Source organism: Mytilus californianus, unplaced genomic scaffold, assembly GCF_021869535.1.
Source record: "Mytilus californianus isolate M0D057914Y unplaced genomic scaffold, xbMytCali1.0.p SCAF_7, whole genome shotgun sequence".
Lineage (NCBI taxonomy): Eukaryota > Metazoa > Mollusca > Bivalvia > Mytilida > Mytilidae > Mytilus > Mytilus californianus.
The window spans coordinates 50507169-51660601 of record NW_026262723.1 but is presented as its reverse complement, the minus strand read 5'-3'; the positions used below and the strand labels follow the sequence as shown (position 1 = coordinate 51660601).

General features: G+C 32.8%; 17 protein-coding genes and 10 long non-coding RNA genes across 42 annotated transcripts in view; 13 read left to right on the top strand and 14 right to left on the bottom strand.

Annotated features, from left to right (window-relative positions):
- Positions 1-1932, bottom strand: part of LOC127709704 (DNA-directed RNA polymerase III subunit RPC5-like) — a 105423-nt gene extending 103491 nt beyond the window's left edge. The window contains exon 1 of the mRNA XM_052215360.1: positions 1893-1932. Within this exon, the coding sequence (XP_052071320.1) occupies positions 1893-1928 (36 nt within the window). The 5' untranslated portion in view covers positions 1929-1932. The remainder of the gene's footprint in view (positions 1-1892) is intronic.
- Positions 1933-4798: 2866 nt separating this feature from the next.
- On the top strand, positions 4799-68281 carry LOC127709700 (H(+)/Cl(-) exchange transporter 7-like). Of its 2 annotated transcripts, none has more exons than XM_052215346.1 (23): positions 4799-4927; positions 7309-7437; positions 11831-11896; positions 12949-13081; positions 14534-14643; positions 15818-15961; positions 19212-19295; positions 20403-20561; positions 22751-22861; positions 25491-25545; positions 27097-27157; positions 31335-31476; positions 34221-34314; positions 36638-36807; positions 42174-42225; positions 54572-54699; positions 57244-57329; positions 58040-58169; positions 58899-58982; positions 61421-61513; positions 62716-62799; positions 64001-64081; positions 66154-68281. In XM_052215346.1, the coding sequence occupies exons 1-23, from the start codon at positions 4862-4864 to the stop codon at positions 66250-66252; spliced, it is 2361 nt and encodes a 786-aa protein (XP_052071306.1). In that variant the 5' UTR covers positions 4799-4861; the 3' UTR covers positions 66253-68281. The 2 variants fall into 2 exon arrangements, with proteins under 2 accessions (XP_052071306.1, XP_052071305.1); XM_052215345.1 differs by lacking the exon at positions 4799-4927 and adding an exon at positions 4988-5353.
- A 14325-nt stretch (positions 68282-82606) lies between these two features.
- LOC127709721 (cerebellar degeneration-related protein 2-like) lies at positions 82607-99023 on the top strand. Its single transcript, XM_052215385.1, has 4 exons — positions 82607-82810; positions 89271-89383; positions 92509-92657; positions 95895-99023. The coding sequence occupies exons 1-4, from the start codon at positions 82750-82752 to the stop codon at positions 96901-96903; spliced, it is 1332 nt and encodes a 443-aa protein (XP_052071345.1). The 5' UTR covers positions 82607-82749; the 3' UTR covers positions 96904-99023.
- Positions 99024-104565: 5542 nt separating this feature from the next.
- On the bottom strand, positions 104566-110487 carry LOC127709744 (39S ribosomal protein L27, mitochondrial-like; the record flags this gene model as incomplete). Its single annotated transcript, XM_052215418.1, has 3 exons — positions 104566-104787; positions 109479-109699; positions 110469-110487. Coding segments are annotated over 3 exons (435 nt in total), but the record flags the coding sequence as incomplete, so codon positions are not given.
- A 13499-nt stretch (positions 110488-123986) lies between these two features.
- On the top strand, positions 123987-195889 carry LOC127709708 (crossover junction endonuclease EME1-like). 2 transcript variants are annotated; one of them, XM_052215369.1, is made up of 11 exons: positions 123987-124247; positions 130656-131321; positions 140454-140588; positions 149659-149829; positions 151079-151171; positions 160470-160579; positions 161396-161519; positions 164987-165102; positions 182033-182216; positions 190307-190363; positions 195725-195889. In XM_052215369.1, the coding sequence occupies exons 1-11, from the start codon at positions 124020-124022 to the stop codon at positions 195833-195835; spliced, it is 1995 nt and encodes a 664-aa protein (XP_052071329.1). In that variant the 5' UTR covers positions 123987-124019; the 3' UTR covers positions 195836-195889. The 2 variants fall into 2 exon arrangements, with proteins under 2 accessions (XP_052071329.1, XP_052071328.1); XM_052215368.1 differs by having other exon boundaries at positions 123987-124271.
- Positions 195890-217029: 21140 nt separating this feature from the next.
- On the bottom strand, positions 217030-227933 carry LOC127709741 (matrix-remodeling-associated protein 7-like). Its single transcript, XM_052215415.1, has 2 exons — positions 227670-227933; positions 217030-217389 (listed from the first exon to the last, which is right to left on the bottom strand). Exons 1-2 carry the CDS (start codon positions 227881-227883, stop codon positions 217142-217144), a joined length of 462 nt encoding a protein of 153 aa, XP_052071375.1. The 5' UTR covers positions 227884-227933; the 3' UTR covers positions 217030-217141.
- A 63-nt stretch (positions 227934-227996) lies between these two features.
- LOC127709730 (cytosolic Fe-S cluster assembly factor NUBP2 homolog) lies at positions 227997-281594 on the top strand. 3 transcript variants are annotated; one of them, XM_052215397.1, is made up of 8 exons: positions 227997-228055; positions 245803-245927; positions 251869-251957; positions 252672-252781; positions 264399-264553; positions 273974-274084; positions 274534-274603; positions 281085-281594. In XM_052215397.1, exons 1-8 carry the CDS (start codon positions 228040-228042, stop codon positions 281225-281227), a joined length of 819 nt encoding a protein of 272 aa, XP_052071357.1. In that variant the 5' UTR covers positions 227997-228039; the 3' UTR covers positions 281228-281594. The 3 variants fall into 3 exon arrangements, with proteins under 3 accessions (XP_052071357.1, XP_052071358.1, XP_052071356.1); XM_052215398.1 differs by lacking the exons at positions 227997-228055; positions 281085-281594 and adding exons at positions 238822-238963; positions 276394-276433; XM_052215396.1 differs by lacking the exon at positions 227997-228055 and adding an exon at positions 238825-238963.
- Positions 281595-282217: 623 nt separating this feature from the next.
- Positions 282218-416195, top strand: LOC127709751 (uncharacterized). Its single transcript, XR_007985730.1, has 2 exons — positions 282218-286625; positions 412357-416195. It is a non-coding gene; the product is annotated as an uncharacterized LOC127709751 (long non-coding RNA).
- Positions 299473-378283, bottom strand: LOC127709695 (phospholipid-transporting ATPase ABCA3-like). Of its 5 annotated transcripts, none has more exons than XM_052215325.1 (20): positions 378233-378283; positions 376485-376805; positions 366023-366310; positions 361867-362129; positions 359837-360071; positions 352348-352521; positions 351880-352061; positions 348333-348470; positions 346832-346961; positions 343273-343427; positions 340253-340408; positions 327690-327900; positions 324045-324294; positions 322795-322913; positions 308495-309508; positions 307842-308054; positions 304318-304892; positions 303232-303419; positions 301875-302045; positions 299473-300976 (listed from the first exon to the last, which is right to left on the bottom strand). In XM_052215325.1, exons 2-20 carry the CDS (start codon positions 376783-376785, stop codon positions 300520-300522), a joined length of 5220 nt encoding a protein of 1739 aa, XP_052071285.1. In that variant the 5' UTR covers positions 376786-376805; positions 378233-378283; the 3' UTR covers positions 299473-300519. The 5 variants fall into 5 exon arrangements, with proteins under 5 accessions (XP_052071285.1, XP_052071284.1, XP_052071286.1 ...); XM_052215324.1 differs by having other exon boundaries at positions 322774-322913; positions 378233-378282; XM_052215326.1 differs by lacking the exons at positions 359837-360071; positions 361867-362129; positions 366023-366310; positions 376485-376805; positions 378233-378283 and adding an exon at positions 367137-367440 and having other exon boundaries at positions 322774-322913; positions 352348-355212.
- Positions 378329-407213, top strand: LOC127709727 (SPRY domain-containing SOCS box protein 3-like). Its single transcript, XM_052215393.1, has 5 exons — positions 378329-378510; positions 387300-387451; positions 393013-393200; positions 401183-401411; positions 406431-407213. Exons 1-5 carry the CDS (start codon positions 378443-378445, stop codon positions 406784-406786), a joined length of 993 nt encoding a protein of 330 aa, XP_052071353.1. The 5' UTR covers positions 378329-378442; the 3' UTR covers positions 406787-407213.
- LOC127709772 (uncharacterized) lies at positions 383395-414127 on the bottom strand. Its single transcript, XR_007985755.1, has 2 exons — positions 414066-414127; positions 383395-383677 (listed from the first exon to the last, which is right to left on the bottom strand). It is a non-coding gene; the product is annotated as an uncharacterized LOC127709772 (long non-coding RNA).
- A 16339-nt stretch (positions 416196-432534) lies between the features above and the next one.
- LOC127709698 (GPI inositol-deacylase-like) lies at positions 432535-716401 on the top strand. Of its 6 annotated transcripts, none has more exons than XR_007985716.1 (27): positions 432535-432687; positions 439678-439745; positions 442500-442529; positions 454026-454090; positions 457623-457711; positions 468724-468766; positions 480231-480316; positions 488236-488332; positions 493336-493493; positions 503784-503816; positions 511411-511463; positions 534677-534743; positions 543601-543765; positions 547282-547356; positions 575114-575166; positions 586641-586704; positions 598177-598293; positions 601320-601548; positions 617490-617559; positions 633058-633211; positions 669185-669275; positions 678699-678792; positions 681633-681833; positions 691711-691840; positions 698497-698642; positions 703158-703330; positions 707532-707630. XR_007985716.1 is itself a non-coding variant. In XM_052215341.1 (27 exons), the coding sequence occupies exons 1-27, from the start codon at positions 432553-432555 to the stop codon at positions 716362-716364; spliced, it is 2763 nt and encodes a 920-aa protein (XP_052071301.1). In that variant the 5' UTR covers positions 432535-432552; the 3' UTR covers positions 716365-716401. The 6 variants fall into 6 exon arrangements, 4 of the variants coding, with proteins under 4 accessions (XP_052071301.1, XP_052071300.1, XP_052071298.1 ...); XR_007985717.1 differs by having other exon boundaries at positions 703158-703314; positions 707532-707565; XM_052215341.1 differs by lacking the exon at positions 703158-703330 and adding an exon at positions 716175-716401 and having other exon boundaries at positions 598177-598251; positions 707532-707633.
- Positions 460810-465057, bottom strand: LOC127709732 (uncharacterized). Of its 2 annotated transcripts, none has more exons than XM_052215403.1 (2): positions 462479-465057; positions 460810-461106 (listed from the first exon to the last, which is right to left on the bottom strand). In XM_052215403.1, the coding sequence occupies exon 1, from the start codon at positions 463627-463629 to the stop codon at positions 462745-462747; it is 885 nt and encodes a 294-aa protein (XP_052071363.1). In that variant the 5' UTR covers positions 463630-465057; the 3' UTR covers positions 460810-461106; positions 462479-462744. The 2 variants fall into 2 exon arrangements, with proteins under 2 accessions (XP_052071363.1, XP_052071362.1); XM_052215402.1 differs by lacking the exon at positions 460810-461106 and adding an exon at positions 462277-462340.
- On the top strand, positions 554610-557009 carry LOC127709749 (uncharacterized). The gene is made up of 3 exons (XR_007985728.1): positions 554610-554877; positions 555291-555447; positions 556584-557009. It is a non-coding gene; the product is annotated as an uncharacterized LOC127709749 (long non-coding RNA).
- On the bottom strand, positions 561837-562623 carry LOC127709759 (uncharacterized). Its single transcript, XR_007985740.1, has 3 exons — positions 562412-562623; positions 562076-562243; positions 561837-561866 (listed from the first exon to the last, which is right to left on the bottom strand). It is a non-coding gene; the product is annotated as an uncharacterized LOC127709759 (long non-coding RNA).
- LOC127709763 (uncharacterized) lies at positions 586871-596194 on the bottom strand. Its single transcript, XR_007985746.1, has 2 exons — positions 595528-596194; positions 586871-587440 (listed from the first exon to the last, which is right to left on the bottom strand). It is a non-coding gene; the product is annotated as an uncharacterized LOC127709763 (long non-coding RNA).
- On the bottom strand, positions 644735-666664 carry LOC127709716 (uncharacterized). The gene is made up of 2 exons (XM_052215380.1): positions 666393-666664; positions 644735-646428 (listed from the first exon to the last, which is right to left on the bottom strand). Exon 2 carries the CDS (start codon positions 646340-646342, stop codon positions 644798-644800), a length of 1545 nt encoding a protein of 514 aa, XP_052071340.1. The 5' UTR covers positions 646343-646428; positions 666393-666664; the 3' UTR covers positions 644735-644797.
- Positions 716402-727224: 10823 nt separating the features above from the next.
- On the top strand, positions 727225-729167 carry LOC127709757 (uncharacterized). The gene is made up of 2 exons (XR_007985738.1): positions 727225-727278; positions 728680-729167. It is a non-coding gene; the product is annotated as an uncharacterized LOC127709757 (long non-coding RNA).
- Positions 729168-729881: 714 nt separating this feature from the next.
- LOC127709728 (uncharacterized) lies at positions 729882-734418 on the top strand. The gene is made up of 3 exons (XM_052215394.1): positions 729882-730771; positions 732705-732857; positions 734239-734418. Exons 1-3 carry the CDS (start codon positions 729961-729963, stop codon positions 734253-734255), a joined length of 981 nt encoding a protein of 326 aa, XP_052071354.1. The 5' UTR covers positions 729882-729960; the 3' UTR covers positions 734256-734418.
- Positions 734419-741756: 7338 nt separating this feature from the next.
- LOC127709736 (26S proteasome non-ATPase regulatory subunit 10-like) lies at positions 741757-797388 on the bottom strand. 2 transcript variants are annotated; one of them, XR_007985718.1, is made up of 7 exons: positions 797199-797388; positions 786934-787032; positions 780146-780292; positions 752829-752995; positions 743967-744010; positions 742807-742888; positions 741899-741921 (listed from the first exon to the last, which is right to left on the bottom strand). XR_007985718.1 is itself a non-coding variant. In XM_052215409.1 (6 exons), exons 1-6 carry the CDS (start codon positions 797313-797315, stop codon positions 741847-741849), a joined length of 687 nt encoding a protein of 228 aa, XP_052071369.1. In that variant the 5' UTR covers positions 797316-797388; the 3' UTR covers positions 741757-741846. The 2 variants fall into 2 exon arrangements, 1 of the variants encoding a protein (XP_052071369.1); XM_052215409.1 differs by lacking the exon at positions 743967-744010 and having other exon boundaries at positions 741757-741921.
- On the bottom strand, positions 783588-786925 carry LOC127709773 (uncharacterized). The gene is made up of 2 exons (XR_007985756.1): positions 786239-786925; positions 783588-785436 (listed from the first exon to the last, which is right to left on the bottom strand). It is a non-coding gene; the product is annotated as an uncharacterized LOC127709773 (long non-coding RNA).
- An 8316-nt stretch (positions 797389-805704) lies between the features above and the next one.
- On the top strand, positions 805705-807747 carry LOC127709765 (uncharacterized). The gene is made up of 2 exons (XR_007985748.1): positions 805705-806021; positions 807377-807747. It is a non-coding gene; the product is annotated as an uncharacterized LOC127709765 (long non-coding RNA).
- A 10795-nt stretch (positions 807748-818542) lies between these two features.
- On the top strand, positions 818543-887159 carry LOC127709738 (B9 domain-containing protein 1-like). The gene is made up of 6 exons (XM_052215412.1): positions 818543-818678; positions 837031-837099; positions 838025-838136; positions 845369-845465; positions 862639-862769; positions 880716-887159. Exons 1-6 carry the CDS (start codon positions 818622-818624, stop codon positions 880865-880867), a joined length of 618 nt encoding a protein of 205 aa, XP_052071372.1. The 5' UTR covers positions 818543-818621; the 3' UTR covers positions 880868-887159.
- A 57996-nt stretch (positions 887160-945155) lies between these two features.
- On the bottom strand, positions 945156-1112465 carry LOC127709717 (uncharacterized). Its single transcript, XM_052215381.1, has 6 exons — positions 1112086-1112465; positions 1042615-1042938; positions 1029496-1029804; positions 996726-996810; positions 995123-995325; positions 945156-946928 (listed from the first exon to the last, which is right to left on the bottom strand). The coding sequence occupies exons 1-6, from the start codon at positions 1112258-1112260 to the stop codon at positions 946609-946611; spliced, it is 1416 nt and encodes a 471-aa protein (XP_052071341.1). The 5' UTR covers positions 1112261-1112465; the 3' UTR covers positions 945156-946608.
- LOC127709729 (uncharacterized) lies at positions 1006089-1014014 on the top strand. Its single transcript, XM_052215395.1, has 3 exons — positions 1006089-1008154; positions 1009363-1009566; positions 1012921-1014014. Exons 1-3 carry the CDS (start codon positions 1007899-1007901, stop codon positions 1013364-1013366), a joined length of 906 nt encoding a protein of 301 aa, XP_052071355.1. The 5' UTR covers positions 1006089-1007898; the 3' UTR covers positions 1013367-1014014.
- LOC127709754 (uncharacterized) lies at positions 1009596-1014257 on the bottom strand. The gene is made up of 2 exons (XR_007985735.1): positions 1014022-1014257; positions 1009596-1010261 (listed from the first exon to the last, which is right to left on the bottom strand). It is a non-coding gene; the product is annotated as an uncharacterized LOC127709754 (long non-coding RNA).
- Positions 1066757-1068613, bottom strand: LOC127709771 (uncharacterized). Its single transcript, XR_007985754.1, has 2 exons — positions 1068302-1068613; positions 1066757-1066962 (listed from the first exon to the last, which is right to left on the bottom strand). It is a non-coding gene; the product is annotated as an uncharacterized LOC127709771 (long non-coding RNA).
- Positions 1112466-1153433: the final 40968 nt, after the last annotated feature.

Below are 1153433 nucleotides of genomic sequence, written 5' to 3'. Positions count from 1 at the left end.
CAAAAAGTACCTTTCATGTTAAAAATGTCTGACAATCAAAATATACGTGAATAAACTGTACAATAAAGACAGCAAAGGTCAGCAAAAAATCTGGGATTTGTTGACAATTAAAATTTTGTGAAATTCCTAGTTTTAAACAAAATTTTGACTAGCCCGTCAGACTACTGTGATGAAAACTTTACTAGCCCTCCCCAATATTTACTAGCCTCGGGCTAGCGGACTAGCGTTAGTGTCGAACCCTGATGATTATTCCGTTTGGGTTATTTTGGGAGGAAAACGAAAATAAAGGCGTCCGGATATTGCATCGGACGGACTTTTAACTCATAGACAAGACTTCCGTTTAGGACTGTTTAAAATTACACATAATTTTCATAGGTACTTGGGGACAGGACAACTATTTTCATGTTTTTTTTCTGTATACTATGAACATACATATATTATAAATAAAGTGTATTTGCTATTTACTATCAATTCCAAGTTTACTTTCTACGGCAGTCACTGATATATTATGTAGAGAGTTTCTTGGAATTGATAGTAAAATAGTAAATACACTTTATTTACAGTATATATATGTTCATAGTATTAGAAAACGAGAAAATAATTGAAATTAACAGAAAACAAAAAATAACGGATTTTGAAAAAAGGGAGGGCTAAAAAAAAAACTGTCCTGTTCCCAAGTACCATGGGGGGTCTCTTCCTATATGAAGGTATATACATATGTGCCGCTGGAATGGGTCCCTTTTTTGATACGTCAAATATATCAATGGGGTGCAATTTTACCGAGGAAATATATCAATAGGTAGTACTTGACCAATTGTGATATATCAATGAGTCATAATTTTTCAGTTTGTTGTGCAACGATCTTCACTGAATTTCCCAAACTGTTTGTCATTAAAATTGCATATAGGTACTATTTGAGCTGATAAATATATGTATGTGTTATGATTTCGCTGTGAAATATATGTAAAGGTAGAGATTTCACAATATTCAATATATGAATGGGGGCTGTTTTTTAAATCCCAGCTGCACAACTGTACCCAAAATCCCATGTTGAGACCCCCCCCCCCCCCCGTACCAAGTACCTATGACTTTTGATACCTTTCCTGAAATTCTCCAGTCATAAAATCTTTTACAAAAATTCATCCTACAACAGTTTACATACTTTCAACCACGCTCTAAACAAGGATTCTCACTATACAAATCCTTGCTCTAAATGCCCGTGATTTCGCGGGTGTGTTCTAGTATAATTAAAATTACAATGTAAAAAGTTTTAACCAAAATTTATACAAAACAGAAGAAAAAGAAAATTACTTTGAACTTTTATTTGTATATATTTATCTGTAAATAGAAATTATAAATCCCACGCACGCTCGGCATAGTCTAATGTCAGTGACATCAGTGCCCGTCACGTTATCATCAGTATGTTGATTGAGTGCTGAATTATAAAGAAGAAGAAGATAACTTTGAAGAATAAGTTTATTCTAAGGATCAATTAGTTTACATGGATCATATTTAAATTTACAGGGCAGTAAAGCCAGTAATGGCAGTAAATTATGCCAGTATGCTTTACTCTGGAACTGATTTTCTTCAACTAAATGTGGATTACTCTTGAGACCTCACCTTCTTTTTTAAAAGGGCCATGGATCAATGATAGTGTTGATATAGTGCGGTAAAATCTGATGTCTGCTTTAGATGAAGCTTCTTCAACTTTGTGAACTAACATTCCCCCTCCCCCTTTTGGCTTTTCCCAAAAAACAATCCCAAAGGATAACATTTCATTTTTGTCAAATTTTCCGAGCATTTTATAGATAAATATGTAACGCAATTATACTATTTCATAACAAACTTCATAACTGAACCTGTCATCAGATTAAAATGCAATGTTTTGTCACCTCATGTTCAATCGGGTCGTCTTCTTCGTCCGACATTGTTTCTACTGTTATACTCACAGGGCATAAATTAAATATTGCTGATCCCTAATCTGATTTAAAAGAAATATTTTTTTATTAATATATATTAATTTCTGTGATAATCATTATTTCGTTGGTTTTACATTTTGTATATGAATCTGATAAGCCTTTTTGTATTAAAAACAAGAAATTGCGATTTGTTTGAACCAAGGATTTGTACAAATCCTTGTTTGAATAAGAATTATTTAGTTACGAATTTGTTTGTTACTTGTTTGTTAAGAATTATTCAGTGGAGGATTATGCCAGGCAATGGGTTAAACGCGAGAAAGAGGACGTAGATACTCTTTCTGAATGGATTAATGCTGTGAGGTCGTAGATACAAATCAGAATTAAGAAACTGAATGGTCTATTAATACCCATGCTACATCAATCTTTAAACATGGACCCAAATGTTGCAAAACACTTGTCATGCCTCCATGACAAATATGTTGTTGTCCCAACAGATAAAGCCCCAAACAACATCGTTTTTGTGTGTTAATGACATTACATATAAATAAGAAGATTTCACAATGTGTAAAAAGTAAACAATTATAGGTCAAAGTACGTCCTTCAACACGGAGCATAAACTGCTTGATAAATGAATTAGGTATTGACAATTCACTTGGAAACTCAACATATACCCCCACGACACTTACTAAAGAGGGAATCCTGGATAATCACAGAGGCGGATTTAGGGGGGGGAGGGGGCCCGGCCCCCCTTTTTTTGGAAAAATTTGGTTGATTATATAGGGAATCACTGAAGCATGACTGGAGCGGACCCCCTGTTAGGCAGACAGTGGGCCCCCACTTATGAAAATTTCTGGATCAGCCACTGAATCATAGGTCTCAGTGTTCTATGTTCCTTTGGAATTTCAACCAAAGATGAAGAACTGGATCTTCCATCACTGTATTGGATACCTAAACTACATAAGTGTCCTTACAAACAACGGTATATTGCTGGGTCTTCCATGTGCTCCATGAAACAGCGTTCTAAATTAATTTTTAACATAAATTTTATCAGCAATCAAAGCCGAACTTCAAAGTTATTGTGAAACTACCTATTCTAGAGGTGGCGTGAATCAGATGTGGATACTAAAAAATTCCAAAGATCTTATAGAGTACATACAATCTAAGATTCTTTAATCTTGCAATAGTATAATACTATAATCTTAGGGCCGTAAATTGCCTGCTATGTAAGTGGAAGCAGTTGAGTATCAATCTTTTTTTTTTTGACCCATTTTATGCAGACCAGTTTCAACCTCGCATTTTATTCCTCAGACTGATATGGCGAGACAGCAGGATTTGTAACATGCCCGAGAATGCGCCACAGGAAAATCCCGTGCTACAAAATTGGCGGGAAAGGAGTTGGGTACCGTTCAGCGATATTTACCAGATCTAAATATCGAACACACCCTGCCATTATGATTAATCACCTTGTTGGTTAAACTATAACAACCAGTGCTATTAAAATAATGTATGATTTTAACCAATTTTTTACTTTTCTGTTTTTTTTCTTTATTTTTTCTTTTTTTTTTGTCAGCCCGCAATAGGAGGCAACTGCCTACATGCCTCCATGTAATTTACGGCCTTAGCTGGTATTAAAACATTTAACTTTTCTACAATTTACACAATATTCCCCATTCCAAACTAAAAGACAAATTAAAAGAGTTGGTCCTGCTTTGTTTCATAAAATAAGAATGGCCAACGTAGATACAAGACTTAAAGTATCTTGTGCTAGGGAGGGATAAATCCTACATTGTACAAAATTACTCTGAATCCCACAAAAAATTCTCTGAAACAGACATTAGAGAGCTACCATTTAATTTTTTTTTGGGGGGGGGGGGGGGGGGGGGGGGGGGCTAGGATGAAAAATGTTGTCCTGCATTTTTTTTTAGTTGTAAGTCTGTCCTGCATTTTTATTTTTCACTCTATTCGGTCCTGCATTTTTTTCTTCTTCTTCTTCCATATACTGCCCACATTCAACTTTCTGAATATACTGGCAACATTATTATTATATCCTGACTTTTTTTACATAAATTGTCATCCTGCATTTTTTTTTTGCCAAGTTGCTCATCCTGCCTTTTTTTTTACTCAAAACTCCTGTCCTGCCTTTTTTCAATATTCATCATAGCCCCCCCCCCCCCCCTCCCCCCATAAAAATCAAATGGTAGCTCCCTTATCAAGATGCCTCATTTCTTTATTGACAACATATTTGTTACGTTTGGAGGACGTGTTTTTCACCAACAATCGGCATATTCCCATGGGAACAAACTGTGCGGCCTCTTCTTGCCTACTTGTTCCTTTATTCATATGAGGCTGACTTTATACAGGAACTTTTAGGAAGAAAGAAAAGAAGTTAGCAGCATCCTTTAACTTTACTTTCCGCTATATAGATGATGTTCTCTCGCTAAATAATTCAAAATTTGGTGACTATGTTGAACGCACTATCCCATCAAACTTGAGACAAAGGATACAACAGATACAGTTAGGTCTGCTTTATATCTTCACTAACATCTAGAAATTTACAATGAGGGTCGGTTGAAAACAAAACTTTACGACAAAAGAGATGATTTCAGCTTCCCAATTGTGATCTTTCCATTTCTATGTAGCAACATTCCAGCAGCGCCTGCATACGGAGTACATTTCCCCAGATGATACGATATTCCAGGGCTTGTGTTTCTATCAAGATTTCCTTGATAGAGGGTTGCTGCTCACAAGTAAAAATCTTTCAATATTCACCTTATCATTTTTATCGAGACTATGTCGGTTATGCAGTACATTTTTTTAAATAAGTAGTACCTCGGGACTTTTCTTAATCCCAATCAATGAATTTTCAATCGGCAGACCTCGGCAGCTTCCCCTACCCTAGATATTTTAGATTTTTATGTCAACACAAACAACACGTGAGAAGGATGGCGGAAGACGTCAACGAACAATCATCTCTGTTAAAACCACAGAAAAAGATATTGAAACAACAGGTCTTGCTTTTTTAAAGTAGCAAAAAATCTGTTTTCATGGAAAACTGAATATAATTTGGTTTCCTCCACCATACTTTCGGTTTCGCATTCAAATTATGAATTAATGAGTCACAATATTTTTGTCAGTTTTTGTTTTCTTTTCCTCTAGCTACTTAAAAGCGGGAAACAAAGATTTATATCAAATCTAAGAAATAAACTGACAAAAAATATGAAAATGTATGATACAAGGAAACAAATGTATACTTCTTGCATGGATATCTTCATTGAATCTAGACTAGAGTTTGAACGTGTTCAGAGAAAATGTCATTGATTGGAAAACGATGCACAGAATACATTGAACTTTCTGAAATAGGTTGTGCTCTCAAAAATAACAATACAACATCTTACGGTTCAACACAATTGGTGGAAGATTCGGTAAACTTTTTGGTAATATGAAATATATCGTGCTTGCTTTCAATGGGCTTCATGGTTATAAATTACAAAGATAAGATAAAATGTGTATAGTAGTCTCAGATTAGAGGCAACTTTATGATAACATTAAAAAAACATATTAAAAATAAAACACAATTTTTTAATGCCATAAAAAATTAAATATTTTGTCAGTCAGAAAATCAAATTAAGAGACACCTCCAAAAAAAGAAGTTTCATAAAGACAAAACAGTTTGCATTTGTTATATTTTTATATATGTTGAAATTATATGCCCGACTTGCCTGACTCATACATTTGTCAGACCGAACAAGCAATTTTTTGTGTCTGTTGCCCGTGGACAAGTAAAAAAAAGAGTTGCTTGACAATGATAATTTATATAATCATATAGAAAAATCCTCAAAATTTATTCATCAAAGTAGAAAATATATCAAATAACAAAACAAAAGCCACATGTTTAAGTAAAACAACATCAATGATCAAGAAATAGATCGATGATCAAACAACAAAAAATAAGTATGTGGACCAGGGTTTCATTAATATTTTGCGATTTTTTTCCCATTGATCCGGGATTGTCTATCAGGTTATAGCAACAATACATAGGAAATGGTCATTTTTTAATTTTGAGCTCTGATTTCTAGAGAATGAAAACTAAATTATCAGTCGAGTTGAATAAGCATCTTTCAGATAGGTCATTGGTCGGAAGTTGACCAATGTAGAAGAGGCGTCTAATAAAAAATAAAGTTTTAGAGCCAAAAACTTGATTTTGACAAGAAACAGAAATCAGAAGCAAAAAAGGACAAATAGTATGGAAATAAACGGAATAGAGGATTTTAAAGTTCTATAATGTTTAGATTTCACTTAGTTATCTAAAAAATCTCAAATTTACAATTGGCCTACCAAAAATAAAAATCTCAAATTTACAATCAGTCAGGGGTACTACTTGTACAAGTAATCTTTATTTACTTGAAGAAGTAAAAAAAATATACTTATATAAGTTAATTATAATGTTTGAATAATCTCCCCTTAATTTTCTCAAAAATTCACTTGTATAAGTAAATTTTTTTTACAATCCCACAAAAATTCTCAAGTTTTGAGATGTAAAAACATGCCTTTAATAATTTTTCCCAGGTTAGCTCATAATTTTTTATTAGAGTTCAGTGTTTCATCTCATTAATTCAACAAAGAAACTGATTGCACAAAGATCGCAAGGCCTTCAAAAATTGCTCCTTGGGGGCTTGTAAATGAGCAGTGTTCTGAAGATAACAGACAAATGAGATTTTCATTGTCCATGAAATTACACTTAAATGCTTAGTTAAGACATCTGCAAAGGACAGACAATTTAAAATTCTATTAGAGCAAAGAAGTCCTAAGAATTCAAGAAAAGAAGATAGGATGTCTTTTTCACTTATATAAGTAAAGAAATCTGAATGTCTAAGGGACATAACTAAGCCAGTTTTTTTTTTACCTATACAAGTAAATAAAATACACTTGTATAAGTATCCTACAAATTTACTTATATAAGTATATTAATATTACTTCTTCAAGTAAATAAAAATTACTTGTACAAGTAGTACCCCTGACTGACAATTGGCCTACCAAAAATGTTTTTTTGGGGGAAAGGGGAGAGGGGTGCAAAGAACAATTCAATAACAATGAATAATTTGGTTTTCATCTCTTCATTAACTTTAAAACTTTGCACAGGGTCACAGTGAAGAAAATATAAATTATGATATAATCTCCAAGGTTTGTGTAAGCTAGCATCGAAAAACATTGCAAAATTAGCCTCTAGATTCTTCAGTTTAAAGTTGTTTTATTGGTTGGTTTCTATCACATTGGTGTATACTCTACTTATCTTTTTACAATTCTAACATACAAACAAAGAGTTCAACAATTGCAATAATAAACACACAAAAGATTCTGAATTTACAGTCATCAGTGATGTTATTTTCAGACATCTTATACCTCTACTTTGTCATCTCAACAAGGAGTCAATACAGTGACTAGTAGTATCAATGAGCCCCGTAAAACACATGTACCTAAACATATACCTGATGAAAAGATACTGTCTGGAAAGTATGAGGTAAGTATATAGAAAATATATAAAAAAAAGAAATTAATCAAAAGTTTATTGCAAAAAACTTATCGAAGATTATGCCAGGCTTATAATCTTGTATGCCAGACGTGTTTCGTCTACAAAAGACTCATCAGCATGATCAGTGATACTCTAATAAAAGTTAAAAAACGTAGACTTGAAATAAAAAGTGACTACCACGGTATAACATTTTCTTTCTTGGTCCATTCTGACTATAGCTTAAAAAGGTTCACATGATTTCTGATTATTGTTAAATTGAGATAAACAGATAAAGTGTTGTTTAATCTATTTATTAGATCATAGATGTACATTGTTCATAAGAGTGTGTTGAGTGGTACCATCCTGTTCCTAGTACAAAATACTTCATTTCTACTTCAAACAATACACAAACAATTTACTTTTTATAATATTACCAACAGTTTTCAGCTGACATTTGATTTTCACAATATCAGCTGGAGTAATCTTTGTGTTAACAATTTATTTTTTTTAAAAAATTTAAGTTTTCTCAACGCTGATCAAACCAATTATCATATAAGTGTCAACTTTTTGATTGGTCCTTGTGTTTGCCATTTTTATTACAACTGAGCAGGGTTGGCAAAAACCCAGGTTTTATGAGTATTGCCCAGCCCAGTTTTACCGGGTAATACTGGGTAATACTGGGCAATACTGTTGTTTCATTGGCACTCATACCACATCTTCCTATATCTATGAAGACGCATAAGACAAATATGAAAAGCTTTTCTTAATAATCCTCCTAAAAATCTAATCGCCATTCTGTCTAGATTGGTCAAAGTGTTGACTTAAAGTCGAAGAATTCAATTTAGTTTTTTAATAGATATAACTAATATTAACAATTAACAATTATATGTAAGGAAAACTGCTTTTAAACATTTTTTTTCATTACTAGAAATGTTTACTAAGTTTTAGCATATGTTTTTGTACATTATCCAAGCGTAACGAAGTTATAAATGATCAATTAGACAAAACAATATGTAATACTGAAATAGATGTGACATGTTTAAAAGAAACAATTTGTAAAAAAGAAGTCTTGAAAGCTGTAATTCATGCTAAACTTCTTAAAGCAGCAGGGATAGATGATATTCCAGCCGAGGTCATGAAAAATGACGCAGCAATTGATTAATTTTTTAAATCATAAGTGGATGCTTTAACCTAGGAAAGGTACCCTCTCAATGGAATAATGGAATTATTAATCTGATTCTTAAACCAGGAGCAGATGACGACAGACAACCTTTGAACTATTGTGGAATTACTCTGATTTCCGTTCAGTGCAACATGTATTGCTACTTATTGAATCAGCATTTAAGTGCTTGGCTTGATCAAAATATTTTATGCGATGAGCAAAATGGATTTAGAGGTAGGTGGTTGCAGCTGTGAGGAACATATACACTCACTTCACTCAGTATTAAATGACCGAAAAAATATCAAGGAAATCATCTTATGTGTGTTTCGTTGACATGCGGAAGGCGTTCGACACCGTGGAACATTATTTATTGTGGTACAAGCTACAGAAGGATGGTGTATGAGGAAAATATTTAACTGTTCAATCACTGTACAATGATTTAAGATGTATAGTCCATGTAAATGACAACCTAACCCCATGATTTGAAGTGGAGGCTGGTGTGAAACAGGGCTGTATTTTGTCGCCTACACTTTTTTCTGTGTACTTAAATGATTTGACTGAACGTATAAACTCTCTAAACTGTGGCGTAATTATAGACGATTTCCAATTAAGTATTCTCCTGTATGGTTACGATATCGCGTTGATTGCACCAGATAAGAACAGTTTGCAAAGTATGCTAAATGTGGTGACAGATTGGTGTTCAGTGTGGAAATTGTCTATCAGCATTAATAAGACTAAGGTTGTTCATTTTTTACCACAATCTTACAGTAAATCAGATTTTATGTTCCATTGCTCTGATAAAGTCATCGATTATAGTGACAGTTACAAGTACCTTGGAGTATGATTGATGAACATTTGACTTTTTTGAAAAACGCAAAAGAACTGTCAAAGGCTGCTAGTCGTGCTAATCGTGCATTAGGAACGTTATTTGCAAAAGTAGTAGAGACAGGAGACGGGAGGTATGACGCTTAAAGTACCAAACTATACTCATCTACAGTAGAACCGATATTGATGCGGTGTTTGGGGCACAAAGAGTTTAGTTGAATCACTCCTGTCCAAAATAGAGATTGTAAATACTTTCTCTCTGTCGGAAAGCATACATCAAATATTGCGACGAGAGGTGATATGGGATGGACAATTGGACATCATGTTTGACTAAACAATGCATACACTTTTATCGACTTTTGTGCAGAGTTTTACGTACTGATGAAACAAGAAAATCATGTAAAATTTTGAAGTGGATTTCACGTCGAAGAAAAGGATGGACTTTCGAAGTTGAAATGACTATTAATCGGTTGTATGTTAGACATACGTTTAATGACTTATCTATATCAACAAAATGTGCCATGCGATTGGTTAGCGATAAACTTGACAGATCTAACACATGAAATGGGAATAAGCTTCGGAAATTGCGTATGTACAAAAGCTCTGTGAAAACTGAACCATACGTTAAGTTAAACATTTCTGGAATAGACATTAAGTTAAACATTTCTAGAATTGACATTAAGTTAAACATTTCTAGAATGGAAAGACGAACTATGGCCCTTTTCTGCTCAGGCTCCCTTCCTCTTGCAATTGGAGTAGGGAAATACTCCAAGCAGCCTACGTCTACATGTATTGTGTGACTGTAGAGCCATTGTAAATGAAAAACATTTCCTAATGGAATGTCCTTTGTATAGGTATCTAAGATATGACTTGTTTTACGAATGTTTTAAACACATTACGAATTTTGACAATCTAAACATTAATAACAAATTTCCAAGTATTATGAATGGCATAGATATCCACTTTATTTTTGTAAAAGTCTACAAAAATTTTTTATCCATAGAAAATTATTTTTATAATGATCAACTTTTTATGCCTAATTTGAACAAATAATAGGGTATTAAATTTTTAAAAGGTTTATATTTTTAAATAGATAAATTTTTACTAATTTATTAGATTATGTGATTTTTATTATAAATAGGATACTTTGAGAATTTTTATTATAAATAGGATACTTTGAGAATTTTTATCATTGGTGTGAAATGAGTATATGTTTTATATAACTTATTATTAGAGATTTATGCTCAGGATTATTCATTTGTGAAAAAGACGTATATTTTTAAAAAAATTTATTTTTACACTGTCTTAATTTGTAAATAGTTATTTGGTATATAAATATAGTGTCTTGTAAGTCAGATTTTTGGCTGGATATTGGTTGTTTTAATCGGAGAAACTTTTGACCCTGTCTCAAAGATGGTTCATTATATCTATATGATGTAGGATGCACTTGCATCATAGACAAAATCAAAGAAAACACAAGAAAAATTTTATGTTATATTTGTCACCTTCTTTGTATTTCAGTCACTATTATACCTCAATCAATCCAGGATAGGGGTATATGAGCCCAGATTAATGGACAGTTCTAGTTTTAACTGTCTCTGAATTAACAAATTATAAGTGTTAAATGAGAAGACTAAGCCATGCAAGATAGAATGACAATAGCATATTCATGTTTTTGAATTTTGGTTATCTGAATTAAATTTAATGAAGAATGGAAATAAAATTAAGAAAGAAAAAAGAAATGATAAAATGGAATCAATTATCCCTCCTCAAAAAAAAACTGATCCAGAAATTGTAGGAGCAAGTTCAAATAACAGCAAATGAATAAGGGTGAAGTAATGGTTGTCTAAACTAATTACAGTTTCAATACATATAAATATGAGAAGATGTGGTATGATTGCTAATGAGACAACCCTCTTCCAAAAACCATATGACATAAAAGTTAACAACTATAGGTCAGCGGACTGCTTTCAACAATGAACAAAATCCATACTGCATAGTAAGCTATAACAGACCCTTAAATGACAAACGTAAAACAATTCAAACGAGAAAACTAACAGCCTGATTTATGTACACAATAATAAACGAAAAACAAATTTGATATACAGAAACAAACTACAACCACTGAATTACAGGCTCCTGACTTTGGACAGACACAATACATGTATAGGATCTAACATAAGCAAAAATGTTTGTTTTCAACTATTGTGAGAAAGTCAATATTTCTACATGTTCTAGGAGAGCGCGTTTGAGTTTTTGGTGAAAAATATAGAATTCTACAATTAATAAAAAAATTTAATTCTGATCAGTTTCCCATATTTCCTCACAGAAGAAAAAAGAACAACATAAATTACCGGTATACAGTAATTATTTATTAATATATAATGTTAATAATAATAAATTTTCTGTTTCTAGAGTCTGGATTATGACATCGTTGAAAATGACCTGTTTGAGGAGATGCTTAAAAATAATACAAATAAGGTAACTTAATATTGGAGACTGAAAGACCAAGGTTTTACTACTTGAGAAAATACCAAAGTAAAAGAGATAAAACCAATTAGAGTTCTGAGAGATTTTAATAAAAATAGGGAAATAACCCTATGACTTACCAGCTGTATACACAAACTATTGTTGCTTTAAAATAGGGAAAAAAGTAAACTGAAAAGGAACAAGGTAAGGGAATAAACTCATCATAGACACCAGGCTTGTAATTTTGTATGCTGGACACACTTTTAGTCTTCTAAAGACTCGTCAGGGACAATGGAAATTAGAACGAGAAAAATAGAATAAGCAATCGAATAAAGACTATGTATTTATTTTATTTGTTTGGTTTTTAATTTGTTTTTGTTTATCTTATTTGATTATTTTGTTTTCGCATTTTATAATGATCCAATAATTCCTCAATACAATTCCTGTAACCACATCTGGTCTTCTCAAACAATCAACAAAGACATATTGTTTCTAGCAATGACGTCATAATAAAGGACGTCACTTTTAATAATAAAGATGAGTTTATTTTCTTTGAATGTAGCGCTGTTCCAACAGTTTTATAGACATTAGTGTTACTTTATGATCAAGTGATTCTCAAAGACTGTAAATGACTCTCCAAACCGGAAGAGGGCCAATATGGATTTTGCAAGTGATGGCAGATAAAGCTCTCTGATTTGAGAATAGATGGGAAACCCATATATGCCCCAGGCAGCAATATGAATTACCCAATTCAGCTTTAATTACATATTCAAAACTCAATGTTTTCGAAATACAAATATATGATAAAACATTTTATTTATTATTTAAATTGTAGGAAATAAACATGTATGAAACATGTATTGTAAAATACATGCAGATTAGTATTGTAAGCTATAAAGACTGTCTCTTGAAAGTCTCACTACTTGTCCCTGTCAGGTTCAAAATGAAAATTCTCTTCTACCAATGATTCTGAAGTAGTGCAAGCTATGAGTGTAAAACATTCCAAAAAGATTTCCAGATATGCTATAGTGTTATCGTAATTTTCCTTTTTATCTTTCTTATAGGATTACATAAAAACTGAGTTTTTAAGATGGCTGATCATGGGTATGATAGGTGTATTAACTGGACTGGTTGCCTGTTTTATAGATGTGTGTGTCATACAGACAACACAATTAAAGTTTGAATATATTAAAGATTGTATCCTTACAGACATATCTAACATATTTTATTTTTTATAAAAATAATAGATACAAGTATATAAAATTATAACTACAGGTTAAATTTAGTGCAGTGATTGATGTTATAATGTCCTTGATAGAAAATAACAGTTGTTCTAAACTTCAAGTACTCTCAAAGGTCAAAATGTTCAGAAATATTGCTGACATCTAAAGGGAAATTACATGTATAAAGGAAGTACACCACTAATTCATGGCCCCATTGCTTTCTATGTTAAATTCCTCAATTTCAAGCAGACACAGCTCTTTTGTTTTAAGTTCAAATAAAGTGACAATCATTGCATGTCAAATCAACACTTTATGGTGTCTTGTACTGAAAAAATCAACATACCTTTAATGGCATATAAGAAAGAACTGGTTCCCGGAACTTCGGATGTACCAAAACAGGTACTTCAGATCTGACAAACAGGCAAAATGTACCCTCTTTATAAAATTTGGTGCAGTTTTTTTAATATACTAAATTATAAGTAAAAAAATGTTCTACAATGATCACCAGTCATTCAGCTTTCATTTGATACCAACAATACCTAAATATTCTACATATTTTGAAAGTTACACTCATGCGTAGGAACTATTTTGTGTTAAATATGTACTACTTTCTGGTATGTGCTTTCTGGCCGGGCCGAATTAGTGGTGTTACACCTAAAGAGTCAATAGAAAAAACGCTGTAAAAGTGTTATATGTATAACTGGCTTAACACACCAGGTTTTATGCCATATTAAGCATTTAGATAACTGTTGAATGAGTCATTATAGTATTCCATGGCTTGCAATAATGCTGCTTTTGTAGGGCTTATGCAATTTGATCTTATTTTCTTAACCTGAATAAAGTTCTCTATACTATAGTGTGACAGCCTTGATTGCAAAGTGTTGTGGTTTCAATCCCCAGTTAGGTCAAACAAGACTTGAAAAGTGATATTTGATGTGTCTCTGCTAAGTATGTGGCATTTAGGAGTAAGAGCAAAGTCTGGTTGGTTCAGACTCTTATCGTCAGAATTAAGTTAGAAGTAGGGTGACATATCTTCCTGTGGACTGTTACCTTGTGAATTACCATGTTTAAAAATCAACTCAATGTGTTGGTTAAGTACAAAGCAGGGTTTATATTGAATATATTCATACCATGATAAATTGTTCTGGTCCTGTTAAGCATGTAATCCTACACTAACTTTATCTGATAATGTATTCTGCACATTTACCCAAATCTTCCTTTACCTTATAGACTACCCACATCTTAATAGGATCTTACAAGACTTAGTTAAGTTAATTTGTAGATAAGTGATCATAAGGTAGTTCTGTATCATCACACAAAAATGAAATATTTCCAAGATACATTGAGGTAATAACTTTATAAATGGAATACCCAAAAATTACTTTGACATCTTCACATTCATAAAATTTCCTTAATTTGAACTAAGACATAGCTACTTGTTTAGAATCATTCTGTTTAGAGGTACCTTTGCTGATTTGGATATGTTGTAATGCATTTCTTATATTGATTGGTTCCTTCCTGACTGCCAAATTTGCTGTAAGTAGCTTACAAATCATTATAAAAGTAAACCTAGTGTTCGCAAACACCAAAGTCATACTGTACTGTTATAAAAGATCATAAAGTTACAAACACTATAGTAAAACTAGAATTATTTCAAGGACAAATATCAAGGTTTAACAGTAAATCTGAAGGTTTAGCAGTGAATCTAAATCATTTCTAGGACAAATATCAATGTTTCTTTATATTGTTAATAGACTCGAGGAAGTCAGTTATGTAGCCAACTGACTGTTTACAAAGACAGCTGTACTTAAACCTATGATTACATTGCTGCTTCAAATTGAAGCTGAAAGCAAAATTAAATTGGTTTGTTGCAAGAAAACAATTTTACTTTAGAAGAATGTTAATTAAAAATGGTTCCCAAAATTATAAATTGTTGGCTGTAAATTAAGAGATAATTTATGGCAGCCTTAGATTTATTTTCATTTAACCATGTGTTGGGAATTTATATTCAATTATTTTATCCTGAGTGATAGCTACGGCTGCCATGAATTATTTCGATTCTTATACGACAAATACAGTAATTTTGTCAACCGTGAAAGCTCTATACCCACCATACTGTTTTAGCAGTTCTGTTTTCCCCATATAATAATATTAATTATACTATATTATTTAATAATAAATAAAAAAACTCACATTTTACACCTAAAAATGTTCTTGTTATCTAATTTTATTACATTCTTAAGTGTACAAGAAACCTGAAAACGCCCGGTGTTTAGATTTGACACCAGAAGCATATATATGACGTCACCTTGTTTAGTTTCCTTAAGGCAATAGCATCATTGCGCGGAATTTTCTTTTTATGACATTTTACAGCAAAATAATAACTGAAATGGACTGATTTTTGTATATTTTTTTTGCATTAGAATAGAGATTACCAATTGTGTTTGAAGCTTGGTCTAAGTAAAACATGGGTTTTACTGTCACATATTAAGTTTACCTGGTCGTATAAATGAGGTTGGCGTAACGCAGAACAGCCAATTTTGTGTTATAATGCGTTTGCGCTAAAGGTAGATATACTATGATTATACTGGTTGACGATATATAGTTCGTCATATTAAAATCCATTGCAATTTTTTTCACCCATTTAAATGAATTTTGAAAATTAAGGCTCAGCCAGTTTAAAAAATGATTTATATTTATTTGTTTATAGCCGGTGGCCTCTGGTAGTGGAATCCCACAGATAAAATGTTTCTTGAATGGTGTAAAAGTTCCACATGTGGTCAGACTGAAGACAATTGTTATTAAAATTGTAGGAGTAATATGTGCCGTGTCTGGTGGACTCATTGTAGGAAAGGTCAGTATTTATATTTCAGAGTTGTTTAAAAAAGATTATAATATAGAAGTACAAAGAATAGATGTAAATTATACAAACATGCACACAGTATATATCTAGAAAAATTTAACTAATCTGCACCATAAATAATTCTCATATGATTCTTGAAAGGATCACTACTTTTGAAAATAAATAAATACCCTATGTTCTACTTCACTATGCTCATACATACATAGTCTTAATAATGTGTAAATAAAAGAAAAAGAAATGTTGCAAAAAAAATCGCACTGATCAGTTTAATAATAAATGATGAAAATATGTAAACTGTAAAGCATGGTCTCCAAAACTAATAAATGGTCGGAGGTCTACATATATAAAAATCTTCAATTGGAAAAAGATGATTCTAGGAATTCACACATTATGAATGCATGTCGATTCTGATCAGTGAATTTTTCTCAACAAAGAATGTTGCGAAAATCAAAGAATTTATATGCAAGAAAACCGAATTACTCATTGTGCATGCAATTTATTCGCCACAATAAAAAAATGAATGTATGTTCTACTTCACTATGCCCATATAAACATAAAAATTGTCTTAATAATGTGTAAATAAAACAAAAAGAAAAGAGGCATGAGAAATTGCACTGATCAGTAAGGACATAAACAAAGGAAGGAAGGATCTTTCTAAATCTACAAAATTATAATGACAATTTTTAACGGTTAGCTTATGCTTATCAATAGACTGAAATAAGACAAGCTTTAAAGATGAATTTGTCGCTTCCAAAGGGAAAACTTGCAACACGAACATACTTTTGAAGCATAAAAACTGGACAAAGATCTGTGTTTGTTCTAGAAATTAATGTAATGTTACCCTGTAGATATCTACCGTCTTACTTTGTTGATTTGTAGATAAGAATCTGGGAGAGTTAAATCAGAAGGCTGAATGTGTGCTAACTCATTGTATCTTAAAAAACCTACAAAACCTATCGGAATCATAGTACAAATCCTGAACCCTGGTAAATTGTTGTTTTTGTTGCATTTGGCAAATTATGATACTCTAAAATCGTAGGAGTAATGTGTTCTTTTTCTATTCAAAGGCCTAGATTACAATCTTTTGCCACCTTCTAGTACCATATCTAGTAATTGTCATTTAACATGCTGCGTTATGAATTGAGATTTTGCTCCCACTTGATTGAATAAAATACTGTGCTTGAAACAGAAGCAGAAACTCCAGACTGAATAATATACCGGGGTAGTTAAGATACATAGTAACAGTACAAACAGAGGTAGGCAAAAACAGTAAATTGTACTTTAAGCACCAATATTTGAATCTTTTCAAGTATCCGTTGCATTTCTTGAAAGTATTTTGCTTTTTGAAGCACAAACTACTGAAGAAAATGAAAATGTTAGAGCCTTCAAGTCAGGATTTGAAAATTGCTTCAAGGATTCCTAAGGTGAATGTTTGAATCTAACTGAAAAATAAATTTAAATAAAATTAATTATATAGCCAATGAATTAAATCAGAGAAAAATAAAAGACCACTAGAAATCTGATAGCAAACAGGATATATCTTTCAAAAAAATGACAGTAATCACGATAAAATAAAATCTCCAGTTTGATATATACTAAACAAAACTTAATATATTTAAATAATAATAAAAACAAAATCCAACTAAATCATAAGTGTGAGAGGGCCCAAATAAGACTTGTGGTTGTAAAATACATCAAAAACATAACCAAACATAACAGTGCCCATCTGTCATGTGTGCAAAAGAACCCAAACAGGACTTCCCCTGCAAAATGTTGATGAATTGTTCATGAATGATAATGAATGAGTCATGAACATAATTCATGAATCATTCATAAAAGATGCTTGAACTGTTAATGATCAATTCAGGAATAGCAAATAGACAAGACTGATCATGAGCTAGTGAATGATGAATTATTCATGAACAAAACTCTTTTGTTCATAAAAATTCATGAACTATTTGGCATATATAAATAGGATTTAAACATTTAATGCCATAAAAGATGTCTGAATTTCTTCTAATATGACATTATTACCATTCAGGCAATAACAAAATCAAAATTATGGGTAAGATATTTGTTGATTGTAAAACATTTAGCCTGGCAACTTCAATACAACTTTTGAACCCTGAATATTCATGGTTGAACATGTCTCAAACAGTAAACTAAACCCATAAAGTGAATTCTTAAACTTAATGTGTCAGACAACTTGTTCTGTATATAACACTGTACAGTTATCCAGACAGATCTGAACAAATGTAGTTTCTCCCTGCAAGAACAAAACAAAAAACATTCCACAAAGAATCAATAGTTCCTGATACGTTGTAAAAGTAAACAGATTTTAAAAATTGATAAATTTTATTTATGGTATCAAACATAGTATCTTGTTTCTCTCCATCAAGGCTTGGATACACTTTTCCAAATACTGAATTGCTATTGCCGGAGAGTCTTTATCAAAAAAAAATTAAGGGTTTTTTTAGACCTTCAATTTATTCCCCGTTGAAATTAGATTGTCTTTCATTAGCGTTGTACCTTAATTTAAGAGTCTGTTTTACCAGAGGAATATTTTCAGCTTCTTTAGCTTCGGTTCTTGTGTTTATCTCCTTGAGAGCTCTTCCTTATGCCTTTTTAATGTCAAATATAGGCTCTGGCTGAACAGCACTAATACTTCCTCAGGTGAAAAATCGAGTAGACCCTTTATGTTCTTCACTGCTTTCAATTCATATAGGTGATTCTTGTTCACTCATTTTTACAAATGTGTTGATTCTGATCAGTGAATTTTTCTAGATGAAAGAATGGCTCGAAAAATTGAAAATTGATAGATTTATATGTGAGAAATCCAAATTACTCAAGGCGTATGAAAATATTTATACACCACATTCCTTAAAAGCAATTTCTTGATAGTTATATTACTTGTTTCATATACAAATCTCTTATGTAAGATACAAACATAGATAGTTGAAAGTATGTACAATATTTAAACACTTATTAGTGTAAAGTTTTGCAATGTTTTTATTATTGGGAAGAATTTTAGGGGATAGGTTTCAAAATACTAAAAACTCACATTTTAAGATTTAAAAGCATTATTTGTAGCAGCATTTTCTGAAATCGCAAAAATAAATCTACCGGTGTTGTCAATTGCAGTAATAAATGCACACACAAATTTCTGAATTTACAGTAATTACAAAATATTTTGATTTCACATTGTTTGTTTATTTTATTTTATGTTTTCATATTTTTACAGGAAGGACCAATGATTCATTCTGGAGCAGTGATAGCTGCTGGTATTTCTCAGGGCAAATCCAGTACATTCCTCTTTGATTTTAAGGTTTGAAATTTTTGGGTGTATTTTACATGATGCAGAACTAAAAAGTGTTAAACTTCAATCCATTGGGTTGTTTCAGAGCAGTCATAAAATAAAAAAGGTTGTTGTAGGTTGATGAAAAATGAACATATCCCACAAACAATTTTTATCTCTCATCAGTGTCTAGAATTTATTTTCTTTTATACCTTACATTGGTCCCCCAAATTAAGTGCTGTATATTACACAACACAAGAATATTTAAAAAAGCTTTAATTTAATTTAAAATGGAATCAGTGATTTTTTTGTAGTCTTTACCATCTTCTCTTACTGTGTACAGTTTCTCTATATATTATAGTTTTCAAGATAATTGCAAAAGGGACTAAAATCATCATTTAGCGGCAGAAACTCCTTTGACAAGTCAATCCTCAAACCCATCTATGCTCCCCTATTTGGTTGATGTTGCCTTGCTGCTAATTTGTCCAGCTAACAGTTTCTCTGTATCTAATAAAGTTCTTAAATGGGCATTAGCTGCCATTAAGACAAGAAATTAAAATATGATGTTTTTTGTTTTCAAACAGTTATAAAAGCGGAATAATGAAATAATATTTCACTATTAGCAGTGAGTTTGGTTCAATTTGATGAGACTAAGATCGAAAACATCAGAAACGTTTTATTTACTTGCAAGTCAATGATTCAACCTCAGTTGAACCTGTATTCATGTAACTCTAACTTGACCTTTAGCTGAAGATGGGTTATGCATGCCCTAAGCGTGTTTAGTTATTGAAAAGAAAAGAATGTCAGCATTGAAAAGTCAAACAAGGGAACCACTATAAAAAAAGATTTCTTTGATAAATTTGGTCCACCAGAAATCATTCATATCCAGGTAAAACCATGATTTACTTTTTTTAAATCTATGACATGAAATCAAACAAATCTAGAAAAATTGTAATTATACAACTCCACGTGCTTCTCAGTCTATTTACATTTTTGCTTATGTTTATATCGGGTTGAATGACTATCTGCAGTCTTCGGAGGTAATCTCGATGGTTAATTTGATTTCACTAAACAGTTTTTTTATTTTTCCTATTCTGTCATACACAAATATACTAAGCTTAAACATTTACATTTCAGATATTTGAAATGTTTAGATCTGACCATGAAAAGAGAGATTTTGTGTCAGGGGGTGCTGCGGCAGGTGTATCTGCTGCCTTTGGAGCTCCAGTTGGAGGTGTTTTGTTTAGCTTGGAGGAAGGGGCCAGTTTCTGGAATCAAGCTTTGACCTGGAGAATTGTATGTTTGAGCACTTGAATTATAAGTTACCTTATAAATTATGGAAAAAGAACACAAAATATAAATTAGACAATCTTTATTTTAGTTATATACCTAGACATTACTGAGGTTTATTGAAAATAATGATATAGGATAAGTATATAAAAAAGTATCACCAAAAAAAACCTCAAAGACACACAATCCTTATACACACTTGACAAAACCCAAATCAAAGGAATATCACTTCTATTGCTCTTCTTTGTCTCAAAGTCAATCCAAAAATTAGCAATTTTTAATGTACATTTTACTACTATTTACCGTCAAATCCACAGTTGACATGTCTTAACTAAGGAGTGACCAACCATGTTGACTTGCTGAAACCAATAAATGTGTGAATATTGCAATAGAAAAGAAAATGAAATAAAACCTTTCTTAGAACTCCATTTTAAATAGATATGTGAACTAGTACACATTTTTGTTTAGGGGCCAGCTGAAGCCCGCCTCCGGGTACAGGATTTTCTAGCTGTGTTGAAGACCCATTGGTGGCCTTGGGCTGTTTTCTGCTCTTTGTTCGGGTTGTTGTCTCTTTGACACATTCCCCATTTCCATTCTCAATTTTATTATCCAAAACTAGAATCTTTCAAGTAGCAGAATAACCTTCAGCTTGAGAGTTTTTAGTAGTTTGACTAAAATTAAATTCTGCGAAATTCCATGAATTGTCTTGGGGCATTTTAAACATGACATTAATGCGCCAAGATTATTCAAGGAATTCTGTAGAATTTTATTTTATTGTTACTTTAAACATTTTTTCAAGCTCTAATGTATCCATTCTTTATGTTATGGATTAAAATAGGAATAATAGTTCTGTAGGTTTTAAAACAGCAAAATTGACACATGTGATTGCACATAGGTTATGATGCTAGTTGATTGTCGAGGAGGATAAACTGTAACAGCCATTAATATGTACATCTTTGAGTCTGTGCTAAGTATAGATATATCAAAAATTTTATTTGCCAATTCCTAAATTGACCCAGTAATTAAAATTTCATTTGAACAAGTTATTTTCCTTAGGAAGGACATAAAATTTCATTGACATTGAAGAGCTAGCGCAAAAAGCAAGTTTATCTGTGTGTAATGTGTGTAATCTTTTAAGTTTTTGATTTAAAATATTTTAATTATACTTTATCTTTTAAGCTTACAAGTTTTGATGTAAATGGTTATTATGCCCCCAATGTAGCAGAGGGGGCATTAAGTTTTACCCCTGTACGTCCGTACGTCCGTCCGTCAGTACATCAGTACATCCCAAAATTGGTTTCCGTTCTCTAACTTTAGTTTGCCTCAACCAAATGTTATGAAACTTATACACAATGCTTATTACCACAAAACACAAATCATGTTTGAATTTTGGTGGCGACACTTTTTGCGTTCTAAAGTTATGCCCCTTTACAAATGGAAAAATTGCTAAATTTTTCGTTTCCGTTCTCTTAACTTAAGTTTGCCTCAACTAAATGTTTGGGGCAAAAAACAAGCATTTTTCTAGTTTCAGGACAATAACTTTTGTGTAAGTGTATGGATCTTTATGAAATTGTACTACAAGGTTCCATATCACAAAAGGAAAGCTGGGTTTGAGTTTATGGGTAATTGCCCTAAACGTTTGGGAATTTGGGGCCAAAAAGGGGCCTTAAAACAAGCATTTTTCTAGTTTCCAGACAATAACTTGTGTTCAAGTGTATGGATCTCTCTGAAATTGTACTGCAAGGTACCATACCACAAAGGAAAGGCTGGGATTGAGTTTGGGGGTGATGAATCATAAGGGGGTTCAAAAAATTTAGGGGAGGGATTTTTTTTTTCCTTAAAATTTTCACATTTTAAATTGGTTATTTCTGATTTATATATAAAAGCAAATAATAATGATATGGTTTGAATAGGTAAATTAAAAAATTTTAAGTTCTTAGACCACATTCATTCTGTGTCAGAAACCTATGATGTGTCAAATATTTAATCACAATCAAAACTCAGTGCTGTATCAAGCTTGAATGTTGTGTCCATACTTGCCCCAACTGTTCAGGGTTCGACCTCTGCTGTCGTATCAAGCTGCGCCCAGCGGAGCATTTTATTAAATTGTGTAATAACAGAATAAAATTTGTAATTGGTAAATAGACGATTGAAGGAAACAACCTACAAAATGATGAATATTAATATATTTTCAGTTTTTTGCTTCCATGTTGTCAACATTTACATTAAACGTTGTACAGAGTTTTGTGAAGGGACATCCATTAGACCTGTCTTCTCCTGGTCTCTTCAATTTTGGAAAATTTGAGGTGAGTTCAGTAGCCATCAGATTCAGTATAAACTTTCTATTAATCAAAGCTTCATGTAGTGTACCACCAAAATGTTGTTGTCAAATTAGTACTTTATTTTTTATTAATCAATTTACACACAAAATTTGATTTTGACGTCCAGGAAACCCTGACTCTGACACATGGTTAGTTTAATTCTCAGATTTCAAAAAGGATATGGTACTTTTCAGTTAAAAGGGCACTAAAGTATGTAATTGCCATTAAAAAGACCACACAACCATGAAATTGGCCTATAGAATGACATTTACACCTGAAACAGCTTGAAGAAGAAACAAAACTATAGCTTATATACATACCGGTAATGAAGACCTACAAATGTCTGTAGACCACTATTTCCAAAATGATTCTTTATGCAGGCCTTGTCTGCCAAATTTCATGAATGTCTGCCTGAAATCTGGTTTCAAACAAGTCACTAAATGTAACATATACACAAGTGTGTAGTTATGCACCAATACTAAACCTTAATAATCCTTTTTAAAGCTTTCCAAATAAAAAAAAAGTTGTATATGTTATCTTTGTCTCAAGTTACATGAAGAATGTGAAAAGAACAAATTAATTTTTAGGATGCTTGACAAAAATGTTCATGAATATTATTGAAAAGATCATGTGGTGGTCCCTTTGTAAAAAAATTTGAGCATGATGACTAAAGACAGAAATTTACAAATGATATAATTCTTATATGATTTGCATATCTACAAATAATCTAATTAGATTGGCGCATTCAATTTTTTTCCTTGGTTTACACTTTGATAAACAATGTTGTCTTTTGTAATCTATGTAAACACTATGTCAATTTAACTGTGATATATTCATGCATGATATGGAATGAATGGAATTCATGGGTTCCAAAAAGGTTGAAAGAAAAAATAGTCAAATGTTAGGTTGAGAAATATAAGGATTAAACACCAATTTTTTGAGGTTATTGATGTGTAATCTGGGCCACTGACTCACAAACTGAACTGATATAAAAATAAGGAGATGTGTTTATGATTGCCAATCAGACAGCTATCCACTACAGTTCAAATGAAGTGGATGTAAGCAATTATAAGCAACCACACAGCCTTCAACAATGAGAAAAACCCATACTGTATAGTCGTCTATAAAAGGCCCCAACATGAAAAATATGAAACAGTTCAATTGAGAAAACTTATATTCATTTTGTGAGTTAATCGGCCCAGTAACATATTGATAACCCTGAGAAAAATGTGTTAAATACTGCATTAAATAAAAAATAGTTTGTAGCAGTTTTACTTCCTTGAATTAATTTTTTTCTCCTTTCACATCATTTTATATTTAAAATAGTTGTATACCAGTAGAAATGTCACTTTTTATAAAATTGTTATTTCTTTGAATATGACAGATACTTTTTTTCATTTATTAGTAAGTATATTAGTTTGTACTAATAATAATGAATTGGAGTGCATAACACATTGATGTATTTACATCTGTGTATATATAATTACTGATTTATGTCATTTTGAAAGTTGGTAAAAAAGAAACTATTGTGTGTGTTTTAGTCTATGTTTTATAATGTGTTGTAAAATTGGTGTGCCATAAAATTCAGAGATACAAGTTTTTAAATTTAAATATTAAATGAAAAAACTATTCTGGATCTAAAGGTAATTTTTGAAGGTCAATAAATTTAGTGAAAAATCAGTAGCTTTTATGTATTTTGAATTTATGTTACATTTACTGTTTTTTAATGTCCGTTCAACACATATTCTATAAACATTTGTTTGAAAAAGAGGGAAGAGGGACTCAAAACCACATGCGATGCAAATCTAATTAGAACTTTAAGAATTTGCTCTCTGAAATTTATTTGAATCACCACTGCTTCTTCATACTGGTGATTAATTTTAAGAACCTTCCAAGTTTTTCTACATTTATCATTGAATAAATGATTCATTTTTTTTTGTTATATGTAAAAAGGCAACATTATAGTTTTGTTTTTCGTTTTATTATATATATATGTATATATATAAGTGCCTATAAATAGCAGCACATGACATACAAATCTATGGGAGTGTGGATTAATCAGTACAGAGAACCTGATGGTCTTAACGAAAAAGATGAGAAAAGATACAGGAAAGATAAAGAATAATTTAGTACACAGCATCGTCCTTTTTATCCTGTAATATTGGCCAATGGACGTTGCTAACTTCAACTACCAATTTTGTAAAAATCTTGAACTTCATCCAAATTATGTATTAGTTTCAAGGCAGATAAATTCAAGTGCAACATATACATTGAGCTGCAAAAGTTTCTTATCATCTACATCCGATTTCACCTGGATAGATGCACGCTTGATAAAGCTAGTTAGTCTAGCGAAATATTGCATTTATTTTCATCATTTTGTAAATATTTTAAACATTCTTATATTTACATACTAAATAGTGTGTTAAAATTACATTGTTAGGCAATCTATGTATATATATATATATATATATATTGTGTTCTGGTAACAAATGTAGGGTCTGAAATATAATTTTTGTAGCTAAAGATGTGTTATATATAATTTACCTTTAAGTAAGTAACCTTCTTTTGGAGGTTCAGTGATAAGAGTAATTATTCTATTTTTAATTATTTGTAGACAACAACCTATGGAGGATTAGAAATACCAATATTTATTTTAATGGGTATTGTAGGTGAGTTTATAATTTCTTTATATAATGGCTAATCCAAGAATTCAAATATAGAAAAATGTTCAACGAGTGACAGAACAACACATCAATTCACATTGCATGTAGTGCTTGAGTTAATAATCAGTACTGTTCGGTCACGAGTTGAATATTTTTATTTATTCCATATTGATGAAATTTCAGTAGGTTTTTCTTTATGAATGGGATTTTGAATAAATAAGCATATTCACCTGGGGAAAAGTATATTCACCGCGCAAAACGTCGCATGCTTTTACCTGTATAATAACGATACAATGTTTGACGTTTAGTTGGTTTTGGTAAATCACTGTTATTTTATACATATTTTTCTCTCCCGGAACATGGAATAAAACAATTACTGTCTTTTGTTTCGGTAAATATGTGGTTTAATTGACTTTTGAAAAACCTAGTGATATTCACTTCGGCCGTTGGCCTCAGTTAATATCAGTTTTTCAAAAGTCAATAAAACCACACATTTACCTCATCAAAAGACAGTAATTGTATAATATTTTAATTCTTGGATTAGTTATTCTTTTTATTACATTGGCCATGGACTTTTGAATGCAAATAAAGAAGAAAATAAAAGGAAACATATCTTTTTCTACGCATTCTCAGTTGTTTGGATGCAACGTCATCTACAACGTCTTGACATCAGAGGAGTGAAATTATCGGATTTATTTATTTATCACATTAATTCATTGCAACCTATATAATAAATGAATATAACATTAAAGTATAAAAAAAGATGTAGTTGCAGAATAGTTTTGATAAAAATATTCTCATATTTGCTGAATATTTTGCATACAATGTTTTATCATCAAACTGGATCCATCCATCCTGGAACTGACAAGATCATTGTGTACGTTTAACATTTTTCATGTATCGGTCTGTAATCTTATTTATGTACATAATTCAACCGTACAAAATATATATTATTTTTCTCATTTATCCCATTTATCCCATTATGGAAATTATCCCCATACAGATATTCATCATTTTGGTCAACATACTTTCCTAGATTTTATGCCCAACAAACATCATCTAAAACCAAATGCTTCAATGGAATGATGATGCTTGGAATCAAGCATATTGATCAATATCACTTCAACCTATGGCTGATAGGTCTTGACTTGCTCTGACCATTTGCAAAATGGAGAGATTCTGATCTCCTTGTTTGTGATACAGTTTGTGAGTTATTCAATGAATATCAGCAGTTTAACATGGGTGCTCTAGTTTCTCCAACAATAAAGTATATGCTAGAAAATTTTTCTTTCTGAATCTATAGAATTGTGAGTTATTTCATAGCCTATCAAATAAAATAAGGCTATCCATTGAGTTGATACTAATTGTTTTGGATTTTGTTAACAAACAACAATGTTTTGAAAATATTACATATAGGACAATGAATTGTATGAATGATAGAAAGTGATGTTAAACCCTATCAAACAAACACAAGTCATGTGATAACTATGAATTACTCTGATTATCTGATCGCTCAGTACTACAAATGTATTATAAATGGCAGTTATTGTTTTTTAGGTGGACTTCTTGGTGCTTTATTTAACCATATTAACTGCAAACTGACCATTTTTAGAAGAAAGTAAGTATAAGGGTATGCTGTAAATATTTCTGTACCTTTGACTTTACCCAAAACTTCTGATTTTTTTATATATATATATATATATCAGTTTTCTTGAAGAAGTGGTATTTTTACCAGGCTGAATTGTTATTGAAGCAAACTTAAATACGATACATATCGAGTAAAAGTAGGTTGGCTTATAAGTCGGTTGACCTTTTTAGTTTCAAAATTTAGGGATTCAGTCATGACCCTCATATAAGAAGTTTATTTTTGGCATTTGTCCAAGTGTGTGTGTTTTCAGTACAGCAAGCAGATACTGATCGTTGGTTAATCACATGACAAGCAATGAAATTATAACAAGTTTGTGCGTCATGCATGCAAATATTTAAAATGAAATTATGAATGATGCATTTTGATTTTCATCATAATATAGTTTGCTCTACTCTTAAATGATGCTATCACTGTTCTTAACAATAAAGATATACTTCTCTTCTTTCCCATTTTATTTTATGTTTAATTTGCCTTGTGGTGTTGTTAACGTAATACATCAATGATTTTGTAGAGTATGACTGAATCCCATATCTACTATAAATTAAAATATAAACCATCACTAACCAAAATATTTTACAAATAACTTCAGTTGATTTACAAGTAAACTTCATGGAACTTTCTTATTGTGATGAAATCATGGAATGCTAATTATATAGTTCATGATCATAAACAACACTTTACAGTCTACTTTACACCTATTACTAATAAATTTACTTTACACCTATTACTAATAAATTTACTTTACACCTATTACTAATAAATTTACTTTACACCTATTACTAATATATTTACTTTACATCTATTACTAATAAATTTACTTTACACCTATTACTAATAAATTTACTTTACACCTATTACTAATAAATTTCACAACTTAATTGATAACAACGATTTGTCACTTGATTAGGGGTATTCAATGGATGATTTGGGGTTGTCAGTTATAAACAATAAATTTCTTTACCTGACCCATTTTGATCACCACTGTACTTATTATTTTGGTTAAGCATAATTCATCTTGCAATTAGTTTGTTTTTGTCTAGCTTCAATGAAATTCGAAAAAAGTGAGAGTTTTGAGTGCTGTTTCTGAAAGCAGCAGTGTCAGCAATGTATTAGTTTGTGATAAGGTCAGTTTATGGGGAACCACTAGTAGTAGGTCAATTATATTTGGTATGTAGCTGTAATACTGTAAATTCAAAAATTATTGCGATGTTTTTATTATTGCGAAAAATGCGACAGGGTTATAATCGCAATAATTTAAATACGCATTTTGAAATTTTTTATATGAATTATACAGGATTTTTCTCAATATCGCAATAATTTAAATCGTATTTTAGTCCAAAATGACAAAATCGCAATAATAAATGCTCGCAATAATTTCTGAATTTACAGTAGCATTGGGACATCTCATTTCCATGGAAATTTTTTTGCTCTGCCCCTCAGTGCCTTTGAAACTTTTGCTTAGTTAACATGTACATGTATTAGTTTGTGATTAGGTCAGATAGAGGATAACCACTACTGGTAGGTCATTGATATTTGGTTTGCAGATTTATTAGCATTGGCACATCTCATTTCCATATGAATTGATTCGCTCTGCCTCCTTACTCATGGTCTATTGACTGAATATTTTGCATAGTATACATGTTGAAGTTTGTGATCAGATCAGTTTAAGATGAACCATAAATGTGAAGTCAATGATATATGGTATCCAGTCGTAAAAGAATTTGCAAGTTTCATTTCCTCAAAGATTATTTGAACTCAATCCTCATCATGATTTATTGACTTTGAAACTTTTGCATTGTTTACAAGTTAAAAGTTTGTGTATAGGTTATTATAAAGGGAACCACTTATGATAAGTCAATGGTATTTGGTATACAGATTCATAAGCATTGGCATTTCTCTTTTCCGTGGAGGTTATTTTGCCTTGCACCTTCAGTCATGATTCATTGACTTTGAATAGTTTACACCTCTAAATATTTCGATTTTAATTTCAGCATTTGCATTATACTTTCAGAATTACAAAAAAGTGAGACATATATCTATGTGTCAACAGTTTATTATTATGTTATTATGCCCCCACGACAAAATGTCGAGGGGCATATTAATTTACCCCTGTCCGTCCGTCTGTCCATTCGTCCGTCCTTCCGTCCAGATTAGGATACATTGTTTGTCCGGCTATCTCCTCCTACAGTTTTTGAAGGTACAACTTTAATATTTTGTAGGATGTTCATACACATAATGGAGGGGTGCATGGCCACAGGATTTTGATTTCTTTTAAATATTCTGAAAATGATAGGTAGCTGGACTTAGTCATTTTTTTGGTACAAGCTACAAAAAGAGATCATGGTTTGTCCGGCTATCCCCTCTTACAGTTTTGGAGATACAGCTTTAATATTTTGTAGGATGTTCAAACACATAATGGAGGTGTGCATGGCCACAGGATTTTGATTTTTTTTTCAAATTTTCTGAAAATGAAAGGTACCGGTAGTTGGACATTTTTTTGGTCAGGGGGGGCATCATTTGTGTCTTACAGGCAGGATAACAATTTCAAGTTGTATGCCAACATCACTGTTTGTCAAATATTAAATATGTGGAACTATACTCATGCATATGGCAGATCAGAAAAAGGGGGGGGGGGGGCATTGTCCATATCTAGTTTATTTAATAAGCTTTTAAACAGTTAAGATTGTAAAAATCTATAATTGCACAGATTAATTCACATATATATAGACACTTTACTATATTTGGTACAGTGTTATCCCTTTTCAATTTTAGCTTGCATGGCCCAAATTGCCCAATGAGCTTTTCTCTTCACTTGGTGTCCATCATCTGTTGTTGTGGTCAGTTAACTTTTACAAAAAAACACTCCACAGAAACTATTGGGCCAAATTTAATCAAACTTGGCCACAATCTTCCATTGGATATCTAGTTTTAAAAAAATGTGTCTGATGACCAAGCCTTCCAACCAACATGGTTAAAAAAAGAACATGTGAAATGCAAGTTTTGTTTATTATTTTGAAAACTGCTTTAGATAGAGAAAACCCAAACAAGCAGAAATGTTCAGAATGTTGAGATCTACCTGCTGTCCATTTACATCAAAAGTGTCAGACAACATATTATATGAGTTATTGCCCTTTAGTGACGATTTTGCAAAAAAAAAAATTTTTTGCCTATTATCTTAAAAAATTATAATAAATAGAGAGAAACTAAATACAGCAAAAAGATCAGCAATACAAGATTAACAATAGCAAAAATATAAAAATATATAATATATAATAATGATAAGCAAGATAAGATGTACAAGTAAGTCAACATGGCTTCAATCATAAGTCAACTCCTTATTGCTCTTTAATCTTTACCCATTTTTGTGTTTTGAGCAAAAATTATAGAAGATAGTGAGAAAACTGTAAACAGAAAAAAATAAAATTTTGGTCTAATTATATTCTAGTGTACAATGTTGGAGAATGTCCATTGTTGAAGATGTACAATTGCATATAGACCTAGGTCTAAAGAGCCTCTAGTTTGGTTTTTTTGTTCATCTTCGGAAGTACACACAAACCTTGTGTCCATGAAATAATCCATACACAAAATGAAATCAATGGGAAATCCAATACAAAGTGATAGAAACTGGCTCACAGAGAACAAACAAAGCACCAAGTCAGCACTGCATTTTCTTATTTTCAATGAAAACTATTTATTCAGAGAATTATGTAGGTTTGGCTAAATAACTTCCACCACTGTAGTTTTTTAACTGGAAATTTGATTTCAGACCACCTTTCTCTGGCTTGGATTTTTCCTCCAGTTGCTAGATCTAGCTTATAAGTGGGTACTTTCCCTTTCTGGATCACATATTCCCGAATTTTTTTTGAGTATGTACAGGTAATTACATTTGAAAAATTTACATTAAAAAAGCAGTAAATAAAGAGCTGTTTAATGGATAAATGTCAATGATATATCAACCTACAACAACATAAAATCAAAAGACATCCAGAGGTCAGCCTAAGGACTTCACCAGTAGACAAGTGTCTATTTAATATGTTTCCATGGTCATCCTAAGGACTTTATCAGAAGACAAATGTCTATCTAATATGTTTAGCTGTAATTAACCCAGATAAAAATGGTTAACTAAAAAAAATTGTTTAATTTGTAGATATATAACCAAGGTTTACTTGCAAGTTTTAGAAGCAGTTATAGTTGCTCTTTGTACAGGAACAGCTTTCTATGTCTGCTTATATTTTGATAATGACTGCCAGGTCATGGAGAGTTCAGAATCACAAGAGAATGGAATTCAGGTTTGTTAACTCCTCGATGCTTATTTATCAATTTTGTGAAGAGGGACTTATTAATCTCACTACAATTTGCAAGTTGTTTTGACTAGTGTGAGAAGGGAATGTTGCAAATTCAGGGAAAATGTAGCACTAAAAGTGTTCATATTTTGAAATTTTAAAATCCTTTATATAGATGTAAAATATATGTGTATTTATTGAAAAAATATTTTTGTCATAATAATTCTGTTAAGTGTGAAAATAAAGGGAAGTCAATACAGTTTCTCATTCTTTTGTCAATTTTATGATATTGAGATATGAATAAGCTCAAGATGTGGTTAATTATATAATAAAACATAGCTTACCATATATACATCTAGAGGACAACATACAGTCTTAAACAATAGACAGACAATATGTCAAGCTCTAATATTTGTCTTGGGTCTTTTGAAAATAGTAAAAATAAAATAAACTGAAAAATCAAAGATCTGCCATCAGCCCCTAATTCTCCAAATCATAAAATACATGACATATTACTATTACTGACTGTACCCAATATTGTGGGTCACAAAATACATTAAGATATGACATAAAACTATTACTGACTGTACCCAATATTGTGGGTCAAAAAATACACTAAGATATGACATAAAACTATTACTGACTGTACCCAATATTGTGGGTCACAAAATACATTAAGATATGACATAATACTATTACTGACTGTACCCAATATTGTGGGTCACAATATACATTAAGATATGACATAAAACTATTACTTACTGTACCCAATATTGTGGGTCACAAAATACATTAAGATATGACATAAAACTATTACTGACTGTACCCAATATTGTGGGTCACAAAATACATTAAGATATGACATAAAACTATTACTGACTGTACCCAATATTGTGGGTCACAAAATACATTAAGATATGACATAAAACAATTACTGACTGTACCCAATATTGTGGGTCAAAAAATGCATTAAGATATGACATAAAACTATTACTGACTGTACCCAATATTGTGGGTCACAAAATACATTAAGATATGACATAAAACTATTACTGACTGTACCCAATATTGTGGGTCAAAAAATACATTAAGATATGACATAAAACTATTACTGACTGTACCCAAATTGTGGGTCACAAAATACATTAAGATATGACATAAAACTATTACTGACTGTACCCAATATTGTGGGTCACAAAATACATTAAGATATGATATAAAACTATTACTGACTGTACCCAATATTGTGGGTCACAAAATACATTAAGATATGACATAAAACAATTACTGACTGTACCCAATATTGTGGGTCAAAAAATACAATAAGATATGACATAAAACTATTACTGACTGTACCCAATATTGTGGGTCACAAAATACCTTAAAATATGACATAAAACAATTACTGACTGTACCCAATATTGTGGGTCACAAAATACATTAAGATATGACATAAAATAAATGTGGATAGTGTCCACATGTGGACACAGATGATGCCCCCGCTTGCATATCATATAGTTATAAAGGGACATAACTGAAGGACAGTAAAAGTGACGCTACCCAAATTTGAACTTGATCTGAGTTTTGTGTGTAAGTCTCATAACATTTTGTTGAGGCTAACTTAAGTAGAGAACAGAAACTAAAAATTCAGCAATTTTTCTATTTATAAAGGGGCATAACTCAATAATGGTTAAAGTGACACTACCCAAATTCAACTTGATCTGTGTTTTATCAGTGGAAGTCAAAATTAAACATTGCATTGTATAAAGCATTCATTGTAGTTGATTCAACTATAATCATGGACAAAGGAAGATAACTCCAATTTTAAAAATAACTTGATATTTAGAAGAAAATAAAAATTTTGCAATTTTTTTCCATTTATAAAGGGGCATAACTCTAGAACGGTTAAAGTGACACCACCAAAATTCAAACTTGATCTGTGTTTTGTGGTAATGAGCATTGTGTATAAGTTTCATAACATTTGGTTGAGGCAAACTTAAGTTAGAGAACGGAAACTAAAAATTTTGCAATTTTTCCATTTATAAAGGGGCATAACTCTAGAACGGTTAAAGTGACGCCACCAAAATTCATACTTGATCTGTGTTTTGTGGTAATAAGCCTTGTGTATAAGTTTCATAACATTTGGTTGAGGCAAACTTAAGTTAGAGGACGGAAACTAAAAATTTTGCAATTTTTCCATTTATAAAGGAGCATAACTCTAGAACAGTTAAATTGACGCCACCAAAATTCATACTTGATCTGTGTTTTGTAGGTAATAAGCCTTGTGTATAAGTTTCATAACATTTGGTTGAGGCAAACTTAAGTTAGAGAACGGAAACTAAAAATTTTGCAATTTTTCCATTTATAAAGGGGCATAACTCTAGAACGGTTAAAGTGACGCCACCAAAATTCGAACTTGATCTGTGTTTTGTGAAAATAAGCATTGTGTATAAGTTTCATAACATTTGGTTGAGGCAAACTCAAGTTAGAGAACGGAAACCAATTGTGGGACGTACGGACGGACGTACGTACGTATGTACAGACGGACAAGGGTAAAACTTAATGCAACCACTGCTACGGCGGGGGCATAAAAATTACTGACTGTACCTAATATTGTGGAGCATGATATGAGTAAATTGTGGTTATATCTTATCTCATAGTAAGCATCACTCTTTTGTATTGTAATCACCATTTCTTAATGGATATGAAAAACGTCTTTAATATTATGTATTATGCATTATTTTTTACAGTTCTTCTGTGCTGATGGAAAGTTTAGTTCTATGGCTTCAGTGATGTTCAGATCTCCAGAGGAAAGTGTAAAAAGTTTATTTCATGATTTGCCAGGTAATGAATAAGAAAACTTTCATAAGGTTTTTTGTTGATGTGAAATTGTGAATGTTCAACCATCCCCTTACCTGGGACCGTGGTGTAACAATACAATATATATGAAAAAAAAAATGTAAAAATCAGTTGGAAATGGCTTGACTTTTCAGATTGGCACAAAGCACAAAAAAGTAACATCAGTTTAAAGCTTTTGGATGATCAATTTTGATTTTAACATATCTATCTTTGAATTCTTCTTAATTACTTTTACTGGAATTAGATCATAATTCATCAGGTCCTAATAAATATTATATATGGAATGATCATTTTGGAGCTTATAATTCTGCTGATATGATAAATAACTTTTGAACCAATGAATTGCTGAAGTCATGCATTGTTTTCAAAAAGAAATTAATAATATCAAAAATCAATGTTGACATGTAGTTTTATTCATGTTTTGACTACATGCAGTCAATAGTCAATGTAGGCCTTGTGTGCGTTAAAGTGTACATAAAAAACTTTATTTCTGATATGACGTTCTTCTTTTACTTTAGCTTATTTCAATAGAACATAGCAGATATCACAATTGAAATTGCAACATCGGTTGTATTTTGAACAATATCGGAGAACAAAATGGACATTTGTGTTGATGTTGCTCGCTAAGAAATTAAATAAAATGATTTTAAAAGTAAATTTACATGTATCTGTTCATTTTTTATCATGAAACGGTTGATATTCTATATCGTTTTGGCTTCATAAAATCTCAAAATGGCTGTCTTTCAAACATGTATTATAGGCACCCTTCGAAGTACAAAAGTTCTAAATTTTTCTATTAGAATCAAAATAATTCTATCATGCCATGCTCTGTGCTCTTTTTAACATGAGCAGGGATTGTATTGTTCAATGTTTTACACCTCGCTAACACTCTGTATATAGATATTGACAAATAAAATGCCTACCCATGTTGAAATGAGCATAGAGCATGGCATGAACGAATTATTTCTTAAATTAAGAACGAGAATTTTATTATGAATATTTAAAGAAGATGCATATATTGAAAAAAAATTATTATTATCATATAATGTATTAAGTTATTTAACTATTTATATGACAAAAAACTAAAAAAAAATTCTCAGCTATAAGCATGCTTAAATTTAAACAACCTTTTGATTTTCAGTAGGAAGGGGGATTTTTTTTGCTGCTGGCATATTCATGTTACACCTGTTGAAAAAATTATTTTCGCCTTTAGTACACAACTATTTCTTCCAAAGTCCTGCATTTTTAAGGACAAAAAATTCACTTTCACTTGTCTTGGGCAAAGTTATTTTTACAGTTAGTACCAGTCCAGAATATTTATTTTCAAAATCCTTTTTTTCACCTTTTGTTATGCTTCATTAGCTTGTGTAATCGTGACATTTTTAAAACTCTCAAAGTACTCCAATCAGTAGAGTGATTTTCTTAAGGCACCAACCATTTTACTTCGAGGGACAAACGATTTTATTACTTCAATACTTGAATAAAACACCAACAATTTTTGCTTCTTCAATTCTATGTAATGTACATTTAAATTACGTGTACATGTAGAACAGTGTAAACAATTCTCATGTGCATGTAACTCAAACCGGTGTACACATGAGAACAAATGTAATGTTCATTACATGAAACTTAATGTAAACAGGTTTACAGTCATGACGTTTGGTGTGAACACAGCCCTTATTTTAATATGTTGCCTGTATAGCAGTGTGAACACAGCCCTTATTTTAATATGTTGCCTGTATAGCAGTGTGAACACAGCCCTTATTTTAATATGTTGCCTGTATAGCAGTGTGAACACAGCCCTTATTTTAATATGTTGCCTGTATAGCAGTGTGAACACAGCCCTTATTTTAATATGTTGCCTGTATAGCAGTGTGAACACAGCCCTTATTTTAATATGTTGCCTGTATAGCAGTGTGAACACATTGGAATCACTATTCATCAATGATACCTTGCTAGCAACTACAAAGTAACTTTAGTAAAAACTTGTTAAATTACATGTATGTCTTTCCCATGTGCTTAATTCATTATAATTTTTTAAAAGAATGACTTTTTGGCTTTCTTATTGCAAAACATTAACTTTGTGATTTTAAAAAATAGGAGAAAGCATCGCCATTGACAACTTCTGTTAAACCAGTATATGAGATTCACAACAATCGTTTGTGGGACATAACAAAAGATTTTTTTTTTTTCATTCCTTTTTGAGAGAAATATTTTTATGACATAATTGCATTGAAGTTTCTCTATTTCTTGAAGAATAATTGTTTTATTTGTATATATAATACTTATCTTATTTATTTTATATCAGAGACCTACCAACCAACCACATTGATTTTATATTGTTCCATGTGTTTTTTTCTTGCCTTGTGGACATATGGTCTTTTTGTTCCAAGTGGACTTTTTATACCAAGTCTTCTTATTGGTGCTGGATGGGGTCGTTTGGTTGCCATACTTCTACATTACATCAGCCCAACAGCTGTAAGTTATGTTAACTTTCTTTATTATGGACATTGATGTCTAGATGGCTGGATATATAGATATATGATAGAATTTATGGATACCTGCCAAAAAATGTGATTTACCAGGTCACTCAGACTTCCTCCACTGACATTCATACAGCTGTATGATATATATACATTTAGTTATCCCTAATTTTTACCTGCGTCGCTGAAGGCGAAAGCTGTTCTAGTAACCTCTGGACTCTGTCTGTTCGTCTGTCCGAAAGAAAACTTTCGTCAAAGTTTATTTGGCTTCTATGAAAGGGAATGATTTAATATTTGGTCTGCAGCTTCATAATGTTGAGTTGTAGCTAGTAAGCAAATTTTTACATCTGCTGTGTAGCTGCTTCCTGTTTGTTGATAGAAATTTTACAACACTCATTGTACAAGGAAAATTTTCGTCACAGTTTTCTTGGCTTTTATGAAGGGAAATGATTTAATATTTGCTCTGCAACTTGATAATGTTGATTTGTAGGGAGTAAACAATTTTTAAATCTGCCTTGTAGCCACTTCCTGTTTGCGGATAGTTTGAAAGGAGTAGGTCCGGTAAGGGCCGATTTTGGCCTCAAACTTCAAGTTTATCTGATGAAAGATTTTGGACACTTTTTAAACACTTAAGTGTCTACTTTATTAGATTCAATAAGTTTATGTGAAAGATTTGGACTGATTTAGTCATTAAAAGACGCTCAAATTCAAGCTTAAATATTAAAAATCTATCAAATATGCCATAATATGTCCCTTTTCAGATGTTTTTTGTCCGTGTTCATCCTCAATCTTTATATATGTTATGTATTATCATCAAATACAACCTAACATTTAAATATTAAGAATGAACACAAATGCGGCCACTTCCATTTCAGACAAAAAAACGTCTAAAAATTCACACAAATGCTCAAATTGTGAAGATTTCAGTAATTTAGCATGACTCAACGATGCTAGTACCCAATACATGTGCATTGTATTGTCAAAAACAGCCCATATTTATGTAACAGAAGTATTCTTCTTTCCAATAAATAGCTAAAAGTTAACATTTTAACAATTTTGTAAAACTGCTATATTTTGGGGCCAAAAAGGGGTCTTAGTGGACCTACTCCTTTTACAACACTCATTGTACTAGGAAAATTTTCGTCAAAGTTTTCTTGTCACCTATTGAAAGGAATGATTTTGATATTTGGTCTGGGAATGATAAGTTATGTTCCTTTATGCATGTTACCTCAATCAATTGCATGCAGCAACGCAGGTCCAACCTGGCATATGTCTTGTTATAAGTAATCCATCATGTTCAATAGCTGTTCTAGATAAACTGTTTTCAGTATAAACTGAGATAAGCTGTAGAAGTATGAAGATAAATTAATCACTTTTGTTTAAAAATTGAAACAGATTCTCCAAACCTTTGTTACACATGCTACAGTTTTTGTCTCGCCTGCAACTTTCATCGCAGTATGCGAGACATAGGTATTACAATCCGGTGGTGGCTATGGTGGCAGCGATGTAAACTATTTGTATAAAGCTTTATATTTCAGAAGGTAGAAGACCTGGATGCTTAATACCTTGTATGCAGATACCTTAAGTTATAAAGTTTCCTTCTGTCATATGTCCATGGTCCTTGACCTCATTTTCATGGTTCAGTGACTGCTTGAAATTTTCATGCCCCCGCTGTAGCGGAGGGTGCATTAAGTTTTACCCTTGTCTGTATGTACGTCCCTCCGTATGTCTCGAAATTGGTTTCCGTTCTCTAACTTTAGTTTGCCTCAACCTAATGTTATTAAACTTATACACAATGCTTATTACCACAAAACACAGATCAAGTTTGTATTTTGGTGGCGTCACTTTTACCATTCTAGAGATATGCCCCTTTACAAATTGAAAAATTGCTGAATTTTTCGTTTCCGTTCTCTTACTTAAGTTTGCCTCAACCAAATGTTATGAAACTTATACACAATGCTTATTACAACAAAACTCAGATCAAGTACAAATTTGGGTAGCGTCACTTTTACGGTTCATGAGGTATATGCAAGCAGGGTCATCATCTGTGTCCCATGGACACATTCCCATTTTTAGCTCACCTGGCCCGAAGGGCCAAGTGAGCTTTTCTCATCACTTGGCGTCCGTCGTCCGTCGTCAGCGGCGGCGGCATCATCATCGTCGTTAGCTTTTTACAAAAATCTTCTCCTCTGAAACCACTGGGCAAAATTTAACAAAACTTGGCCACAATCATCATTAGGGTATCTAGTTTAAAAAATGTGTCCGATGACCCCGCCAACCAACCAAGATGGCCGCCATGGCTAAAAATAGAACATAGGGGTAAAATGTAGATTTTGGCTTATATCTCTGAAACCAAAGCATTTGGAGTAAATCTGACATAGGGTAAAACTGATTATCAGGTCAAGATCTATCTGCCCTGAAATTTTCAGACAAATCTGACAACCTGTTGTTGGGTTGCTGCCCCTGAATTGGTAATTTTAAGGAAATTTTGCAGTTTTTGGTTATTATCTTGAATATTATTATAGATAGAGATAAACTGTAAACAGCAATAATGTTCAGCAAAGTAAGATCTACAAATAAGTAGTCATGACCAAAATTGTCAGTCAAACCCTTTAGGAGTTATTGCCCTTAATAGTCAATTTTTAACAATTTTTCGTAAATTTTTGTAATCTTTTACAAAAATCTTCTTCCCTGAAACTACTGAGACAAATTTAACCATACTTGGCCATAATCATTATTAGGGTATCTAGTTTAAAAAATTTGTCCGATAACCCCGCCTTCCAACCATCATGGCCGACTTGGTTAAAAATAGAACATGGGGGTAAAATGCAGTTTTTGGTTTATATCTCTGAAACTAAAGCATTTAGAGCAAATCTGACAGGTGGCAAAAATGTTTATCAGATTTAGATTTATCTGCCCTGAAATTTTCAGACAAATCAGACAAGAGGGTTGCTGCCCCTGAGTTAGTAATTTTACAAAAATTTTGCAGTTTTTTGTTATTATCTTAGATATCATTATAATATCTAATATCTAATACTATTAATTATGATTTTAACCTTATTTTACATGATTTCTAAAGCATCAGTAAATACAGGTGAGCGACACAGGCTCTTGAGAGCCTCTAGTTTATCTTTTATGTCAAGTGAATCACTTATTATGAGTAATAGTATAACTATATTTGGTATATGGGTTCCTTGCAATGTTTACATGTCCATCAGACAGGGTTCGCCTGACCTCGACCTCATTTCATGGATCAGTGATTAAGGATGAAGTTATGTGATTAGGTCCGTTTCTCAGATACTATATTTAGTGTATGGAATGATTGTAAGGGGTACATGTCAGTCTGGCAGGTTTCATCTGACCTTGACCTCATTTTCATGGTTCATTGGTCAATGTTAAGTTTTTGTGTTTTGGTCTGTTTTTCAATTACCATAAGCAAGAGATCAACTATATTTTGTGTATGGAATTATTGTAAGGTGTACATGTCTGTCTGCCAGGATTTATCTGACCTTGACCTCATTGTCATGGATCTGTTAGAATGTTAAGTTTATGTGAAACTTGTAGTAAAACCTTTATCTTTAAGAATTTTAACATAAAATAAATGGTCAGTAAAGCAGGCAAGACATTTCAGCATGTGCACTCTTGTTTTTTAGCTCACCTGACCTGAAAGGTCAAGTGAGCTTTTCTCATCACTTTGCGTCCGTCGTCCTGCGTCCGTCGTCCTGCGTCCGTCGTCCGTCGTCCGTCGTCCGTAAACTTTTACAAAAATCTTCTCCTCTGAAACTACTGGGCCAAATTTAACCAAACTTGGCCACAATCATCATTGGGGTATCTAGTTTTAAAAATGTGTGGCGTGACCCGGTCAACCAACCAAGATGGCCGCCACGGCTAAAAATAGAACATAGGGGTAAAATTCAGTTTTTAGCTTATAACTCAAAAACCAAAGCATTAAGAGCAAATCTGACATGGGGTAAAATTGTTCATCAGGTCAAGATCTATCTGCCCTGAAATTTTCAGATGAATCGGACAACCCGTTATTGGGTTGCTGCCCCTGAATTGGTAATTTTAAGGAAATTTTGCTGTTTTTGGTTATTATCTTGAATATTATTATAGATAGAGATAAACTGTAAACAGCAATAATGTTCAGCAAAGTAAGATTTACAAATAAGTCAATATAACCGAAATGGTCAGTTGACCCCTTTAGGAGTAATTGCCCTTTATAGTCAATTTTTAACCATTTTTCGTAAATCTTAGTAATCTTTTACAAAAATCTTCTCCTCTGAAACTCCGTGGCCAAATTAAACCAAACTTGGCCACAATCATCATTTGGTTATCTAGTTTTCAAAATGTGTGGCGTGACCTGGTCAACCAACCAAGATGGCCGCCACGGCTAAAAATAGAACATAGGGGTAAAATTCAGTTTTTGGCTTTTAACTCAAAAACCAAAGCATTTAAAGCAAATCTGACATGAAGTAAAATTGTTTATCAGGTCAAGATCTATCTGCCCTGAAATTTTCAGATGAATCGGACAACCCGTTATTGGGTTGCTGCCCCTGAATTGGTAATTTTAAGGAAATTTTGCTGTTTTTGGTTATTATCTTGAATATTATTATAGATACAGATAAACTGTAAAAAACAATAAATGTCGGCAAAGTAAGATCTACAAATAAGTCAACATGACCGAAATTGTCAGTTGACCCCTTTAGGAGTTATTGCCCTTTATAGTCAATTTTTAACCATTTTTTCGTAAATCTTAGTAATCTTTTACAAAAATCTTCTCCTCTGAAACTACTGGGCCAAGTTAATTATAGATAGAGATAATTGTAAGCAGGAAAAATGTTCAGTAAATTAAGATGTACAAACACGTCACAATCACCAAAACACAATTTTGTCATGAATCCATCTGCGTCCTTTGTTTAATATTCACATAGACCAAGGTGAGCGACACAGGCTCTTTAGAGCCTCTAGTTTTAAATACAGCCAAACCTGCATATAAAGGTCACCCTTTGAACCAGAGAAAACTAACCTTATAAGAGAGATTTATTGAGGTTCAAAATGTGAAGGTTATACTACAGCAGGACAATAAAAGACACAATTTCACTTAATATAGCAAGTTTGACTGATGTTATGACATCTTTTGTCCAGTGAAGATTGGGATAACTAATGGTTATACTGTTTCATTCTATCTGCTGTTGTTTTCAACAAGCAAAATCTTATCAATTTCTATAGGAATATAGGCACTGAAAAAATCTTTAAAAAAAGCTGTTTTTGTAATCAAAATTTCAAAAATAAACATCATTGGTTCAAGGATTATGTGAATGATCCCAATCAAATAATTTAATAAGTTGTTTGATTTTTTAGAAATGGGTGACCTTTGAAAAGTATGCATTACTTGGAGCAGCAGCACAACTTGGTAAGTTTTAGATGCACAAACAGTAAAAACACAAATAATGCAGTTTACTATTTTGTGTAAAAACTCATATTTTATCATGAACAGTTGATAATTCAATGTTTCGATAATCAAATGAATTACTGGAACGGAGAATGTGAGTTTTTACTAAAGTGTTTATTGGCTTTGGTTCCAGATGCAGTGATGTACATTCTTCTGGTATACTATGGGATAATGTTGGAACATGAATAATAATTTTTCCTTTGGTTCTTAGAATGAGTTTACTCCTGTTTATTTTAACAGGAAGTTTTTTTTTAGTTATTGCACTATTCAATGTCATTGTTGACTGCTTGTCTTAGGAAAAACAAAGAATTAGAGGAGCTTAGACCATCTGAGAGGTTGTTCTTGCACTGTCTGGGTCCGCCTACTTGGACTATTAGATAATGAAACAATATGGAATATCAATATCAATGACCATGAAATTTCCCTAAAAAATAAAAAAATGCATACACAACAAATTATCAAAACATAAATTAGGGAGGGGTTAGTTGGCTTTATTTCTCGATGGAACTCGAACTAAATTGGTTTTACCAAATATAACCTTACTTTTAAAACTAAGTCTTTACCTTACCCTTACACTAGCCAAACTCGTAAACCTAACCTTAAATTATAATATGTTTTCCAAACTAGAAGTGAATGAATGGCCAAGAGGCGCTACAATAAAAAATAAAAGAAAAGACAATATTGTGAAATTTCTTTATCAAACAATGTGTCTGTTGACCCTGTCTGTGGACCAACATGGCTGACATGGCCGAAAATAGAACATACAATGCAAGTCTTGTCTATTATCTTGAAAACTGCTATAAACAGAGACAAGAGGCTGTCGAGTGACAGCAAACCGGATTTTCCTGCAGAGGTCGAATTCTGAACAGTTGAGCAAGTATGGACACAACATTTCAGCTTAAAACAGCTCTGAATTTGGATTGTGATTGAATATTTAAAATAGATTATTATCTAATTAATAATGAAAATGATATTTGCAAATCTGAACCCCCAAACAGGATCATGTAAAAATTAAACATTAACACACACAACAAAAATAAAATACCACATAACAACTGTGACATCTACCTTCATAACACACTTGACTTAAAAAAAATAGTTATAAAGAAATTTTGACAACTAATGACTAAAATTAATTGAACAGAATCCATATACTTATGTTATCATTACTGGTTCATGGAATAAGTTTGAGTTATTTCCCTGTGAACAGAAATGATTTAACTAATAAAGCAAACATAGTTCTCTAAAATTAGATATGATTTAACCACTAAAAATAGTTCTCTAAAATTAGATTTGATGTTACACAATGTATATCTATTTTCAAATTATTATCAAATATAATAAATAGTTCCAAATATTTTTTCTTTCATTTGTCACAAACTAATATAGATCTGCAACTTATCTATCAATGTCAACAACTTTATCTTCACAATGTAATGTAATGAAATATATCCTTTAATAAAAATAGATTATTATCTAATTAAAGGAGTTCACTTCATCAAAAAAAAATTATATATAGCATTCAGAAATTAGTTTATACAGAATAACAAACAAACCTACCACAAAATTCTTCATACAATATACCAAAGAAAAGAAAAAAAAATCCAAAATGTCATTTATCAATAATACAATGTCTTTTAAAAATCTTTTAAAAAATGAGTTATTTCCCTTTGAACAAAAATGGAGTAATTAATAAGTATTACATCAAAAATTCTTGGGAAAGGGCTATATCTCATCAACTAGAAAAGCTAAAATCGTGAAAATTGAACTTGACTTTCATATAGTCACAGGAAACAACATATCTAAAATAAAAAATTTCGTCAAAGCATTTTCATGTTAATGAATGGACACTGTTTCGAAGCCCCCCACCCCCCCCCCCCCCAGTACATCCCCAAATCAATAATCGATTTTTCCTTCGAAAATCCGGTTAAAAATCTGACAGATGTTCAGAATGTTGAAATCTACATACTGTTGACAGTTCATTTATGTCAACACTGTTAGACGGCTTTTATTGGAGTTATTGTCCTTAAAAGGTGAATTTTGCCAATTTTTTTTTTCAGTTTGCCTATTGTCTTGCAAACTATGATAGATAGACACTTAAATAGCAAAAATGACCAGCAAGAAAAAATACACAAAATTTTAAGTCAACAGTCTGACAGATGTTCAGAATGTTGAAATCTACATACTGTTGACAGTTCATTTATGTCAACACTGTTAGACGGCTTTTATTGGAGTTATTGTCCTTAAAAGGTGAATTTTGCCAATTTTTTTTTTCAGTTTGCCTATTGTCTTGCAAACTATGATAGATAGACACTTAAATAGCAAAAATGACCAGCAAGAAAAAATACACAAAATTTTAAGTCAACATGGCGGAAATTGTTAGAGAACTCCTTATTGGATTTATTGCCCTTTAATGAAGAACTTTACCATTTTTTTGCGTTGTCTAATATCTTAAAAGCTTTAAAAGATAGATAGAAATTTTAGATAGGCAATATCTACAAATAAGTTTAACGGCAGAGATTGTCAGCTAACCCCATATTGAAATTAATGCTCTTTAATGTCAATTTTTACCAATTTTTTTGTGCTTTTGTGTATTATCTTGAAAACTAATAGATAAATCGACACTTGACTTGTCAAAAAAGATCACAAGACAAAATCTACAAATAATTCAAATTTCTAAAATTTATGTCACTTGATGTTCAGTCATTTCATCCTCTCTATACAATTGAGTATGCAAAAATATTTTTCCCAGGACATGACTCAATCAACAACCAATGAATAAATTGATCTTTGACCTGTTGTAATTAAAGGAAATATACCTTTACTATTGGTTTAAAAATGTTTCCTTTTTATCATGTTTAACTCCTCTGAAACTACACATCATAATGGCTTTGAAAGCAGGTAAAATGGTATACATTGAACCAGATTTTGGATCTTTCCCCTCAAAACTTTTTGGGGAGATTTCACTGTTCAATGACACATAATTTATCTTTTAATTTTTTCTTTATTTCAGTCAATGTCCATAAACAGTTTTGTAATTCTGTAATATAGGTGAAATTAACTTATTTTACGGTTTTCTGATGAAAATATAGCTTTTAAAAAATTTTGACCATCACACAAACTGTTCTTAATGGAAGTCTGCTGATATTTACTCCCACTTTTTTTTTCTAAGTCCTTAAATAGTAAAATCCATGGTGTGCAGGGTTGCAAGTGAAAGCACACAAGAAAATTCTCATGTTTTCACAACGATTTCCATATACGTTTAAGTTACGATGTTTGCCAAAAATTCAAGATTTTTTTTTAATGTCTGTGGTAAATGCATGCCATCTTGAAATATAAACTTTAAAGGCAAAGCTTAGCTTAAATAAATTGATTGATACATTTTCATTAACTTTAAACATTATTTTTCCATTTAATAATTAGTCCTTGTAAAAAATGCATGTCCGTACTAACAGACATAGATAAACCAACTAGTGCTGAGAAAGTATGACATTCGCAATTTGTCTGTCACTAGTGCAAAAAATCTTAAAATATAATAATTCTCCTTTTTTTGCCAAGCAATAACTGTGAAGGCTACATTATTCACTCTATTGGGTCTGTAAATTTCTATAATAATCTCATTGCAACAAGGCATTTATTTGTACCTTAAAAAGATATCCTACTGAACAATGTAGACCTTCTTCATGTGTTCCTTTTCCAAAAATAATACTTTTTGTGCACCACTATTTGATTGATATATATAATTCATGAAAACCACAGTTCAGTTTTAATCGTAAAAGGCATGCTGTACATATTTAATAATAATAATAATAATAATAATAATAAATTCTTTATTTAAAGAGGGTAACTCAATTAGAAGTAGTCTAATTTTCATTGAGGCCCTCAAACAAAATACATGTATACAGTTAACATTCATACATTCGATTCATACATTAAAATACAATATATATTACTAGTATATACACAATTCAATCATTCAAACATACAAATGGCAATAAATGGCAATAATTGGTAAAGTTTTGATTAAATTTTCTTATTCTTACAATAAAAGAAAGAAAACAAATTATTCGACTTGCATAGAATTTTCAAGAAAATGATTATAAAAATGTTTCTTAAATAATTCCACATTTCGACAATTTTTTATTTTGAGTGGTAAATTATTCCATACCTTTGTTGCAGAATGATGAAAAGATTTTTTATAAAAATTTTTGTTTGGTCTTGGAACAAATAGATCATTATTAGAGACAGATCGTAAGTTGTGGTGTTGCACATCATTAATATTTAGCATTGTTAAGTAATCAGGTGTTAGTCCATTTACAATTTTATACATTAGAATTGATTGTTGGTATTTTATTCTTTTTGTAAAAGATAGCCATTTTAAAGATGAAAGCATAAAATTAGATGGAACAGAAATATCGCATTCAAGTATAATTCTTGCTACTCTTTTTTGAAGTTTTATGATTCTATCTGAATCTTTTTGTAATAAATTTCCCTAAACTGAACTACAATAGTCTATATATGGTAGAATATATGCATTATAAAATAGTTGTCTTGTGTGTATAGGCAAATATACTTTAATTTTAAACAAAAGTGATATTTTAGATGAGATAATCTTGCATATACGATCAACATGATCCTCCCAGCTTAAATTTTCATCAATGTCAATTCCAAGTAATTTGAAAGAATGGACATTTTCAATACATGTTTCATTGACGGTAATACATAACAGGCGCGTAGCTGCCTTAACGCAAAAAATCATTTGCTTGCACATTTTTGTTCACAAAAAAAAATTCTGAAATTGAATTACGGTCTGATAGGTCATTTAGTGCATTACAGCGACTGAAAACTTATATCTGTGTAACCATGGTACAGGACAGACTATCTTCGTTGGCACTCATATATGTTCACAGAGAAATGGATATCGACACCGAGAGAGTTCTGCGATCATTTGCCTTGGCAAAAAAAATAGATATATAAACTTTGGATATTAACTTTACTTTAAGTCTTACATTTAATAATACAGGCTCAATACAATCACCTTGAAAACATCTTAGATTTATATCCCTTACTTATAAGTCAAGACTTAAAAGTGGCCGTTCGATTTCTTATTTCCATTGCCCGTTCGTCCAAAAGACTATTAATTCACCTGGGGTATCTGTGTCCGAAATGACCTTCTACCGTTGTCGTAGAAACCTCTTCTTCCGGTAAGCGGCCACCGTCAACTGGTTGACTATTCTGCCACATTTTGGAGTGAGCGCATGAAATATTTTTGAAATTTGATAAACAAAAAGAGAATGGGTGCAATTTAATATATATACAGGTGCAATTAAAAACATGGCATTTAAATCTAATGACGGAGCAGAGCCTTGAAGGATTCAGGACTCGGGGCGGAAACAGTAGAGTTGGGCAAGGTGTTCCACTCTCCGATTGTTCTAGGATAGAACGACTCCTTCCGTACTATTAGTTATCTTGGTGTAATCAGGGGTGTATAGAATTTTACACCGTTGTTGAAAATTCATACACCCTGAGGGCAGCCGAATGGGTGTATGAATTTTCAACAACGGTGTAAAATTCCGTACACCCCTGATTACACCAAGATAACGAATTTATTTCTCATGAACAATTCCTTTACTCATTTTTAAACCAGGATGTAAAATTGAAAAATGGTAATGAAAAATTTCCAGTGTAACATTTTGTCAACCTCAATGTTGCTGCGCATTGTCAAATACTTTTTTAGCTTTTCTCATCACTTTGCGTCCGTCGTCTGTCGTCGTCCGGCGTCGTCTGTTAACTTTTACAAAAATCTTCTCCTCTGAAACTACTGGGTCAAATTTAACCAAACTTGGTCACAATCATCATTGGGGTATCTAGTTTAAAAAATGTGTCCGGTGATCCGGTCAACCAACCAAGATGGCCACCATGGCTAAAAATAGAACATAGGGGTAAAATGTAGATTTTGGCTTATATCTCTGAAACCAAAGCATTTAGAGTAAATCTGACATAGGGTAAAACTGATTATCAGGTCAAGATCTATCTTCCCTGAAATTTTCAGACAAATCTGACAACCTGTTGTTGGGTTGCTGCCCCTGAATTGGTAATTTTAAGGAAATTTTGCAGTTTTTGGTTATTATCTTGAATATTATTATAGATAGAGATAAACTGTAAACAGCAATAATGTTCAGCAAAGTAAGATCTACAAATAAGTTGTCATGACCAAAATTGTCAGTCCACCCCTTTAGGAGTTATTGCCCTTTATAGTCAATTTTTAACAATTTTTCGTAAATTTTTGTAATCTTCTACAAAAATCTTTTTCTCTGAAACTACTGAGACAAATTTAACCATACTTGACCATAATCATTATTAGGGTATCTAGTTTAAAAAATTTGTCCGATGACCCCGCCTTCCAACCATCATGGCCGACTTGGTTTAAAATAGAACATGGGGGTAAAATGCAGTTTTTGGTTTATATCTCTGAAACTAAAGCATTTAGAGCAAATCTGACAGGTGGCAAAAATGTTCATCAGATTTAGATTTATCTGCCCTGAAATTTTCGGATGAATCGGATAGCCCGTTGTTGGGTTGCTGCCCCTGAGTTAGTAATTTTACAGAAATTTTGCAGTTTTTTGTTATTATCTTAGATATCTTTATAATATCTAATATCTAATACTATTAATTATGATTTTAACCTTATTTTACATGATTTCCAAAGCATCAGTAAATACAGGTGAGCGACACAGGCTCTTGAGAGCCTCTAGTTGTTTAAGTTTTTTGAAGACATAAATGTTAAACTTTGTCAAACCTTCATGAAATTTTACGAAACTGGGAAAAAAGTTTCTTCAATAAGATACAACTATAAAAAATTTGTTCATGTGTTTTTCTAGAACTATTCTGATCACTTGACTTCTGGTGTCTGAATGTTATCGTTGTGGTCATCTTTGTTCCTTATCGTCTTTTTACTTTTACAAACTTTTCTTCTCTGCAACTAATTTGACCCAATCGAACCAACACTTTGCCACAGTTATCATTGGGTTATCTAGTTTTAATGCCACAATTATCATCTAGTTTTAAAAAAGTATCTGATGATCCTGCCTACCAACCAACATGGCAGATGTGACAAAAAATAGAACATGGTTGTAAAATGGAATTTTTGTCTCGCCTGTGTTAAGACATTTGATAGGTAGATATAAGAAGATGTGGTTTGAGTGCCAATGAGACAACTCTCCATCCAAGTCACAATTTGTAAAAGTAAACCATTATAGGTCAAAGTACGGCCTTGGCTCACACCGAACAGCAAGCTGTAAAAGGGCCCCAAAAATGACTAGTGTAAAACCATTCAAACAAGAAAACCAACGGTCTAATCTATATAATAAACGAGAAAAAAGAAACACTTTTGAACCATATCAACAAACAATAACCATGAACATCAGGTTCCTGACAGGTGCAAACAAATGCAGCGGGTTTAAACGTTTTAAACTACTTTCAATAGACATTTGTTAAGTTTTTTGCTTAAGTTAGATTGATAGTAACTACTTGTGATAGATCAATGATATTTTCTATGAAGTAACATTACTATCAGTTCATATCAGTTTGATGACTATTTTGATGCCCTGCCCCCTAGGCTATGGTCCAGCGAATTTCAATTAATAAGCAATTTTCAATGTTAAGTAAGTTTTCTGCCTAAGCTAATTTGATAGTAACTACTTAAATCAATGATATTTTCTATCAAGTTGCACTATTATCATTACATATCAGTTTGTTGACTGTTTTGAGGCCCTGCCCTCTTGGTCATGGTCCAGTGATTTTTTTTCAATTAATTAGCCATTTTGATGTTAAGTTTTCTGCTTAAGTCAGTTAGTTAAGAACTACTTGTGATAAATCAATGATATTTTGTATAAAGTTGCATTACTATCAGTACATATCAGTTTGACCACTGTTTTGGCTCCCTGGCGCTGTAGATCATGGTCCAGTGACTTTGAATTAATTACCAATTTTCAATGTTAAGTTTTCTGCTTAAGTTAGTTTGATAGGAACTACTTTCAATAAACAATGATATTTTCTATAAAGTTACATGAATGTCTGTACATCTCAGTTTGATGACCATTTCGAGGCCCTGCACACAAGTTCATGGTCCATCGACTTTGAACTAATTAGGGCCCCGCCGAATGGTGGACGCCCTATAGTGATCAGTCTGTCCGTCCGTCCGTCCATAACAAATTGTGTCCGCTCTATATCTAGAGAACCGTTATGATTTCAAAGTTTATACTTGACATGTATATTAACCAACACCAGAGAGTGTGTCATAATGTATGTACAACTTCCTAGGTCAAAGGTCAAGGTCAAAAACTTTGGTTTTAGTTGACAACCCCATGTCCTATGGTAAAGATCGTGTCCGCTCTATATCTTGAGAACCGTTATGATTTCAAAGTTTATACTTGACATGTATATAAACCAACACCAGAGGGTGTGTCATAATGTATGTACAACTTCCTAGGTCAAAGGTCAAGGTCAAAAACTTTGGTTTTAGTTGACAACCCCATGTCCTATGTTAAAGATTGTGTCTGCTCTATATCTTGAGAACCGTTATGATTTCAAAGTTTATACTTGACATGTATATAAACCAACCCCAGAGGTGTGTCATAATTTATGTACAACTTCCTAGGTCAAAGGTCAAGGTCATAAACTTTGTCCAATGATAAAGATACAAATTTTTTACCACACATTATTCACAGCGGGGCCCACAGAGATGGCTCCCATCTCAATGATATCTAGTTAGCAAAGTTACTGACCATCAGATTTTCTTTTTCTGAATTTAATGCCGACTGGCAAGACATATCTCTGTGTTAACGGTTTATTATTTTATATTCTGAATTGTCCTTCCAGAGTTACAGGACTTTTTATGCCCGCCGTAGCGGAGGGGTCATTAAGTTTTACCCTTGTCCGTCTGTACGTACGTACACAAATTGGTTTCCGTTCTCTAACTTTAGTTTGCCTCAACCAAATGTTATGAAACTTATACACAATGCTTATTATTACAAAACTCAGATCAAGTTTGAATTTTGGTGGCGTCACTTTTACCGTTCTAGAGTTATGCCCCTTTACAAATGGAAAATTGCTGAATTTATCGTTTCCATTCTCTAACTTTAGTTTGCCTCAACTAAATGTTATGAAACTTATACACAATGCTTATTATCACAAAACACAGATCAAGTTAGAATTTTGGTGGCATCACTTTTACCATTCTAGAGTTATGCCCCTTTACAAATGGAAAAATTGCCTAATTTTTCGTTTACGTTCTTTTATTTTAGTTTGCCTCAACCAAATGTTATGAAACTTATACACAATGCTTATTACCACAAAACACAGATCAAGTTTGAATTTTGGTGGAGTCACTTGAACCGTTCTAGAGTTATGCCTATAAATGAAAAAATTGCAAAATTTTTATTTTCTTCTAAATATTAAGTAATTTTTATTAAAACTGGAGTTATCTTCCTTTGTCCATGATTATAATTGAATCAACTACATTCAATGCTTTATACAATGCAATGTTTAATTTTGACTTCCACTGATAAAACACAGATCAAGTTGAATTTGGGTAGTGTCACTTTAACCATTATTGAGTTATGCCCCTTTATAACTCGAAAGATTGCAAAATTTTTAGTTTCCATTCTGTAACTTAAGTTTGCACCAACCAAACATTCTGAAACCTATACACAATATTCATTACCACAAAACTAAGATCAAGTACAAATTTTTTGTATGATGTAAATGATATGAAACTTATACACAATGCTTATTACTACATAATAAAGATTAAGTACGAAATTTGGTCGCAACACTTTTACCATTCTTGAGTTGGGTCCCTTTATAAACATGAAAATTGCTGAATTTTTCATTTCTGTTCTCTAACTTTAGTTTGTCTCAACCAAATGTTATAAAACTTATACACAACCATTCTAGAGTTATGCGTGTTTACAAATAGAAAAATTGCTGAATTTTAAGTTTCTGTTCTCTACTTAAGTTAGCCTCAACCAAATGTTATGAGACTTACACACAATGCTTATTACCACAAAAACTCAGATCAAGTTCAAATTTGGGTAGCGTCACTTTTACCGTTCTTCAGTTATGTCCTTTTATAACTATATGATATGCAAGCGGAGGCATCATCTGTGTCCACATGTGGACACTTTCCACATTTATTTTACATGTTATACTATAACTTGAGTTAGCTTGGATATATTTACCTGAAAAGTTATGGGACTTTAACTGTCAGATCAAGAAAAGGCATTTTTTAAATGTCATGTTCTAGCTCTAATATGCTTGGATCAAATACTACAAACTTAACACTGTTGTTGGGATTGGTGACTGTAGACTCGCTTTTGATGTTGAAAATGTTCTCTGGTTGGTCATTCCAGAGTTATCAGACTTTTAACAGTCATATTCGAGAATTTATATGCCCAAGAGTATCCTCATGCATGTTTTTCTACAAAGCCATTTTATTTGCTTCTGATTGAATGCCTTCAAAACATTTCATTTTATTTTTGCAAAAATTTAAAAATGCATAATAAAGGTGTATCATGTCCAATTGGGGCAGCTGCTTATTCCTATTTTCAAATTTTTTTCACTAACATTTAGATACTGTACAGTCTGGGTTTAAAATTTTTATAGACATCAGTAACTTTGTCACACTTTCATTGTAATTAACAAAACTTCGACAGAAGCTTATTCATAATCAAGAGATTGTCAAATTATTTTTAGATTTGCTTATTTTTTTTTCTGTATTTCACAAATCATTAGACCTTTTTTTTTAAAGTAGTCAACCTTTCACAGCAGCAATTCAACGCAATACCACAGTCACCTGAATTTCTAGCAATAAATGATTAAGAATAGGTAAAAAATTATGTATAATACTATACCGTACTATATTTGTTATTTTTTAAACTCATTTTTAATCATTTTTTGCTTGAATATCAGGTAACAGTGGCGAGACAAAGGGTCAGTAGAACCCTTTTAACAATTTTTTATACGACCGCAAAATTTTTTTTCGCATCTTCCGAAGACATTTGGTTTCTGGACAATAACTTTAGTATTAGTAAATAGAAATCTATGAAATTTAAACACAAGGATTATAACCACAAAAGGAAGGTTGGGATTGATTTTAGGGGTTATGGTCCCAACAGTTTAGGTTTTAGGGGCCAAAAAGGGGCCCAAATAAGCATTTTTCTAGTTTCCAGACAATAACTTGTGGAACGGTGTATGGATCTCTCTGAAATTATACCAAAAGTTTCCATACCACAAAGGGATGGTTAGGATTGGCTTTGGGGGTGTTATGGCTCAAACTGTTTAGGAATTAGGGGCAAAAAAGTGAGAAAAAACAAGGGTGTCCTGGTTAATGGACAATTACTTAAGTACAATGTTGTGTTTGAATGACCTCCCTTACACTGCTTTTAAATTATGTATAAAGAAATGTTGTATTGTCTGGAGGTGATTAGCTGTCAATTTATTTTTAGAAGTTACTATTTAATAATTTTAAAAATGCTGATTAAGGTATATTAATTTTAGCCATGATTATGTATGTCATTTTCTATTTTAAGACTTTTATGATGTATTTGAATGGGTTATTATGGTTGCAAACTCCATTGGACTTGAGGGAAAGAATTTTTTTTTTGAAAGGGGGGGGGGGGGAGGTTAAGAAAAAATTGGGGGGTGGGGACAATTTTTTTCTCAAGATTTCAGAAATCATAAAGAATATTTCTTCAAATATTTTTTTTTTAAAAAGGGGGGTAGGTCAATTCGCAACAGCATAGTGTAGTGCACAGAAGCAAAAAAAAAAGGGGGGGGGGGGGTCAATTTTTTTTTTGGGGGGGTGGGGTCAATTCGCAACAGCATAGTGTAGTGCACAAAAGCAAAATATTGAATATGAATTCAAATCATATAACCAATTCTAAGTTCTTTGACTAAGTTATTCTGTTTCAGAAACCTATTATGTGTCAAATATTGAATTACAATCCAAATTCAGACCTGTATCAAGCGGGAATACTGTGTCCATTTTTGCCCCAACTGTTCAGGGTTGGACCTCTTCGGTCGTATCCAGCTGCGCTCGGCGAAGCAATTTAGTTTAGATAAAAACTGCCTTTTTTGCTCATTCATACTTTGATTGTTTTGGTTCATCACAAATTGATTATGCATGTTAGTCATGTTGTGTATGCAAGATTACATGTAAGATATGTTTCACAGTGATCATACCATACAAAACAGTTCAAAACAAGACAGTGTCAAATTGTTATTAATCATGTATAATATTTGACAGGAGGCATAGTGAGAATGACAATTAGCCTGACAGTCATTATAATGGAGGCTTCTGGGAACATTACTTTTGGACTTCCTGTTATGATTGTGTTGATGGTTGCCAAATGGGTGGGGGATATTTTTAATGAGGTAAGTAGACCATTGCAAACTAAGGAATCTTTGTAACTCTGTTTTTAACAAACAAGGTATTGTTAAAAATCTCAAATATACCTGAGTTTTTAAATGAGAACAAGAAATTTTGATGTTCATGTCTTTTTTGGGTAAAGATTGTATTTCATGCCATCAAAACCCTTATGTGACTGACTTGATATTTTGACTATCTCTACTTTTGAGATAAACAAACCATAGTGAGCACAACATTCTATTCATGAACAGAAATGTATAAATGAAATGTATACTTACAAATTCAAGTTACAAAATTATGTTTATGTATATAACCATACTTGTCAAGAAAATTACATAAATTGTACATGGTGCACCAATTATCCAGCATCTGTTGTAAAAATATCAATGATGTCATTGTTAAAGTCATATTTAAAATTTGAGTTATCTTCCTTTGTCCATAATTGTAGTTGAACCAACTTTCATGCTTTAGGTGTAATACCACCATTGATTTTCCCCTATTAGTCTTTGTTAAATTTGCACTTTTCAAAACATTGTGCAGAATATATCTTTGTTTCAAATAAAGAAATACTTGGCATGAGTAAAGTTTTATCCTGTCCAGTACTATAGAAAAAATTTCACATAACATTTCATTGCATATAAGAAAATAACCATCACTGGAAGTTAACCAATCAAATTTTCCACCTTTTTTAACCTGTGTACAAGCTTTAGTAACCATGTAACCTCAAGTTTCCAAAATATTTTATAGAAACCCCAAATAAAAAAATAATGGTGCTTTGAAATACCCAAGATATATGTTTATGACTCAGAAATGTTTTACTGCAATGAAATGTAGGATCAATTACCTGCAACTGTCAAATTCAAGGGAATATTTTTTTAGACCTATTTTCGTATGCAACCGGATGTGACGTACTATGATTTGGTGGTATTACACCTAAAGAAGACTTTTTTGTTAAATAAACTGAATGTGACTTTTTTCCTTTGTAATACGGATTATTTCAAGCATTCCTGTCAAGTTTTGTCATAATCAGTTCAATAATTTGAGAAAAATCTAGTATAATGTTAGACGACATCTACAGCGATTCGAGCAAAATTTCTTCTAAAAATCCAAACCCAGCCGCATCATGATAGAATATAGTGTGGACCAATAAATGATCAAATATTTATCTCATCTGCCTACAAACAGTTGAATATGATACAAAAGATGACTTTAGGATGATAAATAGAACTAATGGACCTCTTTGTCTTCCTTATAAGGTCTCTTTTGGTCCATTTATACCTCTCATTTCCTCAAAATTTCTACTTTTTAGGCCAATAAATAAAAATTCTGGGGTAACTTTCACTCATTTATGATAGAAATGTTATAATAAATGATTAATTGAAGTATTCAAGCTGAATGAACTATCCGTATAAAAGTTTGCTGTCTCCAAGGAGGTTTCAATAAGTCCTTACGTAAAACTTAAATTTACGCCGCGTCCCAGAGAGGGACATAAAAAGCTTCTCTTTTGGTGAATAAATTGTTGTTACTGCTTTAAAAATAATTTCATTTACTTAAAACTATATATTTATTTAAGTATTTCCTAGGAAAAAATTTCTAGTATAGCAGAATATAATAAATAAGGAGAAAAAGCTCACCCAAACTCTAAGTATGGCTTGTTCTGTCAACTAATATTCATGGTAAAGTCCTATTTCAAGGAAATTTTCTTATAAAATGTGTTTTGGAGACTCAATCCACTCAGAATATTTCATTATTTGTAATATTTCACTTAAATAGCAAGAAATTTTAACACATGAGAGTACTCACAAGGTCAAAAGTGCATGTACAGCTTCCCATATTAGGTGTAATACCACCATTGATTTTCCCCTATTAGTCTTTGTTAAATTTGCACTTTTCAAAACATTGTGCAGAATATATCTTTGTTTCAAATAAAGAAATACTTGGCATGAGTAAAGTTTTATCCTGTCCAGTACTATAGAAAAAATTTCACATAACATTTCATTGCATATAAGAAAATAACCATCACTGGAAGTTAACCAATCAAATTTTCCCCCTTTTTTAACCTGTGTACAAGCTTTAGTAACCATGTAACCTCAAGTTTCCAAAATATTTTATAGAAACCCCAAATAAAAAAATAATGGTGCTTTGAAATACCCAAGATATATGTTTATGACCCAGAAATGTTTTACTGCAATGAAATGTAGGATCAATTACCTGCAACTGTCAAATTCAAGGGAATATTTTTTTAGACCTATTTTCGTATGCAACCGGATGTGACGTACTATGATTTGGTGGTATTACACCTTTATACAGTTAAGTTCATATTGCAAAATTAATGAAATATTTGCCCTTCAGTGCTCACAATCACTTTGATTATAATATTGCAGCAAAATGTTTGTGGTTTTCTGAAATTGTAAAATTAAGTTCATTTAAAAAAAATATTTTAGATATTGTATTTAATAATTATTGTTTCATTTGAACATAAGACAGAAAGAAACAAAAACAAATGATGACATACACATTTAAAAAAGAATTGTATTATTTTTTTATAGGGAATTTATGATATGCATATTCACATGCAAGGAGTTCCACTGGTTGGCTGGGAACCATCTTCTATGTTATCCACTAAAAGAGCAAGGTATGGACTGTATATTAAGAATGAAGATTTAATTAAAAGCCTTAAGGCTACAAGTTATGCTGCACAATATTAATTTTGGCAAGAGCTATGTAAGGCAGTGTTTGGTACTCACACAGGGCAATTTCACGTTAATTTAAATTCATGTGAATCTCACCTGAAATGAGCTTATTCGTGAAACTCACATGAAATCAGATCATGTGAGTTTCATGTGAAAATCACATGATTTTTTTTCACGTAAAATTCACATGAATTTTAGAAATAAAGTTATTCAAATAACATTTAACTTTTCAAATTTAATTAAAAATCATGAAAAATACTAATTTTTTTTGTGTAAAAGCTCATTTGAGATTCTAGTGAAATTCATGTGAGCAAAATTTGCCTGTGTAGAGGTATGTATAATATCTTTAATGAAATAATAGAAATAATAAAAAGGTTGACCAAGAAATAGCCAGCTAGCTCAGTCAGTTTTGTGAAAAACATTACTACTTCTTCTTGATGAGAAATATTTAAACTCATTGTATTTCAAACCAAACAAATTTTTTTTTTACCTGCTTTCTTTTTTCCCTACATTGATGATCCATGCTGTAATAGTACTTAGAAGGCAAACATAAGATAATGAATAATCAAGTTTTGTGTTCAGTGAGAATATGAACAACCCTGTAATAATATATAAAATCACAAACCCATTACAGTCCTTGTTTTCATTTCAGTGAGGTGATGAGCCACCCTGTAACAGTATTTAGAACAAAAGAAACAGTTGGCAGAATTATAGATGTTCTGAAGTCAGAGACACACAATGGATTTCCAGTAGTGGAGGATTATGATCCTTTTGTTGAACAGGTTGGTATTGTAAAGTAATTTTATGTTTAAACACCACATAGGGTGCCTGAACCAAGTCAGTCTATCTGGACCATGTTCTTTGTTGTTTGTCTTTGTTTTGTTATGTCTGTTTTTGGGAGAAGTCAGGTGTTGGTAGATGATTTGATCCTGCCTTACAGTCATAAAACTTGATTTAGTACTCAAGAGTAATAAATTTGTGCTTGAAACATTAAATCCAGTAACTTGATTGGTTGATTTCTGAGTCTGAGTACAATATTCATATTAAAAATTTATATGGCTGCAAGGCCTGTTGAACTGAGCGGTATTTTGGTTATTCCTGTTATCCTCCTCTATGTAATGTTGATTTGTTATCTGTGGTGGCAAAATTAACAACTGCATAACTTTCAGTATTTTTGCTGTGAATGTGGTAGTTTTGATAAATATTTTTTTTTTCAAATTCATGAATGTGATTTTCTAATAGTGCTTAAAAAATTATCATAATCATTTGTCTACTTTTTGTCATTCATCAAAGTTAAGTAATATTTTCATGAATAACTGATTTTCACAGATATAATGTTTTTCTAAAACCACAAAAGCAAATTTCGAACCAATTATAAAATTTGGATAGTTTTGTATAGCGTCTGGTTTTGAAATTCAAAATATAATTGATTCCATGACACAACAGATTTTTCAAATCCATGAAATTTGTCTATGTACATAAATAGTGTAAGAATCTGTTTCTATTTTTAGTCTTTCCAGGATGAGGCTGAGAGTTTTGGGACATACAAAGGTGTTATATTGAGATCACAACTTATAGTTTTATTGAAAATGAAGGTATGCAATGTGTTTTCTTCAATTTCCTTCTTAGTGAAGTGAAACCATACATTTTTAACCAAAAAGACAACACCTAAAAATTGTAACAGTTATGAATAGTACTGAAATTATTAGATATTCATACTATTGTATGTTTATATAAGTGACACATGTTCAAGTTTTGTGCAAGATTATAAAGGTATATTTTATGTTAAAAACCTGTACAAGGGACGGAATTAACCAATATCAAAACATGGCTTATCAGGTGACAAAATTTTGTAAAACTGTAAAATTCTTCTATACTTTTGTCTTCTTTGAGAGTCGTGACTTTCTTATTTCAGTTCTGTGGCGCAATATGCATACTTACAATACTTCGCTGTATATAATCTTGCATGGAAAATCTTTTCCCTTACTGATCAAGATCAACATTATTGATGTTCTGAGTTTCATTTCCTAAAATAACATTCAGAGTTTAACATTAACTCATAATGTTCAGGTTATTGTGTCTACAAATTTCCACTTTAAATTAAATATACCCAGCTGAGCTTAAGCTACCATGCCATCTGGCTAGTTGAATCTATACTGTTGCATTTTTCATACTCATATTTGTGTCAGAATACAGAATATGGACATAACAAAAAAACTCATTTGTGATTGATTAAGAGAGCTCTCAGATAAATATAAGGGTTTAATTTGTATATATATATTTTTATATTTTAGTGAATTTCGCTTTCTTTGAAGTTTAAAAATAATGAGGTGATCTTGACTTAATTATTATGTCTCAAATTCTTAATAGTTTTTCTGAGATAACTAGGTCTAATCTAAATATGCGTCAACAACAAAATCATCTCTGACTTTCCATTTATAAAATTTGCTTCTGTAAGAAATGGAAATTAGGGGGTCTATACTAAAAAGAAGTAAATTGTCAACAATGTCCTGACTGATTGATATGATTTGCTGATAAAAAGAAAATAATCAAGGCTAGCTTTATAGGTAGTTTTTCATGTTTTTTGTCCCCTGCGCAACGTGTTGCGGGTAGCATAGAAATACTGGGCATCCATCCAGTCTTATTAGCGCTCTCACATGTACAATTCTTGGCAGATTTTAATAAAACTTATATCATAGGTTTATATCAGCAATGTCTCGGATGTGTTTGAAAATCAGTGCCGACCAATTATTTTTAAAAGAGTTATGTCCCTTAGAAACTTTAATTTTATGAAAAATTATATCGTTAGCGCTCACATGTGTATAATTCTTGCCAGATTTTTATGAAACTTATATTGTAGGTTTATATCAGCAATGTCTCTGACAAGGTCGATAATCAGTGCCGATCAATTATTTAAAAAAGAGTTATACCCCTTGGAAACATTACTTATATAAAAAATTGCATCGTTAGCGCTCTCATTTGTACAATTCTTGCCAGTTTTTTATAAAACTTATATCATAGGTTAATATCAACAATATTTTTGACGAGTTCGAAAATCAGTGCCGATGAATTTTTTTAAAAAGAGTTGTGTCCCTTGGAAACATTAATTATATGGAAAATTGCATTATTAATGCTCTTGTGTGTACAATTCTTGCCAGATTTTTTATGAAACTTATATTTTAGATTTATATCAGCGATGTTTGAACATGTTGGAAAATCTGTGCTGATCAATTATTTTATGAAGAGTTATCCCCCTTGTAAATATTTATTTTATGGAAAATTGCCTTTTGAGTGCTCTCATGTGTACAATTCTTGCCAGATTTTTATGAAATTTATATTATAGGTTTATATCATCAATGTCTTGGATGAGTTCAAAAATCTTTGCCGATTAATTATTTTTAAAAGAGTTATGCCCTGTGGAGATATTAATTATATGGAAAATTGCATCGTTAGCGCTCTCATATATACAATTATTGCCTGAATTTTATGAAATTTATATCATAGGTTTATATCAGCAATGTCTTTGACACTTTTGAAAATGAGTGCTGATCAAAAATTTTCAATGAGTTATGTCCCTTGAAAATATTAATTATATTGGAAATCACATTGAAATTGCTCTGAAACATTCATTCCTCCAAGATATTTATCAACAGTTTTAAATTAAACCAAAAAAAAAAGTGTATTTTTTAGTTATTGCCCTTGATCCTTGGATAGATAAAATATGTGCAATGCGGGGGACATTGGAACTCTGTTCTTTTATTAACTTTACAGGTAATCTTTTATTAACCAATCAGACAAGTACACTACAGCTTTAACTTGCCAAAGAACATGTTTCAACTGTCAATCAAACAACCCTTACTGTAGAACCCTGAAATTAAGTTCCATCAACATTTACAATTTCTGCGAAGGTGGCCTTTACTAGTTATCAGTTTCAGTCTAAAGATATACAAATTGTAATACTTTACATAATTTTAGTAAAATTATATTTGTAATGTTTTTTGTTCATTTTACATATGTAATACTTTTTATGTAGGCTTTTGAAGAGCATGAAGATGTACAAGCTGTGAAATCAGTATTGAATATAAAAGATTTTCGGGATGCCTATCCTAGGTTTATACCTATACATGTGAGTTTTTACAATATTTTTTAACAGCTTTGTTTTTATGTGAAGTTTTCAGTGTCAGATGTGGTCGTGACAATAATTTAAAAATTTTATTATGATAAAAAAATAAATATTGATGCTTTGCCATCATCACTTGCCAAGTTGGCATCCGTAGTAAACTCTAGCACAAGTTTTCTTGTCTAAAACTACTGGGCCAAATGTTACTAAACTTTACCTAAATATTCCTTAGGGTATCAAGTTTAAAAATTGTATGGGGGGATTTGATCCATCAACAAACATGGCTGCTGTTTCTGAAAAACGAAAAATAGTGGTGAAATACAGTTTTTGGCTTATATCTCAAAAACTAAAGTAGTTGAAGCAAATTAGACTGGGATTGTATTGGCCAGTAGGTCGAGATGAATCTTCTGTGAAATTTTCAGAAATATCAATTTCTTGCAAATTTTTTTTTGATAGTTTAGTTTTTGAACAAACTAGAACAATAAAAGATAGTGAGAAACAGTTAAAAAAGTAAAACTGTTCAGCACAATAAGATCTACTAATCAGTCATCATTGCTGATACTGTCAACAGACTCTGTATAGAAGTAATCCCCCTGAATGAAGATTTTTATCTAGTTTTTGCATTTTTGTCAAAAACTATAGGAGTAAGAGAGAAACTTTAAAAGGCAAAAAAGATCAGCAAAATAAGATCTGCAAGTAAGTCAACATGGCCAAATTGTCACGCTAGTTATAGGATTGATTGCCATTAAATGATGTTTTTTTTATCTCAAAAACATTAATAGATGGGTATGAAATGTAAACAGTAAAAACAATCATCAATTCTAGGTGCTAAATAAGGTCTATAAATCTAAGTAATCATAACTAATTGCAATAAAGGAAACAAAATAAACATCAAAATTACATAATTTTTACCAGGTGAGCCATTCGGGATCTTGGGAGCCTCTACTTTTAAATATAGTTCTGTTTTGGACGGGAAGAAAATAACAATAAAAAATATAAATCAGTTGTATTTTCCAGTCTGCTCAAAAGAATTTGCATAACAATACATTCCTTTTCAACATATGCAAATACAGTGTATACTTTAAGCATTATAAAATTTTACTTCAACATTTGAAATTAAAAATTTGAGTGAAAAAGTTCAATATGTAGGTGTCTATTTGATATAAGTGCTCTGCTGCTTTTAAATTTTTTCTCTTTTTTTGTTTTAGCAAATTAATATATCTCCACATGAAAGAGAATTTACAATAGATCTACAGCCTTATATGAATCCTGGAGCATATACAGTCTCACATGTAAGTTAAAATATATTGTTTCCAAATATGATGGGCAGTGAATGTTATTTAAAAGACATATAACAATTATTTTACTGAAATGTCTTCTGTATCATATTTTTTACCATTGATTGAATTTTGTTTCATCTTATGGTTTTCATAAGGAAAATAGCAAAAAGTTCTGACACATTAGGATTTTGTGCCATAATTTACCACATGATTGCTTAAAAGTCCAAGATGTAAATGAAAATTTGTAGCATGACTTTTGACATCGTGTTTCTTAGGCAAAGTTAGGAAACAATGTTTAATAATTATATTTAGGTAAAATGTCAAAAATGCACGCCATGTTATAGTGGTGTTTCATATTAAGATATTCTCTAATACTGGTATGACCGTAGATATATCCCCTACTTTTTGCAGCCCTGGTGGTATATAGTAATGGGGGTGTCCAACTGTTCATTCATTCTTCTGTCCCAATTTTTTATTTGCCATTGCTCCTGAAATGAGCATTTGAATAAATCAATAATTAAAAAAAAAATTGTTTTAGCTCATTTCTTCTCAAATTGCATGGAATTTTCAATACTAATCTCAGAAATATTTGCAGCTACTTACAATAACTCATATAATTTTTATTTTTATACCCCTGCTTTAAAAAAGTGGGGGTATACTGTTCTACCTCTGTCTGTCCATCCATCTGTTTATCCACATGATTTCGTGATTTATAATTTCAGAAGTTAGATGACCTGAATAATTCATACCTTGTATACAGGTGCTTTATCTTTTGAAGTTTCCATCTGTCATATGTTCATTGTCATGTTTCAGCGACTTCTTAAAACCTAAACCAAATAATTGTATCTTGGAAAGATTTTAGTGAAGGTTATAAATAATTTGTGATACAAAATTGACGACTTAATAATTTACCAGTTATGCAAAGATTATGTTCTTTGATTGATTGAAGTTTGCCTAACGTTGATTTCTATCAATTTTCACAAAAACACAGTGAATAAGGAGCTTAAACGGGAAAGCATGCAAAAGAAATTGCAAAAACATGTTGCATGGAAATAACATTTTTTTCCATCCTTGAAGTACATCGGTTTAGTGTCATGGAAATTGCATAAAAATAGTTTCTCTGCATGGTTACTTACTACACCAAAAAAACAAAAAAATTGTGTGTTTTTTTCTGCATTATATTTTCATTAATATGAACCTCTTTATTTTTCAGAATTCTTCATTTCCAAGAATATTCAGATTATTTAGAGCTCTTGGACTTAGACATTTGGTAGTAGTTAATGAAAATAATAAGGTTTGTTCATAATACATTTTACTTACTCATTAATAAACTTAAACATTGATTAATTAAATGAATAAATGAAATCGAGACTTGAGCATATATTTAAAACAGAACTAACAGTTATGCAATTGTCATTCATTTTTCTTATGTGAAAACAAGATTATTCACAGCCAAATGATTCTTACAAATACTTGAATCTGATTGGTCTTTTAGAATTTCTTTCTTTGGTTAACACTTTGATAGACCTTGTTGTCGAAAATAATTTCATTACCTGTCATCCATTTTCAGGGAATATATTCATGCCGCAAACACATGAATTGAATCCTGGGGTTCCAAGAAAGTTGAAATTATATAAAGAAAAAAAATATATAAATGTTTGGGTTGAGAATTATAAGGATTAAACACTTTTTTGTAGAGTTTATTAATGTGTAAACTGGGGCAATGACTCACAAACTTTACATAAAAATCCTTTAGACTTTTATTCAGTTTATGAGTTAATTAGCTGAGTAAACACATCAATAACCTCTTGAAAAATGGCCTAGAATTAATTAAGAAAACTAATTTTATTTAAAAATTAAAACCTATGAATTCGGTATTTCAATCAATTTTTTCTTTCTTCCAATTTTTTCTTTCTACACATTGGGGTAAACTTATGTTCATTTTTCTTTGAGGAGACTTCCAAATATACTTGAGTTAACTAACAAAAGTTGAATCAACCAAGTTCGACTCATACGAGTAAGAAATGCATTGAACAAACAGGAATTTCAAAGGAACTGACATAAAACTACTTTTTATCCAAGTTTTCGACATAACCAAGTTAGACACAAGTCTTGACTGTATACTGAAAAATTGGTACAAAACAAGAAAAATCATATAATTTTACAAAACATACTGATTTCATCATGGTTTGCTGCCATGGTAAATTGTCAGATGTGATACTTGTTTTTATTTTTTGTATACCTTCTAATTTAGACATATCAAAGCAAATTTAGGGTCATGTATGGTAACTTTAAAATTTGCATTAAATTTTAGGCCAGATATGTAAAATCTTTTGTTGTGTGCACTGTTAAAATTGTAGGAAATATTAAAACAAGGGTGTCTTTTAGTGATAAGAATATGGAGCAATTGCAACATGTTTGGAGTCAAATAAACCTTATCACCATTGCCCTCATCGTTTTAGCTTGCTTGGCCCATCAGTTTGCTTCTGTTTTAGACAATTTACATTTTCGGCATCTCCCCATAAACTACCAGGTCAAAAACAAAGGCAATCTTAGATTTTGATTGGCCAATTCTTTCAAAATCGTTTAAGTGAATTGTTTTGAAACTTCAAGGGATTGATAATTGTAAGAAGCTCTACAGATATTCCTAATTGAATGATAATAGTGTGGCAATCATTGTGGTATTGGTGGCACATTGTTTCCCATTGAAATCCTAATGAAAATCACAATTTCACCATCTTCTCTGAAAGTACTTTTTACTAAACTTGACATTAGGGATGAATGAAGGGTCCTCCACAAATGATGCTCAGATGAAGAACAAGAGCTTAAATTTGATTCAGATTGACCAATTTTTGCAAATATCCTGCATATGGGTCCTAAAATGATTTTATTTCAGTTTTGGGGATTTTTTCAACATTTTTTTCTAAGAATGCACACATGTTAAACCAGGTTAAGCTAGGTATGGAACATCTCTGATTGAACTCATCAGTTTCAAAGGAGGTGTTCTGCATTTTGTAGGCACTTTCAACTAGCAAAACAACATGCTCTTAACATCTTACATGAACCTAATTCAATATTATATATAGATTCCAAGTGAGTGATACAGCCTCATTGTAGACTTTTGTTTGTGTTCAAAATAACTTGTGTATATCCTTTATTAAAGTTGATATTACTTGTGTATAAAAGCTATATTCAGAGATCAATCACCATATTGTTGCCACTATTAAAACTATTCAAATATTTAAAATATGTACACACACACACACATATACAGCAAAATATTTTTACCTAAAAGTAAAGAGCATTTGAGAGTGTCTTGAAGACGACATATTTCTATATAAAAATAAATGTATGAACATATTTCAGGTGATTGGCATGGTAACAAGAAAAGATTTAGCCAGATACAGAATCTCATCTCATTTTGGAAATGTACAGATTGATGAGTTGTACATTTCACAGTCTTGATGGATATTAACATTGACTGATAAAACCCACCTTTGCTATGATATTATTTTTTCAAACAACTGCAGATTTAATGTTTGTATTATCAGAAAAGTTTCTTTATTGTTACCTTTAAGGGATCAAGAAAGGGAATATTTTTTTTGTTTCCAGACACCAGCATTATAGAGATTCATGCATTCCTTTACCTTGAATGATTTTCAATGGTTCTTGGAAAAGGTGCAATTTTTAAAATCTTTTCCATTTTGATCAAGGAGAAGCTACAGTTTTCATGATTGTCTGTTAAGTTTTAAATACCCCAGATTTTTTTCTGAGATTAAATAGTTTTCTTAATTATATCAAAAAGTAATCTACACAGTTTCTTGCAAAGCAAATAGTAGATTTGTTTCCATGTATGACATGGTCATTGTTAAGTTTTCTAAATCTTCAATTATATGAATAATTATACAGGAGTAAACCTTGAAATGTTGTTGCAAGTTATTTATTTAAAAAAAGAATACATTTTTAGCTCACCTGGCCGAAAGGCCAAGTGAGATTTTCTCATCACTTGTCGTCTGTCACTGTTAAGGTTGTCGTTAACTTTTTACAAAAAAAAAAAACCAAGTTACCACAATTATCATTCAGGTATGTAGTTCAAAAAACATGTCCCATGACCCCGCTTGCCAACCAACATGGCAGACATGACTAAAAATAGAACATAGGGGTAAAATGCAAGTTTTGTCTATTATCTTGAAAACCGCTATGAAAAGAGAAAATCTGACAATACAGAAATGTTCAGAATGTTAAGATCTACCTGCTGTCCATTAACATCGAAACTGTCAGATGACTTCTTATAGGAGTTATTGCCCTTCAATGTAAAATTTTACTGATTTTTTTTCATTTTTGCCTTTTATTTTGAAAACTATAATAGGTAGAGAGAAATTTTAAATAGGAAAAATGATTAGACAGACAAGATCTACAAATAAACATGGCAGTTATTGCCTCTTTATGACAAATTTTCCATTTTTTTGCTTTTTTGATTAATAGTTTACAAAATCTTCTCCTCTGTAATTACTGGGCAAAATTTTATCAAACTTGGCCACAATTATTATTAGGGTATCTAGTTTAAAAAATATGTCTGTTGATCCCACTTGCAAACAAACATGGCGGACATGGCTGAAAATAGAACATAGGGGTAAAATGCAAGTTTTATCTTGAAAACTGCTATGAAAAGAGAAAATCTGACAGGGACAGAAATGTTCAGAATTTTAAGATCTTCCTAATATCTATTAAATTCAAAACCGTGAGACGACTTCTTATAGGAGTTATTGCTCTTTAATTACGATTTTGCCATTTTTTTGGGGGCGTTTTTATGCCCCACGTCTTAGCGAAGGGGGCATTAAGTTTTACCCTCATCCGTCTGTACATCCGTCTGTCTGTACGTCCTGAAATTGGTTCCCATTCTCTAACTTTAGTTTGCCTCAACCAAATGTTATGAAACTTATACACACAATGCTTATTACCACAAAACACAGATTCAGTTTGAATTTGGTTGGCATCACTTTTAACTTTCTAGAGTTATGCCCCTTTACAAATGGAAAAATAGCTGAAATTTATCTTTTTCTGTTCTCTGACTTAAGTTTGCCTCAACCAAATGTTATGAATCTTTTACACAATGCTTATTACCACAAAACTCAGATCAAGTAAGAGTTTGGGTAGCATCATTTGTACGGTTCTTGAGTTATGTCCCTTTATAACGTTATATGCAAGCAGGGGCATCATTTGTTCCCATGGACACATTCCCCATTTATTTGTCAAATGATATTGATAGATTGATAAATATCCCAGAGTGCTGATAGAAGATATAACAATGTTTGGATCTGTTTGTTCCAGTGTAGGGCTAGTGTTCTTCTTCCTCTTGATATCTTTTGAGTTTTTTTGTACATTACCTGTCCATAATGTTAGTGCAATATTCAATTATATGTAAACCCTTTATTTTTAAGATGTTGATATATTCTAAATATATGTATAAAATAAAACATTTCTTTGCAACTTTTATTGTTGTCTTTGTTCTGATATATTTACGAATAGTTATATGATTTTGAAAGTACATTTGTAATATAGTATAAATTTGGTGCATTCAAACAAAGCTCAAACTCAAAAATTAAAAGCCAAGGTTGTGGTAGTACTTGAGGAGCCTTTATGACCAAAACAAATAAAAAAAAGAATATCAAAATACAACTAAGTTCAGGTTTGCCTGAGGGAGTTGGAACCTTAGTTTTGTAATAACTTCTTCATTTATCTACCAAGAATTTTCTTTTATGTTATTAATAACCCATCTTTGGTAGCCAAAGATTATGATCCAGGAGGGGACTGGATCGTAACCCTTGGCTAGCGAAGATGTTAATAACCCCACTACTGAAGCACTGACTCCTAAGCTGATGTACTGTAAATTAAGAAAATTTTGCATCCATTTATTATTGCAATTGTTGAACAATGGAAAAAAAATTCTTTATTAGTTATTGCTATTTCATGAAATGATGAATACAAAAATGCTTTCAAATTTGGAATACAAGTTTTTGTTATTGCAAAGGAAAATCCTGCCACAATTTTCCTAATAATAAACACATTGTAAAAAATCTGAATTTACAGAATAAGCTTTTAGGAAGAAAAAGGTATTTCTGTGGTTAACACCATGCCATTTCCTTAACTTATGACACCATATCATGTACTCCATCAATAAAAATTATGTTATCTGTTCTACAAATGATGTCACATTATATGGTCTAGTAATAACATTATCTGATCCATCAATGAAGACAATAGTATCTGCTTTAGCAATGACTCTTTGTTATTTACTAAAGAATCTATTCCCACAACACCATGTTATTTACTCCCAACAATGAAACCATCTTGTCTACCCCGGTATCTGCTCCTTCAAGGACACTGTTATTTATACCAACAATGACTCTTTGTTATCTACTCCAGTATATACTCCTACAATGACTCCTTTTTATCTACTCAAGTATCTGCTCCAACAAGAACACCTTATCTACTCCGGTATCTGCTCCTTCAAGGACACTGCTATCTACTCCAACAATGACACTTTGTTATCTACTGCAGTATCTGCTCCTTCAAGGACACTGTTATCTACTCCAACAATGACACCTTGTTATTTACTCTTGTATCTGCCCTTACAAGGACACTGTTATTTACTCTAACATGACACAAAATATCAGCTAAATCAGTGACAATATGTTACCTGTTCTTTCAGTCAGACGTATTTTTATACAATTTTGCGGTCGTATATTGGTATCACGTCATCGTTGTCGTCAGCGTTGTCTGAAGACATTTGGTTTCCGGACAATAACTTTAGTAAATGTAAATAGAAATCTATGAAATTTAAACACAAGGTTTATAACCACAAGAGGAAGGTTGGGATTATTTTGGGGGTTATAGTCCTAACAGTTTAGGAATTAGGGACCAAAAAGGGGCCCAAATAAGCATTTTTCTAGTTTCCAGACAATAACTTTTGGAACGGTGTATGGATCTCTCTGAAATTATACCACAAGTTTCCATACCACAAAGGGATGGTTAGGATTGGCTTTGGGGGGTAATGGCTCAAACCGTTTAGGAATTAGAGGCAAAAAAAGGGGAAAAACAAGGGTTTCCTGGTTAATGGACAATTAAAAAAAAAAGTACAATGTTATGTTTGGATTACCTCCCTTACACTGCTTTTAAATTGTGTATAAAGAAATGTTGTATTGTCTTGAGGTGATTAGCTGTCAATTTATTTTTAGAAGTTACTATTTAAAAATGCTGATTAAGGAATATTAATTTTAGCCATGATTATGTATGTCATTTTCTATTTTAAGACTTTTATGATGTATTTAAATGGGTAATTATGGTTGCAAACTCCATTGGAAATTTGAATTGAGATTATGACCATATCTTGAGGGAAAGAATTCTTTTTTTTGGAAAAAGGGAGGGGGATGGGAGGTGAAAAAAAAAATGGGGGGGGACATTTTTTTCTCATTTCAGATTTCAGAAATTAAAAAGAAAATTTCTTCAAATATTTTTTTTTTTTTTGCAAAAAATGGTGGGTCAATTTTTTTAAATTTTTTTTGGGGGGGAGGGGGGGGGGGGTCAATTCGCAACAGCATAGTGTATTGCACAAAAGCCAAAAAATAAGGGGGGGGGGTCAATTCGCAACAGCATAGTATATTGCACAAAAGCAAAAAATTATATACATGTAACCAATTCTAAGTTTTTGACTACAGTTATTCTGTGGCAGAAACCTATTATGTGTCAAATATTTAATTTCAATCCAAATTCAGACCTGTATCAAGCACGAATATTGTGTCTATTTTTGTCCCAACTGTTCAGAGTTGGACCTCTGACTTCATATCCAGCTGCACTCGGCGAAGCAATTTATTCAACAATAATGTCATACAGTCTGCTCCATCAATGACATCACATTCTCAACTTCATAAATTAAACTATGTGAATAACTCAAATAATCATACCAGGTGGTCTCGTGGTAGTGTGTTTGCCTTGAGTGCTGGAGGTTGTGGGTTCGAACCCCGGCTGGGTCAAACCAAAGACTTTAAAATTGGTATTTGCTGCTTCTCCACAAAGCACACGACATTAAGGAGTAAAAGCAAAGACTGGTCGGCTCAGGGTCAGAATAATGTGGTAAGGTGACATGTCTTCCTGCAGACACCTTGTGAACTAGCATGTTAGCAAGCTCAGCGTGTTGGTCTAGTACAAAGCAGTGTTAATATTCATATTACATTAATATGTTCTCGTCCTAAATATGCATATTAATTTGCCGCTGGATGTAAAGCAGCCATCCATCATCATCATCATCATCATCAATCACTGGGTAGATGCCAATGTTGGTGGAAGTGTCTTCCCTGAATTTATCACCAGCCCAGTTATCATCACTTTGTTTTGTTTTCACATGAAATAGCATTGATATGTTCAATTTCTGTAGATATACCGTTTTTAAAATTTTAAACAAATTATTCAAAACACAAGAGGTTTTTCTACCTCCAGGCACAAAAGTCTGAGCCGTATTTGGTACAAGTTTTTGGAATTTTTGGTTTTCAGTGCTGTTCGACTTTGTATTTATTTGACCTTTCAACTCAGTTTTGATTCATGCACCACTGATGAGTCTTATGAAGCCTCGTACCTTTCTTGAGTTTTTGTTTTGCCTTGTCACAGAAAAAAAGCGAGACATTGGTATGCTGTTTCTGGTGACGGGGCGGCGTCAACAATGTTCTAGCTTGTGATTAGGTTAGTTTATGGAGAACCACTCGTGGTAGGTCAATAATATTTGGTATGCAATTGTATTAGCATTTACACATCACATTTCCAAGGTGATTATTTGGCCCTGCCCCCTCAGTCATAGTCTATTGACTTTTTTTTTTTAGTTAACATGTATTAGTTTATGCAGAGACATATATATATATGTCTCTGGTTTATGGTTAGGTCAGTTTATGGGGAACCACTAGTGGAAGTCAATGATATTTGGTTTGCAGTTGTATTAGCATTGGCACATCTCATTTCCATGGAGATTATTTGGCCCTGCTCCCTTAGTCATGGTGTATTTACTTTGAAACTTTTGCTTAGTTTACATGTTTTAGTTTGTGATTAGGTCAGTTTATGGGGAACCACTAATGGTAGGTCAATGATATTCGGTATGCAGTTGTATTAACATTGGCACATCTCATTGCCATGGAGATTGTTTGACCATTTACTTTCAGTTATGGTTCATTGGCTTTGAATATTTTGCATTACTTACATGTTAAAGTATTGCTATTTTAATTTTAACATTTGCATTTTACTATGAAAATAACAAAAAGGCAAGATATATCTCTGTGTTAACCGTTTAATCTACCAATTACCTCATGTTATTTGTTATAGCTGTTATACCATTTTAGTTGTACTACCAATTTCATCTTGTGATCTTTTCTGCCAAAAAATTACCCATTACACCTTGTTATCGGTTCTATCCATTACGCCTTGTTATCTGTTCTATCAATTACACCATGTTATTTGCTCATTCCATTACACCATGTTATTTTTATCTGCACAGCTGAAGCGGATTGAGTTTTAGTAACCTTCGACTCCGTCCGTCTGTCAAAGTTTTGTTGGCTTCTATGAAAACAAGGAAGTTTTTTGTCAAACTTTTCTCGACATAGCAATAGTGGGAAATAACCCATTTGACGTACAAGTCCTAATAAATATGGCATATGACTACAGCCAACATGAAGGATATTTGCTCCAACCAGAAAAAAGTGTTATTTTACCAGTTACTGTGACTTGACTGTAAGTGTTGCTCTCCACCTATTACAACTTATTCAAAATTCTGACCAAATTGCAATTTGTTTTATAAAAACCAAACTGTTCAACTGGTCAGAAATTTGAACATACCACAGTCAAGTCGTGAAAGTGCAAGGTGATAAAATAAAGCATACTTACAATCCTAGAAGACTTTAATTCCACTTCAATGTTATTATGAAAATCAGTCTAACAGTTTGTATAGAAATTTTATTGTTATTGTCATGCTAAAGGTGATGGGTAGTAATTTTGAATTGCTATAAAAATGTTCAAACTAAGCTTTCATACAATTTTTCTTTCGAAAAGTCTTCTATATTCATAAGAATCAGACATCATTTGAATTAAAACATTTTATATTCAGTAAAATATATGTGAAATTACCATACGTTGTTAATAAGTTTCCATGGGAGACAACCTAAAACATTATTCTTTTGAATAAAGGAAGAAGACTTTTCGAAAGAAAAAAATGATTATCTCCCATGGAAACTTCCTAATAACGTATTGTAATTTCACAATAAGACTGAATGTTTGCAAGGTGGAGAGCAACATTAACAGTCAAGTCACAGTAAAACCAACCAAAATTTGCAGAAGATACTTGGTCAATGAACAACAAACCAATGCCTATTGTGACCAAAACATCTCACATCGGTATACAAAGAGATACTACTGACTCAGCTGGAAGTACTATGAAAAAATCTTAAAAAAGCCAGAAGATCATTGCATAGTCTGATGCATACAGGATTACATGGAGAAATGGCCTAGACCCAGTGTCCACAATAAGTATGCTACAAACATTTATATTTCCAATTATGTTTTATGGATTAGAAATTTTACTGCCTACTGGAAAAATCTAGAATCACTGTCAATACAGTATAAATAATAATCAAGCAGATCCTTTCTTTACACGTCAATGTCGCTGACCCAGTAATTTACGTAATATCTGGCTTACTACCTGCTGAAGAAGTCATACACAAAAATGCACTTATCTTATTTGGAAGTATATGCAGAGCTGTGTGCACCTCCACCGAATGGAAAATTGCAGAAAGACAACTAGGAATTAAAACACTAAAAGTAACAGTTGGTTATTGCTATCAAAGCCGTATTATTGAAATATAATATTGGTGATCCGTACATGTACTTATTCGAAACAACTATGTCCAAAATGCAATGGAAAAATTTAATGAAACAGAATTGGTCAAACCGGATTAAACAAGAAATTACAATGTTCACATCTTTAAAATACATTGGAGGAATATATACTGTAGGCAAATGTCACTCAATAGCAAGAACTTTGTCAACCAATATAAGAGACATCTCTAGAATACCAGTCCGACTAAAAATCTTAACTGGAATGTACATTTTACAGGCGAAAAGAGCTGTTTTCAACAAAACTACACCAGATGGTACCTGCTTGATGTGTAAGAAGAATGAATAAACCGTGAGTCACTTCCTGTTGATATGCATAGGCGGATCCAAAAAGGGGGGGCCCTCCTTTTGTTGATAAAATTTGGTTGTATATTCTCTTTTTTTTGTAAAAATATTGATTACAAATGCTTTTCTGCTTTTTTCAATTGATTGTAGTTGCAAGTCTTTTGATTCAACAAAAGATATTGCATGCCCACTCCTATGGGTGGGCAGAGTGGACAATTAGAATTTTTTTCCACCCGGTGCTCACTCCCAATATGGGTGGGTGGACAAAGCAAAATCCACCTGAGCTGTAGTGTAATAAGCATTTGTAGTATGCTGTTTGCTGGACATAAAGTAGACGCATCATTTGACATTGCAACAATTCTAGTCAATCCATATTTCTACTGCACACAGCTGAATTCCAAAGCTCTCATATCAGACATTGATACTAAATTAGAACCATTATGTAGAAGCTTATGCTATAAGCTGCATGCGAGACGATACCAACTACTAGATATCACAAAGAAGCTAAGAACTGTTAAATAACATTCCTTGATATGGACTGGTACTTTCCAGTTTCCCATAAATAATACTTAGAAATACATTATTTTTTAAAAGTATATATGTTATCTTAACTATTTCAAAATCCCTGCGATTCTGATTTTTTAAGTAGACAATAGACTGGTGGATAGTTGCCTATTTCTCCGATTGTTGAGGTGTGCATAGATTGGTAGAAGATAGAAAATACAGATACAGATACAGAGAGTGTATTTAACCCAGTGAAGCATATTTTCATTGTTATACATCCAGTCAATGGATCCGACCCTGACTTATATATAAAGCCGGGAAGACGGAACCTCAGAAGAGAAAAGAATTAGTTTAATGACAGTTCAGTGCGCTTTGTTATAAGCAGTAACATTTTGTGCTTATTCTATTTGGAGTATTTATTTCTTAAATTAGTGACATTAAATAGTTTAATGGATACTAGACTCTAGTCGGGAATAAGTGCTTAATTAACATTAACATTAAAATCATTTAATGTAAACTGTGATTTATCTGATTTGTAATAGAACATTTTAGCTATTTATTTGTTTGTTTGTATTCTGCCTTGCCCTTAAAGGTTCACGTTACATCAGTCTAATTAAAAATATGCATAGGTGGCACAGTCGGGCCTTCAAATTGTGCGACAATGCATAAGAATCAAATCATGCACAAGTGTATATACCTATGCATTATTAGCAGATGCAGATGCCAAGAAGCAAGTGACATTTCTAATTCTACTCTGTGTACAGTCATATATACACAAATATTTATCTTTCATTGGATTGGAGTTTCAAACAATAATAACTAGAGTTACTGGCAAGCAAAGCTCACAAATGACACAATGGCTCCTTGCAAAGTCCACTGATTGCTGAGGTAAAGTTAACCTCCAACTTAATAATTCAGATAAAACACAATAACAGGTACACAATGGCAAAGATACGGGTGTCCCCTCAGATAAAGCAATGGCAAAGATACGGGTGTCCCCTCAGATAAAGCAATGGCAAAGATACGGGTGTCCCCTCAGATAAAGCAATGGCAAAGATACGGGTGTCCCCACAGATAAAGCAATGGCAAAGATACGGGGTGTCCAATGGCAAAGATACGGGTGTCCCCTCAGATAAAGCAATGGCAAAGTCTATAATTTTCTCAGGGAATTAGGGCTGTTTTATAAAGGGACACATTGTTTTAGTTTGACTGTCAGATGTGTGGATAAGTATTTATTTAAGTTGATTTATTTAAATTATAGATACCTCGGCACCTGGGAAAGACATTTCGGCACCCAAGAAAGACAGTTCGGGAAACCAAAAGAAGAGGCTCTATTTTAGCCATGTTGGCCATGCCACAGTGGTTGCTATGCGGGGTCATCGAGCATATTTTTTGTATGGTTCGATGTTTAGAAGAAATTGTTCACTTCTATGTATTTAACTGCACGCCTACCTTTATTACTGTCATTATACTTTGAACAATTGATGAAGTGATTCCTATTACCAAATTTGTTTTGGGTGAACAATTTAAAACTTTTGATGCGTTTGAATCAAAACTAAACAATATCAAGAATCAAATTTTATACAGTTATAAAAACGCAGTTCGCGATATATCAAAAGCAAAGTTGGACAGCAGTGAACTAAAATACTGTGAACTTCTGTATGCTTGTATCCATGGAGGACGTAGTATCGTTTCAAAATCAGATGAAGTACGTCCAAACCAAAGGTAAGTTTTTTTTTCTTCCTATTTAAATATCAATGGGTCATAATATCAATGCGAATTTTAAATAATTAAATTCGTATGGTAAAATTGAAGTTTAAAGCGACACAGACTTCAAGTTCCTAGCGTTTTTTTTTCCACATCGATATCTTTGCTAGTTTTATGAATATAATATAATATGTCTGCACGATTGACCTTTTCGAACTCTCTTGTCTCGTTTTTGTTATGAAATTGTTAAATAATTCTGAAAACCTAATGTACCTGATCTAAAACATTGTGTTTTGTCTTTTTTTTAGCACTTTTCAGATGAAAATGCCAAATATTACGAGAGCGCGGTTATAGCATTTTGGATAGTTTCTGACTAATCTCGCGAAACTTTAAAAGAAATGACACAACTCTTCAAAAAGTTCAACGAAAATTGATTCCAGATTCGATGCGTAATGAGTGACCAAGATATGATTGAGAGAGATGTAATCAGGGAAGAAATTCCAAATGTACCATTGCTGATATGTCTTTTTCATGTACTACGGACATTCAAGAGAGAAGTTACTGTAACTTCAAAAAAGGGATATTGCAGAATGGAACGGTTTAGTCTGCAAAACCGACGTGCACATTGCTGCATCACTCGTTTGTGATGGCTGCCTAGAGAAGTTTCACCAAAAATGCATCGTACTAAAACATGCTTCCCCAAAACGCACATACTTGATGTGTAGAAGATACCATTGTACATAAAATTAAAAAAAAATGTATGCAATATTGTAGCATTAATGCAGTGTTTACGAATAAAAGTTTCATGTTGTATTTTAATACATATAACTAGTCCCAGCATTCATTGAAGTGGATTAACGTAACAATAACACATGTACAACGTAATCATAGACACAAATATTATTGCTACGTTCGCAAGTAATCGGTTCCTTAATTATGTGTCAGACCACCATTCACCCACTCCAATTTAGAACGTATATGTAAAAGAAACCCTTCCCTGACAAAAAAATGAGGGGATGGACAGGGGGGTACCCTTCTCCCACCTCCCGCCCCCTATCTCCCACCTCCCACTTTTAGAATCTTTTTTTCTCTTCCCACCTATTTTTTGTCCCCCACCTCCCGCCCCCCACCTCCCACTTAAAAATATTTAAAAATGATAGTCAATCTGAGACTATTATACTAGTATATAATATATTATGTCCCACAGTTAATCAAATGTGAATGATTGTCAATCAAACACGTACATGTATGTTTATTGCTTGCATTCAAATAACCCCCACACAGTTAAAAAAAAGGGGGGGGGGGGGGTAGGAGGGGGTCTCATCCCGAATTCCCGAGAAATTATATGCCAAAATCCCGAATTCCCGTGAAAATAATCAATTAATCCCGAATTCCCGTGAAATTAAAAGTGAATGCTATTTAAAATCGCGATACATAACCATAGAAATTTTAAAATAGTCGTGACAATAGAATAAGGGTATATTAAACACGGTTCCGGTTTTCACTTTGTTTTTGTGCAAATCCAACATATAACCGTACCTTCTTTTGTTCTTTACTTTTCGTCGTCGAAATAAACGTCTAAATATATATTTGGAGAAAAAAAAATCGCTCTACGAGCTGTAGAGGCTGACCAAAGTCACAGTTGGGTTCAGCCAAAAAATGTACAAGAATATATATATACGGGAAAAGAAAAAAGAAAAATGCGTTAACCATGTTAACATTCAATAAAAGTTTCTTTAGTAATTAGTAATAGTGAAAGAGCCTGGGTGAATTAGCCCGTAGTGTCCTTCCCGATCTTGACACATTCCGATTAACCATGAATTGGAGTTCTGTTGAATATGTATTCGTATAACATATTTTTTCAGAAATAGTTGATAAGATCTCGTCGTCTGTCTCGTTTTCAGACTCGCTGTCATAATCATCATCATCGCCCTATATTTGATCAAATATCACTGTAGTAATGGCTTTGCAGACCGACTCTTTGTAAAATGATTGTTTAAAAATGTATTTTTTATGTTTTTTCCTTTGTTATACCCACCATTGTTTTGTATTGTTTGTATATATGTAAATATTGTATTCCTCTTGTTACACGTATGTATTGTGTCTGAGTGATCAAATAAAAGTTGTTAAGTTGGTACACATTGGCGTAGCTTACGTTGAGGCAACCGAGGCAGTTGCCTCGGTAAAAAAAAAAACAAAAAAAAACTTTTCTTTTAAACAATTTTCACAGCAGCAGACTCGCTACTAAACGTTTAAGTACCGACTTGTATCGTCTTGTTACCGTTATTGATTCATACCCTTTGCGAGTTCAAGACTTATGGAAACATTTTCCTCCTCTAATTGAAAATCCCGATCCCCAGTAATCTAAATATGTCGGAGTCAAAGAAATCGACACAATTGAAGCTGGTCACAGTATATCTATATAGTCTTACCCCAAGCAAAATCAGTAGAATAGATGATTACTCAACTTACGAGCCTTCCCCGATCGAATCACTTGACCATACAGGTATAAATTATTAATTTTTTGCAAGAACAATTTCTAGTATATGAGGGTCTGGGTGATGTTTACAGAATACAGAAAAATATCAAAACTTTGATACCAATTGATGTTGTTCTCAAGTTTTATTCTCACCAAGGATTTGTATAGTATAGTAAAATTGAGAATGGAAATGGGGAATGTGTCAAAGAGACAACAACCCGACCATAGAACAGACAACAGCAGAAGGTCACCAACAGGTCTTCAATGCAGCGAGAAATTCCCGCACCCGGAGGCGTCCTTCAGCTGGCCCCTAAACAAATATATATACTAGTTCAGTGATAATGTATATTAGAAAGGAGCAAAGACTGGCGTCCAGAATATGAACCAGCATACAATGAATTAAATTATGTAAAATTGATAAATCTGTTCGGCTAAAGATGTCAAACGCTATCCGTATTAATTACCCGAAAAAGAAAGGGTATATCAGGGTAGCGACTGACGTCTGACTAAATAGTAGAATGGGGCTGAATATTGAAATACTACTTTTTGATAAATATTCCTAAAGTAATGAACTAGAGAAGTTCTCGCTCGGACACACACTCCATAAAGTATAGTGTCTTTCTATACAAATCCTTGTTATCACTATTTAAAATTTATAGTTTTTTTCACTATCAGGGAATTTTAAATAATTGAAGGAGTCATTAATTCCTAACAGGGAATTTTAAATAATTGAAGGAGTCATTAATTCCAGCGACATAAATAATCTATAACAGTTTCTATATAAAATTTTCAATCAAATACTGTTTTCATTTATTATGAAGACTTCAGAAAAAACGTAAATGTTTCCGTTAGTACTTCACCGGTTGTAATTTTTACAATGGGAAAAAGTTCAAAACCGTATAAGACTGATTTGAAGACCTTACAAAAAATATCAGGACAAAACACAACCAATAAAAGTGCCGTGGTGCATTTTACATGTAGGATGTGTTTATTTCCTAGTTTATCAAGAAATGCTGCAAGCGTGATGTCTGGTAATGTTTCTGGCATTAAAACCCACTTCGTGACAGCAAATCCAATCAAGAGCATATATCTGCATTGCAAAGCGCACGTTTTGAATCTTGTGTCCACCAAGGACATATACGTCCTTGTGTCCACTTGTAAAGCGCTAGCTGAGATCCGGATTTTTTTGTATTCTGTAAGTCAGTTGATATGGTTTCGTTGAGGATTCTCAGCTGTATTGTTGACTTGCTGTGTCATTAAAATAAACCCCATACCCATTTCCTTTTATGCGTAAAGATTTTAAAATTTGAGACGTTCACTGGAAGGATTCAATTTGAAAAAAGTGGTAAAGGTAGCAATACACAGTTAGGAAAAAAACTTAAAATTGACACTCATAATTTTTAAACATCCTCTTTCCCTTCCTTTCTAACAAATAAGGCTTAATATTTGTGTTATGCATGTGTATATTTATAGAAAGAGAATCTTCCATAGATTTGATTTCTAATGGTTATAATGGTGAAATATAATCTCTTTTGGGTGTAACCATGGCAACAATCTGCATTTCTTTGATACAAAATATTGCATAAAAGGGGGGTGAACATGTCACAAAAGTCTCCAAAATTTGGTCCAAAGGAAAATTTCAATCAATTACAGTGATACCTTTCCTGAATCCATAGACATATATCTATCAAGAGGTCCAAAAAAAATCATATGCATTTCTGCTCGTTTTTCCATAAAATTGAATTGAAAAGATCGAGCGCAAAATCTTTGTTGATAAATACTACAATAATTTATGAACCTATGGGCGGTACGGATAGGAAAATACGGACTGTCAAACAGAAAAATTGCCTATAAAACATGCTAAAAACAATCTAAATGTTCATATAAACCCCCTTAGAAGGCTATATTATTCTTCAATTATCTAAAAATCTATTTTATTGTACAAAAACTTTCATATTTAAAAAATTCACCATGGCCATAATGCGAAACTAAACTTCTAACTGTGTATTGCTACCTTAAGGATAAACATTTTTTTTTCCAATTCCACTTTAAATGGATTTCTGTGTTCTGCTAGCTTAAACGAGCAAATTGGCCTGCTAGTTTTGAAAATTGGTTCAGAAATAAATATTTTATGAAGGTTAGCAGTTGACACTGAAATGCAACAAAAAAGTGATTTGGTGAAACATGCCATGTTGAAGTGTAAATTCTCCTTTTTTAATCAAATTTCTAAAACTGTACCTTCTGTGCTTGTCTTTTCTTGTTTAAAAACTTAAATTAACCTTAACAGTAGACAAGTTTTACAAGAAAAAGCTATTTTAAGGCTTAAGAATGTCAATTTTGTTGTGTATTAGCATACCAAAGCCTTGGTTAAAATTAAGCAAATACTGAATTAATTTATAACAGCCGGAACAAATTTAGACTTAATTCAAGCTAAATTGTGACTTTATACTTGCTATAATAATAAATTTGATTTAGTCGCATGAAAAAATATAAAGCGTTCCCATCTGAGGTTTCTACATAACGCGCATTGTTTCTTTTCCAAGGGGTAGCCAATAAAGTATCAATTTATGACCGAACCAAGTCTTTGTGTCAAAATGTCTATATTGGTTGCTAAGGACAATAAACAACAAAAGTAACATACATTGTCATACTAAAAGATGTTTCTCCCTCATAATTGTATCTATAATCTAAATATCAATAGATTTGTGGTATGATTTGTCTAAAAATAAGCAATTCTGTGATTTGTCAAATGCCATAAGGTAGCAATACACAGTTAGGAAAAAAACTTAAAATTGACACTCATAATTTTTAAACATCCTCTTTCCCTTCCTTTCTAACAAATAAGGCTTAATATTTGTGTTATGCATGTGTATATTTATAGAAAGAGAATCTTCCATAGATTTGATTTCTAATGGTTATAATGGTGAAATATAATCTCTTTTGGGTGTAACCATGGCAACAATCTGCATTTCTTTGATACAAAATATTGCATAAAAGGGGGGTGAACATGTCACAAAAGTCTCCAAAATTTGGTCCAAAGGAAAATTTCAATCAATTACAGTGATACCTTTCCTGAATCCATAGACATATATCTATCAAGAGGTCCAAAAAAAATCATATGCATTTCTGCTCGTTTTTCCATAAAATTGAATTGAAAAGATCGAGCGCAAAATCTTTGTTGATAAATACTACAATAATTTATGAACCTATGGGCGGTACGGATAGGAAAATACGGACTGTCAAACAGAAAAATTGCCTATAAAACATGCTAAAAACAATCTAAATGTTCATATAAACCCCCTTAGAAGGCTATATTATTCTTCAATTATCTAAAAATCTATTTTATTGTACAAAAACTTTCATATTTAAAAAATTCACCATGGCCATAATGCGAAACTAAACTTCTAACTGTGTATTGCTACCAAATGTTATTGAGAACATTTATGTATTCATCCGAATTCCCGAAGATTTAACTGGCTATTCCGGAATTCCTGTTAATTAAACGCCGGGCTCAATCCCGACGTCCTGAAACTGAGGTCCTTTCGAGACGACCCTTAGTTAATGGTCGTTAATACTACTTTGTGAGCTTTCTTGTTCTTGTCTGTATACTCTTCTGCATTCCTTTTTTTTATTTTGGAGAGTCTGTAGGGACTCTGTAGTAGTCGACATTAAGCTACTCATCGAAAAACGTATCTTTTTTTTAACGCTGGTAAAGCGAAATGTCGCGTGGAAAATAAATATTTTAGATTAATTTTTATATACACTAAAATTAATGTTAAATTGTTGAAGAAATAGACAGAAAAAGTGATTAAACACGTCCAATCATTCTTCATAGTCGAACCAGAGACCTATTATAAAAAAAACAGGTAAATACATTCCAAACCATGGATGTCACATGATCAGTCATGTGATAGCCTTGGTAAAATTAGATATCCATCAGAATTTCCTACGAGCATGCCACGTTGTTTATTTATAATACACATCTGTTCGTGATGTTTAATTACAATTTAAAGACGAGAATTTGCAGATAAATGGATAATTGAAATATAGACCTAATAATGCACGAAACGGAGGATTTAATGGACGAAGCAGACGAAAACCAGGATTGGTACCAAAATGGTAGGTTCAACTTCAGCATCCAAATTATGTGTCATTGCACATTAACATATCTTATCGTGTGTAATCTATAATATATTTCCTTATACTGGCAAATTATAAAAATTGTTTATACATTTATTTAACATTTAAATGTATGTCACTGTTTTTATCGGTCACATTCTCTTGCTGATTACAAGTACAATGTAAATAGATACTTGATACAGTTAAATATTTAATTAAAAGTATTTCTGCATTTATATGATCTTTAAGGTATTTATAATCGTTATAGTGTTCTTCAAACGGTAACATGTCTTTGTGAATAATTGTCTTGAGATAAATGATAATTACGACAAACTTTAAAATTATTCATCACTTCTGTGGTGTCAGTACTAGCATACAATGTTTGTTTACTATTTTGAGAAATGGCTAATGGTGGTGATGTACTGGCTAGTCTATGAAGTGAGATAGTTTATTTCTTTATCGTGACGGAGAGGGCACCTGTATTGTTCTTTCAGTCATGTCGTAGGTGCAGACATTTTCAGTGTCATTTTTTGGAGATGGGTAACTTGAAGTCAGTTTTTGTTTATTAATGTGATAAGATATAAGTTAAAAAGTACATGTAGGTACTGGGACTATTATACTAAGAGTAAGTTACTAATAGTCCAAGGTACGTAGTAAAATGGAAACTGGGCTATGTCAAGCTTAATAATATAATTATAGGTAGAATATATGAGGGTCGTAACGAGGGTACCTTCATGACGAATAACGGTATAAAATCTTGCCAAATGACGTTTAACGGTAATTTTTGGTGTATGACGATAAAATGTACATTTCTTTATGACGATAAAAAAAATCGACTGATTTTGACGAATCACGTTAAATCATTTCCAAAAATAACGGTAGCGTTAATTTTTTTTGACCTCTGACAAATCACGATAAAATTTTAACCAATTTGACGCTAACGGTAGCCGACAATGACCGTTTGACGCTTGACGGTAAAGGGCATTCCTATCCTCATATATGCTATTCACATGGAACATTCTCGATATTTTTGAATTCATTGAGATTTTCGGGAAATAAGTCGAGGCCGCTCATATGAGACTGCAACCTAACAATTAAATAAAATCCAAGATGACATAGAAAACATGCAGTAAAAAGGGCGGGGGAAGGGGGGTGGGGGGGTGGGGGTTACACGCTTTTGGGGTGTAGAATGTAGGGGATTAGAAGGTGGGGATGTGCATGGGATATAATGGGTAAAAAAATGCTTCTGGGTGAAAAAAAAGCAAATAAGTGAGCACCACCTTGTCACCCTCTCCATGCACAGATACAACGAACTTTCTTATTTCATGTCATTGTTATTTTCAAATGACATCTGTTGTTTGAAAGTATATAGGCAAAATAAAGGCAGGGTTCATAAAGGGCGACCGTGAGAACTGATTTGAAAAATACTATGATCTGATAGTCCACACAGGATGGTCGTATAGACCATGTTGACAAATGAATGAATATACGTCCATATCAAAGTTTTTAAATGTTTCAATTACTGATATACATAGGGGACTATTTAGATTGCAGCAGACCATAGTTTGTTGGGGTTATGTTTTTTTGATATTTTAACCGATCGCTAGGAGCGTCATGTCGCATGTTTGATTTCCAATAGCTGCACCGTTGGGGTTAAAATCGTATACGATAGCATTGAACTATTGGTGACCATGACGCAATTTTGGGAAACCGTTAAGTTCGAAAAATGTCTAATGAACTTTTTTCTAATTAAATGCACAGTTATAACCCTATAAGGTTGATTGCATAAAAAAGTAACAAAATAACACAGTATAATACATTACAAGAAAATTAAGAGTACTAGACGTACTTTACATAATGTATATATATCATGCAAATGTTGAGTCCACTCTTCTCAGTGACCATGACTTTTAAGAAATGGAGATTAACAAAACTGACCTTAAAACTGTTGATAACGTATTATGTAGAATAGCTATTAGATAGACAATGATGTTGTTTTAGACAGACAGTTACGAACATGAGATATGGTCGTATATCACCGGTTTATATTGACCAGTGCTAATAAGTGGTTAATAATACACGTAATATTATTACATTAATTTACAAGTACATGTAATATTCCCTAGGCTTTACCATAATTTTCCGTGTTCAGATTGCCGATTCCACACGTTAATGACGTCAGTCGACCGAAATTGTGTTAACGAATGGATTCAATTCCACTCAATCTACCAATTCTTCTTCCTTTTCTTCTTCAGTATGAATGGAGTTATAAACCATTGACACGTGTCATACTGTCACGTTGATCTTATATATTAACTCAAGTTTCTCAGCTTCTTACTAAATTTTTAAAATGCTTTAATTGAATTTATTTATTACAAATTTTACATCCCCATTTTTCTCACCAGCAACGAACAAGATCAATACTAATGGGTTATTATAAATATTCATGATAAAAAAAAAATGGAAAAAAAATATCTGATATTTGCTGGTTTCAAAATTACATGATTGTAAGTTCAGTTTGCCTCGTGCTATGATATAATGTATTATTAATTTGAGTTTTTGTCCGTGTGTAACAGTATATTTATGCCTCACTGTAGAGCTACTAAACGACCGGACGTCGTCTAATACTATGTTACACGACCGACAGAAGAGTTCAAGACTTACCCGTATAGTGGGAAATAGTTTGCTACCCGCGGGTGTCCGAAGTAAGTTTCTTAAAGATGGAATTTATATGGTTTATTGTAATCATTCCAAACAAGCTAGTTTTAGTATTTTTCTTTTATCGTTATTTCCAAGGAGTGATTAATTATTATAAATACTTGTCAATTTTATCACATTGTCTTTCTGCATCGTCAATTTTATCACATTTTCTTTGTTCATTCATCTTCAATGATACAAGTCTGTCTCCTTTATTATTGACGTTAAAATGGTGTTTGACATAATGATAACGCATTTTTGTTTTTGTTGGCTTTTGTTTTTACTTTTGCCCGTTGTAACTGTAAAATTTAGGTATGGAAAATATGATCCAACATTAGATCTACTTTTTGTTTTTTGTGTCATTTTTGTTCATATTTGTTCACACTCCGCCAACTATATGTTCATTGAAACATTTTTGCCATTTTTTACCATAGACCGAAATTTTTGTTCAACTACAAGCAATTTATCAATATAAATTGTTTAAAATGTCATTATAAAAATCCTTGTGGAATTTAGGATCACTTAATTTAACATCATTAAGGTATAGGTGTTTTTATTTAAGAAGATTTATTTTATGGTTTGTAATCTGTTTGGATGAAAATACTTGGGATTTTAAATACCAGCGGAATCTAACTGACACGTGCATCCTTCTCGCATCTGTCACGATAACTTAAAGGCGTCATGGTCTACCGTCAAGACTACCCATAATTGATTGTTGTTTACTCAACATCCAGTCGCAAATATTACATGGATGTTTTGTATGAGAACACATTTTACAATACATCGAACAATTATAAACACTGCAAAGTGGAAGACCGGATTGAGGGAAAAATTAAGACTGCTACTGTTTAAAGATAAGACGGAACGTTGGATAAGGGCAGACTATTTGCCTCGGTTGTAACAGGCGACTATGAACTCCACGAAGGGTTTTTGCAAGAGTTCTTACATACAGAGAGTGCATGTGGTAAGCTATCAATACCGGGAATCGGATTTCAAGACCCCATTTCAAACGGATGTTGCTGCTTACTTATACATCCCTCATAGCCATACCGACACTTTTTCTGACAGCATGAGTCATACTGCCGAACAAGGCATTCAAAGTCTAAGCATGGAAGTATTATATTACCAATGGCCCAAGTAATACAGTTTCTATACCCCAGTCACGCTTTGGGTCAATAAGCACGAGACAAAAGCAATACAAATACGTGACAGTCCTGTTCTTAATTGTGGATAATGTCCATTCATTTGTAAATATAAATCTGGAATTGTTGGGCAGAAGTTGATAACTGCCTCGTCATATCACAGGTACGGAGCAAAACAAAATTGCGTTCTTCTGATGAAAAAATAAAACGATAATAAAATTAATCTGGTCTAAAATTTTCTGTGGGCAGCTGCATAGATTATAAAAATAAAAACATGACATACTTCATTGCAACAGTCCATTGAAAACGCATTGCAATAAAATAAATTGAACCTCCTTGTCGTTCTTGGTAAGGATATTCTTTAGGGAGGAGGGGGAGGATTTATTTTCAGCCATTTGTGAGGAACGATTTAGTCGATTATGTATTTTTGAGAAAGTGCTGCATTACTATTAATGTTTCATGCACTACTTTAGTCTTCCACATTTTGTTGGTCAGGATCCCTCTCCATCCCCCCCCCCCCCCCCCCCAAAAAAAAAAAACCAAACTGGCCGACCGCTAACAAAGATGGTGAATGATAGCGATATATGTATTTTCACCATTATGTTAATGATAGTCCCTGACTGTCTTACTCATACTACATTTTTTTGAAGGTGAAGGTCATCTGGGATCTGCACTTAATTTGCGAATCATGTCGGAGTCTCAAACACTTCCCGACTCTTTCAGTATTTATACTCATTCGGGTAACAATTGTTTTTTTTTACCAGAATTTCCTGTCCGTTTTTTTCACGGATATCATGCGTCAACATGATTGTCTTTTCGTCGTTTGCGTGATTAACTCATCAGAGTTAAACGTGAATACAGCTACACATTTTGTTCATCAAAATGTTGTTTTCTGGCAGTACTTGTAGTTAATCGACTGGTCAGCCTTGGATACGACCTTAATGACCGATTAATCTATAAATATGTCTTGTCTAGATTATTCTACTTGTAACACCAATAATACATTTTCTATCGCACCTATAGCAACATTCTTGTACCATGTAAAATCGTATTTTATCTTGTTCACTAATTTCTGGTTATGTCTGATCGTTCAAACATTATAACAAGCTGTATAAGATCAATGTTGTAAGAATAATCTTCGTGTTTGGTCATATAAGATATTTGAAAACTCAACTTGATATTAATACTGTTTAAAGTTTATATGTATGGCAATAAATATTTGAATTTTATAATATACAATAATTGCGATACAATGCACACTGTAACAGAAATTATGACAAGGTTTATGAACTAGATTTCCTACATTTTACTGGAATGCAAATCTAGTAATGATTTTTTTTGATGGAATTACAAAGTTTGAAAGAGAAACTAAAATTGAAACTTTAGAGCTATACATTAGAACCAGACACTAAGAAGGAAAACTTGATATCGTTCTGTACCGATTAAAATGACATTGGCACATTTTTTTTAGATTTGATAATCTATTACACAAAATATTTGAAATATTCATTCAAAGAGAGTATATATATTCGTTTTAAGCACGTCGATATTGTGATTTGGCTATATATGGTTTTCTCAGCGCTTTTGACTATGCGTCATCATGTAATCAATGAAAATTATAAATATTGCACATATATGATTGTATTTGTCACTTAAAATTATATTGTTTACACATGTACACATCTTTAAATGCCCATAGTTATCACCATTGTTTGCTATAGCATTTACGTATTTATTTTGCTTTAATGAAGCCAATATTCAGGGTGGCAGAAATCATAAATTATATATATATTGATCCTTGGAATATGATTCAATTCTTCACATAGCTACTTCGTGGTATTGATCACATACAAAATGGGTTTGCATGGTATGGAGTGGTGATTGTTTTAATAAATTGATAAATGAATAACATTAACATTTATAGGAGAAGTTTGGCCTTAGTATACATTGATCACAGTTTTTAAATTTTCAGTTGTTGAGTGGTTCAGTTCATGGAACTAGGTAATATTGATTGGCACACCTCTGTCATATGAAACAGATTTTTTCAGCAGATTACCCTGATCAGAAATTGATTACATGTTATTTGTAACATACAAGCTTGTCGTATGGTTTTGGTAGTTTTCAATATTAGATTTCCAGAAGTCTTTATTAAGAATATTGATAAGCCACTCCAATCCTTCAATTATATATATATATAGTCATGTATGCGAATAATTAAGCTTTAGGACCTGTCTAGACGATTCACAAGGACCATAACTACACCTCCTTTTAGCTAAATTTTATGAGCGAGAGGGGGGAAAACCGCTGAATCCCGAAATTCCCGAAAAATAAAGCATTCTTTCCTGAATCCCGAAAACTTAATCATTAATTTCAGATAAGTGTAAATCACGAATTCCAGCAAAAATAAAGCCCAATCTCGACGCCCCGCGTGATTCACATGGCAATCCTTCCACAACGCATTGGTTTTTGTTGTTATTGACTTTTGTCTTATGCATGATTTGTAAACATTTATTAAACATGATGACGATAGTTTTTTTGTAAAATGCATAGAAAATGATATTTAAGAAGTTGAAATTTAAGTAACGGCCTTTAAGTAAACTTCTGGTATATATATATTTCAGACCTCCAACTTGCCGCAGAGCTTGGTAAAGCTTTACTTGAAACCAACAGAGAACTGGAAACACAGGCGATGCATTTACAGCAGGTCAAACATGAACAAAGTCTGGAGATTGAGGTAAAAAAAATATAGATCACCCATTTATTAAAAATGAAAAATAAAGGTCCAGTGGCCATTATTTCAGAACATGACACTAATGAGGCATAAGCTGTCAAATTCATGTTCACCGATGTAACTCAAATTCTCATATTTGATTTATAACATCATAGAATAATTACATTACATGCATGTATGTTTCATTATAATCCATAGTTTTGATTGGCTGACAACAATTATGACTGAGGCACTCAAATTTAATATTTTATTTACGTACAAAATACTACGACTATGACTGCACGTGCTATCAGCTATCAGCAAACGAAAAGCTTAATATAAATCTTAATTGCATGGCAACTTGGTTGTAGCATAAAAATGATGTAATTAGAATTGAATATTTCATAGCTTATTACAAAATGTGCTTCGGTCAAGGCTTTTATACCCCAATAAAATTATAAAAAGAAGCATTTAATTCTTAATTAAAACGTACATCCAAATGACAAATATTTCTAAAGAAACAATTAACAATATACACAGAGTCTTTATAATGTATCTAAGAATTTCATGTGTATTTTAGACTAAACACCTTCAATTAAGATGACCTCCGATGAATTCCGATGGTTATATGACCTGATGTAAACATATATATATATATAAATACTCAGACAAGCACATGCAAGGTCTGGTTGATTTCATGTCATAGATTTAAAAAATGTGTAAATCATCGTTTGGCCTGTATAAGAATGATTTTGTGGACAGATTCAGTCAACGAGAGGGTTTTTCCGTGTGGCTCCCTTGTTTCACTTTTCAATGTTGACATTCTTTTCTTTTTAATAACAAAACATGCTTAACAATTGTGTAACCCATCTTCAGTTATTTAATTGAAGGTCTCATGAATACGGATTCAAATAAGGTTGAATTATTGACTTGCAAGACAATAAAATACATCAGCAATGTTTTGAGCTTATATTGATAAAATTGGACCAAATTGACTGCCTCATGAATACGTTTTCAAGTGAGGTTGAATTATTGAATTGCAAGCCAATAAAATACATATTTTGACAAAATTGGACCATATTGACTGCTAATATTTAATATTATTCCACAATTCCGCTTTTATAAATGTTTGAAAAAACAACATATTTTAAATTTTTTGTCTAATTCGTAGCTAATCCTTAAAAGGAGAGGTGTATAAATGGTATTATTTTCTTAAAACATCAAACAACTTGCCGTCAAATGTCGATACAGGCTTAAAGGTAAAATCATATCAGTATGATTTTTTATACGCCCGTTTATGGGGACGTATTATGGTATACTGTTGTCCATCTGTCCATCTGTCCCTCCGTCGTCAACATGTAGGACAATAACTCTAACGCTTTAACCAATTTGCATGAAATTTTGGTGAATTGTCTATATCTATTGACGTGAGCTCCCTTTCAATTTTTAAAAATTTTCGATTTTATGTTTCCGAGTTATGGGGTTTTATTCATTAACAAGAGGCTGTCAGAGTGAAATCTGGACCCCAAAACAGGATCAAGTAAATAAATATAGCATTCAGAAAATTAGTTTATACAGAATAACAAACAAACCTACCACAAATACTTCAAACAATTTACCAAAGAAAAGAAAAAAAAAATTTCCAAAATATCATTTGTCATTAATACATTGTCTTTTAAAAATCTATAAAACTTATCTATAATTATCTCAAAATGTCTGATAATGAACAGTAAATTTCAAACTATATTTATACCATCCTACAGAGCCTATCATCAACAACACTTAGGAAACACAAAATTTTCAAATAAATCTGTCACTCCAATTATAATTTTGTGATTGATAATTACCACATGCTTTGTTATCTTAAAAAAACTTAGTGTAATCAAACTTCATATATATAATTAATAGTTCCCAATATTTTTTCTTTCATTTGTCACAAAAATATATGCAACTTATCTATCAATGTCAACAACTTTATCTACACAATGTAATGTAATGAAATATATCCTTTAATAAAAATAGTCTATTATCTAATGAAAATGATATTTGCAAATCTGGACCCCCATACAGGATCAAGTAAAAATTAAACATTAACACACCCAACAAAAATAAAATACCACATAACAACTGTGACCTACGTACTACCTATCAACCTTCAAAACACACATGACTTAAAAAAAATAGTTATAAAGGAATTTTTGACAACTCCTGACTAAAATCAATTGAACAGATACAATCATTGATAGACTATCTATCCATATACTTATTAATTACACCATTTCTGTTCAAAGGGAAATAACTCAAAATAAAAATAAATCATGTACTAAATATCACTTTTCGCTACTGAAAGGTCTACAACTCAACAGCGAGAAAAGCTAAAATCATGAAAATTGAACTTGACCTTCATTTAGTCACAGGAAACAACATATATAAATTTGAAAAGATTTCCTCAAAGCGTTTTCATGATAATGAATGGCCACTGTTTGGCCGCACGCCCACCGTACATCCCCAAATAAATAACTGATTTTTCCTTTGAAAATCTGGTTGAAAATGGGGGATTTTCCAGTTTTCAGACAATAACTCAAAAACAATTTCACCAATTTGCAAGAAACTTTGGTGAATTGTTCATATCTATTGATGTGATCTCCCTTTTGATTTCTATAAATTTTAGATTTTACGTTTCCAAGTTATGGGGTTAAAAAGGGGGATTTTCCAGTTTTCGGACAATAACTCAAAAATGCTTTGAGCAGTTTTCATGCAACTTTGGTGAATTGTTTATATCTATTGACATAAGCTCCCTTTCAAATTTTAGAAATTTAAGATTTTACGTATATGAGTTGTGGGATTTTATTCATTAAAAAAGGGGGATTTTCCAGTTTTCAGACAATAATTCAAAAATGCTTTAAGCAGTTTTTATGAAATTTTGGTATTGGATATAAATATCTGCTGCATTGTGCAAGGAAACAAATCTGAAATGAATACATGTGTACTGATATATAATGGGGCAGCCCCGATATTCAGACATACCATGGTCAATATAATACTTCCATGATGATACACAAGTTATGCTGACAGTGTGCTTACTAGTGATTGGATTGAATATGACCATTATGGTTAGCTAAAGTAAATGTTTATTTCACTAATTTTAGTTCCTATCAAAGCAGTTGGAAACTGCCAGAGACAATTGTGATTCTCGGATGAAGGTTTATGAGGAATTGGACAGACACAACCAAGAGTTGGAGAAAACCAATCAAAGACTAGTTTTAGACTCCAAGGGAGATAAACAAAGAGTAGAAAAGTATGTTTTGCAAACTATGAGTTGATTCTGGTCATACTTATTTTTAGTGTCTTTGAAATGAATGCTACAGACAACACACAATTCATTAGTGGCTTTAAAGAGAAAGCTACAGACAATACACAATTCATTAGTGGCTTTAAAATGAAAGCTACAGACAACACGCATTACATTAGTGGCTTTAAAGTGAAAGAACAGACACACAATTTTATTTGATCTTACTTATTCATTAGTGGCTTTGAAGTGAAAGCTACAAACAACACAATTTTATTTGATCTTACTTATTCGAATCATAAGTGTTTTAAAGTGAAAGAACAGACAACACACAATTTTATTTGATCTTACTTATTCATTAGTGTCTTTAAAGTGAAAGCTACAGACAACTAACATTACATAAGTGGCTTTAAGTTGAAAGCTACAGACAACAAACAATTCATTATTGGCTTTGAACTGAAAACTACAGACAACACACAATTCATTAGTGTCTTTAAAGTGAAAGCTACAGACAACACACATTACATTAGTGGCTTTGAGTTGAAAGTTGCAGACAACACACAATTCATTACTGGCTTTGAAGTGAAAGCTACAGACAACACTTAATTCATTAGTAGCTTTAAAGTGAAAGCTACAGACAACACACATTACATTAGTGGCTTTTGAGTTGAAAGTTACAGACAACACGATTCATTACTGGCTTTGAAGTGAAAGCTACAGACAAGTGAAAGCTACAGACAACATACATTTCATAAGTGGATTTAAAGTGAAAGCCACAGACAATACACAATACATTAGTGGGTTTAAAGTGAAAGCTACAGATAACACACATTACATTAGTCAAGTGAAAGAACAGACACACAATTTTATTTGATCTTACTTATTCATTAGTGGCTTTAAAGTGAAAGAACAGCAACACACAATTTTATTTGACTTACTTATTCATTAGTGGCTTTGAAGTGAAAGCTACAGACAACACACAACTTTATTTCATATAAAACCTTTGTAGCAAGAAAACAAATAAAACTACACCACTTTTTCGTTTTCTTTTCTAAAAACACATAATGGAGCAGGATCTGCTGACCCTTTCATAGCACCCTTAGATCACCCCTTGTTTTAGACCCACTTTTTATACGACCGCAAAAATTAAAAAATTTTTGGTCGTATATTGGTATGACGTTGGCGTCGTCGTCGTCTGGAGTCGTCCGGCGTCGTCCGAAGACACATTGGTTTTCGCACTCTAACTTTAGTTTAAGTGAATGGATCTCCATGAAATTTTACCATAAGGTTCAATACCACGAAAGGAAGGTTGGGATTGATTTTGGGGGTTATGGTACCAACAGTTAAGGAATAAGGGGCCAAAAAGGGGCCAAAAATAAGCATTTTTGTAACTTCCAGACAATAACTTGTGTATAAGTGTATGGATCTCTCTGACATTGTACCACAAGGTTCCATATCACAAAGGAAAGGCTGTAATTGATTTTGGGGGTAATTGCCTCAAAATTTTAGGAATTAGGGGCCAAAAAAGGGGCAAAAAACAAGCATTTTTCTAGTTTCATGACAATAACTTGTGTGTAAGTGTTTGGATATTTCTGAAATTGTACTACAAGGTTCCATATCACAAAGGGAAAGCTGGAATTGAGTTTGGGGGTAATTGCCCGAAACGTTTAGGAATTGGGGGCCAAAAAGGGGCCAAAAATAAGCATTTTTCTAGTTTCCAGACAATAACTTGTGTTCAAGTGTATGGATCTCTCTGAAATTGTACTGCAAGGTACCATACCACAAAGGGAAGGCTGGGATTGAGTTTGGGGGTGATGAATCATAAGGGGGTTCAAAAAATTTGGGGGGGGGGATTTTTTTTAACTTTTTTTTAACTTTTTTTCCTTTTTTTTTTCTTTTAAAATTTTCCATTTTAAGTTGGATATTTCTGATTAATATTTAAAAGCAATTATAATGATATGGTAGGAGATACACACCAAACAGGATGTGTAAATTATTATATAATAAGTATTGTGCAATAGCAAGAAATTTTCAATTGCACAGTATTGCACAATAGCAAGAAATCTTCAATTGCACAGTATTGCCCAATAGCAAGAAATTTCCAATAGCACAATATTGCGCAATAGCAAGAAATTGTCAATTGTACAGTATTGCGCAATAGCAAGAAATATTCAATTGCACAGTATTGTGCAAAAGAAGATACTTCGTATAAATTGCTTATTTCTTGATTAATTTCAACGGGGTTTTATTCTTGAATTCTTGGGGTTCTTTAATATGCTGAATCTAACCGTGTATTAAGTTTTTGGATTTTGGGCCCCGTTTTTAAATTGGTCCACATTGAGGTCCAAAGGGTCCAAAATTTAACTTTGTTTGATTTTATCAAAAATTGAATTATTGGGGTTCTTTGATATGCCGAATCTAACCGTGTATTTAGATTCTTAATTTTTGGTTCCGTTTTCAAATTGGTCTACATTAAGGTCCAAAGGGTCCAAAATTAAACTTAGTTTGATTTTAACAAAAATTGAATTTTTAGGGTTCTTTGATATGCTGAATCTAAACATGTATTTAGATTTTTGATTATGGGCCCAGTTTTCAAGTTGGTCCAAATCGGGGTCCAAAATTAAACTTTGTTTGATTTCAACAAAAATTGAATATATGGGGTTCTTTGATATGCTGAATTTAACCATGTATTTAGATTTTTGATTTTTGGGCCCCGTTATCAACTTTGTCCACATTGAGGTCAAAAGGGTCCAAAATTAAACTTTGTTTGATTTCATCAAAAATTGAATTCTTGGGGTTCTTTGATATGCTGAATCTAACCATGTATTTAGATTTTGGATATTGGACCATAATAGGTGAATGTCCAATTTAAAATTTTTAAGTTCTTAGACCACATTCATTCTGTGTCAGAAACCTATGCTGTGTCAAATATTTAATCACAATCCAAATTCAGAGCTGTATCAAGCTTGAATGTTGTGTCCATACTTGCCCCAACTGTTCAGGGTTCGACCTCTGCGGTCGTATCAAGCTGCGCCCTGCGGAGCATTTTATTTATCTATATTTTCGAAAATAGCAGAATATAAACTACATTTTAGCAAATAATTAAAATATTATTGTTTTTAATTTACGCCCCACCCCCACCTCCCCTCATTCTACATTAAGAATAGTAACAAGCGCTGATACATGCTTTGAAATGCTTGATTAGATTAGATATTTATATTACTATAACTTTTTATCTACTGTCAGGTTATTAGCCACTGTTGAGCATTTGGAGGATAAATGTGAAGAGTACCAGAAAAAAATTGAAGATATGAAAAAAGAAGAGACAATAAAACAACGTCAACAAAAACAAGAAAGCAGACGTGCCTTAAGTTTGGCAAATCTAAGGGAAAGTAGTGATTATTTAAAGAATATATACATTTCTGATTTACAGTGGACATACAATGATCAATTTAAAAAATTACCAATGAATCCATATGAAGTTGAAATAAAGAAACTTCAAGACAGCATGAAACAAATGAAGGCACAAAAAATCATTGATAAAAGGAAAAAGGAAGACTTAGAAACAGAAGTTTCATTATTGTGGGATGAAAATGAAGCCTTGGACAAAAAGAACAAAGAGCTTGAAGAACAAATTCAAATTTTGGAGGATGACCTCCAGAAATCTAGACTCGAGACTACAAAAACATTGGCTTATGAATTAAGTAAATTTGATCCACAAAATGTGATAGCGAGTGAAGTAGAAGTTGATGATACAGAATTCACGTCTAAGGGGAAGCTGGTTAAACTGGACGGAGGTGGTAGTTTATATGGTAGTACCGAATCTGTCAATCAAATTGCACCAGACACAAAAGAACTGTCACCAGTAGATCCTGATAAAAACAGTGTTTCAATTTTGAATGAATTAGAAACTCAATATCACAATTTATTTCAAAAGTATGAAGATTTGTTGCAAGGGAAGGGTAAAAGATCTGGAAGCTTCAATGAAGCAACAGGAGAAAGTTTTGATGTGGTACTACAAAGACAACTTGCTGTGTCCCACAAAGAAGTTCAGACATTGTTGAAATTACACACAAAAGATGCATCCTGTGGAGATGCATCTGCTGAGGATCCACCGCCATATAAATCAATTTTTAGAGATATATTTGCAACGTTGAAGAAATCTAGGATTGAGGAATCAGGGGAACAACCTACCTCGGCTAGTGGAACACCTTTAACAAGTCCAGTTTGTCCAGATGAAAAACCAGTTCAGTGAGAAAGCTGAAACACTGCCAAATTAAACAGTATTCTTCAATACCATTATGCATATGAATGTAATTTGTTTTTTAAGTCAGTACATGCAGCATTTCATACCACGGTTCTTATCATAAAAATATAATGATAAAATTGATATCAAGTTGTACTGAAATGTTAACAACTTGCAAGTTATTTTATGTGCTAGCTTTTTGTGAAAATAGTCCAAAAGGATTTTCTCATGAACATTTATGTTCGTTAACATGATGTAATGGTTATGAAACCCAGAATGGTTGGAAAAATGTCATTAATATTAAATTGTCTATTATAAAATTTATATCAAATTAATATAAAGTATATTCCATAATATAAATATATTTCAATGTGTATATATACACGTCTAACCATGTGACAACTTTATGACAGACATTCTCCATCGGATAACATGTGGTTATACAGGGCTAACACCATAATATATATATACGTCTAAAAAGTGTACAACAACAGCAAAAAAATATGTGTGAAACACTATACAATATTCAATAATATTTTGGATAACAAATGTCCTTCATCAGTATGAGCAGCCTATGTTAAATTGCGTGATTAGCTTTTCTAGTAAACAAAAATTTTGAACATCATACAAATTAAACACCGACCATTGTTTGTAGAAAAGTTAAGTTATATAATACTATAATCTTGAACTACCTAAATAATAAGAATTTACAATATATGGAAAGTTAGAGTTTTATTATTTTATAATCTTGTGAACTAGATTGAAGACCTGTTGGTGACCTTCTGCTGTTGTCTGTTCTATGGTCGGGTTGTTGTCTCTTTGACACATTCCCCATTTCCATTCTCAATTTTAGATACAAATTAAGTATTTACCAAGTTTACAATACACTTTTAAGCTGTATAGTTTATATACTGTGTATAGTATTGTTTTCCATAACGATCTACCACTTTTATAAGAATGATCATTGATTATAATAATATATTTATATAAATATATTCAAAATAAAATACATGTAGTATGAAAATGCATCTACATATTTATTTATCCATGTTAAACATGTAGAAACATTTGTGTACTATTTTATTTTGAATGTATTATAAATATTAACAATGACATGAATACTGGATATCCTCATTCAGTTAACAATGGGACTGTGTTATGGTAATTTCATTCTTTGTTTCAGCTTAAAGTCATTTTAATTAAGAAATTGGTTACATCACATTTCAACATGTTTTCGTACAATCATATTTTTTTTTTATAAAGAGATCTTTAGTTGTGTTCTTCAGCATGTTCTGTTGATGACTCAATGAATTATACCCCATATATTATTTGTATCTAATATTCAACATATTCAAGATTCCACCTAACACCAACAACTTTGGCTACCCTGATTGGTTTAATATAATTACCCTAAAATATAATTTAAAGCAAACCAATATTTTTGTCACCTTTAGGTTGTCTGAATGTTACTTGAGGACAGATCTGACCATCAGTGACAAACTTACTACACCTAAAATATCTGAGGTTTTTGAGGTGGTTTACAGTATAAAGATAAATACTGTAAATTCAGAAATTATTGCGATTTTTAAAGAATGAACAAAAATGCGATAATAATTATTGTGATTTTGGGGAAAGCTGCATACAGATATATGTTACTGATATCAAAATGCGAGTTATTATTGCGATACACACCCAGTTGCATTATTCCCATTAATAAAAACCTCGCAATAATTTCTGAATTTACAGTAGTCAAACAAAATAAAGAATAGAGAATTATCGAGTGCTAAAAAATAAAAATAGAGATTAATGGGCCAAAAAAATTAAAATAGAGAAAATTGGCCTAATTTTTTGAAATTACAGAAATGGAGATCCCCATATCTGCTTTTATAATAATGTAATGCTAACCATTGTATCTCTATGTCTGTTATTGAAACAAGACAATCAAAACTGTGTTACTATGTAGCTAGTTTCATTGAAGCAGCATTATTATGGTGAATGACTTTCGATGTTTGACCAATACTTTTATGATATTATTGTTGTTGTTTCCATGGAAACTCTAGTCTTTTATTATTGTCTAATTTATGTTGGAGTGAGCTATTTTGTTTTCAATAAAGCATTATATAACTGTTTTTATGACTCTACTAATTTGCTGTGTGATACTGGACTGATTTCCTTTGAAATGATTTACATACATTGTACCTGTTGGGTGTTGATTGAACACAAAAGTTTTCTAAACATATAAATCACATTTTTCACTGTTCATGTAATAAAGCTATGGAAAGAGAGATGGGTATTTTGGAAGGTAATAAAGTAAATGCTTGGATTAAGTTTGCATGGATATCTAAAGGTACCTTTGAATAATACGTAAAAAAAAGGAAAACTGGAATTAATAAACATTTGGACAGAACATTAGACCATACCAACCACCAACATCAAACTCTGAAAGTAGGTGTACAAACAAAGACATACTTAAATACATGGTTCCCATAGCCGGACTTTGTACAGGCAGTATAAATGTGTTTAACCCCCCCCCCCCCCCCGCCTTTATTTGTCCTATCCAGCACAATAAAAAATAACCAACAGATGATCACTAACTTGAACAAGAAATAGAAGACCGCTCAAAATTTGGAAAGCAGGTTCAAAATGTGCTCTCTACTACAGGAAGCTATTGAAGGTAGCCATAGCTGTGGGTTGAATACTGCCTCTTAAGAAAACAAAAAATAAATTGTTAACACAAAGATATGTCTTGCCTGTATGTAGTTTTGATAGTATAATGCAAATGCTGAAATTGAAATATTAAACAATTATTTAAGCATGTAAACCATGCCAAACTTTCAAAACCATGACTGAGTGTAAATGCCCAAATAATCTTGGTGGAAAGGAGGTATGCTAATAGAAGTGCATGCAATATAATTGATTTGTCTTCAGTGGTAGATTGTAGGTATTTCTATGGACACCAATGAATCACAGTTTATGGCCAAACTCAGTAAAGACCTGTCTGAATTCCAATCAATTGATCAATTGACTGTCATCTTTATGATATTTTTTTGTTAAATAACCAAGAATTTACTAAATATGCTGCCAACATTTACCCAAAGGAACTTAATTACTTGAAATAAATCAAATATAAACAGCAATATCTGGTCTTTTCCTAAATTAGATATCTTTATTTAACATGGGAAACTCTGCACAAAAATTTACGACAAAAGTGAGAATTTTTCATTCCCTAATGTATGTTTTCCCTTTTGGACGATGCTCATGGTGTATTACTGGTAAATTATTAAGTCAAGGATTTCATTACCACAAATAAATAAAACCTTTACTAAATTCTTTCATAGATAAAAAGATTTGGTTTGGAAGTTTGGCTGTAGCTGTAGAAAACTTATTACAAACCGGATAGCACATCCTATTTTTACGGTGATGTTGTTTACAGAGCCCGTAAATTTATAATGGTACAAATATTTATTTTTTATCAATAAATTTAAATTAAAACCAAACTATTGTTATGCACACAATGTACATTCACGGTCAATCAATCTGTCTCTAAAATTCATGGTTCAAATACAACATTAATCAAAGTGATGGAAATCACTCATGGAAAGATTGGAAGAGTAGTTTTGAATAACTTTAGATTATATTTCCGTATGGTGTGGACAAAAAAGAACATTAATATAGCACTATTGCATTTTCTACAGGTCTTCAGAAGGAAAGGCACTTTTTCATTAGATAAAATGATCTAAATATGATTCAATGAGAGTGGGTCAACAATTTCTTTTAAATTGCAATCAATATCTTTACCAAATAATGTTCCCTGTTACATGTTTCAATTTTTACATTTTATCTTTAGAAACTGAAGTACCAAATATACATTCTTTTATAAAAAGTTCAACATTTATCGTTGTAGGACATGAGACCAACAGATAGGCATGAAACTAAGATCTTTTTAATCTAAAAAGTTTTTTTTGGGACATTCTGTAAGTTGAAAAAAATTGGTAAAAATCTTCATTAAAGGGCAATAACTTCAATAAGAAGTTGACCAACTATTTCAACCTTTTTATCAATCTTCTTGATGATCATTTTTGCTATGTAAAGTTTTTCTCTATTATTGTTTTCAAGATAAAAGGCAAAAATGAAAAAAAATTGGTAAAATTTGTCAATTAAGGGCAATAAATCCTATAAGAAGACCTCTGACAGTTTTGAAGTAATTGGACATTAGGTAGATCTCACTATTCTGAACATTTCTGCCCCTGTCAGAGTTTATCTATAGCGGTTTTCCAAAATAATAGACAAAGCTTGCATTTTATCCCTATGTTTTATTTTTAGCCATGTCAGCCATGTTGGTTGGCAGGCGGTGTCATTGAACAAATTTTTAAAACTATATCAGTGTTCCAGCTAGGATTTTAAAAGGGCAGGGAACCAATCATGATAAGGGCACTTTAGCACGATGATTGATATTTCAAAAAGGGCATGTCAAACATTGTCTTATGTTAAGGGGACGACCATTTGATATTCTGGTGGGGGCCAGGAGGATTTGTTTTGGATCAGTTATTTATTTTTGTGAACTAGAAGAAGAGATTATCTATTTTCTGCACTGATGAAGCATGGTTTTTCATTTTCATTAAAACAAGGGACTGATTATTTATTTTCACAATTATATTTATAATATTTGAAAACACACCATTTTAAAATTTTTTTTTATTCCTAAATAGATAATAAGTGTATAGTCAAATCATTATGTACCATTTAATCAGAATTAATCATCATCCTGTGGAAGTGAATCTTCTGAATTCCAAACTGCAGGTATTGCATACGTACAAGGTATTAAAAGGGGCTGTAACTAAGCCTCTTTTTAAAGTATTGTCAAACATATTTGCCGAGCGGAGCGAGGCAAAAAAATTTGGCGAAGGGTTTGGGAGCCGCTGAAGGCCACAAGAAGACAATATGTCGGTCTCAAAGCAAAATATATAGATTCAGTGTAAGACTTTTAGTTTTTAGGGACAACATCAAAAGACCAATATGTAGGATAAAGCAACAAGTGTAATTCAGAAACTTAAGTATGTGGCTGCTTATTTTTGTTTTTTTTTTAGTGTTTTGGCTTGCAGAAAATCTTTTTTATATACCTGTCAATTATGTGTTTTTGTTCTCAAATTAAGTTAAGAGGGTGTGATTATCATTGATATAACTATGTCAGGTAAGTTTTTATAACACATTTCAATTACAACTTGATGTAGTTCCTAACTGAGATACAATTTGAAAATTCATGTAGTTTGTAAAATTAGATAAAAAGTCCTTAAATAAAGTTAAACTCAAGTTTAAAAAAATTACTAAATTACAAATGGAATGCAACACTAAGAGAATAAAGAAGGGCAATCAATGAACAAAAGACAAACCCTGGAACTGATAAAACACAAAACGGCAAACATTATGACAAATAACACTGAAAACTAAAATTAAATGTGAAACATGGATCACGAAAAACTAGGGCTGTATGCCAGAGGGTGAACAGAACTTGCTTCTTGGAAGGCATTCGAAGTAAAAACAATTTGATATGAAGACAAGCTTTTGTTTTTGAAATTTCCTACCTCAGGCATTTGCCTCCATTTAGTTACAGCCCTATGACTTATGAAAGTGAGGTAAATGTTCCTGAGTTAATATACCTCTAGTTAAATGAAACCCAGTTTCAGACATTTCAAGTACATTAATATTTATACATTGCATTATAAAAGATTTGGAAAGTTTTTCCTGAAAAAAATATGAAAAAAGACGAATTTTGTAGGAATCTGGTGCCATTTCATACTTTTGAATAGCATTTATAAAATGGCTTAAAAGACCTGCAGAGTTATTTATTTTCAATACATTGTAGGTCAGGTTATTTATTTTGAAACTACCACAGAACAAACCATTCATTTTTGTTATCAAGGCTGAGTTATTTATTTTCAAAATCCTCCTGGCCCCCCCCCCCCCCCCCCCCAGAATATCAAATGGTCGTTACCTAACTGCAGGGGTTTCAGCTAGGAGTTTTGAGGGGGTTTAGTCACTTTTACGCTAAATGAAAATCAACCTTATTTTGGGTAACAGTATTAAAGGGACCATGCAAGGACGTATATTACTAGCTCAGTCTTCCCTAGAACATTTTTGATGCATGGTAGGTCTAAGGTTAAGTTGCAATGCAGAGCACAGCGGCATTTTGTAGAATTATTTTTATTTCATTAGTGAAATGAATTGTGCATGTCAGTTCAAATACTACACTAGATCTGCAATACAGTCAGGAACTGTTCCGAATTATACCTTACATTTTCTCCAGGGGCCAACAAGGCCCTACCAGGGTATTTTTACTACAGGTACATACTTATTAATAGTCTTGAATGTTCTTATAAAGGCAATAATATATGTTTGAAATGCCTAATACATGTAGCCCAGTGTTTCTGATTATGATAGAAATAATAAATAAATTATAATAAACCACATTGAGTTTTTCAGAATTAAAATCCATTTAACCATGTCTTTTCAGACTGTTAAACTTATATTTGTAATATTATATATAAAAAATCCCCCCTTTTCCATTTTACACACCCCTAGATGTAGAGTATTAAAGTATTATCAGTTTCACCACTAGAAAGTATTCATTTTTAATGAAATAATCTTAGCAGTTAATCAAAATGAAAATCTTACTGTCTATAAATAACAATGAAATGTAACTGTTTCTTGTTAAAGGGGTTTTCCGAATTTTCCCGCCAAAAAAGCACATGGCTTTTAACAAATGTAAACAAAGCAGTCAATTTGTGATCATGGATTACAGCTTTAATTAATTTAATTTGGATATAGATATTCAATGAAAGGTACAGTCAAGCATTGTTTTTACTTTCTTCTGGATTAAAACTAGTTTAAAAGATCAATTTAAAAAAAAATCTTTGACATATAAAACAACAGATGATCTACCGATACATCAAACGCAAATTGTCATCTTTTGAGAAATATTGAAATTGAAATGCTGACTGACCAAATTTAATGAGAAAAATTATTACAAATGGTCAATTATGAAGTTTAATTAACGGATTAATGACCCATCTGATGTCGATAAGCGGATTATCTGTAATCACAACTTATTACACCTGAGCTGTAAATGTTAATTAGCTGAGGGTCATAAACTTGTCATAAATATGAAGACAGGTAGAACAATTGTATTTTCATCAAAATATTACGGCAACAAAGGCATGGACTTGCGAAAAAGGGCAGGGCGTCTTAAAAAGGACACAGGGTATCAGAAAAAGGGCACAGGGCGGCACTCGGGAATTACAGTACCCCAATGATGATTGTGGACAAGTTTGGTTAAATTTTGCCCTGCAGTTTCACAGAAGAAGATTTATTAGTAAAAGTCGAGGGATGACGAAGGCTGATAAAGATAGATGCCAAGTGATGAGAATAGCTCAAAAACGACAATTATTGCTGTTGATTTTAAATTTATTAACCTTTGGGTAAATTTCCACAGTACAATTAATGAATTCTTGATTATTTAAAGCAAAAACATCATCAAGGAAAAGGTAAGCGTTATTAAATTTATCAATTAAAAGGAATTTAGACAGATCTATACATAGTTTGGCCAAAAACAGTGATTCATAACAAGTTGCTGAGTACAATTTGTGTTGGACATTTAAAAAAAAAACCCAAACAAATGTCAATAAACAGTGTATTAAAATTCTAAACTTCATTCACTAATCTAAACTTTCCATGTAAAGGAATAGGATAAACATGGAAAAATTTTCTCTTGATTTCCGTTCCTTGAGAAACAGGTGCATAAAGTGGACTGTCTTGATAGGGATTGAGTGTCTCTGTAGTTATCATCACTGTTCCATCACACATTGCTACTAGTCTGTTGGTTCTCTCAATCTCAACCTGACAATTAAAATAAACCTAAACAGAATAAACAAATTCATCAATAGTAAACTTTGCTTGAAGTATTTTTTAACATCTCTGACATGTACAGTATCAAAGCACTGACTTACTGAATTTCTGTGTCATTTGGTCTCTTGTGAAGAGTACTAGTTGTCTCATTGGCAATCATACCACATCTTCTATTTTATATTTACTGAGCTGATAAAAAATAAAATGCTCCGCAGGGCGCAGCTTGATACGACCGCAGAGGTCGAACCCTGAACAGTTGGGGCAAGTATGGACACAACATTCAAGCTTGATACAGCTCTGAATTTGGATTGTGATTAAATATTTGACACAGCATAGGTTTCTGACACAGAATGAATGTGGTCTAAGAACTTAAAAATTTTCAATTGGACATTCACCTATTATGGTCCAATATCCAAAATCTAAATACATGGTTAGATTCAGCATATCAAAGAACCCCAAGAAATCAATTTTTGATGAAATCAAACAAAGTTTAATTTTGGACCCTTTTGACCTCAATGTGGACAAAGTTGATAACGGGGCCCAAAAATCTAAATACATGGTTAGATTCAGCATATCAAAGAACCCTCATATATTCAATTTTTGTTGAAATCAAACAAATTTTAATTTTGGACCCTGATTTGGACCAACTTGAAAACTGGGCCCATAATCAAAAATCTAAATACATGTTTAGATTCAGCATATCAAAGAACACTAAAAATTCAATTTTTGTTAAAATCAAACTAAGTTTAATTTTGGACCCTTTGGACCTTAATGTAGACCAATTTGAAAACGGAACCAAAAATTAAGAATCTAAATACACGGTTAGATTCGGCATATCAAAGAACCCCAATAATTCAATTTTTGATGAAATCAAACAAAGTTAAATTTTGGACCCTTTTGACCTCAATGTGGACAAAGTTGATAACGGGGTCCAAAAATCTAAATACATGGTTAGATTCAGCATATCAAAGAACCCCATATATTCAATTTTTGTTGAAATCAAACAAAGTTTAATTTTGGACCCCGATTTGGACCAACTTGAAAACTGGGCCCATAATCAAAAATCTAAATACATGTTTAGATTCAGCATATCAAAGAACACTAAAAATTCAATTTTTGTTAATATCAAACTAAGTTTAATTTTGGACCCGTTGGACCTTAATGTAGACCAATTTGAAAACGGAACCAAAAATTAAGAATCTAAATACACGGTTAGATTCGGCATATCAAAGAACCCCAATAATTCAATTTTTGATGAAATCAAACAAAGTTAAATTTTGGACCCTTTGGACCTCAATGTGGACCAATTTAAAAATGGGGCCCAAAATCCAAAAACTTAATACACGGTTATATTCAGCATATTAAAGAACCCCAAGAATTCAAGAATAAAACCCCATTGAAATTGATCAAGAAATAAGCAATTTATAAGAAGTATCTTCTTTAGCACAATACTGTGCAATTGAATATTTCTTGCTATTGCGCAATACTGTACAATTGACAATTTCTTGCTATTGCGCAATATTGTGCTATTGGATATTTCTTGCTATTGCGCAATACTGTGCAATTGAAGATTTCTTGCTATTGCGCAATACTGTGCAATTGAAGATTTCTTGCTATTGTGCAATACTGCATGTGCAATTGAAAATTTCTTGCTATTGCACAATACTTATTATATAAAAATTTACACATCCTGTTTGGTGTGTATCTCCTACCATATCATTATTATTTGTTTTTAAATATAAATCATAAATAACCAACTTAAAATGGAAAATTTTAAAAGAAAAAAAAAAGGAAAAAAAGAAAAAAAAAGAAAAACCCCCCCCCCCCCCCCCCCAAATTTTTTGAACCCCCTTATGATTCATCAACCCCAAACTCAATCCCAGCCTTCCCTTTGTGGTATGGTACCTTGCAGTACAATTTCAGAGAGATCCATACACTTGAACACAAGTTATTGTCTTGAAACTAGAAAAATGCTTATTTTTGGCCCCTTTTTGGCCCCCAATTCCTAAACGTTTCAGGCAATTACCCCCGAACTCAATTCCAGCTTTCCCTTTGTGATATGAAACCTTGTAGTACAATTTCAGAAATATCCAAACACTTACACACAAGCTATTGTCATGAAACTAGAAAAATGCTTGTTTTTTGCCCCTTTTTTGGCCCCTAATTCCTAAAATTTTGAGGCAATTACCCCCAAAATCAATTACAGCCTTCCCTTTGTGATATGGAACCTTGTGGTACAATGCCAGAGAGATCCATACACTTACACACAAGTTATTGTCTGAAAGTTACAAAAATGCTTATGTTTGGCCCCTTTTTGGCCCCTAATTCCTTAACTGTTGGTACCATAACCCCCAAAATCAATCCCAACCTTCCTTTCGTGGTATTGAACCTTATGGTAAAATTTCATGGAGATCCATTCACTTAAACTAAAGTTAGAGTGCAAAAACCAATGTGTCTTCGGACGACGCCGGACGACGCCAGACGACGACGACGACGACGCCAACGTCATACCAATATACGACCAAAAAATTTTTAATTTTTGCGGTCCTATAAAAAGTACTGATCATTTTTAAAATACTTGTTGAAAGTGTCTGGTAGAGCTTGATTTAACATAATATAGACACTTGGCAATTGTCTTTTCTTTTTAGTGTTGTTGGATTGGTATCTCAATGATGCACCTTAATTTTTATTCATTCATAAAATATATACATCGTACCCTCTTACATGATCTTAATTTGAAAATATTCCAAGGAATATTTGTTTCCATGATGTTGGAACAAGAGATATGTTGTACAGGCATTAAATGACCTGGTCATATTTGATTTATATAGTGTATACACTGAGGTACCAAAATTAAACACCAAAAACAAAATACACTAAATAAAGATATAGAACAGTTGTAAAGCACAGCAAATCCCTTGTCCTATATTTTGTTTATCAAAATTATTAATGAAGGTTGTGGTCGTCATTTGAATGTAGATTTCATCAATAAATATGATGCATCAACTGACAAATGATCATTCTTTTACAATTTGTAGTTGCTTAGATCTGAACCTAAACACAAAACTAAAACAAAGCTATTAACATCTTAAAATGAAGGTCAAGGTCACCTAATTGTAGCATTTACATTCAAAAGTAAACATGATTAGAAAAGAAAATCCCTTTATAATTTGTAGTTGCTTAGATCTGAACCTTAATGCAAAACTTGATAAAGTCATTTATGCGTAAAATTTAGGTCATGGTCACCTTCAATATCATTTTAGTGTGAACATTTGCTACTACAGATGATGCATCAACTGACAAAAGATCTTTCATGTGTGATTTATAGATCTGGAACTAAACATAATAAACTGTTGACACAGAGATATGTCTCGCCCGTTGGCATAAAATTCAGAAAACGACAATCTGATGGGCAGCAACATTGCTAAAAATTTAAAGTCGCTAGACCATGAACTAGTGGGCAGGGTCTCGAAATGGTCAACAAACTGAGACGTACAGTACCGTAATGTGACTTTATAGAAAATATCATTGTCTATTGTAAGTAGTTTCTATCAAACTAACTTAAGCAGAAAACTTAACATTGAAAATTGCTAATCAATTCAAATTTACAGGACCATGACCTAGAGGACAGGGCCTCAAAATAGTAGTCAAACTGATATGAACTGATAGTAATGCAACTTTATAGAAAATATCATTGATCTATCACATGTAGTTCTTATCAAACTAACTTAAGCAGAAAACTTAATATTGAAAATTGCTAATTAATTCAGTCACTGTGCAATACCTAGGGGGCAAGACCTCAAAATAGTCATCAAACTGACATGTACTGATAGTAATGCAACTTTATATTAAATGTCAATGATCTCTAACAAGTAGTTCCTATCAAACTAACTTAAGCAGAAAACTCAACATTGAAAATTGCTAATTAATTCAAAGTCGCTGGATTATGACCTTGGAGTTACATGTAGGGCTTTGAAATAGTCATCAAACTGATATGTACTGATAGTAATGCAACTTTATATCAAATATCAATGATCTCTCACAAGTAGTTCCTATCAAACTAACTTGAGCAGAAAACTTAACAATTGTTGATGCCAATGACATTGTTGTCACCGGAAAAGCAATCCCTATATCTCGCTTTCTGCAACTTTTGATCATGACTGACAAATGAACAGTTGAAATGTTATATCCTCTCCCAAACTTCTTTCAGCAAGGAGATAGAAAGGCAAATGTAAAAATATTGTAATTCATCAAAATGTTAACCTCCATTAATTCTTTTTTGAGAAAATGCAAGCATGCTCATAAAATGTCAGCAAAATGCAAATTATGTATATGTAGTTTTGACACAAAAAGCTAAATTTTAACACCTAAATTCAACCACTGCTCCAAGGTAAAAACACCAAAATACCTTCATTTACTCTATGATGAATCTTATATTCAACATGAAAGGTTTATATTAGCCACAGACAGTTCTGAGGCATCAAGATGACAAATTTATTCCACCTGGTTGTCTGTCAGAGCACTGCTTTAAATTCTTATTCATTTATTAGTATTGACACTTTAAACATTGAAGAACGGTAAAAACTTTGGGTTGGGAAATTGGATTTTAAGGAAATCATAAAAAGGAATCTGTAAGAAAACTAATACTTAATACCAAGGTTAATTATAATGTTTCTACCTACATTTTCACCAGGATAGTAATTTAATCCATTTTGTGTAACTAACACATCTCCTCTATGTACAAACTGCCCATCTAATCTTTTCACCTTTCTACCATGAGCAGGTCTTATAAAATCTGGTTTATTTACTACTGGTCCCTTTCCTGGTCTCTTTATACCACTGGCTCTAACCACTGTACATGCAGGTATATACTGTGGTGAACTGAAATTCTTCAGCAAATGTCCTGAAAATACAAAGAAATATTTCAGTACATATCTAGAATGGTACACAAGAGTTGACAAACTAAAATGTCTTGCCTGTTGCAAAACATGAATTTGATTTATTTCAAAGGACATAGAACTCGAAATCTCAGGCTGCCGCAAAGGTCAAATGAAACATTGTCAGATGCACATAAAATGAATTCACATTAACACATACCTAATTCATAAATGTAATCCTACTCTTAGAGCATAAAGTGATCGAAATCGTTGGTGGCAAGATTGGTCAAGTAGTTGAATAATTTAAAATTATATTTAGATACGGTGTGAAAAAAACCCTTGACATAGAGCTATTGCAGACAATTGCATTTATTGCTGTTCATTAGAAAGATCAGATTTTTTTCAGAGAGTAAAATGAGCTAAATGTGAGTTGACAATAACGGGTCCTTTAATTTGCATAAAAACTTTGTTTAAATAATTTAATTGCAATTTCATATTTAATCAAATAATGTTCCTGTTTCCTGTTTTATGTTTTCATCTTTAGAAACAGAAGAAATTACCAAATAAAAATTTTTCTAATGAAGATTATCAATTATCCTTGTAAGGATATGGGACCAATAAATAAAGGTTTGGAACTAAGATCTATGTCTCCAAAAATTAACCAGAAAAGGTTGTTTTTGCAGCATTTTGTTAGAACTTTGAAATATAAATAAGAAGATGTGGTATGAGTGCCAATGAGACGACTCTCCATCCAAGTCACAATGTGTAAAAAGTAAACAATTATAGGTAAAGTACTTTCAACACGGAGCCTTGGCTCACACTGAACAGCAAGCTATAAAGGGCCCCAAAATGACTAGAGTGAAACAATTCAAACAGGAAAACCAACGGTCTAATCTATAAAAAAAACGAGAATTGAGAAACACTTATGAACCACATCAACAAACAATAACCACTGAACAACAGGCTCCTGACTTTGGAGAGGTGCATACAAATGCAGCGCGTTTAAACATTTTAACAGGCGCCAACCTTCACCCTAACCTGAAACAGTAGTATAACATTACAACATAAAAAGACACACTATAAAATATCAATTGAAATGGCTTAACTCGATCAAAAATACATACAAACAAAAACAAGTAAACATAAACTGAACGAATAAATTTGATCTATGACACAATATAAATACAATATTAATAAAAAAGATGTAAATCAATTTCAAAAAGTCAGGGATTTCATTACCACAAATTACTTAAAACCTTGGCATTGCACAAAGTCATGTTTTTCTCTGATTGTTTATGACGTCTTTACACTAAATCCATTGGATGTGTACTGATTGATAATTTAGTCTTAGGATACATGATTTTTTTTATTAGTTTTTATTGGCTTTGAACTAGCTGTCAGTAACTGCAAGTACTCTCAGATCTGTGCTAAGTGTCTTTTTGTTGTTGGGATGTACAAGGACCCGTCCATGTCCACTTTGTGTTTTTGTTGGATGTATTTCTATTTGTATCCATCTGATGACTTAAGCCTTTTTCAACTGATTTTTATTGTTTGTTCTTATGTTGTACCGTTACACCACCATGACCACTGTCCCAGGTTAGGGGGAGGGTTGGCGCCTTCAAACAAGTTTAACACCACCACATTCTGTATATGCCTGTCCCAAGTCAGGAACCTGTAATTCAGTGGTTGTCGTTTGTTGCTGTGTTTCATATTTGTTTTTTCGTTCATTATTTTGTACATAAATTAGGCTGTTGGTTTTCTCGTTTGAATTGTTTTACATTTGTCATTTCGGGGCCTTTTATAGCTGACTATGCGGTATGGGCTTTGCTCATTGTTGAAGGCCGTACAGTGATCTATAGTTAATTTCTGTGTCATTTGGTCAATTGTGGAGAGTTGTCTCATTGGCAATCATACCACATCTTCTTTTTTAGCTCACCTGGCCAGAAGGGCCAAATGAGCTTTTCTCATCACTTGGCGTCTGTCGTCCGGCGTCGTTGTTAACTTTTCACATTTTGAACTTCTTCTCGAGAACCACTGAATGGAATGAAACCAAACATGGCATGAATGTTCCTTATGAGGTGCTGACCAAGTGTTGTTACTTTGTAGCGGATCCATAATCCAAGATGGCCGCCAGCGGGGGCTTAGTTTAACATAGGACCCTATGGGAAATACATACAAATGTCTTCTTTTAGAGAACCATTGAATGGAATGAAACCAAACATGGCATGAATGTTCCTTATGAGGTGCTGACCAAGTGTTGTTACTTTGAAGCTGATCCATTATCCAAGATGGCTGCCAGCGGGGGACTTAGTTTAACATAGGACCCTATGGGAAATACATACAAATGTCTTCTTTTAGAGAACCACTGAATGGAATGAAACCAAACATGACATGAATGTTTCTTATGAGGTGCTGACCGAGTGTTGTTACTTTGAAGCCGATCCATAATCCAAGATGGCCGCCAGCAGGGGACTTAGTTTAACATGGGACCCTATGGGAAATACATACAAATGTCTTCTTTTAGAGAACCACTGAATGGAATGAAACCAAACATGGCATGAATGTTCCTTATGAGGTGCTGACCAAGTGTTGTTACTATGAAGCCGATCCATAATCCAAGATGGCCGCCAGCAGGGGACTTAGTTTAACATTATTATTAAGGACCCTATGGGAAATACATACAAATGTCTTCTTTTAGAGAACCACTGAATGGAATGAAACCAAACATGACATGAATGTTTCTTATGAGGTGCTGACCAAGTGTTGTTACTTTGAAGCTGATCCATCATCCAAGATGGCCACCAGGGGGGGACTTAGTTTAACATAGGACCCTATTGGAAATACATACAAATGTCTTCTTTTAGAGAACCACTGAATGCAATGAAACCAAACATGGCATGAATGTTCCTTATGAGGTGCTGACCAAGTGTTGTTACTTTGAAGCTGATCCATTATTCAAGATGGCCGCCAGCAGGGGACTTAGTTTAACATGGGACCCTATGGGAAATACATACAAATGTCTTCTTTTAGAGAACCACTGAATGGAATGAAACCAAACATGGCATGAATGTTCCTTATGAGGTGCTGACCAAGTGTTGTTACTATGAAGCCGATCCATAATCCAAGATGGCCGCCAGCAGGGGACTTAGTTTAACATTATTATTAAGGACCCTATGGGAAATACATACAAATGTCTTCTTTTAGAGAACCACTGAATGGAATGAAACCAAACATGACATGAATGTTTCTTATGAGGTGCTGACCAAGTGTTGTTACTTTGAAGCTGATCCATCATCCAAGATGGCCACCAGGGGGGGACTTAGTTTAACATAGGACCCTATTGGAAATACATACAAATGTCTTCTTTTAGAGAACCACTGAATGCAATGAAACCAAACATGGCATGAATGTTCCTTATGAGGTGCTGACCAAGTGTTGTTACTTTGAAGCTGATCCATTATTCAAGATGGCCGCCAGCGGGGGACTTAGTTTAACATAGGACCCTATGGGAAATACATACAAATGTCTTCTTTTAGAGAACCACTGAATGGAATGAAATCAAACATGGCATGAATGTTCCTTATGAGGAGCTGACCGAGTGTTGTTACTTTGAAGCCGATCCATAATCCAAGATGGCCGCCAGCAGGGGACTTAGTTTAACATGGGACCCTATGGGAAATACATACAAATGTCTTCTTTTAGAGAACCACTGAATGGAATGAAACCAAACATGGCATGAATGTTCCTTATGAGGTGCTGACCAAGTGTTGTTACTATGAAGCCGATCCATAATCCAAGATGGCCGACAGCAGGGGACTTAGTTTAACATAGGACCCTATGGGAAATACATACAAATGTCTTCTTTTAGAGAACCACTGAATGGAATGAAACCAAACATGACATGAATGTTTCTTATGAGGTGCTGACCGAGTGTTGTTACTTTGAAGCTGATCCATAATCCAAGATGGCCGCCAGCAGGGGACTTAATTTAACATGGGACCCTATGGGAAATACATACAAATTTCTTCTTTTAGAGAACCACTGAATGGAATGGAACCAAACATGGCATGAATGTTCCTTATGAGGTGCTGACCAAGTGTTGTTACTATGAAGCCGATCCATAATCCAAGATGGCCGCCAGCAGGGGACTTAGTTTAACATTATTATTAAGGACCCTATGGGAAATACATACAAATGTCTTCTTTTAGAGAACCACTGAATGGAATGAAACCAAACATGGCATGAATGTTCCTTATGAGGTGCTGACCAAGTGTTGTTACTATGAAGCCGATCCATAATCCAAGATGGCCGCCAGCAGGGGACTTAGTTTAACATTATTATTAAGGACCCTATGGGAAATACATACAAATGTCTTCTTTTAGAGAACCACTGAATGGAATGAAACCAAACATGACATGAATGTTTCTTATGAGGTGCTGACCAAGTGTTGTTACTTTGAAGCTGATCCATCATCCAAGATGGCCACCAGGGGGGGACTTAGTTTAACATAGGACCCTATTGGAAATACATACAAATGTCTTCTTTTAGAGAACCACTGAATGCAATGAAACCAAACATGGCATGAATGTTCCTTATGAGGTGCTGACCAAGTGTTGTTACTTTGAAGCTGATCCATTATTCAAGATGGCCGCCAGCAGGGGACTTAGTTTAACATGGGACCCTATGGGAAATACATACAAATGTCTTCTTTTAGAGAACCACTGAATGGAATGAAACCAAACATGGCATGAATGTTCCTTATGAGGTGCTGACCAAGTGTTGTTACTATGAAGCCGATCCATAATCCAAGATGGCCGCCAGCAGGGGACTTAGTTTAACATTATTATTAAGGACCCTATGGGAAATACATACAAATGTCTTCTTTTAGAGAACCACTGAATGGAATGAAACCAAACATGACATGAATGTTTCTTATGAGGTGCTGACCAAGTGTTGTTACTTTGAAGCTGATCCATCATCCAAGATGGCCACCAGGGGGGGACTTAGTTTAACATAGGACCCTATTGGAAATACATACAAATGTCTTCTTTTAGAGAACCACTGAATGCAATGAAACCAAACATGGCATGAATGTTCCTTATGAGGTGCTGACCAAGTGTTGTTACTTTGAAGCTGATCCATTATTCAAGATGGCCGCCAGCGGGGGACTTAGTTTAACATAGGACCCTATGGGAAATACATACAAATGTCTTCTTTTAGAGAACCACTGAATGCAATGAAACCAAACATGGCATGAATGTTCCTTATGAGGTGCTGACCAAGTGTTGTTACTTTGAAGCTGATCCATTATTCAAGATGGCCGCCAGCAGGGGACTTAGTTTAACATGGGACCCTATGGGAAATACATACAAATGTCTTCTTTTAGAGAACCACTGAATGGAATGAAACCAAACATGGCATGAATGTTCCTTATGAGGTGCTGACCAAGTGTTGTTACTATGAAGCCGATCCATAATCCAAGATGGCCGACAGCAGGGGACTTAGTTTAACATAGGACCCTATGGGAAATACATACAAATGTCTTCTTTTAGAGAACCACTGAATGGAATGAAACCAAACATGACATGAATGTTTCTTATGAGGTGCTGACCGAGTGTTGTTACTTTGAAGCTGATCCATAATCCAAGATGGCCGCCAGCAGGGGACTTAATTTAACATGGGACCCTATGGGAAATACATACAAATTTCTTCTTTTAGAGAACCACTGAATGGAATGGAACCAAACATGGCATGAATGTTCCTTATGAGGTGCTGACCAAGTGTTGTTACTATGAAGCCGATCCATAATCCAAGATGGCCGCCAGCAGGGGACTTAGTTTAACATTATTATTAAGGACCCTATGGGAAATACATACAAATGTCTTCTTTTAGAGAACCACTGAATGGAATGAAACCAAACATGACATGAATGTTTCTTATGAGGTGCTGACCAAGTGTTGTTACTTTGAAGCTGATCCATCATCCAAGATGGCCACCAGGGGGGGACTTAGTTTAACATAGGACCCTATTGGAAATACATACAAATGTCTTCTTTTAGAGAACCACTGAATGCAATGAAACCAAACATGGCATGAATGTTCCTTATGAGGTGCTGACCAAGTGTTGTTACTTTGAAGCTGATCCATTATCCAAGATGGCCGCCAGCGGGGGACTTAGTTTAACATAGGACCCTATGGGAAATACATACAAATGTCTTCTTTTAGAGAACCACTGAATGGAATGAAATCAAACATGGCATGAATGTTCCTTATGAGGTGCTGACCGAGTGTTGTTACTTTAAAGCTGATCCATAATCCAAGATGGCCGCCAGCAGGGGACTTAATTTAACATAGGACCCTATGAGAAATACATACAAATGTTTTCTTTTAGAGAACCATTGAATGGAATGAAACCAAACATGGCATGCATGTTCCTTTTGAGGTGCTGACCAAGTGTTGTTACTTTGAAGCTGATCCTTCATCCACGATGGCCGCCAGATGGGGACACTGTTTAACAAAGGACCCTATGGACAATACATACAAATGTCTTCTTTTAGAGAACCACATACTGAATGGATTGAAACCAAACATGGCATGAATGTTCCTTATGAGGTGCTGACTAAGTGTTGTTACTTTGAAGCTGATCCTTCATCCATGATGGCCGCAAATGGGGGGACTTCCTTTAACATAAGACCCTATGGGAAATACATACAAATGCTTCTTCTAGAGGTGCACTGAATGGAATGAAACCAAAACATGGCATAAATGTTTCTTATGAGGTGCTGATGAAGTGTTGCTACTTTGTTGCCAATTTACTGTTCAAGATGGCCACCAGGATTTTTTATCAAATTACAGGACCAATATTAAATCAAATTTGGCCTCACTCATTATTAGGGTATCTGTTATGATTTTAATCTATTTTTACATGATTTCAAAAGCCAAAGTAGAATCAGGTGAGCGACACAGGCTCTTGAGAGCCTCTAGTTATACTTAATATTGATATACAGAAATACAGGCAATTATTTGTCAAATAAAAAAAGTATTTAAGGGTTGCTACTCTAGAGATGTCGCAAATGTCCTCTCATTTAATTTTGTCTGTCATTGTCTGTAGTTATTTTTTTTTATTTTTTGAAATGTTTTGGTATTTGTTGGAAATGTATATATATATTTGATTGTTTCATACCAAGGAATGATGCTCTAGGATTGTGATCTTAAGAGCTCTTACAAACCTCCTCGTACCTGTAGATGCAGAGAAACAAACATAAAGGTAACAAAAGTTAAATGTTATTCACAGCAAATGACATATACTGCAGTAATAGATCTATAGGTTTTGAGAATAGTGTAGCTTTCCCTACTGCAACAGACACCAAGGGAAGGTGCTCAAGGTCTGAAGGAACTGTGTTATTCACACAGTTCTAGCTCCTTGTGTCTGAAGCAGACAGGAAAGCAACACCATTAACTATTTTAGAAATAAATTTACCAGCAGCAGTGAGGATTGCCTGAAGCTTATGTTCTGTGTTTATAAGACATATCAGTTTATCCCTTGAGTTAATATTTAGAAAATTAGGGCAAATTTTTTTTTTAATTTTTATTATTTTCAAGAATTACAACAAATACAACACATCAAACATACATACAGTAATATTAGCAATACATTTGAATATCTATTTATTTATAACAATAAACATTGTTGAAAATTCAGTTTTATATTTATATGAAAAGAGAACATAAATACGGAAGAAAAGATAATTTTAGTTAAATATTTATGTACCACTATGTGGCACATGAGAAGGCTAAAGTATTTTATGAAAAAGGAAGAAGTTAAAATATCCTGTAAGATTTTCAGTACATAATAAGTTGTGCTATTAGATACAATAATATATTATGTTTGTTTTGACAATAATTGTCTGTAAATAATAAGTGACAAATTGAATTATAAAAATAATTCTTTAAATGCATTCCACATGGTATCAAAGTGCTCTTGTCTCTTATTTTTGACTGCCATTATTTTTTCTAAATTGTACATATATTTTAGCTTTTCTTTAATGGCACTGAGTGAAAGATCTTTTGAAAAACATCTACTGTTGTATATATATTGTTTCATGTATAGAAAAGGCAAATTTAAGTTATTTCTTTAAATAGATGAATGCGGTCATCATCAAATTTAACACTTTGAAATAGAATATGATATTTATCCTCCACATCTCCCAAGTTAGGAGTACAAGTTTTGTCATTTTAATAGTACCCTAATACCTTTCGGACTCAATTCTTAAGTTATGTGATGAAATTCAGAGCTTTGTTAAGCATCTTCTCTGTTCAAAATTCCCCATAATGAAAAGAAATTATCTCTTCCAAAATTTGATTTAAATGTAACACAAGTCCTAAGTTTACCATCTGAATACTTCATCAGTTCAATGTGCCATAAATCTATAAAATTCTTTTGCAAATGTTAGTTTTGAAACTATTATTTTTTGGTGATGTAAAGCTATATATGATTGATGTCTGGTATGATTTCAAGAACTGACTTCATAGAGCCATATCAAGATAAGATTTTGTGAGGTTACATAAGCATCTTTGAGCATGTTGAGAAGAAAAAATCTGGAATCAAGAAAGATTTTCCAAGTGATACCAATAATTCAACATAGATTTAATACTTTAGTTCCGAGATGGTCTATTTTACTGTGTTCAATTTCATTTTCTGCATGAAAATATTAACATAATATGGACGATGTCACTTTATGGTATGTTTTCATCAGGGTGAAGGGGTCAAGCTAGAACAGCATGGTCGACTTTTTCAAGTGCAAATCTAATTAAATCATTACATTTGCTGAATTTGCCTGAGTAAAATTCCACATTGAAAAAACAACTAACCTGGGAATCATATAATATAATGGGAATGGGCCTACCTACCTACCTACCTGCAGCATGGATTCTACCTGGATTACTCCTGTGATCTTTGAGTTGAAAACTTAGCTTAGATGAAAATCCAAATTTGTGGATTTTCTATGAACACCTAAAACAAGTTTTTCATATTAAATGTGTAGTCGCTCACATTTTAACCTTTGGTAGATCTGCTGCATGTGTATGGTCTTCGTACGTTAAAAAAGATATTCTTAAATTTGAATCTGTACAAAGAAGTGCTACAAAACTCATTAAGGATATTAATCATTTAAGTTTATATTGTTGCCCACACTTAAACAAGTTATGAGGAGACATGTAGATTACCTTAACTTCATTGGGATTACCAATGTTGGAATATCGTAGAGACAGAAATGACATGATTCAAGTCTACAAAGCTTTACATGGTAATTATTGATGATATCAACTGGATGAATCTTTTTTACTTTAGCCCCATCTTATACTAGAGGTCACTCTTTAAAACTTTTGAAGAAACAGTGTTGGATGACACATAGACTTAATAATACTTTTTCAATTAGAGTAGTGGATCAGTGGAATACCCTGTCAGATTTAACAGTGACAGCAAGGTCTTTTGAACAATTCTAAGTTGGCATTAAATGATGAACACTGAACCCATAAAAATTTATATTGTTACCCACACGTAGACAAGTTTTTATTATCATAATTATATTTTAATAAGTACAATGTATGACTCCCTGATAAATCGGCCCATAACAAACTCGGACTATAACAAACTCAGCCTATAACACAATCAGCCTCACAAAATCGGACTATGGCAAACTCTGACTATAACAAACTCAGACTACTAGAAGAATATAAGTATGATAATGGATGTTATTTTCTTTATTTGAAATTAATTAGTAGTATTTTGTTTTAGATAAATTATGAGTTAGAATTATTGAATGATTTATTTTGAATATTTTACAAGCAAGAATTATAAGTTACGTTATCTAGATATAAAAAGAAAAGTAAGACTAATTTCAGTTGACAATAAAAAGTTACCACTATTTTGGCCTTTTCTTTTCTTTGATCTTATTTTGGTGTCCTTTAAAAAATTATTTATCATATTCATGACTTATTTGGTTGAACTTGGAATACATGTATGATATCATACTGCCACGTATTGGTGAAACGTTTTTAATCACCTTAATTTAAACTAATAACTGGCACGTGTACTGTTGACACCTTTTTAATCACCCATAGAATCGAATTAGTAGCAAATAGTAATAAATGGGAAAACTGGGCAACTTGTATTAAAACACTGTTATATGATCTTGGTATGAATGATTATGGGGACAATTAATGGGTACTTTGTTTGGATACATGTAGTTCTTTTTTTTACTCAAATTAACCAAACAACGGTTATAAAAGCTAAGCAAGAGTTACATTTTATGCTTGAAACATCACCATAGTGTAGAATGTATCAGTATATTGTGTCAAATTTAGAATTACAATGTGTATTATGTGTGATCTAAATGTAGTAGAGAATGAATTTTATTTTACAATGTCAAAATTATACTGATGTACATAAAAAGTTTATCAAAAAATATTATTGGTCTAGACTTTCAACTTATAAATTAGTACAATTACTTTATCTTGAAAACATGAGTTATACATGTATGTTAGTTATACGTTGACAAGCCATTCACTGCCAATCTAATTTCTCTTTGTTTGTATGCCAGTTATAAACACATCCTCATTTAAAAGTATTAAATTCAAACAACACAATCTAAAAATTATAGGCCGAATTCGTTCTTTAATTCTTTATATATAAATAATGGTAGGCCGAGTTTGTTATAGTCCAAGTTTGTGATAGGCTGAGTTTGTTTTAGGCTGACTTATCCAGCAGCGCAATGTCAGTGTCTTCCCTAGAAAATTTTTCCTGCATGGTGGGTCCATGGTGAATTTGCAACGCGGCGCACAACGCTTCTTTTTCAGAATTAGTTACACTACATAATATTTATGTTTAAAGCCATATACCAATCTAATTGTTTTATTATAGGTACAGCAATTCATACAATTCATGGAACTTTAAAGTATTTATCACAGATGAGAGTAATTAACTAAAGACCTTATAAGCAATAATAAAAAAAATCCAGTCTGCAATAGTTATTTACTATTTAATGTCATGTACACATTATTTTGTTGATATCTTCCTCTGTTTCAACTTTCCAAAGGTCACCACACATTTTTCAAAATCAAAATCTTCCTTCTTTGGTCCTTCAATTGATACATGTATATGCATTAAGCAATTCAGCACTTTTTGACATAGTCTGTTTCTCAACTTCAGGGCTTTGCTCATGGTGATGATTTTTATCTGTCTGACTACAATTTGATGAAGGAGTAGACCATAGCCAGAAATTAGTAGTACTTTTGCTAATTAATATTCATAATATGTAAATGAGAATTGTACCACGTGATAATAGTTTGAACTGGACTGGCTTGATATCATTAAAATCTTTAAAACACGGACATTATAAGTTGCCCGTCACAGAGTCCTTGTTTATAATCACTCTGATATTTCCGTAAAGTTGTCAGGCGGTCAAAATCAAAACAATGAACGCGAATTTAGTGAATTTTTCGTGTTTTCGTGAGTTTATTTTTCTTGAAATAGAGGCATTTTAACTTTACGTGGGAACCTAGAGTTCAACGACTACACATACAAGGTTTGGACTTGCTTATTCTTTTGACATTCAAGTTTCAAGTTTCACCCCGGCAACCTGTATTTCTAATGACCTTGTTAGCCAATTTTCAACACCAAGTTTGCAAATTTGACGTTTCAGCCATTTTAGTCTGTATTTTATACTGCAATGTTAAAAGCCTCTCGCTTTGATTTTTAAAATAGCTCAAGAACCTTGATTTTTGCAACGCCAGTCATTATATTTCGTTTAAATGGTGTATATTGTTGTGTATATTTATTTTCTGCCCCGGCAACCTGTCTATCACTTAAATCAAAGTTAAAACAGACATTTTTTCTAAATTCCCTATCATTTCAATATAATTTCCGTGACCCATATCTGATTTCTTTAGTATAATATTCAAATAAGCAAAGTGGCGTTGATTTCTGGATATGCTTTTCTGAGTCTTCTCTAACCAACTTGTCAAAAAAGTTGGGCCAGTAAGGCGACCTTTCTTTGATGGTTGCTTGAATTGGACATGGTTGTTTAAATGATTGATGTTTGTTCTTTGAATTTTGCTGATAGAATGATTTCAGCATCAACAGCAACTTGTTAAATAAAACTTTGAATGTCATCATTGCTTCACAGAGATTTTACAGGAAACAATATTATAAAAAAAAATTATTTGCGTTAATTACAGAAGTCGTCAATGAAGAATATCTGACCTACGAACATACAGATGACATATTTGGCAATAACCTGTTTGGAAGCTAAGCTAACATTTTATTTCATGACAATTAACTATTTTTTTACATACATCCCTGTCCGATTTAGTTATAACCTTTCATAATTGTAAAAATCCAATCTTGCCGAAGTGAAAGAAATTAAGCCCCACTTGTGTAAAAAACGGCAAATGAATCCGCTACACCTAAGCTTGTGACCCATTGAAATACAAATAGAACAACACAAGTTTATTAAAAACAATATTTCCGTAACTAAATACGTTTTTTTTGAAAGTTTTTCTATGAAATCTTTTAAATATTTCATAAGATACGTCTTTTTCTCTGCCCGGTGGCGGTTATGTGTATTCTTTGATATAATCAATCAACCGCGACTAATCTAAAAATAACTGATTGTTGTGACCAATTAAAAAATAATTCATCGATGTAAATATAGCCGATGAAATAACTAAGAAACTTCATTAAAAAAAATTGTTTTGTTCATTCTCGGTGAAATTACGTTAGTTTTATTTTATGATACCAGAGACTATACCAAATTTTAAATTTCTACTTTTTAAAGATGAACAGTAAAATAACGATGTCAAACACCCGTTTTAAAGGTGAAATTTATACTGGAAAAGGTTAAACTTTTATTTAGCACAGAAAGATGTGCATTGGAGATTTATCTGACTATTTACTTATCAGCTAACTGGCCACTTCTATTATGTAACCGAAGTCTCGATATCAAGAAGGTTGTAAAATCCCGGCAGGCGCGACGTGATGCATCCAATTATCAGTCGGATGAGTTTAAAACACCTGTGGAGTGTTGTCACTTGTCACTTCACTTTCAAAATATGGATAATAAATATTTTACACAGTTATAATTTTCACACATAGCGGGATGCATTGCGGCAATGATGAAAGCATGGCAGTCGAAATTTATGTGTAGCGGTACCGCAATGCTTGAATAGCCTAGGGAAAACACTGAATGTATATAAATGAACATATATATATATTTGTTACTGGATGACAAATTGCATTTAGTACATTCCATGATAATCATGGTTTATTGTATATTCAAAGAAGAAGATGAGGGGTCAGTAGCCTTATTTAAGACCCGAAGACAAAGGATGAAAGCTAGCTTAAGGTTATCAAATGGGTAAAGTTCCATTTCTGAATAATGAAAAAAAATTAACAAAATCTGTAGGTGGTACACAAGCCCCTGTGATTCAACAGGTCAGGAATAACCACCAATTGGTGGATTATACCTCAATTGACGTATAATCCACCAATTGACATATATTGGTATAGACCAATTGACGTATAATGCAAGTTTTTTGTTATAAAATGCTAGTGTGAGATAGGAGCATCATTTTGCAGCTTACAACCTATTTTATGACCATTATTGAGTCCTCCGAAAGTTTCAGTTTTGTCAAAGCCTGCTGCATCTCTTGAGAATGCATGTGTACAACAATTCTTTTGTTGAAACATCTACTATTGACCATGATTGACTTTTAATAATGAAAGTCAAGTATTAACAAAGAGCTCCATTCACCTGTGGAGTTGTACTCATAATCACATGACTGCAGACAGTATTGATGTCCATTGACAGGTGATTTAAGTGGTAAATTTGCCAATCAAGAATTGACAAGATAACAATAGAAGAAACTGCAAATACAATTATTGATTAAATGCAATATGTATTGTCACTATACTAAACTAGGAATGTTTGACATGTTTTCATACAATAATATGGTTTTAAGAAAACAATGCTCCATTTTGGTTGAATAATTTGCTTTGAAAAACAAAGAATTATACGTCAATTGGTCTATACCATTATATGTCAATTGGTGGATTATACATCAATTGAGGTATAATCCACCAATTGGTGGTTATTCCTGACCTGTTCAATGACAATGTAGTCAGGAACATATATATTGACGTTAGATATACTGTTCCCAGATGTAGTGTACAATTTTCAAATAAAACTAGATATACGATACTTTGATCTGTAAAAATAATAACGCAAGGTAAATTATAAAGCTTAAATTACTCTTAACATTACGGCAAACACAAGCAGAGATTGTTTTCATGGAAGCTGACATCTTGGCATTTTCGGAATTCTCTGGCTTTTCTCTGACTCTTATCGACAGCTTTTTTGGCGGGAAAGTTAATTTTAAAATGTCCATAAACATTTCCGACGAGGACGTAGCTCAAGTTTCCTTGTTGTGTCCTGATGCAGATGAAGACTATATAAGGCATAACCTTTCGATCACAGGAGACGTCAATACCACAATAAATAGTATTTTAGATGGAAATGTAATAATGTATACTGTAAATATGGTAAAAAAATAAATAAATACAGAAGAATTCGGTCTATGGTCGCTGTAGAGACATATATACACCAAGTCTCAGGCTGCTGTAACCCTGGACTATTCTATATAGCTACTAACAATACACCTTATCTCTATTTGTCCGCCATTACTGTACATCACAAAGGTTCCCGTAAAATTTTGACGTCAGACTCACAATACTAATAGAAAATATCTGATCAGTGTCTTCCCTAGAAAATTTTTCATGCATGGTGGGTCCATGGTGAATTTGCAACGCGGCACACGACGCTTTTTCAGAATTAGTTACATTAAATAATTTATATGTTTAAAGCCATATACCAATCTAATTGTTTTATTATAGGTACAGCAATTCATATAAGTCATGGAATTTTAAAGTATTTATCACAGATGAGAGTAATTAATGAAAGACCATATAAACAATAATAACAATAATCCAGTCTGCAATAGTTATTTACAAATTAATGTCATATACACATTATTTTGTTGATATCTTCCTCTGTTTCAACTTTCCCAGAGACATATATACACAAGTGTTGTCACTTGTTACTTCACTTTCAAAATATCGATAATAAATATTTTACACAGTTATAATTTTCACACATAGCGGGATGCATTGCGGCAATGATGAAAGCATGGCGGTCGAAATTTATGCGTAGCGGTACCGCAATGCTTGAATAGCCTAGGGAAAACACTGCTGATGCCACAAATTTTTTGGAAAAGTGATTGTTGTATGACGTCAATAGTTGCCCGGGACAAGCGGCACAGATTTCCAAATAGCGATAAGTTCTATATATTAGATATGTCCCAGCTGTAACATAGACTAGGATCCTGGCTCACGGTATTGGGTCCGTTTTCACACTACACGTTCACACCTCACATGTTCGCCCCTAGGTTCGTTCGCACCCTATTTTCATACAGATACAGGTTAAATTATTAGATGCTTTTTAGATATGTGTATCGTCAAATGGTCAAAATATTAATACTTTCTTGATTAAAAATTTGTTATTTTTTTAATGTGGTGGCATTGTCATTGTGAAGAGTTTGATAGCCGTAGGGTATTTCCTCCATCTTTTTTTACAAGTCTTAGATGAATGCATGAACTCTCAGGGGCGCGTATCATAGATGTTTTTGGGGCGGAAATATATGCCAGTCAACTGGTATGCGTCCTACATTGTGTTAATAGCATATCATAGATGTTTTTGGGGCGGAAATATACTGTTATGAACTTGGCCAAAACACCAAAGGAAACCTGTTTACATTTTTAGAATGTCACTTTATGAGGGTCGTAATGGGGGTACCTTCATGACGAATAATGCTAAAAATTCTTGCAAAATGACATTAAAGGTAATTTTTGGTACATGACGATAAACTGTATACTTGCTTTTAGATGATAAAAAAATCAACTGATTTTGACGAATATATAATAAACAATGGTAACGATAATTATTCAAGACCTCTGACGAATCACGATAAGGATATTTTGACGAATCACGGTAAAATTATAACCAATTTGACGCTAACGTTAGCTGAAAATGACCGTTTGACACCTGACGGTAAAGGGCATTCCTCCCCTCCGTTATCAGGTTGGGGAGGATCCTCATAAAGAATATTCCCCCAAAACGGGTATCAGTTTTCAGTGATAAAAATATAAACTTTGGATTTACAGATATTTTCTGTCATTGGGCAAACATTCGATTGCCTAAAGACGCCATGACTGAAATATCATCAGGATAAAAGTTAACCGCTTTCAAAAAGTAGAGGCCATTATCTTTGTATTCAGTTCTCATTTGAACTATGGTCTTAAAGGGGAAAATATTGCCATTTATATGAATATTTTCGCATGACAGCTATCATGTTTTTGTCTCGCCTTGACGTAGTCAAAAAGCTAGACATAGGTACTGGTATGCTGTTTCCGGTGTCGGCGTCGGCGGCGTCAACAATGTATTAGTTTGTGATTAGGTCTAGTTCATGGTGAACCACTAGTGATAGGTCAATGATATTTGGTATGCAGTTGTATTAGCATTGGCACATCTAATTACCATGGAGATTATTTGGCCCCGCCCCCTCAGTCAAGGTCTATTGACTTTGAAACTTTGCTTAGTTTACATGTATTAGTTTGTGATTAGGTCAGTTTATGGGGAACCACTAGTGGAAGGTCAATGATATTTGGTATGCAGTTGTATAAGCATTGGTATATCTCATTTCCATGGAGATTATTTGGCCCAGCCCTCTCATTCATGGTCTATTGACTTTGAAATTTTTGCTTAGTTTTCATGTATTAGTTTGTGATTAGGTCAGTTTAAGGGCAACCGTTAGTGGTAGGTCAATGATAATTGGTATGCAGTTGTATAAGCATTAGCACATCTCATTTCCATGGAGAATATTTGGTCCCTACCCCTCAGTCATGGTCTATTGACTTTGAAACTTTTACATAGTTTACATGTATTAGTTATTGGTTAGTTCAGTTTAAGATGAACCACTAATGTAAAGTCAATGATATTGGGTATACAAATGTATTGGCATTTGCAAGTTTCATTTCCATGGAGATTATATAACCCCACCCCCTAATTATGGTTCATTGACTTTGAAACTTTTACATAGTTTACAAGTTAATGTTTGTGTTTAGGTTTGTTTAAAGGGAACGACTTATGAAAAGTCAATGGTATTTGGTTTGCAGTTGTATTAGCATTGTCACATCTCATTTCCATGGAGATTGTTTAGCCCTGTACCTTCAGTCATGGTTCATTGACTTTGAATATTTGCATAACTTACATGTTAAAGTATTGCTATTTTAATTTCATCAACATTTGCATTATCAAAATAACAAATAGGCGAGACCATATCTCTGTGATAACAGTTTATTATAACTGTAGATTGATACCCAATTTATGGTATAATACCCATAAATGCGGATAGTACCCATTTGACCCAGATGAAGATCTTCTCCAACCTGTTTATTTTAAAGCAATATAAAAAAAATATTATCTTTATTTTATAGGAATACACTAACTAGAACACAATTAAAAAATTATTCAACACAAAACCTTTAAAAAGGGAACTATCATGTACGGTGACAATGTGAATGGTAGCGAACATGATTTTGGGCAAATGGACCTGGATTCCTGGCTCACTGCTCCACTAGAGCCAGGTGGAATACAACATCCAATTGATCATGTTCATGTTGATCATTCATTGTTCATGAATGTAACAGACTCATGTGGAGTAATTAATGCTGAAAAGTGGTCACATGGATGGTATTACGCCTTACCATACTGACACATAAAGGAGGTTTGGCCAGGATGCCAGGCTAACTGGTCACACTGCATTCTGGAAAATTCAGTCCATTTGTACCTGTTTTTTATTTTGTTGCATTATATTGTTGTATAATGGTATAATTTAGTATTTGAATAGAGTATGTTATAGCTTGTACTGTTGAAAATTTTGTAGAATATTTATATTGTACTGTATTCAGCACTAAACATATTCATAATTTCCAATGTTTTGGAAATACATCACAAACATAAAAAAACAGACAATCGCAACTTTTTTCAATAAATAACACACCTGTAGCACAAAAATACCTAAGACTAGAACAATAAAACACTATAAAAAACTAGCAGTGACATCAAATGCTCTCAAAAAGGATTGTCACATATTATAAGCAAGCTTGAGTGGTTTCCTCAGACAAGTTCTTCCTTTAATTTCCATATTTTTTTACGTACTAGTCATTTTACACTAGTAAAAAACCCACTGATAATATAAATGGGGTGCTTAAAATATAGAGAAATGATAGGATAATAATGGGTTTTTTTGGGAGGGGGTTTCAAAACTTGTTACAGGTTCTGTGTTGTCAGACTAAACATTTTTCACACTAAGTGCCTCTTATCTTGGTCTAACTACTGTGTTACACCTTATATAGAAGAGGGACAAAAGACACCAGAGGGACAGTCAAACTCATAGATCGAAAACAAACTGACAACACCATGGCCAAAAATAAAAAGACAAACAGACAAATAATAGTACAGATGACACAACATAGAAAACTAAAGACTAAGCAACACGAACCCCACCAAAAACTGGGGGTGATCTCAGGTGCTCCAGAAGGGTAAGCAGATCCTGCTCCACATGTGGCAACCGTCGGGTTGCTTATGTTATTACAAATCCGGTAAATAGTCTAATTCTGTAGGTTATATAGCTGTTGCCAAATAATGTGATAGTGATGCCAATAACTCAGTTTGGCCTTTTATTAGCTCACCTGTCTCACCTGTCACTTGTGGTCTTCCATCGTAATAAACGTTTTCAAAGATCTCTGAAACTACTGAACCAATTTCAACAAAACTTGAGGTGAACAATTCGTATAGTATGTTGTATTTGTTTTTTATTCCAGTCAGTCAACAAACATGGCCACCATGGCTAAAAATAGAACATACTTTTAATTTTAGTTTCTTTTATATATTTCGGAGTTAAGTATGACGTCCATTATTACTGAACTAGTACATTTTTTTGTTTAGGGGCCAGCTAAAGCACACCTCCGGGTGCAGGATTTTCTCACTGTATTGAAGACCCATTGGTAGCATTCGGCTGTTTTCTGCTCTTTGGTCGGGTTGTTGTCTCTTTGACACATTCCCCATTTCCATTCTCAATTTTATTGTAGGGGTAAAATGCAATTTCTGGCTTATATCTCAAAAACTAAAGCTGTTAGAGCAGTGGGTTAAATTGATCAGCAGGTCAATATGTAGTATTTGGTAGAAAATTTTCAGATGGATCAGACAACTTCATTTGGCATTATTGCCCGTAAATAATAATTTTTTATGAATTTTCTCCTTTTTGGTTATTATCTTGAAAAATATTATAGATAAAGAGAAATATTGGACAGGAAAAATGTTCAGCAAAGTAGGATCGTTCATTGAGTCTAGGACAGAATTCTATGATAGATAGAGAAAAACTTAATTTGCAAAAATGTTTAGCCAAGTCAGACCTACAAATAAGTCAACATGACAGAAATATCCTCAATTAATCTATTATAGGAGCTATTGCCCTTCATGCCCTTGAAAGATGAATTTTTTAAGTTTTTTTTTACAGAAACTATGGCGGATGGAAAGAATCTTTAACCATGTTAACAGCGACAGTGCAAACTTTGTATTATAAAGCTTTATATTTCAGAAGGTAGAAGACCTGGATGCTTCTTACCTTGTATACAGATACCTTATGTCACGAAGTTTCCCTATGTCATATGTACACAACAGCCCTTGCGGATTTTGCTTTTCTCCACCTGCCCACAGTGGACAGTCCACCTGACTATATTCTCTTTTTTTTGTAAAAATATTGATTACAAATGCTATCTGCTTTTTTCAATTGATTGTACTTGCAAGTCTTTTGATTCAATAAAAGAAATTGCATGCCCAATGTTGTTGTATGTAACGATTGTAAGGTGTACATGTCTGTCTGGTAGGGTTAATATGACCTTGACGTCATTTTCATGGTTCATTGGTCCGAGTTGAGATTTTGTGGTTTGATCTGTTTCTCAGGTATTATTAGCAAAAGAACCACTATATTTGGTGTATTGAATGATTTTGATGTGTACATGTCTGTCTGGTATGGTTCATTTCACCATGACCTTATGTACATAGAACATTGATAATGTCAAGTTTATGTGATAATTGAAGTAAAACCTTCACATTACAGACTTTCAACATAAATTCAATGATAAGTAAAACAGGTGAGACATTTCAGCATGTGTGCTCTTGTTTTATTAGTTGTTATTGGCTTTGAACTAGCATTCAGTAACTGAGGACTCTCAGATCTGTACTTTGTGTCTGTGTTTTTGTTAGTTGTTTTTGTGCTTTGTTTTGATCGGATGAGTTAAGCCCCTAACAACTGATTCTTACCTGCGTTGCCAAAGGCAGAAGCAGGTCTAGTAACCGTCAACTCCATCTGTTTGTCTGTTCAAAAAGAAAACTGTCGTCAAAGCTTTCTTGGCTTCTATGAAAGGGAATTATTTAATATTTGATCTGTAGCTTGATAGTGTTGAGTTGTAGTGAGTAAGCAATTATTACATCTGCCCTGTAGCCATTCAATTACCGGTAGGTCTACTAAAAATCAAAGAATTTAATGATATTGTCGAGGGTGATTAGGATGATGATATATTGATGAAAAAAGAAATAAGTGAGACTGAATTAGGTATTGTTCCTTGTTTTCAACTTTTTTTTTTTTATTTGCCAATCGGACAAATACACACCATCTTTTACTTGCCCAGGAATGACTTTCACTTGTCTTGGGCAATTGTACAACCTTTAATGTCAAACTCTGTTTATTGCCTTGAATTCACCCATGCTATTGGATTTAACTCACAATATATACACTAATTTTTCAGGTAAACAGACTCTTAAACACTGATTTTGATTCTGATGAGGAGCTTCCACCATTATCCTTGAAACAACATATACAGCCTGAAAACATTGTTATTGTCCTTGATTCTAATGAACCAGGTTGTATGAAAATGTCATCAAATTACAAGGGAAAAGATTGTAGCAAACATGCCAGGAAAATTCCTTACAGTAAAAATGATTTTCTGTCAGATAGTTCTGACATTGAAAATGATGTTGAAATGGTTGAGACTTTGTCGTTGAAAGAACGCTTGCTTGGGAAGCAATCAACATTTACTTCTAATGGATTGGTTGGTAATTTAATGGGAACAAGTATAAAATGTGATCAGTATGATCAGAGACAAGAAAGTTCAGGCTTGACATGTACACTGACAGAAAGTTTTAAAAATATGCGTACAAAAAATGTAATTGAAATTATTGAATGTTGCAATTTAGATGATGAAATGAGCAAGGAATCAAATTCTTGTGATACAAATTTATCTGAAAAAAGTAATCAGGACTATAGTAAAACCTCTAATACTTCAAATACAACTGAATGTGTGAACAAGAACAAAACTGTTGAGCTAAATCTACTGGAGTTAGGGAAATCTGACAAACCAATCAAGCGAAAAAGAACTCTAGAAGAAATTGAGGACAGAAAGAGGCAAGCTCAGGTAGAGTAACTGTGTATACATTATTGAATGCATTTTGATGCGAGCAACTATGTACACATTATCCTGAACACATAATTGATGTTGATGTGTAAAAGCATAAATTATTTTGAATGAACAGCTACAGAAAAAACAATTATTTAAAAAACATGAAAAATATCAAGGACCAAATATTTTAAAGTTGGATATATATCCAGACATCGATATTTTGTAGAACCAACAATACTTTTTAGAACTATCAAACTAAAGTTTTCACTGATAAATATGGAAAACTTAAACTGTTAATGCAGACATTCACAATTCATGTTTCCTTTGACTATAGTGTCTGTTATTTTGTACTTCAAAAATCCACTTAATCATGAATATTTTTTAAGTTCAAAAAGCTAGCTAGACTACCAAATGTACTACTTAGGTAAATAAAAGGAGATTGTGATTGAGTAGTCAAAAATTGAGGCCTAAACAGGTTGTGTTTATGATTTTCTTAACACTTTTTGGAGAATTTCTTCACCAAAATATTTTTGCTGTTGTTGCACATTGTAAGGCCAAAAAAATTATATGCTTGTTTCCTGTCTCCAAGTTGAAAAAATTAAGGAGGTACATGTAGGTAGGAATTTAAAAAAAATTTCTTACTGATACAGGTAAATTTCAGAACAGAGTATACTCAAAACTGTCATCATTTTTATTTGGTAATTCCGATTCAGTGAATGACATTTAGCCGACATCTGCAGATGTGTTTCAATATTGCTAAGACACACGGTCATGCTAATTTAGTTTGAATAATTATAATATTTATTTTCCCTTTTAAATACATGTATATTTCATATAGCTAACATGTATAAACTGAACAAAAAACTTTTTTCTAGTAGCTGAACAAGAAGATCTGTTGAAAAAAACAAGTTTAATCAAATGTTCGAGATGTGCTCTTTTCTTTAATTTCTGACAGATACAGACAACTTTACCACATATGTATGAAAAAATAAAGGGTCGGAGGGTCTGAGGCAGGGTCGGTCAGGATGCAGGAAACAAGCAAAATGTGTCTTAACTACTTATTGTCTTCCATTGTGAAACATGGGAATTACAATCTGGCTGCAGGGGCATTGGTGTAAACTTTTTATATAAAGCTTTCTGTTTCAGAAAGGAGGTCTGTTTTTATCAGCATTGCCAACGTTGAAGCAGGTCTAGTAACTGCTTTACTCTTTCCATCCTTCAGTCCAAAAGATCTTGGATAGAAAACTTTTATCAAATTTTTCTGGGCCCCTATGAAAGGGAAAGATTTTACATTTAGTCTTCAGCTTCATGATATTTAGTTGTAGTGGGTAAGCAATTTTTACATCTGTCATGCAGATCTCTTCCTGTTTTCCGATAGTTTGAAATTTACAACACTCATTGTACAAGGAAAATTTTCATCAAACTTTTCTTGCCTTCTATAGAAGAGAATGTTTTAATATTTGGCTGGCAGCTTCATAATTTTGAGTTCTAGCCGGGGTATGGTATTTTGAACCCCATGGTAAATTGACCCCGGGGTCAAAATACCGCTATGGTAAATTGAACCCCCCCATGGTAAATTGAATCCCCCCTGTATGGAAAATTGACCCCCCATGGTAAATTGAACCCCCCTGTTTTTTTCATTTTAGATGATTATTAGAACATTATACATTATTCTAAAGCTTGCCATAGATTAAAAATCATTCATACAAGAAGGGGAGGTCAATTTTCCATGATTGGTTAAAAGAAATATCTTTGCTTGGTATACAGGTATAAGTGCTCTGAAGTCCATGAAGTCTTTACCAACAAAATTCATTCAAAAACTTCTTGAGGCATTATAACTAGACAATGTAGCTTGAACACTTTAATTATTTGAAATTATAACATATACAAATGTATATATAAGGGTAGTTTTAATTTTCCATGGTGAAAAAGGGGGAGGGGGTCAAAGTACCATGGGTCAGTTAAATTTCAAAAGTAAAATTTTCAAAACATCTTTTCCAGCATGTTAAATACATACAAACTTCTTATAATGGGAGTATTATAACAATTTAAATGAGTTACAATAGCTAGAATTTTGAAATTTGAGGTGTAAATTGGGGGGGGTTCAACATACCATGGCAGGGGGGTCAAAATACCATAACTTAATTAAATTTTTATAAACATCTTTTCAAGCATGTAAAATACATACAAACTACTTATTGGAGTATTATTACTAAGTTAATGAGTTTAGGATAGCTAGAATTTTTGAAATTAGAGGTCTATAGTAGGGGGTTCAATATACCGCAGGGGGGTCAAAATACCATGGCTAAGTGAAATTTTCAAAACATCTTTTCAAGCATTTAAAATACATACAAACTACTTTTTGGAATATTATTACTATGTTAATGAGTAAGAATTGCTAGACTTTTTTTAAATTAGAGGTCTATAGTAGGGGGTTCAATATACCGCAGGGGGGTCAAAATACCATGGCTAAGTAAAATTTTCAACACATCTTTTCCAGCATGTTAGATACATACAAACTACTTATTGGAGAATTATTACTATATTAAGGAGTTAGAATAGTTAACATTTTTTTAATTATAGGTCTATAGTTGGGGGTTCAATATACTGCAGGGGGGGTCAAAATACCACGGCTAAGTAAAATTTTCACAATATCTTTTCCAGCATGTTAAATACATACAAACTACTTATTGGAGTATTATTACTATGTTAATGAGTTAGAATAGCTAGACTTTTTTTTAAATTAGAGGTCTATAGTAGGGGGTTCAGTATACCGCAGGGGGGTCAAAATACCATGGCTAAGTGAAATTTTTAAAACATCTTTTCAAGCATGTAAAATCATACAAACTATACTTATTGGAGTATTATTACTATGTTAATGAGTTAGAATAGCTAGACTTTTTTAAATTAGAGGTCTATAGTAGGGGGTTCAATATACCGCAGGGGGGTCAAAATACCATAACTTAATTAAATTTTTATAAACATCTTTTCAAGCATGTAAAATACATACAAACTACTTATTGGAGTATTATTACTAAGTTAATGAGTTTAGGATAGCTAGAATTTTTGAAATTAGAGGTCTATAGTAGGGGGTTCAATATACCGCAGGGGGGTCAAAATACCATGGCTAAGTGAAATTTTCAAAACATCTTTTCAAGCATTTAAAATACATACAAACTACTTTTTGGAATATTATTACTATGTTAATGAGTAAGAATTGCTAGACTTTTTTTAAATTAGAGGTCTATAGTAGGGGGTTCAATATACCGCAGGGGGGTCAAAATACCATGGCTAAGTAAAATTTTCAACACATCTTTTCCAGCATGTTAGATACGTACAAACTACTTATTGGAGAATTATTACTATATTAAGGAGTTAGAATAGTTAAAATTTTTTTAATTATAGGTCTATAGTTGGGGGTTCAATATACTGCAGGGGGGGTCAAAATACCACGGCTAAGTAAAATTTTCACAATATCTTTTCCAGCATGTTAAATACATACAAACTACTTATTGGAGTATTATTACTATGTTAATGAGTTAGAATAGCTAGACTTTTTTTTAAATTAGAGGTCTATAGTAGGGGGTTCAGTATACCGCAGGGGGGTCAAAATACCATGGCTAAGTGAAATTTTTAAAACATCTTTTCAAGCATGTAAAATCATACAAACTATACTTATTGGAGTATTATTACTTTGTTAATGAGTTAGAATAGCTAGACTTTTTTAAATTAGAGGTCTATAGTAGAGGGTTCAATATACCGCAAGGGGGTCAAAATACCATGGGTAAGTGAAATTTTCAAAACATCTTTTCCAGCATGTTAAATACATAATAATAATAATAATAATAAATTCTTTATTTAAAGAGGGTAAACACAGTTAGTTACAATTACTAATCTTCCCTGAGGCCCTCATATACAATACATGTAAAAAATAATAAAATTTTACTTAGCCATGGTATTTTGACCCCCCTGCGGTATATTGAACCCCCAAACATACATGGGAAATGCATACAAATGACTTCTTTTAGAGAACCACTGAATGGAATGGAACAAAACATAGCATGAATGTTCCTTACAAGGTGCTGACCAAGTGTTGTTACTTTGTAGCTGTTCCATCATCCAAAATGGCCGCCAGTGAAGGACTTAGTTTAACATAGGACCCTACAGGAAATGCATACAAATGACTTCTTTTAGAGAACCACTGAATGGAATGAAACAAAACATAGCATGAATGTTCATTAGGAGGTGCTGACCAAGTGTTGTTACTTTGTAGCCGATCCATCATCCAAGATGGGCGCCAGCGGGGGACTTAGTTTAACATAGGACCCTATGGGAAATGCATACAAATGACTTCTTTTAGAGAACCACTGAATGGAATGTAACAAAACATAGCATGAATGTTCCTTACAAGGTGCTGACTAAGTGTTGTTACTTTGTAGCTGTTCCATCATCCAAAATGGCCGCCAGTGAGGGACTGAGTTTAACATAGGACCCTATGGGAAATGCATACAAATGACTTCTTTTAGAGAACCACTGAATGGAATGAAACAAAACATAGCATGAATGTTCATTAGGAGGTGCTGACCAAGTGTTGTTACTTTGTAGCTGTTCCATTATCCATAATGGCCGCCAGTGAAGGACTTAGTTGAACATAGGACCCTACGGGAAATGCATACAAATGACTTCTTTTAGAGAACCACTGAATGGAATGAAACAAAACATAGCATGAATGTTCATTAGGAGGTGATGACCAAGTGTTGTTACTTTGTAGCTGATCCATCATCCAAGATGGCCGCCAGCGGGGGACTTAGTTTAACATAGGACCCTATGGGAAATGCATACAAATGACTTCTTTTAGAGAACCACTGAATGGAATGTAACAAAACATAGCATGAATGTTCCTTACAAGGTGCTGACCAAGTGTTGTTACTTTGTAGCTGTTCCATCATCCAAAATGGCCGCCAGTGAGGGACTTAGTTTAACATAGGACCTATTGGAAATGCATACAAATGACTTCTTTTAGAGAAGCACTGAATGGAATGAAACAAAACATAGCATGAATGTTCATTAGGAGGTGCTGACCAAGTGTTGTTACTTTGTAGCTGTTCCATCATCCAAAATGGCCGCCAGTGAGGGACTTAGTTTAACATAGGACCTATTGGAAATGCATACAAATGACTTCTTTTAGAGAACTACTGAATGGAATGAAATAAAACATAGCATGAATGTTCCTTACAAGGTGCTGACCAAGTGTTGTAACTTTGCAGTCGGTCCATCATCCAAGATGGCCGCCAGAGGGGGACTTAGTTTAACATAGGACCCTATGGGAAATACATACAAATGTCTTCTTTTAGAGAACCACTGAATGGAATGAAACCAAACATGGCATGAACTTTCCTAATGAAGTGCTGACCAAGTGTTGTTACTTTGCAGTCGGTCCATCATCCAAGATGGCCGACAGCAGGGGACTTAGTTTAACATAGGACACTACGGGAAATACATACAATTGTCTTCTTTTAGAGAACCACTGAATGGAATGGAACCAAACATGGCATGAATGTTCCTTATGAGGTGCTGACCAAGTGTTGTTACTTTGCAGTCGATCCATCATCCAAGATGGCCGCTAGGGGGGGGGGGGGCTTAGTTTAACATAGGACCCTAGGGGAAATACATACAAATGTCTTCTTTTAGAGTACCACTGAATGGAATGAAACCAAACATGGCATGAATGTTCCTTATGAAGTGCTGACCAAGTGTTGCTACTTTGTTGCCGATTTACTGTTCCAGATGGCCACCAGGATATTTTATTAAATAACGGGACCAATATTAATCCAAATTTGGCCTCAATCATTATTTGAGTATCAGTTATGATTTTTATCTATCTTTACATGATTTCTAAAACCAAAGTAGAGTCAGGTGAGCGACACAGGCTCTTGAGAGCCTCTAGTTATGAATAGGATAAATATACCCTTGACTCCACTGAGTTGGATACTCCCCTGATGAGAATAACTCATTAACATAGTAATAATACTCCAATAAGTAGTTTGTATGTATTTTACATGCTTGAAAAGATGTTTTGAAAATTTTACTTAACCATGGTATTTTGACCCCCCTGCCATGGTATATTGAACCCCCCCCCTTTGCACCTCCAATTTCAAAATTCTAGCTATTTTAGCTCCTTTACATAGTAATAATACTCCAATAAGTAGATTGTATTTTACTTAGCCATGGTATTTTGACCCCCCTGTGGTATATTGAACCCCCTACTAAAAACCTCCAATTAAAAAAAAATGATAGCCAACAAATTGTAAATTAGATAATCTGCAATAGTATTTATCTAAAACAGGGGGGGTTCAATTTTCCATGGTGGGGTTCAAAATACCATATGTAAAAAATGACCCCGGGGTCAAAATACCATGCAGTATAATGACCCCGGGGTCAATTTTCCATATGGTATTTTGACCCCGGGTTCATTTTTCAGGGGGTTCAAAATACAATACGACACCGGTAAGCAAATTTAATTTCTACCATGCAGCTTCTTCCTGTTTGCTGATAATTGGAAATTTTACAACACTCATTGTACCAGTATGGAAGGGAATGATTTTATATTTGGTTTGGACACAGTATGGGAGCGACATCGGATCTTGGAACTAGCCGAAGTGGAGAGAGGTTGTAAATCCAAGCTGCTGTACATGCAACACACAAGTTGCCGTACATTAACGAAACTTTGTTTTTGTGATTCACATAACTTTTAAAGACAAATTATGAAAATTATGGTCTTGTGTATTAACAGTGGGTCATATTTGAAAAAAAGGAAAAAATATCCAATTTTTAGAAGCTTCTTTTCTTGATCTTTTTTCCGGTACTAGATGCAGTTTTATCTCCAGATTTAATTTACACTGATGTCTAACATTCCTAAATGATTTGGAGAAGAGGTCAATTCCCAACATACCATTATACAAACCTTTAGACACTTTCAATAATAACAAATGCATAAAAAATTGGAATTCTTACTTGTGATTACAAAATCTTACAACCTCTCTCTGCTTCAGCTAGTAGCAATATCTGGTGTCGCTCCATGATACAGTGTTGCAGATTGAAAATCATCATGAGTTGTGGTTAGCAAATTTAACATCCGCATTGCAGCTATTTCCTGTTTGCCAATAGTTTGAAATTTACAACACTCATTAATGTACAAGGAAATTTTTGTCAAAGTTTTCTTGGCTTCAATGAATGTGATCATGAATAATCAGTTACCCTTCAGTAAAATTGTTACTCAATCAGTTGCATGCAGCATTACAGGTTCACATCCAGTATTGGTCTTGTTGAGATACTATGCGTGCTATTGATCAACTATATTTGGTGTATGGAATGATTGTAACACAGTAAGTCTGTCTGGCAGGTATCATCTGCCCTTAACCTCATTTTCATGGCTCATTGGTCAATGATAAGTTTCCATAGTAAGTTCATCTTCTCACATACTATAAGCAGTATTATATGTCAACTAAATGTGGTGTATAGAATGATATTTAGTTGTACATACATATGTCAGTCTGGCACAGTTTGTTTTGACCCTGACCTAATTTTCATGGTTCATTGGTCAGTTGAATAATCCTGGTTCAGTCTGTTTATTATATACTATAAGCATTAGGTTAACTATATTAGGTGCATGGAATAACTGTAAGGTGTCATCTGACCTTGACCTCATTATCATGGTTCATTGGTCAATGTTAAGTTTTCATGGTTTGGTCTGTTTCTTGGATACTATAGTAAATAGAACACGATATATTGAATGTATTGTAAGGTGTACATGTCTGTTTGGCAGGTTATATCTGACCTTGACCTCATTTGCCATCAATTATTGATAATATTTAAGTTTATGTGATACTTGTAGTATAAACCTTTGTTTTAAAAACTTGCAACATAAAATGGATCGTGGTTAGTAAAGTAGGCGAGACATTTCACCTTTTGATCCGATAGTTCTTTGGCTAGAAATCCTTAAGCATTTGATTTTTTGGCCAAAGCCAGTAATATATATGTAGGACTCTGATGTGTGATGGGGACGTTGAAGTGCGATGGTCTGCGCCTAAGTGTGATGGTCCTTTCGCTGATGTGCGATGGTCTATAAGATGCATAATGGCTAGTTTAAAATTTATAGATGTTCAACTATTATGAGAGCTTGAAATTTTTATTAAATAAATTTCCAAACGATCAATATTTTCTCCAGTTGCAGTAAAAAACATATGTGATCTATTTTATTCCTTGTCCTGATTCACAGCAGCTGTATAGATTTTTCACTTGTTTTGCCTTGACTAAACCAAAAAGTATTTGCATTTCAAATAACTACCACATTTTTTTCAGTCATTGAACATGTTGAAGTTGGTAATGGTTTTAAAGGAAAATAACTTTTGTATGTAGCATCAATTTCTGAATGATTGTATGACCAAGTGCTTTTTTTTGTCGAAGCTTTTTACAAAGTATAATGTACACTACACCGTCACATTGAGGACTGAAAATCCAGCGACTATTTATCATGACTGTTTTGATCTGAACAGGTTATACTCTCGATATTTTACATAAAAAAAACCGAAAAGCTACTAAAAAAAAAAGTTGACTTCTACTTTGACATGTTTGAGATGTGAACATGAAAAACATTGAAAATATGATCCATTGCACTTCAGCGTAACCCCCATCGCACTTCGGCTTAGCTATCTACAATTTAGCGTCGCAATGCCACCATCGAACTACGTCGTGATCAAACACACACTTCAGCATTAAACCATCGCACATCAGCGTGACCATCACAGTTCAGAGTCCTACATATATATATTTAAACAATCAACAAATTTAAACTTCTAGAGATCACCGTATAGTCTAAAATGATGGACAAGATGTAAACACATTTTGGCATGTGCTCTAACCTCTCCCAGAGTTTTTAAATTATGAAAGCCTTTAACAACAACCAATTCAAATATCTACCACTGAAATCTGACATTATAAGCAAAAGCATTTATTTATAGCATAGTTTGTAAAATGTTTCTTTTATATATGTTTATACTTTGTACAGTATTAATATACAGTAAACATTGATAAACAGATAGAAAGTTTTAAGCTCTTAGTTAATCTATGGATGTTAATTCTTTTCAGTTGAAAAAAGAATTTGCTGAACAGAAGAAATTAGAACGGGAGAAAGTCCAGCTTGAAAAGAAAAAGAATGTTCAAATTAGAAAAATACAAGGAGAAAGAAAGAAACAAATGGGGGCTTGGAATCAATCATTAGAGGTATGGGAGCCACTTGAAAATAATATGTACAAATGAAGTATGAAAATAATTATTTAGAAATGTAATCTTCTTATCATCTTTGGGGCCTTGTTGGCAGAGTGGTCTAAGTAGTTCATCTACAGTATCACTAGTCTGCCAACACTGAGGTTTTGACTAGGATTGCCAGTTTTCTTGGTGAAAGTGGGTGGTTCTCTCTGGGTACTCCCCTAGTTCCTCTACCAATAAAAACTGGGAGCCACGATATAGCAAACAGTGCTGAATGCGGCAAAACACAAACTTTTCATCTTTTAAATACTTTCCACAAATCAGGGCTCACCCTACATCAGAATCAAGTCCACCAATGGGTCTTCAACATCTGTGAGAAAATCCCTTACCCGCAGGCGGGCTTCAGCTGGCCCCTAAACAAAAATGTGTACTAGTTCAGTGAAAATGGATGTCACACTAAACTACGAAACATATAAATGAACAAAAATGAAAAAAACATACAAGACTAACAAAGGCCAGAGGCTCCTGACTTGGGACAGGCGCAAAAATGCGGCAAAGTTAAACATGTTTTGTGAGATCTCAACCCTCCCCCTATACCTCTAGCCAATGTAGAATAAACAAACACACAGCGATATGCACAGTAAAAATTAGTTTAAAAGAAGTCAGAATAGGTAACAGAAGAAACTAAGCAAAATGACAATGATACATAAATTAACAAAGGACTACTAGCAGTTACTGACATGCCAGCTCCAGACCTCAATTAAACTGATTGAAAGATTATGTCTTCATCATATGAAAATCAAGCACAATCACTCCTCGTTAGGGGTTTTAATAGTATCATACCATCATAAAATATATGAGAAGAACATAACCCGTATCATGCCAACAACTGGTTTTAAAATAAATGTGTATATTTCCGATGCAAAGACCCATATTAATACCAAAATATGCCATCTTTAATGACCTGACAAAAGTGCGCTTTGTATAGAATATTACCATAAAAGATTAGATGTGAAATACCTGAACGTATAAGATGTCTATGGAAAGCCAACGGGGTCAAAATTCTAAATTCGTAAATTGTCAATTTGTAACTTGTAACTGTGTAATTTCAAAATGCTTAATTCATAAATTGTCAATTTGTAACTTGAAACTGTGTAATTTGTACATTTGTGATATGTATATTTGTAATTCTTGAATTCGTGATTTGTCAATTCAACATTTGTATTTTGATCATTAGGTGCTACATTTGTAATATATTTATTTGTAATTTGTAAATTGCTTAATTGTACATATGTATTTTGTAAATTTGTAGATGTCAATTAGAATCTTTGTTTTTATGTTATTTGTAAAAGCGTATTATACTTGACGTTAAATCAACACTTTTGTAACGCGATAATTGCAAAATGGGTGATTTGTTCATTCGACATTTGTACATTCATTTTATGCTGCATTTCATATAATGATAACAGATGGCACCGCTGTCGGACTTTCTGTATCTTTCGGGACGTTACCAGTTTCGAAGTATATATAACTTGGATGATGAAAGGTGAATTATTTTACAAGTGTACCCAATAATATTAAAGTATACAAACCTTTACACTCTGTGTCAGGGTTATTATTGATATGTCTGACCAAAACGAAGAAGAACCCTAACACTGTTCTTTATAAGGGAAAATAGTGACCAGATAGGAAAAAGGGGGAAGGGGGACACCTCAATTTGGGGGATGGGGTTTGGGTTACTTGCCATCCTTTTAGGTATAACTGTGCCGAATACACTTGTCAAATCATACCCTGTTCTTTACAGAAAATATTGGAAAACATACCCTGTTCTAGACACAATCAGAAAATGTAAACCCTGTTCTAGAATGCTCGGAAAATGTAAAGAGGGGCGGGAGGACCTTTTTCGGGAAGTCGGAATTTGACCTTTATTTTCACGGGAATTCAGAATTTACCCCTATCAGGATTCAGGAATCAATGATTTAATTTTTTTCGGGACCCGGGAAGTTATGTTTTATTTTTTCAGGAATTCCAGATGCAGTGTATAATTTTCCGGGAATCCAGGATACCTCAATATCTCTTTCAAGATTGAATGTTCGAATACTTTGTATACAGTTTTTTATGCGAGATACTTTTCGTGAAAGAAGAGATTTCATCTCTTTGACGAGCAAGTTATCTTCCATAGCTATTGTACTGTAATAAAAGTTGAAACACTATTTATAAATTATATATATACATGTACCATATTTCATATAACCTAGGTAGTTGAGTGAACTGGGGTGCTGGATGCAGGGTAGGCAGTCGCAGAGTTTCAAAAATATCAATAATATTTAGACAAATTACATGTAGCCATACCATTATTATAAAAGAATGATTTTTTAAGGTTTTTCATGAAATTAACCTCATTAAAATAAACAAAATACAGTTTAAATGTAAAGGATATCAACCCATTTGAAACGAAGCTACATGTATGTCAACCTAATCATCGTTGCCATTTTAATAAATTAACATTAAATATGATGCCATTTCAATTTGTATGAAATATGCAAATATACACATGATCACAGCCTTAAGTGGACGGTCCCCCCTGGAGATGGGGAGGGTGGGTTACTTCCTATAATTTTAGTGGTATGAGTGTGCTGCAAAACAGGGTCGCTTTTTCATGTCCTGCTGGTTAATAGAACAGTTTTTTTTTTGTTTTGTTTTTTTAATGTGTCAAAAACACAGTTGAGTTTGGATACAGGAAATAGATACAAGTATTGTTTAGCTAACATAATTGGTCCAAGTACACAGTTATAGTCCTTTGATTTTCGTTGTCCACAAATATAGTCCCTAGTGTGAACAGTGTGATACTTGCCAATTTTTTAGCTCACCTGGCCCAAAGGGCCAAGTGAGCTTTTCTCATCACTTGGCATCCGTTGTTTTCAATAACTTTTTACATTTTGAACTTCTTCTAGAGAACCACTGAATGGAATGAAACCAAACATGGCATGAATGTTCCTTATGAGGTGCTGACCAAGTGTTGTTACTTTGAAGCCGATCCATCATCCAAGATGGCCACCAGCGGGGGACTTAGTTTAACATAGGACCCTATGGGAAATACATACAAATGTCTTCTTTTAGGGGACCACTGAATGGAATGAAACCAAACATAGCATGAATGTTCCTTACGAGGTGCTGACCAAGTGTTGTTACTTTGAAGCCGATCCATCATCCAAGATGGCCGTCAGCGGGGGACTTAATGTAACATAGGACCCTATGGAAAATACATACAAATGTCTTCTTTTAGAGAACCACTGAATGGAATGAAACCAAACATAGCATGAATGTTTCTTATGAGGTGCTGACCAAGTGTTGTTACTTTGAAGCCGATCCATAATCCAAGATGGCCGCCTACGGGGGACTTAGTTTAACATAGGACCCTATGGGAAATAGTTACAAATGTCTTCTTTTAGAGAACCACTGAATGGAATGAAACCAAACATGCCATGAATGTTCCTTATAAGGTGCTGACCAAGTGTTGTTACTTTGAAGCCGACCCATAATCCAAGATGGCCGCCAGCGGGGGACTTAGTTTAACATAGGACCCTATGGGAAATACATGCGAATGTCTTCTTTTAGAGAACCACTGAATGGAATGAAACCAAACATGGCATGAATATTCCTATTGAGGTGCTGACCAGTGTTGTTACTTTGAAGCCGATCCATAATCCAAGATGGCCGCCAGCGGGGGACTTAGTTTAACATAGGACCCTATGGGAAATACATGCGAATGTCTTCTTTTAGAGAACCACTGAATGGAATGAAACCAAACATGGCATGAATGTTCCTTATGAAGTGCTGACCAAGTGTTGTTACTTTGAAGCCAATCCATCATCCAAGATGGCCACCAGCTGGGGACAGTGTTTGACAAAGGACCCTATGGACAATACATGTAAATGTCTTCTTTTAGAGAACCACTGAATGGATTGAAACCAAACATGGCATGAATGTTCCTTATGAGGTGCTGACTAAGTGTTGTTACTTTGAAGCTGATCCTTTATCCATGATGGCCACCAGCGGGGGGACTTCCTTTAACATAAGACCCTATTGGAAATACATACAAATGCTTCTTCTAGAGGTGCACTGAATGGAATGAAACCAAACATGGCATAAATGTTTCTTATGAGGTGCTGATGAAGTGTTGCTACTTTGTTGCTGATTTACTGTTCAAGATGGCCACCAGGATTTTTTATTAAATTACTGGGCCAATATTAAACCAAATTTGGCCTCACTCATTATTAGGGTATCTGTTATGATTTTAATCTATTTTAACATGATTTCCAAAACCAAAGTAGAATCAGGTGAGCAACACAGGCTCTTGAGAGCCTATAGTTTTATACGCCTTCCAAATTTATTTCTCCATGTTTTATGCCTCAAATAGCAAGTAGGGGGATGAAATTACACTGTTAAAAAATTTGGGTCATGAATTTTAAAGTAAAGTAGTGATTTGGTCCAGCTGAAAATGTTAAAAATAAGCACTTCGGAAGCTGTCAAAAGATTTCAAGACCCCCTTAATATAAAATTGTCCATATTTAGAGTTAGAGCCGATGAACTTTTCTATAATTTTGATATAATTTGTCCCAAAAGTAGTACAACACACTGTAAAAATATTATTGAGAAAACGCAGGTGGGATTTTTTTAATTTTCATTTAAAAGAAATGCACTACGAAATAACTGTGTACTCGGACCTAAGAGGTGAAATCAGGAAATATAGAATCTGTACTTTGGCAACTTCCCTGAATGATTTGATGGTGTTAATTTGTCAAATAGCATGAAACTAAAGGATTTAAACTTTTATTTGATAGAATTTCTGCAAAAATGACCAATTTTGCCATTATATGGTCAAAATAAGCATTTCATAGCTTTTTCAATTTTGATGCATAAGTGGCATTCTGACTTTCTATCTGACAGGTTTTCATGTGTCAATATTTGTGTTTCTATGCTTTAATCCAGTTGTATTACTCATTTGTGAACTCTGAATCTACAGAAAAGAAGATTATCTCAGACAAGATGTGCAAAATGTGTTGTATAAATGACCCTCGTCTAACGCCCTGTTTGGATCAAGTTAAATGTGAGGAGCTTGGTACATAAAAGTTGAAGTCCATAATAAAGACCTCACTAAATTTGTATAAAAAGCACTTAACAATGTCTTTTGTACCTGTTTCATTTCACATAATATCTTTTTTTTCTTCTGTAGGATAGCAAGTGGTTCAAATATATGCCTGTTGAGACTAAAATTGCCTGCAAGTTTTTCACTAAAAAGTGAAAAATCTTTGTATCAGACCATACTGTCTGCAAAAAAAGTTGAATGCAAGAGTCTTTTTGTGCTCAGATTTATTGTATCATGTCACCTGAATATATAGAAATGATAGAAAAGACACACATTTTTATTTCCTATAGCTTCAATATGCATTTTTATATGTAAATATGTGCTACGGCCTAAATTGGCCTTAAATTATTTTCAGTCTTACTTGGCCTAAGACCCTTTTAAACTAATATGATATGTTATTTGTAAGTTTTCTTTCCATTTAAAGTACATTAAATACATATGTAAGGATTATTTATAACCAAAAAGCTTTACAAATTCAAAATTGCTGGAGAATATTACATATTCATGTAAGGCCCCCCTTCATTGGAAAACCTCCATTTTTAGGCACAGGCTCATATAAATTTGACTTTTGAATAATTATGCTAAGTCTGATATATCAAATGAGTACTCTATTGCTTTTAATACATGATATATTATATATTAGGGCATTTTAAAATTATTTTTTTGCAATATTTTAATTTTAAAAGCCCCAAATGTTGATGGTTGAAATTTTTCAATTTTAATTGTCCATATTTAGAGTTAGAGCCAATAAAGTTTTCTATAATTTTGATATAATTTGTCCCAAAAGTAGTACAACACACTGTAAAAATATTATTGAGAAAGCGCAGGTGGAATTTTTTTAATTTTCATTTATTGTCTAAAAGAAATGCACTACGAAATAACTGTGTACTCGGACCAATTGTAATTGTTTTAACAGGGTAAAAAGTAAGTAAAAGACATATATTTTCTTAGCTAGTCTAGAACAGGGTTTACAGAGGGGTGTCATCCTGGATTCCTGGAAAATTATACACTACATCCAGAATTCCCGAGAAAATAAAACATAACTTTCCGTGGCCTGAAAATAAAATCATTGATTCCTGAATCCTGATAGGGGTAAATCCTGAATTCCCATGACACAGAGCGTAAACGGTTTGTATACTTCAATCGTATTTGGTACACTTGTAAAATAATTCACCTTTCTTCATCCACGTTATCTATACTTCGAAACTGGTAACCTCCCGAAAGTTCGACAGCGGTGCCTTCTGTTATCATAATACGAAATGTATTATAAATGTAGCATAAAATGAATGTACAAATGTTGAATGAACAAATCACCCACTTTGCAATCATCGCATTAGAAAAGTGTCGATTTACAACGTCAAGTATAATACGCTTTTACAAATAACATAAATGCAAAGATGCTAATTGACATCTACAAATTTACAAAATACAAATGTACAATTTAGCAATTTACAATTACAAATAAACATATCACAAATGTAGCACCTAATGATACAAATGTTGAATTGACAAATCACGAATTCAAGAATTACAAATATACATATCACAAATGTACAAATTACACAGTTACAAGTTACAAATTGACAATTTACGAATTAAGCATTTTCAAATTACACAGTTACAAGTTACAGATTGACAATTTACGAATTTAGAATTTTGACCCCGTTGGCTTTCCCTAGATGTCTGCATGTTGATTTATATTTACAAATGATGTCCTTGTACCTATGATAAAATTTAGTAAATGTTTTGACTAGTTTGCATTGTGATATCGAAAACTCTGGTGTAATAATTGTAGTAAATGTAAATCTTGTACTTTAGGCTTTGAAATTAGCATAGAAAGATAATAGATATAGAAATAAGGAGATGTGGTTTGATTGCCAACAAGACATCTTTCCACCAAGGACCAAAGGAAAGGGATGAAAACAAGTACAGGTTACTTTATAGCCTTAAACAAACAGCAAATCCCATACTGCATATGATAAGCAATTAAAGGCTCTGGGAAAACAAAATGGGAAATGATTCTATAGAGAAAAAACCTGCTTACCACATATCCTTATTTTTATATTGTTTGTCCTACTTTGTCTCTTAGGCCAACTAAAATTAATTAGTAGATGTAGAAAAAGTGGGGTGGATTTAATTTTTTGAACTTCTACTTCCTCTGAAACCCTTTTGTAATGTGTTCTTCATATATGTTAGAGTATATATAATAAAGATAGCTTATATAATAAGAATTCTGCATACTTTTTCAACTTTTTCCAAATCCTGAAATAATATTTCTGATTAGCAACCACTATTATGATTACCTTAGAAACCAATTTTCAGTCAGTAGCAAAAATGTGGAAGAATGCTCTCTTCATCAATTTTCTTTAACTTGCTGAGCTGTTTGTAATGCCCATAAAATGAAGCAGTGTTTCAGAACACCATGGGCACTGCCATCTAATTTGCAGTGATAACCATCCACATCAGATTGATAAACCCCCATGAATGATATCCAAAGAGCAAGAATAACGACACACATTGGTACGGAAAACAAGTATATTGAGTACAGAGGGAACATAGACCAAATCTTTGTTGAAAAAATACTAGGGTTGATGCTTTGTAGATTCTTATGTAAAATGCATCAACTTCCTTAAACGTGAACTGAACCAAGAGAAGAAGTTGTTTGATGACTAATGAGTGCCTTGGTTAGAGGGTGTTGGGTTTTTTTGGCCGATGTTTTGTACTCAAATTTCATTTGATCAAAAACAGTGTACCGGTAATACATTGCACAAGTTTGTAATTGGGTCAACTTGATTTCTTAACTCCAGTCAATTTTTCATACCAATATGTACCATGATATTTGTGCTTTGATATCATTCATGTGGGCTTATGGTAAAAAAAATTCCTGACACAAAGTTATTGTATAAATAAAGAACCCATGGTTTTTGTCTTGCCTGTCACAGTATGCGAGACATAGGTATGTGTTTTGGTCTGTTTTTCAATTACCATAGGCAATTGGTCAACTATATTTTGTGTATGGAATAATTGTAAGGTGTACATGTCTGTGTGACAGTTATTATCTGACCTTGACCTCATTGTCATGGATCTTTAAAAATGTTAAGTTTATTGTGATACTTGTAGTGAAACCTTTATCTTTAAGACTTTCAACATAAAATCAATGGTCAGTAAAACAGGTGAGACATTTCAGCGTGTGCACTCTTGTTTTAATTACTGAAATTTGTGACGTACCCTGATTTGTGTTCTTTGACCATGTTGACACCACTAATTAGTTACTCGTAATCCAAATATTTCAGGCCCTGTCTGTAATCAATCTCTCCTACTCGCTATGTAGCTTGCCATTGTAGATCAACTTAATTATTCTGTTTAAACTACTTGAAGAAATATGAAAACCATGTCAATGTTTTGCAATAGGAAAGTTTGTATGAAACCAAATTATCAGAGCTGTTACCAGTAAGAGTAATGAACAAAATCTGTAAATTTTTTAAAATAAAAAAAATTGAGGCAGGCAGAATGAAAGTCCTCCAATCAATTTAAATTGGCCTAATCAACTAAAATTGAAAAGATAAGATATACAATCTATGTGGTTTAAATTCATGACTCAAAATCACTACACATTAATTAAAAAACCTGAAGCCAAAGTATAGCGCTTTTATTACAGTTTTTCATATCAAAGTTGATTCCTACAACATGGAGCAAAAACTTTCACCAAACTGCAAGTTTGTCTATCTCTAATATTGGGATGAATGGAATCATTAGCTAGATAGATATAAGAAGATGTGGTATGAGTGCCAAAGAGACAACTCTCCATCCAAGTCAAAATTTATAAAAGTAAACCATTATAGGTCACAGTACGGTCTTCAACACAGAGCCTTGGCTCACACCCAGCAGTAAGCTATAAAGGGCCCCAAAAAATGTCTATCACACTATTTTTTTCAGTTTATGAAAATTGTTTTAGATCCACACATTATAAATGATTGTGGATTAGGAGCAGCCATCTTTAAAGCGGGAGAAGAATTAAAGGTACCTTGTGTTACAGAGGAACAGGGCTTTCCATTTACTATATCATGGAAGAGAATGGTGACAGAATGGATAGAAAATGGTACACAGGTATAAAACAACATAACATTATGAATAACAAGCCTGAAGAATGTAAAACAAATCTACAAGAGATGACCAATGTCTATTCTGTCCTGTCAGTCTCTCTTGATCTCTCGAATTTACTTTTTATACGCCCGTCAAATTTTTGACGGGACGTATTATGTTATACAAATGTACGGCGTCCGTCCGTCTGTCTGTCCGTCTGTCTGTCCGGCGTAAACATGTCGCACCGTAACTTGAGAATGACTTATCCAAATTTCATGAAACTTAACATAGTTGTTTCTTATGATGGTCAAACGATCTGTATACTTTTTGGTGAAAATAAGATTAAAACTTTTTGAGTTACGGGACTTAGTAACTAAAACAGGTGTGTGTTTTTTTTCACATGTCGCGCCGTATCTCAAAAACAGTTTATGATTATTGCTTAAAACTTTACACACTTCTTAGTTATATTAATTTTAAGATCTGTATACTTTTTGGTGATGATTCAAAATTTTATTTTTGAGTTATTGAGTATTTTGTAAAAAAAGGGGGAGGGGTTTTTCACATGTCGCGCCATATCTCAAAAATGATTTATGATTATTGCTTAAAATTTTACACACTTCTTAGTTATATTAACCTAAAGATCTGTATACTTTTTAGTTTTGATTCAAAATTTTTTTTTTGAGATATTGATTTTTTTTTTTTTAAAGGGTGTTTTCACATGTCGCGCCGTATCTCAAAAACGATTTATGATTATTGCTTAAAATTTTACACACTTCTTAGTTATATTAATCTAAAGATCTGTATACCTTTTGGTTTTGATTCAAAATTTAATTTTAGAGATATTGAGTTTTTTGTAAAAAAAAAAAGGGGGTTTTCGCATGTCACGCCGTATGTCAGAAACTATTTATGCTTATTGCATAAAAATTCACACACAAGACGACGGGCGTATCATGCGCTCATGGCGCAGCTGTTTATTGTGAAATTTATACAAACTTCAATCATGTTTGTCAATGGTAAATATAAATAAATGTTAAAACCTGTACTGTACTTTAAAACTTTATTAAAGTTCAAAATGATGTTCTGAATTGTTTCATGTTTTTTAGTATAAGCTGTCTTCAATTGTTTTCAAACTTTTCTTTCAATTTTGACATGTGAATACATTAATTTTTTTTTAAGAAATAATTTCAGCTTTGCTATGAGCCATTGTTTAAAATAATTAGAGGTTAGCAACTTCCCACACTTGCATGATTTGTAAGCATTTTTTGTTATCTAGGTGGAAACTCTGAAGAGAGAAGTAACAGAAGATGAAGCCTTAATCATTTTACCTGTTTCTGACTTTGTCCATATGGTTGAAAATTCAAAACAGGTACTTATTCATCTAGCAGCAATAAATACTACCTTGACGTGCTGTTCATGCTAGTTCTTCAAGCATACTCTGTTTATTTAAATATCCCTCGCCATGCTCTTCTGAATTTAAAGTATTTCTTTACTAAATTCCTTTCGTAAAAATAAGACAAAACTCTAATGTAAATTTGGTTGATCGCAGTAACTTGTTCTTCTCTCTTGCAAACAATGTTTAACAACATAATTAGGTAATACAATTTAATAACAATATTCAAATTGACATTTGCATACAACAAAATTGTCCAACACATCATTTTATTTTAATGAACTTCAACTCTATATGATCAATATTCATGAATATGACAATAAACGGTAAACTGTACTGTATGTAGTTCAGACATGGGGTCAATTACTTTTGAAAGTAATTAATTATATTCAATTACAATTACAAAATCTTCAATTAAATTACACATTACATTTGAATTTTTTTGACAATGTAATTAATTACTTTCCAATTACTTGGCAAATGTAATTTATTACTTCAATTACTTTTGAAAGGAAAATTTAGAACATGCATTTATTCTATCATATGTACATAATTATCATACATTGCTTTATAGTAATAACAAATGAGATCTACAGTGACTATTTTCAAATTCAGCCAGTATCAAAGAAGAGTAAAAGTTAAATATCTGTTGTGTTACGGGAATAAAGAAAAACCAAACATAAATCTGAAGTGCTCATAATACTTTGTCTATCAGGAATCGTTAGGACTAGATGTCTGGTTTAATTTAATGTGCAAAATGATAAAAAGCCTTATTCAATATTTGGAAAATATTAAATTTTGTTTAATTACCTATTGAAATTTTATGTTTTAATGTATTTCATTGAAAATGATACAAGAAGAGAGCCCTATAGTTAAAATTTTATTTTTTTATTTTGATCACAACTTATTAAAATTATTTTTCCTAAAGAAATGATTTAGAAAGTCTGACTTTTTAAAAAATATAATGTAGTTTTAATCACAATTAATTGATTTAAAAAAAAATCATGTACCTAGGAGTATATTTATCTCTCTCTAATTGGCTTAACACCTGTTTAACATGCAAACATAACTGTTGTAAAAACAGTCATTATATAGTTTATGATAAAACAAATAGCCAGAGGTTATATTTATTGATTGACTTATGACCTTTCAAATTGATTATGTTGAATCAATGTCTAACAATATCCATCTGAATATACATGTAGGTAACAAACTAATTAAGGTATAAGACGGTGACTTACTAATGGTTTCTTTTAAACACAAATTATGGCATGTTTCTGCAGTATTTTTTTTTTCTTTTTAATTTTTTGTTCATTCATTACAAAATAAAGAATCTTCCATGGTTGTGTAATTACAGAAGGTATACTGTGTAGGCTTTGATTTGTCAGCTAACTACATTTGCTAAGGTCGTGGCTTTTCATAATTTTTTGAGAAAACACAAGATTCAATCTTTCTGATCCCAAATTACAAATGTAATTGAGTTGTAATTGAAAAGTAATTGTCAATTACAGACAATTTTGGCTTTGTAATTCATTACTTTCAATTACTTGTAATTGAAAAAATGCTCAATTACACATTACATTCAATTACTTGAGAAATTGTAATTAATTACAGCCAATTACAATTACATATTTCAATTACCCCCATGTCTGTTGTAGTTACTGTGAGCACATTTGATGAACTGACAGCTCAACAATTCCTTTATTAAATATAACAGAACCTCACCCTTTAAAACGCCAAAGGATTTCACGTGCATATATAACCAATATATCTAAATCCAAACATGTTTTACAACTTCTCTAACCAGTTTTGAATATATTTAACTATATTTAACACAGGGGAAATCCATAAAGTCAAACGAAAAGAAATATAATTAAATTCTCCCTTGCTATACTCTTACGAATTTATTATAGGATTAAACGCCTTTTTAAAGGAATTTATTGGTGTATAAACTCGACCAATTCACTAACAAACGAATAAAAGTCGAGGACTTTTATGATATGTTTGTGAGTGACTTGGTCCAGTTTATACACCAATAAAGGAGTAAGTCCAGTAAGACCCCTTTTTGGCCCCAAAATAAAGCAGTTTTACAAAACTGTTAAATGTAAACTTTGAGTTATTTATTAAAAAGTAGAATGCGTCTGCTACATAAATATGGGCTGTTTTTGACAATACAATGCACATATATCGGGAACTAGCATCATTAAGTCATGCTAAGTTACTGAAATCTTCACAATTTTAGCATTTTAGTTAAATTTTAGACGGTTTCCGTCTTAAATGAAAGTGGCCGCATTTGTGTTCATTCTTTATATTGAAATGTAAGTTGTATTTCATGATAACACATAACATATATAAAGGTTGAGGATGAACACGGATGCGGCCATTTTCATTTTTGGCAAAAACCATCTGAAAAGTGACATTTGTTGGCATATTTGATAGATTTTTCATATTTAAGCTTGAATCGGAGCGTTTTTAATGAGTAAATCAGTTAAAATCTTTCACATAAACTAATAGAATCAACCAAAATAGACACTTAAGTGTTTAAAAAGTGTCCAAAATCTTGCGTCATATGAACCTGAAATTTGAGGCCAAAATCGGCCCTTACCGGACCTACTCCTTCCTTTAAAAAGGTGTTTAATCCTTATAATTCTTTAAATTGGAATTTATTTTTCCACACTCATAACCTCTTTCACACGTAAATTGTATAATTATGTCATTGAATCAATCTGGCGCATGAGTATATTTATTTGTTAAATCAAAAGTATGTACTCCATGAAATTTGATATCTGATAAAAAATAAACTACAAAAAATCATAATATCATTCAAATGAATGTTTTGTGTTTATTATTTAATTTAACAATTAACGCGAGGTGAAAATAAATAAAATTTAAACGTCGAGCCGGATTGTCAGTTATTATGGTCGCCATCTTGTTTACATTGGTTACAAAAAGAAGTTCGGTCAACGTCGTCTATCGAAAAATAAACAACGTCAAGAACAACTAACAGATGTCCTCTCGGCCAATCATATCAACGTATTCCCTAATATGCAAATCATATAAGAATTATTCAAATATATTTCTTTACTAAATTCCTTCGTATAAATAAGACAAAACTCGAATGTAGATTTGGTTGCTCACAGTAACTTCGACAAAACAAAGGAAAGGAGTAGATACAATTTGAATCAAATGCCAAGATGGCTTAGTTAAATTTTTTAATATCCTAATATGTCCGGAAATAGTCTTTTTTCAAATAAAAATTAAGATTCTAAATTGGACACACTATTTCTTAAAATAAGTCCACCAATAAAAAACTGAAACCATTTGAAACACACCACATTCGAAATTTCTCAAATAAATGCGGTATTTCATAATAGTAGTACTGGCCTTGATGGTTCTACAATACACAATCAACTACAGTCAGGATTCTACTTCGTTAAAATTATCTCCCCATTACGCCACCAAATTTTTATAATCGTAAAAATGGAAGCCGTTGTAGTGATGACACGCTGTCAATTTAGCTCTTGAAAACCGATAAATTTATCCACATAGCATCATTACGATCCTTATATGCCAGTTGTGTTTTAAATGACCAATGTATCTACTAGCTATTTAGCATCATTTAATGTACTTTTATGCATTTGGTCAACTTAAAACTATTATCTGATTGGTTGTCAGGGGGAATTTTCGAAAGTTCAAAAATATTTAAAAAAATGCTAATTAAATATTTCGTGGAAGGGCAGACTAAAAATTTTCAAAGGTTGAAGACTAATTATCCTAGATAACACACACAAAAAATGAAGTTTTTTTGAAGATATGCATTTTTAAGATCCACTTGAAAAGTCTGTCGTCAAGTACTTTTAGTAAAAATTTGTAATTCGAACACATCTATTCTGCTGTTATGACTCATAAGAAAGGTATTTCACTTGACCCATATATTTTATTTTTTAGTACTGTAAAGTTTTAATGTTATTATATCAACCTAGAGCCTATATATATAAAAATAATAGAATCTGAAGCGAGATGATGTATGAAATATGTTTTTTTATACATTTTCAAGACGTAATAGTCAACTCAAACATGCCTAAACATAAAAAGGTGTACTCGACTTTCTCTTTTTGAGGAAATTATTGCCCATTTTGGGGATTTTTTCACAAAAAACGCGCCGGAGGCAGAGATGCAATAATGCTTTAAAAGGATCAATCTATTATCTTTCTTTGGAATTTTTTTCAGCGGAATTTATGCTTATGCACAAAAAAGATTCACATGTATTTGCACCTACTACAATCGACTGTTTTGTGAAAATTTTTCTATAATTTTAAAGTTTACAAATATTACGAAGCTCCATACCATAATTTAAGTAAAAACACATACATAATATGCATAAAATCCTGAATAAGGCACATCATTAAACTTTTAAAGCCCATAGAAACAGATGTAAACAATTCAAATTTACCAACTTGGCCTTTTTTACCTTCTCTAACAAAGAGTTCCATTTCTTTTGTTTAATTTCAACTGGGTTTCCGCCTGACTATCAACCACATGAACTGGCAAATCTTGGATTTCTGTTGAGACTATAAAAAGAAAAATAAAAGAAGTGAAAATCACAAACATTCATGTTTTCCCGTTCTATAAAGTAAATGTAGACTGACATCAAGAGATCCATAAAGGAACAATACTTTATAACAAAATTCAAGCCAAATTTAAATGCGCAAGGTTTTCAATAGCGTTACAATTGGCTCTCCATATTTTACGTTTTTTCCTCGTTATCTCCCTTTTATAATTGTATAATGACATTACGTACTTAACTACAGTCTCTTAGTTACAATTTTTCGCCTTTCACCTGAAGATTGTTGTAAAAACATGAAAGTACTTGTGAATATTTAAAAATAATATATGCATGATCCAGCAATATTGGAACTTTTAATTGATAAATCTAATGGACGATTTAAAATATTTCCGTTGTATATGGTCAATCGTCAAACTGATTTTCTCCGGAAGAAGAAAGAAGAATTATTCATAAACATTCTCAACCCGGGATTAAATGATAAATAATATTTTATTTTTTACGAAACATTATAAAGACTTTATTCCAATTTTAAAATGACATTAGTAGTCTCCCTTGTATTTGTTAACGTCAATCAATTGTTTTATAACATTTATGTATACAAGTCACATTACCTGAAGATCTGTGAAAGCAGTGAAAGCGCTAGTAAAAGTGATGAATTGAAACCGTCATTATCTTATATTAATTTTCTTATATATATATATATATATATATATATAAAACTATTAAACAACATGTCACGTATGATGTGAAAACAATGAATCAAAGAATTCAACTTTATATATAACTAATATAGGACAATGGTGGTGTTTAAAAATTACACCATTCCAGGCCCTTTTGTTTTCCACATAATTAATATTGCCAATAATTAACAAGTTCGGGGTTGAATCCGATACCGATACCAATAGTATATGTCAGTTGTAGTTTCCAGTTGTAGTTAACAGTTACCTTCTGTAAATCCCTCCTCTATCAGGAGAACCTGGAATTCTTCCAGTAGTTGTTTTATATGTTACACTATGTTACACTATTTAACAAGTCTGTTTTCTTCTAACTCAATACAACTATTAATTTTGGTTAATTAGTTAAAAAATTGAATTTAGTTTATAGTTAGTTTATTGTAGTAAGAAAACAAGGACAGGTTCAAACAAAGATTTTGAAAGCAGAGAAAACTGTGCACCTTAAAATCAGCACAAATTTATCAGATGACAATACAAATATTAAAAATCTAGGCTAAAAATAAGGCATAGGTAGTTTAATTTAGTCATGTACCTGGGATTCTAGTTATTTTTTAAGAATACAGATAGAATTCTATATCTGCAAAAAACATCAGGAGCAAATGGACCCATAAGGAATTATTACGACTCATCAAAATCCAATATTTTACCTAGCTTGTCTGGACATCTATAATCAGGCCTGCTTATTCATACTACTTCTATTACACATTATTATTTAAATATAAAGCTAAGTGTAAATGATATAATATTGGAACATGTTTTCTAATTGACATCAGTTGTAATAATTATGATTTTTATTTTTATAATATTGACAGATTTCATTTCTCTCTATTTTTACTTATAATGCTTCATAATAGTTTATAAAATAAAAATTATACTCTGAAAATTAAAAATAATATCCATATATATCAAATTATTAACAACATTTCATGTGGCACTGAGCTACCAAATACAACAAGCAATATAGTGAGGTAATGTCTAAAGTACATAACTATGCAGTTCAAAATAGCTGACACTCAAGTTACACTGATTAACATACATAACTAGAGTTCAAACTAACTGTTGTTCAAGTCAACTGCGTGATATTTGATATCTGTGTGTTGACAGATATATAAAAAGTGAAATTCATTTCCGAATGATCTGTCATTGCATAACATGCACCATTTCTCTTCCCTAGGAGTTTTTATCGATCTGCCAGTTTTATTTGCAAATTTGATGTTCAAACATCGTAGTTTAGTAATATGAATTTTATTCTCCTTTTTATATGCCCGTCAAATTTTTGACGGGACGTATTATGGTATACAAATGTCCGGCGTCCGTCCGTCTGTCTGTCCGTCTGTCTGTCCGGCGTAAACATGTCGCATCTTAACTTGAGAATGACTTATCCAAATTTCATGAAACTTAACATAGTTGTTTCTTATGATGGTCAAACGATCTGTATACTTTTTGGTGAAAATAAGATTAAAACTTTTTGAGTTACGGGACTTAGTAACTAAAACAGGTGTGTGTTTTTTTTCACATGTCGAGCCGTATCTCAAAAACAATTTATGATTATTGCTTAAAACTTTACACACTTCTTAGTTATATTAATCTTAAGATCTGTATACTTTTTGGTGATGATTAAAAATTTTATTTTAGAGATATTGAGTATTTTGTTAAAAAAGGGGGAGTGGTTTTTCACATGTTGCGTCGTATCTCAAAAACAGTTTATGATTATTGCTTAAAACTTTACACACTTCTTAGTTATATTAACTTTAAGATCTGTATACTTTTTGGTGATGATTCAAAATTTTTTTTTTGAGTTATTGAGTATTTTGTAAAAAAAGGGGAGGGGTTTTTCACATGTCGCGCCGTATCTCAAAAACGATTTATGATTATTGCTTAAAATTTTACACACTTTTTAGTTATATTAATCTTAAGATCTGTATACTTTTTGGTTTTGATTCAAAATTTTATTTTTGAGATATTGATTTTTTTTTTTAAAAGGGGGGGTTTTCACATGTCGCGCCATATCTCAAAAACGATTTATGATTATTGCTTCAAATTTTACACACTTCTTAGTTATATTAATCTAAAGATCTGTATACTTTTTGGTTTTGATTCAAAATTTTATTTTAGAGATATTGAGTTTTTTGTAAAAAAAAAAGGGGGTTTTCGCATGTCACGCCGTATGTCAGAAACTATTTATGCTTATTGCATAAAAATTCACACACAAGACGACGGGCGTATCATGCGCTCATGGCGCAGATGTTTATTAAAGAAGTCAAATGTTTTTCAAATTAACACAAATTTTCTTTCAATAAGAAATAAAATTAACCTTGAAAAAGAAGTGTCTATCTCTCTATATTCCGTTGCTTCTCAAGCTGACAAAAGACACTGATTGTTTCATACTTAGCTTAAACCTATATTATCTCAAATTGACTTGATAAAACCGATCCTTTTAGAATCACATGAATTAAAATTATGCATATTATACATATTCTTCCAAGTTGGTACTTTTAAATTACTTTGGCCTAAAACATTTCAAGTGTATGATTGATTATATTAACAAGAGTTACAAACAATATATTTGTTATTAATATTATTATTAATTTATATATCTCGATCATCATAGCCAATTATTTTACTAATATAGAATAAGGAGATGTGGTATGATTGCCAATGAGACAACTATCCTCCAGAGTTCAAATGAAGTAAATGTAAGCTCGTCTGCACAGTATAATCATTCCTGGTTATTCATACTTCTAACACAGATAACTAATTAAACATAATGTGCACACATTATAATACTGCAACTTGCAAATATAATTTCATGCTTCGTTTTTGTTTTTGTACAATCCTAAGAACATTTTTACAATATTATAATATGTTTCATAATTCTCAATAAAATCATAAATATACTGAACTTTATTTACTGCTGAATACTGAAAAATGGACCTCATGTTGTCCTTGGACTTAAATTTCTTTTTACTGAAAGCCCTTGCAATGGCAGTTAGTAAATTAACAGCATCATCTGTATTATTGGCCTTCACACTATCCAAGTACTTCTGCACTGTATCCCAGTCATGCTTATAGTTTAATGCTTCCTTCTCTTCGGTAATCAGATTAGAGACAGCCTCCAATGAAGTTAATTTGATGTCATTGTCTATTTTGGTCATGCCTTTGTGAATTCTGTAACACCACCAGAAACTTCCTCCTTTCTGCAAACTGACTGACAAAATGTGAATAATATTATTCTTCAGTTAGTCTATTTTGTTGTTCAAGACTCTTGATAAAAGAGAAACTGTACCATCTGCAAAAAATCAATTTCAGCCCCATCAGGTTCTACCGTACCCCTAACATCGTGGTCTGGATCAGCATTGGACATTATGTACACAGACAATAAACAGTAAACTGTACTTTGTAGTTACTGTGAGCACATTTAATAAACTGACAGCTCAATAATTTCTTCATAAAATATAACGGAACCCCACCCTTTAAACCGCCAAAGGATTTCATGTGCATATATAACCAATATATCTAAATCCAAAATAACAATAACCTGTTTTACAACTTCTCTAACCAGTTTTGAATATATTTAACTATATTTAACTCAGGGGAAATCCCTAAAGTCAAACGAAAAGAAATACATAGATAACATTTCAACATTCAGATGGTTATGGCCAATATAGAAAGATCGACAACACAAAATCCAACTGATTTGTATCATACATTTTGTGATAAGAATAAGTGATCGATTTATTGTTGGTAACTAAAGGTCTAGTGACAAAAATAGGAATAATTGAGATGTGCGTGTAATGTCAATGATATTACATCTCAAAGCACATTGGAAAGGGACATAATAAACTGGAAATAAGTCTCCAAGATATCCCTCCACAAATAAATTTACTTTCTTGAATAAATATGTTAAAAAAGTTCAGAATACCAAATATTTACAAATGAATTAATTCTTACATGTCATATATTTTTATTTAAGGATGGATTTGAAGGGAAGACAACTTTACTACAGTATATACAGATTGTACAACAGCGGCAACCAAGAATTTCCATCACACCTGCTGTCATTGGTTTGGAAAAATATTTCCGGTAAAATTTAAGTATAGTTTATTTATTTTGAAAGTGTTTTTTTTTTTAAGGGATGCCAAATCTGTTCACAAATTTTTGTTTTTAAATACTCCTCAAAAGGTATATATATTCATTTGATATGGTATGACCAAAATCTGAAACATATTTCTTAAAGGAAATAAAGGATTTAATGGTTTTTCAAATAACCACAAACATCATGCATATGGCAGATTAAATAAAATGAAATCTGGAGATTCTGAAAACTTTTGCATATATAAAGACCTTATATTTTCAATAGGAGGAAATAATAAAGTCAGGACAATGTTGTAAGGACAGAAGGAGTAGTGGGCTGTGCTTGATATATATGGTAAAGATACAAGTGTTTTGCTCGAGATCTTAAGTTGACTGTAGATGTCTTTTCTGGTTTTGTTATCGATTTTCTGATGTACATCCCACTACACTTCTATTCATGATTATAGTTTTTATATCTGGAATTTTTTCATAGGGGAAATTTTTATTGTTATATTACACTTCATACTCAACTGACCCAATTTTTTCTAGTCACATCCAAATTTTTTCAATACATGCCCAGGTCATCAAATAATACGGGATTTCATCATATGACCCATTTTCATACGTATTCCACTTCCAGGAGATCTGGACTTCTAATGTCTAAAATGCTAGATTTTCCTCTAAGAAAACGGCAAATTCAAAATACAATTCTGTTATTACCAACTTTTTTTATTCAAGCTACACCTATAAAACATGTAAACAAAATGCATGTCTGGCATGCTAAAATATAACTGTCAATGGTTTCTTTCATGACTTTTTTTTTAGTGATTTGAAGACCATTAAGCAAAGACAACATAGAGAAGCTGTTCTAGCCACAGGAGAAAGTTCACAAACAACAAAGAAGAAGAAGAATATAAATACTATTGTATCACGTATTCATGTTGAAGAGGTAAATTTTGAATTTCTTCAAATTTGAGTGCCTTTGTAATCTAACTACTATAAATCCAGAAATTTTTGCGATGTTTTTATTATTGTGAAAATTGCAATAGGAGAGGTTGCAAAAACAAAAACTCAAATTTAATAATCATAGCATAATTTGTCTGCAGCATTTCCTCATCGCAATTATTTGTCTCATGTTATTTTACATAGCTCACCAAGAGCAATAATAAATGCTTACTAAATTTCCTGAATTTACAGTATTTCACAATAGTAACCATATTTGGTCGTGTTTAATCCATATGAGTACATTGTCTGCACACCCTTTTTCACCACACAAATTCAGGAAAAAAACTTTTTGTCACTTGTTGAAAACATCTAGTGAAACTCCTGTAATTTCAAATTGTGATTGTTGGTGGTATTTTCATGGAAAATCTTATTTTCCATTATCAAGTAGAAGTTGAAAATGCTCGTAAATGAGTCTAGAATAATTCAAGAGTGTTAAAATAACCCAAAATCATCACACACAAAATACAATTGGAAAAGAAACAAACAAATACGGGAAAGGTGTAAGGTAAATCCATACTTTATAGATATTTCAAAAGAATGTCTTTGAAAGGAAGACAGTGCCGTCTTTTAGAAAAAAACTGTTTAAGTTTAGTTGAAACAATATTTATTCAGATAAATCAACATTAAACCATATTATACAAATGAAATAAATATTAAGGATTCAGAAACAAGCAATTTGCTTTTAAAAATCTGTCTCCTCTGTTTAAGTTTATCCATCACATTAATGTTTTAAGGACCTTTTAGTTAAAACAAAACACAATGCAGCATTGTGAAACACCAAATCTGATCAAATGACTGATTACATTTTTTAGTTTATTGTCTCTCCTTGACGGAGTCAAAAAGCGAGACATGGGTATGCTGTTTTCGGTGGCGGCGTCATTAATGTATTAGTTTGTGATTAGGTCTAGTTTATGGTGAACCACTAGTGGTAGGTCAATGATATTTGGTATGCAGTTGTATAAGCATTGGCATATCTCATTTCCATGGAGATTATTTGGCTCCGCCGCCTTAGTCATGGTCTATAGACTTTGAAAATTTTGCTAAGTTAACATGTATTAGTTTGTGATTAGGTCAGTTCAAGGGGAACCATTAGTGGTAGGCCAATGTTAATTGGTGTTCAGTTGTATAAGCATTAGCACATCTCAATTCCATGGAGAATATTTGGCCCCGCCCCCTCAGTCATGGTCTATTTACTTTGAAACTTTTGCTTAGTTTACATGTATTAGTTTGTAATTAGATCAGTTTAAGATGAACTTCTAATGTTAAGTCAATGATATTTGGTATGCAAATTTATTGGCATTTGCAAGTATCGTTTCCATGGAGATTATATAGCCCCACCCCTGATCATGATTCATTGACTTTGAAACTTTTACATAGTTTACAAGTTAATGTTTGTGTTCAGGTTTGTTTAAAGGGAATTACTTATAATAAGTCAATGGTATTTGGTATGCAGTTGTATTAGCATTGGTACATCTCATTCCATGGAGATTGTTTAGCCATGTACCTTCAGTCATAGTTCATCGACTTTGAATATTTGCATAACTTACATGTTAAAGTATTGCTATTTTAATTTCAACATTTGCATTATCAAAATTACAAAAAGGCGAGACATATCTCTGTGATAACAGTTTATTTAAGATAATTAAATTGAGAATGGAAATGGGGAATGTGTCAAAGAGACAACAACCCGACCATAGAACAGACAACAGCAGAAGGTCACCAACAGGTCTTCAATGCAGCGAGAAATTCCCGCACGCGGAGGCGTCCTTCAGCTGGCCCGTAAACAAATATATATACTAGTTCAGTGATAATGAACGCCATACTAAACTCCAAATTGTACACAAGAAACTAAAATTAAAAATAATACAAGACTAACAAAGGCTAGAGGCTCCTAACTTGGGACAGGCGCAAAAATGCGGCGGGGTTAAACATGTTTATGAGATCTCAACCCTCCCCCTATACCTCTAGCCAATGTAGAAAAGTAAACGCATAACAATACGCACATTAAAATTCAGTTCAAGAGAAGTCCGAGTCTGATGTCAGAAGATGTAACCAAAGAAAATAAACAAAATGACAATAATACATAAATAACAACAGACTAACATTACTATTAATGTATTCTCTCTGCATGGTTATCATGTAAAATATTTGTCAACACTAATCTATACTACTTGTATGTGATTTTTTTTCCTTTCCTCATCACTGTCATCTTTAGTATGTTTCTCAGTTCCATCATCCATTAATTATGTATGTGTTTTAATGTGTTATTCACTCTTCTAGCTTATTTTTATTTAGCAAGATTAAGCAGAAACACTCACATGGTCATTCTATCAGGTCAAATACATATCTTATAAATTTCAATATAATCATTGAAAATAAGCATTGAAAAGAAGTATAGAATTCTCAAATAATTTTCAAAATAATATATTCTTAATTGTCCTAAGACATTTAAAATCATTAAATTACCATCCTTATATGATTCTTTGTTCAATTTACCTAATTTTAAGGAGGTAACTTAAAACATGATAAATCAAGGGAAGTAACCCTAAATTTCTTTTAAGTGCTTTCAAATACACAAAGCTTTTATTACATAATGGCAATTAGCCTGAGGTAAAAATCGATGATTGATAGTATGTTTGACACCCAAACTGTCAAGTGAAGCCATATAATTATACATCTTCTTTCATTTACAGGTAAAAATTACCTTCATCAGTGACACAAAAACGTAATTAATATTGACATCGATGGTAATAAAAAATAGAGACTGAAAAATTTTTGGGAGTTGAAATTTTGAAAAAACGGAAGATCTGGATTATTAACGGGAGGGACGGAAGAGGGCTTAAAAATCAGGAGATTTTGACTCTCGCTGGAAGAATCACATGTCTGACTTAAGACAAAATAGCTATGAATGCTTGAAATTGCAGAATTTAACAATATAAATTGTTGGTTTTATTCCTACCAGAGCTATCATATATGTTGTTTTTAACTTTCGTCTCATCTTTCAGAACCTGCCTATTGTATTAAGTGTTAGATTGTTCTCATCCTGAATATGCATTAAATAATTGCCACTGAATGTTAAGCAAGCAACAACCAATCAATCATAAATAATTGGATCCATTTGAATTTTGATTGTAAGAATTTTTTATCAATTATTGATAATAGAAACATAGGCTGGTTCATTTATATAAAAACAAAAATGTAAGAATTTTATCAATTGTTGATAAAAAAAACATAGGCTCATTCATTTATTTAAAAACAAAATAAGGTTTGAGAAAATTGGAATGTTTCAGTCCATGTTTTTGTGGTCCTTAAAAAGCAGTTTGTGTTTAAGGCTTGTTCTAGAGTTAAGATTACATATTGAACAAGTACTGCAGGAAAACTGTGTTGATAAGATATAGTTTTTATTTGCAGGCCTGTGCTGAGGTCCAGCTTCAGACAGGTTGTGTGGTACAGATGTTGGAGACTACAGAAGAAATAACGGACCTTATCAAGATTTTCACTAAAGCTGTAGCAGAAAAACCTGCAAAGTTAGTTCAATATAGTGTTCTTGTACATTATTTGACTGTTTAAGAAGTTACTTCTTAGTTTTTCATAAAAACCAAAAAATGTATGCTCTTGCCAATCAGTTGATGGGTTATATAGTGTTGCAAATGTCTTTTCTTTCAAAATTGGATTGGTTCATAATGTTGATCAGGCAGGGCATTCATTTGTCACTATTTTTGAAGAGCCTGCGCAGCATTTATGTTGTAAAAGTGAGACATAACAATCCTTGATTCCATCTTCATTGGCGGCGTCGACATTAAGAATCAGTCTACGGTTAAAGATTTTTTAACACAAGTTAAGGAAAGGCCAAGTGAGCTTTTTTCATCACTTGGCATCTATTGTTCGTTAACTTTTACCAAAATCTTCTCCTCTGAAACTACAGTGCCAAATTTAACCAAACTTGGCCACAATCATTATTGGGGTATCTAGTTAAAAAAATGTGTCCGAAGGCCATGCCTGTCTACCAAGATGGCCGACATGGTTAAGAATAAAACACGGGAGTAAAATGCAAATTTTATCTATTATCTTGAATATAAAGATAAGAAGATGTGGTATGATTGCCAATAAGACAACTCTCCACCAGAGACCAAATGAAACAGAAGCTTACAACTAGAGGTAAAATTGAGAATGGAAATGGGGAATATGTCAAAGAGACAACAACCCGACCAAAGAGCAGACAACAGCTGAAGGCCACCAATGGGTCTTCAAGGCAGCGAGAAAATCCCGCACCCAGAGGTGGTCCTCAGCTGGCCCCTAAATAAAATTGTGTACTAGTTCAGTGAAAATGGACGTCACACTAAACTCCAAAACATATAAATGAACTACAATTAAAAAACATACAAGACTAACAAAGGCCAGAGGCTGCTGACTTGGGACAGGCGCAAAAATGTGGCGGGGTTAAACATGTTTTGTGAGATCTCAACCCTCCCCCTATACCTCTAGCCAATGTTGAATAAAGAAACACATAGCAATACGCACAGTAAAATTCAGTTTAAAAGAAGTCCGAGTCCGATGTCAGAATAGGTAACAAAAGAAACTTAGCAAAATGACAATGACTGTATAGTCTTCAATAATGAGCAAAACCCATACTGCATAGTCAGCTATAAAAGGCCCTGCTATTACCGTTCCTACTCGCTTATTAGTCTGAAAATTGGGAGTAAAATTCATAATCCAGAGAGGGGGACCGACTAATAGACGAGATCTAGTGACCAGAGGAAAAATCCAAGCTTGAGAAAAGTGGTCAGGAGTGAATTTCCTGGTCAAAACTACGTTTTTGATTGCCAAACCTACATAAATCAATAAATAAAAAGTTTTTGTTGAAAATAAATGACTACAATACTGTCTTTGTGTTTTATTTGTTCTTTGGTAAACATTTTCTGCAAATTCGTGTTGAAATTCTACTGTTCCGGTTTGTGTATTGATTTTCATGGTCACATGGTTTTCCTATAAACCCAAAAGAAGAGCCAAGAACCAAAAATGAAAAGGAGATAACAATGTACCAAATATGTGAAAGGATGTTTTCAGCGGAGTTATTGTGTCATTATTGTGATATCATGATATCAATTCAATGCTTATAAATCATATAATAATCAAAAAAAATTTTAAGATTCATTCCCAAAATCAAAATATTATTCATTAAAGTGTCTCTGGTAAACAAAAATTACAAAATTGATTGACAAGCCAATATAATCCATTGATAATCCCAATTAAGAGACAAAGAGTTGTATTTACTAAAGGTGTGAAAACTATCAGTGATAGGTAAACAGATGACACTAATGAGTTGGAGTTAGTTATTTTAATATATTGATTAGCTTCACTTAATTTTTTTAATCCTTTAATCATCACAATATAATAAGAATTATGAAGTGTACATGCTCATTTAACACCGAGTTATGTATGCTGTGAAAAATATTTTCATCAAGTGTTGATTGACTTTAAATTTTTCAGGTTCATATTGGTTTATATTGGCTTTTCTCAAACAATAGGTTGTTAGTAATACCCTACAAAATCATTGATGCATTACGTAAACAACACATGGCTAATCAAACATTTGAACAGTGAACAAAACAAGAGAAATGAATACATCTTTATTATTAACAGCAATATAAATTATCATGATGAGCATCAACTAAATTCAAACCAAACAAACATTAATGCAGAAATGAATATTATTCCTGGATTTGCATTGGTTTTACCGGTGTTCAGTTACTGTCAACTGGAAAAAAAATGCCCAAATTTTGTCCGACTTATACGAGGGTCAAGACTAAATCCTTAGAATTTGGAGCTGAAAAGGGCACCCGACTTATAGTAGGATCGACTATTAGGCGAGTTTCTACGGTAATCTAGAAAATCTGACAGGGGCAGAAATATTCAGAATAGTGAGATCTACCTTTTGTCTATTTACATGTACGTCTAAACTGTCAGATGACTTTTTATCGTTATAACCCTTAAATTTCAAAATTTATCTTTTTTTTTTTTCATTTTTGTCTTATTTAGAAAACTATAATAGATATAGAGAAATTTTTATTAGGAAAAATGATGGGCAAACAAGATCTACAAATAGTCAAACATGACTGAAATCGTTAGTTGACTCCTCATTGAAGTTATTGTCCTTTAATGATGATTTTCCCCAGTTGATTGCATTTTTGTCTTTTATTTTGAAAACTGTTATAGATAGATAGAAATTTTATTTAACAAAAATGATCAGCACGACAAGATCTACAAATAATCCATAATGGCAGAAATCTTTTGTCCCCTCTATATTAGAGTTATTTCCCTTTGAAGATGTTTTTATCATTTTTGGGGGTTTTGCCTATTATCTTGAAAAGTGTTATAGATACAAATGTGGATAGAAACTTATAAAAGCAAAAGCAAAAATATCAACAGGACAAGATCTACAAATATTCCAACATGACTGAAATTGTCAGTTATCTCTTTATAGAGTTATTGCCTTTTCATGATGATTTTTACCAAAAATGGCTATTGTTGAAGATGCCGGGGAATGACACAGGCTCTTTAGAACCTATAGTTTTATAGTCAACATTAAAGTCATATGATACTTCAAATTTATCCAAAAATTGAATATGTTTTATATTCTTGAATGGCCAAGTTTTACTATAAAACATGCATATAGACATTCTTTTCTAAGAAAATCCTTTATTTAATCTAAATTTTCAAAATGTACTCTTTTTATGCTACACCTAGGGGCATTATGTTTTTCGGTGGTCCATCCGTCCGTCTGTCTGTCCAGCTACAGGTTAAAGTTTTTGGTCAAGGTAGTTTTTGATGAAGTTGAAGTCCAATCAACTTGAAACTTGGTACATATGTTCCCTATGATATGATCTTTCTAATTTTAATGCCAAATTAGAGTTCTGACCCCCTTTTCACGGTCCACTGAACATAGAAAATGATAGATCGAGTGGGGCATCTGTGTACTATGGACACATTCTTGTTGAACAATTGTCTTCCGTACTCTAATTTTTTGTCTACATCTTTTCTGTATGAAGTGACCTTAACTGTGACACCTTTCATTAGAAATCCAGCAATCACACATTGTAAAGGCGAGGGAAAAACCATGATGAGAGAAAAGGTTAATTGATGTGGAATGAAGATGGTATTAATTGTTTCTGAAAAAAGAAAAAATGATACACAACTGTTTTGACAAAGTTAAATTAACAATTGGACTGTTTTGACAAAATTAAATTAACAATTGGAAACCCATGAAAAATATAAAAAAAAAAACAAATGTACATCGCTTTTTCAACTCACCTATTTTCCATATGCCTTATGATTCTGTGTTGATTGTTTGTCTATAGGCAACTAAAACCCAAAAGTTAATTTGCAGCAAAGGCTTTCTATAAACAATCACATAATGAAATATATTTTGTACATTATAAGTTATGGATTTGTATAAATGTAAAAATAACGTGCACAGAGGACTTAGTTTATTAAATATGCATGCATTGGTTCAATTTTTACCAGAGACTTTTAAGTTACAGTCTAAAAAAGTTTGTCAGTCTTCAATAACTTTGTCAAACCTTCATAGAATTAAACATAAGTTGGACATAAGCTTTTTTACAAGATCAAAAGACAGTATCCATAGCTAAATATAAGTTGTTTTTTTTGTTTTTTTTTCTGTATTTTACTGATAAAAGGACTTTATTTTTGCAGTTAACCAGTAGATACAGTCTGGGGTTTAAGTTTATTACACATTAATTACTTTGCTATAAACCTGCATAGAATTTTATGAAACTTTGGCAGAAGCTTTTTTAGCTCACCTGGCCCAAAAGGGCCAAGTGAGCTTTTCTCATCACTTGGCGTCTGTCATCCGTTAACTTTTACAAAAATCTTCTCCTCTGAAACTACTGGGCCAAATAAAACTAAACTTGATGGAGAGTGTCCTTTGTTGAATATGCACATAGACCAAGGTGAGCGACACAGGCTCTTTAGAGCCTCTAGTCATGATTAAGGGACAGTCTGGATTGTTATGAAAATTGGACAGAATTTATTCTTCAAGATCAAGAAATAGCATCTAAAGAAAAAGTTTTTTTTAAATTCCATATTCTACTGATAAATGGACTCACTTTTTACAGTATACATAACACTTTTCTACTTACTGCAGCAATTGCAGGTGAGACACAGGGTTGGTTTGAACCCTTTACAAATTTTTACTCAACATTGTCTATCAGATATTTCTATGGGGTCTGGTTCCTTCCTTAAAAAAGAGATCTTTACTTATATATTGGCAATATAAATTACTAATCAAAGGTCAGTGGTGAACAAGCAAATACATGGTTTGATGGAGCCATCTTGATTGAAAATTATTTGAGAAATAAGCTCTACTCAAGAACTGTTTATTTGGTTTTTGTCGAGCCTGCGACTTTTGTCGCAGAAAGCTCGACATAGGGATAGCGATCCGGCGGCGGCTACGGCGGCGGCGGCGGCGTTAGCTAACTTCTTAAAAGCTTTATATTTTAGAAGATGGAAGACCTGGATGCTTCATACTTTGTATATGGATGCCTCATGTTACGAAGTTTCCGTCAGTCACATGTCCAATGTCCTTGACCTCATTTTCATGGTTCAGTGACTACTTGAAAAAAAAGTTCAGATTTTTTGTAATGTTAAATTCTCTCTTATTATAAGTAATAGGATAACTATATTTGGTATGTGCGTACCTTGCAAGGTCCTCATGCCCGTCAGACAGTTTTCACTTGACCTCGACCTCATTTCATGGATCAGTGAACAAGGTTAAGTTTTGGTGGTCAAGTCCATATCTCAGATACTATAAGCAATAGGTCTAGTATATTCGGTGTATGGAAGGACTGTAAGGTGTACATGTCCAACTGGCAGGTGTCATCTGACCTTGACCTCATTTTCATGGTTCAGTGGTTATAGTTAAGTTTTTGTGTTTTGGTCTGTTTTTCTTATACTGTATGCAATAGGTCTACTATATTTGGTGTATGGAATGATTGTAAGGTGTACATGTCTAGCTGGCAGGTGTCATCTGACCTTGACCTCATTTTCATGGTTCAGTGGTCAAAGTTAAGTTTTTGAGTTTTGGTCTTTCTTTCTAATACTGCATGCAATAGGTCAGCTATATTTGGTGTATGGAATGATTGTAAGGTGTACATGTCTAGCTGGCAGGTGTCATCTTACCTTGACCTCATTTTCATGGTTCAGTGGTCAAAGTTAAGTTTTTGAGTTTTGGTCTTTTTTTCTAATACTATATGCAATAGTTCAACTATATTTGGTGTATGGAAATATTTTATGATCTATATGTCAGTTACGCAGGTTTTATTTGACCTTGACCTCATTTTCAAGGTTCATTGCTCAGTGTTAATTTTTTGTGTTTTCGTCTGTTTTTCTTAAACTATAAGCAATAGGTCAACTATATTTGTTGTATGGAAGAATTGTTAGCTGTACATGCCTGCCTAGCATGGTTCATCTGACCTTGACCTCATTTTCATGGTTCATTGGTCAATGTTTAGTTTACTTGGTTAATGTTAAGTTTATGTGACAGTTGTAATAAAGCTTTATATTTAGGACTATCAACATAATATCAATGATTAGTAAAGAAGGCGAGACATTTCAGCGTGTGCACTCTTGTTCAGATAAAGGAACAGCGGTACTACTTTTTTATTCAATGTAAAGCAAATAATTTGTAGAATTACTAATATATAAAAAGATGTTAACTTAATATTGAATACAAATCTATATTACATACTATGAAAGTACTTTTATTCTTTGGTACCATTTGTCGTGGTTTTTGTCGAGCCTGCGACTTTTGTCGCAGAAAGCTCGACATAGGGATAGTGATCCAGCGATGGCGGCGTTAGCTAACTTCTTAAAAGCTTTATATTTTAGAAGGTGGAAGACCTGGATGCTTCATACTTTCTATATGGATGCCTCATGTTACGAAGTTTCCGTCAGTCACATGTCCAATGTCCTTGACCTCATTTTCATGGTTCAGTGACTACTTGAAAAAAAAGTTAACATTTTTTGTAATGTTAAATTCTCTCTTATTATAAGTAGTAGGATAAATATATTTGGTATGTGCGTACCTTGCAAGGTCCTCATGCCCGTCAGACAGTTTTCACTTGACCTTGACCTCATTTCATGGATCAGTGAACAAGGTTAAGTTTTGGTGGTCTAGTCCATATCTCAGATACTATAAGCAATAGTTCAAGTATATTCGGTGTATGGAAGGACTGTAAGGTGTACATGTCCAACTGGCAGGTGTCATCTGACCTTGACCTCGTTTTCATCGTTCAGTGGTTATAGTTAAGTTTTTGTGTTTTGGTCTGTTTTTTTGTATACTGTATGCAATAGGTCTACTATATTTGGTGTATGGAATGATTGTAAGGTGGACATGTCTTGCTGACAGGTGTCATTTGACCTTGACCTCATTTTCATGGTTCAGTGGTCAAAGTTAAGATTTTGAGTTTTGTTCTTTTTTTTCTAATACTATATGCAATAGGTCAACTATATTTGGTGTATGGAAATATTTTATGATATATATGTCAGTCGCGCAGGTTTTATTTGACCTTGACCTCATTTTCACAGTTCATTGCTCAGTGTTATGTTTTTGTGTTTTGGTCTGTTTTTCTTAAAACTATAAGCAATAGGTCAACTATATTTGTTGTATGGAAGAATTGTTAGCTGTACATGCCTGCCTGGCATGGTTCATCTGACCTTGACCTCATTTTCATGGTTCATTGGTCAATGTTTAGTTTTCTTGGTTAATGTTAAGTTTATGTGACAGTTGTAATAAAGCTTTATATTTAGGACTATCAACATAATATCAGTGATTAGTAAAATAAAGAAGGCGAGACATTTCAGTGTGTGCACTCTTGTTGTGGAAGGCATTATCCACGAATTTAAGTATTCAACGAAATATAACGACTGTTGTCCAAAATCAAGACATGGAAAGATCCCCATGTAGGTTTTGTTATGGCTCACAAAAAAGACTAATAAAACTTCAAATTCTTTACTTGATAAACAAACCTCCGGAGAGGGTGAAAAACTGAAAAATACAAAATAAGCAATTCTTACTAACAATAAGCATTACAAAAATTTAGCATGACAGTACACAATAAATTATCAATACTAAAAACACAATATTTGGTTTCAAATCATCTTTTTTCTTTTTGTTAAATGAAGTGTTCAATATTCAACTTGTGTCATACAATGATTGTCATAATAGTCTAAGCAAATTCAAAGTTCATAATAGATGCAATCAAATAATTCGGTTACAGTAAAAAACAGTAGCACATTTGCTTGTAGGTTTACAGTAGAAAATAGTCGCCTTTTTTCACGAATCGAAGTGAGTAATTTACAATAACAAAAAACCGCAAATTAAATACTTTTCAAGAGAAAACATCTTAATCAAAGCAAAGGAAATACAAATCAGCACGCTGGATTTAAGAATTAATGTAAAAAAAGGTATGATAAACAATTCATGTAAAAAGACCAAAAAGAATGTTTGTCAACTGTTTAGAAAGACTTAAAAATATTATACTTGTCAGAAAAGGTTTATACATATATAAAGAAAAATATGCTACAAGCTAACTTACGCTTTGGTGTCGTGAAGTTACAAATTTCATGAGAAATTGTACAAAATTTTGCTTTAACAAATTTACCAAACGTGCCGGATATAAAAATAAGTGTATAAAACCAGTAGATAAAAAAAACAAAGAAGTGAACTCCGTTTCATTTCCGGAAACATGACAGGTTTGACTACATGGATACGGCATATAATCTAGAAATTACATTGAATATCAGCAAACACACTATGCACTTCATGTAAGATTTTAACCATTAAACTTTAATCTTAAAAAACCTGAACTGTACAACTTTTAACCTTTAAAGGCTCAGGAAAAATAAGTTTTGACTATGATTTGTAAAGTTATATAAATCCTTGGTTTTGATTGATGAAAGTCATACTTCCGGTGATGGTATCATTGATGAAGTGTTCATTTTTAGCTCACCTGGCCCAAAGGGCCAAGTGGTGAGCTTTTCTCATTACTTGGTGTCCGTCGTCCTGCGTCTGTCGCCCGTAAACTTTTACAAAAATCTTCTCCTCTGAAACTACTGGGCCAAATTTGACCAAACTTGGCCACAATCATCATTGGGGTATCTAGTTTAAATAAAATGCTCCGCTGGGCGCAGCTTGATACGACCGCAGAGGTCGAACCCTGAACAGTTGGGGCAAGTATATACTCAACATTCAAGCTTGATACAGCACTGAATTTGGATTGTGATTCAATATTTGACACAGCATAGGTTTCTGACACAGAATTAATGTGGTCTAAGAACTTAAAAAATTTTAATTTACCTATTCAAACCATATCATTATTATTTGCTTTTATATATAAATCAGAAATAACCAATTTAAAATGGAAAATTTTAAAGAAAAAAAAGGAAAAAAAAGAAAAAAAAAATCCCTCCCCCAAATTTTTTGAACCCCCTTATGATTCATCACCCCCAAACTCAATCCCAGCCTTCCCTTTGTGGTATGGTACCTTGCAGTACAATTTCATAGAGATCCATACACTTGAACACAAGTTATTGTCTGGAAACTAGAAAAATGCTTGTTTTTTGGCCCCTTTTTGGCCCCATATTCCTAAACATTTAGGGCAATTACCCCATAACTCAAACCCAGCTTTCCCTTTTGTGATATGGAACCTTGTAGTACAATTTCATAAAGATCCATTCACTTACACACAAGTTATTGTCCTGAAACTAGAAAAATGCTGTTTTTTGCCCCTTTTTGGCCCCAAATTCCTAAAATTTTGAGGCAATTACCCCCAAAATCAATCCCAGCCTTCCCTTTGTGGTATGGTACCTTGCAGTTAATTTCAGAGAGATCCATACACTTGAACACAAGTTATTGTCTGGAAACTAGAAAAATGCTTATTTTTGGCCCCTTACTCCTAAACGTTGGGCAATTACCCCCAAACTTGTGTCCAGCTTTTCCTTTGTGATATGGAACCTTGTAGTACAATTTCAGAAAGATCCATAGACTTACACACAAGTTATTGTTATGAAACCAGAAAAATGCTTGTTTTTTACCCCTTTTTAAGCCCCTAATTCCTAAAATTTTGAGGCAAGTACCCCTAAAATCAATCCAAGCATTCCCTTTGTGATATGGAACCTTGTGGTACAATGTCAGAGAGATCCATACACTAACACACAAGTTATGTCTGGAAGTTACAAAAATGCTTACCGTCGTTTGGGGTGTATAGTGCGCATTTGTGTGTAGTGCGCACCCCCTTTATGGTCCAAGAAACGTGTGAAAAAAAGTTTATTGTTCGTATAAGACTCATAGACATTTTCGGAAAAGTCACAGCTCCAAAATTTGCAAACAGGAAGTCTATCGGTTAACAGGATGTTTTTTAAATGGACACCGATGTCAGAGAATTCCGTACGGAATACATAATTAATATGAAATTGCAAATATTCTGACAAATGAATAAGAATTTTATTAGATTGAGATAAATCTACATTTAAGTTTGTTTTTTTTAAAACCAAATTTAATAAATTGTTTGAGTATCAAGGACAAGATTAAATATCCAAATTAATGTTCTGATTCAAACAATAACATAATTACGAATCAGTCAAATGATTATCATTAACATCATTAGTGCTGTAATAAATTGTTAAAATCTCATTATTTTTATTTATGAATCAGTCAAATGATTATCATTAACATCATTAGTGCTGTAATAAATTGTTAAAATCTCATAATTTTTATTTTTTGTTTGTTTATTCTAGCTGTTAATCCGTATTATCACACCTCAATCAACGGGTCTAATCGATGTTAAAAAAATCAGTGACAGGTTCACCTTGTTCCTAATTAAATTTGTTCGGGTTACATTTATGGGATTATCATGTTTTCAATCATAATTTCTTGAACGGTTTTAAACAGTTGTTTAAAAGTTACAAAGTAGAAACGTATTTATAAAAATAAACTTCTCATAGACTAAATCATCACTTTACAATATCAAGTCACATGACTGACCCACATGACTGGCGAATAACCTGATACATTAGAAAAAATGGTGGTTTATCTTTTCAAAACGAGCGTGGTTTATTCAATTTTCATACACTTTTCTTCTACTCTCCATGATGAACACATACAAAAACAGTAAGTTATGACAACAAGCAACACAGAGGCTAATTTAACCGACAACAAAAGCTTTATTGTGTCTTTATTAAGACATGGCAAATTTCCAGATTGCAAACAGATGGACAAATTTACAAGATAAACGTAACTACAGAGATATAAAATGTTTTTTATTTGAATAAAACATGACAATTCAAGAACAATAAGATACATATTACAAATATAACAAATATAACATGTAAAACATAAAAACAATCGAGGTTTTAGCAAAAATATTCCGTACTCTTCACTTCTCCTGGAAATTTCTTTGTCGGAGTTTGGACCTGAAAAAAGACTAAGAAAATGTCTGTAGGCATGTATAACGCGCACCCCTCTTACAAGAAACATGACCCAGGGTATAAATGTGCGCACTATACATACCAAAAGACAGTATTTTTTGCCCCTTTTTGGCCCCTAATTCCTTAACTGTTGGTACCATAACCCCCGAAATCAATCCCAACCTTCCTTTTGTGGTATTGAACCTTATGGTAAAATTTCATAGAGATCCATTCACTTAAACTAAAGTGAGAGTGCGAAAACCAATGTGTCTACGGATGACGCCAACGTCATACCAATATACGACCACAAAATTTTTTTGCGGTCGTATAAAAATGTGTCCGGTGACCCAGCCAACCAACCAAGATGGCCTCCATGGCTAAAAATAGAACATAGGGGTAAAATGTAGACTTTGGCTTATATCTCTGAAACCAAAGCATTTAGAGCAAATCTGACATGGGGTAAAATTGTTTATCAGGTCAAGATCTATCTGCCCTGGAATTTTCAGATGAATCGGACAATCCGTTGTTGGGTTGCTGCCCCTGAATTGGTAATTTTAAGGAAATTTTGCCGTTTTTGGTTATTATCTTAAATATTATTATAGATAGAGATAAACTGTAAACAGCAATAATGTTCAGCAAAGTAAGATCTACAAATAAGTCAACATGACCAAAATGGTCAGTTGACCCCTTAAGGAGTTATTGCCCTTTATATTCAATTTTTAACCATTTTTCGTAAATTTTTGTAGTCTTTTACAAAAATCTTCTCCTCTGAAACTACTAAGACAAATTTAACCAAACTTGTCCACAATCATCATTAGGGTATTTAGTTTAAAAAATGTGTCCGATGACCCCAGCCGCGAACCAAGATGGCCGACATGGCTAAAAAAAGTACATAGGGTAAAATGCAGTTTTTGGCTCATATCTCTGAAACCAAAGCATTTAAAGATCTGACAAGAATAAAATTGTTCATTAGGTCAAGATCTATCTTCCCTGAAATTTTCAGACCAATCAGGCAACACATTGTTGGGTTGCTGCCCCTGAATTGGTAATTTTAAGAAAATTTTCCAGCTTTTGGTTATTATCTTGAATATTATTATAGATAGAGATAAACTGTAAACAGCAATAATGTACAGCAAAGTAAGATCTACAAATAAGTTAACATGACCAAAACTGTCAATTGACCCCTTAAGGAGTTATTGCCCTTTATAGTCAATTTTTAGCTCACCAGGGCCCAAAGGGCCCCATGTGAGCTTATGCCATCACTTGGCGTCCGTCGTCGTCGTCTGTCGTCGTAAACTATTTAAAAAATCTTCTCCTCTGAAACTACTGGGCCAAATACTTTCAAACTTTTACTAAATGTTCCTTAGGGTATCTAGTTTATAAATTGTAACGAAGTTTTGATCCATCGACAAACATGGCCACCATGGCTAAAAATAGAACATAGGGGTCAAATGCAGTTTTTGCTTATATCTCAAAAACTAAAGCTTTTAGAGCAAATCTGACATAGGGTCAAATTGTTCAATTGGTCAAGATATATCAGCCCTGAAATTTTCAGACGAATCGAACAACTCATTGTTGGGTTGCTGCCACTAAATTGGTAGTTTTAAGGAAATTTTGCAGTTTTTTGTTATTATCTTGATTATTATTATAGATAAATATAAACTGTAAACAGCAATAATGTTCAGCAAAGGAAGATCTACAAAAAAGTTTTCTATGACCAAAATTGTCAATTGACCCCTTAAGGAGTTATTGCCCTTTAAAGACAATTTTACACAATTTGTTCATCAAGTTTGCTAACATTTAAAAATCTTCTCCTCTGAAACTACTGGGCCAAATACCTTCAAACTTCATCTAAATGTTCCTTAGGATATCTAGTTTATAAATTGTATCCAAAGTTTTAATCCATCGACAAACATGGCCGCCATGGCTAAAAATAGAACATAGAGGTCAAATGCAGTTTTTGGCTTATACCTCCAAAACTAAAGCTTTTAGAGCAAATCAGACACGGGTAAAATTGTTCAATTGGTCAAGATCTATCAGCCCTGAAATTTTCAGACAAATCAAACAACCCATTGTTGGGTTGCTGCCACTAAATTGGTAGTTTTGAGGAAATTTTGCAGTTTTTTGTTATCTTGAATATTATTATAGATGGATATAAACTGTAAACAGCAATAATGTTCAGCAAAGGAAGATCTACAAAAAAGTTTTATATGACCAAAATTCAGCAAAGTAGGATCTACAGAAAAATTAAATGACCAAATTTGTCAATTGACCCCTTAAGGAGTTATTGCCCTTTAAATACAATTTTACGCAATGTGTTCATCAAGTTTGCTAACATTTAAAAATCTTCTCTTCTGAAACTATTGTGCCTAATACTTCTTAACTTTGAATGAATGTTCCTTTAGGAATCTAGTTTATAAATTGTATCCGAAATTTTGATCCATCAACAAACATGGCCGCCATGGCTAAAAATAGAACATAGGGGTGAAATGCAGTTTTTGGCTTATATCTCAGAAACTAAAGCATTTAGAGCAAATCTGACATGGGGTAAAAATGTTCCAAAGGTCAAGATCTATCAGCCCTGATATTTTCAGACACACTGAACAACCCATTGTTGGGTTGCTGCCACTAAATTGGTTGTTTTAAGGAAATTTTGCAGTTTTTGGTTATTATCTTGAATATTATTGAAGATAAAGATAAACTGTAAACAGCAAAAATGTTCAGCAAAGTAAGATCTACAAAAAAGTTTAATATGACCAAAATGGTCAATTGACCCCTTTAGGAGATATTGCCCTTTAAGGACAATTTTACACAAGTTGTTTTATGTTTTTTAACTTTAAAAATCTTCTCAAATGAATCAAGTATAAATTTTGTACTTCATTTCCTTGTATGTCAAGAAACATAGACACTATGGGTAAAAAGCAAAAATAATCATTGATGAAAGATTTAAGCAAAAAAAATAACAGGTGAGCGATTCAGGCTCTTGAGAGCCTCTTGTTTACAATTTTCATAAATTTTGTAAATTTTTGTAAACTTTTACAAAATATTTTCCACTGTAACTACTGGGCCAAGTTCATTATAGATAGAGATAATACTAAGCAGCAAGAATGTTCAGTAAAGTAAGATCTACAAACACATCACCATCACCAAAACACAATTTTGTCATGAATCCATCTGTGTCCTTTGTTTAATATGCACATAGACCAAGGTGAGCGACACAGGCTCTTTAGAGCCTCTAGTTTGTCTCCTAATTCTCATAAGAAAAAAATTAATTTCATATTGGGCTTTTTTATTTTTTAAGAATAAATTCTACAATTCAAAGTACATTTGTAGCATTTGTTTATGTAACCGTTTTCTTTAGTGATATGTTTAGGGCCCAACTAATACCTGTGATGATCTTTATACTGTTGATCATTTGATCTCGGGTTAATAAGTGTCATCACTTCTGATGAATGTTGTCAGTAATGAAAGACGAACAAGTAAGTTAAAATGAACACCATATTTATACCCAACGCAACGAGTTGCGAAGGGTATAATGTTTTTGATCCGTCTGTCCGTCCGTCCGTCAGTCCATCAGTCCGTCAGTCCTGTTTCTTGTCATTGCAACTCCTCTCAAACCACACAACAGAATTTCATGAAACCTTTTCAGATAATAAGGACATACTACTTAGATGTGCATTTTGACAGGAAATTACGATTTAATTTTTTTTCCAGGAGTTACACCCCTTTGAACTTATTTGCCCAATATACTACTGCAATCTTTTGTCATCATAACTCCTCTCAAACCACACAACAGAATTACATGAAACCTTTTCAGATAAGAAGGACATACTACATAGATGTGCATATCGACAGGAAATTACGATTTAATTTTTTTTCCAGGAGTTACGCCCCTTTGAACTTATTTGCCCAATATACTACTGCACCCTTTTGTCATCGCAACTCCTCTTAAACCACACAACAGAATTTCATGAAACCTTTTCAAATAAGAAGGACATACTACGTAGATGTGCATATCGACAGGAAATTATGATTCAATTTTTTTTTCTGATACAATTTTTAAGTCTCCCAAACGAAGTTTGGGAAGACTTATTGGTTTTGCTCAGTTCTTATTATTATTATTATTATTATTATTATTATTATTATTATTCTTCTTCTTCTTCTTCTTCTCTTCTTCTTCTTCTTCTTCCGCCGCTTTTAAATTTGAACTTGTCCGCACTCGTTCTCCAAAACCACTTGTCAGATTAACTTAGGGTTTCACAATATGCTAGACTTACATGTCTAGTGGTGCAATCAGGATTCAGGGTTTTGTTTGTACATTGGGGTTTATAAAGGGGTACTTTGAGGGGCAAAAAGAAAGGAGGGTTTTACTATAGAACCCTATGATTATAAATTGAAAACCGTTTGTGATAGACACAATCTTTTTAATTGAAAATGTTCTAAATGATAAAGCACATTAAATGAAATACAGAGTTAGTCCCCAGGGGTCACCCCCACCCCCTGCCATTTAAGAAAGTTCTAATATCATGTAAGTGGTCAAGATCCCCACCCCTAAACCATATATATTCTGGTTTTTCATGCTAAAATGGTGTGAATGATATAAAGGGTTAGTCCCCAGGGGTCATCCCGACCCCCTGCCATTTAAGAAAGTTCTAATATCTTGTAAATGGTCGAGATCCCCACCCCTAAACCATATATATTCTGGTTTGTCATGATAAAGCACATCAAATGAAATACAGGGTTAGTTCCCAGGGGTCGACCCCACCCCCTGCCATTTAAGAAAGTTCTAATATCTTGTAAGTGGTCAAGATCCCCACCCCTAAACCATATATATTCTGGTTTGTCATGCGAAGATGGTTTTAATGATATACAGGTTTAGTCCCCAGGGGTCACCCCCACCCCCTGCTATTTAAGAAAGTTCTAATATCTTGTAAGTGGTCAAGATCCCCACCCCTAAACCATATATATTCTGGTTAGTCATACCAAGATGGTTTGAATGATATACAGGGTTAGTCCCCAGGGGTCATCTCGACCCCCTGCCATTTGAGAAAGTTCTAATATCTTGTAAATGGTCGAGATCCCCACCCCTAAACCATATATATATTCCTGTTCATCATGTCTCGAACATTTGAATGACGTATAAGGTCAGTCCCGAGGGGTTCCCCCCACCTCCAATGTTCTAATATCTTGTAAATGGTCGAGATCCCCACACCTTAACCATATACATTCCTGTTCGTCATGTCTTGAACATTTGAATGATGTATAGGGTCAGTCCCCAGGGGTTCCCCCACCCCCAATGTTCTAGTATCTTGTAAATGGTCGAGATCCCCACCCCTAAACCATATATATTCTGGTTTGTCATGCCAAGATGATTTGAATGATATACAGGGTTAGTCCCCAGGCATCACTAATGCAGATACTTTACTGGACCAAACCAATTTTCACTGGACTTTGTCCAATTTCAGGCGACACTGGGAATTTCGAATTATGGGAGCTTCGTTTGGGAGACTTCGTAACAGCATCCTGTTACAATCATTTCTTGTTTTTTCTTACACTTATTTTATTTCTCCAATGACAATGTTGGGACGTGGGGTATGTGAGCACGCTCACTAAGGTTCTTTCATTTACAATGTCCCAGAAATCATTAAACAAAATATGATTATCTTCAAGAATCTTTGTTTCTGATGGCTTCAAATTCTTCACTCAATTTTTTTCCGCAAACGTATAATTTTTGCTCAAACCTCAAAAAACTGATACCCACTAATAAAAGTACTTACACAGTATTTGTTGTTTGAAGAAGAAAAATTATATTTTTTTTATGACACAAACCTCACTTTATAGAATTCAGGTTGAGTGAAGTAGGTCCTACAAGATGACTCTTTGAGGTAACCTGTCAAAAATGGTGATTGATAAATAAAGTATTAGTATTATTCATACACAAATTCTTTGTCACATATAAAATTTCTTTTACAGGAAAGATAGACTGAACTCCATATTTTCCTTTCATGAAGATGGCACCACTGGTGTCAAGGTAGATAAATCTGGTCAGGGTTTGCTGAAGGTCTGGAAGCAGCAGCTTCTGCAATTCAAAAATGTTAGTCCTGATATGGCAGAGGCTATTATAGCTGAATACCCATCTCCGCAATTACTTATGAAGGTAACAGTTTTTATTTTCCTTTTTCATCTTTATCCTTGATATATCAAATTTTGCAGAATAGTTGTAGTTTTCTAGCAACCTGTTTTTTTGTTTGAATTTTTAATAGAATAATGTTAGACCAGAAGGCTTAAATGTCAGAAATAGAATAAAACAGAAATAAACATTTCTGATTATACTGACCACATCTAAGATATGTATTTTGTCCTAATTTAATGATAACTTTAATGATTTATATCAATTGAAGATGCACTCAAAAACATCAGTAAGGACTAAGAATGGTGTTTTAAAGAGACTTTCGAAAACTAAGGCCCTAGTCTTCATTGACAAGCTACTATCTAGCAGTTCAAGATTTTTGGAAGAAAAAACTATCTACCAACTTAGTATTATAATCTTAATGTTCATAAAATGAATGAAATAAAATTGATGTCCTAAATATGATTTTAATGTAAGAGATATAATATTTTGATATAAGATGTTGTTGCTGTAGAACTTGATTTTTATTTTTTTTTATTCCAAATAACTTTCAAATTCATGAAAAATACTTATATAATAAAAACATTTTATTAGGCTAATGATATGGAATCACACAACACAATAGTTCAAATAATAATCAATAAACAATTCTAAGAATTACAAAGGTAGATTAAAAGTGATAATATATAAAAGGCAATTGTGTATAGGGTATGGAAGGCAGGTTAAATTTATCTCTCAAAACTATCAAAATTTTAGACCAAGTCAAAATTCAAAAATAATATTAAAAGAAATGAGCATATTTTTTTTGCAGTTAAGTAATCAAACAGGTAAATGCAGGTGAGTAGATTTCAATGGATGATCCCATTCGAAAAGTTATAACAAAAATAAAATAGCAATAAAAAGAAAAAAATCTTAATAAAGTGCTGTAGAAGAACCACAGTCAAGTCATCAAAGTGATACAGCATACTAACCTTAATCAGCCAAGTATTTCCATACTGGTACATTGTCCACAACCCTTTTTATGTCGGGGGAATTCAGGGAAAATACTTTTTGACACTAACTGAAAACATCTCGTGAAACTTCAGTAATTTCAGATTGTGAGTGATCGTTTGCAGTATGTTCATGGAAATACCCTTTATAGCTCACCTGACCCAAAGGGTCAAGTGAGCTTTTCTCATCACTTGGTGTCCGTCGTCCGACGTTGTCCGTTAACTTTTACAAAAATCTTCTCCTGAAACTACTGGGCCAAATTGAACGAAACTTGGCATAAATCATCCTTAGGGTATCTAGTTTAAAAAAATTTATCCAAAGACTCTGCCCGCCAACCAAGATGGCCGCCATGGCTAAAAATAGAACATAGGGGTAAAATGTAGATTTTGGCTTATATCTCTGAAACCAAAGCATTTAGAGCAAATCTGACAAAAGGGTAAAATTGTTCATCAGGTTAAGATCTATCTGCCCTGAAATTTTCAGACAAATCAGACAACCCATTGATGGGTTACTGCCCCTGAATTGGTAATTTTAAGGAAATTTTGCAGTTTTTGGTTATCTTGAACATTATTATAGATAGAGATAAACTGTAAACAGCAATAATGTTCAGTAAAGTAAGATCTTCAAATAAGTTATGTGATCAGAATCGTCAATTGACCCCTTAAGGAGTTATTGCCCTTTAAAGTAAATTTTTCATAATTTTCGTTAATTTTTGTAATCTTTTACAAAATTCTTCTCCTCTGAAACTATTGGGCCAAATTAAACCAAACTTGGCCTCCGTCATTAGGGTATCTAGTTTAATAAAAAATATATCCAATGATTCCGCCTACCAACCAAGATGGCCACCATGGCTAAAAATAGAACATATGGGTAAAATGCAGTTTTTGGCTTATATCTCTTAAACTAAAGCATAAAGAGCAAATCTGACAGGGTAAAAATGTTCATCGGGTCAAAATCTAATTGCCCAGAAATTTTCAGACAAATCAGACAACCCCTTGATGGGTTGCTGCCCCTGAATTAGTAATTTTAAGGAAATTTTGCAGTTTTTGGTTATTATCTTGAATATTATAATAGATAGAGATAAACTGTAACAGCAAAAATTTCAGCAAAGTAAGATCTGCAAATAAGTCAACATAACCAAAATTGTCAATTGACCCCTTAAGGAGTTATGCCCTTTAAAGTCAATTTTTCACTATTTTTATAAATTTTTGTAATCTTTTACAAAAATCTTCTCCTCTTAATCTACTTGGCCAAATGGAATTAAACTTACTCAAATAATTATTAGAGTATCTCGATTGAAAAATGTATTTGATGACCCTGCCCTACAACCAACATGGTCACCATGGGTAAAAATAGAATATAGGTGTTTACTATAAGAGTCTATGAGGAAAATGTAAAAAAACAATTTCAAATGGTCACAACTTGAAAACTAATTTAAATAATGATAAGGGGTCTTCAGTAACTATTGTGACTACAATGGGATGACTTGATTTTTTTCCCCAGGGGGGATGCAATTTTTTTTCAGGGGTTGGGGGGTTGCTAATTATTCCTCCTTGATATGTTCCATTTTCAGATTTATTCAGTGTTACTTTTTCTAAAAACCATTATTATATCTTTTCTTTCAGCATACTTATATTGGGTGAATGCCCCCCAGACCAGACAGGTTAGTCGAGGTCAAGACCCTTGCCCAAATTTTTTTTAAGGGTGTTTAGAAAAACATTTTAAAGGCATTTCCAGCATTATTCAGGCCCTGGGTGAAATAAATTTTGGAGTGGAGGAAAGAAAATTTTGCATTTTTTGTTAATTATCTTGAATATCATTATAGATTGAGATATACTGTAATCAGCAAAAATATCAAGCAAAGAAAGATCTACAAATAAGTCAACATGACCAAAATTGGCAATTGACATCTTATTGGAGTTATTGTCCTTTAAAGTCATTTTCTGCAATTTATTGGTAATTTTTGTAAATTTTTTCAAAAATCTTCTACTTTTAATTTAACTACTGGACCAAATTAAACCAAATTGGCCTCAATCATTATTAGGGTATCTATTATGAATTTAACCGTATTTTACATGATTTCCAAAACCACAGTAGATACAGGTGAGCGACACAGGCTCCATTATTAATGTCGTATGATACTTCAAATTTAAAAAAAAAGTTGAATATGTTTTATATACCTGAATGCCTAAGGTTTACTATAAAACAAGTGTACATGGACTTTCTTGTAAAAGAAAATCAATTATCTTATCAAAATCTTCAGAAATATACTACTATTGAATTATTGTCTTCCCACACTCTAATTGGCTGATATTTTCGGTATGCAGTGACCTTTACTACAACATCTCTCGTTAGAATTTAGGTTATTGCACAGCACAAGTGAGAGAGAAAAACTTTGATGAAATAATGTAAACAAACATGCACTAGAAGGTAAATAGTAATAATTGATTCTTAAACAACAAATTAAATACACCAAATCATTTAACAACAAAAAGTTTAATTTTTTTTCTCCATGATTCTGTGTTGTTTGTTTATCAATGTCACGATTTAGTAAACTTCAGCAACAAACTTGAAAGTTAAATAGCTTGCGATCAACAATTACTGAATGAAATATAATTCGTCGATAATGTGTTGTAGATTCGTTGTAATTTGTGAAAAAATGTGCATAGAGGACTTAGTTTAGTAAATATACATGCATTGGTTCAATTATTTCCTTAACATTATAATAACAAGAAACTCGTTTCATATGACTTGAAGTAGAAGTTTAAAATGTTATTTAATGATTCTAGAACACTTTACGAGTGTTAAAATTACTTAAAAGAATTGATTGGAAAAGGTTGAGGACTGGAAAAGTTGAGTCAGTCCTCAACCTGAAATAGGAAAAGAACGTTAAAGGGAAACTTCGCAAAAAAATGAAAAATTGATATTATGTTCATTCTGTATAAAAAAACACAAATTCATAAATATTAAAGTTTTATTCTGCTATATAAGAGATCACCATCGATTTTAAATTTAGAGTATCAATTCTCTGCATGCGGCCATTTTGACATCTTCTCGGTTTCGAAACCACGATATATCTATAAACCACAAAGGACCAAAACTAGCAGTAACCTAACGTAGTCGTAATTGCGTGTCGATATCTTGTCAAGCGTACAGTTGTTTTATCCGACAAGAAAAGCATAAACAGTTTCCCGGGTCACAAACATGATTATAATAGACATGGTTGTTCAACCTTTCCTAACTACATGATACGGAAAATGTAATTATTTTTTTTTAATAACTAAAGTCTGTCGTTTTTAAACTGTTTTTTTTTTACCAAGGATTTGTATTTGTTACTATACAAATTCTTGTTTTTACTAAGTTTTGAAACAAGAAATTTATATGGGAATTAGTTAAAAAGTCAAAGTTCAAAGTCATAAATAAGTGTCCCGTGTATGATTGTTTTCGAAAATCTAATTTGTTCATACTTTTTTTATGTAATAAACCAAGGCTCCGTGTTGAAGACCGTACTTTTACCTATAATGGTTTACTTTTATAAATTGACAATTTGTGACTTGGATGGAGAGTTGTCTCATTAGCACTCATACAACATTTTCTTATATCTAATTATTTAAATAAATTCAGACCTTCCCTTATCTGATCATCAGCATGCATATGGCTAAAGGAATTATTCCCAGAGGTATTGTGAGGTGACACGTCCAGGTATTCATGCGATTTCCTGTCGGACTTAAAAACTCTTATTACACAATTACATAAAGCAAGTTCATGCATCCCTTCATTTCTGAGGGTATTGATCAGTGTACACGGCCGATAACTTCAAGTGTAACTTTCCATTTTGAAACTATCAGGTGTAATATACATCTTTGTCTTGCGTGTCCGAGAGTGATATACTAGTCATTACTAAACACATACGCTTGTTTATAAATAACATTTCTGGTGTAAAGAATGATATTTATGAAAATCTAAATAATTCCAAAAAAAGATTTGATAAAATTTTTCCTAGGGTAAATTGTGGAAAATGTAAGTATATACTCGTTGTCAATAATGATGGACATTTTGAAACATACAAATATTGATTTAACAAAAATGTACGCACTTGTCGGTCATTGGTTAATACGCCTAGATAGAAAGTTACGGATATAGATAGTCGCAATTAAAAATATATACATGTTTTTGAATATAACAGAGGAACATCCAGAACCAATTTGATTTAAATACAGGTTGATTTCTCACTTGCTTTGGTTCATCGAAGTTATGGACATAGTAAAATCACAGATTTATATTTCATTTAGATTGTTCTCGAACAGTTAAAGAAATTCGTCATCACCACAATTGTTGGATATAATGTATAATGATGTGAACATGGTTCTAAAAGTACATTATGCTAACTTTCCTATTCCGACATGCATGTAATATATATGCCACTGGACGTACACTAATGATCCCCAAAAAATCTATTTGAAGAAATAAAGAAACTTCACTCCGGATAGACTGATAGTATTTGTATTAACGTCTGATTAGCTAGATGGTTGATTAATTTATTTAGTTGGCTTGTGGGGGAATAAACTATTCACAATATTGCACTTATGCATAAAATATTAAATGAGAGTAATATAAGAGAAAATATAAATACGAAAAGTCGCATATCTGGTAAAAAAAAGTCTCACTGGTAACTATAGAATTTCACGTTCAATTGTCATTCTTAATCAAAATAACGGACAGTCATTAAAATGCATGTACACTTTGATAAAAAGGGGTGCCGCAGTTGCATATAATTCATCATACATCTATTTCAAGTATATACTTTCCTGTCATTTATATAAGTTAACGCAGAGATGTGTAACTATACATCTCCAGTTAACGACAATCAACCATATAAATATTTGAATCTGATGTGACTTACCGTTCATCTCTTTCTTTTTTTTTTCTTCTTTTTTTTTTTTTGATTTGGGTAGGTACACAAACATTGTAATGTTAAATATACTGTTCCCAGGTTGGGAGGGGGCTGTGGTTGGAGGTAAAGCCGGTATATTGAAAGTTGCAAAATAAGAACGTTGTATTTATGAATTTACATGAAGAATTCTGATCTTGGACAAAGGTTTCTTTTTTTTTAGTTCAGTGATTTAAATTGAGAGAAAAAAATCTAGTCAGAATTTAAATCGTACCGGCAATTTCCACCTAAGACTCCTCTAAAATCATGAATGGTCACGCTTCACAATCATCCGAATTTTCTTTGCATTGGTACATTCGGTATCGGTAGCGATTTACCTTGACATTTCCGGGTATAACAGAGCTACTTGTATATTACCTGTATGTGCTTAGGTGACGTTCCATGAGGTCTTACGTATAAAGGTTCACATTTATAATGGTTTCTGATATAACAAGGTTTTATGACATTCACACCTCTGCATGTTCTGTACACCATATTATTATCTTATCAGACCAAACGTGTGGATGTGAATATTTTCCAGGAAAAATATTGAGTATCACAAAGTATCAAATTAATTTCGGGATTTTTTTCTTTCTTGGTATCAAATCACAGAAATTTAAAGAATATACTGCTTGTCCGCTTGAGGTGTATTCTTGTCAGTTAAGACTGAAATATATGTCTCTGGTATAGAGTGGGTTTATGAATGAATGATAAGTCTTGCAAAGGTACAAGATATAAAGCACATTGAAAATTGATTTCGCCGGTCTGTCTCCATTCAAAAAAGGAAAGTTGACGTAAGATTGAATCTGTTATTTTTTTTAAACATCGTTGGTCAAATAGCTAAAGTATGTACACGTTGTGAGATTTTAAATATTTTAATAAGGGCATTCCTGATTAGGTAAATTTAGATCGCTGTGGACGGACCAAGCTATATTAACATGATCATGTAACCGCGAAATTTTTTTCTAAACATTGAAATATTCAAGGTTAATACCCATGATAATTTGAAAAAGTAAGTACAGTGTTTGGTTTATACGCTCGTTTTCGTGGGCCATTTTTATTTATAAAATTATTTAATTAAAAGTAATTCAGAATTTCGATGTTACAACAAAATACTCACCTATCTATTTTAAAATTAAGCTTACGAAAAATATAAAAGATATATATAACGGCGATTCAGGTATTTTGCCACCATATTCCTCCCCAAATAATTAATGTTTTTATCATTCATACGAAATGTTGTTCACACCTGTAACGGTGAACCGTGTTGGCTAAAATTCACTGAGTGAAGATCAAAAGAATAGAATTACAGAATGCTAATCTTTTAATTACCTTGAATTTAACCACGCATTCAACAGGTAGTCACTAAGTGTCACAGTACAATACACATTGTATTTACACTGTACTAGTGGGAAATGTTTGCTAGACTGAAGTAAGAGACTTCAGGTGAGAATACAAACATGCATTTGTAAAACAATATCAGTTATATATGTTTGTTCAAAATATCCATCGGAAAAAAAAATCATAAAAATATATTCTATTGTATGATTTACTTTTATTACTATAATCATATCAGAAATCCTTTAAATATAAATCGTACATTTTAATTTTGAAAGTTGCACGGCTGATCACTTTACTTTCTTAATTATTAGTTGGTTAATAGCTACGCCAAAAGTCGTCGATGCGCTTTAAATCGCGTTATTAGATGATTAACGAACAAGACTTACAATGAGATTTATTCACTCCCGGCATGCAAAAAGACTTAAACTACGTCACATAAGTCAGGAAGTTCGAACAAATTAAATTATTAATTCCCAATTTTCTTCTTTATTAGTGTTCATATCCAGATAAAACTTGGCGAATATGTTTTTTATGGTATTATGAACATATTAAGATGAATAGTAAAAAATTGCGAATTTTCCCTTTAATAGTAACCATGAAGTGGAATTCAAATCTTCAGGGATTGTAAGTATGCTTTATATTACTACCTTGCCGTTTGATGACTTGACTGTGGTTCCTTTACAGCAGTTTGATAAAATTTCTGACCAGTTGAACAGTTCGATTTGAGAAACAAACTGCAATTGAGTCAGAGTTTTGAATACAATGCAATAGATGTGGAGAAATACTTACAATCAAGTCACTATAAATCGGATGTCAAATTCAGCTTTCTTTGAGTAATTGTTTTCTTTTGTTGTAGGCTTACTCTATGTGTTCCTCACAAGAAGAAGGAGTAAAAGTCTTAGATAATATTGTGGTAAATATTTCTTAATGACATGAATGTATTGTATATGAATAAAAGGATATGTTGTGTGTATGTCGATGACAGCAACCCAATGAGAGCAAAAACCTGTAAATAAAAGACATCTAAAGGGCAACATGCAGTCTTGAACAATATACAATAGGTATCTTTGTGATTTGTCAAGCTATAAATTGTCCCAAGGTTGTAAAAGTTTTAAATAAATATTATGAATAAATTAATATGAAACTATCAAAGATCTGCCATCAACACCTGATTCATTTATGAAATGAATGCTTCTTTTTGTAATTTTATTGGGTAGAAAAAGTGTTGACTGAAGCACATTTTATATGAAGCGCAAAAGCGCTTCATTCTAAAAATGTGTGCACGATCAACACTTTACACCCCAAAAAAATTACAAAAAGAAGCATTCATTTCTTATAATTACACTTTTATGCTAATAAGCTAGACCATGAAATTTTTCTTTTATTTACCTGTGCACTTTTTTGTAGAAGCATGTGTCATCACGAATGTAACATTTCATTTTGAAGGTTAATTTTTGAATGACGCGCAATTGTTAGCCAATCAAACTAACTGATTCTCGTGAAACATACATGTAATGTAATTATAACATTATATTGCGTAACGAATAGAAGTACACAGTAAACAGTGAAACTAATTGAGGGAAATTCTCTTTATTTAAAGCTATTTATCTCTATTCAGATATCAGAGCATATGAAAAACAGCTACTGCATGACTTGTAAAAAAATAACCCCTTGTTATGATGTGGTTTTGAAATATATTGTTCCCCATGTCTGTTATTTTGTCCTTCACAGAAATAGGGTCACAGTCATTGTTAAACTTTTGCTAACTTCCAAACTTGCACAGACCCTGCCACAGAAGGTGATGTTGTATACCTTTTAATTTTTTGTCAGATTTCTGTAGGCACATGTCTCTAATCAGCTACTCTTCCTAGCCTGCTTGGTGGAAACCAACTTGTCTTTGCGAATTCCAATAACCAAATATGAGTTTTCATTTGTTGCTTGGAAATGTGCTATTCAATGATTCAGAATATCTAACAGATTAAATAAGGATGAGTCATAACTGAATGAATGTTAACACTTTCATGGTTTTAAAAAGGATACATGTTCATATACTATCAACATAAAATAGACCACAGAAAATGAATCAGCATCGTGTGACCTTCATAGTGAAGTAATTCAAAGGAAGGTTTATATTTAAGGTACTTACTTGTTTGTCCAAATTATTTAAGGTTGATAAACACTATTAAATTGAGCATCAAACCTAGCATATATGGAGGCTGTTAACTATGATATTTTGCTTAGCTTACACTCCGTTAACATTTAGATTCAGTCTATTTAGGTTTTTTTTGCAGTTAAATTTACAAGATTATATTCTAATATTCAAGTTTTTCAGACATCAATAACTTTGTCAAACCTTCAGGGAATTTTATGAAGCCTTTATATGATTAAGAGATAATGTCCAAATCCAAAGTTTGAAAACATATTTTTTATTTTTCCATACTTGACTGATATGTGGACCCTTTTTTTATGCTCCACCTAGGGGCATTATGTTTTTGGGTCTGTGCGTTCATTCGTCCGTCTGTCTGTCCCGCTTCAGGTTAAAGTTTTTTGTCAAGGTAGTTTTTGATGAAGTTGAAGTCCAATCAACTTGAAAATTAGTACACATGTTCCTTATGATATGATCTTTCTAATTTTAATGCCAAATTAGAGTTTTGACCCCAATTTCACTTTCACTGAACATAGAAAATGATAGTGTGAGTGGGCAGGTTTAAGTTTTGGGTCAAGGTAGTTTTTGATGAAGTTGAAGTCCAATCAACTTGAAACTTAGTACACATGTTCCCTATGATATGATCTTTCCAATTTTAATGCAAAAATTAGAGTTTTGACCACAATTTCACAGTCCACAGAACATAGAAAATGATTGTGCGAGTGGGGCATCCGTGTACTATGGACACATACTTGTTCTAAGTAATTAACATTCACATAAAGTCCACTACTTTAAACCTTCATGGAATGTTCTGAAACTTGGAAATTAGCTTCTTCAAGATCAAGAAATAACATATGAAGAAAAATGTCTGTCTGGCAGGGTTCTCATGGTTCATTGGTAAATATTAAGTTTTCCCTTTTTGTGTTTGACATGAGGCTTATTTTGGAGTAACTCATAAACCAAAAGTCATAGAAATCTAGAGGAATTTGATATGAGGTCCTTAGTCAAAAAGCAGAACAATTAGGTCAAGGTCATCTTCTAAATTGGTATAGCAACTCCTCAGAAACCCTTAAAGTTATCGACAAAGTTTTTGGCAAATTGTAATTTGCAACATAATGCTACACCAATGCATTTGGTTTGCAGTGCTCTGGGAACTTTTCAAGAAGTTTTTTCCCCTTTAATTTCCAAAATAAGCTGTTTTGTAGGATAAATTCTAACAATATAGAAATAAGAAAATGTGATATGATTGCCAATACGATAACTCTCCACTAGAGACCAAATGATGTAGATGTTAGCAACTAAAGGTCACCTTCAGCAATGAGCAAAACCCATACCACATAGCAAGCTATAGAAGGCCCTAAAATGACAAATGTAAAACAATTCAGAAAAAAACTAGCGTCACGATTTATGTATAAAAAAATAAACGAAAAACAAATATAATATACCGCAACAAACAACAACAACCGACATACAGGCTCCCGACTTGGGATAGGCACATACAGACTGTGGCAGGGTTAAACATATTTCTGGGTGCCAAACCCTTCCCCTACCTTGCGAAGTGGTGTAAAAGCACAGTATAAGAACATACTATAAAAATTAGTTGAAAAGGGCTTAACTCAGATCAATACAAAGCAAATATATTATGTACTGTCCTTTGATATGAGAATTTTGACCTTGAAATTGTGGTCAAGGTCAAAGTTTAATTTGACGTTTTATGTTTTGACCTTGCTATAACTTCATACTATTACATGTTAAAGCCATTAATTGTTTTTTGCATTAGGCTGGACAGCATATGACCTTGAAAAATGTCAACTGGAAGTGACCTTGTGTAAACTGAAAGTATTTTTTTTGTTTGCCTGTGACAAAAGTCGCAGTATGCGAGACAGGTATTACAATTCGGAGGCTGCAGCGATGGTGTAAACTATTTGTTCAAGGCTTTATATTTCAGAAGGCCTGGATGCTTCATACCTTGTGTGCAGATACCTTATGTTACCAAGATTCCATTTGTCATATGTCCATTGTCCTTGACCTCATTTTCATGGTTCAGTGACTGCTTGAAAGAAAATTTTTTTTTTTGTAATATTCAGTTATCATGAGTAATAGGATAACTATATTTGGTATATATATAGGTTCCTTGCAATGTCTACTCTACATGTCTTGTCAGACAGGGTTCACCTGACCTCGACCTCATTCCATGGATCAGTGATCAAGGTAAAAGTTAAGTGGTCAAGTCCATATCTTAGATACTATAAGCAATAGGTCAACTATATTTGGTTTATGGAGTGATGGTAAGGTGTTCATGTCAGACTGGCAGATTTCATCTGACCTTGACCTCATTTTCATGGTTCATTGGACAATATAAAAATAAGGAGATATGGTATGATTGCCAATGAGACAACTATCCACTAAAGTTCAGATAAAGTAGATGTAAGCAATTATAGGCAAACATACGGTCTTCAACAATGAGAAAATCCCATACTGTATAGTTGGAATATTTAGTTTTTGTGGTTTGGTCTATTTCTCAGATACTATAAGCAATAGGGCCACTATATTTGATGTATGGAATAATTGTAAGATGTACATGTCTGTCTGGCAGGTTTCATCTGACCTTGACCTCATTTTCATGGTTTATTGGACAATGTTAAGTTTTTGTTGTTTTGTTTATTTCTCAGATATTATAAGCAATAGGTCAATAATGTTTAGTGCATGGAACACTTATAAGGTGTACATGTCTGTCTTGGCTAAGTTCAAATGACCTTGACCTCATTTTCATGGTTCATTGGTCAATGATAAGTTTTTCGTAATTTTGTCAGTTTATCAGATACTATATATATATATAAGCAAAAGGAAAGCTACATTTGGTGTATGGAATGTTTGTAAGGTGTACATGTCTGTCTTGGTTAGGTTCAAATGACCTTGACCTCATTTTCATGGTTCATTGGTCAATGATAAGTTTTCGTAATTTTGTCAGTTTATCAGATACTATATATATATATATATATATATATATATAAGCAAAAGGTCAACTATATTTGGTGTATGGAATGATTGTAAGGTGTACATGTCTGTCTGGCAGGGTTCATATGACCTTGACCTCATTTTTATGGTTCATTGGTGAATTTTAAGATTTGTAGTTTCATCTGTTTTTCTGCGATAGGACCACTATATTTGGTGTATAGAATTATTGTAAGGTGTACATGTCTGTCTTGCATCCTTCATCTGACCGTGACCTCATTTTCATAAAATATGAAATAATGTTAAGTTTATATGATACTTGTAGTAAAACCTTCATATTACAGACTTTCAACATGAATTCAGTGATAAGTAAAACAGGTGAAACATTTCAGAGTGTGCACTCTTGTTTGCACTTATTTCTTGTTAAAGTACCTAGAAACCATACATTTTCAGAATCAGTGTGAATCAACATTTCGTGTGAACAGGAAGTCAAATTGGGAAACCAGAAGTAGCTAATTAAATCCCTTATTTTATGCAAAAGTATATAGAAACCATATATTTTTTTAATGAGAGTAATGAAAACTATCATATGACACCAGAAGTAGCCAATTATCTCCCTTATTTCAACCAAAGATATATTTTGGAATCCTAGTAATGAAAGGTATTACATATTGGAAGTAGCATATCGTACACCAGAAGTAGCCTTTATCTCGGTTATTTTAAATGGAAATACATATAAACCATACTTTTTGAGGAATCAGTGAAAAGTAAGCTATCAGAAGAAACTTGAAATAGCTGATCATGTGCCTTATTTCAAAGAAAAGTAATGCAAACTTTATATTTTTGGAATCTTGTAAGATGAGTATCTTCTGACACCATTTTTGTTTATGAAGGTTAAATTGCATATCTGTATAAAAATGGTTTTTAATTTTATTATATATTAAAATCCTTTTAATTACTCTAAATATCAGCACAACAATGTGAAATCTGCAATTTGCAGAAGCAAATTTTTTGTTCTTCCCTCTTTGGGATTCGAACTCATGCTATTGGAATATCGTGACAAAAATCCTTTGTATATATATTATGGGAAAAGAAACAAAAATTTTGATCATATAAATTATTTAACATGTCTGATAAATGTTTAAAAATTTGATTTAAAATTTTGTTTGATAGGTGAGGAGAGGAGCAGGTGTTCTTGAAACCACTAGGCGTATTGGAAAGGAGATGTCTAGAAGATTTTATTTGTTTTTCACCAATACTGATCCAAGCTGTACCATCAAATAACAATCATAACATATACTTAATTTTTAAGTGCCAAATAAATATGTAAAAAGCTCATTTGGGCTAAATGCATGATATATAATGCCAGATGGTATGTAGTCTACGAAGGTCAATCCCAGCCCCCTTCTTACACATGAATTACCATCCCAAATGTACAACTGTTTTTTGTCTAGCCTGCTACGAAAGTGTTGGCAAGACATAGATGTTGCTTTTCCTGCATCATTGTTGGCGGCGACAACAATTGTAAAGTTTTCTGCTTAAATCAGTTTTTTAGCTCGTCCGTTAACTTTTACAAAAATCTTCTCTGAAAAGACTGGGCCAAATTCAAAAAAACTTGGCCACAATCATCATTGGGGCATGTTTTTTTTCAAATGTGTCCTATGACCCTGCTTGCCAACTAAGATGGTGAACATTGCTAAGAAAAAAACATTGAGGTAAAAAGCAAGTTTGGTCTTTTATTTTGAAAACTATAATATATAGATAGACAATTTAAACAGAAAAAATTATCAGCAAGACAAGATCTACAAATAATTCAACAGTGCTGAAATTGTCAGTCTTCTCATTATTTGAGTTCTTGCTCTTTAGTGATGATTTTTACCAATTTTAAGTGTTTTTGTGTATTATCTTGTAAACTTAACAGATTGAGAGAAACTTCGAATAACAAAATTGATCAGCAAGACAAGATCACACGTAAATCAACATGGCTGATGTAGTCAGACCACATCTTAATAGAGTTACTCTCTTTTGTGTTTAATTTTTGGCAAAAACTAATGAAGATAGAAACTTTAAAAAGAAAAATTATCAGCAAAATCAACAAAATGAGATTTTTGTCATGAATTCTATTCTAGTCATTAAGGTTGGAGAGTGTCCATTGTTGAAGATGCATATTGACCTAGGTGAGCAAAACAAGAGCATGTAGTTTAATAACTGTTAAATCATAAAATTTCAGAAGGCAAAATTGTTTTCCTTGCAATGGGAGAGTTGTTAGTAAACTGTTGGACAACTTATGTTACACAATATGACATTTATAAGTTCAAACAGGCAGAAACGAAGTGCAAATTTTAAATCTGAAGGCAATCCTGATATATTGCGTGAGTGTTCTACTATTTCTGTACATATTATGTACACGAACTTGGTCCTGTGAAATACCTTTTTTTTTGTTAAAACAGCTTAAATAAACCTGTGAATACCTCTTATATAAGTGCATTTTGTGGAATACATTTAGTTTACTAAAACAGCTTTTAATCAAAGTGCTTGTGAGTACAGAAAGGTAAAGATTGCATTTTGCAATTTTGTAAATTTAAAATAAAACACTGAATTGTAATTAGGTAAATTATAAATTTGAGTTGGAGTTATTCTCTCTTTGTTCATGATTGTACATTTATAGTTGAGTCTATTTTTATAACAGATTCATACACCATGAATTACTTATGTAATTTTTAGGGACATCAACTCGGTGAACAATTACTAATCAAGTACTCGTTGGTTTTATCAAGCAATTCTTGAGTACTCCCTAGGGAATATATCTACAACACAGAAACACAAAAATATGTACTTTATATTCTATGGTTTGTTGTTCACTTGTTTGTTGACAAAAAACCGTCTACATAAGGACAAGGAACTACACACCATAATTAATAGCTCATTACCTACAAGTACTAATTCAGTAAAGACAATAATCTAATCAATATAATTTGATGAACACCTATTTAAAAATTATAACATGGAAAAACCATATCAAACAATAGTACATTGTATTTGGTAATCTTAAGAAAACACATTAAATGTTTACAAAGGCGTAAGGATTAGAAGTTTAACTGTTTACTGAGGGTCACCAGAGGGTGCAACTATTTTATTTTATTTGGAAATATTTTCTTTTCAACTTTTATTGGGGACAGTCTGATTTGCTAACTTTGTAAATTACATTCAAGCTTGCAGACGAACATATTTGCTCTGACGGTACCAATGTGACGGAATGGCTAAGACATATTTAGTTTAAAGTACTACCATGTGATACTCGAATACTTGAGTACTCATTGACATCCCTAGTTATTCTCAATAAAGAAAATTTTTCTTGACAAGTTTGGCTGTACCTGTAGAAAACTTATTTCAAACGGAATAGCACATCCTAAATTTTATGGTGATGTTGTAAACCGAGCCCGGAAATTTAGATACGATCCAGGTAAACTTATCAATCCTTTAGATAAACTTATTCTAAAAGGTTACCTATTCAACACAGTAATTAAATCTTTGAATATTGTTTTATTGGTATAAATTTATTTTGTTTATCAGTAAATTAAAACCATACTTAATATTCCATAAATGTACTTTCATGATACTACAATCTGTCAATACCTATTGTTTGGCATTGCACAAGGTCATGTTTTTCTCTTGACTGTTAATGACATCTTTACCCTAAATCCATTGGATTTTGGATCTGTACTGATTGATATTTTTTCATTAGTTATTGGCTTTCAACTAGCTGTCAGTAACTGTGAGTACGCTCAGATCTGTAAGTAGTGTCTTTTTGTTTTTGGGATGTATAAGTACCCATCCACGTCTACTCTGTGTTTTTGTTAGATATTTTTATATTTGTATCCATCTGATGAGTTAATTGTTTCATATTTTTCATGTTGGGCCTTTTATAGCCGACCATACGGTAAAGGTTTTTATACGCCCGTCAATTATGATGGTCAAACAATCTGTATACTTTTTGGTGAAAATAAGATTACAACTTTTTCAGTTACGGGACTTTGTAACTAAAACAGGGGTGTGGTTTTTTTTCACATGTCGCGCCGTATCTCAAAAATAATTTATGATTATTGCTTAAAACTTTACACACTTCTTAGTTATATTAATCTTAAGATCTGTATACTTTTTGGTGATGATTCAAAATTTAATTTTAGAGATATTGAGTATTTTGTTAAAAAAGCGGGAGGGGTTTTTCACATGTCGCACCATATCTCAAAAACAGTTTATGATTATTGCTTAAAACTTTACACACTTCTTAGTTATATTAATCTTAAGATCTGTATACTTTTTGGTGATGATTCAAAATTTTATTTTTGAGTTATTGAGTATTTTGTAAAAAAAGGGGGAGGGGTTTTTCACATGTCACGCCGTATCTCAAAAACGATTTATGATTATTGCTTAAAATATTACACACTTCTTAGGTATATTAATCTAAAGATCTGTATACTTTTTGGTTTTGATTCAAAATTTTATTTTAGAGATATTGAGTTTTTTGTAAAAAATAAAGGGGCTTTTCGCATGTCAGTTGCCTATAAGTGCTTACATTTATTTCATTTGAACTTTGGTGGATAGTTGTCTCATTGGCAATCATACCACATCTCCTTATTTTTATGCCCCACCTAGGGTCATTATGTTTTGCGGTCTGTGCGTCCGTTCGTTCGTCCATTCGTCCTTCTGTCCTGCTTCAGGTTAAAAGTTTTTGGTCAAGGTAGTTTTTGAAGAAGTGGAAGTCCAATCAACTTACAACTTAGTACACATGTTCCCTATGAAATGATCTTCCTAATTTTAATGCCAAAATAGAAAATGATAGTGTGAGTGGGGCATCCATGTACTATGGACACATTTTTGTTATATGGTAATTCAAATACAAGTCATATTGTAACTTGAATATCTAAATATAACATATCATTAATAAACTGCAAGGCATTTACTGGATAGGATCTAATGAATGATCACTTCACTGCACTTTTTTATTTCAACTATCAAAGGTAGTGATAAACCTTGGAAGATTTAGATATCAAGTCAGTACCATAGTGTTCTAATTGCATTTCATGCAATCTTTACCCAAAAATAGTTACATATTTGACAATTTTTACTGACCTATCTACTAAGTTAAAAAATTTGCTGCCCCAATTTGATGCTGATCCTAGTCCCCATATGTTGCATTGGACAGTTTATATACCCTGACTTTTAACTAAGAATAAGAGGGGATTTGGGGACTATGTTAATGAGACGCCAACAAAACAAGCTTCTCTTCTGAAACTTCTGAAAGTTCTGGGCCAATTGTAACCAAACTGCCAAAATCATCACTGGGCTATCTAGTTTATAAAATGTGTTTGATGGTCCTGTCTGCCAACCAACATGACAAACATTACTAAAAAAAAGAACACAAGTGTAAAATGCTAAAATTTTCAGGATGTTGAGATCTACTTACTGTCCATTTTCATCAGTACTTTAAGACGATGTCTTATGTCAATTGATTCCTTATAGGATTTAGGGAGCTACCATTTGATTTTTATGGGGGCTAGGATGAAAAATTTTGTCCTGCATTTATTTTTAGTTGTAATCTCTGTCCTGCCTTTTTATTTTTCACTCTATTCGGTCCTGCCTTTTTTTATTAGTTTATCCTGACTTGTATTACATAAATCATAAATTGTCATCCTGCCTTTTTTTTTTTGCCAAGTTGCTCATCATGATTTTTTTTTTACTCAAAACTCCTGTCCCTCCCTTTTTATCATCCTAGCCCCCCCCCCCCCATAAAAATGAAATGGTAGCTCCCTAATTGCCTTTGAAAGAAGATTTTTCTCAATTTCAATTTTTGTTGTTATTTGGATGGCAAAAATTTTCAGCATAGACAGACCAACAAATAAGTCAACATGATCACACTCTTAAACCCTTGTAGGAGTTATTACCAATTTGTTTATTTTTTAGCAGAAACTATGATAGATAGAAACTTCAAACAGCAAAAATGTTCAGCAAAATAAGACCTAAAAATAGGTCAACCGAAATTGTCAATTGATCCCTTACAGGAGTTATTACTCTTGAAAGACAATTTTTTTATGGCCCTAACGACTTAGGTCCGGGCCATATAGTGTTGCCTTTATCCGTTGTTCCGTCATTCTGCAACAAACGGTTATACCTTGTTTTTTTTTTTAAACGCCTCCACATATTGAGCTGATTTTTAGTATGCGAGTTTACTATTATGAGTTACAGAATGAGTTAATGTTTGGTTGATTTTTGCCAAAATTACGGGCTTTGGACTTTTTCGTGAAAATAACAGTTATACAGACATTTTTTTCTAAATGCCTTCACATATTGAGCTGATTTTTAGTATCATGTCTACTATGATGAATTACAGATCAAATTTATGTTTGGTTCAGCTCCACTGATTTTTGCTGAAATTGCGGGCTATGGAGTTTGAAAATTTCCACTCCTAAGAATGGCTTTAAGCTTTTTTTGGTCCATTGTCTAGTTTTCATTTTTGCAGTAATTATGATAGATAGCGAGAAACTCCAAACAGCAAAAATATTCAAAAAAACTACAGGATCTAGGTTTTTCTCAATTGCTTACATCTGAACTCTGGTGGATAGTTGTCTCATTGGCAATTATACCACATCTCCATATTTTTATATACCTACCAATAAGTCAAATGACTGAAAATGTCAATTGATTCATTACTGGACTTATTACCCCTGAAAGACTAATTTGAACATTTTTTTTAGTTTTTTGCAGAAACTATGATAGATTGAGAGAAACTTTAAATGGCATGTTTAAACATAAACAGCATAATAATCATTGATGCAAAATCTACACAAGAAATTCCAAGTGAGTGATTCTCTAAAGAGCCTCTTGTAAGGATTCGCGTGATCTATTGTAGTTAATAGTCAAGATAGAAGGCAAAAAGGGAAAAAAATTGTAAAATTTGACATTTAAGGGAAATAACTCCAATAAGAAGACACTTTTGATGTAACTAAACAGAAGTTAGATTTCAACATTTTTGCCCCTATCTGATTTTTGTCGAGCCTGCGACTTCTGCAGAAAGCTCGACATAGGGATAATGATCCAGCAGCGGCATTAACAAACTTCTTAAAAGCTTAATATTTCAGAAGGTAGAAGACCTGGATCCTTCATACTTTGTATATAAATACCTTATGTTATGAAGTTTCCGTCTGTCAAATGTCCATTGTCCTTGACCTCATTTTCATGGTTCAGTGACTACTTGAAAAAAAAGTTAGGATTTTTAGTATTCTTGATTTCTTTCTTATTATGAGTAATAGGATAACTATATTTGGTATGTGCGTACCTTGCAAGGTCATCATGCCTGTCAGACAGTTTTCACTTGACCTCGACCTCATTTTATGGATCAGTGAACAAGGTTAAGTTTTCGTGGTCATGTCCATATCTCATATACTGTAAGCAATAGGTCTACAATATTTGGTGTATGGAATGATTGTAAGGTGTACATGTCCAACTGGCAGGTGTCATCTGACCTTGACCTCATTTTCATGGTTCAATGGTTAAAGTTAAGTTTTTGTGTTTTGGTCTGTTTTTCTAATACTGTATGCAATAAGTCAACTATATTTGGTGTATGAAAATATTTTATGATGTACATGTCAGTCTGGCATGTTTTATTTGGATCATGTTTATTTGATAGTTGTAGTAAAGCTTTATATTTAGGACTATCAACATAAAATCAATGGTCAGTAAAGAAGGCGAGACATTTCAGCGTGTGCACTCTTGTTTGTATCTATAGCAGTTTTGAAGATAAGACAAAACTTGCATTTTACCCAAATGTTCTTATTTAAGCCACATTGCCCATCATTTAAAGGCAATATCTTATATCAGGTGTCAACTTAAAATTTGGCAGTGTTTTCTCATTTGTAGACCTTATCTTGCTAATTTTATTCGCTGTTTACAGTTTTTCTGTATGTTTTGATAGTTTTTGCATAATATGCTAAAATCATCATTAAAAGGCAATAACTTTTAAAAGAAGTCGACTGACACTTTCGGCTATCTTGACAAATTTTGAGTCCATAGTTCGTCTGTTGTCGGACAATATAAAAAGAGGATGTGGTATGATTGCCAATGAGACAACTCTTCACAAGAGACCAAATGACACAGAAATTAACAACTATAGGTCGCCGTACGGCCTTCAACAATGGGCAAAGCCCATACCGCATAGTCAGCTATAAAAGGCCCCGAAAAGACAAATGTAAAACAATTCAAACGAGAAAACTAGCGGCCTAATTTATGTACAAAAAAATAAATGAAAAACAAATATGTAACACATCAACAAACGACAACCACTGAATCACAGGCTCCTGACTTTGGACAGGCACATACATACAGAATGTGGCGGTTAAACTAGTTTGAAGGCGAAAACCCTCCCCCTAACCTGGGAACGTGGGGTAACAGTACAACATAAGAACGAACTATAAAAATCAGTTGAAAAAGGCTTAACTCATTAGATGGATACAAATAGAAATACATCTAACAAAAACACAGAGTGGACGTGGCTGGGTACTTGTACATCCCTAAACAACAAAAAGACACTTAAGTACAGATCTGATAGTACTCACAGTTACTGACAGCTAGTTCAAAGCCAATAACAACTAATGAATAAAATGCTCCGCAGGGCGCAGCTTGATACGACCGCAGAGGTCGAACCCCGAACAGTTGGGGCAAGTATGGACACAACATTCAAGCTTGATACAGCTTTGCATTTGGATTGTGATTAAATATTTGACACAGCATAGGTTTCTGACACAGAAGGAATGTGGTCTAAGAACTTAAAAATTTTAAATTGGACATTTACCTATTATGGTCCAATATCCAAAATCTAAATACATGGTTAGATTCAGCATATCAAAGAACCCCAAGAATTCAATTTTTGATGAAATCAAACAAAGTTTAATTTTGGACCCTTTTGACCTCAATATGGACAAAGTTGATAACGGGGCCCAAAAATCAAAAATTTAAATACATGGTTAGATTCAGCATATCAAAGAACCCCATATATTCAATTTTTGTTGAAATCAAACAAAGTTTAATTTTGGACCCCGATTTGGACCAACTTGAAAACTGGGCCCATAATCAAAAATCTAAATACATGTTTAGATTCAGCATATCAAAGAACCCTAAGAATTCAATTTTTGTTAAAATCAAACTAAGTTTAATTTTGGACCCTTTGGACCTTAATGTAGACCAATTTGAAAACGGAACCAAAAATTAAGAATCTAAATACACGGTTAGATTCGGCATATCAAAGAACCCCAATAATTCATTTTTTTATGAAATCAAACAAAGTTTAATTTTGGACCCTTTTGGACCTCAATGTGGACCAATTTAAAAACGGGGCCCAAAATCCAAAAACTAAATACACGGTTAGATTCAGCATATTAAAGAACCCCAAGAATTCAAGAATAAAACCCCATTGAAATTGGTCAAGAAATAAGCAATTTATACGAAGTATCTTCTTTTGCACAATACTGTGCAATTAAATATTTCTTGCTATTGCGCAATACTGTACAATTGACAATTTCTTGCTATTGCGCAATATTGTGCTATTGGATATTTCTTGCTATTGCGCAATACTGTGCAATTGAAGATTTCTTGCTATTGCGCAATACTGTGCAATTGAAGATTTCTTGCTATTGTGCAATACTGTGCAATTGAAAATTTCTTGCTATTGCACAATACTTATTATATAATAATTTACACATCCTGTTTGGTGTGTATCTCCTACCATATCATTATTATTTGCTTTTAAATATAAATCAGAAATAACCAACTTAAAATGGAAAATTTTAAAAGAAAAAAAAAAGGAAAAAAAGAAAAAAAAGGAAAAAAAAAAAAATCCCCCCCCCCAAATTTTTTGAACCCCCTTATGATTCATCACCCCCAAACTCAATCCCAGCCTTCCCTTTGTGGTATGGTACCTTGCAGTTCAATTTCAGAGAGATCCATACACTTGAACACAAGTTATTGTCTGGAAACTAGAAAAATGTGTTTTTTGGCCCCTTTTTGGCCCCAAATTCCTAAACGTTTAGGGCAATTACCCCAAACTCAAACCCAGCTTTCCCTTTGTGATATGGAACCTTGTAGTACAATTTCAGAAAGATCCATACACTTACACACAAGTTATTGTCCTGAAACTAGAAAAATGCTAGTTTTTTGCCCCTTTTTGGCCCCTAATTCCTAAAATATTGAGGCAATTACCCCCATCATCAATCCCAGCCTTCCCTTTGTGGTATGGTACCTTGCAGTACAATTTCAGAGAGATCTATACACTTTAACACAAGTTATTGTCTGGAAACTAGAAAAATGCTTATTTTTGGCCCCTTTTTGGCCCCCAATTTCCTAAACGTTTCAGCAATTACCCCCAAACTCAATTCCAGCTTTCCCTTTGTGATATGGAACCTTGTAGTACAATTTCAGAAAGATCCATACACTTACACACAAGTTTTTGTCATGAAACTAGAAAAATGCTTGTTTTTTGCCCCTTTTTTGGCCCCTAATTCCTAAAATTTTGAGGCAATTACCCCCAAAATCAATCCCAGCATTCCTTTTGTGATATGGAACCTTGTGGTACAATATCAGAGAGATCCATACACTAACACACAAGTTATGTCTGGAAGTTACAAAAATGCTTATTTTTGGCCCCTAATTCCTTTACTGTTGGTACCATAACCCCCAAATCAATCCCAACCTTCCTTTTGTGGTATTGAACCTTGTGGTAAAATTTCATAGAGATCCATTCACTTAAACTAAAGTTAGAGTGCGAAAACCAATGTGTCTTCGGACGACGACGAAGACGACGCCAACGTCATACCAATATACGACCACAAAATTTTTTTTGCGGTCGTATAAAAATCCTGCATCTAAGACTAAATTATCAATCATTAACTTTATTTTAAAATCTTCTCTGAAACTGCTCAAGGTATTGAAACCAAAATCTGTCTGCTTTATCTACCAACCAACATGGTCGCAGTGTTTTAAAAATAGAACATAAGGATCAAACTACAGTTTTTTTTTAGGATCTCATAAACCATAGCAATTAAGAGAAAAACTGACAAGGTGAGAATTTCGAAAAATTTGTAACTCTTGTTTTGGAGTAATTGCCCCTAAAATATTAATTTTTTTAAAACACTTTTATGGCATTTCCTTGACATTGTTTTAAAAATTATACGAGACAGGCTAAACATGTAAATTGCAAAAAAATGCTCAGCATCGCCATGACGAGATGTTTTCATCAGGAAAAATGGAGATAAATCTAACAACTTGTTTTGGAGTTATTGCCCCTAAAATATTGATCCCCCAACTTTTAGCAGTTATTTAAGAAATGACTGTAATATTTTTTCTGTCTATTCGAAATAACATCAAAAATGTGGTGCACACTGAATAACCCGCGTAGCGGGTTATTTTAAAGTGTGCGCGACATTTTTTATGTTATTTTGAATAGACAGAAAAAATATTACAGTCATTTCTTATAATTTAATTATTAATTCCATTTTAAACCGGAGTAAATCATGAAAAAATGTTGATGACGTCAAGATCACATGACAAAATTATGTCTATGAGCTGATAAACAAAACAACGTCAGCCAATCGGAAGACGCGTTACATCCAAAATTAAATTATTTTCTGTTATCCTGAAAACTATAGGAGCTACGATTAATCAGCACAAGATGAAAATTGGAAAAAAAGTCTGTTGACCTTTTTTGGAGTGATTGCCCCTGAAATATCCATCACTGCAAATTTGATCAGCACTAAAAGATCTATTCACACTGAAAATTTATGAATAAAATTCTCTACAGGGTGCAGCAATACAACTGTAGAGGTGGAACCCTGAACAGTTGTGGCAAGTATGGACACTACATTCAAGCTTGAAACAGCTCTGATAATTTGATAATCCATTTTAGAGTTATTGCCCCTGAAACAGAAATAGATTACCCCTGGTAAAAGTGATAAGAATATCTAAAAATTCGTAAGGGGTTCTGCGGAATCCTGTGTCTCGCCTGATATTGCTGCTGTCAGCGTAAAAGCGTAATGTTGACTTAAGTGAGTCCATTTATCAGTAAAATACAGAATTAAAAAAAAATTCGAACTTTTTCTTTAGATGCTATTTCTTGGTTTTGAAGATAAGCTTCTGTCCAAGCATCATAACAATCCATGAAGGTTTAAAAATTTATCATGTCAAAAAAATTTAATCCCAGACTGTCTGTAAATGTTAACTGTAAAAACTAAGTCCATCTATCAGAAAAATACTGAAAATGAAAAAAAATAAAATTCTTCAACAGTTTGCTTCAGACATCTCTTAATCGTAAAAGAGCTTCTGCCAACATTTCATAAAATTCTATGAAGCTTTGACAAAATAATTGATGTGTAACAAACTTTAACCCCAGACTGAATCTGAATTTTAATTGTAAAAATAACTACGTCCATTTATCAGTAAATACGGAAAATTGAAAATAAATATTTTAGCTAATTTTGCTCAGGATATTTATTTTGGTCATAAACAAGCTTCTGTCCAAATTTCACAAAAATTTCATGAAGGTTTGATAAAGTGATTTATGTCTGAAAAAACTTACTGAACCTAAATGTTAACGCCGCCGACGCTGATGACAGATTATAGGATCGCTATGTCCTGCTTTCACGACATAAATGTTACAGGCTCGACAATCAGCAATACAAGACCAACGAAATAGATATTTTAGTCGTGAATAACATTTAAGTCTAAAAATTACCACAAAATTTTTTCAGTTTTCAAGTGTTTGCCAGTGATGTTGTTTAAACTGCATAGAAACTCTGTTGTTTGTGTTTTCTTGAATAATCATGGGGTCTTTTAAGTTCCTGATACTGTAAGAAAATCCAAATACAAGACTTCATTAAAAATTTCTTTATTATTTTCTTTCACAACAGAGTGATAATGAAGATCAATAAACATTTATCAACATCACAAAAATATTTTGTTCTACATGAGGTAAAATTCTAACTTTCATAATTAACATCTGAGATTCAAACTATTAAACTAAGCCCAGACAAAAAAATATAAAAGAACTAAAAATTTCAAGAGGCTGTTAAATGATATGTATTTATTATGCAAAATTTAGAATTAAATGATGTGCATTCTCCCCGTCCAAATTTACGAAAGAAAATTAAATAGAAAAAATAATTCAGACCTTTTTTTACAATGACCTCTTTTAATCCTTCAATATAACAAAATATCCTTTAATAGTGGAATGACTTCAGTTTCTCTTTTTCATTTAATATTTAAAAAGAACAGGACTATTTATAAATTTTGACAAATCAAATATTCTGAAATACAAACAGTTCCCAAGTCTTGTTAACTTTATGTATTTGATTATAAATAAAGAAAAACCATCTTGGTGCTTTGGCAGAAAAAAACCAGGAATGGACTAAACTGGACATTTAAAATCAAAATTTTGAAAGTACTGGGTACACAGAATAGTCTTTATTTAAATGCTAAAAGCTTACTTGGTTGGTGGACACTTCTATTTTACAGATGGTAGTTTTAAAAATCTGTCTGAAAATCAGCAGCCCTTTTCATAAATAATCTTAGGCATAATTATACTAAAAAAATCTTTGTGAAAAGGCTGCAAGATAGGACAAAATCAAAAAGTGCCTTCAGAAAACTGAAAACTTTTACTAATTTTCACGTTTACATAAAAAAAAATGCTTTTCAAAGGAAATTAAAATTAACCTGATACCCACAAATAATTCATACCTTTGATACTAACCTACATATACATTGTGTAAAACCAGGATGATTAAATAACTTATTTCAAATAGAGTGGAACATGTTGAATATAAATTCATGATGTTGGAGCAAATGCATGCTGGAAAATGCCAAAACTTAACAAAGCTGCAAACTCTGGGACTTGCTGGACAAGAAATGAACATAAATAGGCCAAAGGAGTAAATTGATAAGGCCCCAATATGGCCCCTATATCTAGCTTAATTTTTAAATGAGGATTTCATGGCCATAATCACAATGTATCATAGCTTTAACAATGACTAGACAGGAAAACAGTATTTTTGTTTGAAAATTTTATCTTAATTTTAATTTTGCACCAAATTCTATGAAAATATGCAAACTTCAACAGGTGTTTTGGAATGGAAATGAGCACATGCTTCAACTAGTCTGCACCATTGGCCACAAGTCCTATGCCTCAGACAAGTAAAATTTTATTCAGGATAAGTAGGTATTTGCAAAACTTTGTTTAGACACATAAGAAATATGTCGGAATATTGGTCTTGGACTAGTTGTTGGAAAAGATTTTGGTGCAGACTGCTTCAACAATCATTGTGTGTTTGTTATAACAAATGAACTATCTGACTTGAATATTTAGTTTGTCAAGCCCTACGCTCTGTTTCCTAGGCCATATTGTGTTTGAAATCCAGAAGATTTTGTCAATTTTCACAAAACTCTCTATTTTCAATCAACCTATAAGGGTGTAACTGGCAGAGCTTTGTATGAAAACTTGACAAAAAACCATTCCATTTCACTTTCTTACACGTATGCATCAATTTCAAACACTTTTCATCTTGAAATAAAGGACTTACCAGTAATATTTGGGGCAAAACAAATGCCTTACCAAACCTACTCCTTTCTATTAAATTATCAAATTCCTTATGATGAACTATTTAAGAATAGACATGCAAAGCTTAACATTCTATATAAAAAAAAATCTAGTACATTACTAAGGCACAACTTAACCCTTAACTTATCTGATATGTAGAAAATGTATACCTTGCTGGCATTACAAATTAAATAGATATATGTATTAAATCTGATGAAAACATCTTTTGCTTATTTATTTTCTGTATATACATATCCACAAATTAATGGGTTTTTTCTTAAGAAACTTGTTACATGCAGGGAGGTTGTCAGAAGTCATGTTTACCTACTTTGTTCAAACTTATACATTTTACATTGTACAAGTATTTCTGTAGATATTCTTCACTGTCTTGTATAAAGAAATATCTGTTGACAATGTCAAAACTTCATAAATAAAATTTCAAAAATTACAAATACAACCATTTATAACAATCTTTAAATATATACATATACATAAAAATTACTGACTCAACTTTATAAACTGTAACAATTAAATGACTAGAACTATGTATATATTAATAAAATGCTTCGCTGGGGTGCAGCTTGATACGACCGCAGAGGTCGAACCCTGAACAGTTGGGGCAAGTATGGACACAACATTCAAGTTTGATACAGCTCTGAATTTGGATTGTTATTAAATATTTGACACAGCATAGGTTTCTGACACAGAGAGAATGTGGTCTAAGAACTGAATTTTTTTAATTTACCTATTATGGTCCAATGTCCAAAATCAAAATACATGGTTAGATTCAGCATATCAAAGAACCCCATATATTCAATTTTTGTTAAAATCAAACAAAGTTTAATTTTGGACCCCAACTTGGACAAACTTGAAAACTGGGCCATAATCAAAAATCTAAACACATGTTTAGATTCAGCATATCAAAGAACCCCAAGAATTCAATTTTTGCTAAAATCAAACTAAGTTTAATTTTGGACCCTTTGGACCTTAATGTAGACCAATTTAAAAAACGGGACTTAAAATAAAAAATCTAAATACACGGTTAGATTTGGAATATCAAAGAACCCCAATAATTCAATTTTTGATGAAATCAAACAAAGTTTTAATTTTGGACCCTTTTGACCTCAATATGAACCAATTTGATAGTGGGGGCCCACAAATAAAAAATCTAAATTCATGGTTGGATCCAGCATATCAAAGAACCCCATATATTCAATTTTTGATGAAATCAAAAAAAGTTTAATTTTGGACCCCAACTTGGACCAACTTGAAAACGGGGCCCATAATCAAAAATCTAAACACATGTTTAGATTCAGCATATCAAAGAACCCCAAGAATTCAATTTTTGTTAAAATCAAACTCAGTTTAATTTTGGACCCTTTGGACCTCAATGAAGACCAATTTAAAAAACGGGACCCAAATTAAAAATCTAAAAACACAGTTAGATTTGGCATATCAAAGAACCCCAATAATTCAATTGTTGATGAAATCAAACAAAGTTTAATTTTGGACCCTTTTGACCTCAATATGAACCAATTTGATAGCGGGGCCTACAAATAAAAAATCCAAATACATGGTTAGATTCAGCATATCAAAGAACCTCATATATTCAATTTTTGTTGAAATCAAACAAAGTTTAATTTTGGACCCCAATTTGGACCAACTTGAAAACTGGGCCCATAATCAAAAATCTAAATACATGTTTAGATTCAGCATATCAAAGAACCCCATATATTCAATTTTTGTTGAAATCAAACAAAGTTTAAATACTGGACCCTATCTTGGACAAACTTGAAAACTGGGCCCATAATCAAAAATCTAAACACATGTTTAGATTCAGCATATCAAAGAACCCCAAGAATTCAATTTTTGTTAAAATCAAACAAAGTTTAATTTTGGACCCTTTTGACCTCAATATGAACCAATTTGATAACGGGGTCCACAAATAAAAAATCTAAAATTAAATACATGGTTAGATTCAGCATATCAAAGAACCCCATATATTCAATTTTTGTTGAAATCAAACAAAGTTTAATTTTGGACCCCAATTTGGACCAACTTGAAAACTGGGCCAAAAATCATAAATCTAAATACTTGTTTAGATTCAGCATATCAAAGAACCTCATATATTCAATTTTTGCTAAAATCAAACAAAGTTTAATATTGGACCCTTTGGACCTTAATGTAGACCAATTTGAAAACTGGACCCAAAATTAAAAATCTAAATACACTGTTAGATTCCGCATAACAAATAAATAAATGTGATCAAAGATTTTACAAATCTAATGCGCCATACTGTGCAATTAAAGATTACTTCTTGAAATTTTTCAATATTTGAAATTTGAAAAAAAAATAATATTTGAGGAATAATTCTTTTTAATTTCTGAAATCTGAAATGAGAAAATTGACCCCCCCCACAATTTCTTTTTATCCCCCCCCCCTTTTTTCCCCCAAAAAATTCTTTCCCTCAAGATATGGTCATAATCTCAATTCAAATTTCCAATGGAGTTGGCAACCATAATTACCCATTTAAATTTACCATAGTGCTAACTTAATCTATTTTATAATAGAATTAAAAATATAGTGTCAAATCTTTCATATGGATTTTTTTGTAAAAAAAAAAGATGCAACATTTGCAGATATTTTTACTGGTCTTCCTTTATGAATATGCATTTCTTTAAACATAATTTAAAAGCAGTGTAAGGGAAGTAACCAAAACGTTGTATTTGGATTACCTCCCTTACACTGTTTTAAATTATCTTTATTGTTCATTAACCATTTCTTTATACATAATTTAAAAGCAGTGTAAGGGAGATAATTTCAATGATGTATTTGATTTATCTCCCTTACACCGCTTTAAATTATGTTTTGTATTAAAGTATTTGTCCATTAACCAGGACAACCTTGTTTTTCCCCCTTTTTTGCCCCTAATTCCTAAACGGTTTGAGCCATAACCCCCCAAAGTAAATCCTAACCATCCCTTTGTGGTAGGGAAACTTGTAGTATAATTTCAGAGAGATCCATACACCGTTCCACAGTTATTGTCTGGAAACTAGAAAATGCTTATTTTTGGCCCCTTTTTGGTCCCTAATTCCTTAACTGTTGGTACCATAACCCCCAAAATCAATCCCAACCTTCCTTTTGTGGTATTTAACCTTATGGTCAAATTTCAAAAAGATCCATTCACTAAAACTAAAGTTAGAGTGCGAAAACCAATGTGTCTTCGGACGACGACGCCAACGTCATACCAATATACGACCATTTTTTTTTTTGCGGTCCGTATAAAAACAATATATTATAGTCAGAACTATATATATATAATTTGCAGACATGAATATTATATATTTTATATTTGAAGTAAAAAGAAATATGTTGTTATCATTCATAATTTATATTGGGTAAATTCAGATATTTTTGTGATATGTTTATTATTGTGGAAAAAGAGATACAATATAGAAAATAAACAAGAGGCTCGTAATAACATGAATCGCTCAACTATAAATTTTGTGTAAATCTTGCATCAATGATTATTTTACTGTTTAATGTATATCAGTGCTTGTTTAAAGATGCTATTTAAAATTAAAGTTTCTATCTATCATAGTTTCTACAAAAAACTAATAAATTTGGTAAAATCCTATAAAGGATCAATTGATAATTTTTGTCATGTTAACACATTTGTAGATCTTCTTTTTCTGATAATTTTTGTCACTTCAAGTTTCTCTCTATCATAGCAAAAAACATGAAATATAATAAAATTTGTTTCAAGAGCAATAACTCTTATATGGGATTAATTTACAACTTTTGTCAGTTGACTTAATTGTAGATCTTAATTTGCTGACATTTTTGCTGTTTAAGGGGGTACCAAACACTTTGACTAAAATAGATTTGGCTCAGTTAATTTTCATAAAATTTTGACAAATTATTTACCACACAATTTACAGGAATAATTTCATTGAATATATAGCAGTTTCACAAACACTAATTTTGGTCATTGAGATCCTTGATTTCTCTTAACTAATAGTATGTGATTAAAACATTTGTACCCCTTACAATTTCTCTTTATCTATTACTGTTTTCAAGATAATAACCAAAAACAGAGAATTTTGTAAAATTTATTATTTCAGGGGCAATAACTTCAAATGTGGATGTCTGATTGTTCTGAAAATTTCGTGCCAAATAATCTGAGCATGCTTATCATTTTACCCAAGTCAGTTTTGCTTTAACTGATTCAGTTTTTGCGATTTCAGCAAAAAACTGCATTACCCCTATGTTATATTTTTAGCCATGTCTCATGATGGACAAAAATAAATAAACACAAACTTTATACTAGATAACCTCAGGATCATTCAGCACAAGTTTGCTTGAACTATATCCAGTGGTTTCAGAGGAGAAGATTTTTGAAAAAGTTTACACCAGACGTTTGACACAAAGGGATGGCAGAAGATCACATGGCCATTTAGGCAAAGTGAGCTAAAATATTTTTGGCCATTGACCAACAATCTAATATAAATAAAAGCTCATAATAATTTTTGATTTTACAAAATTATATAAAACATACAATATTCATTTTTATATAATTGAACACATCTATAACATATAGTAAAACTACAACAGTAAATATCACAATATTGTATAAACACACTGGAATGCTTAAAAAGTACACTAATATTGCCCCCAATATTCGTCCATGCTCATATCGAACATGTCTAATGCAACCATTTCTATTAGACACAAAGCTTAACATCTGCACAGAACTACCTGTCATAAAATTTTGGACAAGACTGATATGAAATGAAGTATGTTATGTGCTTTTTAAAAACATTTAAGGCCAAATATTTCCTTTGAAATATTTCAGAATAAAATCATTCATTGGAAAATGTTCTTTGATTTTATTTTTTTAATGTACAAAATTGTAATATGTCTATAACTTTAAATCTGAACCACATTATTGTTACACGGTATACTGTATACCTTTTGTATATTAGATATATCAGCTGAAATGTTTTCAATTTGTTTTGAAAATTACCTGACTGAACACACTTGCAAAAATTATTTTTTGTTTGAAATGTGTATGTGAACCTGTTTTAAACAATTTGGTTAACAAAAATTATTTTGTAAATATATATATATGAAAGAGAGTTGTGTTATGCATCATGTCAGTGTAAAAATGTTTAAGTAAATTAGAAAGGAAAAATTATTTAGAGTAAACCTTAAAACATGACAAAAACCAGTCATCGGACAAAATTGAGACAAATCACTGTTTCAAGAGCTAAAGCCTTCCAGGTAAACACTTGGATGTACACCAAAATTAGTTAACTATGGCTTAAACAATGGATATATCAACCTACAACATAACAGTTACTTTCATTTTTGGTGTATGAACAAACAGTTACTGAGACTATCCACTCCTTTACATTCTGAAACTTTAAACACTCAAAAACTTATTCAATTATTCACTGTTTATGCTGCTCATGTTACAAAAGAATCAAAATTTAAGTAGCTGTCATTGAGATTTTTTCTGATATGAAATGGATGGCCCCCATGTGGCCTAAAATTCTAAGGAAAAATCTTTCCTGTATTTCCCTTTACTTTGAGCTTAAATCTTAAGTAGTTTATGATAGCACAAACAACATTAACTTTATGAATTATCTTGCTATAATTTCATGATTCATTCATGCCATTACAAATTAAAACAATAGCTAATAGCAAACCTAAAAAGAGGCTCCTATTAAAGAGTCTGAATCGCTCACCTGGATTTTTTTGTGTAGATCTTGCATCAATGATTATTTTGCTTTTTAATGTACATGTATATTAATGCATGTTTAAACATGCCATTTAAACTTTCTATCATAGTTTCTGCAAAAAACTAAAAAAAAATGGTAAACATCATCTTTTCAGGGCAGTAACTCTGTAATATAAGAGGTTAATTGATAATTTTGGTTATTTGACTTACAATATTTGTAGTCTTATTTTTCTGAACATTTTTGCAGAGTAAACTTTCTCTCTTGTTTCGGCAAAAAAAAATTAGTTACAATCATCTTTCCAGGGCAATAACTTGTATAAGTGATCAATTGAAGATTTCAGTCATGTTGACTGATTCGTAGCTAGTTCTTACTTTGCTGAACATTTATGCTGTTTGTAGTTTCTCTCTATCATAATTTCTCCAAAATATTTAAAAATTTTTAAGAAAAACAATACCCTTGATTCCAATCATTATCTTTCCGTCAAAGTGTTTGGTTTTAGATACGTTGACGTCATTTGTGCGTTTGTTGGGCATAAAATCTATGTCAGTAAGTTGAGCTAAGGGATGAATATTCTAATGGGGATAAATTCCATATGACTGCTTCGATAACTATTTTTAAAAGATAAAATTAATATATTCCTTTAGGCAGCGTTCGTTTATGTACACAAGAATAAAGAAGGGTGTTTGAAAAATGTCAAGCAGTCACAATTAATTTATCAGTTCAAAGATGCAGGGATCCAGTAAGCCCATAAAAGGTTTAAATTAAGTGAGAAATCAGCTTATAGTAAAAGAGTTTTTCTGGTAATGGAAATGATATGGATCAAACGTATTGTCTTTCAAGGGTAATTACTCCTATAAGGGTTTCATTGACAATTTCGATCATTTTGGGCTTACTTTGCTGAACATTTTTGCCATCCAATATTTCTGTCTATCTATCATAGTTTCTGGAAAAAACTTAAAAAAATTAATAGATATAGTCTTTCAAGGGCAATAACCCCTATAAGGGATCAATTGACGAATTTGGTCCTTAGACTCTTCGGAAGATCTGACTTTGCTGTACATTTTTGCTGTTTAAAGTTTCTCTTTTTCTAAAATAGTGTTCAAGAAAACTACCAAAAACAGAGAAAATTCATAAAAATTATTATTTATGTGGCAATAACTCCAAATTGGGTTGTCCAATTTGTCTGAAATTTTTCTAGTAAATAGACCTTGACCTGCTGATCAATTTTACACGGTCATTTTTGCTGTAACTGCTAAATACAAGATTTAAGCCAAAAACTGCATTTTACCCCTATGTTGTATTTTTAGCCATGGCGGCCATGTTTGTTGATTGACTAGAATAAAAACACAAACTTTATACAAGGTACCATAAGGATCATTCACTCTTAAGTTTAGTTGAAATTTGTTCAGTTGTTTCAGAGGTAAATATCTTAGAAAAAATATATGGTGGCGACGGCAGATGTCAAGTGATGGCAATAGCTCACATAGCCCTCAGGCCTGTTTATAGCTTTTATTTTCCGATTCATATTCTGTATGGATTAAAGTAAGATTATCTTATTCCACCTGCAAAGTAACAAGTAGAAAACTATAATTAAACTATAAAATATATCATATCTTGTTCTCTTGTATAAGAAATAAAATATGTTGGTGGGATATTCACTTTTTTATTTGATTTAACCATGCAAAAGATACAAATATAATATATGTAACACACATGCACAGGCAATACCCTTTCCAAGAAATCCTTTGTAAAATCCTGAATTTGACCCTAAAATTTAAATTGTATATAAAGTGTTTCCCTTCTGTACTGGTCTCCTTGCAATAAAGAGCAATGGTTAGAAGCAGATATTCTTATTCAAGTTCCTGAAATATTGTACAAATTTGTTAACTTCATATTAATATGAGGTCTCTTTCTCATTAAATATATATATATATTTATTATCAATCTTGATTGAAAACTTAAAAATACTTGTACTTAAAACTAAAAAACATTGCATGTTATGTCTTTACTGCAAGAAACCTGAGTACTACTCACTTAAATTTAGGGAAAACTTTTGGAAAAATTTGTTATACTTATTTCAAAATCTTAATTCCATCATCAAAAGTTTTTCTTTTATTGCTGGTCTACTAAAATAAGTCTGCCAATAAGATCAACATAAAAAAAAATTTCATTAAATAAAACTCAATTATTTTTTAAAGCTATACATGTAACTCATGCATACAATTTCATCTGGTTCTGTATGTCTTCTACACTGTTGACTCCAAATTTGTCATTTTGCTCCTGCATAAGTCTAAATATTTCTTCCAACTGTTTTCGTTGCATTTCTTTTTCTTCAGCTATTTGTTCTGCTGTCATTGTTTCTCCAATCTTTTTCTCAGCCACTCTAAATTTAGCTTTCTTTACTTCACTCTGTATATGTTCACAATATTGCATAGGATCAACTTCTGGTGCATCTCCACCTAAAATGCATCAAACAAATACAGTGTATATATATATATCACATATAAATATATCATTTAGTTACATCTGCTTTATACGCAAATAAAAGTCCCTTGAAAGACATTTCAGATTCTTCCAGAGCATCCTAGTTTAGCCCCTGTTTTTGGTTGCTGAGCGATGCCATCTGAAATGATTTTCTTACAGATTGTGTTACAGATAAAATGATTTAATTTCTAAAAACAAGATGATATATCAAAATTTCTAGTCTCTATTTTTTGTCATGATGTCTGTATTTCTTTGACTTTAATATGGTTTTGATTGTTTCAATGGTATCTTCTTCCTTTTTTAGCTTGTTTAAACTCATTTGAAAGTTTATGTACCAAATTATAACTAAAATGTATGACAATCATTGCAAAATGTTCAAAATTGACAAATGAGGATCGTTTGAAAAAATAAAGAAAAAGTACCCCATTTATATGGACAAAAAGTAAAATAACAAAAATACCGAACTCCAATGAAAATTCAAAACAGAAAGTCCCTTATCAAATGGCAAAATTAAAAGCTCAAACATATCAAACAAAGGGAAAACAACTGTCATATTCCTGAGTAGGTACAGCCAATTCCTTATGCTGAGGCGGATTTAGGGGGGGCCCCTTTTTTGGGAAAAATTTGGTTGATTATATCATGTATATAGGGAATCACTGAAGCATGACTGGAGCGGGCCCCCTCTTAGGCAGTCAGTGGGCCCCCACTTATGAAAATTTCTGGATCCGCCACTGTTATGTATAAAATGCTGGATTAAACCTGGATTAAAAATGGTGGACAAAGCGGCATTAAAATAAAAACAAAAATAAAATATTATTTTTTTTCTTCAAATATTTATAAAAGTGGAATAAAAGTTCAAACTCGTCTTTCAATTACTTCTTTTTTACTTGTAAGCATGTCAATATATGATATTTATCCCTTGAGAATTATCAAGGATTAACAAAAACACTAAGTTTAACAGTGTGTTATTCTCAGCATAGAACAAACCTTGACATATTTTCAACTCACATATTAGAACAAGAAAGGATATATATAAGAACAAGTTTTCAAAACTATACTGATCATGCACTTTCATCCCATGAATAAACTATTATTTAGAAGAAAACAAGTTGAATATATTTTACTCACATCTATGCAAGGTGAAAACACTTGGTTATCTTAACAGAAAATAGTATTTTTCAGACTTATTATGCCGTTATCATTCCAATTTAACCAAAAAACGGCATCAGTGGGTAATTTAAGACAAAGAGAAACCAACCTATACTTAATTTGATTTGATCACACTGAAAATAAATAGGGAATGTGTCCATGGGACACAGATGATGCCCACGCTTGCATATAACGTTATAAAGGGACATAACTCAAGAACAGTAAAAGTGATGCTACCCAAATTTGTACTTGATCTGAGTTTTGTGGTAATAAGCATTGTGTATAAGTTTCATAACATTTAGTTGAGGCAAACTTAAGTTAGAGAACGGAAACGAAAAATTCAGCATTTTTTTCATTTGAAAAGGGTATAACTCTAAACAGTAAAAGTGACGCCACCAAAATTCAAACTTGATCTGTGTTTTGTGGTAATAAGCAATGTGTATACGTTTCATAACATTTGGTTGAGGCAAACTAAAGTTAGTTAACAGAAACCTATTTTGGGACGTACAGACATACGGACGGACAGATGGACAAGGGTAAAACTTAATGCCCCCTCCGCTATGGTGAGGCATAAAAATTGTATGCTTATATAAAGCATTTTCTGAATTATTCTTCATCAGGTAAGCTAAAGATCACACAATTTAGAAGATAATACCATCCATGTAGAATGCTGAATAAAATTGAGAATGGAAATGGGGAATGTGTCAAAGAGACAACAACCCGACCATAGAACAGACAACAGCAGAAGGTCACCAACAGGTCTTCAATGCAGCGAGAAATTCCCGCACCCGGAGGCGTCCTTCAGCTGGCCCCTAAACAAATATATATACTAGTTCAGTGATAATGAACGCCATACTAAACTCCAAATTGTACACAAGAAACTAAAATTAAAAATAATACAAGACTGACAAAGGCTAGAGGCTCCTGACTTGGGGCAGGCGCAAAAATGCGGCGGGGTTAAACATGTTTATGAGATCTCAACCCTCCCCCTATACTTCTAGCCAATGTAGAAAAGTAAACGCATAACAATACACACATTAAAATTCAGTTCAAGAGAAGTCCGAGTCTGATGTCAGAAGATGTAACCAAAGAAAATAAACAAAATGACAATAATACATAAATAACAACAGACTACTAGCAGTTAACTGACATGCCAGCTCCAGACTTCAATTAAACTGATTGAAAGATTATGTCTTCATCATATGAATATCAGGCACAATCCTTCCCGTTAGGGGTTTAGTATCATACCATCATAACATATATGAGAAGAACATAACCCGTGTCATGCCAACAACTGGTTTTTGAATAAATGTGTTTAGTGCCGATGCAAAGACCCTATAAGTGAATCAATATTAACGCCAAAATATGCAATCTTTAATGACCTGACAACAGTATCGTAACTATATCCCTTCTTAATAAGTCTATTTAAAGGTTTTGTTAGCTTCAGAGGTGAATACTGACATTTTTGTGCTTTATAAAGAATATTTCCATAATAAAATGCTCCGCAGGGCGCAGCTTGATACGACCACAGAGGTCGAACCCTGAACAGTTGGGGCAAGTATGGACACAACATTCAAGCTTGATACAGCTCTGAATTTGGATTGTGATTAAATATTTGACACAGCATAGGTTTCTGACACAGAATGAATGTGGTCTAAGAACTTAAAAATTTTAAATTGGACATTCACCTATTATGGTCCAATATCCAAAATCTAAATACATGGTTAGATTCAGCATATCAAAGAACCCCAAGAATTCAATTTTTGATGAAATCAAACAAAGTTTAATTTTGGACCCTTTTGACCTCAATGTGGACAAAGTTGATAACGGGGCCCAAAAATCAAAAATCTAAATACATGGTTAAATTCAGCATATCAAAGAACCCCATATATTCAATTTTTGTTGAAATCAAACAAAGTTTAATTTTGGATCCCGATTTGGACCAACTTGAAAACTGGGCCCATAATCAAAAATCTAAATACATGTTTAGATTCAGCATATCAAAGAACCCTAAAAATTCAATTTTTGTTAAAATCAAACTTAGTTTAATTTTGGACCCTTTGGACCTTAATGTAGACCAATTTGAAAACGGAACCAAAAATTAAGAATCTAAATACACGGTTAGATTCGGCATATCAAAGAACCCTAATAATTCAATTTTTGATGAAATCAAACAAAGTTAAATTTTGGACCCTTTGGACCTCAATGTGGACCAATTTAAAAACGGGGCCCAAAATCCAAAAACTTAATACACGGTTAGATTCAGCATATTAAAGAACCCCAAGAATTCAAGAATAAAACCCCATTGAAATTGATCAAGAAATAAGCAACTTATACGAAGTATCTTCTTTTGCACAATACTGTGCAATTGAATATTTCTTGCTATTGCGCAATACTGTACAATTGACAATTTCTTGCTATTGCGCAATATTGTGCTATTGGATATTTCTTGCTATTGCGCAATAGAAGATTTCTTGCTATTGCGCAATACTGTGCAATTGAAGATTTCTTACTATTGTGCAATACTGTGCAATTGAAAATTTCTTGCTATTGCACAATACTTATTATATAATAATTTACACATCCTGTTTGGTGTGTATCTCCTACCATATCATTATTATTTGCTTTTAAATATTAATCAGAAATAACCAACTTAAAATGGAAAATTTTAAAAGAAAAAAAAAAAGAAAAAAGAAAAAAAAAGTAAAAAAAAATCCCCCCCCCAAATTTTTTGAACCCCCTTATGATTCATCACCCCCAAACTCAATCCCAGCCTTCCCTTTGTGGTATGGTACCTTGCAGTACAATTTCAGAGAGATCCATACACTTGAACACAAGTTATTGTCTGGAAACTAGAAAAATGCTTATTTTTGGCCCCTTTTTGGCCCCCAATTCCTAAACGTTTCGGGCAATTACCCCCAAACTCAATTCCAGCTTTCCCTTTGTGATATGGAACCTTGTAGTACAATTTCAGAAATATCCAAACACTTACACACAAGTTATTGTCATGAAACTACAAAAATGCTTGTTTTTTGCCCCTTTTTTGGCCCCTAATTCCTAAAATTTTGAGGCAATTACCCCCAAAATCAATTACAGCCTTTCCTTTGTGATATGGAACCTTGTGGTACAATGTCAGAGAGATCCATACACTTACACACAAGTTATTGTCTGGAAGTTACAAAAATGCTTATTTTTGGCCCCTAATTCCTTAACTGTTGGTACCATAACCCCCAAAATCAATCCCAACCTTCCTTTTGTGGTATTGAACCTTATGGTAAAATTTCATGGAGATCCATTCACTTAAACTAAAGTTAGAGTGCGAAAACCAATGTGTCTTCGGACGACGCCAGACGACAACGACGACGCCAACGTCATTCCAATATACGACCAAAAAATTTTTAATTTTTGCGGTCGTATAAAAAATTGGATGTGAAATACCTGAACGTATAAGAAGTCTGCATGTTGAGCTATATTTACGAATGATGTCCTTATACCGATGATAAAATTTAGTAAATGTTTTGACTAGTTTGTGATATCGAAAACCCTGGTGTAATAATTTTTCAGTAATACATAAATTTCTCTCGTTAAAATCTAAAACATTGTTAAATACACGAGCGAATCGTACAAGTTGAGATATATACCGTAAGATGGTGACAAGGGAACGTCACCATCTAAAAATGGATAATTAACGATAGGAAATGAAAAATCATCTCTTTTATCATATATTTTAGTATTAAGCTTTTCGTTAATGATATAGATATCAAGATCGAGGAAAGGGCAGTGGTCATTGTTAGTATTAGCTTTATTTAAAGTAAGTTCAACAGGATAAATTTCTTTAGTATACATACTGAAGTTGTCATTATTGAGAGTCAAAATATCATCCAAATATCTAAAAGTATTATTAAATTTGTGTATAAGATGTTGTTTCGATGGGTCTTTGCTGATTTTTGTCATAAATTGTAACTCATAGCAATACAAAAAAAGGTCCGCAATAAGTGGTGCACAGTTAGTCCACATTGGAATTCCGATAACCTGACGATATACGGAATCTCCAAAGCGAACAAAAATGTTATCTAGTAAAAATTCAAGGGCATATATAGTATCAAAGCATGTCCAATTGACATAGTTTTTTTGTTTATTGCTACTAAAAAATGACCTAAAAGAGTTTGAACATATATATTCACATTCTGACTTTTTAAATGCCCATTTAATTAGGTGTGTGAATTTTTTCTTAATGAGAATGTGAGGCAATGTGGTATATAGGGTAGAAAAATCAAAACTTTGAACAGACTCAAAATCACCAATATATGCATGCAATTTATCAAGTACTTCCAATGAGTTCTTGACACTCCAAAAGTAATTAATTCCACTATTTTCGAAGGCCTTATTTGAACAATTTATTATCAGGTTTTTGATTGTACCAAGTGTACTGGTAAGAAGAATAGACAGTTTAGTAGTGGAACAATGGCTTGAAGACGAAATGAATCTATATTTGTAAGGTGTTTTGTGTAGCTTCGGAAGCCAATACATAGTTGGGACTTTCATTGTATTTGGTTCTGCTTGTAAAGCGGTAGCTAAAAGTTTATGTTTGTTACAGATGTCGTTTTCTGAAAATGGAGTCAGTTCATGCAGTTGGAATGTTGGTGAATTGGTGATTTCTTTTTTCAGAACCTCAATGTAAAATTTACGTCAAACAATAATAATATTATTAGCAGCTTTATCGGCCGGGACAAAAACAAATTCCTTGGCTAGTTCTTATAGTTTATGTTTGATATGAGAAATAGGTTTATTGTGGTTATTGTTAAGAGTAAAATGTTCTTTAAAATGTTGAATACGTATATCAACTATGTTCATTACTGATTTAAGTATATAAACCGAAAATACTAAAAACCAAAATGATCTTCAAACTTGACTGAATTATGTAACCTGTACAGACATGACAGAACCAGGGTTCTCACTTATGTCTTTAGTTTTCTATGTTGTGTCATCTATACTATTATTTGTCTGTTTGTCTTTTTATTTTTGGCCATGGCGTTGTCAGTTTGTTTTCGATCTATGAGTTTGACTGTCCCTATGGTATCTTTCGTCCCTCTTTTATGTATATAATTCATTATTTCAGTTTCAATGATAAAATAGAGCAGTGAAATGACATCAAATTTAGATTATTTTTCTACTTTTGCTATAAAATGATGATACAAATGTATGTGTGCTCAATTTTGAAACTGATGAGTCCAGAGACAGATTTTCATGAGTCCAGAAATTGGTGGACTCGCCTTAGAGAGAACCCTGAGATCTTTAGGAAGTGTTCTCTTATGTGAAAATAGGCAGCATCGTTCATTCCATTACGTTTATATTTAGTTTTCTGTGTAATTATTCAGTCTTCATGATAAACTTTTGAATCTAAAGACCCAAAGCTGAATTTTACGAAAATTTTAGTTAGATTCTATTGGCCTGTAGAGATGATTTTCACAAGCCTAGGCTGGTGGGCCTGTGGTTGAGGGTGAAAACTGATTATTTTTCCGGTTTTGGTGTTGACAAAGGGGCATTAGCTAGAGATGGGTTATGCATGAACTAAGATGTTCAGCTATTAAAAGAAAAGAATGTCAACATTGAAAGTGAAACAAGGGCAAATCATTTGGCTGACTGATTTGATCTACAAAAACTCATTCTTATACAGGTAAAAACGATTATTAACATATATGTTTAAACCTGTAATATGAAATCAAACAGACCTAGAAAAATCCAATTGCACGAGTTCGCTATCTATTCATATCTATGTTTATGTAAAAAATATATCAGGTTATATGACCATCGGCAGTCTTCAGAGGTCACCTCAATGGTTAATTAGATGGCGTCTAGACTAAAATACACACGAAATGCTGATACAGACCATACAATTAAACCTATTTTAATGTATGGCAGTGAAATATGGGGAATGTTTTCAACCACTTCAGTTGCATGAAAGAAGAACAATTACATTTTAGAAAAGGTTTATTCAAAAGACATATCTGAAAAATCACACACAAAATTCATGAAACATATTCTTGGGGTAAACAGAAAAGCAAGTAATTTTGCTGTTATGTCTGAATTAGGAAGATTTCCTATATATTTTTCAATTTTATTGGCAATGCTAAAATATGCTCATAGGTTAGAGAACACAAAGGATGGTTTATTATATGATGCATGTAATAAAAAGTTACATATAAATAAATTGCTTCGCCAAGCGCAGCTGGATACGACTGCAGAGGTCCAACCCTGAACAGTTGGGGCAAAAATGGACACAATATTCGCGCTTGATACAGGTCTGAATTTGGATTGTAAATGTAATTCAATATCTGACACATAATAGGTTTCTGACACAGAATAACTGTAGTCAAAGAACTTAGAATTGGTTATATGATTTGAATTTATAATCAATTCTTTGCTTTTGTGCAATACACTATGCTGTTGCGAAATGACCCCCACCCCCTTTTTTTTTGCTTTTGTGCAATACACTTTGCTGTTGCGAAATGACCCCCACCCCCTTTTTTTTTTGCTTTTGTGCAATACACTATGCTGTTGCGAATTGACCTCCCCCACCCCAAAAAAAAAAAAATTAACCCCTCCTTTTTTTGGCTTTGGTTTAACACCTTATAATTGAGATGAGTATATTCATATTTACATATGATTATCAACATTTGATTATTGTGTCAATTATCTAAATCATTGTAATAAATTACTTTGCTCTTCATGGGCCCTTTAATTGGAATAAAATATCTTATCTTATTATCGAGTCTGTGCATCGTAAATTGTGTTTATTTTATACTTTTTATAATTTGGATATATACGTTTTAGTATGTTTTAAATCAAATATGAGAATTTGACTCAAATAGGAGAACTAGAATTTGACAGCTATATATATAATGCCCCTTTATGTTAAAAAATTTACAAAGGTAGTTCAAGATAGGTTAGAAATATGTTTCTCTAGTTAGTAGTAGAAAACTAAGTGAAGGGTTGGATGCTTTTCCAGTATTGCTTTTTAGTGGTTTTTTATTTTATATATGTTTAAATTTTGATAATTTACTGATCTAAAACAAACTAGTTTATATATAATTAACCTCAACACATATTCATTAGTATCTGTATCTTTTGTGTTTAATTTTACCCCTTTTCTGTTTATTAGTCTTCCATTATTACGATATAAATACAGTGGCGGATTCAGGGGGATAGATGGTGTACCCTTTTAATGAAAAATATATCTTTTTTTTAGCATTAAATCATCCAAAATTTGTTTGCCTAGCTCCTCTCAGCAGTATAACTTCTCTTTTTGGTAATTACACCCCTGAAAAAAAATAATCATGCATCCACCTGTAATGTATAAAAAAAAACAATGCAAATCCAACAAATTTAAATGCTCAACAGACATCTCCTGCATTAACACATAAATAATTAAATATACCCTCAAAAATTGAAATACATTCAGAAAGCTCAAGCTTTTCAACATTTTCTTGGGGTGCATGCCCAAAACCCCTGGCAAGAGATGCAATTCTGGTGCGCTTATAGATCTGCTGTACCAATAATTATAGCAGTGCTATGCCTCTGTTGCTCTTTTAAGTGATTTGTACTTGTTGTGTTTTTGGGATAAATCTATGAGACAAATGGACAAAAGGTGCTGAATTTATTGACAACCCATCCAGATCCTCTATGAACATACCTGCCAACTGTCACGATTTAGGCGTGTACTACACGATTTTGACCCCTTGTCACGATTGCACGATCGTGATCATGAAAAAAGCTCTAAAACACGATTTTGTGAAAATCTACACGAAAAAAAATGATTGTTCCCGATTTTGAACTGTTCCCAAGGGAAGACAATCGTGATCAGCCAATCAAAGTCTGTGTTTCTCATGATCAAATTAATAAGCCAATCAAAATCGTTCTCTTTCATGATTATTTGGACATGCTAAATTTTGAACTTGTTTGGATTCCTCGTATCAGAATTGTAAAGTCGTAAATATGGCAGGTGAATTTCATCTGCAAGAAGGTTCTTACACAGCTTAAGAAGAAAAGCATGGCTGATTGACAAAATTCAATGATGCAGTACTACCATAAACATAATAAATAGTAGCTTATTGACATTACCCTTACTGTAACATATCATACGTACACTAAAGTGTTGTCATTCTTATAATTAACAGATTGGGAACCACTCCCCAAATGAGGGATATCCCTTAAATGATGGACAGTCCCCCAGACAGGGGGTCATTTTGCTGTTGTATAAAAGAAAAAAGAAAAACTTAGGTTTTTTAACTTAAAAGGGGAAAAACTCATTATATTTGGAACAACTTTTCTAAAAGAGGGATCCACTTATTTTTAAAAATGAAGAAGATATAAGTCCATGAGTATTATAAAATTCTTGTACATGTTTTGACCATATAATACCAGATAGATGTATAGTTCTTCGGGAAAAGTTTCATCAAATAATATAAATATGTGCCCTTTTGTACTAAGAATTGGTTTTTACAAAAAAATATTTTTTTATCACTTGAAATGTACCCCTTATAAAAGAGATAGTCATTACATTGAGGGATTACCCCTCATTTGAGGGGTTGTTCCTAACCTGATTTGATTACCAAATAATCAAAAGTACAATGTACTATGCTTTGTTTTTCACAAGGACCAAATAAACATGATAAATGTCCTTCTTTGTGCATAATTTCAAATTGGGAAAAGTCAACAATCGTTTAATATTCTTACACATTCACAAGAAAATATATCCTGGTACATGTATGTTTATTTTTTCTACCGATATAATTACTAGAATCATGCAAATAAAAAGAAGAAAAAGGCTTATAAGCTCATCATCAGTATACCTTATAAATAAAGAAGATATGGCACTTTTTCTAGAGCACAAAACAGCACGTGCAAAAAACGCTGCAAAGAATTGTTGTCACGCACTAAAACCCCCATGGGGATTTTCAAAAGTTGGCAGGTATGTATGAAGGACCGCTCTACACAACAGTGACCCTGTGCGGGTCTGTGCCCGTGGAGAGCCACACAACTGCTTGCTCATTTTAGACAATGCCTATTTTTTTGCATTATGATTACTTAACTGATTAAATTGTACCTTCAAAAATAATTTTGTCATTTTCATCTCCCTCACTTTCATCGCGGTCGAGATTATGAGTTGCATTTATAGTCTTTTCTGAGGAGACTGGAGATGGTGCTCCTTTTCTCCAAATTTTCAAAATATTTCTTAATGTATAAATAGTTGATGCAAATAGAAGAACTACAGTTGCAGTTACAGCTATTGAGTACAAGCTACTGTCAAAGGCCTCCATATTCAAACTAATTTTAACAGAAGATGTGGAGTTTCTGTCTAGCGTCTATATTTTTTATACAGCTGCGTTACGGAGACGCTTTAATTTTTGTATCATTTCAATGATAAGTTTGGAAAGGTTCCGCAATACATCAAACATTTAGATGACTATATTTCAATGGCTAGTCTAAATGGTAGGAGAGCCAAGATGAGATTAATCATGTTTATTTAGAAAATATTCTCTATACCCCTGAAATCTAATTTAACAAACACATTTAAGGCATAAATAGTAATCATTGCATTATCAATATTTTAGATCCAGCTAACAGTTCAGATACGAATCGGTTATTCACAAAAAAATTATGAAGCCTTGATTATTAGTATTACTTGAAAACATTACTAGACTAGTCATTAGGATACAATAAACAAGTCCTGTAAGTTTCCAATTTCCTTCTTACGAATGACCTGCCCTGTTTGACATGGGATCATTTAGAGAAGAACGTGTCATACAATATTGTGACTTGTGATGTGAAGATATTTATTTTGGGATTTATTTTGATATATTTCTGCGACACTATCATGACTATTTGGTAGATCATTAAATTTACTAACTACTTTTTAAGGCAATGGTTTCAATTACCCACAAAAAGTAACAATTAGAAATTATTATTGTTACTTCCAAGACTAATTGCTGAAAAGAATTCCCAGACATGGACCCGATTTCATAATGAAATTCTGTATTCTGTAGGTGTTGCTGTTGACAATGGATTGTCTCTCTTGTAAATATTAAAGTCTCGCTTGTACAATTTTCATTCTGGTAAACAACTCACTTGTACTTTAATTATAATTATAGGTGGCAACTGTATTAAAATATTTAGAAACAAAAAAGGAAAAAATATAATTTAACATTTAGAAAAAATTTTTTAATCAAATCGGTGCGACTCGCGGATAAAATCACACAACAGCCGCATTAGTGTTTCTCTAGAGACGGAAGAGTTTTTTTTCTATTGACAATAAAAGTTCTAAATCAATATATATGTGATGATCCCGTGTTAAAAAAATATCTCGTGTATAAGTTTCTGTCTAGCCTCTTCATAATTTTCACAAAATAGTAAATAATGTTCCACGGTTTCTAATTGACCACATTCACACTTGAATGAAATTGCAGGTAACATAATAATAATATCAGTCTTTATTGTTACTGGCAAAATATATTCAGAAAGGCATCTTCTAAAAAATTGATTTGCAAACAATCTGTGTTATTAAAACAATTACAGGATTAAATTATAGATGTATTGACCAATATGATGTTCACTTTTGCCATAGGGGGGCGAATAAAGTAACGCACTATCCTTAATTAAGTATCGTATATACAGTGATATATGAATGAGCAATATGTCCATATTGCATGTATTGTGGTTGTTGAAAATTTTATATCTTTTCAAGATTTTAATGATGAACTTAAAACGGTTCCAAGATGCAAATTTTGTGCAGTTGCAGTATAGAAGTTTTTGTAAAAAACAAGATATCTCTGAAGAAGGATAATTAGCAGAATGGAACTAATTAGTGTGCAGTATAGACATGCAAATTTATATGGATCTACAGTTTTCAACAGGTGTCTGAAGTGGTATTACCGGATATATGTTGGCTTCAAAATGATACCTAAGGTCACATACTGGATGTGCTATCAAAATAAAACTAAATGTGTATAAATGTCCTTTCAATTTATTATTGCTAATTTCAATAAATAATTTTCTATTCATATAAGTTGGTTCAAAATGTAAAACAATGTATACGGGGCAGACAGAACAGAGTATCCCTAAGCTACACACAAAAAAGACTTTGATTAATTAAAATTTTGCAGTTAACAATTAAAAACAATATTATTGTTACATTTTTACATTCAATTTCTGTATGAAATCATGTCCCTGTTCAGAAATACATTTCGGTGATTAGTCTCAGAAGTAACAATAATTATTTCGTATTGTTACTTTTTGCAGGTAATTGCAGCCAGTGCCTTTTTTTAAAATTTATTACATTAGCACAATTTCAAACTCTACAAAATGAATATATCTTAGTAGGCCATTTCCAAATGATTTGTAAATTATCACACATGGGATCGTACTGGTATGAGAACTGATTTAAATAAGGCATATATAATGTATTATTAAAATCTTTGGCAACCAGGCAGGGACATTTGACTAGGCATAATCTTGTGATATCTCGCTGCCCTCATCCATGTCATCATATGACTTTGTTGAAAATGTCAAAAGTATGTTCACTAAAATCTTTATTTTCTAAATTCATGTAATAATATTTTTTTATTGTAACCTTGCTGCTACTCAATAAAATTATGAACCAAATGAATTAAATATTCTCGATAAAGAATCAGAGCATTATCTTTTTAAACTTGTTATAACCTTTTCAATCTAACCCTTTCTGAAGCGGCAAAATCTGTCCTCCTGAAACTTGAAAGGTCTAAGTTTGTTCTGACACTGTCACAGTTAGATCATGATATTCAAGCCCTCTTCTGCCCCTCCCATTAGAAATTCAAATCTTCCACTTTTCTAGAGTTTTGTCCCCCCCCCCCCCCCCCCCCCCAAAAAAAAAACCCCAACAACCTCAATGTCCATTTTTATCGAGCCTGCGACTTCTGTCATAGAAAGCTCGACATAGGGATAGTGATCAAGCGGCGGTGTTAACAAACTTCTTAAAAAGCTAAATATTTCAGAAGGTAGACTTGGATCCTTCATACTTTGTATATAGATGCCTTATGTTATGGAGTTTCCATCTGTCATATGTCCATAATAATGTATGCAATAGGTCAACTATATTTGGTGTATGAAAATATTTTACGATGTACATGTCAGTCTGGCAGGTTTTATTTGACCTTGACCTCATTTTTATGGTTCATTGCTCAATGTTAAGTTTTTGTGTTTTGGTCTGTTTTTCTAAAAATATGAGCAATAGCTCAACTATATTTGGTGTATGGAATGATTGTAAGGTGTATGTGTCTGTCTGGCAGTTATCATCTGACCTTGACCTCATTTTCATGGTTCATTGATCAATGTTAAGTTTTCCTGGTTAAGTTTGTTTCTTAGATACTATGATAAGATAAGATAATTTTTATTAACCAATCATGGTGCCCAAAGTTTGAGCTATACAATCAAATGAGTTACAAAACAAAGCACAGTTAATGTTTAGAATGATTAAAGTACATTTAAACAAAAACATGTATACACATTTAAACAAAAACATGTATACACATTTAAACAAAGTAACATAATTATAAACCATGTTATTGACAAAACATTAAGTTATTTTGGAAGCCACTGTGACATTTCTTAATCAATTTATAGCCCTAGGCCTATGGGAGACAACTTTGTACAATAGGTCAACTATATTTAAAGCATAGAATGATTGTAAGGTGTACATGTCTGTCTGGCAGAGTTCATCTGACCTTGACCTCATTTTCACGGTTCTTTGCTCAATATAAAGTTTTCATGGTTTGGTCTGTTTCTTGTATACTATAAGCAATAGATCAACTATATTTGGTGTATAGAATGATTTTAAGGTGTACATGTATTTCTGCTTGGTTTATCTGACCTTGACCTCATTTTCTATGAATTTGGTAAGTTTATGTGATACTTATAGTAAAACTTTATATTTTGCCAATTTTAGGACTATCAGCATAAAGTCAATGGTCAGTAAAGCAGGCGAGACATTTCAGTGTGTGCACTCCTGTTTATCATACAGTTGATGTCAATCTCTAACATCTATTTTTGTGTAACTGATCATCATGCAGTTAAATTTTACCTGTAAATTCAAAAAACTTGGATAACTATACTCCCCTTGTTTTACCATGTTTTTCATATTACACATCTTGAAATGTAAATTGAAAAATTATAAATTAAAAACAAATTACAGTAGAATCATATAAAAATGGTTCTTACATGATTTAAACTTTCTTAGGACTAAATAAAATAATATATTGAAAATCATTTTAGAGATCTTTACTTTTTAATTTATAAGACATTTATTTACAAAGTTCTGTGTGACTGTGCGAGACCCTCAATGGTAGTCAAGGTTGTTAAACACCCCTTGTAGTAGTACCTTACAAGACAAGCATAACTTGAGGAAACATCTGCACATTACTGTGCTTAACCTAAAGGCTTTGCTCTTTCACACTACCAATGTGCTAAAATTTGTTACTAAAATTGCAGATTGAATTCATCTCTTCAATCTGATCAAATGGTAAAACAGTTTAGGTCATAGTTAGTGAAATGTTGTTAGCATAAAGCAAGTGCAGTGTAATATAAAATTTTACTTATAATAACTTGCGTTAGATGTGAGCTTCTCATATCTGAGGCTGAACTTTTTTGCTGATAAATGATATCAACTCTTACGTAAATAGGATCATGAGGATTGTAATAACTTACTACAAACCTTTATGGTTTGAATTCCACATCTAAGATTGTTATTGACAGAGCTCCAGATAAGCTGCGTATTTGCGTGATCACGCAATACAAATAATTAAAAACCCAATGCAATTGCCCATTGCAGGGTTCAATAACCCAATTAATTCAAAGGAAAACCCAATTATATGCCAAAACCATGAGTTCTTAACGCTTTTATTCGCTATCGTTTGCGTTATTTACCCTTATCTGATTACAGTCGTCGCGTAAATCTATTTTTAAAATATTTATAATTGGAAATGTCCTTTCGTTCTTAAAATAGAGCCCTGCATCAAGTAGCTGTAATGGGTCCCTGTTGGAATTTTCCGTTGCTCAAAAGGTACACGTGTTTATGAAAACATTTCGATCTTCTCGGCGTTTATCCAATTAGCGTGTGACATGCTGTCATATTTTTTCGAATTTCTCGGGATTTATCATAACATACAATGAATTAAAACGAAAGTAAATGTCCGATAAAAATATTGAATAGAAGCATGTTTTCGGCTTCTTTTTGATAGCTGAGGGAAAGTTATGATGATAACAAGACTCAGCTAGTGATTTTAGGAAGCGTCCATTGAACGCACGGGCGTGTTTGAAGGTACGAGAACATTGCTATAGAACGACAAACACGGGGTTTCGTCAAAAACGAAATCAGTTGGAAAAAGTGAAAGGCCAAATCAATTATGACATGATATGTAGTTGGAAAGCATCGGAAACCAAAAGTTCTGATAAGGGACAACTTAACCCAGATTTATGTAAATTGAATTAAACAAAAACAGTTTATATATTATTTTTTTGTCATTTTAGTTGATGAATGAATACACATATCCGTTTTTTACGTCAAATTATGCAGCTTGACACTTTCTTTGTTTTGGTCTAATTGTTCTGGATGCTTAAGATAGTTGTCTTATTGGCAAGTGCAGTATAACATTGTCATTTATTTACTTAATGTTGCAGAATAATTTGTAAATTTAAGTTGAATGTGGTCTCCATCATTAAACCACCCTATAAATCTCAAGGTTTTGGGGGTATATCTTAAATCTGGGAACTACTTTTTATTTTTATTAAAAAGTAGATCTGGCAAATAGGTGAAAGGACTGGCAAAACTTTCTTACAGAACCTAAATTTCACATATATTACATAAAAATCTAAACACTTAGCCACACCTACCCCAACTATAAACTGTAGGGTGATCATATGGGATCTAGAAAGGCAATTAGTTACTGTCCAACTAGTGACACCAGCTGCAGTTTACATAAGTTTTGAGAAAATACAAAACTGACAGAACGTTTAAAATGGGACACAAATTAAACGTACAATTGCTCGTCAGTGAATAAACCAAATAAAACAGCTAAGCACATATACAAAGAAAGAAACACATTTAAGATGGAAATACATATGGGGTTGATATAATGTGATTATAACATGCCTAAATATTCAATATTGTGTTGATGAAAAAACCCAATACATTAAGGAGCTTGGTGGTGAAAAACCCAATTTGATATTTGCTTGAGGGGTGAATTGGAATTGATAATGCAATTAAAAAACTTTATCACCCAATTACATAAAAAAATGGTGGGTAAAAACCCCAATTTGTGAATTCTTATCTGGAGCTCTGTTATTGTATACATTGTAGATGTATTTCTTTAAGAGTATATCAATTGTAAAGGCATATGAAAGGTAACATAGTAATTTTTGAATTGCTTTGATAAGGTCCAATTTCAAGTTTTCAAATTATCTCTTTAAAATTGTTGATTGTCTTTATTGTTAGAGTTGTCTTTGAAATAATACTTAAATTACCTTGAAAAATATATTATTTTTCTCTAGAATATGTTTTCTTGAAGTTTTAAACATGTTAAATGGAGATGAGTGTATGTCCAATCACAAATTCTTGTGAAAATAGTTAATTCATAGATATCAAATTACCTCCCATGGAATCTTATTTACTTCACTTATGTTTTAATGAATATTACATGTTTTAATTCAAGTTGATGTCTATTTCGTAGAAAAATAGAAAACATTTTAAATGGAAAAGTGCAAAAGCTAAAGACTTGACAGTTATATAGCAATTCTAAATTGACTATAGCTACCTTAACTTCATATGACTTTACAAGTTGATATATATATATGTCTATATAATATTGAATGACAGATGTGGAATTAAATTTTTAGGATTGTACCAGTAAGTATAATTTTATATTATACTGCACTTATTTCATACCAATAACCTTCAAGGCAATTTTTAACATGATAAAGGCAAAATTGAGTACTACATTTATCTTATTTAAAGAATACATTATCAGTATTGACTGTTCCTTTAAAAATTGGAAATATGTAGGTTTATTATCAGCATGATTAAAATGAACAACTGTTAAAGACTAAATCATTTGGTCTCTGGTGGAGAGTTGTCTGATTGGCAAGCATACCACGCCTTCTTATTTCTATATTGAAAACATTGATAAAAAATCTCAAGTTATGTGGACCAAACTCAAGCTTAAAATGTTCAAATCTCCAGTTGTAACATGACAACTCTGTCACATGTCTGTCCTACAAATCTGCAATGCACTCTGATTTGAAAGCTTTCTATCATAGAGTAAGCCTTAAGTGCCATATCTTGATTTTTAATTCCTTGAAAGTTGATCCATATATATATGTACCTCTTCTTCAATCAACTTCAGAGATTAACTATTCTAACCTCTAAACCTCGGAAAAAAAAAATGCATATACATGTATTATGGTCTTCAAGAAAGCTCTCATAGGTTTCAGCTATAGTAATCCTTAATGTTTTTCGGATTTCAACAAAATGGCTCTGGCTCAACTCATAGATGAGTCCAATGATGAAAGATCCTATATCAGAACCAGTTCGGATCTAACAACAATCCATGCACTTGGACATGCTTTGATACTATATATGCCCTTGAATTTTTACTAGATAACATTTTTGTTCGCTTTGGAGATTCCGTATATCGTCAGGTTATCGGAATTCCAATGGGGACTTACTGTGCACCACTTATTGCGGACCTTTTTTTGTATTGCTATGAGTTACAATTTATGACAAAAATCAGTAAAGACCCATCGAAACAACATCTGATACACAAATTTAATAATACTTTTAGATATTTGGATGATATTTTGGCTCTCAATAATGACGACTTCAGTATGTATACTAAAGAAATTTATCCTGTTGAACTTACTTTAAATAAAGCTAATACTAACAATGACCACTGCCCTTTCCTCGATCTTGATATCTATATCATTAACGGAAAGCTTAATACTAAAATATATGATAAAAGAGATGATTTTTCATTTCCTATCGTTAATTATCCATTTTTAGATGGTGACGTTCCCTTGTCACCATCTTACGGTGTTTATATATCTCAACTTGTACGATTCGCTCGTGTATGTAACAATGTTTTAGATTTTAACGAGAGAAATTTATGTATTACTGAAAAATTATTACACCAGGGTTTTCGATATCATAAACTAGTCAAAACATTTACTAAATTTTATCATCGGTATAAGGACATCATTCGTAAATATAGCTCAACATGCAGACTTCTTATACGTTCAGGTATTTCACATCCAATTTTTTATGGAAATATTCTTTATAAAGCACAAAAATGTCAGTATTCACCTCTGAAACTAACAAAACCTTTAAATAGACTTATTAAGAAGGGATATAGTTACGATACTGTTGTCAGGTCATTAAAGATTGCATATTTTGGCGTTAATATTGATTCACTTATAGGGTCTTTGCATCGGCACTAAACACATTTATTTAAAAACCAGTTGTTGGCATGACACGGGTTATGTTCTTCTCATATATGTTATGATGGTATGATACTAAACCCCTAACGGGAAGGATTGTGCCTGACATTCATATGATGAAGACATAATCTTTCAATCAGTTTAATTGAAGTCTGGAGCTGGCATGTCAGTTAACTGCTAGTAGTCTGTTGTTATTTATGTATTATTGTCATTTTGTTTATTTTCTTTGGTTACATCTTCTGACATCAGACTTGGACTTCTCTTGAACTGAATTTTAATGTGCGTATTGTTATGCGTTTACTTTTCTACATTGGCTAGAGGTATAGGGGGAGGGTTGAGATCTCATAAACATGTTTAACCCCGCCGCATTTTTGCGCCAGTCCCAAGTCAGGAGCCTCTAGCCTTTGTTAGTCTTGTATTATTTTTAATTTTAGTTTCTTGTGTACAATTTGGAGTTTAGTATGGCGTTCATTATCACTGAACTAGTATATATATTTGTTTAGGGGCCAGCTGAAGGACGCCTCCGGGTGCGGGAATTTCTCGCTGCATTGAAGACCTGTTGGTGGCCTTCTGCTGTTGTCTGTTCTGTGGTCGGGTTGTTGTCTCTTTGACACATTCCCCATTTCCATTCTCAATTTTACTCAAAATTAGTAGTACATTACTTCTTTACTTTCAAAAAAGCAAGATCAACAATATTTCTGTAAGGTATTTATAAAAAAAGTTTATAGACCCCCATCCACCAAAGAAAATAATAAAATTAGTTATTGTCTTTGGACAGATAAAATATGTGCAATTGGGGGACATTAGAGCTCTGTTCTTTTATCAGGATTGATTTTGATTTATCTATCATTATGGCTATAAGAACACCCAAAGGTTCTAATATTATGCAACACCATTTATAAATTGGTCCATCAAGTATTTGTAGTTTGTTTCAGACAAGAGTAAAATGGTCCAATCTGAAGACAAAAAAGGTATTAAAATAGGAAATATTTGAAATATCAAAAGAGACCAATACTTAATTATCATGATTATTTTTTGTCTATTCTATTAAAATGAGTTTTTTCATTGTATAGTACGTGTACAAATGCTGCACCTTTTGAGCTTAGCTTGTCCTGCCTGGTGTACATGTACCATACACCTTTTGAGCTTAGCTTGTCCTGCCTGGTGTACAGGTACCCCTTTATCAGAAGTGGATTTCTCTTCTCTCTGATGGGGTGTCCTATTTTATAGATTCAAAAACAAAATAAAAAGGACTTACAATTACAGTGATGTTTAACTTAATTTTTACCCTAATAAAGCCCGTCAGACCCTCCTTCATGTAATTGTACACTAAATTTTCATGCCTATGTATTTAATGGACATTTTCAATCTGATATTAAGGCCAGACTCTTTGGTTAAGCACTATTTACAATCATAACATTTCCATATGCAAATGATACTAAAGGTCAAGGAACAGTAAATGGGCTATGTCACAGATTTTGCTAAAAGTTTGCATACAACTAGCATGACTAGAAATTAGAAATTTGAGATTTGATGTTTATAGACAAATTTAAGAAGGTTTTTTGCAGATTTTATGTGCTTTTTATATGACCGCAAAAAAAATTTTGTGGTCGTATATTGGTATGACGTTGGTGTCGTCGTCGACGTCCGGCGTCTTCGTCCGAAGACACATTAGTTTTCGCACTCTAACTTTAGTTTAAGTGAATGGATCTCAATGAAATTTTACCATAAGGTTCTCAATACCACAAAAGGAAGGTGGGGATTGATTTTGAGGGTTATGGTACCCACAGTTATGGAATTAGGGGCCAAAAATAAGCATTTTTGTAACTTCCAGACATAACTTGTGTGTAAGTGTATGGATCTCTCTGACATTGTACCACAAGGTTCCATATCACAAAGGGAATGCTGGGATTGATTTTGGGGGTAATTGCCTCCAAATTTTAGGAATTAGGGGCCAAAAAGGGGCAAAAAACAAGCATTTTTCTAGTTTCATGACAATAACTTGTGTGTAAGTGTATGGATCTCTCTGAAATTGTACTGCAAGGTACCATACCACAAAGGGAAAGCTGGGATTGAGTTGTGGGGTGATGAATCATAAGGGGGTTCAAAATATTGGGGGGGATTTTTTTTTCCTTTTTTTTCTTTTAAATTTTCCATTTTAAATTGGTTATTTCTGATTTATATATAAAAGCAAATAATAATGGGTTCGACCTCTGAGGTCGTATCAAGCTGCGCCCCAGCGGAGCATTTTATTATACAAATGTTCACCTATTTTGAAAGAATACAATCAGTAATATTTCAGATGATAAAAGAGATAAATGCATTATTTTTCTGATTTTCAGTTATAGTTCATCGAGCTCGAGTTGTATGCAAAATTTTGTAAAAAATCTGTGACAAAGCCCATTTACTTTAACTTGACCTTAAGTATCATTTTTGCAAATGAACAAATGATAACATCTATATTGATTTTTATCTTTTAGCTTCTAAAAATATTCATAAACAGGTAAAGAGTAAAGTATGGTGTTCAAATAAAGATCACATAAACATCTAGTAATACTTATACTATTTTTGTTTGGCTGTGGAGTTCAGAAATTATTGATAGAAATGAATGCCAATCCCCTTTATAGTCAAACAAAAACCATTAAAACAAGATGTCATGTTTAAAATCATTTTTTTTGGCTTGGTATTAAGAAATTATTGATAGAAAAGAATGCCAATCCCCCTTATAGTCAAATAGAACCAGTGAAACTAAATATATTTTGTCGTCTCCAGATAACGAGGCAGCTAAAATGTCTGTCCCAGTTAAAAAAAGGCGGCTAGGTAGTGACTATTCATCACCACTCCTCCCTACAACCAGCAGCATACATGTAGCATCAGAAGGTAGGTATCAGCTGCTGGGTGTATTATAAAATACACTGGTCATTTACATGTAAATGTTTAGGGTATCAATTAGCTTACAGTATGTTATTGCAGATTCAGTATTTGAAAATTTTACCGTATTTAGAAACATTAAAGAATGATTTACTTGTTATCTACAAATTACTCATTACTTTCTGATTTAACACACAAGTCTAGATGGGAAACTTCAGGTTCACATTTGAAAAAAAAAGTGTTACTCTTCATCTTTTGCAGTTCATTTAAAATTGTGATCAAATTACAATTTGTTTCATCAAATCAAATCTACCAGTAATAGGATTGAAAAAAAAATATGTTATAAGTATATTTTTATTACACTGCACTGGCTTTATACTAACAACATTTCACAAGCAATGACCTGAACTATTTTACCAGTTGATCAGGTGGTAGAGATGAATTCAAACTGTAATTATGCCTCTGCCGTAGCGGAGGGGGCATTAAGTTTTACCCTTGTCCTTCTGTACGTACGTACGTACGTCCCAAAATTGGTTTCCGTTCTCTAACTTTAGTTTGCCTCAACCAAATGTTATGAAACTTATACAAAATGCTTATTACCACAAAACACAGATCAAGTTTGAATTTAGGTGGTGTCACTTTTACCGTTCTAGAGTTATGCCCCTTTACAAATGGAAACAATGCTGAATTTTTCGTTTCCAATCTTTAACTTAAGTTTGCCTCAACCAAATGTTATGAAACTTGTACACAATGCTTATTACCACAAAACACACATCAGGTTTGAATTTGGTGGCGTCACTTTAACCATTCTAGAGTTATGCCCCTTTAGAAATGGAAAAATTGCAAAATTTTTATTTTCTTCTAAATATCAAGTAATTTTATTAAAATTGGAGTTATCTTCCTTTGTCCATGATTATAGTTGAATCAACTACAATCAATGCTTTATACAATGCAATGTTTAATTTTGACTTCCACTGATAAAACACAGATCAAGTTGAATTTGGGTAGTGTCACTTTAATCATTATTGAGTTATGCCCCTTTATAAATCGAAAGATTGCAAAATTTTTAGTTTCCATTCTGTAACTTAAGTTTGCCCCAACCAAACATTACGAAACCTATTCACAATATTCATTACCACAAAACTAAGATCAAGTACAAATTTTTTGTTTCCATTTTCTAACTTTAGTTTGCCTCAACCAAATGTTATTAAACTTATACACAATGCTTATTACTACATAATACAGATTAAGTATGAAATTTGGTGGCGACACTTTTACCATTCTTGAGTTATGTCCCTTTATAAACATAAAAATTGCTGAATTTTTCGTTTCCGTTCTCTAACTTTAGTTTGTCTCAACCAAATGTTATAAAACTTATACACAACCGTTCTAGAGTTATGCGTGTTTACAAATAGAAAAATTGCTGAATTTTTAGTTTCTGTTCTCTACCTAAGTTAGCCTCAACCAAATGTTATGAGACTTACACACAATGCTTATTACCACAAAACTCAGATCAAGTTCAAATTTGGGTAGCGTCACTTTTACTGTTCTTCAGTTATGTCCCTTTATATCTATATGATATGCAAGCGAGGGGCATCATCTGTGTCCCTATGTGGACACTATAATCCTCATTTATTTATTAAAATATTTAAGCAATTGGTATTGTGAAAGGGCAAAGTCTTTAGGACACGCACAGTAATAAAAATGTAAACATATGGCATATGTACAGTGAGTGAACCACAGTCAAGTTATCAATGTTAGTGGGAAAAAGTGAAAAATGAAAGCATACTAACAATCCTGTTAGATTTGAAATCCCCATCTATCATTGAAATTGCACATATAAATATTTCTTTTATCATTATCAATTGTAATTTCATAGTAAGCTAAGGTGAGTCATGTTGAAATTGCTATTATAGGGTCCAATACACTAACAATCAAGTCATTGACATTGTATGATATAAGTTTATTTTAGTTAGTTCATATTTAGGTTATGGCTTTTTTCTAACAATCACTGAAGTTGAATTCATCTCTACCAACTGATCAACAGGTAAAATAGTTCAGGTCATGGCTAGTGAAAGGTTGTTAGTAAGAAGCAAATGCAGTGTAAACAAAATTATATGTAAATTCATTTTTAGCTCACCTGACCCTTAGTGAGCTTTTCTCATCACTTGGCGTCCCTTGTCCGTAAGCGTCTGTCGTCGTCTGTTAACTTTTACAAAAATGTTCTCTTAGACTACTGGGCCAAATTATCTTGAAAACTAAAATAGATAGAGAGAAACTTTAAATTGCAAAAATGATCAGCAAGACACGTTCAACAAATAAGTTTAATGGATGAAATCGTAAGTGGACTCTTTATTAGAGTTATTGCTTGATGATGACTTTTACCAATTTTTGGAGTTTTGCCTTATATCTTAAGAATTATAATAGATAGATAGAAACTTAAGTAGCAAAAATGATCAGCAAGACAAGATCTACAATTAAGACAATATGGAGGAAATTGTTTAACGACTCCTTATTAGAGTAATTGCCCTTTAATGACAATTTTCACCATTTGTTTGGCGTTTTGCCTTATATGATAAAAATAATAAGAGATAAAAAGACACTTTTAATCTCAAAAATGATCAGCAAGTCAAGATCTACTAACAAGTCAAATTTTGCCTATATAGTTAGTAGAATGTCACTTTTTATAGGAGTGATTGCCCTCTTTTGTGTTTTGAGCAAAAACTAAAGAAGATAGAGAGAAACTAAACAGACTAAATGATCATCCATACAAGATCAACAAAACAGATTTTTGTCATGATTTCTATTCTCATCTACAATGTTGGAGAGTGTCCTTTGTTGAATATGCACATAGACCAAGGTGAGCGACACAGGCTCTTCAGAGCCTCTAGTTACGTTTACGGGACGTATTATGGTATACCGTTGTCCGTCTTTCCGTCTGTCCGTCCGTCCGTCTGTCCGTCTGTCCGTCCGTCGTCAACATGTCGGACATTAACTAAAAAACGCTCTAACCAATTTGCATAAAACTTTGGTGAATTGTTTATATCTATTGACGTGAGCTCCCTTTCATTTTTTATAAATTTTAGATTTTACATTTCCAAGTTATGGGGTTTTATTCATTAAAAAGAGGGGGATTTTCCAGTTTTCGGACTATAACTCAAGAATGCTTTCACCAACTTGCAAGAAATTTTGGTTAATTGTTTATATTTATTGACATGAGCTCCCTTTTGATTTTTATAAATTTTAGATTTTACGTTTCCAAGTTGGGGGGTTTAATTCATAAAAAAAAAAGGGGATTTTCCAGTTTTCGGACAATAACTCAAAAATGCTTTCAGCAGTTCTCATGAAACTTTGATAACTTGTTGATATCTATTGATGTAAGCTGCCTTTAGAATTTTATTAATTTTAGATTTTACATTTCCGAGTTATGGGGTTTTATTAATTAAAAAAGGGGGGATTTTCCAGTTTTCAGACAATAACTCAAAAATGCTTTCAGCAATTCTTATGAAACTTTGGTGAATTGGTTATATCTATTGATGTAAGCTCCCTTTTAGAATTTTATAAATTTTATTTGTTTATAGTCTTGACAACAGTACCGGTATTTCTCAACAGCATAGTGTATTGTACATCAGCAAGAAATCTTTAATTGAATATAAATTCAATTCATATAACCAATAATAGTCATATATTCTTTGACTACATTTATTCAGAAACCTTTAATATGTCCAATATTAAATTACAATCTAAATTCAGACCTGTATCAAGCTTGAATATTGTGTCCATTTTTGCCCCAACTGTTCAGGGTTGGACTTCTGCGGGCGTATCCAGCTGCACTCAGCAAAGCAGTTTATTTTTTCAATTCTATTAGATTTGAGTTCCACATCTGTCATTGAAATCATATAAATGTAGGGCTTTAAAAATACATGTATATCAATTGTAAAGGCATATGAAAGGTTATATAGTGATTTTTGAATTGTGATAATAATATTTAATATGAGTTGTCATTTCATCAATATTAAAAATACTCGGAGAAATATGTTTTTATCTGAAATATGTTTTCTTGAATTTTAAAGGGAGATAAGACAGTCAAATTACTAATTCATATGAAAATAGATAATTCATGGAATCTTATTGACATGATACGGGGTATGTTCTTCTCACATATTTTATGATGGTATGATACTAAACCCCTTACGGGAGGGATTGTACTTGATTTTCATATGATGAAGACATAATCTTTCAATCAGTTTAATTGAGGTCTGGAGCTGGCATGTCAGTAACTGCTAGTAGTCCTTTGTTAATTTATGTATCATTGTCATTTTGCTTAGTTTCTTTTGTTACCTATTCTGACATCGGACTCTCACTTCTTTTAAACTGAGTTTTACTGTGCGTATTGCTGTGTGTTTCTTTATTCTACATTGGCTAGAGGTATAGGGGGAGGGTTGAGATCTCACAAAACATGTTTAACCCCGCCGCATTTTTGCGCCTGTCCCAAGTCAGGAGCCTCTGGCCTTTGTTAGTCTTGTATGTTTTTTTATTTTAATTCATTTATATTATTGGAGTTTATTATGAAGTCCATTTCTACTGAACTAGTACACATTTTAATTAGGGGCCAGCTGAGGACCACCTCCGGGTGCAGGATTTTCTCGCTGCATTGACGACCCATTGGTGGCCTTTCAAGTTTGGCTGTTATCTGCTCTTTGACCGGTTTGTTGTCTCTTTGACATATTCCCCATTTCCATTCTCAATTTTATAACATATTTTTCTTCACATATATATCTTAATGACTATTAACAGTTTTGGTTCAAATTTATGTCTGTTTCATAGAAAAATAAAGACATTTTATAAGGAGTAGTACATTTATAAAGACTTGACAATTGTATAGAAATAAAAACGATAACCCTGCCTTCCCTTCATATGACTTTGAAACTTAATTGATATATGGTTAAAGAAATACATGTGTTCAATTTCAATGTTAGATGTGGAATTCAAATCTAAAAGATTTGGAAGTATAATGTTTATTATACTGTGCTTGCTTCATACTAACAACCTTTCTCTAGTGATGATCTAAAATATTTTTGTCAGAAACAATGTTATATCATCATGCAATTTTGCTTCAAAGAGCCACATTTTCCATAGGTTATCTTAATCATAAAGTACACTGTCATGACTGTGTAGGGGCGCAAGACATTTGGGCTAAATCATGGGCGTGACCATGGTATTATTTGGGCGAAAAATTGTGGCGTAAAGTTTACATTTGGGCTAATTATTTTTTAACTCATACAGGTAAATTACAGGTAGAATTTATCAAAATAAAACCTTTATAAAAATGTTCATTAGGAAACCATGCTAGTTTGAAAAGAAAAGAACTTAAAGTTTTACACCATTTAATTGAAATGATTCTGAAGTGAAGATCAGACAATATCACAGTATCACAATATTACAGTGTTAAAGGGGCATTAGCTACGAGATATCCAAAACCAAAAAAAATATATATCATTAATGAAAGTGATAAAGTGAAATAATTATTTGCTTTTAGCAGCCAATTTAGTTCAATTTTGTCAGAATAAGATAAATAACATCACAGATGAATTATTCACTTGCAAGTGAATAATTCGACTCTTTGAATCCGTATTCATGTGACCTTTAATTTAACCCCTTAGCTGGAGATAGGTTATTCATGTATTCAGCTATTAAAAGTAAAAGAATGTCAACATTGAAAGTGAAACAAGGATGAATCATTTGGTTGACTGATTCAATCCACAAAAAAATCATTCTAACACTTCAGGTAAAAACGATGATAAACATACTGTTTAACCTACAATATGGGATCAAACAGACCTAGAACAATTCAATTGCATATGGTCGGTATCAGTTTATGTTTATATTTATGTTTATTTCGAGTTATATGACCTTCTGCAGTCTTCGGAGGTCATCTCAATGGTTGAATAGATGACGTCTAGACAAAAATACAAATGAAGTGTTGATACATATTATCGATTCCATAATTGTTAATTGTTAGTCCCCTACCGACGAAGTCGAAGGGGTCTTTAGGTTTGCACTCCGTCCGTCTGTCTGTCTATCCGTCTGTCTGTCCATCCGTCTGTCTGTCCCTCTGTCAGTCCGGCAAATCAGCTTTCCACACTTTTTTATTCGTTCTTGAAGATATTGATTTGATATTTGGTATATAGTTTTATCATGACAAGTTATAGATCAAGTTCAAATTTTGTTCCGGTCTGATGATTTAATCCAGAGTTATGGACAATCCTAGTCAATTAAGATTGGAGTCCAGCGCACCTACCACATGGGGGATTTGAACTCACAACCTCAGTGTTGACAGGCTAGTGAAACAGTAGTTCAACAACTTAGACCACTCAGCCACTGATTAAAATATAGATACTTTACATGAAATTTACCTTTACATGGGAGGATTAGCTCAAATGTCGACTCTAAAATTTAGCCCAAATCTCAACTTGCAATTGGCCCTAACATAGCATATATTTAGCCCAAATGTTACACCAATTAGCCCAAACGTGTATCTCCAGATCCCCTGTGTATATGTGGAAACTCAAAAATTGATTGATTCATGCACTTAGAATTTTTGTCAAACAATTAAAGTTTGCAGGATCTATTTTCACAGTAGGATTTCTCTCTGACTATAGAAGTTTATATAGATCTGACATCAAAATAATATGAATTCATCACTCATAAGAGAGCAGGGCTTTTTCTTGAATTTAGTAGGTTTTGAAATTCAAACCTTTGACTATGCTTTTATAAAAATATAAAACTCCATTTATAATACATTTTTTAAATATGCATTAAAATAACTTATATTTTTGTTTTATTAGTGAATCTGTCAGACCATTTGTCAAGCGTTAAACATGTTATCTTGGTATTATCTGGTAAAGGAGGTGTTGGGAAGAGTACAGTGGCTACACAATTAGCAGTAGGATTGAAACAAAAAGGCAAAAAAGTAAGATTTAGTGAATATCTTGATAATAATAAATTTAAACATCCAGTTTTAATTGTATTTATTGAAAGCAAACTGCCAGCATTCATTGACACTGTCACATTTCTTGGGTAAAGATTGCATGAAATGCAATCAAAACCCTATGGAAACTGACTTGATATCTAAATCTTCCAAGGTTTATCACTATTTTTGAGATACACAAAATATAGTGCTTTGATCATAACATTCTATACATCCTATCCATGAAATCCAGAAATTTATCAATGGAATACCGTAAATTGGGAAATTTTGGCGGTTTTCTCTCGAAAGGCATGTGTTTTATTTTGGTGTGTGTAATTTTGGTGCTTCGTCCAATTGATATGTTTAATTTTAGAACAACAGTAGTGAGCAAGCTCATTCATATTTGCCTTTATTTACCCGTTTATTGACAAAATATCATTGAATTTCTCAAACTAGAAACACGACAAAGTTAATTTAAGGAAGGAATCGGATACGGATGCAGTCTTCGCGCTGAACCACAGGCCTAGCAGCCCAGGCTTGTAAAATTCCTTTCAGGCCTGTAAAAATCAGCTCTACAGGCAAACAGAATCTAACTAAAATTTTCCAAAAAATTGAACTCTGGGCCTGTAGATTTAAAAGTTTATTGTGAAGACTGCGGATGCAATTGCAAATAATTCTGTATATCGTGGTTCAAAGCTGAAAGAAAATATGAAATAAAATCTTAAACATTAAAATCAGATGATTTATTTTTTACAAATATCATATGAAATAAATTTTAATCATCTCTTGCAATACATGTTAATCTTTGGAAGATAAAGGATTACAAAGAGTTTTGATATTCTAATTACCAATAACGGCGTCTAATCAGCAATAGCTTTGCATTTTTATGACATGTGTGAATAAAAATTCATATTGTGTTTTCTTAACATTTTCATAAAATTGACAATTAAGTAAAAATTATATTGTGTTGTTGTCAAAGTATACCAGGTATTTATTTGCAGATTTGGCTATGTATGGAATTGTAGGAAATATACGGAAGATATAATAACATAAAATATTTTCCGCAACAATTAGCATTACACATTGTCGTACCGGTACGCGATTTTGGCGTTTCATTTTTTAGTGTTTGTTTTATTTTCGTGTATTTAATTTTGGCACTTTCAATTGAGGCACCAAATAAACCAAAATAAAACTACAACCAAAATAACCCAATTTACGGTATATGCTCAGATATTCAAGTTACAAAATGATGTTATACTGGTCAAGAAAGTTACATAACTTGTGAAAGGTGCAGGAATCTAATATCTGTTCTAAAAATATCAATGATGTTATTGTTAAAGAAATCTTTAAAATTGGAGTTATTGTCCTTTGTCCATAATTGTAGTTGAATCAACTAGAACCAATGCTTTATACAATGCAATGTTTAATTTTACTTCGTACTGATAACTTAAAGCAATCTTTACCCTTCTGTGCTTACAAGCACTTTGATTTTGCAATTTTAATAGAATAACCTTCATTAGGTACCGGTATGCAAAGCAAAATGCACATGATCTAGGAGCATAAAACATCAACACATGATCTAGGAGAATAAAACATCTACACATGATCTATGAGCATAAAAACCAAAAAGGGCCTAAACAAACAAAATCTGAAACAGATTATTCAAGTTGAATTTTCAACTTCAGTTCTAATGCAATTATGTAATTTTATTGTCTTGCCTGCTATGAAAGTTGCAGAATACAAGACATAGGGATTACAATCCGGCAGTAGCGGTGGCGAGATTTTCCCCTGGAAATATATAAATGTATGGAAAATTGCATTGTAAGGTCTCTCAAGCTTACATTTCTCTAATATATTTTTAAAAATTCTTAAAGCAGTGCTGTTTAAAGAACAAAATTTTTTTTTTTCAGATATTGCCCTTGATCATTTGAACTCTTTTCTATAATTTTCATTATTGTGACAATAACACCTTGTGAATGCAACTCCTCTGAGACCAAATTATAGAAACTTTCATACTTGGAAGGATTGTTAACCATAATGTGTAGTTGACCATATTATACTCTCATTTTGATCTGAACATTTTTACAGAATTATAGGACTTTGAATATTTTTGGAGTATCGTGACAATAACACCTAGTGAATGCAACTTCTCTTAGACCATTTGACAAGCTCTCATACTTAGTACTATTGTTTGCCATCATGTTAAAGTTGTATAACCATTTTTATTTGACGTTTTTATGGGAGTTGTTGGACTTAGACCGTTTGTTGGAGTATTGCAACAACAACACCTTGTGAACACAACTCAACTGAGACTCTTTTACAGAAACCTTGTGTATTTGATCATATTCTACAGTCACTTTGATCTGATGTTTTTCAAGGAGTTTTGGGACTTTGACTATTTTTGGCGTCAACAATGTATTAGTTTGTGATTAGGTCAGTTTATGGGGAACCACTAGTGGTAGGTTAATGGTATTTGGTATGTAGATGCATTAGCATTTGCAAATCTCATTTATATTGAGATTATTTGGTCCTTCCCCGTCAGTCATGGTCTATTGACTTTAAATGTTTTGCAAAGTTTACATGTTAAAGTTTGTGATTAGATCAGTTTAAGAGGAGCCACTAATGTTAAGTCAATGCTTTTTGAGATGCAGTTGTATTAGTATTTGAAAGTTTCTTTTCATTGGAGATAATATGGCACCATGCCCTCATCAGGGTTCATTGACTTTGAAACTTTTACATTGTTTACAAGTTAAAGTTTTTGTTTTGGTTAGTGTAAAGGGCACCACTTATAAGTCAATGGTATTTGGTATGCAGTTTTATAAGTATTGGCAAATCTCATTCCATGGAGGTTATTTGGTCCTGCACATTAAGTCACGGTTCATTGACTTTGAATGTTTTGCATAGATTACATGGTTAAATATTGCCATTTGGATTCAATAAATGGAATCTGATGTTCAGTAGTTGTTGTTTGTTGATGTGGTTCATAAGTGTTTCTTGTTTCTTGTTTTTATGCCCCTGCCGTAGCGGTGGGGGCATAAAGTTTTACCCTTGTCCGCCTGTACGTACGTCCGTCCGTACGTCCCAAAATTGGTTTCCGTTCTCTAACTTGAGTTTGCCTCAACCAAATGTTATGAAACTTATACACAATGCTTATTACCAGAAAACACAGATCAAGTTTGAATTTTGGTAGCGTCACTTTAACCATTCTAGAGTTATGACCCTTTAGAAATGGAAAAATTGCAAAATTTTTATTTTCTTCTAAATATCAAGTTATTTTTATAATTGGAGTTATCTACCTTTGTCGATGATTATAGTTGAATCAACTACAACCAATGCTTTATACAATGCAATGTTTAATTTTGACTTCCACTGATAAAACACAGATCAAGTTGAATTTGGGTAGTGTCACTTTAACCATTATTGAGTTATGCCCCTTTATAAATCGAAAGATTGCAAAATTTTAGTTTCCATTCTGTAACTTAAGTTTGCCCCAACCAAACATTATGAAACCTATACACAATATTCATTACCACAAAATTAAGATCAAGTACAAATTTTTTGTTTCTGTTTTCTAACTTTAGTTCAATCAAATGTTAGGAAACTTATACACAATGCTTATTACTACATAATACAGATTAAGTACGAAATTTGGTGGTGACACTTTTACCATTCTTGAGTTATGTCCCTTTATAAACATAAAAATTGCTGAATTCTTCGTTTACGTTCTCTAACTATTGTTTGTCTCAACCAAATGTTTTAAAACTTATACACAACAGTTCTAGAGTTATGCGTGTTTACAAATAGAAAAATTGCTGAATTTTTAGTTTTTATACGACCGCAAAAAAAATTTTGTGGTCGTATATTGGTATGACGTTGGCGTCATCGTCGTCTTCGTCCGAAGACACATTGGTTTTCGCACTCTAACTTTAGTTTAAGTGAATGGATCTCTGAAATTTTACCATAAGGTTCAATACCACAAAAGGAAGGTTGGGATTGATTTTGGGGGTTATGGTACCAACAGTTAAGGAATTAGGGGCCAAAAAGGGGCCAAAAATAAGCATTTTTGTAACTTCCAGACATAACTTGTGTGTTAGTGTATGGATCTCTCTGACATTGTACCACAAGGTTCCATATCACAAAAGGAATGCTGGGATTTATTTTGGGGGGTAATTGCCTCAAAACTTTAGGAATTAGGGGCAAAAAAAGGGGCAAAAAACAAGCATTTTTCTAATTTCAGGACCATAACTTGTGTGTAAGTGTATGGATCTTTATGAAATTGTACTACAAGGTTTCATATCACAAAGGGAAAGCTGGGTTTGAGTTTGGGGGTAATTGCCCTAAACATTTAGGAATAAGGGGCCAAAAAGGGGCCTAAAAACAAGCATTTTTCTAGTTTCCAGACAATAACTTGTGTTCAAGTGTATGGATCTCTCTGAAATTGTACTGCAAAGTACCATACCACAAAGGGAAGGCTGGGATTGATTTTGGGGGTAATTGCCTCAAAATTTTGGGAATTAGGGACCAAAAAGGGGAAAAAAAACAAGCATTTTTCTAATTTCAGGACCATAACTTGTGTGTAAGTGTATGGATCTTTATGAAATTGTACTACAAGGTTTCATATCACAAAGTGAAAGCTGGGTTTGAGTTTGGGGGTTATTGCCCTAAACATTTAGGAATTTGGGGCCAAAAAGGGGCCTAAAAACAAGCATTTTTCTAGTTTCCAGACAATAACTTGTGTTCAAGTGTATGGATCTCTCTGAAATTGTACTGCAAAGTACCATACCACAAAGGGAAGGCTGGGATTGATTTTGGGGGTAATTGCCTCAAAATTTTAGGGATCAGGGGCCAAAAAGGGGGAAAAACAAGCATTTTTCTAATTTCAGGACCATAACTTGTGTGTAAGTATATGGATCTTTATGAAATTGTACTACAAGGTTCCATATCACAAAGAGAAAGCTGGGTTTGAGTTTGGGGGTAATTGCCCTAAACGTTTAGGAATTTGGGGCCAAAAAACAAGCATTTTTTCTAGTTTCCAGACAATAACTTGTGTTCAAGTGTATGGATCTCTCTGAAATTGTACTGCAGGTACCATACCACAAAGGGAAGGCTGGGATTGAGTTTGGGGGTGATGAATCATAAGGGGGTTCAAAAAATTTGGGGGGGAGGATTTTTTTTTCTTTAAAATCTTCCATTTTAAATTGGTTATTTATGATATATATAAAAGCAAATAATAATGATATGGTTTGAATAGGTAAATTAAAAAATTTTAAGTTCTTAGACCACATTCATTCGAATTCTGTGTCAGAAACCTGTGCTGTGTCAAATATTTAATCACAATCCAAATTCAGTGCTGTATCAAGCTTGAATGTTGTGTCCATACTTGCCCCAACTGTTCAGGGTTCGACCTCTGTGGTCGTATCAAGCTGCGCCCAGCGGAGCATTTTATTGTTCTCTACTTAAGTTAGCCTCAACCAAATGTTATGAGACTTACACACAATGCTTATTACCACAAAACTCAGATCAAGTTCAAATTTGGGTAGCGTCACTTTTACCGTTCTTCAGTTATGTCCCTTTATAACTATATCATATGCAAGTGGGGGCATCATCTGTGTCCACATGTGGACACTATCCACATTTATTTATATAGATTAGACCGTTGGTTTTCCCGTTTGAATGGTTTTACACTGGTAATTTTTGGGGCCCTTTATAGCTTGCTGTTCGGTGTGAGCCAAGGTTCCGTGTTGGAGACCATACTTTGACCTATAATGGTTTACTATTATAAATTTTTACTTGGATGGAGATTTGTCTCATTGGCACTCATGCTACATCTTCTTATATCTATTATACTACCAAAATTACTAAAAGGCAAGACATATCTCTGTGTCAACAGTTTATTTATATTGCCAATATATTTGATAAAGAGAATACTTAATGTGTTTAACAGATTGGCCTATTAGATGTAGACCTTTGTGGTCCAAGTGTACCAAAAATGTTTGCTGTGGAAGGCAAAGATATTCATCAGTGTCCAGAAGGGTATGTTACACAATTAAATAATGATCAAAATTACTATCAATACATTTCTAAAAACAGTTGAAATAAACTATGCCAATATTTTGAGTAAAGGTTTGCTGGCCTTTCGTGTTAGAAACAAAATTTTACTGGTGATGAAGTCAGCATAATCTAAACCAAATTAACACATTGTATACCATATAATTGCTCTCATCTTTCTCATAAAACTTTTGCTCTTAGACTCAGTGACTTTGGAGAAAGTGCTCAATGCAGGAAAATATAATACTGACACCTTTTGATCTTAAAAATACTGCAACTGCTTTATATTTGGAATTTTTTCAAAATAGACATATAGAGGATGACTTATGGTGTCCAACAATGAACAAAAAGCTTTAAGAAACTACTGTTCTAGAGAAAAGTTTTTAAGACAGTGACAACCTTTGACAAGAATCTTGAATTGAGACAGGCACAAATGAAGTAGTTGTGTGTTTACTGAACCCTTCCTTGATTACCCTGATTAAAATATAATGAAAATGTTTCCATGAAAAGCAACTTTCAGTAGATTAATTTAATTACATACCGTAGGTATTACAGAAGATTAAAAACACTTCTTGAAAAACCTAAAATATGCAGTTACTGAAACCAAGCTCAAAATATTTCATATGTTTGCAATGAAATCATACTTTCTTTAACCATTTGAAAGGAGCCATTTAATGAATTTGATTTTTGTCACACTAGATGGTTACCTGTTTATGTTGATAAGGAACAACAGCTAGGTGTAATGTCAATTGCTTTTTTGTTAGACGGTAAAGACGATGCTGTTGTATGGAGAGGGCCAAAGAAAACAGGTAAGTTATTTTGCGTAGAAATTATATTATCATTCACAGTAAAAAGGTATACATATATCATGCATATAAGATTCAGATCATAGATTCAATTCTTCTCTTATAGACCCCCTCCTCAATGCAGTGAGGGGGACATAAAAATATGTGGAGTGCATCTGTCTGTCAGCAGCCTGTTGTACGAACGTGTCATTAGTCTAATGAGTCATTAAGTCTTCATTAGCCTAATGCATCATAAAGGCTTAATGAAGACTTAATGACCCATTAGGCTAATGCCACGTTCGTACAACTGGCTGCTGGTCTATAAAGCATACTCACCTGTACAATTTTTGCCAATTTTTTTATAAAATTTATATCAAAGGTTTATATTAGCAATGGCTTGGAGGAGTTTGAAAATCAATGCAAATGAATTATATTTAAAGGAGTTATGCCCTTCCATTTATCTGTCCATCCATTTGGTCTTGTAAGCAATCTCACACATAAAATTCTTTGCCATATACATGTATATTTTAAAAAAAAATGATCAGCAATGTCATGGATGAGTTTGCAATTAAGTGCCAATCAACATATTTTAAAAAGAGTTATCCCCTTGGAAATATAAAGCAAATGGAAAATTGCATTGTAAGTTCTATCAAGCCTATTTTTCTTGTAGGATTTTATGAAATTTATATCAAAGGTTTAAATCATCTTGGAAAAGTTTGAAAATCAGTGTTAATCAAATGTTTTTGCAGGAGGTGTTTTCCTATGAAATGAAACTTATATGGAAAATGCATTGTAAGTGATCTCATGCCTACATTTTTAGCTCACCTGACCCGAAGGGTCAAGTGAGCTTTTCTCATCACTTGGCGTCCGTCGTCCGTCGTCGTTAGCTTTTTACAAAAATCTTCTCCTCTGAAACCACTTGGCCAAATTTAACCAAACTTGGCCACAATCATCATTAGGGTATCTAGTTTAAAAAATATGTCCGATGACACCGCCAACCAACCAAGATGGTCGCCATGGCTAAAAATGTACATAGGGGTAAAATGTAGATTTTGGCTTATATCTCTGAAATCAAAGCATTTAGAGTAAATCTGACTAGAGAAAAACTGATTATCAGGTCAAGATCTATCTGCCCTGAAATTTTCAGACAAATCTAACAACCTGTTAATGGGTTGCTGCCCCTGAATTGGTAATTTTAAGGAAATTTTGCAGTTTTTGGTTATTATCTTGAATATTATGATAGATAGAGATAAACTGTAAACAGCAATAATGTTCAGTAAAGTAAGATCTACAAATAAGTTGTCATGACCAAGATTGTCAGTCGACCCCTTTAGCAGTCATTGCCCTTAATAGTCAATTTTTAACAATTTTTCGTAAATTTTTGTAATCTTTTACAAAAATCTTCTTCTCTGAAACTACTGCGACAATTTTAACCATACTTGGCCATAATCATTATTAGGGTATCTAGTTTAAAAAATTTGTCCGATGACCCCGCTTTCCAACCATCATGGCCAACTTAGTTAAAAATAGAACATAGGGGTAAAATGCAGTTTTTGGTTTATATCTCTGAAACTAAAGCATTTAGAGCAAATCTGACAGGTGGCAAAAATGTTCATCAGATTTAGATTTATCTGCCCTGAAATTTTCAGACAAATCCGACGACCCGTTGTTGGGTTGCTGCCCCTGAGTTAGTAATTTTACAAAAATTTTGCAGTTTTTATACGACTGCAAAAAAATTTTTGTGGTCGTATATTGGTATGACGTTGGCGTCGTCGTCGTCGTTGTCGTCGTCGTCGTCCGGCGTCGTCCGGCATCGTCCGAAGACACATTGGTTTTCGCACTCTAACTTTAGTTTAAGTGAATGGATCTTTATGAAATTTTACCACAAGGTTCAATACCACAAAAGGAAGGTTGGGATTGATTTTGGGGGTTATGGTAATAACAGTAAAGGAATTAGGGGCCAAAAAGGGGCCAAAAATAAGCATTTTTGTAACTTCCAGACATAACTTGTGTGTTAGTGTATGGATCTCTCTGACATTGTACCACAAGGTTCCATATCACTAAAGGAATGCTGGGATTGATTTTGGGGGTAATTGCCTCCAAATTTTAGGAATTAGGGGCCAAAAAAGGGGCAAAAAACAAGCATTTTTCTAGTTTCATGACAATAACTTGTGTGTAAGTGTATGGATCTTTCTGAAATTGTACTACAAGGTTCCATATCACAAAGGGAAAGCTGGGTTTGAGTTTGGGGGTAATTGCCTTAAACGTTTAGGAATTTGGGGCCAAAAAGGGGCCAAAAAACACATTTTTTTCTAGTTTCCAGACAATAACTTGTGTTCAAGTGTATGGATCTCTCTGAAATTGTACTGCAAGGTACCATACCACAAAGGGAAGGCTGGGATTGAGTTTGGGGGTGATGAATCATAATGGGGGTTCAAAAAATTTTGGGGGGGGATTTATTTTTTTTTCCTTTTTTTTCTTTTTTTCCTTTTTTGTTTCTTTTAAAATTTTCCATTTTAAGTTGGTTATTTCTGATTTATATTTAAAATCAAATAATAATGATATGGTAGGAGATACACACCAAACAGGATGTGTAAATTATTATATAATAAGTATAATGCAATAGCAAGAAATTTTCAATTGCACAGTATTGCACAATAGCAAGAAATCTTCAATTGCACAGTATTGCGCAATAGCAAGAAATCTTCAATTGCACAGTATTGCGCAATAGCAAGAAATATCCAATAGCACAATATTGCGCAATAGCAAGAAATTGTCAATTGTACAGTATTGCGCAATAGCAAGAAATATTTAATAGCACAGGATTGTGCAAAAGAAGATACTTCCTATAAATTGCTTATTTCTTGACCAATTTCAATGGGGTTTTATTCTTGATTTCATGGGGTTCTTTAATATGCTGAATCTAACCGTGTATTTAGTTTTTGGATTTTGGGCCCCGTTTTTAAATTGGTCCACATTGAGGTCCAAAGGGTCCAAAATTAAAGTTTGTTTGATTTCATCAAAAATTGAATTATTGGGGTTCTTTGATACGCCGAATCTAACTGTGTATTTAGATTCTTAAATTTTGGTTCCGTTTTCAAATTGGTCTACATTAAGGTCCAAAGGGTCCAAAATTAAACTTAGTTTGATTTTAACAAAAATTGAATTCTTAGGGTTCTTTGATATGCTGAATCTAAACATGTATTTAGATTTTTGATTATGGGCCCAGTTTTCAAGTTGGTCCAAATCGGGGTCCAAAATTAAACTTTGTTTGATTTCAACAAAAATTGAATATATGGGGTTCTTTGATATGCTGAATCTAAACATGTATTTAGATTTTTGATTTTTGGGCCCCGTTATCAACTTTGTCCACATTGAGGTCAAAAGGGTCCAAAATTAAACTTTGTTTGATTTCATCAAAAATTGAATTCTTGGGGTTCTTTGATATGCTGAATCTAACCATGTATTTAGATTTTGGATATTGGACCATAATAGGTGAATGTCCAATTTAAAATTTTTAAGTTCTTAGACCACATTCAATCTGTGTTAGAAACCTATGCTGTGTCAAATATTTAATCACAATCCAAATCCAAAGCTGTATCAAGCTTGAATGTTGTGTCCATACTTCCCCCAACTGTTCAGGGTTCGACCTCTGCGGTCGTATCAAGCTGCGCCCTGCGGAGCATTTTATTTGTTATTATCTTAGATATCATTATAATATCTAATATCTAATACTATTAATTATGATTTTAACCTTATTTTACATGATTTCCAAAGCATCAGTAAATACAGGTGAGCGACACAGGCTCTTGAGAGCCTCTAGTTTGAAAGGCAAAAAAAATATATGCTTGTTTCCTGCCTCCCTACCGTCCCTGTCTCAGACCTTCCGATCCTGTTTTTATACGAACGCAAAAATTGAAAATTTTTTGGTCGTATATTGGTATGACGTTGGCGGCGTCGTCCGAAGACACATTGGTTTTCGCACTCTAACTTTAGTTTAAGTGAATGGATCTCCATGAAATTTTACCATAAGGTTCAATACCACGAAAGGAAGGTTGGGATTGATTTTGGGGGTTATAGTACCAACAGTTAAGGAATTAGGGGCCAAAAAGGGGCCAAAAATAAGCATTTTTGTAACTTCCAGACAATAACTTGTGTGTAAGTGTATGGATCTCTCTGACATTGTACCACAAGGTTCCATACCACAAAGGGAAGGCTGTAATTGATTTTGGGGGTAATTGCCTCAAAGTTTTAGGAATTAGGGCCAAAAAAAGGGGCAAAAAACAAGCATTTTTCTAGTTTCATGACAATAACTTGTGTGTAAGTGTTTGGATATTTTCTGAAATTGTACTACAAGGTTCCATATCACAAAGGGAAAGCTGGAATTGAGTTTGGGGGTAATTGCCTGAAACGTTTAGGAATTGGGGGCCAAAATAAGCATTTTTCTAGTTTCCAGATAATAACTTGTGTTCAAGTGTATGGATCTCTCTGAAATTGTACTGCAAGGTACCATACCACAAAGGAAAGGCTGGGATTGAGTTTGGGGGTGATGAATCATAAGGGGGTTCAAAAAATTTGGGGGGGGGGGGGGGATTTTTTTTTTTTTTTCTTTTTTTTTCTTTTTTTCCTTTTTTTTTCTTTTAAAATTTTCCATTTTAAGTTGGTTATTTCTGATTATTTATATTTAAAAGCAAATAATAATGATATGGTAGGAGATACACACCAAACAGGATGTGTAAATTATTATATAATAAGTATTGTACAATAGCAAGAAATTTTCAATTGCACAGTATTGCACAATAGCAAGAAATCTTCAATTGCACAGTATTGCGCAATAGCAAGAAATCTTCAATTGCACAGTATTGCGCAATAGCAAGAAATATCCAATAGCACAATATTGCGCAATAGCAAGAAATTGTCAATTGTACAGTATTGCGCAATAGCAAGAAATATTCAATTGCACAGTATTGTGCAAAAGAAGATACTTCCTATAAATTGCTTATTTCTTGATCAATTTCAATGGGGTTTTATTCTTGAATTCTTGGAGTTCTTTAATATGCTGAATCTAACCGTGTATTAAGTTTTTGGATTTTAGGCCCCATTTTTAAATTGGTCCACATTGAGGTCCAAAGGACCAAAATTTAACTTTGTTTGATTTCATCAAAAATTGAATTATTGGGGTTCTTTGATATGCCGAATCTAACCGTGTATTTAGATTCTAAATTTTTGGTTCCGTTTTCAAATTGGTCTACATAAACGTCCAAAGGGTCCAAAATTAAACTTAGTTTGATTTTAACAAATATTGAATTTTTAGGGTTCTTTGATATGCTGAATCTAAACATGTATTTAGATTTTTGATTATGGGCCCAGTTTTCAAGTTGGTCCAAATCGGGGTCCAAAATTAAACTTTGTTTGATTTCAACAAAAATTGAATGCTTGGGGTTCTTTGATATGCTAAATCTAACCATGTATTTAGATTTTGGATATTGGACCATAATAGGTGAATGTCCAATTTAAAATTTTTTAAGTTCTTAGACCACATTCATTCTGTGTCAGAAACCTATGCTGTGTCAAATATTTAAATACAATCCAAAATCAGAGCTGTATCAAGCTTGAATGTTGTGTCCATACTTGCCCCAACTGTTCAGGGTTCGACATCTGCGGTCGTATCAAGCTGCGCCCTGCGGAGCATTTTATTTTCTGTGCATTTGGGAAAAGTTGTCACAATACATCATCTTTTCAGGTTCATATTGTCTCCTCCAAATACAAACAAAATGTCAATCCGACAAACTTGGCACTGGACAAGCAACCAACAATTAATCAGACAATTACCAAATAAAAATTATGTATCTAGCTTTCTTCTCTCCTAAAAACTTTAGTAATGCTTATTTGGTTTTGAGTATCCTCTGTTCTTAAATTTACCTGTATCTCAGTTAAAAAAATAAAATGAATTGAAAAAAAAATAAAATGTATTCCCTAACTACCTACCCTTTTTTCTCAATTTGGAGGCAGGAGACAAGCATATATTTTTTTTGGCATAAGATGTTTTATATTAAAAAATGTATACAAAAAAAAAAAGTATTTGAGCTATTGATTGCCTGTGGACTGATAAAATATGTGCTTTAGCAGGGGGCATTGGGACGCTATTCTTTAATTAAGTCTCCCAAACGAAGTTTGGGAAGACTTATTGTTTTTGCTCAGTTCTTCTTCTTCTTCTTCTTCTTCTTCTTCTTCTTCTTCTTCTTCTTCTTCTTCTTCTTCTTCTTCTTCTTCCGCCGCTTTTAAATTTGAACTTGTCCGCACCTGTTCTCCAAAACCGCTTGTCAGATTAACTTAGGGTTTCACAATATGTTAGACTAACATGTCTAGTGGTGCAATCAGGGTTTTGTTTGTGCAATGGGGTTTATAAAGGGGTACTTTGAGGGGCAAAAAGAAAAGAGGGTTTTACTATAGAACCCTATGGGATTTTATTTTTTAAAATTTTCAAATGATTATAAATTGAAAACCGTTTGTGATAGACACAATCTTTTTAATTGAAAATGTTCTAAATGATAAAGCCCATTAAATGAAATACAGGGTTAGTCCCCAGGGGTCACCCCCACCCCCTGCCATTTAAGAAAGTTCTAATATCTTCTAAGTGGTCAAGATCCCCACCCCTAAACCATATATATTCTGGTTTGTCATGCTAAGATGGTTTGAATGATATACAGGGTTAGTCCCCAGGGGTCATCCCTACCCCCTGCCATTTGAGAAAGTTCTAATATCTTGTAAATGGTCGAGATCCCCACCCCTAAACCATATATATTCTGGTTTGTCATGATAAAGCACATCAAATGTTATACAGGGTTAGTCCCCAGGGGTCACCCCCACCCCCTGCCATTTAAGAAAGTTCTAATATCTTCTAAGTGGTCAAGATCCCCACCCCTAAACCATATATATTCTGGTTTGTCATGATAAAGCACATCAAATGTAATACAGGGTTAGTCCCCAGGGGTCACCCCCACCCCCTGCCATTTAAGAAAGTTCTAATATCTTTCTAAGTGGTCAAGATCCCCTCCCCTAAACCATATATATTCTGGTTTGTCATGCTAAGATGGTTTGAATGATATACAGGGTTAGTCCCCAGGGGTCATCCCGACCCCCTGCCATTTGAGAAAGTTCTAATATCTTGTAAATGGTCGAGATCCCCACCCCTAAACCATATATATTCTGGTTTGTCATGATAAAGCACATCAAATGTAATACAGGGTTAGTTCCCAGGGGTCACCCCCACCCCCTGCCATTTAAGAAAGTTCTAATATCTTCTAAGTGGTCAAGATCCCCCCCCCCTAAACCATATATATTCTGGTTTGTCATGCTAGGATGGTTTGAATGATATACAGGGTTAGTCCCCAGGGGTCATCCCGACCCCCTGCCATCTGAGAAAGTTCTAATATCTTGTAAATGGTCGAGATCCCCACCCCTAAACCATATATATTCTGGTTTGTCATGATAAAGCACATCAAATGTTATACAGGGTTAGTCCCCAGGGGTCACCCCACCCCCTGCCATTTAAGAAAGTTCTAATATCTTGTAAGTGGTCAAGATCCCCACCCCTAAACCATATATATTCTGGTTTGTCATGGGAAGATGGTTTGAATGATATACAGGGTTAGTCCCCAGGGGTCATCCCGACCCCCTGCCATTTGAGAAAGTTCTAATATCTTGTAAATGGTCGAGATCCCCACCCCTAAACCATATATATTCTGGTTTGTCATAATAAAGCACATCAAATGTTATACAGGGTTAGTCCCCAGGGGTCACCCCCACCCCCTGCCATTTAAGAAAGTTCAAATATCTTGTAAGTGGTCAAGATCCCCACCCCTAAACCATATATATTCTGGTTTGTCATGCTAAGATGGTTTGAATGATATACAGGGTTAGTCCCCAGGGGTCATCCCGACCCCCTGTCATTTGAGAAAGTTCTAATATCTTGTAAATGGTTGAGATCCCCACCCCTAAACCATATATATTCCTGTTCGTCATGTAATGAACATTTGAATGACGTATAGGGCCAGTCCCCAGGGGTTCCTCCCCACCCCCAATGTTCTAGTATCTTGTAAATGGTCGAGATCCCCACCCCTAAACCATATATATTCTGGTTTGTCATGCCAAGATGATTTGAATGATATACAAGGTTAGTCCCCAGGCATCACTAATGCATATAACTTTACTGGACCAAACCAATTTTCACTGGATGTTGCCCAATGTCAGGCGACCCTGGGAATTACGAATTATGGGAGCTTCGTTTGGGAGACTTCGTAACAGCATCCTGTTACAATCATTTCTTGTTATCTATTGATTTAGCTCTCCTGGCCTGAAGGGCCATGTTAGCTTTTGCCATCACATCATCAGTCAGTCTGTCTGTCCATTGTCAAAAACTTTTGAAAAAATCTTCTCCTCTAAAACTGCTGGGCCAAATGTTATCGAACTTTACCTGAATGTTCCTTAGTGTATTAAGTTTTAAAAAAATGTATTTAGGGATTTGATCTGTCAACAAACATGGCCCCTGTTGCTAAAAATAGAACATAGGGGTGAAATGCAGTTTTTTATATGGCGTTTACGGGACGTATTATGGTATACCTCTGTCCGTCTGTCCGTCGTCAAAATGTCGGACATTAACTCAAAAATGCTTTAACCAATTTGCATGTAACTTTGGTGAATTGTTTATATCTATTGACGTGAGCTCCCTTTCAATTTTTGTAAATTTTAGATTTTACGATTCCGAGTTACAGGGTTTTATTCATAAAAAAAGGGGGGATTTTCCAGTTTTCGGACAAAAACTCAAAAATGCTTTCAGCAATTCTCATGAAACTTTGGTGAATTGTTTGTATGTATTGATGTAAGCTCCCTTTAGAATTTTATAAATTTTACATTTTACATTTCTGAGTTATGGGGTTTTATTCATTAAAAAAAGGGGTGATTTTCCAGTTTTCGGACAATAACTCAAAAATGCTGTCACCAATTCTCATGAAACTTTGGTGAATTGTTTATATCTATTGATGTAAGCTCCCTTTTTATTTTCATAAATTTCTAATTTGACATTGAGAATTAATTGAACTTTATTTGTTTATAGTCTGACAACAGATTTACTAAGTATTACACAACAGCAAGAAATCTTTAATTGAGTATAAATTCAATTCATATAACCAATTTCAAGTTCTTTGACTACATTTATTCAGAAACCTATAATATGTCAAATATTTAATTACAATCCAAATTCAGACCTGAATCAAGCTTGTATATTGTGTCCATTTTTGCCCCAACTGTTCAGGGTGGACCTCTGCGGTCGTATCTAGCTGCGCTCAGTGAAGCAATTATTATTGGCTTATATCTCAAAATTTAAAACAGTAAATCTGACATGGATAATAATGAACAGCAGGTCAAGGTCTATCATCTGTGTAATTTGCAGAAAAATCAAACATCCCAATTTTCGAGCTATTGCCCCTGAATGTCATTTTTTGCAATTTTTACAGATACTATAAAAGATACAGAGAAATTTTAACATTAAAAATGACTAAAACAATAAGATCTACAAATAAGTGAAAACTTGGCAGAAATCATTAAATGACCCCTAGTGGAAGTTATTGTCTTTAAACAAAGATTTTTACCCTTTTTGTCTTTTTTTCAAAGGTAAAATATGATCTACAAATGAGTAAACTCTGCCAAAATGGAAAAATTGTCAATAGGAGTTAATTTCCTAGAGAGAAATTGTAAATACAAGTGTTAAGCAAAATAAAATCTACAAATTAGTGAACTGTGCCAAAATTGGCAATTTACCACATATACGGTAGGAGTTATTGCCCTTGAAAGATATTTCTTTCCCATTTTTTCAGTTTTGCAAAAACCATCAAAGATAGACAAAATTTTTGAATAGTAAAGATGTTAAGCACTATCAGATCTACAAATAAGTCAAGAGGGGCAAAATTGTCAACTGACTTCTTTTAGGAGTTGTGGCCTCTGAATGACCATTTTTACCCATTTTATGCATTTTTTGCAGAAACAAAGATAGATAGAGAGCAACAATATATGACAAAAATGTTCATCAAAATCAGAACTAAAAATCAACAACATGTTTAAAACTATCAATTGTTCTCTGAGAAGATTAATTGTCCTTGACAGATGATTTTTTTTCTATTTTTGCAGTTTTTGCACAAACTATAATAGAAAAAAGACAAACAGTCAAAAGTAAAAAATGTTCAGTACAATAAGATCTACAAATCAGTCATCATGGTCAAAATGTCAACTGACAATGGTCAGATAAGATAATCCTTATACATGTTATAGAAGTTATTTCCCTTGAATGATGATTTTCATTCAATTTTTTGAATTTTTGTCAAAACTATGATGATCAATCAATACAAGACCCACATGAATGCCACTAAATAAGATCTATGAATAAGCAAACATAACTGATTGCAATAAGGGAAAACATAAATATCAAAATGGCGTATTTTTTACAAGGTGTGCAATTCAGGCTCTTGGGAGCCTCTTGTTCACAATGAAGGAGCAATTACTTCCAATGTATCCCCTGACCTTAGGAATCTCAGAGGAAATGAATTCAAAACTTTGGTAAGCATTCCAAATATGTTCAAGGATACATCTTACAAAATGTTTTTGATAATTCTTATTGTTTCATTCCTATTTTTTTTGGCATTTTGTCATTCAATTCTCCATTTATTTCTCTATAAAAACTCAACACACATTACTTTCCTGCCAAATTTTATTTGAAATTGACCTGTCTTTAATTCTCTAGAATTTTCAAATATATTGATTAAACCTTATACCGGTAGATCATATTAAACTAGAGAAAACATTGTTATTTTGTACGTTCTGATGGTATAAAGAAGAAACTAAAAAAACATACAAAACATATTAAAAAAAGTATGTTCCTTCATACTGTAAATTCAGAAATTATTGCGTGCATTTATTATTGCGATTTTGTCATTTTAGACTAAAATGCGATTTTAATTTTTGTGATATTGAGAAAAATCCTGTTTATTTCATATAAAAAATTTCAAAATGCAAGTTTAAATTATTGCGATTATAACCCTGTCGCATTTTTCGCAATAATAAAAACATCGCATTAATTTCTGAATCTACAGTACTTATAAGAGAATAAATTGTATTATAATATTTAATTTGCTTTGAATGGATTGTACTTATATTCATAATGTTGGTTTTTCTACGATCTGTCTATACATTGTACCATTCATAAATGTTGAAATATTGACAACTAGACCTTGAGCTTGTTTAGATTCTTAGAAAATTAACCAAATAATAGATTGATTGTTGACTTCTTAGGCCACCTTAGCACATAATATAAAACCAAGGTGATGTGGTATGATTGCCAATGAGACAAATTTCCACTAAAACTAAAGAACAGGGATGTGAAAAGCTACCATTCTTCCTTTAACAATGAAAAAAACCGATACTGTATAGTAAGCTATAAAAGGCCATGAGATGACAAAAATGTGAAATAATTCAAAAGAAATAAGGAATGACCTAATGACTATAATTTGGCTACCAGACTATAAATATTACTTTTATAATATTTCCTATCTATTTTTCATGTTTTGGTGCTATTTTGGATTTGTTTTAGCAATGATAAAGCAATTTCTGAGTGATGTTGTATGGAGAGATATTGACTACCTTATCATTGACACACCACCAGGATCATCTGATGAACATCTGTCAGTTATTGATAACCTGAAGGCTTATAATCCAGATGGAGCTATTCTTGTTACAACACCACAAGTATGTATCATGCTCCAAGGCTAACTTTGTGGTTGAGGTATGACCTGGGCATTGTGAATAGTCTTCTTTTGAACTCTTTTGGTGGTGAAAAGCTGCAGTAATTTGAAATAAGTTTCAGAAAAAAATCAGTATCAGCAATCTGGGGAAGCATCAAGTAAATACACTCAATAGCACTTAGTTGTTTGGTTGAAATAACTATTATAAAAGCCAGTACACAACAATTAAAATGTGATAATCCCTATAAACTTGTAGTGGTGCTCAACTAACAAAAGGTATTTTATGTTATGATATATAGTCATGATTGTTGACTCACTAATCAAAATGAAGTTCATTGTGACACTCTGCTTTGGGTCAGCTGAGGAGCAATTGAGTGTAGTTTTCTAGATGTTAGTTTCTTGCTGATCTATGATATCTAGCCTTTTAATCTTTCATTACTAATTTTTATATGACCACAAAAAAATTTTGCAGTCTTATATTGGTATGACGTTGGCGTCGTCGTCGTCGTCCGGAGACACATTGGTTTTCACACTCTAACTTTAGTTTAAGTGAATGGATCTCTATGAAATTTTACCATAAGGTTCAATACCACAAAAGAAAGGTGGGGATTGATTTTGGGGGTTATGGTACCAACAGTTAAGGAATTAGGGGCCAAAAATAAGCATTTTTGTAACTTCCAGATATAACTTGTGTGTAAGTGTATGGATCTTTATGAAATTGTACTACAAGGTTTGAGTTTGGGGGTAATTGCCCTAAACGTTTGGGAATTTGGAGCCAAAAAGGGGCCTAAAAACAAGCATTTTTGTAGTTTCCAGACAATAACTTGTGTTCATGTGTATGGATCTCTCTGAAATTGTACTACAAGGTACCATACCACAAAGGGAAGGCTGGGATTGAGTTTGGGGGTGATGAATCATAAGGGGTTTCAAAAAATTTGGGGGAGGGATTTTTTTTTGTCTTTAAAATTTTCCATTTTAAATTGGTTATTTCTGATTTATATATAAAAGCAAATAATAATGATATGGTTTGAAAAGGTAAATTAAAAAATTTTAAGTTCTTTAACCACATTCATTCTGTGTCAGAAACCTATGCTGTGTCAAATATTTAATCACAATCCAAATTAAGTGCTGTATCAAGCTTGAATATTGTGTCCATACTTGCCCCAACTGTTCAGGGTTCGACCTCTGCCATCGTATCAAGCTGCGCCCAGCGGAGCATTTTATTCACAAACTGTTTTTATTAATGCGAAGAATGCAACAGTATCAGGTGTGCAATAATAAAAACCAGCATTCATAATTTCAGTACATGTAGTTATTTTCCTTCACAAAATTTTGTGCAGTTGCATTAATAGTAATGAGTGAATCACAATAATAAACACTTAAATTTATTTCTAAATTTACAAAATATCTTTTTTTGGTTGACATTTCTTAAAATAGAACATAGGGGTAAAATGCAAGTATTGTCTATTATTTTGAAAATCATTATAAATAGAGAATATCTAACAGGGAGCAAAAAATGTTAAAAATGCTGTGCTCTACCTGTTCTTCATTGACGTCAATACTATCAGGCGACTTCTTATAGGAGTTATTGCCCTTAAATGACAAATTTTACCATTTTTTTTTCATTTTTGCCTTTTATCTTGAAAACTATAATAGATGGAGAGAAACTTTAATATGCAAAAAAGATAAGCAAGTCAAGATCTATGAATAAGAATAATGCATGGTCGAAATCGTCAGTTGACTTTTTATTAGAGTTATTACCCTTGGATGACTTTTTTTAACAATTTTTTGCATTTCTGCCTTATACCTTAAAAATTATAATAGATAGATAGAATTTTAATAATTAAGCAAAAATGATCAGCAAAACTTTTACAAAAATTTTCTCCTCTGAAACTACAGAGCCAAATTTAACCAAACTTGGCCACAATCATTATTGAGGTATTGTGTCCGATGACCCCGCCAGCCAACCAAGATGGCCATCATGGCTAAAAATTGAACATAAGGGTAAAATGCAAGTTTTGCCTATTATTTTGAAAACTTCCATATAAATAGAGAAAATCTGACAGGGAGCAAAAATGATCAGAATGTTGAGCTCTTAAGAGTTATTGCCCTTAAAAGATGAATTTTACCATTTTTAAACATTTTTGCCTATTATCTCGAAAATTATTATAGATTGACAGAAACTTTAAATAGCAAAAATGATCAGCAAGACAAGATCTACAAATAAGTCTACATGGCTGAAATCTTCAGTCGACTCCTTATTAGAATTATTGCCCTATAATGAGATTTTTTTTGCGTTTTAGCCTAATATCTTAAAAACTATATTAGATAAATAGAAATTGTAATTTGCAAAAATGATCAGCAAGACAAGATCTACAAATAAGCCTAATGGCCGAAATCTTAAGTCGACTTGTTATTGCCCTTTAATGATAATTTTTCCCATTTTAGCCTAATATCTTGAAAACAGTAAAAGATAAAAAGAAACTTTAAATAGCAAAAATGATCAGCAAGACAAGATCCACAAATAATCCAAAATGGCAGAAGTCTGCAGTTGACTCATTATTTGAGTTATTGCCCTTTGATGATAATTTTTAACATTTTTTTGCATTTTTTGCATGTAATCGTGAAAACTATAATAGATAAATAGAAACTTTAAAAAGGAAAATTATCAGCAGGATAAGATCTACAAATATGTCAACATGACTGAGATTGTCAGTTATCTCTAAATAGAGTTATTTCCCTTTAATGATGATTTTTACTAAAAAGTGGCTATTGTTGAAGATGCAGGTGAGTGACACAGGCTCTTTAGAGCCTCTAGTTTTTATATGCCCGTTTACAGGACATATTATGGTATACTGTTGTCCTTCCGTCCTTCGTCAACATGTCGGACAATAACTCAAAAATGCTTTAACCAATTTGCATGCAACTTTGGTGAATTGTTTATATCTATTGACGTGAGCTCCCTTTCGATTTTTATAAATTTTAGATTTTACATTTCCGAGTTATGGGATTTTAATCATAAATAAAAAGGGGTGATTTTCCAGTTTTCAGACAATTAATCAAAAGTGCTTTAAGCAGTTTTCATGAAACTTTGGTGAATGGTTTATTATATCTAATAAAACAACCTCCCTTTAGTTTTTTATAAATTTCTGATATGATGCTACAGGCGTATCATGCTCTTTATTTAGTTTTGGTAGGTCATGATTTTAATTGAAAGAAGCAAGTCATTAGAAATTAAATTGACTTAAATTTCTGTCTTTTTAATTGGTTAAATTCAAATTTGCAGAATCTGAGGAATTGTGGGTAAATTCATTATTTGTATACCAACAAGAAATTTACAGTATGCAATTGGTTGGATATCCTTTGTTTAAGATGCTATAGATTCTTGGCAAATTTTTTATAATGCATTTTCTTATTTTTATACGACCGCAACCATTACAGAATATTAATGAATTATTACAAGCACGTGAAAATATCACACAAGATGAAAATTCTGTAAAATCACTTTTACATCAATTATTAGATAACACTGACAGTTTATTTGAACTCATTAAATCAATAGATGAACAACGCATCGAAGATAAACAAGATTTTCAAAATAAACTCAGCCAAGTTAACGATAGGATAACTGCTTTTTCTAAACAAATGTGTACAAATGACGAACACCAGACAGAACATTTGCGTGAAATTGAAAACAGTGTCAAGCTTGTAAAAATTGAGCAAGACAAAAATTTTAGTCAAGTTCACAATAAAATACAAAGCCTCTCTGATAGAGTAAAAAATATACCAAGCCGTAGTCAGTGCATCGCCAAACACGTAACTCTTGAGATGGAAAAATCAAATGAAAATATAGAATATCGTAATGTTAATATTATTAACAACAGCAACACAGCCAGTACATCAAAGGCATTAGATCAATCTCAAACAAAAAGAAAAACCTTTCGAACATTCCCATACGATCGGAAAGATAAAACTTTAATAATAGGAAGTTCAATTATTAAAGGGATTGATGCCAGCAAAATTGGAAAAGATGTTGACATACGAACAAATAGAGGAGCAACAGTCCCAATTTTAACAGAAAAAATTAGAAAGTCTAATATTCAACATTATACAAGTATAATTTTAGTTGTTGGTGGAAATGATGCCTCGTCCAGAACACAACCAGAAGCCTTCAAAGAGAACTACGAGTTTATGATAAAAACTGTCAGATCTATAAACTCAAACATTGATATTGTCATATCAGAAATTTGTCCAAGACGGAACGTAAATACAGATGTTTATAATACTATCTTACATGGGATTTCAACAGAACTTAACTTTAAAATCATCAAACAAACGGATGCATTTGTTTCCAGAGGCGGCGATCTTGTGTCTACTTACTATCACCGTGACGGCATACACCTTACTAATCAGGGTACAATTCAGCTACTTAGAAACATTAACAGGGTTGTAAACATCTTCATCCGCACAAATAGTTCTCAGTCCAATAATGAAAATAATGAACAGCATGGTAAAAGACAAAGCATTGTAAATACATTCAATGGTATCTGCTTTAATTGTGGCTTTTATGGTCATCATTATAAAGACTGTCACACATTTTAGGATAAAACTGATGTATTTCAATTTGTAGACAAATTCTCAAATCATAGTAAATCATTACTTCTTCATAACAATTTTGATATACTTCTCTATTTATGTCCAAATTGCAATACATCAAAATGTATATGTACTCAAAACTCTATGTCTGAAGCTGAGATTTTTAAAAACAAAAATTCCAGGGAAAATTGTCATACATCAGAAAACGGTATTTGCACTAATAGCTTTAGCTCAAAACCTAAAAGTGATAGAAACAAACATTATAAAAAAACCTGTCTTAATCTAAAATGTAAAGGTTTCAATGCTGTATGCCTTAATGTTAGACATATTTTATCTAAATTTGACGAGTTAAAGAATATAATTACTATAAACAACAAATATTTAGATTTATTTGGATTAGTTGAAACATTCTTAAAACCTGATATTGACAATGAACAATGTAAAGTGCCAGGATACAAAATATTCAGAAAAGATCGCCAGAGTAAGGATGGTGGTGGTCTTTTGGTTTATGTCAAAGAATCTATTGCAGTTAAAAATAGATCTGATTTATCAATAAACACATTAGAAACTTTATGGTTAGAGGTAGAATTTCCAAAATCTAAACCTATCTTCATTTGTACTGTTTATAGACCACCAAATTCCCTTCAGTCCTGGATAGATCTTTTTTAGGAGGAATTTAACGCAGCTCTTTCAGAAAACAAAGAGATCATTTTAATGGGGGACTTTAATATTGACTTGATAAATTTTGAAAATAAAAAATGGATGAATTTCATAAACCATTTTAATCTTCAACAACAAATTTGCACTGCAACACATATTTGTGACAAATCAGAAACTCTTATTGATCATATTTACACTACTAATCCTGAAAATATTGCTCATTGTCATGTTCCTTCATATGCTTTAAGTGACCACTACCCTGTATGCTTAAATAGAAAAATCAATATAAAGGTAAAGAAAGAAAATCATATCGAAATAAAGTATAGGTATTTCAAAAACTTTAATGAGGATGCCTTTTGTGCAGACTTACATCAAACCCCTTTTCATATTGTTGAAATGGAAGAAGATATTGATATTTCTGTCGACAAATGGTATGAACTTTTTAATCAAGTTATTAACAAGCACGCACCAATAAAAACTAAAAGAGTAAAAACATTTAAACAAGCCGAATGGTTCAATGAAGAAATTAAAAATTCCATTCAATACAGAAATATGTATCATTCAAAAAAAGATTGGGTAAACTTTAAAAAGTGGCGTAATAAAACAACATCGTTAATATTTAATGCAAAAAAGGAATATTATCAGAACGCTATATCTAGTTCCAAAAATAGTAAAGAACTTTGGAATCACATTAAAGAGTTAAATCCAAAAATGGATAATATTCTTCCACCTAAAATGCAGTATGAAAATCAAACTGTTTATAACCCCAAAGATATTGTTAATACACTAAATGTTCATTTTTCTTCCGTAGCTGAAAAACTTATTGGAAATAATACTTCAGATATGGATTTTTCTAAGCTACAAACTTTTACTAGTACAAAATTAAAGGAAACTGAAATTTTTAAATTAAAAGTCATTTCTGTTGGAGAGGTGTGTTCACAACTAAAACACCTTAATATTAATATATCCGCAGGTTTAGATGGAATTGGTCCAAAACTTTTAAAGCTATGTGCAGAGATAATATCGCCATCACTAACTTTTCTAATAAACAAAAGTATAACGTCGAATCGTTTTCCGCAAAAATTTAAACTTGCAAGAGTAACTGCTATACATAAAGGAGGACCAACAGATATTCCCTCCAATTATCGTCCAATTTCTATTTTAAATACCATATCTAAAGTTTTTGAGAGACATGTATGTACACAGTTATATGCATTCTTAAATAATAAAAAATGTTACATATCGCTCAGTAAGTTTCAGGCAAGGTCATTCATGTCAAACAGCGCTGACTAAACTAATTGATGAATGGTTAAAATATTTAGACAATGGAGAAATAGTTGGTACTGTGTTTTTAGATTTTAGTAAGGCTTTTGACCTTATTAACCATGCCATACTTTTAGAAAAGTTAAAATTTTATCATATCGGAGAACATTCCATAGATTGGATAAAATCATATTTGTCTGAGAGACAACAAGAAGTTCAATACGCTAACATTAAATCTGATAAATCGTTTGTAAAATATGGAGTGCCTCAAGGTTCTATTTTAGGTCCTCTGTTATTTTTAATTTATATAAATGATTTACCACTTCATGTTTAACATTCCGAAATGGATTTATATGCTGATGATTCAACATTGCATTTTCATAATAAAAACATAGAAAAAATAAACAGCATATTGCAAAATGATTTAAATGCTATACAATCTTGGTGTAACAATAACAGTATGAAAATTAATGCACAAAAAACAAAGTGTATGAAATTGGGTTCAAAACAAAAACTTACACAACTATCAGAATTATGTATTACCGTCAATGAAACATGTATTGAAAATGTCCATTCTTTCAAATTACTTGGAATTGACATTGATGAAAATTTAAGCTGGGAGGATCATGTTGATAAAATATCACTTTTGTTTAAAATTAAAGTATATTTGCCTATACACACAAGACAACTATTTTATAATGCATATATTCTACCATATATAGACTATTGTAGTTCAGTTTGGGGAAATTTATTACAAAAAGATTCATATAGAATCATAAAACTTCAAAAAAGAGTAGCAAGAATTATACTTGAATGCGATATTTCTGTTCCATCTAATTTTATGTTTTCATCTTTAAAATGGCTATCTTTTACAAAAAGAATAAAATACCAACAATCAATTCTAATGTCTAAAGTTGTAAATGGACTAACACCTGATTACTTAACAATGCTAAATATTAATGATGTGCAACACCACAACTTATGATCTGTCTCTAATAATGATCTATTTGTTCCAAGACCAAACACAAATTTTTATAAAAAATCTTTTCATTATTCTGCAACAAAGGTATGGAATAATTTACCACTCAAAAATAAAAAATTGTCGAAATGTGGAATTGTTTAAGAAACATTGTTATAATCATTTTCTTGAAAATTCTATGCAAGTCGAATAATTTGTTTTCTTTCTTTTATTGTAAGAATAAGAAAATTTAATCAAAACTTTACCAATTATTGCCATTTATTGCCATTTGTATGTTTGAATGATTGAATTGTGTATATACTAGTAATATATATTGTATTTTAATGTATGAATCGAATGTATGAATGTTAACTGTATACATGTATTTTGTTTGAGGGCCTCAATGAAAATTAGACTACTTCTAATTGAGTTACCCTCTTTAAATATTTAAATCAAGAATTTATTATTATTATTATTATATGACGTTGGCGTCGTCGTCGTCGTCCGAAGACACATTAGTTTTCGCACTCTAACTTTAGTTTAAGTGAATGGATCTCTATGAAATTTTACCATAAGGTTCAATACCACAAAAGGAAGGTGGGGATTGATTTTGGGGGTTATGGTACCAACAGTTAAGGAATTAGGGGCCAAAAAGGGACCAAAAATAAACATTTTTGTAACTTCCAGACATAACTTGTTTGTAAGTGTATGGATCTCTCTGACATTGTACCACAAGGTTCCATATCACAAAGGGAATGCTGGGATTGATTTTGGGGGTAATTTCCTCCAAATTTTAGGAATTAGGGGCCAAAAAGGGGCAAAAAACAAGCATTTTTCTAGTTTCATGACAATAACTTGTGTGTAAGTGTATGGATCTCTCTGACATTGTATCACAAGGTTCCATATCACAAAGGGAATGCTGGGATTGATTTTGGGGGTAATTTCCTCCAAATTTTAGGAATTAGGGGCCAAAAGGGGGAAAAAAACAAGCATTTTTCTAGTTTCATAACAATAACTTGTGTGTAAGTGTATGGATCTTTATGAAATTGTACTACAAGGTTCCATATCACAAAGGAAAAGCTGGAATTGAGTTTGGGGTAATCTCAAAAAGTTTATGAATAAGGGCCAAAAATGGGCCAAAAATAAGCATTTTTCTAGTTTCCAGACAATAACTTGTGTTCAAGTGTATGGATCTCTCTGAAATTGTACTGCAAGGTACCATACCACAAAGGGAAGGCTGGGATTGATTTTTGGGGTAATTGCCTCAAAATTTTAAGAATTAGGGGCCATAAAAGGGCAAAAAAAACAAGCATTTTTCTAGTTACAGGACAATAACTTGTGTGTAAGTGTATGGATCTTTATGAAATTGTACTGCAAGGTTCCATATCACAAAGGGAAAGCTGGGTTTGAGTTTGGGGGTAATTGCCCTAAAAGGTTAGGAATTTGGGGCCAAAAAACAAGCATTTTTCTAGTTTCCAGACAATAACTTGTGTTCAAGTGTATGGATCTCTCTGAAATTGTACTGCAAGGTACCATACCACAAAGGGAAGGCTGGGATTGAGTTTGGGGGTGATGAATCATAAGGGGGTTCAAACAATTTAGGGGGGGGGATTTTTTTTTCATTTTTTTTCTTTAAAATTTTCCGTTTTAAATTGGTTATTTCTGATTTATATATAAAAGCAAATAATAATGATATGGTTTGAATAGGTAAATTAAAAATTTTTTAGTTCTTAGACCACATTCATTCTGTGTCAGAAACCTATGCTGTGTCAAATATTTAATTACAATCCAAATTCAGTGCTGTATCAAGCTTGAATGTTATGTCCATACTTGCCCCAACTGTTCAGGGTTCGACCTCTGCGGTTGTATCAAGCTGCGCCCCAGCGGAGCATTTTATTTCCAGATGTAGTATGTATGATAGTTTAAATTCTATTTGATATTTTGCAGGCAGTAGCTGTGGGCGATGTAGTTAGAGAGTTAACTTTCTGTAAAAAGACACACATACCCATTATTGGTCTTATCGAAAATATGAGTGGCTTTGTTTGTCCTCATTGTTCAGTAAGTAGAATATGAAAAGATTTGTATTGTCTACTTTTTGGTTCAGATATGAATCACATATATTTGAGTGAGTTGTGTTTTAATTAAAAAATGTGTATGGTAGATTTTTTTTCTGTCCACATTCTGTTAAAAAAGGTAAGTATATTGTTTTGTTATATTAATGAACATAAGGGACTTCTTTCATCTGTGTGATTTTGAAAGAAGAAATTAAACAATAGAATTATCTTTTTCTAAGAAGTAGTTCAGTTCTATCATTTTCAGATAATTTTGACAATGCAAGGAGAATGTGACAAATGGTTCATCTTTTTTAACAGTTGTTCATTTTACTGCCAGTCTTTTCTACAACTTGCATTTTTAAAATGAAAATTTTGATTAAAACTCTCTGATGCTGGTCTCAGGACAGTTCTCTTGAGGCTTTCACTTTTGTTGAATTATTGTTTTATTTATAGGAGTGTACAAATGTATTTTCAAAAGGTGGAGGAGAATCCCTGGCTAAGAAGTACCATATTCCTTTCTTAGGTAAGTATCTCTAAATTAAGATTCTTTAAGATCTTAAAGGGAAAATTCACAAAAAATAAGAAAAAAGATGTTATGTTTCATTTGTATAAATAAATATAGATTCAATACCGTATAGCGGGTTATTTTCGCGGGGTGTTTATTTTCGCTTATTTTGGCAGATGAAAAAAAATCGCGAAAATAAATTCCGCGAAAATTAATGCATACTTTTGTTACTTTCTAATAGCTAAAGCGTCTGTCAGTAGGTCAATAATGGTATAAACAAGGAATTATTTGAATCTGGAATAATTTTGAATTCTGGAAAATTGATGAGAAATATATGATGAAAACTAACCCAACTAAATAGGGTTAGCCATGCGCGCATGGCTAAGGTGGGTTAGTTAGTTCATACTGAAGTGACAGTGAAAGTAAAATTAACCTTAGCCATGCACGCATGGCTAACCCTATTTAGTTGGGTTAGTTTTCATCATACATTTCTAATCAATTTTCCAGAATTCAAAATTATTCCAGATTCAAATAATTCCTTGTTTATAGGTTATTTTTAACAAAATATTAGAAACAAAAAGGGCATTGAACATACATGTATTTTATAAGATGACTGTCACGTGTGTATATCCTTATCAATTAGTGTCAAATAGATTATGAGTAGGGTACTCTATCAGGTAATTACCCTTATTAATTAGTGTCAAATTGCATGAGAGTTGTAAATCAGTCTTGATAATTTTATAACCTAATTAGTGAGTACATCAAAGTTCCGGTCAAGATCAATAAATAAGACATCATTTAGGTAAACAAATCAATTAACTTGCTTCTCAATTTTTCAATATTTTATATGCAACAATTTCAGTATTCGCCAAATTATTTAATTGGGATTTAAGAATCCACCAAAATAAAAACCGCCAAAATGTTTCGTTTACCTTGTTGCCCCTAAATCGCGAAATTTTACACCCGCGAAAATAACCCGCTATACGGTAATATTAACATTTTATTTTTCTGGCAAAGTGAACAAAATTTATTTTTAATTGAACTACCAATACCAGAATATGCTAATATGAGACAGATTTTCAAAAGTTATTGTTCTGAAGATATATTAAAAAATTGAGAAGGGGAACAGTTTAAGATGTATCCTATTTGTTTCCTTTTAGTTTGCTGATGTGTTGCAACAGGTCCAATTGGGTCTGTGTTTGGAATGACAATATTGTTAAATGCTTCTATAAAACAATATTTTGTGATGTCAGACTAAAAATATCTTCTTGTGTTGAAACATTAAAAATATTCAAACTCCAAATTCTAATGAAAAGCGAATTGTTCCATGATTTTATAACTTGCTACCATTGTTGGTTCACCAATCTGGATGGTTCAAAGGTAAAACCACCTGTCATTCAATTTACCAGTGTGGATAATAAAAGCTAGCATATCACATGATTGGTTGTCCTTAATGTAGGTCAATCATTGCATACCTGCTTTATATGATTCTTAATTTAGGGATGGGAGTATGTAAATGCTTACGAATTTATCTTAAGGAATTGCACATTTTATGTCAAGGTACAATGTTTTAAACTGAATTACAGAATGTAGCTACTGTGATTATTGTTCACAGTTACAATCAAGTTTGTATTCAAACTTTTTTAAGCTTTCCGGTTCCACACTATTCAATCTGAACTAAATTTTGTATGTTCAAAAGATGAGCATTGCAATGAATAAGAACGCTAATAATCCTAAAAAGTCCTATTTGAAGAAATGAAGAAACTTCAGTTTGGATTGACTGATATTTTTTTTATTTTTTTATTAAGGTGTGATTCGCTAAATGGGTAACAGATGTTTTTATTCAGGTATACTTTCAATGTTAATTGATAAGTTTATTATTCCCATACCGAATTCACCAGTCTTGTATGGACAAAAGACACACATTTGGTATATATATGCAAATAAACTCATCATAGATACAAGGATTGAAATTTTGTATTGCGCCAGACGTGCGTTTCGTCTACAAAAGAAAAGTCACACATCTGGTGGAAAATAAAGTCTAATAAAATATAGCCTTTATTAGTTGTTATTGGCTTCAAACTAGCTGTCAGTAACTGCGAGTACTCTCAGATCTGTACTAAGTGTCTTTTTTGTTGTTCCAGATGAGGGATGGTATACATGTATACCCTGCCATATTCTGTCTGTGTTTTTATACGACCGCAAAAAATTTGCGTTCGTATAATGCTATCATGTCTTCGTCGTCATCGTCCAAGACACATTTGGTTTGCAGACAATAACTTTAGTTTAAGTGAATGGAAATCTTTGAAATTTTACCAGAAGGTTCAATACCACAAAAGGAAGGTTGGGATTGATTTTGGGGGTTATCGTACCAACAGGGGCCAAAAAGAAGCATATTTGTAGTTTCCGGACAATTACTCTGAAATTGTACCACAAGGTTCCTTATCACAAAGGGAAGGCTGGGATTGAGTTTGGGGGTAATTGCCCCAACGGTTCAGGAATAAGGGGCAAAAAACAAGCATTTTTCTAGTTTCCAGACAATAACTTGTGTTAAAGTGTATGGATCTCTCTGAAATTATACTACAAGGTTCCATACCACAAAGGGAAGGCTGGGATTGAGTTTGGGGGTAATTGCCCCAAACTTATAGAAATTAGGGGCCAAAAACAAGCATTTTTAGGCAGTTAAGCTGCCTAATGCGAGCACCCTAGATTTGTGTTCTACCCAATAAATGCTGATATACGTGCCATTGTTATCATCTAGCTGACTTTATGTTATTTATAACTAATTGGACATTTTTTTAATACTTTTATTTCTGGAATACAAAAAATATGACCAGAAAAACCTTACATGATCGTCGAACTACCCAAAACTTTTGAAGTTGCACATAGGAAGTAGGGCTCAATAGAAATCCGTATGTAGTTTATTATCCCCCTGTGCTTTTGGCTACGATGTCAAAGAACAATTGTATGAAATATTTCATCGCCGAAAATCGGTAATTACAAGACGTTTATATTTCCCAAATGGCAAAATGCGCAGGAATATTGTTTGTACAACAAATCTCTATGATAGAGTAAATAAAGTTATATAAGTGGGCGGTAATTATTATTTTTAACTTATCTTGCCAAATAAGGTTGTTGTTATTTTATGAAGAAGGGAGGGGTTTACTTTAGAACCCTATGGGATTTTTTTTTTTTAATTTTCAAATGACTATTACTCGAAAACAGTCGAAGGAGGGAGGGGTTTACTATAGAACCCTATGGGATTTTTTTTTTTGAATTTTCAAATGACTATTTCTCGAAAACAGTAAGTGATAGACACATGCAGTCTTCAGTAATGAGAACAGGACAAAAAAAAAAAAATCAACCAAAATATAGGGTGAGTCCCTGGGGGTCATCCCAACCCCCTTCAATTTGAAAATGTACTTTTATCTTGTAAACCGTCGAGATCCCCACCCCTAAACAATATATATACTTGTATGGGACAATAAAAGAAATCAAATGAAAATAATTTGGGGGAGTCCCCGGTGTTGTCCCACCCCCTCCTGTTTGAGAACTTGGAATTGGTCGAGATCCCCACCCCTAAACCATATATATTCGTGTATGGGACAATAAAACAAATCAAATGAAATATAGGGGGAGTCCCTAGGGTCACCCCCCTCCTGTTTGAGAACTTGTAAACGGTCGAGATCCCCACCCCTAAACCATATATATTCATGTATGGGACAATATAACAAATCAAATGAAATACATGCGGAGTCCCTGGGGTCGCCCCAACCCCTCCTGTTTGAGAACTTGGAAATGGTTGAGATCCCCACGCCTAAACCATATACATGCATGTATGGGACAATAAAACAAATCAAATGAAATATAGGGGGAGTCCTTAGGGACACCCCACCCCCTGCTGTTTGAGAACTTGTAAACAGTCAAGATCCCCACCCCTTAACCATATATATTCATGTATGGTACAATATAGAAAATAAAATGAAATATATGGGGAGTTCCTCAGGTCACTCCACCCCCTTCTGTTTGAGAACTTGGAAATGGTCGAGATCCCCACTCCTAAACCATATATATTCATGTATGGGACAATAAAACAAATCAAATGAAATATAGGGGGAGTTCCTCAGGTCACCCCACCCCCTCCTGTTTGAGAACTTGTAAACGGTCGAGATCCCCACCCCTTAACCATATATATTCATGTATGGGACAATAAAACAAATCAAATGAAATATAGGGGGAGTCCCTGGGGTCACCCCACCCCTTCCTGTTTGAGAACTTGTAAACGGTCAAGATCCCCACCCCTAAACCATATATATTCATGTATGGGACAATATAAAAAATCAAATGAAATATATGGGGAGTTCCTCAGGTCACCCCACCCCCTCCTGTTTGAGAACTTGGAAATGGTCGAGATCCCCACCCTTAAACCATATGTATTCATGTATGGGACAATATAACAAATCAAATGAAATATAGGGGGAGTCCCTGGGGTCACCCCACCCCCTCCTGTTTGAGAACTTGTAAACAGTCGAGATACCTACACCTAAACCATATTTATTCCTGTTCATCATTTCAAAAAGATTTGAATGACATACAGGGTCAATCTCCTAGGTGTCACATATGCATATCACTTTACTAGACCAAACCAATATGAACTGGACTTTGCCCAATGTCAGGAGACCATGGGAATGATGAATTATGGGGGCTTTGTTTGGGAGACTTCGTGACGGCATCCTGTTACAATTATTTCTTGTTTATTATAAAATTTTATTAAAAAATGAGTCTAGGTTAATTGAATTTACTTTAATTATTTATAAAATTATTTCTGGGCCTATAATAATTTTCATTTATGGCTCATTTTAAAGAAAACATATAAATCTTTCAAGCAGTGTAAAGCCCGAGAATGTTTGACCAACTGTTTTATAATCACCTGTCACTTTATTCCAAACTTGGTATGGAGTAATATCATGCACTTGGGGGTGAAGATGGGGGTCATTTACATTGATATATGAGTTACTTTTGAAAACCTTGATGAAATATTAATTAATTTGCCTTAATAATCAATTCATTTAATGAACATAAATGTACAATATACGAATGTTTAATGTTTGTTCTTTCAAATCTTAAAAAAAAATTGAAGCAACACTGCCACAGTTTTCATAATTACGTTTGCTTTGGTTTTTGGTTAACTGCCTACAGCGCTTACAGTGCTTTGATTCTAGTTTCCAGACAATAACTTGTGTTAAAGTTTATGGAACTCTCTGAAATCGTACATTTTTCCAGAAAAGAATATAATCTTCAAAATTTCAAAAAAGATTTGGGGGGGGGGGGGGGGGTTCAAAAAGTTTTGGGGGGATTTTTTTCAAATTTTTTTTGGGGTTCATATTTTTTTTCTTCAAACTTTTTGAAATTTCAAATTTTTTGAAAAAAAATTTTTTTTTGGGGGGGGGGGGGGGGTTCATACTTTTTTCTTCATGATTTTTCAAAATTTCTTATTATTTCAAAAAAAATAATTTTGAGGGGGACAAAGGAGAAGTTCCAGTAAAGGCTTATTTTGGCCTAATAGTTGAAGTACATCTGATGAATGATTTTTGACATTTTTTAAACACTTAAGTGTCTACTTCAGTCGATTCAATTAGTTTATGTAAAAGATTTGAACTGATTTGGTCATTAAAGACGCCTAAATTCAAGCTTAAAGATGAAAAATCTATCAAATATGCCAGAAAACGTCACTTTTCAGATGGTTTTTGTCTAAAATGGAAGTGGCCGCATTTGTGTTCGGTCTCAACCTTTATATATGTTATGTATCATCATCAAATACAACATATATTTAAGTATTATGACTGAACACAAGTGCGGCCACTTCCATTTTAGACAAAAACCGTCTAAAAATAAGCACAAATGCTAAAATTGTGAAGATTTCAGTAATTTTGAATGAATTAATGATGCTAGTACCTGATGCATGTGCATTGTATTGTCAAAAACAGCACATATTCATGTAACAAAAGAATTCTTCTTTCAAATAAATAGCTGAAAGTTTACATTTTTAACAAATTTTTGAAATGCTATAGTTATGGGGCCAAAAAGGGGTCTTACCGGCCCCACTCCTTTTTTTGAGGGGAAGGGGGGGGGGGGGGTTCATACTTGTTTCTTCAGGATTTTTCAAAATAATTTTTTTTGGAGGGGCCTTTTATAGGTGACTATACAGTATGGGTTTTTCTCATTATTGAAGGCTGTACAGTTGCCTATAATTGCTTACATCCTATTAATTTGAACTTTGGAGAATAGTTGTCTGGTTGGCCATCATACCACATCTCCTTATTTTTATATTTAATATATAAATGTCATTCTTGGTTTAAAAAACGAACTGAGTCATTTAAAATGTGCATGTACGCTGTGATTAGTAGGTGTTATTCAACTATGAATTTACTGTTAACCAGTCCTACCCTTGCAAATTTAGTTACTGGTAGATTTTATTAAATATTAATTATTTTTACAGGATGTATTCCACTGGACCCACAACTAACACAGTGTTTGGAGGAGGGAAAGAGTTTTTTAGAACATTTTAAATCTTCACCCACAGTGACTGCCTTAAACAAAGTGCTTGAAAAACTAATATTAGTGGATCGAGATTTTCTATAGTGTCGGGGTTACAATTCTAAGTTTTTCTGGAAATTTGATGTATTTAATTAATGCAAGTGTTAGTACAACAAAGTGAAATGTTGACAACATACATGTATATGCTTTTAGAAAATACGAAGATGCTATACATGCTATAGTTAGATTTTGTATGATACTTTAAAGAAGTTACTGAAGGTTCCTCTATGTTGCTATTTAAAGTTCTATAAAAACATAATTAAATGAAACAAATTTTGTAGTCTTAATATTTTCAAATTTTTGAAATATATTGTATGTGGATTAAAATTCCAAAGAATGGCAGGTAGTTCAATCAAATATCTGTACATAATAATACGTTATCTGTACATAATATAATTTACTTTTTTAAGAGCTATTTTTGTCAAGCCTGAGACTACTGTCGCAGAAAGCCAGGCATAGGGATAGTGATCTTGCAGCGGCAGCGTTAACCTACTACTTAAAAGCATAACATTTCAGAAGGCAGAAGCCCTGGATGCTTCATACTTTGTATACAGACGCCTTATGTTATGAAGTTTCCATCTGTCATATGTCCATTGTCCTTGACCTCCTTTTTGATGGATCAGTTTAGTGGTAGTTTTCTTGAAAAAAAAGTTAATATTTTTTGTAATGTTAATTTCTCTCTTATTATGAGTAATAGGATAACTTTATTTGGCATGTGTGTACCTTGCAAGGTCCTCATGCCTGTCAGACCGTTTTCACTTGACCTAGACCTTATTTCATGGATCAGTGCAAAAGTTTAAGTTTTCGTGGTCAAGTCCATATCTCGGATACTATAAGCATACTATATTTGGTATATGGAATGATTGTAATGTGTACAAGTCCAACTGACAGGAGTTATCTGACCTTGATGTCATTTCTATGGTTCAGTGGTTTAGAAGTAAGTTTTTTATACGCCCTTTTACGGGAGGTACTATGGTATACCATTGTCCGTAAGTCTGTTCGTTCGTCTGTCGTCAACATGTCGGAGAAAACTCAAAAACACTGAGCAGTTTTCATGAAACTTAGATGAATTGTTTATTATAATTGATGTGAGCTCTCTTTCGATTTTTATAAATTTTAAATATTACGTTTCCAAGTTATGAGATTTTATTCATTAAAAAAGGGGGATTTTCCAGTTTTCAGACAATAACTCAAAAATGCTTTGAGCAGTTTTCATGAAACTTTGGTGAATTGTTTATATCTATTGATGGAGCTCCCTTTCGATTTTTATAAATTTTCGATTTCACGTATCAGAGTTATGGGGTTTTATTCTTTAAAAAAGGGGGATTTTCCAGGTTTCGGACAATAACTCTAAGTGCTTTGAGCAATTTTCATGAAACTTTGGTGACTGGTTTATATCTATTGACGGGAGCTCCCTTTTGATTTTGTCTTTCTGGCATGTATCATCAAACCTTGACCTAATTTTCATGGTTCATTGGTCAGTGTTAAGTTTTCCAGGTTAAATTTATTTCTTAGATACTATAAGTAATAGGTCAACTATATTTGATGCATTGAAAGATTTTAAGATGTACATGTCTGTCTGGCAGGTTCATCTGACCTTGACCTCATTATCATGGTTCATTGGTCAATATAAAATTTTCATGGTTTGGTCTGTTTCTTGTATAGTATAAGCAATAGGTCGACTATATTCAGTGTATGGAATGATTGTAAGGTGTACATGTATTTCTGGCTTGGTTTGTTTGACCGTAACCTCATTTTCTTGGATCATGTTGAGTTTATGTGATACTTGTAGTAAAACTTTATATATAGGACTATCAACATAAAATCAATGGTCAGTAGAGCAGGCGAGACATTTAAGCTTGTGCACTCTTGTTTATTTTTTCACATTCATCAAATATTGATCAACCAGATTAAATTATTTATGACAGTTAAGCCAAAATAGTACCAAATATTTATTTGGCCATTCTGAAATAGTCCTCTTGAAAACTGAGATAATTATACTGGGCATGTGTGATTGGATCAATATCCAATGACCCTATGATGCAAAACAGTGTCAAATTCTCACCCCTCCTTCCTAGATTTAATATTTGATAGTTGGTTAAAAGAGGATGTATTCAAATTACAATAAATACATGTAGTACAATGCATTAATAAATGTTCATAGCAGAATACAAATTTTAATTTATAAAAAATATGACCAAAAATATTACTTGTTTAATACAGATTAGTAATTTTTTATGTAACGCTGGGAAACATATTCTTTACAGGAAAAACTATTCACCTGTCAACCGATTGGGGCATTTTCTTTCGGGATTTCAATTCTATTTGGAACATTATGGAAGCATATTTCTAAATTGATAGTTGTTAAAATAGAAATTGTTCAAGTAATATACTAGATTTAGGTTATTATACCTTAGATTTCCCAAAGTTTTGCCTAAGCAAGTTGGCTTTTATCATCTATCAGTTTAAACAAAATAAATTATATAAATTAGATTGATTAAGAGATTCAACGCTTTGGCATAACATTTCCAGTTTCATAAAAATCAAACTTTGAGGCAATTACATGAAGGAAAAATATCTAAAAAAAAAAAAAAATAATAATAATTTTTCGTAAATCTTTCAATGGTTAGTGAAACTGAATGAAAATTAGTATTAATTTTGTTTTATGTGATTTATATGATACAATAGATTATTGAATCACAACCAGTATATTGCCTACACACTACTGAAAAGTGGTTGATGATTAGTTAGATATTTGCTCAATGGTTATTAAGAACATGTACAATATCATGAATGGAAAGTGAAAGATGATGAGATGGTTCATGATATAAAAACTCATTTAATATTCAGCATATTTAGGCTTCAGTGTATGGTTCATCATAGTGTCCCCTGCGCAATTAATTATTTATGCAAATATTGAATATTATCAAATTAAAGTAAGTCGTTTTGAAGTTAGTTTTTTTTTATAATCATCTTGGTTATGCTTATCATCTCATAAATCAACTTAAATGGCAGAAGACAGTTCTTTCATAGAATACTCAGTTGAAATTTTGACATTTCTTGCAAGAGTTATAAATTACAAAATGGATGCTTTTTGGTGGCCATTTACAAGGGCTATAGCAACATTTTGATACAACAGTTGGAAACCAGATTTTGTTTCTTTTCTCTGTATGATGTACAGGGTAACATGTTGGAATTCATTCTGGATTTAATAAAAAATTATTGTTCGGCATCATCACACTCCAAAAAACACATTGGTTTTCGCACTCTAACTTTAGTTTTAGTGAATGGATCTCCATGAAATTTTACCATAAGGTTCAATACCACGAAAGGAAGGTTGGGATTGATTTTGGGGGTTATGGTACCAACAGTTAAGGAATTAGGGGCCAAAAAGGGGCCAACAATAAGCATTTTTGTAACTTCCAGACAATAACATGTGTGTAAGTGTATGGATCTCTCTGACATTGTACCACAAGGTTCCTTATCACAAAGGGAAGGCTGTAATTGATTTTGGGGGTAATTGCCTCAAAATTTTAGGAATTAGGGGCCAAAAAAGGGGCAAAAAACAAGCATTTTTCTAGTTTCATGACAATAACTTGTGTGTAAGTGTTTGGATATTTCTGAAATTGTACTACAAGGTTCCATATCACAAAGGGAAAGCTGGAATTGAGTTTGGGGGTAATTGCCCGAAACGTTTAGGAATTGGGGGCCAAAAAGGGGCCAAAAATAAGCATTTTTCTAGTTTCCAGACAATAACTTGTGTTCAAGTGTATGGATCTCTCTGAAATTGTACTGCAAGGTACCATACCACAAAGGGAAGGCTGGGATTGAGTTTGGGGGTGATGAATCATAAGGGGGTTCAAAAAATTTGGGGGGGGGGGGATTTTTTTTTTTTCTTTTTTTTCTTTTTTTCCTTTTTTTTTTTCTTTTAAAATTTTCCATTGTAAGTTGGTTATTTCTGATTAATATTTAAAAGCAAATAATAATGATATGGTAGGAGATACACACCAAACAGGATGTGTAAATTATTATATAATAAGTATTGTGCAATAGTAAGAAATTTTCAATTGCACAGTATTGCGCAATAACAAGAAATCTTCAATTGCACAGTATTGCGCAATAGCAAGAAATATCCAATAGCACAATATTGCGCAATAGCAAGAAATTGTCAATTGTACAGTATTGCGCAATAGCAAGAAATATTCAATTGCACCGTATTGTGCCAAAGAAGATACTTCGTATAAATTGCTTATTTCTTGATCAATTTCAATGGGGTTTTATTCTTGAATTCTTGGGGTTCTTTAATATGCTGAATCTAATCGTGTATTAAGTTTTTATACGCCCGTTTATGGGACGTATTATGGTATACCGTTGTCCGTCTGTATGTCATTTACTCAAAAACGCTTTAACCAATTTGCATAAAACTTTGGTGAATTGTTTATATCTATTGACGTGAGCTCCCTTTCGTTTTTTATAAATTTTAGATTTTATGTTTCTGAGTTATGGGGTTTTATTCATTGAAAAAAGGGGGATTTTCCAGTTTTCGGACAATAACTCAAGAATGCTTTCACTAACATTCAAGAAATTGTGGTGAATTGTTTATATCTATTGACATGAGCTCCCTTTTGATTTTTATAAATTTTAGATTTTACGTTTCTGAGTTACAGGGTTTTATTCAGAAAAAAGGGGGATTTTCCAGTTTTTGGACAAAAACTCAAAAATGCTTTCAGCAGTTCTCATGAAACTTTGGTGAATTGTTTATATCTATTGATGTAAGCTCCGTTTAGAATTTTATAAATTTTACATTTTACATTTCTGAGTTGTGGGGTTTTATTCATTAAAAAAGGGGGGATTTTCCAGTTTTCAGAAAATAACTCAAAAATGCTGTCAGCAATTCTCATGAAACTGGTAAATTGTTTATATATATTGATGTAAGCTCCCTTTTGATTTTCATAAATTTCTAATATGACATTGAGAATGAATTGAACTTTATTTGTTTATAGTCTGAAAACAGATTTACTAAGTATTGCGCAACAGCACAGTGTATTACACAACAGCAAGAAATCTTTAATTGAATATAAATTCAATTCATATAACCAGTTTCAAGTTCTTTGACTAGATTTATTCAGAAACCTATAATATGTCAAATATTTAATTACAATCCAAATTCAGACCTGTATCAAGCTTGAATATTGTGTCCATTTTTGCCCCAACTGTTCAGGGTTGGACCTCTGCGGGCGTATCAAGCTGCGCTCAGCGAAGCAGTTTATTGGATTTTGGGCCCCGTTTTTAAATTGGTCCACATTGAGGTCCAAAGGGTCCAAAATTTAACTTTGTTTGATTTCATCAAAAATTTAATTATTGGGTTCTTTGATATGCCGAATCTAACCATGTATTTAGATTCTTAATTTTTGGTTCCGTTTTCAAATTGGTCTACATTAAGGTCCAAAGGGTCCAAAATTAAACTTAGTTTGATTTTAACAAAAATTGAATATATGGGGTTCTTTGATATGCTGAATCTAACCATGCATTTAGATTTTTGATTTTTGGTCCCCGTTATCAACTTTGTCCACATTGAGGTCATAAGGGTCCAAAATTAAACTTTGTTTGATTTCATCAAAAATTGAATTCTTGGGGTTCCTTGATATGCTGAATCTAACCATGTATTTAGATTTTGGATATTGGACCATAATAGGTGAATGTCCAATTTAAAATTTTTAAGTTCTTAGACCACATTCATTCTGTGTCAGAAACCTATGCTGTGTCAAATATTTAATCACAATCCAAATTCAGAGCTGTATCAAGCTTGAATATTGTGTCCATACTTGCCCCAACTGTTCAGGGTTCGACCTCTGCGGTCGTATCAAGCTGCGCCCTGCGGAGCATTTTTTTTTTTTTTTTTACTGTTATGTATCTTCATTAGTGAAAATCATTTCAGATAATGGCAGAGCTATTTTGCTCAAGGAATGTGCCATATTTTTTTTTATTAATAAACAATGTTTTATTTCTGCTGTGTGATTTATAATTTATGTAACATGGCTTATTTTATACATGTTATGTGCCTGTGTGGGTATCAGCATTTCCATTTCAGTAATGATTTTGTCTCACTTCAAACAGAGAGACTTAGGTGTGCTGTTTTCTGGCGGCTGCAGTCAATAATTTTTTGTAATAGTACAAACTGCTCAGAGTCTGAAAAGACCATATTTTGTGCTTGACCAGTAAGGTCAATATATAACTGAGATAGCTGTATAGGTTTATGAAAATCCAAGTTGATTTGAAAAAGTTATATCAAATTTTAAAGGTGACTATCTGAATTCAGTCCAAACTAAAAATTCTAGCTTTTTTACCTGTTGATTAAATCTTTAAATTTGACAGCAATACACCAAACTACCAAACAACCTGGCATTCTGTAAGATCAATGTATAATTGAGATAGCTGTAGAGTTTTATGAAAATCCAAGTTGATTTGAAAAAGTTATAGAAATAATTAAAGGTGACTATCTGAATTTAATCAAAACTGAAAATTCTAGCTTTTTTCTACCCATTTATTAAATCCTTTAATTTGACAGCAATAAACCAAACTACCAAATAACCTGGAATTTTGTAAGATCAATATATAATTGAGTTAGATGGGCTGATTTAGACCAGTCCAGACTAAAGTTAAAGGTCAAGACTGAGTCAGAGTGAGTGAGTAGACAGGTCGAGCATTTGTTGAGACCATTTCAGACTATACCAAGATTACCAAGTACTCAATCAGACTTATTAAATAAAGTTGAGACCAAAGTCGAGCACAGTTAAGTACATTTAAGTACTGTCAAGATTATGTTGAGTCTTATCAAGTAAAATCTGTGCTCGACCAGTAACAAAAAAATGGTCTTTTCAGACTCTGAGCAGTTTGTAGTGATATATGTTGGCACTTGTATCTGAATTCCATAGAGATTATTTAGACCTCAACCTCAGTCATGGTTTACTGACTTGAAATCTATTGCTTTGTTTAAATGTTAAAAGTTTATGATCTTAGGTCAATTAAAGGGTAACAACAAATGGTAAGTCAATGATATTTGGTATGCAGTTGTATAAGCATTGGCCCGTCTCATTACCATGGAGATTAATTGTCCTGCCCCCTCAGTCATGGTCTATTGACTTTAAAACTTTTGCATAGTTTACATGTTAAATTTTGTGACTAGGTGGGAACCACTAATGATAAGTCAAGGATATTTGGTATGCAGTTGTATTAACATTGACATATCTTATTCGAATGGAAATTTTTTGGTCCTGTACATGCAATCAAGGTTCATTGACTTTGAATATTTTGCATATTTTACATGTTTAAGTTTTGCTTTTAATTTCAACATTGCACTTTACTATCTAAATTATACAGAGGAGACACATCTCATGTGTCAACAGTTAATTGAAGCTATTATTTAATTGCATTTAAAATTTGGGTGATAATGTCATGTGAAAGAAAAGACCTCTGGTTAAGGTGACAAAAGCTTTTATATGAAATTCAGGAAAATATTTGGTTTCAAAATTAAACTTGTCTGGAGTGGATGGAGATGGGAAAACACTGATTTGAATATGACCAGGTCAGAGTAACTATAAATAGACTGAAATTCTTCTTACAAACCTTAAATGACCCACAACTTCCCAACTATAAATAGACTGAAATTCATCTCATGCACCTTAAATAACCAACAACTTCTATTATGTTCTTGTCTGTCTACTCAAATGAACATGAAATATTTATAAATAAAACCAAACACTATTTGGGTTATCAGCTCCTCTGGACAGTACAGTTAAGCAACTTTTATCAATTTTATTTACAATGCACCAATGTTCTTATTTGTCTGCATGTCCTTAGCCGCTGCCTCAACATGTCATTAATCAATACACAACTTACAAAAAAAATAATTTGTGTTACCAATCAATTCAAGCATGTAAAATCTTAAAAATGTCCACTTAAATCAGACATACAAGTATGAATACATCAAATAAAACTTTGATAAAATATAAGTGGATAGGTGGGGGATCAGAAATGACCAGACTCAACTGTCTGAAGCAAGCTTGAATAACACATACCGTAATTAAACATAGATTTACCGTTACAATTCTTTCCACTTATTTTAACTCGTGAAATACTCAATTACTGAGTAGACCTTAGTCACATGATAAATGTCAAAACAAATACACGTGTTCATAATAACATTTATGAATACATTGTCTTTTTACTTTTTAAGTCATATTTGTTTAGCACATGGGGAATAATCAAATGACAAATATAGTAAGGGAAGTTAAAAAATGTAAAAAGTAAGTTTATTTTTAAGGATTTATTGGAAGAATTTCAATTTATTTATTAACACACATTCTTGAGGTATTGCTTATGTAATACAATGTCCCCCTGCCAGGTGGAATATTTGTATAATTTGAGAACAAGATCTGGTGAATTTATAATTCATATTGGGAAAGAGTTGTTTAATGTAACTGATGTAGAAGGGAACTTCCATTTATCATTAACGCGTCAGAAAGTTTATTTAAAAATGCCAATATTTTCTACAACTGCAAGCTCAAGCCAACCCCAGAAGAATCAAGGTTTTTATTTCTATGGAAAAGTGATATTTATGATACCCCTGTTCCTATTTTGTTTTACCCATCTGTCCATCTATCCATCCATCCCATGAAATGAGTGAGTTCGGTAAGGGCCAAATACAGTGATCATGCTATACTATGTCATGTATTTACAAATCCATTGCTTTATGATTATTATTATTATGATTATTAGGTTCAATGTTTAAGGAATGACTAATATTTTTATGAAGAAATAACATCAAATATGTGGTGCACACTGAATAACCAGGTAGCAGGTTATTTAAAAGTGTGCACCACATTTTTGGGGTTATTTCAAAAAGACAGAAAAAATATTACAGTCGTTCCTTATAATTTAATTCTAAAAAGGAGTAAATGTTGATAAAAATGTTGACGTCACAGTCACATGACAAAATTATGTCTATGAGCTGATAGACAAAACACTTTCAGCCAATCAGAAGACGTGTTACATACAAAATTAAATTATTACAAGATAAAAAATGTTTTATTTTAAAGCCTTGATTTTGACATCCCAATTTGGTCACAAATAGAGATTGCAAAATTTCATCTGGATTTCAACCAAATTACGGCATAGGGATATAGAACACAGGCTTCAACAAATATCGTCAGACATGTAAAATGTCATAACAAACATTATGTTAAAAGATCTTTTTTGTCAACACATGAGCTCAGTGTTTCCTTTCCAAAAAATGAATGGAAATTTACCCTTTTCATTGAATTTTCATGGAAAATCAGCACGAGTGCTATTTGTAACGTCATGAATAGAGCACAAGTATGTAAATTTTCAACAAAAAGACATATTTCTTATCTTGTCGTTGTATTAGCTATGATTCATTTTGATATTGGTCACTAAATCCTAATTAAAGGATTAAAGACCAAACAGCCTATTGTTGATGCGCATCAACTAACGCAACCTGATAGTGACATAAAAGCTCTATGACGTTGTTTCTAGCCATGAAAAAAAAACGTCAAATTATAACGTCCTATTTCGCGTTTTTCACGGACTCCAACATGGTGTACGCTTAAAACTACGTCTTCCAAGAAAAGTGGAATTAAGCGTCGCACTGATACCTAGTGGAAATTAAACACAAATGGACACAAAAGATACTACACTATCTGTAACCTCCGTTCTTAGACTAATAAAAATAATAATAAACATATAAATTATGAACTCGGCTTTTTGCATTTGCGCCGATCTGCATTTCACTTTTTTTCTTTCACTTGCGCCGATTTTGTCTTTCATTTGCACCGATTGTGTACAGGTAAATTATAGGTGAAAGGTTTTTTTTATTTATCATATACATGTAAACCTCTTCCGTTAGCCAGTTATACATATGTTATGAATTGTCAATTATAACATGTATATAACTGTTGTCTCCTGCTCACAAAGTGGAGATGGGAGTAGAATTTCGAGCAGGATAAGTCAATTTAAAAGATATTTGTGCACTCTGTTTACATTCACTAAAATCACGGAATAAAATTCTATTTACAGCATTTCAAAGCACCACAATAAAATCCATAAAAATGTAATACTAGTACAATGAATTATTATCTTGCCGGGAATTTATATGCCACACATCTGATATATTCCTTTCTTGTCATTTTATCTTTTCTATACTTGTTGTACTTGCCAATAACGAAGTCCATCTTTTCTTTCTCGTGTCAAAACGAAGTTCTCGAACCAAAATTATCTTAAACATAAGGGAGCACTATTTATATCCATATATTACCATGCAATATACATCCTAGGTTTACTACATGTACATGTATTTACTCGTATAGCAAATAAAGTATCGGAGCAAGTGATAAAAAAAATAAAATAGGCGCTAATGAAAGAATCAAATCAGCGCAAATTAAAGATCGAAATTTTTTTTTAAATCGGCGCAAATCTCTTACGCCCGTGTAACTTTACACTGGTAGGTTTATATGACTTACGCTTAGAATTTTAACTTAATATGTGATTTTCAAAACTGAGTTTTCAGGAGGTTAGGCCGATAAACAATACTATCTAGAAGTTTCGATATACTGGCAACGTATGCATGTTGAGATTAACTTATTTCTTTAAGATTCTCGTAAAATAATGGTGATCTTGCAATGAAGTTAAATTTTATCTATACTGCTTAATTGACAAAATCTTATAGTAAAAATGAAAATGATAAAGGTTCATTGTCTTTTGTCATTTGATTCATTTCAAATTGTCTCAAGGAGAAATGATAAAGAATTCGCCTGATCTCACAGAAGCTTAAGGCAAAAAATATAAGAAAATCATATACTCAGTGAATGTGAATTAAAATAAAAATTTACGGTTTTTAAAACTAAACTTGTCGTAAATTTAACTTATGACAAAAACAGTTGCTTCAAGAATAAGATCCAACATAAAATTTCTCACTTTCAAAAAGCTACAATGACCGGAAAGATTGAAAACAAATTTCGATTTTCAATGCCGGCAATCTATACATACAACCTTGTCTTTGTTTTGATTTCCAAAATGAGCTATTTAGATTCATAATATTTCATCCAGTTTTGAGAAATACTTTATAGTTTTCAACGGAAAATTATTTCTTAGATTCTAAATCAATTTTTGAATTAAAAACTTATTTGTATTTTATATTTACTGTCTCGTTTATTCAAAACACGTGAGGTAATAATAACGGGGATCGTATTTTATGATAAATGGATGTATAACGTTTTAGAATCAAAAACTTTAATTCATATATTATACCTATAATTTTAATTTTCTTATGTTTCAAATATTCAGAAATAATGAATCCACAAACTAGATGGAATAATTTGTATACGCTCGTCTTAGTCGGGAAACATAATGGTATAAAGAAGTCCGTCCGTGCTAATGTCTGTCCGTCTGTCAACAGTAGCGAAAGAGTGCGCTAGGGCGAAGTTCTGAAATTGACGCGACAAAAAACCCACACATCTAGTCTAATATAGTCAAATAGTCTGTAAGTTAGCCAGTGTCATCTTTCATTTCTCGTTTTATTTTCATTGATTTTGCTAATGAGAGGGAGAGGACAAAAACAGACTTTCCTTTCTAAAGCGTCGTAAAAAGTTATTTCGAACAATTTTTCATTCCGACGGATGGTGTTTCTGAAGGTTAATTTTGTGCGGCAACAACATCATGAGATCTGATACTGATACATACATGTGATCTCTTGAATTACCGGATAATAAAGTAGGTGAATATAGTTCTTAAATTTGATTCTTGAAAATTTAAATGTGGGTTTCAAACGTCCAATTTGCAATTTTTTTCAAACAGTCCGCCAGCAAGGAAAACTTGTACTATGACGTCAGATTCAATGTTCTGAAGAAAGACAACTCTTTTCTTCAAAACGAACGAGAAAAAAACATGAAAATTAATCATAACTTTTTTTTAATACTTGAAACGTTTTTCATTCTTGCGTTTTATTTTTGGCGGGAATGAAATAAATCATTTTTTTTAAGATCAAAACAATAAGTCTTAAAATCTTGAACCTGTATTTGATAGACACAAATCTGCTGTTTAACATGAAACAAGAATTATGCTTGTAGGTATGATATAATGGGATTTTTTGAGAGTTTAAATAACAAGCAAATATCATGCTAATATTCGGGAAAACACGAAACTGAGGTTGCTATAGTGACAAAACTAAGTCAGTGACCCCCAATTTTTTTTATCATATTTTGTTCCTCAAATCATGAAATACCTATACACAAAATTTTAAGGAAAAATCACTGGTAGAACTGAATAGGCTGTTTGATCTTTAACAAAACTAAGGTTCTTTCATTACCAAATACTTTGTGAAGGTATCATTAGTGTGCAATAGTTCATATAGGTTTCGTGAAATTCTGTTGTGTGGTTTGAGAGGAGTTGCGATGACAAGAAACAGGACTGACGGACTGACATATGGACGGACAGACAGGTCATAAACATTATACCCTCCGCAACTCGTTGCGTGGGGTATAATAAACTTTGTCAAAGTTTTCTTTAGACCTGCTTCTGCCTTTATCAACGCAGGTAAAAATAAATGTGGATAGTGTCCACATGTGGACACAGATGATGCCCCCGCTTGCATATCATATAGTTATAAAGGGACATAACTGAAGAACGGTAAAAGTGATGCTACCCAAATTTGAACTTGATCTGAGTTTTGTGGTAATAAGCATTGTGTGTAAGTCTCATAACATTTGGTTGAGGCTAACTTAAGTAGAGAACAGAAACTAATAAAATGCTCCGCTGGGGCGCAGCTTGATACGACCGCAGAGGTCGAACCCTGAACAGTTGGGGCAAGTATGGACACAACATTCAAGCTTGATACAGCACTGAATTTGGATTGTAATTAAATATTTGACACAGCATAGGTTTCTCACACAGAATGAAAGTAGTCTAAGAACTTAAAAAATTTTAATTTACCTATTCAAACCATATCATTAGTATTTGCTTTTATATATAAATCAGAAATAACCAATTTAAAATGGAAAATTTTAAAGAAAAAAAAGGAAAAAAAAATCCCCCCCCCAAATTTTTTGAAACCCCCTTATGATTCATCACCCCCAAACTCAATCCCAGCCTTCCCTTTGTGGTATGGTACCTTGCAGTACAATTTCAGAGAGATCCATACACTTGAACACAAATTATTGTCTGGAAACTAGAAAAATGCTTGGGTTTTTTGCACCTTTTTGGCCCCAAATTCCTAAAAGTTTAGGGCAATTACCCCCAAACTCAAACCCAGCTTTCCCTTTGTGATATGGAACCTTGCAGTACAATGTCATAAAGATCCATACACTTACACACAAGTTATTGTCATGAAACTAGAAAAATGCTTGTTTTTTTGCCCCTTTATGGCCCCTAATTCCTAACATTTTGAGACAATTACCCCCAAAAACAATCCCAGCCTTCCCTTTGTGGTATGGTACCTTGCAGTACAATTTCAGAGAGATCCATACACTTGAACACAAGTTATTGTCTGGAAACTAGAAAAATGCTTATTTTTGGCCCCTTATTCCTAAACGTTTTGGGCAATTACCCCCAAACTCAATTCCAGCTTTCCCTTTGTGATATGGAACCTTGTAGTACAATTTCATAAATATCCATACACTTACACACAAGTTATTGTCATGAAACTAGAAAAATGCTTGTTTTTTGCCCCCTAATTCCTAAAATTTGGAGGCAATTACCCCCAAAATCAATCCCAGCATTCAAACCCTCAATCAGCATCATTTAACAGTAATATCTAAAAATGGAAATTACAAAATAAAGGTATTAAAATAGAAAATGACATCATAGTCATGGCTAAAAATAAACAAAATCCTTAATCAGCAACATTTTACAGTAATATTTAAAAATAAAATTCCTTTGTAACCATAAAAGCCCATTTAAATACATCATGACAGATATTAAAATAGAAAATGACATCATAGTCATGGCTAAACATAGCAAAAACCTTAATCAGCATCATTTAACAGTAATATCTAAAAATAAAAATTTCTTTGCAACCATAAAAGTAAAATAGAAAATGACATCATAATCATAGCTAAAAATAAACAAAAATTTTTTTTATTACCAAATTTTAAATGGAGTTTATTAAACTAAAACAATAAATTTGCAACCATAAAACCCCATTTAAACACATCATAAAAGTATTAAATAATTCAACTACATCATAAGGCTATAAAAATAGAAAATGACTTCATAGTCAAGGCTAAAGGTAAACAAAAAACCTTCATCAGCAAAATTTTATATTGGCAAATTTCCAATGAAGTTTATTATACTAAAATTGTTGGCAAATTTCCAATGCATTTATTAACAATAAAGTTATTGGCAAATTTCCAATTTACATAATTTAAAAGCAGTGTAAGTGAGATATTTAAATGAGTTTGAATTACCAACCTTACACTGCTTTTAAATAATGTTTTGTACTTATTTGTCTATTAACCTGGAAACCCTTGTTTTTTCACCTTTTTTTCCCTTATTATTTAAAGGTTTGAGCCATAACCCTACCCCAAAGCCAATTCTTAAATTCCAATGTAACCTAAATTTACAATATACATAACTTCAATTTAAGTTTTTGATAAAATCAAACCACATCATTATTATTTGCTTTTATATCTAAATCAGAAATAATTAACCAACTTTAAGTGGAAAATTTTCACACATCACGCCCCCCCAAACTCAATCCCAGCCTTCAGTTTGTGGTATGGTACCTTGCAGTACAATTTCACAGAGATCCAATTACTTAAACACAATTAATTGTTGGAAACTAAAAAAAAATGCTTATTTTTAACCCCTTTTTTAGCCCCTTATTCCTTAACATTTGAGCAATTATCCCCCAAGCTCAATTCCAACTTTCTCTTTGTGATCAGAATTAACCAACTTAAAATGGAAAATTTTAAAGAAAAAAAAAAGGAAAAAAAATCCCCCCCCCCCCCAAAAATTTTTTGACCCACTTCCCTTTGTGGTATGGTACCTTTAAGTACAATTTCAGAGAAATCCATACACTTGAACACAAGTTAATGTCTGGAAACTAAAAAAATGCTTATTTTTGCCCCCTTTTTTGGCCACTTATTAATAAATGTTTTGGGCAAACATTTTACAATAATATTTAAAACTGAAATTAATTTGTAAACTTAAAATTAAATAGAAAATGACATCATAGTCATAGCTAAAAATAAACAAACTATTGGTAAATTTCCAATGGAGTTTATTATATTAAAACAATAAATTTGCAACCATAAAAGCGCATTAAAATACATCATAAAAGTATCAAAAAAAATTTGACTACATCATAAGGCTATTAAAATAGAAAATGACATCATAGTCAGACTAAAGGTAAACAAAAAACCTTCATCAGCAAAATTTTATATTGGCAAATTTCCAATGAAGTTTATTATACTAAAATAATTGGCAAATTTCCAATTTACATAATTCAAACATAGTGCAGGTGAGATATTTAAATGAGTTTGAATTACCAACCTTACACTGCTTTTAAATAATGTTCTTTACTCAATTATTTGTCTATTAAAATGGAAACCCTAGTTTTTTAACCTTTTTTCCCCTTATTCCTTAAACGAAAAAAAATAATTACCCCTTTTTTGACCCCCCCCCCCCCCCCTATGATTCATCACCCCCCTCTTCCCCCCCAAACCAAGCTCAATAACAGCCTTGCCTTTGTGGTATGGTACCTTGTAATACAATTTTAGAGAGATCCATACACTTGAACACAAGTTATTGTCTAGAAACTAAAAAATGCTTATTTTTCACCCCTTTTTAGGCCCCTTATTACTAAACGGTTTAGGCAATTACCACAAAACTCAATTCCAGCTTTCCCCTTGCGAAATGGAACCTTGTAGTAAAATTTCAGAAAGATCCATACACTTACACACAAGTTATTGTCATGAAACTAGAAAAATGCTTGTTTTTTGCCCCCTTTTGGCCCCTTATTCCTAAAATTTCGAGGAAATTAACCCCAAAATCAATCCCATCATCGACCCTTTGTGATATGGAATCTTGTAGTACAATGTCAAAGAGATCCATACAATAACACACAAGTTATGTCTGGAAGTTACAAAAATGCTTATTTTCGGCCCCTTTTTGGCCCCTAATTATTTAACTGTTGGTACCATAACCCCCAAAATCAATCCCCACCTTCCTATTGTGGTATTGAACCTTATGGTAAAATTTCATAGAGATCCATTCACTTAAACTAAAGTTAGAGTGCGAAAACCATTGTGTATTCGGACGACGACGCCGGACGACGACGACGCCGGACGACGACTACGCCAACGTCATACCAATATACGACCACAAAATTTTTTTGCGGTCGTATAAAAATTCAGCAATTTTTCTATTTGTAAACACGCATAACTCTAGAACTGTTGTGTATAAGTTTTAAAACATTTGGTTGAGACAAACTAAAGTTAGAGAACGGAAACGAAAAATTCAGCAATTTTTATGTTTATAAAGGGACATAACTCAAGAATGGTAAAAGTGTCACCACCAAATTTCGTACTTAATCTGTATTATGTAGTAATAAGCATTGTGTATAAGTTTCATAACAATTGATTGAGGCAAACTAAAGTTAGAAAACGGAAACAAAAAATTTGTACTTGATCTTAGTTTTGTGGTAATGAATATTGTGTATAGGTTTCATAATGTTTGGTTGGGGCAAACTTAAGTTACAGAATGGAAACTTAAAATTTTGCAATCTTTCATTTATAAAGGGGCATAACTCAATAATGGTTAAAGTGACGCTACCCAAATTCAACTTGATCTGTGTTTTATCAGTGGAAGTCAAAATTAAAAATTGCATTGTATAAAGCATTGATTGTAGTTGATTCAACTGTAATCATGGTCAAAGGAAGATAACTCCAATTTTAAAAATTACTTGATATTTAGAAGAAAATAAAATTTTTTCAATTTTTCCATTTATAAAGGGGCACAACTCTAGAACCATTAAAGTGACGCCACCAAAATTCAAACTTGATCTGTGTTTTGTGGTAATAATCATTGTGCATAAGTTTCATAACATTTGATTGTGCAAACTTAAGTTAGAGAACGGAAACTAAAAATTTAGCAATTTTTCCATTTATAAAGGGGCATAACTCTAGAACGGTTAAAGTGACGCCACCAAAATTCAAACTTAATCTGTGTTTTGTGGTAATAAGCATTGGTATAAGTTTCATAACATTTGGTTGAGGCAAACTCAAGTTAGAGAATGGAAAGCAATTTTGGGACGTGCGTATGTATGTAAGGACGGACAAGGGTAAAACTTAATACCCCCACCGCTACAGAGGGGGCATAAAAACTATACACATCCAGATGTGAATTTGCCTTACAACTGAGATAATTATTTCCAAAAATTAGATTTTAAAAATTTGCCAAAATGATCTGTATGTTCTTTTTTTAATTTTGGTTCATCTATATGTTTCGGAGTTAAGTGTGACGTCCATTTTCTCTGAACTAGTACACCTTTTTGTTTCAAGGCCAGCTGAAGCCTGCCTCCAGGAGCAGGATTTTTTCGCTGTGTTGAAGACCCATTGGTGGCCTTGAGCTGTTTTCTGCTCTTTGGTCGGGTTACTGTCTCTCTGACACACTCCCCATTTCCATTATAAATTTTATAACGCTAGAACGGTAAAAGTGATGCCATCAAAATTCAAACTTGATCTGAGTTTTGTGGTAATAAGCATTGTGTATAAGAGTCATAACATTTGGTTGAGGCAAACTTAAGTTAGAGAATGGAAACAAAAAATTCAGCATTTTTTCCATTTGTAAAGAGGCATAACTCTAGAACAGTAAAAGTGATGCCACCAAAATTCAAACTTGATATGTGTTTTGTGGTAATAAGTGTGGTGTATAAGTTTCATAACATTTTGTTGAGGCAAACTAGTTAGAGAATGGAATGAAAAACGGCGGGGGCATAAAAAAAAACAAATATTTGTACCAGAGATGTGAGAGGTCATGCATTTGATTTCAAAGGCAGGTTGAATCTAACTTCATAATCTTCATTTGCTCCTTTTTGCTAGGCATTAACCAATCAAAGTATGAACAAATCCTAGAGGTCATGGAGTCAAAATAATGTGTCTTAGAAACACCCCAAATCTCTTATCTAACTGTTACCTTACAAATTACCATATTAAAAGGGCATCTTGGTTTGTTGATCCGGTATTGTGGCCAATATCACTCGCATGTTCATGTTTTAAAAAAAAAAACATCAATTGATCAAAATTTGTGTTGACAGGAAGGAGTTTGTAATACGTATTTGATAGAAAGAAAATAGTATTTAAATTTTTTTTGTGTTAATTCAATTAAATACAGTCTAATCATCATCATTTAAATTATATCTCATATCAAATAAAGGGTTTAAAAAGGCCTTAAATCACACACACTCATTTGAGTTTCTTAAAAGATAATTGTTATTAAGATAGGTGGAATTGTTTATTTTATCACAGATAAGAAAAAATACAAAGAACACATACATAAATACACAGGTACAAAATATTACAAATGTCCTAAAAAAAATTGCTGAAACTATGCAGGACTGTTCCACTTAAACTGTTATGGTACCATGGAAACACGATATATATGTAGGTTACTTACAACTTAAGATGCAATTCACAATCATGTGCACTATTTGTACTATTAAATAGGAGTATTAAAGAAATTTAGGTACCACACTTCAAAATAAAACAGTCCTTTACAGGGGCGGATCCAGCCATTTTTAAAAGGGGGGGTTCCAACTATATGTCCCCATTCAAATGCATTGATCGTCAAAAAAAGGGGGGGGGGTTCCAGCCCCCAGAACCCCCCTGGATCCGCCACTGCTTTAATGAACAATAAGTTTTCACTGTGTTCAAACAATCCACCTATATAAATCGATTTTAATTACAAGAATGTTGATCTATAATTATTTTTAACAGTTTATCAATTCAACTACCTAATATTACCATCATATCAAAATTTAAATTTATACATATTATAAAAATTGAGCTAAAAAAATTTATTATAAATATATATTGTTTATGTGTTAAAAACCTTAATTTTTTTATACGATCAACATGTAATCAACAAAATTGCAAAAATCAGTATATATTGTTCTTAATTCTAAAATTATATATTCCACTTGATTCAATAAAATCTATGCATGAATGTCAGTACTATTTTTAAAAATCACTAATGTTTTGAGTACTCGTCAGACATATAGTTATTACACAATTTATCACAGTAAGAAACAAACAAAAATAAACAAATTAAGAATTATTACAACAACATAAACCACAAACAATAGAACACTTTTGGCAACATTGTAATTTTGTTTCTATCGGTGGAATTTGTGACCTTGCAAAATTAATGAAAACCTGTTCTAATGTTGTTTGACTAACAGAATAGTCTTCTATATTGTATTTAATCTTTGCTTGTTCCATTAATCCAAATATCTTGGCCCACGTCAATTTTGTGTCTTTAACATGATAATGAATCATTTCTTGATGTACATCTTTAATTTCACTGTCAGGAAATTTTTCTTTAATGAATCTCATTAATGGTTGAATATTTGGTTCTGTGCCATCTGATGGTGTTCCAACTCTGGCTAGTAGAGAATACCCTTCACCGAACTTGTTCTTTAGATGTTGTGGACTACCTAAACATTTAAACTGTCCATTGACCATGATAGCCAGTCTAGTACATAAGGCTTCACACTCCTCCATGCTAAAATATAAAGATGTCACATTGACCCCTTTTCATTTGATACTTAGTGTATGCTTTGTGTTTTGCTTTACCTTGGAAATTTCAAATTTTAGCTGAAGGAATCTTTTAAGCACTTTCATATGATATGGCACCAAAAAACCTATTTTAACCCAACACTTTTTTACTACATTAAATTTCCATTGATACCTTAATTTCAGAGGTAACTTTTAAATAAGATCTGTTGACACAGAGAAATGTCTCGCCTGTCTGCAGAAAATTCAGAAAAAGAATCTGATGGACAGCAATATTGCTAATTAATTCAAAATTGCTGGACCATGAACTACAGGGTCAGGACCTAGAAATAGTTGTCAAACTGATATGTAGTGATAGTAATGCAACTTTACAGGAAACATCATTGATCTATCACAAGTAGTTCTTATCAAACTAACTTAAGCAGAAAACTTAACATAGAAAATTGATTATTAATTGAAAGTCGCTGGACTTGACCTTCGGGCAGGGCCTCCAACTAGCTGTCATACTGATATGTATTGATAGTAATGTAACTTTATACAAAATATCATTGATCTACAACAAGTAGCTCCTATCAAACTGACTCAAGCAGAAAACTTAACAATTGATGACACATCCTCCTGTGCCGTTGCCTCCGCCGCCCAGAAGAGCAACTTTCTTTGAAAGCGAGACAAAAACGGAAATTAAATTTCAATGGTCACTTAACAAGAGATATAAAAAAATCAAGGTATGTCTAATATTTAAAATTATATCTAATGATATGTACGAACTTGAACTCCTTTAAACTGAAGTAATATAATCCATTTTTTTCTATAAAACATGAAATCTAGCTCCTCTTTACAACTAATATGGCAATTGTAAATGAAATTGGACCTCTCAATCTTTTTACCTATGTGATGTTAATACAAGCGTTCTCCCAGAATCACGTATATTGGATAAAACATCCCACAGATGTCGCCTAGCTACTGGATCCATCCCTGTTGTTGGCTCATCCAGAAATACTATTGGAGGATTGCCAACTAATGCTATGGCAGTGCTCAATTTCCTTTTGTTACCACCACTGAAAGAACAAAATAATTTATAATGTACATTTAGTCTGGGAAACATGATTTATTTATTAGTTGCAATTGGCTTTGATTGGCCATCGTACCACATCTCCTTATTTTTATTTTGAACAAGCTTTCAGTAACTGTGTGTACTCTTCGATTGTCCTATATGTTCTGCTATTTATTTGTATTGTGGTCCTGTCATGTGATGTTGTCGTTTTGGTGTTGTGTTTGACGTTGCCATAAAAGCGGGAGGTTTAGCATGCCACAAAACCAGGTTCAACCCACCATTTTTTTCTTAAAATGTCCTGTACCAAGTCAGGAAATGGCCATTGTTATATTATAGTTCGTTTCTGTGTGTGTTACATTTTAATGTTGTGTTTTTGTTGTGTCGTTGTTCTCCTCTTATATTTGATGCGTTTCCCTCAGTTTTAGTTTGTAACCCGGATTTGTTTTTATCTCTATCGATTTATGAGTTTCGAACAGCGGTATACTACTGTTGCCTTTATTTATGTCTTTTGTCTTTTTGTTAGATGTTTTTTGTGCTTTGTGCAGAGCTGATTGGTTAAGGCCTTCTCAACTGACTTTTTTCAATATGGTCTTATGTTGTGCTAGTACATTACTGTCCTATGTAAGGAGAGGGTTGAGAGCTCACTAAGATTCCTTAACCCTACCACATGTGCCTGTCCTGAAGTCAGGAGCCTGTAATTCAGTTGTTGTTGTTGGTTGCTGTCTGTCATATATATTTTTTCAGTATGTTGATTTTAGGTCATTAGTGTTCTCTTTTGAATTATTCCACATTTGTTTTGTCAAAGCTATTTAATATAGCTTACTTTACTGTATTGTTGAAAGCCTTACAGTGACCTGTAGTTGATTACATCTACATCATTTGGAATAAACTGGATAGTTGTCTCATTGTTATCATACCACAAATTCTTATTATTGTATATGTGCTCCTTATCCTATGCTAACATCAGAATTGAATACAGACTTTTGAAAAACCATGAAATAGGACATCAGTATTGAGGAATTTAAATTTTGTTAAATCAAAAGGGAATTTCAATAAAGAAATTCAATATTTTTGCGAAACTTGTTGTAACTATTAAATTGTGAATTGCTAATTTATGAGTAAATATCGAATCGAAAAGATATCATAAACATTGTTACTTATAGAGCATGTATCAATTATTTTCTTGTTACCTATATGCTTTAACTAATTTATCTGCATGTTTCTGTAACAGAAGTGATGTAATCAGTCCACCAACAACCTCTGGTATAACATTCTCCTGAACCCCACGTAATCTGGCAAACATGTATAGTGTCTCACGTCCTGTCATCTGGTCAATCAAGGCATCATACTGTGGACAGTAACCCAGTCTTTGTCTCACCTGAAATACAAGACACAAATTTTGAAGCCTTTATAGCTAGATATTTTATCATTTAAATTTTATTAAATTGATTAAGGTGTAATCAGGAATTTCTTCAAAGTCATTTATAACTTAATACTTTGTCTTAAAAATTTAATTGTCTTCAAAACCATGTACCTTTACAGTTCAAAGCAAATATCTGTTTTTTTAACAATAATCTCAGAGAACATGTGACACACAGAAATGACCTGCCAAACACTTCTTAAAATTTTTCTTATCTTGTCACAAGGCCATTGTGAATATATTTTCACAAACTCTATTTATCTAATTATTTAGGCCAGCTGATTTCCTTACTATAAAAATTAAATGTGGTATGATTGCCAATGAGACAACTCTCCACCAGAGACGAAATGACATAGAAGTTATCAACTATAGATCACCGTACGGCTTTCAGCAAAACCCACACCACATAGTCAGCTATCAAAGGCCCCGAAATGACAAAATGTAAAACAATTCAAATGAGAAAACTAAAGGCCTGATTTATGTACAAAACAATGAACGAAAAACAAACATTATATACAGCAACACACGACAACCACTGAATTACAGGCTCCTGACTTGGGATAGGCACAGACAGAATATGGCAGGGTTAAACATGTTTGCGCCCATCCCTCCTCCTAACTTGGAACAGTTGTTAAACAGTACAACATATGAACAAACTCTACAAATCAGTTGTAAAGGGCTTAACTCATCAGAATGATACAAAGCATAAAGTCAAATGGAAAAAAGGTACTCTTAAGAACATAATATTTTGAAGACATAATTGACAATACCTGTTCCCCACAGTCAGGAAGACTTTATTTCTCCTTTAAGAAATATCAATTTTCAGGGAAATGATAGAACATTAAAACATACAAACCTCTGTAATATTTTCTGTCACACTTATGCCATCCAAATAAGCATTGCCAGATGACATTACTTCATCTCCTGTCAAAATTTTAAATGTTGTAGTTTTACCAGCACCATTAACACCAAGTAAACCAAAACATTCTCCCTCTGGAATCCCAACAGCTGTATGATCAACAGCAAGATTGTTGTCATAAAACTTAGTCAATTCTTTCATAATGAGGGAGTCTGTATTAAATAGTTCATTCAAGGATGCATTTGCAAGTCTAGCTCTCTCTGTGGCAACATCTGTATCTTCTTGAACTATGGATACATTTCGGTTTGGTCCTAAAAGTGGTGTGTGCTCATTGATAACTTCAGAATCATCTGATAACTGTGAGTGTGTTCTTTCTTTTCTTTGTCCAACTGCATACTGAAATCTGTTCAGGTACCGGGATTCAAGAAATAAAAGGAGACTAAAGTATGAAAGCCCTTGTATGGCCAAAAAAAACAACATTCTACCAATACCATTCTTTTCCCATCCTAAATAATTACTACTCAAAGGAAAACATCCTTCAGGTCCACATTTATCATCTCCTATATTTACATCTGAAAGAAATATCATAACAAATCTAATATGCAACACAAGACAAAATAATATGTACTACGGTAGTCCTTATTTGAAATTTGAGACTCTTATTAACTAATGATTAGTAATGTTTGTATCCTAAAATTCAAATAACTTTCAAAACTGCTAATTATGAAACTGTTGTGGCAAGAAGAACTGTATTATATATACTGAGGTTTCATTATTATTTGTTGGGTACCAATTTTCGAATGTAGGACAGAAAGTCACAGACAAAAAGTCACGGACAAAAAGTCACAGGACAAATAGTCACAATTCAGTTTTGAGATTATTTTTCTTTGAAAAAGAAAATACTTATTTTAAATAAACATTTTTGTATTTTTCTTGATAAATTATATAAAAAGAAACTTTGTAATTAAAATTTATTTAATAAATATCAATAATGATCTAAACATTGTTAAGAAAACAAAATGTAAAAGTGGCTTGGTACTTCAATGGCTTCATGGTGCCAAGAAATTTATCCTTTGCATGATTAAAATTTAATAAATTTTCATTTATCAAGACGAATGAACAATTTCCTAAACTTTAGAATGAATATATGTTATAAAAAGAAAATATTTCAAGATCTTTCTCTTATATATTCAAACAATTGTTGACAAATTATTTGTGACTTTTTGTCCTGTGACTTTTTGTCCTATCAAATTTGTGACTTTCTGTCCTGTGACTTTTTGTCCTGTGACTTTCTGTCCGTTTACCCAATTTTCATAGATTTGTATGATCTAGCTAAATCATGAATTTAAGTGTTCAGAGAAGTACAAATCTCTTTAGGCTTGAATACAGACTTTTGAAAAACCATGAAATCAACTATTCATAAAACTACACCCTTTTCCTCAATCCACAAAAATTGATACCCACAAAAATTTCTGAATCCAGTAAGTAGAATTTTGACCACAAATCAAGATTAACATATATTTCTGTTTATATGTGACAAGGGAAGATTTAACAGACCACAAATCAAGATTAACATATGTTTCTGTTTATATGTGACAAGGGAAGATTTAACAGACCACAAATCAAGATTAACATATGTTTCTGTTTATATGGGACCACAAATCAAGATTAACATATATTTCTGTTTATATTGGACCACAAATCAAGATTACCCGGTAACATATATTTCTGTTTATATAGGACCACAAATCAAGATTAACATATATTTCTGTTTATATGGGACCACAAATCAAGATTAACATATATTTCTGTTTATATGGGACCACAAATCAAGATTAACATATATTTCTGTTTATATGGGACCACAAATCAAGATTAACATATATTTCTGTTTATATGGGACCACAAATCAAGATTAACATATATTTCTGTTTATATGTGACAAGATTAATATATCTTTCTGTTTATATCAATATATGTGACAAGATTAACATATATCTTATAAATATAAAATGTGTGGTTGCCTTAGTACTAATGAAAGGTTAAGGTCACTGCATACAGAATAAAATGCTTCACTGAGCGCAGCCTGATACGACCGCAGAGGTCGAACCCTGAACAGTTGGGGCAAATTTGGACACAATATTCAAGCTTGATACTGTCTGAATTTGGATTGTGATCAAATTTTTGACATAATGTAGGTTTCTGACACAAAATAAATGTGGTCAAAGATCTTATAAATCCATTGCGCAATACTGTGCAATTGAAGATTTCTTCTTGAAACTATTCAAAAATACGAAATTTTAAAAATTTTGAAAAAAAAGTATGAATCCCTTAAAAAAATCCCCCCCCCCCCCAACTTTTTGAAACCTCCATTGGAGCAATTATCCCCAAACTCAATCCCAGTCTTTCCTTTGTAGTATGGAACCTTGTAGTACAATTTCAGAGAGATCCATACACTTACACACAAGTTATTGTCTGGAAACTAGAAAAATGCTTGTTTTTGGCCCCTAATTCATACATGTTTGGGGCAATTAACCCCAAACTCATTCCCAGCCTTCCCCTTGTAATATGGAACCTTGTGGTACAATGTCAGAGAGATCCATACACTTACACACAAGTTATTGTCTGGAAACTAGAAAAATGCTTGTTTTTGGCCCCTTTTTGGCCCTTAATTCCTAAATTGTTGACCCCTTAACCCCTAAAATGTATCCCAACCTTCTACTTGTGGTATTAAACATTGTGGTACAATTTTAGAGCAATCGAAATACTTATACACAAGTTATTATCCTGAAACTAGAAAAATGCTTGTTTTGGGCCCCTTTTTGGGCCCCTTATTCCTAAACGGTTGGGACCATCATCCCCAAAATCAATCCCAACCTTCCTTTTGTGGTATTGAACCTTCTTAAAAAAATTCATAGAGATCCATTCACTTAAACTAAAGATATTGTCCGGAAACCAATGTGTCTTCAGACGACGACGCAGACGACGACATCATACCATTATACGATCCCAAAAATTTTTTTGCTGTAGTATGAAAAGCAACCAGTGATTTAGAAACAGGAAGACAATAATTCAATAGCAGATAGCAGATCATTTCTGAAAATTTTGATAAGATAAGGAATTTTCTATTAAAAGTAAGTCCATGTACACATGTTTTATTGTAAAACTTAGCCATTTAAGTAAATAAAACATATTCTACTTTTTTTTAAATCTGAAGTATCATATGACTTTAAAGATAATGGACAATACTTTCATTTTACCCCTATGTTTCATTTTTAGCCTTGGCACTTATGACATAATGGTTGGCAGGAGGGATCATCAAATCTGTTGTTTCCTAGATGACTCAGAACTTTACCATGTCATATAGAGCAAGTTTGATTCAAGTAACAGTGAACAGTACCAGAGGATAATCAATCTGTTCTAGTTATGTCTTTTAACTATATGGTGGAGTGTTCATTCATCTACCAATATACATTTTATACAAAATTTGACATTTTAAAGTAAAACTAGGCAACTCTTACCTTTACAACAAGGGTTGGGAAAAGCTTTACATAGTCCTATTATAGGTTTACACACTTCCAAGTATTCATAGTTCATATAATAATCCATTAATCCCTGTCCTAGGCAGAAATTTGGTAAGAATGTCAAGAAGACCCACTCTAATGCTTTGGCAAGATCTTCCAGATCCAACTGTGGTATACCCAATATACCTACAGCAAGGATTGTTGCATCACCTGCAAATGGAAATTTAATGTCTATATAATATAGAACCTAAGCACCTTTGCAAGATGTCATTGTAATTGTTCATTACCGGTATTTTTTGTTTGTGACAATGTTTTATCATTCACTCTGGCATATTTACAACATTAATTTATCTAAATTTCCAATGGCGAATATACAATAATGTTCATAATAGTGGAAGTTCATATATAGCATACTGAAGGCAAGTAAATCCTAATCTCTTCTTTACCTTTCCTTTTTAACATTCAAGTCACACACTATCTAAAAATCTAAATATTGTAGATTTTCCTAGCAACTGGTAATCTTAAATTAAAAATTAAATAATTGAAAAAAATTAAAATTGATTTTTGACACAAACATTCTCTTATTTTTTCTTGTCATTACAAAATTTAGGATGTCAAAGAAACAAATATTGTTTTTTACTTCTAAATACCTGATAATATGTTGAACATTGTCAGCCATACAAATCCTGTAGAAGGAACAGTGAATATAAACGACAACAAATACATAAATGGTAACATAGCCCATCCATACAGTATCAACAGCAGGGCCATATGACCAACATGGCTGACAGGCTTTAGGTATGCTGTTATATCAAAAGCCACAAATGTAATAATCAGAAAGATACAAGGAATAATGTAATTTATCATATCCCAACAAAAAGTTGAAAGCCAGAAATTGATTGGGCTTACTCCACTAACAAACTGAATGTGTTTCGCCTTGGTTGCCCGCTCTTTGATAAGGAACAATACAAAACTGCTGGATAGGAAAGAAATTCCAAATACAAAATTGAACGATATTGTGAAACCAGTTGTACTGCCTTTTGTTTCATCTCGAATCTTTTGTGTCTGTGTCCTTGGCAACGGTGAGTTGACTGTTGATAATGTATAACCAGTACTGTTCATAACAAATTTAATAACAGAGTTGAACATAGTTGCCAAGGAGATGGCTGATGAGTGAAATGATTGGTCATTAAAGTATGCTGTAGCTTTGATTTTGTTTGTCACATTTACAAATTTGGCCCCAACAATGTAATGAAGATTATAGTTTCCTAGACCATCAATTCCCTGTTGGAAAAGATAGTCATCAATATTGACAAACTGACTGTCTCTCTTTACATTCACAACCTCATCATGGGATTTTTTAAACTGCATTTCAAAGAAATGTCCTATCATGTTTAAATCTTGCCCACCTCCTCTTTCATTATAAACAATTGTATTTCTACCATAAGCAGATACATTCAGTTTCAATGGTGGAGAATCTTCTGGCCCAGGAAATGTACGGACAACAGTAAGTGCCATAATTGTATAAAACAATGGAATGGCCAGTTGTGTAATTGTGACAATTTTGTTTCTCATCGTATGTTTAGCTCTTTTGATGAACATAGCACAAAACTGTTGCAAAAATAATGCTGTTCCTTTATTTTTCTTCAAGTCACTAGTAACCACTAAAAATAGAATTATAATTAATTTAAAACTGTTTTTAATTTAATTTTAAATTACATTACGTCATAGCACTTACACATTTCATTCAAAATGTCCAAACTTAACAGTGTCTAGACTGGAAATCTGTTTTAACTGAAAGCTTTTATTAGTAAATAATAATGAATATTCTATTGTTATTTTAAATATGTATAAATTAAATACAAACAAATTAATCAGTCCAGAAAGGGTTCATTGTACAATTTTTTTTTTGAATTACCTCTCTTACACTGCTTTTAAATTGTCCATTAACCAGAAAACCCTTGTTTTTTCCCCTTTTTTGCCCCTAATTCCTAAACGGTTTGAGCCATAAACCCCCAAAGCTTATCCTAACCATTCCTTTGTGGTATGGAAACTTGTGGTATAATTTCAGAGAGATTCATACACTAAAACACAAGTTATTGTCTGGAAGTTACAAAAATGTTTATTTTGGCCCCTTTTTGGCCCCTAATTCCTGAACTGTTAGTACTATAACCCCCAAAATCAATCCCAACCTTCCTTTTGTAATATTGAACCTTATGATAAAATTTCATAGAGATTCATTCACTTAAACTAAAGTTATTGTGCGAAAACCAATGTGTCTTCCGACGACGACGATGACGACGCCAACGTCATACCAATATACGATCGCAAAATTTTTTTGCAGTCATATAAAAATGAACTTGAAATTGGTCTATAGTTCCCTATGTTATTTGTCTAAAAATTTAGTGACTTTGCTGTTTTACAGTGACCAGAAGATAATCAATCCTGATACACAAACTAATATTAGTTACTAGAGTCTTCAAGGAGCCTGTATTGCTCATCTGGCATTTGTGCAAAAAATGAACTCGAACTGAGTACCAGTAATATGTAAAATTATGTTCCTTTATACTAAAAAAGATTATTTTGAAAGTAACCATAGTGTGATGATCCAAATTGCCTAATACATGTATACCATAATTTTAACTTGGTTATATTGTTTCAGATTTGTACTTTCTATCTATAGATTCAATGTTAATAGCATTAAGGGTACCGATTTTACTGCCCCAGATATATATTTCAACCATTAATGCTTCTTGCAGTGATACTTGATGCCAGAATATTTGAAAATGCAAAACCTAATACACAAACTTTACAACAAAAAAAGACAAAATAGTAGAGCAAAACCCAGACAAGGATGATGAAGATAGTTCCTTAATTTAATGTGATTTTCTATGATTTATAATAGGAAATTTCAATAAAACAATATCTGTTTTTTCATGTCAGTACAGAAGAACTGAGCTACTATAATAAAAGTATGTTTTATAGTGGCTGCCATCAGATCTGAATCTAAGTGTAATACAACCATTGTTTTTCCCCTATAGTCTTTGTAAATTTTCAATTTTCAAAAAATTGTGCAGAATCTATCTTTGTTTCAAATAAAGAAACATTTGGAATGAGTAAAGTTTTATCCTGTCCAGGACTACAGTGAAAATTTCACATAACATTTCATTGCATGTAAGATAACAAGAAATGATTGTAACAGGATGCTATTACGAAGTCTCCCAAACGAAGCTCCCATAATTCGTAATTCCCAGGGTCACCTGACCAGTAAAGTTATATGCATTAGTGATGCCTGGGGACTAACCCTGTATATCATTCAAATCATCTTGGCATGAAAAACCAGAATATATATGGTTTAGGGGTTGGGATCTCGACCATTTACAAGATATTAGAACATTGGGGATGGGGGGAACCCCTGGGGACTGACCCTATACATCATTCAAATGTTTGAGACATGACGAACAGGAATATATATGGTTTAGGGGTGGGGATCTCGACCATTTACAAGATATTAGAACATTAGGGGTGGGGGGAACCCCTGGGGACTGACCGTGTACGTCATTCAAATGTTCGAGACATGATGAACAGGAATATATGTGGTTTAGGGGTGGGGATCTCGACCATTTACAAGATATGAGAACTTTCTTAAATGGCAGGGGGTGGGGGTGACCCCTGGGGACTAACCCTGTATATCATTCAAACCATCTTAGCATAACAAACCAGAATATATATGGTTTAGGGGTGGGGATCTTGACCACTTACAAGATATTAGAACTTTCTTAAATGACAGGGGGTGGGGGTGACCCCTGGGGACTAACCCTGTATTTCATTTGATGTGCTTTATCATGACAAACCAGAATATATATGGTTTAGGGGTGGGGATCTCGACCATTTACAAGATATTAGAACTTTCTCAAATGGCAGGGGGTCGGGATGACCCCTGGGGACTTACCCTGTATATCATTCAAACCATCTTAGCATGACAAACCAGAATTTTATATGGTTTAGGGGTGGGGATCTTGACCACTTACAAGATATTAGAACTTTCTTAAAAGGCATGGGGTGGCGGTGACCCCTGGGGTCTAACCCTGTATTTCATTTCATCATAGTTTATCATGACAAACCAGAATATATATTGTTTATGGGTGGGGATCTCGACCATTTACAAGATATTAGAACTTTCTCAAATGGCAGGGGGTTGGGATGACCCCTGGGGACTAACCCTGTATATCATTCAAACCATCTTAGCATGACAAACTAGAATATATATGGTTTAGGGGTGGGGATCTTGACCACTTACAAGATATAAGAACTTTCTTAAATGGCATGGGGTGGGGATGACCCCTGGGGACTAACCCTGTATTTCATTAATGGGCTTTATCATTTAGAACATTTTCAATTAAAAAGATTGTGTCTATCACAAACAGTTTTCAATTTATAATCATTTGAAAATTAAAAAAAAATAAAATCCCATAGGGTTCTATAGTAAAACCCTCTTTTCTTTTTGCCCCTCAAAGTACCCCTTTATAAACCCCATTGCACAAACAAAACCCTGATTGCACCACTAGACATGTTAGTCTAACATATTGTGAAACCCTAAGTTAATCTGACAAGCGGTTTTGGAGAACGGGTGCGGACAAGTTCAAATTTAAAAGCGGCGGAAGAGGAAGAGGAAGAAGAAGAAGAATAATAATAACAAGTAATCCTGTGTTAGGATGCTAACACAAAAGTCGCCAAAATGGCCCCCAACCATTGTTCTGCTGTTTCCATGGTAACGGTAGCCATTTCAAAATTTCATAGTCAGATAGCACATCTACACATGACATGGCAAATTATTTACAAATTTCATAAAAATTGGACCAATTTTCAAATTTAGGCATTCGTGTTTCCATGGTTACGGTGGCCATTTTGGAAATTCCAAAGTCAAATGCCACCTCTACATAAGACACTTAACATTTGTGTAAAGTTTCATTAAGTTTGACGCATTTTACTGTCAAGTTTCATAAAGATTGGACCAAATCTAGATTTTTCGCATTTTTGTTGTTTCCATGGCAACGGCGGCCATTTTGGAAATTCCAAAGTCAAATTCCAAATCTACATACACTCGTTAACATCTCTGTAAAATTTCATTAAATTTGAAGCATTTTAAAAAATTTCACATTTTTGCAGTTTCTATGGTAACGGCGGCCATTTTAAAAATTCCAAAGTCGAAATTACAGCTACATATGGTGCTACCTGTAATAATCTATCATTATATAACATAAAAAGTACATAGGAATAATTCAACACTATCACATGACTAATCACATGACTATTGTTCTAGAATGTTCCATGAAAATTGACCCCCTAAAATAATGCAAAGATGACCCCGGGCTGAAATAAAAAATGTGGAATGGACACCTGGACATCGGTCTCTTGTATTACACAAAACTCAAAGGTTCTACCAGTAGCGTATCAATAGTCGAAAAATGACCCCACCCATGTTCTGGCCCCCAAATAGTGCCAAGTTGACCCCCATTTGAAATAAAAAATAGTGAATGCTCCCCTAGGGATACTACCCCAACATCATACCAAATATAAAGCTTCCATCATTTAAGGCTTGGAAGAAAATGGTCAGAAAAATTAGGGTTAAGAAGAACTAGATTTGCCATTGCAAGCAATAGCGGATGGCACCCTTCCCCCATTCCCAGGTGAGCGGCAGCCATTTAGCAAATTCCAAAGTCAAAGAGTGCATCTACACATGCAAATTATCATTTTTGTAAAGTTTCATTAAGTTTGGAGCATTTTGAAATTTTGAACTTTTTTGCTGTTTCCATGGTTACGGCAGCCATTTTGAAAATTCCAACTGCAAAATGCAACTCTGCCTACGCCAGTTACCATTTCTGTAAAGTTTCATCCAGTTTGCAGCATTTTGATTTATTTTGAAATTTTGGACATTTTTGCTGTTTCCATGGTTACAGTGGATGATTCCAAAATTCTAAAAGCAGACATCTCATTGCCACATGTCATGTTATATATCAATACAGTTTCACTGACTTTGGTGAAATACTCTTTCAGAAAATGCTGATTTTATGCATTTTCCCATAGGGTCAATGTAAAACTTGCCCACTGTTTCCATGACAACGGCGCCCATTTTGGACTATCCAAATATTGTCTTGACATCTTAGCATACTGGGTAACATTTTCATAAAGTTTCATCCAGTTGGGTCTTACAACGAAAGAGTTAGAATTTTTGATATTTTAGCTGTTTCCATTGTAACGGCAGCCATTTTGAAAATTCCAAAGTCAAACTGCAAATCAGCACATGCCAGTTAACATTCCTGTGGAGTTTCTTCCAATTTGGAACACTTTGATTTTTTTCGCATTTTTGCTGTTTCCATGGAAACGGTGGCCATTTTTTACCATTCCATAGCAAGGTGCACAACTTTACATGGGGGTCCTCATTATAGTAGAGTTCCATCAACATTGGTCCATTGGATTCCAAGAACTCGCTTGGACAAAATGTGTGGAAGAAAAATAATAAAAACTAGATTTGCCATTGCAAGCAATAGCGGATGGCACCCTTCCCACATTGCCACTAAAACTGCAGCCAATTTTAAAATTTAAAACAGTATTTACACATAAATACATCACAACATATTTGTTTGTAAATTTTCAGAAAGTTTTGAGCATTTTTCAATTTATCACATTTTTGTAGTTTCCATGACAACGGCGGCCATTTTGGAAATTCCATGGTACAAATTCTTATCTGTACTTACCATTTACCATTCATAATGAGTTTCATTAAGTTTGGACCATTTTGAGATTTTTGGACATTTTTGCTGTTTCCATGGTTAAGGTGTCCATTTCGAAAATTCCAACAACAGTTTCAACATTGAATTATGCAATGTTATATATTCCTGAAATTTATTTCAGTTTGATCTTATATTCCTTAAGAAAATGCTGCTTTGATGTTTTTTCCCATAGGATCAATGTTAAACTTTTCACCAGTTTCCATGGCAATGGCAGCCATTTTGAAAATTCCAAGTACTGTTGGTACCTCAGGCCACCACTGCCAACATTAACATAAACTTTCAAGAGGTTGCCTCTTATAACGAAAGATTTAGAATTTTGATTTTTTTTTACATTTTTGCAGTTTCCATGGTAATGGGGGCCATTTTGAATCATTCCAATGTCTCTTGCACAACTTCACATGGCGGTTCATATTATGGTATAGTTCCATCAACATGGGTCTGACCAATCCCGAGAAATAGCATGGACAAAACGTGTGGAAGAATAAAACGAAAAAGAAACTAGATTTGCCATTGCAAGCAATAGCGGATGGCACCCTTCCCCCATTGCCAGGCGAGCAGCATCCACTTAGAAAATTCCATAGTCAAAGAGTGCATCTACAAATGCAAATTATCATTTTTGTAAAGTTTCATTAAGTTTGGAGCATTTTGAAATTTTTGACATTTTTGCTGTTTCTATGGTTACGGCGGCCATTTTTAAAATTCCAACTTCAAAATGCAACTCTGCCCATGCCAGTTACCATTCCTGTGGAGTTTCTTCCAGTTTGGAACACTTTGTTTTTTTTTAAATTTTGAAAATTTTTGCTGTTTCCATGGTTACAGTGGATAATTCCAAAATTCTAAAAGCAGACATCTCATTGCCACATGTCATGTTATATATCAATACAGTTTCATTGACTTTGGTCAAATACTCTTTAAGAAAATGCTGATTTATGCAATGTAAAATTTGCCCCCAGTTTCCATGACAACGGCACCCATTTTGGACTATCCAAATATTGTCTTGACATCTTAGCATACTGGGTAACATTTTCATAAAGTTTCATCCAGTTGGGTCTTATAACGAAAGAGTTCAAATTTTTGATATTTTAGCTGTTTCCGTGGTAACTGCAGCCACTTTGAAAATTCGGAAGTCAAACTGCAAATCAGCACATGCCAGTTACCATTCCTGTGGAGTTTCTTCCAGTTTGGAACACTTTGATTTTTTAGCATTTTTGCGGTTTCCATGGAAACGGTGGCCATTATTCACCATTCCATAGCAAGGTGCAAAACTTTACAGGGGGGTCCTCATTATAGTAGAGTTCCATCAACATTGGTCAATTCGATTCCAAGAACTCGTTCGGACAAAATGTGTGGAAGAACTAGAGGCTCTCAAGAGCCTGTGTCGCTCACCTGTATTTACTGATGCTTTGGAAATCATGTAAAATAAGGTTAAAATCATAATTAATAGTATTAGATATTAGATATTATAATGATATCTAAGATAATAACAAAAAACTGCAAAATTTTTGTAAAATAACTAACTCAGGGGCAGCAACCCAACAACGAGTTGTCGGATTCGTCTGAAAATTTCAGGGCAGATAAATCTAAATCTGATGAACATTTTTGCCACCCGTCAGATTTGCTCTAAATGCTTTAGTTTCAGAGATATAAACCAAAAACTGCATTTTACCCTATGTTCTATTTTTAACCAAGTCGGCCATGATGGTTGGAAGGTGGGGTCATCGGACAAATTTTTTAAACTAGATACCCTAATAATGATTATGGCCAAGTATGGTTAAATTTGTCTCAGTAGTTTCAGAGAAGAAGATTTTTGTAAAAGATTACAAAAATTTACAAAAAATTGATAAAAATTGACTATTAAGGGCAATAACTCCTAAACGGGTCGACTGACAATTTTGGTCATGACAACTTATTTGTAGATCTTACTTTGCTGAACATTATTGCTGTTTATAGTTTATCTCTATCTATAATAATATTCAAGATAATAACCAAAAACGGCAAAATTTCCTTAAAATTACCAATTCAGGGGCAGCAACCCAACAACAGGTTGTTAGATTTGTCTGCAAATTTCAGGGCAGATAGATCTTGACCTTATAATCAGTTTTACCCTATGTAAGATTTACTCTAAATGCTTTGGTTTCAGAGATATAAGCCAAAATCTACATTTTACCCCTATGTTCTATTTTTAGCCATGGCGGCCATCTTGATTGGTTGGAGGAGTCATCGGACAAATTTTTTAAACTAGATACCCTTATGATGATTGTGGCTAAGTTTGGTTAAATTTGACCCAGTGGTTTAAGAGGAGAAGATTTTTGTAAAAAGCTAACGACAACGGACGACGACGCCGACGACGACGACGGACGCCAAGTGATGAGAAAAGCTCACTTGGCCCTTCGGGCCAGGTGAGCTAAAAATAAGAAAAAAAAGAAACATAGAATAACAGTATGTCACCACAACTTTGTTGAGGGTGCCATAATAATAATAATAACTAGATTTGCCATTGCAAGCAATAGCGGATGGCACCCTTCCCACATTGCCACTAAACTGCAGCCATTTTGAAAATTGAAAATAGTCATAGCACTTAAATGCATCACAACAAACCTGTCTGTAAATTTTCGAAAAAATTGAAACATTTTTTATTTATTTTTTATTTTTGCCGTTTCCATGGCAACGGCGGCCATTTTCGAAATTTCGAAATACAAAGTCTTATTTCCAATTGTCAGTACCATGAGTTTGACCTAGCATGTAAATGCTACATAAAGGTTTTCCCATAGGGATTAATGTTAAACATATCCAGTTACTATGGCAATACAGTATTTCCAAAGATTCTCAAAATCATCTAAAACATGTATATAGTGGACAGCAGTAATGAATAAAAATTTGATGATTCTAAGTTCAGGCATACTCAAATTATTGACAAAATACAAAAAAATAATTTTTCTCATATATTCTGTTTCCATGGTAACGGTGGCCATTTTGAAAATGCCATACCCCGATTGCACAACTTCACATAGTGGTCCACATTATGGTTAAGTTCCATCAACATTGGTCTACTCAATTCCGAGAAATAGCATGGAAAAAAAAGTGTGGAAGAATAAATATAATAATAATAAAAACTAGATTTGCCATTGCAAGCAATAGCGGATGGCACCCTTCCCCTATTGCAAGGCGAGCGGCAGCCATTTAGAAAATTCCAAAGTCAAAGAGTGCATCTACACATGCGAATTATCATTTTTGTAAAGATTCATTAAGTTTGGAGCATTTTGAAATTTTGGACATTTTTGCTGTTTCCATGGTAACGGCAGCCATTTTGAAAATTCCGAAGTCAAACTACAAATCAGCACATGCCAGTTACCATTCCTGTGGAGTTTCTTTCATTTTGGAACACTATGATTTTTTTCGCATTTTTGCTGTTTCCATGGAAACGGCGGCCATGTTTTACCATTCCATAGCAAGGTGCACAACTTCACATGGGGTTCCTTATTGTAGTTCAGTTCCATAAACATTGGTCTGTTCAGTTCTGAGAACTCGATTGGACAAAATGTGTGGAAGAAAAATAAGAAAAAAAAGAAACGTAGAATAACAGTATGCCACCCCAACTCCGTTGAGGGTGCCATAACAAGTAATCCTGTGTTAGGATGCTAACACAAAAGTCGCCAAAACGGCCCCCAACCATTGTTCTGCTGTTTCCATGGTAACGGCAGCCATATTGAAATTTCATAGTCGGATAGCACATCTACACATGACAGGTCACATTACTTACAAGTTTCATAAAAATTGGTCCAATTTTCAAATTTAGGCATTCGTGTTTCCATGTTTACAGTGGCCATTTTGGAAATTCCAAAGTCAAATGTCACATCTACATAAGACAGTCAACATTTGTGTAAAGTTTCATTAAGTTTGAAGCATTTTGAATTTTTTGACATGTTTGCAGTTTCCATGGTAACGGCAGCCATTTTGAAAATTCCAAAGTCAGATGGCACATCTACACATGACAGGTCACATTTACTGTCAAATTTCATAAAGATTGGACCAAATCTAGATTTTTCGCATTTTTGTTGTTTCCATGGCAACGGCGGCCATTTTGGAAATTCGAAGTCATATTCCAAATCTACATACACTCGTTAACATCTCTGTAAAATTTCATTAAATTTGAAGCATTTTAAAAAATTTCACATTTTTGCAGTTTCCATGGTAACAGCCGCCATTTTAAAAATTCCGAAGTCGAATTACAGCTACATATGGTGCTACCTGTAATAATCTATCATTATATAACATAAAAAGTACATAGGAATAATTCAACACTATCACATGACTAATCACGACTATAGTTCTAGAATGTTCCATGAAAATTGACCCCCTAAAATAATGCAAAGATGACCCTGGGCTGAAATAAAAAATGTGAAATGGACACCTGGACATCGGTCTCTTGTATTACACAAAACTTAAAGGTTCTACCAGTAGCGAATCAATAGTCGAAAAATGACCCCACCCATGTTCCGGCCCCCAAATAGTGCGAAGTTGACCCCCATTTGAAATAAAAAATAGTGAATGCACCCCTAGGGATACTACCCCATCATCATACCAAATATAAAGTTTCCATCATTTAAGGCTTGCAAGAAAATGGTCGGACAAATTAGGGTTAAGAAGAATAATAATAATAATAATAATAACTAGATTTGCCATTGCAAGCAATAGCGGATGTCACCCTTCCCCCATGGACACTAAGCGGAAGCCATTTCGAAAAATTTTGAAGAGTGAATGCACATATATGCATTGCTATACATCTGTCTGTAAATTTTCAGTACATTTAGAGCAATTTGGAATTTTTCACATTTCTGCCGTTTCCATGGCAACGGCGGCCATTTTGGAAATTCAAAAGTCAAAAGTCTCATCTACACTTGCCAGATAACATTAATATTAAGTTTCATTAAGTTTTGATCATTTTGACTTTTTTGACATTTTTGATGTTTCCATGGTAGCGGCAGCTATTTCCAAAACTCCAAAGTCAAATAGCAACTCTGCACATGCCAGTTAACATTTCTGTAAAGTTTCATAAAGTTTGGAGCATTTTGAAATTTTTGGACATTTTTGTATCATGCTGTTTCCATGGTAACAGTGACCGATTCTAAAATTCCAAAGACATCTGCCACATTGGCATGTGACAAGGAACAAACCATGAAAGAATCACGGTATTTGACCTACCATTTTAAGTGAGTAAATACTACTTTAAGAAATTTCCCATAGGGTTTAATGGTAAACTTTCCCCAAGTTTCCATGGTAATGGTGGCCATTTTGGAATTTCTAAATATGGTCAACACATCTAGGCATTCCAAGCAACATTCCCATAAAGTTTCATCCAGTTGGCTCTTCTAATAAAAGATTTAGAATTTTGATTTTTTTTTTCACATTTTCGCTGTTTCCATGGTAACGGCAGCCATTTTTAAGTTCCAAAGTTGCACTGCAACTCGAAAGTCAGGGTTCCTTGTTATAGTGCCCCATCATTTAGATTGGTTCCTCTGGCTCTGAGAAAACGGGCGGACAAAATTAGGTGGAAGAAAAATAATAATAACTAGAATTGCCATTGCAAGCAATAGCGGATGTCACCCTTCCCCCATTGCCACTAAGCGGCAGCCATTTCAAAAAATTTAGTGAATGCACATATATGCATGTACATCTTTCTGTAAATTTTCAGTACATTCAGAGCTTTTTAAAAAAATCACATTTTTGCGGTTTCCATGGCAATGGCAGCCATTTTGAAAATTTCAAAGTCAAAAGTCTCATCCAGACTTGCCAGTCAACAATCATATTAAGTTTCATCAATTTTTGAGCATTTTGAAATTTTTGAAAATTTTGACATTTGTGATGGTTCCTATGGTAACAGAGACCATTCCCAAAATTTATTGGCAGATACCACATTGGTACATGGGAGGGAAAATACCATCAAAGTTTCAATCAATTTGACCTACCATTTTAAGAAAGTAAATGCTACATTTTGACCTGTTTTGCATTGTTTCCATGGTAACGACAGACATTTTTGAAATTCCAACGCCAAATTCCACATATACCAATGTTGCTCATCGTTACTGTGAAGTTTCATCAAATTTTGAGCATTTTGATATTTTTGATATTTTTGGTGTAGTTTCCATGGCAACATAGTAGTTCCAATGATTGCCAAAATCATCCAAAACCAGTATATAGTGGGCACCTACATTGTATTAAAATATAATGATTCTAAGTTTAAGCATATCCAAATAATTCATAAAAACCAAAAACTGGATTTTTTCACATTTGTTCCGTTTCCATGGTAACGGCAGCCATTTTTTATGTTCTTAAGACCTACTGCAACCCGAAATTTTGTGTTCCTCATTATACTTAACTATCATTAAGATTGGTTCCATTGGCTCCAAAAAAACCGCCAGACAAAAATCATTGGAAGAATAATAATAATAACAAAGAAACAGAGGAAAAGCAATATGTCACCCGACATTGTCATTCGGGTGACATAATAATAGGGAAAAAGAAACAGAGGAAAAACAATATGTCACCCGACATTGTCGATCGGGTGACATAATAATAAGAAACGGGACAAAAACATAAAGTCCCCAAAACTCCGTTTTGGCGACTTAATAAGAAGAAACGGGACAAAAACATAAAGTATCATTTTTGTAAAGTTTCATTAAGTTTGGAGCATTTTGAAATTTTGAACTTTTTTGCTGTTTCCATGGTTACGGCAGCCATTTTGAAAATTCCAACTTCAAAATGCAACTCTGCCCTTTCTGTAAAGTTTCATCCAGTTTGCAGCATTTTGATTTTTTTTGAAATTTTGAACATTTTTGCTGTTGCCATGGTTACAGTGAATAATTCCAAAATTCTAAAAGCAGACATCTCATTGCCACATGTCATGTTATATATCAATACAGTTTCATTGACTTTGGTCAAATACTCTTTAAGAAAATGCTGATTTTATGCCTTTTCCTATAGGGTCAATGTAAAACTTGCCCCCTGTTTCCATGACAACGGCGCCCATTTTGGACTATCCAAATATTGTCTTGACATCTTAGCATACTGGGTAACATTTTCATAAAGTTTCATCCAGTTGGGTTTATAACGAAAGAGTTAGAATTTTTGATATTTTAGCTGTTTCCATGGTAACGACAGCCATTTTGAAAATTCCGAAGTCAAAACTGCAAATCAGCACATGCCAATTACCATTCCTGTGGAGTTTCTTCCAGTTTGGAACACTTTGATTTTTTTCTCATTTTTGCTGTTTCCATGGAAACGGCGGCCATTTTTTACCATTCCATAGCAAGGTGCACAACTTTACATGGGAGTCCTCATTTTAGTAGAGTTCCATCAACATTGGTCCATTGGATTCCAAGAACTCGCGCGGACAAAATGTGTGGAAGAAAAATAAGAAACGTAGAATAACAGTATGTCACCCCAACTCCGTTTAGGGTGCCATAATAATAAGAAAAAAAGAAACGAACAATAACAATATGTCACCCCAACTCAGTTGAGGGTGCCATAATAAGAAACGGGACAAAAACATAAAGTCCCCAAAACTCTGTTTTGGCGACTTAATAATAAGAACTGAGCAAAAACAATAAGTCTTCCCAAACTTCGTTTAGGAGACTTAATAACCATCACCAGAAGTAAACCAATCAAATTTTTACTCCTTTTTTTCCTGTTAACAAGCTTTAGTAACCATGGTAACCATGTCATCTCAAATTTCCAAAATACTTTATTGAAACACCAAATAAAAAAAGAATTGTGCTTTGAAACACCCAAGATATATGTTTATAACTCAGAAATTTTTTTCTGCAATGAAAGGCAGGGTTAATTTCCTACAACTGTCAAATTCAAGGGAATATTTTTTTCTACCCTTTTTCGTATGAAACGGATATGAAGTACTATGATTTGGTGGTATTACACCTCTAAAAGTAAATCAATTAAGCAATATTTTTCTCCAAAAGGTCTTAATTAGAATTTTTAAACATTTATTTTGATATATCTTTTTATAGAAATGTAAATGGTAATTTGACTTTTGTAAGTATTATCATTATCTTCAAGAAGTACAGTAACAAAAGCAATAATTTTTAATCTTGAAGCACTTTGTATTCATGGAAAATAAGTACCTGATATGAAACCAGGTGTACCTGTTGCGTTGACAGATAAATCCATTCTGCCATTGCCTTTGGTTACAACTACTCCATTGTGTTGGGGTAGTTCTATGCTTCTGTTTTCTCCTAATTCTATGCTTCTGTTTTCTCCAACCCTATTTTGAAGACATTTTTGTATAATTTTCATTTATGATGCTAATAACATTTTTTAAATTGTGCATTTAAAAAACTTAACAAACAGCTGTTCCATGAGCGCATGATACGCCCGTCGTCTTGTGTGTGAATTTTTATGCAATAATCATAAATAGTTTCTGACATACGGCACGACATGCGAAAACCCCCCTTTTTTTTATAAAAAACTCAATATCTCTAAAATAAAATTTTGAATCAAAACCAAAAAGTATACAGATCTTAAGATTAATATAACTAACAAGTATGTAAAGTTTTAAGCAATAATCATAAATCGTTTTTGAGATACGGCGCGACATGTGAAAAACCCCCCTTTTTAAAAAAAAAAGAAAATCAATATCTCTAAAATAGAATTTTGAATCAAAACCAAAAAGTATACAGATCTTTAGTTAAATATAACTAAGAAGTGTGTAAAATTTTAAGCAATAATCATAAATCGTTTTTGAGATATGGTGCAACATGTGAAAAACCCCTTCCCCTTTTTTTACAAAATACTCAATAACTCAAAAATAAAATTTTGAATCATCACCAAAAAGTATACAGATCTTAAGATTAATATAACTAAGAAGTGTGTAAAGTTTTAAGCAATAATCATAAATTGTTTTTGAGATACGGCGTGACATGTGAAAAAAAAACACACACCTGTTTTAGATACTAAGTCCCGTAGCTCAAAAAGTTTTAATCTTATTTTCACCAAAAAGTATACAGATCGTTTGACCATCATAAGAAACAACTATATTAAGTTTCATGAAATTTGGATAAGTCGTTCTCAATTTGCGGTGCGACATGCTTACGCCGGACAGACAGACGGACAGACGACATTTGTATACCATAATACGTCCCGTCAAAATTTTGACAATCGGGCATATAAAAATAATTGTGCTTTTAACCAAGTATATTTACCACAAAGTTTTGAGGGCAATATTTATTAAGATACAGCAATTGCATTTAAATCAACAAAGAATGTTCATTTGCTATCATACTAAATTTTCTTAATGCCAACAAAATCTAATATGAGCAGTTCACATTTTTACAGGTTATTGTTGAATTCTGCAACTTATATTGCATTTCTATCTGATCTATTTTAATTATATTACCTAAGGAAAACCTCCTCCATGGTTGTGACCGATGCTCCATAGCTAGCAATACCATAGGCTGCTTTATTCTCCTCAATATCAGTGAACATTTCTTCAAATTTGTGGGAACACTCATGGGGAAGAATGTATGACAGCTCAGCACCAACATTGTTCTCCATTACAGCAGAAGGGACATAACTCTTGATGACCTCTGTCATCCTGTTGACATCACATTTGACATCTTTAACAATGACCATGTGGTACCCAGCTCCTATTCAAGAAAAAATGGGCATCAGATAATCGATAATGGCAATAACTTTTTCTTCTGTTTTATCCAACATTGTTTACCATACTAAGATGTCATTTCTACCAAAACAGCTCCAGTGAATTAAACAATGCATGAACTAGCCTTTTCAGTTAACAATTTCATACCACAAAATCTTATATCATAGCCTAAATAAATTATTTACTGAACAAAATTCCCAATCATTATTACAACAAAGTGAAAAAATTATATATTTTTAACTTATATGTATTGATAAATGTGAGACTAGTTGCTGATTGTGCTTTAAACCACAGATGAAATATTGTTAAAGATTATCCAACTGGTGATACTATAATTAGAATACTGCCAATGTTCATGTGTATATGTAGGTATGACTTAGCTCCAGTTGAATAAATGTAAAGTTTAATAATAAGGTCTGGAAATCATTGTTCGTCCCATTGACATATAAGTCCAGCTGTAGCCACATCTTAGGAAAAAATGAAGAATTTGATAGTGTCTAATGTCTTTGATTATAAATCTTATGAACCTAATGTGCATACAGGAGGTGCAATATGTCTCCATTTCCTCAGTGTTTAGATATGCAAATAAAAGAAACGAAGAAAGGTGTCAGTAATAGGCAATATCAAATGCTGTACTTATGTTAAAACTATAAATATATATAAATAAAAGTAACTGTTTATCCATTTAGAATCATTTCAAATTTGAAATTTTGAATTAAGGATGTAGTCAGGTGAAATTAAAAAGACCTGGAGTTTAAAATTGATACTATAAACCAGAAGAGCATTAGTTAAGGGGGGAAATAAGTTTTTTTTTAACTTGAACATTGTCACAATGTGGCTGCATTACATAACCGCTACTATACTGATTTTAAATATTTACTTTGTACATGAACTTTGTTTTGTTTTCACCTTCGGATCTTATTTACCTATACACAGCTGAGTTTTCAATGTTTAAAAACTTGTGTAGTACATGTACACATTTTTATATTTGGATATATCTGAATTTGGATGACTTATATAAAGCAGCATTACATTGTCAATACTTGAGGAGTTTATAACATTGATAACTGTGTCAGAGAGTACTATGTGATAGAGCAGAATCTAACATCAGATCCATATGTATTTGTGACCATACAGAGATTTCCATTGAGTGTTTATGTACTGGCCTTACCTTCTATACAACTGTTCTAGGCAAGTCTATTTGTATTGAACTTTTATTTCATATATACAGATGTATTGTGCTGAGAATTGTCTTTGAAAATTATAAACTTCAGGCAAACTAGAGACTAGATTTAACTGGTTAATATAAAAAATAATCTAATTTTCACTTTCTTTTATATATCTTAACATGCATATTCAGAAAACAGCCTCATGAAATATTAAGTATGGATTCATTTCATCATCTTTATTGGAATAGAAGTGTTATATGTTTATTTATTTTTTATTTGTCTCTCTCTTTTAAGATTTTTGTTTGTTGTCCTCATAACATAACCCACCTGTTGCAGAATAATTATAAAATAATTTCATGATCTATAGATAACTAAGATAGGGAAATCTAAGGGCCATGCCATAATGAGCGAAGTAATTCAATTTTAATATTTAAAAAAAAATAATTTTTATTTATTTTTTTTTTCTTTCATTTTAGAATTCTGACAATCACCATGAATAGTATATTTTATATGCTGTACACTCCTTGCATCAAGTGCATAATATGGAGATTTTAAATACATTTTACAGATGTTTTGCATCTCAATATATGTTACTGATTTAGAAAGTTGAGAAATGACACTTGTTGACATTTAGAGTAATCTAAGGATGTAATTTTTATAGTATTATCATGTTGAAACTTTGAATATTGGATATTATTTTTTTTTTAGCATCTCATTTTGAATATTGAGTATCATTTTATAACATTCTCTATATTACTATAGGTAATTGTTACATTATGTTGTGAACAGTATGTGTTGTTGTGTATATTATCGTTTTTTTTTTTTTTTTTACTTTTTTTTTACTCTCATTACATTATTGAAGGTATAATTAACCAAAATCCTTGGGGTACTCATCTGTAACCATCTGAGTTTTTGGACCTTGATGGAATTTTAACACTGGTCATTTCTAAAATTTCATTCATCCCCAAGCATTTCGGGGACAAATTTTATCAAATTTATTCCTGCGCCAGATTGACAGACCATGCTACTTACTACTTGTAATAGCACCACATGGGCAATCCCCCATGCAGACCTTGCACTCCCCAGTTGCAAATGAGATGCCTAGTCTCATCCCCTTGGTGGAGAACCCTCGCTTCACATTCCTGGCTGGTGTATTGTCGAGCAGGTTCTTCCTCACACTACAGGTTGCAATTTGACTTGCTCGGCAGGAACTCCTAAATTCTTAATTATGCAGAGTATTTCTCAAGGGCCAAAATATTTTGTTACTGAATTTATTGTATTAATAAATATTATTCATTCAAAGATTCTGTCTGCTTTGAGGCAGTATGAATTATTGGGACTATGTTTTGGTTTACACACAGATACCCCCTTTATCACTTATGCTAACATTAAATTATTTGGGAGTTGGTTTAGATCTACAATGCACAATTTCACTGATGGTGAGTTTATAAAATTTTTACTTGTTACAATTTACTTTTGACTTAAAACTCACCATTAGGGACTTTGTGGATTGTGATATTGAATTTGAGTTTGGCTATCAAGAGAGTTACATCAGAAATAAGAAAACATTGCATCTATAAGGATTTGATTCATTACCATACAAACAGAAAATTATATGCATTATATTCACATACCAAGAGACAATTACAGATAATAAAACACCACCTATAAAAAAGTATGTTTACATTATGGGACAACAATTAACACAGCTCAAAATTAACACCATACACAACTACAAAGACAATTTTGTTGTATAAATAGGTTAAATATACCATTAAAAGTTGCAAGTTAATTAAATTTTCCTGAAGATCTGTGGATGAAGAATCTTTTATATGATATAAAAAAACAAAAAGTTTTCCATACTTATTTTATCAAACATGCATATTCAATGGAAAACAGGCAGAAAAAAAACCTCTTAAATAGCATTGCTGTTTTATATCTGTTTAATACTTATTAGTATTAATGGTGTTGTGGGTACAGGCAGAGCAATTAATTCATATAGTAAAAAAAAATACAAACATTTCATTGTTTTTACGTTTGAAGTGATAAAGCTGCATAACATGGTACACCCAAAATAATCACCACTAACAACATCCCCCACCTCACCCCATCCCCCCCCCCCCCCGCCACCCCCACCCCCACCCCCATCCCCCTCTACCCACACTCCAAAACATAAAGGGATCCACAGCATGAAAAAGGAGTTGGTACTTACCATATTTATTTTTGAGGAAAAGTGAAGTTCCGTAACATTTAACATCTCCTTCAGCCATAATAGCAATTCTGTCACCAAGGAGATCAGCTTCATCCATAAAATGTGTTGTAAGAATCATTGTCCTTCCTTCCTTGTTTTTCTGTAAAACTGTCCAGATCTGTCGTCTGGCATCAGGATCTAATCCAGAGGAGGGCTCATCCAAAATAACAATCTACAAAAAAAAGTAATGTATTATTATGAACATACATATGATTTTATATCTATTAAAATATCATTTGGAGTACCATCCAGTCCACTAAAAAAATTCCACTTTAAAAAAAAATCATAGACATACTTAAAAAAAAAAAAGGGTTGTGGTATGATTTCCAATGAGACAACTATCCACCAGAGTTCAACAGCAAGAAAACCCATACCATATTGTCAACTATAAAAGGACCCACATGAAAATGTGAAACAATTTAAACAAAAACTAACGGACAAATTTATAACAGTACAATTTACGAAAAACAAATACGAAAGACATGAACCAACAACAACCACTGAATTACAGGCTCCTGACTTGGAACAGGCACAAAAAGAATGTGGCAGGGATAAACATGTTAGTGAGCACTCAACCCGCCACTAACCTGGGACAGTGGTATAACAGCAAAACATAAGAACAAACTGTAATAAAATGCTTCGCTGGGCGCAGCTTGATACGACCGCAGAGGTCGAACCCTGAACAGTTGGGGCAAGTATGGACACAACATTCAAGCTTGATACAGCTCTGAATTTGGATTGTGATTAAATATTTGACACAGCATAGGTTTCTGACACAGAAAGAATGTGGTCTAAGAACTTCAATTTTTTTAATTTACCTATTATGGTCAAATGTCCAAAATCAAAATACATGGTTAGATTCAGCATATCAAAGAACCCCATATATTCAATTTTTGTTGAAATCAAACAAAGTTTAATTTTGGACCCCAACTTGGACAAACTTGAAAACTGGGCCAAAAATCAAAAATCTAAACACATGTTTAGATTCAGCATATCAAAGTACCTCAAGAATTCAATTTTTGTTAAAATCAAACTAAGTTTAATTTTGGACCCTTTGGACCTTAATGTAGACCAATTTAAAAAAAACGGGACCCAAAATTAAAAATCTAAAAACACGGTCAGATTTGGCATATCAAAGAACCCCAATAATTCAATTTTTGATGAAATCAAACAAAGTTTAATTTTGGACCCTTTTGACCTCAATATGAACCAATTTGATAGCGGGCCCACAAATAAAAAATCTAAATACATGGTAAGATTCAGCATATCAAAGAACCCCATATATTCAATTTTTGTTGAAATCAAACAAAGTTTAATTTTGGACCCCAATTTGGACCAACTTGAAAACTGGGTCAAAAATCTAAAATCTAAATACATGTTTAGATTCAGCATATCAAAGAACCCCATATATTCAATTTTTGTTGAAATCAAACAAAGTTTAATTTTGGACCCCAACTTGGACCAACTTGAAAACTGGTCCCATAATCAAAAATCTAAACACATGTTTAGATTCAGCATATCAAAGAACCCCAAAAATTCAGTTTTTGTTAAAATCAAACTAAGTTTAATTTTGGACCCTTTGGACCTTAATGTAGACCAATTTAAAAAACGGGACCAAAAATTAAAAATCTAAATACACGGTTAGATTTGGCATATCAAAGAACCACAATAATTCAATTTTTGATGAAATCAAACAAAGTTTAATTTTGGACCCTTTTGACCTCAATATGAACCAATTTGATAGCAGGGTCCACAAATAAAAAATCTAAATACATGGTTAGATTCAGCATATCAAAGAACCCCATATATTCAATTTTTGTTGAAATCAAACAAAGTTTAATTTTGGACCCCAATTTGGACCAACTTGAAAACTGGGCCAAAAATCTAAAATCTAAATACATGTTTAGATTCAGCATATCAAAGAACCCCATATATTCAATTTTTGTTGAAATCAAACAAAGTTTAATTTTGGACCCCAACTTGGACCAACTTGAAAACTGGGCCCATAATCAAAAATCTAAACACATGTTTAGATTCAGCATATCAAAGAACCCCAAGAATTCAATTTTTGTTAAAATCAAACTAAGTTTAATTTTGGACCCTTTGGACCTTAATGTAGACCAATTTAAAAAACGGGACCCAAAATTAAAAATCTAAATACACGGGTTAGATTTGGCATATCAAAGAACCACAATAATTCAATTTTTGATGAAATCAAACAAAGTTTAATTTTGGACCCTTTTGACCTCAATATGAACCAATTTGATAGCGGGGTCCACAAATAAAAAATCTAAATACATGGTTAGATTCAGCATATCAAAGAACCCCACATATTCAATTTTTGTTGAAATCAAACAAAGTTTAATTTTGGACCCCAATTTGGACCAACTTGAAAACTGGGTCAAAAATCTAAAATCTAAATACATGTTTAGATTCAGCATATCAAAGAACCCCATATATTCAATTTTTGTTGAAATCAAACAAAGTTTAATTTTGGACCCCAACTTGGACCAACTTGAAAACTGGTCCCATAATCAAAAATCTAAACACATGTTTAGATTCAGCATATCAAAGAACCCCAAAAATTCAGTTTTTGTTAAAATCAAACTAAGTTTAATTTTGGACCCTTTGGACCTTAATGTAGACCAATTTAAAAAACGGGACCCAAAATTAAAAATCTAAATACACGGTTAGATTTGGCATATCAAAGAACCCCAATAATTCAATTTTTGATGAAATCAAACAAAGTTTAATTTTGGACCCTTTTGACCTCAATATGAACCAATTTGATAGCGGGGTCCACAAATAAAAAATCTAAATACATGGTTAGATTCAGCATATCAAAGAACCCCATATATTCAATTTTTGTTGAAATCAAACAAAGTTTAATTTTGGACACCAATTTGGACAAACTTGAAAACTGGGCCAAAAATCAAAAATCTAAATACATGTTTAGATTCAGCATATCAAAGAACCCCATATATTCAATTTTTGTTAAAATCAAACAAAGTTTAATTTTGGACCCTTTGGACCTTAATGTAGACCAATTTGAAAACTGGACCCAAAATTAAAAATCTAAATACACGGTTAGATTTGGCATAACAAATAAATAAATGTGGTCAAAGATTTTACAAATCTAATGTGCCATACTGGTCTTCCTTTATAAATATGCATTTCTTTAAACATAATTTAAAAGCAGTGTAAGGGAAGTAACCAAAACGTTGTATTTGGATTACCCCCCTTACACTGTTTTAAATTATCTTAATTGTTCATTAACCATTACTTTATACATAATTTAAAAGCAGTGTAAGGGAGATAATTTCAATGATATATTTGATTTATCTACCTTACACTGCTTTAAATTATGTTTTGTACTAAAGTATTTGTCCATTAATGAGGACAACCTTGTTTTTCCCCCTTTTTTGCCCCTAATTCTTAAACGGTTTGAGCAATAACCCCCCAAAGCAAATCCTAACCATCCCTTTGTGGTATGGAAACTTGTAGTATAATTTCAGAGAGATCCATACACCGTTCCACAGTTATTGTCTGGAAACTAGAAAATGCTTATTTTTGGCCCCTTTTTGGCCCCTAATTCCTTAACCGTTGGTACCATAACCCCCAAAATCTATCCCCACCTTCCTTTTGTGGTATTGAACCTTATGGTAAAATTTCATAGAGATTCATTAACTTTAACTAAAGTTAGAGTGCGAAAACTAATGCGTCTTCGGACAACGACGCCGGACGACGACGACGATGACGACGACGCCAACGTCATACCAATATACGACCACAAAAATTTTTTTGCGGTCGTATAAAAATTAGTAGCAAAAGGCTTAACTCAATAGATAGGTACGAAGCACAAAAAATAACTAACATAAAAGCAATAACACATAGCACAGAAATAAGAGTAATCATAGTTCTTGAACGCTTGTTCAAGCCAATTACAACTACATGTAATAAATAAATCCTGTTCTCCCACCCTGAAGTATCAATCAGTATGCCTCCAATGGATTGAGTGTAAAAATGTCAAAAAAAGTCTGAAATTGGCATGAACTAGTGCAATGCTAAAATAGTAAACAATATCTACAGGATGTAGGATCATAAGTGCGGATAACTGTACATGTATAGCAATATATATTTGGTTATGCTTTAATTTGTCAAAAACAAAATCAATCTTAGTACTGATAACAACAAAGTTTAAAGATTTTACTATGCTATTAAATTGATCACCTTTAAGAATAAGTTTATGCAAAGGATCAATTAATTTACATGGATAGTATCTATATTAATCTCTATAAACAACATCACATAAAAATTAGGATGTGTCTCATGTTTTTAATAAGAATGCCACAGGTAAAGCCAAACTTCTTAACCAAATCTCTGTATCTATCAACGAATTTAGTTAAAGTTTAATTAATTTGTGATAACGTAATCTCGGACATAATAATTTTCCAGTTATACATAAATCACGTTTGTTGAAATCTAAAACGCGGCTACAGACATGGTCATAGCAAACAATTTGTGAAATATAAACACAGTAGTAAGAGGTCATCACCAATACCTTCAAATATTCAGAGGAGGTCTCAAGCTGAGATGTGGTAGTGACATGATTATCAACTATTTGACTCCCTGTGGGGAGCACAGCCTTGAATGTAGAAAAATTTTAAATTTCATTCTTTAGAACATCTGTGTAGTATTTACGTCATACCAATACCACGTTGTTTGCTGCTTTGTTTGCCAGTATGAACACAAAATGCTTTTATTAAGAACTTGAATTTTTGTTTTTAATCCTAGAAATTGGTGTATTACTTACCCGTTTATTAATTTCTAAATTATTTTTGAAATGTGATATGGGAATATCCAAAATATTCAAATAGGAATCCAGTGACTTTTTGTCAAATTTCTCCAGTTTACACCAAGTTTTACAATAGGATGAAAGAGCATCCCTAATGACCTGACCACACTCTTTCAATTCATTTTTGACAGTGGACGATATTTTGATCCTTTTTTCAGAAAGTTTATAACCTCTCAGTCTTGAATGATGTTGAGGTACCCTAGAATTACATGGTCATAGGGGTCATATCTAATCCTCAATGTGTCACGTTGAAGGAACATTGTTTTCTATACTGTGCTGGATTATTGTGTTGGCTCTGTGTTATCAAAATATGGAGTCATAAAGTTCTGACTGGTAAGAGTCATTATAAATACTACACAAATCGATCAAATCAATACCTCTATCAGTGTATTTTTATTTTTAGAAAATGCTTTCATGATCTTCAGGTTAGTACCAGGGAACAGTCTTTGGTGACTAAAAGCTGTTATGATACAAGTTCACTCATATCTTGGACTGAAAAATTATATTGTATCACACTAGTCATAAATATTATGTAATTAACTAATTGGTATTTGACCTAGTTTGAAAAATAATTGATGTCTACCATTGTTTTTTTTTAAATATAGATAAAAAATCATCAAGTGTAACATTAGAATGATATTGCGGTTAATGCGAGACCTATGATTACATTTGTCTTTTATCAACAATAGACATGATATCAATAGAGGAAGTTTTAGATATTTTCCCTTTTCCCATGATATCATTTCGCAAATTTCATGGGAATCTTCAAATTTTATTGTCCTGGCTGTTTCTTGGGGGTTTAGTGTGGTTGAAATTTGATAAATTTGATATTGTGTTTGCATTTTTCTAAATGTTGGTATATCAAACTTTTGAATTTATTAGAGTCTGTGAAAGTGATATAGATAATCTTGTGTTCGTTTGAAAAATTCATGTCCAGTTTGCCCTACACATTGAATACCACTTTTCGATTTAGTTCATGTTACATGATATATGAGGTTTTGGGTTTTTCCTGTAATGTTATAGGAAAACTAGAGGATAAAGCTCTTCAGTTCACTGATAACCCAACAGTATTATTTGAAGATAATCCTGAGCAGGTTTGTCATTTTCTGGCATTGAATGGGAATATTTGTGGATATCAATATGCATTTTTGTTGAATAATCTAGCTGCAGAGGCTTTGTTTCCTTTAAAGACATTGTGAAAAATGCTAAATTTTGAAGGAGATTTCAAAATATGTGGCAGTTAAATTTATGTCAGAAATACAGTACTTTAACCACATGGATATTTGGAGAATACCATTACAGTAACAGTTGTCTAAGTTTATGTCCTAAATTGTCATATAGAGTTACACAATTCAATGCTTCCATTTGTCAGAAACTATATACATTTTGTACCAACTAAATATCTAAATAAAACAAATTAAGCAACTTATATAAATAATTGAAGCAATGCAGTTTCACTAAAATATACACTTGTAACTAAGGGGATCTAACCAAAAGTCTATTAATGAGTACTGAATGCGTATTTTTCACTTTGGGGCTCATTATTTTACAGTCATCTTGTAAAAATACGGATTCCAGTCATAGTTGTTCCACTTCCTTTCTGTGATTTGTATCAATTTTTCAATGGCTGACTAAGTAAAATTAACAAAAATAAACAATCTTTGACATGAAAGTTGGAAAGGAATATGATTTTTTTATGCAATAAATGGATCAAACCTTAACTCAAGGCCATTATAATCACATTTTAATGAAGAGAAAAATATTTTGCCGAAAATCAGAATCTTTTGATGTACACTCGAGTTGTATGATTTTTTTTATGCAATAAATGGATCAAACGTTATCTCAAGGCCATTATAATCACATTTTAATGAAGTGAAAAATATTTTGCCAAAAAATCAGAATCTTTTGATGTACACTCAAGTTGTGAGTGCCGGAAGAGAAATAAAAGTACAGAGTTTGTATATCCCCCGTGTTGCAAATATTTTATCCATCCAAGGTACAAGGGCAATAACTAAAAAAAACACTTTATTTTTTGTTCTTTAAAACAATTTAAAAATATCTTAGAGAAATGAAGGCTTCAGAGCAAATGCAATGTGATTTTCGTTATAATTAATTTTTTCCAAGGGGCATAACTCGTTAAAAATATTTGATCAGCACTTATTTTCGAAATTGTCAGACATTGCTGGCAAGAATTGTACACATGAGAGTGCTAACAATGCAATTTTCCATATAATCAATATTTCCAAGGGCACAACTCTTTTAAAAATAACTGATCGGCATTGATTTTCGAACTCGTCAAAAACATTGATGATATTAACCTATAATATTAATTGCATAAAAATCTGGCAAGCATTGTACACATGAGAGCATTAACGATGCAATTCTTCATATAATAAATATTTCCAAGGTACATAACTCTTTTAAAAATAATTGATCTGCACTGATTTTCGAACTCGTCCAAGGCATTGTTGATATAAGTTTCATAAAATTCTGGTAAGAATTGTACACATGAGAGCGCTAACGATGCAATTTTCCATATAATTAATGTTTCCAAGGGGCATAACTCTTTTAAAAATAATTTACTGACTTTCGAACTTGTCCAAGACATTGCTGATATAAACCTATGATATAAGTTTCATAAAAATCTGGCAAGAACTGTTCACGTGAGAGCCCAAACAAGACCGGAAGGATGCCCAGTATATCTATGTCCCCTGCAATGCGTTGCGCAGGCGACAAACAAGAGGATCTCAAGAGCCTGAATCCCTCACCTGTAATTTTTTGCTTAAATCTTTCATCAATGATTATTTTTTTCTTTTCAATATATATTAATGAATGGCTTAAAACCAAAGAAATGCATTTTACCCCTATGTTTCATTTTAGCCATAGTGGCTATGTTTCTTGACGTACAAGAAAATAAAATACAAAATTTATACTAGATACTCTGAAACTCATTCAGCCCAAGTTTGGCTGAAATTGATTCAGCAGTTTCAAAGGAGAAGATTTTTTAAAGTAAGCAAACTAAATGAACAAATTGTGAAAAATTGATTTTAAAGGGCAATAACTTCTTAAGGGGACAATTGACAATTTTGGTCATACGAACTTATTTGTAGATCTTATTATCATTAATAATATTCAAGATAATAACCAAAATCTGCAAAATTTCCTTAAAATTACCAATTAAGTGGCAGCAATCCAACAATGGGTTGTTAGATTCATCTGAAAATTTAAGGGCTGACAGAGCTTGGCCTAATAAATATTTTTACCTCTCATCAGATTAGCTCTAAATGCTTTGGTTTTTGAGATATAAGCCAAAAATTGCATTTTACCCCTTTGTTCTATTTTTAGCCATGGCGGCCATGTTTTTTTACGAAACAGAAAATAAATTACAAACTTTATTCTAGATACCCTTAGAATTATTCAGCTTAAGTTTGGTTGGAATTAGTTCAGTACTTTCAGAGAAGAACATTTTTTAAAGTTAGAAAACATGATAAACAAATTGTGTAAACTTGTTCTTAAAGGGCAATAACTCCTTAAGGGGTCAATTGACAATTTTGATCATTAAACTTATTTGTAGATCTTACTTTGCTGAACAAATTTGCTGTTCACACTTTATCTTTATCATTAATAATATTCAAGATAATAACCAATAAAATGCTCCGCTGGACGCAGGTTGATACGACCGCAGAGGTGGAACCCTGAACAGTTGGGGCAAGTATGGACACAACATTCAAGCTTGATACAGCTCTGAATTTGGACTGTGATTAAATATTTGACACAGCATAGGTTTCTGACACAGAATGAATGTGGTCTAGGAACTTAAAAAATTTTAATTTACCTATTATGGTCCAATATCCAAAATCTAAATACATACACGGTTAGATTCAGCATATCAAAGAACCCCAAGAATTCATTTTTTGTTAAAATTAAACTAAGTTTAATTTTGGACCCTTTGGACCTTAATGTAGACCAATTTGAAAACAGGACCAAAAATTAAGAATCTAAATACATGGTTAGATTCAGCAGACCAAAGAACCCCAATATTTCAATTTTTGATGAAACCAAAATATATCATTATTATTTGCTTTTATATATAAATAAAAAATAACCAACTTAAAATGGAAAATTTAAAAGAAAAAAAAACAAGAGGCTGTCAGAGTGACAGCAAACCAGATTTTCCTGCAGAGGTCGACCCTGAACAGTTGAGCAAGTATGGACACTACATTTAAGCTTAAAACAGCTCTGAATTTGAATTGTGATTGAATATTTGACACAGCATAGGTTTGTGACACAAAATGAATGTGGTTTAAGAACTGAAATACTTGAAATTGGACATTTAAATACCTATTATGGTCCAATATCAAAAAAGTACATATTAGAATCAGCATATCAAAGAACCCCAAGAATTCAATTTTTGATGAAATCAGACAAAAGTTTAATTTAAGACCCTTTGGACCTCAATGTGGACCAATTTGATAAAGGAGCCCACAATCCAAAATCTCTCAATACATGGTTAGATTCAGCATTTCAAAGAACCCCATAAATTCAATTTTTGTTGAATCAAACAAAGTTTAATTTTGGACCCTGATTTGGACCAACTTGAAAACTGGGCCTAAAAATCTAATATTTAAATAGAGTTTAGATTCAGCATTTGAAAGAACCCTATATATATATATATATTTAATTTATGTTGAAATGAAACACAGGTTAATTTTATCCATAATATTTTCTGTGCAAATGGAAACAACTCAAACTGGATAAATAGTTCTCTAAAATAAGATATGATGCAATTTTTCAAATTATAATCAATAATATAATAACAACAACCAGTGATGACTAAGTTCTCTAAAATTAGATATGATTTAACACTCAAACATTGTTAGAATCAGCATATCAAAGAACCAAAGAATTCAATATTTGATGAAATTAAACAAAAGTTTAATTTAGGACCCTTTGGACCTCAATGTGGTATTATCTTATTAATAATGAAAAGCTCAACCGTTTACAAGTTCTTAAACAGGAGGGGGGTGGGGTGACCCAAGGGGACTCACCTTATATTTCATTTGATTTGTTTTATTGTCCCATTCAAGAATATATATGGTTCAGGGGTGGGGATCTAGACCGTTTACCGGTACAAGCTATCAAAAAGAAGGGGGGTGGGGGTGACCCCCATGGACTTCCCCTATATTTCATTTGATTTGTTTTATTGCATTCAAGAATATATATGGTTTAGGGGTGGGGATCTCGACCATTTACAAGTTCTGAAACAGGAGGGGGTGGGGGTGACCCCAGGGGACTCGCCTTTTATTTTTTATTTGATTTGTTTTATTGTCCCATACAAGAATATATATAGTTTCAGGGTGTGGATCTTGACCGTTTACAAGTTTTCAAAAAGAAAGGGGGTGGGGGTGACCCCCATGGACTTCCCCTATATTTCATTTGATTTGTATTATTGTCCCATACAAGAATATATATGGTTTAGAGGTGGGGATCTCGACGGTTTACAAGTTCTTAAACAGGATGGGGTGGGGTGACCCCAGGGGACTCGCCTTTTATTTCATTAGATTTGTTTTATTGTCCCATACAACAATATATATGGTTTGGGGGTGGGGATCTTAACCGTTTACAAGTTTTCAAAAAGAAGGGGGGTGGGGGTGACCCTCATGGACTTCCCCTATTTTTCATTTTATTTGTGTTATTGTCCCGTACAAGAATATATATGGTTTAGGGGTGGGGATCTCGACCGTTTACAAGTTCTCAAACAGGAGGGGGTGGGGGTGACCCCAGGGGACTCCCCTTTTATTTCATTTGATTTGTTTTGTTGTCACATACAAGAATATAAACTACACCTTTTCATAAAATTGAATTTGAAGAAAACCCCTCTGACTGTCTACAATTGTTTTATGATATGTTGAACAAAGCTTTAGATAAACGGGCCGACGCCCATTATTTCCCAGGAATGGACAGTTATTTGGACTTTCGCTAACTTAAAATACACCTTTAATATAGAACGAATCTTCAGATTATAACATTTTAAAGAATTTTATTTCATTTTGTTATGGTTTTCTTTTCATTTTCCCCGTGGTGTACCCAATAATCCACAGGCAAAATTTAAGATCAAGCTGACCATCTACTCACTAAACGAAGTATTTATGAACAGTAGAGTAATTACTATAAACAGATTTTGAATAAAATTCATCCAGATTTATGTTTTAAGTTATTGGATACGCACATTTTTCTTGTAGTAGGATTGAAAGGATATTTATTTGTGTCTATAAGTGGTATTTCAGGAGAGAAAAAAACTAGTATTTATGCATATATGTTAATGGATTATGTGTGTTTTTCGTTTGATAAATCTTGGATATAGAATCGTCAATGAAAAATGAAATGGTACAACTAGAATAAATTTCCAGGTATGTAACACTCTAGTTTAGGTTATTTAACTTATAAGGGTGTGCTTGATTATAAGTCATATCTGAAACGAAATATGATTCTATATTTCAAACCATTCTATTAGATCAAATAAAATTAAACACGAAAATAGTGTTTCATGCATATACATTTTTCTTTCCCTTCGCTCATTACAACGAAAAAATGTTATGCATATTTTAGATGATTCTTAAATAGCAATACAAGCAAACTGAAAATATTTTTCACTTTTCCCTTAATTAAGTGGAAAACTACTTTTTGATTTCATTTAAACATTTCAAGATTAACGCCGTCATTTGCACTGCCGATATATCTGTTATATTTGCCACTGGACAAATAACAACAGCGAAGGAATACGATAATGTTATGCGTTTCTGTTGAAAATTGAATAAAAAACCCGCCAAATATTTAACCCAAGCTTATTCAAATGTTATTCATACCCCCTCCAATTCTATTCATTAGTACTATATTCAAATTATAACAACGAACAATCAAATAATATACCGAATACATGTACGCCATTTTGACCATTTCATTTTCTTGAACTATTTATTCTATTAAACCACAATATACTTGTAGAAACTAACGAGTAATTTTTCTGTTCAATGTAAATAAAATTTAGAATGGAAATGGGGAATGCGTCCAAGAGACATCAACCCGACCAAAGAGCAGAAAACAGCCCGAGGCCACAAATGGGTCTTCAACACAGCGAGAAAATTTCTCTAATATTACAAAGAATTCAACCGAGTTAACGCATTTGATATTTTTTAGATGCACAGAAAAGGAATGGCACTCAATGGAAAATAGTCGAGTTTACTCGCTTGGATACTTTCCGTGACAGAAATTCAGCCAAGATTGGCATCGGAAAACAAATTGTGGATAATGTTGTGGAATTTTAGTGAATACGATGCTATATATTATAGGATGGAATTAAGACTCGCAAATAAAAGCTGTTTATTAATAATCATATATTTGGTGTTTACTGTATTACTTTACGATCCCAATTTTAAAAAAAAATCAGTATCAGCCTTTTTAGTAAGTTTTCATCTTCATTCAATATCGCGTTTAGTCCTTTAGAATTATTTCCATGGGTGAACACTTTTTAAGAAAGAGCCCATGGAAATATCCAAAGGTCAAAACGGCCGGATGAATGAAGATGAACAATAGAAAATAACTCTCCATTCCTGAAAAATAATGGAGAGTTTGAACAAAAGATTTACATCACAGGTGTTTTTTAACCTACCTTTGACCCTGCAATCAGGGCTATTCCAACAGATAACTTTCTCTTCATACCACCAGATAATGTTTTACTGGCTGCTGAACGTTTGTTTTTCAGATTTATCTGTGTTATCATGGAATCTACTTCATCCTTTACTTTGTCTTTAGGACAACCTTTTAACTAAAATAATAACTGCAAATTACTTGTATGTTGCATTTTACAATGGTTAAAATCTTCCTTTTATTGCTGGCAATTAACTCATTTTTTAATCTAAGGTAGTTCCTTCATAATGCATTTCAGAAAATTCTCCCTAAAATAAATTCATATAATTTTCTCCACATTGCCCACTCATTCTTTATATCACAACAAATTTTTGCAGTTGTATGATTGTTTGGTGCTGTTGCTCTCTAGATGTCATTTGGGTATTTTTGTCATTGGTTGTTGTCTCCTTGTCATATACCCCACATCTCCTTTTGTTCATATACTAGCAGCTTTTTTCAGTTTCCAAGCTATAAAGGACAAAGATCTTCGTAAAAATTTTCAAAGAACTTTTCAGATTGGTTCAAGCTTGTGTTAGTATTTCAAGATCTTACAGTAGTATGTCAATGAATTTTGTGTAATTCTTAGGGATTATGACTATAAGGGGCAAAAAAGGACTGAAAAATCCACTTTTAAATGGCAAACAGCAAGAGTTTTTATTTTTTAATATTTTTACAATAAATTTGTTTACGTCCCCCTTCCCATATATATGGCAAAAGGCCCCATTAGATTTGGGATAAAAATTGCATATTTTGACATAGAAAAATTACCAACTTCAAGCAGTTATCATGCACACAATTTAATAAATTTTGATGAATAATATTTAATTGATAAAAGTAATTCTAACAAGAGGTTCCCAAGAGCCTGAATAGCTCACCTCGTAAAAAATATGCTATTTTGATATTTATTTTTTTCCTTTAATGCAATCATTCATATTTGCATATATGTAGATCTTTAGTGGCATTTTTGTAGTCTTGTATTGGTGATTATTTTTACTGTTTACAGTTTATACCTATCTATTTAAGTTTTAGAGATAAAAAATGTAATCTGTTCAATATAAACACTGATTCAAACATTAAAAGTTGATTTCTGACAACATTTACATTGTTCCTATTGAAATTTGTTTTTTTTGTGTATTTGACAAATGAAAACTGGAAAATGACAATGTTTAAATTAAGGTCTTCTTAAAAGTATTTTATAACTAAATAAACACAACAAAAATTGAAATTTCAATAGGAACAATGCTAAAACTTTTCTCAGAAATCAACTTTTTATGATTAAATCAGTGTTTATATTGAACAGATAGAAAACATATTATTGATATTGAATAAATACAACATCACATGCAATTGTGTGAGTTGATACATGTATTTTCATCTACTAAGAAGGTATTTTTTTCTTCAGGTAAATTAATCAATGAGTGATGGATTTCTCTTAGAAGAAATCTAAAGGTCCCAGTGAATAAACTACACAGAGAAAAATAGCTATTGTATTTATTCAATGGGACAAGTGAACTAAAAAAAGTTTAAATACCTTGACCAATAGGAGATGACTCATTTGGTTTCGCAATAATATTCATAGATATTTTGTTTTGTTTAGCTACTGGTTCCCAGATATGATCTCATAGAGACACAACTTGGGAATCTTACCAGTATAGATCATGGATAGAGGCCAAATTAGTGGATTTTCTTAATATTCTATAACATATACCAGTTTCATAAGTTTTTGCTGAAAAATATTTAAAATTTAATTTATTTTTTTATTTTAACTTCATTGTATTTGTTAAATATTCATTATCGATCAAATATTAAAATAAAGCAATGCCCTCTAATTGTTTCATTCACACTATTTTTTTATTAATGTAATTTATAAACCCCAAGTATAATAATAAATCAGCTATAGCAACTGTGATCCTATACATAAAAGGAAGATAAAGAAGAAGACGAATTTACTGTTGTTTATATAATTACATTCCGTGTATTCCCAGGTAGACAACATGGATTTTAAGTGACAACAAAACTAAATGGTTAAATTAGTTTAGGGACTTGTATCTCTCCAACAGATATGTATAAATAGGTTCAAATTGTTTTAAAATGATTTTGATAGAATAATTAATATTTGCAAATGGGCAATTTATAAATCAGGACATAAAATTGTATGTCAAGCTTGACTGGCTTCAACATTTCTGGGGTACAATTAACGGGATAATTAGCAAATTTTTTTACCTTTCAATCAAAAGAGTGTCAAAATTATGTTTTAATAGCAGTAAATCATTCAATTGAGAGTAAATTTTGATCTTCCTGTCCAGGAAGAATTTTGAATTTGGTTTTTTTTAGGAAAATTTTGCATTTTAGACATTGCAAGTCTCATGGCAATATAATACTGGTGAAAAGGTCATTTGATAAAATCCCGGGTTATTTAATGACCTGAATGGGTATTGAAAAATCTCGGGTGAGCTGGTAAATTCACAGGTCACACCCGCAAAATATGGTTCAATTGACAGGTATAATGATTGAAGGTACAGGGATAAATAATTTCCATGGAAATAAGATATGCCAATGCTATTGCAAACCAAATGAAACTCTTCCACAGAGTCATCTCCTCTTGGTCAAGGTATTTAAACTTTTGTCAGTTCAATTGTCCCATTGAATAAATACAATAGCTATTGTTCTCTGTGTAGGTGATTCACTGGGACCTTTAAATTTCTTCTAAGAGAAATCCATCACTCATTGATTAATTTACCTGAATCAAAAATTATCTTCTTAGTAGATGAAAATACATGTAATCAACTCACAAAACTGCATGTGATGATGTCAAAGTGAGACAAAATTGAATTATAAAAAGCATGTTCCCCCTTTTCAAAAGTGACAAGTAGTAAATCTCATCCTTTGTAGATATATTTGTTTATATTCTAAATCTCAGTTACTTCAACTATTTATAAAAGTTCCTTTGCTTCTGAGGCCTTCTAAGTTATTTTTGTACTCATAGCTCTTTCATCTACTTACACTAGCAAAGAATTGAAGGTGTTCCTCTACTGTGAGAGAATCAAACAGTATGTCATGTTGTGGACAGAGACCTAGACTACTGCGTACACTGGTAATGTCTTTCCTGATGTCATACCCATTTACTTTAGCTGTACCACTTGAAGGAGGGAAAAATCCTATAACAAATATAATATAGAAAATGTAATTAAGTTAGAATTGCAACTACTGTGTTTACATATTTCCTGAAAAGAATTATAAAATATGGATATAGTGTAATGATTGATTTCAGTACACAGGATAAAGCAAACTGACGATAAATTTTCACTTCTGTACTCGTATTATGAACAACAAATTTATTTTTTAAAAATAAATGTGGATAGTGTCCACATGTGGACACAGATGATGCCCCCGCTTGCATATCATATAGTTATAAAGGGACATAACTGAAGAACGGTAAAAGTGACACTACCCAAATTTGAACTTGATCTGAGTTTTGTGGTAATAAGCATTGTGTGTAAGTCTCATGACATTTGGTTGAGGCTAACTTAAGAAGAGAACAGAAACTAAAAATTCAGCAATTTTTCTATTTGTAAACAAGCATAACTCTAGAACAGTTGTGTATAAGTTTTATAACATTTGGTTGAGACAAACTAAAAAATTCAGCAATTTTTATGTTTATAAAGGGACATAACTCAAGAATAGTAAAAGTGTCGCCACCAAATTTCGTACTTAATCTGTATTATGTAGTAATAAGTTTCATAACATTTGGTTGAGGCAAACTAAAGTTAGAAAACGGAAACAAAAAATTTTTACTTGATCTTAGTTTTGTGGTAATGAATATTGTGTATAGGTTTCATAATGTTTGGTTGGGGCAAACTTAAGTTACAGAATGGAAACTAAAAATTTTGCAATCGTTCGATTTATAAAGGGGCATAACTCAATAATGGTTAAAGTGACACTACCCAAATTCAACTTGATCTGTGTTTTATCAGTGGAAGTCAAAATTAAACTTTGCATTGTATAAAGCATTGATTGTAGTTGATTCAACCATAATCATGGACAAAGGAAGATAACTCCAATTTTAAAAATAACTTGATATTTAGAAGAAAATAAAAATTTTGCAATTTTTCCATTTATAAAGGGGCATAACTCTAGAACGGTTGAAGTGACGCCACCAAAATTCGAACTTGATCTGTGTTTTGTGGTAATAAGCATTGTGTATAAGTTTCATAATATTTGGTTGAGGCAAACTTAAGTTAGAGAACGGAAACTAAAAATTTTGCAATTTTTCCAATTATAAAGGGGCATAACTCTAGAACGGTTAAAGTGATGCCACCAAAATTCAAACTTGATCTGTTTTGTGTGGTAATAAGCATTGTGTATAAGTTTCATAACATTTGGTTGAGGCAAACTAAAAGTTAGAGAACGGAAACTAAAAATTTTGCAATTTTTTCATTTATAAAGGGGCATAACTCTAGAACGGTTAAAGTGACGCCACCAAAATTCAAACTTGATCTGTGTTTTGTGGTAATAAGCATTGTATATAAGTAACATAACATTTGGTTGAGGCAAACTCAAGTTAGAGAACGGAAACCAATTTTGGGACGTACGGACGGACGTACAGACGGACAAGGGTAAAACTTAATGCCCCCTCTGCTACGGCTGGGGCATAAAAAATGTTTCGGTACTCCTAACAACAAAATTATTATATTTAAATTTACCTGTGTACGTTACTTTATTTAACACCATTTTGTCCTAGGTTAAAGTTGTCTTTGTGACATTGATACATCTTTTTTATTTATATTGTCTCATAGATCAAATTTATTCGTTCAGTGTATATTTACTTGTTTTTGTTAATATGTCTTTTTGATCGAGTGAAGCCATTTCAATTGATATTTTATTGTGCGTCTTTTTATGTGGTAATGTTACACCACTGTTTCAGGTTAGGGTGAAGGTTGGCGCCTGTTTAAATGTTTAAACCCGCTGCATTTTTATACACCTGTCCTTATTCAGAAGCCTGTTGTTCAGTGGTTGTCGTTTGTTGGTGTGGTTCATAAGTGTTTCTAGTTTCTCGTTTTTGTCGAGCCTTTGACTTCTGTCGAAAAAGCGAGACATAGTGATCCTACATTCCGTCGGCGGCAGCGGCGTCCACATATATTCACTCTGTGGTTAAAGTTTTGTGAAATTTTAATAACTTTCTTAAACTATCCTGGATTTCTACCAAACTTGGACAGAAGCTTGTTTATGATCATAAGATAATATTCAAAATTAATTTTGTAAAAAAATTCCATTTTTTCCGTATTTTACTTATAAATGGACTTAGTTTTTCTGCCAGGAAACATTACATTCAATCTGTGGTTAAAGTTTTTGAAATTTTAATAACTTTCTTAAACTATCCTGGATTTCTACCAGACTTGGAAAGAAGTTTGTTTATGATCATAAGATAGTATCCAGAAGAAAATTTTGTAAAAAAAAAATTCCATTTTTTCCGTATTTTACTTATAAATGAACTTAGTTTTTCTGCCAGTTAACATTACATTCACTCTGTGGTTAAAGTTTTTAAAATTTTAACAACTTTCTTCAACTATCTTGGATTTGTACCAGACTTGGACAGAAGCTTGTTTATGATTAAAAGCTAGTATCTAGAAGGAAATGTTGTTCCATTTTTTCCATATTTTACTTATAAATGGACTTAGTTTTTCTTCCAGTTAACATTACATACAGTCTGCAGTTTAAGTTTTAAAAACATTTATTAGATTCATAAATTATCCTGGATTTTTACCAAACTTGGACAGAAGCTACTTACAATCAAAAGATAGTATAGAGAGGAATATTTTTATTAATTTTTTTCCTCATTTTTGTTGAGCCTGCGATTAACATCAAAAGTAGACGAGACACTGGGTTCCGCGGAACCCTTACAAATTTTATTTATATATAAATTAGACCGTTGGTTTTCCTGTTTGAATTGTTTTACACTACTCATTTTGGGGCCCTTTATAGCTTGCTGTTCGGTGTGAGCCAAATCTGTGTTGAAGGCCGTACTTTGACCTATAATACATTGTTTACTTTTTACACATTGTGACTTGGATGGATAGTTGTCTCATTGGCACTCATACCACATCTTCTAAATTATATATATATGAGTAAAAAAATCAAGAGCAAATTAAGGCATTCAGAAATAGAGAAGACACAAAACTTATGTCTGCCTTGATTTTCCCTTTAATTGAAGTGTATAGCTAATGCATGCAGCCATTATTACTGCTTAAGTAATCCAGCTTGAGATATTAACAAAATTGACAATTTTGACAGCAATATCATGAAACAACTTTCAATTGCAGAAACTTTTATATTACTACTTTTAACATTTACCATTCACTGAATTCTAAGTACCGGTTTGACAAATAAAAATGTCATTTATTGTCAGACAGTCTTCTCCCTAATGTCCAAAAAGTACATTAATATATTTGCAAGACAAAGTTTTCAATGTTTAATCTTTTTCAAAGTTTGCATACATTCTCATATTTGGCAAAATGCAAATTAGAATGTAATAAAAAAGAAATTTATCTCTAAACTTTTCTACCTGTTAACATAGATATTGTTGTAGTTTTCCCAGCACCATTATGTCCTAAGAGAGCAGTTATCTGACCTTCATATATGTTCAAGGTCATTCCTTCTACAGCAGTTTTCATTGATCCATTAGTCTTGAAAACCTGTTGTCAAGATAAAAAGAAAGATTTTATTTATGGACTTCAGTATCATGACAATATATAAGAATATCTGAATAAATTGAGCATCAATTGTGGTATAATTTTATTCACTGTATGAGAAATAGTGATTGCTTTAAAATTTTCAGAGAGATTGTTTACAAGTAAATTAATGAATTTTGTTCCATTATATGCTTTTTAGAAAAGATTGGTGGAAACGACTCTGAATTCAGGCTTAGAATTCATATCTATTAAACTAAATCAATAAACAGCTATAATTGTGATACTTCTTGATGATTGTTGTTTCCATGTATTTGGAAAATTTGTTACATATAAAAACAAGCATTCTGAAAGTATTGCATGGCAATACATAGTCCCCTACCGGTTAAAAATTCATTGTACTGGAACAAAATGCCAACTTAATCGGTAATTTGTAATATTTTCTATATTAAAAAAAACTAAGTTTAAATATCTCCTGGTGCAAATATTGAACACTAATATAAAAATAAGGAGAAGGGTATGATTGCCAATGAGACAACTATCCAACAAAGTTCAAATCAAGTGGATGTAGGCAATTATAGACAAAACCCATCACGTATAGTCGGCTATAAAAGGCCCCGACATGAAAATAATGTTATAGTCGGCTATAAAAGGCCCAACATGAAAATAATGTTATAGTCGGCTATAAAAGGCCCCGACATGAAAATAACGTTATAGTCGGCTATAAAAGGCCCGACATGAAAATAACGTTATAGTCGGTTATAAAAGGCCCCGACATGAAAATAACGTTATAGTCGGCTATAAAAGGTCCCGACATGAAAATAACGTTATAGTCAGCTATAAAAGGCCCGTCATGAAAATAACGTTATAGTCGGCTATAAAAGGACCGACATGAAAATAACGTTATAGTCAGCTATGAAATATGAAACAATTTAATTGAGAAAACTAAAGGCCTAATTTATAACAATAATTAACAAAAACAAATATGATAGACATGAACCAATGACAACCACTGAACTACAGGCTCCTGACTTGGGAAAAATTTACATATTTCATTAAAGATCTAAACCTATTGTTTTCGGCTATTTAATAATTCAATACAGTGGAAGACACCTGATCTTCCTAAAGTGGTTTAATTCTTTTTGACTAATAATTATCGCAAAGATGTACATGTGATAAGAATTAAATGCAAAACAAAGAACCTGGGTAATTGTACATTTAACTTTAAAAGTTAAAAGTAAGACAATCAATGATTAAAACACAATCAACACTAAAAGATAACACATAAATTGATTCAATATTAAAATATTTCTACCATCATAAATAATATAAAGTATATGTTCATGTGGAAATGCAGTCCAGTTATTTCTCAATTACCTTTTTCAAGTTTCTTATTTGAATTCCTGGTCTGAGTCTTATAGGATCTTGTTCAAAATACTCAGAAGAATGTTGATTTAAAAAGTTTTCATCACCTTCCATCACATCACTAGCAACAGTGCCACACCAATAAGAACTCTGAAAATAAAATAATTTTTAACTTTTAAATTTTCCTCTCTTTCTATTATGTCACTGTTCTGTTTCAAATGACAAAAATACAGTATATAGTAGGCACATGTAGACCTCTAGATGTTGTTTGTTTTCAGAATGCTATCTAAACCCTTAAATTCCGTTTATTCATGGTTTTGATTTACAAATGAAACAAGAAAATTAACAGGAAGGATCACTATTTTGTAAGTAAATCAATTAAGCAATAAATAACATGGTTGTTAAGTAATAGTAAAAACTTACTATTGCATTGTTTAAAACCTCATTAAAATGAGATTCTGATACAGGATAGAACATATTAACTGTTTTCTATTCTTTAAATTACACCAGTATTGTAGGAATAAGATAGTATCTGGTTTATATTTTTAGTGTTCCATTTCCAGTTTTCAAGTGCCAAATTGACAGGTGTGTCACTTAAGTTATAATGATTGTTTTATTTTGTCCTATAAGAGGTTGCATTATGACTCTCTCTGTTGATGGCATCCCGCTGTAATCCCAGTGGATTACAGAGGATATTCACTGGTATTCAGTGGGAAAAAAAATATTCCAGGGGAATCCCACTTTAGGTTTAATTGAATGTATTTCACACTGTAATTCCAGTGGAAGATCAGTTAAATTTCCAAAGAAATTTCCAGAGATATCCCAATGAATATCAAGTGGAATAATGTACTTTATTTTTTTATTCAATTCATTGAAATCACAGTGGGAGTTTTACCTCTTTAACTAACATTCTGGTGAGTTTTGGACATAGCAAAATTTGTTCAAGCTGAAAAGTACAAATATTTGTTTGTATCTGGAAATAGAGATACATAACATTCAACTGAAAAAAATATTTGACAAAAGAATTTTAAGGTTTAGAAGTGTGATCTGTATATATTTAATTTTTTTATCAGAGTAGATTGATACTTGATTTTATGAGGATCTTCCCCAATCAGTTTTATGAAACAGAAAATAACAGAATTAAAAACTCAGATGTCTAATTTATTTGTTAAAAAAAAAGGGCAAGCATGTACATTTATTGTCATATTGTATTTATATTTACACATTTTTTTACATTTGTTTTACTTTATTTGATTTGGTGTCTAGATTAACAATAAAATATGAGCAGCAATAAAGTGGCTACAAATTGTCAATATATTTATATTCCACCTTCTAATGGTGAACATCTTGTCAATCAAATCTTTTTCATTTGAAATTTCAAATTGAGAGATAGTTTTAAATAGAAAAGTTATGTGAATAAGTAATACAGTAGAATTATGTCAATTAAAATATATTCTTTTTACATTGACAACACAAATAAACTTTGAGAATTTTAATATTCAATTTCTACTCAGATTTTTTTACAGTGGTACACTGCCAATTTATCATTTCTTTCTTCCAAAGATTTAAATTCTGACTCTCTCTCCAAGCTCATAAATCTGCCTTTCTTTATCATCATACGGCATATCAAAGAACTTGAGAAAAAATATCAGATTAATAATAATTCATCCTTGTTTTCCACACCTTGCAAACTTCGCAAAATGTAAACAATGCAAGTGTCAATATGTATCATCACAGTAAAGTATCTTTCACTTGGAATAAAGTACATCATATATAACATCCGCAAATTTATCATGTGCTTAAAATACAAATGGAGAGTTTGATGTACTGTATCCAGTTGTCACCCAAAGCAGACTTCTTATCAGATAATTATATTAGAAATCTGTTTGAATTATTTCTATCATATAATAGATTGTTCAGGTATTACGAAATGGCTTTCATTTGAGCAAGTCAACATGAGAAAGTGGCCATTAGTCTGACAGGATATTTACAATGATTGATTGTTGCTATAAATTTCTAAACAGGAATAACGGAGAGAATTGTACAAGGTAAAAAGTGTGAATAATATTTTATTCCTAGATTAAAATAATTCATAAGGCATCTGCCATTACTTTTTAGTTCAAATATTGAAAAACAACTTCGAAAAGACTCCTCATCAGGTGAACAGGTAAATCACAGCTGCCAATTAACCCTTGTTTGTAATTGTTATGATGACAAGGTATCAAATGAGGGCCTGTTTTTACAGTAATTACTCTTCATGTGACTTTTTATGGACATTTGCGCTTTAATTTTTAGGACATTTGCGCTTTTTAAAACAGGACCGTTGTACTTTTTGTATAGGAAATTTGCGCTTTATCATGGTTAAAAGTTTAAAAAATCATTTAATATCAAAAACACAATTCATTCATCTATTTATATACAAATAAAAGGCTTAATCTTTTGCCATCATTCTTGTGTCATCTGAAAACGACAACACTTCAAGAAGACTAATGAAAATAAATTTCTTATAACAAACAAGATTCTTTTTAGAGGTCAACATGAACAGCAGGTGGTTTAAATAATCAAATTTCAGTCGTCACAAATTGAAACATTCTTAAGATTCCTTAGAATGATGGTACAGATCCTGGGACTTTCTATGCAATAGAATGGACACAAGAGAATATAGTTTCTATTTTTAAATCCATGTATTGTATAAAGCTGCTTAAAGAATTTAGGGCAAAATTTAAATGTTCCATTCATATAAATTTCGTTTTCTGTATCGTTTACCCGAAAATAAATTTTTGTCTGTTTTTTACGTTTGTACCGTTAAACTTTCAAAGAATATGTGAACGTCTTTCCATGACGGAAGCAAATTTTGTTTAGATTACAGGTAAACTGTCATAGGTAAAAAGCACAAATGTCCAGTCAATTTAGTCCAGGTGTATCAAAGTTTAAAGTGCAAATGTGCATAGTGTTTGGAGCGCACATGACCTTTTGTGTTACTGGTAAAAAAACGCAAACGTCCTGTGCCTGTGACTTTTAGGACTGGAAAAGTGTGCCTGTGTTAGGGAAAACTGTCTAGCAAAAAATATTGCCTAAACATATGAAATATTCTGGAGAACCAGTTCAGTATTATTCTATCTGGACATCTATTGAAAGAAACAACTTTGGCTGGCTAACATGATTGTTTTTGGAAGTCCTGGTTCCAAAGTTTTCTCTGTTATTTTGTTTGTTAGCTACAGTAGTTAGTTAGTATTTTAGTTAATTTTCTTCTTAGTTTTTATGTTATTTTGTTTGTAAATTTTATGCATGATCCAACAATTTATTATTATTGATGCCTTCTGTTGGTTTTTTTTATTATTAAAAATTTGTATAAAATAAAAGCAATGATTTGTTTTCATTTGAAGAGATCATATATCTATTCTTCAAAGTACTTCAAGTATGCACCGAAATGTCCTAAATATAAATGTTCTTCTAGATGCAAAGTACATTATATTTTGTTGTAAGGATACGCAAAGCATGCTTGAAGCTTGGTGTCTAAGAGTAAATATATGAATCCTAAATTAAACTTTTAACTTACAGTAAAAGGGAAATACCATGATAACGGTACACCATACTCTCCTGGGAACACTGCCTCAATGTACCATGTAATAATACCATACAGTACAGTATCAGCAACCATCATCATCATTATATAGGCAAGGGAGAAGTTGTCATCCACAGAGGCACCTTGAGTCAAAGTATTCCACTGAACTCCAGCTCCTAGAATTAATCATGTATGTTGTTTTAATGTCCACACTCACAAGCTTATTTCCACAAATAGATTTCCTTTTGGCTTCCTTCAACCAAAAGAAATAATGTACCAGTATTTCGTTTCACTTGACAGTAAAACTTAACATTTCATTGATAAAAAGTTACATTTATGTGTAACAAACAAATAAAACTGACCACCAGAGAATTGGTTAAAAAATTCTGATTGTTTAAAAATCTAAGTTTTGTATATAATAAGGAAGTTGAGAAAAAGTATACTGAAAATACTCATCTATACCTGTTCCTTCAAACATTCCTATAACCTGTCCACCATAAGACATCGCAACGTTTGATATCAGACTGGAAGTTAGTTTGGTTGTCAAGGAGAGATCAGCATAACGAGGTTGTAGAAATAGGTATGGTATGTAGGTCAGGAAAAAGAGAATCCCTCCTGCAGCAGCTCCAGAATTAGCTAAAAAATATGTAATTTATCTTAATTTCCAACCACTCATAAAATACTTTCTTAAGCTTGTTGGGTTTTCCAGAAAGGGGTGTGTCAAGCATTTTAATTTTTTTTTTACTTAAGTAACTTAAGTTTATATTATGCGACTTTCTTTTAAAAGAGAATCCTTTATCTTCCTTCCTGTACTCCAATTCACAGACAGCTTTTCCGTATGTAGTGACCTGAACAATGAGACTCTCTTTAGAACTTCGGCAACCCCCTAGCGCAAGTGCGAGGGAAAAACTGTAATGAAAGAAAAGGTAAACAAACATGGAAGTTAACGAAAGTGTGAATTGATTCTGAAAGAAAAATTTTATACACCAAATTAATTAACAACTGTTATGACAAAGTTTGATTAAATTGAAACTCATGGAAGATATATAATAAAAACCAAATGAACATCTTTTTATCTTCTCACTTATTTTCCTGTGGTCCATGATTCTCTGTTGATTGTTTATCAAGGTAACAACAGGTAAACTTAGTCCCCAAAACCCGAAAGTTAATTAGCAGTCAAAATTTTCTATCTCAATCAATGAATGAAATATTTTTTGTGGGTTATATAATAACGACTTCGTAATAAATTTTTTTTTTAAACGTACACAAAAGACTTAGTTTAATGTACTGTGGATTTATTATTATTCATAGAATACTAATTTTTGTGGATTTCATGGATAAAGGTGAACTACAAATTCAAATGTTCAATAAAGTACATTATTTTTATAGGCTTGTATGAAGACTTTAGCAAAACCCCAAAATCAAATATCCATGAAAATACATTTCTCCCTTAATCCACGAAAATTGGTACCAACAAAAATAGAAGAATCCACAGTATATGCATGCATTGGTTCAATAATTTCATTAACATTTAAACTTTAATCATTAGAAAGAAGTTTCATATGACTTGAACATTATCAATGATCCATGATACTACAAGTTCAGAAATTCATTAATGCCAAAAATACAAGAGTATCAGGTTTCGCAATAAAAACTCACACTTATAATTTCAGAAGCAATTTTCCTTCATAAAATTTTTTGCATTCAAATTAATTAAGATTTGCATTTTTAACAATATGTATCATTAAAGAATCTGCCCAATCATGGTGGGAATTTTTAAGTGATCGCTGTACAAATGCAAGGCACAAATTTTTGTTAATATATCAAAAGTTGGCATGTGAAACTAGAGGCTCTAAAGAGCCTGTGTCGCTCACCTTGGTCTATGTGAATATTAAACAAAGGACGCAGATGGATTCATGACAAAATTGTGTTTTGGTGATGGTGATGTGTTTGTACATCTTAATTTACTGAACATTTTTCCTGCTTACAATTATCTCTATCTATAATTAACTTGGCCCAGTAGTTTCAGAGGAGAAGATTTTTGTAAAAGATTACTAAGATTTACGAAAAAAAGGTTAAAAATTGACTATAAAGGGCAATAACTCCTAAAGGGGTCAACTGACAATTTCGGTCATGTTGACTTATTTGTAGATCTTACTTTGCCGACATTTATTGTTTTTTACAGTTTATCTCTATCTATAATAATATTCAAGATAATAACCAAAAACAGCAAAATCACCTTAAAAATTACCAATTCAGGGGCAGCAACCCAACAACGGGTTGTCCGATTCATCTGAAAATTTCAGGGCAGATAGATCTTGACCTGATAAACAATTTTACTTCATGTCAGATTTGCTTTAAATGCTTTGGTTTTTGAGTTAAAAGCCAAAAACTGAATTTTACCCCTATGTTCTATTTTTAGCCGTGGCGGCCATCTTGGTTGGTTGACCAGGTCACGCCACACATTTTCAAAACTAGATAACCAAATGATGATTGTGGCCAAGTTTGGTTTAATTTGGCCCAGTTGTTTCAGAGGAGAAGATTTTTGTAAAAGATTACTAAGATTTACGAAAAATGGTTAAAAATTGACTATAAAGGGCAATTACTCCTAAAGGGGTCAACTGACCATTTCGGTTATATTGACTTATTTGTAAATCTTACTTTGCTGAACATTATTGCTGTTTACAGTTTATCTCTATCTATAATAATATTCAAGATAATAACCAAAAACAGCAAAATTTCCTTAAAATTACCAATTCAGGGGCAGCAACCCAATAACGGGTTGTCCGATTCATCTGAAAATTTCAGGGCAGATAGATCTTGACCTGATAAACAATTTTACTTCATGTCAGATTTGCTTTAAATGCTTTGGTTTTTGAGTTAAAAGCCAAAAACTGAATTTTACCCCTATGTTCTATTTTTAGCCGTGGCGGCCATCTTGGTTGGTTGACCAGGTCACGCCACACATTTTTAAAACTAGATAACCAAATGATGATTGTGGCCAAGTTTGGTTTAATTTGGCCACGGAGTTTCAGAGGAGAAGATTTTTGTAAAAGATTACTAAGATTTACGAAAAATTGTTAAAAATTGCCTATAAAGGGCAATAACTCCTAAAGGGGTCAACTGACCATTTCAGTCATGTTGACTTATTTGTTAATCTTACTTTGCTGAACATTATTGCTGTTTACAGTTTATCTCTATCTATAATAATATTCAAGATAATAACCAAAAACAGCAAAATTTCCTTAAAATTACCAATTCAGGGGCAGCAACCCAACAACAGGTTGTTCGATTCATCTGAAAATTTCAGGGCAGATAGATCTTGACCTGATAAACAATTTTACTTCATGTCAGATTTGCTCTAAATGCTTTGGTTTTTGAGTTATAAGCCAAAAACTGCATTTTACCCCTATGTTTTATTTTTAGCTGTGGCGGCCATCTTGGTTGGTTGGCCGGGTCACGCCACACATTTTTTAAACTAGATACCCCAATGATGATTGTGGCCAAGTTTGGTTTAATTTGGCCCAGTTGTTTCAGAGGAGAAGATTTTTGTAAAAGATTACTAAGATTTACGAAAAATGGTTAAAAATTGACTATAAAGGGCAATTACTCCTAAAGGGGTCAATTGACCATTTCGGTTATATTGACTTATTTGTAAATCTTACTTTGCTGAACATTATTGCTGTTTACAGTTTATCTCTATCTATAATAATATTCAAGATAATAACCAAAAACAGCAAAATTTCCTTAAAATTACCAATTCAGGGGCAGCAACCCAATAACGGGTTGTCCGATTCATCTGAAAATTTCAGGGCAGATAGATCTTGACCTGATGAACAATTTTACCCCATGTCAGATTTGCTCTTAATGCTTTGGTTTTTGAGTTATAAGCTAAAAACTGCATTTTACCCCTATGTTCTATTTTTAGCCGTGGCGGCCATCTTGGTTGGTTGACCGGGTCACGCCACACATTTTTAAAACTAGATACCCCAATGATGATTGTGGCCAAGTTTGGTTAAATTTGGCCCTGTAGTTTCAGAGGAGAAGATTTTTGTAAAAGTTTACGGACGACGGACGACGGACGACGGACGACGGACGACGGACGCAGGACGACGGACGACGGACGCAAAGTGATGAGAAAAGCTCACTTGACCTTTCAGGTCAGGTGAGCTAAAAAAATGAAATTGATATCATTAAAAGAATAGACGTATTTACACTTGTATGCAAATTTGTCCGCCATTACGTAAAATCACACAGGTTCCTGTAAACTTTGACATCATAATTCAAAACATTTGACGTCACAATTAAAAAGTGATTGTTGCCTGACGTCAAAAGGTGATTCAGAGTAGATCTAAGGTCATTCGGAGGCAAAATATAGCTAAATACCAAAAGTGTAAATACGTTTATACTGTGAATACATTCTAAAAAATATAAAAGGTCTTTTCAAGTCTCAATCTTGCTAAAAAACTACTGTAAATAGGGAAATTTTTGCGCCGTTTTTTTTTGCAATTACCAACACAACCTAAACTCCTACTGTTTTAAATTCGCGATATCCAGGTGTTCAATTAGATTTTTCATATATGATTTGAAAATTAGAAAATATGAATTGTAAATCAGGTGATAAATTCAATCAGAAATCCTTTGAGTTGCTGACCAAAAGTAATCAGTGTTCAACTTTTCATTCAGTATAGTTTCAGTTTCATGTATTTTCCACCATTAATGGTGGAACATCAGCCTAGGGTATAGTGTTGAAGACTATGAGGTATATACACATGTTTAACATAAAAGTAACAATAAAATATTCGCACCCATTTACAATGAAAATGTCATAATGTAAAATTTGAGTAGCTTTTTAAAGTAATCATCTTTAAAAGTTCAAAATGTGCATTATGTTACAAAAGTTATGCATGACACACAAAATAAAAAAATATGTATTATTTTTAAGAGGTGCTAAACTGTACATTGCGAGAAATTTAATAAAACGCAGGTTGGGTGTATATAAGAAAATAGGTGAGATTAACGTATATACATGTATGAATCTATCACAAGTTTTAAAATTTATATATTAAATTAAGGAAACAATACTCAAAGGTTCCAAGCATAAAAAAACCACAATCATAACTATCTTTTAAAATGGTAGAATTTATCATTAAAAAAGATAGTTATGATTGTGAACTTTTCATGAATGTGAATGTATATTTAAAATTATTAGTAATATTTGCTTTTAAAAACATTTACACAATAAACAGAGAAGAATGAAAGTATTAAGAGGAGTGCATTGCATTTGTGCCAATTTTTGTAATATGCTGTATTTCATTTATGCCTTAGGGTTGTATTTCATTTGTGCCAAGAATAAATACTGCTATTGAGGTAATTTACAGGTAAAATATAACATAAGTGTTTTAATATAAGTTGTACCTGTATAAGAAATGTTGTAGAGTATCCTCCCTGGTTAGTTAGTGAATTCATACTCATTTCTCATATAAAACTGAGAGTGACTTAAAGGTATAAAATTGTATAATGTTCACATGTTCGAGGTGATAAAATGGACATAATTCATTCTGAGACAAATAGGAGAAAATACTATTGTGGTAATATCTAAAAGGTCTCGTTACAATGCAGATCTTTTATTTATACTATTTACCTGTATTATTGCCGCAAATGAAATGTAGTATTTTGGAGCAAATAAAATATGGTTTGTGGCACAAATGAAAGACTTTTTGCTGCAAATGAAATGCTACTTGCGCAAAAGTAAAGCATCGATTGAGAGAGAATTATATGCTGACAGGATTACTGCTAAGCAAAGCAGATACAATGTGGCAATCATTTTAAAACTGATTGACAGGTGTCATTTACCTAACTGCAACAATATAAAAAAAAGATGATGAAGTATGATTGCCATTGAGACAACTATCCATCAGAGTCCAAATGACATAGAAGTTAACAACTATTGGTCACTGCACTGCTTTCAACAATGAGCAAAACCCATACCACAGAGTCACTATAAAAGACCTAGAAATGACAAATGTAAAACAAAATTCAAAATTCAAACGAGAAAACTAACGGCCTGATTTATGTTCAAAACAATGAATGAAAAAACAAATATGCTATACAGTAACAAACAACAACCACTGATTTACAGGCTCCTTACTAGGGACAGACACATCTAGAATGTGGTGGGGTTAAACATGTTTGCAAGCGCCCAACCCTCCCCCTAACCTGGGACAGTGGTGTAACAGTACAACATATGAACAAACTATAAAAATCAGTTGAAAAGGTCTTAACTCATTAGATCGATACAAAGCAGAAAAACAAATAACAAAAACACTGGCTGGACGTGGCAAGATATTTATACATCCCAACAACAAAAAAGACAATAAGTACAGATCTGAGAGTACTGGCAGTTACTGACAGATAGTTTGAAGCCAATAACAACTAATAAAAAAATTAATGGGGAATGTGTCCATCCGACACATTACTAGATGATGGCCCCCCTTGCATCTAATGTTATAAAGGGACATAACTCAAGAACAGTAAAAATTATGCTACCCAAATTCGGTTTTGATCTGAGTTTTGTGGTAATAAGCATTGTGTATAAGTTTCATAATATTAGGTTGAGGTAAACTGAAGTTAGAGAACGGAAACTAAAAATTCAGCAATTTTTCCATTTGTAAAGGGGCATAACTCTAGAAAGGTAAAAATGATGCCACCCAAATTCAAATTTGATCTGTGTTTTGTGGTAATAAGCATTGTGTATAAGTTTCATAACATTTGGTTGAGGCAAACTAAAAGTTAGAGTCGGGACGTATGGACAAGGGTAAAACTAAATCCCACCTCCCCTACGGCGGGGGCATAATAATGTATCTAAGACTAATACATCATTCAGTTCATATCCAACAACCAATAGATTTATTGTAAAGACGTCATTAACAGTCAAGAGAAAAACACGACATTGTGCAATACCAAAAAGACAGGTCTCGACAGACTGTAGAACCATGAATGTGCATATGTATATATAACAATAATATTAGTTTGGTTTTAATTCATTGATAACAAAATCAATATTTATACCAATAAAAACAATATTCAAAGATCTAATTACAGTGTTGAATCGGTAACCCATTAAGAATAAATTTACTTGGTCTGTTTTCTGCTCTTTGGTCGGGTTGTTGTTTCTTTGACACATTCCCCACTTCCATTCTCAATTTTATTAAAGTATCGATAAGTTTACCAGGATTGTATTTACGTTTCCATCTATGGAAGAATTTAGTAAGAGTTTTAAGTGATTTGCAATAAGACTATAATGAGTTAAAATTTTGATTTCTTACATTGCCTCTCATATAGAAATAAAGTTATGATTTCTTACATTGCCTTTCATTTAGAAATAAAGTTATGATTTCTTACATTGCCTTTCATATAGAAATAAAGTTATGATTTCTTACAATGCCTTTCATATAGAAATAAAGTGATGATTTGCGGTATAGATTTGTTAACTGTTAAACCGATGTTATAAATTGGTCATCTACAAATCCTAGTGGTATCGATTCATGTATGTTTTCATCAAATGCATCCAATTTTCCTTGAAATATTAATTCTTACTGCAAAAATAGTGAAAATAAAACTGCAGCTGTTTACAGTACTATTTTCAAATCAAATATTAAATATATGTGTCAATTCCCGGAGCAAATACGTTAACCCAAGGCACAAAAACAATTGTTTGTGTATTTTAGCTGTATTAGTCAATAATTTGAGTATTTGATTAACATGCAGTTTGCAAAATGTTGTACCTCCTCTGCCTATACTATACGTAAGCTATATATGAAAGGTCCAGCAAAAAGTAAAACAATTCAAAAGAAAAAACTAACAGCTTGACTCAAGTTAAACACAAAAAACAACATGTTGGCAACCACTGACAAACACTAGTAAACAGGCTTTTACTTTCTATACTTACCTTTTGAGAAAAACACACTGACAGTACAACAGAAAGATATTGTTGAGATTGCATATAGCATCAAAAAGATAAAAATAATAACTGGATTTGATTTATTAATAACTGCTCCTTTATCCGTCTTTACAGCTAATAAAATGGTCATGATGAGGACTGTGATAAAAAGGAATACTGTATACTTGATAAACCAGGCCATCCAGTGTAACCAGTTACTCAATCCCATCATTTTCATTGATTCCTGCAAAGAAAGAAGAACATCTTACAACCTAAAAAAAAAGTGTATAACAATTTTCATTAATTCATTGAGACTTGGAACAAGAGATATGTTTATAAACATGTAAGAAGAGTAAAACATAAATATGGCCTCAAACAACTTTCATCACTGGTAACACAAAAAAGGATTTATGGTGTCATCTAAATTTACTATAGAAAAAGTGGGATATACACCAATGAGACAGTAACCCAAAGACACAAGAAACCAAGAGACATCTTGATGTCAACATCTTCAACAACAGATAAATGTCTATAACATATGTCAAGCTCTTAAATACTTTTGATTGTTAACAGTGTAGGGACGTCACCTCCATGCCTTTTTATTTATAGTGCACTTACATTGTTGGGTTGTTGTTTCATAAATACTTACATGCCATCTCCTTTTATTCTCATATTATAACAGTAATATGCAAGATAGCTGTCTTCAAAAAAAGAATTCATTTCATTTCCCATAAGTTCTTCAAAGATTCATTTGTATTTTTCAGACTTCCAAAAAAACATATTTTGTTGTAATATATTGATCATGATCATTGTATTTATATTATGTATTAAAACTGTAAAATGGGTGAAATAAGAAGAAAGGGGAGCATTTTAAAATTCTAATGTTAAGGTCTAGCCATAAAAAAAAATTTCCACATGGGGATAAAACAGGCAGCTTATTATCTGTAACGTTTGTTTTATTGATTGATAGATTGTTGGTTGCCTAACATCCATAAAATTCATTTTAAATTACTGTTATCTCAGTGATTTCAAAAGAATGTATTTTCCAATGTGTCCTAACTAAAATAAGGTCTGTGGCTATTTTGGATGTAAGTTGAAATTATTAAGTTTAAATGTAAATTTGAAAACTATTATAGTCATCTTCCATCCAACTTATTGTAACAATGACCATGTTGATTGGTCATCATTATCATTTCATGAAAATTCAGATGATTCATATCAAGTTTGGTTCCAACTCATCAAATGATATTATGGTGGGTCCAACTAAAAAGCGCCCGGGAGCGCCCAGGAGCGCCCGGGTGAAGAAAAAGCGCCCGGGGAAAATATATAGATATTGTATTGGCATGAGACAACTTTGTGTCGATGAAATAAGTTATGCACATTGATTTTTTTTTTAATTTTAGACAAGTATTTTGCAAATTCAGATAATAAACATTTGTAAAATAAAGCACAAAAACTTTTCTTTTCTTAGTGGCAGTCATGTTGAAACCCTTCCACGATCTTCCACCGTCAATTCAAGTGTGTTTAATAACATACAAAACTTTGAAAAGTGTTCACCATGCAGTTGCGAATATTACATTTATTTTTTAAATAACGAAATATAAGTTTTGATCGACATGATCGAGGACAATATCGTTCATGATTCTTCTATATACTCTTGTTTATATTTACTTACTTACTTATATACAATTTTGAAATCTAAAATGTAAAAGTGCAACAACACTATCCATACAATTTAGATGTAGCATCGTACATATCCCCATTTATATAAAGGACAAAACAAGCAATGATTTTTTTTTTTATTCAGAAAAACATTTAATGTTATAAAATATTATTATTTTATTCTCCGGGGCGCTTTTTTTTCTTCCCCGGGCGCTTTTTCTTTTCCCAGGGCGCTTTTCTTTTCCCGGGCGCTTTTTAGTAGGACCGATTATGGTAAATGATTTTTTGCGGGTTTTTTATATATAACTAAAACTGAAGTGATGACCAAAAAAAAAATGAGTGAAGAATTGCATATAGTCAGATAGTGTAAAGAATACCTTAAGCTTCCTTTCCTTTTCATGTACAATATCCTTGACAATATTCAGGGCAACCAGTACAAAACTTAAGATCAGAATTAAAGGAAACTGTTGCTGAATCACCAGGACATATTTGTCATCATTGTATGGAGGATAGGGATGTCTGTGAAGGCCAAGCTCTATATTGTTCAATCTTGTCTGGGAACCAGTTTCATTTGCTATGATGGATATAATTGACTGGCTGATGGAAGTTTGTAATGCTGTAAATCCTTCTCTGACATATCCTGCAAAAATTACAAATGTTTATCTTATCCTTTGCATGTTACTTCAAAAAATTCTTAGCTTTCCTCATGATTTAACTTAAATCACAATTATTAAAGACAATATATATATTCTCATCCTTTTACCTTTCACAGTATGAGATAATGTTTTTTTTATTTATCCTGGATGCAAGGTTTTAATATATGCAGATGATACCAGGGCTTCCAAAACGGTTGTATTGTCCAGACTTGACCGATAAATTATGATTATGACTTGCTGTGCCGAACCTGAAAAGGACATTTAACGTGGGTTTTCCATTTTAACCTAATTCAGAAAAAAATTGAAGTATTTGCGATCTTTTTGACCTGACCTTTTGCCTTAAACAGCCACATTTCTGGTCATAAAAGTGACATGGTGAATAAGTACTATCAAAACAAACCCTACTTTAATACCTTCTCATTACAATCAAGGTTAATTAGTTGTCTGACAGTTCAGTTGAAATTTACCTGTTCAGGTGACAGGTAAACTGATTTGTACCGGAAATTGATCGGTTTATTTAAAGTTATTTTCATAAATTTCAGCAGTTTGCATCTAATTAACTTAGTCAAAAAGATTAATAATAAATATGATTTGATCAAAAATTTAAAAATCGTCAGAATCATGTTGTTTGAACTAGTACATGTGTGCGCATGTGCGCAGGTGTGAGATTTAATCATCGTCCTAATTCTTCAAAAATGCTAAAATTATTATTGATACCTTTATCTATATAAGCAAATGGACCTTCTAAAAATGAAAGTAAAGTTTTTGACAACGTTATTTTGCACAAATAAAGATACTAAGGCAATTATTAGTACGCTAATGTTGCATACCTCGAATGATGCAATGTGAATTTAACAGTTTACGTCAGTACATCGAATTTGTATCAAAAGTCAAGTTTAATATCGTTTTTATGTCATTCATTGTTTACATGATGCCCAACTGATTACCATGACTGCCTTTTGTTACTTAGTCTTAAGGGATTAAAATCGGGATAAGATATAAAAAAAAAATGTCCGTCCGGCTGGCACAAATATTTTTTGGAAGCCCTGGATTATACACATATTCTTTTTTTTTATCCAAAAATAATTTATAGAAAGCTATCACTTATTTTAAAACCATAAAAAAATTGGCTGGTTGATAAATCATTGTCTCTACATTTAGAGAGGGAAGAAATAGGGAGTAAATAACATTGAAAAATAGTTAATTATTTTACAATTACTTTACAAAAATGGTAAATTAAATTACAATTACAATCACACCATTGTCAGCAAAGTTTAGTAATTAATTAAATTACAAATTACATTTTAACTGGGACCAATATAGAAAAGGGTCTCACTAATTAGGGATAAGAAGACTAATTAATGTGAAGAAGCGACAAAAAAACAAATGTAGCATCATGAAATCTAAATACACCAATCATTTCAAATACATTTTTGTAAGTAAGTATAGAAACATGCATAAGAGTGCTTTTTACATCGCGATGACCTTGAGGTCATCCCGATGTATTGCTATCGCCTAGATTTCCATTATGTAAATTAGTTTTGGGTTTGTAACCGATCTATAAACATGATAAATACGCGCACATAAACGAGTGCAAAAAAACATTCCTTATCGTTTGATATAAATACATCTCTTCAATGAATACTGATAAAAATATTTTTGTTTACAACATAAATTAATAATATGAAAATGTTTTGTAGTTAGATATATATATATAAGTAAAAAATCATTGATAATATCAATGCACACGTACCGAAAAATTGTGTTAAAGCATGCGGAAGAATATCTCAAAGAACGTTTTGTGAAAATACCGTCAAGGACCGGTAACTCTGTAATTGATTTTGCGGGAAAATATGAATGCCTACTCGTATCCAATCTTAGAAAAATCGAATTTTTACAGAAAAGTGTCCACCATGCACTTGCATTGCACTATTTTTAGAATAGTAGAATAGAATGATATACAAATGGATTCAAATCATATATATATTTAACTGTTATTTTAATATAATATAAACAACAACTCAGTGTATACTGATTTGTATCACTACAATATAATAGTTATTACGGTGAAGTTGAATTTCCTGTCATTTATTCATCATCCACGCACGAACTTGTCTCAGAAAAAAATATATCTCTGTACATTAACCTCAGTTTTAGGTAAAGAGATATGTTGTTTTTTTCTGAGACAAGTGCTTTTGACCATCCTCAAGAACTTGTGGTCATCCGATGTTCAGTACTTCAGTACTTTGATTTAATATTCCTGTAACAAAATGATTTTCAATGATTCATAATAATGTAACTGTTGTTCACATGTTTCAGTTTTTATACATCCTTGTCTTTTCAATATTTGGTTTTGAGCGTTCCTGAAGAAAATAAATCCAGAAAAGTGAATCAGACACATAAAATTTATCAAGTGTTGTTTTCATTTTTTATATCTATCTTTTTGATACAGGTTTAGAAATCACAACAGTGTGTACTGGCTGGTCATTATCGCATACGATTTTATTTTGACAAGTATACTGATCTATATAATATTCATAACATTATAGACATAGAGCCTAAAATTAGAGTTGCATATTTGCATATTTGTAACGTAAATGTAAATATGTAGTTTCCAGAATACAAAATAATAACAGAAAGATATAGTTTTTGATTTTTATAAGCCAAGTGATTAGTATGCAAATCTATTAATGAGGGTCTGGATAGGTTTAACAGAATAGAGAATAATGGGCAAATAGTGCTAAATATTATAAGGAAAAAATAAGCTAAAATAATAAAGAATAGCAAATAAAGGTCAAATTAAATAAAGAATCAAGAGAAATGGTCTAAAAAGTTAAAGAATAAAGAAAGACCCATCCAGATTCTTATTACTACTGATAGAAGAAGATGAACTGTTTGGAATGTTGAGGTTTTTTTTCATGATTATAAGATAATATATTTACTGGTTTCATCAAAGTATATAAATAAATGAACCAAGATTTATGTAGAGTCCACATGGTTGAATATCTTCTCATCAAAGGTTAAACAAAATTCATCATAAAGTAATATAATACATCCATATCTGTCATATCAATGTAACAATTAACAAATAAATGGAGAATATGTCCATGGGACACATATGATGGCCCCGCTTGCATATAACATTATAAAGGGGCATAACTAAGAATTGTAAAAGTGACTCCACACAAATTCGAACTTGATCTATGTTTTTTGGTAATAAGCATTGTGTATAAGTTTCATAACATTTGGTTGAGGCAAACTAAAGTTAGAGAACGGAAACCAATTTTGGGACGTACGTACGGACGGACTAGGGTAACACTTAATGCCCTCTCCGGTGACAGCGGGTCGCTAAAATATTTCTTGAATTTGAAAAAGTTGGATTATTGAATGTATGTGACACAGCTTTAACTGAATCATGTATTTATTGGGGTTTTCTTCACAGCAAATGTTTAGAATTCTTAAAGAATGGTTTAAAAAGAACTTCTCCTCACACATGAGGAATACTAGAACAAGTATCTATAATTGTAAAAGGTGTGGATTTTTTTATTTTTACTTTCTTTTTAAATGGCATTAAACTGGAATGCTCTTGATCTTCAAAATCAAGTAAAAATTATTAATGTGAAATCAGTAAAAATCATTAATTTGAAATCAATAACAAAACTTAAGCTCAAAGTTGTAAAACTTGAACATGAAATCTGAATGGCAAGCTTTGAAAAATTAATATATCTGCTTGAAAAATTACCTGAACCAGGGTTCTGCCTTAACAAATCTAAATAACAACTTGAGAAAATTGGTTCATCATGAACAGTTTCTGATGTAATTCATTTCATAATAATTATGCTATGAAAAAGAAACTTTAACCATTATTGTTACAAACCTGGATCCCCTCCACAAGTTATGTTACTCCTTGGTCCAATTCGTTGATACAATGGGAACATGTACTGTGTAAACCAGTTAGTATCATCTTTTATTGGGTTCAGTTTCTGATTTTTATTTTTCGTATTTCTAGGATAAGAACTCAGCCTGATGGAATATTGGATGTGTTTTGTATCCAATATATAAGTTTGGAAGACAACTCCTCCTAAATATGTTTTTGTGTTGTTCACTGTAGAATTGGCAAAAATTAAGAAGTCCACCATTTCTTCTTCTGTGTTAAAACCTTGAACTGAAAAATGGTAACATTTAAGTAAAAAACAAATTATTGAGATTCATGTTTCCTCCACTAAAATATAGACTGCAACTATGTTTTTAGTACATCTTAATTTGAACTTCTTTCCAGTGCCCTTCAACAATATGGTATTTTATCGCTTGAGATAGAAAATGATCTTTTAAACTCAAGGATGTTTCTCAACCACATCTCATATCAGGGTTGTTGTCGTTGTTGAGATCGTCGCTGAGAAACACCCTCTCATTGAAATAATCATCCATAATCTATAAATACCCCTATATTTCATCCTGGTCATATCTGAAATTAATTCTTTGATAATAATAATAATAATAATAATAATAATAACTAGAGGCTCTAAAGAGCCTGTGTCGCTCACCTTGGTCTATGTGCATATTAAACAAAGGACACAGATGGATTCATGATGTGTTTGTAGATCTTACTTTACTGAACATTCTTGCTGCTTACAATTATCTCTATCTATAATGAACTTGGCCCAGTAGTTACAGTGGAAAATATTTTGTAAAAATTTACAAAAATTTACAAAATTTATGAAAATTATAAAAAATTGACTAGAAAGGACATTAACTCCTTAAGGGGTCAATTGACAATTTTGGTCAAGTTGACAATTTTGGTCAAGTTGACTTATTTGTAGACCTTACTTTGCTGTACATTATTGCTGTTTACAGTTTATCTCTATCTATAATAATATTCAAGATAATAACCAAAAACGGCAAAATTTCCTTAAAATTACCAATTCAGGGGCAGCAACCCAACAATGGGTTGTCAGATTCATCTGAAAATTTCAGGGCAGATAGATCATGACCTGATAAACAATTTTACCCCATGTCAGATTTGCTCTAAATGTTTTGGTTTCAGAGATATAAGCCAAAATCTACATTTTACCCCTATATTCTATTTTTAGCCATGGTGGCCATCTTGGTTGGTTGGCCGGGTCACCGGACACATTTTTTAAACTAGATACCCCAATGATGATTGTGGCCAAGTTTGGTTTAATTTGGCCAAGTAGTTTCAGAGGAGAAGATTTTTGTAAAAGTTAACGACGACGGACGACGAAGACGGACGACGGACGCCAAGTGATGAGAAAAGCTCACTTGGCCCTTTGGGCCAGGTGAGCTAATGATAATAATAAATCTTTCTTTAAAGAGAGTAACATATATTAGCTATAAAATTAATATTCCGTGAGTCCCTCATGACATACATTGAAATATAACAAATAAAGAATTACAAAGTAATCAAACAAACAAAAATATAACAAATAAACTGTTGACACAGAGATATGTCTTGCCTGTCAGCAGAAATTTTGAAAAAAGACAATCTGATGGACAGCAACTTTGCTTATCAATTGAATGTCGCTGGACCATGACCTAGGGGGAGGGCCATGAAATAGTTGTCAAACTGATATGTACTGATCATGATAGTAATGACTTTATCCAAATATCATTGATCTATCACAAGTAGAAAACAACTGTTGATACATCCTCCACCAATTTTTCTATAGAATATATCTCAAGAACATAACTCCTGAAAAATTAATTGACTAGTACTGACTTTTGAATACTTTATACTCCATGTTATGGATTTTGCTCATTATTAAAAACTGTACAGTGACCTGTACCAGTAGTTGTAAACGGGGTCCCCTGCTATTGTAACACCCAATTGGTCCTACACCCTATTTGTTTGTCACCCCACTAATCTGACACCCCAACATATTGTTTGACATAGAAAACTCACTGTTGCAGTTGAAAATTTACTTTGTTATAAGATCAAGTTTTGACATTATGTTTGAACTCCTTGTTCTTCTGATTATACTAAAGAAACAGATTATGCCATACTATCCATTTGGTTATAATAAATACAATCACCCATTACATATAATCAAGCAGCTGACAATAGTTTGGTTTATTAATACAATAGGGCCTATTGGATAAAAAGCACTCCTTTAAACATGTTAAATAGGAGATTTGAATATCAGTCCTATGATTTGCAGTCTCTCGTTGTAAAGGAGAAAGTTCATGCATTATAGTCTCTTAAATGGTCCAAACTCAACAAGTGTCATTTTACCATGAACTAGAATGTGTCCAAAGTACACAGATGCCCAACTCACACTATCATTTTCTATGTTCAGTGGACTGTGAAATTGGGGTCAAAACTCTAATTTGGCATTAAAATTAGAAAGATCATATCATAGGAAACATGTGTTCCAAGTTTCAAGTTGATTGGACTTCAACTTCATCAAAAACTACCTTGACGAAAAACTTAAACCTGAAGCAGGACAGACGGATGGACGAACCAACAGACGTACAGACCAAAAAACATAATGCCCCTAGGTGGGGCATAAAAAAAACTTAGTTATATCCAAGCACATTGATTTCCAATCATCAACACTGAATATATGAACTGACAGATTGTAAACTTTGAAAACTAAAAACTGAAAGTTGTCAAATTGTTAATTGGTTATAATTGAAAACTGATGAGTTAAAAAGCATAGCAAAATTGTACAATTGATTTAATAACTTGTTCTAAATGAATATTTTCTGAAGGTTGAAACTCGATTAAAACAGGGGACATTTGCTGTCAGAATTGACTTCTTGTGATTGTTTATGAAATATTTAACACTCGACTGTGCCAGTGGCTATTACGCAAATAAAAATCTATCAATTTGTGTATGAATGACTGAGAATGTACTCTAACACCATGGATTTAGATTTATTATTGCATATTCATCAAATATCAAACTCTTTTTTTGTACATTGTGAATGTCATCCATATTCTTTGTTGCCTGTGTTCTGTTCTTTTGGCTTTACAAATAATAGCTTATCAATCTCAAGATTAATTGACTTACACAACAGGCCACGTGGATTTTGCTTTTTCCACATGCCCATCACGGGCGTCCACGCATTTGCCCACGCCCGATGCCCACCGTGGGCGTTTCGCCCACTCCGTAGCGTGGACGGCCGTGGACATTGGCAGCGTGGAAATTTAAATACTGCAAAAATTTGCTTTTTAAATACTCTTGAATTTAATATAATAAGTATTAAAAGCAACGGAAAACTCATTTGATTTATCAGATTTATTACAGTTATTCAAAAGTCAAATTTATATGAGCCTGTGCCTGAAAATAGAGATTTTCGAATTAAGGGAAGCCTTACATAAACATGCATTTTTTTCAACCAATTTGAAGTTTTTGAAGTTTTTTAACCATACATTATTCTTCCATATATATTAAATGTACTTTAAATGTAAAGAAAAGTTACAAAAAGCATACCACATGAGTATAAAATGGTCTAAGGCCATGTAAGACTGAGAATTATTTAGAGACGATTTAGGCCGTAGCCCATATTTACATATAAAAATGCACACAGAGGCTATAAGAAATTGAAATTTGTTACTTTTTGCTCATTTCTATGCTAAGATGTCATGATACAAGAAGTCTAATTGCAAAAGGACTCTTGAATTTAAATTTTTTTGGCAGACAGTATGGTCTGATGACCAGTTTTTCACTTTTCAATGGAAAACTTGCATGTAGTTTTAGTCTCATTTGGTATATATTTGAACCACTTACTATCCTAAAGAAGAAAATTATGGTAGCATATGAAATGAATAGGGTGAACTGATCATTGTAAAGTGCTTTTTTTACAGATTTAGTGAAATATTTGTGATGGACTACAGATTTTATGTACAAAGCTCTTCACATTTCACATACATCAAACAGGCCGTTTAACCAGGGACATAAATACAAATATTCTGCACATTTTTTCTGTGATAATCTACTTTTTTCTAGATTTCGAGTTCACAAATGGTTAATTAAATTTGATTTAAGCATAGAAACACAAATATCAGGAACATAAAAAGCTGTCAGATAGAAAGTCAGCATGGCTCTTATGCATAAAATGGAAACTGCTTTAAAATGCTTATTTTAGCCGTATAATGCCAAAATGGGACATTTTAACAGAATTTCTGTCAAACAAAGATGTAAATCCTTTACTTTTATTGAGTTTGACAAATTGAAACCAGCAAACCATTCAGGAAAGTTGCCAAAGTACAGAATCTACATTTACGGAATTCATCTCTTAGGCCCGAGAACACAGTTATTTCGTAGTGCATTTCTTTTAGACAATAAATTCAAATTAAAAAAATCGCACCTGCTCTATCTCAAAAAGATTTTTACAGTGTAGTGTACTACTATTGATACAAATAATATCAAAATTATAGAAACTTCTACCAGCTCTAACTCAAAATATTGACAGTTCTGTGTTAAGGGGGGCTAAAATTCAGTTTGACAGCTTCAGACATTCTAATTTTTGACCTTTTTTAACTGGACCAAATCACTACTTAACATAAAGATTCAGCACCCAAATTTTTTTAACATGTAATTTCATCCCCTTACTTAATATTTCATGCATAAAATATCAAGAAATAAATTGGGAAAGTGTTTAAAAAAAAAATGCAAGTTATACACTGTTCACACTAGAGACTATATTTGTAGACAACGAAAACCAAAGGACGATAACTGTGTCCTTGGACCAATTTAATGAAATTAGTATTTCACGCTTGGACAGAGTCACTATCATAAAAAGCGTGTGCAACTAAAATGATATTATTAGCAAGCCATTTAAAAGGACTTCTGATGTTGGTGATGATGATAATAATTAAAAGCTAATTATTTCGAAAAAGCATTTTCATTTAAATTGCTCACCTTTTTTATGTCTGCATTTGATTATTTCAGTTTTTTATTGTTGGTTGTTTTGGGGGGAGAAATGGGAGTTGTTTTTTTTTTTCTACTAGAATGTTTGCCTTTGTTCCGACTTCCGTTAATTATGACCAGTCTTCAGTTTAGTTAATTGCAGATTAAACAAATAACAGAGAAAATAACGTAAAATCAAACGACTTGCATGTTAATGCATAAGATGCGTATGTCATACTGTAAATAATTTCAATTTCATGTTTTGATAAGCTAACCTCTTTAAAGCTTTCAGTCTTGATACAATGTACTTATCTACTGACTATACCACAGGTGCAAAATTAAATAATCTGAATGCCTTACATGCATCTACATTAATGCATGCATTATATCATGTATATCCGGAAGTTGTAGAACAAGATGGTCAATTTTGGTAAACTTATTAAATTCATATGAAACATCAAATTAAAAATAAATGTGGATAGTGTCCACATGTGGACACAGATGATGCCCCCGCTTGCATATCATATAGTTATAAAGGGACATAACTGAAGAACGGTAAAAGTGACGCTACCCAAATTTGAACTTGATCTTAGTTTTGTGGTAATAAGCATTGTGTGTAAGTCTCATAACATTTGGTTTAGGCTAACTTAAGTAGAGAAAAGAAACTAAAAATTCAGCAAATTTTCTATTTGTAAACATGCATAACTCTAGAACGGTTGTGTATAAGTTTTATAACATTAAGTTGAAACAAACTAAAAAATTCAGCAATTTTTATGTTTATAAAGGGACATAACTCAAGAATGGTAAAAGTGTCGCCACCTTATTTCGTACTTAATCTGTATTATGTAGTAATAAGCATTGTGTATAACTTTCATAACAGTTGGTTGAGGCAAACTAAAGTTAGAAAACGGAAACAAAAAATTTGTACTTGATCTTAGTTTTGTGGTAATGAATATTGTGTATAGGTTTCATAATGTTTGGTTGGGGCAAACTAAAGTAACAGAATGGAAACTAAAAATTTTGCAATCTTTCGATTTATAAAGGGCATACCTCAATAATGGTTAGAGTGACACTACCCAAATTCAACTTGATCTGTGTTTTATCAGTGGAAGTCAAAATTAAACATTGCATTGTATAAAGCATTGATTGTAGTTGATTCAACTATAATCATGGACAAAGGAAGATAACTCCAATTTTAATATAAATTACTTGATATTTACAAGAAAATAAAAATTTTGCAATTCTTCCATTTATAAAGAGGTATAACTCTAGAACAGTTAAAGTGACTCCACCAAAATTCAAACTTGATCTGTGTTTTGTGGTAATAAGCATTGTGTATAAGTTTCATAACATTTGGTTGAGGCAAACTTAAGTTAGAGAACGGAAACTAAAAATTTTGCAATTTTTCCATTTATAAAGGGGCATAACTCTAGAACAGTTAAAGTGACGCCACCAAAATTCAGACTTGATCTGTGTTTTGTGGTAATAAGCACTGTGTATAAGTTTCATAACATTTGGTTGAGGCAAACTTAAGTTAGAGAACGGAAACTAAAAATTTTCCAATTATTCCATTTATAAAGGGGCATAACTCTAGAACGGTTACAGTGACGCCACCAAAATTCAAACTTGATCTGTGTTTTGTGGTAATAAGCACTGTGTATAAGTTTCATAACATTTGGTTGAGGCAAACTTAAGTTAGAGAACGGAAACTAAAAACTTTGCAATTTTTCCATTTATAAAGGGGCTTAACTCTAGAACGGTTAAAGTGACTCCACCAAAATTCAAACTTGATCTGTGTTTTGTGGTAATAAGCACTGTGTATAAGTTTCATAATATTTGGTTGAGGCAAACTTAAGTTAGAGAACGGAAGCTAAAAAATTTCCAATTATTCCATTTATAAAGGGGCATAACTCTAGAACGGTTACAGTGACGCCACCAAAATTCAAACTTGATCTGTGTTTTGTGGTAATAAGCATTGTGTATAAGTTTCATAACATTTGGTTGAGGCAAACTTAAGTTAGAGAACGGAAACTAAAAATTTTGCAATTTTTCCATTTATAAAGGGGCATAACTCTAGAACGGTTAAAATGACGCCACCAAAATTCAAACTTGATCTGTGTTTTGTGGTAATAAGCACTGTGTATAAGTTTCATAACATTTGGTTGAGGCAAACTTAAGTTAGAGAAAGGAAACTAAAAATTTTGCAATTATTCCATTTATAAAGGGGCATAACTCTAGAACGGTTACAGTCATGCCACCAAAATTCAAACTTGATCTGTGTTTTGTGGTAATAAGCATTATGTATAAGTTTCATAACATTTGGTTGAGGCAAACTCAAGTTAGAGAATGGAAACCAATTTTGGGACGTACGGACGGACGTATGTACGGACGGACGTACGTACGTACGTACGTACGTTCGTACTTACAGACGGACAAGGGTAAAACTTAATGCCCCCACCACTACGGCGGGGGCATAAAAATGATGCATATGATTTTTTTTATAACGAAATGGCTAGTTTCAGTTTGGGTGAGGTTTTGGAAATTGTGTCAGATGTTCGGACTCCTGTGTATTTTTCCTACGATACAGGGTAAAATATTTTGCCCCTTAAAACCATTTTTTTCTTTTCATAAAAGACTTCAATAGCTCATAAAAGGTCAGTTACCAGAATTAAAGCAGATTTTTTATTTATTTTCTTTCGATTTGAGACCCAAATAATAGCAATGCAAATAAGGTAAAAACACAGAGTCAGCCTTTTCTCGCATTTTTTTTAAACTCAAATATCTCGGAAAGGAGCTCCGTAAAATATCCACATTTTTAACTTATTTTGTTCCTCAAGTTATAATCTTTTGACTTCAGTTATTAATTTAAAATTCCTTATTTTTTTAATTTCAAGTAAGTGCATCCTTAAAATATTCAACAGTTCTTTGGACTTGCAAAGTTAAGTTCCATTTAAAAAATATGCACACAAATAATAAATATTAATTTAATTTTAATGTAGGACCATACATTTACAGCGAATTAAAATACTAAATTATTCTCAATTGATGTTGTCAATAATTTAGAATTTAGTTTTGTTTAAAATATGATGCGAACAATAGATTTAATGAGGTTCTACAAAAAAAAATAATTCGTCAATCTTACAAGGGTTTTTTTTTTTTTATTATTTCACACACAAAAACTCCGAAAGCTTTGTAATTACTGTTTAATGAAATGTAAAAATTTAACAAATAACCAACGCTACTTTAATTGTTTATTGTAAGGTGACTAGAGTCATAAAAAAGTGGAACATTTAAATTCAGTATTTGAACTTTTAAATTCAAGGTAAACAAAGTAATAAAACAGATAGCAATCATAATTTTATTAGTAGGGATTAGTTACGACTGATTAAGTAGGTAATTGGCTTCAGTAGAAATGTATTAGTTGAGACAGGTACTTAAAACACGACCGTTTGAAATACATGTAACAGTACAGGCAAAACCCTAGCCTTGAAAATAGCTCTTTTACAGCCCACAGCACCCTCTTGGACACAGAAAAGATTCAAGAGTACAAAAAAAAAGACTTAACATGTACCAAATTATTATTTCATTTATATAAAATTATGCTTTCTTAAAAGTGGGGAAACTGAAAAACCTTGCCCTTATATTCTCATTTCTACCTATTTTCCTATTTTTCATGTGACTTTGGACTTCTGAATTCATAAAATAACCCCATTGAATATAAAATAAGGAGATGTGGTATGATTACCAATGAGACATTTTTTCAAAGAAGTTTAGAACATTTTAATTTTTTATTCTAACTGATTCCCTCCAAGAACTTAAACCAGGTCTTTGTCTGGATAGGCATTTAGGTACATTTTGTAAATAATTATTTCATTCAAAAATATTTTGTACATACTGTTAAGAAAAATATGGATTGATTATTTGTTGGCATTGTTGGCGGCTTAACATCTAACAACAAACATTATTCTTTCATGAAGATATCACATTAAAATAATTTATTATTTACCAGAACATTTATTGTGAACTAAAAAAGTATAACAAAAATACTGAACTCCATGGCCAATTCAAAAAGCATGAAAAGGGGCAGTCCATAAAAACTGACAAAATCAAACCCTATCAATAAACAGAACAAGTGAAAAACAACAGCCATACACCTGACTTGGTACAGGCATTTTCCCGAAGAAAATGGTGGCTTAAACCTGGTTTTAGAGCTAGCTAAACATGCCACTTGTATGACAGTTGTAAATGTGTAGTCAATATCTTGCTTATGGATAACTTGTAAAATATTGATTGTTGCTTACTTAAGAACATATGATATGGAAAAGATGTCTTGTTAATTTTTCCTTGACATATTGACACATGTCTTATGCACTGTTGAAATGTGCAAAGAAAAATATACCAGCATGACTTACTTTTCGAGATATTCAATTTGAAATTTGTATCTTTCTTTTTTTAATACTTTTCTGAAAAAATAACACAACTTTCAAATGGAAAGAGATATATTCATACGTTTTTATTAAAAAGTAATCCTTAATTTATAGGCCTTGAAGGCCACGCGGTGACCTATAGTTGTTAATTTCTGTGTCATTTGGTCTCTTGTGGAGAGTTGTCTCATTGGCAATCATACCATATCTTCTTATTTTTATCTTTAAGGAAGTGCCTAAAATGAAGACTGAATGCAATATAATTTTTAAGTTATCCTGCAAATATTGGTAATAAAAAGCTGTAGACGAATTTCTTGCCAATACAAATGCATATAGAAAAAATTCTGTCGTTGATTTGTTCTTGCAATTTCAATATAGCATTTTTGAAGTAGTACATAGCCGATTGTAAAAGAATACCCAAATTTTATAGACCCATAGTTTCTATTTGGAAGGGAGATCATTTTTTATGACCAGTTTTTCCGGCACTGTCTTAAATTTTTTCATTTGTTAGATTTTCTGTTTCGATGTTGAATAAAACCTGTTAGATTGTGGTTTCATTTTGAGCAATAAAATATTGCAAAATATTGCTTAAATCATTATTCAGGAATTCATTATTACTGTTTCTGTGTTAGATAATGAAAAATAAATAGAAAGTCACATTTTATCGTGATTTTTGAAAAATATGGAATGTACATTGAAATTACTTTTAGTTTTCTTGTGTGATCGAAAACAGTGTTAATTACATGAAACTAATTTCAAACAGGTACAGTATGTGATGTACGATGTTTAATGAACAACACCTAATTCCTAGCCTATAAGACTGTAGAAAAGTTTGCCCCTCTGAAATGGGGAGTCGGCCCAATGAGGTGTCAGACTATTGGGGTGTTGGGACGAATGGGGTGTCAGAATATCGGCTGTTCCATTGATAATATCCTTATCCTTTGGTCTTTGGTTGATAATTGTCACAATGGCTATCATATGTCATCTCCTCATGATCTTTATAATAACTGTATAAATATTATACTAGTTACAATCCACTTACCATCTAAAAGTGACAACATATACTTTGTTCTGTTCATAATCTGATTGGTCACATTATCCATTGGTGTGTATGCCAGCTGTCTTGGAATTTTAGGGGTAAATGGTAAAACCTTAAATTCAGAACAATCACTCCAATTAACACCATGTAAAATTGCTTCCGTCTTTACTCTGAATCTTATCAGCAAGAGAATGAGTCCAAAAAATGTTGGTAAACCAATTTCAAATAATGTCAAAATGATCTTCCGTTTCTGTATTAAGAAGTTCTTCCACAGTAACAATGTAAACTGATTCCACTTCCCCATTTTGCTATTCTAGATATATGCTGAAATATAAAAATGGACAGAACATTCAAGTATTTTATAAGTATTGAACATGTTGAAATCAATTTAACTGCTTACAAACAGAATGCATATACCACTGAAAGTTCACCTCCAATTCAAAGATGATACACAGTATATTTAATATAGCTACAATGAACTTTTCACCACTGACTGCCAAGTGCTTACAGCCTTACAAGTGTTATGAATACACCACTGAAAGTTCACCTCATTTCAAAGATCACACATAAAATAGCTTCAATGAATTGAATTTTTTTTTGTTCCTGCAGAAGATGCCAAAATAGAATAAGTTTGGAAAAGAGTTAAGATGTTCTCCTCAGTCATTAAATAAGAGAGTTGTATAATATTTTAATGTTTTGTAAATATTAACCTCTGGTTAACTTGGCTTTATATAACTGTTTATTTGTGTACAGAGAAAATTAATAACACAAGGCTTATTTGACAAATGGCTAGTTTTATTATCTGCAGTTTAAGTTGAACTGTCAGATGTAATTAAGACAAGTAAGGATGTCTTGGGCATGTTGGGGTGTAGGGTAAAAACATTTAGTTATACCTATTTGTTTTGTCTAGATTGAAAGTAATTAAACTTTCTGATAAAGGTCAGTTGGTCAAGATATTGGCAGATTGTGTATCAGCTGTGATACTGTATAAGGATATGATTTTTCCTTAAAGTCTTGAATCAGTAAACATGGTAAAGGTTCTGGAGAACTTGTATTTAAAGTTTATACATGCATGTTTAAACTTTGTAAGCTAACTTTGTCAATAAGTCTGAAGTAATGTACATTTGTAAATAAACTTGTAAATAGATATCGTATTATTTGGTTAATGGAATTTATCACAGGATATATTGTCGTGCCATAGCATGGCTATGTCCATCCGTCTTTGTCTTTCCTCCCCTCCGTTACGTTTTGATTGACATGGACAATATAGATAACTGCATAAAAGCTGTGGGACCGTAGCACTTAGGTCCTTATGATATTGTAATAAAGCCCATAGGGATTAAACACCATACCATACAAAAAAGGTGATTTAAACAGTGGATCTTGTCACATGAAATTCAGGTGTATGTTTATTTTGGCACCTTCAAATTCTGATGGAGAAAAAAAAAGGAATCTAAAATTCAAGGTATGTTTTAAATTTCTGAAAAATAAATGCATTTAAAAGTTGTTTATCTAGTTCCTGCCATGCCTTAAAACTTTTCCACTTGAACAGGTATGTCGTCTCTCTTGAACAGCTACAATATACAAATGTAGGTATGATCCCGTATCATGTTTTTACTCTAATGAACCTTAAACATGTTAAAGTATAATATATACATGCACAAATATATATATAATGTGTAGATTTATTACATTATGATAGCAGGCACTGAGGTGATGCAAGTTAAGTTATGCCTTCATAAATAACAAACCTTATTTTAAAAACACAGTATCACATGCTTTAGAAAGTGAAAGCGGATGTAAACAAATCGTTGTCAGCTGAACGTTTTGATTAGAGGGAAATCAAGCGAAATCTTGAAAATTATAAATTACAACGATATTTTTTACATGTAAACAGTGGACAAAGTGAAGAGGATGATTTTAACAAAAAATTGTGAAAATGGCGATCGAATTCTTTGAAAATGGATTCAAATGTTGATGAGAAACAGCAGAGTAATTCCCCTATCCAGTCTGATTCACTAACAATACAGTAAAACATCATTTTACATTTATTTCCATTTATTTTCCACAGCTGTTGATTTTTTACCTTCTATGGCTTCATTATCATTTGTAAAGTTGATAATTACCGTAATAATTTGTCGTCAGCATTTTTATTTTATTTTATAATGTTGAACAAGAGCGCATGATTTTCTGCCCAAACTTTTCATTGTACCAATCAGGATCAAAGTTACAGCCAAGACATGTATGTAATTTATCTGGTTACAGTACATGTACTTAAAGCCACTGTTGAGTAATAAAGAGTAATAAATAAATGAATTAGCTTTATTGTTGTTATAGTATTTAAACATAAGCTCTATTAAGCCTTTAACCATCATCAGTCAGGGGACTTACTTAAATGAGTGATTTTCTAAATCACTGATTCAAGTAACATTATGTCCATAAAGGTTGGAAGTAAGAGTTGTCTTTCTTTAATAATCACCTATTTAAGTAGTACAAATTAATCACTAGACTAAGTGATTTAATTTTATTGTAGCTTTAAATTTAGAATACTAATGATCCAGGGACTAATTATGTTGCTAAAATTATCAGAACCAACATCTGTGTTGATAGGATGACCTTGTACTAAATCTTAAGGATAATGACATAAAAATCACTTGTTTACGTATCATACCTCAATTTCCTTCCAAAAAATAACTTCTTTAAGTATCATTATTTTAATAACCCCCACTAATTTCAACACCCCCGAACAGTGAAATTTTGATCGCGAACAGTAGAATTTTATTACATAATCTATAAGATGAAACCTTGAATTTTACAGGAAAAATACTCCCACTGCTGGGAAAAATTAGTTAAGAAAGTATCAGTTCATTATGTAAAGCCATTTTTATAGCATTTTTTCAACTAAAATAGAATTGGCAGCTAAATGATTGCATCAAAGGAATAAACCTTGCTGCTTAAAAGAAGCAAAAAGTTCATTTTTTTCAATTTTACTAATGAAAAGATATTATCTAAACCTATGTGTTTAAAATTTTGGTAAAACTACAAAATCATAATTTGTGACAAAACTTCGAATTTGCTACTTAAATAAGTGATTTAAAAATCACTTATTTCAATAAGTCCCCTGACTGATCATAACTAAGTGTTCTGCCTACACACAATTTGTGAATTCTAGTCACTTTGGCACCCGCTATAGTCAATTTGGCACCTTGTCAAATCGGGACTTGGTAAATTCTGCATCCGGGTAGTTATTTTAGCACCTATGGTTAAAATGATGCCAGTAAGTAAGTTTGTATTTCCTATCTATTTGTAAGATGATTTACCTTGACACCAAGATTTTTATTTTTACTTATATTAGCAATGTGCAGTATACTATCCATGTCAGTAAATTGTATATAAAGATAAGGAGATGATATGAGGTATGATTGCCAATGAAACAACTGTCCACCAAAGTTCAAATGAAGTGGATGTAAGCAATTATAGGCAACAGTACGGCCCTCAACAATGAGAAAAACTCATACCGTATAGTCGGCTATAAAAGGCCCTGACATAAAAAATATGAAACAATTCAAATGAGAAAACTAATGGCCAAATTTATAACAAAGCAATTTAAGAAAAACAAATATGACATACATGAACCATATAAGTATAGTATACTGAACATTGATAGTAAACAAACAAAAAAAATGGTGCCAGCGATATTCATTTTATCCAAGTAGACAGGAAATGCAGAAGAAAACTACTGGTATTCAAATTATAATGATTAGATTTGTTTTTATCCTCATATGTGGATAACACAACAGCTTGGATCATGGCTTCTTGGTTTTGTTTAGTTTTTTATACAACCGCAAAAAAATTTTGTGGTCGTATATTGGTATGACGTTGGCGTCGTCGTCGTCCGGCGTCGTCGTCCGAATACATATTGGTTTTCGCACTCTAACTTTAGTTTAAGTGAATGGATCTTTTTGAAATTTGACCATAAGGTTAAATACCACAAAAGGAAGGTTGGGATTGATTTTGGGGGTTATGGTACCAACAGTTAAGGAATAAGGGGCCAAAAGGGGGCCAAAAATGAGCATTTTCTAGTTTCCAGACAATAACTGTGGAACGGTGTATGGATCTCTCTGAAATTATACTACAAGTTTCCATACCACAAAGGGATGGTTAGGATTTGCTTTGGGGGTTATGGCTCAAACCGTTTAGGAATTAGGGGCAAAAAAGGGGGAAAAACAAGGTTGTCCTGGTTAATGGACAAATACTTTAGTACAAAACATAATTTAAAGCAGTGTAAGGGAGATAAATCAAATACATCATTGAAATTATCTCCCTTACACTGCTTTTAAATTATGTATAAAGTAATGGTTAATGAACAATAAAGATAATCTAAAACAGTGTAAGGGAGGTAATCCAAATACAACGATTTGGTTACTTCCCTTACACTGCTTTTAAATTATGTTTAAAGAAATGCATATTTATAAAGGAAGACCAGTAAAAATATCTGCAAATGTTTTCATCTTTTTTTTTTACAAAAAAATCCATATGAAAGATTTGACACTATATTTTTATTAATTCTATTATAAAATAGATTAAGTTAGCACTATGGTAAATTTAAATGGGTAATTATGGTTGCCAACTCCATTGGAAATTTGAATTGAGATTATGACCATATCTTGAGGGAAAGAATTTTTTTGGGGGAAAAAGGGGGGGGGGGGATAAAAAGAAATTGTGGGGGGCCAATTTTTTCTCATTTCAGATTTCAGAAATTAAAAAGAATTATTCTTCAAATATTATTTTTTTTTCAAATTTCAAATATTGAAAAATTTCAAGAAGTAATCTTTAATTGCACAGTATGGCGCATTAGATTTGTAAAATCTTTGATCACATTTATTTATTTGTTATGCCGAATCTAACAGTGTATTTAGATTTTTAATTTTGGGTCCAGTTTTCAAATTGGTCTACATTAATGTCCAAAGGGTCCAAAATTAAACTTTGTTTGATTTTAGCAAAAATTGAATATATGAGGTTCTTTGATATGCTGAATCTAAACATGTATTTAGATTTTTGATTTTTGGCCCAGTTTTCAAGTTGGTCCAAATTGGGGTCCAAAATTAAACTTTGTTTGATTTCAACAAAAATTGAATATATGGGGTTCTTTGATATGCTGAATCTAACCATGTATTTAGATTTTTTATTTGTGGACCCCGTTATCTAATTGGTTCATATTGAGGTCAAAAGGGTCCAAAATTAAACTTTGTTTGATTTCATCAAAAATTGAATTATTGGGGTTCTTTGATATTCCAAATCTAACCGTGTATTTAGGTTTTTAATTTTGGGTCCTGTTTTTTAAATTGGTCTACATTGAGGTCCAAAGGGTCCAAAATTAAACTTAGTTAGATTTTGACAAAAATTGAATTCTTGGGGTTCTTTGATTTGCTGAATCTAAACATGTGTTTAGATTTTTTATTATGGGCCCAGTTTTCAAGTTGGTCCAAGATAGGGTCCAGTATTTAAACTTTGTTTGATTTCAACAAAAATTGAATATATGGGGTTCTTTGATATGCTGAATCTAAACATGTATTTAGATTTTTGATTATGGGCCCAGTTTTCAAGTTGGTCCAAATTGGGGTCCAAAATTAAACTTTGTTTGATTTCAACAAAAATTGAATATATGTGGTTCTTTGATATGCTGAATCTAACCATGTATTTAGATTTTTTATTTGTAGGCCCTGCTATCAAATTGGTTCATATTGAGGTCAAAAGGGTCCAAAATTAAACTTTGTTTGATTTCATCGAAAATTGAATTATTGGGGTTCTTTGATATGCCAAATCTTACCGTGTTTTTAGATTTTTAATTTGGGTCCCGTTTTTTAAATTGGTCTTCATTGAGTTCCAAAGGGTCCAAAATTAAACTTAGTTTGATTTTAACAAAAATTGAATTCTTGGGGTTCTTTGATATGCTGAATCTAAACATGTGTTAAGATTTTTGATTATGGGCCCAGTTTTTAAGTTGGTCCAAGTTGGGGTCCAAAATTAAACTTTTTTTGATTTCAACAAAAATTGAATATATGGGGTTCTTTGATATGCTGAATCTAACCATGAATTTAGATTTTTTATTTGTGGGCCCCGCTATCAAATTGGTTCATATTGAGGTCAAAAGGGTCCAAAATTAAACTTTGTTTGATTTCATCAAAAATTGAATTATTGGGGTTCTTTGATATTCCAAATCTAACCGTGTATTTAGATTTTTAATTTTAAGTCCCGTTTTTTAAATTGGTCTACATTAAGGTCCAAAGGGTCCAAAATTAAACTTAGTTTGATTTTAGCAAAAATTGAATTCTTGTGGTTCTTTGATATGCTGAATCTAAACATGTGTTTAGATTTTTGATTATGGGCCCAGTTTTCAAGTTTGTCCAAGTTGGGGTCCAAAATTAAACTTTGTTTGATTTTAACAAAAATTGAAAATATGGGGTTCTTTGATATGCTGAATCTAAACATGTGTTTAGATTTTTGATTATGGGCCCAGTTTTTAAGTTGGTCCAAGTTGGGGTCCAAAATTAAACTTTTTTTGATTTCAACAAAAATTGAATATATGGGGTTCTTTGATATGCTGAATCTAACCATGAATTTAGATTTTTTATTTGTGGGCCCCGCTATCAAATTGGTTCATATTGAGGTCAAAAGGGTCCAAAATTAAACTTTGTTTGATTTCATCAAAAATTGAATTATTGGGGTTCTTTGATATTCCAAATCTAACCGTGTATTTAGATTTTTAATTTTAAGTCCCGTTTTTTAAATTGGTCTACATTAAGGTCCAAAGGGTCCAAAATTAAACTTAGTTTGATTTTAGCAAAAATTGAATTCTTGTGGTTCTTTGATATGCTGAATCTAAACATGTGTTTAGATTTTTGATTATGGGCCCAGTTTTCAAGTTTGTCCAAGTTGGGGTCCAAAATTAAACTTTGTTTGATTTTAACAAAAATTGAATATATGGGGTTCTTTGATATGCTGAATCTAACCATGTATTTTGATTTTGGACATTGGACCATAATAGGTAAATTAAAAAAATTGAAGTTCTTAGACCACATTCTTTCTGTGTCAGAAACCTATGCTGTGTCAAATATTTAATAACAATCCAAATTCAGAGCTGTATCAAGCTTGAATGTTGTGTCCATACTTGCCCCAACTGTTCAGGGTTCGACCTCTGCGGTCGTATCAAGCTGCGCCCCAGCGAAGCATTTTATTGTAATAATGAAACATCAAAAACTACTTGAAAATGGTTGAAACATAACAAATAGGTTAATTTTTTTTAAATTGGATTAAGTTCCTATGTTTTTGAATTGAAAACCAATCAAAACATTTTTAATAATATTGAGAAAACTTAACACAACAAAGCAATTTATTATTTTTATTGTGTTTTCACACTGGCTTAATTATATGTGCTTATGTTTTCAGCTAGTACAAAATGTTCCAACCTCTGAAATTTTACATTTTGAAAAAATGAAAAAAAAATATGTTCCCAACACTAAGCTTAAGGATTTGTATAGTACTGTACAAAGCCTTGTCCTTACTTCAAAAAATGATAGTTAAAGGTGAAAATACAATTAGTTGCCAAAATGACTTTAAATTGGTGATGATTTGACTAGATGCCATATTTACCAGGTGCCAATTTGACTTTTTCTAAACATGCTATAGGTGATGAATTGACCAGGTGCAGATTTGACTTGTACCCCATTTTGTACAATGTACATTTGTAGCTTCGAGAGTATTCCACACTTTACACCAATCTTGAGTTGTTTTTATATGACCGCAAAAAAATTTTAGTATCATGTTGTTGGCTTCCGAAGACATTTGGTTTCCGCACAATAACTTTAGTTTAAGTGAATAAATTTTTTTGAAAAAGAAGAGGGGAAGAGGGGGGGAGCAATTCGCAACAGCATAGTGTATTGCACAAAAGCAAAAAAAATGGGGGATAAATTTTTTTTGGGGGGTTGGGGTGGGGGGGGGGGGGGGTTAATTCATAACAGCATAGTGTATTGCACAAAAGCAAAAAAATTTAAATTCAAATCATATTACCAATTCTAAGTTCTTTGACAGTTATTCTGTGTCAGAAACCTGTCCAAATACAGACCTGTATCAAGCGCGAATATTGTGTCCATTTTTGCCCAAACTGTTCAGGGTTGGACCTCTGCGGTTGTATCCAGCTGCGCTCGGCGAAGCAATTTATTTATGAATGAGTTACAATCGGTGTAAACCACTCATTGAACAATCGGTTCTTACTGTGACGGAATAACACAAGCATTGTAATATAGGAAATGTAGGAGAAAGTGCACAAATTTGAAAGTCCTCTAAAGACAGTTAGGGGTAATATGTACATGAAAACAAGTGTTTTTTACAGGTGAATTATTTCGAAAGTAGAGTAATATCCTGTAGTAGACATTCAGATGCTTTTACTTATAGAAGTAAAAAAGTCTTTCTATTGTTCTTTTCTTAAATTTCTTTTGACTTTATTGCTGTAAATGAGCGTCTTATTGTTTGTCATTATTATTCTTAAATATTTAATTTTATTGACAATGAAAATCTCATTAGTCTGTTAGCTTCAAAACACTACTCATTTACAAGCCTTCAGAGGGCAATTTTTATTGTGCTGTGGGCAATTTTTGTATTCTTGAGTTCCGTTTTTGCTTATGTGCTTTGTCTATATGCCATTTTCATGATTTTGTTTTTCTATGTTGACATATTTGTTTGTTTTTATAGTGATTAAGATTATAACACAATGTTGACTATTGTACCCCTATTTTTGACATTTTTATACGACAGCCAAAAATTAATGCTATGATGTCTTTGTCATCGTCAGCGTTGTTGTCTTCGTCCTCGTCCGAAGATACATTTGGTTTCTGGACAATAACTTAAGTTTAAGTGAATGGATCTCTATGAAATTTTACCAGAAGGTTCAATACCACAAAAGGAAGGTTGGGATTGATTTTGGGGGTTATGGTACCGACAGTTTAGGAATTAGGGCCAACAACAAGCATTTTTGTAGTTTCCAGACAATAACTTACAAGTGTGTAAGTGTATGGATCTCTCTGAAATTGTACCACAAGGTTCCATATCACAAAGGGAAGGCTGGGATTGAGTTTGGGGGTAATTGCCTTAAATGTTCAGGAATTAGGGGCAAAAAAGGGGCCAAAAACAAGCATTTTTCTGGTTTCCAAATTCCAGACAATAACTTGTGTTTAAGTGTATGGATCCTTCTAAAATTGTACTACAAGGTTCCATACATTGAGGTCAAAAGAGTCCAAAATGAAAGTTTGTTTGATTTCATTCAAAAACTGAATTATTGCAGCTGTATGATATGCTGAATTTTATTCTGTGTTTAGATTTTTTATTTTGGGACCTGTTTTCAAATTAGTCCATATTAAGGTTTGAAGGGTCCAAATTGAAACTTTGTTTGATTTCAACTAAAATTAAATTGTTGGTGTTTTTATACGTCCGTTTACGGGACGTATTATGGTATACCGTTGACCGCCTGTATGTCCGTCCCTCTGTCCATCTGTCCGTCCGTCGTCAACATGTCGGACATTAGCTCCAAAAAGCTTTAACCAATATGCATGAAACTTTGGTGAATTGTTTATATCTATTGACTTGAGCTCCCTTTCGTTTTTTACAAATTTCAGATTTACCGTTTCTGAGTTTTGGGGGTTTTATTCATTAAAAAAGGTTTTTTTATATTATCAAATATACAGGGCCGTTAGTTTTCTCAATTGAATTGTTTCATGGTTTTTTTTTCCAGTTTTCCGACAATAACTCAAGAATGCTTTCACCAACTTGCAAGAAATTTTGGTGAATTGTTTATATCTATTGACATGAGCTCTCTTTCGATTTTTATAAATTTTAGATTTTACGTTTCCGATTTACAGGGTTTTATTAAAAAAAAAAGGTGATTTTCCAGTTTTCAGTTTTCGGACAATAACTAAAAAATGCTTTCAGCAGTTCTCATGAAACTTTGGTGAATTGTTTATATCTGTTGATGTAAGCTCCCTTTAGAATTTTATAAAATTTAGATTTTACATTTCTGAGTTATTGGGTTTTATTCATTAAAAAAGGGGGATTTTCCAGTTTTTGGACAATAACTCAAAAATGCTTTCAGCAGTTCTCATGAAACTTTGGTGAATTATTTATAGCTATTGATGTAACCCCCTATTGATTTTCATAAATTTCTAATATGACATTGAGAAGAAATTGAACTTTGTTTGTTTATAGTCTGATAACAGATTTACTAAGTATTGCACAACAGCACAGTGTATTGCACAACAGCAAGAAATCTTTAATTGAATATAAATTCAATTCATATAACCAATTTCAAGTTCTTTGACTACATTTATTCAGAAACCTATAATATGTCAAATATTTAATTACAATCCAAATTCAGACCTGTATCAAGCTTGAATATTGTGTCCATTTTTGTCCCAATTGTTCAGGGTTGGACCTCTGCTGGCGTATCCAGCTGCACTCAGCGAAGCAGTTTATTTTATATGCTGAATCTAACCATGTTGTTAGATTTTGGATATCAGACCATTCTAGGTAAATTAAATGTCCCATTTCAAATTTTTAAGATTATTGAAATCTTCAAAAAGAATATACAATGTATACCAGCCATACATTTGTACCTGTATGATTGGAACATAAATAGAACATTGACTTGTGCATTACTAGTATTACAGACTAGTACACCTAAACACAGCAGTGCAGTGAAAATTTTATCTTCTTTACTCACAAAATCTTAACAGGCGGTTGACATTTCTTCAACAAATATTTTTTCAGATACTCCACAAGTGACCTTGATAGTCCCATATCTTCAGACGAAGACAGCATTAATCTTGAAATGATCAATGTAAAGTCTAAAGGAGAAGCATTCTGTGATTGTCACAAGAAAGGCAAAGAAAAAGAATGTACATGTGGAGAAGAAGATACGTGTAAGAGTCTATATATAAATAATTATTTTTTTACTACTTATTTGTGGTGTAAATTTATGAAAAGGCCTACATGTAGCTTTGCCTAGCAATTTTTATACGACCGCAAAAAAAATTTTGGGATCGTATAATGGTATGATGTCGTCGTCTGCGTCGTCGTCCGAAGGCACATTTGGTTTCCGGACAATAACTTTAGTTTAAGTAAATGGATCTCTATGAAATTTTTTAAGAAGGTTCAATACCACAAAAGGAAGGTTGGGATTGATTTTGGTCCCAACCGTTTAGCAATTAGGGGCCCAAAAGGGGCCCAAAACAAGCATTTTACTAGTTTCAGGATAATAACTTGTGTATAAGTATTTTGATTGCTCTGAAATTGTACCACAATGTTTAATACCACAAGTAGAAGGTTGGGATTGATTTTGGGGATTATGGTGCCAACAGTTTAGGAATTAAGGGCCAAAAAGGGGCCAAAAACAAGCATTTTTGTAGTTTCCGGACAATAACTTGTGTGTGAGTGTATTGATCTCTCTGACATTGTACCACAAGGTTCCATATTACAAAGGGAAGTCTGGGATTGAGTTTGGGGGTAATTGCCCCAAACATGGAGGAATAAGGGGCCAAAACAAGCATTTTTCTAGTTTCCAGACAACAACTTGTATTTAAGTGAATGGATCTCTCTGAAATTGTACTACAAGGTTCCATACTACAAAGGAAAGGCTGGGATGGAGCTTGGGTGTAATTGCTCTAAGGAGGGATTCAAAAAGTTTGGGGGGGGATTTTTTTCCAATTTTTTTAAGGGGTTCATATTTTTTTTCAAAATTTTTCAAATTTCAAATTTTTGAAAAGTTTCAAGAAGAAAGAAGAAACCTTCAAATGAACAGTATTGTGCAATAAATTTGTAAGATCTATGACCACATTTATTTTGTGTCAGAAACCTATATTATGTCAAAAATGTGATCACAATCCAAATTCAGACAGTATCAAGCTTGAATATTGTGTCCAAATTTGCCCCAACTGTTCAGGGGTCGACCTCTGTGGTCCTATCAGGCTGTGCTCAGCGAAGCATTTTATTAACTTATTGTAAAAGAAAGCATGATTAAAAGAGACTGTGGCAACCCTTATTATTGAAATTGTCTTTACAGCTTTCATTGAATTTATTGAGCATAAAGAAAATTTTCAAATTTCAGTATAGACTCATTGCTCATATTGATAAATGGAATATAACTATGGTATTGTTATATTTCCATTCTCAATTTTATAGGGACAAAAAAAATAGTGTTGCAACAGGCTGCCTACGGTTCTCTCAAAGAGTTGTTTCAAAGGTTCTTAACATGCAGATAGCGTGCATGGTCACTCTCTAGATACATTAGGCACCAGATTTAGTAGCCCCATTCTGACTGGATGGGGCTACTTATTTGAAAATCACTATCAACCAAAAAGATGTCCCACTTTGGCAAGAGTTTTACTGTCAGTCGGAAGAAGACAAAAGTGACCATATTTGTATTTTCCAGCCACCCTTATACTGCATGATTAATGGAAGTATTGAATAAATTTCAATGCAAACAACAGCAATCCAACAACACAAGTTACATGAAGTAGACATGTAGAAGTCATTGTACACTCTTTAAAGATGGACAAGCACCCTAAGCAGGTCCATTCACTAAAAACCAGTAATTACTATTTATCTACCGGAGTACCGGTCATTGTCATTTATTATTTTCTGTCCCAAAGTCTTTATGCTCAGTAAAAACAACTGTTCATTACAAACATTTTACCTGGACTAGTTTTAACTATTGAAAACTGTAACACGCAGAGTATATAGTTATATACTGATTCTTTACTTATTGACCTGCAAAACTTAGTCTTAGACAGATCATAAAAGCCGATCTTGGGCTCACAGAGTGTAAATCACTTTCAGTTTAGATTAAATTTGAAAAAGTATGTGGGTGATTGATTGATTGATTGTGGGTGTTGACTTCCCCTTTAAGCATTCATAGCTGTTTCATTGCGGCTAGTTTTTATACGACCACAAAACATTGGATTTGTATAATGTTATAACATTGTCAGCGTCGTCATCCAAACACATTTGGTTTCCAGACAATAACTTGAGTTTAAGTGTATGGATCTCTACGAAATTGTACTACAAGGTTCCATACCACAAAAGGAAGGTTTGGATTGGATTTTGGGGTTATTGTCGTAACTGTAAAGGAAATACGGGTAAAAAAAGGGGCCAAAAACAAGCATTTTTCTTGTTTCAGGACAATAACTTGTGAATAAGTTTATGGATCTCTATGAAATTGTACCACAAGGTTCCATACCTCAAAAGCAAGGTTGGGATTGATTTTGGGGGTTATGGCCAAGACTGTTAAAGAATAAGGAGTGAAAAAACTAGGATTTTCATGTTTCAGGACAATTACTTGTGTATTAGTTTATGGATCTCTATAAAATTGTAGCACAAGGTCCCATACCACAAGAGGAAGGTTGGGATTGATTATGGAGGTTATGGCCCTAACCATTGTGGAAAAAAGAGCCAAAAATAATACTTTCTATTACCTTGTACAAATTGCTTATTTCTTGACCAATTTCAATGGGGTTTAATTCAAAGTCTTGAATTCTTGAGGTTTTTTAATATGCTGAATCTTACCTTGTATTTAAACTTTGGATTTTGGGGCCCCGTTTTAAAATTGGTCCAAAGGGTCCAAAATTAAACTCTTGGGGTTCTTTGATATGCCGAATATAATCATGTAATTTAGATTTTTTATTTTATGCCTGGTTTTCAAATTAAGGTCCAAAAGGTCCGAAATTAAACTTAGTTTGATTTTAACAAAATTTAAATTCAAGGGGTTATTGGTATCACATCATTGTTGTCTGCGTCGTCTGAAGACATTTGGTTTCCGGACAATAACTTTAGTATATGTGAATAGAAATCTATGAAATTTAAACACAAGGTTTATAACCACAAAAGGAAGGTTTGGGATTGATTTTGGGGGTTATGGTCCTAACAGTTTAGGAATTAGGGGCCAAAAAGGGCCCCAAATAAGCATTTTTCTAGTGTCCAGGCAATAACTTGTGGAAAGGTGTATGGATTTCTCTGAAATTAGACCACAAGTTTCCATACCACAAAGGGATAGTTAAGATTGGCTTTGGGGGTTATGGCTCAAACCGTTTAGGAATAAGGGGTAAAAAGGGGAAAAAAACAAGGGTTTCCTGGTTAATGGACAATTACTTAAAAGTACAATGTTATGTTTGGAGTACTTCCCTTACACTGCTTTTAAATTATGTATAAAGAAATGTTGTATTGTCTTGAGGTGATTAGCTGTCAATTTATTTTTAGAAGTTACTATTAAAAATGCTGATTAAGTAATATTAATTTTAGCAATAATTATGTATGTCATTTTCTATGTTAAGACTTTTTTGATGTATTTAAAAGGGTAATTATGGTTGCAAACTCCATTGGAAATTTGAAATGAGATTATGACCATATCTTGAGGGAAAGATTTTTTTTGGAAAAATGGGAGGGGGGGAAGTGAAAAGAAATTGTGGGGGGGGATAATTTTTTCTCATTACAGATTTCAGAAATTAAAAAGAAAATTTCTTCAAAAATTTTTTTTTTTGCAAAAAAAGGGGGGTAAAAAAAAAAATTTCTGGGTGGGGGAGGGTCAATTCGCAACAGCATAGTGTATTGCACACAAAAAAAAAAAAAAGGGGGAGGTAAATTTTTTTTTTTTCTTTTTTTTTGGAGGGGGGTCAATTAGCAACAGCATAGTGTATTGCACAAAAGCAAAAAAATTGAATGTGAATTCAAATCATATAACCAATTCTAAGTTCTTTGACTACAGTTATTCTGTGTCTGAATCCTATCATGTGTCAAATATTTAATTACAATCCAAATTCAGACCTGTATCAAGCTTGAATATTGTGTCTATTTTTGCCCCAACTGTTCAGGGTTGGACCTCTGTGGTCATATCCAACTGCGCTCGGCGAAGCAATTTATTGATATTCTAAATCTAATATAATTGAGAATGAAACTAGGGAATGTGTCAAAGAGACAACAACCTGACCAAAGAGCAGAAAATAGCCCAAGGCCACCAATGGGTCTTCAACACAGCGAGAAAATCCCGCACCCGGAGGTGGGCTTCAGCTGGCCCCTAACCAAAATGTTTACATGTATTTAGATTTATGTTGCGAAAGCAAGACATAGCAATTCTAGATTCCGATGGTGGTGGCGACAGTGTCAACATTTAGGTTCAGTCTGTGGTTAAAGTTTTTTTAGACACCAATAACTTTGTCAAACTTAACCTTCATGGAATTTTAGGAAATTTTGACAGAAGCTAATTTATGACCTAAATGGAGAATCCAGAAATTTTTTATAATATATATATTTTCAATTTTCCGTATTTTACTGATAAATGGATTTTTTATTTTTTACATTTAGAATTCAGATTTAGTCTGAGGTTAAAGTTTTTCAGTCATCAATAACTTTGTCAAACCTTTATGGAATTTTAGGAAATTTGGACAGAAGCTTGTTTATGACCAAAAGACAGTACCCAGGGCAAAATTTTGATAATAATTATTTTCAATTTTTCTGTATTTTACTGATAAATGGACTTAGTTTTTTTTTTTTTTACAGTTAACAAGTGGATACAGTCTAAGGTTAAAGTTTTTCAGTCATCATTAACTTTGTCAAACCTTCATGGAATTTTAGGAAATTTGGACAGAAGATTAGTTATGATCCAAATGTAGTATTCAGAGCAAAACTTTGAAAATATTTATTTTCATTTTTCATTTTTAACTGATAAATGGACTTAGTTTTTTTATGTTTACCAAATAAATACAGTCTGGGGAAGCAAGACATAAGGATTACTTTTCCGGCTGTGGCGACGGCATCAACAATAGGTCATGGTCCAGCCACTTTAAATTAATAAGCAATATTTAATGTTAAGTTTTCTGCTTAAGTCAGTTTGATAAAAACTACTTGTGATAGATTATTGATATTTGATATAAAGATGCATTACTGTCAGAAGATAGCAGTTTGATGATTATTTTGAGGCCCTGCTCCCTAGGTCATGGTCCAGTGACTTTGAATTAATTAGCAATTTTAAATGTTAAGTTTTCCTCTTAAGTTAATTTGATAGGAACTACTTGTGATAGATCAATTATATAACGTATGAAGTCGCATTACTACCAGTACATATCAATTTCACGACCATTTTGAGGCCCTGCCCCCTAGGACATGGTCCAGTGACTTTAAATTAATTAGCAATTTTAAATGTTAAGTTTTCTGTTGAAGTTAGATTGATAGGAACTAGATACAATAGACAACTATATTTTCAAAACATTACTGTCTGTACATCTCAGTTTGTCGACCATTTTCAGGCCCTGCTTAGACCATTTAGCAGATGTGTACCCAGAAGGTTAATGAAAAAATTACTGTCTGTGGAATGATCAGTCATTACATTGGTTCATAGTGATTGTATGCGAGAAACAACTTAAAAACTCATATTGCATTCATAGTTCCAGTCAGTATTATATATTAACTTATCTATCATATATTTTGATAAAAGGTTTTGAATGGACATGGGATGAAGAGAGTAAGTCCCATGCCAGCTTTATAAAAGAAGGAGACAGAGAGGTTATGTTTCATATAGATTACAGTGGTGGCACGGCAGCTGTTAGGGGGAATACAAAGTTACATAAAGATCAGTATTATTGGGAGATCAAAATGACAACACCTGTATATGGTACAGATATGGTAGGTTCAGTGGGTAATAGATACATTTGTAGTCCTGAAAAAAATCTATAAAAAAAAAAATTTAAGAAACAAAATAAAAGATGAATTGCCTCTCATGAACATAAGGAGATGTGCACGTTGTATTGTTGTCAATGAGACAACTATACACCAAAGACCAAAAGGCAAGGATGTGTAATCTTGACCTTGTGAACATTAATATTGTGGATAAAGGACAGCCTTATAATGGTCTCATGTCAAAAATATCAATTAAAATCAACAAATTAGACATAGTCATTTAATAAAGGCCCCGCCATGAAACATATGAAACAATTCAATTGAGAAAACTAACAGCCTTGTATATTTGATAAATCTACCATTCAAAACTTTATATACATTTGTACCTCCATATTTTGATACCATTGAACAACCTATTATTTCGTATACTTATAAAAAAACAAGTAGAAGTTTAATTTTAAATTATATGTCAGTTCTTTTTCATTCTTTCTGTTGATTGATATAGTATAAGGTTTGTTTTTGTCAGGTTTTATGTACTTCCCTTTTTGTCGAGCCATGATATTTATGTCACTATATTCAGACATGGAGACAAAGCAATCCTAGATGTCGGCCTCATCAGTTAAGTCTGTGGGTAAAGTTTTTTTAGACATTAATAACTTTGTCAAACCTTCATAGAATTTTATGAAATTTAGACAGAAGCTTGTTTATAATCAAAAGACAATATCCACACCAACGTTTTAAAAATATATTTTTTTTACGTATTTGACTGATAAATGGACTTTTTTTTACAATTAACATGTAGATACAGTCTTGGGTTAAAGTTTTTTTACACATCTCTGGTAAAGAGTTGTCTCATTGGCAATCATACCACATCTTATTTTTATATACCGGTTAACAAGTAGCTTATCTTCACGAGCAAGGAATAAAATTTTAAAAAGAATGTTGTTTATTTTTTTAGGATTGTATGTTAAGATGTTGTCATCTTTTTTGTCTGAAGACATTTGGTTTCCAGACAATTATTTCACATCCAATCATTTATGGTAATATTCTATACAAAGCACAAAAATGTCGTCATTCACCTCAAAAGCTAACCAAACCTTTAAACAGACTTCATCAGAACGGATATAGTTACGATACTGTTGTCAGGTCATTAAAGATGGCATATTTTGGTATTAATATTGATTCGCTCATAGGGTCTTTGCATCGGAAATAAACACATTTATTCTAAAACCAGTTGTTGGCATGATACGGGTAATGTTCTTCTCATATATTTTATGATAGTATGATACTAAACCCCTAACTGGAGGGATAGTGCTTGATTTTGTGTTGAAGACCCATTTGTGGCCTTGGGCTGTTTTCTGCTCTTTGGTCAGGTTGTTGTCTCTTTGACACATTCTCTGTTTCCATTCTCAATTTTATTTTTAATAAATGTATGGTCAAAAACAATACTTTTCTAATACTTTGTTTAAATTGCTTATTTCTTGACCAATTTCCATGTGGTTTAATTCAAAGTCTTGAATTCTTTGGGTTCTTTGATATGCTGAATCTAACTGTGTATTTAGATTTTGGTGTTTGGGCGATTTTTTCAATTGGTCCACATTGAGGTCCAAAGGGTCCAAAATAAAACTTTGTTTGATTTCAACAACAATTCAATTCTTGGGGTTCTTTGATATGCTGAATCTAACCGTGTATTTAGATTTTTGATTGTGGGCCTTGTTTTCAAATCATTTAGGTCCAAAGGGTTCAATATTAAACTTAGTTTGATGGTTAAAACAAAAATTGAATTCTTCAGGTTCTTTGATATATGCTGAATCTAAATATGTATTTAGATTTTTGATTTTGGGCCCAGTTTGCAAGTTGGTCCAAATCGGGGTCCAAAATTAAACTTCGTTTGATTTCAACAAAAAATTACTTATTGGGTTCTTTGATATGTTGAATTTAACAGTGTATTTAGATTTTGGATTTTGGGACCCATTATCAAATTGGTCCACATTGAGGTCCAAAGGGTCCAAAATTAAACTTTGTTTAATTTCATCAAAAATTGAATTCTAAGGGTTCTTTGATATGCTGATATTACTGTTCATTATCAGATATTTTGAAAAATTATTAAAGGTAAGTTTTATAGATTTTTTAAAGACATTGTATTAGAATGATGAATGATACTTTTGAAATTGTTTTTTTCATTTTTATTTTGTAATCCTTTTTAAAGAACTAAGTGGTTGGTTTGTTTGTGATTCTGTATAGATTAATTTTCGGAATGCTATGTATATTTTTTTTTTTTTTGATGAAGGGAACCCTTTTAAAAGCTTAGCTAATATTGTCCATTAATAAATGAATAAAATGAATTCTTGGTGTACATGAATACGCTGAATCTAACCGTGTATTTAGGTTTTGTATATTTGACCATAATAGGTAAATTTAAGTCAAATTTCAAATTTTTCAGTTCTTTGTCCACATTCATTCTGTGTAAACAATTTGATCACAATCCAAATTCAGAGCTGTATCAAGCTTGAATGTAGTGTCCAGGGTTCCACTTCTGAGGTAGTATCAAGCTGCGCCCGGGGAGTTTTTTATTTTGTTCTAACCTGCAACGAAAGTCACGGAAAGCGAGACATAGGGATTGCTTTGATGGTGATGATGACGGCGTCAACAATTGTTAAGTTTTCTGCTTAAGTTAGTTTGATAGGAACTACTTATGATAGATCATTGATATCTAATATAAAGTTGCATTACAATCAGAAGATATCAGTTTGACAACTATTTTGAGGCCCTGTCCCCTAGGTCATGGTCCAGTGACTTTAAATTAATCAATTTTTGATGTTAAGTTTTTGTCTCGCCTTGACGGAGTCAAAAAGCGAGACATAGGTATGCTGATTCTGGCGGCGGCGTCAACAATGTATTAGTTGTGATTAGGTCTAGTTGTGGTGAACCACAAGTGGTAGATCAGTGATATTTGGTATGCAGTTGTATTAGCATAGGCACATCTCATTTCCATGGAGATTATTTGGCCCAGCCCCTCAGTCATGGTCTATTGACTTTGAAACTTTTGCTTAGTTTACATGTATTAGTTTGTGATTAGGTCAGTTTATGGGGAACCAATATTGGTAGGTCAATGATATATGGTATGCAGTTATATAAGCATTGGCATATCTCATTTCCATGGAGATTATTTGGCTCCGCCCCCTTCGTCATGGTCTATTGACTTTGAAAATTTTGCTTAGTTTACATGTACAAGTTTGTGATTAGGTCAGTTCAAGGGGAACCATTAGTGGTAGGCCAATGTTTATTGGTATTCAGTTGTATAAGCATTAGCACATCTCATTTCCATGGAGAATATTTGGCCTCACCCCCTCAGTCACGGTCTATTGACTTTGAAACTTTTGCTTAGTTTACATGTATTAGTTTGTGATTAGATCAGTTTAAGATGAACTGCTAATGTTAAGTCTATGATATTTGGTATGCAATTTTTTTGGCATTTGCAAGTTTCTTTCCCATGGAGATTATATAACCCCACCCCCTCATCATGGTTCATTGACTTTGAAACTTTTACATAGTTTACAAGTTAATGTTTGTCTTTAGGTTTGTTTAAAGGGAACGACTTATAATAAGTCAATGGTATTTGGTATGTAGTTGTATTAGCATTGGCACATCTCAATTTCATGGAGATTGTTTAGCCATGTACCTTCAGTCATGGTTCATTGACTTTGAATATTTGCATAAATTATGTGTTAAAGTATTGCTATTTTAATTTCAACAGTTGCATTATCAAAATTACAAAATGACGAGACATATCTCTGTGATAACAGTTTATCTGTTTAAAGTAGTATGATACTGATAGGATCCACTTGTGATAGATCAATGATATTTTGTACATGTATGAAGTTGCATTACTATCAGTACATATCTGTTTGACGACCATTTTTAGGCCCTGCCCCCTAGATCATGGTCCAGTGACTTAGTAATTTTCAATGTTAAGTTTTCTGCTTAATCAGCTTGATAAGAACTACTTTTGACAGATCAATGATATTTTGTATAAAGTTGCATTACTATCAGTACATCTCAGTTTGTCGACCATTTCTAGGGCCTGCCCACAAGATCATGGTCCAGAGTCTTTCAATTAATAAGCAATGTTGCTGTCTATCAGATTGTCTTTTTCTGAATTTTATGTGGACAGGTGAGACATATCTCTGTGTCAACATTTTATTATTGTTAAGTTTTCTGCTTAAGTCAGTTTGATAAGAACTTCTTGTGGTAGATTATTGATATTTGATTTAAAGTTGCATTACTGTCAGAAGATATCAGTTTGAGGACTATTTTGAGACCCTGCCCCCTGGGTCATGGTCTATTGACTGAATTGATTAGCAATTTTCAATGTTAAGTATTCTGCTTAAGTCAGTTAGAAAAGAACTGCTTGTGATAGATCAATGATATTTTGTTTAAGTTTGCATTACTATCAGAAGATATCAGTTTGACGACTATTTTTAGGCCCTGCCCCCTAGGACATGGTCCAGTCACTTTGAATTAATTAGCAATTTTCAATGTTAAGTTGTCTGCTTAAGTTAGATTGATAGGAACTACTTACAATAGACAACGATATTTTCTATAAAGTTACATTACTGTTAGTACATCTCAGTTTGTCGACCATTTTCGCATACCTGCCAACTTTTCAAAATCTCCATTGCGAATTTTAAGCGAGAGAGGAGCATTAATATTGTCATAAAAGTGTTTAATCTACTAATATGACTACTACATTGTTTGAATGAGTATGTAGGTGCTTAAATACCCTTTTTACTCATTCTAATGCCTGTTTAACGGTATTCAGTTTATACAATTAAGAATTCCAAATTCAGGTCAACACCTCTCATGGGGGAAATCCCCCATAAATTGTGAAAGTTGGCAGGTCTGTTATTGGGCCCTGCCCACCAGATCATAGTCCAGCGACTTTGAATTAATAAGCAATCCATCAGATTGTCTTTTTCTGAATTTTATGCTGACAGGCGAGACATATCTCTGTGTCAACAGTTTATGTTAGTTATTGTTATTGACTTTGTTAGCTTTCAGTATTTGTGAGTACTCTCAGATTGGTACTTTATGATTTTAGTGTTTTTGTTGGTTGTATTGATCTGCTGAGTCAAGCAGTTTCAACTGAATTTTAATCCAGCAATGCTTGGTCTTTATGATCACAACAGATCTTAAGATAGTGCAGAATTCTGAATTGATGACATATCATGAAACTATTGATATGTTTTTAAGTAATCATCTACTGTGAACTTTTTACTTTGCAGTTACCGGTATATTACCCTTGTAATAAGAAAATATAGGTGGAACAACTACTGAATATTAGCTCGTTGCATATAGTTCCTTTGTAAATCAAAATTTTTAGAATTTTACTATTTATAAAATTAGGGCAGGGGTTTAATTTGTTGGTTTATGCCAATACAGAATTTTTTTGAGAAAAATTCTGGTCGGTCGTAAAAATAAATTTAAAAAAATTTAGAGAAGTCTAGATAAGATAAGATAAGATAAGATAATCTTTGTTTCATACTCAAAAGATCCATATATAAACATGACAACAAAATATTCTGTTTAAACAGGATTTGTGATTTTGTCAAAAAGTTAAGAAGATAGAAACTGTAATAAATTAAATTCTAATCTACAATGCTAGAGAGTGTCCATTGTTTAAGATGAACCTAGACCTAGGTGAGCGACACAGTCTCTTTACAGTCTCTAGTTTTTATAGAAATTCTGTCCAAACACATATTTACATTTTGTCCCAAAATCACTTATCCCAAGTTTAGATGTTTTACAGGAGTTGGTGTTAAGAAAATAATATGGAAAATGATATCATATAAAATGTCATACTAGCAAAAAAATTGGCCTGATCACAGCATGGATGATGCTTTGGTTAAAGATTGTTCTTATGTTGTGCTCTTATACCACTGTCCAAGGTTATGGAGAGGATTGAAAATGAACAGATGTGCAATTAAAAATCAGCATAATTTATTATAACTTGAAACAAACATTTTCCAACACCAGCAGAAGTTTGTCATACAATAACTTAACAAAAATTTTGTATGCCTCTGCCATAGTGGGGCACTATTAAGTGTTACCCTTGTCTGTCTGTACGTACATCCCAAAATTTTTATTTTTTTCTCTAACTTTAGTTTGCCTCAACTAAATATTATGAAACTTATACACAATGCCCCTTTATAAATGGAAAAATTGCTGAATTTTTTTGTTTTCGTTCATTGACTTTAGTTTGCCTCAACCATATGTTAAGAAACTTATACACAATGCTTATTACCATAAAACACTGATCAATTTCAAATTTGGGTGGCGTCACTTTTACAGTTCTCTAGTTATGTCTATTTATAATGTTATATGCAAGCAGGGTCATCATCTGTGTCCCATGGACACATTCTCCATTTATTTTATTATGCAAGATGAAATAACATATTTATTCTTTTTTAGCAAATAACTGATTTTGTCAAAATAATATCAACCCTGTTTGCCAACTTCGGAAACATTCTATCAAGTACTCTAGTTCGTAAAGTTTGCCAACCTCAGAAACATTTTTACAACAACACCTGTTCCCCAAGTTTGCCAACTTCAGAATTATTCTTAACAAGTAATCCTACAAGCCATGTTTAGCAACTTTGGAAACATTTTTATTAGGATCCTTGTTCACCAACTTTGCCAACTTCAGAAACATTAAAAAAAGTACCCCTGTTTGTCAAATTACCAACTTAAGAAACATTCTAACAGATACCCCTGTGGCATTAAGGTTTATCCTTATACGTCCATCCATAGTACAACCCCAAATTGGTTTCCGTTCCCTCACTTTAGTTTTCCTGTTCCAAATGTAATGTAACTTATACACGTTTCAATTTGGGTGCGTCACTTTCACCATTCTTGAGTTATGTACCTTTATAAATGGAAAAATTGCTTTCAAACTTTGATGTCATTCTTTATTTATTTTTTTTACATTTTGTGCATAAGATTTTAAGAACTATGTATTTGTCAATAAGTGGAAACAAAATGTATGGTTGTTTGTTTGTTTTCTATATAACAAGGTGAAATGAGCCTTCTTTAAAAACATGGTAATAACTGCTTGTATTTATATGTTTGGTTGCCACAGGCACTTCTTGATTACTTTGTTGCTGATTTTTAACTCCTTTTCAACTGTAAGATCATAAATTTTGGTGTTAAAAAGTGACTGTCTATGTAATACGGTTTCTTATTTATTTCCCCTTACATGGCCAACATGTCTGCTACAGGGGCTTATAGATTCTTTGTTGATCTCAACAGTACAAGCTAAGGACAGGAGACCCACTTGTTTGTTCTAAAGGAGGAGGTACAATAAAGGCCATCATTTGGCCCATGAAATTGCAAAAATAGGAAAATTACATACATTTCAAAATTATGTTCATTTGATGAATGAACAGGTTAATATTATCTGGACATTTTTAGTAGTGCAGAAAGGTCATTTGTGATGTCATGAAGATGTTGAAATTGATATATATGACCTAAAATAACCCTTGTGCCCATAGTTTTTTTGGACAGAATAGATATGAGCAACAGCCCTACCCCAAAAGATATTTTTCACCCATTAACATCTGTGTAAAATCTTGTAGTAAAACAACTTTTTGGGTAAAGCTGTTGCTCCTTTCTATTAATTAGAAGCTCTAAAACTGAGGATATTTTGGCATTTCATGAAGCTTGAAGCTCTAATGAAAATATGTAAGTCAAAATTCCAACAAAAAAAATACTAATGCTTGACAGAATAATGTTTTATGAACATCTGAACAAAGTGATTTTGTAAATTTATGATACTTTTTGGTTTACAAAATTTAAGGGGACGAATAAGCAGCCTTATTATACCTTATCCTCTACTCATTAATAGATATAAATAGTAACATTATTTAATTATTACCCTTTAAAGCATGAATTTTAATTAATATATGTGAACATTGAATATTATTTTGTAGATGGTTGGTGTATGTACAACAGATATAGATTTGAACAAGTGTCGACATGTGTTCTGTAGTATGATTGGTCAGGACTCAGATTCTTGGGGACTATCTTACACTGGGCACTTACAACACAAGAAAAATAAACAATCATATTCATCCAAGTTTGGTCAGGGATCTATAGTGGGGGTACATTTAGATATGTGGCATGGAACATTGTCTTTCTACAAGAATAGAAAACCTTTAGGTATGTAGAATTATTGTTATTTTCTATTGTTGTTAATTCCTATGATGTTTCTTTTTGGAGAAAAACAACAGTACACAAAACACATATAAAGACTGAGCAGCATGAACCCCACCAAAAACCAGGGGCAATCTCAGGTGCTCCAAAAGGGTAATCAGATCCTGCTCCACATGTGGTGTTCATTGTGTTGCTCATGTAAGTACAAACCCCTTGATAAGTCTAGTTCGGTAGGTCACATTCACGGCAAAGAGGACAGGATTGTGGTTATTGTGGTTACGACAATTGAAACATATCCATCGTCATCTGTTAAACAGATATTCCATAACAGTCAACCAACTCCTGATGCTGTCCATAAAATTTTCAAAGGGATGATTTCATTTCACCACTTAGAACTCTTTGTTTAATAGCTTCATTTTAAGTAGCATCTCTCTATCAAGAAAATCTTGATAGGAAATGCAGTCTTAGTAATATCCTATTAGCTGGGAGAAATATACTCCATATCCAGGCGCTTCGGGAATGTGGCTACAAAGAAATGGGAAATTCAAAATTGGGAAGCTGAAATCATCTCTTTTATCGTAAAGTTTTGTTCTCAACTGACCCTTATTGTCAATTTCTAGATAGAAGTCAAGATATGAGGAAGGCTTAACTGTATCTGTTGTATCCTTTATTTCAAGTTAAATGTGATACTCAAAATAATGTGCATTGATCACAACATTCTATACATCCTATCCATGAAAATTTCCAGAAATTTATCAATGAAATATATGCTCAGATATTCAAGTTACAAAATTATGTTATAATTGTCAAGAAAGTTTCATAACTTTTGCAAGGTGCAGGAATCAAATATCTATTCTAAAAACATCAATGATGTTATTGTTTAAGTAATCTTTTAAATTGGAATTATCTTCCTTTGTCCATAATTGCAGTTGAATCAACAACCAATGCTTTATACAATGCAATGTTTAAATTTACTTCCCACGAATAAATTAAAGCAATCTTTACCCTTCAATGCTTACAAGCACTTCGATTACAGAAATAATTTCGGTCACTTCATAGATATTAGGTTTCTAAATCTCCATTTTGTACTAATTATCTCGCCTTGTCAGAGTCAAAAATTGAGACATAGGTATGCCGTTTCCGGCATCTGTGTCAACAATGTAATGGCAGGTCAATGATATTTGGTGTGCAGTTGTATTAGCATTGACACATCTCATTTCCATGGAGATTATTTGGCCGCTCCCCCTCAGTCAAGGTCTATTGACTTTGAAACTTTTGCTTAGTTTACATGTATTAGTTTGTGATTAGTTCAGTTAATCGGGAACTACTAGTGGTAGGTCAATAAATTTGGTATGTAGTTGTATTAGCATTGGTACATCCCATTTCCTTGGAGATTATTTGGCGCAGACCCCTCATTCATGGTCTATTGACATTGCAACTTTTGCTTAGTTTACATGTAAAATTGAAAATGGAAATGGGGAATGTGTCAAAGAGACAACAACTCGACCATAGAACAGACAACAGCAGAAGGTCACCAACAGGTCTTCAATGCAGCGAGAAATTCCCGCACCCGGAGGCGTCCTTCAGCTGGCCCCTAAACAAATATATATACTAGTTCAGTGATAATGAACGCCATACTAAACTCCAAATTGTACACAAGAAACTAAAATTAAAAATAATACAAGACTAACAAAGGCTAGAGGCTCCTGACTTGGGACAGGCGCAAAAATGCGGCGGGGTTAAACATGTTTATGAGATCTCAACCCTCCCCCTATACCTCTAGCCAATGTAGAAAAGTAAACGCATAACAATACGCACATACATGTATGCGTTTGTGATTAGGTCAGTTTATGGGGAACCACTAGTGGTAGGTCAATGATATTTGGTATGCAGTTATATTAGCATTGGCACATCTCATTTCCATGGAGATTGTTTAGCCCTGTTCCTTCAGTCATGGTTCATTGACTTTGAATATTTTGCATAACTTACATGTTTAAAAATTTGTAAGGGTTCTGTGGAACTCAGTGTCTCGCCTACTTTTACTGTTAATCGCAGGCTCAACAAAAATGAGATGAGGTTTAGTTTTTCTTCCAGTTAACATTACATTCAATCTGCAGTCAAAGTTTTTAAAACATTTATTAGATTCATAAACCATCCGATTTTCTTATTTGCACATATATATTCTACTTTTTTAGTTGCATCAATTTTTTTGAACAAAATTTTAGAATTGCATCTTCTATTTACATGCATTTTTATGGATGAATTAAGGGATTAATCATCAAGCAATGTAAAAATTATCTTCTTTATCATTTGTTCATTCGATAAATTTATGTTTCAACTCTTTTATAAATCTATAGATTTGATTACATACTGTATTCAATTTTTAAAAGCATAACTTAAATCTATTATGTGCATTCCCCTATCACACTGAAAACATAGACAACAAGCAAAAGTAGGTGAGACACTGGGTTCCGCGGAACCCTTACAAATTTTTATTTTGAAATGCATGGTTTTCTGATAAAATAAAACTGCCACTCCAGTATAATATGATAATCCTTGATGACCCTCCTAATTACCATGTTTTATGCTTCAGTGAGATATTAGCTAATGATCGTTAATCACTGTTTACATCAGTTATCAAGCTCAGAACAAATATTTTAAAGAAATTCTATTCCTCGACAATTAACTTCATTATTTAATAGCTTTTCAGCAAAGACAATGCCCAGTTCTGATTTGAAAATTAATGGGTTATATTCAAACACTTTTACAGATATAAAATTAAAGATACAATGATTTATGGCCATTTGATAAATAGAACAAATCTCCCAAATGGTTTGAAATTTCATGAAATTAATTCAGTGAAACCCTCAATACAAGTTTGTTATTGCACAAATCTAGTCCAAGTAATTGCAATAGTTTGATAAAAGCACCCCAACTTTCAAGTCATCATAAAATGACTGAAATGGTGTGAAAATATATCTGTATCCTTTAGTTAAAGGATAATGCTAGCTTCTTTTCTATCTTCCTAAGAAGCTCCTGTATGAAGTCAGCCTTATAAGAATAAAGGAACAAGTATGCAAGAAGAGGAGCACAGTTGGTTCCCATGGGAATGCCAATTATTTTTTGAAAAGACATCCTTCAAACATAACAAATCTGTTGTCAATCAAGAAATTAAGCATCTTGATAATGTCAGTTTCAGAGAATTCTTTATTTTAATCAGAGTGATTTTACAGTGATGTTGTTTACTGAGCCTTGAAATTTAAAGATACTGATTGATGATTGACTTATCCCTCCCTTACAGAAGAAACTTGTATATACGTTGACCATTTTTTTTAATGAAACATGGCAGGACCAATTCCAATTCTTTCCATTTGTCTTTTAGTTTGGAATGGGGAATACTTGTGTAAAGGGTAGAAAAGTCAAATGTTTAAATGCTATTGAAAAATGAAAGAGACTTAAGATTGTAGGTACTATAACAGATCTTTGGAATTTTTAAGTATCCATATCTGAATCATGACGCCCCTAGAGTAGGTAGTTTCACAATAATTTTTGAAGCCAGGCTTTTGCTGGTAAAATTGATCTTAATGGAAAAATTGCTGAATTTTTGTTTCTGTTCTCTAACTTTAGTTTGCCTCAGCCAAATGTTATGAAACTTATACACAATGCTTATTACCACAAAACTCAGATCAAGTTCGAATTTGAGTGGAGTCACTTTTAATGTTCTTAAGTTATGTCCCTTTTATAACGCTATAAGTAAGGGGGGCATCATCTGTGTCCCATGGACACATTCTCCATTTATTTAATTCTAATTTGTATCAACAACCTCACAGCCTTAACCCATTCGGAAAGAGTACCTACGTCATCTTTTTTGCATTGAGCCCATTGCCTGGCTTAATCCTCGACTGAAACCATCAGTATTTTGAAGTTGTGTTTCCAATCGATGGATTTAGGTTCATGATATTTAGGGCCTTTGGATAACACATTTGACAGATGTCATAAGTAAATAATGTGGCCAGCGAGATTATATATGAATGGGGAACTAGCACATGTGCAATCAGGAGGTTCAGACTTGATGTTGTCAATATTGAGATCTTGCAATTCATGTTTGTAATCGAAAATTTTAGTTGCAATTGGTTTGGTATAGGCATTAGAGATGATAGGTACAGACTGGGAGATATTTTCGTGTGAACTGATTTATGATGAAGGATATCGTCCAATTTGACGGGATCAAGATTTTTGTTGACAAAAAAAAGTTTTAGAAAGGATCTTTTCTCCTTTTCATCTTTCCCAATGCGAATTGGTGTGAAAAGTCTGTGACTGGCAATATCAGAGATGATAGCTGTAAGTTTGTATTGGTTTGAATGGGGGTTTGTAACAGATGTTTCCAAACATAATTTGTGCAGAGAATGAAGTTTTGAAAGGGGTAGTGAATAAAGCTTCGTCTGAATGTTATGAATGATCAGACTGATTAAAATGCTGGAAAACAATGTCATTGGCATCATAGTTAATTATCTGATCTATGGATCATGCACATACATTTATTAAATCTTCCTTTTGTTTCACCAAAATATACCATTCTGTAAAGGTTACACTCTAATCCGCAGACGAAATTTGTTGATTTACAATTCAGATCAATGTAGCCTCTGGTGTAGTTAAATTGCAAGTAAATTGAGCATCTGTTATTAAAAATTTACAGGTTTTTCAGTTTTTGGTTTTACATTAAGAAATGAGAGAGTAATTATCAAGTCCAAAATGTCTATTAGAAGAACTATACATGGCCAGGTGAGAAGATTATTGCTATTGTCGTTACTATGATGATCTGAATGTGTCTTATTCAAGTTATTTGTTATATATGGTTATAAGGGGACACCTGTCATTTCAGACGACACTGTGTCTGTGGGGACATCTGTTTCAGACCTTTTTATACTGTGTGACTGTTAGAGCCAGTATTTTGTTAGATCTTCATACAAGTTACACATGTTATTTCTCTCATTTATTCATTAGATTATTTGGATTACTTTTTAGGTATTGCCTACACAGGGTTGCAAGGAAAAATTCTGTATCCAGTGGTTTCATCAACAGCAGCCAGAAGTGGAATGAAAATTATAAGATGTTGTTCATTTCCAACTTCATTGCAATTTATGTGTTGTCAAGTTTTGAGGAAAGTAATTCCGTCTCATTTAGATGTTTTAACTGCTGTAGAATTACCACCTGGACTTAAAGACTTCTTGAAGAATAATGTTCAATGGTTGTTACAACCATTCCCATCATCAGCAGCAGGGCCATTGAAATCCAGTAAACGGACTCATTCTGAAGAGGATGCAGATGGAGCTGGTCCTAGTAAAAGAATTAAATATAAATTGTTGAAAGAAGACAAATGATATTAAGTAGTTCTAGTAAAAGTTGTTATTTTTAAATATTTTAGACCCCTTTTGTCTTTCTATGGGGTAAACTTCAAAGCTTTTTTATTTAAGTTTTGATAGTTGTCAGTTTTCTTTTATAGTAGAAGAGGTTTTTATTTCCATTTCATTATAGACAATAAGTGTATGGTTATTCAACATGGTTGAATGCCCATCTGACTTCTTTCCATAAATTCAATTTTTCACTCAATGTATAATATTTGTTACTGTTATCTAGATCAAATGTTGCAAGTACTAGTTGTCCAAATTCTGATTGATGAAATCATGTTGTAAGTAAATAAGGGACCAAAAGACACAGACTATTGATATGATTTCTTGTTAACATTGTCCCATGTATACAAACTTTGGTCAAATATTATAGTAATAAATGTTATTATGAATGAGTTTATTTACAGTTTTTTTTTGGCTTTCTCACTCATTAACTGAATGAATTCTAAAGAAGAATACACATTAATGAATCCCTTAGAAATAACTTTTGTTTCTGATGATTCCAATAAACATGCTTTAAAGATTTCACATCAAAATAAATGGCTCCTTACAGAACTTTTTTGTTTGAATTTAGAATTCATACTCCCAACATAAATAATGGAATTTATTGATGAGTAATTTTTAGTTTTTATGACTGACATTTAAGATTAAAGCTTTCATATATACACCACTGATATTAAAACTTAGTATATGAACTGCCTAACCCTGTAGCAGAACATGGCAAAACAAATCATAATTCATGGCCATATTTAAAGGGCAAATTCATACCATTAATCATAAGTTTATGAATATAACTTATTGTTGTAATTTATTGTGAGACACATGGTGATGACTTTTGGGAGAAATTACTGTAAACTTGGAAATTTCCGCCCTATGGATTACTTTGCTTATTTTGAAAAATATTGATGTAAAGTCTTTAAGGTACCAATGTCACTCCCACAAGAAATGTTTATGCAGTGAAATTACAGATGTATCTAAGATTGCAGTGGTAAGATTGAACACAACGATATAAATTCTGATGCAATATTTCACTTCCATTTAACTTGATCTTTAGTTGCTACAGCCCTACCATATTCAGAATTTTTTTCCTTAATGTAAATTTAACCAAAATTGTGAGGTAGATTGTGGTATGAGTATTATGTTGTATCATTTTTGTCTCGCCTGCGAGGAAAGTAGCAGTATACGAGACATAGGTATTACTATCTGGTGGCAACGGTGGCGTAAACTATTTGTATAAAGCCTTATAGTTCAGAAGGTAGAAGACCTGGATGCTTCATACCTTGTATGCAGATATCTTATGTTATGAAGTTTCCGCCTGTCATATGTCCATTGTCCTTGACCTCATTTTCATGGTTCAGCGACTGCTTGAAAAAAAAAACCAGTTTTTTTGCCATGTGATTATCTCACTTATTATGAGTAGTAGGATAATTATATTTGGTATATGGGTTCCTTGCAACGTCTTAATGTCCGTCAGTCAGGGATCAGTGATCAAGGTTAAAGTTACATGACTAGGTCCGTTTCTCAGATACTATAAGCAGTAGGTAAACTGTATGTAGTGTATGGAATGATTGGAAGGGGTACATGTCAGTCTGGCAGGTTTCATCTGACCTTGACCTCATTTTCATGGTTCATTGGTCAATGTTAAGTTTTTGTGTTTTGGTCTGTTTTTCAAGTACTAGAAGCAATAGGTCAGCTATATTTAATGTATGGAATGAATGTAAGGTGTGCATGTCGGGCTAGCTGGTATAATCTGACCTTGACCTCATTTTCATGGTTCATTGGTAAATGTTAGTTTTTTGTGTTTTGGTTGGTTTTCCAAATACTAATAGCAATAGGTCAGCTATGTTTGGTGTATGGAACAATTGTAAGGTGTACATGTCTGTCTGGCAGGTATTATCTGACCTTGACCTCATTTTCATGGTTCATTGGTCAATGATAAGTTTTCGTAAATTTGGCAATTTATCAGATACTATAAGCAACAGGTCAACTATATTTGGTGTATGGAATGATTGTAAGGTGTTCATGTCTGTCTGGTCTTGTTCATTTGACCATGACCTCATTTTCATAGAACTTTGATAATGTTAAGTTTATGTGATATTTAAAACCTTCATGTTACAGACTTTCAACAAAAATTCGATGATAAGTAAAACAGGCGAGACATTTCAGCATGTGCACTCTTGTTGATGCTAGAATAGCTTTGATGAAGTCATGCATTTAGGTTAATTTCTCAGAAACACATCGTCATAGTTGAATATTTCACAAAAAATCTGTTTATGTAGTATAAAACAGTTAACTAATAATTCAGTCCAAATGTCCCACATTTTATGTTTGACAGTTTGAGTAACTGTAGTAAAGTTTATGGTAGCTGCGTTACCCTTAATCCAAAACAAAAATTTCTTAAATAACAACCAGTAAAAATGTGCTCTGTACATATATTTTATCCACTACAATTGCTACAATTTTTTTTGCAAACATGTGAATTTCATTTTCATGGAACAACTGACAACAAGACAGAATTAAGCAAAGTCATGTCACAAGTGCAAGCTGTTGATTAATAAATTTGAAAGTTTTTATGCTTTTACAAGGTTATAGATATAATTCCAAAACTTAAATGCAGCTACTGTAATAAATAGGAGTGAGTAAGTTTGAATATTTACTTTTCATCAAAATAACTTTTTGAAGTATTTAGTCTGGATTCCAGAAATTCAAAGAAGAAAATTTCCTGCTTATTAGTCCCCTACCAACGAAGTCGAAGGGGACTTTAGGTTTGCACTCCGTCCATCTGTCAGTTTGTCTGTCTGGCAAATCAGTTTTCCACACTTTTTTTCTTCATGCTTGAAGATATTGATTTGATATTTGGTATATTGTTTTATCATGACAAGTTACAAATCAAGCTAGAATTTTGTTCTGGTCTGATAATTTTGTGCAGAGTTATGGTCATTGGACTTAGAAAATTCACTTAAATAATCAGTTTTCCACACTTTTTTTCGTCATGTTTGAAGATATTGACTTGATATTTGTTATATAGTTTACATTATGACAAGTTAGATCAAGTTAGCATTTTGTTCCAGTACAATGAATATTTAACCGGTAGGGGACTATGTATTGCCATGCAATACTCTGAGAATGCTTGTTGTTATAGAACTCAAACAAATGAAAAACTACATGGAGAGGGAGGTTAATACTAAAACAAATGTTTGTTCAATCCTGCTGCATGTGTATATTCCCATTCATTTGCCAATTTCCAATTTGATTCTGTTATTATAGGGGTAAATTCAGTAAAAAAATCTCCCACAGACTTCAATGAAAACCTATTACTGGAATTAAATTTATACCTGGGTTATCTGTAGAAATCAGAAGCTTTCATATATCATTCATCAAAATACAAATGCAGCCTGATCTTTTGCAACCATTAAAACATAGGGTCATGGCATTTTTGGGCTATTTATATGGCCTTAAATACTGTAGATTCACACTCAATTCCTACACTGACCCTATTACTTTTCAACCCTGTAGTAAAAAAAGTAAGTGCAGTCAACATTTATTTTTTATTTTTTTAAACCCCAAATTTGATCCATCTATCAAAAAATATGTATTACAAACATGAGTGGAGCATAGGACTTCAGTGTTATACAGAAAGCTGTCCCCCAAATGGGGGTCCTTAATGATGTGTATTTATTTACTGAATTTACCCCTATTACACACTTTTAACACACATTGCTTATCTTAGTCAATAATAGACTGGTTCCACACTGGACAAAATTGGCCTCTGCCCACACAAAGCACGATAAGTTAAAAGTGATATATCAGCATTTTAACCAATTTTTAGTAAAAAAATAACTACCCGTTCTGGTATCAAAAGTTTTTAGCTTAACAAAAACTGAAAAGGTTTGAAAAACTTAAAGGTTACCCACATAACACACAGACAAATTTACTCTTTCCATTTGCTCTCCATTGTCAATCAAAAAAAAAATGGATCTTTAATTACAGGGTCAATCAGGGGAATTGGCAAATAGACTATGAGAATTATTTATTAATGAGTTGATTAGTGTACTTTAATTACACAATTACAAGTTGCTTGTTTTATTACATTAATTGATTTTTTTTTAAGAAAATATAATATGTGAAAACAGGTTTAATTAGTTATCTATTGATGATCATGAACTTTCAGTAATTCTAATATGACAACCTATATACTGACAACCAGTATATCTACTTTTAATGCAAACGCATGGATACTCAAAATTAGCTTTTCTGTGTTGTTACTACCTTATTTATACGACCAGGGATAAAATAATTGAATATAAATTCCCAACCCATGGTTTAATAAATGAAAACAAATCTATGGCTGCCATGAATTATTTCTTAAATATGCATTGCTCCTCTGTTTGTTAGTGGAGAGAGATAACTGATTTATATTTACAATGTAAAATTAACTAATTTTGTAATACCAAGGAAAGCACATTAATATTTTTTTAATTTATGGAATGAATTGCAAAAACAAATTGCAGAAAGACATTTAACAACACATTCAGTGACCACGGGAGGTAATTCAATGGGATATTCAATGTCAAGTTTTGCGTTAGTAAATTAAACCATAGTTTTTATACGACCGCAAAAAAATTTTGTGGTCGTATATTGGTATGACGTTGGCGTCGTCCGGCGTCGTTTCCAGACAATAACTGTGGAACGGTGTATGGATCTCTCTGAAATTATACTACAAGTTTCCATACCACAAAGGGATGGTTAGGATTTGCTTTGGGGGGTTATGGCTCAAACCGTTTAGGAATTAGGGGCAAAAAAGGGGGAAAAACAAGGTTGTCCTGGTTAATGGACAAATACTTTAGTACAAAACATAATTTAAAGCAGTGTAAGGGAGATAAATCAAATACATCATTGAAATTATCTCCCTTACACTGCTTTTAAATTATGTATAAAGTAATGGTTAATGAACAATAAAGATAATTTAAAACAGTGTAAGGGAGGTAATCCAAATACAACGTTTTGGTTACTTCCCTTACACTGCTTTTAAATTATGTTTAAAGAAATGCATATTTATAAAGGAAGACCAGTAAAAATATCTGCAAATGTTGCATCTTTTTTTTTACAAAAAAATCCATATGAAAGATTTGACACTATATTTTTAATTCTATTATAAAATAGATTAAGTTAGCACTATGGTAAATTTAAATGGGTAATTATGGTTGCCAACTCCATTGGAAATTTGAATTGAGATTATGACCATATCTTGAGGGAAAGAATTTTTTTGGGGAAAAAAAGGGGGGGGGGATAAAAAGAAATTGTGGGGGGTCAATTTTTTCTCATTTCAGATTTCAGAAATTAAAAAGAATTATTCTTCAAATATTATTTTTTTTTTCAAATTTCAAATATTGAAAAATTTCAAGAAGTAATCTTTAATTGCACAGTATGGCGCATTAGATTTGTAAAATCTTTGATCACATTTATATATTTGTTATGCCAAATCTAACAGTGTATTTAGATTTTTAATTTTGGGTCCAGTTTTCAAATTAGTCTACATTAAGGTCCTAAGGGTCCAAAATTAAACTTTGTTTGATTTTAGCAAAAATTGAATATATGAGGTTCTTTGATATGCTGAATCTAAACATGTATTTAGATTTTTTATTTTTGGCCCAGTTTTCAAGTTGGTCCAAATTGGGGTCCAAAATTAAACTTTGTTTGATTTCAACAAAAATTGAATATATGGGGTTCTTTGATATGCTGAATCTAACCATGTATTTAGATTTTTTATTTGTGGACCCCGTTATCAAATTGGGTCATATTGAGGTCAAAAGGGTCCAAAATTAAACTTTGTTTGATTTCATCTAAAATTGAATTATTGGGGTTCTTTGATATTCCAAATCTAACCATGTATTTAGATTTTTAATTTTGGGTCCTGTTTTTTAAATTGGTCTACATTAAGGTCCAAAGGGTCCAAAATTAAACTTAGTTTGATTTTAACAAAAATTGAATTCTTGGGGTTCTTTGATATGCTGAATCTAAACATGTGTTTAGATTTTTGATTATGGGCCCAGTTTTCAAGTTGGTCCAAGATAGGGTCCAGTATTTAAACTTTGTTTGATTTCAACAAAAATTGAATATATGGGGTTCTTTGATATGCTGAATCTAAACATGTATTTAGATTTTTGATTATGGGCCCAGTTTTCAAGTTGGTCCAAATTGGGGTCCAAAATTAAACTTTGTTTGATTTCAACAAAAATTGAATATATGAGGTTCTTTGATATGCTGAATCTAACCATGTATTTAGATTTTTTATTTGTGGGCCCCGCTATCAAATTGGTTCATATTGAGGTCAAAAGGGTCCAAAATTAAACTTTGTTTGATTTCATCAAAAATTGAATTATTGGGGTTCTTTGATATGCCAAATCTAACCGTGTTTTTAGATTTTTAATTTGGGTCCCGTTTTTTTAATTGGTCTTCATTGAGGTCCAAAGGGTCCAAAATTAAACTTAGTTTGATTTTAACAAAAATTGAATTCTTGGGGTTCTTTGATATGCTGAATCTAAACATGTGTTAAGATTTTTGATTATGGGCCCAGTTTTCAAGTTGGTCCAAGTTGGGGTCCAAAATTAAACTTTTTTTGATTTCAACAAAAATTGAATATATGGCGTTCTTTGATATGCTGAATCTAACCATAATTTAGATTTTTTATTTGTGGGCCCCGCTATCAAATTGGTTCATATTGAGGTCAAAAGGGTCCAAAATTAAACTTTGTTTGATTTCATCAAAAATTGAATTATTGGGGTTCTTTGATATTCCAAATCTAACCGTGTATTTAGATTTTTAATTTTAAGTCCCGTTTTTTAAATTGGTCTACATTAAGGTCCAAAGGGTCCAAAATTAAACTAAGTTTGATTTTAGCAAAAATTGAATTCTTGGGGTTCTTTGATATGCTGAATCTAAACATGTGTTTAGATTTTTGATTATGGGCCCAGTTTTCAAGTTTGTCCAAGTTGGGGTCCAAAATTAAACTTTGTTTGATTTCAACAAAAATTGAAAATATGGGGTTCTTTGATATGCTGAATCTAACCATGTATTTTGATTTTGGACATTGGACCATAATAGGTAAATTAAAAAAATTCAAGTTCATAGACCACATTCTTTCTGTGTCAGAAACCTATGCTGTGTCAAATATTTAATAACAATCCAAATTCAGAGCTGTATCAAGCTTGAATGTTGTGTCCATACTTGCCCCATTTGTTCAGGGTTCGACCTCTGCGGTCGTATCAAGCTGCGCCCCAGCGAAGCATTTTATTAAAAATTTTAATTCATGTTAAGAGTCCTTTTAGTGACACATAGTACGTTAAAGCTTATTAGTAGTGTACCTTTTTTTAATTTGGCCACATAGGGCAAGAGAGCTTTTCTCATGACATGGCATCCGTGTTCCTTATCCCACATCGTCCATTAACTTTTACAAAAATCTTCTCTGAAACTTCTTGATAAAATTTAGCCACAATCCTTATTTGGGTATCCTGTTTTAAAAATGTGTCCAATGACCCCATCTGCCAACCAATGTGGACAACATGACTAAAAACAAAAGATAGGGGTCAAATTCAAGTATTGTCTATTATCTTTAAAACTGCTATAAATAGAGAAAATCCAAGAGTGGCAGAAATGTTCAAAATATTGAGTTCTAATTCTACCTATTGTCCATTTACATCAAACTGTTGGAAGACTTCTTGTAGAAGTTATTGCCCTTATACAACAATTTTTACCAATTTTTTTCCATTTTTGCCTTTTACCTTAAAAACTATAATAGATACAGAGAAACTTGAAATAACAAATAAGTCAGCAAGAAGATCTACAAATAAGTCAATAAAAACTAAAGAAGATAGAGAGAAACTGTAAACAGAAAAAATTACCAGCAATACAAGATCAACGAAAAAACGAAATATATTGTCATGAATTCTGTTCTACTCCACAATGTTGGAGAGTGTGCATTCTTGACGATGTACATAGACCTAGGTGAGCAACACAGACTGTTTAGAGCTTCTAGTTTGCTGTTATTTTGAAAACTATGAGAGCTGGGTTAAAAACATCTATTTACTCTGATAATTTTGACAACTGCTGTTGGAGTTATTAACCCAGAAATGTTATTTTTTTTTTTGCATTTTTGGCTGGTACTAGTATTTAGAAACCTACATGAACTGAACTGGTTAAACATGAAAATTGCAAAAATGTTCAGCAACAAACAGTTACTATAGTATATGCATATTAAAGTTCTAATAAGCAAACTGGTGATTTTTTTTCACCAGGTACAATACAGGCATAGGTGTGCATCTTGTTTTTCTCATCACTTGGGGTCCGCTGTTGGTCATCTGTTTACTTTTACAAAAATCTCCTTTGAAACTACTAGGCAAAATTTAACCAAACTTTGCCACAATCTTCATTGGGGTTTCTAGTTAATAAAAATGTGTCCGATGACCACACCTGCCAACCAAGATGGCTAACATGGCTAAAAATATAACATAGGGATAAAAGACAGGTTTTGTCTATTATTTTGAAAACTGTTATAAATAGAGAAAATCTGACAGGGGGGATGTTTAGAATGTTGAGCTCTACCAATTGTCTATATACGTCAAAAATGTCAGACGACTTCTTATAGGAGTTATTGCCCTTAAATGACAAATTTTACCATTTTTTTTTTCATTTTTGCCTTTTATCTGGAAAACTATAATAAACAAAGAGAAACTTTAAACTGCTAAAAATTATGATAGATGGATAGAAACTTAAATAAGCAAAAATGATCAGCAAGGCAAGATCTACTAACAAGTCAAATTTTGCCAATATAATAAGCAGACTGCCACTCTGTTAAGGAGTGATTGCCCTTAAATGAGGATTTGTTTTTACCCTCTTTTGTGTTTTGAGCAAAAACTATAAAGAGATAGAGAGAAACTAAACAGACTAAATGATCAGCAATACAAGATCAACAAAACAGAGATTTTTGTCTTGAATTCTATTTTCGTCTACAATGTTGGAGATTGTCCTTTGTTGAATATGCACATAGACCAAGTTGAGCGACACAGGCTCTTAAGAGCCTTTAGTTTACTTCAGTGCAGCACCTTGTTTGAAAAGCTTTTTCAAATATTATTTTTTGGTTCAACTACAATGCATTTGAATTTTTAGTTACTTTAATATACTCTACTGTAAACTTTATTTTATATTGCAAATAATTGTACATTATATTGTCTGTTTTATTTTTTAGTATTTCAAAAGTTTAATAATAAGATCTTAACTGTTAAAAATAGAATAGTTTGTTATTAATACAAATGTGCATTCATATATATTATGAAAAATAATTTCAAAGCTACAGTATCTGTTTATTAAATATACGTTTTATTTGTATGTTTCTTATTTCTGTATCCTCCCCTAAATGAGGATTTTATGTGTGGGTATGTGGGATATATTTACAAAATAACATAAACTAGACAAAGTGATGCCCCCGCACTCCACTCTGAAGTAACTTTCATAACAAAGTCAATGTAGAACTTTCTTTGAGATTTTATTGTGTCTGGGAGACACAAATGATGCCCCCGCAGATGCAAAGTGTTATTTTAAAATAAGTTTAACTATCTCCCAAAAGTGCAAATATTAATAAAAATCAAAACCCTGACCACATGCACACCTTCAATATATGTACAAACAGCCAGCAAAGTGAATTCTTCCTAGCATTCAAACTTTAGGAGGAGTTATCTGGAATAACTATATACCCATAATAGGACGGACGGACAGGGGTAAAACAATATGCCCCCTAACTTTCAGTTAGCAATATCCTTTAACTTTACGTTCCGCTATATAGATGATGTTCTCTCACTAAATAATACAAAATTTGGTGACTATGTTGAACGAATCTATCCTATCAAACTAGAGATAAAGGATACTACAGATACAGTTAAGTCTGCCTCATATCTTGACTTACATCTAGAAATTGATAATGAGGGTCGGTTGAAAAAAAACTTTACCTCAAAAGAGATGATTTCAACTTCCCAATTGTGAACTTTCTATTTCTATGTAGCAACATTCCAGCAGCGCCTGCATACGGAGAATATATCTCAAAATTGATACGATATTCCCGTGTTTGTATTTCCTATCATGATTTCCTTGATAGAGGATTGCTGCTCACAAGGAAGCTATTAAACCAAGAGTTCCAAATGGTGAAGTTGAAATCATCCCTTCGTAAATTTTATAGACGCCATCACGAGTTGGTTGACCGTTATGGAATAACCATTTCACAGATGATATTGGATATGTTCCTTATGTCGTAACTACAATACCCTTCCCTTTTCACGAATGTGACCTACCGAATTAGACTATTTACCGGATTTGTAATAACATAAGCAACACGACGGGTGCCACATGTGGAGCAGGATCTGCTTACCCTTCCAGGGCACCTGAGATCATCCCCAGTTTTTGGGGTTTGTGTTGCTTAGTCTTTAGTTTTCTATATTGTGTCATCTGTACTATTATTAGTCTGTTTGTCTTTTTATTTTTGGCCATGGCGTTGTCAGTTTGTTTTCGATCTGTGAGTTTGACTGTCCCTCTGGTATCTTTCGTCCCTCTTTCAGTTGTGGGGGCATAAACATTTTCACAATGAATGCAAAATAATATTTTGGTGTGAACAAAATGTTCCTGCCTATATGCATAAAACATCAAGAATAATACCCTTTTACATGAAAAACATGAAATGAAATGACTCACAGAAAAAATTCATATCTTATAAAGAATGTTGGCTCAAGTCAGGTAAGAAAAATCATAGTTGATTAACTTATACTTAAAGGCATATAAAACCATTTTCTTGAAATTATTAAGGAAATAATTGAACCAATGCATGTACTTAACTAAGTCCTCTATGCACGATTTTTAAGCTCATCTGGCACAATGGGCCAGTGATCTTTTCCCATCACTTGGGCATCAGTCGTTGTCTTCCATTAACTTTTACAAAAAGCTTTTCCTCTGAAACTACAGGGCAAAATTTAACCAAATTGGACACAATCATCATAGGAGTATCTAGTTTTGAAAATGTGTCCGATGACCTAGTCCGCCCACCAATAAGGCTGACATGGCTAGAAATAGGAGATTAGGGTAAATGCAAGTTGTGTCTAATATTTTGAAAACAGCTACAAAGAGAGAAAATCTGAAAGAGGTAGAAATGTTCAGAATGTTGAGCTCTACCTATTGTCCGATTATGTCAAAACTCTTGGTTGACTTTTTGTAGGAGTTTTTGCCCTAAATGTATATGTTAAATTATATATTTTTTTTTTCATTACTTGTCGTCCGTTGTCCGTTATGTTTTACAAATATCTTCTACTCTTAAACTACAGGGCAAAATTTGACCAAACTTGGTCACAATCATACCATAATTGAATATCTTATTTTAAAAATGTGTCCAATGGCTCTTCTTGCCAACCAACATGGCCACAATGGCATAAAATAGAACATAGGGGTAAAATGCAAGTTTTATCTATTATCTTGAAAACTGCTATAGATAGAGGAAATCTGACAGAACAAAAATGTTAAGAATGTTGAGATCAACCTATTGTCTATTTACATCAAAAAACTATCGGACGACTTCTTATAGGTGTTGTTGCCCCTAGGTGAAGATTTTTACCAATTTTTCACAGTTTTTGCCTAATATCTGAAAAAAACTATAGTAGATAGAGGGAAACTTTCAATAGCAAAAATGATGGGGAAAACAAGATCTACAATTAAGTCAACAGAGCCGAAATCGTCTGACGATCCTTATCAGAGTTTTTACCCTTTAATGATGATTTTTACCAATTTGTGCATTTTTATGTCCCACTTAGGACCATTATGTTTTTCGCTCTGTGTGTCCGTTCGTTCGTTCGTCCGTCCGTTCGTCCGTCTGTCCCGCTTCATGTTAAAGTTTTTGGTCAAGGTAGTTTTTGGTGAAGTTGAAGTCCAATCAACTTGAAACTTTGTACACATGTTCCCTATGATATGATCTTTCTAATTTAATGCCAAATTAGAATTTTGACCCCAATTTCACTGTCCACTGAACATAGAAAATGATAGTGCGAGTGGGGCATCCGTGTACAATGGACACATTCTTGTTGCCTTGTATTTTAAAAATTCTGATAGATAAATAGAAACTTAAATAAGCAAAAATGATCAGCAACATAATTTCTACATAAAAGTCAAATTGCCGAAATTCTCAGTGGACTCCTAAATGGAGTTATTGCTCTTTAATTATGATTTTTACCCATTTTTAGCTTACCTGGCCGAACGGCCAAGTGAGTTTTTCTCATCACTTGTCGTCCGTAGTCCGTCGTCGTTGTCGTTAACTTTTACTAAAAACTTCTCTTAATCTACTGTGCCAAAATCTAACCAAACTTGGCTACAATCATTATTAGGATATCTAGTTTAAAAAATGTGACTGATGACCCTGCCTGTCTATCAAGATGCCCGACATGGCTAAAAATAAAACATAGGAGTAAAATGCAAGTTTTGCCTATAATTTCGAAAATAGCTATAAATAGAGAAAATCTGACAGGGCAAAAATGTTCAGAATGTTGAGCTCTACTTGTTGTGTCATTAGGTCAAAACTGTCGGACAATTCCTTATAGGAGTTATTGCCCTAAGTTGAAAAATTTTACCATTTTTTTTGAAATTTTGCCTATTATCTCGAAAATTATAGAAGATAGACAGAAACTTTTATATGCAAAAATGATCAGCAAGACGAGATCTACAAATAAGTCAACTTTACTCAAATTGTCAGACGACTTCTTATCAGAGTTATTGCCCTTTAATGACAATATTTACCAATTTTTTGCATTATTGGCTTATATCTTAAAAACTATAATAGACAGATAAAATCTAAAAAAGCAAAAATGATCAGCACAACAGGATCTACAAATAAGTCAAATAGCCTTATGATATTTACCAATTTATGTGTTTTTGCCTATCATAAAGAGATATAAAGATGATGAGCAAGATAAGATCTATAAGTAACTCTTATTTTGCCCAAATCATTAATAGACACTTTATCAAAGTGATTGCCCTTAAATGACAATTTTGTTTACCCTTTTTGTGTTTTGGGCAAAATCTGAAAAAGATGGAGAGAAACTGTAAACAAGAAAAAAATTAATCAGCAATACAAGATATCAAAAAAGATATTTTTGTCATTCTATTCTAGTCCACAATGTTGGAGAGTGTCCATTGTTAAAGATGCACATTGACCTAGGTGAACGACACAGACTTTTTAGAGCTTCTAGTTGTCTATTATTTTATCATAATAGATAGAGAGAAACTTAAACATCGAAAATTATCAAAAAGACAAGATCTACAAATAAGTCACCATTGCCGAAATTGTCAGTTGACTCCTTATTAGAGTAATTGCCCTTAATGACAATTTTTACTAACTTTTTGCGTTTTTGTCTCATATCTGAAAAAACTATAGATAGAAAGACACTTTAAATAGCAAAAAATGATCAGCTAGACTAGCGCTACAAATAAGTCAACATGGCTGAAATCGTCAGTCGACTCATTTTTCGAGTTCTTGGTCTTCAATGACATTTTTTACCAATTTTTATTTTTTTATGTGGGTACAATGGTGTGACAGCATCGTCATCAGAAGACATTAAGATACCATACAATTACTTGAGTATAAGTGTAGAGATCTCTATGTAATTGTACCACAAGGTTCCATACCATAAAAGGAAGGTCCGGATAGATTTTAGAGGGTTATTGTCCTAACTGATTAGGAATAAGGGGCCAAAAACAAGCATTTTTCTTATTTCAGGACAATAACTTATATATATAAGTCTATGGATCTCTATGGATTTTAGGGGTTATGGCCTTAACCATTTAGGAAAATGGGGCCAAAAGCAATACTTTTCTAATACTTTGTATAAATTGCTTATTTCTTGACCAATTTCAATGGGGTTTAATTCAAAGTCTCGAATTCTCGGGGTTCTTTAATATGCTGAATCTAACCGTGTATAAAGATTTTGGATTTAGGGCCCAGTTTTTAAATTGGTCCACATTGAGGTCCAAAGTGTCCAAAATTAAACTTTGTTCGATTTCATCAAAAATTGGAAGTCGGCACCCTCTTCTTTTTTGGGCGATCAATGCTATTGAATGGGGACATAAGGGTTGAAACCCCACCCTCCTCCTTTATCCTGGGTTGGAAACCCCCTTTTGAAAATGGCTGGATCTGCCCCTGCTATGATGTGTCAAATATTTAATCACAATTCAAATTCAGAGCTGTATCAAGCTTGAATGTTGTGTCCACACTTGCCCCAACTGTTCAGGGTTCGACCTCTGTGGTCAGGGGCGGATTCAGGCGGGGGCGTGGCGGGCGTGCATCCCCCCAAAAAAAAAATAAATTGCAAAGCATGGGTTGTCCTCAGCTTCATAAAGAATATTTCGCTCAGCAAAAATATAAGTTGAAGATGGATAAGAAAAATCTTTCAACCAATTAGAGTACAGAAAGATCATATAGTGACGTTACGCGCGATGTTCGTACCGTTTACGTTTTTTGCATGTTTCGTGAGTAAAACTGCGCTGCAGGAGCAGAAAAAAAACGTATTTTAATTAAAACAAAGATATCAATGTGCTGGATATTAATGTCCTTGTTCATTTATCACCATTAAAACAATATAAAACGCATTTGTTCGAGTTGATAAGCATTTGATTCTGGATTTTTGGGAAATAATGGGTTGTCCCGGGTAACATTTGACGATGAAAACTGAAGTATAAACCTTCTTTTCGCCTTCTTTTTTTGCCGATTTTCATTATTTTTTTTTGCCGCGAATTGTCATTAAATGGCAACCCATTATGACGTATTTGTATGACGGCTAATGACGTCATATTCTGTTTCGCCAGACAAATCGGCAAAGTTTCATTGTGTCCCATCTCCATTTCCGAAACTACTTTAACGAAAACAGTTCAAAAATACGGATAAATGATGTCATCAGGTGAGAAAATGATATAGCTAGTATAATGTTGTTTTTCTGTAATTAATTAATTTCAAAAGCAAACTAGTTCAAACACAAAAACAAAAAAGATGCTAAATTTTTAAATTTAGTGAATAAAATGTCACACGTTCATTTTTTACAAAAATGTTACGTACAGTCGTAATTAAAGTTAACTATGTTTAGTTTTGCACTTGATTGTCGACAATGAAATTCTAATATAGACATGTTATTTTTCTAGTCTTTTTAAAATATCTATATTGATCTCCATAGCATTCGTACTTTCCGAAAAAAATGTTTGAAAAATGGTGAAAAAGATGTCACAGGCATCAAATTTATTACGGCGGCAACATGACGTCGTTTCGAATAGTGAAAACAACAAAAAACGCGGCGCCATAAAAACACACAGAACAAGCGCACAACTTAGTCGATTGTCAGTGCATGCATTGTTCAACTATATATATAGAGAGAGACTTTTTAAGCTACGATTTGATTTATCTATATGTTACTGATTTTTTGGATCCTTTTTGTTATTCCGTGATATTAATAAGTGTTGCCCTCGACGCGGAACAGATTGCATGTTTTATTTTGCCCGCAAATTTTAACTTGGATACAGAACTTTCAAAATTTTTAAAACGAGTAAAACTTGGGTGCGTAATTGTACGAGCATTTCTTTTATGCGTTTCTATCTTTTAGCACGAAAGAGGCTTCTTTTAAACAAGCGTTCCATTTTTAAAACTCAATCATAAATTTTTGGTAATGATTTTAATTTGCAGTTAATAAAAGCACGTCTGCTTTGAGATTGGAAACTTGGAATGAGAAAAAGGCACAGAAAACAGAGAAAGGTGTAAACAAAACTACGAAATGAAGAAAAAAGACAGAATGAATGCATCAAAACAAAAATGTCACAATTGTGGTTATTCCGAAACTTCCGCGGCCAAGAGAAAAAGAAAAGAAAGGCAGTGAAAGCTGATAAACGACTTTATGAAACTGAACGGTAAAGAAAATATAGGAAAACTCAAAATAAAGTTTCCACTATAAACACTATAAATGACATTAAAAACACTTTTTCGAATAAGATGGAGAAAAGCAGGGCTGCAAAATCAATGAAGAGGGCACTTCCTACAACACCGAAGAAAAGAGTAGCAGTAATGGCCACGTATTTAGACAATAAACATTCCCCAACTGTTCAATCGCTTGAAAAATTTTGTTGTGACGCCTGAAGAAAAAACGGACATTCAACTTGGCAATGCTGTTCTAAATGATCTTAAAGAGATAGTCGACCAGGCAAAATTTTCAAGATCTGATTCGGCAAGAACTGCATTAAGTGTAATCGTAGCAAGCACGAGTGGTAAAAACATAACTTAAGAACGAAAGAAAACTTTGCTTTCAAGAAAGTTTGGACTTCCCCTTAAACGGCTATCGAAAGGAAAAAGAGTACGTACGCAAATATTTACTTCTGAAAAGTCATGTTGGACATGTATTGAGAGAAAAACGAGGAAAGATGCTATTACTGACGATGTAAAGAAAATCGCGTACAATTTTTGGACAGATCCTAATACATCCCGTCCGTCTGGAAACAAAAATGACACAAAGCGTATCCGTATCGGCCTCAAACAATTCTTAAAACATCCTATATATATACTTGATAAATCTCAAACTGAAATGACTTTTGTATAAATAATCCAAACATAAAACTGAACCAAAGAACATTTGAGAGATTAAATCCGTATTTTGTCCGGTCAGCAAGACCAAAGGATCGTGTTACGTGCTGTTGTCGCTACCACGTAGAAGCCAGATCTTTGTTTTCAAAAACGATGGAGTTTAGAAAAAAAAAACACGTTTCCGAACATTTTAGATTTCGAGCAAAAACTTGTATCCTGTTTATGAACACCTGACTGATATCGCCGTTGCTACTCTATGTGATAAGGATCAAGTTAATAATTCTTTCTCGAAGGCGTGTTTAGATCGTGAATGAAGTAAAAGAGGGACGAAAGATACCAGAGGGACAGTCAAACTCATAGATCGAAAACAAACTGACAACGCTATGGCCAAAAATAAAAAGACAAACAGACAAATAATAGTACAGATGACACAACATAGAAAACTAAAGACTAAGCAACACGAACCCCACCAAAAACTGGGGGTGTTAATGTGGACTTTCGTTATTAAAATTTACGGACGAAGAGTTGAATGTTTCGGATGATGCTCCCAATGTATCTTGGGAACGGTACGAACATATCACTGTGAATTCTAAGAAAAAACTAACACTTGTCAGAAAATGCACTAAACCGGGTGATATGTTTAATTACTTTAGAGAACTTTTAGACATATTCGCTGGACATCAGTTCCGTGCACAGTGGCAAAATGCACAACTTAAATGTTTGAAAGAAAACTTATTACCTAATCACTGTATTATAATTCATGACTATTCCGAAAACTACGGTTGCAAAGAAAAGTTTGAACTTCAACAAACTTATTTTCAGCGCACTGAGGTATCTATCCATGTGTCCGTAATTTATCGACATGCAATTCTGGAGGTAGACGGAGTAGAAAGTTTGCCGGATATTCCATGTATTATCACTGAACATTTCTTTGTAATAAGCCCGGATGAGAAACATGACCAGTTTTTTACCCAAAAAGTTCAAACCCTTGTCAAGGAGTATTTAGATTCGATTCGATATGATGTAAAAGTTATTCACGAGTTTACTGACGGTTGTCCGGTTCAGTATAAGTCACGAAATTGTTTTGGAATGTTATCCGACATTTGTTCCAAACACGGATATGAAATTATTTCGAAACTCCTCACGCAAAGGGACCTCAGGACGCAGCCGGGGGCTTTTTAAAGAATCAAGTAGACATGGCTGTTTTTCGCGGGAACGAAATAATACAATCTGCAGCAGATTTTTTAAAATATTGCGGGAAACATTTGAAGGACACCAAGTCACTGTATTGTAAGCGCCGAATATTTAGATATGTCGAGAGTATAGATCGTGACACAATATCTTTTAAACCCGTTCCTGGTATTAGAAGTCTCCATCAGGTTTTTTCTTCTTTGGACGATGCTAATTTGACAGTTAGGTACCTGTCATGTTATTCTTGTGAAAACTGTTTGGTTGGTACTTACAAAGACTGCATAAATAATTCCATTGGAAGTAAGGCGACCATACCGATAGTTGTCGAGAACAACCGAACCTGCCATTTGGGTCCCGCAGAATCCAAGGAAAATTACGAAATGGAAGACCTCATTGCGCTTGGCACACTACTGGCAGTATACACTGATGAAGCAGATTCAAATTATTACCTTTTTAAAGCAGACGCTTGTCCCGAAACTCTTAAAAAGGAAACCACCGATGAATGGAGCGTAACTTACGTAAAGGGATCCAAAGTTGTTCGTGGTTTATACTTTGACCAAACAAAAAAACTTTTTTCGTACAAACTTTTGGATAAGAAACATTTCATCATTTCCATTGCATCTGTTATTAACATTTCACCAACTCTTCACTGCTCGACGCGTGGAACTCTTAGTCTTCTGGAAACTACACATCTTGACATTTTATCAGTATTGGATGAAATGGAAGGAGCACAATAAAGTTATTGTTAAAAAACCTCGTTTTCCCATAAAAAACAAATTGTAATATCCCCCAGCAAAAAAGGTTTGGGCTACATAGGAATCACCCTGTCCTTCTGTCTGTCCATTTTCCTTGTAAGCGGTATTCCTTATAAATTAATTGACGGATATTAATGAAACTTTACACAATGTCATGTAGTTGTAGTATACTAGCTAAAGATGTCCATGCAGGAAGATAGACCACTTCGTTAAATATTACAATATAGGGTAATATATAGTATTGTTATGTAAGCGCAACTTTTCTAAAACGTTTATAGGATTTCAATGAAACTTTACATTAGTGTAGTATACTATGTGCATAAAAAAATAATAATGTAGTCTGACAACTGTTACTTGAGATAATCTTAATTTGAGGGAGAAAAGGGGGGTGATCGTGCTCACAGTTCTCGTTTTATCTGTATTAGAATTAGATTGAAATGAATCATTTTAAAAGAGGTCAAATGATTTGCAAAAAGTGATCATATTTATTGTATTGGGAATACATATCATTATAGTACAATTGTTAAAACCGTTACTTATTCTAGAAGTATTTTTGTAGCGTCTGAACCATAAAAAACGTCCGATTTTAGCGATCACGTCTGTTACGCTTATAGACACGAACATCGCGCGTAACGTCAGTACATTTCTGAAGATTTTTATCACATAAAGGATTTTCTTTTAAAAGAAAGTAAGAAAGTTCATGTTCACATGTTCTGTAGTAAAACATTCAAGAATATAAAACATATTCAACTTTTGTTTTAAATTTGAAGTATTTTATGACTTTAATTAAAAAAAAACTGATCAAATCATGAAACCTTGCAAATATTTTGAATTCAGTATAAGAAAATGATGTTAATCATGGGGCAAGTCCTACATGGAACTCTGTGAAGCATCTCTGATTGTATATCTCTTAATTTTTTTTAGCTTACCTTGCCTTATATTCATCACTTGCGTCCGTTGTCATTGTCTGTTAACTTTTACAGAAAATCTTCTCCTCTGAACTACTCGGCCAAATAGAACAAAACTTAGCCACAGTCAGTCAAAAGGTATCTAGTTTATAAAAAATCTGTCTGATGATTCTACCTGCCGACCAACATGGCTGCTAATGTTAAAAATGGAACGGTGTAAAATGCAAGTATTGTCTATTATCTTGTAAATCGTTAAAATAGAAGGAGAAAATCTGACATGCGGGCAGAAATCTTTAAAATGTCAAGATCTACCTTCCATTCATCTGGGACTATTATACTAACGTCAATATATTATGTCCCAGCATTTATCAAGGAATTGTATATTTAAATATACAATTCCTTGCATTTATTAAGAACAAATCTGTCAGACTACTCATTATAGTTGTTGTCCTTAAATGACGATTTTCACCATTTTTTTTTTAGCAATTTTGGCTTTCATCTTGAAGGACTATAATAGAGAGATGGAGAAATATGTCAAGCCAAAAAATGATAACCAGGATATGATCTACAAATTAGTTATACGTAGTCGAATTCGTTAGTTGACTTTTTGTAGGATTTACTGACCTTGAAAAACTACTTTTTACCGATGTTTCTGTTTTTTGTAGAAACTATAGTTGATAAATGGAAACTGTGAACCTCAAAATTTATCAGCAGGACAAGATCTGCAAATAACTCAACATGGCCAAAATTGACAATTGACAATTTATAGGAGTGAAAGACCTTTTTTACCCATACGTGTGTTTTAGCGACAACTATAGCAGATCCGAGACTACTATATGTGTTATAGTAGTCTCAGAGCACATAGAAAGACACTGTATACGGCAAAAATTACTAGCAGGACAAGATCTACTATTAAAGCTAAAATGGCAGAAATTGTCAGTTGACAGGGGTGACGATTTTACCCAGTATTTGATTTATTTTTTCTTAAACAATAGTAGATGGAGAGAAACTGTAAACATATCAAATTGTCAGCTGGACACAAATTGCTATTCAGTCAACATGTCTGAAATCGTCTGTCTACTCCTTATAGGAGTTATTGCTTTCGAAGGATGATATTACATTTTGGAAACCTATTTGAAATATTCTCGTTGCATTGGATCAATTATAAGACAGGTGAGATATACAGGCTCCTAGCAGCCTCAAGTTTTCTTATTATAGTCGGATGACCATCATGGCCACCAGAGGGATTTATCAATTTGGATTGGTCGAATCAGAGACAAATACATGTATGTGTGTATATATGTCTCTGGTGGATTTTTCATTTTTTTCCTCTAAAACTACATTGCCATTTATTTCAAACATATGATAATAGGAATAATGACTAAGACCATCTACCAAAATTTCTTATTTGGTGCCGATTGGATGGCTACTGTGGCACATCGCTTTTCATCTAGCTGTGCATTTTCATCGTCTCCTCTGAAACCAGATATTTACCAAGAATTATATCCCTACTAGTAAGACAAAGATGTGAACTGCATTGGTCTTTCCCCTCTGTCATAAATCTTTTGTAGATTACTCCATCTTCATCCTTTGATTTGATGGATGTTCATATTTTGTATGATGACTAGCCACCAAATTAACATGATCTTATCTAATGTGGTATATTATACAAGTTTTGTGTAAACAGCTTCTCTGTTTGATTATTTTTTTCAAATTTTTCATGATAACACTTGTCATTTATAAGAATATCAGGAAAACCCTCTACAAAAATTCCTCATTTCATACTAATAAGTGTAATTGTCCTATTATAAAATAATTTAAAGCTTGTGACTATATATGTCGATCTTGAAATAAAGGATACAACAGATACAGTTAAGTCTGTCTCATATCTTGGTTTACATCTAGAAATTGACAATGAAGGTCAGTTGAGAACAAACTTTACAGAACAAGCTTGCTGTTCGGTGTGAGCCAATGGTCCGTGTTGAAGGCCGTACTTTGACCTTTAATGGTTTACTTTTACAAATTGTGACTTGGATGGAGAGTTGTGTCATTGGCACTCATATCACATCTTCTTATATCTATTCACGACAAAAGAGATGTTTCAGATTCCCAATTGTGAACTTTCCATTTCTAAGTAGCAACATAACAGGAGCACCTGCATATTGAGTATATATCTCCCAGTTGAAACGATATACAAGGGCTTGCATTTCCTACCATGACTTTCTTGATAGAGGGTTGCTACTCATAAGGAAGCTATTAAACCCAGAGTTCCAAGTGATTAAGTTGAAATCATTCCTTCGAATGTTTTATGGTAGGGTTCGTGTTTCTCAATCTTTAATTCTTATGTTGTGTTTTGTGTACTGTTATTTGTCTTTTGATCTTTTTCCTTTTATCACATGGCGTTGTCAGTTATTTCCGACTTATAAGTTTTAATGTCCCTTTGGTATCTTTCGCCTCCCTTTTAAGATCTATTGACCCCCCCCCCCCCCCCCCCCCAATAGAAAATTGGATTAATACTTAGGTTATGATAGATACCTAAATAAAAATAAGATGTATGAATTCTGGCTTCCTAGCAAGGTCACAGCAATGACACCATGACTTACATAGATTGCTGCAGGCCTTATGAATGAACTGGGGATGAAGAGGATAAGCAAGTAGGTATATCTCAGAGGAGACATTACAATTCCATCGTGATTTTCACTTGCTATTTACACCATATATCTAGCTAAACACCACATTATTATACCATTTTCTTCAAGAAGGTTCCACTATCAAGATGCGATAATCACTATCACTATAATAAAAGGATGGCATATAAAAAATACAAAAACAAAGCAACTTGGGAATCCTATAGACAACAAAGAAATTTGGTAACAAAAAAAAAAGAACCATATTTCATGGAAAGATGTGTATAAGATCCAAACAGCAAAGATTTTTGGCAACAATCAATATGAAAATAAGAAGATGTGGTATAATTGGCAATGAGACAACTCTCCACCAGTGGCCAAATGACATAGAAGTTAACAACTATAGGTCACCGGACTGTCTTCAACAATGAGCAATACCCACACCGCCTAGTCAGCTATAAAAGGCCCCGAAATGACAAATGTAAAACAATTCAAACCAGAAGACAAGCCTTTCTTAACTTATGATTTGTCACATTTTTCGAAAAACATAATCTTATGCATGTTATGTGTAGACAACAAAATAATTAACAATCAAATTGAAGTTGATGAAATATTTGATATTTTTTTTATAAATGTTGCCATCCATCTACATCAAACCCCCTTGTTTTATTAATTTCGTATTTACATTGTGTCATAGATCAAATTTATTCGTTCAGTGTATGTTCACTTGTTTTTGTTGATATGTCTTTTGATTGAGTTAAGCCATTTCAATTGATATTTTATAGTGTGTCTTTCTATGTTGTGATGTTACACTATTGTTTCAGGTAGGGTGAAGGTTGGCGCCTATTAAAACGCTAAACCCGCTGCATTTGTTTGCACCTATCCTAAGTCAGGAACCTGATGTTCAGTGGTTGTCGTTTGTTGATGTGGTTCATAAGTGTTTCCCGTTTCTCGTTTTTTATATTGATTAGACTGTTGGTTTTCCTGTTTCAATGGTTTTACACTAGTCATTTTGGGGCCCTTTGTAGCTTTCTGTTCGGTGTGAGCCAAGACTCCGTGTTGAAGGCCGTACTTTGACCTATAATGGTTTACTTTTACAAATTGTGACTTGGATGGAGAGTTGTCTCATTGGCACTCATACCACGTCTTCTTATATCTATCCATGCAAGCATTAAAGAAAACAAAAATTTAGCCCAGTAAATTCTGAGTTGATAAAAAAAATCATCAACATTAATATTAAAAAGGGAACGGGAAAAGATGGAATTTCTTAATAATTATTACAACTATATGAATCTGAAAAAGCGCCCGGGGAAAAGAAAAAGCGCCCGGGGAAGAAAAAAAGCGCCCGGGAGAATAAAATAATAATATTTTATAACAATAAATATTTTTCTGAATATAAAAAAATAATCATTGCTTGTTTTGTCCTTAATATAAATGGGGATATGTACGATGCTACATCTAAAGTGTGTAGATAGTGTTGTTGCACTTTTACATTTTAGATTTCAAAATTGTATATAAGTAAGTAAATATAAACAAGAGTATATAGAAGAATCATGAACGATATTGTCCTCGATCAAAACGTATATTTCGTTATTTAAAAAAAAAATCAGTGCCCGAGGTCTAATATTCGCAACTGCATGGTGAACCGCTGACTTTTCAAAGTTTTGTATTTTATTAAACACACTTGAATTGACGGTGGAAGATCGTGGAAGGGTTTCAACATGCCTGCCACTAAGAAAAGAAAAGCTAAAGCAAATATGATATTCTGGCCTTGTGGAATATGCCGTAAAAATTGTAAAATTGCAAGCATCTGCTGCGACAATTGTGATACGTGGTACCATCTACGATGTGAAGAGCTGGAATAGGCAGACATTGAGATGTTCCTCACAGACAAAAATGTGAATTATTCATGCAAAGGGTATTTTTCCCATGACCAGTCAGATGAAAACACATACACATCAGCTTTATTACGATTGACAGGGGTGAGATTTGTAATATATAATATAAATAATAGAAAGAAAATAATTAAACTTTTTGTTCAGCCAAAAGGTACGCTTATGGAATTTTAATATTTCATTATTCTACCCCCGTTTTCATTTTTAACAATCATATATAATAAGATAAGACTAATTAACAATCGTTAACGGTACAGGTTACAATACACCATTAGATTTTATGGGCGCAACATGGTATTCAGAATTAAGAGTATAGCTAATCCTGATTGGTTGATGTGTGCGCCCGTTATTTTTTGTTATTAGAGACTTCGTGCATTCTGCATTATACCAAAGGCCAAATAAATTATTTTCCTTAGCCCTAACGGAACTGAGATGTCTTTTAAACGCTAGGATGAGACACGTATTTTTAAGTGCAAAATTGATAGGCATGGGAGATAAGTACAAATTACGCTAAGAAAAGCAACGCGAACCTATATTTTTTGGACCAAAAAATACTGTCCTAATATAACTTTTCTTTAATTCTAGCAAGGTTTCGTTAAAAAAATCAACTTTCTGAAGTCTGTATCTCGAAAAAGGCTATCATTGTCGCCTATGGGGAAATTAATTGTTTATTTCAATCTACACACGACACGCTGATTACGGTAATCCGATTAACCACAATCGTTAATATACAAAACCATTTGTGTGTATTTCATATCTGGTATTTATAAAGAAATTGATTACTTTCAGGCTGGTGAAAAGGGATTTAATTACCTACAATTTTGCAGGAAAAGGGAAAAGGGAATGCTACCCGGGCACAATCACTGAATCTGCATGAGTACAGCGAAGAGAAGTTGGCGGTATACTCGGTCTGCTTGGACCATGCTACATCTAAACCAAACTCCTGCTTTTTACCCCCTTGTTTTAACTACGGTACATGTATGGTACTGCTTTATTTGCTGATTTATTTTAATTTTTTTTATAAAACCAAAACTGTTTAAATCGCGGCATGCGATTTGTAATGCTTATCGGTGATTCAATGTTATTTGTTTTATACCAAACACCTGCTTTTAACATGCATAGTATAATTGTGTTATTTGCTGATGCTGATATACATGTGCGTTTCAATTTTATCGTTCTTAAATAATGTGTAACTCTTTTAATTTTATAAAATTAATATTAATCTGTGAAATTTTAGTTGTTTTTGCATTTTTCATTTTGATATCGTTTTTGAAAAACATGTCTTTTGATGTCTAACATTTTATAAATCTTCAGCATAAACTGTGATCCATTATTATCTGTCTTTCGAAATAGTAATCATATATTATTGTTAAAATTGAAACATTCATACTTGTTTTTGTGCTTTATTACAAATGTCTATTATCTGAATTTGCAAAATACTTGTCTAAAATTAAAAAAAAATCAATGTGCATAACTTATTTCATCGACACAAAGTTGTCTAATGCCGATACAATATCTATATATTTTCCCCGGGCGCCTTTTCTTTTCCGCGGGCGCTTTTTTTTCCTTCTTCCCCGGGCGCTTTTTCTTCACCTGGGCGCTCCCGGGCGCTTTTAAGTAGGACCCACCAGCATAAACAAAATATGCGGTGTTCCTATGACAAGGAGCCCCATACTTCATGTACACATACAAACCGGTAAATACAAAATAAGAAATCAAGCGGAAAAATGGTTTCACCGGGGAAAATAGGATATTGTCTGGTTTGCGTTGGGATTATTGTATATGGAATTTGGGACTACTTATCTAATTTTGAGCAGAATAAATGTCTAATGACATACATGTTTGAAATGCCAGAATACATCGTAAGAGTCATGAGGACAGTATCTACTGGGAATATATAAATTAGAAGATGGTGTATTGGACTTGCCGGCCTTCTTTTACGTTAGGGGTCTCAACCCATATAGAGCTATACTAAACTATCCTTAACGTTAACATTAACCTTACCCTAACCCATACCCAAATCTATCACTAGCTCTTAAAGTCTTCATGAGGGGGTGGACAGGGGGGTACCCTTCTCCAACCTCCCGCCCCCTATCTCCCACCTCCCACTTTCAGAATTTTTTTTCTCTCCCACCTATTTTTTGTCTCCCACCTCCACCACCTCCCTCAAAAATTGTCCACTCCCTCCTTCATCTAATCATCTTAAAATTGCCCCGGACTCAGAGTCCCAAAAGTAATTACTCTTCACCAGAGCCCAAATGACGTCTACAGAAGTTAGCAACTAAAGGTCACCCTACAGCCTTCAAAAATGAGCAAAATCCATACCGCATAGCAATCTATAAACTTACCTTACCCTAACCCATACCTAATCCTAGTTCTAACCTTATAACAGCTAACTCCTAACTAGTACACCTTATCGCTATTTGTCCGCCATTACTGGACATCTCAAAGGTTCTTGACATCATAATAGAAAATATCTGACACCACAATGGAAAAGTGTTTGTTGTATGACGTCAATGATTCAAGAGGCACAGATTCTCGGGTCAAGCGGCGCAGATTTCCAAATAGCGATAAGGTCTACAAACATCCCCTAACCTAACCATAAATAAACCCATCAATCCTAAAGTACAGGGACCTCTAAAGTGAAAGAAGGCCTTTTTTCCCCAAAAATATTGTAAAAATGTAGGGAATAAAGGATTGAATCTAGGGGTTATTTTTTAGGTTGATAAGGGAGGTAAATGCATTTAATTTTGTGAGAGTACCTCGGAATATTACCTGAGCCACCAAGACCCAGTTCACCAAAGAAATCTTAGAAAATACAAAAATACTCATTGAGTTTTGAACAGCATAGAAATGAAAAACATTTGAAACGTTTAAACCTGCTGCAATTGTTTGCACCTGTCCTAGGTCAGGAATCTGATGTTCAGTAGTTGTCGTTTTTTGATGTGGTTCATAAGTGTTTCTCGTTTTCGTTTTTTATATAGATTAGACCGTTGGTTTTCCCGTTTGAATGGTTTTACACTAGTAATTTTTGGGGCCCTTTATAGCTTGCTGTTCGGTGTGAGCCAATTAAGGCTCAGTGTTGAAGACCATACTTTGACCTATATTGGTTTACTTTTATAAATTTTGATTTGGATGGGGAGTTGTTTCATTGGCACTCATACCACATCTTCTTATATCTAATTACTAGATTTAGGATTCTATCTTGTTTAGGTGTTCTATTTGATCTTGATTGTCGACAGGTTCACAACACTGTTTTATCCATTTGTAACCCATAAATCGGTTATATATGCATTTTTTACAACTTAATTGTGCTTTTAAGGAGCACATTCACCACAATTAGCAGATTAATTTTAAGACACCAAAGACGAAAAAAACTACCGAAACTAGATTAATTTTCTAATGGAAATATCGACATGTAGCGCTTTTTCATTCTTTTGTGTTTTTCAATGGCGCCAGATACACGTAACATATAAAAAGGATAAAGCATCTTTATATTTTAAAAAAATTTAACCAATACTACATACATGGATATGTTCAGCAAAGATGCAAAACAAGATTAACAAGTATAAAAATAAGGAGATGTGGTATGAATGCCAATGAGACAACTATCCACCAAAGTTCAAATGAAGTGGATGTAAGCAATTATAGGCAGCCGTACAACCTTTAAAAATGAAAAAAAACCCATACCGTATAGTCGGCTTAGCCGCTATAAAAGGCCCCGACATCAGAAACAAATTCAATTGAAAAAACTAACGTCCTAATTTATAACAAAACAATTTACGAAAAACAAATATGACAGACATGAACCAACGACAACCACTGATCAACAGGCTCCTGACTTGGGACAGGCACAGAAAGAATGTGGCGGGGTTAAACATGTTAAGTATGTTTACTAACTAGTTTCTACCTTTTTAAAATAGTTTTTAGTAAATACTTGCTACATCTTTGAATAAATCGTCTAAATAGACATAAAAGCTGTAGTTATTCATGCTAGAGATGATGTCCTCTCACTGAATAGTTTAAAGTTTGGTGGCTATATTGGTTGCATATATATATCACATTCAACTTGAAATAAAGGATATCATAGATACAGATAACTGACCAGACGTTTTGCAGTCAGTGCAGACAAATTGTATAGCTCATTCTGCAACTAATACACTCTCATGCTGGTCTCACTTTAAATCTTTAGACTACTGATTTACTATGCAATTATAGCCGCATTTCTACTTAGTACGAAAGAAGTTGAGCATGTGTTTATTTCAGGTCAAACTTATCAAAACCAGTATTTTAAAATCAAATAAATGTTGTTATGTATACTTTATGATTTTTGTCTCGCCTTGACAGAGTCAAAAAGCGAGACATAGGTATGCTGTTACCGGCGTCGGCGGTGGCGCCGTCAACAATGTATTAGTTTGTGATTAGGTCTAGTTTATGGTGAACCACTAGTTGTAGGTAAATGATATTTGGTATGTAGTTGTATTAGCATTGGCACATCTCATTACCATGCAGATTATTTGGCCCTGCCCCCTCAGTCATCGTCTATTGACTTCTAAACTTTGTTTTACATGTATTAGTTTGTGATTAAGTCAGTTTATGGGGAACCACTAGTGTTAGGTCAATGATGTTTCGTACATTTGTATGCAGTTTTATTACCAATTACACATCCCATTTCCATGGAGATTATTTGGCCCCTCCCCCTCACTCAAGTTCTATTGACTTTGAAACTTTTGCTTAGTTTACATGTATTAGTTTGTGATTAGGTCAGTTTATGGGGAACCACTAGTGGTAGGTCAATATTTGGTATGCAGTATTATTAGCATTGGCGCATCTCATTTCCATGGAGATTGTTTGGCCCTGTTCCTTCAGTCATGGTCCATTGACTTTGAATATTTTGTATAACTTACATGTTAAAATATTGCTTTTTTAAGGTAGCACAATACAAAGATTGTGTCACCCCCAATCAGACAACTTTAAACTGATGTAATTTCTTTCATCCAGCTTTAAATTTTATAAATGAGGTACCAAAAGAAAGGAGAAAGATTAATCTTTCAAATGGTGAAAACGTCAATTTGACATAATTATTACATAACTAATTATTATGTAATTAGTTGCTATATTGAGATGTCCACACTTGAATGAAATTAGCTTCTTTGGTATTCATAGCATCCCAAAATATTTTATAGATTGTTGTATAATACAGTTTGACCTCCAAAAGGGTGTCTCAGATTTTTCCTATTGTATTTCATTCTCTCATAAACCTTCAATTAAGTTTGCAACCTAAATTCATAAGAGATCACTAAATTTAATTGGGTATAAAATTTGTTCTATTGATGTTTTTGGAAATCTGAGACACTCTTTTGAAGATAACTGGTCAAGGAACAACATGTGTGAAAATCAGGTGTATAGGGGCACCCATCTAGGAGCTAAATTCATTTAAAACTACATTTTCATGACAAAAATGAATGTGTCACAATTGAATAAATAGGGATTTTCCTACTTGTACCCCATTAACTTCAATATAATTCACACATGTACCATTTGGATATTTCAGGATTGGCCTTCAATCATAAATCAATTAGGTTTTGACCAGTAAGAAAGCATTCAATTTCAGCAGTTCTAAATATATAGAGAAAATGCACACCCCATGCATCAAAAACCAGATCTGGCGGGAGATGTTATATCATTATTGACCTTGTTGTAAGTCAGTTGCTACTGATATGGTCAAAACTCCGCCCACCATGATAAACCTTTACTTCTAATGATCACAGAAGTTTAATTACACATTGCATTTACTTTTTTCAATATGGATTTTATTCATTTAGTACATAACATAATATATTTTGTTTTTTTATTGTTACAAAAAGTAAGTTATGCATGTGTACACAAAATTATCAGTTGGTCAGTTTAGAGGATCCTTATGGGGGATTTTTAGAATTGTAATTGTATAAAAGGACAATATGGTGTTTTACACCAAGTAGATTTTTTTCAACTTTGCAGTTTGAAAATGAAATATTTAATTTGTATTGTCTTTTAAAAAGAATTCATATTTAAACATTCTCCCCCAAGCAATTCTAGTACATTAATTGTTATACAATTACATTTGTTTAATTTCTGTACATTTATATTTTGATTACCTCTATATCTCCAAATTGTTCTTTTGTTTTTTTTCTCCTGGCAGCTCCATTAATGAAATGTATTTTTATTTGGAATTCATTATCTTCATTTTTCCATTAATCCCTAATCCACCTCTTTTTCGTAACTGTTATTGGTATTGCTGGTCAGTGGTCATAAAGCTATCAAATGATTCTTTTGATTAACCACAAAGTACTGCCCACATGTTCTTATCTTGTATCAGTCAAATACGTGCATTTGTTTATAAAACTAATTAACAGTGCAAGATATGTAAATAAATTTTTCTTCTGTGGTTTTTGTTGAGCCTGCGACTTTTGTCGCAGAAAGCTCGATATAGGGATAGTGATCTGGCGTCGGCGTTAGCTAACTTCTTAAAAGCTTTATATTTTAGAAGGTGGAAGATCTGGATGCTTCAAACTTTGTATATGGATGCCTCATGTTACGAAGTTTCCGTCAATCACATGTCCAATGTCCTTGACCTCATTTTCATGGTTCAGTGACTACTTGAAAAAAAAGTTAAGATTTTTTGTAATGTTAAATTCTCTCTTATTATAAGTAATAGGATAACTATATTTGGTATGTGCGTACCTTGCAAGGTCCTCATGCCCGTCAGACAGTTTTCACTTGACCTCGACCTCATTTCATGGATCAGTTAACAAGGTTAAGTTTTGGTGGTCAAGTCCATATCTCAGATACTATAAGCAATAGGTCTTGTATATTCGGTGTATGGAAGGACTGTAAGGTGTACATGTCCAACTGGCAGGTGTCATCTGACCTTGACCTCATTTTCATGGTTCAGTGGTTATAGTTAAGTTTTTGTGTTTTGGTCTGTTTTTCTTATACTGTATGCAATAGGTCTACTATATTTGGTGTATGGAATGATTGTAAGGTGTACATGTCTAGCTGGCAGGTGTCATATGACCTTGACCTCGTTTTCATGGTTCAGTGGTCAAAGTTAAGTTTTTGAGTTTTGGTCTTTTTTTCTAATACTATATGCAATAGGTCAACTATATTTGGTGTATGGAAATATTTTATGATCTATATGTCAGTTGAGCAGGTTTTATATGACCTTGACCTCATTTTCACGGTTCATTGCTCAGTGTTAAGTTTTTGTGTTTTGGTCTGCTTTTCTTAAACTATAAGCAATAGGTCAACTATATTTGTTATATGGAAGAATTGTTCACTGTACATGTCTGCCTGGCATGGTTCATCTGACCTTGACCTCATTTTCATGGTTCATTGGTCAATGTTTAGTTTTCTTGGTTAATGTTAAGTTTATGTGACAGTTGTAATAAAGCTTTATATTTAGGACTATCAACATAATATCAATGATTAGTAAAGAAGGCGAGACATTTCAGTGTGTGCACTCTTATGGAATATTAAGAAGTAACAAAAACAGCTGAAAATAAAATTTTGATAAAATTTAGTTGCTTTTGTATTGTGCTACCTTAATTTCAACATTTGCATTTTGCTGTCAAAATAACAAAAAGGAGAGACATATCATCTGTGTTAAAAATTTATTTATAGTAAAAATGTTGTGTAATTTTACAATAGAAATAATAAGAAAGATTCCAGGTCAAGTAGCTAGTGATTCTTCCTCAGTTATCGTACAAAGTTTAAATTAAATGACTTCTCAAGACTAATGAAATTAATTCACATCTAAAGAATGGTAGATTGAACAATTTAGCTAAAAGCTACAGAATAATTAACTAATATCATGAATATTTTGAGCTTTACATAAGCAGATTATCATTTTAATTCAATGACGGTAAAAATTGTACTAAACAAGCTTGGAAGTTATTTCCCAAAAATGATGTTACATTATTAGTCCCCTAAAACGAAGTCGAAGGGGACTTTAGGTTTGCACTCCGTCCCTCTGTCTGTCTGTCTGTCTGTCCATCTGTCAGTCCGGCAAATCAGTTTTCCAGATTTTTTTTCTTCGTGCTTGAAGATATTGATTTGATATTTGGTTTATTGATTTATCATGACAAGTTACAGGTCAAGTTCAATTTTCACGATTTTAGCTTTTCTCTTTGTTCAGTTAAAGCCCTTTCCCTAGAATTAAATTTTTGATGAAATACTTATTAATTAGTAGATTTCTGTTCAAAGGGAAATAACTCATTTTTTAAAAGACAAAATGACATTTTGGATTTTTTCCTTTTCTTTGGTAAATCATTCGAAGAATTTAGTGGTAGGTCTTGAAGATATTGATTTGATAATTAGTATATAGTTTTATCATGACAAGTTACAGATCAAATTGGAATTTTGTTCCAGTCTGATAATTTTGTGCAGAGTTATGGTCTTTGGACATAGATAATTCACTTAAATAATCAGTTTTCAACAGTTTTTTTCGTCATGCTTGAAGATTTTGACTTGATATTTTATGTAGTTTACACTATGACAAGTTATCGATCAACTTAGAATTTCGTTCCATTACAATGAATTTGTAACCGGTAGGGAACTATGTATTGCAATACTCACAAAATGCTTGTTTTACGGTATGTTCATCATTTTATATCCATATATTTGGTAATATATTGACAGAGATGCAATTTAATTCTTTCCTTAAACCTGAGCACTGAAGAAAAAAGAAAACAAAAACAAAAGAACACACAATGAGAGGGAAAAAAAATGGTGAGTCCAGCTTCATTTCCTCCTGAGTCAAGGACTCATCTTTGTGACAATCCTACATGATTCTATCTGTCTTTTATTTCCAGCAACTACCATTGGGAAAGAGACTGAAGGAAAACTATCCAAGATACAGACTGTTTATCTATGGTGAAGGGTAGGTAGATTTGTTCACTGCTTCGACAGTGTCAACCGTTGATATAAGAAAAAGGAAATTTGCGACAATGAATTTGCAACCAAAAATATAATAACTGCAAAATATATTGAGAGGTCAACATTGTTATCATAAGTATCCAGTTGTCTGTTTACCAAAGAAGTTATATTATGAGTACATATTAACACTACCTCAGCCCATGTCTATGTATTTTTAAGTGGAAGCAGATTTACACAAGCTGTCTTTGTCATGTTTAGTTTTTTTAGGCAGTAATGTACTGGTAAATTTACTGCCTTGGTCATGTTATATAAGTTAAAGGAGATGTGTAAATTGTAATATACATCAACTTAAAAGCAACCCGTGAATGCAAAAAAAAAGGATCTAAGAGCCATCTAGTGGTCAACTAACAGTCCTCAGTAGATAAGTGTCTATACTATATAATACTGTAGCTTAGGGCTGTCATGACCTTGCAGTAAGGTGAGAGCTTTATTTCAAACTGAAGCCTCATTGTAACAATAAGATTACCAATAAACTCTATGCACTTTGCTTTTGGGCGACTAAAGTCGCAGTAGGCAGGGATTACTATCCGGCGGCGGCGATTTAAATTTCAGAAGGTAAAAGACCTGGATGGTTCATACCTTGTATGCAGATATATGTGGTGTGTGGAATGATTTTTAAGGGGTACATGTCAGTCTGGCAGGTTTCATCTGACCTTCACCTCATTTTCACTGTGGAATGAATTTATCTTACCAACTATTTAATTTGGGGAATTTAGACGTAGTTGTAAAAAAATAAAATAAATATTTTTAGTTGTTATATATTAAAAAGAAGATGTGGTATGATTGCCAATGAGACAACTCTCCACAAGAGACCAAATGACTTAGAAATTAACAACTATAGGTCACAGTATGGCCTTCAACAATGAGCAAAGCCCATACCGCACAGTCAGCTATAAAAGGCCCCGAAATGACAATATAAAACAATTCAAACGAGAAAACTAACAGCCTAATTTATGTACAGAAAATGAATGAAAAACAAATATGTAACACATAAACAAACGACAACCACTGAATTACAGGCTCCTGACTTGGGACAGGCACATACATACATAACGTGGCGGGGTTAAACATGTTAGCGGGATCCCAACACTCCCCCAAACCTGGGACAGTGGTGTAACAGTACAACATAAGAACGAACTATAAAAATCAGTTGAAAGAGGCTTAACTCATCAGATGGATAAAAATACAAATACTACAAATACAAGTGGACGTGGCCGGGTACTTGTATATCCAAACAACAAAAAGACACTAAGTACAGATCTGAGAGTACTCGCAGTTACTGACAGCTAGTTCAAAGCCACTAACAACTAATAAAAAAAATCATGCATCTAAGACTAAATTATCAATCCGTACACATCCCACATCCAATGGATTTAGTGTAAAGACGTCATAAACAGTCAGAGAAAAACATGACCTTGTGCAATGCCAAGATACAGGTATCGACAGATTGTAGATCCATGAATGTGTATATGTATTTAACAATAATATTTAGTTTGCTTTTAATTTACTTATAACAAAATCAATATTAGTACCAATAAAAACAATATTTAATGATCTAATTACTGTGTTGAGTTGGTAACCTTTTAGAATAAGTTTATTTAAAGGATCGTTTCTAAATTTCCGGGCACGGTAAACAATATTGCCGTAAAAATGAGGAGGTGCAATACTGTTTGAAATAAGTTTTATGCAGGTACAACCAAACTTAAAAACCAAATCTTTATATCTGTGGAAGAATTTAGTAAAGGTTCTAAATAATTTGTGGTAACGAAATCCCTGGCTTAATAATTTACCAGTAATACATAGATTACGTTCGTTAAAATCAAAAACGTCACAACAGACATGGGCATAGCGAACGAGTTGTGAAATATAAACACCGTAAGATGGTGCCAAAGGAACATCACCATCCAAAAAGGGAAAATTAACAATAGGGAATGAAAAATCGTCCCTTTTATCGTAAATTTTAGTGTGGAGTTTCCCGTGTAAAACCAAAATATCTAAATCTAGGAAAGGACAGTTGTTACTGTTTGAATTTAATTTATTTAAAGTAAGTTCCTTTGGGTAAATTTCGGCAGTATATTGAGAAAATTCTTTCTTTTATATAGTGATCAATATAAATGAAAGTCAGTGTCTTATGTTTTATTCTTAAAGTTTGAAAAATTATAATTATTTATGTTTAATACAATGAATGTTAATTTGAGAATAATTCCTTATAACTCTACCACTAACTACTACTAACTGCTACTAACCACATATTTAGAATAAACCACGCCCACTGACATAATATAAAATATACAAGGTTCCCACACTTTGCTTTTAACCAATGATATTCCTAGGAGTTTATAGGAGGTAAGATTAATATATATATTATTATGATCCGTTTATTTGGCAATCGCCAATGGCAGTCAGCAGGGTTTAAGAACATCAGTTGTTCGACCTGCTAGTCAAATGCGTTTTGTTAAAATATACCTTTTCACTTTTTTGGTCTTTTGGAAAATGTTGTTTGTGCTGTATTTAGACCCCTCTACCAAGAAATTTGTTTTGCATGCACACATATAAAAATTGCGGTTTTTATCCAACGCAATCATAGGTTTGAACGTTGTTTTCAATTTAGACTTGTTTATTATTATGATTTTGATACTCTTCATTCCAACATTCCAATAGCTATATTAATTTATATTGTTTTTTTTCTTAATTTTAGCCAGTATGCAAGAAAATTAGAATCAAAGAGGTGAGAATTTTAATTAATTATAAATATTAATGTGAAAGCAGTTATAACAATAGATACTGGAATACTCAAGGAATTAAAAGACCAAAGAGACCTAAAGGAATAGCTATATTTACCTAAGGTCAACTTTGCCTGAGTTAGTTCTATTTAGAAAAGGATCATATACATTTTTACTGGTATTACTCAAAAAGTGTTTTTCCCTAAGAACCCAAAATGCATATATGTCCTGTTAAAAACATTGAAGATTATATAAAGGATAATTACAGGTATTTTAAAAGATATAAAAATGTATTCTTTTTAAAAAAGCTAGAAATCCTATAGATAAAGGTAATTTACAGTATCATCTCCACTGGAAATTGGGTACCAACAGAGCGGAGAGAAAAGAAAAATAAATAAACCAGGTAAGAATTCCTTTAAATTACCAGTATACCATTTCTACTGTTTTGATGAGGTTATCACTTATGAAACGATTTTCTAATATATGAAGCTTCAATTTTTTTTATGCCAACAAGTAGCAAGCAAAGACAAGATTTTGTGCTATACTCAAAAACCGTGCACTTGGTACTAGATAATTTTGAGGTCAATTTACCCTCCGTCACCCTGTTGGACAGATAATCAACTGTTTTCCATTCTTTTTCCAGACAAATTTTTAGATTATGATAGTGTGACTTCATATTAACTGAAATTCGCTATCAAAAAGATGTTTTCTAAAGAATATGAACCAAAACAGTTTTTATTTATTGTACAGCGAATTGCAAAATAAGAACTTGTTTTCTGTATGGCGTCTTGCCATTGTATATTGTAATATAGAGATGATATTAATCACTATATAGATAAAAACAAGGGGTGATATCATGGATATGGTCACATATCAATGCGCTACCAGCTTACAAATGTACGAAATAAAGTACATAGCAAAAATGTCATAAAATATTTGTAATTAATTTCATTCAGATGTCATCATTGGACCCTTATAAGTTGTGTTTTGAAAGACAAAAATGGTTTCTTCAAACTAATCCTAAATGTATTTATATGTTGTTATACTACTAACATCTCTTGTTTTATTGGTTGTAAGGGCAAATTTTAAAAAATTCAATAAAACACCTACCATTCATCTTTCATTTGTCTTTTGTGGGGCTGGTTTTTATACAACCGCAAACAAATTTTGCGGTCGTATATTGGTATCACATCGTCGTCGTCGTCCAAAGACACTTGGATTCCGGACAATAACTTTAGTATTAGTTAATAGAATTCTATGAAATTTAAACACAAGGTTTATAACCACAAAAGGAAGGTTGGAATTTTGGGGGTTATGGTTTATCCTAACAGTTTAGGAATTAGGGGCCAAAAAAGGGGCCCAAATAAGCATTTTTGTAGTTTTCAGACAATAACTTGTGGAACAGTGTATGGATCTCTCTGAAATTGTACAACAAGTTTCCATACCACAAAGGGATGGTTAGAATTGCCTTGGGGGATAATGGCTCAAACCGTTTAGGAATTAGGGGCAAAAAAGGGGAAAAACAAGGGTTTCCTTGTTACTGGACAATCTCTTTTAAGTACAATGTTAAATTTGGATTACCTCCCTTACACTGCTTTAAAATTATGTATAATGAAATTTTGTATTGTCTGGAGGTGATTAGCTGTCAATTTATTTTTAGAAGTTACTAATAAAAATGCTGACTAAAGATATATTATTTTTAGACATGATTATGTATGTCATTTTCTAATTAAGACTTTTATGATGTATTTAAATGGGTAATTATGGTTGCAAACTCCATTGGAAATTTGAATTGAGATAATGACCATATCTTGAGGGAAAGATTTTTTTTTTTGGAAAAAGGGGAGGGGAGGGAAGGTGAAAAAAAAGGGGGGTGAAATTTTTATTTTTTTTTGGGGGGGGGAGGGTCAATTCGCAACAGCATAGTGTATTGCACAAAAGCAGAAAATTGAATATAAATTCAAATCATATAACCAATTCTAAGTTCTTTGACTACAGTTATTCTGTGTCAGAAACCTATTATGTGTCAAACATTTTATTTTAATCCAAATTCAGACCTGTATCAAGCACAAATATTGTGTCCATTTTTGCCCCAACTGTTCAAGGTTGGACCTCTGCGGTCGTATCCAGCTGCGCTCGGCAAAGCATTTTATTTTCTGAATTTAAATTTCTCAAATTACAGTATTGAAAAATAGCTTGTTTTTTTTTTATTGAAGTCGAAAAAAAAGTTTGTCATGAGAGAAAAATTATGCCCCTCAACAGATGAGCGGTCAGTGCCTGAAATATAATTCTTTAAAAAAAAGGAACCACCGGCTTAGAGGATTTAGTTCTTTTGTAGGACATTAAACATCCATCTTTTAAGGCAGACTTTAAATGTGTGGTAACAAAAGACAAATAGTCAGAGCTTGTGGTGTATGCTCAGTCATGTGTTTTTATACCACCGCAAAAAATTTATATTGGTTGACGTTGGCGTTGGCGTCGTCTTCGTCGTCATCGTCGTTGTCGTCCGAAGACATTGGTTTTCGCACAATAACTTTAGTTTAAGTGAATGAAATTATACGGTTCTATACCACAAAAGGAAGGTTAGGATTGATTTTGGGGGTTATGGTACCAACAGTTAAGGAATTAGGGGCCAAAAAGGGGCCAAAAATAAGCATTTTTGTAACTTCCAGACAATAACTTGTGTTTTAGTGTATGGATCTCTTTGAAATTATACCACAAGTTTCCATACCACAAAGGGATGGTTAGGATTGGCTTTGGGGGGTTATGGCTCAAACCGTTTTGGAATTAGGGGCAAAAAAGGGGGAAAAACAAGGGTTTCCTGGTTGATGGACATTTTAAAAGTAGTGTAAGGGAGGTAATCCAAAAACAAAATTGTAGAATGTTGTACAATGTTGGATTACCTCCCTTACACTGCTTTTAAATTATCTATTTAAGACTTTTATGATGTATTTAAATGGGTAATTATGGTTGAAAACTCCATTGGTAATTTGAATTGAGATTATGACCATATCTTGAGGGAAAGATTTTTTTTTTGAAAAAGGGGGGGGGGGGGGGGCAATTTTTTTCCCAATTCAGATTTCAGAAATTAAACAAGATATTTTTTTTTGGGGGGGGGGGATGGGTCAATATGCAACAGCATAGTGTATTGCACAAAAGCAAAAAATTGAATATAAATTCAAATCATATAACCAATTCTAAGTTCTTTGACTACAGTTATTCTGTGTCAGAAACCTATTATGTGTCAAATATTTTTAAATTACGATCCAAATTCAGACCTGTATCAAGCTCGAATATTGTGTCCATTTTTGCCCCAACTGTTTTTTAAAGTTATGGTCTATGTATTCTCTTATGTGTGCTACATCATTATCAAACTTTTATGCCAGTTTGTGTACACAAATTTGATAAGACACACACCACTGTTTTTTGGCCGCCATTACTTTCTATGTTAAACTCTATATCAATTTCAAGCATTTATGGAGGTGGGGTCAATATATAGTTATTTACATATCAGAGCGTACTGGTTTTACGGAATAGGTACTTCATATCTGAGAAACAGGCAATACCCAATATATGCCCTCTTTTTTAGATTTAATTCATACAATTTTTTATTATATATTCTGAGTCAAATTATCAGTCAAAAGGTGTTTTACAAGGATCACCAGTTCTTCACCTTTCGTTTGATACCTAAATTACCAATATATATTCTACATAGTTTGACATCTACACTTATGCGAAGGAACTATTTTATTTTAAATCTGCCCGAGTTGGTGATGTTACATCTTATTAAGTCTTCCAGAAATATTTGCCTTATACATATGTTATTTCCTGCCAAATTATCTAACATATATATATTGGTTGTCCAAATTTTTGTATTGTTTTTGCACTCTTCAATGTGATTGTCAGGATAAATTATGACAGTAATGTATGATTTCCTGCCAGATTTACTTTATTGATATTGAAGGCCTCACTGTGACTTTTGGATGAAGAACAGCACTAAAAGTGCTGTTCCTTTTTAGCTCACCTGACCTGAAAGGTCAAGTGAGCTTTTCTCATCACTTTGCGTCCGTCGTCCGTCGTCCTGCGTCCGTCGTCCGTCGTCCGTAAACTTTTACAAAAATCTTCTCCTCTGAAACTACTGGGCCAAATTTAACCAAACTTGGCCACAATCATCATTGGGGTATCTAGTTTAAAAAATGTGTGGCGTGACCCGGCCAACCAACCAAGATGGCCGCCACGGCTAAAAAGAGAACATAGGGGTAAAATGCAGTTTTTAGCTTATAACTCAAAAACCAAAGCATTAAGAGCAAATCTGACATGGGGTAAAATTGTTCATCAGGTCAAGATCTATCTGCCCTGAAATTTTCAGATGAATCGGACAACCCGTTATTGGGTTGCTGCCCCTGAATTGGTAATTTTAAGGAAATTTTGCTGTTTTTGGTTATTATCTTGAATATTATTATAGATAGAGATTAACTGTAAACAGCAATAATGTTCAGCAAAGTAAGATTTACAAATAAGTCAATATAACCGAAATGGTCAGTTGACCCCTTTAGGAGTAATTGCCCTTTATAGTCAATTTTTAACCATTTTTCGTAAATCTTAGTAATCTTTTACAAAAATCTTCTCCTCTGAAACAACTGGGCCAAATTTAACCAAACTTGGCCACAATCATCATTGGGGTATCTAGTTTAAAAAATGTGTGGCGTGACCCGGCCAACCAACCAAGATGGCCGCCACAGCTAAAAATAAAACATAGGGGTAAAATGCAGTTTTTGGCTTATAACTCAAAAACCAAAGCATTTAGAGCAAATCTGACATGAAGTAAAATTGTTCATCAGGTCAAGATCTATCTGCCCTGAAATTTTCAGATGAATCGAACAACCTGTTGTTGGGTTGCTGCCCCTGAATTGGTAATTTTAAGGAAATTTTGCTGTTTTTGGTTATTATCTTGAATATTATTATAGATAGAGATAAACTGTAAACAGCAATAATGTTCAGCAAAGTAAGATTAACAAATAAGTCAACATGACTGAAATGGTCAGTTGACCCCTTTAGGAGTTATTGCCCTTTATAGTCAATTTTTATCAATTTTTCGTAAATCTTAGTAATCTTTTACAAAAATTTTCTCCTCTAAAACAACTGGGCCAAATTAAACCAAACTTGGCCACAATCATCATTGGGGTATCTAGTTTAAAAAATGTGTGGCGTGACCCGGCCAACCAACCAAGATGGCCGCCACAGCTAAAAATAAAACATAGGGGTAAAATGCAGTTTTTGGCTTATAATTCAAAAACCAAAGCATTTAGAGCAAATCTGACATGAAGTAAAATTGTTCATCAGGTCAAGATCTATCTGCCCTGAAATTTTCAGATGAATCGAACAACCTGTTGTTGGGTTGCTGCCCCTGAATTGGTAATTTTAAGGAAATTTTGCTGTTTTTGGTTATTATCTTGAATATTATTATAGATAGAGATAAACTGTAAACAGCAATAATGTTCAGCAAAGTAAGATTAACAAATAAGTCAACATGACTGAAATGGTCAGTTGACCCCTTTAGGAGTTATTGCCCTTTATAGTCAATTTTTATCAATTTTTCGTAAATCTTAGTAATCTTTTACAAAAATCTTCTCCTCTGAAACTACGTGGCCAAATTGAACCAAACTTGGCCACAATCATCATTTGGTTATCTAGTTTTAAAAATGTGTGGCGTGAGCTGGTCAACCAACCAAGATGGCCGCCACGGCTAAAAATAGAACATAGGGGTAAAATTCAGTTTTTGGCTTTTAACTCAAAAACCAAAGCATTTAAAGCAAATCTGACATGAAGTAAAATTGTTCATCAGGTCAAGATCTATCTGCCCTGAAATTTTCAGATGAATCGGACAACCCGTTGTTGGGTTGCTGCCCCTGAATTGGTAATTTTAAGGTAATTTTGCTGTTTTTGGTTATTATCTTGAATATTATTATAGATAGAGATAAACTGTAAAAAAACAATAAATGTCGGCAAAGTAAGATCTACAAATAAGTCAACATGACCGAAATTGTCAGTTGACCCCTTTAGGAGTTATTGCCCTTTATAGTCATTTAACCATTTTTTCGTAAATCTTAGTAATCTTTTACAAAAATCTTCTCCTCTGAAACTACTGGGCCAAGTTAATTATAGATAGAGATAATTGTAAGCAGGAAAAATGTTCAGTAAATTAAGATGTACAAACACATCACCATCACCAAAACACAATTTTGTCATGAATCCATCTGCGTCCTTTGTTTAATATTCACATAGACCAAGGTGAGCGACACAGGCTCTTTAGAGCCTCTAGTTGTGTATTTTTTTGGCTGTGCATGTACTGATTTTGTGTCATGGATGGATAACCCATATCCTTAGTTTTTCTATTAAAACATATCCCATATCCTATCCTTTCTTTTCTATTATAGATAAAATGATAAAAAAATAAAAGACTGTTAATTCTGTTTAGCCTAAATTAAAATGAGTTAGTGGAGGGTAGCAGTGGGGGTATATTCCCCCAACTTCTCTTTTTGTAGCACATTGTACCTTTTCCTGAATAAGATATTAAATATTTCTAAATTTTACTTTTATATTGTGTCAAATGAAATGATATAATTCAATACAAGTGAGACTTTTGATTGAATTATCAGATATAGCAGCATGTGATTGTTTTGTTTTTAAACTCTTATAAAGGTATGGAACTCGACCTATGCATTTGGTTTTATAGGAATGTGAATTTATAGTGTTTAAAAATCAACATTTAGATTACAAATATATGAAAATAATCAAATCTTTAACAGCGTTGTATCAATTTTATATTTCAGAAAAAAGCATACTTTATCAATTTGTTAATTTGAAGTTTATATTACTTGTCAAATTTTATTTACAATATAAACAATTTATAAAGACATTTCTAAGGATATTTGTAGGACCCGGAGGTGAGATGAGGACGCTGAAGTGCAATGGTCATGCTGAAGTGCGATGGTCCCTTTTGCTGATGTGTGGTGGTCTATATTGCACGCGTTGTGTTAGTTTAAATTCTACAGATGTTCAATTATTATGAGAAGTAAATTTTTTTAATGGTCAGTATATAAATTTGCATTCTTTATTGTCTATCTTTGTCCTTAGTTACAATTGCATACTAAATGAGAGATCGTCCCCATTGATTGTCTGTATGTGAACATGATATTTACTTGGTTCCTCTCAGGAGTTCTTCATTAATCGTAATATTATGATACGGAGAGTCTGTCTGCGAACCTGTATGTACTTAAAGAATGCCACACTCCATTGTGCGAAAAAAGAACCTTTTGCAGATTTCGAAAGAAATCCACTACAGAAGGTTGACTTTCTTTCTCCACCAGTCACTCTGCTTCTAACAAAACAATAGATTTCTACATCAACATGAAAAGCATTGAAAATATAGTTTATGTAGTCCATCGCACTTCAGCGTTTCCACCATCGTACTTCAGCCTAGTTATCAACAAGATAGCTTCACAATGCTACCATCGCACTTCAGCGTGATAGAAAATGCACTTCAGCATCAAACCGTCGCACATCAGTTGTTCGGAGTATCATCGCAGTTCAGAGTTCTACATATTCATAACCTTTATAGATTACTTAATAGTATGGTTCTTTGGTATTTTTTTTTACGATATTAACTGCAATATTACAGATTCTGTTGTAACAGACATGATAGAGATACGTATTGCCTTCATGAGATTTTAAAAATAAGAGGATGACCATTTGATTTTATGGGGAGGAGGATTTTGAAAATGAATAACTTGGCCTGGGACGAAATGAAAATAAATAAGGTTGCTCTTGACAGGTTTTTAAAATGAATATTCTATAAAACAAAATGCAGAAAAAATTGTATCCAAAAAAGAAAAAAAAATGAGTGAGAAAAATTAGCAAGCATAGCAACGATTGAAAATAAATATTTAACCCGGAAAAAATCCTCCTGATTATTCATTTGTTCTGACAGTGTTTAATTCACTACATAACATTGCATCTCATATCTGTCAGACGTGAACTTGGATATTAAAGAGATGTAATGCAATCTATAAAGCAAATAGATACTAGAAGTTAGTAACAGTTCAAAGGGTTTTATTAATTAAGACTTAATGGAATGTTTTTTTTTATGTGTGTACGGGTAAATTATTGACATAAAATGTATACATCTGGAAAACATGTATTTCTTTGTAAACTGCTTGAGATCTAATAGGACTCTGTAGCCTGATATTATTTATACAATCTACAATGCCGTCAAGTGAATTGTATTTCTATCAAATGTATAATTAGGTATTGTTATAACACTATTTTATTTCTTGAAAGGGACGGCATATGAATATTATAAAAATTGCAAGTTGCCATACAGTTGGAAAACAAGTTGCCGTAATTTAATTCTGTCAACATGAGCAAGTTGCCATACCCTAGGCTTGATTGTTTTTTTTTCAATATTCTATAGAAAACATCTTATTGATAGCAAATTTCTGTAAATTTGAAGTCACACTATCATAATCAAAAAAATTTTGTCAGGAAGAAGAATGAAAACTGTTGAATATCTGTCCAATCAACTTAAAAAAGTGCACAGTTTTTATCGTACACCTGTTTAGGGAAGGTTTAATGGTATACTGTTGTCCGTCCCTCCGTCCATCTGTCAGTCCATCATCAATATATACAAAAACTCTAACTAATTTTCATGAAACTTTGGTGAATTGTTTATATCTATTGATGTAAGCTTACTTGCGAATTTCATAAATTGTAAAATTTTACGTTTCCGAGTTGTGGGTTTTATTCATAAAAAAAGAGGGATTTTCCAGTTTTCGGACAAAAATTCAAAAATGCTTTGAGCAGTTTTCATGAATCTTTGGTGACTGGTTTATATCTATTAAAATAAGCTCTTTAGTTTTTTATAGATTTCTGATATAACATTGAGGAGTTATGGAACTTTATTTGTTGAAAAAGCAACGGGCATATCATGCGCTAATGGTGCAGCTCTTTATTGAGTATAACACAAAATCTTGTCTTTGTTTGCAACTTGTTGGCATTAAAAATTTAAGCATTTTTATATCAGAAAATGTTGTCAAAAGCAGTAACCTCATCAAAACGGCAGAAATGGTTTAAATCGAAGGAATTCTTACCTTGTTTATTTATTTTTTTCTTTTCTCTCCGTTTCGTTGGTACCCAATTTCCAGTGGCGATGATACACAGCGATTTTGGAAAATTCTCTAATTTAATTTGAAATTTGAAACATAATTTTATCACTCGTGTTGTGATTCTGGAAAAAATTGCTAAAATAAAGAATATCATTTATGAAAAATTTTCTTGTGGCTGTTCCGAAATACTATGAAAGTATCAGTTTTTGAAGTGTGACTAGTATTTTGAGATCTCAACCTCATCCATTTTAATGTCTATAGATCTGAAAAAATACTAAACTCTAAATAAGTATAACAAATAACAAAAACACAACTGTAAAATAATCAATAATAAACATTACTGTCAAAAAGTGCTTACAGTTACTGAAAGTGAGCTCAAAGGACTTAACCTGCTGATATGAAATGCAGTTCTACACTCTGATATTGATAGTTGCATTTCAGAGTGGATTTCTTACAGAAACACCATAGGCAGTAAAGGAAGACATGACCTTATGCAACGCCTTGAATAAACCTGCGTAGAATTGCAATACAGAAAAACAGAACATTTTCTCTTGCTTCACACAATAAATTAGGGAATTAATGTTTATTCCCCAAAATACCAAACACAGTGCTTTAACAGTAACAGAATAATAATGAGCTTATTAAGTCTATTGAGCAAAAACGAAATATTTGAAGGACAGTTCCTAAACTTATTAGCTTTATAAATAATATTACAACGTACCATAAAAGCTGGATGTGAAATACCACTATTTTATTAAATTCCTGGATGTGAATATGTACATGTTATAGTTGTGTTCATGTGTTCAATCAAATATTGTAAAGGTTTTTACCAATTTTGATTATCTCTATCTTTACGACAAAAGTTTTATACTTCTGTCCAAAGGTTGGGATGGAGTGTCCTGGTTTGACTCTGTCCAACTGTCAGTCTAAAGCACATTTCTTACGCATTTTTATCAGCAACTACAATCATAGTTTCTTGATATGTGACACAAATAACTTCTTCATAGCAGTTTATAAGCTATACAGTGTGAGATATTTTCAGATCTCTGACTTATGTACTTCCTGTTTGTGGCATACATACTGTACATATTCTTCACATTGATGCACATATAATATTGTGTTATTACCTGGCTGTTTTTGTAATTGCTCTTGGATGATTGTCAGGTGCACATGTCTGTTAGACAAAGTTAAAGTCAAATGATACTTCAAATTTAAAAAAAATTGAATATGTTTTATATACTTGAGGGGCTAAGTTTTAACCATAAAACACACGTACATGGACTTTCGTTTAAAATATAATCCCTGATCTTATCAAAATCTTAAGAAATGTACTGCTATTGAATTATTGTCTTTCTGTCTCTAATTCGTCGATTGCTTTTCTGATGCAGTGACCTAACCAGCTTCTTGTTAGTACTTCCACAAGCACACAGTGCAAGTGCGAGGGGAAAACCATGATGAAAGAAAAGACAAAAAAACAAGGAAGTTATATAGTGTAAATTGATTCTGAAACAAAAAATTTAACACACCAAATAATATAACAACTGTTATGACAAAGTTTGATTAACATGATTACCGGTAACAAATAGAAACATATAAAAAATAAATAAACATTGCTCTAATGCATGTCTATCTTCTCACTTATGTGCTCCATGATTCTGTATTGATTGTATATTAAGGTCATGTTCAATAAACTTAGGTAATAGAACATTAAAAGATAATTAGCAGGCAAAGTTTTCACAGAATGAAATATTTTTTGTCGATTATATGTTATAGATTTGTAATAAATAAAGAGGACTTAGTTTAGTAAATATACATGCATTGGTTCAATTATTAACTTAACATTATAATTGAAAGAAACTCATTTCATATGACTTTAAGTTTAACCTAATGTTGCCTCATATCATGGACCATTGATCCATGTTGAGTTTTCATGTTTAGGTCCATTTCTCAGACATTAGAAGCAAAAGGTCAATAGATAAGGTGTATTAAATGATTTTTAGGTTTTAATGTCTATATTGCAGGGTTCATATGACCTTGACTTCTTGTTCATGGATGTGTGATACCTGTAGTAAAACCTTTAGACTTTCAACACAAAATTCAATAATGATCTGTAAAGCAGGCAAGACAATTCAGATTGAGCACTCTTGTTGTGTGGTTGCATTCATGTTTGAATGACATACACCTCCTTTTATTCATATTTGCATTTAACCTTGTAATTTAACATAAATTTTTTCAATTATGCTATATTTTTCTTAAAAGAAAATGGAATAGAATTGACAAAAGTATGTTATGTGTTGAATATTAATGACACAAATATGTGTTGATTTGTTATTTAAGGAAGGTTCCTGTGAATGGTGTTCCTGTCCTATTTATACCAGGAAATGCTGGGAGTTATAGACAAGGTATCAATAATAACATTGCAATCATTATAAGGAGAAATATTTTATTAGCAGAGTTAATTGTGACAAAGTCAAATTTGTCTCATGATATGATGAATGTCATCCTGGTGTCTGGCTGTAGGGACATCAACATTTTGTTTTCAGGACAAATTCTTTGAAGCCATAAACAATATCTTTACCAAACTGGTTTCATGTCCTGTGAGGTGTGGAAAACCTTGATTGCTCTTGGGGTCAAGAAGTCGAGAGTCAAAGTTACGGCAGCTATTGATAGAATGAAAGTTGGGCAAAATAAAATTACTTTTGGATGTTTGAACTGCAAAACATTTTATAGCTTTGATTTTTATGTCACTAGGTCAAAGTTCCAAGTTCACAGTGGCAGTAGATAGACTGAAATTGTGGTAATATATATGTTTCTGGATAATATCTTTGTACAATAATATGTGTCCAACCTTCACCAAAATTAATTTGAGAATGATCCTTAGAAAGTACAAGACTCTTATTGAACTATGGATTGGATCAGTAGGTCAAAGGTCACAGTCACTGTATAAATACACCAAAATTTGGGAAAGATTTTTCAGCTTATCCCATGGTGCTTCTGTATATATTTATATCCTTGCTCCGAATGATAGGGATATACTGTTTTACCCCTGTCTGTATGTCTGTCTGTCCATGTCATGTAATTACTGTCACATTTTTCTCAGGATCTACAGATCAGAACTTTCTGAATTTTATTATCATGCTTCATGTGTACACTCTATATGCTATGATATGGTTTTAGATTCATCAAAACTGTGATGTGGTTTCAGATTATCAATCCTCAACTTCCTGTTTAATGAATACTTATATATATATTCTATTACAAACTGGCCATGTATGTAACTTTAATCTTATTTTTGTCTCGCTTGCAATGAAAGTCGAAGAAAGCGAGACATAGGGATTACTATACTAGGGCAGCGGTGGCTGAGGCGATGTAAACTTTTTGTATAAAGCTTTATATTTCAGAAGGAAGAAGATCTGAAAGCTTCATTCCTTGTATGCAGATACCTCATGTTACAAAGTTTCCATCTGTCATTTGTCCATTGTCCTTGGCCTCATTTTCATGGTTCATCGACTGCTTGAAAGAAAATTATAGTTTTTTTGTCATGTGAATTTCTCTCTTATTATGAGTAAAAGGATAACTATATTTGGTACATGGGTTCCTTGCAACATCCACATTTTCGTCAGACAAGAGTTCACCTGACCTTGACCTCATTATATGGATCAGAGATCAAGGTTTAAGTTACGTGATTAGGTCCTTTTCTCAGATACTATGAGCAGTAGGTCAACTATATTTGGTGTATGGAATGATTGTAAGGTTTACATGTCTGTCTGGTAGGTATCATCTGACCTTGACCTCATTTTTATGGTTCATTGGTCAATGTTAATTTTTTATGTTTTGATCTGTTTTTCAAATACTATAAGCAGTAGGTCAACTATATTTTTATGAATGGAATAATTGTAAGGTGTACATGTCTGTCTGGCAGGTATAATCTGACCCTGACCTCATTTTCATGGTTCAGTGGTTAATGTTATGTTTTTGTGCTTTTTTCTGTTTTTCAATTACCATAAGCAATAGGTCAACTTCATTTGGTGTTTGGAATAATTGTAAGGTAAACATGTGTATCTGACAGAATTTATCCCACCTTGACCTCATTGTCATGGATCTTTAAAAATATTAAGTTTATGTGATACTTGTAGTCACACGTTTATCTTAAAGACTTTTTACATAAAATCAATGGTCAGTAAAACAGGCGAGACATTTCAGTTTGTGCACTCTTGTTATAGGAAACTACAAATAAGAGCTATCTGAAATTCGTTATCAATTTTTGTGTTAGACACATAATTTTTTATCAGCAGACATGTTTAACCCCAACACATTCTGTATGTGCATGTCCCAAGTAAGGAGTCTGTAATTCAGTATTTGTTGTTTGCTGCTGTATAACAAAGTTGATTTTTGTTTACTGTTTTGTACATAAATTAGGCAGTTAATTTTCTCGTTTGAATTGTTTTACATTTGTCATTTGGGGCCTCTTATAGCTTTCTAAGAGGTATGGATTTTGCTCATTGTTGTAGTGACTTATAGTAGTTAACTTCAATGTCATTTGGTCTCTGGTGGAGAGTTGTCTCATTGGCAATCATAACACATCTTATTATACCCCCGCTTTAAATTATACCCCTGCTTTGAAAAAGGGGGGGTATACTGTTTTACCTCTGTCTGTCCTTCCGTCAGACCATCCGTCAGTCCGTCAGTCCATCCGTCCGTCCCATGAATATTTTCGTTGCATTTTTCTCAAGAACTACTTGACAAGGATTTCTGAAATTTGGTTTCAGGGTTTATATAAGTAAGTTACACCGTGTGATGCGTTATCAATTTCATCACTCAACAACTTCCTGTTTACCGAACACTTGTATTATTTTACACATGATAGCCAAGTTGAAAATTTTTCGTCACATTTTTCTCAGGAACTACTTAAAAAAGATTTCTGAAATTTGGTTTCAGGGTTTATATAAGTAAGTTACACCGTGTGATGCGTTTTCATATTCATCACTCAACAACTTCCTGTTTACCGAACACTTGTATTATTTTACACATGATAGCCAAGTTGAAAATTTTCGTCACATTTTTCTCAGGAACTCTTTGACAAGGATTTCTGAAATTTGGTTTCAGGGTCTATATAAGTCAGCTATACCGTGTGATGCGTTTTCAGATTCATCACTCAACAACTTCCTGTTTACCGAAATATTTCGGCGGGGGTATCATCAGTGAGCAGTAGCTCACAGTTTTACTTGTTTTTATGGCTATATTGAACATGCTATAAATACTCTGTGATACATTTTTAGATTCATAGTTGATCAACTTCCTGTTTACTGGATACTAATATATTCTAACATATAATGGTCGTGTATGATTTTTTTTATCAGGAACTATAAATAAGATATTCCTTAAAGTTATCAGGCTTCATGAGAACATGACATACCGTGTGATGCATATTTTCCATGGCTCTTTAACTTCCTGTTTACCTAATTCTGAAAGTTGGGGTATCATTAATGAGCAGAAGCTCATAGTTCCACTGTTTAATCAAGTTTTAAGTGATTGAATTAAGTTACATGTATTAAACTTTTTACATGCAAGGAAGCTTGAGATTGCAACTAAGAATTTATGACTTATACCTGTAAAATAATTTATTGTATTCATGAAACACTTCAAAAGTTTAAAGTCTAAGATATGTATAGGGAATTCATGTACTTATATTTCACCTAAATGTCAACAAAACCATAATATGTTGACCTATTTTCTATAAAAAAGACAATACCAGTCAGCCATAAAAAAATAAAACCTGCATAGTTTTGAGCTGTTTCATGATCTTTTAACATTAAATCATCAGACAGAAAGTGATACATTATATTTAAGTGGAAAAGCATAATACAGGTGAAGTTACGAGAATTTGAATATCTATGTTTAATTAAATACATTATGAAATTTATTTTTATACAGCACGTTCTTTAGCATCTGTAGCTCACAGAAGAGCCAACGATAAAAGATTTTCATTCCACTTCAATTATTTTACAATTGACTTTAATGAGGTAAGATTTTTATTGTTGTAGCTTGTAGCTATTAACATCATCTTTTTTTACTGTCATGAGGAACAGATGGGTGCCTTCTGTGGAGATGGAACTGCATACCATTCCAGAGTGCCTGAGTTCATCATAGTTAGGTCTTTCCACTTTCCCTTGAAAGACCTTAGGCCCACCTTAAAAAATTGTTTGTTTGGCATTGCCGACCCACACTATCAGCAGGTGGGTAGGTAGGTAGGGAAATTATTTTTTTGTTATATTTAAAAGCTTTATACATGTAAATCATGAAGTCTCTATATCGATGGTGTCTAAAGCATTGCAGCATTGTTGTGTGTACATACTGATGGTTTCTTTGAAAGGGGTCAACCGTCAATGTCACATTCTACATCATATGGATAATTTCATGTAAGACAGTCAGTTTTATTGGCAGAGTTAACCAAAGTACCCAGAAAAAAACACAGAACTGAGGCAGGAAACTGACAAATTAACCATTTAAAATGTATGACGTGAAAATTGAACTTTAATTGAGGGACTGCAGGTTGAACAGAGACCTGATGTCACATCTTGAAGTTGTGGTCATAGTTTGGTAAAATTACCATATTTTAAATGGCTCAACCACTACGGCTCCTTGTACAAATAGACAATGATTTAAAACTTTGATTGTTTGCTTTGGTTTTATAAACATCCCTTTCTACACCATATGGGTAATTTCATGGCAGTCAGTTTTGTTGGCATACTAAACCGTAGTACTTGAAGGAAAGTGCCAACCTGCGGGAGGAAACTGACTAACCTTATCACATATGACATGAAAATCAAACCTTAATTTTGCAACTGCCCAACTAGGGCTCAAACCAACACCTAGAGGCTAGTAATCATACATGTAAGGTGTGACAAACTACCATACAAACACACCTACTGCCCCTGGTAAGTTTTGTTTTAACAGAAATCTGGACATGCATTACATGAATACAGATAAATTAATGAGCCCTTAGAATTGTGGAAAAGGAGGGGATTTTATTCATCACTAGTACACTAGATACATTTATAAATATGTTTCTGTCAGTATCTTTTATGTTTTGAGAATTATCTTATTCATGTTAAGAAGAAAGGCAAGAAAAGGGGGAAGTACTTCAATTGACACAAGATGCTAGTCTTTAAAATATGTATGTTTTGTACCAGGCTAGCATCTACTGGTACAAAACTACTATAAACCTGTAAATCTGGGACCATTTTGGTCTTTTAGCTTTGGTGCTTTCAGCCATAATTATCTTCAATGCATCATTGTGGTTCTGACTATAGTAGATACTTTGTTATCTGGTTCAATGGAAAATTTGTCAATGATAAATTTCAAATATTTAATAAATTTAACAAATGTAAGAGCCACGCATATTTGTTCTGTGATGTCCCGGTGAAAAGCTATCTCATGAAGCGACAAAGTCAAGCAGACATCAACTGTTTCTGCTTTTCAAAAGATAAGATTTGAGTCCTCTACAAGGTCTCTCAGAACGTTTCTTTCAAAGAATAGCTGAAAATTTGATTTTTGATAAAATCCATCTCCCTTAACCAATGCATTGCAGCATAGGGAGATGCTTCCCCCTGCCAGCCTCTTTGACATTACTTTTGGCAGACTTTTTCTATTCCATGTCATTTGAATGTTTGCTCCCAATACAGTGTAAGGCAAGCACTTTTAAGATCGGGATTTGAAATAAGTAAAGCCAGGAACAAACTTGGCGGATACGATCAAATTTCGGCACAATTTCGATTTTTTTTAAATAAAAAAAAATTAATTTCTGAAATGCAAATAAAATTTTTTGGGCGGCAAGTTTTTCAGTGGGTCGGGCGGCAATGCCAAACAAATAAAATTTTATTTTAGGCCTTATGATTTTGTTCTGATTATTTTTGTTTTCTTCAGCAGAATTTGTTCTTGCGTGTAATTTTTGTTTTGCAACATGTCTCTTAGATATTTGGTTTATATGATATCATATAGGAGTTATTGTCCCTGAAATGGTTAAAATTTAGGTAAAGTGATTATTACTTTATACTATACATGATAAAGCCATGGGGTCTTTTGGAAAGGGTTGGGTGACTGATAACCTTGAAAAATATCAACTAGAAATGACCTTGTACAAACCGGAAGTATTCATTTTTTGCAATAATACAAGGAAAAAGTATTTAGATTAGCTGTCAGTAACTGTGAGTACTCTCAGATCTGTACTTTGTGTGAGGGATGCATAAATTCCCTGCCACATGCAGTCTGTGTTTTTGTTAGATGTTTTTCTGCTTTGTATTGATCTGGTGAGTTAAGCCCTTTTCAACTAATTTTTAAGGTTAGTTCTTATGTTGTACTGTTGCACTGCTGTCCCAGGTTAGGGGAGGGTTGGTGCCTTCAGACATGTTTAACTCCCCACATTCTTTATGTGCCTGTCCCATGTCAGGAACCTGTTTAGTGGTTGTCGTTGATTCTTGTCTCATATTTTTTATGTCAGGGCCTTTTATAGCCAACTATATGGTATTGGTTTTTCTCATTGTTGAAGGCGGAACGGTCACTAATAGTTGCTTACATTCATTTCATTTGAACTTTGATGGATAGTTTTTTCATTGGCAATTAAACCACATCTCAGTAATTTTATAATCGGGTACCATATATATTTTAGAATCTGCATTCAGTAACCTTCAAATGACATTGTTAGTGACTTTTTTCGTAAACCAGAAGTACCTTATTATCTCCCTTATTTGAAAAAATTTATTTTGAAAGAATTGTAATGGTTTGACTTCATATATTTTTTCTGGCTTTTCTAACATTTTCCTGATCAGTCAACACTGGTTTTTTTACCTTGAACTTGCCACACGTTTTGATTTTGGCAAAAAACAATAATCAGCTGATTATAAAAATGGTGCTAGCATTTGACAGCTATTGGCAAAAACTAGTTAATTATATAGTTTAATGAAATACAGACCTGCCAACTATCCCGATTTATGGGGGAATCCCCCATGAGAGGTGTTGACCTGAATTTTGAAATTCTTTATTATATAAACTGAAGACCTCAAAACAGGCATTCAAATGAGTTAAAAGGGTACATATATACTCATTTTATACACAACACAATTTAAGAATAATGTTTTATTATTAAAATATTAAACATACTAAATCTACACATAATATTAAAATAAATTGTAACATAACAGTACATTTCTAAATTCTACAATGGATGACTAACAATATAATACATTATTGGCTTTCTTGGGGCTACTCATTCACTTAAAAGAATTTGACTTTATAATTTTTTAAAACTAATCAAAAAATGAGAAAAATAAATTTTTAAAACTTATCAAAATATGAGAAAAATAAAAATTCCTTAAACGATTAGTAAAAAATGTTCCTGGGGCGATCCCCAGGAATGAACCTATTTGTTCCTCGGCAGGAATGAACCTACTTCCTGGGGCGATCCCCAGGAATGAACCTATTTGTTCCTCGGCAGGAATGAACCTAATTCCTGGGGCGATCCCCAAGAATGACCTATTTGTTCCTCGGCAGGAATGAACCTAATTGCTGGGGCGATCCCCAGGAATGAACCTAATTGCTCCTGGGCGATCCCAGCGTAGTAAAAATACTACTTTAAAATACCTATTTGTTCCTCGACAGGAATTAACCTATCTGATGTATTATTGAATTGGGGGAGAATGAATCCCCCGGAATTAAAAAGGCCATTCCCCTTGAATAAAAAAAAAAATAAAAAATTTCCATATGAGTAGCCCCTAACACAAGAGATAAAACAAATATTTATATATTTAAACTAACAAACTAGAAATATAATAAAAAATATAACAATGTAATATAGCCATTTCAAATTTACTATTTCTATAACTACGCTTGAGTGCATCACATGAACAACACTTTATCAGCTTGAATAAAAACAAAAACAAACTAAACACCTATATGAATTTAACAGAAATACCAAGAACTTGCTATCAGAATTCAATATTATGGACCTGACTGTAACTATAAATAAAACCTTAAAATACTTAACATATATAAAATACATGCATGTATATCATAACATGAAGAATAACTACCCAGCTAATGCACAGGTGTAGTTGGGGATGGTGGGTGGGATAGCTGATTGTAATTGCATCCGATACATCGATGCATTCTCTCAATTTCATCAACAATACTCTAACCCCCCTCTAGGGCACTATTCCTAAAAAGCTAAAAATAAATGTTATGTAATTACCTAAGAATAGACTAAGATAACTGCCTGCTGAAATCGTTGATAACAGATGCATTGTATTGTGTATAAACTATAATTTAATAAATCAAATTTCCTTTTATACACAACACAATTTAAGAATAATGTTTTATTATTAAAATATTAAACATACTAAATCTACACATAATATTAAAATAAATTGTAACATAACAGTACATTTCTAAATTCTACAATGGATGACTAACAATATAATACATTATTGGCTTTCTTGGGGCTACTCATTCACTTAAAAGAATTTGACTTTATAATTTTTTAAAACTAATAAAAAAATGAGAAAAATAAATTTTTAAAACTTATCAAAATATGAGAAAATAAAAATTCCTTAAACGATTAGTAAAAAATGTTCCTGGGGCGATCCCCAGGAATGAACCTATTTGTTCCTCAGCAGGAATGAACCTACTTCCTGGGGCGATCCCCAGGAATGAACCTATTTGTTCCTCGGCAGGAATGAACCTAATTCCTGGGGCAATCCCCAAGAATGACTATTTGTTCCTCGGCAGGAATGAACCTAATTCCTGGGGCGATCCCCAGGAATGAACCTAATTGCTCCTGGGCGATCCCAGCGTAGTAAAAATACTACTTTAAAATACCTATTTGTTCCTCGACAGGAATTAACCTATCTGATGTATTATTGAATTGGGGGAGTATGATTCCCCTGGAATTAAAAAGGCCAAATGAAATGAGTTCATAAAATGAAAGAGTGAAAGCCCCCAAGAAATAATAATGCTAACAAATACAAAGGTAAAAATAAACTACATCCATAATACAATAGTTTCAAAAATGACACATTTTCTGTTGTGCTTTAGAAATAACCCTCTTATCAGTTCTTATATATCTGATATAACAGTCCGATGACCATCTACCGAGTGTTTGTATGATATGATCTTCAACTCCCGCTGCTGCAGCTGAAGTAGCGGCACCAATTCTGAACGAGTGACCACAGAAATCACTTTCCCTATAACCCAGACGGATTAAAAGCTGTCTTAGGTAATTAATGAAAGTTTCCCTGGATAATGGCCTACTTAAATCAAATTCACTTTCAACAAATAAAGGAAAGCTTGCTAAAGCTCCCATCTGTAAGCGATACTTCAAGTACTTGTTCATAACATGCACTGGTCCAAAAATATCATTTTCATTTATAGTTATATCTACTCCTACTCGAAAAGGGTCAGTCTTAGATGTTCTTAATTTTAACACAAAACGATCATGTATTAGGCTGATCTTAACATCATCGATTACTACGCAGTTCAGATAATCGTCCTTAGTTTTGCAAGTGAACTCTCCACATCGAAGAAAACCAAAGAATGCTGTCAAAAAGGCACACTGCAGCATAAGATCAATGAAAGGTGAGAAAACACCTGTTGATAGCAGGTTGCATAAACGTTTTAACACATCTGAGGTAATAGGCAATCTGTTCCTAGAAACGTTGTGTTGAGATTTCTTTATACCTCGCATGATATACGGAAGTCGTTCTGTCCCTGCTGTAGGGTCATTATGACCTGCACGCAAGTAATGGTATCGTATTCCGGCTATGTACATTTTAATAGTATCATGTTGTAGCTTTTTACTATTCTTACAATGAGTTGCGAAGTAGATTAAATGGTCCTCTGTAATTATAGGTAAACAATTAACGGAGCACTGCATCCCGCTCATATTCATGAATGTTATAAAACTCTGTACGGCTGATCTATAGGTTTGTTTTGTTTTCCGACATAAAGACAAGTCCCATAAATTACGTGCTTGTTGTTCTAAAACATCATTATGTGGGAAGGCAAGAGGCAAGGCACTGGCTTTTCTTCTGCTTCTGGTGCTAGTATTCTGAATTTCTGCATCTGGTAACGAGAAAGAGAGTCCGCAATATTATTGTTAATACCAGGAATATGTTGAGCATGAATAATAAAATGGTGTGTAGCAGCATGAAAAGTCAACTTTCTCATAAGCTTCATGATACTCTTAACTTTAGACCTGCCTTTGGAAATAATGTCAACTGTAGTCATATTGTCGCAATGGAACAAAATACGCTTTCTGTTCCAATTATGACCCCACAAAACACAAGCCATGACTATGGGGTAAAGTTCAAAAAATGCCATAGATGTTTGCTCATCCATAACTTCTATAGGAAAATCGCCCTGAAACCACTGATTTTTGTAAAAACCTGCAAATGAATTTAGTGTAGCATCAGTATAAAGTTCCATATCAGCGGCTTCCGTTATATTGTCGTTAATGAAAAAAGATGCACCATTCCATTTTTTCAAAAATAACAACCACATATCCAAATCTAATCTACATTCAAGGTTTAATTGTATTCGGTGGTGAAGTTTCTTTACCTTGGTTGATAAAGCTATAAGATGTGACACAAAGGATCTTCCATGCAAAATAACTCTTGAAGCAAAATTCATGTGCCCTAAAAGACTTAGGATTTCTTTTTTCGTACAATGTTTGCGGTTGCGAAACGTCTCAATAAATTCACAAATCCTGTTAACTTTCACTAAAGGCAGTCGGGCTTCCATCAGTTCCGAATCTAAAAATATACCTAGGTATTCAATAACTTTACAAGGCCCAACTGTCTTTTTAGCTGATAGAGGAATTCCTAATGAATCAAATATAGACAACAAAGTTTCTTTGGTCTGAACTGCATCAGCACTCTGTGGCTCTATTACTAAAAAATCATCTAATAAATGAAGAATGTTCCTTATATTGTAATTGTTAGTAGCTATCCAGCCCACTGCTTGCGAAAGATTGTCAAATATTTTTGGACTTGAACGTGAGCCAAAAACTAATTGTTTGAAAAAATAATATTTGTTGTTCCATTTAATACCATGAAAAGGCCATAAATGAGGAGACACTGGAATTATTTTAAACGCATCGGTTATATCGGTTTTGATAAGCCATGCCCCTTGTCCTAATTTTTTGATGATGTTAACTGCATCATCAATTTTAACATAGTGTAAAGAAAATTCCTCCTTATCTATTAACTCGTTTAAACTAGGATTTAGTTCATCATCATGTGGCGCTGATAAATCTACTATGAGTTGTTTCTTTTTTTGAGTACTTGCCTTCAGCTACTCCAATTGGATTAATACGAAAGTGCTTATACAGTATAATGTCAAATGGTCCACACAAGTAACCTTTCTGAATTTCAGTATCAATTAAAATGTTGACACACTCTGGCTGAGAAATTGCTGAAAGTTAGTTTTTGCATTCTATAGAAAAGTCAGGCAAACTTCTTAATCCTGTATGGAAACCATGTTTTAAACCATGAATCAAGTAATCAGTAAATTTTAAATCAGGATGTTTGATCAATTCATATTGTAATCTGTGAACGTTGATAGGTGTGTATAATGATAGATCATAATTTTGTGTCCTATTTACCTCTTCCTGAACATTTGCGCCCCATTCTTTTGGGGCCCTTCCTTGTTTTTTGACCCAAGGCATTCATTTTGTGAGTGGTCCTTCTTACATAATAGACATATGTGAAGATTGTTACACTTTACATATTTGCAACCTTTTTCCCCATTATAATTGTTGCATACTTCTCTACCATTATGATATACTCTTGATCTACCATATGTATCAGACTTATTGTCCTTTGTTCTTGGATAGTTGAGGGTACCAATAGTACCTTCCTTATGAACTAATGAGGGACAAAAACCTGATAGATGAAGTGTGCTATGACAATGTTCACAAGTGTTAGGCCTAAGATTAGCAAAAATGTTACAAAATAACGCATTGTTTCGCACGGACCAATCAACCATGATATTGTTATAAGTTAAATGTGCCGCAGCTTGTAGAGAAAACTGCCTGTGATACTCATAAAATCCCCTGCCACCATACCTGGTGGCCATATCCACTATATCTCTTTCATAAAGGTCAAGCTCATTCCGCCTCTGGGGATATGCTGAACACATCACGTTTTTGTAAATGCTAAACGCCTGAACAAATTCCCCTATTGTCAAGGATCTATTCAATCTGGGATCCGGTTTATTGGGATACGGAAACTGTTCAATGTTATCACTGCACATGCCAGAGTAAAAAGGTATTAACAGGGATGCAAGAATAACGTCCCTACCTGCTGTAATATTATGTCTAAGTTGAGGCGAAATAGTTTCCACCAAAGGCAGTGATTCTGCAGAATAACCGTAACAGGTTCGTATGTATCCTCTTGTATCACGATCACTGACTTCCCGAGCCTGGGCTTCACTTCCTGCAGCTGCGGTAGGAACATGCCTGTTCAAGGACGATGTCTGAAAGCATTGAAGAGCCGACTCAATGGAATAGTTCCCTGTAGAACTGGGAGTTGTGATTGGTACTGATGTAGTAGGAGTAATGTTTGGAGTTGTTTGACTGCCGTCGACAAACGTAGTTAAAACTGGAGAACTTGAGGGTACGGACGAACTTGTACTGATACTGTTATTTTGCGGAATATTATTTGACAAAGCAGTTACTTTATTATTCAAAGAAATAACATTCTGTTGTAGGTTTTGAACATTGGACGAAAGTTTAGACACTAGATCTACTAAAATTGCCGTTCTGTCGCTATTGTTATTGTTTACATTTTGCGGTGCATTGTGGGATCGCGCACTCGTCTCTTGTGTAACTGCTAACATGGTGTCATGGCCGCCGCCGCCGCTTATGTCGTAGACACTCGATGGTTTCAATTAACGAACTAAAGCCATTCTCCTAGCGTTAGTTGGGAATTTAATGTTCTTAGTTCTCAGCTCTGCACGGAGTCTAGTTAAAGTCCAGTTTTCCAAAAGTTCGGGATCATATGGAGCAAGTCTCTGTTTACCTGGGCGTTTAGGACCCATAATTGTTCACACTTGGAAATTAGATAATCAATACTCAATAAAATATCCAATCACTATTCCATGTCAATTAATTGTTAATATTTCGATGTTAGATAGTTTTTGAACTATATGGTTTGATAACAGTAAATAATAGCTGATTGTAATTGCATCCGATACATCGATGCGTTCTCTCAATTTCATCAACAATACTCTAACCCCCCTCTAGGGCACTATTCCTAAAAAGCTAAAAATAAATGTTATGTAATTACCTAAGAATAGACTAAGATAACTGCCTGCTGAAATCGTTGATAACAGATGCATTGTATTGTGTATAAACTACAATTTAATAAATCAAATTTCCTTCAAACAATATAGAACATGTAGTAGATTAAGAACACTTATGACAATATAAGAGGAGCATTAGGTCCTCTTGCACTTAAAATCCCCCATGGAGATTTTTGAAAAGTTGGCAGGTATGGATGTGGTGTGGTCAATTGGCTTCACATGTCATTTAAATGAGTTGTTTCTACAACTTTTACAAAATTATTGTTTTGAAGTGGGGACAAGACACAATGGTTTTAGTGCTCTTGTCTTAAACAAAGTTTTATATTTTAACTTAACTTTAAATCATGGAACAAAAAGAATTTTTATTTTTTTTTTTTTGATTAATGTCATAAAATTTAAGAAAAATCTTTAATTTGATTCATCTAGAAAGTATCCGATAAACTGATTGAAGACAAATCCCAACCTACTGATGTTTTAGGTGCAAATATAATTATTGCCAGTACGGTATCCACATAAAATGACAGAAATTAAGTTCAATGGCCTTTTGTAAAGAGTTTTATATTAAGATAGAGATGTTGGATTATAACACTGGTACTTAATATTACAGGTTATATTAGATCCAAGATATACTTGAGACCAGGGCGCTACAAATTGAACTTAAGGTCTTTTGTAAAAAGGAAAATAAGTTAGTAATGAAAGTGGCAACATTAAATTGTTTTGGCAAAAGGGTTTGCGAAAAATAATATTGACCCTGAACCAAACATGCATGACGTCCATTTTCATTGAACTAGTACACACTTTTGTTTAGGGGCCAGCTGAAGCCCTCCTCGGAGTGCAGGATATACTTGCTGTGTTGAAGACCCATTGGTGGTCTTCGGCTGTTTTCTGCTCTTCGGTCGGCTTGTTGTCTCTTTGACACATTCCCCATTTCCATTCTCAATTTTATAACAATACAATATCAAAATAAGGTATCTCTAGGTCAGCAAATGTTCTTCAACAATGGACAAAAGCTGATACCATATGTCAATCACCCAATCATAACAAATTCAATGAATCTAGCAGAGATGAATGAAGACAACACTGAATCCTAAATGAAAAGTACTCCAAAAAAATATAATGGCAACCTGCAACAAGATTTCTGACTTTTACAAGAATATGAATATATATGACTTAGTTAAATAAGTTTATGATTGCTCCAGTCATTACCTAATATCTTGCTTTGGGGAAATGATTGATTAAATATCAATTTAAGTGTTTGTCTTTGTAATCGGGCAATTTTGAAAAAAATCAAAACATGGCCGAAAAAAACCCACTGACCTAACCATCCTATTTTGAAGTTATCCTTATCCTAAGTCAGAAATGGTAGGTTATTCGTTTCTGTGTGTCTGGTAACTCGAGAAATTTCTAGATAACTTTTGGTTAGACTGATAGCAAATTACGGAGTTAGCTCCCCTTAATTGTTAATTTCCAGTGCAATTCAACCAAATAATGTCTTGAATTACCAGAACAGGAAAAGGAAACTAATGTTATATTCGTGCACCATTGTACATTTTGAACATAAATTAATGTCAACTTGAGTGGGTTTTTGTTTGTCATGTTTTCACCACTGCCTGATTCTTAGGCAGATTGACACTTAATATGTTTCTTTTTTTTTTTGATAGATACATGTTTTAATTTGCAGGAATTGTCAGCATTGTACGGAGGAATGTTGCAATCTCAGACAGGTAATTATATTATTTTAACTGAAAGATAATAAGAAAGCATATTATGGAAAACTGCAGAAATAACAAAGGGAAATTTAACAAAGTTTTAGTCATTTAACAAAAGCTGATGATTAAAAAAATAACCAGTTGAGGGGTAAAAATATTAACAATGACCAACAATAGAATTCAACTGTTCAGAGATTTATAGATAAAGGATAAAATATGATCAGAGCCGTGATTTGGTTCTGAAGTTATTAAAACCCTTCCCATTGAACTTAAAATGAAGAACACAAAAGATGCAGATCAGTCTGCCTCATATCCTGACTTACATCTAGAAATTGACAATGGGGAAAGGTTAAGGTCCAAATCTAAGAACAAAAGCAGTGTTCCAGCTAGGCCGTTTTCAGAGGGCGCGACACCCGCCCTTTTTTCAGTTGCACCCTGTGCCCTTTTTAACGATTTCGAAGCACCCTGTGCCTTTTTCGTTGCGCCCTGCCCTTTTTGAGATCGATGATGTTTGATTTTGAACGTTTTGCTATGATCCGCCATTACAGATTAATGCGTCCTTGTCAACATTGAAAAGTTAAAAATAGATTTACCTGTGTGTCGATAACAGCTGATCAGTGTATACATAATATGTATGTACTACTATGATCTATTAATTAGCGGTGATTTTAACTCATTAAATAAAAACTATATAACATTCTGAGTTTGTTTTTCTTGTCTTATTTACAATCACAATGCCTAAGTGTGAACGACGATTGAAAGAGGAAATTAAAAAAAAATAAAGTGACGAACAGAAGTTTAGCCAACTTTTTTAGCACTACGTGAATTTGTTATATTTTATATTTTTATACACCCGTCAAATTTTTGACGGGACGTATTATGTTATACAAATGTCCGGTGTCCGTCCGTCTGTCCGTCCGTCTGTCCGTCTGTCTGTCCGGCTGTTCGGCGTAAACATGTCGCACAGTAATTTGAGAATGACTTATCCAAATTTCATGAAACTTAACATAGTTGTTTCTTATGATGGTCAAACGATCTGTATACTTTTTGGTGAAAATAAGATTAAAACTTTTTGAGTTACGGGACTTAGTAACTAAAACAGGTGTGTGTTTTTTTTCACATGTCGCGCCGTATCTCAAAAACAATTTAGGATTATTGCTTAAAACTTTACACACTTCTTAGTTATATTAATCTTTAGATCTGTATACTTTTTGGTGATGATTCAAAATTTTATTTTAGAGATACTGAGTATTTTGTTATAAAAGGGGGAGGGGTTTTTCACATGTCGCGCCGTATCTCAAAAACAGTTTATGATTATTGCTTAAAACTTTACACACTTCTTAGTTATATTAACTTTAAGATCTGTATACTTTTTGGTGATGATTCAAAATTTTATTTTTGAGTTATTGAGTATTTTGTAAAAAAAGGTGGAGGGGTTTTTCACATGTCGCGCCGTATCTCAAAAACGATTTATGATTATTGCTTAAAATTTTACACACTTCTTAGTAATATTAATCTAAAGATCTGTATACTTTTTGGTTTTGATTCAAAATTTCATTTTTGAGATATTGATTTTTTTTTTTTAAAAGGGGGGTTTTCACATGTCGCGCCGTACCTCAAAAACGATTTATGATTTTTGCTTAAAATTTTACACACTTCTTAGTTATATTAATCTAAAGATCTGTATACTTTTTGGTTTTGATTCAAAATTTTATTTTAGAGATATTGAGTTTTTGTAAAAAAAAAGGGGGTTTTCGCATGTCACGCCGTATGTCAGAAACTATTTATGCTTATTGCATAAAAATTCACACACAAGACGACGAGCGTATCATGCGCTCATGGCGCAGCTGCTTATTAATTTTGACAGTTACTATTTCCATTTGATTGAAAATGAATCCACTGAAATATAATAATTTTTACAACTCTTGTGTAACGACGATAGCTTGAAAAAAATAACTGTATAGAAATTTAAAAAAAATTTCTAAAGAATTACTTCTAGGAAAAGACGATAACGGAAAAAAATACTTTATAAAAGATATTTTTTTCAGAAATCGTAATGGAAGTACTGAAAATGAAAGTCCCAAAAAACTGGATGAGAACTTAAAAAGAAAAAATGAAGAGAGTAGAACTTTTGAATCTACAGAAAGCCCCAATAAAAAAAGAAAGCATAATCGTGGACATAAAACGGTTTTTGAATCCAAATGGCAATATGGTAGACCCTGGTTGCAAAATATAGATGATGTAATGATTTGTCAGCTGTGTCAAAAGCACAGTTCAGTGGGTGTATGGAGTGATATTGGTTGCAAAACTATACGGTTAGATAAGATAAAAGAACATGAACACTGCTCTGAGCACTTGGCCTCTGTTAATCGTGAGTCTGAACAGGAAAATGCTGATAAATGCAATCAAAAACTTAATCAAAACTCACGAAGTGCTATTAAAGATGCCTTGAAGGTGATTTACTATTTAGTAGAGCACAATTTATCACTTGATCTTTTTTCTAGCCTTGTTGATCTGAATATTGAACTTGGTTCGTGTAACTTGAACAATTTGAAACTGGCAAAGAATGCTAAATATACAAGTTGGGATATTGTTTCTGAATTGCTAACACTTTTACGTGATGAAGTTAGAGAAAATCTTTTCAATGAGATGAGAAAAAGCCCAACCTACTCACTCATGGTTGATGAGGTAATGGACATCACCTCCCATAAACATCTAGCTATTTGTGCTAGATACATAGATCCTGAATGTAACATTAAGAATGCTTTTATATGTGACCCACTTATAGATGATGGGCGTGCTGAGACTATAACTGACAAAATTAAAGAAGAATTACAATCTGCTAAGTTACCCCTTTCTAAAATGTCTGCATTCGGCTCTGATGGAGCTGCAGTGTTATCAGGTAGAAAAAATGGTGTATGGACAAAATTGAAGGAGTCCATTCCATCACTTATCACCAACCATTGCAAGGACCATAGACTTGCACTTGCTTGCAGGGATTCTTAACAAAAATGTCAAGGTAGTGAAGCGCTTGGATGACACACTTGACAATTTACACAAGTACTATAAATATAGCTGCAATCACACAAAATCTTTAGAGAATGTACAGAAGGCACTTGGTGAGCCTGTTCTAAAGGTGAAAAAGGCAAAACATCACAGATGGTTGAGTCACGGTCAAGCTGTCAGGGCTATAGTGACATCTTACAGGTATTTATGATTGATATATACAGTATATATATTAAAGATCGGAATTTTTTAAAAACAATTATAATCATGAAAATAGCTATTTAAAAGTGTAAAAACTAAATAAATGAATAAAGGGATAAATACTAATCAAAGGTACCAGACTTATAATTTTAATGATTATTTTAATTTAATCATCACATTTATTTACAAAATAACATGACAATGTAATAGTGTGTTTATGCAACTATTTTCAGGGCAATTATTATTGATCTAGAATCTAACACCATAAGTGGGGACCCTGTTGGTAATGGTTTACTAAAGAACTTGAAGGATCCATATATCCTGTCAACACTTTTGTTACTGGCTGATGTGCTGCCACAAATGACCACACTATCCCTCTTTTTTCAGAGAAGAGATATACATTTAGGTATGTTAAATAAAATACACATTTTAATACAATACACCTGTTAATGTAGTATGTTTCCAAATTATTCCACATTCATCAGTGTTCTCCATTTTTCACTTAGGTAAGGTGGGTGTTTTGAAAAAATCACTTGCAACCGGTTGGGTGTTTTTTTTGTGTTTTAACATTTCCAACCGTTTTTTATTATACCCCATGCAACGAGTTGCAGAGGGTATAATGTTTTTGACCCGTCCGTCTGTCCGTCCGTCCGTACGTCCGTCCGTCAGTCCTGTTTCTTGTCATCGCAACTACTCTCAAACCACACAACAAAATTTCTCGAAACCTTTTTAGATAATAAGGACATACTATGTAGTTGTGCATATCGACAGGAAATTACGATTCAATTTTTTTTCCAGGAGTTACGCCCCTTTGAACTTATTTGCCCAATATACTACTGCAACAGTTTGTCATCGCAACTCCTCTCAAACCACACAACAGAATTTCATGAAACCTTTTCAGATAATAAGGACATATTACGTAGATGTGCATATCGACAGGAAATTACGATTCAATTTTTTTTCCAGGAGTTACGCCCCTTTGAACTTATTTGCCCAATATACTACTGCAACCTTTTGTCATCGCAACTCCTCTCAAACCACACAACAGAATTTCACGAAACCTTTTTAGATAATAAGGACATACTATGTAGTTGTGCATATCGACAGGAAATTATGATTCAATTCTTTTTCTAGGAGTTACACCCCTTTGAACTTATTTACTTAAATGTACTACTGCAACAGTTTGTCATCGCAACTCCTCTCAAACCACACAACAGAATTTCATGAAACCTTTTCAGATAATAAGGACATACTACGTAGATGTGCATATCTACAGGAAATTACGATTCAATTTTTTTTCCAGGAGTTACGCCCCTTTGAACTAATTTGCCCAATATACTACTGCAACCTTTTGTCATCGCAACTCCTCTCAAACCACACAACAGAATTTCACGAAACCTTTTTAGATAATAAGGACATACTATGTAGTTGTGCATATCGACAGGAAAATATGATTCAATTCTTTTTCTAGGAGTTACGCCCCTTTGAACTTATTTACTTAAATGTACTACTGCAACAGTTTGTCATCGCAACTCCTCTCAAACCACACAACAGAATTTCATGAAACCTTTTCAGATAATAAGGACATACTACGTAGATGTGCATATCGACAGGAAATTACGATTCAATTTTTTTTTCAGGAGTTACGCCCTTTGAACTTATTTGCCCAATATACTACTGCAACCTTTTGTCATCGCAACTCCTCTCAAACCACACAACAGAATTTCACGAAACCTTTTTAGATAATAAGGACATACTATGTAGTTGTGCATATCGACAGGAAATTAGGATTCAATTCTTTTTCTAGGAGTTACGCCCCTTTGAACTTATTTACTTTAATGTACTACTGCAACAGTTTGTCATCGCAACTCCTCTCAAACCACACAACAGAATTTCATGAAACCTTTTCAGATAATAAGGACATACTACATAGATGTGCAAATTGACAGGAAATTATGATTCAATTTTTTTTTTTGATACAATTTTTTTTTCTTACACTTATTTTATTTCTCCAATGACAATGTGGGGACGTGGGGTATGTGAGCGCACTCACTAAGGTTCTTTCATTACTGTTGGTGGGGGTCACAAAAAGAAGGATTAGTATTGTATTCACATTTAATGAAATTGAACTGTTCTTCTGCTATCACTATGATTACTGCTAGCCTTTCATTTGACAAATTAGTTTTGTTAATCTCGAATAGCAGATTTGGCTTTTGCAGGACTCCCTCCTCCTCACTTGCCTATGCATGGCTTATCAATCAAAGTTTCTGTCCTGTTCCTTGCTTTAATGCTGTATTTTTGGCACACAGAACAATAATATCCTCCTTCTGTGATGATTAGCCATTTAAAGTCCTGTTCATATTTATCAGCTTGGGAACCTCTCAAATGAGGGGTAACCTCAAAATGTAATGACTATCTCTTTTATGAGGGGGTACATTTAACGAGATACAAATGAACACATATTTATTTTATTGACAGAAACTTTTCCCAAAGACCTATACATCTATTTGGTATTATATGGTCAAAACATGTTCAAGAATTTTGTAATATTTCAGGACTTATATCTTCTTTATCATTAAAATTAATGGAACCCTCTTTTAGAAACGTTGTTCCAAATATAACGATTTTTTCCCCCTTTTAAGTTCAAAAATCTAAGTTTTTCTCTATTTTTTCTTCAACATAATTTAAACTTGACCTCTTGCCAGAGAGACAGTTCCTCATTTAAGGGATATCCCTCATTTGGGGGATTGTTCCCAACCAGTTTATCTTCGCAATCGCTTGCGTGAAATGGCTTGCGTGCCTTTTCCGTTGTTTCGATACTTTTTTTTTTCAATTTCAACAATTTCAATACAACTATCCATTTTAGTTGACTTATTTGGCTTAGAATTTTCCTGATCACCATCGTCATCTTCCTTTCTTTCCCAACCGATTAATAAAAGAAAACTTTGAAATTTGACAATCCGCCATTTTTGTCAATGAAAACAATCAGCAAGGCGTGATTAGTATTTAAATTTTTACGGCGCAGAACCGAAAAAAATCTGGAATTTGAAAAAAAAGCCGACCACCTCCTACAATCGAAAGGTGGTCGGCTTTCAAAATAAGGTGGTCGGCACACCCGGCTTAAATGCCGAACGGAAAACACTGTTCATTTATAAATGGTATAATAATACATTTATGACATTCCTTTTAAGGTATGGTTAAAAGTATGGTTGACAAGACAATTTCTCTTTTAAATAAAATGAAATCTGCTCAAAATGATGGACCATGGCAGAAAAAACTGAGTGTTATTGCAGATGAGTGTTCCATTGATGTAACTAAGAGGGACAAATTCAACAGTACTGTGAGGGAACCTTTCCTGACTGAATTGATAGACAACATTGAAACTAGGTATGTAAAAATTATCATAAAATATCAATTGTTAGGAATTCATATTTTCATGTTATCCTTTATACTAGCAATTATCTTTTTTCTTTGTAGGTTTGTAGACACAGATGCCATGAACAACCTTGCACTTTTAGACACATCCATGTTGGAAGAAGTACCAGAAACATATGCTGTTTCTGAAATAATGGAGCTGTCATCACATTTTGCAATAGATGATGACATTCTACTGAATGAATGGACATCATTTTGTGAACTTATAGGGGACAAGAGCAGTCATGATAGAACAATCATGGCTTGCCTTAAGTTTTTATCAAACAGTAATTTAGGGTTAATTACACTTTACCCTAACATGATTCACCTACTCAGCACAGCTGCTGTGTTGCCTTTGAGCACAGCAGAGGTAGAGAGAGTATTCTCACAAGTTAAACTCGTTAAGTGTGACCACAGAAATAGGATGAAGCAGGATACATTACAAAACATTTTACATGTTAAACTTAATTGTGACAAGCAATGTTTTAATAAATTGTGTGACAAGGTGCTTGACAATTTCTTCAGTACTAAAGATAGAAAGATAAAGTTCTATCAAGGCTAATGTCATTGTGATTGTGATTGTGATTGTATATATATGTTGCCTATGATCAAAGGAATAAAACAATGTTTGATTTACATCTTTATTAAAACATGCCTTTTTCAAATTATCTTTCACGCGTTAAACGTGCCCTTTTCAGGATTGGCACCCTGCCCTTTTGAAATCCTAGCTGGAACACTGAAAAGAGATGATGTCATTTTTCAGATTGTAAATTTTCCATTTATATGCAGCAACATTCCAGCAGCTTGCATATTGGGAATGTGTAACACTCAAACCTGTCAATCTCCCAAAACCTATCCACTTGCCAAAATATGTTCACTTACAAAGCCAAATGTGGCAGAACTTTTAGTGGTAAAATTAGCCTCCGTGACGCCAGTAACATTGTCTGCCCTCTGAAAATGCTGCAACATACACTACAGTATTGTCTGTTCAATTTATATAATATTAAATAACAGTTGAATTTTTACTTCCTATCCTAGTAATTATTTGTAAATTCTGGAAAAATAGCTTAATAATGGATTTTTCAACCTTGGAATAAGGAAAACCTCAAACATGCTTCAATATATCTGAAATCTTGGAATTGGACACCTACAATACTAATGAAAAAAAGTATAACAAAAATACCAAAATCCAAGGCAATATCAAAAAGGGGAAGTCCATAAAAACTGACAAAATCATACGCTATAAATCAATGAAACAAGTGAAAAACAACTGCCAAATTACTGACTTGGTACAGGCATTTTCTTATCATGTCTGCCATATTTGTTTTTCGTAAATTATTTTGTTATTAACTAGGCCATTAGTTTTCTCAATTGAATTGTTTTATATTTTTCATGTCGGGGCCTTATATAGCGGCCTAAAAGGGTATGGTTTTTTCTCATTGTTGAAGGCCGTACAGTTGCCTTTAATTGCTTAATCCACTTCATTTGAACTTTGTTTGATAGTTGTCTCATTGGTAATCATACCACATTTCTTTATTTTTATATAAACCTGGTTTTATAGCTAGCTAAACCTCCCACTTGTATAACAGCTGTTTATAGTTAATGTGACAATGATTTGGATCCAGCAGCCAAAACTGTGTAAACAACATTACAGACATACAACACAACTAAAAAATTCAAACAAACATACAAATTAATTTATCAAGGATGCCAGCAAAAAAGGTGTAGTAGATGGTAAATTTTAATTTTGACAATGATGTCAACAAAAAAGTTTTTATTGTTGATAGTACATACCTTATATGTATATATGCTTATATGCTATGTGTTTCTTTATTCTACATTGGCTAGAGGTATAGGGGGAGGGTTGAGATCTCACAAAACATGTTTAACCCCGCCGCATTTTTGCGCCTGTCCCAAGTCAGGAGCCTCTGGCCTTTGTTAGTCTTGTATGTTTTTTAAGTTTAGTTCATTTGTATGTTTTGGAGTTTAGTGTGACATCCATTTTCACTGAACTAGTACACAATTTTATTTAGGGGCCAGCTGAGGACCACCTCCGGGTGCGGGATTTTCTCTCGCTGCGTTGAAGACCCATTGGTGGCCTTCAGCTGTTGTCTGCTCTTTGGTCGGGTTGTTGTCTCTTTGACATATTCCCCATTTCCATTCTCAATTTTATAAAGTCTTTCTGGTGAAACATTTGACTGTTCCACAAATTCTATCATGAATAAGATCAGAAGAGTGTACTAGGAAAGTAGTGGTAAAATTTTTATTCTAAAAATGAATAATTAAAATTCAATTATCTTTTATTTGTTTTCTATAACTATTAGCATTTACTTTTCCTTAGTGCTGGTTCCGCATGCACGATTAGAATGATACATTTTTTCTCATTGGTTCATTGAATTTTACATATTACATGGCTTGTCCAGTTCAATTGGTCCTACTGGTAATTTCTACTCAGTAAAGTTTTTCTTTCAAATCACTATATTCGTATGGTCATTATTCTAATCAGTTTTCTCTGAACAGGTCATAATTTTTATTAAGTTGACGCATCGATCGACTTAAATTTATAATTCTTGAAATTAAAAGATTGAAGAGTAATTGTGATTCAAATAGACAAGGGCTCAAGACATGGCACACTGTACACTTCATGATATTACTGAATTTCAGATTAAAAAAAGAGTGGCATACTTGTCATAAAAACTGAGACCTCCAAATTTCATTCAATTGCTGATCAGTGCTAAAATACTTCACTTGTAGTTGGCAATTATGCATGCTTATGAGGAGATTTTCAACTTGATGATAAACTTGTTCCCATTCTTTTTGGACATTACATTCAATTATTCCAACTCTACTTCCCAAATGACATTGTCTTTAACTTGGTATACCTCACTTAAAAAAACAGAAGAAAGTGACTTTTGTTGTTTAAACTAGACTACAACCTTGATCAGCTTTAATGAAAAATCTAAAATTTAAGTAGATATGGAAATTATAAAATTTATTGACAAATAAAAATCCCTTGTAAGGTACGTTTTTTTAATTGATGATTTTATATATTTTGGATATTTTTTTTTTCAAACTATGAACATGACAATGGAATCATCTTTTATAGATGTTGACTTTTTTGGGCATTTTCAAAAATGGACATGATTTTGAGTTAGCCGAACATTTTTTAGACACATGTTCAAGCATTCAGTGTCATCAAATGGACATTGAAACATTTGCTTAGTTTACATGTTAATATGTTTAGGTTATTGTAAAGGGAACAACTTATCATAAGTCAATGGTATTTGGTATGCAGTTTTATAAACATTGGCATTTCTTATTTCATTTTGGATTATTTGGTCCTGTTCCATAAATCATGGTTCATTGACTTTGAATGTTTTGTATAGTTCACATATTTATATATTGTCATTTGGATTCAATATTTGCATTATAGTATCAAAATTACAAAAAGGTGAGATATATCTCTGTGGCAACAGTTTATATTATATTTATATGAAAAATCAATGAGTGTTTTTAAAAAAAGAATTAGACTGGTACATTTAGTAAAAAAGAGAGACATATTGGAGAATGTACTTTATTGCACATTTGCTGTACTTATGTAGTGTCCCGTCTTCAGCATTCTCCGGTAATCCCTGTTAGTTAGTCACTAAATTACCTAGAAAATTTGTCATTTAGTAAAAACAACAATGTTTGTGTAACAATAATTCAACAAAAAAATATTTTTATATGTTTATTATGAATGAATATTTATTTTGTTTGTGATATAATAGTTGTGATACTTCTCATAAAGCATTTATGAAAAACAACTTCTTTTCAAAATTTATCTGTCCCATGTAATATACTTTGTGCCATTATTCCATCTAAGGAGCAGTAGCACAAGCTTGGATTAAGGTAATCCTTAGTGTCTCGCCTGTGAGGAAAGTATGCTAGATATAGGGATTGCAATCCAGCGGCATCAGCGACAACGTAAACTAATTGTATAAAGCTTTAAATTTCAGAAGCCAGAAGACCTGGATGCTTCATACCTTGTATGCAGATACCTTATGTTACAAAGTTTCTCCCTGTCATATGTCCATTGTCCTTGACCTCATTTTGATGTTACAGTGATTGCTTGAAAAAAATTGCTGTTTTTTTGAAAAATGAAATACTATCCTATTATGAGTAATAGGGTAGCTATACTTGGTATATGTGTTCCTTTCTAGGTCTACATGTCCGTCAGTTAGGGTTCACCTGACCTCGACCTCATTTCATGGATCAGTGATCCAGGTTAAAGTTACCTGGTCAAGTCCGTTTCTCAGATACTATAAGCAATAGGTCCACTATATTATGGTCTATGTAATGATCGTATGGTGTACATGTCTAACTGGCAGATTTTATCTGACCTTGACCTCAATCTCATGGTGCATTGGACAATGTTTAGTTTTTGTGGTTTGGTCTATTTCTCAGATACTATAATCAATAGGTCAAGTATATTTGGTGCAAGGAATAATTCTAAGGTGTACATTTATGTCTGGCAGGTTTTATTTGACCTTGACCTCTTTTTCATGGTTCATTGATCAATGTTAGGTTTTGTGGTTATATCAGTTTATCTGTTACTATATTTGGTGTATGAAATGATTGTCAGGTGTACATGTCTGACAGGGTTCATATTACCTTAACCTTATTTTCATGGTTCATTGGTCAATGTTAAGATTTTGTGGTTTTATCTGTTTCTCAGGTAATATAAGCGATAGGACCATTATATTTGGTGTAATAATAATAGATAATGATAGAATGTTTAAGCATCTTATACTTGTCAAATAACCTCCACATATTTAGTATTGGCTTTTATTAATGATAGTTATCTATTTTATTACAGAATTTGTACATGAATGTGTAAAGAAAATATTGTCCTTATATGAATCCAATAAGCCTACTTCAGTTGTATTGGTTGGTCACTCCATGGTAAGTTTCCATATACAGAACATATTCATCATATTCTACATAATAAGCAAGTCTTTGTTCAACCTCACATATTCAGGATACTGGATTATCATTATTCTATAATTTGTAGATTTTCCCATTTTGCTGTCAGTGTTAATTTATCAATGTAATACACATGTGAAACAGTTATTTTTTTTTAGCAAATTCGTTTAAAGAGGAGGTAAGATAAGAGCCACTTACTGTTTGTCAATTGTTTGAAATGGTACAACACGATGTACATGGAAAATTTTCATCAAAGTTTTCTTGGCTTCAATGATTTTAGGGAATAATCAGTTATACTTCAATATGCATGCTACTTCAATCAACTACATGTGGCAACACAGGTCCAGACACAGTATTGAATTTATTTGATACTGACATCGTTATTTCCCGAAATTAAAATTCCTTTTTAGCTCACCTGGCCAACATCACTTGGCGTTTGTCATCGTCCGTCATCCATAAACATTTACAAAGATCATTTCCTCTGAAACTACTGAACCTAATTTAACCAATCTTGACCACAATCATCATTGGGGTATCTAGTTTAAAAAAATGTGTTCGATGACCCTGACTGCCAACCAAGATGGCCGACATGGCAAAAAATAGGACATAGAGGTAGAATATAAGTTTTGTTTATTATATTGAAAACCACTATAAATAGAGAAAATCTGACAGGGGCAAAAATGTTCAGTATGTTGAGCTCTACCTATTGTCTATTTACGTCAAAACTGTCTGACGACTTCATGGATATGCTGAATCTAACTGTGTATTTAGATTTTGGATATTGGACCATCATAATAGGTAAAATCCAATTTCAAAATTTTTCAGTTCTTTGACAACATTCATTCTGTGACAGAAACCTGTGCTGTGTCAAATATTTTAATATCAATCCAAATTCAGATCAAATTCAGATCTATGTTAAGCTTGAATGTAGTGTCCATTCTTGCCACAACTATTCAGGGTTCGACCTCTGCAGTCATATCTAGCTGCGCCTTAGAGCATTTTATAATTCTTCAGAGAATTATGTATTGATGGGAGACTTTTGCTTCTTCTTTGTTAAACTTTTTCACTAATTTTTTGGGTGCAAGATTATTTAGAAATTGACCTTTTGTATAAAGATTAAATTTGTCTGTGATTGTATGTTGACTTCTAGATCTGTTTTTTTTTGTGTTGTTGAGTTTGTGTCTCATTCACATGTACCTCACAACTCCTTTTATTATTATGTATCATAGAGTGGTTGTATTGGACACAAATTAAGGCTAAGAAATAAGAATGTTTGCTTGCAATGATACAATGTGCTTGTATTGGAACTCTGAAGAGGTAACGTCACAACAGCAGTGATATCGTATACGTAAAGAGTGGTAGGGCGAACATCACATACTAGTATGTGCAATCCAGAACATTCTTGGGGTACGCAAATGAATTAAATAACAATATAATGAAAATAAATTAAGAAAGTTTCACTTTGAATTACTTTCTCTGATAAATATAAAATTCACTTTGAATAACTGTGTTTATTAATAGAAATTTTAAATATCTTTAACTGTCTCTCATAATGCACAGGAATAAAGTAAAAATGATTTTTGAGTCTATAATAAGGCACAATTTAACTAAAAAAACATTTAACAGTCTGTCTTTGCTCTTCTTGCAGGTAATATTTCATCACACAGTCCTGTGTCTTTATTAGATGTCAGTTCTAGAGCATATAATAGTTGCGGTTCCTTCTTATCTTTTATTTACCATTTCTTTTTTCCACTTTGCAATCTCTTTGTTCACAAGTAAAAGAGAGGTGAGCGATACCAAAAGTACATTCAAACTCATCAGTCAAAAATAAAATGACAACGCCATGGCTTAAAAAGAAAAAGACCAACAGATAAACAAAAGTACACAAAACACAACATAGGAAACTAAAGACTGAGCAACATAAACCCCAAAAACTGGGGGTGATCTCGGGTGCTCCTGAAAGGTAAGCAGATCCTGCACCACATGTGGCACCCGTTGTGTTGCTCATGTTAGTACAAACCTGGTAATAAGTCTAATTTAGTATGTCATATTGGGGAAAGGGGAACAGGTTTGTAGTTACGACAATTGGAACATATCCGCTATTATCCGTGAAATGGATATTCCATAATGGTCAACCAACTCGTGATTGCATAAAAATTTACGAAGGGATGACTTATTCTTCATCACTTGGAACTCTTGGTTTAATAGCTTCCTTTTGAGCAGCAACCATGATAGGAATTACAAGCCCTAGAATATCGTATCAACTTTGAGATATATTCTCCGTATGCAGGCACTGCTGGAATGTTGCCACATAGAAATGGAAAGTTCACAACTGGGAAGCTGAAATCATCCCTTTTGTGGTAAAGTTTTGTTTGCAACCAACCCTCATTGTCAGTTTCTAGATTGAAGTCTAGATATGAGGCAGACTTTACTGTATCTGTTGTATCCTTGATCTCAAGTTCCATGGGATAGATGCATTCAACATAGTCAACAAATTGTGAGTTATTTATTGACAGAACATCATCTACATAGCAGAAAGTGTAGTTAAAGGATACTGCTAACTTCTTTTCTTTCTTCCTAAGAAGTTCCTGTATCACAGTATGAAGTCAGCCTTATATGAATAAAGGAACAAGTCAGCAAGAAGAGGAGCACAGTTAGTTCCCATGGGAAAGCCGATTGTTGAAAAACATGCCCTCCAAACGTAACAAATATGTTGTCAATCAAAAAATCAAGCATCTTAATAATGTCAGTTTCAGAGAATTTTTTGTTTGAATCAGAGTGTTTTTTACAAAGTACCATTTATCCCACCCTATTAAGACAAGATACTTGTATTTACGTTGGCATTTCTTTTTTTATGAAACAAAGCAGGACCAAGTCTTTCAATTTGTCTTTTAGTGTAGAAAGTCAAATGTTTTAATACTATTGCAAGATGAAAGAGTCTTAGATTTTATGTTCTCTAAAAGATCTTTGGAATAATTTAATATCCACATCTGATTCACGCCAACTCTAGGTAGTTTTACTTTGAAGCCTGGCTTTGTTTACCATGAAATTCATGTTAATTAGTTTCCAAGTGAATTGTCAGTACTTAATTCATTTATCAGGCAGCTTATGTTATGTGATTTACACAAAAAAACGATGTTGTTTGGGGCTTTATCTGGGGAGATACCATATTTGTCATGGAGATAGGACAGGTGTTTTGCAACATTAGAGTCTTTAAAGATTGATGTAGGCATGGGTTTTCATAGACCCATTCAGTTTTTATACGACCTCAAAAAAGTTTTGCGGTCGTATATTGGTATAACGTTGGCGTCGTCGCCGTCATCGACGTCATTGTCGTCGTCGTCTGAAGACACATTGGTTTTCACACAATAACTTTAGTTTAGGTGAATGGATCCCTATGAAATTTTATCAAAAGGTTCAATACCACAAAAGGAAGGTTGGGATTGATTTTGGGGGTTATGGTACCAACAGTTCAGGAATTAGGGGCCAAAAATAAGCATTTTTCCCCCAAGTTTCCATACCACAAAGGGATGGTTAGGATTTGCTTTGGGGGTTTTGGCTCAAACCGTTTAGGAATTAGGGGCAAAAAAGGGGGAAAAACAAGGGTGTCCTGGTTAATGGACAAATACTTTAGTACAAAACATAATTTTTAAGCAGTGTAAGGGAGGTAATTCAAATACATCAGTTGAATTACCTCCCTTACACTGCTTTTAAATTATGTAAAAAGTAATGGTTAATGAACAATTAAGACAATTTAAAAGCAGTGTAAGGGAGGTAATCCAAATACAACGTTTTGATTGCCTCCCTTACACTGCTTTTAAATTATGTTTAAAGAAATGCATATTTATAAAGGAAGACCAGTAAAAATATCTGCAAATGTTGCATCTTTTTTTTTTTTTACAAAAAAATCCATATGAAAGATTTGACACCATATTTTAAATTCTATTATAAAATAGATTAATTTAGCACTATGGTAAATTTAAATGGGTAATTAAGGTTGCAAACTCCATTGGAAATTGAGATTATGACCATATCTTGAGGGAAAGAATTTTTTTAGGGGAAAAAGAAATTGTGGGGGGTCAATTTTTTCTCATTCCAGATTTCAGAAATTAAAAAGAAAAATTCTTCAAATATTATTTTTTTTTGCAAAAAAAAGTGTGTGTGGTGTGTGTGTGTGTGTGGGGGGGGGGGGGAGGGGGGGGGGGGGGGTAATACGCAACAGCATAGTGTATTGCACAAAAGCAAAAAAAAAAGGGGGGTAAATTTTTTATATTTTTTTTTGTGGGGGGGGGGGGGTCAATTCGCAACAGCAAAGTGTATTGCACAAAAGCAAAAAATTTAATATAAATTCAAATCATATAACCAATTCTAAGTTCTTTGACTACAGTTATTCTGTGTCAGAAACCTTTTATGTGTCAAATATTTAATTACAATCCAAATTCAGACCTGTATCAAGCACGAATATTGCGTCCATTTTTGCCCCAACTGTTCAGGGTTGGACCTCTGCGGTCGTATCCAGCTGCGCTCGGCGAAGCAATTTATTTAATGCTGATTTGTATCAACAACCTCACAGCTTTAATCCATTCGGAAAGAGTATCTACTTCTTCTTTCTCGCGTTTAACCCAGTGACTGGCATAATCTTGACTGAATCCATCAGTATTTTGAAGTTGTGTTTCCAATTGATGGTTTCAGACTCACGATATTTCAGGCCTTTGGATAGCACATTTTGCAGAGAAGAGTTATTGACAATGTTTAGGTCACCAGTAATAACGTGGCTAGCCAGATTATATATGAATGGGGAACTAGCACAGGTGCAATCAGGAGGTTTAGACTTGAAGTCGTCAATATTAAGATCCTGCAACAAGTGTTTGTAATTGAAAATTTTAGTTGCAATTGGTTTGGTATAAGTATAAGAAATGATAGGAACAGACTGATCTTTAAAATAGGGAGGTATTTTCGAGTGAACTGATTTATGATGAAGGATATTGTCCATTGAAGTTGATGGCATTGAGACCTTTGTTGGCAAAGGAAAGTTTTAGTAAAGCTCTTTTCTCCTTTTCATCTTTTCCAATGCGAACTGGTTTGAAAAGTCTGTGACTTACAATATCTGAGATGATAGCTGTAAGTTTATATTGGTTTGAATGGGAGTTTGTAACAGAGGTTTTCAAACTTAGGTTGTACAGAGAAAGAAGTTTTGAAAGGGGTAATGAATAAAGCTTCGTGCGACTGTGATGAATACCTAACGGATTTTGTAAATGAATGGCAACAGGTAATTAATAGAGACGTCATGGAGAGAAGGTGATGTATGATGACAATGACCATGACTGCGGCTAGGTCGAGGAGAAGAGTTAAAAATGTTCACCACATTTACCGAGCTACAGGAAGGATTAGATAGAATACCTATACCATCAATTTTGTCATTGCCATATGGTGTAGCAGTTCCCATTGTTGAATCCAGTAGTCTTGTTTTTGTCTATGGAGATGTGTTGCAAGATTAGGATTATTAGTCCTGTGGTATATTTTTATGATGGGAACATGCATAGAAAGGATTGAATGAGCAGACTGGTTAAAATACTGGTAAAGGTGGGTGATCTTCTTTCTGGGGTGAAGTGGAGAAATATCTGTTGTCATGGTAACTTATGTATATATTCATGTCTTCTGATATAAATCCTGAAATTCTTTGTTTCCTGTTGTCATCTCGTCAATTTGTCCAATGCCAAGTGATTATATCTTTCATAAACTTCTCCAGGTCAGATTCTTCTGTCTTTTATGATATCATTACATTCATCATAGATGTTTGCTGGTTTTTGTAGCTTGATCTACTGTGAAGTGGTTCTGATGGTAAATAATCAATTTTAGATTTCATGGCAGTAGGTCCTTTACCTCTGATGTTATGGTTTTATATGATTGACCAATAGTAGAAGGCTTCAACGAGTATTGATACATGGAAAATGTCGTTCGTAGTAACTGGATAAACGAGTTTTATTCCGGATAAATACGGTAATTTTGCTGCTTTATGGGCGTAAATTACAATTAATACTCTGATTGGTAATTGTTCTTCCTCTATAAGCAAATAAATAATAGCAGTTTTCAAGTGTCTAGTTCTTGTACCGTACTTACTGCACTGTCCCCAAACCCAGATAAATTTAAACTTTCTGTGCCAGTTATTGATAACTGCAATTTAGCGGCTAGGTCTTCTGTGATAAACAACCTCTGTGCTCCTTCATCAAAAAGAATGTTGGCATTTAAACATCGGTGTCCCGAACTAACAGGATTGATTGCAGTTTTGAGTAAAACATTTGTGGTTGCTTGTGAGTGTAAAATGTGTCCGATTCCTTCGTGTTATGGTACTTATGTTCACACTATCTTGTTTATCTATTTGTGCATTCTCCTTACATAAACTTGTGTGGTGACGCTTGTGACATTTTTTGCATGTTTTGTGTGTCTTACAATCAACCAAATTATGATGTCCTAAACAGTTGAAACATAAGCAGTCACTATTAACATCAGATTTTTATATTTAACTACTTTGGTACAATATTCCAAGGCATGGGACTCGTGGCAATAAATGCACTGTTTACAATTGAAGCTAGTGTTTTGGTGAACCTTATTTGGGTGTTTGTGACTTGATTGTTGGTTTTGTGGTTTTGTGTTTGTCAAAAATGCTGCAGTAGCTGTGGGATTTTCAAGACTGTCTATTGAGTTACTAGCTTCCATGATATTTAATTCATTAAATATGATGCCTTTTCTTAAGTCGGCCAAGCCTATGTTAGTAGATCCAAATTCTCTTGCAAGGTTTTTTCGTTCCCCTGGTAGTTTGTTCAATATAATCTAGATCTGTACTTACAGCACTCAGTATGAATCATTAGTTTGTCCTATGATTCTAAACCTCTTATATAGAAATAAGAAGATGTGTTATGAGTGTCAATGAGACAACTCTCCATCCAAGTCATAATGTGTAAAAAGTAAACAATTATAGATCAAAGTATGTATATTTCAATGTTATCATAAAATGTCGGAGGCTGAAAAGTGTGTATCTAGGCGACTGAATAACAAACTTTCTGCATGTGTATTTAATGATGTAGTTTTTACCAAGATAAGTTTGTTGACTTGACGAATTTTACCTTCTAAGTTAAAAGCATAATCATCTGCCTCAATGATCTCCATTTCGATATCTCCGTCATCCAGTCCCTGTACTATGTCCTCATCTAATTTGCAAAATAGTTCCTGCTACTGTTTTAGACTTTCAAGTATGTTTGACAAATCCTCCATTTCCGTGGTTCCATTTTCCTCCAATTGAATGTCTTCAAATTTCTTTATCAGCTGGGAAACTCAGTTTTATGACCTGCTCTGCTGGAATTTAATGCAACTTCAGATTCATCCAAGGGGCCTCAGTGGCCAAGTGGTCTAAGTAGTTCTACTACTGTAATCACTAGCCAGTCAACACTAAGGTTGTGAGTTCGAACCCCGCTCGTGCTCCAATCTTAATTGACTAGGATTGTCAGTTTTCCTATTGAATGTCTGTGGTTTTCTTCGGGCACTCCGCCTTCCTCCACCAATAAAGACTGACCGCCACGAAATAGCCCAAATGTGGCGCTTAAAAGTGGCGTTAAAACACCAACAATCAATCAATCAATCAGATTCATCCTGGTCATGGCACCAATATCCTAGAGTGGGCTATAGAACACAAATTAAGGCTAAGAAATAAAAACGTCTGCTTTCAATGACAATTGTATTGGAACTCTGATCTAGGTAACGTCACAACAGAGGTGATGTCGTATACATAAAGAGTGTAGCGTGAACATCTCATACTAGTATGTGCAATCCGGAACAATATGAGATGTGAAAACATGTTTGCCAAGTATTTATGATCATGAATATTTTAATACATATTTCAGGGTGGAATGATTGCCAGGGCATTGTTTACTTTACCAGAGTTTGACCAGAATTCTGTCAACACTATAATAACACAGGCTACACCTCACCAAGCCCCAGGTTAGTTACTTCCTCCATAATATCATGCATATAACAAGAAAGAAAAATTCACAAAATAATTCTCTGGAGTTATTGCCTTTTATGTGGCAAGTCAGCATCCTTTGAAAAGATAAGTATGTAAAGATTTGGCTTAAGAGATTAAAAGATTAGTAACCACCTTTTGTTTTGTGGTAGCATGCTCCAAAGAGTGTGGAAGGTTGTGGGTTTTGATCTCCTGAGAGATCAAACCAAAGATGTGAAAAAAAGGTAGTTGATGCTTTTCTGCTTAGCACTTTGCATTAAGGAGAAAGTGTGTATACTGGTCAGCTCAGAGTCTGAATAATGTGTCTAGGTAGGGTGATATGTCTTCCTGTGGACTGTTACATGTTAAAAATACAGCTTAAAGCAGAATTCATATTCATATGTCATTTTTAAACATGTTCTCATCCTGAATTTGCATTTCACTTGCCACTGTACCCTATCATCATTCTAAATACTTTCTGATAAATTTAGGCAAATGATTTCATAGATAACCAATAAATATATCATGGCTATATAAATTCACTTATTTGTCAAGTGCTCCACATGCTCTGATTGTTTATCAATGTCACGGTCCAGTAAACTTCGGCAACAGTTTTGATCACTGAATGATATATTATTTATTATAATGACAAGAAAATTGTTTTATTAATAAACAATCAACACAGAGCAAGTGAAGCACTTGACAATTAAGTGAATTAATATAGTCATGATTTTTTTCTGAATTACGCACTTTGGACTTTCATGAAAATAGCAATTATACAGACTTTTTTTCTGAACGCCTTCTGATATTGAGCTGAATTTTAGTATGTGTGTCCACTGTGATGAGTTACAGATCGAGTTTACGTTTGGTTCTGCTCAGATGATTTTTGCCGAAATAACAGGCTTTGGACATTTTCTGAAAATAACAGTTATACAGACTTTTTTTCTAAATACATGTACCTTTACATATTGAGCTGATTTTTAGTATGTGAGTCTACTATGATAAGTTGCAGATTGAGTTTACGTTTGGTTCTGCTCCGCTGATTTTTGCTGAATTAACAGGCTTTGAAAATTTCGTGAAAATAACAGTTATACGGATTTTCATTCTCAAATTTCCACTCCTAAAAATAGCTTCAAGGTTTTTTTGTGAGTGGGGCTATTCGTGTTGTTCTGACACATTTAGTTTTTTTTTATATTTTTCATGCATTCCTATTTGTTTATTAAACTTTTCCTTAACAGTTGTTAAATGATTGGTTGTATTATATTTGTTCTTTTAAGAATCAGTTATTCCAAAGATCTTTTAGAGTTCATACAATCTAAAAAAAGTGAAAACAACACGATATAAATTTCATGAGTCGTAGCTCTTTTCTGGATTTACCTTCATCAGGAATGCTCAAAGCCGAAAACTTGAAAGCCAAGGATGTATAAGGACCGAAAACGTTGAAGAGCTATAAACCAAAAAGGATCTAAAAAAAAGCCAAATCCATCTAAGGCCGAACTTTGTCTGAGGGAGTTGAAACCTTAGTTTCTGTATAATTTCAAAATTTATAAACGGGCAATTTTAGATAAATTGATATAAATCATGTCAGTAAAGAAGTACTGACTAGCGAGCTGATGATACCCTCAGGGACTGATAAGACTCTTTCACCTTTCAATAGTATTAAAACATTTGACTTTACTACACTTTACACAAGTATTCTCCATTCCAAACTAAAAGACAAATTGAAAGAGTTGGTCCTGCTTTGTTTCATAGAAAAGAATGGCCAACTTAGATACAAGTATCTTGTTATAGGGAGGGATAAATCGTACTTTGTAAAAAAATCCCTCTGATTCAAACAAAAAACTCTCTGAAACTGACATTATCAAGATGATTAATATCTTGGTGGACAACATATTTGTTATGTTTGGAGGACGTGTTTTTCAAAAAACAATGGGTATTTCCATGGGAACCAACTGTGCCCCTCTTCTTGCCAACTTTGTTCTTTATTCACATGAGGCTGACTTCTTACAAGAACTCTTAAGAAGAAAGAAAAGAAGTTAGCAATATTCTTTAACTTCCCTTTCTGCTATACAGATGATGTTCTATCACTAAATAATTCAAAATTTAGTCACTATGTTGAACACATCTATCCCATCAAACTTGAGATAAAGGATACAACAGATACAGCTAAGTCTGCCTCATATCTTGACTTACATCTAAAAATTGACAATGAGGGTCGGTTGAAAATAAACTTTACGACAGAAGAGATGATTTCAGCTTCCCAATTGTGAACTTCCATTTCTATGTAGCAACATTCCCAGCAGCTCCTGCATACAGAGTATATATGTCCTTGTTGATAAGATATTCAAGGGCTTGTATTTCCTATCATGATATCCTCGATAGAGAATTGCTGCTCACAAGGAAGCTATTAAATTAAGAGTTCCAATTGGTGAAGTAGAAATTGTCCCTTCGTAAATTTTACAGACGCCATCACCAGTTGGTTGACCTTTATGGAATATCTGTTTCACAGATGACAACGGACATGTTCCAATTGTAGCAACTACAATCTGTCTCCTTTTCCCTGAATGTGACCTACCGAATTAGACTTATCACTGGGGTTGTACCAGGGCTTCCAAAATTTTGTTGAGCCAGCCAGACATTTCATATCTTATCCTGATTTTAAATCCCTTTAGACTTAGTAAATTAGGCAACTATGATAATCAGTTGGCCATCATATATGATATAACCAATGATTGACATTAAAACGGTGTTAAACTTTACTTTGATATAAATTCGATGTTCTGACGTAAAGTGTTAAATTAAAAGTGCAGCATTCGAAGTGTGCAACATCAGCGTACTAATTCCGCTTTAGACTCTTTATTTGTGCAAAAATAACGCTGTCAAAAGCTTTACTTTTGTTTTTAAAATCACATTTTCCTAATGCCGGATGTTGACTTGACAATGGTAAATCACAGATCAGAGACGGATACGTAATATCTGTGTAAGTTTACGATTGAGTTAAGTAGCCTTTTCAAGTTATTTCTTCAAGAAAATACTCGAAATGAACGGTAGATAAAGGAATCAATGATAATTTTAGCATTATTGAAGAATTAGGATGCATAATTAAATTTCCCACCAGCGGACAATAGACACATGCGTACGCGTGTACTAGTTCAAACAACGTGGTTCTGACGATTATTCGTTTAAAACCTTTTCAAATTTTTCATCAAATCATATTTATTAACGTATTTCTTATAATTTCAATCTTTTAGACTAAATTAATTAGATGTAACCCGCTGAAATGTAAGAAAATAACTTTGAATACCCTTTAGCGTACCCCAGTATTTAACACGATGTACAGTGTTTTTAAATATAATAATGAATATCATACATATTCGAATTCATTTATAAATATTCTTATTTGAAGAATTATTTTAAAATCTAAGGAAATTTTTTAAAAACTGAATGGTCATTCACAATAATATCTACAAAGCGTAATTAAATAGGATGTTGTTCCATACACGATTACATGTTTGACCTCGTTTACCTGATCACCTTCATGTTCATTGTTATGCATCATCAATTCTATTGATTAAGACAAGCTAAGGTCTCTCATCAAAGATAATGACCTGTAATCAGTGAACGATTTATGGCTTCAATATTACTTATTGAAGGGATAATTGTTTGACAGCTTGTTGTTTTTTAAATAAAAGAACAATTTTTTTTTTCTACTTTTTATTGATGTACCAAGCCGTGCATTTGTGTACCCAGAGGATTAGACTAACTGAGACACTCCAAAGTATGAAATATGCTGCATCTGTTTAATTAAACCCAAATATGACCGAAATATCTTTGTGAAATAGATTGCCACAATTATAGACTATAATGCCCAAACGGACATTTTTACCGATCGATAGTTGGTAAAAAAAAGTGAAATGACCGTTTTATGAAAATGCCTTGAATAACAAAAAGTGGCAAACCTATGATATTTGACCGTTTGAGGCTGAGAGCAGCAGGACTTTTTATATAAATTTCGGTCAAGTCCGGAATATATGACCGTTTTGGAAGCCATGGTTTGTACTAACATGAGCATCACAACGTGTGCCACAAGGGAGCAGGATCTGCTTACGTGAGATCATCCCCTGTTTTTGGTGGGGTTAGTTTTCTATGTTTTATTTTGTGTACTGTTGTTTGTCTGTTGGTCTTTTTTTTAGGCATGGTGCTGTTGGTTTATTTTTGACTTTTGAGTTTGAATGTCCCTTTGGTATCTTTCACCTCTTTCTAATTACTTTTTGCCTTCCAGTGCACGTGTGTTTACAATCTTTCATCACGGTTTTCACCTCACACTTGCACTGTGAGGTAGCCGAAGTTCTAATGAGAGGTCTCATAGTTAAGGTCACTGCATATGGGAAAATATCGACCAATTAGTGTATGAGAAGACAATAATTCAATAGCAGTACATTTATGAAGATTTTGATCATATAAAGGTTTTTTGATTACGAGAAAGTTCACATACACTTGTTTTATAGTAAAACTTAGCCATTGAAGTATATAAAATATATTCAACTTTTTTTTTAAATTTGAAGTTTCGTATGACCTTAAATCTTTAAATATTGTTCTTATTGGTACTAACATTGATTAGTTTATGTAAGTCTTTACACTAAATCTGTTGAATGTGTTCTGATTGATACTTTAGTAATTGGTTTTGAACTAGCTTTCAGTAACTGTGAGTACTCTTATTTTGGGGCTTTGTGTCTATTGTTTTTATGTTAATGGAATTCGTGACTCATACCGATCTTAGGAGTTAAGTCAACTGCAACTGATTTTTATAGTTTGTTTTTATGTTGTGTATATATACATGTTAATATATGTGTGGAATTTAAAAGACCTAAAAATATAAAAACCAATGAAATGAAGTGATTTTTTCAAACCACAAAAAATTGAATTGGTGAATAACAAGATGTTTCTTACAAGAATACACCTTGAAGTTTATATAATTATGATTTTTCATATATTTTTTCAGTGATCTCCCTTGACAGAATGATTGCCACATACTACAGCAGAGTAAACAATTATTGGAGGACACACAGTAATACTACATTGAAGCATGTGACTGTGGTATCCACAGGAGGCGGTTATAGAGATGTTCTGGTCAGAAATGAATTAACATCTCTTAGAGGAGTATGAATTACTATAATTTATTTAACACCAAAACAAATCTGTTCTATTTATTAATGGTTCCACAGTATTAGAATACAGCAAAAAAAAAAATGTTTGAAAAATCCAGGCTGTTTCAGTTTAAAAACAACAGTTCTAATATAAGATATGATAGGTCAATCTCATTTGAGTAATAGTTTGTTGGAGGGTCTTGAAACATTCATATTTGCAGTATTTTATGGCATTTGGACAATGTACTGACATAAATAGTGAGAACTCTGATGTTCTTTTATTATAAAGATTGGTAATTTTAGCCAGGTTGCATGAAGTGCAATACCATTTTATAGTATGGTGATGTCAGGTTGTTTTAAGGGGAAGGGTACCTATTTTGTGTAAACAACTCCTTGTGCACTGTTTAAAGATTTTTTCCCTATATTTAAATGTCCATTATAAACCATTCTCCATTGTTTAAGAATTGTTCTTCTGAACCCATCCATTTGAGTCTGATCCATTTCTCTTCCTACAAAATTCAGCTGAGATCCCTCAAACATCCCAGTGTTCTCCCCAGAAATTTTGGATAGCATCACATTTGGCGTAAAAAAATAAACTATTTTTTCAATGTCATTTGTCGCATCGCGGTGATGCTCTATTTCCTTTAAGTTATGTTTATATTGTACAATTCATAACTGAGAATACAATTAAAGTATAACAGTTGTTTCAGTTTATGTCTTCTAAGTTCTATATTCATTTATAGTTACAGAATTATATTTTTTCTCTTGTCAGAAACTACCAACTAAATACTTAGTACAAAAAAGAACTTTTTTTTATATCAAAAAGGAAAAGAAAGTATTATATAGCAATAAAATTTTAATTAAAAAACTATTCTGTTTATCATTTTTGTCTCACCTTGACGGAGTCAAAAAGCGAGACATAAGTATGCTGTTTCCGGCGTCGGCGGCGACTGCGGCGGCGTCAACAATGTATTAGTTTGTGATTAGGTCTAGTTCATGGTGAACCACTAGTGGTAGGTCAATGATATTTGGTATGCAGTTGTATTAGCATTGGCACATCTCATTACCATGAAGATTATTTGGCCCCGCCCCCTCAGTCAAGGTCTATTGACTTTGAAACTTTGCTTAGTTTACATGTATTAGTTTGTGATTAGGTCAGTTTATGGGGAACCACTAGTGGTAGGTCAATGATATTTGGTATGCAGTTGTATTAATATTGGCACATCTCATTACCATGGAGTTTATTTAGACCTGCCCCTCAGTCAAGGTCTATTGACTTTGAAACTTTGCTTAGTTTACATGTATTTGTTTGTGATTATGTCAGTTTATGGGGAACCACTAGTGGTAGTGGTAGGTCAATGATATTTGGTATGCAGTTGTATAAACATTGGCATATCTCATTTCCATGGAGATTATTTGGCCCTGCCCCCTCATTCATGGTCTATTGACTTTGAAACTTTTGCTTAGTTTTCATGTATTAGTTTGTGATTAGGTCAGTTTAAGGGGAACTGTTAGTGGTAGGTCAATGATAATTGGTATGCAGTTGTATAAGCATTAGCACATCTCATTTCCATGGAGAATATTTGGTCCTTATCCCTCAGTCATGGTCTATTGACTTTGAAACTTTTGCTTAGTTTACATGTATTGGTTTGTGATTAGGTCAGTTCAAGATGAACCACTAATGTTAAGTCAATGATATTCGGTATGCAAATGTATTGGCATTTGCAAGTTTCATTTCCATAGAAATTATATAACCCCACCACCTGATTATGGTTCATTGACTTTGAAACTTTTACATAGTTTATAAGTTAATGTTTGTGTTTAGGTTTGTTTAAAGGGAACGACTTATGAAAAGTCAATGGTATTTGGTTTGCAGTTGTATTAGCATTGGCACATCTCATTTCCATGGAGATTGTTTAGCCCTGTACCTTCAGTCATGGTTCATTGACTTTGAATATCTGCATAACTTACATGTTAAAGTATTGCTATTTTAATTTCAACATTTGCATTATCAAAATAACAAATAGGCGAGACATATCTCTGTGTTAACAGTTTATTATGAAATTCATTGTTTCCTGGGACTCAATGTATTAGTCCCAGTTGTTTCTTATCAAAATGATATATTTTTTAATAAAGTTAAGCTACTTTAATCAGTATATTGAAACAATGCATGTACAAAATGAATACATTTAGCAAGGAGATCTAACAAATAGTTTGTTAATGCGTGTGGAATGCGCAGTTTTCTCTTTTGGGATCATTATTATTTTGTCAGCTGTGCCATTTGTGCGTCTGTAGTTATTATCGTACAAATACGGATTTTTGTCATAGCTGGTCCGCTTCCGATGAATCCCGCATCTGATCCATAGTTTGTACAAATATTACAATGGCGGTTGAAGAAAAATTAACGAAAATAAACAGTGTTCGACAAGCGATTAGGAATGAATATGACGCTTTTAATGCAATAAATGGATGAAACATTTTAAATACTCATTCTCTGTAACCACTTAAACTTTTTCGGCACACATAGTCACCGATCTTTCTGAAAATTGGCTGATATGTATATCCTATTAGCCAAGTCAGAAAAATAATGCCAACCGATATATATATTGGTTGGTTACCATGGTAACAGCGGAGAAAGTTGGGAATTTTGAGAAAAATACAATATTTGGTGTAGTGTTGTGAAATTATGCGGCTACATCTATTAAAAAGAAACACAAAAACAATTAATTTCAGCCTTGTTTTTATCAAAAATCAAAAAAAATTATGGGGAATCTACCTAGAAACATCTGAAATTAATTTCTAAAAATTGGTCATTGTGCAATATTCCTAACAATACGAATTATCTCCCTTTGAAGGGTTACACTAATGACTGGACCAAAACGAAAATGCTAATAACTTTTTTATTTCTTAAAAATTTTGTCAAATTTGAATTGCTATAAATTTAGTCCATTTAATACATAAATATAAGAAAAAATATAGAAAACTTTTAAATCTTCATAAAACGTGACCTGACCAACGCTGACAATGACAGGACCAAATGAAAATGCTAATTTCTTTTTTGTTTCTTAAAGGATTTATGTTAAATTTGAAATATAATAAAATTTGATCATTTAATATATAACTATATGAAAAAATATAGAAAAAAATATTAAAAAAATCTGAAAAGTTTCGAAAACGTGACCCTTCTAACGTTGACAATGACCTGACCAACAACAGCAATGACCTAACCGATGAAAATTTCTGTGTTATTTTATTTCATTAAAAAAAAAGGGGAAAATATATGTTTTTGGGTAAAAAAAACTAGACCTGACCAACGTTGACTGTGTCCTGATTGTTGTACTACCTAATACTTATTTATATCTAATAGGATTTGCTTAAAATTTATATAAAAAAAAACATTAAGATTGAATGGTAAAGTCTTTATCAAATAATAAAAAAACCCGGGAAAAACAGTTTAGGGTACTGTGACGGGCACCAGGTTATTTAAACTTTTTATGGTATTGAGTAGTATATTGTATTTTACTGTGTTGTAAATTATGTTGTATATTACCGGTTATAATTTGACACGTTTGATCACAAATATGAAGTAACACACAAAAGGTGTGAAGTAGGCCAAAAATACATGTAAGTTGATAAATCCAATATAATTGTTTTTTAATATTTTCATAACAGTAAATAATTATTTCCACGTACAACTTAAGGCATGCCCGAGCCTTGTGTAGGATATCTTGGTAGTTTTAAATATTTTCATAAAAAAAATAAACATTTCACGGACTACTTGAGGTATGCCCGAGCCCCTGCATGCAGGATATCTTGGTAGTTTAAAATATTTTAATAAAATATAAATAAACATATTCAACGACTTAACTTGAGGTATGCCAAAGGTTCTCGAAAGTCAATACATTTATAGTTTGCTTATATGTTTGAAAAGCATTTTATATTTTCTTATATTTTGATAAAATTAATGGTTCAATCTAAGTGTTTCTATAAATTTGATGCAAAGCCTATTACATTTAAATAGGTATAAAGTCATTTTTCCTTGGTCATGATAACGGTCAGAATATAGGACAGAAAGTCACAGACAAAAAGTCAAGGACAAAAAGTCACATGTATTATATGTTATAAACATTGAGTCCTGTTTCAAAGTAAAATCTAATTTTTTTTTTTGTTAAAAGAAAGACAATATACTAATTTTGAGAAACATCTTTCTGTAATGGGCTTTCACTAAGTTTCAGCATGTTCAGTGAAAATCAAATTATATGTACATGTATATAATTCTTTTAAAGTTACCCATCACGGTAAAGAGTTATCATAATTTATGGTCAATATTTTTTAATTTGCTGCTAAAAATCAAAGTTAATTGTTATTTTCTCAAATTTCAATAATCCAATGCCTAATACTAATGTTAAGATAGTGCTACCATAGGCGGATCCAGGGGCCCTGAGGGCCCATCCCCTCCTTATTTATTGGAAATATTTGGTTGATTACATATGGAATCACTGAAGCATAAATGCAGCAGGCCATCACTTTAGGCAGTCAGTGGGACCCCTTATATAAAATTGTCCAGATGGTATACTTCCCCCTACTGCTCGTTTTAAGACCCGCAGCCACGATCTGACAGATTTTCCGCGGGTCCTCGTAGGGAAACGAATCTTTTTGGAAAATCTCGAAAATTCTTCCCCGGCCAGAACGGCAAACAAGAAATGTGTCGGATGGATAGCAGGGACCATCGGGTCAACGGCCGACAGTAACCCACCCTTGTTGGTTACGCCCTTTGTTTGCCAAAGAACCTTTGTGTTAATTCTTTAAGGGGCACACAAGTTGACCTATTGAAATTTCTGTCCTTGTCCAATTGATCCCGATTTCCAGTGATATTTCAAATTGTCCGCCTTCATCCCAGCCTACCCATATTGCTGGATCTTTTTGAAATTGTCTATTTTTTTCAACTTCACCTCAAAAATGATCTTCATGTAGATACTCATCATCCAATAATACAATAATATTCAAAACGTATAGCTATACATGCTTTGCCATTTCAACATTGAGTTTAATAATGATTAAGAAAAATAAACAGCTCATAATATAGGTATTTTTTCCTTTATAGAAAGAAAGGTTAGATGGTCAATTATCATTTACTTAGATGACCAACTTCTGACTCTTTTTGTTCTATTTTTTATTGTGTTGAAGTGTATCAAATTATTGCCTTTAATTATTTTTGGGTCAGTAGACTAGCACTGGACCAACAATGTTCCTATTAAATTTAATGATTTTGTTCTCTTCTGAAATATGCATGAGATATTTGACACTGGACACAGAGCAAACCATAACTAATCGATCATTTCATTTTTACAAAATCTTACCCTCCCCCCGCCAACTATATTGATTATTTTCATTTGTGATAAGTATTTATTTCTGTGCCTCACACAAACAATTTTAAGCTTGGCCTTTCTTGAACTGTCAATGTTCTGATTGTATCTTCTTAATATTATGTATAAATAGTTAGGAGCTAGTAGCTTAAATTCCAAACTGTCAACACCAAGTGTCACTTTGATTTTTAATCTTCACTACAGCATTTAATACTAGTTGATGGACTGACTTGTAAAAGCCATCATTCTTTGACACTGCATTAAATTGAAAACTTACAGAAGAGAGTTTTTGTATGAGAGATTTAGTCTATTTTCAAGCGTTTTCCAAGTTTATGCATATACATGTAATTTGTTGTTTCTATGGCAACACTATCACTAATAATGCCTGGAATATTATTAATATTTCTCAAATACAAGAAAACCTGCTTATGTAAGCAAAACTGTATACATTTATTGTTATATGTATCGAAGCTCATTAAAACGCATTTGTAAAAATTAGTACGTATCCGTATTTTTGCAAATGAACTACTTGTTTCCATGGCAACACATTTAATGGCAAATATTGTACAATTGAATATGTAATTTTTAAATGATTTTATTTGTTTTTTTCTAGATTGAGTAATTGTTTTTCTTGTATATTTTTCATGATCATGAAAACAGACTGAAATTTCTTTATAATCAGCACTTTTATCCAGAATAGAGAAATTGTGTTTGTTTCCTTCAAGTGATAACACCATTATCGAAATACTATACTAGCAAAATCATTTATATATACACATGTGTGTATACAGTGAAACTTAATAAGTGTTTTAGCTTTCCTACTTTTGTGCACATTTAAGAAACTAACTGAAACTTTTTTTCAAAATTGTTTTAAACTTGTGTATCAAAATAAAATTGTTTCCATAGCAACACAGTTAAAACTATAATACCGTTATATATGAATATGTTTAAAATTTTGATGATTACAATAATTTCTACATATTGTATATTTATTTTTTTTTTTCTGACTGCAGAATTTGGTTTTAAAACATTTTGCTTCAAAATTTTCAAAAAAAAAATTTCTGAAAAAATGAAACCTAAGCATTTTGTATCCATGGTAACAAAATATTGAGACATTCTTCCCCATTACTTTTTCGCATCATTGATAAGATAAGACTATGATATTTATGAATTCATGGTTGACTTTAACTCAGGTGTCCGTAAACAATTATGGTGAGCATTCAACAATGACCTCAAAAGGGTATTTTTTACCTAATGCAGACCACATAAAAAGGGGGGTATATGTGATTATGATTGAAATGGAATATGAAAATATCAGTTATTAAATTACATTAATAAAATGCATATATTTAATAAAATCATAAACAATATTCATTCTCTTAATTATTTATTATGAAAAATTATGTTGAAAATAGCCTTTTTCAGCTGAAAATCATAGATATTCAGAAGAGATAAAAATGGTCATCGGTTGCTATGGCAACTGATATGCTTAGCAACCAAAATTATGCCATTTTTTGTTTGTTTCATCAAGACTAGTAAGTGTGTGAAGTTTGAAGAAAATCCATGACCATGCATGCCACACTCCCTATATAAGAGTTTAAATTGTTACAGAGAACCAGTATTTAAAACTAAAGCCAATTTTGATCACTTTCTAATGAAGTATCAAACTTATTTTGCCGAAAATCAAAATGTTTAATATACGCTCTCGAGTTGTTAGTTTGAAATAACATAAGATCAACAAAAAAGAGATTTTTGTCATGAATTATATTCTAGTCTACAATGTTGGGCCATTGCTTAAGATGCACATAGATCTAGGTGAGCGACACAGGCTCTTAAGAGCTTCTTGTTTAAACTAGATACCAAAATGAAGATTTTGCCAAACTTTTGGTCTAGTAGTTTCAGAGGAGAACATTTTTGTGAAAGTTAACATAGACAATGTGTCAGCTTAGGTTATTCATATCCAAACAGTTATCACCCAAAGGGCAAATAACACCTATTTAATCACTCTTAATTGCCTCTATTGTCCGACTTGAAGGGATTACAATTAAAGGTGATATAATTTTTATGATCACAAGCGGTAATTAGATGAAAGTTCATAAATTAGGACAATGGATTTTGTGGCAATGTATAGAGACAAGAAAAAATAGCATCCTCAAAATAATTATAGCCTTGTGGAAATTATTATAGTGTCACGGAAAAATATTATTGCGTCGCGTGCCGCGACGCTAAAATGGCCTGGGGAGATCACTGCATCATTTAAACACACTACATTGATTAGTCACAAATATTGCAACCCAGGCATTTGAGACTTAGAACTATTTTCCCTAGTTTTCACTTGCCACTGGACGTTAAGCAACCAACAATCAATCAATCAATCCTTGTTTTCACTGATAAATTATCTGATATGTTTACTGTATGTTATTATGTTGTGTTTTTACACCACAGTCCCAGATTAGAGGAGGTTTGAGTGCTCACAAACATGTTTATCCACACCTAATTCTTTAGGTCTGTAATCCAATGTTTGTCTTTGGTTGTTGTCTGCCATGTTGCAAGTTTTCTCGTAGATTCCTCTGTTGATTTAGGAGTACTTTAAAACTTGGATGAGTTTGGTCTGGTCCAGGAGTGGTGGTGGTGTTTATCATGTAAGGAATTTGAAATCCTCCACTAACAATCATCTATCGGTAGATTGTGTCAAGTTCATATTACGAAAGTTCTGTTCCCCAAGGGTGTGTAAGTCATTAACTAGGTTTCTACTGATCTTTTACTGTCAGGATCTATGTTTCTATCTGATTGTCTATGAAGGTTTTTGATAATAAGGTCACAGCAGTCGATTATGCATGACATTAACAGACAATTCTACTTACAAATATCTCTTGGCACTGCCTGATTTACATACATTGCCAACAACTAATGGAGGGTTTTTAGGTGTTTGAGATTTGTAGTGAGGAGCATTTGGAAATGAAATGTATTCTATCCTGGGGGTGGGGGTGGGGGTGGGTGTGTAGTGCACAAGTTTCAGAAACTGCTTGTTGATTGAATTTGTGCCTGTAGGCTTGTAATATGTAAGTGCCAATGAGAATGTGTGCTTTGATGGATGCCTAAAGCTTACGCCCTAGTGTTTGTTACGGTCATTTCACAGATGTTATGTGGTATAGACTCTATATAGATAATTTGACTATATTGCCACATTCAAATACAAAATTGGCAGGAATGCTTAAATAAACCGGACACAAATAAGAAAAAAAAAACTTGCTTATCAGTGACATTGTATAAACCAAATAAAACAGCTATCACATATATACTTGAAAGAAATTTATAAAAGATAACACTGGATGACCATCTTGGTTTGTTTCATGAATAATAACATGTCTCTGTTTTGTCTGGTCTGTCTGTCTGGAATGTCTTTGTGTACCTGTGTCTGGTCTTATGTGTCTTTTGTGTCTGTCTGGAAGTTCTGTCTGGAATGTCTAGTATTTGTCTGTCTGGTCTGGTCTTGTCTGACTGTATTTGTGTGTCTGGTTTTTCTCTGCCTGTCAGGAATGTCTTAGTGTGTCTACATTCTGTGTCTGGTCTCTCTTGTCTGTCTATCTTTTATGTAAAATAAGAGGAGATGTGATACCATTGCCAAAAGACAGCTATCCACCAGAGTTCAGATAAAGTGGATGTAAGCAATTATAGGCAATGAAAAAAACCCATACCGTATAGTCGGCTATAAAAGGCCCCAACATGAAAAATGTGAAACAATTCATATAAGAAAACTTATGGTCGAATTTATAACAAAATAATTTACGAAAAACAAATATAACAGACATGAACCAATGACAACCACTGAACTGCAGGTTCCTGAGATGGGACATGCACATAAAGAAAGTGGTGGGGTTTAACATGTTTGTGTGTGCACAACCATCTCCTAACCTGTGACAGTGGTGTAACAGTACAACATTAGAACAAACTATGAGAATCAGTAGCAATTGGCTGAACTCAAAATATCAGTATGTGTCTGCCTGTCTATGGTCTGTCTATTTGATCTGTCTCTGTCTGCTGGCCTATGGTCTGTCTGTCTGTCTCTTGTCTGGTCTGGTCTATTTTTGTCTCTGACTGGTGATTCTCTGTCCGTCTATCTGGTTTGTCTTTTCTGTCTGGGGGCCTCGGTGGCAGAGTGGTCTAAGTAGTTACTACTGTAATCACTAGCCAGTCAACACTGAGGTTGTGAGTTTGAACCCCGCACGTGCGGGTGCAATCTTAATTGACTAGGATTGTCAGTTTTCCTATCGAAGGTAGGTGGTTTTCTCCGGGCACTCCGGCTTCCTCCACCAAAAAAAACTGGCCGCCACGAAATAGCCCAAGTGGCGTTACAACACCAAAAATCAAAAATCAATCTGTCTGTCTGGCCTGTCTGTGTCTTTTTCTGTCATATTTACTTACACCAATATTGCAATATGTGGTAATAGTCTAGGTATAGCCTTACAAACAAAGACATATATATATATATCTGTATATTAAACCAAATTCTCATGAATTTTTTTTAGACCCTTGATTCTATTAGTGATAAAAAAATCAACCCAAAATTCTATTTTGTGTGTTTCAATTTGCCACAAAGCTAGAGGTAATTTTGCAAAAATTGAATGATAATATTATTTATCTCAGGAAAGATATATATTAAGACAATTTATAATCAATGACTGTATTCTCTATTTTACACTTAATATGCTATATTTTACACTAAATACTATACAAGCTTTTCATCATATAAAAAAAACAAACTTAACAGGCTAATATTTGAATTTTATTACGAAGGCTTAAAAAAAATGCCTTTGTCAGGAGAATAAAGTCTCTGAACAATACTAAAGGGTATAAAGGAAAAATATTTTGTTAAACTATTTCTAAAATCCATTTTACTAATATTAAACCACATTTAATTTTTTTTATAATTGTAGATAGCAGACCCAGACTTATCTATCAGTACCTCTGTAAGTATATGGTTAAAATGATTATCAATTATTTAGATTTTAGAGTGTGCCAAAAACCATGACATGGAATATATGAAAATGGATATTGGTTTGTAAATTTTCTTATGCCAGTCATGCACAGGACATATTATGGTATATTGTTGTCTGTCCACACACAAATTATATTTGAATTTGTCAAGAATGCTCTTAATTTTTCATCGTCGTTGTCCGTTAACTTTTACAAAAATCTTCTTCTCTGAAACTACTCGACCAAATTTAACCAAACTTGGCCACAATCATCATTAGGGTATCTAGTTTTAAAAATGTGTCCCATGACCCTGCCTGCCAACAATGATGGCTGACATGGCTACAAATAGAACATAGGGGTAAAATGCAAGTTTTGTCTATTATTTTAAAAACCCCTATAAATAGAGAAAATCTGACAGAAACAGAAATGTTCAGAATGTTGAGCTCTACCAATTGTCCATTTATGTCAAAACTGTCAGACAACCTCTTATAGGAGTTATTGCCCTTAAACAACAAATTTTACAATTTTTTTTTTTCATTTTTGCCTATTGTCTTGAAATCTATAATAGATAGAGAGAAACTTTAAGTTGCAAAAATGATCAGCAAGACAAGTTCTACAATTAAGCCTGAATGGTCGAAATCGTCAGTCGACTCCTTATTAGAGTTATTGCCCTTTGATGATAATATTTACCAATTTCTTGTGTTTTTGCCTTATATCTTAAAAATTATGATAGATAGATATAAACTGAAATCGGCAAAAATGATCAGCGAACCAGATCTACAATTAAGACAATATTGAGGAAATCATTCGACGACTATTTATTGGACTTATTGTTTTAATGACGATTTTTACCTTTTTTTTTGTGTTTTGTTTTGCCTTATATGATAAAAATTATAATAAATAAATAGATACTTTAAATCACAAAAATTATCAGCAAGGCACGATCTACTAACAAGTCAAATTTTGATTATATAGTTAGTAAAGAAGATAAAGAGAAACTAAACAGACTAAAAGATCAACAAAACAGATTTTTGTGATAAATTCTATTTTTTTTCTACAATGTTGGAGAGTGTCCTTTGTTGAATAGGCACATAGACCAAGGTGAGCGACACAGGCTCTTAAGAGCCTCTAGTTTCACAAGTTGAGTACTAACTCAAATACAGCTTCTTCCCTAGGCTATTTTAGAACCTCTTAAATTGAAATCAGATAAAACTGGGTTTTCTGGAGGGGTGGGCTTCCCTTTGGTGTCTGGGACACACAGTACAGAGGCCAAAAACTTTCCAAAGTAGTGGCAACCTGCGGGCATATAATTACTGTTTGTGTTTATTATTAAAATACACTTAGGAAATGACTACTTGCGGTTGCAGGTCCAGGTGAAGCCAAAAATCAGGAAAAATCGATAACATTCCAGATTTTTGGTGACTTAGATCAGCCCACCGAATCCACCTCCTCACCCCAAACTTCTTTGCCCTGTGATCCACTATCTTAGCTTTATTGGAATTAATATGCACCAGCAGCAGGGTATAGCTCATTTGCATATAATTTGCATATGTTTGCAAATAAACAAAAATTAGACATTTTCTGAAAACAATTCAGCCTGGTAACAGTTAATATAGAAGGTGGTAGAAATGAAATTTTCATGTATTAGCTCCAAGTTGGATGTTTTGCAACTGTTTTTGGGCCTTCAGTGGTTGTCTAGGCCACCAGATACACTGGTTTGCCCCAAAACACTTTTAAATTTATTTTTATTTCAACAATTCAGCATGGTAAGAGTTAAATATGTTTCAATGCGAGTACTGTCTCCTATTGAAATCGCCGCTCAGAAATAGGTGAAAAAAACAATTATAATTGAGGTTTTTTACAATTTTTTGTTTGCAATCAATGAAATTTTTATTGGTTAATACACACCGCTATTTTTATATTTAATACAGTTGATTGATTATGTCAAAGTTGCGAAGTTAAAATGAGTTGTGGAAACCTATGGAACATTTAGATGACTTAGATGTGTATAAATGAAATTGTAAATTAATACCGAATTCTGTTTTCAATAGTTCTTGTTCATTTTAAATTTGAATTGGTCCTAATGCTGGTGTTTATGTTGCTGTTTGTAAGCTTACATTTATTTTCAATGGCCATGAACAATCTTTTTATTTTTATATTGAGATGTATCTGTAAAACAAAACATGTTATGAAATTAAATGCCATTAAAGTTTGGAACCGGTAATTGCCAAATGTTTGATTACGTTTGTCAGGTATACTGCTTCTATTCCGCAAGTAAATACTTTTTATTGTTTTCAGTTGATTCATGGAATATCAAATTGTAACATTCAGAGCTGTATTAAACAAATTGTGGTGGATGCACAAACCATTTTATTTCTGAAATTTGAAGTTGCTTCATCAAAGTTATAACAGCCATTTTTATGTCCAAGCAACCCAAAACAAATGTCACCTTACAAGTCCCAACTATCAAAGTTGACTGACTGGTTAGAGTAGTAATAACTTCATCACCATATTTCTGAGCAAATAGTAGAAAACCAGCTGGTCTCAGAAGAATGAAATCCACCTTCCTCAGAATGGATAGGGAATCAATATTTACCTGGATTTTTTGAAGGAAAAAACCAGTTATTAAATTGGTGAAGTACTGCGGGTGGCAGGCGGCAGCACAATAGTTTCAGTGCAATAACTTATGAACCCTTCTTCCAATGGTTTCAAATTATAATATGTTGTTATTGATGACAAAATGGAGGTCAAGTTATATAATGACGATTTTAACTTTGACCATTCAGGAGTTATAGTCCTTGATCTATTGGAAAATGGCACTTTATGTTGTTTCCATTCAAATACGTTTGAACTGTACAACCAATGCTCTTGAAATTTAAACATGCTGTTACTGAAGACAAAATTATGGTAAAGATTGATATTGACGATTTTCATTTTGCCATTCAGGAGATATGGTCCTTGATATATAGGAAATTTGCACTTTATGTTGTTTCCGTTCAAATACTTATGAACTGTTCAGCCAAGGAGTTATGGTCCTTGATAGATTGGAAAATAGGCATAAAGTGTGGCAGGTCGAAAAAAGCTGAAAGCACCTCTCAAAATACAGAAAACCCAGTTTGCTGTCAATTTGACAGCTCATTCCTTGTTACTCTTTGGCACAGTAATTCCTATCATTTTGTAAAGAATTCTTTAATTTTCAGACTTTTGTTTTACATTTCAAGTCAGTTGGCACTTAACTTGAAGAACTTGAAGAATGAGAACTGAACATGGATACAAAAAATGATAAACATTTGTAGATAAAACTATCAAAGACTGCTTCAGTTTTATTTAAAATCATTTACTTCAAATGAAACTATTTTTGATATCTGTGATAAATACTTTCAAGGTACATAAATAGAATCTATAACAAAGAATTTATTCTGTTGCTTTTAAAATTGTCAAAATATAAAGTTCAATTATGCAAATTCAATCTCATTTGATTGATTGCAAACAAGGTTTCTTGCTACGCGTTCAAATTAACCATACATAAGTTTTGTATGATACATTCCAATTCACCATGGAACCCACCATGCATTAAATTTTTTTATGGGAAAACGCTAAAATATCCTGAGATCTATGAGGGACATATAATACAGTAATAGGGCAGGTAATAACTCGGTCAAGTTTGACACATTGTAAGTAATAATAATAATTCTTTATTTAAAGAGGGTTACACAGTTAGCTACAAAACTAATCTTCCATGAGAACCTCATAAAATACATTGAAATATAACAAACAAAGAATTACAAAATAATCAAACAAGCATACACATAAGAAAAATGAGAAATTGTTATGAAATATACAATTTTCAAAACAGGTAAAATAGTGAATTGATAAAGTATTGGCATTAAGTAAGTGTGAAAAATTATTATGCATATAAAATTACACAGTTTCTCAATGTTCCAACATGTATTTTTTTAAAAATCTTTATTAAATGCACTTGTACCTGCAATTGGTTTTTTCAGGGATATTGGTAAGCTATTCCATAAAACAGATCCTGAATATATAAAAGATTTCTTATACAGCTCTGTTTTGGCTTTTGGAACTTGCAAATATTTGTAAGACGTATTCCTCAAATGTATTGGTTTATTTCTGGCATTTCTTTAAATTTTCAGTTACATATACAGGGGCTTCATACTTAAGGCATTTATGCATTAAAACAGATTTATGGTATGAGATTCTGTTCCCTACTGTCATCCACCCAAGCTGTTTAAACAGTGGTGCTGATGCTGAATGTGGATCAACATTTAAAACTACTGTAGTCTTGCAGCCCTTTTCTGCAATTTTATTATTCGTACTAGCTCATTTTTAGCACAACCACTCCAAATAATACAATAATAATCTTTCAGTGGGAGAATATAATCATTATAAAACAATTTTCTTGAATCAATATTTAGAAATTTCTTAATCTTAGAGAGTAAATGGAGTCTAGATGATATTGATAAACATAAGTAATTAACATGGCCTGTTCATGATAGATTAGAGTAATTCTAACACCTAAAAGTTTTTCAATTGATGATTTTTGAAGAATAGTATTCTCAATAGTTAGAATTGGTTCTGCTTGATAGAAACGCAGTCTTTGTCTTGTATCTATAACCATACATTTAGTTTTATCAGAATTTATGAACATATTATTTTCATGACTCCATTTTTCAACACATTGGAGCTCATCTTTTCCTTTTAATTGCATATCAGCAATACTCTTTCCTGATGTATGCATAGTTGTGTCATCTGCATACAAGTCTGTATGGCAGTTCTTAATATATAGTGGAAGGTCATTTATGTACAAGACAAACAAAATGGGACCAAGTATTGAGCCCTGTTGAACACCGAAATTTATATATTTTTTACCAGAATATTGATTACTGATATGGACTTGCTGTGTTCTTTCTTTCAAATATGATTTTAAAAAATCAACAGTATTGTCATGGAAGCCATAAATTTCAAGTTTTTTGCATAACATTTCATGATCAAAAACATCAAAAGCTTTTTTAAAAATCCAAGAGAACTGCCAAATTATACCCCACCCCCATGGAATAAAGTTCCAAGACTATTAGTGACTTTAGCATAATATCAGAGAAAAGCTATTCTTCCGGCTAGGGCCCCCAAGGGTGACTGGGGAATAGAAGTATGGTCACCATTGGTCTTCCTCCGACCGGCAGTAAAACCCTTGCTAAAGTGGGGCGTCCGTTTGGCTGTGCGGGATGTACAAATTTGCAGCCACGTCCGGTCAGAATGGGGACGTTAAATCCGATGCCTCGTGTAAAGAGAGTGCCACGCTCTTTGCACGTTAAGAACCCTTGCAACAGCTCTTTGAGGGGTCCGTAGGTGACCAGTTGCAAGGCTAAATTTCTGTCCCTATCCAATATACCCTCATTTCCCGTGGCAGTCTAAATTTCTCCGACCTTAATCCCGGACACACCTTTTAAATAACCTACCTATTGTATTTATTGTTAATTTGTTCTCGTCCTGAATATGCATGAAAAATTTGCCACTGGACGTTAAGCAACCAACAATCAATCAATCTTCCGGCTAGCCGTAACAATAGCCACTGCCTTTTTAAAACACATGGATAAACACCAGTATCAATCATTCGATTAAAAATATATGTTAAGGAAGATGCTATGAAAGGAGCACTGAGTTTTAAAATCTTTGGACCTATATTGTCAGAACCAGAAGATGTCATAACATCTAATTTAATTATTTCATTAAATAGTTCTGTAACTCTTACTGGGGGAATGATGAGTTTTGAGAAAATTTCATTTGTTCATAGTTTGTCAGAGTATTGAAATTTGAGTTGCTTGGTGCCCAGCTACACTGTAACTTTTCAACACACGAGGTGAAATAATAATGGAATGTATTAGCAATTTCTTTATGATCTGTAGTTTTATGAGCCCTAGTTTTCGCTACCTTGCTAATGAATTGCATCCAAATTTCCCAGGAAACACACTAATGTCATCAAATCATTTGCATAAAGTTGAAAGCAGTTAATCCAAAAATGCATTTAGGACCTGGAAATTTATCAGTGTTTATTTCATTGTCACAAATAGTTGCATGTTTTCGCAACAATTTTATCTTATTTATCCTTCAATTAGGTAACTTCTAGTAAGTTAGAAGCCAATAAACTAAGGAGCACTTTTCAAAAAATCAGGAGAAGATATCTCTTTTCGTTTGAAAGTTCTGAAATTTTTAGGCAAAGTATTGAAATATGAAAATTTGTGTTTTCCTCTCAAACTGGCCAAGTCAAACTGAAATATCTCAATAAGTAGCTCATGGAGATATATTTTTCTTAGCATATTTTGATATCAAAATTGACTTTGGGTCAAATTTTAAGAGATCAACAAGAGATATCTTCTTTCATAAAGGAATGTGTTGTAAATTTACCTATTTTGTTTGTAGCAAGAAACAAGTCCCATTTTCCCAATTTTTTGTTTTTCTATCTCACCATATTAGGTTTCCCATGTATAATCTACAGGTATACATAATCTTAAATTTGGCACAACCTTTAGCTTGAAGCCCTGTGACCAATACTTTTTATTATATTTTTGAAAAAGCATGATATGAAGTACATTTTGGCAAAATATAAAAAAATTCTATAGATTTTAATTTAGATACTCCTACCTTAAGTGACTCAAACCATCAGCTTTAAAGTCATATGAAATGAGTTTCTGGTGATTATGATGTTAAGGAAATTATTGAGCCAATGCATGCATATACAGTGACTCATACCGTGACCTATAGTCTACGTTAACTTTGACGTCATTTGGTCTCCAGTAGAGAGATGTCTCATTGGCAATCATACCACATCTTCTTAATTTTTTTATGAATGGAACTCAAGCTCACTCATTAATATATATTGAAAAGCAAAAATAATCATTGATGAAAGATTTAAGCAAAAAATTACAGGTGAGCGATTCAGGCTTTTGAGAGCCTCTTGTTATATGAATTTTCAGTTATATTGTATAATTATTTTGTACTTGTCACATACTTACTGTTTAAAGTTTATATGGCAATAAACATTTGAATTTGTATTTGTTTATTTTATGTGATAGACAGTGATACTAGCATTGAAACCTTCGTATTACAGACTTTGTAAATTCAATCATGATATATGTAAAGCATGTGAGACATTTCAGTGTGTGCACTCTTGTTTGGTATTGTTATGATACTTTGATTTTTGAATTCAAGGGCCAAACAAAGTGGCCTAATCATATCTTCACTTTTCAGATGGTATTTCAAAATGTTGATGGGGAAAATTGTGTTTCTTGATTAAATTATGACCGTTTCAACTTAATTCAGATTATCATCAGTCTTTCCTAAGCCTGTTCCTGTATGACTCTACTCAACTCTTCATAGAGTTGTATATCTCAGCTTTGTGAGGTCAAATATGTTTGACCCGTCCTTACTATTGTTGACATGGACTTATCACCGATGTCATATAATAATAGAATAACAAAGGATATGTTTGAATCAACATGGATTAGTTTGACCCCGAACTTAGATGAAATCTATTGCAATATGTTTCTTGTTATCTTCACTCTTTTTCAGACAATGTCAGTGCCCAATGCATGGGTATCTACAGATCATTTGTGTGCTGTTTGGTGAGTTCTCACATTTTATTTCTTTTGCAGTGAATTAGGAGATAACTGTATTGTATTTTAATCTTGGCCTTCATGAAACATAGATTTTACTGTCGCAAATTGAGTTAACCTAGCGACGCGAACCAAATTTAAAATACAATACAGTTATCTCCATTCTAATGCCACATATTAAGATAAATTTCATTTTAGTAAATATTTTGGCTTTAAAATCCCATAAATGAAAAAGTCTGTGAAACTGTTACATCGTCTTTGGCATCTAAAAAATGTGACATCATAGGTATACTCCCTATGTCTAACATAAATACTGGACGTATATATACTTTTAGTATGCTTCTGAATGGTTTAAATATTGACAAAAAGATTTTGAGGCACAAAATGTTAATTTTTTTTGAAAAATTTGAGAAATTACATACCAAAAACATTCGGAATTCAAAATGGTGGCTTTCCTTAGTTATGGACTGGTAGAACACGGAATCTAACCCTTCAAAATATTTGTCAACGTCCATTGAAAATTTTTTTCTAAACGAATTGAAATAGAATAATTGTTAACACCAACTCCAAAGGGGAGAATTATTTAAGTCGATGTTTGTTCTTGTTACATATTTGTCACATTTTCATCGACTGGAAATTCATCAAGTTGATAAAAAGAAGCAAAATTTTGTGAATACATTAAGAATTAACCCTTTCAGATATGTAATTTTGTCCAATTTTTATCGCACATTGGTTGAATCATGGAAGTATTATACTGACAGGAACTACAACGATTAATTAGCACTTATTTATAACCTGGGTAGCACTGTAGAAAAGATATGGAAACTGTCTTATTAGTACGCTGTCGTTAATTTCTTTTGTGACTATCTGCGATGCCGCGGTCATAAATTGACCAGAGATACTTCTTATCAATCACGTGGTTTTTATCCAGATAGATTAACATCAATACCTGTCGGAAAACACCTTTACTTATTTCAAGTGGTAGGTTGACATTTATTCATAAACAACTTATTTAAACAAATCGACTGATGCATAAAAAATGAAAATCGGCCTAGAATCAATTTTCTACAACGATTCAAAATAGTGAGTGACATTATTTTATTTCTTCAGGGGTTAAATTAAAACTGTCAAAAGGGTGTGTTCTGGTTACCGCCGGGTCACGAAAATTTTCTTATAAATATATACACTGTGACGACCCGATTAATGTATATAGCAACGGACCTGGATTACACTGGAAAGTAGAAATTTTCAGTTTTAAATGCAAAAATAATCGATCAAGGACTTAATATCACAGAAATTATACATAAAAAATATAGTTAAAAAAAAAGACGAACCTCGTTATTTATAAAAAAATTATATATATATAGTGGGTTTAAATTTTTTGACATTTGTGAAATTCAAAACTGCTAAAATATTCGTATTTGAACAAATTTTATCCGATAATATGCAGCCGGTGTCAGTATTTGTATTTATCATTTATGAATGTGCCAATCATGACTTATGATTTGACCCGTATTTATCAATTTGAGAAAAAAAACGAGACTTATAAAGTGTTATGGAATAGCTAACCATAAAATATTTTATCACTATCTGTCCAAATGATATTAGTAAACAGTTGCAGTACTTACAAAATTTCAACACATCGGGGCTCAGCTGAAACATTCGTATACCAACCAATGATCTGGATTTAGAGCGAAGCTTGATAATTCCTACATTTATTTCAAATCTTGTTTGATCTTTAATTTTTATCAGAACAATCATTTTACAATCGTCTTAAATATGCATGAATTGTGTGCCACTGGAGTAAACAGTAATTGTATAATCACAACTTGCGATATATATTACATATAGTGCAATTTCTTCTGAAAAACAAATCAAACAGGGGGCATTTATTCAATTAATATGGTACAAATTTCCATCGTCAATGTGTTTTTCTATAGAATCAATGATGTCTCACACAAATCCATCAATCTATCAATCGGCACACATATGCAGATGTAGGGTAACAGTATCTGCCAAGGTTTGCCAATTGCTGTTTCCTAAGAATTTATCACAACTTTCCATTTCTTCTTTTATTTCCGTAATCGTGAAAGCAACCGAGAATGACGATATTGTAGGGCACCACACGCTGGTGTGTAAATAACATGCCATGTTTCAAGTTAATTAACATGTCATTAAATTGTGCGCGGCATCGCAGATGAAACGTTTGAAGTCGGGTCGTAGTAGTTCCTGTCAATATAATACTTCCATGGTTGAATGTAGCAGCTAGCTAGAGTGCAAGGCAGGGGTGCTTAGGCAGTGACGAGGAGGAGAGCATAAACTATTTGTTTACAGCTTTATATTTCAAAAGTTAGAAGAGCTGGTCAATCAGTTTTTGGTATTTTTTATCCTTGACTTCATTCTCATTGTTAAATAACTGCATAAAAAAAGTGGTATAGTTTAGTAGTTATTTTATCCCATGACCTTTTTTCAGTTATTATGAGTGAAAGGACAATTATATAATTTAGTATAGATAATCATTGCAAAACATCAGACAAGATTTAACTGACCTTGACATTATTTTATTGTTCAGTCATTGGTCATTTTCTCAGATACTTAAACTAATACATCTGCTATATGTGGTTTATAGAATGTTTGTAAGGGGTACATGTCATATTGGGTTCATCTGTCCTTTAACTTATTTTCATGGTTCATTGATCATAAAGTTTTTTTGATTTTGTCAGTATGTACTATATATGATAGATCAACTATATTTGTTTTATTCTGTGAACTCATTTTAATGGTATCAATTTTTATGGATAGAGGCAAAAAATATTCAGTGGGATTTGTAAATTTGAGGACTGTTTCAAAAATAAAAAAAATGAAACATGTACAAAGACACAGTATCTCATTAAAAAATAAAAACCGATTGAAAGTTTTGTTTCTAGAATATTGTACATTTTATATATCAATGTATTATAATTTTGGTGCCCATCCAATCAATTAAATCTCCACACTTACTATGACCAAGCATGAAAAAAAATGAGCAAGTGCTGAGATTTAATTTTTATTAAATTGATGCCCATCTTAACGTTCTTTTAACAATATTTTATTATTTTTTTTGGCCAATTTAATTTTTATTGGTACAACAAAAATTTCTTTGAGAATATATTATATATATATAGATTCTACCACTGCATCGAGTGTGATACGATATTTATCCACTCGAGACAGTTAAATTTTCAAATTTTAAATATTTAAAATTTAACTGTCGAGAGTGGATAAATATTGTATTACACGAGATTTGGTGGTGGAATCTGTTTCTCTAATGATTTTCAAACAATATGCAGGCAAACTTATTCCTTCTTTTTGAATGATCTGCAAAAAGATGTGTTCTTTCTATGTGACGTCATCAGGCATGGTCGCCTTTTTTCATGCTGTCACAATAGGAAATTCAGAGGAAAGCAAGAAAATTCGACGTCATAATCAGATTTTAACCAATGAAGAACTGAGATCAAACGAACCACACATTGATTAAATTTTTTTTATACAATGGGTGCAGAAAGGGATAAATTGACGAAGAATTAGAGAAATATTCATATAACCCTGAATCCTAATAAATGTGCTGGGGTACCAAATTCTATTATATAATAAAATATATTTAACAAAAAAACATGGAATCATGATAGACCACCAACTTTAAGAAATTCAACTTGATAAAGAAATTGTATAGACATTTAACGAGATATGCCTGGACCAGGATATCAGTATTACTGATAGCTAAGCTTAAATGACTTAAAGAACTTAAATTCATAACCAAGTTGCAAAAGCCTTAACTGATCCTGCGGAAGGTATTTATGTACATGCTTATTATATCATGATTAAAAACATTAGAAACTCAATGAAATAATTGAGATTGTGTGAAGTAGAACTCATATTCATGATAAAAGCAATATTGTAGTTCAAAACATGTGATAAGAGCTGAAAATTAGATTTTACAAGAAAAGAATTCACTATACACAAATGTGGTCAGCTGAGAGGCTTAATAAAGGGTACACAACAGAATAAAAAATGTAATGCGTACATAAAACCATTCATTTTTAGATTATTGATTTATTATTTTTAGCTCACCTGGCCCAAAGGGCAAAGTGAGAATTTCTCATCATTTGGCGTCCTTTGTCGTCAGTTGTCTCTCGTCATCGTTGTCCGTTAACTTTTACATAAATCTTCTCCTCTGAAACTACTGGACCAAATTTAACCAAACTTGGCCACATTCATCATTGGGATATCTAGTTTAAAAATGTGACACCGCCTGCCAACCAAGATGGCCGACATGGCTAAAAATAGAACATAGGGGTAAAATGCAAGTTTTGTCTATTATTTTGAAAACCGTTATAGATAGAGAAAATCTGTCGGGAACAAAAATGTTCAGAATGTTGAGCTCTACCAATTGTTCATCGACATCTAAACTGTCAGATGACTTCCTATAGGAGTTATTGCCCATAAATGATAAATTTTACCATTTTTTTGCATTTTTGCCTTATATCTTGAAAATTATAATAGATAGATATAAACTTAAATAAGCAAAATTGATTAGCAAGACAAGATCTACATTAAAGACTATATGAAGGAAATTTTTCTGACGACTCCTTATTGGAGTGGTGTGATCACGTTTCTCCAACATTTGATAATAAGACTAAAACAAAATTAGGGATTAGGGGTCCTCTTAATGACTGGCATCTTGATTTTTACCTGTAATTCACCTGTTCTTAACTAAAATATTGTTAAAAAGGGGTACTTTTTAAAGATATATATTAAAACATTAACAAAATATTTTATATTTTTTTTACAATAATTGGTTTTTCATATATTTTTTTTAAATAGTTTCCCAAGATTTTAAAAGTCGATATAATCAAGTACAGTGATGTAAATTTTTATTTTACTTTGTTTTCATATTTTTTTTTCTCTATTTTCCATAATAATGTATTATTGATTACAATGTTGCGATCTTGAATAAAAATAAACATTTTATATTCTGAGAGCTATTAAGAATTTATAATAGCTTGAGTCATTAAGCTTATATAATAGTATCAAACGCTGCTTATTATCAAAGATGTAGTATACTTAAATTGCTTAGTCAACTTGCATTAATTGTCCAAAGCTTAAGTGACAAATCGAGAATACTTGTAGCTCACAATTCACCAAGCCAGTTCCCACAGTTAAACACCTTATAGTTCACGACGTGATGTACCCAATTTGTATTCTCCCTTTTTCGTGGAAAAAGTTGAAAGATATACGACTGACTCTTCCATCTGCTTAGACAGCATGCCAGGAGCACTGACTATGTAAATAAAACTTTGTTGTTGCACATCGTTTTCGATTTGAACATCTACATGTAACACAAATACAAAAATATATCAAGTTATTCAACAAAAAATTCCATGAATAAACAAGGAAAATTCAAATCAAACTGAAAATTTCATAAAATTTTGTTATGATAATGTAACTAGCATGTTTATTTAGTTGTCCTAATTTTTTTTGTGAGGCCTTATAGTATGTTTACATAATATTTATAGTTGTTTACAAAATAATATTGTAACTGTGCAGTTTAGAAATCACTGGAACAATCATAGAGACTGATGGAATGATTAGAACTTTCTATTTGACTTACATAACGATTCCAGAATGATCATAATAAAAGATGCATAAAAAAAGTTTCAAAGGTCAAAATTTTAATACTTCGAGCGGAAATTACAAAAATCAAAGCACAGAATAAGAGTCAGTCTAGCTATAATATTTATAGTCCAAATTTTGATACTTTTGAGAAGAAGTCACTAACTTGTGCTTACTGTAAGAAAAGTGGTCACTTGATGGCTGATTGTTTTAGAGTCCAGAGGAAGAATGAAAGAGATAATAAGCCCAAGTCCAGTACTTGTACGACACCCCTTGTTACCAATAAGTTGGAATGTCCTGCGAGTCAGGCTTTTTTTCTTCAAGTCCAGTTTTTGTGATTACATGGAGGATTATAAACCCTTTATGTCTGAAGGGTTTGTTTCTATTGTTGATAATACTACTTCTCAGCCTATTAAGATTTTACGGGACACTGGAGCTTCTCAGACTTTATTGTTAGAAGGTGTGTTGCCTTTGTCAGAGGAGACTTCTGTTGGTGCCTCTGTTTTGTTACAAGGTGTGGAGTTAGGTTGTATAGATGTTCCCCTCCATCGTATTTATCTGAAGTCAGATTTGATTAGTGGACCAGTTGTGGGTGTTCATCCTAATCTCCCTGTTGAGGGTGTTTGATTATTGCTAGGAAATGATCTAGCTAGGAACAAAGTGGTTGCTGAACCAATTGTTATCAGTGAACCGGTGGTGGATGATGCTGAACTATATCCAGCTTGTGTTGTGACTAGGGCGATGGCAAGAAAACAACAAAATGAGGATTTGCAAGAAGACCAGTTTGATTACATGGACCTTTCCGACACTTTCCTTGCCGACATTGAAGGTCCTGGTAGCTCAGAGAAGGCCATATTAAGACCACTTAGTAATAACAAGAATGTAATTATGCCATGGCCAGACGTGAACAGCCATTCATTAGACCGAAGGAAATTTGTTGAAGAACAAAATAAAGACCCTGAGGTTCTTCAGCTCCGCAAGAGTGCTCAACCACAAGAGGAAGCAGACAAAGTTGCTGAATGTTACTATCATCAAGACGGCATTTTAATGAGGAAGTGGAGGCCCCCTGATGCTACCCCAGAGGAGGAATGGAGAGTGGTATACCAAGTGGTGGTGCCTAAAGTCTATAGGCAAGAACTTATTGGTCTTGCCCATGACACTCCCTTGGCTGGACACTTAGGTATAAGGAGGACTTGCCTGAAGATCTTGCAGCATTTCTACTGGATCAGGCTTAACTTCTGCCAATTCCAGCCTTTGAAGAATCTTTCAGTCGAGTACTAATTGATTGTGTTGGACCTTTACCAAAGACCAAGACTGGAAATGCGTATTTATTGACTATCATGTGTACATCCACTCGCTTTCCTGAGGCTATTCCGTTAAGGAATACCAAGACACCAACTATTGTCAAAGCTCTTATCAAATTTTTCACGTTAGTAGGACTTCCTAAGTCTATACAGTCCAACCAGGGTTCAAATTTCATGTCAGGTTTATTTCAGCAAGTCGTTTACCAGTTAGGGATTGCTCAGTATAGGTCAAGTGCTTATCATCCAGAATCTCAAGGTGCCTTAGAACGTTTTCATCAAACATTGAAGAACATGATTAGAACTTTTTGTCTTCAATGTGACAGGGACTGGGATGATGGTGTTCACTTTCTACTTTTTGCGGTCCACGAGGCTGTTCAAGAATCCCTAGGTTTTAGTCCCTTTGAGTTGGTGTTTGGTCATACTGTAAGGGGACCTTTGAAATTGGTAAAGGAAAAATGACTTACTGAACACACTGACTTGAATTTTCTAGACTCTGTATCTAGATTTAAAAAAAAAAGTTGTATACTGCTTGTGAAATTGCTCAAAACAATTTAAAAACTGTTCAGAACAAGATGAAAATATGGTATGATAAAGATCCAGGGACAGAGTTTTTGAGCCTGGTGATAAAGTACTTGTATTATTGCCAGTCCCTTGACATCCTTTACAGGCTAAATATTGTGGTCCTTATACAATAGAGAGTAAAATCAATGATTTGAATTATATTGTAAAAACACAAGGTCGGCGTAAACAAAATAGAGTGTGTCACATTAATATGTTAAAACCATATTTTGAACATACTAATGAAGGTCAGAGCAAACCGAATTTAGACTCAAAACTTGCACATCTGACTTTCGTTCGCAGAGAAAAATTAAAAACTTTGGTATTTTCTTTTTAAAATCTTTTTCCAGATGTGCCAAACAAAACCACTGCTGTTTGTCATGATGTCTATGTAGGTGATGCTTCTCCAATTAAGCAACATCCTTACCGGCTCAATCCACTTAAACTTGAATTTATGAGACAAGAAATTAAATACATGCTTGACAATGATATTATTGAGCCGAGTAACAGTGAATGGAGCTCTCCTTGTCTCCTTGTGCCCAAACCAGATAAAACCTTTCGTTTCGTAACTGATTTCAGAAAAGTAAATTCAGTTTCAAATTCTGATTCCTATCCGATTCCAAGGATAGACGACTGTATTGATAATATTGGACAAGCAAAATTTGTGAGCAAATTTGATTTATTGAAAGGTTACTGGCAGGTACCATTGACACCAGAGCTCATGGAATATCAGCTTTTGTCACACCAGACGGCTTATTTCAATATACTGTCATGCCGTTTGGTATGAAAAGTGCTCCAGCTACATTTCAAAGAATGATCAATAATGTTATAAAAGATTTAGACTGTTGTTATGCTTATATTGATGATCTTATTGTATGTAGTGATAGCTGGGAAGAGCATTTAACTCATTTATATGATACTTTTGATAGATTGTCACAATCAAATTTGACTGTTAATCTTGGTTAAAGTGAATTTTGTCAGGCCACTGTTGATTATTTAGGGCATACAGTTGGACAAGGTCAAGTGAAACCTATTATGGCTAAAGTGGATGCAATTACCAAATTTCCTCGTCCTACAAATAAAAAAACAACTTATGAGATATTTAGGCATGATTGGATTTTACAGGAAATTCTGTTCAAATTTTGCTACTGTTGTTCAACCATTGACTCATCTTTTACGGAAGATTCTAAATTTATCTGGAGTGATAATTGTCAAAATGCTTTTGAAAACAGCAAATCACTTTTAAGTAACAGTCCAGTTCTGATCACTCCAGACTTTGAAAAACAATTCAAACTTGCCGTTGATGCAAGTGATGAAGGGGTTGGAGCCGCTTTATATCAAGAAACTGATGATAATGTTGAGAAACCTATATCATATTTTTATAAGAAATAAGATAAACATCAGAAAAATTATTCAACTATTGAAATGAGTGTTTTGCACTGTTGTCTGCATTTCAACATTTTGATGTATATTTAAATCCCACTATGCATCCTATTCTTGTTTATACTGATCATAATCCTCTCACCTTCATACATAAAATGAGAAACAAGAACCAGAGGTTGACTAGGTGGAGTTTATTGTTACAGGAATATGATGTTATTGTAAAACATATTAAAGGTAAAGATAATGTAATAGCAGGTGCTATATCTAGATCTTATTAAAACATTGTATATATACTATGTATTTTTGTATAAATTGTTCATGAAAAGTTCTTGTTACACTGAAACTTTTTTTAAGCGGGAGGTGTTATGATATTGTAACTATCATGTTTATTTAGTTGTCCTAATTTGTTTTGTGTGGCCTTATAATATGTTTACATAATATTTATAGTTGTTTACAAAATAATATTGTAACTGTGCAGTTTAGAAATCACTGGAACAATCATAGAGACTGATGGAATGATTAGATCTTTCTATTTGACTTACATAACGATTCCAGAATGATCATAATAAAAGATGTGTAATTTAAACTTCTAAATTGTTCTAGAAGTTTCCGTTCTAAAGTTTTCTAGGAGTTTCCTTTCTACAGTGTTCCAGAAGTTTCCATGACAACTATATATATACAGACACTAAAGTTAAACTTTCAGACATAGACATTGGATTCTCAGAAGTTCTCTGGAGTTGTTGAATTGACACTTTTATTTACGAACAACATCATACTAGATTGTGACTTAATGGACGTAATATTCTGTTTGGATTTCCGTACAGCACAAGAAGGATTCGGGATAAAGAAAAGAAAAAGGATCGGACTTATATTTCGACAGTTAAGTTGACATTTCTATTTGTGTAATACTTCATGTAAACTTGTGTATAATAAATCTTGTTAAATTTTATCATTGATTTGTGTCTTTTGCTGGCTACAATTTAAAGGTGATTTCTGGCCGTACCAATTTATCAAGAAATAAATTACTAAAATGAGGTACAGTCTGTGAACATTTTGATTGTTTATGTTATTATCAATAAAAATTCATTTAAAAAAAAAAAAATCATTTTGAGAGTATTTGTTGATAAATTTTTATGAAATTTTCAGTTTGATTTGAATTTTCCTTATTAATCAGGGGCGTAGCTACCCGGAGGCACGGCAGCACGTGCATCCATGTTGTTTTCACAAAAAAAAAAATGAGAGAGTGAGGGACAAAGTTAACATATAGGAATTGGTCTTTCTATGTATGCATTTTAAATACTACACAAAGAATAAAAGCAAGAGGAATACACATGCAGCAGAATTTTTAATCCTGTAAGACATGTATGTGTACAATAAATACATACAACTGGTGTAAACTTAGAGGAACTTTTTATATTACGGGCATTGTTTAGAAAATACCAGCTACATAGTTGTTGGTACCACAAACATACCGTATACTCGCTTTGAGTGCAAAAAAAAAAAACATAATCCCTTTAGGGTTAACAAAAAAAACTTGAAAATTATTATTTTCCGCTTCGCCCCAAAGCACTCGTCTTACTAGAATGAAGACTCTTCAACTCGTATAGATTCGGGAATAATGACTGTTACCTTGTGAACTAGTTCAATATTGACTAAGTATGTAGGTCTTGACAACACGAATAGTTCATTTTCACATCACGTTAACGTATCTCGTCCTGTGCGCATGTAATATTTGCTAACGGACATTAATAACCATTCAATCAATCAATAGTTTCCGTATACTAGTAGATGAGAAGTTGGAACTGCTGTTATTATAAAAAAAAAAAGTACACATTTTCCAGTACATGTTTTACGTTTTTATTTATTTTACAAAAAAAATCTTTTATATAGATTTGATAATTCAAAGTCATTTCTATATGGGCCGGCTATACGAATGGTTGATTGTAAAACCATTTGAATAAATTGTTAATTCTAACTAGTTTTACTGGACTATTAGGTCCAAGTAGGACACTAAACTGCTGATTCTTGTTCGAAAGATACACCAAACTTTTATTACACATATCTTCACTGTTATCATCTAGATATTGCCATACAACTGGTCGAATGCATATGCATTTGTTAATTAGCTGGCTAATTAAAAACACAGATCATGAAAAAGATCTTGATCAAAGTACCATTTACTCTGAAAAAGTTCATTAATTTCAACTTCGAATATTCATAACTACGTAAAATTCGAAATTCCCATCACTCTCTTGTAGAGTTTACCCACAAAATTTTTAAACATCTAAATACATGTGTTAAGCAAAATATATGAGAATGTGTCCACCAAGTATTTGCTATCCATGATGTTTTGCTAACAGAAACTCCACATATAGTATTGTGTTTATGTTTATTGTTTGTTTTTTTAAAACTTCTTTGCCCAATACAAATACTAGCATATGGAACAAATCTCTGTGATTTTAAAAGCTTTCACGTACAAAAAACGCAAGCGGCAATGTTAAGTCTTCATTCGACTCGAAGTTAAACAAATAGTTGACCAAAAAACCAAAACAAAAATGTCCAAGTTTTATTTCGGTTGTGATTGTTTTGAAGCACTATATATGCAGAGCTTCCGGGGGCTCCGCCCCCCTGGCCTCCCTACCAAGGCTTTGCCCTGGACCTACTGGGAGCCTTAGGCGGCCCCCAGACCCCTCGCCCTATAGTTTGTGATTCCACTTCATTAAAAAGGTAGCTACGCCCCTGTTAATTCATGGAATTTTTTGTTGAATAACTTTTTAATTTTGTAATTCAAATACGGATAAAACAGTTTCTAGTTATATTCGACCAAAAATATGTGAAAAACCAATTATTGTAAAAAAAAAATGGTTTGTTAATGTTTTAATATATATCTTTAAACAATACCCCTTTTTACAATATTTTAGTTAAGCACTGATATAGGTAAATTACAGGTAAATATCAAGATGCAAGTCCTTATGAGGACCCCCTAATCCTTAATATATATATAGGAAGATGTGGTATGAGTGCCAATGAGACAACTCTCAATCCAAGTTACAATTTATAAAAGTAAACCATTATAGGTCAAGGTACGGCCTTCAACACGGAGCATTGGCTCACACTGAACAGCAAGCTATAAAGGGCCCCAAAAAATTACTAGTGTAAAACCATTCAAACGGAAAAACCAACGGTCTAATCTATATAAAAACAAAAAATGAGAAACACGTATGAACTACATAAACAGATGACAACTACTGTAAACAGATTCCTGACTTAGGACAGGTGCAAACATTTGCAGCGGGATTAAACGTTTAATGGTACCAAACCTTCTCCCTTTTCTGAAACAATAGTATAACATCACAACATAGAAAAACACACTATAAAATATCAATTGGAAGGCTTAACTCAATCAAAAAACGTAAATTAACACACAATGAACGAATAAATTTGACCTGTGACACCTGAATGCAAATACACAGTTAATAAAAAATTACAAGGGATAAATAATTAAAGTCAAAAGTAAATAAACAGGTTTAAACAAAGTTAAAGTATAATGTCACTGTGAAATTTCTAACAATTTTTAGAAAATCATCACTTTTGAAGAAACCTGCGTCATATTATACACAGGTAAATGAAAATAATTTTGTTGTTAAGTATACTTCTTCTTCTGTGTGTATAAAATCTTCCGTTTAGGAATACAAAGAAATTTCTTAAATATCAATAAAACTAATCTAACACTTGGTACATATGGGGTGAATATCAACAATAAAAATATACAATTAGTGCTAGATAAAACTTCCTGTACAGGTCCAAGAACAGCATCTAAGGAAAAATGAAATAATTTTTATGTTCATAGTACGAAGAAGTGAAAATTTGTAGTAAATTAAATACCAAATAATCAAAGCTGGTATATAGACAAGATCCATGTTAACATTAAATAACAAAAAAGCATTACAAACAGTATCAACAGGTCAAATTAAAAAGAAAGTACGATTTGAGAGTACTCGCAGTTACTGACAGCTAGTTAAAAGCCAAAACAATTAATAATAAAAAATCATGCATCAGAGACTAAAATCAACTAAAATACATCCCAGGGATTTAGTATTTTAACGTCATGAACAGTCAAAGAAGACGTGTTGTTTTAGTCTAATTATCAAATGTTGGAGAAATGTGCCTAGAAATCGCAATAATTAATCTCACATTTTTGTTCAGTTTTTATACGCCCGTTTACAGGACGTATTATGGTATACCGTTGTCCGTCTGTCCGTCTGTCCGTCCGTCCGTCTGTCTGTCTGTCCATCTGTCCGTCTGTCCGTCCGTCATCAACATGTCGGACATTAACTCAAAAACGATTTAACCAATTTGCATAGAACTTTGGTGAATTGTTTATATCTATTAACGTGAGCTCCCTTTCGTTTTTTATAAATTTTAGATTTTACGTTTCCGAGTTATGGTGTTTTATTCATTAAAAAAAGGGAGATTTTCCAGTTTTCGGACAATAACTCAAGAATGCTTTCACCAACTTGCAAGAAATTGTGGTGAATTGTTTATATCTATTGACATGAGCTCCCTGTTGATTTTTATAAAATTTAGATTTTACGTTTCTGAGTTATGGGGTTTTATACATTAAAAAAAGGGGGATTTTCCAGTTTTCGGACAATAACTCAAGAATGCTTTCAAGTACTTGCAAGAAATTGTGGTGAATTGTTTATATCTATTGACATGAGCTCCCTGTCGATTTTTATATATTTTAAATTTGACGTTTCTGAGTTACAGGGTTTTATTCATAAAAAAAGGGGGATTTTCCAGTTTTCGGACAAAAAATCAAAAATGCTTTCAGCAGTTCTTATGAAACTTTGGTGAATTGTTTATATATCTATTGATGTAAGCTCCGTTTAGAATTTTATAAATTTTTCATTTATCATTTCTGAGTTATGGGGTTTTATTCATTAAAAAAAGGGGGGGGGGGTTTCCAGTTTTCGGACAATAACTCAAAAATGCTGTCAGCAATTCTCATGAAACTTTGGTCAATTGTTTATATCTATTGATGTAAGCTCCCTTTACATTTTCATAAATTTCTAATATGACATTGAGAATTAATTGAACTTTATTTGTTTATAGTCTGACAACAGATTTACTAAGTATTGCGCAACGGTACAGTGTATTGCACAACAGCAAGAAATCTTTAATTGAATATAAATTCAATTCATATAACCAATTTCAAGTTCTTTGACTACATTTATTTAGAAACCTATATGTCAAATATTTAATTACAATCCAAATTCAGACCTGTATCAAGCTTGAATATTGTGTCCATTTTTGCCCCAACTGTTCAGGGTTGGACCTCTGCTGGCGTATCCAGCTGCGCTCAGCGAAGCAGTTTATTAAAACTTGCCATAATAAATGCACGCAATAATTTATGAATTTACAGTATTTCAAATGGGAATTCAGATGGTAGCAAAGCCATTGAAGATGTTTTTTGTCAACAGCTTTATAGTCTGAATACACCTAGACAAAGCAGATTAGGATTGGTTTTGAGAAAAATAGATCTGACTTTTAGCTTACCTGGCCCAAAGGCCTTTTGTGGTATGGATGAGTGCTTAGGACATCCATTACCCCTTTCTTTTCGTATATTTTGATTATTCTAAAATTCATACCTCATAAATCCTATCATATATTTTTTTGACAAAAAAAGACCTATACCTATATTGTGTTATTTCATGGAGTTGTTTAAAGCTAATACTAACAATGAATACTGCCTTTTCCTGGATCTTGATATCTATATCTCTAACTGGAAGCTTAATACTAAAATTTACGATAGAAGAGATGATTTTTCATTTCCTCTTATTAATTATCTGTTTTTTGATGGTGACGTTCCCTTTGCACCATTGCAGTCAGGATTCTACCTCGTCAAAATTATCTCCCCATTACACCACCTAATTTTTATAATCGTAAAAAAATGATGACGCGCTGTCAATTTAGCCCTTGAAAACCTTATATGCCAGTTGTATTTTAAAAGACAAATGTATCAACTAGCTTTTGAGCATCATTTAATGTACTTTTATGCATTTGTTCAACTTAAAACTATTGTCTGATCGGTTGTCAGGGGGAAGTTCAAAAATATATAAAAAAATTCTAATTAAATATTTCGTGGAAGGGCAGACTAAAAATTTTCAGAGGTTGAAGAATAATTACCCTAGTTAGCACACACAAAAAATGATTTTTTTTTGAAGTTATGCATTTTAAAGATCCACCAGAAAAGTTTGTCGTCAAGTACTTTTAGTAAAAATTTGTTATTCGAACACACCTACTCTGTTGTTATGACTCATTAGAAAGGTATTTCACTTGACCCATATATTTCACCTTTTAGTATGGTAAATTTTTAATATTATTGTATCAACCTACAGCCTAAATATATAAAAATGATAGAATCTGAAGCGAGAAGATGTATCAAATATTTTTCTTTTATACGTTTTCAAGACAGAATAGTCAACTCAGACACGCCTGAACCTTAAAAGGTGTACTCGACTTTCTCTTTTCGATGAAATTATTGCCCATTTTGGGGATTTTTTCCAAAAAAACTGTCACTGGGGGCAGAGATGCAAATTGATGCTTTAAAAAGATAAATCAATTATCTTCCTTTGGAATTTTTTGGTGGAATTTATGCTTATGCACAGAAAGATCCACAAGAATTTGCACCTACCAAAATCAACTGTTTTGTGAAAATTTGTCTATAATTTAAAAGTTTACAAATATCTCGAAGCTCAATTCAATAATTTAAGTAAAAACACATACATCACATGCATAAAGTCCTAAATTAGGCACATTTATTAAACTTAAAGCCCATAGAAACAGATGTAAACAATTCAAATTTACCAACTTCCCCTTTTTTACCTTCTCTAACAAAGATATCCATTTCTTTTATTTAATTTCAACTGGGTTTCCGCCTCATTGTATGGTGTTAATATCTCAACTTGTTTGATTCACTGGTGTATGAAACCAAATCTAGCCAAATTTTGCATGGTCACTCGAAGTTACACACTTAAAGTAAATAAATGTCTAATCAATTTCCAATTAAGCATAGGTCTCTCCAATAATTTTCAAAATACACAAGAAAGTTAAAGTCATTTAATTACCATTCATATATAATTCTTTGTTTGATTTGTATTTCATTTTTATTTTAAACCAATTCACACTATTTTAAGGAGTGAAACTTGAAAAACATGGGCAAGGGCAGTAACCTTAAATTTCTAAAAGTGTTTTAAAAACACAGATAATTTATTACATAACAGCAGTAAGCCTGAGGTAAAAGACATTATTTAATTGCATGTTTGACTACCAAGCTGTGATGTGAAGCCATATAAATATCAAAGATCTTTGATTGGTCTGTTCTCGATTGTCCCACTTTTTAAAATTTTAGTGTTCTGATTGTCCCACATCAAAAGTTCTGATTGTCCCACATTATTTTATCATGTGAAATGTTCTTAAATTAACAATATAATTGTTGTTTACTTTGCAATATCAAATTAAAAAAAAAATAAGCATGAGCTTATTGGGCGCATTGCATTTGCGCCAATTTTTATTCGACCGAAAAAAATTTTTTTTAGAGGTAAATTTTTTTCCCTCAAGATTTAGAAATTGTCAATTTTCCAAAGAAAAATTGGGGGTCACAATTTATCTTGCTAATTCTTTGTATATAGTCTGAAAAAAGATTACTAAGTATTGCGCAACAGCACAGTGTATTGCACAAAAGCAAGAAATCTTCAATTGAATATAAATTCAAATCATATAACCAATTTCAAGTTCTTTCACTACATTTATTCTGTGTCAGAAACCTATAATGTGTCAAATATTTAATTACAATCCAATTCAGACCTGTATCAAGCTTGAATATTGTGTCCATTTTTGCCCCAACTGTTCAGGGTTGGACATCTGCAGTCGTATCCAGCTGCGCTAGGCGAAGCAGTTTATTGAAAAATGTAATATTTCATTTGCACCGCATGATTGTGTTTCATTTGCGCCAATACGAAATACTGCTTTTATACTAATTTACAAGTAAAATATAACTGAAACGTTTTAATAAAAGTTGTATTCTGAATATGAGGCCCGTATAAGAAATGGTGTAGAGTATCCCCCATTGGGTAGGTAAGTGATTTCTCATACACAACTGAGTGTCATTTAAAGGTATAAAATTTAAAAGTGTTCATATGTTCGAGGTGACAAAATGGATATAATTCATTCAGAAACAAATAGTGTACGAAATTTTTTAGGACCTCACATTTAGATATATAATATATTGAAAAATGGAGACAAATCGAATAGATGTACCTCCAAAAATGGCAAAGCCAGAATCACAACAGATGTGGACAGCAAAACTATTTTAAAAACATTGAATGAAAATCATACAGTAAACCACAGTTTAGACCAGCAAAAAGTACAATCTCAGCATTTAAAAAACTAATCAGTGTTTTATGTTTTCATTTTAGTTTATTGATGAATGTGATTTATGATTAATATGTTATATCATGCTATTAAAACTACTTTTTAACATTAAAGTCTCTTCTAATATAGATCTATTATTTATACTCATGATTTACCTGTGTCATTGGCACAACTGAATTGTATTATTTTGGCGCATATGAAATATGGTTTGTGGCGCAAATAAAAGTTTTTTTTGGCGCAGATGAAAAATATTGTTAAAAGGGGTATTTTTTTAAGATTCATTGTAAAATATTAACAAAACATATTTACTTTTTTTACAATAATTGTTTTTTTCATATTTTTTTTTAAATACTTTCCCAAGATTTTAAAAGTCGATATAATCTAGCACAGTGATGTAAATTTTAATTTGTTTTCATATTTTTTTTTCTCTATTTTCTATAATAATGTATTATTGATAACAATGTTGCGATCTTGAATAAAAATAAACGTTTTATTTTCTGAGAGCTTTTAAAAGGATTTATAATAGCTTGAGTCATTAAGCTTATATAAAAGTATCAAACTCTGCTTATTAAGTCTCCCAAACAAAGTTTGGAGACTTATTTGTTTTGTTCAGTTCTTATTATTATGTGAAAAACTTCTTGGTTTAAACATCGACAATAACTAAATTGGAATGAGCAAATAGATAAAATCTAATGTACAATATCAAATAGAATCAACTTATTACAAAAGATACGAAAGTATGCATAGACATATATTATTAATTTTAATGCTTATATTCTGCCATTTTTTACAGAGGATGACCTTGAGGTCACTCCGATGTATTGCTATCGCCTAAATTTCCATTATGCAAATTAGTTTTGGGATTTCAACCGATCTATAAAAATTATAGACCCGCGGTCATTACAAGGGAAAAAAGTGCATTTTTATACCTGCGATTCCGTTCTCCGTTCGTACGATGTTTCATCAAAAAATGGAATCATTTCAGTTGTTGATTTAGTACTGAAAATTTGACTGAATTATCTCCTTATTAAATACGGTTTTATATGTTTAATAGGTGTTTAAGAAAGAGGTCAGGTGCTCATGTTCATTCATAAAATTATCGTTCATTCATGAATTTATCGTAAAATCAAAATCAATACACAGGTCACACAGGTTGTATACGTAGAGTCAAAAGATTACCTGTATAGTATCTAAAAATAGACAAACTTAACTGACTCCCCTTACTGTAGTGTGTGATAACATTTTGTGAGGGAATTCGATGTTTGCTATACCACTGTTCATTTCAACGCACTTTATGACGATACCACTTTATCAATATGAATGAAATTTTTTGCAGTGTTTTAAGAAATAATTTTACTTTAAAATCGCGTATCATTTGTGAACTATTAAATGTTTTACAAGGACGAATTTTCTGTATAAAGTCAATAATTGTGTGAACTTTTGAAGCCCAAACTTTTTATAGCCTTAAATACGCTAATGAAAGATCTGAAAACTATACCCATACAGAACGACATGTTTTTGAAATTGTAGCAAAACTTTTGGTTGACAAATTTTAATTCGTTATTGCATAAATATTAACTTGAAATATCTGTCATTTTCTCCCTACCCAGTTTACCTCTATTACTCATTATGATGTGGACTTGACATTGTTATTGAATCTTATGCAATTTGATTGGATTAAGTTATTATTAGATTACCTTCAAACTGTTCATGCTTTTTCGTACGAGTATATTGATTAAATCAGAGCGTCCATGAATGTGTACAGAAAATTAAATGACCTGCAAACTGGACACTGGACCAGTCCATATTACGTTTTATCAATGAATAGATTTTTTTTTTATTTCCCAAATTACAGGGCCCATAAAGGGCATAAAATCAGATACAATTGATTTACATAATTGGTAACAACAACAATAATAGCGGCATATAAATAGATATTTAGTATATAAGCATTGGTCAGAATCAGATGAACGAAACTTAAGGTATGAAAGGTAACAATTGCCACTTTTTATCTTTTCACATAATTTTCCACATACACATTATATAAATTATTTTGGATAGCCTATTGCGGAGAAAAAAGAGAAAGTTTACTGTATTAACGTTCTATTCCATTAAATACGCCATTTTTCGAAGATAAATGCAGAAAAACATTTATGAACGGCTACGCTAGGTAAAATTGTTGTTTATCCTAAAAAAAAATACAATTTTCATTTTCATTAGAATATTATAATAATAATAAATCCCAAATTTATGTAGTCATTAGATAAAGTCCTTATATGTCCGATCTGCCTATTTTTGGACATCAAAAGACAATACGATCGTTTTAAGGTCAATTTCGTCTACCTCACGCAATCTTGTTAGGCACTATAATGAAATGGACCTGAAATTTATTTCACATGTTTCCTGAAAATTGATAAATATCAAAGCAACATAGAGCTGTTTGTTCTAGTTCGTATAATGACAATTTAATGTCATGTTTGTTTGTGATGACCCCCCTTTTCGGGATTGCATCAGAATTATAGTTATCTCGTATCGCATGAGGATGACACATGTCAACTGAGCAATTATGTTTGGGACTTAGTTTTAAGGAATGATGTCAAAGTAACATTATGAAAATATTTTTAGTAAGCTGAAATATATATTTATTTTTTACATGTTTATGTCTTGTAAGATATTTTATTTCTGTCCCGTTTTTCAACATTTGCGTCTGGAAAGTTGAAATGTTTTAACTGAATGGTTAATTTAAATTAATTATGAAAATGGTTAAAATTAAATCAATAAAGGAAATTATTGCCCAGTTACAAACACTACCAGGGGATAATCCATAATGATTTTTTTTTTCAGTTATATGTTTCAGCACATGTATAATTAACCCCAACTTTAGCCTGGTAAACTTGTTGTCTCCTTGTAAAATATAAAACATATTTAAAATGATTTCCTGCTAAAGTCTTATATTGATATAAAGTTAAAACCGTCTTGCTTCTCACTAGTCAACACTCCTGTCCTGTCAGGTTTAATTCTTATATATATGGATGAAAAATAAAAGTCCACAAAACATTAACATGGCAGCAATTGCTTTTACAGCCTTTAAGACTTTGATTTTTTTTTACAGAAGAGTGTCCACCATGCACTTGCATTACACTATAATAATAGTAGAATAGTATGATATACATATAGATGAAAATTATATATACATGCAACCGTAATATTAATATAATATATAACAACAAACCAGTGTATTCTCTGGAACTATTATTATATTAGTATAATAGTCTAAGGTATACTGATTTGTATCACTACAATATAATAGTTATTAAGGTGAGGTTGAATTTCCTGTCATTTATTCATCATCCAAGCACGAACTTGTATAAGAAAAAAAAATCTCTGTAAATTAACCTCAGTTTCAGGTATAGAGATGTGATCTGTTTCTGTGACATGTGCTTTTGAATATCCACAAGAACCTGCGGTCATCCGATGTTCAGTACTTCAGTACTTTGATTTATTATTGTTGCAATATATGGGGTAGTTGTAATGAAAGTGGAATAAATAAACTTAATAAGTTATTAAAGAAATCTGCTAGAGTTATAGTAGCAGCTGACATAATGACACCCTCCACTTTATTGTTTAAAAGTTTAAATTAGTTGAATGTGGAAAAAAGAATTCAATATCAAAAGGCAATACTTGTATTTAAATCATAAAAGGATATGGTTTCTATCTATTTACGAGAAAAAATTCACTTTACTGATATTCAAAATTATAATTTAAGTTCAGCTGATGAAAAACTATTGAAACTTCCAAAGCCCCAAAATTTTTTTTGAAGAAATCTTTTATATATGCTGGTTCTCAAATATGGAACAGTTTACCAAATGAAATAAAGATGAGTAATACACTTGTATCTTTTAAAGCAAAGTGTTACAATTTTTTCATGAAGAAGGCAGATTGATATGCTTTTTCATTAATATCTATATAAAATTGCATATTGTTGAAAAAACAAAGGATATGGGGTATACATCCATGACACAAAATCAGTACTTGCACAGCAAAAAACACATGAAAAGCAAAGGAACAGCGCTTTTATTGCTATTCTTCATCTCAATACATTTGTATATCATTATGTGTATATATCATTATGATATTGTATGTACTTTATGTATATGCTTTTACTATTTTGAGGAGTCTCAGGAAGATTAATTTTAACTAACGAAATTGTACTCTATAAATAAAGATTAATCATTTTTAGCTCACCTGGCCCAAAGGGCCAAGTGAGCTTTTCTCATCACTATGCGTCCGTCGTCCGTTGTTGTTAACTTTTACAAATGACTTTTCCTCAGAAACTACTGGGACAAATTTAACCAAACTTGGCCACAATCATCATTAGGGTATCTAGTTTAAAAATGTGTCCGATGACCCCGCCTGCCAACCAAGATGGCCAACATGGCTAAAAATAGAACATAGGGGTAAAATGCAAGTTTTGTCTATTATTTTGAAAACCGTTATAAATAGAGAAAATCTGACAGGGCAAAAATGTTCAAAATGTTGAGCTCTACCAATTGTTCCCATACGTCAAAACTGTCAGATGACTTTTTATAGGAGTTATTGCCCTTAAATGACAAATTTTACCATTTTTTTTCATTTTTGCCTATTATCTTGAAAACTATAATAGATAAGGAGAAACTTTACGTAGCAAAAATAATCAGCAAAACAAGTTCTACAAATAAATTAATGTGGTCGAAATCGTCAGTCAACTCCTTATTAGAGTTATTGCCCTTTGATGACAATTTTTACCATTTTTTTTTGCGTTTTTGCCTTATATCTAAAAAATTATAATAGATAGATAGAAACTTAATGTGCAAAAATGATCAGCAAGACAAGATCTCCATTTAAGACAATATGGAGGAAATTGTCCGACGACTCCTTATTGGAGTTATTGCCCTTTATAATAAATTTCTGATATGATATTGCATAGTTATGGAACTTTATTCATTGAAAAATCGTCTTTTTTTGGGGGTTGGTTGGATAGGATCTATTTGTGCAGTGCTCACAGTATTTCAAGTTGATCATGTAAATTCATTTAAAGCATAAAGACAGGCTAAAAGGGCGATGAGCATATCATACACTCTTGGCGCAGCTCTATATTTTATCGTATTGTTCTTTATTTATAAAACAAATTAAAATATGTAAAAACCCATTTCTCCATGTTTATTTTAAATTTTGTAAGTAACATTGATTAATTGCATGTAACTGCTTGTAACACTTTTAAAAACAAATTAATCGCTTTTAAAACAATTCCCAATTGTCCCACATTTAAACTTCCCAATTGTCTCACAAACATCTTCCCAATTGTCCCACAAATTTTCATTACTTTTGTACCTGTAATTTTAATAGGTGTGACAATAGGAAAGTCACCCTTTGATTTACAGGTAAAAAGTACCTTTATCAGCGACACAAAATCGATATAAGAGATTGAAATCGATGATAATAAAAAATCGAGACTAACAAATTTTTTTGAGTTGAAATTTTAAAAAACCAGGAGGATTTGAATCATTAACAGTAGGGACAGGAGAGGGCTTAAAAATTGGGAGATTTTGACTCCCGTAGGAGAATCACATGTTAGAATCTTTTAACCATAATGTTTAACTTTTACCTTGGTTTGTTAATACCTCATGGAAGGAGAAGATCCCTATTGATTATGGTGTCAATAGGATGAGAGATGGGGTCAAAAGAACAAAGCTGTTAAGGTTAGACACCCTCTTGTTAAGTATCATTGATCTCCACGTCAAGGAACATTCATTTGAGGTGATATTTTATCCATGGTAGCCATGGTATACCTGCTGAGTGTTAAGAACTTTGTCACTGTAAGCACTACATGGATTGTTATTTTTTGGGCAGGTGTAAGCAGATGGTAATGTTGACTAAGAGGGCTATGTTTGATATAATAGATCCAGCTACATTACAGGTATGTACTGATAAAATAGATGAGTATTTATTAGTAGGTCAACAGATTTCAAAGATATAGATATCAGTCTAAGTGCACATAGTTTTCATTTTTTTTATATTTATATTGAATTATTTATTATCAGCCTTTTCCCTATTGAACATCATATTTTTATATCTCTTATATTTTTTAAGAGATATGCATAGTTGTCAACTTCTAACAAGTTCACAATAGATCACACTATTCTGGCTCTGAACCTTTGCTCTTTCATGTACTCCTAAATGCCGCGTGCTAAGTGGAGAAGAATCAAATAGCAAATTTCAAGTCTGGTTTGAACTCTGGTGGTTTGATTGAACAACATCCTGCAGAACTAATTGGGCTTTCTTCCTACCTTTCCTACGTATCTCATTGTTAGGCAAAGAAAATTGATTGAACTGGTGCTTATTGTATAATGGGAATACAAAATTTGAGCAAGGAGCAAACAATTTGAAAATTCCAATAGGGACTAATCAGCTACTTGATTGGATGCTCTATTTTAAGAAAGAACGTAGATTTCCCAAATATAAAAAAGAAAATAAGGCGACAACAATTTATCAATTAGGGTAAATAGCACACAGGAAGGTGGATAGAAGGGTCGTGAACACCTAGTTTAGACATGTAATTGGGTTCTCCTTTGCATGCATTGGGTTTTACAATGCTTAAATTGCAAGGTCCTCATGTCTGTCAGACAGTTTTCACTTGACCTCAACCTCATTTCATGGATCAGTGAACAAGGTTAAGTTTTCATGGTAAAGTCCATATCTCAGATACTATAAGCAATAGGTCTACTAAATTTGGTGTATGGAATGATTGTAAGGTGTACATGTCCAACTGGCAGGTGTCATCTGACCTTGACCTCATTTTCATGGTTCAGTGGTTAAAGTTAAGTTTTTGTGTTTAAGTCTGTTTTTCTAAAACTGTATGCATAGGTCAACTATATTTTGTGTATGGAAATATTTTACGATGAACATGTCAGTCTGGCAGGTTTTATTTGACCTTTTCATATCCGACTATCAATTTTTCAACATGTCGCCATCTTGATAGCATCTCGATACAAATAATCAGGTGATATCTAAATACCACAAAGTCCCAAAACAAGGATGGCATACCAGAGTTTCATTCCGTGTCCATATGATGTAGATGTATTTCTAGTTAAACAACTTTCTATGTAATATATTTTTTATCATTCTGGGTTCTTTCCTTGTTTGATAATCGGCATGTCTTAATAAATTAATGCTAGAGGTCATGTCAAAATTACACATTTGGGTATTCCAGTGAATTCCTGGTGGGCATGAATTACACAATATGGGTATTCATGCATGATCCCTTCCTTGCTGAGTGAACCAGGTGTGCACAGGTAAAATTTATGAAACATGCCATACCAGATGCTGCCAGATGTGATATACATCCTATGTACAACTTTCTGATGCTGGTAGTAATACCAAATTATTGCAATGCTATTTTGTCCTTTAATTTCCAGATTCATTATTCGCCACCCTGTCTCCCATCTGAATATTAAATAATTTTTGTTAATATAATGTTTATTATACTTGCCCTTGTGTCTTATTATTCATTGTATTGACATTCACATCTGGAACGGTGTACCCAAGAGGTTTAATTAAATGCACTAGGATAAAGATCAAAAGAACAGTTGTACAGAAGTAATACCGAAAATCATGCACATTGTACTGATGTATTTTTCCATTGAAAACTTTACAATTTAGACAGTTTTCGTTTTTTTATCTGGTGGCATTTTAAATATACATCGCCAGATTTTAATACAAGTGAAGGAATTCTGGTAGAGTAAAAGAATTCTGTATCCGGTAAATAAAGTAAATTTAACACATGCATAAATGCAATTGATAATTTTCTAAACACATTTAGTACATGTCTTAGTTTATACACTCTTTTTTTGGGGCCATTTTTATTTATAAAATTGTTCAATTAAGATACATTCAGTATTTTACAATATAATATTCATCTGGCGGATGATGATCTTTTGCAACAATAAAAACATAGGGTCATCAGGCATTTTTGGGCCATTCACGTGGCCTTGTTTACAAACACTGTAGATTTGCACTAAATTCCTACCCCATCACTTTTCAACCCTGTATTAAAAAAAAAATTAAGTGTATTCAACATTCATTTTTAGCTCACCTGGCCCAAAGGGCCAAGTGAGCTTTTCTCATCACTTGGCGTCCGTCGTCCGTCGTCGTTAACTTTTACAAAAATCTTCTCTGAAACTACTGGGCCAAATTTGACCAAACTTGGCCACAATCATCATTGGGGTATCTAGTTTAAAAAATGTGTCCGGTGACCCGGCCAACCAACCAAGATGGCCGCCATGGCTAAAAATAGAACATAGGGGTAAAATGTAGATTTTGGCTTATATCTCTGAAACCAAAGCATTTAGAGCAAATCTGACATGGGGTAAACTTGTTTATCAAGTCAAGATCTATCTGCCCTGAAATTTTCAGATGAATCGGACAACCCGTTGTTGACCAAATTTTTAACCAAACTTGACCACAATCATCATTAGGGTATCTAGTTTAAAAAATGTGTCCGATGACCCCGCCCACGAACCAAGATGGCCGACATGACTAAAAAAGAGTACATAGGGTAAAATGCAGTTTTTGGCTCATATCTCTGAAACCAAAGCATTTAGAGCAAATCTGATGAGGATAAAATGTTCATTAGGTCAAGATCTATCTGCCCTGAAATTTTCAGACCAATCATGCAACCCGTTGTTGGGTTGCTGCCCCTGAATTGGTAATTTTAAGGAAATTTTGCAGTTTTTGGTTTTTATCTTCAATATTATTATAAATAGAGATAAACTGTAAACAGCAATAATGTTCAGCAAAGTAAGATCTACAAATAAGTCAACTTGACCAAAATGGTCAGTTGACCCCTTAAGGAGTTATTGCCCTTTATAGTCAATATTTTTAACCATTTTTTGTAAATTTTTGTAATCTTTTACAAAAATCTTCTCCTCTGAAACTACTAAGACAAATTTAACCAAACTTGTCCACAATCATCATTAGGGTATCTAGTTTAAAAAATGTGTCCGATGACCCCACCTGCGAAACCAAGATGGCCGACATGGCTAAAATATAGTACATAGGGTAAAATGCAGTTTTTGGCTTATATCTCTGAAACCAAAGCATTTAGAGCAAATCTGATGAGGATAAAATTGTTCATTAGGTCAAGATCTATCTGCCCTGAAATTTTCAGACCAATCAGGCAACACGTTGTATGGTTGCTGCCCCTGAATTGGTAATTTTAAGAAAATTTTGCAGCTTTTGGTTATTATCTTGAATATTATTATAGATAGAGATAAACTGTAAACAGCAATAATGTACAGCAAAGTTAGATCTACAAATAAGTCAACATGACCAAAATGGTCAATTGACCCCTTAAGGAGTTATTGCCCTTTATAGTCAATTTTTTACAATTTTCATAAATTTTGTAAATTTTTGTAAATTTTTACAAAATATTTTCCACTGTGACTACCGGGCCAAGTTCATTATAGATAGAGATAATAGTAAGGAGCAAGAATGTTCAGTAAAGTAAGATTTACAAACACATCACCATCACCAAAACACAATTTTGTCATGAATCCATCTGTGTCCTTTGTTTAATATGCACATAGACCAAGGTGAGTGTTTAATATGCACATAGACCAAGGTGAGCGACACAGGCTCTTTAGAGCCTCTAGTTTTATTTTTTTTAACCCTAGTTTTGATCCATCTATCAAAAAATATTTATTACAAACATTATCTACCAATCAGTGGAGCACAGGACTTTAGTGTTATACAGAAAGCTTTTCCCCAAATGGGGGTCCTTAATGATGTATATTTATTTACTGAATATACCCCCATGAAGTCTTAAAAATATAACATATTTATGTTTTCTATTTTAATGTATTTCTACAAAAACATAAAATATGAGTACCTGGTAGATGATTACTTATTTGAAAGGGTAACATATATAACAATGATGAAAACACAACTCTTATATTAACACTGTTGTGGGAATAAGTTTTTAGCTCACCGTTCCAAAGGTCGTCCATCGTCTGTCTGGTGTAAACTATTTCAAACATCTTCTCCTCTGAAACTACTGAACCAATTCCAACCAAACTTAAGCTGAATGATGCTTAGGGTATCTAGAATAAAGTTTGTGTTTTATTTACTGTTTCGTCAAATAAAATGGCCGCCAGGGCTAAAAATAGAACATAGAGGTAAAATGCAGTTTTTGGCTTATATCTCAAAAACCAAAGCATTTAGAGCAAATCTGTCAAGGGGTTCAAGTGTTCATTAGGTGAAGTTCTATCAGCCCTAAAATTTGGGTTGCTGCCACTAAATTGGTAATTTTAAGGAAATTTTGCAGTTTTTGGTTATTATCTTGAATATTATTAATGATAAAGATAAACTGTGAACAGCAATAATGTTCAGCAAAGTAAGATCTACAAATAAGTCAACTTGACCAAAATGGTCAGTTGACCCCTTAAGGAGTTATTGCCCTTTATAGTCAATATTTTTAACCATTTTTTGTAAATTTTTGTAATCTTTTACAAAAATCTTCTCCTCTGAAACTACTAAGACAAATTTAACCAAACTTGTCCACAATCATCATTAGGGTATCTAGTTTAAAAAATGTGTCCGATGACCCAGCCTGCGAACCAAGATGGCCGACATGGCTAAAAAATAGTACATAGGGTAAAATGCAGTTTTTGGCTTATATCTCTGAAACCAAAGCATTTAGAGCAAATCTGATGAAGATTAAATTGTTCATTAGGTCAAGATCTATCTGCCCTGAAATTTTCAGACCAATCAGGCAACACGTTGTATGGTTGCTGCCCCTGAATTGGTAATTTTAAGAAAATTTTGCAGCTTTTGGTTATTATCTTGAATAATATTATAGATAGAGATAAACTGTAAACAGCAATAATGTACAGCAAAGTTAGATCTACAAATAAGTCAACATGACCAAAATGGTCAATTGACCCCTTAAGGAGTTATTGCCCTTTATAGTCAATTTTTTACAATTTTCATAAATTTTGTAAATTTTTGTAAATTTTTACAAAATATTTTCCACTGTAACTACCGGGCCAAGTTCATTATAGATAGAGATAATAGTAAGGAGCAAGAATGTTCAGTAAAGTAAGATTTACAAACACATCACCATCACCAAAACACAATTTTGTCATGAATCCATCTGTGTCCTTTGTTTAATATGCACATAGAACAAGGTGAGTGTTTAATATGCACATAGACCAAGGTGAGCTACACAGGCTCTTTAGAGCCTCTAGTTTTATTTTTTTTAACCCTAGTTTTGATCCATCTATCAAAAAATATTTATTACAAACATTATCTACCAATCAGTGGAGCACAGGACTTTAGTGTTATACAGAAAGCTTTCCCCCAAATGGGGGTCCTTAATGACGTATATTTATTTACTGAATATACCCCCATGAAGTCTTTAAAATATAACATATTTATGTTTTCTATTTTAATGTATTTCTACAAAAACATAAAATATGAGTACCTGGTAGATGATTACTTATTTGAAAGGGTAACATATATAACAATGATGAAAACACAACTCTTATATTAACACTGTTGTGGGAATAAGTTTTTAGCTCACCGTTCCGAAGGTCGTCGTCTGTCTGGTGTAAACTATTTCAAACATCTTCTCCTCTGAAACTACTGAACCAATTCCAACCAAACTTAAGCTGAATGATGCTTAGGGTATCTAGAATAAAGTTTGTGTTTTATTTACTGTTTCGTCAAATAAAATGGCCGCCAGGGCTAAAAATAGAACATAGAGGTAAAATGCAGTTTTTGGCTTATATCTCAAAAACCAAAGCATTTAGAGCAAATCTGTCAAGGGGTTCAAGTGTTCATTAGGTGAAGTTCTATCAGCCCTGAAATTTGGGTTGCTGCCACTAAATTGGTAATTTTAAGGAAATTTTGCAGTTTTTGGTTATTATCTTGAATATTATTAATGATAAAGATAAACTGTGAACAGCAAAAATGTTCAGCACGGTAAGATCTACAAATAAGTTCATTTGATCAAAATTGTCAATTGACCCCTTAAGGAGTTATTGCCCTTTAAGGACAATTTTACACAATTTGTTTATCATAGATATAAGAAGATGTGTAATGAGTGCCAATGAGACAACTCTCCATCCAAGTCAAAATTTATAAAAGTAAACCATTATAGGTCACAGTACGGTCTTCAACACGGAGCCTTGGCTCACACCGAACAGTAAGCTATAAAGGGCCCCAAAAAATTACTAGTGTAAAACCATTCAAACGGGAAAACCAACGGTCTAATCTATATAAAAAACGAGAAATGAGAAACACTTATGAACCACATCAACAAACAACTACTGAACATCAGATTCCTGACTTAGGACAGGTGCAAACAAATGCAGCGGGTTTAAACGTTTTTATGTTTTCTAACTTTAAAAAATCTTCTCCTCTGAAACTACTGAACCAATTCCAACCAAACTTAAGCTGAATGATTCTAAGGGTATCTAGAATGAAGTTTGTGTTTTATTTTCTGTTTCGTAAAAAAACATGGCTTCCATGGCTAAAAATAGAACGTAGGGGTAAAATGCAATTTTTGACTTATATCTCAAAAACCAAAGCATTTAGAGCTAATCTGATGAGAGGTAAAAATGTTTAATAGGCCAAGCTCTGTCAGCCCTGAAATTTTCAGATGAATCTAACAACCCATTGTTGGGTTGCTGCCACTTAATTGGTAATTTTAAGGAAAATTTGCAGATTTTGGTTATCTTGAATATTATTAATGATAAAGATAAACTGTAAACATCAAAAGTGTTCAGCAAAGTAAGATCTACAAATAAGTTCGTATAACCAAAATTGTCAATTGTCCCCTTAAGGAGTTATTGCCCTTTAAAATATTTAGTTTGCTTACTTTAAAAAATCTTCTCCTTTGAAACTGCTGAATCAATTTCAGCCAAACTTGGGTTGCATGAGTTTCAGAGTATCTAGTATAAATTTTGTATTTTATTTTCTTGTATGTCAAGAAACATAGCCACTATGGCTAAAATGAAACATAGGGGTAAAATGCATTTCTTTGATTTTGAAGAAAATATGACAGATACAAAGAACATTTCAATGGAAGTTTTAAGCCATTCATTAATATATATTGAAAAAGCAAAAATAATCATTTAAATAAATAATAAAGATTTTAAGCAAAAAATTACAGGTGAGCAATTCAGGCTCTTGAGAGCCTCTTGTTTATTTACAGGAATGATATATTCCACTCTAAGAGTGGTATCTATATTGCAATCCCCTTGTCCGTCTGTCCTTATTTCCATTCATCCTACAATTATTTCAACCCCACTTTTCTCTGGTACTTCTGAATGACATCATATTTCATCAGCAGATTGACAGTGATGAGTTGTAAACTGTGAGCACTTTTAAGATCTTCTTATTAACACTGATACAGGATTGACTGTTGTGTTTGTAGTGAATTTTAACACTGAAAGAAGTCTCCTGTATAAGGTATAGAACAACTAAGGGCCCAGTCAGAAAGAAAATACAAGAAAGTACATGTAGTACATATTTTAACAAAATAGTTCCTACGCATAGCTGTAACCTTGTCAATAAGTAAAATATATGAGTATTTGTGGTATGAAATGAAAGCTTAAGTACTTGGGAGTTGGGATCACTGTAGAACCCTTGTTAAAAGTTTCTTACTATTAATAAAAAGATATATGAAATTAAAATAGGAGGGCATATTTGCCTTGTTGTTCAGCTCAGAAGTACCTGATTTTGTACAACCTAACTTCTGGGAACCAGTGCGCTCTAATATGCAACTAAAGGTATGTTGAATTTTTCAGCACAAGTCAGGGTAAGGTATATTTTCACATAAAATGACTGTCAAAATAGCTATGAAAGCTTGAAATTGCAGGTTTTAACATAGATATGAATCTGTGGTTTTATTCCATAAATTGGACAATATAACACTGTTTAGAGAAATCTGTTATATTTGCAGGTCACTATTAACACTGATATTAGAAAAAGGGATATTAACATTGATGTTAGCTGTTCACTATTAACACTGATGGAGATTCCCTCTTGTATCTAGAGGCCAATATTAACACTGATGCAGATTTCCTCTTGTATCTAGAGGCCAATATTAACACTGATGGAGATTCCCTCTTGTATCCAGAGGTCAATATTAACACTTATGAGAGAATGACTATTATATTTACAGGTCAATATTTACACTGATGGAGATTCCCTCTTGTAGCAAGAGGTCAATATTAACACTGATGAGAGAATGACTATTATATTTACAGGTCAATATTAACACTGATGGAGATTCCCTCTTGTATCTAGAGGTCAATATTAACACTGATTAGAGAATGACTATTATATTTACAGGTCAATATTAACACTGATGGAGATTCCCTCTTGTAGCAAGAGGTCAATATTAACACTGATTAGAGAATGACTATTATATTTACAGGTTAATATTAACACTGATGGAGATTCCCTCTTGTAGCCAGCGGTCAATATTAACACTGATGGAGCTTCCCTCTTGTATCTAGAGGTCAATATTAACACTGATGAGAGAATGATTATTGTATTTACAGGTCAATATTAACACTGATGGAGATTCCCTCTTGTATCTAGAGGTCAATATAAACGCTGATGGAGAATCCCTCTTGTATCTAGAGGTCAATATTAACACTGATTAGAGAATGACTATTATATTTACAGGTCAATAATAACACTGATGGCGATACCCTCCTGTAGCAAGAGGTCAATATTAACGCTGATGAAAGAATTTGTATTTACAGGTCACTATTAACACTAATGAAAGAATGAATGTTTTTAAACATCATTTTCTGTCAAATCCTGGTACAAAGAAAATTCCTGAATATTGGAGGGATGAAATACTACTGTATGAAGAAATCCCATGGGTTGTCAAGAAAGAAAAGACATGGGAATTTGCGAAGAAAAGGGTTAGTTTTGAATAGAATGAAAATCACCTTCTTTATATGATACCTCTGATTTAACTAATGAGGTATAATGTATATTGATTTACTTCCATCATTCCGTCTATCTGTCTGCATCTGTCTATTCTTCCTTTAAATATTTGTCACATTTTTCCATAAACTACAAATCAGTTTGCTGCTTACAATATATAAATATTGATTTATTGGTTATTCTGTGTTTAATGCCACTTTCAGCACTATTGGCTATTTCGAGGTGGCCAGTTTTTATTAGTGGAGGAAGCCGGAGTGTCCTGAGAGAACCACTGACCTTTGGCAAGAAAACTGGCAATCCTAGTTAAGATCAGAGTTGAAAGCAACTGCCATATGCCGGATTTATACTCACAAAATCAGTGTTGACAGGCTAGTAAGGGGATGACCATTTGGTATTCTTGGGTGTTGGGGAGGAGGATTTTGAAAATGAATAATTTGGACTGGGAAGAACTGCATAAGACAGGATGAAAAAGAATATTCTGCAACATAAAATGTTTACAATATTGATAATAAATTTTCTTGTGGCAAAGCAGCAGAAAAAATAAGCATGTGTAGAACAGATGAAAATAAATGATCAATCAGGAAAAATCCTCCTCCCCACACCTCAGTGCTATATGTGTTATCATCTCAATTCTCAATTTTATTTACATCATTGTAGTTGTTAAAAGTATTGACATTATTCAATTATGGAATTTGTTAAGAAAGTATTATTCATGTGTTGTTTTCTTGTAACATTTTATTTAATTGATATTTGAATGTTGAAGAACATGAGAACCATTTTAAAAATAAATCTTTGTAAATCATGTGAGATTTTTGTCTATATTCATATTTCAATTTTTTGCTGCCTGGGTAGGACAAAGTCCAAAACTAGTATATAGTATAATGATGTCAGGCAGGCGGAGGAATATAGGTACCTAATTATTGTAATCAAATTCTAGTTTTCAACCCAGGCCCCTCAAATTTCACAGAAAGATTGCACACATGTGTAAGTTGTGCACCGGCTATTATGGAATTGTTTGAGTGAGGAAATTTTTGCAATTTTTCAAGACTAGGGAACTTTATTCATTTTTCAGCAAAATTTATGAAAGACAGTACCATTTTTGTTGAGCTTGCGACTTTTGTCCCAAAAGCGAGACATAGCGATCCTACATTCTGTCGGCAGCGGCGGCGCCGTCCACAAATATTCACTCTGTGGTTAAATTTTTTTAAATTTTAATAACTTTCTTAAAATATCCTGGATTTCTACCAAACTTGGACAGAAGCTTGTTTATAATGATCATAAGATAGTATCCAGAAGTAAATTTTGTAAAATTATTTCACTTATAAATGGACTTAGTTTTTCTGCCAGTTAACATTACATTCACTCTGTGGTTAAAGTTTTAAAAATTTTAATAACTTTCTTAAACTATCCTGGATTTGTACCAAACTTAGACAGAAGCTTGTTTATGATCAAAAGCTAGTATCTAAAAGGAAATTTTGTAAAAATATATTTCCTGTTTTTCCATATATTACTTATAAATGGACTTAGTTTTTCTTCCAGTTAACATTACATAAAGTCTGTAGTTAAAGTTTTTAAAACATTTATTAGATTCATAAACCATTCTGGATTTTTACCAAACTTGGACAGAAGCTTCTTACAATCAAAAGATAGTATCTATAGGAAAATTTTTAATAATTTTTTCCCCATTTTTGTTGAGCCTGTGACTAGCAGCAAAAGTAGGCGAGACACTATGTTCCGCGGAACCCTTACGAATTTTTACTACAGGTGTAACACAGATTATTGAAACTTCACAAAATAATTGCATTTATATTGCAGTTGTGCTCCTGATTTTATGGGTTTTTTTAAAGATTTTTTTTCTACATTTCTAGACTTTGTAACTTAGTCATTTCTTCAGAAAAATTTTCAAAAGATGTTACAATTTTTGTTTTTAACACAGAAAGTTTGTGAAGCTATTGATGTTATACACATTCCATTATTGAGTTGTTTGAAGATTTTCCACCATTTCATTTTATATTTCCATGTTTAAATGTTCAGTATAGAACATTCTCCATTGTCAATGATTGTTTAAGATGCATTCTGCACAACCTGCATTTGAGTCTTTGATCTTTTTTTAATTTTTTTTCAATCTGATATAAGATGTAAGGAATGTATTTTTCATCTCATTTTTAGCTGCAAGTAACAGATTTTAAACACAGTTTTAACCTCAGAAGGAAAAATCAGGTTAATAATTTGGTGAAGTAGGACAGGCGGGTGATGAGCTGGCAAGCTTCTGCCAACAGTTTTCGTGCAATAACTTTTGAACTGTTCAACCAATGCTTTTTTAAATTTTCATATGTTGAAACTTATGTCAAACGGAGTTCAAGGTTGATATTGACTATTTTAACTTTTACTGTTCAGGAGTTATGGTCCTTAATCTGTTGGAAAAAGGCATTTTATATCGTTTCCATGCAATAACTAATGAACCACTTCACCAATGCTTATGAAACTTTAATATGTTGTTACTGATGACAAAATAGAGGTCAAGTTTTATATTGACGAATTTCACTTTTGAGGGGGCATAGAAAAACATGACATCCATGATCCTTCCCATCTTGCAAGTGCTCTCACTTACCAGATTTCTGTCAAATTAATATCAGCAATGTCTTGGACTATTTTGAAAATCATTACTGATCAAACATTTTAAAAAGTGTTATGCCCATTTATTACTTGGAAAATTGCATTGTAAGCACTCTCACGTGTACAATTCTTGAAATCAAATTTATACCAAAGGTTTATGTCACAGACAAATTTGAAAATCATTGCAGATCAAATGTTTTTTAAAGAGTTATGCCCATTGGAAATATTAATTATATGGAATATTGCATTGTAAGCGCTCTGAAGCCTTCATTTTAATTGTTATGAAAATAGAAGGTTTCTTTCAGCCATGTCTGAGACAAGTTCGAAAATCAGCACTGATCAATTATTTTTTTCAGGAGTTATATCCCTTAGAAATTAAAATTCTAGAGAAAATTGCATTTAAAGCACTCTCACATGTACAATTCTTGTCAGATTTTTATCAAATTTATATCAAAGGTTTATCTTAAACATTGCCGATTGTCATTGCCGATCAACTATTTTAAAGAGAGTTATGCCCCTTGGAAATATTACTTATATAGAAAATTGCATTGTAAGTGCTGTCAAGCCTACATTTCTATTAGTTTTAAGCCCTTGGACAGATAAAATATGTGCAACACAGGGGACATTGAAACTCTGTTCTTTTATTTAAATGAAAATAATCATTTTAGTTTAATGCAGATATCAGACTAGAGCAAAAGACAGAGTTACCGTATTCATTTTGAAAATGTATCATAGAAAAATAGGAAAATAGATCAAGAATTTTAAAAAGGTTCATTGAAATGGGCCCACATACAAAACATTTCTAAATAAAATTAATTTGAAAACAAGTTCTCTCCTGACTTGGATGGTGTATAAGTAGAAACTTTCTTTTTAAGGTGCTGGAAGACTATTATTATGCTGTGCCTATGGATCTAGAGGATGTTAATTCCTTTGTGGCCATCAGTAATGTGGTATGTATGAAATTTATTTATATGGCATATGTTTATGTAAGTGAAGAGATGTAAATACTGGAATGTGGTATATGTTAAATTTAGTAATGTATGTGATTAGCTGAGTAATTTATCATACTCCTGTTCCTTTCTCTTTTTGCACACTTTTCTAAGGAGCTTCCTGAAATTTGGTATCTTGCTTCATGTGAGCATGATTCACTGTTTGTTGCATTTTCAGATTTATTGTCATCAACTACATGTTTACTGAATACTTATATATTCTTACACATAAATGGCCATGTATGAAATTTTCATTGCATTTTTCTTGGCAACTACAAAGCAGGGCTTTCTTTACTGTGTGATGTGTTTTCACATCAATTGCACATCAACTTTCTGTATACTGAATACTTATAGCATGAGTATCATTACTATAGCCCACAGTTCAATTTGTTTCAAGATAAATCCAGTAGTTTGGCATATGTAAAACTGAGTATGAAGTATACAGTTATCTCATTAATCCATCTATGTTCAAGTAACTATAGGTAAAAAGGTATGTGTTAAGTCCAATACCATTATTTGTATTAAATTCATTGATGTGGTATGTGTTCAGTTAAATGTTGTTGACTGAAAACCCATTGATAAATGAATAAATGATTGATCAGTCATCTCAACATAGTTGGTTCAATTAATGCAATACATTTTATATACCTGTTGTAGCAGTTTCTTACATTTTTATGGCCCCGCCACAAAGTGGTTGGGCCATATAGGTAACCCTTATCTGTCATTCCGTCATTCCACAACGATCAGTTATTCAGACTTTTTTTCTAAATGCCTTCACATATTGAGCTGATTTTTAAGTGTGTGAGTCTACTATGATGAGTTACAGGTCAAGTTTATGTTCAGTTCCACTACACTGATAACTGCCGAAATTAAGGCTTTTGACTTTAAAAAATTTGTGAAAATAACAGTTATACAGACTTTTTTTCTAAACACCTTAACATATTGAGCTGATTTTTAGTATGTGAGTCTACTATGATGAGTTACAGATCAAGTTTACATTTGGTTATGCTAGGCTGATCTTTGCTGAAATTATGGGCTTTGGACTTTGAAAATTTTGTGAAAATAACAGTTATACAGACTTTTTTTCTGAACACCTTCACATATTAAGCTGATTTTTATTATGTGAGTCTACTATGATGACTTACAGATAAAGTTAACGTTTGGTTAACCTCGGTTGATTTTAGCTGAAATTTTGAGCTATGGACTTTGAAAATTTCATGAAAATAACAGTTATATGGTCTTTTTTTCTAAACGCCTTCACATATTGAGCTAATTTTTAGTATGTGAGTCCACTATGATGAGTTACAGATCGAGTTAAAGTTTGGTTCTGCTTTGCTGATTTTTTGCTGAAATTAAGGACTTTGGACTTTGAAAATATTGTGAAAATAACAGTATTACAGACTTTCATTCTCAAATGTCCACTCCTAAAAATGGCTTCCAGCTGTTTTTGCAAGCGGGGCCATTTGTGTTGTTCTGACATATCTAATTTTAAATTTTACTAGAAAAACCCACGCGAGCGTGGCTTGAAGACTACTTGAAATGTTTATGGTGATACACAGCTTGGGATAGTGTTTCTTAAACTGTTTTTATGTACTGATGCATTATGTTGATAGTTTTGATTAGTTTGTCAGTTCTTCTTCCATAGGAGTTTGAATGTCCAATTTGCAGCTTCAGTCTCGGTGTTACACAGGTACTCCTACAACGGAGGAAATAACTCAGAGAAGAAGAAGACAACCTAGAACACTGATGATTAAAACATTTCTCAGTGGTGCTAGTTTGTAGTATTTCTTTTTTTTCGAAAAGTGCAAGTCAAGTTCTGTCTCTGTGTGATACAGGTGCTCCAAGAACGGAGGAAATAACTAAGAGAATACAATCTAGAACTCTCTGATGATTTAAAACATTTCTTCTTGGTGCAAGTTTGTAGTATTTTTTTCGAGTGGTGTGAGTTCTGTCTCTGTATGACACGGGGGCTCCAAGAAAGGAGGAATTTACTAAGAGAAGAAAAAAACAATCTAATGATTAAACACATTACTTCAAGTTTGTTATATTTCTTTTTTCTTGAGTGGTGCGAGTTTGATAAAGTGATGAAAGTTGTAATAATTAGTGAGAGTGTTTGAGTAGTGCGAGTTGGCTGTGGGCCGAGTTGTCGTATATTTAAGACAAATTGAATACAAAACCATTTCCGCCTGCTTACAAAACGTAGACGGTAAGGAACCAGCTACAGAACTTTATTTAGGGTTTAATTAATTAAGCTACGCTAATTAAAGCATTTACTATATGAAGTTATAAAGTACATTATATACACTAACTATTTATTATTACATAATACTTCAGACGATAGTCGGCTCGCAGACAAACAGGCTAACAAATTTTGGTCTACAAAATTAATAGTATAGATTTTGTGGGTCATTTAGTTTTGTTATCTTCTTTGGGCCTATTGGGTAACCACATTTGTCTACAGTGAATTATTTTCCTGTAAATTGTTATTTTCCACACATGAAACGTGAATATGGCTCTATGACACAATCACAATCTCATTTCATCCGGACTAAGGTGTGGTTTTTGCTACTTTGTTACCAAAGGAGTAGGTCCCGTAAGGGCTGATTTTGGCCTCAAATTTCAGGTTCATCTGAGGAAAGATTTTGGACACTTTTTAAACACTTAAGTGTCTACTTCAGTCGATTCAATTAGTTAATGTGAAAGATTTGAACTGATTTAGTCATTTCAGACGCTCAAATTCAAGCTTGAATATGAAAAATCTATCAAATATGCCATAATATGTCACTTTTCAGATGGTTTTTGTCAAAAACGAAAGTGGCCGCATCTGTGTTCACTCTCAACCTTTATATATGTTATGTATTATCATCAAATACAACTTACATTTCAATATTAAGAATGAACACAAATGCGGCCACTTCCATTTAAGACAGAAACCGTCTAAAATTTAACTCAAATGCTACAGTTGTGAAGATTTCATTAATTTAGCATGAATTAATGATGTTAGTACCCAATATATGTTGAGCTTGTATTGTCAAAAACAACCCAAATTTATGTAGCAGAAGTATTCTACTTTTCAATAAATAGCTAAACGTTTACATTTTAACAATTTTGTAAAACTGCTATATTTTGGGGCCAAAAAGGGGTCTTACTGGACCTACTCCTTTAGTTCATTGAGGCCTTAAAACATGTCTACCAATAATACTGTTTCCCTATATTTATCATTGTACTGCCAAATCTTACTAAAACTTCTATATGATCTCTTTTTCAGCCAAGTTCTATAAAGTTGTCAGTCTACTAAATTTCATATTGTTTTCTTATTCAATAGAACTTTGTACACCTGCACATTTATTAGGTTAATCCGGGGTTATGTGAAAATGGGGTTGTTTTCAAATTAATTGTTGTTGACCAAGAAAAATTCAACTACTTGAAAAAAAGTAAAATATTGTGAAAAGAATGTTGAATTGCACTACAATAGCTTCCATGTGTATTTTTTGTACAAAATAAACTATATTCTTGTAAACCAATATTTTTGTGAAAACAGTAGATACTGCTTCATTAATGTCATATGAAATGAGTTTCTTGTATTTATAATATGAAAGAAATTATTGAACCAATGCATGCATATATACTTCTATGCTCATTATTTAACACTTATTACGAAATTATAGCATAACACTTATTACGAAGTCATAACATACAATCAGCAAACAAATTTCATTCAGTGATTTTTTATCGAAAACCATTAGTTGCTAGTTAACTCACAGATTTTGATAAGGAAGTTCATCAAATATGAACCTTGAAATACAATCAAAACAGAATCATGGAACATGACACTGCATGGATTTAGTGAGATTTTTTGTCTTGCCTGCGACGAAATGTCACGGAAAGCGAGTAATAGGTTTTGCTTTTCCGACGACTGTGATGGAGATGGCGTCAACAATTGTTAAGTTTTCTGCTTTTAAGTTGGTTTTGATAGGAACTTCTTGTGATAGATCAATGATATTTTGTATGGAGTTGCATTGCTATCAGTACATATCAATTTGAAGACTATTTTGAGGCCTCACCCACTAGGCCATGGTCCAATGACTTTTAATTAATTAGCAATTTTCAATGTTAAGTTTTCTGCTTAAGTTAGTTTGATAGAAACTACTTATGATAGATCAATGATATTTTATATGAAGTTGCATTGCTATCAGTACATATCAGTTTGACGACTATTTCAAGGCCCTGCCCCCAAGGTAATGGTCCAGTGACTTTCAATTAATTAACAATTTTCAATGTTATGTTTCTGCTTAAGTTAGTTTGATAGGAACTTCTTACAATTGACAACAATATTTTCTATAAAGTTATATTTGCTGTCTGTACATCTCAGTTTGTCAACCATTTCAAGGCCCTGCCCACTATTTGGTCCAAACGACTTTGAATTAATTAGCATTGTTGCTGTCCATCAGATTGTCTTTTTCTGAATTTTATGCCGATACTGGCGAGCCATATCTCTGTAATCTTTAAACTCCACTAAAATTTACTATTTATACATCTTACATCGATCTTCATATGTGCACTTTAAAACTTTGAACTCAACTAAAATTTACTATTTATACATCTTACATCGATCTTCATATGTGTACTTTAAAACTTTGAACTCCACTAAAATTTACTATTTATACATCTTACATGGATTTCTGAGTTTTAAGTTCTGTTTGGATTTCATTGATTCACTTAACTTTGAACAAGCTGGTTACCTTTTCCTTGGTTGAAAGAAGGAAGAAAATAACAAGGAGGCAGTCTCAAACAATGGCCAAAGAACCACAGATAACACCATGACTAAAGCAAAAAAAAAGGACAGACAAATAACAGTCCTCAAAGCACTACACTGCAATGTATGAACTCTGCATAAAACCTATGGTGATTGCTGTTGCTCTGAAGGAAGGACATTCAATCTTCCACAATATTAATTTTCAGTCATATTTGTTAAACAACTAATATAGTATGTAACAATGTGCTAACATAAAAAAACTAGCCAGATTTGCAATTGTAAAGCCTGTGGTGCAAACAGTATTCATTTGAATTTTGAAAGAATATAAACTTCTTAACATGTTTTCCACTTCGGCATAGAAAAAATCCCATATTTTTGCTGTGTAAACAACCCTTGTAAAAGTTGTAGAGCCTTCAATGAAGTCAGTTGAACCAGCAATATTTGGTAGGGTTTGGCAAAACCTACAATTCATAATACTGTCTTATTTTGATCATATTGCAACCATGAAAATTCTTTTATCCAGTTATCCTGAAATTTACGTATGGCCATTTTTTGTCGAGCCTAGCGAGACATTGTATCATAAGTGATCTGGTGGCAGCGGCGATGGTTAACTAACTACTGTAAAGATTCATATTTCAGAAGGTAGAAGACCTGGATGCTTCATACTTTGTATGTAGATGCCTTGTGTTATGAAATTTCCATCTGTCATATGTCTATTGTCCCTGACCTCATTTTCATGGTTCAGTGACTACTTGAAAAAAAGTTAAGATTTTTTGTAATGTTAATTTCTCTCTTATTATCTCTGGTCGATGCCACTGCTGGTGGACGTTTTGTCCTGGCGGGTATCACCAGCCCAGTAGTCAGCACTTTGGTGTTGACATGAATATCAATTATATGGTCATTTTTATAAATTTCCTGTTACAAAACTTTGAATTTTTCGAAAAACTAAGGATTTTCTTATCCCAGGATTAGATTACCTTAATAGCCGTATTTGACACAACTTTTTGGAATTTTGGGTACTCAATGCTCTTCAACTTTGTACTTGTTTGGCTTTATAACTATTTTGATCTGAGCGTCACTGATGAGTCTTATGTAGACGAAACGCGCGTCTGGCGTATTAAATTATAATCCTGGTACCTCCCTACTGAAAATGAGTACGGGATTCCACTGGATTTCCAGTGAAATTACACTGGTATTCAGTGGAAAAAAATATTCCGATGGAATCCCATTAGAATTTCATCCAAAACATCTGGAATATTTTTCACACTGTAATTCCAATGGAAAATCAGTGAAATTTCCAATGAAACTTCCAAAGATTTTCCAATTAATTTCCAGTGGAATATTATTGTTTATATTTCAGTGGAGTTTTGATTTAATGCAAATATTCCAGTGGAATTTTGGACTTAGAAATTTAAAGGAATATATACTTCTAATTTAAATTTTTCAAATAATTAAGTGCATGATTATTATATAAAGGATTTAATTTGTAGCATATAATTTGCTGGCCTGATAAGAAATTAAATATTATAATCATGATAATATATGGGATGTAATGAATATTTCATAAACCTACATATATACATGTATATGAAACATTTGTTCAAAAATGTTACATGGTTAAATGTAATATGAAATCACTTGCCTAGTAACAAATGAAAATAATCATTTGGTCTGAAAGACCCCCCCCCCCCCCCCCCCCATATAAAATAAGTAAAATGGTAGCTCCTCAGATGTAGGGTGAATATAATGCATCACCATATAGCCTATGAGTATGACACATTGAAAGGATACATTTTAACTATTAAGAAATAAAATTAAATGTGCAATAATCAGATAATATAAATAAAGAAATGAATATTTTTAACGAACAAAAACAATTAAGATTCTTTTTGAAAAATATGCATGGCTCTTAAAAGGGCCGTTTTAAACAGATCTGTTGCAGAAATTATCTTCAGACTGTACGAATTGTTAGGATAACTCCGTTTTTTTCTTCAAGTGACCGTACTGACAACTGCCCTGTACTACAGTCTACATGTATACAATAATATAATTATTTCTCCTTTGACTTCATCATGTTCATTAACTGTTACTGGTCTACTGTTCTTTTGAGAAAAGTAAAGTGACCGGCTTTCATTTTCCACATTGTTCTATAAACTGTTTCGGTATCTTAACTTTGTCCGTGTGATGAATTTTTCATCATTTTCATGTCCTGAACTCGGCACTGGAACTCGGGTCATATAAGTTAAACTATAGAAACATTTCACATATAATCCGCTCCAATCAATTGTACGCTAAATGTCAGTGTTTTGGCATAATTTGAGCAGAAAATTCGTGAAACTGTAGTCTATAATGTTGTTTTTCAACACACATGTTTACATTCATGGAGGCTGCCATTTTTTCTACCAGACTATATATATATAACCGCTGATTTGATTGGATAACTCTATTTCCAGGATTTCCGATCGGCCAATCAGATAGTCGTTATCATTAATACACGGAATGTGTTCAAATTTGAAACTAAAAATATTGTACGAGTATGTATGCTGTCCAGCATTGTCCAGCTGTGGTTACATTAATCATGTTAATAATAATTAATACTCAACAACCTTCGATAAATAAAGAAATAGACATTAAAGGCAGAACATTTAGGTATGACATTAGCTGTTGAACCAAGAATTTACGATGAGACGATGTGCTGATGTAGGGCAGACGTACAGCAGATACAGGTAATTTTTAAGAGATTTTACATTTGATTTTAACATCATGAATATTTTTAATTAAAATAAAAAAAAGAAGATATACACCCCCTTTAGTTTTATTGATGGGCTCTGTTAGTTCACACTTTATTATTCAATATTGAATTACATTGTGTGTCTTCACAATCAAGGAAAGATGTTTACAGTTTACTACACAATGTCAGGCACATTCAACTTAATTTTGTCATGTTCTGATTTGGATGGACATGCAACACAAAAAATCCCTAAAGGTTAATATTGTGTTTTAGAGTCTTTATACTTAACTGAAAGAAGCTTCTTAATTATATATGTACATTGTATGATAAATATCAGTAATATATGATGCATACAGGTCATGACCAGAATTAAAAATGATTAATAAAATGTTTTTACATTTTTTTTAGGTTGTCCATATATTAAAAGGGATTGATCATGGTGAAGGTACAAAGCTGCAAAAATGATGACTGTGCATCGATCAATATCCACTCAATAATATGAAAACACGATGAAAACAAACTAACCAGCAGCAGAAAAGAAATTTGAGTATAAGATTATTGAAAGGTACTTATTGAATTATTTTTTCATCCTTCCCACACTTGAAATAAAAATACAATAATCATGTTAATCATTCACATCTATAAGCTGTAAACACATCTCAAAAACATTAATCTGATCATCATGCACAATGGTTAATCATGGCTATTATGTGAACAAAATGAGGTGTCTGGTATGCTTCAACCAAATAGTAAACCAACAACAAACACAACACGAAGGGAAAGATAATATGAGGCTAAATAAAAATATATGCGTGGTTCCAATTACCTTACCTACCTTTTTTTTTAGTCTTAACAATAGCCTACCCTAAAGATTTTTTTGTCATTTTTCAGTAAGTACTGTTTAAGTCAAAATGTTGCTCCCATAGACATGATAGACTCAATGTAAAAAAAAAAACATAAAATAAAAAAAATTCTAACTACCTACCCTAATTTTTTTTTAAATGTAACTGGAACCACACATACTATTTTATTTGGCTTTGAGAGACACCTGATCCATGAACAATAAAAGTCTATTTTGATAAAAAGAGATGTGTGTTATAAGTCTAAGAGACAGCAACCCAGCAACTATAGCCAAAGATATCTAGAGAACACATAGTCTTCAACAATAGACATACATGTGTCTAAATTGCTCTTAGTGTATAAATGTTGTGAATAAATTACACACAAACACAAATAAAATATGCCAGTAACATATATTTTTGAATAATTGCAGACATGATATACTCAATGTAAAAAAAAACCATAAAATAAAAAAAATTCTTACCTACCTACCCTAATTTTTTTTTAAATGTAACTGGAACCACACGTACTATTTTATTTGGCTTTGAGAGACACCTGATCCATGAACAATAGAAGTCTATTTTGATAAAAAGAGATGTGTGTTATAAGTCTAAGAGACAGCAACCCAGCAACTATAGCCAAAGATATCTAGAGAACACATAGTCTTCAACAATAGACATACATGTGTCTAAATTGCTCTTGGTGTATAAATGTTGTGAATAAATTACACACAAACACAAATAAAATATATATGCCAGTAACATATATTTTTGAATAATTGCAGACTGGAGCATGGTATTGTAATGTTATTTTAATTCAAAATTCTATGCATGTTATGATGTATGTTTTTTTTTCTTTCAGATTAATCAATGAAGACTTAATGGAACAGGATTGGAATGCAGAAACTTTGGACTTAATTCATGAATAATATCAATGGATGATGAAGAAAACTGACCAAACTGACAAAGTATTTCGTATGCATGTAAACTGGACATTTTTGTTTGGTATAATGCACAATAAACAAATTTGTAAAATTGAAAATTAAAACCATTTGTGAAAGATTTCAAGAGGACCAAAAGTTACCATGGACTTATGAATGATTTAACCAGAAAAATGATTTACATGTACAATTAAGTAAATACATCTTTGACTAAAAAATGATAATTTATCAACGTTAATATTTTAAAGAGGTTGATTTTTTCGTTTAAAAGGTCTTAAATGTGGATGATGTATAAACTGTTGTAATTTCTTTAATTGTTGACTTGCATTAAAACGGTTATTGTCTTATTTCAAGTTTTCTTATTAATTCATTCAAAAATAAGCAGTGCATGCAAAATGATATCTAAAATTTCAGTGGAATTGTCAATTTCCATTGAAATATCACTGGTTTTCTTCGGTTGATTGTTACAATTTCCAATGGAATTACCACTGGTATCCCAGTAGAAAACAATAAATGTCCAGTGGGAAAACAATGGTATTCCAACGAAGTTTTCACTGGTATTCCAATGGAATTTCCACTGTATTCCACTCGAGTATTCACCGGAATCCCACTGGATATTCCACTGATATCCCAATGGAAAACAATGAATGTCCAATGAAAATCCCGACCAAATTTCCCAGTGGTAATACAGTGGTATTCCAATGGATCTCTGATGAAACTCCACTGGTATTTTCAGTGAAATCCCACTTTACATTTTCAGCTTTGATAACTATTATTATGAGTAATAGAATAACTATATTTGGTATGTGCAAACCTTGCAAGGTCCTCATGCCTGTCAGACAGTTTTCACTTGACCTCGACCTCATTTCATGGATCAGTGAACAAGGTTAACTAATAAGTTTTCGTGGTCAAGTCCATATCTCAGATACTAGAAGCAATAGTCTACTATATTTGGTGTATGGAGTGATTGTAAGGTGTACATGTCCAACTGGCAGGTGTCATCTGACCTTGGCCTCGTTTTCATGGTTCAGTGGTTAAAGTTAAGTGTTAGTGTTTTAGTCTTTTTATGCCCCCGCCGTAGCAGTGGGGGCATGAAGTTTTACACTTGTTAGTCTGTACGTACGTAAGTACCAAAATTGGTTTCCGTTCTCTCACTTGAGTTTGCCTCAACCAAATGTTATGAAACTTATACACAATGATTATTACCACAAAACACAGATCAAGTTTGAATTTTGGTGGCGTCACTTCAACCGTTCTAGAGTTATGCCCCTTTAAAAATGGAAAAATTGCTGAATTTTTCGTTTCCGTTCTCTAACTTAAGTGTGCCTCAACCAAATGTTATGAAACTTATACACAATGCATATCACCACAAAACACAGATCAAGTTTGAATTCTGGTGGAGTCACTTTAACCGTTCTAGAGTTATACCCCTTTATAAATGGAAAAATTGCAAAATTTTTGTTTTCTTCTAAATATCAAGTAATTTTAAAAATTGGAGTTATCTTCCTTTGTCCATGATTATAGTTGAATCAACTACAATCAATGCTTTATACAATGCAATGTTTAATTTTGACTTCCACTGATAAAACACAGATTAAGTTGAATTTGGGTAGTGTCACTTTAACCATTATTGAGTTATGCCCCTTTATAAATCGAAATATTGTAAAAATTTTAGTTTCCATTCTGTAACTTAAGTTTGCCCCTACCAAACATTATGAAACCTATACACAATATTCATTACCACATAACTAAGATCAGGTACAAATTTTTTGTTTCCGTTTTCTAACTTTAGTTTGCCTCAACCAAATGTTATGAAACTTATACACAATGCTTATTACTACATAATACAGATTAAGTACGAAATTTGGTGGCAACGCTTTTACCATTCTTGAGTTATGTCTCCCTTTATAAACATAAAAATTGCTGAATTTTTTAGTTAGTCTCAACCAAATGTTATAAAACTTATACACAACCGTTCTAGAGTTATGCGTGTTTACAAATAGAAAAATTGCTGAATTTTTAGTTTCTGTTCTCTACTTAAGTTTGCCTCAACTAAATGTTATGAGACTTGCACACAATGCTTATTACTAAAAAACTTAGATCAAGTTCAAATTTGGGTAGCGTCACTTTTACCGTTCTTCAGTTATGTCCCTTTATAACTATATGATATGCAAGCGGGGGCATCATCTGTGTCCACATGTGGACACTATCCACCTTTATTTTCTTATACTGTATGCAATAGGTCAACTATATTTAGTGTATTGAAATATTTTACGATGTATATGTCAGTCTGGCAGGTTTTATTTGACCTTGACCTTATTTTCACAGTTCATTGCTCAAAGTTTTTATACGACCCCAAAAAATTTTTGCGGTCGTAAATTGGAATCACGTCGTCAGCGTCGTCCGAAGACATTTGGTTTCCGGACAATAACCTTAGTAAATGTAAATAGAAATCTATGAAATTTAAACACTAGCTTTATAACCACAAAAGGAAGGTTGGGATCGATTTTGGGGGTTATAGTCCTAACAGTTTAAGAATTAGGGGCCAAAAAGGGGCCCCAATAAGCATTTTTCTAGTTTCTAGACAATAACTTGTGGAACGGTGTATGGATCTCTCTGAAATTATACCACAAGTTTCCATACCACAAAGGGATGGTTAGGATTGGTTTTGGGGGGGTTATGGCTCAAACCGTTTAGGAATAAGGGGCAAATAAGGGGGAAAAACAAGGGTTTCCTGGTTAATGGACAATTAAATAAAAGTACAATGTTATGTTTGGTTTACCTCCCTTACACTGCTTTTAAATTATGTTCAAGAAATGTTGTATTGTCTTGAGGTGATTAGCTGTCAATTTATTTTTAGAAGTTACTATTTAAAAATGCTGTTTAGCCATGATTATGTATGTCATTTTCTATTTTAAGACTTTAATGATGTATTTAAATGGGTAATTATGGTTGCAAACTCCATTGGAAATTTGAATTGAGATTATGACCATATCTTGAGGGAAATAATTCGCAACAGCATAGTGTATTGCACAAAAGCAAAAAATTGAATATAAATTCAAATCATATAACCAATTCTAAGTTCTTTGACTACAGTTATTCTGTGTCGTGTCAAATGTTTAATTACAATCCAAATTCAGACCTGTATCAAGCGCGAGTATTGTGTCCATTTTTGCCCCAACTGTTCAGGATTAGACCTCTGCGGTTGTATCCAGCTGCGCTCGGCTAAGCAATTTATTGTGTTTTGGTCTGTTTTTCTTAAACTATAAGCAAAAGGTCAACTATATTGGGTGTATTGAATTATTGTAAGGTGTACATGTATTTCTGGCTTGGTTTATCTGACGTTGACCTCATTTTCTTGTTTCATGTTAAGTTTATGTGATACTTAGTAGTAAAACTTTATATTGAGGACCCTTGTGGAGAGTTGTCACATTGGCAATCATACCACATCTTCGTTTTATATTAACATAAAATGAATGGTCAGTAAAGCAGGAGAGACATTTAAGAGTGTGCACTGATGTTTATTTTCAGTTTGAATTGATGGTGGCGTGTCGGTAATGATAACCGGTCTAGATTTATTTGGTGGGGTACATCATTCAGATTGGTTTCTTCCTCAGCAATGGTTTTTGTCTCGCCTAGTATGTGAGAGATAGGTATTACTATCCGGCGTCAGCTGCGTAAACTATTTGTATAAAGCTTTATATTTCAGTAGGTAGAAGACCTGGATGCTTCATACCTTGTATGCAGATACCTTATGTTAAGAAGTTTCCTTCTGTCATATGCCCATTGTCCTTGACCTCATTTTCATGGTTCAGTGACTGCTTCAAAAAGATTTTTAGGTAATAGGATAACTATATTTAGTATATGGGTTCCTTGCAACATCTACATGTCTGTCAGACAGGGTTAACCTGACCTATACCTCAATTCATGGATCAGTGATCAAGGTTAAAGTTACGTGATTAGGTCCGTTTGTGAGATACTTCAAGCAGCAGGTCAACTATATGTGGTGTATGGAATGATTGTAAGGAGTACATGTCTGTCTAGCTGGTGTCATCTGACCTTGACCTCATTTTCATGGTTCATTGGGCAATGTTAAGTTTTTATGTTTTGGTCTGTTTTTCAAGTACTATAAGCAATAGGTATACTATAGTTTGGCTTATGGAATGATTGTAAGGTGTACATGTCTTTCTAGCCAGTGCCATCTCAACCTTGACCTCATTTTCATGGTTCATTGGTCAATGTTTGGTCTGTTTTTCAAATACTAATAGCAATAAGTCAACTATGATTGGTGTATGGAATGATTGTATTAAAGGTGTACATGTTTGTCTAGCCAGTATCATCTGACCTTGACCTCATTTCCATGGTTCATTGGTTATCATTAAGTTTTTGTGTTTTGGTCTGTTTTTCAATTACTAAAAGCAACGGGTCAACTATATTTGGTGTATGGAATAATTGTAAGGTGTACATGTCTGTGTGACAGTTTTTATCTGACCTTGACCTCATTGTCATGGATCTTTAAAAATGTTAAGTTTATGTGATACTTGTAGTAAAACCTTTATCTTTAAGACTTTCATCATAAAATCAATGGTCAGTAAAACAGACGAGTCTGTCTGTCTGTCTGTCTGTCTGTCTGTCTGTCTGTCTGTCTGTCTGTCTGTCTGTCTGTCTGTCTGTCTGTCTGTCTGTCCGTCCGTCCTGTTTCTTGTCATCGCAACTCCTCTCAAACCACACAACAGAATTTCACGAAACCTTTTTAGATAATAAGGACATACTATGTAGTTGTGCATATCGACAGAAAATTACGATTCAATTCTTTTTCTAGGAGTTACGCCCCTTTCAACTTATTTACTTTAATGTACTACTGCAACAGTTTGTCATCACAACTCCTCTCAAACCACACAACAGAATTTCATGTCACCTTTTCAGATAATAAGGACATACTACGTAAATGTGCATATCGACAGGAAATTAGGATTCAATTTTTTTTCCAGGAGTTACGCCCCTTTGAACTTATTTGCCCAACATACTACTGCAAATTTTTGTCATCACAACTCCTCTCAAACCACACAACAGAATTTTTTGAAACCTTTTCAGATAATAAGGACATACTACGTAGATGTGCATATCGACAGGAAATTACGATTCAATTTTTTTTCCAGGACTTAAGCCTCTTTGAACTTATTTGTCCAATATACTACTGCAACCTTTTGTCATCGCAACTTCTCTCAAACCACACAACAGAATTTTATGAAACCTTTTCAGATAATAAGGACATACTACGTAGATGTGCATACCGACAGGAAATTACGATTCAATTTTTTTTCCAGGAGTTACGCCCTTTTGAACTTATTTGCCCAATATACTACTGCAACCTTTTGTCATCGCAACTCCTCTCAAAATATACTACTGCAACCTTTTGTCATCGCAACTCCTCTCAAACCACACAACAGAATTTCATGAAACCTTTTCAGATAATAAGGACATACTACGTAGATGTGCATATCGACAGGAAATTACGATTCAATTTTTTTTCCAGGAGTTACGCCCCTTTGAACTTATTTGCCCAATATACTACTGCAACCTTTTGTCATCACAACTCCTCTCAAACCACACAACAGAATTTTTTGAAACCTTTTCAGATAATAAGGACATACTACGTAGATGTGCATATCGACAGGAAATTAGGATTCAATTTTTTTTCCAGGAGTTAAGCCTCTTTGAACTTATTTGCCCTATATACTACTGCAACCTTTTGTCATCGCAACTCCTCTCAAACCACACAACAGAATTTCATGAAACCTTTTCAGATAATAAGGACATACTAGGTAGATGTGCATATCGACAGGAAATTACGATTCAAATTTTTTTCCAGGAGTTATGCCCCTTTGAACTTATTTGCCCAATATACTACTACAACCTTTTGTCATCGCAACTCCTCTCAAACCATACAACAGAATTTTATGAAACTGTGTAGATAATAAGGACGTACAATGTAGATGTGCATATTAACAGGAAATTATGATTCAATTTTTTTTTCTGATACAATTTTTTTTTCTTACACTTATTTTATTTCTCCAATGACAATGTGGGGACGTGGGGTATGTGAGCGCGCTCACTAAGGTTCTTTCATTAATCCTGTCAGCAGTAACTGCTTTGCCATTTTCAGTATAGAACGACAACAAAATGCTTATAAATTTACTGCAATTACCTGATGATATAAAGCACTGAGAAGATCAAGCTTAGATCTATAAGGTGTAATACCACCAAATCATAGTACGTCATATCCGGTTGCATACGAAAATAGGTTGAAAAAAAATATTCCCTTGCATTTGACAGTTGTAGGTAATTGATCCTACATTTCATTGCAGTAAAACATTTCTGGGTCATAAACATATATCTTGGGTATTTCAAAGCACCATTATTTTTTTATTTTGGGTTTCTATAGAATATTTTTGAAACTTGAGGTCACATGGTTACTAAAGCTTGTACACAGGTTAAAAAAGGGGGAAAATTTGATTGGTTAACTTCCAGTGATGGTTATTTTCTTATATGCAATGAAATGTTATGTGAATTTTTTTCTATAGTACTGGACAGGATAAAACTTTACTCATGCCAAGTATTTCTTTATTTGAAACAAAGATAAAGTCTGCACAATTTTTTGAAAAGTGCAAATTTAACAAAGACTAATAGGAGAAAATCAATGGTGGTATTACACTTAATATGGGAAGCTGTACATGCACCTTTGACCTTGTGAGTACTCTCATGTGTTAAAATTTCTTGCTATTTAAGTGAAATATTACAAATAATGAAATATTCTGAGTGGATTGAGTCTCCAAACACATTTTATGAGAAAATTTCCTTGAAATAGGACTTTACCATGAATATTAGTTGACAGAACAAGCCATACTTAGAGTTTTGGGGAGCTTTTTCTCCTTATTTCTTATATTCTGCTATACTAGAAAATTTTTCCTAAGAAATACTTTGATAAATATATAGTTTTAAGTAAATGAAATTATTTTTAAAGCAGTAACAACAAATTATTCACCAAAAGAGAAGCTTTTTATGTCCCACTCTGGAACGCGGCGTAAATTTAAGTTTTCAGTAAGGACTTATTGAAACCTCCTTGGAGACAGTAAACTTTTATACGGATAGTTCATTCAGCTTGAATACTTCAGTTAATCATTTATTATAACATTTCTATCATAAATGAGTGAAAGTTACCCCAAAATTTTTATTTATTGGCCTAAAAAGTAGAAATTTTGAGGAAATGAGAGGTATAAATGGACCAAAAGAGACCTTATAAGGAAGACAAAGAGGTCCATTAGTAGTATTTATCATCCTAAAGTCTTCTTTTGTATCATATTCAACTGTTTGTAGGCAGATGAGATAAATATTTGATCATTTATTGGTCCACACTATATTCTATCATGATGCGGCTTGGTTTGGATTTTTCAAAGAAATTTTGCTCGAATCGCTGTAGATGTCGTCTTACATTATACCAGATTTTTCTCAAACTATTGAACTGATTATGACAAAACTTGACAGGAATGCTTGAAATAACCAGTATTACAAAGGAAAAAAGTCACATTCAGTTTATTTAATAAAAAAATCACATTCAGTTTATTTAACAAAAAAGTCTTCTTTAGGTGTAATACCACCAAATCATAGTACGTCATATCCGGTTGCATACGAAAATAGGTTGAAAAAAAATATTCCCTTGCATTTGACAGTTGTAGGTAATTGATCCTACATTTCAAAGCAGTAAAACATTTCTGGGTCATAAACATATATCTTGGGTATTTCAAAGCACCATTATTTTTTTATTTTGGGTTTCTATAGAATATTTTTGAAACTTGAGGTCACATGGTTACTAAAGCTTGTACACAGGTTAAAAAAGGGGGAAAATTTGATTGGTTAACTTCCAGTGATGGTTATTTTCTTATATGCAATGAAATGTTATGTGAATTTTTTTCTATAGTACTGGACAGGATAAAACTTTACTCATGCCAAGTATTTCTTTATTTGAAACAAAGATAAAGTCTGCACAATTTTTTGAAAAGTGCAAATTTAACAAAGACTAATAGGAGAAAATCAATGGTGGTATTACACTTAATATGGGAAGCTGTACATGCACCTTTGACCTTGTGAGTACTCTCATGTGTTAAAATTTCTTGCTATTTAAGTGAAATATTACAAATAATGAAATATTCTGAGTGGATTGAGTCTCCAAACACATTTTATGAGAAAATTTCCTTGAAATAGGACTTTACCATGAATATTAGTTGACAGAACAAGCCATACTTAGAGTTTTGGGGAGCTTTTTCTCCTTATTTCTTATATTCTGCTATACTAGAAAAATTTTCCTAAAAAATACTTTAATAAATATATAGTTTTAAGTAAATGAAATTATTTTTAAAGCAGTAACAACAAATTATTCACCAAAAGAGAAGCTTTTTATGTCCCACTCTGGAACGCGGCGTAAATTTAAGTTTTCAGTAAGGACTTATTGAAACCTCCTTGGAGACAGTAAACTTTTATACGGATAGTTCATTCAGCTTGAATACTTCAGTTAATCATTTATTATAACATTTCTATCATAAATGAGTGAAAGTTACCCCAAAATTTTTATTTATTGGCCTAAAAAGTAGAAATTTTGAGGAAATGAGAGGTATAAATGGACCAAAAGAGACCTTATAAGGAAGACAAAGAGGTCCATTAGTAGTATTTATCATCCTAAAGTCTTCTTTTGTATCATATTCAACTGTTTGTAGGCAGATGAGATAAATATTTGATCATTTATTGGTCCACACTATATTCTATCATGATGCGGCTTGGTTTGGATTTTTCAAAGAAATTTTGCTCGAATCGCTGTAGATGTCGTCTTACATTATACCAGATTTTTCTCAAACTATTGAACTGATTATGACAAAACTTGACAGGAATGCTTGAAATAACCAGTATTACAAAGGAAAAAAGTCACATTCAGTTTATTTAATAAAAAAATCACATTCAGTTTATTTAACAAAAAAGTCTTCTTTAGGTGTAATACCACCAAATCATAGTACGTCATATCCGGTTGCATACGAAAATAGGTTGAAAAAAAATATTCCCTTGCATTTGACAGTTGTAGGTAATTGATCCTACATTTCATTGCAGTAAAACATTTCTGGGTCATAAACATATATCTTGGGTATTTCAAAGCACCATTATTTTTTTATTTTGGGTTTCTATAGAATATTTTTGAAACTTGAGGTCACATGGTTACTAAAGCTTGTACACAGGTTAAAAAAGGGGAAAATTTGATTGGTTAACTTCCAGTGATGGTTATTTTCTTATATGCAATGAAATGTTATGTGAATTTTTTTCTATAGTACTGGACAGGATAAAACTTTACTCATGCCAAGTATTTCTTTATTTGAAACAAAGATAAAGTCTGCACAATTTTTTGAAAAGTGCAAATTTAACAAAGACTAATAGGAGAAAATCAATGGTGGTATTACACTTAATATGGGAAGCTGTACATGCACCTTTGACCTTGTGAGTACTCTCATGTGTTAAAATTTCTTGCTATTTAAGTGAAATATTACAAATAATGAAATATTCTGAGTGGATTGAGTCTCCAAACACATTTTATGAGAAAATTTCCTTGAAATAGGACTTTACCATGAATATTAGTTGACAGAACAAGCCATACTTAGAGTTTTGGGGAGCTTTTTCTCCTTATTTCTTATATTCTGCTATACTAGAAAAATTTTCCTAAAAAATACTTTAATAAATATATAGTTTTAAGTAAATGAAATTATTTTTAAAGCAGTAACAACAAATTATTCACCAAAAGAGAAGCTTTTTATGTCCCACTCTGGAATGCGGCGTAAATTTAAGTTTTACGTAAGGACTTATTGAAACCTCCTTGGAGACAGTAAACTTTTATACGGATAGTTCATTCAGCTTGAATACTTCAATTAATCATTTATTATAACATTTCTATCATAAATGAGTGAAAGTTACCCCAAAATTTTTATTTATTGGCCTAAAAAGTAGAAATTTTGAGGAAATGAGAGGTATAAATGGACCAAAAGAGACCTTATAAGGAAGACAAAGAGGTCCATTAGTAGTATTTATCATCCTAAAGTCTTCTTTTGTATCATATTCAACTGTTTGTAGGCAGATGAGATAAATATTTGATCATTTATTGGTCCACACTATATTCTATCATGATGCGGCTTGGTTTGGATTTTTCGAAGAAATTTTGCTCGAATCGCTGTAGATGTCGTCTTACATTATACCAGATTTTTCTCAAACTATTGAACTGATTATGACAAAACTTGACAGGAATGCTTGAAATAACCAGTATTACAAAGGAAAAAAGTCACATTCAGTTTATTTAACAAAAAAGTCACATTCAGTTTATTTAACAAAAAAGTCTTCTTTAGGTGTAATACCACCAAATCATAGTACGTCACATCCGGTTGCATACGAAAATAGGTTGAAAAAAAATATTCCCTTGCATTTGACAGTTGTAGGTAATTGATCCTACATTTCATTGCAGTAAAACATTTCTGGGTCATAAACATATATCTTGGGTATTTCAAAGCACCATTATTTTTTTATTTTGGGTTTCTATAGAATATTTTTGAAACTTGAGGTCACATGGTTACTAAAGCTTGTACACAGGTTAAAAAAGGGGGAAAATTTGATTGGTTAACTTCCAGTGATGGTTATTTTCTTATATGCAATGAAATGTTATGTGAATTTTTTTCTATAGTACTGGACAGGATAAAACTTTACTCATGCCAAGTATTTCTTTATTTGAAACAAAGATAAAGTCTGCACAATTTTTTGAAAAGTGCAAATTTAACAAAGACTAATAGGAGAAAATCAATGGTGGTATTACACTTAATATGGGAAGCTGTACATGCACCTTTGACCTTGTGAGTACTCTCATGTGTTAAAATTTCTTGCTATTTAAGTGAAATATTACAAATAATGAAATATTCTGAGTGGATTGAGTCTCCAAACACATTTTATGAGAAAATTTCCTTGAAATAGGACTTTACCATGAATATTAGTTGACAGAACAAGCCATACTTAGAGTTTTGGGGAGCTTTTTCTCCTTATTTCTTATATTCTGCTATACTAGAAAAATTTTCCTAAAAAATACTTTAATAAATATATAGTTTTAAGTAAATGAAATTATTTTTAAAGCAGTAACAACAAATTATTCACCAAAAGAGAAGCTTTTTATGTCCCACTCTGGAATGCGGCGTAAATTTAAGTTTTACGTAAGGACTTATTGAAACCTCCTTGGAGACAGTAAACTTTTATACGGATAGTTCATTCAGCTTGAATACTTCAATTAATCATTTATTATAACATTTCTATCATAAATGAGTGAAAGTTACCCCAAAATTTTTATTTATTGGCCTAAAAAGTAGAAATTTTGAGGAAATGAGAGGTATAAATGGACCAAAAGAGACCTTATAAGGAAGACAAAGAGGTCCATTAGTAGTATTTATCATCCTAAAGTCTTCTTTTGTATCATATTCAACTGTTTGTATGCAGATGAGATAAATATTTGATCATTTATTGGTCCACACTATATTCTATCATGATGCGGCTTGGTTTGGATTTTTCGAAGAAATTTTGCTCGAATCGCTGTAGATGTCGTCTTACATTATACCAGATTTTTCTCAAACTATTGAACTGATTATGACAAAACTTGACAGGAATGCTTGAAATAACCAGTATTACAAAGGAAAAAAGTCACATTCAGTTTATTTAATAAAAAAATCACATTCAGTTTATTTAACAAAAAATCTTCTTTAGGTGTAATACCACCAAATCATAGTACGTCATATCCGGTTGCATACGAAAATAGGTTGAAAAAAAATATTCCCTTGCATTTGACAGTTGTAGGTAATTGATCCTACATTTCATTGCAGTAAAACATTTCTGGGTCATAAACATATATCTTGGGTATTTCAAAGCACCATTATTTTTTTATTTTGGGTTTCTATAGAATATTTTTGAAACTTGAGGTCACATGGTTACTAAAGCTTGTACACAGGTTAAAAAAGGGGGAAAATTTGATTGGTTAACTTCCAGTGATGGTTATTTTCTTATATGCAATGAAATGTTATGTGAATTTTTTTCTATAGTACTGGACAGGATAAAACTTTACTCATGCCAAGTATTTCTTTATTTGAAACAAAGATAAAGTCTGCACAATTTTTTGAAAAGTGCAAATTTAACAAAGACTAATAGGAGAAAATCAATGGTGGTATTACACTTAATATGGGAAGCTGTACATGCACCTTTGACCTTGTGAGTACTCTCATGTGTTAAAATTTCTTGCTATTTAAGTGAAATATTACAAATAATGAAATATTCTGAGTGGATTGAGTCTCCAAACACATTTTATGAGAAAATTTCCTTGAAATAGGACTTAACCATGAATATTAGTTGACAGAACAAGCCATACTTAGAGTTTTGGGGAGCTTTTTCTCCTTATTTCTTATATTCTGCTATACTAGAAAAATTTTCCTAAAAAATACTTTAATAAATATATAGTTTTAAGTAAATGAAATTATTTTTAAAGCAGTAACAACAAATTATTCACCAAAAGAGAAGCTTTTTATGTCCCACTCTGGAATGCGGCGTAAATTTAAGTTTTACGTAAGGACTTATTGAAACCTCCTTGGAGACAGTAAACTTTTATACGGATAGTTCATTCAGCTTGAATACTTCAATTAATCATTTATTATAACATTTCTATCATAAATGAGTGAAAGTTACCCCAAAATTTTTATTTATTGGCCTAAAAAGTAGAAATTTTGAGGAAATGAGAGGTATAAATGGACCAAAAGAGACCTTATAAGGAAGACAAAGAGGTCCATTAGTAGTATTTATCATCCTAAAGTCTTCTTTTGTATCATATTCAACTGTTTGTAGGCCGATGAGATAAATATTTGATCATTTATTGGTCCACACTATATTCTATCATGATGCGGCTTGGTTTGGATTTTTCGAAGAAATTTTGCTCGAATCGCTGTAGATGTCGTCTTACATTATACCAGATTTTTCTCAAACTATTGAACTGATTATGACAAAACTTGACAGGAATGCTTGAAATAACCAGTATTACAAAGGAAAAAAGTCACATTCAGTTTATTTAACAAAAAAGTCACATTCAGTTTATTTAACAAAAAAGTCTTCTTTAGGTGTAATACCACCAAATCATAGTACGTCACATCCGGTTGCATACGAAAATAGGTTGAAAAAAAATATTCCCTTGCATTTGACAGTTGTAGGTAATTGATCCTACATTTCATTGCAGTAAAACATTTCTGGGTCATAAACATATATCTTGGGTATTTCAAAGCACCATTATTTTTTTATTTTGGGTTTCTATAGAATATTTTTGAAACTTGAGGTCACATGGTTACTAAAGCTTGTACACAGGTTAAAAAAGGGGGAAAATTTGATTGGTTAACTTCCAGTGATGGTTATTTTCTTATATGCAATGAAATGTTATGTGAATTTTTTTCTATAGTACTGGACAGGATAAAACTTTACTCATGCCAAGTATTTCTTTATTTGAAACAAAGATAAAGTCTGCACAATTTTTTGAAAAGTGCAAATTTAACAAAGACTAATAGGAGAAAATCAATGGTGGTATTACACTTAATATGGGAAGCTGTACATGCACCTTTGACCTTGTGAGTACTCTCATGTGTTAAAATTTCTTGCTATTTAAGTGAAATATTACAAATAATGAAATATTCTGAGTGGATTGAGTCTCCAAACACATTTTATGAGAAAATTTCCTTGAAATAGGACTTTACCATGAATATTAGTTGACAGAACAAGCCATACTTAGAGTTTTGGGGAGCTTTTTCTCCTTATTTCTTATATTCTGCTATACTAGAAAAATTTTCCTAAAAAATACTTTAATAAATATATAGTTTTTTAAGTAAATGAAATTATTTTTAAAGCAGTAACAACAAATTATTCACCAAAAGAGAAGCTTTTTATGTCCCACTCTGGAATGCGGCGTAAATTTAAGTTTTACGTAAGGACTTATTGAAACCTCCTTGGAGACAGTAAACTTTTATACGGATAGTTCATTCAGCTTGAATACTTCAATTAATCATTTATTATAACATTTCTATCATAAATGAGTGAAAGTTACCCCAAAATTTTTATTTATTGGCCTAAAAAGTAGAAATTTTGAGGAAATGAGAGGTATAAATGGACCAAAAGAGACCTTATAAGGAAGACAAAGAGGTCCATTAGTAGTATTTATCATCCTAAAGTCTTCTTTTGTATCATATTCAACTGTTTGTAGGCAGATGAGATAAATATTTGATCATTTATTGGTCCACACTATATTCTATCATGATGCGGCTTGGTTTGGATTTTTCGAAGAAATTTTGCTCGAATCGCTGTAGATGTCGTCTTACATTATACCAGATTTTTCTCAAACTATTGAACTGATTATGACAAAACTTGACAGGAATGCTTGAAATAACCAGTATTACAAAGGAAAAAAGTCACATTCAGTTTATTTAACAAAAAAGTCACATTCAGTTTATTTAACAAAAAAGTCTTCTTTAGGTGTAATACCACCAAATCATAGTACGTCACATCCGGTTGCATACGAAAATAGGTTGAAAAAAAATATTCCCTTGCATTTGACAGTTGTAGGTAATTGATCCTACATTTCATTGCAGTAAAACATTTCTGGGTCATAAACATATATCTTGGGTATTTCAAAGCACCATTATTTTTTTATTTTGGGTTTCTATAGAATATTTTTGAAACTTGAGGTCACATGGTTACTAAAGCTTGTACACAGGTTAAAAAAGGGGGAAAATTTGATTGGTTAACTTCCAGTGATGGTTATTTTCTTATATGCAATGAAATGTTATGTGAATTTTTTTCTATAGTACTGGACAGGATAAAACTTTACTCATGCCAAGTATTTCTTTATTTGAAACAAAGATAAAGTCTGCACAATTTTTTGAAAAGTGCAAATTTAACAAAGACTAATAGGAGAAAATCAATGGTGGTATTACACTTAATATGGGAAGCTGTACATGCACCTTTGACCTTGTGAGTACTCTCATGTGTTAAAATTTCTTGCTATTTAAGTGAAATATTACAAATAATGAAATATTCTGAGTGGATTGAGTCTCCAAACACATTTTATGAGAAAATTTCCTTGAAATAGGACTTTACCATGAATATTAGTTGACAGAACAAGCCATACTTAGAGTTTTGGGGAGCTTTTTCTCCTTATTTCTTATATTCTGCTACACTAGAAAAATTTTCCTAAAAAATACTTTAATAAATATATAGTTTTAAGTAAATGAAATTATTTTTAAAGCAGTAACAACAAATTATTCACCAAAAGAGAAGCTTTTTATGTCCCACTCTGGAATGCGGCGTAAATTTAAGTTTTACGTAAGGACTTATTGAAACCTCCTTGGAGACAGTAAACTTTTATACGGATAGTTCATTCAGCTTGAATACTTCAATTAATCATTTATTATAACATTTCTATCATAAATGAGTGAAAGTTACCCCAAAATTTTTATTTATTGGCCTAAAAAGTAGAAATTTTGAGGAAATGAGAGGTATAAATGGACCAAAAGAGACCTTATAAGGAAGACAAAGAGGTCCATTAGTAGTATTTATCATCCTAAAGTCTTCTTTTGTATCATATTCAACTGTTTGTAGGCCGATGAGATAAATATTTGATCATTTATTGGTCCACACTATATTCTATCATGATGCGGCTTGGTTTGGATTTTTCGAAGAAATTTTGCTCGAATCGCTGTAGATGTCGTCTTACATTATACCAGATTTTTCTCAAACTATTGAACTGATTATGACAAAACTTGACAGGAATGCTTGAAATAACCAGTATTACAAAGGAAAAAAGTCACATTCAGTTTATTTAACAAAAAAGTCACATTCAGTTTATTTAACAAAAAAGTCTTCTTTAGGTGTAATACCACCAAATCATAGTACGTCACATCCGGTTGCATACGAAAATAGGTTGAAAAAAAATATTCCCTTGCATTTGACAGTTGTAGGTAATTGATCCTACATTTCATTGCAGTAAAACATTTCTGGGTCATAAACATATATCTTGGGTATTTCAAAGCACCATTATTTTTTTATTTTGGGTTTCTATAGAATATTTTTGAAACTTGAGGTCACATGGTTACTAAAGCTTGTACACAGGTTAAAAAAGGGGGAAAATTTGATTGGTTAACTTCCAGTGATGGTTATTTTCTTATATGCAATGAAATGTTATGTGAATTTTTTTCTATAGTACTGGACAGGATAAAACTTTACTCATGCCAAGTATTTCTTTATTTGAAACAGAGATAAAGTCTGCAAATTTTTTTGAAAAGTGCAAATTTAACAAAGACTAATAGGGGAAAATCAATGGTGGTATTACACCTAATAGGCGCTTGAAATAGATTATAAATTTGTGTTACTGTCAAGTGCTCAGATGATTTTTTAAAACCACAACTCAGATCAGGGTAAACTGTTCGAAATTTACGGTCCCCAAGCAGCTTTTAAAGTCGCCTAGGCGACCATTTCAGTAGATTTAATTAAGGGCTGTATATACCTTGTATATTCCTTAAAGCACTTTTATTGCCACTTTTTTTAATATGGTATATTATTTTTTCCTGATATTGACAACAATCGGTGTGTTATCTAAACAAAGAAAAGCAAAATGATCCTTATTTGCAGATGGAGGTATTTTGGGCAACTGCAAAAGCTTCATTAGAAGGCTGATTCATGACCATTATATCAATTGCAGTTTAAAATGATGAAAAAAAGTCCCTTGACCTATAAACGATATATTTATTTTATTTTTGACATATAAATATTAATAGTATTTTTACCTCAAGAAATATTTTGATTTTAATGCAATTTGATCATCTTTGGAGGATTTTTCAAGAACTACAATTTTCTCTAAATATTACACAATTAACATTTTTGAATTTGCATTTGAATTAGAATAATTGTTCTCTGTTCTTAATGATTTTTAGAAAAAAAATATCACACAAGAACCAGGAAGGGCATTTTGTGTACTGTAAACTCAGAAATTATTGCGTGCATTTATTATTGCAATTTTTGAAGAATGAACAACAATGCAAGATTATTTATTTCAATTTTCTGGAAAATCTGCATACAGATAAATGTATCAGATATCAGAATGTGAGCTGTTATTATTCCGATTCTCACCCTGTAGCATTATTTGCATTAATAAAAACCTCACAATAATTTCTGAATTTACAGTAATTCTTACAAAATTTAGAAATAGCAGCTAACCACATCGTTAATGACTTTATTGACTAACTTTCACTTTTAACTTAACTAGATTCTTATTTTATTTTACTTTTACTTTCTAGTTATATCTATAACGTCGTCATAACAACCTCTATTGTTACGCTACTTTCGGCGAACCACATAACCGCAAAATTTGTACTTCACTGTTTGATTTCATATGTAATATTGTCCTGAAGACGCCATGCTTGTTGGCGAAACATGTCGACCAGAATAAACTCCTACCATGCGGTAATTGATGGGTGTTGTTGTCTTTATTGTCGTTTATTTTACTTATATAGTGAAAGACAACTGTGAATACCTTTCGGTATCCACCCACTATTACCCAACCGCACGATTACCACTTCAGGTGTTGGTTCACCTTGTTCAAATTGAAATTTAGAAATGTTCATTCTTGACCTTTGACCTTGATTATTGACAACTGGGCAAAACAGAAAGTACGGATAAATAGCTTTCAAATGATATTTAATGTAGCTGTATGTTAGGTGGGTGCATTCAAGTCGTTAACTAAGGGTCTTTTTGAAAAATGTCACTCACTGAGAATTTGCTTAATTCTGTCTCCTTTAGTGGCATTTGCATCAAGGAAAGCAATAAATGTATTAGACACATCATGAATGACTTAAGTAAGGCATCTTCCCATCTTATTCCTGCCATCATATCCATACCAGTGTCAGTATGTACCATTAAAGTATATTTTGTTCTTTTGTTCAATTTAATTAGCTTTGCTTGCATATCACATAGTCCTTGTTGCTGTTAAAACTGACCAGTCAATTGTTTAAATCAAATAAAATGTGATGCTCAACTTTATCTTGTGAAGTATTTGTGATTCTTCAGAAAAAAAATTTATTACAGTTGAGTAGAATTCCAGAATATTCTAAGGTTGGGAGAATTTGGTATTAAAAAGTGCATACAAAATGCATTTTGCAAATAAACGCAAAGAAAGTTCATGCCTGTATGAGTACTGATATATGTTAATATTTGTTTCAGTTTGAGTCCTGCATTTTTCTGAAAATTGTGTTAAATCTATCTTTAGTATTAGAGATGTCAAATGCAGTGAATTTTTTGTATTTCATTTCTGTAGGACCTTCAAGACTGGATTTGTATTTGTAAAATAGAAAGAAATGAAGAAAGATGGTGAGTGTTGTGTATGTATGTACTAATATGCAGTTTTTCTAGAAGCTCATTATTTCTTATCTTGTGGCCTTCCTTTTTTCCCTGTCTGTTTATAAAAAAGCTCTTTCTTGATATATTCTTGGCTCACATGCAGAATGATAGACATAAGGATGCTGATCCAGTAGTAGCTGAGTTAGCAAAGTGTATAAAGCTTCATATTTCAGAAGGTTGAAAAGCTAGGTAATTCATATCTGGTAAACACATGCCTTATGGTCTGAGGTTTCATCTTGGCTTATTTCCATGTCCATGACCTCATTTTAATGGTTTAGTAATTGACCTTTAGTTTTCATGATTAGGTCAGTTTCTCAGATACTGTAAGCAATAGGTCAACTAAATTTGGTACAATAAAGAATGGTGTCTGTCTGACAGTGTTCATCTGACCTTGCTCATTTTCATGGCAGCTCTATAAGATGGACATAATGATTGTAAGGTGCACACCTCTATCTGACCATCTTATTATCCTACCCTAGTTATGTCAAGCTTTTGTGATTAGGTCCCTTTCTCAGAAACTATAAGTAATAGGTCAACTGTAATTGGTGTATAGAATAGTTGTAAGGTGTCATATCTGTCTGACAGGATTCATCTGACCTTAATCTCATTTTTTTTGTTTTTTGACAATGTTAACTTTTCATGATTAGGTCCATTTCTCAGATCCTACAAGTAATAGGTCAACTATATATTGCGTGTATAAAATGATTGTACGGTGTACATGTCACCTGACAGAAGTGATCTGACCTTGACCTTATGGATCATTGATAATGTTAAATCTCTGTTATACCTGTATTTAGACCTAGATCTAAAGAAACTTTCAGACATAAAATTCAATCATAATCAGCTGTGCAGGTTAGACATTTCAGGGTGTTGTCTTTTTTTTCTAATTATGCTTTGAAAATTGAATCTCAGTCAGTCTTAGCCTCACTATGAGATTATCATAGTAATAAATATAAAAATAAGATATTATGACTGACAATGAGAAGATGCTCCACCAAAAGTCTGGGATGTAAACTACTACATGGGTGTTTAACGACCTTGACTTCATATAATACTTATGTCATGTCATATACAGTACTTGCAATCTTAGTCGTAACTGTTTGAGGTGAACTTGACGGATCGGTGAATGATCACTAAACTGAACTTAACTGGTCTTTAAATGATTGGTGATTGACACACTGTAGCTTATTTGCTTATCTGACAGATTCTATGTGAGAGTTACTGCAACAAAAGTCAGTCAAGTAATTATATGTTTCAGAAATCTATGCTGTGTCAAAAATTTAATCACAATCCAAATTCAGAGCTGTATCTTTTTATGATGTAATGTTACACTACTTTTCAGGTTAGGGTGAAGGTTGGCACTTGTTAAAACGTTTTAACCCCCTGCATTTGTATGCACCTGTCCTAAGTCAGGAGCGTGTTGTTCAGTGGTTGTCGTTTGTTGGTGTGGTTCATAAGTGTTTCTCATTTCTATTTTTATGCCTCTGCAACTGAAAGTTGGGGGGCATATTGTTTTACCCCTGTCCATCCATCCATCTGTCCGTCCTTCCGATTGTCCTTCCTTCCGTCCATCCTTCCGTCTGTCCCATTATGGGTATATAGCTATTCCAGATAACTCCTCCTACAGTTTGAATGCTAGGAAGTTTTCACTTTGCTGGCTGTATGTACATATATTGAAGGTGTGCATGTGGTCAGGGTTTTGATTTTTATTGATATTTGCTCTTTTGGGAGATAGTTGAACTTGGTCATTTTTTGGAGTATTTACTTGCATAAGAGGTGCATAGCGTTTCCAGATAACTCCTCCTACAGTGAACCATATATAGACCTATGTGCTCCCATGCTTAACTTTGTGTGTTTTAAAATAACACTTTGCATCTGCGGGGGCATCATTTGTGTCTCCCAGACACAATAATATCTCAAAGAAAGTCCTACATCGACTTTGTTATAATACAGTTACTTCAGAGTGGAGTGTCGTATCAAACTGTGCCCTGTGGAGCAGTTTATTTATTTATATTTTGTTTATATGCCCCGCGGTAGGCAACATGGACATTAAGTGTTACCCTTGACTGTCCTTCCATCCTTCCATCCATCCTTCCATCCATCTGTCCGTCCGTCTGTCCTTCTATCCTTCCCATTTTTGTTTCCCCACCTTTAAGTCTAACTTAAGTTTTCTTCATCCAAATATTATGCAACTCATACACAATGCTAAGGCCAAAATAAAAATATGGTTTGTTTCCCCTCGCCCAACCGACCCAGAGAAAGTCCTGCCGACCCAAATGTTTTTATTCCGATTTTTATTTCCGATTTTTTTTTATTTCCGGAAAATTTTCGGGGTCGTTTCCGGTACCGACTGTCATTTTTCGGTGACTGGAAGTTTCCCATTTTTCATCAGATCCTATCAAAAGTCAAGAAACGATACAATTAGATTTGGTCTGCTACCATTGCTACGAAGACTATCGTCTTCACGAGGAGAAAAGATATTTAAGAATGGTGGAATATTTACGCTGTGTTTATCAGTGGTTGCAAAATGTGGCAGTGACATCAATAACTTGTGCAAAAATCACCTGTACGTGTATGACGATCATGAGACGTTGAACGACGTGCATTGACATCAAATTCATGATGTTTTGCCTTTGGACAGAGTCGATTTTACTTTCCACAAAACTGACACTTTTACTACAAGTGTTTCTGACAAATTAAGGGGAACTGCAACATTTAAGCCGACTTTGAACGAACCCATCAGAATCCTAGTGGAATCTAACAGAACATTAAAACATAAAACTTTTTTTTTAAACAGAGTAGTCCGATATTACCCTTGACGTCCGACGGCAGGTTTAAGCAGACAAAGCTTGTCTGGCAAAACGGCTGTCGGAGTAATGTAGTTCTAAAAAAAAATCCCAAATTCATGGATAAATCAGCAGCAAATTTCAGGTAGGTTAATCATGTTAATTGAAACAAAATCATTTCTCAAAGAGAGGATTGGTTCCTTTAGGATAAGGGGAACCTTCTCCCATCTTCTCTTTGCTTTTTTTTAGTTGCATCAGACAGTCCTTGGTTAAGAGGTTGGTGGGAAAAAGCTTAAAAATAGGGGAACCCCTACTCAATTTTTTTTTGGGATACAGCAAATTTCTTGGCAAACCTTTTTTATGTACTTCCTTAGTACCATAAAGATAAAACCATATATCATATTATTATTTAGCAACTCTGACATGGGCATGAACCAACAGTAAGATGCCAGACTTGTGACTGAAGAGTTGTGGGTTCAACTCCTGTCAATGGCAATAAACCTAGAGCAATATATTTCCCTCGATTGTTCCAGTCTACTAAGTTGTTTAAACATGTGGTCAGGGCAATGATGGACATGTTGAATCTTGTATGCTATTTGCTTCATAAAGGAGTTGATAATGATATGGTTTAAAGGCCCAATGATCATGGATGATGATTCGTGAGACATTTTGAGACGATTTATTGTAAATTTCTATGACCATGTACAAGAAATAATGCTATCCGGGGTACTTCCATGTTTGAAAAGATATAACATCATATTGCATGTTTAATGCATGCTTTTAAGAGTCCTCTTTATTTGAATTGTACTGTCAAACCACAAATTTTCGACTTTAAATAGAAGAAGAGCTAATCTTGTTGTTTAAGGTTTCTTTGTATGTGGTCATTGAAATTTACTATATACATTGAATACTGCTGGAAAAAAAAAAACTTTTGACCTACCTACCTACCCACCTGTGAAATCCAGGGTCGGGAGAGGGGAAACAAATATATTCTTAAATGTGGCCTAAGAACCAAATCTTGCAGAGAGAGTTCGAATTTGGGCTATGAGTCATTTACTGTTCTAGAGTTATGCCTCTTTATATGTTGGTAAATTGCAAATTCTTTAGTTTCTGCACTCTAACTTGAGTTTGCCTCGTCCAAATTTTATAAAACTCATACACAATGTTAAGAACCACAACGCACAGAGTTTACATTTTGGCAGTATGTTATTAATGGTTCTAGAGTTATGCCCCTTTATAACTTGGAACATTGCCAATATTCCATTGTAATCCCTCTCAAGGCTACATTTCTCTAATTAATTTATAAACTGTTATAAAGAACAAAAAACACATTTAATTCATGCAATCAAAAGACACTTGCTATTTATTTTTTTAGTTATCGCCATTAGACAGACATGTGCAATGCAGGGGATATTGGAACTCTGTTCATTTGTTTTTTCAGAGACAACTGCATGTGGAATCAGGGAAAGATAACCTGTCTTTTGATACCTGAAATGACTTCTGTTACTTTTTGGGTGCTATAAACAGTTTCGTATAAAAAACTAGGGGTTATTCCCCGACTAAAAATAACCATGGAGGGAAATCCCTTTTTATTCATATAATTGGTGAAAAAGTATCATGTTTTTTGTATTCGATTGTAAAAACTAGTTAATTAGCTTTCAAATTAAACAGGTTGAATGATTAAAATAATTTTAAAAATTAGATTAAATATTCATTTTTTGAGGGGAGACAACACTGTAAACATCCTGTTTTTTTGGCAGTGAAAATTGAAAACTTATTTGCAGCCACTGTAGCTCTTTTCGAAGCAGGAAACCGTACCCTGAAACAAGATTTTTATTAAAGGCCAGGTAAAAACCTATGAATTTCATACAGTTTTGATTATGGGAAATGTGCCTGTATCATGTTTACATGGGTATGCACATGACCTGATTTCAGGTTTTTTATGTTCAGATTAGGCAACTTTTTCCCCATTTTCTCTGGATAGAACTTTTTTACTATATTAAAAGTACAGTATATTTTTATTTCAATATAAACTAGAGAAAATTCTGATTCCAGTAATATCTAGTTTTATACAAGTATCTTTATTAACCATTCCACCACTAAGGGTCACTTAGGCATGGTCCCTTAAAATATGACGTCATAGAAAAAAACTGTTGATTGCACCCTTAAAGGGTCAAACATATAATATAGTGAGGTTTTAGCATAGAAATGTGTTACTGAATGGAGTAAAACAATTCTGAAAAATATCATATGGCATGCATACATTAATTTAAAAGCATCAGTTTGGTATATTTAATGCAAATATTACAGATTTGTACATAGCAACCAGATATAAGAAAACCAGACTGTGTGCAAATTTTGAAGTTTTTTCATCTTTTTGCGACGTCATAATATTTTTATTCATTCTCTCATATATTTGGAACCAAAAGTTGCACATGAAAAGTGTAGATTTTTTCTACTTTGACCTTTACTACTGATCAGTGTAACATACATTTTTATTCATTATATTATATATTTGGTACTTTTTATAGTCAAATAGCTACAAGTGCCGTTCCTAAGAAATACACTATTTCAATATTTTTCTCAACTCAGCTACACCTTAGTTCATATAATACTAGGGACAAAATCTGTTTAAAGTAACTTTATTTATGTTTATTTCATAGTTTTTATTCTATTTATTCAATAGAAACCCAATTTTATGATTTTTTTTCTTTGTATAACTGATGAAAATGTGATACAGGAAATGTTTGGAATATGCCAGTTTAACTATTTGCCACTGGCCAATATGCCAATACTATGCGACATAAAAAATGAGCCGTAGTTTCACTATCGATGGTCGCAATCCTTAAAGTAAGACATCATTTTAATAGATATAATGTACAGATTCAGAAAAGTAGAGAATTTTTTATATATCGCATACAAAGTTTTGCTTAAGGGTGCTATAAACAGTTTCGTATAAAAAACTAGGGGTTATTCCCCGACTAAAAATAACCATGGAGGGAAATCCCTTTTTATTCATATAATTGGTGAAAAAGTATCATGTTTTTTGTATTCGATTGTAAAAACTAGTTAATTAGCTTTCAAATTAAACAGGTTGAATGATTAAAATAATTTTAAAAATTAGATTAAATATTCATTTTTTGAGGGGAGACAACACTGTAAACATCCTGTTTTTTTGGCAGTGAAAATTGAAAACTTATTTGCAGCCACTGTAGCTCTTTTCGAAGCAGGAAACCGTACCCTGAAACAAGATTTTTATTAAAGGCCAGGTAAAAACCTATGAATTTCATACAGTTTTGATTATGGGAAATGTGCCTGTATCATGTTTACATGGGTATGCACATGACCTGATTTCAGGTTTTTTATGTTCAGATTAGGCAACTTTTTCCCCATTTTCTCTGGATAGAACTTTTTTACTATATTAAAAGTACAGTATATTTTTATTTCAATATAAACTAGAGAAAATTCTGATTCCAGTAATATCTAGTTTTATACAAGTATCTTTATTAACCATTCCACCACTAAGGGTCACTTAGGCATGGTCCCTTAAAATATGACGTCATAGAAAAAAACTGTTGATTGCACCCTTTGGGGTAAAGATTGCATTCATGCAATCAAAAGACACCTGATATTGATCAATTTTGCAGACTTTATCACTACTTTTTAGAAATAAAAAAACAATGTGCCATGTGCACAACATTCTATGGTGGTATGTGTATAATTATACTTGTCAAGAAAATTCCGTAAAATGTGCATGGTGCAAGAATCTAATATTTATTCTAAAAATATTAATAAGTAATATTTATAATTGGAGTTATCTTCCTTTGTCCAATTAATACAATTGCTTTCCAATACTTAAAGGGGCCTTGGTGGCCAAGTGGTCTAAGTAGTAGAACTACTGTATCACTAGCCAGTCAACACTGAGGTTGTGAGTTTGAATCCCACATGTGGTAGGGGAACTAAATATTATTTTTTTTTATATATATGCACATCCATGGCTCTACAATCTGTCAATACATACATCTTGGCATTGCACAACATCATGTTTTTCTCTGATGGTATGGGTATTGCTCATTGTTGAAGACCGTACGGTGACCTATAGCTGTTAACTTCTATGTCATTTGGTCTCTGTTGGAGAGTTGTCTCATTGTCAATTATACCACATCTTCTTATTTTTATATCTACTCCAATCTTAAATGACTAATATTGTCAGTTTTCCTACTTAAGGATAGTGGTTCTCTCCAACCACTCCAACTTCTTCCACCAATAAAAATTTACCACCACAAAATAGCACAATAGTACTGAAAGTGGGGTTAAACGCCAATCAATTAATCCAAATGCTTAATACAATGCACTGTTCAATTTTTAGTCCCCACTGCAAAATGGATACAATCTTTACCTGTCAGTGCTCATTGAAGGTTTTTCTCATCAACAAACCTAAGTTTCAAGTTGGAAAGACCTTCAGTTGTTTTGGTGTTTAATTATTTTTTTCTTCCTTTCTTCCAAGAAAATGAAAAGGGATTTCCTCTTCAAAATATCAAACAGTATATCTGGATAACAATAAAAGTTTAGTTATGTATTTGAAAATAAATCAATGTTAGTACTTAGTACAGTATCTTTTTCATTACTGAAGTAGGCTTTATATATTTTTGCAGGCAGATTTTTAGAAGGACCAAAGGTTTTTTTTTTAAGAAGTTTATAGAAACTCAGCCAACTAACTCACAAACTGAATAAAGTCCAAAGGAATACATGTATAGCTTTTTAGTGAAATATAGAGTTTACATACAAAATAAAATCTGTCAAGTAAAATGTACTAAACACTGTTCAAATATAAAATTTCATCACCACTTGCAGTAGGAATTAAACTGATGACATCATGAACAGGATTATTCATAATTGTACCCATTTTTTGTTGCCATGACGCTTACCATTTAAAAAAAGACTTTAAAGGGGCTTTTTTACAAAATTTTTAGAAAGCATAATTTGAAAAAAAGAAAGTTTAGATATTTTTGTTTAAAAATTTACAAAAGCAGAATTTTGAAATAATAATTGTCCATTTTGTTGACTGATTTTGCCCACAAAAAGCATTCTTATATAGGTATAACAATGATTTATATAATTGTTTTTAAATCTATGACATTTAATCAAATAGATCTAGGAAAATAGTCAGAAAACTATTCGGTGTGCTTGTTTGTGTATTTATATTTGGTCACATGACCATCAACAGTCTTTGGAGGTCATCTCCATGGTTAATTAGGAGGTTAGTCCTAAAATATGCACAAGATGTTGATACTTTATAATAATCTCATGCATTGTTTATTGCTTCCTTTTGTGATCTTGGAAATATTTTATTACTGGTATGTTTTAAATCAATGCCCATTAACATACAACATTGGAATTATGGTGATTATTAAGGAAAGTTTCAGAATGCATATAGTATTATTTGTTATGCTCCTTGCCACTAAATATCATGGTCATATTATGTTACCTTTGTCTGCCATATGTCCTTTTGTCATTCTGAAATCAAACAGTTGTCCAGACTTTTTATAGACCCATCAAGGACACAAAATATCATGGTATACCCTTATAGTCTTTTTGTAAGTCCAAATGTCGTACAAAAGCAAGAGAATGCTGTGATCAAAATCAAAGAAACTTTTAAACAATATTTGAATCAGTGAAAGAAAACTCTATTTCTATTGTGAAAAAAAATCGATTTGTTCAGAGTTAAGGGAAATTAACTGTCAGTTGAAGGCAATTTTTCACATATTATGCACTAACTTGAACGAGGTCTCAACATACAAATTTGAGTACAGATGTTCGACGTGGGTTAAAAAACCACCCCAATTCATATATTGATTTACACGAAAATCACTACCCATTCATATATTTCATAAGAAAATCATAACCTATTTATATATATTTTCCAGCTATCATGACATCTTATATAGACGTTAACCACATGGGATCATTCCTATTATTAGATAAAAAGATCTGAATACAGTTTTTACAGACATCTTAACAGAAGATGAACATTAATGACCCATTTACATGTAAATTTCTACCCATTGATATATTACCTCTTTCAAATTGCACCCCATTGATATATTTGGAATTCCAAAAAAGTTACCAATACCAACGGCACATCTGTGTATACTCCCCCTGTGAACATGAAAATGCTTGGATCCATTTATATGAAACTTTACACCATAAATTGGATAAGTAAAATACCTTTTAAAAATTTTATGAATTTCCGTTTCAGAGTTATGGTGTTTTAACAGCTAAATGCCAGGCAATTTTGGTACACGTAAGGAAATTGTCCTGCAAGTTTTAGTGCCACGCCATTTAACTGACTTCCACTCCCCCTGTGAACATGAAAATGCTTGGATCCATTTATATGAAACTTTACACCATAAATTGGATAAGTAAAATACCTTTTAAAAATTTTATGAATTTCCATTTCAGAGTTATGGTGTTTTAACAGCTAAATGCCAGGCAATTTTGGTACACCTAAGGAAATTTTCCTGCAAGTTTTAGTGCCACGCCATTTAACTGACTTCCACTCCCCCTGTGAACATGAAAATGCTTGGATCCATTTATATGAAACTTTACACCATAAATTGGATAAGTAAAATACCTTTTAAAAATTTTATGAATTTCCATTTCAGAGTTATGGTGTTTTAACAGCTAAATGCCAGGCAATTTTGGTACACCTAAGGAAATTTTCCTGCAAGTTTTAGTGCCACGCCATTTAACTGACTTTTTATGTGCAACTTTTCAACTTCCCTTTTTGTGTGTGTTATACCAGTAGATATTGCTTTGATTATTTAAAATACATTAGAACAGGATGTTGACTTACAGATTGACTTTGGCTTTCATTCCAGTTGACTGACTTTTAATTGGCAATTATTCTTGTCTGGACTATTTTTAGCTCACCTGACCTGAAAGGTCAAGTGAGCTTTTCTCATCACTTTGCGTCCGTCGTCCGTAAACTTTTACAAAAATCTTCTCCTCTGAAACTACTGGGCCAAATTTGACCAAACTTGGCCACAATCATCATTGGGGTATCTAGTTTAAAAAGTGTGTCCGATGACCCCGCCAACCAACCAAGATGGCCGCCATGGCTTAAAATAGAACATAGGGGTAAAATGTAGATTTTGGCTTATATCTCTGAAACCAAAGCATTTAGAGCAAATCTGACATGGGGTAAAATTGTTTATCAGGTCAAGATCTATCTGCCCTGAAATTTTCAGACCAATCAGGCAACCCGTTGTTGGGTTGCTGCCCCTGAATTGGTAATTTTAAGGAAATTTTGTCGTTTTTGGTTATTATCTTGAATATTATTATAGATAGAGATAAACTGTAAACAGCAATAATGTTCAGCAAAGTATGATCTACAAATAAGTCAACTTGACCAAAATGGTCAGTTGACCCCTTAAGGAGTTATTGCCCTTTATAGTCAATTTTTAACCATTTTTCGTAAATTTTTGTAATCTTTTACAAAAATCTTCTCCTCTGAAACTACTAAGACAAATTTAACCAAAATTGTCCACAATCATCATTAGGGTATCTAGTTTAAAAAATGTGTCCGATGACCCTGCCCAAAAACCAAGATGGCCGACATGGCAAAAAAATAATACATAGGGTAAAATGCAGTTTTTGGCTCATATCTCTGAAACCAAAGCATTTAGAGCAAATCTGATGGTATAAAATTGTTCATTAGGTCAAGATCTATCTGCCCTGAAATTTTCAGACCAATCAGGCAACATGTTGTTGGGTTGCTGCCCCTGAATTGGTAATTTTAAGAAAATTTTGCAGCTTTTGGTTATTATCTTGAATATTATTATAGATAGAGATAAACTGTAAACAGCAATAATGTACAGCAAAGTTAGATCTACAAATAAGTCAACATGACTATAATTGTCAATTGACCCCTTAAGGAGTTATTGCCCTTTATAGTCAATTTTTTACAATTTTCATAAATTTTGTAAATTTTTGTAAATTTTTACAAAATATTTTCCACTGTAACTACTGGGCCAAGTTCATTATAGATAGAGATAATAGTAAGGAGCAAGAATGTTCAGTAAAGTAAGATCTACAAACTCATCACCATCACCAAAACACAATTTTGTCATGAATCCATCTGTGTCCATTGTTTAATATGCACATAGACCAAGGTGAGCGACACAGGCTCTTTAGAGCCTCTAGTTTGCAGTACCTGCTGATCTTGAGTGAATTTTTTGGTGCATCTTAATTATGGTTATAGTGTTCTTTTTATTTGTCCTTGTACATTTTTAACCTTTACTGTTTAGTTTACAAGTGAGAGATTTAGCTAGCTATAAAACCATGTTTAATCCACCATTTCCTTCATTAGGAAATGCCTGTACCAAGTCAGGAATATGACAGTTTTCCATTCGTTAGATGTGTTTGAGTTTTGATTTTGCCACTCTATAAAGGACTTTCCGTTTTGAATATCCCTTGGAGCTCGGTATTTTTGTTACTTTACTTTTTAGTGTATAAGATGACTTACAGATATAATTTACATCATGTGCATTTGGTTTCAGTTGACTGACTTTTGGAGATAAGGCTGGTACAATTTAACAAAGCATGTATACTAATAAGTTTCTACAGTGACAAAAGTTTCACATTTATTTTTTACAGTAAGACGTGTAAAAGTTTATCACAGAAAGGAAAAATTATTCCTCCATTTGATTCTTACAGAAAAGTAAGTTGAGATTCTTTAATAGTTTTTGTCATTTTAAGGCAAGGTATACATAATTGCATGCCTCTAGCTGAATTTGAGTTAGAAAACGTGTCATTAGTAATGCAAGTTATCTCCCTTACTTCAAGAGAGGAAAAATAGGCACACAACGGAGAAATTACCTCGTGTGTGTAACGGGGTATTTTCTAGGTAAATACAACACAAACGATGATCTAGGGTTCTTTTCTTTTAATACACTATATTTAGACCCTAAAACATATAACAACAAATAATAAATATTCACATGACAAGACAGTACATGTAACATATGGGCAAAGGGGAATAACTACAATTTATACTCATTCCTTTAAATATCTATATACTCAAATAAGCCCTTTACTCACAAAAATCTAACCCTTTAGTTAACTTTCCAATACAATATTCATATGTATCTCATAGTAATAAATAATTATATACATCTCAAATCTTTTAAAGAGTTGTCCATTTTATAAATAAATGTGTATACAAAGTATACAAATTCTGACCAACATAAATATATCACATAAACTACACTTCACATAAACAGACAATTACTTAAATAAAACTAGACAGCACAGACATTACAAGTAAACAACATAGAACACAATGCTTACCATGTATATGGTACATAGGTCAGTGTAGAAATTGGAAACATCACAGTGCTGTGTATAAATCTGAGCACTACTCATACATGTCATATGAAAAGGTATTAATCCATATCCTGAATAAATAAAAATATAACATTCATAAGTCCAGTGACAGGACTATTTCACTAATTAAATAAAATACACAACTACATTTAAAATATGTAGTTTCAGAGTTCTGTATTATTCAAATACCAAATTTATCTATCTATTACTTTTAATGTAACTTTATAATATTTAAAGTACTAGAATGTTTTATATTAAAATGTTTAACATGACTCTGTGTTATTATTTAATGATTGAATCTTTTACTCTTTCATACTCAAAATATTCCTCCATTCAAATACATACATTCAATCCTTTCATAAAGTATTAAAATAACATACTATTAATTTGTTAATTAGAAATAAGGTTAATCAACTGACCTGAATATAAGAATATTGAAAATCCAAGAATATGAAGTATAATATATATAAGAAATCAATTTATCAAGCAGGTTATTTTTCACCACTGCATTTCAATATGTCTGCAGTATTAATCTCCAGAAACAAAGAAAACCTATAGTAAGGCCTAAGGCCTAAAGATTGACCAATCAAAAGGCTAGAATTTTCCCTCCAAAATGATATGACAGAAAAGAGGTTCACCAAAGGTTATGAGGTTTAATCATATTTAATATATATCAATCAAATATGACTCTGCCACAAACTCCCCCTGGATGTAAAATGACGTCCCGGTCATTTACAAGAAGGAATACATACATATAGAAATATCAATAAAAAAAATGTTCCTAAAATAAATATAATAAAATACTAATCATTAGTAATGACTGCGAGTAGTGCCTCGCCTGCTTGTCTCTCTAATCCTGAAAATAAACCATGTCTCAAACAATCAGAAATAAACTTAGCCTTTTGTTCCCACTGTTGCTGTATAGGAACAGCAACCTTGTGAACAAACTCACCTGAGCGCATCCATTCTGGTTCAAGACAGATACGTGTTGAACGTCTAGGTACAGGAACTGGAGGTAATGGTATCACAACTGGTTCTGGTTGCGTCTCTATCTCATCCTGTTGATCTCCTGAAGCGCTTCCGACGGTGCTCTGAACATCAGAATCATCTCCACTGGCACCAGTTGCAGTAGAGTGGGCGTCCCCATCTAATTATGTGTCATTCTGTACTGGAGTGTCCATATCTTGTAAAGTAGGGTCCATATGATACTGTGGAATCTAACAAGAACATCTAACTCCTCATCACTGCTCTCATAATCAGATGGCTCTGGTGATGGCTGTTCTGTTCTTTGTATCAAACTTGTTCTTGGAGGTGGTACTGGTCTGGGTAGTGGTTCTGGCTTTCTCTGAGTGATGTAACCCACAGGCAAAAGAAGATTCCTATGAAGTGTGCGTCTACGGCCCTCTCCGTTCTCCTTCTGTACGGTGTAAACTGGCACATCACTGTTAGGTTGATCGATGATAACATAGACATCATCTTCCCAACGGTCAGCTATCTTATGTTTCCCATCATAAGCTACCACTTTCACCAATACTTTATCCCCAATCTCTAAAGTAGCTCCTCTGGCTTTTAAATCATAGCCTGTCTTCTGTTTCTCTCTGGCTCTGTCTGCAGCCTTAGATGCCAACTCATAAGCTTTGACAAGTCTCTCTCTTAGTTCCTGAATGTACTTGGACTGTGGCTGTCTGACTTTATCTGTGGTTAGTCCAAATGCTATATCTATAGGCAAGTTAGGTTCTCTACCAAACATCAGAAAATAAGGTGAATGGCTGGTGGCTTCATGGCAGGTACAGTTGTAAGCATGTAGAAGTGGAGCAACATGAGTCTTCCAGTTTATTTTCTGGTGTGGCTGTAAGGTTCCCAACATGCCAAGTAGAGTCCTGTTGAACCTCTCAGTCATGCCATTTCCCATAGGGTGATAAGGTGTTGTCCTTGATTTCTGTACTCCAAGTAGCTGACAGAGTTCCTTAATCACCTTGCTCTCGAAGTTGGCTCCTTGGTCTGAGTGCAATCTCTGTGGTATGCCATAATGCACTATAAAGCTGTTAAACAGAGCTTCTGCCGTTGTTCGGGCGGTCTGGTTCCTTGTTGGTACAGCTTGAGCATAGCGTGTGTAGTGGTCAGTAATTACAAGGATGTTCTGTATGCCTCCTTTAGATGGTTCCAATGTTAAGAAGTCCAAACACACCAACTCCATAGGCTGTGATGATGAAATGTTGATCAATGGAGCTCTGTGTGGGTCTTTCTTTCTCTTGAGACATCTGTCACAGTGATTGATCCATTCATCAATATCCTTGTTCATGGCTGGCCAGTAAAATCTATCTCTGACTAAGCTGTTTGTCCTATCCCTTCCTGGATGACCCATCTCATTGTGCAATGATTCCAAAACTATAGGTACATGTGTAGATGGTAAGACTAATTGTCTAATATTCCTTCCATCTATTGTTATCTCCCTGTATAGTATGTTGTCATGCAACTGCAGCTGATCAAAATGGCGATTCAGAGAACTAGATGGTAACTGTCCTTTCCTGGGTTTAGATCCTGACTTCACAAAGTCAATCCAAGGCTTAAGATGTGTATCTGACTGTTGAACTGCAGCCCAATCAATATCATGCTCCACTTGCATGTGTAGATCAATGTTCATGGTGTTGATAACATCAGGTTCAACAACTAAAGTGTCAACATATGGTGTTCCTATGGTTCCACAAATTGCCTTGATACTGTCTAAAGATAAGGTAGCTTCCTGTGCTGGTGGTAATCTGGAAAGTGCATCAGCATCGTTGTTAATCTTTCCTGGCCTGTATGCTATGTCAAAATCATATGCTGCAAGTGCTGATAACCATCTGTGGCCTGTTGCATCTAACTTCGCTGATGTAAGTACGTAAGTTAATGGGTTGTTGTCTGTTACCACATGAAATCGGTGTCCATACAAGTAATCGTGGAACTTATCTGTAATTGCCCATTTTAAAGCGAGGAATTCCATCTTATGAGCAGGATAGTTTTTCTCAGCTTTGGTCAGTCCTCTGCTGGCATATGCAACTACTCTGAGTTTGGCTTCTTGCTCTTGATACAGCACAGCTCCTAGACCTAAACCACTGGCATCTGTGTGCAACTCAAATGGTCTGTGATAATCTGGATAAGCCAATACAGGTGCTGATGCTAAACTCTGCTTAAGCTGATTGAATGCTGTTTCTTCTTTGTCTCCCCAAGTCCAAGAGTGTTGTTCTCTTTTTTTCTTCTTTCCTGATTTTGGCTTTGGTGCTGGCATAAGATCAGTCAAAGGTCTTGCTATCTGGCTGAAGTTCCTAATAAATCTACGGTAATAACCAGCAAATCCTATAAACCGTCGAACTTCCTCCGGTGTAGTTGGAGTAGGCCAAGACATCACTTTATCTATTTTCTCAGGGTCTGTTTCTACACCATCTTTGGATACTATGTGGCCAACATACTTTACTCGTGGCATGAAGAATGAGCATTTCCCAGGTGATAACTTCAGGTTGTCTTCCCGGATTCTATCAAATACTAGCTTCAGTCGCTTCAGATGTTCTTCATGGGAGTTGGCAAAAATAATGACATCATCAATAAAGATACAACAGATGTTCATATGGTAATCGCTGAGGCATTCTTGCATGAGGCGTTGGTAAGTAGCTGGTGAGTTTGTCAAACCGAATGGCATGCGGTTGTACTCATACAATCCAAGCGGACCTACAGTAAATGCTGTTCTTTCCTTATGTACTTCCAATATCTCGACTTGATGGTAACCACTTTTCATATCGATGACTGTAAAGTATGAATTCCCTGCTAAGCGATCTAGAATGTCCTCTATACGTGGCAAAGCATATGCATCTTTTTTCGTATGGTTATTAAGTTGACGAAAATCCACACACATTCGTAGAGAGCCATCTTTCTTCTTGACGAGTACTACGTTTGATGAATACGGGCTGTGCGACTTCCTTATAATCCCTGCTCTCAACAACTGGTAAATGTGAGCCTTTACTTCCTCATACATGGATGGCGGTATGCGTCTATATCTCTGTTTAAAAGGATGGGTATCGTTAAGTTCAATCTCATGTTGTACCAGATGTGTATGTCCAACATCAATATCGCACTTAGAAAAGATGTCGCTGTATGATGTTATGAAGTTCTTTCCTCTCTCAAGTTCATCAGATGACAAGTTCTTTACATCAACCTTTACTTGTTCCAAAAGTGGATTGGTAAAATCTGTACTAGATAAATCAGGTTGGTCTTGAATATCTACTGGTTGTAATTGAGCAATCACTGCCTTAGGTGGAAAAGTAACAGTTCTAGTTGTTATGTTGCTGATGTTCACATCTACTCTTTGGCTGATTCCATACTTGTAACTAATTAAAGATGGTGCAATATCTAAGTCATCTGGTATGACTGACTGTAATGTTTGTTGTACCATGGCAGATGTTGGATGATAAGGTAAAGCTTTATCAATGTAACCAGTTATACATATGTTGGAATTCGGTGGTATGGTAATTGGTCTCTGTTCTGCATTCTGAATGACTGCCAATTGATTCTTGTTCCTTTGTAGCTCCTTCTCTCGCAAAGTAATACAGCGGAATGATGTATACCATGGTGTGGTTAACTTAGCAGACTGTAAAAATTTATTTCCATGTCGTTGACGACAACTATCCATGATGTTTGTAAGTAAGTTGGTACCCAGTAGGAGTGGTACAGCTGAGTTGTATTCACTGTCAGGAACAACCAAAAATATACAAGTGTGGTGTTGATCTAGCTGTTTAATATATAAATCCACTTCTATATATCCAATATAAGGTAAAGATTCACCATCTGCACACTCAATCTTTAGTAGTTGACTGAAGGTCTGTATCGGTATATGTTGAAGATGTTGGTTGTAGAATGACTTACTAACTGTAGAAACGGTTGATCCAGTGTCTAATAAAGAAGTTGATTCTATTCCTTCCAAAGTAACTTTTGTTTCAGTCGGTGAACCACAAAGTCCAGGTGGTATCTTGCTAGATGCTGTACTTCTACAAATCTGCTGTATGGGGCTGCTATCAGAACTGTCTACATCCCGCCCCTTGGCGTATACTCCCTGGCGTTTAAATGTTGAAACTGAGCTGGCTTATTGGCACATCCTCTTGCAAAATGTCCCTCTTGACCACATTTCCTACAGTATATAGGTCTCTGCCTCTCATATGTGGGTTGCTGTCCTTCAAATGCAGGTTGCTGTTTTTCATATGCGGGTTGCTGTTTCTCATATCCTTGACCATTCCATCTACCTGTTGTATAATTACCTTGGAAATTACCTCTTTGATTTCCTCTATAATTATTGCCTCTATAGTTTCCTCTATAATTATTGCCTCTATAGTTTCCTCTACTTTGTCCTTGGTACTGGTTCTGATTTTGATGTTGTTGCATACCAGTTTCAATTCTGTCTAATCTAGATGTTATTACATTCATGAATCCTGTAAAACTTTCTTCTTGTTCATTATCATGATCATTATCATCATCATCAGTATTCTTGCTCACAGCCTTCTTTGATGTTCCCTTTGTTGTAGTTTTCAATGTAGGCATATCTATGATGTTATCCTTTTCTATCCTACGTAAAGCAACGTGCAAAGAATCAAATGTTGTATATTTCTCTTTCTCGTAATGGCTAATAGCTTTCAAATTCTGGCGTAGTCCTTTCCATAGCATATCGTGTAACATTTCATCCGCTTCCGATCTTTTTACTTTGTCTGTCTGCAATGCCTTTTCTAATATATCTTCCAATCTAAAACTCCATGCAGAAAAATCTTCATCTTCATGTTGGGTGGCATTGTAGAATTCTCGCATGACAGATTCATTTTCCTCTACTACACCAAATACGCTGTCCATCTTCTGTAATATTGCTGATAATTCTGCATGTGGACCAATACGCATCACTACTTTCCCTGCCGGATCCTTCAATGATCTCCGTACTGACTGAGTTATTAACTCCTTGCTGTGGGTTTTGTCGTTGATAAGACATACTAGTTCGTATCTCCACAAATCATATGTTACTTCTCCACTTCCTAACTTATCCTTTCCTGAAAAGTATGGTAATCTTGGTGGATTGATGTAAGTAGATGTTGGTTTTATTCCTGCTTTTACGTCAGATTTATCCTCCTTTACTAATGATGACATTAAATCCTTTATGTTCTGTGGTATTTCTGACGGTTTTTCTCCTAAGGTTTGCAGTGCCTTAGCAAGGTCCTCGAATCCACTCATGATGATGTTGTATGTATATATATATCCTGTTCTATAAATAATTCCTAGTGTCGTACAAGAAAATGTAAGATGAGACTACAAATACCTACAATTCAAACAAACTACCACTAAGTATAAATATGAAAACACCAACAGGTGTATAAAGAAGGAAATAGAAAGAAGAAAGAAAAAATAATTGTACTAAGTACTGAATAGACAAACACCTAAAGGTGTAAAATAAAGAACAAAATAAATATCAGTCAAAACTGAATCAAAATCAAATGTCTGAAAAAAAAAATAATAAAGTACTAATGATATATATAAAGTATCAACTAAATAAGAAAATATACTAATGAAATATAATGTATAAATAAGAAAATGTGAAATGAAAAACTCAAGTGAAGTTACCAACTATCAAGTAAACTTACTATAAATCAATAGATGTAATGTAAAATAGCAAAATAGTAAGAGTTATTTCCCTTTACCTAGGAGAAATACTAAACTAATACCTGAGTAAATGAATGTATACAATGAATTACCTCCCCTGAATATGAAACTAACTGTAACAATCTACAAAAAAAAAATAAGTGTATTAGGATTATCTCCCCTGATACCAAATCATCTACAAAAGATATAAATATAATATATTAATTATCTCCCCTTATAATAACCAATAAGAACAAAAAAAAAAAAAATAATATATATAAATACCTAGTAAGTATCAACAAATGTATAGGTAATGTAGTGCAGTAAATAATATATATAACTAAAGCATGTATACTAAAGTACTATATACTTAACCTTTGTCTCTCAATATACCATATATGTATCGCTCAATGTTATATATCACATATAACCTATGTCTCGCAAAACCTAATGTGTGACTCACAATACCGTATGTCTCGCTTACCTTTTCACACACATAAAATAAATAATATACTAATACTGCTGCACCTGAAAAGGGCTTGGGTACTTTTATTAAACACTCAACACATATAATACTATGAATTCAAATTAATCACACTGAATTATAGCAACTCCAAGTAAAGTGTAACAAGTAACTATACTAAAATAGCTTGCAAAAGCACAAGTCAGTAGACTAAAGTTCCAAGTTAACTATCAACTCCAGTATGAAAAGTACAACTGTTCAATCACAATAGATCAACTAAGTGTCAGGTAGTACTAAACAGTAAAGTATGAAAAGGGATTAGTAAACTAAACTGTAACTGAATAGGTAGGTATCACAATCTCAAAGTACAAACAATCATTCACAGACACATACACACAATTATACTAAGTGCCTAACCTAATCAAATCCCTATTTATCAAACAAAGTTTACGTTTAATAAATAAAAGAAAATTAAAAAAAAAATGTTAACTACTATGTAAACAGTAAACCTATATTCAAGTACACATGTACTGAGACACAAAGTACACTAATGTCAAGGTCACACAAACAATATACAAGTAGAATAATATGATACACAAAATTAATTTACACAACACAAGGACAACACAATGTTAAACACAAATATTTACTAACACATGTAATACAAATACAAAACACACACACAATATACTATGAAATGTGTTTCTTGACTGTAAACGACAACAAAGTATGTATCAGCTTTCTATTTCACTGCCTGTAATACTATGTTGAATATCAACAAGTCAAAGAACACTAAACATGCAAACAAACAAATGAAATTCTTTGAGCTTACTGTATAAATCAAATTATATTACTATATATTGCTCAATGAAATGTCAAGTCAACCAAATATACAGGTATAATACAGTAAACAAGCAAATGCTATGTCTACAAATGCAGTTTTCAATTTTGGATTTCAACAGCTGATTATGTTTCAAGTTATTACTACATGTACTTTCACACAATATATACTATGTCAACACAAATATGTAGGGGGATATATATTCTCACCAAATAGGTATGTCTTTCAATCACAAATAATAAATACACAATGCAAAAGCATAAATGTTCACATCATCACTGCAAAACTGTGTTGATTTTCTCATTTGTCCATGTGAAACAATCACTTCCGGTTCACGGTTCATTCCAGGTCACAGCTTCTGTGAGGCTCCAAACGATAAACCTTTGTGGGCGCCAAATGTAACGGGGTATTTTCTAGGTAAATACAACACAAACGATGATCTAGGGTTCTTTTCTTTTAATACACTATATTTAGACCCTAAAACATATAACAACAAATAATAAATATTCACATGACAAGACAGTACATGTAACATATGGGCAAAGGGGAATAACTACAATTTATACTCATTCCTTTAAATATCTATATACTCAAATAAGCCCTTTACTCACAAAAATCTAACCCTTTAGTTAACTTTCCAATACAATATTCATATGGATCTCATAGTAATAAATAATTATATACATCTCAAATCTTTTAAAGAGTTGTCCATTTTATAAATAAATTTGTATACAAAGTATACAAATTCTGACCAACATAAATATATCACATAAACTACACTTCACATAAACAGACAATTACTTAAATAAAACTAGACAGCACAGACATTACAAGTAAACAACATAGAACACAATGCTTACCATGTATATGGTACATAGGTCAATAAATAGCTCTTTCAAAATTGAAGAAGTAATAGGCATTCTAATATGACGTGCTTCTTTCGCTTTGTAAACAACACCATGATAAAATTCTCGATATATCTATACTTAGCGCAGATTCAGAGATGTACATGATAATGGCTGTTACAATATACCTCACTCGTAAATCCACATGTATCGTAACCTATGTGCAAAGGCTATGCCGATTTCTCTGTGTTAAAAATTACAATTGAAAAAACGACAGAACCTTTATTCTTATTCTGATCCATAACAAAAAGAATTAACGCATGAGAGCTCGGAAAAATGTACAAAATCAAAATAAAATAAAATTCAGCGAAATTCCATTAAAGCTTTTGGTGCATTAAAGTCATTTCAAAACATGACGTCAAACAAACGAATGAAAAGGCTAAAGCTGAAGGTTTTTCCGTTACGTGAACCCTCCAAAATTCTGATAATATTGCATTAGAATGGAGTTTTGAGTTAGGTGTTGTTTTATTTTCTATTCTTTTGCATTATTCGCACATTCACTGATTTCAGCAAGTCCACATGGCGGCTTCTTAGTTACGAAATGTCAAATGTGGATTTGACAATAGCTTACGAGAAAAAAATGTAAATTAAATATGGCAATTGTTGTGGTTGAGAATTAAAAGAATTAAACACATTTTTTCTAGTGGTTATTAGGCCCCTGCCGTAGCGGAGGAGGCATTAAGTTTTACCCTGTCCGTCTGTATGTCCGTACGTCCCAAAGTTGGTTTCCGTTCTCTTAACTTTAGTTTTCTTAATCAAATGTTATGAAACTTATACACAATGCTTATTACCACAAAACACAGATCAAATTTGAATTTTACTGGTCGAGCACAAAATATGGTCTTTTCAGACTCAGAGCAGTTTGTAGTGATATTTCATCTAATTTATTCTTCCCGCTAAGTGAACTACCTCAGCGTGAGTCCAAGCATTTCTTTGTGACAATTAAAAGGTTAAAGTCAGATGGCATATCAGATCACCTATTGCTACAACCAAGAACACAACAGTAGTCCGTGTTAGAATCTTTTTATGTGTCGGTGTTGATACAGTTGTCTTGTCAATATAAATTTTGTTTCAAATGCCCCTCGCGTTGCATGTACATATAAACGCAAACACTTAATCAGGTGATTGTTTTTCCAGCTCTGCATGGTCACTGCTTATCAACTGTAAGCCCCCAGTTGATGAATTCTTGGAAAATATTGTATGATTTCATAGTTTGGCTAATTAGGTTAGACATGCACTGTTAATTGTGAAACTAGTGTATTGATTTTCCACTTTACAAAATTGTTGCAAATGGTGAACATAACAAACTGTTTGGTTTTTTACAAAGCCATTTTATTTGTTTATGATTAAATGCCTTTGAAATATCCCATTATATTCTTGCAACAATTTCAATATGCACAATAAGGGTGTATCTTGCGCTCTTGGCGCGGCTCGCGCCTGTTTATTACTTAGATTTCATGGTTTTCTGAGCAGGTTCAAGTTTTAGTTTAAGGTAGCTAAATTACATGAAGTTGTTTGTCACATTAATTTGGAAACTTAGTACACCTGTTCATTTATATGAAGTGAACTTTCTAAAATATATTTTTAATAAGGGTTTTTATCCAGAATTCATAAGTCACTAATCATCTAAAAATTTTTGTTAAAGGTAGTTTGATATGAAGTTGTGGTCATGTAAACTTGATACGTAGTACATCTGTTCATTATGATATGAATTTTTATGGTTCACTGAATATGGAAATGTGATTGTGACAATTGACATGCTGTCCTATTGAAACGTATTCTTGTATATTGTATGTAACATATAGATAAATATTTAAGGGATGTTTAACATTAAGTTTTAGGAATATTGTATTTCAGGTACTTTCCCATAAATATAAGGATTAGCTGAATTCATCTCGATTTTAGGCCTAGTTAGTACCTCATTATTGCTAATTTAATTATTTTCTATTTTAGATTATTCATATAGACTATAAAGATTATCCAGAGATGACACATGTTGTTTTGATTATAACATCTGGTCCAAATCAGGTTAGAACTGGCCTAAATCAGGTTAGAACTGGCCCAAATCAGGTTAGAACTGGCCCAATAACACCATTTTCCTAATTTAACCCTTTGATTTTCATTGTTTACAAATAAAGTTCCTAGTGTTGATAATCTAATTAAAATTAGTTCTCCGCACTTGCTCCTCATTTTGTTCCATTGTTTATATGTTGCGTGTGGGACGTATAAACAACCAAACGAAAATGAGGAGCAAGTGCGGAGAACTAACTTTAATTAGATTGTAGTGTTGACAGTATATTGCTTGCAAAATTTTTTCATACACTTTTTAGATTTATTATCCCCCTCTCATCACACAGCGGGGGATATGGTAATGGTCTCTGTCCTCTGTCAATCTGAAACACATAAGTACTCAGAGACTTTTTGACATAGAGCTTTCATACTCGGTAGGATAATTTGTTGTCATATTTTCTTGATCATGCGTTATTATCAGTCGACTTTTTTGAAATTTTTATCTGAGTTATGGAAATTTGACCATTTTAATATTTATTGTTTACATAATGACAACACAGAACTCCTCTGAGTCCATCTTACAGAAAGCTCTCATACTTATTAGGGTTGTTTGCCATCATGTGTAGTTGACTATATTGTACAGTCATTTTGATTCAACCATTGTTACAGGAGTTATGAGACTTTGACTATTTTTTGGAGTATTGTGACAATAGCACCTTGTGAAAGCAACTTCTCTGCCACCATATGACAGAAAGCTCTCATACTTGGTATTAATGTTTGCCATCATGTGTAGATACCTTAATATACCTTCATTTTGATCCGACCATTTTTATGTGAGTTATGGGTCTTTCACTATTTTTTTGTCCCCCACGTAACGCGTTGTGGGGGACATGGAAATACTGGGCGTCCGTGTGTCTGTCCGTCCAGTCTTGTTTGCGCTCTCACAGGTACAATTCTTACCAGATTTTAATAAAACTTATATTATAGGTTAATATCAGCAATATCTTGGACAAGTTCTATAATGGTGGCCGATCGACTTTTTTTAAAAGAGTTATGCCCCTTGGAAATATTTAATTTATGGAAAATGGCCTCGTTAGCGCTCTCATGGGTACAATTCTTGCCAGATTTTTATAAAACTTACACTATAGGTTAATATCAGCAATATCTCGGATAAGTTTTATAATGGTGGACGATCGACTTTTTTTAAAAGAGTTTTGTCCCTTGGAAATATAAAATATGTGTAACGCGAGGGACATTGGAACTCTGTTCTTTTATTTAGCATTGTTTTAGTGTCACTTTGTGAATGCTACTGCTCTGAGACCATTTGACAGAAAGCTCTCTGACTTGGTAGGATTGTTTGCTATCATGTGTAGTTGACCATAATATGCCGTCATTTTGATTGGACCATTTTTATGGGAGTTATGGAATTTTGACCAGTCGCAGTATGTGAGACATAGGTATTACAATCCAATCGCAACCTGCTGTATTAATGCTTTAGCCGAATACTGTCTAAATAGACCAGCTACAGTCGCAACCTGCTGTATTAATGCTTTAGCCGAATACTGTCTAAATAGACCAGCATAAAACTGTCAGAAACAAAGCTCAGGACTCTTGAAAACTGTTTATAAAGGGAATATAGTTCTCTTGCCAAGGGCACCTTTTAAATTGAAGTGGACAGTATTTTGTATCATTAAACATTGTGTTATGGTGACTTGACAAATACTGATATATCTGTCTTAGTACAATTTACATTGTCCAAATTTATGTCACTCTATTTTTGTTGTGATTAATAAAAAGTACAAAGCCTATTAACATCAATCCATATCACCACAATAAATCTCAACATACTATGAAGTTTTTTTTACAGTACTAGTTAAACCTTTATTCAGTTTAGAATTATATTTTAATGCCTCTGCCGTAGCTGAGGGGGCATTAAGTTTTACCCTTGTCTGTCTGTACGTATGTACAACCCAAAATTGGTTTCCGCTCTCTAACTTAAGTTTGCCTCAACCAAATGTTATGAAACTTATACACAATGCTTATTACCACAAAACACAGATCAAGTTTGAATTTTGGTGGCGTCATTTTTACAGTTCTAGAGTTATGCCCCTTTACAAATGGAAAAATTGCTGAATTTTTCGTTTCCGTTCTCTAACTTTAGTTTGCCTCAACCAAATGTTATGAAACTTATACACAATGCTTATTACCACAAAACACAGATCAAGTTTGAATTTTGGTGGCGTCATTTTAACTGTTCTAGAGTTATGCTCCTTTACAAATGGAAAATTTGCTGAATTTTTCGTTTCCGTTCTCTAACTTGAGTTTGCCTCAACTAAATGTGAAACTTATAAACAATGCTTATTACCACAAAACTCAGATCAAGTACAAATTTGGGTAGCGTCACTTTTACAGTTCTTGAGTTATGTCTCTTTATAACATTATATGCAAGCGGGGGCATCATTTGTGTCCCATGGACACATTCCCCATTTATTTTTTCAAATAAAGTTAAATGAAATATTCACTGAATCGTACTTAGGAAAAAAGAAAGATCTAAATTCCCAGAAAAATGAAGAATTCTTTTCCAGATCCCAAATATTAATAATTAATTCCAGAGTCCTGATAAGTGTAAATCCTGAATTTTCGCAAAAATCCATGTTTCGAAATAAAAGGTCCTTCTGAAGGTGCTGAAAATCTTCAGGATTACCTCAAAAGACAATACAGTACAAATCAACAGTAAGCTTTGTGAACAATTTAGTAAATGTATTAACAAGATGTGAAGAGCAGATAATAAGACTTTGAATTAATAGTATAGTATTGCATGTATTCAAATTATTTAGTCAAACACTGAGCACACTGTGGGACAGATACTACAAAGAAACATCCAAGATATAATTACTTGATTGTGATTGAATATTTCTGCACAGACATGTTGTTGTTATTTTTTTACTTCTTTGTTTTCACCAAATATATGCAAGATCTTTGATCTGTTTTGGCAAACTTTCAAAATTTGCTCAGAAAAAGTAAGACTTATTTTCTTTCTTGGGAAATTATACAATGCATATATCAACACCATGAATTATTTATAGGTTGAGGTGATGGGTGATTCCTATAACAAAGATTACAGACATCTGTCTTATAAACTGCCTTCAGTTCCAGACATATTGATGACCTATCCAGAGAGTGTCACAAAGGGAGTCAGTGTTCTCACATTATATAATGATTCCCTTTTTTACAATTTACAACTGAAAGGATTGGACAGTGTACTGAGAGCTTATACTGCTAAACTTGTACCTAAACACTGCACTTCTAATAAAGGTAAAATTTTACTGCTAAATTGATGCCTCAACACTAGACTTAATACAGATATGATATTTATAATGGTCTTTCCCTTCACCTACTGTGGTTTCATCTATTTTTGTGGAGACAAGCTTTCATGGATTGAGAAATGATTTTATATTCGAGGATATTTGATTTCGTGGTTTTGCCAAAGTCGTCATAGAAGCATAAAGAAAATGTGTATTTCGTTGAACATTTTGATTTGTGGTTCACGTATACCCACGAAATCAACTAACATTGGTACCCCACGAATAATAATGAATCCTTAGTATATTACCCTGCTATTTCACAATGTCTCAGAAGAAATTATCAGTGATGCCAAAATGTGTGAGGAGACGTTATCAAGCTTGTTTTCGTCAAGCGTAAAACTGTCTTAGGGAGGGGGGAAAGACCAGAAATAGAGCGATACTCAGGTTTTCTATGTATAGATATAGTAAAATATCAGCTGCTCACCAAAATGTGAAGCTTTTTTGCTCATTAAATGTTTTGTTCATTTGAATAAAAGGTTCACATTGTGGCAAGGCTGATATTTTACAATATCAATGTGTCAAAAACCCAATAATCTATACTTTTCTAAAGCATAAGGGAAGTTCAGTCACTTCAAATAGATGTATTGTGAAAGTACTTTTATTCATGGGTATCAATTTTCGTAGTTTGAGCCAAAATTACATGTTCGTGGGTTCTTTAATTCTTAGGTTTTAGTTTTCTAAAAAAAATCTAAAGAAGAATTTGAAGCAATCAGAAACGTCCAGCGGCAAATAAATATGCATAATCAGGACGAGAACATTTTAATGTAATTATATGAATATTAACTTGCTTTGTACTAGACCGACATGCTGAGCCGGATTCTAACGTGCTAGTTCACAAGGTAACTGGCACAGTGAGTGAGTGAGTCTGCAAGAAGACATGTCACTTTACCCAAACACATTATTCTGACTCTGTGCCGACAAGTCTTTGCTCTTACTCCTTAATGCTGCATGCTTAGCGGAAAAGTAGCAAATACCAATTTAAAGTCTTTGGTTTGACCCATCCGGGGTTCGAACCCAAGACCTCCTGCACTTGAGGCGAACACACTACCACGAGACCACCGAGGGGGTCATCAGAAACAAAGATTCTTGAAAATAATCATGTTTGCCATCATGTGTTAAGTTTACCATAATATACTGTCATTTTGAAATTACCATTTTTAAACGACCGCAAAAAAGTTGCATTCGTATATTGCTATCACTTCGTCTTCATCCAAAGACATTTGGTTTCCGGACAATAACTTTATTTTAAGTGTATGGATCTCTATGAAATTAAACAAAAGGTTCACTACCACAATAGGAAGGTTGGGTTTGTTTTTGGGGGTGATGGTCCCAACCGTTTAGGAATAAGGGGCCAAAAAGGGACACAAAACAAGCATTTTTCTAGTTTTAGGACACTTACTTGTGTTTAAGTATTTTGATTGCTCTGAAATTGTACCACAAGGTTCAATACCACAAGTAGAAGGTTGGGATTCATTTTGTGGGTAATTGCCCAAACCGTTCAGGAATTAGGGGCCAAAAAAAGCATTTTTCTTGTTTTCAGACAATAACTTGTGTTTAAGTGTATGGATGTCTCTTAAATTGTACCAAATTTTACAAAAAGAAAAAAGAAAATTTCTTCAAATATTATTTTTTTTGGAGGGGTGGGGGGGTTAAGAAAATATAATTTTTTTGGGTGGGGTCAATTTTTTTCTCCACAAGATTTAAGAAATTATCAATTTTACATTATTTGTTTTGGAAGGGGGGGTAACAAAAAATTTTTGGGTGGGGCCCCCAGGGGGGGGGGAGGTCAATTTTTTTTCATCAAGATTTAAGAAATTATCCATTTTCCAAAAAAAAATTCAGGGTCACAATTTATTTTGCTAATTCTTTGTATATAGTCTGAAAACAGATTTATTAAGTATTGCGCAACAGCACAGTGTATTTCACAACAGCACAGTGTATTGCACAACAGCAAGAAATCTTCAATTGAATATTCAAATCATATAACCAATTTCAAGTTCTTTGACTACATTTATCCTGTGTCAGAAACCTATAATGTGGCAAATATTTAATTACAATCCAAATTCAGATCTCACAAAACATGTTTAACCAAGTTAATCTTGTATGTTTTTATGCCCCTGCCGTAGCAGAGGGGGCATTAAGTTTTACCCTTGTCCGTCTGTACGTACGTACACAATGCTTATTACCACAAAAAACAGATCAAGTTTGAATTTTGGTGGCATCACTTTTACCGTTCTAGATAGAGTTATGCCCTTTTACAAATGGAAAAATTGCTGAATTTTTCGTTTCAGTTCTCTAACTTTAGTTTGCCTCAACCAAATGTTATGAAACTTATACACAATGCTTATTACCACAAAACACAGATCAAGTTTGAATTTTGGTGGCGTCACTTTTACCATTCTAGAGTTATGCCTCTTTCCGTTCTCTAATTTTAGTTTGCCTCAACCAAATGTTATGAAACTTATACACAATGCTTATTACCACAAAACACAGATCAAGTTTGAATTTTGGTGGTGTCACTTTAACCATTCTAGAGTTATGCCCTTTAGAAATGGAAAAATTGCAAAATTTTTATTTTCTTCTAAATATCTAGTAATTTTTATACGACCGCAAAAAAAATTTTGTGGTCGTATATTGGTATGACGTTGGCGTCGTCGTCTTCGTCGTCCGAAGACGCATTAGTTTTCGCACTCTAACTTTAGTTTAAGTGAATGGATCTCTATGAAATTTTACCATAAGGTTCAATACCTCAAAAGGAAGGTGGGGATTGATTTTGGGGGTTATGGTACCAACAGTTAAGGAATTAGGGGCCAAAAAGGGGCCAAAAATAAGCATTTTCTAGTTTCCAGACAATAACTGTGGAACGGTGTATGGATCTCTCTGAAATTATACTACAAGTTTCTATACCACAAAGGGATGGTTAGGATTTGCTTTGGTGGGTTATGGCTCAAACCGTTTAAGAATTAGGGGCAAAAAAGGGGGAAAAACAAGGTTGTCCTGGTTAATGGACAAATACTTTAGTACAAAACATAATTTAAAGCAGTGTAAGGGAGATAAATCAAATACATCATTGAAATTATCTCCCTTACACTGCTTTTAAATTATGTATAAAGTAATGGTTAATGAACAATTAAGATAATTTAAAACAGTGTAAGGGAAGTAACCCAAATACAATAAAATTGGAATTATCTTAATTTGTCCATGATTATAGTTGAATCAACTACAATCAATGCTTTATACAATGCTATGTTTAATTTTGACTTCCACTGATAAAACACAGATCAAGTTGAATTTGGGTAGTGTCACTTTAATCATTATTGAGTTATGCCCTTTATAAATCGAAAGATTGCAAAATTTTTAGTTTCCATTCTGTAACTTAAGTTTGGGGGTTATGACCCTAATGGTTTAGGAAAAAGGGTGCCAAAAACAATACTTTTCTGATAATTTGTATAAATTGCTTATTTCTTGACCTATTTCAATGGGGTTTAATTCAAAGTCTACAATTCTTGGGGTTCATTGATATGCTGAATCTAACTGTGTATTTAGAATTTTGATTTTAGGCCACATTACGGTCTAAAGGGTCCATAATTTAACTTTGTTTGATTTCAGCAAAAATTGAATTCTTGGGGTTCTTTGATCAGTCAGAATTCTACTTCGTCAAAATTATCTCCCACTTACGCCATCTAATTTTTACAACCCTTGAAATAGAAACCATTGCAGGAATGACCCGCTGTCAATAAAGCTCTTGAAAAACAATAAATTTATTCACATAGCATCATTACGATCCTTATATGCCAGTTGTATTTTAAAAGACAAATGTATCTACTAGCTATTGAGCATCATTTAATGTACTTTTATGCCTTTGGTCAACTTTAAAATTATTGTCTGATCAGTTGTCAGGGGGAATTTTCGAAAGTTCAAAAACATTAAAAAAATTCTAATTAAATATTTCTTGGAAGAGCAGACGAAGAAAAATTCAGAGGTTAAAGACTAATAACCCTAGATATCACACAAAAAATGATGTTTTTTTGAAGTTATTCATTTTTACGATCCACTTGTAAAGTCTGTCGTCAAGTAATTTTAGTAAAAAATTGTTATTCAAACACACCTACTCTGTTGTTATGACTCATTAGAAAGGTATTTCACTTGAGCCATATATTTAATTTTTTAAAACTGTGAATTTTTAATGTTATTATATATCAACCTGTAGTTTAGGTATATAAAAATAATAGAATCTGAAGCAAGATGAATGTACCAAATAAATTTGCTTTATACGTTTTCAAGACTAAATAGTCAACAAAAACACGCCTGAACATATAAAGGTGTACTCGACTTTCTCTTTTTGATGGAATTATTGCCCATTTTTAGAAATTTTTTCCCCAAAACTGTCACCAGGGGCAGAGATGCAAGTTAATGCTTTAAAAAGATCAATCTATTATCTTTTTGTTGAATTTTTTTTCGATTGAATTTATGCTTATACACAAAAAAGATCCATTTGCACCTTCAACAATTGACTGTCTTGTGAAAATTTGTTTTTAATTTAAAGATTTACAATTATCTCAAAGCTCCATACTATAATTTAAGAAAGAACACATATATAAGATGCATAAAATCCTAAATTATGCACCTTTATTAAACTTTTAAAGCCCATAGAAACAGATGTAAACAATTCAAACATACCAACTTGGATTTTTATAACTTCTCTAATAAAGAGTTCCATTTCTTTTGTTTAATTTCAACTGGGTATCCACCTGTGATATGTCTAATCTAACCATGTATTTAGATTTTTAAATTTTGGAGTTGTTTTCAAATTGGTCCACATGTAGGTCCAAAGGGTCCAAATTTAAACTTGATTTTAACAAAAATTGAATTCAAGGGGTTCTTTGATATGCTGAATCTAAACATGTATTTAAAATTTTGGGTTTGAGCCCAGTTTTCAAGTTGGTCAAAATCGGGGTCCAAATTTAACTTTGTGTGATTTCAACAAAAATTGAATACACATGTATATAGGGTTCTTTGAAATGCTGAATCTAACCATGTATTCAGATGATTGTCTCGCCTTGACAGAGCAATGTATTAGTTTGTGATTAGGTCAATTTCTTGGGAACCACTAGTGGTAATAATAATAATAATAAATTCTTTATTTAAAGAGGGTAAAAACAGTTAGTTACAATTACTAATCTTCCCTGAGGCCCTCATATACAATACATGTAAAAAAAATAATAATAAGAGGAAAAAAGCAAACATACAACATTTTAACACAATCGTATAGTCATGATAGTTCAATGTACATGTACCATAATTAAAACATATAAAACAGTTACAGATTGCATGTAGTGAATTGTTAGTGGTAGGTCAATGATATTTGGTATGCAGTTGTACTAGCATTGGCACATCTCATTTCCATGGAGATTAATTGGCCCTGCTTCCTCAGTCATGGTCTATTGACTTTGAAACTTTTGTTTAGTTTACATATATTAGTTTTTGATTAGGTCAGTTTATGGGGAACCACTTGTAGTAAGTCAATGATATTTGGTATGTAGTTGTATTAGCATTTGCACATCTCATTTCCATGGAGATTGTTTGGCCCTGTATCTTCATTCATGGTTCATGGACTTTGAATATTTTGCATACATGTTAAAGTATTGCTATTTTAATTTCAACATTTGCATTTTTGCTATCAAAATATAAAAAGGCGAGAGATATCTCTGTGTTAACAGTTTATGGATATTTGGCCCCCTTATCAAATTGGTCCACATTGAGGTCCAAAGGGTCCAAAATTAAACTTTTTTGTTTGATTTTATCAAAAATTGAATTCTTGGGGTTCTTTGATATGCTGAATCTAAACGTGTATTTAGATTTTGGATATTAGACCATAATAGGTAAAAATCCAATTTCAATTTTTTTCAGTTCTTTGACCATATTCATTCTGTGTCAGAAACCTTAATGCTGTGTCAAATATTTAATCACAATCCAAATTTATATGTCCATACTTGCCCCAACTTTTCAGGGGTCGACCTCTGCGGTCATATCAAGCTGTGCCCTGTGGAGCATTTTATATATAGTTGTGTCGCAAAAAGTTTGTTTTGTATTTTTGGACTCTATAGGAATTAAAATGACAATTTTATTTTCTATTTACCTGACTTTTTGTTCTACCAGATTTGCTTTTGAAGCTTATAGCCCATGCTTTAGTTCCATTGTTTTTGAACAATTAATTCCAGTACACGTATACCATAATATATTGTAACACATTTACCACCGGTGGAAAATTACTGTTACTGGTAAAAGTAAATATTTGCATTATTCCACCAACCACATTATTTTGTACTCTTGCACTACAAGACAGACCATAAATGGCACTTATTTTTGCTTTCTCTCAATAAATTTCTGGTATAGCAATTATCTGTTTAACAGGTTGGGAACACTACCTTATATTGATATGCATAACTTAGTATACTAATGTCCTTGCAAATATAATTGTTTCCTCATCACTTGGCGTCCGTCATCCGTCATGGTCGTTAACTTTTTACATTTTGAACTTCCATAGAACCACTGAATGGAATGGAACCAAACATGGCATGAATGTTCCTTATGAGGTGCTGACCAAGTGGTGTTACTTTGTAGCCCATCCATCATCCAAGATGGCCGCCAGCGGGGGACTTCGTTTAACATAGTACCTTATAGACAATACATACAAATGTCTTCTTTTAGAGAACCACTGAATGGAATGAAACAATACATGGCATTAATGTTCCTTATGAGGTGCTGGCCAAGTGTTGTTACTTTGAAGCCGATCCATCATCCAAGATGGCTGCCAGCGGGGGACTTCATTTAACATAGGACCCTATGGACAATACATACAAATGTCTTCTTTTAGAGAACCACTGAATGGAATGAAACAAAACATGGCATGAATGTTCCTTATGAGATTCTGACCAAGTGTTGATACTTTGTAGTCGATCCATTATCCAAGATGGCCGCCAGCAGGGGACTTTGTTTAACATAGGATCCTATGGACAATACATACAAATGTCTTCTTTAAGAGAACCACTGAATGGAATGAAACCAAACATGGCGTGAATGTTCCTTATGAGGTGCTGACCAAGTGTTGATACTTTGTAGCCGATCCATTATCCAAGATGGCCGCCAGCGGGGGACTTAGTTTAACATAGGACCCTATAGAGAACCACTGAATGTAATGAAATAAAATATGGCATGAATGTTCCTTATGAGTTGCTGACCAAGTGTTGTTACTTTGTAGGCGATCAATCATCCAAGATGTCTGCCAGCGGGGACTTAGTTTAACATAGGACCCTTCGGAAAATACATACAAATGTTTTCTTTTAGAGAACCACTGAATGGAATGAAACCAAACATGGCATGAATGTTCCTAATGAGGTGCTGACCAAGTGTTGTTACTTTGTAGCCAATCAGTCATCCAAGATGGCTGCCAGATGGGAACTTAGTTTAACATAGGACCCTATGGGAAATACATACAAATGTCTTCTTTTAAAGAACCACTGAATGGAATGAAACCAAACATGGTGTGAATGTTCCTTATGAGGCGCTGACCAAGTGTTGTTACTTTGTAGCAAATCCACCAACCAAGATGCCTGCCAACGCAGACTTAGTTTAACAAAGGACCCTACGGTAAATATATACAAATGTCTTCTAGAAAACCACTTAATGGATTAAAACCAAACATGGTATGAATGTTTCTTTTGAGAAGCTGATCAAGTGTTGTTACTTTGTAGCTGATTTGTCATTGTCCTTATAAAGTCATTTTCTACAATTTCAATGAATTTATTGGTAATTTCTGTAAAATTTACAAAAGTCTTCTGCTTTTGATTGAATTGTGGGGCCAATTTTAAACCAAATTTGGCCTCAATCATTATTAGGGTATATGTTATGATTTTAATCTATATTTACTTGATTTCCAAAACCAAAGTAGTATCAGGTGAGCGACACAGGCTCTTGGAAGCCTCTAGTTTTTGTCGAGCCTGTGACTTTTGTGGCAGAAAGCTCAACATAGGGATAGTGATCTGCCAGCAGCGGCGTTAACTTACTTCTTAAAAGCTTAATATTTCAGAAGGTAGAAGACCTGGATGCTTCATACTTTGTATATAGATGCATTATGATATGAAGTTTCCATCTGTCATATGTCCATTGTCCTTGATCTCATTTTCATGCTTCAGTGACTACTTGAAAAAAAAGTCAACATTTTTTGTAATGTTAATTTCTTTCTTGTTATGAGTAATAGGATAACTATATTTAGTATGTGCGTACCTTGCAAGGTCCTCATGCCCGGCAGACAATTTTCATTTGACCTCAACCTCATTTCATGGATCAGTGAACAAGGTTAAGTTTTCGTGGTCAAGTCCATATATCAGATACTATAAGCAGTACGTCTACTATATTTGGTATATGGAATGATTGTAAGGTGATCTGACCTTGACCTCATTTTCATGGTTCAGTGGTCAAAGTTAAGTTTTTGAGTTTTGGTCTATTTTTCTAATACTATAGGCAATAGGTCAACTATATTTGGTGTATGTAAATATTTTATTATGTACATGTCAGTCTTGCAGGTTTTATTGGACGTTGACCTCATTTTCACGGTTCATTTCTCAGTGTTAAGTTTTTATACGACCGCAAAAAAATTTTGAGGTCGTATATTGGTATGACGTTGGCGTCGTCGTCGTCGTCGTCGTCGTCCGGCGTCGTCGTCCGAATACACATTGGTTTTCGCACTCTAACTTTAGTTTAAGTGAATGGATCTCTATGAAATTTTACCATAAGGTTCAATACCACAATAGGAAGGTGGGGATTGATTTTGGGGGTTATGGTACCAACAGTTAAGGAATTAGGGGCCAAAAAGGGGCCGAAAATAAGCATTTTTGTAACTTCCAGACATAACTTGTGTGTTAGCATATGGATCTCTTTGACATTGTACCACAAGATTCCATATCACAAAGGGTCAATGCTGGGATTGATTTTGGGGTTAATTGCCTCAAAATTTTAGGAATAAGGGGCCAAAAGGGGGCAAAAAACAAGCATTTTTCTAGTTTCATGACAATAACTTGTGTGTAAGTGTATGGATCTTTCTGAAATTTTACTACAAGGTTCCATTTCACAAAGGGAAAGCTGGAATTGAGTGTTGTGGTAATTGCCCAAAACGTTTAGTAATAAGGGGCCTAAAAGGGGGTTTAAAATAAGCATTTTTTTAGTTTCTAGACAATAACTTGTGTTCAAGTGTATGGATCTCTCTAAAATTGTATTACAAGGTACCATACCACAAAGGCAAGGCTGTTATTGAGCTTGGTTTGGGGGGAAAGGGGGGTGGGGGTGATGAATCATAAGGGGAGCGGGGGTCAAAAAAGGGGTAAATTTTTTTTTTCCTTTTTTTTTTGTTTAAAATTTACATTTTAAGTTAGTTATTTTGGTGGTTATGGCTCTAATGTTTAAGGAATAAGGGGAAAAAAGGGGAAAAAACAAGGGTTTCCATTTTAATAGACAAATAATTGAGTAAAGAACATTATTTAAAAGCAGTGTAAGGTTGGTAATTCAAACTCATTTAAATATCTCATCTACACTGCTTTTAAATTATGTAAATTGGAAATTTGCCAATAACTTTATTGTTAATAAATGCATTGGAAATTTGCCAACAATTTTAGTGTAATAAACTTCCTTGGAAATTTGCCAATATAAAATTTTGCTGATGAAGGTTTTTTGTTTACCTTTAGCCTTGACTATGAAGTCATTTTCTATTTTTATAGCCTTATGATGTAGTTGAATTATTTAATACTTTTATGATTGTTTAAATGGGGTTTTATCATGTTTATGGTTGCAAATTTATTATTTTAGTATAATAAACTCCATTTAAAATTTGCCAATAAAAAAAATTTTTGTTTATTTTTAGCTATGATTATGATGTCATTTTCTATTTTACTTTTATGGTTGCAAAGAAATTTTTATTTTTAGATATTACTGTTAAATAATGCTGATTCAGGTTTTTGCTATGTTTAGCCATGACTATGATGTCATTTTCTATTTTAATATCTGTTATGATGTATTTAAATGGGCTTTTATGGTTACAAAGGAATTTTATTTTTAGATATTACTATAAAATGTTGCTGATGCTGATTAAGGATTTTGTTTATTTTTAGCCATGACTGTGATGTCATTTTCTATTTTAATACCTTTATGATGTAATTTCCATTTTTAGATATTACTGTTAAATGATGCTGATTAAGGGTTTTTTGCTATGTTTAGCCATGACTATGATGTCATTTTCTATTTTAATATCTTTATGATGTATTTAAATGGGCTTTTATGGTTACAAAGGAATTTTATTTTTAGATATTACTTTAAATGTTGCTGATTAAGGATTTTTGTTTATTTTTAGCCATGACTATGATGTCACTTTCTATTTTAATACCTTTATGATGTATTTAAATGGGCTCCCATGTATTTAGATTTTTTATTATTAATACATGTTACCAAATTGGTCCACATTTAACAAAAACGGTCCAAATTTCAACTTTATTACATTACATCAAACATTGAATTCTACATATTCTTTGATATATTGAAATTAACAAACAATTTAGTTTATGGATATTCCACCATAATAGGTAAATTAAATTTTTTCCAGTTCTTACACCACATTCATCCTGTGTCAGAAACCTATGCTGTGTCAAATATTTAATGACAATCCAAAGTCATAGCTGTATCAAGCTTGAATTTTGTGTCCATACTTGCCCCAACTGTTCAGGGTTCGACCTCTGCGGTCGTATCAAGCTGCGCCCTAGCGAAGCATTTTATTGTCTTTTGGTCTGTTTTTCTTAAACTATAAGCAATAGGTCAACTATATTTGTTGTATGGAAGGATTGTAAGGTGTATATGTTTGTCTGGCAGGAATCATCTGACCTTGACCTCATTTTCATTGTTCATTGGTCAATGTTAAGTTTTCATGGTTAAGTTTGTTTCTTAGATACTATAATCAATAGGTCAACTATATTTAATGCATACATTGATTGTAAGGTGTACATGTCTGTCTGGCATGGTTCATCTGACCTTGACCTCATTTTCATGGTTCATTGGTCAATGTTAAGTTTTCTTGGTTAAGACTGTTTCTTAGAAACTATAAGCAATAGGTCAACTATGTTTGGTTTATTGAATGATTGTAAGGTGTACATGTATTTCTTGTTTAGTTTATCTGACCTTGACCTCATTTTCTTGGATCTTGTTAAGTTTATGTGTTACTTGTAGTAAAGCTTTATATTTAGGACTATCAACATAAAATCAATGGTTAGTAAAGAAGGTGAGACATTTCACTCTTGTTGACCAATCCACTAAATGAGTAACAATGCATGATGGACTATTACGTATTTACGATCGATCGAGAACATGTGTTATTTACTGAAATACAGCACATTTTTTCATGCATTGTAGGATAAACACTTTAGCTTAGTTTTTCATATTTTGTAACTACATTTATAGTTTGTGATGTAATGTATTTGTTCCTTGCTCAGATTAACGAATAGTTGTTTCTCTGCGAAGAAACGAGTATTTGAATTACCCGAAATATAGCCATTAATATTATTGATGATTAAACAAAGATTTCAGATATTCGTCCACAAGGCAATAACGAAACAGTAGTGAAAAACATAGTTATCCCTAAGATGAACTTTCATTTAGATAGTTAAAACATAAGGGATCTTGAAATTTTGAGTGGGTTCGTAAAGAAGGGGAAGACTAAGAGTGTGTCAAATATGTGTTGGGGTCACTGAAATATCCCAGCTTTTCACATAATTGATGTAATGATATGTACCTACATATATGATTAAAAAAGTCATTTAAATCGAGGAAGGGTATGTATTTATTACTTTGTCTCTAAGAAACAAGCATAAACACTTTTCAGAAAGATTGGTTTTCTATTATCTTGAAAAGAGATATTTACTATAGAATTCCATAAAGTATTTTTAACCCTAAACCATTAGAGTTGCGCAATGGCCTTATATGATAAAGAATCTGAGAAAGACTCATTAAATCATGATAAGTGGTTTAGGAGGAGTTGCGGATACAATATGGGTACCCCATATAAAGCAATGGCAAAGTTCATGTTTAGGAAATAGAAACCCCAAAAATAATTTTTACCAAAAACAAAATATGAAATGCAAAATTGCATTGTATGGTAACTTGAGGAATATGAGATAGTTTCATTTCATTATAATAAGTGTTTTAGGAGGTCGGAGTTGTGGATACAAAAGTGAAACATGTCCTACTGAACAAACAAACAGAGGAACGGACTAAACGACAGACAGACAGCCAGATGGACGGTCTCCCAATCACTATATACATATAAATAGGTGATCTAGTGATCAAAGATACCCCCGCTTGCAAAAAACTATTTCCTGGAACAAAAATTAAAGTTGATAGAATTTTGGCTTGTAATCTATGTTTCATCTTTATTTATTCTAAAAAGATTTTTTAAAAGATATTAATTTGTCAAATTATTTATGGGTCAAATAAGATATTTGTTCTTTGGAACTCTTAATTTCATAAAACTTTATTTTCCCATAATTTGAATTTAAATTGATAACAACTGAAAATCCATAATGGCCCTGTTAGTTCAGAATGGCCAGGTGTAAGTCTGTAATGGACTGGTTTCGCTTTTATTGATAGAGGAATTTTTAATAAAATTGGCAAACGACTTCATCTATGGAAAAAAGTGTACAAATTATGTAAAGCTATTTACCGTTCCCACTTTTAATAACACAATTTTTTGAGAATACTAAATATGATGTACTTACTTTTAGTTCAGGTCCTGAGGGAAAGTTTACACATCAAGCGAGATAAGTCTGTGTCTGTCTATACATCCATATTGCCGGGCAGCCTGTAATGCCACAACAGGAACATGTTTGAAATTAAGCAGTGTTTCAGTGCCATGTTCTATGTGTTTTTAGAAGCAGCAATGTTTTTGGAATGGCATTATACAGGATACAAAAAGTATCCAAGAGCATATATATAGAGAGGTGTGTAACCCATTCCTTCAAACCTTTTGGACAGGTTTCAAAGAGCTCAAATGATTTTTATACTAGACATTTCATTAAAAATTTCATTGTTTCGTATGAAATTAATGCATAACAATGGACAAAACCTGTTCAACTACTTTTACAAGTCGAAAATGAAAGTCGATTCGTGTAGCCAGTAAACAATATTTTTTTAATCTGAGCATCCAAATTTAAGATTGTGTATTTTACATTTATTATATTGGCTGAACAACAATATTTATTATTAGAGTCCCAGACACTATATAAGTAAACAGTTTTCCCACTAATTCCACATGTTTTTAAATGGTAGTAAACTCGTAATAGCCCACAATGCATTGTAGTTCATTGAATTGATTGGTCAGTTTTTCAAGGCCATATTTACCTTCTGGTGTAACACCACTAATTCGGGCCCCGTCAGAAAGCACATACCAGAAAGTAGTACATATTTAACACAAAATAGTTCTTACGCACGGGTGTAACTTTCAAAATATGTAGAATATTTTGGTAATTTTGGTATCAAATGAAAGCTGAATGATTTGTGATCATTGTAGAACACTTTTTGACTTATAATTTTGAATTATAAAAAAATTGCATGAAATTTAAAAAGGAGGGTAATTTTGCCTGTTTGTCAGATCTGAAGTACCTGTTTTGGTACATCCGAAGTCCGGGAACCAGTTCTCTCTTATATGCCATTTAAGGTATGTTCAAGACATCATACGGTGTTGCTTTGACATGCAATGATTGCCACTTTATTTGAACTTAAGACAAAAGAGCTGTGTCTGCCTGAAATTGAGGAATTTAACATGGAAAGCAATAGGGCCATGATTTAGTAGTGTACTTCCTTCTATTTGGGAAATTACTATGCAAATATATATTGACATCAGGAAATCTAGTGTTCCTGACCTGTCTAAGGTGCCAACTTCTTGCTTGTTTAAACTTGTACATAGACTGATGCCTCAGAAATAGACTTCTAACACACATAATTTCTTTTTATTCAAACTTTTATTGTACTGCTTCAATTCTAAATCAGGAAACTAAAAATATCACTTCTTACAAGTAAAAAGTTTGGAAAGAAAAATTTGCAAAAAAAAAAAAAATAATGATTTTAAATTTTTAATGCTGTATACTTATGCATACAATAATTTATTCTCTTGCTTTGACGGAGTCAAAAAGCAAGAATTACGGTATGTTGTTTCCAACGGCGGTGGCGTAGACGTCAACAATGAATGAGTTTGTGATTAGGTAAATTTATGGAGAACCACTAGTAGAAGGTCAATGATATTTTGTATGCAGTAGTATTAGCATTGGCACATCTCATTTAGATGGAAATTATTTGGCCCCGCCCCCTCAGTTTTGGTCTAGTGACTTTGAAACTTTTGCTTAGTTTACATGTTTTAGTTTGTGGTTAGGTCAGTTTAAGGGGGACTACTAGTGGTAGGTCAATGATATTTGGTTTATAAATGCATTAGCATTGGCACATCTCATTTCCATGTAGATTATTTGGCTCTGCCCCTTCAGTCTATTAACTTTTAATTTTTTGCATAGTTTACATGTGAAAGTTTGCGATGAGATCAGTTTTTAAGAGGAACCACTAATGTAATGTCAATGATATTCGGTATGCATTTGTATTAGCATTTGCAAGTCTCTTTTCCAAGGAGATTATATGGTCCCATCCCCTCATTATGGTTCATTGACTTTAAAACTTACATTGTTTATGTGATAAGTCAATGGTATTTGGTATGCAGTTTCATAAGCATTAGCCTTTCTCATTTCCATGAATGTTATTTTGTCCTACACATGAAGTAATGGTTCATCGACTTTGAATGTTTTGCAAAGTTTATATCTTTAAATATTGCCATTTGGATTCAACTACCAAAAATACAAAAAGGCAAGACATATCTCTGTGTCAATAGTTTATTAATGTTAGTGTTTCACTCTTGGATAAATGATTGAAATGATTTTTTAAATAGACTATTAATACTACACATGTCACCATTTTCACAGCATATCAATACAAAAAAAATGTGTGATATCTGAACAAGAAGAAGTCCCATATACGCATGATGTACTGTGATAGTCATGCAGTTTCAAAATGACTTGCGATGCATACATTTTTTCAACTGGACATGGTAATGACAAAAGCCTACATAGCATGTTTTTTTTCTCTCACACTTGGCTGTAGCCTGTGTGATTGCTGAAGTTCGAACCTGAGGTTTCATTGTTTTAAGATAACTGCATACAGAAAAGCTGTTGGTGCATTAGAAAATTGGAAGACAGTAATTCAATAGCAATATATTTCTTAAGATTTTGATAAGAGAAAGCATTTACTTTTAATAGAAAGTTCATGCAAATATGTTTAGTAAAAACTTAGCCACCATTCAAGTATATATATATATATATATATAAGTCTAGAGATTTGCACAACGATACTAATATAAGATGGTATTATACGAAGATGTTGTTAATAAATCGTGTTGACAAATATTTCGGCTTAACAAATAGCCTTCTTCGGTGTCAATTATTTTAACAATAAATAGCCTTCTTCGGTGTCAATTATTTTAACAATATTGTTAAAATAATTGACACCAAAGAAGGCTATTTGTTAAGCCGAAATATTTGTCAACACGATTTATTAACAACATCTTCGTATAATACTATCTTATATTAGTATCGTTGTGCAAATCTCTAGACTTATATAATTTTTTTCCTTATCTGCACAGTATCGTCTATTCTAGACGATCCGGTACATAGTAAATTTGCTGGTTGGTCCTTTTTATAGACTTCTATATATATATATATATATATTCAATATCATATGACTAAGTAATGTACGTTTCAGATTTACATGAAGGAAATATGATGTCATTACATGTTCCTTGGAGTCAAGAAGATGTTTATTCATTTAGCAGGTAAATGTTTTATTGTATCGGGTATTTCCCTATGTACTCTGGATTCATTATCATTTGTTGGATCCCATTTTTTTTGTGGATTTCTTGGGTATAGGTCAACCATGAATTTAGATGTTCAATGAAGTAAAACTTTTCAATTGGCATATATGCAGAATTTTGCACAGCCGCGAAATCAAATATCCACAAAAATACAATTTTCCCTCAATCAGAAAATTAGTATCTACAAAAATTAATGAATCCATAGTATTCATTCTTCCATTCAACTTTAAGAAAAATCTGTTTCATGATTTTGTGAAGTTGCATGATATCCAATGAGATGAAATTAGACTAGCAGTTATCGACAGTGCCATAAAACATTGACCCAAGAACATTAAGATCAATTACTGTAAATCATTTGCAGCTAATTGGGTCAGTAGTTATGATTTTAACAGCCTTTTATTTTGACCTATATGGCATTCCACTACTTTAAAAAAAGATATATCTTAGCTAAACTGGGTCGATAGCTGGAAGTGCAATCTTACAATTCATTGTTCATGTACTTTTTAGCTCACCGTTCAGAAGGAACTGTGAGCTTTAGCCATCACTAGGCGTCCGTCGTCGTCGTCCGTTTGGTGTAAACTATTTCAAACATCTTCTCCTCTGAAACTGCTGAACCAATTCCAACCAAACATAAGCTGAATGATCCTTAGGGTATCTAGAATAAAGTTTGTGTTTTATTTTCTGTTTTGTCAAAAAACATGGCTGCCATGGCTAAAAATAGAACATACAGGTAAAATGCAGTTTTTGGCTTATATCTCAAAAACCAAAGCAGTTAGAGCAAATCTGACAAAGAGTAAAAGTGTTCATAAGGTGAAGTTCTATCAGCCCTGAAATTTTCAGATGAATCTAATAACCCATTGTTTGGTTGCTGCCACTAAATTGGTAATTTTAAGGAAATTTTGCAGTTTTTGGTTATTATCTTGAATAGTATTAATGATAAAGATAAACTGTAAACAGCAAATATGTTAAGCAAAGTAAGATCTACAAATAAGTTGATATGACCAAAATTGTTAATTGACCCCTTAAGGAGTATTGCCCTTTGAGGACAATTTTACACAATTTGTTTATCATGTTTTCTAACTTTAAAAAATCTTCTCCTCTGAAACTACTGAACCAATTCCAACCAAACTTAAACTGAATGATTCTTAGAGTATCTAGAATAGAGTTTGTGTTTTATTTTCTGTTTCGTCAAAAACATGGCCGCCATGGCTAAAAATAGAACATAGGGGTAAAATGCAATTTTTGGCTAATATATCTCAAACACTTAAGCAATTAGAGCAAATCTGATGAGAGGTTAAAATGTTCATTAGGCCAAGTTCTATCAACCCTGAAATTTTCAGACGAATATAACAGTCCATTGTTGGGTTGCTGCCACTAAATTGGTAATTTTAAGGAATTTTGCAGTTTTTGGTTATTATCTTGAATATTATTAATGATAAAGATAAACTATGAACAGCAAAAATGTTCAGCAAAGTAAGATCTACAAATAAGTTAATATGACCAAAATGGTCAAATGTGGCCTTAAGGAGTTATTGCCCTTTAAAGACAATTTTTCACAATTTGTTCATCTAGTTTGCTTACTTTAAAAAATCTTCTCCTTTGAAACTGCTGAATCAATTTCAGCCAAACTTGGGCTGAATGAGTTTCAGAGTATCTAGTATAAATTTTGTATTTTATTTTCTTGTACGTCAAGAAACATAGCCACTATGGCTAAAATGGAACATAGGGGTAAAATGTATTTCTTTGCTTTTGAAGAAAATATGACAGATACAAAGAACATCTCAATGGAATTTTTAAGCCACTCATTCATATATATTAAAAAGCAAAAATAATCATTGATAAAAGATTTAAGCAAAAAATTACAGGTGAGCGATTCAGGCTCTTGAGAGCCTCTTGTTGTAGATATGCTACTGCAAATTCAGAAATTATTGCAAGGTTTTACTTCATGCGAATAATGCAACTCCTTGAGTATCGATGATAGGGGAATTAAAAGTGACAAGTGTAATGGACATATGGATGTTTATTGTCTGTCTGTCCAGTCTTGTTAGCGCGCTCACATGTACAATTATTGCCAGAGTTTTAAGAAACTTATATCATAGGTTTATATCAGCAATATCTTGGACAAGTTCGAAAATCAGTGCTGATCAATAATTTTAAAAGAGTTATGGCCCTTAGAAATATTAATAATATGGAAAATTGCATTGTTAGTGCTCTCATATGTACAATTCTTGCCAGATTTTTATGAAACTTATATTGTAGGTTTATATTAGCAATGTCTTGGACGAGTTCTAAAATCACTGCTGATCAATAATTTTGTAGAGAGTTATAGTCCTTAGAAATATTAATGACATGGAAATTGCATTGTTAGCGCTCTCATGTGTACAATTCTTCCCATATTTTTATGAAACTTATATTGTAGGTTTATATTAGCAATGTCTCGGATGAGTTTTAAAATCAGTGCCAATGAACTATTTTTAAAAGAGTTATGCCCCTTGGAAATATTAAATATATCAGAAATTGCTTTCAAGTCTTCAACTCTCTAAGATAATTTTAAAAAGTTTTAAAAAAAAACAAAAAAAATGGTTTTATTTATTGCCCTTTGACAGATAAAATATGTGCAAAGCAGGGGACATTGGAACTCTGTTCTTTTATATACAAGGACTTTCAATTTTCTTTTTCATCATAGTGAATGCTTACTTATGGTTTTAGTTTTATAATGCTATCAATCAATTTTCCTTTGTTTGATAATAAATGGTTCAAATAAACATCACTTCAACATTAAATGAACTCTAATTTAAATAAAGTGTGGTATGAAAGTCACGTCCGTAAAACTACTTCTTTGACAGTAAAAAATAAAAACAAAGTTATCAGCATTTTATGAAAATGAAATATATGATACCTCTGAGATTAAAACAATATTTTGCTTGAGAAAAATTTAACATAGAAAAATTCATTCCAGGTACAAGGTTGGACTGCATACTGTAAAAATCACCATTATTACTGTCGGTTCTAACTACTAAAAGGTCAACTATGACCAGTTTGATAAAAAAATAAAAAATTTCGCTCAAGCCTGTGATAGGGGCCGTCTTAAACTTGCAGTGAGGTGACAATTTTTTACTCCATGTTGAAGGTCTCACTGTGACTTTGAGATGAAGAACAGCAATGAAAGCGCTGTTCCTTTGCTCTTTGTGTGTTTTTTGGCTGTGTATGTACTGATTTTGTGTCATGGATAGGATACCCCATATCCTTTGTTTTTCTATAATACTTATATATCCAAAACTAAAGCATAATTGATCCTTCATGTTGAAATAATCAATTTTGGTTGTATAATAGCTAATAATTGTCTTAATCTTGGTTATACGAAATGTTTTAAGAGCTATGATTGAATTTCCTCTCTGAACAACTTCAGAATCAACCTGTATCAGATGTTTGAAAATTTGAGTTAGATTTAACTATTGTTAATTTGTAGAATGCCTAAATATAGATTTGATCCGTGTGGATATAATCATTTCAACTATTAAAGAATAAAAAAGACAAAATTTGTGATTATCTTCATGAAATTCCGTTGATTTATTGTCAAAACGTAAAACAGAGAGTTGTTTTACCAGAAATTGGCTAAGCTAGAGAATTTATAAGAAGTAGTGGATTCAGAAACTACCTTTAAGTATCGAAAAGTGATACTTAAAGCGTTGTCTGTGCAATAACTTAAAAACTCTTTGATCAAATCTTTTCAAATTTAGATATGTTGTTTTGTGTGACTGAATGAAGGTCAAGTTCAATTTTCACAATTTTAGCTTTTATCATTGTTGAGTTGTAGCCCTTAAAGTAGTGAAAAGTGATACTTTTAAAATTAGATATGTTGTTTCCTGTAACAAAAAGAAGGTCAAGTTCGAATTTCGTGATCATTCTTCCATCGACCATACATATATTACTAAACAACAACCACTTGAAAGTGGGTTTCTGGAAAGTTATTGGAGTGACAACATAAGTGACAATAAGGTTATAATGTCATAAACATATTTCTTTAATTATTGACTTCATGGTTTTTGCCTACCCACCCCTGCTGAACAAATATGTTGTGTACTTATATACTCTCTTAAATTCCAATATTATGTCACTTATGATAAATAGGAGGTCAAGATTGATTTTGGCCTTGCCATTTCTGATTCTACAAAAATTCATTTATTTTTATGCCCCTACCGTAGGCAACAGGGGCTTTAGGTGTTACCCTTGACAGTTCGTCCATCCTTCCATTTGTCTTTCCATCTGTCTGTACTTCCGTCCATCCCATTTTTGTTTCCGCACTCAAACTTTAATTTGCCTCATGCGAATTGTATGAAACTTATACACAATGCTAAGAACCACAACATGCAGACAGAGTTCGAATTTGGGTTGTGAGTCATTTACCTTTCTAGAGTTATGCACCTTTTTGAGTTGGAAAATTGCAAAGCTTGAGCGGGGGCATTCGTGTCCTCAGACACATTATTCTTTTATTTTTACTTGATCCTTTTTGGTGGTCATGATTTGCAAATATCATTTTCATGCAGGAAAATCCGGTTTGCTGTCAATCTGACAGCCTCTTGTTCTTGTTGAGGGATTATTTAAGGAGGGGTGGTCATTGGACATTAAACATTGCGTTAAAAGCATAAGCTTTTAGTGTTATAAAAACCTTATGCTTCTGGGATAGAGTAGGGTCTGCATTTGTAGACTATATTTGCATCTTGAAATATACTGACCCAATTAAGGCAACATTTCTGTTCCTATCCAACATACCCTCATTTTACAGTGGCAGTTTAAACTAACTGCCCTTTATCCTAGTAGTCCTTTCCAGAATCTAACTATTGTATAAATTATAATGTGTTCTTATCACGAAGAAGCATGAAATATTTGCCACTGGAAGTTAAGCAGACAACAATCAATCATATGAATTACAGTAGATGTGGGATAATCATTTTCATGGTTTGTTGATACATTGTATATTGAAATCTATGTTATATTTTTACCTGGCCTAAAAGTTAATCAAATTATTCAAAAAGGAATTATGAATTAAAATAGATCACCTTATTTAAAAAGAGTATATTAATAAAACTTCTAAAACCATTAGCTCAAGAATATTAATTTTTGCAAAAATCAAGAAATATTTAGACCACAGAAGTAAAATTTTACTTTATAATTTTATATTCTTCCAATATTTGACTACTGTTGTACAGCATGGGGATAGTAATGAAGAATACCTTTTGAGATTAATAAAACTCTAAAAAAGAATAGCAAGAATAATTTTAGATTCACTTTTCTTCACACCATGGAGAAAACTTTTTGACATATTAAATTGGTTGCGTTTCCAGGACAGAATTTCATATCATAAACTAATTCTAGTATATAAAGTTTTACAAAATAAAAATCCTGATTATCTAAAAAGTTGTGTCAGAGTTCTGAAATTATGAAAGAAATTTTTAAAAATATGGTAGTTGTTCGACCAAACATGAATATAATGAAAATATCTTTGGATTAGAGTTCTGCAATTCTATGGAATAGCTTACCAAGGAACATAAAACATTGACATCTATAAGTTTATCTAAATCTAAATAAGCTCAGAAACAACGCTGATGAATTATTAACTTGCAAGTGAATAATTCGACCTCATTGAATCCGTATTCATGTGACCTTCAATTTAACCCCTTAGCTAGAGATGGGATACGCATGAACTAGGCATGTTCAGCTATTGAAAGGAAAAGAATGTCAACATTGGAAGTGAAACAAGGGTAAATCATTTGGTTGACTGATTCTATTCACTAAAACTCATTCTTATACATGTAAAAACGATGATATTTTTTTAACCTATAATATGAAATCAAACAGACCTAGAAAAATCCAACAGCACGCATTCGCTATCTATTTATATCTATATTTATGTTAATATCGTGATATGACTGTCAGAGGTCACCTCGATAGTTAATTATATGGCGTCTAGACTAAAATACACACGAAATGTTGATACATATTATCCAATCCATGCATTGTAAATTGTTTATTTCAGACTTTTTAATATTTTGATATACGTTTTAGTATGTTATAAATCAAATATGAGAATTTCAGTCAAATCGGTGAGCATGAATTTGACAGATAATGCCCCTTTAACCTAATGATTTTACATTCATTTAAAGGAAATACAGGGAGTTCAATTTCTTGCTATGGAAAATTGACCCAGAGTATAATTTTCCATACAACACCGGGCAAAATGCTACCAAACTTTACCTGAATGTATCCAGTGATTTTATTGATTAACAAATATTGCTGTTGTGCTTAACATAGAACATAGGGCTAAAATGCAGTTTTTATACGCCCGTTTACGGGACGTATTATGGTACATCGTTGTCCGTCCGTCGTCAACATGTCGGACATTAACTCAAAAGCGCTTTAACAAATTTGCATAAAACTTTAGGGAATTGTTTGTATCTATTTATGTGAGTTCCCTATCATTTTTGTCGAGCCTGCGACTTTTGTCGCAGAAAGTTCGACATAGGGATAGTGAGGCGGCGGCGGCTACGGGGGCGGCGGCGTTAGCTAACTTCTTAAAAGCTTTATATTTTAGAAGGTGGAAGATCTGGATGCTTCATACTTTGTATATGGATGCCTCATGTTACGAAGTTTCCGTCAGTCACATGTCCAATGTCCTTGACCTCATTTTCATGGTTCAGTGACTACTTGAAAAAAAAGTTAAGATTTTTTGTAATGTTAAAATCTCTCTTATTATGAGTAATAGGATAACTATATTTGGTATGTGCATACCTTGCAAGATCCTCATGCCCGTCAGACAGTTTTCACTTGACCTCGACCTCATTTCATGGATCAGTGAACAAGGTTAAGTTTAGGTGGTCAAGTCCATATCTCAGATACTATAAGCAATAGGTCTAGTATATACGGTGTATGGAAGGACTGTAAGGTGTACATGTCCAATTGGCAGGTGTCATCTGACCTTGACCTCATTTTCATGGTTCAGTGGTCAAAGTTAAGTTTTTGAGTTTTGGTCTTTTTTTCTAATACTATATGCAATAGTTTAACTATATTTGGTGTATGGAAATATTTTATGATCTATATGTAAGTCACGCAGGTTTTATTTTACCTTGACCTCATTTTCAAGGTTCATTGCTCAGTGTTAAGTTTTTGTGTTTTGGTCTGTTTTTCTTAAACTTTAAGCAATAGGTCAACTATATTTGTTGTATGGAAGAATTGTTAGCTGTACATGCCTGCCTAGCATTGTTCATCTGACCTTGACCTCATTTTCATCAGGGGTTCAAATTAGCGGTGGTCCGAGGTCCGCGACCTTCCACTATTGCAATCGGACTTTCATTTTGGTTACTACCTATGCCTGACGGACCTTCGATTTGAAAGAAAAAAACTCTTTATTTCATCTTTATTATTCATGACAGCGATGATCATTTTTGTTCAACCGCTAGCTTTATACCGAAAATCGCCAACAAGTAATGTGTAAATCCGAGTAAAATCGTATCTGACTGACAAAAACAACATTGAAAAACAATGGATGCCATAAACCGGAAATGAAGACAATTACAATACCGGATCAGATTCCGGTGGCGGATAAGGGTAATTCCGGGTTTGCCGATCAAAGACAATAAAAAATCATAATTCCTGGCAGGTGACAAAATACATCACAATCCAATAAAATGTGACAATAATTTTCTTTTATCATTAATAAATGTTGATATTACATGTTGATATTTTTATAGTGTAATCATTTTACATGTACTATAATTCCAAAAGGTAATTTACTCTTAATTTTGAAGGGCCAGTATTAAAAAATCTGGAAGTTTCTTACTTTATTTTCACAGAGGAACTAATATAATAGTTCAACTAGATATGATACACTTAATCACTAAACAGCTTTGAATTTGAAATGTTACTTTAATTGTATACTCGGGTATGAATTGAACAATATAAAAAAAGAGCTACATATAGCCCTTTATATGATAGTAAAAACCAAACATTGTAGCGCCTTAAGTGAGCATGCACCTCTCTTCCAAATCTCACCACTTCTCCCTATCAGTTTCAAAAAGAAAGGCCACTTCTCCCTAAGATTCTGAAGTAATGTGATCCCTGAGATAATGATATAATTAGTAATTAGCTACCAATTGTTGAGACAACACACCCACCCACAGTGACACCCTCCCCAATACCAAAAAAAAGATTATTTGAATTCATAATATACAAGACAATTACATTTATTATTAAACATGTTATACAACAGTGACACTGACAATGAAACAAGCTAACCTAACACCAAAAGCACATTAATTTTGTATCTTACTGATTTATGAAATATTTCAAGTAAAAGTAGGACCTGGAATTTAGGTTGAGGACCTTTCAGTTTGGAGTGTCAAAGGTCCTGGACCTTCCTGTACCAAATGTTAATTTGAACCCCTGTTTCATGGTTCATTGGTCAATGTTTAGTTTACTTGGTTAATGTTAAGTTTATGTGACAGTTGTAATAAAGCTTTATATTTAGGACTATCAACATAATATCAATGATAAGTAAAGAAGTCGAGACATTGCAGCGTGTGCACTCTTGTTTATAAATTTTAGATTTTACGTTTCCGAGTTATGGGGTTATTTTCTTAAAAAAAAGGGGGATTTTCCAGTTTTCGGACAATAACTCAAAAATGCTTTCACCAATTTGCATGAAATTTGGTGAATTGTTTATATCTATTGACATGAGCTCCCTTTCGATTTTTATAAATTTTAGATTTTACATTTCTGAGTTACGGGGTTTTATTCATTAAAAAAAAAGGGGGATTTTCCAGTTTTCAGACAAGAACTCAAAACAGGTCTTGTGAAACTTTGGTGAATAGTTAATATCTATTGACCTAAGCTCCCATTTGATTTTTGTAAATTTTAGATTTTACATTTCTGAGTTATGGGGTTTTATTCATTAAAAAAGGGGGGATTTTCCAGTTTTCGTACAATAACTCAAAAATGCTTTCAGCAGTTCTCATGAAACTTTGGTTAATTGTTTATATCTATTGACGTAAGCTCCCTTTCGATTTTTACAAATTTCTGATATGACATTGAGAAGTTATTGAACTTTATTCTTTGAAAACGTGACGGGCGTATCATGCACTCATGGAGAAACTGTTTATTGGCTTACATTTTGAAATGAAAACTAAAGTAGTTAGAGCAAAACTGACAAGAATAATATATTCAGCTGGTTAAAGTCTATCTCCCATGGAATATTTAGCAAAATCATACATCCCTTTTTGGAGTATTTGCTCTGAAATACATGTATCAATTTTTAGCAAACTTTGAAGTTTTATGGCTTATATCTTAAAAACTAAAGCAGTCAAAGCAAAACTAACAGAATGAAAATGGCAGGGCAAGTTCTATCTTCTATGGTATTCTCAGTAAAATCAGATCACAAATATTGGAGTTATTGCCCCTGAAATGTAAAATGGAAATTTTTAGCAAATTTCACAGTTTTTATATGCCCGTATTATGGTATACCGTTGTCCGTCTGGACGTCAGTCCGTCATCATTATGTCTGACAATAACTCAAAAAACCTTTTAATCAATTTTCATGAAACTTTTGTGAATTGCTTATATCAATTGACGTAAGCTCACTTTTCGATTTTTATAAATTTTTTATTTTACATTTCCAAGTTATTCGATTTTACTCATAAAAAGGGGGGATTTTCCAGTTTTTGGACAATAACTCAAAAATGCTTTGAGCAGTTTTCATGAAACTTTGGTGACTGGTTTATATCTATTAAGATAAGCTCCTTTTTTTATACGACCGCAAGTCGTATATTGGTATGACGTTGGCGTCGTCGTCATCGTCCAAAGACACATTGGTTTTCGCACAATAACTTTAGTTTAAGTGAATGGATCTCTATGAAATTTTACCATAAGGTTCAATACTACAAAAGGAAGGTTGGGATTGTTTTTGGGGGTTGTGGTACCAACAGTTAAGGAATTAGGGGCCAAAAATAAGCATTTTTGTAACATCCAGACAATAACTTGTGTGTTAGTAGATATAAGAAGATGTGGTATGAGTGCCAATGAGACAACTCTCCATCCAAGTCAAAATTTATAAAAGTAAACCATTATAGGTCACAGTACGGTCTTCAACACGGAGCCTTGGCTCACACCGAACAGTAAGCTATAAAGGGCCCCAAAAAATTACTAGTGTAAAACCATTCAAACGGGAAAACCAACGGTCTAATCTATATAAAAAACGAGAAACGAGAAACACTTATGAACCACATCAACAAACGACAACTACTGAACATCAGATTCCTGACTTAGGACAGCTAGGTGCAAACAAATGCAGCGGGTTTAAACGTTTTAATGGTACCAAACCTTCACCCTTTTTCCGAAACAATAGTGTAACATCACAACATAGAAAGAAATACTATAAAATATCAACTGAAATAGCTTAACTCAATCAAAGGACATATTAACACCATTGAACATACACTGAACAAATAAATTTGACCTATGACACAATATAAATACAAAATAAATAAACTAAGGGAAGAATAATAAAAGTAACATGTTATATCGGTAAGAAATGTTAAACAATTAAAGAAAAACAATATGTTCAAACAAAAATACCATCCATTTGCAATAACTTTCAACACAGGTAAATGAAAATAATTTTGTTGTTAGGTATACCTGTACAGTACCAATAGAGAAAGGAAATATTTTTATTAATTTTGAATACAAAATAAATAAAGTAAGGGAAGAATAATAAAAGTAACATGTTATGTCGGTAAGAAATGTTAAACAATTAAAGAAAAACAATATGCTCGAACAAAAATACCATCCATTTGCAATAACTTTAAACACAGGTAAATGAAAATAATTTTATTGTTTAAGGTATACGTGTACAGTACCAATAGAGAAAGGAAATATTATTACAAAATAAATAATTTTGATGTTCATAGTACGAAGTGAAAATTTATAGTTATACCAAACACTTATCAAAGCTGGTATATAGACCAGATATAACCCTGAATAACATTAAATAACAAAAAAGCAATACAATTAGTATCAACAGGTCAAATAAACAAGAAAGTACGATTTTGAGTACTCGCAGTTACTGACAGCTAGTTAAAAGCCAAAACAATTAATAATAAAAAAATCATGCATCAGAGACTAAAATCAACTAAAACACATCCCAGGGATTTAGTATTTTAACGTCATGGACAGTCAAAGAAGACATGACTAGTGCAATGCCAAAAATAAATGTATCGACAGACAGTAGGATAGTTAGGAGTTTAACCTCTTTATAGATCTAAACGAACGTGGGTGTGTCTTTATACATCCCACTTGAAAAATATACAAATTTAGTTATGTTTTAATTTGCTGATGACAAAATCGATATTAGTGCCAATGTAAACTATATTCAAAGATCTTATTACAACATTGGTAAGATAACCTTTACTAATAAGCCTGTTTAAAGGTTCGGTGAGTTTACACGGATCACATAGTGATTTCCGCGCTTTAAGTACAATATTACCGTAAAATTTAGGATGTGACTGTTTTTAATCAGTTTTCTACAAGTACAGCCAAATTTACTAATCAAATCTTTGTATCTACGAAAGAACTTAGCAAAAGTTTTACGTAATTTATGGTAACGAAATCCTTGATTTAATAATTTACCAGTGATGCATTGATTACGTTCATTAAAATCTATGACATCACTACACACACGGGCATAACGAACGAGTTGGGATATATATACACCGTATGATGGAGCCAAAGGAACATCGCCGTCTAAAAAAGGAAAATTAGTGTATGGATCTCTCTGACATTGTACCACAAGGTTCCATATCACAAAGGGAATGCTGGGATTGATTTTGGGGGTAATTCCCTCAAAATTTTAGGAATTAGCGGCCAAAAAAGGGGCAAAAAACAAGCATTTTTCTGGTTTCATGACAATAACTTGTGTGTTAGTGTATGGATCTTTCTGAAATTGTACTATAAGGTTCCATATCACAAAGGGAAAGCTGGAATTGAGTTTGGGGGTAATTTCCCAAAACGTTTAGGAATAAAGGGCCAAAAAAGGGCCAAAAATAAGCATTTTTATAGTTTCCAGACAATAACTTGTGTTCAAGTGTATGGATCTCTCTGAAATTGTACTGCAAGGTACCATACCACAAAGGGAAGGCTGGGATTGATTTTGGGGGTAATTGCCTCAAAATTTTAGGAATAAGGGGCCAAAAAACAAGTATTTTTCTAGTTTCAGGACAATAACTTGTGTGTAAGTGTATGGATCTTTATGAAATTGTACTACAAGGTTCCATATCACAAAGGGAAAGCTGGGTTTGAGTTTGGGGGTAATTGCCCTAAACGTTTAGGAATTTGGGGCCAAAAAGGGGCCAAAAAACAAGCAATTTTCTAGTTTCCAGACCATAACTTGTGTTCAAGTGTATGGATCTCTCTGAAATTGTACTGCAAGATACCATACCACAAAGGAAAGGCTGGGATTGAGTTTGGGGGTGATAAATCATAAGGTGGTTCAAAAAATTGGGGGGGGGGGATTTTTTTTTCGGTCCAAAATTAAACTTAGTTTGATTTTAACAAAAATTGAATTCTTGGGGTTTGTTAATATGCTGAATCTAAACATGTATTTAGATTTTATATTTTAGGCCCAGTTTTCAAGTTGGTCCAAGATGGAGTCCAAAATTAAACTTTGTTTGATTTCAACAAAAATTTAATATATGGGGTTCTTTGATATGCTGAATCTAACCATGTATTTAGATTTTTTTATTTGTGGGCCACACTATCAAATTGGTTCATATTGAGGTCAAAAGGGTCCAAAATTAAGCTTTGTTTGATTTCATCAAAAATTGAATTATTGGGGTTCTTTGATATACCAAGTCTAACCGTGTTTTTAGATTTTTGATATTGGGTCCCGTTTTTTAATTGGTCTACATTAAGGTCCAAAGGGTCCAAAATTTAACTTAGTTTGATTTTTACCAAAAAAATCGAATTCTTGGGATCCTTTGATATGCTGAATCTAAACATGTACATTGTATTTAGATTTTTGATTTTTGGGCCCCGTTATCAAATTGGTCCACATTGAGGTCAAAAGGGTCCAAAATTAAACTTTGGATTCTTTGATATGCTGAATCTAACCATGTATTTAGATTTTGGATATTGGACCATAATAGGTAAATTAAAAAAATTTAAGTTCTTAGACCACATTCATTCTGTGTCAGAAACCTATGCTGTGTCAAATATTTAATCACAATCCAAATTCAGAGCTGTATCAAGCTTGAATGTTATGTCCATACTTGCCCCAACTGTTCAGGGTTCGATCTCTGCGGTCGTATCAAGCTGCCCCCAGCGGAGCTTTTTATTTTTTTTATAAATTTCTAATATGAAATTGAGGAGTTATGGAACTTTATTTGTTGAAAAAGTGACAGGTGTATCATGCGTTCATGGCGCAGCTCTTTATTGGTTAATATTTTAAAAATTAGTATAGACAGATAAATAATAAAAATGAACAGAACAATAAGATAACAAATATGTAAAACACCACTGTCCCAGGTTAGGGTAGGGTTGAGCACTCACAAACATGTTTGACCCCGCCACATTCTGTATGTATTGGAATTATTGCCCTTGAATAATATTTTTTTTTCGGAAATGATCATAGAAGATAGAGAATATTTATCTATCTATAATAAGTTTTAAAATAGTAGAAATCTTCAGCAATAATGTAAGATACAAAATGTATACAAAAAAATGTCAACATGCCTGAAATCGTGAATTGACCCATTGTTGGAGTAATTGGCCTTGATGGATGTTTTTTTCCCAATTTTTTTTTGCATTTTTTGCAGAAACTATAAGGTAGTGAAAAACTTGAAGCAGCAAAGTCATAAGTCAACATGGCCAAAATTGTCAATTGATTCGATGGAGGAGTTATTGCCCTTGAATGACAAATTTTAACCTTTTTTGTTGTATTTTTCAAGAAACTGATAATTGATAGAGAGAAAATGTGAATAGCAAAAAATGTTCAGTGAAATAAGATCTACAAATAAATCAACATGGCAGTAATCTTAAATTGACCCCTTATAGGAGTTATTTCCTTTGAAAGACAATTTTTATCAATTTTGGGTTTGGTTTTTTTGGGGAAAATATAGAAATAATTAACATCGCTCTATCATATCACTTATAATGTGCTCCATGATTGTGTTGATTTTTTATTAACAATTAATTAGTATAGGGATCAACAATCACTGAATGGCATATTTTTGGTGGATTATACTTTATGGATTTATAATAGATATAAAAACTGTGCATAGAGGACTTAGTTAAGTATATATGCATGCATTGGTTCAAAAATCCAGGTCAGTGACACAAGCTCTTTGGAACCTCAGACTGAAATTACTTGGCCAATTTGACTAATATTGGCAGGAATAATGTATGAAAGGTCATCTACAAGCAAAGAGGTATGTGCAATAAGAGTCACATTTGGCCCTGAATATTAAGTCCAATGTTTCAAGTTGATGAAAAGACATGTAAAATTAGAACTATATTTGTACAACTTTTCATGAAAAGCATTAAAATTTACAACCCAAAAAGCTTCCAAAAATTAAATATTCAATTTAGATATGTTAAATGTTATGGCAAGATGTTAAAAGATCTTTTTTGTAGACTCATGCACTCCATGTTTACCATAAAAAAATCAATGGAAATTTACCAGTTTCCATTGAATTTTTTTGGAAAAAATAAATTGTGTGCTATTATCAGTCCAATACACATATTTCCTATCAAGTCATTGTTTAAGCTATGCATGATTCATTGTGTCAGTAAATCCTAATTTTGTATATTACCTAGAAATATCGGCCATTTTAGGGCCTTATTGAACCTACTCCTTTCATCTGGTATTGATTGACTGAAAAAGGTGGCCACTGGATGCAATCTTTGTTTCTGATTGGACAATTTCCCAAAGTCTCAACCTCTGAAACTACATATGGAAATATTTTGAAGCTTAAGTAGATTGAGGTAAACAAAGCAAAGCCGATTACTTAATTTTTCAGAAGTAATCTCCTTTTGAAATTTTAAAATCTTACAGGAACATAAATATTATGCATAGATAGCAGGTGAGCAGTGCAGGTTTTTTGGAGCCTCTAGTTGATTATTCTTGTGTGCAATGGTTAAAGGATGTAATGCACTACATAGGAAACTTAGGTTAAAGCAGTAAGAAAACAGGAATCAAGTCCAGTGCTATTTTCCTGCCTAACTAGAAGAAAAGAGATTTCATTAAGAGCTGTACTCATCATAAGTTTGACAATCATTCATTACCTTTAGACATGCAGTCCAACAACAGTATTTTATTAGATTGTCATCATTACTATATATTATATATGTACAACTCAAATAATCAGACGGTGACACTATGAAGAAACCAACAGCAGTTGTATGTTGTACTTTCAGGCTAAATGAAATAGGAAACCTGTCTATAAAACTGCAGAGTCTAGCATCACCAGTGGAGGATAATAATGAAAGTGTAGAGCTAAGAATTTATAAAGATCCAACGTGTTCCTATCAGTTAAAAATTATAGCATCGCCTACAGAAAGTCTTGGCCAGGTAAGTGTAATATATATCATTGCTACATGATATAATTGGCAGGGATCTCCATGACCTGTTTTTATGATGGCGCACCGCCATCTTTAAATTATCTTCAGCCATCGTCAAATGATCCCTGCCATCGTTAAATTATTTTTCGCCATCCTTAAAAGATCCCTGCTATTGTCAAAATTTGTTTTCGTTTGGCTAACCTCCATAATTTTTCTTAGCAATTATAATCAACTGCATGTAATTGCATGACCCTTATTGTATTATAATCCAAAGGGACCTGATTACAGTTGTAAAGCCCTGAGGGATATCCGGCTACAGATCGCTAATCTATTGTACAGGTAAATCAACACACCTGACAGGAGAACACTTTATCAAGATCTAGATAGACGATTAATTGCATTATTTAATTACGTTTCAGCAAATGCTAATGAAAATTTAGATTAAAAAATAAACTTTAAAATCCAGTTACGAAGAGAAAAAAGTTTAACAAGTCGAACACATGCTTTTAGATTGACTTACACAATCAGCACCTCCCTTTTTAAATGAGTACAAAATAAGACGTAAAACAGAACATAATTTCATGCCAAATAACTTGGGTTTGCTATTTTCGAATCATTCAGAAAAAAATTGAAGTTAATGAGATCTTTTTGACCTGACCTTTTATCTTAAACAGCCAAATGTTTCTGGTCATATTTAAAGTGACATGATGAATAATTATAATAAAAACAAGCCTACTTTCATACCCCTTATCCCAATCAAGGTTAATTAGTTGTCTGACAGCTGAAATTTACCTGTTCAGGCAACAAGTAACCTATTTTTTACCAGACCTCAATTGGTCTATTTAAAGTTATTTTCTTAAATTTCACTGGTTTGCATCTATATAATATAGTCTATCCGAATTTGTATCAAAATTTCATTTGATGATACATTTAAAAAGGTAGTAATAAAGGTTTTAAGCAAAAAATTGTCACAACCACGTTGTACACAGTTTTCACATGTGCACCAGGGTGATATTTAATTATGCATCCAAAATCTTCAAAACTACTAAAAAAATCATTGATACCTTTGAAAACGAAGGTAAAGGTTTTGACAGCGGGATTTTGCCCTAAAGAGTCTAGGGCTGATATAGATGCAAGGTCAATATAACAGTTTATGTCAGAACATCATACTTCTATCAGAGACATATAATACAAGAGATTTGCAACTCGGCGAAATCCCTTAAAAACACACGGCCACTAGTTAAACCTCGCGAGATCTCCTTAGGTAATAAAGATGTGAATAAAAGTATTAAAAGTACTCGAAGTAATGACGAATGTTTAAGCATAACATAAACTGTTTCAGTGTTAAATTTATCATAATTAATTACATAATTTGAGTTCATATATAATTATTTATTTTAATGTAATTTTGATTTTAGATTTGTATTATTGAAAAAGAGACATAATTTGATATTGTATTAAAAAAAAACTGATAGTAAATAATTAACACTTGATAAATTGTATCAGAGTTCATTTTATTTGATAGTTTCATAATGGGTTTCTATTGAATATACACCTGTCTCGGAGACATAATTTCACAGTGTGACATGTATATTAGGTTTGAATTATTCGATGACCAGGTAAATCACGAACATGTTATAAATGATGAGTTTTAATTGACACCTTGTAAACAAGAAAAGAGGGACGAAAGATACCAGAGGGACAGTCAAACTCATAGATCGAAAAACAAACTGACAACGCCATGGCCAAAAATAAAAAGACAAACAGACAAATAATAGTACAGATGACACAACATAGAAAACTAAAGACTAAGCAACACGAACCCCACCAAAAACTGGGGGTGATCTCAGGTACTCCGGAAGGGTAAGCAGATCCTGCTCCACATGTGGCACCCGTCGTGTGGCTTATGTTATTACAAATCCGGTAAATAGTCTAATTTGGTAAGTCACATTCGTGAAAAGGGAAGGGTATTGTAGTTACTACATAAGGAACATATCCGATATCATCTGTGAAACGGTTATTCCATAACGGTCAACCAACTTGTGATGGCGTCCGTAAAATTTACGAAGGGATGATTTCAACTTCACCATTTTGAACTCTTGGTTTAATAGCTTCCTTGTGAGCAGCAATCCTCTATCAAGGAAATCATGATAGGAAACACAAGCCGGGGAATATCGTATCAATTGAGAGATATATACTCCGTATGCAGGCGCTGCTGGAATGTTGCTACATAGAAATGGAAAGTTCACAATTGGGAAGCTGAAATCATCTCTTTTGTCGTAAAGTTTTGTTTTCAACCGACCCTCATTGTCAATTTCTAGATGTAAGTCAAGATATGAGGCAGACTTAACTGTATCTGTAGTATCCTTTATCTCTAGTTCGATGGGATAGATTCATTCAACATAGTCACCAAATTTTGTATTATTTAGTGAGAGAACATCATCTATATAGCGGAACGTAGAGTTAAAGGATATTGCTAACTTCTTATCTTTCTTCTTAAGAAGTTCCTGTATGAAGTCAGCCTCATAATAATAAAGAAACAAGTCGGCAAGAAGAGGGGCACAATTAGTTCCCATTGGAATTCCGACAGTCTGTTGAAAAACACGTCCTCCAAACGTAACAAATATGTTGTCAATCAAGAAATCAAGCATCTTGATAATGTCAGTTTCAGAGAATTTTTTGTTTGAATCAGAGTGATTCTTTACAAAGTAGGATTTATCTCTCCCCAAGACAAGATACTTGTTACACCACAGGTGTCCACACACGATTTCCAAAAATACAATTCACAAAATGTAAAATTAATTAATGTGGAAAAAAACTTAATTTATTTGTTAATTAATTGTTAATCATGAAAGGCTTTGTTTTTTATTCTTGATATTTATAAATTATTAAAATTTTATTTATATTTATATTCATCATTAATTGGGCTTGCATTGAGTTTTTTCTGTGGGATTGTCGGTAAATGTTTGATTTCTAAGTGTTGTTTGACAGTTTCATCATAGGCTTGCATTGAGTTGTTTTTTAATTGATTGTCGGTAAATTTATGGTTTCTTCATGTTTGAAGTGTGTATTGAGAATTAATATTTAAGAAAATTACAATTAATTTCTCATTTGAATAAAGCTTCATTCATGTGCACGCAATATGGAAAATTCCGATTTTATTTCGTGGGATGACAATCTTAATAGTTACAACTTAGATATTCTCCTAGTTGAATAAACTGATAACGAACTCTTTGTTGATAGTGAAAGTGACGAAGACATAAGCGAGAGACCCACCAACAAAAACAATTGACAATACTGCATACATAGATGGATATGTGTGTCCTCGAAGCAACAAAAAATCTATAAAAAAACTCAACATTGAAGTGGGAGCCGAAGGTCATACATCAAAGCAACATGGAAGACACTATTTAAAAAAAATTTTATAACCTTATTTCCACGAGACAATCATTTGTAGTGGTTTTTGTCTTTTAATCATTTGTAGTGGTTTTTGTCTTTTTTATTCTGGGGTAAAGAGATGGCAGTTTAAAAGTAAGATTGTTTATGTGTAATACATTTACAAATCCTTGGTGTAAATAAAATCTTTTATTATCAAATATATATATTTATATGATCCGTTCATCCTATTTTGACTCTTCAAAATTCAAGAGTCTATCCTAAATTGAGGTAAATTGTATGGCTTTCCAAATACCGTTTAGATTCCTAATATCACTGAAGAGACATTAATTGTCGAAATCCGGATATGGTGTACAAAAACCTTTGCACCTTTTGTTTGCGGTAAATCATCTTTTCCGCAAGTTTATTGTTTTCTGTTTAGTATTAAATTTATAATTAAGATCCATTTATTACATCGGTGATCTGTTTATTTGGCAATCGCCAATGGCAGTCAGCAGGGTTTAAGAACATTTGTTGTTCAACCTGTTAGTCAAATGCGTTTTGTTAAAATATACTTTTTCACTTTTTTGGTCTTTTGGAAAATGTTGTTTGTGCTGTATTTAGACCCCTCTAACAAGAAATTTGTTTTGCATGCACACGTATAAAAATTGCGGTTTTTATCCAACGCACTCATAGGTTTGAACGTTGTTTTCAATTTAGACTTGTATATATATATATCTTTTGCAGTCACCATTGAAATGTCCTTAATACGATTTTAATTTAAAAATGAATTAGGTTCATGTTTTGAATGAGAAGCGTAGTCTGAAACGACAACAGATGCATGAAGCTCATTCATAATATTACGACCAGAAGGTTTCCTTTACTAGGAAAATTTTACTCCTTTTGTAAATTGACTGCATTCGTTCATCTTTGGCACGCCACCCTTAAAAGAAGAAAAAAACAATGACTTCAGAATAGGAGAAAATAAACAACTTTGCCATAAACAGAATGAAAAATGAATAAATTGCCAAACAAAATGCAGGCTATAAATTTCATAGTGCACAAAAATGAAGAACTGATTTAAGGAAAGGAGTAGGTCCGGTAAGGGCCGATTTTGGCCTCAAAATTCAAGTTCATCTGATGAAAGATTTTGGACACTTTTTAAACACTTAAGTGTCTACTTCAGTCGATTCAATCAGTTTATGTGAAAGATTTGAACTGATTTAGTCATTAAAGACGCTCAAATTCAAGCTTAAATATGAAAAAAATCTATCAAATATGCCATAATATGTCACTTTTCAGATGGTTTTTGTCAAAAATGAAAGTGGCCGCATCCGTGTTCATTCTCAACCTTTATATATGTTATGTATTATCATCAAATACAACTTACATTTAAATATTAAGAATGAACACAAATGCGGCCACTTCCATTTCAAACGGAAACCGTCTAAAAATTAACCAAAATGCTAAAATTTCGAAGATTTCAGTAATTTAGCATGACTTAATGATGCTAGTACCCGCTACATGTGCATTGTATTGTCAAAAACAGCCCATATTTAGGGAACTGAAGTATTCTTCTTTCCAATAAATAGCTAAAAATTTACATTTTAACAATTTTGTAAAACTGCTATATTTTGGGGCCAAAAAGGGGTCTTACTGGGCCTACTCCTTTGTCCATGAACAATTTCAATATTTAGCCAGTTTAATAAAAAAAAAAAAAAAGAAAAGAAAAAAAAAAGAAATTGGGAGTAATATATATCCACATAATATGACATATTTATTTGTAAATTTCTAGTTTTGACGAAACAGATTGATAAAATTAGCATAGCTGGCTTTGTGTATAAAAAACAAAAGTAATAGTCACCTTTGTTGATATTTTTAGAAATAACTGTTGGATCAAATTTTACGAAACTGGTCTTATTTTCACGACATAACATCTGAGAGTAATATAGCCCCATACAATTGAATATTTATTTGCACATTCCAAGTTTTACGAAATAAAATGATAGTACCAGCACAGCTGGCTTCGGGTATCAATAAGAAAAAATCGCCACATTTGTTGATAATTTTGAAAAAAAAAACACTATTGGATCAAATTTTACGAAAATAGTCTTATTTTCACGTTACAACATTTGGGAGTATTATTGCCCCATAAAATTATATATTTATTAGCATATTTCCAAGTTTTAAGAAAAAAATTGGGAGATCAAATGGTTTCTACGGCAATAGGAGGTGAAGTAAAATGGTCAGAGTTTTAACTTTGTTTGTTTTTGATTAATCTCATCATTAGAACACATTTTATCAATAACAAATTATTAGAATTAGTTTTTTGTAACTTTTAAATATACTTGCATGCTTTAGCTGTGAAAGGTATCGGCATTATCCATTTGAAAAATCGTGAGGCGTAGAACCTTTGTCACAACAATAGCGATTTTTACCCATAAATCCATCGGAATAATCGGCTTTCCGTCGGCCACGTCATTTCATTGGCTGTTATATAGACTCTACTAGAGTTGCGAATCTCTTGTATTATATGTCTCTGCTTCTAACAAACGTCTGAAGTTAAATATTGTTTTATGTCAATCATTGTTATGACGCCCAAATGATTACCTTTTGTTATTAAGTCTATAGGGATTAAATTGAGGTAAGAAAAATATTGTTTTATGTCAATCATTGTTATGACGCCCAAATGATTACCATGATTACCTTTTGTTACTAAGTCTAAAGGGATTAAAATTGAGGTAAGAAAAAATGTCTGGCTGGCTCAAATATTTTTTGGAAGCCGTGTCCTGAATGCATTCTTTAAATGTCAAATCTTATTTAAATTGGTACCAAATGAACATAAATTACTTTATTGCAGTCTTATCAATTATTTGTTTTTGTGCCTCACACAAAATGTGCAAGTGGAGCCCTAGCTGACATGTCAGTTTTCTAATAATAAAATATACCCTAAGAAACCAAATAGATTGAATTGATGATGACTTCTACACAAATTAATTTAGCCTATCCTAGACTCATTCAATAAAGATATAGATTTTGGCACTTTTCCATGAATTAAGGGAGATAATTTGCAACTTCCATTTTACTTAAAACCATGTTTGCTGTCAAATTATTTTTCTCTTAACACGGATTCTAAAAATATATGGTTTCTATATATTGGTAGTTAGATTGAAATACAGGAGATAATTTTGCTCTCTTCCTGTTTACAAAATGTCACTTCCTGTTCAATAAAATAGGTTTCCTCACACTGATTTCAAAAAGCTATGGTTTCATAGGTACTTTTACTCAAAGTTAGTGCCAAAAATGATAGCAAGTATTTTGTTTAAAACAAAATATTGCTAATTATTATTTGATAATTTAATAAAGGATGATTTACAAAAATTGTTGAGACAAATAGATATCATATTGACCCAGAGGGCTTCCAAAAAATATTTATGCCAGCTGGGAATTTTTTGTCTTATCCAGATTTTAATCCTTTAAAACTAAGTAACAAAAGGCAACCATATTAATCAGTTGGACATCATATAAACAATGATTGACATAAAACGATATTAAACTTGTCTTTTGATACAAATTTGATGTACTGACGTAAACTATTAAATTGACAGTGCATCATTCAAAGTGTGCAACATTAGTGTACTAATATCTGCCTTAGAATCTTTATTTGTGGAAAATTACGTTGTCAAAATCTTTTCTTTCGTTTTTTAGAAGGCACATTTTCTTATACTGGATGTTGACTTGACAATTGTAAAACAGAGGGTGCGGACAGGGGGTACCTTTCTTCTTTCTTCCGCCCCCTTTCTCCTGTCCCCTTTATCTTGTCTCCCACCCTCAAGCATGAAAAATTAATGTATAGGAAGCTCATTATAATAAAAATCAATCAAAAGTCTTAGTTTTTTTATGGCTCATCCCTGCCTTGTCCTTTCACAAGATAGAAGTGTTGTTTCTTCTGCTTCAAGAACCTCAATAATTCACAAACTGGACAGTGAAATTTTACAAAAACATTGAAAACGAAAATCAAATAACAAGATCTTCATAAAAACTCATACCACCCCATTTCAAATTTTAAATCCTTTTTAAAGGGAAAGTTATTCGTATACTTGGAAACACTGAAAGTGAATTTCAAACCAGAAAACTCTTTATTGAAAAACTATTAATTAGAGGATATAAACAGAAGTTGGTAAAACAAATTCTATCAAAAATCAAATCCCAAGACAGACAAGATACATTAAAGAAAAAGGACAAAGTTGAAAATAGATGTGATGTATCATTCATTACAAAGTATCATCCCCAAGCAAAAAAATTTCAAAAAGTATTCAGGAAATACTGGCATCTTATTGAAACAGATTCTTCAATTGGTGCAAAATTCCATAAAAACCTATCAATTGGATTCAAAGAAATAGAAACATTTGTGAATTAATTAAACGGGCTATAAAATAATTTATATAATTAAAATCTCACAGTTCCTACTAAATATTTAACTGTGCAGAACTAATTAATGACCATCATGTAAACCACACATGTAAACTGATATTCTTATGACAAAACTTTCTTACCATGCAACACTTATTTCAACATTTATTGAAACAGGCTGAAAGAGCTTGAAAAACAATTTAACAAATTAAAAAATTATAATTGATAAGAAAAAAATTATTAAAAAACTATTTAAAAAAAATAAAAAATTAATACTGTAATAAAAAATTAAAACAGTAATAAAAAATTAAAACAGTAATAAAAAATAAATAAATGAAAAACAAAAACAAAAGGGGTGGTGAAGGTTTCCCTGGAATAAACACAATTCCGAAAAAACCCGAAACATTGCGTACATAGCACAGTATCAATGTAAGGCCAGAGATATGAATCGCACCTAAATGGGTGGATATTGGATCAATTTCTATGAAATTGGGCCCGTAATGAATTAGCGATGAAGCTCGGAGTATTTACGAGGTAGTTTTCATTACTATGACATTTGTTAGCACTTTCTTATTAACTAATTTTATAAGATAATTGTTTCTTGCTCACTTTTATTATTTTTATATACATTTTTGTCTCCCTTTTCTACCCTTTTTCTCCTGCCCCCTCTCTCCTTTCTCCCATCCCCTCTCTCCCTGTCTCCCTTTACCCTGTCCACCCCTCAAAACACGGACCAGAGACGGATACATAAAATCCATGTACGTTTACAAAGCACGATTGAGTTTAGGTAGAACCGGTACTTCCGGTATTTCTTCAAGAAAATATTTGGAATGAACAATAAATAAAGGTATCAATGATAATTTTTGAAGAATTCGGATGCATAATTAAATCTCACAACTGCGCACATGTGTACTAGTTTAAACAATGTGGTTCTGATGATTTTTCGCTTAAAACCTTAAGGACATACTATGTAGATGTGCATATCAACAGGAAATTATAATTCAATTTTTCTAGGAGTTATGCCCTTTGAACTTACAATTTAGCCTAAATATACTGCTGGAACAGTTTGTCATTGCAACTCCTCTGAAACTACACTACAGAATTTCCTGAAACTTTGTAGATAATACATGTAATAAGGACATACTAAGTAGATGTGCATATCAACAGGAAATTATGATTTAATTTTTTTCTGAGAGTTATGCCCTTTGAAATTAGAATTTTTGCATAGATATTCTGCTGCAATAGTTTGGGCCAACCTTAAAAATATCTTTGTTTGCAGTTTTTGGACTGTACCTTCAGACTGAAGGGTCAGTAGGTAGGAAAAATATTTTATTTTATCAGCCAAAATGAAGTTTAAACAAGCAGTTACACAAACCAAGTTTCTTGTGAAGAAATTTTTTTTAAAACAACAAACACTGAAAACCAACATGAAATGAACAGGCATTTTCAGATAAAAACTTTTCAACCAAAATTGAAACTATAACATGGTGTGATTATCCAATTTATGACATTATTAAATACTAGTACTGGAACACTTATAAGATCTTATAAACAAGGAATGACTAGAATTGTTTTAAAGAAATTGTTCACTGGCATATGCTTCTTTACTAGAAAGTTTTCATGAGTAGAGTATTTTCATTAGGAAAATGTAGATATCAAAGATTCATAAGACAATGTAAGAGTGTTATAAATAAAAAAAATTAACCATTGAATCTTTTTAAATTAAAAAAAAAAGGAAACTTGAAAAAATATATTTGACATCTGACTGTTTTCATAAATCTTATATATAATAAGGTTATATTTTGAAAGATATGTTGATGTGATCAGGCTTTAATTAAAACCAAAAAAAATCTTAGACTTCGATCAGGGTGAAATCAATAGCACCCCTTTAAAAGTAAATGGTCTGTACTGAAATGTTTTGACTGCATAAAAAATTGGCAGCATAGCTCCTAAGGACATGTTTTAATTCAATTCACACAAGCCATACTGTTTGGGTATATTTAATATTGTAAGAGGGAGAAGAATTGCAATGAGTGGGGTAGCTCCCCTTATCCTAAACTGGCTAAAGGAGCATACTCATTGCAATAGAAGATAGATTTAACATAGAGAAAGTATATTTATTTTTACAAGCCAACCATTCATTTTCTTTACATCTTTGTGTAGTTTCTGAGGCTTCTTATAGATTTGGCATTGTCTATCGATTATAAATTTCAAATGCACCCTTCCTGGCGTGTTTACAGGTATCCATGAAGTCATGGAGAAGTGGTTTCATCCTTGTTGTCTTCACAACGTTTTATAGAAACTATGGCATACTTCAGGCTGCTGTCAAATTGTTTAACCACTGATATTGGTTCCATAAAGTCAGGCTCAAGAGATTCTGTACCCGATCTGTTTGAGATGGAAACGGTTATCGTGTCTGTTTTATGAATATCCGCTGCATCATGCGTTCTCAAATCGTCAATGATATCTGTCTGAATCTGTATAAACAGTTTACTATTAAACTTTTTTGGTTGTTATTTGTTTTAAAATTGACAGAAAACGACAGCGCAAAGTACTCCTCCATGTCTTCATCGATACCTGTAAACAATCTCCATATGCTTTATTATTAAACGGTCCCATGTACGCTTGACAAGAAGGTAAGAAAAACCGAACTTGAAACGTGTAATCGACCCAGACTTTAAATCAATTCCGGAAACGACCAGAAGTTCCGGCTGGCGTCAATAGAAAAATAAAAATAATTTCTTCAAATTAAAAGCAATAAAATTTTCACAGTCTGGCGGATTTTCGAACGTCGGTCGGTAAGCTGCAAACAAACAATATGTTAATTTAAGCCCTGTCATCGCAACTCCTCTGAAACAACACAACAGAATTTTATGAAACTTTGTAGTTAATGAGGACATAATATGAAGATGTGCATATCCACAAGTATTTTTATCATTTGACTTTTATAGGAGTTATGAGTCTTTGAACTTAGGTATCTGGTGAGATTTTGTTTGCCCAGTGACAATGTAGGGGCATGGGGGTATGTAAGCCTGTTCACAAAGGTTCTTTTATTAGGTAGGGTTTTTAAAAATAAGTTGATAAGGGCCTCATATTTAGATTGACAATTGACAAAGAAGGTATGTCAGGCAGTAGCAGAAATTACTTACAATAGGTCAAATGCAGACCCTTCAGAGAGTTCATGAAAGGGTTGCTACTTACACCTTCTTTAGCTTAATTTATATCCCATTTGTTTGCAAGTTTCTTCCAAAAATAGTTTATTGCACTTCAAATTGAATCATCCCAACTTTCTAGAACCAGAACAGTAGTACCTGAAATAAATCTCCCCATATTTCTAGAAATCAAACAGCGGTACCATACAATAATATACCATTTTATATTCTTATTAAAGATTTGCAGGAATAGATTTGATTACCTTGGTCTTCTTCTTTTCAACAGCTGGTATTTTGTTTTTTAAATACTGTCTCTTGAGTGGAAAAAATGTTAATTAGACATATCACCGAGTTTATACTTGCATAAGCAACACAATGTGTGCCACATGTGAAGCAGGTTCTGCTTACCCTTCAGAAGCACCTGAGATCAGCCCCAGTTTTTGGTGGGGTAAGTGTTGCTCAGTCTTTGGTTTTCTATACTGTAGTTTGTCTGTTTGTCTTTTTTCTTTTTTAGCCATGGCGTCAGTTTTATTTTTGACTTGGTATCCTTCGCTTCTCTTTTAAGCAATGAAAAAAAAATCCAACACTATAAATAAATCTTGTAGCGTAATTTAATGCAAATTAAGTTAATAATTAATAATGACTCTTGATGATCTTCAACATTTTTCTGATAAATTATGTATTGAAACAGATGAAGATAAACTCTCACTACTAGAACTACCACAGTTTGCACTCAGTTTATCTTGTAGAGTTACATTTTCTGCTGTCAAATGACATTTGACTGAATCTATATATAACTGGTTAGATGCTTGGCTGTGGCCAAAACAAACCACATCATTGTCCTTCCCTGTCTGCTCTACCTTTTCGTTAAGCTGTTTGTTAAAAGAAACTTGCCTTTTAGGCACATTCTCATCTTTGACAATGTCTTCTTCCTCTTCAAATATTGTCAATTTTCCTTTTAATTCTTTTTTATTTGAACTCAAATGTTGAAAATCCTTATTGAATGCACTTGGATCAGGAATTTGATCATCTGTCTGTATAGAACTGGCAATTTGTTGAATATAAGAAGAAAATTGGTCTTCCATTCCACTTAATTGTTTAGGAAGCCTGCGGTGAGCCTGAACAGACAGAATATTGTCTACATGTTTCCGAAGGGCACTATGAAGTCGTTTAAACATGTATCCTCCTTCATTTTTGTTTAGAATTAACCTACCAGCTGGAGCTATCCTAGCATCAAAATTTCTATCCATAGTGTTCATCACTTTCCTATCGTTGACCATTGTGTCAATAGCTTTTGTTACTCTTGCTTTTCTATCTGGTTTGGATTCTCGGCCAGAAATTCCAGATGGCATTGTTGATGTATAATATGAAGACGTTTTTCTACTTTCGGCAGTCATTGATCTCTTTCCTGGTTTCTGCATATCAGTAGAGTTAGCTGCACTACTTTCTGCTTTATATTCACTCGTTTGTGATTTAGTTCTTTCTGCAGTATAAACAAAAGAATTCTTCGCTAATGCCATCTTACAATCATCTATGGAAATAACATTCAACAAATTATTGGACACTGATCGAACTGAGATCATCATTTTATCTTTCACCTGTATAACTTTACCACATTCAGTCATTTTCCTTGTAGAAGCCAGACTTATACTGTCAGAAATGCTGTCAGATATGACATCTTCCTCAAGTTTATTGTCGCTACCTTGACTACTGCTTTTCCTATCAACACTGTTTTTGAATTGAATAGCTTTGTCAAATTTTTTAGATACTTCAGTAGCAGTTCCATTTAAAATAGATTTTGTTGATTGTGGTATTGATTGCTTTTTGTTTGCATTGTAAATATCTTTCCTCATAGCGGAATAATGTAATGAAGTTTCTGCTAAATGGTTTGACACAGAAAACACATCAGTGTCTTTGTTGTGTTTTAGATTAATTGCACTTTTACATTTCACCTGAGAAGATCCATAGCTTTTTTGTTTTGATGATGAGAATGTCTGGATATTTAATTGTTTGCCAGCAGATTTATTTTTCGTCAATTTTTTGTAAACATTGTTTCGCCATGAATCAATTTCCTGTATTTTCTGTGGTGATAAGTATGTAATCTCTTTAGTATCTTTATAGATCTTTCCATCAGCAGTAAGTCGATATAGTTGAGTCCAATCTTGAACTTTGGTGTGGTAAGAAAGTGCCTTTTTGTCCATTTTGATTGAGAACTTTAATAATATATTTCATTTATTTCTCCATATTGTCTTTGCATTTTCTTCAATATTTTGGGAAAGATGACTGTCTGAAAATGTAAATTAGCTTATATTAGTATTTACTTCTTTATATTGTCTTTATGAATTTACATTGGGTATATACATGACAAGATCCACCATATCTATCCATTATTGGGCACCTCACTTTTCTAAATGGCTGCCATTACCATCGAAACAGCTAAAATGTGAAACATAAAAAAGTGCACCAAATTTAAATGAATGAAACTTTACAGAAATGTTACCTGTTGTGTGTAGAAATGAAACTTTTACAGAATTGATATCTGTGATGTGAAAATGAGCAATCTGAAATTTTCAAAATGGCTGTAGGTACACCGGCACTTGTCTCTGAAAAAAAGATACTTATATACTTTAATATGACAATAGGTACCTTACTCATATTTTTGAGAAATTACAATCATTTGCGAACTTCCATTAATTATATTTCGATTCTATTGTTGTCTGTCTTACTGAAACTTCTTATGTCATAATTTGACATTAAATTATCTACAAAATGGTGTATAACACACCTATTTCTGTTGTCAAAATTATTCAAAGAAGGCCTTCCAAGTAGGTCAACGGTAAATTATTTCTTCTTCTCACAGCCAAATGCCAATGTTGATCTCCCAGTGAAGGATTAATTATATATATATCGGTTTCCAATTGGTCAATCTTATTGCTAAAAATAAATGTTTTTGGAGTTATGTCAATTTTATATATATAGAACGGTCAGAGAGTCTGAATGACATTGATGGAATGGGAAAATTTGAGTTAAAAAATAGAAACTCTTTACTCATTAGACAAACATCAAATAACACTTATTAGATATTAATCACAGTATCTTTTACAAATTTACTATCTGGATGATAAGTTCTATTTAGAAAAAAACTGACAGGTTTTTGAGAAATGCTTTTATAATTATACCCCCGCTTTAAAAAAGTGGGGGTATACTGTTTTACCTCTGTCTGTCCATCCGTCAGTCTGTCCTTCCGTCCCATGAATATTTTTCGTCGCATCTTTCTCAGAAACTACAATACAAGGATTTCTGAAATTTGGTTTCAGGGTTTATATAAGTCAGCTATACCGTGTGATGCGTTTTCAGATTCATCACTCAACAACTTCCTGTTTACCGAACATTTGTATCATTTTACACATGATAGCCAAATTGAAAATTTTCGTCACTTTTTTCTCAGGAACTACATTACAAGGATTTCTGAAATTTGGTTTCAGGGTTTATATAAGTCAGCTATACAGTGTGATGCGTTTTCAGATTCATCACTCAACAACTTCCTGTTTACCGAAATATTTGGGCGGGGGTATCATTAGTGAGCAGTAGCTTGCAGTTTCACTTGTTTAACATTCACTGCAAGATTAACATTGCCATTTAGCTTTGAGAAGACGAAATAAGTAGTAGACCTACTAGGAAGGCCTGCTACAAATGATTCCAACAACAGAAATAGGTATATTATACTACACTTTGTAGATTATTTAATGTCAAATTGAAACATAACAGTTTTCAGTAAGATAGACAACCGCAGAATCGAAATATAATGGAAGTTTGCGACCGGTGTCATTTCTCAAAAATACGAGTTAGGTACCTTGTGTTATATTAAAGTATATAGGTCATTTTATTTCAGAGACAATTGCCTGTGTGTGGGTACCATGGAAACATTGATAAATAAGTTTAGCAGATATTCCAAATTGATTTCTAGAGTCAAAATTATGGTAAAAACTGAGTTTTTGTTACAGTCTCTTTCTATCTTTTTTAGATTTTGGCCAAAACACAAATATGGGTTTAAATTGCCATTTACGGGTTAAAACTCCTATAAGAAGACAATGGACAATTTCATCTATGCTGAACCTTTCTACAGATCTAGTCTTGCTGATCATTTTTGCTTTTAAAGTTTCCATCTATCTGTTAAGTTTTCAAGATAAAAGACAAAATGCAAAAAAATTATAAAAATTGTCATTTAAGGGCACTAACTCCTATAAAGAGTTGATAGAAGTCATCTGGCAGTTTTGGTGTGATTGGACAGTAGGTAGATTTCTGCACCTGTCAGATTTTCTCTATTGGGGTTTTCAAAATGGTTGAGAGGCAAGATCATCAGACACATTTTTAAACTAGATATTCTAATGATGATTGTGGCCAAGTTTGGTTCCAATTGGCCCAGTAGTTTCAGAGGAGAAGATTTTTGTAAAAGTTAACGGACGCTGATGGACAAAGAAGAACATCAAGTAACAAAACAGACAAGAAAACATAAGGCTTAATTTATAAAATACAATTTACGAAAAACAAATATGACAGACATGAACAAATAACTAGCACTGAATAACAGACTCCTGGTTTTGGACAGGAACATAAAGAAGGTGGCAGGGTTAAACATGTATGTGAGCACTCAACCCTCTCCTAACCTAAGACAGTGATATTTATAGTGTAAATTTTAGTCTTTATAAAATTTAAACAGTAAAAATTATAATCAATGCAAGATTAACAGAAATACAATAATCAAATAGTCTCCAAGAGCTGTTCTAATAAAAGGATTGTCAGATTCCAAATAAATGTTTCTAGTATGGAGATATTTATCGTAAATTAATGTGTAATAGTAAACTGTTTGTTCTTTTGTGACCACAATTATCACTATTTATCACCGCTGTTAAAACAGAATAAATTTTTAAACTTAGGTATATATTAAGTTTACAACAAGACAAAAGTTTAATTATAATCTTCTACAGTTTGTATTATATAATGATATCATCTGTTATCACTGTCAACATAATGGACAAAAAGCATTGTATTGACTATTTGATGATGTCAGTCATTCATTGTTCTGTCACTATTGAAATTTCCTCATTTATAGTATTTAAGTGTACAAATAGAGAAAAGATTTGCAGCCCTTGGAAGTACCAGTCTTTCAACATAATAATTAATGCCCCAGCTGTAAGACAACATATACATTTAGTGTTAAGCCTGCACATATAATAGGTACATTTATTAAAAAAATTGGTTTTCCCAATGCTCACTTGATTAAGCCTCCACTAAATCATTAGACATTTTTATATGGTTTTAGGGACCATTACAAATTCTATTTTGCTTTTTATGGTATGATTGAGTAATCCTCCACCAAATTATTAGAAATTTGGTAAGGTTTTCAGGGACCATTACAAATTTCATGTTTGTCTTTCAGGGCTATGTATTGTTACTTCAGTAAGCTTCCATAATATCATTTTGAATTTGGAAATATTGTTCAGAACAACTTCTAGCTGAATACTGATTCTGTTCGAATTCTTAAATTTTCACTTTTATTTTGCCAGGCAGAGTTACTATGGCCCTTGATACTGTGGATAATAGCTAAATATGGTTTCAGGGTGATAATTCGAAAGGAACCTTCATGAAATAATTTGAAATTTGGAAATATTGTTAGGGACCCTTTAAGACAGATCTAGTTCCCATTTGACCAAATCCACTTTGCCTTTCTAGAGTTATGCCCATTGATAAAGCTGAAAATAGCAAAATGTTCATTTTCCTGACAATTGATTAGACCTCCACCAAATCATTTGAAAGTTTGAAATGTTGTTAGAGGCCAATAAAAATAGATTTAGATTGAATATATGACTGCTTTCACTTTTGTTGTTCAAGAATGTATAATGATCATTAATAAATGAAAAGCCAAACTTTTGGTTTCTTGATGATAACTTTTGATTATTTGAAAGTTGGGAATATTTTGTTGGCTTACTGAACACAGGTTAAGTTCTAATTTGACTGATTTCACATTTGTCATTCTGGAATTATTCCTCAACTGGTGGTTTCTATATCATCCATAACAGATTAAAGAGGATGGCTGATGTGTATATGAAATAAAAAGATGTGGTATGATTACCAATGAGACAGCTCTCCACCAGCAACAAACAAAAACCACTGAATTAAAGGCACCTGACTTGGGACAGGAGCATATATACAGAATATGGTTTGTTTCATTAACTGCTTACAACCTGAATCTATAGAAATTTGTCTTTACATACATCCAAACCCTTTCCTTAGAAATAAACAGTGCTACTCCTGCTTCATTATATAGGCGGGGCATTGGTGTACCAAGAACACACTCTGTTTTTATTTCTTAATTATGATTATTATACCCCCGCTTTAAAAAAGTGGGGGTATACTGTTTTTTTATACTCCCGCTTTTAATTATACCCCCGCTTTAAAAAAGTGGGGGTATACTGTTTAACCTCTGTCTGTCCATCCCTCCTTCCATCCATCCGTCCGTCCATCCATCCTTCCATCCGTCAGTCCATCCATCCGTCCCATGAATATTTTTCATTGCATCTTTCTCAGGAACTTCATTACAAGGATTTCTGAAATTTGGTTTCAGGGTTTATATGAGTCAGCTATACTGTGTGATCGTTTTCAGATTCATCACTCAACAACTTCTTGTTTACCTTATACTTTTAGCGGGGCCGGGGGTATCATTAGTGAGCAGTAGCTCACAGATTCACTTGTTTCAATTTATTTTTGGGATAGATTGGTCCTCCTTTTACTTTATGGTTGGAAGACAAAATAGGTGTTACAACTCCAGCCTTAATCAATCCAACTCCAAACATTAAGGTTTTTTGCCATGGCATTGTCAGTTTGTCACTTTGGTATCTTAAATTGAACCACTACACTAAAGCGCTGGAACATTTGTGGCTTACAACAAGGCTTATAGTATTGTAAATATTTGGGTAGGCAGACAGGAAGTGAGAAGAAAGTACCTGTTTTGTGTAATCAATCAGTGAATGTAAAAATGGCATATGTTGGGGTGCACTTGCTTGGATGTTCCAGCACCCCCATTAGACCAACTACTCCATTGGTCCAACACCCCATTAGTCTGGCACTCTATTGGTCAGACTCCCCATTAATCCAACAGTTGAAAAGTCTAACAGACTATTAGTCTGACAGATGTATTACAAATGTGTAACATTCATGGTTGATGTGGTATTTGACAAAAACTTCAGTGTTGTTGTTAAACCATTTTTCTACATTACTTCATGCTCCTTTTAATCTCGATAGATGGAATAAAAGGAACAGGGCCTTCTCTTTAAAAGAAGCATTATCCTTTAACCTCATGTTCTGCCATAAAGATGATGTCCTCTTCTTGCATTATTCAAAGTTTGGTAATAATTATTATACCGCTTTAAAAAAGTGGGGGTATACTGTTTTACCTCTGTTTGTCCGTCCGGAATATTTTTCGTCACATTTTTCTCAGGAACTACATCATAAGGATTTCTGAAATTTGGTTTCAGGGTTTATATAAGTCAGCTATACCGGGTGATGCGTTTTCAAATTCATCACTCAACAACTTCCTGTTTACCGAAATATTTGGCGGGGGTATCATCAGTGAGCTCGCAGTTTCACTTGTTTTGATTGCAGACTACAATTACATCACTTGTGCATCTTCACTTACATCAAGAAATTGACAGTGAAGGTTAATTGAGAACTAAATTAAATGAAAAAAAAAGTGATTCAATTTTCTCCATGCTATTCATTTTTATGTACTAACATTCCAACAACACTTGCATTTGAAGTATATATCTCCATGTGATGGGATATTTAATGGCTTGTGTTTCCTATCATGATTTCCTTGGTGAAAGGAACAATTCTATTGATCAAAAAGTTCTTATGTAAAGAACAATGCTATTGATCAAAAAGTTCTTATGTAAAGAACAATGCTATTGATCAAAAAGTTCTTATGTAAAGAACAATGCTATTGATCAAAAAGTTCTTATGTAAAGAACAATGCTATTGATCAAAAAGTTCTTATGTAAAGAACAATGCTATTGATCAAAAAGTTCTTATGTAAAGAACAATGCTATTGATCAAAAAGTTCTTATGTATAGAAAAAAGTTATGGTCTTTGATATATTGTAAAATTTCACTGTATGTTGTTTCCCTGCAATAACTTGTGAACCCATCTACCAATAATTTTCAAATTATAATATGTTATTACTGATGATGAAATAGAGGTCAAGTGTGATATTAACGATTTTCACTTTTACCATTCAGGAGTTGTGGTCCTTGATATATTGGAAAATGGCACAATGTAGTTTCAGTGCAATAACTTATGAACCCTTATACCATTGGTTTTCAAATAATGATATGTTGTTACTGATGACAAAATGGAGGTCAATAGATATAAGAAGATGTAGTATGAGTGCCAATGAAACAACTCTCCATCCAAGTCAAAATTTATAAAAGTAAACCATTATAGGTCATAGTTAAGTTTGATATTGACGATTTTCAGGAGTTATGGTCCTTGATAGATTGGAAAATAGGCATGTGGCAGGTTAAACAAGCCTGAAAGGGCCTTTAAAATACAGAAAACTTAGTTTTCTGTCAATTTGATAGCTCATTCCTTGTTCCATATTATACTGATAAATGAACTTAGTTTTTTGCAGTTAACAAGTAGATACATTCTGGGGTTTAAGATTGTTATACATCATTTAATTTGTCAAACCTTAATAGAATTTTATGAAACTTTGGCAGAAGCTTTTTTATGATTAAGAGATCATGTCTGAAGCAAAAAATATATTTCTTTCATTTTTCAGTACTTTTTTTTAATTCTGTATTTTAGAGACATAGGGTTTTGCGGAAACCTTTTCAAATTTTTATCGAGCCTGCAACATTTATGTCGTGAAAGCGAGACATAGCAATCCTAGATTCTGTTGGCTGTGGTGTCGTCTGCGTCAATATTTAGGTTCAGTCTGTGGTTAAAGTCTTTTTTAGACATCAATAACTGTGTCAAAACTTCATGGAATTTTATGAAATTTGGACAGAAGCTTGTTTATGACCAAATACAGTATCCAGAGCAAAATTTTGAAAATATATATTTTCAATCTTTCCATATTTTACTGATAAATGGACTTATTTTTTTATATGACCACAAAAAAAAGCATTTTTCTAGTTTTCAGACAATAACTTGTGTTTATAATAATAATAATAATTCTTTATTTAAAGAGGGTTACACAGTTAGCTATAACACTAATCTTCCGTGAGGCCCTCATGAAATGCATTGAAATATAACAAACAAACAAATTACAAAATAATCAAACAATCACACACATATAAGAAAAATCGAACATACAATTTTCATAACAGGTAAAAATTATGAATTCATATAGTATTGGCATCATTCAAATCACCTCAACAATATTTATAAAGTTCAAGTAAGTGTGTGAAAATTATTATGCATATAAAATTACACAGCTTCTTAATGTTCCAACAAGTATTTTTTTTAAATCTTTTTTGAACTTTTGAATGAGCATGTACTTGAGGTTGATTTTTTCAGGGATATTGGTAAGTTATTTCATAAAATAGGTTCTGAATATATAAAAGATTTAAGTGTATGGATGTCTCTTAAATTGTACCACATTTTAGAAAAAGAAAATTTCTTCAAATATTATTTTTTTAGAGGGGGGGGGGATCAATTTTTTTTCCTCAAGATTTAAGAAATTATCAATTTTCCAAACAAAAAATTGGGGTCACAATTTATTTTGCTTATTCTGTGTATATAGTCTGAAAACAGATTTACTAAGTATTGTGCAACAGAACAGTGTATTGCACAACAGCAAGAAATCTTCAATTGAATATAAATTCAAATCATATAACCAATTTCAAGTTCTTTGACTACATTTATTCTGTGTCAGAAACCTATAATGTGTCAAATATTTAATTACAATCCAAATTCAGACCTGTATCAAGCTTGAATATTGTGTCCATTTTTGCCCCAACTGTTCAGGGTTGGACCTCTGCGGTCATTTCCAGCTGCAGTCAGCGAAGCACATTTTTTTAACAGTTAACAAGTAGATACAGTCCGAGGTTAATGTTTTTCAGTTATCAATAACTTTGTCAAACCTTCATGGAGTTCATGAAGTTTGGACAGAAGCCTAGTTATGACCAAAATACAGTATTTAGAGCAAAATTTTGAAAATATTTATTTTCATTTTTCCGTATTTAACTGATAAATGGACTTTTTTTTACATTTAACAAATAGATACAGTCTGGTGTTGAAATTTGAACACATCAATTACTTTATCAAACCTTCATAGAATTTTATGATACTTTGGCAGAAGCTTTTATATGATTGAGAGATAATGTCTGAAGCAAACTTTTGAAAATATATTTTTTTTCATTTTCAATATTTTTCTGATAGATGGACTTAGTTTTTTACAGTTAACATTTACAGACTGTCTGGGATTAAACTTTTTTTGACATGACAAATTTGTAAACCTTCATGGATTGTTTTGAAACCTGGGCAGAAGCTAATCTTCAAGACCATAAAATAGCATCTAATGAAAAATTTTGATTTTTTTTTAAATTCTGTATTTTACTGATAAATGGACTTACTTTTTAAGTTAACATTACACTTTTACACTGACAACACAATTGCAGGCAAGACACTGGGTTCCACGGAACCCCTTACAAATTGTTTTTTTTAAACCAATCATAAATGGCATATTAGGATTTGTTGCATAAAATATTCCAAAAAGTTAGTCTGAACTATTTAGTATGTTTTTTGTATTGTTAGATTGTTATTTGCACTTTGTTGTTTTGAGACCAGATTTAACATGGTCATATTTAAAGTACATCTGCGAAAGAAAGATTTACCCTAACACAATTTAATATCATGCATCATACTTCCATTAAAGGACAATGTAGATTATTGTTGAAGTAATTTAAATTTGATCAATATTTAAGTGGTTTAGTTACTTTACTTGAAATTTTACTTGAAGATCAATATTTGTCTTTGTGACCAGAATTTAGATTGTTTTATAAATGGTTACAAAAATATGCCTATATTCAGATAAATACTTTTGTTAGACATGTATATTTTATACATTTAGACTTGATGAAAAAAATGAGGGAATTAACAAGGGTGTAAAATTAACGTATTGTAATCAGGCTTATTGTGTTTTTACATCAAGATTTTTGTGATAGCTGATTTTTTTATTCCGCAAAAAAAAACTACAAGCGCTTTTAAGCATTGACCCCTTGTTTTCTTTTCAATTTTATTTTTTTGGGAGGGGGAGAGTTAAATTTTTTTTTAAGTAAATATACTTTTATATTTAACTTATTATACTCATCTAATGTATTCTGGCTCTTATCCATACAATATTACAATAACAGTAGTTTAGATATGTTGCCCCATTATCCATATTTTCTACAAGTAAGGAAAAATCGAAAATTTAAATATTGTAGCATGTGCTGATGGCTCCGAATGCATTTCGTGAAATTACAAAGTCTGATAAGTTCAAAAGGTTCCCAGTTATTTGCAGGTGCCACAATTTAAAAAAGATATAGGAAATCTTTTGAATGTACTTCAAGATTCAGGCAATGAATTGGAGTCATACAGGGCATGTGTCAGGTCTTTACTTCCTTCATCAATAATGAAATTGAAGAAATTTAAGCTGCTGAGGAGTGAAAATTTGAAACTTCTGAATACTGGAAATTCAGTAATTATTGCAATGTTTTTATTAATGCAAAAAATGTGACAGTGTCAGGTTCGCAATAATAAAAACTCCCATTTATAATTTCAGGAGTGAATTTCCTTCATAAACATTTTTCAATCCCATTACAAATGTAATAAGATTATGAATTTTGTGGTCAAGGATTCACAATAATAAATTGCACACATTAATTTCTGAATGAGTTAATGTACATGCAAAACATCAACAGAAACGAAAAAGCAAGTCTTTTTTGAGTACAGGTCCATTTATATGGTTTAATGGAATTATGATGCAAAATTTTGGGCAGTTGTATGATATTTAAATTATTGATCTTTCCTGTCTGGTGAAAAATATGGATAGTTAATAGAGGGCAGCATATCTAAACTGCTACTACTAATCTATATAGGAGACTCATCATGTAATTAGTTATATACCTCCCACTGAAATCTTTAGATGGGAGACTAATCATGTAATTACTTTTATATCATTCCTACTGTTCTTTTTATCAAGATTTTTCAGTATTAAGCTTATCTTAATCATTTGCCAAAAATTATTGACAAATGGGGGATACATATGAAAATGAGGAGATGTCGTATGATTGCCAATGAGACAACTATCCACCAAAGTTCAAATGAAGTGGATGTAAGCAAATATAGGCAACTGTATGGCCTTCAACAGTGAGAAAAACTCATACTGTATTGTCGGTATATATATGTATATTAAAAGATTTTAAATGATAGGGTATCTGTCATATTATACTAAGGACAAATGGAGAATCATTTTCATAAATCATTTAAAAAGTTTCATTGATAATAAGGAGATATGGGATAATTTCCGTCAGTGAGAAAGAATCCAAAGGAAACAGGTATAGAAAAATTGCTTACTGTTATTAATGTTTAACATGTACCTGATACCTTGAATTAAAGGGACTATAAATATGAATGATTTTCAAAGTTTATCGATTTTCTAAAAGAAGTATGACCTTGATATTATTTTGAGATTATCTGTAAATTGATAACATAACTGGGTATGAATGTTTTAAACAAATTTCCGTTACAGTTTTTTAAATGTATTGAGTACTTTAGAATAAAGAAAATACCCCCTAAGGATACAATGTTTATTATACAGGACCAGTATAATTGTTTAAATATGATTTATCAATGCATGTTTATTTATAAAGATCAAAAGGTTTAAAATGTCTTTATATCCTGAGCATATTACAATTAAGTACATGTAATATTTTGATATAGATTAGCAAGCACTGCTTTATATATTAAGTACCATTGTTTAACAATTGAAAATATATTTGTATAGAGATTTTATTGTCTTTCTTCTTATACTGGTCAGTCGGAAATTACTAGATGAGAGAAACATATATATATAAAAGCAAATATAGTACTGTTAAAATTTCTTGCCTAGATTTTCCCCCATTTTAAGATAGCGCACAATGTTTGTTCAAAAATTGACAAAAAAGAATGCTCAACAAAAAACATCAAAGTCCAAGTTAATTGGAGATAGCACAAAAATGCTGCTGGACACTACAAAAGTCATTGCAATATATTTAGTGACAAGTCCAAAAACTCAAAAGTAAATAGAACATCCGCAATGACAGCTCTCAAAAATCACTACAACATCTTCAGAGACAATTTCCAAAATTCACTGCATTTTTTTCATTGACAACTCAAATAAGACTGTAATTCAATCAATGGAAACTCAAAACTTGTAGAAGGCAATATGTCTTGAATGACAGCTACCAAAAGTAACTGCAACATCCTTGGTGAACACTCCCAAAAGTCAATATCTGAGCACCATCATTGCACCTTCCAATGTTTTAAGCAACAACTCTTGAAAGTCGTCATGTTCTCAATGACAGTCCCAAAATTTACTGCAATGTCTTGAGAGACAACTCACATAAGTCAGTATTCTTCATAGAAAACTCTGAAAGGTCACTGTAACTTTCATTGGTCGGAGTTCCAAAAGTCAATGTATCATCCTTAATGTCATGCAAAGAGTCACTTAGAACAGCCTTAGTGACAACTCTCAAAGGTTAATAGAACCTTTTCAATTACAGCTCTCAAAAGTCACTACAACATCTTCAGTGACAACTTCCAAAAGTCAATATATTATTCTCAAAGACAACTGCGCAAAGTCACTGCAGCTTTTCAGTGACAACACACAAGCGAAAATATAATTTAATCTCAATAACAATATATAGCAGCTTGCAAAAATGACTGCAACATCCTCTGTGAACATTTTAGTCTAGATGCCATCTAATTAAGTCTCCCAAACAAAGTTTGGGAAGACTTATTGGTTTTGCTCAGTTCTTATTATTATTATTATTCTTCTTCTTCTTCCTCTTCCACCGCTTTTAAATTTGAACTTGTCCGCACCCGTTCTCCAAAATCGCTTGTCAGATTAACTTAGGGTTTCACAATATGTTAGACTAACATGTCTAGTGGTCCAATCAGGGTTTTGTTTGTGCAATGGGGTTTATAAAGGGGTACTTTGAGGGGCAAAAAGAAAGGAGGGTTTTACTATAGAACCCTATGGGATTTTATTTTTTTAAATTTTCAAATGATTATAAATTGAAAACCGTTTGTGATAGACACAATCTTTTTAATTGAAAATGTTTTAAATGATTAAGCACATTAAATGAAATACAGGGTTAGTCCCCAGGGGTCATCCCTGACCCCCTGCCATTTGAGAAAGGTCTAATATCTTGTAAATGGTCGAGATCCCCACCCCTAAACCATATATAATCTGGTTTGTCATGGTAAAGCACATCAAATGAAATACAGGGTTAGTCCCCAGGGGTCACCCTCACCCCCTGCCATTTAAGAAAGTTCTAATATCTTGTAAATGGTCGAGATCCCCACCCCTAAACCATATATATTCCTGTTCGTCATGTCTCGAACATTTGAATGATGTATATGGTCAGTCCCCAGGGGTTCCCCCCCACCCCCAATGTTCTAGTATCTTGTAAATGGTCGAGATCCCCACCCCTAAACCATATATATTCTGGTTTGTCATGAGAAGATTGTTTGAATGATATACAGGGTTAGTCCCCAGAGGTCATCCTGACCCCCTGCCATTTGAGAAAGTTCTAATATCTTGTAAATGGTCGAGATCCCCACCCCTAAACCATATACATTCCTGTTTGTCATGTCTCGAACATTTGAATGACGTATAGGGTCAGTCCCCAGGGGGTTCCACCCACCCCAATGTTCTAGTATCTTGTAAATGGTTGAGATCCCCACCCCTAAACCATATATATTCAGGTTTGTCATGCCAAGATGATTTGAATGATATACAGGGTTAGTCCCCAGGCATCACTAATGCATATAACTTTACTGGACCTAACCAATTTTGCACTGGACTTTGCCCAATGTCAGGCGACCCTGGGAATTACGAATTATAGGAGCTTCGTTTGGGAGACTTCGTAACAGCATCCTGTTACAATCATTTCTTGTTAACCATTGACATGACCTCCGAAGACTGCCGAAGGTCACATTACCCAAAATAAACATAAACATAAATATAAATAGATAATTAACAACCTTGTGCAATTGGACTTTTCTAGGTCTGTTTGATTTCATGTTATAGGTTAAAAAATGAATGATTTTTTTGTAAATTGAATCAGTCAATGAAATGGTTCACCTTTGTTTCACTTTCAATGTTTGCATTCTTTTCCTTTTAATGGCTGAACACAACTAATACATGCGTAACCAATCTCTAGCTAATGGGTTAAATTGAAGGTCACATAAATACAATTCAATGAGGTGAATAATTCATCAGCGATGTTTCTTAGCTTATTTTGACAAAATTGAACTAAACTGGCTGCTAAAAAGCTAATTATTATTTCAATTTCATTAATGATTGAACAAAACAAAATCATATCTTAATTATTTTTTTTTATATCTCGTAGCTAATGCCCCTTTAAAAGGTCTAGCTTTGACATGAAAACTTCTATCCTAAATAAATTTTATAAATAAATACTGTAATTTCAGAAATTATTTCGTGCATTTATTATTTCGATTTTATCATTTTAGACTGAAATGCGATTTAAATTTTTACGATTTTGAGAAAAATCCTGTTTAATTCAAATATAATATTTCAAAATGCGAGTTTAAATTATTGCGTTTACAACACTGTCGCATTTTTCGCAATAATAAAAACCTCGCAATAATTTCTGAATTTACAGTAGTTCAAAACATTGTTTTGTTGATTTATAATTTATTGCTTTGTTTTCTAATAGGAAGTTATTGCATAATTGTAATTTGGATATTTTTTATAAGCAATTACTAATCTGCTAATAATAAAGGGAAATAATTCTCATTATAATCAGCAAAATTTTGTTCTGTCAACTGTCAACTTCCTTCATATTGACATTTTATCAGTATTTTGTTCTAAACATTATTTCCATGATTATTAAACTATTAATCTATTTTTAAGATGATTAAAATTTTGAAAAAAAAGCTGTTGAAAAACATATTATGTGACATTCAAAGTTGTATAAATCTTACAGATTCCTATGTAAATTAAGAGGGTATCACCAGCCCAGTAGTCAGTAATTCTATGTTGACATGAATTATCATTCATATGGTCAAAATTATAAATTAACGGTTTTGCAAAAATTTGAATTGTTCAAAATACTAAGGATTTTCTACCCCCAAGGATTAGATTTCCTATAAGGAGTATTTGGCAAAACCTTTTAGAAATTTGTTTCCTCAACGCTTTTCAACTTCTTACTTACTTTGGCATTTCAAATGTTTTATTCGAGCCTCACTGATGAGTCTTCTGTAGACAAAACTTGTGTCTGGCATACAAAATCATCAGCCTGGTATCTTTGAATAATTTTATTTTACAATGAGTGAATAAAAATTATTTCCCTTTAATGCCAGCAGATCAGTAATTGTAATAGAAAAAATTATTCAACTTTCAATTACACAATAATTTCCTGTTAGAAAACAAAGCAATAATTATATATATAAGTTATTGACTCTCCCAAACAATTGTAAGAACTAACTATTTATAAAAAGTCATTAGGATAGAATTTTTCATGTCAAAGTCAGACCTTTTTAAACCAGTGCCTAATATATTATAGTAGGTGATTAGTTTATTTCACTTTCATTACATCCCAACTCCTTTGTTCTACCAGGGGTGATCTGAGCCGGATCACCCCTACCAGATCACCCTAGCTTGAGTTTCTTTGTTTTGCATGCTTTCCTTTGTTCTGTAACATTTTGGCGGGAACGTCATATCCAGAATAAAACTTAGAATAATTTATACGGAAAAGACTTACTATCAAAATTTATGCAGAAAAAATCCAGTGTCTATCCTGGGATTCGAACTCAAGACTTTTAGCATATAGACCGACGATACTTAACCCTATGGATGACTGGATACAAACTCTCTGTTAATTAAACATATTTGAACATTGTGTCCGGGGCTCATAAAGGGTATATACTATATAGTAATATATAAAGTATATTATAATGATTGTGTGGCGTTCTAAACTAAATTTTATGAAGCGTAAATGTTTTTGTATCTAATCTAGAACAGCTGGGATGTAAAATAGTTATCCCATTCGGACTTGTTGTGTCAGTGTAAGATCACCCTCTGGCCTCCGGCCATCGCGATTATCTTACACTGATACACCGCGTCCTCATGGGATAACTATTACTTACACATGTACGTTCAGTAAATGAAGTTGGTTGGTAAGCATTACTTTTATTTCACTACAATCACTTCATACTAACAACCTATCACTGAAGCAATTTGCTAATTTTTGTACCAGTTTATCAGTTTGTTGAGATGAATTCAAACTGCAATTTGGTAAACTGTTTGAGCAATTGGTATTGTGATAGGCCAAAGCCTTCAAGATAATAAGCACAGTAAAAGTCATTATATTGTCAATGACCATTCCCAAAAGTCACTGTAATGTCTTTAGAGACAACTCACACAAGTAAATATAACCTCCTCAAAGAAAACTCTTCAAAATCTGCTTAATCCTCAGTGATGATTCCAAGAGTCAATATAACATCCTGATTAACAACTCCAAAAAATCACTATAATGTCCTCAATGACTCCAAAGAGTCACTGCAATATGTTCAATTACTAATTACTCTTTAAAAGTCAAAATTACTTCCCCAATGATAAGTCCCATTACAACATTATTCAAAAAGTCATTATAAAATCCTCAATAACATCTTTATTGACAGCAAATGTCATAAGTTCCAAAAATCTCTACAATGTCCTCAATGACAACTTCCACTTCTTGTGACATGTTCATGATTACATCTACAATCAAGTTAATATAATGAAGGTTTTTTATGCCCCTGCCGCGGCAGAGGGGGCATTAAGGTGCTACCCTTGTCCGTTCGTTTGTCCGTACATCCCAAAATTAGTTTCCATTCTCTATCTTTAGATTGCTTCAACCAAATGTTATGAAACTTATACTCCATTTTAATTTTTTTTTAAATATTTTTAAATGGCAGGAGAATTAGTTAAGTCTAGAAGAAACACAAGCCTTGTTTCTTTGGAGTATATGAATAGATTGATATGTAGGGTATACAACATTGAGACATGAACCCAACAATGAAAATTTGTTTGTTTTATCTTAGTATTCATGAATTTCATTTTTATGCCCCACCTACGATAGAAGAGGGGCATTATATTTAACAGTCTGTGCGTCCGTTCGTTCGTTCGTTTGTCCGTTCATCCATCTGTCCCGCTTCAGGTTAAAGTTTTTGGTCAAGGTAGTTTTTGATGAAGTTGAAGTCCAATCAACTTGAAACTTAGTACACATGTTCCCTATGATATGATCATTCTAAATTTAATGCCAAATTAGAGTTTTGACCCCAATTTTACAGTCCACTGAACATAGAAAATGATAGTGCAAGTGGGGCATCCATGTTCTATGGACACATTCTTGTTAGTCTTGACTCATGTTAGTATGACCTTGTATGCTTTCTTTAATTTCTTGTACAGTTTCTTACATGTTGTTGCTTATAACATAGAAAATGTTAGTGCAAGTGGGGCATCCGTGTACTATGGACACATTCTTGTTGTTTTTTATTTTGAATGGCTTAGCTCTTTCTTTGATTTTTATCCAGGTTTTCTGAAGAAAAAATCTGGTTATTAAAATGGTGAAGTATGATGGGTGGCTGACAACAGTTTCCATGCAATAGATTATGAACTACTGTACTCCACCAATGATTTTCAAATTTTAATTTGCTGTTACTGATGAAAAAAAAATCAAGACTGATGATTTTCAACTGTTTGGTTCAGGAGTTATGGTCCTTGATAGATTGGAAAATGCCACTTTATGTTGTTTTCGTGCAATAACTTATGAACTGTTCAACTAATGCTTTTAAAATTATAATATGTTGTTACTGAAGACATAATGGAGGTAACATTCAAAATTAATAATTTTCACTTTTACTGTTCAGGAGTTATAGGCCTTGATAGATTGGAAATTAGGCACAGAACATGGCAGGTCAAAGAAGCCTGATAGTGCCTTCAAAATAAAGAAAACCTGGATTGATGTCAATTTTACAGCTCATTTCTTGTCTCTTGTTACACTGAGATAACTGCTGACCAGATAAATCTTGAGTGCATAAGAGGTCATTATAGCCCCGCTTTAAAATACCCCCGCTTTAAGAAAGTGGGGGTATACTGTTTTACCTCTGTCTGTCCGTCAGTCCGTCCATCCATCCTTCCGTCCCATGAAATGAATATTTTTCGTCGCATCTTTCTCAGGAACTACATCATAAGGATTTCTGAAATTTAGTTTCAGGGTTTATATAAGTCAGCTATACCGTGTGATGCGTTTTCAGATTCATCACTCAACAACAAATGCATATTTGGCTGGGGGTATCTTCAGTGAGCAGTAGCTCGTAGTTTCACTTGTTTAGAAGTGTGTAAGACCTGTTTATTTTTGTTAATGTCTGCAACATTAATGTCACGAAAGCGAAACATAGGGATCCTAGATTCCATCTGCGCCATCAACATTTAGGCTCAGTCTGAGGTTAAAGTTTTTATTAGACACCAATAACTTTGTCAAACTGTCATGGAATTTTATGAAATTTGGACAGGAGCTTGTTTATGACCAAAAGACAGTATTCAGAGCAAAATTTGATAATATTTATTTTCAGTCATATAAATTATAGGATATGCCAAAACATATAATTAACAGCACCTGGTGATGATTCATAGCCTGACCAGTGTCGGTCCTTCACGGTATCCAGGGGATTAAAGTTTTCTGGTATACAACGGATAAAGGTTATCCGGTATACAGCGGATAAGAGTTATTCTGTATCTGGTGGATATCTTTACAGGATCAATTCTCCTTTCAGTTAAAGTCTAGTGGAATTTTCCTTAGTTATAGTAAACTTTATTCAACTGATTTACATGTTAAGGTAAACATTTAACCTAATGATATAACCCAAATTTGGGCTTCTACATTGTGGTATAGGGTGTTTCATTTAAATTAAAGTACATGGTAGTCATGCAGTCTTGATGTTTTGGCTTATGATTTGCCGAAATATCAAGTCTAAAAATGAATTTACATTACATGGTAATGATGCAGTCTTGATTTTTGGCTTATGATTTCACAAAATATCCAGTCTAAACTATATACTTTTCTCCGGGAGGGGGGTGTTATAATTAATGAAGCATAATTTATGCCTTTAATACTCCCTTTTAAAAATTAAGGGTAATATATTATATTGATCATCAGTGATAAAAAAAGTTCAAAAGTTCACAACCCTTTGGTTTGTAATGCAAGTATTACATATACTCACCAAGTTCAGGTTACCACTAGGCTTTTACTTAGAGTCCTTATGTCAGTGGAAAAGATCAGATACGTAATACAGTAATGATATACCCACATAAGAGGTCTATAAACACTGTAGCTCCAAATGGAACTTTTTGCTATTGGAAGCCATATTAACTATGTGAATCAGTGGGAAAAAAATATGTAGCATATAAAATATAGGATATGCCTAAACACATAATTAACATTGCCTAGAGATGATTCATAGCCTGACAGGTTTTGGTCCTTCATGGACCTAATGTTCTGAGGAAGAACGGTGGATTAATTATTGCACCCTATTTATGTAGATCTGTTAACATATTTACAGATAGTCTGGGATTAAATTTTTTTGACATGATAAATTTGTTAACCTTAAAGGATTGTAAAAGTATGAAACTTGGACAAAAAAAAGCTAATCTTCAAGATCAAGAAATAGCATGGAAAGAAAAAGTTTGATTTTTTTTCAATTCTGTATTTTACTGATTTATGGACTCACTTTTTATTGTCAACATTACACTTTTACACAATGGCAGGCCAGACACAGGGTTCCGTGGATTTTTATACGCCCGTCAAAATTTTAACGGGACGTATTATGGTATACAAATGTCGTCTGTCTGTCCGGCGTAAACATGTCGCACTGTAACTTAAGAACGACTTATTCAAATTTCATGAAACTTAACATAGTTGTTTCTTATGATGGTCAAACGATCTGTATACTTTTTGGTGAAAATAAGATTAAAACTTTTTGAGTTACAGGACTTAGTAACTAAATCAGGTGTGTGGATTTTCACATGTTTATTTTTGAGTTATTGAGTATTTTGTAAAAAAGGGGGAGGGGTTTTTCACATGTCGCGCAGTAACTCAAAAAATGATTTATGATTATTGCTTGAAATTTTATACACTTCTAAGTTATATTAATCTAAAGATCTGTATACTTTTTGGTGATGATTCAAAATTTTATTTTTGAGTTATTGAGTATTTTGTAAAAAAAGGTGGAGGGTTTTTTCACATGTCGCGCCGTATCTCAAAAACGATTTATGGTTATTACTTAAAATTTTACACACTTCTTAGTTATATTAATCTAAAGATCTGTATACTTTTTGGTTTTGATTCAATATTTTATTTTAGAGATATTGAGTTGGTTTTTTTAAAAAGGGGGGTTTTTAACATGTTGCGCCGTATCTCAAAAACGATTTATGATTATTGCTTAAAATTTTACACACTTCTTAGTTATATTAATCTAAAGATCTGTATACTTTTTGGTTTTGATTCAAAATTTTATTTTAGAGATATTGAGTTTTTTGTAAAAAAAAGGGGGGGTTTTCGCATGTCGCGCCGTATGTCAGAAACTATTTATGATTATTGCATAAAAATTCACACACATGACGACGGGCGTTACATGCGCTCATGGCGCAGCTGTTTATTTACTATAATGTGTTCAAAAGATAAATGATATGTATGTCAAAAAACTACTGTATAATGTGTCAATATTCTTCTATACAATGGTAGATATATATGTACTTTAATGAATTATTTTAAAAAAACAAAACCTACTTAGCTGAGATTTTAACATAGATTTTTTTACAGTTTTATAAACACAATTAATCATTTAAAAAGTGTAATGATATATTTAACCAAGTCAAAAGAATATCATAAGATTTAAATTTAACATTTAACTAAAGGCTGTTTAATTCATACATACCTCAGTACAAACTTTATTCCGTCCTTTTAAGAAATTTGTGAGTTATCTCTTTTGTAAAAGTCTAGGTACACATTTTTAATGAAATTGAAAACCTTGTCAGTCATTACGTTGAATATATTGATGTTTCCACAACGGAAAAAAATTAAATCACAGTCATTGAACCACTGGATAAACACAGATTAAAATATGTTAATCTGTTCATGTTAAACCCTATTAATATTCAGTATTCAATCAAGCAGTTGTTGTTAATTGGTCTTGATATATCAGGTGGTGTTCTATCTACCGTAGATACTCGCTTAATAGTCGATCCTACTATAAGTCGGGGTCCCTTTTCAGCTCCAAATTCTAAGGATTTAGTCTTGACCCTCGTATAAGTCGGACAAAATTTGGGCATTATTTTTTTCAGCTGACAGTAACTGAACGCCGGTAAAACCAATGCAAATCCAGGAATAATATTCATTTCTGCATTAATGTTTGTTTGGTTTGAATTTAGTTGATGCTCATCATGATAATTTATATTGCTGTTAATAATAAAGATGTATTCATTTCTCTTGTTTTGTTCACTGTTCAAATGTTAGATTAGCCATGTGTTGTTTACGTAATGCATCAATGATTTTGTAGGGTATGACTAACAACCTATTGTTTGAGAAAAGCGAATATAAACCAATATGAACCTGAAAAATTTAAAGTCAATCAACACTTGATGAAAATATTTTTCACAGCATACATAACTCGGTGTTAAATGAGCATGTACACTTCATAATTCTTATTATATTGTGATGATTAAAGGATTAAAAAAATTAAGTGAAGCTAATCAATATATTAAAATAACTAACTCCAACTCATTAGTGTCATCTGTTTACCTATCACTGATAGTTTTCACACCTTTAGTGAATACAACTCTTTGTCTCTTAATTGGGGTTATCAATGGATTATATTGGCTTGTCAATCAATTTTGTAATTTTTGTTTACCTGAGACACTATAATGAATAATATTTTGATTTTGGGAATGAATCTTAAAATTATTTTTTGATTATTATATGATTTATAAGCATTGAATTGATATCATGATATCACAATAATGACACAATAACTCCGCTGAAAACATCCTTTCACATATTTGGTACATTGTTATCTCCTTTTCATTTTTGGTTCTTGGCTCTTCTTTTGGGTTTATAGGAAAACCATCTGACCATGAAAATCAATACACAAACCGGAAACAGTAGAATTTCAACACGAATTTGCAGAAAATGTTTACCAAAGAACAAATAAAACACAAAGACAGTATTGAAGTCATTTATTTTCAACAAAAACTTTTTATTTATTGATTTATGTAGGTTTGGCAATCAAAAACGTAGTTTTGACCAGGAAATTCACTCTGACCACTTTTCTCAAGCTTGGATTTTTCCTCTGGTAGCTAGATCTCGTCTATTAGTCGGCCCCCCTCTCTGGATTATGAATTTTACTCCCAATTTTCCGACTAATAAGCGAGTAGGAACGGTAATTACATTATGGTTTGATCACCTTATCTTCCATGTTATTTAATCAGGCATAATTGGTCAATCTATCCATAACAGCATATGTTTATTTCCCTAAGTTTAAATACTTTTCTCAATAGATTTATATTTTGCCTAGTGAATTTCTTTTATATATGTGGTGTACGTGTGTTTGTATCTCCCACTATGCCTTTAAATTGACAATTTCATTTTCCATCAAAGCTGAGATTTAATTCCTTATATAAAGAAACAAGACAATCTTATCTGGCATTTCACTACAAAAAGAGGTTCAAGATTTTATTAGGAATTACACATTATATATTGTAGCATTTTCTATTTAGTTCATAAGAAAACTCAAATTAAAAAAACCAGCACACATTTTTGCAGTCTTATGATTAGGTGCAAAGTGGTTTGCAAACACATTGATTTTTCCCCAATTAAAAAATTCAGTGAAAAACACTTACATCAACCTAATAAAAAAATAATTGTGGTACACGAAATAAGTGTCCCTTTTCAGAAACAGGTGAGATGTATCATTAAGATCCTAAAAGTTAGTACAATACTTGATTTTATGTTTAAGTGTATTGTCAAAAAATTTCATAAGAATTTGCATCAGAAGTTAAATTATTGCGCTGGGCCTTAAGTTGAGTATTTATTTTAAAGAGAAATGAATGTCATTATTAATGAATCGTTGCATTGAATTGTTTGTATTTGCTTTATTTTCATACTTCAGGCCATCTAGCTGAACCATATGTGTTGGTAATTTTTGTATAAATGTCTATTTTTCTCTGAGTAGTTGGTTGTTGGTGGTTGTGGCACGGGGGGTCTCAACATGGGATTTTGGGTACAGTTGTGCAGCTGGGATTTAAAAAACACCCCCCATTCATATATTGAATAATTGTGAAATCCCTACCTATACATATATTTCACAGCGAAATCATAACCCATTCATATATTTATCAGCTCAAATAGTACCTATATGCATAAAAGAGTTTGGGAAATTCAGTGAAGATCGTTGCACAACAAACTGAAAAATTATGACCCATTGATATATCACAATTGGTCAATTACAACCTATTGATATATTTCCTCGGTAAAATTGAACCCCATTGATATATTTGACATATCAAAAAAGGGACCCATTCCAGTGGCACATATGTATATACCTTCATATAGGAAGAGACCCCCCTGTGGGTTGTGGCAGTCTGATGTAGTATGCAATATTTTTTGTTATTTCCTTCTATCCTCTTTAGTAATATATTATGCTTTGTATGACCTTATTTTCATATATTTCAGTTTATAAGATTCTACGGTAAATTGTTTCCAAGCTTTATGTTGGCCATAGTATTGATGGGTTTGGTGTTCCAGCTTCACCAGATTAGAAGAGGTGGGTACAACAGTCTTCTATTTAAAAGTTATTTTTTAATTAAATGATTACAGATCTAAAAACCAGATGTTGGCTTGCTTTTTCTGACTACCACAGAAATGCTTGTTATCTAAGCAAATAAAAAAGTAATTTGAAATTATAAAGAACTGTTGCTTAGAATTTCAATAAAAAGATAGGGTAGAATTTTAGTTCAAGAGAAATGTTACCTTGCTAGCTCATCTGGCCCAAGGGCCATCTGGGCTTTTACATCACTTTGCATCTGTTGTCCGTAAAATTTTCTTTAAAAATTATCTATGAAACTGCTCAATGGAATGAACCCAAAGTTTGTCTGATTCATCTAAAGGATGTTTACTATAAACACTTTGATTTTCGTCTAGATTGATCAATCAATATGGCTGTCCTGTCTAAAAATATGATTTAGGGAGTCAAACTAGAGTTTTGATGAATTTCTCTAAAATAATAGCATTTGGACGAAAACTGACAGGGTATAAATGGTCAGCACAAAGTTCAGTCTACTCTAAAAAAGAATTTGGAAAAAATCTGTCCTCCTGTTTTGGAGTTATTGCCCCTGTAATGTTGATTTTTATCTTTTTAGGCATTTCCTTGCCAAAGTTTTTTTTTTTTAACTGTAGGAGCTAGGTTAAAAGTGTAAATTGCAAAAATAAACAGATTGACAAGATGTATCCACCCTGAAATTTTAAGAAAAATCGAAATACTTTTTTTTGAGTTATTTCCCCTGACCTTTTTTCTAAACCCCTTCACATATTGAGCTGATTTTTAGTATATGGTCTACTATGTTGAGGTACAGATCCAGTTTACGTATGGTTCCACTCCACTGATATTTTTGCTGAATTTACGGTCTTTGAAAATTTTTGTGAAAATAACAGTTCTACAGAATTTTTTTCTAAAAGCCTTCACATATTGAGCTTTATGCCTATTTTGCGAGCGGGACCATTCTGACACATCTAGTTGCTATTGAAATGTTTTTTTATAAGAATTATTATTTTATTTTGCCTTAATTTGTTTGGGTTTAGAAGCAACCTCATTAATTTATCTCATCGTCATCAGTTGTACATATTTTTGTCATCAGTTCTTGTATTGGAATACACAATATCTTCAATATCAATTGTAGATTTTAGTTTATGATGTTAGGCTGTTGTTAGCGCAGTATAGGGTTTGATTTTTATATTATATAAACGGACCAAAGACTCAAATGGCTGGGTTGCACAAAATATTTCTAAAACAGTGGAAAAACGGTAATGGTCATATATATATGGAAAATAAAATGAGAAAACTAGGGAATAGGAGGTTCACAAATTTTATAGGATCTTGGTTCAAAACTAGTACAGCAACTGATAACGCAAAAAAGGTACCGTCTTTTGTAAATTATTGAAAAAATCCCAAGTTACCCAGTCTGACAAGTCTGAAAAAAATGGGGGGAGCAATTCCATTAATAGAAGATGCACAGCTTCAATGCGTTCAATCTTTCTGCGAAGTTTCAATGACATGCATGAGTTGGAAAGTGTAGTAAGAGTAAGTTACGCAAATAAGTACCCACTTTTCCCCGCCCACCAAACCGGTTCAGACATCACCATACCATAATTAATCCAGTTTTGCACTTGCTAAGTCGTAATAATAATATTTTATTCAATAAAATATCAAGCATATGAGTTTTACAATACACAATATATAATACATAAAGACAATACTGACACATACTTTGTAAAATATAATGGCATTTTATGAGTGTAGTACCCTTAAGTCGTTGTGCAACCCGGCCAAAAATGGAAAAAAAGTATAGGCCTTCTTTCTTTACTTTTTCAGAAAGTGCAGAAATACTGCACTAAACAATAACTCACTACCACACAAGTTAGCAATGTGAACCTATTTTTGTTTGATTGTTGTATGATTTACCATCCTGTTTTTACACATTTTCCGACTGATTTGATTCAGGCAACATTAATTTGTCTTGTGTAGATGAAACGCACATCTTGCCTGGTGTCTTTGTCTTTTGTATCTTTTTTTCTAGTGTTGTCAAATTGAACAGTTTTACTAACCGGTTACTCTGATGATCTCTGATAATTTCTTTACCAATTAACCAGTTAACCGATAGTCAAGATTATTGTCAAAAACAATCACTCTACGAATGATACAATACTTTGAATTTGATCGTGACGTCATTTTGGCATTATAAGGTTTGTTGCCTGTTCCTCCCTGGTAGGATAAACTAATCTCATTGCAAAGTTTAACCATACTTGGCCATAATCATTATTAGGGTATCTAGTTTGAAAAATTTGTCAGATGACCCCGCCTTCCAACCATCATGGCTGACATGGTTAAAAATAGAACATAGGGGTAAAATGCAGTTTTTGGTTTATATCTCTGAAACTAAAGCATTTAGACATCTGTTAGAGCAAATCTGACAGGTGGCAAAAATGTTTATCAGATTGAGATTTATCTGCCCTGAAATTTTCAGATGAATCCGACAACCCGTTGTTGGGTTGCTGCCCCTGAGTTAGTAATTTTACAAAAATTTTGCAGTTTTTTGTTATTATCTTAGATATCATTATAATATTTAATATCTAATACTTTTAATTATGATTTTAACCTTATTTTACAAGATTTCCAAAGCATCAGTAAATACAGGTGAGTGACACAGGCTCTTGAGAGCCTCTAGTTACTGTTTATGAAGTTTTGGCTTCTAAAAAACTATAGGATGCTAGGACCTTAAGGACATCTGATACTGTTTCAAGGGAGTTAACTATTGGCGTGACGTTAAATTGTTCGATTCCCACAAAACGTCACTTTCGGCTGGATGTCATGCGTGTTATTTTCCCTAATAAAAAAAAAACTCAGAACGGTATTTAGTATAAATGATGCTCCAACTTATGTTTCTTACACATGTCAACTTCTATGCCTTTAAGATTAATGCTTTTGATTCTAACATTTTGATTTATAAAATCATAAGAAATTAAACACTTATTACTGTTTCTGCTGTTCCTCGTCTTGAAGCTTCTGTTAGGTTTTGAACAATGAAGTCAACAAAATACCGTATAGTGAGCTATCTCAAGACGAGTGGCCCTTTTGGTGTTAACATAATGCATGCCAATTAACATTTTTAGTCCCCTACCGACGAAGTCGAAGGGGACTTTAGGTTTGCACTCCGTCAGTCTGTCCATCTGTCCATCCGTCAGTCCGGCAAATCAGCTTTCCACACTTTTTTCTTTGTTCTTGAAGATATTGATTTGATATTTGGTATATAGTTTTATCATGACAAGTTATAGATCAAGTTCAAATTTTGTTCCGGTCTGATGATTTAGTCCAGAGTTATGGACCATAACTCTGGACCATATCTAATGTTAGAGTACTATGTTAAACCATATTTCTGTACATAGGGAAATAACTCATTTTTTAAAAGACTTCTTTGTTAAATTATTTGAAGAATTTTTTGGCAGGTTTGTTTGTTATTTAGTATAAACTAATTTTCTGAATGCTATATATATACAAAAAATTATGAAGAGAAATCCTTTAATTAGATAATAATCTATTTTTATTAATGTATATATTTCAATACATTACATTGTGTAGATAAAAGTTGTTGACATTTTATAGATAAGTTAAAAATCTATATATTAGTTTGTGACAAATGAAAGAAAAAAATTTGGAACTATTAATTATATTTGATTATAATTTGAAAATAGATATACACTGTATTACATCATATCTAATTTTAGAGAACTATTAATCATATCTAATGTTCTTTTCATCATGCTTATAAGATATTGAATGATAATTGGTATATAGTTTTATCATGACAAGTTACAGATCAAGTTCAAATTTTTGTTTCGGTCTAATAATTTTGTGCAGAGTTATGGTCACTCATATAATCAGTTTTCCACTCTGTTTTTAGTCATGCTTGAAGATATTGACATGATATTTACTTTTTGTTTACACCATGACAAGTTATAGAACAAGTTAGCATTTTGTTCCAGTTTAATGAATTTTTGTCGAGCCTTCGACTTTTGTCGAAAAAGCGAGACATAGCGATCCTACATTCCGTCGTCGTCGTTGGAGACGTCCACAAATATTCACTCTGTGGTTAAAGTTTTTGAAATTTTAATAACTTTCTTAAACTATCCTGGATTTCTTCCAAACTTGGACAGAAGCTTGTTTATGATCATAAGATAATATTCAAAAGTAAATTTTATAAAAAAATTCACTAAAATTGGTATCCCATGAATAATGATGAATCCACAGTATAGCTTTTTAGGTCACTTGGAGTCTGTTTTTGTCATCTGTCATACACTTTCTCAGAATGTCAAGTTCTCCCTACTTCCTGTTTGCACCAAAATTATCAGACTCCTTGATTTTTAATTTTTTTTGCTAATTTTATATTTATACCCCTGCTTTAAAAAAGTAGGGTATACTATTTTGTCTGTCTGTCCGTCTGTCTGTCCATCCGTCAGTCCGTCCATCGGTCCCATGAATATTTTTCGTCGCATCTTTCTCAGGAACTACATCATAAGGATTTCTGAAATTTGGTTTCAGGGTTTATATAAGTCAGCTATGATGCGTTTTCAGATTCATCACTCAACTTCCTGTTTATCGAACACTTACATATTTTTACACTATTAAAATTATCCATATTTGGGCGGGGGGTATCATCAGTGAGCAGTAGCTCGCAGTTTCACTTGTTTCGCCTTTTAATTCTAAAACTAATTTAGATAGGTAGAAACTATTGCACACAAAATGGTCATCATTACAAGATCTACAAAAAAACTGATTTTGCCGAGACCATTGGATGACCTCCCTAATTGATGATTTTTGACGAATATTAGTGTTTTTGCCTATTATCTCAAAAAATATAATGGAGAGGTAGAAACTAAAAACAGAAATAAATAATCAGAAATATTAGATCTACAAAAACACATACACCTAAACAATTGGAAGACCCCTTAAGGAGTTATAGTCTTAAACAAGAATTTTGACAAATTTTCCTGTATGTCATAAGATCTTCTCGGAAATTTCTCAACCAATTTCAACCAAACTTGGCGTGATGATTCTTTTGGTATCTTTAATAAAGTTTGCATTTTTCCCTGAATTAAGTGAACAAAAACATTGTGTCGCTGGCTAAAAATAGAACTTAAGGGTAAAATGCATTAATTGTCTTATATCTTGAAAACTTTAAAGAGAGAGAAATTTTACAGGGTTAAAAATCTCAGATTATTTGCGCCAAAATTATCAGATGACTTATTTTCATGTTTTTGGCTATTAACACAAAAACTATATTAAAGGCAACAATGATCAGCAATACCAGATCTACACAAATGCCAATATGAATGAAACCATTCGATAATTTTTTAAGGAGTTATAGACCTTAAGTGATGATTCTTTAAGAATTTCATATTTTTGCCAATTATCTCAAGAATGATATATATAAACTGTAAGCAGCAAAAAAGCTAAGTTACCAAAGCAAACACTTGGAGGATTCCTTAAAGAGTTATGATACTTAGATGAGGAATTTTCATGTTTTTGCCACTTATCTCAAGAACTATGAAATATAGACAAAAACTGTAAACAGAAAAAATGATCGTCAATGCAGGATATAGAAAAAGCCAACATGATCAAAGTCATTGCATGAGTTCTTTTGATTGTTGTTGCCCTTAAAACAATTTTTTGACTTATTTTTATCATTTTGAAAACAATAATAGATAGAAATAAAATAGCTAAAATGGTTAGCTACACAGAAGCTACAAAATGACAATTTTGACTAACTTTTGTGTTTTTAAATATCTTGAAGACTATAGTAGATAGGTACAAACTGTGCACTGAAAAAATGGTAACCAAAAACAAGTTCTACGAAATTAACATAATTGATTATATATAAAAATGGCATATATTTATTTACCAGGTGAGCAATTCAGGCTCTTAGGAGCCTCTTGTTTTTCATGTGAATTTCTTACCTAATATGAGTAATGAATAACTATATATTTCAGAGGTTATAAGCTATTGGAAAAACTAGAAACTAACAGCTGCATGCTCATGATAAGCAATATATACAAGAGATATCTCCTTTTTATATATAAATTATTTTTATGCCTCCGCCTTAGCGGAGGGGGCATTAAAACTTACCCTTGTCCTTCTGTACGTCCGTCCGTCCGAACGTCCCAAAGTTGGTTTCAGTTCTCTAACTTTAGTTTGCCTCAAACAAATGTTATGAAACTTATACACAATGCTTATTACCACAAAATACAGATCAAGTTTGAAATTGGGTGGCGTTACTTTTACAATTCTTGAGTTATGTCCCTTTATAAACATAAAAACTGCTGAATTTTTCGTTTCTGTCCTCTTAACTTTAGTTTGCCTCAACCAAATGTTATGAAACTTGTACATAATGCTTATTATCATATAATACAGATCAAGTATGAAATTGGGTGGCATCACTTGTACCTTTCTTGAGTTATGCCCCTTTATAAACATAAAAATTCCTGAATTTTTCGTTTCCGTTCTCTAACTAATAAGTTAGCCTCAACCAAATGTTATGAAACTTATACACAATACTTATTACCACAAAACTCAGATAAAGTACAAATTTGGGTAGCATCACTTTTACTGTTCTTCAGTTATGTTCCTTTATAACTTTATATGATATGCAAGCAGGGGTATCATCTGTGTCCCATGGACACATTCCCGCATTCTCCATTATTTAAGAAACATTCTGCACAACAAGGCCATTTGAGTCTTTGATGTATTTGAAGGAAACTTTAGTAGTTTTGAAAAAATGACAAGTTTGTGTTACAAAAAACTTTAAAGAACAAACAATTATCAGAAAGATACGATAACAAATACCGGTAAGTCAAAATTGCTGAAGTCGTCAGTTGACTCCATATAGAAGTAATTACCCTGAAATGATGATTTTAATCAACTTAGTGTTTTTTTTACTAATATCTTGAAAATTTTAACAGCAAAATGATCAGCATCACTAGATCTACAAAAAAGTCAATATGATTGAAATCATTATTTTTCTGTAAAATGAGTGGTTTGCCTTAAATCATTGCTTAACCCTATTTTTGTTGTGCATGCAATAAAAGAGGCAGAATGTGAAACATGCAATCCATCCACAGTGTCAGTTATTTGTATAAAGCTTCATATTTCAGAAGGAACAAGACTTGGATGTTTCATGCCTAATAATACTAATTTCCATCTGACAAATGTCCAATGTCCTTGGCCTCATTTTCAGGGTTCATTGACTGCTTAAAACAACTTGTTTTTAGCTCACCTGGCCCAAAGGGCCAAGTGAGCTTTTCTCATCACTTGGCGTCCGTCGTCCCGTGTCCGTCGTCCCGCGTCCGTCGTCCGTAAACTTTTACAAAAATCTTCTCCTCTGAAACTACTGGGTCAAATTTAACCAAACTTGGCCACAATCATCATTAGGGTATCTAGTTTTAAAAATGTGTCCGATGACCTGGCCAACCAACCAAGATGGCCGCCATGGCTAAAAATAGAACATAGGGGGTAAAATGTAGATTTTGGCTTGTATCTCTGAAATCAAAGCATTGAGAGCAAACCTGACATGGGGTAAAAATGTTTATCAGGTCAAGATCTATCTGCCCTGAAATTTTCAGATAAATCGGACAATCCGTTGTTAGGTTGCTGCCCCTGAATTAGTAATTTTAAGGAAATTTTGCCGTATTTGGTTATTATCTTGAATATTATTATAGATAGAGATAAACTGTAAACAGAAATAATGTACAGCAAAGTAAGACCTACAAAAAAGTCAACATGACCAAAATGGTCAATTGACCCCTTAAGGAGTTATTGCCCTTTATAATCAATTTTTAACAATTTTCATAAATTTTGTAAATTTTTACAAAATAATTTCCACTGAAACTACTGGGCCAAGTTCATTATAGATAGAGATAATTGTAAGCATCAAGAATGTTCAGTAAAGTAAGATCTACAAACACATCACCATCACCAAAACACAATTTTGTCATGAATCCATCTGTGTCCTTTGTTTAATATGCACATAGACCAAAGTGAGCGACACAGGCTCTTTAGAGCCTCTAGTTTTAATTTTTTTTATCACATGAATTTCTTGCTTTTATGAGTAATAGGGTTTACTATTTTTGGTATGTGGGAGCTATGCAAGGTCTTTATGTCCACCAGAATGGGTTTATCTGACCTTGACATCATTTCATAAATCAGTGGTTAAGTTTAGTTTATTTCTGTGATACTATAAGCAGTAGGTCAACTATGTTTGGTGTTGAATGATTGTAAAGTGTACATATAAAAATAAAAAGATGAGGTATGATTGCCAATGAGACAACTCTTCAAGTTTTTGTGATCAGGTTCTTTTCTTATAAACTATAATCATTATGTCAACTATATTTATAGTATGGAATGATTGTAAGGTTGACATGTTCTTCTAAATGGGTTCATCTTGACCTTGAACTCATATCCACGGATCATTGATCCATGTTTAGTTTTGTGTGATTATGTCCTTTTCTAAGATTATATAAGCAGTAGGTTAACTATATTTAGTGTATGGAATGATTGTAAGGTGTACATGTCTGTCTGGCAGGGTTTATTTGACCATATTTTCATGGTTCATTGCTCAATGATATAAGTTTCAGAGAAATGGTCAGTTTTCAGATGCTATAAGCTGTAGGTTAACTATATTTGGTGTGTGCAATGATTGTAGGGTGTACATATTAGTCTGTTAGGGTTCTATCCTAGAAGTCATTTTCATGAATCATAGGTCAACGTAAGTTTTTTGTTATTACTCCTGTTTCTCAGATTCTATTAGCAATAAGTATTGGTGTAAGGAATTAATGGAAGGTGCACATATATGTCTTGCAGCGTTTATATGAACTTGTTTTCATGTATCTTGATAATGTAAAGTTCATGTGATATCTATTATAAAATCTTGACCTTAAAGACTTTCAATCATTGTCTCAATGTTGTGCAAAAATGCTAGATAATCTCCTTGGAGCCTTTACTTTTTTTTTTTTTTTTTTTTAGTTTTTTATGGGCCCTTAAAGTGATGGTTTATAAGGGGTGCAAATAATATAAGCGGTAAAACCTGATTATTTATTCAGTAGAAGGATTGTCAAATTGCCCCCCCCCCCCTCCCCTGGACAGTTTAGTTAGGCGGGGTCAAGGAAGTCCCTTCTCAATTTTTGCTTGAATGGGGTTTCTAAACCACATTTTGGGTGAAATACTCAAACATGGGTGTGGGAGAATGTTGTGCCTTCTATCATATTTTTACTTTTTTCATAATGATGCTGGTGCAGGATTTTCCAATTTACTTTTGTTAATTTCATATTTTTACAGGTAATTGAATGTTTGTTTCAGAAAGAAGATTGCTAATAATTGGCAGAAATGTTTTGGATCTCATAGAAATGTTTGATCTTATTTCAGAAAGAAAATGTCCTGATATCATTGAGGCTATTGCATCATTTGGAGCTCCATTTAAAATCTTACCAGTTGTTGTTATTTTCCGTTTCATTCTTAAGTAAGTTCTTTTTTCTTTTTTTGTGTGCATTTATTGAAATTATTTGGTTTGATACTGATTCCAGTGTGCAAGTAAAATATGTTTCTTAAATAATCTTCATCACGTTTCACTTGAAACAAAAAAATGTTTGAGGCTAAAGACAATGGGCCTAAAGAGAACAAACAGCCAAATCCTTCAAGTCAGTTTTACAGAGGAATTTGTAACATTACTTTTAATGTGATTTCATAATGTATTAAATAAGTAAAATTTATAAGCTAAGTCATGACATCAGTAAAGCACTGGTTAATCAGGGCAAATGATACATGTACCTTCAAGGACTTGCACTCCGCAAGCAGCAATACTCAGATTTTGTTGTAACCAGCTGTTCGTTTAAGCTCACAAACTTTTGACATCACTTGGTTGGGTCTCCATCCATCCCTCATCATAAACTTTAAAAAAAAAAATCTCTGAAACTGCTGGGCTAAAGGTTAACAAACTTTACCAGAATGTTTCATAGGGTATCTTGTTTAGAATTGATTGATTCATCAACAAACATGGTCACTGTTTCTAAAAATAGAGCATAGGGGTAAAATGCAGGTTTTGGATTATATCTCAAAAACTAAAGTAGGTCAAGAAATATCTACTGTAGAATTTTCAGAAAAATGAGACAACCAAGTTAAGTAGTTAGAGCATATCTGACATGGTATAAAAATTATTGGCAAGTTTTTTATCTCCTATAAAAATTTTCGTAGGCAACAGGGGCATTAAGTGTTACCCTTTACAGTTCGTCCTTCCGTCTTTCCATCTTTACTCTTAAAGGTGTAATTGCCCTTGAAAGACTAAATTTATTCATATTGGGAAAGCAAACATTTTCAGCAAAAGAAGATCTACAAACAAGTCAATATAACCGAAATTGTCAATTGACTGCTAACATCAGTTATTGGCCTTGAACAATTGTTTTTATCCATTTTAAGCTCACCTGGCCCACAGGGCCAAGTGAGCTTTTCTTATCACTTGGTGATTGTCGTCCTCGTCCTGGTCTGTTAATTTTTACAAAATCTTCTCTGAAACTGTTAAGCCAAATTTAACCAAACTTGGCTACAATCATCATTTGGGTATCTAGTTTAAAATATTTGTCCGATCACCCATTGTTTTTATCCTGCAATTTAACATTGAGCTTAAACTTTTAGTTTTTTCCCCATCCAAATTATTGTTGAATGAAATCGACATGACTTAAACGCAGACTGCAATGAGGAGTTTTTGAGGACCCAAATTGAACTATTACATAAACAGTAATTTGAATATAACTGTTTGCTCACAACAGAAGCAGGATACCAGGAGACTACAAACGTCTAGAATACTTTTATCTGTATATGTTATCTACCACCCTGTATTTGTTAAGTAGAAAGGTCAATTGCAGGATAATAATGGATATATAGAAACTTTGAATAGCAAAACAGCTGAAATCTTAAGGTCGACTCGTTAATGAAGTTATTGCCCTTTAAAGATGATTTTAACCATTTTTTTTAGTTTTAACCTTTTATCTTAAAAAGTATGATACATGTATATACAATAAAGATAGGAACTTTAAAAAGCAGGACAAGATCTATAAATATGTCAACATGACTAAAATTGTCAGTTAACTCTTCATAGAGTTATTGCCCATTCATGAAGATTTTTATGAAAAAGTGACCATAGTTGAAGATGCAGGTGAGTGAAACAGGCTCAAAATAAGACTAAGAGCCTCTAGTTAGGATTTGTGAATGTAGATTTGCTTTTTAGTTGAAAACTTTTGCATTCCAGAGTTTTTGGGACTTTTAACAGTCATATTTGAAGCAATATTTTTATGCCTAACGCTATCCTAAAGCATTTTTTTTTCTACAGAGCCATTTTACTTGCTTCTGATTAAATGCTTAATAAATATCCATTGTATTCTTGCAACAATTTTTATATGCATAATAAGGGTGTATCATGGGCTCTTGGCATGGCTGTTTATTTGTGTTTTTTGGCATCAACAATTTATACCAAGAAACTGTAAAAGGCAAAAATGATCAGCAGAACAAAAATATAGAAATAGGTCAACATGTTTAAAATCATCAGTTTACTTCTTATCTGGAATATTAATGCTCTTGATGATTTTTACTCATTTTCATAACTTGGCTTCTATCATCTGTCTCCATCACATATTTTCATCCATTAACTTTTACAAACATTTCTGAAACTACCGGGCCAATTAGAACCAAACTTGACCACATTCACTCATTGATGTATTATCTTGCAACCATTATATTGAAGGGGCTGAGTGGTCTGAGTAGTTCAACTACTGTATCACTAGCCTGTCAACACTGAGGTTGTTAGTTCGAACCCTGCATGTGGCAGGAGCACCCATCTGTCAGTTTTCCTGCCAAGGTAGTTGGTTATCTCCAGGCACTCTGGCTTCCTCCACCAATAAAAACTGAACACCACAAAATAGCCAATAGTGCTGAAAGTGACATAAAACACCAATCAATCAATCAATCAATAAGTAGTGAATTTCTGACTGGGACAGAATTTTCAGAATGACTAGAATTATCTTCAAAGAATTAGAACTGAACTGGTTGACAACTCTTTATAGGAGTTGCTGCCCTTTAATGACAAGTTTTACCTAATTTTTTGGTGATTTTTTGCTATTATCTTAAAACTATATTAGATAGTTTTTTTTTGTAGAAACTATAGCAGGTAGAGAGAAACTTATAGCACAGATGATCAGCAGAAAAAAATCTATGTAGCAATGTACAAACTACTGGCTTCTGGTGAGGATCTACAGGGACTATAGAAGAAGGGGACTTTGGATTAATTTACATTTGTATTTATAATTACAGCAATGAAAGTTTTGAAGGATTAATAACCAGGTTTGGACTACCGCAAGAAGACGGTAGAGAACTGACCAAGAGTGGTTTATATTCAGCAACATTACCATTGATGTTATATATCATATCCCTGGGTGTTGTCAATGTTCATTGCTACCTGCTAATCATGGCATTGAACATCATCAGTAAGGTTGCTGCAGTTTTATTTGGATGGTAAATCATAGTATTTTAGAACACAGGTTTAATGTTATAATAGACCTCAATAATAGTAAGAAAGTCAATAAATAGAAAAATTTGTGAGGGTTCGGTGGAACCCAATGTCTCGCCTACTTTTGCTGTTAGTCGCAGGCTCAACAAAAATGGGGAAAAAATTATTAAAAATTTTCCTCTAGATACTATCTTTTGATTGTAAGAAGCTTTTATCCAAGTTTGGTAAAAATCCAGGATGGTTTATGAATCTAATAAATGTTTTAAAAACTTTAACTGCAGACTGTATGTAATGTTAACTGGAAGAAAAACTAAGTCCATTTATAAGTAATATACGGAAAAACAGGAAATAAATTTTTACAAAATTTCTTCTAGATACTAGTTTTTGATCATAAACAAGCTTCTGTTAAACTGCAGTTTTTATCCAATGCAGTCATAGGTTTGAACGTTGTTTTCAATTTAGACTTATTTATATAAAAATGTATATATAGATACCAGGATTAAAATGTTGTATGCCAGATGCGCATTTCGTCTACAAAAGACTCATCAGTGACGCTTAAATAAAAAATCGCAGACAAGGTTGAAGAGCATTGAAGACCCAAAATTTCGAAACAAAGGTTTTGCCAAATACATCTGAGGTAACATATTTATTCCTTTGGAAGAAAATCCTTAGTATTTCGAAATTTGTAAAGTTTATAATAGGACAGTCACCCAAAAAAAAAAAAAAAAAAAAAGAAAAAGAAAAGAGAAACAGCTAGAGGTCAGAATACCTTAACTTATGATAACCATGATTCAACGTCACATGTCCAGTTCTTACTGCCGTGTCCTGAATTTAGATGAGAAAGGCAAAAATTTACAGTCCTCAAGTGAAATTAATATTTATGCATGCACATGGTTTTCTTGCGCAGCGCAAGAAATAGTAAATGGAAAGCATACGCACTAATACTTTGGATTACAATAAGCATTTGCGTCATCACGTACATTTATTCTAGGCTCAAATCTAATGCTAGTTGAATTCAGATATCAAACTACCTACCTAAAGTGTTTTGACTCCGGATTCATGGCCATTTTATCCGAAATTTGTGTGAATGCAAACCGATGTATCGTGTGAACAGGGTGTAATATAATGTCAATAAACCAAGAAGGATGTATGAAAGCTGGTCAACACAATGAATACACAATTTTCAAAATCGCATCATATTGAAAAGATTAAGATGCTATAAAGTTAAACTATTAAAAACAAGAATTGAAATTTAATCAACATACAATCCTGTTAATGAATAATTTCCGAAAATTTAAAATTTATAATATCAATAAAAACAAACATCATGTTTTTAATGATGGACATTTTATTTATTTAATCAATCTCTACCCCGAGTCTATATTTTCATTATATGAATATATTGCTATACAAAATATTAGCAGAGACTAATAAAACCATGCTTAAACTAAATTAAATAATTAACCAGAGACATGTATACACATGTGTATATATGTCTCTGAATTAATGTAGTAATTAAATGATTATTGTAAAATATTAAATACATTTTTTGTGAGATGCAAGGATTTAAAATCATTGTGATTTTTTTTTTCATTCACTACAGTTTGAATTTAACTAACTGACGTGTATGCATCCCTGATAATTGGTGCTCATATGTTGCATATAATTTTCATAAATGTATTCACTGTTCAGACATTTCGGACATAATATAACATTATACATTATATTCTATTAATGACAAATTTAGTCTCAGTTTAAACTTAATATTTTCTTGGTCTGTTAGTGTATCTTAATAAAAATAAATATTTTGACTGGAATATTGTTTTGTTTAATTATAATTATGCTTTCCGACCTAAGATAAATATTTATAACAGAAATATTGTTTTGTTAATTTTCTTCAGGCTTGCTTTCAGACATTTGCCCGGGCTGTGAAGTACATAATGTCACGTGGTAAACTTTTAGAAATAATCAGTTTATTCTGAGACATAATATATTTGTATATATACTATTCCCAGGTTTATTGTCACAATGCACAATACACAATAGCACGTTGTATAAAATACTACACACTAAATGCGCACAGGGATTGTCTCAAAGCATGAATTATATAATTGCGTTATCATTATACTTGATATTTAATTAACATTCTGATTATTTCGTATTATTAAAAACACATATATTCTGCCAAAAGGCAAATAGGTGCCAATATGTAAATGATTTTTTACTGCAATTTAGTCTTTATTTTTTTTTATATTCCGATCTACAAATGAACTTCGATTGTTGAACTATACAATGTCACGTGGTACCCTATCCATAGAGGGATTGTATCAAAGACATAAACAACTACCTGTTTAAATGATCGAAACTGTTTGAGACGTTCCAAGAATCTTGTTTCCTAGGATATCGAATGGCCCATAGATGCCTCCAAAACTCACCAATATATGAGGGGTTCACGCAAAAACTATATCCAGGGATTTGATCCATTAATGAACATAGCAACAGTGGCTAAAAGTAGAACATAGGGATAAATTGCAGTTTTTGGCTTATATCTCAAAAACTAAAGCAGTAAGAGCAATCTCAACATGTAAAGGTCTACCTCCTGCAAAATTTTCAGAAAAATTGGACTACCGTACCCATTTTGGAGTTATTGCCATTGAAATGTAATTTGTTTGCTAATTTTAGTTTTTGGTTATTATAATGAAAACTGTAACAGATAGACAGAAACTTTAAATAGTAAAAATAACCAGAGCAATAAGATCTACAAATGAGTTGACATGGACGAATTGTCAATTGACCCTTTTAGGAGCAAAATAAGATCTACAAGTAAGTCAACATGGCCAAATTGTCACACTTGTAATAGGAATTTGTTCCCTTAAACTGATTGAAATAAGGGAAAACAATCAGAAGGAGCCTCTTTTTTATACCCTGCCGTTAGGCAAAAGGGGTGTTAAGGTTTACCCTTGTCCCTCTTTATGCACTTCCATATGTCTGTTCGAATTTGGGTGGCATCACTTTCACTGTTCTCGAGTTGTATCCTTTTATAAATGGAAAATACAAAACCAAGTAGTACGGTACTAAAAATAACCCCTGGTTTTCTGGAAATCTTAAATTAGTATACTATGGAACACATTAATCCTCAATTTTTAATGCAAACTCATGGACAAGTATGGTCTAACTATATTTCTCTTTCACCAAAAGTTTCATTTCTGCAAATTTGTTGGTTAGTTTAAGTAAACAATGACATCAAAAGCACTATTTTTTGTCAGGGAATGGCTACTTTTACATACGCTCTAAATTGGAGTGGGTGAATTGGTGGTCTGACACCTAACACAAAGCACAATTGAGTTTAAGTAGCTCTTCCCACGTTATTTCTTCAGGAAAATATTTGAAATGAATGATAGATAAAGGTATCAGTGATAATTTTTGCATTTTTGAAGAATTCAGATGCATAATTAAATCCAACAACTGCACATGCGCATGCATTTACTAGTTTAAACAACGTGGTTCTAATGATTTTTCGCTTAAAACCTTTATATAACTACCATTTTAGAATTTTCATCAAATCATATTTATATTTGTATTTTTAAAGACTACAAAAAATTTTTGCAGTCGTATATTGGTATGACGTTGTCGTCGTCGTCCCAAGACACATTGGTTTTCGCACCATAAGGTTCAATACCACAAAAAGAAGGTTGGGATTGATTTTGAGGGTGATGGTACCAACAGTTAAGGAATTAGGGGCCAAAAATAAGCATTTTTGTAACTTCCAGACAATAACTTGTGTGTAAGTGTATGGATCTCTTTGACATTGTACCACAAGGTTTCATATCACAAAGGGAATGCTGGGATTGATTTTGGGGGTAGTTGCCTCAAAATTTTAGGAATTAGGGGCAAAAAAGGGGCAAAAACAAGCATTTTTCTAGTTTCAGGACAATTACTTGTGTGTAAGTGTATGGATCTTTATGAAATTGTACTACAAGGTTCCATATCACAAAGGGAAAGCTGGGTTTGAGTTTGGGGGTTATTGCCCTAAACATTTAGGAATAAAGGGCAAAAAAACAAGCATTTTTCTAGTTTCCAGACAATAATTTGTGTTCAAGTGTATGGATCTCTCTGAAATTGTACTGCAAGGTACCATACCACAAAGGGAAGGCTGGGATTGAGTTTGGGGTGATGAATCATAAAGGGGTTCAAAAAATTTGGGGGGGGGATTTTTTTTTCTTTAAAATTTTCCGAAGGGTCCAAAATTAAACTTTGTTTGATTTCATTAAAAATTGAATTATGGGGGTTCTTTGATATGCTCAGGAATGTGGGGCCAAAAAAGGGCCCAAATAAGCATTTTTCTAGTTTTCAGACAGTAACTTGTGGAATGGTGTATGGATCTATCTGAAATTATACCACAAGTTTCCATACCACAAAGGATGGTAAGAATTGGCTTTGGGGGGTTATGGCTCAAACTGTTAAGGTATAAGGGGCAAAAAAAGGGGGAAAACAAAGGTTTACAGGTTAATTGACAATTAGTTAAGTACAAAACATAATTTAAAAGCAGTGTAAGGTTGGTAATTCAAACTCATTTGAATATCTCATCTACACTGCTTTTAAATTATGTATATTGGAAATTTGCCGAAAACTTTAATGTTAATAAATTCCATTGGAAATTTGCCAATAATTTTAGTATAATAAACTCCATTGGAAAGTAAGAATTGGCTTTGGGGAGTTATGGCTCAAAACTTTAAGGAATAAGGGGGGAAAACAAGGGTTTCCAGGTTGATAGACAATCACTTTAGTACAAAACATAATTTAAAAGCAGTGTAAGGTTGGTAATTCAAACTCATTTGAATATCTCACCTACACTGCTTTTAAATTATGTATATTGGAAATTTGCCAATAACTTTATTGTTAATAAATTCCATTGGAAATTTGCCAATAACTTTAGTATAATAAACTTCATTGGAAATTTGCCAATATAAAATGTTGCTGATGAAGGTTTTTTGTTTATTTTTAGTTATGACTATGATGTCATTTTCTATTTTAATAGCCTTATGATGTATTTAATTTTTTAAAACTTTTATGGTGTATTTAAATGGGCTTTTATGGTTGCAAATTTATTGGGGTTGTAATTCAAACTCATTTGAATATCTCAGCTACACTGGTTTTAAATTATTTATATTGGAAATTTGCCTATAACTTTAGTATTAATAAATTCCATTGGAAATTTGCCAATAACTTTAGTATAATAAACTCCATTGGAAATTTGCCAATATAAAATGTTGCTTATGAAGGGTTTTGTTTATTTTGAGCCATGACTATGATGTCATTTTCTATTTTAATACCTTTATGATGTATTTGAATGGGCTTTTATGGTTACAAAGGAATTTTATTTTTAGATAATACTGTAAAATGTTGCTGATTAAGGTTTTTTGTTTATTTTTAGCCATGACTATGATGTCATTTTCTATTTTAATACCTTTATGATGTATTTAAATGGACTGTTATGGTTGCAAAGGAATTGAGTTTGATAGTTAATGCTCCTAGAGAGATTCAAAAAGTTTGAAAGGGGGGTTTTCCAATATTTCTATTTCTTTTTTTAAACATTTTTCAAATTTCAAATATTGAAAAATTTCAAGAAGTAATCTTTAATTGCACTGTCTGGCGCATTAGATTTTTAAATCTTTGACCACATTTATTTCTTTGATATGCTGAATCTAACAGTGTATTTAGATTTTTAATTTTGGGTCCAGTTTTCAAATTGGTCTACATTAAGGTCCAAAGGGTCCAAAATTAAACTTAGTTTGATTTTAACAAAAATTAAATTCTTGGGGTTCTTTGATATGCTGAATCTAAACATGTATTTAGATTTTTGATTTTGGGCCCAGTTTTTAGCTCACCTGGCCCGAAGGGCCAAGTGAGCTTTTCTCATCACTTGGCGTCCGTCGTCCGTCGTCGGCGTTAACTTTTTACATTTTGAACTTCTTCTAGAGAACCACTGAATGGAATGAAACCAAACATGGGATGCATGTTCCTTATGAGGTGCTGACCAAGTGTTGTTACTTTGTAGCCGATCCATCATCCAAGATGGCCGCCAGCGGGGGACTTAGTTTTACATAGGACCCTATGGGAAATGCATACAAATGACTTCTTTTAGAGAACCACTGTATGGAATGAAACCAAACATGGCATGAATGTTCCTTATGAGGTGCTGACCATGTGTTGTTACTTTGTAGCCGATCCATCATCCAAGATGGCCGCCATTGGGGAACTTAGTTTAACATAGGACCCTATGGGAAATACATACAAATGTCTTATTTTAGAGAACCACTGAATGGAATGAAACCAAACATGGCATGAATGTTCCTTATGAGGTACTGACCAAGTGTTGTTACTTTGTAGCCGATCCATCATCCAAGATGGCCGCCAGCAGGGGACTTAGTTTAACATAGGATCCTATGGGAAATACATAAAAATGTCTTCTTTTAGAGAACCACTGAATGGAATGGAACCAAACATGGCATGAATGTTCCTTATGAGATGCTGACCAAGTGTTGTTACTTTGCAGTCGGTCCATCATCCAAGATGGCCGCCAGCGGGGGACTTAGTTTAACATAGGACCCTATGGGAAATACATACAAATGTCTTCTTTTAGAGAACCACTGAATGGAATGAAACCAAACATGGCATGAATGTTCCTTATGAGGTTCTGACCAAGTGTTGTTACTTTGTAGCCGATCCATCATCCAAGATGGCCTCCAGCGGGGGACTTAGTTAAACATAGGACCGTATGGGAAATACATAAAAATTGCTTCTTTTAGAGAACGAATAAATGGAATGGAACCAAACATTGCATGAATGTTCCTTATGAGATGTTGACCAAGTGTTGTTACTTTGCAGTCGGTCCATCATCCAAGATGGCCGCCAGCGGGGGACTTAGTTTAACATAGGACCCTATAGGAAATACATACAAATGTCTTCTTTTAGAGAACCACTGAATGGAATGAAACAAAACATGGCATGAATGTTCCTTATAAGGTGCTGACCAAGGGTTGTAACTTTGCAGTCGGTCCATCATCCAAAATGGCCGACAGCGGGGGACTTAGTTTAACATTGGACCCTATGGGAAATACATACAAATGTCTTCTCTTAGAGAACCAGTGAATGGAATGAAACCAAACATGGCATGAATGTTCCTTATAAGGTGCTGACCAAGTGTTGTTACTTTGCAGCCGATCCATCATCCAAGATGGCTGCCAGTGGGTGACTTAGTTTAACATAGGACCCTATGGGAAATACATACAAAATGTCTTCTTTTAGAGAACCTCTGAATGGAATGGAACCAAACATGGCATGAATGTTCCTTATGAGGTGTTGACCAAGTGTTGTTTCTTTGCAGCCGATCCATCATCCAAGATGGCTGCCAGCGGGGGACTTAGTTTAACATAGGACCCTATGGGAAATACATACAAATGTCTTCTTTTAGAGAACCACTGAATGGAATGAAACCAAACATGGCATGAATGTTCCTAATGAGGTGCTGACCAAGTGTTGTTACTTTGCAGTCAGTCCATCATCCAAGATGGCCGACAGCGGGGGACTTAGTTTAACATAGGACCCTATGGGAAATACATACAATTGTCTTCTTTTAGAGAACCAGTGAATGGAATTGAACCAAACATGGCATGAATGTTCCTTATGAGGTGCTGACCAAGTGTTGTTACTTTGCAGTCGATCCATCGTCCAAGATGGCCGCTAGGGGGGTGGGGGGTGGGGTTTAGTTTAACATAGGACCCTATGGGAAATACATACAAATGTCTTCTTTTAGAGTACCACTGAATGGAATGAAACCAAACATGGCATGAATGTTCCTTATGAAGTGCTGACCAAGTGTGGCTACTTTGTTGCCGATTTACTGTTCAAGATGGCCACCAGGATATTTTATTAAATATTAATCCAAATTTGGCCTCAATCATTATTTGGGTATCTGTTATGATTTTTATCTATCTTTACATGATTTCTAAAACCAAAGTAGAGTCAGGTGAGCGACACAGGCTCTTGAGAGCCTCTAGTTAAGTTGGTCCAAATTGGGGTCCAAAATTAAACTTTGTTTGATTTCAACAAAAATTTAATATATGGGGTTCTTTGATATGCTGCATCTAACCATGTATTTAGATTTTTTATTTGTGGGCCCCGCTATCAAATTGGTTCATATTGAGGTCAAAAGGGTCCAAAATTAAACTTTTTTTGATTTCATCAAAAATTGAATTATTGGGGTTCTTTGATATGCCAAATCTAACCGTGTATTTAGATTTTTAATTTTGGGTCCCGTTTTTTAAATTGGTCTTTATTAAGGTCCAAAGGGTCCAAAATTAAACTTTGTTTGATTTCATCAAAAATTGAATTATTTGGGTTCTTTGATATGCCAAATCTAACCGTGTATTTAGATTTTTAATTTTGTCCTGTTTTTTAAATTGGTCTACATTAAGGTCCAAAGGGTCCAAAATTAAACTTAGTTTGATTTTAACAAAAATTGAATTCTTGTTGTTCTTTGATATGCTGAATCTAAACATGTGTTTAGATTTTTGATTATGGGCCCAGTTTTCAACTTGGTTGAAATTGGGGTCCAAAATTAAACTTTGTTTGATTTCAACAAAAATTGAATATATGGGGTTCTTTGATATGCTGAATCTAAGCATGTATTTTGATTTTTGGGCCCCATTATCAAATTGGTCCACATTGATGTCAAAAGGGTCCAAAATTACACTTTGTTTGATTTCATCAAAAATTAAATTCTTTGGATTCTTCCTGATATGCTGAATCTAACCATGTATTTAGATTTTGGATAACGGACCATAATTGGTAAATTAAAATTTTTTAAGTTCTTAGACCACATTCATTCTGTGTCAGAAACCTATGCTGTGTCAAATATTTAATCACAATCCAAATTCAGAGCTGTATCAAGCTTGAATGTTGTATACTTGCCCCAACTGTTCAGGGTTTGACCTCTGCGGTCGTATCAAGCTGCGCCCAGCGGAGCATTTTATTGATAATTTAAATCTTTTTGACTAAATTAATTAGATGCAAACCGATTAGATTTATGAAATTAACTTCAAATAGACCGATCTATGTCTGGTACATATAAGTTAACCTGTCACCTGAACAGGTAAATTTACAACTAATTAACCTTGATTGTAATGAGAGGGTATTAGAAAAATTAACCTTTGACCATTATTTTTGAAATGGCTGCTATGATACATGAAAAAATAAAAGTTTGATATTTATGTTGAACATATCATGGATTAGTTCCTTGTGTCAAAGTCTATGAAAATTGAAACCCTATTAAATTATTTATATGTATGGGAATAAATTATTTGTTTCTGTGCCTCACACAAAAATGTGCATGCAGGGCCCTTCCTGACATCGTCAATTTACTAGTTTTTTTTCAAATAACACAAAAACCATAAAAGATTTGGAGAATCTAATGAATGAAAAATGTTCTTTATAACAAATGAAATACCGGGTGAGTCCTCATGCATCATCCTCAAACCCTGCCATTTGAGAATGTTCAAATATTTTTGAGAAAGGTTGAGATCCCCACCCCTAAACTATATATTTTCTTGTTAGTCATGGTAAGGTTAATTGAATGATATATAGGGTTAGTATTCAGGGGTCATCCAAGCATCTGCCATTTGATAATGTTCAAATGTATATTATTTGCCATTTATTAAGATTCCATATATTTTCTAGTTGGTCATATCAAGATGAATGATAATTTTCAGGAAATTTTTTTTTTTAAAAGATTATTCTGATCATGGTCAGGATAGGCAAGAAAAGCTATTTGAACCCCATGAAAGGAATAAATAATAAGATAGATATTTTCATGTTTTGCAGGATTCCATCCCTTTTATTTACTTTTTGTGAGAAGATAAAAGTTATACTGCTCATACTAGCAATATTGACATCTTGTATACTGTGTGGAAGTTTGGGGATCATCATATCTTACATTTGTTTTGTGTTACAGGTAAGTCAGTATACTGAGTAAAATTTTTTTAAATAAACTTATGGCTAATGTATACTATCAAAAGTACAAGATGGGCAACTGTTAAAAATAATTTTATGATTAATTGGTATTTCCTTAAATGGAATAATATATAACAGCCAGGGCTTCCAAAAAATATTTGAGCCAATCGGACTTAGTAACAATAGACATTCAATGTAATCATTAGGGCATCTTAACAATGATTGACATAAAAACGATATTAAACTTCAGACTTTTGATATAAATTTGATGTTCTGACGTATACTGTAACATAGGCAGTGCATCATTTGAAGAGTGCAACATCAGCATACTAATATCTGCCTTAGACTCTCTATTAATGCAAAATAACGCTGTCATAAACTTTATTTTCCCTTTTAAAAAACACTTTTTCCTAATACTGGATTTTGACTTGACAATGGCAAAAAACGGACCAGAGAAGGATACGTAAAATCCGTGTACGTTAACAAAGCACAATTATTTCAGTAATTCTTTTCACGTTATTTTTTCAAGAAAAAACTTAAAATGAACATAAGATAAAAGTATCAATGATATTTTTAGCATTTTTGAAGAATTTGTAGGCATTATTAAATTTCAGGCCTGTGTGCTCACGTTTTTTAGTTCAAACAACATGTTTTTGATGATCTTTTACTTTTTAAATTTATCATCAAATCATAATTTAATATGTATTTCTGATAGACTAAATCTTTTTTACTAGATTAATTAGATGCAAACCAGTGCAATTTTAGAAATAACTTTAAATGGTAAACGGAAATAAAGTCACAGGAAAAAAAGTCACAATATATGATAGGGTAAAATTATTTAAAAGAAGTATGTTGGAATGCGCATGAAAAAGTCACTATGTACATGTATGAAATAAATAATCAAAATAGAGTTTTTGAATGCATACATAAAAGTCATAATATACTTGTATCAGATCAATTGTTCTAAGTAGTAGATTTTAAAATGTATATAGGAAAAGGTCACATTATAGCACAATTTTATCAACAAAGTTTATGATTTTTAACTGGATTTTCATAGGAAGTATCGGTTATTAAAATGGTGATGTACGGCGGGCGTCTGCCAAACAGTGTCAGCACAATAACTTGAAAACGCTTTAACAAATTTTTTTCAAATTTAAATATGTTGTTTCCTGGGACTTAATGAAGGTCTAGTTCAATTTTCAAGATATTAGTATATCTCCTTTGTGAGTTATCGCCATTTTTAATATCCAAAAGTGGAATTTTTAAATATTTTACTCTTGTTATCTTTTATCTTTTTTATGACTAAGCATAATGTCTTATCTCACAATAAAAATTGGAGTGACAGATTTATTTGAAAATTATCTATTTCCTAAGTGGTAGTCATTATAAGCTATATTATTAGACATTTTGAAGTTAATTACATTATTAATTATTAATTAGATCTGGGTTATATCTTAGCATACAATATCATTGGAGTGACAGATTTATTTGAAAATTTTCTGTTTTCTAATAAGATCTGTAGGACTGTATATATAAAGTTTGAAATTTACAAGTAGGACTGTATAAATGAAATTTGAAATTAACTCTTCATTATTCGACATTTTGTAGATAATTAAGTCTCCCTAAACCATATATATTCTTACCCCCACCCCCTTTCAATTTGAGAATGTGCTTTTATCTTGTAAACGGTTGAGATCCCCACCCCTAAACCATATATATTCTTGTATGGGACAATAAAACAAATCAAATGAAATATTTGGGGAGTCCCCAGGTTCACCCCCACACCCCCTACTTTTTGAAAACTTGTAAACGGTCAAGATCCCAACCCTGAAACCATATATATTCTTGTATGTGACAACAAAACAAATCAAATGAAATAAAAGGTGAGTCCCCTAGGGCCATCCCCACCCCCTCCTGTTTGAGAACTTGTAAACGGTCAAGATCCCCACCCCTAAACCATATATATTCTTGTACGGGACAATAACATAAATCAAACGAAATATAGGGGAAGTCCATGGGGGTCACCCCAACCCCCCTTCTTTTTGAAAACTTGTAAACGGTTAAGATCCCCACCCCGAAACCATATATATTGTATGGGACAATAAAACAAATCTAATGAAATAAAAGGTGAGTCCCCTGGGGTCACCCCTACCCCCTCCTGTTTGAGAACTTGTAAACAATTGAGATCCCCACCCCTAAACCATATATATTCTTGTATGCAATAAAACAAATCAAATGAAATATAGGGGAAGTCCATGGGGGTCACCCCCACCCCCTTTTTTTTGATAACTTGTAAACGGTCTAGATCCCCACCCCTAAACCATATGTATTCTTGAATGGGACAATAAAAAAAATCAAATGAAATTAAGGGGAAATCCCCTGGGGTAACCCCCCACCCCCCTTCTTTTTGAAAACTTGTAAACGGTCAAGATCCCCATGCGGAAACCATATATATTCTTGTATGGGACCATAAGACAAATCAAATGAAATATAAGGAGAGTCCCCCAGGGTCAATCCATAGGTGTCACTAATGTATATCATAAACCAATTTGTACTGGACATTGTCCAATGTCAAGCGACAATGGGAATGACAAATTATTGGAGCTTTGTTTGGGAGACTTCGTAACAGCATTCTGTTACAGTTATTTCTTGTTACTGATAAGTTTTATAGATTTTGAAATGACATTGTATTAATGATAAATAAAATTTTGGATTTTTTTCTTCTTTTCTTTGGTAAATAGTTTGTAGAATTTTGTGGCAAGTTTGTTTGTTATTCTGTAAAAACTAATTTTCTGAATGCTATATATATTTTTTTTTTTGATGAAGTAAACTCCTTTAAAAACTAAGCATATATTGTCTATTAGTAAACATTTATTTAGATTTCTGATTTTGGGCCCAGTTTTCAAGTTGGTCCAAAAAACTAGACCAACACATTGAGGTCCAAAGGGTCCTAAATTAAACTTTTGATTAATTTCATCAAACATTGAATTCTTTGGTTCTTTGATATGCTGATTCTAGCAATGTTTAAGTGTTAAATCATATCTAATTTTAGAGAACTTAGTCATCACTGGTTGTTGATATTATATTATTGATTATAATTTGAAAAATTGCATCATATCTTATTTTATAGAACTATTTATCCAGTTTGAGTTATTTCCCTATGCACAGAAAATATTATGGATAAAATTAACCTGTGTTTCATTTCAACATAAATTAAATATATATAGGGTTCTTTCAAATGCTGAATCTAAACCTGTATTTAGATATTAGATTTTTGGGCCCAGTTTTCAAGTTGGTCCAAATCAGGGTCCAAAATTAAACTTTGTTTGATTCAACAAAAAAATTATTTATGGGGTTCTTTGAGATGCTGAATCTAACCATGTATTGAGAGATTTTGGATTGTGGGCTCCTTTATCAAATTGGTCCACATTGAGGTCCAAAGGGTCTTAAATTAAACTTTTGTCTGATTTCATAAAAAATTGAATTCTTGGGGTTCTTTGATATGCTGATTCTAATATGTACTTTTTTGATATTGGACCATAATAGGTATTTAAATGTCCAATTTGAAGTATTTCAGTTCTTAAACCACATTAATTTTGTGTCACAAACCTATGCTGTGTCAAATATCCAATCACAATCCAAATTCAGAGCTGTTTTAAGCTTAAATGTAGTATCCATACTTGCTCAACTGTTCAGGGTTTGACCTCTGCAGGAAAATCTGGTTTGCTGTTACTCTGACAGTCTCTTGTTTTTTATGAATTAAAGTAATAAATTTTTTTTTCTTTAAAACTGATTCTTAAACAATCAGAAAAAGCTTATTGTTTCCTTTTCTTTAATAATGAGACTAAGTTGTATTTCATCGGTATGACTTGCTACCAATACAGGAAGTGAAAGGTCTACAGAAAAGGAAAAGGTGCCACAAGAAGCCACTAATTAATCTCAACAGTCCCTATCAATAATTGTTGTAATTACTTAACTATTATAAATAGGTATTTTTTGTTTGTTTAACACTACATTGAAGGATTCTCAAAAAAGTTGAGCTGTCTAACTCGCATCTCCTCTAAAGAGGTATGAAACAAATATAATTACAACAAAACATGTATCAGTACACCAGATATTACAAGTTTTATACTTTGCGATTTTTATATAAATTTCCAAAGCTAAAGAGCATAAAACTTATACCCATTATGCCCATTTCCATACAAAGAATATATTGGGAATATTTTTCCTATATATATATATATATATATGTGTGGCCAAATGACCATTTTCATACAAAATATATATTGTGATTTTTTTTCCCTATATATATATATATATATATATGTAACCTTATAACCAGATTCATACTAAATATATATTGTGACTTTTTATCCTATATATATACATGATATATGTGTAGCCTTATGACCATTTTCATACAAAATATATATTGTGACTTTTTTTCCTGTGACTTTTTATCCTGTGACTTTTTTTCCGTGACTTTTTCCTGTGACTTTTTTTTCTACATTCCTTTAAATAGACCAATTGATGTCAGGTACAAAATAGTTTACCTGTTGCCTGAACAGGTAAAATGTAGCTGTCAGACAACTAATTAACATTGATTGTAATGAGGGGTATTAAAGTAGAGCTTGTTTTTATAGTACTAATTCATCATGTCACTTTTATGACCTGAAATTTGTGAATGTGCAAAAGGTCAGGTCAAAAAGGTCGCATAAAACCATGATTGAACTCATTTTCATGATTCAGTGATGTTTTCTGGATACCTGTAATAGACCTTGATCTCAAACACTTTTAATATAGAATTTAGTCATAATTAGTAAACCAGCAAGATTTTTCAGAGTATTTCCTCTGGTTATAAAACGGTTTTAAAATAAAAAAAAAGTAAATATATTAAGTCATTTCTGGTCAAAATTAACCAACAGCATTTCTATCTTGTGTTAACACAATGTAGCTTGAAAAGCTAGCTAGAGATTTGTTTATATGACCTTATGATTTATTGTCTTGCCTCAACGAAGTAAAAAAAAGAGAAGCTGAGGTGTGCTGTTTAAGTGTGGGATGGTGGCGTCAACAATATATTAGTTTGTGACTTGGTCAGTTTAAGGGCAACTTCTAGTGGTAGGTGAATGATATTTGGTATGCAGATGTATTAGCATTGGCCCATCTCATTTCCATGGAGATTATTTGGCCCTGCCTCTTCAGCAATGCTTTATTGACTTTTTAAAATATTTTACTTGGTTTACATATATTAGTTTGTGACTAAGTCAGTTTAAGATGAACCACTAGTGGTAGGTTAATAATATTCGGTATGCATATGTATTAGCATTGGCACATCTCATTTCCATGGAGATTATTTTGCCTCGCCTCTTAAGTCCTGGTTTATTTACTTTTTAAAAGAATTTGCTCTGTTTACATGTTTTAATTTGCGATTCGGTCAGTTTATGGTGAACCACTAGTGGTAGAAAGTGATATTTGGTATGCAGGTGTATTAGCATTGGCAAATCTCATTTCCATAGAGATTTAATCACAACTCCAAGTCATGGTCTATTTATTTTTAATATTTGCATAGTTTACATGTTAAAGTTTATGATTAGATCAGTTTAAGATGAACCACTAATGTTAATTCAATTATATTTTTATGCCCCTGCCGTAGCGGAGGGGACATGAAGTTTTACCCTTGTCCGTCTGTACGTCCGTCTGTACGTACGTACTTCCCAAAGTTGGTTTCCATTCTCTAACTTTAGTTTGCCTCTACCAAATGTTATGAAACTTATACACAATGCTGATTACCACAAAACACAGATCAAGTTTGAATTTTGGTGGCGTCACTTTAACTGTTCTAGAGTTATGCCCCTTTATAAATGGAAAAATTGCTGAATTTTTCGTTTCCGTTCTCCAACTTAAGTTTACCTGAACCAAATGTTATAAAACATATACACAATGCTTATTACCACAAAATGCAGATCAAGTTTGAATTTTGGTGGCATCACTTTTACTTTTCTAGAGTTATGCCCCTTTACAATTGGAGAAATTGCTGAATTTTTCGTTTCTGTTCTCTAACATAAGTTTGCCTCAACCAAATGTTATGAAACTTATACACAATACTTATTACCACAAAACTCATATCAAGTACAATTTGGGTAGCGTCACTTTTACTGTTATTCAGTTATGTCCCTTTATAACTTTATATATATGCAAGCGGGGCAATCAGCTGTGTCCCATGGACACATTCCCCATTTATTTGGTTTGCAGTTGTTCTAATAGCAATTGCTAGTCTCATTTCTATAGAGATGACCATTATATGGCCCCTCCCCCTCATCATGATTCATTGACTTTGAAAGTTTAGCTTAGTTTACATGTTAATATTTGTGTTTTGGTTAGTTTAAAGGGAACCACTTATGATAAGTCAATGTTATTTGTATGCAGTTTAATAAGCATTAGCATTTCTGATTTCTATGAAGGTTATTTGAACCTGAACCTTCTGTAATGGTTCAATGACTTTGAATGTTTTGCATAGTTTACATGTGTAAATATTGCCATTTTGATTTCAAAATTTGCATAATACTATCAAAATTACAAGAAGGTGAAACCTATCTCTGTGTCAAAAGTTTATTGTTATATGTTGAAAATTTTTTAAAATGTCTTTTCTTCTTTCAGCTAGCAAGACTTTGTCACTTAGCAAGAGTATTAAAACATAGAAATGATACTACAAAATTTAATTTAGGTGTTACTATACTACTAATATACTTGTGGGTAGTTGCACTTAGTTTTCCTGCTTCAATTTCCTGGGCTAAAAATATGAGGTAAGATTTATATTGTATTACGTTATATCACATTCCGAATTAAATGTGATAGTGTTAGCGCATGAATGACTTATTTATGTGTTTGTGTAGTATTTATAAAATCATTTTTCTAGTCAAAATAATTTTTTATCTTGACTATGAAAACAAATGCCGATGTTGTTGATATTATTTTTAATACATTTTACAACACTACAGGAAGTTTGTTTATTGGCCAATTTACGGCCGCTCAAGAAGAAATGGCAGAATGAATGGTAAATAGAAACTTGTAAGAGAAAGAAAAGGTATTCGTCCTCAGTCTGATAGACCAGTGTTTGATATTTTCAGTACAAAGTAAAATAACAAAAATACAGAACAAGGGGAATTCAAAACGGAAAGTCCTTTATAAAATGGCAAAATCTAAAGCTCAAACACATCTAACGAATGGAAAACAACTGTCATATTCCTGACTTGGTACAGGCATTTCCTTATGTAGAAAATTGTGGATTAAACCTGGTTGTCTCGCCTTGACAGAGTCAAAAAGCGAGACATAGGTATGCTGTTTCCGGCGTGGGCGGCGACGTCAACAATGTATTAGTTTGTGATTAGGTCTAGTTCATGGTGAACCACTAGTGGTAGGTCAATGATATTTGGTATGCAGTTGTATTAGCATTGGCACATCTCATTACCATGGATATAATTTGGCCCCGCCCCCTCAGTCAAGGTCTATTGACTTTGGAACTTTGCTTAGTTTACATGTATTAGTTTATGATAAGGTCAGTTTATGGGGAACCACTAGTGGTAGGTCAATGATATTTGGTATGCAGTTGTATAAGCATTGGCATATCTCATTTCCATGGAGATTATTTGGCCCCACCCCCTCATTCATGGTCTATTGACTTTGAAACTTTTGCTTAGTTTTCATGTATTAGTTTGTGATTAGGTCAGTTTAAGGGGAACTGTTAGTGGTAGGTCAATGATAATTGGTATGCAGTTGTATAAGCATTAGCACATCATATTTCCATGGAGAATATTTGGTCACTACCCCTCAGTCATGGTCTATTGACTTTGAAACTTTTGCTTAGTTTACATGTATAAGTTTGTGATAAGTTCAGTTTAGGATGAACCACTAATGTTAAGTCAATGATATTCAGTATGCAAATGTATTGGCATTTTTAAGTTTCATTTCCATGGAAATTATATAACCCCACCCCCTAATTATGGTTCATTGACTTTGAAACTTTTACATAGTTTACAAGTTAATGTTTGTGTTTAGGTTTGTTTAAAGCACTGGTGTTAAACTGATAATCGTAACTGGAATTACGACGATCCCAATATGGCAACGGCAGAAATAGGTAAAATCTTTTCAGTCATTTTTCTCAAATTTAGCCCGTTGTTGTCAAGAGTTACTCAGCTGCAAGGTTTTTCTATACCATTACATCATATTTGAATTGTAACGGTGCACTATAATTGTCTAAGCGCTTAGAAAATTGCCGTTGAAAAAAATTTGGGATGATAATCGTAATTTGATGGCATTTTTCTTGTTTGATAATCGTAATTTCTTTATGGGATAATAGTAACTGAAAAATAATAAATGTGTCTTCCAGCTTGTCAATGGTATTTTGTGTGTAAAAACGGCAATGTGCAGTTAAACGATGACATTAACACCATAAATAAAAAATAATGAAGCAACTTACAGGTTAAAATTTAGGACAAATTTACTTACATGTATATATATCTCGATTTATAACTGACAACAATATGCATAACCTTTTAATATATACATGTACCTGTTAAAGATATGGAAAATGAAGCAGCTGTCGAGTCAGTTATTGTGGTAAATAGATAATTTAAATTCTTTCAAAGTTTCAATGTTGTTTTCGCGTTTAGGGTTTTTTTTTGGAAGTGGGGAAAAGGGGGGGGGTATTAGCATTATCCTTAGTGCAATCCTTTCAAATGAATTTAATTATACGCAGGTACGACTCAAATCAAAAGACTTGTACTATATTTTCAACAAATGAGACACTTTAAATCCGCTCGCACTAAAGTTAAAGGGAAATGAGGGGGGGGGTGGTGGGGGGGGGGGGGGGGGGGGGTTTTGACGACTAAGCAACAAAGCATCAATTGTATAGAATAAGAATTCTCCGGTTTTTTTTTTAGCGTGTATGTTCATTTGAACATATGAATATTAAACTTTTTTTTATTAATTGCAGTTTCTGATATACCATGCACTAATTGAAAAAAAAACTTGATATGGCGGGATATGCGCTATGATTTCTTAAAGTTGCAGTCATTCTTTGAATAAATATAGCTTGTAAGGTAATTTAAGTCACATCAATTTGATTTCTTGATCTTCTGGCTTTTGGCCAAACTATTAAAGAACACAAATCTATGTTTGGCAATGAACTCCATGTCACCATGTGCTTAACTCCATAACACACGAAGCATTCCAACTTTTTTCTACTCTTATATTATCATTAAATGTTTTAAGGATGTCATATTATTAGAATGCCAAACTAAATTGGTGTTGTTAAAATTTATAGTTATTTTCTGAGATATCGAAATGTCAGTGACGGTCATGAAGTAGCTAAGCATTTTAATAGTATTTATGGGCTATACCATAGGTAAACCCGACAACTTTTTACACATTCAAAAAGGTGTGACATTTGTTTTCAAGTACGATTTAATAGAACACCAAACAGTATTTCTTTTTAACTCTAGAAGAGATCATGATGACATTTTTTAAAATTTTCTCCCATATTTTGTGACGGTCCTAGTTCCTGGAGTTTTCAGTATTTTAACATAGTTCACGTTTCCCCATTTACAAATTTATTGACGCTGGTCCCCCTTCCAATTTTATGATATATTCTAGTATGTAGTGTTTACATTAGAACTGTTAATCATATATGCTCAAAACAAAATGTCGTAAGATGTGGGAACGTTTTCGTGATTAATTCATCACCACATTTTAATCATATGCTATTTGATAGACGTTGTTTGTGTCAATACCAATCAAACAGTATCCAGTTACGATTATCTTCTTATTTATTAATACCAAAATTATGATTATCATTTTTGCGAGTTACGATTATCATCCCGAATTTTTCGACTGCAATTTTCTAAGCGCTTAGACAATTATAGTGCACCTTTACGATTCAAACATGATGTAATGGTATAGAAAAACCTTGCAGCTGAGTAACTCTTGACAACAACGGGCTACATTTGAGAAAAATGAATGAAAAGATTTTACCTATTTCTGCCGTCGCCATATTGGGATCGTTGTAATTCCAGTTACGATTATCAGTTTAACACCAGTGTTAAAGGGAAGGACTTATGAAAAGTCAATGCTATTTGGTTTGCAGTGCAGTTGTATAAGCATTGGCACATCTCATTTCCATGGAGATTGTTTAGCCCTGTACCTTTAGTCATGGTTCATTGATATTGAATATTTGCATAACTTACATGTTAAAGTATTGCTATTTTAATTTCAACATTTGCATTATCAAAATAACAAATAGGCGAGACATATCTCTGTGTTAGCAGTTTATTAAAATTGGAGTTATCTTCCTTTGTCCATGATTATAGTTAAATCAACTACAATCAATGCTTTATACATTGCAATGTTTAATTTTGCCTTCCACTGATAAAACACAGATCAAGTTGAATTTGGGTAGTGTTAATTTAATTTTTAAATATATAACATAAATAAATTGCATCCTGCCGTAGAAGTTTTGTAAAGACTGATGATTGTTTTGATTAAGCAGCACTTGGAAACTTTAATAGTTTTAATTACACGTTGTTTGTTTGCAGGATTTATCCTTAATTAATTTTTCAACTCTTAAGAATAAGAGGTTAAGTAACCAACAAAGGAATAATTATCTGCAACTGATTTTATAGTTATTAACAATTGTTTTTGTCAGGAAATGCAGTGAAAAGGGACACAAGTTGATAATCACCCAAGAAGGAAGCCATGAATAAAAATGTTTGCATACGAATTTGTTCTTTATGTGGCCAATTAAAAAACTTGCTATGGCTTTTTTCAATTTGAAAAATTACAAGTTCATATATTTTGTATCCTTATATCTAACCTTCTGAATTTCAAAAAACGTTTGGTAGATATCTTTTTTTTAGTGTGTATTACATATTTTCTAAAAGTATTATTTTTTTAAAAATCCATGCATATGATATATTTATTTAGGTTCAACTACACCTTACGATTATCAGTTGAATATATCTCAATATTTAGGCACACGTCACAATTTCAAATGGCATGTGTATTCAATAAACATTTTTAATCCAATTAAATAGAGTGCTATCTTTTTAAAACAATACGCCAGTACGGCGCATGTCTTTAGTAACAAGTTTATACCAAAGTAACAAAATCAATGTTTTCGGTAGAAATGTGAATTGTTACTAAAGCGCTAGCTAATATTTGAAATAAATATGTTAAATACAAAGTTTTACATATTTAAAAAAAAAATTGTTTATTGGCTTTATTCCTATATACTATCTCATAGGTGCTTTAATTTTGAATTTTAGACATTTTAGACATTTCCATGAGGTATGAAATGGCATACATATAAATCTTACATGAGGTACGAAATGGCATACATATAAACTTCCATGAGGTACGAAATGGTATACATGTAAATATTCCATGAGGTACAAAATGGTATACATGTAGATATTCCATGAGGTACGAAATGGTCAAGGTACGATATGGTCGGGGTACGAAATGGTTTTTGCCAGGGTACGAAATGGGGGTACGAAATGATTATAATTCATTCAGATGGGGATGGGAGTCATTTGAATGCCACTACATTAATGGTATGGGTTGTAGGAATTAACTAGTATCCTAAATGCCTCCATAGGTAGTTAAGGAACAAAAGGAGGAATTATATGGCCAAAAAAACTCTTGTAACTGTTTTGTTAGAAATCTGTACAAACAGACATTTTGGCAGACCTGACTGGTAAATAAGAATTTCTCAACAAAACAGCAAAAATGTTTAACTTGTTTGTTGCTGTATATCATTTTTGTTTTTTGTTCATTGATTTGTACATAAATGAGGCCGTTGGTTTTCTCGTTTGAATTGTTTTACATTTGTCATTTCGGGGCCTTCTTTAGCTGACTATATCAGTATGGGATTTCCTCATTGTTGAAGGCCGTACAGTGACCTATAGTTGATAAATTCTAAGTCATTTAGTCTCTGGTGGAGAGTTGTCTCATTGTCAATCATACCTCATCTTCTTATTTTTAGAATCACTACTAAATCAGTATTAAAATCCATACACACTGACATATAGTTCCCAATTGTTTTCATGTCTGTACATATGCACAAATGAACTGTAAAAAATTTGGTTACATCTTATCTAAGAGATTTTTTTTATACGACCGCAAAAAAATTTTTGTGGTCGTATATTGGTATGACGTTGGCGTCATCGTCGTCGTCGTCGTCCTGCGTCGTCGTCCGAATACACATTGGGTTTCGCACTCTAACTTTAGTTTAAGTGAATGGATCTTTTTGAAATTTTACCATAAGGTTAAATACCACAAAAGGAAGGTTGGGATTGATTTTGGGGGTTATGGTACCAACAGTTAAGGAATTAGGGGCCAAAAAGGGGCCAAAAATAAGCATTTTCTAGTTTCCAGACAATAACTGTGGAGCAGTGTATGGATCTCTCTGAAATTATACTACAAGTTTCCATACCACAAAGGGATGGTTAGGATTTGCCTTGGGGGGTTATGGCTCAAACCGTTTAGGAATTAGGGGCAAAAAAGGGGGAAAAACAAGATTGTCCTGGTTAATGGACAAATACTTTAGTACAAAACATAATTTAAAGCAGTGTAAGGGAGATAAATCAAATACATCATTGAAATTATCTCCCTTACACTGCTTTTAAATTATGTATAAAGTAATGGTTAATGAACAATAAAGATAATTTAAAACAGTGTAAGGGAGGTAATCAAAATACAACGTTTTGGTTACTTCCCTTACACTGCTTTTAAATTATGTTTAAAGAAATGCATATTTATAAAGGAAGACCAGTAAAAATATCTGCAAATGTTGCATCATTTTATTTTACAAAAAAATCTATATGAAAGATTTGACACTATATTTTTAATTCTATTATAAAATAGATTAAGTTAGCACTATGGTAAAATTAAATGGGTAATTATGGTTGCCAACTCCATTGGAAATTTGAATTGAGATTATGACCATATCTTGAGGGAAAGAATTTTTTGGGGGAAAAAAGGGGGGGGGGATAAAAAGAAATTGTGGGGGGGTCATTTTTTTCTCATTTCAGATTTCAGAAATTAAAAAGAATTATTCTTCAAATATTATTTTTTTTTCAAATTTCAAATATTGAAAAATTTCAAGAAGTAATCTTTAATTGCACAGTATGGCCCATTAGATTTGTAAAATCTTTGATCACATTTATTTATTTGTTATGCCGAATCTAACAGTGTATTTAGATTTTTAATTTTGGGTCCAGTTTTCAAAATAGTCTACATTAAGGTCCAAAGGGTCCAAAATTAAACTTTGTTTGATTTTAGCAAAAATTTAATATATGAGGTTCTTTGATATGCTGAATCTAAACATGTATTTAGATTTTTGATTTTTGGCCCAGTTTTCAAGTTGGTCCAAATTGGGGTCCAAAATTAAACTTTGTTTGATTTCAACAAAAATTGAATATATGGGGTTCTTTGATATGCTGAATCTAACCATGTATTTAGATTTTTTATTTGTGGACCCCATTATCAAATTGGTTCATATTGAGGTCAAAAGGGTCCAAAATTAAACTTTGTTTGATTTCATCTAAAATTGAATTATTGGGGCTCTTTGATATTCCAAATCTAACCGTGTATTTAGATTTTTAATTTTGGGTCCTGTTTTTTAAATTGGGCTACATTAAGGTCCAAAGGGTCCAAAATTAAACTTAGTTTGATTTTAACAAAAATTGAATTCTTGGGGTTCCTTGATATGCTGAATCTAAACATGTGTTTAGATTTTTGATTATGGGCCCAGTTTTCAAGTTGGTCCAAGATAGGGTCCAGTATTTAAACTTTGTTTGATTTCAACAAAAATTGAATATATGGGGTTCTTTGATATGCTGAATCTAAACATGTATTTAGATTTTTGATTATGGGCCCAGTTTTCAAGTTGGTCCAAATTGGGGTCAAAAATTAAACTTTGTTTGATTTCAACAAAAATTGAATATATGAGGTTCTTTGATATGCTGAATCTAACCGTGTTTTTAGATGTTTAATTTGGGTCCAGTTTTTTAAGTTGGTCTTCATTGAGGTCCAAAGGGTCCAAAATTAAACTTAGTTTGATTTTAACAAAAATTGAATATATGGGGTTCTTTGATATGCTGAATCTAACCATGAATTTAGATTTTTTATTTGTGGGCCCCGCTATCAAATTGGTTCATATTGAGGTCAAAAGGGTCCAAAATTAAACTTTGTTTGATTTCATCAAAAATTGAATTATTGGGGTTCTTTGATATTCCAAATCTAACCGTGTATTTAGATTTTTAATTTTAAGTCCTGTTTTTTAAATTGGTCTACATTAAGGTCTAAAGGGTCCAAAATTAAACTTAGTTTGATTTTAGCAAAAATTGATTTCTTGGGGTTCTTTGATATGCTGAATCTAAACATATGTTTAGATTTTTGATTATGGGCCCAGTTTTCAAGTTTGTCCAAGTTGGGGTCCAAAATTAAACTTTGTTTGATTTTAACAAAAATTGAATATATGGGGTTCTTTGATATGCTGAATCTAACCATGTATTTTGATTTTGGACATTGGACCATAATAGGTAAATTAAAAAAATTCAAGTTCTTAGACCACATTCTTTCTGTGTCAGAAACCTATGCTGTGTCAAATATTTAATAACAATCCAAATTCAGAGCTGTATCAAGCTTGAATGTTGTGTCCATACTTGCCCCAACTGTTCAGGGTTCGACCTCTGCGGTCGTATCAAGCTGCGCCCCAGCGAAGCATTTTATTTTAAAAAGTCATTACTCTTTTTCAATTTACTGGCTCGTTTTGTTTTTTTAATTATGTAAGAGTATTGATACAATATCAGTATGATTGACAACTGTCATGATCACGGAACTATTGAACACAAAGGATGGGGCAATCATTGGAATTGTATATATATACCCCTCCTCTTTAATGCCAATCATAATTGACCAAATTACATAACTTTAGAGTTTATACATAACATGGAAGATCACTCAATACACAATCATTGACTTCATTAGTATGAGATGTATGTTTGATCTATATAGGTCAGTCTTATTAAGTGATCTCTATAATCTTGATACATTTGTACATTTGGTTAACATAAATATTAGATGTGCATTTCTTTAATAAAATTATATACAGATGATAGATTTAATCCTTTACCTACATATAACTTTTTTTTTACACTGCATTGAATAAAAGAAAGTTTGTCTCGATTGATTAAGTATTAAAACAATGTACTTTTTTAAAGAAAAGACCGAAAAGAAAACCTGTTTGAGTAAAAAATCCAAGTGGAGTCTATTTTTCTGGTAAAATCAGTATAACAATTATCTCTTATTAATCCATGATTAAGGTTACATTTATCAGTGAAGGTATTTGTATATTCTAATACAGGAAATGTATTTTTGCAATATATACCCTCAATTAAACAAAAAATAAGATAGATGTCTTAAATTTTTCTTCTTGAAAAAACTACTTCTGATAAACATGAAATCAAATTCAATAAAATGCCTTTTAGCATTCCTCTTTCTTTCCATTATTTCATAAGATTTTAATAATCAGTGAACCTTCTTCAATTAAAATATTAAAAGAATTTGCCTCAAAAATTAAAATTCTCCATCTTTGTACAATAGAATAAAAATGTTGATATTTTGTTTAACTACAGGTATACATTTATCCTGCCAGATGATTCTAACAAGTTGATGTCAGTTTTGTCAGTTCTGTCCATCTCTTGTCTTGTAGTATTAGACAATCCTATTTCAGCCAGGTAAGATGTTTGTTGACAGTTCTAACTATAAATCGTCTCAGAGTATTGAACAATTCTATATCAGTGAGGTAAGATGTCTGATGACAGTTCAAACCATGGATTTTCTTAAATTGTTGCACAGTCCTAAAACAGTGAGGCAAGATGTCTATTGACCATACTTACTTTGTATCTTCGTATATTGTTGGACAGTCCTTAAACAGTGATGTAAGGTGTCTGTTGAAAGTTCTAATCATAGATTTTCTAATATTGTCCAAGAGCCCTATAATAGTGAGGTATGAGATGTCTATTGACAGGACTTACTTTGTATCTTCTTATATTGTTGGACAGTCCTAAGACATGAATTAAGATGTCTGATGACAGTTCTTACCATTGATTTTCTTATATTATTGGACAATCATAAAACAGTGAGGTAATATGTCTATTGACCAGACTTACTTTGTATCTTCTTATATTGTTGGACAGTCCTTAAACAGTGAGGAAGGATGTCTATTGACAGTTCTAACCATGGATTTTCTTATATTGTCTGACAACCCTATAACAGTGAGTAATTATATGTCTATTGACAGGACTTACTTTGTATCTTCTTATATTGTTGGACAGTCCTAAAACATGAATTAAGATGTCTGTTGACAGTTCTAACCATGGATTTTCTTATATTATTGGACATTCATAAAACAGTGAGGTAATATGTCTATTGACCAGACTTACTTTGTATCTTCTTATATTGTTGGACAGTCCTTAAATAGTGAGGTAGGATGTCTATTGACAGTTCTAACCATGGATTTTCTTACATTGTTGGACAGTCCTAAAACAGTGAGGTAAGATGTCTATTAACCAGACTTACTTTGTATCTTCGTATATTGTTGGACAGTCCCTATACAGTGAGGTAAGGTGTCTGTTGAAAGATCTAATCATAGATTTTCTTATATTGTCGTACAGCCCTATAATAGCTAGGTATTAGATGTCTATTGCAAGGACTTGCTTTGTATCCTCTTATATTGTTGGACAGTTCTTAAACATGAATTAAGATGTCTGTTGACAGTTCTAACGCTGGATTTTCGTATATTGTTGGACAGTTCTAAATACAGTGAGGTAAGATGTCTATTGACCAGACTTACTTTGTATCTTCTTATATTGTTGGACAGTCCTTAAACAGTGAGGTAGGATGTCTATTGACAGTTCTAACCATGGATTTTCTTATATTGTTGGACAGTCCTAAAACAGTGGGGTATTAGATGTCTATAGCCGGTTATTTTCGCGGGTAGTTTATTTTCGCTTATTTTGGCGGGTACGGGGAAATTGCGAAAATAAATTCAGCGAAAATGAATGCTTAAGTTTGGTACTTTCTAATAGCTAAAGCGTTTTGCAAGCTATCTATTTTTTCCCATAGCAATTTATGTTAATTTAAACAACATAAATGCAAAAGGCCATTGTTCAATGGCTGTCAGGTGTTAATTAGTTCTATGTTACATTATAAAATAAATTATAATATAAGAGTATAAGGTACTCTGTCTGGCTTTTTATCCTTATTAATTAGTGTCAAATTATATAAGAATTGTAAGTCACTCATGATAACTTTATAATCTTTTTGTCAATTTATAAAACTTTTTAACTGCAACCATTTCAGTATCGGACAAAATATTTAATTCGGATTAAAGAATCCACCAAAATAAAAACTGCGAAATTTTTTCGTATTCTTTGTTGCCCCTAAATCGCGAAATTTTACACCCGCGAAAATAACCCGCTATAAGGTACTTTGTATCTTCTTATATTGTTAGACAGTCCTTAAACAGTGAGGTAAGGTGTCTGTTGAAAGTTCTAATCATAGATTTTCTTATATTGTTGGACAGTCCTTAAACAGGAGGTAAGATGTCTATTACCAGAACTTACTTTGTATCTTCTTATATTGTTGGACAGTTCTTAAACTTGAATTAAGATGTCTGTTGACAGTTCTAACACTGGATTTTTGTATATTGTTGGACAGTCCTAAAACAGTGAGGTAAGATGTCTATTGACCAGACTTACTTTGTGTCTTCTTATATTGTTGGACAGTCCTTAAATAGTGGAGTAGGATGTCTATTGACAGTTTCTAACCATGGATTTTCTTATATTGTTGGACAGTCCTAAAACAGTGAGGTAAGATGTCTATTAACCAGACTTACTTTGTATCTTCGTATATTGTTGGACAGTCCCTATACAGTGAGGTAAGGTGTCTGTTGAAAGTTCTAATCATAGATTTTCTTATATTGTTTGACAGTCCTAAAACAGTGATGTATAAGAATTCTATTGCCAGGACTTACTTTGTATCTTCTTATATTGTTGGACAGTTCTTAAACATGAATTAAAATGTCTTTTGACAGTTCTAACCCTGGATTTTCGTATATTGTTGGACAGTTCTAAAACAGTGAGGTAAGATGTCTATTGACCAGACTTACTTTGTATCTTCTCATATTGTTGGACAGTTCTTAAACATGAATTAAGATGTCTGTTGACAGTTCTAACACTGGATTTTTGTATATTGTTGGACAGTCCTAAAACAGTGAGGTAAGATGTCTATTGACCAGACTTACTTTGTATCTTCTTATATTGTTGGACAGTCCTAAAATAGTGGAGTAGGATGTCTATTGACAGTTTCTAACCATGGATTTTCTTATATTGTTGGACAGTCCTAAAACAGTGAGGTAAGATGTCTATTAACCAGACTTACTTTGTATCTTCGTATATTGTTGGACAGTCCCTATACAGTGAGGTAAGGTGTCTGTTGAAAGTTCTAATCATAGATTTTCTTATATTGTTTGACAGTCCTAAAACAGTGATGTATAAGAATTCTATTGCCAGGACTTACTTTGTATCTTCTTATATTGTTGGACAGTTCTTAAACATGAATTAAGATGTCTTTTGACAGTTCTAACCATGGATTTTCGTATATTGTTGGACAGTTCTAAAACAGTGAGGTAAGATGTCTATTGACCAGACTTACTTTGTATCTTCTTATATTGTTGGACAGTCCTTAAACAGTGAGGTAAGGTGTCTGTTGAAAGTTCTAATCATAGATTTTCTTATATTGTTGGACAGTCCTTAAACAGTGAGGTAAGATGTCTATTGCCAGCACTTACTTTGTATCTTCTTATATTGTTGGACAGTTCTTAAACATGAATTAAGATGTCTGTTGAAAGTTCTAATCATAGATTTTCTTATATTGTTGGACAGTCCTAAAACAGTGAATTAAGATGTCTGTTAACATTTCTAAAACAGTGAAGTAAGATGTCTATTGACCAGACTTTCTTTGTATCTTCTAATATTATTGGACAGTCCTTAAACAGTGAGGTAAGATGTCTGTTGACAGTTCTAACCATGGATTTTCTTAAATTGTTGGATAGTCCTATAACAGTGTGGTAAGATGTCTTTTACCAGGACTTACTTTGTATCTTCTAATATTGTTGGACAGTCCTTAAACAGTGTTGTAAGATGTCTGTTGACAGTTTTAATGATGGATTTTCTTCTATTGTCGGACAGTCCTATAACAGTGAGTATAAGAAGTGTATTGACAGGACTTACTTTGGATCTTCTTATATTGTTGAACAGTGTTAACCGTGGATTTTCTTATATTGTTGGAAAGTCCTTAAACAGTTAGGTAAGATGTCTATTGACCGGAATTATTTTGTATTTTCTTATATTATTGGAGAGTCCTTAAACAGTGAGGTAAGGTGTCTGTTGAAAGTTCTAATCATAGATTTTCTTATATTGTTTGACAGTCCTAAAACAGTGATGTATAAGAATTCTATTGCCAGGACTTACTTTGTATCTTCTTATATTGTTGGACAGTTCTTAAACATGAATTAAGATGTCTTTTGACAGTTCTAACCCTGGATTTTCGTATATTGTTGGACAGTTCTAAAACAGTGAGGTAAGATGTCTATTAACCAGACTTACTTTGTATCTTCGTATATTGTTGGACAGTCCCTATACAGTGAGGTAAGGTGTCTGTTGAAAGTTCTAATCATAGATTTTCTTATATTGTTTCACAGTCCTAAAACAGTGATGTATAAGAATTCTATTGCCAGGACTTACTTTGTATCTTCTTATATTGTTGGACAGTTCTTAAACATGAATTAAGATGTCTTTTGACAGTTCCAACCCTGGATTTTCGTATATTGTTGGACAGTTCTAAAACAGTGAGGTAAGATGTCTATTGACCAGACTTACTTTGTATCTTCTTATATTGTTGGACAGTCCTTAAACAGTGATGTAAGGTGTCTGTTGAAAGTTCTAATCATAGATTTTCTTATATTGTTGGACAGTCCTTAAACAGTGAGGTAAGATGTCTATTGCCAGCACTTACTTTGTATCTTCTTATATTATTGAACAGTTCTTAAACATGAATTAAGATGTCTGTTGAAAGTTCTAATCATAGATTTTCTTATATTGTTGGACAGTCCTAAAACAGTGAATTAAGATGTCTGTTGACATTTCTAAAACAGTGAAGTTAGATGTCTATTGACCAGACTTTCTTTGTATCTTCTAATATTATTGGACAGTCCTTAAACAGTGAGGTAAGATGTCTGTTGACAGTTCTAACCATGGATTTTCTTAAATTGTTGGATAGTCCTATAACAGTGTGGTAAGATGTCTTTTACCAGGACTTACTTTGTATCTTCTAATATTGTTGGACAGTTTTTAAACAGTGTTGTAAGATGTCTGTTGACAGTTTTAATGATGGATTTTCTTATATTGTCGGACAGTCCTATAACAGTTAGGTAAGATGTCTATTGACCGGACTTATTTTGTATTTTCTTATATTATTGGAGAGTCCTTAAACAGTGAGGTAAGGTGTCTGTTGACAGTTCTAATCATTGATTTTCTTATATTGTTGGACAGTCCTTAAACAGTGAGGTAAGATGTCTATTGCCAGCACTTACTTTGTATCTTCTTATATTATTGAACAGTTCTTAAACATGAATTAAGATGTCTGTTGAAAGTTCTAATCATAGATTTTCTTATATTGTTGGACAGTCCTAAAACAGTGAATTAAGATGTCTGTTGACATTTCTAAAACAGTGAAGTTAGATGTCTATTGACCAGACTTTCTTTGTATCTTCTAATATTATTGGACAGTCCTTAAACAGTGAGGTAAGATGTCTGTTGACAGTTCTAACCATGGATTTTCTTAAATTGTTGGATAGTCCTATAACAGTGTGGTAAGATGTCTTTTACCAGGACTTACTTTGTATCTTCTAATATTGTTGGACAGTTTTTAAACAGTGTTGTAAGATGTCTGTTGACAGTTTTAATGATGGATTTTCTTATATTGTCGGACAGTCCTATAACAGTTAGGTAAGATGTCTATTGACCGGACTTATTTTGTATTTTCTTATATTATTGGAGAGTCCTTAAACAGTGAGGTAAGGTGTCTGTTGACAGTTCTAATCATTGATTTTCTTATATTGTTTGACAGTCCTAAAACAGTGATGTATAAGAATTCTATTGACAGGACTTACTTTAGATCTTTTTATATTGTTGGAAAGTCCTTAAACAGTGAGGTAAGATGTCTGCTGACAGTTCTAATCATTGATTTTCTTATATTGTTTGACAGTCCTAAATCAGTGATGTATAAGAATTCTATTGACAGGACTTACTTTAGATCTTTTTATATTGTTGGACAGTCCTTAAACAGTGAAGTAAGATGTCTATTGACCAGACTTACTTTTTATCTTCTGATATTGTTGAACAGTTCTTAAATAGTGAGGTAAGATGTTTGTTGACAGTTCTAACCATGGATTTTCTTATATTGTTTGACAGTCCTAAAACAGTGAGATAAAATGTCTATTGCAAGGATTTACTATGAATCTTCTTATATTGTTGGAAAGTCCTAAAACAGTGAGGTTTAAGAATTCTATTGACCAGACTTACTTTAGATCTTCTTATATTGTTGGACTGTCCTTAAACAGTGTGGTAAGATGTCTGTTGACAGTTCTAATGATAGATGTCCTAATATTGTTGGACAGTTCTATAATAGTGAGGTATTAGAAGTCTATTGACAGGACTTACTTTGTATCTTTTTATATTGTTTGACAGTCCTAAAACAGTGAGGTAAGATGTGTGTTGCCATGACTTACTTTGTATCTTCTTATATTGTTGGAGAGTCCTAAAACAATGAGGTAAGGTGTCTGTTGAAAGTTCTAATCATAGATTTTCTTATGTTGTCATACAGTCCTAAAACAGTGAGGTAAGATGTTTGTTGACAGTTCTAACTATGGATTTTCTTATATTGTTGGATAGTCCTACAACAGTGCGGTAAGATGTCTTTTACCAGGACTTACTATGTGTCTTCTAATATTGTTGGACAGTCCTTAAACAGTGTGGTAAGATGTCTGTTGACAGTTCTAATGATAGATTTTCTTATATTGTCGGACAGTCCTATAAGAGTGCGGTATAAGAAATCTATTGACAGGACTTACTTTGGATCTTCTTATATTGTTGGACAGGGTTAACCATGGATTTTTTCATATTGTTGGACAGTCCTTAAATAGTGAGGTAAGATGTCTATTGACCGAACTTACTTTTTATCTTCTTATATTTTTCTCTAGAATATGTTTTCTTGAAGTTTTAAAGGGAGATAAGAGTCCAATCACTAATTCAGGTAAAAATAGATAATTCATAGATATCATATTATTTTGTATTCTTTGTTGCCCCTAAATCGCGAAATTTTACACCCGCGAAAATAACCCGCTATACGGTACTTTGTATCTTCTTGTATTGTTGGACAGTCCTTAAACAGTGAGGTAAGGTGTCTGTTGAAAGTTCTAATCATAGATTTTCTTATATTGTCGTACAGTCTTAAAACAGTGAGGTAAGATGTTTGTTGACAGTTCTAACTATGGATTTTCTTATATTGTTGGATAGTCCTATAACAGTGCGGTAAGATGTCTTTTACCAGGACTTACTTTGTGTCTTCTAATATTGTTGGACAGTCCTTAAACAGTGTGGTAAGATGTCTGTTGACAGTTCTAATGATAGATTTTCTTATATTGTCGGACAGTCCTATAACAGTGAGATATAAGAAATCTATTGACAGGACTTACTTTGGATCTTCCTATATTGTTGGACAGTGTTAACCATGGATTTTTTTATATTGTTGGACAGTCCTTACGCAGTGAGGTAAGATGTCTATTTTTCTCTAGAATGTTTTTTCTTGAAGTTTTAAAGGGAGATAAGAGTCCAATCACTAATTCAGGTAAAAATAGATAATTCATAGATATCAAATTATTTCCCATGGAATCTTATTGACAGCATATTTTACTTCACATATATATTAATGAAAATAATTTGTTATTTCAAGTCGATGTATGTTTCCTATAAAATAAAAGACATCTTAAAAGGAAAAGTACAAACATTTTGACTTGACCATTATATAGCAAGATGACCAGACCTTACTCCTGTACATGTTAATGACTTTCATATGACTTTACAAATTGATGTATGTTTTAAAAAATACAACTGTTTAATTTCAATGACAGATGTGGAATTCAACTGCTACTTGGTAAAATATTTAAGCAATTGGTATTGTGAAAGCCAGAAAATGGCAAACCTTTATGATGAGCACAGTAAGAAAGTAAAAATACAGGGATGTCAGAGGTGGATAAAGGGGCCTGCCCCACCCCCTTATTGGGCTTCATATATGATAAATGCATAGACTTTTTACAAGTATCACTCCAAACGTTGGCTTGCCAGGGCCTCCCTTTTTCAAAATCCTGGATCCACACGTGGATGTGGTATTTCAATGTTTGTGTTTATTGCATATATTTGAAAAAACTTTTCAAAACTGTAAACAAAACTGTGTCCATGTAAATGTCAAGTTTTTAAAATAATTCAAACTTTTTAACTGGCTTCAATTTACTATTTACATTTCTTGCAGGTAATTGTCTGTCTGGACAGATTATACCACTGTAAAAAAAATGGAATAAACAAACTTGTTGATAGATAAAAAAAAATGTAGTTGTTTATAAAATTTTATTTCAATAAAAGTTCCATATGACTTTTAAAAAAGAGAAAAGAAATGAAATACTATTAAACAATTTAAACATTTTGACTAAATCCTACTAAAAATCTTTAAAACAAAAACACATTAAAAATGTTAATATACCAAATTAACTATTATACTGTTCTCACTATTGTGACTTTTTATCCTACTTTTTCAAACACAGAGCACATTCCAGAATCAACTCATTCATTTACCAAGGTGTTTTAAAATATTAAACCTTTGTAGGTTTTTGCATGTACTAGTTTTTTGTGTCAAAACTATTACCTTTAAACCCTTATGTCTTAGTGTATTTTCAGAATATTTGAAAGACCTTACAGTTTAACATGCCACAAAGCTATCAGTTGTTTTTATTCAAAATTGAATAATTACATTATGTTGTATTAATTCTTCAAATACCTAATGATAATAAGAAATAAGTGCAACTTTTTTTTGTAATATTGCAAAATTAAACACATGAAAATGTTGGTTGTTCATTACATCGGATACTCTTATATTTCTAGAGAAAGCTATTTATATGTAGCTCCAGCAGTATACGTGGTCAATGTGTTATTGCTACTATATGGAATGGTATCATTGTACAGAATAGTTTATGCAGTTACTTCTGTCTTACTGGGGTTAGCAGTAACAAGGATGGTATATTATTTCAAACATGGACAACACATAGATATAGGACAAGATAAATCAGACTAATCATTAACATGTACTAAATAAAAGCATTATTATACAACATCAGTTTTGTCTTTTTCTCACATCATTTGGCATCCACTGTAAGTCAAGTGAAAATTTTTGAACACATTTCCTCCCCAGGAACTCTGGGCAATTAAAACTACATTAAGATTCAAAAATCCTTAGGGTGTCCAGTCTCAAAATTTTATTTGATGCTCTTCCAATCCAACAAAAATATAACATTTTAAATGCCACCTTCATTAGAATAGAACATTTAATGGATTTTTACTTATCTATTTTTAGGATAATATTTGAAGAAATTTGAACTTGCAAAAACTGTAAATTTGAAATTTATTGAGAGGTTAATGAAGGTCTTGGTCGTGGGTCCTTCAATTCATTATTCTTTATCTTTTTAGACCATTTTCTCTATTCTTTATTTATTTTGACCATTATTCTCTATTTTTTAAATTTCAGCACCCAATTGTTCTCTTTTTTTTTGCCTATTTTTCTCTATTCTATTTTTGTTTGCCCTTTATTCTGTACTTTTTGACCATTATTCTCTATTCTGTTAATATAAATAAGAAGATGTGGTATGAGTGCCAATGAGACAACTCTCAATCCAAGTCACAATTTATTAAAAGTTAACAATTATAGGTCAAAGTACGGCCTTCTACACGGAGCCTTGGCTCACACGTAACAGCAAGCTATAAAGGGCCCCAAAATGACTAGTGTAAAACAATTCAAACAGGAAAACCAACAGTCTAATCTATATAAAAAACGAGAAGCGAGAAACACCTATGAACCACACCAACAAACGACAACCACTGAACAACAGGCTCCTGGATGTTACCCCATCCAGACCCTTATAGATAAGAAGGACATGCTGTACAAACCTTGTTATCTGAATAAAAGAGTACCGTAGTTGGGAAGCTATGGAACATTCAAAATAGAAGCATTCAAAACAAAAAAACTCACTAAGGCTGGAAATGTGAAAGTAAAGTTAAATAGCAGACTTGTTCCTGTATTGTTGAATCACAGTTTATGGCAAAACTCAGTAAAGATGCGTCTAAATTCCATTTAATTGATAAATTCAACAACACTTACTGTAACCTTGATGATAGTTTTGTGTTAAATAATCAAGAATTTTCTAAATATACTTCTGAAATTTACCCTAGGGAACTTACTTTAAATAAATCTGATGTACACAGCAGTTACTGTCCTTTCCTATATTTAGATATGTCAGTCTCACATAGGAAACTCTACAATTTTCGACAAAAGAGACTATTTTTATGCTCCATTTATGGGAATTATGTTTTTCGGTCTGTGCGTCCGTTTGTTCGTTCGTCTGTCCGTTCGTCCGTCTGTCCCGCTTCAGGTTAAAGTTTTTGGTCAAGGTAGTTTTTGATGAAGTTGAAGTCCAATCAACTTGAAACTTAGTACACATGTTCCCTATGACATGATCTTTCTAATTTTAATGCCAAATTAGAGTTTTGACCCCAATTTTACGGTCCACTGAACATAGAAAATGAATGTGCGAGTGGGGAATCCGTGTACTATGGACACATTCTTGTTTGTTCCTTATTGTTAATTTTCAGTTTTGGAGCAGTGGTGTTCCTTTATCCCCATCTTAAAGTGTTTATATATCCCAACTCAGCTTTGTCTGTACATTATAGATTTCAATGAACTTAATCCTTGCATCATTGGTTAATTATTAAGTCAAGGATTTTATTAACACAAATTACTAAAACCTTTACTAAATAGTTTCATAAAAACAAAGATTTAGTTTGACTTTTGGCTGTACATTTAGAAAAAATTATTACAAACAGGAAATCACATCCTCATTTTTAAGGTGATATTGTGTATAAGGCCTGTTAATTTAGATACCATCCATATTAACATGTCCACCCTTAGAATAAACTTTTTCTAAACGATTTATCATTTTAACACTGTAATGAGAACTTTGAATATTGTTTTTATGCCCCCGCTGTAGGCAATGGGGGCATTAAGTGTTACCCTTGACCAACTGTCCTTCCGTCTTTCTGTCCGTCTTTCCATCCTTCCGTCTTTCTGTCCGTCTTTCCATCCTTCCGTCTTTCTGTCCGTCTTTCCATCCTTCCGTCTTTCTGTCCGTCCCATTTTCGTTTCTGCATTCTAATCAAATTTTCCTCATCCAAATTTTATGAAACTCATACACAATGCTAAGAACCGAAACTTGCAAACAGAGTTCGAATTTGAGCAGTGAGTCGCTTACCATTCTAGAGTTATGCCCTTTATAACCTGGAAATTGGCATTTTTTTTTTCATTTCCGCACCCTTTCTTAAGTTTTCCTCCTCCCGATTTTATGAAAGTCGTACACAATGCTAAGCACCAAAACTCACAAACAAGAGTTGGAACTTGGGCAGTGAGTCAGTTATACTTGGAAAATTGCAATTTTTTTCGTTTCCACACTAACTCAAGTTTTCCTCATCCAAATTATATTAAACTCATTCACAATGCTTAGAACCAAAACACGCAGACAGAGTTCGAAATTGGGCTTTTACCGTTCTAGAGTTGTGCCCTTTTTAACTTGAAAAAAATCAAAGCTTGAGCGGGGGCATTCTTGTCCTCAGACACATTCTTCTATTTTTTTCTGTTATGTTGCAAGTATTTTGAACTATGGCTGTGAAATTTGGGGGTATAATAAGGCACCAGATATTGAAAGGGTTTATATGTATTTTTTGGTTTTTGGTCAAGGTAGTTTTTGATGAAGTTGAAGTCCAATCAACTTGAAACTTAGTACACATGTTCCCTATGATATAATCTTTCTAATTTTAATGCCAAATTAGAGGTTTGACCCCCAGATTCACGGTCCACTGAACATAGAAAATGATAGTGCGAGTGCGGCATCCGTGTACTATGGACACATTCTTGTTTAATAATTTATATTCAGTTAACTCGAACAATTACAGCGCCTCCTTACGGTCATTGTCCTCCAGTGTGGTCGTAGTGATCTGAATATGACGACTGGGTAATATTCGGGTTAATATGAATATTAATTAATGAATTTTTAATATTAAAAAATTAACATTTATGTTACCTTAGCGTTTAAGATTAGGCAAAATAATCATGTTCCGCCAAACGCTCTTATAATGAATATGAGACAAGTCGACCCGGAGTCAATTCAGAACATCTTTAAAGTCAACTTGGAACGTCTATAATGTCAACTCAGACAAAGTAATACAAGAAAGTTTGGACTATTTAATGATTATAAATGATTAAATGTTATATTTCACATACTTAAAAGTATTTAAATGCTGCTAAATTTGCAAAAAAAATCAAAATAATTTGTTCAATGTGAATCCAAATTTCTACTGATCTTTTTTTTTAATCAATTTTGAAATTTTATTTATACCAAAAAAGAATATAAAGTTGGTGCTGAATATGGTTTATGATATATGCCATTATCATCATGATGACGCACATTCATACAAATATAATTGAATGGAAAATAGTTTTAGCCGTATGAAGAAATATTGTCTGACAGTACTACTGCGGGTTTAACATAGACACGTTTAATCAACGATAGGAGAAACAAGATTACTGTGGGCATGGGATTGATAGTTATTATACTTTAATAACTCCAGGTTAGGGAAATCGTAATAAAAATATGTTGGTGTAATTATAATGGCAGGATTAATATTCATTATAACACAAGTTGCCCAATTCATACATTTTGAATAATTTAAATCAAGCTCTTTATAACAAGAACTTAAGATACAATTATCACTAACTTAAATTTTGAACCACAGTTGAAGTCTTCTAAAATTACACTAAAACTGAAATAGAAATCTACATAAATCGATGTAGACCATAACATTTGATGTCGTTCTTTTGACACATTCTACAGTGGACAAAATTAAAATTTTCTATCATAAGAGATTATGTACTCCCCATATCGCACAACCATACATTAATATATTACTAACATAGGAATAAAACAGATTAAGCATTACAAATGTATTTAAAACATAGTGATGAAGATGTTCTTCTCATTCTAAACATTAGAGGAAAAGAGGACGGGATTGTGGTTATAAGATTTGGAACATATTCGTCGTCATCTCGTGATGGCGTCCGTAAAATTTTCGAAAGGATGATTTTAACTTTATTACTTGGAACTCTTGGTTCAATAGATTTCTTGTAAGCAGCAAACCTCTATCAAGGAAAATATGATAGGAAATGCAAGCTCTGAAATATCGTATCAACTGGGAGTTATATACTCGAGGTGCAGCTGGAATTTTGCTACATAGAAATGGAAAGTTCACAATTGGGAAGCTGAAATAATTTCTTTTGACGTAAAGATTTGTTCTCAACCATCCCTCATTGTCAATATGTAGATGTAAGTCAAGATATGAGGCAAACTTAACTGTATCTGTTGTATCCTTTATTTCAAGATCGATGGATAGATGCGTTCAACATAGTCACCAAACTGAATTATTTAGTGAGAGGACATCATCTATATAGCATGACGTGAAGTTAAAGGATAATGCTAGCTTCTTTTCATTCTTTCTAAGAAGCTCCTGCAAGAAGAGGAGCTCAGTTGATTCCCATGGGAATGCCGATTGTTAGTCGAAAAACACGTCCTCCAAGCGTAACAAATATTTTGTTAATCAAAAAAGCATCTTGATAAGGTCAGTGTCAGAGAGAATTTTTTGCTTGAAACAGTGATTTGTTACACAGTAATATTCATCCCTCACCAAGACGAGATACTTGTATCTAAGTTGGCCATTCTTTTTAATGAAACAAATCAGAACTAATTCTTTCAATTTATCTTTTAGTTTGGAATTGGGAATACTTGTGTATAGGGTAGAAAAGTCAAATGTTTTAGTACTATTGCAAAAGGAAAAAGACCAGGTGATAATTCGCTTAAACACTATTTTCTAAATATATCCATATTTTATTTAGCTGTACTATTCAAGCTTTACGGAATATAGCAATACTTTTTTTATTGTTTAATGTTAAGTTGCTGTCATATGATGAAAAGTACGTGCAGTTCTAAGGATTGCCTAAAGATTGGCACGTGATATCTATAGCCATTACTTTTAGAGTAGGATCATATATACATTTTGTGCAGTTAACACCTCTTGCTTATTAAGATATATAGAATCTCATGTGAATATATTTTAGGTATTATTATATTATGTGGTGTTGCTAGTGTATTAGATCTGTTGCTATCATATGGAGATTCTTTTTACATACAGTTGTTGAAATTCGATGTTTTGTATTTAAAAGTTTTACGGAGACATGATTTTATGTAAACGTATACTCGAATTGAAGGCATCATTGATGTCACAGTGCTCTCATACAAAGTTTATTGCTACAAATAAATGTTATTGTTATGAACTTTTTTTATATAAATAAAATGATATAAAATCTGATATTGCTTTTCTAAATTTTCTTGATACTATGTATTTTTATATCGAATGTGAATACGTGTTTACCAAACAATCTGTAATAATTAGCAAAAATTGCATTCCGTTGATGAGGTAATTATTCTGTTACTATGAACAAAGTTATGCTTCTTTCGATAAAGATGGAAAAATATTACTTTGTTTCTCACTTGTCTTGATGCTTTGATATATTGTTTCATACATTATTATACCTACAAAATTTGCTTAGCCTAATATAGTGTTTGTCATGTTACTAGGGTTCTAATTTTGTTGCTATGGTATACATTTTGCTGCTTTTATCTTCTTTTTTTATAAGATTGTAGTGTGGCGTGGTCAATTACATCAAAGAGTTGATTGTCAACACTTAATCAGTTTAATGATTTTTCATCTTGATTAATGTGACAGTTTATACGGTACATGGGTTGCACAGTAGAGTTGCAATAACATTTATATAAGTTTATCAAAATTATACTCTAAGACCATAAAGCAACGTTTAGTCTAAATTTAGAACAGATGTTCATAGCACGATCTTTGTGAGAAACATATATTGGTCAGTTGTTTTAGATGAGTTGGAAGTAACAAGTTGTATGCACGAACGTTAATTGGAAATTATAATTGTGAACCTTTATATATATTATACATGTACTGTTATATGAATTTCTACAAACATTAAACATGTGAACATTAAATAGACTTAGTTGTGAGCTTACGGAGAAACTTTACAATTGCTGGTTCCCTATGCTAACGGGCAAACATGGAGTAACCGATCCCGGATACATAGAATATGACTAGGTACAAAACACACAGAATAAAGCCCCGTTACAGTAGGAATAACATATCGTCCATATCATTGTCAAGATAAATGATTACAATTGTGAATAAACCCACAAATTTTAATTGTATGCAGTATATCTAGAGCTATTGATGTTAGGGGACTTATTCTGTTGCTATGAATTATATTGAAGTGATAACCTTTTCTCACCATTTAATGATCGAAATTCAATATTACCAATATTTGTATAAAAGTGACACCTAACATCCACGCATTCCAACATCAATCTGAATTCCAATAGCAAAAAATCTTATTCAGAAGACTCCGTATACATACTATTAGTATTTTATTGTAATTATATTTCAAAATAATGATCATATGATGCTAGAATTACTAGCAATTGCTTTACATCAATCCGACACAAATTTAGTGTTTCGGCGGTTTTTGTATTATATGTTTATATAACATTTATGAATGGGTTTAAGCATTGTAGGCCCGCCATCATCAGGGATTTACCTATCAGTTTATTTTAATTTTGTCGTCAATAGATCTGCTATATTTTTATGCTTTTTAGCTCACCTGGCCCGAAGGGCCAAGTGAGCTTTTCTCATCACTTGGCGTCCGTCGTCGGCGTCGGCATCGTCGTCGTCGTCGTCGTCCGTCGTCGTTAGCTTTTTACAAAAATCTTCTCCTCTGAAACCACTCGGCCAAATTTAACCAAACTTGGCCGCAATCATTATTAGGGTGTCTAGTTTTAAAAATATGTCCGATGACCCCGCCAACCAACCAAGATGACCGCCATGGCTAAAAATAGAACATAGGGGTAAAATGTAGATTTTGGCTTATATCTCTGAAACCAAAGCATCAAGAGTAAATCTGACATAGGGTAAAACTGATTATCAGGTCAAGATCTATCTGCCCTGAAATTTTCAGACAAATCTGACAACCTGTTGTTGGGTTGCTGCCCCTGAATTGATAATTTTAAGGAAATTTTGCAGTTTTTGGTTATTATCTTGAATATTATTATAGATAGAGATAAACTGTATACAGCAATAATGTTCAGCAAAGTAAGATCTACAAATAAGTTGTCATCACCAAAATTGTCAGTCGACCCCTTTAGGAGTTATTGCCCTTAATAGTCAATTTTTAACAATTTTTCGTAAATTTTTGTAATCTTTTACAAATATCTTCTCTGAAACTACTGAGACAAATTTAAACAAACTTGGCCATAATCATTATAAGGGTATCTAGTTTAAAAAATTTGTCCGATGACCCCCGCCTTCCAACCATCATGGCCGACTTGGTTAAAAATAGAACATAGGGGTAAAATGCAGTTGTTGGTTTATATCTTTGAAACTAAAGCATTTAGAGCAAATCTGACAGGTGGCAAAAATGTTCATCAGATTTAGATTTATCTGCCTTGACATTTTCAGACGAACCCGACAACCCATTGTTGGGTTGCTGCCCCTGAGTTAGTAATTTTACAAAAATTTTGCAGTTTTTTGTTATTATCTTAGATATCATTATAATATCTAATATCTAATACTATTAATTATGATTTTAACCTTATTTTACATGATTTCCAAAGTATCAGTAAATACAGGTGAGCGACACAGGCTCTTGAGAGCCTCTAGTTATAAGCTATAATTGGTTTCCTTGAAAATATTTCGTTGCATACCGCATCCTGTTTTAGTAGATCCCAACGTTTACTAATGCATTGTTTTAATTTATGAATGCATGGATTGAATTTCGTTGCCAATACTAAAGGAATTTCCTTTGTGTGTTTTTTTTTTTGCTTTTTTTTTATTAAATCAGATCTATCACATGATAATGCCTCATTTATGTACTGTTCTATTTCGATCTCCTTATATCCTCTCTTTATTAAGTTCAATCTGAACTGTAACAAAATATCTTGTAAATCATCTGCATTATTTGTTGTTCTAATGTATCTGATGACTTCACCCTTGATAAAACCTGCAAACACGTGTCGACTGTGACAACTTTTACGATCTAGACAAAGGAAAGAATTTGTTGGTTTAAAGTGTGTTTTCACATACAAGATGTTTTCATCAGAAAACCTAGTTCCTTTAAAAATATAAACATCAAGAAATATTATATCTTTAGATGAAAATTCTAGTGTGAATTTTAGGAAAGGATTATTTGCTAACTCTAACAAATCCTTTATTTCTTGCATGTCGCCGTGATATATTAATATAATATCATCACGATACCTTCCATAGAAAAAGATATTTTTTCTATGTTCAAACTTAGAAAGAATTTCTTTCATAATTTTATACATGAGAATATCACAGATTTCCGGGCTTGGCACTGCTCCCATCGCGGCGCCTATTTTTTTGCTTATCAAGCTGTCCATTAAAATCAAAAATGTTGTTTTCTAAAATTGATCAGAGGAGATATATTAAATCATCCGTAGGTGGGCATTTAATTTTGTAATCTGATTTATCAAACTCATCGTACGAAATTCTAACTGCTGATAATAATTCATTAATCGGACAATTAGTGTACATTGATACTACATCAAAGCTACAAAGCCAGCAATCTGCAATAGGCTTAATCCTTTCCAACTTGTATATTAGATCAGACGTATCTTTTATATAAGTGTATTGTTTCTGTACTATAGGTACTAGAAAATAATCGATATAGCGTCCAATAATTCCGTGACAGTACCAATCTGAGATATGATTGGCCGACATGGCGGCATTATGTTTTCAATGTTAAACCCATATTTATTGATTTTTACTAATTCCGATTCATTTAATCGGTGTATTTTAGGCAAGATATGCATATACCCAGGCCCATAATTGATTTGATTACCATTATTAAGGTAATTAAATGTGGAGTAATCTATAACACCTTTGGTGTACAAGCCTTTGACATATGTATTGATATTACATCTAAGTGCTTTAAGGTCAAAATTTTCCAATTTGGTGTAATGTTGTGTATTTAATTGGCGATCGCCTTCAAGTAGGTATGACCTTATCTAAAATAACAACATTATTACTTTTATCGGCTTTCTAAATGATAAATGATTCATTAAATCAATGTTACTGGACATTGTGAATTGAAAAATGAAAATGCCGGCGATATTTTGGGAACATATATATAATTTGTAGGGCTTATGTTTGCTTTATGTATCCATTGCAGTTATAACCTCTTTGCTGATCTGTTACGTAAGGAAATTACTCATTTACCTTTAATGAAATTTTTTCTCTCTTCTGTGATCGCCGCTTATTACATTGTTTGCAAAAACTTGACCTAATTATCAGACGGAAATTTAAAAAAAGTGGGGGGGGGGGGGGGGGGGGGGGGGGGTTGAAACTTGTTTGAAAAATAAAATTACGTTGAATAATCTGAATGAGGGTCTGGATGGGGGTTCTTTATTTCCTATAATTTCTATGCCATTTTTCTCTATTCTTTAAATCTTAATAACTTATTATTTTCTCTTCTCTATTCTTTATTTGTCGGTACATTTTTCTCCATTCTATACTTTTTTTGCCCCTATTTCTCCTGAATCCTACCACAAGTGCACCGACGATATTTGACAAGGTTTACTACAATAAACATGTATATTGGGCACTCAGCAGTGAAATACCTTACAAGTATAGAATAAAAGTTTACTGCAATAAACGGAGCCTCGTGTACCTTGGGCACCCAGCTGTGAAACAAAATTCATCTCCCATGCTTTTGAGACTACCTGTCTTTACAGGTAAAATATTTGTATATTAGATACAATTAACGGACGTGTAGCAAAACAATGTAACTGTAAGATTGATAAGATTTATAAATCACATTCACATTTTCAAGAGTGGCCGCATAATAACAAACTATTAACAAATTATTAATGATTAAAAACAAAAATTTAAATATGAATAGAGATAACTGCATTTGAAAGATAAAAACTATATTCTTTTTTTTTGTGATTAATTCATTTTGTTTTTAAATTATTTTTAAAAGAAAAATAATAATATCCGATACTGTTATAGTATTCTCAGTAATAGGTGATATATGTCGTCTGCTACGGTCGAATACGAAACTACGTTAAAATAACGTAGCTAACTACCGGAGACTCAGATAATCGAATAAATCTATAGTGACCAATCTCTGTGTTATAGTAGTCTCAGATTTAACAGAGAAGAAATGCCGGACCTCTGTGAAAAACTTAAATTGTTTCGAAATTTTCGAATTTGCATTGAAGATAATTCATACTTTGTATTAAACCGGTAATGTTCAAGGGTGTTGCAGGTTAAATATGGTGTGTGTCCAGATTTAACTCTGAAGGGATGAATGTCATCCAAGTTACCGTGATATAAGTAACGACATCTCATTTTCCTGACTAATTCGTCGAAATCATGTAATAAATCCTGCTTTGCATTTTTGACTGACGGTGAAGGAATGAATTTCAAAGCTCTAGATAATACCAAATACTCGTCATCAGTTAATTTTCTATGCGAAAGATTAACAAACTACATTGCTTAAACCCATTCATAAATGTTATAGGGAAAATAGTACTATTACATTTTCCCAGCATTAAGTTGGCCTTTTGTGTACCCAGAGACATATATACACAGAGATTGGCAACTGTAACAGTGGTCAGCGAAATCCAATTAAAAACACGCATCACACGAGACTTTAACGAGATCGCCATTTTGCATCTGATCATGACAAGTTCACCAGCGCTTCGATTTTTATTTTACATCAAGCTTTTCAAAACAGCATAATGTAAGTATATATTTCAATTTCGTAAATTATTTACCTTGTTTTATTCAGTTTGTAGTAATTGTTAGTTAAAATATTGTGACGATTAACGTTTTATTGTGGTCAATAATAAGGGGAAAGCTTGGCCGACTGTACGCTGTGTTATAGTAGTCTCAGCTGTACGTTATGAAAAATTTTTACACGGACGTATTTTTTATTAAAACCTTTTCATTCGAAAAGGAATAAAACCATTTATGAGATGAATCACTTTTCCCAAGACATACTGGTTTTGTGTAAATATGTTGAATTTTTCATTAAATCACCCACTTTGATGCAATTTACAATTAAAATTCAGTATTCTCGCTGTCGGCCACGTTCAATTTTTAAAATATAAAGACAGGCCCCTGTCCATGTCTACAGTCAATAAACTTTTCCATCTTTAGAGAATAATTATTCCCAGCACATGAATTACTTTCTTATGACATACTGGATTTGTGTATAACAGTTGTTTTTTACATATTTTAACCCACTTTGATGCAATTTACAATTAAAAATGACCATTCAAGCTGTCGGCCATTTTCATTCTCTTCAATATAAAGACAGGCCCCTGTCCATGTCTACAGTCAATAAACTTTTCCATCTTTAGAGAATAATTATTCCCAGCACATGAATTACTTTCTTATGACATACTGGATTTGTGTATAACAGTTGTTTTTTCCATATTTTCACCAGCTTTGATGCAATTTACAATTAAAAATGACCATTCAAGCTGTCGGCCATTTTCATTCTCTTCAATATAAAGACAGGCCCCTGTCCATGTCTACAGTCAATAAACTTTTCCATCTTTAGAGAATAATTATTCCCAGCACATGAATAACTTTCTTATGACATACTGGATTTGTATATAACAGTTGTTTTTTCCATATTTTCACCAGCTTTGATGCAATTTACAATTAAAAATGACCATTCAAGCTGTCGGCCATTTTCATTCTCTTCAATATAAAGACAGGTCCCTGTCCATGTCTACAGTCAATAAACTTTTCCATCTTTAGAGAATAATTATTCCCAGCACATGAATTACTTTCTTATGACATACTGGATTTGTGTATAACAGTTGTTTTTTTCCATATTTTCACCATATTTGATGCAATTTACAATTAAAAATGACCATTCAAGCTGTCAGCCATTTTCATTCTCTTCAATATAAAGACAGGCACCTGTCCATGGCTACAGTTTATAAAATTGTCCATCTTTAAAGAACAAATGTACCCATCACCATTGATCACAGGAATTACTTTCCCAAGTCATACCTGTTTTGTGTATATAAATTGTTTTTTTCATTATTTCCACCACTTTGATGACATTTACAAGTTTATATACATGTATATTTACATTCAGTATCTGACAGCATTTTTTTTTTAACAGGATCCTGCATGTTATAAAAGAACAAAGATGTTGATCAAATTTACCTAACAGTGCAGCATACAAGAGATGTAATATCATACATGTGCTGAATGTAGGACTCCCTAGCCTTTCTGATTGAAAAAAAAAGATTCCCTGGCAGACAGGAACAACTATTAGTGATGACTTTTTTCAAATGTTACTGCACAGTCATGTAGTGGACCAATTACATGTACTTCTATCAATGTGATACTAAAAAATGGTTTTATAAGAGAGAAAATGACATGTGCTTATCCTGACTGTGAAAACACCACATTATTGTAGTTCAAATATCATAGTTCATATGCCAAACTTGATGTACATGTGTATGCGATTTTTGTGCAAGTGATGGTGACATCATTGAACTAAGAATAAATACAAGACTCTGCATTCAATCTATTGAATTTGAAACAGAAGTGGCAGTTGTGCAGAGACTATACGGATAAAAATGCAAATAAATATCTTGTGTTCAACTTCATTTGTCTTCTTTACGTTTACAAAGTATGCATGTACATAATTTGTACATACATGTATAACAATATGATGATTTAGTATGATTGCCAATGAGACAATGATTTACATGTATGACTATCATTGGAAGGCCACTCTATAATATCTATGTATTTATAAAGGTTACTCGGGAACACGTGTATTTGTTTACTTTTAACACGTGTGTTTAAATCAAAACATGTTTATGTTTAATTTGATTGGACCATCAGTAAGTTATTACCGGTTTAAGTTATATCAATCATGATAACTTCATGCTAGAATTTTAGCGCTAAAATTATAATAAGATATCTAGAATTGTCATTCGAGGTTCGCCTATCCGACAGAAAGGTTCGTTTTTTCTTAAATCGCCACTTGGTAAAATGTCCGAATCTTCTCCACGTCTGGAATTGAATGAAGACATACTACTCGAAGGAGATAATAGTTTACCGCCACCTAATATTCATAAAGCAGCTGATAAGTCGTCTGATTTGGTAGATACTGTAGAGCTTTTTAAGACAATTTTAGACAGCAAGTTAGGTGAGTTGAAATCTGAACTCATACAAGAACAAGATTGCCTTAAGAGAAAAATTAAGGAGGACGTCACTCTAAAATTTAAGGGGGAAGGAAACAGAATTCAGTACACCTTTAACGAGGAATTATTAGACACTGTTAATAAACTTTCAAAATTCATCCCTAACTCCAATACTCAAGCCTATAGATTAGTTCTTGACATAACTGATAAGATCAAAAGCCGTAATAAGAAAATACGCATAGCTGATGCTTCCCCTGCTGGTTGGGGAACCGTTAGGGAATACGAATCCAATGCCGTGGCTTCAGATTCTGAAGATGAGAGAAAGATACGACAAGCTGAGACCAGAGCTATCCGTACCTCCAAGGAGAAGTCAAAATCTCGCCAGCAACCTTACCCAAAAAATCCGCCTCGTCAACAACCTGCGGAATCTTATGGTAACCCTGCTTACGCTCAGCATTATCAACGTAATCAGCAACAGCCCTTTCGTGGGAGCTTCGCAAGGCGTGAGCCTTGCTCAATCGACACGTGCCACTACTGCAAGCAACAAGGCCACTGGAGAAAAAACTGTCCTCTTCTCGCCAGTCTCAGGTCATCCAACAGCAACTCCACAACCTACCAGAAGTAGTAAAGTAGGGCCTGAACGTCACTCTCCAGTCATTGTGAATGATAAGTATTTAGACACTATTAATGACCAATTTTCTACATGTTTTGTTGATAACGATTATATAGAATCTTTTTTAGATCAAGTTCAATATTTTGAAAATTGTCAGTCATATGATAAATTTAAAGGGGTGAAAGGTAGATTAGCTTGTCATGTAAAGTATTGGGAAAATATAGGTGCTTGTCCTTTTGTGCTTGATACAATAAAAAATGGTTATGTTATTCCATTTATAGATACACCTTTTAAAATGTACCACAGAAATAATAGATCAGCACGGCAGAATACTGAATTTGTCACAAAGTCAATTGAAGATTTAGTTCAAATAGGTTGCGTAATTAAAGTGCCTTTTCAACCATATGTGGTAAATCCATTGAGTGTTGCTACTCAAAAGTCCGGTAAGAAACGACTTATTTTAGATATGAGTCAATTGAATAAACACATAAAGCGCGAAAAAATAAAATTTGAGGATTGGAAGTTAGCTATACAATATTTTGACAAAGATATGTATCTGTTTAAGTTTGATTTAAAATCTGGTTATTTTCACTTAGACATATGCTCACAGCAACAGACTTTCTTAGGTTTTCAGTGGGAAGGTCAATTTTATTGCTATACTGTTTTAGCTTTCGGAATTACTACCGGTCCGTACATTTTTACTAAATGTTTGAGGCCACTAGTAAAATTTTGGCGTGGAAATGGTATAAAAGTTGTTTTGTATTTAGATGATGGATTTGGCATGAGTCCAGATGAAAATACATGTAATGAGCAATCGTCCTTCGTAAAAAGGTCTTTGATTGATGCTGGTTTCCTTATTAACGAGGAGAAGTCTGTTTTTAAACCTGTTACCGAGTTAGAATGGTTGGGAATAGTTTGGAACTCGAAAGAATACAAATTATCTATTACTCAACGTCGAGTTGACGATTTGATTTTCTCATTGAATGTAATTTTGGCTAAATTTCCCTATGTTACAGCTAGATCTTTAGCTCAGGTTGTAGGTAGAATTATTTCTATGACTCCCGTAATCGGAAATGTGGCTAGAATTATGTCAAAGTTCTGTTACATGGAAATTGAAAGTAGAATTGGGTGGGATATTCCCATTACAGGGTACAAACCCGTCGAGGTTTTATCAGAGTTAAAGTTCTGGTTAGAAAATGTCACCATGATTAACTATCGTAATTTATGTCATTACAGTAAATCTTCTGTTGTCATATACTCAGATGCTAGTAATATTGCCGCTGGTGCATACACCGTTGAATTAGAAAATAAGATTTTCCATAAGATGTGGACATGTAGTGAAACGGTACAAAGCTCCACATGGAGAGAGCTGAAAGCTATAGAGTTGGCCCTTTTTTCTTTTAAGAATAGTTTCACAGGAAAAACTATAAAGTGGTTTACTGACAATCAAAATTGTGTCAAAATTGTTAATTCGGGAAGTATGAAAGAAAATCTTCATGTTATAGCAAAATCTATTTTTTCATTTTGCATTCAAAAAGGAATATCAATTGACATTCAATGGATTCCCAGAAAAGAAAATGAAAAGGCTGATTATATCAGCAAAATGGTTGATTTCGAGGACTGGGGAGTCACACATATATTTTTCAATTTTTTAAATGATATGTGGGGTCCTTATTCGATTGACAGGTTTGCAAGTGTCGAAAATAGAAAAGTTATGAGATTTAACTCCTTATTTTGGCAACCTGATTCTGAAGCAGTTGATGCATTTTCTCAAGTTTGGACCAATGAAAATAATTGGCTAGTTCCACCAATTAATCTTGTGATACGATCGATTAAACACATTATAGCTTGTAAAGCTCGAGGCACGTTAGTTGTGCCTAAGTGGATTTCTGCTGCATTCTGGCCTTTGATATTCGATAAACATCTGATTTATCAAGATTACGTAAAAGATGTTATTGTGTTTAAAAATACTGATGGTATTTATAAGCAAGGTTCGAATAAGAATACGATATTCGGAATTGAACCGTTTGGTTCGCCAGTTTTGGCTGTTTTGCTAGATGCATCTTAGACATGGCCCTAATATATATAGATATATTTTAGCAGGCATGGTCTGTTTGTGACATGGCCCTAGTATATGTATATTGTAGCAGGCATGGGTGTTTATGTTGACATGGCCCTAGTATCTATAATGATATTTTAGCAGGCATGGTAATTTGTTTTACAGTTTATGGCCCTAGTATCTATAAAGATATTGTAGCTGGCGTTGAAATATTTGAATATATATTATATTTTACTGTGTATAGAAATCTGAAATATGCTAATAATTCGTCCTCTGTATATGTATATAAAATGTTATTGCAATTTTACGTTTTTCAGATATTTTTTCAGTAGGACATTGGTCAGACTTTAATTCACAAGTTGCCTCTAATAATGATCTCAGCAGTTTGTTCAAACAGTTACCAGAATTCCTTCTTTCGTCCAAGGCTGCGAGTACTCAGAAGAAATATAGATATGCCTTCAATTCATGGTGTAAGTGGACTAGTCAATATTCTTTTTCACCATTGCCAGCATCTCATTTACATATTTCTTTATATTTAATTCATTTGTCTGAAACTGCAAAATCGGTTTCAAAATTAAATGATGCTTTTTACGCCATAAAATGGGCACATAAATTAGCTGGCGTTGCTGATCCCAGTGAAAATAATCTAGTTGCATCTGTTCTTGAAGGGGCTCATAGAAAAATAGGTCATTCAGTTGTCAAAAAAGAACCTATCACACCGCATATTTTGAAAAATATTGTATGTAAATATGCTAATAATACTTGTAATTTAAAAGATGTAAGAATAGCATGTATGTGTTTATTAGCCTATGCTGGCTTTTTAAAATTCTCCGAGTTAGCTAACTTGAGAAGGTCTGATATACAGTTTTCCCCTACTTACCTTACACTTCATTTAGTCAAGAGTAAAACTGATGTATATAGGGAAGGGAAAGATGTTGTCATTTCAAAAACAGGGAATATTACATGCCCGGTAGATGTACTTCAGCGTTATCTAAAGTTAGCTAACATTCCTGAAGAATCGAATGATTTTATTTTTAGATCTATTTGTTATTGTAAATCTTTGAATATATACAAACTTAGAAAGAGTAGTCATATTTCTTACACCAGAGCCAGAGAGTTATTGTTATCTGCACTTGACAGTTTAGGCCTTGATAAAAAACAGTTTGGCTTACATAGTTTGAGGTCAGGAGGAGCTACTGCCGCGGCAGAAGCTGGAATAGATGACCGGTTGTTTAAGAAACACGGGAGATGGAAAAGTGATAAAGCCAAAGATGGTTATGTTAAAGAGAGTATACTCAACAGATTGTCAGTATCTAAGAATTTAGGATTGTAATTTATATTGTTTGTCCCCCCTTTTTCTTTATGTCCCTTTCTTTATCAATCGAAGCTTTCTGTGCTGTCGGGGCGAGCTGATAACCAAAAACTGTGTTGAGTTTTTACTTTGTAAATGCTTTATGTTCGTTTGAAGTATTGAATAAGAACATAAATGTATTTATAAAGGTTACTCGGGAACACGTGTATTTGTTTACTTTTAACACGTGTGTTTAAATCAAAACATGTTTATGTTTAATTTGATTGGACCATCAGTAAGTTATTACCGGTTTAAGTTATATCAATCATGATAACTTCATGCTAGAATTTTAGCGCTAAAATTATAATAAGATATCTAGAATTGTCATTCGAGGTTCGCCTATCCGACAGAAAGGTTCGTTTTCCCCACCCACCCACCCCTTTTATTAAGACTTCATAGGAATGTGAATCAGTATGTTATGTAGAAAATAGTTGATAAAATACATGTATGTAAATCGAAATGATTTTTTCTTCAACTTATAGAACATTTTTCTATTGTAGATTGTGTTTATATGTGATGGCAGCGGTCGATGACAGCAAATTGGACATTTGTTTATTGTTTATAATAAAAATAAGCTTTCTGTGCTGTCGGGGCGAGCTGATAACCAAAAACTGTGTTGAGTTTTTACTTTGTAAATGCTTTATGTTCGTTTGAAGTATTGAATAAGAACATAATTGTATATCATGAGAATGGAAATGCTACCTTTGTAGCATAAAGGTAGCATAATGTAAAAAAGGGAAATTTTCATTTATTCAACAACACTCCTGTGAATATATAACTTGACAGTACTAAAGGCAAAATATTTCGTTTCACAAATTCCTTCCTCTCCTCGGAAAATAACATATTTAATTGTTTACATGAAATGACAAAATGTGTAGAATAAGAAGCAAGAAATGTTTACTCTACTTGTACACTACTAGTCGCTCATATTAGTCATCATCTATGTTTGTTTCAGTCCTTTAGCAATGGTGCTTGTTTATATTTATCTGTTGTGTTGTGTTGTTTCAGTTTTACATGTCCTCATTCTGTGATCACTGTTTCACCTCGCCTATTTTGAAAAATGTTAATGCAAATATTTTCTGCAATAAATTGAAAAGGCACAGCTGCTATGACTATTCAGAAATGTGAGGTATATGTCAATGAGACAACAACCCAACGACAAAAATATTCTTTGCACATCTATGAATGTTTAAGAATTCTTGTGGAGGTCAAAAGCACATAACGTGTACTTATATATTGGTGACCTGGTACATGTATGTACCTATTGATGCATTTCGTCCTAAACATAAATTGTGTGAAGAGACCAAGCAGTTTATATGCTTATAAAAAAACTGATATTAAAATGAATTCCTGTATAACAAATTCTGGGAATGAGACACTATTTTATTTAAACCAGATGAGATATTAGTGGTAAAGGTTTAAACAGAAGCAGGAGATGTCAAGGGGCAATACAAAAAGTACAAGGTCATGTAACAGAGATAAAAAAATGACAAATGAAAAGAAAATAACAGCCCACATAGCACTGCACCGAAACATAAACCCACAAAAGATCAGATAAAACGTGTCTTCAATTTTAAATCTTTCTAATTTCAAACTCGAGTTTCACTACCTGATAGGAAAGAGTAAAGATAAGGATGTTGCAGTACTTCTGTGGTCTATGAAACAGAACATTAAAATTCTACAGTTCAGCAGAGCATTTTACTGCACTTATGATACACGTTGTTTTTAATCAGGGTCTGTGATATTAAGTCCTTAAAAAACTACAAATAATGACAGATTCATATTCAATATTTCATGACAGCAAAAATAGTGATTTCGACAACACTGTACATAATGTACGTTCATTTAGGAAATTCATGCAAAGGTTCCACAAATAATGTAATTGTAGGTCAATCAAAAATTAATCATTTAAATCCGTTTTCCACGAGACAAAATTTTACTGGCTACATATTTTTTTTATATACAAAAGTTGCTTTCTGATTTCTTTTTTTTTTGACATGTTAAATGACTATTTTTGTTCCTGATTGAATACTATAGTAGAATGTAGGACAGTAAGTCACAGGACAAAAAGTCACGGACAAAAAGTCACAGACGAAAAGTCACAATTCAGTTTTGAGATTATTTTTCTCTGAACAAGAAAACACTAATTTTAAAAATAATTTTTTGATTTTTTATTGAACTATAATATATGAAGCAACTTTGTAATTAAAAATTTATTCAATAAAAATGCAATGATGATCAAATAATTGTTATGATAACAAAATGTCAAAGTGGTTTGGCACTTAAATGGCTTCATGGTGCCAAGAAATATATTATTTGCATGATTAAAATTTAATAATTTTTCATTTATCAAGGCTTATGAACAATTTCCAGAACTTAAAAATGAATAAATGTAAAAAAAGATATTATTTGAAGATCTTTCTCTTATATATTCAAACAATTGTCAATACATGATTTGTGATTTTTTGTCCTATCCAATTTGTGACTTTATGTCCTGTGACTTTTTGTACTGTGACTTTCTATCCGTTTACCCTATTCATAGTATAGCCCAGTGTTTCTGTTAAAATAAAGTTCTGGTCATGGTTAAAATAATGTAAGAATTTGTTTAGTTGTAAAAACAATTACCAAGTAACAATCCACTTAGAACTTCACCTCCGGCAAAATTCAGGTGATCGGAGGGCAATAAATTGCGTAATCGCACACCTGTGAATCCACAGTCACAACTCTAAGGAAATAATGACCGGAAAATCGGACACACATAATTTCACTGTGTAATTTAGAAGCAAACTTTAGCAAAGAAATGTTTCTTGTAATATCATGATCATTACCAGATTTTACTTTTTAAATTAAAAGAAATGCCGAAAAAAAGAAAAAAATATTTTCTCAATCAAATACATTAAAAAAAAATTATTATATAATATATTATTTCAAGTAGTTTTTTAGAAAAAGAATTTATTTGATCTGAAATAAGTTTTCCTATTACTTTTCTTGATTAGCTACCGAGGTTATTCATCCCTGACTTGTCTACATGTTGTAGAATAATTATCGACGAGAATCTCATTCCGGGCCGCGTTTTTTAACGGGATTTCACGGAGTTGCCAATCTCTGTGTATATATGTCTCTGGTGTACCCAAGGCAGGTGAAGGAAGTCAACTTAGGAGCGCTGTGATTGGATGTAAGGGTACAATATATTTTTTTTATCTATCTATGAATAACTGCAGTGTGTATATTTACAATATAAATTTTGAAACCCATTGAAATATTTTCTAGAGAATTATTCGAAAAGACTTCAAAAATTTCATAAATTTGTTGTAAAATGACGGTGGGCATGGATAACATAAACAAGCTCCGTTGAAAGTTGGCCATGACACTATTTGTCTTCAATTTTTAAAACAGAATAATAAAGTACTAACACCACACATAACTGTTTTGTCCAGGTTTTTATTATAAAAAGTGGTAAATTTAGAAAATGTTGGTATTGTCGCCTATGGCAGAATAAATAGTACCGTTTTCCCTTTATACTGAATTAGGAATAAATAATAAATATTTTATTGGTTTATTTGAAATAGCGAGTGCTTGGCACTTGATACCTAGTGAAGAAAAACAATAATATTTATTGTTTTTATTTATAATGAAATTTTGGAATTTATATTTTCCATTAAATTGCTATGTATATTGAAGTACTTTTTACTTTTTACATAATTACAGACGTAACTGAGCCAATGAAAATCAGTTTAGGCAAATATACCACGCCTCCTACCATTTTGTTTTGTTGATATTGCATTGAAAATAGTCTTTTAGATACTAGTCTCTGTCACAGAAATGGCTAGACATTATAAGAAATATGCAAAAAGAAATAAACATAAACGAAGGCTGAAAAATAAAGCTGCAATGCAGCAAAGTAAGCTAAAATTTATGCTACCACAAGCTAGAAAACAGGTTGCTAATCTTTCGCATAGAAAATTGACTGATGACGAATATTTGGTATTCCTTCACCGTCAGTCAAAAAGGCAAAGCAGGATTTATTACATGATTTCGACGAATTAGTCAGGAAAATGAGATGTCGTTACTTATATCACGGTAACTTGGATGAAATTCATTCCTTCAGAGTTAAATCTGGCCACACAACACCTTTAACCTGCAACACCCTTGAAAATTACCTGTTTAATACAAAGTATGAATTATCTTCAATGCAAATTCGAAAATTTCGAAACAATTTAAGTTTTTCACAGAGGTCCGGCATTTCTTCTCTGTTAAATGATGAATCATTACACAACATTGGAAAATGTTTACCTAAAATCACTGAGATGTAATATCAATACATATGTCAATGGCATGTACACCAAAGGTGTTTTAGATTACTCCACATTTAATTACCTTAATAATGGTAATCAAATCAATTATGGGCCTGGGTATATGCATATCTTGCCTAAATTACACCGATTAAATGAATCGGAATTAGTAAAAATCAATAAATATGGGTTTAACATTGAAAACATAATGCCACCATGTCGGCAAATCATATCTCAGATTGGTACTGTCACGGAATTTATTGGACGCTATATCGATTATTTTCTAGTACCTTTAGTTCAGAAACAATACACTTATATAAAAGATACAGCTGATCTAATATACAAGTTGGAAAGGATTAAGCCTATTGCAGATTGCTGGCTTTGTATATATTTTTTTGTGCTTTTATTATGTATATCTATTATATAGTCATTTTATAATATTTACTGTTTGCAAAATTATAAATTATTCTAAATAATAAGGATGTTCTTGTCCCAGGCAGAAAATCCTGGCCGTGTTAGGCGCAACTTTTTGGAAGTTTTGGTCCTCGGTGCTCTTCAGCTTTGTACTTGTTTTGGCTTTCAAACTTTTTTATCTGAGCGTCACTGGTTAGTCTTGTGTGGACGAGACGCACGTCTGGCGTATTGAATTTTAAGCCTAGTACCTTCTGCTAGCTATTATTCGTGTGTTTCTTTGTCCTATATATTCTCAAATTTATTTGTATTGTGGTCCTGTCATGTGATGTTGTCGTTTTGGTGTTGTGTTTGACGTTGCCATAAAAGCGGGAGGTTTGGCATGCCACAAAACCAGGTTCAACTCACCATTTTTTCTTAAAATGTCCTGTACCAAGTCAGGAAAGTGGCTATTGTTATATTATAGTTCGTTTCTGTGTGTGTTGCATTTTAGTGTTGAGTTTCTGTTGTGTCGTTGTTCTCCTCTTATATTTGATGTGTTTCCCTCAGTTTTAGTTTGTAACCCGGATTTGTTTTTTTCTCAATCGATTTATGAATTTCGAATAGCGGTATACTACTGTTGCCTTTATTTAATTTTTATTTACAATGCCAGTATGTTGTTTTGGAGGCATGATTCAGTCCGACGCATTTTTGGTGAAACCACTCTAGGCAGCCATCACAAATGAGTGATGCAGCAATGTGCACGTTGGTTTTGCAGACTTTACAATTCCACTCTGCAATATCCCTTTTTTACCCATTGTTCAAAGTATAATGACAGTAATAAGGGTTGTGTGCAGTTAAATACATAGAAGTGAACACTTTTCTTCTTAACATCGAACCATTGAACTATATTTTTCGCCTTTGGCACTACTAAACTGTAGTAGTATCTTGAAGAACATTAAAACAATTAATACTTAAAACTATTTAAACACTTTTTGTTGAAAGATAATAATAATAATAATAATAATAATAATAATAATAATAATATTTATTATCAAGTACATATCGAAGAATTAAGCAACAAAACTATACAGAAGGTTAAAGTTTAATTAATCTAACGTAACAATAACACAACGTAACCGTAGACATGAATATTATTGTTACATTCGTAATTAATCAGTTCCTTACCCAACCCTGCATTCCGGCATTTAGTCTCCAATGTAACAATAACTTTTTTATTATTGTTACATTTCAATGTAACTGTAGCCAGTGCCTTATTTCATACACTCATGCACTGCTCTTACTTCAGCCAGAGATAACCATCTTCTGGAATCCTCGCACATAATCGACAATCATGAGCTCTGTGCAAAATGTAGTAGAGTAGAGAAATTATAATTTAGTACCCAACTTATTCTAGATGCTAGTGCGCTGCTCTACAATTGTCAATGTAATGTGGATGCAGAGACTTTCTTCATCTCATTGAATACATTGAAAAGAAACCTTTGCTTTGCACTACACAGTAGAGGCAACATACTTTTACTAAAATTAACAACAAATAAAAAGAAAGGATTGCTTGCAATCAGTGTCATAGGCGTGAATCTTTAAAAATTTCACATATTCTTTTTGAGTTATTAACGTGTTATTAACTTGTATCGGGTGTTGGATACACCTACTACTCTGAAATCAGAAGCTGTGCCTTTGAAAGGCAGAATATTCATAAAGACAAGACAATTGCCACTCTCAATCATTCATTGTTAACTAGAAGGTATAATTCATGATTAAATAAGTTTTTTTGTTGCTTGTATTGCTGATCATTTTTACTGTTTACAGTTTTCTTTAACTGCCCTAGTGTTTGTCAAAAAGCAAAAAATGGGCAGAAATCATCATAAAAGGGCAAAACTCCTTAAAAGATTGACTGACGATTAAGGTTTTTTCATCTTTTTTAGATATTGTCTTGCTGATCATTTTTGCTGTTTCCAGTTTCTCTCTATCAACAATATATTTTGCAAAAATGTGTAAAATCATCATTCCAGGACAATCACTCCAATAGCTCTTGTGAGTTCCATTTTGGGCAATTACTGTTCTAGTGTCATACCCTTGTATAACTTGGCAAATTGCAATTTTTCGTTTACACACTCTAGTTTAAGTTTGCCTCATGCAAATTTTATGAACCTCCTACACAATGCTGAGAAACCAAAACTTACAGACAGAGTTCGAATATGGGCAGTGATCACTTACCGTTCTAGAGTTGTGCCCCTTAATACCTTGGGAAATTGCATATTTGATCATTATACTTAAGTTTGCCTCATTTAAAGTTTATAAAAATCATACACAATGCTCAGATTATTTGTTCAGGACAAAAAGTGTGATCTTCACTTAACTACTATTAAGGTCATAAATGCTGAGTTTACCAAATAAACAAGTAAAGCTAACAAAGAGATTAGAAGTAGAAGAACCAAAGCATTTATCAAGAAATGAGAAATTCACTGGACTCAACAGAACTTATCAGAAAACTTATTACATAAGAAATAAAAACAATAGTGAAAATATGAAAATAACACACAGCATAAAAAATACCTAAGACTAGAACAATAGAACTCTTTAAAAACTAGCATTTTACATCAAATGCTCTCAAAAAGTAATTTTACGTACTATAATTGTTCTTGAATGGGGACATTCGTGTCCTCACACTCATTCTTCTTTTATCTTTATCCTCTATAGTGTTCACCTAAAATGCCAAAAATTGGTAAAAATCATCAGGAAATGGCAATAACTCATAGGGGAACATGAGGTTGATTGTCAATTCCCACCATGTTGACCTATTTGTAAATCTTGTCTTGCTTATCATTTCTCTTATTTGCTGATCATTTTTTTCTGTTTACTGTTTCTTTGTATCTATTCTTGTTTCCAATATTGTAGCCAAAAAGGTAAAAATCATCATAAAAGGGTTATAAATCATCATTTAAGGGCAATTTTCCCCATCATGAGTTGTCTGAAAAGTAGGTAGATCTTAAATTTGACAACAGAAATATTCAGAATGTTATCTACAACGATTTTTATGATAAAAGACAATACTTTGCATTTTAACCCTATGTTCTATTCTAAGCTGTGGTGGCCATGTTGGTTTGCAGGCAAGATCATCAGACACTTTATTTATACAAAATACTGCAAGAATGATTGTGGCCAAGTTTAGTTCTAATTAGCTGTGGTTTCAGAGAAGATTTTTGTAAAAGTTGAAGGATGACAAGGGACGCAAGTGGTGAGATTAATTGGTGTTTAATGCCACTTTCAGCACTATTGGCTATTTTGAGATGCGAAAGGTTCACTTTTTTCACAACAATTTAAAATGTTTTTTAATGAAAATCAAATTCATGCTTTAACAATTAATTTAGTGATAATTCAACAACAAAAATAAAGTTTTCTGTTCTATCGAAGAATAGTTTTGTTTTCCAGTGATCTTCGAAAACTAGCTGATACAAAGTCCAATGGTGTCTTCTCTTCCTGTAAAAACGAAATTTTGATTAATCTAACATTAAAGTATTAGCTGTCAAATTCATGTTCACTAATTTGGCTCAAATTCTAAAATTTTACATACTAAAATGTTTTACCAAATTGCAACGTCCAAAATAAAAGTAGTAATGTATGAACTCATTATAATGTATCGGCATTTCGTGTGTATTATAGACTAGTTGCCTTCTAATTAACCATCAAGATGACCTCTGAAGAATGTTGATAGTCAAATGACCTGATATAACATAAATATAAATAGACAGACAAGCATGTGTCTTCATAAAATGAAAACAGAAGTCAATTTCCGGTAGAAATATTTAAAAGCAAGACGCAAGTACACACCCTTATGAAAACCCTGCAGTATTTTGAGTAATTCACAAGCTAAATCGGGCAGAAACTGTAACAGTAAATCAAGGTTTTCTTATTCACTTGCCATTTGGACAGTCAAGTCTGGTTATTTCTGAAACACCCAATCATCCTTATATAGTTTATAAGAGTTGATAAATTTGTCTTTGATGTATTCATACTTGCAATACTTGAGATTACTATAACAGATATGTTATAGTAATCTCAGGTAATACTGATGAAAGTGAATGTAATTGAGAATTTAAGATTTTACATACTTGAATTGCAGATATTATATCTTTTGAAGATTGTGTATTGTTAATGTTATGTTGAGGTAGCAGCTAAGTACGTGCAGTTTAAATACATGAACATAGGTATATGTGAAATAAATTAAAAAATGCTTTACTGTACTGTCCAGGCAAACTGATATCCCAAATTGTGTTCGGTTTTATTTTATAAATATTTTACATTGTATGAGTAGACAAGAACATAACAGTTTTCACACAGACAAAATAACTTCTGTTAAGATACCTTATTAAGAGCAGCAATATCAGCACCCTGATCTACCAATAGTTGAGCCACTTCACCCCTCTCTTCTTCACATGCCCAGTGTCTGTTCAAAAGAGATAAATATGCATTGCTATGACCTATTAAACAAGAAAATATTTATTGAGGCCATTAAAATTAATGCATTGAACTTTTAAATCAAAATTCTACACACTCACTGATAACAAAATTTCACATTTATTTTACATCTAAAAAGAAATACAATAATTAACAAGAGGCTCCTAAGAGCCTGAATCCCTCATATGGAATTTTTTGTGTAGATCTTGCACTTTATCTATCATAGTTTATGCACAAAAAAATAAAAAATTTGGTAACAAGGAATAAGCTGTCAAACTGCTTTCAGGTTTTTTTTATCTGGTCCATTCTATGCATATTTTCCAATCTATAAAGGACCATAACTCCTGAACAACAATATGAAACTCGTCAAAATCAAACTTGACCACCATTTTGTCATCAGTAACAGCTTATTAAAATTTTAAGAGCATAGGTTGAACGGTTCAAAAGTAATTGCACAGAAATGACATAAAGAGCCATTTTTCAATCTATCAAGAACCATAACTCCTAGAGGGCAAAAGTGAAATTCATCAATATCTAACTTGACCTCCATTTTTCATCAGTAACAACGTATTAAAATTTTAAAAGCATTGGTCTAGTGGTTCATAAGTAATTGCACGAATACGACATAAAGTGCCATTTTCCAATAGATGAAGGACCATAACTCTTGAACAGTAGAAGTAGGAATTGTCAATATTGAACTTGACCTCCATTTCGTCATTAGAATCAACATATTAAAATTTGAAAAACATTGGTTGAACAGTTCATAAGTTATTGCACAGAAACTGCTGGTTGTTGCCGCCCACTGTACTTCACCAAATTAATAACTGGATTTATCCTTCGAGAACTCAGTTAAAAATCATCTTTTTAGGGCAATACGTCTTTAATATAAAGGGTTAGTTAACAATTTTGGGGTTATTTGACCATTTGTAGGTCTTACTTTGCTGAACATTACTGCCTTTTAAAGATTTTCTCTATCAAAGTGTCTGCAAAAAATCATCTTTCAAGGGCAATTACTCCTATCAGGGATCAATTGACGATTTCGGTTATGTCTAATTTGAACGTCTTACTTTTCTGAACATTTTTGCCAGTCTATGATAGTTTCTGCAAAAACCTAAAAAAAAAGGTAAAAATCATCTATCAAGGGCAATAACTCCTAAAAGGGATCAACTGCACTTTTGGTTAATGAGACTTTTCTGTAGGTTTTACCTTTCTGAACATTTTTGCTGTTAGAATTTTCTATCATATAGTTCCTGCCAAAAAAAAATGGAAAAAAAGAAAACAAAGGCTTTTAAGGGTAATAACTCCAATAAGGGTTTAATTGATGATTTCAGTCATGTTGACCTATATATATAGGTCTTAATTTGCTGAACATTTTTGCCATTCCAAAGTTTCTGTCTTATCTATATATCATTATGAGTTTTCTGAATAAAAATAAGTCTTTTGAGGACATAAATGCCCTTATTAATAATTGACAAATTCAGTCCCTTTTTAATTGTATAATGCTCTTATTAATAATTGACAAATTCAGTCCTTTTTTAATTGTATAATGATAAAGATTGTTTTAGAAAAATCAGAATAAATTGATATGATTCATTCTACAACATCATAATCATAATCATACTGATGAAGGATATCTGTTATCAGAAATTTTTATAGATACTTAAATTTGTAGTTTCATCTTCTTAATATTGGTGTTGTTTTGTACACTTTTTCCGGCTTATATATAAAAGACTTGAAAGATTTGCGCAACGGTACTTATATAAGATGGTAACATACGAAGATGATGTTATAAAATCATATTGACAAATATTTCAGCTGAACAAATAGCCTTCACAATACTAGTTGTTTATGTAAAATAGCTCAGTAATAAAAGGTAAATTTTGGACTATTGATTTACTTCAGAAGCTTTCCCGAACCTGTCGCTGGGCACCACCCCAGTGAATGTTCCGTTCAATCACTGGGACTTTCATGAGGTTAAAGTCATAAAGTTTATGATCCGACTGTCTGAAATGCTGACTAACTGGGAGGAGTGGCTTCTTAAAGATATGACTTCTATGGCCATTGAGGCGTTTGCGGAAAGGCTGCTTTTACTCACCAACATATTGGAGGCCACAAACGGAATATTCTAGAATGTAAATAACATTCATACATTTGCATGTTACATTGCAAAATATCCTATACATGTAGTTATTTTCGGTGGCCTTAATGTGAATTGTTGATGAGTGATGCATCTGTAGGCAGCATTTGCAGTACTTTTCATCACCTGAAAGACATTCTCCAGAATTACTTCTCAGATCAGACATTTCAGCCCACACCAGCAGGTTCTGCAGACTATTGGGTTGCCTAAAAGCTATCATTGGGGGTCCAGAAAAATGTTGGATAGTTTGGAATTCTTTTCAACTGTTTTCCAGTGCTCACGGATGACACCAAAACTGATGGATGGTAAGTAAGATCACATGAAGTCCTTTTATTTTTATTTTTATCTTTGTATTCTAGCAGTTTGCTTCTTGGAGTATTTTCCGCTTTCTGAAACTTGCTTGAATAGTCTTGGGTTTAGAGTTGACTCAGACTGAACCTAAATGTTGACGACGCAGACGGACGGAATCTAGGATCGCTAGTCTATTTTTCGCAGGCTTGACAAAAATGTGCAAAAGTAAGAAAAATCTCTGACTTACACATCTTTAACCTTCAACTAGAAGGAAGTATTCAATAAACTTATGGAAGATGAATCCCGTGTTCCCAGAATTCAAATATGATTTCATGATTTATATTGCAATTTTACAGTATCTTTTAAAAAGGTATATCTGAAATGTTTGTTAATATTGAGTTTCTTTATTACCGGTACAAAGTAGATTAAATAGACGTATAGAATTATAATAGATGAGACAACAATGCTGCAAACTGAATTTTTTGGTTAGCAAGAAGGAAAATTTTAAACAAAATATGTTTATATTAGTTGGCAAGAAAAATTACAAGTGGTGAAAAAAAAATATTGTTTTGGCGAAAGAGGTGGCAAAAAAAAAAATTGACCCAGGGGAAACCCTGATAGGCTTAAAATATAGGTCTGCAGATATCATGACATCTGTCTAAAACAGTGTACAAAACAACACCAATATTAAACTAGACAAAGTGATGCCCGCACTCCACTCTGAAGTAACTGTATTATAACAAAGTCAATGTAAAACTTTCTTTGAAATATTATTGTGTCCAGGAGACACAAATGATGCCCCCGCAGATGCAAACTGTTATTTTAAAATACACAAAGTTGAGCATGGGAGCACATAGATCTATGGTTCACTGCAGGAGGAGTTATCCGGAAACGCTATGCACCTCTTATGCAAGTATGTACTCCAAAAATGACAAAGTTCAACTATCTCCCAAAAGAGCAAATATCAATAAAAATCAAAACCCTGACCACAAGCACACCTTCAATATATGTACAAACAGCCAGCAAAGTGAAAACTTTCTAGCATTCAAACTGTAAGAGGAGTTATGCTGAATCGCTATGCACCTCTAATGCAAGTATATACTCAAAAATGACAAAGTTCAACTATCTCCGAAAGATCAAATATCAATAAAAATCAAAACCCTGACCACATGCACACCTTCAATATCTGTACAAACAGCCAGCAAAGTGAAAACTTCCTAGCATTAAAACTGTAGGTGAAGTTAACTGGAATAACTATATACCCATAATGGGACGGACAGGGTAAAACAATATGCCCCCCAACTTTCAGTTGCAGGGGAATAAAAAGGAAACAGTAAATACAAGAATCAATAAATGTTTCAGAAAACAGATATCCTTCATCAGTATAATGTAAAATGAATCTTATCAATTTAATCTGACATTACTTGAAAGTAATACAACTTAAAAACTGAACCATGCTTGTATAATTCTAAAATTCTATAGTTGATGCAAGTTAAGTGTTTATAACAAAGACTGCACAGAAATGTATCCTCAATGAATAGCACTGTTAGATTTGAACTGGTATAATTAAAATTTCAAAGTTGATAAAGGTTAAGTAATTACAACAGAGGCTGTGTATTTATACATCCCAAATGAATAGCACTGTTCAATTTGAACTGGTATAATTCTAAAATTTCAAAGTTGATAAAGGTTAAGTAATTACAACAGAGGCTGCGTATTTATACATCCCAAATGAAAAGCACTGTTAGATTTGGACTCATATCCATTTTCAACATTTATTAGGAAGCAGTTGTTAAAGTAATTAAACTTTTGACACCTGTTTGCCTGAGGCCTTTTCATTAAAAATGAAAGAACCTTAGTGAGCGCGCTCACATACCCCATGTCCCCACATTGTCATTGGAGAAATAAAATAAGTGTAAGAAAAAAAATTGTATCAGAAAAAAAAATTGAATCATAATTTCCTGTCAATATGCACATCTACATAGTATGTCCTTATTATCTACACAGTTTCATGAAATTTGTGTGGTTTGAGAGGAGTTGCGATGACAAAAGGTTGCAGTAGTATATTAGGCAAATAAGTTCAAAGGGGCAAAACTCCTGGAAAAAAAATTGAATCGCAATTTCCTGTCGATATGCACATCTACGTAGTATGTCCTTGTTATCTGAAAAGGTTCCATGAAATTCTGTTGTGTGGTTTGAGAGGAGTTGCGATGACAAAAGGTTGCAGTAGTATATTGGGCAAATAAGGTCAAAGGGGCGTAACTCCTAGAAAAAAAATTGAATCGTAATTTCCTGTCGATATGCACATCTACGTAGTATGTCCTTATTATCTGAAACGGTTTCATGAAATTCTGTTGTGTGGTTTGAGAGCAGTTGCGATGACAAACTGTTGCAGTAGTACATTAAAGTAAATAAGTTCAAAGGGGCGTAACTCCTAGAAAAAGAATTGAATCGTAATTTCCTGTCGATATGCACAACTACATAGTATGTCCTTATTATCTAAAAAGGTTTCGTGAAATTCTGTTGTGTGGTTTGAGAGGAGTTGCGATGACAAGAAACAGGACTGACAGACTGACGGACGGACGGGTCAAAAACATTATAACCTCCGCAACTCGTTGCATGGGGTATAATAACTTCCCCACATCAATCAAATTTTGTTAGAATTGATACTTAAATATGTCAAAAGAACCATTGAAATTTCAATCGATCAGTATTTGCCAGTTATGACCACGAGGAGTATTGTCAGGGGCGGTAGATAACTGGGGTGATATTAACCACACAACCTTCCTATGAATGCTTGGAATTTTTTTCATATTGTTGAAAAGACTTCTTTTATCTCTGAATTTTTCTAAAGGGAGATAACAAAATTTTTTTTTAAACAGATAAATAAACGGTTATTTGTCTTTTGATCATTTTTTTTTTTTTTCTTGCCATGGTATTTTCAGTTTGTTCCACTTATGAGTTTAATTATCCCTTTGGTATCTTTGGCCTCTCTTTTACTAACTTTTTTCCATAAACTTACTGTTTTAATAGTAGATATATTTTCTTGTCACTTAATTTTTCTTCTTTTCGCTTCTTGTTGCTAATAAGTGAGACCGCCCTCACACTGTGTTGCAGGTAGGGACAGAAAGGGAAGATACATCTTCGTTAGCCAAGGGCTACGATCCAGTCCCCTCCTCTCCACCCTTGGAAGATTTAGCCAACATTTGTGATTACAATGCTGCGCCATCTAACATAGACGAAAGTCATGCCCATTCCGACTACATCATTCTTGACCAATGGCAGCACTTGAACTCTATTCAGGTTGGAGGTGTAAAAATGGTGTCTAGTGTTTACAAATATCGTGAAGCAGGAACCGAAAAATATATGTTGACATTCCAACATTTGCGCAAGAAACATACCCAAGAACTTCACTTAGTTAATTAAGAACTTTAAAATTGTCATTACATATTGTCCTATGTTTGGGGTAAAGACTTGTTGCACAATCAGCATGTGGCAATTGTTTATTTACATTTTCTACATTTTCACATGATCATCATGAAGGCGCTTTTTGATTGGATGCAGCCAGTTACAACTGCGACCAATGAAAATCATTACCTCGTACATCGAAATTCTATCTTAATCCGCCAAAGGTGGAAAGGATGGAACAGGATCATAACCTTTGGCTAGTGAAGATGTGGAAGATAAAGAGTTGACACTTTTTTCTAACAGGGTATTAATAGTAAGAAATCAAAATTTGTACATAAGTCTTATTGATCAAATATTCAAAATATCTGTAGATGACATTTTTGTCCCATCATATTTAATTTTGTTTCTTATTTTCCACAAGGACCATTTTGTCAAAATAAGAAAGAGATTTACAAGTAAGTTTTGGTTTGATTGACCACTGTTATCTCCCAAAAGCATAAACTGTTCTAGATTTTCATAATTTAATTGAACATTCCATAATATGAAAATATCTTTGATTTTACTAATGATTATTTTGGTTGTACTGAAATCGAAAAATAAATGTTGCAAATTTTCAGTATTATTTACCGTTTGGCAAATATGACATTTTCCATTTGACGATCTCATTTTTTTAAGCCTACTTTCAGTATATATAATATTGTGAATGCATTTCCATTGGAATTCTTTTAATTTTTAAATAAAACATTGAATTGTATTTTGCTAGGCAAATTAAAAAAAAAAGGTGGAGTTATCTTCCTTTGTTCATGATTGTACATTTGTAGTTGAACCTATTTTCATAACAGATTCATACACCATGCATTTCTTATGTAATTTTTGATAAAAAAATGTTTTCTTGACAAGTAATTTTAACCCCTCATATTGTAACTGAAATATCAAAGTATAACATATCATAAATAAATTACATGACATTGACTGGATAGGATCTAAATAATAATCACTTCATTTCACTTTTTTGTTGCGTGAACCCCCGAGGGTTCACGCATATTTATTAGTTAGAAATATAGTCTATGGAGGAATATTCTGAAGCTAAATTATTCTTCATTCGGAACACTTATTCATCTCATCTGTATTAGCCTCCTGCAATTTAGAGCACCTCCATACGGGGGTATCTGAGATATTTAAAACGTTGCAATAAAGAAATTGTCACAAATCGCATATTCTCTTATCTGATATATGATAATAAACTAAATGTATCTATAGATCACTTTCAAGCATGTGTGTTAAAGCTATATTTATGCATCGTAAGTGTTTACTTGAGCAAAGTTGACAGTTGCAACGTTTGATAAACAAGTGAAAGTTAAATGGACAAGATTTAACGACCTATGGTATCGAACATCAGTGCCAGATATTAATGGTGTTGTGGTTTCTACATAATGAGTTCTAGTAGGCTTTGGGATTTGTTGATTTGTAACAATAAATTTAATGCACATGTCATTTTGACAAATCAGATAAACAAAAATGTCCGTTTCAAAAACTGAAAATAAAACAAATAAAATAAAGACTGTTTGTTAATATTTCCGGGAAATAATCATATTTTTAATAATAAAAAAATATATTATATACTTTTTTAAATAAGGAAATAGATTTAACAATTGCATGTTAATCTTTCATGAGGTCTTTAAAAAATATGTTATGCAAAAGAACAAAATACAAATACACAAAACAATTACCTCTAGATTTTCACACTGAATAAGCATACAATGGATTCTGTAAACATGGAAAGTTAGAAAAAGAGTGTATTTGATCTTACGTTTGGGTATTTGTTTAAGCAATTATATATCAATATAAGAATTAAGATTGAAAATACATAATAAACTGACACCAACATTCTTTTGATAAATATATCTGAATTTATGAAATTGTGTTTTACAATTTAAAATTATTATGAAATGCGGTTCCTTCAACCAACATACGTAATAAATCTCAAAACTTTAAACCGTTTTTGCTAACTAAATAAATGTTTGTTGCCTATAATTCAGAATTTTATCAGTGTTTCAGGATTTTTTGCTTAAAATTGTTTAAGCATGGGTCCCTTTTCAAAAGTCTCCCAACTACTACCTCGCAAGGTATTCTTGTTGGCATGCGTTTATATGCATTTTTGACCTCGTGTGACTCAATTTTATTAATGAAATCTTTTGTTTCTCGAATGTAAAAGTTAAGCCTCATCAATAATAGTTTTATAATTAGATCAAGAAATCTCTCAATGCGTCTCGTGGGAGAGTTACACTTATTGATAATTGGACGGTAAGGAACATTTAATGTCTTCTACTATCTGACCAGTTCGCAATGCCTCATTAATTATATCTAGATTTATTTTATGAATTTTTCAAAGAAAGTACATGTGTCCATGTTTTGAATCATTATCATTCTTTAATAAAGTATATACGTTTGGGAATCCATTTCTTTTTATGCCCCCTACGTAGCGGTGGGAGCATTACGTTTTACCCCTAACTGAGTTGGTTTCCGTTCTCTAACTTAAGTTTGCCTCAAATAAATGTTATGAAACTTATACACAATGCTTATTACCACAAAATGCAGATCAAGTTCGAAATTGGTGGCGTCACTTTAACCGTTCTAGAGTTATGCCCCTTTTCAAATGAAAATTGCTGAATTTTTCATTTCCGTTTTCTAACTTTAGTTTTTCTCAACCAAATGATATGAGACTTATACATAATGCTTATTACCACAAAACACAGATCAAGTTAGAATTTTGGTTGTGTAACGTTTACTGTTCTAGAGTTATGCCCCTTTACAAACATAAAAGTTTCCGTTCTCTTACTTAAGTTTGCCTCAACCATATATTATGAAACTTATACACAATACCTATTACCACAAAAGTCAGATCAACTTCAAATTTGGGTAGTGTCACTTTTACCGTTCTTCAGTTATGTCCCTTTAAAACATTATATGATATGCAAACAGGGGCATCATGTGTGTCCCATAGACACATTCCCTTTTTGTTTTCATCTCACTTTATAATTAACACCACTCTCATATTGTCATGATTTACAATAATTTAAAAAGAAAATAATATCCTCCACACACATGGCCATGAAAGCACTAAGATACAGTTTTTAATTTAGTTGAATTAATAAATAGCATAAAAAAGTTCTAAGGTTCACGTATTGTCTTTTTTTTTTAAAAAAGCAACTTGTTTGGACCCCGCCAACTCTGCTGCCAGAAACACCATGCCTAAGTCTTGCTTTTTCAACTTTGCAAAGTGAGAAAATAACTTTATATTTTACAACTAAAACTACATAAACTTTATAATTTTGGAAATCTGTATGTTTGTTATATTAGCATATATGTTGGACAACCTAACTGTAAGCATCTAACTACATCATGTATGTATTTCTTAGATGTTTTATAAAGTTTATGTTTCCTGAATATTACAAGTGGTGAAGTTGAAATCATCCCTTCGTAAATTTTACGGACACCATTATGAGTTGGTTGACCGTTCTGGAATATCCGTTTCACAGATGATAGTGGATAGGTTCCAAATGTCGTAACTACAATTCCGTCCCCTTTTCCCAGAATGTGACCTACCGATTTAGACTTATTACCGGGTTTGTACTAACATGTGCAACACGATGGGTGCCACATGTAGAGCAGGATCTGCCTACCCTTCCAGAGCACTTGAGATCACCCCCAGTTTTTGGTGGGGTTTGTGTTGCTCAGTCTTTAGTTTTCTATGTTGTGTTTGTGTACTATTGTTTGACTGTTGGTCTTCTTTTTTTTTAGCCATGGCGTTGTCAGTTTATTTTTGACTTATATGAGTTTGAATGTCCCTCTGGTATCTTTCGCCTCTCTTTTACTAACACATACTTACTACTGTTAAAATAAATAAATGTCATTTACTAATGTAAAAAAGGCCAGGTAAAGGAACCTGTATTTAATATTTTTACTAAAATATAAAAAGCTAAAAAAAAAATATACTAACGATTAATTTTTACTAGTGTATTTCTTAGATATACTAACGGATTCATTTTAAATGTAATGTACTTCATCTTTTTTTATTTACAGTATTACTTACAATGGTGTACTATTCTGTGAATCTCTATAATTAACATCAACATTGTATTGCAATAACAGTTTAACTAATTTGACATGTCCTTTAGATGCTGCTCTGTGTAACGGGGTATTATTGTACTGGTCTCCTATATCTGGATCGGCACCTTGTTGTAGTAACATTTCCGCTATCTGAAATATATCAATCATGTATGGATAATTGTTGAAATTTATTTTGATAAATGGAACTGGGGGGGGGGGGGGGGTTATTTCCCCTTTTAGTTCAATACATAACCATAAATCATAACTGAAGGGCAGATTTTTTATTTCCTATATTTTACAGCCAAATTTCAATTACTTAATACTAGTAGCCTGCTTCATGATTTTCTGGTTAAAATCAAAAGTAAAATTTGGACATTTACTCCAACAATCATCCACCATATACATTTCAGAATAACCTAAATTTAACAGAAGTTTATGAATACCCTTTGATTACACTACAAATTAAAGCATCTGAACATAATTTCCATCCCGGTACAATATCCCATTTAAAAGATGGTAGATTTATTTAGGAGGAACAACACTAATTCTTGACCCCATTGCTTTCTATGCCAAATTCTTCAAATTCAAGCAATCATAGCTCTTTTGTCTCGCTTTAAATAAAGTGACAGTCATTTCATGCCAAAGCATTACCCTAGCATGTATTTTACTGAAAAAATCATTATATCTTTAATTGCATATAAGAGTGTACTGATTCCCAGAACTTAGGAAGTACCAAAACAGGTACTTTAGATCTGAGAAACAGGCAAAATGTACCCTCCTTTTTAAATTTCATGATTTTTTTCTATTTTTCAAAATTATTAATCATTAAGTGTTCTACAATGATCACCAGTCTTTCAGCTTTCATTTGATATCAAAATTACCAAAATATTATGTATTTTGAAAGTTACACCCCTGTGAAGGAACTATTTTGTCTTAAATATGTACTACTTCCTCATTCCTGGGTACTGGACTGGTTTCCTGTAACTCAGATCCTATTCCAAATGTATAAGTAACCTTGGATAGTAAAGGGATTTCATTATCACAACTGCACAAGAACAATTAAAGAACAGCGAGAGTTCCAATGACCCCATGTTGCAAATTTTTATTTGTCCAAGGGCACTTTAAAACTTTTTATAAATATCTTAGAGAAATGAAGGCTTTAGATCAAATGCAATGCAATTTCTGATATACTTCATATTTCCAAGGCATAACTTGTTAAAAATGTTTGATCAGCACTTTTTTCAAAATTGTCTGAGACATTGCTGATATAAACCTTTGATATGAATTTCATAAAAATCTGGCAAGAATTGTACACATGAGAGTGCTAACAATGCAATTTTCTATATAATTAATATTTCCATGGGGCATAACTCTTTAATAAATGATTAATCAGCACTGATTTTCGAACTCATCTGAGACATTGCTGATATAAACCTACGATATGAGTTTCATAAAAATCTGGTAAGAATTGTACACATGAGAGCGCTAACGATGTAATTTTCCATACAATAAAATGTTTCCAAGGGGCATACCCCTTTTAAAAATAGTTCATCTGCACTTATTTTCAAACTTGTTTGAGACATTGCTGATATAAATCTATGAAATTATAAAAATCAGGCAAAAAATGTCCACTGCAACATGTCGCTCGTGAAAAGAAGGAGCCATTATCTGACCTCCTATAAACTTCTAGGAATATCATTGGTTAAAAGTGAATACGTGGAAACCTAGTACATTTAATATTAGGTCAGTGGGCGTGTTTTCTCTTAAATACATGGTCAGTAGGCATGGTTAAATTTAAAAACAGTTAGTAGTAGTTCTTTGATATTGAATTGCTATTCTTGGCTTTTTGTATACATCAATGCAAGTAATCATAATATTGAAGACTTGCTCACTGAATGATTCTACCAGACACCAAATAATGCTTTAATGACTCATATTTATCACAGTATAACAACTGATGAAAAATATTTATCATTATTTTACAACTTCATCCAAATTCCCCATATTAAGATAGTCGGTAAGATAAATTTGCAGAATACAGTGTGCTAGTGACCTAATACGATATTACAGGCTCAGTAAATTCCATACGGGGCAACTGAGTTGAAAATAAATACCCCTCAAAATAACTGGAGTGATTGGTAATTTAGGGTGTCAGCATCCCCATAACAGTCGTTTAGCCCCTCAAGCACTCCTTTTATGTAATGAGAATTTATAGGGGAAGGTAAATTTGCTTCTTTGTGAAGAAGGCTTATGACTGTAAGATAATTTTGTATAAACTTGAAACATAAACGATCAGATAAAAAGGCTATATATCTTGCAAGGTTAACTTCACTCAAAGGTACTAAAGGTATATTCAATTGTGTACAAAAGGAGCAGTAAGATTTAAAATAAAGTGAGTAAGTCTTTTTCCTTGACTCTGTGAAGATTTGGCATCGGAACAGGGTGACAATGTTGTCCAGGGCCTGTATACTACTAAGTTTTAACGTGCCTGGATAAAAGAAAAGATAATGCTTTGTTAAGACATATGCTCATGAAGGTGGGTTAATAGCAAAGGTGCAGGAAGGCAATCATGCAAAAAAAATAGACAAAAGCGAGAGTTTCATGTAGTAGGGAAATATTGTCTGCTAATATATTTTCTTTACCCTGAACATGCATTGCTACTACATGAAAATTGAAACATGCTGATAGCCAAAATAGGCACCTAAGGTAAGAGTTTTATTCTTCGAAGTTCCCTTATTTATGCTCCTTACTTCATCATGTTATCAGAGAAAATAATTACTCTCTTATTCTGCCACTACTTTGCCCATCTAATCACAGCTAAAATCACTGAGAAGGCTTCAAGCTCATTTATGTAAAGACAATTTGCAAAAGGGTAATCAAACACCCAATTTGCATAAAACCAATCATTTTAATAAAAGCCCCTCCGCCTACATGACAAGCATCTGTGCAAACAGATGGTATTGCAAGTTTATCACAGAGAAGGGATCTGCTTTTTAACTTATCCAAAAATATCAACCACCATGCAATTTCAGCTAAAACCTCGCCTTTGAAGAGTATTTTGTGCCAATAACGCTTGAGTGATGTTAAGCAGTCAATAATTCTTACAAGCACTTCTTCCCAAGATGCAAGGTTAAGAGCACGCATAGGTTTCACTAAGTTGCTATGTTTTTTGTGCAACAGAATGAGTGGATGCTGAGTGGAATTTACCCCAATCAGGTATGTTGCAAACGTGCTCGAAATTACATGCAGTTAAAGTACAACCATGACAGGAATTAAATTCACAACATATTTCTTTACCAGATGCAGTATGAAGTTTTGGAGGGTTTTGGTTTTAAAAATACCTTTGGATATGAGGGATGTTATAACCCCCATCTGAACCTATGTTTTCCCTGGAGACGCCTGTATTCCCTATCATAAAACAAAACCGAAGTCATATCATGGATGGTAATCAATTGGTAAATGCAAGTTGCATAAGATAAGTAATCTTAATACTATCCTGACTTAAACTACCTTCATCTAACATTTAATACATAATGGCTAAACTAACCACTGACATATAAGACACTGATTCCAGTTTAGGTTTTGCAGGACCAGATTTAAAAACTAGTTGTCCTGTGGAAGAGTGTGACAATAAAGTTTCATTAAAATCTGTGCTTGAAGCACTTACAAAATCAACAATGTCATTAAAAATAATTGTCTCTTGGGTATTTCCCAATCATTTAATGTAAATCTGGGATCTTGCCAAGATAGATTGTCACTCAATAATAAAGCAGAATTGCTACCTGTATGTGCACCAGTTGATGATCCCTGTTGTTGGTGATTCCTAAATTGTCCCAAAACTTCTTGTACATAAGAATTACTATTGTTTAAAATTCCCGCATTGGTAGCTTGTTGCTCAATGTTATTCTGGAGGAAGAAGTGCCGCCATCTTAGATAGGTTGCGACTGCTTGACTTCTGGATTATTCCCCGCCAATTCTTCCGCGTCACTAGTTGCAAAGGTTTGTCTTACAGCTCTCATGAGCATTTTGATTTGTCCAATTGGAATTTAGGATTTATAAAGTCTTCAAGGGAAATCAATGACACTGCCTCAAATCCCAATGTTAAGATTGCCGCGGCTGTCGCCTCACTAAGTTTCTTTGCTGCTGCTCAAGCCTTTACCTTCTTGATATCTGACATCGTATTTTCATCAACCATGATTTCAAAGGGTCAAAATAATCCAACACTTATGTAACATATAAGTAAATCAGTCTGCTCTGTGCACATTGCAACATAAAGTGCACATATTCTTGTCTAAACACAAAAAATAGCCCTCACAATAGGCAGCACAATTTAAATGAATCATAAATAACTATCATGCAGTGTCTCTTTCTGATTCTGCATAATATCCTGCATACCGGATTAGTTCAGTGTCCAACAGAACATACCATTAGGATAATTTGAAAAGTTTTTTCATAACTTGCAAAAAATAGGCAAAGTCAAGCCAACGATCCTGCTGACTTTCAGAATTTACATCAATAGTAGAAAGGATTCACTTCATGATGTTCTGCAATATATATCTTCTGACTTCAAGATCTATAATTGCCTCTTGAAAAAAGAAAATTAGACGCCAATATTTCAAATGCTTAAAACGATGTTTACTGCTGCAAGCCAAATTTTTGAATGTCTGAAAGATGCTGGGATGCAATCTGAGCTTTGAATAATTTAAATCTGATTGGTTTAGAAAAAGGCTGGGAAATATAAATAACCAATTATGATTGGTCAACAATAAATCCCAGACATAGCAGATTCAAATTTGGAGGGATCTGATTGGTTGCTCAGTTAGACAATTGAAAGAAAGGTGCAGGAGTTTTAATTAGAACAATAAATAAAATGCTCCGCTGTGGCACAGCTTGATATGACCGCAGAGGTCGAACCCTGAACAGTTGGGGCAAGTATGGACACAACATTCAAGCTTGATACAGCACTGAATTTGGATTGTAATTAAATATTTGACACAGCATAGGTTTCTCACACAGAATGAAAGTGGTCTTAGAACTTAAAAAATTTTAATTTACCTATTCAAACCATATCATTATTATTTGCTTTTATATATAAATCAGAAATAACCAATTTAAAATGGAAAATTTAAAATAAAAAAAAAAGGAAAAAAAAATCCCCCCCAATTTTTTGAACCCCCTTATGATTCATCACCCCCAAACTCAATCCCAGCTTTCCCTTTGTGGTATGGTACCTTGCAGTACAATTTCAGAGAGATCAATACACTTGAACACAAGTTATTGTCTGGAAACTAGAAAAATGCTTGTTTTTTGGCCCCAAATTCCTAACCGTTTAGGGCAATTACCCCCAAACTCAAACCCAGCTTTCCCTTTGTGATATGGAACCTTGCAGTACAATTTCATAAAGATCCATACACTTACACACAAGTTATTGTCCTGAAACTAGAAAAATGCTTGTTTTTTTGCCCTTTTTTGGCCCCTAATTACTAAAAAATTTTGAGGAAATTACCCCCAAAATCAATCCCAGCCTTCCCTTTGTGGTATGGTACCTTGCAGTACAATTTCAGAGAGATCACATTTGAACACATGTTATTGTCTGGAAACTAGAAAAATGCTTATTTTTGGCCCCTTATTCCTAAACTTTTTGGGCAATTACCCCCAAACTCAATTCCAGCTTTCCCTTTGTGATATGGAACCTTGTAGTACAAATTCATAAAGATCCATACACTTACACACAATTTATTGTCATGAAACTAGAAAAACCCTTGTTTTTTGCCCCTATTGGCCCCTAATTCCTAAAATTTGGAGGCAATTACCCCCAAAATCAATCCCAGCATTCCCTTTGTGATATGGAACCTTGTGATACAATATCAGAGAGATCCATACACTTACACACAAGTTATTGTCATGAAACTAGAAAAATGCTTGTTTTTTGCCCCTTTTTGGCCCCTAATTCCTAAAATTTGGAGGCAATTACCCCCAAAATCAATCCCAGCATTCCCTTTGTGATATGGAACCTTGTGGTACAATGTCAGAGAGATCCATACACTTACACACAAGTTATGTCTGGAAGTTACAAAAATGCTTATTTTTGGCCCCCAATTCCTTAACTGTGGGTACCATAACCCCCAAAATCTATCCCCACCTTCCTTTTGTGGTATTGAACCTTATGGTAAAATTTCATTGAGATCCATTCACTTAAACTAAAGTTAGAGTGCGAAAACTAATGTGTCTTCGGACGACGACAATGACGCCAACGTCATACCAATATACGACGACAAAAATTTGTTTGCGGTCGTATAAAAACTAACAGCTAGCATATATAACAATTAATAATGTATTTAATCTAAATACTCCCATTAAATGGAAAATTATGAATTTTGACTTATCATCTAAATATGTTTCATAATACCTTTAAGAATAAACTGTTGACACAGAGATATGTCCCGCCTTTTTGTAATTTTGATAGTATAATTCAAATATTGAATCCAAATGGCAATATTTAAACATGTAAACTACGCAAAACATTCAAAGTCAATGAACCATGACTTAAGGTGCAGGACCAAATAATCTCAGTGGAAATGAAAAATGCTGATGCATATAAAACTGAATACCAAATACCATTGACTTATCATAAGTGGTTCCCTAAACACTAACCTAAACACAAACTTTTAACTTGTAAACAATGTAAAAGTTTCAAAGTCAATGATCCTTGATAGGGGGTGGGGCTAAATAATCTCCATGGAAAAGAAGACTTGCAAATGCTAATACTATCATTGACTTGACAATTAGTGGTTCCTCTTAAACTGATCTTATCACAAACTTTAACATGTAAACTATGCAAAACATTCAAAGTCAATTGAGTATGACTAAGGGGGCAGACCCAAATGATCTCCATGGAAATGAGATATGCCAATGCTTATGCATCTGCATTGCCAATATCACTGACCAACCACTAGTGGTTTTCTCTTAAACTGACCTAATCACAAACTCATACATGATAAGTAAGCAAAAGTTTCTAAGTTAATAGACCATGACTGAGGGGTTGGGGCCAAATAATCTTAAATGTCTCGCCTTTTTGTTATTTTGATAATGCAAATGTTGAAATTAAAATAGCAATACTTTAAGTAAGTTATGCAAATATTCAAAGTCAATGAACCATGACTGAAGGTGCATGGCTAAACAATCTCCATGGGAATAAGATGTGCCAATGCTAATACAACTGCATATCAAATACCATTGACTTATTATAAGTCTTTCCCTTTAAACAAACCTAAACACAAACATTAAAGTTGTTAAGTCAATGAACCTTGATGAGGGGTAGAAGCCATATAATCTCCATAGAAATGAGACCTGCAAATGCCAATACATCTTCATACCAAATACCATTGACTTAACATTAGTGGTTCATCTTTAACTGAACTAATAACAAACTAATACATTTAAACTAAGCAAAAGTTTCAAAGTCAATAGACCATGACTGAGTGGTAAGGACCAAATATTCTCCATGGAAATGAGTTGTTCTTATACTTATACAACTGCATACCAATTATCATTGGCCTACCACTAATGGTTCCCCTTGAACTGACTAATCACAAACTAATACATGTAAACTAAGCAAAAGTTTCAAAGTCAATAGACCATGACTGAGGGGACGGGGCCCAATAATTTCCATTGAAATGAGATATGCCAATGCTTATACAACTGCATACCAAATATCATTGACCTACCACTAGTAGTTTCCCATAAACTGACCTAATCACAAACTAATACATGTAAACTAAGCAAAAGTTTCAAAGTCAAAAGACCATGACTGAGTGGGCAGGGCCAAATATTCTCCATGGAAATGAGATGTGCCAATGATAATACAACTGCATACCAAATATCATTGACATACCACAAGCGGTTCACCATAAACTAGACCTAATCACAAACTAATACATTTAGTGAAACAAAATACTACCATCGAGTCAAACTATGCAAACTATGCAAACAGCTGTCTTATGTGGAACTCTGATACTACTTTATGTTGTTTTATTATTACTTGATGATATTTTGTCTTTACTTAATATGGTTTTGACATTATGTTATGATGTTTTGATATAACTCAATATGGAATAGTCATTACTTAATGATATTTCAATATTACACGATATGGTTTCGTATTGACTTGATATAGTTTTGTCATTACTCAATATGGTTTTGTCATTATTCGATGTGGTTTCACCATTATTTAATGTGGTTGTGTCATTAGTCAATGTGGTTTTAACATTACTTGATGTGAATGTGACTTAACGTTATGTAGTTGTTTCATTACATGATGTGGTTTTGTTATTTTGTAATGATGATTTGCCTATTCTTTATATGGTTTTTACATTACGTAATGATGTTTCAAAATTTGAAGATTTTACACTACATGATGTGTTTGTTTCATTATTTGATGTGGTCCTGTCATTCTTTGATGTGGTTATCCCATTACTTGATGAGGTAAAATCACGTGACCAATTCGGAAAACCCTGTTCTATTTTTAGATAGATTTCCATGTTGTATGTGCCTTGGATGAGTGTGGCCATCCATCGAATTAGAGTTTGGGTTACTGTTTGAGTTAAACTTTGAGTTAGTCATCGATTTCGAATTCAAGTCATTATAAGAATTAAAGTTTTAGTTACCATTGAGTTTCGAGTTGGACTTCGAGTTTAAGTCACATTTAAAGGTAGAGTTCTAGTTACAACAATGAATTTGAGTCACTTTTTGAGGTAGAGTTTGAGTAAGATTCGAATTTAAGTCTCATTTAGATTAATTAAGATTATGAGTTGAAATTCGAGCTATCTTATATGAGTTCGTAATTAAATTTTCTATCGCGGAACAAGGACTTTTGCTCGGGCTTCCGAAAAGAGGGCCCCGGCCGGGGTATGCGTACAAAAGATAAACAATGTTACAGTATACAAAACGCAACATAGAAGTTGAAATAAAGCTAGATGTGGTGTGACTGACAATGAGACAACTATCCACCAGAGTTTAAATGCAGTGGATGTAAGAAATCATATATAGGCAACCGTACAGCCTTCAACACACCGTATAGTCAGCTACAAAAGGCCACCATGCACCATGTGAAAAAAATTCAAACGAAAAAACAAACGGTCTTATTTATAAATAAAGAATCTACAAAAAAAATGACACACATTTATACAACGACAACAATTGAACTTCATGCTCCTGACTTGGGGCAGGTACATAAAGAAAGTGCACGTGGCGGAGTTTAACATGTATGTGAGCGCTAAATCCTAACCTTACATCGGACTGTTACAGTTGTGTAACAGCACAACACGAGAAAAAAATGTAAACTAGACAACGTGATGCCCCTGCACTCAACTCATTTAACCGCTTATACCCCAAAAATGACAAAAAAAAGTTCAATTATCTCTCATAAAGAGCAAAAGATAATAAAAAATTAAAACCCTGACCACATGCGCACCTTCAATATATGTACAAACAGCCTGCAGAGTGAAAACTTCCTAGCATTCAAACTGTAGGAGGAGTTATCTGGAAACGCTCTTCTTATGCAAGTAAATTTCCCAAAAAATTACAAAGTTCAACTATCTCCCAAAAAAGCAAATATTAATAAACATTAAACCCTGACCACATGCACACCTTCAATATATGTACAAAAAGACAGTAAAGAGAAAACTTCCTAGGATTCAAACTGTAGGAGGAGTTATGCGGAATAACTATATACCCATAATGGGACGGACAGACGGACGGACGGACGGACAGGGGTAAACAATATGCCCCCCAACTTTCAATTGCGGTGGCATACAAAACAGTTTCATTTGGCTAATTCAATAGATCGGTATGACTGGGTAATATAAATCCATCGGGGTGATCTCGGATGCTCCAGAAAGGCACCCGTCGTGTTATTCGAGAAAGTACAAACCCAGTGATTTGGTTTTATTTGGTAGTTTACATTCAAGGAAAAGATGACGGTATTATGGTTACGACCACTGGAACATGTCCGTCGTCACATGTGAAACAGATATTCCAAAAAGTTTATTTTTCAATTAGTGCGAGGTAGATCAGGGAATTCACTTGATTACAAATAAAAGATTGATATTCGTATAAGTTCAAATGATCATTTACGCTAAAAAATATTCGGAGAATTCTATTTTATAGTATTGATGCTTTGTCGCTTAGTCCGAGCCCCCATCCCCCCGTTTCCCTGTAACTTTAGTGTGAGTTGATTTGAAGTGTTTCATTTGTTAACAATAAAGTTCAAGTCTGTTGATTTGTGTCGAGCCTGCGACATCAATGTAGCGGCAGTGAGACACAACAAACCTATATTTCGTCGTCGATAGTGGCGTCGGCGTCTCCATCTCCATTTTTTTAATTTCTATTGAGTTTAACCTTTCATTATACATGTTACTAAACATGTATGCCATCATAAATTTGTACTTTAAGAATATCATACTGTATTTGTTTACCTCGACTATTGTATCTGTATTTATATTGTATGTTTCTCTGTAAACTTGTATTTAGTTTTTAGAGAATAAAGTATCTATGTATCTATCTATAGATCGTTAGGTTTCTAGTTATATTTTTCATTTCGGGACCTTTTATAGCTTACTATAGGGTATGGGTTTTGCTCATTGTTGAAAACCATACAGTTTTGTTTTAGTTAAATAAAACCGAATTAAACTGTTTTGACATGATAAATTTGTAAACCTCCATGAAGTGTTTTAAAACTTGTATAGGAGTTATTCCTCATTTTCAAGAAAAAGCATCTACAGAAAAACATTGTTTTTTTAATTTTGTTTTTACCGATAAATGTATAGATAAATGTACAGGCGATCAACATGAAGCTTTTACGCTTACAGCATCAATATCAGGCGAGACACATGGTTCCGTGGAATATTTTACAAATTTATTAGGATAAAAACAACAGGACCAAGTGGTTTGGGGATATCCCAATTATGTTCGAAATACTGTAAACTTTTTAATACTTTTTTTCTTATTATTGTCTGCCGTTCCCCCTTTTAATACCAAATAACTCTGAACAACCACTCGAACTTTAATATGAACTTTAACTCAATGGATAGCGATACAGCACATTAAACAAACGATATATTGAAATCTGTTTAAAAATAGAACATATTTTTTTCCGAATTGGTCACGTGGTTTTACCTCATCAAGTAATGGGATAACCACACCAAAGAATGACAGGACCACATCAAATAATGAAACAAACACATCATGTAGTGTAAAATCGTCAAATTTTGAAACATCATTGCGTATTGTTAAAACCATATAAAGAATAGGCAAATCATCATTACGAAATAACAAAGCCACATCATGTAATGAAACAACTACATAACGTTAAGTCACATTCACATCAAGTAATGTTAAAATCACATTGACTAATGACACAACCACATTAAATAATGGTGAAACCACATCGAGTAATGACAAAACCATATTGAGTTATGAAAACTATATCAAGTCAATACGAAACCATATCGTGTAATATCGAAATATCATTAAGTAATGACTATTCCATATTTCGTTATATCAAAACATCATTATGTAATTATGTAATGTCAAAACCATATTAAGTAAAGACAAAATATCATCAAGTAATAATAAAACAACATAAAGTAATATCAGAGTTCCACATAAGACAGCTGTGGCGTTCCATACTTTATTCCAAATAAATTTTTATTGGTTGTAAATAAAGGTGCTGTTATTAATGCCATACTTTATGAATTAGGTTTATTCCCACTTTCATTGTCAGCCCTTAAAAATAAAATTAATTTCTGGCTTCATATCATTAATAGGAATAGTGAGAGTATGGTAAAGAAAGCATACAGTGAAAACTTTAACATGTCTAATGGTTTTTGTAGTAAAATAAAAGTGGTATTAGGTAAACTTGGTTTTCAGCATGTTTGGGAAAATCAAAATTCTATGTCAAAGACAAAATTACTTTTTTCATTTCAAAAGAAATTAGAGGAGGAATTCATAAAATCCTGGAAACAAGCTCTTTATTGTGACTCTAATAAAGAGAGTCATGTAAATAAACTAAGAACGTATCGCAAAGTTAAAAATAATTTCGAATTAGAAAAATATCTCCTACTGGACCTTAACAAAAGTGTTATTTCTAAAATGGTAAAAATTAGAATTAGTAATAGCAAATTACTAATGGAAGTTGGTAGATATACTAGAACGCCTTTAGAACAGAGAATTTGTCCACTTTGCAAGGATGGAATTGAAGATGAATTCCATTTCCTCATTAAATGTAAAGCGTTAGAATTTAATAGAAATATACTCTTTTGTAATTTAAGTGATATAGTTCCATCTTTTTGTTAATATGTCTGAACAATATAAATTTAGTTTCATTTTGAAAAGTAATGATACTGACATTTGTACTGTATGTGTAGCTGGAATAAGCGATATGTATGATTGGAACATTCATTTAAAGCAAACATAATGTTGTTAAGAACTGTTGTAGTATTAAAGCTTATTGTAATAGCTTGAATTAATAAGATAGTATGAATAACATCTCCACGCAATGTAGATATAAAATATGTGTCTCTTATCATTGAGAAAATATGTCTGTATATTTGTTTTTGTTTATTTTTGTCTATTTTTTGTATTTGTATTTTGTAAATGTCAGCTGGTATCATTCCTGTATTGGAATTTACACCAATAAAATTATTTGATTTGATTTGATTTTACATTGTTGACGAGGCCACAGCTGCTGATGCAGGAAACAGTATACCTATGTCTCGCTTTTTGACTCCATCAAGGCGAGACAAAAAACAAGCACCTGTGTCCTGTTTTTCGAATAAATAAGATTATACCTTCAAATTGGACGAATCCATACCGGTGTTTATTATAACATCTGCAATTAAAGTTCTCTTTAATATCAAGAAAACTACTCCTATTCATAATCAACTTTCTTTAATTTGCAACTTTTCTACACCAGTCATATGCCTAAATAAAGCAAATTTTGAATCTTGTGATTTTTTGGATTCATAATACTTTTCGTTCATTTCTTAGTACATGAATTTATTTTATTTTAGGTCTCATGGTTAAATCATCCCATATCTTCATTTCGGATTAGGATACAGACATATTGTGATAGTTCAAAAGAGGTAAATGGAATTTTCTTTTTCGGACAAGCAACCCAAGTACAACCCTTTTCTATGAATGAATTTGTAAAATTCAAGTACAATAAATATACAATATAGCATTTATTTCCTTTATGTTCTTCAAAAGGCAATGCAAGAATCTGTTTCACACCAAAATCGATACAGTCTGCCACTCAAAAGGCATAGATCACCCTTTTAGTGTATATTACACAGAAGACTGCTTATAAAGATTAGATTAAATGGCCGAGTTCAATGACTGCTGCAAGACAAGTAATTAGCCAGTTAAAGATATACATTAACATTAACGGTATCAATTTTCCTACACCAGATGCACATTTTGACAATAAATGTCTCTTCAGTGATGCTCGATGTCTCAATATTTGAAAATTCAAAGCTTATTAAAAAGATGAAGAGCTATAATCCAAAAAGGACAAATAAGTATAGCCAAAACCAGGCAAGGAATCAAAGCTTTACATGAGGGAGATATATTCCTTAGTTTAAAATAATTTTCTAAATTTAGTAACAGCAAATTTAAATAACAAAAAATCCGTGTTTTCATGCCAGTACTTTGATGCCAGTACCAAAGTACTGGCTACTGGGCTGGTGATACCCTCAGGGACTAACAATATAATTAACACATTGCCTGAAACAGATGCATCCTTCAATTTTCTTTAAAGTCGGCCCTGTTTTAATTCCTTTAAATATACAATTCCTTGGTGATATAGATTAAGCCAAGAAAAGAAATTCTATTCCATGACAAGTTGCTTCATTTTCTAATAACTTCTTTTAAGCAAAGACAATCACCCATTCTGATATAAAAATTATAACATTTATTAAATTAGAGGACGACCAGTTGATATTCTTGGTGGGGGTGGGGGGAATTTTTAGGGGTTTGACTATTCATTTTCATCTGTTGCTACGCAATATTTTCACTTTTGTACACAATTGTTTCATGTATTTTGTGTTGCAAGGTCATTTATTTTCAACTCTTACCAGGCCATAATAATAATTTTTAAAGCCCCCCCCCCCCCCCCCCCCGAAATAACAAATGGTCATCCCTTACGTTGAAAAAGGACTTTTTCCCAAGTCAAACATGTGCTTTATATACTATATAATATGCATGTGTGCAAGTGTCTTACCAGATTCGACACTTGATTGAACATTCAGCAAACCTCTGCAGATTCCCCTACCCTACATCTTGCTTCTTAGATCTGCCAAGGTGTTAATTGTAAGATCCAAAATTATTTCAAGCCAAATTAAAAGAGTGAAGCTATTATCAGTTATATGAGAAGTCCAGGACTTCTGGTTATATTCAAACACTTTTTAAAGAAGACTTTTTTGTTTAATAAACTGAATGTGACTTTTTTCCTTTGTAATACTGGTTATTTCAAGCATTCCTGTCAAGTTTTGTCATAATCAGTTCAATAGTTTGATAATAAAATGCTCCGCTGGGCGCAGCTTGATACGACCGCAGAGGTCGAACCCTGAACAGTTGGGGCAAGTATGGACACAACATTCAAGCTTGATACAGCACTGAATTTGGATTGTGATTAAATATTTGACACAGCATAGGTTTCTGACTCAGAATGAATGTGGTCTAAGAACTTAAAAAAATTTAATTTACCTATTCAAACCATATCATTATTATTTGCTTTTATATATAAATCAGAAATAAACAATTTAAAATAGAAAATTTTAAAGAAAAAAAAAGGAAAAAAAGGGAAAAAAAATCCCTCCCCTAAATTTTTTGAACCCCCTTATGATTCATCACCCCCAAACTCAATCCCAGCCTTCCCTTTGTGGTATGCTACCTTGCAGTACAATTTCAGAGAGATCCATACACTTGAACACAAGTTATTGTCTGGAAACTAGAAAAATGCTTGTTTTTAGGCCCCTTTTTGGCCCCAAATTCCTAAATGTTTAGGGCAATTACCCCCAAACTCAAACCCAGCTTTCCCTTTGTGATATGAAACCTTGTAGTACAATTTCATAAAGATCCATACACTTACACACAAGTTATTGTCATGAAACTAGAAAAATGCTTGTTTTTTGGCCCTTTTTGGCCCCTAATTCCTAAAATTTTGAGGCAATTACCCCCAAAATCAATCCCAGCCTTCCCTTTGTGGTATGGACCTTGCAGTACAATTTCAGAGAGATCCATACACTTGAACACAAGTTATTGTCTGGAAACTAGAAAAATGCTTATTTTTGGCCCCTTTTTCCTAAACATTTTGGGCAATTACCCCCAAACTCAATTCCAGCTTTCCCTTTGTGATATGGAACCTTGTAGTACAATTTCAGAAAGATCCATACACTTACACACAAGTTATTGTCATGAAACTAGAAAAATGCTTGTTTTTTGCCCCTTTTTTGGCCCCTAATTCCTAAAATTTTGAGGCAATTACCCCCAAAATCAATCTCAGCATTCCCTTTGTGATATGGAACCTTGTGGTACAATGTCAGAGAGATCCATACACTAATACACAAGTTATGTCTGGAAGTTACAAAAATGCTTATTTTTGGACCCTTTTTGGCCCCTTATTCCTTAACTTTTGGTACCATAACCCCCAAAATCAATCCTTACCTTCCTTTTGTGGTATTGAACCTTATGGTAAAATTTAATAGAGATCCATTCACTTAAACTAAAGTTAGAGTGCGAAAACCAATGTGTCTTCGGACGACGCCAACGTCATACCAATATACGACCGCAAAATTTTTTTGCAGTCGTATAAAAATCTAGTATAATGTAAGATGATATCTACAGCGATTCGAGCAAAATTTCTTCGAAAGATCCAAACCAAGCTGCATCATGATAGAATATAGTGTGGACCAATAAATGATCAAATTTTATTTCATCTGCCTACAAACAGTTGAATATGATACAAAAGATGACTTTAGGATGATAAATACCACTATTGGACCTCTTTGTCTTTCTTATAAGGTCTGTTTTAGTCCATTTATACCTCTCATTTCCTCAAAATTTCAACTTTTTAGGCCAATAAATAAAAATTTTGGGGTAACTTTCACTCATTTACGATAGAAATGTTATAATAAATGAGTAATTTGAAGTATTCAAGCTGAATGAACTATCAACATAAAAGTTTACAGTCTCCAAGGAAGTTTCAATAAGTCCTTACGTAAAACTTAAATTTACGCCGCGTTCCAGAGAGGGACATAAAAAGCTTCTCTTCTAGTGAATAATTTGTTGTTACTGCTTTAAAAATAATTTCATTTACTTATAACTATATATTTATTAAAGTATTTCTTAGGAAAAATTTTCTATTATAGCAGAATATAAGAAAAAGGAGAAAAAGCTCCCCAAAACACTAAGTATGGCTTGTTCTGTCAACTAATATTCATGGTAGAGTCCTATTTCAAGGAAATTTTCTCATAAAATGTATTTTGGAGACTCAATCCACTCAGAATATTTCATTTTTTGTAATATTTCACTTAAATAGCAAGAAATTTTAACACATGAGAGTACTCACAAGGTCAAACCGTCAAAGATGCATGTACAGCTTCCCATATTAGGTGTAATACCACCATTGATTTTCCCCTATTAGGCTTTGTTAAATTTGCGCTTTTCAAAAAATTGTGCAGAATTTATCTTTGTTTCAAATAAAGAAATACTTGGCATGAGTAAAGTTTTATCCTGTCCAGTACTATAGAAAATATTTCACATAACATTTCATTGCATATAAGAAAATAACCATCACTGGAAGTTAACCAATCAAATTTTCCCCTTTTATTAACCTGTGAACAAGCTTTAGTAACCATGTAACCTCAAGTTTCCAAAATATTCTATAGAAACCCCCCAAAAAAAAAAATAATGGTGCTTTTAAATACCCAAGATATATGTTTATGACCCAGAAATGTTTTACTGCAATGAAATGTAGGATTAATTACCTATAACTGTCAAATTCAAGGGAATAATTTTTTTCGACCTATTTTCTTATGCAACCGGATGTGACGTACTATGATTTGGTGGTATTACACCTTTAATGGTAAATTTAACAAGAGGCTCTCAAGAGCCTGAATCGCTCACCTGTAATTTTTTGCTTAAATCTTTCATCAATGATTATTTTTGCTTTTCAATATATATTAATGAATGGCTTAAAACTTCCATTGAAATGTTCTTTGTATCTGTCATATTTTCTTCAAAATCAAAGAAATGCATTTTACCCCTATGTTCCATTTTAGCCATAGTGGCTATGTTTCTTAATGTACAAGAAAATAAAATACAAAATTCATACTAGATACTCTGAAACTCATTCAGCCAAAGTTTGGCTGAAACTGATTCAGCAGTTTCAAAGGAGAATATTTTTTAAAGTAAGCAAATTAAATGAACAAATTGTGAAAAATTGATTTTAAAGGGCAATAACTCCTTATGGGGACAATTGACAATTTTGGTTATACGAACTTATTTGTAGATCTTACTTTGCTGAAAATTTTTGATGTTTACAGTTTATCTTTATCATTAATAATATTCAAGATAACCAAAATCTGCAAAATTTCCTTAAAATTACCAATTAAGTGGCAGCAATCCAACAATGGGTTGTTAGATTCATCTGAAAATTTCAGGGCTGACAGAGCTTGGCCTAATAAACATTTTTACTTCACATCAGATTAGCTCTAAATGCTTTGGTTTTTGAGATATAAGCCAAAAATTGCATTTTACCCCTATGTTCTATTTTTAGCCATGGCGGCCATGTGTTTTTACGAATCAGAAAATAAAACACAAACTTTATTCTAGATACCCTTAGAATCATTCAGCTTAAGTTTGGTTGGAATTGGTTCAGTAGTTTCAGAGAAGAAGATTTTTTAAAGTTAGAAAACATGATAAACAAATTGTGTAAAATTGTCCTTAAAGGGCAATAACTCCTTAAGGGGTCAATTGACAATTTTGATCATATGAACTTATTTGTAGATCTTACCTTGCTGAACATTTTTGCTGTTCACAGTTTATCTTTATCATTAATAATATTCAAGATAACCAAAAACTGCAAAATTTCCTTTAAATTACCAATTTAGTGGCAGCAACCCAACAATGGGTTATCAGATTCAACTGAAAATTTCAGGGCTGATAGAACTTCACCTAATGAACACTTTAATCCCATGTCAGATTTGCTTTAAATGCTTTGGTTTTTGAGATATAAGCCAAAAACTGCATTTTACCCCTATGTTCTATTTTTAGCCATGGCGGCCATGTTATTTGACGAAACAGTAAATAAAACACAAACTATATTTTAGATACCCTAAGCATCATTCAGCTTAAGTTTGGATGGAATTGGTTCAGTAGTTTCAGAGGAGATGATGTTTGAAATAGTTTACACCAGACGGACGAGGACGGACGCCAAGTGATGGCAAAAGCTCACTGTTCCTTCGGAACGGTGAGCTAAAAATATGATGATATGGTTTTAAACCACCATTTTCTACATAAGGAAATGCCTGTACCAAGTCAGGAATATGACAGTTGTTTTCCATATGTTTGATGTGTTTGAGCTTTTAATTTTGCCACTTGATAAGGGACTTTCTGTTTTGAATTTTCCTTGGAGTTCGGTATTTTTGTTATTTTACTTTATTGTCATTTGAGAAACAGAACGAACTCTGTAGATCATTTGGAATCACTCATAATTGACGATTAACTTGAAACTTCCGGTTTCAATCAATCTTAACTACTTAGGCATTCTCCAGAATGGCTGAGTGGTTAAGATTGCGGTTTTCATTCTGTCTCTTAAAATCAAAAGAAGGGTGTTCAATTCCTGAGTAATTTACAGTTTTAAGTGTTTAAAGATTTTCAATTTTAAACCGTTGCGTTTCATATATTGTTCTTTTAACGCTTTAAAAAATACGGTTAGCAATTTCATGAAGTGAAACTGCCAATTAAATTTTGTTGATGCCTTGATTCTAAAATGAATTCAACAGATCTCAAAATGACAGAAACTGTGTGAAATTTTTTTGAATTCTTGCAGTGAGAAAGTTAGACTTACTGACCTGAAGAGGAGGTTGTGCCAGTATTACAGGCTATTACAAAATACACACAGGATTTCTACTGATGTGTTTCAGTCATCATCTAATTATGGGGATGATCTATTTATAAGCAATGCTGAAGTGTTAGAACTTGAAAAAGAATTTTATCTAGAAATATTTTACATCTGCAAGACTAAAATCTCCACTGACCTGATTTTTTTGTGTAACTGAAGATTGTAATAGAATGGACATAATTTTCCTGTTGTGGTATCTTTATGACCAAATTGATGTCTTTTCCATTTTATTGAAGGTTTGCACTGATGTCATCTCTGCCTGTATCAACCCCTTTGAATAAACTTATTTTACTTCAGATACCGAGTATACAATTTACCTATACATGTACAATTTACGTACTTAATAAAAAATGATTGGATTAGAAAATCATTGCTTCGTATTGCAACAAAAATAATGTCAACTTAATTGTATACATGTAAAAGAAAATAAATCTATAAATTTTGTGCGTTCAAAGCGCTGTTCTGGTTTTACCTTCATCAGAAATGCTCAAACCCAAACATTTGAAAGCCTGTGATGTATAAATATATAGAAACCTTAGGAAATATTTGACTTGTCACTCATAAAATCTTGTTTGTTTCTTTTTTTTTTAATTTTCAAATGCCAACATTTTCCTGACAACCTACTTACTAGTTAATGAAGGGCAAATTGTGAATATTTCGACAGTTAAATAAATTACTATCAATCAAGAAGGTCTCTGGTTATTGAAAAAAAAACAGGGATCTACACATAGTGTGTTATCAAAAAAGATTTCAAATATTTGAGATACCCATCTACATTCCTGGCAATCTTAGTATTAATGTACATGTACAAAATGTATGTGCAAATTTTCAGACACTTGACCATGATATTAAGCCATTTAAGAAATGCTTTTAGCAATACAAAATTATACTCTGAGTATACAAGGTATTGATTTGGAGTGGCTTCAGAGAGGACTTTAAAATAAACTTTATATTTCTTCATCTAGTTTTTATCTTCCTTTGCATTTTGTGAGCTGGGAACTTCAATTTAAAGGGAACCAAAATGTAAAATATAGGAAAATAAAATGAAATAATAAAGAAATATTCTAATTGTGTGCAGAAACCATAAAAAACAATGTGCTTATGTCTACAGCAGAAACAATACAAATCAATGTGCTTATGTCTACAGCAGAACACCCTAAGCTTATGTCTATAGCAGAACACCCTAAGCTTATGTCAACAGCAGAACACCCTAAGCTTATGTCTACAGCAGAACACCCTAAGCTTATGTCAACAGCAGAACACCCTAAGCTTATGTCAACAGCAGAACACCCTAAGCTTATGTCTACAGCAGAAACAATACAAATCAATGTGCTTATGTCTACAGCAGAACACCCTTAGCTTATGTCTACAGCAGAACACCCTAAGCTTATGTCAACAGCAGAACACCCTAAGCTTATGTCTACAGCAGAACACCCTAAGCTTATGTCTATAGCAGAACATCCTAAGCTTATGTCTACAGCAGAACACCCTAAGCTTATGTCTACAGCAGAACACCCTAAGCTTATGTCTACAGCAGAACACCCTAAGAAAGACTGAAAATTGCATTCTGAAATTTTTTTAAACCCTCATAATGTTTGTCATTTCTTAGCCGTTTTTCACTGTAGTTAGACGCAGATATACTTTCAATTTTATGTAAATTGTTATTATAAAGTTTAAACACCTTTAAACTGAATTGAATTGTTACAATAAAAACACCTGTATTTCAATGACCCAGTCACCAATTACAATAATGTGACATCAACAATCAATCGTATTACCCAAACGGTTTGCGGTTACACCTTGTACATAAGAGGGCCATATCAAGTGGTTGGTAAGCATGCATGTCTGTTTTTTTTATATTTTTATCCTTTTTTTCTGATCGAATTGCTACCCATAGGATGCAAAATTTATATCAAGCAGAGTATGCTCTCTCCTTTTAATATAACCTCCTTGGTTTTTACATCAAATTCTGCATTTTGACACCAGGAAACAGATACTATAGTCGGGGCTAACTCAACTATCGTTATACAGAAAAAACACAGGAGCTACAGCCGTTTTCAGTAGCACATTTGTACGCATCTGTGTTGATGAATGCAAAACTTTAGTATCTTCCTCGTTTTCAGTGTCATTTATAAGATTGACAGGTGTAGATTGAATCTGTTTATTTGTATTGCTTGTAATGAATGCTAAACCTTCGCTGTTAACATTGCTACTTGCACTACATAGGCTGGAATGATGTCTCTGGTTGCAGTGTCGACACGTTCATTTCGATTGACACTCATTAGCATGATGATTACCTAAACAATTAAAACATAAATTATCACGTTTTACGATAGACATGCAAGCTTTATGATTAATAACATTGGTACAGTGTGCTGGTGCATGTATCTCTTTACAAAAAACACATGGTCTTTCTGTAATATTCCGTGGTTGGCTCTTGTTGTGTGATGTGTTTTCTCGCGGTGATTCTATTCCTGTATGAAATGTACCTGTAGATGCAGTTGCGAACTGACGGTCTAAAGACTCAAGATATGTACTTGTATTTTGTCCTGCCTCCATGATTTGAATTTCATTCAATATGCTCCTTCTCAGATCTTTCAAATTCCAACTGGACCATGTGGACGGTCTGTGTTCTCTGGCTAAGTGTTGTTTGATTTCACTGGGTAACTTTCTCATAATAATCGGTACCAGTAAAGTTCCATATGACATCTCAGGTTGTCCGAGCGAATCTAAACCTCTTACATAGGCTTCACATCGGTCATAAAATAATCTTAAGTTTGACAAGGTGTATCGTGGTTGGGCAATATCTAAAAGTACCTGTAAGTAGGCTTCCGTAATTCGGTGTGTTTGTCCAAACTGTTCCTTTAGTGCATTATAGCCTCCATATAATTTCCGTTTGTAAGCGCAAATCCTGTAATCGTATTCAATGCCTCGCTTTCAAGTTGCAATTTAAGATAATTAAATTTCTCAATGTTTGTCAAAGTAGGATTGAAATGTACAGCAGATTCGTACGAGTCCCAAAACGTTTGCCAATCTAAAATGTTGCCATTAAACTTCGGTAGTGACAACTTGGGTAAACAATGGTTTCTAGTACTAGCTATATTTTGTGGAGCAATATGACCTGTATCAGAGCCATTGTAGCTTGTCTGTTTTTGAGCAGCAGATGAAGCATAGAATGGTGTTGCGTTTTGAAAGTTATCAACATTTGCCGGGCGTAAAGGACGGCTTTCTACATTGAGTACTTGATATGAAGATTGTGTTACATTGGAACTTGGTGTACGGTTTTGACCAATTTGTATGAAATTACGAAAATGTCTAAGTTTAGTGTCTAAATTATTTGAATACTCATCTGTATCTACTATATATATCACTTTCAACGTTGTCTGAATCCATTGCTTCCAATATCTGTTCGTTCAGTTTTTCCAACAATTTCTTCTATGGTAAGATTATCGTATGTTGCAAGTAGTTCATCTCTGTCGAAGTCCGTGTTTTCCTTCGCCTCCTCGAATTTTTCGGAAAAGTCTCGTCACTGCACTTCTATTTCCAGTTCTTATATTCTTTAACTATCCTTTGGTTACGGCACCATAAATGTCGGGGCTAACTCAACTATTGTTATACAGACAAAACACAACCATACAGTTTAACGTTTTATATATCCGAGCTGCTAAGGCTACGTCCCACATTGACTTCAACCCTAGATACAATTGGTAAAACGTGACGTCTTAACTCCCGCGGTATTCTCAACAACTATACCTATATGTATCGCCTTTTGTTGATATCCTAGCACAAAAGATGTTTCTCAATACTTGTAATACTTAAACAAACAAAAATGTTTACTATGAATTTTTAGCCTAATTTTTCACTTACCACAAATTTGACATGGGGAATCAATTTGGGATAGCATAATCATACCTACGGCATATCAAATTTTCTTCAAAATACAAGCACCAAAAGATGTTGCTCAAAATTTATTATAAATTTAGGTAGATAGGGTGTCTTCCACCATCTTGGATTGTAAAATATAAGAAAACAATCCGTCTAGATTTTTAAGTAAATGTGAAAATTTCAAAAGAAGTAGGTAATTCATTTGTAAGACTATTCATTGAAAAATGAAGAAAATTATGTGTTTTATCATATTTTTTTCCACTGCTTTTTATAGATACAAAATATTTTTTGTTTGATTCAATTTTTTCAACTTGGACGTGTGCCCAATTTTTATTTTTATTTTCTGAAAGCACATTATAAGAGCTATCTTCTCATATTTTATCTGAAAAATTCTATTGTTTAGTTTTCTTTTTATCACACAAAATTAGGTTTTTCATGCATGTTCTATACAAAATCTGACAATTTTGCACAACCTGTAGCTGTGACCCATACTTTTTATCAATTTTTTTTAATCAAAGAGCTGAAAGCTCTGAGGAATAATGACGCCACTGTCTCTAATATTGTGATATTTCTTATGCAAGTCTTGATTTTCACATACCGTAATAAGTTTAACATTGCAACATGTCTCGTAAGCATATAATTGATATTCGTATATGTGTCTGTTTTTTCAGTACAAATGAATAGGTCAAGACTACCTGAATGATCTACAGTATCCAATTACTACTGGCTGTTTTTTTGTATAAATAAATAGGTCAAGACTACCGAAATGATCTACAATATCCTATGACTACTGGCTGTTCTTTTGTACTAATAAAAAGTTCAAGACTATTTGAATGATCTACAATATCCAATGACTACTGGCTGTTCTTTTGTACATATAAATAAAGACTACCTGAATGATCTAAAGTATTCTAAGTAATGTTAATTTTTTCTTGCAATTACATTTTTCTAAATCAAGAATATAGACTAATAGTATCCTTTTCAAACCAAACGATTATGAAGAGCCTGTTGTTAGCAAGCTCTTATACCCCACATACTCATTAAATAAGTTACTAGTGACCTAGTTATTTCTGTTACTTGAAGCAAATTATATTTCTGTATATATAGACAATAGTATAATATTGTTTTACTAGTTTTATTTCACCTTGAAGATTAGACAAATAGGGATACTCCTTCGATTTTTTATTTCATGTCAGTCAGGTCGCTTTATATGAAACTTGAAACCACTTCTCTGCCATATTGTTATTTTATAACAACTCTGCCCTTGACCATGTTGACCCATGTAATTGATATTCATTCTTTAACCATATATCATAGTCAGTTAGTTTTTGATTTTGCACTCCCACACCACCTTTCATGTCTTTCAGGTCAAATGTCTGTCTCCATTTAAGTTAATGACATTGAACAATCATGGTATTAAACACAATTTCAATAGTGATAATGCTGTTCTCGTGGGTCACCATATATTCAACTTGGGTAGCATTCCAGTTATTGAAATTTGTGTCAGATTAGAACAATGATCTAGATCTTTAGGAATGGATCTTATAATTTAATATGGAGCCATAGTATGGGACCCCTACACGGTAACAAAAAAAAACAAGCTTGAAAGGATACGATGTCAAGCGGCAAAATCTATCACCAGAGATTACAAGTCAAAAGAGGATGGACGGGATACATCTCTAAAATGCTTGCTGAACTGGAACTACAGCAAGATCTCCAGACAAGACGAACAAAGCGTTGAAGCCAGAAATTAATATTTATGTAAAAAGTAGTTGAGGGGCTAATTCCCGCTATTGAACCATACTGTCATTCTAAAATATCATTGCGTAAGTATTTCTGTATTGGCCTTGTTATTGGTCCATGTCTTGGGTGTATTGGTCTGAGGCGAAGCGGAAGGCCAATACTGCTGGCCGAGGACCAATAATAAGGCCAATACAGAAATACATGTAATAGTATCTTTATTAATTAACTACAGTGTTACAATATTTTTTTTATTTCATTTCACAAGAGATAAACATTTTTACCTTGAAGTGGAACTATCCAAATCTCAGTTTCCTTTTATAAGATGCAATATCTAATGATTCGGTGCCGTTTGACTGCTGGCCGAGAACCAATAATAAGGCCAATACAGAAATACACGTAATAGTATCTTTATTAATTAACTACAGTGTTACAATATTTTTTTAATTTCATTTCACAAGAGATAAACATTTTTACCTTGAAGTGGAACTATCCAAATCTCAGTTTCTTTTTATAAGATGCAATATCTAATGATTCAGTGCCGTTTGAAGTATCTTCAGTCTTTTCTCATCTGATGAATTTTTCTACCCTTTCCAGTCACTATAAAGTGTTACAACTTTAATTTAGACACAACACATAAATAGTAATTGGAAAGGTACTGCCATTGCATGTGTAATGCAAATATATTTAAAAAAAAATAATGTAAGAGTTGAAATTGATACAACTATCCATAAGCCAATTGACCAAAGAACGAAGATTTGCACAATTACAGAATGCATATGCCTGGTTAGGGTTTAAAAATAAACGACCGTTTAAATACAAAACATGAGAAGCGACAGTAAACAGTAAAAATCGAGTTGTACCATCGACATGATGAAATTATGAGGTCGTCAAGAAATGAACTTTGTGATAATTTACTCGTTCCCCAAACCTGAAATAATCCCATCGTCTACTTTCAAAATGCTTTTTAAATGAATGGGACCGTCTTTAACCTAAAATATATGCCATACTGAACGTTTCAGCTTGTTTATGGTGAGTAAACCTGCGTCTTACAAACAACTGTTTACTTTCAGTTTGAGTTTATCGTGACTTACGATCTAAAAAGTAGAGACATTCCGAAATCCTGTTTTGTAAACAAAGATTCATACGCACCGCGTGGGTATAACCGTATTACTAATTTCCGATTTTTAAAATCTTCGTAAATCTGGATAAAGACCAGTTTCTATCCAATGGATATCAAAATGATTCCGATTTTCACTTTTTTTAATGATTGTTAAGTTGAAATGGCATGAAAGGCTGACATTATTTAGGAGAACTATTTTGTCTAGCGATTGCTGATCATTGGAGGCAAGGATTTGTATAGAAAGTCCAACACCATAACAAAACTTACGGATCTATTTATCATGTATACATACCGATTGTTTACGATTGTAAGACATGTGCATAAAAGTGAAAGCTCGAATAAATATGAAAAATATAACAAAGGGATAGCTCCAAATACCATTTAATAACAAAAAACATATGGACAGGTCAAGATATCTTTTGGATAAATAAAAAAAAGTATGTAAACTGGTTCCTGTCCGACTACAACACTTTGTTCGAGTGTAGCGTAATACAAGCAGATTCCAGTTAGTATGTAAAATAGTAAATATGAAACTGAGTGTGGTAGGCGGAGGCAATAATCGACTTCCGTAAGTTCTGGTCAATGGTATCGGAAACATGCCGCTGATAGCGTCATTTTCCAAAAAGCATGATGCTGATAGCGTCATTTTCCAAAAAGCATGATATAAACTACATTTGGTAAAATTATTAAATTTTTTGTTTATCTATTTTAATCTAAGAACCCCCCCCAATCTACCTTCACACTAAAAACAAGGTTTTTACTACAATTTCCCATTTCCTATAAATTTGTCATGAAGAACAAATTAGGAATAGCATAGTTTATCTATTAATATCTTTTGCTTTAAATTGTAGCACAAAAAGATGTTTTTCAAAACATAATTATTTAACAACAAAAAAACAGTTTTTTCCACAATTTTTTTTTTATTACCGGTAAACACTTAGTTAACATGGAATCGATTTGGGATAGCATATTATACTTTACTTAAATTACTGTGCATTTCCATAAGGCTTTGCCAGTGTACAATACCTATTGCTGACATTTTACAGTATCAATATGGAGAAAACCTGATAATTATATATCATATTACAGTACTTATACAATTTGCATGGAACTAAACACATTATATATCGGTACAATTGAACACGTGGATGGATAATATAAATGACTCTAAATGAAATAACTTGCTTTTTTTTAAGCAGTAAAAAAGCAGGATATATAGAAAATTGCATAGCACCTCTTACTTCAATTCCGAGTCTAGGGCAAAAGCCCACCAGACAAAAGCCCCAAACAAAAACCCCCTGGACTGTAAACAGCCCATTCATAATTGTAATATATATGTTAAAGAGTCCAGCTTTGTTATATCTCTTACCTCATATCTATTTTTAGAAGCAGCATAATGTAAAGAACATTGTCCTGTCTGATTGACAGCATTAACTTGTGCACCATTTCTTATCAACATTAATATAATCTGATATCTTCCTGCTGATGCTGCTATCATTAATGGTGTCCATCCAGTCTGCAATAAGATGACATGAATTTTTCCAAAGAATAACAAATTAGAAAAGACTTTTAAATGTTTTAACAGACATCTTTATATACACTTTATAAACTTTGCTTTCAACATTATCTATTGTATATTTTGTATCAAATGTCAATATGCCTTTTATATCAGTCAGTCAGGGGTTAAACTTATACAAATGTTCTTGGGGTAAAAATTGCAGTATTTCAGACTTTATCACTACTTTAGAGAGTACAAACATTTAGTGCATTGAGGTGAACATTCTTTTCATCCTTTGTATGTACATTTCAAGACATATATCAATCAAATATATACTGGGTACTCAAATATTCAAGTTATTAATTTTGTGTACTAGTATGTGTATAATGATACTTGTCAAGAAAATTGCATAATAAGTTGTGCATGAATCAATCAAGCTAAAAGTAACAATGATGTAAATGAGAAAAGGTATTATTAAAAATTGGAGTATGATGATCTTCTTTTGTCCATAACTAAAGTTAATCAACTACGGTACAGACTTCATACCTGCCTAATTTAGGGATTCAGGCCTGCACACCATGATTTAAATCCTTTGACCAGATTACATGATCGTGATCTTGAAAATAGCCAAAAAAAACGATTTTATGAAAATTTACATGAAAAAGTGTTGAATCCTAATATGGACAAGTACTCTCAGATCTGTACTCAGTGTCATTTTGTTGTGGGGATGTATAAGTACCCGCCCATGTCCACTCTGTGTTTTTGTTAGATGTATTTCTATTTGTATCCATCTGATGAGTTAAGCCTTTTTCAACTGATTTTCATAGTTTGTTCTTATGTTGTACTGTTACAAACTGTCCCAGGTTAGGGGGAGGGTTGGTGCCTTCAAACGAGTTTAACCCCACCACATTCTGTATGTGCAAGTCCCAAGTCAGGAGCCTGTAATTCAGTTGTTGTCGTCTGTTGCTGTGTAACATCGTTGTTTTTTGTTCATTATTTTGTACATAAATTAGGCTGTTAGTTTTCTCGTTTGAATTGTTTTACATTTGTCATTTCGGGGCCTTTTATAGCGAACTATTAGGTGTAGGCTTTGCTCATTGTTGAAGGCCGTACGGTGACCTGTAGTTGTTAATTTCTGTGTCATTTGGTCTCTTGTGGAGAGTTGTCTCATTTGCAATCATACCACATCTTCTTATTTTTATAATTCGAAAAAATTGCCTTTCAATGTTTAATACAATGCAAAGTTTAATGTGTAGTTCCCAAGATGCAATCTTTACCCTTCAGTCCTTATGAGAACTTTGAAATATTTACTGGTACAGGTAAATTATTTTGGAGGTAGAGTTATATCTCTTAGACATTCAGATATATTTTACTTATATAAGTAAAACAGAAATATTTTCTTCTTTTCTTGAATTTTTCTAGACTACATTGGTGTAATGGAGTGTTTAACCCTTTCATCCCCAATTATGTCTTGAGGTGTCACATGGAACTTGACTCGCCAAAACGATGCCTTAAGGTATCGCCTACTATAGGTCCTACAATGCCTCAAGGCATAATTTTTTTCTGTATTTTTTAAAGCAATTCAGCACATAATGACAGGGCATATAAACGAGGGTTGTTACTGACAGGAGACTTCGGTTATTCCCGTTTGATAAAACTGGAATATATAACCTCCGATCACTTGAGTCTCTAGAACCAAGAGTCTGTTTAGGGCATTTCAAGACCTTGATCCAAAAGGTAGTGGTTTAATTAGACCAGACAACATTCCATCAGCCTTGAGTACTTCATGTGAAATGTTATGCTACAGATTCAACAAAAACAGGTAATAGCATTACAGCCATTGCTACTCAACTAGATTTATGGATCATGTCAGCTATCATCTTCACTTGATATCCAAAATTGTTCTCTGTATGTTACTTTTACATACAAATCTACTCAGAGACTACTTTGCTATTTCCTGCCAATTTTCATCAAAGTTGGTAGTAATATTTCTATGATAATTTTATACAAATATATTTCCATATTGCATTAGCAATCTCGTCATAGATATCATTAAATTTTCCGCTGGACGTTCTTCAGCCATCCGTGACTCTCCTCCTCCTCATCAGCACTAGCATAATCAAATTGTAATACCTTGATATTGATATCATATGATAAAAAGCAAATAAACACAACAAAACCTTTCAAGATATTTCTTTAGAAAAATATTAAACATCCCCAGTTTTTTTTCTATTCCAAAAAAAACTTTTGACACTCATTAATTTTAACCACCCTCTTTCCCCTGCTTTATAACAAATTATGCTTACTGATTGCGTCATATGTGTGCATATGTATGAAAACAGTATCTTCCATAGATTTGATTTCCAATAGTTAAAACTATGAAATATAATATCTTTTTGGTGTAACCATGGCAACAATCTACCGGGTACATTTATTTGATACAAATATTGCGAAAAGGGGGTTGGAATTGTCACAAAAGTAGAATTTCAATCCATTTTAGTGATACCTTTTCTGAAACCATTGACATTTATCTATCAAGAAGTCAAATAAAAATCATATGCATTTAACCTTTCTTCCATAAAATTGAAACTGAAAAGTTCTAGCATAAAATATTTGTTGGAAAACACTACAATAGTTTCTGGATCTATGACCAGTATGAATGGGAAAATACGGACTGTCAAACAGAAAAAAGCCTATAAAACATGCAAAAAACATGATGTTCATATAAACCCATTTTGAAGGCTTTATTATTCTTCAGCTATCTAAAAATGAATTTTATTGCACAATAACTTTCATATTTGAAAAAATTCACCAGAGCCAAAATGCAAAACCAAACTCCAAACTGTGAATTGCTACCTAACCATTTCACATATTGGATTCTAAACTAGAAAACCCGGAAAATAAATTCTGAAAGACTAAACAACTAGCATTTTACTATACCAGATTTCTCATTGAAGTGATTACTTGTATTTATTAACATTTTCTTATTATTATGTTTGTGAAGAGGATTTCATCTCCAAACAAGCAGAGCAAGAGTTTACCCTTTCCTTGAACTACTGCAGTTGCACAGTAAACATGGTATAACACTTTCACCAGAAACCTTCAGTTTTCCTACAGCTGTCAAAACTATACTACCAAGGTTAGTAACATATACATGATTACTTCTAGCTAATAACCTGGACCTGGAATCAGAGCTATGCATTAGATATATTAAAAAAATGATTGAACAAATATTTAATTGTTTTTGTTTCTGTTGTTGTTTTTTTTTGTTGTTGGTTTGTTTTGAGTTGTTTTTTTTCTTTTTTTGGGGAGGGGGGGGGGGGGGCATGGCATGTTGCATGGTACTGAAAATAAGAAATGTGAAATATAACATCAATATTGATAGAACTTTTCTTTTTAAAAAAATCACCTATTTGTTAAACCTGAGGTCAAAGTTGACAGGGACATAGCGACAAATGAAAGCTTGTGTCAGTGAGCAATCAATATCAGCAAGAGGTATACAACCTATTGGCCAATTTTATTGCTAAGATGAATCAACAATACTTCCACATGTTTGCAAAGGACTTAAATTCAACAACATCTTGAAGGCATTAAAATTTCAGATTTACTGTCGGCAAAATCTGTTGTATTACAATCATTTATACACCGAGTATAGTGATATAATTTGTATATTAATACCTGATATATGGACCTTATCATAATAAACTATTGACACAGAGATATGAAAGACAATCTGATGGACAGCAACATTGCTAATTAATTCAAAGTCTCTGGACCAACTTGTGGATTGGGCCTAAAAATGGTTGACAAACTGAGATGAACAGACAGCAATGTAACTTTATAGAAAATATTGTCTATTGTAAGTAGTTCCTATCAAATTAACTTAATCAGAAAACTTAACATTGAAAATTGTTAATTGATTGAAAGTCACTGGACCATGACCTAGGGGGCAGGGCCTTGAAATAGTCGTCAAACTAATATGTACTGATCATAGTAATGCAACTTTATAGAAAATATCATTGATCTATCGCAAGTAGTTCATATCAAACTAACTTAAGCAGAAAACTTATCATTGAAAATTGCTAATTAATTGAAAGTCACTGAACCATGTCCTAAGAGGCAGGGCCTCAAAATAGTCGTCAAACTGATATGTACTGATAGTAATGCAACTTCATACAAAATATCATTGATCTATCACAAGTAGTTCCTATCAAACTAACTTAAGCAGAAAACTTAACATTGAAAATGGCTAATTAATTCAAAGTCACTGGACCATGGCCTAGGGGGCAGGGCCTCAAAATTGTCATCAAACTGATATGTACTGATAGTAATGCAACTTCATACAAAATATCATTGATCTATCACAAGCAGTTCCTATCAAACTAACTTCATCAGAAAACTTAACAATTGTTGACGCCGTCGCTGTCAAAGGAATCCCTATATCTCGCTTTCCACAACTTTCGTCGCAGGCGAGACAAAAACCAACATACCATGAAACTGAGTTCAATCTGTATTACCATCATTATGTCTTGCATTTTGCGTCATTCATCAGGCGAGATCAACATGACTAAATTAAACAACTAACTACAAATTTGTACATTTTTATTATTATTATGTTTTTTTCTGTATTAGTTTAAAAACTGTTAAACAGTATATATGACTTGATAGCCATTTATACTGTTTTCCACATACCGGTATACATGTAATTAAGCGACCTTCATGAACAACTTTCTTGTGCTCTCTAAGAGAGTTTGAAGAGTTATACTCACAACCACAGAGGTTACATAAGTTTTGTAGATCAGCTTTCAGTGAATTCATGTATGTAAATAGCATAGGCAACACTTTTCTGTTTTGATGCAATTCAACCAGTTGAAGCCATCACCACACATGCTACTTTTGTATTCAAAAATATATGTGTTTGTCCTTGATATGGATTGATAATCCAGCTCTTAATGTGAACATTTTGCCACAAACAGAACACTATTAGTTGTTGTATGTGTAACACTGTCCTGAGTTGGTTTTTGATGCACCCTTTCTTTTTTACAGCGTCTCAGATTGGCTTTCTTTTAGTGGCATACACACAAATAGTACATCTGTTATGCTGAACGACCTCATTTTTAGAGTCATCTGCCCCGACTGTTTCCTCCTCCACAAAATATATTCTGAAATTTTGAAAGTACATGTATTACATTCATCTCAAATAATGTAAATGACAAACTTTTTTTTTTAAATGATCTAATCCAATATATAACATGGGTTTTCATCCAATTATTTAAACTGATGGTCCTACATCCTGTTGATAATTGTATTATGGAAAGGTCATACATTTGATAGATTGCTATAGATGTGTTTACATTCAATCCTTTGCAGTTTAGTGACTGATAGTTTGTCTTGGAAAAATAGGGTTTATTCTTAATTGGAAATTTTACTTTGAACTAGCTTCCAGTATCTGCAATTACTGTTAGATCGGTACTTCATATCTTTTTGTTATTTGTTTTTAAGCTTTTTTAGAGCATCAAGCCAAGAGCCAGACCCATTACCCATTGGTTGTCTTTCATTGCTTCTGCCATTTTTTGATTATTTCCTTTCTTGTTTGTACGGTAGTTTAAATTAAGACCTCTTTTTGTTGATATTTTTTAATTAGCTCGCATTTTGTCATACAATGTCAAGAATTTAGCCCGATTTCATACATGTAGACATGCTAACTGACACTTATGTTTTATTATGTTTCTTATATAACAATGGTTTGACATTAAATAAACACGATCTATACATGCATGTATCTACTTCACCCAACAGGGTCAACATATATGATAAACGCATAGACGTTTTACAAGTATCACTCCAAACATAAGCTTGCAAGGGGGCCCCCTTTTTCAAATGCTTGGATTGAACCTGAAACTAGCAGTTAGTAATGAGTAATATATGGAAGCAAAATATCATAAGAATAATTATCTGACTTACCTTAAAAATGTAATGTTTTTTCGGTCTGAAATCAATGTTACACTGTGTGTTTGATTCGAACGCATCAACATCCTGATTCATGTGTATCATGGTTATACGAGGCTGTGTTATTCTGCTAAGCATACCTCCACTGGAATATATTAAAGCACCAGAAAAACGGTAGTAGATGGCTGACAGATCTGAAAAGGGCTCAGACATTTCAACTCATCAATGCCAAACTACTGGCAAAAGAAGAAGTCACCCTGTTCAGTACTACCAGAGAATCCTGTGAGGAAAATTTTTTCATTCAACCTATTGAAAAATTAAAAGTATTGGCAAACAGGAAGTAGGAGTCTGACTGTTCCAAAAAATACTCACATGTTACAACACATCACAGTTAAGCTGCTGACCAAATACGAAGTAATTCTGTTAACTTGTACCTGTGAAATGTTTGACTGAATTGTTTTATTTGACAAACAGAAGGACCTATAAACAAGTTCAATGCAATATACATTATTTCTTTACTCCCATGACTCCTAGCATGCCTAGATTGGGGTATTATATGCCATAACTGCATGAATTGTAATTAGAATATTGTACTATACATTTCTTGATTTGAACAACATTAAATTTGTTACTTCAATTAGCATACCATGTTAAAATAGTTTAAATTTACTTATTCATTAAAATAATTTTCTTCCAATAACTTCTCTTACTTCGTCCCTGGCATCTACTGGCACACCTTGTTTGATAAGAAATTCTACAATCTCTGTATGACCACCTGAAACTGCCCAGTGAAGAGGCATTCTGTTTGTCTGAAAAGAAAATGCAATTATAGTGCATATTATCTATTATGTACATAGGATTCAGTATCATACATTTAAATATTGTTCTAAGAGGGGCGTAAAGGGGGGTATCTGCACAGAAGAACGCGAAATAATATTGCCATTTCACGATGAACGAACAATTAAAAATTTCTTGCACATTGATCTTTTTACCGATTTCACGAAACACGGTGAATAACGAACCCTTTTCACGGCTGCACGTGAAATAAAAATGGCAAAACAGGTTGCAGGAAAATAACCCTTTACCACCCTCTTCTAAGTGTTCCAAAATTCTTAGTCATATTATAAATTTCTTAAAATAAATTCTTTTTATAAGATGAATTCATTTTACAGTTAAGGAAATTATTCATCTGCATATATCATAAGAGATTTATCAAATTTTAATCATACAAACAAAATGACAGATTTTTTGGCAGCATGAACCCAGGCAATTAAAAATACTGCTTTGACATCTTTCAGAAATTTTACTGATAAATGACAAAGTTCCCAAGACATACAAGTCTATGTTGTCTAAAATCCCATTAAACAAGTGAATCTGTGAGCTACTGCTCACTAATGATACCCCCGCCCGCTAAAAGTATATGGTAAACAGGAAGTTGTTGAGTGATGAATCTGAAAACGCATCACACGGTATAGCTGACTAATATAAACCCTGAAACCAAATTTCAGAAATCCTTGAAATGTAGTTCCTGAGAAAGATGCAACGAAAAATATTCATGGGACGGACGGACAAACGGACTGACCGACTGACAGACTGACGGATGGACAGACAGAGGTAAAACAGTATACCCCCACTTTTTTAAAGCGGGGGTATAAAAATTACCTTGATGTGAAGAATGAAATAAACTATTGTTGACAATTTTTATTTTTTGATGAGTCTATGAAACCAAAAAAAGAAAATATTGTTCGCTTTATAATTGAAAAATTCTGAAAATTGAAAAGAGAATTTGAATTCAAATGTCGTTTTTTGTTTTTGTTTTATGATATCAAAAACAAAAACACTTTGGTTTTAAGATATCAAAAAGAAAACACTTTTGTTTTTATTCTTTTTTCATGTTTGATATCTAAAAACAAAAAACAAAAGGACATCAATATACACGGGTTGTTCTGGCCCCAAACCAATCCGGCCGAGTTTGTTTTAGGCCTAGTTATTCAGCAGTGGGTAAAATTAGTAGCATGTGAACCTGGCTCACTGACAAGAAATAGAGGTTGGGCCAGAATACCAAGGTAGTATAATTACAAGTTTGTAAAGGTACAAATAAGAATTGTGAAAATAAGGTAGGTATTTGTAAAGGTACCAGCTTGTGAAAATAAGATACTGTATCAGGTCTTTCCAGCCCCAAGTCTAAAGACAATCCAGCCAAAGTTTTTCTTGCCTCATAACCATGATAACAAATTAATGAATAAAATAATAACTTCATGTATATTAAAAAGATAATAAAAGTCGGAGAGTTTTGTTAAGTATTTGATTCAGGGTAAGTGGAAATTTCCACATGACAGAGTTGATGATTGGAGGAATATTTTAAGTAAACAGTATTCATGATGAATCAAACAACATTTCTCAATTTGAGTAGTTTTTATAACTTTTTCTAAAAAGAAAATATGTGTGCATCAGCTTGGGGATCACCTTAATTGTGTGTATATATGACAGCAATTTTTTAAAATGACTGAATTTTCAGGCAATCTATAAAATACCTAACTTTGATAGCATTATATAAAATGACTAAAAATACCTACCGGTAGTCAGTTTGTAAAATGATTGAAATTTTGAAACAAAATTGCCTGTTCAGTTTCAGATAATTTGTAAATTAACAGAAAATTAGCATTGAGATGCATTTTGACCAAATTCCTGCTGTTGTCTGTTCTGTGGTCGGGTTGTTGTCTCTTTGACACATCCCCCATTTCCATTCTCAATTTTACAATATTAAAGAAAATAACAAATGGTTCGGTAAAATTAAGTTTATTCTTAAAACAAGAGTGCACACGCTGAAATGTCTCGCCTGCTTTACTGATCATTGATTTTATGTTGATAGTCCTAAATATAAAGCTTTACTACAAGTATCACATAAACTTAACATGATCCAAGAAAATGAGGTCAAGGTCAGATTAACCAAAACGGAAATACCTATTGCTTATAGTTTCTAAGAAACAAACTTAACCAGGAAAACTTAACATTGACCACTGAACCATGAAAATGAGGTCAAGGTCAGATGAAACATGCCAGACAGATATGTACACCTTACAATAAATCTATGCATTAAATATAGTTGACCTATTGCTTATAGTATCTAAGAAACAAACTTAAATATGAAAATTTAACATTGACCAATGAACTATGAAAATGAGGTCAAGGTCAGATGATACCTGACAGACAGACATATACACCTTACAATCATTCCATACACCAAATATTGCTTATAGTTTAAGAAAAACAGACCAAAACACAAAAACTTAACACTGAGCAATGAACCGTCAAAATAAGGTCATAGTTAAATAAAACCTGCCAGACTGTACATATTTCCATACATCAAATATAGTTGACCTATTGCATATTGCATATAGTATAAGAAAAAAAGACCAAAACACAATAAAATGCTCCACTGGGCGCAACTTGATACGACCGCAGAGGTTGAACCCTAAACAGTTGGGGCAAGTATGGACACAACATTCAAGCTTGATACAGCACTGAATTTGGATTGTGATTAAATATTTGACACAGCATAGGTTTCTCACACAGAATGAATGTGGTCTAAGAACTTAAAATTTTTTAATTTACCTATTTAAACCATATCATTATTATTTGCTTTTATATATAAATCAGAAATAACCAATTTAAAATGGAAAATTTTAAAGCAAAAAAAGGGGGAAAAAAATCCCCCCCCAAATTTTTTGAACCCCCTTAAGATTCATCACCCCCAAACTCAATCCCAGCCTTCCCTTTGTGGTATGGTACCTTGCAGTACAATTTCAGAGAGATCCATACACTTGAACACAAGTTATTGTCTGGAAACTAGAAAAATGCTTGTTTTTTGGCCCCTTTTTGGCCTCAAATTCCTAAACGTTTAGGGCAATTACCCCCAAACTCAAACCCAGCTTTCCCTTTGTGATATGGAACCTTGTAGTACAATTTCATAAAGATCCATACACTTACACACAAGTTATTGTCATGAAACTAGAAAAATGCTTGTTTTTTGCCCCTTTTTGGCCCCCAATTCCTAAAATTTTGAGATAATTACCCCCAAAATCAATCCCAGCCTTCCCTTTGTGGTATGGTACCTTGCAGTACCATTTCAGAGAGATCCATACACTTGAACACAAGTTATTCTCTGGAAACTAGAAAAATGCTTATTTTTGGCCCTTTTATGGCCCCTTATTCCTAAACATTTTGGGCAATTACCCCCCAAACTCAATTCCAGCTTTCCCTCTGTGATATGGAACCTTGTAGTACAATTTCATAAATCCATACACTTACACACAAGTAATTGTCCGGAAACTAGAAAAATGCTTGTTTTTTGCCCCTTTTTTGCCCCTAATTCCTAAAATTTTGAGGCAATTACCCCCAAAATCAATCCCAGCCTTCCACTTGTGGTATGGTACCTTGCAGTACAATTTCAGAGAGATCCATACACTAACACACAAGTTATTGTCATGAAACTAGAAAAATGCTTGTTTTTTGCCCCTTTTTTTGCCCCTAATTCCTAAAATGTTGAGGCAATTACCCCTAAAATCAATCCCAGCATTCCCTTTCTAATATGGAACCTTCTGGTACAATGTCAGAGAGATCCATACACTAACACACAAGTTATGTCTGGAAGTTACAAAAATGCTTATTTTTGGACCCTTTTTGGCCCCTAATTCCTTAACTGTTGGTACCATAACCCCCAAAATCAATCCCAACCTTTCTTTTGTGGTATTGAACCTTTTGGTAAAATTTCATAGAGATCCATTCACTTTATCTAAAGTTAGAGTGCGAAAACCAATGTGTCTTCGGACGACGACGATGACGACGACGCCATCGTCATACCAATATACGACCGCAAAAAAGCGGTCGTATAAAAACTTAACTTTAACCACTGAACCATGAAAATGAGGTCAAGGTCAGATGACACCTGTCAATTGGACATGTACACCTTACAATCATTCCATACACCAAATATAGTTGACCTATTGCTTATAGTTTAAGAAAAATAGACCAAAACACAAAAACTTAACACTGAGCAATGAACTGTGAAAATTAGGTCAAGGTCAAATAAAATCTGCCAGACTGACATGTTCATCGTAAAATATTTCCACACACCAAATATAGTTGACCTATTGCATATAGTATTAGAAAAAAAGACCAAAACACAAAAACTTAACATTAACCACTGAACCATGAAAATGAGGTCAAGGTCAGATGACACCTGCCAGTTGGACATGTACACCTTACAATCATTCCATACACCAAATATAGACCTATTGTTTATAGTATCTGATATATGGACTTGACCACGAAAACTTAACCTTGTTCACTGATCCATGAATTGAGGTCAAGGTCAGATGAAAACTGTCTGACAGGCATGAGGACCTTGCAAAGTACGCACATACTAAATATAGTTATCCTATTACTCATAATAAGAGAGAAATTAACATAACAAAAAATCTTTACTTTTTTTTTCAAGTAGTCACTGAACCATGAAAATGAGGTCAAGGACAATGAACATATATATGACAGACGGAAACTTCATAACATAAGGCATCTATATACAAAGTTTGAAGCATCCAGGTCTTCCACCTTCTAAAATATAAAGCTTTTAAGTAGTAAGTTAACGCCGCCTCAGCCGGAACACTATCCCTATGTCGAGCTTTCTGCGACAGAAGTCGCAGGCTCGACAAAAAACAGCTGGGAAAGTTTTGTTTTCTTTTTAGTGAAAATACGTTAAGTGTACTCACTCTGCTGTACCCCAATTTTTTTACATTTTTACCTATTATATCTATTTGCTTTGCTCACACATTATTATCAATATAATGATATTCTATATGACTGTCATACAAGTGAGAGGTTTAGCTAGCTATAAAACCAGGCTTAATCACCCATATCCTACATAAGGGAATGTCTGTACCAAGTCAAGAATATAACAGTTGTTTTCCATTCATTTGATGTGTTTGAGCTTTTGATTTTTCCATTGATAAAGGACTTTCCGTTTTGAATTTTCCTTGGAGTTCGGTATTTTTGTTATTTTACTTTTTTTTCAGATAGTAATTTCATGATAGTTTTGTCATGATCACAGAAGGACAAATTGTTTTTCTATAATAATAGAACAAAGTTTGCAAACAAATTTTTAGAAAATCTAGATTCAAAACAGAAGAGTGTAATATGAAGCAGAGAAAAAAAGGCATGTTTTTGTATTGACTGATTGTTGTTTGTTTGCATTCAGTAGCAAATATTTCATGCATATCTAAGAAGAGAGAACAAACTGAAAATAAATCAAAGAGGTAAGGACAGGAATTTTTACTGCTGCTTGAAATGAAGGTATGTTGGATAGGGACAGAAATGGTTCCTCAAATTTATACATCCTGCACAGCCAAACAGATTTCCATACATGCAGGGCGGGTTTTGCCATACAAGTTAAGGCCATGTTTGGTTGTGATGCACAGATATGAATATCTCCATTAGCATGATTAGTTAACTAATCTCAACTAGATGTGTCGTACAACACGAATGGCCCGTTTGCAAAAAAAAAGCCTTTTATAGCCGACTATATGGTATGGGGTTTTCTCATTGTTGAAAGCCGTACGGATGCCTATAGTTGCTTACATCCACTTCATTTGAACTTGGGTGCAGAGTAGTCTCATTGGCAATTATACCACATCTTCTTATTTTTATATTTGAGCCATTTTTTAATGTGAAATTTTAAGAATGAAAGTCTGTATAACTGTTATTTTCACCAAATTTTCAAAGTCCAAAGCCTGTAATTTCAGCAAAAATCAATGTAGCAGAACCAAACATAAACTTGATCTGAAACTCATCATAGTAGACTCACATTCTAAAAATCATCTCAATATGTGAAGGCTTTCAGAAAAAAAGTCCATATAACTGTTATTTTCACAATATTTTAAAGTCCAAAGCCCATTATTTCAGCAAAAATCAATGGAGCAGAACCAAACATAAATTCGATCTGTAACTGATCATAGTAGACTCACATACTATAAATCAGCTCAATTTGTGAAGGTGTTTAGAAAAAAGTCCATATAACTATTATTTTCACAAAATTTTCCAAGTCCAAAGCCGGTCATTTCAGCAAAAATCAAAGGAGCAGAAATAAACGTAAACTTGATCTATAACTCATCATAGTAGACTCACATACTATAAATCAGCTCAATTTGTGAAGGTGTTTTGAAAAAAGTCTGTATATATACTGCTATTTTCATGAAATTTACAAAGTCCAAAGCATGTTAATCCGACAAAAATCAGCGGAGTGGGACCAAACGTAAGGTTAATCTGTAACTCATCTTAGTTGACTCACATTGTAGGCGTTTAGAAAACTAGAGGCTCAAAAGAGCCTGTGTCTCTCACCTTGGTCTTTGTGCATATTCAACAAAAGACACTCTCCAACATTGTCAACGAAAATAGAATTCAGGACAAAAATCTCTGTTTTGTTGATCTTGTATTGCTGATCATTTATTCTGTTTAGTTTCTCTCTATCTTCTTTAGTTTTGCTCAAAACACAAAAGAGGGTAAAACAAGAATGTGTCCATAGTACACGGATGCCCCACTCGCACTATCATTTTCTATGTTCAGTGGACCATGAAATTGGGGTCAAAACTCTAATTTGGTATTAAAAAGATTATATCATAGGGAACATGGGTACTAAGTTTCAAGTTGATTGGACTTCAACTTCATCAAAAACAACCTTGACCAAAAACTTTAACCAGAAGCGACCAAAAACTTTAACCTGATGCGGGACAGACAGACAAACGGACACACAGACTGAAAAACATAAGGCCCCTCTACTATCATAGGTGTGGCATAAAAATCCTCATTTAAGGGCAATCACTCCTATAAAGAGTGACAGTCTACTAACTTTATCAGCAAAATTTGACTTGTTAGTAGATCTTGCCTTGTTGATCATTTTTGTGATTTAAATTGTCTATTCATCTATTATAATTTTTATCATATAAGGCAAAACGCAAAACAAAATGGTAAAAATTGGCATTAAAGGGCAATAACTCCAATAAGGAGTCTTATGACAAATTCCTCCATAATTGTCTTGTAGATCTTGTCTCTATCTATCTATTATAATTTTTAAGTTATAAGACAAAAGCGCAAAAAATTGGTAAAAAACATCATCAAAGGGCAATTATTCTAATAAGGAGTCGACTGACGATTTCTACCATGTACACTTGTTTGTAGAACTTGTCCTGCTGATCATTTTTGCAATTTAAAGTTTTTCTCCATCTATTATAGTTTTCAAGATAATAGGCAAAAATTTTAAAAAATGGTAAAATTTGTCATTTAAGGGCAATAACTCCTATAAGAAGTCGTCTGTCAGATTTGACGTATATGGACAATTGGTAGAGCTCAACATCCTAAACATTTCTGCCCCGGTCAGATTTTCTCTATTTATAATGGTTTTCAAAATAATAGACAAAACTTGCATTTTATCCCTATGTTCTATTTGTAGCCATGTCTCAGTCTGCCATCTTGGTTGGCAGGCAGTGTCCAGATGAGAAAAGCTCACTTGGCCCTTGGGGCCAGGTGATCTATAAAGTCTGTATAACTTTTCGTTGCAGAATGACGGATAAGGTTAAAACTATATTGTCGCAACAACTTTGTTGCAGGGCCATAAAAATCATCCAATAAGAGACAAGATGCGTTTATCTGCTTCAGCCTGATTAAATGCTCTTATAAGGCCAACTTAAATTAATTAAATTTTAATCCAGCTTGCTGAAAAAAATTGGAGCCGGTGGGAGGATTTAATTTTTCAATTTTTATTTCCTGTGAAACCCTCTTGTAATGTGTTCTTCGTATATATATATGCAAGGGTATTAAATAATAAGCTTATATAATGTATATAAAAATACTCCTGCATACTTTTTCAAATTCTAAAATGAACATTTCTTATTGGCAATTCCACTGTTCCAATTGCTTTAGAAACCTATTTTCAATAAAAAGCAATAAAATGCTCCCAGCAGGGCACAGCTTGATACGACCACAGAGGTCAAACACTAAACAGTTGGGGCAAGTATGGACACAACATTCAAGCTTGATACAGCTTTGAATTTGGATTGTGATTAAATATTTGACACAGCATAAGTTTCTGACACAGAATGAATGTTGTCCAAGTACTTAAAAAATTTCTTTGGGTGAAAAATTAAAAACTTTTGATGCGTTTGAATCAAAACTCAAACATTGCAATTCAACATTAAATGATGTAAATATTAACTGGCTGTACTGATAATTTAGTTTTATATATATCTACCAGTAAAAATGGCTTGCAAAATTCAATTAATAAATTGTCATTACTTGCTAAACTAAAGAATGGCATCTGGAAATAAATATCCTCGTGTATTGTATTTTTGACCTACTAACAAATTTCTCCGAATTTCCTTTTTATCTGGTTGAACATAGACATGCCTAATATTTTTGGTGTCATCAGTATACTTGTGCATAAAATAATTGTATCTGAAATATATTTCGATCTTAAATTATTTTTTTATTGGAGTTCAGAAGATTGATGGCACCTTTGTTGACAAAAACTTGTGTCTTCAACGACTTGTGTTTTCGACCTATTGATACTACAAAGACTAAAGTTTTAGTTTGAATAGGTCAGGCAGAATTGATAGAAAAATATTTTTTTCAGATATGATTATCCTCGTCTCATGGGTTTTCGTGCTATTAAGAATGCATTGTGATGTCACAATTTCCATTGAAAAAGCATGCATAGTACGATTTCATATGACGTACAAAAACATATGATCTGACCATAAACCTGGGACTATTATACATGGTATCGGGTCCGTTCGCCCTGATTAATTGTTCGCCCTGGGTCCGTTGGCCCTGAGTTTGTTCGCTCGTAGAGTCCGTTGGCCCTGGGTTCGTTCTCCCTACTTTTATCAAAAAATATTAATATTAAGGGTATTTAACTTTAATAAACTTATTCAGATATTTATATGGTATAACTTCTTGAAATTCATGAAAACACATGGAAATATTTAAAAGTTGATGGCTTGTTTTGGAGCATTAATTGTTCATAATAATAATAATTACTAGTCAGCTTGGAATGAGTAAAAACAATGATTGGGGTCTCATTGGGGGGTTCTGATCCCGGATCCCGCTAACTGTTTTGTCAGATTCCCATATCCCGCTTACACTATGTACGTAAGCAATTCTCATTTTTTTGTAATTTCCCGTGTCCCGCTAGACTTCATTTCCCATTTTCACGGCACAATAATTTGACTTTCACGTGTCACGCTTACAAAAAATCAGCAATCCCAGGTCACGCTTAGACCCCAATGAGACCCACAATGATGTAGGAATTGTAAAACATGAAAAGGATTTATAAGTTCATTTATTTTTATACTGCATAAATTGACTGCCTAGAATTATTAAAATTGTTAACAAATATCAATAAAGAAAATAAATTGTATTTCAGTATTCGACCTGGTCTACTATGCAATTCAAAGGAAAATAATTATGTATTTGGTTGCAGCAAAATACAATTATTTGGCAAATTTTTCAACAAACTTTAATATACTCTGTTTAAATAATGAACATTTATATGCAACTAGCATATGACTAGACAACAATAAAAAATATAAAAATCAGGGCAAATGCAAAAAAAAAATTGGTAGGAAAGAAAGAAAGATTCTAAAAGTGGGAGGTGGGAGATAGGGGGCGGCAGGTGGGAGAAGGGGGAAAGGTGGGAGAAGGGTGCCCCCCTGTCCAACCCTCTTTAAACGTTGAAATTTAAAATGTCAAAAAATCTAGGTGTTTGTTTTCCAGCATCTGTTACATTTTCATATGTTTCATATGCCAAGCTTAATATTCATAAACTGTAAAGCTTATATATAATTATGAAAGTTGGGACGGATCGATATGAAAGCTATAGCCTATAGTCGCCTACACATGCAGATTGTTTTGAATGAGCAACTACCTCATCTTTAGTTGTTGACAATTCGGTATTTTCCTTGATTCTTTTCTTTAAAGTTCCAGTATTGCCTTCAAAGGCCAATTTGCAGATATCATACTGGTCTGTTAGCGCCATATTCATTTCAACTACCTAGATTTATATTCTATTGACAGTTACATTGATGATATGTGAACGAATCCCTGATATCTCGGCCTTTAACAAACTCGGCCTAGAACATAATCGGCCTCACAAAATCGGACGAAAACAAACTCGGACTACTAGAAGAATATAAGTATGATGTTGGATGTTGTTTTCTTTATTGGAAATTAATTATCACTACTTTTAAATTTGAAATTAATTATGATTTACAATTAATTAAATAATTTATTTTGAACATTTTAGAAGTGAGTAATATAAATTACGTTAACAATTAAGATATGTATAAAAAGAAAAGAAAGAATAAATTCATTTAATAATGAAAATCTACCACTTATTTGTCTTTTCTGTATTATTATTTGTATGTCCCTCTCAAAATAATTTATCATATGCATATCTTATTTGATTGAACTGGAAATATGACACCTTTTTAATCACCTTACAGCTGTTTTCATTATGCTAGCAAGACAAAGGTTTGTTTGGCTTGCTTGCTTTGTTTGCTCGAGCATTGTAATTAAGATTGACATCTGAAAACAACATAAAAAGGCGGATTTAAACTAGTGTACATTTTATTTAAATTTGATTGGACATTATCAAATTATCAAATAATCAAATTTACCTATACACAGGTTTAACTCCGCCTACTTATATTTTGTAAAGCAGTATTAGGACTAAAAAAGACAGCCACTAACATAGGTGCTAGATCAGAATTAGGTAGATTTTCTTGGGACTCTTATATGAAAACTCAAACACTCATGTATTTTTATAGAATAAACTGTAATGATATAAATCCCCTGGTTAAAGAATCTCTACAAACAAACATAAATTTACATTCCGCAGGAATCTATTCTTGGTACTCATTTGCAGATAACATTTTTAAAGATATGAAAATAAACCCAGAAAATTACTCTAATATTAATGTACCTTTTAAACAATCAAAAAACGTGTTAAAATGTAATATTAAAAAGTTGTGGTAGACTGTAGGTTTTACAGTAATTGTGTATATTTTTATATTTAGTTTATAGTGTTGTATTTTGTATAGGATATGATATATATTGATTAATTGAAGGTATGAGTATATTAATTACAGATTGTAATTAATTGATTAGTATATTTATATGCTTTGTTCATTTTATTTACTTATTTTGACACATTTATTGTGTTTTGTGTAACATTGTCACTTGAAACTGGACTTTTTTATTGACACATACACACAGTTGCTTCAGAAGCCTCCAAGAAGTCTCAACTTAGACAGAAAGAAGGTTATGACACCAGAGTCCGTGGAGCTACAATACAGAAAGGCGACCGTGTTCTGGTCAAGATAGTGGCATATGGAGAAGGAAAACACAAGCTAGCAGACAAGTGGGAGCATGACCCTTACACCGTACTTGCTCAGCCTAATGCGGATATACCAGTGTATACTGTACGGAAGGAAAATGGCGAGGGAAGGAAAAGAAACCTACATAGGAATCTCTTACTACCCATCGGATATCTGACAGACACTGAGCCACCAGTACAGAGAGAAAGACCCGTACCAAAACCAAGATTGAGGAAGAAACAACCCACACCTGTCACACCTATTAGACCGGAGAACCAAGTGGAAATTTCGGATGAATCGTCTGATGAGGAACCTTTTGAGCTTGTGATAGTGGAGCCTGATGCTAGCAGTGACACTACCATCACTGAGGAACAGCACGATGACTCTACTGTGACCGATACACCTGAGGATTCTGATTCTGTAGGGGACGCCCATTCCCAGGAAGCGACAGACAGCGAAGCAGAAGGGACAGAATCGGAGTCGGTTATTAGAAGCGCTTCGACAGTCAGTATTGGAGATAGCTATATAGTCAGCAGGAGGATAGTCCTGATGAAGCTTCTACAGCATCTTCGCCTGAACCAGTTAGACGGTCTACTAGAGATAGACAGCAACCAGCCTGGATGAGATCTGGAACATTCGACTTATCCAAGTCAGTTGGTACACCAGTTAGTGACAGCATAGATATAATAGCCATTATATCTATTGTGACAGTGAGTGGTACAAGAAGGTCCAGTTCATAACATCGTTAGCTGGAACACATCTATTCCGGGATTTACAGTCAGAAGCAGCGAAGACCATACTCGACAGTGTCAAGACACCGTACCAGATTATTTATTCGATAAACGGTCAGAATCTTACTATTGTATTTATTTTGTAGGGTATTTATTTAGTTATTGTTATTATCCTGATTTTTGTCAAGAAATAAAACGAATCCACCTTAGAAGAAAGTATTGTGTTTTATTAGCCCTAGAAAGTGCTACTACAAAGTGTGTTTCAGAGGAATGAGAAAAAACTACTTTAAATAAACTTTCAAAATTGGATTCCTCATCCAAACTTTGTCTCTATGGGAAATTAAAAACTAATTGTCAGTCTGAGGAATATTTAAATTGCAATAATTTTATACATAGGCAGTTTCTCTCAAAATTTAGACTTAGTGATCATTCCCTAGGCATTGAATTGGGAAGGTACAAGAGCACAAAGATTATGTAAAATAGGTGGAGTCCTAGATGACGAATTTCATTTCTTTTTGTATTGTGACATTAACATATCATTGCGTTCTAATTTTTTTTGCTTACCATTATTTCAACATCTTGATGCATTTAATAAACTAAAACACATTCTAAACCCCATCCCTGAACTTGTTTGTCATATTGGAGTCTTTATTAAGCAGTCTTTAGAACTGAGGGGGTCAGACCCATTTCAGACAAGCTTATGATTGTGTTTTTTACATAAATTTATAATTGAACTCTAAAAGTATGTTCTATTATATTGTATTGTATTACATGGTACTGCATTGTATTTAAAATGTATAATTGTTTGTATGTATTGCTTGACCCTTATGGGTGTAATTTTGCAATAAAGATTATTATATATTGTTATCAGATGTCAATCTTAATAACAATGCTTGAGCAAACATTTCTATACAAACAAAGCAAGCAAGTCAACCAAACCTTTGTCTTGCTAGCATTATGAAAAGAGCTGTAATTTAAACTAACAACTGGCACATGTACTGTTGACACCTATTTAATCACCCAAGTGAGAACAAAACTACCTGTAATTACATGAAATTGTAATTAACTAAATATCCAGTAACTTCGCAGTAACAGCTTGTGTATAACTGGCGTTTTCATGTTCTTTTTTTTTTAGTTTGATTACAATTCTTATGTAATTATAAGACAGTGTAGTGAATTATATGTTTCTGATCATACTTTTATTGGTTGAATCTCAGTGTGATTTATTTGTACAATGTAATACTATTTAAAAAAGAAAACATAAGGTTTACAAATTTTATTTCAGCAGATGTCAACAAGCATAACAATGAATTCGTCATTCAATAATATTTAATTACATACGAATAATATGAAGCATATATAGAACACATAAAGCACATTTAAAACTCAAAGGCATCATCTATAAGACAGACATCATGCAGATATAAATAGCCACTGTCAAAGCACATTTAAAGCATACATAGCACATTTAAAACACAGCTAGCACATACAAAACATACATAGCACATACAGAATTCAGAGATAAAACAACGATTGTCTTTTATAGGGACTGAGTGATGATAGATACAGTCAGAAATAAGATAATGAATTTCTATTTATATTATTTATTAAGGCTCTACATTTGTATCAAAATATAAATAAGGGAAAAAAAGCAATGAAATCAGGCAGTTAGTTTCTCGTATGAATTGTTTTACATTTGTTATATCGGGGCATTTTGTAGGTTACTATGCGGTATGTTCATTTGTTAAAGGCCGTACGGTGACAATAGTTGTTAACTTCTACGTCACTTGGTCTCTGGTGGAGATTTGTCTCATTGGCAATCATACATCATCTTCTTATTTTTATATGAAGTAAAAAAATGAGGTCTGATCTATTCCTCGATGTTTGGATTGAAAATTATAATTATACTTAAGTTAAGTTAACTATAAATTTAGGTGTCAAACTGTTTCTACTCTAAATACCTGATTTGAGTTTGTTACCTGGTGTATGGATAAACTGAGATCAAGCATATCTTGCCTATGATAGCCAATGACCAAACCATACAAACCAGTGTAATTGGTTTTCCAAAATGGTTTTAGTTCGGGATTAACAAATAAGAATATAGCTTAGAGTTTGAACTATTTTCAAACTGGCTACAAAACTGACTTATAATCATGATTCATTTCTTTAAACTTCTTTACAACAAAGACTGTTTTCACAGTTACATTTCGACTTCAGCCAGAAAGCTACCTCTAATTCACAAAATAGCACCTCAGAAAGGAATTAACATACAGTGGTTGCTTCTTATTTATCATGTTGCAATGTTATCTATCGGAAGCGACTGAGGGAGAGAGAGAAATTATTTCTTTAACAAAAAAATTATGCCCAACATTGAACATCAGTTTCATTAAGAATCCATGTCAGTTTATCTACATCTTATATAAAAAAGAAATGAGGTGAAAACATGCATCTTTATAAAACAATTATCTGATCTTTCATTCCAAACATGCATTTAGGTTCACGATTGCATTTCTTTTTTTTAAAGAAAGCAACTTGTTATACTTTTGTTCATTTCTATTTCTTGTTTTATGGCTGATCTTCTGTGTGGTTTGAAGTGTAGACCGTTAGCTAGTATTAGTAGGAATTGGTTTGTTTTATGAGTTGTTGCTCATTTGTCTGGATTGTAATCTCTAGCTAAATATTTAGTATTAAGAGAGTGTATGGAAATCCGACTTTTGACTTTTGTAAGTCATGGCAGAAACCAATAGAGTGAAAGTTAAGCTTGAAGTTAGGAACACTTCAATCTCATACAGATGGATCAGATCCATTATTTAGAACCTTACTTAAAAGATGGGCATTGTCCATTTATATTTTGAGAGCGTTTGCAAATAAGATGGGCATCGTCCATCTTTATTTTGAGAACCTTGCATACAGATGGACCCGATCCATCTCCGGTGGCACACCATTTGTGCTACCGTTATCAACAACGTTGGAATGTAGTAATAGAACCCGGTAGTACAGGTCAAATGTGCCACTGTGAGATAAACATTGGTGGACATTGCCTGGTACAACTTTTCATGGATTTCAACATTAGCTGTGCCGTTACCATATACGTAATACCACTGAAGACTCCTTACCAAGAAGACTTAATTAAGGTCGCGTCCGTTGACAGATGAACCTGATTCTGAAGTGTGCTTTGTGTTTGTGTTATACAGTGACATTTTTAAAACATGATATTGTTACATGTGTTTGAAAGAAATTTATCTTATGAACATTAATAGTCGATTGTTTAATGTATTGTCAAATGTTATTTCATATACATTTTTTTTCGTAAGGGAGGAGCAGTGGCGGATCCAGAACTTTTCACAAGGGGGACCCGCTGACTGACCTAAAGGGGGGGGGGGGGGGGCGCTCCAGTCATGCTTCAATGATTCCCTATAAAATCAACCAAATTTTTCCCAAAGGGGAGGGGGGCCCAGGGCCCCCCTGGTTCCGCCTATGACCTGGAGGAGTGTAGCCGAATGGGGTGTTAGCTCCCCTTTTAACTCCAAATTTGTAAATTGTATTCAAACAGATAGTGAGGCTATATTGGCCAATGTATTAAATAGTATCGAAAATCTTTCATCGTGTGACGAAGTACGTCAGAGTGATATTGATGTTATTGTTGATAAAATAGTCCAAAATTTTCATAATGCAGCTATAGAAACTTTCAGCAAAGTTAAAAAGAGAACAAAGTTTAAAAAGCAAGATGATTCTAAACCCTGGTTTAATAATTTATTTGCAATAAACAGAAAGGGTTTTCATAAAGCAATCAAGAGGTATAGTTTTGTTAAGAATGCCGAAAATAGAAGATTGATGATTGAATCTAGCAAAAAATATAAAAGCACATTAAACATTGCTTACAAGAAATATCAGCAAAAGATTGCAGACGATCTTCGGAACCTTTCTAAAAGTGATAGCAAATCTTTTTGGAAGATTTTACATAATTTTCACAATTCAAAAACAGATAATATAAATGATATTCTATTGAATCTTTGTATGAACATTTTAGGGAGTTAAACAAAAACGATGAGGCAGATGGAAATCCTGGAGATTTTGTTTTTTGATAATGATATTATACAAGAAAACATTAATTATATCCTTAATGGTATTATAAGCGAAGAAGAAATTAAACTCGCTATTAGTAATTTGAAAAATAATAAATCAAGTGGTGATGATGGTGTCTTGAATGAATATATAAAGAGTACTGTTAACACTCTTATGCCTGTATATGTAAAATTATTTAACTTGATTTTTTATACTGGAGTAATACCAGAAAAATGGGATGCTGGAATATTAGTGCCAATATTCAAAAACAAGGGTACAAGGTCGGACCCAAATTGTTACAGGGGTATTACCTTAAATTCGTAATTGTTTCAGCAAATTATTTTCGTCTATCCTAAATAATAGACTTGGTAAACTATCAGATTGTATCTCCCTTATTTCAAGCTCACAGGCTGGTTTTCGTAAAGGACACTCAACTATTGATAACATATATTTGTCTTGTACGCCCTAGTCATTATTTACTTTTCATTAGGCGGGAAACTTTATTGTACAGTTGTTGATTTTAAGTCTGCTTTTGACACCATTTGGAGACTAGGGCTGTGGAATAAATTGCAAAAAACTGGTATCAGGGGTAAAATTTTAACTGTTATTTATAATATGTACCAAAATTTAAAGACACGAGTCAAACTTGGTAAAGAGTACTCGGACATATTCAACTGTGAGATTGGTGTGAGGCAAGGAGAAAATTTGTCACCATTTTTGTTTTCAATTTATCTGAACGACCTAGAAGACTTTTTTGTGGATAATAATGTAGACTGTCTAGAAAATATCTAAGATTTATGCTTAGAAAAATTATTGCTTTATATCAAACTGTTCTTGATATTGTATGCTGACGACACTGTCATCATATCTGAAACGCCTGAAGGTTTACAAAAAGTATTGGAATCATTTGAGAAATATTGTAATATATGGAAACTAAAAGTTAACATTGGTAAAACAAAGGTAGTGGTTTTTAGTAAAAGAAAGATGAAGAATTGTAATGCATTTAAGATTAATGATCAAATTATAGAAACAGTGGATTCACATTCATACCTAGGGGTCATGTTTAATTACAATGGAACTTTTCAAACTGCTAGAAAGAAATTACATGATCAAGCTCAGAAGGCCCTTTATGCCTTATTCTATAAAATACAAAATATCAGTATACCTATTGATTTACAATTTAAACTTTTTGATTGTCTTGTTGTTCCAGTTTTGTTATATTCAGCTGAAGTATGGGGTTTTGAAAATAAAAATTGTATAGAAAAAATGCACTTTCAATTTTGCAAAAAAAAAAATACTGAAACTTAGAAACACCACACCTAACTACATGGTTTATGGTGAAACTGGGAGATATCCTTTAGAAATTGTAATAAAACAAAAAATGTTGTCTTTTTGGAATAATTTATTGATAAATGATCATAAATTATCAACAATTATGTATAAATTAATGTTTGAATTACATAAAACTAGTCCTAAAAAGTTCAAATGGATTTCGTACATAAAATCTACTTTGGACGAATGTGGATTGAGTTTTGTTTGGAGTAACCAGGTACATATGGATAAAAACCAGCTTAAATTAAATATAAGACAAAGACTAACCGATCAATTCATTCAGCATTGGGTATCGCAGATTCAAAATTATATATGTACCTAGTTACTATAGTACACATCCAAGTGAGATAAAAATGAAAAATATGTTATCTTTATGTCATGTTCGACTATACAAAAACCTGTCATTGTTCCTGAAAAAAATCTCGAAGTATTTTTTAGAAAAACCATGTATCCGATTGAATTTTAATAGTTGAAGCATGATATCGTATGTTCGATTTTACTGTGTTTTCTCTGTATTATGTCAGTCTCGCCTGCCATCATTTATGTATACAATGTTAGTTTATTGTCCTCTTGTACACTTAATGTGTCTGAGGTTGAATAAAGAATTTGATTTTTTTTTAATTTCGTATTTGTTAATAAATATTTTGTCTGAGGCTAATTCATTACAAATCATTCACATTTATTCGACTTTGGGATTTATAATTTGTTTAGAAATGACATTTGTACCGGATTTTGAAATCTTGTATATAAATGAAGAAGTCAAAATTTCAACTTTGAACTAAAATTCACGAAAAAATATAAAGCCCTGTAAAAATCTTGAACATGATTTCTAAAGATAATTCATTATCTAATTATATGGTATAACATAAATTAGGAATACATTAAGTTAAAAGGGCAAAATCTTGACCGGAAGCTTCTCTTATATATAAACGTAGTCTCGATCATCCAGCCGCTTTATTTTTCAAAGTATAGCGTCTGGATGACAAGTGATATAAAAATGGTAATTTATGACATTCGGAATAGTATCGGCTTTTTTAGCTTGTTGTTAGAGATAATGTCCAAGACGAATAACCAAGAAGTTGGTTATTGACTTCGGAAGAAATGACATTACGATAATATTATTGAAAAGCCCGAGTGTACCGATTGTTGTTTAAAGCTATTTATATATTTTTGTGACGACATACAATTCATGGAAAACACCATACAGCATGGCCGCGAAGGAAAAAATCAGCACATCCAACCTTGGTAAGATTTTATGACAACACACACTGTAACATATATTTCAATGCCACCTGCTACACTGAGTATTTATATTCGTTCATGCATGTCAGACTCTGTGTGCTACGAACGAGTTTATAATTATACAATAAATGTCAATTTGTGTGTTGACTGGGACCACTCGAACAGTCATATACGCTATAAATACATTTTTGGGTTGATGTGTAGTATCTTTAACTTTATAAATACTTGATGGAAAAGTGCTATGACGCCGAAACATTACCTTCATTTAAGATAAGACTGTTGTATCTATCTAAATATAAGAGTTTACATCTTGATATGCGTAAAAGAAAAAAAGGGGAGGGGAGGAGGGATGCACAATGATGTACACATTCAAAGAAAAACAAAGAAAGTGTATCTAGAAGATGCCATTTTTTACATAGTACACTAAACGGTCAAAATGATATGTGATCGATTTTTTTTTTAAAAACAAATGCATTTAGCTTATACAATACAGATCAGTAAAAAATGGGACACGTTGTTATGAAAAGTAATTTCGTTTAACTCATATTTCACTATCTAAAAATGTATATATACTGTTAGTTAACAAAGTCTGGACTGGTCAACTTAAAATAGAAAAATACATTTTTTTGGACTTTTATTGCACTATCAAAAGGCATTTTGTCACACACAAAAAAGTTCATTTATGAAAAAAAATGTTGTCAGGGAAGATACCAAGTGGCTATCTAAACCTGTTTCTTTGTTGTTAATGTTGAACAAAACCATGTCAAGAGAAAAACACTGATCATTCAATTTTCTGCAAAACAAAAGACAGTAAAACAATAGATTCAGCATCAATGAAAGGAGGTGTTAATGAGGCAGCAACCGGTGAACCCAATGACATAAATTACCAAAAGTAGACATCATCATGGTTAAGAGTTTATCATGTAGACTAAAACAAAAAGTGAAGATAAAAGTACCAAAATGTCAACATTACACAAATAAGGAGATGTGGTATGAATACCAATGAGACAACTATCCACCTAAGTTCAAATGAAGTGGATGTGAGCAATTATAGGCAACTGTATGGCCTTCAACAATGAGAAAAATCCATGCATGGTTTGGATAGAGAATACAAACAGTGAATGTGTCAAAGAGACACCAACTCAACCAAAGAGCATGAAACAACCCAATGCCACCAATGGGTCGTGTCTTCAACGCAGCGAGATAATCGCATCCTGAAGCGGGATTCAGCTTGCCCCAGGACAATTATTTATACAATATATTTCTATGATGTTTTTTTTTCAAACAATTTGTTTTTCATATATGCTATGCTGGTGACCAAAAATTAATATGATTTTAATATTAACTTTCTTTTGTAGACAAGCCAATGATGATTTCTGGACACAGATTTTAAGTGTAAAATGTGAAGAATTAAAAAAAATATGTAATATTCAGGATTTTCATTGTATCATAAACATGCATCAATTCTATAAGAACAAGATTCAAACTGAAAGTTTTTTTTTTTTAATTACTGAAGCATCAATCAGTTTAAATAAATCACAGTACCAAAAATGTTGGCTAAACATTATTTTGACAGCAACCATCAAGTGAAAAAGGTACACAGACGTATATTGAGTAAATAAAACAAAAATCAAGAAACACATTGTTGTTAGATATGTCAGGGAAATTAGATTTGTATTAACAAATTAAAAACCATATACAATGTAAACAATTAAACAGTTAGTTTTCACGGTTTGAATTGTATCTCATTTTCATGTCGCACCCTTTTATAGTTGACTATATGGTAGGGAGTTTTCTCAATATTGAATGCCATGCAGTGATTACATTTGCGTATATCCATGTCATTTAAACTCTGCTGGGTTGTTGCCTCGTTAGCAATCATACCAATTTCCTTATTTTTATATAAAGGTTCACAGGAGAAGTTATTGTTATTGGGAAGCTGTCCTTCATTGCATGCTAATACATGATGGATATTATAAGAGTTAGAGAAGAAGAATACACCTTTGAGTTATTATATTATTTTTTTACAAGTCACCATGCAATACGGGATAAATCCCATTCAATCTTTTCCATGTGCATGATTCAAACATGCATTCAAAGAGTATATATATATATATATATTGTAACAGCTAAGAAACATTCAGACTATTCTGTCGTTTGCAGTTTTAAGGTCAGTTAATTCTGTAAATGAAAATTGAGTTGGCTCATTGTGTGATCTCACTGATCTGCCAGTTATAGTTAAGAAAGTTTTTCTACATTGTAATCTTAGTATTTGTATGAGATGTTTTTCTCTACATAGACGTAACTTGATGTGTGGCTTTTTTGTAAGGTAAGTGCATCAGATATCTGAAAGAATATACAAAAAGGACAGCATAAATTAAAACAGGAATTTACAGAAATGAGAATAATGAGATAAAGCTAAGAAAAATGGATAAACAAATAAAGAATAGAGACTAGCGGAGATACAATATACTGACGGTTGGTTGCTTAATGTCCAGTGGCAAATATTTCATGCATGGTTAGGACGATGTGATACAATATAAAGAATAGAGAAAAGTGGTGTGCTTTAATATGAAAAATAGAGAATAATGGTATTTTATAGTATGAAGATAAGAGAATAAAATGGACAAGTGTGCAATAATATAAGAATAGATTGATTTTGGGTTGCTTGTTTATCGCCGTCTTGTGGTAAATAATGGTAATGTTAAGAACAGAAAAGAAATTAACAATAAATATACTGAAAAAGGAGGTCCTAAATTATAGCCCGTTCGGGATACAGGTCGGAGAAATTATGACTCACTAAAAAATAAGGGTATATTGTAATGGGGCAGAAATATAGATTTAAGTACAACGGTCCACCTACGGACCCCTCTTTTAGCGCGCAGAGAGCGTGGTATCATCTATACATGAACAGTGGCGGGATCCAGAACTTGTTATTTGGGGGGAGAGGGGGCACTACACTCACTCATGCTACAGTGTTTCCCTATATAATCCACATAAATTTTTCCTACGAAAAAAAGGGGGCTGGATCCGCCTATGACGAGTGCTATAAGATTTAGACGGCCGTAATGAGGCAGGCGTTTAAGTGCCGCCGTCTGCGGTACCCAGGTAATGGGAACAGCCGGTGACACCCCAGGCAGAAAATTGTAATATTATGGGTCGAATAATTTTACATCCGTTTTTGTAACGAAAACTGCATTAGGCTTGCTTTCAGAGCAGGCTGACAGATAGTTGCCTAGAATCTTGTTCCATCAAACATGTATCCATTTACAGAAGAGGTTCATTTGAACGTAGAAAAAGCGGGAGCCCGGACAAGTGTGTGTGGTCAACGCTTCATTTAAAAATAACACAAATTTTCAAAAACACTTTATAAATAAAGCCTACAGAGTGGAACCTAGTTATTGTTTGTGATTGCTAGTTCGACCTTTTTTTTACCAATTCATGTTTGTCTGTTAAAAAAAATGTACATGGACAAAATTTAGGAAAAAAGATCACCGTTAATTAAAGTTTTTGATCGTTTTTGTTTTTAGAAATTTAAACGAGAAAAGTAGTTAATGATCAAGTCTTCGATAAAAATCATGACAAAAAAGATTAAAACTTATATAAAAGTACTTTAAATCAACGAAAAAAATGTCCGAAATCTGAATATTTATAAGTACGGCCAATTAAAGATTAATTTTGACTATAGATCTTTTTTTACATGTTAATAAACATTTTAATGCAATAAATTTATTTCAGAAAAAAATGAAAGAGCTACCAGTAAATTTGGGGTACGTCTTCACACATATTAATAATTGTTGTAAATATAATGGAATTTTATGCGACTGTCATACAAGTGAGAGGTTTAGCTAGCTATAAAACCAAGTGTAATTCACCATTTTCTACATAAGGAAATGCCTGTACCAAGTCAGGAATATGACAGTTGTTTTCCATTCGTTTGAGCTTTTGATTTTGCCATTTGATAAGGGACTTTCCGTTTTGAATTTAACTTGGAGTTCGGAGTTTGGCTGAGTACGTGCAAGTGCGCAAGGAATGTAATACTGGACAAGAACGAGCTCAATGTAAAACCAAATCTTACTACATGAAATTGTTTGGAAAAAATATCCAAAATGATAATTGACCGGTAGAATTGCATGCTTTTTTTCACAGAAGGGCCAATTTCAAAAAGTGATGAAAGAATTAAATTTACGATAAAACAAGAAAAAAAAATGTTTTTTTATCAATATCTCGATTTTTATATATTATGATATGTCTGAAAAATAGTTAATTTAAGCCACCAAAAAAGATGAAAGTCAAATATGCGAAATTTACCGTGTTTTTCGGTGGGAAAACAGGGAATCCCCCGAGAAGGACATTTCAAACCAAAACAAAGGTATGTTTTTTGTTATTGTTGTAATTTATACAACTTTTTTTTCTCAAAAATGACATTGGTTTAGTGTGTCCTTAATACCTAAAAAACAACTTTTAAATAAAAAATTCGTAAGGGTTCCGCGGAACCTAGTGTCTCGCCTACTTCTGCTGTTTATCACAGGCTCAACAAAAATGAGGAAAAAAATTAATAAAAATATTCCTCTCTATACTATCTTTTGATTGTAAGTAGCTTCTGTCCAAGTTTGGTAAAAATCCAGGATAGTTTATGAATCTAATAAATGTTTTAAATAAAAACTTAAACTGTTATGTAATGTTAACTGGAAGAAAAACTAAGTCCATTTATAAATAAAATACGGAAAAAATGGAAAAATATTTTAACAAAATTTCCTTTTAGATACTAGCTTTTAATCATAAACAAGCTTCTGTCCAAGTTTGGTACAAATCCAGGATAGTTTAAGAAAGTTGTTAAAATTTTAAAAACTTTAACCACAGAGTGAATGTAATGTTAACTGGCAGAAAAACTAAGTCCATTTATAAGTAAAATACGGAAAAAATGGAATTTTTTTTTTACAAAATTTACTTCTGGATACTATCTTATGATCACAAACAAGCTTCTTTCCAAGTTTGGTACAAATCCAGGATAGTTTAAGAAAGTTATTAAAATTTCAAAAACTTTAACCACAGAGTGAATGTAATGTTTCCTGGCAGAAAAACTAAGTCCATTTATAAGTAAAATACGGAAAAAATGGAATTTTTTTTTTACAAAATTTACTTCTGGATACTATCTTATGATCACAAACAAGCTTCTGTCCAAGTTTGGTACAAATCCAGGATAGTTTAAGAAAGTTATTAAAATTTCAAAAACTTTAACCACAGAGTGAATATAATGTTTCCTGGCAGAAAAACTAAGTCCATTTATAAGTAAAATACGGAAAAAATGGAATTTTTTTTTTACAAAATTTACTTTTGAATATTATCTTATGATCATAAACAAGCTTCTGTCCAAGTTTGGTAGAAATCCAGGATAGTTTAAGAAAGTTATTAAAATTTCAAAAACTTTAACCACAGAGTGAATATTTGTGGACGCCGCCGACGACAACGACGACGACGACGACGACGACGCCGACGGAATGTAGGATCGCTATGTCTCGCTTTTTCGACAAAAGTCGAAGGCTCGACAAAAAGTGGAACATCACTAAATTGTACCTATATACTTTATTGAAAAAGCACTTTACGCCCAAATGGGCCAATGGCTTACAAACATTATACATGATATACATATAATACAGTAAAACAATGAAAATAAACAATACAGACACTTTCTACTATAATCCGTTAGTTAACTGCTTTAAAATAACAGATATTAAAGAGCTGCCGTGGCTCCATCGGTAGTGCATTGAACTGTATTTGGTAGATTGTTTTTAAGAAAGGGTTCAAATCAACCGCAGATTTTTTGCATTTTTTGTGTTGAAATATTAAATTGGAATGTTTCTATCATATTTTTTCGGATGTTTGTTTAATTTATGGATCATTTTGACTATATATCATTTCATTAAAGAAAAAAAAAATAAGGTGTTGCTTTTTGTGTGCGTTCCTATTACTATCCTTACTCTTGACTTACATCCTATTCATGTGTTTACATTTATTATATATATGCAAGGAACAATTGCCGTCAAACTTAAGTAGGTGCTTGTACATAAATTAATATAACACGAGAATTGATTATATAGCAATGAATCCCAAATGTTGTGTGTGTAATATACACATAACGAAAAAAAGGCCATTGCAGAAAAATTGCAAAACAACATAAAACAATTTTTCGAAACCTTGAACAGGAACATTTTTGAAAATGGTATTTGTAACAAATGCAGACAGCAATTTTATCGTCAATCCACCAACTGTGTGGATACTAGTACTGACATTCTACATACTGTCTCGTCGTCCATCGTGCAAGCCAAAATACAATTCAGACACACTAGCTGTAAACAATACTGTCTTTGGCTTTCTATTAAATGAGGATAAATTATTAATGATAACCATCCAATTAACGGTTGGTTTTGTGAGTGTAAGGCGGGAGCCCGAACTGTGGGATGCTGTGCATTTGTAGCTACGATATTGTCGTACATGGGATATGCCAGACATAAGAATATAAAACCGAAACAAACAGATATTCCGGTGCATTTAAAGATGCCAGTATAGACATTTTGACCTATAATGGTTTACTTTTACAAATTGTGACTTGGACGGAGAGTTGTCTCATTGGCACTCATACCACATCTTCTTATATCTATTGAAACAGACCGATCTTGAATCAGATAAGCTGTATATTTTGTATTTATATTTAAACCCCGTTTTTTTTTTAATTATTTTGTTAGTTTTAAGTTAAACAAAGCTATAAAATACATGTACACTACAAATCACCTACCAACATTAACACGCTAACTGAAGCAACATGTTTTTTTTTAATACAAAACTAATTTTGAATTTCTGTTTGTTGATAATTCATATTTTAATGCTCCTTAGGGGTGTTAACAAACAAAATCAATATTGGTTTGGTGTCTTCCCGATTGTCCCACTTTTTGAAATTACAGGTAAAAAAAGTAATGAAATTTTGTGGGACAATCGGGAATGTGTTTGTGGGACAATCGGGAATTGTTTTGATAGCAATTAAGGGAGCTACCATTTGATTTTTATGGGGGAGGGGGGGCTAGGATGAAAAATTTTGTCCTGCCTTTTTTTTTAGTTGTAATCTCTGTCCTGCCTTTTTATTTATCACTCTATTCGGTCCTGCTTTTTTTTTTATTAGTTTATCCTGACTTTTTTTACATAAATTGTCATCCTGCCTTTTTTTTTTGGCAAAGTGGCTCATCCTGCCTTTTTTCAAATTTCATCCTAGCTCCACCGCCCCATAAAAATCAAATGGTAGCTCCCTTTAAATGTGCTTTATAGTGTGTAGCAGGTAGTTACAGGTAAATAATCATTGTAAATCATGAAATATGAAATAAAAATAAACAAAAAATCATGAATATTTACATATTTTATTTTGCACAGAATAGGTGCAATTGAAGTATCATCAAACATAGAATATAATATTGAGTCAAAAAATATCACATATCAAGCACTACTCAATTCTTCATAAATGTGTAATGAAGAGTTACAATTAAGAACACATAATAAACAGCCTAATACAAGTAAGCGCACGTAATAAATAGCTTAATTCATTAAAGCACACATATGACATGAAGAGCAGATACTATAGAGGACAGTAAGTTTAAAGCAAACTAAATATTATTTTTATATACATATACACATTCATGGATCTACAATCTGTCGATACCTGTATCTTGGCATTGCACAAGGTCATGTTTTTCTCTGACTGTTTATGACGTCTTTACACTAAATCCATTGGATGTTGGATGTGTACGGATTGATAATTTAGTCTTAGATGCATGATTTTTTATTAGTTGTTAGTGGCTTAGAACTAGCTGTCAGTAACTGCGAGTACTCTCAGATCTGTACTTAGTGTCTTTTTGTTGTTTGGATGTACAAGTACCTGGCCACGTCCACTAGTATTTGTAGTAATTGTATATTTATCCATCTGATGAGTTAAGCCTCTTTCAACTGATTTTTATAGTTCGTGCTTATGTTGTACTGTAACACCACTGTCCCAGGTTAGGGGGAGGGTTGGGATCCCGCTAACATGTTTAACCCCGCCACATTCTGTATGTATGTGCCTGTCCCAAGTCAGGAGCCTGTAATTCAGTGGTTGTCGTTTGTTTATGTGTTACATAAAATATTTGTTTTTCGTTCATTTTTTGTACATAAATTAGGCCGTTAGTTTTCTCGTTTGAATTGTTTTACATTGTCATTTCGGGGCCTTTTGTAGCTGACTGTGCGGTATGGGCTTTGCTCATTGTTGAAGGCCGTACGGTGACCTATAGTTGTTATTTTCTGTGTCATTTGGTCTCTTGTGGAGAGTTGTCTCATTGGCAATCATACCACATCTTCTTTTTTATATACACAATGCAGAAGGTACAACAATAAAGCACACATAATAAATAAGTACAACAATAAAGCACACATAATACATAAGTACAACAATCAAGCACATATAATACATAACATAAACATTACAACACATCATATATAATTGCAACAAACTTAATCTGACGATTTACCAAAAAAAATCATGTTTTATACTTTTATAAAATTTATATTAAATGATAGTTTGTACATGCAATAATTAGTTCTTGTTTATTTAGCAAAACAAACAATAGCTACCTTGTTTATTTAAGAACATTTTACTTCATAATATAATGTGGGACAAGGAACTTTTCATGTGGGACAATCAGAACTCTTAAGATTTAAAAAGTGGGACAATCGGGAATAAACCAACTGGTTTTGATAAACCAAAAAAAAAAAAAAAAAAGTCTTTGCCTTGTTTATTATAGGAATACCTGTTCAAGGTATGAAAATAGATGATGTGACGTATGTTCATGTACTATAATTAGCATCTATCGGGCTATTTAAAAACATGATTTACCTACCTAATTAAATTTGAAAAAAATCAGGGGAAAATGGCCCTACCTCTTTCAAATTCTTTATTAACTTTGAGCCTTACGGCTCATCAGTGTATTCAAATACTTAAAACTTAGAATGTTGAACTTCTGGAAGAAATTATTACAAAACCCAAGTAAGTTATCAGGTATATTGTATAAATTATTGTATACATTACATGGTACACATAACTTTAAATTTAAATGTCTACATTTGATAATATAGGTTTATCTTATATATGGAATGGTCAGTATTTGTTACATGATAATGATATTAATGGTTTAGTAAAGCAAAATTTATTAGATAATTTTTACTAGAACTGGTATAGTGATATGGGTAAATCTTCTAGAGGCGAATTTTATCTATGCCTCAAGAAAGAATTTGGACTACAAAGATATCTTTTAAAATTAGCTAAAGTTGATCGTTTAACTATATGTAAACTAAGATGCTCAAATGTAAAATTTCCTGTCGAAACTGGTAGATGGGTTGGTACATCCATGGAACACAGGATTTGTCATTTGTGTAACTTAAATGAAATAGGTAATGAATACCACTACTTTTTTGTATGTAACTATGTTAAAGTAACATCTCTTAGAACTCTGTATATTCCAACATATTATACACGTTATCCATCTGTATATAAAATGTATGGACTATTCTCATTATGTAATATAAAGGTCTTAAAGAATATAGCTATATTTTCGAGGAATGTAGAAAAAATGTTGTAAGCAGCTGTACTGCTCATAACTAATTTAATGATACGCAGTTGTATATTTTAGCTGCCATTTCCATTTGATTATATGTACTGAATTCCTCTTGTAACACTATATGTGTCTGAGAGTTTACAATAAAGAATTTGAACTTGAACTTGAACTTGAACAAATACAGTGCATACATATGGCATATTAAAAACAATATTAACAATATGTATAAATAACAATAGGTGACGTCAGAAGTTTCATGATTACAAAATATCTTTACAATAAACTGTTTCTTCATTTAAAAGAAAAAGGTATATATTTTCCTAAGTTACAAAGCTGTTTTTTTGTTTTCACCAGACAATAATTCTATTAACTTAAAAGTTGATGGCATAGAACAGTAATATGTTTTGATATATTTTTACGCAAATCAGTATAATTGCTACATTGTAGGATGAAATGAAATTCATCCTCTATCACTCTTAAATCACAAAAAATATAATTTCTTTCATTTCTAATAGTACCAACATAACATCCAGTTTCAATACAAAGGTTATGTGAAGACAAACGGATCCTTGATATACATTTGCGAAAAAGTACAGGAATGCATTTCTGTAAACGAAATAGCAAAACTACCTTTGTTACCACATACTTATATAATCTATACGTTGCAGAAGAGTCTAATTAAAAATGCAATTATAAGGTAGTTATACACCTAAATAACAAAATTGTTCCACAATATCCATTGTTTGACCGTTATAGACCCATGTCTCATTATGTCGTACAATTCCACCCTTCCGAAATACAACATTTTTTGTTTTCTTTGTATTAACAGACAAGCCCCATTTTTAAGTGTAAATGGACAAAGTATTCAACATTTCCTGTAAACCCGCTACTGTCTCAGTCATCAAAATCATATCATCAGCATACATCAACAAAAATAATGTTATATCTTGAAACTCTATGGCACAATTGCTATTAACAATAAATTCATTTTCAAAATCATTCAAATAGAAAGAAAATAAAATAGGAGAAAGAACTTCCCCTTGCATTAAACCAAGGTTGTTACAAAAGTAATCAGAGTTTAGCCCATTGAATCTAATACAGGTTCTAACATTACTATACATAGATTTTAAAACAATTAATAGTTTTCCCCTGATACCTAATTTGGCAATTCTGTACCATAAACATAAACGATCAATTGAATCAAAAGCTTTCAAGTAAAGGAGGAGGGTTGTTTATGTTTAAATAGTCTACTTAAAAGATACATGAAATATCAGAAATAATCATATAATTGCTAAAAAAATATTACGCCGATTAGTATATTGAACACTACTGTATTGAAATTTAATGGAATAAACAAAAATTAAGTCAATGCATTTTTGGGCGTAAAGTGGTTTCATATTTGAAAAATTGGATGTTTTGAAATTTAAAAATATTTTTTGGAAATTTGTACTATTTGATTCACTAATAAATTGTCTAATTGATCATAATACATTTCTTGATATGTTTCTTTATTTTGTACGAACATTTAGTTAAATATCTAAAAGTTGCAGTCATTTTTTGTTTCATAAGAGGGAGGCTGCCGATCAAGATTTTGGCATTTTCCATTTAATTCATTGCAAGTTTATTTGTTATAAAATGGACTTTGGAAATTACGCAGAGATTATTTACGGGTTCCCATGATTTTTGGAGAGTTTAGAGTTCAAAGTTGAAAATTTGACTTCTACATATGTATACAAGGCAGGCTGCCGGTCAAGATTTTGCCCTTTCTGCTTAAAGTTTTACTAATTATTATTTTTCCATATTATTTGTCAATATATTTAAAACTGTCTTTAGATATCCTATTAAAGATTTTGACCGGGTTATGTATTTCCTTCGTGAATTTATGTTCAAATTCTAAATGTTGTCTTCTTCATTTTTTACACAAGAGAGGCTTCCGGTCAAGTTTTTGCCGTTTTAACTTAATGTGTTTCTAATTTATTCTATACCATATTATTTTGAACAGATATATCATGTTAAAGAGGGGTATTTGCGAAAAATAACCGTCGAGAGAATGTCAAATTTCGCGAGCCGTAAGGCGAGGGAAATTCATTCTCAAGACTGGTATTTTTCGCAAATACCCCTCAAGAACATGCTATATCTGTTTAATTACACCGAATGTTAACGTTCAAAAACGCATTGAACAGATGCCGTGCGGGTATTTGCCAAAAAATACTCTATCCGACTGGACGCCTTGTAATGTCACGATCAGTGACATTACAAGGCGTCCAGTCGGATAGAGTATTTTTTGGCAAATACCACGGCAGAGAGGGTAAAAAAGGCATATCCTTTTTGCATATACCACGGCGGCGTTAAAAAATTAACGATATTCATTTGATAACAGTAAATTGGTGAAAAATACACTGGCTATCAACCAATCAAAACCCAGGATTCTTACATAAGGTGTAATTATTTATTAAATTGTCTTTAGAAATCGTGTTCACGATTTTGGACGGGCTTTATATAAGGGAGGTATCCGGTCAATATTTTGCCTTAATTACCTAATGTGTTGCTGATTATTTTTATACCATATTATTTGTTATTAAATTGTCTTTAGAAATCATTTTTAAAATTTTGACCGGGTTATATGCTTTTTCGTAAATTTAAGTTTAAAGATTCGAAATTGGATTGACAGAGTCACGCTTAACAAGGCTTCCGGTCAAATTTTTGGTAATAATGAATATCAAAATCACTATTTTTTTTATTTCAAATTATAGACTATCATACAAGCTTTCAAAATCCGTTTCAATTATTAATCTACCTTTAGCCGTTCAAGAGAAATCACTTATAATATATCAATTTTACTCTTCCGTGTTTTCCCACTTCCGTGTTTTATACCTTTCCCGTTCGGAATACCTTTTGAAATATCTTATCGTATAGTTGATTATCAACAATATTATACAAGTGTAGAATCTGCACAAACAAATAAACAAAAATGACAGCAAATTCAGTATTTCTTGTTATGGTTGGTGGACAGATTGAGTCAGGAGAGGTAAAATTTAGGAATAAAAACACAATAACTTTTAAAACTCTTCATTTAAAACCAGAAAAAAATAAGTTCTTTTCTTAGAACAAGCCCGATCATGTTAAAAAAAAGTCATCATATCTTCTTTGAATATACAATGTACAATAAACCATCAAGCAGGATGATGTTTATTTACTGTTGGGCAAGATTTCCATATGGCACCCCCACCATACTAAAGGAACAAAATAACATATAACAGTTTATTGCGTAGGGCCAGGGGTGCCATATAGAACTCTTTCCAACTTAATATATGTACCACAGAAGCAATTCGAAATGAAGTGTTGTACAAGCTTAAATATGGTATATCTGTGTTCTACGAAATTGTCAAATGAATAGTTGAAAGATAAATGTGTTTTCAAGTTTGAACTTGTCACATGTTTCTTTGAACAGGTACCACCCTGTCCTATTCTGACGATTTGAAGAGAGAAAAAGCTAATTAAGGATCATAAGCAGCCCTAAATAGTAGCTACATTATCAGGAATCAGTATCACAAAACTTTACTTGTCAGCAAAATGTATAATATAATGAAAATAAGAAGAAATTGACCTTACCTGACCACATTTGATTTTTACACTGATTGGGGGTACCTACATGTATATCCAGTGGTGATCCTACACAGTGATATTTTAGAGATGATTTTTGAAGGCGAATTCAGGCATTTATTATTTTGGCCATGGCAAGTTCAACAATGAGAAGATGAAATTTTATTGCTATATAATTTATTATTTCAGTCTCCATGAAAAAAAAGAGCAAGGAAATGACATCAATCAAATTTAGATTATTTTTAAATTTTGATATAAAATGATGATATATGTGCTAAGTTGGTACACCATTTTACAATCTTGATGTATATTTGGACTCATCAGTTTTTTCATCTTCCATGGGATCAAACTCATAAAAAATTCGGAATTCAGAAAAGTTGCTAACCAAAAGTTGTTGCCTTTTATGCGATCATTTGCCTTAAATTAAGATTGCACATAGCAATATCAATATATTGTAACGAAATCCGAGCGGTCGGGCCTTAGTGTTAAACTATAAAAGTATATCCCTTAGTGCGTTGCTATAAAAATGTGTTTTGTTAGAATGTACGAGTATATAAGAAATAAAAGTTATAACTGGTGACCCTTCTTTGGTAGCGTGGTACTATGTGGTACTCTGGTATTCTGAATACATGCTGGTAAGGCTGGTTTCTCTGGTAAGGTAATGACTCGTATATAAAAGGGTCGATTGGAGTATAGGTTTTTGTATGGTAACTCTCGATGTTTGTAAGAATAACAGACTCGTTGAATAAAAATCAACTTGTATTAACTTTAAGATGCATTAAATATCAACAATACATATAAATATTAAATAACTTAACAGTATTCAGGTCTAACAGATAAATACTTTATTAACCTTCTATCGTGAATTAAAGAAAATGGATAGCGGAAAAATATACCCTGAAAGTTTACTAATTGACAGTAGTTTGGTAATCGGCAAATGGTAAATCAAATTCAATGCCAAAAGATAAAGTTTCTCTCGAGAAGTTATTCTCTAAATGTAACTTGTAAAGGAATTAACAAACCCACATTATATGGACGTCGTCTCCTCGGACATTGTAATAATGTTGGCTGTCTGGTTACTACTTGGTATGGTACATGGTATCTGTACGCATATCAAAATAGTTTGGAATTAGCGAGTGTTACTTGCCCAGGGTAAAATCGTGCTAAAGACTTATCTGTATTCTCCGCCGTATTTATACTTAGGTAAACCAATTTACCGATTTGGTTTACCATTTACCATTTCGGAAAATACCTAAATTACCAAAACCGGAACTGGTGATTACCAAAATAGGTAATGACGTCATTGTACGTCATTTTAAGTACACAATGCACAGGTGTTCCTATGTAAAAACATAGGCAAGAATAATGAAAAGTTTTAGAGTTATCAATGTTTAAACATAGTTATACAAGAAATATATAATAAGAAAAGTCAATTATCGGTAAGATTAAACAACGTCATCACACAATTTTAGGGGAAACAAGTTCCATTTCAGGGGACCCACATTTCGTTACAATATTACCTTGAATAAAGAAAAAAATTTGCACAGTAAAATTATATCCCATTTGTGGTATTATATGTATCTTAAATGGGACATTATAACCCATATGGGTGATTAATCCCCAATCTGTCAAAGGCATAATACATGTACATCATTATTATCCTTGACAATACATACAATTTTAAAGAACAACATCACCATCAGAGGCAGATTTAGAGGGCCCTCCTACCAGGGTATTTTACAGTGCTTCATTTATGATAATTGCCACACTGAATCAAAAGCTTTTCAAAAGTAAATGAAGCATGCATAAATTTGTCTCTTCACTAAGATGTATACTTGTATTTATTTATTAAAGTTTTGAGTTAAAAAAAACCAACTCAATTGTCCTTATTTTAGGTTGAAATCCAAATTGAACTGTAATAAATTTGTTTTCCATGTCAAGAGTCATGACTCTTACATTTAATACTGCACTAACAATTTGTTTTACACCATTTAACCCTCTTGCTGCTGCAAATTTAATATGGTTTCATTTCTTGTGCCAGAAAATAATGCCTCCGTACGTCTTTGAAGTCAAATGCCCATCTATGACGTCATTCAATATTTGACATCATGCCCTTATGACGTTACATTGAAGACCCATTGAAGTAAAATATAACTTTGTATAATCTTCAATAAATTATTTGAAAGAGATACTGTAATGAACAGGTGCTTGCATAAAATTAAAAATATGGACATTCACAAAATGTATGTGTCCCTCCCGCACAGCCGTTGTGTACACATGTACCTCTGGCAGCAAGAGGTTTAATAAGAGTGAAATGCCTCTATTGTTATTTGGGTCAGTGGATCACCACTCGTGAATAAAGAGACTTTATATGAGTTTAGCCAAGTATCAGGATATAATCCTGGAGGGAATATTCTTGGATTGATTTCCTACAAACTTTACACTATTGTTGGGATTGATGAAAGGAAGCTTCCCTGTGATCATTTTAATTACCTGGTTTATCATTCCAGAGCTACGTAATTTTAACTGTTACATTAAAGGCAATTACCTTGGGTGACCACTTCAATCTTTTAATGGTAGGGGTGAGCAGCTGAGACATCCAGTACCCCACCCTTTTTTATATATTTTGAATAGCAAAAAAACACACCTTATGATATTTTTTTTACGACCGCAAAAAATTTTTCGTCATCATCATCCGAAGACACTTGGTTTCCGGACAATAACTTTAGTATTAGTAAATAGAAATCTTTGAAATTTAAACACAAGGTTTATAACCACAAAAGGAAGGTTGGGATTGATTTTGGGGGTTATGGTCCTAACAGTTTAGGAATTAGGGGCCAAAAAAGGGGCCCAAATAAGCATTTTTCTAGTTTTCAGACAATAACTTGTGGAACTGTGTATGGATCTCTCTGAAATTGTACAATAAGTTTCCATACCACAAAGGGATAGTTAGGATTAGCTTTGGAGGGGGGGGGGGGGGGGGGGGGGTAATGGCTCAAACCGTTTAGGAATTAGGGGCAAAAAAGGGGGAAAAAACAAGGGTTTCCTGATTAATGGACAATCACTTTTATGTACAATGTTAAATTTGGATTACCTCCCTTACACTGCTTAAAAATTATGTATGAAGAAATTTTGTATTGTCTTGAGGTGATTAGCTGTCAATTTATTTTTTAGAAGTTACTAATAAAAATGCTGATTAAAGATATATTATTTTTAGACATGATAATGTATGTCATTTTCTATTTTAAGACTTTTATGATGTATTTAAATGGGTAATTATGGTTGCAAACTCCATTGGAAATTTGAATTGAGATCATGACCATATCTTGAGGGAAATATTTTTTTTGGAAAAAGGGGAGGGGGAGGGGAGGTGAAAAAAAAATTGTGGGGGGGGGGGGTAGAAAAGAAATCGTGGGGGGGACAATTTTTTTTTTTATCATTACATATTTCAGAAAATAAAAAGAAAATTTCACCAAATATTTTTTTTTTTTGCAAAAAAAAGGGGTGGGTTGAAAAAAAAGGGAGTGAAATTTATTTTTTTGGGGGGGGGGGGGGGTCAATTTGCAACAGCAAAGTGTATTGCACAAAAGCAAAAAAAATGGGGGGGGGGGGGGGGCAATTCGCAACAGCATAGTGAATTGCACAAAAGCAAAAAATTGAATATAAATTCAAATCATATAACCAATTCTAAGTTCTTTGACTACACTTATTCTGTGTCAGAAACCTATTATGTGTCAAACATTTAATTTCAATCCAAATTCAGACCTGTATCAAACACGAATATTGTGACCATTTTTGCCCCAACTGTTCGCGCTCGGCGAAGCAATTTATTTTACAATAGATTAGGGATGTCAACCATTGAGTATCTCTAGGTAGTACCAAGTATCAAATACCAAAATGATACTCAAATAATCTGTTTCCTGTTGGAATGTTGTTGCCTTCTTGAAATAAAATAGAACAAATTGGTTGCACCCTGTGGTGACCCTCAGCGAATGGTTAAACATATCAGTTAGTTCCAATCATCACGCCTTTATTATACCCCACGCAACGAGTTGCGGAGGGTATAATGTTTTTGACCCGTCCGTCCGTCCGTCTGTCTGTCCGTCCGTCAGTCCTGTTTCTTGTCATCGCAACTCCTCTCAAACCACACAACAGAATTTAACGAAACCTTTTTAGATAATAAGGACATACTATGTAGTTGTGCATATCGACAGGAAATTACGATTCAATTTTTTTTCTAGGAGTTACGCCCCTTTGAACTTATTTACTTTAATGTACTACTGCAACAGTTTGTCATCTCAACTCCTCTGAAACCACACAACAAAATTTCATAAAACTTTGTAGATAATAAGGACATACTATGTAGGTGTGCATATCGACAGGAAATTACGATTCAATTTTTTTCCCAGGAGTTACGCCCCTTTGAACTTATTTGCCCAATATACTACTGCAACCTTTTGTCATCGCAACTCCTCTCAAACCACACAATAGAATTTCATGAAACCTTTTCAGATAATAAGGACATACAAGGTAGATGTGCATATTAACAGGAAATTACGATTCAATTTTTTTTCTAGGAGTTACGCCCCTTTGAACTTATTTGCTTCAATATACCTCTGCAACAGTTTGTCATCGCAACTCCTCTGAACCCACACAACAGAATTTCATGAAACTTTGTAGATAATAAGGACATACTAGGTAGATGTGCATATCGACAGGAAATTATGATTCATTTTTTTTCTAGGAGTTACGCCCCTTTGAACTTATTTACTTTAATGTACTACTGCAACAGTTTGTCATCTCAACTCCTCTGAAACCACACAATAAAATTTCATGAAACTTTGTAGATAATAACGCCATACTACGTAGATGTGCATATCGACAGGATATTACGATTCAATTTTTTATCCAGGAGTTACGCCCCTTTGAACTTATTTGCCCAATATACTACTGCAACCTTTTGTCATCGCAACTCCTCTCAAACCACACAATAGAATTTCATGATACCTTTTTAGATAATAAGGACATACTACGTAGATGTGCATATCGACAGGAAATTACGATTCAATTTTTTTTCTAGGAGTTACGCCCCTTTGAACTTATTTGCTTCAATATACCTCTGCAACAGTTTGTCATCGCAACTCCTCTGAACCCACACAACAGAATTTCATGAAACTTTGTAGATAATAAGGACATACTATCTAGATGTGCATATTGACAGGAAATTATGATTCAATTTTTTTTTCTTATACAATTTTTTTTTCTTACAGTTATTTTATTTCTCCAGTGACAATGTGGGGTATGTGAGCGCGCTCACTAAGGTTCTTTAATTAATAATTAAATGTGTTACCAAATACTGTTGTTTGATCTGTATACTCTATTGCTTTGTATTCATTTTAAAATTTGGTGCCAAAAAGGGGCCAAAAGCAAACATTTTTCTGGTTTCCGGACAATAACTTGACGTATGCATTTGTATGAAATTGTATCACAAGGTTCCTTACCAGAAAAGGAAGGTTTGATTGAATTTGTGGGTTATGGCCGTATTGGCGAAGGAATTAGGAGCCGAAAGGGGTAAAAAACGAGCAATTTTTTAAACTAAATGTATGAATTACTTATTTCTGACCAATTTCAATGGGGTTTTAATAATCTTGAAATATTGGGGTTCTTTGACTTATGATTAATCTTACCGTATATTTAGAATTTTGATTTTGGGCAGTTTTCAAGTGGGTCCAAATTAAGGTGCAAAATTAAACTTTGATTGATTTCAACATGCAGATTCTAATAATGTATTTAGATTTTGGATTTTGGGCCCATTTTTTTAAATTGATCCATATCAGAGTACAAAGGGTCCAAAATTAAACTTTTTTTTATTTGAACAAAAATTGAATGGTAGAGGTTTTTGCTATGCTGAATTGCTTTTAATTGATCAATTTCATTTGTTTGGTTTTTGTGGAGCTTGCGACTTCTGTCACAGAAAGCGAGACATAGGGATAGTAATCCAGCGGCGGTAGCATTAACTACCGGTAACTACTTAAAAGCTTAATATTTCAGAAGGTAGAAAACCTGGATGCTTCATACTTTGTATATAGATGCCTTATGATATGAAGTTTCCTTCTGTCATACATGAATGTTCATTGTCCTTGACCTCCAGTGACGACTTGAAAAAAAAGTTAAGATTTTTTTGTAATGTTAATTTCTCTCTTTTTATGAGTAATAGGATAACTATATTTGGTATGTACGTATCTTGCAAGGTCCTCATGCATGTCAGACAGTTTTCACTTGACCTCAACCTCATTTCATGGATCAGTGAACAAGGTTAAGTTTTCGTGGTCAAGTCCATATCTGAGATACTATTAGCAATAGGTCTACTATATTTGGTGTATGTAATGATTGTAAGGTGTACATGTCCAACTGGCAGGTGTCATCTGACCTTGACCTCATTTTCATGGTTCAGTGGTCATAGTTAAGTTTTTGTGTTTTGGTCTGTTTTTCGAATACTGTATGCAATAGGTCAACTGTATTTGGTGTATGGCAATATTTTACGATGTTCATGTCAGTCTGGCAGGTTTATTTTTACCTTGACCTCATTTTCACGGTTCATTGCTCAATGTTAAGTTTTTGTGTTTTGGTCTGTTTTTATGCCCCTGCCGTAGCGGAGGGGGCATTAAGTTTTACCCTTGTCCGTCTGTACGTACTTATGTACGTCCCAAAGTTGGTTTCCGTTCTCTAACTTTAGTTTGCCTCAACCAAATGTTATGAAACTTATACACAATGCTTATTAGTCCCCTACCGACGAAGTTGAAGGGGACTTTAGGTTTGCACTCTGTCCATCTGTCTGTCCGTCCGTCTGTCTATCCGTCAGTCCGGCAAATCAGCTTTCCACACTTTTTTTCTTCGTTCTTGAAGATATTGATTTGATATTTGGTATATAGTTTTGCCATGACAAGTTATAGATCAAGTTCGAATTTTGTTCCGGTCTGATCATATAGTCCAGAGTTATGGACCATATCTAATGTTAGAGTACTATGTTAAACCATATTTCTGTACAAAGGGAGATAACTCATTTTTTAAAAGAGATTCTTTGGTAAATTATTTGAAGAATTTTTTGGCAGGTTTGTTTGTTATTTTGTATAAACTAATTTTCTGAATGCTATATATATAAAAAAAAAATATGAAGTGAAATCCTTTAATTAGATAATAATCTATTTTTATTAATGTATATATTACATTACATTGTGTAGATAAAAATTGTTGACATTTTATAGATAAGTTACAAATCTATATTAGTTTGTGACAAATAAAAGAGAAAAAATATTTGGAACTATTAATTATATTTGATTATAATTTGAAAATAGATATACACTGTATTACATCATATCTAATTTTAGAGAACTATTAATCATATCTAATGTTAAAGTGTTTACATCCTTTTTTTCATCATGCTTGCAGATATTGATTGATAATTGGTATATAGTTTTATCATGACAAGTTATACAGATCAAGTTCGAAATTTTGTTTCGGTCTGATAATTTTGTGCAGAGTTATGGTCCTTGGACTTGAAAAATTCACTCATTTAATCAGTTTTCCACACTGTTTTTAGTCATGCTTGAAAATATTAACTTGATATTTTCTTTTTGTTTATATTACACCATGACAAGTTATAGAACAAGTTAGCTTTTTGTTCCAGTATAACGAATTTTTTCCCGGAAGGGGACTATGTATTGCCATGCAATACTCTCAGAATACTTGTTACTACTAAATACAGATCAAGTTTGAATTTTGGTGGCGTCACTTTTACCGTTCTAGAGTTATGCCCCTTTACAAATGGAAAAATTGCTAAATTTTTCGTTTCCGTTCTCTCACTTAAGTTTGCCTCAACCAAATGTTATGAAACTTATACACAATGCTTATTACCACAATATACAGATCAAGCTTGAATTTTGGTGCCGTCACTTTTATTGTTCTAGAGTTATGCCCTTTACAAATGGAAAAATTGCTAAATTTTTCATTTTTTTTCTTAAATATCAAACAATTTTTGTCGAGCCTGCGACTTTTGTCACAGAAAGCTCGACATAGGGATAGTGATCCGACTACGGCGGCAGCGGCGGCGTTAGCTAACTTCTTAAAAGCTTTATATTTTAGAAGGTGGAAGACCTGGATGCTTCATACTTTGTATATGGATGCCTCATGTGACGAAGTTTCCGTCAGTCACATGTCCAATGTCCTTGACCTCATTTTCATGGTTCAGTGACTACTTGAAAAAAAAGTTCAGATTTTTTGTAATGTTAAATTCTCTCTTATTATAAGTAAAAGAATAACTATATTTGGTATGTGCGTACCTTGCAAGGTCCTCATGCCTGTCAGACAGTTTTCACTTGACCTTGACCTCATTTCATGGATCAGTGAACAAGGTTAAGTTTTGGTGGTCAAGTCCATATCTCAGATACTATAAGCAATAGGTCTAGTATATTCGGTGTATGGAAGGACTGTAAGGTGTACATGTCCAACTGGCAGGTGTCATCTGACCTTGACCTCATTTTCATGGTTCAGTGGTTATAGTTAAGTTTTTGTGTTTTGGTCTGTTTTTCTTATACTGTATGCAATAGTTCTACTATATTTGGTGTATGGAATGATTGTAAGGTGTACATGTCTAGCTGGCAGGTGTCATCTGACCTTGACCTCATTTTCATGGTTCAGTGGTTATAGTTAAGTTTTTGTGTTTTGGTCTGTTTTTCTTATACTTTATGCAATAGGACTACTATATTTGGTGTATGGAATGATTGTAAGGTGTACATGTCCAACTGGCAGGTGTCATCCGACTTTGACCTCATTTTCATGGTTCAGTGGTCAAAGTTAAGTTTTTGAGTTTTGGTCTTTTTTCTTATACTATATGCAATAAGTCAACTATATTTGGTGTATGGAAATATTCTATGATGTACATGTCAGTCTCGCAGGTTTAATTTGACCTTGACCTCATTTTCACGGTTCATTGCTCAGTGTTAAGTTTATGTGTTTCAGTCTGTTTTTCCTAAACTATAAGCAATAGGTCAGCTATATTTGTTGTATGGAAGGATTGTAAGCTGTTCATGTCTGCCTGGCATGGTTCATCTGACCTTGACCTCATTTTCACGATTCATTGGTCAATGTTTAGTTTTCTTGGTTAAGTCTGTTTCTTAGAAACTATAAGCAATAGGTCAACTATATTTAGTGTATTGAATGATTGTAAGGTGTACATGTATTTCTCGTTTGGTTTATATGACCTTGACTTCATTTTCTTGGATCATGTTAAGTTTATGTAATAGTTGTAGTAAAGCTTTCATTTAGGACTATCAACATAATATCAATGGTTAGTAAAGAAGGTGAGACATTTCAGCGTGTGCACTCTTGTTAAAATTGGAGTTATCTTCCTTTGTACATGGTTATAGTTGAATCAACTACAATCAATGCTTTGTACAATGCAATGTTTAATTTTGCCTTCCAACTGATAAATTAAAGCAATTTTTACCCTTCATTCCTAAAAATATTTCAAAGTCTTCTTTGAAAATTGGAGTTATCTTTCTTTGTGCATAATGGTAGTTGAATCAACTACAACCAATTCTTTATACAATGCAATATTTGATTTTACTTCCTACTGATAGATTAAAGCAATCTTTACCATTCAGTGCTTACAAGCTGTTTGATTACCATTCTAGGGTTATGCCCCTTTACAAATGAAAAAATTGCTGAATTTTTCGTTTCCATTCTCTTACTTTAGTTTGCCTCAACCAAATGTTATGAAACTTATACACAATGCTTATTACTACATAATACAGATTAAGTACGAAATTTGGTGGCGTCACTTTTACCATTCTTGAGTTATGTCCCTTTATAAACATAAAAATTGCTGAATTTTTCGTTTCTGTTCTCTAACTTTGTTTCAACCAAATGTTATAAAACTTATACACAACCGTTCTAGAGTTATGGTGTGTTTACAAATAGAAAAATTGCTGAATTTTTATACGACTGCAAAAAATTTTGCAGTCGTATATTGGTATGACCTTTGCGGCGTCGTCGACGTCCGAACACACATTGGTTTTCGCACTCTAACTTTAGTTTAAGTGAATGGATCTCTTTGAAATTTTACCATAAGGTTCAATACCACAAAAGGTAGGTGGGGATTGATTTTGGGGGTTATGGTACCAACAGTTAAGGAATTAGGGGCCAAAAATAAGCATTTTCTAGTTTCCAGACAATAACTGTGGAACGGTGTATGGATCTCTCTGAAATTATACTACAAGTTTCCATACCACAAAGGGATGGTTAGGATTTGCTTTGGGGGGTTATGGCTCAAACCGTTTAGGAATTAGGGGCAAAAAGGGGGAAAAACAAGGTTGTCCTGGTTAATGGACAAATACTTTAGTACAAAACATAATTTAAAGCAGTGAAAGGGAGATAAATCAAATACATCATTGAAATTATCTCTCTTACACTGCTTTTAAATTATGTATAAAGTAATGGTTAATGAACAATTAAGATAATTTAAAACAGTGTAAGGGAGGTAATCCAAATACAACGTTTTGGTTACTTCCCTTACACTGCTTTTAAATTATGTTTAAAGAAATTCATATTTATAAAAGAAGACCAGTAAAAATATCTGCAAATGTTGCATCTTTTTTTTTTTACAAAAAAATCCATATGAAAGATTTGACACTATATTTTAAATTCTATTATAAAATAGATTAAGTTAGCACTATGGTAAATTTAAATGGGTAATTATGGTTGCAAACTCCATTGGAAATTTGAATTGAGATTATGACCATATCTTGAGGGAAAAAAAAGGGGGGGGGGGTAAAAAGAAATTGTGGGGGGTCAATTTTTTCTCATTTCAGATTTCAGAAATTAAAAAGAATTATTCTTCAAATATTATTTTTTTTTCATATTTCAAATATTGAAAAATTTCAAGAAGTAATCTTTAATTGCACAGTATGGCGCATTAGATTTGTAAAATCTTTGACCACATTAATTTATTTGTTATGCCGAATCTAACCGTGTATTTAGATTTTTAATTTTGGGTCCAGTTTTCAAATTGGTCTACATTAAGGTCCAAAGGGTCCAAAATTAAACTTTGTTTGATTTCATCAAAAATTGAATTATTGGGGTTCTTTGATATGCCAAATCTAACCGTGTATTTAGATTTTTAATTTTGGGTCCTGTTTTTTAAAATCTAAACCTTAATGATTAAGGTCCAAAGGGTCCAGAATTAAACTTAGTTTGAATTTAACAAAAATTGAATTCTTGGGGTTCTTTGATATGCTGAATCTAAACATGTGTTTAGATTTTTGATTATGGGCCCAGTTTTCAAGTTGGTCCAAGTTGGGGTCCAAAATTAAACTTTGTTTGATTTCAACAAAAATTGAATATATGGGGTTCTTTGATATGCTGAATCTAAACATGTATTTAGATTTGAGATTTTTGGCCCATTTTTCAAGTTGGTCCAAATTGGGGTCCAAAATTAAACTTTGTTTGATTTCAACAAAAATTGAATATATGGGGTTCTTTGATATGCTGAATCTAACCATGTATTTAGATTTTTTATTTGTGGGCCCCGCTATCAAATTGGTTCATATTGAGGTCAATAGGGTCCAAAATTAAACTTTGTTTGATTTCATCAAAAATTGAATTATTGGGGTTCTTTGATATTCCAAATCTAACCGTGTATTTAGATTTTTAATTTTGGGTCCCGTTTTTTTAATTGGTCTATATTAAGGTCTAAAGGGTCCAAAATTAAACTTAGTTTGATTTTAACAAAAATTGAATTCTTTGGGTTCTTTGATATGCTGAATCTAAACATGTGTTTAGATTTTTGATTATGGGCCCAGTTTTCAAGTTTGTCCAAGTTGAGGTCCAAAATTAAACTTTGTTTGATTTCAACAAAAATTGAATATATGGGGTTCTTTGATATGCTGAATCTAACCATGTATTTTGATTTTGGACATTGGACCATAATAGGTAAATTAAAAAAATTGAAGTTCTTAGACCACATTCTTTCTGTGTCAGAAACCTATGCTGTGTCAAATATTTAATCACAATCCAAATTCAGAGCTGTATCAAGCTTGAATGTTGTGTCCATACTTGCCCCAACTGTTCAGGGTTCGACCTCTGCGGTCGTATCAAGCTGCGCCCAGCGAAGCATTTTATTGTTAATATGTCTTTTGATTGAGTTAAGCCTTTAAATTGATATTTTATAGTTGTGATGTTACACTATTGTTTCAGGTAGGGTGATGGTTGGCGCCTATTAAAACGTTTAAACCCGCTGCATTTGTTTGCACCTGTCCTAAGTCAGGAACCTGATGTTCAGTGGTTGTCATTTGTTGATGTGGTTCATAAGTGTTTCTCGTTTTTTATACGACCGCAAAAATTGAAAATTTTTTGGTCGTATATTGGTATGACGTTGGCGTTGGCGTCGTCGTCGTCTGGCGTCGTCCGGCGTCGTCCGAAGACACATTGGTTTTCGCACTCTAACTTTAGTTTACGTAAATGGATCTCCATGAAATTTTACCATAAGGTTCAATACCACGAAAGGAAGGTTGGGATTGATTTTGGGGGTTATGGTACCAACAGTTAAGGAATTAGGGGCCAAAAAGGGGCCAAAAATAAGCATTTTTGTAACTTCCAGACAATAACTTGTGTGTAAGTTTATGGATCTCTCTGACATTGTACCACAAGGTTCCATATCACAAAGGGAAGGCTGTAATTGATTTTGGGGGTAATTGCCTCAAAATTTTAGGAATTAGGGGCCAAAAAAGGGGCAAAAAACAAGCATTTTTCTAGTTTCATGACAATAACTAGTGTGTAAGTGTTTGGATATTTCTGAAATTGTACTACAAGGTTCCATATCACAAAGGGAAAGCTGGAATTGAGTTTGGGGGTAATTGCCCGAAACGTTTAGGAATTGGGGGCCAAAAAGGGGCCAAAAATAAGCATTTTTTCTAGTTTCCAGACAATAACTTGTGTTCAAGTGTATGGATCTCTCTGAAATTGTACTGCAAGGTACCATACCACAAAGGGAAGGCTGGGATTGAGTTTGGGGGTGATGAATCATAAGGGGGTTCAAAAAATTTGGGGGGGGGGATTTTTTTTTTTTCTTTTTTTTTCTTTTTTTCCTTTTTTTTTTCTTTTAAAATTTTCCATTTTAAGTTGGTTATTTCTGATTAATATTTAAAAGCAAATAATAATGATATGGTAGGAGATACACACCAAACAGGATGTGTAAATTATTATATAATAAGTATTGTGCAATAGCAAGAAATTTTCAATTGCACAGTATTGCACAATTGCAAGAAATCTTCAATTGCACAGTATTGCGCAATAGCAAGAAATCTTCAATTGCACAGTATTGCGCAATAGCAAGATATATCCAATAGCACAATATTGCGCAATAGCAAGAAATTGTCAATTGTACAGTATTGCACAATAGCAAGAAATATTCAATTGCACAGTATTGTGCAAAAGAAGATACTTTGTATAAATTGCTTATTTCTTGATCAATTTCAATGGGGTTTTATTCTTGAATTCTTGGGGTTCTTTAATATGCTGAATCTAACCGTGTATTAAGTTTTTGGATTTTGGGCCCCGTTTTTAAATTGGTCCACATTGAGGTCCAAAGGGTCTAAAATTAAACTTTGTTTGATTTCATCAAAAATTGAATTCTTGGGGTTCTTTGATATGCTGAATCTAACCATGTATTTAGATTTTTGATTTTTGGGCCCCATTATCAACTTTGTCCACATTGAGGTCAAAAGGGTCCAAAATTAAACTTTGTTTGATTTCATCAAAAATCGAATTCTTGGGGTTCTTTGATATGCTGAATCTAACCATGTATTTAGATTTTTTATTTGTGGACCCGCTATCAAATTGGTTCATATTGAGGTCAAAAGGGTCCAAAATTAAACTTTTTAATCGCAGGCTCAACAAAAATGAGGAAAAAAATTAATAAAAATATTCCTCTCTACACTATCTTTTGATTGTAAGTAGCTTCTGTCCAAGTTTGGTAAAAAACCAGGATAGTTTATGAATCTAATAAATGTTTTAAAAACTTAAACTGCAGACTGTATGTAATGTTAACTGGAAGAAAAACTAAGTCCATTTATAAGTAAAATACGGAAAAAATGGAACAAAATTTTAACAAAATTTCCTTCTGGATACTATCTTATGATCATAAACAAGCTTCTTTCCAAGTTTGGTACAAATCCAAGATAGTTTAAGAAAGTTGTTAAAATTTTAAAAACTTTAAACGCAGAGTGAATGTAATGTTAACTGGCTGAAAAACTAAGTCCAATTATAAGTAAAATACGGAAAAAATGGAATTTTTTTTTTACAAAATTTACTTCTGGATACTATCTTATGATCATAAACAAGCTTCTTTCCAAGTTTGGTAGAAATCCAGGATAGTTTAAGAAAGTTATTAAAATTTCAAAAACTTTAACCACAGAGTGAATGTAAAGTTTCCTGGCAGAAAAACTAAGTCCATTTATAAGTAAAATACGGAAAAAATGGAATTTTTTTTTTACAAAATTTACTTTTGAATATTATCTTATGATCATAAACAAGCTTCTTTCCAAGTTTGGTAGAAATCCAGGATAGTTTAAGAAAGTTATTAAAATTTCAAAAACTTTAACCACAGAGTGAATGTAATGTTTCCTGGCAGAAAAACTAAGTCCATTTATAAGTAAAATACGGAAAAAATGGAATTTAAAAAAAAAAAATTTACTTTTGAATAATATCTTATGATCATAAACAAGCTTCTGTCCAAGTTTGGTAGAAATCCAGGATGGTTTAAGAAAGTTATTAAAATTTCAAAAACTTTAACCACAGAGTGAATATTTGTTGACACGGACGATGACGACGACGCCGACGAGGGAATGTAGGATCGCTATGTCTCGCTTTTTCGACAAAAGTCGAAGGCTCGACAAAAATGTACCTATATCTATCATCATTAAACTATTTCATGGAGTGATATGCATGTATACATTAACAAATATCTGATACATTTAATTTTATAACTGTAGTTTTATTGGCATCTGTGATAATAAATGACATCTGCTTAGTTTCAGATACTTTTTATTCAATCAGCAACCTTGTTATATATTTCATCTCAATTTCTCGAATTAATCATATATAAAGCTTGAAATAGTGACTTATTCCAGTGACTCATTGCAAACATTCATTAATTTGTGAGTGCCCCCCTCCCCGAGCTTGAATGGCTCTTATCATACCTAGCCTACCTTTAACACCAATAACTGTTTGTACCACCCCTCCAAAAGGAGAGGGTATACTGTTTTACCCCTGTTTGTCCTTGTGTCCGTATACAAATAATAGCTTCCTTGTTATAATTTTGCAATCAATTTAGGCTATTATTTAGCATGCTGTTCTGTGTGACACAATTTCAGATTCATTACTCATCAACTGTCTGTTTACTACATTGTAAATGCTTATATATTCTAATCATTACAGTCATGTATGAAATTTTTGTCACATTTAACTTGGGAAATACTAACAAAAGCTCCCCGGAATCTGTTATCAAGCTTCATACACTTGTATTAGCATGTTATACCTTGTGACATGGTTCCAGATTAATAGCTCATAAACTTCCTGTTTGATGAATACTTATATATTATTCTAACACATTTAGGCCATGTATGAAGTTTCGTCACATTTTTCTTGGAAACTACAAGTTAGAGCTACTTGAAAATTGTTATCAGACTTCATGTGAACATACTTTACTGTGTTATGTGTATTTAGATTCTTTTCTCTTCAACTTCCTTATTCCTGAAAACTGAAGCAGGGGTATCATAAGTGAACAATAGCTCACAGTTCTACTTGTTAAGTTTTTTATATAAGGTTTATCAACTTTGACTTAAGGATGTTCGCTCCTCTTGTTTTTGAATTTTTGTCAGATATTCGGAATCCTCTGGTTTTATCCATGTAGTGCCATTAAAAATTTTGCCCACTAAGCCTTACTTTTTATACGCCCGTTTACGGGACATATTATGGTATACTGTTGTCCGTCTGTCCGTTTATCGTCAACATGTCGGACATTAACTCAAAAACGCTTTAACCAATTTGCATAAAACTTTGGTGAATTGTTTATATCTATTGACGTCAGCTCCCTTTCGTTTTTTATAAATTTTAGATTTTACGTTTCCGAGTTATGGGGTTTTATTCATTAAAAAAAGGGGGATTTTCCAGTTTTCGGACAATAACTCAAGAATGCTTTCACCAACTTGCAAGAAATTGTGGTGAATTGTTTATATCTATTGAAATGAGCTCCCTTTGGATTTTTATATATTTTAGATTTTATGTTTCCGAGTTACAGGGTTTTATTCATAAAAAAAGGGGGATTTTCCAGTTTTCGGACAAAAAATCAAAAAATGCTTTCAGCAGTTCTTATGAAACTTTGGTGAATTGTTTATATCTATTGATGTAAGCTCCTTTTAGAATTTTATAAATTTTACATTTTACATTTCCGAGTTATGGGGTTTTATTCATTAAAAAAAGGGGGATTTTCCAGTTTTCGGACAATAACTCAAGAATGCTTTCACCAACTTGCAAGAAATTGTGGTGAATTGTTTATATCTATTGAAATGAGCTCCCTTTGGATTTTTATATATTTTAGATTTTACGTTTCCGAGTTACAGGGTTTTATTCATAAAAAAAGGGGGATTTTCCAGTTTTCGGACAAAAAATCAAAAAATGCTTTCAGCAGTTCTTATGAAACTTTGGTGAATTGTTTATATCTATTGATGTAAGCTCCTTTTAGAATTTTATAAATTTTACATTTTACATTTCTGAGTTATGGGGTTTTATTCATTAAAAAAGGGGGGATTTTCCAGTTTTCAGACAATAACTCAAAAATGCTGTCAGCAATTCTCATGAAACTTTGGTGAATTGTTTATATCTATTGATGTAAGCTCCCTTTACATTTTCATAAATTTCTAATATGACATTGAGAATTAATTGAACTTTAATTGTTTATAGTCTGACAACAGATTTACTAAGTATTGCGCAACAGCACAGTGTATTACACAACAGCAAGAAATCTTTAATTGAATATAAATTCAATTCATATAACAAATTTTCAAGTTCTTTGACTACATTTATTCAGAAACCTATAATATGTCAAATATTTAATACAATCCAAATTCAGACCTGTATCAAGCTTGAATATTGTGTCCATTTTTGCCCCAACTGTTCAGGGTTGGACCTCTGTGGGCGTATCCAGCTGCGCTCAGCGAAGCAGTTTATCTTTTCATAATTTTATTACATATAGTTTAAAAAGCCATATTTGAAAATCTTATAAAATCCTTGTTATTTTTTTCATAGTTTTTGAAAAAAAAGGTGCCTATGTAATTGTATGAAAAATCTAGAGAGAATCATTTCCTGCCAAATTTTCAATGGCTTATATCAGAAAAACAAGCACATGGACCTTTCATTTTTTTCTGAATTTTTAGTTCCGTTATTTATAACAGTCTTTTAAAAAGCTTTTTATTTTGAAACAGAGTAGCGAACATCCTTAAGGACAAGGAGAGGTATATAACTGTACATTTTATTAGATTCCTGCAGGTTGAATCATACGTTACTAAAAACAATATATACCTCAATATTATTCCTATACATGTACATGTATTTTGATTAAAATAAGTTATGTATATACCATTCAAGATCAAATTTTAAGTATGTCACTTTTTATTTTTTATTTAAGAGCACAAAATTTTCACCTTATCATTTCTGATTTTCAGTTCCCAGGCTTTGATGATATTTACTGTAAATACTGCTTACACTATGGTCCAGATTGGTTAATAACTTCTGTGAGTATATTTTTACAATATTTGTCAGTATGCAATTTGATTTTATTATATATTTTGAACATATACAATAATAACATTAATAACTGTACAAATGTTACAATGACCTTTTTGGAATGCATGAATCTGAATATATGGTCAATTGGCTGTATAAGCCTCCAAAATTCCTAACCATTATGGATTATCCTTTCAGTTAAAACGTTTCAAGAGAGAACATCAATGGAAAAAATCATTTATTTGTAGTCTTATTATAAAAATTATGGTTGTGATGTCAAATATCATATTATTGGTTTGCTCTGGCAAAGAAGGACTTACCTAAACATTAATCACCAAAAATATATCTGAATCCTGAGAACAAGAACAAGTATAACCACCCGTATTGATGGTACACATCTGTTCACAAACTGGGTTTGTTTTGTTTAAGCATACATTTGTTTGTACATTAACATTTACGATGAATAAATTCTAAATTATCCTGAACATACATGTACTTGAAATATTTGCCACTTTAAAAATGTAACCAACAATCAATCAAACACTGTAAATTCAGAAATTACATATAAAATAATATTGTGATTATATTTGATAAAAATATGTTATCAAAATTTTGCAAATACACATGCTTCTCGTTTTTTTAAAAGAAACATCTAAAGGGAAATTTCATACAAACTATTGTCATTCATCTCTATAGCTACTTTAAACATACATAACTGTCAAAACCATCTTTCAAGGACAAATATTCTTCGGCTATCAAAGTTTTGAAGGGGTTAATTTTTTAAGAGCAAATATTTCAAGCAAATTTTGGCAAGCATGTATCAACAAGTATTGACCATAGTAGAGGTTTGATAAAGGCCTGGTTTATGTAACATGAGTTCTTTTAGTGAAATTGATGAAAAATGCAGTTGTTTTTTTTTTTTATCTTGAACAGGGCTTAGAAGATGGTATTACACAGATGACAAAGAAAAGTAGAGATGAACGACAACAGTTTGTATGGAATTTCCCTTTAGATGTCACATTTAAAAGTACAAATCCACATGGTTGTAAGTGTCAGAGTTTAATTTTCACTGTGTATTGTTAGATTGTGTGTAGGAGAAAGATTGAAGTACTTATTCCCTAATTGAGTGAAAGTTTTAAAAAGTAATTCACACTTTTAAGGGTAATATTGGTCTCTCAAGTAAAGACATAAGAAACTAAAGGCTCCAAGGAGTATGAATAACTCATCATGTAAAAATATGCCATATTGATGTTTAAGTTAAAATCAGAATAAAAAAGCCTCAACCCAAAATGGCCCTCCCCATAGCAGTTATCAAGACTGAATGATGGAATGATTTGTATTTGTAGACATCAATTTGCTTGTTTAACATCATGATCAATTCTGTTTTGTTTTTCTCTATCTATTAAAAGGGATTATCTACTAATTAAACAACAAATTAAATATTATTTTTTTGCTCCAAATATTTATAAAAGCAGAATATATAAATAATATTTCGTTATTCAGGCAGTCATTTTGGTTCAATTTCATCAAAATAAGCAAAAAAAAAACATTGCTGATCTATTTTTGGCTTGGAAGTCATAATTTAACCTCATTTGAATCTGTTTTCATGCAACCTTTAATTTGACCTTTAGTAGAGATTGGTTGCGCATGTGTTAAGCATGTTCATTCATTAAAAAGTAAAGAATGTCAACATTGAAAAGTGAAACAGGGGAGACACCAGTAATCATTACATTTTGTATTTCATTGACCTAACTGGCCACTTAAAACTCATTCCTATACAGGTAAAACAATGATTTACATATATTTTTATACGACCGCAAAAAAAATTTGCGGTCGTATATTGGTACGACGTTGGCGTTGTCATGGTTGTTGTTGTCGTCGTCCGAAGACACATTGGTTTTCGCACAATAACTTTAGTTTAAGTGAATGGATCTCTATGAAATTTTACCATAAGGTTCAATACCACAAAAGGAAGGTTGGGATTGATTTTGGGGGTTATGGTACCAACATTTAAGGACAAAGAGGCCAAAAATAAGCATTTTTGTAACTTCCAGACAATAACTTGTGTGTTAGTGTATGGATCTCTCTGACATTGTACCACAAGGTTCCATATCACAAAGGGAATGCTGGGAGATTGATTTTGGGGGTAATTGCCTCAAAATTTTAGGAATTAGGGGCCAAAAAAGGGGCAAAAAACAAGCATTTTTCTAGTTTCATGACAACAACTTGTGTGTAAGTGTATGGATCTTTCTGAAATTGTACTACAAGGTTCCATATCACAAAGGGAAAGCTGGAATTGAGTTAGTGGGGGTAATTGCCCAACACGTTTAGGAATAAGGGGCAAAAAAGGGGCCTAAAATAAGCATTTTTCTAGTTTCCAGACAATAACTTGTGTTCAAGTGTATGGATCTCTCTGAAATGTACTGCAAGGTACCATACCACAAAGGGAAGGCTTGGATTGATTTTTGGGGTAATTGCCTCAAAATTTTGGGAAATAGGGGCCAAAAGGGGCAAAAAACAAGCATTTTTCTAGTTTCAGGATAATAACTTGTGTGTAAGTGTATGGATCTTTATGAAATTGTACTACAAGGTTCCATATCACAAAGGGAAAGCTGGGTTTGAGTTTGGGGGTAATTGCCCTAAACGTATAGTAATTTGGGGCCAAAAAGGTTGCCAAAAAACAAGCATTTTTACAGTTTCCAGACGATAACTTGTATTCAAGTGTATGGATCTCTCTGAAATTGTACTGCAAGGTACCATACCACGAAGGGAAGACTGGGATTGAATTTGGGGGGTTCAAAAAATTGGGGGGGGGATTATTGTTTCCTTTTTTTCCTTTTTTTTTTCTTTAAAATTTTCCATTTTAAGTTGGTTACTTTTGAGTTATATATAAAAGCAAATAATAATGATATGGTTTGATTTCATCAAAAATTGAAATATTGCTGTTCTTTGATATGCTGAATCTAACCGTGTATTTAGATTCTTAATTTTTGGTCCCGTTTTCAAATTGGTCTACATTAAGGTCCAAAGGGTCCAAAATTAAACTTAGTTTGATTTTAACAAAAATTGAATTCTTGGGGTTCTTTGATATGCTGAATCTAACCGTGTATGTATTTAGATTTTGGATATTGGACCATAATAGGTATATTAAAAATTTTTAAGTTCTTAGACCACATTCATTCTGTGTCAGAAACCTATGCTGTGTCAAATATTTAATCACAATCCAAATTCAGAGCTGTATCAAGCTTGAATGTTGTGTCCATACTTGCCCCAACTGTTCGGGGTTCGACTTCTGCAGTCGTATCAAGCTGCGCCTAGTGGAGCTTTTTATTAATCTTATAACATAAAATCAAACAGATCTAGAAAAAATATCATTATACAATTGCAGTTACTTATCTGTCTATTTATTTTTATGCCCCCGACGTAGCTGAGGGGGCATTAAGTTTTACCCTTGTCCGTCCGTACGTCCCGCAATTGGTTTCTGTTCTCTAACTTTAGTTTGCCTCAACCAAATGTTATGAAACTTATACACAATGATTATTACCACAAAACACAGATCAAGTTTGAAGCTGGGTGGCGTCACTTCTACCTTTCAAGAGTTATGCCCCTTTACAAATGGAAAAATAGCTGAATTTTTCGTTTCGGTTCTTTAACTTAAGTTTACCTCAACCAAATGTTATGAAACTTATACACAATGCTTATTACAACAAAACACAGATCATGTTTTAATTTGGGTGGCGTGACCTATACCGTTCTAGAGTTATGCCTCTTTACAAATGGAAAAATGGCTGAATTTTTCGTTTCCGTTCTCTAACTTAAGTTTGTCCATCTACGCTGGGCGAAGCAATTTATTACTGGAGTAATGGGACTTTGACCATGTGTTGGAGTATTGTGAAAACAACACCTTATGAACTTAACTCCTCTGAGAAAGTTTTACATAAAGCTATCATGATGTGAAGGTGACAATATTATACTGTCATAATGATTCAACTATTTTTGCAAAGAGATTTGGTATTCTGACAATTTTTAGCTCACCAGGGCCCGAAGGGTCCCATGTGAGCTTATGCCATCACTTGGCGTCCATCTTCTGTCGTCCTCGTCTGTCGTCGTCTGTTGTCGTCTATCGTCGTCTGTCGTCGTAAACTATTTAAAAAATCTTCTCCTCCGAAACTACTGGGCCAAATACCTTCAAACTTTAACTAAATGTTCCTTAGGGTATCTAGTTTATAAATTGTATCCAAAGTTTTGATCCATCGACAAGCATGGCCGCCATGGCTAAAAATAGAACATAGGGGTTACATGCAGTTTTTGGCTTATATCTCAAAAACTAAAGCTTTTAGAGCAAATCTGACATGGGGTAAAATTGTTCAATTGGTCAAGATCTATCAGCTCTGAAATTTTCAGACGAATCGAACAACCCATTGTTGGGTTGCTGCCGCCGAATTGGTAGTTTTAACAAAATTTTGCAGTTTTTTGTTATTATTTTGAATATTATTATAGATATATATAAACTGTAAGCAGCAATAATGTTCAGCAAAGTAAGATCTACTAAAAAGTTAATATGACCATAATTGTCAATTAACCCCTTAAGGAGTAATTGCCCTTTAAAGACAATTTTACACAATTTGTTCATCAAGTTTTCTAACATTTAAAAATCTTCTCCTCTGAAACTACTGGGCCAATTACCTTCAAACTTTAACTAAATGTTCCTTAGGGTATCTTGTTTATAAATTGTATCCGAAGTTTGTATCCATCGACAAACATGGCCACCATGGCTAAAAATAGAACATAATAGGGGTCAAATGCAGTTTTTGGCTTATATCTCAAAAACTAAATCTTTTAGAGCAAATGTGACATGGGGTAAAATTGTTTAATTGGTCAAGATCCATCGGCCCTGAAATTATCAGACGAATCGAACAACCTATTGTTGGGTTACTGCCACCAAATTGGTAGTTTTAACAAAATTTTGCGGTCGTATATTGGTATGACATTGGCGTCGTCGTCGTCCGAAGACACATTAGTTTTCGCACTATAACTTTAGTTAAAGTGAATGGATCTCTATGAAATTTTACCATAAGGTTCAATACCACAAAAGGAAGGTTGGGATTGATTTTGGGGGTTATGGTACCAACAGTTAAGGAATTAGGGGCCAAAAAGGGGCCAAAAATAAGCATTTTTGTAACTGCCAGACAATAACTTGTGTGTAAGTGTATGGATCTCTCTGACATTGTACCACAAGGTTCCATATCAATAAGGGAAGGCTGGAATTGATTTTTGGGGGTAATTGCCTCAAAATTTTAGGAATTAGGGTCCAAAAAAGGGGCATTTTTCTAGTTTCATGACAATAACTTGTGTGAAAGTGTATTGATATTTCTGAAATTGTACTACAAGGTTCCATATCACATAGGAAAAGCTGGAATTTAGTTTGGGGGTAATTGCCCAAAACGTTTAGGAATTGGGGGCTAAAAAGGGGCCAAAAATAAGCATTTTTCTAGTTTCCAGACAATAACTTGTGTTCAAGTGTATGGATCTCTCTGAAATTGTACTGCAAGGTACCATACCACAAAGAAAAAACTGGGATTGATGATGGGGGTAATTGCCTCAATATTTTAGGAATTAGGGGCCAAAAAGGGGAAAAAACATTCATTTTTCTAGTTTAAGGACAATAACTTGTGTGTAAGTGTATGGATCTTTCTAAAATTGTACAACAAGGTTCCATATCACAAAGGGAAAGCTGGGTTTGAGTTTGGGGGTAATTGCCCTAAACGTTTAGGAATTTTGGGCCAAAAAGGGGCCAAAAATAAGCATTTTTCTAGTTTCCAGACAATAACTTGTGTTCAATTGTATGGATCTCTATGAAATTGTACTGCAAGGTACCATACCACAAAGGGAAGGCTGGGATTGAGTTTGGGGGTGATGAATCATAAGGGGGTTCAAAAAATTGGGGGGGGGGGATTTTTTTTTCCTTTTTTTTTCTTTTTTTCCTTTTTTTTTTCTTTTAAAATTTTCCATTTTAAGTTGGTTATTTCTGATTTATATTTAAAAGCAAATAATAATGACATTGTAGGAGATACACACCAAACAGGATGTGTAAATTATTATATAATAAATATTGTGCAATAGCAAGAAATTTTCAATTGCACAGTATTGCACAAGAGCAAGAAATCTTCAATTGCACAGTATTGCGCAATAGCAAGAAATCTTCAATTGCACAGTATTGCGCAATAGCAAGAAATATCCAATAGCACAATATTGCGCAATAGCAAGAAATTGTCGATTGTACAATATTGCGCAATAGCAAGAAATATTCAATTGCACAGTATTGTGCAAAAGAAGATACTTCGTATAAATTGCTTATTTTTTGACCAATTTCAATGGGGTTTTATTCTTGAATTCTTGGGGTTCTTTAATATGCTGAATCTAAGTATTTAAGTTTAAGTTTTTGGATTTTGGGCCCCGTTTTTAAATTGGTCCACATTGAGGTCCAAAGGGTCCAAAATTAAACTTTGTTTGATTTCATTAAAAATTGAATTATTGGGGTTCTTTGATATGCCGAATCTAACCGTGTATTTAGATTCTTAATTTTTGGTTCCGTTTTCAAATTGGTCTACATTGAGGTCCAAAGGGTCCAAAATTAAACTTAGATTGATTTTAACATAAATTGAATTCTTGGGGTTCTTTGATATGCTGAATCTAAACATGTATTTAGATTTTTGATTATGGGCCCAGTTTTCAAGTTGGTCCAAATCGGGGTCCAAAATTAAACTTTGTTTGATTTCAACAAAAATTGAATATATAGGGTTCTTTGATATGCTGAATCTAACCATGTATTTAGATTTTTGATTTTTGGGCCCCGTTATCAACTTTGTCCACATTGAGGTCAAAAGGGTCCAAAATTAAACTTTGTTTGATTTCATCAAAAATTGAATATATGGGGTTCTTTGATATGCTGAATCTAACCATGTATTTAGATTTTGGATATTGGACCATAATAGGTGAATGTCCAATTTAAAATTTTTAAGTTCTTAGACCACATTCATTCTGTGTCAGAAAGCTATGCTGTGTCAAATATTTAATCACAATCCAAATTCAGAGCTGTATCAAGCTTGAGTGTTGTGTCCATACTTGCCCCAACTGTTCAGGGTTCGACCTCTGCGGTTGTATCAAGCTGTGCCCTGCGAAGCATTTTATTTGTTATTATTTTGAATATTATTATAGATATATATAAACTGTAAGCAGCAATAATGTTCAGCAAAGTAAAATCTACAAAAAAGTTAATATGACAAAAATTGTCAATTGACCCCTTAAGGAGTTATTGCCCTTTAAAGACAATTTTACACAATTTGTTCATCAAGTTTGCTAACATTTAAAAATCTTCTCCTCTGAAATACAGGTGAGCGATTCAGGCTCTTGAGAGCCTCTTGTTTGGAGTACATATTGTAATAGTGTTCACCTTGTGAACACAACAACTCTGAGATCATTTGACAGAAAGCTCTCATACTTGGTAGGATTGTTTGCCATCCTGTGTAGTTAATTGTATTATACCATCATTTCGATTTGACAATTTGTACATCACCTGGACCAGGTGGGCCAAGTGAGTTTTTCTCATCAACATAGCCAAATCGTCAGTCAACTCCTTATAAGGGTTTTTGCCCTTAAATGATGATTTTTACCATGTTTTTTCCTAATATCTTGAAAACTATAATGAATAGATAGAAACTTGAAAAAGCATATTGATCAGGACTTAGTTGCTCAAAACAGTTGACCAATGGATAAGACATGTCCACTGGACAAGTTACACTGATTTCAACATGCTTTATTCACTGGTCAATTGTTATTCAGTGGATAAAAGTTTTAAACAACCCAGTCCAGCAGGACAAGATCTACATATAAACCAACATGACTGAAATTTCAGTTAACTCTTTATGGAGTTATAGCCCTTTAATGATGATTTTTACAAAAAAGTTGCCTTTGTTGAAGATGCAGGTGAGCGACACAGGATCTTAAGAGCCTCTAATTCTGGAGTAATGGGATTTCAAACATATTTTGACTATCTTACCGCAATGTCAAATTGCATTTTGCGACACACAATTTAATTCCTCATTTATACAGCGCTGGAAACATTTAGCTATCTTGTTGATATCACATTACTGTACATTTTTCACTTACAAAAATGTATGATATTTTGACAAACTGCTATTATCTAGATTTTCACCTTTTACTCTAAAGAAAAAAGTTATTTCAATCTCCATTAACATTGCGCAAATTATTTTACAGGGCCGCAGTTAATAGTTCATGCCTATGGTATTGATTTCTTTGGAAATGATGTTGTAAGAGGGTATGGAGTGTGTCATGTGCCTATCACACCTGGAAAGTAAGTGTATAATGAAATGTACATATACATAGCTTTGCATCATATACATTTCACATGCTGTTTGATGAACCCTTATTAATGATAAACAAGTCATTACATCATAGAAAACTTGACCTGAAAATGTTCATCTCAATAAATGGAATAGAAAATTTAAAAAAAACACTGAACAAAAACACATGCACATCATTTAAATTCCAGTTTTGAAATAATCATGAAAAACAGAAGTTTCATTGTTCCAGAACAGACAACATTGACCATTTTCATTATTGTCCTTTGCATATTTATGGATCCAAATCCACACGATTGAAGATCATCTTGGTACAAATTTTCATCCCATATATCGAATAATGCAAAAATGTTGTGTCATTGAATTCTTTGTGAATGTTGAGGCATTAATGTTAATAGTTTTAACAGACAAACAGTCTGTTCTTTGTTAGTTAGAAATTGGCAAGAATTTATTTATTTGATATCAGTATTTTTCTGTAATATGTCATTTTCCAATTACCAACATTGTCGCAAATTTTCGATATTTTTTGCAAAGGGAAATAGCACATAGGTAGGACAAACTGTATACCCGCCTATATATTTATACATACTAGAACACACCCGCAACATCGCAGGTCTGTCACTGAATTAAAGTACCTACGCCTTATTTTAAGCCTGGATTTTTAGTATTCGCCATCTTATAAAGTAATGCTGATTATAAGGTGCACAGTTTGCTCTGCTTTCAAAATCTTTCTGTTTGAACCCGTTGACCCAGAACTTGTTAATTATTGGTTATATTAATTATGTGGAAAACAAAAGGGCCAGAAATTGTGTAATTTTTAACACCATTGTCCTATATTAGAAAGTTGAATTCTTTGATTTGTGGTTTTTACGCCATGCCGGCTAACAAATTGGAAAGAACCTACGCCTTATTTTTAGCCTGGGTTTTTATTATTCATATTGTCATCTGATAAAGTCATGCTGATTATAAGGTGCACAGTTTTCTCTGCTTTCAAAATCTTTCAGTTTGAACCCGTCCTGGTTTTCTTACTACAACCACTCTATACTAATTGGCTGTTTAACCTGACGTTTTTAAAATACCCAACCCACTTTCAACTTATGTGACAGTGAGCATGCATATAATGACACACTATACTGTTTTTGAAGATGATAGTTAAACCATTGAGCTTGCAGCATCATAATTTCCTTTGGTGTATATTGACGTACTAAAAAACTGTAATTAGTGAGGAAGTGTTTTGTCAGGGATCTCAAAGGATGAAAATTTAACGCTGGAGGAACTTTGAACATGACAAAACCCTGCGTCTATAACATGGCGTGATCGAAAGTTTTTCATTCCTCCATTTCTATGTAAGGAATGATGAACAGACTATATGGCTTATTATATTTATTTCATTATAGAATAACCAATATTTTCATGAATTGTCATTTGTAACAATTCCCATGTCAAACTTCCATGGCTCCCCCTTAGTCAAGAATGACCACAAGCAGTACTTAAGGTTCCCAAGTCGTTTTCTTGCTATTTTGGTAATTGTTAAGGACTTAAAAATCGGGGAAATCTTTTTTTCACTGTCAAATTCAGATGTCATTAACCGGTATTGACAATTTGCAGCATCACAAAAAGAAGTTTCGTACCCGTTTTGTAAAACATTGAAGAAAGATTTGGAGGGCAAACGTTTACAACTTAAATGGTTTTAATTACTTTAAATTGTAAATTTCTATCATAGTAATAGACTATGCAACATGCATCTTTCGAATCTGAATGAAAGCCAGATGTTTAATATTGATTCTAAACTACGAAATGAATTCAGAATTACGATACGAAATTATCAAGTGGCAGTTAATATTCATGTATTTACTTTAAACTTGCAAAGTGATTCAATATTATCAATAATTGCTGTACTCGTGTTATTTGGTATGAAATTATGTTCTGTTTTACGTGTTATTTTGTACTCTTTTAAAAAGGGGGATGTTGATTGCGTAAGTCAATAGACGTACTTACACTTGTATGCAAATTTGTCCGCCATTGCATAAAATCACACAAGTTCCCATAAAATTTAACATCACAATTTAGAAAATGTGACGTCACAATTCAAAAGTGATTGTTGCTTGACGTCAGAAGGTTGTTCGGAGCAGATCTAAGGTCATTCAGAGACAAAATTCAGCTAAATACCAAAAGTGTAAATACAATGAAATACGTTTATATAAAAGCACGTGCTAGACTTGTTACACTTTTTTCTTCGTAACTGGATTTAAAATTTCTTCTTTAATCTAAATTTTCATTAGCATTTGCTGAAACATAATTTAATAATAACGTAATGTTCTCCTGTCAGGTGTGTCGTTCTACCTGTACAAGTGATTAGGGATCTTTAGCCGGAAATCCCTCAGGGCTTTAAAACTGTAATCAGGAGGACCCTTTGGACTATGATACAATAAGGATTATGCAATTACATGCAATTGATTATAATTGCTAACAAAAATGGTGGTGGCTAGCGAAAAGAAAACAAATTTTGACAATTGCGGGGATCATTTGACGAAGGTGGAAGATAATTTAACGATTGCGGGAATTATTTGACGATGACAGAAGATATTTTAACGATGGCGGTGCGCCATCATAAAACAGGTCATGGAGATCCCTGGTTTTATATATTATGATATAAAGCTGAGCAGTATTTTACTTTGATGTATATATAGCACTTTTAATGTTAGAATAGATTAACTTTCATTGTTGGTGGAGGACTACTCATCACATGCAAATGTAACATTTTAAGTGTTAGTATACATTAACTTTTATTTTGGTTGAGAACTACTAATCATATGAGGTGCTTCTTTAAATAAGGCCTAAATTAATATACTGTTTGTTTCCCCAATCCCGACCCTGCCAAGCCAGGTGTGGGTAGTTAGGTTGGGAAATAATTTTATTTTTCCAAAATACTGGAACAATATTGGTTGATCCAGCAAGCCTGAAAATCAAAAATGAATAAAATAATATTTGACTTACTTCAATTTTCAGGATTTAAGATTTTCTCGTTGTTCAGTTATAGCCCTTTTCCAAGAATTCAATTTTTGATGAATTAATCCATTTCTGTTCAAAGGGAAATAACTCATTTTTAAAAAGATTTTTAAAAGACATTGTATAAATGATAAATGACATTTTGGATTTTTTTTTCTTTTCTTTGGTAAATTGTTTGAAGAATTTTGTGGTAGGTTTGTTTGTTATTCTGTATAAACTAATTTTCTGAATGCTATATATATACTATTTTTTTATGAAGTGAACTCCTTTAATTAGATAATAATCTATTTTTATTAAAGGATATATTTCATTACATTTAAAGTTGTTGACATTGATAGATAATTTGCAGATCTATATTAGTTTGTCACAAATGAAAGAAAAAATATTTGGAACTATTAATTATATTTGATTATAATTTGAAAATAGATATACATTGTGTTACATCATATCTTATTTTAGAGAACTATTTTTAGTGATTAAATCATATCTAATGTTAGAGTACTATGTTAAACCATATTTCTGTTCAAAGGGAAATAACTCAAACTTATTCCATGAACCAGTAATGATAACATCAAAATTTCTTTATAACTATTTTTTTTAAGTCATGTGTGTTATGAAGGTAGATGTCACAGTTGTTATGTGGTATTTTATTTTTGTTGTGTGTGTTAATGTTTAATTTTTACATGATCCTGTTTGGGGTTCAGATTTGCAAATATCATTTTCATTATAAATTAGATAATAATCTATTTTAAATATTCAATCACAATCCAAATTCAGAGCTGTTTTAAGCTTAAATGTTGTATCCATACTTGCTCAACTGTTCAGGATTCGACCTCTGCAGGAAAATCCGGTTTGCTGTCACTTGACAGCCTCTTGTTGCCTATTATCTTGATAATTATAATCGATAGATAGAAACTTTAGTTTGCAAAATCGATCAGCAAGACAAGATCTTCAAATAAGCCACATTGCAGAAATCTTCAGTCTACTCTTTATTGGAGTTATTGCCCTTTAAAGATGATTTTTACAATTTTCTTTCATTTTTGTCTATTATCTTGAAATGTATGATAGATACAAATGTAGATTGAATCTTTAAAAAGCAAAAATGATCATCAGGACAAGATCTACAGATATGTCAACATGACTTAAATTATCAGGATTTTAAAAAAGTTACTCTGTCATAACCTTCATGGAATTTTAGGAAATTTGGACAGACACTTTTGTTTTACCATAATACAGTATTCAGAGCAAAATTTTTTTTCCATATCTTACTGATAAATGGACTTGGTGTTTTTTACAGTTAACATTCAAATTTAGTCTGAGGCTAAAGTTTTTCAGTCATCAATAACTTTGTCAATCCTTCATGGGATTTTAGGAAATTTGACTGAAGCTTGTTTATAACCAAACGACAGTATCAAAATTTTGAAAATATTTATTTTTATTTTTCTGTATTTTACTAATAAATGGACTTTGGTTTTTTTTCAGCTTACAAGTAGATACAGTCTGAGGTTAAAGTTTATCAGTCATCAATAACTTTGTCAAACCTTCATGGAATTTCTGGAATTTTGGACAGAGGCCAAAATGCAGTATTAAGGACAAAATTTTGAAAATATTTATTTCCATTTTTCTGTATTTAACTGATAAATGAGCTTAGTTTTTGTTACATTTAACGAATAGATACTGTCTGGGGTTAAAGTTTGTTACACATCCATAACTTTATCAAACCTTCATAGAACTTTGGCAAAAGCTTTTATTATGATTGAGAGATGATGTCTGAAGCAAACTTTTGAAAATAGATTTTTTTCATTTTCAGTATTTTTCTGATAGATGGACTTAGTTTTTTACAGTTAACATTTACAGACTGTCTGGGACTAAACTTTTTTGACATGACAAATTTGTAAACCTTCATAGACTGTTATGAAACTTGGATAGAAGCTAATCTTCATGACCATGAAATAGCATCTAAAGAAAAAGTTTGAATTTTTTTTTAAAATTCTGTATTTTACTGATAAATGGACTCATGTTTTAAGTCAACATTACACTTTTACACTGACAGCAGCAATCACAGAATTATTTTTTGCCAATATACCTTTATATAACATGTGTTAAAAAAGGTTTATAGATAAAAAAAATCAAGTGTCTTTGCCTGCAATCCAATTTTATCCACAAATGTGTAATGCTTTTAGGAAAAAAAATAGTAACCAGAACCTGCATTTTGCACCAAACTTGTTCAACTAGAAATGTATTGGTAGGGATAGAGTTTGTTCTACCTAGATGTTGTTACTCTTTTCAAAAAATTCTTAAATGGGAAACCAAAGTCTGTAATTTAAAAACGAATTATTGGGAGTTTATTTGAGGGTAAAAAAGAAAGGATTATATAACTGGGAAAATATGTATATTGCTTGGTTTTAGAATTGGGTTTTTTGTATATAGAAAAGTCTAACATAGATATTCTAAAGAGCCTGATTTGCTCACCTAGGTCTACGTGCATTTTCTTCAATGGACAATCTCCAACATCTTAAACTAGAATATTATTCATTACTAAAATCTTTTTTTGGTGAACCTGTATTGCTGATCATTTTTTTCTGATTACAGTTTCTCTATATATTCTATAGTTTTTGCCCAAAACACAAAAAAGTGTTGAAATTGTAATTAAAGGCAATAACTCTTGTAAGAAGACAACTGGCAAATTCATCTACATGTTAGCTGACATATTTGCAGATCTTGTCTTGCTGATCATTTTTGCTTTTTAAAGTTTCTATCTATCTATTATAGTTTTCTAGACATTAAGCAAAAACGAAATAAAAGGATAAAAATCATCATTAAAGGGTGATAACTCCTATGAGGAGTCAACTGACAATGTCTGCAATTTGACTAATTTATGGATCTTGTCTAATTACTGATCATTTTTATACGACAGCAAAAATTTTTGCTGTCATACATTGGTATCATGTCGTTGTCGTCCAAAGACATTTGGTTTCCGGACAATAACTTTAGTATATGTAAATAGAAATCTATGAAATTTAAACACAAGGTTTATAACCACAAAATGGGCATTTAAAAAGTCGGAATGCGAATATATATGTTCAAGCTCTTTTAGGTCATTTTTTAGTAACAACAAACAAAAGAACTATGTCAATTGGACCTGCTTTGATACTATAACTGCCCTTGAATTTTTACTAGATAACATTTTTTTTCGCTATGGAGATTCCGTTTATCGTCAGGTTATCTGAATTCCCATGGGGACTAACTGTGCACCACTTATTGCGGACCTGTTTCTGTATTGTTATGAGTTACAATTTATGACTAAAATCAGCAAAGACCCATCGAAACCACATCTGATTCAAAAATTTAATAACACTTTTAGATATTTAGATGATATATTGGCTCTCAATAATGACGACTTCAGTATGTACACTAAAGAGATTTATACTGCCAAACTGACTTTAAATAAAGCTAATACTAACAATGAACACTGTCCTTTCCTGGATCTTGATATCTTTATCTTTAACGGGAAGCTTAATACCAAAATTTATGATAAAAGAGATGATTTTTCATTTCCTATTGTTAATTATCCATTTTTATACGCCCGTTTACGGGACGTATTATGGTATACCTCTGTCCGTCTGTCCGTCCGTCTGTCCGTAGTCAACATGTCGGACATTAACTCAAAAATGCTATAACCAATTTGCATAAAACCTTAGTGAATTGTTTATATCTATTGACGTGAGCTCCCTTTCGTTTTTTATAAAATTTAGATTTTAGGTTTCCGAGTTATGGGGTTTTATTCATTAAAAAAAGGGGGATTTTCCAGTTTTCGGACAATAACTCAAGAATGCTTTCACCAACTTGCAAGAAATTGTGGTGAATTGTTTTTATCTATTGACATGAGCTCCCTTTCGATTTTTATAAATTTTAGATTTTACGTTTCCGAGTTACAGGGTTTTATTCATAAAAAAAGGGGGGATTTTCCAGTTTTCGGAAAAAAACTCAAAAATGCTTTCAGCAATTCTTATGAAACTTTGGTGAATTGTTTGTATGTATTGATGTAAGCTCCCTTTAGAATTTTATAAATTTTACATTTTACATTTCTGAGTTATGGGGTTTTATTCATTAAAAAAAGGGGTGATTTTCCAGTTTTCGGACAATAACTCAAAAATGCTGTCACCAATTCTCATGAAACTTTGGTGAATTGTTTATATCTATTGATGTAAGCTCCCTTTTTATGCCCCTGCCATAGCGGTGGGGGCATCAAGTTTTACCCTTGTCCGTCTGTACGTACATATGTCCCAAAATTGGTTTCCGTTCTCTAACTTGAGTTTGCCTCAACCAAATGTTATGAAACTTATACACAATGCTTATTACCACAAAACACAGACCAATTTTGAATTTTGGTGGCCTCACTTTAACCGTTCTAGAGTTATGCCCCTTTATAAATGGAAAAATTGCAAAATTTTTAGTTTCCGTTCTCTAACTTAAGTTTGCCTCAACCAAATGTTATTAAACTTATACACAATGCTTATTACCACAAAACACAGATCAAGTTTGAATTTTGGTGGCATCACTTTAACCATTCTAGAGTTATGCCCCTTTATAAATGGAAAAATTGCAAAATTTTAAGTTTCCATTCTCTTACTTAAGTTTGCCTCAACCAAATGTTATGAAACTGATACACAATGCTTATTACCACAAAACACAGATCAAGTTTGAATTTTGGTGGCGTCACTTTAACCATTCTAGAGTTATGCCTCTTTATAAATGGAAAAATTGCAAAATTTTTATTTTCTTCTAAATATCAAGTAATTTTTAAAATTGGAGTTATCTTCCTTTGTCCATGATTATAGTTGAATCAACTACAATCAATGCTTTATAAAATGCAATTCTTAATTTTGACATCCACTGATAAAACACAGATCAAGTTGAATTTGGGTAGTTTTGGTGTCACTTTAACCATTATTGAGTTATGTCCCTTTATAAATCGAAAGATTGCAAAATTTTTAGTTTCCATTCTGTAACTTAAGTTTGCCCCAACCAAACATTATGAAACCTATACACAATATTCATTACCACAAAACTAAGATCAAGTACAAATTTTTTGTTTCTGTCTTCTAACTTTAGTTTGCCTCAACCAAATGTTATGAAACTTATACACAATGCTTATTACTACATAATACAGATTAAGTACGAAATTTGGTGGCGACACTTTTACCATTCTTGAATTATGTCCCTTTATAAACATAAAAATTGTTGAATTTTTCTTTTCCGTTCTCTAACTTTAGTTTGTCTCAACCAAATGTTATAAAACTTATACACAACCGTACTAAAGTTATGCGTGTTTACAAATAGAAAAATTGCTGAATTTTTAGTTTCTGTTCTCTACTTAAGTTAACCTCAACCAAATGTTATGAGACTTACACACAAAGCTTATTACCACAAAACTCAGATCAAGTTTAAATTTGGGTAGCGTCACTTTTACCGTTCTTCAGTTATGTCCCTTTATAACTATATGATATGCAAGCGGTAGCATCATCCACATTTATTATTTTCATAAATTTCTAATATGACTGAGAATTAATTGAACTTTATTTGTTTATAGTCTGACAACAGATTTACTAAGTATTGCACAACAGCAAGAAATCTTTAATTGAATATAAATTCAATTCATATAACCAATTTCAAGTTCTTTGACAAAAGAAATCTCTGTATTACTGAAAAATTATTACACCAGGGTTTTCGATATCACAAACTAGTCAAAACATTTACTAAATTTTATCAAGGACATCATTCGTAAATATAAATCAACATGCAGACATCTTATACGTTCAGGTATTTCACATCCAATTTTTATGGTAATATTCTTTACAAAGCACAAAAATGTCGACATTCACCTCAAAAGCTAACCAAACCTTTAAACAGACTTATTCGGAAAGGATATAGTTACGATACTGTTGTCAAGCTTTAAGTTATTAAGGATTGCATATTTTGGTATTAATATTGATTCACTCATAGGGTCTTTGCATCGGAAATAAACACATTTATTCTAAAACCAGTTATTGGCATGATACGGGTTATGTTCTTCTCATATATTTTATGATGGTATGATACTAAACCCCTAACGAGAGGGATTGTACTTGATTTTCATATGATGAAGACATTATCTTTCAATCAGTTTAATTGAGGTCTGGAGCTGCCATGTCAGTAACTGCTAGTAGTCCTTTGTTCATTTATGTATCATTGTCATTTTGCTTAGTTTCTTTTGTTACCTATTCTGACATCGGACTCTCACTTCTTTTAAACTGAGTTTTACTGTGCGTATTGCTATGTGTTTCTTTATTCTACATTGGCTAGAGGTATAGGGGGAGGGTTGAGATCTCACAAAACATGTTTAACCCCGCCGCTTTTTTGCGCCTGTCCCAAGTCAGGAGCCTCTGGCCTTTGTTAGTCTTGTATGTTTTTTAATTTTAGTTCAATTATATGTTTTGGAGTTTAGTGTGACGTCCATTTTCACTGAACCGGTGCACAGTTTTGTTTAGGGGCCAGCTGGGGACCGCCTCCAGGTGCGGGATTTTCTCGCTGCGTTGAAGACCCATTGGTGGCCTTCGGCTGTTGTCTGCTCTTTAGTGGGGTTGTTGTCTCTTTGACATATTCCCCATTTCCATTCTCAATTTTATTGGAATTGATTTTAGGGGTTATGGTCCTAACAGTTTAGGAATTAGGGGCCAAAAATGGGCCCAAATAAGCATTTTTCTAGTTTCCAGACAGTAACTTGTGGAAAGGTGTATGGATCTCTCTGAAATTAGTTTCACAAGTTTCCATACCACAAAGGGATGGTTAGGATTGGCTTTGGGGGGGTTATGGCTCAAACCGTTTAGGAATAAGGGGCACAAAAGGGGGAAAAACAAGGGTTTCCTGGTTAATGGACAATTACTTAAAAGAACAATGTTATGGCTGGATTACCTCACTTACACTGCTTTTAAATTATGTTTAAAGAAATGTTGTATTGTCTTGAGGTGATTAGCTGTCAATTAATTTTTAGAAGTTACTATTAAAAGTGCTGATTAAGGAATATTAATTTTAGCCATCATTATGTATGTCATTTTCTATTTTAAGACTTTTATGATGAATTTAAATGGGTAATTATGGTTGCAAACTCCATTGGAAATTTGAATTGAGATTATGACCATATCTTGAGGGAAAGGGGAAAGATTTTTTTTTTTGAAAAAGGGAGGGATGTGAAAAAAAAAAAAGAAATCACAAAAATTAATCTTGCATTGGTGTCCATTCTTTAAAAATCGCAATAAAAAATGCACACAATTATTTCTGAATTTACAGTATATAGTTTAAAAATTGTGTCTGATGACCCTGTCTGCCAACCAAGATGGCCGACATGGCTTAAAATAGAAAAGAGGGGTAAAATGCAAGTTTTGTCATTTATTTTGAAAACCGTTATAAATAGAGAAAATCTGACTGAAGCAAAAATGTTCAGAATGTTAAGCTTTACCAATTGTCCATATACATCAAAACTGTCAGACGACTTCTTATAGGAGTTATTGCCCTCAAATGACAAAGGAGTAGGGCCGATTTTGGCCTCAAAATTCAGGTTCATCTGATGAAAGATTTTGGACACTTTTTAAACACTTAAGTGTCTACTTCAGTCGATTCAATTAGTGTATGTGAAAGATTTGAGCTAATTTAGTCATTAAAGACGGTCAAATTTAAGCTTAAATATGAAAAATCTATCAAATATGCCATAATATGTCACTTTTCAGATGGTTTTTGCCAAAAATGAAAGTGGCCGCATCCGTGTTCATTCTCAACCTTTATATATGTTATGTATTATCCTCATATACAGCTTACATTTAAATATTAAGAATGAACACAAATGCGGCCACTTCCATTTCAGACGGAAACCGTCTAAAAAATAACAAAAAATGCTAAAATTTCGAAGATTTCAGTAATTTAGCATGACTTAATGATGCTAGTACCCGATACATGTGCATTGTATTGTAAAAAACAGCCCATATTTATTTAGCAGAAGTATTCTTCTTTCCAATAAATAGCTAAAAATTTACATTTTAACAATTTTGTAAAACTGCTATATTTTGGGGCCAAAAAAGGGTCTTACCGGGCCTACTCCTTTTACCATTTTTTTTCATTTTTTCCTATTATCTTGAAAATTATAATAGATAAAGAGAAACTTTAAATCGCAAAAATGATGTCTTAAGAACATTTGAAGGTCCCTACTATGTATTGGTTACCTAAACTACACAAAAAAACAGTAAAATATCGTTTCATCTCGGCCTCGTGTTAGTGTTCTACAACCAATATTTCAGTTCTTTTAACTAGTTCCTTAACTACGGTAACTAGTTCCTTAACTACTATCAAAGAACTTATCATTAACTTTTGTAATAAAATATATGAAAATAGTGGAATTAACTATTTTTGGAGTGTAAAAAATTCTTTGGATGTTTTAGATAAATTATGTGCTTTTGATGGTCCTTTTGGTTCTGTTGACAGTTTTGACTTTTCAACTCTTTACACAACACTTCCACAAAATCTTATCAAACGAAAGTTTTTCTATTTAATTAAATGGTCGTTTGGTAAATCTGAATGCAAATATATTTGCTGCAACTCATTTAAAGCCTAATGAGAAAGGTAAATATACTAGATATACTTACAGGAGGTGTGATGAGCTGATTGAAGCTGTTAATTTTCTCCTTGATAATATTTATGTACATTTCAGCAATAAAGTTTATCGACAGGTTGTAGGTATTCCTATGGGCACCAGTTGCGCCCCTTTAATAGTAGACTTGTTCTTGTACTGTTATGAATCACAGTTTATGACCAAACTCAGTAAAGACCCGTTTAAATTGCATTTAATTGATAAATTCAACAACACTTACCACTATCTGGATGATATATTTTCGTTAAATAATCAAGAATGTTCAAAATATACTACTGAAATTTTATCAAAGGAACTTACTTTATAATCAAATATAAACGGTAATAGCTTAATAGCTGTCCTTTCCTAGATTTAGATATTTCAGTTTTACACGGGAAACTCTACACTGAAATTTACGACAAAAGGGACCATTTTTCCTTCCCTATTGCTAATTTTTCTTTTTTGGACGGTTATGTTCCTTTGGCACCATCTTACCGTGTTTATATATCACAACTCGTTCGCTATGCCCGTGTCTGTTGTGACATTTTGGATTTCAATGAACGTAATCTATGCATTACTGGTAAATTATTAAGTCAGGGATTTCGTTACCACAAATTACTTAAAACCTTTACTAAATTCTTCCATAGATATAAAGATTTGGTTTGGAAGTTAGGTTGTACCTGTAGCAAACTTATTTCAAACGGGATAGCACATCCTCATTTTTACGGAGATGTTCTCTACCGAGCCAGGAAATTTAGAAACGATCCGGGTAAACTTATTGATCCTAATTCTAAAAGGTTACCAATTCAACGCTGTAATTAGATCTTTGAATGTTGTTTTTATTGGTATTAATATTGATTTTGTTATCAGTAAATTAAAATCAAACTATTGAAGAACAGCAATAAAAGCGCTGTTCCTTTGCTTATTGTGTGTTTTTTTTTGCTGTGCATGTACTGATTTTGTGTCATGGATGGATACCCCACATCCTTTGTTTTTCTATGAAATATTATTTTTATACGACCGCAAAAAATTTGCGTTTTTATATGACCGCAAAAAAATTGATTGTATAATGCTATCATGTCGTTGTCGTCCGAAGACACATTGGGTTTCTGGACAATAACTTTAGTTAAAGTGAATGGATCTCTATGAAATTTTACCAGAAGGTTCAATACGACAAAAGGAAGGTTGGGATTGATTTTGGGGGTTATGGTAATAACAGTTTAGGAATTATGGGCCAAAAAGGGGCCAATAACAAGCATTTTTGTTGTTTCTGGACAATAAATTGTGTGTAAGTGTATGGATCTATCTCAAATTGTACCATAAGGTTCCATATTACAAAGGGAAGGCTGGGATTGAGATTGGGGGTAATTGCCCCGAACGTTCATGAATGAGGGGCAAAAAAGGGACCAAAAACAAGCATTTTTATACGACCGCAAAAAAATCTTTGTGGTCTTATATTGGTATGACGTTGGCGTTGTCGTCGTCGTCCGGTGTCGTCGTCTTCGACCGAAGACACATTAGTTTTCGCACTCTAACTTTAGTTTAGGTGAATGGATCTCAATGAAAGTTTACCATAAGGTTCAATACCACAAAAGGAAGGTGGGGATTGATTTTGGGGGTTATGGTACCCACAGTTAAGGAATTAGGGGCCAAAAAGGGGCCAAAAATAAGTATTTTTGTAACTTCCAGACATAACTTGTGTGTAAGTGTATGGATCTCTCTGACATTATACCACAAGGTTCCATATCACAAAGGGAATGCTGGGATTGATTTTGGGGGTAATTGCCTCCAAATCTTAGGAATTAGAGGCTAAAAAGGGGCAAAAAACAAGCATTTTTTCTAGTTTCATGACAATAACTTGTGTGTAAGTGTATGGATCTCTCTGACATTGTATCACAAGGTTCCATATCACAAAGGGAATGCTGGGATTGATTTTGGGGGTAATTGCCTCCAAATTTTAGGAATTAGGGGCCAAAAAGGGGCAAAAAACAAGCATTTTTCTAGTTTCATGACAATAACTTGTGTGTAAGTGTATGGATCTTTATGAAATTGTACTACAAGGTTCCATATCACAAAGAGAAAGCTGGAATTGAGTTTGGGGGTAATTGCCCAAAAAGTTTAGGAATAAGGGGCCAAATAAAGGCAACAGTAGTATACCGCTGTTCAAAACTCATAAATCGATAGAGATAAAAACAAATCCGGGTTACAAACTAAAACTGAGGGAAACGCATCAAATATAAGAGGAGAACAAAAACACAACATTAAAATGTAACACACACAGAAACGAACTATAATATAACAATGGCCATTTTCCTGACTTGGTACAGGACATTTTAAGAAAAAAATGGTGGGTTGAACCTGGTTTTGTGGCATGCCAAACCTCCCGCTTTTATGGCAACGTCAAACACAACACCAAAACGACAACATCACATGACAGGACCACAATACAAATAAATGGGAGAACATATAGGACAAAGAACCACACGAATAATAGCTAGCAGAAGGTACTAGGCTTAAAATTCAATACGCCAGACGTGCGTCTCGTCCACACAAGACTAACCAGTGACGCTCAGATAAAAAAAGTTTGAAAGCCAAAACAAGTACAAAGCTGAAGAGCACCGAGGACCAAAACTTCCAAAAAGTTGTCTAACACGGCCAGGATTTTCTGCCTGGGACAAGAACATCCTTATTATTTAGAATAATTTATAATTTTGCAAACAGTAAATATTATAAAATGACTATATAATAGATATACATGATAAAACCAAAGTGGGGACTAACTACAGAATAAAAACGGATACATTACATAAAACAACTTAATCCAACATATAAAAATACACAGCTGAGTTAGCTAAAGCCTCAACGCACAAAGTGACGTCACATTTGAAATTCTAAAAAAACACACAAAGTGACGTCACATAGGAATTTGTAAAAATATTTCCCAAAAATAAGAAAGGATTAGGATTGATTCAAGATAGATTTGTAATACTGCCATTACATTTATTAATAACAATGAAAATTACAATACTTATCAATATCAAATTGTGGTAGTAATTGGATAATTAATTGTATTATCTAGCTATGTCGGTGTTTCTTCTGAATCAAACTGTAAACCAAATATATCGTATAAATTTCGTTGAACCAAACTAAAATCTAATTAATGAAGGGGGTGATTAATTATCTATACCATAACACACGAATATAACAGAAAATAGGTTAAGACATTTGACAAAATCCGACGAGAACAACAAATATAACATCCAAATTAAATACATGAATTTGGGATAGAAAGGTACCGTGACACGTCTTATAGCAATGCGGTTTCACACTCAGCAAAACAGTCACAATCGGGAATAAGTCACGTTTGGTAATTAAAAGATCAGACGACGTAATGACAAACCACTATCTAACACGTGGTAAAAATGTCCTTAGTTAGTTTTGACAAAGACACATCGTATGGATCAACCAATTGGTGATGGTGTCCGTAAAATTTATGGAGTGTCATTTTTAATCTGTCCTCCTCATAACTTTGTTGGAGCAGTTTCTTCGTAAGGAGAACACTCCTGTATATGAAGTCCGTATAGTGTGAACAAGCATGAGAATAACGTATCAATTGAGATATGTAAACACCATACGAAGGGGCAGAGGGTAGGTTACTGCTGAGAAATGGGAAATTGATAATTGGGAAGTTGAAATCGTCCCGTTTATCATAGATTTTCGTGTGAAGTCGTCCATCTGTGTCAATATTGAGGAAAAGATCATTTTGGGGTAAATTCCCTCAAAATTTTAGTAATTAGGGGCCATAAAAGGGCAAAAAAACAAGGATTTTTCTAGTTTCAGGACAATAACTTGTGTGTAAGTGTATGGATCTCTCTGAAATTGTACTGCAAGGTACCATACCACAAAGGGAAAGCTGGGATTGAGTTTGGGGGTGATGAATCATAAGGGGGTTCGACGGTCGTATCAAGCTGCGCCCCAGCGGAGCATTTTATTCTAGTTTCCAGACAATAACTTGTGTTTAAGTTTATGCAACTCTCTGAAATTGTACATTTTTCCTGAAAAGAAAATAATCTTCAAATTTTCCAAAAAAATTGGGGGTGGGGGGGGGGATTTTTTTTTCAATTTTTTTGGGGGGTTTCATACCTTTTTTGTTCAAGATTTTTCAAAATTTCAAATTTTTTCAAAAAAATTTTTGTGGGGATTTTTTTTTCATATTTTTTTTAGGGTTTTTTTCCAAAAAAAATTCCATTTTTACATTGATTATTTCTGATTTATATATAAAAACAACAAATACTGATATGGAAGGAGATACACACCAAACAGGGTGTGTAAATTATTATATATCATAACAGGGCCCTCAGTCATAAAACTTTACTCAGTACTCGGAGTACAAAATTTGTGCTCGAAACATCAAATCCAATATTTTGATTGGTTGATTCTTGAGTCTGAGTACGATAATCGTGCTCAAAAGTTTTATGACCTCAAGGCCAGATTAACTTAGTATTGTGCAACAGCACAGTATTGCGCAATAGCAAGAAATCTTCAATTGAAAATAAATACAAATCTTCAATGGGATTAAATTAAGTCTTTAATTTTTGGGGGTTCTAACCTTGTATTACTATTTTGGATATTGGGCCCCATTTTTAAATTGGTCTACATTGAGGTCAAAAGGGTCCAAAATTAAACTTTGTTTATAATTGTAAAAAGATCTACCCATTAATAATAGAATTAATTCTACAAGAGAAAAATATGATCCTCTGTTTTTATGCCAGGCGTTTAAAGGAAATTGTATATTTTACAATATCCTAAAATGCATAGCCAAATGAACAGTTTGGAAATTTCGAAATCTAATAAAGTTTGAAAACATCACTTGCAATAATAATAGAATTATTAGACAATTTTATTGTGTACTAAAATAAAATATTGTTTTACGTTTAAATTATTTACAAATAAAGAACCAGATATCAATAATGATGTGGTTCACTTTTTAGATCAGATATGTATTAACTGGGTGTATACTTTTAGTTAATGTATCAATATATTCAATTATGTCTACCAACTTGGTTACATTTACATTGTTTATCAAAACTAGAGCATTGTACATCAACTGATCAATAACTTACCTTGTTGTGGACAGGTATCACTGTTTATAGATCTGGTGTAATCAAATTAATGTATTATGTGTGATACTCTTTCTTCATGAGGCGTTGGATTTAACGTCCCCATTATGACTGGACTTGGCTGTGAATTTAAACATCCCCCACAACCAAAGGATGCCCCTTTGGCAAGGGTTTTACTGCTGGTCGACAGGAGGTCAAGAGTGATTATGTTTCTATTATCCAGTTACCCTTGGAGTGAGAAATTTTAAATAAACTAAACAGTGACCAAGAAAGATGTGCTTACAACATCAAATCCCTTAATATTTTGATATACATATAACAAAAAATGTAATATCATCATTGGAAAAAAATTTCTTAAACTTTCCTTTGCTATTACAGTCACAAACTGAGGTTGCCAATGTTTGTACCAGAATCAACATCAATGTTACAAAAGTTTAGAGCTTGGACATTTGGAACACGACCAGAATATGTAGATGTCAAAGTTTTAGGCCAAGGTGAAGGGAGAGAAGGTATGATATTTATTATTATTGATAAGCATTCTCTAAACATATCTAATTTCCTCACAGATAAATGTGCATTCCTTTTTCTTATTATATTTAGAGCCAAATTATTTTTAGTGAAAATTATTTTTTTGTTTCAGGGACATTAGTATAAAGGGATTTTATAGACAGATAATAGATATTCTTTGAACAATTTACATTTCAAAACCCTTGATACAAATCAATTTTTTAATCAATACAAACTTGCAGGTATCATCTCTGATATTGCCCATTACAGATTTTTCAGACTGGTTGGCATTGGAAAAAATGAAACAGAGAAATGATCCTTTCTAAAACTTTTCTTTGCATATAGGAATAACACAATAGGAAAAGGGGTGTTTTAGTAAAAAAGAAAATATACTTATAAGTAATAACATGGATCAACAAGAGCAATTAATGTATGTACCAGCTAGACAACTTACTGAAATGACAGGTTGAAAATTGCATTTCAAGTGAGATTTGGGAATTCTTATTTAAGTATATACCAATTTTCTAAAAAATTCATAAAATGATACAATAAGAAACCCAATAAAACATGGAGACTGACAAGATAATTTGACCAAAAGCTTTTTTATGCTTTTTTAGGCATTAAGTTTTACCCTTGTCGTCCGTCCGTCCGTCCGTCCGTCCGTCCGTCCGTACGTATGTCCCAAAGTTGGTTTCCGTTCTCTAACTTTAGTTTGCCTCAACCAAATGTTATGAAACTTATACACAATGCTTATTACCACAAAACACAGATCAAGTTTGAATTTTGGTGGTGTCACTTTAACCATTCTAGAATTATGCCCTTTACAAATGGAAAAATTGCTGAATTTTTCGTTTCCTTTCTCTAACTTAAGTTTGCCTCAACCAAATGTTATGAAACTTATACACAATGCTTATTACCACAAAATACAGATCAAGTTTGATTTTTGGTGGTGTCACTTTTACTGTTATAGAGTTATGCCCCTTTATAACATTATATGATATGCAAGTTAGGGCATCATCTGTGTCCCAGTGACACATTCCCCATTTATTTTACTATAAACTAGCCATAATTTACATGTTCATTGATTCCAGTCTAAAATAATGCAAACATTGAAAATTTAGGTAAAGTCTTAACAATGCATGCAAATGCTATATTGTAGAAGTTTGAGAGCTGTAACTTGACGCCAACATAATTTTTCATTAAAAAAAGTTGATGTAACATGATTACTAACAACAAATGTGATCAATTTTCATTGTGAATGGTATTCTAAATTAGAATTTCAGTAATTTTCAGTAATAGGAATAACACCACTTACTCATAGCCCCATTGCTTTCTATGTTAAATTCTGCAATTTCAAGCATTCATAGCTATGTTGTCTTAAGTTCAAATAAAGAGATAGTCATTTCACGTCAAAACTATACCTTTTCCTGAATTGGGCTGAAAAAATCAACATGCCTTTAATTGCATATTTGAGCACACTGGTTCCCGGAAAATGGGTAGTACATAAACAGGTACTTCTGATCTGAGCAACAGGGCAAATATGCCCTTGTATCTTAATTTCATAATTGTTTTTATGCCCCCGCCGTAGCGGAGGGGGCATTAAGTTTTACCCTTGTCCGTCTGTACGTCCGTACTTCCCAAAGTTGGTTTTCGTTCTCTAACTTTAGTTTGCCTTAACCAAATGTTATGAAACTTATACACAATGCTTATTATCACAAAACACAGATCAAGTTTGAATTTTGGTGGCATCACTATAACCGTTCTAGAGTTATGCCCCTTTACAAATGGAAAAATTGCTGAATTTTTCGTTTCCGCTCTCTAACTTTAGTTAGCCTCAACCAAATGTTATGAAACCTATACACATTGCTTATTACCACAAAATACCGATCAAGTTTGAATTTTGGTGGCGTCACTATAACCGATCTAGAGTTATGCCCATTTACAAATAAAAAAATTGCTGAATTTTTCGTTTCCGTTCTCTAACTTTAGATTGCCTCAACCAAATGTTATGAAACTAATGCACAATGCTTATTACCAGAAAACACAGATCAAGTTTGAATTTTGGTGGTTTCACTTTAACCGTTCTAGAGTTATGCCCCTTTACAAATGGAAAAATTGCTGAATTTTCTGTTTCCGTTCTCTTACTTAAGTTTGCCTCAACTAAATGTTATGAAACTTATACACAGTACTTATTACCACGAAACTCAGATCAAGTTCAAATTTGGGTAGTGTCACTTTTACTGTTCTTCAGTTATGTCCCTTTATAACTATGTAAGTGGGGCATCATCTGTGTCTCATGGACACATTCCCCATTTATTTTACTTTTCAAAGGAAACTTTTACAGTGATCCCAAGTCCCGAAGCTTTTTTTTGATAGCAAAACTACCCATATATTTTACTTATTGACAAAGTTACAGCTATGCGTAGGAACTATTTTGTTTAAAATATTTGCTACTTTCTTCTATGTCTTTCTGACCGGGCTGAATAGTGGTTCTATACCTATAGCAGTCTATGTGACTACATCAATTTAGGCCACAAATCAGTGAAATCTAAAAGACAGCATATATAATTCCTCTTGCCAAGTTATAACAGGTGACAAGAACATTGTCAACTACACTTCTCTACTAGGTTTGTTAGTCAAAGATCCAAAATACTGCCTACATCTCAAAAAGTAGTAATACTACTTAAAGTTACAGATTGGGTCGAGGATTATACCAGGCAATGGATAAAACATAAAAAGAAGATGCAGATACTCCTTCAGAAAAGGTTATGACTGTGAGGTTACTGATACAAATTGTAATGAAAAAAATTAATTGGTCTATGAACACTCTTCAAATACCTCAATTTTGCTTAACACCTATCCTCAGTATTGACAAATATGTTGTTTTTCCTGCAGACAATGCAAGAAACCATATCCCTTTCCAAACAGGCCTTTGGTAATTCAAAATGTAATTGTCATAACCTGTATTTAATTATGAATTTAAAAGTCACTTAAAGTTATATGTAATTTAGCATATTTTTAATTACATACAATTGAAAGTAATGTAATTAGGAATTACTTTTCAATTACTTTCAAATACATTGGTCAGGAGTATTTGCTGGGAAATTCAAAACATTTCTTGTTTCTCTAATGCACTCATGCATGTAAATAGTGTTTTTTTTTATTTTTCATTTCATTCAGTACAGACTTGGTACCTTTACAAAAGCTGATGCGTTGGGATTAATAAAATAAAAAAACTAAGTTTTAAGAAAAGAATGAAATACAATAAATCATATGAAAGTCAAACACAAATAATAGATGCCTTTGTACTATATATTTTCTAACCGATGTTAAAGTGTAATATTGAAATATAAATTTTCAAAACTTAAGACAATGCTTGTACAATTTTTTCAATATTTAACAGTACATGTAAAAAGTTTCATACAATCTAGGTGACATTTCTGTCTCAATATGATATACAGTTAACTCTAGATGTCTCTTGCTCGGTTGTCTCGAAATTCCCACGGTCCCCAACTTTGTTCCATATAAATAAAATTTTTTCAACTCCTGATGAGTCTAAATTTGGATATTGGACCATAATAGGTAAAAGTCCAATTTCAAATTTTTCAGTTCTTTGACCACACTCATTTCTCATAGAAACCTATGCTGTGTTAAGTATCTAACCACAATCCAAATTCAGAGCTGTATCGAGCTTTGAATGTAGTGTCCATACTTGCCCCAACTGTTCAGAGTTCAACCATTTGAGGTCATATCAAGCTGTGCCCAGCGGAGCATTTTTATTGACATATACCCCGAATTTGACTACAGCGGTCATCTCAATACCAGTCTATGACAAACGAGATTTCAATTTTAAAATTAAAAGTTAGCTCACCTAAGCAGCAATTTACCAACTTCATCCGTGTATGGAGTATACATTTCTCAACTCATAAGATATTAACCGTGAAGGTTAACAAAAGCATTAAAATTACATTTTTTATCTCGAACAAATACACATATATGTCTAATTATAACCTCTGGGATTTAAATGGATTAATGTGACGTTCTTCTCATGGAAAGACTATTGTCCCCTGAAAGGACCTGACCTGGACTAAATGTATATATAGGTGTAAGGCTCTACACTATTATATTACCTCTCTATTTGGTGTGGTAATTCTGTGTCTTTGTTATCGTCTGTCTGACTTTGATGACAATTGACAAAGAGGGCACTGCAGGCGTGCGTAGACTCTGTCCTTAGCTTCATCTGTCAAGAGGCCCACTGGTGTTGGTTATATGCTCCTAGCTTGGAGGACCCTCTGATTTAGGGTAAAGATACAACACCCCACTCCATCTTGAAAAGTAGGAACTGTAGTTCCGACAAAGGCATGACAACTGAAGATGCCCCTTTTTGGACTCTTAAGTCAAATCCCTTAATCATTTTTCACATAACCGTCAAATGGGTTATCTAACCCAGCAAATATAATTTTATTAACATTTTCCCCAAAAAAATGGCATATAGATCACAATAAACGACTCAGCCCTGGACGACTATCAAAAACATAGCAAAGTTGGAATCACCAGTCTTACATAAAACTTTTAACATTAACCTGAGCTACAACTCCGCACCGACCATAGGTGCAAGCAAACCCTTGAGACCTAGTCCTAGAAACATCTCACCACGAGATGATAGCTCACTGTTCTTGCTAAGAACTGAATCCAAAAACTTAGAATATATAAATTGTCCAACCTCGAATCGTCCTAATTATTGATTGCATATAATAAATTATCACAAACAAATAAAAAATACTTCCAATTATCAATATATACAGATGTAACTATACCTGCCAGTTCATTGATCTCCCCTTGAATTTCTAATAAAACTACACTACTACTATTATTACTCAGAAAAAACCCATGTTTAACATAGAAGGACCAGTTCCAGCTTGGAACATAAAGGAAAATCACGACCGTAAAACCAGGAAACACCAATACTGTTCTTCAATATGGTGAGAATACTAAATGTCAAATCCTATGCTACTACTAGTATATCTACAGTTTTTACTCCGGCCTGGTTACCAAATCATCAAGGAAACAGCTTCCAGCCAAGAAGCGGAGGCTTAATCATATGAGTCCTCTGCAACATAAAACCAAAGTTTTGGTGCCACTCAGATCACCTGCATCGTTCACATAACTACTAACTGGAGCTCTGCTACCGCTGGTAGCAGCTCCAGCCTCACACTACAGGTAACCTCTGCCCCAAGGTAGGTGAGTACAACCTCAGCATCGTCCAGATCAAACAGATCCTGGGCCTTCTCGATGGCGCTCTGGACCGTTGTTACCGTCACCACCTTCCTGTTGTTTTTGTACACAAGGACCACTAGAGATTCTTTGGTGGTGGGTGCTGCCACTGCCACTGGCTCCTCAACTGGTTGAGTTATCTGCCCGGTTGACTTGGGCTTCTTCATGGGTACAGAAGGCTGGACCACTGGTATGGTTGGCTGAACCACTAGTACGTTGGGCTAGACCACTAGTAGTACAGTAGCTCTGGACTGAGCCACGACGGGCTCTACCACACTTGATTCACTTATTAACCGCCAGTTCATGAGGCACACCCTGTCGTACGATGGACAGTTGTTCCCTTTGTATTCCTCGGTCGCAATAGAGACCCTGTTTGCTTGGTTAAGGTGCCCGATGAGGGAAAGGATCACTCTCCAGTAAAGCTACGGGACTGTTCACTGGATGGAGTGAATACACACTGTGCTATTGCCATTTCATTGCCGAACTACGGCTCTGAACGGGGGCATGTCGGGTCCCTGGATCCTGCATCCCCTGGGAATTCCTGCGCGCTGCTGGAGCCACTTGACGAATTCCGATGCGGTTATATCCTCTTTCCCAGTCAACCACCTGGCCAGAAGGATCCCCATATGGCCCCTGAAATACTTGAAGTTCCGGTCCTGCATTGTCTCCCTGGAAAAATTGCTTATGAACATTCCTGACAGGTGGTCAGCCAGGGCATGTTCCCGCAAATGCCTCATGATGACAGGAAATTCTGGGACAGGGCAGGCAACGTCGCAATCACTGACCCGCCAAGTCCTGTCCTTGAACCCACAGTAGGTTCGGTCCAGACCAGTTCTTCCTTGCCTCTCCATGCCTCTGGAATGACCTTCTTGAAGGCCATAGAATCTTCCTCAGCTGGCTTCTCTGATGTAGAGCTGGTTACTACTGGAGATGACTGCTCCTTTGCCTTTACCACAGGCGCCTCCACTGCTGTATCTGCTCTGACAGATGGTTCCTTTGCAGCAGTGTCCTGCACCACCTTGGCAGGCTCCTGCTGCTCCACCCTGGGAGGTTCCTGTCTGACCACCATGGCAGGCTCCTGTGTGACCACCACTCTTCTCCTGTTCCCATCCAACAGGGATAGATCAAAGGGCTGAATGCCCACTCCCGGCTGGGAGTTACCACTAGGCCTCCAAGGCCGTGTCCCCTCATCACTACTGGCCTCCGAACATGACTTGAAAGATTCTGCTGAATCTTACATTCTAAAAAAAAATAAGAATAAAATAATTAGCAAACCTGTTTAACTACTTGCTTTCTCCCCTCCTTTGTCAGATATAAGGATCTATTTCATTAGCCACTTGTACCGACATGCCCAAACAAGTCAGGTGAAGCCATTCCCTGCAGTTATAGTCTCGGCTGTGTCTGGGCCACGACACACACAGTACTGTGGACTTTTAGTTTTGGTCTGACGTTTTGCTAAGACGTCCTCACCCTTTTTGAATTGGTCCCTGCTTGTCTGTAATCAAGCAGGAATTTTTCTGTGTTTTACCTTGTAAACATAACCAGTAACCTTACCAATAATGATACCTGGCACCTTCCATGGCGATCCCAATTTCTTGCATTTACCCTTGATCTGGGCTGTGTCAAGGACACTGTCACATATACAAGGTCTCCCGGCTGGTATGACTTCTCCAATACTCAGAGACCATAGTCCCTCTTCATTTTGTCCTGGGTGGTATTTAGTTTGTCACGTGCTATGGTGTGTGCACTATTGATTGCTTTTTCTAGCTCTATGATGTAACTGTCAGCCCCTTCATACTTCTTTCCACTCTGACTGCCAAACAAAAGATCAGCTGGCTGATTTGTCTCTCTGCCTAACACAAGTTTGTTCGGTGTGTACCTTTTACTCCTGTTCACACTTGACCTCTTGGCTCCCCCAGCTGAGCAAATTGCTGATCCCATTTGTCTTGTTGGGAGTCAACAAAACATCTCATTGCATCCATGAGACTGCGATTCTGTCTCTCCACCTGTCCATTTGACTGAAGACGATGTGGTGTTGTCCGAGCCTTGTGAATTTGCAGCAAATCACACACTGCTTTAAAGAGTGCGCTCTCAAAATCACGTCTCAGATCTGAGAATAACTGGAACGGGTAACCGAATCTGGTGAAAAACTCATTTATAGCTGCCTGGGCTGTCACTTCAGCTGTTTGTGACGGAAGTGGGATGCATTCTGTCCATTTAGTGAATTGATCTGTCATCATCAGGATATTCACGTTGTTCTGTTTGGTCTTTGGCAAAGGGCCCATATATCCAGCATGGTACTTGGTCAGAGGACATTTCCCATATCTGCTTGCTTTCTTGTTCTTGTTGCAGGTATCACAACTGAGTACAAAGGAGTTGATGTTCTTGGTCATATTATACCAGTGATATTTGTCCTTGATTTTGGACATTCTCCTTGTTGCACCCTGATATCCTGCACTTGGCAGTTATGGCTAAGCTCCATTACTGTCTCTCGTAAAGTAGCAGGTACTACCAGCATGGTATTTGTTCCTTCCTTCTTGGGTTGACTCTTTAAAACACCATTATCGTCCATGAAGAACATTTGTTTATTAATCCAGTGACTCTTGGCTGCTGGTGATGCCAAAAACTAGCCATTGTTCAGATGTTCTCTGCTATCTTTGACCCATGACAGTATATACTTCAGGTCTACATCATTATCCTTTTGTGTTTTAATTTCTTCTTCATTAAAACCAGAGATGGTTATTCCCTCTTCTTGTGCGATTGCTGCCACATATCAATTATTTGGACTGTCAACTACAATTCTTGCTAATGAAGGACTAAAAAACAAATCCATCCCTGCACTGAACGGTGTTAAATCGTACTCTGGGGTAGACTGATCCCTTTGTGACTGTTTTTCAGCTTGTTCCATTGTGTCCGGGCCACTGGTGTTATAGCAAGCGTCAATAACTGGGGGCACAACTGGTAATTCAGGTTGTGAGACTGACTGTTCCAAGGTTGAATCTTTTTCTGGAATTTCAAAAAAGGGCATCATTGCTGTCGCTACCCTTTTAATTATTTTAGGCTTCTGTTTCCTTTTTCTAGCCAGTGGGACTGTCTCGTCTACCTCACACAAAAACTGTGCCCAACTTTGATGAGCTCGCTGGCAGTATTCACAACCCTTGCAATGTTAACTTGCTAGTACGGTGTTCTAGGTATAATGTGGACATTCTTTAAACCTTTCTGGAAGACTGGACAAGACCTCTGCATCAATGTGTTGTTTTCCTGGCCTGTACTTTATAACCAGGTCATATTGGCTGAGCTCCTCCAACCATCTTGCCAACTGTTCCTGTGCTTCTTTGAAATTGACAAGCTATGTCGAGCTACTGTGATCTGCCCTTATAGTGAACTGTCTTCCCAGAAGTTAGTGTCTGAACTGTCTAATAAATCTGATGCCCGCCAACAACTCCTTTCTAGTTGTGCAATAACGTTTTTGTTCTGCTGTTAATACAAAACTGCCATACGCTATGGTGCGTTCTTCTCCATTTTGCACCTGGATGAGTTCAGCACCTTTTGCATTTTGGGAAGTTTCAGTATCTAGGATGAAATAATACTAGTTGTTTGGTAATGTCAATACCGGTGCAGCTAACAACATGTCTATTAATGCCTTGAACGCAAGTTGACGTTCATGATTCCATAAAAACTTTTCCTGTTACTTCATATACTGATTCTGGCACAGTTCTTGATGAATGAACGGTGGTACTTCATAAATCCTAGAAATTGTTCAACCTCCTTTGTGCATGTAGGCACCACCCAAACACTAACTGGTTGCAAATGTTGCTGACCTATTTGGAGGCCCTGGTTACTTACACTCCTCCCTAAAATTTCCACAGCTGTCCTAAACAAAGCACATTTTTTAGGCTTTAATCTGAGTCTATACTCTCTAAATCTTGTAAATACATTCTCTAGATTTGTGAGGTTTTCATCGAAAGTTGGGTCCTAAAACCAATATGTCGTCTTGGAAGGCCAGAACAGTTTTCCACGTTAGTCCCATGAGGACAAGGTTCATCACTCTTGCAATAAGTCCCTGGTGCGTTGCACAGTCAAAAAGTCATCTTAAAACACTCGAATGATTCATACTTTGTCACAAAAGATGTCTTTTTACGGTCCTCTGGTTTGATCTTGATTTGCCAATACGCGTTATTAGCATCCAGTCTGGAGTACCAGATGTTACCAGCCGAAGTATCAATACATTCGTACGTGACGTACTGAATTTAGCCTCCTGAAAACTATGCACCAGCGCACTCCGCCAACCTTCTTCTTGATAAGGACTGGCGCTAAAGCCCACTCAGAAGTTGAAGGTTGTATGACTCCAGCATCCAACATTTTCTTGAGGTACACTTCCTCCTCCTGCACAAAACAAGCTGGAGTCCTTTGCAATCGTGGCTGGATAGGTCGGGCATCACCTGTATCGACTTCATGTTCTAAACTACTGAAATTACCAAGGTCAAACTCTGTCCTTGCAAAGACATCACTGTAGTGGTAAAGCAATGTTCTCAATTTTGCTTTCTGGTCTTTGGTCAAATCCTGACTTGAGTTTGTATAAAATTCTTTGACTCCTGCTTGGATGGTCTACCACTTGAACTGGTTACCTACTGATTGGCTGAGCAAGTGCCATCACTTGGCTCCTCAGGCTTATCCATAGATTGTACGACGGTCACTGTATGTGCCTCTGCTATTTCAAATCCACTCTGGAGGCGGACAGGGTTGTCCGTTACGTTCATGAAACAACTGGACTTTGTCTCTTAGCACAAACTGATCTGGGTATCAAAAGTGTAATCTTTGAGTTTGGTTCTACCACAAAATCATTCTCTTGTACGGGTACTCTATACTTCATTCGCATTACTGAGTTTGGTGGTGCCACTATTGAGGTTGATATTATAATTCTGTTAAAGGTGGGTGTAGCTGTTGGTTTCTCTCCTCCCCAGACTAGCTTGATAGTCTTGTCATTGATTGACATATATCCTTGTCCAATGTTGAGCATGACATTATTCCTTGCTAGAAAGTCATGACCAAGAAGCATCTCACAGTCGATTTGAGCAATATTCAAAATGTATAGCTGATGGCTGAAAAGTAGGTCATCTATCCTAAAAAGAGTAGGATTAGTTATCCTGCAGGTCATATGCATATCTGCCTGCACCATGCATGAGTGTTTCCCAAATGGGGTTTTTCTTGTAAGGAGTCAAAAACTTTGTTCTGCATAATGGTTACTTCTGAGCCTGTATCGATCAAAGCAGTCACTAGCTTGTCTTGGACTTGTTCTTTCACTCTTAAGAGTTGAGCGGTCTCAATTGTTCCGACAACTGTGAACCCATTAGTTAGCCCCTCAGCAACTGTTTCTTCTAGCACATTCATAGTAACTGACTTGCGTGTCGGTTGAGTTTTCTGTTTGGACGTCTGCCTTTCTGTAACGCTGGACAATCTCTCTTGTAATGTCCCTCTTTGTGACAATAAAAACACTCCCCATTTGGAGTCCGTGTCCTACGATTACCTCTGCGATCATAGTAATCACCTCTCCTGCATTGTCCACGTCTTGGAGATGTATTGTCTGCTCTGTAGTCCCTATTGGGTGAAGCATCAGTAGATCTGTTGGATTGTCGTATTTCAGCAGTGAATGTTTCCATTGAGGACATCAGGCTTTGCATCTGCTGCATGCTCTGTTGTTGCTCTTCTCTTTGTTGTTGAAGTTGTTGCTCCATCTGACACACTCGTGTGTCCATAAATGATTTTGAACAACCAACCCCATGAACCGAGGGTGTCTCACTAGAATTTGTCGGTTCGGAAGTTTTTACTTGTATCAAGGGGTTCTCCAGTTTTCCCTTGTGCTATATGTGCTTGCACAGCTTTCCTGGAATGCTGAAACCACTTGATTATGTCGATGGCATTCTCCACTGATGATTGCTTAAACCCGCATGCATGTTGACCCGCCTCTGGATCATTGCAACCTTGACAAATATTACTGCCTGCTTTGTCTTATACCCTTCAGACAGGTCTCTGAAGGATTGTGTTGCTAGAGACAATACACGATCCTCCCAATCCTCTAAGGATTCATCTTTCTGTTGTGATTGTTTTGAACTGGATCTCTGTGGTTTCTGGTGGCTCCTGAAATCCAAAGCGTTTCACCATTTTTGACACCACTGCAGTAAAAGCAATCTCTTTATTTGAGTCAAACATCACTGTATAAAAGTCACTTGCCTTGTCCTCCAAGCACCAACATAGCTGTTCTCTCTCATGTTTTTATGTCCAACCTGCAGCAGAAGCATACTCAGAAAACTTGGTGAAGAATGCTTTCCAGTTGCGTTCTTCTCGTGGAAAGATTATTGTCCCCCGAAAGGACCCGACCTGGACTAAATGTATATATAGTTGTAAGGCTCTACACTATTATATTACCTCTCTATCAGGCGTTGCAATTCTGTGTCTTCGTTATCGTCTGTCCGACTTTGACGACAATTGACAAAGAGGGCGCTGCAGGCGTGCGCAGACTCCGTCCTCAGCTTCATCAGTCAAGAGGCCCACTGGTGTCGGTTATCTGCTCCTTGCTGGGAGAACCCCCTGACTTGGGGTAAAGATACAACAGGATTGACGAGTTAATCTGACAATTATTACACCTGTAATTATTTGCTTGGCCATTGAGCACTGTATTGATTTATGACATCCTTTTCCGACGAGTGTTAAACTTTGATCGCCATTATAGATAATTAGCGATATATTGTTATAAATTATGAAAAATGATTTTAAATGTTTTATATTAATTAACCGTAATCATACATAAATGAGCTTGTTTATGCATAAAGTGATAAAAACTTCTTAATCGGCGTCTTTAATCTCTTATATTTTCTGTATAGGTTAGATAATACTTGGTCATGTTTAATGAATATTTAAGGCCCGAGGCGTTGCCGAGTATTATCTGACCATTTTAGAACATATTCACACCTTCCAATGTGCAGTTTTATGAGTTCACTTTCATAATTAATCTACAACGAAAAGTCATTCATGTATAGCATTTATAGTGCATGGAAAGCTATGTACTATGACAAATAGAAGGCAAAATACCGATTTTCCATTGGACGAGAATGGATGAGTATGTTCTAATTTGCGGAAAAATGATGAATTAAAAGGCAATGAAAAGAACTCTTAATTTTCTCAAATTTCTTGTATACAAGACTGGAAAACTTTGTCAACTGGGAATCACGCTAAGATCGATTGGAAATGTTCTTTTTGGCTAAAAACCACAGGATAAATTGTTACTGTCGAAGAAATAACTTCGAGACAAAAAACACATAAAACTTTATTATAATAATAAAAGACCATACATTTGTGTACAGATACACCGATCTCAGACCAGACTATGGATCCTCTACCCATATTCACCTGTATTTATTTAAGCCTTACCATGCTAAGCAATATTTTTATCCCTTGGTCTGTCAAACTTCCGGTATTCGTTTGAGTCGAACTACAGGTATCTTGAAATATTTCTCTGATTCTGCTGACTACTTTGAGATAAAAACAGTCGACTGTAGTACCTAGCAGAAAAGAAATTGAAACGGAATTCATTATAATGTAATCAATTAAATTTTAAAATTCATGTAATTAAAATTTAATTTAGAAAAATCAGTAAGTGCTTGAAATTTAATGTATTACTTTGGCACGTAATTTACACAAGGTCTGTTCGGTCTGTCACATTTGTAAACATATATTTTATCAGCAGTCAAGAGTAACTGTGTAACTACATTCTCTAGAGGTAATGTGAATCAGATGTGGATACAAAAAAAATCAAAAGATTTGGTAAAGTTCATACAATGCAAGTCCTTCTCTCTTTGAGTAATTGTATAAAACATTTGACTTCTATACCCTGTATGCAAGTAATCCTCATACCAAACAGATTGAATAAATTAGTCCAACTTGATTGCATTAAAACGGATGGCAAACGTAGAAAAAAATATCTTGTTAAGGAAGTGTAAATCAAACATAGTAAAAAAAATGCTCTGATTTAAACAGAAACTTTCGTGAAACTAACATCATAAAGATGCTTGATATTTGTCGAGCCTGCGATATTGATGTCGCGAAAGCGAGACATAGCGATCCTAGATTTCGTCGTCGGCGTTGGCGGCGTCAACATTTAGGTTCAGTCTGTGGTTTATTATTTAGACATCAGTAACTTTGTCAAACCTTTTAAAGTCAACAGTACACTTTTACACTGAGAGCAGTAATCGCAGGCGAGACGAAGGGTTCCGCGGAACCCCTTACGAATTTGTATTTATAGATAACATATTTGTAGCATTTGGTGGCCAGATCTTTCTATAGACATTTGTGCTCAATTTCTTCGAAACTGGTGCCTTTATTCTGACGAATTAGTCCTGCCGACTCGCCCCAGGTATGAAAAAGAGTAAAATCCCGATAAATTTAGTCCTGCCAACTCGCCCCACTTATGAAAAATAGTTAAATCCCGATGAATAAAGGACAGGCAGGACTAAGTTCAACGGTATTTTAGCCTTTTTATACGACCGCAAAAAATTTTGCGGTCGTATATTGGTATGACGTTGGCGTCGATGTCGTCGTCGTCATCGTCATCGTCGTCGTCCGAAGACTCATTGATTTTCGCACACTTACTTTAGTTTAAGTGAATGGATCTCTATGAAATTTTACCATAAGGTTCAATACCACAAAAGGAAGGTTGGGAATGATTTTGGGGTTATGGTACCAACAGTTAAGGAATTAGGGGCCAAAAATAAGCATTTTTGTAACTTCCAGACATAACTTGTGTGTTAGTGTATGGATCTCTCTGACATTGTACCACAAGGTTCCATATCACAAAGGGAATGCTGGGATTGATTTTGGGGGTAATTCCTTCAAAATTTTAGGAATTAGGGGCAAAAAAGGGGAAAAAAACAAGCATTTTTCTAGTTTCATGACTATAACTTGTGTGTAAGTGTATGGATCTTTCTGAAATTGTACTACAAGGTTCCATATCACAAAGGGAAAGCTGGAATTGAGTTTGGGGGTAATTTCCCAAAACGTTTAGGAATAAGGGGCCAAAAATAAGCATTTTTCTAGTTTCCAGACCATAACTTGTGTTCAAGTATATGAATCTCTCTGAAGTTGTACTGCAAGGTACCATATCACAAAGTGAATGCTGGGATTGATTTTGGGGGTAATTGCCTCAAAATTTTAGGAATTAGGGGCCAAAAAGGGGAAAAAAACAAGCATTTTTCTAGTTTCAGGACAATAACTTGTGTGTAAGTGTATGGATCTTTATGAAATTGTACTACAAGGTTCCATATCACAAAGGGAAAGCTGGGTTTGAGTTTGGGGGTAATTGCCCCAAACGTTTAGGAATTTGGGGCCAAAAAGGGGCAAAAAAGCAAGCATTTTTCTAGTTTCCAGACAATTACTTGTGTTCAAGTGTATGGATCTCTCTGAAATTGTACTGCAAGGTACCATATCACAAAGTGAATGCTGGGATTGATTTTGGGGGTAATTGCCTCAAAATTTTAGGAATTAGGGGCCAAAAAGGGGCAAAAAACAAGCATTTTTCTAGTTTCAGGACAATAACTTGTGTGTACATGTATGGATCTTTATGAAATTGTACTACAAGGTTCCATATCACAAAGGGAAAGCTGGGTTTGAGTTTGGGGGTAATTGCCCTAAACGTTTAGGAAATTGGGGCCAAAAAGGGGCCAACACACAAGCACTTTTCTAGTTTCCAGACAATAACTTGTGTTCAAGTGTATGAATCTCTCTGAAATTGTACTGCAAGGTACCATACCACAAAGGGAAGGCTGGGATTGAGTTTGGGGATGATGAATCATAAGGGGGTTCAAAACATTTAGGGGGGATTCCTTTTCCCTTTTTTTTATTTAAAATTTTCCATTTTAAATTGGTTATTTCTGATTAATATATAAAAGCAAATAATAATGATATGGTTTGAATAGGTAAATATAATTTTTTTAAGTTCTTAGACCACATTCATTCTGTGTCAGAAACCTATGCTGTGTCAAATATTTAATCACAATCCAAATTCTGAGCTGTATCAAGCTTGAATGTTGTGTCCATACTTGCCCCAACTGTTCAGGGTTTCGACCTCTGCGGTCGTATCAAGCTGCCCCCAGAGGATTATTTTATTCATAGGTGGGGAGAGTTGGCATGAGTAAATTCAACGGTATTTTCCCCTTAAGTGGGGTGAGTTGTTAAACAAAAGTAGGGCGATTGGGCAGTGGGCGAGTTGTCATGGATTCTTCATATGAGGCAGATTTCATACAGGAGCTTCATAAGAAGAAAGAAAAGAAGCTAGCATTAATATTTAACTTCACATTGCACTATATGATCTGAATAATTCAAAGTTCTCCGACTATGCTGATCGCATCTCTCCCATTAAACTTGAAATAAAGGATATCACAGATACAGTTGTAAAGTCTTCTTCATATCTTGACTGATATCTAGAAATTTACAATGAAGGTCTATTGAGATACTAACTTTATGACAAAAGAAAGGATTTCAAGTTTTCTATGGTGAACTTTTCTTTTCTTTGTAGCAACATTCCATCAGTACATGCATATGGAGTATATATCTCCCAGTTGATATGATATCCCAGGGCTTTTGTTTCCCGTCATGATTTCCTTGGTAGAGGGTTGGTGCTTACATGAAAGCTATTGAAGCAAGGTTTGCTAATGACAAGTTGAAGTCTTTATTTCGAAAGTCTTACGGACACCATCATGATTTGGTTGACCATCATGGAATATTTGTGTCATAGATGACCAAAGATATCTTTTACTTATAGTAGCTACACTATTGTCCTCTTTTCGTAGCCACAATCCTCTTGTCCTTGTTTGTGACAACACCAAATTTGATGCATCATCAAATTCCACTTTCCTTTAGCAACTCTTGGAACAGAAAATGATTATCCCATCTGGAGCACATAAGCTCATCTCTTTTTGTAGTGTTTGTTTTGCTCAATCTGTAGTTTTCTGTGTATTGGTAGTGTTTCGTTGACTTTTGTTTTTCTTTGACATAGTTTTTTATTGCCCCCATTTTTGTCTCGCCTGCAACGAAAGTAGCGAGACATAGGGATTGCTTTTCCGGCGACGACGACTGCGTCAACAATTGTTAAGTTTTCTGCTTAAGTTAGTTTAATAGGAACTACTTGTGATAGATCATTGATATTTACTAGGAAGTTGCATTACTATCAGTACATATCAGTTTGACGACTATTTTGAGGCCCTTCCCCCTAGGACATGGTCCAGTGACTTTGAATTAATTAGCAATTTTCAGTGTTAAGTTTTCTGCTTAAGTTATTTTGATAGGATCTACTTGTGATAGATCAATGATATTTTGTATGAAGTTGCATTACTATCAGTACATATCAGTTTGACGACTATGTTGAGGCCCTTCCCCCTAGGACATGGTCCAGTGACTTTGAATTAATTAGCAATTTTCAGTGTTAAGTATTCTGCTTAAGTTAGTTTGACAGGATCTACTTTTGATAGATCAATGATATTTTGTACGAAGTCGCATTACTATCAGTACATATCAGTTTGACGACTATTTTGAGGCCCTGCCCCCTAGGACATGGTCAAGTGACTTTGAATTAATTAGCAATTTTCAATGTTAAGTATTCTGCTTTAGTTAGTTTGATAGGATCTACTTGTAATAGATTAATGATATTTTGTATGAAGTTGCATTACTATAAGTACATATCAGTTTGAAGATTAGTTTGAGGCCCTGCCCCCTAGGACATGGTCCAGTGACTTTGAATTAATTAGCAATTTTCAATGTTAAGTTTTTCAGCTTAAGTTGTATTGATAGGAACTATTTACACTTAACAACGATATTTTCTATAAAGTTACATTACTGTCTGTACATCTCAGTTTGTCGACCATTTTCAGGCCCTGCTCACTAGATCATGGTCCAGTGACTGAATTGATAAGCAATGTTGCTGTCCATCAGATTGTCTTTTTCTGAATGTTATGCCGATAGGCGAGACATATCTCTGTGTCAACAGTTTATTACACAGTTTGTACAGATACAAATACTACATAAACATTTTTTACTCTCCAAAGGTACACACAAGAAGGGTAAATGAAGTCCCTGTAAAATACCAGACTGGTATGGAACATCTTTAGCCAATGTGATTTTAAAACATATTGTATTTCTGTTTGCTATATTAGTCAATTTCTATTTATAAAAACTCTGAAAGAACTCGGATTCTTTTGTTCCTTAGGTTTATGAAATCTATAGATTGACAGAGACATTTGTTATTTCATCTTTTTGAAAGGTTTTCGCATCCTTTGATCTTGTGTGGTCAGTTGTGACATAGACATTTATGTCACCTCTCGTCTTATTTTTATAAGGACAATTTACAATATATCTTCTAAACATTTTTCAGTTGACTATGAAACTGTTCTCTTTTTTAATGATAAATGCAATGTGATTGATTGTTGTTTACTTAACATCCAGCAGGCATAACATTTTGAAACCATTATTTATTTTCATTAAATTCAAAAGAGTATAATAAAAAATATAGGTACATCTACAAATGCGTACATAGTAGAAATAATGAAAATTTGATGTACTTGCTATTGCATTTTGTTGGATTTTCTTTACCTTTCAAAATACACATTTATTTTATCTCTCCATTGCAGTGACCAGAGTTCGATCACAAGGATTTATTACAGTTTCATTTAATGTTGTGATGAAAGACATGAAAAAATTAGGCTATGATGTAATACCATCTGAAGTTTCTACGACAGTCATACCTGAAAATGTTGGGATGAAAACACAGGAAGTGTCTTAGAATTGTTTAGTTATTTCCGACTTATGTACACATTCATTGTATAAAGACATTAATTTATATATTTTATACATATAATAAATTGTAAGTTGTAGATTTTAAATACTCATATATATGAAAAAAATATTCTTCCAAAATATTCAGAAATATATGTGAATGCTTTTATACATTGGTCAGATTTAAATCTTGTATTCTAAACACAGAATTGTTTTAGTGTGATAATCAAAGCTTCATTGGTGCTGTGAAGCAGCCAATATGAATTGAACATCTATGCATTTAAATTATTACATTAGGTCATTTCTTAACAAATGTTTTATTAAAAAGTAGTTTATGGAAATGAAGAGAAGAAATACTTTGTATAAATTTATGATACAAAATCGATACACGCACATGAAAAAATACCAAAAAGCAAAGACACAGCGCTTTCATTGCTGTTCTTCATCTCAAAATCACAGTGTGGCCTTCAACATGTAGCAAACACTCTCTCCTTGCTGCAAGTTAAACAAGAGGCATTTAGTACAGGTTTGAGTGGAATGCATTGCTAGATGGCAATCAAGCTACATATGTGCATTGAAAAACACAACTGAAATGTCAACAAATTTTAAATTATATGGGGCAAAGAAAGTGCTCTTTTCACTTACAGGTACTGAAAGGGATAAAAATATGCATGATACTTGGTTAAGATGCCTTTTACATTTGTATATATTGTTCTAGAAAACTTCTGCAATTTGAATGAAGCATATAATTAACATTATAGTAAACTTTGGTTCAAGGGTCAAGTGAGCTATCCTCATCACTTGGCGTTCGTTGTCCATCGTCGTTCTCCGTCAACAGTAAATTTCTACAAAAGTATTCGCCTCTGAAACTACTAGGCCAATTGGATCCAACTTGGCCACAATCATTATTGTGGTATCTTGTTTAAAACACATATCCGATGATCCTACCTGCTAACCAACATGGCCGACATGGCTAAAAATAGTCTATAAGGGGTAAATACAAGTTTGGCTAAGATTAGAAAGAGAAAAATAACAGGATAAGAATGATCAGACTATTGAGATCTACCAATTGTCCATTTACTTTAAAATTGTCAGATGACTTACTATAGGAGTTATTGCCCTTAAATGACCAAATTTACAATATATTTTTTTTCCTTTTTGCCTATACTCTTGAAAACAATAATAGATACAGAGAAACTTCAAATTGCAAAAATAATCAGCAAGACAACATCTACCATATAGTCATCATAGCCGAAATTGTCAATCGACTCTTTTTACAAATTTTTTGCGGTATTGACTTTTATTAGCCAACCTAGCCCAAACGGCCAAGTTAGCTTTTCTCATCACTTGGCGTCCTTCGTCGTCGTCCATTAACTTTTACAAAAATCTTCTATTCTGAAACTACTGGGCCAAGTTTAACCAAACTTGGCCACAATCATCATTGGGATATCTAGTCTCATGACCCAGTCTGCCAACCAACATGGGCAACATGGCTAAAAATAGAACATAGGGATAAATGCAAGTTATGTCTATTATCTAAAAACCACTATAGATAGAAAACATCTGAAGTGGCAAAAATGTTCAGAATAATGAGATATACCTATTGTTAATTTACATCAAAACTGTCAGGCGATTTCTTTTAGTAGTTGTTGCTGTGAATGACGATTTTTTTTCAATTTTTTCATTTTTGCCTATTTTTTTTAGATAGAGAGAAACTTTATACATCAAAAATGATCAGCAAAACAAGATTTACAAATAAGTCAACATTTCCGAAATAATCCGACAACTCCTTATAGGAGTTATTACTGACCACTTTTCCCAATATTATGCGTTTTTGCCTTATATCTTAAAGATTAAAATAGGTAGATAGAAATTTAAATGAACAAAAATGATCAGCAAGACAAGATCTACCAATAAGTTAAGATGATCGAAATCGTCAGTCGACTCCTTATTTGAGAATTGGTCTTTTATGACGATTTTTACCATGTTTTTTTTTGAAGTTTTTGCCTATTATCTTGAAAATATAAAAGAAAGATTGACACTTTAAATAACAAAAATAATCAGCAAGACAAGATCTACATATATATTGTAGCTCATACATTGCCGGAATCATCCGTAGACTCTTTATAGGAGTGATTGTCATAAAAAGACGACTTTTTTTTTTAAATTTTTGTTTTTTGGGCAAAAACTAAAGATAGACAAAAGTTTTAAACGGAAAAAAATAATCAGCAATAAAAGATCAACAAAAAAGAGGATTCTATTCTAATCCATAATGTTGGAGAGTGTCCATTGTTAAGATGCACATTGACCTAGGGAGCGACACATGCTTTAGAGCCTCTAGTTTGAAAACTATCATATATATATAGAGAAATTTTAAATAATGAAAATGATCCACAAGACCAGATCTTCAAATAAGTAAATATTGCCGAAATCGTTGGACAATGTTTATAGACACAAGTGCCCTTAATGACGATTTTTGCGTTTTTGCCTATTATCTTGAAAACTATAATAGATAGAATGAATTACAGCAGAACAAGATTTACAAACATGTCAATACGGCCGAAATTGTCAGTCAACTTTTAATAGGAGTTATTGCCCTTAAATTATGATTTTTGTCTACGGCGGCGGCGTAAATTATTTCTAAAAATATATATATTTCAGAAGGTAGATAACTTTGGATGGTTCATACCTTGTATGCATATACCTTATGTTACGAAGTGTCCGTCTGTCATATGTTCATTGTCCTCATCCTCATTTTCATTTTCATGGTTCAGCGACTGCTTGAGATATTTTTGTTTTTTTTGTGTTTTGTTCTGTTTTTCAAATACAATAAGCAATAGGTCAAATATATTTAGTGTATGACATGGTTGTAAGGTGTACATGTCTGTCTGGCAGTTATCACTTTGACCTCGTTTTCATGGTTCATTGGTCAATGTTAAAGTTTTTGAGTTTTGTTCTGTTTTTCAAATACTATAAGCAATAGGTCAACTATACTTGGTGTATGGAATATTAATAAGGTGTACATGTCTGTCTGACAGGATTTATCTGACCCTGACCTCATTGTCATGGATATTTAAAAATGTTAAGTTTTTGTGATACTTGTAGTTAAACCTTTATCTTTAAGACTTTTAAGTTTTAACATAAAATCAATGGTCAGTAAAGCATGCGAGACATTTCAATGTGTGCACCCCTGTTACCTATTTTTTTTCTATATTTTGGCGTAAACTTTGACGGATAAAGAAAAATAGATTGACTGATTGGTGTTTGCTTTAAAAAAAAATGATCAGCAAGATCTACAAATAAGTCAACATAGCCGATATTGTCTGTCGACTACTTATAGGAGTAATTGCACTTAAATGAAAGGCCATGTGAGCTTTTGCCATATCTTTGCGTCAGTCATGGTCGTCTGTCGTCCATGCATCATCGTAAACTCTAAAAAAAAAACTTCTCAGAAACTACTGGGCCAAATGTAACCAAACTTAAACTGAATATTCCATAGGGAATCTAGTTTACCAAGGACTTGATCCATCAACAAACAAGGCCGATGTCGCAAAAAAGGACATATGGGATAAATGCAGTTTTTGGCTTATATCTCAACCATTAAAGCAGATAGAGCAAATCTGACTATTCAAATCATCAATAGGTTAATGTCTATTTCCTGCAGAATGTCTAGAAAAATCTGATATTCCGTTTTGGCGTTATTTAACATAAAATGTCATTTTTTTGTAAATTTCAAAGCTTTTTTGGCTTATTTCTCAAAATCTTAAGCAGTTTGAGCAAATCTGACATAGGGTAGAATTAATCAGTAGGACAATGTCTCTCTCCTTCTAAAATTTCAGAAAAATCGCACGACCCGTTTACGAGTTATTGCCCTTGAAATGTTTTTTTTTTTTTTTGTCAATTACGCAGTTTTTGATTACTTCTATTTTCTTGAAACAGATGGAGAGACCAGAACAAGACCTAAAATAAGTCAACTTGGCATAAATAGTCAAAAACGACCTTTTCTTAAAATTGTATAAAAAAATTAGTAAAAAGATACCTACTTTATAAAAATGTCTATCTTTAATTTTTGAACCCGCACAGACAAACTTTTTTAAATTGTATATTAACGAAAAGACAATATTTCTATATTGAACGTTCACGTGACAAGAGCAGACCGGTGTATTCGAAAACTTACCTTTTGGCTAATATGGCCGTATTTACACCAGACATTTTAATGGTGAGTACAGACAAACCTGTGCACCTAGAAAAGTTTTAAGGCATGGGAGGAAATGGAACATTAAATTCTGAATGCATATTGTGTTCCAGAAAATTATAAACTTCTCTGGATTTTGAGATTCCTTTTTAGCTCATCTGGCCGAAAGGCCAAGTGGGCTTTTCTCATCACTTGGCGTCCGTCGTCGTCGTCGTTAACTTTTACAAAAATCTTCTCTAAAACTACTTGGCCAAATTTAACCAAACTTTACCACAATCATTATTGTGGTATCTAGTTTAAAAAATGTGTCCAATGACCCCGCCAGCCAACCAAGATGGCCGACATGGCTAAAAATAGAACATAGGGGTAAAATACAAGTTTTGCCTATTATTTTGAAAACCGCTATAAATAGAGAAAATCTGTTGAGCTCTACCTGTTGTTCATACACGTAAAAAATGTCAAAGGACTTCTTATAGGAGTTATTGCCCTGAAAAGATGAATTTTGCCATTTTAATATTTGTTTGCCTATTATCTCGAAAATTATAATAGATAGAAATAAACTTTAAAACGCAAAAATTATCAGCAAGACGAGATCTGCAAATAATTCTCACATGCAGAAATCTTCAGTTGACTCCTTATTAGAGTTATTGCCCTATAATGACGATTTTTACCATTTTTTTTGCGTTTTAGCCTAATATCTTAAAAAAACTATATTAGATAGATAGAAACTGTAAATATCAAAAATGATCAGCAAGACAAGATCTACAAATAAGCCTAATGGTCGAAATCTTAAGTCGACTCGTTATTAGAGATATTGGCCTTTAAGGATAATTTTCCGATTTTTGCCTAATATCTTGAAAATAGATAGAAACTTTAAATAGAACAAATGATCAACAAGACAAGATCCACAAATACGCCAAAATGGCAGAAATCTGCAGTCGACTCGTTATTGGAGTTATTGTTCTTGGAAGATTTTTTTTTTTTTTTGTATTTTTTGCCTTTTATCTTGAAAACTATAAAAGATAAATAGAAACTTTAATTAGGAAAATTATCAGCAGGATAAGATCTACAAATATGTCAACATGACTGAAATTGTCAGTTTAATATATTTAAATAGAGTCATTCCCCTTTAATGATGATTTTTTAAAAGTGGCTATTGTTGAAGATGCAGGTGAGCGACACAGGCTCTTTAGAGCCTCTAGTTTGCGTTCCCACAGTAGGTGTCAAAATAAACTAAATTTGTAAAAATGTTTGAGATGTTCCCCTATGGAAATAATTGTAGTGAGTTGTGTTGATTAACTGGACAATAGATTGACAATAGATGTCTGCACAACAATAGGTGATTTAAACTGTGTAAATGAGTGGACCATATCAAATGAAACTCGGGTGCTTGTTTATTTTATTACCTTCTGCAGGCTTAAACTAGAGGCTCCAAGAAGCCTGTGTCGCTCACCTGATATTTTTGTTTACAATTGATACATGAAACAATTAATGCAACAATAATACTTTTTTTTAAAGGAAACTGTTGACCAAAATCTAATCGTTCCTATGAATTTAACTGCTTTCAACCCGTTTATCATTTAAAGTTTTCAAGGTTAAAACACACATTTTAAGTATACCGTGCTCCTGTCTCATGGACATATATTTTTATATATTTTTTGTATATCATTACTGGTAAAGGATCATCAAGGGAACTTTAATTGATTTTGCCATGTTTATTAGAAGTTTTTCAAATGGTTGTCACAGCAAAGTTACTGATCATTATGGCGACTGAAAACAGAATTGTGTCAATCTTTTTGTAGATTTTTTTCCTGGACCCAAGATTAGCATCTTTTAAGAGTGTTGACCTGACTTTTGAATTAAGATTCAAAATGCATAGGTATTACTTTAATCGAACAAGGAGAGCCACAGAGAACTCATCAAATAGAGACATCCTTTATAGTAGTTCTAACATGTGTGAAGCTGCCAATATGTTTGTCATTTTTAAGTTGTGACCATGTTTGTCTATGACTCATTGTTTTTTTTCTTCTTGACTGGATGTTTCGTTTTTATCTTTTCCAAAACTGAATGGAGTGAGAAAAATAATAAAAGATATCAAATTTAATTGTGTTTATTATGAAGAAAGTGAAACCATCAAATATTTCAACTGATGCATTAAAATATTCATTGTCTTATGCATGTTTTATTTGTACAAAATGTGCATTTAAACCGTTCACTTATAGAACAATATTTACATTCTATAACAACACATTTTCAAAGTCAAAATATGACAGTAAGTGACAGTATAAATGAAAGGCAACACACTGATTTCATAGAGAAAATGAGAATGGTCTCCATAACGTGACCTTTAAATTGTCTTGAAGTTAATTTGCAGGAAACACTTATTGAGAAGAATTTTCAGCAGTTTTTTCAACTAAAAAGTCTAGATTCTATATTTCATTTTCTCTTAGGCATTTAACAAATATTATGTCAAAGTATTTGTCATTTTTTGTTTCCTTTCTGTTCATTGTATACTGAGTTAAACTATAGTATTTCTGTTTTTAAATTTCATTCATATCTATTCTAGTGGATTTTCATTACTGTAAGATTAAAGATTTTACTCCATATGTTATCGTTGTATATAAATATGACAACCACTGAAACAATCTGTATAATTCCAATTTTCTTCAGCAGTTAATTTACTGAATTTACTTTACATTGGCTTATTATAATACAGTATCATCAATGTTCACAAATTTCTACTCTATAAAGCAAATGTTTACATGTATTGTTCATTAATTACTGTTTTATAAATGTCTACTACAAAGATATCCAATGTAAGCAAACAAATAGTTGAGTAAAATAACAGTTTAATGCAATAGTTGATTTGTTTTTCAATATTCATCCCTTTCCATGAATTAATGATTTACACATTTTGATAAACTTGTACTTAGTATAGCAAACAATTCAAATCCTAAGAAACCAAAAATGTCAGATTTATGCATTTTTTACATTTTGAAGAATTTCAAGTTATATTAAAGTAAAATACGTGGTTATCATACAGAAACTGATTTATTTTGTCTGATGATACACGAACATGAGAACATTTCTTGTAGTAAATGAATATTGGATAAGATAAATATGCAGGGAGATAAATTTGGCATTATAAAAAGAAAATTGTACATAAACATGATAAATGTTTAGTAAAATATATATATTGAACAAAAGTAATGAAATAAGTATCAGGTTATCTATATGAAAAATTACAATAAATAAATGCACATAATAAGGGTTAATTATACAATTGATAGAATTGAAAGCAAGGATTTTAACATTCATAAACATTTTGCTGATTTAATCATAGTTCATCAAACAGCAAGTTAAAATTAATAATTTTGTAGGAAGAGAAATGTGACATGGATCTTGTGGTCTTCAAAACTCCTCTATTTTACAGCTTTATTAAAGAGATGGTTTTTTGATTGTGTTCAAAAACAAATATTTCATGCATATTTATATATAAAAATAAAAAAAAACAATAATTGAAGTAAATATCAGGAGTGTTCACATGCAAAGTGCACGACACTCTCCACTGATAATTTAGATTGAGTATTCAGGTAGTAAAGGTGCTAAAATGTAATGTCTCCAATCATTATTGATTTGAAATAAATGGATTATTACTCCTCTTCCATAGCAAAATGGTTGACCTACCAGCAAGGGTCTTACTGCTTTATGGAAGTCAAAGGAACACACTTTCAAATTTCTGTACCTCTGCTACCCTAACCCACTGCACCTATTAAGAAGAAAGCTTTGTTAAGAAGCTTTCTTCTATACAGGTAATATTGGATATCAGGAATCTTGAAGCCCACTATTTTAAAGAACTCATTTCTATTCCTATTTATGAAAAGGCAAATCTGTTGAAGTGGAAAACCATTTTTCCTATAAAACCACTCCATGCACATTTAAGGTTGCATTTTCAGCAACCTTAAATGTGCCATATTTTTTCAGTGGGTTTAATTTTTCATCGTTTCAAACAAAGAAAAAATAAAGCTGGTATCGGAACATAAAATCATCATTACACTGAATCATTGTGTTTCTATGGCCACATAAATTACTTTATGATCTGACCAAAAGGAATCAAGAACATCTGTTTCAAAATTTACCTTACTATCAAAATTAAGGAAAATTAAGTCCAACAATGTGCCATTGTAAGCGTACTTTCATTCCGCCGTGTATTTATTCCGGGTAACTGTTTTTCACTAGAGAATATTGGATGTAAATAGTGTGAAAGCGTTGATCTTGATATCGTTGTTTTGTTAATATTAGACCGGTTTATTGTTTACATAAACAAATGGGTTAAAATTTAAATGATTTTCAAGGAACCAGTTTAATTAATCTAAGTCAATCTAGTAAATAATATTGATGATGATGAGGAGGATATTTCTATAACTCAAAATACTTTATCAATGATCAGGACATTGAACTTGATACAAACCAAATTTAAAGAGCAGATTTGTTCTCACATAAAGTTTCAATTACAGAAGCATCCTTTAATTTTGACATAGAAGATATGATTTAATATCCAAGTCAACCGAAAAGCAAATACATAGAAAAACTTCGGCAATCCAATAAATATAAATATTACAATTAGTGACAATTTAAAAGCATATGATTTTATTGATTTGCATAGGAAAATTATTTAAATCTCATTCGTTAATAAGCATTATTGTGTTATCGTGAGTTCAAAATGAGTACTAATCACTTCATCAATGAATGGATCTAAAGCACTAGTGTAATTAATTCCGCCGGGTATAAAATAACTAGTGCAATCATTCCGGTACAAAATCACTAGTGTAATCATTCCTGGTTTAAAAACACTAGTGTGAACATTCCTTGGATGAAAGCTCTCCACTTTTTACATAAATCAACTATGCAATTTTCAAATACACTAAAAACTATTAAGCCACATTTTATATATATTTCCCCTTCAAAAAAACCTTTTTAGAACCTTATAATGACTGGTGAATGTTTTACACCGGACCCGGATAAAAAACCCTAGTGATTTTTTGTTGGTGGATAAAAATCACTGGGGATTTTCTTCCTCCGGATAAAGTACACTGGCGGAATCAAACCACTGTTACACCATAAGATGTAGTAGCTCTAGACACAATTTGTGAACAGCAAAATTTATCTCTCATGAACGTTAAAAAAATAGTGTTTCCTGTGTTTAAATCAAAATTAAAGTCTCCCATTATGAAAATTTTTGGTGACTTAAATACACACCAGGAAGAAGGTCTGCAAGTAAATTATCCTTCAGTTGTTGCAATTTGCAGTTTGGTGCTTTGTAAACAAAAACAACCTGAAAATTACCTTTGCTGTGTGATATTATGTCTGCTTTTACAAACTCTTAAGTTGGAGTTGAGTAAGTGAATGTATTGTGAAGAATACAATCAGTTCAATAATATAATACCAATCCATGAGGTGTTATTATATTAAAGTTTGTTTCCTTTGGTCTAAGCGAACTGATGGTTCAAAACCAGGCACATAAAAATCATCATTTTCATCTGTTGAAATAAGTCTTGATTCAGCAATACCAATAACATCAGCATCCAAGATGTTAGGGTGATTTTAGATCATTAAAATGAGCATGCAATGGCCTTTAAAATAGTTACTTGATAAGTTATACAATGGCTTTAAGCACAACTGTAGAGTTGCATCTGTCCTTAACCTGTGTAATTCTTGTCGAACACACTCTGCTACAGCTATTGCTTCTTGATTGAGTTCTAATATCTGTAATCCAGTTAAAGATGTTACTCTGCTTAACGCAACATAGTGAATATGTGGTATTTTCCCTTTATACGTTTGGATTTCAGACTAACAACAACTTCATGTAATGTATCCATTGTGATTTATGAATTGTTTTTCGGCTGCTGGACGAACCGGAAACTGAATTCTTTCAAAGGTCTTGGATTTGTAAGTAAATAATCTTTTAATGTCAAAAACTAGAGTCCAATTTTTGGGCAGTTAAGCTGAACTATGCTAGCACACCAGATTTGCTTTTTTCCTCTACTGAAAAAGGTGACATTGCCTTAATCTAGAGTGATAGTAGGTTATTTATAACTAATTAGACATTTTTTTCATGCTTTTAATTCTGGAAAACAAAAAACATGTTGAGAATTACCTTAAATGATCGTCGAACAACTCAAAATAAATGACGTTGCACATAGGAAATAGTGCTCAATAGAATGTCTTACACTGAGTTTTATATTCTGTGCTTTTGATATTGATGTTAAAGAACAATTGTATGAAATATTTCATTGTCGGAACTTTCTATTTACACGTAGTTTATATTTGTCAATTGGCAATAGGCGCATACATATTGTTTGGCGGTAAATTTAACTTGAATACGAAAAGTAAATTTCAAGGATTTAGAAACGTGACTATGTGCGTTATTGCAGATAATGAAGTAACGTCCTAGCAATATGTGGTGCCATGCATGGTCACTTAACGCGAGAACTTCAATTGTCTTTCCTATCTACATGTATTAGACTATTCTGTTATATTATACATAACTGGCCCGGTCAAATCTAGTACAGTTCGACGGGAAAATTCTAAGGTCAAGACATTGGTCACGTGACAAAGGCAGAGTTGTTGAAAATCGTCAGATCCGATTGACAAAAAAATGACGCATTCCAAGTGACATAGCTATCATGTCGGACTCTTTGTCCGGTTAACAATTTTAATCTTTTAGGTCCGATAAAAGTTCTTCTAAAAGTCCAATTTCAGTGTCAACAAATAATTTTGACTGGTCCCGCATTACTTCGTACAAGTAGAAACGAACAGTGCCTAAGTTGACATCCGGGTATCAGTGCATCAGGTAATTGCGCATGATCAATCGATGTGTACACTCGAGTCGTCCTTAATCACATTTCGTACCTACGTTCTTGTAAATCTCTTGAACGTCTCTTCAACACATAATATTACAATGAAACTCAGTTTTAAATACGAAAACAAAATGACACTAAATTCGAAACATTAGATAGGGATTTCATCGACTTAGATGTCTTTTCCTTATAACTTGTCCGTCGATATAGGGGCCGAGATCTGCAGAGGCGAGTGTTTACATTTGGAGACACGTCCGCACCTATTAAAAAATGGCTGCGCCCGACTATTCGTCTACCGGTGTTTTTGTCAAGGAATAAAAACTTGTAAATGACAACGAGTTAGCCGTTTGACCAGGTCATCTGGCTGTCCGATTAATTTTTGGTTACGATTCACAAAACGTTCCGTTCTAAATTATTTTTACAAGTGATTCATTGGTCCCTCTTTATTGGACCATTCCATTTAAAATCCGAGAAGGGATGTATGTTTTTCTCTGATGGGTATTAAAAGCCATTTCCTAGGGCACCGATTGGCACAAAATATATCTGAGGGGTACCCACTTTTTTTTATCTGAGGGGTCTTTCCTTGTCCAATTATATAAAAATAAGGGGTATATGGCACGATTTGGCATTAGGGGTTTAAAATCAAGCATCTGAGTGATTGAAATTTCCTTGAAAATTTTCTTAGGGGGGGTGTCTTTGACAAGGTAACCATCAACCCCTTTTTTAGAATATTTAATGGGAAAGCTCATTGCATGTTGTTACAACTATCAAAGGTTTATTTTCTGCTTTATTATTACCTTTAAACAGTTATGCCCTGCTTGTAATGATTGTCTGCTAACAATTAAGCATTCATTCTCTGGAAGTGAGAAATCAGCAGAAAATGTATCTGTCCCATTAATTCTAAAATGTTTTAAACTTATAGCATGAATGAAAAATATATAATGCTTTGAAGTTGCTGTTGGTTTATTTTTCTGGTTCAATGACTATCCATTTCTTGTGTTGGTGATTACAAGGACTTATAACTAACATATACGTCCTTGGTGATTAGGATGTGTATAAGAGTTACTGTTTTAGTATGAAAAAGGGTTAATGGTGAGAGGTGTACATCTTCCATGTTTTAACCACAGTTAACACTCAGGCTCAGTCTGAGGTTAAAGTTTTTCAGTCATCAATAACTTTGTCAAACCTTCATGGAAATTTATGAAGTTTGGACAGAAGCTTGTTTATGACCAAAATACAGTATCATGAGCAAAATTTCGAAATTATTATTTTTTTCCCCATATTTTACTGATAAATGGACTTACTGTCTGGGGTTAAAGTTTGTTACACATCAATGACTTTGTAAACCTTCATAGAGTGTTATTAAAACTTTGACAGAAGAGATAATTTCTGAAGCAAACCTTTGAAAATATATTTTTTTCATTTTTAGTATTTTTCTGATAGATGGACTTCATTTTTTACAGTTAACATTTACAGACAGTCTGGAATTAAATTTTTTTGACATGATCAATTTGTAAACCTTCATGGATTGTTATGAAACTTGGACAGAAGCTAATTTAAGAACAAGAAATAGCATCTAAAGAAAAATATTTTTTTTTTAAATTCTGTATTTTACTGATAAATGGACTCACTTTTTAAGTCAACATAACACTTTTACACCGACAGCAGCAATCGCAGGCTAGACACAGGGTTCCACGTAAATTTTTTGTTGTTGAAAAAGCCTGTATTAAGTGAGAGATGTGACATTTATTCTGTTTGTTGATTGTGTTGAGGAATTCTTGACTTTGTGGACATATTCTTCTAGACATTTCCCTCGGAGTCCAGTATTTTTTGTATTTGCCTTTATCTAGTCTATTATAATAATTAGAATGACTTCAATGATGCATACGAGAACAGGACTTGCTGAATATAAAATAAAGTGTATGCCTGGCAAGACCTCTAAGGGTCTGACAAGAGGGACAAGTCTGTCAGACCCATTGTCCGACAGACTTTAAAAGATTTCAACAGCATTGCAAATGGTCAGAGTTTACCGTTTTTGTACAATCCGGTGGCGGCGTAAACTATTTGTATTTAGCTTTATATTTCAGAGGGTAGTGAACCTGAAGGCTTCATACCTAGCATACAGATGTCTTATATTATGAAGTGTCCGTCTGTCATATGTCCGTTGTCCTTGACCTCATTTTCATGGTTCAGCAAATGTTTGATTTCTTTAATTGTTTTTGTTATATGAATTTTTCAATTTTTATGAGTAATAGGATAATTATATTTGGTATATGTGTTCCTTGCAAGGACTACATGTCCGTCAGACAGGGCGCATCTGACCTTGTCCTCATTTATGGATCAGTGATATATGTTAAAGTTACATGATTAGGTCAATTTCTTAAATACTGTATACGTAAGGTCAATTATATTTGGTGCATGGAATGACTGTAAGGTGTACATGTCAATCTGCCAGGTTTCGTCTGACCTTAATCTCATTTTCATAGTTCAATGGTCAAGGTTAAGTTTTTGTGTTTTGGTCTTTTTTTTCTAATACTATAAGTAATAGGTCATCTTTATTTTGATGTATGGAATGATTGTAAGGTGTACATGTCTGTCTGGTATCATTTTTCCTTGACCTCATTTTCATGGTTCATTGGTCAATGTTAAGTTTCAGTAGAAGCACATTTTTTTAAGATACTATACGCAATAGGTCAACTTGGTGTATGGAATGGTTGTAAGGTGTACATGTCTGTCTGGCAGGGTCCATTTAAGTCTGACTTCATATTCATGCTTCATTGGTCAGTATGAAGTTTTCGTGGTTTGTTTCTTGTAAGCAATATATCAACTATATTTGGTTACAAACATGACAAATGTATGTAATGATTATAAGGTATACATGTCTGTCTGGCTTGGTTAATCTGACCATAACCTCATTTTCATGGATTATTGATAATGTCAAGTTTATGTGATATTTGTAGTAAAATTTCATCTTTATGATTATCAACATGAAATAAATCATGAATAGAAAAGCAGTCGAGACAATTAAAGCAAGGTTCACAATCCATATGATGAACACAACAACGTTCATATCCATATTAGCATTCTATATAATATTTTGTGAAAACAAAATGTATCGTAAGATAGAACCTCCCCATTAAACGCATTAAACCACCTTTTCAAGAAGCATTTGCTTTTTTTCAATTAATTCAGTGGAGACATGCATACATATATATACATCTTCTCAGACATTGAATCTTTAAAAAGTATACATATCTTAAAGTAATTTAAAATCTGGTAATCGACTTCTGAAAACAAATGGTATATTGGTTTAGGAACGTGGAAACTACATTACAGAAAAATGTTGGTACTTGAGATATGACAATCTGTAATAAATAATTAAACCAACTTTTTCGCATCTTTTCAATACAAGTGGGCATATTTCCTTCTGTTATTTACACCTATTCTGTCATCCTCAAACTTAACCCAAACAATACTTGGCCTTAATGATTCACTCTTAATCAATTTTAGTTCACCTGTGGAACCATTTGTAAGACCATCAGTGACTTCAATATTTGCTCCAAGATCATATTTCATCCCAAATAATAATACTACTTCTTTTGCAAGATTGGCCGTATCAGACTGTTTTTCAGGCAAAGAGCTAAGTAACTTTGATTTTCAGATATAGGTAAATCTCCACAAACTGTGTCAACTGCTTTTACTTTAATTTTTTGTGAGCACAATTTCGATATGTATTGCAGATTGAAATTATCCACTAAGGCATTTTCAACAAACAAATGAGTAGCATTAGTTCTGTATGTAGAATCATTGACTGAAATAGTTCTGGTGTTCAGAACAGTAAAATCGTTTTCAGTTAGCTGATTTTGTCTCAACCTATTTAGTAACTGAGCAAACTCTAAATCATCTTTTTGTCTCATTATTTCAGTAAGTTTATAAGAAAATAATGATTTTCAGTAATTTGGTGCTAATGTTGTTTATCCTTAACTAAGATCATTGAAAATCCAACTGTCAAATACAGGTTTGATTTGGAAAAAGTCACCAATAGCTATGATACTCATACCACCAAATGAACAGTTGCTACACTTGATTTTTTTCAACCTTGTCTCAAGAAAACAGAACATTTTATTACCAACCATTGAAATTTCATCAATCAGAATCAGAGACAAAGTTCTGTATTTCATTCGAAGAGTATTGAGGACATCACAAGACAGTGACTGATCAAGTCCTTTATTTGGTTGTATCTGGAAAGCATTGTGAATGGTCAGTCCATTTATATTATAAGCTGCTTTTCCAGTAGGAGCACAAAGAAGAATTCTGATATCGTCAGGATCCTCGCCTTCAGTAGAACATATTAAGTGTCTGTGTAAAGCTTGAAAATTGCTTAGACAACAACAGATTTTCCACAGCCTGCTCCACATGTCAAAAATGTATATAATGGTTCATGTTTCGTTTTAACCCACATGACAACATGTTGGAAAAATTCCTACTGTTTCTTATTCAAGGATCTATTCAATGTAAAATAATCACTCTCACTTATTCTGTTGGCATGATTTGTCAGCTCTACTGTTCTTGCTTCTATTCTAACTTCACGGGACATATCATATTGTCTATGTTCTATTGGGCTATCTGGATTGAAATGCTCATACTACTCAGATTCTGTTGGGCCTATTTCAGCATCTTCCATTTCTACTTACTTGCTGGGTGTCAGGTGCTACCTGATCATTCTCATTACAATCGTTTTCTGCCTCTTCTATAGCTTTCTCTAGATCTATTACTTTTCCTTCATATTGTTCAGCTTTATTTTCAAGAGTCTTGAAACAGTTAAGTACATATATGTCATGCCCACATTGCAAATCTGAGACTACATTTCTCCATGGATAAAATAACATTAATTGTTCTCTGTAGAAGTTTTCAGAGTCAGTCTTGTAATTGTTTTTAACATATCTTATTACCTTGGGTGGTTTTCTTTGGTATATTCTTATATCATTTTTCAAGGTTAAATTGATTTTGTAACTGTTTTCTTCAGTTGCTTCTTCATTTTCATTTTCACTTTCAGATTCATTTTCCTGCTGTTTTGTTTCATTTTCATGGTCTGAGGACTCTGATGTTTAGGATACTGTAATTCAAGCTGAGATACATAGTCTGCTAGACACCAGTTTTCAAGTTGTTTTGGTCTACGCGAGTATCGCTTAATTTCATTATCTGATTCAATTTCAGTAGATTCTGGGCCTAGTTTTTTCTAGGGCTGATGAATGCTTCAGGAGAAAAGTCCATTTGTGTCGTGGAGATGTATTAATGCATACAACTTGTCTTGTAGCTTTTGTTAAAGGCATCTGTAATGTAAGTATGTTGCTTCTTGTGCGCTTGTTTCAACAGAATTTGAAAAGTAATTCCCAATGTGTCTTACTTGATGCTTCAAGTCTAAATTTCCCTGTCGTGCTTCTTTTGCTGCCTGGTCTTAGTAATACACTCATACCTTTGTGTGACTTACTTATGTATGATACTATATACACTGCACAGGCAAATGCATCTATAACAAACTGTAAATCAGGATTTGCTTGCCAAGCTACCAACACAGTTTTTATGTACTAGTGACCATTAACACGGACTTCAGATGGTTTTCGTTTGAGAAAAACTTTGGGACCACTCAAGTTGCTTCTAATGGCCTTTAAGTAATCTTCATCATTCATTTGTGACACATCATCCAAAAACATCTTATATGTCATCTGGTCTATATCTTCAGAACTGTAAAGTGAATTAATTTCATTTTGTATCTCTTTATATATAGCCTTGAACTTTTCAATGTCATCATTTTCTTTCAATGACTCTAATATAACTGTTTCTTTCGTAGGTGGAAGAGGGAAACCAAAACGACAGATTGGATGACTCTTTTTTCTGCATGTTTTTTTAATGTTTATGGACTTTCAATTTGACTAAACTAGTGTCATTTTCCAAGAATGAACAGGAGACATATTTATCAATACATTTTACTACATCTTCATTTGAATAACTTCCATATTCTGGTGCATTTTCAATCCAGATCAAGATATGAATGTGAGGTGAGCCTCTTTTTTGAAATTCAACCCTATAAAAATAATCTGTAAATTTCCCAATTGGATTGTGATCACTTTTCAACACCAAGTTGACACGATAATCAAAATATCTAGAACATGTCACAGGATCTTTCTGAACAAGTTTAGATTTCTGACTCCAATTCATTTCTTCCAATTAACTGTTAGTATACTCTTTGCCATCATTTAATTTGCCTAGAATTCGTAATAAATCTTTCCAGTTAGTGTCTGCAGATGAAAGAGATCCAAACCATGTTGGAAGACCCAACTGCCTGATCATTGCAAACAAATCTTTCTTCCTCTTTTCAAGGTATACTGGAGAGTTTCTTAAACTTCTAAAGATATAATAACCTTCATCAAATCTTACAATATCATTTACAGTGTTAGGATTCAGTACATCTTTTGCTGTCCATTTTTTCCATCTGATTGACACCTTCTTAGAGCAAGATTGAGCTTATCATTTATGTTTTCAACTGAATTTTCTTTAACTTGAAAAATATGTTTGGTACAGACTGTGCTACTCGCTTATCCATGGACCTTAGTTCAAATTTGACAATATCAGTATAGTGAACAGAAACAGACCTCTCTTTGATATCTGGCCTTCTTTGACCACAAAATATAGTTGGAAGAGGCTAGTTGGTCGTTGACCTTCACCAGGGGCAAAAGTTAAACCTGTCTCACATGGTGGATTGTCGTCTGGAATGTAATCTAACAGTGTGTCTGTATTTCCAACATGTTTCATTTTCATCTACTTTACTGAAATGATCGGAGTCATCATCTGTATCATTTTGATCCTGGTTATCCTCTTGTTCCGTACTATTTTTTTTCATTCTGTGTTTCTTCTTCATTTATTTTTGCTATTTCTGTAATCCAATCCTCAATTATTTCTATTCCGGAAGACTTGTACAAGTCACTTGTTCTCTTCAAATAATGCAATGCACAAATAACAGCAAATGGTCTGACATTTTCACTAAAATCACACTTTTTGAATGCCAGTTTCTTCTTCATTCTAACTGATATTGTACCCAATTTCTCTAATGTATGTGGAAGTGAATTTATTGTAGGTCGAACTTCAACAGGCACATTTACAACATTGCCTTTAACCGATAACTGTCGAATCTGCATAAAAGGAATTCTTAATGATAACAGTCTCTCTTCTAAACGATACAAATTTAGTTCTTTTGGTCTTTGAGGAAATCCCATTTTATTGGCTATTGAAAATCGAAGATTTTTTTTTGTTTTTGATTGCATCGAGAAAAGTGTGGCACATCCATTTAATGTGCTGTACAGATTTAAAATTAGTAAAGCAATGAGACATGTTAGCGCGAGTATTCATTTTTACAGTTTTAGCATTTACTACAGAATCACAGAACCAAGTTTGATGACATGAAGTACATTTATATACCTATGTGGAGTTATTTTCTTTCAGAACGTCAGGTCTTTCTTTTGAAGAATCAACCCGGACGATACCAAGTTTCAACGAAATTTGCTTCAAGGCAGAAAATAATGACCTGTATAAGGTCATTATTTACCTTGATTAAAATGCAAACTATAATTTACTTAAACATTTAATTCGTTTGATAGTATCGCGTGCTATGGATAAAGACATAAACAATCCTGTCATCTGTTTTTAGCCTGAATTACACAAAAAAGTCGTGGACGCACATTTTAACGTCCGAAACAAATAATGTGAAATTTTGTTAATTTATCGCTACAATAAAGGGACAATATTTGAGATGAATTTGATAATGCAAAACCCTTCATAACACTTATAAAACAAACCAGATTTAACAAATTCATGTGTAGGATTTTGAAAATCGTATTGCGTCACACTGTATTGGAAATCATACATTGACCTATGGATATTCGTTTTTCGTGTTATATGTACATGTATCAGTATTTCGTGCTCTATTCGTGTCACTTCTGAATTTAATACATCTATAGGTACCTTTACCTTTTACTCTATCAAATGATCAAATGACCAAATATTTTAATTTCTATAGAATAACAGCCACGTGCTTTATGATAGGGTTTGGGGGGGGGGGGGGGAGTATGATGTTTAATTCTGATTAAGTTCTCTGTTTAAAAAAATGTCATTCAAAAGTGAAAACAATAATTCTGAACAGCTCGTTAAAAACTGTTGAAAAATAATCTGCTTTTCCGCGATGAAAATGTCACAAAAAAATAGAAAAAACATAGCATTCCCCTTTATTAAAATAAGTTGAAAATAAATTACTTACAAAGTGACTTGTATATTTCATACACCGTAACTATTCATTTGTGTCTTGCTTCATGCATTTAGTGATATTTCTTTTGTAACTGGATAATGAATGCTAAAGCTTATATCTAGATTAATTAGTGAGTTTTATTTCACGTTTCAAATGAGCCGTAGGGCGTATTAAAACCAGTACGGATCAGAAAAGAATATCCCACTTTAGTGTGGTCGGTAAAATATGATGGAAATCTTACAAATCTTTGCAGAAAATAATATTTGTTTACGGTATATAAGTCAGATAATGCATATTTTAAGGTTTTTCTTGTCGTATAACACCCCGAGGGGTGTCAGGATTGATCAAATGAAAGACCGATCGGAGGGAGGTCTTTCTTTGGGCAATCCTGACACCCCGAGGTGTGTTATACCACAAGAAAGACCTTAAAATATGCATTATCTATAACATATATGTAGGACCTTCATTCATTTTTGTTTCAAAATTTCTTATGCATGCATCAAGGATTATACTTTGAATTTTTTTTCTTTTATAATTCTTTCTCATGTAAAATTGGTGTTTTTTCTTTTAGTACTTTTGACTGATTGATTATAAAGTTTTTCCGTATAGAACTCTGTTTTGCCAAACGCTCATTTTCTTAATTTTCTGGATTTGACCTATGATCTTGTTTTTTGTTGAAATCTCGTTTGGACTAATGTTTTCTGTACTCTTCATCCTGTCTTGCATTTTTTTTTCTTTTTAGCTTCATTTCTTTTGAAAACACCTTTCTTTCTAGCCTCTCTTTTAGAAGCAAGTTCTCTCTTTTTGAAATCTTCCACCTTTCTAATTTCTCTTTTAGAAGCAACTTCTCACTTTTTGAAATGTTCATCCTTTCTAATTTCACTTTTAGAAGCAAGTTCTCTCTTTTCAAAATCTTCATTCTTTCTAATTTCTCATTTAGAAGCAATTTCTCTCTATTTGAAATCTTTATCCTTTCTAATTTCTCTTTTAGCAGCAAGTTCTCTCATTTTGAAATCTTCATTCTTTCTAAGTTCTCTTTTAGCAGCAAGTTCTTTCTTTTTGAAATCTTCATTCTTTCTAAATTCTCTTTTAGCAGTAAGTTCTGTTTTTTAAATCTCCGCCCTTTCTTACATTTCTTTTAGAATTTAAGTCTCTTTGTCTTTCTTTTTCCCTGAATTTTTATTTTTTCTTCTATTTTGCATGTAGTAGTTCATATAGACAAATTTGGGTACCTTTGTATAAACTTGACTCTTGGACTGAACTGCTGGATCATCGTTGTCAGTGCTAACAGAATGTTCCTGGCCACAAGATTTTATATACTGGTAAAAAACTTTTTTGGGTTTTGTTTTTCTTAGTTTCTAATCTTCAAAATAGTTCTTGATCTGCTTGATAAGATCTGTCTCTGTATCTTTACTACTGATGCATACAGGTAGAATTTCATATTGTGAGTCTAAATCAATTTGTAAACTTGTGTAAAAAGCATACAAGTAACTGACAAGATATTTTTGCCTGAGGAATCTAATGGATTATTCAGTGTACATTCTGAGTGAAAATGAGTGTCAAAAAATAGTACACATGATTATAATAACAAACTGCCGAAGATATGGCTCCAATCATAATGAGAAATTTGTTTGACTGCTTTGTACAATTTTGAATTGCTTCTTGTAATGTGAGATATCCAGTCAACTCTTGGTACTGTAAAGCTATACCAAACAGAATATTTTGTTTGTTAATTAAAAAAATTCCTTCCGGAATTTCTATCTCGACAGGAATTTCATCAAAATTTAAAAGCATCTTTTGAAATTATTTCTGTATAATTAATTTTTGAACATGCTTCCTGTAAATTTCATCTCCTTTATCTAAAATGTAATCCAGGTCCAGTGTGTTTTGATCAAAATTTAAAGTTGCCAGTGATAAAAAAAAACTAAGCAATTACAAGTACATTGGTTGCCCCTGCTTTGACCATCAAACTTTGTAGCATACTGGTCAAATGTTCCAAATTTAAGAAAGTGGGCATTAAAAAAATTGACATTTTTATACTACTTGTTATGAATTATCTTTATATTATTCACTTTGGTTTTGCAACAGATCATTTTCGATATTACTAGGAGAATCTTTCTTTGCATATCTATTGGTCGATTGATTTGACAGAATATTTGTTTGTTTATGAGAGCTATGATAAGTTTCTTTTGCATACGTATTGTAACTGCTTTGATTCAATTCAGATAGTTCAAGTTGATACGATTCAGATAGTTCAAGTTGATTCAATTCCGAGAGTTCAAGTTGATTCAATTCCGATAGTTCAAGTTGGTTCAATTCCGATAGTTCAAGTTGGTTCAATTCAGATTGTTCATTTTGATTATGTGACAGAATAACTGTTTCAGTATAAATTCGAGAAGATTGTTAGGCATATCTATTGATACTGTTGTTTGAATTTCAGTGGAGGTCAGTATCCCCCAAGTTATTTGAGTTACTGTTGTTGAGGGTGTCAGTATCACCCATGTCAAGGTCAATTTGTGTACTGTTAATGGGGCCAGTCAGTTCGCCAGTCTCTGTTTCTTTGGGTTCTTCACACCACGTTTAGCCTCTGCTGCTCTCCAATTTTTTCTTCTTGGCATCTTCAAAATTCTATAATTACATATATGTAAATAATGTACAATGCTAAGGACAACATGATACAAATTTATAATGTGAAATATGAAAAGCTAGATGACAATTGTATAATAAGAGCTTATGTGATTAGGCTAGACACAGTACGTATATATATATACCAATTGCGGATCCACGGGGGAAAAGGGGGGGGGGGTGGAGGTCCAGAGTTTGGAACTCCCCCTTTTTGTTTTTTTGTTTGACAACTAATGCTTATATATAGGGACATATGTTGGAACACCCCCCCCCCCTTTTACATGACTTGCATGTGTTGGAACCCCCCTTTAAATATAGCTGGATCCACGTCTGTATATTTAAAAATATATTGGACACAGTAGTTACTATTTAGGCTCCTTGTATTGGAATATAATATCAAACTGACCCCGAGGTGTGTTATACCACAAGAAAGACCTTAAAATATGCATTATCTATAACATATATGTAGGACCTTCATTCATTTTTGTTTCAAAATTTCTTATGCATGCATCAAGGACTATACCTTGAATTTTTTTTCTTTTATAATTCTTTCTCATGTAAAATTGGTGTTTTTTCTTTTAGTACTTTTGACTGATTGATTATAAAGTTTTTCCGTATAGAACTCTGTTTTGCCAAACGCTCATTTTCTTAATTTTCTGGATTTGACCTATGATCTTGTTTTTTGTTGAAATCTCGTTTGGACTAATGTTTTCTGTACTCTTCATCCTGTCTTGCATTTTTTTTTCTTTTTAGCTTCATTTCTTTTGAAAAACACCTTTCTTTCTAGCCTCTCTTTTAGAAGCAAGTTCTCTCTTTTTGAAATCTTCCACCTTTCTAATTTCTCTTTTAGAAGCAACTTCTCACTTTTTGAAATGTTCATCCTTTCTAATTTCACTTTTAGAAGCAAGTTCTCTCTTTTCAAAATCTTCATTCTTTCTAATTTCTCTTTTAGAAGCAATTTCTCTCTATTTGAAATCTTTATCCTTTCTAATTTCTCTTTTAGCAGCAAGTTCTCTCATTTTGAAATCTTCATTCTTTCTAAGTTCTCTTTTAGCAGCAAGTTCTATCTTTTTGAAATCTTCATTCTTTCTAAATTCTCTTTTAGCAGTAAGTTCTGTTTTTTAAATCTCCGCCCTTTCTTACATTTCTTTTAGAATTTAAGTCTCTTTGTCTTTCTTTTTCCCTGAATTTTTATTTTTTCTTCTATTTTGCATGTAGTAGTTCATATAGACAAATTTGGGTACCTTTGTATAAACTTGACTCTTGGACTGAACTGCTTGATCATCGTTGTCAGTGCTAACAGAATGTTCCTGGCCACAAGATTTTATATACTGGTAAAAAACTTTTTTGGGTTTTGTTTTTCTTAGTTTCTAATCTTCAAAATAGTTCTTGATCTGCTTGATAAGATCTGTCTCTGTATCTTTACTACTGATGCATACAGGTAGAATTTCATATTGTGAGTCTAAATCAATTTGTAAACTTGTGTAAAAAGCATACAAGTAACTGACAAGATATTTTTGCCTGAGGAAACTAATGGATTATTCAGTGTACATTCTGAGTGAAAATGAGTGTCAAAAAATAGTACACATGATTATAATAACAAACTGCCGAAGATATGGCTCCAATCATAATGAGAAATTTGTTTGACTGCTTTGTACAATTTTGAATTGCTTCTTGTAATGTGAGATATCCAGTCAACTCTTGGTACTGTAAAGCTATACCAAACAGAATATTTTGTTTGTTAATTAAAAAAATTCCTTCCGGAATTTCTATCTTGACAGGAATTTCATCAAAATTTAAAAGCATCTTTTGAAATTATTTCTGTATAATTAATTTTTGAACATGCTTCCTGTAAATTTCATCTCCTTTATCTAAAATGTAATCCAGGTCCAGTGTGTTTTGATCAAAATTTAAAGTTGCCAGTGATAAAAAAAAAACTAAGCAATTACAAGTACATTGGTTGCCCCTGCTTTGACCATCAAACTTTGTAGCATACTGGTCAAATGTTCCAAATTTAAGAAAGTGGGCATTAAAAGAATTGACATTTTTATACTACTTGTTATGAATTATCTTTATATTATTCACTTTGGTTTTGCAACAGATCATTTTCGATATTACTAGGAGAATCTTTCTTTGCATATCTATTGGTCGATTGATTTGACAGAATATTTGTTTGTTTATGAGAGCTATGATAAGTTTCTTTTGCATAAGTATTGTAACTGCTTTGATTCAATTCAGATAGTTCAAGTTGATTCAATTCCGAGAGTTCAAGTTGATTCAATTCCGATAGTTCAAGTTGGTTCAATTCCGATAGTTCAAGTTGGTTCAATTCAGATTGTTCATTTTGATTATGTGACAGAATAACTGTTTCAGTATAAATTCGAGAAGATTGTTAGGCATATCTATTGATACTGTTGTTTAAATTTCAGTGGAGGTCAGTATCCCCCAAGTTATTTGAGTTACTGTTGTTGAGGGTGTCAGTATCACCCATGTCAAGGTCAATTTGTGTACTGTTAATGGGGCCAGTCAGTTCGCCAGTCTCTGTTTCTTTGGGTTCTTCACACCACGTTTAGCCTCTGCTGCTCTCCAATTTTTTCTTCTTGGCATCTTCAAAATTCTATAATTACATATATGTAAATAATGTACAATGCTGAGGACAACATGATACAAATTTATAATGTGAAATATGAAAAGCTAGATGACAATTGTATAATAAGAGCTAATGTGATTAGGCTAGACACAGTACGTATATATATATATACCAATTGCGGATCCACGGGGGAAAGGGGGGGGGGTGGAGGTCCAGAGTTTGGAACTCCCCCTTTTTGTTTTTTTGTTTGACAACTAATGCTTATATATAGGGACATCTGTTGGAACACCCCCCCCCCCCCTTTTACATGACTTGCATGTGTTGGAACCCCCTTTAAATATAGCTGGATCCACGTCTGTATATTTAAAAATATATTGGACACAGTAGTTACTATTTAGGCTCCTTGTATTGGAATATAAAATATCAAACTGCAATTAAGATTGGTAAACATTTTGTTGGCTTTTGGTTTAATAAGAAAAAAAGATTTTAGGCTGTTTATTGTAAACTCTATGCTTCTTGTTCGATTTCCATTTTATCATTAGGGTTTACAGTGACACAAAATGGCTGGTCAGTTAGCAAAAAACATGAAGACTTATCCTTTTCTACCCTAATGGAGCTAAATCAAGTCATTCTATTGAAAAAAATCATAAAGAATTCCTCTAAACCGTGTGTCTTGCCTTGATTTATGGTACAACATGTGAAAAATTCTGTCCAGTAAGTCGTCTTTGACAAACTGGGAAAAAAATTAATCCTAAGACAGCATCCGTTTTTCCATTTTTCCATTTCAACAATAGTCTAAACAATCTTTGGCAATTAAAATAAAGACATATATAAATTCAGGACCTGTCTGCTTTTATGAGATATAAAAAATTCTAAAAGGGTTCCAATGAAGCCTGTGTATGGTCTGCCCATGCTGTTTCAAGTGTTTAAGTTTAACTTTCAGAAACTAAATTAATCCCACACTGTAGGTAAATTATAACTGCCAAAAAAACTAAGTTCATTTATCAGTAAATTATTCTATGAATATAACGATACATAAATGTTTGGTTTATTTAGGTTAAAAAATGTTCACCAAGAAAATTATCTGTATGCAGTCTTGGCAATGTATTGGTATTAAATATTTATACAGTCAGCTACACTTAACTGGATAATCTTATCATTTGTATTATTTTCTGCTGCACAAAACCATTTCCTATTCATCAATAGAAATAATATGGTTCTTTGCATAACCTAGCAAGTAGCCTTTTTGGGTGATTGCAAAACATGACATTGTCAGAAAAGGCAATAAAATAATTATATTTTTGTAATAAGTTTTATTATGCCTTCTTACATAAATCTTCTATTTTTTTAAATTTATTTTTCATTTTTATATTATAAATAAAGTTTGAAACAGTTCAAAGTGAAACCTGCAAAAAATATACACATTTTTATATCGGACATAAGGCAAAATCAGCGGCTAAAAGCAAAACGGACCAAAAGCAACGGACAAAAAGCAAAAGTGTCGGACAAAAAGCAAAATTATCGGACAAAAAGCAAAACGGACAAAAAGCAACGGACAAAAAGCAAAAGTGTCGGACAAAAAGCAAAATTATCGGACAAAAGGCAAAACGGACAAAAAGCAAAAGTGTCGGACAAAAAGCAAAAGCGGACTAAAAGCAAATTACGGACAAAAAGCACCGTATCAACCGTGCACGTCACGCTAGCCAGATATTCAACTGTTTTTCATTCTTTTTCCAGATCAATTTTTAGTTTATGATAGTGTGACATCATATTTACTGAAATTCGCTATCAAAAAGATGTTTTCTAAAGAATATGGACCAACACAATAATTGTTTACTGTACGGCGAATTGAAGGGCGTTGTATGGCAAATTGCAAAATAACAACTTTTTTCTGTACGGCGTCTTTTGATATACTGAAATGTAAAGATGATATATGAATTACAATACAGATAATAATAATGGTTGATATAGTGTACATATCAACACGTACCAGCTTACAAATATGCGAAATAAACTACATAGCCAAAAATATCTTAATATATATGTCGTTAATTTTATTCAGATGTCATCATTGCGTACCCTTATTGGATGTTGTGTTTTAAAAGAAAAAATTGTAACATTAAATTAATCATCATTAATATATTCATATGTATTTATACTACTAAAAACTGTTGTCTTATTTGTTGTAAGGGCGAATTTTCAAAAGTTTAATAAAACACCGACCATTCATCTTTTGTGGGGGAGTTTTTTTTTATATATACATTGTTTAATTTTAGATTTCTTGAATATATAATTTAAATAATTCCTTGTTTAGAAGGAAGTGAACAAAATACTATGTTTGCGTTGAAAATTAGGGGGGAAATGAATTACTCGTTGTGTTTCGTAAAAATTCTAGTTACAGCGTGTTATTGAGAAATAGCTTTGTTTTTTTGTTTGGTCTAAATTAAAAGGAGAGGGTTGAGGGGTATTTTAACCAAACTGTATCCAAGGGCAGATATCTAATTAACGCCATATCAACTCAATCTTTACTAATTCGTAGATTTTTTCAAAGAATCTAAAAGAATACACTATCAGGATCTAAACTGATTTGCACCTGCCCTTATTAGATTTTATGTGACTATATTTCTTTAACTTAAAAGATGCATTATAACTTCTAGCTCTAGTGTATGAATAAGTATACAACATATTAATCTTAAAATATCCCCACAATTGTTCTGTTTACAAGATATGCGTATCAGGTCTTCTATCTTCTCTATTATAAGGCTTTATATAAATAGTCTATGAGGTAGCCGCAGCCGGATTTGCATACCTTGTATAGGTGTCAGACCAGTGAGACCATCAATTCAAAATCCCTATCTATTCAACCAAATTTTTCAATTTTAACAGCTTTCTGAATATTTTACCTTAAGTTTTAACTTCATAAAACCCAGGCATATCCTGAATTTTATATTTGTAATCTTTCTACGTGCCAATTTTTAAACCATGTTTAAAGTCTTTGTAGTGAAATACCTACGTCCCGAAGGTAACTACTACTGAAAATAACCCCTGGCTTTCTGGAAATCTTAAATAATTATTTTATGGAGCGCATTAATCCTTAATTTTTAATGCAAACTCAGGGACAAGTAAATTTTAGCTTAAAATGGTCTAAATATATTTCTTTTTCACCAACAGTTTCATTTCTACAAATTTGTTGGTTAGTCTAAGTAAACAATGACATCAAAAGCACTATTTTTTGTCAGGGAAGGGCTACTTTTGCGTTCTAAAATGGAGTTGGTGAATTGGTGGTCTGACACCTGTATAGCATTCTGCGATGCCAATACCTTCTTAAAATGATGTTTTATAGCATGTTATTTTCAAAACTTTCAAACAGTATAAGTCGCGAGCTTGTACATTTTTTTTTTCCTAAGAAGATTTTTTGTTTTATTCGAAATGTTCTTTAAACTAGCACACTGGTTGTAGTTGCCTTAAAAAATATGTCAATAATACTTATAAAATAAGGAGATGTGGTATGATTGTCAATGAGCCGACTTTCCAACAGAGTCCAAATGAAGCGGATTTGAGCAATTATAGGTCACTGCAAGGCCTTCAAAAATGAGAAAACCCCATACCGTATAGTCAGCTATAAAAGTCCCCGACTTGACAAACAAAAATAACAATGGTCTGATTTATGACAAAACGATAAACGAAAAACAAATATGACAGACATAAACCTACAACAACTACTAAATTACAGGCTCCTGACTTGGTATTTGAACTTATAGCGCTATTTCTTGAAAAGGACAGCATATAACTCTTTTAAAACTAGCAAGGTGCCATACAGTTGGAAAACACTTTGCCGTACTGTAAATCTGTAAACATAAGCAAATTGCCGTACCCTAGCCTTGATTGGTTTCAACCGATATTCTTTAGAAAACATCTTTTTGATAGCGAATTTCAGTAACTATGATGTCACACTATCATAATCTAAACACATGTCTGGAAAAAGAACGAAAAACAGTTGAAAATCTGGCCAGCGGGACATCGGAGTGCTAATGGCCTCGAAATTTTCTGGTACCAAGTGCACAGTTTTGAAGTATAACACACAATTTTGTCTTTGTTTGCTACTTGTTGGCATAAAAAAATTAAAGCACTATATATCAGAAAATAGTTTCATAATGATAAGCGGTAACTTTATTAAAGGGAAACTTCGCAAAAAAATGAAAAATTGATATTATGTCCATTCTGTATAAAAAAGCTCAAATTCATAAATATTTAAAATTTTATTCTGCTAGATAAGAGATCACCATCGATTTAAAATTTAGAGTATCAATTCTCTGCGTGCGGCCATTTTCCATCTTCTCGGTTTAGAAACCACGATATATTGAGTATCAAAGTATCAAATTAATTTCCAGTTTTTTTTCTTTTTTGGTATTAAATAACAGAAATTTAAAGAATAGACTGCTTTTCCGCTTTAGGGGTATTCTTGCCAGTTAAAACAGACATATGGTTATATGTGTATATATGTGTCTGGTATAGACATGGTTTATGAATGAATTATAAGTCTAGCAAAGGTACAAGATATAAAGCACATTGAAAATTGATTCCGCCGGTCTGTCTCCATTCAAAAAATAGGAAGGTTGACGTTAGATTGATTCTGTCATTTTTTTTTCAACATCGTTGGTCAAATAGCTAAAGTATTATACGTTGTGAGACTTATAATATTTTAATAAGGACATTCCTGATTAGGAATCCTTTTTTTTTAATGTTTTTTCACACCTGAAAAGAATATTTGTTCGTAATTATTTGAATCCATTCCAAGAATTTCCTGTCAAATTTTCAAACATCTTTTTTCAAAGAGCTGAAGTATTTATACGTTGTGACAGAGACAGATTTAAAATATTTTAACGAGAACATTAATTCATGAATATGTAAAGAAAGATCGCTTTGGACGGACCAAATTATATAATTACAATTGGTAATTATCTATTTTAAATAATAAAGGTTACCGATTCTAATTTGAAATAGTACAATTTTTAGTTCATACACTCGTGTTTAGAAGGCCATTATTATTTATAAATCTATTAAATTAAATCAATTCAGTATTTCATGGTTACAAAAACAGTGACAGCGGTCATAATTCATTTTAAAACTGAGCTTACGCAAAATATAGAAATATACCACGACTATCCAGTTATTGTGCAACCTTATTACTCCCCCAAAATAATTATATTTCTTTTTTATATTTTCTGAGTCTAAAACTATCACTCCCGTTTATCATTCATACAAAATGTTGTTCACACCTGGAACGGTGAACCGTGACGGCTAAGATTCACTGAGTGAAGATCAAAAGAAATTTTAATTACCCTGAGTTTAACCACGCATTCAACAGTCACTAAGTGTCACAGTACAATACACATTGTATTTACACAGTACTAGCTGGAAATGTTTGCTGGACTTAAGTAAAAGGTCAGAATAAAAACATGCATTTTTAATACATTATCAATCATGTCAGTTATATATGTTTGTTCAAAATATTCGTCGGAAAAATATCAAAAATGTTCTATTGTATGATTTACTTTTATTACTATAATCATATCAGAAATCCTTAAAACATAAATCCTACAATTTAATTTTACTGATCACTTTACTTTCTTAATTTTTAGTTGGTTAATAGCTACACCAAGAGTCGTCGATGCGCTTTAAATCGCGTTATTAGCTGGTTAACGAACAAGACTTAAATGAGATTAATTCCACTCCCGGCATGCAAAAAGACTTAAACTACGTCACAGAAGTCAGGAAGTTTGAATAAATAGAATTAATTATTCCCAATTTTCTTCTTTATTAGTTTTCATATCCAAATAAAACTTGGTGAATATGTTTTTTATGGTATTATGAACATAATAAGATGATAAGTAAAAAATCGCGAATTTTCCCTTTAAAACGGTAGAAATGGTTTAAAATAAAGGATTTCTTACCCTCAGGGGTTCACGCAGTATATATTGGACGACCTCTGTAGTCTTTTGGAACACCGGAAGTCTTTTCGGAATACATCTGTTCTTTTCTATGGCCAACTGCGTAATAGGTAATTAATTGATAATGAATATTCATTAGCGTTTTGCAGTTACTATAGACATAAGTGTTTATCGACATTGATTGATATCCTGCATCAGTAGTTAATTAATTAGAGATGAACTGAGTAAAAGTTTTCTGAAACACAAGCTGTGTTCACATTGGAGATGAAATTTTAAGCGAAAAAAGTTACTGTCAATGGAGAGGGCGTTTTTAGAATTTTAAAAACTATCCATTTTAGCAAAATTAAAATAGAGCGCAGTCCATTTAAGCAGCTTTCAAAATTCTATGTCCAGGACAGATGCGTATAGTAGAAAAATGATATCTACAATTACACTTCTCAGGGAAATTAAAATTACATAGGTAGGGTTACTTTTTATTTTCGTTTCAAGAGGAATATATTTGGAACACATATATAAATTCTTTACCGTCATCAAAGTAGAAACAAAAACAGTATAAAATACGGCCACGAAAGCCACACGGTTGCCTATGATTGCTTATATCATTGAAGTATTATACTTCCATGCTTATAGCCCTCTTCATTTGAACTCTAGTGGATCGTTGTCTCATTGACAATCATACCACATCTCCTTATTTTTTTTATTTATCTCATAAAAAAAATGCCAGTTCACCCTGGAAATTTAGACGATATTTAAAAGGCACCTTTTGGATGTGTTCAATCAGGGACATCTCTGGTTGAATGCAAACATTTCGTCATGTCGAAACAGTTAGTTAATGGATATGCGTTTGAGTCCTTAGATATAAAACGATTCACGTATACTGGTGATATTCTTTGGCGTGAGGCGATGACTTTAAAATAAATAAATGAGGTTTGATGTATTCCGCGATGTTTGGCATCAGAATTATCGTAAATTACTACTGATATGTTGTTTTCGAGAAAAGATTAGCAATTGTTTAAGAACTAGTAATAACAAGAAGACTAAAATTATTTAGTTATGATTATTTTATCAAACTGGAGATCCGTTTGTCTTTTTTTGTGGGGGAAATGTGTAAGTTTTCCAAGGGACACCTGTGTTAACTACCCTCTCCAATAAATATATTTAAATATGGCAAAGTTAATTCTTTTGTTTTGGTGCATGTATGTATCGGCGGAGGACATTTTAGCGCATTAATAGGACATTTTAGCGAAAAAAATCGGACGTTTTAGCGCCAAAGTATAACCCATTTTAGCGCAAGATTATTAACCCATTTTAGCGCAATATTTTTAACCTATTTATAATAAATAATAAATAATGAATAATAAATATTTTTTTTAATAGAATGAAGACAGCACAATATAGAAAATATCATGTCCATTAAAATGCAGCACTAACAGTCTAAAATGTTACATCGGGAAAAGTCCGTTCTAGCCTGGAATTTATATCCCAGAGAACGTACGTAATGGGCTCTCGATATACCCCCTTGTACAATACTATTTATAGAATTGCAGTAGGAACTGTTCTTTCTCTTTTTCTTGTCTAGACTGTGGTGCACATTCGTCTATACATCGTATTTTGTTTATGTTTGTTGTTGTTTGCAATTTGATGATAGTATTATTCAACCAGGTAAGTTTTCGCTAAAATGGGCTATCGAAAATACAGGTGAACGGATTAATCCTGCGCTAAAATGGGCTCTTATGTCTGCGCTAAAATGTCCCTAGTAGTTTAAAAATTTTCGCTAAATGTCCTGCGCCCGTATGTATAACCCCTCCCCGTAATAAATAAGATTAAAAGTAAATGAGCAGGTGTGCAACTTCGTGTCCCATCTATCAGTGCAAGTTTCTGGGAATTCCATCAATTCATTTTCGAGAAGTCGCGACAATCTGTATTCATAGGCAAAGCCACGGTCAGAGGGTCTAGTTGACAGATGCATGGAGCGTGTTTTTCGACAAAATATGACGACATGTTAACAAGATAGGCGATTTTAAAAATCGTTTGTATTCATTACACACACACACACACACACACACACACACACACACACACACACAAAAACAGAATAGTACATATTATTTTTCTTTAAATCAACATCCATATATATTCAACGGACAGGCGATTGCAAAAACAGCATTTTTTAATTGCGTACTGGACATGAACTATACCTATACTGCATTGTCCCTTTTATTCCTGCTTCCTTCTGTCTGTCACACAAAGAGGTGGAAATTGAATTCCATTTTATCATAATATATACAGAACTTAATAAACCTAGGATCAAAATGTTTAATGAAGTTTCTAATATAGTCCACTGTTTTAATTCAATGAGCAATGAAAACAAATTTGATTTTATATTGTGATATATTAATAATCATTGTTAACAGTATAAGTGAAATGTATAATGAGAGAAACAACTATAATGTCAATTTATGAGGAGGCATGTTGTCAAAATTAATTTCTTTTCGTCCTGAACATGCATGAAATATTTACCACTGGACGATAACCAAGAAACCAACAATCAATCTATTCTTATATTATAGCACACCACGGTATTCTCTTATCTTCATACTATAGAACACCATTATTCTCTATTCTTCATATTATAGCACAACACTATTCTCTATTCTTTATATTGTAGCACACCATTATTCTCTATTCTTTATTTTTTTGTCCTATTTCTTTCCTTTATTTTTTGGTCCATTTTTCTTAGTTTTTGACCATTATTCTCATTTTTGTAAACTCCTGTTATAATGTATGCTGTTTATTTTAATATATTCTTTCAGATATCTTATACACTTACCTTACAAAAAAAAACACACATCAAGTTACTTCTATGTAAAGAAAAATAACTCATACAAATACTAAGAATGCAATGTAAAAATAATTCCTTAACAGCTATTACTAGCAGATCAGTGAGATCACACAATGAGCCAACTCACTTTTCATTTACAAAAGAAACTGCAAACGACACAATAGTCTAAATGTTTCTTAGCTTTTACACTAATAATCTATATCGCCTAATCCTTTTGGGAAGAAAAATTTAGGAACCAACCTTCACACAATACCACTGTGCCAGTGTTACCCGTGTCTATAGAGGATATACTGAACTTAACCAGAGTCATTCATGAAACTCAATACTCTTTGAATGCATGTGTGTATCATGGAGAAGATGGAATGGGATTTATCCAACACTGCATGGTAAATTCTAAAAAAACCAACAATTCTACTTCTCCAATTATTTTAATATCCATCATGTATTAGCTGCTAGCAAGTAAGGACAGCTTCACAATAACAATATCTTCTCCTGTGAACCTTTATATAAAAATTAGGAGATGCGGTATGATCGTAAACGAGGCAACTATTCACCAGAGTTCAAATGACGTGAATATAAGCAAATATAGGTCACTACACGGCCTTCATTATTGAGAAAACTCCATACCGTATAATCAACTATAAAAGGGACTGACATGAAAAATGTGATACAATTCAAACGAGAAAACTAACCGTTTAATTGTTTATAAGATTTTTAATTTGTTAATACAAATCTTAAAGCTCTGAAATGTCTGACAACAATCTTTTTCTTAATTTTTGTTTTATAGACTTAATATACGTCTGTGTACCTTTTTTGGCTTTGTGGTTGCTGTCAAAATAATGTTTACCCAACATTCGTGGTACTGTTATTTATTTATACTGATTGATATTTCAGTATTTTATAAATTTTTCTTTGAATCTTATTCTTATAAAATTGAAGCATGATATAATAAATATCCTGAACATTATATTTTTTGAATATCCTGAACATTATATTTTTTTAATTCTTGACATTTTTACATCAAATCTGTGTCCAGAAATCATCATTGGTTTGTCTACAAAAGAAAATAAATATTAAAATCATATTAATTTTTGGTCACCAGCACAGCATATATGAAGAAAAAAAATATTGTTTAAAAAAAAAAAAAAAACCAGAAATATATTATATACATTATTGTCCAGGAGGAAGCTGAATCACGACTCCGGGTGCGGGATTTTCTCGCTGCGTTTAGACCCATTGGTGGCATTGGGCTAATTCCTGCTCTTTGGTCGGGTTGTTGTCTCTTTGACACATTCCCTGTTTCTTTTCTCTATCCAAACCCTGCATGGGTTTATCTCATTGTTGAAGGCCGTACGGTTGCCTATAATTGCTTACATCCACTTCATTTGAACTTGGATGGATATATGTCTCATTGGCATTCATACCGCATCTCCTTATTTGTATAATGTTGACATTTTGGTACTTTGATCTTCACCTTTTGTTTTAGACTACACTATGAACTCTTGATGTTTACTTTTGGTTATTTATGTCATTGGGTTCACCGGTTGCTGCCTCATTGACACCTCCTTTCATTGATGCTGAATCTTTAGTTTTACTGTGTATTGTTTTGCGGAAAATTGCCTTTTCAGTGTTTTTCTCATGCTATGGTTTTGTTCAACATTAAAAAAAAGACAGGTTTAGATTGCCACTTGGTATCTTCCCTGACAATATTTTTTATTCATATATGAAATTTTTTGTGTGTGCAAAAATGCCTTTTAATAGTGCAAAAAATGTATTTTTCTATTTTAAGTTGACCAGTCCAAACTTAATTAACTAACATTATATTTAAAATTTTAGATAGTGGAATAGGAGTTGAACGATATTACTTTTCATAACAATGTGTTCCTTTTCTAATCTGTATATAATAGATTAAGCTACATGCATATGTTTTTAAAAAAATCGAGTATAGAACATTTTGTCCGTTTGGTGTTTGTACAAAATGGCAAATTATAGTAACACTTTTTCTGTTTTTCTTCTAATTATGGTTTTGGATGTAATATCCTAACTTTAATATTGATCCGGAATATATGTCCGTCATTTTATTCCGTATGTTACTTTGTACAAGGTTTAACACAGTTATCTACCTTGATTAAAGAATCATAAAAGCAGCATGGTTTGCGTCTTTATAAACAAAGACACATTTATTCTAAAACCAGTTGTTGGCATGATACGGGTTATGTTCTTCTCATATGTTTTATGATGGTATGATACTAAACCCCTAACGGGAGGGATTGTACTTGATTTTCATATGATGAAGACATAATCTTTCAATCAGTTTAATTGAGGTTTGGAGCTGGCATGTCAGTAACTGCTAGTAGTCCTTTGTTCATTTATGTATCATTGTCATTTTGCTTAGTTTCTTTTGTTACCTATTCTGACATCGGACTCGGACTTCTTTTAAACTGAGATTTACTGTGCGTATTGCTATGTGTTTCTTTTTTCTACATTGACTAGAGGTATAGGGGGAGGGTTGAGATCTCACAAGACATGTTTAACCCCGCCGCATTTTTGCGCCTGTCCCAAGTCAGGAGCCTCTGGCCTTTGTTAGTCTTGTATGTTTTTTAATTTTAGTTCATTTATATGTTTTGGAGTTTAGTGTGACGTCCATTTTCACTGAACTAGCACACAATTTTATTTAGGGGCCAGCTGAGGACCACCTCCGGGTGCGGGATTTTCTCGCTGCATTGAAGACCCATTGGTGGCCTTCGGCTGTTGTCTGCTCTTTGGTCGGGTTGTTGTCTCTTTAACATATTCCCCATTTCCATTCCCAATTTTACATCTATATTACAATATACAAAATACCCTTGTAAAAACACACCATCGCCTCACAAATCATTTCATTTGGTGACGAGGATGGGATGGCAGCTTTTAATCTACCTGCATTTCCGTCCTTTGATATTGAAACGTTCCTTGTTGGGGAAAATGGGTTGAACGCCTAGAAAACCTTTTTATTGGTCTAGGTATCGACGATGAAGACAGAAAACGTGCCTTATTATTACATTATGCTGGGGAAAGGGTCTATGACATATACGATGCAGAAAAAAAAGAAACATTAGCCAAGTATGATGCAACAAAGAAGGTCCTGAAAGACTATTTTGACCCCAAGAAGAACATACAAATGGAAATATACAAATTCCGTAGCTATAAACAATTAGACGGTCAATCATCATTAGACGAGTTTGTCACCGAATTACGGAAGTTAGCAAAAAAAAATGCCAATTTGCAAATCAAACAGGCTCAGACGAAGGGCTCTGAGGGAACCTGACAAGACACTTGATGACATATTGGCAACTGGAAGGGCGCTTGAGATTGCAGATTCACAAGCTCTAACTTTGGAACGCGAAACCATAAATAAAGTTCAATCTACACAACGTACCTCCCAAAGACAACCACAAAAGCAAAACAACCAAAGAAATAACGCAACGTCACAATACCGTAATGATAAATCTAAACAATACAAATATACATGCCGTAACTGTGGTGGACAGTACCCACATACAAATGAATGCCCAGCTAAAGGGAAAAAATGTAACTATTTCAGTAAACTTAACCATTTCAGCAAAGTATGTAGACAGAGGCACAATCCAAGACAAGAAAAGGTTAGAGAGGTTCAAGACAACACAGTCAAAAATAATTACGAATCAAGTAGTGATGAAGAATACGCTTACCATATTAGCATGATTACAAGAGAACATGTAAGTGTAGTTGGTTCGAATACACCAAGAGTAAACATTCGCATAAACGACAAACATTGTATGTTTCTTCTAGACACGGGTGCAACAGTTAACCTTCTTGACCAGAAAACTTATCACAAGATAGGAGCACCTAAGTTGAAAAAGAGCAATAATCCAAACTTATTACCGTATGGTGGTAGTGATCCTTTGAAGGTCATGGGTCAATGTCAGCTTAGTGTTGAGACCAAAAATACTATTGACTGTGACACTTGTTAATATGTAGTTCAAGGAAATCATGGAGCTTTGCTCGGATACCCACTTGCAAGCAAGCTAGGGCTTGTAAAGATTATTAACCAGATAACCGATCCAAAAGCAAAATATCCTAAATTGTTTGAAGGCATTGGTAAATAAAAGGGAAAACCAATTAAACTGCATATCGATGAAAATGTGAAACCGGTAGCACAGAGACACAGAAGGACACCGTTTCACCTTCGTGATAAGGTTGAGAAAGAGCTTATCAAACTACAAGAACAAGACATAATTGAAAAGGTAGAGGGCACACCAACACCTTGGGTGTCGCCTATAGTGACTCCACCCAAGAAAAACCCAGAAGAGATTAGACTATGTGTAGATATGCGCCAGGCGAACAAAGTTATATCTCGTGAACGACATCTTTTACCTACTATAGATGAACTGATATATGACTTAACTAGAGCAAGGCTGTTTACAAAACTGGACCTTAGGTCAGGATACCACCAGCTAGAACTCCATCCTTCGTCTCGATATATAACAACATTTAGTACACATGCTGGTCTATTTTGTTTCAAACGCCTCAATTTTGGAATATCATCAGCTTCAGAAATTTTCCAAGAAGTTATACGTAATGTTGTAAGTGGTATACCTGGAGTTAAAAACATTCCAGACGACATAATCATATATGGCAAATCACAGGCAGAACACGACAAAGCGTTAGATGCCACATTCAAGAGGTTACTTGAAAACGGACTAACTTTAAATCTAGAAAAATGCGAGTTTAACAAAGATCAAGTACTTGGTAGTGTTTTTCGGGGTTACATTTTCGAAAGAAGGCATTTCACCAGATCCAAAGAAGGTTAGCGCAATCAAAGACATGTCTCCACCGAAAAATGTACCAGAACTGCGTAGCTTTCTAGGTATGACTACATACTCATCTCTTTTTATACAGAATTTACTTGAAAACGTTATTATGCAACATTATGCAACATTATGTGAGCCGTTAAGAAGACTAACACGCCAAGATACAAATTGGAACTGGGGCTCTGAACAAGAAGCAGCTTTCGAAAAGTTGAAATATGAACTATCTAGCGACACTGTCATGACACATTTTAATCCGAAACATGAGATTGACATTTTGGTTGATTCCAGTCCTGTTGGGCTCGGGGCAATAATGTCACAAGAAGGAAAGACTGTAGCTTATGCCAGCAGGAGTCTTACTGAGACTGAAACAAGGTATAGCCAAACTGAACGGGAAGCTCTTGCTATTTTTTGGGCATGTGGTCCGAGTACTTTTTAGTGAAAAACATGCATGCAATTTTAGTCTCAACAGGCTTATATTTGAACCACTTGCTATCCTACAGAAGAAAAGAAAGATATTATGTGACATAAAACAGGTACAATGGACATTGTTAAGTGCTTTTTATACAAATTTAGTGAGGTCTTTATAATGGACTTCAACTTTTATGTTCCAAGCTCCTCACATTTAACTTGATCCAAACAGGGCGTTAGACAAGGATCATATATACAACACATTTTGAACATATTGTCCGAGATAATCTTCTTTTCTGTAGATTCAGAGTTCACAAATGAGTAATACAACTGGATTGAAGCATAGAAACACAAATATTGACACATAAAAACCTGTCAGATAGAAAGTCAGAATGCCACTTATGCATCAAAATTGAAAAAGCTATGAAATGCTTATTTTGACCATAAAATGCCAAAATTGGTCATTTTTGCAGAAATTCTATCAAATAAAAGTTTAAATCCTTTAGTTTTATGCTATTTGATAAATTGACACCATCAAATCATTCAGGGAAGTTGCCAAAGTACAGATTCTATATTTCCTGATTTCACCTCTTAGGTCCGAGTACACAGTTATTTCGTAGTGCATTTCTTTTAGAGAATAAATGAAAATTTAAAAAATCCCACCTGCGCTTTCTCAATAATATTTTTACAGTGTGTTGTACTACTTTTGGGACAAATTATATCAAAATTATAGAAAACTTCATCGGCTCTAACTCAAAATATGGACAATTTCATGTTAAGGGGGTCTTCAAATCTTTTGACAGCTTCCGAAGTGCTAATTTTTAACATTTTTCAGCTGGACCAAATCACTACTTTACTTTAAAATTCATGACCCAAATTTTGTTACAGTGTCATTTCACCCCCTACTTACTATTTGAGTCATAAAACATGGAGAAATAAATTTGGAAGGGGTATAAAAAAAATCAACAAGTAACACACTGTCCACACTAGGGACTATATTCGTGGACAACGAAAATCAAAGGACGATAACTGTGTACCCGGACCTATTAGGGTAGAAAAAGTTGACCAATCTTAATGAAACTTGGTATGACCAAAGCTTATTAAATTATAAGACTGCTTACAAAGTTTCATGGCAATAGGATATATATTATAGACAATATGACTTATTCTATATTCAACTTTGCGTGTTAAATTTAGACGTTAAAATTGAAAATTTTCAACTATCAACATTTGGGGCTTAAAAAATTAAAATATTGCAAAAAAATACTTTTGAAATGCCTTAATATATAATATATTATTACATTGGTAGCAATGAATTATATTGATTTCCAAGTCAAATAAAAACCGATAATTTCACATGTGAAATAAACGTGGTTATTTCACTCTCTGACGTCATACAACAATAGGCGTTGTCAAGACGTCGATAACGTCGGATCAAAACAAATTGTGAATGCGTAGAAAAAAGATATAGTTCCTTACATTTTCTACATTAATTTCATTTAAAAAAAGTCATTTGCCAATGTAATAAAAAGAATAACTAATCAAAGAATTCAAATATCGAAAAATATTCAACTCGTGACCGAACAACACTGATAATTAACTCATGCGCTACGCGCATTCGTGAATTAATGTGTTGTTCGGTCACTCGTTGAATATTTTTCTCTATTTGAATTCTTCGATTAGTTATTCTATAATTATATATTAAAAGCAATAGAGTACTCATTTCATTTATCAGACTTATCATAATTATTAAAAAGTCAAATTTATATGAGCCTGTGGCTAAAAATGGAGGTTTTCCAATGAAGGGGGGCCTTACTTGAAGATGTAATATTTTCCAGCAATTGTAAATTTGTAACGCTTTTTGGTTATAAATAATCCTTACATATGTATTTAATGTACTATAAATGGAAAGAAAACTTACAAATAACATATCACATTAGTTTAAAAGGGTCTTAGGCCAAGTAAGACTGAAAATAATTTAGGGTCAATTTAGGCCGTATCACATATTTACATTTAAAAATGCATATTGAAGCTATAGGAAATAAAATTTTGTGTCTTTTCTATCATTTTTATACTCAGGTGACATGATACAATAAATCTGAGCACAAAAAGACTCTTGCATTCAACTTTTTTTGCAGACAGTATGGTCTGATACAAAGATTTTTCACTTTTTAGTGAAAAACATGCATGCAATTTTAGTCTCAACAGGCTTATATTTGAACCACTTGCTATCCTACAGAAGAAAAGAAAGATATTATGTGACATAAAACAGGTACAATGGACATTGTTAAGTGCTTTTCATACAAATTTAGTGAGGTCTTTATAATGGACTTCAACTTTTATGTTCCAAGCTCCTCACATTTAACTTGATCCAAACAGGGCGTTAGACAAGGATCATATATACAACACATTTTGAACATATTGTCCGAGATAATCTTCTTTTCTGTAGATTCAGAGTTCACAAATGAGTAATACAACTGGATTGAAGCATAGAAACACAAATATTGACACATAAAAACCTGTCAGATAGAAAGTCAGAATGCCACTTATGCATCAAAATTGAAAAAGCTATGAAATGCTTATTTTGACCATAAAATGCCAAAATTGGTCATTTTTGCAGAAATTCTATCAAATAAAAGTTTAAATCCTTTAGTTTTATGCTATTTGATAAATTGACACCATCAAATCATTCAGGGAAGTTGCCAAAGTACAGATTCTATATTTCCTGATTTCACCTCTTAGGTCCGAGTACACAGTTATTTCGTAGTGCATTTCTTTTAGAGAATAAATGAAAATTTTAAAAATCCCACCTGCGCTTTCTCAATAATATTTTTACAGTGTGTTGTACTACTTTTGGGACAAATTATATCAAAATTATAGAAAACTTCATCGGCTCTAACTCAAAATATGGACAATTTCATGTTAAGGGGGTCTTCAAATCTTTTGACAGCTTCCGAAGTGCTAATTTTTAACATTTTTCAGCTGGACCAAATCACTACTTTACTTTAAAATTCATGACCCAAATTTTGTTACAGTGTCATTTCACCCCCCTACTTACTATTTGAGTCATAAAACATGGAGAAATAAACTTGGAAGGGGTATAAAAAAAATCAACAAGTAACACACTGTCCACACTAGGGACTATATTCGTGGACAACGAAAATCAAAGGACGATAACTGTGTACCCGGACCTATTAGGGTAGAAAAAGTTGACCAATCTTAATGAAACTTGGTATGACCAAAGCTTATTAAATTATAAGACTGCTTACAAAGTTTCATGGCAATAGGATATATATTATAGACAATATGACTTATTCTATATTCAACTTTGCGTGTTAAATTTAGACGTTAAAATTGAAAATTTTCAACTATCAACATTTGGGGCTTAAAAAATTAAAATATTGCAAAAAAATACTTTTGAAATGCCTTAATATATAATATATTATTACATTGGTAGCAATGAATTATATTGATTTCCAAGTCAAATAAAAACCGATAATTTCACATGTGAAATAAACGTGGTTATTTCACTCTCTGACGTCATACAACAATAGGCGTTGTCAAGACGTCGATAACGTCGGATCAAAACAAATTGTGAATGCGTAGAAAAAAGATATAGTTCCTTACATTTTCTACATTAATTTCATTTAAAAAAAGTCATTTGCCAATGTAATAAAAAGAATAACTAATCAAAGAATTCAAATATCGAAAAATATTCAACTCGTGACCGAACAACACTGATAATTAACTCATGCGCTACGCGCATTCGTGAATTAATGTGTTGTTCGGTCACTCGTTGAATATTTTTCTCTATTTGAATTCTTCGATTAGTTATTCTATAATTATATATTAAAAGCAATAGAGTACTCATTTCATTTATCAGACTTATCATAATTATTAAAAAGTCAAATTTATATGAGCCTGTGGCTAAAAATGGAGGTTTTCCAATGAAGGGGGGCCTTACTTGAAGATGTAATATTTTCCAGCAATTGTAAATTTGTAACGCTTTTTGGTTATAAATAATCCTTACATATGTATTTAATGTACTATAAATGGAAAGAAAACTTACAAATAACATATCACATTAGTTTAAAAGGGTCTTAGGCCAAGTAAGACTGAAAATAATTTAGGGTCAATTTAGGCCGTATCACATATTTACATTTAAAAATGCATATTGAAGCTATAGGAAATAAAATTTTGTGTCTTTTCTATCATTTTTATACTCAGGTGACATGATACAATAAATCTGAGCACAAAAAGACTCTTGCATTCAACTTTTTTTGCAGACAGTATGGTCTGATACAAAGATTTTTCACTTTTTAGTGAAAAACATGCATGCAATTTTAGTCTCAACAGGCTTATATTTGAACCACTTGCTATCCTACAGAAGAAAAGAAAGATATTATGTGACATAAAACAGGTACAATGGACATTGTTAAGTGCTTTTCATACAAATTTAGTGAGGTCTTTATAATGGACTTCAACTTTTATGTTCCAAGCTCCTCACATTTAACTTGATCCAAACAGGGCGTTAGACAAGGATCATATATACAACACATTTTGAACATATTGTCCGAGATAATCTTCTTTTCTGTAGATTCAGAGTTCACAAATGAGTAATACAACTGGATTGAAGCATAGAAACACAAATATTGACACATAAAAACCTGTCAGATAGAAAGTCAGAATGCCACTTATGCATCAAAATTGAAAAAGCTATGAAATGCTTATTTTGACCATAAAATGCCAAAATTGGTCATTTTTGCAGAAATTCTATCAAATAAAAGTTTAAATCCTTTAGTTTTATGCTATTTGATAAATTGACACCATCAAATCATTCAGGGAAGTTGCCAAAGTACAGATTCTATATTTCCTGATTTCACCTCTTAGGTCCGAGTACACAGTTATTTCGTAGTGCATTTCTTTTAGAGAATAAATGAAAATTTTAAAAATCCCACCTGCGCTTTCTCAATAATATTTTTACAGTGTGTTGTACTACTTTTGGGACAAATTATATCAAAATTATAGAAAACTTCATCGGCTCTAACTCAAAATATGGACAATTTCATGTTAAGGGGGTCTTCAAATCTTTTGACAGCTTCCGAAGTGCTAATTTTTAACATTTTTCAGCTGGACCAAATCACTACTTTACTTTAAAATTCATGACCCAAATTTTGTTACAGTGTCATTTCACCCCCCTACTTACTATTTGAGTCATAAAACATGGAGAAATAAACTTGGAAGGGGTATAAAAAAAATCAACAAGTAACACACTGTCCACACTAGGGACTATATTCGTGGACAACGAAAATCAAAGGACGATAACTGTGTACCCGGACCTATTAGGGTAGAAAAAGTTGACCAATCTTAATGAAACTTGGTATGACCAAAGCTTATTAAATTATAAGACTGCTTACAAAGTTTCATGGCAATAGGATATATATTATAGACAATATGACTTATTCTATATTCAACTTTGCGTGTTAAATTTAGACGTTAAAATTGAAAATTTTCAACTATCAACATTTGGGGCTTAAAAAATTAAAATATTGCAAAAAAATACTTTTGAAATGCCTTAATATATAATATATTATATATTAAAAGCAATAGAGTACTCATTTGATTTATCAGACTTATCATAATTATTAAAAAGTCAAATTTATATGAGCCTGTGGCTAAAAATGGAGGTTTTCCAATGAAGGGGGGCCTTACTTGAAGATGTAATATTTTCCAGCAATTGTAAATTTGTAACGCTTTTTGGTTATAAATAATCCTTACATATGTATTTAATGTACTATAAATGGAAAGAAAACTTACAAATAACATATCACATTAGTTTAAAAGGGTCTTAGGCCAAGTAAGACTGAAAATAATTTAGGGTCAATTTAGGCCGTATCACATATTTACATTTAAAAATGCATATTGAAGCTATAGGAAATAAAATTTTGTGTCTTTTCTATCATTTTTATACTCAGGTGACATGATACAATAAATCTGAGCACAAAAAGACTCTTGCATTCAACTTTTTTTGCAGACAGTATGGTCTGATACAAAGATTTTTCACTTTTTAGTGAAAAACATGCATGCAATTTTAGTCTCAACAGGCTTATATTTGAACCACTTGCTATCCTACAGAAGAAAAGAAAGATATTATGTGACATAAAACAGGTACAATGGACATTGTTAAGTGCTTTTTATACAAATTTAGTGAGGTCTTTATAATGGACTTCAACTTTTATGTTCCAAGCTCCTCACATTTAACTTGATCCAAACAGGGCGTTAGACAAGGATCATATATACAACACATTTTGAACATATTGTCCGAGATAATCTTCTTTTCTGTAGATTCAGAGTTCACAAATGAGTAATACAACTGGATTGAAGCATAGAAACACAAATATTGACACATAAAAACCTGTCAGATAGAAAGTCAGAATGCCACTTATGCATCAAAATTGAAAAAGCTATGAAATGCTTATTTTGACCATAAAATGCCAAAATTGGTCATTTTTGCAGAAATTCTATCAAATAAAAGTTTAAATCCTTTAGTTTTATGCTATTTGATAAATTGACACCATCAAATCATTCAGGGAAGTTGCCAAAGTACAGATTCTATATTTCCTGATTTCACCTCTTAGGTCCGAGTACACAGTTATTTCGTAGTGCATTTCTTTTAGAGAATAAATGAAAATTTTAAAAATCCCACCTGCGCTTTCTCAATAATATTTTTACAGTGTGTTGTACTACTTTTGGGACAAATTATATCAAAATTATAGAAAACTTCATCGGCTCTAACTCAAAATATGGACAATTTCATGTTAAGGGGGTCTTCAAATCTTTTGACAGCTTCCGAAGTGCTAATTTTTAACATTTTTCAGCTGGACCAAATCACTACTTTACTTTAAAATTCATGACCCAAATTTTGTTACAGTGTCATTTCACCCCCCTACTTACTATTTGAGTCATAAAACATGGAGAAATAAACTTGGAAGGGGTATAAAAAAAATCAACAAGTAACACACTGTCCACACTAGGGACTATATTCGTGGACAACGAAAATCAAAGGACGATAACTGTGTACCCGGACCTATTAGGGTAAAAAAAGTTGACCAATCTTAATGAAACTTGGTATGACCAAAGCTTATTAAATTATAAGACTGCTTACAAAGTTTCATGGCAATAGGATATATATTATAGACAATATGACTTATTCTATATTCAACTTTGCGTGTTAAATTTAGACGTTAAAATTGAAAATTTTCAACTATCAACATTTGGGGCTTAAAAAATTAAAATATTGCAAAAAAATACTTTTGAAATGCCTTAATATATAATATATTATATATTAAAAGCAATAGAGTACTCATTTGATTTATCAGACTTATCATAATTATTAAAAAGTCAAATTTATATGAGCCTGTGGCTAAAAATGGAGGTTTTCCAATGAAGGGGGGCCTTACTTGAAGATGTAATATTTTCCAGCAATTGTAAATTTGTAACGCTTTTTGGTTATAAATAATCCTTACATATGTATTTAATGTACTATAAATGGAAAGAAAACTTACAAATAACATATCACATTAGTTTAAAAGGGTCTTAGGCCAAGTAAGACTGAAAATAATTTAGGGTCAATTTAGGCCGTATCACATATTTACATTTAAAAATGCATATTGAAGCTATAGGAAATAAAATTTTGTGTCTTTTCTATCATTTTTATACTCAGGTGACATGATACAATAAATCTGAGCACAAAAAGACTCTTGCATTCAACTTTTTTTGCAGACAGTATGGTCTGATACAAAGATTTTTCACTTTTTAGTGAAAAACATGCATGCAATTTTAGTCTCAACAGGCTTATATTTGAACCACTTGCTATCCTACAGAAGAAAAGAAAGATATTATGTGACATAAAACAGGTACAATGGACATTGTTAAGTGCTTTTTATACAAATTTAGTGAGGTCTTTATAATGGACTTCAACTTTTATGTTCCAAGCTCCTCACATTTAACTTGATCCAAACAGGGCGTTAGACAAGGATCATATATACAACACATTTTGAACATATTGTCCGAGATAATCTTCTTTTCTGTAGATTCAGAGTTCACAAATGAGTAATACAACTGGATTGAAGCATAGAAACACAAATATTGACACATAAAAACCTGTCAGATAGAAAGTCAGAATGCCACTTATGCATCAAAATTGAAAAAGCTATGAAATGCTTATTTTGACCATAAAATGCCAAAATTGGTCATTTTTGCAGAAATTCTATCAAATAAAAGTTTAAATCCTTTAGTTTTATGCTATTTGATAAATTGACACCATCAAATCATTCAGGGAAGTTGCCAAAGTACAGATTCTATATTTCCTGATTTCACCTCTTAGGTCCGAGTACACAGTTATTTCGTAGTGCATTTCTTTTAGAGAATAAATGAAAATTTTAAAAATCCCACCTGCGCTTTCTCAATAATATTTTTACAGTGTGTTGTACTACTTTTGGGACAAATTATATCAAAATTATAGAAAACTTCATCGGCTCTAACTCAAAATATGGACAATTTCATGTTAAGGGGGTCTTCAAATCTTTTGACAGCTTCCGAAGTGCTAATTTTTAACATTTTTCAGCTGGACCAAATCACTACTTTACTTTAAAATTCATGACCCAAATTTTGTTACAGTGTCATTTCACCCCCCTACTTACTATTTGAGTCATAAAACATGGAGAAATAAACTTGGAAGGGGTATAAAAAAAATCAACAAGTAACACACTGTCCACACTAGGGACTATATTCGTGGACAACGAAAATCAAAGGACGATAACTGTGTACCCGGACCTATTAGGGTAGAAAAAGTTGACCAATCTTAATGAAACTTGGTATGACCAAAGCTTATTAAATTATAAGACTGCTTACAAAGTTTCATGGCAATAGGATATATATTATAGACAATATGACTTATTCTATATTCAACTTTGCGTGTTAAATTTAGACGTTAAAATTGAAAATTTTCAACTATCAACATTTGGGGCTTAAAAAATTAAAATATTGCAAAAAAATACTTTTGAAATGCCTTAATATATAATATATTATATATTAAAAGCAATAGAGTACTCATTTGATTTATCAGACTTATCATAATTATTAAAAAGTCAAATTTATATGAGCCTGTGGCTAAAAATGGAGGTTTTCCAATGAAGGGGGGCCTTACTTGAAGATGTAATATTTTCCAGCAATTGTAAATTTGTAACGCTTTTTGGTTATAAATAATCCTTACATATGTATTTAATGTACTATAAATGGAAAGAAAACTTACAAATAACATATCACATTAGTTTAAAAGGGTCTTAGGCCAAGTAAGACTGAAAATAATTTAGGGTCAATTTAGGCCGTATCACATATTTACATTTAAAAATGCATATTGAAGCTATAGGAAATAAAATTTTGTGTCTTTTCTATCATTTTTATACTCAGGTGACATGATACAATAAATCTGAGCACAAAAAGACTCTTGCATTCAACTTTTTTTGCAGACAGTATGGTCTGATACAAAGATTTTTCACTTTTTAGTGAAAAACATGCATGCAATTTTAGTCTCAACAGGCTTATATTTGAACCACTTGCTATCCTACAGAAGAAAAGAAAGATATTATGTGACATAAAACAGGTACAATGGACATTGTTAAGTGCTTTTTATACAAATTTAGTGAGGTCTTTATAATGGACTTCAACTTTTATGTTCCAAGCTCCTCACATTTAACTTGATCCAAACAGGGCGTTAGACAAGGATCATATATACAACACATTTTGAACATATTGTCCGAGATAATCTTCTTTTCTGTAGATTCAGAGTTCACAAATGAGTAATACAACTGGATTGAAGCATAGAAACACAAATATTGACACATAAAAACCTGTCAGATAGAAAGTCAGAATGCCACTTATGCATCAAAATTGAAAAAGCTATGAAATGCTTATTTTGACCATAAAATGCCAAAATTGGTCATTTTTGCAGAAATTCTATCAAATAAAAGTTTAAATCCTTTAGTTTTATGCTATTTGATAAATTGACACCATCAAATCATTCAGGGAAGTTGCCAAAGTACAGATTCTATATTTCCTGATTTCACCTCTTAGGTCCGAGTACACAGTTATTTCGTAGTGCATTTCTTTTAGAGAATAAATGAAAATTTTAAAAATCCCACCTGCGCTTTCTCAATAATATTTTTACAGTGTGTTGTACTACTTTTGGGACAAATTATATCAAAATTATAGAAAACTTCATCGGCTCTAACTCAAAATATGGACAATTTCATGTTAAGGGGGTCTTCAAATCTTTTGACAGCTTCCGAAGTGCTAATTTTTAACATTTTTCAGCTGGACCAAATCACTACTTTACTTTAAAATTCATGACCCAAATTTTGTTACAGTGTCATTTCACCCCCCTACTTACTATTTGAGTCATAAAACATGGAGAAATAAACTTGGAAGGGGTATAAAAAAAATCAACAAGTAACACACTGTCCACACTAGGGACTATATTCGTGGACAACGAAAATCAAAGGACGATAACTGTGTACCCGGACCTATTAGGGTAGAAAAAGTTGACCAATCTTAATGAAACTTGGTATGACCAAAGCTTATTAAATTATAAGACTGCTTACAAAGTTTCATGGCAATAGGATATATATTATAGACAATATGACTTATTCTATATTCAACTTTGCGTGTTAAATTTAGACGTTAAAATTGAAAATTTTCAACTATCAACATTTGGGGCTTAAAAAATTAAAATATTGCAAAAAAATACTTTTGAAATGCCTTAATATATAATATATTATATATTAAAAGCAATAGAGTACTCATTTGATTTATCAGACTTATCATAATTATTAAAAAGTCAAATTTATATGAGCCTGTGGCTAAAAATGGAGGTTTTCCAATGAAGGGGGGCCTTACTTGAAGATGTAATATTTTCCAGCAATTGTAAATTTGTAACGCTTTTTGGTTATAAATAATCCTTACATATGTATTTAATGTACTATAAATGGAAAGAAAACTTACAAATAACATATCACATTAGTTTAAAAGGGTCTTAGGCCAAGTAAGACTGAAAATAATTTAGGGTCAATTTAGGCCGTATCACATATTTACATTTAAAAATGCATATTGAAGCTATAGGAAATAAAATTTTGTGTCTTTTCTATCATTTTTATACTCAGGTGACATGATACAATAAATCTGAGCACAAAAAGACTCTTGCATTCAACTTTTTTTGCAGACAGTATGGTCTGATACAAAGATTTTTCACTTTTTAGTGAAAAACATGCATGCAATTTTAGTCTCAACAGGCTTATATTTGAACCACTTGCTATCCTACAGAAGAAAAGAAAGATATTATGTGACATAAAACAGGTACAATGGACATTGTTAAGTGCTTTTTATACAAATTTAGTGAGGTCTTTATAATGGACTTCAACTTTTATGTTCCAAGCTCCTCACATTTAACTTGATCCAAACAGGGCGTTAGACAAGGATCATATATACAACACATTTTGAACATATTGTCCGAGATAATCTTCTTTTCTGTAGATTCAGAGTTCACAAATGAGTAATACAACTGGATTGAAGCATAGAAACACAAATATTGACACATAAAAACCTGTCAGATAGAAAGTCAGAATGCCACTTATGCATCAAAATTGAAAAAGCTATGAAATGCTTATTTTGACCATAAAATGTCAAAATTGGTCATTTTTGCAGAAATTCTATCAAATAAAAGTTTAAATCCTTTAGTTTTATGCTATTTGATAAATTGACACCATCAAATCATTCAGGGAAGTTGCCAAAGTACAGATTCTATATTTCCTGATTTCACCTCTTAGGTCCGAGTACACAGTTATTTCGTAGTGCATTTCTTTTAGAGAATAAATGAAAATTTTAAAAATCCCACCTGCGCTTTCTCAATAATATTTTTACAGTGTGTTGTACTACTTTTGGGACAAATTATATCAAAATTATAGAAAACTTCATCGGCTCTAACTCAAAATATGGACAATTTCATGTTAAGGGGGTCTTCAAATCTTTTGACAGCTTCCGAAGTGCTAATTTTTAACATTTTTCAGCTGGACCAAATCACTACTTTACTTTAAAATTCATGACCCAAATTTTGTTACAGTGTCATTTCACCCCCCTACTTACTATTTGAGTCATAAAACATGGAGAAATAAACTTGGAAGGGGTATAAAAAAAATCAACAAGTAACACACTGTCCACACTAGGGACTATATTCGTGGACAACGAAAATCAAAGGACGATAACTGTGTACCCGGACCTATTAGGGTAGAAAAAGTTGACCAATCTTAATGAAACTTGGTATGACCAAAGCTTATTAAATTATAAGACTGCTTACAAAGTTTCATGGCAATAGGATATATATTATAGACAATATGACTTATTCTATATTCAACTTTGCGTGTTAAATTTAGACGTTAAAATTGAAAATTTTCAACTATCAACATTTGGGGCTTAAAAAATTAAAATATTGCAAAAAAATACTTTTGAAATGCCTTAATATATAATATATTATATATTAAAAGCAATAGAGTACTCATTTGATTTATCAGACTTATCATAATTATTAAAAAGTCAAATTTATATGAGCCTGTGGCTAAAAATGGAGGTTTTCCAATGAAGGGGGGCCTTACTTGAAGATGTAATATTTTCCAGCAATTGTAAATTTGTAACGCTTTTTGGTTATAAATAATCCTTACATATGTATTTAATGTACTATAAATGGAAAGAAAACTTACAAATAACATATCACATTAGTTTAAAAGGGTCTTAGGCCAAGTAAGACTGAAAATAATTTAGGGTCAATTTAGGCCGTATCACATATTTACATTTAAAAATGCATATTGAAGCTATAGGAAATAAAATTTTGTGTCTTTTCTATCATTTTTATACTCAGGTGACATGATACAATAAATTTGAGCACAAAAAGACTCTTGCATTCAACTTTTTTTGCAGACAGTATGGTCTGATACAAAGATTTTTCACTTTTTAGTGAAAAACATGCATGCAATTTTAGTCTCAACAGGCTTATATTTGAACCACTTGCTATCCTACAGAAGAAAAGAAAGATATTATGTGACATAAAACAGGTACAATGGACATTGTTAAGTGCTTTTTATACAAATTTAGTGAGGTCTTTATAATGGACTTCAACTTTTATGTTCCAAGCTCCTCACATTTAACTTGATCCAAACAGGGCGTTAGACAAGGATCATATATACAACACATTTTGAACATATTGTCCGAGATAATCTTCTTTTCTGTAGATTCAGAGTTCACAAATGAGTAATACAACTGGATTGAAGCATAGAAACACAAATATTGACACATAAAAACCTGTCAGATAGAAAGTCAGAATGCCACTTATGCATCAAAATTGAAAAAGCTATGAAATGCTTATTTTGACCATAAAATGCCAAAATTGGTCATTTTTGCAGAAATTCTATCAAATAAAAGTTTAAATCCTTTAGTTTTATGCTATTTGATAAATTGACACCATCAAATCATTCAGGGAAGTTGCCAAAGTACAGATTCTATATTTCCTGATTTCACCTCTTAGGTCCGAGTACACAGTTATTTCGTAGTGCATTTCTTTTAGAGAATAAATGAAAATTTTAAAAATCCCACCTGCGCTTTCTCAATAATATTTTTACAGTGTGTTGTACTACTTTTGGGACAAATTATATCAAAATTATAGAAAACTTCATCGGCTCTAACTCAAAATATGGACAATTTCATGTTAAGGGGGTCTTCAAATCTTTTGACAGCTTCCGAAGTGCTAATTTTTAACATTTTTCAGCTGGACCAAATCACTACTTTACTTTAAAATTCATGACCCAAATTTTGTTACAGTGTCATTTCACCCCCCTACTTACTATTTGAGTCATAAAACATGGAGAAATAAATTTGGAAGGGGTATAAAAAAAATCAACAAGTAACACACTGTCCACACTAGGGACTATATTCGTGGACAACGAAAATCAAAGGACGATAACTGTGTACCCGGACCTATTAGGGTAGAAAAAGTTGACCAATCTTAATGAAACTTGGTATGACCAAAGCTTATTAAATTATAAGACTGCTTACAAAGTTTCATGGCAATAGGATATATATTATAGACAATATGACTTATTCTATATTCAACTTTGCGTGTTAAATTTAGACGTTAAAATTGAAAATGTTCAACTATCAACATTTGGGGCTTAAAAAATTAAAATATTGCAAAAAAATACTTTTGAAATGCCTTAATATATAATATATTATATATTAAAAGCAATAGAGTACTCATTTGATTTATCAGACTTATCATAATTATTAAAAAGTCAAATTTATATGAGCCTGTGGCTAAAAATGGAGGTTTTCCAATGAAGGGGGGCCTTACTTGAAGATGTAATATTTTCCAGCAATTGTAAATTTGTAACGCTTTTTGGTTATAAATAATCCTTACATATGTATTTAATGTACTATAAATGGAAAGAAAACTTACAAATAACATATCACATTAGTTTAAAAGGGTCTTAGGCCAAGTAAGACTGAAAATAATTTAGGGTCAATTTAGGCCGTATCACATATTTACATTTAAAAATGCATATTGAAGCTATAGGAAATAAAATTTTGTGTCTTTTCTATCATTTTTATACTCAGGTGACATGATACAATAAATTTGAGCACAAAAAGACTCTTGCATTCAACTTTTTTTGCAGACAGTATGGTCTGATACAAAGATTTTTCACTTTTTAGTGAAAAACATGCATGCAATTTTAGTCTCAACAGGCTTATATTTGAACCACTTGCTATCCTACAGAAGAAAAGAAAGATATTATGTGACATAAAACAGGTACAATGGACATTGTTAAGTGCTTTTTATACAAATTTAGTGAGGTCTTTATAATGGACTTCAACTTTTATGTTCCAAGCTCCTCACATTTAACTTGATCCAAACAGGGCGTTAGACAAGGATCATATATACAACACATTTTGAACATATTGTCCGAGATAATCTTCTTTTCTGTAGATTCAGAGTTCACAAATGAGTAATACAACTGGATTGAAGCATAGAAACACAAATATTGACACATAAAAACCTGTCAGATAGAAAGTCAGAATGCCACTTATGCATCAAAATTGAAAAAGCTATGAAATGCTTATTTTGACCATAAAATGCCAAAATTGGTCATTTTTGCAGAAATTCTATCAAATAAAAGTTTAAATCCTTTAGTTTTATGCTATTTGATAAATTGACACCATCAAATCATTCAGGGAAGTTGCCAAAGTACAGATTCTATATTTCCTGATTTCACCTCTTAGGTCCGAGTACACAGTTATTTCGTAGTGCATTTCTTTTAGAGAATAAATGAAAATTTTAAAAATCCCACCTGCGCTTTCTCAATAATATTTTTACAGTGTGTTGTACTACTTTTGGGACAAATTATATCAAAATTATAGAAAACTTCATCGGCTCTAACTCAAAATATGGACAATTTCATGTTAAGGGGGTCTTCAAATCTTTTGACAGCTTCCGAAGTGCTAATTTTTAACATTTTTCAGCTGGACCAAATCACTACTTTACTTTAAAATTCATGACCCAAATTTTGTTACAGTGTCATTTCACCCCCCTACTTACTATTTGAGTCATAAAACATGGAGAAATAAATTTGGAAGGGGTATAAAAAAAATCAACAAGTAACACACTGTCCACACTAGGGACTATATTCGTGGACAACGAAAATCAAAGGACGATAACTGTGTACCCGGACCATGTGAACACTTTGATATGTACATAAGAGGTGCACCAAATGTGAACATTATAACAGATCACAAGCCACTAGAGCGTATTTGGCAGAAACCAAAGCCACCACTGAGAATCGAACGTTGGGGTTTAAGGTTACAACCTTATAAACTAAAGATAACATATCGACCAGGAAGTGAAAATCGTGCAGATTTTATGTCAAGACATCCATCAGACAACCCTGTCAAATCCCGAGAACAATCTATAGCAGAACAGTATGTGAGATTTGTTATGTCTGAAGCAGTTCCTCGTGCAATGGCAATTGATGAAGTTAAAATGGCTTCTTCAAAGGACAAAACTATTCAAAAGGCAATAGAATTTGTAAGAACTGGCCAATGGTTCAAAATCAAAAACATAACAGATCTGGAAATTGACATTGAGGAATTACACGCATTAAGGAGCATCAGCGGTGAACTTGTAACCTATGGTGACACTATTTTACTAAGAGACAATCGTATTGTACTCCCATCTGAACTCCGTATGCGAGCTGTTAACATTGCGCATGAAGGTCATCAGGGTATTACCAAAACTAAAGCATTCTTACGAACCAAGATATGGTTTCCAGGACTTAATGACAGAGTTGATAATGCGATTAAGGACTGTTCAGCATGCCAATCTGTTACACACACAAAAAGAATTGAACCGTTAAGAATGTCTGAATTGCCAGATAAGCCGTGGGCAAATTTGAGTGCTGATTTTTGTGGTCCATTACCTAGCGGAGACCTTTTATTCGTTATTACAGATGAATATTCACGTTATCCAGTAGTTGAAGTAATTAAATCCGACTCTGCTTCAACTGTTATTCCTGTTTTGGACAAAGTTATATCTACTTTTGGAATTCCCAAAATGATCAAAACAGATAACGGTCCTCCGTTTAACTCTCATGCATTCAGACAATATGCTGAAAATACTGGATTTGAACACCGCCGTGTAACACCATCCTTGCCGCGTGCCAACGCCAAGGCTGAATCATTTAACAAACCAATGACGAAGACAATTAAAGCAACTCCACACACAAGCACAGGTTACCCGCCGTTTCAGTTATTATTTAACAGGGAACCAGTAACAAAACTTCCGCAAGTGCACAAACCTAACATTACCAACAAACAAATGGATGAAAATGCACGACAAAATGATGAAAGTGAAAAATGCAAAATGAAAAAACAATTTGATGATAAAAATCATGCAAAGCCGAGTAATATTGAAAAAGGTAATTCCGTGTTAAGAAAGACCGATCGAAAAGAGAACAAACTTACACTAGCCTATGAACCAAATCCGTACAATGTCATCAACAAGAAAGGAAACATGAACACCGTTACAAATGGCGAGAAATTAGTTACTTGAAACTCATCAAAATTTAAGAAAGTGAACCGTCCGCCAATCCGCAACGCAAATGATGAAATTGAAGAACAATTTGAAAATATTTGTGACACAATACCATCAAATATTCAAGATCAACCACCGTCTCCAGGAACTAAACAACAGTCAACTACTCTGCAACAAAGCAAAAGACCAGTGCGACAAAAACATGTTCCAAAATATCTGGAAGATTATGTGCGTTAATTCTGATCAAATCATTGAAATTTAGTGTGTGTGCATGGGGCAAAATAATCCCCTATAATTATATCAGTGAATTCGGTGAATGGGGCATAATAATCCCCTAGATTAGCGAAAGAGTAAAACGGCTCTAAATTTCATGAAGTATGTTTTGTTGATTATATTTAGTATCATTTAGAATAGTTTAGTAGTAAACTAGGCATTAGTTTTGTTAGCAATCATTCTATGGATTCTAGTCAAGAGACTCTAGTCAGAATATTTGAACTTTATATGATAGAAAATTTGAAATCCATTTTTATGACAATCATAGACTTCGTTTCATTCTTTTGATAGATAATTTCAACAACAACAAAAATGTTTAATGTTTAATGTTTCAATTATTTTAAATGAAAATTATTTCTTTATCTAAGTTGAGGAGGGATGTAACATCCTAGCTTTAATATTGATCCGGAATATATGTCCGTCATTTTATTCCGTATGTTACTTTGTACAAGGTTTAACACAGTTATCTACCTTGATTAAAGAATCATAAAAGCAGCATGGTTTGCGTCTTTATAAACAAAGACATCTACATTACAATATACAAAATACCCTTGTAAAAACACACCACCGCCTCACAGATAATTTCAGATTGCGTTCTCTCCTTTGAATGGGTACATTTAATCTCTCCTCCTCTTTTTTTTTTACACATATCAAGATGCAAACTCTCTAATACAAATAGATGCAACCATCTTATCTTGGATAAAGGTCATATTTCGGCGTCATAGTCCCTTTTCATCAAATATGTATGAAGTTAAAGATACTACATATCAATCCCAAAATTTATTTATAGCATGTACGACTGTTCGAGTGGTCCCAATCAAAACAAAATTTGCCATTTAATTGTAATTATTAACTCGTTTGCATAGCATGGCATGAAAAACATAACTACTCAATGTATTAGGTTGCATTGAAATTTATGTTACAGTTTGTATTGTTATAACATCTTACAAAGGTTGGCTGTGCTGTTATTTTCCTTCGCGGCCATGGAAGCCATGATGTCTGGTGATTTCCATGACTTGTATATCGTCACAAAAAAAAATCAAAAATAGCTTTAAACGACGTCAAACTATTTCGACTAATCCTGTTCAATAACCAACTTCTTGATTATTTGTCTTGGATATTATCACACTGAAAAGATGGCCTTCATTCATGTAAAGTTAATGGTATGGTTCAAATATTTCTTAAACATATTCATACCAAAACTAGTCTATATATTTCATTTATCCCAGAATATTAGAACAAGGGACACAATCCAATTAATATTTTCCTAAACTTCTATTCATTCAACTATAAAATAAATTATACAACAACTTTAATTTTCAAAATGTATTGTAAACTAAAACGAAAACTGTAACTCCATTCTCCCTAAACATTTAAAGGTTCAAAATCAAATGAATATCTACAAAGGCAACACAGTTCAACAGAACACTGCCATTTTTAGACACAATTAAAGGGAAAAAGCTTCAAAAATACTCTGTTGACATTTTGATATTAATCAATTTGTAGATCTTGTCTTTCTGATCATTATTTCCCGTTAAAAGTTTCTTTCTATCTATTATACTTTTTAAGATATCAGCCAAAAACGTTAGAAATTGGTAGAAATCGTCATTAAAGGGCAATAACTTCAATAAAAAGTCGTCGTATGATTTCGGCCATGTTTGACTTATTTAGAGATCTTGTTGTATTGATCATTTTTGCTTATTTAAGTTTCCCATTATCTGTTATTATTTTCAAAATGATATGCAAAAATGAAAAAAAATAATAAAATTTGTCATTTAAGGGCAATAACTCCTATAAGAAGTCATCTGACTGTCTTGACTTAAAGGGACAGTAGGTAGATCTCAACATTCTGAACACTTTTGCCCCTGTTAAATTTTCTCTACTCATAGCAGTTTTCAAGATAATAGACAAAACTTGCATTTTACCCCTATGTTCTATTTTTAGCCATGGCGGCCATGTTGGTTGGCAAGTGGGGTCATCGGACATATTATTTAAACAAGACACCCCAATTATAATTGTGGCCAAGTTTGGTAAAATTTGGCCCAGTAGTTTAAGAGGAAAAGATTTTTGTAAAAGTTAACGGACGAAGATGACGACGACGACGGACGATGGACGCCTTGTGATGATAAAAGCTCACTTGACCCATTGGGCCAGGTGAGAATGGGCCAGGTGAGTTAAAAAAAAGGAATCTCAAATTCCAGGTAAGTGTTTGATATTCTGAAACATAAAATGCATTCAAACTTTATTTACCTAGTTTCCGCCGTGTCTTAAAACTTTTCAAGGTGCACAGGTTTGCCTGTACTCAGAGTAAATTTTGTGGTGTAAACAGAGCCATATTTTTCAATTCCTTCTGATGAACCTTTACATTTTTTAAGATTTCAGTTTCACAAGCTTTCAATGCAATTATCTCTATAAATACTGAACATAAAACATCGTATATTTGCATGTATATTTCTTATAACACAGTTTAACAAATAATTTCTTTAAAATGTACAATTGTTGTTTAAAAATAACTTTTGATCAGTATCGTCACCGGCATTGTTTTATTATTAATTTTCTCGACTTTTTCATAAGAAGATTGAAGTTTCTATATTGTTCTCGTTCACTAGATTTCCCACTGAACAAAGATAGATAAACAACAACACTATACATAAGATCAACAAATAAGTCAACATGGTTGAAATTGTCAATTGACCCCCCGAGAACAGTTATTGCTCTTTTCATTTTTGTACACACTATAAAAGGTAGAGAGAAACAGCTAAAAAGCAAAATGTTCAGGGCAATAAGACCTGTTAAGATCTTTTCAGTCATTATGGCCGAAATTGTCAACTGATCCTTATAAAAGTTATTTCCCCTGAATGATGGTTTTATACGACCGCAAACCCAATGGGGTTTAATTCAAAGTCTTGAATTCTTGGGTTTCTTTGATATGCGGAATCCAACCACGTATCGAAATTTTCAATTTTGGGCCCCTCGTTTAGATTGGTCCACATTGAGGTCCAAAGGGTCCAAAATTAAACTTTGTTTGATTTCTTCAAAAATTGAATTATTGGGGTTCTTTTATATGCCGAATCTAACCGTATATCTAGATTTTCAATTATGGACCCGTTTTTAAATTGGTCCACATTGAGGTACAAAAAGGCTCCAAAATAAAACTTTGTTTGATTTTTACAAAAATTGAATTCTTGGGGTTCTTTGATATGCTGAATCTATACATGTTTTTAGATTTTTGATTTTGGGCTCGTATTTCAAGTTGGTCGAAATCAGGGTCCAAATGTCTAATTTCATTTTTTTTAGTTCTTAGACCACATTCATTCTGTGTCACAATCAAAATTCAGAGCTTGAATTTTGTTTTCATACTTGGCCCAATTGCTCAGTGTTCTGCCACTGTGGTCGTATCAAGCTGCGCCCTGCGGAGCATTCTAATATCTATGTTTTGCATTTTGTCAAAAACTATGCTTTTTTGCCTATTATCTTGAAACTATAATAGATAGATAGAAACTTATTATAGCAAAAATTATTAGCTGGATAATATCTACAAACATGTCAGCATGGCCGAAATTGTCAGTCAACTCTTCATAGGAGTTCCTTTAACTATGAGATTTACCTATTTTCCATTTTGGCGAAAACTTTGGTGGATAGAGAGAAACTGTTAACAGCAACAATAATCAGCATGACAAGATCAACAAAAAAGATTTTGATCATAACTTATTTCTAGTCTACAAAGTTGGAGTACAATTTGAAAATGCACATGAGATATTAATCGATTTACAAGATTTGAACATCAGTAAACTTCTGTCGCCTTAATATATATATCAAACTACTAGCGATTTGTTTGGCTAACTGGCTTCATGGTAGCAAAACATCTCATTTGCATGATTGAAATTTGATAAATCTCCATGTAACAATTCAGATGAACAATTTCCTTACTCTGTAAAACGAATGAATCTCATAAAACGAAATTATTTCAGAACAATTTCTCATATATATTCAAACAACCACTTAATTGATTTACAGTGACTTTTTGCTCTATCGATTATGCGACTTTCTGTCCGTTTTCCTTGATAACATACCTTCTAACTTTTGAAAATCTTAATAGGTCTATTGTGCTTGGTGACATCTTTAAAGGGTTTAAAATTTACAATGTTCTTGCGTACATGTTTATTTTCTCTAGAAATAATGCCATATCTCTTTTTTCTTACTATGTATGATGAACTCAAGAGCCGTCTATTCCTTTTTTATTAGCTAACCTGGCTCGAAGGACCATGTGAGTTTTCGCCATTACTGTGGGTCCGTCGTCAGTAAACTTTTCTTTAAAATCTTCTCCTCTGAAATTGTACAACAAGGTTCCATACCAAAAAAGGGAGATGGGATTTATTTTGGGGGTTATGGCCCTAACCGTTTAGGATAAGGGGCCAAAAACAATACTTTTCTTATACTTTGTATACATTGCTTATTTCTTGACCAATTTCAATGGGGTTCAATTCAAAGTCTTGAATTCTTGGGTTTCTTTAATATGCTAAATATAACCGTGTATTGAGATTTTGGGATTTTGGGACCCGTTTTTATATTTGTCCACATTGAGGTCCAAAGGGTCAAAAATTAAACTTTGTTTGATTTCATAAAAAAAAAATATTATTGGGTTCTTTGATATGCCGAACCTAACCGTGTATTGAGATTTTGGATTTTGGGCCCCGTCGTTAAATTGGTCCACTTTTTTAAGGTCCAAAGGGTCCACTTACAAAATTAAATGAATTGACAATTTTTCACACATTGGTTTCATCTAATTTAAATTTGTGTTGTGTTCCAAAATTAAACTTTGTTTGATTTCAACAAAAAATGAATTTTTGGGGTTCTTTGATATGCTGAATCTAAACATATATTTAGATTTTTGATTGTGGGCCCAGTTTTCAAGTTGGTTCAAATCGGGGTCTAAATTTAACCTAGATTAATTTCAACAAACATTGAATATATAGGGTTCTTTGACATGCTGATTCGAACCGTGTATATAGATTTTTGGTTTTGGGCCCCGTTATCGAATTGGTCCACATTGTGGTCCAAAGGGTCCAAAATTAAACTTCTGTTTTGTTTGATTTCATAAAAAATTTAATTATTTGGGTTCTTTAATATGTTGAATCTAACCATGTAGTTAGATTTTGGATATTGGATCATAACAGCCAATTTCATATTTTAAAGTTCTTAGAACACATTCAATCTATGTCAGAAACCTATGCTGTGTCAAATATTTAATCACAATCCAAATTCAGAGCTGTATCAAGCTTGAATGTTGTGTCCATACTTGCCCCAATTGTTCAGGGTTCGATCTCTGCGGTCGTATCAAGCTGCGCCCTGTGGAGCATTTTATTGCTAATATCTCTTATACTATAGAAATAATACAAAAAATGACAGGATAAAATTGATTAGCACAACTAGTTCTTAAATTTTGAAAACAATTTGTCTACCCGTTTTGGAGTTACATTAAATTACAGTTAAATTTTCGGCATTTCCTTGCCATTGTTTCAAAAACTATAGAGACTAGGTTAAAAGTGTAAATTTCAAAAATGATCAGCATGACAAGATGTATTCACCCTGAAAATTGGAGAAAAATCTAACTACTCGTTTTGGAGTTATTACCCCTGAAATATCGATGTTTTCCCAATCTTTAGTAGTTGGTGGCTGTTATCGTGAAAACTATAAGAGCTAGATTAAAAGTGTAAATAGCAAAAAGGTTCAACATAACAAGACGTAAACACTCTGATAATTGGAGAAAAATTTGTTGACCTCTTATGGAGTTATTGCCCCTGATATAGTAATTGTTTGCAGTTGTTGGCTGTTATCATGAAGCTGTAAAACACGGTGTTATTGTTGTTGGTTTTCACAATATGGAGTAAATATAAAGTTAAATGGTCTAAATGAAAACTACTGACTGTCTGTATCATCGTATTCGTACAACAGGACAAGGGATAAAAATAATGTATTCAATTTCTCTAATTTTTCGTCACTATTCACTTTTTGACAAAAACTGATTTCGAAAATTATCTAATGTTTTCGTAATTTCTTATGTTTATGTGATAACCTCTTATTTTATGTATTTTGTATATTTCTGTTTGGTTTTACTGCAGTTAGAACTTATTTCCCCGGTTGATTTGAGCGCTAACTTATATTTCTACTATTGGTTAGTAATTTTTGGCGGTTGAATTCCTTGTTTTATATCTTATGGGAAGACATCTTGTTGTCAACACATATATACATTTACTTGTCTGCAATTTAACAACTTTAGAAATTACCAAAAGAGGTAGTTTAGTTTGAATCGATCTAAAGTGAACAGATCTAACTTTAAATATGAACGCAGAGATCGATCTAAACTAGTACGATTCAATCGGAAATAATTTGTGCGCATGTATGCATGGCGGCAAAATTACACGTGCAATTTATTACAAAATGGATGACCAACATAAAAGGGCTGAAAGTTAACAAAAACTTTACGAACAGTAGTATCAACATTTTAACCTGTAATTCAAGTGAAACAATAACTTCATCCATTATTTTTTTGCAAGCGTGTGTATCAACACATTAATTTGATTAAATATTTCTATTTATACACAGTGTTTACAATTTCACGGGTTATAAGGTCAGATCGATTGCAATTTTACTTGTAGTGTGAACGCAGTGGTTCAGATTAGACCGACAGAGATCGTTATTATTAAAGATAATGTGAACGCTAACTGGTTTTATTTAGATCGATTTAAATTTAGATCGATTGAAAAAAAGCTAGTCAGAACGGGGTCTAAATATCTTAAATAACAATGATTATGTTATTGGAAAAGTTTCTTTAACAAGGTCAGTCTTATTCTTTCTTTATTAATATTTCAATAACGGTCCAATAGTTCATATTTTACAATGTATGCATGTTTCGAGTGAATGCCGAGAACGAGTGTTAAACTTTATAACAAACAGATTGTAAAAGTATACAACCATAAAAAGAGTAGATTTTACGATCACATATAATAATAATTCAATAATCTATTAAAATCTGGTTTAATAATGATTTGAAGATAAACTTTACGTATAAAAATGAATGAATGGGCGGATCGAGTGGACCGTTATGAATGCTGTAATTTCTAAGGGTTAATCGAATTAAAGTAATATATCTTAAGAGCTAAAAATAGATATCTAGGCTTAACATTAATTTCTATAGTAGACATGGGTTTGTACTATAAACAATAAATAATGCTTAACAGAGGTTTGTTTTAATGATTTTCATTATACAGGTATATTTAAACCTTACCAAAGATGAGTATTTAAAGGTTTATATGGAAATGTGCCACTTGCACGATGTATGAAGTAAGCTTAGTGTATTTGTATTGTATTCTTGTTTCGCTAAGCTTTAGTTTTTAATATTTGCTTTGCTATTTTGTTACTTTTTGTAATTATTTGCTTTCTGAATTAACCAAACATACAGCTTGCGTTTTTGTGTAGTTATGTTATCAACACAAGTATTGTTTAAACGATATATAATAGAACTTGGTATGAGACAGCATACGAGAATATGTACTATAATTTATAGTCTAATTGGTATAGCTGTAATTGAGACAAGCATTTTCAATGGTATCCACAGTACATATGTTTGTGACTAGATACATGTATATGAAGCTAAATAAGTTTTAACATCTGAGGGCAGAATGATTTTGAAAAAATGAATATCAAGGCCTAGTAAGAACTGAAAATAAATAATCTTACCCAAGACAGGATGGAGGATGTAGGAAATAATTGTGTACAAAAGTGAAAATAAATTTATGCGCGGTACAGCTGCAGAAAAAAATAAGCAAGCGTAGTAGCATAACATGAATATTTAATCCGCCAAAAAATCCTCCTGTCCCTAGCCTCCACCCCCCCCCCCCCCCACACACACACATAAATGGTCCTCCCCTTAATCATAAGAAATCATGACGACGAACGCTAAGAGCTCACATAGCCTTTTAGACCTACTGATCTAAAAATAAAACATTATATAACATTTTAACAAAAACAAACAGTTTATTGTGCAATGAGATCGTGATATTCCAGGGTACTAGTATGTCAAAACTGTAAACAATAACCCATTTTATTCCTTTTTTTTCACCTTTCTTACATAATGCACATATTTCCTACGAATTGTAAAAGCAATGAGTGATTGTTTAAAATTCTACATATATCAACTTTGATTTGAAAAGCGCCAAACACTTGGCAGCCCCGAAAGCGGAAATGTAAATACCAAAGGAAAATTGTAGTAATTGAAAAATTTTGGTCAGAGAAAACTTTCTTGAATTCCTCGAATTTAAACGAATTGTCATCAGATATAGAAAAATATAATCATTTTTTCAAGGTTCAAAGTCCCATTACTCTAAATTTGAAAAAAAAAGAAAATTTATTATAAAGGATAGTTAAACTGTATAAAATTTTGGAAAGTTTGGTCAAAGCAAACTTGAACTATCATCAGAAATGGAACAACATGTCCATTTGTATGCACAGTTTGATAACTATGTAGTTTCAAAAAAATCAAAATGTAAAATTTGAAAGGGTTCACCATTGGACATGCACCGACATTAATCAACTATCATATATATCCATTTATTGTTATTAAGTCATGTAAAGTAGTTCCAAGCTATTAGAAAATGTCTGGTAATTAATTACTATGCAAAGTGTAAAATTTGTGACTGATTGTACATATAATAACACTCTCTTACCATGCTTATTTGTTTCAGAAAACGCAAAGAGTGTCCTTTATTTGCAAACATGTGCAAACAAGCTGCACCACACTGATGCTTACTGACAATTATGAAGCTAGCATAAATTTGGTTTGTGGCTTGAATCATAGGAAAAGGTCACTGTGCTCATTAAAAAAACTTTGATTTGATAAGTGAACATCCTCTAAGACCCATGGATGCATGGTGTAGTTTTCTGTAGCCCTCATAGTCGGTGGACCTAAATGAACACAAAGATCTAAGGTGCTAAGCTTAAAGGAAAGGAGTTTTGCCTATGGCATTCTTAAGGAAGATCAATTCTGCCAAAATCAAAATGTTTGGGATTTTTCATAATATAGCTTTTACTGGGGACGTATAGTTGACATATATTCATCACAACACATTTAGCAGTTATAGAGTCAAGAAGGTTTTCAGACTGTTCACAACTCTGTAATTAGTGTTTGCCAGATAAATAAGGAAAGGCCATCACTAAAATATTGCCATTGTTCTCTGATTTCAATTTTCCAAGTCGCTTTTTGGGGTGAAGATTCAACCTTTTATAGCTTACAGTATTGGTTTCGAGGTTTAGAGTGACCTTAATTATTTACATTCTCATTTTTTTTTTGGTGGATATTTGTCTCTTTTGCAATCATACACATCTACTTAATTGTATATAGTGAACCGTGAAATTTGGTTCAAAACCGAAATTTGTCATAAAGTTTCTAAAGTTCAACATGTGTAGTAATGTCATGTTGATGTGAATACAACTTAATGATTAACTACCTTGACCTAAAACTAACCTGTCTACCAGTCGGACGAACGGACAAACCAGAATACATAATGCCACATTACTATCTTTAATAGGCGGGGCATAACTACCGTTGTTTGACTGTTCACAAAATTTAAATACATATGTTGTAAAATGGTATGAAAATATTAAGCAATACTAACTATTACAAAAAAAGTTATCACAGATTGTATAAGAGCATCGTGTCATCGTCTGACGATTCAATAGTGCCATATGTCTTGACTGTTGATTGCTGTTTGTTTAAAATGTTTTGTCTCCTATTTAATCTATCTTTCTCTAAAAACTCATATAATAAATTCTTCATCACTGTGGAAATTTTTGGTCCATTCTTTATATGTGGATGGAAATTAAAATCAGCTACTTCAGTAATGTTAGACTTTTTTCGTACTTTTAGTGAATATGCTAATGCAGCCACTGTTGCTATAAGACCAACCACGCAAAATGTTATTGACACTGTTATCACACTGGAGATCTTGTGTTCTGAAACATAAATTTCCAAACAATAACAACATGTGTAGTATTTCTTGATGTTTTAACGCTATTGGTGCCGGAGAGACACGTATGTCCACACCGACTGTGCCGAGGGACACATCTGTCCATATTTTTAATTTATGCAAGCACCTGTTCTTTACTGTATCTCTTTCAAATGAAACACCAAAGATTATACAGTGTAATCTTTTTCTTCAATGGATCTCCTATGTAATTTTATCAGGGTGTAACAGCATACATCGCATGACGTCATAGTCGGGCATTGTGACATCGCATACGTCCAGCTGTTGTATTTCAAGGCTATCAAAATGTAATCACATTAACCCTTTGGTCGCGATTAGGACATACATGTCCCTTGTCGGTAGTTCGCGCTATGGATTAACATAGGTGCCCATCATTAAGATATGACAAGGAGAGTTTTGCCAAACAAAATAAAAAAAAAATAGATACACGCTTGAATCAAAATTGACGGCGGCATTAACTCTTCAACTACAGTACTGTTATTCCGATTCAAATGCATTACAAAAACTTGGAAATGATACGTTAGAGCTTGAAAAATGTATAGATTTGAAATAAAATAAAATTCCGCGAAACTTCATGAATGATTTTGGCGTATATACATTTTTACGTCTTGGCTTAACGTGACGTCATACAAATGAGAACTTACAAACTGAAGGTTATTATGTTACTTCTACGATTCAAATTTGGATAAAATCACATCAAAACGGCGTTTTTTAGGTAAATGTTGTTTTATATTCGATAATATTGTAGTAATCGAACAAGAGGGTTGAATGTTTGCTTCTCATGTATTCAACTTTTGCCCCATATTTTGTAACCTCTCTGTTTATTCTTAGGCTACACTTTATAACTTTTCATCTGTAATCCTAATATATCCTAATATTTCTTAATAACTTGCATCCAAAAAACAAAGGATGCTCTACACCAGGAATAGACTACCTTAGATGTTTTAGGGAAAAACCTTTCGGAATTTTGGGTCCTTAATGCTCCTAAACTCATACTTTGATTCGAGCGTCACTGGTGAGTCTTTGTAGACGACATGCGCGTCTGGCGTACAAAATTTAGTTCTGGTATCTATGATGAGTTAAAATACACTTCTGGTTAAGTTTTTACTATTTCTATTTTATTTCTTATATATCAAATTTTCAATGCAGATTAACCCTTTGGCAACACTTGAAAGAATACAGCAAATATTCAATATTTTCAGATGATTGTATCAATAAAAAAAAAACAGGCACGTACAGACTGTAATCTCAACAAATGATTCTGACAACATATATATATATAAAATAATGGCATTTTTGTTTTTGATACCGACTTTATCAGCAAGAATATCAAGCGAGCATTATTCTTTTTATCGGCAATTTGTCCTAGCTGTTTATTTTTCTGGTTGAGAATATGAAGTAAAATGAAATAGTTAGTAAAACTACTTTTACGCGTACAAAATGTTGGGATAGTTGTTCGGTTGTATGAATGAAGTCGCGTGCATTTCATTGATAAATTGACGTGGATGGACTTGAGCACTTGCTGCACTGATACATGACGTCATTGCCTAATATTTTCGAGTATTAAGTCCTGTCCATGATCCTAAAAATATTAGGCAGTAAGATCAAAGGGAAACTGAACAAATTGCCGATAAATTTAGTTTACCGTTGTCGCAACGCCGGAAAACGACGTCAAAACAACGTCATTATGTGGACGCCATCATCCATACAACGTTGTCGCAACGTTATATAATGTCGCACCGATATAATTCAGGCTGTATTTTAAGTGTTTTTAAGACAGCAGATGAAAATAAGTTAAACAAGTAAATAACATGCCTCCGCCTCTCTGCTTTTCATTAAATGAGAAGGTCCGGTAGGGGCTAGTTTTGGCCAAAAATTTGAAGTACATCAGAAGAAAGATTTTTGACATTTTCTTAACACTTAAGTGTCTTCTTCAGTCGATTCAATTAGTTTATGTAAAAGATTTGAACTGATTTGGTCATCAAATTCAAGCTTAAATATGAAAAGTCTAAAATAAAACGTCACTTTTCAGATGTAAGTGGCCGCATTCGTGTTCAGTCTCCACCTTTTTAGTTCACCGGGGCCCGAAGGGCCCCATGTGAGCTTATGCCATCACTTAGCGTCCGTCGTCTGTCGTCGTCGTCTGTCGTCGTAAACTATTTAAAAAATCTTCTCCTCTGAAACTACTGGGCCAAATACCTTCAAACTTTAAATAATTGTTCCTTAAGTTATCTAGTTTATAAATTGTATCCGAAGTTTTGATCCATCGACAAACATGGCCGCCATGGCTAAAAATAGAACATAGGGGTCAAATGCAGTTTTTGGCTTATATCTCAAAAACTAAAGCTTTTAGAGCAAATCTGACATGGGGTAAAATTGTTCAATTGGTCAAGATCTATCAGCTCTGAAATTTTCAGATGAATCAAACAACCCATTGTTGGGTTGCTGCCACCGAATTGGTAGTTTTAACAAAATTTTTCAGTTTTTTGTTATTATTTTGAATATTATTATAGATATATTTAAACTGTAAGCAGCAATAATGTTCAGCAAAGTAAGATCTACAAAAAAGTTAATATGACCATAATTGTCAATTGACCCCTTAAGGAGATATTGCCCTTTAAAGACAATTTTACACAATTTGTTTATCAAGTTTGCTAACATTTAAAAATCTTCTCCTCTGAAACTACTGGGCCAATTACCTTCAAACTTTAACTAAATGTTCCTTAGGGTATCTTGTTTATAAATTGTATCCAAAGTTTGTATCCATCAATAAACATGGCCGCCATGGCTAAAAATAGAACATAAGGGTCAAATGCAGTTTTTGGCTTATATCTCAAAAACTAAATCTTTTAGAGCAAATGTGACATGGGGTAAAATTGTTTAATTGGTCAAGATCTATCGGCCCTGAAATTATCAGACGAATCGAACAACCCATTGTTGGGTTGCTGCCACCGAAATGGTAGTTTTAACAAAATTTTGCAGTTTTTTGTTATTATTTTGAATATTATTATAGATATATATAAACTGTAAGCAGCAATAATGTTCAGCAAAGATCTACAAAAAAGTTACATGACCAAAATTGTCAATTGACCCCGTAAGGAGTTATTGCCCTTTAAAGACAATTTTACACAATTTGTTCATCAAGTTTGCTAACATTTAAAAATCTTCTCCTCTGAAATACTGGTGAGCGATTCAGGCTCTTGAGAGCCTCTTGTTTTATATATGATATGTATTATCATCATATACAACATCTATTTTAATATTAAGACTGAACACACATGCGACCACTTCCATTTTAGACAAAAACCGTCTTAAAATTAGCACAAATGCTAAAATTGTGAAGATTTCAGTAATTTTGCATGAATTTATGATTCTAGTACGTGATGCATGTGCATTGTATTGTCAAAAACAGCCCATATTTATGTAACAAAACTAATCTACTTTCCGATAAAAAGCTAAAAATTTACATTTCAACAAATTTATAAAAATGCTATATAGTCCAGCTGATCCGTGCATATTTTTAGAAGAATTGTGGGTTTGATGATTAAAGCATGAAACTTTACACAATTGTATTTATTATATATATGTGTGTGGTAGTCAATTTAAGCTATGGACCCACTCTGAAAAATCCAATATGGAGGCCATTTTTAAGATGTTTGCCAATCAGTCTAAATTTTACAACCAAGTATTATTAAAGCAAATAATAGTCAAACCAAATCTTTTAAAAACACATAAAATGTAATACAACGTTTTGCAAAATGCAACGAACCAATAAATAAGCAGTATCATGGAATCTTTATACACCTGGAAGGAACATTTTCTTAATGATCTAACATCAAAATGTCTAGTTCATTCTTTAATGTTACAGGCCAGTTGTGGTTAAATGGACTGTCAATTTCCCTCTTATAACTCCATTCTTTAAATGTTACATAGTTCTCACCAGGGTCTCGTTCCTCAGTAAAAATTATATCAGGATCTTTGCATTAGAATGAGAAGTACACCTACTGTAATCTCATGGAAATATCTTGTTCGTGATGCATAAGAGCCTCTAACAAAATCTGCTACTCATTAAGTATTATGTTTCCTTGATTGAACACTTGTTCAACCACTGTTTTCTAACTAATCACACAAGGTCCTCAACAATGCCATTTCTATGCTATTTCTATATGAAGACCTAAAACAAAACTATTCTTTGTTCTGCTAGAAATATGTTTGCCCAGTTCCACTGTTCCGATTTTGCAAAGCAAAAAACGATTGAACACAAGTGATAATTGATACATGTCTCGGAAACAATTAACATATTGCTGGGTTGTATTCATGGAATGTCGAATCGTCGTGACAGATGTGATCTCTTCCTGAACCATTGGTGAATGCGGACTGATATATAAAGGCGGGTGATCATTTGTCTTGGCTCTACATTCCTGGAATGCTATCCAAACATATTTAATGTTTTCATTATTATCTGTTTCAAGCCATCTGTGTTATCATTTTGTTGACTTATTTATACCATGTGTGGATATAGTTGCACATTTTACTAATTATACCAGGTTGGCATACATGTATATCTGGTTAGACAATTGACAAATTGCATGTCCATAAAACGTTTATTATTAGATGTAAGTATGATACGCATGGTTATATTTGGTTAGTATTAAGGATATATCTTATTATATAGTAAAATATATACTAAGTTATAGCAATAATATGAACAGTTGTGCTGGCGCATAATATATTGGTTAAAGTACTAGAGATTATAAGTGAAATGCATATATATTTCAAAGCAAAAGGTTATGACGAATTTGCAAAGTTAGACTAGGAAAAGGCTGAAATATTGAAATTGTCGTACAATGTAACGATTCTTTAGCCGTATTTGAAGTCATGTTGTTGTCAATATTGTCCACGGCTGCTGTTGTAAAATATACAGGTTTCGCGGGAGGAACCACATAATTATTCAATGTTGAATGTTTCATAAATGGAATCTACTAGTACTGTAGATAAATGGATAATTGGGTCGTTCATAAACGACAGACGTAAACTGTACATTATGTCATTTAGTACCTCCTTTCCTGGTCCTAGCATCCAGTAGAAGGCATATATACATTATGAGACGGTGTTAGTTCAGTTGAATGTAATGTTAAAGAAGAATAGAGAAATAAAACAGAATTAACTTTGAAATGGATAGCGTCCGATTTGCCTTAATGAAATAACTCGACTGCATCTGAATATTTGGCCAAACGATTATCAATTTATGTTTTTAATGACTGTTGAAAAGACTTTCTCCTATATCATGTCATTTTGAACTACCTGCATGTGCAGCTTTTTCAAGTATCGTTGTAATACCGATTATTGCGGTTGCTTGTTTAATTGCAACTAAACAGAAGAAGCAAGCACCTGCCTTGTTAATGGCCTGCAAGCCTGAGATTACTGCAATATTTAGATCCTTACTATGATCACAGAGAAAACTGTTCGAGTCGAAAAATATACATTTTAGTTAAGTCTAGCTTAAATATTGGAATAACGCCAGTGACTATACGTGATCACTCGTTGTAGACAACTGTTCTGCAAGAATGGTACCGTAGTTACGATTTTCTATACTTTCCTCACAAATCTTTTGATGTTTGGCTTGAGAATACAAATGTGGCATACGCTTGGTATTATAGGACACTAGGTTGTACTGAAGATACGTCAAAACAAAACAATTTGTAACCTATAAGTGATTTTTTTTTAATTTTGATATCTTATGGCGGCCATCTTGGAAAAAGCCGCCATTTTGAAATTTCAAGTTGGTTCCATAGCTTATATTGTTCGAAGCACCCACCACTACAATCATTACAACTTTGAACTAAAATAAGGAATATTTGTTGATTTTGATATTTTTTGTGACGGCCATCTTGGATAAAGCCGCCATATTGAATGTTTAAGCTGGGTTCATAACTTATATTTTTCTAAACACCCAGCACTACTACCATCCCAAATTTACCCTAAATTAGACCTTATATAAATGATATATGTTGATTTTGATATTTTATGGCGGCCATCTTGAAAAAAGGCCGCCGTTTTGATATTTCAAGGTGGGTCCATAGCTAAAATTGTTTGAATCACCAAGAACTACTACCATGCCAAATTTGGTGCTTTTATCATCAAACCCACAATTTTGTCACCGATCCGCTGGACTAATATTTTGGGGCCAAAAAGGGGTCTTACCGGGCCTACTCCTTTAAGGTGAATCATCGCTATATATTTCCTCCATTTTCTTATACTTTGCCACAATGAATATTTTACCATGCTTTTTTCAAAAATATGATAAAAACTATGGGTCACAGTGCTATTTTTCAAGCTACAAGTTGTGCAAAATTGCCCAATTATTGTTTGCACGAAATAACACTTTTTTGTAAATAGAAAGGAATATATCTGACAAAATTTTGAAATAAGATATGAGAAGATAGGTATCATAATATGCTTGTAGAAAATACAAAGAAAAACTGGTGTCGCCAAACTTGATTTCTTGTTTCAAGCAAAAAATTAAAAATATTTCATTATCATTTCCCTATAAAATTTGTACTATAAGAGTTATCTCCCCTTATATGGCTAAGTTGAAAAATTAAATAGAACAAAAACAAATATTTGATTTTTGTAAATAAATACCTTTATTTTTTTAGATAAACGGTTTTACACATTAATTGTCATTCTGTCTCAAAATTTGCAGATTTAAGCAAAGAGCTAGACCGATCATCCACCTTTTCCTACATTTTAACAATACACATTCCTTCTTTTCCTTCTAAACAATGAACAATAACTATTTTCATGATCATGTATCATTTGCGCCAAGACATGTTGTTTTTCACTTTGGTTGTTCACATGTTTGTGTTAAATGAAAAAAACTACGACTTTCACAGGAGTACAAGATAAGTGGCAATGATGTTAAACATACCTTAATTAAAAGGAGAACGTCGAAGAGACTATAAATCAGTGTTAAATATAATTATGTTGCCTGACTAGACAGTTTAATGTTTTATTTGAATAAATCTAATTGTGCTATAAAAGGAACAGAAAAGTCATTAATTCTTTTTAAATTTGGCGGAATCGTATAGTTTGTTTTTTGCGCAAATGAAACTTCGGTTTAGGTATTTTAAAACCAATTGGTGCAAATGAGTTGTGGCGTAAAAGGACACATTTTTTGGTTTTAAACGGATTTCTCCCCTAAACATAAACCTTTTTTTTAACATATTTTGTAATAGAAAGAATTGTAAGATAATAAAAACAAAAATGGACGCACTGCAGAGAATAAAATAGAAGATTAAATATAGAAGTGTACTTTTATATAAAATGAATATTTCAAATATAAAAAGCTTATTAAGGAAATGAAAAATGCGAAGTTGAATTATACATATTACTCATATCTACTAAAATAAGTAGTATTTTAAACGATGAATTTACTAAGTTTATCGACTGATGGTAGGCACCCATTGCGCCCTTTTAATAGAAGACTTGTCGCCGCCGGATTGACATTTGTAATCCATATGTCTCGCATTCTTGCCCTTAGATTTTGATGTTTTTTTTAATCAGGTAAAAATACTACAAATTTCACTAGAAACAGATATGATATTACTATTTATACAAAATAACTTCTTTTTGTCACATCACATTAAAAACGACCAAGTAATGTATGTATTATTTGTGTTGTAGCATCAGTTCTTGACAGTTTTTAGCATAACTTACTTTGGCCGCCACCCCTGATCTAGAAAGTGTTTGTGTCTAGGGATTCAATATCATCTTTGACTACTTTGGTTACAGATCATTTTGGACCCTAGGTTGCGGCCAAGCGTTTTCTCAAGATCTATGGTCCGAAAATGCACATACTCATCGTTTTTTGACAATATACCCAAAATGTGCTGACTTTGAAGCCTATAATATACTCTTAGGAAGAGATTTTTTTTAACCTAGTAGTAAGGCTTTAGAAATATATCCATTTAAGAACATAATTATGGCCATTTTGAACTTTTATGTTGTTTGCCTGTTGGTATTTTTCTTTTTTGGCCGTTGTCAGTTTGTTTTCGACTTAAGAGTTTGAATGTCCCTTTGGCATCTTTTGCCTTTCTTTTTGATATTTAAGGCCATATTTGGCATAAAATGAACCTTATTCTTTTACGGTGATATTGTTTATAAAGCCCGTAAACTTAGATACGATCTATGTAAATTCATTGATCCTTTGAATGAACTTATTCTTAAAGGCCATCAATTCAACACCGTAGTGAAATATTTTAATGATGTTTTTTTTATCGGAACTAACATTGATTTTTTTTAAAGATTAAAACATAACTAAATATACATTGATATATATGAACAGTTATGAGTACTCATGATTTTACGTCCTATCGATATTGTTTACTTATAATTTGGCATTACACAATTTCGTGCGTTTCTCAGAAGGTTTATGACGTCCTTACACTAAATCAGTTTGATGTATACGATTTATACTTTAGTCTGGGGAAACATGATGTATTTATTAGTTGTAATTGGGTTTGAACTAGCTTTCAGTAACTGCAAGTACTCCTCTATCGGTGCTGTGTGTCTATTTTTTTTAAAGTTAGTTGTTTTATTTGTGGTTGGTATCGATGTATTGAGTTTTTCTTTCATTGTTGAAAGATTTCAACAATTAGAAAAACTTATACCATATAGTCAGCAATATAATTTACGAAAAAAAAATATGACACACATAAACCAACGAAAACCACTGAATTATAGCCAAAACTGAATATATATATATATATATATATATTATAAGTACGTCTGAACCAGTGACGACTCTACAACAGATTTTATCCATCGGATCACCAGCAGTGATGGTGATACAAGGCTGAAAATACATTCTGTATATATAATTCGTCTAAACAACAGCCCAACAATGTTAGATCTGTAAATTTGCGGAAGCAGATTTTTTGTTCTTCCCTGGCCGGGATTCGAACTCATGCTACTGAGATATCGTGGCACCAAATCGCCTTGCACTATGCCCGACGCGCTAGACCACTCGACCACCTAGGCTCTAAAATAAAGCTTTCGGTGGCCGGGTGTTACCTTTCCTCGTCAGTTTTTATCTAGCGTCGTAACACAGTACATGATATATAAGGCATGAAGATGGAATTGTTACAGATCAGCTGAATTATCTATTGTAAAGGATCCTACAAATTAATGTAAGATGCAGTCACAGATGATAAGCCTCCATGTATTCACTTTTAGGGGAATAGAAATATATTTTCCAATCAAAGGGGGCGTACGCCCTCTACGCTCCCCCTGAATCCGCCACAGTGAATACAGGTGATAGTAGAGATTTCCAATAAATTGACATACGTACGTAACTCGACGTACGGACCTAATGGGACGGGTTATTGCCAACCATCGAATTTGATTAAATACGTCGCTTAAGTTTAAACAAAGTATTCCAAGACTTTCAAAATCACACACTGAAATTTTCGACCATATAAACAAAAATATCATGACGACAACTGATAGAAATATTGCATTTTCATTTATCACGTGGTTTTCCAGATTCCCGCCTTTATTTTACTGACATAAGATCACGTTTTAGTTTAAACATATTTTATTTACTCAAAGTAAAATGGATTGGACACAAGTAAACCATACTTATGAAGTCCGCTCCGAATAACAATAAATTACAATACAATATTAATGTGAGCATGCAATAATTCAGAATATACAATACTATAAGAGTCTATCTATTGAAAAAAAAAGATAAAATAATAATAACGGAAAAATTGGTAATGATGATGAGGATGATGACGTGAATGTACCGCAAAAACACTATTAGTATCATATAACAAGAAATCTCTCAGACCTTTTAATAAACTCGAATACATGTTTAAATATATTGACGTTTTGTTCATACGAAAGGTTTGGATTACCAGATGTTAGTAACTTAACATTTAATAAGATCACGTATTAACACACTTATCCATGCATACCTATCATATGTACGATTCGAGTTATCTTTCATGGTTTTGATTATGACAATTATTTTTCAATATACTTTGCAGTTGAACGCCCCATTATACTTTTTTCTGTCTTTCCTTATAGTTTATCTATCTTTTTATTATATTTGTTGCGGGGAAAATATTTAGAAGGATATGTTTCTGACAATTTCAGAAATATCGAAAGCAGAATTTGTCAGAATCTGTCTCTTTATAAAGGTTAAAAATTCAGATAAAACTATCGCTTCCATTTAATTTATAAACAAAAGTATTTTTCATTTATTATAAAATGTATTGATAAAGAAATCCCTATATATGTTTTTTTTTTATTAGAATTAAGGTGTGTTCGATTAAGGATTGTTCTGTATTAATTTGTTTAACGGGAATGCTATCGGAGTCCAAATACAAAAGATCCAGGGAATATATTTGATATCCCTTGTCGAAGTGAACTAACTTAGAGTATTTTATCCATTTTATTGATAAACAACTAAAAGGGGGTCACCCAATTCATTTTAATGAGTAAATCATTAACGTAAATGTGTAAGGTAAGTAACATTGAACAACATAATATAATAAGATTTTGCTGCCAGATGCGGATCCAAGATGCAATTTAAAATGAACAAGGTAGATACAAATATCTTTTTTAAGTAACAGACAAAGTATAACTCGCAAAAAACTGATCCCAACCAGAGGTCATACCCGTGAAACTGATATGATGCTTGGTTTTTTTTTTTGACAACGAACTTGTTACTTTTGGTGGGCAAAGTTTTCAACAGACACTTGGCATTCCTACATTTTATGTAGTACTCTTCTACCTTGTTTAATATAAGCAAGACTTAATAGTTCTCCCAGTTATTATCATCCATACATGTTGACAAAAGCTAAACGTATAAGTTAAGAGACATAGTGGATCTTAAACTTAATATCCCCAAATCTGTACCAAAGCATTTTAGGAGAGGTCATACATATAATTCTGTCTTTTTTTTTTTTATCAGGAACCTATCTAACCGAATACCGAGAATTAAGCCTTTAACCAGAACTTTCATTAAAACATATTGATTAAATGCGCACTAGAAATATTATTTCATAATAGAATTCCACAATCTGGATTTTTCATAGACAGTACCTTTTTACCATTGTGTTACCTATCAAGAGTATGATCACCTACACCTTTTTTGCGATTCATTTTTTTCAATTAACCGTTCACTCCCTACTGGCATTGACGTCTTTAAACCAAGGTCAGGCTTTAACTGCCAAGATTCAAATAATTTGCCTCACCAGAAATAAAATTCAAGTTACGCTACTGTCGATTGATTGACAGTTGGTTGCTTAACGTCCAGTGGCAAATATTTCATGCATAATTAACATGTAGAGAGCGTGACATTGTATCTAAAAGATGCATCGGATTTAACGTCCCCACTCTGAACGGACGGGATTGCGTACTTGTACATCCCGCTCATCTAAACGGACTCTCCACTTTAGAAATGGTTTAACTGAACAAGACCAATAGTGACCATATTTCTATTCCCTTGATCAACTTTGAGAGGTTACTGTCGAGACGAGCGCGCGACCAAAGAGACAGTTATGAGTCTGGAAGATATATTTACATGAACGTTTATTCATCAGAACATTTGCAACAAGAATGTGTGGCCTTAAGACACCGTGCCCCTTCACATGATAATATTTCCATGTTCAGTGCACCACTTAATCTGGTTCAAACTTATAGTTGGTATATAATTTTAAAGGTTTTATATTTTGAACAGAACGGAGAACGGAAGGATGCACAGACCAGTAAATATAATATTCCCATGCTTTCATAAGTTGGTCATAAAACTAAAAAAAGATCATCTTACTTAACAAAAATTCAATTAAAAAGTCCGTACATGTCCGTTTTTCATACGTATTTGTATAATTAAACGCCAAATATTTTAGAAAAAACAGTTTAAGAACATTGACGTTAAATTACACCTACGTTTGTACGGGCTCTTCCTAGAATCCATGGATCATAATAATTAAAGACAAGATATAAACAAATTAACTGATTCAGTAAAGTGTAATCATATTTTTTCCTGCAGATGCGTCCTCATAAATTCCATTTGATAAAATACTACGGAAAGGTGACACAGTACTATCAGAAAGATGCATTAGTGATCTGAATTTTTACCTTCGACCAAAGTATCTTGAAATAAATTATGGAAGTATGCTAAAAAAGAAGAAGAGTCAAGTCGTGTACACCTTTTACATTCCGGCGTGTTTGAGACTCTTGTTTTAATCTTATTACTTAAAAATGAGAATATGATCACGCTTCATATTCCATTATTTTTATTTGTTCAAACTTAATTTTGATTTATGAGCTTTAAGAATTCATCGTTTGAGAGAAAAATATATGGGTCAAGTGAAATGACAAAGTAATGATCGGTGTATTTGATTACCAGTAACTGAACTAATTATTCCCTTTAAGGTTGTTGTCAATGAAATCACCCCAAATTTAAAAACAAAATATGTAAAGAATTAAAATAGTAGTTTGTGCTAATTTTTAAATAACATTTATTCCAACAAAGTATGTGTATTCAACGAACCGACAATTCGTGCAGTCTATGCTCCCCTCCGTCGTCCTTCACTGCAACAGGCCGAGATCACGGCCGACACTCGGCTAACCGAAATATTGGTCGGTTAATCTATATTGAGTATGCGGCTATATGGGCGGTTGGTCTGTTAATCGGGTCGGTTATACGTCTGTTAAGAGTAAAACGCACAATTTAAATGTTCAACTCTGTTAAATATACAGATTTTTGGCATATTATAAGAACCAAATAATAAAAAGAAAAGTGTCTGACAAAATGATATCTATCATAGAACATTTTCCACCTGTAAAAACATTTCACAGTCTGCGCAAACTTCAGTAAAACTAAAAGGCGTCGCGCAAGTATGTGGTATTTATGCTTATACGCATAGCAATTGTTTAAATAAACGGCGAAACAAACAATTTTAGATATCATTTAAAGGACACAAAATAGTACTTTGGTTCTAAATAATAAATTGACATTAATAAATATTTCATAATTGTAATATAACGTGAGTAATACCACGTTTTAGTGACTATTAGGGGAATGAAGTCTGTTAATGGGTTGGACAATTAAAATTGTGTCAGGTAAGAGTTATTTAGCCACGACAATAGTTTTGCCACCTTTATAATTTCCCATTAAAAAAGTTAAGAATGACATGTACTTGAGTAAAAAAAAATGACAATACGGTGCAACAGTATCCTTGTAGTAAGAGCATTTTTATTTTGATTTTCTTTGCATTTTATTGAAAGGTGTGTCACTGCAATATAGCGTGATATGGATTGGCCGCTGGAATATGCATGAATTTATTATTAACGTTTTCAATCAGCCTTGATTTTTGTGTCTGTTCAAAGAAGCACGTTCAAAAATCCGACTGAAAGTGTCTGTTTTATACAACACCGGGTACATATAACGTGTTGTCGTTCTCATATGGACATGATATTTGCCACTGGACGTTAAACCCTAATTCGTCAGCATCATCCAATTGGTTCTTTTGTTCTATTACTTAATCATATGTTGTTTACAAAAAATTCTAAAGAAGTACTAGTAAATGGAAAGAAGCGAATGCAGCTATATTTGATTATCTTAATTTTTAATTCATTTTATTCCGTTTACCCACTAAACACATATATCTGTACAAAGCTTTTCCTAAAATCGCAATAATTAAACTCGCATATTTGTTCATTCTTGAAAAATCGCAATAATAAATGCACGCAATAATTTCTGAAATTACAGTATATGAACATGATGAAGTGAATAACATTTACAGAAAAATGAATTATCACGAATAGACTTTATAATTTTCATTCTAGATCTGATTTAGCAACGTGTAGATACATAAAATTAAACTTTTAACAATTTGCTTGTTGTCTAGCTAAAATAAATAATATATACTAGTATTCATATTTTTGTATTCATTATTTAAGAAAAATAGGTAACATGAATGTGTGGATTTAATTCATTCAAATATGGGTAAATTTCTAAAGTACAATTCCTGGAGAGAAAGATTGATTGATTGTTGGTTGCTTAAACGCCCAGTGGCAAAACGTTCATGCATTTTTAGAAAGATGGAGAGAAAAACAACGTTGGGCCAATGAATGAAGATACGTCGGGCCATTGTTGTGCCAACATACAAATGTTGTCTGTGACGACTAGGTTAAATTTGGGTTCCAGATTGGTAACACAAGGTTCTATAAATGTTCCTGATTGGTTACACAGGGTTCTAACAAGGTTCCAGTTTGGTTACACAAGGTTCTATCAAGGTTCCAGATTGGTTACACAAGGTTCCAGATTGGTTTTTCATAACGTTATATCATAACGTTCTTATAACGTAACTGGTAGTCCACACAACGTTAAATCACAACGTTCTCACAACGAAACAGAAACGTTCTAGGAACCTTTCCTGAACGTTTTTGTGTTTTGTGGGTAGTTCCTTTCTACATAAGTGCAGAGGAGAACTGCAGTTGTGCGCTTGTAAAATTCTAGCATTTGTCACCAATTTGAGTACATCGCAATCCGTTACTGTTTCAACCACCCCCTCCCCCTGAAATTTTGTTTTGTTTGCACTTTACAATATTTACTGAGCTATCAGATTCAGCGGTTGACAGGAGGCCAATGTTTATCGGACTCCAGTCTCAAATAACATAAAGTGATATACAGTAAAGAAATTGCAAAGCATCTATATAGATATCGTTGTCTATACTATTAATTTAAAAATAAGATGTGGAATAAATGCCAAAATTGTTTTAACAATCATCTTGGAGGGTCTAAATAGTAAAAAGGGGTGTTTCATGTCTGTATTCTTAAACAATTGTTATTTTTCTCTCTTTTTAAGCAATGCACCACTCTCTACTGTCCTTATCTATTATTCTATATTCTGCGTCTCCATCCAGATTCTCGTGTATACCATGAGGGTCCGGATTGGGGGTGTTGTTTATTTCTGTATTCTTTAAATTGTTATGTCACTTTTCTCTACATTTTATTTATTTTTCTCGTTATTCTTTCTCTATTCTTTATATTTTAGCATCCCAATATATTTTACTTACTGATGTTTACTTACATTACGACGTTTATCTCTGATATAAAAAAGCAGATGTGGAATGATTGCCAATGATACAACTCTTCACAAGAGACCAAAATGACACAGAAATTAACAACTATAGGTCACCGTACGGCCTTCAACAATGAGCAAAGCCCATACCGCATAGTCAGCTATAAAAGGCCCCGAAATGACAATGTAAAACAATTCAAACGAGGAAACTAACGGACTTATTTATATATTAAAGAAAAATGAACGAAAAACAAATATGTAACACATAAACAAACGACAACCACTGATTTACAGGCTCCTGACTTGGGACAGGCACATACATAGATAATGTGGCGGGGTTAAACATGTAAGCGGGATTCCAACCCTCCCCTAACCTGGGACAGTGGTATAATAGTACAACTAAGAACGAACTATAAACATGATGTATATACTGGTTACCAATGTAGATGACAAATTGGTGTCATTCATAACAACGAAACAGAATTCACATGATGTATATGCGACCATTCTTGAATGAAATTAATATTACTTTAATATTACACTTTTTGAAACCATTTTTATCAATTTCCAATTTCCATTGTCTAAATTTATGTTTCATTGTTCATGTGTTGTTTCCGTTTATTTTAGCCACTCGTCTTGAGCCTACCCATTTAATCCGATAACTCCCCATAAAGCAATCAAATTATATTTTCATTGCCATTCATAACTCTTAACAGACCAAATAACAGACCGGGTTTTATACATCCGACCCATTAACAGACCAGGTTTTTAATAAAAATTGATTAATATCACCAAAATACAGATTTTCGTGTAGATTTTTCACACAATGAAATTAATATGGTTAACAAACATAATGCCTGTCCTTTTTCGATGTTCAAAGTATTGCATGCAAGTAAATTCAGCCAAGTTGTCATTTTGTGTACATTTTGTGTGTGTAAAATGTGTATAAATTTATTGATGAGTAACCCGCCTTTTCATTTTATTGATTGTTTATTGAAGCCAGAAAAAAAATAATTACACCACTGGATTCAGTACATTGAATTGTTTTGTCAGACATGAATAATTTTTATGATAAAAAATATATTTAAAAAGTTATACAATGAAACATACTGAACTTGCAAGTATTTTCTCGATAACACCTGATTAACAGACTTTAGCCAACCCAATTAACAGACCACCGCCGATATAGCCGCATACTCAATATAGATTAACCGACCAATCTCTCGGTTAGCCGAGTGACGGCCGTGGAGATACGGTGAGATAGGTCGGTTAAGTCGAGTAATGTCATTTTATTGGAAATCTCTAGTATGACTTAATAGACCGAGGATAGTCCAAGTCTAATAACTCCAGCAGAAAATGTCAAGTAAGATAGAAATTGAGTTCATATGCAGCCAGAATTCTACTTCTTCAAAATTATCTCCCCATTTGGCACCTTCTGCAGGAAAGAAAAAAATAAATAGCAAAATCCAGAAAAGTTTATAATTTTCTAAAACATAAAATGCATTTAAATTTAATTATCCAGTTCCTGCCATGCCTTAAAACTTTTCCGGGTGCATAGGTTTGTCTGTACTCAGAGTAAAATTTGTGGTGTAAATACGGCCTTATTAGCCAAAAGGTTATGATGAACCTAAAGAAGCTCCCCTCATATAATTAATGGTTTGAGTTGTATTGATTTAAATGGACAATAGATAGATAATACACATCTGCAAACAATAGGTGATTTAAACTGTGTAACTGAGTGGACCGTATCAAATGAAACTCATGTGTTAGTTGATTTTCCTATCTTCTGCAGACTGGAAAAAATGCACATCCAAATCCAGGTAAGTTTTTAATTTTCTGAAACATAAACTACATATAACTTTTATATATCTATGTCCAGCCATGCCTTAAAAATTTCCTAGATGCATCGGTTTGTCTGTACTTAGAGAGAGATTTTGTGGTGTAAACACGGCAATATTGTTCAATTCCTTTCGATGAACCTTGCATATAAATAAGAAGATGTGGTATGAGTGCCAGTGAGAAAACTCTCCATTCACGTCACAATGTATAAAAAGTTAACAATTATAGGTCAAAGTACGGCCTTCAACACGGAGCCTTGGCTCACACCGAACAGCAAGCTATAAAGGGCCCCAAGATGACTAGTGTAAAACAATTCAAACAGGAAAACCAACGGTCTGATCTATATAAAAAACGAGAAACGAGAAACAACTATATGAACCACACCAACAAACGACAACCACTGAACAACAGACTCTTAAAGTCTGAATTTGGAGTATTTGTACTCGACTGGACTGATTCATTCATTCAAAATTATCTCCCCAGTATATTGTATCTTTTAGCATAATATTATCCTATGAAATATTGTCCCCCAAGACAATATTTCATGACTTTGTATCATGAAATTTTGTCCCTATCTTAGTATCTATGAAAAATTGTCCAGTGAAGGACAAATTTCCATATGAAATTTTGTCCATATACAGACAATATTTCATAGATGAATAGTATGACATTTTTATCCAAAGCTCCATTTTGTGTATATTGAGACAATATTTCATAGATGGGGTGTCATGAAATTTTGTCTCATGAAAGGGAGGTTATAGACATTTAATATTTTTGACAATGATAAAGTGTTTAAGTTGATTGATAATAACAAACAAACCTGCTTAATTGATTTATGCAGCAATTTATGGTTATACACAAACTTTCATTAAAAATATTAAAAAAAAACACACACCCAGAAACGCTCACAATTTCTTGGCAGAGGAATCCTCAGGGGGGACATAATTAGATTAAGAAATATTTTCGTGGACAGTATTTCACAGTGAAATATTGTCATGGACAGAATTTCACGGTGAAATATTGTCATGGACAGTATTTTATAGTGAAATATTGACAAGAAGGAAGTGACAAAATTTCATGGACAGTATTTCATTATGGAATAGTGTCCGCAGACAATATTCTATATGAAATTTTGTCTGACGGACAATATTTCATGAGGGACACTATTTTATGTTACAATATCACCTATTTTTTTTCAATCATGAAAATGAAAGCCATTGAAAGGTGTGACGCGCCGTTAATTTAGTTCTTGAAAAACTATGGCGTCATCTTGCGCTCCATACTTAAAAATTATATTAAAAAGACAAATGTATCTGTTTCGGACCATGCGCGTATGCGACTATATGCGTATAAACTTTTTTGGTCCGGGTAATTGATTGAACCTTTAATATTGTAAGTTTTATACCACCAATCGAATATTTTGATTTTTCTCAATCATATGTCATGATATGGTAATCGTTGTTACATAATAAAAAGTGACGATGGATAGCCCAGTGAATTAGCATAACACATTGGTAAAGGTTTCTCGTGCATATTCGAAAAATACCGATATGGTCAAAATACTCATATGGTCCGTCCCGTTAATAATCAAACCAGTATATATTCATATGGTCCGACCATACACCACGGTGGGTAAGGTTGTCCTGCGAGAGAATGTTCTGTGCTGGTGATTCGGTCCTGACTGGTGCTGGTGATCATTAAAAATATGTAAACAAAGACGAACATGACGAATTTTGACGTTTTCTCGCATAAAAAATGGAAGGAAACAGTTGAGATGTTTAAATTTTGTTTCTTATGGGTTCATAGGCAAACAATTACAAATATGACCCTCTAAACTGTTTTAGTAAGCGTAACACAAAAGTGCTCATTTTTAGAAAATCTAGAACTGAAAAAATAAAACAAAAATGCTCCTGGAGTCCGCTTCCTATACCCAAATCCACACGACAAAATTATTTTGTGAAAAACCTGTGCAATTTATTAAAATTGTGCATTTTCTAAGTTTAGACATGTCCTGATTCTGTGCTGGTGGGTCCTGTCATTGTGCTGGTGGGTCCTGATACGGTGCTGGTGATTTTGGGTAAACAGTTGGTTATATTTGAAACAAACGTTACAGAATCAATAAAATTGGGCAGATAATTGTATTCAATCGGATTTGTGACTCCTATTTTTACTTTTGTTCATCCATTTGGCTGTTTAATAAGCGTTTTCAAATAATCGTAACTTATATTACATAAAAGGGCAACATCTTCCGTCCAATATCAGATGAAAATATATCTAATTAGAATAGTTTTATTTAAGATATTAAATGCTCTTAAATTGATGATTCTCTACATAATATGCTAACTAAAACAGTTTTAAAAGGTGCTTAAGGTTAAGCGACATGTATATTATAACGACAATAAACGTTTGACTGGTTTATTTCAGTTAAATATTCGAGGTTAGATGATCTTACTACTGGTGCCTCTAATTTCTTCCTTAATATATACACTGTCTCCAATACATTTCGACTGGATAAAAAAACGACCTAGACTTGCTTTTCATACATGACTGATAAAAACTTACTAGAATGGAACAAGATGTGAACAATTGCAAGTCAAAGTATGACCTTCAACAACGAGCAAAAACCATAACGAATACTAGCTATAAAAATCACGGTAAACGATAAAAAAATAAAGACCTTCGGCCTGATTTAAAATACAACTCTGAACAAAAAACAAACATGACAGATAGCAAGCATCGACAACCAGTGGTTTTGGGCATTCTGCAGGGCTTAACATGTTTGTTTGCGCTCCACATCCCACCCAACCTCTCCTCCTTTCCTCCTTCATTGGTACAGTGGTGTAACAACACAACACTTAGCACACAAAATAATAACATAAAGACACAAATTATTGAACCACGAGTACTCGCAGCTACTGAAAGCTAGTTCAACTAATAGATAAACCATGTTCTCTTAGATTAAAATCTCAATCGGTACACATCAAACAAATTTCGCAAAACTTAAGTTTACATTTTAATTTTTGTTTTAGCAAAACTTTAAAACTGTTCAGTGAATCTTGTGCTCACAACAGTTATTGTCATAAATATGTATACATCAGACATTAAAAAGGCATGCGGAAGATACTAAGTAGTATTTTACAGTTCAATTTATTGATCATAAAGGGATGGAGATTGCATGGAGGTTAACATATGATAAGAAGAAATTAATAGTATTTTTGGCGAAAGACTTTAAACCTTCTTTGCATTAAATTCTGAAAGTTTTCTTGTTGCCGTAAATGGTAAAATCCTCAACAAAATCTCAATAATTTGTTGGAATGAATAAAGGTTTTAAATCAAATTTTCATGGACTTTGATCCACTTTTTTAGCTCCAACCCTGACGAGCCATGTCAGCTGTCGGCATCGTGTTGCACCTACAGCCCGTAAACTTTCACATTTCCATCTTTTTACCCAATTCATACGTGACAGGATTATTATCCTAGTAACCGGTGTTACCAAAGTATCGAACATTTTAAGTTAAAAAATTCCACAATACTATATTCATTTTGTGTGTCAATTTATTTGGACAAAACAAAACTGCAAAAACTTCGAATACAAGAGAGTATTTTTTTTAAATGTCATCATTATCTGTCGATTTCTAGATCTATGCATAGTATTTATTTCAGATGACATGGATTTCACACCCTGGTGACCCTGCTTCCCTTCATATATTCATATTTATTGTCCTTCCCTACGCCTATATCACCCTGCTCAGTCGCTCCGTAATTCTCGTATCACGGCTTTGAGACGAGAGCAGGCATTATCAGCGACGTCACAATGTCTGAGGAGAAGTTATCAGCGACGTCACAATTTGAGAGGAGACGTTATCAAGTTTGCTTTCGTCAAGCGTAAAACTGTCTTAAGGAGGGAGAAAAGACCAGTTATAGAACGATAAACAGATAATCGGGGTTTCTTCGTATAGATATCGTAAAATATCTGCCGCTCGACACAATGTGAAGCTTTTTCTCTCGTTCGCTGCGCTCACTCGCCAAAAAGGTTCACATTGTGGCTCGCGGTTGATATTTTACGATATCAATGTGTAGAAAACCCGATAATCTATACACATATATAAATAAACAAACTAAAGATTGCAACTGGTATTTTTGCATTTGAAATGATTCATTGCAACAAGAATATTTGTATTGAATGGAAACTGTGTGGTTCAAAATCTTGTATTGCTGATAAATGTTGCTGGACCAAGTTTCGGCATCTGATCTGAATTTTCTGAAAAGTGCAAGGTAGATAGACATTGGCCTGTTGAATATTTTTACTCGGTAAGTTTTGCTCTAACCATGCTAACTGCTTGAACTTTTGCGATATAAACTTGAATATATTTTAACAAACAGTGGTCATGTTTGTTGATGAATATTGTTTTTCCTAGATTCACTCAGGAAAATTCATTTGGTAACATTTGGTCAAGCAATTTCAGAGAAGATTTTTTTAATTACGGACGCCAAGTCAATAGCTCACACGGCCCCTTGATACAGGTGAGCTTAGAGCGAAACGGGTTGATAACCAGTTGAAATTAAACCAAGTTTTGTAAAGTTTGTATATTTTGATTGTTTAAAACTGTTTTTATGGCTTTTAAAAGTTAAACGTAGGAGTAAAATTAAAATTTTTGCATCTTATATACTTGTTTATACTCAATTGGTAGTATGAAGCTACGAGATATTGTAATTTTTGCACATTTAACAAAACAACAGATTTCAGTAGGGGCAAATACTTTTGGGTTTTTAAGACGTATAAGCATAAATTCAACTGAAAAAAAAACATGCACGAAAAGATAAAATAAGCATTAATTTGCATCTCTGCCCCCGGCAACAGTATTTTTTTTTTTTTGGGGGGGGGGGGGGGTCTAAAAATGGGCAAACATCTTATCGTTAAGAGACAGTCGAATACACATTTTACGTTCAAGGCGTGTTTGAGTTGATTGTTTTTTCCTGAAAACGTATAAAATAAAAATAAAATGTTTGATACATCTGGCTTTAGATTCGGTTTTTTTTTATATTAAGGCTACATGTTAATATAATAATACTGAGAATTCACAGTACTTATCAAAAAATGAAATAAATGGATGAAGTGAAATACCTTTGTAACGAGTCATTACTACAGAGAAGGTGTGTTTGAAACACAAAAAATAAAAGCTTCGTGCTATTACAAATATTTAACTAAAAGTGTATTTTCTTAGTCTGGTGGTTTTTTTTCTTTCACTCATTTTTCACTCATTTTCAATTAAAATTTAGGCATATTTTATTTTTATTCAGGAAATATATTTAAAAATAGAAAATTAGGACACATCGTTCACTTACTCCCCCTTCATTCTTTGTCAAATGTTTTATGGTAAAATTATCAATTATCAACTGCAGTAATGAAATCGTTCTTGATCATCTGCATCAAATTATTTTTTATCAACAATTTTAGAATTTCAAAACTATTTCAAGCTTAATAACTTTCACCGTGACCTCCCTCTTCCTTACTCAAAAAAAAAAACCCGCAATATTTTTGTCATCCTTTTAGTAAACACTAAATTGTTACAAAGAATTCTGATTTTAGCTGCTGAGGACACATGATTCTTACGCGCAGAAACAAGGCTGAGATTCATTTGGTTGAATAAAAAGAAAAGTATCTACAGTATCGTACAAATTTGTCAGAGAAACAATATCCAGGATGCTTAGGCTACACTGAATGTATTATCTAAACTCATCTAAGAAATGTTCAGACTCACCTGATAGTTTGCCGTGATCAACTAAGGTTGTGCTTGATTTTCATATGATGAAGACATAATCTTTCAATTAGTTTAATTGAGGTCTGGAGCTGGCATGGGAGTTACTGTTAGTAGTCCCTTGTTAATTTATGTATCATTGTCATTTTGCTTAGTTTCTTTGGTTACCTATTTTGATATATGGACTCGGACTTCTTTTGAACTGAGTTTTACTGTGCGTATTGCTGTGTGTTTGTTAATTCTACATTGGCTATAGGTATAGGGGGAGGGATGAGATCCCACAAAGCATGTCTAACCTCGCCGCATTTTTGCGCCTGTCCCAAGTCAGGAGCCTCTTGCCTTTGTTAGTCTTGTATGTTTTTTAATTTTAGTTCATTTATATGCTATTGAGTTTAGTGTGACGTCCATTTTCATTGAAGTGGTACACATTTTATTTAGGGACCAGCTGAAGCCCGCCTCCGGGTTTGGGATTTTCTCGCTGTGTTGAAGACCCATTGGTGTCCGTCGGCTGTTTTCTGCTCTTTGGTCGGGTTGTTGTCTCTGACACATTCCACATTTCTATTCTCAATTTTATTAGAAAAAAAGTCCTTTATTCTATATTTATGCTCTCCATTTTTATGCAAAACCTTTTACATTTTGCTTTTTTCGGGTCATTGTTGAAGGTCGTACGGTGACGTATAGTTGTAAACACCTAGTTCATTTGGTTTCCGATGGAAATTTGTCCATTGGCAAACATACCAGATAATATTTTTTATATAGGTATTGGATATCTTACACCGTATTTTGATGGTCATGCAAAAGGATCGTAATCCCGCAAATCGTATGCATAATTTCTTATCTCAAAAGGGGGCAAGAGGGGTTCAATTAACAGGTCAATATTTTTTTTTATTTTGCTCAAATCAGAATACAGTAAATTTAAAATATTGATAACCGATAACAGCATTTTAAATCATCTTAAATGAGAAAACAGTGAATTAAAAAATCAAAAATCAGTAAACAGGGGTATTTTTTTATAATAACAGTTCATAACAATGTCAATTTTAAGAAAAAAGATAACAGCTAATTAGTCAATAACAGTTACATGTAACAGCACATATATCTTCAAAATAACAGTTAACAAAAGTTTAAAAATGCCAAAACCCCCTCTCAAAAATTAAATAAAGAAAAAACAGACTCAACTTGGCTCATATGAAATATCAACCAAATATATGCTAGGTATATTTTCTATAAATTATACAAATTTTCTACATCAATGATCTTGAATAATTGCCACTTTTTACTAAAATATAAAGGCACAGAACCAGGACATAGGCGCACAGAACCAGGACCGTTTTTCTAATCACCAGCACATCGTCAGGACAATTTCGTTTGGCGAATTTGCACGACTTTTTCAATAAAAAATCGTTGTAATATTCCTCGCATGGTACTTAGGAAGTATCAGAGAAAAATTAAGCAACAGAACGGTTGTTTAATGGCCGTTCTGGTACAATGTAAACAAACCCACCAGCACAGAATCAGGACCCACCAGCACCAGTCAGGACCGAATCACCAGCACAGAACATTCTCTCGCAGGACAACCTTACCCACCGTGATACACGTATGGTACAAATACTCATATGGTCCGGAACATAGCTACTAGCTATTAAAAATCACTTACTGTACCTTCACTCCAACTATTGTTCGTTTGGTTGCAAGGAGGAAATTTTGAAAGTTCAATAAAACACTAAAAATATATTTGGAAAATTCGTGGAAGGGCAGAGGTTAGAGACTTATTACTCCTAGATAACACACACAAAAAATTTCATTTTTTTTAAATTAAAATTATGCATTTTTAAAAAATACTCTATCCGACTGGACGCTTGTAATGTCACGATCATCAATGCGTTTTGTACGTTAACATTCGGTGTAATTAAACAGATATAGCATGTTCTTGAAGGGTATTTGCGAAAAATACCAGTCTTGAGAATGAATTTCCCTCGCCTTACGGCTCGCGAAATTTAACATTCTCTCGACTGGTATTTTTCGCAAATACCCCTCCTTAACATGATATATCTGTTCAAAATACATTTCTTATATAAAATAATCAATTTGCCTAAATTTTAATTGAAAAATGAGTGAACGAAAATAAAAAATACCAGTTAAAAATACACTTATATTAAAACATTTGTAGTATCACGAAGCTTTATTTTCTTGTTATTCAATATTAAAATAATATATGGAGATGTGGTATGGTTACCAATGAGACAAATATCCACCAGAGACCAAATAATATAGTGTGGACATAAGCAATTATAGATCACCGTACGACCTTTAACTATGAGAAAAACCCCTACCATATAGTCGGCTATAGAAGGCCCTGACATAAAAATGTGAAATAATAATTCAAACTAGAAAACTAACGGCCTAATTTATAACAAAACCATATATTTTTTACGAAAAACAAATATGACAGACATGAACCAACTACAACCACTGAACTACAGGCTCCTGACTTGGGACAGACACATCAAGAAACTGGCGGGGTTAAACGTGTTTGTGAACGCTCAACCCTCGCCTAAACTGGGACAAGAGTGTACCAGTACAACATAAGAACAAACAGTAAAACTAAATTGCAATTGGCTAACTTCAAAAGATTGGTAGGAAGCACAAAACAACTAAAATAAAATCAATAGACATAGGGCACCGATACAAGAGAACTCATTATTACTGATAGGCTGGTTCTCTCTCTTGCAACATACGGATATCTGAGACAAACAGATATAGGACAGGGAACAAGTTTAAGTTACTGAAAACTAGTCTAAATATAAAGATAAAATGTGGTATGATTGCCAATGAGACAACTATTCATCTAAATCATACACTTGATGATCTATCTATATTTAAAAACAATGGTGGGCATCAATTTTTTATGTAAACTTGGTCAAATACCAATTAGTCAGTAATAACATATTTTCAAGGAGTGTTACATGATCTCATTTTTTACTGATATATGATAATAAACAATCTATAGATCCTTTTCAAACATGTATATTTATTGTAAAGCTACATTTTATGCATTGCAAGGGTTTACTGACTTGAGCACAGTTGACAGTTGTACCCTTTGATAAACAAGTGAAAGTTAAATGGTCAAGATTTAATTATAACGACCTATGGTATCAAACATCTGCATGTGTCTAGATATTCACAGAGAGATATTTTAAAATAGTGCTGTGGTTTCTACATAATGAGTTATAGTGGGCTTTGGGATTTGATTTGTAACAATAAAATCATTATGCACGCTTGTCATTTTGACAAATCAAATAAAAAAAAAACTGTTTCAAATGAAAATAAAACAAGTAAAATAAAGACTGTTCGTTAATATACATTAATTTTTTACAACTTTTACTGTTTCCTTTTTACTGTATTCTCTATCAATTAAGTTATCTTGTAAGTTAATTAAATGTTTATTTAATTCATTCAGATGTCACTATTATTTCAGTGACCGCTGCAGAAAGTCTTGACTCTTTCAAGAGACTACTGCATGCACATTAAATTTCAAGTCCCATGTTTTTATTTGCACCATGTATAAATGTTATGTACAGCACAAATTATTTCCTTTCTGTTAAAATTATTTTTGTACTTGTTAAGTATGCAAGCGCACACCAAACAGTGACAGGATAGTCAACCAAATGACGGTGGTCACTTAGTGGTAGAAGTAGAAATTTCTTATATTAATCACACACTGTAATGCTCTTAAATTAATGTGTGTTTTGGATGTGCACTAGTGATTGGTAAATATTGATACGTTTCTGTGTTTTTAATATATGTGACTTAACATCAAGAATTCCATTATTATGGAATCGTTCACTTTATTTGTACACTTCGGTATCTAAATAGAGGGTGGCAAAAGGGAGGGTCTGAACACGGAAACACGTGAAACAACAAATCGCAAAAACGTTGCACGGAAAAAAAAACACTCTGGAGCCAAGGAATAAAATCGTAAATATTAAGGAAAAAAGTACCAAAAGTTATTACTCAGCCGTTCTTGGAGATCATGCAGTCATTATAAATGGACATGGCGACCCTGCATGTGGTCACCTTTTAGCGTCCGTTAGTTGCATCCGATTTATCATAGTAATACAACAGGCTATTAATAAATATCTTGGGACCAGTTAATTAGTTTATAATTTAAAACAATATTTGGGCTGACTTTGAACTGGGAACAGTATATCTATATATATGTTCCTGCTTTGAATTAGTCCCGGTTTACTTTTTAATCAAATGCGGGACAAGCACGAGAAAATAAGAGTACCGACACGAAACACGGAAAATAATTAAGGGAAAACACGAAGCACGCACATCGAACCAAACACGAGAAAACGAGAAATAAAACGTCGAAACACGGAAACACGTGAAATAAAAAGGCCGAAAACGTTGCACGAAAATAACACTTTACCACCCTCTAAATAGGCCATGCTAGATGTCGACACCTCATATTAGAACTTAAGTAGATGGTCAATTTCGTTTGCAAGGTTAAAGAAATCTTCAACTTGCTCTAATTTGCCTGTGAAGACCATAAAACCGTCATCCCTATTGACAGTGTAATTTGATGTTTTCTCTCCATTGGAACTTATCTAAGATTTTAATTAATAGGGCAGACAGATCTGTGCATGTTGCACTACAAAAGTCTAAAAGTCTGAAAAGACCAGTTTTTGTCTTAATTTGCATGAACTTTTACTCGACATTCTCCAAAAGTATGACTTGTGTCTTAATTTTTCTTGACAAATTCTCATTTATATTAAATTTGTATGAAATTTACTCGACATATTCTCGACATTCTGAATATGGTCTTAAAATTTCTTGACAAATTCTTGACAGTTGAATACTGTCTTGAAATTTCTCGACATATTCTCGACATTCTTATTTTTTCTCAGTATGGCTTGACATATTCTGAACATTTTGAATCGTGTCTTAAATTTACTTGACAGTTCTGAGTTTTACAAATCATGACCAATATTCATGATATAACTTTAATCTTTATTTCTCTTTATATGATATACTGTTGTTTCAAGTTACACTTCTTTACAACAAAAATAAAAGTTGGGCATGTAAAATAATTGAAAATTTGGGTATATAAATATTTTTACAAATGCAAATATGGCTATGAAATCTAAAGTATAAAATAATTCAAATGTGGGTGTGTTGATATAAAACAATTTCAATGTGGGTTTTTAAATAATTACAAATTTTGATTCCTAAATCTTATAAATTAAATGATTCAAACCAATCATACTGTAGACATATTTCATTCTACATTCATAATATTCAATGTTGATATGGTAAATAATTATTATACCAAAATGTGGTTTATATAAATAGCAAATTATGATGATATACAAATCATTCATTTAACAGAAGAAAAATTTGTGTAATGTCATCTGTTGGAATATATTAAGTATTACACATGGACAGGATGTTCCCCATAAAATTAAGGTATTCCACACCCCAGAGTACACGCAACTGTCAAATAGAAGTTATTGCTTTACCTCAGTGTAATCAGCCATACAACTTATCAGTTGACCGACCATGCCACTACAATTTAAAAAGTTTGTTGATAGATGAAAATGAAAATCATCATTTTGATGAAAAAAATTTGAATTGAAATGGATTTTCTTCATCAAAATTATGAAGTTAATTATTTTAACATAAAAACAAATTGAATAATTCCCAAAGATTAAAAGTAAATTATTATCTACTCCAGGAATAATAAAAAAAAATGTATTTATAATGGGTCCCATCAATGATTTCTATAGAAATCATCGGTCTTATGAAATGGTTCTCAAACAGACATGCATAATATAGATCTAAACATTTTTTTCTTTTCAGAAAGGAGTTATCACAAATATTTATTTTTGATAAAAAATTGTAAAATTCAACACTCAAATTTGAATAAAAAAATGTTTTTGGGTTGTTCTAAAAAATGAATAAGGTTTTTTTTAATCAAGATGGGAACAAATTCTTTGACCTAAACGAAAGTCCCCCCCCCCCCCCCTCTTTTTTTAGCCACACAAACCCGGGTACGTCTAAACACTGCTCAGGACCTCCTGAGTGCACTCAGGACATACAAAGTGCACTCAGGACCCTTTATAGTCATCGTATTTGCACACAGGATAGATGTATATATTCGTTACATGCTGCTTATTTAAGAATTAAATTTTGGTAGAATTTGAAATCGAACTTAGATAGATATGTTAATTCTTATAAAATAATGAGGGCACGTGTCACTGATTACACAACTACTGAGCCGTGAATTATCCAATCAACAAAATTGATTGGATTATCTTTATTGTTGTTTATGAATTTAGTTGTTAATACAGTGTTACGTTTAAAATGAATAACACGATGTTTTAAGTTTTCCGGGATTTTTTAATGTAGTTAAATTTAAATTATGCATAGTGAATTGTACGTTTATGGAGAAAAAATAAGATAACCCATTCGATGTACTTTTTCAGTTTATTTTTCATTATGACGGCTAAATTAATGTTGTTGTGTTCTGCAGTTCATGAATTAAGAAATTAAAAAAATCATATTATTTTATAGTTGCCTTTTTTTCTGTAACAAGTTCGATTTTTGTTTTTCTATGTGATTTTTTTTTCTCTCTCTCCAAATCAACTGAATAAACAAAAACAATGTTTACTGAATATTAAATTTTATTCTCAATAAACCATATACATAGGTATAGAGAAGACAATTCCATGTATGTACAATATTTACAATGACAATATTTAGAATTTAAGAAGTCTAATATCTTGGCTGCGTACGTGCTGTCCTTGGTCTTTTCCTTTGGTTAGGCTTACGAGCAAGTTTTGGGGTTTTGGCACTTCAAAATCTGTGCACGAAGACTTAGTCGTGGTTTGAACGGATTTTGTGTCAATCAACAGTCTCCGAAATAGTCTTTCTCGCTGTTCATGTGTTTTCCAAAAACCAACATTGATATGATACGACATGTCTTCTGTACGGACCGAAAAGTTCATAATTTCCCATTCCATACAGGGAACGCTTCAAATCGATCAGTTGTACACGTACAATGTCCATCAGTTTGGTAGCAAGGTCTGGAATTGGTTGTGGTTTCCACTTTATTTTCACATTGAAATTCGTTCAAGGCTTGTATTACTGGACAAGAACGATTTAAATGAGAAATAAAATCTTACTAAATGCGGATTTGTTAAACATTCGTATTACTCAGAAATAAAATTAAGACATTTTCTTTTCACTTTTTTACAACAAATCATTCTTCAGAATTTACTTTTACATTAAAACTGCTGAAGGAATCTTAAACTGGACAAGAACGAGCTCAATGTAAAACCAAATCTTACTACATGAAATTGTTTAGAGATAATACCCAAATATGATAATTTTCAGAAAACGGAGACAAATTCATTTTTCAGAATTTATTTTCACATTGAAATTCGTTCAAGACTTGTATTACTGGACAAGTCCGATAAAAATGAAAAATAACATCTAACTATATGAGATTTGATTGTTTGAAAAGCGTATTTTGGTAAGTACGGCTTCTACAGTTAAAAACGGGTTCCATATACAAAACTAAATCTTAATTCATGAAAAGTATGACAAATTTATTTCCCTTTTCAAACTCGTTCAAGGAATTTATTACTGGACAAGAACGAGTTTCAATAGGGGAATAAATCTTACTAAATGAAATTTGGATTGAATCTTAACGACAAGAAAATAGAAGAAAACACACACACACACATACATATATATATAAATAAGAATTAAAACGCAATGATACCAATATAAAAAAAAAATCAACGCTATTTTTAGTGAGTGATCAGATTAACTGTTAGCTTGAAAGTAAATTATAAATGGTGTTTCACCGATTCTTTTTTTTTACTATGGAACAATGCAATTAAAGTCTATTGTAATATATCTAGAGATATGAAAATACGAAAGAATTATTCATCTTAATTTTTTAACTAAGAATAAAACTATTTTTTGCTCAATCTCTGGAAACACTTCTCGTAGTTGAAACGGGGCTTTGATCCCTAAGGACGCCACATTTTGCAATAAATTGTATCTATATCTTTGAACGTTTTCAAATGAAATGAATTGAATGAAAATTTCCCAACTATATGTAGATTTCTCATATTTCTCAACTGGCTACAATTATTACAAACAATATATCTTCATTGTTCTATATTTTTCAAAAGACATCTTGGTTTTGTTTGTTTGCCAAGCTTACTTGTATGAGGTAAGTACCATCACTAATCACTCCTAATTATTAAAGATCAAACGACCTAATCAACATGATAATTGGTATTCAATATAATCATCGGTCATGCCTGACATATTTCATAAAAACGGCGCGTGCCTATGAAAACCTTAATAACTTTTTAAATATTAAATTGATTTTATCAAAACAAATATTATAAGATGAAGAATTAAATTATCTATCGAATGCATACCATCACCACTAACCAAAACATAAATTTCATGTCCTGAGTGCACTTTGTATGTCCTGAGTGCACTCAGGAGGTCCTGAGCGGTGTTTAGACGTACCGCACAAACCCAAAAGATGAATTGTGGGGTCCAAAAGAGATACAAGACACCTATTTTAGTAAAGCAAATTTGACTGGCAGTTTTGCGAACGGCAAAAATATAAATGCTGTTTGTCAATACCTTCGACTTATATTCCAAGTGAAAACAATTACTTATTAAATGTTTAATAAAAATAAATCAAAATTAAACTACATAGGGGATTATTCAGGGTATTCCAACTTAGTTGCACCAAAAGGGTATCTTACTATACCAAATTAATCCTTGATTCTTCAAAGTTTAGTTTAGCCATAATAAAAAGGTGTATATAACAGCAATAGAATGTCATAAACAGTGCAGAATAAGTCTGTTCACATTTCAGGCGAAATTTATACTGTTGAGATAGTGTAAAGACATATTTAAGACTGTCAAGAATGTGTCGAGACATATTCAGACATTATTTAGAATGTCAAGAATATGTCGAGACATATTCAGACATTATTAAGAATGTCAAGAATATGTCAAGACAGATCGAGACAAATTTAAGACAGTCAAGAATTGGTCGAGACTAATCCAGACTCTTATCAGATGATACAGGAAGTGTCGAGAAATTTTAAGACAATGTTCATACTGTCAAGACACTTGTCAAGAAAAATCAAGAACCTTATTAGACAAATTCATACTATGTCAAGAATTTTTAAAAATCATTCAGACAAATTAAGAATGTCGAGTAAAAATTCATGCAAATTCAGACAAAAACTGGTCTTTTCAGACTTTTTGACTTTTGTAGTGTTGGTGACAATATACCACACATGGGCGCTCCTATAATGTGTTTGTATAACAGTCCATTAAACTCAAATTCATTGTTTCTAAGAATTAATTTAACAAATGCAGTTAAATCTATTTTGTTGAGAATCTTAAAGTGTATTCTCCTGTGTGTCAATAAATTCTAATGCATTGATAACAGTTTCTTCTAAATTATCAATGATCATATTAGTGTACATTGACGTACATCATAGGCAATAAGAATGCATACTTTTTTACCTCGTGTAACTCTATTTTATTAATGAAATTTTTTGTAGAAATCAATGTAAAAGTTATGCCTCTTCAATAATTGGATGTTGGATGTGTACGGATTGATAATTTAGTCTTAGATTCATGATTTTTTTAATTAGTTGTTAGTGGCTTTGAACTAGCTGTCAGTAACTGCGAGTACTCTCAGATCTGTACTTAGTGTCTATTTGTTGTTGGGAATTCAAGTACCCGGCCACTCTGTGTAGTATTTCTGTTTGTATCCATCTGATGAGTTAAGCCTTTTTCAACTGATTTTTATAGTTCGTTCTTATGTTGTAGTGTTACACCACTGTCCCAGGTTAGGGTGAGGGTTGGGATCCCGCTAACATGTTAAACCCCGCCACGTTCTGTATGTATGTGGCTATGTGCCTGTTCAAAGTCAGGAGCCTGTAATTCAGTGGTTGTCGTTTGTTGATGTGTTACATATTTGTTTTTCGTTCATTTTGTGTACATAAATTAGGCCGTTAGTTTTCTCGTTTGAATTGTTTTACATTTGTCATATCGGGGCCTTTTATAGCTGACTATGCGGTATGGGCTTTGCTCATTGTTGAAGGCCGTACGGTGACCTATAGTTGTTAATTTCTGTGTCATTTGGTCTCTTGTGTAGAGTTGTCTCATTGGCAATCATACCACATCTTCTCTTTTATATTTATAATTAGATCAAGTACGTAAGTATCTCTCGCGGGAGAGTTACACTTATTGATGATTGGTCGGTAACGAACATTAATGTGTCCTGCTAGCTGACCAGTTCGCAATGCCTCATTACTTATTTCTAGATTAATTTTATGAATTTTTGGAAGAAGGTACATGTGTCCTCCATGTTTTGAATTATTATTATTCTTTAAGAAATGATACGTCTGGGAATCTTTTTTTTCTCTCCTTGCTTTATATTTAACACTTCTCTCAACATGCCAAAATTGTAATGATTTACAATAAAAAAAATATTATCCTCCACACACATGTCAAGATAACACTGATATATAATTTCTTATTCAGTTGAATTAATAATTAGAATAAAAAAGTTCTAAGGTTCACGTATTGTCTTTTTTTTTAAAAGCAACTTGTCTAGTATATTTAATGACTATACCATTCAAAACTGTATACCTCTCTATTTTGATAACACAGAACCACCTATTATTTCTTATACAGACCACAAAAACAGTAGAAGTTTAATTTTCATTAAACGTCAGTTATACATCGGACGTCAGTGTAGAAAATAATACTCCTTCAACTTGAGACTGTGAATTGTCGGTTTATTCCCGATTGTTCCACTTTTTTAAAATTTTGATTTCTGATTGTCCCACATCAAAAGTTCTGATTGTCCCACACCATAAGTTCTGATTGTCACACATTATTTTATTATGTTAAATGTTCTTAAACAAGAGTGCACACGCTGAAAAGTCTCGCCCGCTTTCCAACCATTGATTTTATGTTGAAAATCTTAAAGATAAAGGTTTAACTAAAAGTATCACATAAACTTAAAACAGTTTTAAAGATCTATGACAATAAGGTCAAGGTCAGATAAATCTTGTCAGATAGACATATATATACCTTACAATTTTTGCATACACCAAATATAGTTGAACTATTACTTTTGGTAATTGAAAAACAGCCCAAAACACAAAAACTTAACATTGACCAATGAATCTTGAAATTGAGTGAAGGTCAGATGAAATCTGCCAGACTGACATGTTCACCTTACAATTAATCCGACCATACACCAAATATAGCTGACCTATTGCTATCAGTATTTGAAAAACCATGAAAATGGGGTCAAGGTCAGATGAAACCTGCCAGACTGACATGTACCACTTACAATCATTCTATACACCACATATGGTTGACCTACTGCTTATAGTATTTGAGAAATGGACCTAATCACGTAACTTTAACCTTGACCACTGATCCTTGAAATGAGGTCGAGGGCACGTGAACCCTGTTTGGCGGACATGGAGACGTTTCAAGGAACCCATATACCAAATACAGTTATCTTATTACTCATAATAACTGAGAAATTCACATTTAAAAAAAAATGTTTTTATTCAAGCAGTCGCTGAACCATCAAAATGAGGTCAAGGACAATGGACATATGACAGACGGAAACTTCGTAACATAAGGTATCTGCATACAAGATATGAAATATATATGTTTAGCTTTATACAAATACGGATAGTAATACCTATATCTCGCATAATGCGACTTTCGTCGCAAGCATGTAAACGTTGTTTGTTTTGCAATATCAAATTAAAATAAATTATTGCATCAGCAAATTTATAGTTGATATAAATGTTATAAATGTAAATATAAATTGATGAATAAATCATCAGATAAAATGCACTTTTGATTAAATGATATAACATACGTGTTACAAACGATATTTAGAATGTTAGGTTATTCATAAACAAATATTAATACTTGTTATAAATTTTAAAGTTGTTATTTAGAGTTCAAGCACACGCACGCAATTTGTTCTTCTTTTCGTCCTTATGAGCGCTTAGACAATATTAATGCACGAATTTAAATAAGAATCAAAAGAATTTTTATCAGATTTTTTCCATTTACATACATTTTTACAATAAGACGAAGTAGCGTCTTAAATGACCCGACGACACTGTTTCCAATCTATTTTAGATGGAGGACGATATTTTTATCCTTTTTTCAAAAAGTGTTTAACCTTCGGTCTTGAACGATGTTCAGGTTCCCCATAATAACATGGCCGTATGGATCATACCTAAAATTTTATGATTTACAGTCTAAAGTTGAAGGAGCATTATTTTCTACACTGACGTCTGATGTAACTGACGTACAATTAAAAATTAAACTTCTTATGGATTTTTGGTATGTATACGAACTAATAGGTGGTTCTATGTTATCAAAATAGGGAGGTGTAAAGTTTTGAATGGTAGATAACAACTATAGATAAATCATGTTCTCTCAGACTAAAGTAGATAAATCATGTTCTCTTAGACTAAAGTATCAATCAGTACATATCTAATTGATCTAGTTTTAAGACGTCATAAACAGTCTGAGAAACGCATGACCTTGTGCAATGCCCACCTACTCTGTTGTTATTAGTCATTAAAAAGGTGTTTCACTGGACCATAGATGTATATACATCTATGACTGGACCCATATATCTCATTTTTGATACTGTGAATTTTTGATGTTATTATATTAACATATAACCTTAATATATAATAATAAATATTTTTATTTTATACGTTTCCGGACTAAGCATCAGCTGAAACACGCCTAACGCGTTACGTAAAAAGGTGTACCCGACTATATCTTTGCGATGAGATCATTGTCTATTTTAGATTTGTTTCCCCCAAAACTGTTGCCATGGGTTTGGGTGGGGGGTTTGAATTTGGGAAAAGGGGGGGGGGGGAGGGTGCATAGCGATGCAAATTAATGTTTTTTAAAGATAAATATTACTTTTCATGAATTTGTTTTCGGTGGAATTTATGCTTATGCACTTTGAAAATCCGAAAGTATTTTCACCTACCAAAAAAATAGGCTGTTTTATAACTCGTGGAAAAATTGTCAAATCAAAGGTGTATCTTACGGTCATCCAGAACTATATATGATAACAAACAATCCTAGAAAGTATTAGGAAAGGATTGCTAATTCAACAGCAAACTCAATGGTCTGGTAAAAAATACTTATACAGCACAATGATTTGAGTGTGTAGGTAAAAGTAATATCTTTGGTAAGCTTGCTTGCTAGCTGAGCCATGAAATCGTTATTAGATAAGGTACTACCTTCCTTTGGGCGGAGTCAATTATTATAGTTAAGTAGAGAACCAATCAAAAGTAAGGACAGTGCATAAACATTGTGAAACAAGTTTAAAAATATGTTTCCAATCTAATTTTAAAATATAGTGTCAATTATAAGCTAATTCACAAAGCATACTGCAGGTGTGTTTGATTTGTCAATTTCATTTTAATCAAAACAATACAATACCAGTTTTACAATAGCATGGTGAGAGGAACATCTTAAATATTGACCCGACTTTTTGTTTATTTTTACACCTTCATTAGCACTCCCCCTAGCAAAATACACATCACAATCAAAGATAATGATATCGTTATTATATATATAAACATATATAATAAGGATATGATTTTTTTTTAAATCGATTAAATCATAATGTTATATAAAATTACACATGTAAACAATCTAATTATAAATAAACAGAGGTAACTGATTGAAATGAAATTGACAAATCAAACACACCTACAACCAGGAAACATATTTTTGAACTAACTTAACTTCAATTGGGGGGGGGGGGGGGGAGGGGGGGGGGGGTTTAACGACCTTGACTACTCTTGAGGGTCTCGCACTGTCGGTTGTCCTACTACTAGGGGTAAACTTGTAATACTGGTTTCACAATATTTATAAACTGTTCCTACTTTTGATTCATTAGTTCCCTGCTTAACTATTGACTCCACCCAAAAGAAGGTAGTACCTTAGCTAATAAGGAGCCAATTTATTGCAATCAAACTGGTTTTAGTTTCAAAATAGTTTGCAAAACTATTCGTTTATTTTTAAAAACCGGTTTAAACTGGTTTGAAACTCAATCTGGTTTTCTTGTTTATCTCGTGCAAACTAAAATTAGTTCTTGAATTTAAGCAAACTGCTCGTTTCGGTTTCTGCAACAAATATGGTGACGTCGCAAAAAATATTGAGACTTGAATTAGAAGATACAGAAAACGTGCAGTGGATATGCGACCAACACGAGAAATGTGGGTGGATTACATATGTTCATGAATATAAAAATAATGATATTGGAATGATTGCCAATGAGACAACTATCCAACAGAGTTTAAATGAAGTGGCTGTAAGCAAACATGTGCTTTGGTGGTCGACTACAAGTCAGCAAATCGGATTACTTCGGTACATAAACATAAACCTCAACATATTAATTTTCAAATTCCGAGCCCCTGTGAAAAAAACGATAAAAATGTCCTTGTGTGCATCTTTCCAAGTCAAATCTTTCTTATCCGTGGGGGAAGACGAACTGTATAATTATTTATCGAAAACATAAACACATAAACTATAAACTAATTCAAATGGCTAAACATTGGGAAGATGCCTTGTATAGTAATCACCGGAACATAAACACATAAACTAGAAACTAATTCAAATGGCTAAAACATTGGGAAAATGCATTGTATAATTATTTACCGAAACATAAACACATAAACTAGAAACTAATTCAAATGACTAAAACATTGGGAAAATGCATTGTATAATTATTTACCGAAACATAAACACATAAACTAGAAACTAATTCAAATGACTAAAACATTGGGAAAATGCATTGTATAATTATTTACCGAAACATAAACACATAAACTAGAAACTAATTCAAATGGCTAAAACATTGGGAAAATGCATTGTATAATTATTTACCGAAAAATAAACACACAAACTAGAAACTAATTGAAATGGCGAGAACATTGGTAAGATGCATTGTATAATTATTTACCGAAACATAAACACATGAGCTAGAACTAATTCAAATGGCGAGAACATTGGGAAGATGCCTTGTATAATTATTTACCGAAACATAAACACATATACTAGAACTAATTCAAATGGCGAGAACATTGGGAAGATGCCTTGTATAATTATTTACCGAAACATAAACACATGAACTAGAACTGATTCAAATGGCTTAAATATTCCCAATTTTTTTTAACATGCACGCACAATATACTATTGATCGATACGATAAATAAGAGTGAGTATGAGTGCCAATGAGACAACTCTCCATCCAAGACACAATGTAGTTAAAGTAAGCAACTATAGGTTACAGTAACACGGAGTACATTTTTCATAGAAAAAAAGCTGATGTCTTTCTGTTCATTAATTATTAGGTCTTTTTCTTCTTCCGCCAAACCCTTTTCTTGCGGTATAAAGTTGTTTCGCAAGATGTCGCTTAGATATATTGGATATTATATTGAACAGTTATTGCGCTTTTAAAACTCATCTTGTAAAGGCGAAGACTTGTTATTGTAAGAGTTATCTCCCCAAACACTTGTTTTTCTTGTTAGTGTATCTCCTCCGTAACCAAAAAAGATAACGACAAAATTCTTTTCCATATTTGTTCGTTACATCCTAAGAAATTTTTGGCTGATTTGGATCGAAGCGATCCGGTGAAATTTTATAGGAGTTATCTCCCTTTATCAAATAAATTTGTCGTAAAGTTTTTGTAACTCATAAACCGTAAGCCGTTTAAACCTATAATCTTTTTATTTAAGGTCCTTGGGTCCTAACTTAGAAAATTAGGTCAATGTCAAAGGTCAAGGTCATGTTCTGAATTTTGTCTTTTGCTTGTTTTTGCATTTACTCCGATATTTTTATCGTTTAAAATATAAAAGAACTAGTGCAGAATGTTTGTTATATTGTGATGAAGATATGATACATTTGGTCTGAAACAATCCAGTGACATCTTATAGGAGTTATTGCCCCTGAAATGTTTTATTTTAAGGTAAATTGATTATTTCTTCAGATTGGTACATGATAAAGACATAAGATATTTTGCAAAATGTTAGGTGACATATGACCTTGAAAAATGTCAACCGTAAGTGACCTTGAGTGAACCGGAAGTAGTAAGTTTTGCAATAATTTCATGTCAAAGTACATAGAAACCATATATTTTTTTTAATGGTCATACATTTACCTAACATTAGAGACCGGAAGTGACATTTTATAAACCGGAAGTAGCATATTATCTCCCTTATTACAGGCATACGTATATACATACTTTATATGTTTGGAATCAGTGTGAAAAAAGCTATCATATGAGACCGGAAGTGACATTTTCCAAACCGGAAGTAGCCTATTATCTGCCTTTTTACAGGTAAAAGTATATAGAAACCATATATTTTTGGAATCAGTGTAAATAAAGCTATCATATGAGACCGGAAGTGACATTTTCTAAACCGGAAGTTGGCAATTATCTCCCTTATTTCAGGCAAAAGTCTATAGAAACCATATGTTTATTGAATCAGTATGAAGAAACCTTGTATTGGACGCCAATAGTAGCTTTGAGTAAACCAGAAGTAGCTTCTTATCAATTATTTAGAAAATTGATGCGGAAAGACCTTCAATTGTTCTTTGAACAATTGGTTTTTAATTATATTCATATTTATATTCATATAGGTTTGTATTTGATCCCAAATTTGTGAAATGTCAGTCATAGCTTGGTTATCTTAAGTATTTTCACTTTTTAAAAATAAATCGATTGAGTCCTGACGCATCGTGCATTTCGTGTAGCATCTTATGTTTAAATTTAACGACAAAATGAAACGTTATTTCAAATCTCAATGAAATGTTTGTTATTGTAAACATTTGATTCTAATAGAAGCATTTTATACTCATTTATTGTCTACAAATAGGTCGTCAAGTATAGAAATATTTTCCACAGTGGGTAAATTGAGTAAAACATTATGTTTCCCTGTGTATAGGTTTTACATACTACAGTTCTATGTTAAGACGACAACCCTGCGCACATTTTATGAAACACTTTAGCTCAAAACTTAGGAACGTCATATATTCAAAGTCTGTCCTACCACTTTTCGCATGGCATTACGATGCATATGTCAATAGACCTGAATCCCTGATTGCATTGTTTGAATAATTGAAGCGGGCGTGATCTATCTTCAGTAACAACGTACAAGTCTATTAACAAATGTTTGGAAAGTCCATGTAAAAAAAGCGGCGGGAATATAAGACAGTGGTTGTCGTTTGTTGCTGTGTTACATATTTGTTTTTTGTTCATTTTTTGTACATTAATAAAGCCGTTAGATTTCTCGTTTGAATTAAATTGTTGAACATTTGTCATTTCGGGGTCTTTTATAGCTGACTATGCGGGGGCTTTGCTCATTATTGAAGGCATTATGATGACCTATAGTTGTTAATTTCTGTGTCATTTAGTCTCTTGGCAATCATAATACATACTCTTTGTTTATATATATAGCGATGTCGTTATAACGACATAAGGATGTCGTTATTACGACATGCTATGTCGTAATTACGACATAAATTATTTTTTTCGAATGACTCTTATCGGCTTCCGTAGAATTGAGATGCATGGATCATGATGATTTAATTGTACGTAAAATTGAGAATGGAAATGGGGAATGTGTCAAAGAGACAACAACCCGACCATAGAGCAGACAACAGCTGAAGGCCACCAATGGGTCTTCAATGCAGCGAGAAACTCCCGCACCCGGAGGCGTCCTTCAGCTGGCCCCTAAACAAATAAGTATACTAGTTCAGTGATAATGGACGTCATACTAAACTCCAAATTATACACAGGAAACTAAAATTAAAAATGATACAAGACTAACAAAGGCCAGAGGCTCCTGACTTGGGACAGGCGCAAAAATGATGTTAAACATGTTTGATGAGATCTCAACCCTCCCCCTATACCTCTAGCCAATGTAGAAAAAACAAACGCACAACAGTACGCACAGTAAAACTCAGTATAAGAGAAGTCCGAGTCCGATGTCAGAATAGGAAACAAAAGAAAATAAACAAAATAAACAAAATGACAATAATACATAAATAACAACAGACTACTAGCAGTTACTGACATGCCAGCTCCAGACCTCAATTAAACTGATTGAAAGATTATGTCTTCATCATATGAATATCAGGCACAATCCCTCCTGTTAGGGGTTTAGTATTATACCGTCATCAAATATATGAGAAGAACATAACCCGTGTCATGCCAACAACTGGTTTTAGAATAAATGTGTTAATTCCGATGCAAAGACCCTATAAGTGAATCAATATTAAAGCCAAAATATGCAATCTTTAATGACCTGACAACAGTATCGTAACTATATCCCTTCTTAATAAGTCTGTTTAAAGGTTTTGTTAGCTTTTGAGGTGAATACTGACATTTTTGTGCTTTGTAAAGAATATTACCATAAAAGATTGGATGTGAAATACCCGAACGTATAAGATGTCTGCATGTTGAGTTATATTTACGAATGATGTCCTTATACCGATGATAAAATTTAGTAAATGTTTTGACTAGTTTATGATATCGAAAACCCTGGTGTAATAATTTTTTCAGTAATACATAAATTTCTCTCGCTACAATCTAATACGTTGTTACATACACGAGCGAATCGTACAAGTTGAGATATATAAACACCATAAGGGACAGGTCAAAATTTCTTGATGCATGGGACCGGTACAAAAAGAAAATTGTCTGAAATAATTCTCTTGATCCCATGGTTACTGGCAGAATAAAAATATGCTTGTCCCATGCACTTTACCTAGTAAAAAAGTGTGTGTCCCATGTGAAAGCACAAAAAACATGATCAAAGTTGTGGCTACATTTCATGCTACAATGTATTTGGATAGCTGAAAAATAATGCTACTATGTGTGAACTGTATCTATATTGCTGTTATAAAGTAAACAAAACAATACATAAGCATATTTTATTGCCAACACAGGAGGCAAAACAGATGACAATATGTTATTGACTATAATAAATGATACATGCAATATTAAACAATCAACATGTATGAAGTGTATGGTAGAATATATTTTTTCAAAAAAATTGCAGCTTAATTTAGAATCTGACTATTCTAAATTAACAATGGGTAGGTAAATTCTGCTTTATGGGAGGACAGAATTATATTTGACAATCATGCTTTTTTGTGCAGAAACACTATCCATGAATTCGTTTTTTTTTACATTTGTTAAACAGTTATACATGTAAAATATCTAATCAAATTTTTACATATTTTTTTAATTTTATATCAAAGTATTTTTTCATGTTTATTCTGTTCCAAAGTTTTTTTTTGTTGCCTTCACTGTTCTTTAAGGGACTGGTCAATATTTATTGGGGGGTTGGGATCGGTGCAATTCATATTTCTCCCTTACAAAAAATTATGTCCTACCCTCTGAATATACCAAAAAAAGTTTCTGTCCTATATGAAATATCTACTAAATAAGTATATGTCCTATCTAATCTATGAATAAATCAAACAGACTATAGTTGTTAAATTCTGTGTCATTTGGTTTCTTGTGGAGAGTTGTCTCATTGGCAATCATACCACATCTTCTTTTTTATATTTACCTTCATTTTTATCAGATTAACATAGATCACATATAGTAGTCTTTGAATTTGTCTGGAATTTTAAATGATCTCCTCCTTGAAGAAGGCAAATAATATTCCTTTTCAATTTCACTTTCACTTTCACTTCCACTACTACTACTATTACTACTGTATTCATCATTTAGTATTATTATCATCATTGTCATTATCACTGTCAGAACTGTCATAGGCTCTTATTACAAGGTCATCTTTTTCATCACTTTGGATTTGTTCATTATCTACACTACAATGCAAACTGCTCAGAGTCTGAAAAGACCAGATTTTGTGCTCACATTTTACTTGACTAGTCTCGACATTATCTCGACATGTTGATATATATTATATAAATATATCAAAAAGGGATCAAACATTAAAGAAATTATTAAAATTGTCCTTCTGATTAAAGTGGTGAAGTATAAAGCAATACCTCCTGCTTGGGGCAAAAAGATCACACCTACCAGAGAGCATTAAATTCTAAATAACATTCATTCAAAATTGCAACATCCTGTAAAACTTAAATCGCAAGGCCTTTTGAATTCACTAGATAAGTAGGTAAACGGACAGAAAGTCACAGGACAAAAAGTCACAAATTTGATAGGACAAAAAGTCACAAATTTGATAGGACAAAAAGTCACAAATAATATGTATACACTTGTTTGAATATTTTAGAGAAAGATCTTTAAATATTTACTTTTTATTACATATATTTATTTTACAATTGAGGAAATTGTTCATTAGACTTGATAAATAAAGATTTATTAAATTTTAATCATGCAAAAGATATATTTCTTGGTACCATGAAGCCGTTTAAGTACCAACCCACTTTGACATTTTGTTTTCATAACAATTATTTGATCATTATAAATACTTTTTTTATATAAATTTTGTTTACAAAGTTGCTTTATATACTAAAGTTTAAGAAAAGTACAAAAATGTTTTTTTTTAAATAAGTGTTTTCTTGTTAAAGAAAAATAATCTCAAAACTGAATTGTGACTTTTTGTCCTGTGGCTTTTTGTCTGTGACTTTTGTCCTGTGACTTTCTGTCCTACATTCGATAAGTAATACACGAGTTTAAGAAAAGTAGGGCTTTCTTTTTACCTGTAAAACACACATGTACTGATGTAATTAAACCTTATTAAAGTGCCTCTTGTATGCCATGTCTTTAAATCTGACAAAAATTTATTTAAATTTGATTAAAATAAATTTTTACTGTAACTTTGGAACACATTTCCTTTTTTAAAAGGTTATCAAGGATTGTTATGAAAGTTCTATTATCATGATTATATTAAATTCTTGTTTTAACAAAACAAAGGTGTCATTTATAAAATTTTATAACTTTTTCAAATCAGCTTGGATTTTCATCAAACTTTTCAGCTATCTTTATTATATATTTATCTTACAAAATACCAGGTTGTTTTGTGTTTTGGTGTATTGTGTCAAATTTAAGGATTTAGTTAATAGGTAAAAAAAGGCTAAAATTTTCAGTTTTGACAAAATTCAGATAGAAACCTATAATTAAATATTTAAATTTGACAGCAATAAACCAAATTACCAAATAACCTGTTTTTTTGTAAGATAAAAATATAATGAAGATAGCTGTAGATTTGGATGAAAATTCAAGTTGCTTTGAAATAGTTATAAAATAATTCAAAGTTAACTATCCAAATTTAGTCTGAACTGCAAATTCTAGCTTTTTTGAACTAGATTAATTTAATCCTTAAATTTGACAGCAATACCCCAAACTACATAACGACCTGGGATTCAGTAAGATCAATATATAACTGAAAAAGCTGTATAGTTTGATGAAAATCCAAGTTGATTTGAAAAAGTTATAAAATGAATTAAAGTGTACTATCTGAATTGAGTCCAAACTGCAAATTCTAGATTTTTTTTACCTAGATTAATTTAATCCTTAAATTTGACAGCAATACCCAAAACTACATAACGACCTGGGATTCATTAAGATCAGTATATAACTGAGATAGCTGTATAGTTTGATGAAAATCTAAGTTGATTTGAAAAAGTTATAAAAAACATTAAAGTGTACTATCTGAATTTAGTCCAAAATGCAAATTCTAGATTTTTTTTACCTAGATTAATTTAATCCTTAAATTTGACAGCAATACCCCAAACTGCATAACGACCTGGGATTCAGTAAGATCAGTATATAACTGAGATAGCTGTATAGTTTGATAAAAATCTAAGTTGATTTGAAAAAGTTATAAAAAACATTAAAGTGTACTATCTGAATTTAGTCCAAAATGCAAATTCTATCTTTTTTTACCTAGATTAATTTAATCCTTAAATTTGACAGCAATACACCAAACTACATAACGACCTGGGATTCAGTAAGATCAATATATAACTAAGATAGCTGTATAGTTTGATGAAAATCCAAGTTGATTTGAAAAAGTTATAAAAATAATTAAAGATGACTATCTGAATTTCATCAAATTTTTTTTACCTATTAATTTAATTCTTTAATTTCACAGCAATGAACCAAACTACCAAAAAAACTGGAATTTTGATAGATCTATATTTAATTTAGTTAGATGGGCTGATTTACACCATATGTTACTTGTTTGTTCCTCAATTAATCTTGTTTATTTTGTTGTAATTAAATTTGTATAGACTATTTTCTACATTCATACAATTATGCCATAACAATATTGCTGTCCTATCAGTGCTGAAAACTAAAAAAGTAGAAGTCCTATCAAAAATTAAGTTAAAAAAATGTGTGTCCTACTGCGTTTTGCACAGGTCCTAACCCCTCAATAAATATTGACCGGTCCCTAAATCTTGAAAATGAATTTGGTATGTTGTAACTGTTAAATTCACTATGTTCATGATGTTATTTTTGTTTGTTATAGATTTATCAAATAATTTTTTTTTTCATATACAGACATTGTTTCAAAAAGATCATGTCCCATGCTTGCCAATAATGAAAAAAACATTGAGTCCCATTCCTGTAAACACTGCAAAAAGTGCTTGTCCCATTACAGTTTGCACCGGTCCCATGCATCAAGAAATTTTGACCGGTCCCTAAGATGGTGACAAGGGAACGTCACCATCTAAAAATGGATAATTAACGATAGGAAATGAAAAATCATCTCTTTTATCATAAATTTTTGTATTAAGCTTCCCGTTAATGATATAGATATCAAGATCGAGGAAAGGAAAGGACAGTGGTCATTGTTAGTATTAGCTTTATTTAAAGTAAGTTCAACAGGATAAATTTCTTTAGTATACACTTTGAAGTCGTCATTATTGAGAGCCAATATATCATCCAAATATCTAAAAGGATTGTTAAATTTTTGTATAAGATGTTGTTTCGATGGGTCTTTGCTGATTTTAGTCATAAATTGTAACTCATAACAATACAAAAATAGGTCCGCAATAAGTGGTGCACAGTTAGTCCCCATTAGAATTCCGATAACTTGACGATAAACGGAATCTCCAAAGCGAACAAAAATGTTATCAAGTAAAAATTCAAGGGAAGATATAGTATCAAAGCATGTCCAATTGACATAGTTCTTTTGTTTGTTGCTACTAAAAAATGACCCAAAAGAGTTTGAACATATGTATTCGCATTCCGACTTTTTAAATGCCCATTTAATTAGGTGTGTGAATTTTTTCTTAATAAGAATATAAGGCAAAGTGGTATATAGGGTGGAAAAATCAAAACTTTGAACAGATTCAAAATCACCAATATATGCATGCATTTTATCAAGTACTTCCAACGAGTTTTTGACACTCCAAAAGTAATTGATTCCACTATTTTCAAAGGCCTTATTTGAACAATTTATTATCAGGTTTTTGATTGTACCAAGTGTACTAGTAAGAATAGACAATTTAGTAGTGGAACAATGACTTGAAGAAGACGTTACTAAGTTGAAAAACTTGTGTCTAATCCATTTGTCATTTTTGAACAATAAAATATGTTTAAACTAATGACTTGAAGACGAAAATCTATATTTGTAAGGTGATTTGTGTAGCTTCGGAAGCCAGTACATAGTTGGGACTTTCATTGTATTTGGTTCTGCTTGCAAAGAAGTAGCTAATAGTTTATGTTTGTTACAGATATCGTTTTCTGAAAATGAAGTCAGTTGGAATGTTGGTGAATTGGTGATTTCCTTTTGCAGAACCTCAATGTAAAATTTACGTCAAACTATAATGATATTATTAGCAGCTTTATCAGCCGAGACAAAAACAAATTCCTTGGCTAGTTCTTTTAGTTTATGTTTGATACGAGAAATAGGATTTTTATGGTTGTTGTTAAGAGTAAAATGTTCTTTAAAATGTTGTTTACGTATATCAACTATCTTCATTACTGAATTAAAAAAAGAGTCCAAAGATTTTTTGTCAGCTTTTCCCGTTTTATCCATTTCAAAAAGTAAGCACGAAGTGAGTCGTGGATGATATTACGACACTCATTCCAATTAATAATTGACGGGGGACGATATTTAGGTCCTTTACTGAGGAATGATTTTAACTCTCGGTCGCAAACGATGTTAAGGTCTCCTGTTATAACATGGGAAATGGGGCCATAAGTGTATTTGGAAGTACTACAATTACATGACGTAGGTGTATTTTCACTGATATTTACATCTTTACAGACTTGGCTATAATTAAACACAAATTTCCGGGTAGATTTCTTGTAAATATAACAAATAAGAGGGAGTTCAGGTTTATCAAAATATCCAGGAATTTGTTCTTTAACAGAATGGTCGTTAAAAATACCGGCAATATTTACAAAATCAAAACCTTTATTGACATACTTTATTTTAATAAAATGTTTTTTTATGATCTTCAGGGCGATCAATTTTGGGAAACAGTTTAGAATAACAATATGCCATTATAATTTGAACGATTTCATACTTAGGACTGCAATATGAAATTGTGTTGCAATCCTCTAAAATTTTATTTAATTTATTTATAGGTAAAGAACAGAGCTTGGTTAATAGATAATGTCTGCCGTTGTTTTTTGAAATAGAAATAAGGTCCGAAATATTTGTACGATTGGTCCGAAATTTTCTTTGATTGCGATTTTTTCTACGCCCATGAGAACGGTTTTTACGATCAGTTTTAGAAACTGTATCCAAAATGTTAACAGAATCGGTTCTTGATATATTACCAATTCCCATGATATTATCATTAAGACCGAGAGGGTAGACTGTCTGTAATTTTTTAATCCAATTTCATTCAATTATTTTCCGTGATCGTACAAACTTTGAATGAGATTCACCAGGCTGCTTATTTACTACTTCTAAAGGTTGAACTGTTAAATATTTAATAGGATGATTGTGCTTTTTAAGATGTTGATAAATGATACTTTTGAATTTATTGGGTCTTTTAAAACGATACAGGTGTTCTTGCGTGCGTTTAGATAAATATCGTCCAGTTTCACCTAGATACGTGTATATCAAGTATCAATGGTTAATTCATAAGCACTTTTCCAAAATGAACACATAAGCAGAAAACGTAACAATTAGTATAAAAGAAAGCACTGCCAGATTGTAAAGGCCTAGGTGTCGTTTCCCAACATTTGCCCTAGCATGACATAAAGTGAAATTACAGCAGAATATATCAAATTATCAAATTATGGAGACATGAAAATAACTGAAATAAGAAAATTGTATACCACAAAAACTAGAACTTTTAAAATATGTAAATTTGTATACATACGCACAAAAAGTGGCAAGATAACAAAGCGTCAGATTACAAACCTTTATGTCCATTTATCACTGTGAAAGATATCTGAGCATAAGCCAAACTAACATCATTTTTCATGGTAATATTTAGTTTGTATGTGCCTTCCTCATGGCCAGTGGGTAAGTCTATTGTATATCTGTTTTCGTTTCCCTTTAGCCATGTACAGTTAAAACTTTCATTTACATGCATTACATGCCAACATATTTCTGTTGGATTGCTGTAAATACAATAAACCTGATAAATATTTTTTTTTAATCTGACAAATTAGACATGACAAAGTGACTATAGTTATGACAATTTTAGAAAAGATCAATTATGTTACTACATATTTGAAAAATCTATAATTTTGAATTAGAGGGAATAAGGTCATGGTCACACGAAGGTCGCGGTGATTCACAATACATTTTCTTCATACACTATCAAGCTATTAAAAATCATGTCAATGTCAAAAGATAAATCAAAGCACAGGAGCAATGTAAAGGCAGTTTCTGTCTACTCAAATGTTTTTGTAACTTCCATCCTTAATTTTTCTTATTGAATTATCATATTGACTGTCAAGACTGTTTATATTTCAATCCATTGAAATATTGTGACTATGGATATTCAATCAAATTATATTAAAATTTCAATATTAGAGAAAGAGAAAGAAATGCCTTTACCTCATCTTATAACAACTAAAGAAAAAAATGGGTATGATAAAGCGAACTTGTTCAATCATATTTCCACATATTATAATATAGAATCATTTGTTAAATATTTCAAACTAGAGACTCTATAGACCCTGTGTCGCTTACCTAGGTATGTGCATCTTCAACAAGGACACTCACCAAAATTGTGGACAAGAATAGAATTCATGACAAACAATTCTTTTTTGTTGATCATTTACTGCTGATCATATTTTCATTTTACAGTTTCTCGCTATCTTCTGCAGTTTTTTGCCGAAAATACAAAAAGGGTAAAAAAATCGTCATTTAAGTTCAATCACTCCTATAAGGAGTCTATTTACGATTTCCGTAAAATTTTACTGATTTGTATATCTTGTCTTGCTGATCATTTTTGCTATTTAAAGTGTCTCTCTATCTTTTATGATTTTCAAGATGATAGGCAAAAACGCAAAAAAATGGTTAAAATCGTCACCAAAGAGCAAGAACTCCAATAAGGAGGCCATTATACGTATTTGTAGATCCCGACTTGCTGATTAATTTTGCTATTTAAAGCTTCTCTCTATCTATTATATTTTCAAGCGGTTTTCAAGATAATAAACAAACTTTACATTTTATCCATATGCTCTATTTTTAGCCATGTCGGCCTCAGAGGAAAGATTTTATGGAAAGATAATGGACGACGACGACGACGGACGACTACGACGAACGACAGACGCCAAGTGATGAGTAAAGCCCACTTGAACCTATGGGTCTGGTGAGCTAAAAATGAGAATAAGACATTAATGACCCTACATTTACTGGACTGGCAAAAACTCTTAAGTCTTTTTGGCTGGGACAGGTACAAACAAGAGATCTTATGTTTGATAGATCTTTTCCTTCGTTTTATCTCGGTCGTCAATTCAGACTTATTTTCATCTATCAATGCATCTTTTTATTCATAGAATATCATTACCTTCCATTGTAAGAAACATTCACATACATATGTTGACCTTCACAAACTTCATTTTCACCCGTAATATTGTTGATGTTGATTTCATCTGAAATAAATTAACTTAATAAAAAATACCGTGAAAAGTACCTCAAACAATGTTTATACGTAAATAATTACATTTCATACGATCCCACAATTTTGATTGGCCGAGCCATTCCAAAGGTTATATATTTTATTTCCGTATAAAATGCAACAATTATGACTGCACGTGCTGTCCATGACAACCTTAATAAATGCACAGAAGAAAAAAAGGAAGGCTTGATTTAAATAGCAATTTCGTGGTTGTATCATAAGAATGTAATTATCAGAATTGCATATTTCTTCTGTACTTTATAGGGTGTAAAAGCGTTGAACGTGTGCACATTTTTAGTATAAAGCGCTTTGTATTCTTAGAAAGGTACCTTGTATGTTTATTGGTCTTTTTGTAAAAGTTTTGAGTGTGCTTAGTGCCGATCTGACGAGTGAAGCCTGTATCAACTATATAGTTTGTTCTTATGTTGTACAGTTACAACTGTCCCAGGTTAGGAAAGGGTTGAGTTTGATCCCGCAATATTGTTTATGAGCATGTCCCATGTCGCGAGCTTGTAATTAAGTGGTTGTCTTTGGTTGTCTGCCATATTTGTTCAATATATTATTTCTAACATCCAATTAGGCTGTTGGTTTTCTCTTTTCTATTGTTTCTCATTTTGTCATGTCAGAGCCTTTTGAAGCAAAATATATAGTAAAGGTTTGCTCATTGTTGAAGGCCGTACAGTGTCAAATAGTAGTTTACATCTTCGTCATTTGGACTCAGGTGGATAGTTGTATATATATATGTATCCCATTGACAATCATACAACATCTCCTTATCTTTATGTTGGATTTTTATGATGGTTTATTTCTAATTTGAGATATTTTTTCGCACATGTTGTTCCGTTTTTGGTGGAAGAAGACGTTCAAGTCTTCTGAAATCAAATACTGTAAATTCAGAAATTATTGCGTGCATTTATTATTGCGATTATTGAAGAATGGACATCAATGCGAGATTAATTATTGCGATTTCAGGAAAATATGCATACAGTTATGTGCATCAGATATCAGAATGCGAGTTCATATTATTGCGATACTCACCAAGTCGCATTATTCGCAATAATAAAAACCTCGCAATAATTTCTGAATTTACAGTACTGCTGGATGGTCAAGTCTAAACATAGAACGTTTCCAGGAGTGTTTCCGTATCCCTTTCTGTGCTTTACAATTTTATAACATCCATGCCTAATCTCGACACCGATTTGTAGATCGGTAACAAGTTTGTAAAATAGCGTCTGCATCACTTTATGAAACAAAGACAGAGAAACAAATGTACAGTTACCCGAATTCGGGCTTGTATAGGATGTGGAATATAGTGTACGTAAAGCAAGAAAGAAGAGAAAAACTCGATTTCGCGAGGATTGTTTTCGTTTCGCTATGTTTGTTATTGCAATTGTAGAGGGCACCCTTATTATTTTCAAAACTAATAATTTACCTAATCCATATTAATATGCTATTTTGATTTAAAATCCAATATAAACTGATAAATAATATCAAAATTAAATGCTTCATTACACATTTCTCGTTTCTTTTTATAGCATTGCATAACATAAACTGGGATCCGCTTGTATTTAACGGAATGAAGAAAGTGAATGTCAACCGGGAACCAGCTTTTGCATAACGATGTATAAACTACAAAAACGTAATTGGTTATTCGTTCCTTTTTCATGTTTTCATCACGGCGCATGTGTTTTGTTTAATCTATAACATATTGATAGTCGACCTTCCAATGGATAGAAACTGTGATTCGGAGTCTAGGCTCAGTCCCTGAAATAAACCCACTCTTAATTAATCAGTTTCAATGTTTGTTTTTTTTTGCTCTCACGATACAGTAAGGGCTGGGACATATTCAGTTCAGATCATTAGACGATAAAATTTTAAAATATCTGACATATGTTGCAATGTCAGTCCAATTGTCTGACACAAGGAAATTATTTTTTTGATAAAATAACCACCTTCGACAGAAAAACTTTCAAGTGAATCCTAATCAATTCCTGGTATATTTGCATCCCTCAAGTTGAACATGCTGAGATGCAATGTATGGAATTATAGAAAATTTAATTTGAATCATCAATATTAGGAGATTTTAATGTTTAGTCTAATCTGTTTTGGTGGAGACATGTGTGAGTATAATATTTTTGGAGGAAAAAATTACGTCGAAAACAACAATGACACATAGCATGTATCTTCTTCCACCTCAGAGCTATCAGCTCTTTTATTTGGGGTATAATGCGAGATAAGATTGTCAATAATTTAGCAAATTTTGAAGAGCCCGTTGTGATACAGAAGTCGGCAACAAAAATAATTAGTATTAGATATATCCTTCAACATTTTCATAGCAGACACGACTTTTTATTTCAATATGAGGTTGATGTAAAGTTTGTGACCTTCACATTTGAGACAGATATTCCAACCTTATAGTGAAGGGAAAAAATAATGCCAAGTATTATTGATATCATTCAATGCATTAAAAAGTTCTGAGTCCGACACGATTTTGTATGTTTGAATACGTCAAGGGGACGACCTTTTGAGGGCCAGGAGGATTCTCTATCATTTTCTACTTACCACCTTAGATATATACATATTGTTTACTATCCAGACCTCGCAATTAAAATAAAACATCTAGTTGACAGCAATACTCACAAACGGAACTACGCCACCTACAAGCTTCACTTAACATGTACCCACTTCAGTTTAATTTTTTGCGTCAGAGTTCAACGTTAAAAATGGTTACTAAGTTATTTATTTTTCCAAATTTTACAATCATGAGAAGAGAAGGCTCTGATTCTTATGATGAGGAAGAAACTGCTTCTGTCTAAGAGGATAATTCAGTGGTCTCTAATAAAGTTACTTCCGCTCCTGGAGAAAAAGGAAAACAACGTTCTTTTCGTAGTAAAAAAAGATGATTTGTCAGACTAAGAAAGTAGCATGATGACAAGAATTGAAGTACAGGACAAACAATCTAGTCCACTAGTACGAGAATGGGTAAATTATTTGATTTACTACAAGGCAAGCTTACTGACACCGAAAATGAAGTTTCAAGGTCGGAACATTAGAATCATAACACGGTCACAGTCGAGGCATATAACAGCGCAATTGATGTGCAACAAAATAACGGTGATGATGTAGAAACACTATCTGGGTCAAAATGCGCAATTCATTTCAGGTAGGCGGTAATGGTAGCCTATTTCTCAATTCCTCTGCCCATTTCGTAAACTTAGATATGTATGATGGCTTGTTTCGAAGCTGAGACATTTTCACATATGTGGTTCAATTTTCGGGGTACGAAGTGAGATTTATTTTTCTGTAATTTAGCTTACACCGAAAAGCCTTTTGTGATGCGGCTTCTCGGTGTAAAAAATCCCTTTTTTCACACAATAAGTTCTTTGAAAATTTAGTTCTTTGCATACATTAAATAACTCCATAGTTTTTACATCTTTATTCTATGCTCTCTAAATCAGCACAAATAGTTAAGCTGAGTCACTTGTTAAAAATTGAAACATGTCCAATATCACTTCACAGATTTTTTTTTAACGTACTACTTTTGAGTTCCTTCCGTTCCTAAATTTGAGTCGCAATAAGGATGTTGACCCATCTGTTCGAATTTTTGATTCGGAACGTCAAAATAGTGGCTTTCTTTTCAGTGCAGAAGGCTTTGAGAATTCTAGAAGTTCTGATGAGGTCAATACTTGTGACAGTAAGTCAGTTTTAATGAAATCTAGTTAACATGACAGGTTCCACAAATATTTTACAAACAACAATGAGAAATCTTGTGAAATATAGAAGCATGATATGACTGTGAGCCATACACTTGGTGACAAGTTTGATTTTAACGCTTATGCCTCGTTATGGAGTGAAAAAAAAACAGGTCTAGTTCTCGAACAAAACCAGATCGACGTTTTATGTGGATCTTGGAGATCAGAGACCCTCCACAAAATTACTAATTATAGGGAAAATTAAAGGCAAAATTTACCAATAGATGCAAGTTGTCAGGAATTTTTTAATATGCCGACAGTAGAAAGTTTGCTAAAGAAAAGATATGGTACAAAAGCTGCGTTTTGGTCGAAATAAAAAACATCTCTATGTAGCTACTCCAGCAGACTGTGCAGATGTTTTGTCTCATGTGTACACTTCATGTTCGCAATATCGCACTATAGGAGGTTTTAGGTCCTTGTTATCTTCTTTACTACCACCATCTTAAACTATATATAGTCCCAGAATGGGATTTGCAAAAAGTTTTGAACATCTTGCAAAAGTCCCATTTTGAATCTTTATTGAAAGTTGATATGCAATTTTCACTTATAAAGTTTGTTTTTCTTACAGCAATCACAACGCTCAGGAGATGTTCGGACATTAAAGCACTGAGAATTGGAGAGGGTTTTGTGAATGTACAGAAGTAAGTTTTTTTTTCTTGAGACCAGTTGTCAAAACAAGATAGACTAAATCATTATGGAACAAAAAGATTGTGTCACATTTTGAACATAATAAAAAGCTTGATCATAAAAGAGCCATTGCTATATAATTGAAACGTACCATCGAAATCAGAAAAGATGTAGGCAAACTTTTCTTGTTATCTGTATAGTGTACAGATGAATGTTTTAAAAATGAACTAGTAGTATGAAGTAAAGATTAAACCAAGAATGTAGAGTTGAAGATCCATAGAAAATTACCCTACCACTAGAGAGGCAAGACTATGTAATCTATCCGTATGTATATTTTTTAGGTGGTAAGTAAAAAATGAATGATATGAAATTCTAAATTTGTTTTCAAACTAAATTTTTTTAAATGAAGTTTTCTACTTACCCCCAGACAACTACCCACCCTACCTCCCCTATTAAAATGTTATATAGTAAAAGTAATGTATATAAAAATAGAAAACCAAAATACTGACATCAAGATCTGTTGGTTGAGGAATTAATGACAGGGATTTTAATCTTGCTGTAATACTAACGTCACTTATATGCATCATCTGACCATCATTATAATCTGGATTGCTGCTTTTTTATCATATCAATATATGTATAACGGTGGTGTAGCAAATCATCGTTATAACCTGATAGGTAAATGTTTATTCAATGAATGACTACATTCTATTCTAGTGATAGTGTATTGGACCTCAATTTGGACCAATTTAAAAATGGGGCACAAAACCCAAAATCTAAATATACTGTTAGATTCAGCATACTAAATAACCCCAAGAATTCAATACTTTGAATTAAACACCAGTATAATTGGTCAAGAAATCAGCCATTTATACAAAGTATTAAAAAAGTATTGTTTTTGGTCCCTTTTTACCTAAACAGTAAGAGCCATAACGCCCACAATTAATCACAACCTTCTTTTTTTTTGTATAAACCTTGTGGTACATTTTCCATAGATCCATAGACTTATACTGAAGTTATTGTCCGGAAACCAGAAAATCCTTGTTTTCTGGTCCCAAATTCCTAAATTGCTTGGGCCATAACCCCCAAAATCAATCCCAACCTTCCTTGTGAGGTATGGAACCTTGTGGTATAATTTCTTAGAGATCCACACACTTATAAACAAGTTATTGTCCTTAAACAAGAAAAATGCTTGTCTTTGGCCCATAATTCCCAAACAGTTAGGACAATAACCCCCAAACCTTCCTTTTGTGGTATGGAAGCTTGACGTACAATATCATAGAGATACATACACTTATACTCTAGTTGTTGTCTGGAAACCAAATGTCTAGCTACGGTCGACGACGACAGTGTCATACCATTATCCGACCACACAAAGTTTGCAGTCGTATAAAAACTAAAAAAAAATTTGAAAAAGTCTCTGAACCATGAAAATGACGTCAAGTACAATGGACATGTAACAGATGGAAACTTCGTAACAAAAAGTATTTGTATACTATGAATCATTAAAGGCTTGTACTCGCGGAAATATAAAGCTGTATGCAAATATTTTACGCTGTCACTGGATTGTAACCCCACTGACTCGCGTTTCACGCAAGACAAAAAAACAAAGTCCCCAAATTATAACACAAATCAATATTTAACATTGGGAATCAATTTTGAAAAGCATATCATAGCGTTCGTATCAAATTTTGTGGAAATTTTAGCCCCAAAAATGTTTTCTCAAAATTTGTGATTTTTTTACAAATGCCAAGTTTTCTACCGCATTTCTTCCCAAATTTTACAATACACAAGGGATCTTCCTTTTATATTTATTTCCACTTTGCATATTAATTTTTTTTAATCGGTTTAGGCAATCTTGACTTATCATACGACATAGAAGTGTTGACAGACAGACGAACAGAGAGATTACTATATACTACTACACATGTCAACAACTGGGACCTAATAATCAACATTAACTGTCACAAAAAGATATAAAATCAATTTATGACAAAATATGTTGTAAAGAAGCACAAAACCCTCTTTTTATGCAGCAATAATCTCAATAAATAGATATGAAAATTTAATTCTTAAATTCACCATTTCGGGGGAAATAATGGAACACAGCTGGATCTTTTCTACAAAATAACACATTTGATCCCAGTTCACATTTTGACAAAATCCATCAATATATCTGCAAATAACAATAGCACAAAATCTAGCACCTCAAGTTGTATTGTCTAACTTCGTGTTACTTCTTTTGTTCATTACTTGACATCTCTCATTACATCCTGGTAGTTTTAAACCATTGATTCACTAGTTTATACATTTTCCTGAAAGAAACAGCACATATGTAATTTTATACGTAAATTTTGCTGTATTTAAATCAAATTAGTATTGGTGCTGTGATCCAGCCATTTTTTTTAGCCACAGTAAGTCAGTAAGTCGAACATTTTTTTAACTCATTTTTACTGTGAATTGACTGTTAGTGTTGCTCTCCACCTATTGCAACTTATTCAAAATTCTGACCAAATTGCAATTTGTTTTATAAAACCAAACTGTTCAACTGGTCAGAAATTTGAACAAACTGCTGTAGAAAACCACAGTCAAGTCTGAAAGTGCAAGGTGATAGAATAAAGCATACTTACGATCCTATAAGACTTTAATTCCACTTCAATGTTACTATGAAAAATCAGTCTAACAGTTTGTATAGAAATTTTATTGTAATTGTCATGCTAGAGGTGATGGGTAGTAATTTTGAATTGCTATAAAAATGACCAAACTAAGCTTTCATACAATTTTTCTTTCGAAAAGTCTTCTATATTCATAAGAATCAGACATCATTTGAAATAAAACATCTTATATTCAGTAAAATATATGTGAGATTACAATACCTTGTTACTGTGACTTGACTGTAAGTGTTGCTCTCCACCTATTGCAACTTATTCAAAATTCTGACCAAATTGCAATTTGTTTTATAATACCAAACTGTTCAAGTGGTCAGAAATTTGAACAAACTGCTGTAGATAACCACAGCCAAGTCGTGAAAGTGCAAGGTGATAAAATAAAGCATACTTAAAATCCTATAAGACTTTACTAATTCCACTTCAATGATATTATGAAAAATCAGTCTAACAAGTTGTATACAAATTGTATTGGAATTGTCATGCAAGAGGTGATAGGTAGTAATTTTGAATTGCTATAAAAATGTCCAAACTAAGCTTTCATACAATTTTTCTTTCGAAAAGTCTTCTATATTCATAAGAATCAGACATCGTTTGAATTAAAACATCTTATATTCAGTAAGATATATGTGAAATTACAATACGTTGTTTAAAAGTTTTCATGGGAGATAACCTACCGTGACTTGACTGTTAGTGTTGCTCTCCACCTATTGCAACTTATTCAAAATTCTGACCAAATTGCAATTTGTTTTATAAAACCAAACTGTTCAACTGGTCAGAAATTTGAACAAACTGCTGAAGAAAACCACATTGAAGTCGTGAAAGTGCAAGGTGATAAACTAAAGCATACTTACAATCCTTTAAGACTTTAATTCCGCTTCAATGTTACTATGAAAAATCAGTATAACAGTTTATAGAAATTTTATTGTTATTGTCATGCTTAAGGTGATGTCTGATTCTTATGAATAAAGAAGACTTTTTGAAAGAAAAATTGTATGAAAGCTTAGTTTGGTCATTTTTATAGCAATTCAAAATTACTACCCATCACCTTAAGCATGACAATAACAATAAAATTTCTATACAAACTGTTAGAATGATTTTTTCATAATAACATTGAAGTGGAATTAAAGTCTTATAGGATTGTAAGTATGCAATATGTTATCACCTTGCACTTTCACGACTTGACTGTGGTTTTCTACAGCACTTTGTTCAAATTTCTGACCAGTTGAACAGTTTGGTTTTATAAAACAAATTGCAATTTGGTCAGAATTTTGAATAAGTTGCAATAGGTGGAGAGCAACACTTACAGTCAAGTCACAGTAATATTTCTTTCTTTATATAAAGCTTCTGTAAGACATTTATATAGAGACAAACATCGCAACTTGGGATAAGTGATTTTAGCCAAAAATGTTCTAACTTGTGTCAACACTTTTAACTGAGAAGAAACCAAGGAACTGAAAAAGAGACAACATAAGGGTTGAAATTTAGAACGACATCATCATTTTCATAATTATTCCACTAAAAATTACCAATGAACTTCTTTTAAATGACTTCTGACAATCAAAGTAATCGAAATCACTGACTGGACGAGTTGTGTGCATAATTTCAAATCATATTTCCAGGTATTGAACAAAAAATAACTTGATATATCACTCTTGCATTAAATTCAGAAAGATAATTTTTTTTCCAGTTAATAAAACAAGCTTGTCTCCCTAAATTTACTTGTAAAATGGTTGCTTTTGGAAATATTTCTAAGTGTAAACATTGGTATGCAATTCATCTAACTCATCTTAGGATCACTTATTGATTTTTTATATAAAAAAAATATATGTCACTGAAGATGAAGAGTTTTATTTCATTTTCATGATACCACTAAGAGAGAATTTTTCAAGCATGATACAAATTCTTTTGATATTTCAATTTTTAGAAGGGGTGCTGATTTTTAATATCTTTTTTTTTTTCTTCAATTAAATGATTTTGACATGATCATGATGATTGGAAATAGAAATCTTCAAAGGAAGGTGTAGAATATTTTTTTATTATAGTTTGACTTACTAATTTCCAGAAAAATGCACTTTTCAACAACAAAAATTAATGACTATTTTATTTTAAATTGTTCATTCTTCATTGAGACACAGATAAATGTACAAATATCTTACACTGTTCAATAGCAATATAATGGGGAATAAACAAATAAATGCCCAGGTCAGAGTTCTGCATATTTCTTTATTGTTTCCATCAAATTAATTATAATTGTAATTTTAATTAACCTAAATTAGATGATTATAACATTGATTTTACTTTTAAGTAAAATAGACCCTGCTTGCATTTTAATACATATTTTGTTTTTTCTTGCAAAAGAATGCTTCTTTTTAATCCTTAATCATTCATCTTTGAGACATAATGTACATAATAATTTTATGTAGTGTAGATCAAAATTGATTATAGGTATACTATTGAGGTCAAGTGTATTATTTAGTTAGCTGTGTAATGAAGTGTATATTCAAGTTAAATTATGTAGCACAAGAGATATTAACTGTGGTCAATTCAGATTGGCAATACAGTGGAGTTGATTGAAATTGTTTGTAAATAATGACAATTATTATACTTTATTACCTTAAGCTTTACAGCTCATCGGTGTAAACAAGAAATAACAAGTTATAATTGCAATAAAACATGTGGACAGAGAATGTTAATTATTTTTGTAAAATACTGTCCCTAATTTTAAAAACCAGGATAATAAATTTTCCCAAAAAAGTCAACTGCTTAACATTTTGTAGAGTAAACAACTGTATCAGTTTAAATACGCTTGGTCTATACCAGTAGTATTGTTTTATAAACTTTGCCCGCAAGTCTCTATATGCCGAACACACAAGACTAAAGTGGAACTCGTCCTCAATACATTGACCACATACTTTGCATAAACGATCCATTACAGGTACATTTAGAAAACGACCAGTCTCAATATTTAATTAATGTGAAGATAGTCTTATTTTTGTAATAGCCTTCCGGTATAGAGGAGGAATAAATGTAGTCAAGTAATATTGTAAATCTAGGTTTGTGATTATATTTCTGTAAATAACACACTTGCTACTGTTTTCCAGCAAGGAATATAATTGTTGTGATTTTATATCTATTAGACGCTGTTTTGTTAGTGAAAAAGCGTTTTCAAATGTCAGTTCAGTCTTGCGTAGCCACAATTCACCTAGTCCCATGTTGTGTAATTCATCCTTAATCGACCTGCGACTGATATTTGCACAAGAAGCTCTAAGATCCTCCTAGACACCTTTCAGAATACAGTTATTTGTGTTCAAAAATTTGAGCCAATATTTAAAAATCTGCAGTTTACGTTTCACTATTAAGGGAATACGTCCCAGCTCAAAATACACCATAGCAGAATTGGTTGATTGCTTCACTCCGAGTTATCTTTTACAAAATATAAATGGACTTTTTCGATTTCATCTGCTTCTGAAAATCCCCAGATTTCACAGGCATAAGTTAAAACACTACCAACGTAAATACCAAAAAGTGACAACAAAGTATGTACGTTCAGATAACAGTTTCTGCAATCAGAAAGCAGTGCAAACATCGGTTTTTTTTCCTCGTTCAGCATGTATCTTTTGTGCATTTGTAAATTTTCCGTTGAAGTTTAAAATAAATCCTAGATAACAAAACTTGTCCACTATTTCTATGCTTTTGCCGTTGTAAAACCATTTTTCGTCTTCTCTAATATTACCCCCGTTTCGGAATATAACTATTTTTGTCTTATCAATATTTACAGTTAAATCGAAATTTGTTGTGTTCTAAAGAATCAAACATAGATTGTAGACGTTCCGGTGACTCCGCAAATAACACCATATCGTCCGCATACATTAATAATTCTAATGCAATCTTTATGTAACACGCTTTCTCATTGGCTCTTGTCAAGCGTACAATGACAATGTACCCGTCGGAGCCGCTTCACAAAATTCCTTGCGTATGAATCTTGTGACATAAATACTTCGCACAACAATAACAATGGCTACGTCAGATGACGATTTTCACATGTCAGATCTGGATGACCTGGATCTTTTGGGACCGTTAATGCCAAATTTTGACTTGGAAGCAGATATACTGGAAGGTTTAGAGTCAACTGATTTAAATGTTTCCAAAGAAAATAATAGGGAAGTGTCAGACTCTGATCAACAACCTACGGCAGTGCCAGAGGAATTTACAGCAGACGACGTAAACACAAGTGGTGTTTTTGGTGATGATACAACTGATGGAGTTGCTTGTAGGTTTCGAATGAACAATTTCTAAGCAGATTTTAATCTGCACAGCTTATACCTTGACCCTTTTATACTTCACCATCATTTCTTCCTTGAGCATGTCAATCATTTTTTAACAACCAACATCCCGTAACAATAAACGGGAACCATTCAGGCTTTCTTTGTTTTTGCACTTCATAATTCACTTTCCCTTAAAAATGCATGTTCTAAAATTGATCACTGTCAGTTGTTTCAACCTTTTTATTACTTCTTCTGTCAAATTAAAATGATCTTTGCCTTTAGGGAAAAAGGGGGGGATCTATGTCAAATCAAATTGGGGTTTGCCTTTGGGGGAAAAAGGGGGGGAGGTGCTAAAGGGGTTATTCAGGAGATAACGCAAAGTTTCAAATTAAGAGATAACTCTATTGTATTTAAAGCTTTGCAGACATCCATCGGTAGTTTTACTGTCGCAAATTTAGTTTACCTGTCGACGCGTAGCGGAGACAGGTAAACGGGTATTTGCGACCGTAAAACTACCAATGGACGTCCGCAAAGCTTCAAATACAATACAGTTATCTCTATGTTAATGTAAAACAAGTACATAACTCAATTTCAATCATTATTTCAGTGTAAAATTTTCATTAAAGAAAATTCCGCGAAAAGATGTTATCTTCTTTGGCCCCTAAACTAGGTGACGTCATAGGTATGCTTCTGGCGTCAAACGTAAACACCGGGCGTTTTCTGGCTTCTTGACCGCTTCAGAATGTAATAAAATTTCATAAAAAAGAAGATTTCTAGGTGCAACATGCGAGTTTTTTGCTTATTATTGTAGAAATGACATGTCAATACATTCCGCAATTCAAAATGTTGGCTTCTTTAGTTACAGACAGGGAGATAGAGAATTTTACGCTTACTGTCATCCAATCAGAACCATTGATACAAAATAATTACATTAGAATACAGATATCTCTTTTCTAATGCAAAACAAATTCATAATTAAATTTCAATCATTATTTCAGAGTAAAATTTTCATTAAAGAAAATTCCGTGAAAAGATGTTACTTTCTTTGGTCCCTAAACTAAGTGACGTCATAAGTATGCTTCCCGTGTCAAAATAAAAACCAGGCGTTTTCTGGCTTCTTGAATAGAAAAAAATTAATTTTAAAAAAGTGTACACGTTAATTGACAAATAAATAGCCAGTTAATAATTTGACCCTAGTCATATTTTTTTACAGTGGAACTAGTGAATGAACCAGAAAAAGACCAAGACTTAATTGAAATGATGGAGGTTGTTGAAGGTATAACAACAGAAGAAAACAAAGAAAAGCCAACTGGGAGGTTCCCGAAACTATCAGCTGATGACAAAGAAAATATACTTGATGAGGCGCTTAGTAAATCAACCAAGAAAAACACAAAATATGGAGTGAAGATATTTAGGCGTATGTGTAAAAATAAAAATAAATTGATGTATAAAGATTTGTATATATTTCTTTTCCTCTTCAAAAAAAAATAAGACAAAGGAATGAAATATAGTCATAATCAAAATCTATCCAGCTATCCACTTTCACTGCTTACTGTCTATTTTGGTCATGGAATCCCGTCCAAAAAACTAAATTTTTTACATTGCAAACGCTAAATGGGTGCAATTGCGAGTGTTTATTGTACAATTTTACATTATGTTTTCGTCTTATATTTCCGCATGCATAAGATGAACATTTCTGTTCACTAATAATTTCATGAAATTTGCTGAATTAAAAATACCGTTATACATCCCAACATCATGTTTGCACAAGTATCTTCCTAATAGTATTAGATGCCTTGAAATCCACAATCAATTCAACTACCAATTATAAAACTTCCTCACTTTCTATAATGGCAATTAGCATACATGTATATGCACATGTTTCATAACACTTTATCTTGAGCAACTGGTCCATTCTATTTACAGATTTTGTTGTCAAAAAAACGATATAAACATTTTGATGTTTTCTTCTGTCTCGTCTTCCAATATTGCCTTTTATTTGTATTTCCCACATTCAATTGAATCATGTGTTGTAATTGTATGTTACATGTACATCATTTGCATGCTGCTTAGTTTTACGGAGTTTTCGAGACTTCCATTTTTATCTAGCACCTGGAAAACAAGAAATGATTGTAACAGGATGCTGTTACGAAGTCTCCCAAACGAAGCTCCCATAATTCGTAATTCCCAGGGTCACCTGACATTGGGCAATGTCCAGTGAAAATTGGTTTGGTCCAGTAAAGTTATATGCATTAGTGATGCCTGGGGACTAACCTTGTATATCATTCAAATCATCTTGGCATGACAAACCAGAATATATATGGTTTAGGGGTGGGGATCTCAACCATTTACAAGATACTAGAATATTGGGGGTGGGGAGGAACCCCTGGGGACTGGCCCTATACGTCATTCAAATGTTCATTACATGACGAACAGGAATATATATGGTTTAGGGGTGGCGATCTCAACCATTTACAAGATATTAGAACATTGGGGGTGGGGGAACCCCTGGGGACTGACCGTATACGTCATTCAAATGTTCGAGACATGACAAATAGGAATATATATGGTTTAGGGGTGGGGATCTCGACCATTAACAAGATATTAGAACTTTCTCAAATGGCAGGGGGTCGGGATGACCCCTGGGGACTTACCCTGTTTATCATTTAAACCATCTCAACATGACAAACCACAATATATATGGTTTAGGGGTGGGGATCTCGACCATTTACAAGATATTAGAACTTTCTCAAATGGCAGGGGGTCGGGATGACCCCTGGGGACTTACCCTGTATATCATTCAAACCATCTCAACATGACAAACCAGAATATATATGGTTTAGGGGTGGGGATCTTGACCACTTAGAAGATATTAGAACTTTCTTAAATGGCAGGGGGTGGGGGTGACCCCTGGGGACTTACCCTGTATAACATTTGATGTGCTTTATCATGACAAATCAGAATATATATGGTTTAGGGGTGGGGATCTCGACCATTTACAAGATATTTGAACTTTCTAAAATGGCAGGGGGTCGGGATGACCCCTGGGGACTAACCATGTATATCATTCAAATCATCTTAGCATAACAAACCAGAATATATATGGTTTAGGGGTGGGGATCTTGACCACTTTCAAGATATAAGAACTTTCTTAAATGGCAGGGGGTGGGGGTAACCCCTGGGGACTAACCCTGTATTTCATTTGATGTGCTTTATCATGACAAACCAGAATATATATGGTTTAGGGGTGGGGATCTCGACCATTTACAAGATATTAGAACTTTCTCAAATGGCAGGGGATTGGGATGACCCCTGGGGACTAACCCTGTATATCATTCAAACCATCTTAGCATGACAAACCAGAATATATATGGTTTAGGGGTGGGGATCTTGACAACTTAGAAGATATTAGAACTTTCTTAAATGGCAGGGGGTGGGGGTGACCCCTGGGGACTAACCCTGTATTACATTTGATGTGCTTTATCATGACAAACCAGAATATATATGGTTTAGGGGTGGGGATCTCGACCATTTACAAGATATTAGAACTTTCTCAAATGACAGGGGGTGGGGATGACCCCTGGGGACTAACCCTGTATATCATTCAAACCATCTTAGCATGACAAACCAGAATATATATGGTTTAGGGGTGGGGATCTCGACCATTTACAAGATATTAGAACTTTCTCAAATGACAGGGGGTGGGGATGACCCCTGGGGACTAACCCTGTATATCATTCAAACCATCTTAGCATGACAAACCAGAATATATATGGTTTAGGGGTGGGGATCTTGACCACTTACAAGGTATTAGAACTTTCTTAAATGGCAGGGGGTGGGGGTGACCCCTGGGGACTAACCCTGTATTTCATTTAATGGGCTTTATCATTTAGAACATTTTCAATTAAAAAGTTTGTGTCTATCAGGAACGGTTTTCAATTTATAATCATTTGAAAATTTAAAAAAATAAAATCCCATAGGGTTCTATAGTAAAACCCTCTTTTCTTTTTGCCCCTCAAAGTACCCCTTTATAAACCCCATTGCAAAAACAAAACCCTGATTGCACCACTAGACATGTTAGTCTAACATATTGTGAAACCCTAAGTTAATCCGACAAGCGGTTTTGGAGAACGGGTGCGGACAAGTTCAAATTTAAAAGCGGCGGAAGAAGAAGAAGAAGAATAAGAAGAAGAAGAAGAAGAAGAAGAAGAAGAAGAAGAAGAAGAAGAAGAAGAAGAAGAAGAAGAAGAAGAAGAATAATAATAATAAGAACTGAGCAAAAACAATAAGTCTTTCCAAACTTCGTTTGGGAGACTTAATAAATAAAGAAGTTAATTTTAGTCCATTTTTTTATGTTAAATTAAAAAAAGAAAATTACACTACACAATGTTAAATTCTTCAACAATTTACATGCTACATCATACAATGTCATAGGTAAATTTTCCTTGTTAAACGTAAACAAAAGTGTTTTCTTGAATCAAGAACGCATGAAAAACATTAACAACAAAAAACATTTTTGGTAAAAAATGCAAGTTTTTAGATGAATATTGAAAAAATAAATTGAAGAGATAACTGTATTGTATTTGAAGCTTTGTGGACATCCATCCGAAGTTTTACTGTCGCAAAATGAGTTTACCTGTCAGTCTTTACTTAATAAAATTTGGAAAAAATTGCTTTAAATTATTATAAATAGGAAACAAGTGTGGCCTAGATTTTTTGCCACATGCATATAAAGTATAACAAATACATGTATCATAATTCTAAATTTCAGAGTGGTTAACTGATAGAGAGAAAGATGCAACCTTTGAAAATTATACAGTTGAACAATTGAATTGTGCCTTGACTGAATTCTATGCTGAGGTCCGTAATACAGACGGAGAATATTATGCCAAGAGTACTTTAGTTGGTATCCGGGCATCTATTAATAGACACCTTAGGGCACCATCTTTTAGTAAGACATATTCCATCCTGTCTGATGATTCTGCCTTCCTTAAATCAAATAAAATGTTTTTGGCCATGATAAAGAAGGTTCAGAGGGAAGGAATGGACAGGACCAAGCATCACCCATCCATTTCTGAAGGTGATTTGCATAAACTGAGGTCATCAGATGCCTTATCAACTCAAAACCCTAAGACTCTTCAAAGAAAAATCTGGTTTGACCTAGTTTTAAGTTTTGGAAGGAGGGGCCGGGAAAACCAAAGGTTTTTCACTGATTAAACCTTTGTTGTTAAATCAGATGATTGTGGTTGTCGTTTTGTAGAAATGGCAGTGAGTGAGACAACAAAAAATCATAAAGGGGGATTAGATGACAATCAAAACATTATAAAACCTAGGATGTACGAAACAAAAAAGCCTGACTGTCCTGTTGCTGCCTTGACAAAATATCTATCCAAGAGGAACCCTACATCAAGTATATTCTTTCAACAACCTCGAGTAAAAGTAAATGACGAGGACGAGATGTGGTATACCTCAAGGCCTGTTGGGGAAAGACTTTTGAACAACATGATGGTCGACATATCAAAAAGTGCTGGACTAAGTCAGATTTACCCCAACCATTGTGTCAGGGCAACAACTGTGACTGTTTTGGCACAATCAGGTGTACCAAAGACAGATATAATGAAAATAACAGGACACAAGTCAGAGGCCAGTTTGGAATCCTATTATCAGGACTCCTCCGAGAAACAGAAGAGGCAGTATTCTGCCATTCTACTTGGCAATTCCGAAAATTGCAGTGATAAATCGGGCTCAACCGCACCAGTGCAAATTTGTACACAGCCCAATGCAATGCCGTTGCCGCCAAACCCAGCCCCTTCCTTCAACGCGCACTGTTTGAATTTGACCAACACACATATTAACAATCAACTGTCGTTACCTGTTCTGTATAACAAGCAGTTTGAGGTCCATAATTCAACCGTCCAAGTCTTCAATTACAACATTACAGGGAACGCTGCACAGCCATAGACTTTGTTGTTCCATCTCCTTCGTCCGAATTCGTGATCGGCCATGACACTTGATCATATTCTAAAAATATCCGAGGGGACTTGGAATTTACGTAGAAAACTTTTATTATTTCTTGTTTAATAAATTGAGAATCTTCTTGAAAGTATAGTTTTTAACCTCTCATACTTTGAAATAAAAAATTAATTCACGCAAGCTTAACTTGGACTTCAGGTAAAGGAACTATTTCTTGGCGGGTGGATAATGTAAATAGCCATGAAATGAACATTGTAAACATTCAAATTGGATCAATAACACTAGGTTAGGAGAACTTGCATTAGAATAGAGATAACCGTATTGTATTTGAAGCTTTGCGGACGTCCATCGGTAGTTGTACTGTTGCAAATATCCGTTTACCTGTCTCCGCTCCGCGTCGCCAGGTAAACTCAATTTGCGACAGTACAACTACCGATGGACGTCCGCAAAGCTTCAAATACAATACAGTTATCTCTTAAGAAGAGACTGAGACCTGCTAGTTCATATGGCACACATCCGTTTTTGAGAAAAGAAATTTCGCAATCATTAACGTATAAAGAGAATAATATCGGCGATAAAACCTCTCCCTGTGGGAGACAAACCTTGTTTGAAAGAAATCAGAATACGATCCATTGAATCTTACACAAGCCTTTGTCGATTCATACATTGAACGTAAAGTGTTTAACAATTTTCTCCGAATCTCTAAGCGAGACAGCTTTATCCAGAGGATCGTTCTATTTATGCTGTCAAAGGCTCGCTTATAATCGACGAAACAACAGTAGAGACGTTTCTTCGTAGCTAATGTTTTGGTTATTATAGACTGAAGTACAAAAATAGCATCACCGGTCCCATGTCCCTGACGAAAACCAATTTGTGCATCGGTAAGAATGTCGTTGCTTGGGGCCCACTGTATAAGTCTGCTGTTTAGAATAGCTGTAAATAATTTTGCAAGATTGCTTAGTAAACTAATGCCTCTGAAGTTATTTGGGTCATTTTTGTCTCCTTTATTCTTAAAGACCGGAATTATTATAGACTCACACCAAGATCTTGGGAAATAACCTTTCGACAACACTGTGTTAAAAAATTTTCTCGAAAAAAGGCAGAAGAAATTCACCAAATCAATAAAATATCCATTCAAAAGAAAATCATATCCATGGCTTTTGTTTCGTTTCAACGATCTTATTACTTTTTCTATTTCAGTGCAAGTTATTTCGGCATCGAGTTCATCAAATACACACGTATTATCGACTTCATCAGTAGGAAAATTCGATTAAGTATCTAAATCTATTCCAAGTTTTTTAAAGTGTTCAAAGAAATCCACCAATGTTTCACTGGTTTCAATATCCGTTTTCCTGTTCCTAAACTTAGAAAAAAATAATTTTGGATTAATTTACGTAATGTTTCCAACATATCACCTCCACTTTTAATGTATTGTCTTCGAAGAATACGTTCTTTTTTTTGTACACTTTCTTACGTTCTGATAGTGTCTTATGGTTATTAAAAGTATTTTGTTTATTAAATAATGAAAAAGCTTTCATATAATTTCTATATAAAACTTTAAGTTCATCTGAAAACCACGGTTTATCGTCAAAATTGTATCGTCGATCTTTATGATGAAATTGTTTTGGACTAGATGAAGTAACTTTGCAGAACGGTTCTGTGATCGATGTGATGACTTCGGAAAATTTCTCAACGCAAATGTTTATACCAGCTTCAGATATTTTATCAAGATCTTCAAGGCAAGAATTTCTACGGTCATAATTAACACGAAAAGCCTCTCTCATTTGATCTTTATTTTCCTCATTCCATTTTAATGTGTACGTTGTTTTTTCATTTTCATCAGGTTCTTTTTGATGATCAAAAACTTTCAAGTTACTTTTCAATTCAAAATGTAGTGGTGCATGATCCGAGAGTTCTGTAAAACTGCATACTATGAATATTCGGATTAAGTAAAAATTCGTTTCGCTCGTAATCAAATAATCATTTACACTTAATCAGTTTGCACCACAAAAAGTGAAACTGTTAGAAAATCCATCGTTATCACGACCATTTACTATACGCATGCCAGCAGATTTACATAATATCAACAGCTTTAGGCCCCATGTATTAGTTTTATTGTCTGGATTAATCCTAACTTGTAGATTTGAATCTAAACTTTATGACATTAAGTTTGTTAACAATGTATTCGGTAAATTATCCTGGCAGATAAATTTAAAGTCTTCATAATTACTTGTTCGACTATTTGTATCTCCATAAATAAACACTTTCCCCTTTCTTGAATACTTTTCTAGCAGTATTTCAAGTTGTTCAAATAAATCATAATTTTCATAAATCGAATAAAATCTGGATTTATATGGAGGTATATAAACGAAACAATATATAAATCTTCATCACTGTCTATAATGATAGATTTGTCGATTTTAATTACAATAAATGAGTACTTCACAGACAGAAACTTTTGATTTTAAATGTTCTTTATATAATTCCCCCACCTTGGATTGTTTTAGCACGCTGCCTCGGAATAATTATAGGCTCATGAAAACCTTCAATTTCAAATTTAAATGTCTTTTTTATTCAGCATTCACTTAGAAAAACTTTGTCACAAGTTTCCAAGAACTGCACAAATTTAGTACTTTCAATTTTATCTCTAAGGCCACCGTTTATATCAAACCGTTTATATATATATATATATTTTATATATGTTCCAAGCTAATATTTTTGTTGAAGAAATTGTTCGGGCATTCTCATGTCCGTCCTACGTGAACGTTTTCACCGACGTTTACATCTCCCTACCAGAACCTCCGTCGTCTATATAAACACGATCGCCATCTATATATAGTTTGTCATTTACAAGGACGGCTTTCTTTTTTTTGACGTATGGCTCCCTTCATCAGCGGAACCAGGCGCTTTCGGCGTTCATTTACATCTTTTGGAAACTGTTGGCTTATACCAATGCTAGTATCTTTTAATTTGTAACTTTCGGAACGAACTTTTGTTCTAACGGCTGAATCACTAATTTTTCTGCTTCTGCTTCACATCGGTTATGTCAAGTTTATCACCGCATACATCAGACACAATTTCACTACAGTCTTCGAACGTATCTGAGCCAGTTTCGGGTATACCATGAAAGAGCAAGTTGTCAATCATATTACGGCAACGTAGATCAGTTATTTCATTAGAAAGCCTTTTATTTTCAATCCATATCGCCTCATTTTCACGCCTCAGATTTTCAATGTTCGAGTTAACGGAACGGATACCCTCAACAGCTTTTGAAACATCAGATTTCGATTTTTCTAGATCGGTAACGCGAACTGACAGAATTGAAAGATCATACAATGTTTCTTCAATGTTACTGATTCTATTTACCGAGGATGAGGTGTGTCCGAGCATCGCAAAAATTTGATGAACCCAAGGTGGGACCTGAGGTAAGCTGGGCATTTGATATCTGATTGACGCAGGAGACATTCCAGGCGGACTTGTTAAGAAAGGTGGGGGAGGTGGCGGTGGTGGTGGCAGTGGTGGCGAGGTGCTTGACTGGACATTTATAGACTAGTTTTGTGTGAGACTGTTTATGTTATGTAGTTACGCTTTCTTTTCCTACGTTTTGGTGACATTTAAGGCTAAGAACACTTTCTGCTAACGTAATTACTACAAATACTGCATGAATACTGCATTATAGAAGACCTCAAAATTAATATTTCTTCGGAGCTACAAACATTTACTGTTTACATGTTTTGGGTGTCTATTATACTGCATTGTATCAGTCCACTTACTTGTCTAAGGAAATAATTGGAATAATAGCATTTCAAAAAAGTGTGGGAATCAACTTTTGATATCAATACACATCTTGTACCAAATTGTATTTAATAACTTATAATTACACAAGCATAAAATACTTTCATAATTTTTATCAACTGAATAAATTTGATATATTACTTTTTCACATTAATTCATAAATAGTAATTTACTATAAATTTTGATTTACAAGGGAACTATATGCAAGTGTATATCTAAAATAAAGTAGCTGTTCGACCAACATTTTCTTAAATTTAGGGCAAATAACATGTCAAAAGTTGGCAGTAGATGATCAAAATGGTGTATAAAGTTACTGCAAGTGATAAAAAACACATAATTAGTTTCATGAAAGTATTCATTCTTACAAATCATATTGAAACTGAAGGTGCTTTTGAGGATCACACTGACTATTTATTTTATAGTGGACACAAGTAAATTTATTAACAACTTTTATACAGCTTGCCATATTGTATAAACACCTGCGACTATCTTACCCCCTGAATGTCTGTTGGAGATTTTTATCATTAGGTTGCTGTCTCATTGACAAATGCCCACATCTCTTTTTATTCATACATATATGAAAAATTGTGTATTACATGTAGTAAGTGTTACTGAACCAAAGCATGATTACATATTTATGTTTATAAATATAATAAATCTATAATGAAATTTTTACTCTATATTTATAGAAACAATGTTGCAATTTCAAATGATTAAACTAATGAACCATTGGCTGTAGTCCAAATATAAAATTCAATAATTAAATTCCCATAAACTAGGGCACAAATGTACATAGATATAGGAAGATGTGGTATGAGTGCCAATGAGACAACTCTCCATCCATGTAACAATTTATAAAAGTAAACCATTATAGGTCAAGGTACGGCCTTCAACACGGAGCATTGGCTCACACCGAACAGCAAGCTATATATGGCCCCCAAAAATTACTAGTGTAAAACCATTCAAACGGGAAAACCAACGGTCTAATCTATATAAAAACGAGAAACGAGAAACACGTTCAAAAATTTTGAAAATTTCTGTCAAAAGTGTAAACAAATAAAATATACCATTTAGTTTTATTCAAAATTACCTCAGGAAATAGTTTTTGGTGTTTTCTCTCATTTTCAGGTACAAGTCTAGGTGGAATGTCACACCTTATTAATAGTGCATTGCCTCAGAGATTAGAGAACCGGTCCTTAAATGTTCTAGTATGGGACCAGGGCCCTGGCACTTCAAATACTGGTAGACCATTTCTGAAAGACAATTCAACAATTAACATTGATTTTAAAAAAGATTCTTATTATATTGTATCATTCATTTGACACACACATATACTGAGATGTCCAGACAGACCCCTAAATAAGTTGTTAAAAAGATATTTCAACTTGCAGAGATACTTTTTCCAAACACAAGGCATTTATCGTCCCAACTTCCACTTGAGATGACTGTACATGCCTCTTTTTAAATGTCCTTTTTTTTCTTTTTTCTTTTTTTTTGGGGGGGGGGGGGATCCTTCCGGCATGACAGAGAAACTATGACCACTTTCTAAACACCAGGGTATTCTCGTTATGGACATGTTTTGAGGTTCACTGCCTCTAAAATGCTATTTTGTACAACCTTTTGAGTCCCCCTGGCAAAGGATTTTCTGTTCCCCTCGAGTTTCACACCATAAAAACACAAATAAAACAACTTGTACAAATGTATCTTCGAACAAATAGAGCAAAATACTTTACTTTTTATCTTCAATACCGACAACAAACGAGCAACAGGTTTATTGTTCGCTTGAAGAGCTTGCTAAGTTGCTTTTATCAATTTATGGAGCTAGAGTTGCGAGTTTGTCACAAAATCGAGGGATAAGTGGATACTTCAAAAACCTGCCCAGCTGTGAGCTATTAAGTGTCGGGTAGCAAGTCATTTCGTACCTTGACCATTTCGTACCTCTGGCCACTGGACGTTAAGCAACCAACAATCAATCAATCAATCGAACCTCTGGCATTTCGTACCCAAAATTACAATTTCGTACCCAACATTTACCATTTCGCACCCATGATCTAAACTATTTCGTACCCTAAGGGCCAACTGCATATACCATTTCGTATCTCATGGACTCAAAACATGTTTACCATTTCGTATCATCTATTTGTAAATCGTTGAAATTTTGTACCAACATCGGTATATACTGCCTCATTATAAGTTTTTAAAATATTTTATATTTAATGCATACTGGTTACATTTAAAACTTCCATGAGGTACGAAATGGCACACATATACATTTTCTATAAGATTACCAGCTTTCTAATAATGCTTAGTTTACCTTTTTATATGCTTTTAGCTTTAATACCTATCTTATCATGCTTATAATCTACTTATTAATGCCATGCTTAATAATAGTGCTTCATTTCATTTTGTGATATGTAACTTATGCTTATTATATATTGTATTGTTATTACTTGTATGTCGGTTAAAAGCTCAATAGAGCTTATGTTATGTCCTTGTTTGTATACTATTCCGACTCTAAATAACGCTTATTTGTTATTATTACTTATTAGGTCTTTCCACTTTTCCGTTGAAAGACCTATTGCTTTTGTTCTGATTATTAGGTCTTTCCACTTTTCGGTGGAAAGACCTTTTGCTTTTGTTCTGATTATTTTTTTTTTCTTCTGCCGTCTGAGATGTTGTTTTGTTACTTGACATATCGAAAGGATTTTTGGCCCATGATATTGTACAGTGATCACCCTGCATGACCGAACACTTTTTCTTATAGGAGTTATCTCCCTCGACCCTTTTTCTTGTTATCTTTATTTCTCTGTAACCGTAAATGATATTGAAATTTTTTTTTTCCAAATTGTTCGTCTACTCTTTAAGGATGTGTTGCTTAAATTTAACCGAAGTGATCCAATGTCATCTCATTAGAGTTATTTCCCTTTTCAAATTTAACATAAGGTCTCTTGATATGAAGTCCTTGGTTCATTTGGAGGAAATTGAGGTCAAGGTCATAGGTCAAGGTCATGTTCTTAATTTTGAAATTTGCTTGTTATCTTTAATCCAAAGAAACCGTAACAGTTAATGATAAGATGCTTTAGCCAAATAATTGTTCACGACATGGCGCAACTACAACCCGTTTAAGTCGAAGTTTTTCTGTCACCCTTTATAGAAGTTTTCTCCCCTTATATATTTGAAATCAGTATTTCTCCTTTATCATAGAACTGAATGACCTGGGATCTTTCGACTTGACATCACTGACGTATAAGGTCAATTTGACGTTCTACATTATGACCTTTGCTAAGAATTCATACTGGTTCATTATAAAACAGTTAGGTCTTTTGCATTAGGTTGGTAGACATATGACCTTTAACAAGGTAAATCGGAAGTGACATTATTTTAACCGGAAGTAGCCGATTTCATACTTTTTTAATGAAAAAGTACCTAGACTTCTTATATTTTTAGAATCAGTTTGAAGTAACAAATCATATGGACCAGAAGTGGCATCTTCTAACACGGTTTTTTAAATTTAATTCTTGATCATCGAAGTTGAGGTGGAAAGACCTTCAATTGTTCTCTGCACAATTGGTTTTTTATTATTTGTTTTCTTCTTCCGCCAAATTTTTTTCTTGCGGTGTATAGTTGTTTCGCAAGATGTGGCTTAGATTTTCTGCATATGATATTGAACAGTTATTGCGCTTTTGAAACTGACCCTGTTTAACCGAACACTTTTTATTGTAAGAGTTATCTCCCCAAACACTGTTTTTCTTGTGTGCGCATCTCCTTCGAAACCATAAAAGATTACGACAAAATTATTTTCCCAATTTGCTCGTTACATCCTCAGGATGTTGAGAGTAATTTTGACCGAAGCTATCCGGAGACTCCATATGAGAGTTATTTCCTATTATGCATTTGTATAAGTGATATGCATTTTTAACTGGTAAACCATAATTGATAGAGACCTAGGGTCTTTTGATTTGAGGTCTTTGTTCCAAAAAGAAATTTAGGTCAAGGTCAAAGGTAAAGGTCATGTTCTTATTTTTTACATTCAGTTCATATTGCTTCTTCCCAGAAAGAGTTATAGATATCAAACAATTTAACCAAAATGTTTGTAGCGATATGTCCTAACTGGAAATTTTTGTCAAAATGGTACGCGTCATTTTATTGCAGGGTCAATGCCCCAGAAATGGTCAAATCAACAATTTACTAATTAAAACTTGAAACTTTGCAGCTATCATGTTGTAAATGTATCTTATGTCAATTATCAACCAAAGTCTACCACTGCACTCCCCCCCTCCTTTTCCAACTGATTTTTTTTGGGGTTATCCCATTTCTATGAAAAGAAAATCGCCTTCAGTCCCGTACATTTTACTGTAAAAATGCTAATTATAAATCCTTCTAATGTACAAAATTCGGAAATAGAAATCCATCCCTGCAAAAATCTGCTCCAATTCATGTATTTTCTGAAATGAATCGATAAACGTTTTGTTAAAGTACTATAACAACAGCATTATTTTTGTGTGCATGCAATGCATGAAGACTCGTGATCAGCGATTAGACAATAGTTTACCTGTAAAATGAATCAAGAAATTATATTCCCGTTAGCACTATAAAAACACGTGCGGTCCGCTTGATGACCTGCCCATGATTGAGAAATTAAAATCAATGACATAGAAATCGCTCCCAAGTTCGTAACTATTAGTGAAATCCTATCAAATTTCTAAACATGCATTAAAACACAAATCTGTGCGCCCGTAAATATGTGTACGAAAAAAGCATGCATGATCAGACATCAATTAACTGTAAAAAATAAAATCAATAGTTTTCATGTTACTCTTTTCAATACACATGTGGTCTGTTCAACGGTCTCCCCTAAAAAGGAATAAATATAACTCCAGACATATATATATACGAGCATCACGTGACTTCACAAACACCACAGCGCGCGCGGACCTAAATTTAGAATAAAAAACATTCCTCATCCAAATATAGAAAGTCGAACTTCCTTAGACAAAATGTTACTCAGTTTTCCTACAAATTCAAACAAAATGCACACACAACCAGTAAATAAAACATGAAGTCCGCGGTTGCGCAGAAAATAGAGAAAATTTATAAATGGAGGATGCTAGGATCAATTTTTATTAGGACATCCAAGGCGTCCGTTTGGCTGTGCGGGATTGATACTAACGCAGCCACGTTCGGTCAGTATGGACGTTTAGTCCAATGCCTCGCATAGAGAGAGTGTCATGCAAACTTTTAATCAATCAATCAATCAATCAATCAATCATGTTTCGGAGGGGAAAGACCGTTAACAATTGTTTTTAAAACAATTGATTTATATTTAATTATAAGGTACGAAATGGCACACATGTAAATCTTCCATGAAGTACGAAATTGCATTATAATAATCTTCCATGAGGTACGAAATGGGTACACATATAAATTTTTCCATTAAGTACGAGATGGAGCACATCAATGAGACAGTTTTTACCAAGAAATGAAACACATATAAATTTTCCATGAGGTATGAAATGGTCAAGGTACAAAATGGTCAGGGAACGAAAGGGTTTTTGCCAGGATACGAAATGGGGGTTACGAAATGGATAGGGGAATGACTATTATTCAAGTGTCGTCCTTAAAATTTATTCCAAACGATTCGGGTGAGTTTTCATGATCTTACCTTCGATTTTGGCAACTTGAAATTACGTCAGTTACCTGTACCATGGATTTCTTTGATGCAGTCCCATCTTCGAAGCGGTGAAGATGAACAAATAAGCGTAACTGTGTATGCTCGAGATCGGCAATTTTAAAAACTAAAATTAGCCCATACCGGACGGTATTGTCAAACTTGTCAAAGAACGGCCAGGTACCAGTCTATGTAACCTTTGACTGCTGATGCTGGTACGTCATCAAGTGAGAAATTCATCCGCGCGCATTATAGGTACAACACCGATTTCGACTATTTTCAAATCAAGAATAACCCGCGTACACACAGATAATTTCTCACAACAAAACATGTCAATGTTACAAATAAATGTTCTTAAACAAATATTCTCGTGAAATTTCATTGATAATATTAATATATATGAAGCGGTAAAGAATGCTATTTTGTACTCGATAAAGTCAGCGCATTTATACATATGTATACGCAGTACCGCGTGTTTAAAAGCACACTCAGAATTTGCTATAGCATTACTATGGATGACCTCTCAAGGTCACCCTAGTAAAAAATGAAACTAATGTGGGTATATGTAAAGTAAGGCATTTAGATGACCTAATTCCGGTTGGGAGGTATCTCCGTCATCTAGATGTTTTATTTCAATTAAAAAGTCAGGAAAGTTATATAAATCCCTGTGTATATTTCCCACGTGGTAAGTAGAAACAGAGACATATAATACAAGAGATTCGCAACTCTAGTGGAATCTAAGTAACGGCCAATGAAATGTCTCGGCCACCGGAAACCGATTATTGCCAATTGGGGTGATTGGATTATTATTGGATTGGAAAGAAAAATCCGCCATTGTTGTGAAGAAGATTCTACGCATAACGATTTTTCTAATTGTTAATGCCGATAATTTTCACAGCTAAAGCATATAAGTATATTCAAAAGATACAGAACAAAACCATTCTAATAATTTGTAATTAATATAATGTGTTGAAATGAAGAGAGTAATCAAATACAGACAAATTTAAAACGCGGCCTATTCCGCTTCACCTCCTATTGCCGTAAAACCCACATGGTCTCCCAATCTGTTTCGTAAAACTTGGAAATATGCGAATAAATATACAATTTTATGGGGCTCTATTACTCCAAAATGTTGTGTCGTAAAAATAAGATCAGTTTCGTAAAATTTGATCCACTAATAATTACTTAAAATATCAACAAAGTTGACTATTATTTTCTTATTGATGCCGAAAGCCAGCTATGCTGGTACTACCAATTTGTTTCGTAAAACTTAAAAATTTACAAATAAATACACCATTTTATGGCGCTATGTTACTTCCAAATGTTATGTAGTGAAAATAAGACTGATTTCGTAAAATTTGATCTAATAGTTATTTCTTAAAATATCAACAAAGGTGACTATTATTTTTAATTACACCTTATGTAAGAATCCTGGGTTTTGATTGGTTGATAGCCAGTGTATTTTTCACCAATTTACTTTTATCAAATGAATATCGTTCATTTTTAAACAGCGCCGGGGTATATGCAAAAAGAATATGCCTTTTTTACCCTCTCTGCCGTGTAATTTGCCAAAAATACTCTATCCGACTGGACGCTTGTAATGTCACGATCATCAATGCGTTTTATGTCACGATCATCAATGCGTTTTGTACGTTAACATTCGGTGTAATTAAACAGATATAGCATGTTCTTGAGGGGTATATGCGAAATTTAACATTCTCTCCACTGGTATTTTTCGCAAATACCCCTCCTTAACATTATATATCTGTTCAATATCTATCATGTCTATAAGCCAGCTATGCTGGTACCCTACTTTTGTAAAAAAAAACTTTTTACCCTTTCAGGGGTGTAAAAATTTCATTGTTCTTTTAAAAGTGGAAGTAAAATGTGATCAAATAAGGTATTTTCTTTTCTTTTTTTATATCAAACCGGCGTAATATTAAAGTTGTTCATGGACAAATTTCCGTAAATTAGCCCTTCGTTTTTGCGCACTATGAAATTTATATCCTGCATTTTGTTGGCCAAATTATTCATTTTTCATCCTATTTAGGGCATGGTTATTTATTTTCAGTTCTTACAAAGCCAGACTATTCCCATTCAATATCCTCCTGGCCCCCAGAATATTTGTGAGGCGATTTTTAAATAAAAGTTTCAGAATTAAAAATTCTTAATCTGTATAAAAATCACTTTTTTTTCCAACCAAATTTGTGGCTTCTTTTCCGTTGTCGTCATGACATCATAGCATAGAAATGAGCAAAATGAAAGATACATTTGTATTTTTATTTCGAATTGCTGTTGTATGCATACATTTTATATGTTATCATGTGTTACAGCCTAAATTGTCCGTCTTACATGGCCTAAGACCATTGATTATATATATATATATATATATATATATATATATATATATATATATATATATATATATATATATATATATATATAAACAAGTCTAAATTGAAAACATATATATATATATACTTCTGTGGTACAACATTTATGATATTTGTGCATTTTCTTTCCTTTAAAAGCACATTAGATATATATGGAAGGGTTATTTATAACAAAAAAACTTCACAAGTTTTAAAATTAGTGAAAAATATTAAATCTTAATACAAGACCCCCTCCCTCCCCTCATTAGAAAATCTCCATTTTCAGACACAGGTTCACATAACTTTTGTCTGTTGAATAATTGTTACAAAACTAATACTCAATGAGTATTCTTTTGCTTTAAATACATGATATATGACAGATACATTAAAACTATTTATGAATTAGGGCATGTCATAGGCATTTTTCTAATATGTTAAGTTTTTAGGCTTAAATCTTGTTACATGTAGTTGAACATTTTCCACTTATACAATGTATGTGCAAATTGAACACCCCAAGTTCAAATATAAAAATGGCCATTTTGTCTATCATCCTTTGATTTTTATTCACTATGAATAAAGTACCTGCGTAGCCTTTTAGACCAGATGAGCTCAAACAAAAAACTATGTACGTTATTTTTATGAAAGACGAATGTGAATCAGACTAAAGGTCAATATTGAGAAATATTTTTTATAGTTATATTTCATTCACATGACCCGAGTTATACACTGTGTCTTAACTACCCCGGCAAAAATGTTTGGACTCAATAGTATCTTATATCCGGAATGGTGACGGGCCATCAACAGACAGAGAAAAGGTAGGATTTCTGTTTACTTATTTGTTATTTTTGTGATATTGAAGAATATAAATACACATAGAACTACTTTCGATTGTGAGATGTGATTATTTTCTACAACTGTTCTAGATTTATGGAGAAATAAGTAAAAAGGGACATCAAAACGATGAATTGAGTGTTCTTGCCTCGAATTTGTTTAATTTCTCGTTGATTAGTGCACATTGTACGATAAGAAACATATTAACATGGAGATTTGCATGGAAAGAAAGAAATGGGTCATGTCAAAATTAAAGGACCCGGTTTTGTCAATGTGTACAACCCGGTTTCGTCCTAAAATTTTACAAAGCAGGACCCGGTTTTGTCATAGAAATAATGCAATTGCATAACGTAAATTAAAATCCGGCTTTCAACAAGATTTAGATGGTTCGTTGGAAAACGTTTCTTTCAGAGGCCAACATATTATTAATTTGATTCCGTAAACACTTAAATTTCTGCTTTATCGGAACAAAAATAGTTTTAATTGTGCTTTGTATGAAAACGAATACTTTAACGGGGAAATACCAAGAAATGAAAGTTGCATCGCAATTTGAGGTCTTTTAATATGAATTATGTAAATTTAAGTGTTCAAACTTCGATAGTGTACGGCCTTGAAAATTGAAGGACGCACATTTGATATGTGATTTTCTTGGAGAACAGGATGGGTATCTTGATGATATTCTACTATACCTAAAGGGGGGGGGGGGTGAACACTACATTAAAGCAAGAGAATAAGACAAATGTATATGCATGCAGAATCGCCCTAGAATATGAATTTTCATGCGGCGCAAAAGATCACAATAATTATGCGTTAAAAATCTTTTTTCCCCTCCTTGCAACCATTTTATTAAGTATAAAGAGTATAATAGCCTCAGGCCATCCAGAAAATGCAATAATGATTATTTTATTAATAATTTTATAACTAAACGGTTCTTTTATCTCTCCATTGTGTAATGCTTATCGTACATTGACAAATGTTCTACATTTTAATGACGTTGGTCAAGTTTATAATTGTCAATATGCAGGGGCGGATCGAGGATTTTTATTCACATTTAAAATGCATAATTGTAATATACATTTATTTAATATGTTAACTTGAAGTTTCCTTGGATTTTGAACTGTGAATTTGATTCACGCTTTAAAAGGCCTACAAAATTAAATGTGCTTACTGGCCAGCTGAAAATAAGGGAAACGTTGAAAATCCCACAGCTATGGTATGCTCAAGTGTGAAAACTTGCATTAGTACGAGTAACACAGCTTATATAGTACCAGAAAATTTAGCGGGGTTCCATGCATGATTAATTCGTACAGAATAGTATAAACTAAAGTCTTTTTCTGAATATCCGTCAATGAATGAATGAATGAGTAAATGATAGTAAATATATTGTAAACATAGCGTATAGTATAGTTCTGTTAAATTTACAAGGTGACACAATCATACCCCATCTTCTTTTTTTTACATCATTACATAATAGTATAGAAAACAAACAAACATCATAATGCTATAAAAGAATTTATGTAAGTGCATGCTATAAAGTATTTATATTCCATTTAAACTTTGTTCGAAGATAAGTGCAATAAGGTTTACGTATATCATTTGAAAAATGTGTACTCCCTTTTTCGAAAAGTTACCGTTTAAAATAAATTTTAACACGACAGGTTTGTTTTACAATAACATATTTATTGAATTTCTTTCGACGGACAATGTTCAGATCCGTGTTAACTTTGCTTTTCATAAATTTGTGGTTTTAAAACAAAACAAAACAAGGGTCCTATACAAAGACAAATCCGGGTCCTTCCATTTTGATATGACCCATTTCTTTCGTTCCATGCACAGAAATACAAATATTGAGGTGCGCAAAGTGACTAGTCTTGCAATCTCCATCTTGATATCTTTCTTTCCGTACCTTTCTTCCTGTACAATGTGCACAATTTAACGAGAAATTAAACAAATTCGAGGCAAGGTTCACTCAATTCATCATTTTGATGTGCATTTTTACTTATTTCTCCAATAATCTAGAACAGTTGTAGAAAATAGCACATCTCACAATCGAAAATAGTTATATGTATAAAAATAAAAATAAGAAGATGTGGTATGATTGCCAATGAGACAACTCTCCACAAGAGACCAAATGACACAGAAATTAACAACTATAGGCCACCATACGGCCTTCAACAACGACTAAAACTCATACCGCGTAGTCAGCTATAAAAGTTCTTCAATATATAAATAACAAATAAATAAACAGAAATCCTACCTTTTCTCTGTCTGTTGATGGTCCGTCACCGTACCGGATATTAGATACTATTGAGTCCAAACATTTTTTGCCGGGGTAGTTTAGACACAGTGTTATAAGTTTATAACTGAAAGGTTCTAAATAATTAGACATTTTACAAATTGTTCCGACAAAATTTGCGGTCCGCGGTTGATGACTAGCCCAGTCCCCGTATGTGGTATTGGACGCAGTAGCAATTAATCATCACAATTCTTGCACATATATTGTGGCAGAATATCATAATAGTATGTAAAGTTTAATCATTTTGATGTTCATCATGACACTATTTTTGCAGTAGTAAACACATCATTTTGATTACTTATAATTTTACCTTTCAATATGATGATTTTGGTTTTCACCTATTTTCAGTCATATCCTTGAATTTGACGATTGTTGTTTACACAATGCAAAGAAAAATCTATTTAATCTTACCCTTCAAAGTGATGAACTTGGTAAACACCCCTTTTTTGTTCAGGAGAAAATCAAAGGATGCTTTAACTTGGACAGTAATATTTAAATTTCCAGGTGTAATACCATTATATGTAATGTTAGAATAAGTTTCATTCCATTCTTGAAATGTTCCATTTACAAACCAAATGTAAGCATATGTGTAATCATTCTCAAATTCATCTGTCAAAACAGACGTCAGATTTAGTGGCTTTTGTGTTGCAAATGTTTGGTTATGTACATACATTTTGTCATTGAGTTGCTGTTTGATTGTCAGTTTTCCATTTAAAAACTCTGAAAAAATAAAGAATAAAGTATGAAAAAAGAGAGATGTGGGTAAAACATCAATCATACAGCAACTTGACATCACAGTTATACCAAAACAAGAGGTTCCGAAGATCATGAATCGCACACCTGTCAAAAATATAGCTTAAATTGGGCATTTTTACTGTTTACGGTAGTGAGTTTCCACCTATATATTTTATAGTTTTCAAAATATAAGGCAAAAACTAAACCAAAACTAAAAAAAAAAATCGTCATTCAATGACAGTAACTCCTACAAGGAGTCATCCAATAATTTCTATCATTTGAAATGTTTGTAAATTGCTGATCATTTTTGTTGTGTGCAGTTTTTACTAAAACCAGAAATTAGCAAAAAATCGTAATTTTACGGTAATAACTTCTATAATATAAGGAGTTATACAATATTTATCTTGCAGTGCTGATAATTTTTAACTGTTTTATTTTCTACCTATCTGTTATATTTTTCAATATAATAGTCAAAAACTCGAAAATTATAAATACATCGTCATTTAAAGGTAATAACTCCAATGAATAGTCATCTGATAATTTCTGCGCGTTTTTGTCCTTTTCGATTTTCTCTATCTCTTATAGTTTTCAAGATTATAAATGCATTTTATACTGATGTTCAATTTTTAGCAATGACAGCCATTTTGATTGGCACAAACAAAAAACAGAAATACCAAAAAAAGATAATGTAAAGATCATTTCGATAAAATTTAGGTGACATTGGTTCAGTAGTTTCAGAGATGAAGATATTTGAAAAGTTAAAGGCAACGACTGATGACGAATGACGACGACGACATATGTCTAGTGAATGCAATAGCATATAGGACCAGGCGAGCTAAATAGACATGAATAATTTTTATGCTTACAAATCTTTATTTCATATACAAACATGTGTGAACGGAAATTACAAATGAACCGTACGTTATTCATATACATGGCATATATGAGGTTCTTCACTGATCCATTGTTTTTAAATGAAAAAAAATAATCTTCAAACTGTTTGTATGGTGATTCATTTAAGAATTGAATGCTTCTTTTTGTAAATTCATTGGGGTGTAAAAGCGTTGACCGAAGTACATTTTGTATGAAGCGCGGAAGCGCTTCATTCTCAAAATGTACGCACGGTCAACGCTTTTACAACCCTATGAAATTACTAAAAGAAGCATTCAATACTTATAATTACAATTTTTCGCTATGATCATGAAAACACGATTACTATCAAGTTTTTCTTTTATTTACCTGTGCACTTTATTGTGGAAACGTGTGTCATCATGTATGTTTCAATTCATGCAATTCATTTTGAAATGATGAATGACGCGAGATTGCTGTTAGCCAATCAAAATAACGTATAATAATGAAACATTCATCTAATGTAATTATATAGCAATGGCTAATTCTATTAAATGAGACAGACAAAATTACCAACAACTTTCAATACATGTAATACAGTCATGTTTTCATGTTCTTATTTAAAGCCCTGTTTTCTTCATTCATTGTGTTTAAAGGCAGATGAATATATCTTCTGGTTATTATAATGTTAAGTAAATCATTAAACCAATGCATTGATATATACAAAACTAAGTCCTTTGTGAACTTTTTTTTATTTACATCTATTACGATCCAATAACATATAATCGACAAAAAATATTTAATTCGATGATTGCTGATCGAAAAATTGTGTCTTCTAATTAACTTTCGGGTTTTGATGCCAAAGTTTACCGATCGTGACCAATCAACAAATACTAATAGAGCGCGTGCTTAATAAGTTAGATGATAGATCGATGTTTTTTGGTTGTTTTTATATTTTCCATGCGTTCCCATTTGTTCCATGCGTTCCCGTTTGTTTATTAAACTTTATCATAACAGTTGTTACATGATTTGGAGTATTGCTATTTTTCTTCCACGTTTGTTTACTTTTTCGTCCATTATGGTTTTTACCTTCGCAATTTCCGAAATTCTAACGAAATTTGTCATGGTTAAAGTCACGGCATACGGAAAAGTTGTCGACAAATTAAAGTACGGGAAGACAAAAATTCAATAGCAGTACATTCTGAGGATTTTGTTCATACCTTGGGTAATTAAAAATGTAATTGTAATTTCCTGTAAAAAATAAAATAACAAAAATACATAACTCCAATGAAAATTCAAAACGGAAAGTCCCTTATCAAATGGCAAAATCAGAAGCTCAAACACATCAAACGAATGGAAAATAACTGTCATATTCCTGACTTGGTACAGGCATTTCCTTATGTAGAAAATGGTGGATTAAACCTGGTCTTATAGCTAGTATAGCTAGCTAAACCTCTCACTTGTATGACAGTCGCATAAAATTCCATTATATTGACAACAATGTGTAAAAAAAACAAACAGACATAATAGGTAAAAATGTCGAAAATAGTAATAAATTACAAATTGTAAGTTAAATCAAAGTAATGCGTAATTGATAATTTTTCTAAATACATTGTCATTTTGCAATGTATTTATGAATTACTTTTTAAATACTTTTAATTACGTTGGAGTTTTTGCTTGGAAGTTTAAAACTTATCTTTTATCCCTGGTGCACAAAAAGTAATCTGTATTTTTATCCCCCCCGCCGTAGCGGAGGGGCATTAAATTTTACTCTTGTCCGTCTGTACATGTACGTACGTACGTCCGTACGTCCCAAAATTGGTTTCCGTTCTCTAACTTGAGTTTGCCTCAACCAAGTGTTATGAAACTTATACACAATGCTAATTACCACAAAACACAGATCAAGTTTGAATTTTGGTGGCGTCACTTTAACCGTTCTAGAGTTATGCCCCTTTATAAATGGAAAAATTGCAAAATGTTTAGTTTCCGTTCTCTAACTTAAGTTTGCCTCAACCAAATGTTATGAAACTTATACACAATGCTCATTACTACCAAATACAGATCAAGTTTGAATTTTGGTAGGGTTACTTTAACCGTTCTAGAGTTATGCCCCTTTATAAATGGAAAAAATACAAAATTTTTAGTTTCCGTTCTCTAACTTAAGTTTGCCTCAACCAAATGTTATGAAACTTATACACAATGCTTATTACCACAAAACACAGATCAAATTTGAATTTTGGTGGCGTCACTTAACCGTTCTAGAGTTATGCCCCTTTATAAATGGAAAAATTGCAAAATTTTTAGTTTCCGTTCTCTAACTTAAGTTTGCCTCAACCAAATGTTATGAAACTTATACACAATGCTTATTACCACAAAACACAGATCAGGATTGAATTGTTCTAGAGTTATGCCCCTTTAAAAATGGAAAAATTGCAAAATTGCATCATCTGTGTCCATGGGGACACATTCTCCATTTATTTAATAAGGCATTAGTAGTAATAGGATTTACAGACAAAAACAATATTGTTTGAAGCTTTATCTGCAGGAACAACAACATAATTGTTGTGAAGAGAATTGTTTCTGAATACGGACTTAGGTCGAATATTTACACAGTTTTTCAACTTGTGGACCCTAATTGCGTTAACCCATTCTGACAATGTCTAGTTCGACCCTTTTTTGTTTTGTCCATGCTCTGGCGTAATCCTCAACGGAATCCATTATAATTTTAAAGTTATGGTTCCAATTGATGTGTTGTGACTCTCTGAAATTCTGACCATGAAATATCACCTTCCGGGGATGTTCATGTCGAAGTATATTTAGATCACCAGTAATTACATGGCCATAGGGCTTGTAAATATATGGAGAGTGCGAACAGTCACATGTCAGAGGGTTCTTCAAGTATTCTTCTAATTCAAGATCTTGCAATGCTTGTTTATATTTAAATATTTTAGGTGCAATTGTTTTGGAGTAACTATAGGAGACAATAGAAACAGACTGATTTTGAAAATAAGGCGGAATTTTAGATGTTACTTCTTTGTGATGAAGAACGTTGCTGATGTTGATAGCATCGATTCTTTTATTTGAAAACTGAATTGGAAGGGTGGATGTAAGCAATTATAGGCAACTACGGTCTTCAACAATGAGAAAAACCCTGTATATTTGGGAAAATATATCTAGACCTCATTTGTCAAGTGCATAATCTCTTAAACATTTAAGAAAAGTTACAGGCAGTGACAAAAGAATGGTACGTCGAATGTAATGTAACCCATGCCGATGATGGTGATGTGAATAAAGGTCATTAAATTCCCGGTGAGGGATCTAGATTTTGAAGACTTTTTTACGTTTGGACGATGGTAATGTTTTTGTCGAGCCTTCGACTTTTGTCGAATAAGCGAGACATAGCGATCATACATTCCGTCGGCGTCGTCGTCGTCGTCGGCGGCGTCCACAAATATTCACTCTGTGGTTAAAGTTTTTCAAATTTTAATAACTTTCTTAAACTATCCTTGATTTCTACCAAACTTGGACAGAAGCTTGTTTATGATCATAAGATAGTATCCAAAAGTAAATTTTGTAAAAACAAAATTCCATTTTTTCCGTATTTTTCTTATAAATGGACTTAGTTTTTCTGCCAGGAAACATTACATTCACTCTGTGGTTAAAGTTTTTGACATTTTAATAACTTTCTTAAACTATCCTGGATTTCTACCAAACTTGGACAGAAGCTTGTTTATGATCATAAGATAATATCCAAAAGTAAATTGTGTAAAAAAAAGAATCCATTTTTTCCGTATTTTACTTATAAATGGACTTAGTTTTTCTGCCAGGAAACATTACATTCACTCTGTGGTTAAAGTTTTTGAAATTTAATAACTTTCTTAAACTATCCTGGATTTCTACCAAACTTGGAAAGAAGCTTGTTTATGATCATAAGATAGTATCCAGAAGTAAATTTTGTAAAAAAAAAATCATTTTTTCAGTATTTTACTTATAAATGGACTTAGTTTTTCTGCCAGGAAACATTACATTCACTCTGTGGTTAAAGTTTTTAAAATTTTAACAACTTTCTTAAACTATCTTGGATTTGTACCAAACTTGGACAGAATCTTGTTTATGATTAAAAGCTAGTATCTAGAAGGAAATTTTGTTAAAATTTTGTTCCATTTTTTCCTTATTTTACTTATAAATGGACTTACTTTTATTCCAGTTAACATTACATACAGTCTGCAGTTTAAGTTTTAATAACATTTATTAGATTCATAAACTATCCTGGATTTTTACCAAACTTGGACAGAAGCTACTTACAATCAAAAGATAGTATAGAGAGGAATATTTTTATTAATTTTTTTCCTCATTTTTGTTGAGCCTGCGATTAACAGCAAAAGTAGGCGAGACACTGGATTCCGCGGAACCCTTACGAATTTTTTATCATAACTACGCTTAGATCAGAAGCTAGTGTTGAAAAACCCTATCTCATTTACATCACTACAGCGTGGACTTTGATTTTATAATTACAATTTTATGGCATTGTATTACCTAATTCCTTTATCCAGATATTCTCTCTGTGTTCGGAAAGGCGTACTTAGTATAGGGCTATTAGTATGGTGTTTTTTCTCAATGATGCGTAATTTCATGGATAAAGAAGGATCTTGGTCCGGTTGATTAAAATAGTAATATTGAATAACGGACTTTTATTATCAGACCGATGTTGTTTCATCTTTTTACGCAATGGTTATCGAGTTTCACCAACATCAATATCCCACACAAGGTACACTCTATCCGGACATTATCCGAGGAAAAGTCCAGAGGCTCAAATGATTTTGTGTGATAGGTTTTACCTTTTAAATTACCAGTGAATTCTGGAGTAATAATTAGCATATTGCACGTTTCACATGTGCTCTTTTCCCCTTTTTTCTGTTGATAATTTGAAATCATGGGTCAGGGAGCCGATCATCGGTGCTTGAGGACAGGATCCCCATAGTCCCTCCCCCTTGTTATCATAAATCCTCGATTTTTCAATATATATCACTTATTTGTACCATATATATACCAATATACCATATTTTTACTCTAAATATGCATGTTTACTGGACTTTTTTAACAGTCAAAAAAATGATTCAGTAATTGAACCAAGAACTGATTTTCATCAAGTGAAGGATTTTCTTTTAAAGTCATAATTATATGATCCTTCAAATTTAATAAAAAAAAGATGTATATATGTTTTATATACTTGAATGGCTAATTTTACTTTAAAACACGTGTACATAGACATTTTTAAAAGAAGATCCTTTATTTTATAAAAATCTTCGGAAATGTACAGCTGTTGAATTATTGTCACGTATTCTAATCGGTCGACCGCTTTTCCGTCTGCAGTGACTTTAACCTTGACACCTTTCGATAGAAATTCGTCAATCGCACAGCGAAAGGATAAAACGTGATGGAAGAAAAAGAAAAAGGTTGTATTAACATATTCCGAGAGAATGATTTTAATACACAAAATCTATTTACACCTATAATGACAAATTTAATTAACAAATAGTACAGGTCTCAGACCACCAATTCACCCACTCCAATTTAGAACGTATGTAAAAGTAGCCCTTACCTGACAAAAAATAGTGCTTTTGATGTCATTGTTTACCTAAACTAACCAACAAATTTGCAGAAATGAAACTTTTGTTGAAAGAGAAATATATGTAGACCATTTTGAGCCAAAATTTACTTGTCCATGAGTCTGCATTAAAAATTGAGGATTAATGCGCTCCATAGTATACTTATTTAAGATTTCCAGAAAACCAGGGGTTATTTTTAGCAGTATTTTTCTTCCGAACGTTAGTATATCCTTACAAGACTTTAAACATAGGTTGAAAATTGGCATGTAGAAAGATGATACATGTACAATTCAGGATATAGATATAAGAAGATGTGGTATGAGTGCCAATGAGACAACTCTCCATCCAAGTCAAAATTTATAAAAGTAAACCATTATAGGTCAAAGTACGGTCTTCAACACGGAGCCTTGGCTCACACCGAACAGCAAGCTATAAAGGGCCCCAAAAATTACTAGTGTAAAACCATTCAAACGGGAAAACCAACGGTCTAATCTATATAAAAAACGAGAAACGAGAAACACTTATGATCCACATCAACAAACGACAATTACTGAACATCAGATTTCTGACTTAGGACAGGTGCAAACAATTGCAGCGGGTTTAAACGTTTAAATGATACCAAACCTTCACCCTTTTTCTGAAACAATAGTGTAACATCACAACATAGAAAGACACACTATAAAATATCAACTGAATGGCTTAACTCAATCAAAGGACAAATTAACACCAGTGAACATACACTGAACAAATAAATTTGACCTATGATACAATGTAAATACAAAATAAATAAACTAAGGGAAGAATAATAAAAGTAACATGTTATACCGCTATGAAATGTTAAACAATTTAAGAAAAACAATATGCTCGAACAAAAATATCAGCCATTTGCAATTACTTTAAACACAGGTAAATGAAAATAATTGTGTTGTTAGGTATACGTGTACAGTTCAAATAGAGAAAGGAAATATTTTTACAAAATAAATAATTTTGATGTTCATGCATAGTACGAAGTGAAAATTTATAGTAATACCAAACACTTATCAAAGCTGGTATATAGACCAGATATAACCCTGAATAACATTAAATAACAAAAAAGCATTACAATTAGTATCAACAGGTCAAATAAACAAGAAAGTACGATTTGAGAGTACTCGCAGTTACTGACAGCTAGTTTTAAAAAGCCAAAAACAATTAATAATAAAAAATCATGCATCAGAGACTAAAATCAACTAAAACACATCCCAGGGATTTAGTGTTCTAACGTCGTGGACAGTCAAAGAAGACATGACTTGTGCAATGCCAAAAATAAATGTATCGACAGGCAGTAGGATAGTTAGGAGTTTAACCTCTTTATAGATCAAAATGGACAGACTAAAATCAACTAAAACACATCCCAGGGATTTAGTATTCTAACGTCGTGGACAGTCAAAGAAGACATGACTTGTGCAATGCCAAAAATAAATGTATCGACAGGCAGTAGGATAGTAAGGAGTTTAACCTCTTTATAGATCAAAATGAACGTCGGTGTGTCTTTATACATCCCGTTTGAAAAGAATACAAATTGAGTTATGTTTTAATTTGCTGATGACAAAATCGATATTAGTGCCAATGCAAACTATATTCAAAGATCTAATTACAACATTGGTAAGATAACCTTTACTAATAATATACCTGGTTTCTATGAATTTAAACTTAGGGTAAAATATTTTAGAAAGCTGTGAAATTTGCAAAATTTGGTTGAATAGATAGGGATTTTGAATTGGTGGTCTGACTCCTTTAAAGCGAAAAGCGGTGAATCCAAAAATTAAGAACACAATTTATTTTTTTTTTGTCTTAACTGATCAATTGAGATGCAAGTAAACACATTTCAACCTTTGTTTGGCAAAAAAGTCACATATTGCAAAATTAGAGCCTTAAACCTGAATTTGTGCTATTTTAAGCTTTTACCAACCTTACAATATGCATTCAAATAAAAAAATGTCTGAAATTGTTATGAATACACAGTAATTTGTTTCTGTGGTATTAAACATTAAAACATAGGTTGTTTACTACCAAAAACTATTGTCATGAAGATTTTATAAAATTATTTGATTTTTACCCATTCTATCATTGGGTCATTCCATGTATTTTGCAGATAGCATAGCCTAATGTAAAAACTGCATGAACCCACCCCAATCCCATAAATTGTCTCAAATGAAAGTTTTCTACCTTAGATTTTATTGACTTATAGTAAATAAAAAGTGTTTCATGACCATAACTGCATTATTGATGAATAACTGGTGCATTACTGGCACCTGATGAAAAAAAGGGGGGTCAATATTCCTTGACTCTTCAATACCTTTGATTTTTTTATTAAACTCATTGTAAAAGTTGTAAAAAGTCTTTAAAACAGTAGGACAAACAAGGAAAAACCAACCAAAATTTATCTTGATATTGAAAGTTTTTGTTCCTGAAGTCAAAAATTAAATTTCAAGTATTTTCTATAAAAGTCATACATTACAGTAAAATTAAATTGAGCTGTGAATTTTGCAATACAATTCGCATAATGATGAGATATGGTTTTATTTACTTCAAATTGACCAAGAGTTAAGAATAAAGCAAAACAAAAGACTTCTGATAATTTTTTATGTCTCTTTAAAGCGAAAAGCGGTGAATGCAAAAATTAAGAACACAATTGATTTTTTTGTCTTAACTGATCAATTGAGATGCAAGTAGACACATTTCAACTTTTTTTGGCAACAAAGTCACATATTGCAAAATTAGAGCCTTAAACCTGAATTTGTGCTATTTTAAGCTTTTACCAACCTTACAATATGCATTAAAATAAAAAAATGTCTGAAATTGTTATGAATACACAGTAATTTGTTTCTGTGGTATTAATCATTAAAACATAGGTTGTTTACTACCAAAAACTATTGTTGTCATGAAGATTTTATGAAATTATTTGATTTTTACCTGTTCCATCATTGCGTCATTCCATGTATTTGCAGATAGCATAGCCTAATGTAAAAACTGCATGAACGCAACCCAATCCCATAAATTGTCTCAAATGAAAGTTTTCTACCTTAGATTTAATTGACTTATAGTAAATAAAAAGTGTTTCATGAACATAACTGCATTGTTGATGAATTACTGGTCCATTATTGGCACCTGATGAAAAAAAGGGGGGTCAATATTCCTTGACTCTTCAATACCTTTGATTTTTTACTAAACTCATTGTAAAAGTTGTAAAAAGTCTTTAAAGCAGTAGGATTAAGAAGGAAAAATCAACCAAAATTGATCTTGATATTGGAAGTTTATGTTCCTGAAGTCAAAAATTTAATTTCAAGTATTTTTCTATAAAAGTCATACATTACAGTCAGTTTAAATTGAGCTTTGAATTTTGCAATAGAGTTCGCATTATGATGAAATATGGTTTTATTTACTTCAAATTGACGAAGGCTTAAGAATAAAGCAAAACAAAAGACTTCTGATAAACTTTTATGTCTCTTTAAAGCGAAAAGCGGTGAATGCAAAAATTAAGTACACAATTGATTTTTTTGTCTTAACTGATCAATTGAGATGCAAGTAGACACATTTCAACCTTTTTGTGGCAAAAAATCCCATATTGCAAAATAAGAGCCTTAAACCTGAATTTGTGCTATTTTTAGCTTTTTCCACCCTTACAATATGCATTCATATAAAAAAATGTCTGAAATTGTTATGAATACACAGTAATTTGTTTCTGTGGTATTAAACATTGAAACATAGTTTGTTTACTACCAAAAACTATTGTTGTCATGAAGATTTTATGAAATTATTTGATTTTTACCTGTTCTATCATTGCGTCATTCCAATTAGCTTGCAGATAGCATAGCTTAATGTAAAAACTGCATGAACCCACCCCAATCCCATAAATTGTCTCAAAAGAAAGTTTTCTACCTTAGATTTAATTGACTTATAGTAAATAAAAAGTGTTTCATGACCATAACTGCATTATTGATGAATAACTGGTCCATTACTGGCACCTGATGAAAAAAAGGGGGGTCAATATTCCTTGACTCTTCAATACCTTTGATTTTTTACTAAACTCATTGTAAAAGTTGTAAAAAGTCTTTAAAGCAGTAGGATTAAGAAGGAAAAATCAACCAAAATTGATCTTGATATTGGAAGTTTATGTTCCTGAAGTCAAAAATTTAATTTCAAGTATTTTTCTATAAAAGTCATACATTACAGTCAGTTTAAATTGAGCTGTGAATTTTGCAATATAAGTCGCATTATGATGAGATATGGTTTTATTTACTTCAAATTGACGAAGGCTTAAGAATAAAGCAAAACAAAAGACTTCTGATAAACTTTTATGTCTCTTTAAAGCGAAAAGCGGTGAATGCAAAAATTAAGTACACAATTGATTTTTTTGTCTTAACTGATCAATTGAGATGCAAGTAGACACTTTTCAACCTTTTTGTGGCAAAAAATTCCATATTGCAAAATTAGAGCCTTAAACCTGAATTTGTGCTATTTTTAGCTTTTTCCACCCTTACTATATGCATTCATATAAGATAATGTCTGAAATTGTTATGAATACACAGTAATTTGTTTCTGTGGTATTAAACATTAAAACATATGTTGTTTACTACCAAAAACTATTGTTGTCATGAAGATTTTATGAAATTATTTGATTTTTACCCGTTCTATCATTGCGTCATTCCAATTAACTTGCAGATAGCATAGCCTAATGTAAAAACTGCATGAACCCACCCCAATCCCATAAATTGTCTCAAATGAAAGTTTTCTACCTTAGATTTTATTGACTTATAGTAAATAAAAAGTGTTTCATGACCATAACTGCATTATTGATGAATTACTGGTCCATTACTGGCACCTGATGAAAAAAGGGAGGTCAATATTCCTTGACTCTTCAATACCTTTGATTTTTTACTAAACTCATTGTAAAAGTTGTAAAAAGTCTTTAAAGCAGTAGGACAAACAAGGAAAAATCAACCAAAATTGATCTTGATATTGAAAGTTTATGTTCCTGAAGTCAGAATTTAAAATTCAAGTATTTTCTATAAAAGTCATACATTACAGTCAGTTTAAATTGAGCTGTGAATTTTGGAATATAGTTTGCATTATATTGAAATATGGTTTTATTTACTTCAAATTGACCAAGGATTAAGAATAAAGCAAAACAAAAGACTTCTGATAAACTTTTATGTCTCGTTAGGTGTCAGACCAATTCACCCACTCCAATTTAGAACGTATGTAAAAGTAGCCCTTCCCTGACAAAAAAATAGTTCTTTTGATGTCATTGTTTACCTAAACTAACCAACAAATTTGCAGAACTTTTGTTGAAAGAGAAATATATGTAGACCATTTTGAGCTAAAATTTACTTGTCCATGAGTTTGCATTAAAAATTGAGGATTAATGCGCTCCATAGTTAACTTATTTCAGATTTCCAGAAAACCATGGGTTATTTTTAGCAGTACTTTTCTTCCGAACATTAGTTTATCCTTACAAGACTTTAAACATAGGTTGAAAATTGGCATGTAGAAAGATGATACATGTACAATTCAGGATAAACCTGGTTTTGTATGAAGTTAAACTTAAGTTAAAATATTTAGAAAGCTGTGAAATTTGCAAAATTTGGTTGAATAGATAGGGATTTTGAATTAGTGGTCTGACACCTATAGCAAGGAATATATACTAACACCACTCTATCATCTCACATATGATACACGTGCTGCATTATTCTGTGTTGATTGTTTATCAAGGTTGCGATCAATTGATTTCGGCACCATAACCTGAAAGTTAATTAGCAGTCAAAGTTTCCCATCAATAATCACCGAATGATATATATTTTGGTCGATTTTACGTTATGGATTCGTAATAAATGTAAAAACACGTCTACAGAGGACTAATTTAAGTAAATATGCATGCATTGGTTCAATAATTTGCTTACATTATAATCAACAGAAACTCAGATGACTTTAAAGGAAAGTCTATGTACACATGTTATCATAGTAAAACTTGGCCTTTCAAGTATATAAAACATAGTCATCTATTTTTTTTTAATTTGAAGTATCATATGACTTTAAAAATTGAAAATGATCATTGAATTTCTTTTAACACCTCCTATAAACACGCATACTAACAAAGTATTTGAAAAGTTTTGTATTTTAATTTTTCTAGATATCTATAGATCATTTAATCCTATAATTTCTTTTTTTGACTAGCACATAATGTTCACTGGTGAATGTAACCAACAGCTAGTATGTAATATTAGTGCAATAGCCTTATCTCATTTATATGACTAATATAGTGTTTCATAATCATTTAATTTCTAAAATATCTTACCTGTTAGTATGAACTTTGTTGCAGCATGGCCTATTTTTACATGTCTGTTAAAAGGCCATATTTTCTCTTTCTTGTAAACTGTAACTTTCATGTGATATTCGCCAGGATTAACAGCGTAACTCAAAAATGTATCTATATCAATACTTGACGTGTAGTTAGCTTCGGATGTTAATGTGTTCTTGTTGGCGGTATTTACCCAGAAATATACATAGAGTGTTTTATAAGATAAAACCTTTTCAAGTGCTGATATATTAGCTGAAAATTTAATGACAGAGTCCAAAACTGCTGGACTTGAACTGTTAACAGTGATCTGATATGGTTCCTCTGAAAAAATATATAAAAGTATCATCTGAAGTTTTATAGATGGATATAATAAATATCAAGAATTAAATACTCGAGGAGATATATGACCGAAAAGCATCTAATGTAACTTTGCCTTGGGTAGTAGACCTAATAGTTTCATCAACGAAAAATTAAAAAAATGTATGCTGTAAATTACTTCAGTGGCTTGAGGCCAAAATAAAAATAAAAAATACTTGAATGCGTGTAGGGTTAGGCCATCTAACCTGGTTTATGCCTCAAAATGTCTACCCTAAATTTTTTATTGGCACTACTGGTAGTGAATTGTGACAAAATTGCAGGATATCCCAATATTCTCGAGGTAAAAAAATATAAAATTGAAAACCAATCCTAAATTATAACCCCATTTTTCTAAATAAGGAAACCCAAATAACACATAGTTTTTGATTGGCATGGGCTGGTACTTTTTAATGACTTTTATCACACCAGCAGCGGTATTGCCCCGAGCTAGAAACACTTCATAATTTGGTGTGTCCGCTGCACCTTCATCGGAAAAAAAAAAAAAAAAACAACTTGAAAGCCAAAGATTTATAGTTTCCAAGATATTTGCAAAATAAAAGAAATAAAGAAATGCGTAGAAATCATTAGTTATAGACACAAATGCCTATAAGGAGTTAATTGAACAGTTTTTTTAATTTTCTTTATTTGTAGATCTTATCTTGATCGTGTATGTCGAGCCTGCGGCGTCAAAATTTATGTTCAGTCTTTGGTTAAAGATTTTTTTAGACATCAATAACTTTGATAAACCTTGATGGAATTTTATGAAATTTGGACAGAAGCTTTTTCATAAACAAAAGACAGTATCCAGAGAAAGACAATATTTATTCTATCTTTTTAACATTAAGATTCAGTCTAAGATTAGATTTTTTCATTCATCAATAACTTTGTCAAACCTATATGTAATTTAAAATAAATTGGACAGAAGCTTTTTTTTATTTTCGTTTTTTTACTGATAAAAGGACTTAGTTTTTTGCAGTAAACAAGTGAAATACAGTCCGGGGTAAAGTTTGTTACACATTAATTAATTTGGCAAACCTTCATAGAGTTTTGTGAAATTTTGTCAGCATCTTTTTTTTATGATTAAGAGATGTCTGGTGCAAAATTTTGAAATATTTCTTTCATTTTTCAGTATTTTACTGATAAATGGACTATTAACATTAACAGTCTGGGATTAATTCTTTTAACATAATAAATTTGTCAACCTTCAATTGATTTCATAAAACTTGGACAGAAGTGTAACGTCAAGATAAAGAAATAGCACTTAAAAAAAGTTTGTTTCTGTATTTTGCTGACTCATTTTTTACAGTCAACATTACAACGGCCTTTTTTACTTTTTTGATTCGATTGCCACTGATGAGTCTTTTGTAGACAAAACGCGCGTATAGCGTACAAACTTTTGAGCCTGATATATATGATGAGTTTGTTTACACTTTCACACTGACGGCAGCAATCGCAGGCAAGACATAGGGTTCTGCGAAATCCTTTACTAACTTTTGCTGTATACAGGCTTTCTTTATCTACAATGTTTTATAATTAAAACATTAAAGCAGTAAAAATTATCACTTAATGGTAATAACTACTACAAGAAGTCAATCGTTTAACTTAATTGTAGATCGTATCCTGCTGATAATGTTTGTTTTACTGTTGAACATTTTTTCCTATCTATTACAGTTTTCCAGAAAATAGTAAATAAGAATATATGACATCATACCCCACCCGCAATTTCACATTTCCATGTTCAGTGAACCATGAAATCTTGGCCGAAACCCTAATTTATCATGTATATTTAACAATTCATTTAAAAATAAACATTTGTACTAAGGTTCAAGTTGATGTGATCACACACTATCTTAAACTAAAACATTATCCTTCCTTAATCCAAAACATTATCCTTCCTTAAACCAAAACATTATCATTCCTTAAACCGTAAACCAAAACATTATCCTTCCTTAAACCAAAACATTATCCTTCCTTAAACCAAAACATTATACTTCCTTAATCGAAAACATTAACCTATCACATTTCCATGTTCAGTGAACCGTTACCCTAATTTGGTATATATATTAATCAGAATGTCTTTTTTTCGGCTATCCGTTTGCGCGTGAAAAATGTTCGATATTAGCATTAGTATCATAAGTGGTGAAAACAAACTCCATCAAAGATACAAGGATTATATTTTTCTACGCCAGTCACGCGTTTCGTCTACAAAAGACTCATCAGTGACGCTCGAATCAAAAAAGTTACAAGGCCAAATAAATTCCGAAAGGTTTTGCCTATACAGCTAAAGTATCTTTTCCCAAGGTAGAACATCCTTAGAGCAATACACAGTTAGGAGTGTGGTTTCGTATTTGGACCCGGTGGATTTTTAAAATTTGGAAATTATTGTGCAATAACATTCATTTTTAGACAGCTGATGACTAATTTAGCCGTCTAAGTGGGTTTATATGAATATCAGGAGATTTTTTTCATGTTTTATGGGCTACTTTCTGTTTGACAGTCCGTATTTTCATATCCGGACCAGTCATAGGCCCAGAAATTATTGCAATGTTTACAAACACTTTTTTTTCACACGAACTTTTTGAGGCAAATTTATGCAAAAATGAGATGAATAGTTTAAGAAGAAAAGTTTTCACTCAAGGAATCGAAATTCTACTTTTGGCCTAATTTTTATGAAATATGTGACATCTTCGCACCCCTTTTTGCAATATCTTGTAGCAAATAAATGCAAAATTGTTGCCATTGATACACCAAAATTTTTTATATATAACCATTTTTTACTACTGGAAATCAAATCTATGGAAGATATTGATTACATATATGCAAATATATGACAAAAACAATCAGCTTAATTTGTAAGAAAGCAAGGAAACGGGGATGGTAAAATTAATGAGGTACATTTTGATTTTGTTTCCCTAACTGTATATTGCTACCTATGGGCATATTTAGAAAAACTCAGTATTGAACGCTTTATATTTTTTTCATGCAAATTTATCAAATTATTATTTTAAGCAAGGTTTCATGCTACAACTTGGCATAAATTACATCTATAGTTGTCTTCGCTGTTAGAAATCGATTCCATATAAGCAAGTTTCTTAATCAAGGCTGTTGAAGGTGACCTATAGTTGTTAATTTCTGTGTCATTTGGTCTTTTGTGGAGAGTTGTCTCATTGGCAATCATACCACATCTTCTTATTTTTGTATTTAGTATGCAATACAAATAAAAATTGACATTGTTGTGCTATAAATTGCTTAATTTGGCATCTTCAGAGGTCTTATTATAATAAGATTTTCTATATTATTCTGTTACCTCGTTCCTCAATTTATATAGTTCGATGGATTATATTGTTAATCTGTTTATGTGTTCCTGACCTAGGAGGATTATTCATCTTTAAACCGTATGAGAACTTCAAAATATCGTTATTATCGTTACCTGTTCCCTTTCTTACGCGTAACTCGAACTGAACTGCAAGGTCATGACAGAACTGGAGAACATTTAAGACAAACGTCATCTTGGACACAATTTGTGGCTAACCACAGAGTGAGATACACTACTAACTTTGTATTTGATGCCTTCAAACCGTTCATCACATATTTGAACTCTTTATCCGTGATATACTTGAAATTTTACTTTTATAATTGCAACTTTATTTCGCGTTCAATGGACTGTACTATTATTTATATTTGACATTTCATACATCAATACATAACATTAATTAAACACATTGTAAAATTGTATTTCATTTTGTATTTTCAGCTTTTTACCATTCGTTAGATTGGTTCTTGATTAAAGTATCAGCACCTGAGAGTCTTTTCTGCTTGAGCCCAATCGTCGGTTATACTTAATGGTCAGGCCATTACAGTAAAAAGTCTACAACTTGCCTGTTGTGTCTCACATATAACGTCACTCCACGTCAGTTTTACGGCTACAAACTTCCTGTTGTGTCCTTCAAGAAAACGCCATTCATTGGCCCACAGTAAATTGACGACAACCTGTCGACAAGTATCCTGACCAGGAAATACAACGAAGCATCGTTAGTAGCTGTTACCTTGACACTACGCAACACAGCTTGTGTGTCCCAGGCAGCAAACCAACAACGTTAGGCTAACGTTGGCAACAGTCTATTCTAATCTAACTATCCGTTAGTTGATCAGAAAACATGGATTCTGATCATGCAGAACGCAGAGACGACACCGAGTGTCAAGATAAAGAAATCCAAGCAAGAGCGGAACATCAAGTGGGTGCAGGACAGCCTGTCGAGAATCCGTCTAATGATTCACATTTAGAAGAAAATCCCGAGACTAGGCGAATACGTGAACTCACGGAAAAAGATCAGGGAGCATTCACAGAGAAACATGACAAGTTCTGTCAGGAGCTAGAGGCCCTCTGGTCAGATTTAGATTTCCAGTTATTGGAAGTGACCACGCCTTCCAACGAGCTCCGGCAACTGCTAACAGCACAGGACAAAATTATTATTAACGCAGGCTCACAGACGAGTACCTGAAATTTCTGACGAATACCAGAACCTTGGGCAGTCTAAAGGACATAGACACATGTAATCTTTCATCAGATATTCGTCTGTCCAAAGTAGACCTGGTCATGGAAACCCTACACGAGCATCGCCTCGCACTGACAAAAGCTAGGTCAACTAAAACGAAGACATCAAAGGGTAAAAAAACCTCACACAGCGGAAGCTCTTACGTTTCTGGCATGTCAAGCCTAGCACGGAGGAAGCGTGCCAAGGCAGAGTCTGCTAGATCTAAGATAGCATTTGCCGAAAAACAAGCCGCGCTCCTTAAGCAGGAGGCAGTATGAGAGGAAAAAGCACTGTACAGACAATCAGAAATCAAGGCCGAAATAGAACAAGAAGCCATCTGTGCGAAACAGGAAGCCACACGTAGAAAAGCCGAAGCGGAACAAGAAGCCACACGTAAATTGCCGAGGCTGCACACCTGCAAGCCCAAATGGAACTTGAGGCTGCTCACCTGAAAGCTCGAACTGAACATGAGGAGGAGCACATCAAAGCTCAAAAAGAACAGGAGGCCGTTCGCAGGAAAACTCAAATTGAACAGGAGGCCGCACGTGCGGTCCCGGAAAAGTCCGCGCTTAAGGCTGCTATGAACATTCTAGAAGCACAAAGAGAAGCTGCAGCCGCAAAAGCCGAGGCCCGTATCCTAGAGTACGACGACAGCCAAGCTTTAGGCGATCTGCCTAACAAGACTGAAGACCCGCTCCAACGTGTGCAAGATTTCGTCAATAATCATCTTGACCCAACTGCCGTACAGGAAGTGACAGGCCCTCAAAAGATAAAACAAACCCCTGTTGCGATTGAGCTAAGTCATGAAGCACCAGAGTTCGTGCCATCCGCGGCATTGAACTTGCCATCACAAGCACCTGCCGTCTTGCCTACATCTGCTAAGTCACCAGAAGTTACTTTATAAGCTAACTGGCATACGAAAACAGGGCGTTTCAGAGGAGATCCTTGTTGCGCACCAAAAACAGGGCATTTCAGAGGAGATCTCTGTTGCACACCAAAAACAGGGCGTTTCAGAAGAGATCCCTGCTGCACACCAGCAACAAATCAACCCTACATCGGAGATGACCATATTTCTCCTAAGTAAGGACCTGCTGTTCTCCTGGTTAACAAACTTTAACGACCGGGCAGAATCCTTCCATACATGGAAAGCTAGCTTTAAAAACGCCACAGACGAGTTACAAGTTTCAGACTCGGAACAGATAGATCTACTGATCAAGTGGCTTGGACCAGAGTCTGCTAGACATGCTATTAGCAAAAGAGCGTCGTATGCCAACAACCCTACAAAAGGCCTACAGAGATTATGGCAGAAACTTGACGAGCGGTATGGTGCTCCAGAAATGTTAGAGGCGTCTCTCGTTAACAAACTTGTCAATTTCCCAACATTGACGAACAAGGGCAACGCACGTCTTTACGAATTGTCTGATATTCTATCAGAAATAGAATATCACAAGGAAAATCCCAAGCTGGGATGTCTGCTGGCTTATTTCGACTCTTCGTCTGGAATAAACCCAATTGTGACAAAATTGCCTTATGGACTCCAGGAGAAGTGGATACCTAGGGCTTCAAGATATAAGTCTAATTTCGACGTTGCCGTTCCGCCTTTCACGGAATTCTCTGCATTTATCAGAGAGATCAGCAAGATCAAGATCGATCCTGGGTTCAACTTCGAATCATATGTTACACTAATTACAAAAGGTGCTGCGCTAAGGTCCACACCTCAGCCGTATTCTAAGATCAACGTCCATAAAACGGCAGTTGAACAGAAACTTGGAGACAGCAGTCAACAACAAGATCTTTGTATCCTACACAAGACAAAGCATCCCTTGAACGAATGCCGAGTGTTCCGAGCCAAATCAAATGAGGAGCGCAAGGAACTGTTAAAGACAAAACAATGTTTGCTACAAGTGCTGTGAGACAACCACACACAGAAGTCGGAATTGCAACGCGAGCATCAGTTGTAACGAGTGTGGAAGTCAACGACACACCACCTGTGAGCTGAAATCAAGTTAACCTCTGTGAGTTCAACCTGCACAGAGATCTACAAAGATCCTAAGGGTGAGAAATCTTGTGCCAAGATATTACCTGTGGATGTGTTTCACAAGGACAAGACAGACAAAACTATCCGGATTAATGCCATCACTGACGACCAATGCAACCGGTCTCTTGCCTCGCCCAATTTCTTCAGTCTTTTTGACATCCGAGATAAACCGGTAAACTACACTCTGTCAACATGCTCTGGCAGAGTAGCTACTTCCGGGAAAAGAGGAAGAGATTTCGTCATGAAATCCGTACATGGTGACGTACAATTTGATCTACCTACATTAATTGAATGTGATAATATTCCCATTAATCGGGACGAAATCCCGACACCTGGAGACACTTTGCATTATCCACACTTGAAAGACCTTAACAAGAATTCCACCGTTTGATGAACAGTGCATAATTCTACTGCTAATATGAAGAGACCTTATAGAGGCACACCACGTCCTTGAACAACGCCTAGGACCACCCAGAACTCCATTTGCCGAAAAGTTGAAACTTGGTTGGGTCATAATTGGAAATACACAAATTGATAAACAAACTGTTCCGCTTGAAGTCAGCACGAAGACGACTTACATCTTGCTTACGGAACAAGAACGACTTATTGCCTTGAGACCGGAAATAGCTTTCGAGAACGAAAATCAACTAGTTGGCCAAGATAACGACCAAAAATATCAAAGTTGCAAAAACGCATGCCATACAATTACCTGAGTGTACTGGACCCAGCACCAAGACTGTTAGATTCATGAATTTCTCTCAAGGGACAGCACTTGTGTCACCAAAAGCAAAATCTGTGACTCCTATGGAGAATTCTATGGATAAGGCAAATTTCATTCTGGAATCAGCAAGACCTGAAGTTCACGGAGAAGAAATAAGTTTCATTCGCAAATAACAACCTATTACGAAGCAAAGACCGATTGCCAACCTCAATCTGCCTTTGGACAAGTAAGGACTACTCCGAGTAGGAAGCTGTATCGTCAAATCTGGCTTAAACCTTAGTGAAAAAGAACCAGTGATCCTATCTGGACATCATCATATAGTAACGCCTTTTGTCAGACACTACTACGACAAAATCAAACATCGAGGTCGCCACTTCACAGAAAGAGCAACTAGATCCGCAGGATTGAAGGTTAGGACGAAACGTTTGATTTCGTCTGATACTCACAAATATGTGACATTCCGCAAACTCAGACGAGGACCCAGTACTAACTCTCGTCTGACTTACCAGAGGACCATCTTCGACCGTCATCGCCGTCTAACAATGTTGGAGAAAATAGTTCTTACTGTCGCAACAATAACAATGGAAAATTCTACAGATCACAGCGATCTCGTCGGAGACATCCTTCTTCTAAAGGACAAGAAAATGTGTCGAACCCAGTTTCCCGTGGGATGAATTTATATTAGAAACTTTAAAGTGAAAAGTCGTAAGTTGAGAACCGACATTTCTCACACAACCAATAGTGGACATGATTCCTGTACATATTCAATTTATGTTGTGATTTATTTATCTTATGCGATTAATTATGGGATAGTGATATCAGATAGATATCAGATGAGGAGTATTCTGTTACCTCGTTCCTCAATTTATAAAGTTCGATGGATTATATCTTCAATCTGTTAATGTGTTCCTGACCTAGGAGGATTATTCATCTTTAAACGATATGAGAACTTCAAAATATCGTTATCATCGTTTATTTATATTTGACATTTCATACATTATAACAATAATTCAAGACATTGTAAAATTGTATTTCATTTTGTATTTTCAGCTTTTTACCATTTGTTAGATTGGATCTTGAATAAAGTATCATCACCTGATAGTCTTTTCTGCTTGAGCCCAATCGTCGGTTATACTTAATGGTCAGGCCATTTCATATATAAAAAACATATCAAGAGGTATAGTTATTAAAATTTAACCAAAAATTGAGGCAGAAATGAGATTTTACACTTTGACTTGGCACTTTCTTTACACCAGTTTTTGTTGCGTTTCAGTGTCAACTGCTTACATTCATAAAATATTGATTACTCAACCAATTTTCAAAATTAGAGGCCATTTTACTCGTTTTAGCTAGTAGAACACAGAAAATTAATCAAATGGGTGAATTAGAATAGAAAACAATTACTATTAAGGCATACTTAGAAAACTCAGAATTGCATAATTTATGACAATTCATACAACAAATTTATTGATATTTAGATTCGTAATCAATTTCTGAGTAGGGTAAAGTGTTTTAGATTGACAATATGTTGTAATTTTATTGCTTAGTGTCCTTAGCAACCAAAACATTTCGACACAAAACTTATATGTGTACTCCAACGGCCTAACCCTTGTTACCGAATGATTTAGCTGTAAGCAATAGCCTAAGTATTAAACGTTTTACATTTTTTCATGCGAATATATCAAATTATCATTTTAGCAAGGTTGCATGCTACAACTTGGCATAAATTGCATCTATAGTTGTCTTTGCTGTTAGAATTTGATTCCCTACTAGCAATTTTCTTAATCAATGCTTTAGTATGCAATACACATAAAAATTGACATTTTTGGGCTTTAAATAGACTATTTTCATAATACCGACTTTTGACTCCGGATTATATAATTTGTCGACTGGTAACCTTGGACATCATGGTACTCGGTCAAGTAAGAGCAACCAAAATAAGTAAAATCAAACATATAATCGGTGTAATTTGAGGGGAAAGTTTACTATTTTCCGATGATTTTGAAGTGAAAAATAAATGTTTAGCAGGTAATTTTTCCCGAAAATTGTACCGATTGAAAGCTTGGTTTTACTTCTGTAGCTTGCTCTTACCTGACTTGGTACCATGATGTTCAAGGTAACCAGTCGACAAATTATATAATCCGGAGTCAAAAGTCGGTAATATGAAAATAGTCTATTGCTTAACTTTGTGCAGTTTTGCTTCTTCGGAGGTGATCCTATCATTATTTTGCATCGTTGAAAAGGAAATTTATGTATCAACAACATATAGTTTTTCAAGAAAAATCTTGGTATTAGAAATTAGAAATTAGAGATTTGATGATTTTAAGAAATTTAAGAAGTTTTTCGCCGATTTTATGTGCTTTATATACAAATGTTAACCTATTTTGAAAGAATTCAATCAGTAACATTTCAGATGATAAAAGAGATAATAAATGCATTATTTTTTTTTGATTTTCAGTCATACTTCAACGAGCAAAAGTTGTATGTAAAATTTTACCAAAATCTGTGACATAGCCCATATACTGTAACTCGATCTTAAAAGTGTTGTGAGCATATACTCAATACAACAAACCTGGGGCTGTTTTTTTAATTTTCGTTTTCTTTTTGTATTATGAATACAGTATAATCCATCTACTGGATACAACATATTTTATTATGTACAAAGCCACTTTGGCCCTTTTATCACAGTGTTACTTGGAAACAATATAGAATGGAGGAATTATGACAAAGTTACCTTTTTAGCCTCTGAAACAGCTAATAGGGTAAAATTCTTCAATCCTGTCAAATCTAATGTTAAGTCTATTGATAAATAAATGGGATGGTAAAATCTTGTGATCTCACTATGGTATCATAAACATGTCATTATCATAACAGACATATTTGACAAACAAAATTTCATTTTATGCAAAGTTCTTTTGTTTGATTACTACACTACCAAGAATTATATCACATGCTTATTGTACATTTCTACCCTCTTGTAAATCAGTACTGAACGGCTACATGATAAAATTTTAATGTTCTACTTTTGGTAAATTCAGTACTGATTTTTTTAGTACTGCAACAGTACTGGTTTTTTCAGTAATGTAAAAGTACTGATTTTTGCTGTACTGTTCTTGGATTAATTTGCACTTCTCATGAGTGCAAATTGGAACCACACTTTTTTTAACGGTAGAATCATCAAATTTGGCAATAATTTACCTCTGGGGATAGGTAAAACAATACCAAAAAAATTTTGGTGTGGCTCGCCTTTTTCGGCAACTGGAGTGAAAACAGTGACAAAATCCTGTAGGATATTATTTTCTCCCATAGGATTTTTAAAAATCCTACAGGATTTTATGAAATCCTATATGATAAAGTCATAATCCCGTAGGATATTTTTAATATTCTATGGGATATTCAAATCCTATCGGATATATTTATCCTATAGGAAAATTTATCTCCTATGGGATGAAATTAATATCCTTCGGGATTTAAAAATCCTGTAGGATTTTCAAAAAAAGTGTTGAATCCGATGGGATTTTTTTTTATCCTATAGGATTATCATGAACGACTTTTTCTCAGAAACAAATGTCCCTTAGGATTATTTTTTCTCCTAAGGGATTTATTTTGTCCTGTGGGATGTTTTCTCTCCCATAGGATAATTTTTCTCCTACAGGATTTTTTTTCTCTCCCTTAGGATAAATTTTGTCCTGTAGGATACTTTGTTCTTATTTAGGATAAACTTTGTCCTATAGGATTATTTTTTTTCTCCCATAGGATAAAAATTGGATGCGTTTTGTCATCTAAGATAGTTTTGTTGGTATTTTACAAACGTTTACAATACAATACTGTTATGATTGTCAATGCAAATAATTTGTGTGGTCCAGACTAAGGAGCATCACAAATCAATAGGAAAGATATTAAGACAATAAAAACTGTTTAGCTTGTATTGTTGGATTGCAGTCTCATATCACAGCGATTCCGAAATGATTTACCTTTTTTTAATCATTATTGTTTCATTCTAATTGGTGAATCGTACTAAACAAAATGAATGACTTTACGTAATGATGTTTTGATATAACTCAATATGGAATAGTCATTACTTAATCATATTTCGACATTACACGATATGGTTTCGTATTGAATTGATATAGTTGTGTCATTACTTAATATGGTTTTGTCATTACTCGATGTGGTTTCACCATTATTTTATGTGGTTGTTTCAGTCGGCAATGTGGTTTTAACATTACTTGATTCACTGTGTATCATCGCCACCGGAAATTGGGCACTAACGAAGCGGAGAGAAATGAAAAAAAAAAGTAAACAAGGTAAGAATTCATTCAATTTAAAGCATTTCTACTGATTTGACGAGGGTACCGCTTAAGAAATGATTGTCTGATATATAATTCTTTAAATTATTAGGCCGATAAGTACAAAATTAAGACAAGATTTTGTGTTATACTCAAGAACTTGCCACTTAGTACCTGAAAATTTCGAGGTCGATCGTCCTCTGTCGCTCCATTGGCAAGATATTCAACTGTTCTCATTATTTTTCCACACACTTTTTTAGATTATTATAGTGTGGCATCATATTTACTGAAATTTGTTGTCAAAATGAACGTTTTTAAAGAATATAGACCATAAAAAATAAAGTCTAGGGTACGGCAACTTGCTCATGTTGAAAAATTTACTGTATGGCAACTTGTTTTCAACTGTATGGCAACTTGCTAATTTCAAAATATTTATTTGCCGTCTTTTTAAAGAAAATAAAGTATTAGGTTCAAATATCTAATTATGCATTTGATAAAAATACAATTCGCTTGACACCATTTAAGATGTATACACAATATAAGGCTTGAACACAGTCCTATTACATCTTTTACATACCTGATGTATACAATATGATTACGGCATATACAAAAGCTGGCAAATGTTGTAACTTTCGGAAAGGCATGTCACTGTTTTTATACTGACCTGTTTTTCTGTCCTGACGTAGCGTTAAATGTTACCCATGTCCGTCCGACCCGTCTCTTCCGTCCGTCCAGAAAGTCCCAATAATTGGTTTCCGTTTTCTAACTTTAGTATGCCTTAACCAAATGTTTTAAAACTTACACGAAATGCTTATCACCACAAAACACAAATCAAGTTATAAATTGGGTAGCGTCACTGTTACCGTTCTTGAGTTATGCCCTTTTATAAATGAAAAAAGGCTAAAGCTGTCGTTTCTGTTCTCAAACTTTAGATTGCCTCATGGCTTAAACCTTAGTGAAAAAGAACCAGTGATCCTATCTGGACATCATCATATAGTAACGCCTTTTGTCAGACACTACTACGACAAAATCAAACATCGAGGTCGCCACTTCACAGAAAGAGCAACTAGATCCGCAGGATTGAAGGTTAGGACGAAACGTTTGATTTCGTCTGATACTCACAAATATGTGACATTCCGCAAACTCAGACGAGGACCCAGTACTAACTCTCGTCTGACTTACCAGAGGACCATCTTCGACCGTCATCGCCGTCTAACAATGTTGGAGAAAATAGTTCTTACTGTCGCAACAATAACAATGGAAAATTCTACAGATCACAGCGATCTCGTCGGAGACATCCTTCTTCTAAAGGACAAGAAAATGTGTCGAACCCAGTTTCCCGTGGGATGAATTTATATTAGAAACTTTAAAGTGAAAAGTCGTAAGTTGAGAACCGACATTTCTCACACAACCAATAGTGGACATGATTCCTGTACATATTCAATTTATGTTGGGATTTATTTATCTTATGCGATTAATTATGGGATAGTGATATCAGATAGATATCAGATGAGGAGTATTCTGTTACCTCGTTCCTCAATTTATAAAGTTCGATGGATTATATCTTCAATCTGTTAATGTGTTCCTGACCTAGGAGGATTATTCATCTTTAAACGATATGAGAACTTCAAAATATCGTTATCATCGTTTATTTATATTTGACATTTCATACATTATAACAATAATTCAAGACATTGTAAAATTGTATTTCATTTTGTATTTTCAGCTTTTTACCATTTGTTAGATTGGATCTTGAATAAAGTATCATCACCTGATAGTCTTTTCTGCTTGAGCCCAATCGTCGGTTATACTTAATGGTCAGGCCATTTCATATATAAAAAACATATCAAGAGGTATAGTTATTAAAATTTAACCAAAAATTGAGGCAGAAATGAGATTTTACACTTTGACTTGGCACTTTCTTTACACCAGTTTTTGTTGCGTTTCAGTGTCAACTGCTTACATTCATAAAATATTGATTACTCAACCAATTTTCAAAATTAGAGGCCATTTTACTCGTTTTAGCTAGTAGAACACAGAAAATTAATCAAATGGGTGAATTAGAATAGAAAACAATTACTATTAAGGCATACTTAGAAAACTCAGAATTGCATAATTTATGACAATTCATACAACAAATTTATTGATATTTAGATTCGTAATCAATTTCTGAGTAGGGTAAAGTGTTTTAGATTGACAATATGTTGTAATTTTATTGCTTAGTGTCCTTAGCAACCAAAACATTTCGACACAAAACTTATATGTGTACTCCAACGGCCTAACCCTTGTTACCGAATGATTTAGCTGTAAGCAATAGCCTAAGTATTAAACGTTTTACATTTTTTCATGCGAATATATCAAATTATCATTTTAGCAAGGTTGCATGCTACAACTTGGCATAAATTGCATCTATAGTTGTCTTTGCTGTTAGAATTTGATTCCCTACTAGCAATTTTCTTAATCAATGCTTTAGTATGCAATACACATAAAAATTGACATTTTTGGGCTTTAAATAGACTATTTTCATAATACCGACTTTTGACTCCGAATTATATAATTTGTCGACTGGTAACCTTGGACATCATGGTACTCGGTCAAGTAAGAGCAACCAAAATAAGTAAAATCAAACATATAATCGGTGTAATTTGAGGGGAAAGTTTACTATTTTCCGATGATTTTGAAGTGAAAAAAAAATGTTTAGCAGGTAATTTTTCCCGAAAATTGTACCGATTGAAAGCTTGGTTTTACTTCTGTAGCTTGCTCTTACCTGACTTGGTACCATGATGTTCAAGGTAACCAGTCGACAAATTATATAATCCGGAGTCAAAAGTCGGTAATATGAAAATAGTCTATTGCTTAACTTTGTGCAGTTTTGCTTCTTCGGAGGTGATCCTATCATTATTTTGCATCGTTGAAAAGGAAATTTATGTATCAACAACATATAGTTTTTCAAGAAAAATCTTGGTATTAGAAATTAGAAATTAGAGATTTGATGATTTTAAGAAATTTAAGAAGTTTTTCGCCGATTTTATGTGCTTTATATACAAATGTTAACCTATTTTGAAAGAATTCAATCAGTAACATTTCAGATGATAAAAGAGATAATAAATGCATTATTTTTTTTTGATTTTCAGTCATACTTCAACGAGCAAAAGTTGTATGTAAAATTTTACCAAAATCTGTGACATAGCCCATATACTGTAACTCGATCTTAAAAGTGTTGTGAGCATATACTCAATACAACAAACCTGGGGCTGTTTTTTTAATTTTCGTTTTCTTTTTGTATTATGAATACAGTATAATCCATCTACTGGATACAACATATTTTATTATGTACAAAGCCACTTTGGCCCTTTTATCACAGTGTTACTTGGAAACAATATAGAATGGAGGAATTATGACAAAGTTACCTTTTTAGCCTCTGAAACAGCTAATAGGGTAAAATTCTTCAATCCTGTCAAATCTAATGTTAAGTCTATTGATAAATAAATGGGATGGTAAAATCTTGTGATCTCACTATGGTATCATAAACATGTCATTATCATAACAGACATATTTGACAAACAAAATTTCATTTTATGCAAAGTTCTTTTGTTTGATTACTACACTACCAAGAATTATATCACATGCTTATTGTACATTTCTACCCTCTTGTAAATCAGTACTGAACGGCTACATGATAAAATTTTAATGTTCTACTTTTGGTAAATTCAGTACTGATTTTTTTAGTACTGCAACAGTACTGGTTTTTTCAGTAATGTAAAAGTACTGATTTTTGCTGTACTGTTCTTGGATTAATTTGCACTTCTCATGAGTGCAAATTGGAACCACACTTTTTTTAAAAGTAGAATCATCAAATTTGGCAATAATGTACCTCTGGGGATAGGTAAAACAATACCAAAAAAATTTTGGTGTGGCTCGCCTTTTTCGGCAACTGGAGTGAAAACAGTGACAAAATCCTGTAGGATATTATTTTCTCCCATAGGATTTTTAAAAATCCTACAGGATTTTATGAAATCCTATATGATAAAGTCATAATCCCGTAGGATATTTTTAATATTCTATGGGATATTCAAATCCTATCGGATATATTTATCCTATAGGAAAATTTATCTCCTATGGGATGAAATTAATATCCTTCGGGATTTAAAAATCCTGTAGGATTTTCAAAAAAAGTGTTGAATCCGATGGGATTTTTTTTTATCCTATAGGATTATCATGAACGACTTTTTCTCAGAAACAAATGTCCCTTAGGATTATTTTTTCTCCTAAGGGATTTATTTTGTCCTGTGGGATGTTTTCTCTCCCATAGGATAATTTTTCTCCTACAGGATTTTTTTTCTCTCCCTTAGGATAAATTTTGTCCTGTAGGATACTTTGTTCTTATTTAGGATAAACTTTGTCCTATAGGATTATTTTTTTTCTCCCATAGGATAAAAATTGGATGCGTTTTGTCATCTAAGATAGTTTTGTTGGTATTTTACAAACGTTTACAATACAATACTGTTATGATTGTCAATGCAAATAATTTGTGTGGTCCAGACTAAGGAGCATCACAAATCAATAGGAAAGATATTAAGACAATAAAAACTGTTTAGCTTGTATTGTTGGATTGCAGTCTCATATCACAGCGATTCCGAAATGATTTACCTTTTTTTAATCATTATTGTTTCATTCTAATTGGTGAATCGTACTAAACAAAATGAATGACTTTACGTAATGATGTTTTGATATAACTCAATATGGAATAGTCATTACTTAATCATATTTCGACATTACACGATATGGTTTCGTATTGAATTGATATAGTTGTGTCATTACTTAATATGGTTTTGTCATTACTCGATGTGGTTTCACCATTATTTTATGTGGTTGTTTCAGTCGGCAATGTGGTTTTAACATTACTTGATTCACTGTGTATCATCGCCACCGGAAATTGGGCACTAACGAAGCGGAGAGAAATGAAAAAAAAAAGTAAACAAGGTAAGAATTCATTCAATTTAAAGCATTTCTACTGATTTGACGAGGGTACCGCTTAAGAAATGATTGTCTGATATATAATTCTTTAAATTATTAGGCCGATAAGTACAAAATTAAGACAAGATTTTGTGTTATACTCAAGAACTTGCCACTTAGTACCTGAAAATTTCGAGGTCGATCGTCCTCTGTCGCTCCATTGGCAAGATATTCAACTGTTCTCATTATTTTTCCACACACTTTTTTAGATTATTATAGTGTGGCATCATATTTACTGAAATTTGTTGTCAAAATGAACGTTTTTAAAGAATATAGACCATAAAAAATAAAGTCTAGGGTACGGCAACTTGCTCATGTTGAAAAATTTACTGTATGGCAACTTGTTTTCAACTGTATGGCAACTTGCTAATTTCAAAATATTTATTTGCCGTCTTTTTAAAGAAAATAAAGTATTAGGTTCAAATATCTAATTATGCATTTGATAAAAATACAATTCGCTTGACACCATTTAAGATGTATACACAATATAAGGCTTGAACACAGTCCTATTACATCTTTTACATACCTGATGTATACAATATGATTACGGCATATACAAAAGCTGGCAAATGTTGTAACTTTCGGAAAGGCATGTCACTGTTTTTATACTGACCTGTTTTTCTGTCCTGACGTAGCGTTAAATGTTACCCATGTCCGTCCGACCCGTCTCTTCCGTCCGTCCAGAAAGTCCCAATAATTGGTTTCCGTTTTCTAACTTTAGTATGCCTTAACCAAATGTTTTAAAACTTACACGAAATGCTTATCACCACAAAACACAAATCAAGTTATAAATTGGGTAGCGTCACTGTTACCGTTCTTGAGTTATGCCCTTTTATAAATGAAAAAAGGCTAAAGCTGTCGTTTCTGTTCTCAAACTTTAGATTGCCTCATGGCTTAAACCTTAGTGAAAAAGAACCAGTGATCCTATCTGGACATCATCATATAGTAACGCCTTTTGTCAGACACTACTACGACAAAATCAAACATCGAGGTCGCCACTTTACAGAAAGAGCAACTAGATCCGCAGGATTGAAGGTTAGGACGAAACGTTTGATTTCGTCTGATACTCACAAATATGTGACATTCCGCAAACTCAGACGAGGACCCAGTACTAACTCTCGTCTGACTTACCAGAGGACCATCTTCGACCGTCATCGCCGTCTAACAATGTTGGAGAAAATAGTTCTTACTGTCGCAACAATAACAATGGAAAATTCTACAGATCACAGCGATCTCGTCGGAGACATCCTTCTTCTAAAGGACAAGAAAATGTGTCGAACCCAGTTTCCCGTGGGATGAATTTATATTAGAAACTTTAAAGTGAAAAGTCGTAAGTTGAGAACCGACATTTCTCACACAACCAATAGTGGACATGATTCCTGTACATATTCAATTTATGTTGGGATTTATTTATCTTATGCGATTAATTATGGGATAGTGATATCAGATAGATATCAGATGAGGAGTAATCTGTTACCTCGTTCCTCAATTTATAAAGTTCGATGGATTATATCTTCAATCTGTTAATGTGTTCCTGACCTAGGAGGATTATTCATCTTTAAACGATATGAGAACTTCAAAATATCGTTATCATCGTTTATTTATATTTGACATTTCATACATTATAACAATTATTCAAGACATTGTAAAATTGTATTTCATTTTGTATTTTCAGCTTTTTACCATTTGTTAGATTGGATCTTGAATAAAGTATCATCACCTGATAGTCTTTTCTGCTTGAGCCCAATCGTCGGTTATACTTAATGGTCAGGCCATTTCATATATAAAAAACATATCAAGAGGTATAGTTATTAAAATTTAACCAAAAATTGAGGCAGAAATGAGATTTTACACTTTGACTTGGCACTTTCTTTACACCAGTTTTTGTTGCGTTTCAGTGTCAACTGCTTACATTCATAAAATATTGATTACTCAACCAATTTTCAAAATTAGAGGCCATTTTACTCGTTTTAGCTAGTAAAACACAGAAAATTAATCAAATGGGTGAATTAGAAGAGAAAAAAATTACTATTAAGGCATACTTAGAAAACTCAGAATTGCATAATTTATGACAATTCATACAACAAATTTATTGATATTTAGATTCGTAATCAATTTCTGAGTAGGGTAAAGTGTTTTAGATTGACAATATGTTGTAATTTTATTGCTAAGTGTCCTTAGCAACCAAAACATTTCGACACAAAACTTATATGTGTACTCCAACGGCCTAACCCTTGTTACCGAATGATTTAGCTGTAAGCAATAGCCTAAGTATTAAACGTTTTACATTTTTTCATGCGAATATATCAAATTATCATTTTAGCAAGGTTGCATGCTACAACTTGGCATAAATTGCATCTATAGTTGTCTTTGCTGTTAGAATTTGATTCCCTACTAGCAATTTTCTTAATCAATGCTTTAGTATGCAATACACATAAAAATTGACATTTTTGGGCTTTAAATAGACTATTTTCATAATACCGACTTTTGACTCCGGATTATATAATTTGTCGACTGGTAACCTTGGACATCATGGTACTCGGTCAAGTAAGAGCAACCAAAATAAGTAAAATCAAACATATAATCGGTGTAATTTGAGGGGAAAGTTTACTATTTTCCGATGATTTTGAAGTGAAAAAAAAATGTTTAGCAGGTAATTTTTCCCGAAAATTGTACCGATTGAAAGCTTGGTTTTACTTCTGTAGCTTGCTCTTACCTGACTTGGTACCATGATGTTCAAGGTAACCAGTCGACAAATTATATAATCCGGAGTCAAAAGTCGGTAATATGAAAATAGTCTATTGCTTAACTTTGTGCAGTTTTGCTTCTTCGGAGGTGATCCTATCATTATTTTGCATCGTTGAAAAGGAAATTTATGTATCAACAACATATAGTTTTTCAAGAAAAATCTTGGTATTAGAAATTAGAAATTAAAGATTTGATGATTTTAAGAAATTTAAGAAGTTTTTCGCCGATTTTATGTGCTTTATATACAAATGTTAACCTATTTTGAAAGAATTCAATCAGTAACATTTCAGATGATAAAAGAGATAATAAATGCATTATTTTTTTTTGATTTTCAGTCATACTTCAACGAGCAAAAGTTGTATGTAAAATTTTACCAAAATCTGTGACATAGCCCATATACTGTAACTCGATCTTAAAAGTGTTGTGAGCATATACTCAATACAACAAACCTGGGGCTGTTTTTTTAATTTTCGTTTTCTTTTTGTATTATGAATACAGTATAATCCATCTACTGGATACAACATATTTTATTATGTACAAAGCCACTTTGGCCCTTTTATCACAGTGTTACTTGGAAACAATATAGAATGGAGGAATTATGACAAAGTTACCTTTTTAGCCTCTGAAACAGCTAATAGGGTAAAATTCTTCAATCCTGTCAAATCTAATGTTAAGTCTATTGATAAATAAATGGGATGGTAAAATCTTGTGATCTCACTATGGTATCATAAACATGTCATTATCATAACAGACATATTTGACAAACAAAATTTCATTTTATGCAAAGTTCTTTTGTTTGATTACTACACTACCAAGAATTATATCACATGCTTATTGTACATTTCTACCCTCTTGTAAATCAGTACTGAACGGCTACATGATAAAATTTTAATGTTCTACTTTTGGTAAATTCAGTACTGATTTTTTTAGTACTGCAACAGTACTGGTTTTTTCAGTAATGTAAAAGTACTGATTTTTGCTGTACTGTTCTTGGATTAATTTGCACTTCTCATGAGTGCAAATTGGAACCACACTTTTTTTAACGGTAGAATCATCAAATTTGGCAATAATGTACCTCTGGGGATAGGTAAAACAATACCAAAAAAATTTTGGTGTGGCTCGCCTTTTTCGGCAACTGGAGTGAAAACAGTGACAAAATCCTGTAGGATATTATTTTCTCCCATAGGATTTTTAAAAATCCTACAGGATTTTATGAAATCCTATATGATAAAGTCATAATCCCGTAGGATATTTTTAATATTCTATGGGATATTCAAATCCTATCGGATATATTTATCCTATAGGAAAATTTATCTCCTATGGGATGAAATTAATATCCTTCGGGATTTAAAAATCCTGTAGGATTTTCAAAAAAAGTGTTGAATCCGATGGGATTTTTTTTTATCCTATAGGATTATCATGAACGACTTTTTCTCAGAAACAAATGTCCCTTAGGATTATTTTTTCTCCTAAGGGATTTATTTTGTCCTGTGGGATGTTTTCTCTCCCATAGGATAATTTTTCTCCTACAGGATTTTTTTTCTCTCCCTTAGGATAAATTTTGTCCTGTAGGATACTTTGTTCTTATTTAGGATAAACTTTGTCCTATAGGATTATTTTTTTTCTCCCATAGGATAAAAATTGGATGCGTTTTGTCATCTAAGATAGTTTTGTTGGTATTTTACAAACGTTTACAATACAATACTGTTATGATTGTCAATGCAAATAATTTGTGTGGTCCAGACTAAGGAGCATCACAAATCAATAGGAAAGATATTAAGACAATAAAAACTGTTTAGCTTGTATTGTTGGATTGCAGTCTCATATCACAGCGATTCCGAAATGATTTACCTTTTTTTAATCATTATTGTTTCATTCTAATTGGTGAATCGTACTAAACAAAATGAATGACTTTACGTAATGATGTTTTGATATAACTCAATATGGAATAGTCATTACTTAATCATATTTCGACATTACACGATATGGTTTCGTATTGAATTGATATAGTTGTGTCATTACTTAATATGGTTTTGTCATTACTCGATGTGGTTTCACCATTATTTTATGTGGTTGTTTCAGTCGGCAATGTGGTTTTAACATTACTTGATTCACTGTGTATCATCGCCACCGGAAATTGGGCACTAACGAAGCGGAGAGAAATGAAAAAAAAAAGTAAACAAGGTAAGAATTCATTCAATTTAAAGCATTTCTACTGATTTGACGAGGGTACCGCTTAAGAAATGATTGTCTGATATATAATTCTTTAAATTATTAGGCCGATAAGTACAAAATTAAGACAAGATTTTGTGTTATACTCAAGAACTTGCCACTTAGTACCTGAAAATTTCGAGGTCGATCGTCCTCTGTCGCTCCATTGGCAAGATATTCAACTGTTCTCATTATTTTTCCACACACTTTTTTAGATTATTATAGTGTGGCATCATATTTACTGAAATTTGTTGTCAAAATGAACGTTTTTAAAGAATATAGACCATAAAAAATAAAGTCTAGGGTACGGCAACTTGCTCATGTTGAAAAATTTACTGTATGGCAACTTGTTTTCAACTGTATGGCAACTTGCTAATTTCAAAATATTTATTTGCCGTCTTTTTAAAGAAAATAAAGTATTAGGTTCAAATATCTAATTATGCATTTGATAAAAATACAATTCGCTTGACACCATTTAAGATGTATACACAATATAAGGCTTGAACACAGTCCTATTACATCTTTTACATACCTGATGTATACAATATGATTACGGCATATACAAAAGCTGGCAAATGTTGTAACTTTCGGAAAGGCATGTCACTGTTTTTATACTGACCTGTTTTTCTGTCCTGACGTAGCGTTAAATGTTACCCATGTCCGTCCGACCCGTCTCTTCCGTCCATCCAGAAAGTCCCAATAATTGGTTTCCGTTTTCTAACTTTAGTATGCCTTAACCAAATGTTTTAAAACTTACACGAAATGCTTATCACCACAAAACACAAATCAAGTTATAAATTGGGTAGCGTCACTGTTACCGTTCTTGAGTTATGCCCTTTTATAAATGAAAAAAGGCTAAAGCTGTCGTTTCTGTTCTCAAACTTTAGATTGCCTCAACCAAATGTTTTAACCATATAACATTAGTCAGCATTTGCATATAAGTGATGAACATTTCGGGGATGGGTTGTAGGTGGAGGGAAGGAAGGAGGTTATGGCAGGAGAATTTTTCCGCATTGAATATTTAGAACCATTAAGTGAATGAATTCTCTTTCAACTTTCAGATAAAATGAAAAATAAATGAATTATCATTCTCTGCAAAAAAAAATGTTGTATTGCTACACCACGGCACCATGTTAAGGGAGGTTTGAGTGCTCACAAACATGTTTAAGCCCGCCTCAATATATATGTGTCTGTCCCTGGTCAGGAACATGCAATATAGCGGCTGTCGTAAGTTGCTGCCTGACATATTTGTTTATGATTTTGTCATAAATCAGGCAATTTTGATACGGTATGGGTTTTGTTCATTGTGAAGTGTATAGTAACCAATAGTTGGTCAAATCTATTTCATTTGGACTTTGTTTGAAAGTCCTCTCAGTGAAAACCATTCCACGTCTCCTTTTTCAATTAATGTTATTGTCTTATTTGTAAAAGGCAGATACAGCCAATATATTAGAATAAAGAACGTTAATTTAAAAAAAAAAAACTTCATCTCTATATAGTAAGAAATAAACAAGCTCGGTGGCTAACACTGTTTAAATTTAAAAAAAATATTAACCTTAGATTAATCATTTTTGGAAAGAATGAAAGAAGAATCCGGCTGTGGTTACGGCATAAACTATTTATATAAACTTTCTACTTGAGAATAGAGATTACCTTGTATGAAGTTTTTTTGGTTGTCATCTTAATATTATATACTTATTAATACAATTCACAAAAGCTAGCATCTTCGACTTGTAAGTTTAAAGAATTATAATGAAATAACATCTAATAAGGACAGGTTGAAATATTTTTGAATCCTGATGGTGCATACTCATAAATTCTTTTGGAAAAATCCACGTAAATTTAAATGTTGATTTGATAGCGTTCATTTATTTATTTGCCCTCGTAAACAGTTTTGTTAAAATACCGAAATCGGTAAATTCTTATCGTGAACGAATAAGTCGGGTACACCTTTTTACATTCAGGCGTGCTTAAGTTGCACTTTTTTCTTCTTATTAAGAAAAATGATTTTAATTTAAGCATCTATCTAAAGATTAGATTATTTACACACACACAAAAATAGGGCTTACTGTTGATTTTGAAACTCTATGAATTCACATTTATATTCAACCAAACAGATAGGCCGAGATCCATACCTTTATAAGTTTCAAAACAGAGAAGGTGTGTTTGAAAACAAATAATCACGTACTGCTATATCTTTTAAGGCAAATGCAAGTCTTACTAGTATTAATTATATAATTTTAATTGGCACAATATCACATTAAAATTTACTGAGAAATATTATACATAGTAATCATGAAAATGTACTACTGTAACAATGAAAATTCGGACGAATACACTCCTTTTCACTACCCCTCCTGGTTGTGTCTCCATCTACTCATTTAAGTTTAGGCCAAACAGCCTTAGCAACAGTCTTTTATTATTTTTTCCCTGTAAATAAAAAAATTGATTGAATTTACTTAAACTAAAAAAAAAAATACAATCTTATTTTCAATAAGAAACAAGAAAATTAATTCGAAACACAATTCATGATTTATTTCTTCTAATTTTCAATGAAAACAAAGTATTTTCTTCACTCTTCTTTTAACAAACTATTTATTTCAGAAATTTAAAAAATAAACAATGTTGAAGACCGTACCTTGACCTATAATGGTTTACTTTTATAAATTGTGACTTGGATGGAGAGTTGTCTCATTGGCACTCATACCACATCTTCCTATATCTATTTAACCCAGCACATTCTTTATGTGTCTGTCCGAAGCCATGAGCCTGTAGTTTGGTGGTTGTCGTTTGTTCATCTCTATCATATTTGTTATTTTTCGTAAATTGTTTTGTTATGAGTTAGGCCGTTAGTTTTCTTGTTGAATCCTTCCACAATTTTCATGTCGGGGCTTTTTATAGTCGACTGTAAGGTACGACTTTTCGTTGTTGAAGGCCAAACGATAGCATATAATTGCTTACATACACTTTATTTGACCCTGGTGGATAGTTATCTTATTTGCAATCATACAACATCTCCACTGTTCCACTTTTGTTACTGTTCAAAAGATGAATGGTCGGTTTTTTTATTGAACTTTCAAAATTTCACCCTGACAACAAATAAGACAACAGTCGTTAGTATTATAACAATATATGAATGAATTTAGGATAATATGGTTGAAAAAAAACTTTTTGTCTTTAAAACCACAAAGTCAAATAGAGGTACGCAACGACGACTTCTGAACGAAATTAACGGCATATATTTTATAATATTTGATAAGTAGTTTATTTTGTATATTTGTAAGCCGGTAAAGCTTAGATACAGCCAAAATTTCGTCACTTGATATTATCTAAACAGTGATTAATTTCATCTTTAAATTACAATATATTGCAAGACGCCGTACAGACAAAAGTTGTTATTTTGCAATTCGCCGTACAACGTCCTGCAATTCGCCGTACAATAAACAAACAATGTTTTGGTCCATATTCTTTAAAAACATCTTTTATGACAACAGATTTCAGTCAATATGATGTCACACTATCATAATCTAAAAACGTGTCTGGAAAAATAATGAAAAACAGTTGCATATCTTGCCAATGGGGCGACAGAGGTAATCGACCTCGAAATTTTCAGGTACTAAGTGGCAAACTTTGGAGTATAACACAAAATATTGTCTTAATTATGTACTTATCGGCCTAATAAATTAAAGAAATATATATCAGAAAATCATTTCTTAAGCGGTACCCTCGTCAAATCAGTAGAAATGCTTTAAATTGAATGAATTCTTACCTTGTTTACTTTTTTTTTCCATTTCTCTCCGCTTCATTAGTACCCAATTTCCGGTGGCGATGATACACAGTGTGATTTGTATGTGACTTAACGTAATGTATTTGTTTCATTACATGATGTAGTTTTGTTATTTCGTAATGATGATTTGCCAATTCTTTATATAGCTTTAACATAACGTAATGATGTTTCAAAATTTGACGATTTTACACTACATGATGTGCTTGTTTCAGTATTTGATGTGGTCCTTTCATTCTTTGATGTGGTTATCACATTACGTGGTGGAGGTAAAACCACGTGACCATTTCGGAAAAACTAGTTCTATTTTTAGATCATAGATTTCTATGTTTTATGTGCTTTGGATGAGTGTGGCCATCCATCGAGTTAGAGTTTAAATTAAAGTTTCGAATTAAACTTTGAGTTAAGTTTTCGATTTAAGTTATAATTCAAGCCATTATTAGAATAAAAGTTCGAGTTTTGGGTTCAATTTCAAGATTGAGTCGAAGGTAGCGTTCGAGTTACAATAATGAATTCGACTTCAACTTTGAATTTGAGGAGCCTTCTGGGGTAGAGTTTGAGTTAGAGTCGAATATGAGTTTCGTTTAGATTAAGATTTCGAGTTAAAATTGGAGTTATCTAATATGAGTTCGTCACGGTATTTAAATTTTTCTATCGAAGATCAAGGGCTTTTGCTCGGGCTTCCGAAGAGAGGGCTGAGGGGTATTTGTACAAAACATAAACAATGTTACAGTATACAAAACACAACATAGAAATTGAAATAAAGTTGGATGTGTAATGATTGCCAATGAGATTACTATCCACTAAAGTTTGAATGTCACAGTAATGGATGTAAGCAATCATAGGCAACCGTACAGCCTTCAACGCACCGTATAGGAAAAAAAGGCTAAAAAGGCCACCACGTGAAAATGTGAAACAATTCAAATTTATAACAAAACAATCTACGAAAAACAAATTTGACACACATGAAACAATGACAACCATTGAACCACAGGTTCTTCAAGTGGCTTGGGCAGGCACATACAGAAAGTGCACGTGGCGGAGTTTAACATGTATGTGAGCGCTAAACCCTAACCTAAACTCGGACTGTAATGTAACAGCACAACATAAGAAAATGTAAAAAAAAGTTCCAATAGGCTTAAATCAATAGATCGGTATTACATGGTAATATAACTCCATTGGTGATGATCTCGCGTGCTCCAGAAGGTTAAGCAGATTCTGCTCAACGTGTGGTAGCCGTCGTGTTATTCGTGAAATTTTAATCCCAGTGATTTGGTTTTATTTGGTAGTTCCCGTTCGAGGAAAAGAGGACGGGGTTGTGGTACGAAAACTGGAACATATCCGTCGTCAATTGTGAAACAGATATTCCAAAAAGTTTGTTGTTTCAATTAGTGCGATATATATCAGAGTATGCAATTTATATTAATAACAGATTGATATTCGTATATGTTCAAATAATTATACACGCTAAAAAAAAAAAAAAAAAATCATATTTTATAGAATTGATGTTTGTCGCTTATTCCGATCCCCCCATTTCCCTGTAACTTTAGTGTGAGTTGATTTAAAGTGTCTCATTGCCGACAATAAAGTACAAGTCTTTTGATCTTTGTGTTGAACCTGGGACATTTATGTAGCGGCAGTGAGACACAACAAACCTATATTTCGTTGTGGTTAGTGGCGTCGGCGTCTTCATCATTTAGATTGTCAGGTTTCTCATTTAAATTGTTTTTACATTTTTCATTTCGGGACCTTTCATAGCATACTATGTGGTATGGGTTTTGCTCATTGTTGAAGACTATACAGTCAAATATAGTTGTTTCAAACTTCTACGTCATGTGGTAAATATTTGGTTGAGAGTTGTCTCATTGGCAATCATACCACATTTTCTTATTTCTATATAGGTTTTTTTTTGCATTAAATATTACCGAATTAGACTGTTTTGGTATGATAAATTTGAAAAACTCAATGGATTAGTATAAAACTTGTATAGGAGTTATTCTTCAAGATCAAGATAAAGCATCTACAGAAAAACATTTCTTTTTTTAATTTTGTATTTACCGATAAATGTACAAATAAATGTACAGTCAACATTACGCTTTTACACTGACAGCAGCAATATTAGGCAAGACGAGAATTCCGTGGAATTTTTCACGAATTATTATATATACTGCTTCCATTTGAGAACTAAGAAAGAAAGAAAAACGGCAGGACCAAATTGTTTAGGGATATCCCCCGTATGGCCGAAAGACTGTACATTGTTTAGTACTTTTTTCTTATTTTTGTCTGCCGTTCTCCTTTTTCATACCGAATAACTCTGAACAACAAGTCGAACTTTAATTTGAACTTGAACTCAATGGATGGCGAAACTCATTCAAAGGACATTAAACAAACGACATAGTGAAATCTGTTTAAAAATAGAACTAGTTTTTCCGAAATGGTCACGTGGTTTTACCTCCACCACGTAATGTGATAACCACATCAAAGAATGAAAGGACCACATCAAATACTGAAACAAACTCATCATGTAGTGTCAAATCGTCAAATTTTAAAACATCATTACGTAATGTTAAAACCATATAAAGAATTGGCAAATCATCATTACGAAACAACAAAACCACATCGTGTAATGAAACAACTACAGTACGTTAAGTCACATACCCATCAAGTAATGTTAAAACCACATTGCCTAATGAAACAACCACATTAAATAATGGTGAAACCAAATCGACTTATGACAAAGCCACATTGATTAATGACAAAACCATTCCAAGTAATGATAAAACTATATCAAGTCAATACGAAACCATATCGTGAAATATCGAAATATCATTAAGGATTAAGTAATGACTATGCCATATTGAGTTTTATCATATACTTGTAGAAAATAATGGTATAATTGTACCCCTTGATAAAACTAATTTATACATATTTTTATTCAATAAATTTGAAGAATTGTCTTAGCCGTGTGATATGACTTTTGTTATCAACTGCTTCCGGTATATATCAACTGTTTCCGGTTTATATCAACTGATTCCGGTTATTATCGCATGCCTTTCTTTAACGTAATCGCAAAGTATTTCGACGTCATTCTGCAAATTCCGGAAAATAAACCTCAGTGGAACATTTCAGTGAAAAAGATAGCCAAGTAGAATAACAGAAGGAATATTAGGAAACAGGAAAATATATTATTAAAAAACGCAAAACAAATAATACAATAAATGAATTTTATAAAGTTTTAAAAAAGTTTTCATGTCTGTATGGCTTCTGCTGAAGTATATGATAAAAGAACATAACATGTCATTTTTCATATCATACTCCTTATCAGCCCATGGTCAAAATCATCCCTCGAGCCTTTCGGCTCTCGGGCTGATATCATGACCTAGGGCTGATAAGGGGTCTGATATGAAAAATGCCATGTTATAATCTATATATATCAAAACATCATTATGTAAAGACAATATATCATCAAGTAATAATAAAACAACATAACGTAATATAAGAGTTCCACATAACACAGCTGTGGCGTTCCACAATAAAGCGTTCGTACATGAAATCTACTCTGAAGTCGACCATCGATATTCAAGTGAAGTTTTCAATGATATCAATTGGTTAAATACTTTTTGCTGGCTTAAGTAAAAGGGAGAGTTCTTTGAGATTGGATGATTTATTGCACTTTAGTTTGTTGGTATGATATTCAATTTTTCTGACTGCTTCGGATTTCTCGTGGTAGTGTTTTTAGTGCTGGAGGTCGTGGGTTCAAACCCCGGCCTAGTCAATCCAAAGACGTCAAAATGTGTACTTGCTGTTCCTCCGCTAAGCAAGTGGCATTAATGATCAAAAACAAAGATCCACGTTCATCATCTACTCTACCGTTAATATATAGTGAAATTTCTTGTACTGATTTTTATTTCATGTACCTGTTATGATTTCCACTGATAGAGATTAAAAAAATGAATGGATTGTCTGTGTCGTTGGGTTGTTGTCTCACCATTATCCTTTTTTCATTCGAAACCAAAGGGTTGACTTGAGTATAGAAATATTGTCATCTCTTGACTTTTCCCGCTCGACAGTAAACCTTGCTGAAAAGTTACGACCGTTTGGATTAGATTGATTTTTGGCAAGGATAAAAGTCACTAGAATAAGTTGAACCATGATTAAAACCTTACGGTAAGCTATAAACACCCTAAAACTACCCCTTTTTTCAACGGTATATGAATGCCCCCCCCCCCCCCCCCCCCCAAAAAAAAAAAAACGAAAATGAGTTAACAGGCTATAACGGTCTCTTTAAGTAAATGCTTTATTGTGGGTTTTTTTAAAATAAATGCCTATCGCAGCTAAAATTTTCCAGTTTTAGACTGAATAAAAATAAGGAGATGCGGTTCGATTGACAATGAGACAACTATAACACTATTAATATCCACCAAAGTTCAGATGAAGCTGATGTAGGCAAAGTCTGGATTTGTACTCTAATACCGTCAGATTATCGATATAACCGGAGATAATCAAACAAAGGCACTTTAAATGTTTGAAATTATGATATTTCACTTGCCTGTTTTTTCCCGATCCTATTTTGGATCCCTGCTTCTAACATGTGTTATAAGACATGCACGATTAACTTTTGCTAAATAAAAAAAAAAGATGTGGTATGATTGCCAATGAGACAACTCTCCACAAGAGACCAAAATGACACAGAAGGTAACAACTATAGGTCACCGTACGGTTCTAAATCTACAAAAAGAATCACTATTTTCGTGAAATAGAATATCAAATTAGGCTTCGCATGTAAGACATTTTTTTCCGCCTAAATTGCTTAAAACTCCTGATAGAGTTGAACATTATTAATAGACAGCTTACATAAGCAAATTTTATTTTAAAAAAATGCTGCGCCATTAAAACTCATTCTTGTCCAGTAAAACATTTCTTTTACGAGTGGAATTCTGAAATAATTATTTTTTAAAGCTTTTATCTTTTTAGCGATAGCCTATTTGTGAAAAAAAAAACGTACGATCTAATTTCAAATTTCATTAAGTAAGATTTATTCCCCCATTTAAAATTAACTCGTTCTTGTCCAGTAATAAATTCCTCAAACGAGTTTGAAAAGGGAAATAAAATTCGAAGAAGTAATTTTCATGAAGCAAGATTTGGTTTTGTATCGACGACCCGTTCTTATCTGTACATGTATTTGTTGCTGTACTTATCAAAATACGATTTTCATATGGTCAAATCTCATATAGTAAAATTTTATTTCTTATCAAAATTGTCCTTGTCCAGGGCTGATATGCATAAAACCACTTAAAGTTAAGATTTCCATTTGTAGTACTAATTTATCGTATGACATGTACAAAAATCCGCCCGTTCGGAACAAACATTTAAAGTTAACTTAAGTAGCTTTATGCACACGGGCCCAGTATTACAAGTCCTGAAGGAATTTAAATAAATTCTGAAATAAGAACTTATCTCCGTTTTCCTCTCAGTTTCTGTCATTCATCATATTTGGGTATTTTCTAATAGTCAAATTTTTTTTTGTAAAACATTTTTGTATCACACTCCGTGCGTGCAGTGTAATACGAGAAGTATGTCTTCATGCAAGATATATATAAAAGGCCAAGATCATAAAAGAAACTGTATAAAAATGCATTGAAAGGGTTTTTTTATTTTTTTGTCTTCATAATCGTAAAAATGAACAACGCATAAAGTAAATTTATCAACATGAAACAATTCCGAAAAAACTTAGATATCTTGAAAGGGGATTTCTTGACAAGTCAAGATAAATATCGAAGTCAGTATCTAGGGTGCATCTTCTAATTGTTTATCTTTACAAATTCTATAGAAATAATAAATTTCAACAATCCGATATTTCCCAACCATGTAATAATGCGAGTTTTCAATGCGAAAACGTTTATCAGAGTAGAAATATTTCTTTTAAACGGAAAAAAAATTGTCTATACATGATTTACATGTATGATGCGGGAAAAGCCACACATATTTGAAATTAGTAGGATAAAAGTCACAAATATGTTAGAAAATATCATCCAGTTGTACACGTTGGGAAAAAGTCCGTGAAAAAGGTTTAAATATTTTTTTAACATCTTCATATTTTTATCTATATCAGAGACATATATACATATATGTCTCTGTCTATATTTAATCTCAATTACCAGATTAAAATTTCCAAACCTACTTAAGTATTGCAGGTGAACGGTTACCACCATGTGTATATACCCAGAAACTGTTAGGTGTGAAAATTAAATAGATGTAAGAAATTTGTGTCAATTTTATGAGAGTCTGTATGGGGGTCATTCAACACTGTATTCTATTTTTTTTCAGTCTTTTTCTTTATTCTTTATATATTAACACTTCATCATTCTCTATTCGTTATTTTTTTTTTTCGAGTTTTCTGTATTCATTATTTATTTGCCTTTATTCGGCACTTTTTACTTAAATTTCTCTATTCAGTAAACCCCATCCAGACCCTCTTTTTGAATGAACCGTTAGAAAAAACATCTTGAATGTGGCATTAGCTTGAATTTACCTCTACACCAACCACAGGTGATCTTTATAATCTTTTGTTGTAAATAACAGAGTGTCAGTTAAGATGTGACAAGTGAAACGATTACAAGACCGTCATTTTTTACAGGAACTTATTTTTACCAAAAATTATTTTGTTTGACTAAATATCTTTTAAAAAAAAGAACGACTCCGCATAGCAGTTTGTAGAAATGCCGCAAAGGACTAAGTCTTTCTTAGTGCATTGAGAACGTGACACACGATAAAGTACAAATTCCAAATCATCGTGTTCAATGAATCTTATCTGGGACTATTATACTCAGACAACGCCATGGCTAAAAAAAAGAAAAAGACAAACAGACAAACAATAGACTATAGTACACAAAGCACAACATAGAAAAATAAAGACTAAGCAACACGAACCCCACGAAAAACAAGGTGTGCTCTCATGTGCTGCGGAAGGGTAAGCAGATCCTGCTCCACATATATAACATATCTAATTCGATTCAAAATTGAAATAAATTCTCAAATATTTAGATTGAATATGGAAATATTTTAAATGTTATGGGTCATACAGCAACTGACTTGAGCGGTCATATAAACTTGAGCGGCATATATGACATGCACGATAATTTTATTTTATAAACCAAATACAAAACACGTGAAAAAACCCCAACTAGAACATGCTGAAATAACATATATATGGAACGCCATGACTGTCTTCTGATGTTGATTGTTTAATATGTTCGGTGCTTTATGCATTATGTTCAGTAGTATTTATATTATGTTCAGTAGTTTTGACATTATGTTCAGTAGTTTTGACATTATGTTCAGTAGTTTTTACATTATATTCGGTGCTTTGGTTATTATGTTCAGTAGTTTCATTATTATATGCAGTGGTATTTAAATTATGTTCGGTACTTCTGACGTTATATTCAGTGCATTTTTCATTATGTTCAGTACTTTCGACATTATGTTCAGTAGATTCAATATTATTTGCAGTACATTATGTGTTACCTTCAGTGGTCCCGGTTTCTTTATATTCGGTGGATTATTCATTATGTTCTGTAACAGCATCAGTATTATACTCGGTTCAATGAACTATGTGTTCAGTGGTTAACTTGTATCATTATGATGATGTAGTAAAAGTCGGGAAATCAATAACATTAAGTATTAAAAATGCTACCATTACTCTTCTGTAATAAATGGAAGCTTTAAGGTTACTTCAAATTTCAAATGAGGTACATAAGAAAACATTTAAAATATAAATTATTATTTTTAGTAGAAACTTGAAATTTTCTTGCAATGCTAGGCGGTGTTCTCGTAGAAGTGAGAAATAAAGTGCAGGTTCCAGTCTGGCTCGGTGAGGAAGTAAAGAATCAGATCTACTCTAACATCGTTAGGTTCATTTTCTAGGCATTATATATATATATATATATATAAATCTTTATACATTGTTTTCCTCTAAAAAAACGAAATGCAAACAAATAATCAGAATTGAAAGTCGAATGATGATTAAATGTAACAATAACGTTAGAAATATGAAAACTTTTTATTTTAAACAAATCTTGTTTAAATGTTTTATTGTTAAAAAGTGAACGTACCGGTATATATGTATATATAAGTTTCATTCTATTCTAGCCTGTTGTCATTTTCTTGATTTTGTTCTAAATGATATAGCTCTTACATGTCTTTGGATAAAAATAATTGAAATATAATTAATTACATTGGCAATTTAATTGTAATGTAATTAATTACATTTGAAAATCAATGTAATTGTGATTAATTAATTACATTTAAAAATCAATGTAATTGAAATGTAATTATTTACTTCGGCTTGTAATTGACCCCAGGTCTGCTTCATCGTGGCAATGATTTGGTCATTCTTAATCGTGGCAATGATTTAAGCATACTTCATCATGGCATTGCCGAGACAGCGTACACTTAAAACAGCTTTTTGAAGCATAATTTACATGTACATTTATTTTAACTCAAACAAATATGGGTACTTTATTTAGGATGTTTTCTACGAGGCCCGTGTCGGGCCCATATGGGCTGAATATATATACATAATAGAAAAAGAACGGATATGGTGAAACGTAACAAGGTCAAATGCCCCAGCATATAACATAAATACAAAATAGTAAATTTTCAGAGATCACCCTAAAGGTCTTCGATAAACGAAAACACACCTTGAAGTGAGCTCTGGAAGGCCCAAACAACAAAGTTATATTTAATCCACGGTTACTGAGCGATAAACTAGTTTTATCAATCAATCAATAGGAAATGTATTGATAAAGCAACCTTGGAGAATTGTAAGAAACTAGACAGCATTTCGAATAGGTCTCATTTCTAATGGAATCGCAATTTACGCATTTTCACAAAAAATCGTAAGTGTAAAGCAGTCGTAAGTTACGACGTCACAATACTTAGATCTTTTATGACGTCATATAACATTCGACTATTTTTACCATAACGATTTTTTGTGAATAGGACAGCGGGCCCCTAAGGCAAAGAAAAATGTATGTTTAGGGTTACACTGGAAGTATAAATGGGATAGGCAGCTATGCATTTATCCGGTCGTTCACTGTCGATTTATTCAACTTCCCTACAACCTCTTTATTTTTAGACGTATAATTAACCATTTGAAGTTTTGTTAGAAATGAAAACCCTACGAGATTTATATAAATAGTCATCAATCCAAGAAAGGATATACTAGTATGAAGGGGAGTGTTGAGTACCAATTGAAAGAGCTGTCTCCAGATATCTCAAGCAGGCCCGGGCGGATCCAAATATTTTCGAAAAACGGGGATGTGGTTCCGATCAAGAAACTTATATAAAGAAAGAGTGTTCCATGCTGTTATTTTCCGCTGTGTTTTGGCCAAATCTTAGAACAAAACGGTAGCCCAACCCCCAAACAATCCTGATGTATCACCCGCTATATCGTGCATTTATAAAAATGGAACCTTTCCTTGAACAAGACCGACATGCTAGAATGAAACGTTTTATTATTTAATATTTTACGGTCATATTAGACATTTTTATCTTATATCCCTCTGAGCGAAAAAAAAGCCCGCCGTATCAAACAAACTAAAAACCGGCAGCTAAGTCGAAATGAAATTAATCTTAACATATTTTAGTACGGTTGATGACAAATAAAAATAAAATTTGCTTAGACGATGGCACATATATACATGTAGTAATTTTGATAGTGCATTTTTTTTAGGAATGGTGACAGTCTATAGACTGGTGATATTGCTTTTTGTAATATCAATTAGTTTGGCTATGTGGCCACGTGTTATGATAATAGAGCTGAAGGTGCTCCAGGGCTTTAAAAGTGTATGACTAATGTTTCCTGCACCAGACCTAATTGTTGAAATTATTTTCTGGTCTCTGGAACTAGGTGCCCAGAAACTAAACGCTTTTTACATGACACATAGGTGTCTATGCGACAATTTGTAGCTTATCAACTGAGAAATGATTGTAGCTAGTTGAAAGGTACATGTACACAAATGTATCTTAGGACAGAATTCATTTGTCCATGAAGAAAACGTCCGTCAAAAATATCCGCGTTCGTTTTTTTTCGACAATTCCGGGTATTGATTTCCCGACTTTTACTGCATCATCATAATGATACAACCACTGAACATATAGTTCATTGAACCGAGTATAATACTGATGCTTTTACTGAACATAATGAATAATCCACCGAATATAAAGAAACCGGGACCACTGAAGGTAATACATAATGTACTGCAAACAATATTGAATCTACTGAACATAATGTCGAAAGTACTAAACATAATGAAAAATGCACTGAATATAACGTCAGAAGTACCGAACATAATTTAAATACCACTGCATATAATAATGAAACTACTGAACATAATAATCAAAGCACCGAATATAATGTAAAAACTACTGAACATAATGTCAAAACTACTGAACATAATGTCAAAACTACTGAACATAATATAAATACTACTGAACATAATGCATAAAGCACCGAACATATTAAACAATCAACATCAGAAGATAGTCATGGCGTTCCATACATATACATGCTCAAACTATGTTGACACGTGCGTAATTAACTGTTCCTTGTTGAATGATCATGAATTTCAATCGATTACACAGGTGGCAATCAATATTGAATGTGGCACGTGTCGATAAAACATTAAATAAAATCGTAGTTTTTAAAGATGTAATTATAAAATGTTGAATTATTTATTTTAAAATAGTCCACTTCTATATTTCATGTCCTTTGTGCCATTATATCATATTATCTGGTCCCTTGTATTTGCGTCACATTTTATATAATTTTTCATCAGAAGCTTTCGACAGTTTCGATCACAAAGATGAAACTTTAAAGCGTTTAAAAAAAATTTCACGAGTCAAACAGGTGCTTTCTTTATCATGTTCTACGCATGCGGGAACGTATTCTTAAAAAATTAATAGACACTAAAACGTAAAATACGAAATCATTTAGTATAGAATTAAATGAGAGACACAAATATATTTCTTACTGAGCAACTTAATTTAAAAATTTATAATTTCCCGCCTTTTTGTTAAACACCAATCTGTATTTGAATCTGGATTCTTTCAAAATCTTTCTAAATTTGTTATCCTCTTGTCACTTCCTGAATTCATTTCGTTTAAAAATCGAAAGTAAACGTAATCTATTCTTGATGAATTTAAATATACTGCCATTTTACTGAATCGTTCCAAGTTTAAAAAAATGAAATCCAAATATCGATTTAATCGTGACATAGTTGTTACAATTTCATCAAGAGAGCAAGGGGCATCGGTGGCCGGGTGGTCTAAGTAGTTACTACTGTAATTACTAGCCAGTCAACACTGAGGTTGTGAGTTCGAACCCCGCTCGTGCGGGTGCACTCGACTCCAATCTTAATTGACTAGGATTGTCAGTTTTCCTATCGAAGGTCGGTGGTTTTCTCCGGGCACTCCGGCTTCCTCCACCAATAAAAACTGGGCGCCACGAAATAGCCCAAAAGCGGTGCTTAAAAGTGGCGTTAAAACACCAAAAAAATCAAATCAAATCAAATCAAGAGAGAAACTTTTTAACTTCAAAGGTAGGGAGGGTATCATGGTTTTATTGTCTGATTAAGATTTTTTGAGTTTTTTAATGCTATCGATCAAATTATTTTTCAAGAGTTATCACTATAAGTTATGGGGAAAATCTGGATTCAGAATAATTTTTTTTCACCTCCTGGCCACAATATTGTTTTGCATTAAATTGGGGATCAGAATTTTTTTTTTTTGGAAGAAAACACAACACCATCCCGTTCCTTTTGAAGTTAAATAGTCGTTCCTTCATGCTGTGATTCCTGGTTTAACTTTTGTTGATCAGGAATGTCCCCTGAAAATAACTAAGGTGAAGTGAAATTGTGAACTAGATTTCCGGACCCTTGTTCTTATCTTCATATTTAAACATCACATCATGCAACAACTGCCTACATTTGTAGCATTCATAAGGCCCTCAAAGATCCTTGAAGGACTTGGGCATATGTATAGCTAGTAATATACGTCCTTGGTCCTCTACTGTTGCCCCAAATAATGTTGATTTCCATCTCGGGTAAAGAGACTTAAGCCCTCAAACTCCTAGCTAAAACCATATGTACTTGACTTGGGGACAGGAAAATATTTTTTGGCCCTCCCCCTTTTTTCAAGAATCCGTTTAATTCTTGTTTTCTATTAATTTCAATTATTTTTGCGTTTTTCTGTATTAAAGGAACATAAATATACTACAAATAACTTGTACTTGCTATTTACTATCAATTCCAAGTTTACTATCCACAGTGGTCTCTATATATACTTATAGCTGTGACGAAGATATGTCCTCAGACAGCTTTGTGGAACTGGGCCTGGTATTGCATGTCTGTATTTAAAAGGGCACTAGCTGTCAAATTCGTGTTCACCGATCATCGGAAGTTGAATCAAATTCTCATATTTGATTTATAACAATGTAAAACATTTATCCAAATTATAAAAAGTCTAAAATAAACAATTTACAGGACATGGGCTCAATTATATGTAGCTTCGTTTCGTGTGTATTTTAGTCTAGACGCCATCTAATTAACTATCGAGTTGACCTCTGACGACCTCCGATGACCATATAAGCGATATAAACATAAACATAAACATAAATATAGATATAAATAGATATCGAAATCGAGCAATTGGATTTTTCTATGTCTGTTTAATTTCATTTCAAAGATTAAAAATATATGTTAGTCATCGTTTTTACCTGTATACGAATGATTTTTTGTGGATCGAATCAGTCAATCAAAAGATTTACCTTTGTTTCACTTTCAATGTTTACATTCTTTTCCCTTAAATAATTTAACACGCACGATTCATGCTTTATCCATTTCTAGCTAAGGGGTTAAATTGAAGTTCACATGAATACGGATTCAATGGGGTCGAATTATTCACTTACAAGTGAAAAATTCATCATCAATGTTTCTTAGCTTATTTTGACAAAATTAAAGCAGACTGGCTGCTAAAAGCGATTTATTATTTCACTATTTCACTTTCATTAATGATTGAACAAAAACAATCATATTTTGAATTTTTTATATATCTCGTAGCTAGTGCCCCTTTAAAGTACAATCATTTAGAGTCTAAGGTTAGGACATCCTAGCTAAGATAATCCTAAGATAGCTTCGATGTGCATGCTGAGACATCTCTTAAGTCGGGCCTAACTTTATCCTTAAATCTGTCCTAAGAAATTCTTAGGACCGATCTCAGGACAGTTTCGATAAACAGGTCCTTGGTCTTTAATCTTATTTTAACATAATTATAAGCGCGCCGATGATTAATTTTGATAACTAATTACCATCCGTTAGTAAGAATATTAGCATGGCATCCTGACCGAATATAATACTTCGTCTATTGTCGAACCGTTTACTGTCGAGCAGTGAGCCAGGATCCCAGGCTATTAGAAATAAAATGAACTGTCAGACGCTACTTTTTACATTCATGAGATATAATTGTCGATATTTAATGTTTCCGTTTCACTTTACTTTTGTTTACAGCACAAAAATTAAATCTTTTATATTTTTTAAATATCTAAAGGAAAGTAAAAAACTTAAACTGTAAAGACAATATATAGGTGTACGCTTATTGACCTTTTACTCTCTACGCTTGCATGGACTAGGTATATTCGATGTGTGTATTATTCTCTGGCAATACTCGTGGAAGGCTTGTAACAAGGTATAAGGTAATAAACAGATCGAAAATTAGCCGGGCCTCTAGGGCACACGTGTCAGGTGTGACTGTCAATTCGAATGGACCATAAGATAGAAGGTCGAGTTTAATACACAAAGTTAAAATACATATTAAAGGAGGTGGCAACTACAAATAGATCGTCGTGGAATATTAAATTATATTTAGGGTTAGGTCCGTTGTTTACCAAATAATGATTTTGATACATATAAGAAGATGTGGTATGAGTGCCAATGAGACAACTCTCCATCCAAGTCAAAATTTATAAAAGTAAACCATTATAGGTCAAAGTACGGTCTTCAACACGGAGCCTTGGCTCACACCGAACAGCAAACTATAAAGGGCCCCAAAAATTACTAGTGTAAAACCATTCAAACGGGAAAACCAACGGTATAATCTATATAAAAAACGAAAAACGAGAAACACTTATGAACCACATCAACAAACGACAACTACTGAACATCAGATTCCTGACTTAAGACAGGTGCAAACAATTGCAGCGGGTTTAAACGTTTTAATGGTACCAAACCTTCACCCTTATCTGAAACAATAGTGTAACATCACAACATAGAAAGACACACTATACAATTATGGCCCGTTGAAAAGGTGAATATCCAAAATTGTCAACACGAGAAGGTTATTTCACTGAGGGCGCAGCCCGAAGTGAAATAACTTTTAAGGGTTGACAATTTTAGATATTCATCGCTTCTAAGGGGCCACAATTGTTTTATTATACCGAACTAACAGTGGAAGGGCATTTTGAATCATTGTAAAAGCACTTACCCTTGAGTCAGTAACAAACACAAGTTGACGTTCAAAAATACATGTAATTTGTGTCTTAGAATTCTCGTATGTAGGTACAACAAAGGTAGATTCTTTTTGTAAAATATTGATGGCCCTGAAAAGGACCGTTATTAGAGATATCATCGGCACAAGATGCACGTTAAAAGCCTTATTTCCTCTTCTCTCGATCAATGAGCTCATCAATGGGCTTCCTGTAACTTGAACGTTGCCATTTTGTTTATTTATTTCTGTGACGTCATTTTCATGAGTACAAATCTACATACTAAAAAGGTTATTCGCCGGTGAATAATAGGGTTATTCAACGCTGTTGTAAATTTTTAGGGTTATTCGTTCTTCCTTGCAACTGAATGAAAACTAACTGAATTATGCCATGTCACGTGATAACGTTTTACCCAATAGAATTGTTTGAAATATATGTAAGGTGTAATAATATAAATTATCATATACTTGTTTGTATAAAATATTACTAAAATTTAACTGTTCAATAACATTTAAAAATATAAAAAGGCTATGAAAGGATTACTAGGTTTATTGACCAGATTCCTAAGAATTTCCTCAGCGGGCTGATAAAGGAACCTTTATTGACTGCTTCCGGAATGTTATCACATGCCTTTCCGTTAATTTCCGTGACGTTTATCACATGCAACTTCGTGCATTTCCGGAAATTTGTTCGAAAACGACAACACAGTGCGGAAAACCGCAAGTGATTTAAGACTTTTCACAAAATGGTTGAGGAGCAAATTTCAAACTAAGAACATGATAATTGTTGTGACAAGATAAATAAAATGCTTGTAATATCAATAAAAACAATTAAAGTTAAGAAATTTGTATTTGGTTGTCTGTAAATTATTATCTAAAAATTCATAGAAAGACAAAATTTTAATTAATAGTTCTTGTCTGTATTTCTTCTGCTGAAGTATATGATAAAAAGATAATTACATGTCATTTTTCAAATCAGACCCTTTATCGGTCCTCGTTTATGATATCATCCCTCGAGCCAAGAGGCTGATATCATGACCTAGGGTCGATAAAGGGTCTGATATGAAAAATGCAATGTAATAATCTATACATATCAATTGAAATGGCTTAACTCAATCATTATTTCATATACATGTAGGATGGATAAATCCGATGTCATAAGAATGATAAATAATGTTTAAATTTATAAATCTTAAGAAGAAGTTATTAAAACCAAAATGATTTTTATATTTAATTAGTTTAAAAACGAAGAAATAATCTTGGGAACACCAATAATCAAGTGTTATAATAAGAGTTTGGCTGTTTACAGGAGAGAAAAATAACTTGATTAAAAAAATAAGTGTTGAGCACCATTATTAACGTGAACCTCTATACGTAAGACCTCATAGGGCGGCATTTTATCATCTATAGGTAACATGCATATAGCTCTGTAACAACCGGAAATGTCAATGTAAATCACTACCTATACAGAATGTATCATTAGTCCAGCGGATATAAGAATAATTGATCACGTTATGGTAAAAGCATGAAACTTGGCATAGTGAAAGATTAAGGGGTGTTAACAAAATTCAGATATGGAGCCATGAAAAAAATCCAATATGGCCGCCAAATTAAAGATGGCCGCCATAATGTACTGGGAATATAACACCATACATTTGATGAAGTCTACCAATATTCAAAAGTTCAGTAGATATCACAAATTTAAGGAAATACATTTAAGATATGCCAATAAGTATTTTTGTCAATTTCATAGATACATCATTACTCAAAATGGCGTCCATATTCAAATTGGCATCGTCAAAAATGTCAGAGTTTGACAGTGTTGATATATTTACACTATCAATGTGGTATATAAAGTTAACACATTTGTGAAACTGATCATGTGATACAGACACTTGCCTAAAATTCAGTAATTATACCAGGGGACATAGATTATAATAATTTTATTTTCAAAATGGCGCGTCTAAAATGTCAAAATTTTACGTTTTTTTGTAATTATGTGGTATTAATTGATGAAAAAATAATGAAACATTTATTTGGATACAAATGCAAAACAACATATTATTTTTTTTTGTAAGAGGTGTTATAAACTATGAAATAAAAATGGCCGATACACTTCAAAATGGAGTCTCTGAAAAGGTGTAAATTAACACAGATATAGTTAATATTTACATGAATTAAGAAAATCTTTCAATTTATTACCAATGAAAAATATGTAAAACCCAACAAAGATAAAAGACAAGTATTTCTTTTTTTCAAAATGGGAGCGAACATGAAAATGGCGCCTCATAAGTAACTATTTGGCATAAGAACTTCATAGAACATATTCAAGTTATTGATAAATCAAATAAGATCCAATTGCAGGATAATCAAAATTTAGCACAGTTTCAATCAGTTTCTCTCTAACAGTCCGGTGAGCAGTTACGTAATGCTGGTCTTTCAATGCTCCTTTCAAGCATTTACATGCCCCTCAACATCCTTGCGTGGATGAGCACTTGACATGATATTGTAGCTTCTGCAAGCCAGGATCCAAAATGGTACCCACGTACCATCAATTTTTTGTCAACCAAATAAATCTGGTGACGGCATATCTGGATTTGCGACTAAATAATTTTTTTAAAATAACAATACCTAAGTAAGCTACACGTTTCGTATGTTGTAGTAGTGCAGCTCGTTTCGAAGAATATTGCCAATTGTTTTTGTCTTCTGTGTGCATAAACGTTTTCTTATTAATTCACTGTATTAAATGAAGTAAACCCATCATACAGAAGCACAACATACCGTTCTATAACTTTTATTACTTTTAATATTTCCACTTCATTTGGATTTTCAATAATCACAAATGCTTCTGACAATTCCTCATAAACATTCCACGTGTTAAAACTGATTTCTTACCCTTCCCAGAAATACTAGTAGCTGGTACTGTGTCACAACCGTTAAAGGCATGAAACAGAAGTAAGACTTTCGATTTCAATGTCCTAGAAGCAAGGCATACTCGATGAACTGAAAAATATCGGAAGTTTTTCCAGTGCCAAAACCTATCCACAACTGTTCAATCTGCAGTCTGTTGAAACAAGTCAAAGACAATACCACACCATTTGTATCAACTGTTCAGAACTATTTTCTGTTGTGACCTTTCTAGGTAGCATCTAAGGCATTCAACAGCATTCTGGTATCTGTCTGCTCATGTGAACATGAGCTCAATAATTCATAGATGTATTTTGCAATATTTCCAATGGCGTTGTCCTTATCAGCTACTACGATCTCATTTTCTATGCCAGTTTTGATTATCTTATGAGCGAGAAAATGAGAGACCTCAACTTTAATATCATCTTGACGCAAAGAATCCTTGCCAGTTTCCTGGAACATTCGATTCGTCTTGAACTCGCCTTAAGCTTCGAATACCTGTACCACGTTTTACACGAGTGGACGTTTTTAAGCTATTGTCAACGTACGTGTCAAACACAATGTCAATTTTTTGTCCACCTTTTTAGCTCACCGGGCCCGAAGGGCCCCATGTGAGCTTATGCCATCACTTGGCGTCCGTCGTCGTCCGTCGTCTGTCGTCGTCGTCCGTCGTCTGTCGTCGTCGTCTGTCGTTGTCTGTCGTCGTCGTCTGTCGTCGTCGTCTGTCGTCGTCTGTCGTCGTCGTCTGTCGTCGTCTGTCGTCGTTGTCTGTCGTCGTAAACTATTTAAAAAATCTTCTCCTCTGAAACTACTGGGCCAATTACCTTCAAACTTTAACTAAATGTTCCTTAGGGTATCTAGTTTATAAATTGTATCCAAAGTTTTGATCCATCGCCAAACATGGCCGCCATGGCTAAAAATAGAACATAGGGGTCAAATGCAGTTTTTGGCTTATATCTCAAAAACTAAAGCCTTTAGAGCAAATCTGACATGGGGTAAAATTGTTTAATTGGTCAAGATCTATTGTCCCTGAAATTTTCAGACGAATCGAACAACCCATTGTTTGGTTGCTGCCACCGAATTGGTAGTTTTAACAAAATTTTGCAGTTTTTTGTTATTATTTTGAATATTATTATAGATATATATAGACTGTAAGCAGCAATAATGTTCAGCAAAGTTAGATCTACAAAAAAGTTAATATGACCATAATTGGCAATTGACCCCTTAAGGAGTTATTGCCCTTTAAAGACAATTTTACACAATTTGTTCATCAAGTTTGCTAACATTTAAAAATCTTCTCCTCTGAAACTACTGGGCCAATTACCTTTAAACTTTAACTAAATGTTCCTTAGGGTATCTTGTTTATAAATTTTATCCGAAGTTTGTATCCATCGACAAACATGGCCGCAATGGCTAAAAATAGAACATAAGGGTCAAATGCAGTTTTTGGCTTATATCTCAAAAAGTAAATCTTTTAGAGCAAATGTGACATGGGGTAAAATTGTTTAATTGGTCAAGATCTATTATCCCTGAAATTTTCAGACTAATCGAACAACCCATTGTTGGGTTGCTGCCACCGAATTGGTAGTTTTAACAAAATTTTGCAGTTTTTTGTTATTATTTTGAATATTATTATAGATATATATAAACTGTAAGCAGCAATAATGTTCAGCAAAGTAAGATCTACAAAAAAGTTAATATGACCATAATTGTCAATTGACCCTTTAAGGAGTTATTGCCCTTTAAAGACAATTTTACACAATTTGTTCATCAAGTTTGCTAACATTTAAAAATCTTCTCCTCTGAAACTACTGGGTTAATTACCTTTAAACTTTAACTAAATGTTCCTTAGGGTATCTTGTTTATAAATTGTATCCGAAGTTTGTATCCATCGACAAACATGGCCGCAATGGCTAAAAATAGAACATAAGGGTCAAATGCAGTTTTTGGCTTATATCTCAAAAAGTAAATCTTTTAGAGCAAATGTGACATGGGGTAAAATTGTTTAATTGGTCAAGATCTATTATCCCTGAAATTTTCAGACGAATCGAACAACCCATTGTTGGGTTGCTGCCACCGAATTGGTAGTTTTAACAAAATTTTGCAGTTTTTTGTTATTATTTTGAATATTATTATAGATATATATAAACTGTAAGCAGCAATAATGTTCAGCAAAGTAAGATCTACAAAAAAGTTAATATGACCATAATTGTCAATTGACCCTTTAAGGAGTTATTGCCCTTTAAAGACAATTTTACACAATTTGTTCATCAAGTTTGCTAACATTTAAAAATCTTCTCCTCTGAAACTATTGGGCCAATTACCTTTAAACTTTAACTAAATGTTCTTTAGGGTATCTTGTTTATAAATTGTATCCGAAGTTTGTTTCCATCAACAAACATGGCCGCCATGGCTAAAAATAGAACATAATGGTCAAATGCAGTGTTTGGCTTATATCTCAAAAACTAAATCTTTTAGGGCAAATGTGACATGGGGTAAAATTGTTTAATTGGTCAAGATCTATCGGCCCTGAAATTATCAGACAAATCGAACAACCCATTGTTTGGTTACTGCCACCGAATTGGTAGTTTTAACAAAATTTTGCAGTTTTTTGTTATTATTTTGAATATTATTATAGATATATATAAACTGTAAGCAGCAATAATGTTCAGCAAAGTAAGATCTACAAAAAAGTTAATATGACCATAATTGTCAATTGACCCTTTAAGGAGTTATTGCCCTTTAAAGACAATTTTACACAATTTGTTCATCAAGTTTGCTAACATTTAAAAATCTTCTCCTCTGAAACTACTGGGTTAATTACCTTTAAACTTTAACTAAATGTTCCTTAGGGTATCTTGTTTATAAATTGTATCCGAAGTTTGTATCCATCGACAAACATGGCCGCAATGGCTAAAAATAGAACATAAGGGTCAAATGCAGTTTTTGGCTTATATCTCAAAAAGTAAATCTTTTAGAGCAAATGTGACATGGGGTAAAATTGTTTAATTGGTCAAGATCTATTATCCCTGAAATTTTCAGACGAATCGAACAACCCATTGTTGGGTTGCTGCCACCGAATTGGTAGTTTTAACAAAATTTTGCAGTTTTTTGTTATTATTTTGAATATTATTATAGATATATATAAACTGTAAGCAGCAATAATGTTCAGCAAAGTAAGATCTACAAAAAAGTTAATATGACCATAATTGTCAATTGACCCTTTAAGGAGTTATTGCCCTTTAAAGACAATTTTACACAATTTGTTCATCAAGTTTGCTAACATTTAAAAATCTTCTCCTCTGAAACTATTGGGCCAATTACCTTTAAACTTTAACTAAATGTTCTTTAGGGTATCTTGTTTATAAATTGTATCCGAAGTTTGTTTCCATCAACAAACATGGCCGCCATGGCTAAAAATAGAACATAATGGTCAAATGCAGTGTTTGGCTTATATCTCAAAAACTAAATCTTTTAGGGCAAATGTGACATGGGGTAAAATTGTTTAATTGGTCAAGATCTATCGGCCCTGAAATTATCAGACAAATCGAACAACCCATTGTTTGGTTACTGCCACCAAATTGGTAGTTTTAACAAAATTTTGCAGTTTTTTGTTATTATTTTGAATATAATTATAGATATACATAAACTGTAAGCAGCAATAATGTTCAGTAAAGTAAGATCTACAAAAAAGTTAATATGACCAAAATTGTCAATTGACCCCTTAAGGAGTTATTGCCCTTTTTTAAAGACAATTTTACACAATTTGTTCATCAAGTTTGCTAACATTTAAAAATCTTCTCTGAAATACAGGTGAGCGATTCAGGCTCTTGAGAGCCTCTTGTTAATATTCAGTTTAAGGTATAAACACTTTAGAAGCGTATTCATTAAAAGTTTTATCATTGGTTGGCTTAAGCATATTAACAACTGTAGATCCACCAAGATTAATAGAAGACACTACAGTTTAAACATCTGTTGGAGGCGACAAATCATCTAGACATTTTGAGATTGTCAGCTTTTGTTCCTAGACGGATCGTACCATTTTGACTAAGCGATATTTCCATCTTTGTATTGATAAGCAATATGCAGTCTTGAAAATAAAGAACAATTGCTTTTCAAATACAGTAGCTTGTGATTTATCGTAGAAGTTTCCTTTGCAGTAGGTGGTGTTTGAAAAAGTGATAACTTGTTCCTATTGATTTTATAAAAGACAGACGTTGTTCGATCGACAAGGCGTTAGCCTCATGTATTAAACACAAGGAGATTCTTTTCATCTTTCTAAACTCCACTTTTCGAATTCTAGGATTACCTCATCATCATTCAAACAATCTGTGTATTGGCGATAAGCGTTTGACAATAAGAGGTACAGTGTACATGCTGTAACTTGGTGTGCTGTACGTGTTTTTGTAACATCAGACGCCTTCAGGAATGAATCTGCTGTACCGGGTGGTGTTGCTGGGCATTTACTAAAACTCTATTCAATCCACTATCGTCAAGCCAACTACCAACGGCTTTGAACACAGCCATTTCATGTGTAAGTCGCAAAACATCATTACAAAGTTTTCCTCATTATACATACGAAGCCATTTCCATTGTATTAGTTTTATTACTGTGAAAAGTGGTTGGTCAAAAGCAACAACCTGGATTTAGCTTTCTTACAGCACTACGAATAAGTTCAATGAATGTCGTATCATTGCAACAGATTAAGCTTGCTTATGAAGCAGAGGTATATAGGGGAGACATTGCTAGTAGTTTATTCCCATCTGGCAACGATGAAGCATGGTAGGCGGACCATGAAATGTTAGCCCAACTTCAGCCTTAATTCTTGAATTTTCCGGTACATATTTGAGAAATTTGACTTCCCCTTTTAATGCCATTGGGAATATAGACATATCAATTGATAGTTCTCCTTCCACAAATGGGATATCTGGTTCGCAGAATCTCAATACAGCTGGTGGAAGGTTCGAACAACTCTCTGGTAAAAAGGAGACTTTGACGGGCATTTCAAAATAGCTTCAGATTGAACATCATTCGAAATATGTTGGAATAAAGATATACCGGTGCCATTAAATGAATCTTTTGATGATGTATTGCTTGTATTAAGGTCAATGTTGTCTACAGCAGACGAAGTGAATACATTTTGGAGTTGATGGGTAAGGGCAAGAAATACCTTCCTGGATAAAAAGACGACAAGCATTATTGGTGATCGAAGTAGGAGCTTCTAACACTCTGTCGTAGGAAACAGATAGTTCAAGTTTGAAGAAATTGTCTATTAGATCACGTTTTCTAGTCTTACAGATGGTCATGATTCCCAAATAAGCACACACTTGAAGTTCATGATTTTTCATGTGACGGTTGGATTGTTTCTTTGTACAACTATACATCAGAAGGTGTGCTATTGTTAATTTCTACTGAGACTATAAATGATCCTGAATGTTGGGTTCAGACTGAATCTTACTGCCCAAAGAAAGCAATGACTGAGGTACAGAAGCTTCTCATGGATTTTTATAGATGGCTTCATATTCAAAAATGTTCATTAGCATTATTAATAACACTGTGAAATGTTTTGTTTTTACTATAAAGTGGTCAATTATACCAGTTGAACGGCAAACGCCTGAATCTGACAGATAGAGGTCAATTTGTCGACAAAAAAAGTACCCGTATGTAAAATGTTTACGCCCACAAACAGCGCCACCTATAATTTTTCCTACGGCGTCTTTGAGAACGATGTTCCATTCTGTAGTAAATTAAAACATTAAATTAACTAAAACATAGAAAAGTAAGTGTATAAAACTAATTAAAAGATATATTTGCACATTACTGGTTATGCATGATACGCTGGCAATGTGCGCAATGTCCTTTAATCCAAGATTCAAAATTAGTTTGTTTCCCATGTCAAAATGGCGGATTCCAATGTTTACATTTTTCCATCGATTTGAGAGCTGACACAAATTCGTATCCAATCATTAATTTGCATATTATGTACTGTGTAGGGTAGCTTATCCAATGGGATTTACTGTTATAAAGTGGCTATACGTTACCATCCATCGTTACAAAAGTGCCATGTGTTTTGTGTGTATACCTCAGGAATGATGTGTATTCAATATTTACGGTAAATAATCAATGTTATGTTCATTATATTTCCATGCATACACAAGTCAAAACAGCAAATGCATTTTTTATAGAACTTATTAGGTAAACAGACATGTTTAACTGTCTGCTTCAGCAAAAATTCGTGTAAATAAACCCGATGGGTCGTTTTGAATATTCAAGCACAGCAGACAAACACGTGGTAGATTATTGATGTTTGTTTACCTAAATTGCACGCTTTGTTACTAAATACTTAGAAATAACCATTATCGTGTTATTATTGTTTAACAGCAGATAAAATTAATTTTACAATTGCATTTAACTACTTTCAAGAGTTATATAATACACCTTGCCTAAGAAATAGGTCTAGCTAGGTCCAGGGACCTCCTTTACTAGGTCCTTAAAAAAAAAGAGACTGTAATAATGTACATGATGTAAATTACCATATTTACATTCCAGCATTTTTTTGCATTTGATATATTTCATATACATGTACATGTATGTACATAGAGAACAATAGAGTAAATGAACATACATGGGTTTAATTCCCACCCTAGGTATTAATTTTAATACTCATTAGAGGTTGGAGCAAATAGGGCAGATTGCAATTGACCATAATGTAGTGTCTAAAAATGCTGATTGATGTGGCCAAGTCCTCAACATCCTTTTTTCTAAGTATACAGCAGCTCCTTAAGGATTAGTAAGGGAACACTTTACATATAGTCCAGTGGCTAAGTCCTGTCTTTTTTGTCTCTATTATTTCCTTATTTATATTATTATATTTCTTATATTCTCTTGTACATGTAGTAAGCTAAAAAGCTATCATTACTCTTTTTCCTCATCTGCCTGATAACAATGAAATGTATTCATTGTTGATGTCTGTAAAGTGACTTATAATTTAACTGCTAACAGACATTTGGACTCTGGTGGATAGTTTCTATACTGTTATCTCATCGGCAATCATACCACATCTCTTTATTTTAGTACAGGTTAAGTATTTAAAGTAAGTGACTAACAAACATTAAATCATTTGAAAGAAAAATTCTGCAATGATTTCAGTTTACATATATCAACAATAAAATTTGGTTGTATAAATTGTGTCATTATGTTTATAATGACCACTGTAATTGTGAACTGCCATGACTGTCTTGTACAAAATATATTTGAATAAGTTCCCTAATGAATAGTATATAGATGTTTAAAAAAAACAAATGTATGTACTAGTTCCAGATCTATCAATTCAAAAATAATTGATGTTTTTTTTTAATTAATTGAATAATAACAACTTATTGCAATAATCATGATAATCATGATATTAAAATACAAACTAGCATTCTTATATGTGATACATATATAACTTAATGCAGCTTATTCTGAAATTGTAAGGTATGTCATAAAAAAGAGATTTTTTGTAAAAGTTACCAAAATTGTCTGTATTTCAACCACATTTAGGCCTAGGAACCTTAATTTTTTAAGTGTAGAGGTTGACAAGCTAAGTCATGACTGTAAATTCAGATATTATCATGAGGTTTTTATTAAAGTAAATAATGCAATTAAATTGATTATCTCAATAAAAAGAACTCTCATTCTGATTTGATACTATGAGATTTTTTCTGATATCAGAAAAATAAATATCTCATTGTTGTCCATTCTTCAAAAAATTTCTGAACATACTGTACATGTATTTAAGTCAGCTTTGTTTTTGTCTGAGACTATTATAACATGGGAAGTGACCAATCTCTATGTTAATTGTTATAGTAGTCTCAGGTTTTTGTTTTGTAGTTCAATTGACTATGCATTTTAGAGCAGTTAAATATGAATTTGGATTAAATTTGAAGTTGATTCAGTATATTTTATGACATAATAACACTCTTTTATTTAAACAAAGCATTTTCAGACTTTATTTACAGACCAGCTTAGCTAATCATTCATTATTCAATCAATAATTTAATTAAAGGACTCAACAGTTGTTTGTAGGACATGAATTCAAATATAAGGAAAAAAAATCAAAACTTAAAGTAATACATGTAATAGGAATTATGAGAACTGCATGATATCAGATAATCATGCTTGACGATCATTGAGGTCACACATAAAGAACCCATCTCTTTGCAGATCATAGTAGAAAAACAAAGATACAATGTAGTTGGTAACATAAATGTATTTAAAAATATCAAGAGAAACATTCCCATACAGAATCTCTGTCAAAAAGTTATTTCTCCACTCTTTTAACAGTGAAATCTTAAATATGTAAATTGATCGGCAAGCCTCGCATCTTGAAAAATAAAATGTCTGTAGGAAAGAACTATTGTTTCACAATTGATGCTGTGTTAGAATTTATAATATCACTCTTTTTTCCCCATATGATCAGCATAAAAAGTGACAAGTTCTTCAGTCTAAATAACTTTGTTAAATCTCATTTCTGATGGAACATTTTCAGTGCACCAGATTAACAACTTTCTATGTTAGATACTTATTTAAATATAAAAATTCAAGTCTAATTTTAGAGTAAAATTTTAATATATTTAAACAAACTGTTCTAAACAATCAACATGTACAAACACTGAGTTTATTTTCATATCCTTTCTAAGAATATTGATACAAAGAAAGTAAAACAAAGACTTGTATCATTCCATCTACCAAAAGGGTGTTTGAGAATATACAAATAAGTCCAAGTTTCAGAGAAAAGTCAGTTATCTATAATTTTCTTCTTTGGAAGTTTTCAAAAACCTGTTTTAGGGTACTTGAAAAAATGCCATATTCAAACATTCCATGACTATTTTAATGTTACAAGAGTAGAGGAACGTTAAATATTGAATGGTTATTCAAGAAAGTGTCGAAATATAACTACAATCATTAATTTTACTCGAATTTACTGTTGTGAACTTGCAGTTTCCTACGACGCGTGTACGGAGTTATCTCCCGTTGATCTCCGCTTCGCCACGAATAAGCTGACACAATTGCGTATCCGGGGAATTTATGATCTTTAATTAATATATAAGATCAAGAAAATGGTTTTACTTCATATTTTATACCCTTCCATACGTTACCAAACCCATTTAAGAAATGATTTGGGATTTTCCGTAGACCGTTGTTTTAGAATACTTTTATAACACCTTTCATAAATAAGTATATATAATAATGAAGCTTACTCACTCAAGATTTGGACCCTACAAGTTTTATTTATACACGAGTTACAATTAGACGATACGAGGTAAAAAACCAAGAGGTGTACACGTTCACAAGAAAACGGTAAACTCTGACCTTTTATCACGTGACCAATGTCTTGAACTTAGACGCCTTTAAATCGTTTGCCGTTCAACTGTATACCAATATATTGGACTTAGTCTCTTGACTGTTGGCCGCCATTCTAATTTTTTTCAAACATGTTCATCAGTATCTTAACTTATACTGTGCAAAGTTTCATGCTTTTAGTATAAAATGGTCAATTATACCAATATATTAATTGGACCTATCCTCTTGACTTTTGCCTGCCATTTTGAATTTAACGGTCATTTTGAAATTTGTTCAGATGGCTCCATATCTAAAAATGTTTATAAGCATCATAACTAACACTTTGCAAAGTTTCATTCTTTTACTATAAAGTGACTAATCATACCAATATATAGGACTTTGCCTCTTAGCTGTAGGCGGCCATTTTAAATTTGGTGGCCATTATGGAATTTTTTTAGATTGCTAAATATTCAAAAAAAATGTTTATATACATCATAACTAACGCTGGGAAAAGATTCATGCTTTTACTATAAAATGATCAATTATATCAATATATAGGACTAAACATCTTGACTATTGGCGGCCATGATGGAATTTTTTTAGATGGCTCCATATCTAAAAATGTTTAGAAGCATCATAACTAACTCTCTGCAAAGTTTCATGCTTTTACCATAAAGTGATCAAGTGTGCTAGAATATTGGACTTAGCCGCTGGACTACATGTCAAAGAAACTCTCTCGATTTGAAAGCATAACCATTTATGATTTGAGAGGGGTTTTAGGTGAGACAGGAACATATATATTAACGGGACTTGACACTACCTAATTATAGCCGATTTCATCGTCGTGTCGTAAATTAATAAATGACACGATACGGAAACGGACATGTGAAAAATACGTATTTATTCGAAACAGCTCAAAACTATTGGTTTGGAAACTTGTTTTTTTTCTTTAAACATTAAAATAGAAACCTAATGAATCACTATTATAAATATACAAACAAATAAAAAGAGAAATATGGGATAAAAATTTGGCAAATTATTGTTATAATCGTCTTCCCTTTTCAAATCTATTAACTAAATTATAAACTTTTCAACAATTAAATAAATAAAAAGTTTTTTGGACACGTTTTTTTATAAAATAAAAACAAACCTCTTCTAGGAAATCGTTTTATCTTGAGAGAAAAAAAAATCTAGTTCTTAAACGATATATTTTTGTTTCCAATTCTTTAATTAGTAAGCCATGAATAATTCTTTTAAATAAAGAACCATTGTGTGCTGGTGGTTTTGCCACAGGGGTTGTGTATGCGTCTAGTGCAGTGGGGGAGTTAATACTCTATCACTGCCGCTGGCTAACTCACTTGTGGGTGAAAAGAAAGTCGAGTGTGTAAATCTTTCCTGCCAGTACAAAGCCTCTACACTATCCAAGACTTCTACAGTGCCTCCTCGCGACAGCACACGGTTAACTAGGTTTTATTATCCTAGGCGTCATCTGTAGAGGATCTCGGAGCAGCAAGGGCCCCAGAGATGCAGTGTGTAGGCCCACCGGCGTGTGGACACGCCCTAGCACTCATCATCCTTGCCCCAGCTATGGGTCAAATAGTATCACTGCCTTGTGATTGGATTTTTAAATCAAAGGCTATGGTAGTAAAACCAGACAGAAAATCCGGGTAGATGGAACTCGATAGCAACAGCAATTGTCTAAGGGATGGAAACCCCTACAGAAAATCTGCCGGTCCTCCGGGCCCAGGGGGTTAAGCGTAGGGTTAATCACCCTACCTTGGAAAAAAAATATTGATTACAGAAACGACTACAAAAGCAACTACTCTTTCTCGTCACAGACTAGAGGAAGAACATGTTTTTAACCGAAAACAGCAGATGACGCGAAGGCCGATGGAGCTGTTTTCAAACAAACTCACCACCAGAATAGGCACATGGAATGTAAGAACACTATACCAAAGTGGTAAATGTGCACAAGTAGCAAAAGAGATGGATAGATATAAGATTGAAATTCTAGGACTAAGCGAAGTTAGATGGAACACATCAGGCATGACAAATTTGAATACAGGCCACACAATTATATATTCCGGAAACACCAAACAAAATGACCCACATGAAAAGGGAGTTGGATTTCTAATAACAAAAAGATCTAAAACAGCTCTGCTGGAGTGGAATCCCATCTCACCAAGAATTATCACAGCACGCTTTAACTCACGTTTCAAAAAAACCACCCTGATACAAGTATACGCCCCAACCAATGGTGCAGATGACTGTGAAAAGGAAGACTTCTACCACTCATTACAAACAACTTTAGAAAAAGTACCAAAAAGGGACCTATTGGTACTTATGGGTGACCTAAATGCTAAGGTTGGATCAGAAAGAAAGGGATGGGAGAGAGAAATCGGTCCTCATGGGATAGGAAAAATGAACGAAAATGGTGAACTATTTGCAGACCTCTGTGCTACCAACAACCTTGTCATAGGAGGAACACTCTTCAAACACAAGAATTGCCATAAGGTAACCTGGGTGTCACCAGCAGGAATTGCAGAAAACCAAATAGACCACATAACTATTTCTCAGAGATGGAGGTCATCACTGCAAGATGTAAGGGTAAAACGAGGAGCAGATGCAGCATCAGACCATCATCTAGTTATAGGGTCAATAAAGATGAAACTTTTAGCCCAAAAAAAAACAGTTGTCAGAAGAAGAAAGTTTAACGTTGGGAAGCTTAAAATACCAAACATAAGAGAAAAATTTCAAATATCTCTTCAAAACAGATTCTCAGCTATAAGTGACCTTGATATAGAGAACAATGATATTAACAACACATGAGAGCAAACAAAAAATGTAATTCTAGAAACATGCCAGGAAACATTAGGATACATGCAGTATAAACGCAAAAACTGGATGTCAGATAATACATGGGTTAAGGTTGAAGAAAGGAGAAAAGCCAAAGAAAAAGTCTTAAATGCCACCACAAGACAACAGAAAAGACAAACACAAGACCTTTATAGAGAGAAAGACAAAGAAGTGAAGAAGAACTGTAAACATGATAAAAGAGACTATGTTGAACAACTAGCACAAGAAGCAGAACTTGTTTGTAGCAAAGGAGACATAAAATCTCTCTACAACACAACTAAACAACTAAGTGGCAGAAGTTCCAACTCAAATGCTACAGTAAAAGATAAAAATGGCAATGTTATTACCAAAATTGAAGAACAATTAAAACGATGGAAAGATCATTTTGAAGAAGTGCTAAATAGACCCCCTCCAACGGACCCACCTTACATCGAAGGGAGACAGGTCCTGGATATCAAGACAGGAGATATAACTAAAACAGAGGTAAATGCTGCAATAAAACAACTAAAGAATGGAAAAGCAGGATGAATTGACAACATACCCCCTGAAGCTATAAAGGCAATGGATAACATCTGTATTGATAAACTTCACCAACTACTAAACAAAATATGGAATGACGAACATATACCTGATGACTGGCGTAAAGGAATGCTTATTAAACTACCAAAGAAAGGCGACAAATCAATCTGTAGCAACTGGAGAGGTATTATTTTGCTTTCCATTCCTAGCAAAGTCCTATGTCACATCATCCTACAGAGGTTAAAGAAAGAAGTTGATAAGTTACTGAGAGATGAACAGGCCGGTTTCAGACAAGAGAGATCATGTATTGACCAAATTGCCACATTAAGAATCATCATTGAGCAAACCATTGAGTGGCAGACATCCCTATACCTAACATTTGTAGATTTCTAGAGGGCCTTTGATAGTATAGACCATCAAGTACTGTGGAACATCCTTAGATATTGTGGAATACCCGAAAAAATCATATCCGTCATCCAACAGCTCTATGATGGTTTTACATGTCAACTGAGCCATGCAGAGACTCTGACAGATTCATTTCCTGTATCAACCGGTGTCAGACAAGGATGTTTACTTTCCCCTCTCCTTTTTGTGATAGTTATAGATTGGGTGAGTCGGAAATCATACAATACTCCTCTGGGTATTAAATGGACATTACAGTCATGCCTCGAAGACCTTGACTTTGCAGACGATATCTGTCAGCTTTCCCATCGCCTTGAAGACTCACAAAACCAAGCAACCAACCTTGAAACAACGGCAAAACAAGTAGGACTATACATAAATTCAAAAAAGACAAAATCTATGAGGGTAAACGCAAACCAACTTAACAAAACCAAAGTGAGAGATGCTGAAATTGAAGATGTCCGAGAGTTTACATATCTTGGAAGTGTCATCAGTATATCAGGAGGGACAGATGAAGACATCCAATCAAGAAAAAGAAAAGCTCAACAAGCCTTTGCTATCCTTAAACCAGTCTGGAGGAGCAAAGCACTTAGAACAAACACCAAAATCAGGATCTTCAACTCAAATGTAAAATCTATACTTCTCTATGGGTCAGAAACTTGGAGACTAACAGCTGCATCTACAAAAACATTACAAGTTTTCATGAACAGGTGTCTAAGAAACATCATTGGAATCAAGTGGCCAAACACCATTAGCAACAAAGAATTGTGGAAAAGGACAAGACAAGAACCAATAGAAAGAACGATAACAACACGCAGATGGAAATGGATTGGACACACTTTACGTAAAAACAACACAAATGTAACTAGACAGGCGTTAGATTGGAATCCTCAGGGTCATCGTAAAAGAGGGCGACCAAAATCCACCTGGCGCAGAGATCTTACATCTGATTTACAGAAAATTGGGAAAACATGGGGTGAAGCAAAGAAACTAGCCAAGGACAGGAAAAGATTAAAAGCTACTGTGGTCGCCCTATGTCCCCCATGGGACGAAGTACATTAAGTCAAGTAAGTCATGAATAATTCTTTTAAATAAAGAACCATTGTGAAATAATGACATAAAGCTCGAGGAAAACATTATTCTAGTGTTTGACTAAAAAACGTTTCGTGTTTTATACAAGTCCTCATTAAGTTTAAGGTTCCAATAATAATTGTTTTTCACAAAACTGTTTATTTAGCAGATTATATTCTAGTTTTGAATTTGATTGCGGATCAAAAGATTTGATTAACGCAATTAAAGAAATGATTATCCTAATTAAAAATGATGAAAATATTATGAAAAACACCCCAAGCCGACAGAGAGGACTTGCTTTGATCATGATTCCTCAACATTCATGACAAAATACACACAAGCCAACAACTTCTAGAATAAAGTTTGTAAATCCAAATCATTCATCTGCTAACCATGTACGACAAAGAGAACTTCTTATCTGGTCTGATGATATCGACCTTGATGCTCTACTAAAATGCTACACAGAGTCTGAAACTGCTGAGTTTTCAGATGAAGAGTTTGAACCTTCACCTGCCAAAAAGTCTAAGGCTGCAGCAACAACACAATCTCAACCTAGCCAGCTCAACACACCCTGTTATCAGTGTCCAGATTGTGATAAGACGTACAAGTCAATTGCTGGGTTTAGAGGTCATGTACGCCAAAAGCATGGCATTACAAGTATTAAAGGTATTTGCTTATTTTCACATCTATATATATTTATTTGTGTTCTTTTCTCCGATTGCTTTAAAAACATAAATGAGACAAGTTGTGGAATGATTGCCCATGAGCTTACTTTTTATCAAATTGTTACCTTTTATTATGTTTGATAAAGTTGTGTAAGCTTTTCACTTTTTCCTAAGGGAATTGTAGAAACAATATTTTTTAGGTATCTTAGTTCCTCAATATATACAATAAATTTCCAAAGAAGCTGTAGATTTTGTTGTGCTTGAAAGACAGTTTTGTAATGCGAATGCTTAGGAATGTTTTTTTTTAGTCCATTGCATATTTTAGTATGGAAGAAGCTTAAACCTCAATCATGTCCAGTTCTTTGGTATATTTAAGTCTTCATATCAATTGTATCCAAGTTAGATTAAATGACTATAACAAGCATTGCTAGCTTTTTTAAAGCTAAATGCAATAAATTTCAGCATAATGAAATAAGTTTGCTTTTTCAAGTTGCAAATATATATATTTTTGTTCATTGATCTCTGGTGAATATAAGTCTCATTAGCAATCACAATGTGTTTAATGTTGTTGTTTTATGCATAATTTTGACAGCTACAATTCTTGCCTGGATGGTTTAGTGGTTTCCATTTGTTACGATACCAAGTAGACTTTTTTTTAATATGAAATAAATAACAAACGAACTGGTGAATTGCAATGCTCTCTTTAATACAAACAGCAACTATTAATATTGCAGCGTTGCATATATACCAATATAAAATAATATCATACATTACATAAGTATTTATATACAAAAGAATACAACTTAAGCATGGGAAACTTTCAATCAAATACTTTTTCTAAACATTCATTAATGAATATAATACAGGCTCGGAACAGAATGTCCCAGATATAGGAAACTTTCACAATAAAATAAAATAATAAGCACAGTAGTTCTATGATTTTTAATATTTAGCTCAAAGGATCAAAAAGGCTCACTGTATAGATTGACATGAGAAAAGTAAATTTGTCATCATTTTCTGAACTATTAACATTCCATATTTGTTCAAGACGTTGGCCAAAATAATATTCTTCGTAACAATACAACAGATAATAAAATGCAATAACATAAAGAAAACAACAAATCTAAAATGTAATTTGTTTTAGTGCAAAAAAAACAAAAACAAAATCAAAATTAAAAACCATTTCAGTACATGTAATTACTAAATATATATACATTGTTGTGTATGTAAGAAACAACACTGAACAGTTGCTTAATTTTCTCATTTGCTCATCTTTTAAAAGATACAAAAGTCAATGCTGAAATAGAATGAAAATTGGTATGAAAACGTCTGAGAATGTCCGCGCATAAAGCACTATTTGAAACGGCTCAAACAAAAGCACCCCATTCATTATCATAACCTTATTAATAATAAAAATTGTTTTGACAAAAGTCAATGCTGAAATACATGTAGAATGAAAATTGGTATGAAAACTTCTGAGAATGCCCGCACATAAGGCGCTACAAATCAAAAATTATTGAGTCTTTCATAAATATGGAACAATTTCATGAATTTACGAGATATCTTACTAATTACATAGTTGTCTATTGTACCATTTTTTTTTATGAATCAGTATTCGGATGTGTGATGTAAACAATAAACATCCAGATCTGACAAATGCACATTTGCACTTTACTTCATACTTTTTTTAATATCAATATATATTGACCTCAACATTGACCTTAAAAAATTAATAATTAATAAAAAAACAATTTCAATACTACATGTATTATCTAATATCCTTCACTTTTTTCTATAGAAGTATTCACTAAATGAATCATTTGTATTCAAAAATCCTATAAACAAACATGTATGCAAAATGTTAAAATAACAAACTTTCCATAAAGCTGGTAAATAAATAGATACATTTTTTAGTAGATCTAAAGGGAATTAACAAACTCACTGACAGAGTGAAAAATAATTAACATGATTAAGGTGCTTGTGCTTTTCAAGATATAAATAATTTGGTTGGGGGGGGGGGGGGGGGGGGGGTTGTATTTTATATGATTTTTCATTGCTTTATTATGTTGATCACTTACAAGTTACAATATCTTATGGCATTCAAATGGATAAAATCAGATGATTTTGAAAATCTTACAATAATATCATGACCATGATAAAATGACCAGTAAACATCCTTATATAATACACTTTCTGAAAATTTGTCTATTATTTGTACTGTCTGTCTTGTTACAATGCGTGACGTGGACGCTTTGGAAGTGGGTTATTGTCTATGACGTGTGGATAGTTCAGTCTCCTTTTAGTGTTACCCCTCACTGGTGCAATTGCATGCTGACCGACTGTCCTTATTTTGACTATTGCATGGTTAAACTGGTGTACAGTTGGATTGTTATTGCAACCACCACTTGTCCTATGTATCCCAAAATGTTGTTCAATTGGGTCTTGGTTAAACCTTTCTGTCAACACAAATGGCATTCCCTTACGCAATAACAGTCGTGTACATTCCACAACAGAACGAACAGTTATCCGAAAGCCTTCTAATGTCTGGTAGCTTTACTGCATTTGATTTTTCTGTGTCTTGCTAAATTCTCCAGGTCTCACTTCAACACTGTGCTTCCAATCATCAAAATACTTCAAAAAATCGTCAGTGAGATATTTCAACCTGGGATCATTTGGGTCAGTGAACGGTTTAAGATTGTCTTTTCTCTTCTGGTGGCCTTCATTCAAATTTCTAACATTAAGACAGTCAAAAAATTTGTCCATGTGGCGTATAAATTCTGTTGTAGCACTAGTTATATCGCCATAAACCATTTCTAGAGCATTGGCCACAGTGGTACTTAAAACTTGGGCTGCCAGACTTACTTTCATTGCACCAAATGATGTTATGTCAATGTGTGCTCTTGATAACTTTGGACACAATCTAAAGACTCCAGTACAGTGGTCTTTGTACAGATCAACAATATGCATCCATGACACATCTTTATATATACTGTTCCCAGGGTGAGGGGAATTCTGACTAGATTTTTTTTCTCAACTTATATCACTTTACTGGGAAAAAAAACAATTTATTACATCCATGAAATTCATAGAATACTCCCAAATATCGGCTACAGTTATTAGTGGACAAGCCGTGTGGAATTTTCTAAATTTCAATGATTTAATACATAGTAAAAAAAACACCGAAAATTCAAATCAATTTGATAGTCAATATGTTTCCTTCAACAATTACATATCCTCATTGACATTCGGTCTGAAAACTAAATGTGAATTTGGAATAAAGAACATGCACAATGGTAAATGTTATAGAACCTTATTATCATGAATAGATACTGAACACAAATATAAATATAAACCAGTATATACGCGAGACTTCATTGGAGAGTACCTTACCATATACAGGTAATATACATGTAACTCCGCTGTACTACCCGAAAATGTTAAAGTAAATCACTACCTATACAGAATATACCATGTCTCAGAAATTATCACGCTTGTAAAGCATCACCAGTCAGTTTTTTAAGAGGTGGGATCAATATTTTAAATTCTTACTCAACTTAAATCACTAAAATAGATATTGCTTTTTATATTTAGAAAAGTTGAAATAATAAATTGACTCTATTATGATTAAACAATACCCCCCCCCCCCCCCAAAAAAAAAAAAAAAAGAAGAAAAAAAACAGGGAAAAAGATGAACAGAATGTGTCCATAGTACACGGACTATCATTTTCTATGTTCAGTGGACCGTGAAATTGGGTCAAAACTTTAATTTGGCATAAAATTAGAAAGATCATATCATAGGGAACAGGTGTACTAAGTTTCAAGTTGATTGAACTTCAACTTCATCAAAAACTACCATGACCAAACACTTTAATCTGAAGCGGGACAGACGGACGAACGAACGGACGAACGGACAGACGGATGAACAAACGGACGAACGAACGGACGCACAGAACGGAAAACATAATGCACCTCTTCTATCGTAGGCGTAGAAAAATAAAGACAGAAATAGACAGGAAATTTATTTATGGTGTGTACAATGCAAATGCGGCTATGCACATTTTCTAGGAAGTTGAATAACTACTACTAACCACAGCGTACATGTACATTTTTAAATGACTCCTTCCACTGTTTCAACCAAGAATGACAATTATATATGAAATGCTATAGTTGGTGAGACTTTATTCCTATAAGATGTTTGTATTAATTATCTTTATATTTATGAACCAAATCATTTGTGTATTTACCCTTACAACATTTGAGAAAATTTCGTATACCCGTTCCTATTATGTACAGAAACCTGCTAAATGTATGCAATTTATATGATTATTTTCTCTCTTACTTTCAACATATATTTTGAATTGTGACTATCTATAATAGTTCCGTAACTTTCTATCTGTATAAACCAATGATCAACAAGTAAATACATTTTTGTGAAATTATCAGCAATATAATTTAAAAAATAAAGAAAAGATTTTGGTCACGAATAATACTCTAGTCTAACGTGTTGGTGTATACGTTGTCGAAGATGCACATAGACCTAGGTGAACAACACACTCTCTTTAGAACATCTAGTTTTTAGTTTCACAAAATTTGGGTTATCAAATTCTGTTGAAGGGTTTATTGTTGTTAGTTAATGTAAATGTTCAGTTGCAAGTACTCCATGCATATTGAGGACAAAATCGAAGAAATATAGTAACTGGCAAAACTATTCAGGCATCTCCACCTAAAATAAATCTTCATGGAATGCTACCTATGCTTAATAAAAAAAAAAACCCCACTTATATACGATTTTCAAATGTCTTTGTTTATGTAATAGTAGAATGAGCCTGTTTTGCACATGTTTTACAGTACTACTTTTTAACCAATTATACATAAAATGCTAAAATACTATTGCACATTGTATTCATAAGAAGTTTTGTTAATACATATTGAGATCATCATTACATGATTATAGAAACGACAAAGTCTGTCTGTCTGTCAATGAACTCCTATTTAGATAGATCTGTTGGACGCATTTTCCGACGTGCCCTTACTTTCAATAAATCGCTGATGATATTCTTAGCCTTAACACCATGTGTTGTTTGAATTTGCATCTGATTTTTTTCACAGATTAAGTTTTGGTTTAGATGGTATCACAGTCTTATCTCAGTATAACAACAACGTTGAATACAGGCGCCCTGATGAGTTCAAAATGGGTCCTCTACCTTCAGAGAGAACGTCCCGCGCTTGGAGATGGGCCTCTATTGGTCACTAAACAATAATGTATACTAGTTCAGCAAAATGGTTGCTACACTAAACACCAAAAACATGCTTTTGAACTTAAATTAAAAAAACAAAAGCACACGAGATTAACAAAGGATAAAGGTTTCTGCTTTGCCTTTGGGACAGGCGACAAAATGTTATTTATGACTTTTGATATCTCAACCTGCCCCCTATACCTTTAGCAAATGAGGAATAAACAACCACACTGCATAAAACAGGGTTAAACTCAATTTAAAAGAAGTCGGAGTCCGATGTTAGAATAGGTAAGAGAAGAAACTACACAAATGGCAATAATAAACATAAAATCTAATCGGGAATTTGTGTTATTGGTAGTAACATTTACATTTCTTGAACAATGAAATCTGGGATATTTGGTTAAATAAAATAATACCTTTACTTAGTACCAGAACATATAAAAATTATTCTCTTTTCTTTGGTATTGTTCCCAAATAGATTTTTCTCCCATAGGATATTTATTTCTCCCATAGGATCTTTTTCTCTCTTATGATTTGCTTTAATCTCCCAAAGGATTTTTATTCTCCCTTAGAATTTTTTTTATCCCTTAGGATTTATTTTTAACCCTTAGGATTTTTTTTTATCCCACAGTATATTTTTTCTGTAATGAAATCCCTTAGGATTTTTATTAATCCTATCGGATATTTTTTTATCCCATAGGATTATTTTATTAGACGAATATCCTATAGGATAAAAAAATATCCTGTAGGAAATGCTTTTATTTCTCCTAAGGGATTTTTTTAGTCTTAAGGGAGAAAAAATATCCTGTAGGATATTTTTATTCTCCTAAGGGATTATAAATCCCAAAGGATTTAAATATCCTGTAGGATATTAAAAATATCCTATAGGATTATGACTTCATCGTATAGCATTTCTCAAAATCCTATAGCATTTCTCAAAATCCTGTAGGATTTTAAAAAATCCTATGGGAGAAAAAAATATCCTACAGGATTTTGTCACTGTTTTCACTCCAGTTGCCGAACCTGGCGAGCCACACCAATTTTTTTTTTTGCATTGTGTTACCTAACCCCAGAGGTACATTATTGCCAAATTTAAAGATTCTACCGTCAAAAAAAGTGTGGTTCCCATTTGCACTCATGAGAAGTGCAAATCAATCCAAGAGCATGTTATAACAAAGCGTCTTAAGAATAAGTTTGTTTTAATACATTCGGCGTTTTGCATTTGCGCCGATTTGCATTTCATTTGCGCCGATTTTTTATTTCATTTGCGCCGATTTTTTCTTTCATTTGCGCCGATTGTGTACAGGTAACACATTGTATCAAAATGGTTTGTAGACATGACAGGTGTCCACTCTAAACAATTTTTAAGAGCGTTTTACTACATTATCTTTTCTCCGCATTAAGAGATATTTCTTGTATCATACTCACCGTGTACAACGCCACATACGGGTTGTAGGCTATGTTTGACACGTGGTGGTGGTTTTGAAGCGGAGAAAATGCGATCAAGGTAAGTAAAAGTATCAAAATTTCTTTTTTGAGAATTATTAGCATCAAATAATGTATTTCACGGAAGGAACCGAACAATAATCTATTTCCAGCAAGCAGAAGCAGAAGCATCCGTTTTCTCAAACACCTCGTCCTAGTTTACCGTGTTGCAGATTTTGAGACTTCATATGCAAGTTTCAGGATACAAAACTGCTTGTACCGATTTTTTCCCGTACGATTCATATACAAATGAATTCCTATCATAGAATTTAACCAAATGCCAGCTTTTTAGTCAAAATCTATCGTTTTTAATGTTAATTTTTCATCGAAATGTAATGTGTCGCTCGGGGTGTCAGATTTTGTGTCTCAAGGAGGTGAGGCATTCATTAAAATAAGGATAGATTTACCTATAATTCGGTCTTTATCGGATAGTTTGTAATTCACATACTCTGTTATGATGACTCAGTACAAACTTAAGGTATTTCATTTGGCCCATATTTTAGATTTTTAAGTTATGTGCATTTTTAATGTTAGAAATAGAAAATTGTTTGTATTTATTCCATAACCATTTAATGTATTAAAACGTGTTTGTGCAAATAAATATTGTCTATTGTCTATTTAGTTTTTAAACTAAATTCGTATAATTCATCAATGGTAATAATAATAATAATAATCTTTATTGTCATAGAAACAAATAAAATGTATATATATTTACAGATCTAACATTGTTTGGCTAAATTTGAGACAAATTATATATATATTATGGTGTTAGTCCTGTATAACCACAGGTTATCCGATGGATAATGTCTGTCATAAGGTTGTCACATGTTTAGACGTATATATAGTGAATTTTGTAAAATCCCTGAAATATCAGGAGTTTTGTAAAAAAACTTAACTGATTAGTGATTTTATAAAATCCCTGATTTTGACTAGGGATTTTACAAAATCATTGAAATAATTAAGATTTTTACAGATTCACTGATTTAATTCAGGGAATTTCTAAAATAATCAATCTTCTTTTCATCAAATAATTCATTGAAAAAAGACAAAACAAAACTGAAAAAGTTCCTATTTGATTTTCAAGGTTAGCAGTTTTCAAATAAATGAGGGAAAATTAAAATGCAATATATGGAAACGGGAAAAATAAGAGGAACTTGTGGAACATTTTGCCAAGGACCCACAAAAAAGAGAAAACAAGTTCATATTACTACCTTGTTCAAAAGTGAGTTCATGCTTCAGTCTTTAATTGCTTATAAGTATTACAGAAATTATTTATTTTTCATGTTTAATCAGTAAAAAGAAAATCTAAAAATCAAATAAAATCAAATAAGTGTTGTCTTATTAATATACTACTGATTTCTATCCACAAAAAATAGTAAAGGCAACAGATATATACTTCGTATTGGAACCGGCATTTCAATTGATAGGTAACTAACAGGCAAACGGAGGTCCCCTTGATGATTGTTTCATGCTTCACTTGCTTTGGTCATATCTTAGGTACAGTAATATACATCAATGCTATCATATAGGGATAAATAATGGTCTATATTTTCTCCACTCTTTAGATCAACATCACATGAGAAGTACATTTTCTTTAATATTATTAATTATGTAGATATAAAGTTCTTCAATGTGTAGATGTGAAAAATAGGTCTGCTTGTTGAAAAGCAGAGCAACTATGTGACACTTATTATGCAAAATAGGTAAATTGAAGTCTTTATATAGATATAAGAAGATGTGGTATGAGTGCCAATGAGACAACTCTCCATCCAAGTCAAAATTTATAAAAGTAAACCATTATAGGTCACAGTACGGTCTTCAACACGGAGCCTTGGCTCACACCGAAAAGTTAGCTTTAAAGGGCCCCAAAAAATTACTTGTGTAAAACTATTCAAACGGGAAAACCAACGGCCTATAATCTATATAAAAAACGAGAAACGTTTATATCTGTATATATGCCTTTTATTCATAGTCACTTAAAAAGAGTGTAAACCAGTGATATATATTTTAAAAAGGAATGAATTGTTTATCTATATCAAGAAAAATACATTTCTGATATCAAGTATAAACTTGCAATTAGGGATTTTACAAAATCCCTAGCAATATGTTCAGTGATTTTATAACATCCCTAACAATTTCAGGGTTTTTACAAAATCACTGAAACTGTTAATGATTTTATAAAATCACTAACTATTTCAGGGATTTTACAAATTCATTGTAACATATATATATATATATTAAAATGAAATTATAATTTGATGTGACGGCATGGTAATTACATTATCATCCTTTACGACGAAAAAAACTTACTTAGCTGATCTGAAAAGATATACTTCCTACTTGCCAATTTACATCATGTACTGTGTTACAGCCCTCGATAAAGCCGACGAGGAAAGGCATTACTCGTCTAACGAAAGCTATATTTTATAGCCTATAGTAGTTGGGCGCTGGACACAGTGCAGGTGGAGTTACCACGATGTCACAGAAGCAAGAGTTCGAATCCCGCTGAGGAAAGAACAAAAATTTGCGAATGTAAATTTACAGATCTAACATTGTTGGGCTGAATTTGAGACGAGTTATATATATATATATATATATATATTTCGTATACAAGTTGCGATTTTGTACATGTTATAACATGTACAGAAATATTGTACCTGTTATTACTTGTACAATGCAAAAATACAAGTTATAACATGTACAAAAGTACATCGTACATGTTATAAAATGTACAAAATATTGCTTAAAAATGGTTTTAACTTGTACAAAATTTGAAAATAAATTTAGATAAAGCAAAATATACATTTGAAACTTATTGAAAAAAATAAAGAACAATAATCAAAAGCTCAGAACTTTTTATCTTTAGAGCATAGTGATCACAAAGTTTCAGAAATGTTTTTATTGCTTCACGGCTTATGTTAGCCTACAGCAGCGTGATACTGTTTAGTAATAGCATACATTTCCTCAATGGCAACAAAGTAGATAACTAGTTCATCTGAAACTTTTAAGAACAATGCCTTACTATTTTGAATTATACCCCTCCCCCTCTTTTTTTAACATGCAAAAACTAAAGCAAGGTCTCCTATGCATAGAGAGAGAAAATGGTTTTTATTGGACCACGCTTAATTATAAATAACTTGGGAATTATTGAATCTGCTCTTCAACATTAAAAAAACTATTCATCTGGTCATTAACTGGTATCAAAAAGGACAAAACACACCAACAAGAATGAACAATAAAAAAATGAGGAAAATATTATTGAGGTTAATGACATTTGTTGTAATAATAAAACAAATCTTTATTTTCAAATTTTGTACAAGTTAAAACCATTTTTAAGCAATATTTTTGTACCAGGTACTTTTGTACATGTTATAACTTGTATTTTTGCATTGTACAAGTTATAACATGTACAATATTTCTGTACAATGTTATAACATGTACAAAATCGCAACTTGTACACGACATATATATAAGTACGTCTGAACCAGTGACAACTCTACGACAGATTTTATCCATCGGATCACCAGTGATGGTGATACAAGGCTGAAAACACATTCTGTATACATAATTCGTCTAAATAACAGCCCAACAATGTTAATTTTTGTTCTTCCCTGGCCAGGATTCGCACTCATGTGTATATATATATATATAATTTTTGCACCTCATGTTTGCGGTATACCATCTTCTCCGCTAGTTTATTGTTTTCTGTTTGGTACTAAATTAATAATTAAGATCCATGTTACATCTCGTGATCAATTTATTTGACAATCGTCAATGGCAGTCAGCAGGGTTTAAGAACATCAGTTGTTCGACCTGTTAGTCAAATGCGTTTTGTTAAAATATACTTTTCATTTTTTTTGTCATTTGGAAAATGTTGTTTGTGCTGTATTTAGACCCCTCTACCAAGAAATTTGTTTTACATTCACACGTAAAAAAAATTGCGGTTTTTATCCAACGCAATCATAGGTTTGAACGTTGTTTTCAATTTAGACTTGTATAATATATATATATTTCAATGCAATATACACTGAACATGAATCATTGATGCAGTCAACAAATATATATATGTTCCTCGTTTTCAAGAACATGGCTACAAATTTAAAAATAAGAAGATGTCTACTTGAAGTGTTTTAAAATATCAACCCTTTTCAATTTCAAGATTGTGGTCACTTATACGGAGTTTGGTGAAACACTTTCTTATAATAAAATTGTGGTACCATAAGTAAAATTCATCTTGACCAAGTTTTATATTTTTGTATAAAAATAACTTATTTTTTCATCATAACTATTTAATTTATTTTCAATTAAATCTTATATTTATCTTCTTTTCTCTCTTGATAAGAATCTTGAGTGGCTTAACTTCTTTCAAATTTATACAATATTCTATTTTATGTAAGATATCGCTACCAGGTACAATATTCTTGACATATGTATACCAAGAATATGTACCGTTGTTGTCAAGAGATCTTGACAGCACAAAAGCCTCTTTTAGAAGGGGGTTTATGTTTTCGGTGTAGAGTCTTGCTAGATAAATCAAAGACTGAATTGAAATGAAACGTTTTACTGGCAATCTTCCAAGTTCAGATCGTGCCCCAATATAAATTTACGAAAGTTTAAATAAACTTTTTCAGAGGGAGTTTTGTCTATAAAAAAAATGGATCTAGACTTTTCACATTTTTTCAACTCAAAAGAACAACCCCTTGCAGAAGTTTGCTACTAATACAAAGACCCTTAACGTATGAAGCATCAATAAAGATGTACTCACCAAAATATTTCTCCATGTTGAGCTCTGAATTTTGCCCTGGTAACTGATGATTTGTAAAACTTGTTTTTATTTTTATACCATGTTTTGCTGGAAGTTTGCTGTCGTATGATCTGCCTGAAAACGTCTCTTTTAACAATGCTAGAAGTAAATAACACCATTTGCTTGAAACAAACATCTTTCACGTTTCTAGGTCAAAAGTAGAAATGTTGCACCCTTTGATGAACTAGTCGTTAAAATCCATAAAAAAACATTTCATTCTAATTGTATGCACATGTATAACAATAGTTCACATTCATAAGGTATTTTCCTTTCGAAATTTATGAAAGCAGAAAACAAAACAATGAAACTCTTGATCACGGTGACTGTTAAATGAGATGAAAGACCGTGTGACAATATGTAAAGTGAGATATGTATGCAATTATTTTAGTTCAAAGTCTGCTATCATTATATGTAAATAAAGATTAATCAGTCAAGTATCTAACCCATGAGATTACGTAAAATTAGGACGTGTTCACACCAAACGTCGCGTACTGTAAACATGTTTTAAGTATATGATATGTGTAACGTTGAATTCCGGTGCAACTGAAAAATCTGTGAAAATATCCGTTGTATTATAAAAACGCGAAAAAAATCAGAAAAACAAATGTGTCTGTCAAAACTTCCTGAATAATACGGTGCGCTAAGGTAAAGAAAAAATGCATTACTTTTTGAGAAAGCACAAAAGGGGCCACATTATCGTTTGCGAATCACTAAAGAAAAAAACGTATTTTTGAGCTATAATGGTTATTCCAATAAATCCTGATATGTATGAAACTAAATCTTTAGTGTGTCAGATAGTAGAGTAAAACGGAAATGATGTTTTTCTTGAAACGGTTTAGATTATTTGTTTGAAAGCTAGTAGGATTTTGTTAATTTTTCTTCAAAATTGATCGTGAAAGATCAGGCAACGCGTTATTTTGATCGTGAAAGAAATGCGTGACCAGACAAGACTGTAAAGGTTTTGTTCGTCGATGAAGGCCGTACGATGACCTATTAAAGGGTAAATTCGCGATTCTTTACTTATCACCTAAATATGTTCATTATAATATAAAAAACATAGCCACAAAATTTATATTCCCTCTAATAACGGAGAAAATCGAATAGTTGTAACTTTTTTGATTGACATACATCATCGGGTTGTGACGTTTTAGCCCGATTTTAAATGCTGGGTAGGAAATTAAAATCAGTTAAAGTGTTAATCGCTTGTCTAATTTTCCGTAATTAAAAAGCGTGCAGATGACCGTTTCTCGTAGCTAAAAACCACAAAATAAGAATGAAAGAAAAAGAACACACGTGTAACGTTTTACATTGATTAAATAAAAATTCCTATGGTTTCGGTATATATTTTCGATTTAATTTTATAAATTAATAGTTGCGATTTTTTCCGGAAATATTTATTGAACACAAACTATTTCCTGATATTGAACTGAAAATATTTTTCGTTCTTATTTACCTTAATAGTTTCGACATCCATTTCAACACAAAATCATTATATTTGCGCGCATTTGGGGGATTAAATTTTTTTACGCTTGCGCGCAGCTTTTGATTACATTTGCGCGCATTCATTTTACAGGTAACACAGATAAAATAAAGATAATTCATAATATCTAATATGAATATAGTTAATATGAATTTTTAACATATTCTATTTGTAAATTTAAATTATATATTTTTAAGTCTCCCAAATGAAGTTTGGAAAGACTTATTGTTTTTGCTCAGTTCTTATTATTATTATTCTTCTTCTTCTTCTTCTTCTTCCGCCGCTTTTAAATTTGAACTTGTCCGCACCCGTTCTCCAAAACCGCTTGTCAGATTAACTTGGGGTTTCACAATATGTTAGATTAACATGTCTATTGGTGCAATCAGGGTTTTGTTTGTGCAATGGGGTTTATAAAGGGGTACTTTGAGGGGCATAAAGAAAAGAGGGTTTTACTATAGAACCCTATGGGATTTTGTTTTTAAAAATTTTCAAATGAATATAAATTGAAAACCGTTTGTGATAGACACAATCTTTTTAATTGAAAATGTTCTAAATGATAAAGCCCATTAAATGAAATACAGGGTTAGTCCCCAGGGGTCGCCCCCCACCCCCTGCTATTTAAGAAAGTTCTAATACCTTGTAAGTGGTCAAGATCTCCACCCCTAAACCATATATATTTTGGTTTGTCATGCTAAGATGGTTTGAATGATATACAGGGTTAGTCCACAGGGGTCATCCCGACCCCCCTGCCATTTGAGAAAGTTCTAATATCTTGTAAATGGTCGAGATCCCCACCCCTAAATCATATATATTCTGGTTTGTCATGATAAAGCACATCAAATGAAATACAGGGTTAGTCCCCAGGGGTCACCCCCACCCCATGCCATTTAAGAAAGTTCTAATATCTTGTAAGTGGTCAAGATCCCCACCCCTAAACCATATATATTCTGGTTTGTCATCCTAAGATGGTTTGAATGATATACAGGGTTAGTCCCCAGTGGTCATCCCGACCCCCTGCCATTTGAGAAAGTTCTAATATCTTGTCAATGGTCGAGATCCCCACCCCTAAACCATATATATTCTGGTTTGTCATGATAAAGCACATCAAATGAAATACAGGGTTAGTCCCCCGGGGTAACCCCCACCCCATGCCATTTAAGAAAGTTCTAATATCTTGTAAGTGGTCAAGATCCCCACCCCTAAACCATATATATTCTGGTTTGTCATGCTAAGATGGTTTGAATGATATACATGGTTAGTCCCCAGGGGTCATCCCGACCCCCTGCCATTTGAAAAAGTTCTAATATCTTGTAAATGGTCGAGATCCCCACCCCTAAACCATATATATTCTGGTTTGTCATGATAAAGCACATCAAATGTAATACAGGGTTAGTCCCCAGGGGTCACCCCCACCCCGTGCCATTTAAGAAAGTTCTAATATCTTGTAAGTGGTCAAGATCCCCACCCCTAAACCATATATATTCTGGTTTGTCATGCTAAGATGGTTTGAATGATATACAGGGTTAGTCCCCAGGGGTCATCCCGACCCTCTGCCATTTGAGAAAGTTCTTATATCTTGTAAATGGTCGAGATCCCCACCCCTAAACCATATATATTCTGGTTTGTCATGCCAAGATGATTTGAACAGGGTTAGTCCCCAGGCATCACTAATGCATATAACTTTACTGGACCAAACCAATTTTCACTGGACTTTGCCTAATGTCAGGCGACCCTGGGAATTACGAATTATGGGAGCTTCGTTTGAGAGACTTCGTAACAGCATCCTGTTACAATCATTTCTTGTTCATATTGAATTCTAAAAAAATATACATTGATCACGAATGGGGGGAGGGAATCATTTGTGTACAATGGCTTTCCGTATCGACAGAACACTTCAGTCGGAGGATATTTCATGTCGATGCGCCGTTAATAATTGCAAAGGTATTTCACCAGATTCCCTATTTCCTCTAGGTCTTTGGGCATCACTCCAGGTGTACTACTGACAGCCCGAAATCATTACTACAAACGGCCCTGAAACATTCCTTGCTCACTACAATGAACAATTTTATTCAGCTCATCCGTGTATTTTTGTGCACGTTACGACATGTAAAATCAATACTTTTAATCTTAAGACTTACGATGTTTTTACATTTTTGTCTGTATATATTTCCAGGACAAAGTGCTTGTGCACAACAAAACGGACTTATCCTGCTCGAAAATTATAGTTAAATAAATAAGTATAATCTACCTGTATTTACCTGAGTTTACCTGTAAAAGAATACGCGCAAATGTAATCAAAAGCTGCGCGCAAACGTAATGATTTTTGCGCGCAAATGTAATGGTAATGCGCGCAAATGTAACGGTAATACGCGCAAATGAAATGCACCGGTGTGAATAGAATATGTCTATTATTTCGGAAAGGCTTTATTTCTCGAATAGATGAGCCTTTTGTAAAACAATTCGTTTGAACTTAACCTGAGATAAATTTAGCCTCTAGCGTACACTGTTACAGGTGTGAATGATGTCATTTTAAATGGATAGTAGTCTCAGAATGGATTAACAGAAAGAGAAAGGCGAGTTTAATACACAAAGATGAAATATCCGATGACAATAAAGAAAATTTATACATAAATTCAATGAAAACAAAATTCAAATTTTTAATTCCAGCAGTGTATGAAACTTAAAAAGGAACAATTTTCAATTACGTACTATGCAATTTAAATAAAGATTCAAATATGAAGAATAAAAGAATAATATTTTTAATGCTATAATTTCCCCCAATTTGATAGAGAGATACCATTGCACATGTATTTAATTTAGTTTACCGGAATTCTTTAACTTTTATTTAACCTGTCAATGTATACATAATAAAATTCAAATAGCAATCACCTGGAGATAATTACTGGGGGAATTTTTTTAAAATAAAATGCCAATTATTATTTATTTTATAAAAATAAAATGATTGACATTCATTAGAAATTTTGGCTAATTAATATGTGATAGTCCCGTCATTACCAAGACCTATCCATAAATGAAATGCATAAAAACGAATACTTGCATTACTTTTAGAACATACTCACCCCTTCTCGTCCAATGAAAAGTCAGTTTTTTCCCTCTACTTTTCATAGTACATGGCTTTCCATGCACTATAAAATGCTATACATGAAAGACTTTTCATTGTAGATTAATTATGAAAGTGAACTCTTTAAGAACTACACTAACGAAGTGTACAATCCCCTGAGGCATTTTCCTTGGGAAAATAGCCTACTGATTAAAGATGAAACGGAGAAAAGAATAAAAAAAAACATTTTGAATTTTGCAAATGTTTATACATTTTGTAATGGTACGCATATATATAATAAACAAAAAATGAAATGGGGGTACAGATATAGGTAAAATAATATTTATTCAATTTGTATACCTGACATTCGAGTCATTTTTTTTTTCTTTCAAAAAAACAATGTCAGACTGCTGATATATAAAACAAAGGATTTTTTTTTCGAAAAACACAATACATGTACATTTATCAATAAAAAGTAAGCATGTAATGTTGAATGGTCTGAATTCAAATATTTATACAGTGAGTTTTATAATTATAAAAAGAAAATCAAATTCCAAAAAGCGGATTTATATAACATTGTGTACTTTTTAAAATAAAAAAAATTGAAGATATTTAAGTATTAAATTTTACCTGAAGCAGAAGAAAAACTCAAATGTTTGAACAATTTATCCTTTTTGTCCTCACAAACTATGTCAGTGCTATTTCATTCCATCCATTGAAATGATCATTCACTTCATTATAAAAAGTGAACTTTTATTTAGGTTTGAATATTACAATGGGAAAGGATAACTCGAAAGTGTGAACATGTTCTAAATTGGTCAGACAATACTTGGTCATGTTTTATGAAGATTTAAAGCCCTCGGCTACGCATTGGGCTTTAAATCTTCATAAAACATTGGGCTCTAAATCTTCATAAGACATGACCAAGTATTGTCTAACCTTTACATAAACATTGAACTGACAATGAAACGATTCTTGATCAAAGCCAATCAAGGGATTATTGGAGCCTTGACTCGCGGCACTTTACAACATTCTAGAGTTTGTAAGAGAATGACAATCCCTTTCTTCATGACAAGTACTCGCTAAAGCTTGTACTTAATCATGAAGAAAGGGGTTAATATTTTCTTACATATACGTAATTTCAACATTTATTGGAGGGTGTTGTTTAAGTAATTAAATTTTCCCACCTATAGCATACTGGTTCATTCAACCTACGCCAACATTTTGAAATTTTGTATATATTTGTGCTACTTCTTATTACAATAGTGCTCTATTCAGCATTTCCATGTATTCTAATATACAAAAAAAATAAATTGAGAATGGAAACGGGGAATGCGTCAAAGAGACAACGACCCGAACAAAGAGCAGTAAACAGCCAAGGCCACCAATATTTTGTAAATACTGACTTCAGAATTAAATAACGGATTCTTATAAATACATTGGGATTTGGCTTGACGAACATCTTACATTTACAAAAAATACCAAGGAACTAGCAAAATCAGCAAACCGAGCTTTGGGGATTGTTTTTGGACGTTTTATCTCATCCGGTGGTATGTCATATCAGGTTTATACAAAATTGTACAACTCACGGAAGTGGAATTTGGGGAACTAAATCGTTTAGCGTAATTAATGCTGTTCAAAATAAAGCTTGCAAGTACTTTTTATCTGTTGGTAGAAATACGTCTAACATTTCTACAGTGGGTGACCTAGGATGGACATTATGTTTGAATAAGAAGCGCGTTTCTTGCGTACGGCTTCTGTGTAAACTAACACGAATGGATCAGAGTAGAGCTGTATTTAATATCTGGAGTTGGATATCACGTCGACGGAAAGGCTGGAATACGGAAGTGAACAAGACGGTCAACTTGTTTGAAATTAGGGACATTGTTAGTGATGTGACAATAAGTACAAAAGTAGCCATGAAAAAAGTCGTTGAGCAAATTAACATCCCGAATAACACAGAATGGCAGAGAGAACTCTTTAACGATCGCGGAAAAAATAATGGAAATAAACTTAGAACATACAGGCAATACAAAATTAACTGTTCCGTGGAACCGTATGTTTCAAAAATTATTCCACGGTCGTACCGACGTGTAATGGCCCTGTTTCGTGCAGGCTCGCTCCCGTTAGCCATCGAGACTGGAAGATACACGAAGCCGCCAATACCTGTTGAAGATCGTTTATGTATTTATTGTTCTGACAATAGTGTTGAAACTGAGAAACATTTTTTATTGAACTGTTGTCTATATAATGACTAAAAATTTGACCTTTACTCAGAATGTTCACAACATATTAACAGTTTCAAAAATTTGAATGATGATTTAAAATTTATACAAATCATGAACTGCTCCGAGATTCAGCCATTTTTATGTAAAAGTATTTATATTTTTTTTATGCGACGTAAATTGTTTACATAAAAATTTTTAACCGTTTTTTATGCGACGTAAATTGTTTACATAAATTTTTAACCGTGATTAAATTATTTTAATTTATTCTGTTCATTTACACTATGCATATTAGTTTTTTCGTGATACCTTAACGTAAATATTTTCACATATGTCTGAAGTTTTAGATAAATGTAAAGTAAATATTTTTTACGAAACATTTTTATATATTTTTTCTTTCGTTTTATTCATCATGTTGAAAAGGGGCCTCGGTGGGCAAGTGGTCTAAGTAGTTCTACTACTGTAATCACTAGCCAGTCAACACTGAGGTTGTGAGTTCGACTCCGCTCGTGCGGGTGCACTCGACTCCAATCTTAATCGAATAGGATTGTCAGTTTTCCTATCGAAGGTCGGTGGTTTTCTCCGGGCACTCCGGCTTCCTTCACCCATAAAAACTGACCGCCACGAAATAGCCCAAAAGTGGCGCTTAAAAGTGGCGTTAAAACACCAACAATCAATCAATCAATCATGTTGAAAATACTCTTAAATCATAGTTATTAGTTTGAAATATAGTATTTCAAAGTTTCGTTGGATTTTTAAGAACATGTATATATTTTGTGCAATGTGTCTCATAAGCCAAATTGATATGGCTCGGTGTTGATTGTTCAATGTATGTTTTAATGTTATTGTATAATATGTATGTCAATCAATATGTGACACAATAATAAAATAGATCATAATTTATTAAATACAATTTTACAATGTTCACTATTACATCATACCAGAGACATATAAAATTATATACATATATGTCTCTGATAATACTGTAAGAAAAGTGTTTTTTTAGAAAAAAAAATATCACTGTGTACTCTGAGTATTGAAATTTAGTATATTACAAACAATCTACTGTATACATATATACTGTTGTTCGTCTTTTTCTTTTTTTGCCATGGCGTTGTCAGTTTATTTTCGACTTACAAGTTTGAATGTCCCTTTGGTATCTTTCGCCTCTCTTTTTGAATAGTCTGATAAACAGATATATTATTTGTTACGAATATCATATATTCTAAAAAGTACATATCTGGCCTTTCCAAATCTGAAAATTTCAGAAGCTATCTGATATATTATCGTTTAAACATATTATATAGTATTACATTAATATAATTATGCCGTTACTCATATGTGCTTAGCAAATTGTAATTCTTTGTGTATAGAATTTGGCAATGGAGCACTTATTTGACAAAAAAATATGAGAGTACTATTCTTTTATAAATTATTGTAAGATTCAATAAGGAATTATGTTTCTAAGACATAGAAATCCTACTAAATCAAAGATCTCTGTCCTAGTAAAATAAAATAGAGAATGGAAACGGGGAATGTGTCAAAGAGACAGCAACCCGACCAAAGAGCAGAAAACAGCCCAAGGCCACCAAAGCCCATTTGTTTATATATAATTACTAAAAAAATAATAAAGTACCTTTTCAAAATCAAATTTAAATTTAAATATAGAACATGGATGATACACTTTCTAGCCTCGAGACTCAGCAACATGGCATAAGTGAAAAATCTTGTATAATAAAATTCCCAAATAGAATGTGTTTTTTAAATTTTAATTCTTTGAAAATTTTTGATTTTTGATTTATTCATGTATTTTTGTTTGTTTTTTAAAATCTTATATTTAGAACAATAACGTTTTGGAAGTATTTTACCATACAAGAGTTTTCTATTGTAATATTTTTATGATGCCCTGAATTACAAGTATAAGACTGTAAAAAATGCATGCACTGTTTTCTACGTGCGGAATTTGACATTTCGTGCCGATGAAAAAAGACCACTCTAAACTTCAAGTCTCTAAGTTAAAGACCGTTAAAGATAAGAACAATATTTTGAAACTAATGGGCTATATTTGTAATAAATTCTGCTATGTGGATTTATTTGGTTTATTTTAGAACTTGCAATTTGTTGTAATTTTACTAATAGACAATGAGAGAAGACAACTAAGAGTTTCAATTTAAATCACAAGAAAGTTTTCTAAATGTACCTGTAATTTTTATCAGATGCATTTAAATTCTTATAATATACTAAAATTGATCGATTGATCGAACGGTATTAACATCCAAGTAACAGGTAAAGGTTTTATACCCAATGCGATGAACATGACACATATTATGTACAATGAACATGAAAAGATGTATGCAAAATGGGTTTGGGATAATGGGACACAGAAACAAAATTTGGTAGCCACTGTTCGAATAAATTATGGAGCGTTGTGTAAGTACAGAAACTTTAACCAATCTTAAGGACCATTAGTCCAGCGGCTAAGTCCAATATTCTAGCACAATTGATCACTTTATGATAAAAGCATGAAACTTTGCAGAGAGTTAGTTATGATGCTTATAAACATTTTTTAGATATGGAGCCATCTAAAAAAATTCCATGATGGCCGCCAAATTCAAAATGGCCGCCAATAGTCAAGATGTTTAGTCCTATATATTGGTATAATTGATCATTTTATAGTAAAAGCATGAATCTTTTCCCAGCGTTAGTTATGATGTATATAAACATTTTTTGACTATTTAGCAATCTAAAAAAAATCCATAATGGCCGCCAACCGCCAAGAGGCTAAGTCCTATATATTGGTATGATTAGTCACTTTATAGTAAAAGAATGAAACTTTGCACAGTGTTAGTTATGATGCTTATAAACATTTTTAGATATGAAGCCATCTGAACAAATTTCAAAATGACCGTTAAATTCAAAATGGCAGGCAAAAGTCAAGAGGATAGGTCCAATTAATATATTGGTATAATTGACCATTTTATACTAAAAGCATGAAACTTTGCACAGTATAAGTTAAGATACTGATGAACATTTTTGAAAAAAAAAATAGAATGGCGGCCAACAGTCAAGAGACTAAGTCCAATATATTGGTATAATTGACCACTTTATAGTAAAAACATAAAAATTTTCACAGTGTTATTAATAATGCTAATGAATATTTTTGAATATGAAGCCATCTATAAAAATCCATGAGAAGCTTCTGTACCTCAGTCATTGCTTTCTTTGGGCAGTAAGATTCAGTCTGAACCCAACATTCAGGATCATTTATATTCTCAGTAGAAATTAACAATAGCACACCTTCTGATGTATAGTTGTACAAAGAAACAATCTAACCGTCACATGAAAAATCATGAACTTCAAGTTTGTGCTTATTTGGGAATCATGACCATCTGTAAGACTAGAAAACGTGATCTAATAGACAATTTCTTAAAACTTGGACTATCTGTTTCCTACGACACAGTGTTAAAAACTCCTACTTCGATCACCAATAATGCTTGTCGTCTTTTTATCCGGGAAGGTATTTCTTGCCCTTACCCATCAACTGCAAAACGTATTCACTTCGTCTGCTGTAGACAACATTGACCTTAATACAAGCAATACATCATCAAAAGATTCATTTAATGGCACCGGTATATCTTTATTCCAACATATTTCGAATGATGTTCAATCTGAAGCTATTTTGAAATGCCCGTCAAAGTCTCCTTTTTACCAGAGAGTTGTTCGAATCTTCCACCAGCTGTATTGAGATTCTGCGAACCAGATATCCCATTTGTGGAAGGAGAACTATCAATTAATATGTCTATATTCCCAATGGCATTAAAAGGGGAAGCCAAATGACTCAAATATGTACCGGAAAATTCAAGAATTAAGGCTGAAGTTGGGGTAACATTTCATGGTCCGCCTACCATGCTTCATCGTTGCCAGATGGGAATAAACTACTAGCAATGTCTCCTCTATATACCTCTGCTTCACGAGCAAGCTAAATCTGTTGCAATGATACGACATTCATTGAACTTATTCGTAGTGCTGTAAGAAAGCTAAATCCAGGTTGTTGCTTTTGACCAACCACTTTTCACAGTAATAAAACTCACTAGTAACTCGAATTTAACTTGAACGGACAAAAACGCATTAACGGCATTTAAAAATGATTAATGAAAATTGAATAAAGATTGACAAAAATTAAAAATTATTTTTAATGCATTTCAATCCATATCAAATCATTTTAATACCAGTCAAATAGTTTCCCTTGCGGTCATTCAAGTTAATTTGAGATGTGGTTAAACTGCGTCAAACTAATTAGCCACGCCCCCGTTAAACGGAATCAAACTGATGTTAAGTCCTTTTAAACTTTAAAGTGTCCGCCTTTTTGTAAGGTAAATCACTCAAGCAGAACAGCATCCTCGTGTATCTATCATTAATCCGCTCCGAGCGTTATCGATTTAAGATATTTTACTGGTGGTTAGTTTTATATATGTTTTCCAATATTTATGTTATACGTAATGTTTTATATGTATATTGGAATGTATAATGTTATACAAGCGGTGAGACTTTTTAATAAAAAAAATAAACATGCTTCACAATTAAGATAAACGAATGAACAATAGATATATAATAAATTTTTAAATATTGATGCACGATTTAAAAAGTACAAAGTGTTAATCTGTTAAAAATAAAATAGCTCTTTATATCAAATTATTCGTTTTCAATATTGCTTACTAATATGAAAACTCGTGGCATGTAAGTAAGGTATGGTCTTTTAAATATATCTGCGAAAAAATAAAAACCGGAAAGATAATAAGAAGGTCGTAATTGTGCTCATTACAAACCTAGAAGGGAAAGATGTTTTTTTAATCAATAGACAATAAGTTTTAATAGATGCATATTATATTTTTGGCAAGAAAAAAACATTAACATTTATACCGACATTTAAAATAGCTTGTAATTAAAAACATTTTTTTGTTAAATAATAAAATTGATCTAGATGAGCTTGACATTTGTTGAATTCATTTAGTAAACAGTTTCGTCTTGCTAAAACTTGTAATTAAAGTAACAGCTCAATGAACTTTTAAATCTGTGTAAAATTGTAATACCGGTCACTGGTTAAAAATGTGTGTTATTTGTGTAAAAGCAGCAAACGACAAATGAAATTTGAAGTGGGTTTACGAAGGGATTATCGTTATGTCCGCATGTAAAATAATTCTTGCAAGAAATGAACATTTGACGAACTGGACTGGCTATTAAGCCCTCGCACGGTCGGCCCTGGCCCAAAAGGAATATTTAAAAAAAAACCTTATTTTTATATTTGCGGCTTTCAAAAACGTTTTTAAGACCAAAAGGTAACTTAAACATTGTAAAGCACGTCGGATAAAATGTTTCTGTCATATAATTGTGTAAGGCATATTTTAGCGGTAATGCATATTTTAGCGGTAATTACTAGATAAAAAAAAAATAATTGGCTATTCTAACTTCCCAAGTTTAATCTAGGTGCTCTCGTAGGCCACGTTTAATATTCAAATAAATTTCATTGGTCGGGATTTCATAATGTGTTATATGAAATTATCTTGAAAATAATTGCGGGAAAGGGCTGTTAAAGTCCGAGAAGAAAACTCTTTTTCTTTTTGCGGAAACGTGAACGAAGGAACGTGCTACAAATAAAAAGACCTGCGATTGTTTGTCAATAACTCAAATTTACAAAATAGTAAAATATAACTAATGATCAATGTCAAAATTATTGGAAGTTTTGTGATCATGACATCACCTATGTTATGTAGTATAATTACTCGAATTTGTCAATTATACCACATCTTCTTATTTGTATATTAATCATGTCAAAATACGAAAATGGAAATGTAGTGAAGTATTGTGTCCATGCATGACGATATCAAAGTCGCGTACATATACGAAGAGAAGATGTGATAAAGACGTAAAAGAGACAGCAACTCAACCACACAACATACCAGAATGTGTACAGTTAGCTCTTGTGTGCATCCTTTCCTTAGGATTTGACTTTAAAAGATATTACTACTTTTGCCTGAACATACCGGAATTGTACTATTTTCTCGGAAAAGTAAGGTATTTATTTCCGGAAGCGTAGACTTTAATTGTGGAAACGTATTCTTTTTCCCGGGAAAGTAATGACAAATTTTATATGAGCAGTATATTTGTTTCAATGTCAGTATATAAAGCATTAACTAGTGTTAATGTCTATGGGTGTATTAGTTACAGTTGCATACTAATTGAGAGATCGTCCTTTTTGATGTTCTCTGTGTGGAAATTATTCTTCCTTCAGCATGCATCTTTACTTTGTTCCTCTAATGAGATCCTCATTTACCCTTACATTATAATAGTTTGTGGACCCGTATGTATTTAGGAAATGGCACTCTCCGTGTATCGTACGTAAAAAAAAAACAACTTTCGTATATTTTACGTTTCAGAGTCCTACATGTATGTTGAATTTTACTCAGAACTTAGAAAGTTGATATCAGCGCGGGTTATGTTTAAAGTTAACCTTTTATTCTATTTGTCAGATAACCTACTTGTTTTTATGTAGGATTGCTGTCTGATTGACGAATAGCCGTAATTTTATCTCTATATTTTTATTTTTTTTTAGGGATGCACCCAATTGCACCTTTTCATTTGAAATATATTTCCGTGACGTAACCTCAAAAGATTAGTCACTTCAATAAAAAATAATGTAAGCGAAAATGAAACCTCTTCTCGCATGTTGCACTTTGTGTAATTGTTCTCTTCGACAAAATTAAATATAAAGAAGCCACAATTTGGTTCCTAAATGGATATTGTTTAAAACCCGGGGCCTAAAGCTAGCCAAAGCCTATCTCTTGATAAAGTTTCTTAAATTCGGCAAATTTTAGAGACCGACCGTGCGAGGGCTCAGTCTGTATAGCCATTCAAGGTCGTTAAAACTTTGATCATCCTTGTAAAGATTTTTTGAAAATACGATGGTTGATGCCTTTTTCGAAACTAAAACATGATCAAATATAATTGGTGGCCTTCTGTTTTCATGTTGTTGTCTCTTTTACATATTCCCCATTTCCATTCTTAATTTTAGATAAAGTAAAAAATTATGATAAACAAATGTATTCTTGTTGTCAGATCAAAATACATTTAACAAGCCAGTGCGATAAAATTCCATTCGTTACTATTACGTAAAATATATATCACGATATCTCAGTAGCATGGGTTCGAATCCCGGCGAGGGAAGAACAAAAAAATTGCGAAAGCAAATTTACAGATCTAACATTGTTGGGTTGATGTTTAGACGAGTTGTATATATATATATATATATATATAAGTTCTGTGTCCAAGTGAGAAATAACTACATGTGGTTTGTATATCAGGGGAGAATTGACAACGGGTGGTATGTATACTAAAATGTTTATCGTCTTCCATTATACATGACGTTGTGGATGAAAATTATTGACAAAAGAATAAAGAAAACAGAAAATAACCAGACAAATACATAGAAAAGAAAATGATGAGGTTCTAGAATACATGGAATAAAGAATGATCGGCAAAAGGTATAACGAATAGAAAAAATTGCCTAAAATTATAGAATACAGAAATAATGAATCCCGATTCAGACCCTCACAATCTGACGATGACATTTAGCTTTAGGGCAATTATGGGCAAACGACCAACAACACTGTTGTTTTATGAAAGTTCACATACAAGCTAATTTTTACAAAATCAACTTGAATATGTAATAAAAACTATATCTATATCTTCATGTGTTGAATTTTAAAGATAAACGGGTTTGAAGTTTTCGACATTTACTAAAAATTTCGGTTTCTTGAACATTTCTGTCTCCTTAAATTTTGTTTCAAAAGATAAACGTATGCGGATTTCGGTAAAGAGATAAGGAATATCTTCGTTACAAAATTGGGCTCTACATTTGTGTAACAATCCTTATCAAAAATCCTTTTTGTTAAAGAAATAAATTGATTTGAGAAGAAAAAAAACGGCATTTTTGTTGTTTATTTATCTAGTTGAAAAAAGTCGGTTATTTCTTCATAAAAGTTGGAACGAATAATTTTCATCAGAGACATATAGTAATTGTATGGGTGTATAAAGTTTCCGCATTTTTAGCAAAAACCCAGTTCACGTTTCCACATTTTCGTGCATTACTTTTCCGAAATAAATAGATACCACTTTTCAGCATTTTTACCTGTATTTCACCTGTAAAAAATGGTAATAATGATATATCGGTATAAGACTTTATTATCAAATATGGTCATCTCCTCCCGACACAGATACCAAAAGAACCACAACTGGGCCGGAATCGTTTCTCCCAGTTCTATCCATGTCACACAATTATATTTATTTTTATGGACGTTTTGCAGAAGATCCAAACAACAACTTACATCAAAATTCGGTCTTTATCAGCAATAGCATCCGTTCGTAAAAATGATCGCGAACGTGCTGAATTCGTATCCGAACAGTTTGTCAAGTATGGTAGAGAATAGAATACGAGGTTGACTTTATAAAGTCAGTTGGCTACAAGTTTACCGCTTTAAACTGTGCTACATGTACTGTATAATAGTATACTGACGCTTAAAATATATATAAACTTTTAGTGCTGAACATTGACTTTTAATTGATATATGACCATGTGTGATTTTTATCATTTTAAGTTGATACATTTGTAGTTTCATTTTAGTCATAAAGACTTATCCTGCTCGAAGTCCTACTTCCACCCAACTGGTGAGTAAAAAATGGGGGGGATACATTAAAGATTTAAATGCGGAAACGTAAATAACCTTTAATAAAATCAATGCAAAAACAATGCGGAAAAGAGTACTATAAAAATGCGGAAACGTAAGAATTTTAATGCGGAAACGTAGTGCCACAATGCGGAAACGTAAAACGCCAAATTGTATTATATGTCTCTGTCTTCACACAGTATCATGCCAAACGCCATTTTTAAAAAGAGGGGGTCCATGTTCTCGTTTTTAAGCTAATGGTTAAATCTCGAAAAGATGCATTTTTTCCCGATATTTCACAGTTTGACGTCGCGAAAAATATCATTTTACGGAAGCAAATAATCAATTAATGTGTCGATAAAAAGAACGAATTCTACAATATATAAAATTCTGTCAAAAATCATTTCCTGGGTCAATATTATAAAGTTCATCCGAAAAAGTGATAAAACTGATAATAACATACTAATTCAATTTCATGCAATTAGGTTTTAATGCTAAAAGTTTTAGAAGAAAGAGTTAAATGTCTTCTTTAAAATATTTAGATTAATTCTGCGAAAACATCAGAGAGAGACAAAACAAAAATGCATGCAACCAATTGAATAAAATGGAGAATGGAAATAGAAAATGTGTCCGACAACAATCCGACCAGAGAGCAGAAAAGGTATATAAGGCACAACATTTGCACTAAATTGAGTTACCTTGTTTTGTAACCCCCATTGACATAATGGTTACATTGGCTACAATGGTTACACTCATACAAACTATCATAAATCATATTATTCAGAAATTCTTTTTGGGGATCATTAATGTACGTCCAGTGGCATACATATAACATGCATGTCGGAACAGGAAAATTGACATAATTTAAGGTACTATTAGAACCATGTTCACATTATTATACATTAGACATATGTCTCTGATTATACCCAACAATTGTGATGATGACGAATTTCTTAAACTGTTCGAAATAATCTAACCGAAAGATATATCTGTAATTTAACTTTGTCCATAACTTCGACGAACCAAATTAAAGCGAGTAATACTTCGACCTGTTTTAAAATCAGATTGGTTTTGAATGTTTCTCTCATATATTCAATATGTATATACATGTATATATTCTTAATTGAGACTATCTATTATTATTATAGTTCCATAACATTCTTTCAAGCCGTATAAACCAATGATCGACAAGTGCGTACATTTTGTGAAATCATATATAATGTGTATGTTTCAAATGTCCATATCTATTGACAACGAGTATATACCCTTGGAAAATATGTAAATAGATTTTTATTTTATCAGATCTTTTTTGGGGAATTATTAAGATTTTCATAAATATCAATCTTAACACCAGAAACGTTATTTATAAACAAGCGTATAAGTAATGACTATAGTATATCACTATCGGACACGCAAGACAAAGATGTATATTACACCTGATATTTTCAAAATGGAAAGTTACAAGTTATCGGCCGTGTACACTGATCAATACCCTCAGAGGTCAAGTGATGCACCAACTTGTTTTATGTAATTGTGTAATAAGAGTTTTAAAGTCCGACAGGAAATCGCTTGAATACCTGGACGTGTCACCTCACAATACATCTGGGAACAATTTCTTCAGCCATGCTGGTGATCAGATGAGGGAAGATCCGAATTTATTTAAAGAAGTTTACAAAACCGTTTTACATAGAGAAATTATGAACAAACTAGACTTTCGAAAACATTTCTACACGGAACACTTCTTTATGACTTTGAACTTTGACTTTTTAACTAATTTCCATTAATATGACTTTTTTCAAAAACTTAATAAAAATTAGTTTCAAAACGATTCCTTAGTTTAAAATTTAAAAAAATATGTTATTATTTTAATGTGGCACGCGCTCTTCTTTGTGTAATGTCTAATCACCTTGTTAATTGATCCAATAAACCTTTAAGAAATAACTTCAAACTAAAAAAAAATAATTCTTGTGTTTTCGTAATTAGAAGAGATAAAGAGGTATTGATCTTAAAGTCATATGAAACCTCAAATTAAAAAAAATATGCATATGTTTTTTATAACAAAATGGATAGTTGTCATTATTAAACTTATGTACAAGTGTTATACAAGTGCTCAATATCCATGCTTCTTTGTTGATTGATTTGTTTGACAAACAACATCAGATAATAAAATATCTTGTGGAAAAACTACATTTGACGGTACGTTTATTTTTTATTCATAACACTATCCCATCATGGGCTTGGTCCAGTTAAAGGAGCTTAGTGCACAAAGGCGGCCTAGGTGGTGTTTAGAAGCTCTCGTTAATTCAGTCTCCTAATTTAAAGGCTCCAAGGCAGCACATTCGTAGAAATACCGCAAAGGACCTCCTTCGTACACTAAGAAGAAAAATGTGCACTAAGGACCTGATGGAATGATACAACTTTCACAAAGGACATGGCATATAGAAATAGACTTTGTAAAATTACATTATTTTAAATTTTATGATCATATCTTTTGTGAGGAGGGGGGGGGGGGGGAGTCGGAGGGGTCCTGATCCCGAAATCCCGGGCTTAAAAACATGAAATCCCGAAGTCCCGAATTTAAAAAAAGTTAAATCCCGACATCCCGAAATTCGAAAAACCTTGACCGTTTAGAATCCACTTTGTATACTGATTAAACATGTAAAATTGAAGATGAGAAACATATTATATTAGACTGTCCTTTATATGCAGATTTACGTGAAAGTTTATTTTATGAAGTTAAAAGAAGTAATGGTGATTTTAATATTTTATCTGATGATGATAAGTTTATACATCTTTTTAAAAGTACTGTTTTTTGGTGTGGTTGACAAGACCTGCTGTAATATTCTAAGTAGAAGAAATTGTTTTTTTATATGCTTGATAGATAGTGATGTTTTTGCAGACCTGAAATATCTTATAAACATGATAAATGCAGTTATATGGTGCTTTTTGTATTTCTGTCTGTTATATTTTTTACTTCTATGTAATATCGTATTTTCTACTCTTATTTTTAGCTCATTTTGCGTCCGTCGTCGTTAGCTTTTACAAAAAATCTTCTCCTCTGAAATCACTGGGCCAAATTTTAGTTATAGAACGGTAATTTTGTTCAACCGAAATACTTTTAATGGGTACACATACTAGATTTACTAAGGATAAGATTATAAGAGTTTTATTTAGGAGCAAGAATATATGGTTTACATTATTTTTTTAAATGCATCAGTGTTATATTAATAACATAATTAAATTTTATAATTATAAAAAATACACATATGGCGGAGAATGACAATAAAAACACAATGACATCCGTAATAAAGGTAACTTTCATAGAAAACAATTTAATATGATTATTCTCTTTTTGAAAATAATATTGATCTCTTGAAGTCTTTCTATATCACTTCTATAATCGGGTTTTGAAGAATATGTTTTACTCTCAAATGTCTTTCAAGGTATAATGATAGTATGTAAACTATAGAGTTGTAAATGTTGAAATGAAATCTCAGAAGCATTTTTTTTCTCAATTTCTATCTCAAAACAGGTTTCTTTAAAAAAAAAAAAAAAGAGTTTACTAAAGCAATGTCCTTCAAAACAAAATAAAACAAAGGCAAAGTAAACATAAAATTCAGTTTTTAATTTTTCTTTCATCATCTTCAAATTATAACATCCTAAACCGTTAGGTTTATTCAACAAGTATCATTAATTAATCAATTAGTAACGATCAAAAGACGATTGTTATTTGGATATGGTTGATTGAACTTAATGATTGGGAATTTGCAATAAGCCGTTGGTCACGTACCGAGTGGCACGCGCTGATTAAAAAGTCATTTTACTTCAAAATTACAATATCTATTGATACCAAACTTTATATTTATGAGTTATATACTTAATATATCCATGTTCTTTGTGATCTTAAAACATCGTTTTTGTGTCCTTAGTGCACTAAGAAGTCCTTTGCGGTATTTCTACACACCGTTTCATTTTAAAGATACTATATAATATGTTTTCGCATTGTTTGCACATTGAACACAAACAAATCTAAAAAAATAAGGAGATGTGGTATAATCTCTCGCCAAGAGACCAAATAACACAGAAATTAACAACTAAGCGTTTTTTGCCTTTTTACTATGACGTTGGGCACGATGTATGTACCAATTCCATTTTGCTATAGATTAGCATAAAAATAAATACGTAGACTGGTCAGTTCGATAAAAATATAGTAATTTCTGATTGAATTCATTCCATTAGACTTGAAATTAAAGAAAAAAAGGAATCGAAATTTAAAATACCAGGAATTATAACACTTAATTATCTCATTTTTACGCAAAAACGTAATGTCCAACGTTTCATTTTATGTGCAAAAGATCAGAGATCCGTTTCTCTCCTACGGTATTTTTTCTCTGATCATCGTAAAACTTCACAATAATATTGCTATTGTTATAATTATTCGCGTGTTAAAGCAAAATCAATATCACTGAAACCGTAATCCGGAAAATGTTATTTTTGTAAACGGTCTGAAAAATGTCCAACCGTATGCAAAGTAAGTATATTTCGGGTTTGTGCATTTATACCGTGAAATTGAAAAAGCCGAGAGAAAAAATATTTATTATATTTTGAAAGTTTTTTTACTTTTCTCCTGGTTCATGATATTTTTTTGCCGGAAACCATGCGTATAGTTTCTATTGCAATGACTTCATAAAGTATAGCCATCTTGCATGTCCCAACGAAAAAAACGCTGTATTTTCTTTAAAATTGAGGTTTTAACCAGCTGTCTATCAAATAAGCATAGTTAGATCATAAAAAATAAAACTTGGCGGTAAAGGTTTTTCTGTTTTTCTTCTTAAACAATATAGTGTTTAATATTTTTTCGTTAGGCAACAAGGTTTTTAAATCGTTTCAAAAAGTATAGCCGTTTTGTCCCAACGTTCGCAAAACGTAATTGATGTCATGCTCTGGTTTTTAATTTTATGTCGTAATTATTTGTTTCCAGTTTAATTCGAATGAAAATAAAAATACATGTATAAATTACAATACAACCAATGTATGAGAAAGGAATAGTTTAAGTTTAAATTCAAATGTTGACCAAATGAGATCAATATAAAAAAAATATCGGGATCTTAGGGTTTTTTTTTTATAGCATATTTGTTTTATATAAGGAACATTGTCTATCTGCAAGTTTTAAATCGTCAAAAGTAACATGTATATTTTTTTGTTAATAAAATAAAATAGAGAAAACCCATTGCTGGCAATTATAACAAACAAAGGATATGCCACAAAAATACGGAAATGAGAAAATTTAAAACATGAGTCCCGAATGTTTAACTTCCTAAATATTTTGCGACAAAGAAAGCATCGGGAAATGATAAAATATAGAAAGGAAACGGAAACGGGAAGAAATGCAACAAAAGGAATAAATATGCAAAAAATAGGAGAATATGAATTCAAAATCTAATTTATATTAAAAATAAATCTGTGTAAATTTGGACATTATTGTATCGGATTCATTAATGCGAACTGCTGCCGAAAGGAAAATTATCAATTATGGCCTGGAAAGACTGACAACTCCTGTAAATGAATTTCATTAAAAAATATCTATACGACCACTTTGAGTTTTATTTGTAAATTTATGCATTTTTTCAGACAAACCGAAAATCGGTTACCAAATTCACAACAGTAAATTGACATCATCAATAATATGCTTGAACGCCTGAAACTTTCTTTGAAATCGTCGAAATCGCCTTATTTTGAGGAACGTCGTGAAACGCTAAGTAGTACCAACATCGTGCGCAACGTCTATACATCTGACGGTAACTTTTAGCTTTAGGGCATTGAATTTAGTGACCAGAGAGATGACATATAACCTTCTGTAGAAAAATCATTTGAAAGGTAAATATTATTAGGGTCATCCGGAAAGCTGATGAAAATACACAATGTATTTCTTTTTAATTTATGCAATTCAATTTTGATACTACAAGTTTTTAAATCAGTAATATCTTACGATTCAAATTAGCGTTAGGCAAACTATAAGCAATGTGTCAGTATTTCAATTAGTTATAAGTCCTAATGAGTGACATTGGCCTGAACTGAGCTGTGATACTTCTTACTTAGTTTGATTTTTAGATGATCTGTTATAATACTTAAAGTGTTTTTGACATTTGATGTACTGACTTGTCCGTAAATATTTCATGATGTTTCCGAAAGTTGACTTACATTTATTATCTTCTTCGTTACTTTCCCCTCTTTTGTAATTTCCCCTTATTTACATGATCACGTTAATAATTCAGCATCATTTATTGACATATCTGCCAGATTCCGGCACAGTGTAAGTTTATAGCATATTGACAATTTGAAGAACTGTTTATTGTAAGCATACATAACATGTATTGTTTTTTGATGACGTATAAAACGTAGGGTAAATGGCAATGATGACAAAATATGCCACGTCACCAGATTATTTGTTTTATTGTTTCACAACCGTTTGTTATTACTTGTAAACACACAGAGACAAGATTACACTATAAAAATGTTCTATAAATATTCAAATACCCGTTTTGGTAATTTTTGTATGATTCATAGCACCCCCCTCATTTCGATATTTTTAAAGTATGGAAATCAGTTTGTGTCATAATTTGCATACATAATTTTTGATACTTGTAGAGTTTTCAACACATTAAAAGCTGTACACACCGATTTTGACCCACAGTTATGTTACCAAACTTGATATATTCTTATTGCCTTTATTTTTTATGTGAATGTATGGAACACAATTAGTGTCATAAGTCAACTTTGTATTTTTGTATGTTTTGGCAAATTGTTTTGATTGATAGGTTTTATATTGTGTTTTCATTTGTTCTTTCAGCTTTTTACCGTTCACTTTGGAATTATACTCACCTGTCATCATTTGTAATCATTCATTGAACACCAGCATACCTTTGTTATTCATGCTACCTTGTGTTAATAGAGTGGATTATATGACAATAAATATAACGGTTATCTTTAATGAAGTCCATTATTTAATGCCCAGCAAAAAATAGATGGGAGTCATTACAGTAAAAAGACTTAGGAGATTTACCTGGCTAGTGATGTAACTTACCTGGCATTCAAGATGGCTGGTATAGAAAACAATATTGACTCTGCATCAAGTACTACATCCGAGATGATCAACACTGCGGATACAGATAAAAGATTACGCACACTTACCGAGAGTGGTAAAGAACTTTTTGAAAACAAACAAAGAAAATTTCTGTTAAAAATGCAAATCGTTAAAAGTGACCTTCAGCTTTTAGCAAGAAACATCGAGCCATATTCTAATGAATTAACATCATTACAGGAGCTAAAAACAGAATTTATGAGTGGAACTGTCCGTTATGACACAATTTGTAAAGAATACTTAGATTTTCTTTCGAGGAATAACACTGCTGAAGGCATGAATGAGGTTCATAAACTATCAGGTGAAATGCAAGATTTTACACACTTTGTGGAAACAGAAAGTAGACGAATGAACACATTCATTAATGAGTTACGTGCCATAGAGAGAGAAAATTCCTTAGCTAGCAAAAGTTCTAGGAGAAGCCACTCATCCAGAAAAACACATAGTTCCTCCTCTTCATCAGTTCTTGTAAGAGCAAGGGCCAAAGCTGAAGCTGCAAAGGTGAAAGTTCAATTTGCAGAGAAAGAAACTTTGTTATTGAAGGAGAAGGCACTTCTTGAAGAGAAAAAATCAATAGAATCAGCAAAAGTCGAACGCAAGAAAGCCGACATTGAAGCCGATTTAGACCTGCTTTCTCGACAGAAGGAAGCAGCAGCAGTTGAAGCAGAGGCTGAAGCCTTGCAAAATGAATGCGATGAAAATATGTCACAGGTGTTGCCTGATCAACCACCGCTTGATTCGAAATCAAAAACTGCCGCATATATTAATCATGTTCAGCAACAAGTTAGTTCAATTCATATCGAAAAAGAAAACACACATGTCAGTGGAACATTAGACCCACATGCCAACTCGTTCATTCCCAGGAAAAATGGTAGTGCAGAGACACATGTGTCAGATAATCATCCATATCCGAGTGATAGAACTCTTGCTACTGATTTCACACGTTTCTTGTTAAAACGTGATCTCTTAATGTCAAGGTTCAATATTTTCAATGATAAACCCGAGTATTATCCATCCTGGAAGGACAGTTTCAAGAAAATAGTTAAAGAGATTGATGCAGATTCAAGTGAGGAAATAGACCTCTTGTTAAAGTGGACTGGTCCTAATTCTAAAACACAAGTTCAAAGTATCAAAGCTGCGAACACTAACAATCCGTCAAGACCTCTGAAGCTAATCTGGGAGAGATTGAATGAAAGGTATGGTAGCCCAGAGCTTATCGACAGTGCACTCAAGACAAAGCTAGCAGCTTTTCCTCGCATTACAAACAAGGATTATTTTAAGTTGTATGATCTGTCAGACATCTTGTCAGAAATATCATCTGTGAAAGAAAATGACAATTACAAGGTTATATTTTCCTATTTTGACTCGTCAATTGGTGTAACGCCAATCGTTGCTAAGCTTCCATATCAGCTTCAGGAACGATGGACTACTATGGCCGTCAATTATAACGATAAACACAAAACAATATATCCGCCATTTCATGTATTTGCTCAGTTTATTCAGCAACAAAGCAAAGTAAAGAACAATCCGAGTTTTTTATATGAAAGTCAACAGGCAAACACTGGTTTTAAGGATAAACTACCAACAAAAAAAGGGAAACTTAATGATGTTCGTAGCAGGAAAACAGACTTTGCTGAAACAAAAAATGAGAGAAGTCATCAAAGTGTGGATCCGAGTGAGAAATGTTTGATTCATGGGACAAACCATACACTTAATGATTGTAGAACATTTAAAGCAAAGCCAATACAAGAACGTAGGCAATTTTTAAAGTTGAACAAATTATGTTTCGGGTGTTGCTTGTCGATATCACATTTTAAACGGAACTGTCCTAACGCATTAAAATGTGGGGATTGTGGAAAAACAGATCACCCTACAGCACTGCACATAAAAAATAGAGAGCAACAATCTACAGAGCCATCAGGTCATGGCGGGGAGCGTTATGATGAGGAACACCAAGTTCAAACTCCTATAAAATCAGCCTGCACACAAATTTGCATGGATAAATTTGGTGGCAAATCTTGCGCAAAGATCATACCAGTAGAAGTGTATCTTAGTGACAATCCGGATAGAAGGCTAAAAGTATATGCTTTGATGGACGATCAATCGAATAGGACTTTAGGAAAATCAGAACTCTTCGATTACTTTGGTTCTACAAGTGTCTCTGATTTTATCTTGTCAACATGTTCCGGAAAATCTCAAGCATCTGGTCGAAAGCTTAGTGGTCTAGTCGTCGAGTCAATAGATAAACAAACTCAATTACATGTGCCTGACATTTTAGAGTGTAACCTCATTCCAGATTCTCAAGACGAAATACCGACTCGGGAAGTTGTTTTGTTTCACCATCATCTCAATGATCTCGTGGACTTTATCGAACCTCTTGACGAAGAGTCTAAAATCTTGCTCTTAATTGGACGCGATCTCATCTCTGCTCATCATGTGCTTGATCAAAGAATTGGCTCTGAGAATGCGCCTTACGCACAGAAACTCCCTCTGGGATGGACAGTTATTGGCGAAACTTGTCTCGGAAAACTACACCATCCAGACGAAACTCGTGTTAAAAAGACATACTTACTTTCTTCGGATAGGATATCAATATTTCCACCGTGTACAAATGAACTTAAAATTGATGAAGTGCGTACACTTGAAGTTAATGAAACTGCATACGACAACATTGGAAAAGATGTGTTTATTCGCCGTCTTGATGATGATAAACCTGGACTGTCACGTGATGACAGAGAATTTATTGAATCTATGGATACAAACTTTTGGAAGGACTCAAGTGGTAATTGGTCCGCCCCACTACCGTTTCGACAAGATCGTCAAGTTCTACCAAATAACAGGAATCTAGCATGGAAAAGAGCCAAAGGTCTAGATGCAAATCTTCGCAAAGATCTTCAGAAGCGTGAACATTTCTTCACGTTTATGAACACAATTCTAGAAAAGGGTCATGCTGAGAAGGCCCCACATATCAACGATGATCAGGAACAATGGTATTTGCCTATTTTCGGGGTTTATCACCCCAAGAAACCTGGAAAACTTCGTGCTGTGTTTGATTCCTCTGCACAATTTGATGGCGTGTCTCTCAACAATGTGTTGCTTAGTGGACCAGATTTGACGAATAATTTAATCGGTGTTTTGCTCCGCTTCCGAAGGGAGCAAGTGGCCATTATGGGCGATATAGAACAAATGTTTTACAGTTTCAAAGTGGATGAAAAACACAGAGACTATCTACGATTTTTCTGGTACACCGACAATGATTTTGACAAGCCTCTAACAGTGTATCGCATGTGTGTGCACGTATTCGGCAATAGTCCTAGCCCTGCTATTGCATCATACGGACTTAGAAAAACTGCCATGGAAGGAGAAAATGAGTTTGGCTCCGATATGCTTGATTTTGTCACTAGAGACTTCTACGTTGACGATGGGTTAACTTCAAAACCTTCTACCGCCGAAGCAATTGATCTCATGAAGAGAACCAAGTCAGCTTTAAAGTCTATTGGTAACATTCGACTGCACAAGATATCTTCAAATGTTGAGGAAGTTATGCATTCATTTGACAATGACGATCTTGCAAATGGTCTTAAGGATCTCGACCTTAGTTCCGATATTCTTCCAGTACAACATAGCCTCGGTATGAACTGGGACCTGAAAATTGATACTTTTATGTACTGCATCGATAGAGATATCAAACCATATACTCGTCGAGGATTATTATCCACAATAAACAGTATATTTGATCCACTTGGATACTTAGCGCCATTAACTATTAAAGGAAAATTACTGCTCAGGTCAGTTATGACAGGACATATCATGTGGGATGAACCATTACCGGAAGAGATTTACAACGAGTGGGAATCTTGGAGAACGTCACTCTTCGATTTGGAAAAAGTAAAATTTAAACGGATGTTTGTACCAACTTCATTTAGCTCAGCGAAAATAAGGAAGATCCACATTTATTCCGACGCATCCGAGAAGGCAATAGCAGCAGTTGGTTACTTACAACTAGATGACAATAAGAATTTTGGTTTCGTTATGGGGAAGGCCAAGGTTGCACCCAATCACGGCCATTCGATTCCACGCTTAGAACTATGTGGGGCATTGCTAGCAACAGAGATAGGACAAACACTATCCGACCAGTTAGATATACCTTTGTCTGATATTCAGTATTATACCGATAGTAAAGTTGTACTAGGGTACATCTTCAATTCATCACGACGATTTTACAATTATGTTTCAAACCGTGTTGCAAAAATTCACACAGTGTCAAATTCCGAGCAATGGTCTTATGTACACACAGATGGCAACCCAGCCGATCTGGCGACTCGATCAATAATTCCTTCGAAATTAGAAAATAGTATATGGCTATCTGGTCCGGTGATAAAAAATGATGTCGATCAAACTCTTGAAAGCTTTTCTCTCATTAATCCTGACACCGATAACGAAATACGTCCTGAAATTACAAGTAGAAAAACAACGAGTCTCGAGGAGTTCTCCTTAGGATCACAACGATTCGAAAGATTTGGAAACTGGAAGTCACTCGTTAGATCAATTACACTGATAAAAAACTTTCTTGCCAATAGAATCTCAAAAGACACTAGGTGTCGGTTCAGGGATGCGGAGAAGTTCGTCGTTGGAGTGGTGCAAAACGAAATCTTTTCAGATGAAATCGATTGTATTAAAAATGGCAGGCCGCTCGGTGGACATAGTGCATTGTTGCAGTTAAGTCCATTTATCGACAATGAAGGCATTCTGCGTGTTGGTGGGCGTATCAAAATGTCAAATGTACAACCAGACGAAAGGAATCCGATTATAATACCAAGTAGACATTGGATAGCAACTTTGATCATTCGTTTCTTTCATCAAAAGATACAGCATCAAGGCAGACAATTTACATCGGGAGCAATACGAACAGGAGGATACTGGATAGTAGGTGAAAAACGTCTAGTTTCTTCACTAATTCACAAATGTATAACTTGCCGTAAGCTTCGCAGACCTACCGAACAACAAAAAATGGCTGACTTGCCTAAGGACCGTGTGATTCCAGAAACACCATTCACGTCAATTGGTATCGATACCTTTGGACCCTGGTCTGTCATTAGCCGACGTACGAGAGGTGGATTCGCAAATGCAAAACGTTGGGCAATCATCTTTACTTGCATGGTCACGAGAGGTGTACATCTTGAAGTTGTTGAGGAAATGAGTTCCTCGTCGTTTATTAACGCCTTCAAGCGATTCATAGCTATTCGAGGAGAAGTAAAACTTATCAGGTCTGACAGAGGTACTAATTTCGTTGGAGCCACTGACCAACTAGGTATCGATAGTATCAATGTAGAAGATGGACCTATTAAGGAACATTTATATGATAATGGCATAGAGTGGCATTTCAATTCACCTCATTCATCTCATATGGGAGGTATATGGGAAAGAATGATTAGAACAACGCGATCAATCCTGGACTCCATGTTATCAAAACTTCCCGGAAAAGAACTATCGCATGAAGTGTTAGTAACATTGTTAGCGGAAGTGTCGGCAATAATTAACTCCAGGCCTTTAACATGCGTACCTACGGACGCAAATGAGCCATTACCTCTCACACCTAATCTTATCATCACTCAAAAGCCTAGTGTATTGATTCCAAAGGATGTGTCATTCGATTGTAAAGACATGTATTATGCACAGTGGAAGCGTGTACAATACCTTTCGGACGTTTTCTGGAAACGTTGGCGAGTGGAATACTTGCAAACTTTACAAGCTCGACAGAAATGGACTCAAGAAAGAGAAAACATTCAAGAAGGAGATGTCGTGTTGCTCAAGGACAATCAAGTTAATCGCTTAAGTTGGCCAATGGGAATAGTCACTAAAACATTCCCTAGCGCTGACAATTTAGTACGTAAGGTAGAAATTCGTATAGTGCGTACTGTGGACAAAGACTGTGTCAAACCAGCTTTCTTTGTTAGACCAGTGACAGAACTTGTGCTATTGTCTAAGAACTGGTGAATAGTGTAGTGGCATAATAACATGCCAGACGGGGAGTGTACTGGCTTGTCCGTAAATATTTCATGATGTTTCCGAAAGTTGACTTACATTTATTATCTTCTTCGTTACTTTCCCCTCTTTTGTAATTTCCCCTTATTTACATGATCACGTTAATAATTCAGCATCATTTATTGACATATCTGCCAGATTCCGGCACAGTGTAAGTTTATAGCATATTGACAATTTGAAGAACTGTTTATTGTAAGCATACATAACATGTATTGTTTTTTGATGACGTATAAAACGTAGGGTAAATGGCAATGATGACAAAATATGCCACGTCACCAGATTATTTGTTTTATTGTTTCACAACCGTTTGTTATTACTTGTAAACACACAGAGACAAGATTACACTATAAAAATGTTCTATAAATATTCAAATACCCGTTTTGGTAATTTTTGTATGATTCATAGCACCCCCCTCATTTCGATATTTTTAAAGTATGGAAATCAGTTTGTGTCATAATTTGCATACATAATTTTTGATACTTGTAGAGTTTTCAACACATTAAAAGCTGTACACACCGATTTTGACCCACAGTTATGTTACCAAACTTGATATATTCTTATTGCCTTTATTTTTTATGTGAATGTATGGAACACAATTAGTGTCATAAGTCAACTTTGTATTTTTGTATGTTTTGGCAAATTGTTTTGATTGATAGGTTTTATATTGTGTTTTCATTTGTTCTTTCAGCTTTTTACCGTTCACTTTGGAATTATACTCACCTGTCATCATTTGTAATCATTCATTGAACACCAGCATACCTTTGTTATTCATGCTACCTTGTGTTAATAGAGTGGATTATATGACAATAAATATAACGGTTATCTTTAATGAAGTCCATTATTTAATGCCCAGCAAAAAATAGATGGGAGTCATTACATTTGAAATAATAATAATTCGAACTTAACTATTCATTTTCTTACTAGCGTCAACAACTGGTAATTGCCAAATTTGTTGGTAATTCGTACTAATACAATGGAAATGGCTTCGTATGTATAATGAGGAAAACTTTGTAATGATGTTTGGCGACTTACACATGAAATGGCTGCGTTCAAAGCCGTTGGTAGTTGGCTTGACGATAGTGGATTGAATAGAGTTTTAGTAAATGCCCAGCTACACCACCCGGTACAGCAGATTCATTCCTGAAGGCGTCTGATGTTACAAAAACACGTAGAGCACACCAAGTTACACCAAGTTACAGCATGGCTGTACCTCTTATTGTCAAACGCTTATCGCCAATATACAGATTGTTTGAATGATGATGAGGTTATCCTAGAATTCGAAAAGTGGAGTTTAGAAAGATGAAAAGAATCTCCTTGTGTTTAATACATGAGGCTAACGCCTTGTCGATCGAACAACGTCTGTCTTTGATAAAATCAATAGGAACAAGTTACCACTTTTTCAAACACCACCTCCTGCAAAGGAAACTTCTACGATAAATCACAAGCTACTGTATTTGAAAAGTAATTGTTCTTTATTTTCAAGACTGCATATTGCTTATCAATACAAAGATGGAAATATCGCTTAGTCAAAATGGTACGATCCGTCTAGGAACAAAAGCTGACAATCTCAAAATGTCTAGATGATTTGTCGCCTCCAACAGATGTTTAAACTGTAGTGTCTTCTATTAATCTTGGTGGATCTACAGTTGTTAATATGCTTAAGCCAACCAATGCTAAAAAAATTAATGAATACGCTTCAAAAGTGTTTATACCGTATAATCTGAATATTAAAAAGGTGGACAAAAAATGGACATTGTGTTTGACACATACGTTGACATTTAGCTTAAAAACGTCTACTCAGTGTAAAACGTGGTACAGGTATTCGAAGCTTAAGTCGAGTTCAAGACGAATCGAATGTTCCAGGAAACTGGCAAGAATTCTTGCGTCAAGATGATATTAAAGTGAGGTCTCTCATTTTCTCGCTCATAAGATAATCAAAACTGGCATAGAAAATGAGATCGTAGTAACTGATAAGGACAACGCCATTGGAAATATTGCAGAATACATCTATGAATTATTGAGCTCATGTTCACATGAGCAGACAGATATCAGAATGCTGTTGAATGCCTTAGATGCTACATAGAAAGGTCACAACAGAACATAGTTCTAAACAGTTGATACAAATGGTGTGGTATTGTCTTTGACTTGTTTCAACAGACTGCAGATTGAACAGTTGTGGATAGGTTTTGGCACTGGAAAAACTTCAGATATTTTTCAGTTCATCGAGCATGCCTTGCTCTAGGACCATTGAAATCGAAAGTTTTACTTCTGTTTCGTGCCTTTAACGGTTGTGACACAGTACCAGCTATTTCTGGGAAGGGTAAGAAATCAGTTTTAACACGTGATACGTTTGAAGAATTGTCAGAGGCATTTGTGATTATTGAAAATCCAAATGAAGTGGAAATGTTAAAAGTAATAAAAGTTATAGAACGGTATGTTGTGCTTCTGTATGATGGGTTTACTTCATTTAATACAGTGAATTAATAAGAAAACGTTTATGCACACAGAAGACAAGAACAATTGACAATATTCTTCGAAACGAGCTTCACTACTACAACATACGAAACGTGTAGCTTACTAAGGTAGTGTTATTTTGGAAAAATTATTTAGTCGCAAATCCAGATATGCCGTCACCAGATTTATTTGGTTGACAAAAAATTGATGGTACGTGGGTACCATTTTGGATCCTGGCTTCAGAAGCTACAATATCATGTCAAGTGCTCATCCACGCAAGGATGTTGAGGGGCATGTAAATGATTGAAAGGAGCATTGAAAGACAAGCATTACGTAACTGCTCACCGGACTGTTAGAGAGAAACTGATTGAAACTGTGCTAAATTTTGATTATCCTGCAATTGGATCTAATTTGATTTATCAATAACTTGAATATGTTCCATAAAGTTCTTATGCCAAATAGTTACTTATGAGGCGCCATTGACATGTTCGCTCCCATTTTGAAAAAAAGAAATACTTGTCTTTTATCTTTGTTGGGTTTCATACATATTTTTCATTGGTAATAAATTGAAAGATTTTCTTAATTCATGTAAACATTAACTATGTGTTAATTTACACCTTTTCAGAGACGCCATTTTGAAGTGTATCGGCCATTTTTATTTCATAGTTTATAACACCTCTTACAAAAAAAAATAATATGTTGTTTTGCATTTGTATCCAAATAAATGTTTCATTATTTTTTCATCAATCAATACCACATAATTACAAAAAAACGTAAAATTTTGACATTTTTGACGCGCTATTTTGCCGCCATTTTGAAAATATAATCTATGTCCCTGGTATAATTACTGAATTTTAGGCAAGTGTCTGTATCACATGATCAGTTTCACAAATTTGTTAACTTTATATACCACATTGATAGTGTAAATATATCAATACTGTCAAACTCTGACATTTTTGACGATGCCAATTTGAATTTGGACGCCATTTTGATTAATGATGTATCTATGAAATTGACAAAAATACTTATTGGCATATCTTAAATGTATTTCCTTAAATTTGTGATATCGACTGAACTTTTGAATATTGGTAGACTTCAACAAATGTATGGTGTTATATTCCCAGTACCTTATGGCGGCCATCTTTAATTTGGTGGCCATATTGGATTTTTTTTATGGCTCCATATCTGAATTTTGTTTACACCCCTTAATCTTTCACTATGCCAAGTTTCATGCTTTTACCATAACGTGATCAGTTATTCTTATATCCGCTGGACTACATTCGAAAATAGTTGCTACAGGGGTTTTTAACGTGCTGAGAGTGTGGCATTTTGTAACACGGCATTTCAAGTTTTACCTTCCCCGTGCGAATCGACGTTGGTAGTGAAAATGAAATTATTCTGCCCACAGTCAAAAAGGCAAGTGCTGCTCAGCCCGGATACCCTCGGACCTCCGAGTAGAAGTGGTCTTAATCCGCAAGCTGAGAATTATTTCTATACAAAATCGGCATGTGATCAACGTTTGTTATTCCGATACAACAATGCAACTTCTAAAAAATTGCCGTCTTTGTGTTTACTTCATCTTTAACAACTACTAGTACTTCATAATAAACTATTACTGCATGTTTAACGATTCGATAGGAGAATGATAAACATACATTACATTAATGAATAATCAAATTAGCTTAAAAATGTTCAAACATGATATCATAGTTCTAAAGTATAAATGGTTTAATTCAACCCAGTGCAAGTGTTCCACGAAATGCTGCAATGCGAGCAACGTTCTGAAACGTTACCTTAGGAAAGAGTTTTAGTTCCCGCCAAAATAATGATAAGCGTATTTACGTTCTTAGCGGTGTCAAAACATCGTTGACCCCCCTTTTTTATTTATGCTTTTAAAATATTCCTTTAAGTTGCTATTTATGCAGAGGATTAAAACATTAGTAGATTTGTTTTTATATTGAAAAAAATCCATAAAAAAGCAATAGAAAATGGCGGGAAATTTACAAATGGCTTGAAAATAAGAAAATTGAGTCAATTAAAAGGTATAAGTTACATTTGATAAAATGCTATGGGTTTTGATTTAGACCCCCCCCCCCCCCTCCCTCCCCGCCAATTTACCTTAAACGATATTTCTATATTTCGGACTAACGCAATTCTTTAATAATTGATGACGTCATATCTCGAAAACAACTAAAACCATTGCCTAGACGTAAGCCTATTCATTTACCGTGGTTTCTTTTCTAGAATCAACGCTTCCTAAATCTGTCGCTGAAATGGACCCACGAAATTATATTCAATTGTTTCCTTTGTGTGCCTAATTTCATTAAGTTTGAATTGTCAAATTCACTGCCGATTTCTGTACACTAATGGAATTAATATAAAAATTTACCTTTAACTTTTATAATTTTTATATATATGCCTTCACTGGGAATCGAACCCCTCCTTGAAATCTGTTATGTAAGTAAGTAAGTAAGTAAATTTTATTTAAAGTCGGCATATATGTACACAATAACATAGAAAACATGAGCTCTGATGAGCTCTTTAACCGACTATCACATGAAAATCATGCAGTTTCATGCAAATAATAATAAATGGAAATAAAAAAGGCATGCAAATATAATGAAAGCAAATTTTTGATTTCTGCGCCTCCATGGTCAATGCTCATGCGGGAAACAACTCTATGTACATTGAATGGGGGAATCAGCAATCACTGAAATATCATAAAATACTAACAAACTAAAAAACATAAATAAATTGATTAATTTAGCACTGGCATTTAATAACAGCTATATATAAAAATGCATAAAAAAAGCAGAGCAAAAGGCCAGAAATAAAAAGGAGGAAATTTCAGTTTTGAGGCAGCACTGGTTAGAAACGGCATGAACTGCAATTACATTTTTGACCCCTAAACCAGGAATATAATTCCTAAATATGCCAAAAGAGGTCATTGCTCTGGCCTCATTTGGACGGGAATTCCATACTTGTGCTGCCTCAAATTTAAAGATCTTTTACTATAATTTGAGGTGCTTGGTCTAGGTACCTCAGCAGTGTTCACATAGATATATACCTGAAATTATAAGGTCTCCAAGGCAATTGAGCGCAGTCTACGAGTTTTTAGTGAAGGAAGGTTTGAAATCTGCAGGAGTGTTTCATAAGAGTTCTGATAGTCTTCATAAATAAAGCGAAGCGCGGCCTGTATTTTTTTCTGTTTTTCTTGTGTTTTGTTCCATACAGAAATGCCAAGTCAAAGGGCAGTAACTAAAGTTGGACATAACAAATGAGTAATAAATTGTATGTTTACTCAGTTTGTTTAGGTGTTTCCCAAATCTTTTCATATCCGTGATTTAATTGCCTTGCAGCCTTTTTACAGATATTTGAAATATGTAAATTGAAGTTCAATTTAAAATCAATTGTAACTCCAAGTAATTTTACCTCATCCTCACATGATATAGAAATACCATTCAAATCAAACACAATTTGTTTATCATGTGTTTTTTTTGCCAACAGAGATAGCTTGAAATTTCTCTGGGTTGGCCTGCATTTTATTTGAAGAAAACCACTGTATTAAATAATTGCGGTCTTCCTCAAGAGCAGAAATTACATCTTGTAAGAAATTTCCAGACTTTGACAAAGTATTTTCATCAGCATAATTATATAAAGAACGATTTTTTACAAAAAAGAACAAGTCATTAATAAAAATATTAAATAAAAGGATGGAACCTTGTGGTACCCCTTTAAATATATCCAGCATATCACTTAAGGTGGTACCCAACACCTTGACTAATATTAATTTGGCTCGTTTAATTTTCATAAAATTTTGACAAAATGTTTACTTTGACCCTTTGACAAAAATATAAAAATTTCAAAAAATTTGAACCAACCACTTTATCAGAAAAATTTCGTTGGTTATATAGCAGTTTGACAAACACTAATTTTGATCATTGAGAAGCTTAATATTTCCTTAACAATACAACGTAATTAAAACGTTTAGCTGATTTTTACAGAGTTATCTCCCTGTAGTGTTAGGTACCACCTTAAATTTTGGTTTTCTGTTTGTTAAATAACTATATAACATATCAAGTGAGGATTGTGAAAGACCATAAGCTTTTAATTTCATTAGCAGTAAGTCATGGCGGAGACAGTCAAAAGCTTTTGACAAGTACACCAGGATAGCTGCAAGGTATTTATTTTGGTCTAGGGCTTATTTCCAGACTTCAATCACTCTTAATAAAATTGACTGACATCCAAAACCTGATCTAAAAGCTGTCAAAGATATTATTTAAGTACTGTATTAATTATACTTCTATGGCATTTTCAAAAAAATTAGAAATAGCCGGTAACACACTTACCGGTCTATAATGTCCTTTTTCTAGTACACTATTCTTTTTATGAATAGGTGCAACTTGAGCTTCCTTAAGACTTTCAGGGAAAGTCGATGATGATATGTATAGATAATTTTACAATATCGGTACGAGGTTTTACAATAGCGGGTTTAGCAAAGTGTAATGATTTAGGTGAACTACCATCTATTCCAGTGGCTTTTTAAACATTAATTTTACGTATGCGTTTCTCAACAAAATCTTGATCAATAGGGGAAAAGGTGAAACTGTTTTGATCAACATCGGGGAGATTATCTTTAATGGCCCAAATACTAGGGTGATCATCAGCAACTTTTATTTGATTGTTTCCAATATTCTTGGCAACATTTACAAATAGTTATTAAATATTTCACACACCTCCTCTTGTTTTGTAATTAAAACAATATGTCCAGAGAGGACAGTTTCCTGTTGGTGTAACTTACCTTTATTTGTAAGAAAAAGTTTCACTGTTGGCCTGAAATCGGGCCACCAGCGCACCTCTCAATAAAATATTGGTTAATAGATTTATTTTTTTAGTTTTGTAACATAGTTGACGTCTATAATATGCTTCCCATCTCTTACAACCACTGATTTTCTAAAATTTATCATCATTTTAAATTTCTTACGATAAATAGCACTTTTGAACTCTGCATTCATGTATGGTACTTGATTTGGAAATATTTGTCTTTCCTTAAAAGGTGCATGCTTGTCAGATACCTTATTGTCATATGCTGCATTTACATCATTAAATTCAGAAATATCAAAATTCTGAATCTCTAAATCTTTTTAAAAATTTGATGCATCAAAATTCTTAAAACTTCTGCATATCTTCTTTTTTGATAAAATTTTTGATAAATCACAGTTTAACTGCACCGATATAAAGTTGTGCACATCACTAATACCAGTACTAAAATTACATGTTTAGTTTATTACCTTTTAAAATCGCAATCATGATTCATTAAAATCAAATCTAAAAGGGTTGCTTTAGCAATTTTCGTAAAACATGTAGCTTTCTTTATGATATGATGTTTTTCAAATTAAAAATATCACGGATTTCTCTTATCATTGCACTTTTATCACAATTAATGTAATGACTGACATCAACACATCGACAAAACCTCTCGGCTAACAATGGGTTGCAATTTAGATGTCTATTTTATATATATATATAAATGAACATAATCATATTAAACATCAGTACAACGGACACACAGGGCTTGTACCTTTATATGTAACGTGAGGGTACCCAAATTGCACCTATTTTAACAGTTTTCCACTTACGTTTATTTATGCTCTGCACAAAAGTTTCCATATTGTGTTTATTTTATAGATGTATCATTATTTACTATATGGTTTCACCGATTTAATTTTGAATCCATATTGAATCATAGAAAAATTGGTCTAAACCGACCTCCAAACGATCAATGGTTTGAGATGTCATGAGGAGTACCCAAATTGCATCCATGCTTAAATTCACATCCTTAAAAGTCGAATAACAGATCTTTTGTTTTATTTTTTTCAAATATTTTAAACAATTTGACATTAGTCCATGCTTACCATTCATTTTTTAAGATATGAATGCTTGTAACATATTTTATTTGCTAATTTTTTTTTAAAGATGACTTTTTGTGGACGTCGCATGGCGACGTTTCCGTACATTTTACTTTTCCAGTAAACACTTCATCTGTAGCTATATACTGTGAACGTTTTGTGTATGTCTAGATATCTTTACCTATGTTGAAAGACGTGCATAGTATCAATCATAAAAATACAAATTGTTTAGTCTCTAGAAAAACTTGTAAGATTTCCGCTGCTATTTTCGTTAAATAGGTGCAATTTGGGTACTCGGTGCAATTTGGGTACCGTGACGTTAGAGTCAAGTTAGAAGTAGACACTTGTCGGTTTACGTTTGAATCCCTGTTTTCTCTTTGTTGATTTAGTTTTTTCGTTTTCCTTATTTTGTATGTTATTGTGGATATTTTTGTAATAATAGTAGATTTTCCAGTTTATTTTTTGGATTATTTTATTGGCTATTTCACGTATTTGAAAAAAAAAATGATTAGATTCAATTTTTCCACTTTTGTTTTATAAATATATAGTATGATTTCATCTGTTTTACTACATAACTTTACAAATGTTTAATAGCAAATCCCTATTCGAGTAAATCGTGATGTGCCTAGAATTATGATTCCTGCTAGAAAGGAGTAGGGGCATTAACCTTTTCTCTGCCATACGGCCTATTCGGCCTATTCAAAATCGCTACCGTTGAGTTCCACGGTGAGCAACAGAATATTCACGTTACGTACCAATGAACAATACGTCCTAATGCTATATTGCGGGATTTGGAACATGGCCGGAGTCAACTCTATTCCCAAACTCCCCGGCAGTTCCAGCTCCGATCCGCATACTACTCTACACTAGATGGCGTGCACGAGGATAAAAGCTTATGTGAAGGGTTACTGCCAGTCACCCAACGTCAAAACCGTAGCACTACGAATATTGTCTACGCAAGTTAATGTAGTCCCAACCAAAAAGGAAGATCTAAATACCTAAAGGGAAACATTGTAAATGAGCATTTATTTGCCATTGAAGTGCAATCTTTCTTGATTATCAAATTAAATAGAATAGCTTGTAATTTACAATTAATATTGATTCCCGTAAAAAATTTAGATTAAAATCGACGATGTTATTACATATGCAACGTGACTCAGTTGATGCTGAATATTATAAATTCTGTCCGGGTCTCTATAATATGTATTTTAACTTAAAGTTTCATATATTTTATCTTTTGATTATCCTCTTTGCATTACGTTGAAAGTTACCGTTTATTGGAAATATATAAAATACCATTAACAATCATATCAGGCAAAATGGTAGGTGACTGCAGGTCACATTTACATTTCACCAACTTTTAAAATGTTGTAGATATGTACACGTAGGGTATCATGGATTTACAATTATTCATATGAGGGTCAAGGAGAAAATTTAAAGGTAAGACCTCGGACCTGATTTTCGAAAGTATCTTATGACTAAGACATGTTCTACGATAGTTTTAGTTCATGTCATAGTCGTAAGATATGTATTCGAAAGGGTCTCAAGTTATGATATATCATAACTTTTATCGTACACTTAAGACACCTTGCAACATGACTTATGATGGTCTTATGATTGTCATAAATGTTACGACATCACACATTTGTTTCTAAGGTATACGTGTCATTTACTGCATCTTTATTTGCACATGCAACATGCAGGTCCAGGATTTTGAAAAAAGGGGGCCCAAACTAGACAACGTTTGGAATGGCATATGCTAAAAGTCTATACATAAACCATATATGTAGCCCCACAGGGGGAAATGCCTTGCCTCTCCTACTAAATCCGTTTCTGCATGCAGCCTCCTTTGCTCTATTTTCGGCACTGTTTATTGTGTTGTTTTATCTGCCAAATAGTAAATATTTATTTTTTTTCCACTTTGTCATTTAAAATTTGAATCTCCTGCGACGTAAAATTTGGAATCCTCTTCATAGTCATGATTATTTTTAATAAATATTTATGATATTTCTCTCTTTATATAGTAATTCATTAACGTATTTGCATGGGCATTTCTTTAAGCGGGTACTCGATGTACCATGTCTTAAAGGTATTCCCAATTAGATAACACTTCATTATAATAATACATATACGCGAAGTTCTAACTAAATTTAAACAAATTATCAACTCAGATTATAACTCGTTTTCATATATACTTTCATGTTCATCGTGTTCATTATAATGAAAAATACGAAATATTCGTATAAGATCGGAATACTAGTAGTAAAAGTTTTTCATACTTTTTTGACTGTCATAAGAGCATCATAAGTATGATGACTATTTTATGACTGCCATGATTTACGTTCTATGAAACATCATATGATTGTCATAAGATAATCCTAAAATGTGTCCTAAGATGTATCTTATGACATATCTTGGGATACTTTCGAAAACCAGCCCCTGGACTTTTACAAATCAACAAATTTAAATGTCTACTTATAAAATTCGTGAAAACATAGGTATCTACCGAATTTGGAATCCCGAAAATATCTACAGTGGAATATCTTGAAAGTTAACTGAATCAACAGGTGAACTTTGTCTTAGTTCAAATGTTGTTTAAGTGGAGTCTAGTTTCCATTTCTTGTATTGCACGATACAAAGAACTGTTCTGTTCTGAGCTGTATACTGGTAAACATGTAGGGTTAACATGTACCACCAAGGTTACTTCCATGCACATTGATGAAGCAACCAGATAAGAGCATCACAGTACCTGGATCTTAATAAATGTGGAAAATGTTTTATTTTGTAATATCGGCCAAGGCATAATGCAGTTGACACTAAATACTAGAATTGCTTTGTTCATTGAATAAGTCGCACTAAAATGCAGACGTCTTTCTTCTCGTCAAATGACAGTTTACTGGTCATTGCAGGCCACTAATAGACTTGAGTTACTGCTAGTCTTACCCGATAACACAGGTGATGCTACTAATATTACCCTTACGCATATAAGTTACTGCTAGTCATACAAAATAAAACATGAGTTATTGCTAGTCATACTCAATAACACTGGATTTACTGCTAGCCATACACAATAATACATGGGTAGCTGCAGGTCACACACAAACGTATTGGTAAGGACAGGTTACTCCTGATAACAAATTAACTATTGCTGGCCATTCCGTATAACATATAAAACTCATTTGGTTTTGCATGTAGGTCATCCTGTTATTGATTTGTACCATAATCTTCTGAGGTGCCTGCAGGTCACCCTGCTATTGATCTGTACGATAGTTATCTGAGGTGCTTGTAGATCACTCTGTTATTGATCTGTACCATAATTATCTGAGGTGCCTGTAGGTCACCTTGTTACTGATATGCATCATATCATTTCAAACGTGTAGGTATGTAACCCTGCTATTGATATGTACCATATCTTATCAAAGGTGCAAGAGGTCACATTGCTATTGATCTCTATCATATCTTATCAAATGTGCGTGCAGGTCTCTACCATATCCTACCACAGATGCTGAAGATTATATTCCTGTTTGTCTCTACCATATCCTATCATAATGTCATCCTGCTATTGGTCTGTACCATAATTATCTGAGGTGCCTGTATGTAATTGATCTGTACCATAATTATCTAAGTTGCCTGTAGGTCACCCTGCTATTGATCTATACAATAATTATCTGAGTTGCAAGTAGATTACATTGTTACTGATCTTTGCTATCTGGGGTGCCTGTATGTCACCCTGCTATTGATCTGTACCATATCATTTCAAAGATGCCTGTAGGTCACCCTGATGTTAATATGTAACATATCATATCAAAGGTACAAGAGGTCACATTGCTATTGCCGTAGCATACCCTTTCAAAAGTGCTTGAATGTCACCTTGTGGTTGATCTGTACCATTATATAAATAACACATAGCTGAGAGGGTGATAGAGCAGATTGTTTCCCCGAGAAAACATTGTCAACTGAAGCGAAGCCAAGATTGACAATGTTTTTTCGAGGGGTACCAATCTGCTCGATCACCCTCTCAGCTATGTGGTATCTAATTTATTCTACTGAATGTCCTATCATTATTGTCTTTTACTGTTGAATTTTAAATTTAAAGTATTTAACCAGGACGTCACGTACATAACAACTTTACAGATATTAGAAAAATCAACAGAAGTAATGCAAGATATTTATTTTTTATTTTGACATTCTATGAAAAAGTGTTGAGCCAACACGTAGAACTTGAGCATTGTAATTAATTATTTGTTGTAAATTCAATTCATTATCCTTTAAAT

Coding starts and splice junctions, on each gene's coding strand:
- LOC127709700 (XM_052215345.1), top strand. CDS start 5,228: ATGTCATTGATTGGAAAACGATGCACAGAATACATTGAACTTTCTGAA. Junction 13,082..14,533: donor GTTTGAATATATTAAAGATT/GTATCCTTACAG, acceptor ATTTGAACTAAG/ACATAGCTACTTGTTTAGAA. Junction 19,296..20,402: donor CATTCCTCTTTGATTTTAAG/GTTTGAAATTTT, acceptor TTTACATTTCAG/ATATTTGAAATGTTTAGATC.
- LOC127709721 (XM_052215385.1), top strand. CDS start 82,750: ATGCACGAAACGGAGGATTTAATGGACGAAGCAGACGAAAACCAGGAT. Junction 89,384..92,508: donor AACAAAGTCTGGAGATTGAG/GTAAAAAAAATA, acceptor CACTAATTTTAG/TTCCTATCAAAGCAGTTGGA. Junction 92,658..95,894: donor GATAAACAAAGAGTAGAAAA/GTATGTTTTGCA, acceptor ATCTACTGTCAG/GTTATTAGCCACTGTTGAGC.
- LOC127709708 (XM_052215368.1), top strand. CDS start 124,020: ATGGAAGCTGACATCTTGGCATTTTCGGAATTCTCTGGCTTTTCTCTG. Junction 160,580..161,395: donor GGTTTGGAAAAATATTTCCG/GTAAAATTTAAG, acceptor CTTTTTTTTTAG/TGATTTGAAGACCATTAAGC. Junction 182,217..190,306: donor CTCCGCAATTACTTATGAAG/GTAACAGTTTTT, acceptor CTTTTGTTGTAG/GCTTACTCTATGTGTTCCTC.
- LOC127709741 (XM_052215415.1), bottom strand. CDS start 227,883: ATGGAGGCCTTTGACAGTAGCTTGTACTCAATAGCTGTAACTGCAACT. Junction 217,390..227,669: donor TGACAAAATTATTTTTGAAG/GTACAATTTAAT, acceptor GATGCATTTTAG/GTGGAGATGCACCAGAAGTT.
- LOC127709730 (XM_052215396.1), top strand. CDS start 238,873: ATGTCTGTCCCAGTTAAAAAAAGGCGGCTAGGTAGTGACTATTCATCA. Junction 264,554..273,973: donor TTCTTGTTACAACACCACAA/GTATGTATCATG, acceptor GATATTTTGCAG/GCAGTAGCTGTGGGCGATGT. Junction 274,604..281,084: donor GTACCATATTCCTTTCTTAG/GTAAGTATCTCT, acceptor TTATTTTTACAG/GATGTATTCCACTGGACCCA.
- LOC127709695 (XM_052215324.1), bottom strand. CDS start 376,785: ATGGGGAAGTGGAATCAGTTTACATTGTTACTGTGGAAGAACTTCTTA. Junction 352,522..359,836: donor CAGTGTGTTTTTCTCAAAAG/GTAAGTATAGAA, acceptor CATATTTTTTAG/CTAATTCTGGAGCTGCTGCA. Junction 343,428..346,831: donor AACAATATCTATGTTAACAG/GTAGAAAAGTTT, acceptor TATTTGTTATAG/GATTTTTCCCTCCTTCAAGT.
- LOC127709727 (XM_052215393.1), top strand. CDS start 378,443: ATGGATTCAAATGTTGATGAGAAACAGCAGAGTAATTCCCCTATCCAG. Junction 393,201..401,182: donor CTGTATATGGTACAGATATG/GTAGGTTCAGTG, acceptor ATTATTTTGTAG/ATGGTTGGTGTATGTACAAC. Junction 401,412..406,430: donor CAAGAATAGAAAACCTTTAG/GTATGTAGAATT, acceptor ATTACTTTTTAG/GTATTGCCTACACAGGGTTG.
- LOC127709698 (XM_052215338.1), top strand. CDS start 432,553: ATGGTTTCACCGGGGAAAATAGGATATTGTCTGGTTTGCGTTGGGATT. Junction 439,746..442,499: donor CTGTTTATCTATGGTGAAGG/GTAGGTAGATTT, acceptor TCTTAATTTTAG/CCAGTATGCAAGAAAATTAG. Junction 601,549..617,489: donor ACACTGCACTTCTAATAAAG/GTAAAATTTTAC, acceptor TGTACGTTTCAG/ATTTACATGAAGGAAATATG.
- LOC127709732 (XM_052215403.1), bottom strand. CDS start 463,629: ATGAATATGAGCGGGATGCAGTGCTCCGTTAATTGTTTACCTATAATT.
- LOC127709716 (XM_052215380.1), bottom strand. CDS start 646,342: ATGGACAAAAAGGCACTTTCTTACCACACCAAAGTTCAAGATTGGACT.
- LOC127709728 (XM_052215394.1), top strand. CDS start 729,961: ATGCTTCCCCTGCTGGTTGGGGAACCGTTAGGGAATACGAATCCAATG. Junction 730,772..732,704: donor TGTTGCTACTCAAAAGTCCG/GTAAGAAACGAC, acceptor TACGTTTTTCAG/ATATTTTTTCAGTAGGACAT.
- LOC127709736 (XM_052215409.1), bottom strand. CDS start 797,315: ATGAATATGGCGCTAACAGACCAGTATGATATCTGCAAATTGGCCTTT. Junction 787,033..797,198: donor TGTCAACAACTAAAGATGAG/GTAGTTGCTCAT, acceptor TTTTCTTTTCAG/ACAAACAGAATGCCTCTTCA. Junction 752,996..780,145: donor CTTCTAAAAATAGATATGAG/GTAAGAGATATA, acceptor GATATATTTCAG/ATAGCGGAAATGTTACTACA.
- LOC127709738 (XM_052215412.1), top strand. CDS start 818,622: ATGACAGCAAATTCAGTATTTCTTGTTATGGTTGGTGGACAGATTGAG. Junction 838,137..845,368: donor AAGTACAAATCCACATGGTT/GTAAGTGTCAGA, acceptor ATTATTTTACAG/GGCCGCAGTTAATAGTTCAT. Junction 845,466..862,638: donor GTGCCTATCACACCTGGAAA/GTAAGTGTATAA, acceptor TTGCTATTACAG/TCACAAACTGAGGTTGCCAA.
- LOC127709729 (XM_052215395.1), top strand. CDS start 1,007,899: ATGGCTACGTCAGATGACGATTTTCACATGTCAGATCTGGATGACCTG. Junction 1,008,155..1,009,362: donor TACAACTGATGGAGTTGCTT/GTAGGTTTCGAA, acceptor ATTTTTTTACAG/TGGAACTAGTGAATGAACCA. Junction 1,009,567..1,012,920: donor TGGAGTGAAGATATTTAGGC/GTATGTGTAAAA, acceptor TCTAAATTTCAG/AGTGGTTAACTGATAGAGAG.
- LOC127709717 (XM_052215381.1), bottom strand. CDS start 1,112,260: ATGTTTGTTTCAAGCAAATGGTGTTATTTACTTCTAGCATTGTTAAAA. Junction 1,029,805..1,042,614: donor AACAAAGTTCATACTAACAG/GTAAGATATTTT, acceptor TTATTTTTTCAG/AGTTTTTAAATGGAAAACTG. Junction 995,326..996,725: donor AATGTTTCTTACAATGGAAG/GTAATGATATTC, acceptor TTGTATTTACAG/CAATCCAACAGAAATATGTT.